This window comes from Fusarium keratoplasticum, chromosome 10 (genome assembly GCF_025433545.1).
Source record: "Fusarium keratoplasticum isolate Fu6.1 chromosome 10, whole genome shotgun sequence".
In the NCBI taxonomy this organism is placed as follows: Eukaryota; Fungi; Ascomycota; class Sordariomycetes; order Hypocreales; family Nectriaceae; genus Fusarium; species Fusarium keratoplasticum.
The window spans coordinates 9,161-991,589 of NC_070538.1; the positions used below are offsets into that span (position 1 = coordinate 9,161).

General features: G+C 50.2%; 278 protein-coding genes and 17 pseudogenes across 295 annotated transcripts, besides 17 other annotated features; 143 read left to right on the plus strand and 152 right to left on the minus strand.

The window, feature by feature from the left end:
- Positions 1–2,483: 2,483 nt before the first annotated feature.
- Positions 2,484–3,258, minus strand: NCS57_01188100 (uncharacterized protein; the record flags this gene model as incomplete). Its single annotated transcript, XM_053061577.1, has 2 exons — positions 2,484–2,796; positions 2,849–3,258. The coding sequence occupies 2 exons, from the start codon at positions 3,256–3,258 to the stop codon at positions 2,484–2,486; spliced, it is 723 nt and encodes a 240-aa protein (XP_052908105.1).
- Positions 3,259–4,273: 1,015 nt separating this feature from the next.
- On the minus strand, positions 4,274–5,266 carry NCS57_01188200 (uncharacterized protein; the record flags this gene model as incomplete). Its single annotated transcript, XM_053061578.1, has 1 exon — positions 4,274–5,266. One exon carries the CDS (start codon positions 5,264–5,266, stop codon positions 4,274–4,276), a length of 993 nt encoding a protein of 330 aa, XP_052908106.1.
- A 17,961-nt stretch (positions 5,267–23,227) lies between these two features.
- NCS57_01188300 (HET domain-containing protein) lies at positions 23,228–25,107 on the plus strand (the record flags this gene model as incomplete). Its single annotated transcript, XM_053061579.1, has 2 exons — positions 23,228–23,847; positions 23,919–25,107. The coding sequence occupies 2 exons, from the start codon at positions 23,228–23,230 to the stop codon at positions 25,105–25,107; spliced, it is 1,809 nt and encodes a 602-aa protein (XP_052908107.1).
- A 15,394-nt stretch (positions 25,108–40,501) lies between these two features.
- NCS57_01188400 (uncharacterized protein) lies at positions 40,502–41,850 on the plus strand (the record flags this gene model as incomplete). Its single annotated transcript, XM_053061580.1, has 4 exons — positions 40,502–40,769; positions 40,919–41,266; positions 41,331–41,624; positions 41,681–41,850. The coding sequence occupies 4 exons, from the start codon at positions 40,502–40,504 to the stop codon at positions 41,848–41,850; spliced, it is 1,080 nt and encodes a 359-aa protein (XP_052908108.1).
- Positions 41,851–42,142: 292 nt separating this feature from the next.
- Positions 42,143–42,874, minus strand: NCS57_01188500 (uncharacterized protein; the record flags this gene model as incomplete). Its single annotated transcript, XM_053061581.1, has 1 exon — positions 42,143–42,874. The coding sequence occupies one exon, from the start codon at positions 42,872–42,874 to the stop codon at positions 42,143–42,145; it is 732 nt and encodes a 243-aa protein (XP_052908109.1).
- A 3,777-nt stretch (positions 42,875–46,651) lies between these two features.
- On the plus strand, positions 46,652–47,809 carry NCS57_01188600 (uncharacterized protein; the record flags this gene model as incomplete). The annotated part of the gene is made up of 2 exons (XM_053061582.1): positions 46,652–47,242; positions 47,303–47,809. The coding sequence occupies 2 exons, from the start codon at positions 46,652–46,654 to the stop codon at positions 47,807–47,809; spliced, it is 1,098 nt and encodes a 365-aa protein (XP_052908110.1).
- Positions 47,810–48,494: 685 nt separating this feature from the next.
- Positions 48,495–49,065, plus strand: NCS57_01188700 (LysM domain-containing protein; the record flags this gene model as incomplete). The annotated part of the gene is made up of 3 exons (XM_053061583.1): positions 48,495–48,783; positions 48,846–48,903; positions 49,023–49,065. The coding sequence occupies 3 exons, from the start codon at positions 48,495–48,497 to the stop codon at positions 49,063–49,065; spliced, it is 390 nt and encodes a 129-aa protein (XP_052908111.1).
- A 569-nt stretch (positions 49,066–49,634) lies between these two features.
- On the minus strand, positions 49,635–50,886 carry NCS57_01188800 (NmrA domain-containing protein; the record flags this gene model as incomplete). Its single annotated transcript, XM_053061584.1, has 4 exons — positions 49,635–49,898; positions 49,978–50,304; positions 50,390–50,674; positions 50,794–50,886. 4 exons carry the CDS (start codon positions 50,884–50,886, stop codon positions 49,635–49,637), a joined length of 969 nt encoding a protein of 322 aa, XP_052908112.1.
- A 1,134-nt stretch (positions 50,887–52,020) lies between these two features.
- NCS57_01188900 (HTH CENPB-type domain-containing protein) lies at positions 52,021–54,258 on the minus strand (the record flags this gene model as incomplete). The annotated part of the gene is made up of 3 exons (XM_053061585.1): positions 52,021–53,076; positions 53,127–53,431; positions 53,481–54,258. 3 exons carry the CDS (start codon positions 54,256–54,258, stop codon positions 52,021–52,023), a joined length of 2,139 nt encoding a protein of 712 aa, XP_052908113.1.
- Positions 54,259–54,508: 250 nt separating this feature from the next.
- On the minus strand, positions 54,509–56,293 carry NCS57_01189000 (Zn(2)-C6 fungal-type domain-containing protein; the record flags this gene model as incomplete). The annotated part of the gene is made up of 3 exons (XM_053061586.1): positions 54,509–54,655; positions 54,731–56,182; positions 56,246–56,293. The coding sequence occupies 3 exons, from the start codon at positions 56,291–56,293 to the stop codon at positions 54,509–54,511; spliced, it is 1,647 nt and encodes a 548-aa protein (XP_052908114.1).
- Positions 56,294–59,724: 3,431 nt separating this feature from the next.
- Positions 59,725–62,009, minus strand: NCS57_01189100 (uncharacterized protein; the record flags this gene model as incomplete). The annotated part of the gene is made up of 4 exons (XM_053061587.1): positions 59,725–61,408; positions 61,464–61,583; positions 61,648–61,806; positions 61,891–62,009. 4 exons carry the CDS (start codon positions 62,007–62,009, stop codon positions 59,725–59,727), a joined length of 2,082 nt encoding a protein of 693 aa, XP_052908115.1.
- Positions 62,010–66,475: 4,466 nt separating this feature from the next.
- On the plus strand, positions 66,476–67,847 carry NCS57_01189200 (annotated as a pseudogene). Its single transcript has 5 exons — positions 66,476–66,762; positions 66,827–66,849; positions 66,910–67,274; positions 67,329–67,369; positions 67,424–67,847.
- Positions 66,476–67,847: a sequence feature.
- Positions 67,848–71,381: 3,534 nt separating this feature from the next.
- Positions 71,382–76,053, minus strand: NCS57_01189300 (uncharacterized protein; the record flags this gene model as incomplete). The annotated part of the gene is made up of 7 exons (XM_053061588.1): positions 71,382–74,334; positions 74,388–74,547; positions 74,645–74,873; positions 74,925–75,215; positions 75,265–75,324; positions 75,391–75,616; positions 75,698–76,053. The coding sequence occupies 7 exons, from the start codon at positions 76,051–76,053 to the stop codon at positions 71,382–71,384; spliced, it is 4,275 nt and encodes a 1,424-aa protein (XP_052908116.1).
- A 1,330-nt stretch (positions 76,054–77,383) lies between these two features.
- NCS57_01189400 (uncharacterized protein) lies at positions 77,384–78,409 on the plus strand (the record flags this gene model as incomplete). The annotated part of the gene is made up of 2 exons (XM_053061589.1): positions 77,384–77,404; positions 77,456–78,409. The coding sequence occupies exons 1-2, from the start codon at positions 77,393–77,395 to the stop codon at positions 78,407–78,409; spliced, it is 966 nt and encodes a 321-aa protein (XP_052908117.1). The 5' UTR covers positions 77,384–77,392.
- Positions 78,410–87,608: 9,199 nt separating this feature from the next.
- Positions 87,609–90,460, minus strand: NCS57_01189500 (NB-ARC domain-containing protein; the record flags this gene model as incomplete). The annotated part of the gene is made up of 2 exons (XM_053061590.1): positions 87,609–90,117; positions 90,195–90,460. The coding sequence occupies 2 exons, from the start codon at positions 90,458–90,460 to the stop codon at positions 87,609–87,611; spliced, it is 2,775 nt and encodes a 924-aa protein (XP_052908118.1).
- A 141-nt stretch (positions 90,461–90,601) lies between these two features.
- NCS57_01189600 lies at positions 90,602–91,862 on the plus strand (annotated as a pseudogene). The gene is made up of 2 exons: positions 90,602–91,706; positions 91,756–91,862.
- Positions 90,602–91,862: a sequence feature.
- Positions 91,863–92,139: 277 nt separating this feature from the next.
- On the plus strand, positions 92,140–93,216 carry NCS57_01189700 (uncharacterized protein; the record flags this gene model as incomplete). Its single annotated transcript, XM_053061591.1, has 1 exon — positions 92,140–93,216. The coding sequence occupies exon 1, from the start codon at positions 92,224–92,226 to the stop codon at positions 93,214–93,216; it is 993 nt and encodes a 330-aa protein (XP_052908119.1). The 5' UTR covers positions 92,140–92,223.
- A 66-nt stretch (positions 93,217–93,282) lies between these two features.
- On the minus strand, positions 93,283–94,719 carry NCS57_01189800 (uncharacterized protein; the record flags this gene model as incomplete). The annotated part of the gene is made up of 1 exon (XM_053061592.1): positions 93,283–94,719. One exon carries the CDS (start codon positions 94,717–94,719, stop codon positions 93,283–93,285), a length of 1,437 nt encoding a protein of 478 aa, XP_052908120.1.
- Positions 94,720–95,112: 393 nt separating this feature from the next.
- NCS57_01189900 (NB-ARC domain-containing protein) lies at positions 95,113–98,432 on the plus strand (the record flags this gene model as incomplete). The annotated part of the gene is made up of 2 exons (XM_053061593.1): positions 95,113–95,378; positions 95,441–98,432. 2 exons carry the CDS (start codon positions 95,113–95,115, stop codon positions 98,430–98,432), a joined length of 3,258 nt encoding a protein of 1,085 aa, XP_052908121.1.
- Positions 98,433–99,279: 847 nt separating this feature from the next.
- NCS57_01190000 (Calpain catalytic domain-containing protein) lies at positions 99,280–101,460 on the plus strand (the record flags this gene model as incomplete). Its single annotated transcript, XM_053061594.1, has 5 exons — positions 99,280–100,161; positions 100,215–100,546; positions 100,598–100,913; positions 100,964–101,374; positions 101,428–101,460. 5 exons carry the CDS (start codon positions 99,280–99,282, stop codon positions 101,458–101,460), a joined length of 1,974 nt encoding a protein of 657 aa, XP_052908122.1.
- A 716-nt stretch (positions 101,461–102,176) lies between these two features.
- Positions 102,177–103,355, plus strand: NCS57_01190100 (uncharacterized protein; the record flags this gene model as incomplete). Its single annotated transcript, XM_053061595.1, has 1 exon — positions 102,177–103,355. One exon carries the CDS (start codon positions 102,177–102,179, stop codon positions 103,353–103,355), a length of 1,179 nt encoding a protein of 392 aa, XP_052908123.1.
- Positions 103,356–111,041: 7,686 nt separating this feature from the next.
- NCS57_01190200 (PNPLA domain-containing protein) lies at positions 111,042–111,710 on the plus strand (the record flags this gene model as incomplete). Its single annotated transcript, XM_053061596.1, has 1 exon — positions 111,042–111,710. The coding sequence occupies one exon, from the start codon at positions 111,042–111,044 to the stop codon at positions 111,708–111,710; it is 669 nt and encodes a 222-aa protein (XP_052908124.1).
- A 9,292-nt stretch (positions 111,711–121,002) lies between these two features.
- Positions 121,003–121,522, minus strand: NCS57_01190300 (uncharacterized protein; the record flags this gene model as incomplete). Its single annotated transcript, XM_053061597.1, has 2 exons — positions 121,003–121,461; positions 121,520–121,522. The coding sequence occupies 2 exons, from the start codon at positions 121,520–121,522 to the stop codon at positions 121,003–121,005; spliced, it is 462 nt and encodes a 153-aa protein (XP_052908125.1).
- Positions 121,523–122,011: 489 nt separating this feature from the next.
- NCS57_01190400 (uncharacterized protein) lies at positions 122,012–122,957 on the plus strand (the record flags this gene model as incomplete). The annotated part of the gene is made up of 2 exons (XM_053061598.1): positions 122,012–122,888; positions 122,938–122,957. Exons 1-2 carry the CDS (start codon positions 122,237–122,239, stop codon positions 122,955–122,957), a joined length of 672 nt encoding a protein of 223 aa, XP_052908126.1. The 5' UTR covers positions 122,012–122,236.
- A 10,601-nt stretch (positions 122,958–133,558) lies between these two features.
- Positions 133,559–138,834, minus strand: NCS57_01190500 (uncharacterized protein; the record flags this gene model as incomplete). The annotated part of the gene is made up of 3 exons (XM_053061599.1): positions 133,559–133,583; positions 133,963–137,682; positions 137,729–138,834. 3 exons carry the CDS (start codon positions 138,832–138,834, stop codon positions 133,559–133,561), a joined length of 4,851 nt encoding a protein of 1,616 aa, XP_052908127.1.
- A 1,473-nt stretch (positions 138,835–140,307) lies between these two features.
- Positions 140,308–141,603, minus strand: NCS57_01190600 (uncharacterized protein; the record flags this gene model as incomplete). The annotated part of the gene is made up of 1 exon (XM_053061600.1): positions 140,308–141,603. The coding sequence occupies one exon, from the start codon at positions 141,601–141,603 to the stop codon at positions 140,308–140,310; it is 1,296 nt and encodes a 431-aa protein (XP_052908128.1).
- A 653-nt stretch (positions 141,604–142,256) lies between these two features.
- Positions 142,257–147,942, plus strand: NCS57_01190700 (uncharacterized protein; the record flags this gene model as incomplete). Its single annotated transcript, XM_053061601.1, has 6 exons — positions 142,257–142,678; positions 142,732–144,334; positions 144,382–146,118; positions 147,193–147,544; positions 147,599–147,722; positions 147,936–147,942. 6 exons carry the CDS (start codon positions 142,257–142,259, stop codon positions 147,940–147,942), a joined length of 4,245 nt encoding a protein of 1,414 aa, XP_052908129.1.
- A 3,551-nt stretch (positions 147,943–151,493) lies between these two features.
- Positions 151,494–152,665, minus strand: NCS57_01190800 (uncharacterized protein; the record flags this gene model as incomplete). The annotated part of the gene is made up of 8 exons (XM_053061602.1): positions 151,494–151,599; positions 151,654–151,817; positions 151,883–151,976; positions 152,028–152,186; positions 152,234–152,371; positions 152,421–152,424; positions 152,504–152,514; positions 152,574–152,665. 8 exons carry the CDS (start codon positions 152,663–152,665, stop codon positions 151,494–151,496), a joined length of 768 nt encoding a protein of 255 aa, XP_052908130.1.
- A 1,219-nt stretch (positions 152,666–153,884) lies between these two features.
- Positions 153,885–155,678, minus strand: NCS57_01190900 (Phosphate transporter; the record flags this gene model as incomplete). The annotated part of the gene is made up of 1 exon (XM_053061603.1): positions 153,885–155,678. The coding sequence occupies one exon, from the start codon at positions 155,676–155,678 to the stop codon at positions 153,885–153,887; it is 1,794 nt and encodes a 597-aa protein (XP_052908131.1).
- A 1,180-nt stretch (positions 155,679–156,858) lies between these two features.
- Positions 156,859–158,885, plus strand: NCS57_01191000 (uncharacterized protein; the record flags this gene model as incomplete). The annotated part of the gene is made up of 3 exons (XM_053061604.1): positions 156,859–157,841; positions 157,900–158,318; positions 158,383–158,885. 3 exons carry the CDS (start codon positions 156,859–156,861, stop codon positions 158,883–158,885), a joined length of 1,905 nt encoding a protein of 634 aa, XP_052908132.1.
- Positions 158,886–160,366: 1,481 nt separating this feature from the next.
- On the plus strand, positions 160,367–161,975 carry NCS57_01191100 (uncharacterized protein; the record flags this gene model as incomplete). The annotated part of the gene is made up of 7 exons (XM_053061605.1): positions 160,367–160,402; positions 160,450–160,695; positions 160,746–160,948; positions 161,006–161,097; positions 161,142–161,312; positions 161,362–161,519; positions 161,571–161,975. The coding sequence occupies 7 exons, from the start codon at positions 160,367–160,369 to the stop codon at positions 161,973–161,975; spliced, it is 1,311 nt and encodes a 436-aa protein (XP_052908133.1).
- A 389-nt stretch (positions 161,976–162,364) lies between these two features.
- NCS57_01191200 (ULP-PROTEASE domain-containing protein) lies at positions 162,365–164,194 on the minus strand (the record flags this gene model as incomplete). The annotated part of the gene is made up of 3 exons (XM_053061606.1): positions 162,365–162,691; positions 162,739–163,345; positions 163,395–164,194. 3 exons carry the CDS (start codon positions 164,192–164,194, stop codon positions 162,365–162,367), a joined length of 1,734 nt encoding a protein of 577 aa, XP_052908134.1.
- Positions 164,195–171,720: 7,526 nt separating this feature from the next.
- On the plus strand, positions 171,721–173,704 carry NCS57_01191300 (uncharacterized protein; the record flags this gene model as incomplete). The annotated part of the gene is made up of 4 exons (XM_053061607.1): positions 171,721–171,781; positions 171,838–172,181; positions 172,241–173,061; positions 173,110–173,704. 4 exons carry the CDS (start codon positions 171,721–171,723, stop codon positions 173,702–173,704), a joined length of 1,821 nt encoding a protein of 606 aa, XP_052908135.1.
- Positions 173,705–174,299: 595 nt separating this feature from the next.
- NCS57_01191400 (Pectinesterase domain-containing protein) lies at positions 174,300–175,578 on the minus strand (the record flags this gene model as incomplete). Its single annotated transcript, XM_053061608.1, has 2 exons — positions 174,300–174,854; positions 174,913–175,578. The coding sequence occupies 2 exons, from the start codon at positions 175,576–175,578 to the stop codon at positions 174,300–174,302; spliced, it is 1,221 nt and encodes a 406-aa protein (XP_052908136.1).
- Positions 175,579–176,336: 758 nt separating this feature from the next.
- NCS57_01191500 (Abhydrolase-3 domain-containing protein) lies at positions 176,337–177,410 on the minus strand (the record flags this gene model as incomplete). The annotated part of the gene is made up of 2 exons (XM_053061609.1): positions 176,337–177,332; positions 177,381–177,410. The coding sequence occupies 2 exons, from the start codon at positions 177,408–177,410 to the stop codon at positions 176,337–176,339; spliced, it is 1,026 nt and encodes a 341-aa protein (XP_052908137.1).
- Positions 177,411–180,426: 3,016 nt separating this feature from the next.
- Positions 180,427–181,307, minus strand: NCS57_01191600 (uncharacterized protein; the record flags this gene model as incomplete). The annotated part of the gene is made up of 3 exons (XM_053061610.1): positions 180,427–180,631; positions 180,686–181,217; positions 181,271–181,307. 3 exons carry the CDS (start codon positions 181,305–181,307, stop codon positions 180,427–180,429), a joined length of 774 nt encoding a protein of 257 aa, XP_052908138.1.
- Positions 181,308–183,558: 2,251 nt separating this feature from the next.
- On the minus strand, positions 183,559–184,669 carry NCS57_01191700 (HSCARG dehydrogenase; the record flags this gene model as incomplete). The annotated part of the gene is made up of 3 exons (XM_053061611.1): positions 183,559–183,981; positions 184,051–184,470; positions 184,529–184,669. The coding sequence occupies 3 exons, from the start codon at positions 184,667–184,669 to the stop codon at positions 183,559–183,561; spliced, it is 984 nt and encodes a 327-aa protein (XP_052908139.1).
- A 2,442-nt stretch (positions 184,670–187,111) lies between these two features.
- NCS57_01191800 (uncharacterized protein) lies at positions 187,112–188,859 on the minus strand (the record flags this gene model as incomplete). The annotated part of the gene is made up of 6 exons (XM_053061612.1): positions 187,112–187,287; positions 187,350–187,426; positions 187,477–188,093; positions 188,154–188,549; positions 188,603–188,743; positions 188,794–188,859. 6 exons carry the CDS (start codon positions 188,857–188,859, stop codon positions 187,112–187,114), a joined length of 1,473 nt encoding a protein of 490 aa, XP_052908140.1.
- A 740-nt stretch (positions 188,860–189,599) lies between these two features.
- On the minus strand, positions 189,600–190,040 carry NCS57_01191900 (uncharacterized protein; the record flags this gene model as incomplete). Its single annotated transcript, XM_053061613.1, has 1 exon — positions 189,600–190,040. One exon carries the CDS (start codon positions 190,038–190,040, stop codon positions 189,600–189,602), a length of 441 nt encoding a protein of 146 aa, XP_052908141.1.
- A 643-nt stretch (positions 190,041–190,683) lies between these two features.
- Positions 190,684–191,139, plus strand: NCS57_01192000 (uncharacterized protein; the record flags this gene model as incomplete). Its single annotated transcript, XM_053061614.1, has 1 exon — positions 190,684–191,139. The coding sequence occupies one exon, from the start codon at positions 190,684–190,686 to the stop codon at positions 191,137–191,139; it is 456 nt and encodes a 151-aa protein (XP_052908142.1).
- A 6,028-nt stretch (positions 191,140–197,167) lies between these two features.
- On the plus strand, positions 197,168–198,703 carry NCS57_01192100 (Zn(2)-C6 fungal-type domain-containing protein; the record flags this gene model as incomplete). Its single annotated transcript, XM_053061615.1, has 3 exons — positions 197,168–197,267; positions 197,323–197,810; positions 197,870–198,703. 3 exons carry the CDS (start codon positions 197,168–197,170, stop codon positions 198,701–198,703), a joined length of 1,422 nt encoding a protein of 473 aa, XP_052908143.1.
- A 50-nt stretch (positions 198,704–198,753) lies between these two features.
- Positions 198,754–200,481, minus strand: NCS57_01192200 (Amidase; the record flags this gene model as incomplete). The annotated part of the gene is made up of 3 exons (XM_053061616.1): positions 198,754–198,869; positions 198,925–199,009; positions 199,063–200,481. 3 exons carry the CDS (start codon positions 200,479–200,481, stop codon positions 198,754–198,756), a joined length of 1,620 nt encoding a protein of 539 aa, XP_052908144.1.
- Positions 200,482–202,752: 2,271 nt separating this feature from the next.
- On the plus strand, positions 202,753–204,289 carry NCS57_01192300 (uncharacterized protein; the record flags this gene model as incomplete). Its single annotated transcript, XM_053061617.1, has 2 exons — positions 202,753–203,111; positions 203,164–204,289. 2 exons carry the CDS (start codon positions 202,753–202,755, stop codon positions 204,287–204,289), a joined length of 1,485 nt encoding a protein of 494 aa, XP_052908145.1.
- An 18,461-nt stretch (positions 204,290–222,750) lies between these two features.
- Positions 222,751–224,440, minus strand: NCS57_01192400 (uncharacterized protein; the record flags this gene model as incomplete). Its single annotated transcript, XM_053061618.1, has 2 exons — positions 222,751–224,332; positions 224,382–224,440. The coding sequence occupies 2 exons, from the start codon at positions 224,438–224,440 to the stop codon at positions 222,751–222,753; spliced, it is 1,641 nt and encodes a 546-aa protein (XP_052908146.1).
- A 759-nt stretch (positions 224,441–225,199) lies between these two features.
- NCS57_01192500 (uncharacterized protein) lies at positions 225,200–226,350 on the minus strand (the record flags this gene model as incomplete). The annotated part of the gene is made up of 2 exons (XM_053061619.1): positions 225,200–225,598; positions 225,649–226,350. The coding sequence occupies 2 exons, from the start codon at positions 226,348–226,350 to the stop codon at positions 225,200–225,202; spliced, it is 1,101 nt and encodes a 366-aa protein (XP_052908147.1).
- Positions 226,351–227,264: 914 nt separating this feature from the next.
- Positions 227,265–228,953, plus strand: NCS57_01192600 (MFS domain-containing protein; the record flags this gene model as incomplete). Its single annotated transcript, XM_053061620.1, has 2 exons — positions 227,265–227,540; positions 227,586–228,953. 2 exons carry the CDS (start codon positions 227,265–227,267, stop codon positions 228,951–228,953), a joined length of 1,644 nt encoding a protein of 547 aa, XP_052908148.1.
- Positions 228,954–229,847: 894 nt separating this feature from the next.
- On the plus strand, positions 229,848–230,923 carry NCS57_01192700 (uncharacterized protein; the record flags this gene model as incomplete). Its single annotated transcript, XM_053061621.1, has 3 exons — positions 229,848–229,969; positions 230,024–230,707; positions 230,770–230,923. The coding sequence occupies 3 exons, from the start codon at positions 229,848–229,850 to the stop codon at positions 230,921–230,923; spliced, it is 960 nt and encodes a 319-aa protein (XP_052908149.1).
- Positions 230,924–232,376: 1,453 nt separating this feature from the next.
- NCS57_01192800 (NmrA domain-containing protein) lies at positions 232,377–233,629 on the minus strand (the record flags this gene model as incomplete). The annotated part of the gene is made up of 5 exons (XM_053061622.1): positions 232,377–232,448; positions 232,503–232,759; positions 232,810–232,891; positions 232,981–233,517; positions 233,582–233,629. The coding sequence occupies 5 exons, from the start codon at positions 233,627–233,629 to the stop codon at positions 232,377–232,379; spliced, it is 996 nt and encodes a 331-aa protein (XP_052908150.1).
- A 3,801-nt stretch (positions 233,630–237,430) lies between these two features.
- Positions 237,431–239,158, minus strand: NCS57_01192900 (uncharacterized protein; the record flags this gene model as incomplete). The annotated part of the gene is made up of 1 exon (XM_053061623.1): positions 237,431–239,158. The coding sequence occupies one exon, from the start codon at positions 239,156–239,158 to the stop codon at positions 237,431–237,433; it is 1,728 nt and encodes a 575-aa protein (XP_052908151.1).
- A 766-nt stretch (positions 239,159–239,924) lies between these two features.
- NCS57_01193000 (Amino-oxidase domain-containing protein) lies at positions 239,925–242,381 on the minus strand (the record flags this gene model as incomplete). The annotated part of the gene is made up of 5 exons (XM_053061624.1): positions 239,925–241,218; positions 241,268–241,342; positions 241,397–241,585; positions 241,639–241,836; positions 241,894–242,381. The coding sequence occupies 5 exons, from the start codon at positions 242,379–242,381 to the stop codon at positions 239,925–239,927; spliced, it is 2,244 nt and encodes a 747-aa protein (XP_052908152.1).
- Positions 242,382–245,168: 2,787 nt separating this feature from the next.
- Positions 245,169–247,766, plus strand: NCS57_01193100 (Alpha-L-rhamnosidase; the record flags this gene model as incomplete). The annotated part of the gene is made up of 1 exon (XM_053061625.1): positions 245,169–247,766. The coding sequence occupies one exon, from the start codon at positions 245,169–245,171 to the stop codon at positions 247,764–247,766; it is 2,598 nt and encodes an 865-aa protein (XP_052908153.1).
- A 308-nt stretch (positions 247,767–248,074) lies between these two features.
- On the minus strand, positions 248,075–249,722 carry NCS57_01193200 (MFS domain-containing protein; the record flags this gene model as incomplete). Its single annotated transcript, XM_053061626.1, has 4 exons — positions 248,075–248,659; positions 248,714–249,266; positions 249,317–249,424; positions 249,481–249,722. The coding sequence occupies 4 exons, from the start codon at positions 249,720–249,722 to the stop codon at positions 248,075–248,077; spliced, it is 1,488 nt and encodes a 495-aa protein (XP_052908154.1).
- A 576-nt stretch (positions 249,723–250,298) lies between these two features.
- On the plus strand, positions 250,299–251,070 carry NCS57_01193300 (uncharacterized protein; the record flags this gene model as incomplete). Its single annotated transcript, XM_053061627.1, has 3 exons — positions 250,299–250,349; positions 250,415–250,747; positions 250,795–251,070. 3 exons carry the CDS (start codon positions 250,299–250,301, stop codon positions 251,068–251,070), a joined length of 660 nt encoding a protein of 219 aa, XP_052908155.1.
- A 154-nt stretch (positions 251,071–251,224) lies between these two features.
- On the minus strand, positions 251,225–252,229 carry NCS57_01193400 (Amidohydro-rel domain-containing protein; the record flags this gene model as incomplete). The annotated part of the gene is made up of 2 exons (XM_053061628.1): positions 251,225–252,090; positions 252,145–252,229. 2 exons carry the CDS (start codon positions 252,227–252,229, stop codon positions 251,225–251,227), a joined length of 951 nt encoding a protein of 316 aa, XP_052908156.1.
- Positions 252,230–252,662: 433 nt separating this feature from the next.
- NCS57_01193500 (Fungal-trans domain-containing protein) lies at positions 252,663–256,584 on the plus strand (the record flags this gene model as incomplete). The annotated part of the gene is made up of 6 exons (XM_053061629.1): positions 252,663–252,749; positions 252,811–253,536; positions 254,117–254,214; positions 254,264–254,780; positions 254,834–255,423; positions 255,477–256,584. The coding sequence occupies 6 exons, from the start codon at positions 252,663–252,665 to the stop codon at positions 256,582–256,584; spliced, it is 3,126 nt and encodes a 1,041-aa protein (XP_052908157.1).
- A 224-nt stretch (positions 256,585–256,808) lies between these two features.
- On the plus strand, positions 256,809–259,290 carry NCS57_01193600 (Aconitate hydratase, mitochondrial; the record flags this gene model as incomplete). The annotated part of the gene is made up of 2 exons (XM_053061630.1): positions 256,809–256,934; positions 256,987–259,290. The coding sequence occupies 2 exons, from the start codon at positions 256,809–256,811 to the stop codon at positions 259,288–259,290; spliced, it is 2,430 nt and encodes an 809-aa protein (XP_052908158.1).
- A 481-nt stretch (positions 259,291–259,771) lies between these two features.
- Positions 259,772–263,067, minus strand: NCS57_01193700 (Magnesium-transporting ATPase, P-type 1; the record flags this gene model as incomplete). The annotated part of the gene is made up of 9 exons (XM_053061631.1): positions 259,772–260,045; positions 260,099–260,246; positions 260,300–260,417; positions 260,471–260,551; positions 260,605–261,618; positions 261,683–261,898; positions 261,967–262,088; positions 262,146–262,596; positions 262,657–263,067. The coding sequence occupies 9 exons, from the start codon at positions 263,065–263,067 to the stop codon at positions 259,772–259,774; spliced, it is 2,835 nt and encodes a 944-aa protein (XP_052908159.1).
- A 1,197-nt stretch (positions 263,068–264,264) lies between these two features.
- On the plus strand, positions 264,265–264,864 carry NCS57_01193800 (annotated as a pseudogene). The gene is made up of 3 exons: positions 264,265–264,524; positions 264,583–264,758; positions 264,815–264,864.
- Positions 264,265–264,864: a sequence feature.
- A 2,059-nt stretch (positions 264,865–266,923) lies between these two features.
- NCS57_01193900 (uncharacterized protein) lies at positions 266,924–270,328 on the minus strand (the record flags this gene model as incomplete). Its single annotated transcript, XM_053061632.1, has 3 exons — positions 266,924–267,926; positions 267,983–268,124; positions 268,885–270,328. 3 exons carry the CDS (start codon positions 270,326–270,328, stop codon positions 266,924–266,926), a joined length of 2,589 nt encoding a protein of 862 aa, XP_052908160.1.
- A 990-nt stretch (positions 270,329–271,318) lies between these two features.
- Positions 271,319–272,519, plus strand: NCS57_01194000 (TauD domain-containing protein; the record flags this gene model as incomplete). Its single annotated transcript, XM_053061633.1, has 3 exons — positions 271,319–271,535; positions 271,593–272,309; positions 272,368–272,519. The coding sequence occupies 3 exons, from the start codon at positions 271,319–271,321 to the stop codon at positions 272,517–272,519; spliced, it is 1,086 nt and encodes a 361-aa protein (XP_052908161.1).
- A 79-nt stretch (positions 272,520–272,598) lies between these two features.
- Positions 272,599–274,245, minus strand: NCS57_01194100 (Bac-rhamnosid6H domain-containing protein; the record flags this gene model as incomplete). Its single annotated transcript, XM_053061634.1, has 1 exon — positions 272,599–274,245. One exon carries the CDS (start codon positions 274,243–274,245, stop codon positions 272,599–272,601), a length of 1,647 nt encoding a protein of 548 aa, XP_052908162.1.
- A 699-nt stretch (positions 274,246–274,944) lies between these two features.
- On the plus strand, positions 274,945–276,564 carry NCS57_01194200 (MFS domain-containing protein; the record flags this gene model as incomplete). Its single annotated transcript, XM_053061635.1, has 1 exon — positions 274,945–276,564. The coding sequence occupies one exon, from the start codon at positions 274,945–274,947 to the stop codon at positions 276,562–276,564; it is 1,620 nt and encodes a 539-aa protein (XP_052908163.1).
- A 954-nt stretch (positions 276,565–277,518) lies between these two features.
- On the plus strand, positions 277,519–279,422 carry NCS57_01194300 (Zn(2)-C6 fungal-type domain-containing protein; the record flags this gene model as incomplete). The annotated part of the gene is made up of 5 exons (XM_053061636.1): positions 277,519–277,614; positions 277,683–277,783; positions 277,852–278,526; positions 278,583–279,065; positions 279,134–279,422. 5 exons carry the CDS (start codon positions 277,519–277,521, stop codon positions 279,420–279,422), a joined length of 1,644 nt encoding a protein of 547 aa, XP_052908164.1.
- Positions 279,423–280,527: 1,105 nt separating this feature from the next.
- NCS57_01194400 (MFS domain-containing protein) lies at positions 280,528–282,222 on the plus strand (the record flags this gene model as incomplete). The annotated part of the gene is made up of 3 exons (XM_053061637.1): positions 280,528–280,856; positions 280,913–281,927; positions 281,983–282,222. The coding sequence occupies 3 exons, from the start codon at positions 280,528–280,530 to the stop codon at positions 282,220–282,222; spliced, it is 1,584 nt and encodes a 527-aa protein (XP_052908165.1).
- Positions 282,223–284,150: 1,928 nt separating this feature from the next.
- Positions 284,151–285,840, minus strand: NCS57_01194500 (MFS domain-containing protein; the record flags this gene model as incomplete). The annotated part of the gene is made up of 4 exons (XM_053061638.1): positions 284,151–284,352; positions 284,425–284,622; positions 284,694–285,613; positions 285,667–285,840. 4 exons carry the CDS (start codon positions 285,838–285,840, stop codon positions 284,151–284,153), a joined length of 1,494 nt encoding a protein of 497 aa, XP_052908166.1.
- Positions 285,841–286,342: 502 nt separating this feature from the next.
- Positions 286,343–287,737, plus strand: NCS57_01194600 (AB hydrolase-1 domain-containing protein; the record flags this gene model as incomplete). Its single annotated transcript, XM_053061639.1, has 2 exons — positions 286,343–286,745; positions 286,815–287,737. The coding sequence occupies 2 exons, from the start codon at positions 286,343–286,345 to the stop codon at positions 287,735–287,737; spliced, it is 1,326 nt and encodes a 441-aa protein (XP_052908167.1).
- Positions 287,738–289,045: 1,308 nt separating this feature from the next.
- NCS57_01194700 lies at positions 289,046–290,760 on the minus strand (annotated as a pseudogene). The gene is made up of 4 exons: positions 290,374–290,760; positions 289,771–290,309; positions 289,404–289,692; positions 289,046–289,309 (listed from the first exon to the last, which is right to left on the minus strand).
- Positions 289,046–290,760: a sequence feature.
- Positions 290,761–291,654: 894 nt separating this feature from the next.
- On the minus strand, positions 291,655–294,968 carry NCS57_01194800 (uncharacterized protein; the record flags this gene model as incomplete). Its single annotated transcript, XM_053061640.1, has 7 exons — positions 291,655–292,741; positions 292,845–292,999; positions 293,077–293,127; positions 293,202–293,330; positions 293,415–294,654; positions 294,747–294,801; positions 294,899–294,968. 7 exons carry the CDS (start codon positions 294,966–294,968, stop codon positions 291,655–291,657), a joined length of 2,787 nt encoding a protein of 928 aa, XP_052908168.1.
- A 7,263-nt stretch (positions 294,969–302,231) lies between these two features.
- NCS57_01194900 (Acetyl-CoA C-acetyltransferase) lies at positions 302,232–306,962 on the plus strand (the record flags this gene model as incomplete). Its single annotated transcript, XM_053061641.1, has 8 exons — positions 302,232–302,327; positions 302,428–302,523; positions 302,599–303,447; positions 303,516–303,580; positions 304,859–305,535; positions 305,623–305,962; positions 306,019–306,195; positions 306,257–306,962. 8 exons carry the CDS (start codon positions 302,232–302,234, stop codon positions 306,960–306,962), a joined length of 3,006 nt encoding a protein of 1,001 aa, XP_052908169.1.
- A 407-nt stretch (positions 306,963–307,369) lies between these two features.
- Positions 307,370–309,849, minus strand: NCS57_01195000 (Clr5 domain-containing protein; the record flags this gene model as incomplete). Its single annotated transcript, XM_053061642.1, has 2 exons — positions 307,370–308,897; positions 308,954–309,849. 2 exons carry the CDS (start codon positions 309,847–309,849, stop codon positions 307,370–307,372), a joined length of 2,424 nt encoding a protein of 807 aa, XP_052908170.1.
- Positions 309,850–310,719: 870 nt separating this feature from the next.
- NCS57_01195100 (uncharacterized protein) lies at positions 310,720–311,892 on the plus strand (the record flags this gene model as incomplete). Its single annotated transcript, XM_053061643.1, has 2 exons — positions 310,720–310,993; positions 311,057–311,892. 2 exons carry the CDS (start codon positions 310,720–310,722, stop codon positions 311,890–311,892), a joined length of 1,110 nt encoding a protein of 369 aa, XP_052908171.1.
- Positions 311,893–312,930: 1,038 nt separating this feature from the next.
- Positions 312,931–313,560, plus strand: NCS57_01195200 (FMN-red domain-containing protein; the record flags this gene model as incomplete). The annotated part of the gene is made up of 1 exon (XM_053061644.1): positions 312,931–313,560. One exon carries the CDS (start codon positions 312,931–312,933, stop codon positions 313,558–313,560), a length of 630 nt encoding a protein of 209 aa, XP_052908172.1.
- A 121-nt stretch (positions 313,561–313,681) lies between these two features.
- NCS57_01195300 (Zn(2)-C6 fungal-type domain-containing protein) lies at positions 313,682–314,850 on the minus strand (the record flags this gene model as incomplete). Its single annotated transcript, XM_053061645.1, has 2 exons — positions 313,682–314,669; positions 314,723–314,850. 2 exons carry the CDS (start codon positions 314,848–314,850, stop codon positions 313,682–313,684), a joined length of 1,116 nt encoding a protein of 371 aa, XP_052908173.1.
- Positions 314,851–316,111: 1,261 nt separating this feature from the next.
- NCS57_01195400 (uncharacterized protein) lies at positions 316,112–316,786 on the minus strand (the record flags this gene model as incomplete). The annotated part of the gene is made up of 1 exon (XM_053061646.1): positions 316,112–316,786. One exon carries the CDS (start codon positions 316,784–316,786, stop codon positions 316,112–316,114), a length of 675 nt encoding a protein of 224 aa, XP_052908174.1.
- A 569-nt stretch (positions 316,787–317,355) lies between these two features.
- On the minus strand, positions 317,356–318,527 carry NCS57_01195500 (PKS-ER domain-containing protein; the record flags this gene model as incomplete). The annotated part of the gene is made up of 3 exons (XM_053061647.1): positions 317,356–318,072; positions 318,140–318,372; positions 318,455–318,527. The coding sequence occupies 3 exons, from the start codon at positions 318,525–318,527 to the stop codon at positions 317,356–317,358; spliced, it is 1,023 nt and encodes a 340-aa protein (XP_052908175.1).
- Positions 318,528–319,199: 672 nt separating this feature from the next.
- Positions 319,200–320,301, plus strand: NCS57_01195600 (uncharacterized protein; the record flags this gene model as incomplete). Its single annotated transcript, XM_053061648.1, has 3 exons — positions 319,200–319,581; positions 319,629–319,697; positions 319,745–320,301. The coding sequence occupies 3 exons, from the start codon at positions 319,200–319,202 to the stop codon at positions 320,299–320,301; spliced, it is 1,008 nt and encodes a 335-aa protein (XP_052908176.1).
- Positions 320,302–320,429: 128 nt separating this feature from the next.
- Positions 320,430–325,151, minus strand: NCS57_01195700 (uncharacterized protein; the record flags this gene model as incomplete). The annotated part of the gene is made up of 5 exons (XM_053061649.1): positions 320,430–320,978; positions 321,026–322,251; positions 322,296–324,084; positions 324,137–324,784; positions 324,840–325,151. The coding sequence occupies 5 exons, from the start codon at positions 325,149–325,151 to the stop codon at positions 320,430–320,432; spliced, it is 4,524 nt and encodes a 1,507-aa protein (XP_052908177.1).
- Positions 325,152–326,155: 1,004 nt separating this feature from the next.
- On the minus strand, positions 326,156–327,778 carry NCS57_01195800 (uncharacterized protein; the record flags this gene model as incomplete). The annotated part of the gene is made up of 3 exons (XM_053061650.1): positions 327,428–327,778; positions 327,119–327,358; positions 326,156–327,064 (listed from the first exon to the last, which is right to left on the minus strand). The coding sequence occupies exons 1-3, from the start codon at positions 327,770–327,772 to the stop codon at positions 326,156–326,158; spliced, it is 1,494 nt and encodes a 497-aa protein (XP_052908178.1). The 5' UTR covers positions 327,773–327,778.
- Positions 327,779–328,274: 496 nt separating this feature from the next.
- Positions 328,275–329,246, plus strand: NCS57_01195900 (TauD domain-containing protein; the record flags this gene model as incomplete). Its single annotated transcript, XM_053061651.1, has 1 exon — positions 328,275–329,246. The coding sequence occupies one exon, from the start codon at positions 328,275–328,277 to the stop codon at positions 329,244–329,246; it is 972 nt and encodes a 323-aa protein (XP_052908179.1).
- Positions 329,247–330,146: 900 nt separating this feature from the next.
- NCS57_01196000 (uncharacterized protein) lies at positions 330,147–331,638 on the plus strand (the record flags this gene model as incomplete). The annotated part of the gene is made up of 3 exons (XM_053061652.1): positions 330,147–330,328; positions 330,383–330,616; positions 330,672–331,638. 3 exons carry the CDS (start codon positions 330,147–330,149, stop codon positions 331,636–331,638), a joined length of 1,383 nt encoding a protein of 460 aa, XP_052908180.1.
- A 2,353-nt stretch (positions 331,639–333,991) lies between these two features.
- Positions 333,992–336,140, plus strand: NCS57_01196100 (annotated as a pseudogene). The gene is made up of 6 exons: positions 333,992–334,100; positions 334,243–334,526; positions 334,584–334,710; positions 334,784–335,052; positions 335,108–335,297; positions 335,353–336,140.
- Positions 333,992–336,140: a sequence feature.
- A 2,444-nt stretch (positions 336,141–338,584) lies between these two features.
- On the plus strand, positions 338,585–339,487 carry NCS57_01196200 (uncharacterized protein; the record flags this gene model as incomplete). Its single annotated transcript, XM_053061653.1, has 2 exons — positions 338,585–338,711; positions 338,769–339,487. 2 exons carry the CDS (start codon positions 338,585–338,587, stop codon positions 339,485–339,487), a joined length of 846 nt encoding a protein of 281 aa, XP_052908181.1.
- Positions 339,488–339,788: 301 nt separating this feature from the next.
- NCS57_01196300 (uncharacterized protein) lies at positions 339,789–340,436 on the minus strand (the record flags this gene model as incomplete). The annotated part of the gene is made up of 3 exons (XM_053061654.1): positions 339,789–339,921; positions 339,973–340,124; positions 340,173–340,436. 3 exons carry the CDS (start codon positions 340,434–340,436, stop codon positions 339,789–339,791), a joined length of 549 nt encoding a protein of 182 aa, XP_052908182.1.
- A 1,471-nt stretch (positions 340,437–341,907) lies between these two features.
- Positions 341,908–342,936, minus strand: NCS57_01196400 (uncharacterized protein; the record flags this gene model as incomplete). Its single annotated transcript, XM_053061655.1, has 3 exons — positions 341,908–341,954; positions 342,004–342,561; positions 342,615–342,936. 3 exons carry the CDS (start codon positions 342,934–342,936, stop codon positions 341,908–341,910), a joined length of 927 nt encoding a protein of 308 aa, XP_052908183.1.
- Positions 342,937–344,898: 1,962 nt separating this feature from the next.
- Positions 344,899–346,177, plus strand: NCS57_01196500 (Rieske domain-containing protein; the record flags this gene model as incomplete). The annotated part of the gene is made up of 2 exons (XM_053061656.1): positions 344,899–345,728; positions 345,787–346,177. Exons 1-2 carry the CDS (start codon positions 344,920–344,922, stop codon positions 346,175–346,177), a joined length of 1,200 nt encoding a protein of 399 aa, XP_052908184.1. The 5' UTR covers positions 344,899–344,919.
- A 229-nt stretch (positions 346,178–346,406) lies between these two features.
- Positions 346,407–347,564, minus strand: NCS57_01196600 (annotated as a pseudogene). Its single transcript has 4 exons — positions 347,491–347,564; positions 347,111–347,381; positions 346,944–347,052; positions 346,407–346,867 (listed from the first exon to the last, which is right to left on the minus strand).
- Positions 346,407–347,564: a sequence feature.
- Positions 347,565–348,023: 459 nt separating this feature from the next.
- On the minus strand, positions 348,024–349,264 carry NCS57_01196700 (NmrA domain-containing protein; the record flags this gene model as incomplete). The annotated part of the gene is made up of 6 exons (XM_053061657.1): positions 348,024–348,283; positions 348,335–348,626; positions 348,685–348,781; positions 348,842–349,053; positions 349,107–349,177; positions 349,231–349,264. 6 exons carry the CDS (start codon positions 349,262–349,264, stop codon positions 348,024–348,026), a joined length of 966 nt encoding a protein of 321 aa, XP_052908185.1.
- A 445-nt stretch (positions 349,265–349,709) lies between these two features.
- Positions 349,710–350,771, plus strand: NCS57_01196800 (uncharacterized protein; the record flags this gene model as incomplete). The annotated part of the gene is made up of 2 exons (XM_053061658.1): positions 349,710–349,757; positions 349,815–350,771. The coding sequence occupies 2 exons, from the start codon at positions 349,710–349,712 to the stop codon at positions 350,769–350,771; spliced, it is 1,005 nt and encodes a 334-aa protein (XP_052908186.1).
- A 950-nt stretch (positions 350,772–351,721) lies between these two features.
- NCS57_01196900 (Methyltransf-2 domain-containing protein) lies at positions 351,722–353,027 on the plus strand (the record flags this gene model as incomplete). Its single annotated transcript, XM_053061659.1, has 2 exons — positions 351,722–352,088; positions 352,138–353,027. The coding sequence occupies 2 exons, from the start codon at positions 351,722–351,724 to the stop codon at positions 353,025–353,027; spliced, it is 1,257 nt and encodes a 418-aa protein (XP_052908187.1).
- A 1,009-nt stretch (positions 353,028–354,036) lies between these two features.
- On the plus strand, positions 354,037–355,845 carry NCS57_01197000 (annotated as a pseudogene). Its single transcript has 6 exons — positions 354,037–354,216; positions 354,278–354,439; positions 354,487–354,660; positions 354,716–355,226; positions 355,275–355,391; positions 355,445–355,845.
- Positions 354,037–355,845: a sequence feature.
- Positions 355,846–356,184: 339 nt separating this feature from the next.
- Positions 356,185–357,546, minus strand: NCS57_01197100 (uncharacterized protein; the record flags this gene model as incomplete). The annotated part of the gene is made up of 4 exons (XM_053061660.1): positions 356,185–356,383; positions 356,444–356,614; positions 356,669–356,878; positions 356,939–357,546. The coding sequence occupies 4 exons, from the start codon at positions 357,544–357,546 to the stop codon at positions 356,185–356,187; spliced, it is 1,188 nt and encodes a 395-aa protein (XP_052908188.1).
- Positions 357,547–358,880: 1,334 nt separating this feature from the next.
- NCS57_01197200 (Rhamnogalacturonan endolyase) lies at positions 358,881–360,739 on the minus strand (the record flags this gene model as incomplete). The annotated part of the gene is made up of 5 exons (XM_053061661.1): positions 358,881–359,702; positions 359,765–360,042; positions 360,093–360,206; positions 360,261–360,487; positions 360,540–360,739. 5 exons carry the CDS (start codon positions 360,737–360,739, stop codon positions 358,881–358,883), a joined length of 1,641 nt encoding a protein of 546 aa, XP_052908189.1.
- Positions 360,740–361,180: 441 nt separating this feature from the next.
- On the minus strand, positions 361,181–362,556 carry NCS57_01197300 (uncharacterized protein; the record flags this gene model as incomplete). The annotated part of the gene is made up of 7 exons (XM_053061662.1): positions 361,181–361,442; positions 361,497–361,592; positions 361,648–362,006; positions 362,065–362,132; positions 362,196–362,232; positions 362,286–362,305; positions 362,352–362,556. 7 exons carry the CDS (start codon positions 362,554–362,556, stop codon positions 361,181–361,183), a joined length of 1,047 nt encoding a protein of 348 aa, XP_052908190.1.
- A 1,280-nt stretch (positions 362,557–363,836) lies between these two features.
- NCS57_01197400 (MFS domain-containing protein) lies at positions 363,837–365,608 on the minus strand (the record flags this gene model as incomplete). The annotated part of the gene is made up of 4 exons (XM_053061663.1): positions 363,837–364,722; positions 364,778–364,968; positions 365,021–365,225; positions 365,283–365,608. The coding sequence occupies 4 exons, from the start codon at positions 365,606–365,608 to the stop codon at positions 363,837–363,839; spliced, it is 1,608 nt and encodes a 535-aa protein (XP_052908191.1).
- A 1,579-nt stretch (positions 365,609–367,187) lies between these two features.
- NCS57_01197500 (EVE domain-containing protein) lies at positions 367,188–368,290 on the minus strand (the record flags this gene model as incomplete). The annotated part of the gene is made up of 4 exons (XM_053061664.1): positions 367,765–368,290; positions 367,692–367,709; positions 367,524–367,640; positions 367,188–367,474 (listed from the first exon to the last, which is right to left on the minus strand). The coding sequence occupies exons 1-4, from the start codon at positions 368,237–368,239 to the stop codon at positions 367,188–367,190; spliced, it is 897 nt and encodes a 298-aa protein (XP_052908192.1). The 5' UTR covers positions 368,240–368,290.
- Positions 368,291–368,606: 316 nt separating this feature from the next.
- NCS57_01197600 (uncharacterized protein) lies at positions 368,607–370,293 on the minus strand (the record flags this gene model as incomplete). The annotated part of the gene is made up of 2 exons (XM_053061665.1): positions 368,607–369,195; positions 369,251–370,293. The coding sequence occupies 2 exons, from the start codon at positions 370,291–370,293 to the stop codon at positions 368,607–368,609; spliced, it is 1,632 nt and encodes a 543-aa protein (XP_052908193.1).
- Positions 370,294–371,572: 1,279 nt separating this feature from the next.
- NCS57_01197700 (uncharacterized protein) lies at positions 371,573–372,725 on the plus strand (the record flags this gene model as incomplete). Its single annotated transcript, XM_053061666.1, has 2 exons — positions 371,573–372,177; positions 372,239–372,725. 2 exons carry the CDS (start codon positions 371,573–371,575, stop codon positions 372,723–372,725), a joined length of 1,092 nt encoding a protein of 363 aa, XP_052908194.1.
- Positions 372,726–377,259: 4,534 nt separating this feature from the next.
- On the plus strand, positions 377,260–378,866 carry NCS57_01197800 (annotated as a pseudogene). Its single transcript has 2 exons — positions 377,260–378,333; positions 378,384–378,866.
- Positions 377,260–378,866: a sequence feature.
- Positions 378,867–380,266: 1,400 nt separating this feature from the next.
- Positions 380,267–381,138, plus strand: NCS57_01197900 (annotated as a pseudogene). Its single transcript has 2 exons — positions 380,267–380,610; positions 380,658–381,138.
- Positions 380,267–381,138: a sequence feature.
- Positions 381,139–382,420: 1,282 nt separating this feature from the next.
- On the minus strand, positions 382,421–382,861 carry NCS57_01198000 (uncharacterized protein; the record flags this gene model as incomplete). The annotated part of the gene is made up of 1 exon (XM_053061667.1): positions 382,421–382,861. The coding sequence occupies one exon, from the start codon at positions 382,859–382,861 to the stop codon at positions 382,421–382,423; it is 441 nt and encodes a 146-aa protein (XP_052908195.1).
- Positions 382,862–383,250: 389 nt separating this feature from the next.
- Positions 383,251–386,633, plus strand: NCS57_01198100 (PNP-UDP-1 domain-containing protein; the record flags this gene model as incomplete). The annotated part of the gene is made up of 4 exons (XM_053061668.1): positions 383,251–384,121; positions 384,225–384,668; positions 384,927–386,462; positions 386,620–386,633. The coding sequence occupies 4 exons, from the start codon at positions 383,251–383,253 to the stop codon at positions 386,631–386,633; spliced, it is 2,865 nt and encodes a 954-aa protein (XP_052908196.1).
- A 284-nt stretch (positions 386,634–386,917) lies between these two features.
- NCS57_01198200 (HET domain-containing protein) lies at positions 386,918–389,322 on the minus strand (the record flags this gene model as incomplete). The annotated part of the gene is made up of 3 exons (XM_053061669.1): positions 386,918–388,710; positions 388,764–388,873; positions 388,922–389,322. The coding sequence occupies 3 exons, from the start codon at positions 389,320–389,322 to the stop codon at positions 386,918–386,920; spliced, it is 2,304 nt and encodes a 767-aa protein (XP_052908197.1).
- A 3,266-nt stretch (positions 389,323–392,588) lies between these two features.
- NCS57_01198300 (uncharacterized protein) lies at positions 392,589–393,730 on the minus strand (the record flags this gene model as incomplete). Its single annotated transcript, XM_053061670.1, has 3 exons — positions 392,589–393,078; positions 393,135–393,415; positions 393,467–393,730. The coding sequence occupies 3 exons, from the start codon at positions 393,728–393,730 to the stop codon at positions 392,589–392,591; spliced, it is 1,035 nt and encodes a 344-aa protein (XP_052908198.1).
- Positions 393,731–397,945: 4,215 nt separating this feature from the next.
- Positions 397,946–401,842, plus strand: NCS57_01198400 (uncharacterized protein; the record flags this gene model as incomplete). The annotated part of the gene is made up of 1 exon (XM_053061671.1): positions 397,946–401,842. One exon carries the CDS (start codon positions 397,946–397,948, stop codon positions 401,840–401,842), a length of 3,897 nt encoding a protein of 1,298 aa, XP_052908199.1.
- Positions 401,843–404,046: 2,204 nt separating this feature from the next.
- NCS57_01198500 (uncharacterized protein) lies at positions 404,047–405,168 on the plus strand (the record flags this gene model as incomplete). The annotated part of the gene is made up of 1 exon (XM_053061672.1): positions 404,047–405,168. The coding sequence occupies one exon, from the start codon at positions 404,047–404,049 to the stop codon at positions 405,166–405,168; it is 1,122 nt and encodes a 373-aa protein (XP_052908200.1).
- An 826-nt stretch (positions 405,169–405,994) lies between these two features.
- On the minus strand, positions 405,995–407,327 carry NCS57_01198600 (uncharacterized protein; the record flags this gene model as incomplete). The annotated part of the gene is made up of 2 exons (XM_053061673.1): positions 405,995–406,957; positions 407,010–407,327. 2 exons carry the CDS (start codon positions 407,325–407,327, stop codon positions 405,995–405,997), a joined length of 1,281 nt encoding a protein of 426 aa, XP_052908201.1.
- Positions 407,328–407,934: 607 nt separating this feature from the next.
- On the plus strand, positions 407,935–409,474 carry NCS57_01198700 (Kynureninase; the record flags this gene model as incomplete). Its single annotated transcript, XM_053061674.1, has 2 exons — positions 407,935–408,121; positions 408,171–409,474. 2 exons carry the CDS (start codon positions 407,935–407,937, stop codon positions 409,472–409,474), a joined length of 1,491 nt encoding a protein of 496 aa, XP_052908202.1.
- A 707-nt stretch (positions 409,475–410,181) lies between these two features.
- On the minus strand, positions 410,182–412,398 carry NCS57_01198800 (Zn(2)-C6 fungal-type domain-containing protein; the record flags this gene model as incomplete). Its single annotated transcript, XM_053061675.1, has 3 exons — positions 410,182–410,755; positions 410,801–412,266; positions 412,312–412,398. 3 exons carry the CDS (start codon positions 412,396–412,398, stop codon positions 410,182–410,184), a joined length of 2,127 nt encoding a protein of 708 aa, XP_052908203.1.
- Positions 412,399–413,148: 750 nt separating this feature from the next.
- NCS57_01198900 (uncharacterized protein) lies at positions 413,149–415,522 on the minus strand (the record flags this gene model as incomplete). The annotated part of the gene is made up of 4 exons (XM_053061676.1): positions 413,149–413,908; positions 413,958–414,644; positions 414,695–415,226; positions 415,279–415,522. The coding sequence occupies 4 exons, from the start codon at positions 415,520–415,522 to the stop codon at positions 413,149–413,151; spliced, it is 2,223 nt and encodes a 740-aa protein (XP_052908204.1).
- Positions 415,523–427,600: 12,078 nt separating this feature from the next.
- NCS57_01199000 (AAA-12 domain-containing protein) lies at positions 427,601–427,879 on the plus strand (the record flags this gene model as incomplete). The annotated part of the gene is made up of 2 exons (XM_053061677.1): positions 427,601–427,727; positions 427,788–427,879. 2 exons carry the CDS (start codon positions 427,601–427,603, stop codon positions 427,877–427,879), a joined length of 219 nt encoding a protein of 72 aa, XP_052908205.1.
- An 812-nt stretch (positions 427,880–428,691) lies between these two features.
- On the plus strand, positions 428,692–429,636 carry NCS57_01199100 (NmrA domain-containing protein; the record flags this gene model as incomplete). The annotated part of the gene is made up of 1 exon (XM_053061678.1): positions 428,692–429,636. One exon carries the CDS (start codon positions 428,692–428,694, stop codon positions 429,634–429,636), a length of 945 nt encoding a protein of 314 aa, XP_052908206.1.
- A 1,481-nt stretch (positions 429,637–431,117) lies between these two features.
- NCS57_01199200 (uncharacterized protein) lies at positions 431,118–433,394 on the plus strand (the record flags this gene model as incomplete). Its single annotated transcript, XM_053061679.1, has 1 exon — positions 431,118–433,394. The coding sequence occupies one exon, from the start codon at positions 431,118–431,120 to the stop codon at positions 433,392–433,394; it is 2,277 nt and encodes a 758-aa protein (XP_052908207.1).
- Positions 433,395–434,236: 842 nt separating this feature from the next.
- NCS57_01199300 (uncharacterized protein) lies at positions 434,237–438,097 on the plus strand (the record flags this gene model as incomplete). The annotated part of the gene is made up of 10 exons (XM_053061680.1): positions 434,237–435,913; positions 435,962–435,976; positions 436,037–436,171; positions 436,221–436,370; positions 436,436–436,961; positions 437,019–437,233; positions 437,282–437,617; positions 437,691–437,801; positions 437,853–437,961; positions 438,009–438,097. 10 exons carry the CDS (start codon positions 434,237–434,239, stop codon positions 438,095–438,097), a joined length of 3,363 nt encoding a protein of 1,120 aa, XP_052908208.1.
- Positions 438,098–438,311: 214 nt separating this feature from the next.
- Positions 438,312–439,838, minus strand: NCS57_01199400 (uncharacterized protein; the record flags this gene model as incomplete). Its single annotated transcript, XM_053061681.1, has 1 exon — positions 438,312–439,838. The coding sequence occupies one exon, from the start codon at positions 439,836–439,838 to the stop codon at positions 438,312–438,314; it is 1,527 nt and encodes a 508-aa protein (XP_052908209.1).
- A 469-nt stretch (positions 439,839–440,307) lies between these two features.
- On the minus strand, positions 440,308–441,640 carry NCS57_01199500 (annotated as a pseudogene). The gene is made up of 2 exons: positions 441,521–441,640; positions 440,308–441,471 (listed from the first exon to the last, which is right to left on the minus strand).
- Positions 440,308–441,640: a sequence feature.
- Positions 441,641–442,461: 821 nt separating this feature from the next.
- Positions 442,462–444,198, minus strand: NCS57_01199600 (GMC-OxRdtase-N domain-containing protein; the record flags this gene model as incomplete). The annotated part of the gene is made up of 1 exon (XM_053061682.1): positions 442,462–444,198. The coding sequence occupies one exon, from the start codon at positions 444,196–444,198 to the stop codon at positions 442,462–442,464; it is 1,737 nt and encodes a 578-aa protein (XP_052908210.1).
- A 919-nt stretch (positions 444,199–445,117) lies between these two features.
- Positions 445,118–447,110, plus strand: NCS57_01199700 (Catalase domain-containing protein; the record flags this gene model as incomplete). The annotated part of the gene is made up of 10 exons (XM_053061683.1): positions 445,118–445,145; positions 445,197–445,326; positions 445,384–445,407; positions 445,452–445,662; positions 445,711–445,803; positions 445,856–445,863; positions 445,916–446,039; positions 446,093–446,380; positions 446,438–446,522; positions 446,575–447,110. The coding sequence occupies 10 exons, from the start codon at positions 445,118–445,120 to the stop codon at positions 447,108–447,110; spliced, it is 1,527 nt and encodes a 508-aa protein (XP_052908211.1).
- An 838-nt stretch (positions 447,111–447,948) lies between these two features.
- On the minus strand, positions 447,949–449,537 carry NCS57_01199800 (annotated as a pseudogene). The gene is made up of 4 exons: positions 449,105–449,537; positions 448,765–449,051; positions 448,588–448,709; positions 447,949–448,537 (listed from the first exon to the last, which is right to left on the minus strand).
- Positions 447,949–449,537: a sequence feature.
- Positions 449,538–452,326: 2,789 nt separating this feature from the next.
- NCS57_01199900 (uncharacterized protein) lies at positions 452,327–454,177 on the minus strand (the record flags this gene model as incomplete). Its single annotated transcript, XM_053061684.1, has 3 exons — positions 452,327–452,860; positions 453,528–453,678; positions 453,933–454,177. 3 exons carry the CDS (start codon positions 454,175–454,177, stop codon positions 452,327–452,329), a joined length of 930 nt encoding a protein of 309 aa, XP_052908212.1.
- Positions 454,178–454,210: 33 nt separating this feature from the next.
- Positions 454,211–454,862, minus strand: NCS57_01200000 (uncharacterized protein; the record flags this gene model as incomplete). The annotated part of the gene is made up of 3 exons (XM_053061685.1): positions 454,211–454,258; positions 454,324–454,565; positions 454,634–454,862. The coding sequence occupies 3 exons, from the start codon at positions 454,860–454,862 to the stop codon at positions 454,211–454,213; spliced, it is 519 nt and encodes a 172-aa protein (XP_052908213.1).
- A 5,982-nt stretch (positions 454,863–460,844) lies between these two features.
- On the plus strand, positions 460,845–462,162 carry NCS57_01200100 (uncharacterized protein; the record flags this gene model as incomplete). Its single annotated transcript, XM_053061686.1, has 2 exons — positions 460,845–461,837; positions 461,887–462,162. 2 exons carry the CDS (start codon positions 460,845–460,847, stop codon positions 462,160–462,162), a joined length of 1,269 nt encoding a protein of 422 aa, XP_052908214.1.
- Positions 462,163–462,665: 503 nt separating this feature from the next.
- Positions 462,666–463,442, minus strand: NCS57_01200200 (uncharacterized protein; the record flags this gene model as incomplete). The annotated part of the gene is made up of 1 exon (XM_053061687.1): positions 462,666–463,442. One exon carries the CDS (start codon positions 463,440–463,442, stop codon positions 462,666–462,668), a length of 777 nt encoding a protein of 258 aa, XP_052908215.1.
- A 2,416-nt stretch (positions 463,443–465,858) lies between these two features.
- NCS57_01200300 (uncharacterized protein) lies at positions 465,859–466,521 on the plus strand (the record flags this gene model as incomplete). Its single annotated transcript, XM_053061688.1, has 1 exon — positions 465,859–466,521. The coding sequence occupies one exon, from the start codon at positions 465,859–465,861 to the stop codon at positions 466,519–466,521; it is 663 nt and encodes a 220-aa protein (XP_052908216.1).
- Positions 466,522–466,598: 77 nt separating this feature from the next.
- Positions 466,599–467,088, minus strand: NCS57_01200400 (annotated as a pseudogene). Its single transcript has 2 exons — positions 466,996–467,088; positions 466,599–466,946 (listed from the first exon to the last, which is right to left on the minus strand).
- Positions 466,599–467,088: a sequence feature.
- A 678-nt stretch (positions 467,089–467,766) lies between these two features.
- On the plus strand, positions 467,767–468,865 carry NCS57_01200500 (uncharacterized protein; the record flags this gene model as incomplete). The annotated part of the gene is made up of 3 exons (XM_053061689.1): positions 467,767–467,869; positions 467,916–468,194; positions 468,246–468,865. The coding sequence occupies 3 exons, from the start codon at positions 467,767–467,769 to the stop codon at positions 468,863–468,865; spliced, it is 1,002 nt and encodes a 333-aa protein (XP_052908217.1).
- Positions 468,866–470,244: 1,379 nt separating this feature from the next.
- Positions 470,245–471,310, minus strand: NCS57_01200600 (uncharacterized protein; the record flags this gene model as incomplete). Its single annotated transcript, XM_053061690.1, has 4 exons — positions 470,245–470,307; positions 470,354–470,993; positions 471,046–471,202; positions 471,262–471,310. The coding sequence occupies 4 exons, from the start codon at positions 471,308–471,310 to the stop codon at positions 470,245–470,247; spliced, it is 909 nt and encodes a 302-aa protein (XP_052908218.1).
- A 1,439-nt stretch (positions 471,311–472,749) lies between these two features.
- On the minus strand, positions 472,750–473,622 carry NCS57_01200700 (uncharacterized protein; the record flags this gene model as incomplete). Its single annotated transcript, XM_053061691.1, has 1 exon — positions 472,750–473,622. One exon carries the CDS (start codon positions 473,620–473,622, stop codon positions 472,750–472,752), a length of 873 nt encoding a protein of 290 aa, XP_052908219.1.
- Positions 473,623–474,382: 760 nt separating this feature from the next.
- NCS57_01200800 (uncharacterized protein) lies at positions 474,383–477,653 on the minus strand (the record flags this gene model as incomplete). The annotated part of the gene is made up of 4 exons (XM_053061692.1): positions 474,383–477,305; positions 477,358–477,477; positions 477,528–477,567; positions 477,617–477,653. 4 exons carry the CDS (start codon positions 477,651–477,653, stop codon positions 474,383–474,385), a joined length of 3,120 nt encoding a protein of 1,039 aa, XP_052908220.1.
- A 991-nt stretch (positions 477,654–478,644) lies between these two features.
- Positions 478,645–479,853, minus strand: NCS57_01200900 (uncharacterized protein; the record flags this gene model as incomplete). Its single annotated transcript, XM_053061693.1, has 4 exons — positions 479,667–479,853; positions 479,512–479,610; positions 479,096–479,457; positions 478,645–479,049 (listed from the first exon to the last, which is right to left on the minus strand). Exons 1-4 carry the CDS (start codon positions 479,731–479,733, stop codon positions 478,645–478,647), a joined length of 933 nt encoding a protein of 310 aa, XP_052908221.1. The 5' UTR covers positions 479,734–479,853.
- Positions 479,854–480,344: 491 nt separating this feature from the next.
- Positions 480,345–483,705, minus strand: NCS57_01201000 (Zn(2)-C6 fungal-type domain-containing protein; the record flags this gene model as incomplete). Its single annotated transcript, XM_053061694.1, has 4 exons — positions 480,345–481,045; positions 481,106–482,180; positions 482,231–482,941; positions 482,998–483,705. 4 exons carry the CDS (start codon positions 483,703–483,705, stop codon positions 480,345–480,347), a joined length of 3,195 nt encoding a protein of 1,064 aa, XP_052908222.1.
- Positions 483,706–485,397: 1,692 nt separating this feature from the next.
- NCS57_01201100 (uncharacterized protein) lies at positions 485,398–486,148 on the plus strand (the record flags this gene model as incomplete). The annotated part of the gene is made up of 3 exons (XM_053061695.1): positions 485,398–485,606; positions 485,669–485,780; positions 485,831–486,148. 3 exons carry the CDS (start codon positions 485,398–485,400, stop codon positions 486,146–486,148), a joined length of 639 nt encoding a protein of 212 aa, XP_052908223.1.
- Positions 486,149–486,332: 184 nt separating this feature from the next.
- On the minus strand, positions 486,333–487,781 carry NCS57_01201200 (Proline dehydrogenase; the record flags this gene model as incomplete). The annotated part of the gene is made up of 1 exon (XM_053061696.1): positions 486,333–487,781. The coding sequence occupies one exon, from the start codon at positions 487,779–487,781 to the stop codon at positions 486,333–486,335; it is 1,449 nt and encodes a 482-aa protein (XP_052908224.1).
- Positions 487,782–489,155: 1,374 nt separating this feature from the next.
- Positions 489,156–490,059, minus strand: NCS57_01201300 (uncharacterized protein; the record flags this gene model as incomplete). Its single annotated transcript, XM_053061697.1, has 2 exons — positions 489,156–489,379; positions 489,603–490,059. The coding sequence occupies 2 exons, from the start codon at positions 490,057–490,059 to the stop codon at positions 489,156–489,158; spliced, it is 681 nt and encodes a 226-aa protein (XP_052908225.1).
- Positions 490,060–490,932: 873 nt separating this feature from the next.
- On the plus strand, positions 490,933–493,790 carry NCS57_01201400 (uncharacterized protein; the record flags this gene model as incomplete). Its single annotated transcript, XM_053061698.1, has 3 exons — positions 490,933–490,935; positions 491,001–491,389; positions 491,909–493,790. The coding sequence occupies 3 exons, from the start codon at positions 490,933–490,935 to the stop codon at positions 493,788–493,790; spliced, it is 2,274 nt and encodes a 757-aa protein (XP_052908226.1).
- A 1,108-nt stretch (positions 493,791–494,898) lies between these two features.
- NCS57_01201500 (uncharacterized protein) lies at positions 494,899–495,483 on the plus strand (the record flags this gene model as incomplete). Its single annotated transcript, XM_053061699.1, has 2 exons — positions 494,899–495,227; positions 495,339–495,483. 2 exons carry the CDS (start codon positions 494,899–494,901, stop codon positions 495,481–495,483), a joined length of 474 nt encoding a protein of 157 aa, XP_052908227.1.
- A 2,430-nt stretch (positions 495,484–497,913) lies between these two features.
- On the plus strand, positions 497,914–503,015 carry NCS57_01201600 (annotated as a pseudogene). Its single transcript has 4 exons — positions 497,914–498,374; positions 498,440–500,063; positions 500,115–502,240; positions 502,865–503,015.
- Positions 497,914–503,015: a sequence feature.
- A 661-nt stretch (positions 503,016–503,676) lies between these two features.
- Positions 503,677–505,063, plus strand: NCS57_01201700 (uncharacterized protein; the record flags this gene model as incomplete). Its single annotated transcript, XM_053061700.1, has 5 exons — positions 503,677–503,809; positions 503,857–504,010; positions 504,059–504,202; positions 504,250–504,347; positions 504,402–505,063. 5 exons carry the CDS (start codon positions 503,677–503,679, stop codon positions 505,061–505,063), a joined length of 1,191 nt encoding a protein of 396 aa, XP_052908228.1.
- Positions 505,064–506,649: 1,586 nt separating this feature from the next.
- On the plus strand, positions 506,650–508,210 carry NCS57_01201800 (uncharacterized protein; the record flags this gene model as incomplete). Its single annotated transcript, XM_053061701.1, has 3 exons — positions 506,650–507,066; positions 507,117–507,515; positions 507,566–508,210. 3 exons carry the CDS (start codon positions 506,650–506,652, stop codon positions 508,208–508,210), a joined length of 1,461 nt encoding a protein of 486 aa, XP_052908229.1.
- A 187-nt stretch (positions 508,211–508,397) lies between these two features.
- On the minus strand, positions 508,398–510,494 carry NCS57_01201900 (Ferric oxidoreductase domain-containing protein; the record flags this gene model as incomplete). The annotated part of the gene is made up of 2 exons (XM_053061702.1): positions 508,398–509,931; positions 509,983–510,494. The coding sequence occupies 2 exons, from the start codon at positions 510,492–510,494 to the stop codon at positions 508,398–508,400; spliced, it is 2,046 nt and encodes a 681-aa protein (XP_052908230.1).
- A 1,129-nt stretch (positions 510,495–511,623) lies between these two features.
- On the plus strand, positions 511,624–512,202 carry NCS57_01202000 (uncharacterized protein; the record flags this gene model as incomplete). Its single annotated transcript, XM_053061703.1, has 1 exon — positions 511,624–512,202. One exon carries the CDS (start codon positions 511,624–511,626, stop codon positions 512,200–512,202), a length of 579 nt encoding a protein of 192 aa, XP_052908231.1.
- A 174-nt stretch (positions 512,203–512,376) lies between these two features.
- Positions 512,377–514,111, minus strand: NCS57_01202100 (uncharacterized protein; the record flags this gene model as incomplete). The annotated part of the gene is made up of 2 exons (XM_053061704.1): positions 512,377–513,572; positions 513,628–514,111. The coding sequence occupies 2 exons, from the start codon at positions 514,109–514,111 to the stop codon at positions 512,377–512,379; spliced, it is 1,680 nt and encodes a 559-aa protein (XP_052908232.1).
- Positions 514,112–514,982: 871 nt separating this feature from the next.
- Positions 514,983–516,161, plus strand: NCS57_01202200 (uncharacterized protein; the record flags this gene model as incomplete). The annotated part of the gene is made up of 2 exons (XM_053061705.1): positions 514,983–515,988; positions 516,043–516,161. The coding sequence occupies 2 exons, from the start codon at positions 514,983–514,985 to the stop codon at positions 516,159–516,161; spliced, it is 1,125 nt and encodes a 374-aa protein (XP_052908233.1).
- A 1,195-nt stretch (positions 516,162–517,356) lies between these two features.
- NCS57_01202300 (uncharacterized protein) lies at positions 517,357–518,606 on the plus strand (the record flags this gene model as incomplete). The annotated part of the gene is made up of 4 exons (XM_053061706.1): positions 517,357–517,386; positions 517,481–518,009; positions 518,063–518,218; positions 518,269–518,606. The coding sequence occupies 4 exons, from the start codon at positions 517,357–517,359 to the stop codon at positions 518,604–518,606; spliced, it is 1,053 nt and encodes a 350-aa protein (XP_052908234.1).
- Positions 518,607–519,496: 890 nt separating this feature from the next.
- Positions 519,497–520,566, plus strand: NCS57_01202400 (uncharacterized protein; the record flags this gene model as incomplete). Its single annotated transcript, XM_053061707.1, has 5 exons — positions 519,497–519,529; positions 519,593–519,802; positions 519,863–520,166; positions 520,232–520,384; positions 520,442–520,566. 5 exons carry the CDS (start codon positions 519,497–519,499, stop codon positions 520,564–520,566), a joined length of 825 nt encoding a protein of 274 aa, XP_052908235.1.
- A 78-nt stretch (positions 520,567–520,644) lies between these two features.
- NCS57_01202500 (HET domain-containing protein) lies at positions 520,645–523,329 on the minus strand (the record flags this gene model as incomplete). The annotated part of the gene is made up of 1 exon (XM_053061708.1): positions 520,645–523,329. The coding sequence occupies one exon, from the start codon at positions 523,327–523,329 to the stop codon at positions 520,645–520,647; it is 2,685 nt and encodes an 894-aa protein (XP_052908236.1).
- A 4,606-nt stretch (positions 523,330–527,935) lies between these two features.
- NCS57_01202600 (uncharacterized protein) lies at positions 527,936–528,962 on the plus strand (the record flags this gene model as incomplete). The annotated part of the gene is made up of 3 exons (XM_053061709.1): positions 527,936–528,234; positions 528,298–528,785; positions 528,838–528,962. The coding sequence occupies 3 exons, from the start codon at positions 527,936–527,938 to the stop codon at positions 528,960–528,962; spliced, it is 912 nt and encodes a 303-aa protein (XP_052908237.1).
- Positions 528,963–529,938: 976 nt separating this feature from the next.
- On the plus strand, positions 529,939–531,844 carry NCS57_01202700 (Carboxylic ester hydrolase; the record flags this gene model as incomplete). The annotated part of the gene is made up of 4 exons (XM_053061710.1): positions 529,939–530,091; positions 530,140–530,656; positions 530,701–531,455; positions 531,515–531,844. 4 exons carry the CDS (start codon positions 529,939–529,941, stop codon positions 531,842–531,844), a joined length of 1,755 nt encoding a protein of 584 aa, XP_052908238.1.
- A 233-nt stretch (positions 531,845–532,077) lies between these two features.
- On the minus strand, positions 532,078–533,573 carry NCS57_01202800 (uncharacterized protein; the record flags this gene model as incomplete). Its single annotated transcript, XM_053061711.1, has 2 exons — positions 532,078–533,289; positions 533,355–533,573. 2 exons carry the CDS (start codon positions 533,571–533,573, stop codon positions 532,078–532,080), a joined length of 1,431 nt encoding a protein of 476 aa, XP_052908239.1.
- Positions 533,574–534,767: 1,194 nt separating this feature from the next.
- NCS57_01202900 (uncharacterized protein) lies at positions 534,768–536,091 on the plus strand (the record flags this gene model as incomplete). Its single annotated transcript, XM_053061712.1, has 4 exons — positions 534,768–534,998; positions 535,059–535,635; positions 535,684–535,826; positions 535,882–536,091. 4 exons carry the CDS (start codon positions 534,768–534,770, stop codon positions 536,089–536,091), a joined length of 1,161 nt encoding a protein of 386 aa, XP_052908240.1.
- Positions 536,092–536,338: 247 nt separating this feature from the next.
- Positions 536,339–537,808, minus strand: NCS57_01203000 (uncharacterized protein; the record flags this gene model as incomplete). Its single annotated transcript, XM_053061713.1, has 1 exon — positions 536,339–537,808. One exon carries the CDS (start codon positions 537,806–537,808, stop codon positions 536,339–536,341), a length of 1,470 nt encoding a protein of 489 aa, XP_052908241.1.
- Positions 537,809–539,070: 1,262 nt separating this feature from the next.
- Positions 539,071–541,097, minus strand: NCS57_01203100 (HET domain-containing protein; the record flags this gene model as incomplete). The annotated part of the gene is made up of 4 exons (XM_053061714.1): positions 539,071–539,133; positions 539,246–540,295; positions 540,330–540,706; positions 540,764–541,097. 4 exons carry the CDS (start codon positions 541,095–541,097, stop codon positions 539,071–539,073), a joined length of 1,824 nt encoding a protein of 607 aa, XP_052908242.1.
- Positions 541,098–541,780: 683 nt separating this feature from the next.
- Positions 541,781–544,867, minus strand: NCS57_01203200 (uncharacterized protein; the record flags this gene model as incomplete). The annotated part of the gene is made up of 1 exon (XM_053061715.1): positions 541,781–544,867. One exon carries the CDS (start codon positions 544,865–544,867, stop codon positions 541,781–541,783), a length of 3,087 nt encoding a protein of 1,028 aa, XP_052908243.1.
- Positions 544,868–545,680: 813 nt separating this feature from the next.
- NCS57_01203300 (HET domain-containing protein) lies at positions 545,681–548,093 on the minus strand (the record flags this gene model as incomplete). The annotated part of the gene is made up of 3 exons (XM_053061716.1): positions 545,681–546,870; positions 546,919–547,629; positions 547,694–548,093. The coding sequence occupies 3 exons, from the start codon at positions 548,091–548,093 to the stop codon at positions 545,681–545,683; spliced, it is 2,301 nt and encodes a 766-aa protein (XP_052908244.1).
- Positions 548,094–548,443: 350 nt separating this feature from the next.
- Positions 548,444–550,701, plus strand: NCS57_01203400 (uncharacterized protein; the record flags this gene model as incomplete). Its single annotated transcript, XM_053061717.1, has 5 exons — positions 548,444–549,051; positions 549,261–549,974; positions 550,028–550,155; positions 550,313–550,354; positions 550,406–550,701. The coding sequence occupies 5 exons, from the start codon at positions 548,444–548,446 to the stop codon at positions 550,699–550,701; spliced, it is 1,788 nt and encodes a 595-aa protein (XP_052908245.1).
- A 6,327-nt stretch (positions 550,702–557,028) lies between these two features.
- NCS57_01203500 (uncharacterized protein) lies at positions 557,029–561,077 on the minus strand (the record flags this gene model as incomplete). The annotated part of the gene is made up of 3 exons (XM_053061718.1): positions 557,029–557,865; positions 557,918–560,047; positions 560,100–561,077. The coding sequence occupies 3 exons, from the start codon at positions 561,075–561,077 to the stop codon at positions 557,029–557,031; spliced, it is 3,945 nt and encodes a 1,314-aa protein (XP_052908246.1).
- A 474-nt stretch (positions 561,078–561,551) lies between these two features.
- On the plus strand, positions 561,552–563,835 carry NCS57_01203600 (Zn(2)-C6 fungal-type domain-containing protein; the record flags this gene model as incomplete). The annotated part of the gene is made up of 5 exons (XM_053061719.1): positions 561,552–561,595; positions 561,656–561,784; positions 561,842–562,523; positions 562,571–562,910; positions 562,961–563,835. The coding sequence occupies 5 exons, from the start codon at positions 561,552–561,554 to the stop codon at positions 563,833–563,835; spliced, it is 2,070 nt and encodes a 689-aa protein (XP_052908247.1).
- Positions 563,836–564,577: 742 nt separating this feature from the next.
- On the plus strand, positions 564,578–566,111 carry NCS57_01203700 (MFS domain-containing protein; the record flags this gene model as incomplete). The annotated part of the gene is made up of 2 exons (XM_053061720.1): positions 564,578–565,834; positions 565,890–566,111. The coding sequence occupies 2 exons, from the start codon at positions 564,578–564,580 to the stop codon at positions 566,109–566,111; spliced, it is 1,479 nt and encodes a 492-aa protein (XP_052908248.1).
- A 781-nt stretch (positions 566,112–566,892) lies between these two features.
- Positions 566,893–569,572, plus strand: NCS57_01203800 (RING-type domain-containing protein; the record flags this gene model as incomplete). The annotated part of the gene is made up of 4 exons (XM_053061721.1): positions 566,893–568,313; positions 568,366–568,956; positions 569,005–569,330; positions 569,385–569,572. The coding sequence occupies 4 exons, from the start codon at positions 566,893–566,895 to the stop codon at positions 569,570–569,572; spliced, it is 2,526 nt and encodes an 841-aa protein (XP_052908249.1).
- Positions 569,573–570,852: 1,280 nt separating this feature from the next.
- Positions 570,853–572,788, plus strand: NCS57_01203900 (FAD-binding PCMH-type domain-containing protein; the record flags this gene model as incomplete). Its single annotated transcript, XM_053061722.1, has 6 exons — positions 570,853–571,327; positions 571,377–571,453; positions 571,672–571,780; positions 571,832–572,136; positions 572,187–572,240; positions 572,294–572,788. The coding sequence occupies 6 exons, from the start codon at positions 570,853–570,855 to the stop codon at positions 572,786–572,788; spliced, it is 1,515 nt and encodes a 504-aa protein (XP_052908250.1).
- A 2,986-nt stretch (positions 572,789–575,774) lies between these two features.
- Positions 575,775–577,433, minus strand: NCS57_01204000 (uncharacterized protein; the record flags this gene model as incomplete). The annotated part of the gene is made up of 1 exon (XM_053061723.1): positions 575,775–577,433. The coding sequence occupies one exon, from the start codon at positions 577,431–577,433 to the stop codon at positions 575,775–575,777; it is 1,659 nt and encodes a 552-aa protein (XP_052908251.1).
- An 820-nt stretch (positions 577,434–578,253) lies between these two features.
- NCS57_01204100 (uncharacterized protein) lies at positions 578,254–582,986 on the plus strand (the record flags this gene model as incomplete). Its single annotated transcript, XM_053061724.1, has 2 exons — positions 578,254–578,378; positions 578,426–582,986. 2 exons carry the CDS (start codon positions 578,254–578,256, stop codon positions 582,984–582,986), a joined length of 4,686 nt encoding a protein of 1,561 aa, XP_052908252.1.
- Positions 582,987–585,452: 2,466 nt separating this feature from the next.
- Positions 585,453–587,113, minus strand: NCS57_01204200 (CFEM domain-containing protein; the record flags this gene model as incomplete). The annotated part of the gene is made up of 9 exons (XM_053061725.1): positions 585,453–585,754; positions 585,804–585,871; positions 585,921–586,039; positions 586,089–586,352; positions 586,404–586,471; positions 586,526–586,562; positions 586,609–586,787; positions 586,841–586,976; positions 587,033–587,113. The coding sequence occupies 9 exons, from the start codon at positions 587,111–587,113 to the stop codon at positions 585,453–585,455; spliced, it is 1,254 nt and encodes a 417-aa protein (XP_052908253.1).
- A 1,276-nt stretch (positions 587,114–588,389) lies between these two features.
- On the plus strand, positions 588,390–590,081 carry NCS57_01204300 (uncharacterized protein; the record flags this gene model as incomplete). The annotated part of the gene is made up of 2 exons (XM_053061726.1): positions 588,390–589,452; positions 589,504–590,081. The coding sequence occupies 2 exons, from the start codon at positions 588,390–588,392 to the stop codon at positions 590,079–590,081; spliced, it is 1,641 nt and encodes a 546-aa protein (XP_052908254.1).
- Positions 590,082–594,010: 3,929 nt separating this feature from the next.
- Positions 594,011–595,856, minus strand: NCS57_01204400 (TRANSKETOLASE-1 domain-containing protein; the record flags this gene model as incomplete). Its single annotated transcript, XM_053061727.1, has 4 exons — positions 594,011–594,996; positions 595,058–595,480; positions 595,545–595,654; positions 595,711–595,856. The coding sequence occupies 4 exons, from the start codon at positions 595,854–595,856 to the stop codon at positions 594,011–594,013; spliced, it is 1,665 nt and encodes a 554-aa protein (XP_052908255.1).
- Positions 595,857–596,456: 600 nt separating this feature from the next.
- Positions 596,457–597,450, minus strand: NCS57_01204500 (Fructose-bisphosphate aldolase; the record flags this gene model as incomplete). Its single annotated transcript, XM_053061728.1, has 3 exons — positions 596,457–596,848; positions 596,914–597,293; positions 597,356–597,450. 3 exons carry the CDS (start codon positions 597,448–597,450, stop codon positions 596,457–596,459), a joined length of 867 nt encoding a protein of 288 aa, XP_052908256.1.
- Positions 597,451–597,920: 470 nt separating this feature from the next.
- NCS57_01204600 (Transketolase) lies at positions 597,921–600,340 on the plus strand (the record flags this gene model as incomplete). Its single annotated transcript, XM_053061729.1, has 5 exons — positions 597,921–598,108; positions 598,167–598,276; positions 598,324–598,806; positions 598,854–599,371; positions 599,423–600,340. The coding sequence occupies 5 exons, from the start codon at positions 597,921–597,923 to the stop codon at positions 600,338–600,340; spliced, it is 2,217 nt and encodes a 738-aa protein (XP_052908257.1).
- A 336-nt stretch (positions 600,341–600,676) lies between these two features.
- NCS57_01204700 (Zn(2)-C6 fungal-type domain-containing protein) lies at positions 600,677–602,761 on the plus strand (the record flags this gene model as incomplete). Its single annotated transcript, XM_053061730.1, has 3 exons — positions 600,677–600,756; positions 600,825–602,584; positions 602,634–602,761. The coding sequence occupies 3 exons, from the start codon at positions 600,677–600,679 to the stop codon at positions 602,759–602,761; spliced, it is 1,968 nt and encodes a 655-aa protein (XP_052908258.1).
- Positions 602,762–602,960: 199 nt separating this feature from the next.
- NCS57_01204800 (uncharacterized protein) lies at positions 602,961–603,866 on the minus strand (the record flags this gene model as incomplete). Its single annotated transcript, XM_053061731.1, has 1 exon — positions 602,961–603,866. One exon carries the CDS (start codon positions 603,864–603,866, stop codon positions 602,961–602,963), a length of 906 nt encoding a protein of 301 aa, XP_052908259.1.
- A 658-nt stretch (positions 603,867–604,524) lies between these two features.
- Positions 604,525–606,146, plus strand: NCS57_01204900 (MFS domain-containing protein; the record flags this gene model as incomplete). Its single annotated transcript, XM_053061732.1, has 5 exons — positions 604,525–604,727; positions 604,779–604,864; positions 604,919–605,505; positions 605,561–605,653; positions 605,706–606,146. The coding sequence occupies 5 exons, from the start codon at positions 604,525–604,527 to the stop codon at positions 606,144–606,146; spliced, it is 1,410 nt and encodes a 469-aa protein (XP_052908260.1).
- Positions 606,147–606,941: 795 nt separating this feature from the next.
- On the plus strand, positions 606,942–609,229 carry NCS57_01205000 (uncharacterized protein; the record flags this gene model as incomplete). Its single annotated transcript, XM_053061733.1, has 5 exons — positions 606,942–607,483; positions 607,534–608,147; positions 608,194–608,368; positions 608,423–608,765; positions 608,822–609,229. Exons 1-5 carry the CDS (start codon positions 606,981–606,983, stop codon positions 609,227–609,229), a joined length of 2,043 nt encoding a protein of 680 aa, XP_052908261.1. The 5' UTR covers positions 606,942–606,980.
- An 840-nt stretch (positions 609,230–610,069) lies between these two features.
- Positions 610,070–611,068, plus strand: NCS57_01205100 (uncharacterized protein; the record flags this gene model as incomplete). Its single annotated transcript, XM_053061734.1, has 6 exons — positions 610,070–610,365; positions 610,416–610,468; positions 610,519–610,581; positions 610,631–610,702; positions 610,755–610,835; positions 610,884–611,068. 6 exons carry the CDS (start codon positions 610,070–610,072, stop codon positions 611,066–611,068), a joined length of 750 nt encoding a protein of 249 aa, XP_052908262.1.
- Positions 611,069–611,355: 287 nt separating this feature from the next.
- On the minus strand, positions 611,356–613,715 carry NCS57_01205200 (uncharacterized protein; the record flags this gene model as incomplete). Its single annotated transcript, XM_053061735.1, has 3 exons — positions 611,356–612,714; positions 612,768–612,951; positions 613,003–613,715. The coding sequence occupies 3 exons, from the start codon at positions 613,713–613,715 to the stop codon at positions 611,356–611,358; spliced, it is 2,256 nt and encodes a 751-aa protein (XP_052908263.1).
- Positions 613,716–614,968: 1,253 nt separating this feature from the next.
- Positions 614,969–618,681, minus strand: NCS57_01205300 (Cation-ATPase-N domain-containing protein; the record flags this gene model as incomplete). Its single annotated transcript, XM_053061736.1, has 10 exons — positions 614,969–615,269; positions 615,315–615,632; positions 615,683–616,263; positions 616,320–616,668; positions 616,720–617,114; positions 617,177–617,417; positions 617,473–617,743; positions 617,790–618,329; positions 618,376–618,455; positions 618,509–618,681. 10 exons carry the CDS (start codon positions 618,679–618,681, stop codon positions 614,969–614,971), a joined length of 3,249 nt encoding a protein of 1,082 aa, XP_052908264.1.
- A 1,543-nt stretch (positions 618,682–620,224) lies between these two features.
- On the minus strand, positions 620,225–622,883 carry NCS57_01205400 (uncharacterized protein; the record flags this gene model as incomplete). The annotated part of the gene is made up of 2 exons (XM_053061737.1): positions 620,225–620,548; positions 620,598–622,883. The coding sequence occupies 2 exons, from the start codon at positions 622,881–622,883 to the stop codon at positions 620,225–620,227; spliced, it is 2,610 nt and encodes an 869-aa protein (XP_052908265.1).
- Positions 622,884–624,450: 1,567 nt separating this feature from the next.
- NCS57_01205500 (uncharacterized protein) lies at positions 624,451–626,607 on the plus strand (the record flags this gene model as incomplete). The annotated part of the gene is made up of 4 exons (XM_053061738.1): positions 624,451–624,614; positions 624,667–624,695; positions 624,751–624,852; positions 624,953–626,607. The coding sequence occupies 4 exons, from the start codon at positions 624,451–624,453 to the stop codon at positions 626,605–626,607; spliced, it is 1,950 nt and encodes a 649-aa protein (XP_052908266.1).
- Positions 626,608–626,736: 129 nt separating this feature from the next.
- NCS57_01205600 (uncharacterized protein) lies at positions 626,737–627,240 on the minus strand (the record flags this gene model as incomplete). Its single annotated transcript, XM_053061739.1, has 1 exon — positions 626,737–627,240. One exon carries the CDS (start codon positions 627,238–627,240, stop codon positions 626,737–626,739), a length of 504 nt encoding a protein of 167 aa, XP_052908267.1.
- Positions 627,241–631,390: 4,150 nt separating this feature from the next.
- On the minus strand, positions 631,391–633,132 carry NCS57_01205700 (annotated as a pseudogene). The gene is made up of 2 exons: positions 632,050–633,132; positions 631,391–632,002 (listed from the first exon to the last, which is right to left on the minus strand).
- Positions 631,391–633,132: a sequence feature.
- Positions 633,133–633,948: 816 nt separating this feature from the next.
- On the plus strand, positions 633,949–634,899 carry NCS57_01205800 (uncharacterized protein; the record flags this gene model as incomplete). The annotated part of the gene is made up of 1 exon (XM_053061740.1): positions 633,949–634,899. The coding sequence occupies one exon, from the start codon at positions 633,949–633,951 to the stop codon at positions 634,897–634,899; it is 951 nt and encodes a 316-aa protein (XP_052908268.1).
- Positions 634,900–635,138: 239 nt separating this feature from the next.
- On the minus strand, positions 635,139–636,463 carry NCS57_01205900 (uncharacterized protein; the record flags this gene model as incomplete). Its single annotated transcript, XM_053061741.1, has 3 exons — positions 635,139–636,027; positions 636,079–636,307; positions 636,361–636,463. 3 exons carry the CDS (start codon positions 636,461–636,463, stop codon positions 635,139–635,141), a joined length of 1,221 nt encoding a protein of 406 aa, XP_052908269.1.
- Positions 636,464–636,947: 484 nt separating this feature from the next.
- NCS57_01206000 (Thioredoxin domain-containing protein) lies at positions 636,948–638,580 on the plus strand (the record flags this gene model as incomplete). The annotated part of the gene is made up of 2 exons (XM_053061742.1): positions 636,948–637,103; positions 637,150–638,580. The coding sequence occupies 2 exons, from the start codon at positions 636,948–636,950 to the stop codon at positions 638,578–638,580; spliced, it is 1,587 nt and encodes a 528-aa protein (XP_052908270.1).
- A 175-nt stretch (positions 638,581–638,755) lies between these two features.
- NCS57_01206100 (RNase-PH domain-containing protein) lies at positions 638,756–639,651 on the minus strand (the record flags this gene model as incomplete). Its single annotated transcript, XM_053061743.1, has 2 exons — positions 639,320–639,651; positions 638,756–639,269 (listed from the first exon to the last, which is right to left on the minus strand). The coding sequence occupies exons 1-2, from the start codon at positions 639,610–639,612 to the stop codon at positions 638,756–638,758; spliced, it is 807 nt and encodes a 268-aa protein (XP_052908271.1). The 5' UTR covers positions 639,613–639,651.
- Positions 639,652–640,115: 464 nt separating this feature from the next.
- On the plus strand, positions 640,116–641,243 carry NCS57_01206200 (PKS-ER domain-containing protein; the record flags this gene model as incomplete). Its single annotated transcript, XM_053061744.1, has 1 exon — positions 640,116–641,243. The coding sequence occupies one exon, from the start codon at positions 640,116–640,118 to the stop codon at positions 641,241–641,243; it is 1,128 nt and encodes a 375-aa protein (XP_052908272.1).
- Positions 641,244–643,619: 2,376 nt separating this feature from the next.
- NCS57_01206300 (Mitochondrial intermediate peptidase) lies at positions 643,620–645,823 on the plus strand (the record flags this gene model as incomplete). The annotated part of the gene is made up of 3 exons (XM_053061745.1): positions 643,620–644,894; positions 644,944–645,536; positions 645,586–645,823. 3 exons carry the CDS (start codon positions 643,620–643,622, stop codon positions 645,821–645,823), a joined length of 2,106 nt encoding a protein of 701 aa, XP_052908273.1.
- Positions 645,824–645,906: 83 nt separating this feature from the next.
- Positions 645,907–649,303, minus strand: NCS57_01206400 (uncharacterized protein; the record flags this gene model as incomplete). Its single annotated transcript, XM_053061746.1, has 6 exons — positions 645,907–646,922; positions 646,979–647,374; positions 647,421–648,572; positions 648,642–648,934; positions 648,982–649,202; positions 649,250–649,303. The coding sequence occupies 6 exons, from the start codon at positions 649,301–649,303 to the stop codon at positions 645,907–645,909; spliced, it is 3,132 nt and encodes a 1,043-aa protein (XP_052908274.1).
- Positions 649,304–651,270: 1,967 nt separating this feature from the next.
- On the minus strand, positions 651,271–652,965 carry NCS57_01206500 (MFS domain-containing protein; the record flags this gene model as incomplete). Its single annotated transcript, XM_053061747.1, has 5 exons — positions 651,271–651,444; positions 651,494–651,747; positions 651,814–652,503; positions 652,559–652,704; positions 652,748–652,965. The coding sequence occupies 5 exons, from the start codon at positions 652,963–652,965 to the stop codon at positions 651,271–651,273; spliced, it is 1,482 nt and encodes a 493-aa protein (XP_052908275.1).
- A 1,490-nt stretch (positions 652,966–654,455) lies between these two features.
- On the plus strand, positions 654,456–655,651 carry NCS57_01206600 (uncharacterized protein; the record flags this gene model as incomplete). Its single annotated transcript, XM_053061748.1, has 3 exons — positions 654,456–654,757; positions 654,820–655,016; positions 655,083–655,651. 3 exons carry the CDS (start codon positions 654,456–654,458, stop codon positions 655,649–655,651), a joined length of 1,068 nt encoding a protein of 355 aa, XP_052908276.1.
- Positions 655,652–657,405: 1,754 nt separating this feature from the next.
- On the plus strand, positions 657,406–659,587 carry NCS57_01206700 (Pyruvate decarboxylase; the record flags this gene model as incomplete). Its single annotated transcript, XM_053061749.1, has 9 exons — positions 657,406–657,482; positions 657,533–657,630; positions 657,681–657,755; positions 657,807–657,970; positions 658,019–658,099; positions 658,148–658,639; positions 658,695–658,734; positions 658,789–659,209; positions 659,260–659,587. 9 exons carry the CDS (start codon positions 657,406–657,408, stop codon positions 659,585–659,587), a joined length of 1,776 nt encoding a protein of 591 aa, XP_052908277.1.
- A 697-nt stretch (positions 659,588–660,284) lies between these two features.
- NCS57_01206800 (uncharacterized protein) lies at positions 660,285–661,959 on the plus strand (the record flags this gene model as incomplete). The annotated part of the gene is made up of 3 exons (XM_053061750.1): positions 660,285–660,953; positions 661,005–661,802; positions 661,855–661,959. 3 exons carry the CDS (start codon positions 660,285–660,287, stop codon positions 661,957–661,959), a joined length of 1,572 nt encoding a protein of 523 aa, XP_052908278.1.
- Positions 661,960–662,132: 173 nt separating this feature from the next.
- Positions 662,133–662,980, minus strand: NCS57_01206900 (uncharacterized protein; the record flags this gene model as incomplete). The annotated part of the gene is made up of 3 exons (XM_053061751.1): positions 662,635–662,980; positions 662,487–662,588; positions 662,133–662,434 (listed from the first exon to the last, which is right to left on the minus strand). The coding sequence occupies exons 1-3, from the start codon at positions 662,954–662,956 to the stop codon at positions 662,133–662,135; spliced, it is 726 nt and encodes a 241-aa protein (XP_052908279.1). The 5' UTR covers positions 662,957–662,980.
- A 550-nt stretch (positions 662,981–663,530) lies between these two features.
- NCS57_01207000 (uncharacterized protein) lies at positions 663,531–665,762 on the minus strand (the record flags this gene model as incomplete). The annotated part of the gene is made up of 10 exons (XM_053061752.1): positions 663,531–663,677; positions 663,726–663,864; positions 663,915–663,926; positions 663,982–664,078; positions 664,129–664,423; positions 664,513–664,903; positions 664,954–665,031; positions 665,171–665,233; positions 665,284–665,506; positions 665,561–665,762. 10 exons carry the CDS (start codon positions 665,760–665,762, stop codon positions 663,531–663,533), a joined length of 1,647 nt encoding a protein of 548 aa, XP_052908280.1.
- Positions 665,763–669,262: 3,500 nt separating this feature from the next.
- Positions 669,263–671,299, minus strand: NCS57_01207100 (uncharacterized protein; the record flags this gene model as incomplete). The annotated part of the gene is made up of 5 exons (XM_053061753.1): positions 669,263–670,452; positions 670,517–670,594; positions 670,651–670,752; positions 670,808–670,927; positions 670,984–671,299. The coding sequence occupies 5 exons, from the start codon at positions 671,297–671,299 to the stop codon at positions 669,263–669,265; spliced, it is 1,806 nt and encodes a 601-aa protein (XP_052908281.1).
- A 792-nt stretch (positions 671,300–672,091) lies between these two features.
- On the minus strand, positions 672,092–674,096 carry NCS57_01207200 (uncharacterized protein; the record flags this gene model as incomplete). Its single annotated transcript, XM_053061754.1, has 2 exons — positions 673,052–674,096; positions 672,092–673,002 (listed from the first exon to the last, which is right to left on the minus strand). Exons 1-2 carry the CDS (start codon positions 673,875–673,877, stop codon positions 672,092–672,094), a joined length of 1,737 nt encoding a protein of 578 aa, XP_052908282.1. The 5' UTR covers positions 673,878–674,096.
- Positions 674,097–678,264: 4,168 nt separating this feature from the next.
- Positions 678,265–681,869, plus strand: NCS57_01207300 (3-hydroxy-3-methylglutaryl coenzyme A reductase; the record flags this gene model as incomplete). The annotated part of the gene is made up of 2 exons (XM_053061755.1): positions 678,265–681,428; positions 681,479–681,869. The coding sequence occupies 2 exons, from the start codon at positions 678,265–678,267 to the stop codon at positions 681,867–681,869; spliced, it is 3,555 nt and encodes a 1,184-aa protein (XP_052908283.1).
- A 249-nt stretch (positions 681,870–682,118) lies between these two features.
- Positions 682,119–683,217, minus strand: NCS57_01207400 (Isochorismatase domain-containing protein; the record flags this gene model as incomplete). Its single annotated transcript, XM_053061756.1, has 2 exons — positions 682,119–682,733; positions 683,035–683,217. 2 exons carry the CDS (start codon positions 683,215–683,217, stop codon positions 682,119–682,121), a joined length of 798 nt encoding a protein of 265 aa, XP_052908284.1.
- Positions 683,218–684,499: 1,282 nt separating this feature from the next.
- Positions 684,500–686,198, plus strand: NCS57_01207500 (uncharacterized protein; the record flags this gene model as incomplete). Its single annotated transcript, XM_053061757.1, has 3 exons — positions 684,500–684,733; positions 684,786–685,170; positions 685,219–686,198. The coding sequence occupies 3 exons, from the start codon at positions 684,500–684,502 to the stop codon at positions 686,196–686,198; spliced, it is 1,599 nt and encodes a 532-aa protein (XP_052908285.1).
- Positions 686,199–686,660: 462 nt separating this feature from the next.
- NCS57_01207600 (N-acetyltransferase domain-containing protein) lies at positions 686,661–687,287 on the minus strand (the record flags this gene model as incomplete). Its single annotated transcript, XM_053061758.1, has 1 exon — positions 686,661–687,287. One exon carries the CDS (start codon positions 687,285–687,287, stop codon positions 686,661–686,663), a length of 627 nt encoding a protein of 208 aa, XP_052908286.1.
- Positions 687,288–688,390: 1,103 nt separating this feature from the next.
- Positions 688,391–690,429, minus strand: NCS57_01207700 (uncharacterized protein; the record flags this gene model as incomplete). Its single annotated transcript, XM_053061759.1, has 4 exons — positions 688,391–688,517; positions 688,627–689,487; positions 689,543–690,130; positions 690,197–690,429. 4 exons carry the CDS (start codon positions 690,427–690,429, stop codon positions 688,391–688,393), a joined length of 1,809 nt encoding a protein of 602 aa, XP_052908287.1.
- Positions 690,430–691,379: 950 nt separating this feature from the next.
- NCS57_01207800 (uncharacterized protein) lies at positions 691,380–692,578 on the minus strand (the record flags this gene model as incomplete). Its single annotated transcript, XM_053061760.1, has 3 exons — positions 691,380–691,987; positions 692,085–692,209; positions 692,418–692,578. The coding sequence occupies 3 exons, from the start codon at positions 692,576–692,578 to the stop codon at positions 691,380–691,382; spliced, it is 894 nt and encodes a 297-aa protein (XP_052908288.1).
- A 2,646-nt stretch (positions 692,579–695,224) lies between these two features.
- On the plus strand, positions 695,225–697,518 carry NCS57_01207900 (uncharacterized protein; the record flags this gene model as incomplete). The annotated part of the gene is made up of 3 exons (XM_053061761.1): positions 695,225–695,314; positions 695,387–695,650; positions 695,704–697,518. The coding sequence occupies 3 exons, from the start codon at positions 695,225–695,227 to the stop codon at positions 697,516–697,518; spliced, it is 2,169 nt and encodes a 722-aa protein (XP_052908289.1).
- Positions 697,519–698,630: 1,112 nt separating this feature from the next.
- On the minus strand, positions 698,631–700,115 carry NCS57_01208000 (uncharacterized protein; the record flags this gene model as incomplete). Its single annotated transcript, XM_053061762.1, has 1 exon — positions 698,631–700,115. The coding sequence occupies one exon, from the start codon at positions 700,113–700,115 to the stop codon at positions 698,631–698,633; it is 1,485 nt and encodes a 494-aa protein (XP_052908290.1).
- A 2,364-nt stretch (positions 700,116–702,479) lies between these two features.
- On the plus strand, positions 702,480–703,365 carry NCS57_01208100 (uncharacterized protein; the record flags this gene model as incomplete). The annotated part of the gene is made up of 2 exons (XM_053061763.1): positions 702,480–703,140; positions 703,190–703,365. The coding sequence occupies 2 exons, from the start codon at positions 702,480–702,482 to the stop codon at positions 703,363–703,365; spliced, it is 837 nt and encodes a 278-aa protein (XP_052908291.1).
- Positions 703,366–704,090: 725 nt separating this feature from the next.
- On the plus strand, positions 704,091–704,453 carry NCS57_01208200 (uncharacterized protein; the record flags this gene model as incomplete). Its single annotated transcript, XM_053061764.1, has 1 exon — positions 704,091–704,453. The coding sequence occupies exon 1, from the start codon at positions 704,166–704,168 to the stop codon at positions 704,451–704,453; it is 288 nt and encodes a 95-aa protein (XP_052908292.1). The 5' UTR covers positions 704,091–704,165.
- A 541-nt stretch (positions 704,454–704,994) lies between these two features.
- Positions 704,995–707,232, minus strand: NCS57_01208300 (uncharacterized protein; the record flags this gene model as incomplete). Its single annotated transcript, XM_053061765.1, has 7 exons — positions 704,995–705,575; positions 705,628–705,767; positions 705,833–706,036; positions 706,098–706,738; positions 706,788–706,966; positions 707,020–707,094; positions 707,154–707,232. 7 exons carry the CDS (start codon positions 707,230–707,232, stop codon positions 704,995–704,997), a joined length of 1,899 nt encoding a protein of 632 aa, XP_052908293.1.
- A 480-nt stretch (positions 707,233–707,712) lies between these two features.
- On the plus strand, positions 707,713–709,415 carry NCS57_01208400 (uncharacterized protein; the record flags this gene model as incomplete). The annotated part of the gene is made up of 2 exons (XM_053061766.1): positions 707,713–708,910; positions 708,988–709,415. 2 exons carry the CDS (start codon positions 707,713–707,715, stop codon positions 709,413–709,415), a joined length of 1,626 nt encoding a protein of 541 aa, XP_052908294.1.
- A 1,675-nt stretch (positions 709,416–711,090) lies between these two features.
- NCS57_01208500 (Fungal-trans domain-containing protein) lies at positions 711,091–712,107 on the plus strand (the record flags this gene model as incomplete). Its single annotated transcript, XM_053061767.1, has 3 exons — positions 711,091–711,587; positions 711,668–711,841; positions 711,915–712,107. The coding sequence occupies exons 1-3, from the start codon at positions 711,454–711,456 to the stop codon at positions 712,105–712,107; spliced, it is 501 nt and encodes a 166-aa protein (XP_052908295.1). The 5' UTR covers positions 711,091–711,453.
- A 765-nt stretch (positions 712,108–712,872) lies between these two features.
- On the minus strand, positions 712,873–713,244 carry NCS57_01208600 (uncharacterized protein; the record flags this gene model as incomplete). The annotated part of the gene is made up of 1 exon (XM_053061768.1): positions 712,873–713,244. Exon 1 carries the CDS (start codon positions 713,224–713,226, stop codon positions 712,873–712,875), a length of 354 nt encoding a protein of 117 aa, XP_052908296.1. The 5' UTR covers positions 713,227–713,244.
- A 979-nt stretch (positions 713,245–714,223) lies between these two features.
- On the plus strand, positions 714,224–715,252 carry NCS57_01208700 (uncharacterized protein; the record flags this gene model as incomplete). Its single annotated transcript, XM_053061769.1, has 2 exons — positions 714,224–714,663; positions 714,721–715,252. The coding sequence occupies 2 exons, from the start codon at positions 714,224–714,226 to the stop codon at positions 715,250–715,252; spliced, it is 972 nt and encodes a 323-aa protein (XP_052908297.1).
- Positions 715,253–718,596: 3,344 nt separating this feature from the next.
- NCS57_01208800 (HET-domain-containing protein) lies at positions 718,597–720,789 on the plus strand (the record flags this gene model as incomplete). Its single annotated transcript, XM_053061770.1, has 4 exons — positions 718,597–718,915; positions 719,057–719,173; positions 719,235–720,728; positions 720,776–720,789. The coding sequence occupies 4 exons, from the start codon at positions 718,597–718,599 to the stop codon at positions 720,787–720,789; spliced, it is 1,944 nt and encodes a 647-aa protein (XP_052908298.1).
- A 716-nt stretch (positions 720,790–721,505) lies between these two features.
- On the minus strand, positions 721,506–722,519 carry NCS57_01208900 (Adenine deaminase; the record flags this gene model as incomplete). The annotated part of the gene is made up of 1 exon (XM_053061771.1): positions 721,506–722,519. One exon carries the CDS (start codon positions 722,517–722,519, stop codon positions 721,506–721,508), a length of 1,014 nt encoding a protein of 337 aa, XP_052908299.1.
- A 748-nt stretch (positions 722,520–723,267) lies between these two features.
- On the minus strand, positions 723,268–730,428 carry NCS57_01209000 (uncharacterized protein; the record flags this gene model as incomplete). Its single annotated transcript, XM_053061772.1, has 6 exons — positions 723,268–725,430; positions 725,482–726,033; positions 726,088–728,242; positions 728,293–729,758; positions 729,819–730,092; positions 730,142–730,428. 6 exons carry the CDS (start codon positions 730,426–730,428, stop codon positions 723,268–723,270), a joined length of 6,897 nt encoding a protein of 2,298 aa, XP_052908300.1.
- A 599-nt stretch (positions 730,429–731,027) lies between these two features.
- Positions 731,028–732,371, plus strand: NCS57_01209100 (Methyltransf-2 domain-containing protein; the record flags this gene model as incomplete). Its single annotated transcript, XM_053061773.1, has 2 exons — positions 731,028–731,762; positions 731,817–732,371. The coding sequence occupies exons 1-2, from the start codon at positions 731,049–731,051 to the stop codon at positions 732,369–732,371; spliced, it is 1,269 nt and encodes a 422-aa protein (XP_052908301.1). The 5' UTR covers positions 731,028–731,048.
- Positions 732,372–732,746: 375 nt separating this feature from the next.
- NCS57_01209200 (FAD-binding-3 domain-containing protein) lies at positions 732,747–734,463 on the minus strand (the record flags this gene model as incomplete). Its single annotated transcript, XM_053061774.1, has 3 exons — positions 732,747–733,418; positions 733,474–733,537; positions 733,586–734,463. 3 exons carry the CDS (start codon positions 734,461–734,463, stop codon positions 732,747–732,749), a joined length of 1,614 nt encoding a protein of 537 aa, XP_052908302.1.
- Positions 734,464–734,858: 395 nt separating this feature from the next.
- On the plus strand, positions 734,859–735,944 carry NCS57_01209300 (PKS-ER domain-containing protein; the record flags this gene model as incomplete). Its single annotated transcript, XM_053061775.1, has 2 exons — positions 734,859–735,004; positions 735,053–735,944. The coding sequence occupies 2 exons, from the start codon at positions 734,859–734,861 to the stop codon at positions 735,942–735,944; spliced, it is 1,038 nt and encodes a 345-aa protein (XP_052908303.1).
- A 10,929-nt stretch (positions 735,945–746,873) lies between these two features.
- NCS57_01209400 (Zn(2)-C6 fungal-type domain-containing protein) lies at positions 746,874–749,162 on the minus strand (the record flags this gene model as incomplete). The annotated part of the gene is made up of 3 exons (XM_053061776.1): positions 746,874–747,743; positions 747,797–748,491; positions 748,544–749,162. 3 exons carry the CDS (start codon positions 749,160–749,162, stop codon positions 746,874–746,876), a joined length of 2,184 nt encoding a protein of 727 aa, XP_052908304.1.
- Positions 749,163–749,335: 173 nt separating this feature from the next.
- On the plus strand, positions 749,336–750,374 carry NCS57_01209500 (uncharacterized protein; the record flags this gene model as incomplete). The annotated part of the gene is made up of 5 exons (XM_053061777.1): positions 749,336–749,535; positions 749,586–749,662; positions 749,715–749,798; positions 749,858–749,926; positions 749,974–750,374. 5 exons carry the CDS (start codon positions 749,336–749,338, stop codon positions 750,372–750,374), a joined length of 831 nt encoding a protein of 276 aa, XP_052908305.1.
- A 647-nt stretch (positions 750,375–751,021) lies between these two features.
- Positions 751,022–752,200, minus strand: NCS57_01209600 (PKS-ER domain-containing protein; the record flags this gene model as incomplete). The annotated part of the gene is made up of 3 exons (XM_053061778.1): positions 751,022–751,957; positions 752,009–752,131; positions 752,189–752,200. 3 exons carry the CDS (start codon positions 752,198–752,200, stop codon positions 751,022–751,024), a joined length of 1,071 nt encoding a protein of 356 aa, XP_052908306.1.
- Positions 752,201–752,564: 364 nt separating this feature from the next.
- Positions 752,565–753,476, minus strand: NCS57_01209700 (uncharacterized protein; the record flags this gene model as incomplete). The annotated part of the gene is made up of 1 exon (XM_053061779.1): positions 752,565–753,476. One exon carries the CDS (start codon positions 753,474–753,476, stop codon positions 752,565–752,567), a length of 912 nt encoding a protein of 303 aa, XP_052908307.1.
- Positions 753,477–754,674: 1,198 nt separating this feature from the next.
- Positions 754,675–756,835, plus strand: NCS57_01209800 (MFS domain-containing protein; the record flags this gene model as incomplete). The annotated part of the gene is made up of 11 exons (XM_053061780.1): positions 754,675–754,789; positions 754,849–754,934; positions 754,993–755,180; positions 755,237–755,543; positions 755,614–755,736; positions 755,790–755,972; positions 756,027–756,079; positions 756,130–756,207; positions 756,261–756,482; positions 756,532–756,661; positions 756,707–756,835. 11 exons carry the CDS (start codon positions 754,675–754,677, stop codon positions 756,833–756,835), a joined length of 1,614 nt encoding a protein of 537 aa, XP_052908308.1.
- A 249-nt stretch (positions 756,836–757,084) lies between these two features.
- Positions 757,085–758,592, minus strand: NCS57_01209900 (uncharacterized protein; the record flags this gene model as incomplete). The annotated part of the gene is made up of 9 exons (XM_053061781.1): positions 757,085–757,327; positions 757,381–757,735; positions 757,791–757,847; positions 757,916–758,085; positions 758,128–758,172; positions 758,228–758,234; positions 758,301–758,354; positions 758,410–758,450; positions 758,500–758,592. 9 exons carry the CDS (start codon positions 758,590–758,592, stop codon positions 757,085–757,087), a joined length of 1,065 nt encoding a protein of 354 aa, XP_052908309.1.
- A 265-nt stretch (positions 758,593–758,857) lies between these two features.
- On the plus strand, positions 758,858–760,006 carry NCS57_01210000 (Epimerase domain-containing protein; the record flags this gene model as incomplete). The annotated part of the gene is made up of 1 exon (XM_053061782.1): positions 758,858–760,006. Exon 1 carries the CDS (start codon positions 758,876–758,878, stop codon positions 760,004–760,006), a length of 1,131 nt encoding a protein of 376 aa, XP_052908310.1. The 5' UTR covers positions 758,858–758,875.
- A 384-nt stretch (positions 760,007–760,390) lies between these two features.
- Positions 760,391–761,107, plus strand: NCS57_01210100 (PRK domain-containing protein; the record flags this gene model as incomplete). Its single annotated transcript, XM_053061783.1, has 1 exon — positions 760,391–761,107. The coding sequence occupies one exon, from the start codon at positions 760,391–760,393 to the stop codon at positions 761,105–761,107; it is 717 nt and encodes a 238-aa protein (XP_052908311.1).
- A 1,780-nt stretch (positions 761,108–762,887) lies between these two features.
- Positions 762,888–763,729, plus strand: NCS57_01210200 (uncharacterized protein; the record flags this gene model as incomplete). The annotated part of the gene is made up of 3 exons (XM_053061784.1): positions 762,888–763,356; positions 763,407–763,472; positions 763,524–763,729. 3 exons carry the CDS (start codon positions 762,888–762,890, stop codon positions 763,727–763,729), a joined length of 741 nt encoding a protein of 246 aa, XP_052908312.1.
- Positions 763,730–764,367: 638 nt separating this feature from the next.
- On the minus strand, positions 764,368–765,993 carry NCS57_01210300 (PepX-C domain-containing protein; the record flags this gene model as incomplete). Its single annotated transcript, XM_053061785.1, has 1 exon — positions 764,368–765,993. One exon carries the CDS (start codon positions 765,991–765,993, stop codon positions 764,368–764,370), a length of 1,626 nt encoding a protein of 541 aa, XP_052908313.1.
- A 570-nt stretch (positions 765,994–766,563) lies between these two features.
- NCS57_01210400 lies at positions 766,564–768,925 on the plus strand (annotated as a pseudogene). The gene is made up of 7 exons: positions 766,564–766,685; positions 766,739–767,067; positions 767,117–767,649; positions 767,703–767,976; positions 768,028–768,206; positions 768,254–768,431; positions 768,480–768,925.
- Positions 766,564–768,925: a sequence feature.
- Positions 768,926–769,097: 172 nt separating this feature from the next.
- On the minus strand, positions 769,098–770,234 carry NCS57_01210500 (uncharacterized protein; the record flags this gene model as incomplete). The annotated part of the gene is made up of 1 exon (XM_053061786.1): positions 769,098–770,234. The coding sequence occupies one exon, from the start codon at positions 770,232–770,234 to the stop codon at positions 769,098–769,100; it is 1,137 nt and encodes a 378-aa protein (XP_052908314.1).
- A 764-nt stretch (positions 770,235–770,998) lies between these two features.
- On the plus strand, positions 770,999–772,676 carry NCS57_01210600 (uncharacterized protein; the record flags this gene model as incomplete). The annotated part of the gene is made up of 3 exons (XM_053061787.1): positions 770,999–771,640; positions 771,691–771,852; positions 771,903–772,676. 3 exons carry the CDS (start codon positions 770,999–771,001, stop codon positions 772,674–772,676), a joined length of 1,578 nt encoding a protein of 525 aa, XP_052908315.1.
- Positions 772,677–773,437: 761 nt separating this feature from the next.
- On the plus strand, positions 773,438–774,559 carry NCS57_01210700 (uncharacterized protein; the record flags this gene model as incomplete). Its single annotated transcript, XM_053061788.1, has 2 exons — positions 773,438–773,841; positions 773,905–774,559. 2 exons carry the CDS (start codon positions 773,438–773,440, stop codon positions 774,557–774,559), a joined length of 1,059 nt encoding a protein of 352 aa, XP_052908316.1.
- Positions 774,560–774,960: 401 nt separating this feature from the next.
- NCS57_01210800 (uncharacterized protein) lies at positions 774,961–776,508 on the minus strand (the record flags this gene model as incomplete). Its single annotated transcript, XM_053061789.1, has 3 exons — positions 774,961–775,702; positions 775,755–776,160; positions 776,217–776,508. 3 exons carry the CDS (start codon positions 776,506–776,508, stop codon positions 774,961–774,963), a joined length of 1,440 nt encoding a protein of 479 aa, XP_052908317.1.
- Positions 776,509–777,009: 501 nt separating this feature from the next.
- Positions 777,010–778,145, plus strand: NCS57_01210900 (uncharacterized protein; the record flags this gene model as incomplete). Its single annotated transcript, XM_053061790.1, has 2 exons — positions 777,010–777,920; positions 778,025–778,145. The coding sequence occupies 2 exons, from the start codon at positions 777,010–777,012 to the stop codon at positions 778,143–778,145; spliced, it is 1,032 nt and encodes a 343-aa protein (XP_052908318.1).
- Positions 778,146–778,455: 310 nt separating this feature from the next.
- NCS57_01211000 (PKS-ER domain-containing protein) lies at positions 778,456–779,668 on the minus strand (the record flags this gene model as incomplete). The annotated part of the gene is made up of 3 exons (XM_053061791.1): positions 778,456–779,144; positions 779,206–779,423; positions 779,472–779,668. 3 exons carry the CDS (start codon positions 779,666–779,668, stop codon positions 778,456–778,458), a joined length of 1,104 nt encoding a protein of 367 aa, XP_052908319.1.
- A 524-nt stretch (positions 779,669–780,192) lies between these two features.
- Positions 780,193–780,999, minus strand: NCS57_01211100 (uncharacterized protein; the record flags this gene model as incomplete). Its single annotated transcript, XM_053061792.1, has 1 exon — positions 780,193–780,999. The coding sequence occupies one exon, from the start codon at positions 780,997–780,999 to the stop codon at positions 780,193–780,195; it is 807 nt and encodes a 268-aa protein (XP_052908320.1).
- Positions 781,000–782,147: 1,148 nt separating this feature from the next.
- Positions 782,148–783,736, plus strand: NCS57_01211200 (MFS domain-containing protein; the record flags this gene model as incomplete). The annotated part of the gene is made up of 6 exons (XM_053061793.1): positions 782,148–782,352; positions 782,411–782,517; positions 782,569–782,743; positions 782,796–782,937; positions 782,987–783,253; positions 783,307–783,736. Exons 1-6 carry the CDS (start codon positions 782,157–782,159, stop codon positions 783,734–783,736), a joined length of 1,317 nt encoding a protein of 438 aa, XP_052908321.1. The 5' UTR covers positions 782,148–782,156.
- Positions 783,737–783,909: 173 nt separating this feature from the next.
- On the minus strand, positions 783,910–785,073 carry NCS57_01211300 (Zn(2)-C6 fungal-type domain-containing protein; the record flags this gene model as incomplete). Its single annotated transcript, XM_053061794.1, has 1 exon — positions 783,910–785,073. One exon carries the CDS (start codon positions 785,071–785,073, stop codon positions 783,910–783,912), a length of 1,164 nt encoding a protein of 387 aa, XP_052908322.1.
- A 2,106-nt stretch (positions 785,074–787,179) lies between these two features.
- On the plus strand, positions 787,180–788,483 carry NCS57_01211400 (AB hydrolase-1 domain-containing protein; the record flags this gene model as incomplete). Its single annotated transcript, XM_053061795.1, has 2 exons — positions 787,180–787,503; positions 787,563–788,483. Exons 1-2 carry the CDS (start codon positions 787,237–787,239, stop codon positions 788,481–788,483), a joined length of 1,188 nt encoding a protein of 395 aa, XP_052908323.1. The 5' UTR covers positions 787,180–787,236.
- A 1,521-nt stretch (positions 788,484–790,004) lies between these two features.
- NCS57_01211500 lies at positions 790,005–792,783 on the minus strand (annotated as a pseudogene). Its single transcript has 2 exons — positions 790,966–792,783; positions 790,005–790,916 (listed from the first exon to the last, which is right to left on the minus strand).
- Positions 790,005–792,783: a sequence feature.
- Positions 792,784–793,405: 622 nt separating this feature from the next.
- Positions 793,406–794,974, plus strand: NCS57_01211600 (uncharacterized protein; the record flags this gene model as incomplete). Its single annotated transcript, XM_053061796.1, has 2 exons — positions 793,406–794,780; positions 794,832–794,974. 2 exons carry the CDS (start codon positions 793,406–793,408, stop codon positions 794,972–794,974), a joined length of 1,518 nt encoding a protein of 505 aa, XP_052908324.1.
- Positions 794,975–796,157: 1,183 nt separating this feature from the next.
- NCS57_01211700 (MFS domain-containing protein) lies at positions 796,158–797,922 on the plus strand (the record flags this gene model as incomplete). The annotated part of the gene is made up of 4 exons (XM_053061797.1): positions 796,158–796,378; positions 796,425–797,455; positions 797,505–797,757; positions 797,811–797,922. The coding sequence occupies 4 exons, from the start codon at positions 796,158–796,160 to the stop codon at positions 797,920–797,922; spliced, it is 1,617 nt and encodes a 538-aa protein (XP_052908325.1).
- A 583-nt stretch (positions 797,923–798,505) lies between these two features.
- NCS57_01211800 (uncharacterized protein) lies at positions 798,506–799,616 on the minus strand (the record flags this gene model as incomplete). The annotated part of the gene is made up of 2 exons (XM_053061798.1): positions 798,506–799,157; positions 799,216–799,616. The coding sequence occupies 2 exons, from the start codon at positions 799,614–799,616 to the stop codon at positions 798,506–798,508; spliced, it is 1,053 nt and encodes a 350-aa protein (XP_052908326.1).
- Positions 799,617–801,089: 1,473 nt separating this feature from the next.
- NCS57_01211900 (uncharacterized protein) lies at positions 801,090–802,079 on the minus strand (the record flags this gene model as incomplete). Its single annotated transcript, XM_053061799.1, has 1 exon — positions 801,090–802,079. The coding sequence occupies one exon, from the start codon at positions 802,077–802,079 to the stop codon at positions 801,090–801,092; it is 990 nt and encodes a 329-aa protein (XP_052908327.1).
- Positions 802,080–802,430: 351 nt separating this feature from the next.
- Positions 802,431–803,552, minus strand: NCS57_01212000 (Aldo-ket-red domain-containing protein; the record flags this gene model as incomplete). The annotated part of the gene is made up of 2 exons (XM_053061800.1): positions 802,431–803,098; positions 803,147–803,552. 2 exons carry the CDS (start codon positions 803,550–803,552, stop codon positions 802,431–802,433), a joined length of 1,074 nt encoding a protein of 357 aa, XP_052908328.1.
- Positions 803,553–804,367: 815 nt separating this feature from the next.
- On the plus strand, positions 804,368–804,808 carry NCS57_01212100 (Zn(2)-C6 fungal-type domain-containing protein; the record flags this gene model as incomplete). The annotated part of the gene is made up of 1 exon (XM_053061801.1): positions 804,368–804,808. The coding sequence occupies one exon, from the start codon at positions 804,368–804,370 to the stop codon at positions 804,806–804,808; it is 441 nt and encodes a 146-aa protein (XP_052908329.1).
- A 180-nt stretch (positions 804,809–804,988) lies between these two features.
- NCS57_01212200 (APH domain-containing protein) lies at positions 804,989–805,840 on the minus strand (the record flags this gene model as incomplete). The annotated part of the gene is made up of 2 exons (XM_053061802.1): positions 804,989–805,398; positions 805,498–805,840. The coding sequence occupies 2 exons, from the start codon at positions 805,838–805,840 to the stop codon at positions 804,989–804,991; spliced, it is 753 nt and encodes a 250-aa protein (XP_052908330.1).
- A 584-nt stretch (positions 805,841–806,424) lies between these two features.
- On the plus strand, positions 806,425–807,228 carry NCS57_01212300 (Flavodoxin-2 domain-containing protein; the record flags this gene model as incomplete). The annotated part of the gene is made up of 1 exon (XM_053061803.1): positions 806,425–807,228. The coding sequence occupies one exon, from the start codon at positions 806,425–806,427 to the stop codon at positions 807,226–807,228; it is 804 nt and encodes a 267-aa protein (XP_052908331.1).
- Positions 807,229–807,663: 435 nt separating this feature from the next.
- NCS57_01212400 (uncharacterized protein) lies at positions 807,664–809,359 on the plus strand (the record flags this gene model as incomplete). The annotated part of the gene is made up of 2 exons (XM_053061804.1): positions 807,664–808,942; positions 809,346–809,359. The coding sequence occupies 2 exons, from the start codon at positions 807,664–807,666 to the stop codon at positions 809,357–809,359; spliced, it is 1,293 nt and encodes a 430-aa protein (XP_052908332.1).
- Positions 809,360–810,077: 718 nt separating this feature from the next.
- On the plus strand, positions 810,078–812,799 carry NCS57_01212500 (uncharacterized protein; the record flags this gene model as incomplete). Its single annotated transcript, XM_053061805.1, has 4 exons — positions 810,078–810,530; positions 810,581–810,948; positions 811,000–811,248; positions 811,296–812,799. 4 exons carry the CDS (start codon positions 810,078–810,080, stop codon positions 812,797–812,799), a joined length of 2,574 nt encoding a protein of 857 aa, XP_052908333.1.
- A 532-nt stretch (positions 812,800–813,331) lies between these two features.
- NCS57_01212600 (Amidase domain-containing protein) lies at positions 813,332–815,281 on the minus strand (the record flags this gene model as incomplete). Its single annotated transcript, XM_053061806.1, has 4 exons — positions 813,332–814,221; positions 814,269–814,364; positions 814,417–815,019; positions 815,074–815,281. 4 exons carry the CDS (start codon positions 815,279–815,281, stop codon positions 813,332–813,334), a joined length of 1,797 nt encoding a protein of 598 aa, XP_052908334.1.
- An 885-nt stretch (positions 815,282–816,166) lies between these two features.
- Positions 816,167–817,948, plus strand: NCS57_01212700 (Amino-oxidase domain-containing protein; the record flags this gene model as incomplete). Its single annotated transcript, XM_053061807.1, has 1 exon — positions 816,167–817,948. One exon carries the CDS (start codon positions 816,167–816,169, stop codon positions 817,946–817,948), a length of 1,782 nt encoding a protein of 593 aa, XP_052908335.1.
- A 137-nt stretch (positions 817,949–818,085) lies between these two features.
- On the minus strand, positions 818,086–818,844 carry NCS57_01212800 (DLH domain-containing protein; the record flags this gene model as incomplete). The annotated part of the gene is made up of 1 exon (XM_053061808.1): positions 818,086–818,844. The coding sequence occupies one exon, from the start codon at positions 818,842–818,844 to the stop codon at positions 818,086–818,088; it is 759 nt and encodes a 252-aa protein (XP_052908336.1).
- A 1,005-nt stretch (positions 818,845–819,849) lies between these two features.
- On the minus strand, positions 819,850–820,922 carry NCS57_01212900 (uncharacterized protein; the record flags this gene model as incomplete). Its single annotated transcript, XM_053061809.1, has 3 exons — positions 819,850–820,378; positions 820,440–820,831; positions 820,908–820,922. 3 exons carry the CDS (start codon positions 820,920–820,922, stop codon positions 819,850–819,852), a joined length of 936 nt encoding a protein of 311 aa, XP_052908337.1.
- A 2,827-nt stretch (positions 820,923–823,749) lies between these two features.
- On the minus strand, positions 823,750–824,737 carry NCS57_01213000 (uncharacterized protein; the record flags this gene model as incomplete). The annotated part of the gene is made up of 2 exons (XM_053061810.1): positions 823,750–824,369; positions 824,422–824,737. The coding sequence occupies 2 exons, from the start codon at positions 824,735–824,737 to the stop codon at positions 823,750–823,752; spliced, it is 936 nt and encodes a 311-aa protein (XP_052908338.1).
- A 3,289-nt stretch (positions 824,738–828,026) lies between these two features.
- Positions 828,027–831,935, plus strand: NCS57_01213100 (uncharacterized protein; the record flags this gene model as incomplete). The annotated part of the gene is made up of 1 exon (XM_053061811.1): positions 828,027–831,935. One exon carries the CDS (start codon positions 828,027–828,029, stop codon positions 831,933–831,935), a length of 3,909 nt encoding a protein of 1,302 aa, XP_052908339.1.
- A 3,643-nt stretch (positions 831,936–835,578) lies between these two features.
- NCS57_01213200 (uncharacterized protein) lies at positions 835,579–836,373 on the plus strand (the record flags this gene model as incomplete). The annotated part of the gene is made up of 1 exon (XM_053061812.1): positions 835,579–836,373. The coding sequence occupies one exon, from the start codon at positions 835,579–835,581 to the stop codon at positions 836,371–836,373; it is 795 nt and encodes a 264-aa protein (XP_052908340.1).
- A 2,013-nt stretch (positions 836,374–838,386) lies between these two features.
- On the plus strand, positions 838,387–839,959 carry NCS57_01213300 (Zn(2)-C6 fungal-type domain-containing protein; the record flags this gene model as incomplete). Its single annotated transcript, XM_053061813.1, has 4 exons — positions 838,387–838,443; positions 838,521–838,970; positions 839,023–839,151; positions 839,207–839,959. 4 exons carry the CDS (start codon positions 838,387–838,389, stop codon positions 839,957–839,959), a joined length of 1,389 nt encoding a protein of 462 aa, XP_052908341.1.
- Positions 839,960–843,595: 3,636 nt separating this feature from the next.
- Positions 843,596–846,319, plus strand: NCS57_01213400 (Zn(2)-C6 fungal-type domain-containing protein; the record flags this gene model as incomplete). The annotated part of the gene is made up of 2 exons (XM_053061814.1): positions 843,596–845,601; positions 845,659–846,319. The coding sequence occupies 2 exons, from the start codon at positions 843,596–843,598 to the stop codon at positions 846,317–846,319; spliced, it is 2,667 nt and encodes an 888-aa protein (XP_052908342.1).
- Positions 846,320–847,554: 1,235 nt separating this feature from the next.
- NCS57_01213500 (Nudix hydrolase domain-containing protein) lies at positions 847,555–848,132 on the plus strand (the record flags this gene model as incomplete). The annotated part of the gene is made up of 3 exons (XM_053061815.1): positions 847,555–847,657; positions 847,708–847,913; positions 847,971–848,132. The coding sequence occupies 3 exons, from the start codon at positions 847,555–847,557 to the stop codon at positions 848,130–848,132; spliced, it is 471 nt and encodes a 156-aa protein (XP_052908343.1).
- A 922-nt stretch (positions 848,133–849,054) lies between these two features.
- Positions 849,055–850,791, plus strand: NCS57_01213600 (uncharacterized protein; the record flags this gene model as incomplete). The annotated part of the gene is made up of 1 exon (XM_053061816.1): positions 849,055–850,791. Exon 1 carries the CDS (start codon positions 849,157–849,159, stop codon positions 850,789–850,791), a length of 1,635 nt encoding a protein of 544 aa, XP_052908344.1. The 5' UTR covers positions 849,055–849,156.
- Positions 850,792–851,420: 629 nt separating this feature from the next.
- On the plus strand, positions 851,421–853,331 carry NCS57_01213700 (uncharacterized protein; the record flags this gene model as incomplete). Its single annotated transcript, XM_053061817.1, has 2 exons — positions 851,421–851,834; positions 851,886–853,331. 2 exons carry the CDS (start codon positions 851,421–851,423, stop codon positions 853,329–853,331), a joined length of 1,860 nt encoding a protein of 619 aa, XP_052908345.1.
- A 3,278-nt stretch (positions 853,332–856,609) lies between these two features.
- Positions 856,610–857,688, minus strand: NCS57_01213800 (annotated as a pseudogene). Its single transcript has 2 exons — positions 857,526–857,688; positions 856,610–857,472 (listed from the first exon to the last, which is right to left on the minus strand).
- Positions 856,610–857,688: a sequence feature.
- A 900-nt stretch (positions 857,689–858,588) lies between these two features.
- Positions 858,589–860,757, plus strand: NCS57_01213900 (uncharacterized protein; the record flags this gene model as incomplete). The annotated part of the gene is made up of 9 exons (XM_053061818.1): positions 858,589–858,641; positions 858,695–859,241; positions 859,289–859,333; positions 859,385–859,451; positions 859,505–859,745; positions 859,799–860,002; positions 860,056–860,290; positions 860,347–860,494; positions 860,543–860,757. 9 exons carry the CDS (start codon positions 858,589–858,591, stop codon positions 860,755–860,757), a joined length of 1,755 nt encoding a protein of 584 aa, XP_052908346.1.
- A 1,029-nt stretch (positions 860,758–861,786) lies between these two features.
- Positions 861,787–864,161, plus strand: NCS57_01214000 (Zn(2)-C6 fungal-type domain-containing protein; the record flags this gene model as incomplete). Its single annotated transcript, XM_053061819.1, has 5 exons — positions 861,787–861,872; positions 861,931–862,059; positions 862,111–862,879; positions 862,926–863,447; positions 863,499–864,161. 5 exons carry the CDS (start codon positions 861,787–861,789, stop codon positions 864,159–864,161), a joined length of 2,169 nt encoding a protein of 722 aa, XP_052908347.1.
- A 76-nt stretch (positions 864,162–864,237) lies between these two features.
- Positions 864,238–865,894, minus strand: NCS57_01214100 (uncharacterized protein; the record flags this gene model as incomplete). The annotated part of the gene is made up of 4 exons (XM_053061820.1): positions 864,238–864,380; positions 864,434–865,681; positions 865,734–865,821; positions 865,877–865,894. The coding sequence occupies 4 exons, from the start codon at positions 865,892–865,894 to the stop codon at positions 864,238–864,240; spliced, it is 1,497 nt and encodes a 498-aa protein (XP_052908348.1).
- A 603-nt stretch (positions 865,895–866,497) lies between these two features.
- On the plus strand, positions 866,498–867,658 carry NCS57_01214200 (Homoserine dehydrogenase; the record flags this gene model as incomplete). The annotated part of the gene is made up of 2 exons (XM_053061821.1): positions 866,498–866,537; positions 866,598–867,658. The coding sequence occupies 2 exons, from the start codon at positions 866,498–866,500 to the stop codon at positions 867,656–867,658; spliced, it is 1,101 nt and encodes a 366-aa protein (XP_052908349.1).
- Positions 867,659–867,953: 295 nt separating this feature from the next.
- On the minus strand, positions 867,954–869,253 carry NCS57_01214300 (uncharacterized protein; the record flags this gene model as incomplete). The annotated part of the gene is made up of 2 exons (XM_053061822.1): positions 867,954–868,988; positions 869,038–869,253. 2 exons carry the CDS (start codon positions 869,251–869,253, stop codon positions 867,954–867,956), a joined length of 1,251 nt encoding a protein of 416 aa, XP_052908350.1.
- An 812-nt stretch (positions 869,254–870,065) lies between these two features.
- NCS57_01214400 (LDB19 domain-containing protein) lies at positions 870,066–871,193 on the minus strand (the record flags this gene model as incomplete). The annotated part of the gene is made up of 1 exon (XM_053061823.1): positions 870,066–871,193. The coding sequence occupies one exon, from the start codon at positions 871,191–871,193 to the stop codon at positions 870,066–870,068; it is 1,128 nt and encodes a 375-aa protein (XP_052908351.1).
- Positions 871,194–871,817: 624 nt separating this feature from the next.
- On the minus strand, positions 871,818–873,614 carry NCS57_01214500 (uncharacterized protein; the record flags this gene model as incomplete). Its single annotated transcript, XM_053061824.1, has 5 exons — positions 871,818–871,991; positions 872,042–872,705; positions 872,756–872,867; positions 872,915–873,174; positions 873,265–873,614. 5 exons carry the CDS (start codon positions 873,612–873,614, stop codon positions 871,818–871,820), a joined length of 1,560 nt encoding a protein of 519 aa, XP_052908352.1.
- Positions 873,615–874,874: 1,260 nt separating this feature from the next.
- Positions 874,875–875,845, minus strand: NCS57_01214600 (NAD(P)-bd-dom domain-containing protein; the record flags this gene model as incomplete). Its single annotated transcript, XM_053061825.1, has 2 exons — positions 874,875–875,762; positions 875,813–875,845. 2 exons carry the CDS (start codon positions 875,843–875,845, stop codon positions 874,875–874,877), a joined length of 921 nt encoding a protein of 306 aa, XP_052908353.1.
- Positions 875,846–876,243: 398 nt separating this feature from the next.
- Positions 876,244–877,861, plus strand: NCS57_01214700 (Zn(2)-C6 fungal-type domain-containing protein; the record flags this gene model as incomplete). The annotated part of the gene is made up of 5 exons (XM_053061826.1): positions 876,244–876,353; positions 876,401–877,051; positions 877,104–877,433; positions 877,491–877,780; positions 877,827–877,861. The coding sequence occupies 5 exons, from the start codon at positions 876,244–876,246 to the stop codon at positions 877,859–877,861; spliced, it is 1,416 nt and encodes a 471-aa protein (XP_052908354.1).
- A 408-nt stretch (positions 877,862–878,269) lies between these two features.
- Positions 878,270–879,096, minus strand: NCS57_01214800 (uncharacterized protein; the record flags this gene model as incomplete). The annotated part of the gene is made up of 2 exons (XM_053061827.1): positions 878,270–879,000; positions 879,054–879,096. The coding sequence occupies 2 exons, from the start codon at positions 879,094–879,096 to the stop codon at positions 878,270–878,272; spliced, it is 774 nt and encodes a 257-aa protein (XP_052908355.1).
- Positions 879,097–882,070: 2,974 nt separating this feature from the next.
- Positions 882,071–883,842, minus strand: NCS57_01214900 (uncharacterized protein; the record flags this gene model as incomplete). Its single annotated transcript, XM_053061828.1, has 2 exons — positions 882,071–883,214; positions 883,268–883,842. 2 exons carry the CDS (start codon positions 883,840–883,842, stop codon positions 882,071–882,073), a joined length of 1,719 nt encoding a protein of 572 aa, XP_052908356.1.
- Positions 883,843–884,544: 702 nt separating this feature from the next.
- NCS57_01215000 (Zn(2)-C6 fungal-type domain-containing protein) lies at positions 884,545–887,025 on the minus strand (the record flags this gene model as incomplete). The annotated part of the gene is made up of 3 exons (XM_053061829.1): positions 884,545–884,816; positions 884,874–886,012; positions 886,073–887,025. The coding sequence occupies 3 exons, from the start codon at positions 887,023–887,025 to the stop codon at positions 884,545–884,547; spliced, it is 2,364 nt and encodes a 787-aa protein (XP_052908357.1).
- A 378-nt stretch (positions 887,026–887,403) lies between these two features.
- Positions 887,404–889,047, plus strand: NCS57_01215100 (Polysaccharide deacetylase family protein; the record flags this gene model as incomplete). Its single annotated transcript, XM_053061830.1, has 1 exon — positions 887,404–889,047. One exon carries the CDS (start codon positions 887,404–887,406, stop codon positions 889,045–889,047), a length of 1,644 nt encoding a protein of 547 aa, XP_052908358.1.
- A 381-nt stretch (positions 889,048–889,428) lies between these two features.
- On the minus strand, positions 889,429–890,331 carry NCS57_01215200 (SRP54 domain-containing protein; the record flags this gene model as incomplete). Its single annotated transcript, XM_053061831.1, has 1 exon — positions 889,429–890,331. The coding sequence occupies one exon, from the start codon at positions 890,329–890,331 to the stop codon at positions 889,429–889,431; it is 903 nt and encodes a 300-aa protein (XP_052908359.1).
- Positions 890,332–892,247: 1,916 nt separating this feature from the next.
- Positions 892,248–893,844, minus strand: NCS57_01215300 (M20-dimer domain-containing protein; the record flags this gene model as incomplete). The annotated part of the gene is made up of 4 exons (XM_053061832.1): positions 892,248–892,879; positions 892,932–893,233; positions 893,295–893,606; positions 893,654–893,844. The coding sequence occupies 4 exons, from the start codon at positions 893,842–893,844 to the stop codon at positions 892,248–892,250; spliced, it is 1,437 nt and encodes a 478-aa protein (XP_052908360.1).
- A 4,924-nt stretch (positions 893,845–898,768) lies between these two features.
- Positions 898,769–899,677, minus strand: NCS57_01215400 (uncharacterized protein; the record flags this gene model as incomplete). The annotated part of the gene is made up of 1 exon (XM_053061833.1): positions 898,769–899,677. The coding sequence occupies one exon, from the start codon at positions 899,675–899,677 to the stop codon at positions 898,769–898,771; it is 909 nt and encodes a 302-aa protein (XP_052908361.1).
- A 562-nt stretch (positions 899,678–900,239) lies between these two features.
- On the plus strand, positions 900,240–901,637 carry NCS57_01215500 (uncharacterized protein; the record flags this gene model as incomplete). The annotated part of the gene is made up of 1 exon (XM_053061834.1): positions 900,240–901,637. The coding sequence occupies one exon, from the start codon at positions 900,240–900,242 to the stop codon at positions 901,635–901,637; it is 1,398 nt and encodes a 465-aa protein (XP_052908362.1).
- A 380-nt stretch (positions 901,638–902,017) lies between these two features.
- On the minus strand, positions 902,018–903,342 carry NCS57_01215600 (uncharacterized protein; the record flags this gene model as incomplete). The annotated part of the gene is made up of 4 exons (XM_053061835.1): positions 902,018–902,407; positions 902,518–902,544; positions 902,610–902,792; positions 902,845–903,342. The coding sequence occupies 4 exons, from the start codon at positions 903,340–903,342 to the stop codon at positions 902,018–902,020; spliced, it is 1,098 nt and encodes a 365-aa protein (XP_052908363.1).
- A 1,745-nt stretch (positions 903,343–905,087) lies between these two features.
- Positions 905,088–909,944, plus strand: NCS57_01215700 (SGNH-hydro domain-containing protein; the record flags this gene model as incomplete). The annotated part of the gene is made up of 8 exons (XM_053061836.1): positions 905,088–905,263; positions 905,365–906,060; positions 906,120–906,386; positions 906,437–906,609; positions 906,660–907,109; positions 907,169–907,511; positions 907,567–907,894; positions 907,953–909,944. The coding sequence occupies 8 exons, from the start codon at positions 905,088–905,090 to the stop codon at positions 909,942–909,944; spliced, it is 4,425 nt and encodes a 1,474-aa protein (XP_052908364.1).
- A 3,719-nt stretch (positions 909,945–913,663) lies between these two features.
- On the plus strand, positions 913,664–914,707 carry NCS57_01215800 (DDE-1 domain-containing protein; the record flags this gene model as incomplete). Its single annotated transcript, XM_053061837.1, has 1 exon — positions 913,664–914,707. One exon carries the CDS (start codon positions 913,664–913,666, stop codon positions 914,705–914,707), a length of 1,044 nt encoding a protein of 347 aa, XP_052908365.1.
- Positions 914,708–916,401: 1,694 nt separating this feature from the next.
- Positions 916,402–921,140, plus strand: NCS57_01215900 (DUF3883 domain-containing protein; the record flags this gene model as incomplete). Its single annotated transcript, XM_053061838.1, has 8 exons — positions 916,402–916,535; positions 916,586–917,390; positions 917,452–918,303; positions 918,355–919,025; positions 919,082–919,720; positions 919,770–920,568; positions 920,623–920,904; positions 920,958–921,140. 8 exons carry the CDS (start codon positions 916,402–916,404, stop codon positions 921,138–921,140), a joined length of 4,365 nt encoding a protein of 1,454 aa, XP_052908366.1.
- Positions 921,141–921,695: 555 nt separating this feature from the next.
- On the plus strand, positions 921,696–922,373 carry NCS57_01216000 (uncharacterized protein; the record flags this gene model as incomplete). The annotated part of the gene is made up of 4 exons (XM_053061839.1): positions 921,696–921,813; positions 921,869–921,920; positions 921,978–922,161; positions 922,215–922,373. 4 exons carry the CDS (start codon positions 921,696–921,698, stop codon positions 922,371–922,373), a joined length of 513 nt encoding a protein of 170 aa, XP_052908367.1.
- Positions 922,374–922,964: 591 nt separating this feature from the next.
- Positions 922,965–925,245, minus strand: NCS57_01216100 (HET domain-containing protein; the record flags this gene model as incomplete). Its single annotated transcript, XM_053061840.1, has 3 exons — positions 922,965–923,769; positions 923,835–924,591; positions 924,645–925,245. 3 exons carry the CDS (start codon positions 925,243–925,245, stop codon positions 922,965–922,967), a joined length of 2,163 nt encoding a protein of 720 aa, XP_052908368.1.
- A 1,470-nt stretch (positions 925,246–926,715) lies between these two features.
- On the plus strand, positions 926,716–928,757 carry NCS57_01216200 (Amidase; the record flags this gene model as incomplete). The annotated part of the gene is made up of 4 exons (XM_053061841.1): positions 926,716–926,798; positions 926,854–926,931; positions 926,979–927,592; positions 927,640–928,757. Exons 1-4 carry the CDS (start codon positions 926,743–926,745, stop codon positions 928,755–928,757), a joined length of 1,866 nt encoding a protein of 621 aa, XP_052908369.1. The 5' UTR covers positions 926,716–926,742.
- A 202-nt stretch (positions 928,758–928,959) lies between these two features.
- NCS57_01216300 (HET domain-containing protein) lies at positions 928,960–930,426 on the minus strand (the record flags this gene model as incomplete). Its single annotated transcript, XM_053061842.1, has 1 exon — positions 928,960–930,426. The coding sequence occupies one exon, from the start codon at positions 930,424–930,426 to the stop codon at positions 928,960–928,962; it is 1,467 nt and encodes a 488-aa protein (XP_052908370.1).
- Positions 930,427–931,453: 1,027 nt separating this feature from the next.
- Positions 931,454–932,338, minus strand: NCS57_01216400 (uncharacterized protein; the record flags this gene model as incomplete). The annotated part of the gene is made up of 2 exons (XM_053061843.1): positions 931,454–931,949; positions 932,001–932,338. The coding sequence occupies 2 exons, from the start codon at positions 932,336–932,338 to the stop codon at positions 931,454–931,456; spliced, it is 834 nt and encodes a 277-aa protein (XP_052908371.1).
- Positions 932,339–934,236: 1,898 nt separating this feature from the next.
- Positions 934,237–934,997, minus strand: NCS57_01216500 (uncharacterized protein; the record flags this gene model as incomplete). Its single annotated transcript, XM_053061844.1, has 2 exons — positions 934,237–934,559; positions 934,816–934,997. Coding segments are annotated over 2 exons (183 nt in total). The 3' UTR covers positions 934,237–934,558.
- A 318-nt stretch (positions 934,998–935,315) lies between these two features.
- Positions 935,316–937,064, minus strand: NCS57_01216600 (HET domain-containing protein; the record flags this gene model as incomplete). The annotated part of the gene is made up of 1 exon (XM_053061845.1): positions 935,316–937,064. One exon carries the CDS (start codon positions 937,062–937,064, stop codon positions 935,316–935,318), a length of 1,749 nt encoding a protein of 582 aa, XP_052908373.1.
- A 1,676-nt stretch (positions 937,065–938,740) lies between these two features.
- Positions 938,741–940,579, plus strand: NCS57_01216700 (Glutathione hydrolase; the record flags this gene model as incomplete). Its single annotated transcript, XM_053061846.1, has 3 exons — positions 938,741–938,978; positions 939,028–939,202; positions 939,253–940,579. 3 exons carry the CDS (start codon positions 938,741–938,743, stop codon positions 940,577–940,579), a joined length of 1,740 nt encoding a protein of 579 aa, XP_052908374.1.
- Positions 940,580–940,768: 189 nt separating this feature from the next.
- Positions 940,769–941,467, minus strand: NCS57_01216800 (uncharacterized protein; the record flags this gene model as incomplete). Its single annotated transcript, XM_053061847.1, has 1 exon — positions 940,769–941,467. One exon carries the CDS (start codon positions 941,465–941,467, stop codon positions 940,769–940,771), a length of 699 nt encoding a protein of 232 aa, XP_052908375.1.
- A 656-nt stretch (positions 941,468–942,123) lies between these two features.
- On the minus strand, positions 942,124–944,869 carry NCS57_01216900 (NACHT domain-containing protein; the record flags this gene model as incomplete). Its single annotated transcript, XM_053061848.1, has 4 exons — positions 944,709–944,869; positions 944,354–944,653; positions 943,481–944,296; positions 942,124–943,429 (listed from the first exon to the last, which is right to left on the minus strand). Exons 1-4 carry the CDS (start codon positions 944,816–944,818, stop codon positions 942,124–942,126), a joined length of 2,532 nt encoding a protein of 843 aa, XP_052908376.1. The 5' UTR covers positions 944,819–944,869.
- Positions 944,870–948,407: 3,538 nt separating this feature from the next.
- NCS57_01217000 (uncharacterized protein) lies at positions 948,408–948,692 on the plus strand (the record flags this gene model as incomplete). The annotated part of the gene is made up of 1 exon (XM_053061849.1): positions 948,408–948,692. The coding sequence occupies one exon, from the start codon at positions 948,408–948,410 to the stop codon at positions 948,690–948,692; it is 285 nt and encodes a 94-aa protein (XP_052908377.1).
- Positions 948,693–949,075: 383 nt separating this feature from the next.
- Positions 949,076–949,788, plus strand: NCS57_01217100 (Cupin-7 domain-containing protein; the record flags this gene model as incomplete). The annotated part of the gene is made up of 2 exons (XM_053061850.1): positions 949,076–949,506; positions 949,557–949,788. The coding sequence occupies exons 1-2, from the start codon at positions 949,169–949,171 to the stop codon at positions 949,786–949,788; spliced, it is 570 nt and encodes a 189-aa protein (XP_052908378.1). The 5' UTR covers positions 949,076–949,168.
- A 453-nt stretch (positions 949,789–950,241) lies between these two features.
- On the plus strand, positions 950,242–952,062 carry NCS57_01217200 (HET domain-containing protein; the record flags this gene model as incomplete). The annotated part of the gene is made up of 1 exon (XM_053061851.1): positions 950,242–952,062. One exon carries the CDS (start codon positions 950,242–950,244, stop codon positions 952,060–952,062), a length of 1,821 nt encoding a protein of 606 aa, XP_052908379.1.
- Positions 952,063–952,167: 105 nt separating this feature from the next.
- Positions 952,168–952,665, minus strand: NCS57_01217300 (uncharacterized protein; the record flags this gene model as incomplete). Its single annotated transcript, XM_053061852.1, has 2 exons — positions 952,545–952,665; positions 952,168–952,490 (listed from the first exon to the last, which is right to left on the minus strand). The coding sequence occupies exons 1-2, from the start codon at positions 952,654–952,656 to the stop codon at positions 952,168–952,170; spliced, it is 435 nt and encodes a 144-aa protein (XP_052908380.1). The 5' UTR covers positions 952,657–952,665.
- A 3,520-nt stretch (positions 952,666–956,185) lies between these two features.
- Positions 956,186–956,964, minus strand: NCS57_01217400 (Glycoside hydrolase family 43 protein; the record flags this gene model as incomplete). The annotated part of the gene is made up of 3 exons (XM_053061853.1): positions 956,186–956,400; positions 956,445–956,638; positions 956,705–956,964. 3 exons carry the CDS (start codon positions 956,962–956,964, stop codon positions 956,186–956,188), a joined length of 669 nt encoding a protein of 222 aa, XP_052908381.1.
- A 3,773-nt stretch (positions 956,965–960,737) lies between these two features.
- On the minus strand, positions 960,738–961,680 carry NCS57_01217500 (BHLH domain-containing protein; the record flags this gene model as incomplete). The annotated part of the gene is made up of 3 exons (XM_053061854.1): positions 960,738–961,345; positions 961,407–961,437; positions 961,579–961,680. 3 exons carry the CDS (start codon positions 961,678–961,680, stop codon positions 960,738–960,740), a joined length of 741 nt encoding a protein of 246 aa, XP_052908382.1.
- Positions 961,681–982,429: the final 20,749 nt, after the last annotated feature.

Consider the following 982,429-nt stretch of genomic DNA (forward strand, 5'->3'; position numbering starts at 1 on the left):
TTGTTCCTTAATCTTGCCCGAAATTCTCTTTCTGTCTTACCTATATATTTCGTCAAACACGTCTTCACCAGGCTCTGGTAACCCATGTTAGCAGCCAATGCTTTCCTATAGTCACTCTTGAGCCCGGCCAATCGATTCACATCGTGATATTACGGGCCCTTCATTAGCTTCTGCATTAGAGAATCCTGTTTGTTCTTCGCGGGCGTTTTGTTTGCACGCGGACCGGATGTAATATAATATCTCTCCACAGGTTAATCTACCCTCTGCCCCCTTACTTAACCATGACAGCCCATCTGATCATTGTTGCTATACCACAGCATAGCGTAACCGACAAGCCTCGTGTCACCAGCCTCCCTGCTCCACCTCACTCTGCTAGTTCCTCAACCATCTATAGCCCATCATAACCTCTTGTCTTCATCTACACTCGACCTTCTCACATCATCTGCCTTTATGTGATATTGCCACCACTCATCTCCCCCGCACCCGCTGTGGCGCTACCATAATCGGAATAATACCCTTGTACTGACGCTTCCTCCTCTGACCTTCCTGAACAACCACATATGTTTGTTTTGTTGCCTCCCAACGCTCGTATATTGTGGAAATGAGGAACTTCCTCGTCATCGTCTCCTCCTGCTACACCCTCTTCTCCTCCTCCTCCCCTGCTTTATCATTAACTAGATAATATCATAAACCCTAACAAAAACTGTTTCGTCTCTAATGAACCCATTTGAACTTTATCCCCTAACCACTTCATTAACCCCTCCCTGTAAACTTCTTGATCGTCCGTATCTTGCTAATCATACTGTCGCTCCACATCCATCTTCCCCATCACCTCGTTGACATCGGTCTCATACCATGTAATTGCCGCTCCCCATACGCACCAATAACCCGGCGTACTGGCACTCCCTATCTTCTCCGCAACCTATCCGTCCCCTGATCATCGCCCACCTGCCTCCCAATGCGTGTAAATATATTGCGGTAACCCGCACCAAGAACAACCGGAAAATCCGCATCACGCCCTTCTTGAACATGCCCTGCTGCCATTTCTCCTCGCATCGTTCTTACCTATCGCCACTCGCACCTTGTACCGGGCACTCTTTCCTCGGATGAAATTGGTCGTCCTCTACCGTGCCCGTCGCCATGAACAACCCATACATCGACCGGCCATCAATGCCAACTCCTCCTCTAACATCTTGGCCTCCTCGTTTACCTGCATTGCGTCCTGTCTGGCCCCTGAACTGCTCGTATCGGCTGTTCTTGCTGTGCCCTCCTGAAACGCTCCTCAACCTCCGTCTCTTGGCACTCCTGCACCCTTTGCTTCCACCTCTACCGCCATGTCGCTTCTCTCTTTCAAAACCATAACATATCTCCTCTAATGCCAATTGGTTCTGTTGCCGCTGACACACATCACATGCCACCTCCGACTCTGGATGACAACCTGCTCGATCGTATTGGCCATCCATCACCTGGTCCAACACCACACGACGGCCACTTCCGCACTGATAAAACCGCTCAACGGCTACTTCCTTTGCTGGCCACTTGGCCTTATCTGATGCTACCGCCTTCCTTCTTCTTCTCCCTGCCTTGGTTGATGACCGTGGACCTCCTGCTTCCTCCCCCTGCTGGCATATGACGACGACGGCCTCGCTATGGCTACCGTCCCGCCCGGCCCGTCCGCTTTCCTGCACGTAATCTCGCAATCGGTTCGGCATCCCGGCGTGGACCACTAACCGCACATCTGGCACGTCGACCCCTAACCCTAACGCGTTCGTGGCCACGATTAAATGACCTTGATCGATCCACGACCTCAATCGCTGCGTCTTGCCCGCTGCTGTGTCGACCTTGGAATGAAACACGCTGCACTCCAATAATCGCCCCAATCGTTCAACCCGGTCGATGGTGTTGGCGTAAACGATGACGCGACCTTGGCTGTTTCTGTGTAACCAATCCTGCACGATCTTGACCACGCGGCTGTCTTCCGCCTCTTGGTCTGCCCCAACCTCGCCGCTACCGGTCTGACTGGTATTCTGCTGCTGCTGCTGCTGCTGCTTCTTGTGGTGATCTCTGCGCTTGGCTGATCGAACAACCACTACCCTATACCCGATATTCGGCCTCGTCGTTCGTGATCGGAATACCTTTTACACGGCTGGCTGATAACCCCACGACCTCGAAAAACCTCCCAATCTCATCTGGTGGCAACGTGGCCGTCAAAAAATACCTTTTTGGACGCCCCATTCGTTTAACACCGGCCCAACTCCATCAACTGCGGCCGGAATTGGCTGGTACTGTCCAAAATGGCGTGGCACTCATCCACAACGACACGATCCAACGCTTTCCGTGCCTGCAACCGGTTCACAAAATCGCCGAACCCTTTTGTCACTGCCGACTCGGGCGTGACGAACACGATGGGGGTGATCTGGTGCCCGCCGCGACTGTTCCAAACGTATGTCGCGATCTGGCTCTTGGCACAACGGCCGTGCAAATCATCTCGCAATGCTACCAACGGCACGATGACGATGGTTGTCCCTCCGTCGTCGCTGGAACAATACGCCGGTAACATGAACGACATGCTCTTTGCCTTCTCCCGTGCCTGCGATCTGCACAATCGGGCTCTCTCCCCGCATGATGGCCCGGATCACCGTCTCTTGCTGGCCACGGAACGCGGCGTCTGGTCCTATCATCTCCCTCAACCGGGCGGCAATGTCGACCTGCTGTAATCGCCTGAAACGCTGCAACTGGTGGTACTCCCGCTCCGTCTCGAATGGCTCCCGCTTTCGGCGTATCGCTACGGCTAAACTATCGCCCTCGCGGAACTCCAAAAAACCGATGCCACTGACGACTGACGGACCGAAACTTATCGCGCATCGTGGCCGTGCTGAATAACCCTTGCTGCAACTCTCGTGCGTATACCATGCCGGCCACGTGCGTTCCATGGCCGGCTTGTAAATCGATCGGGTTATCGTCCACACCGTCGTCGTCTTCTTCGACCCCATCTATCGTTGACTCCTTGAATGCCTTGTCCAAATATCGACGGGATATGGCGATGGCAATCTGCCGCCACGAACTAATGTTCAATATGGTGCCCAATAATCGTTTGCTGTCTCGTTGGATGATGCGGCGGACGCGGTCTGGCGTCCAATTGCGCTCCTGTACCCAACTGTCGAACCTCGCACTGGAACCGGGCTCATCGGTACCATCCTCATCACCACGATCATCGCCGCCGCCGCCAATGCCATCCTGGCTGCCCTGGCTCTCCATTTCGGCCTGTCTCCTCTCCCCTCTGCTCCGTCTCGCTGACTTCGTCCCCGTGAACCACCTCGTCTGGCCATAAATATGGGCTGCGTATGCCGGCATTTTGACGACGCCCTGTACCTGCTGCCACCACGGCAACACTCAACCACAAATACCACCAATAACTCGCCCACCTCGCGTGGCAAATATCGGTGGATGACCTTGGCCTGCCCCGTGGCCCGGAACGACTTGTGGTACGACGTGACGAAACACATCAACCCGTCGTGCGCGAATATGTTGCGTACGCCGCCGTTCATGGTGTTCTTATATCGAATGCCTAAAATCTCGGTGGATCGCGCCGGCTGGCCACCTACCATATGCATCAATAAAAACATCTTTTCCATGAACTCGTCGAATGTCTTCCCATATGACTGCACCGCTCTGGCCTGGAACGGCTTCCCGTCCTCCCTTCCGTGGTCGAACCAACTCTTACGCCGCCCTTGCGTCTTGATGATCTGTCGCGCATTCCAACTCTTGCCGGCTGCCAACCACGTGTGGTTACGGTCGTCATCCAAAAATGAATATCCCACCTTGTCTTCGCTATGGTCGTCTTCCATCGACGACCACGGGATCCGCGGCAACTGGCTGATGTCGTCCACCATCGTCAACGTCGCCAACAACTCTCGGGCTTCCCTCTTCAACGCATGCAACATCTCTGTCAACTCGCCCATGCGGAACTGCACCCGCCGGTGCTTGATGCGGTCCCCAACCCAATCGATGGTCCGCCGGCCGGCGTGTTGAACCGGATGTGCATCCCGTACGTGCGTGCTTCGTAAATCCAATCCATCGGCGTTGCCTCGGCGTGGGGGATCCTTGGGCGTGACCGTCGAACCGCTGCACTTTCCCACGCACGATGCGGAATATGCTGGTGGCCTCCTCTTCTGCCTCCTCTTCCGCCTCATCTTCCGCCTCCTTTCGGGCATGCTGCTCTTCCCACGTCTGATTTCCCTCCTGCCGCCGCCGCACCATCCACTCGTCCATCTTATCCTGCTTCAAACGCATCACCCTCGGCCTGCCTCTCCTGGTATGACTGGTACACGACCATGGCACGGGCGACCTTGATGACGGCGGAATATATGGGCGTATAATCCAACACATCCATCCAACCGCCGTCCTTTCGGATACCCATCACGGCTAAACCGCTGATGATGGCGCTGCGGTACTCCCCCGCGGTCAAACGGTGGTCCAACAACGCTATGACGACCTGCAATGTCAACCCGTCCACTCGGTCCTCGTCCAATGGCTGTGCCTCCGGATCGTTAACGTGCGCCTCGACTAAATCCGCCAAATCATCCATGAAATCGCCTTGCCGCTTGGATAACCGAAACTTGGGCCTATCTTGCATCTGGCATTTTTCTCGGCACGGTATATGTAACACACCAACTTGGTCCACACGGCCGTGTAACGCGTCCACGTATCGTCCTCGACCGGTTGTCGAACGGTCGCCGTGGCTTTTGTCCACCTCTTTTCGCTGTACCTCGAACAATGCATGGCTTCCAACGTGGGTGGGCGTGGCTATGGTGCGTGCTCGGTCCATCACTCGCACTAAGCTGTCATGGATCAACTGCAACTCATGCTCCTGCTCGCCCACTGGGTCGACCAACCGCTGCATGGCTTCCGGATCGAACCCCTGCAAATGGGTGGCCCATCCGACGTGCTCTAACCACGCGTTGGCGTCCAACTTGGAATCGGCGGCCTTGATCCGTTCTTTGTCCTCCAAATGAAACCGGCGCTCCTGCTGGTCTAATGTTTGCATTAAACGGTCTGCAACGGCTGCCTCGTCCGGGTCCTGGCTGATCGGTGCACCGAACCCGACCTCGAACCAACGGCTGCCCGGCCCATTGCTGAAAAAACGTTGACACTGGACACCGCTACGCCACGGGACCTGCTGTGTCTCCATGGCTCGCTGCTGGACACTTCCGCCCCTGCCTCGGGGATTCGTCCATCCATGGTCACTGCGGTAATGGTTCTGCATGGCTCGTTCTGAACCGACCACGTATAAACAACCCTCCTCGCCGCAACCCAATTTGTCGCTCTGTGGTGGGTGGATAAATGGGATGGGGTCGGTTGTGGGTGGCGGCGTTGGCCATGTTGCCAACTCGGCCGGGGTCTGGATGACATCTGGGTCTGACTGGATCGCTTTTTGTGATCTCGTTCCTTTCTGCTACCCGGATGGACCTGTGATATTGCTTCATGTGCTGCTCAATATGCTTACCGATGTATGCATAATGGCATGTTTTGCAGATAATTAATGGAAACTCGGGCAACTTGATAAATGGCTCCATCTCGGCCACTGCTATTCTGAACTGCGATGTGTGTTAACGGGCATCCTTGATGAGTAATATGATCTAAATCTGGCTGGAACGAATGGCTCTTTTCTCTCTTTGGATTTATATTATGCTATTATCTCTCATTGGTGGCTTACACTCACATATATCGTGCTGGCTTCGATGGTCTGACTGGCTGTGTGCTGATTGCTCTATCTGTTGTACGGGGTGGTGTGCAATGAATTGATGTTTATCTATTATGATATTTGTTGCTTTTCATTGTTTGTGGCTTGGTGCTTGAACTTGCTTCTGCGGTTGCGGGGGCGCTCCCGTTGACGTTTTTTATATATGGATTATTAATTAACCATTGCACTTCATTAGATATCTCGATGAAAAACCCTTCTATATAATAAACCTGCTTTAACTAATCTCTCTCTTGATTAACTACTGCTCTTCTTGACTTATACCTGCTCTGATACTCTCTCACCGGATGGTTGGCGGCTTTATGGCTGGACTTCTTGGCGGGTGAATGCCACGGGTTATCTTATGGCAATAATATAAATCACTTATTTAACCTGGCATTATATGACCCTTAACCTAACTGCCTTATTTCCTCATATACTCTCTTGCATGTAGTCCTTTCTACCTTGGCTATGCTGACTAATAATTCTGGGAATCTGGGTTTGATCAAAAATGGAATCTTGCTGCACTCGGGTCAATACTTGGGTTAACTTTAACCTCGCCGCAACGCCGCAATATTGGATCTCTGATGCTGATAATTGAAATGCGATATGCCCTTAACGTAATGGATTGATGCATGTACTTGAAATCCATTTTTATCTACTTTTAAAAATGTCGACCTGTTTCCGTTGGGGGCAATCGTATCAGGTCGACGATTTCACTAGCGCGGTTTTTTTTACTATGGGATTGCCATTGGAATCAGACCTGTATTCGCCATGCAGCTGGGTTAGCTGGAATATCGCTGTTGTCCTGACTGGTATAGCGCCTTGCTACCCTATAGCAGCTGCTGTAACTGCGACCTTGAAACAGCATCTGAATAGATCGAATATCTGTTGCTTTTTGGTTCTCAGAGCGCCTTGCTACCCTGCAGTGGTTGCTGGAACGCAGTTGGCCATCTGGCTCTTAGAGCACCTTGCTACCCTGTAGCCGTTGCATTGCTGCGCTCCCGATAGCTGGGATATCGCTGTTGTCCTGGCTCTAAGAGCGCCTGGCTACCCTGTAGCTGTTGCTACCCTATAGTGGTTGATGGAACGCAGTTGGCCATCTGGCTCTCAGAGCGCCTTGCTACCCTGTAGTCGTTGATGGAACGCAGTTGGCTATCTGGATCTCAGAGTACCTTGCTACCCTGTAGCCGTTGCATTGCTGCGCTCCTAATAGCTGGGATATCGCTGTTGTCTTGGCTCTAAGAGCGCCTGGCTACCCTATAGCTGTTGCTACCCTGTAGTGGTTAATGGAATGTAGTTGGCCATCTAGATCTCAGAGCACCTTGCTACCCTGTAGCCGTTGCTACCCTATAGTAGCTGCTGCGACTGCGACCTTGAAACAGCATCTAAATAGATTGAATATCTGTTGCTTTTTTTGGTTCTGAGAGCGCCTTATTACCCTGTAGCGGTTACTACCCTATAGTGGTTGCTGGAATGCAATTAGCTATCTAGCTCTAAGAGCGCCTTGCTACCCTGTAGTGGTTGCTGGAACGCAGTTGGCCATCTGGCTCTTAGAGCACCTTGCTACCCTGTAGTGGTTGCTACCCTGTAGTAGTTGATGGAACGCAGTTGGCCATCTGACTCTCAGAGCACCTTGCTACCCTGTAGCCATTGCTACCCTATAGCAGCTGCTGCAACTGCGACCTTAAAACAGCATTTAAATAGATTGAATATCTATTGCTTTTTGGCTCTTAGAGCGCCTTATTACCCTGTAGCGGTTACTACCCTATAGTGGTTGCTGGAATGCAATTAGCTATCTGGCTCTAAGAGCGCCTTGCTACCCTGTAGCTGTTACTACCCTATAGCAGCTGCTGTAACTGCGACCTTAAAATAGTATTTAAATAGATTAAATATTTATTGCTTTTTAGCTCTTAGAGCGCCTTGCTACCCTATAGCGATTGCTACCCTGTAGCGATTGCTACCCTGTAGTGATTGCTACCCTATAGTAGCTACTGTAACTGCGATCTTAAAGCAGTATTTAAATAGATTAAATATTTATTACTTTTTAATTATAAGATTACCTTGCTACCCTGTAGTAGTTGCTACCCTATAGTAGCTACTAGAACGTAGTTAGCTATCTGGCTCTTAGAGTGCGTTGCTACCCTGTAGTGGTTGCTACCCTGTAGTGGTTGCTACCCTATAGCCGTTGCATTGCTGCGCTCTTAATAGCTGGGATATTACTATTACCTTAACTCTAAGAGCGCCTTACTACTCTATAGCGATTCCTACCCTATAGTAGCTACTACTCTGCCGCAGCTGCCTACCCTGCAATAGCTGCTGCCCTGCCATAGCTGCCTACCCTGCAGTAGCTGCTGCCCTGCCGCAGCGGCATACCCTATACCAATTACACCTCTAACCTTTATCTATCACTTCCCAGAACACATACAGCAACCACAGCCGGTCTTGAAGAGCGGCCCGATAGCTCAACGGTTAAGCTTAGCAACCTTTTCCCGAGGGCCTAGGGTTCAATTCAGGCTAGAAGCAGCTTGCGCTGCTTTGCCTTAGGAAGAGTACGGTGCGCTCGCCGTTAACATATATGGGCTTCCTAAAAAAAAAAACCGCGCAGTTATCTGGGAATAGGCCTTGTGGCATTGAACCTTATAATCATAAGACAGGTTCTAATAGGTGCTAGCCGCACTAATTAGTTTTGCTATTTTATTATTATTATATTATTATTTTTAATTTAATATTTTAATTATTATTATTATTATATTATTATTTTTAATTTAATATTTTAATTAATATTATTATTATATTATTATTTTTAATTTAATATTTTAATTATTATTATTATTATAACGTACATGATAAGCATGCGACGCATCCAAGTATGCGACGCACTTTTCCCTCCTACACCTAACTTTTCAATTAATCAATTGATTTTTCCACCACTAAATATGTCAGACCTAAATACTGAGGCTAAAACCCTTCTTGCCCTTCAAGCCCTTCAAAATGACCCAAAACTAAGCGTCCGAGCGCTGCAAAAGATCTATAAGGTCTCCGAGCCAAGGCTACGTCGTCGCAGACAGGGAATCCAATCGCGATGCGATTGGATTCCAAAATCACGCCGACTATCTGATCTAGAGGAACAGATCATAATTCAGTTCATTCTCGACCTAGATTCGCGAGGATTCCCCCCCCCCGACTGCGTGCTGTTGAAGAAATGGCCAACCGACTGCTCGCCGACCGCGACGCGTCACCCGTCGGCAAGCGCTGGGCTCATAACTTCGTCAGGCGACACGAAGAGGTTAAGACGCGTTTTTTTCGTAAATACGACTACCAGAGAGCCAAATGCGAAGATCCAACCATTATTCGCGATTGGTTTGAGCTCGTGGAGAGCATAATCGCGAAATATGGTATCGACCTCGCTGATATCTACAACTTTGATGAGACTGGCTTTATGATGGGTCTAATTACAAGCGGAATGGTCGTCACAGGCACAGATAGGCGTGGAAAGCCAAAATCAGTGCAGCCTGGAAACCGGGAATGGATTACAGTGATCCAAGCGATTAATGCGGAAGGCTGGGCGATCCGCCGTTCATCATCGGTGCGGGCCAATATCACCTCGCCAACTGGTACCGAGAAAGTAACCTCCCGGGCGATTGGGCTATTGCGACGACCCAAAATGGCTGGACTAATAATGAGATCGGTCTCGAGTGGCTAAAACACTTTGACCGGTGTACAAGCAATCGATCAATTGGTTCCTATCGTCTTCTGATCCTAGATGGCCACGAAAGTCACCACTCCGTCGACTTTGAGAGATATTGCGAGGAAAATAAGATCATCACGCTTTGTATGCCACCTCATTCGTCTCATCTACTTCAGCCTCTTGATATCGGGTACTTTAACCTGCTCAAGCAGGCTTACGGTCGAGAAATAGAGCATCTGATCAGATGCTCTATAACCCACGTTTCAAAGACTGAGTTCTTTCCGGCCTTCTACGCCGCATATCAGGCCACTATGACGGAAAGAAATATCAAGGCGGCTTTTTAGAGGAGCCGGGCTTGTTCCTCTTGACCCGGAAAGTGTGGTCTCGAAGCTTGATGTGCAGCTACGGACTCCAACGCCTGCCGAGGAGGTAGCTAGCCCTTCGACCCCTTGGGCGTCAAAGACTCCAAAGACCGTCCTTGAGGCCCAATCTCAGTCTGAATACCTCGATAGACGAATCAGAAGGCATCAAAGTAGCTCCCCAGAGTCAATTTTAGGAGCTCTTAAGTCGCTTGCTAAGGGGACTAAGGCAATGATGCATGAGAATGCCTTATTGAGGTCTGAGAATAAAGACCTTCGAGAGGCAAATGAGATACTAAGCCGGCGCCGGAGGGCAAAAAAAGGACTAGACTACAGAAAAGAGGGGTAATGACAGTAGAGGAGGGAAGGCAAGCAATTGATCAGATGGATGTTAATGCGCAGGTAGTGGCGGAATCATCGAGAAGTGGTGGTCAAGGAAGGTCGGCGCGACCGGGGGTTCGGCATTGTGGTGTCTGCGGCAAGCCCGGTCATAATGCAAGGACCTGTCAGGTAGTGATTGAGACGTCTGGGGAAGAGTATAGCGAGTAGTTTTAATTGATCAATTGATTTGTTGTGTTTTTATCTTAGTTTATAGTAGTAAGGTTTAAGAAAAGTGCGTCGCATACTTAGATACGTCGCACGCTTATCATGTACGTTATTATTATTTTTTAAATATAATTATTTATAATATTATATAAGGTAATTATAAAAATTAAATACCTTATAATAAATAAAGGACTAATTTACTTTATATTTTAATACTTAATATAGCTTAAAAAGAAGCTAAGATATATTAAAATAATTAATAAATTAAGCTACCCTATAGTAAATAAAATACTTATTTTATTATCTTAATATATAATTCCTTAGAGGTATAGGGTAGCTATAATATAACGCGTTAGGCAGCTATAACCCTAGTAGGTCTAGGTAATAAGTAGTCTTATTACCCTATAGTTACTAGCTAGCTATAATATAATAAGACTAAGCTACCTTATATTATATTAGCTAATATAGCTTAAAAAGAAGCTAAGGCATATAAGAATAACTAATAGATTAAGCTACCCTATAGCTTTAAAAGCTAGCCTTTTAAGCCTTAAGGCCGTGAGTTGATTTTTTTATTTTTATATAGTAAATCTAGCCCGCAAAAAGGAAAAGTGGCCCGCGAGCCCGGTCTGGCGTGCGGCTAGCTAAAAGGTCCTCGGTGGGTATATAAGAGGGAGCCAAGGCGGCCTGAAAAGGCCCCAAGGCAGCTGGGGGGGCAATAAGGCTAAAAAAAGGCTTATAAGCAAGCTAATAGCCTAACCTATAGGTCTGAGCTACCCTATAGCTAAAGTAAAGTAAAAAAATAGCTTATAATTCACCTGGGCTATGTGACTAAACTAGCCCCACTGTACCTTATCTTATTAGATTACCTTTATGTATCCCTTATATATATGCTTGTAGGCTCTGTGCCTCGCGGCCGGGGGGATTATAGCTGTAATCGGCCCCTACGAACCTGGCTCCTCCGGGTGCACAGCTACTAGGGATGCCTAGCTATAGCTAGCTAAAGGACCTTCTTTTCTAGCTGCTAGATGGGCCTATTAACTCTATATGCTATTTATAGCTATGGGGGGGGGGCAACAGGGGAGTCACATAGCGACTGGGGCGCGCCGCAATGGTTCAAACCAGTTTCTATGCCCCTATATATAATAGATAACTTAAGGCTCAAGCTTCTATTATAGTGGGCTTAGAGGAAACTGCATTTAACTTTCAGGGGGCTATTTAGGCTACAGGGGGGCGGCTATAAGGGTAAGGGGCGGGTACTTGGGCTATAGGGGGGCTATTTGCGCTATAAGAGGCGGCTATATAGGGTAAGAGGCAGGTATTATTTTTTCTTATCCTATTTATTATAGGCTACTAAGGGAAATAACTAAGAGGGCTAAGAGGATGGGGCTATTTTATTAAGTGCAAAGGGTACTATTATTATAATACTACCTAAAATAAATACCTAGTAACTATCCTAGAGTATCTCTTTAGCTATGCTAAGGCATATTCAAGGCTTCTGCCAGCTCCTTATAGATACGGCAGATCCGGATAGCATCATAGCTAGCCCAAGAGATCCTCTCCCCTAGCCAGGACCATAAGACCCGATGGTGCTTAGGGAGCGCAGTTAGGGGGGTTAATTTCCCCCTCAAACCCAAGCTCTTTATAAAGCCGGCTAGCTAGTTGTGGCTGCTGTAATACAGCAGAGCTCAGAGGGCAGCAATAAGCCCAGGAAACTGGCAACTACCCCCCTGGATTAGCTGCCAGCCGCCATGCTGCGGGTCTTCCTCCCAGCGGCTGCAAAGCTCCTGGGGCACAAGGCAATAGGCACAGGCTCCAAAGCTTCCTAGCCTATCCCGCTGCCTTAGGTAGCGGGTTAATAGACTTAGTTAGCTCAAAGCCAAGGCGTATATCCTTGCGGCTGGAAGAAGTGGCCCGGGTGCAGCTTAATGGCAGATGGTCTCGCCCTATCTAGCCCATCAAGCTTGCAGAAAAGGCAGCCCTGAAGAAGCTGCTGAGAAAGCAGCCTCTGAAAGGTCTCAAAGTCTGCCCTTTCCCTCTCGGCCCGGGTAGCTGCTGCAGTACGCATCTGCTGTACTTGCATAGCTCTAAGCCCTAAGATCCCCTCTCTTCAGGGCTCTCTAGGGCATAGCCTTCTTCTGCGGTTAAAGGCAGGTTCTCTAGGCAAAAGTCACACTTTTCCTCCCCTGCCTCGCATACTTGCCGGCTAGCTCGGCCATCTAGAGCCCTATCTAAGGCTATCCTACGGCATTGGCTAGTAGAGAGGAATTTCTCTGCTGCCTATGCTTAGGAACCTAGAAGATTGGGCTTCTTGGGTCGAGCTTTGCAAAGGCCTGAGGGTAATAGCCTCGCTAGGAAGCCCATCTCGACCGGCACGGCGCTCTGCTGCCCATAGTCTGCAAGCCTCTTTGGCATCTCAAGGTGTATGATAACCCTGATATTAGGGATATCAATACCGAGGCCAAGAGCATTAGTTGCAACTATAACCCTGCCATTGCCATAGAGGGTCTCCCGAGACCCTTCCATCCAGGCCTGCAGGCGTTCTGCCTTGCCATCGCGAGTATCAACCTCGTTATAGTAGGCATCACACCCTAGAGCCTGGGCTAGGGCTTCGTTATAGCTATAGTCTTGCAATAGACTATAGCTTTGGCTGGGCGAGGGTATAGGGTAAGCTTGCTATCAAGCAGCTGCCTCAGGGCATTCTCAGCAGACTGCAGATAGCCCTCTTTGGGAAGCAGAGGGAAATCAACTACCCTGTAGCTGATATTAGGCCGGGTTGTGGGAGCCCGGAAGATAGTGGCATCTTTGGCCTTGGTGTAAACTAGGCCTAGGAATTCACGCTCTTCAGCTATAGGCAACGTTGCAGTTAGGTATACTATCTGCACGCCTGCAAGGCCAATAGGCCTAGCTGCCTTAGCTTAGGCCTGAACCGGGGGCTGCCTTCTAGAATCGTGTGGCACTCATCTATAACTATGCGGTCAAGGCGGGCTAGGGCTTGGAGGCCATCTAGATAGGCCTGGAACCGCTTTGTCATAGCTGACTCGGGCGTCACAAAGATAATAGAAGCCCCCCTTGGGCCCCTATCAGCCTGCCACTGAGCAGCAGGGATATCCATAGCTTGGCAGCGGTCTAGGAGGTTGCCTAGCAGCGAGACCAGCGGCACAACTACTATAGTTATGCTATCTGGGCAGCTAGCAGCCGGCAACTGAAATAGAAGGCTCTTGCCGCCGCTAGTGGGCATGATGGCTAGGATTGGATTCCTATTACTCATGATGGCCTCTAGAATCGGCTTCTGGCCTTGCCGGAAGGTGGCGTTAGAGCCGAGCAGCCTCTGCAGCTCAAGGTCAAGGTTAACCTTGCGTAGCTGCTTCCAGCGGGCTACTTGAAGCTCCTGGAAATGCTCAAGGTCAACGGCAGCTAGGCCTCTTTGAGCCCGAGGGGATAGTTGCCCTTGAGAAGCCAGGGGCAGAGGGGAAACCAAGCAAGAAGTGCCACTCTTCACTAAGAAGCCGGAAGCTTTGCCTGCGCTGATAGGTCTCAAAATGGGCTTCTGTAAGCTGCCGGCCGTAGACTAGGTTGGAAGTCATACTGCTATGGCCGGTCTGCCTATGGAGAATAGTATCTCTTTCTCCAGGGCCCTCTTCATCAGAGCTGCTTTCACTATCTCCGTGGTCGACTTCGCTATATAGCCCCTGGCTAGTAATAGCTGCATCCCGGATATAGCGGCGGCCCTAGGGCAATAGCTATATGCCGCCAGCTACTAATAGTAAGAGACTCAATGCCAGCCAACTTGCCCCAGCGCTTAAGGACCCGGCTAAGCCTAGCTGAATTCCAAGAGCCTGCTGCAAGCCCTATATGCAGCCTAGGGCTATCAGCCTGGCTACCTCTCAGGGCCACAAAGGGAGAGCTTCTAAGGCTATAGAAGCCTAGCTCGGCCTGCAGCTGCTGTAGCTGGGGGGTTATCCCCTAGGGCCTCTACCTTCTTGCCATAAGCCTCATCGCCATCTAGGCTAGAGGTCTTCCAGAGAAAGGGGGAAAAAGAGCCCTGAGAGCTAGGGTCAAAATTAGCCTGCATAGCTTCCCAGAAGGGCAAGATAAGCCAGAGATAATAGACTAAAAGGGTTCCAACCTCCTGAGGAAGGAAGCGGTGGATAACTTTGAGTCTCTCTGACCTAGAAAAGCCCTTATGAATACCAGTAACTAGCATAACTAGCCCTTGGTCTAGGAAGATATTGCGGATGCCCCCTGCGGCGGTATTGCGGTGCCGAAGGGTTAGGAGCTCATTTGACCGAGCCGGAAGACCACTGCTCAAGTGAATCAAAAAGGCTAGCAGCTCAAGCAACTTCTCAATGCTTTGGCTATAAGAAGACATAGCCCCTAGCCTCTGGGGCTATAGAAGAGCTACTAGAGCTTCCAAACCAGCGGGCCTTGAGAATAGGGTCTTCCCAGAGAAAGGAAAAAAAAGCCAGCTCTTAGTCCCTCCCCTAGCTACCTCATAGAGGCTATCTAAAAAGGAATAACCCACTGAATCATCAGTAGGGTTATCCTGGATAGAATCCCAGGGGATAGAAGGCACTAGGGCCGGCTGGCTCTCCTCCAAGGTATAGCTCTCTTGCATAAGAAGCCCCTGGAAGAGAAGAAGCCGGGCTTCATCCAAGGCAGCCTGCAGTATATGCTGCAGGCTAGGAAGGCTAAGCCGGTTGCCTCTATAGAGGATAGTCTCTCCTTCCCAGCTGATATAGCCGGGCTGGGCTGTATTGGCCTTGGCAGCTATTCCATAGCTACGCAGCCGAAGGATAAACTGCATAGGGGGTCGTATCAGCCCCAGCCGGGCTATTCAGCATACACCTAGTTACGAGCTGTTGCACAAGCTCAAAATAGCCAGGGGCTAGCTTCTCGAGCTTCTAGAAGGCTCCTTCCAAGCTCGATATGCTGCTGGATAGCCTTATCTCTTTTTCTAGCTACTTCTCGCAAGATAAGGAGCCTAGAAATAGAGACTAAGGCAGAGAGAAAAGGGGTAAAAGTCTCAAAGCTAAGCCAAGAGCCATTAGGAGATATACTAAGCACAGTAAGAAAAGAGACCATAACGCTATTAAATTCACTATCCTTAGTCTGATGATCTAGGATCGAGATAAATAGCGCCAAGGTCTTTTCCTTTGCCCCCTTATAAAGCTCTATAACCTTATAGCTAGAGAAGTTGCCTTTAGCTAAGAGCCAGGCCTCTTCTAGGTCATCTAGGTTATCAGATAGAGCCTTATAGCTAGCTAGCTGCTGCTGGCTTGCTTTGAAAGGTGGCCTCTCTGTGGGCTCTAGGTTGAGGCAGCGGAAGGTATAGACTAGAAGCTGCTTTGCCACTATGGCATAGCGGTCTTGCGTAGCTTTCTTATACCTATAGCTAAAGGGCTTCTTTGCTGGCTGCGAGGCATCTTGCCGGTTAACCTCAAAGAGAGCATTCAGAGGAATCTCATTAGAAGCTATAAGGCTTATAGCTTCTTGAATAAGCTCCTCAAAGGCCCTGCAAGAAAAAAAGCAGGCAAGCTCAGAGGTCTCTTCTAGTGACTCTTTAGTTAAGGTAAGGTTAAGAGAAAGTAGGTCTCTTAGGGAAATCCTTTCCCCACTAAAGTTAGCTAGGTGCCTTGCTGATCCTAGCCTTCGAAGCCAAGGATTAGGAGCAGTAAAGTCATTTAGCTGCTCTATAGCCCTCGGCCTCCTTGCTTCTGATAGCTAGGGCTTGGGCCTCAAAGGCAGCCTTAGCTTCTGGAAGAGAGAGCTTCAGAGCTATTGCCTTCTAGCAAGACCTCAAAGTATTCACTGCGAGGCCCTTGCTTAAAGAGTTACTGATAAGCTACGCCGGCTCGCCAATAGCTTTCAGTAGCTATAGAAGGCTGCGAGGCTATTGCCTTGGAAGGCCGGCCCCTTTTGACCTTTCTGCTGGACCTTATGAAAGACCCGTAGGTGCTCTCTAATTCGGCGTAGCTCAGAGCCAATATAGAAGCAGCTAGGCTCAAAGGTACAGCGGAAGCCCTGTTGCATAGGCTCTCAAGTTGTGAGATAGGAGGGCCTAGGGGAATAGGCTTAGGTAGCCTTGCAAGGTCTTTCTGGCCTTGAAGAAGATCAAGCTTAGCAGCCTGCTCTAGGGCGGGCTTGATCTCTTCAAGGAAAGCTGATGAGGCTGTTGGCGGAGGTGTTGTTGAATTTGGTTAAAAAGAACTGCGGTTTTACAAGTCTTGCAAATAAGAAGGGGAAAAAATAGAGATATAAGTAAAATAATCCATAATTATAAGGCTTATAGGTAATTAAGATAGAGATAGAGATAGAGATTAGAAATATATAGCTAGGAAAAAATAGAGTCTTTATAGAAGAATTAAAAGAAAGAAGGAAAATAAAGGTTAAAGCTTATTGGCTAAGAAATTGCCTTAGTTGTGGCTGGCATAGTGGTTGGTGTGGCTAGGTAGCTAGGTTGCGGCGGTGGTTGGGGATTTTTAGCGTAACGCTAGTTGCACTGACCACCCCATTAAAATTCCTCTTTTTTATCTTTAAATAATTCTAGAAAAATAAGGGGATAAGATATAAGAAAAAAGACTTAATTTCTAAAATCCTTATAGCTTAGAGTTATATATATCTCTTTCTTAGAGCCTTAGCCCTATTAGAACCCTGTTTTTTAAAAAACGTCGGCTGGTCGAGAAAAAAAACGTCGGCTGCCCCATGGTCTGCTAGCGTAAAAAAATTCCCCCATATAAAAAAAACGTCGGTAGCTCAGCCGACGTTTTTCATAGATGATAGGGCTACCTCGGCGGCTTCTATAGCCCGAGATCCCCCTAGCGGCCTAGCTAAGTCTCTTTGGAATTCCCCTAGAAGGTCTTCCTAAGGCTAATCTCTTTTCTTATTTATTTCTTATCTCTTATCTCTTATTTATCCCTTATTTCTTATTTATCTCTTATCTCTTATCTCTTATCTTTTATCTTTTATCTCTTATCTCTTATCTTTTTATCTCTTATCTCTTATTTCTCCTCTCTAGCTATATCTCTCTCTCTTAGCTATATCTCTTTCTTTTAGTTATATCTCTTTCTCTTAGTTATATCTCTTTCTCTTAGTTATATCTTCTTACTCTTATATCTCTTATATTTCCTTATCTTAGAAAAATCTCCTCTCCTTACCTTATAAGCTATATCTTTAGCTAGAGGAAACCCCCCGGGCAGATTAGCTTAGATAGTAAATACTAACCCTAACCATAACCCTAAGTCTCTCCTGTTGATCTCGCTCGGCGGCGTGCGCGGGCATGGTGATCTTTATGTCGACGGACTGACCTATTATATGTTGCAATGGCTGCTTGGTGGACTCTGCCGCTGAAATTCCTGATGATGATGAATTGATGTTGTGATGCGATATGGTATGTTGTTAAACTTTAAACCCCCTTTTACCTGCATGGGGCTTTTTATTTTTGCTTTTTATAACGTAACCTACTTTGGGCCTTAACCTATTTATTATTTATTCTCTCTCTCTTATATGACTATGTAAACCATGAATAAATGCTTGGCCTTTAATGCTTATACTCTATTATAATGATTATACCCTCCCCTTGACTATTGCGCACTCTCTCTTCCATACATAGATATCAGCTTGATCGCATTTCTCTGTCGCTTTTCTTAATATCTCACGATAAAATACCCCCCTTGAATTTCTTTCAGCTATAAATAATCTACTCCCCGCTATAATTTCACCCGGGAACTCTCTCCTCTCTTCTTACTCGCCTTAACCTCCTGATCCTCTTCCTTCTAACCTTGCCGCCACTCCCTGCCCGCCATATGACCCCTGCTATTGGGTATATTTTCCCCATATCTCATACGTTTTCCTTGGCTGACTATCTCTTCGGCTTCTATCTGCCGCCATGCCCTTGCCTATGCCTACCCTCCCTATTACCCTAGCCGCTATCTTCTATAACGGCACCCTTTCTGCCCGTTTAACCCTACACTTCGGCACCTTCCCTACCTCTATCTACCTCAACGTCGGTTTCCCTCTATTCGACTGGCCGTTAAACCCGGGTTCTTTTATAGTTTACTCGCGATTTGCTCACAAATTGCCCGGCTGCCTCTTCTGCCCCTTATTACGGCCGGGCTCTCTTCTCTCAACGGGTTATGGGACCCTGCCCTGCCGGCATGCCGGGGTTATGACCTATGGCTATTATACCACTTGATCTCATAACCCTACCTTACTCGCGTAACCCTAATAACCCTAACCCCGACTCACGCAACCCTCGCCTTATATATAACGGCCGATTTAACCTATCTGATATACCTCGACGCATGGTCCGCCTATGTGGCCTAATTACATAATACCATTCTAGCCATCGCTCCTCTCTTTTAACCACATCAAAAAAATCAATCTAAACTTCAACCCGGGCGCGACGGCGTAATACAACTTAGAATTAATTAAAACTTGCTATATAATACTACCTAAATATAATCTTTTAATATATACCTTCTCTATAAATATTACTACTTATCTTACCCAATTAATCTTACCCCTCGGTTTTCTATAAATCCTACCCCATACTTTTATAACCCACATTTCTTTTTATATGGGATTTTCTACGAACTCTACTAGAGATTGCTGCTGAATTGTTGGTAGGCACGCTAGGCTAGAAAATGCTAGCTATCTTAGCCGCAAGTGGCTAGGAGTCTTACCTACTCAAAAAGCCCTATCTTTTGCAGACTCTGAGGTCACGGAAGCCCTCCGATGCCGGCTTTTCTACCCAATCAAGCCAATTAGCCTACCCTGTAGCTCTTGCGGAGCTATAGCTGCCCTAGGCCATCAGGATACCTGCAAAGGTGCTAATAGAAGGTGGATTGCAAGGCATGACGCTATAACTAGGGCCTTTTTCAAAGCCCTAAGTAGCCAGCCTACCCTAGAGGTCGAGAAAGAGCCCTTAATCCACCCGGAAGGTAGCCTAAGGGCTGACTTCGCAGTTACCCTAGGAAATAGCCGCTATTACTATGATATTCAAATCGTAGCTATTTCAAAGGATTCTGCTAAGGAAGACCCTTATAGCACCTTAAGAGAGGCCGCAGAGGAAAAACGCAGAAAATATAGGTCTCTCGGGGCCTTTTTTCAGCCTCTCATCTTTTCCGCAGGTGGCCTTATGGACCTAGAGACCGCTAAGACCTATCAGAAGCTCCAGGACCTCATAGGCCCCTTTGCGGCTAGCCAGCTAGATTCCTCTATAAGCCTTGCCCTAATGAGGACTAGGGCAACCTCTGCGGCTTCTATAGCCCGAGATCCCCCTAGTGGCCTAGCTAGGTCTCTTTGGAATTCCCCTAGAAGGTCTTCCTAAGGCTAATCTCTTTTCTTATTTATTTCTTATCCGTTATCTCTTATTTATTCCTTATTTCTTATCTCTTATTTATCTCTTATCTTTTATCTCTTATCTATCTCTTATCTCTTATCTTTTTATCTCTTATCTCTTATCTCTCTTTTCTAGCTATATCTCTCTCTCTTAGCTATATCTCTCTCTTTTAGTTATATCTCTTCCTCTTAGTTATATCTTCTTACTCTTATATCTCTTATATTTCCTTATCTTAGAAAAATCTCCTCTCTTTACCTTATAAGCTATATCTTTAGCTAGAGGAAACCCCCCGGGCAGATTAGCTTAGATAGTAAATACTAACCCCAACCATAACCCTAACCTGCAGAAGAAAGACGCAGAAAATATAGGTCTCTCGGGGCCTTTTTTTAGCCTCTTATCTTTTCCGCAGGTGGCCTTATGGACCTAGAGACTGCTAAGACCTATTAGAAGCTCCAGGACCTTATAGGCCCCTTTGCGGCTAGCCAGCTAGATTCCTCTATAAGCCTTGCCCTTATAAGGACTAGGGCTACCTCAGCGGCTTCTATAGCCCGAGACCCCCCTAGTGGCCTAGCTAGATCTCTTTGGAATTCCCCTAGAAGGTCTTCCTAAGGCTAATCTCTTCTCTTATCTATCTCTTATTTCTTATCTCTTATTTCTTATCTCTTATCTCTTTGCCTTGTCTTATTAGCTATATCTCTCTTTCTTAATTACCTCTCTCTCTCTTAATTACCTCTCTCTTTCTTAATTATCTCTCTCTTTTTATCATCTCTCTCTTTCTTTATTATCTCTCTCTTTCTTTATTATCTCTCTCTTCCTTTATTATCTCTCTCTTTCTTTATTATATCTCTTATATCTCTTTTATACTCTTATTTTTCCTTTTTCTTATTTCTTTATACCTTAGAAAAATCTCCTCTCTTTAGTCTATAAGCTATATCTTTAGCTAGAAGAAACCCTCTGGGCAAAATAGCTTAGATAGTAAATACTAACCCCAACCATAACCCTATACTGCGGAATGCCGAGAATTAGTACTATATCGCTAATTAACCTAGACTTAGATTAGATAAGAGTTAATTATATTAAGCCTTAGGGCGCGTAGGAAAGGCAGAGACTTATATTATCTATCTTATAGGAGATTATTTAATTCTAAGTTAAAATCTTAAAGGTATCTCGTCCTACTATCATCTCGCACTATTAACTTATTATCTCCCTCTATCTCTTATTCCTCTAAATTATTATAAGCCTAGAGATAAGGAAGTAAATATCGCTACTTAGATAAAGAGTCTTAGTAATCTTAGCCTTTAGAATATTTATCTTATCCTCCTATAGGAGCTTATTATTCTTACTCGATGCTGCCACTACTTGCGCCTAGATCTAGCCGTGGCTATCTACTATCACGGGGTCCTTGCGGTTAACTCATAGCTAGAGATTTATCCGGTTAAGTAGTATATAGTAGTTATAAAAATCGCATATCTACTATAGCTCTTTCCTCTCTATCCTTATCTAAAGGATATATATCTTTAGCGCCTTAATTTAATATTAGCCTATTATTACTTTGACTTTATTATTATCCCCGTGGACTAAGTACTAGTCCTTAAAGAAAAGAAATTCTCTTTCCGGCGAGACTTAGGTATCTTTATCTAAATATATATACCTCTTTATCTTAAAAATATCCTCTCGGTCGCATAATATTAATATATAATTCTCTCTTACCTTTCGCTTTATATTACCCTTCTTAAAGATCTTATATAGCTTCTATATATATTTCTAATTTACTTATCTATTTTCTCTTAAGCTTTATTTTATCTTAAGAGCATAAAGTAGTATTCACGCTATAATAATATAATACTACTTAGCCTACTCTCTAGCTAATTCTATATTACTAATAGCCTCCCTATAAGTTAGCTAGGAGGTATAAGGTAGCTTAGCGCCTACCTCTATCCTCTATCATTTTCTAAGATAGACTATTACGCGTTATTAATATCTTATTATTATTATTAGCCGCCTAGCTATAAGGGGAAATATTTAACCTTACTAATTAATAATTAGCGGTATCTTTCTTACTTAAGCTAGGCGATAAAGGATTTATAGAAATATATAAACTAAAATATTTAAGCCGCATTAACTTAAAAGGCAAGAAGAATAATCTTTTAATCCCGGGTTTCAAAATATCTATAGCTCTAGGGGTCAGTTCTAAGAGACTATAGGTTTTTAATCTTATTATTCGCCTAAAAGAGGTAGTATAGAAAAAGCAATTACCCTTATTATATAGTATAAGGATAAAATGCCATATGCGAGCCCTTAATAACTAGGCATATTAAAGGGTTTTATTAGGTAATAGGGGAAGCTATACTAACTAACCTATGCTACTAGTAGGATAGTAATAGGATAGGCCGAAAGATAGGTCGAAGGTTATTACTAGGCCTAAGCTAGGGGAAAATCCGGGTTATTAATTTCTAATTAGGTAAAAAGGCCTATTACCTTTTCTCCTTTTTCCTTCTATATTTAACCTTTCTTAATCCTTTACCCTATCTTTACTTATCTTTCTTTTTATATTTATAGATTATTTATTATTATTATATTATCTACTATGGCTATTGCGATATAATACTAAGGATAAGGATAATAAATAATTTATAATAATAGGTCTTTTTATATTATAACCTAATATATAATTAAATAATTATAATATTTTAGATAATAATATAATAATAATATAGAAAGCCTTTAGGTCAGCATAAATATAATACTTCTTATTAAGAAAGAAGTTATATTATATAATAATAATAATAATAATAGTAAGTTAATATAGCGGTAATAATAATAATAATAAGGAGTAATAATTAAATAATTAAATTAAGTAAATTAATAAGTAAGAGGTTAAAGGGTAAGTTAGATAAAGAGGTAAGAGTTAATTTCTATCCCGATATTAAAAGGCGGTAAGGGCAAAAGCTAGAGGGTAGTAAGTAGCAGGATATAATAGAGGTTTCAAACCCGGGTTTAAAAAGCGACATAAGAGGTAGGTGGGTGGCAGGCAGGTAATTTATAGCGGGTGGGTTAGGTTAGTAGGCCAGATCAGGTAGGTAGGCTAGATGATTTTTAAACGCAGGTTACAAAACAGATCAATAGTATGGGTAACGAGTAGACCTAAATAAATCTAGGTCTAACCCGAAGGCTATTCACTTAGTTTAAGACCTACTATATATCCCACTTCAACAAGAGGCGGCGTTTACCCTCCTTGGCTCAACAGGGAGAGTGGCGCAGTAGCGTTCGATTGGGGTGGTGGCGCAGAGTCTGTGGCGATGGGGATTTGGCGCGGTCGATTGGCGCGAGGATCCAGGCGAAGTTTGGTAGCACAGGTGTTAGTGGTGCAGGAGTCTAGCACGGATCGTTTAGCGGTCCGAGTTTACGAAAGGAGGGCGCGGAAGAAATTACGACCGAGTTTACGAAAGGAGGGCGCGGAAGAAATTACGACCGAGTTTACGAAAGGAGGGCGCGGAAGAAAGAACCTTTTCGTTCCTCAAAGGCAAAGAACCTTTTCGTTCCTCAAAGGCATGGAGCTTGATCCCCTTCCCAGCGCGCAGCACGTCCGGCTTTTTCAGCTTGAGACAAGCACTTCTCATTCTACTCCCGCCATTTCTGTCCAAATCTTCACGCTAGATAAATGCCCTCCATTCGAGGCCATATCCTTCACATGGGAGGGATCAAAGGCCAATGGGAAGGATTGGGACGGGGAGGTCTTATGGAACGGCCAATCCAAGGGTATCCCGAAAAGCTTGATGCAATGTCTATTGCAACTACGAGGCGAACGTAAAGCAGATCCTCTCTACTGGGCTTTTACCATCAGTCTCGACCGGCACTTGGATAGGGATGTCTTTCGCCCAGTCGCTGATATCGCTCCTGTGTTTGCAAAGGCATCCCGGACCATTTGCTGGCTAGGAACCCCATCACCGCCGTCGCTGGGCGCATCTGCGTTCGATTTGATACCGACATTGTGCCAGGCTCGTCGGGCGGTGCTGAAGGATGTTGCATCCCCCAAGAAGATGCAGAGCTGTGGATTCGACAAGGTAGATCCAATTTCCATATTAGGAGAATACCAGCGCCTGACCAACTCTGTGCGGCCAGAAGCATGGCAGAGTATGGAGGAACTTCTTAGGATGCGCTTCTTCTCAAGGTGAGAAAGACCTCAGTACTATATCCATTTACAGGAATGCCACATGACTCTCCTAACCTTTTCTTGGCTAGGTCATGGATCCTCATGGAAATCCTCAGTGCTCAACAGCTCGTCGTACAATGTGGATCAGCGCAAGTTCCTTGGGATGACCTGTGCTTCGCTTTAGAAGCCTGCGATCTCTACAAATGCCCTTCTCCGATCAAATCGGACGGGCTGCAGATGCTCCTTGCTGCACAAGCTGCCCGACGCCTTTTGAGCATCAGACCATCCCGAGCGAGGCGGCTGGTGGGGATTTTTGCTGCGCTCGATACTCCTGGGGTGGATGCGGAAAATCCGCAAGACAAGATCCTGGGGGCCAATTCCATCGTCCGAGTGAAATCCACCCTCAGAGCAAGATATGGAGGCAGGTCGGCGGATGATGTCAGCAGTACCAATACTTTGAATGCATTCAACATAGCCTCTCAAATCCTCAACGCCATTTTGGAGAGGCCCTTTACACTTTCTCTGGCCAGAAGCGCCGACCCGGCACTCAACCCCAACTGGCCATCGTGGATACCGAACTGGGGTGTTCCTAGGCAGCGCTACTTACTCGATTCGCCGGCCGAGTGTTTCAGGGCCTCAACGGTCGAGCAGCGGAACATGCCCTTTCTTGCTGGTTCCCGACTGAGATTTGCGGGTCTCGCTGTCGGCACCGTCCGTGCAACCGCTGGCTATCTCCCCCCTCGCCGCCACTGCGACCACTACACGGCGAGCGGAGGGAATTCCATCTTCTTGGGGCAGTGGTTCGAATGGGCTGAAGAGGTCTCATCCCGTCTTCGACCTATCTTCCCCTCGCGCGATCCGGATAGAACACTACTAGAATTTGTAGAGACAATCCAAGCTAAGGGCTGCGACTGGAAGTTTGCAACTGCCATGCCGGTCGAGCATGAAAGATACCTTGCGCAGGCGCGGAAGTTCCTTGATTTTCTCGAAGATGAGGACATTGAGGAAACCTACGACATCAAGCTATTTTACGCCGCCTGCTATCCCTCTCACGACCGTACGTTTGGCATCACTTCCAACGGACGATTCTGTCTCCTTCCAAAAGGCGCCAAGGCGGGTGACGTGATATGCATACCCCACGGAAACAAGGTGCCCGTGGTGCTCCGGAATAAGGGGGATTATTACCACAATCTCGGTGAGAGCTACGTCCATGGATTGATGTATGGAGAGGCGTATGCCATAGTTGGGTTAGAAACGCAGCGTTTTGTGATCCGGTGAAGAACTCTTCACCAAGAAGCTAGCAATCTAGAAGCGCGACGGTGGTAGTCTTCGGTGCTTCTAAGGTCTTGATTTTATTCCACCGAGCAAATAAAAACCTCTTTCGATTTTAGCCCCCTTAATGATCTGGTGACGTGGAAAGTCGCCAGACTGCCCGCTGTCGAGTGGACACCGCAAGTTCATCACAGTTTTCGTTGGGGTTCAATTCGACGCTCCTTATTTAGTTTCGTAACGACGCTTCATTCGTGTACCCTGCCGCCATAATCATGCAAGCCACAAAGACAACCGTCATGAAAGCGCTACCCAGACTGATGTCCCAATCTCTCAAGCTTCGCTACGATAGTTTGTCTTATACTGCTCCTCTGTCGTTTCTGTTCCTTGACGCCGACATCTTCCTTTGTCATGTCTTGTGAATCCTCCGAAATACTAACCTTTGGCGCGATGTGAGAAGCACCCATAGGGTCCGTGAAGAAATATTCAATAAGCGCCATATGTTCTGGTACTAGCGTCTCTTGGAGCACATTGTGTGCGCTAAGCGCCACTGGGCCAACGTATATCTCAGCTTTGGGATCTGCGCCGTGCTCAAGAAGATCTTGAACACAGTGGTAGAGACCGGACTCGTTTGGCTTGGAATGAGCTGAGGATCCCCATTTCTTGTGGATATCGTTGAGGAACAATGTCCAGTTAGTTCCTCCCTTCACTGAAGCGTTAGGGTCGGTACCCTTTCGCAGCAGCAGCCGGACCATGACATGATCAGTGTCCTTCAAAGCCAGCCGCAGCAGGATTCGAACCCGTGCTGTTGCTGCCTCACAGGTCAATGAGCTACTGTTGAGCTTCTTGTCGACGTATCGGCTAAGACCAAATCTTACACAAACATGAAGAAACTGGACGTGATATTTCATCAAGTCACAGCTCTCGGCAAACCCTTCTTGAGCGAGAAGCGCATAGAGTGCGTTGCTGTATACATGCTGCCCGATCTCTTGGTCATGGCCGACAAGTGTAGCATCAAGATGGTCCAGCAGCCTCGCCAGAGAAATGACTTCACAGTCCGGGTTGTCGTTGAGGGCTCTGGCATGCAGAAACAACAAGTGAAGCAATGCAGGAACGCCGCCCGAGAGCTCAAAATATTCGCGTTCTTGCGGCACTGTCTTGATCAGAGATAGGAGAGCGCTGCAGATGCTCATATCAACGTCCAAGTTCTGCTGTGGGCTCCAGCATGACAAGAATGCCTCGGTTTCCGGGCTGACAAGGAAGTCTTTGACTGTGCGATGAAGAAAATCCACTTTCCAGCCAAAGAGTATGCTTGATGGCAGCATATCTAGGACGCCGTCCTTGGACAGGAAGTGTACTTCCAGTAGGCCCTTACAACAAGCGTTGAGCCTCTTGCGCGTCTGTTTGAGGCGCAGGTTCGTCTTCTGCAGGCTCAGAGGCCCAACATCAAGACTGAAAGCGTAATTCGGATCTTCTTGATCCATGTACCAATAGGTCATCAGGGGCAGCCGCTCTTGGGCCTTCAGCGTCGCCGTGAATATACGGGCTGATTGCGATCTGTAAAACTCGGCCACGTCTGAGAGCAGGATTTTCTCAAAATATTCATTCAGATCTCTAGGCAAGTGACGGAGCCTTTTTTGGAGGTCCACGATTCGGTCTCCGTTGGTGAGCCCTTCCTGGAACGATCGAACGACGAGGACGACCCAGAGGAAGACCCCCCGAGCTGCTTCGATGATTTCGTAAATCAGCTCGGCCCCTTGTTCGTCTTTTTCCTCGAGGTTTTGGTAGTTTTCGTCATTTTCCAGAATGTCGCAAACGTAATTGCGGATGTCGTTTTTAGTGAGTTCTTGCATGTACAGCTTTTGAGAACCGGCTTGGCCGAAGCTGTGTTCGAATTCGTTCCATGGACGGCTAGATGCGCAGATCTTAACGTTGGGCATGGACCTGAGGACGCCTATGAGTTCGATTATGTCACTTGGTTTGCCTTCGTACTCGTCTAGTCCATCGATAAAGAAGCAGAGGCGCGCATGGGAAGATGTAAGCAGATCACAGGCGTTTCGCAGGATAGCGAGCAGGCCTGGCACGCTCGTCGGCGGGCTTGGTATTTGAAAATTCTCGTCTCCATCGTCTCCAAGACGTTCATGTCTTGGCAAGTGACCGACCTCGGGGTAGATTTGTTGGATGAGCTCGGGACACTGACGTAGGATCTGGTATATCAGAGCTCTGAGCAGCCCCTGTTGTGATCTTTGCAGAGTCTTTTTCCCGGCATTCCAGAAAAAGAAGTCTGCCAGCACCAGGAGATCCTCTTGGGCCCATTCTTGTAGTTTTCCCTTAGTCTCCTTGTGAGTGCGGAGATACTTCATCAAGGTCGACTTTCCGGAGCCCGGCTTTCCTGATACCCAGTACAGATCATCCGACGAGGTGAGCCACTGAACGAAGGAAGACAGGGGCACAGTGTCATCGGCCTCGGGCGCAAATATCCAAGAAAAGGTGTTGCGGTGTGCGGATGGTATACCCTCGTACCGGTCATCTATCGCATTGAAGCGGAACCTTTCCAGTATTATCTGCTCTGCAGAGTACTGGACTCCCTTCTCGGCAACTTGGAGAAAGATGGCGGATGGCGGCAAGTAACTGGATTCGTCTTGGAGCAGCTCGTCTCTGAGGTTTTTGAAAATGGTTCTCAGCTGGTTTTTCAAGTCTTTGATATCCTTGGTCCTACCAGCCTCGAGCCGATGATTCACCGCAGCCAGCTGGTCGAGCTTTCGAGATATCTGGCGCTGTTGAGAGACCATTAGATGGCTGTTCAAGGCTTGCACAATTCTGTCAAGTCTCTTATCGAGAGCCTTGATTTCGTCCGCCTTCCATTCGCTTTTCAGAACTTGATAAAAGCTACTCAGCTTGTTGCTGCCATCCTTTAGTTTGACAGAGTCTAGGACAGAAAGCAATTGATCTGTGATTTCGATACACTGGGCACTAATTCGTGCCAGGGTTTCATCCTTATCGGACTCTTCCTTGCTGTCGGTGATGAGCTGTTGCGAACTAGTAGCTTCGGCTAAGCGCTGTAGTTCTTGAGCAATGGTTTCGAGCTCTAGGTATTCGGTCTTTAAACCCTCAGAGAACGCCTGATCGGTCGAAGAGATCAAGCGGCTCGAAACTTCAATAAATTGCAAAATGTTTCCCGTGAGGCTAACGGCGGCAAGTGCTTCCATGTTGTGATCGTGTTAAAACCTGTCAGTCGAATCTTGATCTGTCTATCACGGCGTTAGCCTGCGTGAAGCAGCTGTGTGTGCTTATCTACTTGTAATTCATGCCTTAGGCAGCAAGACCGCGCCTCGTCGCCCCGTCGCCTTATCAGCCGCACATGCAGCCCTGCTCCAATGATTGCTGCCAACATTATGACGTAATAGAGGAGTAGGGCTTTCTGGGTGGGCAAGACCCAAAACGTTTTGGGCAGTAATCGCGGACACGCTGCTCTGGGTGCGGAACCCATTTCAGCGGTCCCGGCCTCACTACCCCGGACCACAAAGAGTGGTCCACTGTGGCCCACAACGCCAAGGCCTATCAGGCTGCAACGACGGGATGGCGTGCCGCTTCTGGAACCAATGTCTCGTTAGGATGCATGTCTTGAACGGTAAGTCACCTCAGCTCGACCAAGGCAACGTCCAGTTCAACCGGCATAGTGCATGACTCTTTTGGTGTTGCTGCAGGTTTGAGGATCAGGCAGCAATGGGTTGATGCATTTCCGGCAACGTTGGCTGAGAAAACACCGCATCCTGCCGGTTTTATCCGCCTTTGCTGTTGCCGCTAGACAAGCAACTCATAGGTCTTCGTATCATATGAGGTAAGACAAGAAGCTTCGTTACAACCAACAGCTACAATACAGCAGCAAGTTTTTTACTTTGAGGCGGACTTGATAGTAAGCTCTAAGCGATCGGCACGGGGCGAGCCGGTTATCCCACCACGATTTGACCTGACAGGGTTTTGCGGGGTAAGCGACGGACTGCATGTGCCCACTGCTGCAACCTTCAGTACCACCTCAAACCAAGGCAAGATGCAAGAAGATACCACGGCCAATGATTCCAATTCGACCGCACTTGCTGCTGAGTAGGTAGATTCCCTTCTAACTGCCCCACTACGATTTCTTAGGACATAGTATACGTCTTCCTCCAAGACGATTGCGGCTTACCCCTCCCGTACCAGCCTGTGACTGGCCAAGCTGAACAACGCTTCCCCGCCCTCGGGGAACCCTACCCCACACCCGCGCGCCGATCAAGCGCAACCGAAGGTCTGATACCCACGTGTCCCGCCACAACTTGATCAGCTACCTCGTGTGCTCAAGTCCGCCCTGCTTGTAAGATTCGACCCCTGCGACGGGGCTGTTCTGGCTGCAGCCGGTCAAACAAGCCCGTCTTGAACAAGGGTTTCCATCAAAACCGAAAACGGTAATGGATCGACGCAGTTTTCATTCCACAGAGAGGAGATAATGAGATCATCCCATCAGGGTCCCTGGTCCTCCTGCTCCGCGTTAAAGCCCTGGTCTGAGAGCTTTGTAAGCTGGCTAAAGGGCACTCGAGAGATACTGCGAATATGAGAGCAATAATTCCCAAACTAATGCCATTTCTAGCTTTTTGTCTTTGGGTAGAAATGAGAGGCGTGTAGGCTAGGTTTAATTTGATTATCTTCCTGTATGCTTATCATCAGGTATTTTCTCTTCCATTTTAAAAATCGAGCCGATGAAGCGGCTTCCTATTTGCGACGACAGGGGAATCAGTACGGGGGGGGGAAGGAAGGTGGGGAAGGCGCACGTGCCAAGTATTCCTGTATTCGGGCCCTAAACCAAAGGACCCGAAAGAAGGGTACGCGGGCCAGGAAAAATGGTATTGAGTGCCATTACCAGTGGTAATTGGTACAGTAGGGCGCTTGGGTCAGCCTTCATTGTCAACTCTCGATTTTTACGTCTTTAATCGCGTGAATTTATGTGGTTGATTTATCGCGAATTTTTATCCTGCTCTTTGGCCGACGTTTGGATTTGACTGACATGACGGACGTCGCCTTAACCCTGGGATTTATGGGGCGCATATGACATGCATTGCGTCATTTGATTTGAGCGCATCCGTGCCGTAACATATCGGTAGAACATGAATCCCTAGCCTAATGGGCTCAAATTGGTCAATAGGCAACAGCTTTAGCACTGTCGCCTTCAGTCATCAAAACCTCGGTCGTACTAGGCTTTCCCCATCCATACCCCAAAAAACACGTACAACGCACCCACAGAACCAGAGCTCAGGCTTCATAAGCATGGCGTCCGAGGACTTGCGAAGCCGGCTGTGCCTATTCTGTCAATGGGTCAACCTAGAAGATATGAAAAGCTCTGACGGATACGTCCACCAACCAACCTGCGATGCCTTGCTTAGCAGTTCCGAGGTGTGCGATCTATGTCAGCTGATCGTCAACCTCGTCAGACGACACATCCACCAAGAGCGTCGAGCAACAAGTTCGATCAGAGACATAAGCGATGCAAAGGCCCTCGGTCCTGTGAGACTCTTTGCCGCAAGCCGTGAGCTTGACTTGGATGCCCATGTCTTTCAACGGCGCGAACGAAGCCCAGTCCAGGACAAGCTACTGTCGCAGAGAGTGGCTGTAACGTTAGGTAAAGATGCCCAGCCCATGTACGGACCAGCATATCCAACTTTGCTCATGTTCACCAATCCGGGTAAGGCGTCTCCTCAGCTCTACGAGATTTGTTACCTTCGCTGACGGACGACAGGCTCGTTTGCAGAGGTAATGGGCGTTGTTGGGCTCTCGGCCTCGGCGCTGGGTATTCTACATGACCCGATATGCGATCTCAACATATCGAGAATCCTTGAGTGGACCAGAAATTGCGAGCAGAGTCACGACGCGTGCAACGTGAACTCACTGGGCCCCAACATCGGCGACACGTTGGCTCCAAAGCGGCTGATAGACGTCGGCTTGCCTGGGCAGCCGTTCATTAAATTAGTGCAGACGGATGGCCGACCATTGGACTATGTTGCTCTCAGTTATTGCTGGGGAGAAAATCAGGCCGGCCGTATAACTACACGTGAGACCGTCAGCGAAATGATGCAAGGTGTTTCATTGACATTGCTGTCCCAAACCATACTGGATGCCGTCACGTTTGTGCGCAGGCTCCGACTTCGATATCTTTGGGTAGATGCGTTGTGCATTATTCAAGGCCAGGATAACACTGGTGACTGGGCGGATGAGCTGCAAAAGATGGGCCAGATATACAACAACGCGTACTTGACCATTTCCGCAACTTCAGCCAGTGCGGCTTCCGAAGGATTTCTTAATCATCGGAACCGTGGAGGGGTTCCAATCAAAACCGGCGGACATGATCCGGCAGCATCTAGAGTCGAGCTGTTAGGCACGGACATTGACAAAACTAGAAGGATGTCATTACATCTACGAGCCCGGCTCCATCAATGCAGCGTGGAACCTGATAAGCGACCGCCGTCACCGCCATGCCGGAGTGATCGGAAACTCAGAGATCCACGAGTCGAGGTCCCGAGCTTCACTTTCAGCCTTAAGGCGGCTACTGGCCCTCGGCCTCTGGGTCCCGAACCTGGGAATGTCTGTGTATTTGATGGACCAAGAGGCGACAAGTCCCAATTTTACGTACTAGGTCTCGAATGCTGTACCTTTGGGAACATCGGCCAACACAGCGGCCTGCTGCTCCGAAGGCTGGACAGGGGAGGCTCTGAGAACTTTTATGAGCGTATTGGCAGGGTGTGGTCGTCGGATCCTTTCTGGAATGCTGTTCGGAAATCTGGTTTATACTTGATTTGATGTGGGCATGGTACCTGCAAATTTCAACCCAGACCTATGGCGACTTAAGGTTTTGATCGGAGATAAAACGGGCGTTGGGGATTACAGGGAATCGACAGGGGTAGGCGACAATTGGGAATAGAAGAGTAGGGCAAGTTTCTTTCCCAATATCAAAGTAGACGTCTATTATGGTGTGGCACTTATCAATAGCGCTGGCCTAATACTTTTGAAATCGCGATACCATTTTCTCCCAAGTGACATCCCTTATGAGAACCTTTAAGTTCTTTGCGAAGAAGAATAGTAACGTCCTAGAACTGCCGGAATCCTGGCCCTTGAACTATAGCGAGGATATTAGCCCACATATCTGCCAGCGCCTCCGTGTGACGATCGTATCTTTTCCCAAGGGATAAACCGGTCGTGCTGGGGTTTATGTTGGCAGGGGGTTATTGGCGTTGTCTTGAACAAGGGGGGTAAGTCACGTCTAGTAATATGCTCAAAGGTATTGAGTATAACTAAGTTGTATTGATAGCTGAGGTAGCTAGTACATATGAAAGTGGTAATGAGTGTGTCCTATATACTACAGTGTGGCTCACGATCGTGAGTCGCGGCTCACGGTGAGTCGTGAGTCCTTTCGTGAGCCCGGGTTGGGCTCACGGTACGTACCGTGAGTCGTGGGTCCGGATTGGCTGCCTTTTGTGGAGGCATACGTGACCTGGGCGGTTGCCATAACACTCCGGTGGTAAAAAGTATACTAATTGCTTTTCCTATGTCACCGCATGCATACGTCGAGAGAGTATCTCTACTCTATGAGCGGTAAAGTTATAATAACTATAGTTATAGCTTAATAGATAGTGCTAGACGTGGGCCGTGCTATAGTATTAGTATATCGCAGGGAGGAGAATACTATCTATCTATAGCCGAAAGTCTTTATCACTAAGCTTACTATAGTTCTGCTCTTCTTAATATAGGTTAGGAATAGAAAATATATAAATATATCTTTAAACCCTATAACGCGGCTAAATATATAATAAAGAGTCTAATATATGGGCAGATAGACTTAATATTACTTTCTATTTATATTAAGATATATAACTAAGATTAATTAGAGGTAAAGATTAAACTAAAAATTAGATATAATTATCTAAGTAGGAGACTAGTAAATACCTCGCCTAGTAATAGTAAGGTTACTTAAGAAGGCTATAATATTATCTATATTAAAAGTAACCTTAGTATTATTTAAAACCCTCTTATCTTTATCTAAGTAAATATAGGATATCTCGGCTCTAAAGTTAAGACTATAAAAGGCCTATCTTCTAGATTTAGGGCTTATTTTTCTAGCTAAGTTATTTTTCTAGTATATAATAGCCTCCTTACTAAGGATATTAAGACCTAATTTAGGTATAAACTCTAGGTATATAGCGAGGCTAATCTATTTATTAGGATCTTCTATATAGTTATATTATGCCGCTATATAGTAATTATTATAACATCCTTAGAATTTTATAAGTTATTCTATTAGCTCTTATGCGAGGTACCTAATTAGATCTAGCTCGCTATTCTCTATTTATAATATGACCTCTAAGGCTATATCAAAAGTAATAGCCTAGCCTATACCTAGACTCTCGTGATTTAGGCTAGATACTATATCTATAGCCTCTATAAAAGTCTTAATATTAGCTATAATATGCTCTTCTATATCTTATAATAATTAAGGGTTAATACGGGGTAAAAACTAAGAGATATCTATCTTATCTAGTTCCAGTATATCAATAGGGTTAGCTAGGTTATAGAAGTCACTAAATATATTTACCTATCTGGCGCCTCCTCTTAGTAGTGGAAGAAGTAGCAGAAAAACTAAGCTATAAGAGTTAGTATATACCGTATCGCGTTACACGGGGGCCGCATTCTACCGTCTCGCCCGTCTCCATTCTATATCCGCCGCAGCCTTAGATTCAGATATAAAATATCTTCGAGGCCTACCACGCTTATACTATGCCACTAAGAAGGCATTAGAAGTAAGAAACTTTAACTCTTACTAATAAAATTAACAGCTCTTAAATAAGGTACTCATACTTATCTACCTCCTTGCCTTTCTTATATATATTAGCTAATTACTAACTCTAAAGTCCCTATAATCTATACCTCACTCAACCCAGGTAACTTAGTAGAATCGGGGAAACTCCTCTGCACGTCGATTAGGGACTATTTGCCTCTAGGCTCGTCTTCTGACTTGTCTTCGGGCAGTATTAGCCGCCGCCTTCTCTTCTCGACTTGCGTACTTTGCAGGCCGACCTCGTTTGAGAACGGACCGACGTCTATTTTCCGTGCGCAGCATAACGTCCACTGTGTGCTGTCCCTAGCTTCCTTCTATGCGAGTTGTTCCATTGGCTTATCGCAGCTCTTAATTTGCTATGTTGATGATGATTGATCTGCTGACTGACTGACTGAGCCTGTAACTTAACCAATTATGGGCATCGCTACTGTTGTCTCGTCGATATCACGAAGCGACGCAATGTTTATTGTGGCTGGGCAATCACTCGCCCGTGTCATTGATTCCGGCTTCTTATCTCTATTTTTAAGAAAATGTCCCATTAAATATCGATTTTGGCCTGGCTGGATAGCATCTGCAACGATAGAAAACCGGGGTTTGAGCCCTGAATAGAGCCCTCGTTGAAGCACGCTATCAGATAAGAATATCGAAAACGGAGACTCCTATTACCTCCCTCGGAAGACGAGACTTAAATTTTCGCGTCTCTTAGATGTAAAATACTAAACCAAAAAGACCTAAGGTTAGACCTATTACGGATGCGAGTGACCTATGGCTTCGACGGCAGGAGGGTTTTATAAAATAATTAAACTTAAGAAATAATACTATTGACCCTCCTTAACTAAGGCCTAATTTTAGCTAGAGTAGCTATGAAGGTAATGAATATGCTTATAAACCCCGTACCCTCTAAACGAAGTTTCTTCGCTATTAGTTTTATATATATAAAAGCTCGAAATTACCTTATGCCTATGCACGCGGATATATAGGCCTTTATTCTTATAAATAACTACGTATTAAATCGCCTTAAGGATTAGAAGTACTCCTATAAAAAGCGCTAGGCGGATCTTAAGGAGAAGGACTAGCTAGAACTTAAAGATTTATACCTTAAGTTATTTATAAATACGCAGGGTAAGAAGGTCTGGATAGATAGTGTGATAGCCTCCGCTAATAGAGATTTCGAGTGAGAGGCTATATTATAGTCGATAGGTAACTAGGACCATGAGAATACTCATAGCTAAAGCTATTGCCTAAAAAGGAAGGAAGAAATTTATATAGTATAATTTTATATATATAAGAAAGTTATACGCATGTATAACTACTAGAAATATAGTATATATATATATAGAAAATTGCATCACTATTCCCGACCGCCAGCAGGTTCTCGCCCAGCACCAGCTTTCCGGAGAAGGGTTTTCTACCGAGCGTCTGATTTCACCGTGAATGTCTATCGAGAACCACCGGCGCTTACCATCTTTGGCACGGACCAACGCGACGCGAAAACGGGCCCCGTTTCAATATGGGATGACCCCTGTGATAATTGAGAGGCATGATTGGTTCAAAACTAGGAACGGGCCCCGTTTCGGCCTTTAATTCTTGAGTGGGTTGGTTGGCACGGACGAAAATTGAATAATGCGGCGCGATTTGGGTCAACATTGGTACAGTAGATCTGCATATATATTCAAAAGTGCCATACAATGTAACCCATGAATTATTTCCCCTCTCAAAATAGAAGCGAGAGAAAAGTAGTGTATACTAACTACCGGAATTCGGATCAATCCTGGCCTTAATACAGTTGTTCTCAACCCAGCCGCCCTGTTTGTTACCCTTGGCAGAACAGTCGCAGCTGTCGATGGGAACGCGCATGTAGCGCATGCACTCATCATAGTTGGCTTCCCAGCCGCAGCCTTCATAGACCTCAAAGGAGAGTACGAAATGGTAACCCTTCGGTGGATTCTTCTTGTCCTCGCGCCTGTAATTGGACCTGATGGAGCCCTGTTCGTCGTCGTCGACGACATTGTGGCAGAAGGACTCAGCAGCAGCCTCGATGGCTCCATAGCCTGACTTCTGGCCCGAGTCATAGCAGTGCTTCTTATTTTTGGAGTGATCTGGAGTCTTGAGAGTCGGGGTAGGGCTCTCGGTGGTCGACGTCTCCTTACTCTCCTCGGTCGTGGTCGGCGTCTCCTCAGTCGTTGTAGCGACCCATGACGCACAGCTTGTTCTTTCGATGCATGCCTGCTGACCTCCTGGACCCATGGCACATTGCGTGTGTGTGTCTGTCTCGGCGCAAGACGAACCCTCAGGTGTGGAGATCGTTGGTTCCGGCAAGTCCTGAGTCAGCGTTGGCATGTCGGTCACCATGTCGGAAGATGAGGATGATTCCTCGCTAGTTGAAGTGGTGCTCTCAACAGAGGATGTTGTCGTACTACTTGGATCCCTGATGCCGAAGACCCTGTCAAGCTCTGACTGAGCATGAGCGGCTGCAGCGTCTAGAACTTCATCGCTCTCCGCGGTGTCCGGCCACTGTTCCTTGCCAAAGAGCGTTGTGCCTTCAGGAGACGAAGCCGTGCCTGTGACGGTCGCGGTCGCGCTGTGATCAACGTCTTCAACCTTGCAGCCATAGACGGTTCCGCAAGTGGATATGACATCGCTCGTCACCGTGCTGGTCGTTGTGGCATCAACAGTGACGCTATAGGAAGTGCTGGTGACGCACAGCTCGGCTGATTCAGTCTCGCACTCTGTGGGCTCTTCAGAAAACGTTGGAGTCTGTTTGGGCCCAACACTAGAGGCAATGAGTTAGCGTTCAGTCCTGGTGTAGACCAATGGCAAGTGGCTTCATACGTGTACTCTGGCCAGTGAGGGAGAGGTCCTTTTGTGTTGATCTCGATACCACCTCCAGGAGGGAGCGAGATGGACGGTGGGGGGCCCCTGTATGTTGTTAGAGATACTGCCCAATCAAGGAGACGCCAAACAAATCAAGGGGGCTCATACGGGGGATGAATGCCTGGTGGACCGATCACCTTCCACCCGAAAATCGGCCCAATGCAGATGTCGAAGAACCACAAATTGCAAGGAATCACGAAGCCATCATCCGTTGGTTTAGGCTCAGTGACTGTTGTTGTCACTGGAACGATAAAATAATCATCCGACGTAGACGTAGGGTCGCTCATCTTGGTCGAAGGAGGTTGATCGTCGTCGTCGTCGTCACCGTCACGAGTTGTGACTTCCGCGTCTTCCGTGGTGGCTTTGTCAGCGGAATCTGTTGCTTCTGTCTTCGTTTCAGTTATCGCGTCGTCCGAGCCGGTGCTAGTAATTTTGCCGGAATCAGTCTGCGAAGTGGCCGTCGTGGAAGCCGTGGTGTCCGTGGGGGTTGTGGTGTCTGTGACTCCGGATTCAGCCCCAGTCGATATGGTTGTCTCTGATCCCGTCATATCTTCGGAGGATACAGTATTGCTTTCTGTAGATCGAGATGTGGAGAGATCTTTCGTCTCGGTTTCGGCAGTCTCAGTAGCAGTAACGTCAGGCTCAGTAGTGTCGGTAGCATCGGACTCGGTAGTCTCCGTTGTAGCAGTGTCAGACTCAGTAGGCTCAGTGGTCGTAGCATCAAGCTCGGTAGTCCCAGCGGTAGTGGTCTCGGTGTCGCTTCCCGTGGACTGGGCAGTGGTTAAGTCAATGGTAGTCTCAGATCCAGTGGTTTCTGCTCCGCTGGCCTCCTGAGATGTGGCAGTACTCTCCTCAGAGGTGTCAGTAGTCCCCTCAGAGGCGGCAGTGGTCTTGGGGCTGGATGTGGTTCTGATTGCATCGGAGATACCGCTAGAGACAAACGAGTTCTCACCCGTAGTCTGGGTCTCGGTAGTCTCGGTAGCTTCACTAGCCTCGGTACCAGTAGTCTCAGGCTGGGTAGCCTCAGTTATAAAAGTCTCCTTCCCACCGGTCTGGGTCGCAGTGGTTTCCTGTGCCGGGGTCGCGGTTTCGGCGGCACCTGAGCTGTTGATCAAGGTGGAAAAGTTCTCGTCAGATGTAGCAGTTTCAGTCGGGAGTATTGTTGACACTCGGCCATCCGAGTTGGTGGTAACGATCCCGGGCAAGGTCTCTGAATCAGTTCCAACTGTAGACACTTGGCCATCCGGGCCTGTGATGACGGTTGGGCCAGTCAGGTTGCTCTCTGTCGCGGGAGGGACGATAGTGGTCACTTGCCCGTCCGACTCTGTAATCACCGTGGGGATGGCAGTGTCTGATTCGATTCCAGTCTGGGAGCCAATTGTCGTTTCCTGACCATCAGGCCCAGTAACAATGGTTGGGTCAGTCGAGTCTGGGTTGTCACTAGTTGTCGGAAGGATAGTCGAGATGTGGCCATCTGAGTCGGTAATCACAGTGGGGACAGCAGAGCTGATGTCATTCTGATCAGTAGTGGGGAACACAGTCGAGAGTTCACCATTCGATCCAGTAATGACGGAAGATGTGGCAGGGCTTGACTCAATGCTGCCGGGGGAGGAATGAGTGGATTGTTGGCCGTCTGGGCTGGTGATGACGGTAGGAAACTCTGTTTCAGTGCCACCAGGAGGAAAGATGGTTGACACTGAACCGTTCAAGTCGGTAACCGTGGTAGGGACAGGTATCTCGGTGTTCTCTGGTGGAAGGATTGTCGATTCTTGGCCATTTGGGTTGGTAATGATGGTTGGAGTGGCTGAACCAGTATCTTTGTCAGTATTACCCGAGGCAGTTGTGTCAGATAGGGCCGTGGAGTCCACGTTCTTGGTCGTTGTGTCCTTGGACGGTGGCTCGGATGATCCCCCGGCAGTGCGAGAGGTTCGATCGGAGGAGTCGCTTTCTGGGGTTGGAGGTAGGGTTCCGGTGGATCCTTTTGGTGCCTGAGAGGTAGTCTGAGAACTGGAATCCTGGTTGGTACTGTCTGGACCCAGCCCGGTTGTTTCCCCTTGGGTCTTGGAGGAATGACCAGGCCTGCATCTGGGGAAGGTCGTGGTTTCGCTGCTCAAGGGTTCACCAGGGGGCGTAGCGGAGACGGTAGGCCCATAAGTAAGAGTGCCAGATATTTCCATATCAGTAGTGGGATGCTCAGGGTCGGGCCTAACTACCGTAACGATAGTACTGGTCCAGTCAGGCCGCAGAGAAGAAGTGCGAGCGACCAGCGGAAAACACATTTCGTTGTCACCACACCCCCATCCTTCGCGACAGCAGCCCGCACCACAGCAAGCCCTACCTAAAGATAAGAGTCAGAAATATTCAAGTACAACAGGACGGATGAAAAGGCGAAATACCGGGGCCACAAAGGTGTTCAGCATGTCCACCCTTTTTTGGGCAGCAGGATTGCTCCCGCCCAATGGTGCGACATTCAGTACCGCAAAGGCAGAAGCCGGCCTGGCATTCCAGTTCAACACCGTATTCTGCTGCCAAGGCCAAGTGATTGCTGAGGAGCAACAGTACCGGGCTGAAGATGAAAGCCCTCATGATGGCAAAGGGATTGCTCTCAGCCAGGTAAGGTGTTTGATGAAGGAGTGACAATGGGGTGAAAGAGTGACAATGATGTGAAAGAAGGGATGCTCCGAATATGATATTCGAGTGTACTTGTCAAGAAGACATCTCATTGGTATATGTATGTATGATAGATTGATGGTAACTTGCCGAGAGGAAGAGGCAGCTGTCCAAGCGTGCAGAGCCATTCATCTCATCACCCTTCTGCCGATCACTCCGACCTGTCAGTCCAGGTTGAGGCCATAGCCTGGACCTGGTAATGTCGATCCTACCACTCAACACCGTACCAATACCCTCGGGCCCGTGCATGCAATTAATGTTGAAATAGGAGCTGCATATCGGCAGTTTTAACTGCAATCTCGACGGAAGGATTCTTGATCCGCCCCATTTTGCCCCACATTATCCAAAGGGCTACATGCTAGGGTTCTGGGGACGAGTTGAGGCTTTTTGCGAGCGTTGTTGGTTGGCCATTTGTGTCAGGTAAGACCCTTCATGTTGAATACGAGAATCTAGCACGGACGTAACTTAATCTGTCACTTATGCACCACGAGTGGATGCTAGCCCCTAACCTCATTTTCCCGAGCAGCTCATGTGGTGTTTGTTGGTTGTTATCGTGTTCTTTGACAATATGGCTGCATCCCATAGCAGATGCGTTCTCTAGATGGTTTGTTGGTTGCGGTTTGCTAGCCCCTGCAAAGTGAGTCATTATCTTCTTCACCTGAACTCGCAGCCCGGCAAATGCAGGAAGAAAGAATTTTATGATCAGATGATCAGACAGTGGCCCAAAAGGCCGTATCATCACCCAGTCCTATCTCTTATTGCGGTTTCACGTTGAATACCTAATTTCGTGGACTAATCAGCCAGTTGTGCTGAGCCTCGGCTCTATACCTTGGCTGTGCCAGATGGCACATCACACCTTAGCGATCTAGTTCTTTATATCATCGTCATTTGCAATGCATCCAATTTGTCTCTTTGCTCGATACCTACATTCCTTCACCTTGTTCTCCCATCTTCCCAATCATTCAGCTTCGTGTTCCGTTTCGGCTTACAGCATCCGTCAAGATGTTGCCGAAGCTCTTCTCCTCATCCCTCGGCTCGTATTTAGCGACGCTCACCGTCGTGCTGGGTTTCCTCTCGCAGATAACGCAAGCTCTGGACAGGAAAAAGGTCACCGAGGTCTTCAAAGTCAAGGAAGGCACTGAGAATGGTGGCTGTGACAACCATCTCATCGATGTGTGGTTCGACGAAGCGTTTGATCTCGCCAACCATGTGGACGAGTGTTTGAAGGCCGCTCAAAATGCTCTGGAGGAAAAAGATCTGGAACACGACAGTCTTCAATATCTAAAGACATTTTTCAACCTAAACCCGAAGGAAGAGGCCGATTTCAACAGCCATTTCGAGAAGATGAGGGGCAAGTATTTTCATAATCAATCACTCCGCATCATCCTTCTTTGAGCTGCAACTAATATTTCATGTTAGAGGACTTGGACGATGTGCTCGCAGCCTTTGTTGACGATGAGGACAATGAAGAGGACGACAAGCCACGGCTCTTTTGTGACAGCACGTTTGCTCTTGGTGAGAGCCCCGCCTCCCTTCTGACTGGTGCGATATTGACAATTCACGGTACAGAGAGGGAATGGGACGATGCAGCTCTAGAAGAAGGCACAGGCAATGAGTATCCATTGGAGCTAGTCAACGGCAGCCTTGTAGAGAAAAAAATCGAACAAGCTCAGGCAGAGTGGTACAACGACATCTTTAAAGAGAGAGAAGAGGACATAGAGAAGGAGGAAGACGAGGCAAAAAGGGAAGCACTGCCCCCCCCCTGGTGTACGTATGACCCCTTTGAAAATAACCATATGAATTCAAAAACAATTTTAACGCCCGGCCACAGACCCATTTTGGGTGGACCACTTGAAGATGTATCGCTTCGATGTGAAGGGGGACTACTGCTCTGTGCCCGACAACATGGCCGGTACTGAAGACCAACGACAGCCAACGATCGTCACTCTCTGTCCTCAGAACTTCAAGAAAGAGAAAAACAAGGTGTGGTATAAGAAACTTGACGATATCCCTGAAGTGAAAAAACAAGGACGTTCTATTGGAACTATTTCCTTACCGTCTCTCACCATTTTCCACGAAATGTTTCACGTCACCTTATTGACCAAGCACACGCCTGACACTACATGTAAGTTTCGGTTGAGCACCCAAAGTAACTTCGGAGGACTAACATTGCGTCTTTAGATAAACTCAGCCAAATCACCAGGGACAAAGCACTTAAGGGGAACACGTTTATATCGTCGGAGCAGTCGCGTAGGAATCCAGAATCCTGGACTCTCTTTGCATTGGCATGGGAGATGGGGTTAAGGAACCCTAAATTCACATTTGCCACTACAAAGGCTGTGAAAAAGTAAATTAGCTTGCCTGCTTGACAGGTGTATGCAGTATTCGGGAGAGTTTTGTTGCACGCAGTGAGAAGAGGGCAACTGTGTTAGTACAGGGTTTCGAAATGTTAGAAATATGTATCTTGTCATGTTCTTTGGCAATGTGGCTGCATCCCATCGCACATGCGTTATCCAGATAGAAATGGTCTGTCACATTATCTAGACTACTTCGCAGAGAATCCAAGCGATCAGCTACGTCATCTACCTACCTCCCTGAGCCTCTTCGTCTCCGGCCAACTTCCTCAACAACACAACACAACCACTAAGAGGCCCACCTTCTTATATACCCATTTAACTCCATCGCACGCTTAAAATCCACATGAACCGACTCCCAACCAACAGCGCCGAAGGCCTTCAAGTCCCGCTCAAACAGATCCACGCTGAGGGCATACTGGCCATCACCCGGTCTAACAGGCCTCTTCTCGGTGCGCCTGAATTCCTCCTCCAGCTCCTTACTGACCCATTTATTGCACCACACGTTTGCCAATACGTTCTCGCCATTCCAAGTCTGAAGCCCATCGATCCATCCAAAGCTTGGCCAATGCCCATGGCAGGACGTGCGTGGCCTCATCCTATGAGACAGGCTCTGCATCTTTTTCACTGCGTGCTGGGTCTCGGGAGAGATTGTAGTGGGCCAATAGACGGTCAAAATCTCGGTATTGGAGGTAAAGCCCTGGCCGAAAATCCTCTTCGTAAAGGCAATGGTCTTCGTTTCCGGCTCCATGCCATCGGCGCGTAAGTTTGTCATCAACTCCTGGTACTGAGGAGATGCCTTGAACTGGTCATAGATCTCTCGCGATTCCCAGCCAGTGACCAGGAAGCAATCTGTAGGGGACTCGGCAATGCGTCCGTAGAATGGGCAGAAGATATAGTCCTTCCAAGGCAAGAGTGGTGGAACAAAGAGTGCATCGTCAATGGGACCAGAATTCACTCGGAACTTGGTCCATACCGAGATTCCGACTTTAGCTCTGACCGCCCATTCAGGAGAGGACATGGCGATTTGGACGTGGGAATAAATTGCGGGGGTCAGAGGTAACGTAGTTAGAGATGATGAGTTCTGTGTTAGCTGTGACCCCACAGAGGGCGTTTTATAAGCATATTCCTGCCTGAGGCACCACATTTGACCTCCTTGACGGGCCGTTTCATGACAAGGATAGCCTTGGCACAACAACAAGGATCTACAGATACACAATTTAGGAAACACTTACTGGGGTCTCTGCAGTGTCGGATGGAGGAACAGCAGACTTGGGCTGAGCGCAGATATTTATTATACGGTTCTATACTTCCACCACGAGACCTATAGAAAACCTTGAAGAATGATAGAGTAACATCACATCTCGTCTGTCAATCTGAGAGTAAAAAGGAAAGAGAATGCAAAGTAACTCTGAAAAGCCACGATACAGCCTTGGGACAATTAACCACGCCCACGACCCCGACCCCATCCCCAGCCTTGTCCTCGTCCACGTCCACGCCCTCTTCCTCCATTACCACCTCGACGGTTACCTTCATCAGGAGCGGCAAGAAGCGACGCAGGCTCAAGCCCAAGTTGATTAAACGAAGACGTCAGCGCATCAACAGTGTCACTCGATCCCTCAATGGAAATAGTAAGTCGTCTTCTGACCGCGCAACAACGTCTACAAAGGCACGTTGAATGGCCTTGTTGGACGCTTCAACCTGCATATACGAGCAGTGTTCGGCGGGAGCGCAGATCTCCTTCAGGGCAAAGTTGCCACCCGGGCTCGCCTTGATGATGGTGATGTGGGTTTGGGGGATGCCCGGGTGTCGGAGGAGGCCCTGGATGCTGCCCCGGTTGTGCTGCGACGACAGGTTGTCCTAGCCGTCGGTGAAGATGATGAGCCTGGGCTTGTACTCCTCGAGCTTTGCGTTGCGGGGGGTCGTGTCGATCACCCAGAGAGCGGTCTGGACCCGCGGTTGTGCTGCCTTACATCGGATTCCGGCCTTTCTTCCAGACTGTCCCAGTTAACTTTCCAGCGCTTCAGATAGGGAAAGATAATTCGCTGGTCTTCGGCAAAGTCTCTCTGGGGGGTCTTCAGCCAAGAATTCCAGATTCATGGATAGGAGCAGAATACTCACAAGACCCTGATATAGTCCTTGTCATTCAGGGCAAGGTTGACCTTGATTATTCCGCTGATGACGCCGCCTAACGCCGCTACAGGCCCGCATATCGTTCTAGCTAGTTTTCCTTACTTCCTTACCTTTCTTTATTTTCGCAAGGTCGAGCTTTATCTTTAGGTTGATGATGGATTTAAAGTAATCCAGGAGCATACTCTTTTAATACACGTGATCGATAGATGGTCGTATATCCGTCGCCAGGTTCTTGGGAAACTGGGACTCGGGAAGGTTGCCATTGAGAGTAGGGACGCAGTTATTGTAGCTGATATTTTACTGGTAACGCCACCAACACTAAAACCGGTATATGTTTCTATGCATATCATTATGCATTCCGGAGTGATTGAGCTATCCGCGGGCCCAGTATAGGTGGTGCATGCAACAAGACAGTCTCTGGCCGTCACGTCTCCAGTGCGTATGCTCGAGGCAGTTGATGACTTGGTCTAGTCATCCTCATTCTTATCTTCATCGTCATTTTCATCCTCATCTGGCGTGTTAGGGGGCTCGGAACATCCAGGAGGGATACATAGGAACCAGAATCGAGGGAGTCCGGGGAATGAGAAGAGAACTCTAGTCAAAGGGGGGAAGTTGAATAGAACAATGCCAGAGCCACGTTCTCCGCAGCCTCTACAACCCACAAGAACTAGAACAACCGTAGGCTCAGAAGAGTCGCTCTCTATTATCGTAATCCATGTGTTAGTTATCCATTCAGGCTGGCCAGATACTATAGCGACATGGAATCCTTCAGGGGGGTTTATCATAGTTAAGGTCACACCGGACACGCTGCTTTCCGCCGTAGTTGAGGTAGCAGGACGCATCATGGCCGAACCAGTTATTGATAGGACAGTAGCTATGTTTTCTATTCCTTCAATTGAATCAGAGGTAGTAGGAGCATCTGTTGTGATGGCTCCTTCGGTGCTTAAAGGCACGCCCGAGTCTACTGAGTGATCAAAGGAAGAGAGGCCTATTTCATTTGCGAGAGTGGTATCAGAGCCAACAAGAATAGATTCAGTTGCAGTTTCATCAAGAGAGGTCGTGGATTGATCAAGCAACAATGACCCTGACTCGCGGGTGAGAGTGATGCCAGTGCCAACAGAAGTGTGTTCGGTTATAGCTCCATCAGAAAAGACCGTATCAGATGCCAGAGTCGATAGACGAGTAGGATCAATTTCGGTACAGATCTACTGCCTGGATGATACCGCTTCCGACTCTGACATCGAGCTGCCTTGGTATGTGCTGGTACCCGTTGACAAGGGCTCTGAGCTCAAGTACATGGTGTCAGTGGTCCTGGTGTTATCAGTGTCTCCACTGCGTTCAGTAGACATAGACTCAGGTTGCTCTGGCAGCTGAGAGGTTGTCGACTGCGAGTTGGAACCGCTTCCTGATGTGCTCGCTTGACTGGCTGAGAGGGTCCTCGACTGAGTTTCAGGTGAACATCCTGAGCTCGAGCCTGTAGTCACATCCGGAATGGTATGGGATGGGGTACCACTAACGGGATTGGATGTAAGGTTTTCAGACGTTGGGTCTGAGGGGCGACGAAGGCCAGATGCTGAAGTTTCTGAACCAATCTCAGATGAAGTGACAGAGCCAGGGGCCGGCTGAGTGCTGACATCTTCGGTTACATCAACTGAAGGAATTGAACTGGTGCCTGATCCGAGTTCTGAATTGCCAGACGAAGTTGGGACGGTGGAATCATCAGAGGAGCTTGGCAGACGAGTCTCGATTGTTCCTTGGCTGAGATCAGTGCCAGTTGCTGCAAGGTCCTGAGAAGAGGATGTCGAATCCACTGGCAGCGAAGAAAAGCTGGTAGATGAGCCAGTGAGATTGGATGTGGCCCCTGAACCTCCTTCGCTTGTATCCCCCGCATGTCCACCTTGTTGCATCTAGATCAGGTCATAGTAACTTACCTCTTACACGATACAACCAACACTGGATATAAGAAGACCCAGTTCCAGTAAATTGCTCCTGGGGCTGAGTTTTGTTCGCATGCAGTCGCAACGTGATATTGTCTGCTACCAACAGCAATCACCAGGCTTCTCCATAACACGAGAGAACCCACAGATTAACGGCTATGGCCGTCTTGGCAGACCAGCAGATAGAGGTACGTGCGGATATAATTGATCCACTTGTCTAGGTACATAACGTCAATGCGATGTGTCTTGTTTCAAAAAGTGAATACAAGAGAGGTAATTTCATTTTACTCTTCAGCCGTAATGCCGCCAACATCGAGAAAGGATGGACGTGTGGGGTGACAAGGATGCATCTTGACCGTTGGAAGTCATTAAAGGAGGAAGCTTTGCAGCAGTGTGACAGCCAATTAGATCCAAGGGGCGACGTAGCTGAAGATATAATCCCTGTCCAACATCATGTTTCATCGACATGACATGCATCTCTTGAGTGGATCTAACTTGAAGCCCACCACTAGTAGCAGTGCCGAGATCTCTTCGCCGGCCGCAGAGTACAGCCCTCTCCATCATGCTCGCCTCCACCCGCGAATCACCAACACATGGTTTCAGCCAACCCCGCCCAGCCTCGCCTTTCACTTTCTCCTTGCTCAGCTTCTTACGATACCGCATTCTCTATCATACCAAAAACTTCTTGCTTTGACCCCTCTTCTGACCTTGATTCGCTGCGAGCAACCATGGCGTACCACCCCGAGTATCCTATCTGCACCATCTGCGGCATCAGGCTCGAGGAGCCTCTCTGCTACCTCGAAGAGCTGGCCGAGCGCTCGCCTGGTGAACGAGATTGGAAAGACGACGTCGTTGCCCTATCTGGCCCGCATTGGTCACCAGGGGAATCGCCGTCCCTGGACCTGGCCGACGATGCAGTACATCGCTTTGATGCTGTCGCAACCTGGCATCCCTCGGTAGGGCTAGTCCTTCTCCCGGATAAGCGAAGTGTGGACACCCAGTCCCGGTACGAGCCTGACAAGCCCAATACCTTGGTACCGCCTGCCTCTATGCAGCTATTCATGGGGATACATGCTGCCTGTGAGGAAGTGGCCAACCGCGTCATGAGGACCTCATTCAATGCTCGGGTTCGTTCAATAGGACATCTCTGGATGACGCTCGAACGCCGTTGTGCTCGACCCATGGACCGTCACCCGCACATGGGCTTCCTCCCTTACTTGCCAGAATCCCAGTCAGGTCAACCACGCTCGTTTGGCACTGGGCGTTACTTTATTCCCTATTCCTGCATAATCAGATATGGAGATGAGTGGGATGGATGGGTAACTTTGAAACCCGCCCCCCCGTTCCTTGGCGTACCAGCAACTAATCGTCTTTGACAGTGGGAAGATGACCCTATCGTCATTCCTGACTTGACGATTCAGCTTCTCTCAAACCTTAAACCAGTCAGTTGGACCACCGGTCCTTTGTCGAGCAAGTTCATGCAACAGTTCAAGGGCCGTCTCATGACTCTGCCGCAGGAGCTCAAGAATCAGCTTGTGTCCCTGTTGCAGGAAAGTCCTATCTGCCTTGACTGCAACTATTTGATGCCTCAGTATCTATGGAAGCAAGCGTTCTTGCAAATCCCGTTCCTTTCGGATCTCGATACGAAATTGGTACTCGAGAAAGCCGGTTCAGAACCGTCCGAGACAGAGGAGTGGAACTGGGAAAAGATTACTCGGCAGGTTCTGAGTCCTGCACAACCCCCGTCCCCCATTTCATATGCGTCAAAGAAAGGTTATGTGTGGGACTACGACAAGGTTGGACTGCGTGTGCCCCCTGGATTTACCAATCGCCGACGAATCTGGCAGATTGTGGAGGAAATGTGGCCAAACGATGTAGGAGTGTGAAGCTGTATACTCTGAGAGGAGACAGATCGAGGGTTTCGGTAGCAAATAGAGCGAGTTGATCGAGCCAACAGCTATCTACAAAATTATCGACTTAATCATAACCCTGGATAAGAGTCTCACCATTTGTCAGGGTTCTTTCATCCTTGCCCCTGCAGTTTGCCGGCAACTCAATTTGAATGACACTTTTTTGACAGCAACCTTGAACTCCGGTACCAACTTGAATCAAAATTACTCGTATATGCATGCAACCTTGATCCACAAGGCCGTCTTTTTCAGCCCCAAAGCTACTAGATTTGAGGATGAACTGTGGATATACTACAAGGCACAAATCGGGCGTTCCAATATATGCTAAACACATGCCGCAGAATAAACAACTGACCTCAGTCGGGGCCAAGTAATATAGAGTGATACGACATAATTTACCGCCTGCATCATTAATGCGGCGCATTTTCCTCAAGGGGCGATACGACCGCGCACAGCCATGAAAGTGGGACAGTCTGGTTTCACAATCACCAACAACCAACACGTTCAAGTGAGTGTACTCTCATCAATACCATTCTTGCCTGTAAACCTATACTCCACGGAGAGCTACAAGTAAGTGTTGCACTGCTCAAGCATAGCATCAGGCCTCAATCACTTGACTTATTCCATCGCTAAAATCTCTCGAGTATTACCTTTGTTCACAATGAGGCCTCTGCGGGCATTACGACTCTCACTCGCTGGCTTGTTTCTTGCCAACACGGCCATGTCAGCCGATGACTGCCAGCCAGAAAGTTGGAAGGCTGCAGCTCTACATGCTGGCCGCATCAACTGCCGAGATGGGGTTACCACCGAGTCAAAAGTCGATTCAAATACATGTGCCCTCTTGGCCAGCAAGAACCGCCTCTCTATGAAGGCATTTTTTGACTTGAATCCTCGACTAGGAGGGGATTGCCAGTCAATCTTGCCTGATACAATGTATTGTGTGAATGGATGTGAGTTTCATTACTATTGGTATGGCGACGCTCAGCGCACCAGTACTAAGAACTCTCTCAAGTTCCGGAGCCAGTTCGCGCATACAACGGTCTGTGTGGCCCTGATAATGGAAACGCGACGTGCGTAGGCACAGACAAGCAGTGTTGCAACAAGAAAACTTGGAAGTGCGGTGATACCGTGTGCGTATAAATCCCAAAGCCGTGCTCTTACGTGATTATTATGCTGACAGGTACCAAAGTGACGACTGCACGGTGAACTGCTACGAAGGCAACTGCTACTAGAGTTTGGCCGGCGACTTTTGAGGTAGATAGTATGGCATGTAGGTGCTTCTTTGCCAGACGATGGAACCTTTGTATTTGCGCATGTTCAAGCTTGTATGTTTTAATATTACCTCTCGTATTTCCGCGCCTGGTAGGAAACACTGTGCAGATTACTTGACGAAGCATGTTTGAGGGCCTATCGAAATCAGCGGTAGTTAAGCTAAATAATTAGAGACTCGCGGCCTTTTGCTATACCGCGCTAGATCTCCTTGGCGAAGTGTCAGACAATTGGTTCCGCAGGGATCATTGGTGGCACCAGTCGATTGATGAGAATTATCTGAAGAACAAAGAAATCGAACAGACATGTGTTCGGGCACAGCTATTTAAGTCCATGTCGTTAGGATTATGCGACAGGCCAGATGTGAAACCAGATAGTTACATCCATCCGGTCACACGGATGTTATGCAACATCACGGACGAGCTTCCGGGATTAGATCAATCAGCAATACCTCAAGGGAGATATATCTGACTTCACTGTATGCTATTTGCTAAATAATACCAAGCTAGCTAAGGGAAATAGTGATGCTGAATTAAGAGTAAACAGTCTTTACTCTACCGCAGAAAGCGTCATTAACAAATTCCTCGAAAGGGGTGACTATGAGATCGGGGTAAAGCTCCTTCACATCGAGGTATCCCAGGTATCTCGCATGCTCGGGGGTATTATCCCCCCGAATTCCCAAGAGATTTTTATACTGCGCCATGCCTAGACTTAACATAACCCCCGGATCCAGATGTTGCTCAGCGATCGCTGCCTGACCATCTGTGATAGTCTTGAGCAAGTCTTCCTTAGACAGCTATAAAATCTCAATCAGTCTGTTGCTGCAAAGGAGGATTCTAGATGGTAATCGTTGGAGTGGCATGATTAACACATACATATTCCCGTGGAATAGACTCTCCGCTGACTCTTTCAAGAGTTTCCCACAATTCGTTCTGCGTATGAACCTCGCCATATCCGAAAACAGTTTTATTCAACGTCCTCGGGTCAGCAATGATTCTCGCGACATATTTTCCTATATCGCGGTTATCTATAAGCGCCCAGGGTGTATTGCCGTCACCGATGATCTTCGTAGTAGAGTATTCTGCCTTGATCCCGATCTTTCCCGAAGGCAAGGCTGGCAAGGACAGCTGATACCACCAGCCAACATCGATAGCGGTGTACGGGAGGTACAAGGTCTTAATATGGTCCAGTATGTCTTCCTTCTGAGGTTCGTAACTTGTAATTAGCCAGTGTAGACTTCTAGACAACTTCCCGGGATGGGTTGAAGGTTTCAATGCAATCTCTTACCATCTCTCTGGCCAGCATGACACCTCGGGGTGGGCAGCAGGGGCCGAAACAGCTCGGCACATAGCGACCTACACCAGCCGCATTTGCTCCTGCAATGAGAGCCATTTCTTCCCGAAGCTGTACCAATGTCATACAGGAGATGACAACGTCCATGCCGGAAAGCGCTTGGACCAAGGTGTCTGATGATGCCTCGAGCTCGACGGGCTTGATAATTACTCCACGCCCGGCAAATTCGACATACTGGCGCTTCCCTGCGGATACTGGCCGTGCTAGAGCCGTCACCTCCTTTGGAAATGTCAATAGTCCGACAACGCACGCAGAAGACAAAGAGGAAAAGACAAAAGGAAAAAAAGGAAGAAGGGGGAAGTGCCTCCTCGAACAACCGTTCAAGCATGTCAACATACAAATTTCTCAGGGTTTGCCAGTAGCGCGTTCACAATAGAGGAGCCCGTCACACCGGAAGCGCCTGCGATGGCGACTCTGATTCTAGCCGACATACCTGAATAGCTTTTTCTGGCGTTGTTTAATGAAGCCACCTGGGCAGAAGAAAAATGTAAGGATGAGCTGGAAAGTGTGCCTCGCGGGTCAATAAATATATTTGCTGGGCACTATCGGATGTGTAGTCTGCTCAACAAAGTCCAGAGATGATAAAACCGCGAGATATGAGCCGTGGGTAACCAAGGTCGGAATAATTCTAGATTACAAATCTCGGGGGTAGCTTTAACGTTATTCTCGCGGCTTTTCTGTTCGATGAAAACAGGTCAACATCGCTTCGGGTACGGAGTAACTTGTTGGACATCCCAGGCCCACCCTGACAGACGCATCCGGATGGAACCGTCGGAACAGCAGGGGTGTAGAATTTTCCTCCCAAATCCGAAGCGAATCAAGTTTATCCCTCAACGTTGATGGTGTGTTTGAAGGGGCGGCATTGTGATGTTCTGGCAGTAATAACTTTGGCAGCTGAGGTGTTGATCCACTTGACTTAAAGCTTGACTTGGCCCGATATTCGTCCAAGTGGGGATTTCCCGGAGTATTTCAGTTTCGCCGAGGAGAAACTGCCCACATTTACAATTACCCGAGGTATTGTGCGAGTAATGCATTTTTATCTGTATAGACTCTAGGGTTATCCTAAGAATTTCGACATGTTCGGATCTGGTGAATATTTTGAGGCACCGGCAAGCCGAGGGCATGTGGGCGTATTGTCTTGGAACCATGATTCCCACTCTTGCTCCACAGTTAGTGATATTGGTGCGTCATCTTATCCGACACCCGCGACTCAAGTTTTGACAGATAGTTCAGTACCCGTTGGCTCATGTGGGTCTAGCGACCCAGGCGAGCCAACCTAGCAAGCTAGGTTGGCCACAAAATTGTGAGACAGCCACAAAATTATGAGACACTGTGGGGCCCTGTTTTCCCCCTTGAAAAGCCTCCTTTTTCGGTCTCTCAGTTTTGGAAGCCGTCCAGAGTGATTTATGAAGGTGCAAAAGAGCAAGTCGAAGCTATTGGCGATGCCTGATGTGATGATATTGATGATATTGACAACAGCTATTATAGAAGCCGCCACCTAAGCCTCCAAGGCCGCCGCCTTCCTGGACGATTCCTCATATAAATTTGGCTGTGAGAGCGTCTTTTTAGCCCTCCGGGCTGGCTTCTTGTGCGGCCCTTGCTCGTGTGATGATGCCCGTGATCCTCTGTATTCCTGATATGTGGTGTTGAGGCCGTATCGGGCACGGCGTGGAGGGGGGTCCAGGTGGCAAAGACGGCAGCCGCGGCGGTGAGGGTGTAACCGGCGGCGATGAGGGCATCCGCAGTAGAGGCTCGAATAGAGGGAGTTCCTCGTCATCTTCATCTTCCTCGGCAGGAGCCGGTTCGAGCTGGAAAGTGATACTATCGTCACTTCCTGCGAGAGCGGTCCAGTCCATCGCGCTGAGGGGTTTCGGGGCAAAACTAGCGTTGTGAATAGCTTCGTGGACTTCCTGCGGCAGTTGCGTATCTATCATGAAAGGGTCAGGCTTTTGGGTAAGTATCTGATGCATAGTCGAGCGTTGTGTCTCCATAGAATAATACTCAATGTCCTTCCCTGTGTGCTCTAACCACTGAGCCCACGATGCCTTCTTCTTCACGCCGTCGACGGTGATCTCTTTCTCTTGCCGCCATTGGTCCTTGATCTTCTTCATCTCCTGGATGACGAGGCTGCGAGCGGTCCGGACCTGTGCCTTCTCCTCCTTCTGCCGGGCTTCGGCGATAACCTCCTCCTGCTGGTCTCGAATCTCCTGCAGACTAACGTTGTGACTAAAATCTCCTATCGGCTTCGCTCTCTTCCCTCTTTTCGTGGCGTTGTATCTCTTCTCAATCCGAGCCCGGCGGTCATCGACATAAGCAGTGACTGTAGATTCAAGAACCACAGCTTCCGTGACGACATTACGTATCTGACGAAGTCCGGCACGCGTGGGGGAGCTGAAGGTATCGCCGTAGCGGTCTGAGAGTCGTTTGGCGGTATCTGCGGCGGCCTGGAAGCGAGATTCCTGAGGAAGGAGGGAGGCAAAGGCCGGGTCAACAGCCTGCTTCGCCTGAAGCTGCTTCTTGGCCAGATATGCTATCGCCGGCTTAGGATTTGGTGGATAGATGCCTGACTTCTCGAAGCCTGAGATGATATTATGTGCCGTGAATCCTTCCTCGAAGACTTCCTGCTTTAACTCAGTGAGTCTATCGATATAGAAGAAGAGGTGTAACTTGCCTGAAAGCCGCGGACGAAGTCAGTGCGGGAGAAGGAGATATTGCCCTTCCGAAGCCACTTGCCGAGAAGCTTCTGGTGGGCGTTCTTCAGCGGCTGAAAGACCCCAACATCCATCGGCTGTAGTACATGCGTAGAGTGAGGAGGCAAGGGAGCTGTGATGATACAGAACTTCGCACAATACTCTCTAACGGCGAAGACTCCGTGTCCCGTGAAGCCGTCAAAGACGATGAGTCTCCAGATAGTCGTATCAGCGGCGTGAGAGATAGGGGGGAATATCATATTGAACGTGCTTTCGCACAGGATCTCTAAGGAACTCATCACACCCAAACCACTCCTCAAATGTCTGTCCCGTACGCTGTGCCTTAGCGGACTTAGCCCAGGAACACCGGTTGAAGTGTATCATCCACTCGAGAGTAATCTCGCCGTTGGAGAAGGCCGTGTCGGACTGGGCGAAGCGGATATCAGGATCGGCATCTATATACGCCCAATCTAGTGTAGGCCAAGTCTTGAAGATAAGCCACGGCGGCATCGTATCACCCGCCGCGCTGCCTGTACCGATGAGGGTACAGGTCTCCCGGTTGGAAGGGGAGAGAACCTGCTTCCTTGTCCTTCGCCTTGTCCGTACGACGAGGACTTTAACGCTTTCCCTGAGGATACCGATCCTAATACCGGCCTGGTCAGTATTCCAGCACTCAGAAGCGCTGATATTATGACTCCGGATGGTCTCAGTAAGGTTCTTGAACCACTGTTTGAGGTCATCGAGACCGCCGGCTTCCCAGGACTCACGAGACTGTTCTGCGGCTTTGAGGAATGCCTGCTCAAGCTCAGGATGATTGTCACGGAAGCGAGCATACCACATCTTGCTGACGGGATCGGCATCAGGGTTCCTGCGCTGACGGAGGGTTGTGGCGGCATCTTCTATCTCAGGCTTAGAGGCGGGAAATCCGGACCTCTCCATCCAGATGACGAAGGCCACGATAGCTTCATCTTCTTCGTCTGTGAGGACCCGCGGTCTGCCGACTTGCTGAGGCGTAAATCCGGTCTCTAGCCTCGTCACGATCCTCTGAATAGAGGCAACAGAGGATCCGGGGTGGCGTGAGCTGGCGGCACGAAGTGAGAGAGGTTGAGTCATGCCGGAGGAAGAGGTTCGGTGGAGGCCCCGGGCATGCCGGGCACGTGATGCCACGACTTCCCGGGCGGCCCTGAGATTCGCTTCACTCGGCATAATGAAGATGGACAAAAGAGAGGCAGTTTTTACCACTTATTGTCGTGAAATATGGCCAAAATAGGTGGTGATTGCATGAAAATGAGGACATCATCAAGTGCGGGTCCTGTCTCATAATTTTGTGGCTGTCTCACAATTTTGTGGCCAACCTAGCTTGCTAGGTTGGCTCGCCTGGGTCGCTAGACCCACATGAGCCAACGGGTAAAGCAGTAAAGTGTTTCTTAGCCCGTGCCAGGAGCTGGGACGGCTCATGCCTTTGCGTTACTTCAAGAAGGGTAGCACAAACGTAGCGAAGTTTTTCGGCCTGGAGAACGAACATTCGAGCCGTCAGTAAAATATGTCTTGCTTTCTGACCCTGTAGGAGACCTGGACGACCTACAAAAGGCTCTCCGTTTGCTTTAAGCGCGTCGAGAGGGACGCTTGCGATCAGGATCAGTAGCTCATGAGCGATTTCTATCTTTCTCAAGTCTATCGCTGTTTGGCCATCGTTCAGTCCAAGCACACCTAGCAGGTTGGCGGATAAGAAGCGATTCAAAATGGCCATACGCAGATAATGGTATGAGAGTGTGATGTTTGCCCTCTGGATCCAGAAAGCCCGTCTTTGGTGCTTCTCGCGCCCATTGTCTGTTTCACAAATTATCGCTGGCGACTGAAGAAACTCCGGTAGATCATCCAGAACACTCGAAAAATCCAAGTACGATTCGGTGAGACTTCTCATTTGTGTGTCATTTAGCCCCGTGTCTCCGGTGGTTCGGGAACTCGTAGCCAGGAATAGATCCAGGTCAAAGAGAACACTGAACCCAAGTCTCCACACATCGCGATGTCTTTGGAAACCTGTCATCAGGTTTTCTTCAAAATGGCCCCCATTCTCGGGCCGAACTTGGTCGAGCAGCTGAGGACAGTCATCTGGACTGAACGTAGTAGTAAGGGAGCCCGGTAGATTAAATTCCCCGAGAGCTTGTTTTCTTCCCTTAAGCACAGAGTTTGACCGATCGGCTGAGTACAGGAACCAAAATGCGTTGCGGCGCAGCTTTGCCTCGACAGGGTCTAGGCCATCATACGAGTGCTCGTCGTGGAGACGCATCTGCTGGGCTAAGCGAGTGGCCTCGTCTATGGTGTGCCACGCTAGACAAGAATTCCCCATCATTTGATAGCAGGATGCTTGGAAGATACGGATCGAAAGTGAAGCCGATGTTGGATAAGAGATGTCATATCCAGCATAGGGTTGTAGCATTGCTTGAGATGAAGCTAAAAACAAGGAACCAATGGTGTCATGTTCGGGGTACACCTCGCATGGCCTGACGTGCGCGACGACGGCGCAGAGAGACGCAGTTAAGGAGTAAGTTCGGATCGCGGCAATCATATCCGGCGTCAAGGCGGAAAGGGGCGAGAGTATCCCGTCAGTGAAAGACGGGAGATTTAGTGTTGCCTGGGAGCGAAGAGTAGATTCGCAGATAATCGGTAGTAGAGGGAAGACAAATTGCATATAGAGGTCGATGCAACGCTCGACTGACTGTTCGGGTGTGTATCCCTCCCTTGCACAGTATGAAACAAGATCTCGGTGGCAGACAGCGAGTGGGCTTGGATTGATAATGCCTCCAGGCTGTGTCTCCGGGCTGATTTCATGAATGGGAGCAGCATCACATGGAGAGTTCGAGATGCCTCGCGGCTCACGGTCGTGAGATGTGGGAAGCCTGGGTCCTCGTTCGGGCGTGACAGCTTGAATTGATCGACTCTTAGGCTTGGGACCTCGTTTCCGGCGTGACATGCAGTAGGTGCACAGGAGACCAGATAAACGACACGGGGAGCATATCGGTGAAGAACGGTCACACTACATCGCTTGAATCAACACGGGTTCTCGGCCCTGTAGCGGATGAGCTGGGGGTAGCCATACCTTAATTTTACGTTGTCTGCACGAGTCACAAGCACCCCTCGGCGTCATTTTTGCGATCGGGTTCTCGGGGGATGCGGAGGAAGACGGTTAGGGGAGGTGTAGAGGTGGATGATTGCGAAAGGGCAAAGAAATTTTACCGAGGCTTATATGGAATCTAGGTTAGCGCTCGCTTACTAATGGTAAGCTGTTACCCCGTCGTCTCAGATATTTCTCCGAGGCCTGTTAGCTAACTTTAATGGCTTAGCGTATGTATCGGCCCTTTGGTGTGGCATGCGTATTGAGAGGACACGCCAAATGCATTAAGTCTGGAAGTGATACTGTCAGATTGGACCCTGTATAACAGCTCTGAGGGTAGTCACGTGCCTTCATTGTCCGGCCAGGTGATCTCCGGCTCGTCGGATGTACTAGGCCCAATTAGGAAGGCCTCGTCACGGTCCGAAAAGGGAAAAAGGGAATCATCTCAGAAGCAAGAACAAGCAATACATACAGATTAAGGCGATCCACACGGATAGCCCTACCCAGGGGATTAGGTAAGCGAGTTACGCAACCCCTCTGTTCATCACAGAGGGGGCATCACAACCTATAACTACGTCACTGCTATAATCGCCTTGCGCACCGTAATTACCTTATTTCTCTATGAATTAAGGTCTAAATAGCTTTAAATTAAAGTTAGATCTTATTTTTAATTAAAATTAATTATGCCTCGATTTTTAGCTAAAAAAAGCACCGCTATGGCGCATACGGCATATACATATCTATCTAGGCTATCTATACTACTAATAACTTAGGCAAACCCCTCCCTAGCTAAATATAATATTAATAATACCACTACGCTTCACCATATAAATACCTCCTTAACTAAGAAATATATATATCTATTAAAAGCTAAGAAACCGCTACCTTCTAACTCTAAAGGAGGGACTCTATTAGCGCTAATTAGGCCAAAAGAATAGGCTTTAGTAACTTTTATCCGCTTAATTAAGAATAGCGCTTTTACTATATTAGAAGCCTTTATTTATAATTACGCTAATTTCCTTTAGGGATACTAATTTAATAACCCATAGCCTCTTATATTAGTATTATAGGTATAGAAGTTTAAAAAGTATTATCTAGAGCTTTAATATAAGTCCCTAAAGGTCTAAGAAATCACCTATGCCGCCGCTAAGATAGATATATAATATATTAATAATTAATTTAAGGAATTTAATACCTTAATAAGTACCCTTAGTATCTAAAAGTATAATCTTTAGAACTTTAATAAGACCCCCTTATAAATTAGGTAGGTAAATAATAGCCTAAAGCTCTTTTTTACCTAAATAAAATAAAACTTATAGATAATTATCTTTTAGCCTAGGAATAAAGAGTCTTTAATATCTATTAATACTATTAGCATAGCTAAGAGGTTAATTCCTTTGTTCCTAATACTTATAGCGAAGATATTATTAGAGGAATATATATATGCTAATATTAATAAGCGGGTTATCCTTATATTTATAGATATAGGTTATAATAACTCTTATTAAGCTATCTAATAGCTATAATACTTTAATTACTATTCCTTTACCACTAGCGAGACCTTTGCTAGATCCTCTATTAAGGAGTGGTTTAGTTACCTAATAATTATTACTAAGTCCTAATTTAACGAGGAATATATATTTAAACCTCGTTACTAAGTTAAGAAGGCACTAATCTTATACTAGCTCTTACTAATAGACTCCTTTTCCGCTTATAAGGATCTTAAATTTATCTAGTATTATAGAATATTTAATATTATCCTATATCGCCTTCTAAGTTATATAAGTCATTATATATAACCTCTTAATATTAGCGTCTATTAATACCTTAAAAATAAATAAAAATATACTCTTAGGGACTTTATAATAGCCGGCGGTATATAGATCTCTCGATTTGACTTTCTAAACTAATAGAATTATATATATATAGCCGTATTTAAGGCCTATTATATATATATTAGCTTTAAAAGGTTAAGTATCTTCCCTATTAACCTAGAAGTTATCCTAGGTCCGCTCCGCTAATATACTAAAAAGCGACTAAAGCCTTTATTCCTAATAATATTAAATAAGGATAAGGTAACCCCGAGGAGAATTAAAAAGTAACTCTCTAATCGCTTTATTTAAAGGTCTATATCCCTCCTTAATATATTAATACGAAAAGTTATCTAGAGCGCTAAAATATATATTAATCTCGCTATTATAATATAAAAGTTATAAGAGAATATTATTATATTATAGAAGAACTATATATAACTCGAGGGATACTATATATAAAGTCGATGCTAAATTAAGGGCGTTAAAGATAGTACTTTTACTATAGGAGAGTTAAAATATATAGTTAAAGTATAAGAGGAAAAAGACTAGAGATTAGAGTTAAAAAGGTTAACTTAGTAGTAAAATAATATCCTCTAGAGACTTTGTAATAATAGCCGGCCGCGCCTTTATGGTAGCGCGGCTATAAAAGCAAAGAGGGAAAAGGTAGCTATAAAAGTAGCCGTGATGGCTTTATAGGAGGCTAACCGCTAGAGAATAATATCTAAGATAGAAAAAGAAACCTTATAGAACTATAGGCGCCTTTGGATTAAAGCTAATAAGGAAAAATAGGACTTTTAGTATTAAATTTAGGGTCGGTATGTTCTTAAAGCTATTCCCGAGGCCGCCGACTATTTAGCTAACCTTAATAAGGCTATAGCCTTACGAGAGGCGGTAGCTTTGCGAGGTTAGCTAGATAATATACCTAAAGATATGCTCTTAGTATTATTAGGAGACTTAATGCTATTATTACTCGGTAATAAGGAGGAGGATTATGATGATATTAAGGTTATTATAAATATATAGATCGAAGGATTTATATAAGCCGCTTTAGCGGCCGGAAGAGGGGATTATTCGCCTGAAAATAGCGATTAGGAAGAGGATCTATTACGCCGAGAAGATTAGGGCAGATTCGGCTATGATCGCGTGCCTAATAACTACTTGGATGACGAGAGGGTCGAGGCGTGCATTATGGTGGCCGGGATGATAATTCCTATGCCGCCGTCGCGGGCCTAAGACTAGGCATTATATTCACTTATACATAACAATATAGAAATAGCCTTAAGAAGACTCAAATTGATAGAATTAATTGATTAGATTAAGTGCTATTTATTGATAGTATTTTTATTGAGATTGGACTTTAATTCGTGGAGAAATAAGGTAATTACGGTGCGCAAGGCGGTTATAGTAGTGACGTAGTTATAGGTTGTGATGCCCCCTCTGTGATGAATAGAGGGGCGGCCTATCATTAGTCAGCCCCCTGGGTACTTTGCAACAGATCCAATCTCCTCCATCACATTTACGCACCAAACAAACGAGATGCGAAAAAGTCTTCAACCTCGTCGCATATGTGAGTGGTCAGTATATCAAAGCACGGCCATTGTCCTGTTTTTCTCCTTCACGCTCTCATCTCTATCCAAATTGCAAAAACCCCTATAGCTCTGGATACACTTCCCTGGCAAGGTCCCACAGCCTCCGCCTCCTCTCAGACGACAGCGATTCCCACAGCCTATCCACCAGCCTGTTAAAAATCCACTCGCTCTCCTCCTGACTACCCACTAAAGGACTGCCAGGCCCGACCCACGACCACGTCAGCTCCATATCTGGGTCCCCATGGCTAGGACCCCGGGCCTTTCCCTTCGGCGTGGCCTTGCAGTGCATCTGTGCATTGTGTTCATCTTCGCCCATGAGTTTGAGGTACCAGGCCCATTGGTCGAAAGTGTAGTGATGCGGCTTGGATTCTTTGAGGTGGGTGGCGATGACCTTGATCTCGGAGATAAGGAGGAAGTGGAAGTCAGTGCCTGTGGGAAGCCCATTGTGATGATTGCAGCGCAATTCGGAGGTGAAAATCGATGGAGCAGTACGAGTGTGTGATCGGCGGCTGTCCTGTGAAACCCCTTGGCCGACAGCAGAGGCACTGGGGCAGCCTCTGTTGTCGTCTTGGAGAGTTGGTTCGCAGGCCTCGTTCACGGTCCCAGCTAATGGTTGATCGATGTTCTTCGAGGGTGCCGCCAACTCTGTAGATGCAGAGTCCAGGTGACCTGGGAAGGCCTTACCGAACGTAATCTTGCTGATGATATGCTTCATGTTTCCGAAAAAGCCTCCATCGTTCGGCAGGATCGTGACATTTCCAAGTAGAATAGTACCATCTCGGATGATCCTAACCACAGTATCACTAGCATGTGAGATAAGTACCGTCATCGTGGGTAATGCTAGGAGAGACCAAAAGACATAGAAAGATCTGCCTGCATTAGATATAGGGGCGAGATCACCATATCCGATAGTCGTCCAGGCCTCGAAGCAGAAGTAGAAAGCGTTAAAGTATGACCAGTTTTGATAGGGATTCTCAGCCTTCTCAAAGACAACAGCACCCACGAGCCATAGAACGAGCCATGAGAACGTAGAGATAGCCATAGCTGCCCATCTTCCGTGAGATGAGGACTTGGCCTGAATCTTGCGCATCAGAGCAAACTCGGCCTTGCGGCGCTCGAACTCGTTTGCCGGCGCTTTGTTTGATTGTGTGTGTGAGATTTCGAACTGTTGGCGGATGGGCTCGAGAACTTTATCGTCATCACTGCGTGTTATAGTCCGGATCATCTTGCGTCGCTTCCTGTCTTCCATTCGGGCTGCGACGCAGCGTCGTCCATGCTCGAGCATTAGACTCCTAACTGAGCTGATGACTAAACCAAGAGTTATAATACCAGTGAGCGCGTATGGGATCAGGAGCGCTCTTGCAAGAGTAGTATTAGGATAGTAATCACCAAAGCCAACAGTAAAGAGGGTAACGATGGTCCAATACACAGCATCCAGGTAGTTCCATTCTTCAACTTGGGAAAAGACATAGGCGCCAAGGAGGAGGTATGTAAGGAACATAATGGTCTGTAACATTAGAGTGCGTTGACTTAAGGTCAGTATAAAGTCCTTCCGGTAGCGACCAGTCAAAGCACCCCAGAAGGTAGCCGCCATGAGCGAAGCATCGACGAAATAGAGGATGGCTGCCCAAATGCCATAGTAAAATGCCTGAGACCAGACAACCTCGTTTTGAGGGAACCCAATGTCTTTGAGAGGCCGAGCGACAGCAGCGCTCAGAGACATGCGGCATAGAGCAGAGGCGTACCTGTTGACCTCATGTTAGCGACGTCCCCCGATTGTATGTTTTTCTTGTGTAGTACCATCCAATTATTGTGATGGGCTGGGCCAGGCGAAATTGGACTCGTCTTGCCATGTTGAGGAGAAGAAATATGTTGGAGATGATGCCGATAACAAGCTGGATGGCCTCGACAATCGTCAACCTATAGGAACATATATCAGGGAAGAGCCGCTTTAGGCATCGTTCAAAATCAGGACATGGCATACCACGTCGGGTCCGGGACTGGAGCGGCGTCCTGGATAGCTCCCCCGGGAACGAGATGCTGTCGCCATGGCTCAACTAGGGAACAGATACTAAACGCCGAAGCTACGGGACCTAGAGCCCCTGCGGTCATAGGGAATGCCGCTGAGAGGAACCACCAACGGCTGGAATACGAGAAAGTGCACATATCTTAGCGCTGGCGTAACGGATGAGGTATCGTCCTGGGGATGTGTGTTCTTGTGACTTACCTAGCTTCTAGTTCAGCATCTTCGTTTTGAAGCCATTTCCCACGAGAGGCATGACCGTTGGTGACCTGGGCTTCTTGATCGGTATTCCCACCTAAATCTGCATCGTTTGTGATGGGCATCTTGTCTCGTCACATTGGTGACCTCGCCGAAGCTCAAGGAGGTGAACGTCAAGTTTCTGAATCCGAAAGTTGAAGAGGAGGCGAGATGAGAGGAATAGAAGGGATAATTCAAAGTTTGAGGATGGAAGCCGTCTCCTTTCTTATGAAAGAGTCGCCTTTATGGGTATTGCTTGGAGTTGAGAAGGTTGTCGACAAGGGCGCTGGCGATGAACTTGGTACTAGATACGGACAGAGGATGACACTCTTATCTTCAGCGGAGGACAGACGCTAACGAACTTAGTCGCTTTAAGGTTTAGGTATTCTGGCCAACACCGTCCGCTAAGCTCGGCGCTCGACAGCCGGGCTTTCCGGGGCAGCACGCTGCTTCCACTGGGACTACAATACCTTGTCACTGGCTGTTTTAGATTGGACCATCGTTCCCTTGAGTTTGCTCTGCCTTCTGGGAATTTTCTCGACCGAGACCACCTGCTTGAGATTCTAGTTTAACAGCCACCCTAATCACTGCTAAATGAGAGCGCGACGCGTAAGCTTCCCAACAGTCCAGCCTAACTCGCTGCGGCCGCCATCAGATTACCCCAGGGCCCCGAGAGGTTTTCGCTGGTCGGACGATATTGTGGGCGGTCGACGACTGGGATAAGAATGAGCGTATGAGAGGATGCGGAGTTCTTAGACCATGCAAAGATAGGGAGATCGTTCTTGGCCGCCGTTAACGCAACAGGGCCGAATCTCCAAAGGCATGGTGGGTTTTACCCCTTCAAAGGAAAAGGTGAGGAGGCGTCGACCTTGCAGTCCCGGCCCTGAGCCAGACTCAATCTTGGGCGCTTGATTTCTCTTTATCTTGGGCAGCCGCGTCAACACTCTAGCTTTCCAGCTCCCACGGGGATCGCCTGACTAGAGACCCCCACAAGTAATACATGGCATCGTCTATATCCTGCAGGGAGATATAGTACTTGCCAGAATCTTGATGTTACATGTTGAGTGTCAGTTCAAGCTAAACTCTTCGAGTCCGCCCTACAATGTGAGTGAGACAAGATTGGTGATGATTCCCTCAGTGTATCGGGGTTTGTTCTTCTCCAGTTGAGGTCTAGCCGTGACTGCCGCTGCGTAAAGAACAAAGAAGTTGCTCGCGGCGATTTTCTTAGCGTTGCCCTTCATCTCGGAGGCGATAACATTAAAAAAGACGACTTGAGTCGGAGACAACACAGGTGCCATCTAAGTGCGAAGCATAAAGTTTCTACTTGGAAGACTGTGGAAGACGGTGCGACGCCAATGTCAGGCGCCAACCTTCAACAAGCCTTTGGATCACGGTGATGTTGCTCAAAGTTAAAGAACATCGCCCTCTTTACGGACTAAGCAGGAACACCAGATTATACAAAGGTATTGGCCTTCACAGTCTACTTATATCCAGGTATTCGTGGTTAAAGAAATAACAGCCTGCTGTTTCGTCTCGAGTCGAACAAATCCTTAGTATCAATCATCAACCAATTACTTGACTACTTACAACCCATTATCAAGGAGCTTTTGCTTCATCCAAGGATGGCGAGTAGTGGAATTGGGCACAAGGCCGCCTCCCTAATCCTGCGATTTCTGGAACTCGCCTGTGGTGCGATCGTACTGGGCCTTCTTGGTCGCGTTTTGCTTGCTTGAAACGGTGAGAACCTTCTGCTGCTCTCTTGTTGACAGGAACTCAATAATTTTGGGTCATGATGGAGAACGAGAAGCCACATCTGCAGTGCAGGGTGGTACGACAACTATTGGGGCTATTATTGGGGACGCTTCTGGAGGGTTGGGCCGGTGGGCAAGGTCAACATCAATGGAGCCGGATGTTCGCAGTGGCGGACTGTTATCACCTTTTCGATCATCGCCTGGGTTCTATTTATCATCAGTGGTCTTCTAGTAAGGCACCACCTCCTGTGAACTGGTGACCAGATGCTAATCAGGAAACAGGGCATACACATCTTCACCAACTACATCGAGGTCAAAGAAACAGTGAACTCGGCCAAGCAGCAGATGAGAAAATTGTCGCAGTGAGTAGAATGAAGGCCTAAAACCAACATAGCACTTGCTAAAATTTGTATCTTCTCAATGTTTAGCAGCAACTATCCTGCCAATGGCCAGAATCGGGAATCTACTGCCGCGGAGGAGGGTGTCAGCCCCACACATCCTCGGTTGGCGGTGTAATTCGACGTTTTATCAATATCCTTGTCGATAACCAGTGCCTCAAACCGTTATGTTAAGTCCAGGTTGGTCAGGTATAATGTATGTTGGCCCCTTCAGGCTTATGGTATTTGGTTCAGCATATTTTCCCTTTCAAACTTGCTCGAGCTTGACTTTAAAGAATAAAAACGCGAAGGAAAAAAAAGTTCTGAAAAGTATCAAGGGCTAGCAATTTGTTTGCAAGCTTAGAGGGTCTTGGCTTGCTCCCTAGCAGCCGTAGCAAAGCGTCGAGTTTGGAATACACGATGATATTGTCATGGAGGCTAATAGCAGTGTTATGGCACCAACCACGATCACGTATGCCTCCACCAGATAACCAACCAGCAGAACGGACTCACGGTACGGCAGGTACGTACCGTGACTGACTATTATGAGCCGTAACGAAGTTTATAAAACACGTTCATTACACTTTCTTATATAGTAGCTGCCTCAGCTATTAATACAACTTAGTTACACTCAATACCCTTAAGCACATTACTAGACGTGACTTACATTCCTATTTAAGACAATACTAGCACCACTGCCAATATAAACCCAGCATGACCGGTTTATCCCTTAGGAACTACACGATCGTTATAAAGATATTATATCCTAAAGACTTAATATTTAAAATCTAGAAAAACAAGAAATAAATACTTATATTAAAGCTATCAATATGCCTCTGAGTGAGCCTTGCTAAGGGGTATATTAAAATGGAGGGGTTACCTGATTGCACCTAACTATTCGTGAGGCACCTATTTTTTGGTGCGGCGGTATTATCAAATAATACTACCTCCCTATCGAGGCAGGTCTTTTCCGACTCATGAAAAGCTCCGAGTTTTCCGCTAGGCGTCGTCACCCATGGAGGATCGCCACGTTCTTTCCGGGCACTAGAGCCAACAGAGTTTCTTGGCCGTTTTGCCATTGTTACTGGGACTCATGTTTCGGCTGCCCCATATGGTCCGCCCCCATGACACTGACAAAAGCTTACTGGATGAATCTGGAGACCGGGGCCCCAAAGAGGCAAGGTGTCTGTTTTGAACATGTCAGGCGGCGGCCCTCGCTCGGAGCGAATCTTTCTCACCGTTTCGGGGCTTGCCTTTCATTTAGATAGGGCTAGGGAAGAGAGAGGAGCTTCCCTCCGGACCGCGTTCGGTCCGGTGACGAAATATCAAAACCAACTAAAGCCGGAAGTAGAAAAAAAAGCTAGAGAGGAGGCTAGAAAACCGTTTTTGATTTTCCATCTGGCTAGTCTGAGGCTGGCTTAGGCGGCCTAAACGACCGTTAGGCTAACTTGTGTTGGCTGGCGAGAAAACGCTCAAAGCTGACTCGCGGGGTGGGCGCCGGTGCAGCATTAGACAAGCGCGCTATTGACTCGGTGGAGTACGAGTCAGCGACCGTTGAGCTATCTACGGATCGTCGAGCTGAGCCTCTCGCAAGGTGACCTGGCAACATAGGGGAGGCGGATGAGGTGACCGATAGAGACCCGTTCGTCCGCTGTCTGTGTATATCTGCGCGATTGATGTGAACTGCCGACTTGGCGCTACTCGTCTCGAACGTTGCACCAGGAAACTCTCGAGGTATCTTGTAACAGTCCTCAGGGTTTCTGACACGATCAGAGATTCATCGCTAAGGACCAAATTTCCCAATCTGTATGATTGCGGCTCACAGGAAGCGACCGAGTCAAATGGCTCCGACAATTCGCATACACTTGGCCATCTTTATAAACCGATACCACCTCGGAACCTCGGGTTCAAGAAGATTCCAATCGCAATGCTACGTGCTCTGTCCATTCGTATTGGGGCTCCAGAGTCCCCTGACTGGGGTAGGGGTCCCGCGTCGCAGATCAGCTATCATACACCAGAATCGGCCTAGCAGCCCGCGGGGATTGAGATTTTGTATCCATTATTTTTTTCTTTTAGTCTCCATTATTGAACTTGGAAGGACCCCTAACAGGATCTATCCGCGCACAAACGTCTCAGATTGCGTGCCCCCCCTTTCCTCCCCCCTCCCTTCTCTAAAACGAGATGCTACCAAGTCCCGGTAGATCATTGCTAGATGCCGTAAGACCTAGTTTGGTCCACAAAGGGTGGATGTTGTTGGCTGGAAAGTCAAGATGAACTTCCCAAGGGCAATCAATGCACGTCTGTCAGAGTTTTATTGCTTGAAGAGGAACTGCATAATCGCACTGCGCAAGCCTACCGTGTTCCTGGGATTTTGTTTCTTTCTTACTCGCCTTTCTTTTTTTCTTTTTTGTCCCCCTCGTCAGCCGTGTGTCCCTTTTCGTCGAAACAAAGATGCCGGGCTTTTTGGTCCCGGACCACTACAAGGTGGTCGCGCCCAACCTCAATGACTTGTTGGTCGCCAGCATCATCTGGGGCTTTACGCTCGCGACGGGCATGTTCTCTGGCCACAAGGCCATCAAACAGACATATGCACAATGGAAGCGCTCAGGACGCGCCAAGCCATATGTCATCATGGTTTGGGCTGAGTGGCTTGTTTCGATCATCATTAGTGTGCTGTCGTGGTGTTTCCTGCGAGGGTTTATTGAGCCAAGGTGAGTACCGAAACCCTATTCATTCTGTCTCAATGTGAGAACTGACGATGCAAAATGTGATTAGCTTCTGGATCTACTTCACTTTCTGTAGGACCAACCCCCGCGCGGATCGAATCGATTGAAGAAAGCTAATCATAACATGGGCAGTGGCTCTCTGGGTCGTTCAGATTCAATGCATCTGCGGCATCATCATCAACCGAATATCGCTCCTCATGGTGGACCGTCGGGACGGAGCAAAGATTCGCTGGGCGACCGCCATCCTGCTCGGCATCATCAACATCAGCGTTTTTGTCATCTGGATCCCCGCGCAGCTGCAGATCTCGTCGACATGGATCAACGTTAACCACATCTACGACCGCATCGAGAAGGGCCTGTTCCTCATCATTGATGCCGCTCTGCACAGCTACTTCATGTATCTGATCCGAGTCAAGCTGATCTCCAACGGTTTGGACAAGTACAAGCCACTGCTACGCTTCAACTTTGCCATGATTGCAGTGTCGATGAGTCTCGATGTATGGCTTCAGCTCCCACGTGCGAAAAGATCAAGCTAATCTCGTGGCGTCAAGGTTATCCTCATTGGCAGCATGTCGATTGGCAATGGCTTCATGTAAGCGCCAAATCTCTCCGATTTACTGTTCCACCACTAACGGAAATGATGTAGTTATGTTCAGTTCCACCCGCTGGTCTACATGCTCAAGCTGCATATTGAGCTCAACATTTCTTCTCTCATCGTCAAGGTCGTCCGCGCGACCGGCGACAACAGCTCGTACCAGAACGACTACTACAACCAGGGCACCGAGCTGCAGTCCAAGCCCATGGGCGGCGGCACAAATGCAAATGCAGCCTCCAACAAGGGTCGATCGGGCACAAATACCGGCCAGTTGTTCTCGAGCACAAACGAAGCACGCATCGATATAGACGGAGATGGCCTGAGCAGGGCAAACACGTCCCGGGGTATCACCAAGATCATTCAGACGCAGGTGACGGTGTCGTCACGACAGCGCGAGGACGACGACGGGAGCTCGCAGTCGTCGACACGGCAGTTGAAGGGAGCCGGGAGCATGTACCGCAATCCATTCCCGTGAAACAGCCTAATACGCAATGCGAATATCGACATGCACTGTTTCCTTTCTCGCCCACGATCCTGAGTAGTCGCTGCTTTAACCTGAGCCGGTGGTGAGCTCGGGTGAGCCAACAAAGAAATGTGGGCCGGCGGTTCTGGTTTCGGCCCCCGGTAAATGGACAAAAATAGAAGAACCCCACAATAAGTAACCTCTCAGATGCTAGCTCATATACTACGTATGGCTCGCTCAACCGTTGCTTTGATGAAATTGGAGATAAACACACAGCATCTCATTATCAGTGGCCGGTATATTCCACCAGTTGAGATTATCCTAGAGTTTATGATTTCATAATAACATCCATACCATGCTAACCAAGTGAGAAACCTCTGGCACTAGACCTACATGGTTGCTCATCCAGGACGTTGAGTTGATAGATGGTAAGTCCAACGACACAGACGGACAGCTTCTCTACCACCCCAATAGAACGCAGAAGAATCAACACGGCTAACGATAGATCACTTCAATCTGCCTTGTCGGCGCCGGGACGTCACAGGGTTAGCCTGATGACAGCAACACCGAGGTAAACATACCCACATCTAGGCGCCCTTACACAGCCGAGATCAACCGGAAGGAAGGATACCGGCTCGGCCGTTCCTCAAGATGGAAGGTAGTACATAAGGGCAGTGGTCCGAGATGACCGTGGCGAGAAGGCATTGGATGGAAGTCTCCGTGGGCTAATGATGATGGCGAAATTGATGTCCCTGAGCGTGAGATGGCAGGCGCATGCTTGCGCCTCGGAAGAACGGCTAGGTGTTCTCGGATAAAAGATGAGTATATGATACTTTAATACGACCTTGATTGACAAAAATAGTATAGTGAATCCTGAGATTCAACTCGTGATATCTCCAGGGCCGCCAAAGTTAGTTTCCTTCTTGGGGTACACTTGCGCCTCAGACTGCCCATGGATGCCCTGGGATAATACCTGGATGTAAGATAAGGTATGCTGAGAAACGTCTAACTTTGTCTTCGGGTTTGTTGAGAAAGATCCGCGGAGTGGTCAGGCCCGTTGGCTATTGCTCTCGTGTCATCCTCATTCTGATGCTCTGATGCTGTGCAACGCTTCAGACGCTGCCTCACTTCCATTTACCCGCCCTCTCATCGGCCCGTCCGAAGTCTACCTCGGATTGGTCACATGTTGAGCACCAGGAGCGTTCGTCATGCGCCATTCTACTTCCTCTCGGTGCTGCCTGGCCGACTGGAGATCACGAGTCGTGGGCGAACAGCCAACAGTCACGGATACATGCTTGTCCGGTTTCTCCGAGAACTCTGCCTTGCCAATGAGAGGAATCCAATCCCTGGAGATGAACTAGATGACGCGTCAGGAGGTTCTTTTGTCTGCGCAAGTCTGTTGGTGTGACTCGGCGTTGGGTGATTGGCTTGAAGGAACGAGACGGTCATGCGTCGCTTCCTCGTGAGTAGCTCCCCATCTCGGACTCGGAGAGAGGTTGGTAGGAATAAATTGGGCTGGGATCCTGCGGGCTGTGGGATCTGTGCTATTCAACTGCAAGCATATAAGCCGGAAAATGCCACCCATCTTCCTCTTGGCCGTACTGCGACCAAACCACTCATATCTTGTCTTCCCAGGCACACGGCAACTTGAACATGACATTCGCGATTTTTGATGCAGAATCTGGGCCAATGCTTTGCTTCTCTTGCTTCTCAGGCGGTCACTGCATCGCTGTGCGACAAGAAGGCACTCCTGGCTTCTGGGAAATCCAAGCAAATGACAATTTGGATTCCCTCCGATGTCGACCCTGATATGGAAGATGAAGACGGCGATGAGGGTCGAGACTTCGACGACCCGTAATCTTGTGCAACAGTTACGTCAATCAGCATCCCAGGCCATTTAGGTAAGCCCCTGACACCGTAATTCTTTTCTCCTGTGAAGTTCCTAACAACCGATGTGTAGATATCATGGGCACCAAGCATGGCGAAACTGGGTCAGAGGCCGCCACCAGCGTGGACACTACGCCAACAGCATCCATGGCTCGGGTGGAAGACTCTCCAACTTGGCCAAACGAGTCTCAAGTGGCACAGGGCACTCGGGGTTTCCCTCCAGTGCGCACGCACCATCCACGTACCGCCAATCCTGTCGAGGTGATCCAGACGCTACTCTTGGATAGCGAAGCGTTTGTGAGCACTTCGTGCCACGACAGCATCCCTGGATCCCCTGCAACTGGAATGTCACCAGACCCGCATCAAGGGCAAGACTTCGACGACAGACTGACAGACCGGCCATTATCATCGGACCGACAGACCGACAGACCGGGCCAGTCGGTCCGTCCGGGGTGGTCTGAGCAGGCTGTTGCTTCAGTGTTGCCCTTGGCCCGTCGTGCTCTTAGGAGTAAGTGGAAGGCATGTTTACTTGACATCACGCGTCTGCACTTGCCTGAAACCATTGCCTTGCAACTTTCGTGTCGTGCTCCGTATATGCGCATTCATACCCACGATATTATGTCTTCTAGTAGGACTTCGAGCCCCGTGCCGTCTATACCGCAGTCTCTAACGTCCCATCCACCTCCAACCCCGGTTGATGACGGTCCTGAGGCCACGCCCGCCACGCCAGACGCCACGCCAGACGAGACAGATTTCCACAATGCGAATTTGATATCGACTGGGAGAACATCTGGCACTGCGGAAAATGAGCTGTGGGCGCCAAAAAGAGGCATCGTCATAGAAGGGTCGTCGACACAAAGATCAAAGAATCATGGATATATCGTCATGGCGCGAATTTAGACCACAACGGAGTACGGTACTGGCTTTGCAGACTCTACCATGAAAAGAAGAGCTATTCAGCTCTGTACGCCTCATCAGGGACATCCCACGCTGCAAGGCACCTGCTCCGTCGGCACCAAATCGCTGAATTTGGTGAGAGCGGCCCCAGCCCGAGGAATCCCTTTGCCTTGGCATCTTCGTCCGCTTCCTCTTCTTCGCGTCCTAGGCTTTCAGCTCGCCTCCCACTTCAATGAAAGGGCATGGAAAGTTCGTTTTGTGGACTGGATCATCCTCTAAGATCTCACCGACAAGCATCTAGCGAAGGACTTCGGTGGCTAATAGCAAAAGCTGGAGAGCTTGCAAGCCAGCTACTTCCAGAGCACCATACCACTGTCTGCTTGTGGATCTGCCTAGCCTTCGAAGGCCGACGGCAAATTATGTTGAATGTCGTCAAGAACGCGAAGAGCTCTGTTCATATAAGCATTGATCTATGGGCTGCTTCAAAATGCGTTTAATTACATCTGGATCGTCGGCCACTTTGGTGACATTGAAGGCGAAAAACGTGATATCCTTCTTGGACCGCCTAGTCGGTCCACACTCCGGTGAGAATACGGCATCCTATGTCAAGGAGGCGATCGATCAATATGAATTGGGCTCAAAACTTGGATACTTCATGCTTTACAACGCCGAGAGTAACGATATCTGCCTAGAGACGCTTGCTAGCTGGTTTCCAATAGACGGCAGCCGTAATATTAAATCTTATGACTGACTATGCGAGAATCAATCTGGCCCCAGGACCTTCTCTGATCCCTCTAGATCTCGCCGGTGCATCACCTCCGCCTCCTCATACTTGCCCTGTCTCTCCAATACCGACCCAAGGTTGTTGACGCTGTTGAGTGTAGATGGATGCTCTGGCCCCAGGACCTTCTCTCTTCCTTTCAGCGCTCGCTGATGCATCGCCTCCGCCTCTTCATACTTACCCTGCCTCTCCAATACCCACCCAAGGTTGTTGACGCTGTTGAGCGTAGATGGATGCTCTGGCCCTAGGACCTTCTCTCTTCCTTTCAGCGCTCGCTGATGCATCGCCTCCGCCTCTTCATACTTACCCTGCCTCTCTAATACCCACCCAAGGTTGCTGACGCTGGTGAGCGTATCTAGGTGCTCTGGCCCCAGGACCTTCTCTAATCCCTCTAGATCTCGCCGGTGCATCGCCTCCGCCTCCTCATACTTACCCTGCCTCTCCAACACCCACCCAAGGTTGCTGACGCTGGCGAGTGTATCTGGGTGCTCTGGCCCTAGGACCTTCTCTGATCCCTCTAGATCTCGCCGGTGCATCGCCTCCGCCTCCTTATACTTGCCCTGCCTCTCTAATACCGACCTAAGGTTGTTGACGCTGGTGAGCGTAGTTGGGTGCTCTGGCCCTAGGACCTTCTCATATCCTTTCAGCGCTCGCCGGTGCATCGCCTCCGCCTCCTCATACTTGCCCTGGCCCTTCAACACCAACCCAAGGTTGTTGACGCTATCGAGCGTATCTGGGTGCTCTGGCCCCAGGACCTTCTCTGATCCCTCTAGATCTCGCCGGTGCATCGCCTCCGCCTCTTCATACTTGCCCTGCCTCTCCAACACCCACCCAAGGTTGCTGACGCTAGCGAGCGTATCTGGGTGCTCTGGCCCCAGGACCTTCTCTGATCCCTCTAGATCTCGCCGGTGCATCGCCTCCGCCTCCTCATACTTGCCCTGCCTCTCCAATACCGACCCAAGGTTGCTGACGCTGGCGAGCGTATCTGGGTGCTCTGGCCCTAGGACCTTCTCTCTCGCTTTCATCGCTTGCCGTTTCATCGCTTCCGCCTCCTCATACTTGCCCTGCCTCTCCAATACCCACCCAAGGTTGCTGACGCTGGTGAGCGTAGTTGGGTGCTCTGGCCCTAGGACCTTCTCATATCCTTTCAGCGCTCGCCGGTGCATCGCCTCCGCCTCCTCATACTTGCCCTGCCTCTCCAATACCGACCCAAGGTTGTTGACGCTGTTGAGTGTAGATGGATGCTCTGGCCCCAGGACCTTCTCTCTTCCTTTTAGCGCTCGCTGATGCATCGCCTCCGCCTCTTCATACTTGCCCTGCCTCTCCAATACCGACCCAAGGTTGTTGACGCTGGTGAGCGTATATGGATGCTCTGGCCCCAGGACCTTCTTATATCCTTTCAGCGCTCGCCGGTGCATCGCCTCCGCCTCCTCATACTTGCCCTGCCTCTCCAATACCGACCCAAGGTTGCTGACGCTGGCGAGCGTATCTGAGTGCTCTGGCCCTAGGACCTTCTTATATCCTTTTAGCGCTCGCTGATGCATCGCCTCTGCCTCTTCATACTTGCCCTGGCCCTTTAATACCAACCCAAGGTTGTTGACGCTGTTGAGCGTATCTAGGTGCTCTGGCCCCAGGGCCTTCTCTCTCGCTTTCATCGCTTGCCGTTGCATCGCCTCCGCCTCCTCATACTTGCCCTGCCTCTCCAATACCGACCCAAGGTTGTTGACGCTGGTGAGCGTAGTTGGGTGCTCTGGCCCCAGGACCTTTCTTCTTGCCTCTACTGACATTCGGAAAACTTTCTCTGCAGTGTTGTACTCGCCTCTAAGGAGCAGGAACCGGCCTGCTCTGAAGGCAATCTTTGCCTGATTTAACACATCCTCCTCATCTCCTGTTACATGGCCAATAGTTTCTCTTGCGTGGGGGAAGAGTGCTTGGCAGTCTGCCCATGTCGTATAGTCTCCGCTGGGAAATGCCGCAGTTAGAACCCTTATCGACTCCTTTGTCCATTTATTTAGTTGCTTGTCCGCCTCAAGCCACTTTCTCATTGATAGCTGAACTAGACGGTGCATTTCAAACGACTGCTTTCCGATCTCTACCCGCACAAGGGAGAAGCTTTGCAACGGCGCCAGAGCATCGTCAAAGTCTAGTTGGCTGGTGCCGTTTCGCAGCAAGGATATCGGAATCCCCTGTCTATCGAACATGCTCATCAACGCAAGCAAATCTACAGCTGACTGCTCCGTCTTCTGGATCTGGGTGAACGAGATCTGCCAGGTCGCGATAACTGCATGTCGTATGCTGTTGTCTCGCCGAAGGTCTTTTAATCCCTCCTTTCCTAGGAGACGCACCTGATTTGCCTCGCTCTCCTGGAACAGCCCGAGGTAGCCCGATATAGTTGTCATGGGTGCTCTTGTCTTGATGTACGCCGCAGCGTGGGTAATTGCAAGAGGTATGCGTTCTAGAGCCTGGACAAGCGTCTTTGCATCAGCTTTACTGGACTCGCTAAATGGCACTCTAGTGTTGAGCAGCGCTAGCGCGTCCTCTTCATCCATCGGCTCCACCTGGACGATGCTACCGTGCGGCCCGACGAGATTCATTGCCGCAATTCTGTTCCTTGAGGTAATGAGGATTCTTCCATTCGATGTTTGGGCGAGGAAGCTTTCAAGCGGCCTCGTGTGGCTGAAGAAATCTTCGCCGTCGTCAGCATTGTCGAGTACCATGAGCCATCGGCCGTTTCTCTCATCGCGAAGCCAGTTATTTACAAGTTGGAGGATATCAGCCTTTGGGTCCTCGCGTCCGGGGATTTCGGCCTTGTTAGCAATGTCCCTGTAGGCTTGCTCGAATCGGGCAGCATTTGCCGCATGTACCCAAAACACCCAAGTTTGTGGTGCAGACTCCCTGACTCTGTATGCATGCTCGATAGCAATCTGGGACTTCCTGGGAGGGACATGAGCAGGGCCTCCCACTGGATGATGTGCAGTAATACTTACCCCACGCCTCCTAGACCGACAAGGGCTACCCGGGTGTGGTCGTCAGAGGCTGCTTGTTCATGCTCAAGTATCTTTGCAATGATGTCCTTTCGGCCCACGAACGCGTTATCCCTCTGGAACGGGACCATCATAGACGGCTTGGGTCTGTTTTGTGCTGGCACTAGAAGCCGGCGTTAGCTGAAATCAAGCACAATGATGATTAAATAAAGACACTCTTCCTTCGCACAGCAAAGATGAGAAGTACTTAGGCTACTTACAAAAACGAGCCGCAACCACGGTAGGAGCGTCCTGCTCAAACTGTCTAAGCTTATCCCGCGCACTGGTGTAGCCTCGATTATTCTTATTATCAAATTTTACAATCATCGAGTGATCGGAATCTAGAGGGATCTTTTCCTCCATAGAGTCCGGGAGCTCGAGAAGAGCCGAGTTGGTGTGCACCGTCGTGACGAAGTCGCCAGTCCTTCTCCAGCGTTTGCTTTCGCTGTCCTATTACCGTTAGCCATCTCCTACGGTGTTATCTATACCAGATGATCATACAAACTCAAGCTGCCTAGTCTGCCCCGTCTCGTAAAAGCTTACAATCTTCCGGTCTCGGATGAGATTCTTGAAATCAGCCAGCTGAAACGCTAGCAAGTCAGATTTTTCTCTGATCTGCTGAAGCAGCGTACTCCGCGGATGGTTGTCTTGCCCAGCCAGCATCTTCTGAATATCATCTACCACTAGCCCTTTGTGTGGAATACCAAACAGAATCATCCCGTATGTAGCCCTGTGGAGGGTTGCTATCGTTGGATGATCGTCTTCGTTTGTCTGGACCGCCTTGACGAGGCACTATGATGCTGCTTAGCCTTGTGCATATAAGCCACAGTAGACGACCTACGTGGGCAAGGATAATACCACCAAAGCTGTGCGCGATGAAGAAGAGCGGCCGTTGTCTTAGCTAGAGCGTTGTAACCATCAGCCTCATGCTCGTACTCTCGTGACAGCACGTCGTAACGGCGCTTACCTCCTCCGTGTTCCGGACCTTCTTGAGCTCCTCTATCAGCTCCCGGCCATAGTCCATAATCGTGTCGATCCCATGGCTTGACAGCTTCGAGTTGTAACCATAGATCATCGTGCGGCAGCATGGCAGGTCCTTGGACAGGAAGTCGCGCAGCCACATCCGCCCAAGGTTTCCCTTACCCCTCCATGAGCCATAAGCGTGTCCGTCGAGGCCGGTGATTGCGATTATGCTACGATGCAGTAGATTAGCATTAAGACAGCGCTCGGGGAACAGCGGGAGCAGGTTACACTATCGACGAAATGCTACGTACTCTGCGGTAACCGGCGCGTCTGACTTTGGTGTGTACAGCTGTGTGAATCCGAAAAAGTGTTGGTCAAAGCTGATGTCCACATCGTCCATCTCAACCTGCCAGTCTCCCAGCGGGTTCTCCACTAGCTCGGACAAGAAATCGGGAACTCCGCCCCGAAACTCTACTAGCGCAATCCTTTCCTGCTCATTGTTGTGGCAAGACGGCACGATAGCCGTAGTGATATTTAGCTGTGATTTTTCTTCATCCGATAGGTTGTCGCCGATGACAGTCTTCAGCGCGGTGTTCAGCTCATCGTCAGGCTGCAAGGCTGGGAGACCGGTAACGCGAAAAACGGGGCCCTTCTTCCTGGGGGACATCTTGGAGCAGGCGTTTTGTAGTCGAGCGCTGGCAGTCACAAGCTCTTGAGCGGTGGATGGATACCGAGGAGCCCGAATAAGTAGATGGTCGTTGAATTATGGAGAGAGAGATGCATAGAAAGAGGCCTTTGGTAGTCTTTGTGACATCTTTGTGACAATGCTGAGTGTGAACCCTGAGGCAGATGTGGACGATGCCTCAAATGCGGGGTATTGAGCCTCTATTTGGCATTATCCCCTCATCCTTTTGGGTGGGCTAAAACTGCAGTGCAAAAGAGTGTGGCGGGCTCAATGTGGCTGTAGTGAATGTGGCGGGCAACAGCGAAGACAGGGCTCGAAATTGGACTAGCTTCCAGTCCGTACCACTCCGTTTCACTCCGTCCTTGATTGGTTCGCTCTAGGCTCCCACTTGTCGCCAGCCACTTCTCCCTTCTCGCTTTCCACTGCAATCCTTCCTCGGCTTCCCCGATTAGGACTGGTTACTCCAGAGATTGACGTACTATGCTATGATGGTGAAAGGGCATCCTATCTTCTATGGGGGGTGCGGAGGAGCTTTCCTATCCAATTTGGGCACTCTTTACCGCGCGGACCAGTTCGGGGCCGAGCGGCCCGTCCCTTGCGCACTAATTCGAGGATGTCACAAGTGTGGTACTGGCGAGTTGATCGTCTCACACATCCCGGCTGCGTACGGGGGCGTTCAACAACCAATCGCGTCCACGACGCGGTGGGCATCACGCAGTGACCACTGCTGACCGCGAACATTGATGGGCCGGAGCATGAGCAAGCGCCTGCACGGAACAAATTCTCGTGCTCATTTCCAGTATGAGCCGTCGCATGTCTCCTAATAATAATGTAATGTCTGAAACCTATCGTTGTGAAATGCATGAAAGTGGCTCTGCCTTACAGGACCCCACGGTTTGATGATCCATGTCAGTGCTCACCAGGGCATCAGAGCTGTTCCTTGGACAGGCGAATTGGCATCCTTGCCCACGAGGCGCGCGTAAGAACGGCATGGCTACGCAGTCGACTACGGTGAGTCCTAGGTCGGGGTATGTAATCTCGGCTGCCGCTTTGACGCCCCACTAAATCAGCCTGGCAAACGCGGGTCGCGGCTCGAATGCTCCATACTCCTACAGTCGATGCGACTTGTTCTAGTTCCACACGTTCGGGTACTTCTGCGTCGGAGACGCTGAACGAGAGATACGGTGGTAGCCCAGTCGCGTCGATGCAAGCACCACGTGATTGTCCAATCGAGCCAGCGCCTAAACTGTCCACGCTCCGTTCAGCCACAAGCAAAGAAATCTCTCAAGAAGCACAAGGTCAGTTACACAATCCGTACGAAATGGACCAGGCAGTGAGTGTAGGTTGAGATGTGACAGAAAGCTACTGAATCTTATACTTCCAGACTTGCCGACTGGCACCGCCCTTCTCGAAGGAGAACTCCCTTCGATCGTCGACCCACGCAGCCCTCCCGCACAATTTCCGACAGAACGACCAGCTGTTGGATCCAAGGAAAGACACGCGTGCATACCTCAAGATCGACCTCCAAACCCCTAGGCTGAGCAAGATCCATCGACTCCTATGGCTCACTGGCATGCCACGACCTGCCCGGCCCCTCCATCGACAGAGGCTGCTCCTGCGAACCATCCACCTCACTGAGTCCACTGACGAGCATCTCGTGTGGCACGAGACATGCATCTTCATCAAACCCATCCCCGAATACCTTCTTGACTACGAGTTCTGGGACCAAGAGTTATGCGCTGACGAAGCGCTTCACAAGAGCGCCTGCGGCCTACTTCTGTCCTATGCCTGGCTAGTCTGCTATAAGAGCGACCTGCGCATCGCGGGCGAGGCGGGTCTACTACCTGTCAACATTGACTGGAACGCCTGGACTGCGTTCATGATGGATTTCACTAGCCATATCGATACATCTACGCTATGCCAAGTGGACAGTCGCTACGGCTATAGTGAGCTGCGCCTATCGCGCCTCAACACTCTCTACCGCTTCGGTGTGGCCGGTTTCTCGCTGCGGAACGTAGTGTACGGCTTCATGTCGGGCTCGACACGCTACACGACCTTCTTTGAGCGTAACTTTGGCTGGATCTTGGCCGTCTTCGTCTACATGTCCGTTGTTCTGTCGGCCATGCAGGTGGCCTTGGCCACGGAGAGATTTGGCGACGACATTCGCTTCCAGCAATTTTCATATGGAATGGCTCTGCTGTCGATGGCCTTCGTCTTGGCGGCAGTTGCCATCATGTTCCTTGTATGGTTGACGCTTTTTTGGTTCCACCTCCTGTCGACTGCTCAGTATTGCAAACGGGTGGCTGCGCAGCGACGGGCCAGGAGCCGTGCCGGATGATGTAGGATGGAGAGATCATGGCCGTAGCACTTATTCGCGAGCTGATTTGCTTCTCCTGTATGTCTTGCGCCGGGATGCAGACAGGCTGGTAACTGCCATCACTTCGTGGCGGTCAGACCGGCAAAGTTGATTGGCCCAGGTTCGCGGTGAGCACTTGCTGTTGGTTGCACCGCATGCTTCAGCCCCAATCCAGGAGACAACCCAGGCGCCTTTCCTCTCCCCGCTGCCCATTCTTGCACGCGTCGAGCAAATCCAGCGCCTGTATCTCCTTCTGTGGTCGCTTACCCTGTAGCAGCTGGTTGACCCGAAACAGGGAGCGCCAGCAACCTTCCTTCGACATCACACTTTCTTGGCATACAAGTGTTAAGAAAGTGGCCCTACCTACACTGAAATCCTTAACAAGTGCACATCAAACGCTCCAATCTGCGCTTTGCGCAGCTGCAAGCTGCGGCGATGGCTTCGTCGAGGACGATCCCGCCTGCCGCCCCGGACCCCTTCGATCTGGGGATCCACACTCCCGCCAATCTCAATCGAGGAGCCCGTGCAGCCCTCTTGCAGAACAGCCCGGCGGCCGTCAACGCCCCCGCCGGTGTTTCACCCAGACCCGGGCGAACGGCTCAGACACCGTCTTCACCACTCATCGCCGCCACCACTGCTGCAGCTACGGAAGGAGCCGCACGCGAACACACCACACCGATCTTTGAACAACGACCAGTCTCCATCATTGAATCGGCCAACGAACTCGCGCGAGAACGCGCTGAGGAACATAGCGCCAAGCTGATGGTCTTCCAGGCCTTCTGCGCCAAATTTGAAGAGGCCGCCCAGCAATTCACCACCGGTCCGCACCGACGTTTCGCACGCCAGTTCGCCGACAGCTTCCTCGACATTTGGAAACAAGGACTTTCTAGCGATGCACCTACTTCTAAGCCTACCTACAGCAGCATTGTCGCTGCCCCCTCGCCTGCTATCCGCAACCATCTAACTCACCGGCAACAACAACGCAACCAACAAACAGATCCACCACATCGCCAGGGACAACCGGCAACCACCGCCGCCCCACCCCGACAGGACCTCCGTGTCTTCATCCGTCTAGAACCCGAAGCTCCGGCCCGGGCTCAGAGTAGCTACGCGATCCGGACCCTTATTCGGGAGAAACTTGGGGCCGTTTCAGACAAAGTCCGACAAGTATTCCAAGTCAGGTCTGGATGGGCCGTCCAGACTGCCGACCCTGAGACCCGCGACTTCCTCGTGGAAAGGCAGGCCGAGTGGGCGGCTGAACTAGGGGCTACGACAGTGGAAACGAACAAGGAATGGTTTACCTATGTGGTCTCAGACTTTCCCACAAAACTGACTGACTTTCGTGGTAACGAGGTGGACAGCGACAGTATTGTCAGCGACGAGATAGAGATCCAGACCGGACTCAAGCCTATCAGTATACGCCCTGTGCGACAAGTGTTAGATAACCCCTTGACCAAGACCTTACTGGTCTCCTTCTTGAAGCCTACAAAGAGATACTGGTCTCTCTTTGGCAGCCGCGCGGCCAGACTTCTCGATAAGACTGGCCGCCTCAGACAATGTGAAACATGCTGGGGCTACCATTTCTCCCGCAGCTGCCATAGGCAGCCAGTCTGCCAACGCTGCGGTAAGACTGGACACAGCGCAGACGACTGTGCTGCACCAGAGCAGTGCATCAACTGCTTAGGCCCCCATCTAGCCAGCTCCCGAGAGTGCCCTGCTCGGCCGAAGAAAGTGCACGGCGTCTTCCGCCGGCTCACCAGAGAGCAAAGAGAACACGTCCGGGCAGTGGGCGCACAGACATACCGACAATATCACACGGAATCACGACGAGAAACTCAGCAAGACAATGCGACTACTCTACAAAGAAACGACAGCACATCATCTGAACAGCCGAGCGTTCGCTCCCCAAGCCCAGCGGCATCAGGCGCACCGTCGTGCATCATGGTAGCCACGACCCCAAAGGCCGGCTACGCAGGGGAGGAGGAGCCCGAGCAACCCAGACCAGGCTCACCAAGGAAACGGCGAATTAACGACAGGAAGCCGCTCAGGATCTTCCAGGCCAACGTCGGCAAGATTCCTCCGGCCCACGACTGCGCCCTGGCGCTGGCCGACTCTGAACGATACGACATCGTCCTTCTGCAAGAGCCATGGACGACCCATACGAACAGCCGCTCCTTAACCAAAACCCACACGGCATACGACACATTCACGCCTGTCGAGATGTGGGATAGTAACGAAACTCGACCGAGAGTCATGACATATGTCCGAAAAGACCCAAGGCTCCTGGCTGATCAGATCAGGCCCTTCCAGACTCGAGATGTTCTCTGGCTGGTGATCAACGGCATGACGATAGTCAACTTCTATCGTCAGAACGATGAGCATGACGCCCTGGAGACACTGCTGCGGTGGCCTATCCCAGGGCGCTGCCTCGTTGCTGGCGACTTCAATGCCAGACATTGCAGCTGGCAGACAGGCCCTACTACCAACCGCGGCCGGGAGATCGCGGCCTGGTCATCCGAAAACGACCTGAATTTACTCAACTCTCCGGACATTCCAACAAACCCATACGGCAATACAATTGATCTCGCCTTTACGAATATGCCACTGGTTGAGGCTACCGTCGAGGACCACCTCGCTACGAGCTCCGACCACTTCACGCTTAGCTTGACGCTGCCCGACGTCAAGCCAGCCCCGACTCAGCCGGGCAAGGTACGGGTGACAGCAGACGACGAGCTCAAACGATTCATAGAGATCGTAGAGCTCGGGGCCGCAGGAACCCCCTCGCGGATTCGACTCCGGCGGACCCTAGATGAGCTAGCCTCCACACTTGTGAATCTCCTAATGTCGGCAGCGAAGGCAGCCGGGCGGCCTTCGCGGAAGAGCACGCGTTCTGCTCCGTGGTGGACCGAGGTGTGCCGGCGCCGCCGCAGCTTTCCGTGCCATCAGAAGACTCTACCCTCGCGGCTTCGATCAGGATGTCCAGATCGCCAAGAGGGACCTCCATCGCGTGGTCCGCCGGGCTAAAAGACAGTATTGGCGAAACCTCATCGACAGTCTCTCCGACAGCAGTGCTGTTTTCAAAGCTGTCCGCTGGCTAAAATCTCCAGGGCCTTTCCAGCCCCCACCGCTACAGGTCGACGATGTCGTATACGAGTCTCAGATAGACAAGGCCAACGCACTTCGGCAAGCCACGCTGGAACGTCGGACTGCGGAAGACGACATCGCAAACCCTTGGACATCAGTCTCTCCCCCTAGGTCGATCCCATTCCCGCTGGAGATTTCGCCGGACGAGGTACAGTACGCGACTCTCCACACAGGCAATACATCCCCAGGATCAGACAATATCACGGTGGATCTCCTCAAAGCTGTATGGCACGTCATCGGGACGCACGTCTGCCGCTTATTTGAAGGATGCCTGACGACAGGCCACCACCCGAAACCGTTCAAGGAGGCGGAAGTGGTCATGATCGCTAAACCCGGACGCCGCGACCTCACGTCGCCAAGGGCCTGGCGACCCGTCTCTCTACTCTCCTGCCTCGGCAAGGGGCTGGAGCGTCTGATCGCACGCCGCCTATCGTGGGCAGCTGTCCACTACAGCGTCCTTCACCCACAGCAAGCCGGGGCTCTCCCCAAGAGGTCAGCAACAGACCTGGTGGCCGCCCTGATCCATGATATTGAAGAAGCGTTTGCACGCAAAAAGGTGGCCACCCTGGTCACAATGGACATCCAAGGTGCGTTCGACACCGTCATGCGCAACAGACTGGTCTTGCGCCTTCGTGAACAAGGCTGGCCCGACCATTTGGCTAGATGGGCCGAGTCCTTCATGAGGGATCGATCAGCCCGTGTCAGATATCAAGACACCCTTACGCCCTTCACCCCTCTTCAGTGCGGCCTTCCTCAGGGCTCACCGGCATCGCCGATCCTCTTTCTGCTCTACACCGAACCAATCTACCGACTGGGCAACCCCCAAGGCCGCTTTGGCTACGCAGATGACACGGCCATCCTATCCATAGGTGACACAGTAGACGAGAGTTCTGCCATGGCATCCAGCGCTATCACGGAGATGGTAGGCTGGGGCGCGGAAAACGGCGTGTCCTTCGACCCGAAGAAGACTGAAGTCATGCACTTCTCCCGCGGCAAACTCAGGACCACCCCGGCAGTAAGTCACGGCGACGTCGAGAAACACCCCGAGCCAGCTCTACGCTGGCTCGGCATCTGGCTCGACAGCAGGTTGTCGTTCCGGATCCATGTCGAAAAGTGGGCGGCGAAGGCACAAGCCGTCGCCTACCACCTGCGAGGACTAACCAACACAATACATGGCCCTCTCCCGAGCGCCGTGCGAAGCGCCGTCAGAGCATGCGTCGAGCCAGTGCTGCTGCATGGCTCCGAGGCGTGGTACCCGGGCAGGACTAGGCCGCGGTGGAGCCAGCCTGCCAAGGACATGCCATCAAGTAATCAGCATCTCATACAGAGAATGACGAAAGCAATGAACCAGGCCATGAGAGCCATACTTCCCGTCTGGAGGACAACACCAATCGCTGCTCTCCACCGGGAAAGCGGGATACCGCCGGTTGATCAGCTGCTCGAATCAAGGCGACTCAGATTCTCGGCGCGACTCAAGTCGCTTGATGAGGCTCACCCTCTGGCGAGACGGACGCGCCCACCCAGCCTGCCTATTCGTCATGACCTCATCAAACTAAAATATCAAGTATAGGCAGAAAACGGCTTCAAGACACGTCTTATACGCGCAGACAGACTCCTTGCACTCTGTGCGCGGCCGAAGCTCATTCAGCGTTGCTTCCATCAAGAACAGGTGGCGCCGCTGCAGACAGCGTCTAAAGAGGAGTCGGCCAACGCCTTCAACCGCTGGGTCGAGTCACTCGACTCGTTCGCCTTGGTTGTATACTCGGATGGCTCTCTGTCCTCGGAAGGGGCTGCGAGCTACGGCTTTACCATCCACCAGAATAACACCCCCATCCTCGACGGATCCGGCCGGCTTGGACCGGCCGAGGTCTTCGATGCCGAAGCGGCGGGAGCATTAGAGGGTTTAAAGGCCGCCTTGAATCTACAAGAATCATCAGCCCGAGACATATTCATCTGCCTAGATAACCTCGCTGCGGCTACATGCCTGCGGGACACACCATCAGACTCCTCCCAGGAGGTCTTCCTCGAATTCCAGGCCCTAGCAGCATCGCATGGTGCTACGAAAGTACGCTGGGTCCCAGGCCATACTAACATTCCCGGCAACGAACAAGCCGATAAACTGGCAAAAGCAGCATCCTCGCTGCCCGAGCCGAGGGCGCGCGACCCACGCTGGCCTACTTGCGAAGACTTGCGAGGCAGAGACCAAGAGAAGCGTTTGAAGCCTGGTGGCCTTCCGCCTCCCCTGAGCAGTACAAGAGATTGAATCTCAAGGCGGCAATAGCCTGCCCTCCAGAGCTGTCGCTCCCGCGCACAGTCTTACACCACTTACTCGCCGCAAGGTCCCTCCACGGGGATTTTGCTACATACCACGAGAGGTTCAACCACAGCGAAGCGCGAGTAATCTGCTCATGCAGCCGACGCAAATCACCTGACCATATCTTCTATTGTAGAAAGATACCGCCGCGGCATCGAGCGAGGCTCGCTCCCTCGCCAAACACGGCAGTGAATCTAGCATTAGGAAAAGACTTTGACAAGTTCGTCAAACTGGTCAAGATAAGCACCTTCTTTGATAAGATCTGCCCTCGCTACTAGGCGGGACCGACCTGAGACGCAGCTACGTCTACTCCCTCCTTTACTCTCTCTTCTCTTCTTTTGTTATCTCTTTCTTTTACATAGGCTCGGCCAGATAGGGAGCCGCAACTCTCTCCGTCGGGCCGCAGCCATCCTCAGCCATACCCCTCCACCATGACTATGATTGTCATGAGCTGCCCCTCGGCTACTGTTTACTAGCCGCGCCTGGATCACCCGCTGACGGGTAACAGGCTCGTTGTAATGCGCCATTTGTGTCGATGATATGCTGGATATGGGACACTGTATGGGTAGATCATAGATAGACCCCCGTAGCTCAGCACGTCCTGTGCTCCCTCAGGAGACTTCTGGGGCCTAGCGGCCCCCCGGACGAAAAATATACATACATACATACATACATACATACATACATATTTCTGTTGCTGTTTCAGGGAGTAGAGCACAGCCAGCGTCACGTGGTACGCTTTCTCCGGCCTTTGCGCCCGCTTGTTCAACCTCGTGATCTTGTTGTTGCCCCTTCTAATCCCATTTTCGATTTCTGTATCCCTTTCTTCGAACTTGGAAAAGCAAGGCTCGATATACTTGATCAGGTGGCGGTGTACATTCTGGATTGCCTCCGGAATCTCCGGAATCTCCGGAATCTTCGGAACTTCTTCCTCGATGCTGCTCTCATCGGTCTCTGACCCATAAGCACCAGGGGCGAACATATCCTTAACATCAGAGGCACTCGCATCATGAGGCTGTCTTGCTGGGGGCTTGTAGGATGTCCTGCCGCCGCTGTCAAGCAATCTCTGTGCTGCGTCAAGGACAACTGCCGGCGTATTTTAGTGCAAGTTATGGTAAGGAGTCATAGGGGCATGCTGCTTACTCTGAGTGCACTCAGTGGCCTGGGAGTCTGGGTTTCTGTCGGGGTGTACCAGAAAAACAAGTTGTCTCCGTCGATCAAACAGTTCAGAACGCGTCATCTCCCTGTCAATCTTCAAGATTTGGTAATCATCGCCGCCATTTCGTTTGAGAGCGAGAATACGCTCTACCTCTTCGCGTTGTCTTCGCTTTATAACTTCTAGCTTGTAGAGTCGCTCATCGAGCGCATACTCTACGAAAAACTCGAGAACCTTTTTGTGCTGACCAAGTTGTTCGGCCAGTGCTGCCGTTGATTTCCGTTTCCCCGCCGTCATCTGTTCGGAGACTGCAGCGCTGATTTTTTTGACCTGCTCTTCCGTGCACAGTTTCTCTCTGCAGGACAGCAGGTCTTTCTGACCAACGTTACTTAACTCATTCTCGAGCCATGATTTGACGATAGTTGGGCGGGCGGCAACAATCGCATCCTGGAGATTTCCATCTTTGATAACCTCCAAGTGGCTGCCGTAAGGCACTGCCTTGAGCTTGGTAGACCGGCCATCATTTTCGAATTCATCCTCCACAGATGGTGGTTGGTGCCTCACAACGGCAGAACTGTCGGACGCCATCGTAGGTAGAGCTAGAGAAGACATAAGTTCTGGGAGGGCAAGGTGCCTGTAACTAGTGCTTTTAAGATGAGAGGTGTACGAAGACCATTATAAAACATGACCATGATCGTCGGTTATTCAGGGTACCTACTTTCGGCACCACCTAACAGGGTATCTGATTTCAGACTCCTGATACAGCGGCACGTTTTTCGGCACCCCCCTAATTCCACTGGGCCATACATATTAGAGTGAAATGTTCAAGTATTTCGCCGTTATAGCCATTGAGGTATTCTCTGCCAAGTTCGCGTTACGAGTATTTGTTCCAGAATTATAAGTGCCCTTTCCGTATGACCCCCATTCTCCACCTTGGACATTGACTAACAAGCCCAAAGGGCTCAAAACAACATGCAGTCGGGCCGTGTTCCAACATACGCAAACGAAGCCTATACAGTAGGCGTCACGAATGCCTACAGGTTGCTCAAGGACCGATTTAACCAAATCCTCCGAAACAATGCTTCTCTTGGGAGAAGTCAGAAATCCTTGCGGAAGCGGTGCGACCAAATTTCGCAAGACAACTGTAACATTCGCTGGGAACTGCAGCGCCAACAAGAGGACTACCAGAACCTAACAAGAGACCTTAGCCAGATTGTGACTGAGAAGTCACAGATATATGCTGAACTTGAGGGTGAGAAGTTCAAAAGAGAGCTGGGTGACCTGGTCCTCAATCAATGCCACGATGAGATCAATGAGCACAAGAAAGCACTCGAGAAGGAAAAGTTGCAGAAGGAGTTAAGCGAGCTGCTTCTTGACCAGTACCGAGACGAGGTTGAAGAGCAAAAGAAAGACCTCAGCGAGAAGGAGAAACAAGCCGATGCATATCAACAATGTATCGCAACCGCTCATGGCCAGATCACGGCCCTGAGAGCTCAAGTTTTATATCTGAAACAACGGATGGCTGTCGGCGAAGAGGACATCTGTGCTCTGGCTCGCAAACTGGAGGACAGTAATGGGGAGACAACAAGACAAAGGGCTATTATTGCCAAGCTAGAGAAGGAGCGAGGCGAGGCGATGGATGGATGCCGTTATTACCATACACAGATTTCAAAGCTCAAGGCAACATACGATGAGCTAGAAGCTCGTGTGAATGCCTTGAGTATTGAGAACTCGGTCGGCGCAAGTAAAAGAAAGCATAGACGCCGTGAAAAGCAAAGGAATCGACATCGTATCTGACTAGTAGATACAGTTACAGTGGGGTGCGGGTTCAGCGTCAGTAATCTATCATTGTAATTTTGCTGACAACAGCCAAAAGTGGATCAACTGTGGCGAGTGCACAGTGCACCACTAGCCCCACCATCACCCCTGTCCTCTTCCGACAGTAACAGAATCTTAAGTGTCTTAAAATTTAGGCATCAATACATAACTTACACCCAACTTCTGGCCGCTTACCCCTCGGAACATCAGCCTTAATTATCCTTATTCCAGTGTCTAATTCTAGCCAAGTCTACATTCACCCCACGATTACGCATACACATCCTATTAACGAGCACGCGAAAATGCTGATTAGTTACTATAGCGGCTCACGCGGCGTTTACTACGGGAAATACTATATAGACACTTAGGTAGAAATAGATATTATTTAGGGCCCATACCCCCGTGGGATCTCCACTTGCGAAAGCGCCCGACCTTCCCATTCACCTTCCCATTAATAACTTCCCATACCGATCTATGCCCCGCGCTTCCCCTTCTTCCTCCGATTCGCCGGCTTGCGCGACCGCCAAAGACTGGACTGATTCTGTAAGAGATAGTAGTTTTTGTAACGCCTCCCGCGTGGAGGCAAGGTATGCCATGCTCTGCATTGTATCCGTGTGAACGGCCTCTAGTAACTGTATTCCAGCTATCTAGTCCAGGATGCTATTTACATCAAAGATGAAGAAGAAAGAAAGAAGTTCTCAAGTGCCCCTGAGCTGTGGGACAATTTCCCATCCCTGGCGCGCACGAGCTCAGTACGTCTTGCGGCTGCGCCGCAAGGATATGGGCCCTGGCCCGTGACAATCCGGATGGCTTTCTCCAAGCACATGCCGACGAAGCTCCAAGGCGGTTTGATGAAGCCGCTTAGCCTCGTCATATCGGCCCTGCGCATAGTATGTCGCCCCGAGGTCCGCCATGCTCTCGATCGTATCTGGATGCTTCTCCCCAAGCACCTCTCGTCGGAGATCCAGCACTTTGACCACGATCTCTTCAGCCTCGTCATATCGGCCCTGCTGATGGTACGTCGCCCCGAGGTCCGCCATACTCCTGATCGTATCTAGATGCTTCTCCCCAACCACCTCTCGTTGCAGTTCCAGTACTTCTTGGTAAATGTCTTCAGCTTCGTCATATCGGCCCTGTGCATGGTACGTCGTCGCGAGTTCCGTCATACTACTGATCGTATCTGGATGCTTTTCCCCAAGCACCTCTCGTAGGAGATCTAGTGCTTCGTCTATCAATCTCTCAGCCTTGTCATATCGGCCCTGCATATAGTACGTCGTCGCGAGTGACGCCATGCCTTTGATCGTATCCGGATGCTTATTTCTAAGCACCTCTCGTCGGAGAGCCAGTGCTTCATCCTTAAATCTCTCAGCCTCGTCATACCGGCCCTGCTGATGGTACGTCGTCGCGAGGCCCGCCATGCTCCTGATCGTATCTGGATGCTTCTCCCCAAGCACCTCTCGTCGGAGATCCAGCACTTTGATTGCGATCTCTTCAGCCTCGTCATACCGGCCCTGCTGATGGTACGTCGTCGCGAGGTCTGCCATGCTACTGATCGTATCTGGATGCTTCTCTCCCAGAACCTCGCGTCGAAGTTCTAGTACTTTATCCTCTAATCTCTCAGCCTCGTCATATCGGTCCTGTGCATGGTACGTCGCCCCGAGGTCCGCCATGCTCCTGATCGTATCTGGATGCTTCTCCCCAAGCACCTCTCGTCGAAGATCCAACACTTTGACCACGATCTCTTCAGCCTCATCATATTGGCCCTGCGCATGGTACGTCGCCGCGAGGCCTGCCATGCTCCTTATCGTGTCTGGATGCTTCTCCCCAAGCACTTCTCGTCGGAGAGCCAGTGCTTCATCCTTAAATCTCTTCGCCTCATCATATCGGCCCTGCCCATGGTACGTCGTTGCGAGTGACGCCATGCTGCTGATCGTATCTGGATGCTTCTCCCCAAGCACCTTCCGTCGGAGACCCCATGCCCGACTGTCTACCGGCTCCTTCTCTCTCCATCGCCCTCGCTCGTAAAGAAAGTACGATACTCTCGCAAGTAGAGTCACTGTGTCGATCTCGGTCCCACTAACCTCTGCCCACTCTGCTACTCGTATGGCATGCGTCACGTACTGCTCGCATTGCGCCCACGAAGTCGGTTCTGATGACGGAAAAAGGCCATCTACTACCTGCAGAGCTATGCCAGAATAGTATGCTTCACCGTTCTCTGGCTCGCTCGGCCCGCTCTCTGCCCGTGGCGCCTTGCCCACGGTCGTCTGCATCGGGCCTCTTACCCCCAGCCCATATCGGACAGCTTCTTGCACGAGCTTATGCATCTCATAGCTCCGCTCGCCATCTTCGCTCTGGCGTAGGCTAAGGAAAGAAAACTCCTTCCATCGCGTGACCGCCTCCAGAACCTCAAGCTCTGTAACTTGCATCGGTAGGCTCTTGTCATCAGTGTCGTACTGACCAGTGGCTGCTGCTATCAGTTCTTGCGGTATGTCTTGACTGTCCACATACGCAATCACGTGCAGTATCCGGTACGACATCTCGCTCTCCACCCGGATCCGCTCCGTCGAGATCCTCCACGTCTCAAGCACACTGTTCGACACCTCAGGCCGTCGATGTCGGTCCGCATCGCTTATCTTCAGCACTTCCCACCGCGTTTGGCCTTGCCTTAGGAGAGCCAGGTATTGCTCGGCTGTCATCGATATACGCCGCATGTATGCCCCAGCTTGCGAGATCGCTAGCGGCAGGCATTGTAGCTCTTCCAGAAGAGCATTCGCTCCTACCTCCCCCGATGCCTCCTCCGCAGTCAGCGGCTCGTCTCTGACTCTTGCCAGGAGCGTCGTCGCCTCGTCCATCGCCATAGATCGCACCTCAACACCTTGGCGCGGTCCGACAAGTGTACCGGTGATGTGCGCATCTCGACTCGTCCATAGTACCGTCCCTTGCGATGTGCAAGGGACATATTTCCGTAGGCTCTGGTTCTCCTTCGTCCCGTCTCCTTTTTCTTGTCTTACTCCAAACAACTTCAGGTCATCAGCATTATCAAAGACCATTAGCCATTTCCGCTGCGCTTCGATCCCATCGCGCACCGCATCGAGCAGATCTGGCCCATCAAGCCGCTCGTCGACCCCAAGCTTCTTCCCGATCGTCTTATAATCGGCCAAAAAAGTCGCTTCATTGTCTGCATGTACCCAGAAGACGCCGCATTCATCGTCCGCGTCGCATCGTCGATACGCATAGTCGAGCGCAATCTGCGTCTTACTTTGGTTCGTTAGCACCTTCCTTGGTACGAGAGGTGATTGAGCGACACCTCGCGATGCCGAAAGTGGAGACCTTACCCTGATCCTCCCAAGCCCCAGAGCGCGGCGCTATGGGATCCTAGCGTTGGCGGCAAAAGCTTGTCTAGCCTGTCGATGAGATCCCCGCGATGGACCAGATCCTCGTTGCGAGGATATGGAATGACGCGGACGACTTCGGCACGGGCCGGCGGGTGGGGCAGGCCGTAGTAAATATTCCCTTGAACGTTTCCCTGGTTGATGAAGTTGCGGTCGCGGAAATGGCTGTGACTGATGTCACGCTGTTCGTGTCCCGAATGCGCTGACATCATGTCAGTGATTCATTTGAGACCTGCTGAACATGAATGTAGCCCAAACTGTGGCGGTGGGAAGAAATGCCGACCCAGCCTCAGCTCCCCACGTGATAACGCAAGGCAGCAACACAAACCCCTCGACTGTGTCTGTCTCAGGCTTCGTCCCTCTCTCGCAGTACAATCACAACCCACACGATGGCTTCCCCACAACCACCTGCCGACCGCAAAAGCTTTCGAGTTGCCATAGTGTGCGCTCTGCCTCACGAGGCTGATGCCGTCACCTTGCTGTTCGATCAGTTTTGGGACGAGGAAGGTGACCCTTACGGCCGAGCAGATGGCGACACGAATACTTACATCACTGGTCGTATCGGAGACCACCACGTTGTTCTGGCTGTTCTTCCAAACATGGGCACCAACAGCGCAGCGGCTGCAACTGCCAGTTTGCGATCGAGCTATACTGGTCTAAAGCTTGCCATCCTCGTCGGCATCTGTGGTGGTGTCCCCCGCATCGCTAATTTCGATGCATTTCTGGGCGATACTGTAGTGAGTAAGACTATCATCCAATACGATTACGGCAGGCAATATCCTGGATATTTTGCTGTGAAGAACACAGTCGAAGACAGTCTTGGACGAGCCAACAAGGACATCCGAAGCCTGCTTGTAGTCTTTGAAACAGAGCTCATGAGAGAGCGGCTGCAGATCGAGGCTTCAAAACACCTGAAGCATTTGCAGGAAGCCGCTAAGAAAAAACGACGCCGAGCTAATTACCAATATCCTGGAACGAAGGAAGATAAATTGTATCCTCCGACATATACACACAGACATGGGAATGGGTGTAGCGTGTGTGCTGATGACACTGACGTCTTCTGCGAGTCACCTTCTAAAGCTTCGTGTGTCGAGGCTGGATGTGATTCCACCAGTGAGGTTGTGAGAGATCGTTCTGAGAATCTTGTCCAAGGTGGAGACTTTAGCCCAGAGATTTTTATCGGTCGAATGGGGTCCGGTAACACAGTCATGAAGAGTGGGGAGGATCGAGATCGCATCGCCGTCAAGCACGACCTCATCGCGTTTGAGATGGAAGGCGCAGGGGCGTGGGATGAAGTTCCGTGCGTCGTTGTCAAGGGCATCTGCGACTATGCAGATAGCCACAAGAACAAAGCCTGGCAAGAATTTGCCGCAGCTACTGCTGCATCTGTGGCGAAAGCCATCCTGGGACGATACGCAGTCCATGATGGAGACCGAGATTCGACCCAGACGAACGGTACAACCTGGTCTTCTTTCCATGATTTTCCAGGCTGACGTGCGGGCAGATCAACGCCATTCGAATGGACGTAGTATTGCGGGCAATTCATTCGGAGACGGCGCTTGGATCAATCAGGGTGATGTGGGAGGAAACCTAACATTTGGACCTATGTAATGGGTCTGATTCGACAGTTCCTTGAGATCCGTAGTTGATCACGCGATCAGGCCATGGGTTTCGTCGTCAGGAGCATATGCCATACCCTTAATGTGGTGATTCTACCCAAAACAGACTAAGCGTGGCTGAAGTACTGTGTGTGGCGAGTGGGGGTTTGGACCTGTCATCCTGACACCGTGGCGTCTTGGTGTCTTCGCCCAAAGAGCAGTAGCAGGTGGCCTTACATCTCAGGCTTACATACCTCAGACAAGGCAGGATCTTCTATGACCGCCCACCTCTTTGCTTTCCTCCTTGCTTTCCCTTTCTCTCGTCTCCAACGTCTAGGAACCACAACCGGCCTCATCACCTGGTACGGTATGAAATGGCCCCTCGACTCACTCCAGAAAAGAAGGATAGAATCCGCACAATGCTGCTCGAAGGGCGCTCGATAAGTGAAATCGCCAAACTAATCCCTTGCACCGAACGCACCGTTTATCGAACACGATCGGCCATACGACGATTCGGTACGGCAGCGGCTCCTCCAAACCGTGCCGGCCCCGATCCCAAAATAACCCCTCTTATGCGAGATGCACTTTGCAGAGAGCTGGTCAGAAAGCCGGAAATGCTGAGACGTGAGATGGTTGCTTTCCTCCGAAAGCGCTTCGACGTAGACGTGTCGCCCACGCGCATCACAAGAACCCTGCAGGCCTTGCAGTGGACTCGTAAGAATACACGCCGCGTGGCGAGACAGCGCAACCCGCAACTGCGCCATTACTATCATTACAGACTAAAGTTAGGCGGCTATCGATCGTATCATCTAATCTTTCTCGATGAATCTGGCTTGGATAAAAGCATCGGCGTTCGACGAAAGGGGTGGGCTCCCAAGGGCGTACCGCCCATGCAGATCGCTCGCTTTCAACGAGAGGAGAGGTACCAGGTTCTGGCTGCTTACACACAGAGGGGCATCAAGCTTTCGCGCGTCTATCGCGGATCGACGGATACTGCGACCTTTGTAGACTTTATCGAGCAGCTGCTACATCACTGTGGCAGATGGCCAGAACCGGAATCTGTGCTTGTCATGGACAACGCTAGCATTCACTGTTCAGACAAGATCAAGCAGATGTGTGACGAGGCTGGCGTGAAAGTGGAGATGACAGCACCCTACACTCCCGACATGAACCCGATTGAAGAGTACTTTGCCGAGATGAAGGCTTGTGTGAAACTACGGTGGGATGAACACATCGACCTGATCCAGAAAGACTTTGGGGCGTACGTCAAGTCGTGCGTTCAAGCTGTTGGCGAACGGCAGGCCAGCGCTGAGGGTCACTTTCGTAATGCAGGGCTCGCAGTTGAGCAACCTCCAGAGAGGCAATAGAAACTGTCTGTATTTGCAGCTAGAAAGAAACAAGTTGTAAGGCACACGAAGCATTCCATCACTCTACTACCCTAAAGCTTCTTCAACCCAACGTGGAACATCGTTGATGAACGATAGCGCAACGCCCAACTGGACTCCTTTGTCGGTGTAAAACTCGATACCGACTTTGGTATGGACATGCTTGAGATCGAGACATGCCTCCCTTGTGATTTCGTAGGCATGTTGAATGCTCTGCTGCCAACGCGGGCTGTCCACTTGATCCTGTTGCCATTCGTGGTATTTTTCCAGAGCCTTATTTCTCCGCATGGGAATTACAAGGTCAACTGGTCGATTCCGAGAGAGCAGCACCGACTCCTGCGCTTCTCCTCGCGCTTCTACATTGGGCCTAGCAAAAATATCCCCTGAATGCTGGCCGGGATATCCAGGACAGGTGACGTGGATATTGATTGGAGGCGAACTATCAGATCTCTTTCGCTTCAGTTTCCTTCGCTCCGAACTCTCCTCTTCGTGCTTATAGATCACCTGTCGAATATTCTCAGGTACGTCATCGTGTGTCCTCAGAAGATTTCCTTCCTCAGCAAAGTCAACGAGCATCCCCAGAATGCTAGTGTCAAGTTTGTAATGTTTCTTGCTCTCTGGATCACGCCAGCAATAAAATTGCGAGTTTACACATGGAACCCCTGTGCAGTGCAGAAGCTCGTATACCTCTTTCCATATTGGACGAGAGCCGGTCGTCTCTTCCTGATCGGCAAGCAGCTGGTCTCTGGCGATGAGCTGCCGGCCCGTAGCCCCACGACCGCGACTCCGTGTAGCCACGGCTGTTGGCTGGATGATCTCTTTGTAAACGAAGGAAATGTAAATCCTTAGCTTGTTACCTTCGCGGAAAAGAGGGGCCCAGCTTCTCAATTTATCTTCTACCGTCTTCCAGTCGACGATGAGGCCATTAAATCGCTTTCTCATGTTACGTTCGCTACGTTTCTCTACGCTCACAACAACGGTGGTCTCGTCGGGTTCGTATCTCGGCTCGGGGAGCTTGTCCTTCACGGTCGCCGCTAACTCGGCGCTCAGAAACTTGTCCCAGTAGGCACCGGGAGCAAGAGTAAGGTTCTCTTCTGTAATCTCGACCAGCTTGGACAGCCTGCCCTTTTTGAGTTGAAGCTTCCACTCGATATCGTAGTGAATACACGTTGGATCAAGTTCATCGTCTCGAAAGGCCGGATCCCAGTTATTTAGTTGAAGCAACGGTAGGCAGCTGTCTTGAAACGGACTCCCCCTAGCACAAGGAGTATCACAAGTCGGGAGTTGTGGGGTTCCATAGTCGAGTTCAAGCTCGTCATCAAGGTAGAGGGGGCTATCGTTGGCGTGGCGAGGATCGTGATCGGGCGTATACATGCCAGGCGAGAGGCGACGTGCAGGAGGCGAATTCGTCGCGACGGCTAGCAGTGAGAGAACGAGGAAGCAAGACGGGCCAGACGAAGGGCAATGAGGTGGTGGGCAGGCCATTGCCAACAATGGACAAAGGACAAAGGACGCGTTTCCTTCACGGCTGCCTAAATACACGTGACCATAGGCTTACTAGCAATGTGGAGTGTTTAAATCTTGGTTAAAGACAACAGCGATGCGGAATCTTGGGAAAAAAGAACAGAAGGGCAGAGGTCTTGAGCACTTTTTGTCGTTGATATGGATACAAGCTGAAGATCTATTGGGTAGGAGAGTTGCATGCGGTATCGCGCCATGGACACAGGGTAAAGAAGATCAAGGATGATGAGTTGACATCTAATCACGTGAGCGGCTGAAGTGAATAGCGTTGATCTTTCAGCTTTCTGTATGTGCAACCAAGGCTAGACCCGTCCTGAAAAGGTTCCTTTAATTGATCTTAATTGAGCCGAAATTAGGATGTCGGCGCATCCGGCACACGAACAGCGCGAGGCCAGCCATAGCCACTTCCGGGACCGCAACTTCATCAACCAGGGAAACGTTCAAGGGAATATTTACTATGGTCTCCCCCACCCACCGGCCCGCGCCGGAGTCGTCCGCGTCATCCCATATCCCCGCAACGAGGATCTAGTCCGTCGCGGGGATCTCATCGACAGACTAGACAAGCTTTTGCCGCCAACGCCGGGATCCCATAGCGCCGCGCTCTGGGGCCTAGGGGGATCAGGGTAAGTCTCCACTTTCGGAATGACGTGGTATCACGAAAGTGCTGATAGATGAATGAACTCAGTAAGACGCAGATTGCGCTCGACTATGCGTATCGACGATGCGACGCGGACGATGAATGCCCCATCTTCTGGGTGCATACAGACAACGAAGCGACTTTCACATCTGATTATAAGACGATCGGAAAGAAGCTTGGGGTCGACGAGCGGCTTGATGGGCCAGATCTGCTCGATGCGGTGCGCGATGGGATCGAAGCGCAGCGGAAATGGCTAATGGTCTTTGATAATGCTGATGACCTGAAGTTATTTGGGGTCGGTCGGCAAGAAAAAGGAGACGGGACGAAGGAGAACCAGAGCCTACGGAAATACATTCCTTGCGCGTCGCAAGGGACGGTCCTATGGACGAGCCGAGACGCACATATCGCCGGTACGCTTGTCGGACCGCGTTGTGGCATTGAGGTGCGATCTATGGCGATGGACGAGGCGACGATACTCCTGGCAAGAGTTCGAGACGAGCCGCCGATTGTGGGTGAGGTATCAGGGGGGGCAGGAGCGAACGCTCTCCTAGAAGAGCTGCAATGCCTACCGCTGGCGATCTCGCAAGCCGGGGCATACATGCGACGCATGTCGATGACGGCTGAGCAATACCTGGCTCTCCTGAGGCAAGGTCAGACTCGATGGGAAGTGCTGAAGATAAGCGACGCGGACCGACATCGACGGCCGGAGGTATCGAACAGTGTGCTTGAGACGTGGAGGATCTCGACGGAGCGGATCCGGGTGGAGAGCGAGATGTCGTACCGAATACTACACGTGATTGCGTATGTAGACAGTCAAGACATACCGCACGAACTGATGACGGCCGCTGCCAGTCGATGCACTACTTACAACATTGGCGGAGAGACGTCCACGAGATATGCGACGGAGCTTAAGGTCTTGGAAGCGGCCACGCGACTAAAAGAGTTTTCTTTTCTTAGCCTGCGTCAGACGGAGGATAGCGGGCGGAGCTACGAGATGCATAAGCTTATGCAAGAAGCTATTCGATATGGGCTGGGGGTAAGAGGCCCGATGAAGACGACCGTGGGCAAGGCGCCCGGGGTAAAGAGCGGGCTGAATAAACCGGAGAAGGGTGAAGCATATTATTCCGGGATGGCTCTGCAGGTAGTAGACGGCCTTTTTCCGCCATCGGAACCGACTTCGTGGGGGCGATGCGAGCAGTACATGACGCATGCCATACGGGTAGGAGAGTGGGCGGAGGTGAGCGGGACTGAGATTGAGACGTCGGCTTTACTTCAGAGAGTATCGCATTTTCTATATGAACGAGGACGATGGAGGGAGAAGGAGCCGGTAGACGGTCGGGCGTTGGATCTCCGACGAGATGTGCTTGGGGAGAAGCATCCTGATACGATCAGGAGCATGGCGTCACTCGCGTCGACGTACCATCAGCAGGGCCGATATGATGAGGCTGAAAAGCTAAAGGATGAAGCACTGGATCTCCGACGAGATGTGCTTGGGGAGAAGCATCCAGATACGATCAGGAGCATGGCGGAACTCGCGGCGACGTACCATGCGCAGGGTCGATATGACGAGGATGAAGAGATCTCGGTCAAAGTACTGGATCTCCGACGAGATGTGCTTAGGGAGAAGCATCCAAATACGATCGAGAGCATGGCGGAACTCGCGACGACGTACCATGCGCAGGGTCGATATGATGAGGCTGAAAAGTTGAAGGATGAAGCACTGGATCTCCGACGAGAGGTGCTTGGGGAGAAGCATCCAGATACGATCGAGAGCATGGCGTCACTCGCGTCGACGTACCATCAGCAGGGTCGATATGATGAGGCTGAAAAGCTGAAGGATGAAACACTGGATCTCCGACGAGATGTGCTTGGGGAGAAGCATCCTGATACGATTGGGAGTATGGCGGACCTCGCGGCGACGTACCATGCGCAGGGCCGATATGACGAGGATGAAGAGATCTCGGTCAAAGTACTGGATCTCCGACGAGATGTGCTTGGGGAGAAGCATCCAGATACGATCAGCAGCATGGCGTCACTCGCGTCGACGTACCATCAGCAGGGCCGATATGATGAGGCTGAAAAGCTGAAGGATGAAGCACTGGATCTCCGACGAGATGTGCTTTGGGAGAAGCATCCTGATACGATCAGGAGCATGGCGGACCTCGCGTCGACGTACCATGCGCAGGGCCGATATGACGAGGCCGAAAAGTTGAAGGATGAAGCACTAGAACTCCGACGAGATGTGCTTGGGGAGAAACATCCCGATACGATCAGCAGCATGGCGTCACTCGCGACGACGTACTATGCGCAGGGCCGGTATGACGAGGATGAAGAGATCGCGGTGAAAGTATTGGATCTCCGACGAGATGTGCTTAGGGAGAAGCATCCAGATACGATCTGGAGCATGGCGGACCTCGCGGCGACGTACCATGCGCAGGGCCGACATAACGAGGCTACAGAGATCGTGGCCAAAGTACTAGATCTCCGACGAGATGTGCTTGGGGAGAAGCATCCAGATACGATCTGGAGCATGGCGGAACTCGCGACAACGTACCATACACAGGGCCGATATGACGAGGCTGAAGGTATTTACTTTGAAGTGTTGGAACTCCGACGAGATGTGCTTGGGGAGAAACATCCCGATACGATCAGCAGCATGGCGTCACTCGCGACGACGTACTATGCGCAGGGCCGGTATGACGAGGATGAAGAGATCGCGGTGAAAGTATTGGATCTCCGACGAGATGTGCTTGGGGAGAAGCATCCAGATACGATCGACAGCATGGCGGATCTCGCGGCGACGTACCATGGGCAGGGCCGATATGATGAAGCCCTCCACCTTCATCAAACCGCCTTGGAACTTCGCCGGCATGTACTTGGAGAAAACCATCCGGATACCATGCAGAGTATGGCGTCCCTCGCCTCAACGCAGGAGGCGTTACAACAACTACCGTCTCTCGTGGAGTCAGTTCAATCTTTGGCGGTCGCGCAAGTCGGCGGATCGGGGGAAGAAGGGGAACCACGGCATAGATCGGTATAGGAGGCTATACACGGGAAGGTGAATGGGAAGGTCGGGCGCTTTCGCAAGTAGAGATCCCACAGGAGTATAGGCCCTGAATGATGTCTATTTCTACCTAAGGGTCTATACAGTATTCCCTAGAGTACACGCCGCGCGGGCCGCCCCAGTAATTAATCAGCATTTTCGCGTGCTCATTCATAGGATATGCATGCGTAATCGTTGAGTAAATGTAGAGTTTGATCAGAATCAGACGCTGGAATAAGGATAATTAAGGCTGATGTTCCAAGGAGTAAGCGGCCAGAAGTTGGGTGTAAGTTGTTGATGCCTGAATTTCAAGGCACTTAGATGCTGTTACTGTCAGAAGAGGACAGGGGTCACAGTAGGGCTGAAGGTGCACTGTGCATGCGCCACAGTCGACCCACTTTTGGCTTTTCTTAGTAAAATTGCAATGACAGATTACTGACGCTGAACCCGCACCCCACTGTATGTAGTTATTCTATGTGGGGAAGTAACACTATCTTCCAGAATAATGTTCCACTGGGAGAATACGTTTGACTTGGTAAAGCTTTAGTAAAGTTGATACAGACTCATGGGGACGAAATTGCCTGAAGCGGTGGCATGGGTGGCTGCCTGCCTCCGTCAGGATGGGGGTGCCGAAAGGAGGCCCCCTGATGATGTTTACCAGCACCCCTGTGTTTGAGAGGTGCCGAAAGCGGCCCCTGGGATGTCCGGATATACTCTACTCCGCGCATGCGCGAGAAAAAGCCAAAATTTGAGGATGACAACCGCATGAAAGTATCTAGGTTTGCATACCTCTTCAAGCCCAGAACTCTCTGGCTTCCGCTTGTCTCAAACCCCCCAAACCAAAATGAAGCACTCAAAACTACCAAGCCCCGGGATGGCAAGGGCCAATCAGCGGAGAGATAGTTCGCTCAACCCACAGGCTCGCATCGCCGACTTTTGGTCCAAAGCACACACTACGACTCCAGGGAAAATCACCTCAATTTTCCCAGTAAGCCTCTATCATGGGCTTCTAGTTGACGAAACCTGTCACCTCAAGCCCTTCGATACTGCCCCAAGCTACGAAAGAGCCGCTCAACAATGCCGCGCTCAAATCCACGCGATAGTAGAACAGTGTGAGCATGCCAACTCCAAGTTCAGCGACCCTGACTTCGACATTGAGGCCGATTTTCATTCAGGCATCAACAGCTGCCTGTTCGGCCTCGTGGAAAGTTGTGAACATAATGGCAGTAGTCGGGGCTTTAAAAAATCGGCTTTTGCAGGGTACACCCCAACGCTGGTCTCACGCAATCTCGCCAGGGCCACTGGCGATGACATATCCCTTCCAGGGTCAGTCCATCGCATCTCTTGGATTTTTGACAATCCACGCTTCACTGTTAATGGATTTTCCGGTTCAGATATCCAACAGGGGGCGAATGGCGATTGCTGGTGGCTGGCGGCACTTGGGGCCATCGCTCACCGGAATGATCTTATGGAGAAGATATGTGTAGCACGAGATGAGGAGGTTGGTGTGTACGGTTTTGTTTTCTGTAAAGATGGAGAATGGATCTCAACCGTGGTCGATGATAACCTGTATCTTGCTGAGCAGGATTTCGATGCAGGCATGTACGACGCTACGGGAGAGAAGGCCCAACTTCACAGAAGGCAGAAGCAGAATGGATCAAAGGCTCTCTTCTTTGCTAAATGCAGAGATCCAAACGAGACGTGGCTTCCATTATTAGAGAAAGCGGTAGGAGGATCGAGCGTCTTTTTTCATTTAAGCTGAGCTAATTCCTGGGCTAGTTTGCCAAAGTTCATGGTGACTACCAAGCCTTAGATGGAGGATGGGCTAGTCTGGCAATGGAAGATCTCACTGGCGGTATCACGACCATTATCGCAAGTAGCAGTATTCTCCACAAGGAACGCCTTTGGCGTGAGCTCCTCTCCTCTGGTACTCAGTCCGGAGAGTTTGTTTTTGGCTTGTCCAGTGGTGCTGGCGAGGAACACAATAATGGCCTTATATTGAGTCATGCCTACTCCATTCTAGAGGCCGTTGAAATGAAGAACGAGCACGACGGCGTGACTCATTTGATAAAAATTAGGTTCGTTCTCTCAGACCCTATGTTTGAGAGCTTGTCCGCTTACCGGTTTCCTACCCGAACTTGGCCTGGTTGACGTTCATATAGGAACCCTTGGGGCCAAAGATCTGGGGATGGCCTTGGAGAATGGCATGGTCCCTGGGCAGATGGTTCCAAAGAGTGGAATCCTTACACAATGAAGCAGCTTCGCCATGAGTTTGGTGACAATGGAACCTTCTGGATGATGTATGATGATATACTGGAAAACTTCGAGTATATCTATCGGACTCGTCTCTTCAACAGCCAGTGGAATATGGTTCAGAAATGGATGAGCGTCCAAGTGCCATGGCTACCCGGTTTTCTTAAGAAAAGATTCATTATCGAGGTCAAGGAGAAAAGTACGGTGGTGGTTACTTTGTCGCAGGTATGGTTTCTTCCCTCTGCAAGTTAGAGTAATGGCCTAACACCTCACAGCTGGACGATCGGTATTTTCACGGCTTTCAAGGGCAATATGACTTTACTCTCCACTTCCTATTAAGAGCAGTTACCTCCCAGAAAAAGCTTTGCCAAGTTTCTCCAACCAACCATGGCGACAGACGATCAGTCAGTTGCGAAATGGTGCTTGAGCCGGGGATTTATGAAGCCATTCCAAAGATTCTTGCCGAGGCGAGTGAACTTCCTTGCGTAGAGGAGATGATCAAGTTGGCCGAAGGCAAGAACCCTCAAAAGTTGCGCCAAATAGGTTTGAGATATGACCTTAGCCATGCTAAGGAGGGGATTATAAGCGAAGATAACCCCCCTGAGAAGCGCGGGAACGAAAGAGCGAGGGATTCAAAGAAAAGACGGGAGCAGCAAGAAATACAAGAAAGCGAAGTGATAAAGCAGGTAAGCTAGACTTCTTATATGAAAAAAGGCATTGCTAAAGAGGAATTAGGCAGGCAATAGCAGTTCAAGCCGCCATATACGAGTAGAACGCGTAGCTGATGGCTTTGAGCGTGACATAGTCGGCGGATCGGAAACAAACGGCGGTAAGACCGCAAGCGAAGATTCCAGTCTTGACTCTCTTCGCCGAAAGTGTCTAAGCCATCGTTGGAATCCGACTTGCGTCGTTGGTTTACGTGTTTATTCTCTTCACAAGAGCGCAGAGATTGGTATTACAGAGAGCGAGGCTGATACGAAGGTTGAGAGGTGACCTCACTTGCCATATGCCTATGACAACCTCATTGCCCCAATTTATAACGTAACAGCTTAATCTCTATTCTTTGCGTGATAAATAGCTATTTCTGCCTTTGTTCTGTCGCTTGGTCTAGGTTCATGCTCATGTACCGGAAACAAACACCCCAGGATCCAAGCTCAGTAAACAGATATTGTATCGACTCAATATCTGGCCTGTTATTGGCCCCTAGTGGCTGTCTTTCTATCCACCCTGGCCTGCCTCACATATCTGCAGCCAGCCAATGAACAGAAATTGACGTTTTGGGTCCCGTGGTTTCTACTGGATCTGTTCAGTTGATACAATGCCAAGTGTTGCTGGGGTTCGGTTTCGGCCTCCCTGGCGCCCCGTCGCCAGGCGTTCAGGTTTAGCACCCCCCTGATATCGGTCATGGCTTTATCTACAGACACTCCCGCGCGCTTAGACCCAAATCAAACCACCTCTCACTCTGTCACTGGGCCCGCCACTGCCACCATGAAGCTTATCACGTTTGGCCTTGCTGCGCTCCTCATAGCCGTGACCTCAGCTACAATCCAGCCCAGTCGTCGCGCCTCGAACCCGCCTGCTGCCCGCGTTCTCCTCGGCAGTGTAGAGCATATCTATGTCGCCGATTTCTTCCCAAGCATCAACATGTGGTTTATAACCTTAATGAAGAAGGTTCCCGGCACCCCCTCATGGATGACTTTCATGCCACCAAACAGACTCTATGCCGCTGACGCGTCCTCGACTACCCTCCGTGTTTTCGACCTGGACCTCCAAAACAATACGCTTGAGCTAAAGAGAGAGAGTCAAGCTAGTTCTGGCGTTGTGCACCTCCAGTTTAATGCCGACAAGACCCGTCTTATTGGCTCTGCCTATGGCGCCGGCACTATCGACGTCTGGGATATTGAGGGCGGCAACCTGGATCTACTAAAGACTATAAGATCTCCGGGCAAGTTAGGCCCGAATGCGGAACGTCAAAGCGCTCCTCATCCCCACCAGGCAACCTTTGATCCAACAGGCAGTTTTTTAGTTGTCAATGACCTTGGAACTGATTCGATTATTATCATTGACGGACGGGATGACAGGTATGAGATTATCGATAATATATACGCTAAACCCAGCGGCTGTGGCCCTCGCCATGGCGTCTTTTATCCTCAGGGCTCAGCCAAAGCTACTCACTATATTATTATCTGCGAACTTAGTAACCAAGTCCTTGTCTACTCGGTGACTTACGACACCGACCGTCTCTCTCTTCAACAAGTCCAGGACATCCCGGCGTTCGGTCCAAAATTCCCTCCGAAAGATGATCTTACTACAGCTTCAAGCGCTATTATCCTTTCCCCTGACAACAAGGACCTTTATATCTCAAACCGATTGACGGGAATGCGGATTGACACCGTGACACAGTTCAGGCTCTGTCAGTCGAACTGTAGCTTCCCTCAGTTAACCTACGCCCGTACAACTTCTACTGGCGGTATTGTCCCCCGAATGATAAGCTTCAGTCAGGATGGGGAATATATCTTCGCTGGAAATCAGAATGAGGGCTTTGGCCTGGTTGCCCTAAGACGGGATAAGGATGGCACCCTTCAGAACAGGAGGGTTGCTCAGATTCGTGCCTCTATTTTTGGCGAGAAAGGTTCAGGACCCCAGTTTGTTAAACAAATTGCCTGATATTATACGTATCGATGGAAGAGGCGGCAAGTTTTTAGGAGGAATGGCAGCAATATATTAGACCATATAGTTTATCTCTAAGCCATAAAACATTTATCACCACCTTATCTCTGAGTTTTCGCGCCTGTTATGCCAACCTTGGCACTGTGTATGGCAATATCGACGGTCGATCTCATCAATACTAGAGTAACTGGCATGGAGACAAGGAGCCAATCAAGACACCCAAAGGTCCCCTATACTCTTACTTATTCCGCTAGCCTTAAATATCACCCAAAAGCCTTACAATCTTTTTTCCTGTTGTAATTTCAAAGCAAAGAGTAGAGTTTTGCTTGGCAGGAGGATGATGCTATCTGATGGAGTGCTGATTGTGTTGGGAGCAGGCTTGGTTTGAGGCGGTCGTGATCTGCGTCGATTGCATCTTCATTCACCCACTGGGCTTATCTCCATATACCGGAAACAACCCCCCCCTCCCGGGCCTCAAGCTCATTAAACAACCCTTTGAGTGTTTCGGATGTCACTGGGGTTCAGTTTCGGCGCCTGGTCGCCCCATCGCCCCGCACGACAGGCGTTCAGGTTTGGCACCCCCCCTAACACCAGCCATGGATTTATCTATTGACGCTTCCAATGCGCACTTACACCAAGATCTATGTACACTCAAGACCACAGACATCTTCCTCCTTCACAATGGCCTGGGACTGGAAAATTAATGACCCATACAGTGTCAAAATGGATAAAGCGCACCATCAAACTCGCTATATCTCAGTGAAAGTCACTGATATTCGCATCACTAGAGGCGGAGTGAAGGCCATTCACATTGACGGTGAACCTCTTAGCCGTCCAGTAAGCAGCTTATTCGATATTCGCCGCGTGCACCAGAAAGCTTTGGAAACCGCTGAATCAAAGCCTCTGCTGAGCCAAGCCGAAAAGCCTTCTCGAAAGATTGGTGCGGATCGGGTAGCCAAATTTCCTCCCGGCATGGGTTTCTGCGTGCAAACACAGAAAGCATTATACATCTGGTTGATTCGAATCTAGAAATGCATCCTGCTCGGGGTTCCCACAACTAGGTATGAAGAAAGAATAACCTGCTCAGCATGATAACTACTATTCTAACGCCGCTTGCCGTGGAGCATACCTAGCGCCAGATGTTCTAAACACAACATACCTTTGGGAATGTCCTGGGTGACTTTCGAAGTAACGCTTTATCGTCAATGGGAATCCGTGGCTTGGTTGAACGATGATGTACTGGAGCGACATATGCGATGACAAGGCCTGTGAGACACTTCATCATATGTCAAGGAGAGACGGATCAGGACTGCGTCACTCTTTCCCCCAACTAGCAAATGACCCTTTCCCCAATCGTCATCCTATCATCACGACTCGCAACACGATCTTCAGGTTTTCACCCCAAGTATGTAGTACACACTCATTGCACTTTGTTGTGTAGTAGCTGTCTCACCTATCTATAAAACTTGTTTACACTCAATATCAAATCATTCGAGGAAATGCGCCTAATACTCTACCCACATAAACCCAGTACGACCGCTTTATCCTTGGGAACACCTAACTCGCCACAAGCGAGGCATTGAAGTCGACGACTCACTGTCTATGTGGAACACTTGGCTTGCCCGGACCAGAGAGTACTGTCCGTAATGGACTAGTTCTCCTCGGCAGTAAAGAGCATAAATATGTCGCTGATATCCTCGTACTCACTAGGCAACCCTCATTTGATCCAACCGGCTATTTTTTAGTTGTCAATGACCTTGGAACTGATTTGATTATTATTAATAACGGGTAGAATGACACGTATAGGATTCTCGATAATATATATGCTATGCCACTTAAAAGCCTTATAATCTTTTCTCTTGTCGTAATTCTAAGATAGGGAGTATATTTTTACTTGGCATTATGGGGATGCTATCTATGGATTGCTTATTGTGTTAGGAGTAGACTTGGTTTGGGGCGGTTATGATCTGCGTTGATTGTATCTTTATTCACCTATGCTTTTAGTCATAGTTAAGCTACCTAGGCTAGCTCACGTGTAAAGTTGACTGTAACCAGAACATAGTTAGGCAACGCAAAGTCAGCTTTCGTTTCTCTATGTCACTTGGTCGCGAGCTCAGACCTCCCATATTCATAGTCCACGCAATCTTCAAGACGCATACCACCTTGACCATCGCCTATTCGCCTTTATTAGCTTAATATCTCCTTAGATAGGGTGTTGCCTACATTTAAACCAGATGTCACCAAGTTCCTTGTGACATGTTCTTTTCGGGATGGTGAGTTTTTTAGCCCCCCCTGCGCAGCGGTCCTTCGCAAAGATTGAAAATGTGTGTGACTTCCCACTCATATTGTAAATCTTCTGGAATGGCATTTCCGGTGCCAAACCTCTTTGCTCAACCTCGAGGCAAAAGACCCTTGAAAGATGGTCAAATAGGGAAGCAGTGCTGTATGGTTCAGGAGAGCGGCATATGATCGTGGTGTTTATTAGGTCACGCACATGCTGTATATGCTCCCTTTTTTCATGCGCGCTGGTGATCAGTGCGCGATGGTTATCGTCGGCAAGAATGGCGACAACGAAAGAAAGAGAGAAGATCAAGCGAAACATGTGCATTTTGTTGAACTTGACGTGCAGACTCTCCTTGGCGGTAGTTCGATGAGGTGATGGACTAATATAGTGGGAACCTGGGCTTGAACCTGGTTGTTTCACTTCATGAGTGGGCCGTAACCAAACCCTTGCTGGTATGTTCTAAAACGGCACCCTTGAAAACAAGGATTCACTTTATGGTCCTGGGCAGATACAGAAACGTCTACCCTGGTCCGCCGCGACGTAAGCTGAGGTAGGGTGGAAGGTTAGTGGCGACCAAAAAGCGTCCCCCGGTCCCCATGTGCGGAGCCAAAATATCCACCATCCCTTTCCTCATGGCTGATTTTATTCTTCATGCCCACGTTTATCAGCGGTGCTTCAAGGAGGCGAAGACTCCAGGAAACCGGCATACGCGACCACGGCCTAGTTTATATCTAAATTTTAAGCACGCCTCGTTCTACCAACATGGATCGCCCAGCCAGCCCACGCCCTATCGACAGAGAGATAGCTAAGGCCCACGGTGAATCTGTCTCGCTGGATGCAATTCGCGACAAGCTTCAAGCCAGCAAAGTGGCAACGAATCAATCTCCCCAGGAAGTGATCGTGGAGAGAACACGGGAAGTCGGGCGTCTTCGTGCAGAAGTCGCTTATCTCCAAGAGGTTCGAAGACTTGGTGAATATCTATGTGAGGAGGTTGAATATGTCATCGATCGAATGCAGCTGGCTGTCATTGCATTTCACAAAGGCCTACAGCAAATAGAGGGGGGTGAGGTGGATTTATCAGAGTGATATGCGCGAGTATGATGAGATTGGGAACATATAATAGAACATTTTCCTATAAGAGATATTCGTGCAAATCAAATAGGAGCATAACATAATTCTTAAATATCAGTGTGACAGTCTACTATTACTTCTTGGGTTAAATGAATGCCCCATGAAGGAAAGCTTATGCTAAGATACTTTAGAGCGTCGAGCCTCTGGCCATGGACTAAAATCAAGTTCCACCAAGTCGATATCGTCTCCAAGCATGGGGCTAACAACTTTGGTGATCGTCTGAGCTGTTGAGGGATCCGTACATACTATGTGCTTTAGCCCCTGACCAAGAGTGTTGTTGATGAGAACATACATGATATTAATACGTGACCCCGTCCTTTAGACTCTCGAATCTCTGAGTGTATGAGGCTCTCTGGGTCCATCGGAAAGTAGTTTAGCGTTAGTCTTAGAAGATTCTCCCCTTTCTTCACCGACGCGCCTGCTTCAGCATCTTTCGTGAGGAAGTGTCCTCGTATAAATAGCTGAATTTCCTACTGCATTGTAAGCCTTGCTTGTAGTAACAGAAGGGGTGGGTTAGAAGTCACATAATTAATGTTCCATGATAGAATCTCGTTGATCCATTCAGTCACCCAATATCTGTATTCTTGCAAAGAGTTAGTAAGGAGCCTTCATGGCTAGGTACTGAGCCAAACCTTCTGCGTCCATTTCCCAGAATAGAACATGTCGTCGAGTTTTTGTCCGCCATTCACGATACAGACGCAGCTGTTCCTTCATATAAGGAAGCTGCCCTGCAATCCCGATGCCTGTGGCAAATAGCAAAACAGTCCCAGATTGATGTTGTAAGACTGGGCTCCCGTATGGGCCCTCTATGAAGGCTGTATAGTCTGTCATTGGGATTGCGAGACGGAGCCTGCTGGTGAAACCATTCCGAGGCTGGACGACAAACACCAGGACTTGATCTCCGCTCTCACTGAGATACTCCCAAGCGATTTGGAAAGGATGTGACTGAAATAAAGCGATCCGCGGGATGCTCAAGTACACAAATTGACCCGCTTGGTATTTGAGAGGACGGGGCATACTCACCTGAATTTCTACGCCATGTCCGATCTGTTGAATGCAAGCCGTGCTGATGGACCTGGCCGAGATATTGATAAAGAGAATTTTGAGGAACCCGATGATTTTTAAAAGGAGAAAAGCAGATATTGCTAGTATCAGGTAGATTTTGGGGGCATCGAGCATGTTTGCCGCCGTTAGGTGGAACCAAAGACTCGTTATTCCCGTTGCAGCCAAGGCGAGATGCAAGATCGACAAAAACTCATACATCCATCTCCAAAGAGCAGGTATAGAAGTCAGTGAGAGAGCCCCTACTGAACAGGCAGCCTTGAACTTTGTCAGCTTCTTGGGCGATATACTGCCGTAGAGACAAGGCGACAATGCTCACGATCAACCCAGCCTTGTCAGGGCTTAGGGCAAGGTTAACCTCGCCGTGCGTCCATGAAAGGATCGAGTGAAGGGATGCTTCAACAATGAAAACTATCCCTATACATTTATGCATAAGGAGGTAATTGTCTGGACGGATTGAAAGGATGTTTGCGATTGGATTGAAGCGCCCGCCGGCGCACAGTGGGATAAGGTTGATCAATGCTGCTCGTCCGAGCCTGCGGATGAAATCAGCGCTCCCAGAAACGCCGATAACAAGCAGGCAGATGTTGGCGTTGAGGAAGAGACCAAATAAGAAGCCAGAGTATCTCGACAGCCTCAGACTCCCGCCAAGCCACCAGGGAAGGCGAGAGAAATATATTTGTCGGAGGAAGAAACGACGTGCGAGTTTAGACACTGACTGAGCTAAGGAACGGCAGAGAGAGAGGAGAATAAAGAAAGCAACTGCGCCTCCTATACAGACTCCGTAGAGGCTAGTGGAATCCATGGTGGCAGCTGTGGGCTCAAAGACAGCGAGGGTAATAACGTGCGCCTAGCCAGGCCTTATTAAAGAAAGGCGAGGGTACGAAACCGGCCCTGGAACATGGAGAGGTAACCAAGGCTTGTTTCGTATCCCTGACGGGAAGGAATAGGGTGCCAAAACCGGACACCCCCTTGGGAGCCACATAAGAAGCCAGCTTCTCCCCGATGAGCTACAAAGTCGGTCAATGGCCAGCACAAGCAAGTGCCATCCAACGTTCATCAAAATGGAAACCAAAAGAACCCCAAATGAGGACTTGGAGGATATCTCCTTGAAGGCTGCTCAAATTCCACTCCCGGCTGAGTCGTTCTCATCCTATGACAGGATGGTCGTGGAATCTCATGAGGTGCCAACTCGTTGGAATATTCTTGCAACGGCATCCAACTGGCTCCTACTGGCCGGCTTTATCGTCTTTCCTGGAACCTTCACATCTATTAGCCGCAGCGGAGTTCTAAACCGCTATCAAGCCGGAAGGATCATACAGCGTGCTGTTCGGAATGTTCCTCTGTTATATATCGGGGGGTTTTCCTGTCTCATAGGCATCCTAGGCATTGCATGGGCTTGGTGGAACCTCAAGCATAACTGGTTCTGGCTGGTATACCGCATATTCCTGTTCGTATAACCCAGAATCTCGATATTCAGTACTGACGTGTTAGAGCCCTGGATTACTTAACTCAGTGACGGCTCTATTGGCTAGCTTCACGAATGTCTACACCGCTCAAGATGGAGATTGGTCTGTGACCGCCATAGTCACGGTTAGCATTGCTGGTTTTTGCGCTGTGTTTATGGGTTCGATGGTCCTTTTGTATCAGTTTTGGTTTTTAAGAATACTGAGACAATATTAGCTTTCTTGAATTCCAAGATATCGGAATCGCTTTTCTTGTGATGAAAGAAGTGTCTTAAGAGACCGCAACCATGATAGCAAAAGTCAAAGTTAACAATCCACGACAACATCAATACCAAGTGACTTACAGTACCATAACAGAATCAACCACCTTGTCAGGTGAGCTTTCATCTCCGGGACGACTCTCAAACGACTGCCATGGGCTGCAGCCAGGAGATAGTCGCGTTCCTCGAACGATCCGAACAGATCAAGGTGTAATATTTCTTTTGTCTTCCTGACACGACTATCTAAAGAAGCTACAAATAACCCTCTTGCATGCTTATGGAGACCGGCTCTTTAAGTAGATTGTTCTTGGCAGCGGCTTGAATCATCAACTAGCGCAACTGTTGTATTTAAATCCATATACCTCAGCTACTTAATCAACATACTCTGTCATTACTAGACGAAATACCGGTTTTGGCTGTATCGATGGAGGATTTTCATTTGATGAGCAGTCCGTCGGCAGCTCGCATGGAGCTGGTGCTGGGCCATCTGGCAGCTCCGCGACTGGTTTGTCGGTAGCAATCTCTCCCTTTGTCTCCATCGTTCTCGATTTCAGCTGATCAGGGATGTTGGCGAGGTCATCATCCGGCTGATCGCTGTGGTGCCAGTGGTGGTGATGAATGTGGATGTTGAGGCCCTCACCGCTTGCCAGGGCCCGAAGAAGATTCATCCCAGCAATGAATGTAGTGTTTATAGCACGTACTATTCGTTGCATAGGAGCCCGGTCTTGCCTTATCCGGCCTGCAGGGGGCTTCCATGGCTTATCTCTCTGGTCCTGCTGCGCCCGCAGGCATCGGCGGCAAATGGAGTGTGTGTGAGGGTACCCTTGACCCGCAGGGTACCGGCGATGAAATTCCTTGGAGCGAGGACGACGGCAATTGTCGCAAATGTGCAAGTGTCGATGACTCATTTTCATTTTTGCAACACTGAACTGCTCGACCGTTTCTCTGGACCTAAACTCTCTTTATATGGACAGTGCAGGGAACGCAATAGAGGACGGGGTGCTGATTTCGTCCCCCAAGCCTGTCACGCGGACCCGCAGGACAACGGTGTACGAAACAAGACCTCTGCTGGAGAAAAGCCTACCCCCGGCCATCACGGGAGTATTAAGGGTGGCTGTTTGGCATGCTTTACAGAAGGCTCGACTATGTCAACAAGATGAGCAACTCCTGTAGCCACTGGCTATGGGTTTCGGGCGGGGATACTCCGTCGATTATGCATTCTGGGAGGCTACAACGAGTGACTTCGGCCTTGGACCAGCAGGCTCTGTGTCCAAGCGTCAATGTCCTCATCGGTAAGCGGCAACCGGTTTTTTCAGCAAGGAAATCCAAGCGGCAACTCGATACCCTCTGTTTAGATCTGGAGCCGGGGACACCAGATCACGAGTCCTTGCTGCTCGCCAGTACAGCCCTACCCGTCTCTAGGACCAAGAAGAGATCTCGATGTTGCTCATCAATGGCAGAAACACTAATGGATGGCACAATGTCCTGCCTGGAACTAGAAACGCTTGTATGCTCCCGGTTGTTATACTTCTTTGCCGATATCTTTTGCTTCCACTCGTACGGTCTGTCGGACCTGGCCAGGATTGGGCGCTGGATCGCCACTTGGTCACTCCAGGAGCATGCGGGGTGGAAGCCCTCCCTAGTGATTGTCCTTGCAGATAAATACAGTCAAGGGCCAAATGCTGCCTCTATCGCAGAACGGCTACTTGCCACAACAGTCGAGACAATCACTTCACTACCGCTGAGCTCTTACTTCTTCGAGACCACTTTCCTTCAAATACCGGAAACGGACTCACCTAATGACTTTCGCACGCACCTGCATCGCTGCACTTCAACTGTTCGCCAACGACGTCAAGACGCAGGCCTGTGCTTTTCTGTAGAGCATTTCAATGCCCTCTTCGAAAGAGCCTTTGAGTCAGCAGCGGCCCTGACGAACCAGCCTTTCGATCCTGTTCGCTCTGCTCGCCAAGATCTTCCGGTTTCGATCGAATTGACAGATCATCTCGTCAACTACATGAATCAAATACCCTTAGCCAGGGATCTCCTCTCATTTGCGTCTCCCGTTATTGCTTCGAGTTTATTGTTGGACCATTACGTGCCTGACATGCATCGTGAGTCTCTGCTTGGACCTGCTGGAATATTGCTCTAATTGTTTTAGTGTTTAAACCTGTGGAAGTTTTCGAGCGCCTCTATCAGGGCGCCTGTACGTGCGCTTGTAAGCAGACAGTTAAGATAGATCGTGAGGATGGTTACCTGCTGCCGAGCGCTCTGGTGAATGCCATTCGTGACGAATTTATCGCATTATTTAATCGCCTCGGGAAAGGCGAAGCCGCAGTGTCGATACACTGGTCTGTCCTGGCCGCTTATTCAGACTACTGGCCCAGCATCAAGAGCAATAAAAGTTGCTTTTCTTGTTTGACACAGGCCCCACAACACAAGATGCCATGTGGGCATTGGATCTGCGAAGATTGTCTGCAAGCCTTCGGCGAACATGACGCAGCCGACCCATGGCTTTTCTCTCTTAAGCATTGCTTGTTTGATGGGAGGGTCGCCAATTTGGTAGTGAGGGTTCGCCCCCCCACAGCTGGTCACTCAATTCTTTGCATCGACGGAGGTGGTGTCCGTGGTATTATACCCCCAGCAATCTTAGCTCAGATCCAGGACCGGCTTGACCTCCCAATACCGATTCAAGAACTTTTCACACTGGCGTATGGAGTCAGTGCTGGTATGTCTCTCTTCTTGCAGCTTGCTCGATAAATTCTCTAAATCATCGGTAGGGGCGTTGATTGTTCTTGCGCTATTCATCAACGGTTGGTCGGTGGAACAGTGCACCATTGAATTTGAACAGCTCGCGAAGGTCGCCTTCAGCCCCCCTTCAATCTTGTCCCTACCTGGTTTGAGCTGGGCTCGATCGATTTTGTTGGACTCCATCTACTCCGAGCACGGCATTGAAGGGGCACTAAGAAAAGCATTTGGCGAGGGGACACTGACTGAATCCTCTCATGCCAAAACGATAGGGGCAAAAGTTGGGGTACCAGCTGCAACGATAAGACAACCCTGCCTCAGCCTCTTCACCAATTACAATGCCGTTGGGCAAGAGAGAACTGGCTACTCGGTTTTGAGGGAAGCAGAGCATGTGAAGATCTGGGAAGCGTGAGTCATCCAGATCATGAAAAAAGACTGGTGGAATAAGCGCTAATGCCTCTGGAGTGGACGAACTAGTTCAGCTGCTCCTTTGTAAGTTCTTGTACCTCGAAAATAGATCCGGGCTAACTGCTACGCTAGATATTTCCCACCTAAATACCTCCCCGGGCTTGGGACGTTTCAAGACGCTGGGACTCTAGCGAATAATCCGATAATCGTAGCACTCGCCGAGTTCGCCGCCATATATGGTGACGAAAAGCCTGACCTCGTACTTAACATAGGCACTGGCACTTTGCCGGACACGCCACTTCAGGATCAAAAGCCAAGATTCGTCAGAGACAGCTGGCCTGTTCGTCTGAAGCGCGGATATATGGCGCTTATGCAAGGGAAAAAGACCTGGAATGATGCTACAAGCATCTCTAAGAAACGAGGGGGAAAGAGTGGCCGATATAGACTTGATATCCCCCTCGCTCAACCGCCTTCCCTCGACGACACTGCATCGATGTCCATGTTGACATCCTTGGTACGCCATGATTCCGTGAGTCTTGAGGGCGTACCAGAGATTGCGCATCATCTGTTTGCAACTCTGTTCTACTTTGAGCTGGACTCCCTGCCCACACTGTCGGGATCCAGCTTTCAGATAAGTGGTCAAATCTGTTGTATCCGGAAGGGCCGGGACCGAGCATTGCCGAAAATCTTGGAACGGCTTCGGAAGGCGACTTTGTACGTCAACGGAAAGCCTACACGGTCTGTGATAGATACGGACCTTCACGGCAACATCCTCCAGACAGTCAGTCTCACAACTGGCAAATCCCTTCTCATTGAGTTGAAAGAAGAAGGTAGCAGATATGCCTTTCCGCTCAGCGGCTCCCCGTATAGTGTTTCCAGGCTTGTCTCGTGCGGGAGAGCAACGGCGGTCTTTGGGACGAGGACACACCGAAAGAGACCTCGCAGTGCAGGCTGTAGCCGGCCATCGAAGCGTAGAAAGCGGTGTTTTGCTTGCTTGTCTTAGTAGAAGATTATAGAAATTTGACAGAGAAGAGAAGCAGCTTCTATTCAAGGGTTGTTGCCTCTATGACTTGGATTCAAGCTCGCTGGTATTCTTCTTTTCTGCGTGACTGTTGATGTCTATGAAACAAAGCCGGTATCTTCCATCAGAACATCAACTAGCGGAGCTTATAACCAATGCGCCCCCCTCCTCTCTTTCTGTTTTTTTTTTTTTTTCTCTTTCTCTCTAAATAGGGCACTCCAGGTTAAGTCGCTCGAACCGCTCCCTCAAAGTGGACACGCAGTTCTTCGCTGCCTGTGCAGTGGGATAGGAATTAAGTGAGGTCTAAAATGCATGAATTAGCCGAGGCCATGAAGCTCTTGAAGCTCACTCAACCTACTGTGGCACAATCTGGGTCGCGGGAGAAAGTCAAGGTCTGTCGTTGCATCGTGGACCTCTCTTCAATGACGACAACTATATTTACGTCAAAGAGCTGTGAGTACTCTTTCATTTTATTCTTGAGAGTAGCTGTGCGCCTTTTGCGCTTGGTGACCTTCGGATGAGACATCATGAGAGAGTTCATGACAATGAAGTGGGAGCGGACAAGTTCGCTCAGGTGCTTGTTTTCATAGAGTCTTCGGAGGTGTCAAGCTCCGGAGACCTTCGCTTACTGTTGGAGACAAGGATCACGATCATCGTGAACAAGTTCACGATGAGAGTGAACGACCACAACTAGCGTCAGGCAACAGCCTGCTGTCTATGAATCGGCAGACTGAACACGGGTATAAGAGACCGACTCTCATCGCTCCTTTAGATAAGAAATCACTCGCTCCTTTAATCCTCAATCTACACTGATCTTTTGTTCGATGTCTGCATTCATGTATCGGTGCTAGGTTGACAGTTATGAGCCCGGCGCTCTGCTGACCAGCTACAATCGATATACAGCAGGCTTTTAAGTCTGTTGCGGTTGTAGTGACTCAGTGGTTAAGTCTGCTGTGCAAATTGCTATCCCTTCCTGTTCTGTTACGCGATGCCTCTCCACGCATCTTCACTTTGACAACACTACCTCATTGGACTGGGGTTGACTCAGATCAGCCCTACCTGCGGCAACGCCACGACTACGGTTGCCCTCTCTCTCGTCTCAGGCGCTCGTGCGGCCTGACCCTACTTGCCCCTTGTTGGCACAGGTGCTTCGGCAGCCTGATCTTGACCGAGGTGATCGAATGCCCTCGGCGCTCTTTGCTTGACCAAGTGTGCTCGAACGCCCTTGGCAGCTTCTTTTGTGATCGAGGTGCTTGCACGCCCTCGACGACTTCGCCGGATCGGGGTGCTCGAACGCCCTCGACGGCTTCTCTCGACCGAGGTGCTCGCACGCCCTCGGTGCTCTTCGCTTGACCAAGTGTGCTCGAACGCCCTTGGCAGCTTCGTTCCTGACCGAGGCGCTTGCACGCCCTCGACGACCTCTCGACGCAGGTACCCGCGTGTAGCCTGCCTGCCACCATGGCCGAACTTGTGAAGCCCATGCTGGCCACGTCAGCTGACTGGCGCCTGTGGATTCTTTCTGTGGAAATGGTCGCCAACAGCTACGACGTCTGGGAACTGATCAACCCAGAGACTCCTGAAGATAAACGCCCAGAACGACTTGCATCGACGCCTCGTCCAAGGCCCGAAGATACAAACTATGATGCTCTTCTGAAAGACTGGCAGATCAGCGAAAAACTCATCGACAAACAAAAGAATGCTCTCCAGAAGGTTACGACGCATTTGAAGGAGACTGTTCACGCCAACTTGTACGAATACTGGGCTCGCAAGAAGGAAGTCAAGGACCAGATCAAGGCTCTTAAGGATCACCTGGCCCCTTCAAATTCCGCCCAGAGAAAGGCCATTCGGCAACGCTGGGATGCTCACATGAACGCTATCAAGAAAACCAACCATCAGGTATGGATTGACGAATACATCAACCTCTGCGAAGACGTCAAGACATATAAGGTCACCCAGCTCACGGACGCCGAAGACCAACGCAACGACTTCTACGAAGCCATCAGACAGATCTCGCCGGAATGGGCAAATCCTTCATCAGAACGACTAGAAGACATGGATGAAGATAAGCGGCCGACTTCGAAACAGCTTGCCCAGAAGTATCTGAACTGGCTTAGAAACAACTTCCCGCAGCGCCTGACTAGTTCCAAGCAGCCTTCGGCTTCATTCCTAACCTTCCAAGGAAAAGATGAAGACGGCAGGGGCTGATCAGACTCAATCCGATTTACGGCCTCGACGAATCTATGTCTGCGACTGCAAGGCGCAAGGCAGGGATCGCTACCACTGCAAGCCCCCTGTCTCGATGCCCGAATCTGAACCCCTGCCCGACGCAAGAGGAACTACCAGATGGCATCCGGTCATCAACAGGTGATCAACCAGTTCTGGGAGAATTGCAATCCCCAGACTAAAAAGCACCATTGAGGCTGCCATCAAGAGCGAAGTGGACGAGAAAAATGCCCAGGGTCAGTCTTCCTCCAGCAATCGCAACAAGGACAAAGTCAAGGATAAGTCTACCTCGAAGAAAGCCGTTCATCACATCCAGGACGACGACAGCAGCTGTATCGGCAGCAGTGACGACGAAGGATCTTCAGCGTCGTCATACGGCATTTTCCACCAGATCCAACAAGGGTCACGTGTTGACAATAGGCTCCTGAACGAGATTATTATTGACTCTGGATCTGGGAAGCACATCACGAACAACAAGGCTCTGCTCCGGGACTTCCAATCCATTGTCGACGGGCCCACGTACTTAACTGGCGGTGGCCCCTCGAATCAAGTTGTAGGGGTATGGAAAAATGAGAGTCCATTTGAACGACGTCGACGGAAGGCCTACACGACTGAAGATTCGCAAAGTGGCCTATATCCCTGAATTCCCGACTACGGTTTTTGAGTTCCCGTAAACTGGAAAAACGAAACGTCTTCTTTTCAACAAAAACTCAGACTCTGGAGATCGAAGGCATTCATGTCCCTCTTGCCGAGATCTGCAGGCAATACGCGCTTCAGCCTGTGGAAGACTCTGCCACTTCGAACAGTGGCTCCGACTCAGAAGGCAACGCCCTATACAACGACACAACACAACCACGTCCTACGGACACAGCCACCGCTCAACTCTGGCACGAACGACTAGGGCATGCCAACGCTGAAGCCCTCAACAAAATGGTCACCGCATGCAAAGGAGGAGCTCTTAAGAGCCCTGATCAAGGCCCCCCCGAGTTGTTGAATGCGAAGCCTGCGCCACCAGCAAGGTCAGACGTCAGATTTCCCGCCGAAGCGCTGACCACCGGGCAACCAGGCCTTGGCAGCGAGTCCACATCGACTTCTTCACTCTGGACCGCGCATACAACGGCATGACCAAGGTCCTGCTATTCAAAGATGCGTTCACTAAGATGATAGTGATCAGGATCCTGCCCAGGCGCAGCGATGGATTCAAAGCCCTGGTTGAGTTCGAGCTGTACTTATGGAGACAGTACGGACTGCAGATAACGGTGATTCGGATCGACTGGGAATCTGCCCTTCGATCGAACTTGGTGAACTGGGCTGATGACCGCGGAATTCTCGTCGAACGGTCAGCAGTGAATACGCCCCAGCAGAACCCAACTTCCGAACGCGGTGGAGGTATGATATTTGATATTACGAGATCTCTGACCAACAGCAGCGGCTTCCAGTGGGACAAGTGGCCAGAGATCGTCGCAGCAGCCGTCTACCTTCACAACCTCACTCCTCGTCGCCAGATTCAGTGGAAAACACCGATTGGAACCCTGAATAGCTGGCTTACGTCAAGAGGCCTTGCCTCGATTGACGACGCGGCCACCCCTTCGGTTGCACACTTGAAGCGATACGGGTGCCGTGCCTACGCACTTACTTCGACCTACCAACGCCAGAAGGATCGCGAGTTGAAACTCGCCCCGCGAGCCCATATCGGGTTCTTGATCGGGTACGATAGCACGAATATCTTCAGAATCTGGGTGCCCTCGTTACAACGGGTTCTACGCACAAGGGACGTTACATTTGATGAATCTCGCCTGTACCGTGATGGGCAACGACCCGAGCAGGCCATGGATATTGAGACGTTCAGCCTCATGGATATTAAAATCAACGATCCAGAGGATCCCTTTCTTGTTGCAACAGACATAATCGACTCGGATACGACTCAGGCTCTGCTACAAAACACCACACAGGAGTCCCTTCCTCGGACGAACGCCGAAAAGGCGGGCTCTGCTGAAGCTGGGGGGGTGAGGACAGTTACCACTGATGCTAGCCGTGATCAGCCCAGAGAGATATCTCCAGCATCATCAGAGACACCTCTAGTATTGTCCCCAACAAGATCAGCCCTGCCGGCTACTCCGCCTGCTGGTCCGGCTACCCCAGGCAACTCTATTCTCAACGAAGACACGATTCATGTGGCCACGACCGATGAGCCACCGGAACCAGCTCCGGAACAAGCTGGTCCCTCACAACGACCTGTTCTATCTCACCAACCTACTACCGCAGCAGCTGCCCCGGAAGCACCTGCAACATCCACCCGAAGTGGACGCGTCTCACGACCCACACAAAGAAGGGTCGAGTCCGAACAACAACAACGACGACGCTCCAGGAGGCCCAAGGACACTAGTTTCGTCGTGGGAACCCTGATCAGGGCTCCAGTGCGCCCGATGCTACGCAGCGACATGCCTCAGAACCGAAGAACTGGAAAGAGGTCATGTCTCATCCGCACAAGGACCAATGGATCAAGGCTGCCTTGAGCGAAGTCACCGAACTTAAAGGCATGAAGACCTGGGAAGAGCTTTCCGAAGAAGCGATGGAACGTCTTGACGACGCTGTTAAGGTAATCGGCTTGACCTGGGCCTTCAAGTACAAAGTGGATCAGAACGGTTACGTCACGAAGTTCAAGGCTCGACTGTGTGTTCGTGGGGACCAACAGCCTCAAAACAACTTGGATACGTACGCGGCAACTCTCGCAGCCCGGACGTTCAGAGCCATCATGGCTATCACTGCCTGCTTCGACCTAGAGACCCGTCAACTGGATGCAAAGAACGCATTTCCACACGCCTGTCTCGACGAGGAAGTCTACGTGTGGGAACCACCGGGATGGCCAACCATCATGGGGATCAAGACCAACGGCAAACGAAGGAGGGCCTGGAAGCTCCTGCGTGCCCTGTATGGACTACGCCGATCACCCCTGCTATGGAATCGGAAGCTATCAAAGGCCATGAAGAAACTCGGGATGACGCAACTGCATGAAGACGCCTGTGTCTTCCTAAGTGACGGGCTATTGGTCTTCTTCTATGTCGACGACATCGTGATACTATACCGCCGGAGGGACCGCAAGAAGGCTGATGAGTTCATCGAACAGCTGAAGAAGCAGTTCAATATCCATGATCTCGGCGAACTTCGTTGGTTCCTGGGTACTCGTGTGATCCGCGATCGCAATCAACGCTTGATCTGGTTGTCCCTGGATAACTACATCACCGAAAAGATCAAGGAGTTCAGGATCGACTGCAGTGGACGTTGTGTCCGCACTCCGCTGCCCTACCCCGATAACCTACTACCATCTCCAGACGGCCACCAAGCCACTCACGACTCCATCCATCAATATCTCCAGAAGATTGGATCGATCAACTACGCCGCCTGCCAAGGCAGACCTGATGTCGCCAAGGCCGCCTCCAGACTGGCCGAGTTCAATAGCAATCCCTCGTCGCAGCATCACGAAGCTGCTCACCACTGCCTGAAGTACCTTCACGCTAATAAAGACCTTGCTATCTGCCTCGGCAACCGACCTCTAGAACGCCCTGCCCTGTACTGCGCAAGTGATGCCGCCTTTGCCGACGACAAGGTGACGCGATATAGTTCGCAGGGATACACCACTATCCTATTCGGAGGACCCATCGACTGGAAGGCGAACAAACAAACCAGCGTCGTCACATCCAGCACTGAAGCTGAGCTGGTGGCTTTGTCAGCCGCTGTCAGGAACTATATGGCAACCCTGCGTCTGATCAAGGAACTGACGTTGACCTTCGACGAGCCCACGATAACAGTGTTCTGTGACAACCAGCAGACGAAGAGGCTCCTTGAGAGTGAACGTCCACAGGCTACATCCAAGCTCCGACACGTCGATATCCACCGTCTCTGGATCCGTCAGACAGTTCAACGCAAAGAGATTGATATTCAATGGGTAGCCACAACAGACATGGTCAGCGACGGGATGACGAAGGCCCTATCTCCTCAAAAGCATGAGACATTTGTCCGGCAATTGGGGATGACTGTCCCTACTGATTAAGTTGGTTATTTCCTATCTGTATTGCTTTTGTTCCCTGCTGCCCAGGATGGATACTTGCAGCTTCTCTTTGTTATATCTAGTTATCGTTTTCTCCGTTGTTTTTCCACTACCAGAGCCGTTCAACCAGCTCTCCTGTTGTTGCTTTTACTCTTGCAATTCTATGGGCCTGACCGCCAGGCTGGAACGACTGAATACTGTTACAGTTGTCTTACAGGCAAAGCTGGAATCGTCGATGTCCAGCATTTACCTGGGGGGGTGTGTCAAGCTCCGGAGACCTTCGCTTACTGTTGGAGACAAGGATCACGATCATCGTGAACAAGTTCACGATGAGAGTGAACGACCACAACTAGCGTCAGGCAACAGCCTGCTGTCTATGAATCGGCAGACTGAACACGGGTATAAGAGACCGACTCTCATCGCTCCTTTAGATAAGAAATCACTCGCTCCTTTAATCCTCAATCTACACTGATCTTTTGTTCGATGTCTGCATTCATGTATCGGTGCTAGGTTGACAGGAGGTGCTCTGCCGGACATTATCCGAGGAGTGAGAGGAAGGGTGCCGAAAAGCGCACCTCGGACGAAAGCACATGGTACGCCTTTGGAGTCATCAAGAGCTGAGAGCTTAACCCCGAAACGTGCCGCTGTGATGTATCATTTTCTCGTATTCGGGCCTGGACGCGTCAGCAACACCAGGAATCCTTGGCCATGACGTACAGTACAGGGTGTCCTTGTACCCCATGACGACGATCGTGAAGAGTGCTCAGATCGAAGAAAGTGCTGGAAATCGATTCATGAGCTATGGAGTCACAGTTGGCCAAAAAGAAAAGAAAAGAAAACCGTTCGTACAGCACCAACATTATATGGGGAGACCAGTGACCTCTTTGACTCGCCTGAGAGTCAAGTCATTTACAAATGAACGGGCGGGAAGGCCGGAACTCTGGGTAAACTCATTCCTTGTTACGCTGCTCTACCAACATCTGCTAAACCACTTCCCTACTTAAGGTTCGCATGGGTCTCTTGCTTAACGTTTTCCTCACCAACCCGGCTACCTCCATCCGAATCATTCAGCATGTCAGAGTGTTGACTTCCCGTCGGAATCGGCCCACCAGCGCTCTCACGGCGGGTCTTAGGCCCATCCTTTCTACATCTGGCCGCCCGTAACTGCTCCTTGAGCCTCGAAACCTGCCCCAGGAGGGTAGCATTGTGTTCCGAAACCTTCCAGTACTGAACAACAACTTGCTCATACTCTTGGCGCCAGGATCCGGCGTCAAGCTGTAACTGGTTGTTCAGGTGACGCAAGTTCATATTGTCAGTGCGAGAAAGCAGCAGTTCGCCAGCAAGTCGAGTCACGAAACAAGCCTGGTGTCCTGGCTGCTGAAGTGAATGTCTCTGCTGCTGCCAGGTCGTCACCACCGAGTTCTCGGGCACGATGGGAAGCTGATTCTGGTAACTCTGTCACAAAAGTCAGATACGATTTACTTCCTTCCTTTCAGTGTCCAAGAAGCCGTACCATTGTGATTGATAGAGAAATACCCAAGAATATGGAGAAATAATTGGAGTTGAATGCTTGAGTGCGAATGACCTTCTAGCCGGAGAGTAAAGCATCGGGCCTACGTTATATGGAGGAGAGTCAGGTATCAGCAGCGCATGGGATCGTGGTGTCTGTGTTGTTTGCTGTAAGTTACTAGGGTGGCAGGAAACGGCTCAAGAAACGGTTCTGTAAGTTACCAGGGTGGCAGGAAACGGTCCTATGAACCAGGGTGGCAGGAAATGACTTCGGTTACTGTAACATGTTCGTACTGTGCAGGTCATAGCCCCTTGCAGTGCCCATGCATAGATCAATAGGAGGGCGTTCCATCTCGTTGGTCCGACCAATTAGGAGATGTCTTCACTGGCAATCACCCACTTGGTGACTTTTGATCCCGTCACGAGACAAATTCTAACACAAAGTCAGGGGTATGGGAAACAGCAACCTCAACTTCCCAAGTTACCTTGTTAGTCCTCTATCAACCCAGCCAAGGATTTGCCTGGGGACAACCAACAGAATGGAGACCAACAGAGGAACGGAAACGAAGAAAGCAGAACTTTTGTTCGTGAAAGCTTCGTAAGCCTCTTGCTCCAACGAGGGCCGCCGGGTCCCTCGGATGGTCAAAAGACTGAAGAGGCGGACTCGGACTTGGGCGATTTGCTTTCCATACCACGCCCATCCTTCGTTTTGTTGTCAATCATGGACCACAGCAACAGGGAGCCGTTTATCAATGGTTATGATACTTTCCTCTTGGATTCTTCTAGCCCCCCACTGGTCGCAGACCCTGGGCCAACCGCCGCGTCCCTCACCCCGACCGTCACGGACCCTCTTTCTGGAGGCGGTTTTGATCCTACCGGCCTTGATTGGGGCGAGTCGGATGGCATCAGAAGCCAGCAGGGTCCTGCTGAACTCCTCATGGGACAAATGGGCTCATCCCAAGCAGAGGAGATGAACCCTGGCATGAATGAGCAGGTGGGCTCTGATGTTCCAGATGCCTTTATCGCCAACAATCCCTTGCACGATTCAAGCGCGCATGGATTAGAAGGTTTGATGGGAGGGAACTACACGGTGAATTATAATGCTGGCTCTGAGTTTCGAGAGCCAGTCAGTGGAAACATCTTTGACGATGTGGGAACAGAAGCTGTCACCGATGAACCTCATCTCAACCCAAACCAACTTGAGGAGCCTTCTATTCTCACCAGAATAGTAGCTCTAGAGGCCAAGGTAGATGAGTTTCTTAATTGGAAAGCTATGCAAACTAGGAGGAGCGTTGAGTTGGCGAACATGATGGATGATATTCTAGGCTTGCTCCATGAATTTGAGGTCAAGCTGGATCTAGTTTCAGCGTCGGGTAAGTTCTCTTTCTTGCCTTACAGCAAAAATTACTTACCGCTATCTAGAGTTCCCGAGAGGAAACTGAGTCCATTTCAAAGATGGCTTCATCGCACTCCTTTAAGACCCCCCAATAGCTAGCCCAGACACTCTCTGCATTCATCTTTTGACCTTTATATGCTTCCGTCACAGCAGTAGCAGCCCGAATGAGTTTGGTGGTCTCTTTGAGGATAGCGGTTGACGCCGAAAGCCGAGCATTCTGTTCCTTGATTTCTTCTTTTAGCAATGCTATTTCAGTCATAAGACCGTTGATTGTTGCAGAGGTATTATGAAGCCTCATCCCACTCAGTGTCTGCAAGATGTCGCCCGATAGTTGTTCAAAAGTATTTGCCATGGTGTAATTTGCGGTTTCAGGGAGTGCGAGGCGGTGTTCTTATAAATTCGCCGGTCACTGGGCCTACGAACGCAGGGGTGGCCAGAACCTGCTAATGTCACTGCGTTCTAAGTAGAACAACATCATGAGACATGCATGCCGTATACATCAGCTGCAAGCCAGTGCGGGAAAGAGCTCTTGGGTATAACTTTTTCCACAACAGGGTTTTTTTTTTTTTTTCAATATCTAGGGCCCCTACCCTAAATGAAATCTGTGTCCAAGAAATATGTCTTCTCTGTCAACTCTGTCAAAGCCGGAAGGACTTTCGCTATCCCTTGAGAGTAGGTAAGAGCCGCATTGCGGTAGTAGTTCTCTCGACTTGCTAATCTCTGCAGCTCTTGCTTTAAGCCCTCTTGTCGCTCCTGTTCTACTCGGAGCTTCTCCTCTAGAGAGAGCCTAAGCGTTACCTCTGCTTCGAGTTGACTCCTGAGTAAATGCACCTCCTGAGACGCATAGTCTTTCTGGACTTGTAGTTCGTTGATACGGGAAGTAAAACTGACGGTACTCTTATTAATAGATCTCTGGTAGAGTTAGCGCGCGAATATCGCTAGCTCAAATGCCCTTACAAAGCTTTCCATTCCTAGGGGTTCAACTCGGGGTGATAGAGGCGCTTGAGTGGCCTCGAAATATTTATTGATGCCATCGCACAATTCTTTATAAACCCCGACGGACTGGTCGCTTAGGTTTTTCGCAAACAAGTACTCCTTTCCCGGGCTGACAAGCCATCGGTATGGATCATCTTGGGTGGGATGTAGTCTGACTTGGGATGGGTCAAGCGCAATGCCCAAGTTGGAGTCTGCACCTGTCAGCATTTTATAGGTAGCCACGGAGCCATGTAGTCCTTACTGATGTGATTACATAAAGCTTCACGACATTTCATCCTCCATTTCGTCCTTTCCAAGTTGCTTTGCTTTCTCGCGGTCGCCATTCTAAGAAAAGGAATCAAAGAGGACATATTTCCCCCTCTAATTTTTCAACTCTCACAACTACCCAAGTCCTGCCCGCTTTGATCACGTATTTAACTTGTGAGCAAGGTACTCTGGAGGAAGATAAAACATGCTTGGGGTTCGCTTTCCATGACCCTGGCTCCTGTTTGATCCAAGCCCAGATCCCTGTTGGTAACTCGGACCCACTGGGTGCAGAAAGACGCACCCCGAATCATGTTCCTGACACTCTCTGGACCATCCGCTCATCACCCTCGACAAACTGGACACTTTGTGGGACGGACCAGGGTGACATGTCTGCTCGCGTTCAGTCAGTCTCAAGATAAATTTAAACATACATCGCATATGAAAGCGACAGGCTACCTCAACTCGGTCGGTTCTTTCATGGAGCTGCATTTTGTGATGGCTTTTATTCCTACCTATCAAGAACGATATCCTCTCCCCTACAACGATGGCCAGAGCTCAAAGAACGAGTTTGAATTGAGATAGCTCCCAATCAGCTGCTTCTATGCTAAAAAGCCGACAAAGCATCACCGACCCCTCATCCCTCATAATCAGGGTCTAGACCATGAAACTCTATGCCCATCAAATGATACCGGTGAATAGAGGCCGAGTCTTCCGATATAACGCTGTGTCGATAAAATGCGAAAACAAACACGTCCATATCCGAATCTGGATTCAAATCGGGACTGAGAAGCACCGACTCATGCGGAAAATCTATCGGATCTTCCTCCCATACTTCAATCCTCTCATACGACGCTTTGTCCTGCGTGACTTGTATATATGGAACCCAGGTAGGATAGTTCGAAGGGTCGACCGCACCGAAAATGACCGAGAGGTAGGGATCTGTTTCCTCGGTTGACTTCTCGAAAAGGATCTCTTGGATGCAACCACAGGAAAGGTACACCAAAGAGATGCCCGAGTCCATGGTTTTGGGTAGTGTACACCACGAGCGCTTTAGCACCACCTCGCCGGTGCGATCTAACCACGGTAGCGGTGGTGGCAAGATGTACGAAAGAGACAGCTCAAAGGGTGTACCGTCTTCACGACCCCTGTCTAGGCGGAAGTCCGGATAAGACTCTATGTCCCGCGGTATTTCGAATGCGTTGCCATCTTCGTCCGTGGCAGCAAATGAATTGTTTTTCAGGGCATTCTTGTATGCCTTGGTTGCTAGAGCCACTAGCCACAGATGCCTGACCTCAGCGCGAGAGTGGGTCTTCCAGTGGGTGAGAGGGTGGCCGTAAGAATCCAAAATTTCCTCAAGGTCTTTACCGACTAAGAGTATCGTATGACCCTTTGATACCATATTTAGAATCCAATCCGCGTACTCCGGAAAATCTTTAAGGATCCAGGTATATCTCGAGTACGCGTCCGTATCCGCGTGGTAGAGAAGCCCAGTGACACCGAGGACGATTGCCGAGTCGGTTGCAGAGAGATAAGACATCAAAGTGTCGAGGATCGGAAAGTATGCGAGGCATTGAGACAACATGTCCATGATGAACAAAGATGAGGTTAACTAAAGAAGGAGAAGTGATGGATGAAGGAGATAGTGCAAGTGCTTGTAGGATATCTGGACAGAGTTCTCTCATTGCATTCGGTTCTTTATGGTAATCGTGTTGCACACGAACGGAAAGGCCCTCTTTCGGTTTTCGGCCCCCGGCTCTGACCTTAGCTCCCAGTGGGTGGCAGTTTTCGGCCCCCCCCCTTGACAGCTTCCAGGGTGGGTGCGGTTTTTGACTACCCCCCTGAAAGCACGGGTTGTGCCCCCTCCCCTTGACAGCTTCCAGGGTATGGTGCGGTTTTCACTACCCCCCCTTGCTCTTACAGCTAATAATGACCCGCTATATATTACTTTTATAATAAACAGAAATCCTCTAAGATCTATGCCTCAAAACTCTGTAGCATCACAAGCTAGATTGGATTCTTCGCTATAGGTGGGTATAATCTATCCTCAAGAGAGAAAAGTCTGACTCTAATCATTCATATCTAGTACCCAGAATATACCACAAAATTAAACCTTATGTCGCATTGACGATGTCGACTACCCCGTTGGAACAGATCAATAACTCGATCGAACTACTTCCAAGCCTAGTCACTGACTTGGACCTGCTCCCTTGCACAGATGAGCAATTACGTGAGTTGATGAAGCTTGGAAGGAAACTTGAGGGGGTTGGAGTGAGCCTCTATTCTAAGGCGGCGTCAAAACGAGCATGGGAAGCAGGCAAAGGGCTACGATTCAAAGTAGCAGAGATGACATCGAAAGTGATATCGAAGCAAAAGCCCGCTTCACCTGCAATTTTCCAGCGAAGCATTAGGAGTATTTTTGGGGGCTTCGAGGCCTTACCGCAACCTGGCAACCTTGGGCCAAGAATTCGGAAGGCCTATGAAGCTAGATGCGAACGAATCCGAAACTCGAGCCCAGATACCGTCATAACCTGGGCGCTTACATTCAGTCCAACTTCATGGCTGTCGGCAAAGATGAACAACGACATTTTTTCATCCCTACTTATGTATATTGAAGGAAGACCCTCAAAGATGTGGCCCGAAAAGGTTTATGAGCTGCTAGATGGATTGCGGCATGACGGGATACTCGCTCAAACTCCTGAGTACAGCCGGTTTGTTGAGAGTGAGTCAAGATCTGTCTGGAAGCAACTACCTAATAACTAAACTCTGTGGCAGATCTAAAGACCAACTAGCTTAGTACAGACATATTAGATTAGAAAATTTCTATTGAATTTGAACGGCAGATGTTAACTCATCAATTTACAAAGTGCCTCAATACTTTATATGATGTTGTGTTCTAGATTGTTATGGTCGATTGGCGGGAGGACTATGTGTATTCACGCTCTGTTTCGAGAATTTCTTTCAAGGAAATAACAGTTCACGATTATAGTTTTATGTAATAGAGGCAACGGGGCACACCAAGATTCCATTTCTATGCGTCGGCCGGTCTAACACCTTAACTTGACTCTTACTTGCAGTGTCAAGAATAGCGATGACCGCTGGGCCATCGCAACAACAAAGTAGAGAACGCGCACTAAACTCATAGACACCCTTACCGAGCCAAATAGGCGCGTCGGAAACCCTGAGTGAGCTGCTTCTCCACGTCAATGTCCTAAATTATAGTCATAGGGAACTTTGGGCTTTATAAAAGACTAAACTTTGTTATTATCTCATTATAAGCTGGTATTGATAGCTTTTGGGGTCTTGTAATGTCTGGAAGTCAGGAAGAAAAGAGCCCTAGTGGCTTACACCGGATGATCGCTGGCTCGTTCCAGTCTGGAGACGGAACTATTAGAAGGCAACGCAGCATGCAAGCCTCTTTCTTAAGCTCACACACGCGGAACCACTCCTCCGGGAAAGGGCTCCCGCAAGTAACCAACCACAACTGATCTTTGTTGGCAGGGGTGTTCGGCTTAGCCACTTCTCATGTGGTGTTTTGCGGCTCGGCCTAGGTCATCAGCGGGTCAGACGTTTGATTCCCGCTACCACTATAAATACGGCCGTTCCCTACTCATATGACGAAAGGCAGGACCTCATACGCTTCGCTCCAAATGCGCCAAAGCCGAGGTCTCTGCTGTTCTTTACATCACTACTCGACTCGCCCCTATGTTGTCTATTAGACTTGCCTCAGCCGACCCATCCGCATTGCCTGTCATGACTCTGACGGCTACCCAATTCAACTGCGTCATAATTATCTTTAGTTTGAGCATTTCTTCCAACTTTTTAGTTTTGATCCACCTTTGGACAGGGAACTCCTCGCCTGAGGCTTCCCATACAGCGTGGCGGAGACGGAACCCGAATACATTCCGTTTCATTGGTAGCACAGCTTGTGCTGCTACCTTTGGAGGGGAAACATTTTTCTTTGTTAAAATCATCATATCCTCACACCAGAGGTACTGGCGTCTCTTATTCCCTATGGCTAATATTGTGCTGGCAACAGCCAAGGAGGTACGTCACATATATATTCAAGACGCCCAAGGCTAAGTCCACAACAGGATTTGTTCCTAGCTGGCACTTCAGGGCCTGGTATGCCAGCCTTTTGGTTTTGGGCCATGGTGTTTGCGTGGTTCCTCCACAGCCTATGTGTGGTTATCGCCATTTTGCTTGATCTGAAATATCTGGCCCTGGGCTTCACGGCCCTTTATTGGCTTTGGAAGATACTACAGTGGTCTCTAACTATGAAAGGACTCAGGAAAGAGGAAACTAAACACAAGCTTCTCTTACACCTAGTTCTCGACCTACTAGGCTTACTTACAAGCTCTCTGTCGATCGGACTACTTGAGTTACGACTTAGTTGGATACTTGTGAGTTCTAGGATCTTTGAATAATATAGGACTGACGAAGTAGGGGCTATCACTCATTTTTGCCGCTCGAGGCTTGTTCTCTAAGGCCATTTGGCTTCTGGCCGTTAGTATAAATAAGCTGAAAAGATCAACAACTGGTTCCATATCGGAGCTCCCGCTTCGGAATGTTGACTAGGGGTTGAACATGAAAAGATTAACGGTTATCACCGTAGTCTTGACACTTCAATAAGGAATTAAGTAGTCGATAAAAGGGGGAAAAGGAAAAGAAAGACCAATGTGGGACAGTGTTGGAACTCTCCAGTAATCTCAGTTCTTTTGATGAATATTTTCCTGCTGATTTATTTAAGATCGACCATGATACGCAGTAATCAAAGTAAAATAGACAAGCCATTTCAAATCTCCCTTCCTTCCCCTTTTCCAGAACTCATGAATAGCCAGCTCTTCCAAGCTTGGCCCAGAGTCGACCAAGGTGAGCATGTCTACAGCTACGGAAGACCATCGATTCAAATGTGATAGACCAATCTTGGCCGTTGGACCTCTTTCTTTGTCCATTAGCATCATAGAAAGCCTGCAAAAAGAGTCCAGGAATAGTTTTATATTGCCTCTCGGCTGGCATTCTTCGACGTTACTGATCTTGACCTCGCCAGCGAGATTGACCAAGATGCCATCACAGGAGATTGTCTCGTGTACAAGGCCTTTTCCCATGAGGTATTCTGCCCCAGATAATACCTATTAATTAACTTAGCGAGGCAAGATTAATTCGAAGCAAGGATCTCTACCTGAAACAGTATAGAACTAAGTTGTGGCTCTGATGGATACTCCGGGGCTCGACAAAGGTGTAGCAAGGATGTTTCTATCATGTCAGAGACAAAATAATGATTTCCATCGTCTTGCGAGTAAATTTCATTGATTTCGACGATGTTTGGGTGACAAATTTGACGGATGATCTGTAGTTTTTCGTCGTTCAAGGCCGGTGCAGAACGGATCATATGGAGATTTTCGTCACCTTTGTTACTGGTCGATACAGCAAACAGACACCAATACTTCACTAAGTATCTTTTGGTATAGTGTTTCCATGGAGACCCAGCTAAAACTGGGACTAAGACCGGTGCGCGGTCGTCGGTGTTTGTTCTCTTGATTGGAATCTTCGCACGAGTACCCTGAGCTTTGTGGGTTTGATGCAGCGTTCCATTTTTTTCAGCTGGTAGAGTTCCCGGTGTCTCTCCACTGGTCGGCTGACGACTTCTAATTGGCCTTACAAACGCTGCAATGTCGTCGTCAATTAGTACAGTGTGCCGGTCCAGCTTTGACATCTTTCTCATCTGTCAATGAGTACGAAAGTTGAATAGTTTAGTGAGTCGCTCCTCGACGTGGCGAAAGCGGGGAGATATAGAACATAGTGAGTGACGTTTGTGGGAGCTAGGGTGCCGGAAACATCACTTGAATCCAAAGTTACATGTTTCGTATCCTTGCCGGCCCACACCACCAATGACCTGGGGGTTCGGTTTTCAACATGATGCACTTTTACCGTTGTTGTAGGAGGAATCAAGATTTTTCTCGTGATTGTTTATATGTATTAGTCACGGTGCTTTTGGGAGTTGTGGTCGCAGCCAATGGATATCTGAAGTCCCCCTTGAAGAGACTGTTGCATAATCTTCGTACTTCCGTAAAATCGCCAAGACCATGTTCAGCGCTCAAGCCCAAGCTGATCGCCTCGCCTCCCTCACCAATGGTGTCATCAACGATAAGAATGCGAAGTTTCAGGGAATTGTCAAAGTTCCAATTGAGGATCTCGTCTTCGCGCCTGATCTTACAGCTTGCGATCACAACGTCAACCTTGCGAAGGTCTCCCGGCTGAAGAGAATCTTCAAGACCGAAGGCTGTAACCGAAGCGATCCTTCCAACTTCATTGTAGGCAACATAAGCCAAGAGATGTTGTCAGAAGCAATGAGACTGTCAAATTTGACGTCAGAGGACCTTCGAGCTAGGGGGGAACCACGAATGCTCTATCTCCCTCGATTTCAGTACATAAAATGTGCTAAAGGTAGGAGCCGTGCTAAGGCTCTCTTAGACACACCATGCTTTGGACTTTGGTGGACGGTTGAGCTTTACATTGGTAAGAGTGTCCTGCTGCTATAACTATTTGCAAGATTTAACTTAGTCTTGAGATCTGAGCCCAAAGACATTCGACATCGTCACCGAAGACTATTTAAATGAAGGCAAACACTCACATGGGCATATATGTGAAAGAATTATTTATCATCGCTCAAAAGACCCTACGGAGGAAAAGAGATGGTGGGCAAGGCTTACGAAGAGCGCAGCAGATATCTTGAAACGGGTGCTCAAACATGACGCTTTAGCGCCTCCCCTTTTGAAACTGATGCTTAATATTCCTGGCCTGCGTGAAGGGTTTGAGATTGGTCCATGGAACAAAATCATCGGTGCCAAGTGTGACGAGGTATGTTTGCCTCTAAGATATGGAGTTATTCACTGATCATTTGTTAGGAAGTCGTTCGATACATGGAATTCACTTTCGAATCTTGGGTCAGTCTCATGGGTTCGAACGAGGCACTGAGCTATGTAGACCCTGAAGACGTAAGGGAGTTTCAACTGCGCGTTCCTGGCGTCTCACAGCTGGATTTCCATCACCTTGCTTCACTCGTCATGAACGGAGACGCGTTCAAGAGACTTACGGACGAGACAAAGAGGAAAGAGCTAATTGGCCGACTGAGACGTATGAAGTATCTTATCCCCTCAATCCACACCCTACAAAAGGATTTTAAATACCTTCGGCTTTGCACAGATACTTTGAGACGGCTCACACATGGAAAGAATAAGCTCCCTTACACGGCCCAAGTGCTAGCCTTTGACGCGTTCTCACCCAAGACGCCTATGGGTCCTGACTCTCTCTTCTTTGAAAAGATGAAGTGCCTATACCTTTTAATCATGCGAGACTTGGTTGAATTGACAGGCCAGTGGCCTCGCCTAGAAGATGGCGAAACGCCGCCTGAGAGTTGTGTTCGTCTCCCGGGAAGTTGGTATCGGTTGGCAAAAGAGGCCCATTATCTCGGGTTTCACTCAGACGAGATCGCTCGCCTAGCATCGGAAAACCCAGATGAACAAGTCGCGTTACGAGCTTTGTACGATGCCCGGCCTGCATCCACATTCGAATATAACACTTCAGAGCTGCAAGGCATGGTGAAATCTATAGTCTCAGAGTTTGGTAGGGCAAGGAGTAGAACCTCTGATGGGGTTGAGGCAGCATTCACAACGACTGGAATTGGTGAGCCGATCACTCGGCGTTGCGGCCGTCAATACTCTGGCGCATACGCAAGTGATCGATGGAGCTTTGACCTCACCAAGTTCTCGTGTCCAACACCAGAATCAATGGATATCACGTCACTCTTCGTTCGGAAATCCGTGTTTCATGCGTTCTGGGGGATCGAAGAAAACCACGATGCAAACACAACACCTGCTGAACCGGAAGATGAACCCATGCTCCCACCAGAAACTGAGTCAACACCCTCATCAGAAAACGAGTCGATGTATTCGCAAGTACCACCTACTAGCGTCGAACCTAGCGACCAGCCAATGCCAGACCGGCATAGCCCGCATCGATCGGGCCATACAGGTCGACACGGGAGAAGAATGCAGCAACTGACAACGCGTCAAAAATCGACACGACAAGCATTAACGACCAAAAGGAGGAAAACCCGCAGACCTACTCGCAAGTTCTTAGCGCGGTTGAAACCGACGATACAGCCGGCAACAGAGCAACTGGTGATACAACGACAACCATCGAATCAGCAGCAGCAATCACTTCTTCAGACAGCACCCGTACGAACTTCCATGACGCAGGAGCCGAGTGCTATTCCCACTCCCACCCTAGATATCATTCGTCCACTTGTTCAAAGCCCAGAGATGAGAGTCTTCGAGTTCATTGAAGGCGGTTTGAATGGAGGTAGCTGGAAGGAACACAGATGCCGTCGAGAATCGATCTCGGAGTTCATCCGGGACTTGAAAACCCATTTCAAGCAGGGCGTTGAGTTTTATCCCCAGCATGCGCCCCGCACGATCGCTGAACAAGAGTTGTCTCAGTATGATGCCATATGTATTGCTCCACGGAATGTCACGTTTGGAAGGCGTCATTTTCCAGCAGAAGACGACTTATGAAGAGTTCAATTATGATCCAGCGTGTCTTTTACTCCCTTGTTCTAAGAGCCCCCAGCAAGTTGTGTTTCAATCTCCGAAAATTGATACATATCATGTCCATTGACAAGAGACATTGTAATTGTGAGTTTCTTCTAGAAACTTAATGTCCAAACAGCAAGTGTAAAACTCAGCCTTGCTATTGGGCATACCCGAGCTCGGTGGGGTAGAAAAGCCCCAGACTCAGTAAATTGTGAGGATGCGGTATACAAATAGCAGTTTAACACTACAAGCCAGAGCCTTAGGCATCGACAGGGGCTTTGGGATATTTCTCTCACCTCAAAAGAGGAATGTTACCTTGATTGACTTGACAACATTGGCTGTCGTCGGATGGCCACGTCTTCAGAAAACTTCCACGGTTGTTCCAACCCGTTGCCCCTTACTCTACATCCTGCAGATGACAAGGAACTTTTCATCAAGGCGAAGGCGCTTTGCCCCGTATATGTGAAGCATGCAGGAGGTCTTCTCCCAGGTCGTGTTTTGCAGCAACGTTACGTTTACGTTCCCTTGATATTAAAGCGCAACGTAATTAGCAGATATGCTTGTAGTGGCTTAGAACTCCCTTTCCAATGAAGCGCTTGACTTCCATTTTGGTTTCCCTTGAACCCTGTCCTGGGCGATGACGGGTTTTAGAACTCCCTTGTCAAACTAAAGACACCTTTTTGAATACACACACAAGTCTATTACGCCCGGTAGGCCATGCCCAAAGGGCTCTGAAGCTAAAAAATACATACACAACTCTAGTTCTTGCCTTGATCTCGCCAAGCCCCTGTGGATCCCGTCTTGTTCTTTTGGACTAGTCATCGCTCTTCTTCTTGGTCCTCGTGAAGGTTAGTAGCAAGTCAACTTGAAGCCCAATTCCTCCAAGTGTTCAGTTTCCTATTTTCGGCGGCTGAAGCAGTGCCTGCTTTTGATTGTACGAGGGGTTTATAGTTAGTATTGGTAGACTGGCGGGTTAGTAGAACTTAGGTAGATCACCTATGATCAAGGCGACCCGTAGCGATTGCGAATCTGATTGTCGCTCGTACAGCGTTCATGTTAGGTGTCCACTTCTGTCTATCTGATATTGCTTTCCCTCCCAGAAAGAAGGAGATATTGCCGCGCTTTGTGTCCGTACATTGAAGCATCTCTTTGCGGTGTGTCGTCCAGTTCACGCAGCGGAAGAGAAAATGCTCTACCGTTTCTTTTGCCCGTCCGCACGGGCACTCATCTGTCGGCGCAGCTCGAATCTGATACAGATAACCGTTGAGCCGGGCCATTCCGGTCCTTAGCTGTGCCAGCACGCTGGCTTCCTTCCATGACAGCTGGTCATATAGTAGGCGAGTGTGTCTTCCAGGCAGGGCTGAATCAACCCTTCTGGAGTGTCTACCCACCCCTTCTGGTAGTCTTCGTTCGCTTCGGAGCTCTGCCCTTGTTTGGTTCAGAATGGTGGACATTGCTTTCACTGATGTTCGTTGTGGCGTGGCGTATGGCTCCGTTGCTTGGCGGGCTGATGTCTTGGCTATTCTCTGGACTTTGAGTCCAGCGCGCGAGGGTAACCAGACTATGTTGACCCTGTTCTTGTCTCTCTGAAGCGCCTCCATGGAGTTGTATATGTCCCGGATATGCCCTTGTCCGGATTGTTGACGGGGATTGCGTATGGCCTGCGCCGCGGATTTGTTGCTTGTCAGGATGACAACGACTCGATACCTCATCTCCGGCAGCCATTTGAGGCCGTGAGCGATAGCTGCCAGCTCAGCTGTGTAGGGGTTGTGTTCTTCCCTCGTACCCAGCGTGACTGAAAAGGTTTCGACGATTTTGCCCGCTTTTGCCATGGAGAGCGGAAGCCGGACAGTTCCTCCCATGCCGACCAGTCCGTTCCTTGCAGAACTACTGGTCGCCATTCTGACTGCCCATCGGGCCTGAGCCAAGTCCTTGACCTTGTCTTCTTCTTCCTCCCCCCTGTCGCTCAGTGTAGCTTGCATGCGTGCCTCCCAGGGTGCTAGAGTGTATGGCTGAATCACTTCCATGGTGCCCTTTGGTATTTCCTTGCAAACGTCCGCAATACGCCTGAGTGGGGAGATGAACCGCTTGAACGCCTTGATTCCCCGTGGGAGGCTACGGAGTGGGTTGGTCCGTGGCAAAGTATGTAGATCTACCCAAAGCTTGCTCGCTCTTCTCCAGAACCGTTCGTAGATGGTCGCTATGTAGGCTTCCGCTTCCGCTACTCCTGTCGCCACGCTTGTGAAGGACCCTATGATTGCTTGTGCTCCTAGTCTTTGCACTCGCTGGATGGCAGCTGCCGGTCTCGTCTTGCATGCGTGCATCCAGACGTTGGAGGCGTAGTCCACTTTGGGGGCTACCATGGCCGTGAAGAGTTGTCTCGTTGCAGAGGGAGCCAGCCCTTTGAGTCGTTTCAGCTCCATTGCCACCTCTAGGCCTTTGGTCGCTGCTCTTGCAATGTGCTGCTTGTAGTGGAGCCGCGAGTCCATGATGACCCCAAGGACCTTGACCTGTTCCTTTGGCCGAACTTCCTCACCCTTGATGGTAAACGGCTCCACGTCTACCCTGCCAGTATACCTAGTGAAATGTATAATCGCCGTCTTTTCCGCCTCAAAGGTCGCACCGCTTCGCTTCTCCCAGTCGCAAGCCTTATCGATGATTGCTTGTATCTTTGTTCGGTTGCTCTGGGCTGTCGGTCCTGACACCCACGCGGTGTAGTCGTCGACGAATGCGATGGCGCCGCCGTTCCTGTCGATTTGGGTCTGGACTAAATCCGCGTTGAAGAACAGAAATAAGATCGGCGATAGGGGTGATCCTTGCGGAAGCCCCGCCTGTGGCAGCAGCCGGCTCTCGGAGCTTTGGCCGTTGACCATAATGGTTGCGGTTCGCTCTGAGCAGAAGGCATCGACCCAGCGCAGGAGGCCTTCCGGGGTCCCTCTCGCCTTCATCCGCTGCAGCAGCCTCTCTTTGCACACGCCGTTGTACGCACCTTTCACATCGAAATTGATAAGGCTCACGACATGGCGCGAGCGCCATGCCGAGAAAATGTGTTCTTGTAGAAGTACGAGGGCTTGCTCTGCCGATCGCTGCTTCCGCGCGCCGAAGTGGTTGGTCGGAAGAAGCCCGTGAGTTTCTACAGCGTGGGAGATTCTCTCGGCGACCACCGACTCCAACACTTTACCGAGCGTGGCGAGAAGCGAGATTGGTCTCCACGCTTTCGCGATCGTGTAATCATCTTTGCCTGGTTTCTTGAGTGGGATTATCCGGGCATGCCTCCACTGGTCCGGTATCACGCCTTCCTCAAGTGATGCTTGAAAGATGGTGAGGACGTCGTGTTTTACTGACGGCCAGACCTGCTTCCAGACAATCGCTGGTAGTCCGTCTTCTCCTGGCGCCTTCCATGACTTAGTCGCGAACAGTTGTCGTTCCACCTCCTCCAAGGTGAATGTAGGCATCACTACTGGAGCTCTCTGTTGCCTCGGACCTTCGTCTTCAATGTTGTCTGGCAATGGCGGGAAGAATTTGGCTAGTAGCTCTTCGGCCTGCTCCTTGTGGTTGGTCGTTGTTGTCCCGTCTGCTTTCACTAGCTGCGGGACTTTTCCGAACGCCGTATCGTCGCCGGACTTTAGGTACTTGGCTGCCTTCCAGATGTTGTCGTTGTCCGCTAGAAACTCGTTCCAGTGAGAATTCTTCCGTTGTCGTATGGCGTCGTGATATTGCTTTGCCGCCCCCTTTACCGTACTTTCCAGGTCGGAAGTGCTCGTTCCTGCGCGTCTTGCGGTCCGGGCTCGGTTCCTCCAGTATGTGTACACATGTCGCAATTGTGTGAGATCGTCGGTCCACCACCTCTTTGCGTGTGGCGATGGCTTGGCTCTGGGTGTCAGCGCCTGGACAGCCTCCAAGACTGCCGACATCAACCTGTCTGTTTTCTGCTGCACGGTGTTTCCCGCTGGACTGCTTCCCAGTCTGTCCGTGATCCTATCATTTATCTTCTTCCAGGGCGCGTTCTTAAGCAGAAGTCTTTCTTGCTGCTTCGGCGTGGGGACCGAGACGTCGAACGCCGTGTTGATCGAGCGATGATCCGATCCATGCTCTGTGTCGTGTATCGTGCATTTGATGACGGTGTCTGCGAGCTCCTCAGAGGCCAAAATAAGGTCAATGGTTGTTTCGTAGTCTCCGCTTTGCCATGTTTTCGTGCCTCGTCGGAGGAGGCTCCTGAGCATAAAGTCGTTCATCAAATCGATGATTGGATCCGCCTCACCCTGTCTCTCCATTGATACCTCGTCTCCGCCCCATAGTTGGTCGTGGCGATTAAAGTCGCCGGCAATGACCACATCCACCGCCCTCCCTGATTCCCATCTAACGTCCGTGATGGTTTTGCGGAGGTTGATACACGTGTCTCGCAGAGCCTGGACATCTCCTCCCGGTACATAGACCGATACTGCCAGGACCAGCCGATCCGGCAGCCGTACGATCGCTGCTGTCATGTCCGGGGACTCTATCGGCACCTGCTCCGCTTCCACATCCTTGTTCACCCAAAGCATGCTCCGAATTGCCCATCTACCTTCTCTTTCAGCCGTCGGTACCATTTTGATCCATTTGTGATGCCCCATGGGGGTCGTCAAGAGCCTGCCCTGGATTCTCCGCGCTTGGGGTTCCTGGATGGCCAATACCGTTGCGTCCTCGATTTTCTTGTCGTTCATCAAACTATCGTGTACCACGCCTTGTTTCCTTACATTCAGTTGGAACAGTTGGAAAGTTCTACTCATGCTGGGATGGGTAAAGCTTCCGGCAATTTCTGCTAAACGATTCGTGGGGGCCTCCGCACGGGACGCATTTCGGGATCGTTTCCATGCATCCGCTGTGGTGATGGCCTTCTTTGGCACATCTGCCGCAAACTTGTGGTCTGTCGCACTGATAGGCTTTGTGGTCCGTGATCTGTTGGCAATTATAGCACTGTTTTGGGCGGTCCCGGCGTTCAAACGTCTTGGTGGTTCCGGATTCTCCTCCGGCAAAGATGAACCCTTCATCGATGAACCGTCTTGCTTCCGAGCGTCTTTTGAGGTAAACAACCATTGAACCGTACGCCTTGGGAGTGTCTCTTCTGCTGAGCCACGCTATCTTTGCAACCTGGGTGTCGTTCTCTTGGCTAAAGGCTTCAGCGGCCCCTGATCGGACTTCGTCCATCTCGTCTAGCACGGCGGTGCGATTGACGTTGTCCACCTTGATGGGGTAGAGATCGTCTCGCATGATACGTGCTCCTCGAGGCAGCTTCACTTCCGCTATCCGCTTCACAACTTCATGCTCGCCATCGTCCCTACAGGTGATCCTGATGCGATGCGGGTTCTTGGGGTCCTTGGTGACCGCCCGACATCGCCACGAAGGGTTGTCTAGCTCGGAGCGCACTCCACTTTCCACCATTGACCGGATCGTTCCGGCCGAGGGCCTGTCGTCCTCTCCTTCTTCTGTTCTCGATACGTCGACCGTGCAGTAAAGCACGTCCATGGGATTCGGTGAAGCGGTTGGGACCGAGATCCTGGGACTGTTGTGCTGAGGAAATGGTGTCGATCGCGTGATGTCGGCGTATGATCGTTGGGGTCCATCTGTCGCGTTCGTCGCGATGGCTTCGAGCTGCTCGCGGGCTTGCTGTAGCTCCTCGGTCATCTGCTGCTTGATCTCAACCAGCTGTCTGCCCATCTCCTGCACCGTCTCTTCCTGCCTCTTAACAATTTCCTTGAGTTCCCTGGTCATTTCCATCTGTTCCTTCAGCGCTTCCTTCAGCCATTTGGTCTCCCTACGCGACTCGCCCAGGAGGTCCAAGGCCTTCTGAAGCATTGCCCTTCCATCGTTGCTGCTGCTGCCACTGCTGCTGCTCTTTCGAACTTCTGCCGGTCGGTCGATCTGCTCTTCAGCCGGTGCCGTTCGCGTCGCGTATCGGGTGCTCTTTTTCGTTTCTTTCGCGGTGTCTTCAAGTTGTCGCGCCGTGTCTCGGACTTTGCTCGTGGGCCTCACCACGCGACTCGATCGCTTTGGCGTCGAAAAGGGGGTGTCTTGCTCCACCACGATCTCGGCCCCCACTAGATCCGCCATGACGGTGGGCTGACCAACCTCCACACACACTTTCTGGTCGAACCAACCACGGTCTTCTGGTTCCCTTTGGTGCGTTTAAAAATGCAGTGAAACTCGAGCCGCACCTCCTCTAGGTACACACACACACTGGAAACATCCGCATATCCACTTAGCAGATCTTAGCAGATACAGTGCCGACCACCTCCAGAGGCCGCCCAGCTTTCTTCGTAAAGTCTTTGAGCACGGACCTCAGCGTGGCTGGTGTGGCTTCTCGACAGTGCGTTTTGGTTGTGACAAAACTGTGGTAATCTACCCCACCTTGCCAAAGATGCTTAGTGCTGTCACGTGCCATTAAGCATAGCCGCTTACGGCCGTGGAAAACACACTGACATCTGATATCTTTATTCCCCATAACGCGTCCAGAATAAGCCCTGACTTCTGGCCTAAGACGGCTCCCCGACTCTCTGATGCTGACCATGAAAAGCTTCAAGCGATGATTCGACGTAATGAATCGACTAAACATATAGCCCAGGCCATCCCCTGCGACCCCCGAACCGTTCGAAAAGCCCGAGCGCGGTACAAGCTCTTCAGGTCGACGAAGGCGCCTCCAAACCATATCGGTCGCAAAGAGACAACAGCTCGAATGCAAGATGCCTTGCTCGAGGAACTTACAAAGAAGCCGACTATGTACCGAAGCGAGATGAGAGCGTTTCTCCGTGATCAATTCGAGGTCGAAGTATCCTTGTCCAGCATCACCCAGCTGCTGAAGTCTGCGGGGTGGACCCGGAAGGGCACCCATCGTGTCGCACAGCAGCGTAATACGGAACTACGAAACCTGTACCTTTATAAGATCTCCAAATATAAATCGTTCCAGATGATCTTCATAGACGAGTCGGGCGCCGACCGACGAACCGGCCGTCGAGATAAGGGATGGGCTCCAAGCGGAGTCACGCCCATTGAGGTTAGCAGATTCAACCGCGAGCAAAGGTATCAGATCCTTGCCGCTTATACACAGGACGGTATCGAGCTGGCGCGTGTCTATCCTGGGTCTACTGATGCCGCCATGTTCAAAGACTTCATCGAGCAGCTGCTACGCGGCTGCGGACAATGGCCACAGCCAAAGTCTGTTCTCGTCATGGATAACGCATCCTTCCATCGGTCCGAAGAGATTGAGCAGATGTGTACTAACGCTGGTGTGGAACTCGTCTACTTGCCCCCGTACTCGCCGGACTTTAACCCGATCGAGGAGTTCTTGGCAGAGCTGAAGAACTTCATCAAGAATCCCGGACCCGAACTGTCGGAGCTTTTCAAGAAGGACTTCAGGGCATTCTTGCAGGCATGCGTGGACGCTGTGGGACGACGCAAGGCAAGTGCCAGGGGCCACTTTCATCACGCCGGAGTTGCGATTGACGAATACGAAGAGCAAATGCCATGAATTGATCACTACCGAAGAAGATTGCACACGGTCTACCGTAGTACATACACTGTACTCCATCACTGCTCGTCGGCCCAAGCCTTGATGCCCTGCACCCACGATCTAGCAATGCCAGGCTTCACACCCTTGTCGACGTAGTACGCGACATCCTGGTCCTGGTATACGTGTCTTAAATCGAGACAGTCATGTTTCGTGATGCTTCCCGCCCTGCGAAAGCCATCTTTCCAGTTTTCGTCATCGACCTGGTCACAGTTCCATTCAGTGTAAATGTCTATAGATTTGTCAATTGGTGTTAGAATGACCAGATCTGTTAAGTGAAATGCAGAAGGCGAAACATGCGGAAAGCTTGACGCCGGCGGAGTGCACCCTTCTGCATTTGGCTGACCGTAGGGCGAGGGCAAGATATTCACGATCTTGATTGGGCGATCGCTCTCCAAACTGGGCGCCTTCCGTTTCTGCCTCCGTTCAGAGTCCTCCGTGTCCTTCTCATAGATCATGTCAAGGATGTAGGCTGGGACATCTCTGTGGGTTTCCAGCACGTTGCCTTCTTCGGCGTACTGCACCATCTTGGTCAAAATGTTTGTGTTTAGCACAATATGTCTTCTCTGCTCGCCGATGAAGCAGTAGCTGCCTGGACATGAGTCCTTTTTACATCGCATGAGATTGTACACGTCATTCCAGACGCGAGGCCGACCCTCTGCCTCTTGCGTCTCCAGCAGCTGATCCCGTTCAGCCAGCTGCCGGGATGTTGCGCTGCCTCGGTTACCCTGTAGCACCGTCGCGGAGCCTTGCTGGGTCTCTTCTTTACAAATGAAGGACATGTCAATCCTCAGCTTTTTACCCATCCGAAACAGATGGCCCCAATCGCTCAGTTGGCCTTCCACCAGTCGCCAATCAATGTTGAAGTCGTCGAATCGCTTCGTGAGATCCCGTTCGCTGCGGTCGGTGACGGACACAATAACGTTCGTTTCCTCTGGCAGGTAGCATTTACCTTGCGGGGTTTTCTTTCTTAAAAGCTCCTCTACCTTGGACTCGAGAGTCCTGTCCCAAAATGCGCCGGGCGCCAGGACAAGATCTCGTTCCGTATCATCTGTGAGTTTGGTGAGCCTTCCCTTACGCAGCTGCAGCTTCCACTCGATGGAATAGTGAATACAGGTAGGAGGAGACTCGTCGTAGGCGACGTCGGAATCCCAATCGGCTAACTGAAGCAGTGGCAATCCGGGTCTGGGGTAGCTACGGGACGGGGTTAGGTTAGCGGGGCTTGCAGTCGGGCTGCCAATGCTTGACAGATGAGGGGTGCTAAAGTTGAGATCATCTTGATCCCACTGTGTCAAGTCAAATAGCTGGCTATTCATGGTGGCAACTTTGAGGCATCCAGAATGCCGAGTGGTGGATGGGAACGGTGGAACGGGAATGAGATGGCAGCACTTGAGGATACGTGTCACCACGTTGTGTTTATGGGTAGCTAGAACCTTCTATGTGAATTACATGGGTGCTTGGCCTTTGAAGGGCTTGTCAAAGGAAGACTCAAAAGAAGGTTTAAAAAAAGGGCAGCCCCACCTGTCCCGCCATCGCCTTCATTGTGATGGGCGGTATCGATAAGCTATCGATAAAGGAAACACACTATTCCTTATTAGGATGATTAGCTGGCTGAATCAAGACAAGGTTCCATTGCCCACAAAGTTCTCGTCCCTGAAGTGGGTGGTCCATCTTCATTCCCACACCCGCTTTTAGTCTTGTCTGAAAACATTCAAAATCATACAGAACATTTCTCACCGTGACTCCTTCCATTTACCCCCTTTTGTATCCTTTGAATTGAGGTTTTCTGGCTTTTCATCTGACCATCATGTGACTGCTTGCTGCGGCTTCTGCAGCGCAGCCCACTGATGATGGCTTGCGTCACGTGAAGAGCGTGTGTTGGTAAGACTGAGCCTCGTCAACCCCGCACGAGGGTTAGGCCACTTTTGTCGTTAAAAGCACCTGAAAGCGACTGCGATAGCCGGACCTAATGGCGGAAGTGCTCGGCGTCGCATCCAGCGTCATCGCTGTGGTTGATTTGTCTGCCAAAGTGTTCTCCCTTTGCCTCCAGTACTTCCAAGAGGTGAAGAACGCCAAAGCCGATATCGAACGGCTTCGCAACGAAGTTGCGGACTTTAAGACCACCGCAGAGCAGGTCCGAAATCTCGTCGAAGGGCCTCGTGGACAGGAGCTGGAAGCGTCTCGACAGTTGGGCTCCGCAATCAAAGATGGCTATTCGACACTGGAAAAACTCGCGCAGGCGCTCGAACCTTCCAAGCGTCAGAAGGCGATGAGCCGCTTCGGTATACGCGCATTCAAATGGCCATTCGAAAGCAAAGATATTGAGGGAACCATACATCATCTTGCGCGCTGCAGAGATAACATTTCGTTGGCACTGAATGTTGATCAGACGTGAGTGATATGGTCTGTGAGGTGATGCGTGAGCTGATGTTAATTTAATCTAGCGCAATCATTCAGAACGTCGACCACAGGATCGCTCTCGACAGGCTGCCTATCGCAGAAGGGGCCTCGTTCGACTCCCATGCCGAAGAACACAACCGGACATGCTTGCCAAACACTCGAGTTGATCTGCTCGAAGATGTATCTCGATGGATTGCTGACCCCAACTCAAAGACAATATACTGGCTGAACGGCATGGCGGGAACTGGAAAGTCGACCATCTCACGCACTGTCGCTCGGTCTCGGTCCAAGCAAGGTGACCTCGGTGCTAGTTTCTTCTTCAAGAGAGGAGAGACTGACCGAGGGAACTTGGCCAAATTTGTGTCTACCCTGGCCCGCCAGCTGGCCTTCAATATTCCGGAGGTTGCGCCGTTCATCAAGAAAGTAACCGATTCCGATGCAGCAATCGTTGACAAGGCCGTGAGGGAGCAGTTTGAAAAGCTCGTTCGAGAACCAATGTCAAAAGCAGCGGCAACGCCATCGACCCGATCGTCGGTCGTTATTGTCGTCGATGCGTTGGACGAGTGTGAGAGTGATGTTGACATTAAGCTACTTCTTGAGCTTTTTTCCAATGCACGCTCTATGGGTCCCTTACGAGTTCGAGTGCTTGTTACCAGTCGACCCGAACTTCCCGTACGTCTTGGTTTTCGTTCTATCGACGGCACCTATCAAGACCTGGTACTACATAAGATCCCACAATCGATCATTGAGCACGACATATCTGTCTTTCTTCGCCATGAATTCGCCAAAATTCGCAAAAACTTTAATAACTTGACAGAAGAAGAGCTGAAACTGCCAATGCATTGGCCTGGGGAAACCAACCTCAGGAAGCTCACCATGGCAGCGACGCCTCTCTTTATTTTTGCCGCGACTCTCTGCCGCTTCATCAATGACTCAAGTCTTGGCAACCCTGATGAGCTTCTGCAGAGGGTACTGAATCTCACGGGTAATAGCCATGCCTCAAAGCTTGACATGACCTACTCACCAGTTCTGGAGCAACAAGTCATCAATAGGTCAGGACGTGAGAGACATGACGTCATCGAGAGCTTCCGTCTCATCGTCGGCACTATCGTCACGCTGGCTAGCCCCTTATCCATGCGCGCTCTCGCGCTACTTCTCGATATCCATATCGATAAGGTGACGACTAGGCTAAAGATGTTACATTCTGTTCTGGAGGTTCCAGGGACTCTCGACTCGCCGGTGCGACTGCTACATTTGTCATTCCGGGATTATCTCGTCAATCCAGAGAACAAAGAGACGCTCGAGTTTTGGGTGGATGAGAAACTCGTTCACCGAAACCTGGCAAAACACTGTTTGCATGTTATGCATGGCGCTTTGCGTGAGAACGTTTGCGGCCTGTCTTTCCCAGGTATGCGTCAATCTGCGGTGGACGCTCTACAACTCGAGAAATACATACCTCCACAGCTTCAGTATGCCTGTCTTTACTGGGTACATCATCAGACAAAGATTGATTTTGAGTCGAATGATAGCCACGAGATCTATGATTTCTTGACTACACACTTTCTTCATTGGCTGGAGGCGCTGAGCTTGATGGGCCGAGTTAGAGAAGGTCTCGACTCACTCAGGTCGTTAGTGGATTCGCTAGAGGTAAGTGTCGCACACCGTGAAGTCTGACCACTGCTGACTCTTATTAGAACCGAGGAGATTCAAGCCTCTCGAATTTTTTGGCTGATGCAATTCGGTTTCTCCAGGCAAATTTCTCTGTGATTAATGACGCACCGTTGCAGATATATTCTTCTGCCCTGGTTTTCGCGCCAAAGAGGAGCCTCATCAGAATGTCATTCGAGAATTCTGTTCCAGGATGGTTAACTATTAGGCCGCGAGTCAAAGAGGACTGGGATGCATGCCTGTTGACGTTGGAGGGCCATAGTGGCGAAGTCAGGTCGGTGGTGTTCTCGCACGACTCGACGATGGTGGCATCGGCCTCTTACGACAAGACGGTACGGATCTGGAACGCAAAGTTGGGGAAGTGCGAACAGGTGCTAGAGGGCCATAGCTGGCCGGTCAGCTCGGTGGTGTTCTCGCACGACTCGTCGATGGTGGCATCGGCCTCTTACGATAAGACGGTACGGATTTGGAACGCAAAGACGGGGAAGTGCGAACAGGTGCTGGAGGGCCATAGCGACTGGGTCAGGTCGGTGGTATTCTCGCCGGACTCGACGATGGTGGCATCGGCCTCTTACGATAAGACGGTACGGGTATGGAACGCAAAGACGGGGAAGTGCGATCAAGTGCTGGAGGGCCATAGCGATAATGTCAACTCGGTAGTATTCTCGCCCGACTCGACGATGGTGGCATCGGCCTCGGATGACGAGACGGTACGGATCTGGAACGCGGAGACCGGCGATTGCGAGCGAGTACTGGAGGGCCATAGTATATTGGTCAACTCGGTAGTATTTTCGCCCGACTCGACGATAGTGGCATCAGCCTCGGACGACGAGACGGTACGGGTCTGGAACGCAAAGACGGGGAACTGCGATCAAATGCTGGAGGGCCATAGCGATAATGTCAACTCAGTGGCGTTCTCGCCTGACTCGATGAAGGTGGCATCGGCCTCTTCTGACGAGACGGTACGGGTCTGGAACGCAAAGACGGGGAAGTGCGATCAAGTGCTGGAGGGCCATAGCGACTGGGTCAACTTAGTGGCGTTCTCGTCCGACTCGACGAAGGTGGCATCGGCCTCTTCTGACAAGACGGTACGGGTCTGGAACGCAAAGACGGGGAAGTGCGAACAGGTGCTGGAGGGCCATAGCTCCTGGGTCAGCTCGGTGGTATTCTCGCCGGACTCGACGATGGTGGCATCGGCCTCTTACGACAAGACGGTACGGGTCTGGAACGCAAAGACGGGGAAGTGCGATCAAGTGCTGGAGGGCCATAGTATGTTGGTCAACTCGGTAGTATTCTCGCCCGACTCGACGATGGTGGCATCGGCCTCGGATGATGAGACGGTACGGATCTGGAACGCGGAGACCGGCGATTGCGAGCGAGTACTAGAGGGCCATAGCGACAATGTCAACTCAGTGGCGTTCTCGCCCGACTCGACGAAGGTGGCATCGGGCTCTTCTGACGAGACGGTGCGGATTTGGAACACGGAGACCGGAATATGCAAGGCCGTCATTTCGCTGGACGCCTACGCACACGTTCTTTCCTTCACGCCCGACGAGCGTGGCATTGTCACAGATATTGGCGTTTTTACTTTGACTGGCGACTTAGAATCTTCCGCAGAGCCTCCCATGTCATCGCGGCCTTCGGAGGTCTCAACGCTCGGCTTGCGGGACGGGACCTGGGTGACGACGACAGGAACGGACTTGTTCTGGCTACCTACCGAATGTCGTGGTGGACAAGCAGCTGTTTCGGGAAGCACGGTTGTCGTAGGCTGTCGGTCAGGAAGAGTCGTGTTATTGGGGTTTTCTGGTACGGAAATAGCGAAAATATGATGATATTGTCAAATTACATATGACATTTAGTCGCACAGGAACTCACGCTCTCGTGCATGACGGAAACCATCGCAGTAACAGGAGCCATGTTTCACTTGACTGACGGCCTATTCCTACATGTGCTGTACTGTATAATCCTCGCGTCAGGCATTTCATAGTCAGCATCAGCGAGTCATGGAGCCATGTTGGGTCCGAAGTCGCATATTCTGGACGCGTTGTGTGGGATGGAAGATGGCGGGTGTCAATGCTTTCTACGGCCGTAAGCGGCCATGCTCAATGACAGGACCTGACTCCGACCGGAATTCGGAGGAGGTGGAGTGGATCCTCACAGTCCTGCTGTGCACGGTAGTAAGCCACATTAGCCACGACAAGGACCGTGCTCAAAGATTTTACGTAGAAAGCTGGGCGGCCTCTGGAGGTGGTCGGCACTGTATGCTTGTAGGGGCTTAGAACTCCCTTTCCAATGAAGCGCTTGACTTCCATTTTGGTTTCCCTTGAGCCCTGTCCTGGGCGGTGACGGGTTTTGGAACTCCCTTGTCAAACTAAAGACACCTTTTTGAATAGCAAGACCCACCAGTTATGTATCAACGCTTTGATGCTAGCTGACGTTCGAGAAATGTAGTCCACCTCGGGTGATGACTGTTTCCCGATATCGTGTGAGTGGATACTCGGGGGTTTATGCCCCCCTCGGGAAGTTGCGGGTATACAGGGGGTGCCGAAATCGTTCTGAATGACACATCCCTGAGGTACTTTTGTAATCTTGGGACAAACCAGGGTGCGGCTTTGGTCTTGGAAGTACTGCGCGGTCGCACAATGAGCGAAGAGCTGCTGCACTACATTAACTCGACCTAATAGCAGAAACTCAGCCGCATGGAGATTCTCTCAGCCGTTCGAGATCGCTTTGGACTGCACACTCTCTAAGGGCAACAATTTCAATCCCTTCTCTTTCTCTTCCTATCCCTAGACAAACTCCGTCGTCGTTTGTTCAAACACAGTATGACTTATCAGGGCGTTGTTAGAGTTGCAATCGACGCGCTTGTTTTCGCGCCTGACTACTCCTCCTGTAACTACAACATTAATACCGCCAAGGTTGCTCGACTCAAGCAAATTTTCGAGCTGGAGGGATGCAACCGATACGATCCCCAAAATCTTATCACCGGTAGTATCGCTCAAGATGTGTTGCAGAAGGCCTTGGTGCGTTCCCACTTGACGTCGGAGAGTCTACTGAGAGAGGGAGAGCCGCCAATACTTCACCTTCCTCCAAATACCTACGTGCGATGCGATCAAGGAAGAAGTCGTGTCAAGGCGCTTATGGAAACTGAAGGTCTCTTTCATTGGTGGACTCTCGAGCTCTTCGCAGGTGAGAGCAAAATACCTTTCCCTAGAAGAGAGGAGATTAACATCGCGCGCGAAGACACCGACCAGAAAGCTCTCAACAAGATCAGCGAGGAGTCTATGAGTGAGGGAAATTTCTCTGACGGACATATCTGCGCAGAAATTGTGCAGAATCGCTTTAAAACGACCGTGGAGAAAAAATGGTGGGCGAGACTCAGTAGAAGCAAGGCAGGTATCTTGAAAAGATTACTTGACCACAAGTCACTGGCAGCCCCCTTTTTAGAGTTGATCCACTGCATACCTGCTATGCGTGAAGACCTAATGATCGGCGTATGGCATAAGATAATGGCAGCCAGATGCGACGAGGTACCTGAAGCGCCCCGCTTGACTATGTATACTAACTGATCCATTTTCAGGAAATAAATCGATATTTCAGGTTCATCCTTGATATCTGGATTGAAATCATGGGGTCAAGATCAGCATTGCGACACGTAGATCCCGAATCCGTGAGGGAACTGCAACTACGAGCTCCGGGTGTATCACAGCGTGACATGGAGCACGTGACTCGAGTTATCACCAACAAATTGGCGTTCAAGAGCCTCACGGATATGTCAGAGAGGATGAAACTTTTGAACCGGCTAAAGAGAATTAACTCTTTGATCCCCTCGATCTATACTTTGCAGAAAGACGCTAAATATCTTCAGCCCTGCGCGGGTATGCTGAAACGGCTCATCTTGGGCCAGGAGCAGTCTTCCTGTACGGTCCAGATAATTGCACGCAGTGCTTTCCCATCAAGGAACTTTCCGGGGGCAGATGCAATGTTCCCTGAAAAATTAAAAAGGCTGTATCTCTTCATTATGCAGAATTGGGTACAGCTAACTGGTAAGAATCCTCTCCTGGAAAATAGAGAAAACAACCCTGGTGAAGGTACTCCTGACCCGAGAGCTTGGTCTCGATTGGCAATCGAAGCACAACTTCTCGGATTTAGATCTCCCGAAATCACTCGTTTAGCATCGGAAGACCCTGATCGTGAGTTGGCGCTCAAAGCACTCCTTTTAGGCCGGCCAGAATCAGAGTATGAGTACGACCAATCTGCTTTGGATGATCTCATATCTTCTGTTGTACAAGTTTTCCGAACAGCACGCAAAAGAGAACCAAAGGTCTTTGAACCACAATTCACGACCAGGGGTATTGGTGAGCCACTTTCTCACCGGTGTGGACCTCAATACTCCGAAGCCTACGAGCGAGATCGACAGTTCCTCACAATGTCTCATTTCACACTCCCGATAACGAGAGACATGGATATTACTTCACTTTTCGTTCGAAAATCCATTTTCCATGCATTTTTCAGGATTCAAGAACAAAGCGGAGCCACGTTAGATGCAATCGACTTTATTTCAGCATTTCCTGTGGCTACGAGTGGTGAAGACATTCGGATGACTCAGGAATGTGATTTACGCGAAAGCGAGGACGAAGAGATAGACCAGATATCACCACATGAGCTCTTGAGGAGACAAGACGAAGTTTTACAACAGGATATATTGAGACAATATGATAGGGATGTGGCAGCAAGCCTATGTCACGAAAGCAGGCTGATAGTGGAGATCAGCAGTGATAGTTGCGAGAGCGCAAGCGAGACTGAGGATTCGATGTTTGTCATCGAACCGATAAAAAAGAAGAGAAAGAAAGACTAGAAAACCCAATGGGTTTGTGAGGCATGACGTTGTGGATCTACAAACCAGATTTCAGCTACAATCACATAATGGGTAAAGAAAATATTAAAAAAAAAAAAAAAAAAGAAAAAAAAAGGAGACTTAGCCTGAAACTTGGAGGACTTTGATAAGGTTTATTACTTAGAAATTCATATAGAAAGGAAATTCCCCCCCAAAAAAAACCCATATTTACAAACTTATAAGAAAAAACATCCAATCAAGCATCAAATGATTAGAGTGATTGGGTCCAAGACACAAGACTTGGCACGAAGGTAAACAAGAAGGAAAACAAGACCGGTCTGTCCCTGACTAGAAGAAATAATCAGTGCAACAGCGCGTTGCACGATCATATCGGCACTCGATCACATGATTCCATGACAACCTGTATACTAACAAACTAGTGTAAGGGGTTCGTTGCAGCAGAATCAGAGAGTCGGTGCACACGGCGACCGATGTGGGTTTGGCCGATATTATAGCGATGGCAGGCTGACAGCGAGTTACCATGCCAGTAAGCTACAATGACAGCAGACTACAATACTAGCAGATTACAATGCCAGCAGGTTACAATGCCAGCAGGTTACTATGCTAGCAGGTCATTATTTCTAGAAAGTTCCAGCCAGTTACCATGCCAGCAGGTTACAATGACAGCAGACTACTATGCCAGCAGGTTACAATGCTAGCAGGTCATTATTTTTAGAATGAAATAGGTCTATCAGTTAGAAAATTATACGCGAAGGTCTTTACAGCAGAATCTGAGGGTCGGTGCACACAGCGACCGATGCGGGTTTGGCCGATATGATAGCGATGGCAGGCCGACAGGAGCAGCGGCCGATACAAATTGCAATTGGCTTAGCGGATCAACGGCCGATACGTGATGGCGTATGGGTCGGGGTCTGTAAATAGAGCGATAGGGGAAACCCGACCGATACGGACCCAGCCGACCGTACGTCCCCCCGACCTTGCGCCACCGCTGTATCGGCCGGACTCCACATCGGCTCTTTCAAGGTCGGTGCATGCAATGGCCGATGTGGAGCCCGGCCGATACAGCGGCGGCGCACGGTCGGTGCGCGTGGTGGCCCGTCTGGGCCCGTATCGGCCTATTTTCCTAGATCGCTCTATTTTCAAACTCCGACCGATATGACATCCTGTATCAGCCGCTGATACCCGCTGAGCTGACCGCCGCCCTATCGGTCGTTACTCTCACCGGCCTGCCGTCGCTAATGTATCGGCCAAACCCACATTGGTCGTCGTGTGCACCGACCATCTGATTCCGCTATAGCGAACCCTCTGTTTCAGCGGCGGCCTTGATGAAGTTGGTTGCGGCATCTCGACCTCTTAAACATCCTCGATGATGTGAACAAGAACGTTCAAGTTGTTCTGCCCTGCAGGCATCAGGCTCTCGATCTGAGAGACTTGATCCTTCGTCCGGATAACACTCGTAACAGTCCATGAGCCTTTTAGCAGCACCTGCGTCGGGATCTGGGCTACTTTTCCGTGGCCACCGAGTACAATAGCGTGTCGACCCATTTTCTAGCGAGATGGCGTGCCTAGTAAACCTTTGTTTGGGACGTTCCGTGGTAGTAAAGGGCTGTTGTCTCTGATGCGGCTAGAAGTTGGGCCAACTGAATAATTCGGACACCTAGATTTTACAAACAACAGGTCACTAGTTGTATTATTCACCTCAAGCTCCGAGTCGTAGGCAGTCAGTCATGACCAAGACCCTTTAAGGGGCCGAGACTATGTGATGATAGAGCCACCTGCCCCTCTGTACAGAAGACGAAGCAAATCAGAGTCGATCCTTTCAGAGATAAGCATCCATGTATGAGACATTAGTGATGTCAGATCAGGGCGCGTTGCCACAACTCTGTAGGACGTGTATCGCCCCGCAGACTGGAGCCTCCCATTTGTCAGCCTCTTGTGTCTCCATGACACCGGGACAATGTTAAAATCAACTTCGAGCCCATAAGAGTCTTTTTTCAACCAGAAATCCAACGGTATTCACGCCATCAACATGTCTTCGGCCATTGTCACCGGTGCCACGGGCCAGTCCATATTTCTATGCCTCAAAACAGCGACTAACGGTCCCTTCCGCAGGCATCTTGGGCCGCGAGATTGTCAAGGAGCTCTGCAGCAGATCTGAGAATGGAGCATCATCTAAGTACGCCGTGTCTCGTTCTAAGAAGTGGAGGAAGTTGGGTCAAAGTGCTGACCTCGAAAGAAAGGATTGGAAATTGACAACTTTGGTATTCTATACTGCGTATTTTACGCCTTGAGGCTATCTTCAAACAACTTTTGTAGTCGTGCACCCTCGCTATCAGCAACCTGGCCGTGGGTCCTAATGCTTCCGTAGGGGTGGTAGGGGAATGGGCTACAAACAAAGTCAGCAATCAAAATTCTTTGTTGGAGAGTGTCGGTGACTTACCCGTACTCGGGCACAAAGGTAATAAGAGCATCCTGGCTTCGCGCCTTGACGATGCGCAGCCAGAACTTCTCAAAGAATTCGCGCTCGGGCTTAAAGATAGGGTCCTCAGGCTCGGGACATTGCGAGGATTGAGTAGTTCCAATTCGGGCATGGATATGGTGGACCTGGCTAATTATTAGAACTAACCTAGTACATGCGCATTCAAACAGATTGTCCTTATTCGGGGAACTAGAAGATCTAGGATCTCCTTATCCTCCTCGCCGAGGTCAAGAAGTCGCTCACAGACCACAACCCAGTGGGAGATATCTGCTGTGATCCGGAGCCTAAAACAAGCATTAAATGGTGATCAAACGGACAGGGTAGGCGAAACGTACTCGGGTACCTTAAGCAAGATCTGCTTAGTTACATAGGGAGTAAACAGAGCTCGGTTGCGGTGTGTCTCATGGGAGACTAGGCCAGTGAGGCCAAGCTCCTGATTGATTTCCAGGGTCTTCTGGTAAAAGTAGACAGACTCATCTACAGTCCAGTAGTCGCTGGAATTGTTAGTAAACCACAGACTATATCCCGTGGGTTCGCTTACCCTCCAGACTGGGCGTTGATCTTAACGGGTCGCAGAATTTTAGCCAGCTTAAGAGTCTTACGATAGATATCGAGATGGATATCAAGAGTGAGGCCTACGGGTCGAGCACCGACATAGCCTGCCCAAGCAGTGTGCATACTTTGACTCACTAAATCACTATGGCTTCCAGTTGATCGGCGCGACTTACAGCACTATCGCTTCAAAGTCAGCATCGTCCAAGAGCTTTCGGAGAAGTCATAGGTTATCAGCATCTCAGTCAGTAATGTCGACCTCGACACCAACTAGATCACATTAGTTTTTGCAGCCCCGATAGATCTTAAGAAAAAAATAGTAGCCCTACTTCTTCAAATCCGTGAACCAGGGGATCCACTTCTCGAAGTTCTCTCCGGAGTCGATGCCCCAGATAGTTCTAAACCGCTTAATAACCACCATTTCGGCCGCTGACAACAAACACACAACGAAGAAAGCAAAATTAACTAAAGGAGAAACTAGGTTGAAGAAATCAAGTTTTAACTTCTCAAGTTAGCGTCTTTATATCTCACCTAAGCCCATAACTTGGCGATCACCCGGAGTTCCTAACCCAAACTAACCTCCAAAAGCTCAAGTGGAGTTGCTCTTCTCAAAGAGGCAACATCTCGCCACCGGGAGAAATTTCCCTTTTAGATATCTCGCGCGGGGAAGTGCCCGATCGACCCCGCCTCCGAGATGTCGCCAGGCTCCACACGAAGATGGCGGAATTGCCGAATGAACCAGAAGAGGAAATCAATGTAAAATTGTCTGGCGTGTTACTACTGTAGAGAGATTGTTTCGTCTTCACGTGATGGTTCAATTGGCTTGCTATTGGCTAGCCGTCTCATCTCATCTGATCTCCAATGTTACTGTGAAGTGCTTCTACAGCCGCAAGCCCTCGCTGTCAGCTTCCAGTCGCTCGCCGTCAAGGTGCCAACGGCGGGATGGTTGTCATTCTATCCCACATCTCCAGGTACTGTGACGGGCCATTAACTGCTTTGTGAAACATGCCAGGAACTTTTCACGCTCTCGGATCAGCCGTAAGACAGCAGCCACCAACGACAGGGTCGTATCCGCCCATCGGCTCTGTCTTGTGCCGGAAATTCTCCAAGAGCAATGCACGAGACGAGCTGTGTTGGAGATCACAAGTGTGAGGCGACCAAGTCGGTGGCAAGGTGTGGAAGAAGGAGGAACATTCTACAAGAAATCGTGCCTGTACATAAATAGTGGTTCCCCTATTTCACTTTGAGATACGAATTAAGCAATTAGCATCTTCTCATTTCAACAAGCTGAATCTTGTAAAAACAGCAGATGCATTAGGTCAAACATATTAATGGCCTAGTTTTAATCCCTAAAGCCCCAACCTCTGACCTTGCTCTCAACTAAAGGGGCTTGTCCTAGCATCACGTCAACTCTCCCACTCGCTTTGCGGCGTTTCACGGAATCATGTTTTAATATCCTCCTTGTAACTACTTGTTTGGTATTTTAGCCCGCAATCTCTTTCATGGACACTGCTAAATACAAGAATGAAAGCATCGCCAGAATCAGCAATTAGTCAAGGTCTGCTGAGTGTCTCGTTTGACGGCTCACGGCGCCATACCAAGTTGTCAATCTGGAGTGGCCTACAGAAACAGTCACTCCTTTAACCAAACTGAGGAGCGTTCAAAGCCATGACTGTAAGCAGACCAGCAATCAGACCAGCCGATGGAAGCGTCAAGATCCAACCACTAAAGATCCAGATCAGCTGGCGCCAGTTGACGGCACCCACGTCCCCATTCATAAGGGCGACCCCGACAACACCCCCCGTCAGACACTGCGTGGTCGAGACGGGAAGGCCGAGTCGCGACGCAAGCAGTACAGTGATGGCGGCGCCAAGCTCCATCGCGTAGCCTCGTGTGGGTGAAAGCTGCGTGATCTTGTTTCCCAGCGCCTTGACGATGTGATGACCCATGAACCAGAAGCCCGCGCCCAGCAAGAATCCTGCTACCACAAGGATCCAGATTGGCGTGTCAGAGTCCTCTTCCACGACGCCGGTTCGGAAGGTCTGGTAGCTGGCGACCCAGGGGCCTACGGCGTTGGCAACGTCGTTGGAGCCGTGAGCGATGGACATCATCATAGCCGAGGCAACCTGTGCGTAGGTCCACAAGTGCTCGACACGGTTGTCGTAACGTTTGGCCTTGCGGTGAACATCGGCGAGCGCCTGCGAAGCATGCGTTACGCAATCGCGTGTGACACCTTGGAGAAGGAAGTACTTGGCGAGATTACCAAGTCGTCGGGGATGGTAGATGGGCAAGTGGCGGACAGGAACAAGCCAGCGCTCCTCCGGCTCAACATGGCGCACCCGCCGGCGACGGCGCATGCCTGGGGCGTCGCCCCTCTCGAGCTCTTCAAGGCCAGTCAGGTTCTGTGCCCTGGGAGCCACGGCGGTATCGTCATTCGTGTTGTCTGCACCGTGGCCGTTGTGGGTGTCAGGAACTGCCTTCCGCTCGGCAGCGTCAGGAGGGTTGTCGTGCCCCTTCAAAGGTTTTGCAGGGTCGCCAGATGCATGTTCGTCTTGCTCATCCTTGTCATGGGCTGACTCATAGTAGTCGACAACCATGGAGTCGCCTTTGCCAGGGAAGTACAAAGGGGGGTCTTCACGCCAGAGGAGCGGCCCAAGGGGGATATGCCAAGGCCGAATGCGGACGTCATTCTTGACGACGACACGGTGGAAGTAAGGAACGAAGAAGACGTAGGCAATAAGTAGGACACCGAAAAAGACTCCAAGAATGATTCCGACCGCGGTGCCAGCCCCAAGCTCCTCAAGCGAAGGGGCGCTAGGTGCCTCGATAGTAATGAACAGCGCAAGCACGGCACCGGTGAAGGCTAGGTAGATGGGAATGGCTCGGAGCGCCTTTTCGAATGAGTTTTGGCGCTCAAGAATAAAAAACTTGAGGGTGCCGAAGAGCAGGGCAGAGAAGCCGGCCGAGATGAGGGGCGCGATGGCCCACGACGCGGCGACCTGGGAGACGCTGCCGTCGGTCCATCTCCAAGTAACCTGGGCCTGGGACCCGATTCCAGCTCCTACAAGAGCTCCGACCACGGTCTGAGTAGTAGAAACTGGGAATCCCAGCTTGGTAGCCACGAGGAGCCAAGTGGCAGAGCCGACCTCGGCGCAACCCATGACGAGCATGAGAACTGAAGGGGTGGGGACGAAATGATCCAGATCGATAATGTCATTCTTGATGGTGCCGGTCACGCGTTTTCCCAGGGCAACAGCTCCGACAAACTCGGTAATCATGCTCAGGAAGCCGACCTGGGGCATGGTAAGGCTGCGCGCGGCCACCGACGTTGCGTACGAGTTGGCAACATCGTTGGCTCCGTTACCAAAGCTGCTGCCGCAAAAGGCGATGGTGGTAATGGCAAGGATCCAGTCGTACTGCTGGAGAACGGCCATGTTGCCGCTGTTGGTGCAAAGACAAAGTTAGAGGAAGGGGGGATAACTTCTCTAGTCGAAGAAGACTACAGAGCGTATAGTTTGCCCCGGGCCCTGATGGACCAAGACATCTTTATATACGCCCATGAGCGTCACACGACGTCATCAATGGGGCTACCCATTCTCCTGATGCCGTGATATCGAAAGCCTTTCAGAGCAGCTGCGAATAAGAATAAGCTTAATTGGCTAGACAGTCTGGAGTGCAACCATGTCCGGGGACTTGGCACTGGCATCGGTCGCGAAAAAGGCAACAGATGTCGGCGAATCAGGATGTGAGATGGAGGAACGTGCTAAACATGACGATCGGTGGCATTGCTCAAGTTGCGACATGTACGGTAAGCCTGCCTTGTGATTGAGAAAGTACCGCGTTAATTTTGAGAAGTAAGAACATGTATTGAAGAAAACATTGCGTAGATGATTTTATTATATTTGAATTGATAGATGAGTAGTTCTTGCTTCTATACAAAAGAATTTTAATATAATTTAAATTAGTAAGGTTATTAGCATTTCTTACTTGTTTTAAATATCTTCACTTTACAATATTTCAAAAGCAAAGGACCTCGAAGTCTTGGTCAAGGCCACTATGTTAGAATTGGGGTATGATGCTATCATGCATTAATAGTTGAAGCCTGGCCCTTGATGGGGCAACTGAGCCAGAAGACCGAAGTCTTGGTCTTTTACAGCATTTAGTTTTAATGCCGTTATGCATTGAGAGCTATGTCTTTTTATTAAGCAGCACAAATTCCTTGTGTGATGCGAGTTCCATTGGCTACCTAGGGCTCGACCCGGCTGGCGCAGGAGCACACACAGTACACATCAGATGATAACAGGACGCTTAGTTACGCAGCGCGCCATATGAGGGTCCATTGTGTTCCACACTTTAATATCGTGGCTGATGGCCTCCTTCAGCCATCATTTAAAACGAAAAGGGGCCTCTAACCTTGGGCCAATCGTCATCCTGGTAAAAGTACCCTGCATCGCCACAACGTCAGCCAAGGCCTAGCTGAACTGTGAGGCTCACTTCAGCCGCACTTGATTTTATCTGTATTGTACGTATTAAATCAGAGCAAGAAACTTTCCATCATTTTAGTTTCATAGGTACCTAACTAAACATCGCCTCCAACCCATTTGGGCTTTCGAGATGGCTTCTGTAAACGACATACGCACCGGCTTCTGGCTCGACTACGACAAACCATGGGCCACTCGAGCACTTCTCACTGTTTCCAATACCCAGGCCAACTTTATCATCGCGGCGATATCATTCCTGCTCGCCTCCCTCGTTCTTCCAATTCTTTGGAGAACACTCGTCCTCGTTTTATACCTTATTCCATTCACCCGTCCCTCAGTTCGTACCTACGAACTGCAGCAGCGGCGGATCATCCTTCGCAATGCAAAATCCCCAGACGGAGCTCTCCTGGCTCTCGCCAAGGCGTTCTGGTCTTGGAGGAAAGGGTCTGCTAAAATATGGCGGAGAAGTCCCTTCCAGTTTCTCATGCTCCTCTCCCTTACGATAGCGAGCGTTGCTGTCATCGGCGCCTTTGGTATCTTTATCCCCTCTCAATTTGCCACCGACACGACCAACGACATAATTGTCCTGGCAAAGCGCGGCTCCTGTGGGTTTTTGAGAGTACTCAACAATGCTCCCCAGGTGGACGCGGCGGCAGCCTCGGCCTCCAGGGATCTGGACGAGACGGCTTATGCGAGAAGCTACGCCGCCCAGTTTTACGGAGGCGAGCCTGGGGTCAGCGAGATACAATCCCCATATGCCGTCCTGAGCCTACCCTTCACGGTGGATACAGCGGCGCCATGCCCGTTCAGGGAGGAAATGTGCCTGCTGGGCTCGGATGCATCAATCAGCTTTGACACGGGCCTGATTGATTCGCACAAGCATCTTGGCATCAATGCCCGGGAAGAAGACAGGATCCAATACCGTTGGAAGTCGACTTGCACTCCTTTGAGGTTGGACGGCCTCGTCAGCGTCACTGAGGAGGGCAGACGTGACGGGCTCCGTATTTGCGAGGACCAGCCTTTGGCCGACTTTTATCTTGGGCGGCAAGAGAATAATAACTATACCTTCTCCTGGATGGGTCATAATGAGGTGACTCGGATCGGATACCAAGTACAGTACGCACACGCCCCGTCCCCTCCCTTTTCTTCGCACAGCTCACACCCCTCTCTCCAGGACAACCTCGGCATACAGGGGCTTCAGCGATGCGCGAAACATTTCGTGGATCCCGATACCTCCCCTCAATCGGACCGACGCCGACGTAAGCTTAATCTTCATTGCGGGCAACCTAGTGGCCTACTCGACGGCTGTGGATGATGCGGTATTCCAAGCGAACGGATCCATCAAAGACCCAATAGGCGATCCGCCAATGTACATATCCGACTTCAACGCTCGCATCATTGCCTGCGCCGACCAGCACGAGTTCTGTAACCCCACGAACGGAGCGTGCTCCGGGCTCAACGGCTACTTGGGCAACGTTACACAGCCATTCTCGTCCAGGTCAATGACCAGGCAGCTAGCCACTGCACTGCGGATTCAACAGCAGGGCGAGGCCTATACCATGGAAAGGAGCGTGAAGCAACTTGGTAGCAACGGTAACGGAAATGATCTGGACATGTCGCCCTGATAGCTCCTTGACTGACTTGCTTTTGCATTTAGCTTTGATTGCCAACTCGATTCTCGGCAACACCTTGCTCCTCTCCCCTGGACTGCCTAACAACCAATGGCACCTTGAAACCTTGCGATGGTTTCAGACAGGCCTGGCGAAGCTACAAGCTAACACCAACCAGTTCACCAACGTATCCTTCACCGGCCGCGACTCGGCCGCGTATCAGCTAATCCCGGCAAAGAGCTTTACCAATATTTCAAGCATCGATTCCGAACTAGACGAGCTGTGCTCAGAGCAGCGGATCCGGTCCAGGGGCAGCGTCCAGAATTTTAGCGTGGTCAACCTCGCCGTCCTAGTCGCCGTGTCCTTTATAGTCTCCATTCTGGGCGAGTGGCTGATCCCGCTGGGTGCGCGCCACTTCCTCGTGGAGGGTTATGGACAGTGGGACGGTGACGGGCTATTGGCCATTTGGAAGAAGAGTGTCGATCCTCAAGGAGAAATGGCATGGGTCAAGAAGGAAGATGAGTCGTACGTAGTTAGGGAGCGCTCGTAGATGGCCTCGGAATGCCTAGAACCTTGTCTTGATTATACCTCACGATTTCCATGGGGTCATAGCATGCGATATGAATCAATGGCAACGCAGGGGATTATACAGGGCGATGTGCAGTGTCTTTACTCGAGTGCCTCGATGCCTAGACCCCATACTGTCGATGCGGCTTTTTTTTTTTTTTTTTTTTTGTTACATGTTTGTGATTGTTTTAATACTTAGATAAAGCTAGTCCTCAAAGATCATTGTTCAATGTGATCTTCTTGGGTCTTTGTTCCCCTCTATCTATTCGCTCAGTTACCCCATCCAGGACAGGGCTTCAACTATAACAAGAAACACACAATCTTTGTTCCCTCATTGCCCACGAGCGAACAAGCCTCATGATGTCGACGGTGACGACAAGTTACAACAAGCAAGGCAGTGAATACGGGCCCTATACTCATTCTCATCAAGTATAAAGTTGTAGTCAGTTACAGCAATACAGTCCCCATCATCACCCTTCACTGTATTTTCACAGCAGCACATCACGACAAACTCACAACCATCACGACACTTTACAGTCTTTCACTTTCCACTTACGCCACCAAGATGTGCCAACCTATTCCCATCACCATCACCCCTGCCTCCCCCGCCGTTTCGGCTCCCTCCACCCCCGAAAACTCGGCCCCATCTTCCCCTACCTCTACTTCCACCACCCTCGCTCTGCCCATTCACGAGATGGCTAACCCCCGATGCCAGTGCGCTTGCTCTTGCATCAACATCGTCTGAAACCGATCGTGTATATTTTGCGACTTTTGTCTCGAGCACCACGTGGCTTAAACAGACCGCAAGTTTTGAGCACTGCATGTGAGTACCTCAAGCCAGACGTGTCTTGAGCATCTGTGGAAGATGTAAAATAGATAGGTGACAAGGTTCTGTTCCACCCAGAACAAAAAAGGATCAATAGATCGATAAACTATTAAAAAACTAATTTCTCCTCATTGCGTGACTGGTTCTCCTAAAACCCACTTAAAATATCGACTCGTCACACAAAGCTTTGCCAAGCCGCCTTGACGCTCCTGCCATCGAAGCGAAAGCTGGAAACGTCGAAACGGTGGCGAGCACAGATACTGTCGCCTCTCCCGGAACTTGGACCTGATTAGCAGTACAAGTTCCCCATGGGAATGCGCCTCGTCCGCTTCCAGGTTCTTATGTGGATGGTTCTGGTTTGGTGACTCAACCTAGCGTGTCCCAACTGGCATGCGCCAAGATGCGCGAGGCTCGCATGTCTGATATCATCTCGTGCCAGAAACTGTAAACAGCCACACGAGGGCCGCGACCTTGGTGTCAGCATTCTTCAAGCCCGAGGGGTTTAAAAAGGTTGCTTGAGAACCTGCACGTGGTGGATGAGGCTTCTGTGATGCGACCGACGATAGCGACCCTCGCCTAGGACTTGAACCTCTCTGGGGGCCGGTTTGAGAGCCCAAATCATCAGATTCTCGAGGACAATGGGGTTTGGAAATCCAAGACCGGCAGCCATTCTTGTGCGTTCAACCCACAGCCTTTCTCCGACTCTCTTAACCTCCTCCAGGCTTCACAATGGACCCTCATCGTAGTCGCCACGGCCGTCATCGCCGCCCGAGTATACCTACGGCTCAAAATCCAGAACCGCCGGATGCTGAATAGCGACATCATCATGTGCACGGCGTGGGTTTTTGCCATCATAACAGCGGCATTTGGGCCCGTGTTCGCGAGGATGGGTGCCCTCGAGCCTGACGTGCATACATCCCTGCAAGGGTACAAAGGAGAATTGGATGATCTAGAGCTGGTTCTGCAGGTGAGGGCATCTTGGGAGAGGCAACGACAACCAGGGCTGACGACTTGCAGTTGTTCTTTGCCGTCAATTTCCCCTTCTACACCACCTTTTACCTATGCAAAGCCGCCCTTCTCGCCGTCTACCTGCAGGTATTTCCCGAGTTCATGGTTAAGAGAAGGATCTTTCTATGGGCCACAATTTTATTTGTCGTCATCGCCTACGTTGTCACAATCACCTTAATATTCACCATCTGTCTGCCTCTAGAAAGAAACTGGTGAGTCAGCCCTGCGTCGCGAAGCCGCTGGCTTGGTCATGTCTAATTACCGAATAGGGAGATCAGTGTACAAAAGTCATGCCCAGGGTCGTCTTATGCCATTCTCTTCCAGGTTGGCTGGGGATTGCACTTCCTGGGGGATCTTCTCGGTGAGTACTCTGCTCCTGAATTACTACGCTCTCTAACAACGCAGTTTTTATCCTGCCATGGCTGATTCTCCCTGCATTGAACGTCAAGAGGGCACTCAGGCTAGGCATTTACTTTACATTTCTCCTTGGAACCATCAACATTGCCGTGTGTCTGGTGCGGTTTATCGCGATCCAGCAAGCTGGGGAGGATTACTCTATCTCCCTCAGCACCATCGGTAGGTTCTCACAACGTAGCCCGCCCGCGCCGGTTCTAACCCTTTGCAGTCCTTTGGAGCTCCCTCGATGTCAACGTCGTTCTCGTCATCGCCTGCCTCCCTTCTCTCCGACCCTACTTTGACTCCCGGGGAAGTTCAGGGTATCTGGCCGAGAACACGCTTGCACTCCGTATCCGTACTTGCACTAATTTTTCTACAACTACCAAAGTCAGGGCCTCATTTGGCTCCTTAAGTATCTAAGAACTAACCTTGATACAGAGAAAAAGGGGACGACAGAAAATATCAAACTTTCGTTACTCTGAAAGGAATCCATCACTTGAGACTGCCCCCAGAAATAACCACAACTTGACCCATGGAGGCTGTGATGTGAGCCAAGTGGAGAAATACGGGATCGCCAATCAGACAGTAAGGCTTAGCGGTGGAAAAAAAGGGGGCGGGCCAATGATGACGCAGTTTAACCGTGGGTACCTGTCAGCAATTGAAACAGTTGTTGGCAATGCCTCGTCTCAGCCTCTCTCGATTCTGACTCTCCTTGCTTCTTCAACAAGCAATGACGCCATGCGGCCGTCTCGCGCAAACATCGGCTTCTGGCTGCTTTGGCTATGCGCCCTCGTATGGTGCTACCTGAACAGCATTGCATTCTTCTCCAAAAAGGTGTCTTAGGCCGTTGGCACCCTGCGGCTACTTCTCCCCAATATTAACACGGCAATAAGGGGCGTTGGCGGGTATGAGTAGAGGCGTCTCCCCCCAGGGCGCTCAGGAATTAACTCCCCCTCTAGGCATGGCCCGGATAGTACCAGGCCCTCCCTGTCTCGAAATACTCTCCCCGTCCGTATACGAACGGTAATATCTGCAGTAATTGTCTTTCTAGCTGTTCTGTAAGTTATCACCATGTATGTAAGGCCTTTGGGTTTTAGAGGGCCGTCCCTTCAGTTGTGGAGGAACTTCAGCGAATACCCTACCCCAAACTAATCACCCCTACCAACGAGTGATCTCAGAGATCCCGCCCTGTTCTATCTGGAAAGTAAGATATTTGATATTCTGTGAGATCTTCATCCAGTCGCTTCCTTTTCACCTCCTCTCTTCTGCCTTTTGCTCCTCACTCCTAGGTCATGCTGTTCCGCCACTATAGCCTTTCGTTTCCCTGTTGGTGCAGCAATCAGCCTTTTAGTCTTGAATCCGCATCGCAGGATTTGCATAGCCTCAGCCCTCAGCTCCCTCCCATCGTATTCAGAGATAAGAGGTCGACCCAACATCCGCGAACGGCCAAACGAGATGACGAGGGGGCCACAGCTGTATCCATCGTTTTGGCGGAGCCCACCCTGACAGCCGAGTTTCTCATAGTACTCAAACTGGGCGAACTCTCTGTCACATGCCGCCTGTTGATAATCAGTATATGCTGTTGGAAGCCGGTTTAGATACTAACCTTGACAAGAGCATTTGCCCCCGCGGATAGAGAGTCGTAGTGGAAGATGGAATTTTCCCTTTCGTTTATCTCAAGGAGGCTGAAGTGGTTCTGGTGCTGAAAGAGCGGGAAAAAGTAGACTAAGTGGTTCTCCGCCCCCCCTTCTCGCTTCCATTGTAGTATTTGCTTCACTGCTCTCTCGAGCGGGCGTGATATAGGTCCTTCCTCGCAGTGGATTGGGATAGAAAAGCCGACTCGGACGAAGGGCAATTTTTCGGATAAGTGCAAACAAGCGAGAATGGTATCGTCGTCAAGCCATTCTCTTCCACTAAGTGTTCGGAGTGAATCGACGTTGAATGCAAAGCCGCTATCTTTCACGAGAAGCATACGGCTAGGGATGCGTTCTTGGACTTGCTTGCACAAATCTTCAAGCCCGACAGCAACAACCGAAGACCATAGGCGTTTACCCACTAGGCCGTGGAAGAATCTGTCTGGGTCTGCTCTGCCAGTCGTCAACAATAGTTTGAACTGATCTTGCAACAGACCTAAAACTGCCATCTTCTTCGGTTTTTTGCGTAGCCCTTTGGCCAGTTCATTCAAGACATGGTTTTCGGACTTTGCGAGCTGCCTAGCATTGGTTAGTTGATCATCTCCCACAGTCTAAAAGGCAGCCATACCATGCGCCCTTGAAGAAAATACCAAAACCCACGGCCTTGGCCAAGAAGCCCCACTTCAACCCGCAGGCGAGACCAGTGTTCAGCTGCTTTCTGCATCTTTCTCTAACACTCTTGGGCCAGTGATCGAGGATGCTTGACAGTACTTGTCTCGAGGCGGCCGTTGGGTCAGATGCAGACCCGCTAATCAATCGTGTTTGTGATGTATACCATTGGGCAAAGGCAATGGCGGTGAGGATATGGGAAACAGTCCCCTTGGCTCTCTTGGTGTATTTTCTCAGAAGAAGACATGCCCACTGCAAGCCTTTTGTCCATTTTAGCATTTCCTCTTCCGTCTCACCCTCCTTGGTATCCAGTGTCACAAGAGCATCGAATGTTTCTTGTGCATTCTCTCCCAAACACAACTGCTGCATCTGGTCGTGGCTCTCTCTAACGAAGTCGACAATGTTTTGGTCGAGGAGCCTGAGGCAGCTCGACTTGCAATGTTGGAACTCCTGCCAGTGATTGACTGTTGTAGAAGGGATCACAGAGCCCAAACTTGCCGGAGCCACGGATCCAATGCAGAGCTTATTAGTGGGCGAGTTTGTGGGGATTCTTGCCCTAGACACACTGGCGTGTGAACTTGAGAGGGCTGGGCTCATGTCGTTGCTCACTCCATCTACAGGTTCAAACTTTGCGGTACAGAATGCGTCCGAGGCAGGTGCACTTTCTCCATCGACGTCTTTAGCACCCTGAAGAGGCGAGTGTCTAAAGTTATCGGTGAAGGTGCAGGCCTGTGCCTTGCGGCTGCTAGGAGTGGGCATTCTGAGACTTCGTGAGAAGGAGATTGAGCTCAAAGGGAAGAAAGAGAGGTAAAGACAGCGAAGAGAAAAGGAAAGAGCCAGGACCAAGTGGGAGAAGAGCACAATGTTATAGAAAACAGGCAGCAGCACCACAACCCGTGTCCAAGCGTACGAGTGGCCAGATGGAAAGACATGTTAGGTCGGCCCCTGAGTCCCCCAGCCCCTGAGTCCCCCAGCCCCTCAGACCCCCAGCTCCTCAGCCCCTCTGCCACGTCTTGTGAAGTCACCTCGTTGGTGCGAGACCATCGTCATCCTGTTGACGATGGAAGAAGCTAGAAGAGTCTAGCCGTCCAGTTTACCTTCGCTTATGCCTATGAGGCACGGGGGTAGCGGAAGAGTGTCAGAGCTGAGTGAAGATGAACAGAGAGACAGATGGTGTTGTAATCTGTTAAGCCCACAACCCCTTGGCCGAACATCACCAGAATGAGTTCCATCTCAGCCGACAGGTCTGGCTGTCAGGAGGCCTCCATGAGGAAGCGGTGCGAGGGAAAATGGTATCCGGTGATAAAGTTGACACATCAACTGCCACATGATGAGTGTAGCCGATGACTTTACCGCCCCTCGGCCGTACGGAAGAAGCGGACAGTATGAGCCCGATCGGCTTGCTTATCATTCTACCCAGTGTACAAACACTTCGAGGGTACTGGTCAAAGTCAGGGACGCTGACCAGGTGTTCTCCCGATAAGAACAGGTACTTAAGGGGCGAGCGCGCCCATCTCCCTAGGACTTCAACATTTTCCTTTCATCACTCCTACACTCAAGTCCATGCCAAGCACCTTAACAGCAAAGACCCCCCTGACCAACAGACCGCAGGTCAATCCCACAGCAATACTCAACAAACAACACCCTCAGTTACATCGAGCCCTCGGCGCCCCTTGCCTCTCCTTCAACACATTCCCACCAAGTCTTTTCAAGTTTCACCAAACATGACCTCCATTCCCCTTCCTGGCTCCCAGTCGAACTGCGCCTCCGCCATTATTGACTCTGGTCACCATTCTGCCCGCAACCATGAAGTGGGCGATATGGCTGGCCTGAATATCCCCATTGGCTTACCCAGCCTTGCAACCGGAGAGGACATCCCCGCTTCCAATGAACCAATGTCTTTCTCATTGCAGTATCTGTTGCTCGCAACCAGGCTTGCTTTCGATCAGGGTTTTCGAGTCGGCCAAGCCAGCAGCTCCCATGCAACACCACCCAACAACATCAGTACTACAGAGCAAACGACACAAACAGTTTGCGATAGCTCTCAACATTTCTTCCCCCAAACTTCAACTGCTGGACCAGGAGGCGACAGGTCGAGCAGCCAGTTAAATCCTCCTGATTATATCCTGTCTTGCATCAACGATAGCACAGATCAGATTCCGAGGCCGAGTCAACCACCAGGCTTACACTACTTGGATGGTAGCGTCGTCAGCCCCCTACTGAATGGCTTGATACAGGAATTTGAGCCTGAACTGCCATCTGGTTTGGTTCCTGTTCTCGATAGCGACGATCCGGAAGATGACGACTCTGATGAGACCCAACGTGGGCTCACAGCCTCAGACCAGGAGAGCGGCCGCGTCAGCCATTGCCCACAGGATTCAGCTCCGAAGGACGGCTTTGATCAGCTCCCAGGATCCGGTTGCGACGATAACCGAGTTATTTACGGCGAAGATGGTCGCTCCGAGCCACCACACAGAGCACAGCTATGGAATACAGGGGTATCTATCGAAGATATCGAATATATCGACCTTACCATCCCTCAAGACCATATTGGCACTGCTGATAAGATTGCCGAAGCGGACACCATTCAAGTTCAAACCACACCGCAAAGGCAGGTCGCGTTCCCTGAGGTTTCTGCATCCGGTCACAATGACGGAGCCGGGTCAGTCGATAAGCCTGGGGGCATGGGACCTCCCCCAACCCCCCCAGAACGGCAGGCGAAACGGAAGCGCGAGGACCCTTCCGAACAGAGCATCTCCTCTAAGAAGCAAAATAAGGAGCAAAAGATGGATTTCGTTGTGACACAGGTCGTCTGGATTCATGATGAAGAGAAGATAAGGTATAAACTGGACATGAACAGGGCGCAGCAGCGCTGGGTTACTGATGACCCTACTGCTCGGTCTTTGGGCCTTGCTGAACTGCATGGAGAAGTATTGATGTCTGATTATGAGAATATCCTTATTGATATAGAAATTGGGAAGTTTAGGTATGTTGTTTTATTTTGGGACATGCAGGACGAGGTCTTTTGGGGCAACGAGCCTTTTGGTGCTGGTATCTGTGGCACTGGTGCCTGTCATCGGTTTGACTTACAAACCATGTTTGACAAGATTTGCTAGGATACCTAGGATAAAACCTGAAAGTGATCTCGAGACTGTAAATATAAGTGTACAGCTTCGTATACAAACCTCACTAATCGATTCACAAAGTAAATGCTTCGCACCTACCTAGACTACCATAAATCCGGTTTACCATCCAGTGGGAACATAATCAACCTTTTAGTGAGAGCGACAGGTGTTATAAGGACCAGTAACTTCACTGGGCAATTCTCGGATCAGGTCTCAATAGGGCGGTTAGTCATTATCTCCTAGGCCCAAGGGAGGCTTCAAGAGATGTTTGCACGTATCATCTTAGCTTCATCCAGGTAGTGCGTGTCAATGAAGATATTCTTCAAATGCAATTCACTAATTCCATTGCATAAGATAGCTTCTATCCACTATGATGTCCACTTACTGCCTTCTTCTTCTCCCTCTGACTTTACTCTTCTTCTCTGGTCTATGTTTCTCGATTAAGTCAGGGCTCAACTCTTTCTCAGCAACCCACCAGTCCTCACTCTTTGGGCGTCCGTTCCAGTGCAACCGGTATTCTAGCTTGCCATTCCGGGTGCGCGTACGTAAAACCTCGACTTCGTCATCGAAGCCTTTGTAGCTCTCCTCAAATTGTCTGACAAGCTCTTCATCTAGAATGTTTTCTCGAGGCTCCCATCCATAGCTTCCGTCCAGCCACCTCAAAAAGAACAAGTCCTTGCCCCATCTTCCAAGCAAGCAATCGACCGAATAAGCTTCTTGCTGGGCGGAATCTACTTGATCGAATGCAAGTGCCTCATCGCGCCGTAGTTCCGCATTGATGGCTTTTGTGGCCCCAACTCCCGATGTTGGTGAGGATCCCGAGGAGGTGGAGGCAGTGGAACCAGAGGTAGTGTCTCGGTTGTCCGGTCGCAGTAGAGGATCAACGAGTGCCTCTACGTTATCCATTCGCGGTTCCGCCAGCTCAGTTGGCACAGTTTTAGTCATTGGATTCAGACCTTCAACTGAGGCAAGACTGGAACTTGTCGCACCACAGCCAGTACCAACCTGACAAGAGATTTTATCGAGTTGGGCAGCAAAGGCATAATCTCCTTGAGACGTGGGTTGCAGATGGTTCCCATACGAGTCAGATGGAAAACAATCAGAAGTTTCCGCCTTCGAACAGCTATCCCGGTCCAATGGGTCATCCTGTGCTTGATATGGTACAGGTCCCGGAGTCACCGACGACATATCGACCACTGGGTCCGAGGGAACATCTAAGTTCGAGTGGCGGTGCCGAGACTCGAGGGCCAGAGCTGACTTCTTCGGGGAAAACGGCACCATCTTCATTTGGATGGCCTGCGTGGCGTCCACTCGCCTCGACTTCTTCGGAGGAGTTGTGTCGTCCTGATCCTCTTTCGAGTGGGCTTTGCGCTTACCAGCTGCCATAGGCTGATGGACAACACCGTGAACGTCGCTGAGATGGTACCGGATATCTTCCTCATTCGAGAATTCAATGTGACATTTCGGGTGAGGACAAGCGAGGGCCTCTATGCGTTGACGATGGGTGAGATATGCTGAAACGCACTGAGAGATGTGGCGTTTCCAAGCGTCTTGGTCAGACCATTGGCGTATCCTTTCTTCCGCGGGGAGATCTACTCGCCCAAGGTGAACAGGGCAGTAGCCAGCACATGCGACTGCATGGCGGAAAGTGACCGGGCTGCAGCGGACAGGAATTGCCAGCTTCTCAACATGGACCTTGCAATGAGCCACCCAGGTAGCTTTGCCTTTCAGCCAGGTGCTGCATTGGAAGCAGAAGCTGGTGAAACCTGCTTCCTTGGTATGGGATTTCTCCAAGCATCGATAGATATGCCACCATCGGCTTTTTTTAGGTATCCTAGTGTGTATGTATTAGTAAACAATGGACTTGATTATCATAGCCGATAACCTTACTGTGCTAAATCATTGCGGCAAGCAGCAACAGGGCAGCGGCCTTGAATTGGGCGGAGTTCTTTTTGATAGGCCACGGAATAATCGTTGGATCGAAGGGAAACGAGATCTCGAAGGGCAGAAATCCATTCGGGACTTCGTGGCCAGGCCCTCATCTGCAAGGTGGATGCAAGACGGACGCGTTCTTCTGGAAGCATGTGACTGATACGGCTGAAATGATTGTGACGCCAATCGCTCTGCTCATAATCCTTTCGATCGGTTTCATACACGACCTTCTGGCTAGCCTGAAACTCCTTCAACTTGTTATTTTCAAGCAGTCGTCGTTCTTTGTAGGCAACTTTTCGCCGCAGCTCGAGTTCTGTTTGTGCCTTTGGTGACGTCGAAGTCTCGATCTCCAAGTTGATGTTGTTGATCTTCTTAGTCAAAGAAAGATACGTCGGGCTCTTCCGTAACTCCTCTGCTTCTTTGGCGGGGAGCGAAAATCGAAGGTCTGGATTTCTTCCTACTGATGCAGATCGGAAATCTTCAGCCAGGTCGGTCCGGAGCTCCATGCCAAGATAGCTTCCTGCGCCATCTACGGTAGAGACACTGCCGAGATACTTGTTGATAAGCACGTTGGTATTATTCTGCGATGCGAATCGTAGTATCTGGCCGAGTGAATAACCGTTATCTAGATCGACCTTAGTTACTCTAGCGGCACGCTATCGGAATGGCTTACCATTCACTTTGATGAGAGCTTCGCGACGTATGGCGTGCAATCCCAACCATGCGGTGAAGCCCGCACGATTTCCCCAGTCTGAAAATTGAGAGACCCAAGACATCGGATTCTTTCCCTTTGCTTTAGGCCCTGTCGAGGACCATTCAGGGAAGACTGGCTTTTCCTGTGCATCATCCGCCCATTCCATTATACGGAAATTGCCGTTCTTTGGTGGTCGAAGTGCTAAGATTTCTTCAACCGTGTCAAGGCCGGCAAATGCGTGAGATGAAATCACATTCGCCAGCCAATGCAACATGGGCTGCGCAAAAAGGGGCGGTGGAAGACTGTCTGGTCCCACTACCTGCTCCGCGAATGGATGCTCCGGCCTGTACAATCTTAGGGCTAGAAATAATCACTAATGTTGAGTGACGTACTGGTTTATATCTGTCGCTTTACAGATTTCTCTTGTGAACTTCAAACGGAACTCTGGGCGTCCATCTTTCCATGATAAGATACACTGCATATCCTGATATAAGTTAGAATCAACCAAACTCCACTGGTGAGCGTCTTACTTGATATCTTGCCTGGCATATCTCCTGACACCTCGCGGAGGTAAAGCAGTGAGTGTTTAGTAGGTTCGCATTGTCAACTCGGCTTCCTTCGTGAACGTAGTCGTGGAAATCGTTGGTCCAAAGGCGATTCTGCATATGAACGTAGTTCTCGATGGTGATGAAAGCCTTCTTCCTCAGACCTTTCTTTCCCTTCAGGAGACCTATGTTCTTTGCAAGCTCCCCTTCAATGTACTTGGTTTCGTCAACAAGAAAGCTTTCCACGTAGAAATCCTTAGGAGGACATACCGGAGCCATAGACAACTTAACATCAAGAGAGATATACGCATGATTTGCACGTTCCCATGCGTTGCAGAACCTTCGCATTGCACCACGAATGCTGCCCGCTGTGGGTATCTTTTGCCCGTCTTCCTGAGGGAGCCTACCCAACTTGGACCGCCCAAGGAACTCAGCAAAATGTTTCAAAGTTTGCATATCCTGTGGCGTCGACCCTGGGAACCTCCTCTCATACCTAGAGACAAATTAGCCACTCTCTAGTGATGGTAAAATACTACTTACGCTTCCCACAATATGAGCTCCCGGTTGTATCTCTCCTTGGTTCGTTCCCTCAAATTCCTTCTCACCGGATGCGGATCAAGTTGGGAACGGTCGTGCGAAAGGCCGTTCAGTATTGCCCGCTCGACCAGCTCATCAGGGTCTTGGGCCTTCCGCCCTGGTTGTCTTTTGAGAGACATTAGGTGTAGTGTATTGAAAGAGAAATAAAGAGCTCGAAAAGGATTGAGTGAGGTGCAGCGAAGGGATTCAAGCTGAGGGTTGATGTGGGAAATGACGGGCGATAGCGCCGTCTTATAGAGAACGTAAACGAATCCTAGGCAGACATTCTGGGCAGTGCAGCTATTCCACCCGCCAGATGAGACGAGACCCTCCTAGGCCCCTCCGCTTGCACCTCCAGGTCAACGATTGCGCGCTCGACTGGAGTTGGAGGGTTATGATTTCGGATACCCATGCTTGTGTGGAAGGTACTTTTGGATCTTCAGGTGGGGGCACCTGAGCCGGGGTGAGGACCGGCTGAGCTGCGCCTGAGGTGAGCCTGAGCTACCCTCCACAAAAGCGGCGACGCTTCGCGTCGATATTCTCTTTCTAAAACAGCGTGTAACGGGAAACGATAGTCTTTGTGTCGAGAACGGGAATGGCTGGACTCGGGAAATTAGACCATTAAGCAAATGCATTAGAATCGTCGTTATTATTAGAAGCGTACAAAATTCATAGACATAATTTCTCTCCAATTCTGAGACTAGGCTAGGCCAACTAGAATGCGCAATCCATGTTCGCCGACCTTCTTCGGCCACCCACTTGAACGATCTAGTCAGAAATCTGTTACGCCCACACGACGACCAGCCTGCTGGCCTGCAATGTAACCGTCACATAGTGCTGCCCCTGGCTTTACATGTGGCACCATACACAGCGAAAGACGGGCCCCGACTAAAGCAATCCAGAGCGCAGATATCAGCGCTGTTGGTTGCTGCTCCGGTGGAGTTTGTCTGTGTCATCCATGATCGCCAATAATTTCGCGAAAGTGGCTCTCCGGGGGCCGGGAGGGGGCTCCGTAATCCCCGGGTCCCACGGAGCACCACACAAGTACGAGCGTCCCAACGGGCCTCTCCGCTGGATCTAAGCCCAACTAACCAGTCGCTCCGCAGACCATCTGTAAAACACTTAGCGATGCTACCCCAAAACCCCGGCTTCTCCTTAGAGGGACCACTACTCAGCCCCTCAAAATAAGGCAAGGGTCACAGAACGAGAGCAGGACCGGAGGTCAGACCAGGAATGGATATTCGCATGAACGGGGCTTGGCGACTCAGACGACACATGCAAGGGGGGGGAGACGAGGCAGATGCATATAACTTACAAGAGCCTCTTGAGGGGGAGACAAGAAACTACCACACAACCCCCAAGGAATACTCAACTCCGAAATCCTGATTTACATAGCAGAGCCACGTATTAAGCATGGGTCTCTACACTAAGCTTGCCGAGAACCTCGACGAGGTCGACGTCATCATCGCCGGAGGTAATCCTCGTCTCTTACCCCAATTACGGTCCCTCAGGAAGCTGACCCTCCCACAGGTGGCACGGCAGCTTGCGTCGTAGCTGGTCGTCTAGCAGAGGCGGACCCCAGCCTGTCCATTCTCCTCATCGAGGGAGGTCCGGATAACAAGGGTGTTGCCAATATTGAGCACCCCGTCTTCTTCCTGGACCACCTCCTGCCCACTTCCAAGACAACCATCTTCTACAAGGGAAACAAGTCTGAGAAGCTCGCCGGACGAGAATGCATTGTTCCCTCAGGTGGTACGCTCGGCGGTGGTTCGTCCATCAACTTTATGATGTATACTCGGGCACAGCGCGAGGACTTTGATTCATGGAAGACACCCGGATGGTCAGCCGATGAGATCCTGCCTTTCCTCAAGAAGGTGCGCCATTATTTGTTCACGACCATAATGATCCTTCATACTGACACTTCCCTACCTAGCTTGAGACATATCATGGCCGAGGTGACCCCTCTGCGCATGGTTATAACGGCCCCGTCCACGTCAGTGACGGTACATTCCGCTCTACCGGTTTGGAGAGCGACTTCATCAAGGCTGCATCCCAAGTCGGTTGGCCCGAGATCCAGGACCTGCAGTCGCTAGACCACAACAACGGTTACGAGCGCTGGCTTCGCTATGTCTCTAAGGAGGGCAAGCGACAAGACACTGCCACCGTCTATGTCCAGGACAAGCTCACCGACGCCAAGTACCCCAACCTACATGTGCTGGTCGAGTCCAAGGTCGTCCGAGTGCTTCTCGATGATGACAAGCGCGCTATTGGTGTCGAGTACACACCTAACCCTGCCTTCCAGGCTGAAATTGGCCCTACTCAACATCCTAAGTTGACTGTTAAGGCCCGCAAGCTTGTCGTTGTGTCGGGTGGTGCCTGTGGTACACCACCCATACTTGAGCGATCTGGTCTTGGCGACCCTAGCATTCTTAAGAGGGCCGGTGTTCCTGTTAAGGTCGACTTGCCTGGCGTTGGCCACGAGTACCAGGATCATCAGTTGATCTTGTATCCTTACAAGACAAGTCTCCAGCCCCACGAGACAATTGACAGAGTTCTTCGACACCCCGAGAAGCGCCAGGAGCTTATCGACTCAAAGGATAAGGTCCTCGGCTGGAATTCGATTGATATCTCCTCCAAGCTCCGACCTACGGATGCTGAGGTTGCAGCTTTGGGTCCCGACTTCCAAAAAGCATGGGACAAGGATTTTAAGAACGCCCCTAACAGGCCCATTATGCTGATGGGTGTTGTTTCTTGGTAAGTTTTCTCATAGAAATCATGAAGGCAAAGCTAACCAGAGAACAGCTTCTTGGGTGACCCTTCCAGTGTGCCAGAGGAGCAGTACGTTACCGTAGGAAACTACACAGCGTACCCCTACTCCCGAGGTCACATACACATTACAGGACCGAATGTCAATGACCCCTTGGACTTTGACGTCGGCTACCTCAACGACGAGAACGACATTGACCTCAAGAAGCAGGTTTGGGCTTATAAGAAATCCCGAGAGATTATGCGCCGCACCGAGATGTACCGTGGTGAAATCGCCCCCGGCCACCCGGCCTTCCCCGAAGGCTCCCGAGCTGCGTGTGTGGACCTTAAGCAGTCGCTCTCTAACGTTAAGGACGTTGAGTATTCTGCCGAGGACGACAAAGCTATTGAGCAATGGGTGCGTGAGAACGTCGGGACTACATGGCACTCCATCGCCACCTGCCGGATGGCTCCCCGCGATGAGTTCGGCGTTGTCGATGAACGTCTGAACGTCTGGGGAACAAAGGGTCTCAAGCTTGCCGACTTGAGTATTGCCCCGGCTAACGTCGGTGCCAACACAAATAACACGGCAATTATGATTGGTGAGAAGGCGGCTGATATCATCATCAAGGATCTGGGACTTGGACAGTAGATCATTATGAGTAGCAAGCGTTGTCTACATAGCATTTGAAATTTGGAAAAGCAACAGGCTGGCTTGATGCCTTAGCGAAGTAAACATCTCTACCAAACCATGAGTTGATGTCAATAGTGTGATATCAAGCGATTCTCAATATTTTCTGGTAATTGATAATACTGGTGCCCGACTATATTAGGACAACCATCACAAAGCCAGACACAGAGAGCTCAACAAAACTAACCAGACTCATCGACGCAGCAGAATCATCATCTTCACCGCAGCCAGCACCACTGCCAGAAGACCCAGCAGACCACTCCGTCTGTGAATTCTGTCTGCTGGTAGGAGTAGTTTGAGTACCTAGCCCACGGAGCGAGAGACGTGTTCCTTGTGGCATTGCAACTAAAAAAAGGTTGTCATGTTCCTGGAATGTGTTCTTTATTATAGTTGGAGCCCGGCCCTCGATGGGTTAAGTGAGCCAGAAGATCGTCATGTTCCTGGATCTTATCGATGCTCGATGGCCTAAGGTGGTTCTCAAATGGTATTACAAATTGTAGGTGGGATTTAAGCTTAATTCTTACTCATCCTGGAACTGCCCCTAACTTCCACAGCATCACAAGCTCTTTCGATCGATCCAATGCACATTACCAAACTTGCCATCCGGAGTTTGAAAGACATCCACGGGCAAACGGTATGGGGCGACTTCGGTGTCTGTTAGCACAAGAGTAACATTACTTTCCGCCTCGGCCTTCTCGTCGTAGCCAGGGCCATAGTTCTTCCAGGTAGCCATGAAAGTATAGGTATCGACACGCGGTGTATCCTTGCTCCAGATGATGTAGCCAGCGGGATTGATACTGGTGTCAAAGTACGACTTCATAAAAATGGAACGATGTTGTGAGTTCCAAGGCCTACCGAGGGCACACTTTCCCACGACATCCTTCGCTACAGTAGAGTTTGCCGCAATGACTTGGGCGTCATTGATATAGACACCGTACTTGTTGGTGAAGGTCGTATTTGTGCCCTTCCAAGCCGTGATTCCACCACCGCAGCTGCGGAGTGAGAGCGTTGAACGGTCAATGTAGGCCGTTCCGAACCCATAGAGGAAGTCTGTTTGTCCTGCAATGACGCTGTCGTAGAAGAAGGCATTTCCAAGCTTTCCAACATAAACCTGTTTTACACATCGCATCAGTCAAATGCACTGCTCATGAGCATGAGTAAGTACTCACAGTATCTTGGTAGCTATAGAAGCCGCAAGAGTAAAAGCCGGCATTGGCTCTACTCACACCCAACGCATGTGCTGGTCCGTATGAGTAAGGAATATACTCGTTTCGAAAATCAATATTGTAAGCGCGGAAATCGGTGCATCCAAAGGGAGTGTCAACTGGAACTGGGAAGCCAGTGGGACCCGAACCAGTGAGAGTGGCATTGAGGTTAGGACCGATCGTCAAGACGCCGGTGTAGACGTTATCAGGAAACGAAACGTTGTGGTTGGCTGAGTTCCACCAAATCTGAACGTCATTCTGTGCCGTAGTGTTGACATCAATGTCCGCGTATAATTCGTGCTTCCATGGTTTATTGGACATTCCAATCAAGTGTAGAGGACCCCTTCGCGTCACATTCAGCTGCTCTGTGTAGTTACCCGGAGCAATAAGAATGTATCCAGGAGTAGTGGTGTTGCCGAATGAGTCGATAGCGTCCTGGACGGAATTGAAATGAGCTCGAGCATCATCCCTGGCAACATATAGAGTACCCGGAGGGCAGCCTTCAGTGGGACGATGCGTCTGTCTCTGACATTTCTTGTATGTGTCAACAGGGCCCTTGGAGTGGTGTGTAGCCACAGTATGGAAGAGAGCCTGTGCGACGAGCAAAGCCTTGAAGATGGGTGTCATCATGAAACGTAAATTCTGGTAAAAAGAAAGAAGAGCTCATCCTGATTTTGACATGATATGATACATGGGGGAGGTACATTCTACTCTATTTGTATCCCATGCAAGCCACTGGTAACAGTTCATGGCATACGCTTTGAACAAGGCCTGGGTAGAAAAAAGACGTAGAAAGTGGGATAATGGATCGCATGACTCCGTTAATCCACAAATCACGATTGAGGAACATAACGCCAGAAGGTTTTATCTCCTACAAGGTTCGGATATACGATGCCGAGAGGTCAAGGTTCTAGCTAAATTGGCCCGGTCTGGGTACTGTTTTTCCACCAAGGAGAATCTGTGCTTCTTATAGGTTTCGATATTTGGGGGATCGACATAGCTTAGCTCTTGGGTATTGACTAGGTTCCCCGCCATATCAAAAACTGGGGGAGATTTGTTGCAAGGTCAAGCTTAGCTAGCCTCCAGTTACGAATAATATTGTTCTTGAAAGACTTTGGGGGCCGCTCATATGGGGGCGGGATCCGGACATCCAATCAGACCCATCAGAGAATCCGGGCTCGTGACATTTGGTATACCCCTGACCCTTGTGGCCTTCCGCACGCTCCGCGAAGTGGTGTGTATCACAGTGGCCCTTTTTCCTTTTTTTCGCACTCACCGTCTGACCCGTTACACTATCAATACCCAATGAAATGTACAACCACATAACTCTCCATTCTTCTATCTCTTGACAATCCATGGATACTATAAACACCAAACCGTTCTCCGCCTCAAATCGGCCGCACGGAGGGCGTGGCCATATATGACTCTTCAACCAGCTTCTCACACAGTTCACGATCAAGATTCTTCTTTGTGAGCCAGCCAATCCCCATCAAAGTGTCGAACATGCTCTTCCGCGAAACCTTCAGCTCCCGAAACATACCATCAAATGCATGAGGAAGACCAGGGTACACTTCCAGTCTCGTCGGCACCCCGTGAGCACGCAGGGCTTTCTCATAAATGAGTCCATCGTCCCTGAGCGGGTCCTGGCCTGCAACCTGAATGTAGACGGGTGGCATTCCGGTGTGTGGATGCTCGGCTCGAAAGGGAGAGAAAGCCGGCGACGATATATCCGGATTGTACGCGTCTAGCACAAAGTCCATCGCGTCCTTGTTGATGACCATAGCGTCGGCATTCTGCTTCCTGGCGAGATAGAAGCCCTTGTACTGAATGGGTACGATCTCTTCCTCTAAGACGTAAGGAATGGACGCCCAGACCCCTGTGAGCTTGGGCATACACTTCTCTGACACCCATCGCTGTGCCGTGACCGCGGACAGGTTTCCACCAGCAGATACACCGCCAATGTAAAATCCAAGCGAGAGGTCACACCCGAGCTCTTTTGCATTGCCCTCTTGGCTCAACCATTTCATAGAGTCCCAGACATCATTGGGACCGGCAGGGAATTTGTGTTCCGGAGCAAGACGATACGAAAGATTGACGACGGTGACATCATGGAGCGACGCGATAGCCCGCGATTGGTAGCTGTGGATAAAGTTGTTTCCTAGGCAGAAGCCGCCGCCATGTATCAAGACGAACATGGCCCGAGTATCGGTCGATGACTTGCTTGGATGATGGATGCGAAGCTCGCTCAAGTATCCGTCTCGCATAGGGATCTCCGTTGTGTACTCGATCTCTGTGGATGGTGGCTTAGGAGGTGGGTTCTGCTTGAAAGCCGCTGCCATGGCAGACATCGGGGGGTTTGGGACATCGCCAGCTTGCGCAAGAAACTGGTTTAAAGTCAGTAATCGTGGGTGAGGGGTGCGTATGTCTCTTACCTCAGCAAACTCGGGACTTGAAATCATCATAATTCGTTTAGAGTATGTCCTTAAATATTCCCGACAATGTGTCCTCGAAGGTACTCACTGCGTCCTCCCAAGCTCCAAAATGGCTTCCTTTGATTCGTACCGAGACATCATGAGAGTAGAGATGAGAAAACTTTTGTTAATGGGTGACTATAGTGAACTTGACTGTGGTGGTATGAGAAAGGCGAGTATTTAGGGTATGCACAATGAGGAGAAAAGGGGGTTTTATACTTCCCTAGATTACGGCAATTGATTACAATAAGAAGCCGAAACCTAGGGAGAAGATCTGACAGAGCTCCCTCTAGCCTCGAGTCAACCTGCTAAGGATACCATCAGCCACCCGTGGACCGTACCCCGTGACATCAGGCGAGCAAACGATGCCCACTCGGAGATAGTTGCCCTAACTCCACTCGCCCCATGCGATTTCCCCATCTTCCGGCAACCAACAGGACCCCGTCTCCGATTTCCAAGGTTCAACCACCTCACACATCAGCACCTGTCAGAACGCCGACCACACATGCGAGTAGGATTCAATATCATGGATCGAGCAGGATCGGAAGATGCGGGTCCGGCACCGCAGAATGAGCGTTCGCGCGCTGATAAGAAGAGGCACACGGACCGCGTGGCACAACAACGACATCGGCAGCGACAGAGGAACTACATTGCCGAACTGGAGGCTCAGCTACTCTTATTAAAGGAGGGTAGCAGTGGCCAGATAACTCAACTCATAGAAGAGAACGCTCAACTGCGTCAGGAGGTAGGCGCCCCATTCCCAGTTGCCCTCGCATCATCCGCACTGGCAGCCACAGGACACATGAAGATCCCCTTCAGAGCGCTGCTGACCCGCCGCATCCATCCAGCTGGACCGGACCAATGCCCTTCTAGACGACCTGGCCGAGGTTCTTGGCCGAAGGAGGACCCGGGGGTCCGTTTTGGCGGGCACCAGTCCAAAGCCCCTTGTCGATTTGAGCAAACAAGTCTGTCAATCGGAGAAAGACGTGGCCACGTCGGACAATGAATGTCCAGCGGCAGACCAAGTGCTGGGATCCCGCTCTGCCCGGTCTGAGCTGCTGTTGACCTTCGCCACATCAACACGTCAATCGCCAGCAGAAGACGAAGTTATGACGGGGTCCACCGACGACCCTCAAACACAGCAACGAGCATTGGCACTCAATGTAGCCTGTGCCGCACCACCATGCCCTACCTCCCCCGTGCCGCCAGGACAGGCGGCTGCTGATACCGGCGCGCACTCTCTCCCAGAGCGCATCACTTCGCTCCCGTCGCAGCAACCTACATGTGAGGTCAACCCCCCTCCCTCCATGTTCACACTCGTGTCCGAACAGAGGCAAGCAGAGTCCCTCGATCCAGACGGGATACTTTTTGATCTTCTGGACTCGGGAGGCGGCCAGCAGTGGGCCCCTTTCTGGGACTCTCCGCCCCCGTGGGTTCTGTCACTCCAAGCTAGTATGCCCACCCACTGGAGCGCTTCGAAAGTTATCGTGCCGCCGCTGCCGTGTGATTATCATCTGCATCAGATACTTAACGCGGCGCGAGCTCATGTTTGCGACATTGGGCCACCAACTATTGCGGACTTCCTGTTGGATGATTCGCCGAATCCGCTGTCCCGCCAGCTGAAGCTATACAAGGATCCGTTGAAAAAGAAAAATAAGCCTTTCGAGTTTTTCGCGTCGTACTGGATCCTCTACCTATTCTTCCGGGTGAGTCGGCACCTCTGAGGCCAGGCGTTTCCACGCATATCTGTGAACGCCCAACGCCCCCCGCCCCCCCAATTTCTAAGGAGCAGAGACTAATCTTAAGCTTCCGTCGGCTCCTGCGGGTTAGTGGCAAGTGACTCTCGATCAGACGGCCTATGAAGAGTTACCATCATGGATGCGTCCGACAAGGTTGCAACGAGAGGTTGAGCACCTGGGCGTAATGGATCAAGTGGTGTGGTACGAGGCCTACATGCTGGTCCTTTTCATTTTTCTCACTTCTTCGGAAGACATTCCACATTTGACTGGCCACTGACGCTGGTTTCCTATGCAGGCCGGACCTTCGAGAGGAGATCATCAAATTATCATTTGTTGACCCGGACGCCGCATTTGGAGTTTTGCTCGACGTAGGCGAACACTTCGCCATCAACATGGAAAACACGCAGGACTCGCCGACATGGGGCTTTCAGCGACTGATTGGTGAACTCTCGGACTTGGCGAGGTGGAAACTAGATCCTTTGTTCTTCGGGAAATATCCGCAATGGAGGTGGACTTCGGCATGGTGATAACTCCATCTGCTTCACTGTTTTATTGGAGAGTTGTCTAACCCTAAGCTCGGGTGGTATCTGGCCTTTGAATCGCGTTGACTGTTCGTTTTCCACCGACTCTGGGTCGAGCTGTTGGTCGTGTCTTTTCGGCTCGTGATCGTTCTTAGCCTCCAATGGTTCATTGGACACTTTCAGCCCCCCATTAATACCCCGAGTGTTTCTTAACTGAGTCAGCCAGCCTTTGTCAATCAAGTCAAATTTAGGTAGTCATGCAGGGATACCCCACGCAGGCGAAGCCACAGTGGTGGAGATTGAGTCAACGCTACTGAGTCAATCATACGGAGGCGTGCCTCGGTCGTTGAGTCAGCCACGCCGAGTCAGTCTCCTTTGTGCATAGTTCATGGATAAAAGTGGGAACAATCTCGTGATCTTATTTTATACACACTCTGAGACGCAAAGTTCCATGAAGTTGGCTCTCAGGTCAGGCAAGAAAACAAAGCTTCGTCCATGAGAGCTTCACTATCTTCGCGATATTGTTCAACCTCGGAGAAGCGGCTTCTTCATTTCAAGGTACAAAACGACATGACAACAAGTTTGCGGGTTACTTTGGTTTACGTTGTAGTTACTCGATGCATAACACGGATTTGAAACCGATTTCGATCATGATGTTGTTTTCAATTTGTACCCTAGCCTCACAACTCAGTCTGTGAGCCCCAATACACTCGAGTAAACCGCAAAGTGCTTCTGACATCATTTTAGCTAGCAGATGAGGCCCCCGTCAACTGGGATGACCGTGCCTGTCAGGTAAGAAGCTTCGTCGCTGAGCAGGAACACAACCAACTTGGCAACTTCTTCAGGCTGGCCGGGCCGACCAAGCGCGCTGGCCTTGACGGGTCCCATTTCACCTGGACCGAGGCCCATTACAGTGACTGCTTTGTCTGTCATTGGCGTGATAATATACCCTCTAATAGAAGGTTAGTAACTGAACGGGTATTAAATAAGAACACGTAATACTTACGGTGCAACCGCGTTCACCCTGATATTCTTCGAGCCGAATTCCTTAGCGGTGCTTCGAGTGAGGCCACTAACGGCATGCTTGCTTGCAGTGTAAGCAGCGCCGCCAGCAAACCCGATCAGGCCCGCTGCGCTGGATGCATTGACAATGGAAGCACCTGGCTGCATATGGCCCAGCTGGGCTCGCATACAGTTCCAGACACCACGGACGTTCACATCCATGACAAAGTCATACCCTGAATCATCCTGGGCATCCAGGTTCATAGCACCCATGTTATCGTCAATGACGCCCGCGAAATTAACAGCACGGTGGAGACCGCCCAGCTTAGAAACTGTGGTTTGAATCCAAGCATCAACATCGGAGCGGACTGTGACATTGACCCGTGTGGTCAGTACAACAGCGTCGGGTCCGCCGAGTTTTCTGAGTTCCACTGCTGCGGACTCCAAAGCAGTCTCCTGTACATCAGCGAGAGAAAGTGCCGCCCCCTTGACTATGAGTATCTTCGCAATTTCGAAGCCCATCCCAGATGCAGCTCCTGCGTCTCTATCAGCAAGCCATTGATGATACGGGATGGAGTACTCCGCTTACCCGTGATGGCGATCACATTGTTCGAGAAAGATGCCATGGCGATGATGGTTGAGGCAGGAAGGCTGGGGTTGCAGTGACAGATTGAGGCCAAGATATTGTGCAGTCCTTGAGTTAAAAAATAATGATAATCTTAAAGATTGAGCAGTACTAAGTTCTCACATTATATATAGATTACATGCGGACTCTCGGGACGAGAATATGCCGCGAGTTGAGCGGACTCCCACGATAGCCGTTGACCATCCGCTTTCAGTTGTACCAGTTACTACAGCAGAAGCCTTCAAGGGGTCAAACTGACTTGAGTTGAGTCATTACTCACACGCCCGGGTGAACAGAAGCGATTCCACCCCCCACCATTTGCTTCTGTGGGGTGTGATGCACCAAAGTTAGCGGACAAGCCATGCGCCATCCTTTGTCGGACGGGGAGAAGACTTGTAAAGTCCGTGGCCATTAAGCTTGTTGGCGGGACCTTAAAACCGAAGGGATGGAGGGGCACTTATCATCTTCTGGCAGGTTAATTTACGCAAAAAACTCCAATCAGGAAAACAGCATGACAGTCACATGGAAGGTTGGTCGCTGTGCCATTTCTTCCTTCCAGGACAGCAGCTCAAGATGACAGATTTTATATCCTCACGAATGCACATTAGATTTCGAGTACTACACCAAGAGACACTTGCCTTTAGCTGAAGAGCTTTTTGAACACGTCCTGTCAGACTGGAAGGCCGTGAAATTCGGGGATGACCAGGCAGCGCCATTCCAGGTACTGGCCATGCTAGTCTTTACGAGTGCGAAGGAGCGGGAGACTTTGATGCAGAGCACCAGCGGGGCCAAACTTCTCGAAGACATCGAGAATTACTCAGACAGACCCCCAGTCATGATGAAGCAAACCGAGGCTATTCGAAAGCGAGCCTGATGGGAAAAATAGCCGGCTGGTCACGCCGGAGTAATGACAGGTGTGACTTGATGAATCCGGGACCTATCATCCTGATTTCTGGGTGGCTCAGCCACTCATCAAAGCTGATATTCCGAAACGAGAAACATGGAAGGAGAGAACCAAGATGATGATGAGACGAGAGGGCTCTGTTAGCGGACACGAACCAGGTGTAAAAAGGCAGCTTATGACGTGTTCAATGAACAGTCATTTTAGAGAAGGAGTTTAGCAAAGAATAAGGGATGAAGAGCAGCCTCCTTCCGAGCGTAGGTTGAATGAACTAACTTAGTAAACATCTTGACCATCTAAGAGGCCGATCCCGTTAAGGCTGCTCAAACTAAGCCGCCCCGAATGCATCGTAGGCCTTAGCTACTTCGTGTGGGACAAGTGAGTGCGGAAGAGTCAATCAAAGTATATATATCAAGTTTCCCACTAGTGGAGTGTGGTTGGACTTGGATTAGCCTGAAGAAGAGCCCATGGCACAAACCACCCAACCCCGCAGGAATCGAAGTCTTCAGCTAATTAAAGAGTTTCATCAACCATGGGTGTTATATGGACGGTGAGCTTTGTACCACGCCTTGTCCCACACACAAGCTCACCCTCAAGGCTTCAGGACCTGTATCCTTGGGAGGCAAAGTTCGACTTCGAGTACTACACAACGGCGCACATTGAGTTGACCCAGAAGCTCCTTGGTCCAGTGCTTATAGATTGGGAGGTGGCTAAACTTGGAGAAGAGAGCCCCACAAGTGAGGACAACCTTGTCTTTTCGTCTGAAGAGGATTGCAATGCGTCTATGAATGGGGAGATAGGGGACACACTGTTTGAGGATATTCCGAGGTATACGGACGGGTTAGGGCTAGGGTAAATGACCCTCGGGCATCGGCGACAAGGCTCTCCGCCACTAAGATCAATCAATCTCGCGTTTCGGACAAGCGAGTTTACCGAAGGCGATGCGCGTGGGTGGTGGCAAATCCGAACAACTTGAAATCATGGACCTGGAAAGAGAGATACTCCTGGTTTTGCCAACTGGGGACGTCCACATTGACGAAGCCAAGCCGCTACCCTTAGGCATTCTTCGGGCTTAGGAAGATGGCACGGATTTAACTCTGATGCCGCCCGTTCTCTACCTACCACATTTGATGCCAGGGAGTTTAAAGGTGGTATTCCTTGGTTCTCCCTCTTGCCTGACATGTCCGGATGGTACTAACATGAGTCATGAGTGTGTGTTATCAGGTTACATAGATTTATTGAAAAGTGTCATCTAGTGAGAAGTAGGGCCCAGGATTGACATCAGAGTTCATTAGCTGCCAGTCAAGTGAAGCTTTATTAGGTACTCTGATTGCAATCCAAACTTGTGGGATCACTCCAGTTTATCCCTAGCCGCGACAAGTGCCTCCTCAAAATTAACCAGCTTGCCTTCCACTCCCAACTCCTGATGGCTGATAACCCTTCCGGGGTCCAGGTTTTCCCAGTCAGTCACAGACTCGCTCCAGCGCATCTGGGCGGCCAACTCCCTGCCGTAGATTCCATAGAGAGCTTCAAAAATTTCGTCCGAGACCTCAACATAACGGGTGGGTTTCCTTGTGACCTTTTCATACACAACAGCAAGATCACTTATGGGCCTCAGGTCGGTGGTGCCCATGGCAATTCGGTCGAATGCTTTGGAACCAGCCTTGAAAAGAGCCTCAACAATGATTCCAGTGTTTGTGTCCAAGTCACCCGCGAGGGAGACCGTCGCTGAAGGCTTTGAAGGAAGAAGAAAGAGATAGGCCCCAGATTGTGGCTACCACGGAGCGCATAGTCAGCACAGCCCCCCTTTCTCCAAGATGGAACTTGATTCGGGTTGGCTCACCGGTTTGACGGGTTTAGTGAAAGGAAGGGTCCAGAGGTTCGATGTGTAGAAGCCAGCCCAGTACTCGGATGACTTGGCCCAAAGTTCAGGGGTGTTCTTTCTAATCCATTCTGCGCCCTTCTCCTTGTAGTCCGAGTGCGGCACCTTGAACTTTCCACCAGAGCTCTTGCTCGCCGGGGGCAGAGTGCTGAGCACAAGGTGTTTCAAAGTTGGAGACTTTGATGCCGCCAGAGCCAGGTTTTTGAACTGGGTCACTTCTTGCTCTCCAGCTCCATCCAAGCCATGCTCCCCAATGAATTCCCAGTACAGGGTCACAAGGAAGATGCCGACGGCGCCTTCAATGGCTCTCTCGAGACTCTTCACATTAAAGAGATCTGCAGCTATAACCTCAACACCCTGGCAGTGAGTTGAATCAGCTACCTGTGACAATGGGCAATGAAGCTGCCAGGCATGCGGGAAGAAGATGGTAAAAGCTCACCTGGGAAGCCAGTTGCTTTGACTTCTCCGAATTCACATCACGAGTGATGCCTCGGACTTTCCATTTGGGATCCTTCAGGAGCTGCCTGACGACGGAGCCGCCCTGGGCACCAGTGGCACCGAAGACCGTGATAAGAGACATATCGCAATTTCTGACCGGCTAATACTTTGATAAAAAAAACCTTTTAGTTGTAGGGTAGTGACATATAGTTTTCCGGGTCGAAGGTGGTGGGGGGTTAAATTTAACTAATGCCCCTTCTCGGCCTTCGGCCTTCTTAATTACCCCGGCGCACATGCCCGTGATGCAGCGGAAAAAGATCCCGTCTCCAGCCCACGCGTCCGTCCATGCAAGAGAACTGCCGACCAGGTTTGATTGCTAAGCTTAGAGGGTGTTGAGAGCGGGGGTTTACTCCTGGATGGTGTTCTGGTTTCTCGAAGAGGGCCTGACCACCCACTCCTTTATGCTTCGATGGTCTCTTCATGTGCGATTCCATTGCATAAGATTGCAGTGGACCTAACTACAACCTCCAGCGATGACCAATCTGTGTCTTCGAGGGCCGGAGAGCCTTGATTGCCGTGAAGGTGTCGAAATATCATATAACCCAGTTGCGCTACCCCTGAGATTACACCAACATTACCCCGAAGTTTAGTATAAAGGGTGCTCTTTAGCTCAAGGCTACCAAGTTTCAACCAAGTGATTTTGTTCCACTCATATCAAGTTGCATTTTATTTCACATCCAATTGTGTTCATATCACCTTGCCGCCATGATCTGGACATCTTGCCTTGTTCTTAGCGGGGCCTTCATATTTGCTCTCGCTCATCCGGCACATGGTCCTGGCTGCGCCACCTTGAACAACACCACTGATGAGACCTCTGGTATATCCGTACGGCTGAACGAAGCTTTTGGGACTGCCGTCCACGAGAAACGGGTACCGGGGGTTGCTGTCATCGCGCTTAACAGGGACGGCAGCGTCATCTTTCAGAATGAATGGGGCACCATTGACGTGAATGACCCGTCCTCAGCTCCCATCACGCCGTCTACGAAGATGAGCATCGCTTCCCTGACCAAGGCAGTCACTGTCGCCGCTGCCCTCCAGCTGGTCGAGCAGGGCAGACTCAGCGTCGATGACCTAGTCGAGGACTATCTCCCGGTATTTGGGGACCTCGACGTACTAGAGGGCTTCACCGACGACGAGCAACCAATCCTCCGCAACCCCAATACCAATGCAACCATCCTTCAAATCATGACCCATACATCCGGCCAGCCGCATGTTTTCATCAATTCCAAAATCCGCCAGTGGGAGGAGTGGGCTCAATATGTTCCTCAGACTCCTCCCCTGGTCCCCCTCGCTGCCGATCCAGGCACTGGTTGGTTCTACGGCTCGGGCACCATCTGGCTTGGATTGGTAGTGGAAGCTATCTCCGGTCAGCGACTAAATGATTATTTCGAAGCGCATATCTTCAAGCCCCTCGGCATCCGAGACTCTGGCCTCATTACTGCCGAGATGTATTCCCACATCCGTGCCACAAACGGCACCATTGTAACCACTCCTCCAGCTCCTCCCGGTCCGGATGCACGTCCAGATGGCGATGGATTCCTCACATCGACACTCGAGGAGTACTCGGCATTCCTCTTGACGCTCCTCAACTGGGGAACCCACCCTCAGTCAGGCGTGACGATCCTCAAGCCCTCCACAGTCAAGGATTATATCTTCACCGATCAACTACCCCGTGCCATTCCAGGCTATGGTACCTGTGATTTTGTAGCAGAGGGTGATCCCGTCGGTTACTGGAATTCGAATGAGCCATCTGCTAGTCGTAGCCTTGAGTTTCTTCCTGGCATACGTAAAGGCTGGTCATCGTCATTTCTTATGAACGTCGAGGACGTGCCGTATAGAAGGAGAGAGGGAAGCGGGACTTGGGCGGGTATTTTCAATCTGTATTACTGGATTGATCCCAAGGCAGGCAGGTTGGGTCTCATCTTTACGAATTTGCTACCTTTCCTGGACGAACAAGTGTTGGATTTGTTTGATATGCTGGAAGAGGAGGTCTATAAAGCATAGATTTGGCCAAGATGTCGATGACGCGAGCCATTGCTTTCGTATCGGTGGCAACTGGATCTTAGATTCCTGATTCTTAATGTCAATGACGCCCCCAAGAGGAGTTGTGAGGCATAATATTAAAGAATACCGTATTAACCACATAACAGCGGTAAAACACAATGCTGTGAGAGACCATAACCTTAAGATATAACCTTCTTTAGCTATATCCATAGAAACTTAGCAGTAGAAAGATAAGTCTTGCCGTATAAGATGCCACCTTTCCTTTTGATCTTTGGAGATGGAATGTTTACGAAACACGGGAAAATGAGGAGAGTAAAGACGGAGATGATTCAGCCTCGGTAGAGGATATCGCAGTGTCACGCCATTGTGTGCTCTGCAGTGACAGCGAAGAGTACGAAGACGACGGGTATGATTCAGAGTAAGATAGAGAGTGTCAGGAATACCCCTAGAGCCGGATATATTCCCCCCATTCACATCACAGTGTCATGCCAAGCTCCATCCTCACATGCTTCAGCTCTCATTAGATGTCAATTAGGCACCGTTTCCCTTGAGGAGCTAAAAGAAAATAGATTCGTGGCATCATGTCTTTGTCTGTCATGCCCTCGAGGTTCGATCGCGAGGCATGTGGGAAGGCGTGGAAGAAACGAGCAGTTGCCAGCCGAAGCTCCATTCGAGCAAGATGCATTCCTAAACAGACTATTTCAAGTCAAAATTGGACCCCCAAGTGGTATCAAGAAGGGGCATAAGATCAGGCGTACCTCGGCTACCCCCGCCAAAGGCCATGAAGGCGTGCTTCATCTCGGGCGTTGGCGTGGCCCAACGCGTTGGATCGAACCTACAAACAGTTAAGCCCAGAAATTCACTAGTATTTTTGTCATTACTTACTTTTCAGGTTCTGGGAATACAACGTGGTCTCGATGGAGGGAGTAAGCTTGGGTCGTCACTGTGACGCCTCCTGGAATTTGGAATCCAGCCAAGTCAGCCCCTGCTTGAGGGACTTCACGCGGAAGAGCCGCAGGAGCAGCCGAGTACAAGCGCAATGTCTCTTCAATGACTTGCTGCAGATAAGGAAGCGCCCTTAAATGCTCATCATGGAAGTCTTCAGGCAATCCCTGCAGCTCCTTCAAAAGTGCTTGCTTCACCTCTTTGCGTCCGCATACCGACCATAAGAGGTAGGTGAGCGTATTTGCCGTGGTATCACTTCCTGCTACAATGTAACCGAGTGCCTCAGCTCGAATCTGTTCGTCAGATAGACCTTCTTTACCAGCATCGAAGAGCTTGGTGAAGAGAGTTGACTTGGCCAAGGTAGGATCCGCGGCTAGAGATGTTCGGTAACGTTGAATCGACTGCTCGGCATACTGCCTCATCCTCTGCCCTGCCGCAGCTGCTCGTCGAAAGAGGGGCAAAGGTAGGAAAATTGACAGAGAGAAAAGGCTTGGGAACGTGGTACGAAGTCCGGTGAAGAGAGCGACCCCTTCCAGATCCAGGATATACTGGTTTTTCTGTAAAGAAATTCAATGTAATTAACATCGAGTCTTAGCTGCCCGGCTCTAAACACTCACCTTGCCTTGTTCTAGCATGCGGAAAGAATCACCAAAGCTGAGTTCGCCAATGATGTCCGTTGCCATGAAGAGCCACCACTTGAACACATCTACAGCACCACGCTTCTCTGCTTCTTCCTTCATCTTCTGTATAGTAAGACGAACTCGCCTATCGATGAGCAGTTCCAATGACTTCAATGATGCGTCGGAGAGTGGGGATGAAAGGAGTCGCCGTAAGGCCTTGTGTTGGTTGGGGTCTGTAGTGCTGAACACGTTTATGGTTGACCCTGATGTTACGTTCTGGTAGAATCGGCTCTTGGGAAAGCCGCTGCCAACTCGGTGAATGACCTTGGCCGAGGCGACTTCGGAAACATCAACTTCCTGAGGTCCAATTCGAACAATGGGGCATAGAAACACCTGTTTTTAGCTTGGGGCATCTCAATTAGCCAAATTGGGAGCATACCATATACTTGATGCAAGCCATGCACGTACTCTGTGCGCTGGCCCGTCAGCCAGAAATACTTGAGAGGCAGTTCCGTCCATCTCGAGTACCAAGGGCCCGGTATCGATGAGAGGGGATCGTGTATAACGGTGTAGAGTTTGTGAACGAGCTAATGTACTCAGAAGAGCTCTAAAGAAATCAAATTTGGCATAGACTTACTCCGATGGACAGTAGTAATGACACAAGAAGTAGGAGAGAATATTGATTGACCTGGAACAGTTCCATAATGGCGGCTATAACTCTGAAAAATGGCGGACTTGGATCACAAAAAGGATCAGAACGGTCAAGACAGCAGATAATTGTATGAACGGAAACTGGTCGTCTTCATCCTTATTTTTAAACACTTTTCAACATTTAATACCACGCAGATCCAACGAAAGAGTTCGGACATTCAAAAGCCGACCGCCGATACTTGATGGTGTATTGGATTCTATTTCACATGCTCGCAGAGAGATGTGATCGGCAAACGGGCATCGAGTGCTCCGTCAATTCATAATCGGGCCGTTCATCGATACGTCGGTATTGCGGACTTCTGAAAAAGTCCGGGTCGGCACTTGGCGGTGAGGTTAAAATAACATCCTACTACCTCCGCGGAAACTACTTCCGAAATGCGTAGGCGATGGATTGCTCGATAATGCGGCTCATCCCCAAGACTTGGTAGAAATATGTTGTGCTGCTTATCTACTCAACTTTCAATTCGATGTTTGCTTCTCTGGTAGGACCGCTCGATGTCTCCTTGCTTGCGCGAAGACTACCATCACGTACTGCGCAAGGATCTAAACCAATTACGGTTAGTATATCACTTAGCTCACCCTGGTAGCAATAGAGTGATGACAGAAGCTCACCATAACCTCTTCATTCTTAGACAGTGCCCTAGCAACGGGGCAAGTATGGCCCGATAGTCTTCGCGCAAGCAAGGAGATCTACCCCTATCAATCCAAATGGCGATCCTTCCGATGGTATGCCTACTTGAGGAGATTGTACAAAGAGTCCGTAAAACCCAGATACATGTCTTCAACTCGCTGCCTCTGCGCATTGAACGCCTCCTCGTCCTCCAAGCTGGTTTCTCCCATCCACTGAACGCTTGTTTGAGTAGGTCCCACTGCCTCAAGTTTGAGATTGCCATAGTTCACCATATCCTTTAGGTCGTCCCTGTAGACTCGAAAGCGTAGGCTATAGTTGCCGGGATCGATAGCTTCCAGGCGCTCTCGAATGATCATTCCAGGAAATTCAGAAAATGTGAGGACTCGAATAGATCCCAGCCCGTAACCTTCTAAGGCCGAGGAGGTGCAGTCTGGCATCCAAAGTGATTCGCAGCCCCAAGCTGACACGATGCCCCAAACCTGCGTGATCCCAATGTCGATGACTTTGGTGTGCTTGGCGATTTCTCTGATGGTGGGAGACATGATTGACGTGTTGAATTCGATGATGCTGTTTTGTTGATGTAAGAAGTTTCGAATGTAGGATGGGTGTGTAGTGTTTTGGCGCGGTGACTTTCAGTGAGTGTGAAGTGGTGGTGTAGTGACTTTCGGGGGGTTCTTATACATGCGAGCCGTCGCGCTCCGCGAGTTATACAGAACCCGATCGAAAACTGGATTATAAATCTGGCCAGCTCGGTATTCTTCTGGATTCCGAATTTGTAAGCTCTGCCGCTAAGCTTTGTCAAGTGACTGAAGAGGCGTTTCTGAACCTTGTTGGAAACGAGCAGAAGCTAGCCGCCTCACTATCTGCCAATCTGGCCACCCCCTGGTTTAACACTGGCTCCTCGCGCAAGCAAGAGATAGCTCAGGCAGTCAGGGTGTGGCATCACTCCCTTAAAGCTGACAAATCTAATTCCGTATCTTGTGGGTATTTCTGAAAGTCACGCAGTTCAGTTAGTTATAAAAGAGTGCTCAAGGACTCAAGCAGACCAGCTGAAACCACGCCCTCTCTCCATCTTCATCCCCTACTTGCAACTTGCACTAAATTTCCTGCCTCACCTGCGTTGTTCGGCCCTTTTTACTATCGAAAACCTCTCTTCGTTGCTCTTTCTTCGACATCACATTTACCATGGCTACATTCCTATCCGAGGCCACCCGCGACTTCGATGCCCCAATTGGGCGAGTCTGGGCCATTGTGGCAGCGTACGGATCCGAGGCACTCTGGATGCCAAACGTCGCGAAAGCAACACTTGATGGATTCGGGGTTGGTTCAACCCGTTCTCTCTACATCCAAAACGGACCAGATGGAGGGGAATCCTGGGACAATGAACCCGTTCGGGAGCTCCTTGTCGCAGCTAGCGGCGACGACCACTCCTTGCGTTGGCAGGTCTTCAATGATTACATCGGGAATAATGAGTCTTACTCTGGCGTAAGGCTGGAGTCGATCAGTGAGGAGAGGACAAGGATGACCTGGTATGGGGAGACGGACCTCCCAGATGGACCGGACAGACAGAATTTGGGGGCCTTCCTCGAGGGCATGTATCGTGGATGTATGGAAGCGATCGCTAAGAAGGTGGAGGCATAAATGAAGCCAAGGGTCGAGCTAGGAGGCAATCTCAAAGAGACAAGAACTACTTCCTGGCCCTTCCCCACGCAAACACTAGCTGTTCACTTACCTTGTGCGCCACAGAATGGGTGATGTTGCGGTCAAACAGCTGCGCAAGATCTTTGCCGCCGACCGGAAGCTTCGAAGTATCTGCCATTATTGACAAATGTACGACGGGCAAAACGAGAGAGCTTAATCATGGTAGAGAGAATGTAGCGCACATAGTACGAGCGGCTTAGCATCTCTCCCTCCGTTTACTTGGGTAAGCGCCACCTGGCTCCCCTCTGTTGACACAAAAGAGCGCGATCGTTATAACAGACTATGAATCCAGAGCTGGCTCAGGATTATCTCTGGAAGAAACCAATAATGTCCCCGGCCTCAGCACCAACTCAGCTTAGAGGAGCAGGAACTTAGTTCTAGAAACGGAAACGTATTTTGGCGTGCTTGGGCGTTGTCCTAGTTTCGAGTATATCTGGTGTCAATAATGAAATATGCCTAACGTACTTGATAAGTGAGCTATATAGACAAGTGAGCTGTACAAAAATCCCTCATCCTATATCTTCTCTATTTGATTAATTAATTCCTTACCACCTAGTATATTATAATCTAATAGAGAGGCTAAGGTCCTTCTTGCCCTTTAAGCCTATTAAAATAACCTAAAACTTAGTCTCTGACGCGCTATATTAATCTATTAAGTTAATTATAATACCCTCCGCGCCTAGTAGAATAGTATCTAAGCCCGAGCTAATATTATCCCTAAATCACGTAAGCTATTTAAACTAGAAGAAGAGATTTTTATTTACTTTATTCTTAATCTAGATTCGCGAGGATTTCCCCCCTAGCTTTATAATATAAAAGAAATAGCTAATTAATTACTTACTAACCGCGATACGCTACTAATTAGTACGTATTAGGCTTATAACTTTATTAAGCGATACCTAGACCTTAAGATATATTTCTTTTACAAATATAACTATTAGAGAGCTAAATATAAAGATCTAATTATTATCTATAATTAATTTTAGCTTATAGTAAATATAATCGCGAAGTATAATATCTAATTAAATAATATCTATAACTTTAATAAGATTAGCTTTCTTATAGGTATAATTATAAGTAGAATAATTATTATAGGTATAAAAAGGTATTTAAAGCTAAAATTAATATAGCCTAGAAACTAGAAATAGATTATAATTATTTAAGCGATTAATATAGAAGGCTAGGTAATCTAGCTATTTATTATTAATATAGGCTAATATTACCTTGCTAATTAATACTAAGAAAATAACCTCCTAGGTAATTAGGCTATTATAATAACTTAAAATAACTAGATTAATAATAAGATTAGTCTTAAGTAGCTTAAATACTTTAACTAATATATAGCTAATTAATTAATTAATTCTTATTATCTCTTAATCCTTAATAGCTATAAAAGTTATTATTTTATTAAATTTAAGAGATATTATAAAGAGAAGAAGATTATCTAGCTTTATATATTACCTTATTTATCTTATTTACTCTAGCCCTTTAATATTAGATACTTTAGTATACTAAAGTAAGCTTATAGTCGAGAAATAGAGTAATTAATTAGATACTTTATAACCTATATTTTAAAAACTAAGTTCTTTCTAGCCTTCTATATTATATATAAGGCTATTATAATAAAAAGAAATATTAAGGGGGCTTTTAAAGGAGCTAGCCTTATTCCTCTTAACCTAGAAACTATAGTCTTAAAGCTTAATATTTAGCTATAGACGCTAATACTAATTAAGGAAGTAGCTAAATTATTAACCCCTTAGGCTTTAAAGACCCTAAAGATTATACTTAAGACTTAATCTTAGTCTAAATACCTTAAAAGATAGATTAAAAGGTATTAAAGTAGCTCTCTAGAGTTAATTCTTAAAGTATTAAAGTCTCTTATAAAGAGAATAAAAGTAATTATATATAAGATAGTACTTATAAGGGCAAAGGTCTAAGACCTTTAATAAGTAAATAAGATACTAAGTTAGCGCTAGAGGGCAAAAAGGATTAGACTATAGAAAAGAGGAGTAATAATAATAAAGGAAGGAAGGTAAGTAATTAATTAGATAGATATAGATATATAGATAGTGGCCGAATTATTAAGGAGTAGTAGTCGAGGAAGGTCGGTTAGGCTAGGCATTCGGCGATATAGTATCTATAGTAAGCCCGGGCATAATATAAAGACTTATTAAGTAGTAATTAAGATATCTAGGGAAAAATATAATAAGTAGATTTAATTAATTAAATAGTTTATAGTCTTTTTATAATAATTTCTATTTAGGGGGGTAAGGAAAAGTATATAGCTTACTTATCTATATAGCTTACTTATTAAGTATATTATATATATATAATTATATTAGTATGTTAGTAAATAACAAGGGTGCACCTAGCTTAAGAATATATACTAGAAATGCAGTGTGTTCCCCTTTTGAATTAAGTAGTAATTAGAATTTCTGCCTTATATTTCCCCCTCTAGAAATATAGTATATTGCTCACAAAGCGGTAATAAAATTACAGGGCCTTATATAGGAATATAAGGGCTAGGGTTTATATAGTAATTTAAAAAATAAAAATAATTTAAAACTTCTTAAAAGTAATATTAAAAAGTAATTTAACCTTATAGCATACTAGAAGGTAAATTAAGGTAAGTTAATTAGAGATATATAGTTTTATATATAATTAAGCTATTATACTTAATATCTCTTAATATAAGAATTAATATTAAATAAGCTTTATAGATATTTTTATACTTAATCCTTTACTTTAATAAACCTTTTTAATATAATAATAAAAAAAGCTTATTTTATATCTAAAATTAATATATATAATATTAACTAAGTATACCTATTATAGTAATAAGATATAGTTTTTTATTTAATAATATAAGTATATTAATAGTATAATATAATAATATAATATAATATTTTTATACTTTATTAACCTTATTAGGGTTAAGTTTTTAAAAAGTATTATAATACCTTAAAAATATTAATATATTAAAGTTCCTAGATTTAAAAATACTTTTAAGAATTTCTAAGCTTTTATTAAACTTTTAAAAAAATAAATAAATTATTTTTAATTACCTTATACTTATTAAAAAATAAATCTTTAATAATAATAATATAAGGTATTTTATTATAGTATAAAAAAAAAAACTAAGTATTTAATAAAAAAACTTAATTATAAGATATTATATATTTAAAATAAAATATTTCTTAGCTAGTTATAATAAGAAATATTAGTATTATTTAATTTTATATTACTTAGAATAGTAATTAAAATATTATAATTAATATCTTAGTAATTATAATAATAAAAGCTTTATACCTAAAGCTAGAAATCTTAATAAGCTTAAATTAATTAGGTTTATTTATATAATTATTAATAGCTTTAATAATATACTAAAGCTAGCTCTATTTCTAATAAATAGCTTTTATCTTAATTAATTAAAGAGGTTAAAATCCCCTTTATATAATAGCTTTTGTGGTGGAATTCCTTGGGAACCACGTGACGAGAAGGGCCGAGGAATTCCCGGGGAATTCCCTATAAGAACCCTTAGATCTCTTAGGTATAATAATCATTGAATTTTGACCTTATTTTTGTTCCTTTTGGAAATCCGTGACCTATCAAGGACCCGGAATTTCTAAGAGGCGCCTTAGAGGATTAAGATTAAAAAGCCTTTATTACTTTTCCCTTACAGCTTTCCCTTTTAATATAAATATTTTAATTATAATTCTTAATTACTTAAAGAGATTAAAATCTTAAAAAATTATATTTTTATTATCCTTAGAAAAAGAGGTTTAAGTATAACGTACTTGATAAGCAAGCGCCGCAGTCATGTAAGCGCCGCACTTTTCTACCTTACACCTAACTTTTCATTTGATCAATCGATTCTCAACAACCTAATATGCCAGCTATTACTATTGAAGCTAGAACCCTTCTTGCCCTTCAGGCCCTTCAAAATAACCCAAAACTAAGCATCCGACGCGCCGCAAGCACCTATATAGTCGATGAGCGACGACTACGTCGCCGCCAGCAAGGCATCCAGTCTCGACGCGATACCATCCAGAAATCACGTCGGCTATCTGATCTAGAGGAACAGATCCTTATTCACTTTATTCTCGATCTAGATTCGCGAGGATTTCCCCCACGGCTACGTGGTGTGAAAGAAATGGCTGATCAATTGCTTGCCGACCGCGACGCGCCACCAGTTGGCACGCGTTGGGCTCATAACTTCGTGAAGCGGCACCCAGACCTTAAGACGCGTTTCTTTCGTAAATACGATTACCAGAGAGCCAAGTGCGAAGATCCAACCATTATCCGCGATTGGTTTCGGCTTGTGGCGAATACAATCGCGAAGTACGGCATCCGATCAGATGATATCTATAACTTTGATGAGACTGGCTTTCTTATGGGCATGATTGCAAGCGGAATGGTTGTCACAGGTGCAGAAAGGCGTTCAAAGCCAAAATCAGTGCAGCCTGGAAACCGGGAATGGATTACGGTCATTCAAGCGATTAATGCGGAAGGCTGGGCGATCCAGCCGTTTATCATCGGTGCGGGCCAATATCACCTCGCCAACTGGTACCGAGAAAGCAACCTCCCGGGCGATTGGGCTATTGCGACGACCCAAAATGGCTGGACCGATAATGAGACCGGTCTAGAGTGGCTAAAACACTTTAACCGATGCACAGCCAAACGATCAAATAGTCGCTATCGTCTTCTGATCCTTGATGGCCACGAAAGTCACCACTCTATCGAATTCGAGAGATATTGTGAGGAGAATAAGATCATCCGGCTTTGTATGCCACCTCATTCCTCTCATCTACTCCAGCCCCTTGACGTCGGGTGCTTTAGCGTGCTAAAAGCAAGCTTATGGTCGAGAAATAGAGCGATTGATCAGATGCTCTATAACCCACGTTTCAAAGACCGAGTTCTTTCCGGCCTTCCACGCAGCACACGAGGCCACTATGACGGAAACAAATATCAGGGGGGGGCTTTTTAAAGGAGCTGGCCTTATTCCTCTTGACCCAGAAACTGTGGTCTCAAAGCTTGATGTTCAGCTGCGGACGCCAACGCCGGTTGAGGAGGCAGCTGAACCATCGACCCCTTGGGCTTCAAAGACCCCAAAGACTGTGCTTGAGGCCCAATCTCAGTCTGAATACCTTGAAAGACGGATTAGAAGGCATCAAAGTAGCTCTCCAGAGTCAATTCTTGAAGCATTAAAGTCTCTTGCGAAGGGAACAAAGGCAGTTATGCATGAGATGGCTCTCATGAGGGCAGAGGTCCAAGACCTTCGACAGGCAAATGAGATACTAAGCCGGCGCCGGAGGGCAAAAAAGGACTAGACTGCAGAAAAGAGGAGTAATGACGGTAGAGGAAGGAAGGCAAGCAATTGATCAAATGGATATAGATGCGCAGGTGGTGGCGGAATCGTCGAGGAGTGGTGGTCAAGGAAGGTCAGCGCGACCAGGTATTCGGCGTTGTGGTGTCTGCGGTAAGCCCGGCCATAATGCAAGGACCTGTCAGGTAGTGATTGAGACGTCTGGGGAAGAGTATAGTGAGTAGTTTTAATTGATTACATGGTTTATGGTGTTTTTATCGCGATAACTATAGAGGGGGTTAAAAAAAGTGCGGCGCTTACATGACTGCGGCGCTTGCTTATCAAGTACGTTAGGCGATTTTAGTTAAATCGCCGGAGAATAATACCTAGGGGTACCGCATGGTACTGCTTAGATTGACCAAAGTTGGTGACGTTAGAAGCGGGGGTTGCAGAACGCGGGGTCATGTGCACAGAATGGCGTTGTCACCTGGATTGAGGTATGTCCTTTTTTCCGAGTCAAGGGCCCCTTTTCCTAGTCAATGGACCCCCCGTGGGAACTTCCGCTGCCACGGGGAACGCCGGACTACAGGCCCCAACAAGTATCGCACCGTCGCCCCTAAACCCCCTTCGCAGATTCCTTCTCCGCTCTGCCTGCCAGAAGGAATGCAACAATGCAAAGCGGCTTTTCAACTCGAGCATTCTACCATGTCGTCTTGCTCCCAATCCAAGGCAAGGCTCCGCACACAAACTGGGTGTCTACAATGTGAGTGAATGGCCTCTCCGCTTGCTACCCCGCCCCCTTAACTCGCCACCTTCAGGTCGTAAACGCCGTAAGAAGTGCGACGAAGTCAAGCCTCGGTGCAAGGGATGCAGTCGCAACGGCCTCCAGTGCACCTGGCCCACGGTCGTGGACCTGGTTGCTGACCGCCGTCGAGCCCCTTGGTCGTGGAAGAGTCAGCGGAGTCTCCCTGGCGGCTTCAGTGACTTGTCTTTACAACCCGCCGACCATGTCACTTTGTTCTCACATTTCGCCAACTCAATCATGCCGCGGATAGTCCGGCAGGACTGTCGCCCCGAATATTCCAATCAAGAGTATATGCTTCGGCTGGCACATGTTTCCCCTCCTTTGATGGCAGTTATAATTGCCATTGCCGCATTTGATATGAAAACGCGGCACTATGAGCGATTGGCCATGGAGAGCTACCGCTTGTCTCTGCACAATCTGCGAGTTCGGATAGGGCGTGCGCCGAACGCAGGGAATGATGATGTTTTGTTAGCGACGACCATTTTCTTGTGCGTATTTGAGGTGAGTTGACTCCATTCCTCATGTTTTATCTAGACATTGAGGAGCTGAACGTGGTCAAGAATCTCCGGCCCGATGCACAACTCAATTTGAACCTGCACGCAACAGCTACTGGTGCGCTTCTCACCCAACGAGAATCCGCCGAAATGCAAATCAGTACTCGGTCGGCCACCACGTTTGAACGGCTCTGTGCAGAATCCTTTCTCTATCATAGTTCGCTTCTGATGCTGTTCAATCCGTCTCTGGATGCGCTGTCAAACGTTGACGACACGCTGAATTGGGCTCGATACTTCTCCAACTCCCAATCCGAAGCCGGGACCTGGTCGAATAAGACGACTCATCCGGTTCTCGATGCACCATACAACTTGTTCCTTCTCATTGCTGGCGTGACTCGGCTAGCCCGTGTCTCTCGCCCCTTGAACGAAGGTGAAATTCAGACGTGGAAGCACCTCAGCTCTCAGCTACTGCAGTTCAAGCAGGTCGCAAACCAGGATGCCTATCAGCTACACCTCGAGGCCATGCATGTCATGCTGCTGAAAGTGCATCCCATGCTTCCAGAATCGGAGGTTATGGAGCAAGTATACCGTATTCTGCAACGTGGATTAGATGTCCTACATGTTCTGGATACACAGAACAATCTGCTTGGATACTTGCTCTGGCCCTTAACCGTCCTGGGTTCCATTGCAGTGGATTCCCATACCCGTCACTCACTCCAAAAGAAGATTGACGAGCTAGCCCACAGACGACACGGGCTTGTTACCCGAACACAAAACTGGCTACACTATATTTGGGACTTGCCCCAAGGTGACAGAGCCATGATGACAAGACGGGGACTACGGATTTTAGTCGAGGGCTCCGAAAGTAGTATCTCTGTTGGCGAGGAATATGTGCAGTAACAAACCTCAGCTCTATATAGAAATTACAACTTCCACTAATGCCGGCAATTTCATCTTGACAACACTCGCTCAACCACTTTGGCGTGCTTCATCAATACTTCATCCTTCAGTCGACGACCAATGAGCTGCACATGGCAAGGGGCATCTTCCACCTCCTTAGGAAGGTCTATGTGATTCGTTAGCGATTTTCAAGTCTCAACTGACAATGATGAATGTCTTACAGCTTGGAACATAAGTAACATCTCGCACAAATTTGGTATCGGCAACCTCATTGGACTGCCCGAATGGAATAACGCAGGCAGGATACTAAAATGCGCAGTCAGCATGACTTCTTCAAGGAACTAGCATGAGAGCCATACGTCGATCATATTCCCAATCACCGTATACACCGGGACGCCGAAAGTGTCGTGTGGCACAGCGCAGGTTTGGTATCCTGGGGCCAGAATCACATCTAGCTTGTTATCGACGAATAGCCTTCGCATCTGGCCTGTCATCCCAGCTCGTGCCGCGTTGAGGTCGAGAAGCCCACGCAGGGTAGGCTCAGGTTCGTTGCCGGACAAATCGTAAGTGAACCGGAGCGACGGAATAAAAGGTTCGCCGCTCTTCGAGACATGGCCCAGAACAGTCTTGTCCGGGTCGATGCGGAAGAATTTAAATGATAGATCAGCTGCATCTGTCACAGATGGGACTTTGCCAGAAAGGTCCACAATACGATGCCCCTCGGCCTTGAGCTTCTCCACTGCTTCGACTAGGACGCGCTGCATATTCGGATGGAGAGGGGCCTTGGGATCCTCGGGGAAGAGACCAATAGTAAGGATCTCGCCGGATCGAGGCGCTGGTTCGTTCCAGGCCAGGCCAAGGGCATTATCGTCCATGTCATCTGCAGGAGCATCAAACACGACCCTGAGGAGCAGCTCTGCGTCCCGGGCAGAGTGGCACAGCGGACCCGCTACCGGTGCAATGCCAGTCATGCCAGGACGGCCTGCGCTGGCCTGTTTGGCATAGGGCACGCGACCCACGCTGGGCTTGAAGCCAAATGTGCCACAGCACAAGGCAGGGATGCGGATAGAACCAGCGATATCGGTGCCGATGCCCAGGATAGATCCGCGCATGGCCACCAAGGCTCCCTCACCGCCACTACTGCCGCCGGCTGTGAGGTTGCGCCGGATGGGATTCAGAACGCGGCCGAAGACGTTGTTGTGAGAATCTGCCGTCATCATGGTTTGTGGGACGTTTGTCTTGACGTAGAGTACTGCACCCGCAGCCAGAAGAATGTCGACTAATACTGAGTTGCTGGTGACAGGTTCACGTTGGAGGAACGAGACCAACCCCAGAGAAGACGGCACTCCCTCGACGTTGAACGTCTCCTTGAGACTAATAGGCACTCCGTGTAGGGCTCCCATGGGTTTGCCATGTGTAGCCAAATGTTCGTCGAGTTCTTTGGCTCGCGCCAGGGCCATGGGGAACATGGTCTCGGTCAAGCAGTATGTGAGCTGCTGTGCAATGGCGCTGCGCTTGCAAAATGCAGCCGTCACCTCGAGGGCACTAAACTCGCCTGCAGCGAGCTTGTCACGTAGTGCTGTGGCATCGAAATCCTCGGTGATGGAAAGCTCTCGAGTCGTGAGGAGGCCGCATGTCTTGGGAATACCCAAGACCGAGAGCTCATCACGAGAGGTCTGCTGGAGCACTTCTGCCGGCAAAAGCCATTCGGCAGGAATTTTTGCCTTTGCTTCGGCTTGCTTGGCTGAGACCTTTTCTTGCCAGTTGAGAGCAGTCATGGTGACGATGGGTGGAAGAGGAGAAAATGAACTTAACGATTAATCCATGCAATTGAACACGGTTCATTTCTCATTAATATACGGAGCGACGGAGTAGTCTCTCCCCTCATCGCGGTCTGTGTAGGGGACAATTGTGCCGGCTCCGGCTTCCGAGCTGGTCCCTCGCACTTGCCCCGCGGAATTGCTAGCCAGCAATCAAAGAGATTTGCGCCGCTGAGGCGATAGATGATATGGCTTGGCTTCCTTTTCCAAAAATTCCTCGTCAGGGCGGGGCTGGTATCTGCCAGACGATTAGAGCCTGGCCTGGCCAATCATGCACTTTTGCGCCGTGATCACCATTTTTCACGAGGGGGATGCCAACATGTGAACAACATTGAAGGAGAGATATGATTCTAGAGACAGAGCGAATTATAGCAACAACGGAACAATCAACCATCACTACACTCACTAAGCAAGATATCCAGCGTGCCGTCGATGAATATATCGCCGAGCTGGATTCCTCTTTATGGGCACTGAATCAACAGGTGCCTATCATCACATTAGTCGGACTTGTTGAGAGACACATTGCTCTAACGATATCAATAGATTCACCGAAACCCAGAGCTGGCATATCAAGAACGCCATACCCACGATGCTATGTGCGAGTTCCTCGAATGCTACGGCATCCCTGTAACTCGCCCGCCAATTTCAACGCTGAATATGATGCTTTGCCAGATATCGGACGCGCATGTGACCATAATCTCATTGCCACGGCAAGTGTTGCCGGCTTCATGGCCCTTGCTTTTGTGATCCGGAAGTTCGGGCTCCCGGGTCAGACGCAGTTGTTAGGTACGCCCGCCGAGGAAGATGGTGGAGGGAAGATCGATCTGATCCGCAAGGGAGCATATGACAATGTGGACATCTCGTTGATGATGGGTGAGGTTCCTCCCTGAACCCCCCATTCCTTAAACAGAAACTCATCCAAACAGGCACCCCTTCTCAAGCGAAGAGTTTCCAGAACCCAGCGTTGTTGGCATTGCAGGTCGAGCCCCTATCTCGTGCTACGATATCGTCGCTATATATCACGGCATCAGTGCGCATGCCAGCGCTAGTCCTTGGGAAGGCATCAATGCGTTCGACGCCCTTGTAGGCGCTTATAATAACATCTCAATGCTGCGGCAGCAGCTGCGTCCTGATGGGAGAGTCCATGGAGCCATCCTCCAAGCGCCAAACATGACCAACGCCATTCCTGAAACTCCTCAGACGAAATATACCGTTCGCAGTCGCACCATCAATAGGGTCAAGGCACTGGGCGCCCGTGTAAAGAAATGCCTTGAAGCGGGTGCGCTTGCCTCTGGGTGTAAGCTGGAGATTCAGTCGTCTCAAAGCTTTGCGGATCTGGTGGTAAACAGGCCGCTCTGCGAAGGGTTCCAGGACTGTTGATCAGGGGAAATAGCTATCGGCTCTGGACGACGCGCTAATGCCTGGATCCACCGACCAGGGGAACGTCTCGCAAATGGTGCCGGCGCTTCACGCCCTCATCGGTATTCCAGTCTGCGATAGTGCCAAGAACCACACGCGGCATTTTATCACGGCTGCGGGAACCCAAGAGACACATCGGCAGACAATCGCGGCAGGCAAAGCCATGCCCATGACTGGGTGGGTGCTGGCAGACGGCAAGTTTTACCAAAACGTAAAGGATGATTTTGCCGCGTCCAAGGGAGTAGCTTCTTAGAGTTAGGACTTCGTTGCCTTAGTGTCGAATATCATCAATTCCTGCAAAAGCCGATCTTTGCCACCGCCTGAATCCGTGTCGGGAGTTCGCCCATCATCTTTCCAAACCTTGCAGATTGTCCAGGCCCCCAGGTACGTAGCCAATCATTTACATTTGCACGGTACTCCACTGCCCCTTGGGAGTGGATCTACCTCGCCATTATCTCCCGGATCTGCGGAGTACATGAGCTTGCCCAGATTGAGATATGCTCGATACCTAGGTTCATAGCTGAATCAACATGCTTAATAGTGCGGAGTAAGGCCCAGACCCACAGGTAGCCAATCATTTACATTTGCGCTGCACTGTCCCTAGGCTCTGCGAGGTACATGAGCTTCCCTAGATTGAGATATGCTCGATTGGTAGCTGAGACAAAGTGCGCAAGAGTGCCGAGTAACATAGCTAAGATACCATGGAATCAATATATAAAGCAATACCGACTCTCCCTTCATCGTTTGGATTATCAGCAACCTGCCCGATCCCTTTACACCATCACCACTTCTCACCCAATCTATTCCTCCATGGCGTCTTCCAAACCCAGCGAAACCCAGTCTCCGACCGTCGAGGCGGATCACGACACGAAAGCTGGCGTGCAGGACAATGTCGTTATTGACCTCCCATCTGAGGAAACTCGCCGGGCAAGATGGAAGACCGACTTGATGCTGCTTCCCCTGCTCGGAGTCAGCTACTTCCTGCAGTTCCTCGACAAGCAGTCTCTCAGCTATAGTTCCTTGCTGGGCATGATCCAGGACGCCAAGTTGCAGGGCTCGCAGTACTCATGGGTCGCCTCGATTTTCTACTTTGGCTATATTTTCTGGTCGTATCCGACGGCATTTCTGGCTGCGCGCCTACCCATAGGCAAATACCTTGCGGGAACCGTGTATGTATTGCTCCTCCGTTTCCGAGTTTGATTTTATCTGACATATGTACAGCATTGTCTGGGCTATCGTTCTCATGTGTCATGGTGCTTGCCATGACTTCTCCGGCCTCATGACCACCCGCTTTTTCCTCGGTGCCTTCGAAGCGGCCCTAGCGCCGGGCTTCTCCCTCGTTATGGGAATGTGGTATACCCGTCGCGAGCAACCTCTCCGCTACGGACTGTGGTTCTGTGGCGGCCCGGTGGCTACCTTGTTTGGCGGCTTGATTGCATACGCAATCGGTCATCTTGAAGGTGACTTGCCGACCTGGCGATATCTATTTATCATCCTTGGCGCCGTCACAGCCGCCTGGGGCGTTGTCATGCTAGTGCTGCTGCCAGATACTCCGTCTAGCGCAATATGGCTGTCCAGGGCACAGCGCGAGACAGCCGTATACCGGATCCAGGCCGACACTCAAGGAAGCAGCAAAGGCTCGTTCAAGACGTACCAAGCCTTGGAAGCCTTGCGGGACCCAGTGACTTGGTTATTGTGTCTCTACACCTTCTGCGTCAATATCGCCAACGGCGGCTTGACCGCGTTTGGTTCACTTGTTATCAGTGGTTTTGGATACGAGGGCCTCCAGGCATTACTTATCCAGATGCCCACGGGGGCGGCGCAGCTCGGCTTTGTCGTTGTAAGCTGTACTCTTTGCTCTTGGCTTCCCAATATCCGGACCATCATGATGATGTGTCTCACGCTAATCAGCCTTGTCGGCATGGTCCTCATGTACGCCCTCGACCAGACCAACCAGTCTGGCCGTCTAGCTGGTTTCTGTCTGAGTCTGGCGTTTTCCGCAAACATGCCGCTGGCCATGTCCCTCGTTACCAGCAACATAGCCGGCTTCACTAAACGGGCTGTGGTCAATGCTTGCGTCTTGATCATGTACAGTCTAGGGAACATCGCCGGTCCCCAGTTCTTCAGTGTCGATGAGGCTCCGAATTATCCAAAGGGCATCAAGGCCAGCCTGATCGGCTTTGCACTAGGCACTTTTTGGATATTGTGCCTCCGTATCTATCTTGTTTGGCAGAACCAGCGGCGAGACCGCAACGCGTCAGAGGAGACGGATGCAGTGCCATGTGAGGTCTTGCTGATGGATGATATGACTGACTGGGAGGTTGCTGCGTGTCGCTACGTGTTGTAAGGGGTGTTGCTATCTAGTGCGAAGGTATTATTTCCTGAGGATAATAAGTATTTATTAATACTATCAGCAAGATTTTATAACATGCTTCACCAGCAAGTGGAATAAACTAGTAAATATAATAAAATTCTTAACTTTTAATAAAGGATATTAAATAAAAATGTAATAAAGCATCTAATTAATTGAAATCAATTACTATCCCCTTGATTGTGTTAAGGCTCCTGTCAGGTCACTGCAGGGATAACTAACCAATGAATCCGCGAAGGTTGATAGGTACGTCATTTCCCACCCATGTTAGTGTTGGAGAAGCGGCATGTATGATGGTGTTACACAGGCAGCCACCTCCAGGGAAGATGCCTCACGATACTACAAGAATTGTCTGGACAGTGTTATGTCAGACAGTACGTGTATTCGGTCCATTGGTTGAATCAGTGTATTCGTGTTGTGTTCTTGTCCTCGTTGCGACGATCGTGTGTTTCCTAAGGGATAAACCGGTTGTGCTGGGTTTATGTTAGCAGAAGGGCTAGTCGCGTCGTTCTTGAACAAGGGGGGCTTGTCACGTCTGGTAATGTGCTCAAAGGTATTAAGTGTAACCACGATATATTGACAGCTAAGGTAGCTTAAGTCTATGGTCTTGCTTACCCGTATATATATTCCTGGGAGCGTAGGTTTCTAGGAGCGACGTTGCTCCCTTAAGTGTCGCTCCTCCAGGTATTGGTCGGGATGTGTGGGTCAGTTCGGTTCTGCCGGTGTTGACCGCCTTTCCTGGAGGTGCTTGGAGCGTGGGTCGTGACACTCGTTAAGTATCTGCTCCTAAAGGACCTGCTTTTAATTTTAAGATCCTTGACCCATATGTAATACCTCGCATATCTAATAATACTTATCTAGGATATAAGCTTAGTATATATATTACTAGATTTAAAAATATTAAATATTATTATATTATATTTATATCTAAAATAGCTACTATATAGAAAATTATACTAGGTTATAGTAATAACTTAAGTAATTAATATAAATATAAATATATTAAGTATATTTTATATACTAATAATTAGGTTATTAAATTAAATATAATTAGGACTAGTAATATTTCTAACTAGTATTAGTCCTAGGGTAATAGCAGTCTTGTTACGACCTCCGCGGCTACGTCACGTGGTCTCCACAAAACCCCAGGCCCCACGGACCTATCAGGTGTGGACCGACAATATGCTGGAACGACGGCGGCCCAGGACCGACGCGGTCCAGGAACGACGTCGGTCCAATTCACGATCGGTCTAATACAAAACACTTAAGTATATAGAACACACTCATTGCACTCTCCTATATACTAGCTACCTCAGCTATCAATACAACTTGGTTATACTTAATACCTTGAGCACATTACCAGACGTGACTTATACCCTTGTTTAAGATAACGCTAATAACCCTCTGCTAATATAAACCCAGTATGACCGGTTTATCCCTTGGGAAAGATACGATCGTCATAAGTCTTATATTTTTATTAATTAACCTTTTAATAGACTTATTATTTCTTAGATTTATAGAAACTATATACTATAACTATAAGAGTAATAATACTTAATATCTTAAAGATATTTTTAAATATAATTAATATTATTTCTTAATTATATAATATATATAATAAGTAAGTAAGCTAGGTAACTAAGTAAGCTAAAAATCCCTTAACCTATATTATCTCTATTTAATTAATTAATTCTTAATCGCCTAGTATATTATAGTCTAATTATAAGGCTAAAATACTTCTTGCCCTTTAGGCCTTTTAAAATAACCTAAGACTTAATATCCGGCGTGCTATAGAAATATATATTATTAATTATTATACTTTATATCGCTAGTAGATTAGTATTTAATCTTAATGCGATATCTTTAATAAATTATATTACCTATCTAATCTAGAGGAATAAATCCTTATTTATTTTATTTTTAATCTAGATTCGCGAGGATTTCCCCCCTAGCTTTATAATATAAAAGAAATAGCTAATTAATTACTTATTAACCGCGATATATTACTTATTAATATATATTAAGCTTTAAACTTTATTAAGTAATACTAAGAGCTTAAGATATATTTTTTTTAGAAGTATAATTACTAAAGAGCTAAATATAAAGATTTAATTATTATCCGCGATTAGTTTTAGCTTATAGTAAATATAATCACGAAGTATAATATCTAATTAAATAATATCTATAACTTTAATAAGATTAGCTTCCTTATAGGTATAATTATAAGTAAAATAGTTATTATAAGCTTAGAAAGGTATTTAAAGCTAAAATTAATATAGCTTAGAAACTAGAAATAAATTATAGTTATTTAAGTAATTAATATAAAAAGCTAAGTAATTTAGCTATTTATTATTAATGCGAGCTAATATTACCTCGCTAATTAGTATTAAAAAAGTAATCTCTTAGGTAATTAAATAATTATAATAACTTAAAATAGCTAAATTAATAATAAGATTAGTCTTAAGTAATTAAAATATTTTAATTAATATATAATTAATTAATTAATTAATTAGATTTTATTATTTTTTAATCCTTAATAATTATAAAAGTTATTATTTTATTAAATTTAAGAGATATTATAAAAAAAAAAGATTATTTAGCTTTATATATTACTTTATTTATTTTATTTATTTTAGCCTCTTAATATTAGGTACTTTAATATATTAAAATAAGCTTATAATTAAGAAATAAAATAATTAATTAAATACTTTATAACTTATATTTTAAAGATTAAGTTTTTTCTAGCCTTTTATATTATATATAAAGCTATTATAATAAAAAGAAATATTAAGGGGGCTTTTAAAAGAGCTAGCCTTATTTCCCTTAACCTAGAAATTATAATCTTAAAGCTTAATATATAGCTATAGACTCTAATACCTACTAAAGAGGGATCTAAGCCCTTAACCTCTTAGGTCTTAAAGACCCTAAGGATTATACTTAAGGCTAGATCTTAATTTAAATACTTTAAAAAATAAATTAGAAGGTATTAAAATAACTCCCTAGAGTTAATCCTTAAAGCCCTAAGGTCTCTTAAGAAGGGGATAAAGATAATTATATATTAGGTTACCTTATTAGCTACTAAGAATAAAGACTTTTAGGAAATAAATAAAATACTTAATTAGCGCCAGAGGGTAAAAAGAACCTAGCTATAAAAAAGAGGGGTTATAATAATAGAAAAAGAAAGGTAAGTAATTAATTAAATAGATACTAATATATAAGTAATAGCTAAATTATTAAGATATAATAATTAAGAAAGGTTAATATGACTAGGTATTTAGTATTATAGTATCTATGGCTAACCTAGCTATAATATAAGGACTTATTAGGTAATAATTAAGATATCTAGGGAAGAGTATAATAAGTAGTTTTAATTAATTAAATAATTTATAGTATTTTTATTATAATTTTTAAAAGAGAGGTTAAGAAAAGTAACTTATTTAGTTACTTAGCTTACTTACTTATTATATATATTATTTAATATTTTTATTAATATAAACTTTATATAATTAGTATATTTTTTAAAAATTATATAATTATTATATTATAATGTATATGCATAGCAAGTGTCACAGTCATGCAAGTGTCACAATTTGATTTTAGTTAAAACAAGGGTTTTTTAAAAAATTCTAGAAAATTGAAACTAAGCTTAAAAAGGCTAAAAATTAGAAGTTAGTATGATTATACAATATATTACTCACCCTAATTCTTATAGATTATTAGAAAAATTCGTATAGGGAAGTATAGAGAAAACCTATTCGCACTGTATAAATAGCTATTTCTCTATAAAGTAGATTTTTTAAAAATCTATAAAAATTATATATAGTTTATCTATAAGTTAAATAGCTGGAAACACTCTTTTTAAGTTTTTAGCTATTCTATTTAAGTTTTTATTAAAGTTAGAAAATCCTAGTTTTAGTGCACAGTCCAGCTGTGATACTTGCATGACTGTGACACTTGCTTATCATATATGTTAAAGGTATTTTTTATTATTTTTAATATTATTTTATTTTATTTTATATTTATAAAAATATAATTTTTTTTATTTTTTAATATATTAATAAAAAAACCTTTATATAACTTTTAAATTAAATAAAAACATTTATAATTACTAAATATAAAAACCTATAATATATATAATAAGTAAATAAAACAAATAAATAAAATAAAATAAAAATCTTAATTATTTTTATAATAATTATATAAAAATATTATAAATTATTTACTTAATTAAAATTACTTATTATATCTTTTCTTAATATTATAGCCTAATATACCCCGCGGCTATATAATTAAAGAAGAGACCTATTTATTATAGCCTAGATATACCTAGGGTTATATACTATATATACCTATAATAAGCGCCTAATCCATATCTAAGCTAAATTACTTATTCTTATAACTATAAGTAATTATATATTACTTATTATAAGCTTAGTAAGTAATTTAACCTCGCTTACTTAGGCCTTAATAATTAGCCTAATATATAAAATATACCTATTATACTTTTATATATATTAGCTACCTTAGCTATTAATATAACTTAGTTATACTTAAATACCTTAAGTATATTACTAGATATAATTTATATCCCCTTATTTAAGATAATACTAATAATCCCTTATTAATATAAACCTAATATAACTAATTTATCTCTTAAGAAAGATATAATTATTATATATTAATAGCTCTTATTTAATAGATTATTTATATTACCTTAAATAATATTAAATATAAATAGCTACTTAGGCTACTCCTATTAATAACTACTAATAGGTTCTACTTATTAATTACCTAGCTATACTTATTGCCCTTATCCCCGCTAACTTAGATAAGGAAATAAATAATATAGATAATATATTTTATAAGTAAGTATAATAGATAAGTAAATATAATAAAAATCCTAACCTTTTTACTAAAGATTATAAAAAAAATATTATAAACTATTTAATTAATTAAAATTACTCGCTATACTCTTCCCTAAATATCTTAATTATTACCTAATAGGTCTTTATATTATAGCTAGGCTTATTATATATACTATAGCGCTAAATACCTAGTTTAATTAACCTTCCTCGACTATTACTCCTCGATAATTTAGCTATTACCTATATATTAGTATTTATCTAATTAATTATTTATTTACTTTTTTCTATTATTATTACCCCTCTTCGCTATAGTCTAGTCTTTTTTGCCCTCTAGTGCTAGCTTAATATCTTATTTGCCTCTTAAAGATCTTTAACCTTAGTAATTAATAAGGTAACCTTATATATAATAGCCTTTATTCTTTTTATAAGGGACTATAGAGCTTTAAGGATTAACTCTAGAGAGCTACTTTAATGCCTTCTAATCTATCTTTTAAGGTATTTAGACTAAGATCTAGCCTTAAGTATAATCTTTAGGGTCCTTAAGATCTAAGGGGTTAAGGGTTTAGCCCCCTCCTTAATAGGTATTAGAGTCTATAGCTATATATTAAACTTTAAGATTATAGTTTTTAGGTTAAGAGGAATAAGGCTAGCTCCTTTAAAAGCCCCCTTAATATTTCTTTTAGTTATAATAGCCTTATATATTATATAAAAGGCTAAAAAGAATTTAGTCTTTAAAATATAGGTTATAAAGTATTTAATTAATTACTTTATTTCTTAACTATAAGCTTACTTTAGTATATTAAAATACTTAATATTAAGAGGCTAAAGTAAATAAGATAAATAAGGTAATATATAAAGCTAGATAATTTTCTTTTCCTTATAATATCTCTTAAATTTAATAAATTAATAGTTTTTATAGCTATTAAGGATTAAGAGATAATAAAAACTAATTAATTAATTAATTATATATTAATTAAAATACTTAAGTTACTTAAGACTAGTCTTATTATTAATCTAGCTATTTTAAGTTATTATAATAGCTTAATTACCTAGGAGGTTATTTTCTTAGTATTAATTAGCGAGGTAATATTAGCCTATATTAATAATAAATAATTAAATCGCCTAGCTTTCTATATTAATTACTTAAATAACTATAATCTATTCTTAGTTTCTAGGCTATATTAATTTTAGTTTTAAATACCTTTCTAAGCCTATAATAACTATTCTGCTTATAATTATACCTATAAGGAAGCTAGTCTTATTAAAGTTATAGATATTATCTAATTAGATATTATATTTCGCGATTATATTTATTATAAGCTAAAATTAATCGCGGATAATAATTAGATCTTTATACTTAGCTCTTTAATAATTATATTTCTAAAAAAAATATATCTTAAGCTCTTAGTATTACTTAATAAAGTTTAAAGCCTAATGTATGCTAATAAGTAGCGCATCGCGGTTAATAAGTAATTAATTAGCTATTTCTTTTATACTATAAAGCTAAGGGGGAAATCTTTATAAATCTAAGTTAAGAATAAAATAAATAAGGATTTATTCCTCTAGATTAGATAGCTAATATAATTTCTAGATAGTATTATATTAAGATTAAATACCTTATTATTAGCGATATAAGGTCTAATAATAGACCTTATAGATAGTAATAGCCTATTAGAGACTTAACTTTAAGTTATTTTAAATAGCTTAAAGTACTAAAAGTATTCTAGCCTTATTACTAGGGCTTAATATATTAAGTAATTATAAATTAATTAATTAAATAGAAAAGATATAAGGTGAGGGATTTTCATTATACTTGCTTATCTATTATACTTACTTATAAAATATATTAGTACTAATAATAAAGATATTAAATAACTTTAGGCTTAGATTATTACTATAAGCGCTAAGATAAATAATATATATAATTTTATTAAAAAGATAAATAAAAACTAATATATTTAAAATATAAAATACCTTAATAATATTTAAATTATTAATAATATAATAGCTATAGCTATAAATAAAAGAGATATAAGAGAAATCTTAAAGTTAAACCCCTTAGAACCTTTTAATAAAACTACCTATAAGCTACTTATATTCCTTACCTACCTAAGGGCATTTATAATATATTACCTAATATAATTTACCTTAGCTATTAGTAAAGTCTAATATACTATAGGGAGACTTAAGGGCTATATTATAATATAGTTTAAACTTATTATAAGAGAATACCTTATAATTCTAGCTAGCTAATACTTATCTTATATTTATTACTTCTACTTAGACTATAAAGCCTTTAAGGCGGTATTTTAATAAGCCTTTAGAATAATTAATAAAATAATATAAGCTAAAAAAGAAATTAAGGCACTTTAATAGATTTAATTTACCTTAAAGTATAAGACTAAGTACTTTTAATTTATCTTAAAGCTTAATTAGAATTAAGAACCCTTAATATCTCTTTTTTTTTAATAAATTTAAGAAAGAGGTATAAGCTAAACTCTATAAAAAAGAATAACTAAATAACCTTATTAATTATATTAATAAAGTAATTAAAATTAATAATTAATAATTCTCTTAGAAGAAGCTATAAAACCCTAAGTTTAATAATAAAAATAATAACCCTTACTTTAATATTAATTAAGGTAAAAAGAGGTAAAATAATACCTTATATAATATCAACCTAAGACTTATAGAGCTTAGAGTAACTTAATAAAGACCTAAAGATATTAAATATTATTATTATTATAAAAAGAGCTATAAAGCTAATAAATATAAAAAGAAATAATAAAATATTTAAAAAAGGCGCTATAAACTTTATAAATAATAAATATTCCCTAAAGGTAAGAAATAAATAAGAATTACCTAGGTAAATAATAAGTTATAAATAGCTATTTATATTACTAAGATACTTAAAATAATATAAAAAAGATATAATAAAATAAGCTTATAACTAGGGGAAGTTATTATATCTTATTAATTTATTTACTTAATAAAGAAATAAGCTAAAAGAAATTATATAATTAGTAATATTATAAGCTAATAATTTTATAAATTAGTATTACCCTTAAAAGTTAAATAATTATATCTTATAGACTTAATAGCCTAGAAGTTATTATTAAAACCCTATAAGGGGGAAAAGAAATAAAATATCTTATTATAATAATAAATTATTATAATAATTAAAAGGTTAAAATAAAGAGAAATAAAAATACTAATAAGATAAAAATAGTAACCCCTCTTAATAATAATAAAATAAATAGACTTTAAAGAAGCTATTATAAAAGGTTTTAATTATAAGAAATAGATTATAGGATATAATATAATACCCCCTTATATACTCTTTATTATATATAGAAGAGACTATTAGTAAAATAACCCCGCGTAATATAATTATAATCTATACCTATAATATTAACCTAAGGTATTATAAGAATATAATAAAATATATAAATAATAAGAAAGGAAATATTATATATTATAATATATAAACTAAATCTCTAGAAGAGATATTAGAGACCTAACTTAAACTAACTTTAAATATAATATAGTAAAATTATAGAGAGAGCTCTAGTAAACCTAAGAGGAATAATAATAAGAAAGAAAGAAGACTAATAAAAAACTATAAGAAGAGGAACCCTACCTATAGCTCTATAATAAAGATAATAACTAATATTAAAATAATAAATAAGAATAATATATCTATATAGCATAAAAATATATAGATATAATATATATATAAGAGATCTATCTCTAAGCCTATTATTAGAAATTAGCTAAGAACTTATAATATAAGGAAATATTATTTAACCCTTAAGATAATATATAGATATATCCTATATAACATACTTAATAAGTGAGCTATATAGATAAGTAAGCTATATAAAAATCCCTTATCCTATATCTTCTCTATTTAATTAATTAATTCCTTACCACCTAGTATATTATAATCTAATAGAGAGGCTAGGGTCCTTCTTACCCTTTAAGCCTATTAAAATAACCCAAAACTTAGTCTCCGACGTATTATATTAATTTATTAAGTTAATTATAATGCCCTCTACGCCTAGCAGAATAGTATCTAAGCCCGAGCTAATATTATCCCTAAATTATATAAGCTATTTAAATTAGAAGAAGAGATTCTTATTTATTTTATTCTCGATTTAGATTTACGAGGATTTCCCCCCTAGCTTCATAGTATAAAAGAAATAGCTAATTAATTACTTATTAACCGCGATGCGCTATTAGTTAGTATATATTAGGCTTATAACTTTATTAAGCGGCACTTAGACCTTAAGATATATTTCTTTTATAAATATAATTATTAGAGAGCTAAGTATAAAGATCTAATTATTATCTGTGATTAATTTTAGCTTATAGTAAATATAATTATAAAGTATAATATTTAATTAAATAATATTTATAACTTTAATAAGACTAGCTTTCTTATAGGCATAATTATAAGTAGAATAGTTATTATAGGTATAAAAAGGTATTTAAAGCTAAAATTAATATAGCTTAGAAACTAGGAATAGATTATAGTTATTTAAGTAATTAATATAAAAGGCTAGGCGATCTAGCTATTTATTATTAATATAGGCTAATATTACCTCGCTAATTAGTACTAAGAAAGTAACCTCTTAGGTAATTAAGTTATTATAATAACCTAAAATAGCTAGATTAATAATAAGATTAGTCTTAAGTAGCTTAAGTACTTTAATTAATATATAGCTAATTAATTAATTAGTTCTTATTATTTCTTAATCCTTAATAGCTATAAAAGTTATTACTTTATTAAATTCGAGAAATATTATAAAGAGAAAAAGATTATTTAGCTTTATATATTACCTTATTTATCTTATTTATTCTAGCCCCTTAATATTAGATATTTTAATATACTAAAGCGAGCTTATAATTAAGAAATAAAGCGATTAATTAAATATTCTATAACCTATATTTTAAAGACTAAGTTCTTTCTAGCCTTTTATACTATATATAAGGCTATTATAATAAAAAGAAATATTAAGGGGGCTTTTAAAGGAGCTAACTTTATTCCTCTTAACCTAGAAACTATAGTCTTAAAGCTTAATATTTAGCTATAGACGTTAATACTAGTTAAAGAAGTAGCTAAACTATTAACCCCTTAGGCTTTAAAGACCCTAAAGACTATACTTAAGGCCTAATCTTAGTCTAAATACCTTAAAAGATAGATTAGAAGGTATTAAAATAGCTCTCTAGAGTTAATTCTTAAAGTATTAAAGTCTCTTATAAAGGGAATAAAGGTAATTATATATAAGATAATACTTATAAGGGCAGAGATCTAAGACCTTTAATAGGTAAATAAGATATTAAGCCAGCGCTAGAGGGTAAAAAGAACTAAACTATAGAAAAGAGAAGTAATAATAATAAAAGAAGGAAGGTAAGTAATTAATTAGATAAATATAGATATATAGGTAATAGCTAAATTATCGAGGAGTAGTAGTTAAGGAAGGTTAATTAGGCCGGGCATTTAGCGATATAGTATTTATAGTAAGCCCGGGCATAATATAAGGACCTATTAGGTAGTAATTAAGATATCTAGGGAAGAGTATAGTAAGTAGATTTAATTAATTAAATAGTTTATAGTCTTTTTATAATAATTTCTATTTAGGGGGGTAAGGAAAAGTATATAGCTTACTTATCTATATAGCTTACTTATTAAGTATATTATAAAAAATATCTTAGTATTTTATAGATATCTTATTAATATTATTAATATAAAGAATATAAAGAAGAAAAATAAAAATAAAATTACTTTCTTATTATCTTATTAGCCTAGCTAAATAATAACTCTTATATATAATATAAAATAAAGGGATACTAAGTATTTTATTAATATAACTCTATTAGAGTAGTATATATATAATACTATAAGGATTTATATTAAGCTATCTAAAAATATAAATAAGTAATCTATAAGATTAAAGATTAATAAAAAAAGAAAAAAGCTACTAGTAGTAGTAAGATAGCTTAAGAAATAACTATAACTATAAAGTATATATAAATAGCGAGTATAAATTTAATTACCTTAGCTATACTATTAGGAAATTAAAAAACTAGGCACCCTATCTAATATAAGGCGATAGATAGATAAATATAGGAAAATATTACCCTAGAAAGCTCTTTATTCTATAAATAAAATATATAAGTGATAATACCTAGAACTAAAAATATAAATTAAGAAAAAATAATTAAATACTCTAGTAAATAATAAAGCTAAATAAAACTATTTTAACTTAATAATAATAAATAGACTTAAGTTACTATAGAGGCGTAAATAAATACCTTATTTAGTTATTAACCTAAAAAGAACCCCTTTTAATTATAATAATAGAGTTATTAATTATAAGATTAATTATAAGATTAATTACCTTAAGGTTTTTATTAAAGGAAAAAACTAAGGGATATTATTTAATATTATACCTAATAAATATTATAATCTTATACTTAGGTACCTATAGTTATAATACTATAACCTATATTTTAACTAGAGAATTAGCTAAATACTTTTTTTTAAAAATAAGGTACTCTCTATAATAAATAATAACTTAGGATATAATATAAGATCTTAAACTTTTACTAAAGATATTAAAGAAGCTAAGAAGAGGTAAATATAAGATATTTTTTTACCTAAAGAGATATAATATAAATATTATAATAGATAAAAATAATAAAACTAATAAATAATTATATATATTATAAGATAATTCTATAAACTAAAAGAAAACCTAGAATAAGTTAGGAAAATATTAAAAGAGAAATAACTTAAAAATATTTTATTATAATATTATATCTATAAAAAGCTTTTTATAAAAAAAACTTAAAATAAGTCTACTTAAATATATATATTATAACTTAGAAATTAAGTTTATTAATAAGAAATAGCCTAGCTTTAATAAACTTTATTTACTTAATAAGGTATAATTATTAATATTAAAGAAATATATTAAAGATATATTATAGAAAGGATATATTAGGGAAAATAAGTTATTTATTAAATACCTTATTATATTTATTTTAAAAAAAAATAATAAGCTTTAACTTTATATTAACTTTAAAATACTTAATATTATTATAATTAAGGATTAAATATTATTACTTCTTATTAATAAATTAAAGGATTAGCTATTTAAAATAAAGTATTTTATAGCTCTTAACCTTAAAAAAGCCTATAACCTTATCTAAATTAAGGAAAAATATAAATAAAAAACTACTTTTTATACTAAGTATAAATTATTTAAGTACCTTATTATATCTTTTAGACTTATTAATATACCTATTATATTTTAATAAATAATTAATAATATATTATAAGAATATCTAGATATATTTATTATATATTACTTAGATAATATTTTTATTTTCTCTAAAATAAAAGAAAAATATATAAAATATATCTATAAGGTATTATAAATATTATAAGATATTAAGCTATTAATAAAACCTAAGAAAAATAAATTTTATATTTTAGAAATAAAATTCCTTAGATATATTATCTCTTATAATAAAATATATATAAACCCTAAGAAGATCTTAGTAATTAAGGATTAAAAGGAATTAATAAATATTAAAGAAATATAAGCCTTTCTTAGTTTTATTAATTATTACTATAAGTTCTTTTAATAATTTAGGAAGATTATTATATTATTAATTAACCTTATAAAAAAAGATAAAATATTTATATTTAGGGATAAGGCTAGAAGAGCCTTTAATATAATTAAAGAACTTATCTTAAATAAATTAATACTTAGGATATTTAATTTATCTCAATAAATTAAACTTAAAATAAATACCTTAGACTTTATATTAAGCGCCTAGATTAAATAATAAGATAATAAAAGATTCTTATACCTTATTATATTTTATTCCTATAAGCTATATAAAGTAAAACTTAATTACCTTATCTATAATAAAGAATTCTTAGTAATAATAAATACCTTTAAGGAATTCTAATATTATCTTTTAAGAAATAAATATTAGATTAAGGTATATATAAACTATAAGAATATTACTTATTTTATGAAAACCTAAGAACTTAGTAAATAGTAATTATAATATATTAAATACCTTTTAGAATTTAATTATATTATTATCTATATTAAAGAAATAAAAAATAATAAGGTAAATACTATTAGCTAATAACCTAACCTAGATATTAAGAAAATTAAAATAAAGAACTAATTTTTATAATTTATATAAAAAAGATACCTTAAATTATAAATAATCACTTATATTAAGTAATAAATATTATTATATTATTTAATAAATTAAAAAAAAAAAATATTATTAATATTACCCTTAGTAAACTTAAGAGACTTATAGTTAAATAGGTAGACTAAGTAAGAAGCTAATAGGGGATAATTATATATTAGAAATATATCTTTATATTATAGAAATATATAAAAGAATTTATTAAATATTATTATTAGACTATAAAATATAATAAGAAACTTAATAATAGAGATTTCTAAGAAATAATATATTAATACTTTATATAAAAAGACTATATAGTAAGACTAGATAATTACCTTAACTATAAAATATATTATAATTATATATAGCTAGGAGATAAGTACTTATTAAAGCTATATAAATATAACTAAGCTATAGGGATACCTTATATTATTATAAGAAGTACTTATATTATAAAATAAAATAATCTACTCTTTAAGTAGATCTAAGAGTATAATATATAATTCTTAGATAATAAAAAAATAAATAAATAATAAGTCCTAAATAAACTATAATATAACTTAATATATAAAATATATAGCTATTAACTATATAAATACTAAGGAATTAATAAAACCTTAGAATAAGTTAAAATAATATTTATATTCTTTAAAATAAAAAAGGTTATCTTAATAATTATTAATTAATATAATCTCTATATAAAAACTAAGGCATAATACTATAAACCCTATAGAAAACTATAATTACTCTTAGTTATAGAGTAATTATAAGATTTAATTACTATAGATTTTATTATTAAATTACCCCTATTAAAAGAACTAGCTATTAGAAACTTTTATAATAATATTCTTATTATTATAAATAAACTTATAAAATTTTCTTATTTTATACCCTATAGAGAAGTAATAATTATAAAAGAATTTATATATTATTTTTATTTTTATATTACTAAGATATATAATATATTACTTAAAATTATTATAAACTAAAGATTATTATTTACTTTAAAATTCTAATAAAGCCTTATAAGATATTTAAGAATTAACTATAAATTCTTTATTATATATTATAAGGAAATAGATAAATAAACTAAATATATAAATTAAATACTAAAATAATACTTTTAATACTATATTAATTATAAATAAACTAATTAAGTTAAAAAACTATTAGCCGCCTAGCTAATATATAATATAGCTATAAATAAAAGTATAAAGATTATATTAGCTTATACTAATTTCGGATTTACCCTAGATATTTTGTTGGAGAAACAGAACACACCACACCACACAGCCAGATCTTCGCGAATTCCTTTCGTGACCTTTCAAAAGAGGGATCTCACACACTGTCTCGTGATCTCAATAACATAGAAAATAGTAAGGGCAAATGATCAATTGATAGCAATAATGATTACGCCGAGGAAGAAAGCCTGAAGCTCCCCTTTCTCGTCATGATCGATGAAGATGATGATGATGATCAGAGGCCGCGGCCTCTGACCTTTTTCTACGTACAAGAAATTGCCCAACGGCCCAAAACGGCTTAGCACTCATTTTCCCCAACTCAATATATATTAATAAATATAAGATATTATTATTAACCTAAAAGTAATCCTTATTAATAATTAATTATAAAATCTATATAAAGAAATAAAAATAAAACTTAAATTTATTAAAAATAAAATAATAAATTATATTAATTAAAAAAGAATTAAAGGATTAATCTTCTTAGAAGGAAATATAATCTATTTTATAATAAAAAATATTAAAATAAAATAATAAAATAAAAAACTTAATTATAAGTATATTAGATTATATAAAATTAAATAAAAGATTTTAAAATATAATTATAAATTAGACTTATTACCTAAGGTTAAGCTTTATTTAATCTTTTATATTATATTATTTAAATTAATATAAAATATTATCTAAATTAAAATAAATAATAAACCTAAAGCTAAAGTTAATAAATTAGAAGAATATATTATAAAAATTATCCTTAATATAAATAAAATTAATAATAAAATAATATATTTTATCAAATAAAAAAATTATTTTAACTTAGAAAATATATAAGAATTACTAGAATACCTTACTAATATATAATACCTCTTAAAGGATTTTTATTAATAATATTAAAAGGAATAATAAAATTATTAAGGAAGCCTAAATCTAAGATATTAATATAAATTATAATCTAAATATCTTTTATAAGTAAAGACTCCTATTATTCTAATTATTTAAGCTTATCTAAGGAAGCTAAGCCCTATAGGTTATCTCTATACCTCGCGATACTAGCTACTACTTATATTTCTAATATAACTCTAGCTAAGAAAGGGATTTATTTAAATCTTATTATACTTTCTATTAAGCTTTATAATAAAAAGTAAATAACTCCTTAGTAATAGCCTCTTACTTATCTAAATAATAAGCCTCCTTAATAATATAAGATACTAATATTATTAATAAAAAAAACCTAGGTAAGAAATAAGAAATTATATATAAGAGTTTAAAGAAATACCTATTATATTATAAGAATAACCTAAATATATATATAAACTATATTTCTTAAAACCTAAGATTATTTTATAAATAATACCCTATTTTAAGTAATAAGAATAAGATATTACTTTAAAACTAAATTAATTAATCCTAGAAGTAAGGATATAGTAATTTTTAATAAAAAAAGAAATATCTAATTTCTTTTTAATTATATAACCTAATATTATATTAATATTATAATAAAAGTAAAAATATAGGTTAAAGCTAATTACTTATAAAAGAATAGCTATAGTCGCGGGAAATAGCCTTAGGGATAAGACTAATAAAGAGGGGATATTATATTATAGCCTAGATATACCTAGGGTTATATACTATATATACCTATAATAAGCGCCTAATCCGCATCTAAGCTAAATTACTTACTCTTATAACTATAAGTAATTATATATTACCTACTATAAGCTTAGTAAGTAATCTAACCTTACTTATTTAGGCCTTAGCGACTAGCCTAGTATATAAAATATACCTATTATATTTTGATATATACTAGCTACCTTAGCTATTAATATAACTTAGTTATATTTAAATACCTTAAGCATATTACTAGATATAACTTATACCCCCTTATTTAAGATAATACTAATAACCCCCTACTAATATAAACCTAGCACGACTAGTTTATCCCTTAGGAAAGATATAATTATTATACTATTATACTAACTAATTACTATAGAATTAGCTTAGATTATACTAAGCTATTATAATCCCTCTATAACTCTTAATAGGCTTATAGCTAGATTATAACTAATGCTTTATAAGCTATTATAAGCTAGTTTAATTACCTTAGTATATAGAATATACTTATTATCCTTTCTTATATAGTAGCTACTATAGCTATTAATATAACTTAGTTATACTTAATACCTTAAGTATATTATTAGATATAGCTTATACCCCTTGCCTTAGAGTATACTACTTAATCCTTTGCTAATATAAACCTAGTATAACTAGTTTATCCTTTGGGAAATACCCTCTCGTTATGGGTTTAACAAGGAGTCACCCCGCTAAGCTTTGTTGTGTTTCTTTAAGTTGTATAGGGTATGGAGTGGCTTCCATGTTCACAGGTCTGGGCTTTGGGAATAGGAAAGTTAAAGTTATGTATACGTCTTAAGCGCTTGAGCTTAGTATACTCGTGTGAGAGGCAGACTTTGTTCTTTATGAATTAGTTCCTTTGTGTTTATTTACATTGTCCAGACGATGGGGTTTCACCGCGCGGTGGGGGTGGGCGTTCCCAACGGAAATAACACAGCCATGACACAACTAACGCTTATAACCAAGCTTTAATAACACAATAACTAACTATCCAGTAAGGTTTACAACCGCGAGAAATCCGCGAGAAGATAACGCCATGACAGGAGGCAACACGCTGCACATTGACAGGCGGCTCAAAAACACCCCTGGTACAATCCAACTGATGATCGGCATCACTGCTGATAAGGAGGTTCAGCAAGTCATCACTTACATCGGTAAGTAAACTTTAGCGATACACCCCTTCGAAGATCCAACTCACCATTTTTTAGCCATGACGCATTCTCCTCTCGTCCAAAAGGTCGACACTGTCCGAGCCTATTACTCCGGGCCTCGAAACGTTGTCGAAGTTGACATCGTCATCGATCTTAATGAGCGTCTACAAGTCGCCCATGACGTTGCCGAAGACCTGCAGATGAAGCTGGAGAAGCTTCCTTCTATCGAGCGTGCATTTGTGCATATCGACTACGAAACAAGCCACAAGCCCGTAAGCCGCCCTTTACATCCTCGTTGCCCTATCGAAGCTATGATGGTTTTACTAAGTCTCGCCTCTAGGGACATAAACTCAAGAAGTTACTTTAAGTGCATCCAGTACGTCAAGGATAGTCGGCATTTGGGGCCATGCTCCTCATCCTCGCAGGCGTAACCTTTGATCTAGAGCAGCCAGCTCTCCAGATCGTCACGCCATCCCTCGGAAGTCCTCGTGGTATGAAATCCACTTGTGCAGGCACTTGAAGTGCTCTCTTTTTGTGGTCTCCTCGATCCATCCCTTGTCGTTCCAGGGGTTGGCCAACCCATGTCACCAATGCATCGCTCGCGGTTGTGGCTGTCACTAAAACTATAACTCTAATTTTCGATTGTAGGGCTGATTCCCGCGTCGTTCCCGCTGTTTCCGCCTATCTTCAAACTTTCTACGCAATTCATTGACTATTTTGTGTTCTCATTGTTCATCGACATGTCGTGTCCATGGAGGATCACCCTCATCGATCAAGGCCCCAGTGCAAAGGAGAGTAGAAGCTCTTTCATCGTGAACAATCAGAAACGCGCCAAACAGAGGGAGGACTGAGAGACAATTGAGTGGTCTGAAATGAGGCTGATTACCAACGTGGTGAGAACCAACTTGGCGGGTTCCCAAGGACTGTCTTTCATGTAATTCTGATACCCCAGATCCCCCCTCAACGCGGTTTTTTGTTCGTATTACCTCTGACATCCACCTCAACGTGAATGATTATGTGCCCATGGCACCTGGAGGAGCAACTACTGGCATATGGCAGAGTGATCATAGGCCCGTTCATCGCTTGGGTCTAGTATCGTATGGGAGTTGAAGCATAAACCTGCGTCATGAAGTGTCGGTCATCCAAAAACCATGCAAGAGCAAGAAGGTTTGGCGTTGGCGAACAGTCGAAGAAGCAAAAATGTAAGTGATGCTTTTACGAACTGGCGAATTGGCAGGCAGCTTGATACAAGGGGCGTCTATATCATAACCTGCAGCTGTGAAAATGGTGACGACTTTACTGTCAAAGGTTCCAAGAATGTAGCTCTAACCAAAAAGCACTGGCTGCTCGCAGGTGCTAATAATGCCCTCATCTTTTGCCATCCAACTAGTAACAAGATACTCCCTCACATCGCTAAAATGCTTCATGCTAAACCGTTTCTCTAATGATTCGACCCTATTCAAGGCGAACTGACGTTCGATCTCATCTGTGAGTTCCTTTGCAATGATGGAGATAGGCCATAAAAGAGTATTATCATAGGGCGATACGGGTGGCAACAGACAAAGTAGCTCAACCCCCCACGACGGAAGATTCCCCATCTCCAAATCATTTTCGTCTAGCTCTCGGTGGTCATGGCCGAATGAGAACCACTGGTCTACAAGCTTTTGTCTCCGGTAGACTGAGGCTGCTATGCGGTAGAGCTCCGAGACGATGCCCTGCTCGTTCCAGGTCTCTGGTCGGGCAAAGTTTTCAAGTCGCCGGAAGTGCGGATTTAGAACAAAGGCCGGTTCTGCAACAGGGAGCCTCTCACAGAATTCGCTTCTGTCAGGCGCATCGAGCGCGAAACTTGGAAACCAATCCAACCGTCCATCCCACACTGCGATCTCTTTGTCGGTTATTGAAAGGTCGCCGGCACTTAGCCTGGCGATGATCCTGGGGAATTCAAAACGCGATCCAGGGCTACCGTGTCTAATGTAAAAGTCTGAAAGCGTCGAAGTGCGGAGCGAGGTTGACCTGACGAGATCGTTATAGAGGAACAGGCTAGAGAGAAAGGCCATGGCCTCATTCCACTGCTGCTTGGAGTTGTCGAGAGGATTTCCATTTGTAATGGCCAGAAACAGCCGATCCGGGAAGAGCCGGGCAAAGAATCGTAGATGTGCACTCACGTTTTCTTGCCGTTCTCCACTGAGCTTCTCGTAAAGAATCATAAGGACACATGTGGCGAGGAGATGCATTATATCGCCATCATCGATAGTTACTGCCCGAGATGCCACAACTTGGATGACGTCCATAGTTGAGGCTGACTGGACCTCATTCTGGACTCCGGATTTCTTCATAACCAATTCGATAAGCTCCCGACAACCACGAAGGGCCTTGTATCGGAAGAACAGCATGGGTCTTTCCATGGCGAAGCTTCCGTGCTCCCAGCTTTGAACGCAGCTGAGAGTTAGAACGGCATCCAGAACTACCCGGCTTTGCATTGAGAGAGGAAGAAAGATTCGTAAGAATGGGTTAGTAGGGCCGGCGCAGGTTGGGTATGTCCTGGAAAAGCGTTGGATGTAGTGGTTGAGAGCGTGTGACTCTGTGGGATCGAGTTCGAAGGGCCATTCTGAGATTTGGCAGAGACGTTGTAGGCCCATTTCCTGATCAGACTGGCTGGAAAATGACAGGGCTGTGACTGATTTGCGATTTGATGTAGATGGCTTGTGATCTCCTCTTTGCGAACTAGGCTGACCGGCCATAGGTTCGGGGTTATTGGTACGGTTGTGGAATTTGGATGGACCTCTCCTCTTCATCCCCGCTCTGCGAGAATCATCTTCCCAGACAAGCTTGGTCTCGGTATTGCAATCCAAGCCCAGCCGTCGGCAATTACCGCATGGGAATGTGATACTGTCGCATTTCTTTCTCCTGTGATAGATAAGCCAACATTCGCTGACACAGACCGGCGATAGCGTACCTATTCCTGCACGTCCAGCACCCTGTTCGAGACCGGCGTTGGCACTGCTTGGTTTCCATCTTTAACGGTGTCAAATGAGAGGGGCTTGAGACATAAAGGAGATGACTTTCTGCAGATTCAGAGGCTTCCTAATTGATCCCAAAGACGTGATGTGAGGGGAAAGTTGAGGTTGAGTGATGAAGCTACCAAGCCCCCTGGATTATCAGTGGAGTCATCGATTAGCGCCCCTGCTACCCCGCAAAGCCGGAAGATAAGGGAGCAGGGTACGGTGGCAAGGCATCGAAGGAGGAAATGTGACAACCTTCGGCTTGCCCGTAGGTGAGACATGACACAAGCAAGTTTTCACTGGTTAAGCCATTTATAGAACCTGAAAGACAAAGACATGTGATATCTCATCTTGAGCGCCTTTTGGGGCGATTTCTGTACCGATAGCAAGTGCTGGGTAACCGACTTGCGCAGAATCAACGGTACACCTTTTTTCTCTACAACTCCATGGGAGCATAAGGACCGCCGAGTTTCCCAGGATAGGTACTTATCACGGTCTCAGAAGTACATAGATTCAACGCAAAGGTTGCTTTTACTTCGTACAGCTTAGAGTTGACACCGAGTTCCATTGTCGACAAAGCTCTAAGTGAGGCTAGTTTAAAAATTGCAAAAACGAGCGCTCAAAGAGATGAGGAAAAAGTGAGGGTAGCAGTGATGTCCCTTTGCCAACTTTCACTCTCCATGACAAATGCAACTGTTACTAATGCTTCATGATACGTTCGTAAGCTGAATAGTTAACAAAGGAGTGTAAAAAATGCCAAGACCCTTCGGGACTACTGGAGAGGTAGCCCCATCTCCTCAGTCGTGTCCCGGATGTACTTGATCATCTCCTCGGACCACTTCTTGATCTCTTCCGGACTGACAGTCTCGACTCTGCACAAGCCAGCCTTGCCCTCAGCATCTGACTCTGCGACATTTTTTGCGTACCGTTCCTTGAGGGCATCTGCAGTGATGCGAGCCCGCTGAGCAATCACATCCAGACGATATGTCGTCCATTGGTAGTACAGCTCGGTGAGGTGAGACTTGTTCCTGACGTTCTTGTTGGTGGTGTCATCCACGAGCAGGGGGTTCTTTGGCCGGAAAGATGTGACAATGGTGACTCGTTCCGGCATGTTAGTCACAGGTGCTGCTGTATGCGTGATGTAGCGGCCCTGGAGGAGAACAGCGCAGCCCTACACACCGGTTAGTACCGCATCGTGCATGAGCAAAATGTTTCACTTACCATTTGCGGCGCCTTCACCTTGAGGGTTGTCCCGTCGCCCTTCATGAGCTCTGTCTCGCCACCAGACATGTGTCTAGCATCTGAAAGCATCACGACGCAGACCCAGGGGTGGGAGTCCTCGTGCCACTCGATGATTGGTTTTGTCTGGTCTGTGACCTCTTGTTTTTTGGGCTTGTCCTGCTCGAACTTTTTGATGGCTTCTGCGGTGGCCTCGGGGGGCTCGACTGTGGTATTTCTGACAGCGTCAAGCCCACCGGGACCAAGTTGGACGTTGGTATGGCTGATTTCGTAGTCCATAGCTGGAACGAGCTCGACGCCAGCAATGTCACTGACAATCTTCAAAACTTCGGGGGAATGCCAGAACTGATGAATGAACGGAGCATAGCGAGGAGCCATGCCGCGAAGCTGGACGGAACCGGGGCGGGTGTGGTGGAGGCAGTTGTCAAGAACATCCTTGCTGAAGAGATCTCGTCGATGCTGCAGAACAGCCTCATGGGAGAGCAACGGGAACGGCTCTGTTGTTGCAACTGGCGACAGTGCAGTAGGCTCAAGGGCAAGGTCCTTCATGGTCAAGATAGACGAAGGAGGGGAGTAGGCCAGGTGCTTGGCTGGACTGAACTGCACACCGGGGCCCTGCTTCGAGGAAGCAAACTGCTGGGCGCTCTGGGCAAGGGGAGTTTCGATAAGAGCTGAAGGAGCCATGGTGGTCGTGTCTTGGGCTGCAGAGTCAATGACTCGATAAAGGCAGGGGTACTGATACTAGAGTTGGAAGCTGGCGTTGGTGGTGAAGAGATAAGATGCTGAACAAGCCAAACTTACCTTCTTATATAGATAGCTGTTCTGGGGGACTATTTTCCCCAAAGGGGTTATTCTAGACGCGCTGTATCACTGCTCCACTTTCGTAACTCCTCGTGATGATAACGAAGGCGAGAACATAGTAACTTACACGATCACCTCTCCCCCGCAAAAGCCCATCTCTCAGCCGGTGCACCCCAGAGAATACCACCATAATGCTGGAAAGGTGAGTAGCGCTATACCGTATCCAGGGGGTTCGAGACGCGCTCGGCTTCTCGGAGTCGAGACCTTGTGGAGACGGCTAAGACCTTCCGATGACATTGAGTGCAAGATTTAGCAGTGTGCCCCCGGCGAGATGGTGCGCGCTATCGCTTCGAGGGTACGTTGCGTATCTGAAGCGCCGGCATGGCATGGCTACTTGTTGTCAAGGGGCCAAATCGAGGCACAGACTTCCCATCCCCCTAAAATGCGTTGTACAGTATACCATGGTCGTCAGTCACTTATCTGGGGGCGAGCACGCTATACCGTATCTGGGGGATTCGAAGCGCCCACCGGCCTAGCCGCTATCTTGGGCCGAGCTTTTCGGTAAGAAAAAGCGGAGCTGACTCGGAATGGAGACGACTCTCGGTTTGGCTAGGCACTCCCCGCAAACCCCAGCTTCAGCCATGATAACTTGGGGCCTTGTTGGTGTTGATAACCAGTATAGATATGAGGGCGCAAGGAGCTCTTATTTCGAACGATTCTTCCCATCAGCAACACACACAACCATCCTCATCTTCTTTCATCTCGCTTCTTTACACTACTGCCTCTGACTCGTAACTATGGAGAATTTTGACATGAACAAAGACATCAAGATTCCAGAAGTCATGTCTCCCAATGAGAGGACTTTTACCAACGAGTCACGAGCTATTGGCAAGATCGACGTCGCTGAAGATCGAGACTATCATGGCATCGACACTCGTGCTATTCCGTCCGGAGCGGACGCGGTATACGAGAGGAAAGTTGCCGTTATGAACCAGGCTCTCATCGATATGGGAATGGGATCTTTCCAATGGAAGGTCTTTGCAATGACGGGCTTTGGCTGGTTTGTGGATAATGTGAGAGTCCCTTGTCCTACCAACGCTCCTTTACTAACTGAGTAGTTCTGGATGCAAGCCATCACCATCATCAGTGCCCCAGTCCGGAACGAGTTCGCAGTCAAGAGAATCGCGTTTCTAACGGTGGCAAAATACGCCGGCCTTGTCGTCGGCTCTTCGATGTGGCCAATGACGGCTGACTTCATTGGCCGCCGTCTTGCCTTCAATATCACCCTGCTCTTGTCCTCCGTGGCCGGTCTGGTCGGCGCCGGGAGCCCCAACTTTGTCGCCATCGCCACATTTTGCGCCATCATTGGCGTCGGCACGGGAGGTAACCAGCCCGTCGATAGTGCCATCTTCCTCGAGTTCATCCCGGCCACGCATCAATACCTCCTCACCATGCAGTCTGCGTTTTGGTCCGTTGGCCAAGCTGTTGCGGCATTGATTGCGTGGCCTCTGATTGCGAACTACTCGTGCCCATCTGGTCTTCCTGCTGGAGAGTGTCGTTTCGAAGATAACCTTGGCTGGAGGTACACGTATTGGACATTCGGCGGTCTTACACTGGTCTTGTTCTTGATGCGTCTTCTCTTCCGCGTTTATGAAACACCCAAGTATCTCCTCGGTAAGGGTCTGGATCAGCAGGCTGTGGATGTCGTTCAGAAGGTTGCTGCCAGGAACAAGACCACAACATGGCTTACTATCTCGCACTTTGAAGCCATCGACGCTGAGATGAACCACCACAACAACACGACAGTCGAAGACCAGGCACCCAACGTCAACCACCGAAACATCGTCAAGCGAAACATGGAAAAGTTCAGGCCCGACAAGATTCGCTCCCTCTTCGCCAGCCCGAAAATCGCCATATCTACTTCCCTTATGCTTTTCTTGTGGTGTTCTATTGGCATGGCCTATCCTCTCTATAACTCCTTCATTCCTATCTATCTCGAGAACAAAGGCGTCAACCAAGGCAGCTCCTCCCTAGAGAAGACATACCGCAATTATGCCATCCAGGCTGTGTGCGGAATTCCAGCTTCCATCCTCGGAGGCTTCACAGTCGATCTGAAGAAGATCGGGCGCAAGGGCACAGGAACCTTTGCCTGTATCGGAACTGGTGTCTTCCTCTTCCTCTTCACCAGAGCAAATTCAGAAGCTGGTATCATTGGATTCACTTGCGCGATTGCATTCTTTCAGAATCTCGTTTATGGTCTCCTATATTCGTACACCCCTGAGCTGTTCCCTGCGCCCATCCGAGGCACGGCGAATGGACTTGTTGCTATGTTTAATCGGCTCAGTGGGCTTATGGCACCTATTATTGCTGCCTACGTGGGAATCGAGACGGACTTGCCGGTATGGATATCGGCTGCTTTGTTTGTTATTGCTGGTGTGGTCTTTCTTATCTTGCCGTTTGAGACTAGGGGAAGGGCGGCTGCTTAGGCTATACATGTAAATTTATTTTGCAGTGCCGTACTCATTCCTAGTGAGATCCTGATTCTTTGAGATGTTGTCAATAGCCCTGCCAACTTGATCCTACGCCGGTCTGGAATGTCACCCCCATCAAGGATCGTGGTAATATGCGCGGCCATATTCAATCCTCCAAAGCCAGGCATTTCAACCCTCAGTCAAACCTTGGGGGTCCTCTGGTTTAGTTATTCCATCTTGTTGCGTCTTAAGGCATTTGATGGTATGCATCTTATCTTTCAGGGAGGGGATGTTAGGTGGTTTAAGGCGTCGACGCCGTTTTCAGATGGGACGAATGCCATGATGCCTGCTTCAATAATACCAAGTTTGTATATCCTGCTAGTTCTCATCCTCTTGTGGGGACTCCATTCGAGTCTGGGCTTCGTCGGTGCCATAGTTGTTGAGTTACTGTAACCACGCAGCAAACTGGCAAAACTTGCTGGGTCTCTAGACCCTGATTATGGCATCTTAATTAGTCTTTAGACCTGTAATTCAACCCACTACGTCGAGTAAGCAGCTAGCAAGAGCCTCTGTTACGGGATAGTAAATGATAACGGTTAAAAGGAAAAGCTGGCAAGGGCGAGAGGCCTATCAAGTTCGTCTACACATAGCGGGGCCGTGTTGGAAGCCAGCCAGCCGAGTAGCAGGCAGGCAAGTCAACGCGGACAAATCTCCTAGGTCGGTTAAGCGTAATTGGCCGCAACAAGGGTCCTACTCCAGAAGTGAGTTAGCCGCCTCTTCCTCGGGGCATCTGTGTCCGAGACTCAAGATGGGTCTACTATTTCAGCAGCCGGAGCCCGCACAAGTCTTTTCAACGGTATGCCATCCTCTACGGCCTTTATCCTATCTCTTATACTACAAGCTTTCAAAATGAAGCTGTTTGGGTTACTTGCTCTTGCTGGCGTGCTGCCATGTGCTACAGCAGCACCGTCTTTCGAGCGATTAGCTCATCGAGGTTTCAACTTCAACAACATCAGAAATATTGTTACTTTGTGAGTCAACTATTGGCCAGGTTTATATCGTTTTCTTTCTCACATTTCCTTCAGCGGTGATTCATGGACGGATACTCGATTCAATATCTCAGGCATTCAGCCCTCAATCTCTAACCCTCTCGGAAATACCGGCAAGACGAGTTCTAACGGTAAAATGTGGCCTATCTACTTAACCACACAGTACAACCAATCATCGGTGTTGCTCTACAACATGGCCGTCGGTGGTGCTGTCACGGATAAGGACATCGTGACGACCGGACCGAATGACGTAGATGCTCAGGTTCATGAGAAGTTTGAGGTCTACTCCAGCCAGCAGCCCGGCTTCTTTCCACCGAAGGATACACTTTATGCCATCTTCATTGGCATCAACGACATCTACCGGACTATCAACGACGTCGACCAGGAGGAGAAGATAATTGCTATCATTGCACGCATCCGTGAACTCACCCTCGACATGTACAAGACCGGTGCTCGGCAGTTCCTTTTCATTTCCACGCCACCGCAGTCTCTATTCCCCAACAACAGGCCCAAAGATATTGTTCCGCAACTGGAGGCGGCATCTCAGAGCTGGAATAAGAAGCTTTACAAGCTCGTGAGACAGCTGGACAGCAAGCTGGCTCACAGCACCTTTTTCTTCTTTGACATCGTTCCGTTAATCACTGCCGTCACCAAAGACCCCTCCCAATTCCCCGAGACCGCCATTTACAAGAGTAACAGCTTCTGCGCTGACTACAAGTCGTAAGTCAACTATTCATCGTCCGTTTCTCGTCGTGATTTCGGACTAATGGTGTGATGTCCAGGGGTACATCTGTGCCTGAGTTCAAATCAGATGCTTGCGAATATAACGCGCTGGAGTACATGTATATCGATGGCGCTCATCCTACACAAGGATTCCACCAAATTCTGGCCAAAAAGATCTCTGAGCAGTTGGCTGCGGGAAAATCGGTCAGCTGAGCAGAGAGGTAGCTGTAACAGGAGCGCATAACATAGACTGCTATGGGTGGGCGGAGGAATTTGATTCCAGACTTCCGGACGTCGCACCATCTTTGGCCGTTTCCAATAAAACCGTTACAATTTTAGCATCAGCCGAGGTCTCTCTAATGACCACGCCCCGGACTACCCCGGAACTTAGACCAACTTCCCCCGCATGATCCTTGTTTGTCTGGGGCACAAGGAAGGCCATCGGGGTATTGAGGCCCGAACACGCCGCGACCGCTGGTCTTTCCGTCCTCCGTCGACAGGGGTACACAAATCGTTACTGCTGGCATACCCTATCGGATCTATCCTGAGAGCGACCCGTCCTTTGGTGGAACCCAGCCTGTTGCTATGCAGAATGGTGCTTATGTGACCGTAGCGCCATGAGTCAGCTTGGCTTGCCAGATACAGCCAGGAGGCTGCTTCAGCCTTGAATTCTATGATGGTGGCATTCAGACTGCTCTGATGCGGCGTGAAGGGACATCGTAGGGCAACGGCAACGACGAGTCGGCCAAAGCCTTCACGGGAGATGAAGAGGAAGATGGCTCGGAACTTTCACTCAGCACCGCCATTTTCCGAGAAAGCGACTATGTATACCGGTTCATGACGTCGGTGTTTACTGGAGTTATTATGCCCGTCTTTGACCCTACAGAGGCACTCTTGTGCCTCTTCAACTCCCGTTTACCCTTATGTTTTTATACTTGTCACCCAAATCCGGAAAATATGGAGGCGGAGACGGCTGCTAAAGTATACGGATTTGAGAGTAGGTGGGAGGACTGGAGCTCGATATTGCCCCGAACTGACATCCAGATCGCACGCATTCTTTCTGATCGTGTCAAGGTAAACGTTGCTCTGGATCTCTGGTGCGGGAGTGGTCATGACCGACGTCGGATTATGTTGCTTTGAATGCGCATTGCAGGAGCTTGGGAGGGGCTCAGAATGAATGTGCACCTATGACACCCGGCAGGTTGGGACCGGTTACCGAGCCGGGCGGATTAGAGAGTATTGGGGTTATAGCTCAACCAGAGTAAACTTAGAGCTTATCTAACCAGCGGCCTCCATCATGTCTTTTCATCTCCAACCTCGGTCGTTCATTGTTACCATCTGCCACTCGAAATTTGAGAAGCCGACCGACGGCAACACATTATCGTTTATTGAAAGAGTCTTCTGATGCTCGCAATAGAAAGACTAAAAGGAGGCCACTGTGCTAGCATTAGGTTATAATGCTATCAAGTGTTGATATTGTGTTCTCTGTTATGGTTGAAGCCCGGCCCTCGATGGGATAACTGAGCCAGAAGACCAGGATACCTCAATCTTTGATAGGAAGTGCTGCATCGCAACTAACCTCACACACTCAAGCTTAATAGCAACTGGCTCAAAGCATGATTTTGATGGTCTTGTGAGATGCACTATGAGCGTTTACCCCTCTAACTTAAAGCACTTCCGACCAATCTTCCTTCTTGATGAACTCCTCAAGAGTAGTGAATGGAACGTCCACTCCCAGCTATTTGTTTATACTGTTAGTTTGATGGCTCGCCTTGGCAACGGGGGTACTCACGTCGGCGGGGAAAATAATACTCGGGTCACCACCGTGATATCCAAAGTCTCCGATGTATTCGTACATATCGGCCAGTTCCTCTCCAACGCCTCCGGGAATCGCGTTTTCGAGAACCGCCCTGTCCAGGCGCTGGAAGCGGCATTGCACACCATGGACTTTGCCCCACAGAGCGGTGAACTCATTCCAACTCAAAAAGCCTGAAGCACCCAGAAGGTGTTTCCCGGGCTCAACCTGGGTGAGAGCCTTGACGAACAGGCCTATGGAGCCCTTTCAGCTATGTATTTTCCCAACGTGTTGAGATACTTACCAGTGTCGTGGCGCGCATCAACTTGCGCTACTGGGGCGTCAGGGTCTCCTGGGAGACTCCAGATGAATGTATTATCGGGTTGCTGCCGCCTGGTTAGTGTCCACTCGTAGCATCTCATGCCAACACCAACTACGCCTTACACGTATAACAGCGGGAGGGTGGCAGACTTACCTTGGTGGGCCTCCCCAGCGGAGAAGATTTCCAGTTTGAAAGATACAAGGCTACCTGCAAATACGATGTTTTCTTCTCCAGGGCCGGGTATGTAGCCTTCAGGTACTCGACAGCTTCCCATTTGGCATCAAAGTGAAAGTTGTGCGTATACTTTCCCTTACTCAACTTCTTGGTGGGAGAGAGCGTCGAGAGCACGAATCTGTCGATGGTCTCCAGAGTCGCAAAGACTGCGTCAACAATGTTGCGACCTTGCTGCACTTCGAGGTCGTAGGCTAGCACATTGACTGGAAGGCCAGCTTCTTGGGCTCGCTTTTGGACCTCTGGATCGCCGACGATCCCCCAGAAGTCGGTGACTCCAAATACCACAGTTGATCCTGCAAATGCGGCTTTCAGGGAGGCAGCGTCGTTCAAGTTCGCCTTGACGAGGTCAACACCCTTAGCAGCCCATTTTTGGCTCTCTGGCTTGGCCGGATCGCGTGTAACGCCACGAACGTGCCAACCTGCCTCTTGAAGGAACACATCGGCAACAGAGGCACCCTTTTGCATCAAGGTAAGCAAGACTTATCGTCACCAGTTCTGACTAGGATCTTGGCATTCTTACCTGCTTTCCGGTAATGCCGACCACCGTGATAATCTTGTTGTTCGCCATATTGAATTCGTCGAAAGAAGTCTGAAATGATTGCTACATGAAATATCAGGACAAGGAAACAACAAAAAATATATTTATGCTATTTCTATATTGTCGTATCGGACGAAGAAATCGTCTCTGTCAAGGAGCTCGGAGGAACTCGTGTCCGTCCCCGTCCCGCCTTGGCTGTAGTTCTCCTCCGCACAGGAAGATTAGTGATCCCTTCAGAGAGATTAGTGATAAGGGATAGATCAATGATATCAGGAGGCGGCCCGATTAATACGCCGGCAATGGGAAACTCGGGGCAATTGAATAAAAACTCGGTTAACAGCACGGCATTTTCGGACGAAGCACACGGAACTCTTTTTAGTGGGGTTATGTCGTGATAGTTGTGGCTGTGCTATTTTGCCAATGAGTGATGCCGAGTTGACGCTGCTGGGTCCCCTTCTACCTAGGCACTTTGCAGATTATTCGTGGATCTCAGAAGAATGCGGCCATTTCTTCACCCAGCGGCGCGTGATTAGAGCCAACTTACGTCTAAGGCGGCAAAGATCGTTCGTTGTAATGGCGGTCAAGCAGCCAGAGGACGTGTCTGGCTTCTTTGGGATCAAAGTTGAGCAAATGTGTCTCTCACCAAATCAAGGCCCTAGTGCTGAATATGAATGTCACTCTTAGCTTAAATATCACATGTGGTAAGCCACTGGCTAACCCTTCACACCTCAGTCTTGTTTACCATCCCCATTGATAACTCCATCCGTGTCATCTTCATCATTTGACCAATCCCCCTCAGCATCATCATCCTGTACCTGTTCAATCTCGGGGGAACTTTCCGGAGGTTCCCTTTCCTCGTCATTTTCTTCGGTTTCCTCAAACTCCGTCCCTTCTAGTACCCAGCTGTTGTGATGCGGGTGAAGCTCTTCCTTCTAGCGAGAGCACTTGAAACAAAAGGCGAGCTTGTTGTCGCAACTCATACACATGTGTACGATCCCACGTATGCCCTAAGGTTGATTCTAGGTCAGTATCAGTCAGGAGGGGCTCAATCGTGAAAACTCACAAAGAGACACATGTCGCAAAACGCAGTGAGACGACGCACTCCCTTCTTGGAGGCATGAAACTCTTCTTTCTCCCCCTTCTCCCTTCCATACCTGCTGGCTTTCTTCAGCAGATGTACCACCTCGTCCGTCGCCCCATGGTATCTCGCCATCTTGAGCGGTGACCACTGTTTGTCATCCCAAGTTCGCCCTCGCACCAATGGGTCCGCGCCCCTGTCAAGGAGGAGCTTTACTATGGCGTGTTGAACTTGAGCAGGTGTGCCCCATTTGTCACACGGCCGGCACGCCCACAGTAGCGGGGTCCAACCGTCCTCGTCCGGCTCGTTGATGGATGTCTTGCCTCGGGTGAGAGAGAGAACAAGTTCGACAAGGTCAGTACTTCTGCTTGCAACCGCAAAGTGCAGTGGCGTGTGGCCAAGGTTTGTCTTGGTGGCAATACCGAGGCTATCATCGTCTATGTCTGACGATCTTTAGGCTTAGTTAACCCATCGAGGGCCAGGCTCTAATTATAATAAAGAATACATTTTTAATACATTATAGCATTATAATCCCAATCCTAATATAATAGCCTTTTTTTTTTAATCTTTTATTACCTATAATTAAAGAGTTATATCTAATTATATTATTATATAAGGTTAAGCCTCTTATAGGGTATTTAACTCTATTTTAATCTCTATATAAGCAATGAGAGGGTTATCTCTTTTTATCTTCTTAATAATCTCTTAATATAATACTAAGAATAATAATTAATAAGTTATATAACCTTAACAATATTCTTATTATTATTACTAAGTATAGGAACTAGTATTTTCTCTTTTCTCCCCTCCTAGAGAGTTATAAACTCTATTATAATATAGAATTAGCCTTATTTCGCTATATTGATATACGAAAACCTCTTAATTAGTAAATTATCGAGCTAGACCTCTATATTGAATTCGCCATCCTAGGAGCCAAGGCATTTCTCGCAGCATCAAGTCGCCTAGGAGCATCACAGAACCTTCGGCAGTCTATGTCTGACACCGAGTCAAGCAACAACTGGAAGTGACCTGGCGTCCGCAAGGCTGCGAAGTGGACTGGTCGCCGCCCCCAGGCGTCCTTCCAGCCGACGTCGGCGCCCCTTTCGATGAGAAACTTCGCCGCTTCAACAGTACCATATAGGAGCGCAGCGTCTAGTGCTGAGCCATGGACTCCACCATGGGCGTTCACATCAGCGTTTGCCTCGTCGACCAAGAATCGAGCTACAGCATCCCTGCCCTCTGCAGTGCCAGTTCTAGACATGTATGCCTCTTGCAGCGCTGTGCCGTACATCCAAGGGCGGGTAAGGTTCACATCAGCCCCTTTCCGAACGAGTAGCTTGACTATACCAAGATCTCCAACAGCGGCTCCAACGTGCAGAGCGGCACCGCCTGAGCTGGCTGCCGCGTTGATGTCGACCTTCTTGTCCAAGAGAAACTCGCTTTTCACACGAGAATGGACCAAGTCCCTATTACAGATCCAGCAAAGGCCACGGAACTGTCATGGCAGACATGATCCGTCGAGTGTGTCCGATGGCCAAGCTGTATGTGTACAAACTCGAGATGCAGCCCAGCCTCAACCTGGCAACTCAAACTCGGGGGCAGGAATACATTGCTGCAGAAAGCGCTGCTCTGGTAAGTTACCCAGTCAACGTGGCTGTTCTTGGCTGACTCAGTGCACTCAAAAGGCTGTGAGGGCAGCGATAACCCAGAAAGTAGATATAATCTCCATGTCCTGGACGGTTAAGGATACCGAGGACAACCACAATGGCATCAATGGCCTGCGTGAGGCAGTCAAGGACGCTCTTAACTCAGGCATACTCCTCTTCTGTGCTGCCGCCGACACAGGCGCCGTCATCGAGGTCGAGTACCCTTGGTCTTTTGACCAGCGCCGCATCTTCCGGATCGGGGCGGCGACGGCTGATGGCCGAGTATGGGGCCCGACGGGTAGCCCGCGAGACCTGAGCTTCATCGTGCCCGGTCACAAGGTCGTGTCGCGGAACCCACACCGGGAGGGAGCGCTGCCGGATGACTTTGAGGAACGGACCGGCTCGTCTGTGGCTACGGCATTGGCAGCCGGCCTAGCAGCACTGATCCTTCACTGTGTCCGTCTCGGGGCTATCCATACGGAACGAGAGGCCCTGCGTGGAGTCCGATCGCCCACGGCGGTCAGTGATGCCGATGTCGAGAGCCTCAAGAAGTACCACAACATGCACGGTGTTCTCCGTGCCATCGGTCTTGACGAGGGTCAGCAGCGTTTTATTGAGGTGTGGCGGCGTTTCGATGGCCCGGCCCAGGAGCTCAAGTCACCCGGCATCAACTCGTCAGGCGAGGCCCTGGATGTTGTAGCCAAGTTAGCTCGAGATCTCGTTTCGGGCATTGCAGGTGGGAGTAGCTAGGCTCTCATTTAGTGGCAGATGGCATGATGAATTTCACCAACGGATACATCAAGCCTGCACTAGTGAACTTGGCAACAGGGTTCAAGCAGTAAAGACTGGGGAGGGGCATGGAAATGTCTATTATTTCTGGCGACAAGAGCTCTTTCAACCAAACTAGCAATTGAATAGTTCTAGAGGAACTAGATAAATTAGAGAAAGGCTAATCTAATGCCATAAAGGCTGTCACCCCGATTCCTCATCGATCAAGACCAGCGGTGGGGCAGTTGACATGCGGAATCCATCTTATGGCATTAGTAAACGCCGCCTTGGCTCAATTCTTCTTCCAATGACGTTAACAGAGTCCTGGAGAAACTTCCTTTATTGCTGAGGTTTTTTCGGCTTTGGTAGCCGAGTATCCCGCAAACACATGGCAAATGCGAGCATTGGGATCACAAGACACATGCCCGCAATCATCAAAAGGCGTTGGACATATCGATAGCTCTCGATGATAGCGGTTCGTTCGGGGGTTCCGACGGGATATTCAGGCACGACGTACAATGGCGCGGCATAGACTTGCTGGGCAAGTTCAAAATTCGGAGCCAGATCCCTTTGAAGTCGGTTATATAAGGTCTGTGTCCAAATGGCGCCCGAGACCGCGTTACCAAGGGCCACCCCAACATTGTTCATCGTCAGCATAATGCTAGTAATAACAGCAATATCCTCGTGCTTGGTGAGAGCTTGGGCAGCGGCCATATTGGGATAGGAGAAGAAGCCGCCAGTCAACCCCAGCAAGACTTGGCCTGTGATCACGCCTGCCTTGGCACTTGTATCAGTGCCTCCACGGTAGTGAAACAGGAGACCATATGCAATAAGCCAGAGGCTAATGCCGCCGACAATGAAGGGCTTGAGGCGTCGAACCTTTTTGATGACCAGGCCGAGGGACAGTCCTCCAACGATAGCACAGAAGCTATACACGGAGGCGATGCGGGTCGAATCCGAAATGCTGAAATTGAATCCCACGATCAAGACTGTGTATAGAAAGTCAGACTGTGTGCACCAAGAGAAGGACATGAAGATGGCGACACAAAGCGCTGCCCAGACACCCCTTTCTCGGAGGAGGTACTTGGGCATCATCGGATGGTCCGTAGTTCTTTCCCAGACAGCAAAAACAGGAATCATGAGAATGCCTAGGACCAAGGGGGTGATGATGCCGGCGGTCTGCCACTTCTTCGATTCTCCTCCTGCCAGGGTGAGGGGGATGAGAGTGAGGGACAGAGTAGCTGTAAGCAGAAAGACTCCTACGATATCGAGCTTCTGGAAGACATCCGCGAGCACCTGTAGTCTGCTGATTCCATCCGATGGCGTGTATTTTGTCTCGTGAGGAATGGCTTTCGAAGCGCGCCGTCCGACGATAGTCATGATCGTAACAAAAGGGATCAAGCAGACAGGGTATATGATGCACCACATGCCTATGCCCCATTTCCAGGTGGTTACCCCAAGCACAGCTGAAGTAACGTTGCCACTGATCCAAGTGTTGATGATATATGGCGTATTGGGAAGCAACACGAAAATGACACGGCTTCGAATCGAGGTGATATCGGCAATGATGATCTCGAGTACTAACAGCGTGCATGTGTACCCGATCTGGTACAAGAGAGCTCCGGCGGCAAAGTGTTGTACTTGCATAGCGCAGGTTTCGATAATGGTGCCAACAACATAGAACAAGGCTACGATCAGGAACAGTGGCAAGCGGCCAATCAGGTCGGATAGCTTGGCAGCCAGGGGCTGAGCTGCAGCGGCGATGACTCCACGGATGACGTTAATTGTCGAAAGCAGTGAATGCTGGGAATAGCTCGAGGTTGCGTATCCTTGGTAAGTAGAGCGGACAAGAGCGTCGAGGCCGAAGGCGAATCCGACCACGAACATGCTTGAGAACAGCATGTATCGTTCGGCAGTGGTGATCTGGGCCTTGAAGGCCTCCATGTGAACAACGCCGGGGAGCTTTTCTTCTTGTGGCTCTGAGTTCTCATTGGTTGCCATTGCGGAAACGTTGATCTTTTGGTCCGAGTCAGGGCCGACACCCTCGTCGTTTGGATTTGGGACCATGTTGAAACGCCGGATAAAGGAGAAATGAGCTACTGCCAGAGAGATGATTAGGTTTCAGAGTGCTGCGAGATTGCAGACTAAATAGTGACCACAACTAGCGAGGCTTACCATGCCGTCGCCGGTTCAGCCCTTCTCCGACGCCGGTAGTCCACGCGTCGCAGAGGAGCTTTCACGCGGACCGTTGTGAACCTTTTGCTCGGAGGCTAGTATTGGAGGAGAAATGCCGATCTTCCGGAAATCTTGGCTCGCTTTCGCTTTCGCGATTGAACGGACGAGTATACGAGAGCCGCTCAAGCCTCTTGCAACTGACCCATCTAGTGACAAGGGTGAGGCGGATGTGCCATTAAACCGACACTCCGTTCCTCCAGCTGTGACCATCAGGGTTGACACATGGGAGACTAAACTCCTTCTCTCTAGCTTTAAATCATGGCTTAACAGAATACCACTGTGTGGTGGATAACGAAGAATGGCAATCTCTAACAAATGCTTCCCTTTTCACCCCCACGCATAAACGTAATAACGTGCTCAAACTTCGGAAAGCTTAATTGATACTGTTCCGACATCGGGAGATGGGTATAGTTTAAAAGATATCTTAATAACGCATGGGTGGCACCCTAATGTCTTTACCCAGCAAATAGCATACGTAACATGGATGCCCATGTTCCCTTGATGACTAGTCACTCACTCAACCAGACGTAAAAAAATCGGACCATGTTTAAGAAGTTCCAATCTGCCAATTTATCACTCCCACTCAAGCTAACCTAACTCAGTCTGACTTTGAAGGTCCATAAAACAATTCAACGTAACTTTCAATAACGCAAAGTGCAACAAGAGCGGCAGAGTGAGTCAACTCCTTGTCTGTCTTGAGACTCTCCTTCGGGTCTTGAGTCAGTTCCTTGTCAAGGTCTACGCCAATCTGGCGATCAGGCATCTCTTCAGGCAGGGGATAGAAAGGCTTGCCCTTGGGCATGTCACCCGGCTTTGGCTTGTGTGGGTGGTCGTTGGGATCATAGGTTGAGTCCCCTTCCTTGGGCACATGGCTCAGCCAATACATGGCATCTTTATAGACCTGGCATTCAGGGTCATTCCTGCTGAGTCCTTCAAACATGACGTAAACGGCGCGAATGACACTCTCGAGGGCTCCGACAATCCAGGCATGGTGAGATGACGCTGCTTCGCCAACCATGTAGAGTTGACCAAACGCGTTTGGCTTGATGATTTCCTGCCACATGTTGGAGAACTGTCCAGGCCCAAAGTAGGCAAACGCTCCTGACATATTCTGGTCTCTGTACCAGTCATATGCGTGGTGATCCATGTACTGATCCTTGAGCTTCTGCAAAAGACCCTCATATTTGGACTTTTCTGGGGCGTGCATCAGGGCAAGATCGTGGAGCAGAACTTTGATGAGCTGTTCCTCATTTTCGGGGGTGTTGTTGGAGATCAGCGAGCCGATGCGTTGGGCATCTTGTCCCCAGGTGTATGAACACAATAGCACGGCGGGCTTGTTAGGGTCCCAATCGTTGCCCTCCAGCGATTCAATGTTGTAGGAAGGATAGACGCAGACTCGAAGAGGGAGATCGGTTCGAGCAATGCCTCCCTTCTTGATTTTGAGATCGCCTTGCTGCCACCAAGCAGTCTTGAACTTGATGGCGACCTTGCAGGAAGCGCCGTAGCCAAGAGATCGAATGGCTTGCTTTGTACCCCAAAGAAGCCCGGCATCCTTGAGGTCCATGCGCTGGAGGGCACCAAGGGTGGTGCTGTTGAACACGGCGAAGTAGTCCTTCTGTGTCTTCTTCCCCTTATTGTTGATGGCAAGTGTCATCGGGACGTAGTCCTTGGGGTTTTCTCGCTTCTCGACATTGGCATTGATGGCCTCGACCTGGCTGTTGAATTGAACCGGTTGCTTGATCTTCTCTGCCATCAGTTTGGCCACTCTCTGGGCACCTCCGTCGATGCACCACCACCACTGGACCCCTGGGGCCTTGTCTTGTGCAGGAGTTCCGAAGTCGAGTTCTTCGAGGACGCATTCGCTTAGTGCTTGATCATACCACCCAGTTCCACTAGTAGGGTCAGTGAATAGCTCTCAGTCTGCACGTTGGATGAACTTACTAGGTTGCTGTCTCCAGCCATTCAATCGTGTTGTAGTTGAACTTTCTGCCCTCTTGGTTCTCGGGGTTTTGATCGCTGGACACGCCTTAGACATATACTTGAAACAGTGGCGATGTGGAGTATACTCACGAAGCCAGATACTGCCGAGTGCTTAGGTGGTCTGCCGCCATGAGCCGCTTCCAAAGCTCCTTGGAAGCCGCTCCCTCGATAGTTCCCCCTCTGACCTCCTTCAAGGCCTCATCGAATTGCTTTTGGATATCTTTGATGAAGGGGTCGAGGGCCTTGGATACGAGCTTTGACGGGTCCTGTGCCAAGAATCTAGAAGCTAGTTAGCTGTGTACCTTGAGGTTGGGAACTCGAGTTTCACGTACTCCTCGGGGATCTTTCCACCTTCTGGGAGCCCACTGTTGATCCGGAAGGGATCTGCGGCACCCTCGCTCCAGGCATTGCCCACGTGTCGCACGTCGTTGAAGTAGGAAGGGCAAACGCCTTCTTCATCATCAAGATAGTAAGGGATGATACCACCCTTGCCCTGATGCAGCCCAATGAAGTTGAAGAGCTGAAACGTTCTACAAGGCGGTTAAAGTTAGTGAAGTGAAATTATAGAATCGTATTGAGCGTCATACCTTTTCATGATGTCATTGTTGGGGAAGCGCATCGCACCAACATCGTAATAATCGTGCGTTTTCGCCGGGTCTCCCTCGGAGAACTTGTGCGTGTAAAGACGACCACCCAGCCTTTCCTCCCCTGCAGCCTCCAGGATGTCGTAGTTGATTTTGAGCTTTCCTTTCAACTCGGGATGCTCGTTCAACCAGTCAAAGACCATGGCAGAGAAAAGTCCAGCGACGCCAGCACCAACAATGCCAATGTCGAGCTTGCCCCGCTCCTTGGGCACGAAACCGACACCTGTGACTTTGGCTGTTGCCTTCTGTAGTTCAGCAACAGATTCATTTCCGGTGATATCGATAGGGAGGTTGGAATCAAGAGCAGCAGCCTTGGTAACCTTCAAGTCATAGTTCAGTGTGAGCTTTTGAACATAGCGAGACCACATGTACTTGAATGACTTGGACTCGAGATGCTCTCCTACCACGGTGACGTCTGTGGAGGAAGCCATTGTGTAAAGCAAGAGATGAGAAGTTGTGTACACTGGCAAAAGACGATGAGAGGAGAAGTTGGAAGTACTAGATAGTTTTGTCTTGTTGTGGTTATTTCATATCAACGGCCAGGGCAAGACTATATAGTTGCCTCCTTAATCGTCGCTATCCAAGTTACCCGCAAGATAACCCCAGCGTGATGAACTAACTTGTTGACCGAAGTGAACATTCCGACAGAGAGATGTCTCGTTGAGGAGACCTGAAAGGCTTGTGATCACATACCGGTACCTTCTCAGCTGCCATGAAGCAACGCCTCATTGCCTCTTGCATCCAGATGCCGATGAACCATCTATCCATGACAGGATTGAAGGCTGGCTGGGCTGATGGGGACATGCGGTATGTGGCTGGTTTCGTGGGCTCTGGCCTCACGCTCCATGCCTAATTTATCCAAGCGTCCTGTATGCTGATTGGCGCAAGGCCTTTGATGTTATGGGCCAGAGACACTATCGAACCCTGCTAGGCTCATTCAGTCATAGACCAGACATCCATTATCTACACGGCAACGCAATCGCCAATGATACGGCCTTCAACCCCTCTCGATAAGGTACATAATGCAAAACCAATATCTTGTCCTAGTCTAACGTGAACAATGGCCATGAGGCCCAGAACGAACGCGGGGAACGGCACGTCTCAGCACATGACTGAGACATGCAGGCATCTCGATGCGTCTCTGCGGCTGAGGTTGTCTTGGCCCACAGGTAGCCAAGACAGGCCAAAAGCCACAATAAGTATCAATGGAACCATAGGAGGTATGAGAAGTTGAATGCCAGAACTAGACTACTTTTCGATACATGAAGTTGGAAAAAGACCAAGCCGCCATCCCAATACCCGGAGAGGCAAAGCCAAGTCCAACACACAACAAGTAAACATAGACAGCTGTTGATGCTATCAATGGCATGGGTTTTTCAGATAAGAATGAATGTAAAGTGCCTGACAATCTAATGGGCTTCTTTCGACTTTATGTATGTAGGGTTTGCGGTTGGACTGAGTCCATAATTCATAACATCTGCCACTCCTCTCTGTCAATTGGTATGTGTCCCCCTCGTATGCTGAACGGTGATAAAGTAAGAGAAGGAAGCGAAAGCCCTTCCAATTTGACCAAATTCAATTTTTAGCCATAGAGGTTCTATAGAATGTTTAGAACAATTTTAGTCCCATAGGCGTCGCGAGATGTGAGGTAAGTAGGAATGAGGCCCTACCCTAGATACCTAGGGACCTTCATTTGCTATCCGCGAAAAGTAAATCTACCAAATGTCAACGCAGGATATCTTAAAACACTTGATGCATAGAGCACCGAAGCCAAAATGTCTCCAAGAGTTTCCCAGACTTGGGAAGTCATATATCTCGATAGGGAAGGGCGCTCTCTCATGTTGTTGAGTGACTTCACCGACTGCAAGCGTATTTCTTGTTGTCGTTCACTCGATATTAGGGGATTGCAAGATATTTTCCCTGGAAGCTAATGTCCAGGGCTGATTAAAATGCCAATGAACATCTAGTTTCTCTTTGGGCAACCCCTAATCCCTCATCCTATGTGCAGCAGCGCCGTCTGGTGGTGGGTCTCGTTGTTTCTGCATTCTGCATCCCGGAATACTCAAGGGATATGTTGACGTCATTTGTGGCGTACATAGTTTAGCCACATTCTTACCCAGCCACAGCAACCACAAGAGGTGCAAGCGGGTACAGGTAACCTTAGAGAGAACAAGCCTCATTATGCCCACCAAAACACTTGCTTTTCAGCATGGCAACCTCTATCTGCCCAATGAGCCGAGTTCTCGTGAATTAGTAACGCACGGTAGCATGGGCTGGACAATTTTAGTTTGATGTCCCACAGACTGTCACTCTTCAACTGCCGACCTTTTTTACCGTTGGAGTACTTTTGGTTGCGCAGCGCCGATCTAACTCGCGCCATCTCCAGCCGACGCTTTCGTATGCCGCGAATTAATGTCGTCTTTGCTGTGTACCGAAAATTAAAGAGGGAACTGAGGGCTATTGTTGATACATTTCGTGGTGCCATGTTGAACATGGCTCGGTCTATCTTTGCGGAGCTACATGGGCTCTGACCAGGGCTGTTTGGTGATCACGGCAACGCAACACGGCAAATCTTGTCGCCCGATAGCCCATGTGATTTATCCAGGACCTCGAGATATCACATCCGAATTACTTTGGCATAAGACCCAAGCGAAATACGGGCTATAAATACAGCATTCATCGCCACCGGGGCACCTGCACGGGAGCCACTCTGTGTTTGACAAACAGGTTGGCAGATGATATGCTTATAGCGAGCCCCCTCGTGGGCAAAGTTTTGAGATAAAGTTAGGGTTTTTAGATAGTCCATCTCCATAGCATTCTATTCATTCGCGGATGGACTGTACCTGACCCTTCCTGTACGCTGTCTAGATGTGTCTCCGCCCCGCCTTGACATGCTTAATACGCCCCCGCAAGACGGAGCGTTTGTGAACCTGGGGTCTCCGCACTTTGCACGCGGGGTAGTGATGTAACCGTTCCCATTGATGTTGATCATTCTGGTGGAAGGTTACTTCCAGTTCAAAGACTCTCGCTGTCTCGGGCTAATGCTATGTCGAGAGAGCCCTTAACGTCACGGTGAAGTTGTGGCCGAGCAGAACGCAACCTCTGTCAATGTCCAGATGGACTACCGTATATAAATTGGGTGTTGGAGTAGTGCGAACCTGGTGTATTATCATCATCTCTTGGGTGTGACACTCACCTGCTGAGATCCGGTAGTCATCATGGCATTGGAAATATCCCGTGTCTCTTTTGAGAATCATCGTTCCGCCCTCGGCATTGCAGAGGCGCAGCCGCGTGTTTCATGGAGATTTGGAGGCGTTGCTTCTGACTGGGAGCAAAGCGCATATGACATTGAAATCAACCGCTACGGGAAGTCGGAAGTCTACAGCGCTGTCTCCGCTCAGTCTCTTTATGTGCCTTGGCCTGGCCCTCCCCTTGACGAAACCGAACCCGCTTCAGTCCGCGTCCGCGCGTATGGAAATGAAACTCCTACTCCCTGGTCTGACTGGGTTTGTGTCGAAACAGGCATCTCCAATAAGACCTGGTCTCGCGCTAAGCCCATTACCTCAACCCACGAGTATGACAAAGACAAGCCCAAAGTACCACTGTATTTTCGAAAGGATTTTGATCTCTCAGACGATCTTATCTCGGCAAGGCTTTACATCACCGCCTTGGGAATTTACGAGGCAGAGATCAACGGGGAACGCGTCGGGGATCATGTTCTCGCTCCCGGTTGGCAATCCTACCATCACCGCCATGTCTATGACACATACAATGTGACGGAGCTACTACACCCTGGTCACAATGCCATTGGCGCTCTTGTTGGCGAGGGTTGGTACGCAGGACGACTAGGATTTAATGGAGGCAAACGCAATATCTATGGCGATGTTATCGGACCTTTGGCATTGCTCAAAGTCACCTTGAAGAACGGCACCACACAATGGGTTCCAACCGACGACACTTGGAAGTCGACTACCGGGCCTCTTGTTTCGGCGGAAATATACGATGGTGAGGAGTACGACGGTCGTTTAGCCTCAGCCTTGAAAGGTTGGTCCACGGCCAGTTTTGACTCTGACGGGTGGGAAGGAACTCGAGAGCTCCCGCCTTTGAAAGGAAAACTCACCGCCCCCGATCAGCCACCAGTCCGTGTCATCCAGACCATCAAACCAAAGAGTTTCTTCAAGTCGGCCTCGGGAAAAACGCTTGTTGACTTTGGCCAAAACCTGGTCGGGCATCTGCGCGTCAACGTGACGGGCCCCAGGGATACCAACATCACGTTTCACCACGCAGAGGTGCTTGAGAACGACGAACTGGCTCTCAGACCCCTACGACAGGCTGCAGCCCGCGATGTGCTTATCCTTAGCGGCGATGGTCCGATTAAGTGGGAGCCTAAATTCACATTCCACGGTTTCCGTTACGCCCAAGTCGACGGTTGGCCCGAGGAGACACCCCTTGACGAAAACTCGATCGTCGCCGTGGTTGTTCACACGGATCTGGAAGAAACAGGCTTTTTCGAGTGTTCCAACCCCCTCTTGAATCAGTTCCATTCTAATGTCCGTTGGTCAATGAAGGGAAATTTCCTATCGATTCCAACCGACTGCCCTCAACGGGATGAACGGCTCGGATGGACGGGAGATGCCCATGCTTTTGGCCCGACTGCCAACTATCTCTTTGATACAGCGGGTTTCTGGAAGGGCTGGCACAAAGACATTTGGTCTGAAATGAAGGGAAACCGGATGACACCTCCCGTCTATGTGCCTTCCGTCCCCATCGATTTTGGAGGCTACTTACCAACCGCAATCTGGGGAGATGTGGTCGTGGGGAATCCTTGGAACACCTTCACAGCCTTCGGGGATGAGGCTTTACTGGCGGAAAACCTGCCACAGGCACAGGCGTGGATCGATGTTGGCATTCCTCGCAACCAAGACGGCCTTTGGGACCCAAAGCCGTTCCAGTTTGGAGACTGGCTGGACCCGCTGTCACCAGCAGACAATCCCGGGAATGCTACTACTCACAGTGGACTTGTGGCCGATGCGTATTTGGTCAAGATGACGGAAATCATGTCCCACATCTCCCATGCTTTGGGAAAACGGGACTTGGCCAAGAACTATACTCGTCGACATGGGTATCTCAGGGAGGCATTCGAAGCCACTTGGGTACCAAATGGTGATCTCGCGAACCGAACGCAGACTGCTTATACCTTGGCACTTGATTTCGGCCTCCTCAAAGACAAGAAAGTGCGTACCAATGCCGCCCAGTCACTCATCCGAAAGATCAAAGACAACAACTATCTCGTGGGCACTGGCTTTGCCGCCACAGCTAGGCTCGGGTTTGCACTCAAGAGTATTGACTCGATTCCCGAATTTTATCGGATGCTCCTACAGGAAAAGGTCCCTTCCTGGCTGTATCAGGTGGTTCAAGGCGGCACGACCACGTGGGAGCGATGGGATAGCCTCCTAGCCAACGGCAGTGTGAACTCAGGGACGATGACGAGCTTCAACCATTACGCGTTTGGCTCTGTTGCTGATTGGATACATCAAGTGGTGGGAGGTATTGCCCCAGCTGAGCCGGGCTACAAGAAGATTATTATCGCTCCAGTACCTGGCGGCGGTATTGATAAGGCGAAGGCCAGGCTGATTTCTCCATATGGAGAGATCGTTACGGATTGGAGGGTCAAGAATGGTCATTTTGATTTGAAGGTCATCGTTCCACCAAATACGCAGGCTGAGATAGTCCTCCCTGGCGTGGAAAAAAACTCAAGGGTTGTTGGCTCAGGGTATCACAAGTTTCGTGTTGAGAACTTCATCCTGCCGCAGTAAAACTAGCAGTGTAGCGGAAGGGCGAGATCAGGCGTGTATCTATTAGTCAGTTTCCCTGTTCTCAATGTGACCTTTTTTTTTTTCTTTTTTTTTTTTTCTTCTTCATTTTTGCAATGTTTCTCAGTAATTGACTCTTCTGCTATGTTATTGTTATTGTCATCAATGACATCTCCAAAAGACGCCATCAGCCAATTTCTGTGATATCACCACATGATGGCATGAACCCTGATAAAATAAAACACCATAACTTAGTTATAAATATACTCATATATAACTACACAGGCAATATCATCATGCTTGTTGTTGAATCATAGCGTAAACAAGTTGACGTTGTCTCCAGTCTCCTTCAGCTTCCGATTTGCCTTCTTCAGCATGGCTTTCATTACCACACAAGTCACCACAGACAGTAAGGAGAAGGCCATCATCAAGATATTGGCCTTGATATAACGCGGCCCGTCGCTCGATGGAAAGAAATAAGGACTCCAGATATTACCGAGCTGGCTCAAGAGATTGATGATGGCTGTTGCGCAAGCTCGCTTCTCAGGTGTCTGGTTAAGGGTTGAGCTCGCCCAGCTGAAGACCATTGCGTTGGAAGAAAAGCACCCGCATATGTATAGAAAGGCGGCTGTGTATCGTGCAGCGTTGTTGAGGGTCGAGACTGAGATGATGAAGCCAATGCAGGCAACAAACTGGGGCACCGCAATATGGTAGCCTCGATCCTTGCGACGATCACTAGACCAAGCTGTAGCAAAGGCCGTGATGGTAGCCACAAGGTATGGAGGAGCTGTCAACACAAGCGTCAGGGTGTTGTCGCCGAGTTTGAATCCTTTGACGATGGTAGGGAAGAAGCTGTTAAAGCCGTAGGCGCTGTGGTTAGCCGTGAGCATGATGACCTATCAAGAACCATTAGTTGTTGTAAACACAATAACGGACACACAAGAACTTACAAAGACCCAAGTTCGGATATCCTTGGCAGCCATTGCCAGGCCGCTCCAGACACTGTTATCAGCCTGGGGCAGGGACACACGATCTCTCTGGATTCGCTCAACTGCGACCTTTTGCTCGTCATCCGTGAGGAGCCATTTGACCGCCCCAGACTTTTGTCCGGGGAAATCAGGCAAAAAGACGAAAGCGATCAGAGCAGCACCAAAGCTGCCGGCGCCTTCGATAATGAAGAGCCATTGCCATCCAGCAATTCCCCTGACGCCTTCGAGGTTTGACAATACGCCAGCAGCAATGAGACCTGAGAAGGCTGTTGCCAGGAGAACACCTGAATATAGAATCGCTGTGCGGAGCGCAAGTTCCTTACGAGGATACCAGCAGCTGAGGAGATACATGGCGCCGGGGAAGAACGGGGCTTCTGCAATACCCAGGAAGAATCGTATGATGATGAGGTGCGTGTAGTTGCCGGCGCTTGCGGTAGCAGCAGAGACGATAGACCATAGGGCTGTCCAGAATGGTATATAGATCGAAGGCCGGGTACGCGTGAGGAGCATATTACTGACCTGGCGTTAGTTGAATCTTAGCAAGGTGTGTCCTGTTGAGCATACCTTGGTAGCTGCATGAGCATATAGCCGACGTTCAGAATCGATACGGCTACATTGAACTGATTCCCCTTGAGACCTAGATCTTGCTCAAAGCTGCTGAGTCTTGCCTGACTAGATAAGAGTTCAGTATTGGTAAAGAGGAGACTGTTTATCTGCAAACCACGTACGCAATGTTGTTTCGATCAAGGTAGTTGAACAGATAAAGCAGCCAGACCATAGGCACAAGAGTATAGTCTAGTTTCCTAACGAGACTCTTCTCGGCTGCGTTGTACTCCTCCTCAGTCATACCCAGTTCGTTGCTCTTTGTTTCCGTCATTATCTCCTTGTCCACGGGTGGCAAAGCATCGTCGATGTGATCCGACGAGCCATGGAGATCGTTGAGCTTGACGTCGGTCTTGGTGTTTGCCATTGCGATAATAGTAACTGAAAAGTCTGCAAAGACAGTGATGTATCAGGCTTGGATGGAGGAGACACTGTCAAGGGTGGTTGATGGCCTCAAGGAAGAAAGCGAAGGGCCTTTAATATGTTCCTGGCCGCGTTGTACGAGCGCCATCGCCCGCCCAATGTGATGAAGAGACAACTCTGTGTTCAACGCGACCAAGATCCGATGAGAAGTTGGAGGCACACCGTAGGGGCAACGGATTGTTCCGCAAGCAGAGCCCAGACAGCCAATCGGCTGGGGCGTAATTGGCGCTGGAATCTAGCCCCGGACTAGGACCCCATGGGGTCATGGGGCCAATGCGGAACGCGGGGAATGGGAGACTGGCCACAGATGCTTCGGAGCAGTCCGTAGTTGGGGAAAAGGCGGTACGGAGCTGTCCTTTGCCGTGGGAGAGACCCGAAGGGGGGAGCGAGATGTCCTCACTACCGCTCCACGAGGATCCCACGGCAAAAAGCAAGTGATAGATGCATGGCCCCTAGTTACACCTCATCGACACACCCTCTTTTGTTTGTCGCTCTATTCCACATCCTGCAGTAGCTCGCAATGCCCCCCTCCAAAGCACTCGACCTCTTGCGCAGGTTTACAACTTGCGATGTAAGCCCCTACTCCAGTGATCCCAACTGTTTGGTGTGACAGCAGGAAAGGCTTACATTTCTCAGATTGGCGATGCCTTGGTTAAATTGAAGTATCCCTATGGGGGTTTCTTGGATGGCATCCGCATCTTCTCTCCGGACTCTCAAGCTCGCATCATTGGCCCGGCTGTTACTGTGAAGATGGTTGAGTCAAGCGACGGAGCTGCCCCAGCATTGGACAAGCACTTTGTTGATCACAACGAAGACGGCGGTGTCATGTACATCCAACAGCCCAAAGACCTGCCGTCAGCTTGCTGGGGTGGATTGATGTCGACTAGAGCAAAGTTCCTAGGGGCCAATGGCGTAGTGATTGATGGCCGAATGAGAGACATCAATGAACACAAGGAGATGAAGTTTCCGGTATGTGTGCCACTTGAGATTCGTTCATGCCGACTAATTGCCTCGAGGTGTTTGCACGCGGCCATTCTATACTGGGCTCCAACACTTTCACCAGAGCCTCTCTGGTGAATGTTCCTCTCCAATTCAAAGGCAAACTCTGGGTCAACCCAGGAGATATACTTGTGGGAGATGCTGATGGTGTTGTTGTTGTGCCTCCGTCACTGGCCCAACGCGTTGCTGAGCTGTGCCAGGCGAGAGCTGAGGTAGACGAACAGATGTTTACTGAACTCAGGAAGGGGGCTGCTATGGGAGAGCTCGTCAAGACGATCCGAAAGGATAAGTGAGGAGGCATTAATTACTATGGTTTGTCTTTGTCACTACATAGTAATTCAAGCTAGATTTATAAGGCGAAGATTATCGCAAGCATGTTAGATAAGTAAACAAACACGACACAGCCATTCCCCGTAGCTATGCACCATCGCTAGTTACACACATAATCTATGAAGCAAAGATGTTTTGTGGATTCTGAACCATCAGCAAGTCCCATTCCTCATCCGACAGCCACCCCCTCAAGGTCCAAAGCCATGCCTCATCATCCACCTCCAAGAAGGGAGTCTCCTTCATAGCCTCCTCATGACTGCGCACTTTCATCCTTGGGGTATGCGGCCAGTCGCTTCCCCAGAGAACTTGGTGCTTGTTGGCATCCACAAAAGCTCGCACAAGGAACTTGAGGTCATCGTAGCGTGGGCTCAGCTCACTTACGCGGTATGGTGCACTGAGCTTGACGAACAGAAGCCCATCCCTGACTAGCCGCATGATCGCTGCAAAGCCAGGTTGCTTTGTAGGATCGTTCCGATGTTCTGGGGGAAGCATGCTGGGTGCCTTCAGAAGACCAAAATGATCCGTGATAAGCGGCCTGCCTGTTGGCCCAACTTCACTGCGAACAAATGGCTCCAATTCATCCCAGAACTCAGTTCGAATCGTTGTCATTGTCAAACTCCAATTGAGGGACAATTTCATTATCCTCTGGAGATATGCACGCAACGTTTTCTTCTGAAGCTCTACATCTTCCATGGCTCCATTTGGGTATAGATTGACACGGAGACCACGGATGCCGGCCTGTTGTAGATCTCGAATCTCATCGTCAGTGGTCTCGTCGGGTTCGATCACCCCTACGCCGGAAGTTGACTGTCTTCCCAGTTTGGTGACGAAAGCTTTCAACGAGGTACAGTCGTCACCATAAGACAGGCCATGGGCGAGGACTGAGTTTGTAATCCCTAGCCTTGCTCGGAAATTCTCGAAGGCTTTGATGGTCGCGGCCGGTGGTGTGAGGTGGCGCGTGGGACTGTAGGGAAACAGCTGGGCTGATGAAAGTTAGAGCTACTTATTCGAATGATTGACAAGGAGTTGCTACATACGCTCAAAGATGTGATGGTGAGTGTCCCATCCTCCTCTGGGAAAGAGGTCTGCGTTGTTGGTCTCGAGGAGGGCTTCTGGCGCCATTGTGTGCTGCTCGGTGTCGTCGTAACTCTGTCTTACTGGGAAGGCTTCAAAGTAAAGACCAAATTTAATCCAATTATATCCCCACAGGTTCTCTCCACTGCTGTCGTTACTCGTGGGTGAACGCGGCGCATCCCCTGAGCCCCCTCCATCCGTGGGGTGGATATGCTGGATTGTTCCGCAGACAAGGGTGCAGGCGGAGTAGCCCAGTCGCCTCCCTGCCATCGCCCCGAAAGGTTGACAAGCCGCGTTTGGACTTAGAGCGCGGAGGGGCTCCGATGGCGAATGAGAGCGGCGGGATTTTTCTTTTTTTGACTCGGGGGTTGAGTCTCGGAGCGAGACGTGTCCAGCGTCTAATTGTTATGATACAAGTAGATTGGGGGTTTACACAAGAGCAGATCCTGTCATCCCAAGAAATATTGCAGGACAAGACGATATGGCACAGAAATCGTCGAACACCCCGACTCCACTGCAGTCAATAGTAGCTGGAGCTGCTGCGGGTGGCATCGAGTCTCTCACAACAGTAAGTCTCAGTCAACCACATTCACATAGTGACGGCCTTGGCTCATAGCGGCTTCAATTAGTATCCGACCGAATACGTCAAGACAAGAAAGCAACTTTTAGGCGCATTCTCGCCATCGCCCCTTCGACTTCTCATCACGGCTGTCAGAGATCATGGCGTCGGTGTTCTGTATACTGGAGCTGGGGCTTTTTGCGTTTCCAATGCCTCGAAGTCAGGCATCAGATTCCTGACGTTTGATGCGATCCGAAACAAGCTACCTCGGGATCACAAGACAGGCAAGCCTACAAGTTCATCGAATATGCTGGCTGGGGTTGCGGCCGGAGTTGCAGAAAGCATCACCGTCGTGACTCCAGGCGAAAGCATCAAGACCAAGATTGTTGAAGACAGAGCAGGCCCTCGCACATTCAAGTCAGCTGGCGATGCCATGCGGTGGATGGCTTCCAATCAGGGTATAAGTGGTTTCTACCGCGGAGTGGTGCCGGTGACAATGAAGCAGGTGTCCAATGCCCTCGTCAGGTTTACATCTTACCACGCAATCTTTGACTTGATAGAACCTTGCTTGAAAGATGCAGGCAAAGGGAGTCTCGCGGCTTCAATAGCTGGAGCGTCAGCTGGTGTTGCCACTGTATATGCCACAATGCCCTTCGATACCATCAAGACTAAGATGCAGAGTGTCGGTACAGGTAGCGAGAAACGAGGAACTCTGCACGTCCTGACTTCCATAATTGGGGAATCCGGCATTGCAGGTTTATGGAAGGGCACGACGCCTCGGTTGGTCAGACTTAGCGTGAGTGCATTGACAGTGGCGTAACATGTCGGAAGTGAGTGCTAAGCATTATTCACTTCAGGTGTCGGGGGCAATCAGCTTCTCGATCTATCAAAGCGTGATGGATTTCATGAGAAACTCTACGGCCATTCAACCAAAGCTGGCGATTCTTTGAGCCGTTGTGGTAGATTGTAGCGTACAATTGGTGTAGTTGAGTTGCTTAGTTAAACCACTCTGGGGTTTCTAGGCTAGGTACTTGGGTACAGGGTGTTTGCGGGCGAAATAAAATCCTCGACCCCGCCGCGTCATCTTCGTTCCATTCGCAACCATGACATTTTGATCTGTCACATGAATTGGGCCAATTATCACGACAAGCAGTATCTCTTAGAAAGCCTCCCGACGGAGTAGGAACGGAAAGCGAAGCGAGTGAGGCTTACAGTACTCCTTCTTTTCGCGCTTAGGGTGCGTTTCCAGATGGCCTCCAGGACCAGCGCCCCTAAAAAGGTCCGGCTGGCCTGCCGCCGTTGTCGATCGCGACGCATCAAGGTGAAGAACGCTGCTTTAAGCGATACCGAAGGAACACGTACTGAGACCGAAACAGTGTGACGGTCAGATTCCGGCATGCACAAACTGCGCAAAGGCAGGCCAGGTATGCCTCGACGTGGATAGCCAGAACTCAAACATCGTCATCCCTCGAAAGTGAGTACCCCGCGGTTCATAAATGGATTCTCACTGATATGTCTTGAAGTTTTGTTGGGGCTGCTCGCGCAAGGATACAATGGCTCGAGAACATCATCAGAGAACGTGCACCTGATGTAGATCTGCAGTCTGGCCCTCAAATCGAGCAGGCACCAGATCTCGGTAGTCGATCAGTGGACGAGGGAGGAAACGAAGAAGGGGATACGTCGACGACACCAGCAGCTACGATTCCAAGTCCTGCCCTGCAAATCATATCACGAAAGAGATCGGCAGAGGCGTCTGAACAGCCCGATCACGATGGCTCGTTCCCTGAACGCGCTCACTCCGTCGCTGTCAACCTGGGCATGTTGTCCCTCAATTCAGACTCCCCCCAAAAGCATTACCTCGGTTCGAGCTCCGGACTTCTCTTTGCGAATCTGATAGGAGCCTCGCCATCAAGTACCGGATCCACGCCGCAGGGTATGGGTGATAACGTCAACACGGGCGACTTGGAGTGGCAAGACTCCGGAGTGAGCGCAGGTCACAACAAGGCCTACTATCAGGCTATGCATGCCTTTCTCAAAAGTGTGAGTCATTCTCGAATTGCCCTGCGGATCTCTTGGTCTAATCAAGCCGAAAGGAACTACCTACCAAGCAAGAGGCTCTGATCCTCGCTCACACATACATTCGCTGGGTTCACCCCGATTTTCCAGTCCTGGAGCCCTCATCATTGTTCAGTGCCATTGATGCCATCTACTCCTGTGTCTTTGAATCTGGACAAGTAGATGACTCAACGCACGGTTGGCCCAGCACCATGTCCTCGTTCCGCTGGAATGGACGTCTAGTAACTCCTGGAGTCCCGGAAGATCACGGTGCGACCCTACCTGTGATTGCCTTTATCATTTTCATGGTGTTCAATATTGCAGCTATTGTAAAGGTTCGGACTCGTGTCTACGAATTCCCGCCGCAGAGGTTCTATAGCGCCGCTGTGCATTTCTCCAAGGATGCCTTCTCACAGATTTCACTTCCTACGATCCAGGCTATGGTTATGCTTATCAATCATAGCATGCTGATGCCAGCAGAGATAAACCTGTGGACCCTGGTTCATCTTGCATCGGCTCACTGTGTCGAGCTTGGCATACATCGGGAGCACCACAGTGAACGGCCTGAAGACTTTGCCATGAAACAGATCAGGCGTTTCACCTTTTTTACGGTATACTCCCTCGACAGGTATGTCACTTTGTCCATGTGTTGTCCGCGTCTAACTTGTGCTGATTCATCAGGTCTATATCTTCCATCCAGGGTCGTCCTCTCGGATTCAGGGATGAAACATTTGATATTCAACTACCCGAGTCCCCACCACCGGAGGATGATGCCATGAACGGGGCTATTCCACACTCCTTTATGGCAGCTGTTACTCGATATGCATCTTACACGTACAAGCTTGACCGGATTGTCTCCGACATCAAACTGCACCTCTACCATCTACCGGGGGATTCCAGCTGGTTTCCTTGGCCGGAGAACCCAGCAGAACATCAGCAAAGGATTAGACAAACCCTCGACAGCTGGTGGCAAGAGGCTTCTCAAGACGAATTCGACTTTCCGAGCCTTGACAATCGGCAAAGGGAAGTATGGAGACTGAAGCTCAGGATAAAGTATCACACGGCAACAGTATTGCTTTTTCAGCCATCCCAGGTGGTCAGGAATCCGCCTGCACAAGCCCTCCAAACTTGCTTTGACAGTTCCTCAAGCATACTGGAAGGCTACGAGAGGTTGCATGATCTCCACAGTCTTCATCACGGATGGAGAGCAGTGCAGAGCATTTTTGCAGCCGGAGCTACGCTGATCTACTCATTCTGGACTTCGCTGGAAGTTCGCAAGAAAGCCTCTACGGATGTAATGTCCAAGAATCTTCGGACCTGTTCCAGCCTCCTTACTATCGGCGGCGAGTGGTGGCCATCCGCGAAGAGTGGCCAGCGAAGTTTTGGCTCTGTAGCCGATCTCACGATGAGAAAGTTGTATATGGACGACTCTCCATTCAAGGTCCCGCGTCTATCTCAATGCTTGACTACAGGAGGTCGCTCTGCCCGCAGGGTCGAAGAACCAGGAACAGAAGGTGAAGGCATCACAATGTTGGAGAATTCTCAAATTTTGGGTGGCATGGAACAGCTTCCACTCGGACAATCAGACGGGACCTGGCAAGGAATTTCTACCACTTCTGATGACGACCAGGGCATATGGCAGGGCATCAACATGGGAAGACCGGACTTTGTGCCAGAGATTGAAATGTTTTTGGCCGATTTTGATAGGTCAGAGTTCACATGGAGTTTCCCTCTGGACGCCAACAAGGATCTTGACCCATTCGGAACGCACCCGAATCCTGGTTTCTAAGCGTTCCGCTCTCGCGGAGTAGCCCGTGTATGGAGATGGGCGGTATGCGGACTACTCCGCGCCTCCCAAGGTGGGACGGATCCACGCTTTGAATTGCCTCGGCGGCTCGGACATTAGCAAATAGGGTACTACTACATTCTCATCATGCTAAATAAATGCCAGGGTGAGTTCTCCAGGGTCCCTCAGTTTTGGGACATCGTCATGGGTGCTAGATCCAAGCAAACATGACACTAACAACACTGCGGTCTGCCGTCACCCGAGGCTCCTTTGCCAAGAGAGAGCTCCGATGGCTTCAAATCCGTTCCCTAGCGACGCATTCGTCGCATGTTGCCATGAGTCCACTGGAACCGGTAACCTCTGGCGCATGACATAGACAGACGATACACTAACTTGTCTCTTTAGTACAACCCTCTCAATTACGGTTCACAGCTCCAATCCCTGCGGCGCGTTCGAGGCATGAACAAAAGGCCACTGACCTTGACCGAGAAGATACTCTATAGCCATCTTATACACGACCAAGATGGCTGGGCGTTTGACGAAATTGAACGAGGCAAGACGATTCTACGCCTACGACCCGATCGCGTTGCGTGCCACGATGCGACCGCAACAATGGCAATCCTACAATTCATCAGCGCCGGTCTTCCGCGAGTCCGAGTCCCGACATCCGTACACAGTGATCATCTGATCGTGGCCGAGTACGGCGCCGAACAAGATCTTGCTCGAGCCTCCAGCGATCATGGCGAAGTCTATGCGTTCCTCAGCAGTGCCGCCAAGAAGTACGGCATTGGGTACTGGAAGGCTGGTGCTGGCATCATCCACACAACAATCTTGGAGAATTATGCCATTCCTGGCGGCTTGATGATAGGCACCGATTCACATACACCAAATGCTGGCGGCATGGGCATGCTTGGAATCGGAGTCGGTGGCTCAGATGCCGTCGATGCCATGGCTGGAATGCCCTGGGAGCTGGTCTGCCCCAAGGTCGTGGGCGTGCGATTGACGGGCGAGCTCTCTGGATGGAGTTCCTCCAAAGACATCATCTGTAAGCTCGCCGGTATTCTGTCTGTTTCTGGAGGAAAGGGAAAGGTTATCGAGTTCTTTGGACCCGGCACTCAGACCTTGGGGGCCACAGCCATGGCAACTCCTTGCAACATGTCGGCCGAGGTTGGATCAACATCTTGCATCTTCCCCTACTCTGAAGCCATGGCCCGCTACCTTTCAGCAACGAAGAGAGGAGATATTGCGAAATACGCCGACACCTTCAAGCAAGTATTGCTCAATGCAGACCCCGGAAGCGAGGAGTTTTACGATGAGGTTATCGAGATCAACCTTTCAACGCTGGAACCTCATATCAACGGCCCCTTCACACCTGATCTATCACATCCCCTCTCCGAGTTCAAGAAGCACGTCGAGGAAAGTTCATGGCCTTCAAAGATCAGCTACAGTATGGTGGGGAGCTGCACGAATAGCTCATACGAGGACCTGGAAAAGGTTTACACTCTCGTGACACAGGCCAAGGAAGCGGGCATGCATCGAACCAAGACACCTTTTATGGTCAGCCCAGGTAGTGAGCAGATCCGTGCCACGGCGGAGGACAGCGGGATCCTCGGAACCCTCCGGGATGCTGGAGCTGTTGTTCTAAGCAACTCGTGTGGCCCATGCGTCGGGCAATGGGATCGAAAGGACGTCGACATTGCGGGAGCCGAGAGCAACTCGGTCATCTCGAGTTTTAACCGAAACTTTACTGGTCGTCATGATGGAAACCCAGCAACTCATTCTTTTGTCACCTCTCCTGAGATTGCCACAGCTTTTGCCTACACAGGAGACCTGACGTTCAACCCTGCTACGGATTGTGTGTCCTTCATTGACGAGTCTGGTGCCCCATCTGAGTTCCGCTTCACACCACCAGCAGCCAACGAACTTCCTCAGAATTTCTCTCCCGGAAACGACCTGTATCAAGCCCCAGTTCTGACAGACACGTCTGGATACAAGGTCGACATCGACGGGGACAGCGACAGACTACAACTTCTGACGCCTTTTCAACCGTGGCAAGATGGAAATGCACAGGATATGCAAGTCCTCATCAAAGTCGCCGGAAAATGCACGACGGATCACATATCGCCAGCAGGGCCGTGGTACAAATATCGAGGCCACCTTGAAAACATTAGCAACAATATGCTGCTTGGGGCTACCAATAGTTTTCTCGCTGATGCGTCGTCTCTCAGCATGATTGGCAAGGCCAAGAATCCAGCAAACGGCCAAATTCAACCCGTGCCCCAAGTTGCGAGGGATTTGAAGCAGGCCGGCATCAGGTGGTGCATCATTGGCGACAACAACTACGGAGAGGGCAGTTCGCGAGAACATGCCGCATTGGAGCCTCGACATCTAGGTGGTGTTGCTGTCATTGCCAAGAGCTTTGCTCGAATTCACGAGACGAATCTCAAGAAGCAGGGCATGTTTCCTTTGACATTTGCGGATACGAAAGACTACGACAGGATTTCCGAAGGTGATGTTATTAGTCTGCTGGATGTGGATGGGAGTCATCTTCAACCTGGCAAGCAGGTCACAATGGAGGTTAGAAGGAAAGATGGTACTCGATGGACTACGCAACTCAACCACTCTTATCATGCCCATCAGATAGAATGGCTAAGGGCTGGAAGTGCATTGAACTATATTAAACGGTCGACTCTTGCAGATGAGATATAGTTTGATGGAAAGGGCGGGAAGACTTTTGGCGTTAGTTGTATTAATATCTACCGATAGGCATGAGCTCAGCAGAATATCATGGAGCCTTGAACATGCGTTACCTAAAAAGTTGACTCGGGCTACGGAGGTAGGGTTTCGAGAATGTCTAATCCCTCAGCACGTCTACTATGTCAAGCGCTCAGGTACTTGGCTGTAATCGTAACGAATGAAGTTTGAACATGTTTATCTAATGACTGGATAGGAGAAAGCAAATGGTGTAACGAAAAAAGAGTAAACGAATGAACAAGCAAAAATGTGGTTTGTTGAATAACCTGAAGCTACCTGCTTGGGGGTGTTGAGACCTCGACACAAACGCGATACTCTTTTAAGACAGTCAAGAGACCCAGCAGAACAAGAAATAGACACAGTGAGCAAGGGAAATAGAAAAAAAAGCAATCCTCTGGATTTTGCCACCTCACCGTAGCGAAATCACTTCACACCTTCAAAGCCATGTACCAAAGATCCGAATGTAAAGCATCTTTACCAACTGAACCTCGATGGCGTAAGCCAGAAGCTCAGCCGCAAGGAACCCGACAAAAGACGGGGCTGGCTGTGCAAAGCTAAAGGCAGGCCGGAATGCTGGAACCCAGGGCAGGATAAAGCCGATGGTCATGATGGATGCAGTCGAGAAGACGAGGATCGGGGCAGCGCGGCTCTGGACAAATGGGATCTTTGCCGTACGGAGGAGGTGCACGATGAGAGTCTGAGTGAGGAGGCTTTCAGCCGATTGTTAGTCAAGAAGCCCCGCCAAAAAGGACTGTTTGCTTACCCCTGTAGAAACCAATGTGTCTGGAACAGCTTAACAGCTTGCTTTTCGTCGGTGGACTTGACGCCGTAGTAAAACCAGCCTAGAAGGTACGTGCAAATGTCGATGACAGAGCTGGTTGGGCCGAGAACGACGACAAATCTGAAAATGTCTAGGCGTTCATTGTCAGTTGAGATTAAATTTTTCTCAGGTAGACGGAATTACCTATGGCGTTCCATCTTCTTGGCTCTTGCAGATACTCATCATCAACCCTGTCCCAAGGAATGGCGATCTGACTAATATCGTACAGAAGATTCTGAGCGAGAAGCTGGATGCTCATCATCTGCCCCCAAGGTTAGCATCTGCGTCCCTAGTATGACATCAGGAACCACTCACCGGTGTAAAGGGTAGCCAGGCGCTCGCCGCCACGATGCTGAAGACGTTACCAAAATTGGAGGATGCGACCATCTTGGAGAGCTAATGTTAGCTTTGGGGGTAGACACAGGTTGAAATCAGAGGGAGCAGCTCACCTTGAGGTACTTGATCGTATTGCCATGTGTAATTCGCCCTAGGGTGACACTTTGGACTACAATCGAGAGCCCCTTCTCAGTCAAGATCAAATCGGCACAGTCCTTGGCCACGCCGGCTCCCGAGTCGACCGAGATGCCAACGTCGGCATCTCGAAGGGCGATGCAGTCGTTGATACCATCACCAAGCATGCCCACGCAATGACCTGCTTTCTGGAGGCTAGTCACAATCATGCTCTTCTGCTTAGGTGTCACCTTAGCAAATACAGTGCACCTCTCCACAGCAAGGTCAAACTCGTCGGACCCTTCCAGAGCCGCAAGATCAGGTCCAGTGATGGCCTCTGCATCCTCCCCTATAGCGTCTCCACGCTGGATCAGTTCGAGAGAGCTGCAAACGTTGAGAGCTACAGGTAGAGAGTCGCCTGTGAGGACCTTGACACGGACTCCCAGCCCCGTCAGTCTGGCAACAGCGTCCTTCGCGTCGTCTTTAGGTGGATCGACAAAGCTGATCATACCTTCCACAGTCATGCCTATCTCGAGTGTGCCGAGCTCAAGGTCGTCGACCAGCCGAAGCTTACCAAGATTTCTAGTCGCCACTAGAATCACCCGGTGCCCCTGTTTGTTCATGTGCGTGGCCCTCTGGCTGAATCGCCGTCGTACTTCATGATCGAGGTGTTCACTCTTCCCGTGAAATCGCATGGATGAGCACAGGGACAGAACCTCATCGAATGCACCCTTGATGATGAGGAGATTGTTCCCGGTAATGCCACGGACGATGCATCCCGATCGACGACGCTCAAAGTCAAACGGGACGGCTTGGACTTTGTCGTAATGGGCCACGGGGATCTCGCCTCCGTCCGGCAGTCGACAGTTGAGAATGGCCCTGTCCATGTTATTGCCGCTGTCTCCCTGGATTGAAGAATCCACTTTAGCAAGCTCAATGACGTCCAGGCTGTCTTCTCCCATAATGTCTGTGTACCGATGTACCGAGAGCTCGTCCCTGGTCAAAGTTCCTGTCTGTTCAACAGTCAGTGCCTGTTGCAAGATGGTGGCTGTCAAGAACAAACACCCATCTTCATACCTTGTCACTACATAGAACCGTCATAGCCCCGAGATTCTGTACGCAGTCGAGACGCTTTACAATCGCCCGTTTCTTAGACAGCTGGTGGGCGCCCCGGGCGAGATTCGCATTGACGATAGCAGGCAGCATTTCTGGGACAAGACCGACGGCGACGCTGATGCTAAAGAGTGCGGCATTCGCCCAATCGCCCGTAGTTTTGCCCGAAATGCACAAGACCTGGATAGCCTGGTCAGCGGAACTGGGTTGATTACCTCTGTATAGGTACCTGGGTAGGAGATACTTACAATAGGGACCATGACCACCATGAACCCAATGAGCATCCACGTAACATTGCGAATTCCCTTCTGGAATGAATTAGGCTGCCGCTTCTTTTCGATCTCCTTGGTCATGGTTGCTATCAGTACGTCTTTAGAAGTCAGTCAAGTCTTCCACGCGTGAATGAAACGTTGATGCTTCAACCTACCGTCGCCCGTTCGAAGCACAAGTCCTGCTCCATGACCAGACACAATGCTGGTGCCCATCAGGGCCAGATTACCAAGATCGAAAAGAGAAAACTCGTCTTTCAAGTCACTGGAACCTGTGACCTTGAGCACGGGCTCGCTTTCGCCCGTCCAGGTGGACTGGCTGATTCGCAGAAAGGACGATTCAAGGATAAGGCAGTCGGCGGGAACCACGGCACCTGGCGCAAGTATGACCACATCTCCAGGAACAAGATCACCGCCGGCGACAGTTATCTCATTTGATGAGTGCTGTTGTTTGTCGGTCGAGGTCGAGTTGCATGAGGGTCGACGGACTCTGAACTTGCTCGTGATGGATGACTGAAGTCGAAAGACTGCCATGCCGCTCTGGTATTCCTGCCAGAACCGCACGATGCACGAGATCAAGACCATGATCATGAGGACGACGAATCCTTTCTATTTCAGTGTGTTAGTCAATACTGCCAGGTAATCATCTTGTCCAGACAATGCACTCACCCAGTTTGGAGGCGGCATTGCAGCATTGATGATGGCCAGGAAAACCAGCAACATGTTAAACGGGTTTGGAATGATCGACAGAAAAAGCATGAAGCATGACGGAGGTCTTTGAGAGGATACAGCATTGCGGCCGTGGATGCGTCGCCGGACGAGCGCCTCAGTGTCCGAGATGCCATGTTCTCCAGAGGCGAGATGATCAAAGACCAACTCTACTGGCATGGAGGCGAAAACTCGGAGTGTTTCTTCTTGTGTATCGTCCTGAGCTGATTCCGGGCTTGCCTGCCAGGACTGCAATTGTGACCTGGAACGTGACCTGGCCCAGACGAGCTGGCGAAGCCAGGTAGGCCAAGTCTTGATTCTTCGGTGAATCATGGTCTCGGCGATTCGCTGTTCATGGGTTGGTCTATTCATGTTCTGCGATGTGAATATTAGTCGTCAGCTCGGACCTGTGCCTACAAGTCGCTGGATACAGACCTCTCAATAAGATCGGGTCCCGGAGTCTGGACAGTTATGGTGGCTCAAAGTCCGTCGCATAAGACCTTGCAGCTCCTTCGGCAAGGACTGCTTTCCTGAGCTTGCGTGAAGCCTCCAGATTGGCGATGGCCAGACTGACCAAGAATGAGGGATGATTGTGTGAATCGACAAGAGGGATCATTGGTTTGTTGGAGTTAGTGATTCTACACGAAAAGAAGGGGTTTTTGGGAATGCTTTATAGCAGACGTTTGATATTAGAGCGTCAGTTACTCTAACCAAGGAAAAGAGAAAATCTTTTCCATGTGCCAAGAAAGGGCTCAAGGCTATCCACCTTCCCGGCTGAGAGCGATGAGTCAAGTCGAAAGGGCCGTAGTTCCAGGGCGCCGCACCGAAGATGTGGATACTGACCGAGAAGAAAGTTCCCTGCAGCGCGAGCTAAAGTCATGGACATCAGGCAGCCGTCTAGGAAGGCTGTGCATCTGAGCCCTGGCACCCGTGACGGTCGGGCTGGAAGTCAAAGACCTGTCAAGCACATGCGCCGAGGAGAAGTTTGACTGATAGACTGAAGGTGGGCTAGGACTAACAGGTGTCTCGCAGGCACTGCCACCATCCGCGTGTCTCATTTCTCTCAAATGAAAGCCCGAATAAGGCGGTCTTTCGGCGAAGGGAGGGCCCAAGACGGATAACGGAGTGCCCTTAGGCTTTGGCATTAATTAAAAATCCCGGTCTATGTCATGAAGTTGTGTTCACTCATTGCGCGCTACGAAGCACCGCCCCCCAGCACTGCCCCCTTAACCCACCAACTCCTCGCCCGTCGCTTCAGGGGCTCCAAGGGACACTTGGGATGTGTTCATGTTAATGAAAGTGCCTCGCGAAATGCTTTGTTTAGTGATGGCACTGCAGTTTCGTTTTTTGGCCCTTCTGGATTGCTCAGTAGATGCTCTGGCTTTCCCGGTCTTCGACTCCTACTGGCGGCACTTTCACACTTCCGACTTTCTCGTTTCAATGTGTTTTTCGGCATGGCCAAGCAGCATCTAACCGGACGAGCATGAATCAGGTCCGACTGAGTTTCTGTAAGTGGGAGTAGAACACATTGTCTCGATACCCAGACAAGCAATGTTGACCCTGGTGCAGACTCCAGCGACCGTCGAGCGCCCTACCATGGACATCACAGTTCTGGATATCGGAAGCGAAGGACTCGAGACTCGCAAAGTACATTCCAACGTAATCGTTGATCTTTTGGAAGAACCTTTACCACCAGACCATCGCTGCTGCCGATGGATCAGCATCAAGCAGCCTTCTCCGGATGCCATCTCCATTCTTCGAGAGCACACCGGATTAGAGAGTCTTGGGACTTACAAAGAAGTATCCAAGACCCTATTTCGATGGGACTCGTATGTTATCGCATCCACCATTGTTTACATACTAACGAAGTTCTTGTCTTGCACTTAGAAGTAGTAACGGATACGTCGGTGTTCCTTTCCCCATGCTGCACCTCGATCCCTCTACGAATGTCCCGAACGAGCCTCGCGCTGTCTCCTCTCTACAGCGGGAGATGATACAAGAATACGTCTATGTTTTCAGCAACTCTGACAACAAAGTCGTCACCCTTTCTGGCATTGCAGATTGTGATTTAGAAGCTTCTGTCAAAGCTATGCTTAGCAGAAATTGTTCTTCCCCTCAGATGCTTCATGCTTCCTCAATGCTCAGCGCTGTCATATGCAGCGTCGTTGATAGAAGTGTGGCTATGGCAATCACTTGTTCAGAGCGGGTCAAGACCCTAGAGTGGCATGTTCTTACGCAGCCAGACGAACAACATATCCAGGACGTCTATCTTATCCTGGTGGCAATTCGCAGAGTACAAAGGTCGCTAAGAACGTCAGTACGGTTAGTTGAGGCCTTTCGTACTCAAGAATCGGTTAAGGGCACCGTGAGAGAATGTATAGGGAGGGTCGGTGTATCTCAGGGTCGTCAATCTACTATTTCCCAAGATCCATGTTTAAAGGTCACTAGTTTTCGCTGTTCTACGGCCATAAGTAGCTTGGATGCATCGATAGAAGTACTGGAGAGATGTGTTGGCATTTTGTTACGGTCAGTCTCGCTGAGGGGGCAGAGAACAAGTACTCAGACGCTTTGGATCGTGGTGTGGCTTCTACTTGTTACTGCTCTCGCAGCCACCATGCTCAAACCAATACATGTGAAATAGGGAGGAATCAGCTTGGTGTTAGTGTCGGCTTGAGAGGTCAAGTCTGAGTCTCGACTGTTGCCTCGTGTCTTGATGTCAAATACAATCAATCTCCAGAGCAAAATCCAATGGTCTTTCATCCAGTTGCAAGGTAATTCGCCAGTTCGTAAAAGCAGGGGGCTGTTTTTGAATTCGTACTAACATACGTACCGAGCTGGTCAGTAACCACTTTGTTACGGGGTGGGGCCAGCCACAAAAACGGCGGCAACTGTCGGTTAGGTTTTATGGGGATTATTGTAGGTGCCTCTGGTTAGAGAGCAAATAAAGCGGCGGCTTGATGCTTACGCCCATCACCAACTAAAATGCGACGTTCCTATTCCTACTCCCAGCGATAGCGAGCTGCTCGTGCGCGTCAAAGCCTCCAGCTTCTGTCATGCCGACTATCAAGTCTACCAAGGCGTCTATGGCATTGAGCTCCCCTTCACCGGGTCACACGAGCCAGTAGGAGTCATCGCTTCCTTGGGCCCCAATGTAAGCGGGGAGTGGGCGGTTGGAGTGCTTAACTTCCGGAATCCTTGCGGATCCTGTGCGGGTTGTCGGTGGCAACCTGACCAAGTTTGGGTCGCTTGATGCCAAGTTCTGCAGGAATAAGATCATGGGCGGCCTTGCCAGCGCCGATAGGGGCTTTGCAGAGTACATGATTGCAGTGGACTATGCTCTGGTGAGGATGCCGGGCAACTTGTCGTTTGAGCAAGCTGCACCTCTCACGTGTGCTGGTTTGAGTATCTCACCTCATCTATAATTGAGCGATACCAATTGTACGCCACGTCATGGAATGTCATAAAACAATGCAAAGTGAAACCGGGCGAGACTTTGGCTGTTGTCGGCATCGGAGGGTTGGGTGTTCTTGCAATTCAGTTCGCAAAGCCTCTTGGCTTGCGAGTCGCAGCGGTTGATGGTAGTCATGCTGGAACCGGAATTGCAGACAACGTACCAAGTCATCTTAAGCCCGATATCATCTGCAAGCTACACGACTCTGATACTATCGAGAAACTTGGCCAATTTGTAGACAGTATGGGAATCGACGCTATTATCAGCTGCACCGATAATATATCAGCAACCGATTGGGCGTTCTATCGTCTCTGGTACGGGGGTGTCGTTCTGGGACTCCAAATGATGGATTAAAATTTGATCCTTTCAACATCATATTTCGCGAGCGTATCATTCGTGGCTCGCTACACAGCAGTGTGCAAGAGGTAGAGAAGATGGTGCACGTCATGGCATAGCAGGGGATTTGCAGTAAGGTCAACAGTCCCACTGCAGCAGGGAGAGAGTATACCAGAGAGAATTGCAGCTCGCGAGTTTCAGGGGCGCGTGGTAGTGACTTTGTAGCATAGGTGCGTCATTATTATTGTCTCCAATGACCAGTCCACGAGAGACCGTCAGCCACCAAGGATATAGTCATTAATACATAACGACATCAAAGACTTTTGGCACGATGGCTTGGTTTTGTGGAAAACTGTATTTCTCTGACTAGGTTGCCTTGGTCTGCCCTTTGGGTATGCTATGAGGTAAAATTACTTGAACATTACATCAAAACCCAACACCTCAACGTAAGTCATTCTGCAACTCACCCCAACCCTTTGCCCTTGCTCTTACAATTCCCAAGTCGTCCATATTCAAGAGCCCAATCTTGTTATCAACCAAGACTCTCCACGCAATCTCTCGAACGTTTGGGGGGTCGGAAGGCGTATCCCAGTATCGGGCCAGTAGACCACGGGATTCTGCTTGTTCAATCTGCGTTGATGTCCTGTCCTTTTCCCACGCCGTCTCCCCGTGTAGTTCAGAATTATTTGCGTTTCTGAATAGGATGGCGTTTCGGAATCTGGTCGATGCCAAATATGAGTTCGAGACGTTGTATTTGTACTTGGGGGGGTCCGTCGTAAAGTCATCTTCGATAGATACTAGTTGCTCAAGCTTGGCGTCCCAGAAGATGTCTCTGTGTGTTGCATTCATGGCAAGCACAGAGCTAAAAGGTGCGTTCCCACTTGCCACAACTGTCAAAGGCCTCATGATTCTCTCTTTACCATCCCAGTAGGTCAGGTAGTCGAGATCTCTCAATGGCTGCAGTTGAGCATCTACCTCGGCAAATGTCTCTTTCCCTGAAGTCTTTAGGTCAATGACGAGGAGCAACGTCTGTTCCGGGGCGTGGTCGAAGACGCCGCGCCAAGCCCCATCAGTCAGTTGAGCATTCTGTGCTTCCAAGATGCGTTGTAGGGGTTCCAGGTACAGCGACTGAAGGGTCTTATCATCACTGAGGCTGGATTTTGAATGCCCAACGAGAAGACTAGAACCGCGCAAATGTACGTCGGCTTCAACACTGATGCATCCGGAGCCAAGTGCTTCGAAGAGAGGAATTCGGCGCTCGTAGTCATTGTGCGAGTGGACTGGCACAGGACGAGTATGACGGAGAAAGGACTGCCGGTCGGCATCCCAGATTCCTGGGCTATTGTGGCTAATGTCTTGTCCAAACCACAGGTCGTACGGATCGTTGGGTATGCGGGTCAACCCCATATCGAGGCGGTAGATGTAGACGGATTCGCCAACGAGACTTGATACCAATTGATATTAGAAATTGACAGAAGTGGATGCTCAAGACACACTTACCCAAAAACCAAGAGGCCAACAATGTATTTCATAAAATTCTTTTGAAAATGACACCGAAATGTCTTTCCCAAAGGTCGACGCTCGTGGCCGCCTTTCCGACTATTATCGACTGGGAGAATAGAATCATTGTTAGAAGACATAGCTGTTTACCTTGTTAGTTCAGCGCTTCGAGAAATAATCACTATCAAGAGTTTACACAAATAGAACTGGAGCAGTGTGTGCTTTAAGTAGCTGCCTAGCCCAGCACCAGGTTATCATGCGCAGTATTCACCATGCATGCAGATCCGCGGTGGCATTGCTAGTGATCGTACAAGCCTGCACGTTATCATTGGCTAGATTCTGTCACATTACGGCGGCTGACAGCAATGTCGTAGCGAAAAGAGCTGCGCCTCGATAGCACGTACGTTTTAGTGTGTGCAAGGCACCGATGGTCGTTGGTATAAGCCTAGAAGGAATCGCTTATATCTATTCTGCCTTGGAAGGATCCTAAAAGAGAAGATCACCTTGTTTTTGGTAACGACACGGATGATACATCCCAATCGACGACGGTTAACGTCAAACGGAGCGGCTTGGACTTCTCGACCATCAGCGCCTGTTACAAGGCATAGATGTCAACATATCCATTTTTCATATTTGTTACTATATTGAACCGTTATATCCCCGAGGCTCTGGACGCATTTGAGACGCTTGATAATTGCCCGTCTCTTGGATAGCCCGTGAGCACCCTTGGCAGCTCTGTAGAAGGTGCTTACCATAGGGGCCATAACCATTATGAACCCAATCAGTCCGTCAAGCAAATCTATTACGCAGTTCTTGTAGTCTCCTTTCAAGTACTAGCATGCTTTCTCTCTCCTTTTTGCGTGATTTTAGTTCATCTTGAACCGCTGTAATGTTCCGCAAACAGCCCTCCTTCCGACGAATCGTCTCATTCGGGAGCGTTATCGCGCTGGTTCTAATGTTGGGAACTTGCTTCGGAGGACTTTGATTGACAGATGGCTCGCCGGGTTCCAAGGTCGGACCCTGGGGCGAAGATATGTTGGCTGTTGTTGTTCCAGCAGATGAAGTTGTTAACATTCTGGCCGATGGAGTCGCCTTGATGGGGACTGCTCGTCTTTTGCTCGTAGCCGAATTCTCCGTCACTTCTGGGGCTTGGGCTGGATCGATCTGTTTTGGGGATCCTCCTGTTGGTACTCCCTCTTGCGAAGCGGTCATCGGCGCAGATGTCAACGCAGCACCGGGAGCAGGAGGTGTCGCTGTCGGCACGCTTCGTGCTCTTTGTTCTTCTCGGGGTATCTCTACATCCGGACTTCTCGCCTCTACAGACCCTGTCCCGGAGTCGCTGTTATCTGTGGGAGGGCCAACGCTGCTGTTTCCTGCAGGAGGAGGTCCATGTTTGTCCTGGATCATGACCTCGAGTTGCTTCTGCATAACCGCAACACCATTCTCAGCCGCCTGGGCACTCTTTGTCGCTGCTCGCGCTGACTCTTCAGCCGCCGCGGCACTTTTCCTGCTGGAGAGAGCCGAACTCTCGCCAGCAACAGCACTTCTCGTGCCCGCGTCGGCAGTCTTTTGTGTGGCACGCATGGTCCCTACGCCAACCCCGGCCATAATTGTGCCAAAAATCCATGTGGCTACTGTGGTTGCCGTTTCGGTAGCTGAGCTTGACGTCGTCACAACGTGGTCGGAGGTCGAAGCGACAGAGGCAGACACACCGGAAAATGAGGCTAACGCGGACTTGTCCGAGGTGATGGCGGAGGAAGTTCGGTGGTGCTGGCCTTTGAATTTATGATACCGTGTAATGTTGCGGTGCTTCGGGTTGAGCTCAGATAGAGCAGCCGTTGATACTTCGGAATACCTCTCGCCACACTCAGCTTCCATACCACTTCGCTCGATTTCCACTGCCTGCTGTCGCCTTTCATACGGATCGAACACGCTCAAGTCATCGGCTTCATCAACCATTGTCAAGCCTTGGTCTCCGGTCTTCCTAATGACCCGTTCGGAATGACTATGCGGCGATTCAGTAGCGCTGGTTCGCCCTGCATCACAATCCCGCGACGTGACGCTGGCCGGGTTCCTGTCGTTCCAGTGAAACTGTAACTCCTCTGTAGCTGTCTCCATATGCGTTCCGTTTGACACCGGGTTGAACCTAAAGTGTTGGTTATAACTTCGATTCAGATACCACTTGCCCCAGTGGTCATTCAGGCCTGGAACCCTCGGCCTTCGCCGCATCCAGCCACCGCGTACGGGTATACAGTCACTCCATCCGGGTTTACGGGCGATGGCATCAGATGCAGGGGACTCCGCCCAGATTTTGACGGGATCGACAAGAACTGAGTGAGTGGCCATACTAGCAAGTAGTAGTCGATTAGCTCAGGTCTGGCCGTGCTTGTTTTTCGTGCGAGGTTTGCAGTACGGTAATGGAGGTTTTAGCGGTGAGATGATGCAGGGAGGTAGGACACTGCGGCCTGAAAGTTGCAGCCTGATTCTCTGAACAGCCACAATCAGGCTCTGCTGGACTTCGCAGTCTCGGTTGCCTCACGTGACGAACACACTGCAATATAGGATAGGATTCCCGGCTTCAGAGAAATTACATGCTCAAGTTTATGGACCACTGGCAGAAAGAAGACATACATTGCTTCGACGTCAAGAAGGCGGCGGTTGACATCTCCTACAATGGTCTGAAATTCGCTTTTCTTGGAAATGAATTCTCTCAAACAAAGATAAAAGAACTAGATCGATCATAACATTCGCAACTACGACGATAACAGCCCAGCTTATAGGAACCTCATGAGCAATGTCAATGCCAATGGCGAAATTTATGTGCAGGTTGGGGCAGGCTGAGAATCTTTTGATAACATCAAGAGACTAGCCTTGTCATTGCTAGGCAGTTTAACCTTAGTCTAACATGGGAACGTTACCTAAACAACAAAGATTTATTCCGTGAATTGTAATATGAAAAATACCTCTGCCTAGACGAATAAATGAACAACTTGTGTCGCTCAAGTGTCCATATTAGCACGTCATTAAGATGTGGAGATCTTGGCCATGTTCGGCTAAGTCCCGATGCTAACATGACATTGCACATGCTAACATGACTCTGGCCAAGATTGATGCATGATAGGCAAATGATTGCGTCTTTCCAGCAGCTCTTCATGCGAGCGGGGTTTCAAGTATGAAGCGGGTGTTTTGCAGAATGCCGCGATTCAACTCAACCATGGTGTGATTTGGAGATTCTCGGTCCATCGGCCCCCTCGGCCTATAAAGAGACAGCCGATATCCTTCATATTGCCCTCGGGCCTGACAAGATCCTTCCAAGTCCCAGCAATTCACTCAAACATGTCGACAACTACAACCCAATCCGAGACGGTTCTGAGAACCAGGCTCGAGACGAGCCAACATCCCAAGCCGCTGTCTCTCTCTGGAGCTCTTGATCGCTTCGAGTCTGAGGAGCTGACGCCCGTAATTGGCCGTGAATATCCCAGTGTCAATCTGGTCGACGACATTCTCAATGCCTCCAACTCTGACGAGCTTGTTCGTGACCTTGCCATCACCAGTGAGTTCGACCAACTTCGTTGCATCTCATTGGGATCTTCTGACACCCAATGACTAGTTTCCCAGAGGGGTGTCGTCTTCTTCCGTGCTCAGGACAACCTGACCGATGACCTACAAAAGGTGCTGGCTCAGCGCCTTGGTGAGCTCGTCAACAAGCCAAAGGAGTCGACTCTGCACATCCACCCACTTCTCAATGGCACTGATGAGTTTGGCGTCGCCGACAACGAAATCAGCACCATCTCATCTCAGGGTTTCAAAGCCCTGGCTGTCGGCTACAAGGATCGAGATGATCGCAAGGGCGGTGCTGCTTCTTGGCACAGCGATATTCAGTTCGAGGAGTTCCCAGCTGACTACACGAGCCTACGCTTGACCCAGCTCCCGTCAACGGGTGGTGACACCCTGTGGGCGTCAGGCTACGAGATCTACGACCGCTTCAGCGACCCCTGGCAGAAGTTCTTGGAGGGCCTGACAGCGACCTTCAAGGGCGAGGGATTCATCAAGGCTGCTGATGCTCGCCCGGACAAGTTCAAGATCTACGAAGAGCCACGTGGCAACCCCGCCAACATCGGTCGTGGGCTTACGGCGGTTCATCCAGTTGTGCGAACCAACCCAGTTACTGGTTGGAAATCCATCTTCGCGATTGGCAATTTCCCTCAGCGCATCAACGAGCTGAGTGTACGCGAGAGCAAGGAGCTGCTGGAGCTTCTATACAAGAGGATCGAGGAGAACCACGACCTACAGGTCAGGTTCAAGTGGAGAAACAAGAATGACATCGGTTCGTACTCACCAGTTCTGCAATACCGAGAAAAGTCAAAGACTAATTACCTTTCAAGCAATCTGGGATAACCGCAGTGTGTTCCACAGCGCGACCAACGACTACGATACTCTGGGTGACCGTGTAGGCCACCGGGCTGTTGGAATCGGCGAGAAGCCATACTTGGACCCCCAAAGCCAGTCAAGGACAGTTGCTCTCAGCAAGAATTAGAAAGTTCTTATGGTCACTTATCGTTTCTTTGGTTCTATAGTTGAGGAAGCATATAAATACAGACAGGACATTGATCCCCCTATGATGTCCCAATGGCCCGTTTGACCATATCGCTGTCCAGCTCTCGCATCGTCATCTTTCCAGAAACCTTGCCACTAGCATCATTTAAAAGCTGGTTTCTAAGCAGAAGGGTAGGCGTGCAACTCCACGCATGACAGAAACTATTCATCCTCACATCTCCGTATGGGCTTGTCCGTGCATCTGAAGGATCATAACACTCCCAGAAGGTATCGGCACCAGCCTTGACCATGCCACCCCAGTACGATCTTATAATTTCGAGACACTTCTCATAGCAGCCTGCTGTGATGAGTGCATCGCAGACATGGTGCCAGAGGTACGGAGTCATGGGCTTGATGGCAGCGGGATGTGCCAGGGTGTTGAGCAGAGCGCTGCGAGCAGTCTCGGGCGAGAATGCTTCAGCGAGAACAAGCCAAGATGCTGATGCGTAACTGATCTGCGCTTTTGGACCTGATACCACCACGCCATCGGACAGGAAGATTTGGGCAGCCTCAGTCATCCCCTTGATCGTTTCCTGGTGCGGGAACTCAAGCTGCAAGAGCTGTGCAAGTTTGGCGACTGCCTTGAGACAGAAGAGCAGCACTCCATGAGATCCTGCGCTAGTGTCGACCTCTCTGTTCCAGTCCAGGAACTTGATATCCGAGGTGCGTTCGGGTTCGAAGATAAAAGTTTGGGGGTTGACGTGTTGCAAAGGACGTCGAAGACACCCAAGCGCTGTCGCCCACAATAGACGGCCAGTTTCTAGATCTCCAGATGCCACAACATAGTCATAAACAACGCTGCCGAACAGGGCATCGTATTCGGTAAGATAGTCGGCAGAGGCAGCCAGGGTTGGCCTCTCAAACAGACAAGCAGGCAAAGACCCATCAGTCCGCGCAACAGCCGCAAATTGCAAGATGCACCGTTTGACGAGATCAAAGTCCTTAAGAGTACTGTAGTTAGCTAGCGCTTGAAGTCGAAGATCGCCAATCCACATTCTCCGGTCCCTTCGTGGGCCATCCTCAAAGACGGACTGCATACAGTCTCTGAGAGTAAGAATGCTGACACGGTCGACATCTTGAAGAAGTTGGTCGTCAAACTCGAAAGTATCGAGTTCATGGTCTTGACTGATGGCACTAACACACTCACAGGCCACGTCAGAGATGGAGATTTTGAAGTTGGATGAGGTATCGATGACTTGGACGCGTAAGAAGCGAAAAGCGTGACGGCGTCGGATCTTGACATCATCAGGACAGACGTCGATATTGATGATCTCGTCGGGCAACCAGCCCTTGCTAAGCCATGTTTCCACTCCATCCATTGACATGGTGACATCTAAGGGAGATTCGCCAAATGTGAGACGCAGTCTGCATGGCGCGTCCATGTTGGCGCCAACGCAAGAAATTCGAAAAGACAAATAGCCGACCATGTGTATGCCAAAGTCGAGCACAAAGTCAGAGTCCCTGCCCCATGCCAATGAGGGAAGATCAGAAATGTCGTGGGTGCCGGGTTGAATCCGCAACCCAAAGTAATTGTCGTCGCATGGTGTGAAAGAAACAAAGCGTTGTGGGCGTCGAGTCCAGCGATGCAAGGTCGGGTGAAGAGAATCCGCAAGCAGCTCAAAGGGCGAGCACGCCGCAGAAGAAGCTTGAGGAATCTTTTGATGCATTGTACCAAATATGAGATATGTGTGATATGAAAGAGCAAGAGAAGACGATGGGTAGAACGCGTCGGTCTAGGTACAAAGCCCAGTTATCCTACCTCTGCTACCTGAGAAGACCACGCGACCATGACAAAGCATTGGGCCATTGCCCTCGGGGGAATATCTCCCTAGGAAATGCCAGTAGCCGCCGAGGGCCGACATTTCGATATTGATTAACCCGAGATTTGACGCATCTCACGAGTCCCGTAAACAATGAACGGGCATGATCCCCACCTCGGAAGCAAAACACGGGCATGAGGATGTCTTCTCGGAAGCAAATTCGGAGAAACCCCCCTGACGCAGAGAAAACCTGTCAAAGGCGCCAATAATATTCTAGCGCCAAGAACAACAAGCCGCCGTGTCCAAGTCACGAGGGCCTTCCCCGCATGACGAGTCAGGAGAGTTCTCTTGCTTGCCAACAATCCCCGCGGTTCAGCTGCACCCCAGGATTCCAGGAAAACAAGGTCATCGGTGGAGATGGTGCCGAGTGTTGTTCGACCGAGGGGTCGGGTGTGAGGATGGTTCGAGTATTTAGACTAAACCTTTCCTTTCTGAGAATAGCATCAGATTTTGGAGTCTCAGCTTCTCACCAAGACACCAACCTTCTACACTAGTACCAACTTCAATCCCCGACATCTTCGTCCTTCATCCTGTATATGATCGATCATGGCGAAAGCTGAGACTGAACACCACGAACCCTCCAAGGGTCGCGATGTCGAAACGGTCGAACATACCGATGGCCAGCTGCTGGGACGAGCTATCCAGCAGCAGGAACACAACCGGACATGGGGACAGAGTCTACGTAAAGATCCCTGGCTCCTGTTCTGGATTGGCGTGATGCTTTGGACCTTGATTGTGCGAGGCTTCGAGGCTGGCGCATCAGGAGACGTCCTCAGTATTCCTACCTTTAGAAAGAGATTCGGCGTTGCCATGGACGGTAGTTACTTCATTGCAACAAATTGGCAGTCGGCTATTAGCGGCGGTCCCAACGCGGCGGCCATCGCCGGCGCCTGGGGTGCCTCCTTTCTGTCCGACAGGTATGGCACCAAGCCCATCATCCTACTGGCTGCCATGATCAACCTTGCTTCGGTGGGTGTCGAGTTTGGAGCCACATCCCTTGCAATGTTCTTCGGAGGCAAGATGATGAACTTCTTAGCCATTGGTGCCCTTCTCAACCTTTGCACCGCCTACGTCGCCGAGGTTTCCCCTCTAGCTATCCGAGCCAGCGCTATCGGCTTCTGCAACCTGTCTCAGTGCATTGGGCCGTTCCTTTTAGCCATCATGTCCTACTTTACCTCCAAGTGGGACAATGACTGGGCCTGGAAATCGCTTGTGGCTGCGCAATGGGGCTTTACCGGAGTGGCCCTTGTCGGCCAGATCTTCATGCCCGAGTCGCCCGTCTATCTGGTTCGCATGGGTAAGATGGATGCCGCCCAGAAATCTCTCGAGCGTCTCTACTCGGATCCGCAAGATGCCAAGGGCCACCTACACCGCATTCAGCTCACTCTTGAAGAAGCGGAGCTGTCCAACACGGGATCATACCTCGACTGTTTCAAGGGGACAAACCTGCGTCGAACCTTGGTTGCAATCATGGTGTTTCTTTCCGAGCCCATGTCGGGCCTGGGATTTGTTGGCAGCTATGGCGCTCTGATGTACCAGTTCCTGGGCATCTCGGACAGCAAGGCCTTCGAGATGAAGATTGGGGCTCAAGTCCTCTCCATGAGCGGCGCCATGATCGCATTTCTCATGTCCGATTGGTGGGGTCGTCGACCCATGTACATAATGGGCTGTTCTTCGCTCTGTGTGCTCATGCTCTGCATGGCGATATCGGGCTCGTTTGACACGACGGCTGCCATCACGGCCTCGGTGGGATTCTACACCATGTTCAACTTCTTCTACAACGTGGGCGTTGGATCTACTGTGTACGCGCTCGCCGGCGAACTCCCCACATCTGTTCTCAGGGCCAAGACACTAGCCATCTCCATCTCGACTTCTTCGGCGTTCAACACCATGTGGTCCTTCGTGGCTCCATACCTGTTCAACTCGGATTACGCCAACCTCAAGGCCAAGATCGGGTATGTGTTTGGCGCATTCATGCTTATTTTTGCTATCCTCGCCTTTTTGTATGTTCCCGAGACGCGGAGAAGGACCTACGAGGAGCTGGATGAACTCTTCATGAAGAAAGTGCCCACGCGCCAGTTCCGTACGTACGTTACTGTGGCTGAGCAGCGAGCGGCGGAGGCGTATGCTGCTCAGGAGAAGACGATCGGCGATCAAAAAGTCTGAAGACATATGGTGCTTAAGGGGAAGAAAATTGCGCACTATTATTAATGCTTCTGCATTGAAGTAGATGAGCTTAAAAGTTGAATAGCAGTCTTGATGTTGCCCAATTGCATTGTTAATCGTGATGTGACCCTCCCAAGTATTTTGAATCCAGGCTGTTAAAGGTGGCCGTGACCGCCAGTGGCGGTGCAAATACGCAGCATAGCCACGTAGCCAGCGACCTGCCGCCGTGGTGCAAATAGAATCACGTGATAATCGCACCGCCAACGGTGCACATACAAGGGATGGGAGCTCGGAACTACCCTGTAGCTCTGAGGTTTTAAAAGACGACCATGGCTGAGTGTCAAGTAAATAAAAACTTGATTTATTCGTCTTAACTTGAATGTCAAGCGATATCGACTAATATTTTCTTTTGACAAGTGGTCTTCTTCTGCAAGAGTGGTTTTCTTCGATTTGATTTCACTCCCCCGAATTTGCTAGGTCCGCTCTCACGGTGATAGCGCCATGACCAAGAAAGACCCTTGACTCAGTAAGAAGGGCAGTGGACTACTAACCACAGTGACAACGTGACACTTCTTGATTGATTGATAAAATCTTAGTGATGATTACCCCGGACTCCCTTTTCCCTCGAGCGCTTGAAACTGCCGTCCTCACCCCCAGACTTTGGGGTTACATTTGCCATTTGCGGGGAGCCTGACCTTGCGAATCAGGCCAGGGGTCATTTAGCCTCCAAACCCATCCTGGTTAGCTCCATAAAATACTTCTCGTCTTCGGGGAATCTGCTTCCGAAACAGCACCTGTTTTCCAACGAATTCCCCGCGAGGTGACATTTTTAAAAAGCCGATCCTACCCCACTTCCCCAGAGGAAAATCCGAGCATCCCAGCTGGCTGGCACCCTTTCGGCTTGTCCATGTGTGCCATGCAGAAACGGTCCGACGGTATTGCTGATCGGCAAACATGGTCGACACTGAGCCGTCACCTTCGGAGCATGGCGCACCAAGGGCTATACGAAATCTGAAGGCATGTGACCTGTGCCGGAGCCGCAAAGTCAAGGTACTGCACAAAGGCCAAGATCATATTCTTCAAGGCGCGTGAAGTTGCTGACAGGATCATAATGCAAGTGCCGTTATGCACAAGATGACACTACCTGCCAAGGATGTAGGCTAGCAGGTACCGAGTGCACGCAAAACAAACCCAGGCGTAAAAGGGGGCCTGCTAAACGGTATGTTACCCTTAGCCACGTGCGCTGCCTGTTCTCTTGAGGCCAAGACATTGACTTGGATTCTCAAGTTCCCTGGCTCAGCGCTCCCCCAACGATACGACAGTGCCAGGTGCGCAAGCCTTTTCTAGCCCTGCCACACCCGGGTCAGCTGGCGAATCGTACCTTGATCCTCCACACCCTAATTCATCCCCGGCCGAGGAGGAACCAGACGACCAGAGTAGCCAAGCATCCCCAGACTCAAGGCCGGGCGACCCGGACTTCAAGGGGCTGTGCTCCCGTTCGCTGGTCCTAACAATTCTTACTGACTGGTCTTGCTTCGTCTATCCACTCGCTCCCCTTTTACACAGAAAGAAATTCCTGAAAAGGGTTCTCCAGCATGAAGATGAGAGGAACCCGACGTTCTGCGCCCTGGTCTTGGCCACTTGCGCCATGACTGTATCGACTCTCCGACGACGGAGCTTCTACAACTACCGGAGCGTCACCGTGGATAAATGCATCGATATCATTGAACGAGAACACATGCTGCTGCCTGTCTCTTACACTCCCGAATGGTGCCTCACGCGTTACAACATTGCCTCAGCTCTGAGCGCGCTGTATGGATTGGATGACATGCGTGTGTATCAGGCTATCAAGGACGCAATGGCCGGCGTTCAATGGCTTCTTTTTCACGAAAAGGGAACAGAATCAGTGCATGACCAGGAGTTGGTGAAGCGACTTTATTGGCTGCTTGGCATGTGGCAGCTGTAATGCTCCCCTGACGCTTGGCTTGACCTGTTGCTCGAGCACTAACATTGTTTAGGGGCACCGAAATACAAGGCCAGCCACACCTAACATTCCTTCCCGGTCCTCCGTTTACCCCAGCTTTGCAGACTATTCGTCCCCGGCCTCTAGCTGATGCAGAGTTGGGAGTACCTGACACGGAAACGAACGTATTGGCATTGTGGCCAGCGGCGCCAGCGTCATGGCTTAAAGACGATGACCAGTATATCACAGGACTCAACAGTCTTGCCGATGTTCTGATGGTCTGGGAAAGCGCCAAGGTGGACATGGCTCACAAACAACCAGAAGAGACTCTCCGAGATGGAATGGCCCGCCTCCAAGCGGTGCTTGACAATCTCGTCCCAGAACTGCGGTGGAGAGGTGGCTTGGCCAGGTTCCCGAAACCGTCTCGAGGCCACGAATCGCAAACAGTCAACATTTTGATCACATGCTTCTATATAAGATCAAACTTGCTGCAGCATCTCGGCCAAGCACCCGGCATTACCCACCAGAGCATTGTAAGGTCAGTGGAGAGTTGCGGCCCCCCAATCGACTTGATTCTCTTGACTTACCAACCAATCTCGCCTCCAGCGACGTTCTTGAAGTTCTCGATCATATGCCAGAAGATATACACGAGTACAATGGATTCACCTTGGTCAAGAAGGTTCGAGATATAGGTGCGGCATATCTGCAAGAGCTTCGAGTCACACCCGGGGGCCCTATACAGGCCGTAAACGAGTCGGAGCAATGCATTGTCAATGCCCTACTCACGAGATTGGAGAGAATGGATTTTAGACTGGACCAAGAGAATGCATGCCCTGAGGATAATGCCATCTCTCCAGCCGATCGGCCTACTGATGCAAGTATGGAGAGCGTATAATGTACCAAATCCAGCAACTCATGATACAGGAGGTGAATCATTTCCCCTCCGTATTTGATGTGAAGGTTTCAACCTCGTGCTTCTCCGCCATCTGCTAAGTGGAGAAATTCCCTCTGATTCCTCAAGAAGAAGCTCGCCACGTTTCTTCCAGTCAACCCCGTGGGGTACAGCAAATTTGACACTGGGCCTCTCCAAACTTGCGATACGACCTAAGCATCGATCAGAGCTAGATTCGTCCCCAGATACCCCGAAAAACGTGTTCGGGAAGGATCATGCCATCCACATGGTTGGAGTCGTCGGCTGGGCCCGCCTGGAGAAACTCCGAGATTTGCATCCGAGAGACGACCCATCGCCGGCGCCAGTGGCGGTGGGGGATTCGCCATGAACGGAACAGCCTCGGCCAGTGCGCTAGGGAGTGCCTTCGCCAAGGGGGTGCCGGGCGGTTAAGCCTTCCTGTTGCGTCTCATCATTCGCAATCGCCAATGACATATACTACCTAGAAGAACTGTTCCCCATTTGGAGAGTTGGCTCAATGCCGTTGAGGAGGACTGTCTAGGATCCCCAGGACGTAAACGGTGCGAGGCGAGAACTACGCCGAGCTCTAAAGGATGACGCAAGAACATAGAGCATGTAAAACACGAGATCAACCCAACTGGACAACCGTTGGTATACGCTGTGAAGCATTATCATGGTCCCAAATGTTCACATTATGCGTACCTACATGAGGTACGGGGATAGTGCTTGGAGAATAGACTTGGTGGTAGAGCATGCCACACCAAGCAAGGGTGGTATGAGTGTCGGTTACGCGGGGGACTCGTCGACTAACGTTCACTAGTGAACAATCCATGCTGCAAGGGGTCGCGAGTCAGTTGACCCGGAACCCTGGCGCCAATGCATCGAGACCGAGAGAAGGACATTTTCGGGGTATCCTAGGACGAACCGACGGCTGCTCCCCCAGTTTATCGGTCCCATGGGGAAAGTTAGCGCACATACTAATGTGGCGACGATTTTCTTTTAAATTTGGACGACGACCCTGCACATTTCACCATCATCATCCACCTCAACTCTTCAACTTTGCCTTCACACTTCATCTTCCTTGTCAATTATGAGCGAACCAAAAGCCACCGTCGTGGTCGGTGACATCGAGGATGACCACGCCCTCAAAAAGCCAGAGCACGTCGAGCATATCGGCCATGCTACTGCGGCCGAGGACCACGAGGAGGGCCCTATCAAGGCTATCCGGAACCAGCCCTGGGCCTTCCTCTGGTGTGTCTACGCCATCTACACACTCATGTTGACGAGCTTTGACAACCAGGCTGGCGGCATCGTGATCGGTATTCCCCAGTTTCGCAAGGACTTTGGAAGCGAGTTCGCAGGCGACTACGTCCTCCCCGCTCGCTGGCAGTCCGCGTATAGCGGCGGCCCTGTTGCTTCGTGAGTATCAGCCGATTCCTGCTTGAGTTGACGAATCAGTCGGCTAATTGATGCAGCGCTGTAATCGGTTCCCTCGGTGCTGGCTTGATCGCCGACAAAATCGGCCGCAAGTGGACTCTTTTCGGGTGCTACATCCTCGTCTTCGTCGCCATCACTGTCGAGACCATTAGCACCACCAACGCTGTCTTCTTCGCCGGCAAGTTCATCGCAGGCTTCCCCATTGGCGCCTTCATCACCGTATCCATGACCTACATCGGCGAGGTTTCTCCCCTGGCCCTCCGAGGAACCCTCACAGCCGCTTCCGCCATCGCCTTTACCCTCGGGCCCTTCATCGTCTCGCTCATCGCCAACGAGACAGGCAGCAGGACGACGCGCTGGGCGTACCGGGCCATCTTCGTCTCGCAGTACGGTATCAGCGGCCTCGGCTTCCTGATCCTGCCCTTCATGCCCGAGTCGCCCTGGTGGTTGGTCGACCATAACAAGATGGACAGGGCGGTCAAGTCTCTAAACCGCCTCGGCTACGATGCCGTCGACACAGAAAAGAGACTGGCTGTCATTCAGCTGACGCTCCAGGAGATCCGCAAAGAAACCGATGGGGCCAGCTACCTGGAGTGCTTCCGCAAGTCCAACTTGCGCCGCACCATCATCTCGGTCGCTCCCATGAGCATCCAGGCTCTATGCGGCGTGTTCTTTGTTGCTGCCTACGCCACCTACTATCAGCAGCTCGCTGGCTATACCGCAGATGAGAGTTTTAAGCTTGGCATCGCACAGCAGGTGCTATCAATGCTGGGCAATATCACGTCCTGGTTCCTCATCGATAGGGTTGGTCGGCGAGACCTGACAATCTGGGGACTCGTGCTCCTCACTGTCATCTTGATGGTGACGGGCGGCCTCGCTGTAGCGGCAACTCCTGGCGCCATCAAGGGAACAGTTGCCCTGCTGCTTGTCTACTGCTACTTCTACAACTGCACCATCGGAGCTACCGCGTACACCCTCCTGACAGAGATCGCGACGTCTAGACTCCGCGCCAAGACGGCATCCCTCTCCCTCGCCCTTCAGAACGGGCTCTTTGTAAGTTCATTCAGAACCCCACCCTGGCTTTTAGCTTGCTGACCAGACAATCAAGACAATGTGGGCTTTCGTTATCCCCTTCCTATTCAACCCCGACCAGGCCAACCTCGGAGCTAAGGTGTCCTTTATCTTTGGCGCCCTGGCAGTCCTATGCATTCTCTACCTCTGGTTCTACCAGCCTGAGTCTGCTGGCCGCTCTTATGAGGAGCTGGATGAGATGTTTATTAAGAAGGTGCCAGCCCGTGAATTCAAGACTTTCAAGACCGAGGCTGAGCAAAAGTCTGGCCTTGCTTGATGGGGATGGATCTATTTTGAGTTGTACAGCGTAGTTGTTGGTCGAGGGAAGCCAGGGTTGAAACTAGTAATGGTGAGGTAGGGAGAGATATGCAATAAATTAACTATCTATCGACTGGCGCACTTATCCCATCAAGGGACGGGCTTCACCTATAACAAAGAACACACCATCAACACACCATAGCATCATATCCCAATGCTAACACAGTGGCGAGAAGCCCACAGGCGAGGAGCTTCCACTTCTCCAGCCAACCGCTCCAAAGTCATGGCGTCCAAACAGCCTGCCCACCTTGCACTCTACGCTCAGAGGCTCCTGAATCTACCAAGATGTCGTTCGAGCCTGAACCCTGCCTAGTATTTGCTATAAAGATCCTCAGATAGAATTCTAGACCTCTTGTTAATGCTGCAGTCCGTGACCTCGAGGGCTGGGCAGAAGACCAAGTGCGAGAGCCATAGAATAGGTGCACTGGTGATAGTCTGAAGAATGAACTTTTACATAACCTTATACTTAACGAGGCCAAAGACGGGCAGGGGCCTACTTATGAGCAAGTACAATCTCAAATCATCAGTTATCATTTTTATCATTTTTATCATTACATTATCAACATCCAGGACTATTATTAACTCTCCTGTAAATGGGTAATTACTAATGATATGGTGTTACTAAAAGGCTAGCGAGCAAAATAATCTTGACCAGCATGAGGTTTATATAATACTCTATGCGATAGCCATTGAACAGTAACAGAGGACAGACATTCTCGGATGCACCAGGCGTCTTTGCTGAAGAAGTATTCGAGTATCTTATTGCTGCCAAGGTCATGTGTGCCCAATCTAAACGAGCGTCCTCGAGAAACATTGTTAGATACCAGTGCCAGGTTCTTACGCCCCCGAGATCTCCATCCCCTGGGCCGACATCGTAGTCACATCGTGGCGGTCACCTCCCATTTGGCCTCCACCACCCCCTCGCAAGATCTGTCATTCTCTTGCTTCTGTTGCTGTTCCTTCTTCACTCTCATGCCGTTGCCCCGGAGAGGATGCCACATGTGTGCTATCGTCTACCTCTCACTGTGGTCATGGTAGAGAAAATTGCAGAGCCCAGAATCGCCGCCATAAAGAGAATAGTGTCGATGCAGGAAGCTCAGGGATACCACGATCTTTAATTATCTGATGCAGCTTTCTAAGATCGACAGAGCGGGTAAAACTTCCTCCGTTCTCTAAAAGGTTACAACATAAGAGCTGGTTTATTTTTTCCCTTTCTGTTCCTCTCTTTCTTATACATCTCACGTCCCGGACTCGACAGTAACTCAACGCGCTCCAGAATGTCTAACATAAGCCCCAGAAGACTCGCCAGTCTCCATAGTGAAACGCTGAAATTCTTTGCTCCCCCGTAAGCCCAGAAGTTTGCGAGCTACGTATATGTTGGCTAAGTCTTCACGTCGTCCCATTCAGTCGTGTGTTTATAGCAGAAGCGTACCAACTGGGCGTCGTTATTTGCTTCTTCGTGTATAGTAAGTCGTCCTGAGCAATAGTTGCCTAGTACGATGGCTGTCTACTGCTATCACTGTCCGATCAGAAGCATTGCCACTGGACTTTATGTGCTTCAACGCACAAGATTGGCTGATCATGGTCTTTCCTAATGGAATTAGATCTACCCAGGGAGTGTGCGGTCAGATAGAACAGTGCAAAACAGCGGTCCCAAGCGAGGACTCAAGAGCAGAAGGGGGTATTTATCAACCATGCAAGTTGAGGGGTTTTCATAATTGCCTCAGTGAACACAGAGTCCCTTTTAGCTCGTTACGATCTCGTATATCAAGCACTCAATGTCCTCTGAAACAAGATACCGATAATCCAACTAGCATTGAAAGGGCCATGAAGGTACAGTGTTCACGTAGCTGCAACCTGCCGGCCAAGTCCAGTTGACCCGGCGCCTTACAACTTGTATCGGAAAGACTTGTTCTCTCTATCCGTGATATCCTCCAGGCCGTCTTGAAAATCTGGGCTTCCGTACTTCTCGTCGCGTCGCTTGTTCCGCCTCTCAAGAAAGAATCTCAAGAAGAGCGAGAGTCCGGCAAGGGTGGCAAAGAAGATGAGAATGCCGATAAAACTTTCACCGTAGCGCGGCGCGTATCGGCTGTCCTTGGTCAACGGGGCATGCCCGCCTTCAGGGAGGCAATGGATCGACGGAAGGAAAGGCATGACTTACGCATGGAAAAGCAGCGGCCCGGCGATGTTGCCGATGCAGTAACCGATCCAGATGCCAGACGCATAGAAGCCCTTCTTGGAGTACCCCATAACGTTGGAGGTGCCTAGAGAGATAGCCTGCAGCCAGCACGACGAAAAGAAGGAGACGAGATACACGCCGATGATGCGGCCTACCCGGCTCGACATCGGGAGACGCCACCTGCTCAGGTTTATCAGCCCCAGGACAGAAAGGCGAGGGAGGACGCGGAATGGAACATGGTGACAACTTACAAGAGGCAGCAGCCTAGCATTACAGGCACGGTGGCAATGCAGCAAGTATATAGTCTTCCGACGCGGGTCGAGCCAAGCCACGCGGCTGAGAGAACGCAGCCGAAAGCGAAGACGCCGAAGGGGATGTTGAGCAGGAGCGAGGTGTGTAAACTGAAGCCCATACCGGCAAAGACGATAGAGGCAAAGGTTGATAGAGTAGCGGCGCCCGTATTAGCGAGTAGCGCCATCATCGCTAGGGCCCAGAACTGATATTCACGCACGCCCTCCCATACTTGGGCGGCCTTAAACTGGCGGTTCTCAGAGCCACCATTATCCCGGCGGATTCGTTCAAGCAGTAACGCCTTATCCTCGGGGGACCAGCCCTTAGCCTCCTCTGGCGTATCTGGGAAGATCCAAATCAGGGCGATGCCCCACACGAGGGTAATAAGGCCAGCGACGAGGAACATATACTGCCAGGGGGCCAGGGGGCCAGACTCGATATGGGCGAGGCCAAAGTTAATAAGCGGGCTAATCAGTAGGCTTCCACCGCTACAGGAATACCACCAGCCGCTACGCACGCTATGCTCTTGCTTGGTATACCACAGGCCAATGACTATCATAAAGATAGGGCTCACGCCGCTTTCGACAAGGCCGAGGAAGAAGCGGTTAATGAGAATACCGGAATATGACTTACATGCAGGCGTCGTGAGGATAATAAGCGCCCATATGATAGTAAGGGACGTACAGATAGGCCGGGGCCGAAACCGCTGAGCGAGAAGGGAGCACGGGTACATGCCAACCATATGGCCAAAGTAGAAGATAAGGGTGGCCCAGGAGAAGCGTAGGCCGGTTTCAAGGTCAAGATCCCGTCGAAAGCCAAAGATAGCTGCCTGGGAGATGACGGCTTTATCATAATACTGAAGTGCATAGGTGATACAAAGCTATTTTCAAGGTCAGCGATGTACTTGGTGGGCAATATGAGGGCTAAACGTACGACGGGCATCAACTTGTAGTCTATCTTGCGGAGGATGCGCTTGTTGGTCGCCTCATCGAGGATGAGGCTGGAGGACCCAGGAACCCCAGCATCCTCGATAGCGTCAACAGAAGGCTCGCCAAGCGTGCCGACAGGCTCTTTATCAGAGCAGGTTTCAGCAGGCTTGCTCTTCATGTTGGGCAACGGGGACAGGGGTTTGTGGGAGGAAGTGGAAGAAGGGGTGGTTGATCTGCGGCAAGAAGAAATTGAGATTATCTGGTTTTGAGCCTGTTGAGGGAACAGTTTGAGACATAACCACCGACTTTTAACTGCACCACCGCCTGAATTCATGGAGTCCACCCTTGCTGACTTCTGCAACCCAGCTGGTTCAGGTTACTTGGTGGCATAGGTCCCGTCTGGAGAAGTCGCGGGGTAAGCCCTCTGAGTGGGTATAGCATAGGTACGTAAGGTACTAGACTAACTACTTAGCCCCTCCTCTGGCGCGGGGAAAGATGCAATGTGGGATTCTCCATCATTTAGCGCCCCACCCTATAGCCTTACATCCAGTACCGACCTACTACCTTTCAAAACCTCACTGACCTGGATCCCGACATTCGCCCGACTTCCATTGAGCTCCTCAGTCTCAGACACCAAGAAAGCCAGCCATCTGAGCACTCAACTGTCCCCCTCTGCAGCCATGGCCTCCGTCTTCAACATCGCACAGCACGTTATCGAGGCCTCCCACATACGCGAATATGCGCGCGCGACGTCGCACTCCCAAGACGAGAAACTCCACCTGCATGTGAAGCAGTACATCCCCAAGGACAACCTCGTCCCGAGGAAGGGAGACGTTACTATCATCGGAGCCCACGCCAACGGCTTCCCCAAGGCAACCCCCCCCCAGCAGTGTCTCTCCAGATGCCGGCCCCATAGCCTAACTCTGCAGTCACAGGAGTTGTACGAGCCTCTCTGGGAGGACCTTTACCATGATGCAAAGAGCCGTAACCTGCGCATTCGCAGCATATACATCGCGGACGCTGCCTGGCAGGGCCAGAGCGGCGTTTTGAACCATGACGCCCTCGGCAATGACCGCAAGTCTGGTCCACACGCAGCAATCCCACTGTGATACCCGCCCTCTTGTGCGCGCCATGCTGACGAGCCCCTTGCAGCCAGTTGGCTTGACCATGCCCGGGACATTCTCCATATCATCAACACCCTTCGGCCTCCGCCTCCCCTCGTGGGCATCGGTCACTCCTTCGGAGCAAGCATCCTCGCCAACGTGGCGCTCATCCACCCCCGCCTGATGACCTCCCTCGTGTTGCTCGACCCCGTCATCTCCCGCTTTACCAGCACCCCATCGTCCGCAGGCCCCGCGGCGGCAAGTCTGAACCGTCGTGACGTCTGGCCCAGCCGTGAGGAGGCCGCAAAATCTTTCGGCCAGAGTCCCTTCTACCGGACCTGGGATCCCCGTGTCCTGCAGCGGTGGATCGAGCACGGGCTGAGGAACATGTCCGGGACAAACGCTGTGACCCTGACAACAACAAAGCACCAAGAGGTCTTCACGTACGTCCGGCCTAGCTGGGACGCCTATGACGCCGAGGGCAGGGAGGTCATCCGCCCCGACCTCGCTATAGATCTTGACCCAAGTCTCAATGAGAACTGGCCTACCTATCCAGTCTACCGGCCTGAGGGACCCCGTACTCTCGCATCCCTCCCGGCCCTACGACCCAGCGTGCTTTACCTCTTTGGTGGCCGGAGTGAAATCTCTTCCGTTGAGCTAAGAGAGGAGAAGCTGGCGCTCACCGGCACCGGCGTGGGCGGCAGCGGCGGCGTCAAAGCCGGCCGTGTGTCGAGCGTCGTGAGCGAGGAGAGCGGCCATCTCGTTCCACTGGAGGCCCCGGGGCTGTGTGCCCGCGTGGCCGCTGAATGGATGGCTTCCGAACTAACCCGGTGGTTGGCAGAGGAACGTGAATATGAAGCATGGGCGCGTCGACCAGCAGCCGAGAAGACGACCATGTCGGATCAGCTCAGGCATCATGTCTCACAGATGAGAATACCAACGCAGTGGCAGCATAATAACTCAAAGATATGAACCTCCCGGTTAATAACATGCTATCATCTATCACGTCAAGGCCCCGACATCCAGAACTCGTGTGCTTTGAGAAAAGGCCAGTGACTTTAATGGCCGGTCCAACTACATCCAGTATGAATCGAAAGCTACTGATCCAGCCTGGCATCAATGCAATGGTCGGCCTGTCCTTTGATCGTGCAGAGTGAACACTTGGTACTACATACCGTCCCATCTTCACCTAGACCTGGCCCTGATCGATTCTTTCCCCCCTTTCCCGGGCTAACTACCAGCTGGCTCTCTCTGCGAGAGATTCGCCAGGATAAATAGCTCCTGGACCTCCCAATTCATCTAATTGTAAAATGGAAGGGCCCTCTTGGCTTTTACGGCCTTCATCTGACGGCCCCTCTCCTCCCTGGCTGTTTTCTCCTGCTTATCGCCCTTATTTATCTCGGTGGTATTAATATCAACTCTTAAGTCAGTGCCGGGCTCGGCCGTAGCCGTACGATAGGGAGAATAGTATGTGGAAGCCAGGGTGTGAGGGACCTTGCCTGCGCCGATTATGGACACCCTAAGGTCCTGGTGTTCGGTCATGTTCGTCTTACTATAGTTGATGAACCTCTGTCTTCCGTTCAAGCAACTGTTCATGGAGGTCAGATGTCCAAGAGATGGTGCTCAGGGAGGGGCCAGGCTTGGAAACGTCTCATTACCAGACCACTACCCTCCCACACCTGCGGCTTCGCCTGGCATTTTTGGTAGATAGGTAAACAACCATATATGGGTGATATACGGTAGAAAGCCTCTGGGGCCCGATTACCCAAAATGATTCACTGCATTGTCTTTGAGCGTCCAGACACCATCAGACATAGGACAGTAGGGTCGGGGTACGGATCTACCAGTGGTATGGATCTCGTTATTAGCTTGACTCTGGCCAACATCTCTACCGAATCCCGCGGATCTCAAGCTCACATGAGTCACCTAATGGCGTTTGCGATTTCTAATAGGTAGCACTGCTTAGAGTCCTGTGACTCGGCGCGCAGAGGGAGAATTTAGGGAACATCAAGCCAAACCCAGTCACATGGCTAAAGGACTGACAGAGCGGAGTCGTGAGGACTCCCTAACGTGTTTGTATGCAGAAAAAAGCAATATATCATGGTCTCCCCGTATGCCGCATGCCATGTGCCCTCATCTTATCGCGCCCCAGTCCACCTGGCTGGCGACTTGCTGTCAAACCCCGGTCGCCGCCGGCCGGGCCGTGGCTATCACCATAAGCGGCCCTTTCAGGTCGCTCACGCCCACGCTGATCATCTCGGGCAGCCTACCGACGAACCCTCCCCGAGCCGCTTCCTCTCGCTCTTCCGGATCAACAATCTGAAAGTCGAACTCGCGCAGCAGGGTGCTGGTAAGCTTATATATATTGGTCTGGGCCAATGTCTTGCCGAGGCACTGGCGGCCGCCTAGGCCAAAGTGCATCAAACAGCGGGCACGATCGGCCGTTGCCCGGTCCTCCCAGCGTGAGGGGTCAAATACGTTGTGTTTGTCGCCCCAGACTCGCGGGTTATGGTGGAACGCGTGGTTGCAGACCGCGACAGACATCTGGATGTTGGGGCACGCCACTCATCAGCACTCGTTGATATTATACGCTTGCGGTCTACTAAGGCCAAGCGCAGCATCTACCGCAGAGACTTACTCCTTGTTTGATGTGGCGCCCGCCCACAGACAAGCCTTGCGGCTCCATGACCCGTCGTTCTAGTGGCATAGTGAAGATGGGAGTCAGGCGAAAGTTCTCCCGGACGCAGGCGCGGAGATAGGGGAGCGAGGTCTCGACCTGCATCACCCCGTAGGCCGGCTTGCCGGCGTCTAGGGGTGGAAGTTTCTCGTCGATCTCCTGGACGCACTTCCTCAGGACGTTTGGGTTGTGCAAGAGGTTGTAAAAGAGCATCGTCGCGGTTGCGCTTGTTGTGTGCGTCCCGGCAATACTGTTCAGGATGGGTCAGGCTGGTTTCGTGGAGGACACCTACGGCCAAGCAATCAGGCAAGAACAGGACTCAACTCACATAAACCCAAAAGCCTCGGCCTCGAGGTCAATCCTGTCAATACGCTCTCCCGTGTCTGGGTGCTCCGCCAGGATCAGCCTCGTCAAAATGTCTGTCCTTTCGTTTGCTCCGCCCTCCTTCACTTGGCTGAGCCGCCGTTCCACACACTCGGAAGCAAGCTGAGCGCATTCCGCACGCCCCTTGAAAAGATCCTGTAGGCCACTGTGCGGCACTAGAGGAAGCCATTTCTTGAGCATCTGAGTCATGGACGGCCATGCACCCGTGACTGAGCCGAGGAGCGTGTGAGGGACAACGCGGGGCACCAAGGACTCGTCGTCGGACACCTGAAGGCTAAAGGACCGGCTGAATGCTAGCTCGCCGAGGATGTCGATGGTGTAGTAGTGGAGGAGCTTCTTTAGATCAAAGGCTCTCCCGTCCTTAGCGAAGCCAGAGATCTTATCGCGCAGAAGCTTTATGTTAGCATCTAGGTAGTGCTCCATCTCCTTTACACTAGAGATAGAGAAGCTATGCGACATATGGCGTCGGCGGATCGAGTGGATCTGTATCAAGGTAAGTAAATACATTGGGCATAAAAGGCAGGGGCCGTGGCGTTAGCGGACATACATCGACAGACCTCATGCCAAAGATGTTGGCCGTTTTTCCACCGAAGGCATCATAAAACTCCGTCTTAGGGAAGCGCCGCCCACCCTTCTGATATACAAGAGGAACTATCTCCTCAGCAGTAATGCTCAGCTTATCCGGCCCGTAGCGCACAAACTCGCCGTACTGGTTATGGAGCTCTGTCAGTGTGTAGGGCTGCTTCAACGAAAGATATTGCTGGACCTGCCATAGGTCCGTAATAGATGCCAGGAACGGGCCCGGATAGCCCGCAAGGGGATGAAAGAATCTTTGATACACAACATAGCCCAGGCAGGCCACACATGCTAGCCCAGCGGCAAGGCCGGCCAGCGATGAGGGGGTGTCAACCAATGCTAGTAGCAAGGAAGGCATTGCGGTGGATCACGGCGAAGAGGGAGAGCGTAAGTAGCCGTTGGCAGGAGGACCTGAATCAATAGTCAGTCGCGTCCATGTCTAGGGCTATGCCACCATATATCATAGACTGCCCGGGATCAAAACGGCCTTCCCGGAGCGTACACTTCCGTATCTGGCAAGTCGATCAAAGATCTCAAGACCCCAGGGACCTGACTTCGTGGAGCGGCATTTGACGACCCACCATGCTTTAGCCCCATGCTTTAGCCCCACGCTTTAGTCCTATCCTCCCACGCTTTAGCCCCTGTGATGGATGTGGGATGGCTGAGAAGCTTGCCGGCCTCTGAGGTCGCTCAGCAGTTGCAGCAGGCGCGTCATGTGGCAGTGTTTGTAATATACAGTACACGATTAGGCCTTGTTCCAATTATTCGCATGGCAGACTCTATTCAAGCGGAATGATGTAAAGCTATTTCCTGATGCACATGTCGAGTATCTCCCCAACCTGTGATTTCTCCGTCGTAGGCACCGCGTTTGTCTGTATCTAGACGTCTTCTACGAATCGTAATGCCCCCCCGGCAGTTAATGAAGACCTATGGACGGAGACTAAAGGAATATAGTGCTATGTACCAATGGAACTGAAACAAAAAGCTACGAAATGGAGTCCAGAGAGACAATGACAGCACAAGGGGAGATCATATACACACAGACAGCAGATCATTATTCTTCAACAGAAGGCCCCATACATAAATTAGATAGAACAACAAGGAATCTAGCGGCTATCAGCAGACCCTATCAACCAGGCATAGCCGCTAAATCAGGAGCGCCCGCAACCGAGTAGGGATTCAGGCCGAGTCAAGTCAAGGTTTCATGGCCCCATCTGACTGTAGGTAGATAGCTCCAACTGGCACGGCGCCCTCAGTTCCCGTCCGTCTGATCCTCCATGTCGAGCAGCGAGTCACTCAAGATTTTCAGGACATGAGAGAACCCTTTCGCTTTCCACTTTCCTACGTCTTCCAGCAGGCTGGCAAACTCCAGCAGGATTCTTTTGGCCGCATTATACCCGCCCTCGAGGATGACGCCCGAGAAACTGACCACACCACCAGTCCAGACAAAACGGCTGACGGCGCTTTCCTGGTTGTCGCTGACAACGGACGAAGGCGTAAACAACGGAGACGCGCCCCAGTCGCCCCCCAGTGCAGCCCAGTCTACCTCGCTAAGAAACTCGTACGGCTCGACGTCCTGGCGCGGGCCGCTAGAGTCGTCGCGGTTCGTGGGCATCATGAATACGTAGAGTCCTAGAACTAGCGCCGCTGCGAAGATGGACGCCTCCGAGTGGAGCGCGGTGCCGTCGTTGAGGCCCCGGCGGGCCATGGCCGCGAAGATACCGGCCGCATGGAGGCACGCCCGCCGCGAGTACCAGGTCTGGCTCCAGAGGGCGATGGCCTGCAAGGCTTCGTGTGCGCTGTCAGCCCCCCTTTGTCCAGCAGCAAGCTCAAACACGTCCAGGTTGGCAAAGAGGTGTAGATTTAGAAAGTGCCACATTGTGATGCAGTTGGGGTTCTTGAACCTAAGAAACCTCTCGTGTGCGATGTAGACCTCGCCCAATGTTCGTGACATTAGTCTCCCCGTCTCGTCTGATACAAAAACCCTGCAAGGCGCGTTACCGAGTGTGTGACCGCCGGCAGAGGGTGTCTTGACCATGTGACGACGCGCTTCGAGGATACGGATCCAGATGATAGAGAGCAGCCCGATAACACCCTCGGACGAGAAATTCGGCGATTCTGCAAGGCAAATCTCCAATTCATGCATACGAATCACGATATATCCACTGCCGATGCTGGCTCCACCGTCGATAAGTCGCTTCCATGCTCTGGCCGAGGAAGACTGGAACAATTCCGCGGAGCAGGGGTGCTCGAATCGCACGGTAGGATCGCGAATGAGCGGCGGCTCACAGAGCCTATGCGCCAGCCAGGCATCTATCAGCGCCAGCGAGGCAATGAGCCTAAAGTAAATTCGACGAAGTTAGCGGAGAGAAGGGGTCCTATCGTCTCGAAACATGTATGAGGTGGTGGTTGTGGCGGTGGTGATGGGGGTTGACGACGCACTGTTTGACGCTCTCCATTCGCGCCCAAGCCTTCCACAGGGTGTCGTCACTCGTAAGTCGACTCTCATGTCCGCCCCGCGGGCTTACTTGTTTTAGAAGATCGATCATACTTGGGGAAGCAGGCCGCGCGGCAAACAGGCCCGATGTTTGGGCAAGCTGAATGGATGTGTATTAGCATCGGGGCGTTTTGTGAGGCCCCTTCTCCTGGTCGTGGGAGCATTTGATAGACTTACTGAAATTGCTTGAGTGTACAACATTCGAATCAGCGACTCGTGCTGGCTGCACTATTAACTTAGACGTCAGCGTATATCTAGCAAACGAGGAATCACGGGACGTCTAGCCGGCACATGAGGCTTACACGAGGTGGGCAGATCTTCCAGGCTTTCAGGAGCACCGTCGCGGAGGTCAAGTGGGCGATGAGCTTCGCCGAGCCACCTGGGCCGAAGCATGGCGTGGCCAGGTTACCACAGCATCTCTGGGTTGCCACCTACATATGACAGACAGATCATCCAATCAGCAACCGTCTTTTCGATAACAAGAAGCATGCAGAATAGCGACAGGGCATAAATACCGGCAGGAAGTGCAGTGCGAGTGCGCGCACTTGCTTCGAGTCGAGGAGTATGAGCCCTAGAAGGCAAAACGACCAGATGACCAGGTTCGGTGCCGACTTTGCCGAGAAAGTAGGCCGATGTATACAGATGAGAAGGGACTGGGACTGGCGGAAAACAACATCGAGGCCGAGATTGAGCAGCCGCGTCCCTGGAAAGCCTGGGCAGCTGGCGCCACCCTGTGATGGGGGGAAATCCAGGGCAACCTCGCGCATCATGTCTTGACGTTTGTCCTCGTCCAGTCCCCACGTCGATTCATTCTCCCTACCGACGGACGGGGCCAGCGAGGTTTCCGCGATGGACGTGTCCGTCAAGATGTTGTCGCCCTTGTAGGCCACTACCTCAGCCCATAGCTTGGCCGCTTGGTCGTCTGCCAAGGACGAGCCGGTCTGTGGCCACAACCGCGCAACGTGAGCGAACCGCTCGGCAGGGATGCTGCTAGCACAGTCCGAGCTGGAAGTTTGCGACCTTGACGCCGTAGAGGGTAAGTAGCTGTCGATGGCAAAGTCCATATAGTCAAAGTAGTGGAGGTGATAGCTGTTGTTATTGCTGCAGTTATTGAAAAGGTCAAAGGCGCCTTCGTACAGTTGAAGGTCGGTTGAATGGGAGTAGACGGGGTCGACTAATGGCTGAGTGAGTCTAGTGGGACTGGTCAGGTCTACATCACTGGTGGATGATATCTCTCCCATCAGGAAGGAGGGATGTAAGAGTTCGTCGACGCCGCCACCACTTGAAAGCAGAACGGCCTGGTCCTGGGCTCGAAAGCCGGGGCCTTTGTCGACGTTGTGAGGTTGCGCCGCAGCCAGGTTAGGGGCGACGGAGTCTTGTCGCACCGCAGGTTCTGGAAGTGGCGGATGTTGGCGGTCATCATGGCGACGTCCATGCAAGGTTGGTTGCAGCGTCGTGTCTCGCGGTTCGTCTAGTCCTTGTGGGTGAGCGTGGAGCATCGAGGCCGTGGCCAGCGCGTCGAGGTTGGCGGCGACGGGTGCTTCCTCTACGTGCACTGGCATGGCTTCCTGCGCCGGCGGCGAGGCATCATCATCATCAGTCTCTGTACTACCTGTACTAACGGGACCTTGGCCCTGGCCAGCCTTGGGAGAGTGTTGGCTGTCCTGGGCGGCGATCGCCCTCAAGTCTGCACGGGTGCCATTCGGGAGATTGTCTGGGCCATGGAAGAACTTGGTGTGTCGGAGCAGCACATCGCTGGGCCATGGGAGTCAGCGACCGAGCGAAAACGAAGCTACCAGAGCATGACATGACCTAACATGCAGTTCTGGATTGAGAACATGACTGACCTCCGCGCGTACCGCCGTTGGCACTTGTTACACTGGTATGGCCTCTCCCCGGTGTCTATGGGTTCAATCGTCAATTGGCCAGGTTGAACAAGGCGCGGATCAGCCAGCTAGCTAAGGCCCGAGAAGGGGGGGAAGGGGGGGAGATTTCTCACGAGATCGTTCATGACGCAGGAGATGTTCCGACTTGGAGAAGGTCTTGTGGCAGTATCGGCAGTTCTTCATTCTGGAGGATAAATAGTCGTTCGTCGCATGTGGGAAAGCGACCGGACCAGGTATCGACGTGGGGCATCGATGAAGAGATGGCGGTGGAAGAAATGGGTGGAGGTGGAAGAGGACGTCTCAGGAATTGAGGAAGCAGACACCTCAGGCAAGTACATAGCCACGACGTACTGTAACTTCTTAAGCTACTTCCCTGGCCATTGACGTAAATGCCGAGGGGAATTACAGGTTAGACTGCGGGGTTAGCGAGCCAGCTGAGGCCCACGAAATCTATTTCTGAGGTCAAGGCCGGTAGCGCCGCTTAACAAGCTAACTGACTGGGGTTCCGCTTCCTCATCAACTAGCCGAACCCGTGGCAGTCGGTCAAGTCGTGGTCATCGTGGGATGGATCTGCTGTATCTGTATCGTGGTTTCGACATATCCCACGACCGGACCACACAGCTCGTCTTGCGCGCCATGTGGGCAACATCGATCCAGTTTGTGTGCCCTGGTAGGGCATTCCCGTTTGCGTCCCTGAGGGAGTGCGGATCTCGACGGCTTGCTGGACTATCGAGGACCTCAGCATGCAGCCTCCCTCGTTGCTGCCGTGTTCCATTAGGTGGATGTGTCATCAAGAAACTAGAAGCTGGGAGGCTGAGCCTGTTGAACTGATTCTCTCATTGCTGTGGGTGGGCTCAGTTTTACACAGTAACATGTCTGTTCTTATTTTTCAATGACACCTTAGTCGTGCGCAGGAGCAAAGAACACACACTGATAAGCACATCGCAACATTAAAACTCAATGCTGTAAGACACCGTGTAATATATCTATGTGAACTGCCACAGGTTCTTCTATTAAGAAAATCGGCTGCTACTTGGAAACAAAAGCCCTAGTTGACTTCTCTACCCCGTTTGACAAACGCGCTTCACAGCTTCGCCTTGCCAGTTTCGATCAGAGACCATGCGGCTGAGTCGATCTTGCTGTACTGCTCACCATTGAGCCAGTAAGTGCTATCCATTTGGTCTCTAGTCACTGCGGGATCCCATGAGAGGGATTTCAGGGCCACGCTCGACTGTTTGAATGTGGCCGTCATTTCGATACTTTGAACAACAACGTCAGGACGGTCTGCCAACACCACTAGCGCCACGGGATTTATCGGTCAGATGCCTAATACTTACATGGGGCGGAAGCGGACTAGCTTGGGCAACTGGTAAGCGGTCAATCCGCCAGACCGAAGCCGGCTGTAGAGGTGTTCGACGAACTCGGTCTCCTGTGAAGGGTCGGCCAACGTGATGGTGGCTGCCCCTGCTTGCCCGTCATACCTAAGCAAAAGCACAGCCCGCATGTCAGCATGAAGGGGGCCAAAAAAAGGAGAGGAGGGAGAAGACGAAATAAGCCCTTACCGTTCGAGATTGACGGCGTACACAGAGCAGTTCTGTACGTTCGGAAGCTGTCCTATGTGCTCGCGCACCTCGCCAGCACTGACATTCTCCCCTTTCCATCTGAATGTGTCCCCTGATCGGTCGTGGAAGCGAATCCATCCGCTTTTCTGGCGTACCAGTAAGTCTCCAGTCCGCTGGAAGAGGTCGCCCTTCTCGAATACATCAGAGATCAACTTTAGCTTAGTAGCCTCGGGGTTATTATAATATTCATTATAAAAGGCCATAGACCGCACGCGGCCAATAGCCTCGCCGGGCTCGTCTGCCGAGGCATGGACACAAAACCCCGTCGCGGGGTCCCGGTATGGCGCCTCGGTGGTAGGGTCAAACTTGACCAGAAAAATATCGTCTTCGGCATAGCGCTTTATAGGCCCGGCAAACCCAACCATTCCGGCGCCCCCCTCAGAGCGTATAGTAGTATTATCAAACTTCGCAATGCCCTCGGTAGAGCGGTAGACCTCGCGGATCTCTGGGATGCCAAAGCGGTGCGTCAACTTAAGCCAGACTTCTCGATTGAGGCCATTCCCTAGCGCCACGATACACTTATGTGCTCTATCTGCAGGAGACGGCGGGGCGCTGACGAGGTATCTACATAGCTCGCCGACATAGAGCATCCGCGTGGCTCGGCTCTCAACGAGCTGTGTAGAGAAGCGTGAGGCTGAGAACTTGCGGGCTAGGCAGAAGGTGCCTGAGACGCCGGTGACGTAGTAAAGACCGGCGAAGAGGGCGGTCGCATGGAAGAGAGGCAAGCAAGAGTAGGTGCGGAGCGGCAGATAGGTCTTCCGGTTCTTGACATCGATAGTGGTTGGTGTCGATACCAGGACGAGCAGGAAGTTCTTCACAGCGACAGCCTTTGGCTTGCCACTCGTACCAGATGTGTAGACCAGGGCGCCGACATCCTTGAGGAGACGCTTTGTCAGCAGAGGGGCCGACGCTGGCATGGGGTTGGCGAGATCTTCATATCGAACCTGGACGATTCCTACGGCGGCGCAGACCTCTGTCGTGAGCTGTAGCGGGCCAAACGAGGAGAGCGAGAGCGAGAGCGTTGGGGGAGGCTGGCTGACGCTGGCCAGGTCCGCGATAGCTGGGGCAAGGTCTGGAGTGCAGACCAATATCTTGGCATTCGCAGGGCTGCCGTCAGATCAATCAAATCAGATCAGGACCCAAATCTGATCTGAACTGATAATTTGCCCTCTATATCTGATCTGATTGATTGATTGATAGATATCTGATATATCATAGCTCACGTGAAGCTATCCCCATCCTCAGGATCCTGCCCTAGGTTCTAACTGGCCTTGTTGCTCAAGCATAGGCCCCCTAGAGTAACACGCCCTCCCCTGATCCAGTTCTTCAGTAATTGGACCGACTCAATGCTCGATCCAAGCAGGGAATGCCGCTGTGAGGTGACTGTAAGCTTCGCAAGACTGAATGCTCTCTCACAGTCAGTTGCCATGGCCGGAATAGCAAGGACGTCCAATGCAAATCTGCTTAAACGCGGGAAAGCGTTCCTATGATCAATCCACCACTGAATAGGGTCATTCACCTGCTCCGGCTCAAGCCTGTAGTATCGTTCAAGCTCACTGCCTGTTGCTGAGAGCTTAGGCTGCCGGCTTTTTACCCACTGCTCAAACCTACTTTGCTCAGGTCGGGGCGTTAACGAGGGCGTGGCGAAAATACTCTCCTCAGAGGCATCATCGTCGTTTGAGTACCAACGCTCAAAGTAGCCTTTGATGCCATCCTTTGCATCCCGAAGCCATTGTAGCTGCTCCGGGGAGGTCCAGTTAGTCTCAAGCCACCGGAGGCCAAGGTCCGGATTTAGAACAACAGAGGCCGCAAACAGAGGCGATCGCCCGAGGAGAGTGTAGTACTCGTTAAGCTTAATCCAAGCATTATTGATGCTTGCCCTAATACTTGCACGCTCTTGGCCCTCCATACTAGCAATATTGCTCATGGAACGAGCATCGCCCTGTAGGTAGTCCTCTCGAGAATGTGCAGGGAGGGCATCTTCATTAAACTGTGGGCTGGCAAGTTGATGGGCCGGAAGAGCTGTTTCGCGGCGGCGGCGTAACGGCGTGATCTCATACCCCTGAAGTCGTGATGGTAGTCGTTGCTGGCGTGAGGGTCGCTCTCGGGTTTGTCCGACTGCTGATGGTCGCGCAGATATTGATTTCACACCCGTAGCTGGTTCGGGCTCCTCTCCCTGGATCATATGTCTTACTTCCGCAGCTAGATGAGCAGTTTCATCCTCGTAGAGAACCCTCCAGTCTTCGAGATGTTCCAGAATAAACTCCATCCCTGTCATGACCTCCCAGAGCCGGCCGTGACCCCCCGCTTGTACCCCATCCCTGTGTTCTCATCGTCATATTATAGATCGGCTCCAAGATATGACTAACCTCCCTGAGGACCTTCCAGTCATCAGAGGTCAGGATGTCAGCTGTAGGAACCCTTCTTGAGGCGTCTGCTTCCAGCCCTAGCTCTTGAATGAAGCTATTGAGCTCAGACTGCTTGATCAAGGCGCGTTCGATCATCATATAGGTCGAATTCCATCTCGTAGCGTTGTTCTGTATGACTTCAAGCTCGGCCGTTGATTCTTCTGCAAGCTTGTATATGTCCGCCTCCTCCTGCTCCTTGGCATGTGCTTTGAATGCTTCGGTGCGTTGCGGAGAGGCTCGGATGAACCTGACGATATTATGAAGCTTCCCAACTGGACCCTTAGCTCGCCAGTGTTCGAGGTCTTCTTCAACCCGCTCCAGCATGCCATAAGCCTCAGATTGAAGTTCGAAAGAAGCTGCATCATCGCCATAGAGGAAAGCTTGGGCAACAAGGTTTAGAATATGCCCGAAACATCGCATCCTTCGTGCCTCCGTATCCGCTCGAGTCATCGAGGCATCGAGAGTTGTGTAGAGGCTTCGCAAGCAAACATCGTTGCTGGTCGCATTATCACAGATCGAGACCCCAAGCTTCGAATCGATCCCCCAATCACGGACGACATTCCTTATAGTGTAGGCGATATTCTCGCCGGCGTGAGACCCGATCTGCCTCCTGAAAGCCAGCAGCCGGCTTTGGTATAAGTTGCTCTGGTCAATATAGTGACCAAAGATCGAAATGAAAGCTAGTCTGTTTGGAGAGGTCCAGAGATCGAAGCTGATATGTACCTGGGTAATAGCCTTGTCGAGTTCCTCCTTGACGGCCGCTTTCTTTAAAAGAGAGTATATCCTCTAGGTCTTTCTTAGCTGCAGTTCGACCCCAGGGCACCTGGGTATAAAGATCAGGGTCTAGCTGACGGAATAGCTCTTGTAGGTAGGTACTCTCGAAGGTAGTAAAGGGGGAGATTAGAATCAACAATATAGCCAACTGAGAGCTCTCTGATCCGCGCCATCTTCGCTCGGGGAAGAATGAAGGAAGAAGGAGCTGGCCGTTTCTTGGATGCGCTTCTTTGAAGATCGAGGACCGACGAATCGTCAGATGAGCCCGGTTCGAAGGTCTCGGTGATCCTGTGAGCTCTGAAACTGTTAGTAATACCCAGAAAAAGGGAAGGACCGCCAACTTGTAAAGATGGGCTTGTGCCGAAGATGTCGACTGAGCATTGAAAAAATCGCGGTGTGCCCTTATCATCACAGAGCCGGCAACACCAGATATCCCCGCTAGATGTATTGTCTCTCCTCAATTCTGCTAGGAACCAGCCATGGTTTCCGATCCAGCTTCGCCGGCCCCTGCTCTTCCTCCTATCTAAGAGGCTTGCAATAACGAAACGTCGTTGGCCCCAAGTAATCTTGTAAAGGTCGTCAACGGAAGAATCGGTAGTCGAGGCTAAAGCCAAAGCGGCATCATACTGCTTGGCGATGCTCTTAGGCCGGGATCCGAGACGAGGAAATGCGGGTGGTGGCGATGACGACGCGCTGCCAGCAAGGCTGCCTTTTAAAGCGGTCTCGGACATTTTGGACTATGATTAGCAGAAGGTCTAGATAGCTTCAAAATTAAATAGCCAAGATAGGTTTCTGACGATCCAAGGGTGGTGTATGTTCATCTGGCTAAGGCTATACCGTGATAGAGCGAGAGTAGGAAAAAAGGGGGAACCTTCCTTCAGATTTGCCTCCGGCCAGGACCCAGGCAAGCAGGGGGTCCAGGACCAATCAGCTCGGCTGACCCCTGTAACACCGTTGCTTTTCGGAGAGAGCCTTACTCTCCGGAGTCGGAGCATATAGATGATCCGGCAGTTCTAGGGTAACCGCTCTCTGTGCAAGGGATATCAGATATATCAGATGTATAGACGCTTGTATCTGAATTGATTGATCTGATGAAATTCCATATCTGATTTGAATTGATTGATTTGATTGATATATCTGATTGTTAATCTGATCTGACGGCAGCCCTGGGCATTCGCGATGTCAAGGCAGTGCTGTAGTGTTTGTCCTGTGGTAGTTGGTTGCACACGTCAGCCACACCTAACTAACTAGTACATGCAGCCACGGGGAGTCGACCCCATGGGGAAGGGAAGTGGTGAAATGGGCGTGGGTAGGGGTAACGAGGATGTGGACTGTGGGGATGTGGACTGTGGGGATGTGGGACAGGCCATTTTAGCAAGGACCAGGGAGCGAGTCGGACACGCGTGTGGGGAAGGGAGGCATCCATGTGGAATGGATGATGACACCGCCATTCAGTAGGTATGCTAGGTGCAAGAGGATAGGTAGAAACAATTGGGAGCGATGGAAGGGATGGGAGTCTACTTACTCTGGAGCGCGGTGTTGATGAGGGCTGGGATGGCGCCGAGCTTGGATACCGCGACTAGAGACAAGACCATTTCGGGCGAGTTGGAGGTAAAGACGGCCACCACGTCTCCGCTTGAGACGCCATGATGGTGGAACACGGCGGCTAGTCTGCTGGATTCTGTCCGACTCATCACAGTCAGTCAGATTTCTAACATGCCATAGCCAACTCCAAAGTTTGTGCTGAGAACTAGCGAGGAACGCAAGACCACTCACCCAGAATTAGCTCGGCATACGTCCACCCGCGGCCCTCGAACCAGAGTGCCTCTGCCTGCGGCTCCGCCAGCTGCAGCATGTGGAAGAGGGAGGCATCATCGCCCAACGCGCGGATTCGCTCATCCATGCGCTTCCGGAACGCCTTCTCGGAGAGTAGCTGGTTGATGTCGTAGGATACGCCGTAGCGAGTGTTAGCATACAAGGCGGTAAGAAGCGTTGCCGTCGCCGCGCCAGCTGCGATTGCGGCCTTCTTGACCGGAGTCTGAAGAGGATGAGGCATTGCGTTTTCTTCAGCCTTGCGAACTGGACGGGTTGTTCACGGTGCAGTAAGTGCTTTTCTGTCCACAAGGCAAAGGAATGAGGAGGAGAAGGAAGAGGAGGAACATGATTAGAGGAGGCCTTCCTAGCTTGAGATATAGCGAAAGAGGACACTCGATACGTTTCCGCTCGGGGCCTGTCTGCTCGGCTCCGGTCAGCGTCAGGGCCAGGCGCCGGGTTCATCGCGGCTAGTACATGCGTGGGGACCACGTCTACCTAAACTTGAAGCAGTATAGCTCAGGCTCCGACAACCCGGCCGAGGTTGGTGCTCTACCGAGTGTGTGGCATATCCGCCAGCTCCCTACAGCTCAAACAAAGAGACAAGCAAGCCTCCTAATCACGCCTCGGCTGGCGGCTCGGCAAGTACAGTGAGTGCCCCTCTGGTAAACCCGCGCTGGGACTTATAAGTTATCGACGACGTACCTACAGGAGCCAATACTCGTACCGAAGGGCCTGACTGCTGCTGTTGTCAATTTGGCCCTGTCTCATCCCATCTATCATCGCCGCCACCCCCCTCACGTCGTTGCTAGGCGAATCTCCTCTTCAGCATGTCTCAGCCGTCCAAACGAATCGAGATGCTCTCGGGACAGCTCTCGAATGAGTCGCCTGTGGCCGCCCTCCTCCGTCAAACCAATAATGATGTGGTGAGCAACCCTAGTTGGCGGGCAGGCAGGCCGGCTACTTAACTGGGTCTTTGCCGGGCAATCGCGTTCCTGATTGTTTTCGCTGACGGGAAATGGTCAGGTCTTCACCCTCGCCATCCGAACAGCCTTGACCAAGTCTAGGAAAGGGTACCTCAAGGACACCCAGCTCGAAGGGTTGCTAGTGCCTCTGCTCCAGGTATGTACTCCGATACCTTACCTAGGTGCTTTCCCGGCGGCCTAGGTGGGCAGGTGCTGACACTGGCGGCCCCAGGAGGTCCTGGGCAAGTCTGGCCTCGACCCAAAACTCGTCGAAGAGATTGTGCCAGGAAACGTCCTGCATAAAGATGCTCCCTTTGTCATGCGGGCCGCAGGCATAGCCGCCGGCTTCCCGGCCACGACAGCCATGTCGACGGTTAGCCGCTGGTGTTCCTCCGGACTCCTCGCTGTAGAGGCGGTCGCACAAAAGGTCGCCTCTGGCAGCATCGATATTGGTATTGCTATCGGCGCAGAGAGCATGAGTACTAACCCTGATACCGGTCCCCCTTCCTTCCCTCCTGGCTTTATGGCCCAGCCCGTCATTAAGGACCTGACTGAACCTATGCCCTGGACCGCCGAGAATGTAGCCCGCGACTTTGGGATCACCCGGGAGCGACAAGACGAGTATGCCGCTGCGTCAGTTAACAAGGCCGAAGCCGCGCAGAAGGCCGGCTTTACTGCCGACGAAATCGTGCCCATTTTGACAGCCTGGAAAGATCCCAAGACTGGCGAACTGCACCAGGTCGTCGTAGAGAGGGACGATGGAATCCGTCTAGGAACAACCAAGGAGAGCCTTTCAAAAATCCGATCAGCATTCCCGCAGTGGCCTCCTGCTACGACCACGGGCGGCAACGCCTCGCAGATCACGGACGGGGCTGCAGCTGTGTTGGTCATGCGCAGGGAGATAGCTGAGAGACTGCGGCAGCCCATCCTTGGCAAGTACGTCCAGTCCACCGTGGTCGGCCTTGATCCTCGCATCATGGGAATCGGCCCGGCCCACGCGATCCCTAAGCTCTTGAGCAAGGTGGGGATAACCAAGGACGATGTTGATATCTTTGAAATCAACGAAGCCTTCGCATCCATGGTAAGTCAGAGAGCCGCCACAAAGGGCTATCGCAAGACTTTTATTGACCGTGGTTGAACCAACTGTAGCTGGTGTATTGCACCGACACCCTCAGTATCGACCCCAGCCGCCTCAATCCACGTGGTGGGGCCATGTGAGTTCAGACAGCCCAGCTCCCGAGAAGGTCCTTGTTTCACGAATATGTAATGCAGAGCCTTGGGTCACCCCCTTGGATGTACGGGTGCCCGCCAAATCATCACCGCCCTGTCAGAGCTTAGACGGACAAGGGGGAGGATTGCAGTAACGTCCATGTGTGTCGGGACGGTAAGTCTCCTGAACCCTTTGTGTGACAATGCTGACCAACCGTTCCAGGGAATGGGCATGGCCTGCTTGATTGTATCCGAGCAATGAGTGACAAATCGTGTATGTATGTATTGTGTTGTGTTGGCCCAACGCCACACCCCGGATTGACCCCACCTCCCCGGCTCTCAGGTTGACAGACCATGCTTAGCAGGCCTGTCAGGCAGAGTCAAGGGAGCGAAGCAGGAAAAGAGGGGAGCCGGCGAGAGGAGGAGGAGTGAAGACATCTTAGCGTAGCCACCGGCCCTATGAGATCCGTTCTCCGGGCGTAATAAATACTGACTGACTGACTGACTGGCTTCCCTCGCCTCTGCTGGGGGGCGGAGCATCCATGTGGGGTCGGATTAGGTAGTCACAGGAATAAATAAGTCCAATTACTCCGTAGTTGTTCGAGAGCTCCCAGCTTCACTTGTCTCAGGCTTACTTCGTGCTTTTCCCTCACGCCCGCTATCAGTATTACTTTTCGTCATGTCGTCTCCCATAGAAGCCCCGTCCAAACCTCCACCGCTGGTCAAGAAGCGTCGAACCCGAGCCTCCAAGGCGTGCCTGTTGTGTCACAAGCGTAAAGTCAGATGCTACATAGCCAGGGTCGGCAGCCCCTGCTCAAACTGTACTGTGGACCAAGAGACCTGTATCGTCCCAGACAGGAGCTACCAAAGGTCAAGCCTCCCCCTCTCCCTTCGACGTTGGAATGCTTACCGATCGCTACACTGTAGTAGATGGTCAGAGCCCAAGACTCCTTCGGTTCAACCCGAGGGCCAGGCTGCTTCTTCTTCGCTCAAGAAGCAGCATCGTCAACCGGTGCATTTGGGCACGGCTCGCGAGTATTCCCAGGGAACCCCCACCCCCGTTCATCTCGCTGGGAGCCCCGGGCGTCCCCTTGACGAGTCTGCCCTCCCGCTCGTAGCCGCGGGCCCGGACAATATGCCATCTTCTGACATGGATATCTCTAGACTGATGCGCAATCCGCCTTCCGAACAAGCTGAGTGCACGTCTCTCGAGCCCAGCTACGCCAAAGTCGTTCGCTTCTGCTAACCCGCATTCTGCCCACAGGTCCTGTCCCGCGTAGCAGGGGCGGGTGGGATCGCGATACCTCTCACAGTTGGCACTACCCCCGACAAGATCAACACCCGTTAGCGACGACACTGCCATTCTCGGCATATCTCTTCCTCAAGGTGTCCAACCTCCATAAGCTGCCGCCGGAGAATATCAACTTTCTGGAGCTTAAAAAGTGCCTTAGAGTTCCTTCGCGTCCCTACCTCGACGAGTTTCTACAGCAATATTTTCGTTATGTCCACCCCTTCCTCCCGCTAGTAGACGAGACAGCCTTCTGGGAAATGTATCACAACGCCGAGGTGGGCCCCCAGTTCCCGCTCATCGTGCTTCAGGCAATGCTCTTCGCCGCCTGCAGCTTTGTTTCCCCAGGCACGCTCGAGGAACTCGGATATGCCTCGGTTCGGTCCGCTCGACGCGCTTTGTACGAGCAAGCAAAGTGGCTATACACCTTCGAGACGGAGGATTCAAAGCTTAGCATTGCCCAGGCCGCGCTCCTCCTCTCATACTGGACGCCGTCGTTTGAAGAAGCTGCCGTGAGCAAACCAAACACCGCTTGGCTGCGAATCGCCATCGAGAACGCTAGGTCCATCCAAGCGCATTCGTGTGGCTCTAGACCCGCCGTGAAGATGTCTAGAAAAGCAACTGACCAGCTACCGTTAAAGAGACTATGGGGTTGCTGCATCGTTCGCGATTGTATGTCGGCAATTTCATTGCGGCGAGCTTGCCAGATCCAGATACCGGACTCGGCCTCGAACAGCCAATTTTCATTGACCTTGAAAGACTTGAGGCACGAGATCAATGGATCGAGAGTGTACGATCCTCGGACGAAAAGGCAGTTGATCACGACCTTTTTGAATTTTGCCGAGATGTGCATGTACTTGGTGGACATCTCCGTACTTCTATTTCCCTACGACGGAGGCCTACCAGGCCAGACAAAGCAACACGCACGATTCGAGAGTATTATTAGCATCCTGGCCTGCAAAATGACACTGGGACGTTGGCATAGGAACATCAAGAGAGCTGAGGACGCTCAGAGAGAGTATGACCTGGTGATAGATGGAAAGCACACCATCCACCCATCGCAGACTCTCTTCACAAACCTTCTGCATATCTACTACTTGTATGCCCGCAACCCCAATAGCGTACTCATCGCAAAGCTAATGCTCATGTTCCCAGCTCGGCAAAGATTGCGCTGGCAAATCGGCAGATGCTGATGAGCTTAGACACAGAAGCCGTTAAACCCCAAGACGTACTGGGATGTCGTCAAGAGGTGCAAGAAGCCACTACTGCTATCGGCAACTGCTTGAAGGCTCTCACAGAGCGGCAGCTAGCTCGCTTCCTACCTGTTAGCGTGTCAGTTTTATCTTCAGGCACAAACACGCCCCATGAAATAAGCTAATGCGGAGGTGCACAGAGTCCTATGCATCGCCCTTCCATACGCATTACAGACCGTTGGCTATGAAAAGCAGCATGAACAGGTTAATTCCAGTGGGCAAGTTTTCACCCACGCCATGGAGACATACGATCCTCTCTACGAGGGAGTCGAGGGCCTGACGAAGACCATCCAACTCATCATAGGAGAGAAGAGCCTTGTCGAGTTGATGGGAGCTGATCCTCAGACGATTGCCATCCCTGCTTCGGACCGAGTAGAGTCGATGGCTTTCCCCCATGCGTGCTATATGAGACTGGTCCTCACGATGGATATCAGGCTCAGTACGGGTCGTCTGCCAGAAGAGCAAGACCTCCCGAGCACACTGAGAGAGCATTTGGCTAATAACGCAGGCTGCCCTGGGACAGTCATTACCACTCCCAGTGCACTTCCGCATATGGACGGAGCCAGCGTATTTGAGGCCGACCTGGAGGCTTTTGAGGGGCCCTGCGATGTGGTGAATACAGAATTCGGACTGCAAACGGACTTGGTCCAGCTGCCTGGTGATTTGCATGCATTCGAAGGAGACATTGCCATAGATGACTTCATGGCTTTTGGCAAGGCTCTTGCTGTGGGCAAAGAGGAAGAGATGGACACGAGCCTGTGGGAATTTACAAAAACCTTCCCGGACTTAAGAGGTCAAGGATGCCCAAGTCCAGAGCAGTTTTTCTTTAACAACTTGGGAAACTAGATCAATAATCTACTCTTCTCGCCCGGCAGCGATGGGTCTTCTATCTAATTTGGGTATAGTGTTGGCGTTTGTTGTTGGCGACCCATTCATTCCAGCCCCGATGAACCAAGGCAGGCCGGTCGGGTTCGTAGACGAAGTTGTGGCATGGGGCGAGCAACTTCACACTGCTTCCACCATGTCGCTGACGCCGCATTACCTTTCCCTTGTTGCAAGATCGTCTCTGAAGGCCAGTCGCCGTGTCTCTGCGGTGCGCCTAAGTCTCAAGCGGAGCTGGACCTTGTCTTGGTTCGCATCTGCTACCTTGGATGTTACGAAAACACGCAACATGTTTCGCACTAGCCCCAGATAGCTCAACCCCAACCTTGCCATTTGCCTAGAGACCAGGTAGATAATAGACCTCCAACCATTCATCCTGTTTGGCAAAAGGGGTAAGAATCATCTATTGCTCTTCGTCTTGAATCGTTTCTTACTATTTCAAGGCGAATCTCTGTGGCTTCCTTACGATGAGATTTGGCAGCACCTTTCTGCACCTCAGGACAGAACTCTTGGGTCAAATTTCCCAAAGTGTCTAGTAGCCCTGCTTTGACAAATTTGCAATCCCATTCGTTCGCATCTAGCTTCTCAACCGTTTTCTTGAGGCGATCGATAGCTTGTTTGGCATCCTGGGGATCCGGTGGAGACTCCAGAGTAGCGCGGAACCTTTTCCGTGCCCTGCGTCCTTTCAACTTCAGCTTATGCCTAAGCTTTTTCATCTCGCCGCCACTCTTGCGTTTGTTCTCGTGGGTAATGCAGCAGAGCAAGGCAAGCATCTTGGCGGCTTCGGCCATTCCCTGGGCCTTAACGGACCATGATAACGGTGTTTCGTCGTTACCACAGGCACTCGACGTACGTTTCCAGAGACCGATAGCAAGCTCTCTGGCAAGTCCATTGTCGTGGAAGATATAGTATGCTGCGGAAGCATAGTTGCACAAAAGATTGATGGTGTAGTCATGGCTATGACCGAATTTTTTCTCAGTCTCTTTAAGACCCTTCCGGTAGGAAGACAGAAAGCTGGCCTTTTGAAGACATTTGGGGTCCCAATACCGAGCATATGACGTCCAAGATTCCAGGACTGCTGGGTGGTGGGGGCCAAGCCTGCTTGACAATGCTCGGGCGGTGCAGAGGAAGCTAATTCGCATTGTGTCCTGGAGATCACAAGGCGAGATCCCCAGCAGACATTCCACAAGAGCAGTCATCCCGACATGGTTGGTTTTACCAGAGGCAGTGGAAATGTCTTGTAGAGAGTGAATAAAGCTCTCCACATACAAGGTATCATTGTGTCTTTGCTGAAGAGAAAGGCCTTGCAGGATACGGCATATGTCCCATATTGATGACAACTGGTTTGGGCTAGAGCATCTTACGGGGTCTTGTGCCTTGTCAAAGACCTTGTCGTGAAGTAGATTGCCGATGATCACCTTCAATGTATCTGCTCGTTCGGGCCGGTTCAAAGCGACAGGTCTTTCATTCGTCGGGTTGGGAATGGTCTCGTGCTTCCGAACCAGAGTAGAAACGGCCTGGCAACGGGTCCGAAGAACCCGCCACTCCCATTCCTCGACCATCATGTTGTAATCTCCAGACTCATTTGGGTTGCTTAGGGACTCGATGTCGGCTTGAGAGTCGTAGAATCCTTTCACGAATTTGTCGATGCAGAGAAGTAGTATGGTCTGACCCTTATACAGATAAGGGGGAAGGGCGCGCGGAACTGAGCCCAAGACTCGGATCACGTACTCAGGTGGGGAAGGGTGATTTGCCATAACCTTCCTGGGCTTCTGTCGGGATTGAGAACTGCCTGGAACCTGATGACTGAGGGTTTGGGAGTCGGTTCTCGTGGCAGTTGTTTTGTTTTTGACGCAATCTGGCCAGTGTCTCTTTTTCCTGGTATTAAAGGAATATTCTCTATCGACTAAGTTAGATTGAAGGCTTTCGTAATGGTAGGGGCGTTGGAAACATACGTGGCTGTGAAATGATGAACCAACTCGAGTACCATGCTGGTTTGCGACAAGGTACACCTCTGGGTGATAAACAAGTCTCGAAAGATCGGCCGAATAGCCTCCCAGGCCTCATTGGAATATGAAGACACGCCTGGATTCTGGCGGGCAGATCTTCGCGGAATCTGTGATTCTCGAATCTGTTGAGGGTTCTGTGCAGTGCAAGCCAGACTTGGAATGTGTGGCGTGGGTTGAGGCAACAACCCTTCGAACTCGACACCATCGCTGGCCATGAAGAGAGGATAAGTGATGCCTGACGAGTGAGCTTGCACAAAATTCCGATAGTCTAAATCCGCAATACCGGACTGCTCGAGGGATTGCAGTAGCTGAGGTGATTGTTGGTTGATGGCCATCTGAGATGGCTCTTCCGACATTTGTTGAGGGAGGATCCCCGTCCATGGATTCTGGGGCATGTATTCTATCTCCATTGGTGCCGAAGGCCATTCAGGCCCAGAAGCGAAGGTCTCGTCCCCGAAGCCGGCCCAGGAGAGTGGTTCAACCTGCTGTAGCCAGTTCTGACTATCCATGGATCCACCATGGGAACCAAAAGCTGAGGGGTCGCCACTGAGAAGCATGCTCGAGAATTGAGATGGAACCGAAGGGAAATGATACTGATCGAAGGGCTCGATCGGTTGTTCAGTGAAGGTGTGGCCATTGGCAGGGAAGCTAAAGGAACCATCTGGGAGGTGTTCCCCGCCAACTTCTCCAAGGGTAGGGCAGGGATGGGATAGTTGTGATTGTGATGGTGGTATGAAGTCAAACTGTTGCAAATGAAGCGCATCCATAGGAGGCATCTCGTCGTAGGCAACCCGAGATTCATCGGAGTCAGTGGCCATGTGGAGATCGTTGGTAGACGACATCTTTGAGCGATGGAACAGAGATTCGACGAGTGCTTCTCAGTAATACAAAATGTCGCCTCTGGGTAAGAGTGGCGATCAAGGGGTGAGGGTAAAAGAAGAGAGTTCAAAGTGATCAGGCCATGATTTATCGTTCTCAGTACCCTTAAACCCCTCATGACTATGGTTGAAGGGAGTTGGCAGAGGGGATAGCACGGAGTGGCGTGTTTCGCATACGCAATAATCGGCTTTCCTTTTCCCTGCTTCTGCGGGCGAAGCAAACCTCATTATTGGGAAATATCCCACCAAAGCTGCAAGAGGAGCACAGCTGAGCATCCTTTACACCGAATATGCACCCAGGCGGGACACGATTGGCGCAGAAGACTAAACTGGCAGTGGAGCCTACGTGCTCATGGTGTTGGGCTATGGAACTTGACAGGTTAAGAGTACTAAACTGTCAGTGGGGTCGTCTCACCTTCTGCATAGGCGTCTGGCACTGTAATTCGCCGATGGACACTCCCTCTTCTTGGCACTGCAATAGTAAGCGGCCAACGAGTCAACATTCAACATCGTCAACTGGTTTGACTTGGTAGCAGATGATGTATTTGTTCTATGTATTCGGGTACTGTTAGTGACCCAAAGAGGCCTAAATTGGCCTCCAGTCCATGATAGGGAGCAGATGGCGGCGTATTATGTACATCGGTGCTATGATGGAAGATAGCTAGGTGATGGGCATCGATGTCGAGCCTCAATAACACCAGACAGCTCGAGTACAGCCTGCCAGCGATGGCATTTTTGCATAAATAGCCCCAAAAGACCCCGATGATGTTTCTCAGCACTTCTTTCTCTACAATCATCTCAACACTTTTCCTCTCTTGTATTCAACACATCGCCATGCCATCTGATTCTTCTCATGCTTTGGTCCGTCAGGGCTTTTTCGGTTGGCTTGCTCCAAGTTCTCCCAAGAAGTCCTCCTCCAATACCCCCAAGCCCCAAGTTCGCGGTCCGGCTCCAGATGACGTATTCCATGAAGAGAACAAAGCCGTCTGGAAAGAAGTCAAAGACAGAAACGGCAATGAGAGTACCCTGATCTTTGCGATAGTCAGCTCGGATCAAAAGAAGCCCATGCGTAAGCTGATGGACGAAAAGAAAAAGGGAGGAAAGCTCCGTACGTGTGCCTTTGCAGAGATGCATCTGGCTTGATCAACATGTTAACCCCAGATACTATCAGATTCCACGGTTATTGTCACCACACAGAGCCACCTCCAGGATGTGATGGACACAATTGTCGGCACACGATTCAAGACACTCTACCTCCTTGTCAGCTCAACCGTCGACTACTTGACATACAACATTGCGGGGGTTTTCAAGAGCGTCTATGTCGCTCCTTGCGGCTCAAGATCACAACATGATGCGCTATACATTGGAGGTTCCTCGACCTTTGCCGGTGTGAGGACCTATGAGTGGGATCGGCGGACTGATTCCAAGCTGCTCAAGAAGCGGATCACATACGCTGAGGGTTGTGTCATCGACATCCAGGACAACCTTGAAGACGCTAAGAGGGTGCTGAATGAGCCTATCGTACAGCCCAACATTTCGGAGGCGGAGAAGGCTGATATCAAGCGCCAATTTGATGGCTTTCGGAAGGACGTGATAGACGGGTCACGAGGTGCAGCGGTGAGTTCAGACACTGAGAGTAATTCAGCTCCTGGTGCTTATGAGACAGAGACGTGGTTTCAGAGGTGGAAAGGCCTTCTAGCAACCATCGTCGGCGCCGGTGCTGGCGCATTCAAGGTATTTGGGTCATTCTGGGTCAGTGCAGGAGGTGTGTGCATCAAGGGGCCGTTCGGCATGTCCATGGCAGCCGGCTACTTCACGGCTGCTGGCGTGGGAGGTGCTTGTGCCGCAGGAGGTGTGGTAGGACTTGCCGCTTACGGTGCTGTCTATTTTGTTCCTTGGGATAGGTTTTGGACTTCCTTGAAGAACCGTTTGTGGGAATTATGGGAGTATATCCGAGACACACTTCTTTGGATTTGGAACAAACTGAAGGGCTTGGCTGGTTTTTGAGTCTTACTCAAGGCATCTAACTGTTTCTTCCACTATTTTCTCTTTCACTCTCTGATCCATCAAAACCGGGAGGCAGACCTTCTAATTACGGATAGATTGTGAATATAGGTTGCGTTTCCCTTCCTTTCCTTTCTCTGTTATGTTCGGTTTGAGGTGGGTGCCAGAATGTCACCTCGAGGCCCACAAACACCATCTAGGCTAGATGACAAACAAGAAGATAGGTCTATAGATTGAAACTCGATTATCTTCTGACCGCCATTGGATTTAATGTGACTACTTACTCCCGGCAGGTGCTCTATTCACTGGTGGATAACCTACCCTGCGCCCTCTCGAATGATGTGAGGTCATCCTCCTTAGTTTCTTGTTGAGCGGAGCGGAGTTCGCGTGGCGGAGTTTGAGGTGGCGCGGCGGAGTTTGGTCCTTCTGAGGCATCGGGGTCAACGCCAGGGAACCCCCAGAAACCCGAGCCGCGCGTGTCGGAACGACCAAGAGATTGGGCTTACTCTTAAGCGTGGCGTCTCTTTCTAATTCTTGTGTTAGTGGTCGGCCCCAAGTGTTGAGAGATGCAGAGGTTGCAAGTTGAGGCTGGAATTAAAGGAAAATTGTAGAGGAAGAGTTGGCTAATATCAAGGTCCTACGGCCGACAAACTCTAAATTTTAGAAAAACTGCTACTTCGAATTGCGCATGAAGATTATGGGCGATTCATACGACGCCGGATAGTTGGCCCCAAACTCGCGCGCGCTTGACGAAGACGGAAGGCTGCCATTGGGTCGCAAAGCCACATGAGTCAAGGGGCTGCTCACTAGAGACCAGAGATGATGGAATGAAGCGCGCGGGTAGGTTGGGAGTGATATGAATCAATGGGTATAAAAGGTCGTCTTGGGAGTAGGTAGGTTCAGGCCACAACACTCATAACTTCTTTCCCCCCTCAACCCAGACGTTTATCAGTGTGTCCCTTGATCTTGTGTACGACCAAGACGTCATTGAAAAAGAAGAATCAACCCAGCCGACCACCAGGCATCCAACGACTATTCACAATGGCCGCTGTCAAAAAAGTCGCCCTCATTACAACCAGCACCCGAAAGCCCAGAGTTGGCCCAAAAGTAGCCAGTGTGGTCCATGAAATCATCAAGAACGACACGGATGCATCTAGCGGTGTTGAGATCACGCCGGTTGATGTCGCCGACTTCAACTTGCCCATCTACGATGAAGAGGTGATCCCCGCCATGGTTCCTGCCAAGGCATCCTTCTCCAAGCCACACACGATCGCCTGGAGTACCGAGGTGGGAAAATATGACGCCTACATCCTCGTCATTCCCGAATACAACTTTGGCATAGCCGGAGCTACCAAGAATGCCATCGACTACCTCTACAACGAGTGGATCGGCAAGCCGGCTGCGATCGTCAGTTACGGCATCCAGGGAGGAACGTTTGCGAGCGAGCAACTCAACAAAGCGTTGACGGGAATGAAGCTGCGCGTTGCGGAGACGCGACCTTCCCTAAAGTTCCACGGTGGTAACGGGCCTGATCTCTTTCTTGCTATGGGGTCGGGTGGTCTAGGCGAGGACACAAAGAAAGATATTGAAGCTGAGGCACCAATTATTCTCAAGGCGTTCCAGGAGCTGAAGGAGCTGCTCAACGCCGAGAAGACTCAGGAGTCAGCCTAATCGAGTGAGGAGCTGAATGCGAAATATGTATAAAGGGTCTGGGTTGTTGTTAGAGGATCGCGCGTCGTTGTCAGGTTAGATCAAAGGAAGAAACAGGAGCAGAATGGCAAGTTCTTTAGCACTAAATAAAGGGCAGATGTAATCCACCAAGAAAATTAGGCCAGTCACCCGTAGATACCTCCTGGCTTGTTCCAGTATTATCCTCACCCTGCGGCATCCGTGACGACTCCCTCACTGAGCCCCATGATGTTGATGGATTAAACTCCAACGATGGTGCGAGAGCAGAAGCACTACTGTGAGCCCCCAAGTCTGCCAAAGCCCAGTTTTCTAGCTCCTCAGCATTGTGCAAGACATCATGTTTTCGCATGACCCGACCAAGTGGCTCTACTAGAGTAGAGGCTTGCTGGGATTGTGCCTTTGCATCCTGCAGGATTCTCCATGCTACAGTAGCTTCCGGTGACTTGCTGATCTGTCTTGGCCCATTTGTATCTAGACAGATATCCAGCAGTAAAACAAGGAAGGCCAGAAAGATGTGATGCAGCACAATTGACATCCTCAACCGTGTAGAAGCAAAGGCATGTTCTTCCTCCTCCAGTTGCATCTCCATGCGAATGATGAGTCGTGCGGACTCAACGCAGGCTGCGCGAGACGTTGTGTATGTTGGGCCTGCTTGGCCACGAGCGAGATACGGGAGATGGACTCTGCATCTCTGGCCGTGGACGAATAAGTTTAGTATGTATCCCTGGATCGTGATTTTGCTTGCGTTTCTGTCAATGACAGATAGGCCAGGGTTGAAGCATAGGAAATCTGGAGCATCATCCCAGAAGCGAGACATGCGGGCCTCCAGTTCCTGCACAAGCTTAAAGGTAATAGTGTCTGGACTCAGGGCTGCGAACTGAGCGCTCTCAAGAGATGCGCGGAAAATTTCTGCAAAACGGATCCGCTCGAGGAAGTACGACATGCATGTCGGTTGGTCCATCGGCCTTCCAACTATCTCTTCCCCATCGATGCAGTCTTCGTCGTCGATATTCTGTGGTTTGTGTACTGCCATCTGAGATGGATGTATCGTGTAGGCACCGCCAAGGGTGCCGGAAAGCCCAGCAAGTATCCTGCCCGGTGGTTAGATACACACAAGATTCGAAGATATCCGGACATCGCCTACCAGTCAGTGCTGCATAGATACCACCAAATCCTACGTCCAACTTCCGCTTCGAGCCTTGTAAAGCCTGACCTGCTGCCTAAGACCTGCCGTGGAGAGTCGATGCAATGAAGCCCTAGCTCGCGTGCCATCGTGATTGCTCTGGAGAAGAGGGCCCTATATTTGATCGAAACTCCTTCAAGGTTGACTACTGAGTAACAGAGAATCACCAATGCCTGGGTGGACTCCAGGGATACGTGCGGACTCTGTTGAATATGATCTAGAACATCAATGCCTGCCTTCTGCCAGAGTGATGCCTGTGAACGCGCCTCGGACACACCACAGAATAGGTTCCTTGAAAGATCTTGGGCAGTCCACAAGCAGGTAGCATTTGCAAAGATGGCAAGGAGCAGTGCAATTGCGCCCATGGGAGCTGGGTTTCCCTGGTTGATCGTGTCATAGACTTGATCAACTAGACGTCTGACAGAAGGGCCGTGGATGACGTGGTGAATAAATGAAATGTCACATATGTACTTGTCGACAAGTCTCTTTGTCTCCTGGCGCTCCGGTAGCCAGATGCACCTAATGGGCTCAGGATGAACAGCGAGTGGCGGTAGTGCCTCGTTCTGGAAAACAAAAGACCATGGTCGACTGATGAGCCGAACGGGACATGTTCGCACGACGATGGGATTTGAGTGTGCGAAGTCCTTCGAGGATGAGTATTAGCGCCTGATCACGCCAAGAGATTTTGCTCGCATACTCTTGCTTTTGGGCCCATGCATAGCCGTTCCAGAAGTAGGGCATCTGATAACCAGTTTTGGACATTAGAAGGTAATTGCCGCTGCCCTAGGTCTTCGCTGGAACTGGGCTCAAAGGATGCAAGTTCTCCCTGTCTAGTTCTGGCAGCAAGCAGAGCCTCCAATGATTCCAATCGCCTTAGCAATTGGTCATTGGAAACCTGGGGCTCTGCTGGCGGTGTCCCTGGAGCTTCTCGACCCCTGGCTGGCGGTGCTTGGCATACGACTCCCCGGGCGGTGCAATTGGTGCAAGGGAATTGGCGGTTGCAACGGAGCTTGCGCTCTCTACAGAGCTGGCAAGAGATAACGCGTGTTCGACGCCGCGGATTTGACACCGAGTGGCGGGGCATGATTCCGGAAGTCGGGCGTGTGGTAGAGGGCAGAGGGATGAGAAGCCGGAGGGAGGTCACGGAGTTGAACTTGATCGGAGATTTGCCGGGGCCGGACTTAACGGACTCCGCGGAGTAGAGTGGGGCGACGGACGGTGAACCTCGGTAGCTATTGGCTCTTGCGTCTCGGCACTTTGCGGCGTCCTGGGCCTCGTATTAGTGACACCCTCACACTTGCACATCAAACGGCACGGTTACATCTAGTTATCACAGCTCCAGGATCCCCTTCACCAACTAGTGACACCTTTACCACGATCAAAACCATCCCTCAGTTGATAGTCCGGCTTCACCACCTTTCCTTGAAGAACAGTATACCGGATCAAGTTTTCGCAGTCCTCCGGGCGAATTCGTGCTAACCAGATGCACTGCGCCGCACCAAAGTCGCTCGGTCCATGTGCTCCGTTCTCGCTGTTGTCTTGAGGATGTCCCGGATGCGAGTCATGGCCCCGGCCAAAGGCATTGTGTCGGCGATAGATCATAACGTTGGCCAAGTACTTATGCCCACCCACGTGGCTGATAAAGTAGATCCTAACACCCCCAGGTCTCTCATCGTCCATGTCACGATAGAGGCCAAGAGGTCGCAAGTGGCGCTCCATTTCTTTGCGTAGCGGAGGCGCGCTCTGACCGCAACGTGCATCCCTCGACTTCTGGCTATAGAGCAATATGATTGCCTCATGCAGGCATGGTTTAGTAGTGATATCCGGGGTGGAAGGGCCGTCGTTGGGTACGATGGCGGGGAGAGTCGAGGCTGCGAGGGGAGATAAGGCTGTAGGCGTAGCTTCAATGAGGTCGATAAGCTGGCTTACATTCCTTGGGACGATGTTGTTGATCAAGATGAACCCAGGAAGAAGCAAGGCCGAGGTGGGTTTTGAGTAGTCAGGAGCACCATTAGGGGTGGGCATATTGGAAGCGGAAAGCATCAGTCTCTATCGAAATATGTGGCTCAGTAGTACTCGCCATTAAGTCAAGACTTACCCCATTTCTTGGCTCACGGGATTTACCCCCTGTCTCCTGGATCGAAATGGATCGGAACCGGTTTCAACCGGAAGTGTGGGAGTCTCAAGCTCGTTGTTGTGGTCAGCCTGGATACCCCATTTGACGCAGTTCCCCTTAAAATGCACTAAAAAGAATGCATGGAGTGAGTTATTTCAACTGGGTGTGAACATGGTGATGGCTTATGATATATCTTGAATTCTAGATCCTCTTTGGCCAATGTCAGCGCCTGTCTCATTCCTACCAATGTATCGACTTCGCTCTTTCCTGATGGCTTTCACCAAAACGTTTGCGGCATTGGGGTTGAGACTAATCTTGATTTACGAGCCTAGGTATTCTACTTAAGTAATGGAAATAGAAGTGCCGAGCGCAATATACAACATGAAAAACTTGCGACACGATTTGTAAGACTTTCCAACACTGTATAAGAAGAGAGGTGTCAGAGTAACCAGCGAATCTGAGAAAGAGATCTAAACTCTCACAGCTCTCCGATTTTAATGATCAACTTCTTTCCAAAGACCTGCTCACTCTTGAGTCTTCGAAGAGCCTCTCCCACTCCTTCCAAACCTCCCTCTACCACCTCTGTAGGATGACCCGTCAACCAGCCACTAGCCAGGCCATATGCGAAGAGTCGGCTGGCCGTGTACGCAAGACACTTCTCTTCGTTGCTGCCAGTGTGTGCGACCATGACGTTGATGTCACCGCCGTCTACATGACCTGTAAACTTGGATCCAGCTTGAACGGTAGCAACAAGCGGCTTTCTTCCGGCCGAGTCTTCCAAACCAGCCTGCAGTCCCAAGGCGCCGTCTAGGACACCCTTGTACTCGGGAGCACCGTCATGATTCGTAGCACAATCCAAACCATACCAAGCCGGACCACCACCGGCCTTGACAATAGCCGAGTGGATCTCGGCTACAAACTTGTCGTGCGGTTGCTGGTAATCAACAAGAGCATCGCCCTTCTCAGTGTCGAGAAGACTGTTGACAAAATCGCTCGAATTGCCGGCCGTTGCAATAATTGGGTGGATGTTTGCGGCTTTGACGAGCTTGATAGCGAGGGCACCTATAGCTGTTCCAGCGCCGTGGATGACGAAAGGAGTTTTCTTTATCCCGGTGGGTGACCAAGGTGCCGGTAGACGAAGGACGTGATAGAGACCATATGCTGCAACAAGACCATTCAATGGAATCGTGACAGCCTACTCGTATTTGTGAGCCATGGACACTCACAAGTTAATGGAAAAGTGAGTGTTTTCGCTGACATACCTCCTCGAATGTAACATTGTCGGGAATATGGAATGTCGTAGAAGCAGGTGTGATGGCGAACTCGGCAAAGGAGCCATGTGCTGTCCCAATCTCGTGCATACCAGCCACGCGGTCTCCGGGCTTGAACTCGGACACTCCAGCACCTACCGCCTCGATGATACCTGCAACATCATCGCCAGAGTTTACAGACTTCTGGAGAAAGATTGGGACCTTCCAATCTTTGGGGTTTGTACCTAGCATTCAGGTTAGAAGGGGTCAAGCTTAATAGTGGATAGGTGGACGTATCCGACACGGCCACTTTGATGAGAAGTTCACCGGCCTTTGGAACCGGGATTGGCACTTCTCGAATCTCGACTTGAGTATCCGGCGAAATAAAAGCTTCCTTCATTGTTGCTTTTGGTGTTCGTGAGTGGAAAGGTGTTTGGATTGTTGGGATCGAGACTGGTTGTGACTTGAAGCAGCCATACTGAGCCTTGAAATGCAGCGCTTATATATAAATCGCCAGAGTATCAGCAGAATTACAAACAATTCTAATCTCTCCGAGTTCTTTCCCATTGCGTATGAGCCGGTGGAAGGTTAGGCCGTGTCGTCGGAGCTAGGGAGAGGGAATCTTGCAGAGTAGATTTAAAATCAAGCTTACGAGCGGTCTCCGTGGACTTGTCTTTTATGATCACGGAATGATAGAATTTCTATACCATGAAATCGCATCGCCTTTGGGAGCTTGTCCGTGGAGGACCGGGTCTAGTGCCAAACAAGTCCGCGGAGTTGCGGCACAACCCCGAAGCAAGGGCTCAAAGTCCAGCCACTCCGAGCCACATAACGTTACACCAGTAGAGCGGGGTTCCATACCCTCCAGGGCTAGTTCTGCTAGATCTCCTTGCTCAGGGGAGTTAAATGCTTAGGTAAAACGGGTAGGAAGCATGACATGTGTAAGAGAGCATCCAGGCATCCGGCTTATAAATTCATGTTCCCCACAGAGCCATCATTTGGCAGTTGGAACCCAAGTGTTATTGCCACAGCTTGATAATCACCACAAGCCCATTACCTGGAGCAGATCGCCATGGGGCTCATCCAGCCATACGCCAACAATCACCACCACCCTAGTGGCCCAGGGGATGGTCGTCCAACCGCTATCCAGATTGTGGAAGACCAACAGCTCATCGGCAAATGGGCTGGTAGAGTGGCATTGGTGACTGGTTGCTCACCTGGCAGTATCGGAGCCGAAATTGCCAAAGCAATCCACGCAACAGGGGCCGACGTCTACATCACCGCGCGAGATATAACAAAAGGTCTCGTCACTGCTCAGAATATTCTTGCCGATGGGAATCCTGGAAAGGTGGAGGTTATTCAACTTGACCTGATGTCTCTGGAAAGCGTTCGGAAGGCAGCGCAGGCATTCCTGGAGAAGTCCCAATCTCTGCATCTACTGATTAATAACGCGGGTTAGTTCTATGATTCGGAGTCCATCCAGTTGCTGATTTATCCTCAGGTGTTCTTGGATGCCCTAAGCAGATAACAGGAGAAGGCGTGGATACTCATTTTGCCACCAACTACCTAGGTGAGTCCTCTAGAGAGTCTCTATCGTTCTTACTGATCTCTATACAGGCCACTTCTTGCTCTTTCAACTTCTCAAAGTATCGCTATTGGCCTCAACACGAGACTTTGAGGTGCGCGTCGTCAATGTGGCCTCGGTTGCCCACCGTCTGGGAACTTACGATCTGGACGATCTCACCTTCGAGAATCGGGCATACGAAGCTTCCACTGCCTACGCTGCCTCTAAGCTTGCCACTGTACATTTCGCCAACGAGATCGAAAGACGATACGGCGCCCAAGGCCTACACGCATTCAGCGTGGATCCAGGTATCGCAGCCACTCCATTAACGAAGGACACTCCCGAGATTGTTTCGATGATGGAGAAATACGGGGCTGGCCATCTACGAAAGTCGCCAGAGCAGGGTGCTGCTACCCCGATGTGGGCTGCGGTGGCACACGAGTTGAAGGGAAAGGGGGGCCAGTATTTGGAACATTGCGGTGAAACAGAGCTGTGCGCGGAGGGCGGCTTTCTTGCGACTGGGTATGGGGAGAATGCTTACGACCAGGCCAGAGAGCAGAAGTTGTGGATCAAAAGCTTGGGTCTTGTAGGCATGGATGAAGAGAAATAACAGTGTGTTGGGGGCGACAAGAACGTCGATAATAGTCTCAAGGTACTCCTAATGGGTTCAAGAAACCCCAACAGGCAAGACACGGCTTACTCGTAGACGTTAATTTTATACTGTAGGGGAATGCCAGGCTAGTCCATGATGACCTTTCTCAACCTCTCGCTCTCACTCGGGCCAGTGCTGTCACACATGCTGCGAAAGGTACCGTCTCTCTCCCAAAGTTCGCGCGGACTTCCGTTCTCGACCAGGACACCGTTTTCGAGAACGATAATTCTGTCGAAATCTGCAACAGTGCTGAGCCTGTGAGCGATAACAACCAGGGTCCTGTCAGTAAACCACTCGCGGATATTACGCTGGATGAGTGTGTCTGTTGCTACATCAATTGCCGAAGTAGCCTCATCGAGAACGACGATCTTGGAGTTTGCAAGCAGTGAACGTGCAATGCAGAGCAGTTGCTGCTGGCCCTGGGACAGATTTCCTCCGGATTCTGAAACGGGAGTTGATAGGTCGCGGAAGATGTTGGTGTTGTTTGATGAAGCTAGGCTTGAGTTGCTCATGTCATCGCCAGTGGTGGGCTCGATCAGCCCGACTCGAGCCAAAGACTCGTAAAGTTGGACATCCGTTAGTTGGCCAAAGGGATCCAGATTTGATCTAATGGTCCCCGAAAAAAGTACAGGATGCTTACAAGGTCAGTCAAATACCAGGAAACGAAGGGATCGGAACTTACCTGTGGGATGATTGATAGCCTTGACCTCAGGTCGCTCAATGGGATCTTGGAAATATCGACCCCATCGATACTAATACTGCCTGAACGTGCCTCTAGAAACCGGAACAAGGCCAATGTCAATGATGACTTGCCTGCTCCGGTACGACCAACGACGCCAACACGCTCATGACTGCCAATTCGCAGGGAAAGGCCCTTGAGAACGGGAGGTAGGTCTGGGGCATAAACAACCTCTAAGTCCTTCATCTCAATAGCGCCTGAGGTTGGCCATGCTGCTGCTGGCTTCTCTCCATCCTGTGGCTCCGTCTCTAGAGTCATATACTCAAGCACACGCTCCATCGAGTTCATACCCAGCTCCATATCGCCGTAGCATCGTATCGTCCAGCGGAGACTCTCGGAAAAGTCCAGGATGAAGGATAAAGCCAGTCCAGCCAAGGCTGCGTCAATCGGTTTCACGATGATAACAGTCCCCACGGCAATGCTAAAAAGCGCTGCGATCAGAGCCATACGGAAACTCATCCACCGATTGGCAAGGGCGATGTAGAAGCTCGTCATTACCCAAGCATCGAGATTCCTATGCATTTGAAGGAGATAGGTGTGAGTCCTTCGGAAGGCGCGGATTGTTGATATGCCCGCCAAGGTAGTATTGAAGAGCTCGAAAATGGGAGACTTGGCATTGCTCTCCAGGCGTTTGAGGGGCCGACTTGCGACAAGGTATTTACGACCAACGACTATGCTGAGACCGAGGAGTAGAATCGCAGGAGGGACGAGGTACGCTGATGCGAAGCAGGACGCGATGCAAATGCCAAGCAATCGAAGCAAGCTGGAGAAGAACATGCTCCAGGTCATTGTGATTCGCTCATCAATGATGTTGAAGTCGGCAGTAAATCGGTTCAAGACACGTCCGGTAGGGACAGTGTCCAGCCACATCATCGGGACACGCATGACCTTGAAGAGCATCTGCCGAAAGATGGACCTGCTTGCTCGAACGGCCAGGAAGTAGGATGAGATATATCGCAGGATACCGATGATGACGGTCCCCATAGAGATGGCAACATAGACTTTGAGATAGAAGAAAACGTCACCTTGAAGAGCAACCTGCGTGGATGGTTGTGACAAAACCTGGTGCGTCGATACAACCGCGTTGTAGATGCTCTGGCCGTGGAAGTTCCCGCTGGGAGCTTCGGCGTCAGCCTGCCCTGTCCAAATGCGCAGCCACCAAGCGCGACCTATTAAATGTTAGATGAGTTAACCAAGGCAGTTGATCACCTACCAATAACGCCCCCTTGGTAGGCAAGGTATACTCCAACGCAGGCGGCCCAGAGGAGCACGCCACCGCTACTCTTGACGTATGTCAGGTAAACACTGCCCTTGACTGTGCCCCTCTCACGAGTCTCTTCTTGCATGAATTTCTTTGGTGTGGGCGCATTCGACTCTGGATGCTGGTCATCAGCTCTGCTCATGGGCCGCACGTCCAAGTGATCCTCCGTGACCTCCCCACTGGAGGTAGACTGGCTGTGGCATGAGTGTGCAGAACAAACTGAGCCCTTTGGAGGACCAGAATAGGTCACTATGCCGTCGGAAAGCTCAACCACGAAGCTAGCTGCCGGGAGGACTAATCCCAAGTGGTGTGTGACAAGGATGCGAGTGCGCCCTTGGCAGATATCTCCCGTGAGACAGTTCTCAAAGATCCAGGCACCGACATGTGCGTCAACAGCACTGAAAATGTCTTCCATGATCAATATTTCAGCCTGTGAGTACACAGCACGTGCTAGGGCAACGCGCCATTTCTGGCCACCACTCAAGTTGACTCCATTCGCGCCCAGTTCCGTGTTATCTCCATCTGTGAGAACAGCGAGGTCTGCTTCCAGGGCACACACTTTGATGACTGTGTCATACCTAGCCTTCTCAAAAGGAAGGCCAAAAAGAATGTTGTTCCGCAAAGAGTCGTTCTCAAGCCAAGCTGTTTGGCTGACGTATGCAATCGATCCGGGGATGATCCACTTGTCAGGGTATGCGTATTGCGCCTTGGGCACACGGATTGTACCGTTGAGCAGCTCCGCCTCACCCAGTATTGCAGATAGAAGAAGAGTCTTTCCAGCGCCAACCTTTCCAGAGATAACCGAGAGGGCGCCGTTGGGGAGGGTGAAATCAAGGTCATGCATGACAAAGGTTTCATCCTCGCCTGCCATGTCCTCAATCGGCCAAGAGATAGATGCCCCTTCGAAGCTGATGGAAGAGCCGTCAGCCAGGTTGCATTGCCTCTCTGGCTCGTGCAAGTAAGCATCGATTCTCCTAAGTGAGACCAGAGAGTCGAGACCCAAAGTGAACAACTCAGGTAGTGATCCCAAGGTTGTCTCGAGAGTGTTGAAGATTCCAATGCTAACGAAAGCAACCGAGGGTAGTAGCGAGCCATGGATCAGAACGTAAGCGGAGAGTAAAGCAACAGCCAAGAGAATTGGGCTGATGACCCAGCAGGCAAAGAGCCCGCTATCCGCAAGAAAGAACTTCCACAAGGTTTTTAACTCAGTCTCTCTCAGCGCAAGAATACGTTGCTCCCACTGAGACTCCATTGCACCAAACTTGATCTGGCGCATCCCGAGAAGTACTTCGCTGATCCTGGAAAGTTTGGTATCCCGGAGCTTCATCAAGGATCTAGATTCAGCAAGGACCCTTTTCGAGAACCATGTGTTGGCGGGCAGTGTAGAAGCCCAAGCTAGGATTCCTGCGAGGAAGGGAATCCATCCCAGGAGTTTCAGAAGGAATGCGGAGAAAATGACGAGCTTGACCATTCCGGCGAGTATCAAGAAGTGGTACTGGACGAAGTAGAAGATACGTTCTGTATCAACACCCACGAGGTTCACAATGCTCTGGTGAGACTTCAGGGCGCCCGCATCTTCTGAAGATGGGCTGTCTTCTTCCTCAGAATCATGATCCTCCTGTGTGACAGACCTGATGTTCTTCCGCCGCAGTGCCTTGTCGAAGATGAGACCTGATATCTGTGTACGGACTGGCAAAGCCAGATCCGACAGAGAGAACCAATAGGCCCACCCTTCCATCCACTGTCGTGATGTGTCAGTCGTCAGGTGCTCATATCATTCTTGGTAGACTTACAGAGTCAAGAAGGTTGGATATAGACATTCCCAAAATGAGAGCCATCAGCTCCATATTGTGTGATCCTATGACCTGGTGCTCAAGAATGTTTAGAGTTCGGAGCATGAACCAAAAAGGCCCAATGCTAACAGCACATCGGACAAGAGTTACTGCCCACAGAATGGCCAGCTTCCCCTTATAGGCACCGAACAGAGACTTCATGAGCGAAGATGTCTTGTCGAGCCTGTCCCAGTCACTCTTCAGCACCTGGGACCTCATCCTCGAATCTGGCTGAGGGACATCCTCGAGGTTAATGTCGTTGTGGAGGGAAGCGTGCTGGAGAAGCGGCTGCACCCATGTCCATGTGAATCGGCTGAGTGTAGAAACAGTCCATTGGGCATCAACCTTGCGGTTATCGTAAGACACATGTGGTCTCCGGGGAAGCATGCCGCAAGAAAGGGCCAGTCCCACAGCTGCAATAGTACTTATCATCCATAACAGCGATCCCACGTTCTTGTATTGCTTGGTGTGTGTAGCCATATATGTCAGACGAGGCACAGAAGCAGCAGCAATACAGCAGGCAGATCCAGCAAGCCATGAGGCTACGCTGTGGGACTTGACTGGAGCATGATGTACTGCCAGGCAGGAAGCATGAATGACGAAAAGCCCCTATGTGATACTTGTATTAGATTCAAGAACCGTTTCGTGTTTCATGTAAGCTTACCCAAGTGGCTGTGCGTAAAGCATTCTCCAAGATCAACTCATCATCACCACTGTGAAGGGATGAGAGAACCAGGCTGGCAGCTAATGATCCTGCCCCAAACGCCGAAAAGAGTAAAATGATAGCTTTGGTGCCTTTTGTTGAAAAGTCTGCCAGAGACTTCGGCGTTGCACAACCATCGGCATCTTCATAGAAGCGGTCTTTGGGCTTGCCGCTTCGCAGTTGGCGAAACACAGATGTCAAGGCAGCAACTGTGGTAAGTGCTGCGATGGCCAAGGCCGCGCAGCTCAGTGGAACTGCGAGGTGTTGGTTCATCGTGAAAAGTCTTGTAGAAACATCAATCGGGGGCCGTGACACAAAAGTTGGGTTTGAGTGAGGCCGTGAACTTCAGTTTGAGCGGAGATCACCCCAGACACAAAACCAAAGCAAATGATGACATTAATTAAGTAGTGGGGGTCCTGGATCTACCGAATTCTCTATTCATAAGGCTCAAGGTACAAATTACCCCCTGCCAATGACGTACTGGCTCGGCATCTGAGGGAGGTAGCCTGAATGGTAAAGTGTCCGTTTGCCCCTGAGCTGAACAAGTCCCCACAATTGCTCCCTTACCAGTCCAAGGTATCCGTACCAAGCAGTAAGATTCTCCCTCCCGAGCATTGCCGTGAGTGATTTTCGGAAGTATGTGTCCGCTACATAGCTGCACCGGTATGCTGTGCTACAGTATGTGAGTGCGGCCTGTAATGTTGTCTCAGAGCTAAGAAGGGGCGAGCAAACTGACAGGTCAATCCATCGCCTCACCTGCAGGGAAACCCCAAGCTATCGAAAATACCAACTCCGAGACACGGGATGACACATGCAGCCACGTAATGGAAGTGCATATGTGGCGGGTATCCCCAACTCGCGGCATGTGCCGCCGTGATGCAAGAGCGTGGAGGTGAGAATGCATTTCAGCATGCAGTGACAGACAACCCGTCTTAACGCCAAGACACGGCCCGAACCGGAAAACCGCGGTGTGGTTCCAACTAGGCCGGTCCGTCGAGTCTAGATGGATGCTCTGAGAGGGTCAGCGCGCTAAAGAAACGCCAAGTGCATTGAGATTACAGATGCGGTTGGGTCCTCCCTTCTCCAGCCGCCTGTCTCAGGCGAGATGCGGATGGACGGCCAATCGATTGGCACCGTGGGGAAAAGCCACGGCTTGATCTTCACTGCTGTGGACATGGAAAAAGAAACGAAATTACGGCCTTTGAATGGCTGGTCAATAACTACCCTGGATCTTACCCTATGCTCCCCTGGACAAACTCTTACGGCCAGTGAGACCTCTATTCGTGTCTCAGAACTGAGCAGATCCAACTTCCCCCCGAAGAGACGGCAACGATGCGCCCGCTGCTTGCGCGCCACGTTCCAAGGCCGAGCAGCTTCCCATTGGCAACATGATAGGTGCCCACAAGAGGATACCTGACCATGCCCACTGACGCCTTCAAGGCGAGATCATACAGACGCGGCCTGATGCGGCGCTGTACGACGCAGGTAATCCCTGGCACCACCTTCGGCGATACGAGGCCTTCCAAAGCGGCCACCCACTCCTCTGCGTCAACATCATCGCCGAATACGATGCCGTCGCCTTTCCCGCTGCGGATTGGCTTCAGGATGTAATCGTGCCGCAGCTGAGGTGAGGCCCTGGACAGCTCCAGTAGATCGTGCAGCCTTCGCGACCCCGGCAGGATCGTGTCCACAACCCCACTGGCCAGGGCGTCAGCCTGGGAGGGCGTAAGCACCATGCGGGCCACCAGATGTGGAATTTCGTCCTTGACAATGCCAAGCATCCGTTTGTCATGGACCAGCAGAACAGTCCGCATGTCATTGAAGCACCGCAGACTCAGTTGGCGCCACATCTCAGGCTCAAGGGCCACCAGCTCTCGCTGATGCAGCTCCAGACCGACCTGGTGGATCTCCTCCCAGACCTCGCCTCCGTTTGTCGTAAAGGTCCATGTATTGGTAGGCGAGCCGAAGTCGCCGCGGTTCTTAGCAATGCAACAAAGGCGGTAACCACTCTTGCTCCGGGGGTCAGGAAACAATCTGAGGTCGGCAGGGGTGATGAGCCGGGGCTTGATGCTGAAGCGACGCCAGACCGCATCGATGAACATATGAATATCAATTCCATGTTCAGCTCCTTTTAGGAGATGAAGTGGATATTGCGGTTGAAAGAGGCCAAAGAGGCCATCCAGGATCTAGAAACAGTTAGGGACTGCAGGGGTCGAGACAGGGAGCTTGTTCAACATTACCATGTCTGGATTTGTGGCGCCTATGAGCCCACCTGGGCCTTCTGGCAGGGATCTGTTCAGCGCTTCTTGACCGTAAGCCTCATGCAAGAACCCATTGAATGAGAAGCGAGCGTTGATCTCAGTGATCCTGTAGTTTTCTTCTCGCTGTTCATCCTCGTCCACTAGAAAGTCGGGTCTCCAGGATCCCAGACATTCCGAGAAAGGTGCAATGTTTCCGCACGAGACTTGACCATCCACCCACTGTTACACGGTTTTAGCAATGGGTATGGGAAGGGTAGATCTGAGTGCACTGCATGGATGCAAACTCACCCTCAAAATCTCTTCTTCCTCCTTTTCTAGAGGCATCCTCTCGGGGAATCTCGCATCACGGTCGGTCCACCAGCGTTGGACAATGTCGGTGATGGCGATGGTCAGGGCCTCGTGCAGGTCCTGCATCTGCTGCTGGTGATGCTTCCCAACGAGGATTGGCCGGGGACAGCCACTCGAGTAGGATCCATTGTGCCAGAGGTTTGCGGGACACAATTTCAGCAGAGTGTCTTGGAGCTTGGCCTCCTCCAGAGCATAGGCGCTGGTTTCGACCTTGTTTTGGGTTACAGGCTCATAATCCTGAGGTTTGGGCCCGAGATGGATTTGCGTGAGCTGTTGGGTATGCATTGTGAATAGTAGTCGTTTAACTCGAATGTTTAGGCAAGCAGATTGCTGGTTCGGAGCTACGAGTAACAGCGTGACTTTGAGTAGGTATTTATGTGGGCAAGGATGGCCTAGCTGATAGCGCCCACCCACCGTAGTTCCCGAGGCTCCGGTTCAGGGGGCCCCGTAGACGACCCATGCCATGATTCCCTCTCCAAGTGCCGCTGGGGGTGGTGGGGTCAGACGGAAGCAGGGTGACACAAGATGATGTCGGCTGGGCCGTCCTGGAGTCCGAAGGGAGCGGTGTCAGTGGCTGATGGAAGTGAAGCGGCTGGCCAATGTGGAACTGGAGGTCCTTTTGAGGGTATTGAACCAGACTCAAGATGCCACGGATCTTTGGCCATTCATAATAAGGACAAGATCCCGTGAGTGTGCTAGTCTGCTGTGTTTGTCTGTTTTGACCATCGCTTCCCCTGCAATCGCTTCTCTCACACTTTGTTCCATCCGATCATCCCCTATCGCTATCATGCATCCTCTTACACGCCGTGCCTGTCATCTCTATCGCACCAATGCTTGCATATCGAGGCGCAGTATCAGGCCCAACTCTCACGCGTCATCTGGGTTCATCACACAGGGTCTTCGCTGCCATGCCACCGTAGTATCTCATACCGTGCCATCGCTTACGTTGCCCTGCCTGGAAGCTCCTCATCTGAGCCACGCTGAGAACCTCGATCATGTTGGTCGTATTTCCGAACAACTGGAGCGAAGCGGCATGCTCAAAGTCAGTTTGGGGTTCCCAGATGAAGACAGCGACTATCTCAAACGGCTGCTAGTCAGTCTTCATCGCCACCGCGGCCATCAACTCCCCATCTCTCACAGCGCCACCCGTGGCTGGTTCTGGGACGTACGCCCTAGCGAGACCAACTTCCAAGCAAAGAATCACCAAGCAAGATCGGAAACCATGAACGAATTCCCCTGGCACACAGATTGCAGCTACGAGGACCCACCCCCAAGGTTCTTCGCGCTGCAGGTCCTTCAACACGATCGATATGGAGGGGGTACTCTTTCAGTCATGAACGTCGACAAACTGAGCGAGCTTCTCTCCCCGGAGGCTCGATCAGCCCTACTGGCTCAAGAGTACCGCATCACCATCCCACCCGAGTTCATCAAGGACCCTGAGCAGAAGGACATCATCGGCAGCGTGTTTGTCACAAGTCCGAACGACCAGTCAACAATGATTCGGTTCAGAGAGGATATCCTAACGCCCTTGACAGACCGGGCGTCTCGAGCACTGGTCGAGCTCAAAGAGGCTCTGCTGAAGGAGGAGGTCCAGGCACACTCGACAGTGCATCTCAAATCTTCAGATCTACCAAAAGGATCCATTATTCTGATGGATAATCGCCGCTGGCTGCACGCACGGAATGATATCAAGGATCCAGAACGCCACCTACGTCGGGTGCGGTGGGATGCTTGTCCCTTTGAGACTGTCTCAGTTTAACAAAAATGTCCCGCTGCATCGAGAAGTGCGTTAGCTAGATGGCGAACATGTATGATTAATTCCCTCATTCTTGCATCAAATCAAGTGTCTATTTCCTGCGACAATGTCTCGGCCCATGGCTCAAGCTCCGGCACTTCGTAGTTCTCTCCAAGTTCCTCGCTAAGTAGCCGACGTGACGTGTTGTGTTGTTGAGATTGGTCTCGGTTCCAACAATTCCAGTCCTACCCTGGTCCACTTGGATGCAGATCCTTCAGCTGCCAAGCTCTGATTGACACTGCTGTCAGCTAGCAGCTGGTGTCCCCGAGCTGAGACCCCTGTCCCTGAACCAAATGTCTTTCCCACTCGATGGCTGCACCCTTGCGATGCATCTCCGGACCCTGTTTTCTCACTCGTTCAGGTCTGTGGAAACTAGTTGATCCCGTCCTGCATACCAATTCGATAGATCATGCAGGCGAGATTCGGAGCTCCGTATTTGAGGCTGGCTGAATACACTCAGATTGTCCAATTGGTTGACAGGAAGCTGTGCCGAAAACCCGCTTCCCGCTCCAGGATGAATGGATTGGGAGTATCCGAGACATCTAGGCCATTGGTTCCTATTCGTCCCATCATTTCTTAGCACCCTAGCTGCTTATTTGGCCCTACCTTTGTGTTACGTCCCTATTCGCATGGGGTAACACAGGACCCAGTCTGTTGCGCCCAAACTAGGCCAGATCGTCATTGCGAACTTGACAAGACAGACCTGAGAGCAAGGGTCTCTGGTGACACATTTCCCAAACCTTCATTATAAGGGGTTAATTTTACTAACAATTGCTGTCATCTTTATCCTCTCGCTGCAGACGAACAAGGCCCGCACACTTCATTGTACCTCAACTTTTTCTTCTCATCGTCGAATCATCCACCATGGCTCCTAGTTTGAGGTATTCTGTGGCCGATGTGCTGGCAGTTGCCAAGATTCATCCCTTCTATTCCGACGCTCAGTACCCCCCTGACGATGACACCATTCAGAAAGCAAGGGAGCAAGCTGCATTGACGTTCAGAGAAGGCGACTTGCAGGCGCAGCCTTTGCTTCGGAAGAAGGACTTGTAAGTGTATCAATGCTCCCAGAAAGCTCCAGGCGTGTATTGACACCCACCCAGGTACACTGCAATTGAAAGACTTGTCGGGGATACCAGCCCTCAGAACACGTATCGCCACAATGTTTACACCAGTACTACTGGCGGTGGAGGTGGTAGCAACTCATTGTTCTTTGCTACGGACGCCATGGAGAATCGCCGGCACCGAGCCAACTTTGGCGAGTTTCTTCGGAATACCGGTGTGATCCAACGTGGTGACTGGGTCTTGACGACTCACAATGCGGGTGATTTGTACAGGTAGAGTAACCAAGTAATATAAGACGGTTTGAACTGCACTAACAAAGCACAATAGATCCCTAGATCTCACCTTGGAGATCTTGGAGAATGCCGGAGCCACCCTCTTGGCTGCTGGTAATCGCATGCCGAGTTCCAAGGTTGTTGAGCTACTGCAAACTTACCACGCCAATGCCTTGGCCGGTGATGGAAGCCAGATTGTTCAGGTCGTTCAGTACATTTCAACCATGACCACAGGTAGAGACAAGATCAAGCTGGACAAGATCATCTACACGTCAGAGGCACTCAACTCGGTGCAGAAGGCGCACATCTATGCTGTCCTAGGACCGATAAAGATCTTCTCCTTAATCGGCAGCGCCGAGGCTGGCCCTTATGGGGCAAGCAATCCTGACTTAACGCCAACCGACCCCAGCGCAAGTTATACGGACTTCGTCATCGACACTCGGACGAACCTGTTCGAGATCCTTCCGCTCTCTCTGGATGAGAATGACCGTTTCGCTTCCCCTTTGCCCGAGGGCGAAACTGGCATCATCGCACAGACTTCTCTTGTTCGCCTCCGAAATCCCCTTGTCCGCTATGTCACCACCGATATTGGTTCACTACATCGCCTCCCAGATCAAGCGCAGGATCAAATCCCTGGGAAAGATTGGCCGTTTATGCGGATCCTTCGACTCCAAGGCCGTGACAGCCGGTTCAGCTTCACATGGGACGGCGAGTACATTGAGTTTGACAAGTTGAAGACGCTCATGTCCGGCGCTAGCTTTGGTGTCCTGCAATGGCAGGTCATCTTGGACAAGATGGAGCCCTCCAAGGAGGCATCGCTCGAGATTCGTATGCTTTGTGCTGAACGAAACGAGACACTTCTCTCTCGGCAGGAGATCATCGATCGCCTCCACGCCTTTCTTTACATTTACTCGTCAAACCAGCATCGCTTCCGAGCCACGTTTGTTGACGACCTCGATGGGTTTGAACGAAGTGAGACTGGGCGGAAAGTAATCAAATTTATTGATCGATTCACTACCTGAGTGACGTTCAAGGAAGTAAGAACTACTTGAGGCGTTGAGGTTGGTCCAGATAACCATCTGAGAGCGCTGCCTTGGTGTTTGCGAGTAAGGACCAGTGGGAGAAGCTGAGCCAGGAGAAGTCCCAATTGTAGTAATATACTTCGCACTTTACACCAGGGAGTCACACAAATGCAACGTAACAATTATGAAACTTGTGAATGTGCCTCTTTTCAAAGTCAAGAAGCCGCTAATAGCATCTCAGAAACAATTAAAGGCACTAGCTCCTCCTCTTGCCTTTAAGCCCTAATAAGGCTTTTATTATAACCCAGATCATAATAGACTACTAGTGCTAAGTAATGTATTAAATCTTATTTTTAATGCGGCGCCACTCTTAGCATCTTTACGCCAGGTGAAACTAAGTGTCTTATGCCTAGTATGAGCGGGGAGCCCCGGAACCGCCTTAGGATACGAGACCTATTCCTCTTAGCGGATGGTTGGTCACCTTCCATCGGGGCGATCAGTTCATCCGAGCCCTTTGATATTCTAACAGCTCGTCGGACTAACTACAAGCCGATATCAATTCGTCGAGTGGTGACACAGTATCACTATGCTACCATCTAGATTAGACCGGACTGATTGAGTAGAGCTAATCCAGTTCCAGGAAGGGGTAGATTGATACCCCCTGTACGTGTAGAGGGTCGCACAGGGCCAGACATGTGGGTCACTTTGAAGCGTGGGACTTTGGGACATGGTCGAGTGTGAAAGTAAGGCAGGAGAAAGCAACTATCTGTATGTGGGACGGTTCAAGTTCTCTTCTTTTGCTAAGCATCGTTATGGCCTTACAAAACGTCATAGTTGACCTTCGGATGTCTAATGAAAGGAGTTGAGTCCATCCATGTCTCGGCACATGTAACCTAATCTCCATTTGTAGCAGATATCAACGAGTACACGGGGTGCTCCACATGTTTTCGAGCCTCCCACGGCCATATATTCGACAGTTGGTCTTGCGATTTCAGTTCGAGACTGAAGCATTGCCAAACTCCTGGCCCCGAGTGAGCTGTCACCTCTGCATAAGGCCCAAATAACCCAGAAGTAATTCTGTACATTATACTATGTCTCTCCCCAGGCAGGATCATTAAGCTGAAGCAGAATGGCCTAACCCCCGGTATTGCCCTTGGCAACTGTGCTTGTTGTATGATCTTTCTGGCCCACTTGAACTATATCAAAGTTTCCCTCGAGATGTGCTAGGTGCTGCTGGGTATAGCGTCCCACATGAACCCACATACATTGCCAGTACTTCAAGTTACTTTAAGTATGTAATACTTCACAGTGAGAAGTAAGTTAGGGGGAGGTCTCTGTACGTAGCTTCTTAGTTTCCTTCGGAGGTACTATCTATCAGCGTACATTTGTGATGAGATGCCCAAAATCTCTCATTTCGCATCTTTACATTTGCCACAACCCCCTGTAGTGGCCCCAGCCGGACCCATACATAATTCACACGGGAAAATGCTGTTTTTGTGGATGTCTTTAGGCATCGAGGTACTGAATAACCTACTATGGGACACCACATCATTCTAGATGCAATTCAAGACCTATGGGTACTCCCAAAAGAACCATCTTGTGCCATGCAGAGGATATCGAAGCATCTTCTTTCATTTATTGTCCTAGGAGACTCTAAACGTAAAGAAAATCCACGGAATTTGCTAGGTCGTGCGTAACCCAACTGAGGCAGGTGACTTGAGTATCATGTAGCAGCCTTGCGAGGCGGATTCCCCGGTACTGCTTTCGGAGCGCGTACTGATGAAGACAGGCGGGCTGCAGCTATCTTACCAAGCAGACGGGTCACTTTTTAAGCTTTCGGATTAAATCCTGGAAAGGGGGCAGCGTTGCTGCGCCTGCACATGTCAACGTCATGGGCTAAGCCACCTCAGCTACAAGGAAGAGGACTTGTTTAGTCTCGCCCCTCTTACAGTTTGGTCTATCCTTGCCAAAGCAATGAACCAGACGTAGCGATGCTTCAACGACTCCAGTGATGGAAAGATAGACGGGCCGACGGTATGACGGAACTCGGGAGGGACTAGGGAGTCTCTCCTTAGCGCCGGCATTAGGGTTACAGGAGCAAGTGTACCGGGCAGAAAGGAGGTAGCGACCTGGGAGAAGATGGAAATATATATAGCCCAGACTCGCCTCGAGCGGATGGAAAGAGCTTCTTGTGGTTACAGTTCATCTTCATCTTGACCAAGCTATCTACGTATCCGGCTGCAGTACTCTTCCAAGCATGTGGCTCCTCAATATTGCTCTTTTGGTGGTGGCCGGACAAGTCCATGCTATGCCCAGAGATCAAGATGGTTATGCTAAGCATGGGCCTTCAGACTGGGATGGTATCAAAGTCAAGAACGTCACTGTTTCTGAATACGACTACATCATTGTTGGTGGAGGGGTAGCTGGAATGACTCTTGCGAACCGTTTGACTGAGACTGGGGGTAAGTCCGCCTCTCACCAGGATGCCTTTTTGACAACATCTTTGTGCCTTGTTATTAATCTGTCTTTGGGCACACAGAATACCAAGTCCTCGTTCTTGAAGCTGGAACATTGTGAGTTACAGAAAGGAATGGCTCTGAATAGTTTGGACTAACGGTGTACTCAGGGATCAGGGTGAAGCCTTCATCACGACTCCGGGCATGGCCGGTACTGGCGCAGGGACCAAGTACGATTGGAACCTGACTAGCACTCCCTCGCCCTTAACGAACGATCGAGAGATCCCTCTCCCTATCGGAAAAGGTGTCGGCGGAGGAAGTCTGATCAACCAAATGGTCTTCACAAGAGGAACAAAGGGGGACTTTGATCGCTGGGAAGAGCTAGGCAACGAGGGCGTGAATTGGGACGACATGTTCGAATACTTCAAGAGGGTGAGATCTCCTGCATCGTGACCGATATACTTTAAGGGATGACTCTGACTTCAGCAGAGTGAGACCTTCACGCCTCCAGAACTAGATCTCATTGAACATTTCAACGCTACCTGGGACTTGGATTTCCATGGTTTCGAGGGCCCTGTCCATTCTAGCTTCTCACCATTCTTCTGGCCCTCAGTCCGTGAGTTAACTTTCCAGGAGCAACCTGGGCTGTGTATATGGATTAGAAAAGGTTCTCTGACCCTTACAATCAGATAATATGGTTGAAGCCACCCGAGAACTGGGAATTCGTGTTCTCTCTGATGGCCAGGGCGGCGATGCAGCTGGCGGCTTCTTCTGTCCACACACCCAAAAGCCTGTTGACAACACCAGAAGCTCTGCTAGAGCAGCCCAGTACGATCGGGCTGTCATCAGGAATAACATGAACCTGATTCAGGGTGCCCATGCAACGAAGGTTGTCTTTGAAGGAAACAAAGCTGTGGGGGTTGAGGTAAGCTACACTCCCATGAAACGGGAACTCTTGGTTATCCACCGTCATGCTTAGGGGTTCCCAGTTTGCTACATCCGCAGATTCTCAGGCAACGTTGGTCAAGGCCCGCCAGGAAATAATCCTCTCTGCGGGAGCTTTGCACACACCGCAGATACTACAGCTTTCTGGTATTGGAGATGCCGCCACACTCTCGTCCCTCAACATTGAGACTGTTGTTGACCTTCCTGCCGTCGGTCAAAACCTCCAAGACCATCCTCTTCTTGTCACTGTTTTTGGATGTGAGGACAATATTATCTCTGTAATTTTGCAGTGCTAACCGAGTCTTCCAACCAGTGAACCTGCCCTTATCTTCCGCGAATCTCACTTCGAACGAGACATACGCCAGCGAAATGGCCGAGCTCTATAAGGCGCGACGTACCGGTCCCTTGGCCAACCCAGGCGGCGAGTTCCTTCTGTTTTTGCCAATTTTGAACTTTACAGACTTGGGGCCTCAGCTGTTGAGCCATGCTCAGGCACAGAACGTCGCCGAGCTTCTGCCTGGTGCACCTGCGGAAGTCCAAGCCGGCTACGCTAAGCAGCACAAGCTCCTTACTCAAGGTCTCGCCTCAGAAACCATGACGCCGCTCGAGGTGTTTTGGAACGATGGTGCTCTGGTACTCGGCTTGGAACATCCCTTCTCCCGTGGCTCAGTTAGCATTGTCTCCAACGATCCATTTACTCCGCCCACAATCGACGCCGCCTATCTCACTAACCCACTGGATATGGCCATTCTTGTTGAGGCTGTTAAGTTTGCCAGGATCATCATGGACACTCGAGCAATGGCCTCAGCAGGCGCTTTCGAGGTTCTCCCTGGTGCCAACATCACTTCTAACGCAGATGTTGAGTCTTTCATCAAAGAAAACCTAGCAAGCTTCGCCCACTACGGCGGAACTGCTGCTATGGCTCTCCGGGAAGTGGGAGGCGTTGTCGACTCTTCATTCCGCGTCTACGGCGTTGAGAACCTCAGGGTGATTGATGCGAGTGTCATTCCTCTCCTGCCGGCTGCCCACACCTCTAGCACAGTATATGCCTTGGCGGAAAAGGTACGTTCTCCCGAGTTTCATGCTGTGAACTTTCAATAACAGAGAATTTACAGGCTGCAGCTCTTATCTTGGGTGGTCCAAGATAACGGGTTGTTTTACTCTTCTCGCATTAGGAGAACTCGTACTTCTGTCACAAACTCAAGAATTCTGACAAGTCAAAGTCCAGGTCAGCGAGGAAAAGTCAGTAACAACTTATAACTGATAACGTATATGCATAGCAAGTGTCTCAGTCAAGCAAGTGTCTCAAAAATCTTAACCTTTTTTATAAAAATCGCAATAAAAACATAATAAACCATTTAATCAATTAAAATTACTCGCTATACTCTTCCCCAGATATCTTAATCACTACCTGACAGGTCCTTGCATTATGGCCGGGCTTACCGCAGACACCACAACGCCGAATACCCGGTCGCGCCGACCTCCCTTGACCACCACTCCGCGACGATTCGGCCACTACCTACGCATCAGCATCCATTTGATCAATTGCCTGCCTTCCTTCCTCTACTATCATAACCCCTCTCTTCTGCAGCCGTGTTCTTTTTGCCCTCCGGCGCCGACTAAGTATCTCATTTGCCTCCCGAAGGTCTTTGTTCTCAGTAGCTAGTAAGGCAACCCGATGCATAACTGCCTTTGTCCCCTTCTTAAGAGACCTCAGGGCTTCAAGGATTAACTCTAGGGAGCTACTTTGATGCCTCCTAATTCGTCTTTCTAGGTATTTAGACTGAGATTGGGCCTTAAGCATAGTCTTTGGGGTCCTTGACGCCCAAGAGGTCAATTAATTAGATGCCTCCTTAACCGGCGTTGGCGTCCGTAGCTGCATATCAAGCTTCGAGACTATACTTTCTGGGTCAAGGGGAATAAGGCCAGCTCCTTTGAAAGCCCCCCTAATATTTTTTTCCGTCATAGTAGCCTCGTGTGCTGCGTGGAAGGCCGGAAAGAACTTGGTCTTTGAAACGTGGGTAATAGAGCATCTGATCAAATGCTCTATTTCTCGACCATAAGCCTTCTTTAGCACGCTAAAGCACCCAACATCAAGGGGCTGGAGTAGATAAGACGAATGAGGTGGCATATAAAGCCAGATGATCTTCTTTTCCTCATAATATCTCTTAAAGTCAATAGACTGGTGACTTTCGTGGCCATCGAGGATTAAGAGACGATAGGAACTAATTAATCGATTGGTTGTGCACCGGTCAAAGTGCTTAAGCCACTCGAGACCGGTCTTATTATCGGTCTAGCCATTTTGAGTCGTTGTAATCGCCTAATCGCCCGGGAGGTTACTATCTTAGTACCAATTGGCGAGGTGATATTGGCCCGCACCGATGATAAATGGCTGGATCGCCTAGCCTTCCGCATTGATCGCTTGAATGACCGTAATCCATTCCTGGTTTCTAGGCTGCACTAATTTTGGCTTTGAATGCCTTTCTGAGCCCGTGACGACTATTCCGCTTGCAATCATGCCCATAAGGAAGCTAGTCTCGTCAAAGTTATAGATATCATCTGATCGGATACCGTACTTCGCGATTGTGTTCGCCACAAGCCGAAACCAATCGCGGATAATAGTTGGATCTTCGCACTTAGCTCTCTGATAGTCGTATTTCCGAAAAAAACGCGTCTTAAGCTCTAGGTATCGCCTAACGAAGTTATGAGCCCAATGCGTGCCAATTGGTGATGCGTCGCGGTCGGCAAGCAATTGATCAGCTATTTCTTTGACACCACGAAGCCGGGGGGGAAATCCTCGCGAATCTAGGTCGAGAATAAAGTGAATAAGGATCTGTTCCTCTAGATTAGATAGCCGACGTGATTTCTGGATCGTATCGCGTCGAGATTGGATGCCCTTCTGCCGGCGGCCAAGGGTCTTCCAAGAGACTGTATAGATACTAGCGGCGCGTCGAAGACTTAATCTAGGGTTATTTTGAAGGGCCTGAAGCGCAAGAAGCATTCTAGCCTCGTAATTAGTTTGTGACATGCTGGGCAGTGAGGAATCAATTGATCAAATGAAGATAATGTAGGTTGAGGGATTTTTGAGACACTTGCTTGACTAAGACACTTGCTATGCATATACGTTATACTTTTGATGAATAAAATACAGTTTCTTTTGCGAGAGGACTTATTGCTGCAAACGACGTGAGCATCGCTCGAGCCTCGAGGTTAAGGGTTAGGTCTTGGATTTAGCGATAAGACGAGGAAGTTACCCAGTACTGGGACAGGAATTTGCCAATGCGACCTCTCAATGAGTTCACTATTTCATGATTGGAGTATTTCCGTACAACGCCCAAGCGAGATCTCACGTCAGACCGTCAATCTGAGGTGCAGCTACTACCCCTGTCGATGACGCTATTGTTGACTGGTTTTCTCACACCCCTGTTCCAGAATGAAAGGATTGAGGGTAAGAAACAAAAACCGTGGCTCTTCCACTCTCGTTCATGCCTCCACTCTGTTTGTACTCGTCTTGTCATGTCCCAAAACCATCCCAACTACCAACCATGGCAACTGTTCGAGATCGCCACCCGGAACTCTTCGAGCCTATCAACTATGAGTCACCTCGGGGAAAGGTGCGAAGTGTGCCGATGCAGGTTCTTTGTCTGGGGTTCAATCGGACAGGCACCGCCAGTTAGTACAGGGTAATTCCGCTTCCTTGATCGTGTCTCTCGCTAATCTCCCTGGAAGCCATGTCGTCGGCTCTAGAGACTTTGGGGATCCCCTGTTGGCACTCGTTCCACCTACTTACCACTCACTTCGGCGACAACGAGATGTGGCAGGATGCAATCGATCGCAAATTCTTTGGCAAGGGTAAGCCTTTTGGCCGCGAGCAGTTCGACCAGTTGCTCCACTCGTTTGGGGCTGTGAGCTCAGACACACCCGCCATCGCCTTTGCCGACGATCTGATTGCTGCGTATCCCGAGGCCAAGGTTGTCCTCGTGGAGAGAGATATTGACAAGTGGTACGAAAGCTATATGCATGCCATCATTGGGAACATGTTTCATCCCTTTTCAACGCTTGTGTACCATTTAGATCGGGCTTACATCCACCCCATCGGAAAGGTTCAAAAAAGCGTGGTGGCAGGATGGGCTGGGATAAGATCTAGGCGAGATGCTGAGCTCAAGGCTCGGGACAAGTATCGTCAGCACTACGCGATGGTAAGGGAACTGACACCCCCTGAGAGACTACTTGAGTTCAACCTCGAAGACGGTTGGGATCCGTTGTGCAAGTTTTTGGGCAAGGAGGCCCCAAAAAGCAAGTTCCCCAGGCTCAATGAAAAGGGTTGGTTTGATGAAAAGTCCAGTCTGTTGTTAAGAGAAGGGCTCAGAAAGGGTTTAGTGAAGGTAGTTCCGTGGGCTATTGCAATGGCTGGTATAGTTTTAGCCTGGTTCAAATACTTTAGATAGCTAAGAGCCCTGATGGGACATTCTTCTCCCCTACTACCCTTTACATTCGGCATGTGCTGTTAAGGACGTGTTCTTGCATATGACTTTCAAGTCTAAGCATGCCGAATAAGGTAAGAAGGCAATCACAGGATTCATAATATTGATAATATAGAAGGCGAAGGGCTATATACACGATTCCAACTCCTCTTTGACAGTAAAGGCAGACATGACACCACACATTTCTAAAAGGGTGTCCCAAAAAATAGTCCCAGTGTCTCAAAATATTTCAATCCCAAATCCATGGAGTAGACTGGAGCTTGATCTAGTCATCGGTGGGTGCACTGAGCTGGATGGCGATGTTGCCGTTGCCGAATGAGTAGTCCGCACCGTTGACTGTTTGGTCAGCCCTGGTGCACTTGTCCATAATCTTGCCCGCAGCCCGTGCCATGTTCTGGCTAAACACGGTGTCAGTGAAATTCTGAGTGATCTGTCATGGTGTTACTTACCAAGTGTCCGAGGTAGGGTAGCGTCCACCTGGAACGACAGCGGTGATCTGAGCACCCCCAATTTTGCACATGATGGTGACGGCGCTGTTGGCCTTACAGGCCTTGTCGCCATAGCTAGCAAGCTGGTTGATACAAGCAACAGCATCAGGAACCTTGGTGTGTTAGGAAGCCCACTAGGCAATAGGTCTATCGAAACGTACATATGCAGATTTCTCGGCCACGTCATCACCGCGGCAGGAAGCATCACGAATGTCAAGAGATCTCTTAGATTCAGCGGCCTTGGATGCCTTGACAGCATCCTCAGGAGAGAGGTGATCGCCGTTGGGGTCGGCAATGATGCCCTCTACCCAGTTCTCCCAGGAAAAGGCTTGGGCTCCATTGTCGTTGCTGGCGGGGGCGGGCATTGCCATGACCACAGAGGAAGAGGCCAGGACGGCGACGGTGGAAAGAGACAGGCGAACCATTTTGATGATGTGCAAGCGAGTTTAGAAGGTAGTTGGGCTTGTGTTGGTGATGAGTGGTGTTCAAGTGCTGAGGAAATGGATGTTGTGATGATGTGGAATAGGAAGTACATGACGAGCAGTCGGCCTCTTGTTTAAATATCTGAAGACCAAAACATTAATTTGTGAAACTCCGTGATCTCTCTGTTGGCTTGTAGCCTCAAAATAGATGGTAGCCCCAGTCGATCCACGCTGTAGGCTGTTTTGCAGGGCCTTTGATCCTAACTGAAGGGCAAGCACCGCCCGGGGTCACAGGCACTGCCTTCAATCACGGCTAAACGGCCTAGAACTATCGCAGAGATGTCCCCAAAAGGGCTAAGTCGATTGAGGCTCTGTCATAGTTGCTGCTATTTCATGGGAGTGGGTTGAGAAGAGTGAATGAATCACCGTGAATGAAATATGGGGTCTCGGTATGTGGGATGAATGAAGGATTGTCCAAGAGCTATACCCATGTTTGAATGCATACACGTGTTGCTGCTCATATGAAACAAATCCTTCGGGACATCGGCTCCAGCTTCACCGCGCAGTGGTAGTCGAATAAATCCGCCCGACCTCACGGCGTCGCGATATGCTTCTTCTCAATCGGTATACATGTTAACACAAGTTTCCACAGTTCTACTTACAACCTCTATCCTTCAATTCCTTTCCTTTATCGATTTCGAAATGCCAAGTCAACTTAGACAGCAAAAACAGAAATTGAAGGCCAAAACCATGCAATAGATTCTGGGTGCAGAGCACAGCCATGAACCAACGTCATGAGCCCTGGAACTCTCGGGCTGCTTGCCTGTTTCGTAAAGTCGGCTCACTATGGACCAACACAGCATGGCAAGTTCCGACACATCCACCCCTGCGGCCTGTTACCCAGTGTTAAGCTCGCGAGTGGAGTCTATTCGGGCACAATACAACAGGCACAGAACAAAGGGCCAATCAATTATTCTTGAGGCACCATCGTCTGGCCTACAGCCACGTCTTAACACCGACCCAGGGCTGCGTCAGCCGTTGGCAGGTTGATGCCGAACCGTGGACAAACACAGCCCTCGATTAAATGGGGCTACGAAGGATTCCAAACGGAAGTATAATGTTTTCACGAGAGTTGATATACCTATTTATAGGCCCTTGTATAAAAGCGAACTGCATCCTTGTCAACACCAATAGTCCGATACATCCGGAACAGCCGGTCCCGACTGTCGGCTCAACTCTGATGCAAACTCCGGCGTGTCCCCTAGCCTGCTTGCCCCAGCACGTTACTAAGATCCAGCAATTTCTCCATCCGACAGCCATGCCTGCTTTGCTCCAGGCCGAACAAAGGCTATCGATTAATATCCCGGACTAGATGGCTGAAAGGTTTCAAAGTGACAGATACCGGACATGTCATCCATTCAAAACGCTACAGCCACTGTACAATAAATCAAGTGGGAATGGCATATAGAGTGAATTAATTCAATACCTCCCCTTTCGACTTCGCGACCTGTTCATCGAAATCTAAGCCATGTTAGCCAGGGGCCATGAACGTATGGAGATCATCACTCACAAGGTTGAAACGCGAGCCAACCCTTCTCGGGACCACCCACCTGACTGACGGTGTAGTCGGCCTCATCTTCATCAATAAACACTTTCTTATACCCCGCAGCAGACGCAGCGTCTGCCAAAAGCTGGGCTTGGCATGTCTTGTCGAGACTGATGAACCAGAATGCGGCTTCATCAACTGTCTGGCCGACAGTCAAGAGGCCGTGGTTCATGAGAATTGCCGCCTTGGCTTGTCCAAGGGCCTGTGCAATACGCTTGCCCTCTTCATCGTCGTCGACGACGCCCTTGAACTGGGTGTAGACAACGTGGCTCTTGTGGAAGCGTAGAGCGTCTTGAGTAATCATGTCCAATTCACGCCCAAAGGCCGCAAATGCTTTGCCAGCTACGCTGTGGGCATGGCAAGCCGCATTGACCTCTGGTCTCGCCTTGTGAATGGCGGAGTGAATGGTGAAAGCTGCGAGGTTGACAGGCTCATCTCCTTCGACAATGTTGCCGTCTTCATCGACCAGGATGAGATCCGAGGCCTTCATGAGAGAGAAATGTCTGACAAGGGGGTTGAGCCCTTTTGCATGATCCATTAGTCCATTGCCTTGTTTCGCAGGGGGGCACACTTACAGAAGTGGTCTGTCAAGATAGGGTCTCGAACAGAGATATGACCTGCAACGCCTTCATCAAATCCCCGGTCTGCGAAAGCGCGGCACGCAGCAGCAAGATGCTGCTTGCGGTACAGTCTCTCATCCTCCAGCTTGTCAAATTTAGGCGGAGTCCTCATCTTCAACTTTCTGCCATCTTTGGTCTTGCCTTGGACTTGAAGTTGTGGTGGGTTCACCTTCTTTTCCACGCCATTAACAAGGACTTTGGTCGTCTGGGCAGCACCAGCTGTAGACAAGACGGCTTCTGGCTGTGCAGCAATTGTCTCAGTCGCGGAAGGGGCCATGGTTCAAAAATGAAGTAATGATGGGTATTCTGTAGTTGATGTTCAGTTGTGTCCAGATCTAGCTTGGTAATTCCAGTTGGTCTGGGTCTAGTTGATTCAATGACACCGTCGAGCTCATATACTTTTCAATCATGGTCCAAAGCCGCGAGAGCTCCGTAAATCCGTTACTGAACCCGATATAGACTGGTCACACTCAGATCAATTGCTCCAAAGACGTCAGAATGAGGGGATGCCCCGCTCAATAATGAGGAAGGCGGCGCAGCTTATCCGATGGAAAAGGCTGCCAGAATGCGGAAATACCGGATTCTCGGGTCTATCACCACAACTTGAATGGCAACAACTGTCTATTCGGCTATCGCCAACCCATGAGCTTCTTTTCTGACATCAATGGCTTAGTGATGACTAGAGCGACTTGTTTAACGTCTAAGCATTTCACTACCAGACGGTGTCATGGCTTGCGAGTCTAAACACACACACGCCATCTGTGCATTCATGCCCAAACATCTTTAGAAAAAGCAGTGCTTAAGGGCAAAATGCAGGGGTATGAGTATTACATCTAGAGTCTCTAAGGCTACTCGAAGAGATGCACGGTTGGGCCTACTCTTAGAGAATGGTTTCTGTCTCGATATCCTCTGCATAGGCTCACAGCAAGAATTGACATCTACGGATCTTCCAGCCACCTTATTGGTTGGCACCGGGGCTGAAGCGCCCAGCCTGTCGCTTTGTTGCATCTGCTGAGCATACCACAGTCAGTGGGCGGGCCAATAGCTGGATTCTAAATGCTCTCCGCGTTCATAGTAATCTTGATCCAAGGAAGTCGGGGCCTGCACAAGCCTGCCTCCGCATGTCTCTTCCCGCATCATGCCAGAGTTTGTGTGTACTGGGAGATGTCGAGTAGTGATTCTGTTCTGAGGACAGACTGGAAGACTGGAGTCATACTCTAGGGTCGTTGAGAGACAGACTTGAGGGTGCGTCAGGCTATATAGCAACAAGTGTGGATACGACTGGGGTTCTCGTTCATGCATAGTAGCTCACATTACATACTTCTCTGACATTAGTGGTGTCGAATCGCAAAGGATTTGAAACAACAACTATCCTTCGCGCTATTCTTCTCGCGCCAATGTGTGATGCGGCTCGGGTGCCGGCGCCCCTGATAACAGATCTGCCGATGCCTTGGAGTGAGTCAAGCCTCTAGCCTCTTCTTGGCAAATGGAGCCCAGTGACCAGCCTCTGTGCCGCTATAAGCATGCTGGGGGTACAAAAGGCTATGCCTATCGATTGGCCCTTCAGGGTGTAGACAGGCCCGGTATCATCTCATTAGAGGCATTGCCGAGGATGCGGGCTTGGATGATGGGAAACTCCCAGGTCCGTCAACGGAGGCCCTCTCGGCCGGTCCGGTCCAGTGCCACTTCCACGTGTATCCTGTTGCCGGGGTCCGCATCTAATCGCGGCATTGGGCATCATGTGCCATGCTTCTAGCCTCCAAGATACGACCAAAACGGCGATCGGACAAAGGACTCCGATATCGACGCGGGGTTGAATGCGGAGGTGAAGACGCAGTCTAGAACAATACAGGAAAGTCAACGACAGATAATGCCGGTGGCTTCTGGCAGCTGATCCGGGGTTACAGCGCCGATTCACGGCCGGTACAAGATAGGCATTGGCTTGTTCTATCTTGAGATGCAACATCAACGGGGTTGAACGGGACGCAACCGACGTGGGCTTGATCCACTCGCCTAAGCGTCCAATCCGAGCCTTGCGATTTGGTGCGAACCCGTCTCGCCGCCGGTCACCTGACCGGTCCGGCAGCATCTTCACCGATGATAAGCCCCTCTAGCTCTCGGTGGCGTATCTTGGGTTGGGTCATGATGGGTATCAGCCAGATAGAGGCATGTAGCATTAAATATCCCATCCCGCACTGCAAAAAATGATTCCTATTCACGATAATCATCTTCATCAAAGCGAGTTTATTTACTAGTCAAGATGTTGAGTTTTGGCTCTGCTTTTCTCTTCGTCCTTGCTGCCATCGTGGTAGTGGCAGCTCGGCGTATCTTCTCCAAGCCTCAAGTAGCCCACAGTCACCCCCCTCCACAGCTCAGCAGCACCAAAATAAGCTCACAGCCCCTTCCTGCAACATGGTACGGGTCCGAAAAGATTCACGAGCTGGAAAGAAGAGCCATCTTCTCCAAGAAGTGGATCCTACTCACTCACAAAATTCGACTTCCTGAGAGTGGCGCCTACATCCGCTATGAGGAGGCTGGCTTCAACTTCTTCCTTATCCGAAACAACGAGGGTATGGTCAGAGGTTTCCACAACATTTGCAGGCACCGAGCCTTCCCTGTCGTCACCAAGGACAATGGAACAGCCAGTATCTTGTCTTGCAAGTATCACGGATGGTCATATGGCTTCAACGGTCAACTGGCAAAGGCTCCTGAGTATCAGAACCTGAAGGGCTTCGATAAGAAGAAGAACGGGCTGTTCCCTCTTCATGTTCATGTCGACGAGAGAGGCTTTGTCTGGGTCAACATGGATGCCAAGCTGAAGCCGGAAGTTTCCTGGGCCTCTGACTTTTCTGGCGTTGACCGCCTCGCCCGACATGAGTCTTTCAACCTCGACGACTACAAGTTTGATCATACTTCTCAAGAAGATATCGATTACAACTGGAAGACTTTGGCCGATAAGTACAGCTCCAACAGCAAGATCGAACAGCTTTTCACTACGGGCGAAGAGTCGGAAAAGAGCTCCAGGATGATCAGCGACTTTTACTTCCCTAACGCTGCCATGACATTCTCGTAAGTTCCTAAGACCTGCATCATCTATATTATTGATCAAATAACTAACACAAACCAGGCCTCACTTCTTCATCATGATGCGATGCAACCCTACTGGACCTGCCCGTTCTTCCGTGGAGTACGAAGTCTTCAGGCACCAGGACGCCAGCGATGAGGACTTCAACCAGGTCCACGACATCATCAAGCGTGCTTCTGAGGAGAACAAGTCGCTCCCCAACCCTTCTGAGAAGAACTTCAACACGGGCATCCTGGTCAACGAGGCTCCTCTGTATTTCCAGAGCCAGGTCCGCCAACTCCTGGAACACCACAGTGGCCTTGAGGAGGTGGCAAAGAAGGAGATCCGACCGGCTCAGCAGATTCTCGACCAGACCTCTGAGCAAGATGAGAGCCTTTTCTCCTCTTGTTCAGGCTTGTCTTGTGGCAAGCTTGCCAAGGAGTTGGCATGGTGAGAAGTCGTTCAAACTGGTGGTGTCGAAGATAGCTTGAGTGAAAGGCATGCAAGGGTTCGAAACGGATATGAATAAATGTCAAGGATAGGAGATTGGTGCATATGTAGAGCTAGGTGGCTTTACACGGGCGTTTGGAAAGTTGTAATAATTGGTCTTATCCATTAAAGACGCTCTACTCGGCGCTGACTACGTTCCCATTCTCCTTCTCGCCTCTTCGTGAAACCTAGTCTCACTTTCGCTTGAAACGCGAAACAAAACCCCCAAAGCGCTCCTTCACCTCTTTATAGCTGCTTTTCTCCTTCCCCTCCTCCTCTTTCTCTTCTCCATCTAGCTGCAGCGACCTGCTTTGCTCCTGTTCTGCCTCTTCCCTCTGCTTCTTGTGCTTCTTCAACTCCGCCTCTGGCTCCAGCTGGGTTGTGTTCTCGTTCATGACCTGCTGCGCGAACAAGACTGTACCCTGGCCACCCGTGGCATCCTCTCCCTCTTGAACTTGAACGTCACCATGTTCAAAAAGGTCCTTCACCTTGCCAGACCCAAATAGTCTCTCATAGACAGCCAAGGTAGTGCCGAATTCTTTGGCCACACCGACCTTAATGGCGTCCAGCAGCTGCAGTGCATAGGTTTGGCAATTGTTGGTGATGAGATTATAAGCCGGCTGTCTCTCTCGAATGCTTTGAATGACGGATTCGCCTGAGCCACGTTAGACAAGTATTCTAAAAAGAACTTCTGCCGAGGAGTAGATAGTCATAGAGGATATGCAACTCACCAGCCCGTCGGGTTGCGTCATCGTTGAACCGCGTCTCGCCAACTTTGAAGGTGTGCCACTCTTCCCGGTTGATCTTCTCATTCGTGTAAATGACATCAAAGTTTTCGTCCTGTGCACGATAATCCAGTCAACGAAAGAAGTCGTCGTTATGCAACAGAGGAGCTCACCATCCACAATTGGTGAGCAAAGTCACCAACGAGTACGGCCCAGTGCTGCGTAGGATCCGGATACTTGTTGATCTTCTCGGTAATCATCTTACCCAACCCAGTGTCCTCTGCGAACCATTTTCCGGCAATGCCGCCCACAGGATGCCAGCCAACTTCGACTGCGCGAAGAGGCCCGTTCATCACAGGGTCCGTCACAGGGACGACATTGGGCTGATGACCGAGACCCGCTGCATGCTTGAGGGCCAATTCTCCCTTGTCGAGGTTCTTCTTGCTACATGAAACAGATTAATCCAACATGACCTATAAGGCAATCGTTGGGAGAGGTGTGGGTAGCACCCGAACGGAAGGATGACCGAAGCAAAGAAAAAAATGGCGCATACAGGAACTCTGCCACCTTGTCCCTCTTCCTCTCCTTCTCCTTCTCTTCGTCCGACATGACACCTAACAAGACGAGAACTGCTTCGAGATGAGTGACGAGCCGCCCTCGAGGGGGATATCAACAACTTGAGAGAAACTAGAGGGTCAGGTCTCGGGCTCTCGAGCCGCACACCAAGTCAGCAATTCTGAGGGGGCTGAGCACATTCACGTGAGACACTGCGTTAGCAATTTCACGGCTAAGACGGCGTATCGCTGAGTGACGTCAGCCAATCACAACGCGTTTTTCGGCGTGACAGCTGAATCACGAAATTGGCAATATCCTGCGATGGGGAACACTCTTGGCTCTTGGCGATAGTCCTCTTGCAAAAGTACAAATTTATTGAGTCAGAGCACAGGTTGCAATAATAAAGGAACATAGCTAAAAGAGGGTTGGTCCTGATTCACCTACTACGCTATAAATGATGAATAATGCTTCCAAAGCTCTTATCCTTCAACCCTTTCCACCAAGGAATAGCATTCCCATAAACTCAAGTTCCTAATGTCCCTTCCAGACTTCCTTCAGCAGCTCCTCAACCCCAGTGAACTTGTAGTCCGGGAAAATCTTGTTCCACTCATCCGACACAGTCCAAACTCCTCGAGTCATGGCGATGAGAACTCCAATAATGGCCATCTTGGAGAATGCCTCTACTTGGTCTTTGGGGATAGAAGGCAAGTCGATGCGAGGGTAATTATCGGTCTTGAGCTCTCCAGCCGCCAAATCCTCCATCTTGAGCCACTCAATCGTGAAAGGCTCGCCTAAAAATGGAATTAGCGCCCTTCTTGACGGTCGAGCTATGAAGGACCTACCTCGGATCTTTTCGCCGATTTTCAGGAGCTCCCCGATGGTGATTTTATCGCCCTGGATACCTCCAATGACGGGCCATTCCCCTTCATAATCGACAGCGCGTGCGACCACATGGGCAATGTCTCCAACGCTTGTATAGGTCATTTCATCGTTCAGAGAGCCCTCAACAACAATTGCGCGTTTCTTTTCCAAGTCAATGTTGAGCGGGAGCGTGGTGATATACTTGGACGCCTTGAAAGGGTGGCAAAGATAATCCATAAAGGAGCCTACTTGGAACCGACTATACTGGAGAACCTTTTGCCTAGTTAGTGCCATTGCCTTTCAGACTATAGAATAACTCGCGGTGACCTACCTTCTTATCCTTGTTCAGATTCTCCAAGTACTGACTGACTTCAACCTTGCCAGTATACCAAGGCATTGCATCAAGGGAAGACGACAGCTTAACGCCACTAATTATCGGTCAGAACTTTAAAAACTTGTCTTCTTCGAAACTTGATCTCTCTACTCACGTTGACCATTCGGATGGTGCGAAGCGTGTAACCCCAGCCTCAACCGATGCATCAATCAGATTCTTTTGAGCCTGATTTTCTGGGTCAAGGTGAGCTGCGATGAAGGATAGTACTGTGTGAATGCCCTTGAGAAGCTGAACCAATTCCGCTTTGTCTTGGTAGTTCGCCTGAACCCAGCGAACGCCGGCCCGAGGTGGGAATTGCGAAGGGTCCTGTATCGCTATCAGCCTTTTTTGCAAAACACTTTGGGGGTGAAGATAATGACCTTTCGAACCAGGGCAGTTATTTCATGTTTTCCCGTTGCGACAAGTTTGTCAAGAACTTCACTAGCCAGCTCTAGATGCCTCGGTTAGCAAAGGAGGGTAGGAAAATGGTTGGTGTGGACCAACCACTCGAGCCTCCTGCAATAGCAATCTTGACCATTGTGTCGGTTGTTTAAATACTTGGGGAACAGATAAGGTGTTGGATGAGTGGATGGTGTAAGTGGTTGTGTTGCTGCTCTAGAGAAGCTGGATCCTATCTACTTATAGTAACGCAGTCTCCCTTACAAATGAATCACGACTATGAGGCGAACAATGCGGCTCAATTCTTTCAGCTATACGGAGTAACTACATCACCTAATTCACGTAACTATGCACCCCGGCATTGGCCGCTGTCAGAGCCGCATGGGTCATGATGCCGGGCTGAGCGGCGTAACCATGCTAGCCCGGTTACGTGATCGGGCAAATCTTGACCGACCCAGCAGCCCTCTCGGGTCAATCTAGAGTCTGACAAATCCACCAACGTGAACTCTCACATAACATTACCTAACATCACACTCCGATCAAGACACACGGCATAATTTCAACGACTTGCATTTTCGACGAATATGGCACCTGCGCGCATCGATATTGCAAGTGCTGAAGACGAGCTGAGTGTAAGCATGCGTCCAAGTAGGCGTTCCACAGCGAGACCACCACTAACAAGACTCCAGCGTAGACGAGAGAGAGGCCGTCGTTCACAGGCTGCCTTTCGCAAACGCCAAGCTCACGCCGCTCAAACTTTGTCAGATCAGAATCGTCGTCTCATAGAGGGAGTTCAGAAAGCTGTTGATGCAGTGCACGGCGATGAGCGAAAAGAAATTCTCGACGCCATCGCCAACTTGGCCAATATTGCTGGCCTCGAAACCAAAGACAGCCCGTTGCAAGACACAGTGCCACTTTCGGGAGAGGAGGATATCACAGTCGATGTCTTGAGTGGTAATTTCACTCACAACGCCAAGAGTTCAACTGGTACTTTCACGCAAGTCTCCAACCCGACACCACAACGTCTTGATTGCGGCATATGGCTCGACCCAATGCATTACAGACGCGTCTCACTCCCACCGCAAGATATCATACCCTACCTAGGGCCCGGTTCAAAGACCTTTGCTGGCCTGCTCTTTTGGTCTGTAATGGACCACAGTCTGAACGGTTGCAAGCATCCACATGCAGAAGCCTCCACGGTTATCAAGACCGGGCTGGGCCATTCGACAGCAACCCAGGACGTCAAGATGTCTTTTATCAGACGCATGGTTGAGGCAAGATTGGAGTTCAAGAAAACTGGTTCCATTAGCGCAGAGCATGCCTCTGCGGCAGAAAACGACCTAGGCATGGTCTTGCGTAACCTTGTTGAAACCGATTATCGGGCCAGGGGGAAGGACCCCGACCTGTGGCTATCCTGTGTCGCCATCGAACAGCGCGTGAGGAGTATTGCTGGTAACAGTGCATTTCTTGTTCTTGAGAAGGCAGCGCGAGACGAGGGCGAGAGCGACTTGCGAGAGGCACTGAGCCGGGTAAAATGCAGGCTGTCCGACACAGGGGTTTGCTTTGGGGATGGGCCTCGTTGGAATGTCGATGTGGTTGATGGTTTGTTCCTCGATCCTATTCTTCAGGCGATGGGGAAGATTTAATGGTGTAGAAGCCCAACGACGAAAATTTGACTTTACTCCATCGTTGAAGAAACATGAAGCTCAAGTGGGAGGATAGAATTGTTCCCCCGTGCTGGGTGATGTGTGTTTGCCGAGCGAAGCGACACTGCCACCCGCTTTTGTAAAGACATCATGTAATACCTCGTTTTATTACTATATGGCCCAGTCATTTTGCTTGCTATATATGCATTAACCTTATGACTCATTTCTGCCATGGCCTGACTTATTACTCTTCAAAATTTCTAGAAAGCCAAAGCGTTTCGCTGATCGCCCAGCAATCCTTGACAAAGGGTCGAGTGCCATGTGTCTGTTACTGGATGGGGCGATTCTGTCTTCAGGGGCCCTGGCTCAGCAATATGGAGCGGGGAACGGGAAGCATCTTGAGCCAAAATGATGCCGAAAGCTGAAAATGGTTACCAAGAGCGCGGGAAAGAGATGCAATGGGACACAAGCGCGGGGGCTATGCCTGATAATCTGGGGGGGTTCAAGATGACAGGTTTTCCCCATGTGAAGATGTCTTAAGGCCTCCAAAGACTCCACGAGCTGACACGAATCTGCAGTGACACTGCCTCCTGAGGCGGGGATGCGACGCTGACAGGCTGGCGCGTCGGGCCATTAGCCCCTATAAAATCATCGCGTTTCCCTCTTGAGCGACCGAGGATAAATGAGTGCCCCAACCAGATCTAAGCATAGTGTCTCGGTGACAGGGTTGTCTCACCCGCGGGAGCGCCCTGTACAAGGGTTTTGGGGAGCACAGACTGGGTCACGAGGCCACCGTCAGGCACTGACTGTCGCAGTATCGAATGACAGGGGGTGAATCTGATGATGGTTGCTGCCACATGTTGGGATATAATAAGCCGAGGCCCTCCCCAACCAAATTCTCAACAGCTGATTCTTTTGCAAATCTCTATCGAGTATCAACAATAGAGAAGATGTATAATCAACCTTGCGTCAAGTTCTCCTACCTGTCCTGCCCTTTGCTGCCTTGCTTGGCACAGGACCCTCCACAAAAGGCAACCCAAAACAAACTGATTGACACCCTCGAGAGTCTCGATGCAGGCTCATTTGCTAACGAGGCGGAGCGGGTTCGTACCATGGAGGCCCTCTCCCTGGCCTTGAGTAGGGTTCAGAAGCCATGGGACACTGTCTGGCAGCACAACTGGGTGAACCCGGCCACCAACGCCTGCGTCAAGACCTTGATCGATGCTGGAGTGTTCAAACAGTGGATCAGATCTGGAGGATCCGAAAAGACATCCAGGGAGCTAGCCAAGCTCACAGGAACCGATGAAGTTCTCATCAGTAAGTCGCAACTTTCTCTTTTCACAGAGCAATATTAATCGAGTGATAGGACGCATGATGAGACAGATCGCAGGCCAAAATTTGATCACCGAGACTGCTGAGGACACTTATAAGCCAACATCGTGGGTTTACTCTATCGCAGCTGATGAGGCACTGTCAAACACCTATGGAGCGCTCTATGACTTTGTGAACGGTCCCATGTTTAGAAGTCTGCCATCCTATCTCAAAGAGACAGGGTACAAGAACCCAACAGATCCAAAGAAGTGCAACTGGCAGTTCATGAACAAGTCCGATGCCACTCTATTCGAGTCTCTCGGTTCTAATGCTGTCGCTGCCAAAGAGTTCAACGATGCCATGCAAAGCCATTCCAAGTACAACATGACTCCCTGGCCTGAAGTCTACCCAACTCGAACTCTCGTCGAAGGCTCCAAACCGGATCGTCCTCTAGTGGTTGATGTTGGCGGTAGCAAAGGCCATGACTTAGCAAAGTTCCACAAGCGTCATCCTGGCATCCCAAAGGCAAGCCTAGTCTTGCAAGACTTGCCTGATATTCTCAAGGAGTTGACCATCCCCGAAACAATCACGCCACAGCCTCACGATTTCTTTACGCCTCAACCCGTCAAAGGAGCTCGAGCTTACTTCCTACACAATGTCCTGCATGATTGGGAAGATCCACAGGCTCTCAAGATCCTGAAAAACCTCGCCGCCGCAATGGAGAAGGGCTATTCCAAACTCCTTATACATGAGAGTTTGATCAGCAGAGTCAAGCCCTCCCCTCGTGTGACCACTTCAGATATTACCGTGATGGCCTGCCTAGGGTCCAAGGAGAGAACTGAGATTGAATGGAGGCGTTTGGTGGAGAGGGCTGGACTACGTGTGGTGAAGATTTGGAGACAACCACATTCGGTGGAAAGCATCATTGAGACGGAATTGGTTTGAGTTCATGGGTTGGCATACCCATTTGGTGTTAGTTTGGTCAGAGTGTATCATTGCATTACGTTAAAGGGTCCCATAATCAAGTTGAGAGGTTCTTGTTCAGGAAAAACTATCGGTTCGAGCATTCGGAGTGACAGCAGCAGCCGTTTCTATATCATGAGAGCAGGAGTATCCAACTATACCAAGACTTCACAATAGGCGGGCAGACCGAATTAAAATGCGTAGGGACGGGAGAGTAGGGCTATCTCCATTTCCAAGCCAATGACAATACTAAACCAAATAACATAGTGGGAGTCCAGGAACGATGTCAATCAAGGCGAGCCCGTAAACCTACTAGAGGTACACCCAGATGGGGGCCGGCCGATGTTGCCAACCAACCTTCCGGTTTCCCCCAGCCTTGTTTACCCCATCATGCAACTGAAAGCTAATACATATTGTTCGGGTCATCGAAAGAAAAATGGATAGTTAGGATACAAGGGAGAGTTGCCCTGTCACAGTATCCCGTGTCGATCCCAGATAAGTGCCCAAGGGCCGCTCTGCCGACTTGTCCCGAATGTGCAAAGCTATGATACGACACAGAGAGTCCTGCTTGTCTTGGAGCTGAGTTATGTTGTTTGGCTTCGTGTCATGGCTAAGGCAGTGAAGATGCATGTGTGACGCCACTTGCCAGTTGTCCGTCACACAAACCCTCACTTGGCAACCTACATATGCAGGCCAAGGCCATCCCGTCTCACCGAGAGCATCTTCTCATCGGGCTTGACTACACAAGCAGGCTAGCTATGTCTCAACTTGGTGACGTCTAACCAATCACGCCAATCCAGCATCCCACCATCGTGGCCTCTGTGAGGAGGGGTTACAACTCCACACCCTAACACTCTCGAATGCAGGCTGAATAATCCTTGGCCAGTTCCGATGGACATCAAGGGTATTTATCAAATTGTCTACTACGGATGTTCTTGTACTTCTTATTAACGCTCTTTAAGTGGATGTTTTAACCCTAACCGCGGTCCAGCTTCAACGCCTCTTGGAGGCGAAGGCGCTCACCAGCGTCGACGTTGTGAAGCTATACTTGGCCCAGATCTCAAGGCACAACCATGCGGGCCTTCACCTGAATGCCATGAATTTTGTCGCTGAGAGCGATTCGCTTCTAGCCCGCGCCCACGAGCTCGACCATGAACGCAGTCAAGGAAAAGTTAGGAGTCCTTTTCACGGCATCCCCATAATTCTCAAGGTCGGTTCGGTCATTGTGGTAGCCCTCAGTCATTAATCATCGACAGGACCTTTGCAACACGGTCGACTTACCAACAACATGTGGATCATACGCTTTCAAGCAAGGCAGGCCCAAGAAGGACGCCAATCTTATCAACACACTCAAGGAAGCCGGATTGATCATTCTAGCCAAGGCGAACCTCAGCGTGAGTCCAAGTGTCCAGACGAACTATAACGTGCTAATTGAGCGTAGGAACTGGGAAATGCCAAAGGATCGGGTCTCATGGCCGGGTGGTCTGCTGTCGGGGGTCAGGTTCGTTCGCAACAGGCCACTTTGAATGCTTGCTCTGCTGATCAATACCACCAGACACAATCGCCCTATATCGAGGGGGGCGTCGCCGAGAACGCAACATGGTTCACCAACACTGTCAGATCTCCCAATCTAACTTCTTCTTTTACATCTATTACTGACACCTGGCTAGGGCCCCGCAGGCTCCTCATCGGGCAGCGCTGTTTCTGTTGCTGCAGGCTTTGCCCCAGTGTCCCTCGGCACTGAGCTCGACGGCTCCATCATGATGCCATCCGCCAGAGCCGGTGTATACGCTGTCAAGCTCACCCCTGAGAATGTCGACAATGACGGATTCCAGCCTGGAGCGCCTGACTGGGATAGTCAAGGTCCATATGCCAAAACGGTGACAGATATCGCCACACTCTCGGCCATCCTGCAGCTCCACCACCCAGGCTACTATCAACCATTGACTACGTCCTGGACCGGACTCAAGGTAGGCTTCGTCGATCCTTCGTTGTGGCGGAGCTATCCCACGGCCATCGAGCCTGTAGAAGGCTTCTTTAATCAGACCGACAATGCCCTGTTCGCTGCCCAAGCAAAGATCGAGGAGTCAGGCGCCAAGGTGGCTCGATCGGTGCCAGTTGCGTCATGGGAGGATATCACCGGCGCCATGCCCGACTTTTCGCAGATGGAGGAATTATTTCGTATGTCGATTGGCCTATCCGATGCATATTCTTGCTAATATCCACTAGCCTTTCAAATGAAGCGGCGATTCCCCAAGTTCCTGCAGTTGTTTGAAGGAGTCCCTCAGACCCTTGAAGAGCTCATCAAGTTCAACGAAGATCATGCCGACCTGGAGTTTACTGAACGTTAGTGACAAACATTATCCTATGCATGCCATCAGACTGATGTGAATTTCTAGGGGACAACAACCAAAAGGGGCTAGAAGCCGGACGGGATACCACCATCACGGAGGAACAGTACGACCGCAACTTCAAGGCTCTACGTGGAGCCGCATCCCATTCGCTACTCAGCTTGATGAAAGAGTACGACGTCGATGTGCTCCTGGGACCGTGTGACTCGCGGTTTGCCAGTGTGGGCGCTGCGGCCGGGTTTCCGGTTGGCAACCTCCCGCTCGGCTTTGCCGACTTCAATGGACGTCCCTTTTCGTTACATGCTATTGCACCAGCTGATGAAGAGGCCAAGATCTTTCAGGTAATGTCGGCTTGGGAGGCGTCATTTCCGGATAATGTCCGCCCACCTCCCTTGCTGGTTGATGATACCTTTCCTGTGCAGCAGATTGTGATGGAGGATGTCAATTAGATAGAAGATGATTCAATCCTTTGATCCATCTGAGCAAATATGAAGGCCACCAGTCCAGATGCTCGTTTGGGCCATCACATCTTGAATAACAATTCGCCTGAGAATCGGCTTAATGTTTGTTGAAAATACTTGTAGAAATTTAATATGTACATCAGAAGATGAAGCTCCAACTAGATTTTTCGCCTCATATGCATGCATGCCGCTATCAAAAAGGTACGCCGTTATGCCCATGCAATTTCAAGTACATCATCAGGTCCCCTCTATTTTTCAGGGAAGCCGTAATTAGGTTTCAATATGCCAATTACTCTCTCCAAGCTCTCATGATTGGTAGACAGTCGCTTAGTTCAAGACGAGACCAGCAATCAAGGCAATAGCGCCAGCATAGCCAAATGACAAGGTGCTAGCAGCATTGGTCGATTGGGCGGCACCAGTCTCGGTTGTTGTCGAGCTGGATTCGGTGGTGGTGGAGGTTTCGCTGGGAGACACACCCTTGGCTGAGCTGCTGGGCTCTCCCGAAGACTGGATGACCTGATCAAGCCTGAAATTTGTCAGTATGCTAAGCCGAAGCGAGGAATATGGGCGGCATGGAACAACTTACATGTGGATCAGGCCGTTGTTAGTGAGCACGTTGGCCTTGATAACCTTGGCGTTGTTGAAGTAGATGTCATCGCCCTTAATGAAGACACGGACGGTAGTCTTGTTGAGAGTTCCGATAACCATTCCGTCGGTGAGATAATCGGTGTAAGTGACCTGGTCCAGGGTGTGGGCGCTGTGCAGAGAGTGTCAGCAGTGCTCGGGGCAGAGAATTAAGCTGGCAACCTACAGGAGCGCTCCTGTGAGCTCCTCCTTGGACAGCTCGCCGGCGTCCTCAAAGGCCTTGGTCGAAGGCGCAAGGCAAGTGACGTTCTTAGAGTGGTCAAGCGCAGGCCAAAGTCCGGTGGCGTTCAAAGCCTTGTCCAAACCTTCGAGCCTGTTGTCCTTGACTGTGACCGTGCGGACGGTGACGGAGCAGGGCCTGGGAGGGAGAAGAACGCTAAGGTCAATTGTGTCAGAGAATGCTCCAATGTCTCAGTTCAGATTGACTCAAGCTTACCTGTTGACAACCTGAAAGGTGTTGGCATCCTTGGGTCCCCATTTGCCATCAATAGTAGTCATCGTGACATCCTGGGCCAGACCGGATCGCAGGTTCACCTCATCTCCCTTGATCTGCTGTCGCTTCTCCTTCTTGCCGCTCTGATCAACCTTCGAAGCAAACACGACCTGACCAGTAGCCTGCTTTCCGAAATCTTGAACGAGGTCCGGTCCAGCAGTTCGGTTGTTGAACTCTTCGCTCTGGAGCAGAGTAGGGACAGTCTTTCCCTTGGGGTCGTCGAAATCCGAAGACTGGAGCGACGCGGCCATGATGTGGTAGGAGAAAAATACTTGGATGTCATCCTCGTCGAGCGCAGTCACGTCTGTGACTCCAGCATTCTTCAGGTATTTCTCGATAGCATCGTTGGTGGGGACAAGGACCGTGATGTCGGTAGACTTTTCGGAGAAGCTCTTGGTGAGTCCCTGGGGAGCAGCGACGATCAGGGAACGGAAGAGGGAGAGAGTAGGGTAGTCGGAGATGGCGTCGGACAGCTCTTCGGGGAGGGATTGAGCGCCCACCAGCGAAAGGAGGGCGAAGCTGGCGGCGGCTTGACACAGTGAGGAACGCATTATGGTGGAGATGTTCTTAGTGGTTGCGACAAAGACAAACAAGCAAGACGACAGCTCTCCAACTTGGGCAGCCCAATCTTTTATGGCGACAGGGAGGTCAAGATCACGGAAGCAACCGGCAACAGATTAAACTTGGCGCAGGCCCAGGCTCAAATAGTTGACAGCCTGCTTCTGCCGGGCAAATAAGCGGCTCAACCAGACAGCCACAATTGAGGCTACAGGCGTAATAATTACAGCAGTTGCAGGGCCAAGGTGCAGGTAGGAGCACAACCCCAGCCTCAACGGTCAGCACAGTGTCCCATCTGGTAGATCAGGTGGCGTCGAGCTGAAAATGAGCTGACAGGGATGGAGCCAGTAAGCGGCGACCTTTTTGCACATGAGCCCCTGTAAGAGGCACCTAAATTCTCACCCGCGTGCGCCAAATGTAGTGGCAGCGTGCTACTGGGAGTCTAGAAGATGGGGCGCAGCAGGGCTGAGCAAGGAAGAGACGAAAATGTGACTCTGGGGGAAATCTTTGTCTTACTTGCGGCGGGCGGCCGACCCCAGCCTGATGTCTTGATGCAGGAATGGGACTTTGAGGAGATCGTTTTGGATGAGGCATTGAAGGAGGATGGTATTCAAAAGCAATAGCAAACGCCTTGACGCCTTTTGGGGCAGAAAGCAATGGCTTGGGTGGAAATTGGAGACGCCTCAAATGAAGCCAGCTCTTTGCCCAAAGCGGAAAGTGTTGAAGTTAGCCCAAAGTCACTTCAGCGCTATGGCAATGCGAATTCTCCTTGCAAGTGCCGATTAGCCAAATCTTCGTCTTTCAATGGAGCGCCTCATTTGTTCAAAGCGTCTTCGAGGCAAGATCCGAGCGCTTTACTTTTGTTTTGGCTGATCGACGCAAAGCTGTAGGGTAGCTTCACTTGAGGATCTCGATGGGTCACCACCACACTGACGGGTCCATTGAGGGAGCTAATTTCCAATGCATTTACAGGGGACCGGGTGCGACGTTAGAGGCGGGTAGCTAATGATTCAGGGCGCTAGCTTTGAATCGCTGTTGCATTTGGCTTTAATGTTTCATGCAGGGTCTCTACTCTGATGATCCTGATGGAACAATCTCCCAAGCTGATTCCACACCATCTGAGTGTGCTTTCCATGTTGTCGATTAAAAGGTCTCAAGCCCTCTTGAAGACTCTATTTTCTCTCCATCTTACAAGATCAAAATCGGCATTTCACGGCCAGTGGTTCACGCGTAAACAGGTCTGACATGCTAATGATAGCGCTCATCTACTTGTCCCATTCGCGTCTAGGCTCTCTATTTATAGTTCGGATCCCATCACTTCCAGCGTCTAAGCCAACATGTCAATACTGTCAAAGCTGACACCTCCACTAAGATACTTCGTGCCAGAGCTTCCGGTCACGATGCTGATGGTCATGATCTGCCACTCACTCGTGCTCTGCTTGAAGGCGCTCTTCGGAACCGTGAACTCAAGCTTGACATTGTTTCCACGGTAGGTGCCGGTAGTCAAGCTTCGCGTGCTGGCTTGGTTGGTTGCTCCGGGTGTGCGTGCTGACCAGTCGTTGACCTTGATGGTAGGTCGTCCGTTGATGTAAGCCTGGGTGATGCCAAGACGGATCGTGTGATCCTTTCCGAGCTGTGCCTGGTTCAGGCGGAAGTAGACGAGGTGGTTGTTGTTGATGTCCTGCCACATATATCCGGGGAAGCCATTCGCCTTGCTGGTTCCAACAATAAAGTTGCCGGCATCCCAGTTGGCCAGTCGCTTGTCAGACGGGTGCATATACGTAGGCTTCATCATCTTGTCCTCAAAGTTCAGGAAACCTCGGGGTGTGCCGTCCCATTCTCCAATGCGCCAGATGGCGTTGTCGTCGGCGGGATCGGTGGCCTTGACAGTGTTGACGGCTGTGCCAGCGCCCTTGTTGATGGTGACTGTTCCGGTATAGACCTCCAGCTCCTCCTTGTACACAGTCATGGTGTAGGTACCGGGGATGATCTTCTTGATTGACCATGCGCCCTTTCCAGCTGAAGCCACTCCCCAGTACTGGGCCTGGGCGTTGGACAGGCCGACGGTGTAAGTGTAGCCGTCCTTCATGTTGGAGATTCCGACACCCGAAGCATAGCCACGGTCACCCCACTTAGTCCATCCATCCAACTGGTAAGAAGAATCAGTAAAGTCGCCGAGGCTGTCAGGTGTGCAAGACGGGAAGAACTTACTCCGAGGCCATCAATCCAGGTCCAGTCTGCGTTACGAGCAAACAGGTTGGAGTTGGGGGCGCCTCCATCAGTGAAAGTCAAGACACTAGGGCCCTGAAGACCGAATCTCATGGGATCCGTGCTGCCCATGTTGTAGTAGTAAATGTCATACAGATCCTCGCCGGTTGCATCGGCTCGGGTAAGAAGAGATCGGAAAAAGGGGCCACCGGAAGCCTTTTCGTGGTTGGAACGGATCATGTACAGACCAACCTTGCCGTTTGACTTGCCCACGTAGTCATCTGGTTTTAAGCTCAGCCTCAGTGCTAGTTGATCGCCCTGGCTCACTTACAGTCCATGGTGCGTCCATAGGTATTTCCCTGGTAGTGCTTGCTCTTGGTGATGCCGTTGCTGTTGATGCTGACATCGGAGGCCTCGATGTATGAGCTTCCAGGATCATAGTAGTCTAACTGCATCAGTATTTCCAATCCGGCATGTGAAATACTCATTCAAGACGTACCGGCGTCGGTCGAGGCATGGCTGAAAATGCCAGGCTTGATGCGCACAATGTACCGCATGGCCGAAATACTGGTATCAGCCTTGTTGGTGAACAGGTAGACATTGTTGTTCTTGTATCGCACCACAATGTAATGCTTAAGAGTTCCGTGCTGGACCGAGACCTTGATGACATTGCTGCCGACAGAAGCGATAGAGACGGTGCTGGCTCCAAGACCAGATTCGACATGGCTGATGAATTTGTTAGTATCGCAATCAATTTCATACCGAGTTTCTCGCTTACGTATTCTTGCCGCCCCAACCGTTAAACTCCTGGCCCTTGTACTTGAGCGAGTTGATGTCACCGTTGGACTTGCTGACGCTGATGACAAGGTCAGCCCCTGAGTCAATCACGTAGTTGCCATTTTGATCTTTCCAACCCCAGGCTGCAGCGACAGCCACGGGCCAGAGCAATACGGCAAAAAGAGTAGTCAGAAGCAACATGTTTCAGACTGAGCGATGTGCTGTGAGGCTCTCCCAAGCTCTCAATAACACCCAGTGGCTCTTATATAACTTTCAGCACAGGCCCAGGTCGCTACATAGCCTCCCTAATCGACTCATCACATGAACTTTATATCGTCAGGCCAAGCCCGCTTCACCGGCCGTCGCGGAACGCTCTTGTCCAGTTATGGCAGCTTAGCCCGGTCTATCCGTTATTGAGCACTGACTTGCACCGTTTTTCAGGGTTCACAGGGGCATTAAAGCCGAGGTGGGTTTGTTGAAGCCGGTGCTATACCGATTCCTCAATGGCGGAATATTAAAAGCGGGTTTACGGACTGGGACCGTTAACAGGGGTCGACGGAAGGACGACGGAGCTTTAATCAAAGGATAGGACTTGGCCAAACGTAAAGATAAGATAAACCCCTTTATTTCAAAATTCCATGGCTATGTCGGAATTATGGCATCTCTCAGAACACATACAGATTCAGTCCTACTACTGGACGCTTTCCTCGCTTCGACCAAGACACCCTTATTCTCAGGCTGTTCGTTGTTGGCTCCCTCTTCCATGTTGATAGTAGCCAATCGTCTCTCGGATCCACTACTATCGTGTTTCGTTGCAGCCCATGAGTGCGGGAAGTATCGATTGATCAGGGGCTTTGCATAGGGCATGCAGGCGCATATAATTCCTGACCAGGTTTCAATGACGCTGTATCCTGATTAGAACTCGCTGAGCAGTTGGTTGAGATTCCATATACCGTACCTCCATTTCAAGCTGTTCCCCCCTCGATAAGTTACGTCCAGGTTGTCATCTAGTTGTATGGTTGATACCAAGCGGAAGATGCTCACAAAGAAGACACTGCAATCCAAATTAGTTACGACTCATAGATAGGTACCTCATAGGTGATCCTCACAAGCCTCCTGCCATCAGCACGACAGCAATCCCAATCTTGCGGCTCAAAGGGACCTTCATGGGGCGAAGGAGCCAGAACGGGAGAAGAAGAATGACACCATCGGTTGCAGTGTTAACAGCTGCACTGACAATCTGAATGATGATTGTCTGTTGGCAGGCAGGTTGCCTAGGCGCCGTGCATTTGAGAATGGCTGATCCCACAATGTTCACGATAGCGTTGGCCACGACGATGAACAGGACCGCATATGAACACATCTTAAAATAGATGTCGACGGTGAAGCGCAGATAAAACGTCAAGACCGAAGCCTTGATGAAGACTGTTGCAATGTTGTAGACCGGCAGGCCACCCCATTTTGTGCTCTGTAGTCCCCGGAAAGCATGAGCTATCAGGTAGTTCCAAGTCGATGCAGCAACTCACCTTGAGGAGTATTTCCAAGGACTTTGGATCGATATTCCAGATGTGATCCCCAGAGCCAAGGCGAGCATCTAGACGTGACAGACTCTGGTCAGCTCTTGACCACTAACATGGACGGGTGCTTGGCAACGTACTCAAGGCGGAGTCTACTGAAAACAATACGGCAAAGATCTGTTCAGGAATGTTAATTAAATTCGGTAGAAACACATCAGATACTGTTATACCGTGGCGAGAATAATGAGAGCTGCAGGCTGTCAGCAATAGGACCATGATGGATGATGCTCACTCACTGTCGTCGACATGCCACTTATGAACGACCCTCTTGCTCGTCCAAAGGCGCAAGATGACAATTGGTATACAGAATATGGGCATCAGAACCGAAGTCCAAAAAAGCTCTTTGCTCGGACCTTCTGTGTGAGAAAACAACCCCCCGGAGCTCGCAGGATGAGGTATGGGTAGGGGGAGGCCCGACCCTTGGTGACCGTCTGGATCCATGACACGTGGGCCCGTTCCTCACTTCAGGAACAGGATTAGTTCCAAATTCTGGAGGACTCAAGGGAAATGCAGTAAACCCTCATGGTGGGCGATATTGCAGGTTGTTAGCTTGGGCACGTCACAGCAGCCAAAAGAAAGAACGCGGGAGAGGAAATGCCGTCCGGGAGGGTCGGTATTAAGAGAACAATAGGGCTGAGATGCGCAGGACGAAAACATGGGGGACTGGAACATATGCAATACGAAACGCAAACAGCCAAGAGCCTGGTTGCCGTGCCTGTTCTCCGTTAGACTCATAACAAGGTTCGACAGCATCACCAAGCACCGGAAGGGTTGAGACGGCCACAAAGCCAGATGGTGACGCTATTGGAGCCACAACTGCCGGCCGGCCAACGGGACTGACGAAAAACACGGACGGGAATGTCGTGGCGTCGTCTAGTCCCAGGGGCTGCGACCCTAGTCCGATCTGATCGACATTGTGCGGGCGCTGGGGTGTTACCCCCGAGATGACGGGCAAAGCCACGATGGAGATGAGATGGAGATTTCTGGGGAGGCCGAGGTAATAGGGCTGGTGGATTGTATCCAGCATCTGCATTTCGCATGTTCGTTGTGAGATAGACCCAAGATGTTGGGACCTACAAGGAATGCGTTAGGTATCAAGGATCGACACGGAACGGTTAGGCACATGCCGGGAAACAAGGGATCAAATGCGATTTGCAGGTCACATTTCGGTTTTGACTCGCGTCAGGTCTGTTCTCTGATCGAGGCACCTGGGTTGACACACAGTCCCTAGTCGTGGCGCCAATGGCAGGTGTCCCGAGCTCTCTCTAACAACAGGCTGGGAGAGTTGATCGAGGAACGGTGTTGCCCAATTATCTCGATCGATTTAGGAGTTGTCAAGGTACCAGGGAAGCTGCCGTAGGCGCGTAAGAATGAGCTAAGCGGAGGTTGCCTTGAGGATAATACCGCCAATTAGGAGATGAGGAGCAGGAGGATGCTACTCAGTGGCCGAACTCTAGAATGGTGTTCCTGGCTTTTTTCATAACGGCGTTGAACGGCAAGCCTTGCCGTGATTCTCTCAAGCCTGGATGCCAGTTCGCCTTACAGGGCAGTTGCCCACAACACGCGACACACGTAGAATACAGGCGACACATGGAAATATGCACGGGATGTTGTGGCCGGTGAATAAGTATTATTGGTGGTTTCTGTAAAACTATCATACCATGGGCCTTTCACCCGTCATAGGCCCCGAGGCGCTTCCGCTTCAAAACATAATCCATCCTCTACATCTGTTCCTTGTCCAGTCCCTGAGCAGCAGCCTCGTTCTGGATCTCAGCCTCGGTCTTGTACGACTTGAACTGCCTCGCGGGGATACCCTTGGCAAACATCTCATCAAGCTCCTGGTATGATCGTCCAGCGGTCTCGGGCTGGTAGTACCAGAGATAGGCGAGCGAGAACAGGCAAAGACCGCCAAAGATGAAAGCAACCTTGGCGCCGAGGTTTCCCTGGTCGGGGTTGAACATGAAGGGGATAACAAACTGCCACATGACGTTGATGCAGTTTTGCACGGCGTAACCAATGGCGATAGTCTTGACGCGAAGACGGGAGGTGGAAACTTCGCAGAGCAGGGAGAAGGCTGTCGATCCGATCGAAACGTTGTACCACCAGCTGTAGATGAGAATAAAGGCAACCGTTCCAGTAATGGCAGGCTGAGAGCTACCCAGGCCGAGACCACCAGTGATGAGGAGGAAGATGGTAAGAATCACCAAACCCCAAAAGGTGAGAGCACGTCGGCCGACCTTGTCAACCATGGCAGCGGCCATGAGGTTGCCGACGATGGAAAGCACGGGCTGAGCAATCTGAATCTGGTAGCTCTTCGTAGTCGAGTAACCCGCAAGCTGGAGATAGTAGGTGAAGTATCCAGCCACAAACGCGATACCGGAGAAGGCCTGGATGCACAGGGGCATGATGCTGATGATGGTGCGGCGCAGGTTTGACTTTCGCAGGCATTCCATGTAGGTGACGCCCTCGGTTTCCTTTCTTACCTGTTCGAGTGTGAGCTCAATGAGAGCGATCTTCTTGTGACCGGCTTCGCCGTCGTGGCCAAGCTTGCGAAGACTTCGAATAGCGCGATCCCGCTTTCCCTTGGAGATGAGCCACCATGGCGACCTAGAAGTAAGTTTGTTAAACGGCTCAACGGTTTTTTATCGGCTTATGAACTTACTCAGGCATGAAAGGGAGGAGAAGAGTGGCAACACCAGCGAAACCAAACTGGCAGCAGAACACAGTTCGGTAAGCCCAGCGTGTCTCGACGTCTCCAGTGTAGTTGATGACGATAAAGGCGACCAGAGGGCCAATACCATAGGCCACACCAACACAGCAAGTAAAGACACCACGAAGAGCCAGGGGGGTGATCTGTGGAGTGTCAGACAGATTATCCAACCAAAATTATCCAGAATCGTCCTACCTCTCCGATATAGCTGATCATGGTGGTGGCAACAGCACCAATCATGAAACCATTAATCAGCTTTCCGATGAAGAAAACCAGGTTCGTTGTAGCGATAAACTCGACAGTAACGGCGATGAACGAGATGACGAGAGCACCGGCGAGGACGTTCTTTCGACCGACCCAGTCTGCGAGTTCGGCCGAGATGAGCGAAGAGATGACGGCCCTGGGAAAAAAGTGTTAGTGACAGAATAGACAACTCAAGAGGCTAGAAAATACATACGTAGCAACTGGAGCACCGCTGAAGGCAGACTGCCACTCAGCCGGGATCACATAGTCATCGCCAAACTTGAAGCCAAAGTCCTTGCGGAATTGAGGGATACCGATGACACTGCCAGCGGCCTGCAGATCGAAACTGACAAGGATAATGCACCAACAGGCGTAGATGCACCAGGCCGAAGCCCAAGGGTACTTGACAAAGGAATTCCAGATGCCAGTTTCGTGATCCTCCTGGTCAGCAAGATGGCCGAGCTGCGCGTCCTGAGCAGCTTCAACCTGCTGGGCTTCGATCTTCTCCTCGCCGAGAGACTTGTCTCTGGTATCCGCCATGATGGCAAGTAATTGTCAAGATCTTGCGAGTAAGAATTGATCGACAAGAGTGGGTAATGATCTGGGGAATAGAAAAGAATACGAAAAAACGAGGTGGAAACTCGAGTTATTATAGCAACTTTTCCTCCCACCCCCGGGGGGGCGAATGACTCGTATCTTGACTCGGTAGCCAATGCCCCCAAATGCTCCCGACTATTGACATCTGGGGACCCCAGATTCCGCCCTTTGATCGTCGTGTGACGTCCCTTCAAACGGAAAAAGTCTGGGAAATTAAGAATAACCCATGTCCTTGGGTGCTTGCGATTGCCTATTCCAGACCCGCTGAGTTCTTAGCATCACCAACATCCAAGATGCGGAGTCGTTTGCGGGGTCTCGCCTAACCGAATAGTAAAGCGGGCCGACTAGGCTCGGTGAAGTTGCGAATTGGAGGTAAGAAGCCAAGTTCTGGATCACCTTCTCCAAGAAAAGAGTCAAATAAGTGAGCCGAGCTGACTCTTGGCTCAAACCCTTGGCCATCAAGCGATACACACACACGCACACACACGCACACACACAACTCCAGGCCGTTGATAAGCCAAAACGGGAAAACAGTGCCTAATGTTGCCCGTGCCCAGCCAACGCCCAGTAACAGGGCCATGATGACAGAACATTTCCAACACGACGCTAGCCCAAGACGGGTCAAGAGGAGGCGGTAACGGGTCCAAGGTTCGGCATGTGCCATGAGCAAATCGGGGTGGGGAACGGTTCGCCTAAGGAACAACCGTTTGCGGCGTAGAATCTGTGATACGCGGTGTAGGGTATCAGATGAGCCCAGGGGAGTGGTTCACGGCGGAGACGGTCAATCACTTTCACGGTTGATGGAATGTCTGGCTGGACATGATAGCAAAAGAACAAGTCTGAACTCTGCTAATCTGTCATTTTTATTCATGTTTTTCCTATGTAGTGGTCCCACTATTAACTACTGATTAGCATCACGCATCGCGTCTCTGTTATGTTGCTCTGGGTTGGCACTCGGGTCCAGATTTAGAGCCCAACTTCGGGGTACGTCGGCAAGGGCAAAGCACAGCAAAATATGGGGACCACAAGTATCTGGGGGCGGAGAAGTAAGCATCTTGTTTTTATTCCGGGGAATCAATCAAGAGCTGAACCCATCTCCATGGTCGTTGCGGCGCATCTCCTCAGCTCACGGAGCCGCCAAGCACTCGTGGCAATCCCGCACCTTATCCAAGACGGGAATGGGCTCAAACTCTCCAAGGGAGGTGTCGTCCCAAACAGGCAAGACGAAGCACTGCTCATCGCATGGAACTAGCTTCGGCTAGGGAGAGAAAAATTGTTCACAGCATCAGACATTCAAGTTGGAGACCCCTAGCCGGAAACGAGGCATCACGTTGGAAGATGATGTTAGCGATGCCTGACATCCTTTCTTCCTTTGCCGAACTTTGTCGGCAATGCGGCAAGTCTGAATCGTATGCCATTACGAGTGCTTCTAGTCTTCTATAGAGATTAAGGTGGGCAGTGACGACTACAACAACCAGCTAGCAAAGTAACAAGTGTGATAAACTCCAACCCATCTATGCCCCTATTTAGGCCCCTGATGTTCTAGCCCAGCCTCAGATGCCTTCTTGTCGGCAAGTTCGCAGAGCGTGTTCCACTCATCAGCACTGACCTTGGTCACGCTGAGTCTCGACTGCTTGATGAGTTGCATCGCCTCCAGAGGCCCACCAGGTTTTCCAAGCTCGCGAAGCTCCTTGAGATGAATCGGAACGGCAAACTTCTTTCGGAACTCGACATGCACGAGATCCCAGATGGGCTTCTCCTTGGTCGACTTGGGATCGTAGTAAGGCGCGCCTGGTTGCCGTGCGGATTCTAAGACGGAGGGTTAGGAGGTCCATGGGAAACGTGCTGGACTGCTTACTGTCTTCAGAAAACTCCTTGACAATCTCCATGGTGCCCATGATGCCGGGCTCTTTGCAGTTGCTTGCATAGAAAAAGGCTAGATCACCAACGTTCATGTTTCTCATGTTGTTGCGAGCTATGGAGGGTCAGTACTGTTGGGCCAGAAGTTGCCGTGGTCTAGACAAACCTGCGTAGTTTCTGATGCCTGTAATCATGTAAGCCACCGTGACATTCTTTGAAGATAAAAACTGAAGACCTACCATCCCATCCTTCAGGCTCATCCTTGTCTCGAAGGTCGTCTATGGAGAACTTTACGTCGATGCCATTCACGATGCGTGTCTCTGGCTCAGCTTTCAGGAGCCAGTACCACTGGCCGTCATGTCTGGGAGCTTCAGGATTGATCGCTGGGATCGAGTCCACATCAGAGTCCTCAGACGCGGCACGAGCACTGTTCTGAGCCTCATTCTTAGGTGCATCTTCTTCTTGAGACTTCTTCTTCGGCTTTGGAGCATCAACCTTGGTTGTCGTTCGACTCTTGGGGGCTGCCTTGGGCTTCTTGGGTTGCTTCTTCTCCTCTACTTTGACTGTTGTCTTCTTGGGGGGAGTTGGTTCCTCACGGGCTGGCTCGTCGGGTGGCTGGCGGCCTTTTGATGCCGCCTGACGAAGAGATCGTCTTTTTGGCACGGCTTCGTCATCGGCGCCAGAGCTAGGCGCACTTCTCTTTCGAGGCGGCATCTTATTCGTGGGTTGCTGGTTGAGGGATAGAGTTGACAGCTCCCAAACCTTGATGGTACGCGACGTGAGGCGACGCGTCTGTGGCTGAGTAGCAATTTCAGCCACACATCAACAGCCACACCCCAGGACTCGATCAGAAGGACTCGATCAGGCAGTGACTGAACTGTCAAACACACAAGATAGTGAATGATTCCATAGTATTGAATTTCTAACTCAGAAAATCTGGGCGAGATACTCAACAAAAGCCTGAAAGTGGGTGGCTAGCCCGTAGTGACGTGCGACAAATCTGGGATTCTGCTCAATAACAAACATCCGCCCATATCCATCATTCCAAATCCATTGGTATCATACTCCTGTTCCTTTTAATTCAAATCCAATTTCCGTCAGTCTGGGTATCCTTGATCAAGATGGACCACAGAAACTCGATCACGCCCCGCAGCTCGTTGAGCTGTCCACCCTCAAGCAGGAGGAAGACCTGGTGGTTGTGGATCATCTCGGGGGTATACAAAGATGCGACCCGTTCGCTCTTCTCAATATCAAGCTCCTCTTTAAAATTGTCCAGGTGACCGTTGATATCGTGGAGAACGTCTGGATCCAGTTCCAGGAACTGTGTGTATGAGATGAGTCCCTGGGGAGTCGATCTCGTATCTGACTCGATCCATTCTGAGCCATGGTTTGTGAGAATTGTGGTGATGGCCTCGGAAAGATCTACCAGTGACCGCGTGACTGTAGGGTCAATGATGCCTGGTGTTGGGTGTGAATGGCAGAGTTGGGAGAGAAACACGACAATCATCTGGATGTGGTCCTTCAAGTCGTACAGAGCTCGGCGGATGCGACAAACAGCAGGATGGGGCGGTTGTCGTCGAGACGATCTGGGTGACTGAGGCGGCTGAAGTTCCTTGTCGGTTTCCTTGAGCGGGAAATTCATCCATTTAGTACGGAATTCGTCAAAGTCACTATTCATCCATTAACATTACTATATCGCCTCCAGTAGCAAGGATGAAGACTCACACTTTGAAAATCGGCAAGAAGTCTGCAAGTGTGTTTTGCATGTCCTCTAATTTCTCTAGACAAGAAGCCAGCGCCATGTTGGCGCTGAGAGGGATGTCCTTCGCCTCTAAGGGGGTTGGGAGGATGCCGTCTGTCGAGTCTGTCGACTCTTCTGTGGGCTTGGGCTTGAGGTGCTGCATTTCGCCTTGAGCACGGAGGAGCTCATCTCTGAGGTTGGAAATCCAGTCCCAGACACTTGCGCTGAGAGGCATCTCGTCGGCGTCGACGTTGGAGCCTTGGGCGACCCAGTGCTTGGCATAAGCACCTAGCATGGTCTCTAGATCCTTCGCCTGTGTCAAGATGCCCTTGCATGTGGATTGTAGGAGCGATAGAGTTGAAACTCGAGTGCCTGCAAGTTCGCGCGCAAGCTTTGCGACATCGTCGAGCGACGTTATCGCTGTGCAACAAGATTTGTGGCAGTCGATGGGGTTTGCAGAGAAGGTGTCGTCATCCAGGGACGTCTCTTCAATTGAAGCCGACGCTTTGGCTTCGGTAGCTTCATTGTGGGGTGTCGGCGATCGTTCTGGTGACTGGCGCGGGCTCTCAGGAGTGGGTTTCTCGACAGCTAGCTCGACTTGGGGCGTATAAGACCCTGGGGAATGATGCGCTTGCGGGGGGAGGAGAGGAGATGTTGGTCGTGAGTGGTGGTACAGGTCATGGTCATCATCATCCGGAAGCGACAAGACGGAGGCAGCGCTCTCGACCTCCAGCCAATCGTCGGCGATGGAGTCTCGACGCTTCTCGGCCATGGCGACGATGATGCGATAGAGAAAACGACGGCGAAAGCGATGCGATGCGATGCGATGGCTTGGAGAAGGATCAAAAAGAGGAGAAGTCGAGAGTTTGTATGTAGCCTGCTCCAGGCAGACGTCGCGGCCTCGATTTAACGATTGGGCGCCTGCATGCGACGACAGGACACGCGTAGCCCCCAAAACGCTTAGGTCAGCGCCTGCGTCGCCTGTGAATGGATATGGCCCAAAAAGCGCCATCTTACGTCGAGGCATTCGCAAGCTTTCTCACCTGCAGCTGCCACCTCATTTTCAGCCTTGAACAGGGCATATTTTGCGCTTAAGCGAGGATATGTTTTTGTAGGGCTGGGTGGAAGGTTTTTTTGTGGGGAGTTGAAAATGAAGCCATCGCCAGTTGGACTGGTAGCGTCAATTGCCAGTGCAGGTGGGAATGCGTGTTAGAGACCAAAGGTGCCCATCCTGGCATTGGATATGGATCCCTGTAATCGCATTGTCGCCGTCTTTCGCGCATTTGTACCTGCGCATAATTTTGTTCATCCGCAGTCAGGGCATTGATCTAGAGCTATCACCAAGAGATGCAGGAACAACATCTTGGTACCGAGTCACAAAGTAGCTTTCTATGAAGGTAAAGGAGTAAGTACATGAGGAATCGTTGGGGCAAATTACGCCAAGATGCGTGCACGACTCACCTAAAGTTTAGAACAGCTCACGGGTAGCCGTAGAGGATAATAGATGTCAAACGGTTAAACACGGTCAAGTTTGATGGAGCAATGCAGGTTGAAACCGAACAAAGAGCCAAGACAGCTATTTCATCTCGCCGAAGATCCTAATAAGAGCTGGACATGCATTAATGTTTATCCCTTAATCATGGCCTCCCAGGATGAGACAAGGGTGCATACGAGCTACGTCGTAGTGCTCAAACTGACGACAAACAAGAAGAAAAATAAAGTTTTTCTAATACGGGTCGTGCTTTTCCTTCAAATGACCCCATTCGCTACGCCGTACCACTCACGTACTATGTCGTTTAATCTTGATTGGACCATGGCTGACTGGTTGTCTCGTAAGATGAATGGGCGCACAGTCTCCCATCCCGCGCCGACGCCGACCCTGATGATTAATATCGTCGCGCGCGGTTATGACAAGGCCCAGCATAAACACTCAACTTCTCACACCACATCACCCAATCACCACCCTCAGATCTCCCCAAGAATGGGGCTGATCTCGTGGTTATATCCGCTTCCTTGCCGTCTTGGCTGATCTTGGGGCTGAGACAGGCCTCGGCAGTTCGGAATTATCTCTGCATAGTAGGCGAGATAATGAGCCTCGATGACGGAAGTCAGGTGGCTTGGTAAGAAGCCATTTGTCAATTGGAGACGTGGCGGTGGGGCTGGTGTTCCTGTTCCTGCTTGAGGCCATGCTACCTTGTGGATAAGCTTGTCTTGAGATGAACTATATATCATGTAGGCCGCATCTCCTTCTCATCCCTCTACTCATCTCATCACCAAGACACAGCTTCGCATTCACATCCACAACAATGCTTCGCCAGTTCCTCCCCCTTGCCTTCCTGGCTTCTCAAGCTGTGGCCTACGACCAGGTCCTCGGCTTCAAGGCTGCTCCCGAGTATGAGACTCGCAGCCTGGACGAGATCTATAAGGCCGCCCTTAAGGAGGGTGACACCGTCACCCTCTGGCATGGAGGTGATGAGAAGAACCAGCAAGATGGCTTGAAGGCGGCATTCGAGAAGCGATTCCCCGGCATCACTCTCAATGTCACCGTCGACCTGTCCAAGTACCACGACGGCTTCCTCGACCAGCAGCTCGCCGCCGGCAAGGATGCCGTCTACGTCGACAGCGTTATCCTCCAAACCCTCCACGACTACCCTCGCTGGGCTCAAGAGGGTGCGCTCCTCAACTACGCCCCCGTCGGCTTTGAGGAGATTGAGCACTCCTTCAAGGACGACACCGCCGCCTGGTACGGTGTCTACGTCTTCTTCTGGTCGGGCGCCTGGAACACCAAGAAGCTTCCCGGCATCAAGTCCCCCGTCGAGTTCGAGGACTGGCTGCGACCCGAGTTCAAGGAGAAGCTGGTGTTGACCTACCCCAACGACGATGACGCTGTCCTGTGGGCCTTCTATATCATGTAAGCTCTACCAAATCTGATGACACAATGACGCAAGGTACTAACACGGTGTTTTCCGTAGAATGCAACAGTATGGCGTTTCTTGGTTTGATCGCCTGCTCGCACAGAAGCCTCGCTGGGTCCGCGGAACTCAGACGCCCTCGACTCTCATCAGCGACGACAACAGCACCTCTGCCGCCTACTTTGGTGCTTCCGGCAGCTTCCAGAACGCCGACCCCATCTCTTTCTCTGTGCCTACCAAGGGCAAGTACGTCTCCTGGCCTCAGACCGCTGCCATTCTCAAGGATGCGCCCCATCCCGAGGGAGCTAAGCTGCTGCACAACTTCATCCTGAGCCCCGAGTATCAGCAGAACTCTGGTCTGTGGTCTGTCCGTCACGATATTCCTGCCCCCGAGGGATTCCCCAGCCTCTGGAACGAAACTGCTACCAACCCTGCCGAGTTTGCCCGCTTCATGGCCGACCGCGGTCTGGTCGAGAGACTTCGCTTCTTCTTCGAGAGCCGCATTGGAAGCGCTCAGGGTGACAGCCCTCTTGAGGATGACATTTAAGCGGCAGTAAGCTGTGGTATGAGTTGTCAGAGTTGAGCAGTCAGCTTTGGCAACTCGGTGGGAAGTGGATGTAGAAAAATAGTTAGGTCTTGTACATGTATAAAACCCATAGAATAAAAAATTTGACCTCAAGCTCCTTTTGCGGAGATTGCCTTGTGCATGTCCTCCATTTTCACCTTCTTGTTGGTGACTTATTAGAACTCATTCAACTCAAACAGTTTGTGGCATCTTAAAACATTGGGGCATAAATATGAATGGGCTATTTACGACGCGCCAGGACTCAAGAGGACTGACCTCTGCCTTTATGAAGAAAAAAAAAACCCCTACTCAGTTAATAGCATATTTGCGCAAAGCGAACCCATCTGGCTGACCTCCTAGCTCCATCTGATTTTCTAGAAGCAATTTGAGAAACCACCCATCCATCACATCATTGGCAAACGCCTCTCCAAGAATGGTGTAGCTCTCTTTTGGATCATGTTGGACTTTCCGAAACACAAGCGGCACTTTGGATCCGGCTACAACGACAATAATGTCTCCATTCTGTGTATTCTCGGGGACCAATGCCATTGTTCCACGATCAGTAACTGCAGGCCGTCTCTTATATGACCACATCAACACAGCGGACATAACTATACCGTTATGCCGCTGTCTTTGTCTGATGTCATCTCCCAATACCGAGGCTGTGGAATGGCTTGGGCCGAACTCATGGCTCTGTGTCTCGGTCTGTTCCACCTGCCGTATGTAATCATGGAACCACCTGCCAACGTTGTCGGTTGCTAGGCAGCCTTCTCCGTTCAGCCCAGCCGTCATGGTTTTCCAGAAGAAATCCCCAAGATGCTGGTCAGGCGGCCCAGCTTTGCGACTCGAACTGCCCATACCATGGTGGTCACACAGCCACCGTTTGTAGTGAAGCAAAGTTGAGCCAAGGTTTCTCGGTGCTCCTGGGTGAATAGGAGAGGAGGGGAGAGGTGCAACCTCTTTGACAACGTCAACAGTAACCCCCGAAAGAATAAGTGTGTCATCTTCAACTCTGGGAGAACCGACAATCGATTCCTTGACCAGAAGCCCGGCCTTGAATGGCAGGCGGTCCACGTATCGAATGAATGGAACGTCGTTGTAGATTCTGGTCCAATCTGGCACCCATGACGGCAATCCTCCAAGCTCATCACTGAATTCTGGCCCATTCCTTGTTGTGCACGAGAGGATATTCAAGCTGCCTCGAGCAATGTACCATCTGGCGAGACTTTTGAAAACCTCATGTGGACTCAGGTGATAATTAGGACCGAAATCATCGGTATCTCGATCGAGGTTGTAGTCATCTGCGAGAGCGAGAACGGCAAAGATCTTGTCTCGAATATCCGAGCATTCTCCAGAGCTTGTGGCTAATAGAACAGATAATAAAGGCCGCTGATGTCTAGCCGCTGATGATTGTATAGACCGTCGTGTGCTCTCTATCTCGAGAACTGCCTTCACGCTTGTCTGGGCTGTTGCTGAAAAGTCTCTCTGGGATGACCCCGAGCGATGAACTCTATGGATTAGCGAAGCGAAGCTGTCCCAGGAAATGCGGCTATCGCCAGCCATAAGAGTGAAGTGCTTTGCCAGCGCAACTTCTTGGAGAACCCATAAGCGCCTGAACCATGGTCTTTCTAGAAGCTCACCCAGGGAGCCCAAATCCGCGGGGGTGGGAAAGTCTTTGTGATCCGCAATGGTGAAGTCGAAACCAATAGTGTTCCAATTTGCGCCTTGACGAAATGTGTCCCATTTGGATGGGATGAAAGATTCAAAAACTGTTGTGGAATGCAAATCCGCTTTCCCTAGCCAGACGAGAACTTCTCGGGCTTTTTCATATATAGTTCTCATGTTTCGAACCTGGTGTCCGCGCTCGTCGAAGTCATCCTGGTTGATGCATAATGCATCAACCCAAATAATCCTGTCGAAACGGGCATGACGTAGATGGATTAGAGCCTGATGAAGATTCGATCCTATCCCGATCATCTGGTCATTGCATCGGACTTGTTTGACCTTGACGGGATCGCCCCAAGCGTAGGAAAGTGCCAGGTAGGATACTCTGTCGGAATGCTTGCAGATACATAGCTTGCAACTCAGTTCGTCGTTCCTAGTGCCCGGCTCGAGCACCAAGACTCGGAATTCTCCATCTTCAAGTTGAGAATACGCCGGCGCAGAGAAACTAGACTCCTTGAGCGCCTTCGCCTGGTCATGTTCCTCTCGGATAGAGTGACGCATGCCCCCGTCCCCATTGAGTGCGTCAGCGATAAAAAGCCAAAGCAACACCGGATTTAGAGCAACTTCGCATGCAAAAATAAACATGGCAAAGATTTCTTCCCAGGTCCACGGAGGAGGCGAAGAAGCGGTCTGTAAAGATTGACGAGACAAGCAAGAAGGTTTCTGGGGAAATCCTAGACATGAGCACTTGAGTAATCTGAAATTAAACCCTGAAGGGCAGTACATACTAAGACGGGTATACTTTAGGTTAGGAAGACGTCGAGAAGTCATGGAGAAGGATGCCATCCTGCCGTGACGCGAGCCCCCCCAGACGGTACTCCGCATTTGAGGGGCTCTTAGTTTGATGAGTTGTCGAGGCAGCATGGGTGCAGTCTTCCACATGTCAAAGCCAAAAGAAGAAAAGGAAATGCTGAGAAAATGCGAAAAGGGGGAGAGTAAATTGCAGTTCGAGGAACACATACCGCTGAGCGATTGCCTCAAGGTTTGTGGCTGTACGAATAACGAAGATATCAGATCAGAGTAGTGGCTGTGCATCAACAGCACATCTTGCATGTAGTCAAGGCTTGAAAGGGCTTATTCAATTGGTTCAATCGAACACTGCCCCTCGCGGACCTCGCCAGCCATAAGGATCAACGTAATCTACCCAGCCGGTTGAGGCGTTGCTCGCAGTAGAGGTTTGAAAGAGTCTATAGGGTTAGTCCTGTTCAACACGGCTTCAATTAGACCGATTTTACTGCAATAATTTTGAACATAGTGCAGATCGTTAGCAAGGGCTTGACATGAGAGAGCGCCTATTATTGATTAGTCCATGCTATCGTTACGGGACCGACAGCAATCAGCAGAGCATGTCCCATCTCGAAGCCACATCCGTATAAGCTTAAGACGCAGCCCCGCCTCGACCGGCAGCCCAGACTCCAAGACGAGAATTCATCCCTGGACATGGGGTAGCTTGGGTCCTCGGTAATTTATAGATGGCTTTTTCCGTCTCTGACCCAGTTTCCGGTCTCCCACGGCTACTAGTGACGCTGGCGCCGAGAGCTTCAAGAAGCGCCGAAATATGCACGACATACTCGATTGGACCTAACGAGGACTGCCGTCAAGGTTGGCGGCAGTTGGACAATCCAGCCCGGAAACTCTAGCCCTATTTTTATAAGAGTAGCCACAAGTCCGGGGAAATAACCTAAGCTATCATACTGATATTAGAACCTATCAGAACCCCCAAGGACTACTCATTCTGCCCAAATAGGCAAGCTTTTGGCGAGGACAGTCAAGTAGCAGCTCCCGATACGCGTAAGGGGGATTCCTTGCTCTTATATGCACGGAAGCTCTGAAATGTAACAACAAAAACTGGGAGCTGGCCCACCTGAGTAATGCAACGTCGTCTCCAGGCGGACTCTCAGGGTCTATATCCCCTCGGCTAAGTATCCGAGGGTGTCACGCGTCGACCCCAGCATCTAACGATAATCTCTCTTGAAGATATATAATCGAACGTTTGTTTCTCCGCTTGGACTGGTCTGGAATCCGCGCATTCCACGGGGATTACTTGTTATCGCCGGCGGTCTACGACATCAAGGTTCGGTTGCATCACAGACTGTCAGAATCTAATCTGTTTCAAGTTCTGTTGAGGAAACTGGGGTTCCTAGCGATCCCCATATCCTCTCCAATCATTACCTCACCGCTTGGACTTGAGGGGTTTCGAAAAGCTACTGCCTAATCGTAGCGAGTCAGTTGATGTTCTCCAACAGGAAATCTGGCCCGCCTGGGCCCGGCAATTGGAGAGTATTCGGGCCTGTTCTGCGTGCCCCAGGGTCGCACGGACTCTATCACTTTGCGGAGTCTCCGCATCGTCTCCAACAGAGCACCTGTCTCATTTGGAGAGGATCTTCGGCCTCCTCCACTGCGGAGGTTACCATCTGGTGCCGCTCCCAGCCATTTGCCGTCGAGTGACGTTTGAATTTTTCACAAAGGTTGCTTCGGCAGAATTATCGGCTCTTCTAGACCAATGATTGTGGCCTCATGAAGACTAGAGTGGCGGCTAACATCCCCATTCTCCACGTTTTGGGGCAGTTTTTGGGGCGGCTCAACGTCTGCTTGGTGATGTAACCATGGGGGACGGGCCTTGATTTTTGCCCCGTCGCGTCGGCTTCGGAAAAGGGTTCAGGATAAATGAGTCGCGTTTCCTGGCAGCGGATATCATGTATTAAACCAGCTCTCCGGCCATCAGCGTGCCTGCGATTTGCTTGTGCGGCATGTTTGAATAGCCCGACACCGACGACACTTTACAATTCAGCATCAATCCATTACAAGCTACAGAGTCACGATGCCCGACACGTCGAAGCCCCACAACGAGCATGTGGACGGCAAGTCCAGCCTCGAGTCCAACGCCGAGGAGGCGATTCCGACTGGCGCCCTCGCGATGGATTCGATCCACAGACAGCAGGTTGAGAAGAAGTTGAAGCGGAAGCTGGATGCGAGATGCAGTCTTTTCGTTCTGATTTATATCATGAACTACCTGGACCGCAACAACATCGCGGCGGCACGACTCAAGGGTCTCCAGGATGACTTGAAGCTCGACGACACACAATACGCAACATGCCTGAGCATTCTTTATGTTGGATACATTCTCATGCAGGTTCCTTCCAACATGTTCATCAATCGCATTAGCCGGCCGTCGCTGTACATCTCATGTGCCATGCTTCTCTGGGGTCTCGTCTCGACCCTCTCCGGAGTCGTCCACAACTTTACCGGCATGGTTCTCATTCGATTCTTCCTCGGATTTGTTGAGGCTGCGTTCCTTCCCGGTGCTCTTCTGATCCTTTCTAAGTGGTACACGCGTCGGGAGCTGACTACACGCAACGCCATCCTGTTCTGTGGTAACCTCATCTCCAACGCCTTCTCGGCCCTAATCGGAGCTGGCGTCTTGTCCAACATGCAAGGAGTGTTGGGTCACGCAGCTTGGCGTTGGCTCTTCTGGATTGAAGGAGCTATCACGATGGCTGTCGCCCTCTCTGCAGCTATTATTCTCCCCGATCTTCCCCACAACTCTCGAGGCTTCACCGAGGAGGAGCGACAGGTTGCACAGCTCCGCATGATTGAGGACGTTGGAGAAGCCGATACCGATTCTTCTGAAGAGGGTATCTTTTATGGTTTCAACTTGGCTATCAAGGATGTCAAGATCTACATCATGATGCTCACCTTTACGGCATATGTCGTCGGTCTCTCTTTCAACGCCTTCTTCCCCACCCTGACAGGAACTCTTGGTTTCGAATACGTCCCTACGTTGCTCATGAGCTCTCCTCCTTGGGTCTTCTCTTGCATTGTTTCTTTGATCAATGCCTGGCATTCTGACAGGACGGAGGAAAAGGTTGGTACCGCAACAACCCTGTCGTGTAAACAAGCTAACAACTCGACTAGTTCTGGCACATCGTGGGACCTATTTGCGTCGGCATTGTGGGTTTCGTTATCAGCATGTCCACCCTCAACGTGGCTGCTCGTTACGTAGCGCTTTTCCTGCAAGCCAGCTCATACGCCGGCTTCATCGTCTTTTATTCGTGGATCAGTTCCTCATTCCCCCGACCTCCAGCCAAGCGAGCCGTGGCCATCGCCATGATCAACGCCTTCAGTCAGCTGGGCAACGTGGCTGGCTCGTATGTGTGGGATCTTCCCGAGAACGGCTTCCGCAAGAGCTACGGCATTGTTCTGTCCATGTTTGGCGTCACCATTGTCGGCTGCTGGATCTTCCGCATGATCTTGGTTGACTTGAACAAGAAGCTCGATGCTGGCGAGTCAGCTTGGGAGACGAGGCGCGATGTGGCTGCACAGACGGCTGCTGTGGAGGTTATGGACAACCCGGACGAGGCTCTGCGCATGAAGAGGGATTTCCGATACTTGATCTAAGAGGGAACAGGCTGCCTATACAATGGCGACGAAAGAATAACTGCAGTTGGCCCAAGGTGCTTATTTGTTCATTAGCCTTGGTTTCAATGCAACATGAGTCTCACCAACACCGCATCTCTCACACCCTTTCGCGACGTCAAGATAGGGTTCTGTCACTTGACTAAGGTTACGAGAATCTTACTATACCCTGTACTTTAAAATGACAAAGAAATAGTTGAGAAATGACTAAAACTAGGACTCAAAGTTATCCAATGCTACTAAACCTTGGGTTGGGTGAGAAGTTGATGATCTAATCTGGATGTTGGTAGAGTCGCGATGCAATCGATAAGGCCTTGTACAAACACAAACAGCAGTGATGGGCGCGTCCAAACGCGAAAACGCGCCTTGCCGGACCGACATGGATTTATCATGCACCGATAAGCATTACTCACAGCTTAGCACGGCGCGAACAAAGCATATCTCGACAATTAGCGGCCGCCCATGCACAGCATCTGAGGGCGTCAGCATTCGTTTGTCCCCCTCACCTCATGTTGACACGTCGACTTGAGCTAAGCCAGACGGGTCACCTTTCCGGATTAACCCAACCAACGGGCGGGCGGTGAACCCGGCGGTTTTGCGGGGGCTCTCTGAGCAAGGATACGGGGCAAGGCGAGAGGATGACGCTGGATTTATCCAACAAGGTGGGGTTACGGCGGGCGGTGAAAATGGCAGTTTTGGATGGGAAGAATGAGTGATAAACAGTGAATTTGCATGGGAAGGGAAGTGTGTGTGTGTGACGGGACGGGGACAGAAAAGCCGCAACCGAGCGTGTGTAAGAATCCGATGCAACTCTCCCCGCCCTCGGCAGTCTTGTGTGTTCATTGAGTGCCAATTGGGGCAAGAGAAGAGCCTGACAAAGCAGGCAAACAGTTCTTCTACCCCCCTGTCGTTCGGTGTGAGCCGACATGGGTTCATGCGTTCCACCCGGCGTCGTCGGCAACTGCACGACGCCTCTTGTATCATGCTGCTTGCGCGGTACAGGAGGAGGGGGCTTGCAGGATGCGTCTTTACCATGCGTATCCCTGAAAACGTCGAGCCTTTTCGCGGAAACAGAGGAATTCTCCATCCGGCGTGGGTCGCTTCCATCGGCCGCTCGCAGAACTGTTCAATCAATGGCTGGCTTGGCATGGATATTGGTTGGATGGGTTATCAGCCATGTCATTGCTATTGGGTCTTGGGTGTCATGACATCACTGGACCCGGTGTTTGGGGTGGTTGCTTGCTTGCTTGCTTGTTTGCCCTCAGGCTCAAACGGCCCGCGCCAGGGAATACAAATAGTCTTTTTGCTCCTGGCGATCGATTCCTCTGTTCTTTTCCCCTCCATTCTACCCCTCCGTCGATCTCACATTCTTCTCGAAAGCCAATTCACTTCCAACACCCGTCACAATGGTCCAGCAAATCCCCCAAGCCTCCCGTCTCACTGACCTCTTTAGCCTCAAGGGCAAGGTCGTCGTCGTCACTGGCGCGTCCGGACCCCGCGGCATGGGCATTGAGGCTGCCCGCGGCTGCGCTGAGATGGGCGCCGACGTCGCCATCACCTATTCCTCCCGCAAGGAGGGCGCCGAGAAGAACGTCCAGGAGCTCGTCTCTGACTACGGCGTCAAGGCTCAGGCCTACCACCTCAACACCACAAACTATGACGACGTCGAGAAGTTTGTGAACCAGGTTGTTGCCGACTTTGGCAAGATTGACGCCTTTATCGCCAAGTGAGTTCATTTTCCACCTGTCTCTCCTCCATCGCTAACAATTACAGCGCCGGTGCTACCGCCGACGCCGGTGTCATTGACAGCTCCGCCGCCGACTGGGACCACGTTATCCAGGTCGACCTCAACGGCACCGCCTACTGCGCCAAGGCCGTCGGCGCCCGCTTCAGGGAGCAGGGCCACGGCTCCTTTGTCATCACTGCCTCCATGTCTGGCCACATCGCCAACTTCCCCCAGGAGCAGACGTCGTACAACGTGGCCAAGGCTGGCTGCATCCACATGGCCAAGTCCCTCGCCAACGAGTGGCGCGACTTTGCCCGTGTCAACAGCATCTCTCCCGGCTACATCGACACTGGCCTGTCCGACTTTATCGACGCGAAGACGCAGGAGCTGTGGAGGAGCATGATCCCCATGGGTCGCAACGGAGACGCCAAGGAGCTCAAGGGCGCTTACGTCTACCTCGTCAGCGACGCCAGCACTTATACTACTGGCGCTGATATCGTCATTGACGGAGGATACACCTGCCGGTAAATGTGTTTTGGTTCAAAAAGGTGTCGGTACCCAAGTTTGGCGCATTTGATTACAGGCCCGGCGCAAGTCTATAGCAGATTTTAATGACATGAACCTTGATGATTCTACTCAATGCGTGTATTTCGCTGTGTGACGTGAACTTCGGGTTAACGTGGACCGAGCATTTCAACCTCGGGCCGAAGCACCGTTGATATCATGCGATCCTATTATTTTACGATCGCAATATGCCCATGATGACATGATCGTCTTGCCAATTGAGCTCGGGAGAAAACATGGCTAAATACGAATAATATTCAGTTCTCGGTTTTCAAGAATCGAATGTTGAACTTGCAGATGGGTAACCTGGTCGTATCCTTGAAAGAGCAATCATCCGTGGAAGCGAAAGAAATCAATACGACGTCATGCATGCGTCCTACGCTGATAGGTGCGCATCTTAACCCACTACGCGGCCGAATAGATTGAAATGGAGAATACAAGGCTTCAATGGTGTCTTAGATACTGGGCATTTTGGCTTCTTACGTTCCGTATACGAGATATCAAGGCTAAGTCCTATTCTTCGCTTGAGAACAAGCATTGTGCAACTAGAATAAAACAAACAATATAAAGATATTCAAGGTACCGGCTCTTTTAATCCACAGGTATAGTTTTATCAAATGCCCGTCTTGTCCGCCATAGTTCAGGCGGGGAAGTTGGGTACGTCTATTTGCTCTACTCCTTCTTATAATCATCCATCACTTGAAGGCACTCTTTCAACGCAGTTGTAACACAGATTTCAATCCTCCTCAAGAGTAGAGGTGTTAGGGTCATGCTGTTGCTCACTTCCATCCTCACTAGTGTCGGCAGCCGGTTCATGAGGAGGTTTTGATAATAGGCGGGTTGGGCAGCTCGTAATCTAGAACAAGGTAAGTATGAGTTGGCTCTCAACATTTGGGGTTGAAAATTAGGTAGAGATTGCGTACAAGGACTTGGAATTACTTGGGCGTCTGGAAAGATAATTTTGTATATCGCATTCCATTTCTCTTCATTATCCAAAGAACTTTGATACATCTTTCGACTTTTCAGTTGCTTCTCTTGTTGGACGTCAATCTTGTTCGAAACTGGTTTCTTCTCACACGGGTTATCCGCCCGTTGATGGTTGTATAATGCAGTCTCGGTCGCAAACTCATCGTAACATCTATGGCATTGAAACCCTGAATACATGTGCCTCCTGAGGATATGTTCCCTGGAAGAAATGGATTATCAGTACCTTTGATGCTATGCTTGTCAACTTTATCGCTGAGACTTACTTGACTCGGTGAGCGCTTGTCCATCCGCCGCCTGCGCATGTTCGGGATTCTTTGAACTCTCGCGGATAGCGTTTGTAGAAGGGACAGGCAAACTTTTTGGCATCTGGCTCTTCCTTTCGCGCCCGCTTCCGAGCCTTGGATTCATCACCATCCTGATCAAAGCCGTCGAAATCGCTCCATTTGATTTCGACTATCTTCTTCCGTTTGTTTCCTGCTCTCGGCGGATGCGATACGCCGCTGGCGATGCTGCCATAGGAAGATGCTACAGAGGGCGGTCGGGAACCGGGAGAGGCTGGTTGGAAACCGTCCCAGGGGCCGACTGGTTCGAGAGGTTCGAGGGGTCCGAGGAGATCGAGGGAATCGAGAGGGTCGGGGAAGCCGCTGAGTTCCAATTCCTGTGCCCACTCTCGTAGTTTTGGACCGCCATCAGGATTCATTAGTCCTGGTACTTCTTCAGCAAATCCTGTGTCTAGGAATTGGTGTCTTTGATCCTCCAAGACTCGGTGTCGAATGTAAAAATCCGTGAGGAACGAAAGCGGGGTTCATGCCCAAGGTAAACCGCTGGGCTACCTGCATGAGGCTGAATCTCAAGCTGACGAAAGCCTCGCAGGCTGCCTTGGCCAAAACACTCTTTTTCACCAAGTCTCTCAACCGAGAGGCCTCTAACTCAGCATTCGGCTTGTGATGGGAGTTCAGTTCCTTATATCTCTCTGGCCGAACATCGCTGAGTGAACGCCAACCAGCTGATTAATCGCTTGCAGCCAGGCTTCTTTCGCCCATCACTTCTTGCCTCTGCAGCCTCAACCCCCCATGCGGTCGGATCGACATGGCCAAAACACCTAAACTCGAGGACTACACCATTATAATTTTCTCTCCACTGGTAATTGAGCAGAAGGCGGCATGTCTTATGCTAGATGAGGTTCACGATGGAATCCCAGAACGTTCCGCCGGTCAGACGGTGCTCTACACCCTTGGTAAAATCGCCTCACACAATGTGGCTATCGCTGGATATCCTGCTGGCGAAGTTGGGATAGGGGTTTCGGGAAGCATGGTCTCAGAAGCCTTGAGGGATTTTCCCAATCTCGAAGCAGGGATCCTGGTCGGCATCGCAGCAGGCATCCCGTCCCCAAACCGAGACATTCGTCTCGGAGATGTTGCAGTTGCCGTTCCCAATAGGGACAACCCAGGGGTTATTGGCTATGACCTTGTCAAGGTTGAAGAAGACGGGATTCGACTCAAACAGTGGCAAAACTCGACGCATCCCATTTTGCGGTCTGCCATCGCCAGTATCCAAGTCCATGAAAGTCGTCCTGAGTTCAGCTTCACACGCCACTTGGATGTCTTGTGGAGAGCAGCAGATTTCAAGAGACCGGGTCCTGCTCTACCTAGCAGCGAGTCCTTGACTTCAAATGCGCGCGATGGGCCAATTGCACACTACGGCACCATCCTCTCTGGGAATGGGGTGATTAAATCCAAGAAAAAGAGAGACGAGTTAAGGGATAAATATGCCGGAATTGCTATTGAGATGGAGGCGGCTGGAATGACAACGAGGCTGCCAGTGGCTGTGGTTCGAGGCATCAGTGATTTCGCCGACTCCGATAAGGACGATGACTGGCACCTTTACGCTGCTGTAACTGCGGCAGCATACGCAAAAGAAATGTTGATCAGGCTTGGCCCAAGGAAGGGGACTGGATCCGGTACGTGAAGGTTCGCATAGGTACAAGTTGTTGGATGTGCCGGCAGCACCATACCTAGGAACCCGACTTGCCCACGCATGAATAAGCTAATGAAATGGTGCAGTGTCGCAGTCTCTCATCTCTTCAGACATCGATACCGGCTTGAGGCTCTCCCTACCCGAGAAATGCTCATTCGTGGGCCGAGAGGCTGAGCTCTCAAAGTTGGAAGAATGGGTCGGTTTCTGCCCGAAGAAGACGCCACAAAGGTCCATAGTTACGCTCTGGGGCTTTGCTGGCGTTGGAAAGTCACAGCTGGTGTCCGAATTTGTGAAACGGCAGCGGGAGAAGTATCCGGACTATGACATTTTCTGGATCGCGGGGGCGACTAAAGAGGCCTTTGAACAGAGTATCCTCAGTGTTCTGAAGCTGGCCAACAACCCGGAGGCCACAATTTCGGAGGGCGGTGAGAGCTATGACGAACGCCGTTCCATGCTCATAAACTCGTTCTTCACAGAGCTGAAAAACACGATCCGTGCTCGGTGGCTCCTTGTCATCGACGGGATACCCGGTGATCCATCCCTGCAACAGCATATTCGGAGCTATCTGGGTGGATTGCCTTGGGGGTCCATTATTCTCACCACACGAAGCACAGAGGTGGCGAGCTGGTACCATGGAAGTATAGAACTCAGAGGGCTGCGCGAGGTAGATGCAGTCAATCTTCTTGACCGGGAGATTGACGAAAGGTTTAAAGCAGGGGGGAATGGTAGGAGCTACTTCTCCCTTCAACTGGTTCAGCTTATAGTAGAAGGACTGACAAAGCACTTAGATGTACTTGAGATCGCAAGGATGTTGAACTACCATCCTCTCTCGCTGCGGCTTGCAACGTCTGTTATATCTTCCTATCATCTCAGCGTGAGACAATACGTCGAGAAGTGGAGAACACGGCAACTTTATGATGAGTATCCTGCCAACATGGCACTTTTACGGTCCTTTGAACTTAGCTTTGAGGAGCTTGAGAAGACCAACCCGGTGGCAGCAAAACTCCTCATGTTGTTTGGATATCTCGATCACAGGGACTTGTGGGCCGATCTCTGCTTTAACGCCACTGATGACGACCTTCCAGCGTGGCTCCGTGAAATAGGATCCTCTAAGTGCTTTCATGGTTGTTACGCTAGCATGCGTAACTTGTCCTTTGTTGAAGCTAAGCTACATGGGAGGAAGCAAGACCAAGCTTACGAAATCCATCCTGCAATCCACGAATTTGCGAGGGGGAAGGCAAAAGAGAACGGGGAGGAATATGTGAAAACTGCCATATCCTTGGTCGCTGCCAAAGTTCCACGATCTACGGACAAGGACTTTCTAGAGATCGTGCAACGATTGGAGCCTCACGCCGACCAATGCAAGATCCACATGGAGCAAGGCAGGGCCGGATCCAGCTTGGACTTAATGGAACTTGATCGATTTGGGAACCTCTTTCGCCATCTCGGACGCTACGATGAAGCGTCTCGGCTCTATTGGAGTATTCTGAATGTTCTCAACAGGGAGGGTGAGCCTGATGAATTCACCCTTGAAATGATGGCCGGGATCGAAAACAATCTTGGCTTGATCCATCATGCTCGGCGACAGTACGACCTCGCCCTTCGAGCTTATGAACAGTCGTATCTAAGGCGCCTGCAAATTGTGCCCAACGATGATGATTCCCTCATGACGACCCGGTACAACAAAGGGCGAGCTTTTCTGATGCTCGGGAGGTTGAATGAGGCACTACAGACCCTGCTCAAGGCCGCCGCACACTTTTCTCAACTAATCCCCCCAGATGCTTTGCACGACCATGGCCTTGGGAGCGGCAATGGAGCAATGGCACAAATATACTTTCGAATCTTGAATGATGTCGGCGAGATATACCTTCGGAAAAACGATGTGGAGCAGGCAGAGCAAAACTTCAGAATGGCATTCGACGGGCACAAGAAGTATTTGCACGAGATGCATCCTACAACTTTTGCAGTCCGGTTGAACATTGGAAGAGTTTATGTCGAGTGGTCCCGATTTGCAACCGCAAACAAGATATTCGAGTACATCATCGCGACATATACAGAGTGGTGGGGAAGGCGGCATTCAGAGACGATGCGAGCACTTACTGAGCTAGCTGAGTCGCATATGCGGCACGCTGAGCAGAAGCGTCTGATGGGCGACGGGGGAGACTGGGAGTTGACCATAGCAGCAGACCTTTGGGCCGAAATACTGAGCTTTCATCACGAGGTTTCTGAGCTAAATTCGGATGCTGCAAGTTTTGCGAGGTCGAAGTTGCAGCAGGTGCAGTTGCTCCGCTCTGTCACCCCTGAGGATCCATATAGCATGTATTGTTCGTAGGGAGCTCAAGACCCTGAATCAAAGCGAGGCGTCCTTCATATAAAGTATTTTCAGTTTTAGATCTTACCATGAGATATTCACAAGCTTTCAAGTCGACTATATGTGTATAGAGTTGCCCCTCGAATGGTTCGATGCTGACTCCAGAACAGGTGATGGAGTTTAGATGGTTAGTTAATATGCGACAGGATGCAGCTGTAAAATCAAAGGAATTCCTAACGTAGTCATGTGGGCACAGGTGTTTAGAAGTAGCTGAGTAGTCAAGGAATATGTATGTAAAAAGTGCGTGTGTCGTTCAGGTCTTACCAAGGCAAGCTGACTCCCTACCTAGTTTCTGCTCATGTTCAGCCATGTGCCCCCCTTGTCCAACGATCAATTTCTGAGCATCTTCTGTTGTTAGCTAAGTGCCCGTCTCCCCTCGCCCCGAGTTGGAAGACAAAATGTTGACTTCTAGATTAGGCAAACCTCTTCTTCCTGTCCATCCATAGAAAAGGGAATCCGAGGTACTCCTAGTCCATCCACGATATCCGAAAACACAAAGACCCCGATGCGTTCCCACGAGTCCTGACCACTTACACTCTTCCCTGCTGGGACCACGACCAACCCTGCACACTGCCAAGAAGTATTCGTCTCGTCTCCAGACGGAGAATAGGTGTCGTATCGATGATCTATCTTGTCTTTCAGAACCCATGCTTCAAACGCCGTCAGAATCATGCACGCCCCGTTGGGGACTACAGAGCCAGGCACCAGGGAGACGTCATCATGGACGTATTTCATGGCATTCTTGGGCTCGAGATACTTGTTACCGCCCAGTGCATATTTTCCGTGAGGGAGGAGTCGAAGAACTGGCCCATCCCATGCCAGAGTGCTCGGTATCTTTCTTGTCTTGAGTGTTATGCTCATATTCTCCAGGTCGTGGAGCAGAGCCTCGGGGTTGGAGACAAGCTTGGGATGATGGAATGAGGTGACCTGGGCCTTGTAGATGGTATGAAATGAACGGTTGTATATCTCGGTGCGGATACGGAAGTCGACCGTGTCGCTATTCGTAGACGCCGATTGCAGACGTGGAGGGACTGAAAACCATGACCAAGACGGGGCGTGCTTTCTCATCTCATTTCTTCTAGTGTAAAAATCCCCCAGAGGAGACGGAGGATGAAACACCCATAGAAGATCAAGCTCAGCAAATTCTTTCCAGGTGCCCGCCAAGTACGTAAACTTGGTTTGTGACTGAACAGCCTTGACGACTCCCGCAAAGGCAATAACGCGATCCTTCTCAAAAGTCAGGTTTGCCAGCCGGTACTCTTCGACCAAGAGGCTCCACTGCCCCTTGAAGCTTTCGTCGTGCTCTCGGCCTTGCGAGCTGCCCTGTATACCGGCAAACACAGAGTGGAATCGACTTTTAGAGCGAGGAGAGTCCATCAGACGACCCGAGAACTCATCCTCGAGCCCTTCGCAGCACTCCCATAGCAGCCTATCCTGCCCGTAGTAGATATTTCGAGAGCAGAGTAGACGCTCTTGGAACACCCAAGCCCTGCTGAGCAGAGGCCAGATCTGCTTGTAGGTGGTGGGAGACCAGAACTTGTTGACGAAACCTGGAGCACTCTGGACGACCAGAGGAGTCGAGTTTGAAGAGCTGCTGTTGCTTCCTGATTTCAGGTGTTTCATGGGTAGTTCACATGGAACTATTATCCTGGGGTCTCGAAGATGTTGCTGGCTTGGGTTGTCAGATGGCGGATACACATATGAGATATTAAGAGAAGTTCGACCATATACGGCAGCCATCTTCAAAGCCTCTTTCTTCCAATCTTCGTCCGAGTCTTGTATGATGCAGAGTGAGTCAATCCAGATATATCGAAAGTCGAGAGCTTTGGCAATCCGGATCGCCTCGAGATATTTCGTCGGCAACAGAGACGAAGGGATATTAGACTCAAACTCGCGAAGCCGAGACTTGGTTAGCTGAAGGCATGCGTTAGGGTCAGGACCCCACATATGGCTCAGCGTCGTGTATTGCAGTTGAGGCAGACTCTCAACGTTGCATTCTAGCTTGATCTTGTCTCCTTGGAGGTCCAAAAGACGGGATGGTAACTGGCTGCCTTGCGTGACCATGTTGGGATACGCGGTGCACTTGGGGTGGTTCTCTGAGCATTCCAGATACCACAACTCGATCTGGGCCAATTTCATGTCATTTTTGGAGGATATAGGCTCGTTTCCGTGCCGAAAAGTTGCCGAGTTTAATCGTCGATCTGGACTTAGGTTAGCAACCCCAGACTTTCCACTCTTCAAGAAGCTCACTCACTCGAAGATGGATAGATGTACAGTTCATACATCTTATTATCAATATCAGAAGAACTATTCTTGCTAGCATAGACCTTGGATATTGTCAAGACAACAACTCCAAGTTCCGTTCTATAACTTGTCAGTCATCCCGGACTCAAGCAGAGGGCAAACACGTACATGAAAGGTGGGACCAGATCGCTCCACCACTTCTGAAGACCCGAGGTCTGATACTCCAGAGTGTACTCCATTTCAAAGTCCCTAGCTTCCAGACACACAGTGATGTCTGGTTCTTTGACTATTCCTTTGTCTGGGTCGAAGCAGCGGTGACCCCCAGCGTGAGTCCATAGCAAAGCACAGAGATGGCAGCTGCCAAGATACCCCGATTTCAGATCCTTCACTGAGCATAGCTTGAACGTCTCTTTTGTATGGAGCCTTAGCTGCTCCCCATGGGATAAGTGCCGCAAAAGGGTCGACTCTTCTTGCAGCCTTGAGCAAGCGGTGCAGAGCTGGTGAAGAGTGATCACCGTGTCTTCGGAGACATTTTTTTCGTAGACGGGGCTCCATTTGACTGAAGCCATATCTTAGACTAGAGATCCGATTGCTGAAGCTTCACACGCAGGATTCGTTGATGAGTTGATGAGAAGATATGTCGGTGACATTTCGAGCGGGGTCTGCACAGCCTCGTTCTTGATGGGGATTGCATCAGTGGCGTCCTCAGCCCTAGAGACAAGGATCTAACTAGAGCCGTTAAATTGTATGCTGTCTGGGCAAGAAAGCATCAAAGGTGTATAATTATTAGCACCGAGAACTCGCAAGGATAACTAGGCGAAACCTCTATGCGGTTCTCTGGCCCCCCTAAACTACCCCCCTACAGCATCCTTTAAAAATGGAAATAGGTTCTGGTGCATAGATTTTGTCTCCGAGTTAAGTTACACCTTTTTTGATAGTACCACTGTCCTATGTCAGAACATAATTACTCAAGGGGCTTTAGTAGAGGACTATCTCATCCCGCGGCTGCATTTGAGCACCCAGGTCCTCCCAGCCGCTCCAGTATGGATCCAGATGAATATTCCCACTGGTAATGCACGCAAGCGCAGATAATTCTAACACGTACTCCATCTCGGCAAACCCTTTCAAACGATGTCTTGTATCCCCCGTTTCCAGAATGAGAGGCTTGGAGACACCTGCAACGAGAGTGACTAAATCTGTGACTTGGACGTTTGCTGGACCGTTGCCGATTCCCAGAATGCCGGGCTGGGTCAAAAACAAGGTTCTTCCTCTTGCTAGGTCGTTGCACATATCGATGTGAAATTCAAAACATGCAGGATGTGACTTCAGATACGAAAAAGCCGACGTGGAAGCATCAGGCATGATACTTGTACGACGCATCATCTGGCCCCATTCTTTGAGTCTCTGTTTGTCTTTTCGGCCGAGTTTGTTTCTCTCCCAGTGTAAAAGGGCGTGATGACGGCCAGCAGTGGCTGTGGGTGTCCATTCGCGATAACGTAGCATCAGGTCGTGAATCACCGAGATGTTGTGCAGATGCGACTGTTCGTCCGAGGCATAGTCCGCGATGCTAGTTTCGTAAAACTTGCCACAGCTCCAGGAGACGCAGCAGACACGCACACCTCGGACGATCAGCTCCTTGTTATTTATCAAAGACCATTGGCTCGGCGTCCGGAAGAAGACTCCTTTAAATTCCCCTTGAAAAGCCAACGCCTTAGGGTTTAGCCAACTTTTTTCAGGATCAATAGCCAAGTTTGGCATCCAGGATGGCAGTGTTGACATTGTTGGTGAGTCGCAGAACAGAAGAAGGTTCAGGGATCCTGACCAGTCCAACAGCCGAACGAACAGTTCCCGGTAGATTTGGTAAATATCCTTGCCGTAATCAGGATCATCTAGCTGTATTCCGATTTTACCCAAGACTGCTCGCAGGCCAAAGGACTTGTCCTTGGGGTTAGTGGCCTTCCGTGTGGCGATCTCATAGATTATGGCGTCGCGGGCGTCGGTGAGTGTGGTGTTGAAAAGTATGCGGTTCGCTCGATCAACCGGCGGTCCACCTTTGTCGGAAACCAATCGTCTTATGAAGAAGAAGAAGTAAAACAATATGAAAAGCCCTAGGATAGGGGCGAAAGCGATCGCCAAGCATAATGCGAGATTGAGGACAAATTCCACTATCCATACCTCGGATTTGAGAGGTTCTGAGGCATTCCACTCTCCTCTCGAAAACAAGAAGCTGAAGAAGATCGTCCATAGAACCAAGCAGGCAGTCACAAGCTTGATAACTCTGTAAGCCCACATTGTACCTTGAATGAAGCGTTCATAATCCCATAGATAGGTCTGAAAAGGGAGCTGCTGGTTTCCAGTACTGGCACCAAGTGCACAACAATCCCGGACGTACGCCCACAATTGAACGATGTTGCACCAGCGATGCTCGATTAGTGAGGGAGTATACTCAGGCACCACTGCAAGAAACGTAATACCGTGGATAAAGGAGCGCCAGGGAAGAGTTTTTGTGCCGCAACAGAGAAGAGGTTGAGGACTAAGAAGAATCTCCTGGAATGTCCAGATACGGCTTGCCCACGTTCTGGAACAGATGTTTTGAAGATCTGTTGGGTTGCAGAACAAGTGACTAGGCAAGCAGGGAAATATCAACTCAATGCCTAGAGATGATTAAAATAAGCGGTGTACAGCCAAATGACATGTGTAAAGTGGACAAGTATCAAGGCCAGGGAAAGGACAGTAAGCACCTACAATATTTCCAGAGGGGGGATCGAAGACTTTTTATCTGGTGGGTGAATACATTCCACCCTTGCTTTAAAATGAGCAAGGTGCTTCGGGGTATTTTGTATTGGTTCTCGCCCACTTCAACGAGCGCCTCCTGACATCCTGCCTTGTTCAAATATTCCATCGCAGCGTCCGACTCGGGGCTCCCTTCGCCAAGCCAGACAAAGACTTGCCGCGCTAAGGAGTAAATGTCCGCCATCAATTGAAGCTGACTCTCCTTCTCCTTCAAGTCCTGCTGATCGATGCATATTGAATCAACCCAGATGATCATAGTGTCGCGTGAGCCATCAGACACGCTTGAATCATTCGAGTAGTAGCCATTCCGGAGATGCCACAATGCCGACCAACAATTCGTGCCCACAGCAATTGTATTTCCGTTGCATCGTATCGTTTTCGTGAGTGAGGGGGAGACTCCCCACACGTAGGAAAGGGCGGTGAAGCTTGCATCTTGCGCGATGTCGAGAGTCTCGATGCTGCAAATAATTTCTTGATCGCTAGGCTCCTCTGGCTTGGCAATCTTGAGAACGCGTATGAACTTGGAGCCTGGTGTACAAGGCAAAGGCGGGAGCCAATCTCTTGGAGTATCGGTCTTTTGCATTATGAGCCAACGCTCATTAGATCCGAGTTATTGAACGAAGTTCAGAGAGCGTGATACAACAGAAGAGCCCAATACTTTATTCAACCTTTATCCCCCTTTTTTTCATCCGTTTCAAGACTGCACATCTGCCTGGCGAGGCTTTCCGGAATGCACACCCAATAGAGCGGAATAGGGGCTTGCAGATGGCTATGACGCGAGGATGGCCCAAGCTTTATGACTCGGCTACTTTGGTATAGGTGTTTTTACACTTTCTCATTACTTGTAGGGTTATGGTTTTTTTCATAGCCTGCCGTTGGTTGACAACCTTGGTAAGGAAATCAGGGCTTCGGCATGCCCGGTCAACCTAGTAAGGCTGTGCCACAGGCTTACAGCCCTGATTGATGGTCTCCTTGAAGACGTGACCAGGATGTAGAAAAGTAGCTAAAGAAATAACGACAAGACAAAGTAAAAGTCTGAAGTTTACAATACGAAGAAAATAAGAACCGGCGAGAGAATGGACCAAGTTCGAGGAACCACCGCCGAAGCATTACTTCCCTTGTCTTCAGCCTCACTAGAACTTTCCGTTGCTTGCGCGCCTGTACCTGTTGGCGTCGTGTTTTCGCTGACAACCGTCGTGCTTGCGCTGGCCACCGTCGTGTGTACCCCAGCCGCTGTGATAGTATGCGCCGTCGAATTCATGGTCCACGTAAACGTCGCGCCGCTAATGGGGCTCGTGATGGTGCCAGGAAGGTTTGTCATTGTCGTGTGTGTTCCGTTCTTGGGGAACTCTCCAGGCTGGTAGAACTTGGCATCCTTGTTGCCGGGAAGTGTATAGTTGTACTCTGTGTGGCAAGTGGTGTTGTCGAATTTGCACTTGGGCCACTTCTCCCAAGCATCGCCCAGCAAGGAGTTGAGGAAGGCGTCGACACCGAGATAGTTTGGGTCCATTCCTGGGCAGATGTTCCAGTAGCTAGTCATAGGTATTGATTAGCATAAAGCAGTGCGAGACATAGGGAGATGACTTACGCAGACAGCGCTGCGCTCCAACTACAACAGACACAAGCCGGGGGGACCTTGGCCTTTAATTCAGCCCGAGGCAATCCTTCCCACTCATCTGATGCCCCTCCTTCACAATCATTCTGCTCCTCCAACACCTTGCCGACAGTTTCGACAACTTTTGCCTTGTTGCATGAGCAAGCATTGGGCGCATCAACCGGGGCAGGGTAGAAGGGAAACCCCTCCTCTGGGCCGTCGTCGCAGGTCTTGATGACCTGTTCAACCGTTTTCTGGTACTCGCAGCTATATACCTGTTTCTCTTAGTGTCCATGTTCATCCGCTTCATGTTGACAGAGACTTACCTGGTCCCAGCAATGCGTCAGAGCGCAATCCATTTGGCTGATGCTGCTCGCACACAAGCAGGTCGACTCGAGGCATCCATATTCTGAATCCTCGCACCCTGTATTGATGCACTGTTGTTGTTCCTCATTCACCTTTTCAACACATTTCTTCATGCCAGACGGATCCACGCAGCGAGCTGGGTCGAGATGGCTGTATGTGGCTGCCAGTGCTGGAGTGGCCACCAGAAGGCTGGTCAAGAAATGAGCGACCAGTTTGTGACGCATCGCAACGAATGAATGACTGCAAATGGAGGGTCTGGTGCTGAATCAATACCAATAGTGGGTGTTGAGGCCGTTATATGCCCCGAAGGATCGAGACAATTAGGCCTTGAAACTTGACATGATCCCCTGAATTTGCAAGTGAAATAACCCATTTCAGTCATTGGCCGAAATACATAACGAAGGCCAACAGAGCAACGCGCAGACCAAGCTCGCCCCATTTTGCTCTATGGTTGAAACAAGCCTTGGACCAACAGACTCGGCCATCTCCAGTTACAGCGGGTGCCCCGGATTAATGATAATTCCAACCAATGGAACGTGGACAAAGGTGAAGACAATTTAAGCTTGGTGTCAAATATTGAGCAATGGAAATATCTCAGACAATTGGCATCAGACAAGTGGAATTGAGACGCCACCAAATGGTCATGGTGCCGCTCTAATCTCAGCCACCCGCGGATCTCGGAGACAAGTCAGAAGGGGCTTGAGTCAAACGCCGTTTCCCGCGATTGACCAGGCGCTTATCTCTTTGCTTGCGCGCGAAGGCTCCCACAGAGGGCTGTCTCCACTGCTAAATCACTAACTAAGCCGGCAGCCAACTCAGTGCGATTATGCTAAGACCTTATCACATTTCAGATATTAAAATGAATTTCAGAATTGTCAATACAGGCTGGTCTATCATTTTGTGCGCAAGTGCTTCCTTCTTGTAAACTCGTCAAATCTATGAATCTTGCCATCATGCATAGCGAGGCTTTCGCCGTTACGTTTTGATGGTCAATCCGTGTTTATGAGCTGCTATAAAGCCTCGAATTGAGATCTCGGCCAGTTTCATCCTAAATTTCCACATGCATTATGTCATCAGTGGAATGCATGGCATCAATCATTCCATGTTCTGACAGGTATGCAGTTTCAAAGAAGGTTCGTCAAGATCGTTGGTTGTGCATCCCAAGAAGGATCGCTGGCTACAACTTGTATTAAAGTTTGACCACAACGGTTTCGGCAAACCTTGTACTATGTTCTCTCTATCATGTTTACATGGTTTTCCTATCCGGTCTCTGTATTCGCCTTTCTGGTTGCCCGGGTAGAGCCAGACCTGATGAGATTATTGGCTGACAAGTCCTCATCCGGGAGTTTGTAAAGCAACACTAGAAGTGTGCAATCCTCCTTATTGGATCTATCTAATGTCTTTGGGCAGATCTCAATTTATTTTTTCTTTGTTCCTTTTCTTCACATCTTGTGTGCAGCCTTTTGGAGAGGAGAACCGTATGGTTACACAACCAACCTGATGGAAGCAACTCTCCTTGCATTTTTTGTTTGAGACAAGCCACATGAGACAGCATCGGCACTTGGACAAACAAAGGCCGCATAATGTTTCATTCACGACATGAAACCGCATATTAACACTCTCAATATACCCTCCACAAATTCCCTATATCAAAATGAACGTCGTTTGTTTCGTTCCATCAACGATCGTCCCTAGGGTAGGTGACGACGCCTCTGCGGGGAACACACCGAGGTTTCGTCATTGGGCTCTAACCCTGACAGGGGAGCCCCGACACGCGGCGTGGGGTCAGGGAGCCCACATTGATCGATGGGATTCTACGTGGTAGGGAAAATGGGTCGGTCGGGCAACGCTGTGCCGGGACATTTTACGATGGTGGCTGGATCTGGGATGCTTGTTGTACATACAGATACGGGGTTACGCCCAACCACCAAGGTGCAGACTGTGCTGTGCTGTTGGGTGCACGGAAGAATCCATTCAGCCTCCTCTCTTATGTGCATTGCTGGAAATAGACGGGTTCGGAAGAGGGGAAGGCATCTACGCATTTCAATGGAGAATCACGGTCCGGTTGCGATCCTATCACGTCTTCTTACTTGCAGTGTTTACTTGAAAATTCATCTCGACGGCTTCTCTCCATGCAGTCAACAAAAGTCACGCCATGGTCAGCAAAGGCAGCAGGTCCATCAGGCTACGATAAGTGTGCATGAAGTCTCCTCGATCGCTTCAAGCCGTGGGGAAATGCAAATGCGTGGTCGGACAAACAAAATCTCGATGGATTTCGCCCCTGCCCCCCTCCTCCTCAATTCCGCCCTCGGAGCACCGCAACCGTACTAAGGCATTGTTCCATCATCGGGGGGTTCCTTTGTTGGCCGGGAGCAGGTTGAAGCTGCAGGAGAAGGACTTTTCTCGTATTCTGTACCAAAATAGTTGGAGTTTACTGGGGCACACCCACAAGGTGATGCTGACGTCAAGAGGAGGAGAGGAGAAGAGTTGAAGGGCATTGGGAGGACTTGAATAATTCGGTATTGAATTGGCAGAGTCTCGATATTTACTATATACCATTATTTTAAACTTGTTTACAAACAAAATGGCATGATGAATCTCGTGAGTATTTACCGGGAAACGAAAGACTCGAGATCTTGCCATCCACGGATGGGGTTTCTAAGAATAGCGGGCAACACACGATCGGAGCTGCAGCCTATCGGGCGCACCGACCGACTCCTTACCTGCATGCGAATTTTTGACGATGGATGGATGCCAAGTTTCTGTACCGTCTGGTCTGGCCGTATTTCCGGCTGGATGTGAGCTGGCGGCATGATACGATTTGAGGCAGACTTTCTTACGACTGGCGGAAATGCCGTGGCCTCGACTGAAGCTGTACGGCTCGTCTATATTTCTGCTTTAGAGTTTTACGTCGTGCGAGTATGTGCCCGTGCAAAATGCAGGGCAAAAAGTCTTGTCCTGTTGCTTGCACCACCATGAGCAGGGGCATGACATCGAGAAAAGAGACACTGTCGGCCGGCCAATGCGTTTGTTGTGCAGTGCGAGGCGAGACGATGCACCTGCCGATCAGTTCATGTTACGTTGTACCATTCACGCAGGAACCAGAGCTGAATGCAGGAACTCGTCTTGTTCATCTCAGAATGTGTCTCTCCAAGTCCAAGTCGGGGCGTCAAGTCGACAAGAGATGACCCAAAAGGTCAACATGAAACAAGTCATGCTTAGCGACGTTCATCTCTTTCAGCTCAACCTGCACAGAGAAACACAACCAGAAACGAAGCGCTCGTAAAGATAGACGCGTTGATTCGTTGAATGCCTCAGAGTGGATATCCCTCCTTGTCAAGGATCATGTCGCAACCGACGGGATACGACGCCGACAAGAGGCTCAGGATGCACAACACTGAGTGAATTGCCGCCTGCTTACCTATCCAGGTGTTAAAATAAAACCGGGCAAGCCAGGCGTCTCGCCCTGCAAGATTCAGCTGGACCAGCCATTTTTACCCGCAGACACGGCGCTTGGACTGGGGGGAGGGGACGATCCCTCGGCCGACAGTTGTGCGAGATTTTGGCAGAGAGTGGGGAGACGAGGGCAAAGAAAAGCGACCCATGAGAAGGTAAAAAACCTCGTGTATGTAAGGCAAAAAAAGACACCAGCCAAGCAAGCCAGTGTACGTGGTTGTCCCCGGCCCACAGCAGAGGCCCCATGGACAGCGAGCGCGTCTGTCCAGCCAACTCCAGGGGAACCGGCAGGGGTTCCCTGACCAATCATGGCGGAAACTGATCTGATCGCAGATCAGAGATGCCCATATTTAGCGGCCGAGTCAGATCATTTCACGCCGGCTGATAGGCCCAACACGAGCGGCTGCAGACCCCGACCCCCTGTTCATGGGCTTTTTTAGAAACATTTTTAGAACATCCAAGAAACCGTTGCATGCTCCCGCAGCCTATCAAACGCCCAGGACAAGGATGCGCGCGCTTGTCTCCCAGAAAGAGGCTCCGGGGCATGCTGTCTTTCCCGCCTCATCCGTAACGTGCCTGTCTCTAGCTTTTTGGGCCTCGCAACATGGCCGGCCCATTTGTCGCGCGTTGGGATACCGCTTTGGCAGGTCTCAAGTCCCACCGTAAACTGCACCTCGTCCAACCGTTCCTATTCCTGTCGCCCAGCATGACATCACGCCGAGCCGGGGTCATGATGGAGACGCCCGTATTGTATCCCAACGACACTGGCTGGGCCGAGCTGTCACCAAACGGACCTATACGAGCGACGCAGAGAAACAAACAACATCTGAGGGTCCTGCCCAAGTCACCTGTCTGCTATAAGAGAGCTCCTCCGTTTCCCTCCAAACCGGATCTTGTCTCTCCAACCGACTTTCGTTCAAACAAAGCCGCACTCGTTTCACCTTTACATTCGCTACAAACCAACTTCAGCTTCGCCCTACAACATGCAGGGCTTCCTTCTGCTCGGCGCCGCAGCCATTGGCCTGGCCAATGCTGCCGCCGTCGAATTCCCCAAGAGGAACTACGACAACGTTCCCGGCAACCCATACAACAACATCCCCCAGGGCTACACCACCTCGACCGTCTACACCACCGAGGTTCACACTATTACCTCTTGCGCTCCTGAGGTTCCTGATTGCCCTGGAACCCCCCACGTGACCACTAAGACTATTGCTGTCTCGACTACCATCTGCCCCATCACCGAGGTCGAGACTCCTCCTGGTTCCGTCTCCGAGGCTTCTACCCCATACGTTCCTCCTCAGCCTACCTCATCGTCTATCCCGTATGGTCCTCCTCCCGTGGAAACCAAGCCCACCACCTCTTCGGCTCCTCCTGCTGAGACCCAGCCGAGTTCTTCGGTCCCTCCTGTAGAGTCCGAGTCTTCTTCTCTTCCTCCTGTGGACACAACTCACTACGGCCCTCCTCCTTCCGAGACTCAGCCTACTTCTTCTGCTCCCGAGACTGTCCCCAGCAAGGAGACTACTCCTTATGCTCCCCCTCCCGCTGGATCTACTGAGGTTTCTAGCTCGGTTCCCTCTGTTGAGACTGAGTCCACTTCGGTTCCTCCCGTTGAGACTAAGCCTACAACCACTGGCAAGCAGAGCACAACTCCCTATGCTCCTCCTCCTGCTGGATCTACTGAGGTTTCCAGCTCTATCCCCTCTGTCGAGACCGAGTCTACTTCAGTTCCTCCTGTCGAGACCAAGCCCACCACCACTGGCAAGCAGAGCACCCACTATGGACCTCCTCCTTCTGAGACCCTGCCTGCTACTTCTGAGGGTACCACTGAGTTGACCACTTCCACTCCCAAGCCCCAGACCACTGGCTGGACTACCTCAACTGTCTACACCACCGAGGTTCACACCGTCACCTCGTGCGCTCCTGAGGTTCCTGACTGCCCCGGAACTCCCCACGTGACCACCAAGACCATTGCTGTCTCGACGACTATCTGCCCCGTCACTGAGACTCAGCCTGTTCCTACCGGCAAGGGCTCGACCGACTACCCTCCTCCCCCTGTGAAGACCACCACCAAGCCTGGCGTCTCTACTGAGGAGATCCCCAGCTCGTCTGAGGAGGTTCCTAGCTCTTCCGAGGGTGTTCCCACCACTTCTGAGGGTGTCCCTACCACCACTGGAAAGTACCCTCCTCCCCCCAAGTCGTCGACCAAGCCCGGTGTCTCTACTGAGGAGGTTCCCACCACTTCTGAGGAAGTTCCCACTTCGTCCGAGGGCGTTCCTACTACCTCTGGCAAGTACCCCCCTCCTCCCAAGTCTTCCACCAAGCCTGGTCACTCCACCGAGGAGGTTCCTACTTCCTCTGAAGAGGTTCCCACTTCCTCCGAGGCTGTTCCCACCACCTCTGGCAAGTATCCTCCTCCTCCCAAGTCGTCGACTAAGCCCGGTCACTCTACTGAGGAGGTTCCCACTTCTTCTGAAGAGGTCCCCAGCTCGTCTGAGGAGGTCCCCTCTACCACCGGCAAGACTTCGTCCACTGGCAAGTATCCTCCTCCTCCCAAGACCACTGGCTGGACCACTTCCACTGTCTACACCACCAACGTGTACACTGTGACTTCGTGCCCACCTGAGGTTCCTGACTGCCCCAACACTCCTCACGTCACGACTGAGACTATCGCTGTTTCCACCACTGTCTGCCCCGTGACCTCTGAGTCTGTCACCGAGACCACTGGCATTGAGACTGTCCCCACCACTACTGGCACTGAGGTTGTTCCCACCACCACTGACACCGAGATCGTCCCCACCACCACTGACACCGAGATCGTCCCCACCACCAAGGCAACCACCAAGGTCACCACTGAGGTCACGACCAAGGGACACTCGACCACTGAGTGGACTACCTCGACTGTCTACACCACCAACGTGTACACTATCACTTCTTGCCCTCCTGAGGTTCCTGACTGCCCTGGCACTCCCCATGTCACAACCGAGACTATCGCCGTGTCCACCACTGTCTGCCCTGTGACTTCGACCACCGAGGTGCCTCCTCACTCTACCAAGACGGTTCCTACCAAGCAGGGTACCACCGAGTCTGTTCCCACTACTCTCATCACCTCGACTCCCGGTGTTCCTACTACGCCTGTTCCCACTGGCCACAACGACACCACGGCTTATCCTCCTCCCGTGCCCAGCTCGTCCAAGGGAACTACTGAGGTCCCTCCTCCCAAGCCCACGACCAAGACTGGCACTACTGAGGTTCCTCCCAAGCCTTCGACCACTGAGTGGACTACCTCGACCGTGTACACGACCACTGTCAAGACCATCACCTACTGTGGACCCGACGTTCCTTACTGCTCTCAGCCTCCTCACATCACCACTGAGACCATCGCCATTTCCACCACTGTCTGCCCTGTGACTTCGACCGAAGAGGTGCCTCCTCCCAAGTCTACCAAGCCAACTGTCCACACCGAGGTGCCTCCTCCTAAGACCACCGGTACTACTGAGGTTCCCCCTCCCAAGGGCACCACCGAGGTCCCTCCCCCCAAGCCAGTTACCACTACCGGCTGGTCCACCTCTACCGTGTACACGACCACTGTCAAGACCATCACCTACTGTGGACCTGATGTCCCTTATTGCTCTCAGCCTCCTCACATCACCACTGAGACCATCGCTGTTTCCACCACTGTCTGCCCCGTCACTTCGACTTACGTCCCTCCTAAGCCTACTGGACACACCGAGGTCACTCCTCCCAAGCCTACCGGCCACACTGAAGTTACTCCCCCCAAGCCCACTGCCCCTGTCAGTGTCGAGACCACCACTCACTTGACCACCTCGACTGTGTACACCACCAAGGTCCGAACCGTCACCTGGTGCGGCCCTGAGGTCCCTGACTGTCCCAACACTCCTCACGTCACGACCGAGACCATCGCTCTCTCGACCACCATCTGCCCCGTGACTATCACCCGCGAGGTTACTCCTCCTCCTTACCAGACCACCAAGGTTGTTGTTCCTCCCCAGCCTCACACCACCAAGGTCGTCTACCCTCCCAACCCTCCTCTGCCTGGCAACTACACCCAGACTCTGTACACTACTAAGCACTACACCATCACCAAGTGCCCTCCTGAGGTTCCTAACTGCCCCATCGGCTCGGTCACCACCACTGTCTATGCCACTGCTACCACCTGCATCCAGAGCTGGCGACCCACCACCAAGGTCACTCAGCCCACCACTGTCATTCCTCCTCCCCACGGCGGCAACCTGACCTCGACTCTGTACACTACCAAGCACTACACCATCAGCAAGTGCCACTCTGAGGCTCAGGACTGCACTGTTGGCAAGACCACCACTATCGTTTACGCTACCGGCACCACCAAGATCCAGCCTTCGGTTGAGACTCACTACACTGTCCCTGTCCCTGAGACTGAGACTGTGGTTCCCACCAAGCCTGTTGAGACTAAGCCTGTTGAGACTAAGCCTGTCGAGACTGAGACTGCGATCCCTACCAAGCCCGTCGAGACCAAGCCCGTTGAGACTGAGACCGAGGTTCCCACCAAGCCTGTGGAAACCAAGCCTGTCGAGACCCAGCCTGGTGTTTCCTACTCTGCTCCCCAGCCCGTCGAGACTCAGCCCACCTACGAGCAGCCTTCCTCCCCGGCCCAGCCCGAGGAGTCTCAGCCTGTGAAGCCCGCCGAGTCCCAGCCCGCTCAGACCTACTCCACCCCCGACCAGCCCGAGGGCTCCTACCCTGCTCCTCTCGCCGCCACCACCGAAGAATCCGATGACGGTGTCGAGGAGAAGACAGTCCCCGCCACCGGTGCCGCTGGCCGCCTGATGGGCAACGTCGAGGTTGTCCTGGCCGCCGCCGGAGTTGTCGCCCTTCTCCTTTAAAAAATGTCCTTTGCATATTGCTCGCTAGAGCTATGACGATTACGACTCTCTCATCATCACATATTGTCTATTCACGGAAATGATTCATCACAAGAGTACATGACGACGGTTTCCCAATTTTCTTTAGATTTATAGTCTATTTCCTTTCCTTCATGTCCAGCCTTGATTTCTAAAAGATTGTGTCAAATTATCCTGCCGAGTATCTAGATTAGATTAAATAGCTCTCCTTCATTAATGTCATGCACTTTACGGCATCTCTTCTTGTTGCATTGCACTGTGACTTGTCTCGATTGGCATCAACACTCTCTCATCTCTTGGACACTCCAAAGCTTTGAGCACTTCAGAGCTTGTCTTCGGCTTCACATAGTGCTACCCGACATGTCCATACTCTCTACCGAAGATGAAGCTATTCCCAGAATCCTCGTGTGTCCAGTTCATCCTCAGAACCAATCAATTAGCTCACCCATGACCAGCGTCGAACCAAGCCTGTGATTTGTGAATGCCCTCAAGTGGGGGCTTCAGCTGCACGCCCCCACTTCATCGTCTGTCTTAAGCCGCCACCATCGAACTATTGACGCCACCATGATCCATTGACAGGTGTGCGTCTACTATTCCAACCTGTCAGTATAGCGCGGTCGTTGAGGCCGGTTAGTGGCATTGGTGTGCGGCCTGGTGTTGGAATCTGTCAAAACCTTCGAGAACGTACTACCGCATTATCTCTTCGTCCAACCCGAGGCATTGACAAGCGGCCCGAGATCCGATCGGAGCTAGATACCGAAAAGGGGACAGGGTTGAAGCACAACCGAAATTACACGATGCAAGGAGGTTGGCGCTTCTAAGCCCAAGCGAGGTCCACGAACAAGATCCACGCTGGGCATTGGCTTCGCACTTCGACGCTTGCAAACTCTACAGTTTTCCTCCACGTGTTAATTGGCATTTTAAAGTTAATCGGACTGTAGCTTCAATCTATCGCCTATTAGCTGTCGATCGCCAATGGCGATTTTCGCTAACTGCGACCCTTCAATGCTTCGAAAACACTGTGTTTCGATGTCGTTTGTTCCATTGAAAGAAACAGGGTAGCTCTCAAGTTTCTCCTTCATCCCTTTTCTGACCTACCGGCATTACGGGCTAACTCGGAATCGCTTGAACCATGCCAATTGAGATCTCCCCTTTCCCCCGCGCAGCCCCTTGAAAGGAACAACCCTTGCGTCCTCGCCGCCCCCTGGCGCCTCACCTAATGCAAGGTACCAGTGTCGGGATGCTTCCGTCTTTTGCGACCTTGGTCGCTTTGCGGCGGCCAAGGTCAATGCCAAGTGCTTATTGATGGATAAGCAGTTGAATGACGTGATAAATACCCAATGAACATTTGTAGAAGAGGCGCTTCCAAGTGTTTTGCCAATGCGGCATCTACAGACTCTGTAAGGGACAAATGCCTTCCTCCTATGGCTTCACTCGACACCTGCAAGCCCTTGCTTTGTAGGTTGAAGCTGACAAGGTATGCTGCGTTGACTGTACTTCGAGAACCAACCGGATGGTCATCCAGGGTCCGTCCCATCACAGGTCACTAAATACAAGCTTAAACAAAGAAAGAAGCAAACAAGTTTTTCCATCCCCTAACCCCATTATAGTTACTCCCTTGGCGGCACGTCAACGGGTCCCGGGCTTGCAAAAGACAAGATGGGATTCGAGCAAAAATCTTTTGACAGTGCATCCCTTGTTTCCGCCGCCCGTACCTGAAACTCGGCTAGCTTATCCAAGCTGGTGGCGGACTCAATCTGTTCAATCTTCCAATTGCCGCGCGCTTGGAGTTGCGTTGAGGCTTGATACCCCTGCCGTCTTGGCCCGGCGCTGTCGCCCAAAAGAGTCTCCGTCTCCACGGAGATGAGACGAAACGTGAATTCCACCACTCTGAATTTAGTTTCTCCCTGGCAGACGAAACATGTCCAACTTCTCCGTTTTCTGCAACTTCAGAGGCAAAAAACATGTTTCTCAATGGTATATAAAGAGGTCGTTATGGCCGAGTAGAGTGTTGTGCTCTTCAGCTCTGTCTTTGCATCCCAAGTCTCATACATTCTTTTTTTCTTTCCATCATTCTTCCATTCTTTTCTTCACTGTGTGAAGCTGGTTTATTCCTCTCCCTAACTACAACAACTTTTTAACCAATTACAATCACTTTCTCACTCTTTCCAACCAAAACCATCACCATGTCTTTCAAGTCCGCTGCTGCTCTTGTTGGCGCTTTCGCCGCCACCGCCCTCGCCCACGGCACTGTCACTGGTATCAAGGTTGACGGCACCTACCACGGTGGTTACAAGCTTGACTACTACTACGCCAAGCAGAACGGTGGCAATGTTCCCGAGATTGCTGCCTGGTCTGCTGAGAACCTTGACAACGGCTTTGTCGCCCCCGATGCCTATGGCACCGTCGACATCAACTGCCACAAGAACAGCGCCCCCGGTGCTACCTCCGTCTCCGTCAAGGCCGGTGGCGAAGTCAGCTTCGAGTGGTCAGCCTGGCCAGAGTCTCATTTCGGTCCTGTCTTCACATACGTCGCCAAGTGCGCTGGTGAATGCTCTGCCGCTGACCCTGCTACTCTGAAGTGGGTCAAGATCGATGAGGGCGGTATCGACATCGCTGCCCAGAAGTGGGCTGCCACCGACCTCATCGAGAACAACAACACCTGGGTGACCAAGGTCCCTACCACCCTCGCCTCTGGCAACTACGTCTTCCGTCACGAGATCATTGCCATGCACGGTGCCGGCGAGACCAACGGTGCCCAGAACTACCCCCAGTGCTTCAACATTGAGATCACCGGTGGCGGCTCTGACAACCCCGAGGGTGTCCTGGGTACTGAGCTGTACTCTGCCACTGACGCTGGCATCAAGTTCAACCCCTATGGCGAGATCAAGAGCTACGAGATCCCCGGCCCCGCTCTGTACGGTTCCGGCTCTGGTTCCGGCTCTGGTTCCGGCAGCCCTACCAACGCTGCTCCCGCCATCCCTGCCAACACCACTGTCGCCTCCCCCGTTGTCCCCGCTCCCGAGACCCCTATCTCTGCTCCTACCAGCCTCGTCACCTCCGTCGTCGTCCCCGCTGAGCCCACTGCCACCTCCGTCCAGGGCAACGCCGCTAGCTCGGCTGCCCCTGAGGCTCCTGTCGCTACTCAGCCCGCCTCTGAGCCCGCTGAGCCCTCCGAGCCTACTGAGCCTTCCACTGGCAGCGGCTCTGAGCTCCCCGAGACCTTCACCCTCGACACCTTCATTGACTGGCTCCGCGCCAACGCTGGCTCCAAGAAGGCCCGCCGTCACGCTCGTGCTTTCTTCTAAGCTGCAGCTTTTGAAAGATTTTGAAGCCAGGTCGTCACTTTGACTTCCCGGCTAGGAGGATTTGTGGAAGTGAAATGTAAATTACAATTCAGAGACTTTCTGTACATAATTCAGAGCCCAATATATTACTCGCATAGCTTTGTCTATGCTGTACATCATCATCTTTTGTTCCTGGATTGTCTGAGCCAACGTGAAACTATATACCTGAGTCACCAAGATGTTCTCTGAAGTTGTCTAAGTCGTGAAAATCGTGTCGCCGAAGTTCTGTGAGCGTACTATCCACCTAAGAAGCTCTGTCTCAGGTCCAAGAGATTCAGTGCTAGGTCCTAAGAGAGCACAACTGTGTTTTTTTGGTGTGGTTGCTGATGACTTCTTTTTGGAGATGTCATTGATGAAAAGAGCAATACGAAAACTTGGATGTCATTACCCAACTTCATAGTTGCATTGGCACAATAAAGTCATAGCCATTGACAAGCATTATCCTAAAACACGCCTAATATTACACTGTATCTTCACCCTTTTGTGACTGGTCTCGTCTAAACGGTCAACAGAATTGAAACTACAAACCGCCAAAAATACCCCGATAGCCTACTAGATGGTGAGCACCTAGTCAAGCAAAACTGGGTTACTTAGGTATTAAAGCCAGATACTCATTTCCAAGCCGATACAGAATAGGCAACTCAGATGATAACGTTGCAGACGAAATGCTTGTTGAAATTCTCTAATTAATGAAAAGCCACAGGGCTACGCTTATCCGCTCAAGGTATCTTCTCTATCCAAGTTCATATCCAAGACGTTGAGTCTCGGCTCGCAAAAAATCCAATATCTATTGCTTTTCCAAGTTTCCTGCAACCATGGTCTCATCTCTAGACTGCTTCAAGAATGGCACCAGCTTGGTACCACCAGTTCCCGTCAACTCCTCCCCAGCCTTTCTCGACGAAGAGCTGGCGAGGTTCTGAGGCCCTTCCTTGCTGCCTTGTCGAGAGGGAAGGATGATGTATCTTGTGACGATCTGGATGTGCTTGTTCCGGAACTTGCTCAGGGCATCGGTGGCGGATGTGAATGCTTCCTGGAGGCGATGCTGTCCCTCTGTCGTAGGAGGTAGGAGGGCCAGCTCTCGGATGCTTCCCATGCGGGCAATGTGTGTGAGGAAACGGCGGTGAGGACCGGGCATGTACTCCTTGACAATATCGTGGTAGCTCTTCTCGCCCTTCACCTCCGTATTGTTGCCGCTCGTAATATGCTCAACTCCAAGCACAATGTCGAAGAATTGGATGAGAGAGCTCTGTCCGTTGCTTCCACCTCGCAAGTGTCTCCACTCGCCCTTGCCGTCACCCTCATCGTAGAAGACACCTCTTGGTAGACCGGCAGATTCCATGTTCTTGCTTCCAGCCAAGAAAGGTCGGATCTTGTAGTAGAACGTCATTGGGTCGCACTTTTCGTACATCCTCTCGAGAAGCACACCAACGCCATCAATGCATTCCTTAAGTTCTTGGAGGGCAGAGACAATGACATCGTAGTCTCTTGTCTTGACAGCCTCGAGGGCCTCCATCATGCGGGGGATGATGCCTCCAGCCCTGGCCTCCATCGCCACGCTAATGAGCAGGAACCATGATTCAGACTCGGTTCCGGTAAATGTATGAAGGGTGTCGAGTTTGCTGAGGTCGGAAAAGTCATTGCCTGAGCAGGAAAAGTTCCAGAGGTTGGCGGCGGCGTATGTGAGAACAGGGGGGAGTTCGAGATGCTTCGACACTTCGAGGAAGGGGACTGTGATTTGAGGTGGTAGGACCTAGGAATGGTTAGTACATTACAGTTAAGAATAAGATACATTTTTGGTTTACCTGTGCGGGCTTCTCGCCGCCCCAGACGTACGCATGTGTCAAGAAAGCCATGATAGAATATGCTCTCCGCCACTCTGCTTCTGACCGGAGTCGGTCTGTGGAGAGGACGGGGAGTTGATCAACTGCTCTTCTAATGCCATTTTCGACCAGAGCTGGAAGGTGCTGGATGATGAGCTCCCAAGGCTCATAGTAGGAATCGGGCAGTTGCCTCAGAGGGCTATGCTCTGGGAGAAAAGCATTACTGGACACGGCGAACTCCTTCAACTCGGCCGTAGGCTTGATCCGAGGGATCTGGTGTGGTACTGCATGAGGCGACATGGTAAAGTTGGTGTGGTACAGAGGCGATGTCGTGTAAACTGTGATGCCAGAGCAAGTCGAAAGCGGGAAGTGGCGTCTTGGCTTTGTTGTGCTTGCAAGTGATGGTGTTGAAGGACAATTGATCAGATAAAGCGTCGACATCAGGTCTAAAATAGAGTTAATTGTTCCCATGGGGGCATTGTTTCCGTCTCCGTGTGATCCGCCTTGTTCTCGAACTTTGCCCTGTTTTCACATCCGCCCCGTTCCTCCATCCGCCTTGCTTGCACATCCGTTGCCCGGTTCTCGTAAGAAAATGGATCCGCATCTTCCGTTCCGGCATCATGCGGGCGATTGAGAATGACATCCATTGACCAATCAGTTACTGCAGTTTGCTCAAAATGGACATGATGACGTCCACTTTACGGGGCACGGAAGACGGAACTTCGGATGTGGGTCTTCCGCACATCCGCCCGGGCATCTTTGTAGATACCGGAAGTGACCGAGATGGGGCTCGACGGAACATAAAGTGATTTCGCAATCCCATGCTCCAAGGCCAGTCGTACGATTCCATCATCAGCCATCTCAAATCATTCTCACTACCCTTACCTACTACCACACTCAATTCACAATGGAGTTGTCAGGATTCGTCGATCGCCTACGGAGCGGAGCCTCCCCCAAGTTCCCGCAAGATGCCAATTCGTTAGAGTTTGCCCGTCATCTCGACTCTCAGGACAAGCTAAGCCATCTTCGGGATGAGTTTGTCATCCCCACAAAGAGATCTCTCAAGAAGAAGGCCTTGGATGGATCGATTCCTTGTAAGTAGCTGTGCCGAGTCAAGTCTTGAGACTAGCTGACCCAATCTAGCCCATGGTGCCTCTTCCAATGGCACTAACGGTACCAACGGTCACAGCAATGGCCACAATGGATCAAAGGACGACTCTGAGCAGTGCCTCTACTTTGTTGGCAACTCCCTTGGTGCTCAACCCAAGGCTGTCCGAGAGTATCTCAACGCTCAGCTGGAGACATGGGCATCCATCGGTGTCAACGGCCACTTTAGCGCAATGGGCAACTCCCCCTTGACGCCTTGGCAAGACATGGCTGAGGACTGCGCCATCAAGTCTGCCGATATTGTCGGAGCTTCTCCCAGTGAGATTGTCATCATGAACACCTTGACAGCCAACCTGCACTTTTTGATGGCCAGCTTCTACAAGCCCAATGAGAAGCGCCACAAGATAATTCTCGAGTGGAAGCCTTTCCCAAGTGACCACTACGCTATTGAGAGTCAGGTTGTCTGGCATGGACTGGACCCTGAGAAGAGCATGGTCAAGATCCACCCCAACGATGACTTTATCATCACAACGGATTTGATCCTGGCTACTATTGACGAGCACGCCGAGGAGACTGCTCTGCTTCTTCTTCCTGGTATTCAATACTACTCTGGCCAACTTTTCGACATCCCCCGAATCACCGCCTACGCCCAAGAAAGGGGAATCGTCGTGGGCTGGGACCTGGCCCACGCCGCCGGAAACGTCGAGCTTAAGCTGCACGACTGGAACGTTGACTTTGCCTGCTGGTGCACATACAAGTACATCAACGCCGGCCCTGGTTCCATCGCCGGAGCCTACGTCCACGAGAAGCACGGCAAGGTCGAGTTCAAGGACGACTCTGGCAAGCCCACGTATCGACCCCGTCTCATGGGCTGGTATGGTGGAGACAAGAGCGTCCGATTCAACATGGACAACAAGTTTGTGCCCACTGTCGGTGCAGGAGGATACCAGCTTTCCAACCCTTCCGCTATTGATCTGGCCAGCTTGTCTGGCGCCCTCTCCGTCTTCAACAAGACAAAGATGCATGATATTCGATCAAAGGCTCTCGTCCTGACTGCCTACGCCGAGCATCTGCTCGACCAGATCATCTCCGAGTCATCCGACGAGACACCCCTCTTCCGCATCATCACGCCCCGTGATCCCGCACAAAGGGGAACCCAACTGAGCGTTCTTCTCAGGGAAGGTCTGATGGAGAGAGTGAGCGAGGCTCTGGAGGAGAACGGAGTCATCTGCGATAAGCGAAAGCCCGATGTCATCAGAGTTGCTCCTGTGCCTCTATACACGAGGTTTGAGGATGTGTGGAAGTTTATGCAGGTGCTGAGGGGGGCACTGAGCCAATGATTTCATACGATACCAAAAACTGTAGTGTTAAAATAATGAGCAAGCAGTAATGATTCACTTGAGATTATTAGAGAGCCATGAACCAAGATGAACTATAACTCCAGGCCTAGCCCTACTGTGCAAGTAAACCCGTTACATAGTTTCCGCTAGAGATACTCATTTTCGGGATATTTAGTGCCCTTGCCTATTCAAACCACGTAGCAAACCGTGTGTAGCTTCACCCGGAGTTGGCAATAGACCAGACCGAGAAAAGGATCTGTCTTGTCTGACAGTTGGGACCGTTCTGAGTTTCCCACACCAACTTCTCCGTATTCCGCTCGTGCTCCCCTCTCCGCTCTTGCTCGTCAAATGTGAGTTGTACCTCTGGAATTAGCCCTCAGACATCCAACTCCTGAAGTCATAAATCTGACAGTTCACACCATCGGCATATCGCATATCATCGCCTTACGCTTCGGTTATCCATGGACAACCACAAATCCTATTGACCAATAATGGCAAACCCAACATGCCAATCTCCTTGTCATCATGCATCTTCGGATAGAGAAAAAAGACCGCATTTTCGGTGGTTGGTATCAACAGCTTGTGGGGACCCCTTCTCCGAACTTCCGCTTATCGGTCCGCACTTCGGAAGACAGAATACGGATCCGAAGGACAACAAGATTCGTCATCTCACAGGCATGCAAGTCTATTGCCGTTATCTATCACAATCAAAGATGATGCGTCAGATCTATGCCACCCCCCGCGTCCAGCAAAGCAAACAGGTTCAGTGCCGAACCGGAATCTCCTTCCATGCCCGTCGGCCCGCCCCAGTAACTCGGATCAGGGGTTTGTAGCATGGACTCGCTTATGCCTAGGAAAGCCGAATCGAGATCCCCAAATGGCGGTGATCCGACGCCTTGTAGTCCATTATGCTGCAGGAATGACCGGTCCAGGGAGTCCCGTGGCCGGCTGTTGGATGCCGGACTGGCCACCGGATGACTCGGGTCTCTGGTGACAGCCGGGGAGGTGGAATCTGTCCCGGCTTCGGATGGGATCAGTCCAAAGAGTTGGCTTGAGTTCTCGGTTCGTCGTTGGTGCTCTGCTAGTTCTCGCTTTTCGAGGTACTCGAGGGCTGCAGTGAGAAGTGACTGCGCGATAAGGGAGTACTGTCTTGCGTGTGTATCATGTTTTGAGCAGTGATCCAAAGCGTGGATGGACATGCGCGTGTACTTTTCTAGTATCCGGCCAAAGCCGCCCAGAAGGCCTATCCCGAGAACAAGTGAGCTGGCAAACAGCCATGATCTGGGAAGAGTCAGAAGTAGTTCTCTCACAATCTAAGGTACTCACACTAGAACAGGTACATGTCCAACGAGAATTCCTCGCTGGATCAAGTCCAATATCGGATCCACCATGAGACTCGCTGCATCAATGCAAGCATCTGCCAGTTTCGACTTGCCAGATGTCAAGGCAGACCGACCATTTGATGACACCGCCGTATCAGACAACCGTCGGCAAAGCTCATACATGAGAAATGGTCGAGATACAAGCATGACGGCGTAATAATATGTCGACAAGACCTGACATGCACCGCTGGCTTGGGCTCTGTCCTGGGCTTCAGGATTTGCGATGATATCTTTCAGTTGCTTCAGCCACCGAGACGACCAATCTCGCAGCTGGAGTGATATTCCTTCGGTAAGTTGTAGAGATATCTTCCGCCTGGAGTAGATTTCTGTTACTACTCCCTCGAGAACGAGAAATATCTGAACAGACGCGTTAAGGAGATCCGGGGCTTCGTTTGCGCCTTCGTTTGGATTTTGATAGGGCACGGTACAATCAACATCTGAGGTTGCAGGCGGCCGTCCCATCGAGGTGCTCAAGAAGAGATCCACGACTCGTAAACTCTTCCAAAGACGATCTCGTTGCCTGTGAATATCAGGCCCAAATCGTGCATTGACTTCGGTTCTGTGAATCCCAACTGAGTAGGCTGCTCGTACTGCGATGCCGAAGAACAGGAAAGCTCCGTTGATCTGACACGAACAGAGCATGTACAACGTAATAAGGGTGAAGATCTGGATGCTGGTCACACTGAGATTGCCACTCAGATTTGCGTATGCCTTGTCACGGGCGTACTCAAAGTAGTCCTGTGCGAGCTCTTCGTTGTCCATCTGTCTTCCAATGGCCAGCACTAGAAGATTTACAACTGTAGTCGCATCGTCAGGTTTTTGGTCGAGATTCGCCCACAGCATGAGGTCCTCTACTAATCGACGATTGTCAAACAGATCCACGAGCCCCGTGGCAACAGACAAATATGTCGACACTGCCGAGGGTATATCATCGGGATTGATGCTCGGAAGGCGGTTATCGCCAGGTACTCGGCGAGACTGATGTGCAGGCGCGTTCTCGAGCACAGAGTAACGGCTTGTCTGAGGAGCAAAGGCATTCTGGCCAACTCTGGTGGTGACAAGCTGTCGGACAGACTGAAAAAAGGAGAGAGGGGCACAGTCTCCCACAAAGATGAGTTTTCCTTGGGCATCGCAAACTAGTCGCGCTTCTCTCGGCACTTCAGTCTCGTCCTCAGCGTCCATCCCTTGGGGTTGTGCCGATACCGGCCTCGTGAGCTCTGCATCTGCCGGTGTTGATGGAGTGGTATTCCTTGTAGAATGAGCACGGGCATCTCTCTCAGAGGCTGGAGGAGATGTCAGGGATGCCAATGATTGGCCATTGCGACGTCGTCGCTGAGGCGAGTAGTGACAGGTATGAGGCCTCTGCCGCCGAGAACAGTAACCGCAGGGCAATTTGCCATCGCATTTAACCTTACCAGTCAGTACATTACAGGCACCAGTGAGTGTACAACTTACTTTTCTTGCCTTGCAGCCATCGCAGGCATTGGCGATGCGGCTGCGGATGTACCGCCCTGGCTCTTGTTCCGCAGCATCGACGTCCATGCTTTTATGAGAGAGGGCGGATGTTTCGGTGAGAATTTCCTTGTGCCACGAAACGCGGAAGCACTGTGGGCCGAGCTCGGTAGTTGAGTCTCGGCCGACGGAAAGGAGCGGATGTGGGAAATTGTTAGTGCAATGCCGAGCCGGCTTAAGAGTGGCGGGTTAACCTAGAGTGATTGATAGTGAGGAATGAGAAATGCTTGTTCATGCGATTGTTGACTTGCTGAGAGTGTCAATTAGCATTAATTAATAGACACGTTGCACATGAGACACCCAGTTCTTCAATCCTGGGTCTCCTGCAGCCACATGCAGGAGAGGGAGGTCACCCGACACTTCATCCGACAAGTGAGAGACGCCCACCCCCAAAACCAATAACCATTCATAACGAACTTAAGCTTGTTTTAGACACCCATTCTTAAATTAACATCATTTTTATTACATAGTGAGGTGTTACGGCTACTGGACAATTTATTGTTGGATGGTATAGACACTACGTCCTCTCTTGTGGGCGACTAGTAAAGAACATACCTTCAGTAGCAATCACATCATGAGAAGCCAATGCCATAAAGATTGCGTTACTTCGATATCGGGAACTTTCAATTATTGTGTGTTTACTGTCACTAATGGCTTCTTCTGGAGATGTCACTGAGTTCACGAAACACGATGCATCGTTAAATGGCCGTTAATCATTCATCAACAACTACACAACTAATCAACAGCTCCACCCCGTCGTCCTCAAATATTACAACCTCATTACCATGTACCACCGGGAAGGGCAATCTCAGATCCCTTGAAAGTACCGCTGACCTTTCCAAGTTCCAGAGCAGCATTGACGACACCACCAAGACCCTCTCCAGCAATCAGACCAGCAGCGACAGCAAAGGCGTACATCTCAAAGTTGTTGCGGAACCACTTGCGCCACCACCAGGCAGTGATGGAACCAAACATGACGGCGTTGGCGTAGCCACTGTCGGGGCCCAGGACCCAGGCGACACCGACCGACATCCAGTTGGGGAGCCAGTTGCGGTACTTCTCACGGGGGCCGACAAGGTAGAAGTGCTTGAGGACAGCCTGGAGAGCACAGACGACACCCATGACGATGGCGAAGATGGCCGAAGATCGAGGGATGGGGATCTTGGGCATGGTCACAGCCACGGCGACAGCCTCCCAAGCGCTGACGGAGGGAGCAGCAAAGGGGCAGACATCGGCGGGATCATCGCTAGGCTTGAAGACGCAAGGGTATGCCGACATGAAGAGGACAAAGATTCCGGGGGCGAGGAAGACGGAGACAAAGGTGCCCATAGCCTGAGCGTAGAACTGCAGCTTGGGAGGAGTCTTGAGCAGGAAACCAACACGGAAATCGCTGACTAGCGAGTTGGCAACATCGGCGGTTCCAGAGGCAATGTTACCAGCGACCAGGTTGATTCTCTGGGCAGCCTTGATCTCGTAGTGGCCCTTGGTGATGCCACCGTACACAAGCTGCGAAGCCTTGGCCGAGGCAGTGAGAGGGGCGCTGACACAGTGTTAGAAAGAAGCTCTCATGACGTTCAAGGGAAACTTACACATCAGTGACGGCACCGCCATAGATGGACATGAAGGCAAAGAGCAGACCCAGAATACAAGCCAGGATAGCCAGACCAGCGTTCATGTGGAACTGCAGCTCAGCAACGATGCAGGCAACAACAACAAAGACGAGGGCTCCGACGACCCAGACCCAGCTAGGAACCTGTTGCTCAGGAAGAGCAAAGTCCTCAACGAGTCCACTGCCCTCATCGGCCTTGCGAGCCTGCTTCTCCAAAAAGGCAACGTTCTTTCCGCGAGCCTGCAGCTTGTTGTTGATGGAGCGAGCAGACTCGCGCATAGCAAACTTGATTCCGTCCCAGACGACCTTGGCGTGGAGGAAGAACTCGACCAGGCTGTAAACCATGAGGACCATGACACCGGGCCACAGAAGCCAGTATCGAGGAGAGGGAACGTAGCCAGGCTGGTCAACGCCAGTCATGACGCTGAATCGGGTCAAGCCTTCCCACTTGCCCTCGCCAACCATGACACCGATGCACTCTCCGTAGTGGACCAGGAGGGGGCCGATGAGGGCCCAAGCGACAACAGTACCTCCAAACCAAGAGAGGGCGGCGTTGAGGCCAACCAGGATACCAGAGCCGAAGAAAGCAGGGGTCAACTGGACGTACCAGCCCCAGCTCTCAATGGCCAGGAGTCCAGGCACAGAGTAGCCTCCCCAGACGTAGAACCTATTGTGGGTTAGTAACTAGAAGCAAGTTGAGGTTCTGTCAGAACTTACCAAGTAAAGATGTGCCAGTTGTGCAGGATGCCATCGGCATACTGGCCAACAACAATAATGATAATGGCAAGGAGAAAGGCGTAGCCCAAAGCCTTGACCTTCTTCATAGCATCAACAGCACCAGAGCCCACAGCGTGCATGGAACGGATGGTCATGGCCGTAGCAGTCGGAGTAGGGAAGACCAGGTTAAGCTCCCGAGCGACATTGATGATGAAGAACCTTCGAAGAGGGACAGCAGCGAAGAGACCGAAGAGGGCGCAGACAAAGGTGATGGTGAGGATGCGGCCAAAGTCCTTCTTGGGATCATCCGACAGGAGGTCGAGGCGATACATAGCAGGCAGACCGGCAACAAAGACACCGGACATGCCACCGGCTCCAGTGGCAGCGGCCTGGATGATGGAGTTCTCCTGAGGGCCAAATTTGCCGCCGAGAAAGGGGACGTTGGGCAAGGACTTGGTCAACATCAGGATGAAGCCATAACCAAAGATAGCTCCGAACATAGTGGCTGGAAAGGTAAATCCTGTCTTCAAACCTGTAGGAGTTGTTTTAGTGAAGTTCTGAACAATTTGGAGGTGGTTGCATACCCAGGTAGACGTTGGAGGCGTTGACAAGCGATCCGAGGACGATACCAACCACCATGGCACGAACCGTCAGCGGATTAGCCTCGGGCTCAATTCCCTTGGGCATAGGAAAACTAGTGAAAAGATCTGTAATCCTGTCATCCTCGCCATCAGTGTCAGACTTGAGGTCGACATCCGAGTGCGGGAACTTTTCGTTGTAGGCCGGCTGGACAACAACGTCCTCTGGGTTGGTGGTTTCGACGGCCATGATGAATAATCAAGCCTCAGCAAGGTATCTACCGGATGCTTGAGAGACTAATTAGACGCCTGTGGAATCTGAGTTTCGAAAAAGCTGGGGATCAGTTTGCTATTTATCTCCTCTGGCAAGTCATGGTTTCACCGTTGCACCGCAGTTTAAACCCACATGCCCATGAATACATGTAGGTCAAGGGTCACACGCAAATCACCAACAGTATTGGGACCTTTTGCAATCCGTCCTACAAGAGGAAGGCTCTCGGCGACCCGGCACGATGGAACGGCTACAGGATACGCGCTTCGAGGTGCACGCACTCGCCACAGGGAACGGAGATGGCACCTCGAAGGACTAGATCGGCGGACCTTATCTGTCGGTAATTGGCGAATCAGACGGGCCGGCGTCTAAACAGCTTCCTGAACGGGCCATCGTCGTCGGCTCCGAACTTTTGTTGCGCCTCGAGAAAATCTGTGTGGGTCCAAGATATCGCTCCACCCCCAGACGGGTGGCACCGAGGAGACGGGCGAGGGTCAAGGAAAGAGGAATGACCGGCGTTGGGATTATCACCAGCCTTGTCGCCGGAGGGTTACTTTGCATAGATATGGACATAAGGGTGTTTCCAAGTTTGCCGCAGACACAAGAGAGTGTGTGTTGCGGCGACGATAATCATCTAGACTTCCCGCCGTCGCCGCACTATCCTGGTTAGTGGCCTCGCTGAAACGGTGATGATCGCAGCGGACATAGAACGCTGCTCGGCGGCACTGAGCATTTGATTGCATCTTGCATTCCGATATCGCGTCAGAGCAAAAGACAACGGGCTCGCTCCCAATATGTCCACCTCCGCGATCCAAAACACTGCTAATCAGACCACTCAGCACTGGGGAACCTATGGATGTCGGCCGTCGGGGAACCTTTGTTGCGCTTGGCGACCCCCTGCGACCCCAGCGCGGAACGGATATGGAACCTTTGTCGGCGCGGTGCGGTGCGGTGCGGTGCGGTACGGGTTGTTGGTCGCACGCAGCGCACAGCTCTCTCGCTACGCTACGCTACGCTACAGCTTTCTGGCTAGTTGAAATAAGGGACCTTTTGAACCCCCTCCCTCCCCATACTGCAGTCGCCGCTCCAACCAACCCCTTTGGCAATTGTCCTTTTGCAACAAAGACAAATCCGGAAGTTGTGTTGAGAAGTGCGGAAATAAGGTGCTGACAGATAACAGGGATTCGGACCACTTAATCTGCTGCGTATCATGGTCCCCGAGCGTCACGTGTGCAAGAATCTTGACTCCATTCTTGACCTATCTTTTGTAGTAACGGCAGCTTATCTGGTACGTTGGGGTCTTTTGATGTTGCATTAAATCCACTTCCTTCAAGCTTGGCCTCGTGAGCTGTCGCATTGCATACCCCTGATGGATATGCCTGCCAGAGCTAGGTCTTGGCGCTCCAGGCTCCCTATCCTTGTCGACTGCGCCGTTCTCTGAATTCAAAAGGGCCAGGTCGGCCGCTGCTGCACCACCCAAAACCTTCCATTTCAAATATCGTCGCGCGTTTTAGCCTTTTGAGTTTGGATAGCTCAAAGTACCCCAGTTTGAGGCTCATTGCGTGGGACGACGGCAGATGGAAAATCCTCCATCCCAAGTTAGCTTAGACTCTACCTGAAATAAACAATTTCAAACCCCGAGGTCGCCAAAGATGATTCGACATGGTCGTCTTTGGCACAATTACCTCATTCGTGGACAAACATTCATGCCATCTCATCAGCTTCGTTTGCATCGAAGCTTTTGAGTCACGTGCCAGTTCATTGCAGCGCGTGCGTCGCTCCATTCGAGAACAGCCACATCTTCACTCACTTTTCAGCCTCATTTAGGTCAACATCATCATCACCCACTGAATGTTTGAGGCGCTCCCAAAATGGATTCCCAGCCTGACTGCAGATGACTTCTCGCCTACAAAAGAACCAGCACCAGCGGGCGCGCGCGCAAGGATACGTTATCACGACGGGCGGTGGCAGCATCGGGATCATTCTCGGCACGAAATCCCACGCCGATAAGACACGAACGACCCTCTCGATTTCCACCCAGCACTCGATGACCGACGATTTCCAGTCAGATGGATGGACAATAAGCGGACGCGCCAAGACACGAACAGATCCTTCGAAGCCACGACATTGAGGGAACCGATCAAAGCAAGCGAGACCGAACAAAGTACCCAGGCCCAGATACCTGATAGTCCCGAGACCGTTTTGTAGCCGCCCGATTGGCTCCCCGAAGATTGTCCGCGTTTCCACGTACGGATGCGATATCGAGGTCGCCACCAGCGATTGTCTGTTCCAACAGAGCGTCACTCACACGACAAAGAGTTTGTTCGCCCATGGGAGAGATATCGCAAAGATCGCCCCTCATCTTTTGACCGATTGTTTTGTTTGGTGGAATTGTTCTCAAGAAGCTGGCCTGAGGCTGCGGCTCAGTCCAGAACGAACGGGGGCCAACCACCGAGTCAGATCCATGCCCGTATTGTCTTGTTCGCAACCCGATAAGCCGAGCTGACAAAACATTGTCAAGCTCATTGCCACTGCACTCTTTTCAATCACGTCTGATTGCGGCAAACTCGATCTGCAAGGGCGATGCTCGATTCAGAAGATTCGCTTTCAAAATGGCGGTACGATGTCCAAGGATAGTCGAACGTATGGAACTCGACGCCCCGACGAAGTGAACCAAACGACTCCTTTAAGAACGACACAACCTCCCTGATGACAAGATTCTTTCAGCACTGGTTGGATTCACCAGCATTCATGCCTGGCCACCGAGCCGGGCCGCTCAAACACGCGGCGCACCCGGATGAGGTGACAATGCGAATGAAATTTACTTCAAAACGGAGTAGTAAACTTTGCCGCGGAAACATCATTCGGTACGGGAAACTGACGGTGAAGGGCAACCTCACGCCGCCCAACACTTAAAGAACAAGAGACCGAAACTTCTCGACCAAGACAGACTCGACTGAAACCCTGCGCCGATAGCACACCAAGCTGGTTGAGGGCTCCCCTTCACACTTCTCTCGTTCACGGCCCCGACGTTGTGAACTCTGTGACTCTTTCAAAAGAAGTCATCAGCCACAATAGCAAAGAATACAGTTACGACTCCGACATGCGAGGATGACCCCAGGCCTATTAAAGAACGCGAATTATAGACTATAATAATAAAGGCTCCCTAGCTGCTGGAATTGGGGTTGTGAGAACTGTGGCGTGAACGAGTTTAGGCGCGGAGGGAGAGGCGACGCGCGCTCGTCAATTTCGTCGATTCCGGATCCTCTTGGGGACCTTGACCCAAACAGTGAGCTGTATGGATCTCACATCGGTGACAGGTCTGGTCGTAATTTCTTGCCCGCTTGGAGCTACAATTTGCTGGTCATGGACGAACCCCAGAGGACAAAGGATCTTTTTATACTGTCAAATGGTGCAGTGCATTTGGAAAACGCCCTACCATTCTTATTGGCCCACCACCTTGACAAATCCTACGCCGCTTGGGAGTCCTATTGACACGCAACCACCCTGACATTATCACGGCAAGTCTCGCATACCCTAGGCAGGGCCACACGATGGGGGCTGGACTCAACAAGCTGAATGCCACGTCACACTGATGACACTGACGGCACGGTCCCAACTTCAAAAGCCGATACGTGTTGCTTATGACAAAAGCCAAAGAAAAAGAAAAAAAAAAGGATATTTATCCTGAGGCATGAAGGCTGAGGTGGTCACGTGTCACCGTCACTACTATCAGCGATGCCGCTAAGCATTCAATCCGCCTATGCTGAGGTTGACCGGTAAAAAATAGGCAATGGTGTCTGCTGGGCTTTTCGCTCCCCGTTTCACACAGCTTTTGATTGCCATGTTGCCAGACGTCACTTTTTAGGCTGATCCTGGGATGAGCTATAGGGTAGACTGTGCCGAGACCCGAACACATCCGGTTTTCCAAACAAGATTCCTCACCTTGCCAGACATATTAGATCATTTTGCTGATTATGGCATGACTTGCGACAATCTAAAACTAGGAGGATCGGTACAGGCAACTATCTTCGACCGGTTGGCAGGGTTCCAAGGCTGGGGGCCTCTCACGTTTAGGTATTATTGTGCACTTCTATCACGTAGGATCCTGCTCAAGCACAGAGTGACGTTCAATACCAGAAGGAGCTTTTAGTGGTTTGAGTTTCTGCCGCCTGGAGGCCATATGACGAAGCTATGACACATTGAGAGACGGAGGATGGATAACTACTGACTGCAAGTTCGGGGTCTGAATACTCATACGAGCCATCTCCCACGAGGGCTTTTATTCCATAGCGATGCGCATGCGATAGAAGCCTAATACCTAGAAAATTCCCCGGGGGACCCTTTTAAATCTACCTTCCTCACATTCCCCGATGTCAGACTGCCCCTCTCGGTCACTGCCGTGCCTCGTATTTCCACGTCGAGGGTCATTTATTACATCTGGGTACGAGTCAATAGGAATCCCGCGGTGTTGGAACACCGTTCTAGATAAATTGATCGCCCCGTTTTGTGTCGGATGAGCTTCGTTCATATTCCCACGATAGAGTGATTTCAGACTCCGGATCAAAGGCCGCAGCGTCGCCATGCACACCGCTGTGAGGCCGAGGCCATTCTCGACGGTGCTCCAGATGGCGATGTCGGTGAACTCATAGAGGAAATCTTCGGCGTCTGTGAGTTGCCAGACGTAGACCATACGTACGATAGTCGCACAACAGGCACTTATCCAGTAGTCAGTGTCGACAGCACCGCAAGGACTAGTTGGATAAAAGGAGGTGAAAGTGAGAAGATGAAGGCTTACTCACATCGATCCTAAGGCTAGGATACCCGCCACCAGCAGCTTATCCCGTATCTTAAGTGTCAGCTTCCACACAACATAAATAGGCAAGAGACCAAGCATCCAGTCCGCCCATGCGTTAATGGCAGAACCGACGTATGCTGTGTTGGATATAAATGGCTTCGGCAAGCAGTGTCCTCTTCCAGAGGCCACAAGACGAGTCCAGTAGTAGTTCGGCGGAGAACATTGGAAGACAACAATAGAAAGGTAAAAGATGTTAAAAACGAGGATTACACCAAGGACAGTCCATATCAGCATCTTCTGCCACCGATCCGATATGATACGGAGCAGGAAGATGCCGGCTGTATATTTGACAAACACTGAGGTGATGACGTAGAAGAATTCGCCGAACCACCTGCACTGTACGATATTGCTAGTTAAAAAGACTGAGCGGTTGGAGAGGATGATTGCTTTGACTTGCCTTGAGGATCTTGGGCACGTACTGCTTTTGGACAGCATTTAGGCGACGCCCAGCGCCGAAATTGATGGCCTGGAGAGCGAAGCCACAAAATATAATGAAGAATATCTTCACCCAAGTTAGAGCAGGAACGGGATACGGAGTTCAAAAGATGGTTTCACCAGCGTCCCAACTGCAAGATAATCATCCAAGTTAAAGGACCTGAGCATGGCGACTCGAACATAGGCCCTCAGCCCGACACACACAATGCTAGTAGCCAGGAAAAGGGCGATGACACCCTCGAGTTGGGGACCACGGTTATCGACCATGGCTAAAGGGCCGACTTCTTAAAAATTTGGACAATTTGGTGGAAGTCAAAGATGGAACGAAAAGTAGTTATTCGCTTGAAGTTGGGAGTATAGAAGGGCAGATAGAAATAGCAGCTATAATTCGAAAACAAGCTCCGGGGTTAGAGACTGAAGACCCAAGATAGATTAAATATGGAGGCTGGCGTCAATTTATCCGTAATGCCTCAGACAGCCGATTGGAGAACTTGACAACGACTCTTCGAGACGCCCTCACATCCACACTATTTCAGAACGCTCGTCTGCATGATCCATCCAACTCGGGGCAAACTTCCAAGCTGGGTAAGTGTCAGGGAATTATCTTGCACATTACATATTGGATGAAATATTATTTGACAGTGCCCCTAGCCAGCCTTCTTGCGAAGGTTAGTTCAGGAGAGGGGAAAACCGCCATGAGGCAGCCACAACATGACCCATCAAAGAGTAAGCCAGGGTTGACCTGTCTCAACCCTGTTTGGCGCTATCGCACGCAGCAGCTTTGACTCTGCCGGAAAAGCCATGCTAAACTACTAGCCCGGAGGAGTCTTGGGTAGCATTAAGCCGAGCCGGTATCATTAGGTCATACTTTCTTTCGTTCAGCCGCTAGGAATGCCGTAGCAATGGGGTTTCAAAATCCAGTCCCCGTGGGGAGAACAAACACACGAACCACCACCAACGTTAGCCCGCTCAGCTGTGCAGCCTTCACACCATATCCCGGTCACCTTTTGTCGGGCCCTGCGCGTTAGCCGGTTCAAACAGGCACTAGTTCGTTCTCCCCCGCATCGCCTTTTAAGGCGAGCGACATCTTGCCGAGGCTTCTTCTAGATACCGATGCGGCCATTCTCCTTGGCATGGCACACACGCCCCTGGCCCAGAAGTCATCGTCCCTAGAACTTGGCCATTATGGCCGCCCCATGTCACATTTTCAACACACCACGATCGTAGCATGCCCAATGAGTACGCATCAGCATGACTACTTACGGCTGGTCGCTTTAGCACAGATAAGCCGCTAGCAATGCACGGGGGAGGATATAGCGGGGAGCCGGACCCTAAGGTGCTAGTCCAGACCACTCCTTCTGGAAGCAGCCATTAGAAAATGTCCTCATCTCTTCATACAGTCAGACAAAAACGACGTCTCTCGGGTTCTGGACACCGAGCCCAAGTCTGTACCAGTCTCGGATTGAACCTCCCCTGACCTACCCTACCACGTGGCGCATCAATTGTCTCGCCTTTCGCCCTGCATTTAAGGCCGACCGTTTACTCGGGCGCTCTACCCGTGCCCACTCATGATCGACAGTCAGGGATTGCCGTTATCCGGGGAAAGGCCAGTGTGATATCTGGCACGCAATCACAAGGACAAGGGGCGGCGAAGCATGGAACTGGTTCCAGGTCTTCATTTCGCTCGATGATCAAGACTTTTCCTTGCGGGCGCCGGCAAAGTCCGTTAGCAATCTATCGCATAATGCGACATCAACAACCGACTATTTCCAAGAAACCACATCGCTACTCCATCGGCTTGGTGTCGACCCCAGACAGTGAAGTACGGCTATTCCTGTCATAAACATACTTACTGCCAGGACGACATGAAACCAAAGAACGTCGTGGGCCCTTGAGACTGCATGATGGCTGATAATGTCGACTTGGTGCCAGTCATCGGCCTACAGACCGCCGGTCTTTCATTTGAGATAAGCGATCAATTGGCAGTAGAAGTCGCGTCTATGCAGCTAGACCGTCAATAGATCTCAAGAAGGAAAATAGATTCATGCTTCATCTTCCTCACGTAAATATTAAAACCCCCCTTCATCTCCTTTGTCACGACGTTCAGGGCAGTCCACAATCAACACAGCATAAGGCTCTTTCGGCCTCGGTCTGTGTAACTGTTCTTGACTCTCATTATCGGACTGCTGGCGACCTCCCCTAGATATCCGTTTCCCTCGTAGAAAGTCAGCGCACACAGTAGCTTGAATTCCAAGATGTCTTGGTAGGCCTGGTTCCAGGTGTTGCGAGTCCTGGGAGAATTCAGACAGTACGTAGACGTTCTGATCGCTTTGCCCGGCATTTTCGACCCTGCTAGGAACCTGATTTAATGGTCCAGTTGCGCCGTACACACCTCGGTTGGTCGAGTTCCCACGAGAGGCAAGAGAGGTAAGGCCTAGCTTCCACCTTAACATCTTGGCTAATGGTCGCAGTGTCGCTAGACTCCCTGCAATGATGGCCAAACCCATCTCTACTGTGGACCAGATCGCAATGTCAAAGGTAGCCCCTGGGGAAGCTGTGAGTTGACTACGCCATTGATGGAAAAACGTACGTGCTTACACAGGAAATCCGGATCTCTAAAACGCATGAGGTACCCAAAACGAACAAGGAGGGCGGAGCTTGCACTGAGTGACTGCCGTTAGAAAACTCAGGTAGAGAACTAAGACTTGTAGACGTACACGCAGCCCATCGTAATGAGGGCGATGAGAGCGAGCTTTGTGCGCTTGTTGAGCTTGAGGTTCCAGATAAGGAACCCAGGAAGAAGGGCGAAAGTGAAGTCTGTGAGAACGCTGAAAGCGCTGTATAGATATGCTAGCGCAATGATAACGTCGACCTTGATGCAAGTTCCGGGCTGATCTTTGTCCCAAAAGAAAGATATCGGTTTACACTGAAAGAGTGAAACAAAAAAGAAGACGATTCCTGCCAGCACTGATAGTAGCGAGGCACAGTAAATCACCCACGACTGGATCCTTCTGGCGGTAAGTCGGAGGAGAAACCAAGCAATGGAGAGCTTGGAGCTGATCATGGTGAGGCTGTAAAAGAGGTAGCAGAACCACCAGTACTGTCGCAGGTGAGTTTTCTGTTCACTTTGCACAAGGAGAAGGCAACTATTGAGGGTGCACCCACCATCATTGCTTTTTTAATATCGGCATCTTTCAAGTTTGCCATATGTTGCCCCGTTCCGTAATAGACGCCCGAGTTCGATGTGCAGCAGTAGATGCCAAAAAAGGCCTTTTTTGTCCGGTTAGCATAGGATCGTCTGATGTTCATGGCTGATGCATACAGTTGCCAATACCATAAGCCAGTCATCCAGTCCAAACGCCTTGATGATTGCGGCACGCGTATAACAACGAAGCAGCATTGTGAGCAGAACCGCGATGCCGGAAAAGGTGTTCAGTCCAAAGAGCTCATGGCCGCGGGTCTCTCGACTTTCGGCGTCCATGTTTGCAAGTTTGCTGAACGTCGACAAGTACAGCTGATAGGTGCCGGTATACACGTTGGAGCCTCGAGACGAGGAACATCAACATTTAATCAGAGAAGCTGCTATCACTAACAACTCACTAGCCTGCGCCAAGGTGGTGTGGGTTACACCACGCTTTGGTGTGCGGAGTATGCCGAGGTTGGCGATGCTGGCCACAACTGAGCCGCCAACCGTTACAAATTCCCACACTTTGTGGCGTTTCCTAGTTCTGAATTGGTAGGTAACAGAAGATGATCAGCAGAACACCGGCCCCGCTTCGGCCGAGTTTCGAGTTAGGGGGGTTCGGGTCCATCCCCCTGATTTTTATCGATCGTGATTGAATACGTCGCTGGAGTCTAGAGTCCCTCGGGGCTAGTTTTCCATGGGGCTCTTGTCTGCCGATAGGCATCTCTCGATTTTTTAATCATGGAGAGACCAAAGTCGGCCCCTTGATATTGTCACGCGTTGAGCTGCGAGGGTGCTGCTTCATATGAGTCGTTTCTGACAACATATCCGGAGGGTAGCATTGTGAGATGTAACGCTTTGCACAGACCCCCAGGCCGCCGGAAAAGTGTGCCCCAAATGAATGTGGCTCGATGGATATGGCCAATGGTTTCTCTTTCTTAATGTAATCGGCAGGGCACGGAAGGTGTCACAGTTGAACAATTGAGATCAGCTCAAGGCTGAGGAGGTGGCTGATACTAAACCTCAACGCCCTTGCCTAGCTAGGAAGGGAATCCGAGACTATGAGCATTGGACACACATTCACCCTTGGATGCACGGATGTCCGTACCTAACCGTTGCATCCCAAAGGTCCACACAAAGGGTGATCAACAGGACAGCTAGAAAAAGGGGTAGACTCCACCGAAGCTCTTCCAGCTCCAAGTTTGCAAAACCACAACCCCTATTCCAACAAATTGGGTGTGCTTAACGTGTATTGGTTATGTGATTGAGCACATTTGGAGGCGTTTCAGTGTGGTGGGTGAGCTGAGAGAGAGGGGACTGTCCAGACTACCACACACCACTGATAGAGGTTGCGTGATTGCCCCCAGCTGAACATTGAGGCCGAAGCAGCCATTAAATAAGTTTTAGAGGGACTGAATCAAAGTTGACGTCAAGCTCAGGGCGACTCCTCTTGGATTGACTTTACTTCTGGGGCGTCTCAGACGCTGTATAATTCATCCTCCCTCCCATTTTCTCTACTATTTCTCGGCCTTACTCTTAGAGTCTCACTTGTAGATAGAGCGGTATCGTGAATTAACTTATGTGATTGTAGTCTTCTATCTCAGCATCATATAGGGAGTGTCAGAGTTGCACGTTTCGATCCTCCGCTATGTCCCACAGACTATGGGAAGTGACAGAACACAATTGAAACCCCAAATTTCTCCGCATTGGATATCAAGTAGAGGCCCCATTCCTTGGTCACCCAAGCTGATTGTGAAACTGGAACGAGATCAGCCGACTCCTGCATCAACATCGTTCCTCAGGTAGCACTTCTCAGTATCCCTGCTTTCTCCACATCCATTCTGCAACAAGATATCACTGGTGTTCAGCTTGAACACAGCCCGACCGAGCGTACTGGATTGTAGTTCCTTGTGAACTTGGTGGTCCCTCCAAAAGAAGTCATGAGCCACAATGGCGAAGAAGTTTGAACACAGTTATTGACAGACATACGCATCAAAACTCCGTTGAGAAACACTACAACTCAACATCTTGAAAAGTATCAAATATTGATAAGGTTTCCCGGAAGCGAAGCATACCTAGGTTCGATGAGTTGAGCCGAGGGAGGACTTCGTCCGGAAGTACCTAAATTCCATCGGTATCATCAAGCGGTCATCGGCTGGGCAGTTATGCCGGAATATCCAAATCCCGCCACATCTGAAGGAAGAGCCTTGCTCGTATGGGACTCGATGGTTTTGCCATTGCTAGTATGTCGACTTCTCCGTTTGGAACTCGCTTGATTTCCTCAGAGATCAGGTCCAGTCGCCCCTAGAGAAAGTTGATGAGCTTTTGCTTCGGGGTGTATGATAACACGTGAGAAAGGAGGAGTCCAGCCTGGTGTATATGCTTTCTGAGGTAGTGATACCTAGTGTCATGGCAGTGAGTTGCATGTAGTGGGACACTGGTTGGTCGTCAAGGAGGGCATCCTTATCATTAGGAAGATAGGGTTAGTCTAGGAGGAGTTATCTAGTTACTTTTATCAGGGTATCCTAAGTCTTAGACTGCTATAATAAAAGCTCTTAACAGTTAATAGCATCTTCTCATCTAATCTCATCCTCTCTGGTGCGTGTGCATCGGATCCTCAGCTCATACTGCTACAAGACCATGATGGTGTCCCTCCCAGCTTTCGGAGATGATGCCAGTCGGTCAGGGTTTCAAACGGACTTGATGAAGCCCTGTGTTCAGATTCTTTGTCGAACGTAAAAGGAACAGGGTCAGGACTGAAGTGTTCGCGTTGAACGAACAAATGAACATTTCGACACACTCCGTGCTCCTAAGCTGATACCGCGCGCTTATAGTACTACGGGGAGCACGATGTGGCTTATTAAATACGATTGAGCTCCGGGTCTCTCAACTTGACTTCAGTAGCAGCTCTATTCAAAGCAGGAAACGAGTTGTGTTTTAGCGTGCTCGAGCTTCGTCAGTGTTCGTCGTTATTGTATTGTTTTTGTTCGTGGCCGTCCGTTTGCACTGCTATTAATGACGCAGTCGAAATCCGGTTTTACGTACTAAAAAAAAATTATGTCGCGTCTGTGCGACCTCTGTTCTTCTCAACTTTACTTCCTATGTCCTCTTTTTCTTCTTCCGCCGCAACACCACCTCATCACGACGGAGGCAGCCACCGCACCACCGCACTACCGCACCACCGTAGTAACCTCAAAGGTCATCAACCTTCTTCCTGTCGCTTTATTAGCTTCGAATCTCGTATTGGGAGTTTTTTCAACCTCATTTGGAAGGACGGCGGCTGCTTCTACCCATCTTCATCCACTGCGAGAACTCGTATTGCCACATCGACCCCATTACAAAGTCCAAGAGTAACAGGGATCAAGTCATTGTCGCGCTGGAATTCATTTTGGATTTCGGCTCGAGCACTGCTGGCAGAGTGCACCCTTCCCAGATTGCCATTATCACGCCGTATACAGCCAACGTGGATGTGATCAAGAGTGTCCAAAGAGGTCCCAAGTACGCTGCTATCGCTTCAATGAAGCCCGCCAAGACTATCTACCCCTTTCAGGGTCAAGAGAGCGAAATCGTCGTAGCCATCATGGCTACAACGAAGCAAGCCGGTCCCGGTATGATGACCGATGAACATCACCTCAACGTAATGCTCAGCCGCCACAGAAGCGGCTTGATCATTGTTGGGGACATTCACGTTACCGGAATGCTTGATGGTGAGAGAAACAAAGGTAGGCGGCATGACCACGTCAGTCGGGACAAGTTTAAAGTCATAGGAGCCAACGGGGAGGTCTCGTGGGTGAATGCCACCGTTCTCCGCAGTGCACAACAAGCTCTATGGGAGAGTAACCGGGTTATCACGGTATGAGCTGAGAAGACTGATGAGTAGATAGTTAGCCGTGTGGGCTCAAGTTCATGGTCATCCTGTAACCTTCTCCACGCTCTGGTTTATCAGATAGTTGCCAATCGCATATGTTAATAGCTCTCGTACCAGCTAAGTGGCATGTTCTTTATATATTACACGCCGTTTGCTGCTATTGGATGTTTGTGTGCTTGAAACGAAAGTCAAAAAATAACTGATAACCCAAAGTTGATCGTATCGATGACCTCTCTAAGAAAGGTCTTCGAGCACAATATCAAAGAACACAATAATTAGCATACCCACGGCAGCATTAAAACCACATTTATCAAGCCAGCTTAAACGCCAGAACATTAAAAAGGCTTAGGCAACTCCTCTTAATTAGCGTCAAGGAGTATGTCTAAAACAGAGTAAAATGCGTAAAGTATTGCCATAATGAAGGTAATACTTTAGAGATTATTTATTTCTTCTCATTGCATTTTATGAACCATTCTTAGGGGAGGCTTGGCTGACATGTTCACACTGTCTCGTTCCCCCCTGACCCAGGTGCGTAACTTCGCTGACGTAGTAGGTGCGGGTGGCGGACTTGGAGTATGCGGACTTGGAGCGGGCTTGCGGACTTTCTCGCTCTCTCGAATGATCGCATAGGCAAGTATTTTTGTAATCTACAAACGTTTAACGTTACCCACGGGTTTTTCTCGTTTCAGCGGCTGGCTATAAAAAGGGGTCGTGCTGCACATGGACATCGAGTACACCACCAACAACCGCTTGCATCACCCACCCAACACTGTCTACTCTTTACTCCCATCAACTCTGCAGACATGTCTCCCACAATCCTCATCGCTGGTGCCACAGGCAACACTGGCCGAAACACTACCGAAACCCTGTCACGATTTATCGATTCCAAGAGCTTTCTCTCTGGCTACAAGATCCTCGCCCTCACCCGTTCCGCCAACGGAGATGCAGCCAAGCAGTTGTCCAAGCTGCCAAACGTCGAGGTCGTGGAGATGGCCTGGACAGAGGTAACAGCCGATTGGCTTCGCAAAAACAATGTCGTCAGGGCATTTATAGCATCACACGTGCTGCCAACCCAGTTTTCCGAAGAGTCAACATTCCATGTTGCCGCTCTCAAAGCAGGCGTCAAGTATGTCGTTCGCATCTCGACCACGGCTGCAAACGTGCGCCCTGACAGTCTGGCGTACTACTCACGAACACACTGGGCGATCGAAAGCTTGCTGGCCTCGCCAGAGTTTAGTGCTATGCAGTGGACTTCGCTGCAGCCCAATGCCTTCACTCCGCTCTTCCTCAACACTGGGGTGCAGTTCGTCAAAGATTTCCGAGAGACCGGAAAGCAGGGTATTCTGAGGCTAATGTCAAACGAGGATGCGCCTGTCGCTCCTATTGATGCTAACGAGGTCGGGGCTATCGCCGCTCACTTGTTGGCCGAGGAGGATCCAAGCCGACACAACAAGGCAAAGTACGTCTTGAACGGACCAGAGGACATCACCGGCAAGCAGGTTGTCGAATTGGTTGAACAAGCCATTGGCACCAAGGTCGAAAACGTTGTTTATAAGGATACGTCTTTTATTGATCACATGGTTATGGCGGCACCTTCAGAATTTCAGTCTATTATGAAGTCGATTGTGCACTCTTTGGATGCGAGCTGGGAAGGAAAGTGTTCGACCTCGACGACGAGCAAGGAGATGCTGGAGTTGGATCTACTGAAGCTCACGCCTGCTGAGGCGTTCAAGGCTTTCATCCAGTAGGGAAGATGACGTCTTTCGAGCCTATAAACTCAAACCTACCTCAAGGCAGATAGAAATGAAAGGCCCCGGTGCGAAGATAGCTTAAACTCTGGATATATAGAAATCAGGGTTCTTAAGGTCACCAAGGATCACCATTCCCACTCCTTCTACCATGGGTGCCTATAATCCATTCCTAGATATCAGTACTAGATTTTGGCTTCAGCTGAGCTTATTAAATACCAATCGGGCTCTAGTGTCACGTGCCTATTCACGGTCATGAATGGCGCAGCCTGATTCTAGAACAGCCTCATTCCCCTCTTCACTCACTTTTCAGCCTCAATTTCTGACCAGGAATCTTCCTTGAATGTCTGGAGCGTCCTCAAGATGGCGGATCCGGGTCCACCTACGGGATTATTCCCCATCTACGAGCCCAATAACCAAGAACCAGCAGTTGAGTGAGCGACTGAGTGACTGCGCAAGGGCACTGGACGACTACGCTGACAGATGTGCCTGCAGTATTGTCATCATCCATGGCTTGAAAGGTCATGCGTACAAGACATGGACTTCTCCTCTTATGCCCGACGCAGTGGCAGATTTACCCACTGATCTGCAGCCAGATGGAGATATGATCGCGTCAAGGCGACAACAGGTTCTTCGCAGTGTCACAAGCTTGATGAAACGGGCCTCAGGAAAACGAGGGCTGAGAAACGCCTCCAAGCCTAAGACACCAGTTCCAACGCTTTTCTGGCCTCGCGATTTGCTACCCGAAGACTGTCCGAATGCCCGCATCCTCACTTACGGATACGACACCAAGATCACCAAGTATACGTCTGGGTCAACGAACAAAAACAGTGTCTTTTCGCACAGCAAGGACTTCTTATTCGCGCTCGGGAGAAGCCATACCAAAGATCGCCCTCTAATCTTTTTAGCACATAGCCTTGGCGGAATTGTTGTCAAAGAGGTGACTGGAGACTACCTAAGCCAAGATGAGGAATGAGGACTAACTATTGAGTGAGATGCTGGCATTGTCTTCGACCTCCCACCCTGATGAACTCAGCAATATAGTCAAGTCTACTGCCGCCGTCATATTCCTAGGCACACCTCACCGCGGCAGCCCGGATCTATCCGCGCTTGGCGCCTGGGCTAAATCCGTTCTTAGTGGTTTGCGCTTTCAAACGAACTCGGCAATCCTTGATACTCTCGGCCTTAAGACGACAGATCTCGAACGCTCGCAGGAAGCATTCTCGGGGCTTTGGTTCAAACACGGCTTTCAAGTCAAGACATTCCAAGAAGGATACCCTATGACCAAAATCAATCTTGGTGTATTAGGAAACAAGGTTGTGCCAGACACATCCTCGTTGATAGGGGACCAGCGAGAACATGCCGAGACACTCCAGGCCAACCATATGGAGATGTGCAGATATTCTGGACGGGAAGACCCAAACTTTGTCAAGGTCGTGGGAGAGCTGAGATCGGTATATCTTGCAATTTCGACCAGCACAATGGTCAGCACGACTCATGATCACCGTACTGGCCAGCCTGTTGCGGCTAACTCGAGCATGTTTAATGCGACTGGCGGTCAAGAGTTGACTGCTCAGCAAGCCGCTTGTCTCAAATCTATCCAGTTCCCCCACATGCATCGCCCTCGCCAGCTCATTGAGGATCCTGCACCTCAAACAGGACACTGGCTAATCAAAAACGAGACGTACTCCCACTGGCTCTTCGACCGCGATCTCAAAGAACGACCCTGTATCCTCTGGCTCAAGGGGAAACCGGGAGCCGGAAAGTCGACATTGATGAAGCAGGCTTTTCGTCATGCCAAGTCGTCCCTCAACGGTTCTGAATATTGTGTTGCCGGCGCCTTCGTCAGCGCAAAGGGCGAGCCACTGGAGCATTCCTCGATCGGCATCTTTCGGTCCCTTCTACACCAAATCTTACCACACTATCCGGCTCAACTTCAAGAAGCGGTACAGACTTGGATGGAGCTGAACGAGGGGGCCAGGATGTCGAGGCACGCAGAGGTGATATGGAGGGAACCAGTGCTCAAGAGCCTACTCAACTCGACCATTGGTCATGCAGCAGGGAAAAAGACAATTTTTTTTATCGACGGCCTCGACGAACTTGGATCTTCTGCTTCGAGATCCCACGCGGAATTCTGGGGGCAGTTATCCAGCGGCGATAACAATGGCCGTGTGCGAGTGTGTCTGTCTAGTCGACACTACCCGCAAACATCCCTTTGCTCGGCCTCGGAGCTGATTGCCGAAGATCTCAACAAAGGAGACATTTCAACATATGTCAATCAAAGATTGAGTGCCAGAATTTCAAGGTCAGAATCACATTGGGAGCCTAAACTGCGAAACAAGATGATAGACAACGCCCGCGGCATCTTTCTCTGGGTGACCCTGACTATGGACAGCCTTCTTGCCAAATACGACCAAGGCAACAGCCTTGAGCTTTTGCTCCGACACATCGATTCAATGCCCTGGGAACTAGAGCACTTGTTCACAATGATGGTGGCGTCCGTTAGTCCAGAGTCGCGGACAGTCGCTCTAAGGGTATTTCAGTGGGCTCTCATGTCAACAGCACCTTTGAGGCTTCATCAATGGCACCATGTGCTCGCATTTATAAAAGAGCCTGTTCCAGAGTCTCTGAAGGAGTGGCGCGGGTCTGTGAACTACACCGAGAGCGACAATCAGCTTGAGAGGGAGATCAAAGCCCTCTCAGGAGGCTTGCTAGAAGTGAGTGCTTCACGATCAGAGGAGGTACCATTAGAGGACGAAGGAAATCTATCGATTCGCGCTGGAGCGGGATCACTTGACTTAGAGCAGGGAGAGACTCGTATTGTGCAAGTCATTCATCAATCAGTGAGGGAATTCTTCCTCGAAGGTGGTGGATTCCGCTTGCTGGACGCTTCAGCTGCGCGCAACCCGGTTGGCAGCTGCCACGTCACAATAGCGATTACATGCTTTAACTACATCAGTATCTCGGAGTTGGATAAGCTGATTGATGCGAGGAGGACCTATCGGAAACAGGAATCCATCTTCTTATCCGAGCAGGAGCCATCAGAGACTGGTCCAGCACAGAATGTTGACAGCGAAAATGAGTCTTCTCTCGCCCCCGAGAGGAATCCGGCACAGGACACGACAAACGGTCGGGTGAAAACATTTTCTGAGCACTTGAGCATGATTCCAACGGCTGAAACTCACACAATAGTTGCCAGCTGGATAGCAGCGGGAAACATACCAACGAACCCAGCAACCGAAGCTGCTCCCTCGATCCAATACGCAAACTCTCTCCTTTCCCCAGCATATGTCTCCCGCCAGCTTGAAGACTGGCCTTCTTTGTTATTTTATGTTCTTTCAAGTCTCGCAACGCATCTCAAGGCCGCAAAGACAGTGGATGAGGATTCGCCCACACTCTTCGAATGTCTCGACGACACAGAGCTCTGGGACCGTTTCGTGCTGCTGAAAGAAGACATTCCCCGGAGCACCACGTTCTCTGAGTTCATGAATCCCCGCCGAGACCTCAGTGGCCTCCTAAGAGCTCTCGAGGCACGTTCTCTCCGATTCGCGATTCGGCGTCGACGCGCGGATCCCCGCTCAGTCTTAAGAGCTCTCGAGGCACGTTCTCCCCCCCTATTCCCGATTCGGCGCCGACGCGCGAGCCCCCGCGCGAGACCTGCCCCATCGTCCCCGATGCACAAGAAAAGATCACCGTCGCCAGTCTCGGTGGGAAGAGCGAGCAGTGTTGCAAGTTTCGCGTCTGCAAGTAGCTATTGAGACAATGGTATTTCTGTAATTGGGTTTTGGGCTTTGATGCCGGCATGTGCCACTGACTGTGTTCCTCGGTACTGTGGCCTATCTCTTCTTTTGAAGCCATCGCCAAGTTCACAACCATAATCACAGCTTGAGACGCTTGCATCTCGGGCTTGGACATCTTTTGATGCCAACATAGAGATCACTCTGCCTCACTTGGGGGTGCACCACCACGCGAAAGAAGATTGGGGTTGCTTGGATAGATGTGCAAGGATGATCTCGTGGTGTTGCGTCTCAAGGCAACCGTGAGCGAATCTGGACAAATCAGAAAGATGTACTGTCACCCCTACAGGCAACCATAAGCACTGGACGAGACGATGACATGCCGCCGAGGCTGCGTAACCTGTCCTTGGCCGAGGTTTCTCTCTAGCCGACTGAGCTGCTTGCAACTAGGTAACAAGACCTAGGCACGGTAGGTTTGTGGTATCAACCAAGGAAGGGCGTTTGGCTTCAGTAAATATGATCCAAAGGGACCAAGTCTGCGAGCCTGGTTGCGAAATCCGCAGGCTAAGCGCCGAGGCGTCTAATGCTACCCACCGTTGGGCTTACCATACACACTCCAAAAAGTACAGTAGGATTCAGCTGAAAGCCACCCTGGGTGAGAAACATGAGGTCCTGGTTGCCATAGTTGCAGCTGATTGGTGCATTCAAGGGCAGAGCCAACAAGGGCATGCCAGCCGCGATGTGACTCGTCAGCAGCCTGGTCAACAAGATTATAAGGATCCTCCCCCGGACCTGTGTCCTCGAGTTCTTTTCTCTATACGAAAAATCGCCTCCAAAGTGTCGACGAAGTGCGAATACGGGCCATGGGTTTGCTTTCGCCTCTATTGACGGGCTCTCGCGCACTGTCTTTCCTGAACGAAGAGCCCCCGATCTCAGACAGCCAAGACCCAGCCCCGTCAAAGCTCAAGGTAAAACTCCGCTCGTGGATGTGGCTGGCAGCCACTCAGTGTCAAGATGGCGCGATCCAGAGCATCCTCCAACGTCTCGACGACACTTCTGAAGAGCCTGCTCCGGTAATACTTGAGAGAGAGGTGGTGCCAGCTACAGGGAAGACCTTCTCGGATGATCCTGAGGCAGGCCCCAAGTCTAATCGCCTGGTGGATCTTGAAAAGGAGATTGAGGCGACCCTAGGACCGGAGGGAGAAGGCATGGACGACGATATCGAGGTCTTGCGGAAAGCGGCATCAAATACGTATCGAAACTTGTCTCCCCAAGAGAGGGTTGGACCTTTGTCAGATGTTGAAGGTCGATGCTCCATCTTGTTCATCGCCATTTGCCGAGGGCACGACAACGATGCAGAGTATCTCCTCAGGAACCACAAGATCGACCTCACATTTCAATCCTCCAAAAACAAACGAACAGCACTCTTCCAGGCGGTGGCTCAGAAGAAAGCCAACCTCGTATCGCGGATCCTCCAACATCCCTTCATGGCGCCCTCGCATTACATCAACCTTGGAGACTCGAAGATGTTCACAGTGTTGCATCAAATTTCGGGGATGGCGAGTGAGCCTGTTGAAGACGGCGTTATGCTAAGAATTCTTGATGCGATACTTCAGTACGGACCGAATGTCGACGCTCTGAATGACAGTCTGCAGACACCGCTGCATCAGCTGATTGTGCAAGACATTGGCAAAGAGTCAAAGCGCTGCCTAGAACGACTTCTCGACGCAGATGCCGAGTTCAATACCCAAGATAACGACGGTACGCTCATAATACCTTATTACGTCGTTGAACCACTTCTAACGAATACAGGAAACTCTCCGTTACATGACGCATGCAGGAAGCGGAATCACACAGTCATCCAGATGCTCCTTGAGCGAGGAGCAGAGCTGGACTGCCTCAATGACAACGAAGAGACACCTCGAGAGCTGTTCAAGCGAGGCGGCCTGAACGAAGAGGACAAAAAGTTCTTTGCCGAGAACCTTTCGTTTCTTCAAAAGGCACCCTTGAGACGCAAGACTGCTGGGAATGTGCCTCAGAAGCCAGCCGAATACTCTGAAGATATCAGGAGGATCTGCGACAACTTTCCCGTCTATTTCAGATACCAATGGGCGGGGCTCAAGCCGAAGCCTGATGGAAGCACCTCGATGTCTTGGACTCCCACCGGGATCAAGGTGTCTCACGTTTTATATCGCAAGAAGAGTGATAGTAAGCGATTGGAAGATGATTCTGCTCAAGAGGAGTCAGAAAGAGAGAGCACCCACGACGGATCTTCTATCGAGGAGTCAGCCGATGGAGGCACATCCTTTCTCGCGGACTGCGAGGCTAATTTCGCATCAGAGGTCTGGGGGCGGTTGGTGAAGGAAGATGCGGATATCAGCATTGAGAAGACACCGGAGTCCCCACGAGACGACAGTCAGCGAGAAAGGGGACTGGAGGGCAGGAGGGAGGAGAGCATACGGGTTGAACTAACAGAGGATCAGTTCAAGAAGAATGTCAGGGACAGTTCTTGGAGATGGATCAACTTCAACTCAAACAACGTAAGTTTGCCTGAACTTGGAGAATAGCACAGCACTAACATGGAGTAGATGACTTGGATCAAGGTAGACTCACCCAAATCATATGATCCTCCTATCCTTATGATGCTGATTGACTTATGCTAGGACTTTCTCATCACTAATATCAGGACCTCTGATGGTTCTGAGGTTGATGCTCAGGCGTGGCAGTTTTTTGAAAGCAACATCAGAGTTCGAGAGACTAACGACCTCTGTTCTCGAGTCAGAAAGCCACATGCGCGGGTAAGAGAGACAATGTTCAGTCCCGTAGCTTTGCTTACCTGTTGTACAGGTCGCCGAGAAGCCAAGTCCGAAAGTGAATCGGCCTGCAGGGGATGAAAAGACGCCAGCAAAGTCGGAGAAGACTACCAAACCATCACTTGGACCTGAAAAGAGGATATCGTGGGCAAATGCAGAATGCTTCATCAAGCCGAGTAGCATGGTATCACTGGTGGCAAGCCACACCCTCTGCCTGACAATCAATGAGAATTGCTAATCTGTTTACAGATACCATTTCTGGATATCGAGACCCTTCACGACCCAGAAACAGAAACAGACAAAGGCGAGATCCTCCGCAAAAGATATGAACAACTCGAGAGGACATACTCCCCCTTCACTGGAATGCTTGGAGCACAACGACCCCAGACACTGGACCAGACAGCCAACCACGTTGAGCAAAGAGACAACACGCTGCGTACCAAAGATCAGCAAGTCGTATACCGATGGCTGAAAGACCGCATCGACAAGACGAATCAGAAGTCTCGAAAGGAAGTCCAAGTGGAAGAGATACCTAAATGGGCTTTTATCAAGTGGTTGTGGTCTCGGATGCAAAGAAAGGGAAAGACGAAAGTCCGCACGACCCTGGAAAAGGCAAAGAAGCCGGCAACCCTGCCATTCCTGCCAGCTGACAATGGACATGTCGAGAGGCGCAACAAGAGAAGGGCAAACAAAGACAAGGCTAAGAAGATCCAGCAGGATCTCTCTCTGAGCTGGTTGATGGTTCGTCAGCTCTGGCTTTGGAAGTTGGATGACAGTAAGTTCTTGCCATCACGTTCCTTTTCAGTCTCTCGACGCTCATACTGGCAAACAGACACAATCATTACTGCGATACCAGCCCGCAAGAATGAGACAATGGCGGATGATCTGTTCGAGACGATTCGCCAAGGCAACTTGGATACTCTTCGAACGCCAAGCGACCTAATCAAGCGTATTGTCTTCGAGGCAGTGACGCTCGTCAATGAGTTCAAGTGGGCTGGACTTGGCGAGCATGTTCTCGACATCTTCGAGGGCCAAATCGGCTATGAGGTACTATCCTTGCCACCACTAACACCGCTCTGCTGACTTGGGCTACAGACAGACGAGGAGGCCAAGTTCTTCAAGAACTTTACAACAAGCGACTGGAGTCCCAGCGAAGTAAACACCATCATCCGACAAGCTGCCGACTCCACTTGGCGAGTCAAGGACATCCGAGATGAGCTTCGTCTCCTTCGCCAACTCTTTGAGACGCAGCTCAAAGTGGTCAAGGATGTCGCAGAGATTCTCTGGCCGTCCAGACTCCCAGGGCAGCCAACTCTTACGAAAGACACACGAAAGGTCTTGAGGGAGAGCTTTGTGCATGACACTGGTCTTGAGACGTTGATCCAGAGGACGCAGCGGATGGACAGGGATGCATCTACGACGCTTGAAGGAGTAAGTTGTGTTGTCTCGCACTGACTTGCAAGACTTGACATCCTGTTATCTGGTTGATACTAACCTTTTCCAGCTGAGTAACATCATCCAGGCGATGCAAGCCCAAGCATCCCTCAAAGAAGCCGAGGCTGCACGATTCATGAACTTTATCATCCTTCCATTCACCATCGTCACAGTCATCTTTGTAAGTTCAGAGCCCTTGAAACACTATTGATCGACGGGTCTAACAGTCCAGACTCCCCTCTCGTTCTTGACCAGCCTTTTTGCTATCAACACAAGCGGGTTCCCACACAACGAGGAGGGAGAGTTAAGATTAACTTCTGGATGGCTAAGCTGGAGAATGGGTAAGTATTCTTCATGTTTAGTGCATTATCTACTAACATTCGTCTAGTTGTCGGTGAGATTAGCACACTTATTCCACTGGGCTTGCTAGTATTGGTAATCTACTACCACCAGACAGAGAAGAAGAAGTCCAAGTAACAGACTACTGATGTACACTACGGCGTAATTTGGAGTAATGGAAGGCCTTCATCAATCTTATCTCGCTTCGGGGGTACGCTACTTGTTATTGACACAGTAATAAACACTTGCTTCAACGCGATCTGCAAAGCATCCATTCCTCATCAGCTACCACTCCCACAATCTTGAACGAGGGACAGTAAGGAAAATCACGCTAATGATTCAATCCATCTTCCTAAGCAACATCGATACTCAAGCCCCAGTACACCACCTCCTTACAACGGTCTAAATACTGCTGTACCTCATCCGCCGTATGCCACGCATCATTATACGCAGCACTCAAACACAATTCCCCACGAGAAGTGCCCAGGAACAGTCCCAGTCCGTTTCCAAGCTCCTCACCAGTCACCCAAGGGTCTTGGGTGCTGAAAGCCCCTGTCTCTGGAGCAACGATGGCATCGGTGCGGCCCATGCTTGAGATGGACACGGACGGATGAGCATTGGGAGGAGGCACAGGGAGAGGCCGAGGAGAAGGAGGAAGGGTTGGCGTGCCCAGAGTCCATAAGGTGGGCGTGAGGATGTAGTGCTCTTTGTCCTCCTTAACGGTGTGGTAAAAATCTTTCATGTTCTCCAGAACAGACAGGAATTCCTCCTGGCGCTGCTTGGGGTCGATCTTGGTGCCAGCGGCCGGCAAGTCCATATCAACGATGAGACTCTGACCCGAGACCGAGTGATAGACGGATGCCGAGTGAAGAGTAGTGTTGTACGGCTCAGTACATTTGTCTCGCTCATTGCGCAGAATGTAGTTGATGTACCGGACACGCTTCGTCTCCGAAGGAGGCTCCTGGACGTCTCGCATGACCATGGCAGCAGCGGCATGGAACACATGTGTCGGAGTAGCTCCAACAGCCTTGCAAGCTGTGATAAGACGCTTCGTCTCCTCTTGGGAGAGAGTGAGAGCAAGGCGCTGATGACGACCAGGCAGCAGAGGACCACTGTTGAACGGAAGAGCGAGATGTTCAACGCCTGGATCAGAGGCAACAGCTGCCTTTTGGGCGGTGATTTCTTCAATCCTCTTCTTCTGGGCCTCGTTCAGTTCAGAGGGAACCTGGGCAGCCAGTCGATACGAAGGACTGAGATTTGCGCTCTCAGAGCCATCAAAGACAGGAATCTCGAAAGAGTCGCCCTTCTCATAAGCCTCGGCAGCGCGAGTGATAAAGTTGTTGAGCATCATCAGCGTTCCGATTCCATCAATAATGTCGTGAGGTGAGCGAAAGACTAGATCGCGTCGAACAGTGGAAGTCCCGTCAGCAGGAAGATCAAGGACAAACATGGTTGGGACCTTGGGAGCGGGAGGATCGGAGTTGGCCCACTCGTTGCCAGTTTGACCAGTCGAGATGTGTACAAGAGTCTTTTCAAGCCAAGCATCCTTATCCACTTCATCTTCAAACTGACGGTAGGTCTTTGTCCATTCGCCTGTTTTGACATTCTCGGTGACCTTGGCAGCAAGGGCGGGATGAGCATATCTCAGAGCAAGCCAAGCCTTTCTCAAGGCCTTGTCGACAGCACCCTCGGCCTGCTCTTGGGAAGTACCCTCGGGAATCTTGATAGAGAGGGAAACATGTCCGGTCATGCCAAAGAACATGCGGCCACTGGCTTCGTAGAGAACCACCATAGTGGCGTAGAACTTCTCTATCTCATCGATGGAGCGACTCCACACTCCAGGACTGACCTGACGCCAAGCGAGGTTTGTAGATGCCATATTTGGAACAAAGACAATGTCGTTTCTTTCAGAAAAGATAGAAATGAGGAGAAAAGGACAAAAAGGACTCAAGTGCGGTCTGTCGACAATATAAGAGAATCATCTGGTGTACCCGAGGCATCAACGGTTGGACCAGAGATCCGATATTCCCCCGCCCGTCGGATCGTCGGTCCGCGACTCCGGTTCGTCAGTGAATGGACTCACTATTTCCTGAATAGGAAATAATAGTGTAGGCTGTGTCATGGATTCTCAAAGAGGAATTAAGCAGTGGGTGCCAAGTAATGGGGTCATGGGGGTCAAGGAAGTTGACTTGAGGGTACAATTGTGGGCGAGTATATATTTAGCCGGTGACGGCCTCCAAGAGCCAGGACTGACCTTGTCTGGCATGCGTCTCCAGTCTTATTAACCTTCATATTGATACAGGCTCATCTTGAAATAACAAGCCGTACAGGTAAAGAAAAGTCCAAGCTCATACTATTCCAGGAATCCCCATTGCGTCCAGAGGCGCCTCCTTTCCCTTCAAAACGATGCTCGCCGGCCAACTCACAAGGTCTTCCCACTCAGAACCTCGAACCTTTTCTATAATAGCTTCCATCAATGGCTGTGCCCAGCCCTCGAAGAACCAATATCTAGACTCTCCCCAAGACAATATCGTGTCGTAATACGCTAGAGTCACTAGAGCCAACGGGTGTCCTGAGCCCGCCAACTCGAGAAAGTCACGCGAGACCATCATGGGCCACATGAACTGGACACGCATCTCTGGTGGACACGATACGGTTGGGCGATTAATTGTATCTTCTAGGCATTCGGCAAAAGACTGAAGGGTCGTGATCAAAATGAGTTTCGCCTTCGGGTCCAGAGCGTCCGACTCTGCCCGGACCTTGAGCTCGGGTACACGGGTCAAGAGCCCCTGGAACAGTTCGGTCGGCGGCTGAGGACAAATACACCTGCTGAAAAAGTCCTTTAGCGGCCCATTGAGGATACTTTTTCCTTCTGAGGACATCAGGAGAGCGCTGATGCCGTTGACAAGTGAAAACATCTCAACCAGCGCTTGAATCGGCATCAAGCAGCCATGTGCTTGATAGTCCTCGCAACTAGGAAAAGCGGCAAATTTGTTGATAACGATGAATATCGCGGCGGCGTATAGTGCATGGCAGTTTGCCGACGTTATGGGCCCCGACAGGACTTCTCTGATGCCCCTAACAGCCAGGTCATGGTGCTTGGAGGCCAGCAGAACATACGACTGCCTTTTTTCAGGATGAAGATAAGCCAGGTGATAGGCTGAGAGTGATAAAATCTCTCGCAGAAAGTATGGATGAGAGAGAGCCTCGCGAGGCATGTCGTGCAGAAACGTTGACACGACTTGGTCTGAGAAGCACAGCGTTTTATACGTGACGGTTGAGTAATGAAACATGAGCTCAACGTTGGCAACCCAGCAATCTGCGTCTTCTCGAGGACTTTCAAACAAAGACCCAGAGAGCAAGGAAGAAAAGTTGAAGCCAGAAGAGCCATTATTGGGTGGATGGAGAGATCGGTCAGGTATGTGAATACCTTCATGCTCGCCATCGGGAGATGCAAGGCTACATGGGACCTTGTGTCTCACGCAGGCCGAGCATGGAACTTCCTCGTCGCACTATAGCCAGTCAGACGATTCTCTAAACCGGCCTTGCAGGGCAACTGACCTTGACCCGTCTCTTCTTGCATCTCGTGCAGCCATTTCGGGATTTCTTGTATCCCGCACGAGTGGATCTGGCTTGTTGCATATTGGCGCCGACAAATCGAGACTCAAGAAAGAATGATTCAACTGGCACGAAAAGCGTGAATGTGGTGACAGTAGAGCTCGGTCTCGTACCGAACCTCGTTTTAAAGGGAGACAATCAGCTTATCAAGGTCCAGGCGTTGATGAACCCGAGCAACGCGAACGCGAACGCGAGCTGGAGGTCTCAGCAACCAATCATCACCCAAGGTCCCCTGTCTCAATCCGGGGCTTCCGGACGCCAAGGATCATTAGCGTCAGATCCTACCGTTCCTGGTGTTGATCTCTCAAAGCTGCGTTGAAAACTGAGAAACCGATGGCTGCATAGCATGAGGGTTGGCCAGTATTAGCATGTGTGAAACCATTAGTTAACCCCTAAATTCCCGTAGATATCCCAAGACAGGGATAGTCCAGGAAAAACCGATGAGTTGGGGGGAAAACGTGTTAAGTCATCTTAGGTATAGGGTAGGCTACACTAAAAAGAGCCAGAAGCTGGTGAGAGCTCCACCTTCATCATCTTCGTCGCGGTATTAAGAGGAAGCCAGGGCGTTTAGAGCTATTTTCCCGAGATGATCTCCATTAGTATTAAGTATGTTTTTTTTGCCATTGTTATTTTCTTGTTTTGGGATTCGCAGAGAGTGCTCAAAAATGGCGGCACAAAACCAGGAAGACCAAGGCCGCGTTCTTCTGTCGGTCTGCAGGTGTGCTAGAGTTCTTACACGCAAACACACCGGAAGGTCTCAACGGCGGATTTCTCGATTCTGTTGAGTTGGACTTGAGAACTCCAATATATTTTAATTATAGATATTTCTGCTATGGAAGCTTACTGAGCTGATCCCAGGAGCACAATACGTTCATAGGTGAAACCTAGTACAGATCCTTGTGCTCTGCCTTGATCAGGTCCGCACCCTTTTCACCTACCATGTACACCGAGTTCTGAATTCGGCAATCCGGAATAACAGGCATGACAGACGCGTCAATAACACGAAGCTTTGAGATGCCATGCACCTTAAGCTTCGGGTCCACGACGCCCTGATCAATGTTCTTGGAGAGACGCGCAGTTCCGCAAGGATGGAAGGCAGTCTGGCAACGGTCCAGGACAGCACGGTGCATCTCCTCGTCGTTGTCAAGAGGCATCTCCCAAGGGTACTCGGCCAAAACGATGTCCTTGAAACCTTTGCCCTTTGTCAAAACATCGTAGCTGAACCGGATACCCTCCCTCATGCCAATGATGTCGAGGTCGTCGGCGAAGAAGTTGAGGTTGATGTTGGGTTGAACGAGGGGATCAGCAGAGTTAAGCGTCACCTCGCCGGGGTCCGAGACTGGACGGACGAGATCGACGACGACGCTCAGATAGCAGCCACTCTTGGGGGTTGGGTAGTGCCACTGAAAGGCGCTGCCGAACATGGCGACAAAGTCGAGCTCAAAATGGGGCTGGCCTTCGGGGCAGAAGGGGTCCTTTCCGCCGTTGTTGGCTTTGCGCTCCCTGTATTGCGCATCCTTCTCGAGATAGCTGTCGATTCTGGGGAAGCCCACCATCTCGAGAAGACCCGATCCCATGGGTCCGGCGTGGCCTTTGCTGAAGGCGGACAAGGCGCCGTCATGCTTGGGTCCCGCGCGAAGCAGGTGGTCGTCCATACCATAGCCATCCTTGACCTTGAGCACGAAAGGAACGCCGGGGTGGTCAAGCAAGTTCTGACCGACGTGTCGAGAATCGACGAGTGTGGTGATTCCATGCTTGGAAAGCTCATTCTTGGGACCGATGCCGCTGAGCATAAGAAGCTTGGGGCTCTCAAAGACACCCTGGGAGAGGATGACTTCGCGGGTGGCGTAGAAGCTCAGCTCGGCACCAGACGAGTCAATGACAGTGACGCCCTTGCACTCGCGACTCGCTTGGTCAATGATGAGCTTCTTGGAGTGGACCTCGGGGAGGATAGTAATATTGGGCTTGTTCTTGACGAACAAGAAACTTCCAGAGCGCTGACCCTTATAAATAGTGTCCACGCAGTGAGTGAGGCCAATCATCTCACCATCGTAGATGTTCTCAGTCAAAGTACCACCACGGTCCTTCCAGGCCTCAGTGAGGAGCTCACGGAAGGGCTGGAGATCGTCCAGAAGCTCCGCATGAGAGATGGGAAGGGGTCCGCCCTTGCCAAGCTTCTGGAGATCCTTGGAATAGAGGCCAAGATCATCGTGGTAGGTGGCACTCTTGCGAAGATATGGAACGAGAGGATCCCAAGTCCATTCCTTGCCGCCGTACTCCTCCCACCGGTCAAAGGTGGGTTTACAACCAGGAACCCAGGTGAAGTAGTTCAGAGATGAACTTCCACCAAGAGCCTTGCCGCGAGTATTGGGCTTCTCGATACGCTCATAGTCGTCGCGTTTGACCATGGTAGTCTTGTAAGCCCAGTCGTGCTTGCTACCACGAAGACCCATGGCAGCTGAGGGCGTAGTGATTTCGTGGACATCTTGCGGGTTACCGATGCCGGCTTCGACGACGAGGATGCTCACGTTGGGGTTCTCGGCAAGGCGGCCGGCGACGACATTGCCGGCTGTGCCGCCTCCAACGACGACAAAGTCAAAGTGAGAGCCGTTCTTGACCATGATTAATGATGAATGTTTGAGAGTTGTTTGTGCTGTATTGGTTGATCTGATAATGGAAGGTCAGTTGAGGTGAGGTCCTCTGCCCGTCTTTTATCTTGCTTCTCGAGCTCTCAAGCTCTCGACATCTCAACCCCTCACTTCACATACCTATCTCAGCTACTACATCAGCATGAAATCAACCCTCCACGTAACTGCCGTTGCAAAGAATGCGGGGTGGATAGCTTCGAGAAGAGCAATTGGGTAGATAGTCCTTCCCAAACCAGTGGTCCATGTTTACATTCTCCAACCATCTTGAAGCTCGCTTACATGTGCGGTAGTAATTTGTGTTCAGCTCAACGTAGAGTTTCATCATGATGCCGTCTCAGCTCCTCAATTGATGCATAGTCTGAACTCAAGCCAAGTTTCTGCTTGTTTGTTATCTCGGCATCGGTAAGACGTATGGCCCGTAGCGGGGAGCCGGATAACCGCCCCCGCCTTTGACGGGCTGTTTATCCACAATCCGGCGATGCCGAATGGGGGCCCGTCTTTTGATTGGCATTCATCGGCCTTCGACCTGCCGACACCCGAGCTTGGCTCCTTTGGGTAGTACTACACCACGAATTAACATCCTGGTAGGAGAGACATGATCGTCTTTGCCCTCATGCCGTCTTCCCGCCCTTGCTGCCAGCACATCAGCAACGTCTTGCCTGATATGCCGCCATTCCGTGTTGATTGGAAGCATCAGTTACGTCACTTCTACCATTTCCGGCAGATGACAACTGTTGTAGGCACTTCCAGGGAATGAATCAGATGGAGGTGATTAGTTATAAAGATGATGGCAGCTGTCATGTTAAGAAGCTCCATTCCAAGCTCCAGCTTTAGCTTGAATTCAACCCCCCTTTCCAATCTCCACCAAAAGCTACCTTGAACGTTGACCAACATGGCCCCAGTCTACACCCTGGCCGAAGGTAAGCCCCCGAGTCTCAGGGCTGTAAGAAAAGCAACTCAGCGTTCTGCAGGGTGCCCCCAGCCTAGCAACGCAACCAGTGTCCAGTTGCGGAATGGCTCCGGCGGAGGGCTCGTCCTGCTTCAGGACACACAGCTGCTCGAGACCTTGGCACATTTTGCTCGCGAGCGAATTCCTGAACGGTAGGCATATCGACAAATATGATCTACCATTCTATCTCTAACTAACTCTCTATCTAGTGTTGTTCACGCGAAAGCAGCAGGGTATGCCCCTTATACTCTCTCGAAGATCCTTCTGACAAAATCAGCGCATACGGCGAACTCGAAGTTACAGATGACTGCTCCGACCTTACCTCGGCCAACTTCCTCAGCGCCATCGGCAAGAAGACCAAGTGTCTTCTTCGCATCTCGACTGTCGGGCCTGAGCGAGGATCCGCTGATACAGTTCGCGATGTGCACGGTTGGGCGATGAAGCTCTACACCGACGATGGCAATCTTGATTTTGTATTCAACAACACGGTACGCGATCCTTTCCACAAAAAGAAGATTCGGAGTTGACGTAGAAAGCCCGTCTTTTTCATCAGGGATCCTGTCAAGTTTCCGTCTCTGAACCGGTCTCACAAGCGACATCCCAAGACCAATATGCCGGATGCTGATATGGTATGCCCTGATTTGACCCAGTGACTCTCGCTCGATACTGACATGGCATTAGTTCTGGGAGTATGCTAGGGTGATGTATCCCGAAAAATAGGCACAGCTGACATTCTACTAGTTTCCACGTCGGCAATCCTGAAGGCATCCACGAGCTCATGCATCTGTTTAGCGACCGCGGCACTCCAGCTTCCCTCCGTACTATGAATGCCTACAGCGGCCACACTTACAAGTTGACCAAGGATGTCCGTCTCCCTAATCTGTCTCTTCCATACTCACCTAACGCGTGTTGCTCCAGGATGGTTCTTTCAGCTACATCAAGATGCACATCAAGAGCCAGCTTGGCGTCAAGAACCTCGATCGAAAGACCGCTACGAAAATCGCGGGTGAAAACCCCGACCATCTCGTACACGACCTCTTCGAAGCGATCGAGAAGAAAGAATATCCGAAATGGGACGTGTTTGTGCAAGTCATGAGTCCTGAGCAGGCCGAGAACTACAAGTGGAACATCTTCGATATGACCAAGGTCTGGCCACACGGGGACTTTCCTCTTCGCAAGATTGCACAGTTGACCTTGAACGAAAACGTGAGTCTCGAAGCCGGTTGGGTTTATCAATGATGCTGACTTTTCGAATTTGGATAGCCGCGCAACTACTTTACCGATATTGAGCAAGCTGCCTTCTCGCCTTCGACCATGGTTCCAGGATGGGCGCCATCTGCTGACCCAGGTAAGTAATACAGCAGCAGTTAGTAGTTGGAATACACGCTGACACGATCCAGTGCTGCAAGCCCGCATGTTCTCGTACCCCGACGCCGCCCGTTATCGACTCGGAACAAACTACCAAATGCTCCCAACCAACGCTGCAAAGTCTCCAGTGTACTGCCCATTCCAGCGAGACGGCTTCATGAATTTTGGAACCAACTACGGCGACGACCCGAACTACATCGGTTCCATGCTCAAGCCCACCACATTCAGGACGACAGCCGCTGGAGGGACGATTTCGCCCACCTTTACCAACCACGAGAAATGGGTTGGAGAGGTCTCCAACTTCACCACCACAGTCGGGCCTGAAGACTTTGAGCAGGCAACTGGGCTCTGGAAAGTTCTGGGGAGGGATAAGGGGCATCAGGAGAGATTCATTGACAATGTTGCCGACAACATCGCAAACGTCAAGAATGACAAGCTGCGGAGCATGGCTTATGGCAAGTCGAGGCCACACGGGCTAATCATTGTATTCTCGCTAATTGATTTTACCTGCAGATCTCTTTTCACGGGTCGACTCGGATCTGGGTGCACGCATCCGCGAGGCAGTTGAGCTCATCAGATCCAGAGCTTAGCTCCGTATCGATGCGGTCCATTCATAGACGCGATGAAGAATGCAAAAGAATCAAATGGTGAAGGCTTTCATGATTCAGAGATGGGATACGGAGTAGGCGGTTGCGGATATCGAGATGCAAGACAGCCTTGAAGGGAGTCGATATTCTACAACACAAGGTTCAGACAGGGGTTATTGTGCCAAAGCATTTCACGCAGACACTTTTAATCTTGAGTTGTGAGAATTCAGTCGTACTCTCACAGTCTTGTTCTTGCCAATGACTTCTCCAAAACACTGGGTTCAATATTAAAAGACAATAGCAGTGACTGTCAAGAGTCAGTCAAGAATCCCAAGAGGCTGTGGCACACCGTCGGCCCGACTCACTCTGTTTTCTCTGTGATGCTATTGGCTGTGTAGTCCTTCCACAAGAGGGCATAGTCAAGCCATCATCGTCACTCTGATTGTGGGCGCAGAACCCCTCTCGCCAATCAGGTATCAACGGCGACACTTGGGGTGGGGCCAAGGGTGAGACTAAGAAATGAGGCAACGCATCTACGAGTTGTGACAAGGTGATGAGGCCAGCTGAACTCGACGCCTGGATACGCATCCCCGTCACCGCTTTATCTTGGCTTGTCCCAAAAGTCAACTCACAATGAAACCCAAGCCATCGAAGCACCTCGCGTGGCAGCTAATGCAGATTGGTGTGTCCAACTTTGTATCATTGAGGGGGTATTTGTGATAGTAATGAATCTGGCGTCCACTCCTCATTAAATGCATCAAATCCGTTGCTCTCAGTGCGACAAAGAATGTTCAACAGGCATCTCTCAACTCCATACCGCACACCACCAGTCATGGAAGCCATTACCCCCGTCATGTTCCGGATGTACTCCATGTTGAGCCCCGTTCTTGCACTCGCGTCAAAAGTAGAGAACAGGGCCGTGTAGAGATTGTTGATAGACCCTTGCCACTGGGGTCTTGATGAGTCGAGGAACATGTTCAAGTACGAGACCAACTGAGTGTCGTAGGATCTGTGACCAGACAGGTCTGTAGCATGACTGAAGTTAGAGGTCGACTGTTGCAGCAGGATGCAAATGAAGAACAGGCACGCCAGCCTCGTAAACTCGGGCTTGGTGCAGGCATCCTGTCGCACCGAGCCGGCTTCGTTTTGTTTCAGGTGCAACTTTAGCAGACCCAGTGCCTCCTTGATGGCGGGGAACAGGCTTGCCCCGTGAGCGTAAATATCTGGCGAATTAACTCTAAAGGTTCCTACATCCTGGACAAATGACAGCAGCCATAAGCAACGGATGCGGTGAAGATTGACCGTGTCGCCCAGGATGGGATGCAAGTGGGCGTCCAGATGTTGGCTGGAGAGCTCCTCGATCTGATTGGAGCAGTCAAACCACGACGGCTTGGACATGAGCGAGACCCTTACAAGTGTCAGTTATTATGAGAAACGAGGATTGAATGGTGCTGTTACAAGAATGTCGTGAGCCCGAGCCGCCAGTTGCTCTGAAGTGCTTCTATCCCACCACGAGCTTTGATCAAGTTTGAGAGGCCATTATAGTGTACATGCCATTCAGCTTCGGTTCCCCAATATCTCTGTCAAAGAATATATCAGTATTCAAGTGGGAAGCATTCCTCATTCCTGTCGTACCTCATAAGTCAGCAGGCGCAAGACGGCGGCCAGGACATCATCGCTGAGAGCACGCTCCGGATCATCCATCCAAACCTGTACAATCCGCACCGCTTCAGCCTTGAACTTCAGCGCTTCCTTTGATTGGCGGAGACCCTGCATTCGAGCTAGATGGGCAGCTGAGTGGGCCATGATGGCATTGAAAGATGCCGCGTTGGACAGGTCAAGCGGACACCAGACATCGCGCATCGGATTGAAGGCCTGGCTGTGCACGTCGTCAAACATCATGGTCGCATACGTGCTCAACCCTATAGATTGTATCAGATTAGACCCAAGAACGGCGCTGTTTCACATCGCTCACAGTGATGGAGAAGCCTGTGATGCTGGCTTGTGAGCTCCACTGGAAACTGATCAAAGGGATCCAGTCGAGCCGATCCTAGCGCGAGATTCATCCCAGACATTGCTTGGCCAGGCACTCCGTTCATCATTGAGTCCATGTCATTCCCAAACATGATAGGATCAAACATCCCTCCACCGGCTAAAACCGTGCTATCCGGGTTTGTGTCGGTCGTCTCGGTCGAGGGCTGCGAGTCGGTCGCCTCACTCGTTGAAGGGGTTGGAAGCAATACATGTTGTGGTCGGTTTTCTCGTTGCCTCTTGACGAGATCTTTCTTGTGTCTTCGCTGCCTCCAATGCTCCCGCATGGCATGGCTTCGGGCGCCATGCTGATGAGGCGTCACGAAGGCGTATTCTTTCGGCGGAGGGCTGGGCTTCTGGGTGTTTGGCGGTGTCATTGCCCTAAAAGGCCGCGTGGGCTGTGAAGTGAAAATGAATGAGGACTCTTAAACGGCGGGCGACAGTGTTAATATAGGCTTGTTAAAGAGAAGTATGGAGGGTGGCTGTCTTATCTTATGTAATTAAGGGAAAGCTTAAAGTTCGGGGCGCAGAGTCAGGGACCTACCTACACTAATGAGGATGCGGGGCTAGCCGTTTTTTGTGATAAAGGAAAAGCCCTAAGCTAGCTCTTAACGTTATAGAACGAAAAAAAATACGACAAGGGGAGCTTCATTGTGGTGGCAAAAGACTTCAACACGCAATCCGCGTGCTCTACGATGTCAACGCAGCGTTAAGCTACAAACATTAGTGCCGTCATATTGAACTTGTCGTGAGGATGCGCTCGAGTAAAGTCCCCAGCTTTTCGTACAGTGTAGGAGGCATGTCATGTTCCTGGAAATGAAGTCCCCAGGCTGGCTTGCGCGAAACAGGAATACGTCGCCTTACAGCAGGCGGACCGTCCAAGTTCAGCTCATTGCGCATGCCGGTAGTTCAAGCTCATCTAGATCGGGCCATCTACCGTTGGGAACTCTTGAATGGCGGGCCAGGTTGGCACGTGCGACAGTCACCAAAGTGTGGCGGCCTGGGCATGACTGAGCTGCGAGAAGCTGAGCCTGTTGGCCATTGATGCCGCCCCTTCGAAACCACCATGCCGGTTCTTGTCGATGCTTCAAAGCAGAAATATTGCTTTGAAGTTTGATGGAATAGTAGACAATGGTATTTGAGCCCACAGTGTCCCCAGCCTTGCCACAGAACTGCAGTACACTCAAGTTGTAATCATGCGAGCCTCAAAAACATCCCCTCCAATATCTTCCACTGGGGCGGGTGGCCCTGTCGGCTTCCAAGGATGTTGTCAGCCAGTCGGGGTTTTGCGGGGAGCGTCTCCTCGATGTGTTCCCACTTTGGGAGGGTCGCGAAGGGGCCAGAATCGGGGGTGGGACGTTTTCGTCCTTCATCCCCGTTCCCTGCATACTTCTCCGTGTAGCTTGGAGACGCCATCGAGACGCCATCGACCGAGCCTGATTCTCCGAACATTGGAAGACTTCTGACATTGTGGCAGAGGCCAGGTCGGGATTGAAGGCAGGAACCGTTGAGGCAGGGGCAGTAACTGTGGCAGCAGAGGTAAGGAGAGTCGAGCCAGTGACAGGCGCCTGGCTAGCGGGAGGGGGCGTTTACCACAAGAGGGTTGTTGTTGTTGTCTTCAATGACGAGTCCGCGAGAGACGGTCAGCCATAACAGCAAAAGATACAGCTATAATACATGACGGCACCAAAACCCAATACCGTATCACAAGAGGGTTATCGGGGGTCCCGGACCCTTCGTTGTGGCCTTGTGAGGGCATCTCAGCAAGCTGAGAGGGATCAAGTTCAGTCTGAAGCCGAATGGTGGCCACCTCAATACGCAGCAGCATCACCTCAGCAGGAGAGCGGACAGTGAGTGGTTGTTGGAGCTACTGAAGTAGCCCTAGGACATGCTCTTCGATCTCGCCAACATCCCTGTTGTCTCTCAGGTTGGTGGCAGCAGCCTGGAGGATGATAAGATCCATGACCTTGACCTCTCCGTCTGAAGGTGGGGTAGGGGCCGCCAACATGGGCGTCGGAGATCGGTAGTTGTCGTAATCCATGCGGTGGGGGTTCTCACCAGGAGGACACGTAGGTTGATGAAAATGAAGATACTTACCAATATCCTGCTCTAAGGGTGATACTAAAAATACGACAAAAGATCTAAAGTTTTATTATATACTTTGAGAGTATTACATCTTTTTATGATTACTATTTTATAATTTTTGCGCTAGAAACGTCTCTTCCTGACGCCCTACTGCTGGATGATGGGGGGTTCTCTAATGGGCCAAATTTACCGCCGAGAAAGGGGACATTGGGCAAAGACTTGGTCACTACAAGAATGAAGGTATGACTCCGCTAAGGCACTCTCCGTCAATCAAACCAGTAGCAGTAGTACAATTGCGTATCTCAAAATAGCAGAACTAGGTAGGTAGGAAGTTATGACAAAGGGACTACTATAACCATAACCTTCATGGTGACTCCTAACACCAGGCGAACCAGATTTCTTTTGTCTATAAATCCAATCATTGTCTCCATCTTTTACTCGTCCTTTTTTTCCAACGCGCCGTCTCTCGCGGAGCACGGAAACACGCGGAGATCGTATAAGCCGAGGACCAATGCCCCCCTCGCTTATCCCGGCAGCAAACCATTGAGAGAGCGGCAGAGCTCATTGCTTTCCGCGCCACAGACCACCCCCTCGCATCTCATATCACTAACCATGACGCGCGACTCGCACACGCCTTACAAGACTTTGACGCGTCGCCCGCATCCCCTCTCTACCCATACCCGGTAGAGTGGACAGACAACATTCCATCCATCCACAATAGCCATCTCTAGGTGGGCCATCAAGGCCCATAAACCTGCAATATGTATGGGCTTCACAGGTCGGACATCCCAGTCCGGCGCAATCCTCCCAGGTATGAAAGAGATCAATGCCCTTTCTTATACTCTCCTTCGAGCCCCTCAATAAACGACTCAAGTCCAGCCCATCCGCCCTCTCAAAATGTCACAAAGATCAAGCCCCATCGTCATGCCTTGCTCAAAGCCCTTCACGCTCGTCCCACTCTGGAAGCTTCCAGACGGTACCCAAATCCCATTTGCCGGACCTAACTCTCAAGAATGGCAATATCCCCTATCATGAAGAGCAAAACTAGCCCGTTCTGCTATAGTTCAAGGAAGGGCTTCAGCTATGCAAGGGCTCTGCCAGCCAAATCATGCGCCTTTGCATCGCGCTCGGCCTCGGCTGCAGGTGTGAGACCCGGGGCCGTGCGAGTGACCTTGACCACATGTCCAGCCATGAGTCGACGAAAGGTCTGGTCGATACGCATGTAGAGATCTTCACCCACGGCTGCAGCCGCTTCTCTGGGTTGGCTGTCTCCTGTCCACCACTTCTCGTCGGATTGTGGATCAGCATCAACTCCAATCAGGCAGCACATAAACTGGGCTACCCACTTGGTGACTCTGGGCTCCACGAGAAGGACCTCAGTATCGTCAGAAGCGGCTCGCGCGGGTTCCGCCAATGTTTCCCAGTCGCCTTCGCAATTGTCCTTGGCATTATTCAACTCCTCCAGAATACCAAGAGCGTCCAGTGGACCAGCGGCAGCAGCGGCCATGGCCTCCAGTCCTTCCAAGGCCCTTCCCCAAGCTACGTGACATAGCTTGGGCTTTTGCATAAGGCGAGCGATGATGCCTTGCACCACAAGGTCGGGCACGACAGGATCCTATATGGCAATGAGCCGGTTTGCTGGATTACTTAATGCGCGCGTGAGGATGTTGGGAATGGCGCTTGGGGGTATGAGATGGGCTTCGTTCTCCAACGGCATGCCTTCATAATAGCAAGACCCATCATCACCAACGTACAGTTCAGCTTTGTCCCAGACGCAAATATACACCAGTCATTCTCTCCGGCGCCGTATCTTCTGGACCCAGGTCTCCAGCTTGTCTGGGAAAACAAAATGCTGTAAAGGGAGCGTGAGCTCGAGATCTAAACGCAAGGCCCAAGGTCTCAGGGACAAAGAGTCTGTGTCAAGACCAGGGACGCACTCAAATGTCCAGATGGTCCCAGAAAAAAAGTCTGGACCAAACTACGATGTGGCATTTGGCCCAGGGACATACTGGAGTCCACCAAGCGCTTAAGCTTCATCCCCACAGAGCACTTGCGTTTCATCCATTATGGAATGAATTGGGTTGAAGCTCAGCTTGGCAATGGTGGTTGGGAGAGCTATGATACGCTTGTTGGCTGAGTGGCGATACAAGGATGGAAGGCCAACAGCCGCGATGCTCGGTATGCCGACATGGGCGTTCTGTGTAGGCGACAGCGGCGCACCCAGTGACACCATCGGGGTGGACCATTAATGTCCTTTTCATCATGAATGGGAAATAGTCTACCCGGAACGTAGCTGGCGGCTCGGGAAGAAGTGTTGTGGGCTTCAGAACCAGGGCCCGGATGTCGGATTCGTTCTCAGCTCCAAGATCTGAGAGGTGCATCTGGTGGATAAGTCTGAGGGGATGAATGTATGAGAGGCATTTCACCTCGTTCCTGTTCACTAACCATGTTTTGTAGGATAAGAGCGAAACAAAAAACATTCATGGGAACATTTCAAAGAGCAGACATAAGAACGGTGTATGCTTGGACGATGTGTCACTGTTGGGCTTCTGGTGTTGAAAAGAGTCTTATCTAAAGAATTAAAAATTATGTAATAAGTATTATCTTAATACAAGCCTTAAATACATACTAAAAGAGGATAATCCTTAGACCATGTTTTTTTTTTCAGTACCTGGTATTGATCATACAATCTCTTGGCCAGAACGTGTGTAAACGTCATATTTGAGTCTTCCTCCGAATCGGGGATCATGGTGCCCTTAGGCAGAGGCGAGAAGACATCGTCTTGGTCTTCCTGAGAGTCTGGGATTACGGTACCCCTATCTAGAGGGAGCCTGGGAGCGACATCTTCGGAAGTCGTGGGCTCCCACTCCATCTCTACCTCCGGCGAGGAAGGGGCCTGCGAGCCAGGGGGCGGCGAAAAGGTGGTGACCATTGTAGGTCGAAGATCGCGACGCGGGGGGGGGCTTCAGGGGGGAGACGAGCGGCCTCTCGGGGCCATCTTGCGGTCCCAATCCTACATCGAATATGTTAGTATCATGCGGATAACAAATGAATATGTCATGAATTGATGAGACATACAAGATGCGCTCGATTGCTGTAGTGCTTCCTCGCGGCAACCTTGTCGGTGTGGCTCCAGATGCCGCCACACTTCATCCCAGGGACGAGACAGTTTTGGTCCCCCTTCAACTCCGAAAAGAGGATGCTCCAATTCAGTTCCGAGTTGCGGCGGAGATGGGACACAACGGTACCCAAGTTCTCCTCCCTAGCGAACTCACAGAGGAGCTCCAGCCTGTCCTCGGCATCGTTCTCGTTGGCGGAGACTGAACGCAAGTCAGTCTGCGGTACTCGATACGTCTCAGGACTTCTGGAGTCCTACCGGGCGGCTCACGGCGAAGCGAAAAAGGCCCAGAAGGCACTCCGACAAGGGATTGATTCACGATCGGCAAGGGAGGAGGAGTCGCGGGAGAAGGAGCCGGGGGAGAGGGCGGCGATGAATAGGGCGGCGGCGGTGGTGGAGTGGGTGGTGGAGAGGGCGGCTTGGGAGGTTGAGGGCATTCCCAATCCGAAAACGGAAAGGGGACCGCGGCACTGGTGGTATCGATGAAGGTTTGCGACATTGTATATCAAATTGGGAGGGTGCCGCCAAATGATTCAATGTCCTGATAAGATGAGGGATGAAGGAGAAGATGCATTCGTGAAGACATTTTGCGTCGACGAAAATCTCACGTGATGGGTAGGCACCTGGTTCGGGAAGGAGCGACCGCCCTTACTCAGCCCCAACACCACCTGGCAGCAGCCATGGATTCTTCTTTAGATTAGGTAATCAACCCATACTTTTCGGGGCCCCATAGGGACACGCCTAGGCGCGCCTCCACTCGCGAACGCGTAGGCGTGCAGATTATGTCAGCCCTCAATTTGGCTTAAACCCCGCACAGCTGTAATTCCGAGTTCTGAGGTAGTTCTTAAAATCCTATAAACTCTACTACTACTACTGAGTACTAAAATCCTATGATCCCGAACGGTGAGGAATAGTTGATTATCTACCTGAATAAATAGCCTGCTGGGCCTCGCCATCTGCCGCTGCCGCCTCCCAAATATCACACATACCTCTTCTACTAGAAAAAAGGCATGCGTTCCATCTCCGTGGCTACCTGAGCCTCGACCCGGTCATCTTCTGCTTTGCTCCAATCTAGGTAGGCCATCATCTCCTCTTTAGTCCAATCTCTAGAGCCAGTTGGCGTATCGCAGCGCTTGCCCATCTGCTTCCAATCGAGACACCACTGATAGCTTGATTTGTCATACCGCAGAGGTAGACCTAGCGCCCTCCGATATTGCTGGTTGGTTTTTAATACTGCCACGAGGCTGCGCCTTGTACCAGGCATCTCGAGCAGCAACATATCTCTGATAGATAGCCCGCGGGTCATCATACCTAGGTGCCGGCACCATCCTTGCCTGAGCCGACGGTGCTGATGATGATGCTGCCGGCACTGTACTGTCTGTGTCGTCGATACTAACAACAATGCAGCTAGCACTATCCCTGATTGGCCTTGCCTGCCCTGATGACCCTGAAGACATTGGTCTTAGAGCTTCCCCTGCCTGCAAAGATGGTGCTGATGAAGATGTCGTCGGCACTGGTCGTACCTGCCCTGATAATGCCGACGGCAACGCCGCTGGCATTGCCCCTACCTGCGCCGACGATGCTGACGACTGCAAAAGTTCCTCGTATCGCTGAGGGCATGCCTTTGAAGTCATTCTATGACCTACTTGGTGGCATCTGCTGCATTTGGGTTGTGCCTTTGGCCGTACTGTTGCCTGAACTGCCTCGAATGCACTTGGCTCTCTCTGGGTGCTTGATTGCGGTCTACCAGTAGTCGAACCGGCGGCTATTCGATCAGGTCGATGCCGAGGCTCTAGTAGTAACTGATGAACACCATGGCGATTGAGGTGCCAATGCGTGTGAAAATGCTCTAGGCGAAGGGCTTGACCTTGTTCTTGTAGAGCCTTGAGAGTATGGGCGCAAGGGAGGCCGTGAGATCGAGAGAATGCGCCGGTGCAACTAGGCAGGTTTTCTTTCAAGAGCAGCTTCCGCTGTTCTTCAACTTTGCGTAAAGCTTCGTGAGATACCCAGCCACGTATGGCACTATATAGTGATCCAGAGAGCTCAATTGGTATTCTCATTTGCTGTCTCGCTTGGTTGGATCGCAGTTCGGCTAATTGATTAAGAAGCGCATGCTTCATAGCCCTCCAAGCCTCGAAGAGATCCAGCGTAGATTTCTTGAGGTGGCTCTTAAGGAGCCCATGGATACCCTCAACCCGCGAGGTAACTACATTACCAAAATGAGGGTGCTGATCAACCCAAGCCTTCACCAGCTTTTCCTTGTATGGATCGAGCCAATTGGCCTTGATATAGCCAACCTCTTCAATGTATTGCGGTAGGTAGCGCCTTTCAAGCTCTTGTACGCGCTGATCAAAGGCCTCTTCGTCTGGTGACTTCATAATTGAGTGCCAGTGGTTGAAAAACTCACTCCAATCGCTCAGACCCTGCTGATAGGCCTCCGATCCTTGTTGGTGGCGCACGAATGTCGGCTGGCAATAGCGGAGGACTGCCTTGTTCGCGTGCCATAGGCATAGCAGCGAGATTGAAGATGGAAAGCAGATCTCTGCGGCGTTCATACAAGCCTTATCGCGGTCTGTTAAGATAACAGATGGAAACCTTGTATTGCAGAGTTCATACAGGGACCTGAGCCGGTCCAAGGCCCATAGGTAGTCCTGCTCAGTCTCGCCACTAAGGAATGCAAAGGCGATGCAGAAGGATCGCTGGCAGGCATCAACGCCAATCATATCAAGGAGTGGCATCCCATATTTGTTCGTCTTGTATGTGCAGTCCAGGAAAAGTAGGTCTGGATAAGCCTGGAGGTATGCCAATGACTCTGGATGGGCGAATAACACTGCCGTGATTCGGTCATCTGAATCAAGCTGCATCCGGTTCCAGAACCCTTCCTTATCCAGCTGGTTAGCAAAGGCGTGTATAGTGCTCTGTCCCTCACACAGCTCTCGTTTGCTATCTGCGATACGATTATAGATATCTTGCTGGGTTGCAATGGTGTTCGAGTTCTGACGGATATAAGTCCTGATATCCTTTGGCGCTACCCCGGCATTCGTAAGGCGGCTGACTGTTGACTTGTCCGCATCAGAGAGCTGCCGATGGACTGGATGAGCCGATTTGTGCCAGCTTGGCTCGTGGTTGTGTAAGGAAAATCGGCTGTCTGGACGATGCCTTAAAGACCAGGTCGCCTTATCCAGGGATTCCTTCGCAATGATTGAGAACCGACAATTGGTTCCTCGTGTAGTAGTCTTGCGCTGGCGATCTTTTGAGGCGCTAGGTGGACGACACCACCGATCACATGCGTATGTAACAATCTGCCTTCCACTAGTTGATCGCGAAGACCTCCCAGTTATGAATGCGTATCCTCTGGGTGCTGCCCATTCGTTGATAGCTGCGAGTAGAGCCTCTCGTGAATCGTATGTACCCTCCGGCGGGAGCACATCATCAGGAAATGTTGCTTGGGCCATAGCGGAAGCCCGCTCCTGGAGACTGTAGTTGTGTTCAGCAGTGGCAGCAACAGACGGAGCCCCTGAAACTGCGACTGTGGGGTTTAAGCCAAATTGAGGGCTGACATAATCTGCACGCCTACGCGTTCGCGAGTGGAGGCGCGCCTAGGCGTGTCCCTATGGGGCCCCATACTTTTCTTCGGTGACTTTGAGTGATAGCCGATGTCTGGCAGTGAGAGGATTTTGCGTCGAATGGCCGAGAATCGAGCAACCCTTCTTCAGAGAACCGGCATCTCCTTTCAGATAGGCCGAGTTTCGGGAACAGCTTCAGATTTCAAGTTTCTGGCGTACCATTAGTGTCTAATCCAACTTCAAACCAGCTGAAAGGCGACACCTTGCTCACGAATGACAGAGCAAGAGCCAGGGTCCTGGTTTAGGATGCAGTTGGTCGCCGTCATCGTCACCAAGAGTAGACGGACAGGCACAACTGCCCGCCTAACCTCCTCCGTGCTTGGATAGCTCCCAGCTGGCATCAGCTCTCTCGAGGCAGGCTACCCTCGGGCATAAACTTTCATCTTATTTATCACAATCCTCAGCTCTGCACAGTGAGTGACGGTGAGCTGGGGGATAATGTACGCCGGCGTGGGTGGCGGGATAAAAGGGAGTGTCGGTGCGGGGGTAGCTTCTCGGGGATGGAAAAGTCCTTTTGGAGTCACAGGCTGAGCTTGTATCAGTTCCCATGGGCACGGTGCCTTTTTCAACCGCCTCAGCTATCTTATTGTTCATCCCCTCCCAGGAGAGCAAGCCGGTCTCGGGTGAAAAGTCGAGACATACTTGAGGAGTGCGGCACGAGTGAAGACATGAATGAGACGCTAGAACGGCAGAAATCCTTCGATATCACTTATCATAGAAGTATGCAAGTATAGATATAAAATATACTAATAAAATATAAAACTTTAGACCATGTTGTCATTTACTGGTCGGCAAACTAAAGAAGACTTCTGACACTTTAGCTGGTATTAAGCCTCACAAAGTGTGAGGCCCTTTGCAACTCAAATATCTCACTTGGTGCTCTCTTTGAAGCCTAATTCAGGTAAAGAGTTCTTATTGACTAATGATTGCGAGAAATATGGGTTAGTCACTCAGCAAGTATGTCTTCTCGCTTGCTGGATCAGTCAACGTTCAAGGCCCGTCTCGGCGTGGCTGCACAGCCCGTATGACCTGTCTCGGGAGTTCTGAAAGAACCATGAATACGTCTACGAACATATTGTTCATTATTAACCTTCGTAACACTCCATGCCTGGCTCATCGCACATGTGACCATCGAGCCATTAGTATCGACTCTAACGAGGGAATCCGGTACATCGAGGGACATACAATCACATGCATCTCGTTTTCTAGTCAGTAGTGACTCCAAACTGGGTTCTAAGATAGGAACAAACCTTTCTGGTATAGAGTTGGGGTTAAGTTTCCGGAACCTTAATGGGCCGAGCTGGACCAATACTAACCCCATTTCGCCAAATGGCCGAGGATAGGGTTTTGCGAGTGCATTATCACATATGCGAATGGCCAATAGATTCCCTTGAACTCTATCTAATAGAGGTTTGTCTAGTGATGTGTCTTTGGGATTGCTTGAATAGTTATGGTGCAGGAAAGTTACTCCAGCTCGTATAGGAAGAAGAGCAACATATGGCAAAAAGAAATCTCCTTCACGAGATCTTATCTTCCCTTTGGAGTACTTCTACTTAGGTAATCTACAATGAAATACTTTGGGCTATTACTCGAAGACCAAATCTGGCGACGAGGGGACTGCCATGCTGCATACATGTGACATTGCAGTAACACTAGCTAACCTTCTATGGATAGGGTTAAGGTCTTGCCCCGTCTTCGGCTGATAGCACTCGAGTACAAAGCAAATGTCTCGGCCTATGACTAGTTTGACGCAGTGGAGTACACTACGCCGATCATCCCCTAGGAAGCTACACAATGAAGCTTGAATCAACCGTTACTTGGATAAGTACCAGGCTAGTCCAGAGGGCTTGAGTCTAAACACGCAAGCATCATGCCATTCTCATCACAACAAGAAAACCGAGATCCACCGACCCGAGTCTGATTCCGTAGTGACTGGTTGGAAGTGAAACCAAGACGAGGTCTAGTGCAGAAACATGGCGATATTCTCAAGGAAAGTGAAACATGGCCTTTCACGACCGCAGATCTGAAAGCAGAGAGCTCAGTTTGGGAATGAGATTGCTCAGCTCATCTGTCGGTAGTGACGTTGAGGCTGCTGTGCGTGCCTTGAAGCGGCCTTTTATTGGAGCCCGCTTGGGCTTCTTGGGTGTATCTTGCAGCACATGTCTGCAGCTCGGACGAGACACCGAGCTCCCGTGAGACATTATAGGTTCGTTCCGCAAAGGGGGTTGCTTGGTAACCTTGATGAGCATGCTTCATATGGGGTATCAGTAATTGCTTTACGACATGGCGAATATCAATCGTGCTCGAGGAAATTCATGTTCACCGTGGATGCAGATACCCCGTTGCTATGAGCTTGTTGGATGTATGTAGACAAAGCTCAGAGCTGGATCCGAGAGTCACCGCCTCCATCCTGTACCTGAATAAATCCGGAAGGTCCATCTCTCGGCATTCCCTCTTTGTCGTCCTGCTTTCAATCTTCATCGCACAGCATATGTTGACACAAATATCAACAGTCAAGCGGGGTCGTGAGACACAAACGCGGGGTTGTAAGACACGGATAGCTCGCTGATCAACAGCTCGGCGGCGCAGCATTCTTTACAGAGCTTTTTGATTAGCTAGCTCTGAGACACTGGCAAGCCGATGAACCGAAATGAGAAAACACGCCCGTCGGGAGGAACCTAGTGCCCGTGGATAGCTCCCAGCTATCTACACCCCTTTTTCGGACCATATGAGATGTATCTCTTGACTATATAAACCTCGGGAACTTCCAGTCTTTCAATTTCCTCAAACCACTCGGATCACCTTTCATCATCACTTCTCCTTCATCCATCATCCTGACCCCTTGAACTTTCACCATGTCTGGCCTTCCCACCGCCCCCGATACCGAGATCGGCTTTCAGCCGCCTCCCTCTTTCGCTTCCCCCATCGGGCGCGTCGGAAAGGGATTCCTTCCCCCCGTGGTTCCCGTCCCCGGGGAGATTCCCATCCACTTCAACCCCGTCATCGTTCTCCTCATGGGCTACCTCGAGAAGGCCGAGCCCGGAGCCCTAGATGAGGCCGTGTCTGTTGCCTATGAGCAGATCCCCGAGTTCATGGACAAGTTGAAGATTCATGATGCTCGATCCTTTCTCATCTTTGCCAACGATCTGCTCAAGTGGACTCCCACTGAGAACTTTGAGGGCAAGGATATCTACAACATCCTGTGCATGTTCTACTTTGTCATGGATCAGCCTCCGATGAAGGGCCTCCAGACTGAGATCAACCCTAATGAGGTTGGCCAGCCGCTCACTTGGCTGTCATCTTGGATCGTCGTCTACGCTCAGCTCATTGGTCTCTTCATGGATACACCAGCATCCATCACACCCGAGTCACTCCAGACCTTCAAGGACTCACCCAAGTACGACTACAAGGAGGCTCTTGTTCCTCCTGGTGGCTTCCGAACTTTCAACGAGTTCTTCTACCGGAGGCTAAAGCCTGGCTCTCGACCTATTGCCGACCAAAACAACGACAAGGTCATCGTCTACCCGGCTGACTGTACCTACGACAACTCGGTGCCAAACCAGAGCATTGTCAACATTCAGTCCGATGGCCTCATCTACATCAAGAACCTGCCCTGGACCATCAGCTCGCTGCTGCAGGGCAGCAAGTATGCAGAGAGCTTCCACGGCGGTGTCTGGATGCATGCCTTCTTGAACACTTTCAACTACCACCGACAGCACGCACCTGTATCTGGAAAGGTTCTTGAGGTCAAGAACATCCAAGGTGCTTGCTACCTCGAGGTCAACTCCAAGTGTGAGCCGATCCGTGTCATGTGCGGACCGGATGCTCCGGATACCCCTGGCTACCAAGTGAGTCCATCAAAATATAGTCCGAGTTTAACAAGCTAACATAGTCCAGTTCCTCCAAACACGAGGCCTCTGTGTGATTGACAACCCTATCCTCGGCAAGGTTGCTGTCCTGCCCATCGGAATGGCTCAGGTCTCTTCAGTCAAAATGACTGTCAAGGAAGGTGACAAGCTGCAGAAGGGTGATGAGATCTCTTACTTTGCCTTTGGAGGAAGTGATATCATCTGCGTCTTCCAGCCTCAGGCTCGTCTGTCACCCGAAGACTTTGTTCCGTCGACTGGCAACACGTACTCCAAGATGGGTACTGTCCTGGCTCGGGCTCCTTGAGGGTGTCTAGAGCATTCTTTTATTACATTAAAATGAAAATTGGATGGCCACTAGTGTGTTTGGGAGTGAAAAGATTAGTTTTGGAATTATAACTGCGTTGAAAACAGTCCCAAGATACTAGTGTTGTTCTGTGATTGGTGATCAACAGCATAGTGATCTAATTCTCGGCTATGATTGAGTTGCAATTTTCGAATTTGTGCTTCGAATCAGGAGCCTGACTTACTTCAAATGAGTAGACATGGGGCATGTGCATCATCGGCCTCATGGCTCTGTGATGAAACCGAATTGACTCGAAAAGCCACAACAAATTCACAATAATACTGAGAATGAATAGGTGAACGAATGCAAGCAAGAGTAGGCACCAAGCCTTCAGATATTTTTAGAGGCTTCGCTACTCTAGTAGCTCGTTATATACAAGATCATGGCTCATAGACACGTTCTATACTCAAACACCCAAAGTATCGACAAGAAAGAAATCATTTTGACCCGCCAGGAATCCCACTCTAGTAAACCTTGGTGATGGGGGTCTTGACATAGGGCTTCAGGCTGGTCTTGCCGTTCAGCTCCTCGTAGACAGCCTGCACGAAAGCCTGGGCGACGGCCTTGGCAGCGGCAGGGCTAGTATGGGTGTGGTCCTTGGGGAAGAAGGCGTTGACGGCGTCCTTGCCCAGCTTCTGGTACATGTTGGTGACGGCCTGGAAGTGGTCGACGTAGGTGACGCTCGACGAGGCCAGGGCCTTGGTGGCGGTCTGCTGGTAGCCCACGAAGCGAGGGGCCGCAGAGTTGAAGGTGCCAGTCTCCCACTGGTTGTTGGGGGTCTGGGAGCTGAGGATGACGGTGGCACCCTTGGCGGTCATGAGCTTGGCAGCCTGGCTGACGTAGAAGACAAAGGTGTAGACAGTCTCGCCGGTGACGTCCGAGATGCAAGTCTCCTTGCCGGCTCCGGGGCAGTCAGAGCGCTTGTTGTCGTTCTTCTCAGGAGAACCACCATCGTTGTGGCCGAACTCGATGACAACAATGTCTCCAGACTTGACGAGGTTGGCAACCTCCTGGAAGCGGCCCTCGTTCCAGTAAGAGCGGGCAGATCGGCCACCGATAGCCTTGTTGACAACAGGGGCAGTCAGGTATCGGCCAATGTAGTTGCCCCAGCCATCTGTAGATCCATCGTTGGCGCCGTTCTTGGCCATGGTGCTGTCACCACAGAAATAGACAGTTGGCTCAGCGGCAGCGCGGATGGCACCAAGGGCCAAGGCCGTGAGAGTGGAAATAGTAAACTTCATTTTGACAAGATGCAGATTATCCAGGGACAGAGCAGAATCGACGAGTGTGAGCTGAAACTGACCTTGAGGGAATTTCCCTGGTCGTATATATAACAAACCAAACAGTCTCTATATCGAAATAGCTATGGCCAAAACTCAATAAACATGCGGTCAATGGCGCGTTTACGAAACAAGACAGTGGCATGTCTGGCTCCGTTTCTACTAAATCGGGACTTTCACCCGTAAATGCCAAGGCCCCTATGAAACGTGGGTTGATATTTCCCGCCAGTCAGGGGTTGACGCCTGGACGATCCCGGCAGCCTGACCCTGTCGGAATGAAACTCGACCCGGGCGGACAAACAAAACGATTGATGGAAATCTGCAAGAGTCCCGCTGTTACTTTGGGGAAAGGACCTTGTTCCTGAAACTCTGACTTCGGGGCTGTCGGCTTTGTCCGTCAACTTCTCCTGCCATGGGTTCAATGGTGCGCTTAGTAAAAACGCTAAAAGTTTAAAATGCCGACTTGGCAGGTGACCAACTATAAAGTCGGACTTGGGGATTGCGCATTTCCTAGGTAGTTTGCGTGCGTGGGATGGTCTCGGGACTCTTGCCAACTCGGGCACTGGGTTCACCTAGTATGAAGCTAAGTCGTCCTTGATCATGAATGTTGAGTAAAAGACGGTGAATTGAACGGATCTGCGCATGGAAATATTCCGTGGGGAAAGGTATTGCCTGAGGGACCTGATTCCTTTCGGCCGGACGTGCGGGGACAGTGTGCCCTCTAAGAGAGGCCTCTTGCTTGACTAGAAACTACATGATTCTCGCCTTTTGAAAGGAACACAATTGGATAGATGACCTATAACTATGTGTGCGTCAGAAACATGTGTCGATGGTGTTGATGTGGCGACACGTACTATCGAATAGCCAGCAGTACTAGCAGTAGTATCTCTATTTCATTCTTTTCTTATTTGTCTCCGTCGGGTACGATATAAAACAACACACTAATAAACACGTCCTTCTTCTTTTTCAATGGCGTCTTAGTCGTACACAAGATCAAAGAACACACTTATAAACACAGGACAGCATCAAACCCCAAAGGTGTAAAACACCGTGGTCTCTATTTCATAAGGCACGTTAAGACGAGTAGTTTCTTTTAATACTGAAAGCAAATAAATATTATACTTAGCATGTAGTAAGCTAGTCCTCACTAGATTTGTCCACTCGAGAAGCCCAGGCATTGCCGCGGAGCACTGAGTTAGATTCTATCTCCCTCCATGCCAAGGACCTCATATGATGTTTTTCGGTATTGGGTTTCAATGCCGGCATGTATCAAGAACTGCGTTCTTTGTTACTGTGGCTGGGCGCTTCTTTTGGAAGCGCCACCCTAGCGCACTCATTCAGTCATTCTGCTCGCTGACATAAGGCATAAACTCAAATTCACCTCGTCTTTTACACGCCCTGAACTTTCTTCTCTTTCCCTTAACTCCCAATATCAACTGTTTAATTAACTCAAGACCCAGGACTTTGTGCCTTGCTTACTTTTACAATGGTAAACCGCGGAAAGCCATCACTTGGCTGTTTTACCTGCAAAGACAGTCGAGTAAAGGTATGCAGTCATCCCCCTTTCTGTCTGCCGAGTACCCCTACTAGATATTAACTCTGCATTACGAGTGCGATCTTCAAAAACCCTCCTGTAAACGATGCCTGCGCCTAACCGGGCGCTGTCCAGGTTATCCCTCCTCCTGGGAACTGGTGCACCGTCAGCAGAATACCCTCGCTGCGCAACAGGTCCAGGCCAGAGTCGACAAGCAGAGAAGGAGGCGCGATTACGGCGACCTCAACGAGGTGTCTCCTCCCCAGCCACCAATTGGAAGCCCCGTCACATTGTGCTGCGTGTTCAAGCTCTACGATGACTACTTCCTGAACTCGGGCATAGGCATCTTTGAAGCCCTGCCGATTCTCGGCTCGGGGAAACACGCCCCCTGTTTCTCTCATGCGCTCAACGCCGCGGCTCTAGCCAGCGGGGCAGGGCTGCTGCATCAGTCGGGTGTCCTGGTCCGGGCGAGGCAGGCTTACGGAGACGCCATCGCGATGTTGAGGCGGTCAATGCAGGACTTGGCGGTAGGTGGTTATGATTCTATTCTGGCGTCCCTCTTTGTGCTCGGTTTCTTTGAGGTTTGTGTTCCTGAGGTTATTTTTGTTATCTCTGCTAATTGTGTTGCAAGGTCTTGGTTCAGCAATTGCCTCGTGCAGAAGTACAGGGCACTGGTGTAGAATGCCACCCCCATGCCAAAGGAGCGCTTGCGATGCTTCGGTCCAGGGTGCAGCGAGGACTAGATACGCAGTTGGACCAGAATCTCTTTATATTCTGCCGCCATGTACAAGTATGTCACCTCCCTTATCTACACTTCCTGCAGCTGACGCCCCCGTCTCGATCATGGACATCTTCTCAAAAAAGGCTGACCCTGCGTCACTAAAAACTGAATTCGAGGACCCATGGATAGCCTGGCCGAGATTCTGCCCCGTTGACTCAATTGTTCAAACGTCAGTCGATCTGCTGGCCGAAGTCGAGAGCACAATGGGAGTGAATCACTCCAAAACGCACATCATCAATGTGGCCGACCAAGTTCGGCGCGTCTTGGGAAGTCTTGATCTTGTGGTTTCCCAAGTATCGCCGGCCACTAGCCGGCATTCTAGCCCTCCTACGTACTTCAACGGACTTTTGAGAAACCGGTCTGCTACCTCGGCAGCTATCGCCAAGAGCCTCTACCTTACTGTGCGGTTACACCTCGTCGACGCGCTTCTACGATCTTTCGATGCCCAAGTTCACGTCGCGGAAGCCGACGATGATCTCCCGTCCCCGATTCCCGAGTGGTTAGTCATCGAGCAGGAAGCTGGACTACGCACACTCTGGGAGGAGGTCACGGCTGCGCTGGCACCTGGTGGACAAGCCCCCGGGGCAAAGGAGAATGCACCTGGGGCTGCCTCCCGCATGTTCTGCCTGTCATGGCCTATGGCGGCTATATCACAATCGACCATGACCAGTGAACAGTGGAAACGTAGAGTGTGGGAACTGATTGAAAAGGACAGTGGGCAATAGGGCTCAGTTCATTTGAGAACCAAAAATGAGGGATAATGCGAACGAAACCTCTAGTTAATCCATTCCCAGTTCCACGGCTACACGAGGTCGACCTTCTGCTGAGCACCCTCCATCGGCTGAACCCACTCAATCCTCCTCCTGGTAAAGATCTCAGCAACAGGCGCCCTAGCATTGACGCGCTCGTCTTCGTTGTCGATAGTGCCGGCCTTTAGATAGACCATGCCTTGCGTAGCAGGCCCGTCTCTCCAGAGGGTGGTGCCGCAGTTGCCGCAGAAGTGGCTAGTGACGGCGTTGCCGGCATTCGAGGCGTTAGTGTACGTCTTGGGAGTTCCGTCCACGACGGTGAGATGCTGCGAGGGGAGGACCCAGTTAAAGCTGCAGAGGGAGCCGGAGATGCGTCGGCAGTCGAGACAATGACAGAGGGCCTGAAGGTGTTAGTCGAACTTGCAATGCAGGTTGGAGCAGGAAACGCACTTGGGCAATGGGATCACCAGAGATGGTGTATTTGATCTCGCCGCAAAGACAGCTGCCGCTCATGATGATAGATGGGGCTTGTAGATGAAGGAGCTAGGGAGTAAGACAGAGAAGAAGGCAGAAGAATATAGGATGAATAGAGGATGAGATGATTGTAGTATTGGATGGCAGTCAAGTAGGTAAAGGGCGGCTTTATAGAGCAAGAACCTCCGCTCTCAGACAATGCCTGAGGAGCCACTTACACGAAGCCATATCCATCTAAACCCATATCCATCTAAACCATTTCGAGATAGCCATGCGATGCTGGAATATAATTGGTCGCTCTGTTCCATTCGGCCTTCTTGTTACTCCGCCGCTAAACAAATCTCGACCTGACCGCCTACTCCGAAGTACCAGATCACGGCCCGGCATAACGAGAGAGCATTGAAACGTGCGGAATGACATTGGACCTTTCGGGTTCGGAAATTAGCCGCCTCCGAATGATGGCAGCCGGCCGGCTGGATCAACCAGACTGAGGGTTGATTGAGCTCCGGAATCAGCCACGATAAACACAACTAAACCATTTTGGTGCATGTTTGCGATATAGTTTGGGACGAACCTAGCTCTGGAAGGTCCCTGCCATTTCAAAATACCATTAGTTGTGCTAGGAGAAAAGGTCGAAGCGGTGCATAAGAAGGCCGTGGCAAGTCTTCGTCTTACTGGCCATCATCAGAGTTCTCTATCCTCTTCTGTTTTTTGCAGTCGAATTTGTTCATCAGGCCATTCCCAATCATGCCCTCTCTATCCTCCATCCAGCAGCCCAACTCCCAAGTTGCCAACACCCAAGTTGCCAACACCCAAGTTGCCAACAAGACTCGAATTGTTGCCGTGATGAGTACGTTAACTCGCAATCTCGGAAGAAAAGGCTAATACAATATCAGTGGGAGGCACGGGTGGCATCGGAGCCGCGACATGCCGCGAGTTGGTCACCAGTTTCAAGGAACCGAAACTCTACATCGTCGGCCGGAACGAGTCAGCGGCATCTCACCTTACACAGGAACTTGGAGCAATCAACTCCTCGGCCGAGGTTCACTTTATACAGAGCGATCTCTCTTTGATACGGAACGTGGATGACCTTTGTCGCTCGGTGGCTCAAAAGGAGACCGCGATCGATCTCCTTTTCTTGACCGCGGGTATCTTGAATCCCAAAGGCCGCAACGGTACGTCATCTCGACAGTTATGCGAGCCTTGGCAACTGAAAAAATGTCTAGATACGGAAGAAGGCCTAGATAAAATGTACAGCCTCATGTACTTTTCTCGTATCCGAGCAGTCGCCAACCTCCTCCCCCTTCTCAAAAACGCCGCCGCCAACGGCCGCCCATCCCGCGTCATCTCAGTCCTCGGGGCAGGGAATGAAGGCAACATTTTCAAAGACGACCTCCCCATGAGAGACAACTACAGCCTGAAAGCCTGCTCCCGACAGGCGATAGCCATGCACACGCTGTCCCTCGAGTATCTCGCCCGCGGGAACCCCGATGTTTCGTTCTTGCACGTCTACCCTGGCCCTGTCCGGGGGACCAATATTATGGAAGGGTTTGGGCAACCTTTGAAGGGCGTCATTGGGGTTCTGATGCTGCTGGCTGCGCCGTTTAACATGTCTGTGCGGGAGTGTGCAGCGAGACAGCTGTTCTTGATTACCACTGAGGCTTTCAAGGCAAAGGGGGATCGATCCGGATCGACTTTAGCGGTGTTTAGAGTTGGTGCTGATAGTGAGATTCTTCCTGAGAGTCCGCTTGTGGCTGGGTATCTTAAAGATGGGATGATGGAACGGGTGTGGGCGTTTACGGAGAGCACGTTTATGAGTGTCCTAGGCAGAGGCAAGGAATCTTAAACTGGTGACATTCAGGGCAGGATCTACAGAATCTCAACCAACGATACTCCGCCAGAGAGATCTCTTGTTTTGCTAGAAACTACATGATTTTTGCCCTTTGAATGGAACACGATTGCGTATACAGCTTCTATAGGTATATCAGAAACACACGCCGATGTTGTTAATGTGGCGACTCTTCCTCTCGAATAGCTAGTCACGACAGCAACAGTAGTTTTACTTGATAGTTTCTTTCAAGACTCGGAGTGTAAGATTACTCTAGCTATTATCTCTCTCACATAGAGAGCCAGTCCTCGCTATATTTCATTTGCTGGGGAGTCCAGACATTGCCACAGAGCATTGTTGTGACTGTGAAACAAGTGATGTTTCTAAAAGAAGCCATCAGCCATAATAAAAAAGACATAGTTATTGACACATGCCGGCATTAAACCCCGATGCCTAAAATCAACAGAGCATTGGGTCGGGGTTGTGCCTCACTCTATGCTGAGGACCTCTCTGGTCTGGCTTTGGGGAACGGGAACTGCTGAGAGAGGTCGGAAGGAATCTTTGCTCCCTGCCTTCTCAACGACATCAGCCTCATTGGGATGTCAAGTTACTACAGGCGTGCGGGCTATCTCCATATGATTTCGGTGCTCGACCCAGTAACAAACCTTGCTCTCATATCATACTATGCTGGCCAGCTATACGCCCCAACCATCCCATATCCCGGGTTCTGCAATCCAAATACCAGCATCATCGCCTCATCCGATCGAGGTCGGTGTCTCGCTTGCCGAAGCCCTTCAATCCCCTATATTCGATCCGGCACCCTACAATCTTTCCTTGCGCAGCATCGCAGAGAGAAACCGGATGAGACTCAACTTGGTCCGAACCTTGGGTACACAGGGGTGTTGAGGGGAGAACGGTACGCCTGATATGGAAGTGTTAAAATATCCTCCCCTAAGTATATTGATGAAGGTATAATAATGAGTATGAAAGAATAGATAAAAGAAGATCTAAAATACCCCAATATATGGGCATATTTTATATATATAATTACCTAACATCTAGGATGAGTTACTCTTTTGCCGTCCTCGTGTATTGTTTAGTTATGCTTGACCCGCGTGAACTCCCGCAATCATCTGAAGCCGGCTTGCACGGCATGTCCGTAGTAGCTAAGGAGCCCGATGAGTCGGATATCGTTGAGGAGGCAGAGACTCTAGGATACGGGATTCTTAGGGCGTATAAATACCCAGCCAAAAGCGATCTGTGATGCTGACACTAAATCACTCACTCTGCAGAGGTTGGCAGCGTGATATCTTCTACGCTGAGGTACTCTTTGAATTCTGAGTCTTAATAGCTAAGCTACAGCAGGCTTTCAATCAACACGTCCATCCTGATTCTCCCTACAAGATCTCAACCAGCGGACCAGTCCGGTCAATGTTGACGCCGAATCGACTAGGTGTGGTCTACCTTCACGTTAGCAGCAGTCTCGAATAACCTTGAAGCACTCACCTGGATGTAGAACACGCCATCCTCCAGAACGTACTCATTATACGTCTCCTCCGTCTTATCCACGACACGAAATGCAATTGTGCTCTTCTCCACAGCCTCGAGGAACCCCTCCCTCAAGACATCATTGGTCCCAAAGCCGTCTCCATTCATCCTCGACACAAGGGCCCCAAAGTACCACCTGATCTGATCACCAGTGCCGTACCGCCAGTTCTCAACCGCATCCTCAGCAGAGTTCATCTTGTCGAAGACGGCCTCCCAGTTGGGATCAAAAGCAACCTCCTTCTGGAGCATGGCATTGAGCTCTTCTTGCTTCTCCTTGATGCGCTCCTGGTACTTGAGAGCCTGCATACGCACACGGTAACTCATCGGGCCAGGGTCCGAAGGCGCGGCATCGAGTGCGTCCTTCACGAAGTCAGTCATGAGGGCATTGTCAATATTGACTCCGAGCTTTTCGGGATGAAAGATCATGACCAGCTCGCCATCCGGTGACACTTCACAGCTACAGTAGTCGGTCTTGCCGTTAGCATCCGCGGCCATGGTCAGCACGTGAGCGGTGCAGATCTTGTTGAGTTCATCCTTGTGAGCTTCCCCAAGGTTGTTTACGAAAGTTCGAAAGTTTGACACGGCGGATTTGACATAACTGGCAAGGGTCAGCGTCGGGTTTGTGTTGGGTGTTGATTTCGGCCGCCTACTCCCTCATGAGCTCGCCAGTGTATCTCTTGGCCCAGCTATCCTCCTCCGCATACGGCCAGATCTTGTGAGGATCGATGTCAATAGTCCATGGCTCTCCAAGGATCTCCGAGATTTCCGCCTCATACTCGGGCTTCTTGGGATCCCACTTTTCTCGGACTGGCAAGTAGTAATTTGTGAGCACAACCCTGGTGTTTGTGAAGAATTATTAAACTTACTGTCACCGCGAACATAGAGGGGGAGCTTCTCGGCGGGCGGAAGAGACATGGTTGCGAATTCTGGTGTGATGGCTTCGTGTATGTTGTTCAGGGCTGATCTGTGTATCCAAATCACAAGTAGACCTGGGACGTCGAGGTCTTTTATTGGCACTTCAACATCTCTCAATAAGTCTGCCAAGGTAACCATCTCAAACCCCAGTTACAACTAACGCAGTGAGCTAGTTTGCCTCAAGGCTGGGCTCAGCTTTACCCACCACATCTCACTCCACAACCCCATCTCAAGATCACTCCTTGGCAATGTTCGACACCAATTATAACCGCCTCGGGTTCCCACAAAGGTGGAAACTCGCAAATAAAGTAGAATCAATCCCCAGTCGTCAACCTTGTTGCCCACGTTGACCGGGCGTAGGCACTCCTGCATCAAAAAGCAAGTCCGATACCCGAATGGATCATGTCGATCGGGGGGGTACAGCTATCCCCATTGTCCTCTCATTTAAGCTTAGAAACGCCACTTACATGAGCTGGAGTGTTAGCTGCTTGGCATCATCAGGGCGGCTACACTTGGCTGTCCAATTCCGTGACGGAATACATGCCGGTGGAGTTGAGGCCTCGCTAAAAATACGTAAAACGTGCTTCGATCAGGAGATCTGACTTGTCCAGTCTCTTGATCGTGTGAATCGCCCGCAAGAAAGCCTCGCTCAACGCCTAATCTCGCAACCAACAAACCGCTCAACGCCAAGATCTCCATCTAGCGGCTCTGGGGATGACCGACATCCGAGCCTGGTCAGCCGTCAAGCCAAGGCATGCAGTGCTCTACCAAGAGATCCACTGCTAATTGACTTGAGCTGACCGTGATGGACGAGGAAAGAACCCTGCGTTGAGGATGGCATCCCCACCGTCTGCTCCCGCAGATAGAGAGGCCTCGATCTGCAGTTTCTCACTGATGTGTCATTGAAAGGTTGTGGTATTCTCCTTGATATTCAACTTTCAGTCTATGTCCTCATCGAAACGGTCCGAGTCCGTGAATTGGACCCCTGAGTACCTATGTAGTGAGATGTATACCCAGACATATGCCACAGTGGCATCTTGATCATCAACACCCATCAGTCGCACAGGCAAATACCTACATGTGCCACAAGGGTGCCACTTAGAACACACGAGTTTCACGGGCATATTTACAATCCTCCCGCTTCTAGTTTCCGGAGTGCCACCACCGCGTACCTGAAAGAGAACACCACATTTAGTGTCACCAGCACGTCAACGGCACTTATTTTTTATACCTCAGACAATGATACCTCATACGACAAATACGATACGCTTTACAAGAGGCAAGTCAAGTCATTTCTCAAGCTTCGCCTTCAATATCAGGCAGACATGCGAGTTACATCTCAAGTCCAAGATAGTTCATTCAGCATCAGCAGGTTACCAGGTTCTAACAGAATGAGCGCTCGTCTACAAACCAGATCATTATCAAACAATATCCCCATCTCACTCATCATGGCCAGTACTGACAATCAAGCTCTTCCACTCATCCAACAACCCAACAGTAGCCTCACACTTCCCCCTAATAAAAGCCTCGCAATCCTTGCCCAACACAATCCTAACCGGAACCTCCCTCCCATCCCTCCTCGTAAGCACATCAACAATAACTTGACACCCCTTCCTCACATCTCCCTCCTGTTCGTTATCCGTCTTGTTCAGAACCCTCCTGGTCTGACCCGTGGGCGTGTTCTCATCGTCGTAGGCGGCGATGCGCTGCTTCGTCGTGACTTTTACACCTGGGTTGAGAAAGCTGGTGCGGAAGTATCCAGGTTCGACGACTGTGGCGACGATCTTGAACGGAGCGAGTTCCTCTCTGAGTGACTCTGCGAGGGAGCTCACACACGACTTTGTCATGGCGTAGACACTGTAGCTCGGCCCTCCGTTCCAACTACCCAGACTTCCAAACGTGACAACAGTACCCCTTGTATCATTCTCTCCGATATCCTGGGCCCTCATACCAGGCAAAAACGCCTTGACAGTATTAAAAGTCCCAAAAACATTGGTATTGAAACTGTCATACACCTCCTCAGGCGACGACTCCTCAACCGAGCCCTCAAGAATGAACCCAGCAGCATTGATGAGATAATCGACTCTCCCATGTTTAGCAAAGACATCCTTTGCGACAGCTTCAATGTCACTCAGAGGTGAGGTGACATCGAAAGAAAGAGTGTGCGCACCCGCATCGGCGAGATCCTGGATGCGTGAGGCGTTGCGGGCTGTGGCGACGACGGTGTGGCCGAGTTTGAGTGCGATGAGGGCGATCTCACGGCCGAAGCCAGATGAGGCGGCGGTGATGAACCAAACAGGAGTAGGAGCCATTGTAGAGATTAGAAGGAAGGCGTTTGTGAGTGAGTAAGTTGGAGTGAAGGTGGTGAGCCTTTGAATGGCTTCATGGGCGTCTTTATAGAGCTTCAACGGCTCAATTGACACGAGTAGCTGAACATGTTGAATTATCTCCGACAAAGGTCCATTCCGCACCTTCTACGGGCATCTGCTATATCTCCGACTGGTTAAAATGCCCATTCCATTTCCCTTTCGTGCGACGAGAGGAAGCCATGCAGGTTGCTGACAGGGTTGTAAGGCCTATCGCCGACTGGTTAGACTGCCCACTCGGTCGTGCAGGTGGCTTACAGGGTTGTGAGGCTTATCGCCGAAACGTGATCATCGGCCCAGGCTGTGTGGTGATGATGTCGGCGATAACCACCACCAGATGCACCGTGGACCATCGAAACCAGTGAAAAGATGCTAGAAAGATGGGCAATTAAAGGACATAATCTCGTAAACTCCGGCTTGCAAGTCCCTCTCCGATCCCAATTCTGGTGGACCACCACGCCAATGCACAACACAGCAAGACCACAAGTAAACAAGGTATCGAGCATTGCATTGCTGGGATAAATTCATACACTAAAACTATCATTCTACACGCATCAACCAAGCCAAGCCAAGCCAAGCCGAAGCCCCCCAAACGCCGTAGCCGAAACTCCGGGCTCAAAAAGCACATCATTCATCCAAGGCCATCACGGCAATTTGATACAGGCCAGGCCAGTCAGTTCCACTTCAACACTCTAATCGTTTCTCCTCATCGCCAGACCATGTTAGGTTGGCTCTGCTGTCGACGCACACCCGCGCCTCCAGGTCCGACTCCGACACCAATAGTGATCCGACGGGGCGGTCCGCCAGCCATGCCGCCCTGAGGGCTTCCTCCAGTGTGTTCTGTTCGAGCACCACCGTTCATGTTCATTCGTCTGGCCTGACCTGGTGTCAAGGCCTTGTCCAGCTTCAAGTCTGTGGGGGAACAGACCATGGGCGGGCTTCTTCTCCGCTCGGCACTACCTCTGCGGAGTCGAGAGATGCCGTTGGCGCTGCTGGCGAGGGCCGCAGGCAGACTAGGCCTGGGTCCAGGTCGGTCGCTGCCTAGTGATCCCACTGACGATACTCTCCTGGCGTTGGATGCAGCTGTGCCTGTCATCATGCTCGCCCTACGAGCCTTTTCCTTCATGGCAGAGTGCAGAGCGTTACGGAGCTTTCGAGCATCAATAGTGGTCGTCGTCTCCGAGTCCGACCCAGACCCTGGAGGGTTGTTCTCATCGCTGATGGTCGGCAAGAGTCGCGTGGGGCGTGGGATGCCCAGTCCAGATGGCGATGGCGAAAAGTTGCCAGTCTTAGTGACATCTAGTGATCGCAAGGGGGGTGTTCGCTGGGTCTCGGGGGAGCCTGATGACAAGTTCAAGCTCATGGATGGAGCTTTCGGGATAGGGGATCCATCAGGACGAAGGGAGTGCCTAGCACCCTTCGACAAGAATCCAGCCTGGAACCTGCTGGGCTTGGCAGCTCCCAAACTGCTGACCTCGGGGACCTCGAGACTGGGGCTCGATTCCTCGTTGGCAGGCTGTAGCGATTCTTCTTCTTCAAGGTAAGCTGGGACTGCAGGTGCAACGATGGCCTTCTCAGGAGAAGGCTGCGCTGGAGACGAGTCGCTGAACTTCTGGGGTGTCTTCTCAAAGTCGGCCAGAGTGCCAGCCTCTGACTCGTCGTCTCGCCATCGCACTCCTCCCTTCTTGTTCTTCTTCACCGGGGTAAAGCTGACGCCCTTCTTGGAGGCTCCCAACACCCTACGTCGTCGAGGGGATGCCTTCATTGGGCTGGTAGGAGCAGCCTCAGTCGGGGCGGCCATGAAGACCGGGGGCGCAATGGGCTTGACGTGGAGAGAGGGTGTCTTCTTTCGCTTAGGTGTGCCGCGGCGAGTAGGTGGGAAAATGTCCACCACAGGCATGGAGCCGTCAGGCTTGACCACCTGGCCAGCAGCGGTGTAGCCAGTTTGGAGGAGACGGTTGATGATCTCCTTGGCATGTGCCACGGCCGACTCCTCGTCCATGCCCATGGTGTCAGAAAGAGAGGCGAGGATCTCGAACTGAGCAGTGAGGAGCATCTGAACCATGGCTGCATCACCAGCCCTGTCCTGCTCCAGAACCTCGTGGTAGGCTTCGCGGTTAAAGTTGGCCTTGAGGAGCTCAGCTTCACGGGTGAGGCTGTTAATCTCTCCCATGTCGGCGCCGTCAGTGCTCTGAAGCTGCTTCAAGCTGTGCGATAGAGCCGTGTCGATGGCCCGCTCCCAGCTTGACTTTTCCAATTTCTGATGAATGTGGTGACGGCTGTTCTCCAACTCGACGAGAATACCTGTCGCCGTCTTTCGAATGGCCACCAGGTTTTGGGGCATCGAATCCTCATCGCCTCGCTGATCGCAGACGTTGTCAAACGCCGCGATCCATCCAGAAAGCATGCCGATACGACGTTCAAAGCTCTTCAACTTCTTCATGTTGCTGATGCGCTCCTGACGATCAGTAGCAGAGTTGTCGTAGGCCGCCCGCAGTCTCTGAATACCCTCCCGAGCCGTCGAATCCCGCTTCTCGCACTGCTTGCGGAACTTGGCAAAGAAGATCTTTTCCGCATCCTTTTGCTGTGCCTTGAGCTCGTTGATGAGAGCCATCTGCTCGTCGATCTTGACCAAAAAGTCCTTGACGTGTCTGTTGACGTTGAAGACATTGCGGGTAACCTTGGTCTGAATGTTCTTGGCTCGGTTTGCGTATCGCAGCGTGTTCTGGGTCTCGTCGAAATGCGCACTCGATGGCGACACGCACACAATCATGACGGTCTTGCAGTTACCGCCGAGGGAGAACTTGAGAAGTCGAGTAAGCTTGCTGTTTCGGTAAGGAACGTGAGCCTTTTGTCGACGGTCGCAGAGAGCGTTGATGCAGCTTCCAAGCGCAAGAAGAGACTTGTTGATGTTGGCGCCTTCGGTGAGACGCTCGCCGCGATTCTTGGTAACGGAGGCTCGCTCGGAACCAGCAAGATCGATGATGCTCAGTGTAGCCATGGTGTGAGGCTCGCTGACATCGGCGTTTCGATCCTTCTGAGCGATGTTGATCTGGAGGACGGCGTGGGATCGGGAAGATGTGGCGTTGGCCTCGGTAGGCGACACAGTTCGGTACTCGTTTCCTTGGACAATTATGTCCATGACTTCTTGGACATCCTTGGGGTGGTGGCTAGTAAGTCCAGAGACCGTCACCGCCTGATTGCTGTCTTCTCTGAGCATCAGACCGCCCTTGGGACCACCACCTGGGACCAGCAAGTCACGAATAGTCTCGTTGTAGATCTCCAGGTAGCTAAGACTCAGCTCTGTGGTCTTGTCCTGGCTCCGCTCCTCAATCTTCTCGAACAGTTCTTGCATGGTCATGAAGATGATGCCGGGTTGTTGGGCGGTGCCGGTAATGGTGTGCGTCTTACCACAGCCGGTGGCGCCGTATGCGAAGACAGTCGCATTGTAGCCGTCGAGCACACTGTCGAGCAGGCTTCTAGTGGTTCCTTCGTAAACCTCGGACTGGGTCGTCGTGTCGTCAAAGACGCGGTCAAAGGCAAACACTTGGTCCTTGACCTTCTTGGAGCTGGGGAGGACGGATCGGGAGAACTTTTGGATGGGGTTATGCTCGGGAGGATCAAACACTCTGTGTCATGTCAGCGCTTGCGAGAGGAGAGAGGTCAAGGTCGCGCGCGTACAAGCAGCGGTCGTCGACGACCTTGATGACGTTTCGAATGCCACGCTGGTGCAGCTTCGGTGCGGGGACACCGGCGAGAGAACCATCGCCCAGAAAGACTGTTCCGTCATCGTTCTTTTGCCTGCAAAGAGTCAGCGATCGGTGCCCAACACATGGGAACATACTCCATACACTTGCGCAGCTTCGCGAATAGTGAAGGGCCGAACTCGAACTAAGACATGTCAGCAGCAGCTTCAACACCCCGAAAGCAAGCAACCTACCGGCAACAGTGATTGACGACTGCCCCGTATTGGCCATGATCTCGTTCCTCTGGCCAATTGTGTCGTGTAGATAGCTCCCCTTCCTTCGAGCACTCGTTCACGGATCGAAGAAACGGGAGGAGTTGTCGTTGTTCAAAGTAAACAAAAGCTCAACGGCAAAAAATACAAGGCTCGCGTATGCCCGTATTTCCGACCATGAGAAAAAAAAAAAGAAGAAAATGATCGAAACGGACAAAGATGAATTGAGTCCTACCTGTCTGGCTGTTTGTTAGCGTGTTGAAGTGGGAAAGGAAGGCCTTCTTCAATTTGGGAACTGCACCGAGCACGGGCGCCAGGTGACGTTTAGTTTGTTTTTGCATCCTTTGGGCGTGGTTGCTGTGGGAACGCTTAGCGTGGTGTGGCCCTCAGGGGTGTGCCAGGGGATCCCTGTGCGAGCTCTGAGTGGGTGTGTTGGTCAAGATCAAGGTTCGAGAATACCCTAGAGATGAATACTTGAGTGAGAATGTGAAGGCATATCTTGAAGATGGACTTTAACTTGCTGATTTGCAAGATGTTATCAATTTTCTCAGGACTTCAGGCCTTTCTTGCTTCTCGAGAGTCCTTTAATTGACGAAATACCCACGTCTGGTGTTTGCCAACTTGGCCACTCAAGAGGCCATCACAACAACTTGTGGAACAACAAACATTGATCGTCGCTGAAACAGACCGCTGTTCATAACACAACATCCTTGGACTAGTACCGGAGATGAGAAGGAACACATAATCGCTCTCCATTAGTTAGACCCTAGCATGATGATGACAGCTCCTTTATGCTATGTCTACCTGTGAGTGAATGCTTCACATCGGGTCGTCGGCACAAGATTCAAGTTCACAGAGGCATGCGCAAATCAGGCACCATCACATTAACCGTATAGTTTACAACCCAGGACGCCAACCATGCATATAAGCCTAGAAACCATAACAACCCCTTACAGAATATTCCACGCCCGTGCCATTCTCCACGAAGCTCACCACGGGAGACGGGTGCCCTAGGCCCCAACCTCTGGTGTGAACCGATACCGTGGTAGAGCAGCCATCCTCTCTTCGGGGCTGACCTCGGCATCGTCGTAAAACATCCTTCCCTTCTTGTCCTTGTCCTTCTTCTTCTTGTCACTCTCCTCTCCCTCACCCTTCTGCGGGGGCTTAATACCCGCCTCGGCCATGCGGATCAGCTGGTCAATGTCATCACCAGCAGCGGGAGCTGGACCGTTCCATGCGCCACCCTGCGTCGGTCGCTGAGGAAGACCAGGAGGAGCGGGAAGGTTGCCTGATGATGGCCTCGCGGGTAGCGAGTTGGGCGAGTAGCCGTAGGGCTGCGCAGCACCAGGTGCTGCTTGTGCAGGATACCCTGGTTGCTCGTAAGGTGCTTGTGATGTTTGATAAGGGGGAGCATTCTACACATGTTAGCATACGCTGTACAGAACAGGCCGAGAAACTCACAAAGGTAGCCTGGTTCTCAGTCGCCGTCGCCGCCGCATCCACACCTCCATTAGCAGTAATATCCTTCTTCCTCGCGCGAAACTCCTCCAGCCGCTTCTTGAGCTCGCTTGCCGATTCAACCTTGAGCTTCTTTCTGGGGTTGTTCATCGCCTGGCCAGGAAGAGGATTTCCGGTCGCAATCTGCCTATCTTTTTGCGCCTGCTGGAAGTTCTGGAGGATGCGGTTGCGGTGCTGGTCGAGGATGTCCTGGGGGATACCCTCCATGCCAAAGATCTCGACCTCGAGGCCCTGTCGGTTCGGCAGCGCGTTTTCGACCTGCGAGAGGTTCTCCTTGTGCACCTGGTTCATGTGCACGGAAAGACCTGTGGTGGCGAGTTGTCAGCGCGTTGTCTTCACTCTGATGCTAGAAAACTGACCTCCCGCAGTGTTAAGTCGACGACCACAGCGGTCGCATTTGAAATGCTTGGCCTTTTGATGAGAAATGAGAAGCTTCAAATCTTCAAAATCACGCTCGCCTGCAATCACATGGTTAGTATCCAGCCATCGAGAATGCCAGGCGCAAGGTTCGTACAGTAGTAGCACCACGGCCGATTGAGGAGCTCCTCGATGTCGGGGTGGCCGCGCTTCTTCTTGCCCATCTTTTCGATCGTCGCAGCGAGTTCGCACAGATAATACAAGGGTGCGCGCAATGCAATTCGAGTGCGCAAGAGCGTGCGCCTTACTAGAGTCGATTCGCAGTGTCGTAGGCGTGGAACTGGCTGAAGTGAACGAACGCGACAAGAAAGAAGTGGGTAGCTAGCCCGGTAAATGGTCGGCTGAATAAGCTCTTGCTGAGCCACAGAGGCGGTGCATGTCAACCACCACAACCAGCATCACGACGCGTACTTGACAGTCAAGGCTTGAACGTTGATTGCAACTTGTGAATTAAATTTGTACGTCTATAAGTGATATTTACCGTTAAGTTCGTGATGCACCGCCGCCCATAGTTGACTCCATATCATCTCCCATGACCCCCCATTACCCATCCGTTCCCACCCATCCTGGTCACCCTCATTAGACATCTTGGTATTTTCCCTACCAGCGAGTATCGCGCCTGAATGAAACCATACATGACGTGAACCGTACATGCCATGGCGCCTCTTCCCATTGAATTGAATGCCTCGGGTGGCACCAGCCAAAACGCCCCAGTCCATGCTCCAGAGGGTACAAACCAGTTAACAACGCCGTATCCCATTAGATGTCATCAAAATCAAGACCCATTTGACGCCACATGGTCAAACAACATCAACGGCCATTGGCCCTGTTGAATGCTGGTCATATCGTTCGTTGAGGGCCCGGCTGTGACGCCTGGGACGCCCGCGCCCGAAGTGGCATCACGCGTGGCGCCTCCGAGCGTCAAGAGTGCCGACGCACTATACCGATCCTGATTATCGGCAATGGCGGTAGTCCAGTCGTGCCAAGTGTTTCCGCGGCCCTGCCATAGCATGTCGGCCGTGGGTTGAGACGCCACTTGCTGTGTCGACTGCGTAGTGAAGGCAAGGAGTGGATTCGCCTGTGAGGCAGATGCCGGGATTGCTGTTGCTGCTACTGCTGCGGCTGCTGCCTGAGCACTGGTGCTGTAGAACATGGCCTCGGTCTCATAAGCCGATGGTGCCATTGTGCTTTGCGTGTGCTCGTTGTAAGCCAAGGCGGGATATGGCGTCTGCCCGTTGAGGCCTGCGTCTGGAAAGTAGCCCTTCGATGACGGCACCTCTTGGCTTCCTCCGCTTGTAGGCGCGGATTGAACTTGAGGAGCAGTGTAAGCCGAGGCCTGAGCAGGCTCTTGCTTGATCTCGGGCGTCACAGCTGGCTGACTCTCCTTGTTCTCCTTGTTGCGCATGTCATGCTCGATCCAAGCAATGGTGCGATCAATGATGTTTCTAATCTCAGCACTGAGGCTAGGTCCCGAGCCTGGGCGCATGTTAGGGCTGACTGATGAAAAAAATGTGAACGTGAATATGTGGAACTTACCGAGCAAGGAGCCAACCTCATCGAGAATGCCGACCCAACCGTTCATCTCCTCCCGCAAAGTGGCAATGGCCTCTGGAGTCGTCTCAAAGCGCCTCTCCCACACGGCCACGAGAAGCATGAAGACTCCAGCCGTGTACATGGACGTCTGGTACCATGTTGTGTCGAGACACTTGTGCTTCTGAATCTCGAGTTGACAGTGAAGCATTCTCCTCGAGACATCCTCGCAGATGGCCATGTTCTCAGCCATCATCTTCTTGTCGGCAGTCATAGCCACCGAAGGATGACGGAGACAGAGACGGAACTCGAGCGCCCACGTCTTGCAGTAAAGAGCAGGCATGCGAGTCATCTCAGTCTGTTCAGAATGGTCGAGCTTAAGAGAAGTAGGCAGCTCATCTTCCCAGTTCTTGATCTGGGTTTCCAGTGCATTGACCACACTGACATAATTTTGCGGATCCCTCTTGACACTGTAGATGTTGGAGTACATCTCCAGGTAGATGGGGATGATTTTGAAACTGACAATGCCTGGCCAGTATCCGCAGGGGATGGAGCGGGATGTGTCGACGCCTTCATCCGACAAAAGCTCATCAGCGATGGGTTCGGGGAAGCCGACGTCGAATTCCTCAACCGTAATGGGCATCGGCCTTCCACGACGCCCGGCAACAGCGATGTAGACAGTCATAATGACCCAGAATGCTCTCTTACGCAGTTCGTGCTGAAGATTCGTAGGCTCGCCAGGCTTCCTCGATTCTCGATGGAGGTTCATCTCAAGGGCGCGTTGCAGAGCCAGATTGGCAATGATTGAGACACAACCAGGTTTGGGGAAAGCCCTGGTATGCACCGCAATCATGGCCATGGCCTGGACCGAAGCCAAGTCGCGGGAACATGTCAGCTCAAAGAACTTGCTAAGAGCAAAATGATAATGTTTGTTGGATGACTCGTTCAGTCGAGTGCACTGATCAGCCTGCTGCCAGTTTCGAGTGCCGTAATGAAAGTAGATCATGGCAAACACCATGTGAACAATAACGGATTCGGCCACAGTTGGCTTGAAATTAGGTTCGTCGTACATGCGCGTCAACTGTCGACCGTTAGCAGAAACAACAGCGAAGCATTGGCAGATTGGCTTACCAGTTGCATAAAGGAAGGCTTGTGAAGGATAGGGAGGAACGCGGACAGAGTGAGGAAGTACCAATCTGCATAAGTAAAGGCATCGCTGCGTGAAGGCATTTCGACATGCTGAGGAGGGTTGACGTTCATGATGGACTGCAGAAGGGCTTGAGGAGACTTGTTGTACAACGGCGCAGAGACAGCTGCATCAGCTGGAGGCTCGTCCATGTCTGCGGCCTTGAACGAAGCGAGATCGACTGTCATGCCAAGGATGGATAATCGAGTTCCCTTGATGGAGCTCAGAGGAGCGCTATCACCTCCAACTCCGAGATGACTCTCTTGAGGCCGTGACTCCAAGAGACTTCGAGGGAAGCTGGGCGTGAACTTTGGCTTGGCCAAGTTGTTCTTGACCCATGCGCTTCCAACTTGCGACCATGTGTCGCCCGTATTTGGATCAGGAACCGGATTGCCCATGTCGTCAAAGGACACACCGGAAGGGTACTGCGCGTAGGGGGCCCATTGCCAGGGCTTGACCTCGACGCCATTGTCGCCTAGCAGCTTCTCGAGGTTGCGGATATGTGCCAACATGTCGCTCTTTTCCCTCTCCAACTCTTGCAGATATCCTCTGCGCTCGGTGCGCCCTGTGACGCGGTCTGTGACATAACACTCGAGGTTCTGGTTGGTGCAATGGGAACATCCCTCTGGAAGAGCATCGCATCGGATCTTGCGAACCTGTAAAGAGCGCGGTTAGTATCTCGCCGAAGGAAGCCACCCTGGCCATGACGTACCTTGCACCGGTCGCAAGCCTGTCCCGTACGCGTATACGACTGCAATCGGTTCTTGACAACGCTGGAGAAGTCGTCAGGGCCGCGCTCCAGCCTCGGCAGCTTCGCCTTGCCTGGAGCCTGGACGGGGCCGTCATCTTCGCCGTTGCTGGCGGGTCGCTTCGGAGGTCGTCCGGGCATCTTGGGTTTGGAGCGCGGGGAGATCCCCCTGGAGGAAGATGGTGAAGTTGTCGCTGACGAGGCAGCAGAGGATGAAGCGCTCTTTGCGGACGCAGACGCGGCTGTAGCCTTGGCTTTGGCCTCGGAAGTGTAGATCGCGGCGGGCTGGCGCGGGCGCCGCCCAGTGGCTTTCGGTCGAGTCGCAGGCGCCTTTACAGCGAAGGCCGGGGGATTGAAGTCGAAGATGCGAGGATCGGGAGCCCAGGCGAGGGCAGAGCAGGACTGCGCGTCGAATGGCCAGTTGAGAGATCCTGGCTGCGACGGCAACGATAGCGACGAGAAGTTGGTGATGGGAGAACTGAGGCTGCGCTGGGCGACGACATCCATCATCGACACCCAGAACGGGCTGGACTGGTAGTCGAGGGACCTGGAGCTGGTGCCGGCGCTGCTGCTAATGGTCGCGCCGCTAGAGGCCCCTACTAAGGCTGCTACTGGGTCTTGCACTGCCGGCACTGTACAGGGGACGGGCCCAGCGGGGAATGCGCTATGCATTAGCGGGCTTGGGCGCTGCAGTTCCGGGGTGCTGGTGGAGGCGCAGGGTGGCCTCGACGAACCCCCGGTCGCGGGTTGGGTGAGTGGCGATGAAGGGAGCCGACGGATGCTTGTGATCGAGACAAGGCAGCCGAGTCTGGACTCAAGCCGTGGCTGTGTTTCTTTGCGTGTTTGAAACAGCTGAAAACTATGACTGGTCTGAGATGATCTGACAGGAGCTGGCGGCAGTAAGGCGGTCTTCTAGATGTCTTGTCTTGAAGCCAATGTGCCTCTTGGTTCTGACAACTGAAGTCTGTTCAGGTATAGGTTGATATACGCATCCGTAAAACACGGCGACGGAGTTGGCGATCAACAGATTCATCACTCGACGGCTCTCTTTTGCACAGGAGAGGCCGCAATTCGCTTGGAAGAAGCAGTCAGAGCATGTCTCCCCAACAATGGAAGATGTCTTAACCGGCGAGATATTATGCAAGGAGCAACGGAGATGCTTTCTAGAAGCAGAACGGTATCGCACGGCATGCCTCGACATGTACCAGCAGAGTCTCTGGTCCGAGCAGTTGTCAAAGCCCGGACGCCTCGCCGCCTCAGCTGGCGCCCTGTCTGGGCGTTGCAAGGGGCATTGGACCGCTTACTGTAGAAGGTCTAGGGTTTCCACAGGCAAGCCACATCCAGAGAACGGGAAAGTAAAGGAATCATGATTCTGTGGCTGGAATCGAGACGAGACCGGAGATTCCGTAAACTTGGACGCTCTCGGATGAGGTGCTTGATGACGAGGTATGGAGCTGGATCAACGGAAGAATCAACGGGCAGTCCTCAACCGCAATAACGAAGGTGAGGAAACCTGCTTCAACCTTCCATGCAAGGCAGGTCTCTCAACCCCTCGTCTGCGACCTACCTTACCAAAGTATGATCCATGCCCCATGTCATGCTGCATTGGAGCCAGCCAGCCCTACCGACTGCGCGGTGCCCTGCCTCTGCTTCTCTTTGGTCGCCTCGTCTCGTGCCTTGCTGAACGTCGGGCTTATTGTCCCGCTCCCGCTACAGCATCTGTCAACCTTGTATCCGTAGACCAGACCTCCAGCTGTCTGTCCTGTAGTAAGCCCGTGTGGCGCCGGCCTAGGGTCGGCGATTATGGGAGGCAAACGATATTAGCGGAAGTCTGCTGGTCGAGATGGTGGTGAGACGGAGGATGGCACACAGCAAGGCCGCATATCTCGGCTCTGTGTATAACGGAGTGACGTAAAACTGTAAAGTCAAAGAAGGGGATAATTGAGAGTCCTCTCTGCTCATCTGGGACGGAACGAGGGAGAGCCGAGATTTGTGACGTGGTTGAGAGATTTGAGCCTCCATTTGAGTGTGTTAGTGCTCAGTCAAAGAGACAGCAGAACTTGAGATGCCGTCCATGTTAGTGGGACAGTATGTATACAGTGCGAAACATGTGACGGTCTAGACTGTACGTCACCCCGCCGCACCGTCCATCTCGAACCTTACCCCTCCACACCAAAAGATCGAGCCTTTGAACTTCGCGCGGCAGCTTTGCGACGAGATAACGAGACGGACGATTAGACGACTACGACGACGACGACGACGACATCCCGCGCTATTCCATATCGAGGCTACAGCAAGGCCAGCCGAACTTTTGTTGCGCGCTCCGCGGATCATCCAAACTTCTCTTCAGCCTCCCTTCCCACCATGTCTCTCGAAACCGTGACTGTCGAGCATCTGCCAGCCTCGCACAAGGTCCATGTTGCCCTATTCCGTGACGTACGGAACGCGGCCTTTTTGCACCAGCAGCTCCTCGGTCGGAATCCGGACTTTGAGTACGCCTTTATCGATGCCTCCGTGGTGAGTTCCGGTCCCATCACATCAGTCACCAGCGCTCGTGCCAAGTCCAAGTCGGGGTACGCGACTTTGACGTCTGGAGCCTGTCGCTGATGCCAGATCCTCAACAGGTCATTTCTAGGCTTCAATTATTATCCGCCGTCTTCAAGGCTACGTCGGCGGCCGTGAATGGTGCCCTGAGGACCCCCAACGTTCACTCCGAGATTGTCTCCTCAATGAGCTCTTCCAATAACGTACTATAACCTCTGTCGACAAATTTGCCCGAGACTGATCCGGAATTCAGATTGCCGATGCGTACCGCCGGTATGGCATCTCCCCTTCAACCAAGGATCTCATTGTGGTCAAGGTCACCTTTCCAGCGGACAATGGCGCCGAGCTCCTGACCCATGACCAGGTCTGGGAGCATCTCAAGGCCAATGTTGAGGGAGAAGCATCACCCGTTACAGACGAGCAGATCGCTACTACCAGTGACGTAGCCAAAGTGCGCAAGTACTACAAGCTGAATGGCTTGAAGTGGCTCGATGAGATCAAGGACGACAATGTTAGGCAGAGGGAGATGGAGTCACTCGTCATCAGTGCAATGGCTCTACGTGGAGTCTGAATACGATATTCAACCTGTCACAAAGCATTGTCGCCAAGGAGTAAAACGTAAGTCATATCTTCATCTATGCTTTGTCTATCTCAAGCATCGAGATCCTAAGCGCCCCGGACTCCTGATCGCTACCCATGATGCAAAAAAAGAACAACCATGATATCAAATTCTTTTCTTTTCCCTTTTCCCTTTCTTACGCCAAGCCGACGGCGCTCTTGCATCGTCGGACCAACTCGGACCACAGGGCATCCCGGCTGCCCTTGGTACGCTGGACGGCGTCCTTGTTCTCGTGTGCTCGTCGGAGGAGATACTTCATGCACTCGCCAGTAGTTCCCCAGACGAGGTACTTGTAAGCGGGCAGGACCTTGGTCTTATCCGCCTGGCCGGCCTCGACCAGCTCGCAGCTGACCTCATCGGCCATACCCTGGAGCTGGGCAAAAGCAATGTCCGACTTGGCGCGGCCAGCGTCGCAGATGGCACGGCTTCGGCGAACAGACTCGGCGTTGTGCGACGCAATGACGAGGCTGGTGGCGGGGTACTCACCCTCACCCTTGACATCAGCATTCCACTGACGGGTGAGGACACTGGCGGCGAGAGAGTCGTAGCAGGCATCGGTCTCCTCCTTCGTGTCGTGGAAGAGCTCACGGGGGTCCGAGTTCAGGTAGGCGCCGCGGACAAGCTTGACACCGAGGGCAAAGTTCTCGACCTGGGCGAGGGCGAGGTGTCGGGATAGGACCTCGGGGCAGTTCTTCTTGTAAGCCTGGTACGTGCCAAAGATGACAGCCTCACCAAGACCCTTGTTGTACTTGCGGGTGAACTCGAGAGTCCAGTCATCGATGCCGTCCTGGAGCATGTCCTGTTCGGCGTCAAAGAGGAGGCGGACACCTCGCTCCTGGGCAAGCTGGCAGATGGAGTCGATGGACTTGTACAGGGCGGGGCTGGGAGGAAGGCGATCCTTGAGCTGATACAGGGCGATGCTGCCGGCGCCAGTGAACTTGAGAGCGACAAAGTCACCGGGCTCAGCCATTCGGACCGTCTCGAGAGTACCCTGGGCCCAAGGCACGATCTCGTTTCGAATGCATTCCTCCGTCTCCATGGCGCCGTTCTTGAGGGCACCAGCCTGGTCCTCGGTAAGGACGACCTCACGGGCATAGTTGAGAATCACACCAGTGAAGCCAATGTTCTTGAGTCCAGCAATGGTGGCCTTAATCTCTGCGGGGTTCTCGCCGGCGCAGAACTGGGCATAAAAGGTCTTCTTGAGGAAGTATCGGAGGACGGGGTTCGTGTCCGAGTTGAGGATGGAGTTTGTGGTGTTGGCCAGGACGTTCATGATGCGCAGCGAGGGAGGCAGAAGAAGAGGCGACGACGAAACGACCATGGTAGCCAGAGATCGCACGATCATGCTCAAGGGCAGGACGGAGAGGGGCGCACGACCGGTACCGACGGGAGGAGGGATAGGGTCGGGGATGGGGTGCTCGGCGAGGGTGGAGGTGCGTCGCTCAGAGGAGTGGATGTGACGACGGGTGGCCACATTGGCCTTTGTGATGGTTGTGATGGCGATGCATGGTCGGATGGTAGCGGTGCTAGAGGATGCCGCCCAGCGCAGGGGCTGGCACGTCCCTCGCCGAAGGGCCAAGCTCATTATATCTTCTGGTGTTGTTGAAGGGAAGTTGGAGAGGTTGCTAGGTGGTGGGGGGATGGATCGGTTTGGAGGGATCCAAGAGAGGGCGAAGCTGACGGTGAATTGGTGTTTGTTTACGAGTGACGGTGCGTTGGAGGTGGCAGCAGATATAAGTTTGGACTGCAGATGGGTTGATAAGGCGACTCTCCTCGAGAGAGATAACAGAGCGTCAATGGGAGATAAGTTTATTTTTACCTTTGAACCAAAGTTTCTGACCCAGTAGTGTGAGGGACAATGAACGGGTGGCAGACCTTAAGTACTTGTATCCATGAGCCGTACCTGAGCGGCGTGCGCAACGACGGAGGTGGCGCTATCTCCAGCCATGGTATGGATATCTCTAGTCATTGTCCCAGTCGCCAGTCCCATTCCAGGCATTTCCCAGCTTGCTGTCTCGACTAAGAGAAATCATTAGTCTAGCCCCTGCTTCTCCGCAAACGCCGAACCGGGCCGTGTGCAATGGGCAAGGACAGGGCCGAGAGAGGTTACCGGGACGGGTGAGGGTGAATGACCAACCAAACCGACGATGCCCTCAAGCAACGGAGCTTATCAGCCATCACGTGGCGAGGCGACGCCATGCAAAACATGGTAAAGACCGTAAAGAGGGTCAAGGTGTAAAGGCCGAATCTAGCCGTGCGTGGGGGGAGTCGAGTCTAAGAGAGATGAATGCTGATTGGGCGGGAAGCGCCGGGACAATGTGAATGCGAAGACGCCTTCAAACTGGGGGATATCATGGGGACGCACGAGACGTGATGAGGCGCCGATGCCGCAACAGGCCGATACAGTTGTCGAGTCAATTGGTGATGATGATGATCTCGGGTACAACACATGAGTAACACAACACATCTTGTGGAGAAGCTGGGATTGGCATTCACATTTGTCTCTAGGAATTCCTAACCCAGAAGGGATCGTATAGTACATGTTCTGCTCTACGCAGACAGAAACACACAGACATCGTGATATCAATGTCTTAGCCATCGTGGGCCTCCAAGTGGTGATGGTGGAGAGGGGCTCTCGGCCGGCAGATAAGGCTTGATGCAACGCAACGCCTTGTGCCGAGATGATGGCGGCTCTGCTTCTCTGGCCTGGACCGGGCTAGTCGGAGAAGCTGTTGATGGAACCAGCCAATTCTGCAAAGCTTTGCTCGTCATGCCTCCTCCTCATTGACATGGCTCCACAAAGACCGAGCAAAGCCGCTCGCCGTCGGCCACGGGAGAGGCGCCCACACCAAACAAGAGGCCACGCCGGGCTCCACCCCGGCAATAGCTGGGTCCTTGTCCTTCGCCTCTGCTTCCCCCAGTCTTCCTTCGTCCCCTCCAAAAGTCCGGGCCGCCGGGCTCACGATGCTGGTTGGTCGTCCTCGTGATCGCTGTGGGACTGACTAGAACGTCCACCACCACGGCGCCGCAGGAACTCGACGTATCCGATCGGTCTCCCTCGGGCTAAGCCGACGAGGTCCTGGATGCCACCGTAGACGAGTCCAAACATGAGCCCGTACCTGGCGGTCCGGGCGGCCGTTGTGAATGACAAGCGATCTAGACGCGAGAGGCCGAACATCGGCGCTTGTTAGCTAAAAACTGGTTCCACCACCTTTGTCCACGTCGCAATATCTACCCGTCGCTTTCCATGCTCCACGGGGGGCGCAAGAGGCCTGCAGAGCTCGTGCCCCCATACACAGATTCCCCATATGGGGTTCCTGTGAATAAGGCGAAATCCCGTTCGTCCACATTGCAAAAGTTCGGGAAGGAAAAAAAAGACAAGGGCATCAAGGGATTGACCACTTACGCCAGAGAGAAAACGCGCCAGCCACGGTCAGGGTGGCTATCGTGGTGGAAAACATGTCGCTCGCCCCGCGATATCGATCAACCGTGCTCTCGAGGGACAGGGCCATCATGCTCCAGAGGCCCGTCTTGAGACCCATGCGGAAGCCCTCGCGTATGCCGCCCTGCATGGCGTGGTAATTCTTGCTCTTGTGGTAGAAATACCACCCGGTCGTCGTGTCTGGCATCTTGTGGGCGTGCTCGGCCCGGAACCGCAGCTGCGCCATCTGCCCACCCTGCGTGGCCCCCAGGGAGAAGCCGACGAGGGCTGACGATATCGTTCCCAGCATCAGCCGCGTCGGCGTCGGCACGGAGAGGCGAGGGAAGGCATCCTGGGGGAAGGCTGACGGAGGTTCAAGATCAGATGGCAATGCTGCGGTAGAGGGAGCCCAGCCGGGCCGAGGAGACGCTGGAGTAGCCATAACAGGGTGTATCCGGGTTTGAGGGTCGATCTCTGTCTCTGTCTCGCCCAGTCTCGAGGCCGAGCTTGTTGCGAGGCTCGGTGTTTGAGGCTGCTGATTTTCGGGTGGGCCTCTTGACTCTCTTTCAAGTCACGCGGGAAGAGGATGCGTGTGGCCGGAGTTGGCGATTCCGGCGGTATTTTCGCTAGGGACCCAGTAATGGCACACGAGGGGCTAAGGTTTGTAATAAATGCTGGTCGAGCTGGGAAGCCCCCATGTCGTTCTTCTCGTCGAGATGCAGAGTCGACGTTGCTCCAGCTCCATCGGATGGGAAGAGGCTCTTTTTGACAGTGTGTATAACGGGAGGCACGGTATTTTGCACGGTCTGGCTCTTGGCTGCAGGCGGTTCATGCTCAGGACGTTGCAATCACAAGTCGAAGGGGTCAATTGCTTTGAGCTGGACAGCTATTATTGGATTGCTTTCTTCCATTTAACTTCTTCCAATACTTCCCTATGCACCCCCACCCCAAGCTCACCTCTCAACTAGAGCTGTCCTTGCAAGTGTCGCCATCAGTTGTCATGCTTTGCTGTCAAAGACCCTGGACGAGATGACGTAGCAAAGGCATGTGCTCTCCAGCAATTGACACACAATCAATTACTCTTCACCCTTTAAAGATCCAGGATTACGATATACAATCATGATCCTTGTTGAGGCTCTGTTGTCACTATGCATCAGGCAGCACCACAACCATTGAAAGGACCCTCATTCTACGCGTAGGCACGTGACCTCGCGCAAACAGTTCGCGACAAAGATGCCCCTCACCAGAACCAAGACGAAGCGGCGGCATCCTCCAGACCGACGTTACCAGCTTTCCTCATTCGCAGATCGACAAGATGGTGAGAATTCCTCGCCCATACGATACTTCTGTCGATCTATTCCGACCAAAGCTAACCCGTTACAGGAGCATGAGGAGATCGGTGACGCCCACATCTCGGTGCGCTTCAAGCACGGCATCCATACCATCTACCTCTTTGTCGACTCCCTCGAGCCCTTCTCCAACGTTACCACTCAGCTCCTCGATGTTCTGACCGAGCGATACCCCAACGGACTGACCACGTCAATCGCGCCCCCGAAGACTACCTCCGCCACTGACGGGACAATACTCGCCTATGGCGCGCTCAAGAATGCCAACGACCCCACTGCGGGATGGAAGAAGCTCAAGATCGGGAACGGGGACACACCGACCAAGTTAGGGTTGAAGAACAATAGTCTGATCGCCTTTGCGGTGGTGGATGACGAAGACGAGGACCCCGTGTTTGAAGTCGAGTGGCCTAGAGAGGATGAGGAGCTGTATGAGCAGCAGTGAAACCGCTGAGCATAGGGACAAGTCATCACCACCCACTTGCCGAAACAATGGACCCCTCGGGATCGGGTTACGTTTGCGCCTCAAATCCATCGGTGATCCCACGTTCCGACCATCGAGATTGTCCCGGCAAGCGATGAGGGAGCACAGTAGCTTCTCGGAGCGGCCATGATTGAGGGCAAAGATAGAGCCCCTCAACCAGAGGAACACCCCTCATGACTAGGATTCAACTACGATCTCGAGTCATTTGCATCACAAGTTGGCGCATAGAGTCGCAAAAAGGTCGGCTAGAGTATCTAGAGTACTTCAGCGTCGCAATTAACACGCGGCGGTGTCGCATTCCAAAGACCAAACAAAGACCATTCCCATCTCCTCCAATCATCTGATCTTGGCATGAGTCGACCGACAAATAAAGGGCCTCCCCGTACTCCTTAGTCGTGCGCAAAAAAGGGGTTCTGGTCTGGACCATCTCGAGGTGGGACGTCGTCTGACTAAGCCCAAAATAGTTTCACGTGTCGCCCGCCAGAACCCTTCCACGCCTGCTATTCTTGGCAGCACCTTGAAGACCACTTCTCTCCTTTCTTGTTCTCTTCGTGTCTTTGCGCCGTCGCATTCAACGCCTCGTTGCCTCTGAAAACCTTTTCAACGTGGCTCTCGTATGACGTTGGCTACATGATTGTCGTGGCTTACCTCCGCCATGGCCTGCGCCTTGTGGTGCCGCTGGCGGTAGCAATCACCGTCTACCTGTATCTTTTCCCAGTCATCCAGGGATGCGCATTTCCTGTCGAGTCGAGAGACAGTCAGGAGGCGTTTGAGTTGACAAAGAAGTTTCACTGGCCTTCGAAACCTAGTTCTGACGACCGTGCGAAACTCGCCCCTTTCCGACTGCTTGCGCTGGGCGATCCTCAACTCGAGGGCGACACTTCGATCATCACAAATTACCTGGGCACATTTCCTCACCTCAAGCAAATCTACAAGCATGTGACCTTTCAGACCAAGCACTGGTGCTTCCGAGAACGAGTTCGAAAGACGTTGCACGATACGGTCGATTTTTACATGGAGGATATCCCCTACTTTCTCGAGTCGATGCGCAAGCGGTTCGATCTATGGGGCAACGATTTTTACCTGGCGCACATCTACCGTCAGGTCAACTGGTGGTCCAATCCTACGCACGTGAGTGTGCTGGGTGATCTCGTTGGAAGTCAATGGATCGACGATGTCGAGTTTGAGAAGCGAGGTCGACGGTTCTGGAACCGAACATTCCGTGGCACTGAAAGGGTGCCTGACGATATCGCGCGTTACCCGAGCACCGATTACACCCTGTCAGGGCTTTTGGATGGCAGCGAGGGAGAAAAGGTGTGGGCGAAGCGGATATTGAACGTGGCAGGGAACCATGACATTGGATACGCGGGAGACTTGACCGAGGAACGACTGGAGCGCTTCGAACGAGTTTTTGGAAAGGCAAACTACGAACTTCGTTTCGAGCTTCCCATTATGGACCCCGAGAAGAGGGCTACCATGTACCATGGAACCGATAACCCCAACTCGGACCGCATCCCGCCCGAGCTTCGCATCATTGTGGTCAACGACATGAACTTGGACACTCCAGCCAAGTCGGCTCCCCTGCAGGATGCTACCTATGCATTCATCAACGACGTCATTGGAACCGCAAACTCTGTCAGCTACAAGGGACACTTTACCCTTATCCTCACACATATTCCCCTCTACAAGCCGGCGGGTATCTGCGTGGACTCTCCTTTCTTCTCCTTCCACACCGCAGCAGAAGGTGGAGGTCTCAAGGAGCAGAACCAGCTCAGCGCGGATGCCAGCAAAGGATTCCTCGAGGGAATGTGGGGAATGAGTGGAAAGGAGAATGCTGCTGGCGGCGGATATGGTCGTGCGGGCTTGATGCTTAACGGTCATGACCACGCTGGCTGCGACACGTACCACTTCATCAACCAGACCAATGGCACTGATGCATCAGAACGACAGTGGCAGACGGTCCGGTGGGAAGAGGCCCAGGAACAAAAGATACCCGGCACCCAGGGCATCCCTGGACGACGTGAGATCACGGTGAGGAGCATGATGGGAGACTTTGGAGGCAATGCCGGCCTCCTGAGCCTCTGGTTCGACCAGGACACCTGGGAGTGGAAGTTCGAGTACGCCACGTGCCCCCTGGGCACCCAGCACTTCTGGTGGTTCGTCCACATCGTGGACGCCATTGTACTATTATGGATCGGGTTGTACGGAGTCCTTTCGGCGTTGGAAGCGTGGGGAGTCGACGTAGACGGTCGGTTCTACAGCGGCCTGGCTCGAGTCAAGGCGTGGGTGTTGCGGAGACTACCAGGTGGTCGTGGATCTAAAGGCACGACAGTAAAAGCGGCATAGGTTTGGATATGGATAGAGTATATACCCTAATTCCTTGCTTAATATGACGCAAGCGTTCTTGTTTCAACGGTTCTGCCTCACGTTGTACTCTTATGGCACAGCTTCCCGTCACCAGTCGCTTGGGACTGAGACATATGTGTCGTCTCAAACTTCAAGTCCAATCGCAATCTTGGCCCTCTTTGAGAGATGTGTTGCGCCTTAGCCGGGTCAACTGACGCTGGATAGACTGACTGGTCATTGACGCGAGGTCTGTTTCTGGTGACGGGCAATGGTCGTTGTTCATTGCTTGTTTCGACGACAACGGTGTTGTACGACAGGATCTGGGACGCGCGGTGATGTTGTACAACTCGATGGTCGTTCAGACCTTGCATGGGAGTCGTGTTGGCGAGTGGCGTATTCAAGACTGAGGCTCAAGGGTGACAAGGGCGCATTCGACACTGACGCTTGAGAGGCTCATGTCAGATGATGCAGGCACGGCTTCCATTTGGGAAGGTTCTGCTCCTGTCAAGCACGTCACTGTCGCTGTCGTTTGCTCTTCTTATCATAGCCTTGTCCATATCTCATCTCGGGTCTCGTAATGCCCTCGAACTGCCTTCGATGTGCTGGGCGTCGTCTGGCTGTGCAACCTACTCGCCACGATCCTTGCTCTCTGGTCCGCTCCGAGCGACTGTTTGTCTCTATTACTCTGAAGAGTATCGCTTGATCGTAGATGAGTTGGCATAATGAAGCCATTCACGTGCCCTTGGACGTTCACATCTCGGCGAGATGTGACACCTCCTATCGTTGCCTAGCAACCACAGAGTGCTTCCTTATCCGGCAACCACAAACATATCCCGTGGAAGTCTGTTTGCTACGACAGTTATTCACTGTCACTGCGAGATTGTGTGAGTGAAGAGCTGTCGCGGGAAAGAAACCGACCGGATGAGACGGTTTGTGTGAGAGCAACTGACCAGGAATGGCAACTACATAAACCCAGAGCCGGACGACTGGATATCCAGTCACTGCGCAGAGGCATCGGACTCGACTGTGCTTTGACAGGAACAGCTACTTTGAGCGATCCAGCGGCAAAGACGGTCTTTACCTTTCACTCCAGCAGACTTCTACGACCATGTATTGTCTCCGCCACCTTGCAACACTTTTCCTTTTTACGGCTCTATCGCAAGCCGCTCCTCAGAATGACGACAAAAAGCTTCAACAAAGAGAGCCTGGAGATATCCCAAAGATGCCCAGAGGTTTTGGCGAAGATGTGGTGACACATCCGGCCGTCTTGGTGACGACGACGACCAACTACAAGACCATGCCCGCGGGCACTTACACGGAGACGATATCCGAAGGCGCGATTAGAGTGATTGTCGTTGTCGATGCTACTACAACAAGCAAGGCAGAATGTCCGGCAGAGTGTGATTGCTCTAGGATAAAGGACAAGGAGAGCGACGAGTAGGTGTTGAACTCTCATATCATGCATGCATGGCCTCGATGTCTCCCCCGCAATTGATACAGCCTGCAACACCAGAATAAGTGGAGAGAATATTTAGCTGACATTATCAGGTACTTTCAATGCATCACAAACCCCAACTGCCGCCCATGCAGAGAACCCGGGCTCACGTCGACATCCTCATCGCCCAGTCCCACGCCTACATGTCCCAGCTACTGCGACTGCTCCAAGATCAAGGACAAAGAGAGCGACGAGTAAGTCACTATCATTTAGCGACGATTCACAGAGGGCTCACAAATGCAGGTACTTTCAGTGTATCACCAACCCAAACTGTCGTGCATGTAGGGTCGGAGGTCCACCAAATGTCATGTAGGCACAAGAGATACGGGCAAGATTGAGACTTGTAGTTTTAAAAGATGAATTGACGTTCTTGCTGGTTTGAATTCATGGTATTTGCACAGGCTGATTCGCTACCCGATGAATGAAGATTTCCTGGTCCTTGGAATGAACCGATATCCCGTCCCGTTTGACTCAAAGAAATATCCGCGTTGCGCGCTGAAAATGGAAGCAAGGTAAGATGCTTGCGGGGGTTTCGGATCAATTAACAACAGCAGTCGAAGCACTCGAGACAGCATTCACACGTCTCTCCGCAGAGCCAACAGCAGCACAGGGTGGCGATGCTAGACGATATCAGTATTAGAAGACATGATATAGAAGAGGATATCTTACCAGCCGTATAGACAGCCGTGGCTCTTCTCCTCTTGCTGAGGGGGCGGGGCCTGCTGGTATTGCATCTGGTGTTTTGTTAGTGACCGGTCAGAAGGATCACATCACTCTGGCCGACGTACGGGCTGCGGGGGCGGGTAGCCCTGTCCAGGAGGAGGATAGCCCTGAGGCGGGGGATAGTAGCTAGTAAAAAAACGTCAGTAGCTGTATTTTATCTAGTGCCATATTGAGGCTATTCACCCTTGGTTCGGGTCGTATGGAGCAGACATGGTGAAACGGTCAACAGATGCGATGTTTTTTCAGGATCAGAGAGGGGGATACCGAGCAAAGAGGGCTAGATATACTCTCCCATGCTGCTGCTTGTCTCGGCGTGACTTGGGTCAACGTACAGCGTGACAAACAAGGGGGTCTTCTGATGACCTGTACCCGTATCTTGGCTGTTGACCTTGGCGCAATCAACGACGACCCAGCAGGAGCGCCGACTTAACCGTGGCTTGGCATTGTTACACGTGAAGGGTATTATTTACGCGGGAGACGCTGTGGAAAGTGGCTGACGGGAATTAATCAACGGGCGTATCCCTCCCAGCCTCAGTCGAACGGGGCTTGTAAGGGACCTCTGGCAGGCCCGAGATCTCAGATCGGTTAATACGGCACCGCCAGTGTTATTGTTTACGGCCTCGCGAATAACAAGTGCCAAGAGCCGCCCTCTGTAATTACGGGCTCCAGCTTTTTTACGCTCGGCTGTGAAAGTCTTGGGAACCCCACCTGAAATGGGGAGGGTGCCCCTGGACGAGCGGCATGATTCGATGAGGACAAGTCTCGGCAGTGGACTGGTGATTGCGCGTCAGGATGGCTGAGTAACTTTGATACTGCATCAAGGGTCTCTGTTGCTTGGCGGTGCTCGGCCTCTCCAGATTGTGAGCAGCGGCAGGGTCCTTGGCAGAAGGGGCATTTGAGTTTGAATCCTCCCTTCGGGATCCAACGTCGGGCCTGCCGGGAGGTTAAAAACCCGCTTTTTGGAACAGGAAGCTCCGTCTTGGGAGTTTTCTTGGCGTGTTTATTTAACTTGGGCCCAATCGATAAGAAAGGGTAAACAGACGTGGTTGCATGGGAGGATATGCAGTCAGGATTACTGCGTGAGACGCTAACTCAGAGAACAGCACATAAGCAATGCCCCTTGCCATGGGAAAAAGTGTTCGTTCCTGAGAAGCACATGGTTCTCTCATGACGTCTTGAACCGTGCATCTTGGCTCTCGGATGGCGGTTCCGTCGTGGCATGGATGTTGCCGAGCGGGTTTGCTGATGCCCAGTTCAGCCCATTCGCGGCGCCATACAAACGATGCCTTTCACATCCAACCACATATATAAATGAGTTCCCTCTGCTAATGGTTGGCAGCCAGATACTCAAGTTGGTTAGATATTGGCTCAACATTTTGCAGTAATATCTGAAGGGAGTCAAGTCCCCAGGCCATCGACGCGGATCTCAATCTCCATGCTGCCACCATCAAACAAGAGAGATTATCATCGTCAAGCCACCCAGGGAGAGTAGATGGGCATATGGCACACCTATTTATCTCTTTTGAGATGTTGCCAGGACTATTCTTAGTAACTCTTTTATAGGATATCTCTTTTTTAGTTGAAGTTAGTTACTAAAAAGGACAGAGAAATCCAGACTTGAGACTAAAGATAAAATATGGGTTTCCTATTACACCTATTATTGATAAATTCTTATAGAATCATTATTTTATTCTACAAAAATAACAAGTAGAGAAAACACCTCTGATCTCAAGTAATGTTGTTCCAAAGGTAGCTTCTTCGGTTCTGATGCTGAAACGTACCCTAGAACGCTGTTGGTTGTTGGCCAGACCAGGCTGCATGATCCCGACAGTGTGTTTTTCAACCTCCCTCAGGCAAAACCCCTCAGTTCCCCTCCTCCATCCTAATTCTTGAGCCTGTACAGGCATTCAACCCGTCGCCATGGAGGGCCTGGGCGTGGCCGCAAACGTCATCGCTGTGATCGACCTCACCGCGAAAGCCACTTCAGCGTGCGCCGCGTACCTCAAAGCCGTCAAGAATGCCAAGACCGACATCGAGCGCCTGCAGAGCGAGCTCAGAAACCTCGATGTCATCCTCCACGGCGCAGCGAGGCTTGTGAAAGGCCACGATGGTAGCAAGCTTCAGACGATGGGACAACTGAAAGGAGCACTTTCTGATGCTTCATCTCAGCTACAGCAGCTGATCGTCAAGCTGGAGGATAAACAGGGAAAGACTCGCAAGGCTATGAGCCACTTTGGATTTCGCGCCTTGAAGTGGCCATTTGAAAGCGCTGAAGTCGCCAGCATCATCCAGGACATGGAAAGGAATCGGAATAACATCTCGGCGGCCTTGGTCATTGATAACACGGCTCTTCAATTTGAGACTCAGTATGTGTACCGCGCTCTTCCTCCACGAATCACAGCTATTCACTTGATACTTACACAGACATCAGCTCCACCGTACAAGAAATCAGCTCCAATGTCCAACGCATCAACCGCACTCTTGACATGTCCAAGATTCCTGTGGCAAAAGGCGCGGCTTTTGACTCTCACACGAACGAACACGATCCAAAGTGCCTCCCCAATACACGAGTTGAGCTTCGACAAACCATCACAGCATGGGCAGAGGACACTCACAGTGACACCATATTCTGGCTCAACGGCATGGCGGGGACAGGCAAGTCCACCATCTCACGAACCATTGCCCACTCGTTTGCCCAGAAAAAGATGCTTGGTGCGAGCTTCTTCTTCAAGAGAGGTGAACGAGATCGAGGTAGTGCGTCTCGTCTGTTCACAACCATTGCCGCTCAGCTCATCAATCGACTGCCCGAGATTGGACCGTTGGTTATCAAGGCGATTGAGGATGAGCCGGATCTCCCAAACAAGTTTATTCAAGAGCAGTTTGAAAAGCTCATATTGAACCCGCTTCATGGGGTGTCTGCCTCGGGGGTTCTCGTCCTTGTCATCGACGCGCTCGACGAATGTGACCGGGTTGCTGATGTCCGGCTCATCGTCAACATCTTGGCACGCCTCAAGTCTCTCAACAGGATCAAATTGAAAGCTTTTGTGACAAGTCGGCCCGAGCTACCGATTCGTCTTGGCTTCAACAATATCCAGGGCGAGTACAAAGATCTTGTCCTCCACGAGATACCCAAGCCAGTCATAGAGCACGATATTTCCGAGTTCCTTCATCACCAACTTGAGCAAGCCAGACTCGAGTATAATTCTCAATCGGATCCGGACGACCAACTCAGCCCCGACTGGCCGGGTACACAGACGACGGATGCACTCATCCAAATGGCCGTTCCGCTCTTCATTTTCGCCGCCACCATGTGTCGGTTCATTCAAGACCCGTTGTACGATCCTGTGACCCAACTCGAAAAGGTTCTTAAATACAAATCTTCAGCTCAGGATTCCGAGATGGCAAAGCTGGACACAACGTATCGTCCAACTCTTGACCAACTGCTTGTGGATCGGACCGGACGAGCGAGAGAAAGGGTCTTGAAAGACTTTAGGGACGTGGTGGGCACCATAGTTCTGTTACAGGAGCCTCTCTCCATCTCGACACTCTCTTGTCTTGCTGACATCCCCGAGCGTGTCATTAGTGGCATTCTCAGACCCCTACATTCCGTTCTCAGCGTCCCAATTTCCCCCCAGGAACCAATCAGAATGCTGCACTTGTCTTTCCACGACTTTCTCGTCGACAAGGAGATGCATGAGGCTGACCCCTTTTGGGTTGACGATCAAGAAACGCACGAGAGGATCGTAACTAGATGCCTAGATCTGTTGCGCTCCGGTAAGCACCTGAAGCAGGATATTTGTGACTTGGGCTTGCCAGGGACCCGGCGTGAAGATATTGAACAACGAGAAGTAAACTTGAAGCTTCCAGGTGAGGTTCGGTATGCATGCCTTTACTGGACTCATCATTTGGAAGCAAGCGGTTTAGAGATCGACGACTCCCATCCAGTCTTTAGTTTCCTGAAAGACTTCTTCTTGTTCTGGCTCGAGGCACTGGCCATTCTGGGAGAGGTACACACCTGCAGCGCTATGATTGCTTCTATACAGTCTCTCGTCGATGTAGGTCATTTCTATTTCTTGGACTTTCAAATGCTGACATGAATCGCCCAGCCAAAGCATGGATCAGGACTATCCAGCTTCCTACGAGATGTAACCCGGTTTGTCACCAGGTTAGACGCCATCATCAACGAGTACCCGCTCCAGATATACGCTTCGGGTATTGTATTCGCACCGGAAGAGAGCATTGTTAAAACAGCTTTTCGGAATTACATACCCAAGTGGATAACACAGCTCCCTCAAACTCCACAGAACTGGGATGCGAGCCTGCGTGTAATTGAAACCTCGTTGGACTCTGAGAGCGCGATATGCTTCTTACCAGACAGTAGAAGCCTCCAGACATTTTCTAGAGATGGAGTTGTTCAAGTTTGGGATACCATGACGGGGAAACAGATTGACAGCATCGAAGCCGATGGCGAGCAGCAGATGCGATTCTCCCTGGATGGAGAATGCTCGCTCTCGACAAACGAAGGCAACTCTATCGTGTTTTGGGGCTCATTGACAGGGGGCTCACAGCATCGATCTGAGCAGCGCATACTGGACATCGCCTTATCCCCAGATGGAAAGGTAGCCGCATGCACTTTACTGGACGGTAGGGTGCTTGTACTTGACCGCCCAGAGGGTCAAGTGCGACAGAGATTCTATGGGCAGGATGGGGGCTGGATGCGGCAAACAGAGACTGCCCTGTCTCGGGACAGACTTGCTATCGCTGGGAACATGAAGATGCAGCTATGGGACCTCAACTCTGAAGGAGAACCCTTGGACTTCCAAGTCGACCCTTCTATCTCGGGTGTCTGCTTCTCCCCAGATGGTAGACTTATTGCCTATGCCCACGGGAGCCGGGCTGCAGTGCACGATGCCAGGACTGGCAAGTTGCTTCAAATACTTGGACCCTGCACTGCGAATATCTTGGTGATCGCGTTTGCACCGGATGGTCGACGTCTTGCATCAGCTTCGAGCAGGAGGATACGTCTCTGGCACCTCGCCACGGGCAAAGAGGTACACCGGTTCGAGCACCCCGGCAGAATTGTCGAAAACATGGCCTTCTCCCCCGATAGTGGTTTACTCGCGGTCTCTTCAGCAGTGGACGGCATGATCCAGATTTGGCACCTGACGGCCCAACATGACGCGGATGGCTTCAAAGAGCATGATGGCGGCCCTATTACGCAACTTGCGCTCTCGCGGGACAGAGAGCAAGCCGTTTCCCTCTTGGAGGACAACAGTGTTCAAATATGGGATATCGACACTGCACGGAGCACCAAGACCATTGCATATCCTGTGCATGACGGAATCATCATTAACAAAGAAGAAAAGTCCGCTGTACACCCAGCGAGTGATGTTGTTATCCAAGCGTCATTCTCCCAGACGCAACAGAACCTTGTATGGGCGGTTTCTCGTATGGGTATTACCTCCATGTCGGGGGAGAAATCCTCCACCGACCACCTCTACAACAAAGAAGACGGGCTTGCGTACAAGGCGGTATTCTCTCCTGACGGCAACATGGTTGCCTTGTCGTACCCGGACAAAATTAGGATTTGGGACCTTTTGGCAAGGAAAACGCGGCACACGCTCACGACCAAGAAAACGAATAGAGACGCTTTTGGCTTCTCGCCAGATAGCAAGGTGCTTGTATCCATGATAGCAAACGAAGACGTCATCATCTGGGATTTGACATCTGGGCGCATCAAGCAGTCGCTAAGCGTCAGACATGACGGCCAGGAACATCGTCCAGTTGTTGCACTCTCGCTTCACCACTCCACCCTGGCTCTGGCATGGCTGTCAGGGGCGGAGTTTTGGGATATAAACACTGGAGCTTGTCTGAGCACCATCCGCTTCGATGGCTTGCTTTTCTGCATTTCTTTCGACACTACTGGGACTCGTCTTGTCACGGAGCGAGGAGACATCAAACTGCCGCCACTTCACTGCGGTAATTCCGACCAAGAGGTGCCTCTTTTAGGCTTTGAGGGATATGGATTGACTGAAGACTTTGCATGGCTTACGTGGAAGTCGAGGCTCCTTATATGGCTGCCACCCAGCTATCGACCCCCTTATCGTAGGGAGAGTGTAGCATTCTTCATCGGCTCAACCGTCATTCTTGAAACCGTGTCAGGATCTATATCTATTCTCAAGTTTGCTGAGACACTGCCATGGGAAACTCAAGATCCGCAGAGCCCTTCAGGGTAGTTCACATAGAGCCTACGGAGATAAGAAGTCGACGCTCAACCCTGTGCCAATATTGATTTCATGTGCAGTTCGTGGCGCAACACTAGTGTTTTGGAGGCTAACCTTGCAGAGCAAGCTTGTACGTAATAAGGCCGGGGCTCCGTCCCGGCTAGTCGGGCGCCTCACGAGAATGGGAATAAAAGGGGAATGTCGATGGAAGCCGAAACGGTCGCCGAGCTGACAGCCAAGAAGTCTATTCAGGCTTGGTCTCAGGGGGTTTGTCGGTAGATGTTGGTGGCTATATCTGGACGTATTGTTGACATGTCAGCCTCGATTCAGGGGAAAGTGTATTTATTGCTTCTTGACATGATTCAGCCGTCTTTGGAGATTAACAGGGCGTTGATGCCGAACGGCAGCTGCACTCAGAACGGAACGTGGCGGTCGCGAGATGGAACAACAGAATGTCTCCGTGAGTCCGTGGGTCGTGGCCATGTCGGCGAAGGCGTTAGCTTCGGAGTCAGGGCCATATTGATCCAAGAAGGACAAGCATAGCGTCGAGACGGAAAAACCGCGTCATGTCAGGCGATCTAAACGATAGTCGTTGGAACCAGGCCATCAACTCTGCAACGTGTATCCGCCAGCTTCACGATCTTCCTCAGAGTGACCGACTTTTTCGCAGCCGAACCCACGCCCTATGGAGTTTCCAACCTCGTCGGCTGGGTCCGTGGCGCTCTGGGGCTGGCTGACGACAGTCTGGACTACCGGGAGCCTGCTGCATTTAAGCATGTCTAAAAACGAATAGTTAGGCACTATATGGACCCGGGGATAAACGAAACGTTAGAACCAACAGCCTTTTCTAAAAAAATTAGAGCCAACAGCTCGGTTCGACCAATATGCGAAAAGCCCACAGCCTGATCAGAGGCCCACAACCTGGCCCGACCCAATATGCAAAAAGCCAGCAATATGGGTCTGACCAATACATGATCCAACAGCCTGGTTTTCCGGCTCGTCGGCCACCGCGTGGATGTCTTGGCAGGGTCGAGAACACCATCTTTTCGCAACTGCCGTTGCGCCTCGGCGTGAGGAGAGACTGGAGAGGCAGAGAGCTATTGACAATAGTGTGTTTATGCAGTGTGAGCTGTGGACGGCAGCCAACAGACATCACGAGAGTCGAGTCTTGGCAGTCATCTTTCTCCGGGGAAACATGGCGAGGACAGGAGCAATAGAGGGAGTTGAGGGGTAACTATCGAATATTCGGGCTTCACGGTCGGCCGCCATGTTGAGAGGGGAGGCAAAAGGAGGTGAGAGGGAAAAGGAGCACGAAGAGGTCAATTTTTGATTATAAAAGGAGGGCATTCCGACAAACAGAGACAGAAATCAGCACACACAGTCACCTCTTCACAATCATCTCTTCTGCCTCTTCCTCTCCTGCTTGCCTGTCCGATCATTCAAAATGAAGTTCCAGACTCTGGTTGTGCTCTTCGCGACTGCCGCCTCGGCCGTCTCGCCTCCTGTGTGTGGTGAGCGACCTGCGGCGTGCGATTCCATGTCCAAGCAGGACAAGAACGCGTGCAAGAAGAAGATTGGTACGTCTTGAAGCATCTCAGTCTTTGACTCTGCTGACAACGTCTAGCTGCCATGGATCTCCAGAAGGAGATGTGCCTGGCTCCTGCTCGCACCGTCACTCGCACCGAGTTTGTCTACCCTACCAACACGGTGACCAAGACTCTGGATCCTATCCCCGTCACTGAGAAGGCCACCAAGACCATCACCAAGAAGGGCCCGGCGTGAGTATTTGCCTCATATCCTTGATCGTGCCCATCTGACTTTGGTAGCATCACTCCCCCCACCATCACTCTCACCAACACCGACACCGAGATTGTCCACGAGACCGTCACGGATACCTCCACTGAGACGGACTACTTCACTGAGACCAAGACTGAGACGTCTACTCAGACTGATACCAAGACCGAGACCAAGTAAGACGAGCAGAGCAAGCTGTTGAGCACCTGGCTAATCATCACAGGACCGAGTCCAAGACGGAGACTGTTGACTTTGTCGCCCCTACTTGCGCTCCTACCATCAAGCGAGCTCGCCGCGAGGAGGCTCTCCCCACTGACTGCAGTAAGTCTACCCTTGAACACTCACCTGCATCCAAACATACTGACTCTTCTCTAGGCTGCCTCTTGACCGTCACCAGCGGCCGTGCCCCTGATGCCACCTCCACCGCCACCGTCACCAAGCGTGCCACCACCGTCACTGTCTACGAGATCAACTCGATTACCGCCACCGTGACCCGCACCGTCACCGAGACCAAGTTCACCAACAGCAAGACCGTCCAGGCTCCTGAGACCACCATCACCGAGACCAAGACCGAGACTCAGACTGACCACGTTCCCACCACCGTCCACACCCCCGTCACCCAGACCAACACTGAGACCAAGACTGAGACCGAGACGGCCACCAAGACCGAGACCCAGACCAACATCGCCACCCAGACTGCCCCCGCCTGCGTCAACCCCACCGCCTGGATCCAGCCCGGCAGCAGCATCAAGATCCCCAGCGGCATCTCCCTCAAGAAGGACACCCTCAACAAGAACCTGTTCGAGGCCGCTGACAAGTTCCTGAAGAGGTGCTGCGAGAAGTGCTTCTCCGACAACAACTGCGACTTCTTCAAGGTCAACTTCGGCGGCCTCACCTGTGACCTCTACTACACCAAGAACAAGGTCGGCAACTGCCTCCCTGCTCAGTGCCCTCTCGGCTTCCCCACCTTGACCCTCGGCAACAAGGACACCAGCACCTACTACCGTGGTCCTTGCTTCAAGTCTACTCCCAAGTAAGTGATGGGAGAGGTGTGAACAGATGAGCGTGGCAGAGCTTCAAGTCGACCGAAGCTTCAAGGACTTTTACGCGCTCATTTGGATTTGAGATGACTTTTGACTTTGGTTGACTACTTGGTGTTTTCTATGTATTTGATTAGTAGTAGTATCAATCATTTCTCACTGTGATGGTTGGTCTTGGCTCTGGCGAGACTTGCCATCACGCTTTTTGCACAATTCTAGGCGCTTGCAAACGTGTGACACGAAGAAGGTTCTCTTGTTAAGACATTCCGCGATTACCGCGCTTCTCCAGATTTCTCCCGATCGGTGTTCCATGCTTCAAGGACCCGCTGGGCTTCAGGGAGCCTTTTTGACCAAGTGTTCATCCAGTGGCATGTTCTTTGCAGTAATCGCCGAGGCTAAATAGTTTCGCTGGCTACTTATGCCTGACCCAGTGTTTGCGTGCATTTGCATACATACCATCATCTCCCCTTGGAGAGGAGAGGTAACAGCTTGCAAGCAACGTCAAGGTTAAGCTTTTAGCTTTCTATCGCTGCCGCCATAGAAATACTTCTATTAATAACCCGTGTTCTGGTGTTTTACGCTATCGGGTTTAATGTCCAGATGGCGCCCCGAGCGAGTATTGTGTCTCAGAGGTACTGAGGTACTTTTTCATCCTGCAAGAAAGCAGGCAAAGGGTACCCCCTACTCCGTACAGATACTCGCTGCCCCCTCGCGCCAAGGCGCCCTAATGAGATCTGGCCCGCTGTTAGTGGTGGGATAGTTTGCCAACCCATGGGCGAACACAAGCGAAGTGCTTGATCTCGGTAGTTGTGGTGAGCAGTGAGATTGATAGGATACGAAAATTAGCTAATGTTTCTCAGAATGAATACTCTCTGTAGGTATTTTCCCTCGCCTCAGGAGAAGAGGGAGCGTGGTTGTTAGAAATGATGCATTGGAACGCCTCAAGCCACTTCAATAGCACTTTAGATTAAAGGGGTTAGCAAGTTGGCTGGGCAAGATGTAGGGCGGCTGACACGCTTCAAGGAAGCAAAAGCAAAATCATTGGCCGTCGGATGAGGGGAAAAAACCTCGTCCTCATCATCCTTCTTTTCTCTCAGCTCAAGAGCAAACATCATGAATCCAATTGAGCAATTGAACGAGGCTCTGGCTCGGTTCAATCGATTGCCGGGCTCCGAGGAAGTGAACGACCTGGACACCTTCTGTGTCTCTTACAGATGCTGACTGTGTCGCTTCCTCATACGCCTGGGCGAGACCGTAGTTGCGGGCGAGTAAGCATGAAATCAGAAGGGTGGACAGAGCTGACAGTTGGGAAATTAGATGTGGGTGACTGTGAACTCACATCGAGCTTCAATTTTACGCGCAAGGCACATTTCGAGAGTAACCGAATCCTTCGAGGCTGTCACCTCACGTGCTCACATCAAGAAGAGAAGGAGTTGCCCGGTTATCACGTTGAGTGCCTTAGATACGCGCCGCCGCTCACTAGGGAGGGTCTCCGTGCTACCAAGTACACCTATGAGCCTACCACATTAGAGGACCCAAGGCGCGCCTTAAGGATCTGAAATGTGGCGGCTAGGAGGTTGTAGATGGAGTGCCCAATTCTACCCGCCGAAGTGTGTCTTCCCATCACTGAGGAGCTTGTCAGAGAATGTGCCGTAACTGCCATTCATGAGCTTTTGCAGGGTCGTAGCCCGCAAGCACTGGATTCAGAGTTGAATCTTTCACTGGGTGTGTGGGCTCGTTACATCTCTGTTGACGGAATTCGCTATGTCGAGTCTCTTTCCAACACGGGGAACTCTCAGAGCGTCCTGCTTCTTGGCGCTGAGAAGACATCAGCTCCCGAGCTCCTCTATGTCTTGGAAGATCACTTGGGTATCAGACAAGTGGTATTTGCCAGCTACGAGCACGCGATCAAAGTATCAGCTCTCCTCTGCAAACCAAAGACAGATGCCTGGTGGCGGACCATCCCCATCACCGGCAAGAAGCTCATTATCAAGTCTGATGTAAGTTGTTTGATTAACTGCACCCCTCAATGCTCATTATTTCCCAATAGGGCATCAAATTACGATCCGTTGCCTCAAAGTCAACCCGCAACTCTCCAGACTCGACAACTGTTGCGTGGCCTACGCCCATGGCCCCGTTCCAAGAGCCCATGTTTACGATTTGGGCCAAGATTCTGATCAACAAGCCGATCATGGACATGTCTCGTACCCACCTCCGGACGGTGTCGTTGGATTTTAACGACCAGGCTGTAACCGGATACTCGATCTGCTGGATAGGCGGCGTTGTGGGCATCTACGCACATTACGGGATGGAGAAGTCCACCGTCTACGATATCTTTAATCAGTGCCACGAAAACCCCACCTGGATATATATGCCAGTTAGTCCTAGCGAGCGTATCACCGGGATCTGGACCAGGAGCGGGGACAACTCGTATGATGCCGGAATCATGGTAAGAACAGTCCGTTCTCTCCCCATGATGACATTCTGACACTCGCCAAGTTCCAGATAAATCAGGAAAGACTGGTCGTGGTCGGACTTTGCGAAGATTTCCATGGTGAGCGTCTTGATGAAGCCAAGCATTGGGGAGAGCTGGCCAGCGTGAGTGAAAAACGCTTTCGGGTACACTACCAACTCTCGTACCGTGGAGTTGAAAAGCTCGTCGCCAAACCCCTGAGTGGCCTTGAGAAATCCTTCTCTGGGAGGATCATGCCGCCCTGTCCCTCCCTGGAGTACGTTCCCTACACGCTCTGCCATTACTCGGCCGTGAGCCTAGAAAACGTGGTGGAAATCATCCCCTGCAGGAGGGAGGATAGGCCGTTCGCCACCCCCTACTGGGCCATTACATGCGTTCTCTTGTGCTACGCGAATGGCAACCGAGCCTGCGCGGGTGAGTTTCGGGCGGACTGCGCGGGCGAAAGCATGCGGGTTGACAACACGTCGATGCTGCTGCTTGGCTTTTACCAGGAAAAGAATGAAAAGGCCGGGCGATGGCCGGCAGCTATCGAATCTGAGCCTAAGGATGATGACGGATTTCTTGCCTGGAAATCCCTCCGCTGCGAAGGCAAGCTTCAATGGTGGCTTGACGAACTGGGTCGCTGTCAGATATTCCATCGCAAAGGGGCAGGCCAGTTATCACGGGTATAGATGGGAGATGGAACTGTCTTGAGATAGGCTCGTCATGGCTTGCTAAATGATTTCACGAGTGTTGTCGTGTGGTACGGCCGGGATATAGAAGGGCGGAGAGAAGTATTCAACCCGCCAAGGTTCATAGACGCTTGTCAGTTAGGTCCCTGGCATTATTCAAGGGCTAAATCACCTAGTAAACCTGGTTCTACCAAGAATACGCATCCACCTCGAGCTCATAAACAACCTGGCCCTTCTTTGCCGCTGTAGTAACTGCAGCTCTCACGTCATCACAGAGTCCTCCTGGTCCACAAGCCACGACGCCTACTCTACTCCATCCAGCAGCTTCTTCTTCAGCCAAGATCTGGGAAATGTCAAGTCTCTCTCCCACCCTCACGTCTTTCTCTGCAATCTCACTCAAGACTCCATCTACCGCCTCGACCAGACAAGAAGCCGTCTCCTTGACGCTCCAGCAGAGTTTGATGTCGCGGTGGCGGGTTATCCAAGGGAGGAGACTGGTAATGCCGATACCTCCTCCAATGAGCAGCACGCGGTCACAGCGTAGGACTTCCTTGGTGGGAGTGTTGGGATACGGTCCGTCGAGAAGAGTGAGTAGGTTATCATGTGCCTTGAGATATTTGGTCATTCCTGTCGACTTCTTGATCAGGAGCGTTAGGCCAGCCGTCGAGTGAACGACCTTGGCAGCACAGGCTCGTTGTTTTGACCCGTTCTTCTCAGCGTCGACGTGATCGAGCGGAGCCACATGACCGTCTTGTTCCGAGTTGACACCACTGCCTGAATGTGAGAGCAGGGCAGTTGGCACCGCAGAGAAAGGGTGGTTCTCCCAAGGACGCAAGGGGTTCAGCGTCGGAAAATAGGCATACACATGGTTACCAGGCTCAGAAGCCCAGCGAATTCCAGGGACGTCAACGCGGATGTAGTCATTTCCAAGGTCAGTAACCTTGGAACGGCGTAGACCGGTCTTCAAGATGCGTCCCACTCGCACGAGGCGATCGAAGAACCACACGCCGCAAGCAATTTCCAACCAGACCTCATATCCCCAAATAAGGCCAATCCAGTACTTGATGTGGTACCAACATCCAACAATTACAAATACTGCAAGAAGGATGTGGGAGATGAGAAAAGCTTCGTAGGCGAAACGACGGACGTAAAGGCCGCTCGCAAACACCATTATCATGGTTGCCACAGTTGCCACTGCACCCCAGATCCAGTACTCCTTTTTTGCTTCGGCGGGATAGTACAGAGGTAGTGCGAGAAGAGTATGGAGGAGGGCTTGAAGGGCAAACATGCGGGCTACCCAGCGGTGCAGTAACATGTAGGTTGAGTGAGACCAGTTAGTCGTCCAGAGCAAAAAGTTGTTTCTGGATGAGAAGAGAATCAGGAGAGGAAGCAGGACGAATGCAAACACTCCTGTGCGGTAAAAGATGTAGGCGGTAATCTCCTTGGCCCGCGTGGCATACCAAGCATGGGGTTGTTGGGTCTTGTAATTGACTGCCGTCAGGATGAGGTTGAGGATGAAAAAGACCAGCACGTAAAGGCCTTGACCCATGGTGGGAGCATTGCCGAGGAGGTAAGGAAGCGGGCGGACATGGTATGTCCCTACAATAGTCTGGTAGACAAAGTATGGCTTCACCTTGTCGAGAAGACCAGACATGTAGGGAATGTAGCCAAGCCAAGTGAGGGCCATGGGAATGCCAAATCCAGCGACCAGGATAGTGATGCTGCACGAACAAGTTAGCAATGAAGAGTCTAATAGCTGTCCACAAACGTACCCAAAGCCTGCTTCCACAAGATTCTCACGATAGACTGCGGTGAGGGCATTATACTGAGCTAGGTAGACAGAGGGGTCAACGATGGAGGTTGTGTTGAGATACTCGTCAGTTGGTGTGAGTTGCTGCGTCAGCGACTTGGTAATTTTCTGCAGAGAAGTCGAATAGCTCCATTTGGGAGCAACAACGGGACTCTCTGTAGATTCCTTCTCCCAAAAACCCTCAATCTTGGAGACGGTGACGTGATACTCGGCGCACTCTGCCTTGATGCACCAAGCAAGGGTGGTGAGCCAAGGTATGTCACCAGCCCTGCACTCTGGCGAAGTCATGCCCGAACCATGGCTCATTCCGCTTGGCATATCACCGTGACTGGAGCACTCGAGCATCAAGCCGCTCAGCGACCGTAGACAGGCGTACGCACAGGGTGGCTCGTATGGGTAAATGCCATAGCCGACCAACCCACCGCCGCCAAGAACAGGCCGGGCCAACAGCCATGCAAGAGCAAGACGCTTCATGCTAGCGGATGGAGAGTGAGACAAAGAGACCCCTGTATTGCACGCGAGTGGAGTTTCAGGGGGATAAACGACTTGCAGGAGTAAAAATTGAGAGACCACAGACCAAGACGAGGCAGCGTAGACGCAGCATGTTTATAAAGAGCGAAAAATGGGTTCTTTTCGATGCTACAGAGCCTTCGATAAGGAGAAATATCAACAACGCGATTGGCTACCGGAATCTCGGCTCGACGATGGAACGATTCCAAAGAGTCAATATGAGCAAGTTTCCCCACGCGCGTTTAAAGCGCCACAGAAAAACTGGCGACAGCCTCGGCCTATCAGGCAACTTATAAGACAAGACGTTGCGTCCTTGGGGAGCATTAGAGGGAGTAGCTTTGGAGTCTGGACCGTAGACTGCAGCTCAGCCGATGTGTCGGTAAGAGGTGGTGGATCTTGTGAGTTGGTTCGCAGCATCAGCAACGATCGACGTTGTTATCTTGAGCCGCTAATACTGCAAGATCCCGGACTCTTTTGTGAGGTTATTTGGGAAGATTGCATGGGAACTGGAAATCTTGAATAGGATATGCAGCAAGGGTGTCTCTTAGCGTGACTCTGCCCTGTGCCTTGTCCTGGAGATGCATCTACAGGGAGTACAGCTGCTTGAGTGAACTCAATCTGTAGATCAGCTGCAAGTGAATAAGTCAGAGGTGATAAGATGGACACTTTTGAAAGCACCCCATCCGGGCCACAGGCTACTTAGCTCCAGACCCAACTTGGCATCAAATTCTAGACTGCCATCACCACCCTGCGATCAAACAGTCTCGACCTGATCCAAAGCCCCTCCCCGTAATACCTATCAAAGCCAGACATCCAAGCAAGCCCCTTGACCACTAAACAACCGCCAAGACTTTTACGTATCGCTATCCTCAAACCGCGCGGACCCTTTCCGCAGCCCAAGACATGTAGTCAAAGCCACAACTGCCTGAAGCGAATCGTTTTGCAATGCGAGCAACTTTGAGCATGTTACCAGGCATATCATGAGATGCAGTTAAAAAGAGCTGTTGGGAATATGTTGTCATGCTAACAACTCATCACACCATCTCTATTCTCGTCTCACTCACTGTGTTTACTCACTCAAGTCACTATCACCATGAAGTACACGGCCGCTCTCTTTGCCCTCCCTCTGGCATCTGCCTTTGGACTCTCACCTCGTCACGAAGGCCATGATCACGACAGCAGCAGCGAGCATAGCAATGACACCAGCGGAACTGGCCATGACCACTCCATGGCCCACGGGCAGTTCAACTTTACCCCCTCCGGTATTCCCTGGCCTACCTGCGCCCGAACCTGCTGCAACGCCAACTTCCAGTATTTCCCCAAGCCTGTGAACCACCCTCTCTGCGTTAGCCAGGCATTCTACGACAACGTCACAACCTGTGTGGCGACCAACTGCACAGAGTACGAGCAGGGCGCGTACGCTGTCGTTGCAGAGATTGAGTGTCCTCAGGCGGAAGACTACGAGGTCGACATTGACAAGGATGTCGTCGTTTCGGCTCTGAAGAAGGAGGGAGGAAACCCGCAGTCTTGCAGTGGCGTCAATAACGAGACGATTGAGTGCCAGAACGAAACTACTGAAGGTCGGGGGGCTTTGGCATATGGACAGGGCGATTTGTTGATCCCTACCTTTACGGTTGCTGGCCTGGCTATTTTGCTGAGCCTTGGTCTCTAGTCACGAAGCACGGAGGAAGCAAAACTAGGCTCTCAGTAAGGTGCCATAATCTGGAGTACTGCTGAATGTGCAAGGAATGGCTATGTTGGGAAGGCTTGACATATTGCAGCATAGCGGAGGTAGTCTCTGGCGACAAACAAAAGTAGATAGTATTATAACATTCTCAACATCATTTCATTGGCCTTCAGGGCCAGACTCAAAGATTCCATCACGCTTCAACGACATGTACAGCCATGTCATGTCGGGAATGGCGCCTGGCTCGTTGTACGAATATTGACGATGGAGGCTGTTGGAATAGTCTTGGTGACCAACAGTCGCATCACCTCCCTTGCCGTTAGTATGGATATACGAAATGGAGCAGAACCTAGGCTCATGCTCCATAAAGGTGACTCTGTAGTGGTCGGGTTCATCGTTGGCCGTGTTGGAGTCAGGATGGACTTTGAAATCGAAAATGGCGAGGCGAGCCGGCCCTTCCCCTAAAACCCGGTACGTGATGCCTTGTCCTGAACCTGGGATGATCGAGTTTCGGGTCCAGTAGATGGCGATGGACTTGTCTGCTAGATAGTCGCTGGGAAGCTCGCCGTGGTTTGTGGCGCCTGATCCGTCGCCTAGTGATATAACGCCGTTTACACTGATGTATATGACATTATTGGAAGCCGAGTACATGGTGACAGGGAATGGCAAGGTGATCTCTTTAAAGTCTTCTCGATGAGCGTTGAGAAAGTCATCATCACTGAAAATCGGGGTTGGTTCCTCTTCATATGATTGGGTGGTAAAGTCTGCGACGGGGAATGACGTCGTCGGGACCAAAGGCCAGTCAGTGGGCTCTGTCGGCGTTGTATCTGTCATTGGCAGCGTCTTTGTCGATGAAGACGGATCTGTAGGTGTAGATGTATCTTGGAAAGAGTTTGTAGAGATTGACGGGGGCTCAGGGATCGAAAGTTCTGTGGTTGCAGATTTTGTTGCAGAAACTGACTCAACGGGCGATACATCAATGGAGGAATATTCAGCGAGTGTGGAGGTTCTCAAAGGAGTATTTGTGAAAGATGAATCATCTCCGGAACTCGTTGCGGTCTTTTCTTCTGTGGATATCTCTGTAGAAGAGGAATACATAGGCGATGGTGTCTGAGAAACTGCAGGCCAAGTATCCTCGAGGACTGACGTTGAGTCTGACGATGTAGGTAATCTCTCGGTCGACGCCAGGTAATCCTGGGTTACCAATGTAGGAATATTCGAAGCATCTATTGACCCTGCATTACCTGTTGAAACCAAGGGGCCAGATGTCTCGACACCGCTGCTTAATCTGGTACCAGCCTTGGTAGAACCGGGAGGAACTCGGTCATCAATCTCCCCGTTCAGACATTGCTCGACTATGAAAGATGCTCATTAGCCACAGATGACGATGTTATGAATCTCGCAACGTACCACTGTAGATGATGAGCGAGACTGGCGCACAGTCTGCTGGCTCTCTTGAGAAGGTGATGTACACCTCTCCAGTGGTGGAATCTTGGCAAAAGCCCGCCTGACCATTCGGCAAAGAAGGATTAACGAATTGGAGGAGACCTTGAGCATTCTGGAAGGTGGTCGTTATGGAGCCATCTGGTGGAGTTCCCTGGCCACTGAATGACTTGTAGGCTTCGCCGCTGTAGTAGATGGGCAGACCGTTGTCGAAAAGCTGTCCCGAGACCAGGCTAAAGGCGGAGGCATCGGTGCAGGTGTTGGGGTTTACAGCGTTCTCGCCGCCTACAAAGCCACCGCGGGCTCTCTTTGATAGGTCTCGCTTTGAAGAGCCCGTGGAGGGAGTGATGGCAAAAATGAGGTTACCGTTGGCTGCGTCTGGGCCACTCGCAGCGGTGGAAGACAGGCTGTAGGTTCCCAAGTCTGATGGAAGCAAGGTATTCGTGCCCATAGATGGTGGGGGAGACAGGGAAGAATCTCTTGAATTTGGACCTTGCTGTCCTTGGGTAGATGAAGCTCCTGCCCAAGGATTTCCAGAGGAAGAGGGGATAAGTGATGTTTCGACCAAGGCCGGACCAGCTGTGTTGGTTGAAACGGGGGCCAGGTATGTTGACAGGTACGTAATGCACCAAGACACAGTAGTAGATTCGCCACCTTTCACAATGTCAGCAGCACTGATGATGTGAAAGATGCCCCCTAGCACCGCGGTGATAGAGGATGGCCTCATAGCGCCGTGTTGATTGATCGTAGATAATGAGGAAACAAATGAATACTAGCGCAAGTTATCGGGAACATTCTAGACGAGCCAACGCGGTACATTTGTAAAACCACTTGCTCAACCACTGCGACATGTTGTCTCTGCAGGGAGAAGCCAGTCATGCAGGGAGACTAGTCATCTCGGCAACGGTCTCAAGAAATGCTCAGCAGCGTTGCCTCAACGCCCTGGAACGAAAACGTATTTCCGAAATGAGACAATCTAGGCAGCATGAGTTTCAGCTGGCGCCCAGACGACCAAGCCCGGGGGACTGTCCGGAACGAAGAGGCTTTCCCAGACGAGCTTCAGCCCTATCGTCCGAGACAATTTTAATCAGACGTGGTTCGGTCGTCCAACGTGCGGCTGAGAAACATTGATTGTCAGCTAGCCACTCGGGAAGGGCAGAGGGCTTGGAATCTGTGGAATAGTTGGGGAGGCATCCCTTGAAAGCCACCTTGACCCCTGACATGGTGGCGACATGCCGGCATTTTTCAACTTTTATATCATCTGCGCTAGAGCACGTTTGTTAAATCCTCAAGATTTTCTCCAGTCCCTCCTTTGAATGATCATGCGTCTTGAGTCTGCTAGCCTGGCAGGTCTCCTGGCCGTCGCCAAGGCGCAATCGATCACTATTGATGGCGTCCTCTTCGCCTACCAAACGGCTACCATCACGGAGTGCTTTCCCATGGGCGGTAGTGGCCTTGACCCAACGCGTGGCCTCAGCATCGGCGGCAATGCACCCATAATTCACAGACCAGCAGTCACAGGCCAACCCATCATTGTCGAGGTTGACGCGCCAAGGTGTAACTCGTGCGGCTGTGACGCCTGTGCTCACACTGAGGTGTACACCTTCACGTGCGATGCTTTCTGCGATACTGGTCTCTGCAAACAGGCTTACGTTGTTACCGAGACGTATAGCGGCATGACAGCAAAGCCTACCTTGGCGCCGACCGATCTCCCCTTTGGCTTCACCTGCGACGTCCAGACTTGCACTACGTGTGGCCCTGAGCCGATTACTGCGACCATCACGTACCCTCTGACCGAGCGACTCTATATCAACAAGATGCCAGCTCCGACGGGCGTGCCTGGGGCGAAGAAGCCAGCTGCTTATTCTCCCCCCCAAGCGGGTGCCTTTGGGTTTCACTATGAGTCCGACTATGCATCTGGCGCAGACTCAACCGGTGTCGGCTCCTACTCTGGGTCCGACTCTGGTGGTTCCAGCCCCGATGCAGACTCGGACTCCAATGCCAACCCCAACGGTGGATACTCCGACTCTGGTTCCAACGCTGATTCTCACTCTCAACCAGAGTCTGGCCCTGGTTCTGGCTCTAGCCCCAGTTCCAACGACAACTCTCACTATGGCTCCAACTCTGACGCCTACCCCAATGCCAACTCGGACTCCGGTTACAAGGCTGGGTCTAACTCACACTCTGGGCCAGGATCTGGCTCTGATGCTGGATCACAACCCGGATCTCAACCTGGGTGGCAACCTGGACCAGGCGTTGGAAGCAATGCAAAGTCCAACACCAAGCAGAACACGGGTTCTGATTCTGCCTCTAACTACTCACCCGAACGTATGTGCCCTCTTAAACTCATTCTGACATGCAACAGTGCTAACTCAAGCAAAGTACCTCCTTCCGACGATCGACCCGTCTACGTCAGCTCGGCCAGCAAGTCAATAGTGATACTCACCCTGGGCTTCACTAGTTTAGTTTCCTTTACTTTCCTAGCTCTTATCTCGTTGTAATACACTCATTATTCTCTTTGTACTATCACTGGAGCCAATGTGTATACCTAATACACTCTGGTCGAGATTAACGTTGGGCTGTGGTCTAACGTCCGAATTCAGGCTGTGCAGAGACCTTGTGACTGCCGGTTTTGAATGGAGCAGTAAAAGCATTGTGGAATGAGCCATTGATGTGATGGGCCACGCCATGCTTAAAGAGAAAGGATGATATTGATCCAGAGAAGCTATGTTAAGATCTCGAACGTTTCGCTGTTTCTAGCGTTTGGTTCACGATGATATCAATCTTGTGTTAAAACCGTCTTCTTTGTTCTTGTGCCTGACTTTGCTTTTGTGGTTAGCTGCCCAGAAGAAACAAAAATGGCATGATACTGAATGTCCCTGCATTATGCGGCCCTGCAGCCACAGAGTCTTATCTACCACCACGTCCATGATGCGGCCAACTCGGACCGCCCACGCGTGTCTCATTGAGGACCTTTGTCGTGTCAACATGGATTAGCTTTTGCCGGAGCACTCTGATTAGCTCGTATATTCCCTGTTGAGAACCAACCAGTGCTACGCTGAATTCTCCGGTGTGTAAGTCGACAGCGAGCGTAAACAATTCCCCGTGCTGTGCCGTAACAAGGGGTCGAAAAAAAAAAACTTCTCAAAAAAGAAAAAAACGGACATGAGAGATACTGCGGAAATTTGCTCCTTTCCCATCCTCCCCAATGAGATGATCCGGCTCTCCCGGATTCCCTCGACTGGTTTCAACTCGTTTCGCGATCCCTGCTTTACTGCTCACTCTGGTGGGAGCGTGAACTTTTGACTGCATTAAAGCCTCATTGCCAGTCACTGACGGAAATCTAGCCGATTCTGCCGTCGCCAAGGCGATTGGCGGCATCTGGAAATAATCCATTACCAGATCTGAGCATTGTTGCCCCTGATGCTAGCAGCTTTTCTCTGTCTCTCTGTTGGTCAACCGTGGTATTCTTTGCATCTCAACTGGATTAGTCTACTAACCCATTTGTGACAATGCATGCTTTCATCCTCCAAGGCATAATCTGAGATTGACACACCACGTACGGTTTATATTCGGGCCGTTGCATTAATGTCTCGACATTTAATCGATACTGACCCCGTCGTCGTTGGACGTCAATTATGTCCAAGATCGAGCTTTATCATTCTTGAGTAAAGAACCTCGGCGTACAATTTCGCCATGCCAGGCGTCGCCAAAGAAGCCGTAGTGGTAAGCCCAACTACCCATTTCTAACTCTGGATTGTGATCAGCATACGCCTTGCTTAGATCATGACTCACTTGCTAACTACGACCAATCTCGCAGCCCATAGAGGCCATGCTCTTCAGCGTGTCGTCAGTTCTCGTCCTGGCCCGTTTATTTCTTCGTACCATCCGTCAAAAGCAGAACCTCACCATCAGCGATTGGCTTCTCGTCGCTTCTTTACTCGATGCCGCCGCCCTCTTTGGGACCGACACGGCCTCATACAACCTGGGGGGGATGGACGAATATGACCCCAACAAGCCGGAGCGGAGCACCGAGGACCAGATCACGCTGATGAAGGTCTCGTTCGCGGGCAACTACTTTTACGACACAGGCATCTACTTTCCGAAACTGGCCTTGCTGGCTCTATACTTCAAACTCATCCCGCAGACCATGCCAGTCTTGCGCAAGGTTCTCTACGGCGTGACGGCTTTGACGGGAGCTTTCATGGTGACTACTTGCTTCTTGGATACTTTTTGGTGCGGCTCCAAGGTGTCATTGAATTGGGAGATTGACAGCAGCTGCACAACGTTTGACTCCAAGGCGGTTTTCCGTATTGATTGGGGACTGAATTTCGTGTCTGATGTGTTGGGTGCGTTTGCATTTAATGGCTACTCAAACCTCTAGCTGACAAGATGATGATAGTGTTTGCCCTTCCTTTCCCTCTTCTCTTCGGTCTCCAGGTCAGCAAACGTTACATGGCTGGCTTGATTGCCATCTTCGCATCAGGGCTCATCACGGTCGGAGCAAGCATAGCCCGGTTTGCAACCGTCGATACTATTCACGCTTGGACCAATGTTTGTAAGTCGTCGTCCTCAATACCTGTCATCGGATTAACCAACACGAAACAGACGTGTTATCCATGACTGAGATGACGGCTGCCATTGTCGTGGTTTCTCTGCCCGCTCTCAAGTCTCTTCTCCACGGGCTTGGGCTACGCTCTTCGAAACAAGGGACCACACACACGGGGTCAGGCTACAACAAGCATTCGACGACAGTAACTGCATCAAGCCACTTTAACAAGTTGTCGAGCGGACGTGACAACGGGGAACTCTATGCCGCTACCGCGCGAGTGGCGGCGGCCCCTGAAGAAGACTCTGGCAGTGAGGTGGAGCTGACCAACCTCCGAGGTATCTACAAGTCGGCTCGCATAAGCGTGACTTATGAGCGGCGCAGCGACGTTGGCTGACAAGGGACGGGGCGGAACGGGAGGGGGAACATGTCGGGGATTTATTGTTGTTGGCGTGTGTGGATGCGCATTGAAACATGGGAACGACCCAACAACTCGTCTAAAAGGGGACTATTATTAAGAAAGAGAAAAGGGAAGCGTAAGAATATGAGCTAGACTTTGTATCATATATAACCAGACATGTATAGAGATTTCATCATCTTTCCGGTAGACGGAAATCCACCTCGATGAGCACTACTGTGCAAATGTCGAGTTTTCATTCCCTAAAGCCTCTGCAGCAAGGAGAACCGCAATCTTGTCAAAAGCAAGATCAGCGGGGGTCCCTTATTGGTGCATTAACACATCACTGCTTCCCTGCTTCACAAAATGCAAATGTCAAGACTTGCAGTGTCTCATCTTCCTCTGTCACCAAGGTCGCATTCGTTGGTGCTGGGGTTACGGTCGGGTTGCCATTATCTACGGAGATTCTCCCGCGGAACCGACCAATGATTCAGTCTCTTTCTGTCATTCTGGGTGGGTTCAAGGGAGGCAATACCACCTCAACCGTAGGCCCCCATGTCCGGTATGTCTCCGGGTTTCCCTTCAGTTAAATCCGCGATGCAATGACTTGGTAGAGAGGTGTTGGTTGTTGGTTGTTCGTCCCGCTTACGCCGTACACATGCAGCGGATAAAACCCATCCTTCCACCAGAGCCAGGGAGGAACCTGGATGTTGCAGATAATTTCTTTTCTGCTTAGCCGATGTTATTTTCGCCGAACGAACCCAGCGCTGTCGTAGTATCTAAACTAAAGCAAGCCTGCGACCCTGCACCAAAGTGGTCGTCGCTCTTCACTCTCTTTCACCATCGCCCACTTCCTCATCATCTAATTGAGAAGACAGCGGCCATTCACCATGGCATTTTTCATCGATGGTAAAGACTGCATGGTAAGTAAAATCTTGTTGGTTTTAGTCAGGCTTCACGGTCCATATACTCACAAGGCTATCTAGATCTCTGAATGGATCTTGTTGGCTGTCTCGTATGTCTTTGTCGGCTTGCGTATTTACGCCCGCCTCTTCCGCCAGCGAGAAAGACTATCATGGTCCGAAATCCTTCTCATTATTTCCGCACTCAACGCCCTCGCGCTCATCATCTGTGATACTTTGACTTTCCAACTTGGCGTCATGGATAGCTGGGAGCCGTCTGTCACGCTGTCCAAGGTAACATTACCTAGCAAGCAAACAGACTACGTTTGGATATGGCTCACACGATACCTCTAGATCTCCTTTGCTTCCAACTACTTCTACGATGTTGGTATGGGCTTCCCTAAGATGAGCATGCTGGCTTTCTACTGGGCTTACTTCCAACCCTCCACTGGCATAAGCTCTGTCATGCGCAAGTCGCTATACGGAATCACTGCCTTTGTCTGCCTGTCATACATGGCCATCCTTTGGGACGACACTTTCTTCTGCGGCAAGGACGTTTCTGTTCAGTGGTCTCAGGAGGATGGAGCCTGCAGTGTCTTCTATGCACCTGAGCCATTCATTCTCAATTTCACTCTGAACCTGGCCTGCTACATTGCCGGTAAGTTACAACGCCTCTCTCACTCCCCAGCAAATCTTATCATGCATCGACTAACGCGTCTTTAGTCTACGCTCTTCCTCTTATCTTGTTGATCCAAGGTGTCATCAAGCCCTCAACTGGTGTCACGGTCACCTTTGTCTTCGGTACCCTAACTATCTGTACCACTATTGTTCGATTCGTGACTCTTAAGGTCGGTACCGGACAGGAGAATCTTGTTTGTAAGTCATAACTACTCTTTCATGACGATATGTGATTATCTAATGACTACTTTGCAGACCCTCTCAGTATGCTTGAGATGGCACTAGCTAATATTGTTGTATCTCTGCCTGGCTTGAAGCCGCTTGTAAACCGCTCTTCTAAGTATGAGGCTACCAGTGTGGTGATAGAGACCAAGAATTAGGGAAAGTGTAAAAATGATGGAGTCTACGTGTTAGCAAGTACTAAATCTCGCTTGTTATTAGAGTAAATAGAGCTTACGTTAGACCAAGCGTATGTCTTCCACATCGGTGCGACTGTATCCATACTCCCAGTCGTACCACTCTGTATAGTAGTCGTAGCCCTCTCCGTACATTATGCCGTGTACATATGCCTCGCCCACGACCCGATACTTGCAACCCTCCACGTGGTGCAGAATAAAAGGCACCCTTGCCCCCATCAGGATCCATACTTCATCCTTGCTACTGGCATCTTGTCCAAGAGATTTGGGGCCCAGTCCGAATAACCCCGATTCTGTCATGAACAGATTCCGCCCCTCGGTAGCACTGCGCATGTTTTTCTCAAAGTTGCGAAGTTTCCTCCTCTCCAGGGGTGTGAGTCGTTGCATTGAGGGTCTCTTGTATCTTCCGCGAAGAGGGTCTTTGTCTCCTTGGGCCTCGTCCACTTGAGCGTGGAAGCACTCGCGAATATGTGTTGCGGTGGGGAGGAACTCTCGCTGGGATAGGGGACCATCGTCATCTTCTTCCTCATGCTCAGCTGGCTGTTTAAATTCTCGTTCAATTTTTCCTGTTAGATCTTCCAGGACCTTTTCAAGATCGGGAATCTCCAGTTCGTCGGGTAGTTGTTTTCCGTCATACATGGCCGACCAGAGAGCCAGGCGAGTGCAAAACGATTTCTCGATGAGTATCCGTGTCCACTGATCTTGCTCAAGCTTAACCCATTCTACGAGCAGATCGCGGGCCTCGAGGATGTCCGTCAAGATCCAGTTGCTGAAACCTATCCCGAGGTTGTCTCTTGACTCTAGACTACCATAGTCTTCTTCCATCTCCGTCAGATTGTCAATGACAAGCGTACGCCACAGAGCTTCTACCCGGGTTACTGCTCGCGACGGGCGTATATGAAGGTCACCGTTCATGAACCACGCCCTTGGTTTGATAGGGTAACGTGGTGGGCCACGAAGTGCCAGCCGTAAAGCCTGGATGACGGCGTCGTCGCCTAGTTGTGTTGACACCGCGACTTGGTCCACTTTGATGGCCTTGATGGCGAGAGTGTCATTAGGGTTGAAACGGAAACCAAAATCTTCGATATCTATTTCCGAACTTGTCCCGGCACAGAAGCGGTCATCATGTCCACCCTGGTCGAATGGGATCCGGCCCAGCCTGGCACTAAAGTCGGGCACCCAGCTGGGAAGGCCTTGTATCCTGGTGTCTGACGAGTCTTGCAGGTGGGATAGAACAGCGAGTATAGATCCCATGCGCTTGTTGATCATGGCCCTGGCTGCCTGGATAAAGACGTCTCGTACCTCGGCAGAGTAGTTTGGTACCAATCCAAGGTCATCCTCGGCAAGGTTCAGAAAGGCAAAGATCTTGTCTCGTGGGTCGGTGGCCTCAAGATCGCGGAAGTGAGAGAGAACAGACAGCAAGTGTAATGGTCGACGTTCGAATCTGAATCCATATACCTTTAACTCGTCGATATACTCGCGTATAACATCGTGATCAGCGAGGTTGATGGTCTCAGGGAGCTCAACGTGCCACCGATTGCTCATTGATGACTGATGACTCTGCTCTTCGCCATCTCGTAGATAAACCATGGGCATGCCCGCGTTGCAGAGCCCAAGGCGTGCACGGGTACGGTGACACCCCAGGATGAATGATAATGCGTCGCGTGGATTGACTTGTAGCTCCTTCATTGCGTTCGGTGATTGGGACGAGAACGAAACCAGCTTCTCCCAATGCTGAGTCTGATCAGACGTGGCTCGATCGGTGAGAAAGTTACGGCCAAGCTGGCACAACTCATAGTCAAGTCCAGTTTCCTCAAGGAATGCAATGACTGCCAACACAAAACTCATGTCAAAAACTGTTGGGCCGCATATCATGCGTATGTTGCGCGCAAAAACCACCTCTTGAGCGACCCAAGCCCTGCGGAACCACAATCGCTGGAAGAGGGCGAAAAGGGCAAACCAGTCCATCACAGTCATTCCCGGAACTGAAGAGAGCGTGACCTCTTCCTGCTCGGGATAGGACGAGTCTCGTGCACGGGAGCGGGTCGCGTCGAAATCTAGAATTGTACCCATCGCCAACAACGCCCGGTGTGAAAGCCGGTCGAGTTTGCCTACCCAGGCATACACCGAGCGCGCTGTTCTGTATAGCTGGCCCATGAGCTTGACTTGGGAGGCGCGTTCTGCCAAGTCGGCTTGGTTGATACAAAGGGCATCCGCCCAGACAGGAGGCCACTTCTTGTCAGAATCCTGGTCGTTGTCGCCGCCTGAAGCTTCATCAAGTTGTTTTCGAAGGTTCAACAGCGCTTCAAAACAAAGGAACAGGTTCTCCTCGATGGGGACCCGACTCCCACCAATTTCGACCTCTCTCGACGAGCGATTCTTCCAACGCAACTCCTCACGTGGGATGTAGTTGTATTTGGCGTAGAAATCAAGTTTTGCCCTATCGACCAGGCATATCGACTCGCCATTTGGTCCCATTGGAGAAGTGAAGTAGCTAAAAGGTAGCTGGTCTGCATGTTCTTTCAGTGTAAGGCCGGTTATATCTGGCATCGGGTCCTCATGAATCGTGATGGGATCGCCCCAAGTGTATGAGATGGCGGCAAACTCGAGATCCTCGTCGTTCAGATCAACCACGCTCATGGAGCATCGAATTACATCGTCTCGGGATTCGATGATATCCAAGAGTCTAATGGACGTCGGTGTGGGAAGGATATGGGAGTCGTACATCTTTAACGGTCTTACAGTCTACGTTGACGGTTTGGGGCGTATATTGAATAGACAATTGTGGTTAACATTGTACAGTAGAAGCGCGGGGGTGCTACCGTTATTTCTAAGGCTTAAAAGAAGTGATTTGGGGCACGCAAAGACAGTCAAGAGTAGGCTGCCCTGCTGCATAGCCGCTGGTGGCGCTTCTCATGAAACGCTGCCAAGACTCGAAACGCCTCGCCAACGCCGAGTTTGATTGACGGCGTTTGAATGATTGGTTGAATAAGTCCGGGGTTTTCAGCTTCTTCACTCTAATCTGTATTTGCCAGGGTGTCGACTACTCTGTATCTTGAGTGTGGATGCTAAAATGCCTCACTACACTTCAACCCATGCTTCATTCCGTCTCACGGCTTTTCGGAAGCCTATGCCCAGAGTATCAAGTATTACCTGGACCTGAATTGTATCAACCCTCAGCTGTGCGTGGTTTCCCCCCTGGTTAGACCGGATTTGTACTGCATCCAAAGTGAGCTTGCGACGAGGAGGACGGGGCCCTATCTGGTAATTTGTGATCTGTCAGGTAAAATAGGGCAAGTCAGATCGACTGCGCCGAGAATATAACGTATTACGATCGTATCAACCCTCATAACTCGTACTGCCACTCAAGGGCTTGCCTTGCCAAGGGGACGGAGAAGCCAGCCACAACAACAAGGAATATGCTTGTTACACAACATCAATACAGAGCCTCATCGTTGTGCATACTTGACTAATACTGTCTCAAAGCGCAGTCTCCTGGTTGGTTCCAGCACAGCCCCTTTCTGTAAGGGGTGCTGATTGTTGCTATAAGAGCGCCATCTTCCTCGTAGGAAAACAAAGCTCTTTCGACCCTTCTTCGTGCACTTCTATCAGGAGATTATGAAACAGCACCCCATCACACACAACCCCCCGCCACTCCAAAGCCAACACTCTTCAAGCACGACACGACCCAGTGTCTATTCTCATCTCAGCGCCCTAATTGGATCGTCTGATCTGATTATTTGCATCTTTTACCTTGCCTTTACGTTATGCCAGCACCTAGAAATTTTAGGAACTATCTCTTCGACAATCAGGACCCTCAAAAACAGCCCATCCGCCGCCAACCAGATCCTCGCCCACCAGATCCGAAGTGGATCGACATAGAGCTCATTCACACCTGGATTAGAGAGTGCGATGCCAAGCATAAAGATCACTGCCAAAGATCACGCCTGCCTAGTAAATCTCATCAAGGCCTACCCCGCTGGCTGATAAATTCCAGGACAAAACGCCTGGTGCCCTTCGACCCAGCCTGCCGATATGTCGCTCTCAGCTATGTCTGGGGAACAACGGACCGCCATGATCCCCAGCTTTTATTGGACAATCTACTTGCCTTTCAGGAAGTTGGCTCTCTTGAGGCCATGTGGGAACAGCTTCCCCGAACAATTCGGCATTCAATTGACTTTGTGAGACGAATCGGGGAAGAATATCTATGGGTCGATCGCCTCTGCATCGTCCAGGATGATGATGCGTCAAAGCAGGAGCAGATTCGCCACATGGCCTTCATCTACGGCAGCGCGTATTTTACGCTGGTAGCTGCGGCTGCTTACCGTGCCGCAGAAGGGTTGAGAGGAATTAAAGACGTCACGCCACCAATGGTTAGCGACCGCTGGTCAGCTGAAGGTCACTATGGTCTCGTTGCGGGCTCAGCGTGGAACTGCCGAGGCTGGACGCTGCAAGAACTCGTGTTTTCACAACGATCACTCTTTTTCCATGACAACGAGATTACTTGGGAGTGCCATTGTGCAGTGTGGCATGAACGCACGCCCCTGGAAGACTTGAGCATGAAAAACTGCCTCGGGACATACGCGCCAGATACTCGCGGTTTCCACTACTCCCCTTGGCCGAATTTGGAGGAGTTCTATCAATTGGCGGCCAGCTATAGTCGGAGACAACTAACTTTCCCAACGGATATCCTGCCAGCTTTCACCGGTATCACGACGGCCTTGACTCGTTCATTCCCTGGCGGCTTCCTATTTGGCCTCCCTGAAGTTGCGTTTGATGTTGCTCTCTTATGGAGAACAACAGGTGGAGCATCTTTCTGTCACCAGGTGGGCGCGGGACCTGTGCCTAGCTGGTCATGGATGTCTTGCCTTTACCTGGAGACATCGGCGGATTTGTCACCGTGGGCAAGCGCCTTCTCGTACTTGGATAGATCCGATTTACACGAGGATCGCCATCAAAGATACGGTTCCGCTTCTTGGACTCGGAAATCTCCTCCTGAAGGTCTTTTGGATGGCCTAGTAACCAAATCATTCTGTACCTGGTATGCCAAGGAGACTACAGGAAACAGGCGCATTTCGAATGACCTGGATGGGTTCAAAGGCTGCAGCCTTGACCCCGCGCTTGAGCTCCCTCCAGGCTGGCAAAAGGACGGGAATCTCTTCCATCATCCGTGCGACCCAGAACGGAGATTCAACTACCCGATTCCTCTTGTGATCGATGGAGAGGAGGGAGGGCTGATGAAAGAAACTCCATTTTTCATAACGTGTAAGACGGAGCGAGCGTGGTTTTTGAACATTCCTGTGTCATATGGGCTGGCCGTTGACAAGCTTGAAAGAGAAGGCATCATCAATCTCTACGACAGCAAAGAAACGTGGGTTGGGTGTCTCCATGTTCATACTCGAACTGTGCTGTGGCGGCTTCTGTGCAAAAGGGAAAAGTGCGAGTTGGCAGCGATATCTACAGGATCTATGGATTCGACTGCTGGTGGGTGGACTCGCCTTGATGAATATCAGGAGTTGAAGAATCAGAATAGGGAATCGTTCGAGTTCTACAATGTCTTGTTTGTTGAATGGAAGGATGGTGTTGCTCGCCGGCAGGGCATTGGCCGTGTTGACAAGTCAGCTTGGGAACTGCAATCTCGGGAGGAGCTTGAGTTGGTGTTGGGATGAAGCATGCACAAAAGCTACAGATATATTTTTTTGAAATGCTAGTCCGCGTCGTCAGTTCGATTTAACTCACCAGATTCCTCGGCGGTCGGAGAAGAGCGAAGGCAGAGGGTGGAGAAGGAAGCACGATATGGTTGGATTCCATCGTCGATCAGTAAGGGCCACCATGCGTCAAGAGAAGTACATGTAAACATGCTGCTGCCAATGACGCGGTCAGCGATGGAGGAAAATTAAGAAGATACTTTGTATTTAGCAGATTAGAGGCTGTGGCGAAAGGTAGCCCACTAATAGGGGGCAGAAGAAGTGATCGTGATTGGCCAGATTCAGTCCCCGAATTTGGCACTCACAAGGTTCCGGGTAGGCTGCAAAGACGGACTCGGCAGCCTGGCAGGTTCAGATGTTATTTCAAGTTCGGCATTTTGGATTCGTTTGATTTAAAATAAGATTTTGGCGCATTTGATTAATTTATTTGGCAGTTTATTTGATTGTATTAGACCCGTGGGCAACGCTGGTCATGGCCTGGCTCACGACCCACCACCAGTAATAGCCTATGTGGATGTTATCCGAGTTACTTGCTTGACCGTCACTTGAAAGATGAGTTGGCAATAGAACATAGAATAAGTCACAAAGAATATTTATCCAATATAACCAAACCCCGGGTACACCGCGAGGCTTCAAAGTCTTAACCTGTTGCATCGCCTTCCCCTCACTGAGGGTTGCCGGCTGGTGAAAGATTCACGTGCGAAGAACAGCATAAAAGAATAGTGAAACTAGCTGTCATCTTGTTCTTGTCCGACTTGCGATGGAGGAAAATCGAGAGTATCGAGGAAACTGAGTCTTCGCAGTGCTGCCCTAAGGACCTGCCAAGTGTGACATTCCCAAATTCTCACAGGCCTTTGTTTCCGTGTAAAGACGAGTGTATTGGATATGGTGTGTCTCGCTCACCAGGGACACAAGAGTGTCGAGGGCTAACTCAATAGTCAAGTCATAGAAGCACAGCGGAGGAGCACTAGGCACCGATCCGCAATGAGCTCAAGTGAAACATACGAGTGCCATCTCACATAGTTGTATAGTGATTAAAAACCGGGAGAAATCAAGGATGGCTTGAACTTGGCAAGTTATGGAAGAGCAAGGGACATCCATGGTTACTGGGTTGGGATGCATTTCATCGTTCCATGTTGTCTGCGCCCCAGATTATCCCACAAATAGCGGCAACTATACGAAACAGAATCCTCTAATGAAAAGATATTCCTTTCGCAATACTACCGCGTCACATTGCTTAGACTGGAAGATCATATCGTATTACCCTTCATTCAGGAAGGTGGTTATCCTTGTCGTTGGTATAATTGGCGCGTTTATTTCTATGCTTATTCCTAGAATAGCTTTCGGACGTATATGGTCCGGGGAAGACCATTTAGACTTTTGCTTCGTATTTGGTACCACTGTGATTGGTGCGATTTGTCTTTCTTTTCTTTGCTTCCCACCATTAGGATTAATAAGTATCCTTCCAGAAGTCAAGTATGATACTCGAAGCTCCTACGTGCTCGGACGACATGGACTGATATAAAAACTAGTGTCCTGCATCAACAATAACTGTTTGCCTATACCCAACGGCCTACAAAGTCGAATCATCTTACATCACTTTTTATCTCGCTACTCAGGTCCCGATGCGTTTGACAGCCTCTTTCTCGGCCATTCTGGCCTTGGCGCTAACCGTCAATGGCCTTGACTTGTCCGAAAGCCAAGATAGTGACTCTTCTGTCTGGCCAGCTCAAGAGGCTCGCTCTCACGAGACTCGCGACAATCAGGTTTGGAATCGACCCGAGAAGCGTCAATCCGGTTGGAATCCGCCATCAAACTTGGTGACGCCGCTGAAACAAGTCTGGGATCATTGCAAGGCCACATATTCTAATGGTCTCTTTGGATTCCGCAACTACGGCTGGGATCAGATAAGAGCCACTTCGGGGTATGCATCATCTCCCTCCGTCGTGCATTGTCGGTATATGGGAGCGGCTAACCAATATATAAGATCTATCAACGTTTGCGTCCGATGGGAGTCCAACACACCGGTCACCGAAGCCCAGCGCAAGCAGATCGCTACTGTTTACAACCAGCAGTATCAGAAATGGTTCCAGTGGGTGTATGGATTTGACGGATTTCCGTATTCCAACATCAAGGTCAACGTTGTGGGTTGGGCTGTTCGCGACCGATCTTTGCTCCAGGGATCAACATCGGGTATTGATGTCTACACTGACAGAGATGGCGAGGGTGCTCCGCAATGCGCTCCGGCTTGTGGACGCTTTTTCCACCAGAACGGGGACTACAGCCAGTGCCCTGGAGGTGCTTCTCGTCACTATGATCAGTCTTTGTGGCTCACTGATGGCTTTGGCGGTGGTGCTGGCGGTGATTGGGGCCAGAGGATGGGTCGAGAGTATTTCATGAACAGCATCGGCCTCTCAGACATCCAGATCCTACTTCACGAGATGGGCCATACCTTTGGCTTAGATGATTTCTACGGTTTGTCTCTGATATCAAATTTCACGAACTGAATTGCTGACTTTGATCCTAGACTGGACTCCCTCTGGTGTTAGTAACTTTATCATGCTGGCTGGTAGCTCTGGCAAAATTACTGATTTTGACGGCTGGATGCTGCGTAACTGGTGGTACGAGTTGAAGAGAAACCGTGGGTGGTGAGCGGAACAACTCAGTTAAGTTTATCCTTCATCGGTCATGTTGCTTTTTGGTATGGAATGGGTAATATGTATGCGTTGATCCATGAATTGCGCCAGTTATGCGGCATTTGATTCTTGTTTATACATTATTTTAGATAGACTTGCCAGTCTCTACCTCGCAAAAAGAGCAGTGTGCGGCCGGGGAACCGAACTATGTGGAGTTGACTTATATCACTCCAGATGTCTAAAAAATATATTTTGTGTTGAGTTTAAATGAGTTAAAGTGCCGTCGCTCCAATGGAGGGTTCTTACATGTCCAGTGCATGTCTTCGGTCACTCGGCATCGCAATGCTCACTTCGTTGCGAACATTGAGTTTGAAATTTCTATGTCTAGGTTTTTGGGTCATACGGCATTGGGTCTTAATGCCGTCAACCCTGCTATAGCATAGGCTGTCTCTTTCACAGAAATCTATACATCCGTGTTCGGGAATCAAAAGGTTGCCATCCTCTAAAATGGGGTCTCCCCACGAATCTCTCCACGACAGGGGCTGGCGCTTCGCATTTCCCTTTCCTCCATTTAGAGGGGGCATGATCGACCAAACGGGCCTTTACCCCAGTTTCAACATGGTCGGCAGTTGACGTCGGATTCGAATTTTACGTAGTAAGTCGAAAAGGCCCGATTTGTGGGGTTGTTAGTCGCGGGGAATGCACCCTTTGCGGAGATCAACAACGGTTCTGAGGTCATGGGATCGGTTAAACCATGGGGCCCCAAACCACTTCGCCGATGAGAACAACCCATATTGTAACGAATGATTGCGGGACCTCGGATGGTTAATATCACCGAGCGGGATGATAGAGCCGATGGAGGAGGAGGCATGGCCCGATATATAAATCTAGTTAGTAGTCGTACTGTCGTCCAGGTTCCGGGATGCAGCCACGGGACTGATCAGACACTGTTTTCTACTTTTACTTCCTCTCATGTGAGCTACGGTCTCAATATGATTCCTTTGGTTCTCTTTGGACTTTTCGGGCAAGCAATCTCCTTGCCCGCGAGACTTTCACCGACCGTCTCAGTCAAGAACGGCACCTACGCTGGTGTTTATAGTCCGCAGTATGACCAAGATTTCTTCCTTGGCATGCCCTATGCTCAGGTTAGATATTGTCTTTAACACTCGGTCACCATGCTGACTTCTTCTTAGCCGCCCGAGAGATTCACGTTGGCTAAAGAACTGGACACGGCGTGGAATGGAACTAACCAAGCTGTCGAGTACCCGTCCCACTGCTTTGGCTATGGCTCCGATCAGATCGGATACGCCCAGTCCGAGGACTGCCTCTATCTGAATGTCGTGCGACCTGCTGGCATAAAAGATACCTCCAACCTCCCTGTTGCCGTCTGGATCCACGGAGGAGGTTTGTTCATGGGCGGCTCTGCTGACCGGAGGTACAATCTGTCATTTATCGTGGAGCGCAGCGTCGAGATGAAGACTCCCGTCATCGGCGTAAGCATCAACTATCGCCTTTCTGCTCTCGGCTTCCCTTGCGGTAAGGAGGCCTTGGACGAGGGGATTACCAACCTTGGGTTCCGAGACCAACGTCTCGCCCTGCGGTGGGTTAATGAAAACATTGGAGCTTTTGGTGGCTCTCCCGACAAGGTTACAATTTTTGGTGAAAGCTCGGGCGCTGAGAGTGTCTCTGCTCAGGTCTTTGCATATAATGGTGAGTAAGATGTTTATTGAATAAGCCATTTCTAACAGAAATAGGACGCGGGGATGGTCTGTTCCGAGGTGCCATCGCTCAGTCTGGTTTCGGCGGCGCCATCGGCAGATTCCCAGGGGGCTTCAATGCGACCGCCGACATGCAGGGTGTATATGATGCTCTGGTCGGTAACGTCACTTCGTGTGCGGACTTGGTTGGGAAGCCAGAGTCTCTAGAGTGCCTACGAAAAGTACCCTTCGAAGAGATCAACCATGCGTTGAACGTGAGCAGTGTTGGACCATGGCCTCCAGTGCTGGACCATGACTTCATTGCCGACTATCCGGCAAATCAGGTCGCCAATGGAGATTTCCCCAAGATCCCGATACTTGTTGGTGCCAACTCAGATGAAGGATCCGCCTTTGGTTCGGGCAAGGGACCCAACGGTGGCGGAGTCAACACAGACGATGAGATGCGGGATGCAATCGAAAGCATAACCCCTGCTGACGCAGAAGTCCACTCTGGTAAGTCTGTTGATGAGTTGGTTGATGAACTCATGGCCCTCTACCCCAACGATCAGCGAGTGGGCATCCCGTCTCTAGAGACCTGGCCCCATGTCATTGAGCCGGGGGACACCTTTGCGCAACAACTTGGAGCCCAGTATCGACGAACGGGCGCTCTGTTCGGCGACTTCTCCATGCAGTATCAGAGACGTCGTGCCAACAAGGCCTGGGCAAAACACGGCCTTCCGAGCTACACATATCGCTTCAACGTCACCGTAAATGGTTTGCCACCGTTCACTGGCGCAACACACTTCCAAGAGGTAAGCTATCGACCACAATAGTATCATCCCTGTGCATGAGCTGACAGCTGACCGGTTAGGTTGCCTTTGTTTTCAACAACATCAACGGAGACGGATACAGCACGAACCCATTTGGTGGGAACGGGACATACCCGGAAAAGGCCAAGGCGCTGGCCAAGGCGATGTCCTCTTCGTGGATCAGTTTCTTTGCCAACCTCGATCCCAACGGAAGCCATGACTTGGGTCTTCCAGATGGCCAAGACTGGCCAGTTTACTCTACTTCATCGGATGTTCCTGATGGGGACGGTATTGTCTTTGATGTAAATAGAAACCATATTGAAGTCGATGATTGGAGAGCAGGAGGAATGGACTGGATGAACGAACATGGTTTGACGGTCTTTGGGAATTAAGAGACGGAAGGCATTGAATCTGCTCAGATAAAATAAAGCACCAATAAGACTGGGATGCTCCCCTCCCTCCTTCTGTGACCCTGGATAGTAAGCGCTCAATCCAGACGGCACTGCCATCCCTATCACAATGACAATTTTGGTTGGTGAATTTCAAGGGTATCCTCATTATTGCCGCGATAAATAAAGTAAAAAGACAATGCGCAACCCAGGCTGAACTACTGTCCGTGTCCTCTTCAAGCATCCAGTGCTGCCAGCTCCTGCTCGACCTTGTCCCACAAGCCTTGTACCCGATATCCGCAGAGCCAAGTGTTCTCATGTGAGTCTTTTCCAACAACAATGAAGCCTTCAGGGAACTGGAAAGGAACTTGACAATGAGCGATGTACGACGCGTATAGCGGCTCGTCCCTGGGCGTGACCGCCGCCGCCGAGAAGTCGGCTCCGTAAAGATCAGCCTTGGTCCAGTTGGAATATGAGATCTGGTATGTATTTCCAGTTCCGAAAAAGACCGGCAGAGGAGCAATCGAGTCTCGTACCAAGGCTTGGTATGCTTCGACTTGGGCGCGGGTGCCCTGCTCATTGAGCGCTGTGCGCATCTGCGACGCGATGCTGCTAACTGGCTCCCGTTTAAAGTTCATTGCTGGGAGTAGCAGGTTGGTAAAGCCAAAGCAGTTGGAGACATATGGGTTGCCTGGAGGTAGAAGGTCCTTCTCGAGGGCCTTGCGCAGCGACATGGCAAGTTGTACGGTGACAGGACGGTCAGAGTCTGGAGGGAGATGGGACAGGGCGATGCGCGTCCACCAGGCGACGAGGACATCATTGTCTGTGAGGAAGGGGTTTTGAACGCCAGCAGCAGAGAGCTCTTCGAGGGCAGTAGTGCGAAGTTTGTCAAGGTACGCGCCAGGGATACAGACCATTCGGCACTCCTTCTTACCGAACGCCAAGCTGTATCCATTCTTGAAGGCATATGTGAGTAGAGAACCAGTGTTCATGCGCTGGTCAGCCAACTTGTGAGCTTCCTTGGGATGCTTTCCCAGCTCCTCGAGAGGGTCAGTATCGAAGCCCTGCTGGGCGGGGACTTCTTTTCCCTGCATCGTGAGGACCCAACCTCCCACCAATGCCTTCATGCCCAGGGCATCGCAGGCAATGTGTAACCAGTGCAGCGTGACAAGAGTGGCATCCTTGAGGGAGACGACGTGCAATCCGAGTATGGGCCGGTCAGAGTAGAGGTAATCGTCGATCGAAGTTGGACAGCCCGGCCCGCAGGCGAGATCGATACACTCATCGGGATCACCGACCACAGCGGGACGCGAAGATGGCTTGGGGAGGCGGCAAGCGAGAGGGTGATCGGCCTTTGTCACCCCACTGTAGTCAACCCTGGTGAAGCCGACGGCAGGACGTTGCGAGGTGAACTCCTCAGGAACATGATACTCGAGACCACCTTGGTCCTACATGTAGCAACGTTAGGTCCAGGGCACATTGAACGAGAAGAAAAGGCAACAGCGTCACTCACGTTCTTCCTCAACCTTCCTCCCAGCTTCCGCCAAGTGTCCTGAGAGACCAGGGCCTCAAGACTACTACGGAGCATCTCTGGATCAAGAACATCATCAAACACCTTGAGATTGTACAATGCGATTCTCCGATAGAGGGGGCTGTCGTCCCAGAAGTGCAGCGGGATAACTTTGTCAGTCGGTACGCGGGCCGGAGCCGCGGGGCCCTTGAAGAACGACATTTGGGACTCTTGAGACGGCAGATGGAGAGCAAAAAGCACATGCAGAGGAGAGAAATGAGTGAAAGCAGACCTGGGAACGGGACTGGTAATGTAACAAAAACACGCCTCGCAGCATCAGCTATACGATAGCGTCCGTCTAACAGCCGTCCCCTAGACGAGTCCATTACCCCTTTTAGAAGCCGAAGGAGAATGCGTAAAAGAACTAATGAAACCCCGGTTCTTTAACACGGTTACAATGCCCTTGCCCCGGTGCTGAACCCAGTTTCTGCGTTGCCGTGAAAATGGGTCGAAGATAAAGGGCCCATACAAGGCGTGGGTGCAACGCTAGACGGACAGGAAGCTCGGCTGTTGGTCGTCGGTTTCAAGTTTTGCGCCGGACCGCGTGCTTTGGATAGATAATATCGTGAGAGAGTCATGAAGTGCTGTTTCAGTGAGGGATATTGTCTGAGTATGGTGGTTGTGGAGATGAGGCAAGTCGATATATCCCACACGATCTCACCACCACTCAAGCATCATCTACCGTTCTCCAAGAAACTCATGAAAGAAACAACAAAAGAAAAAAGTCCGGGTAATTTCCAACCTGAAGAAGTAAAAAAGAACCCTGCCTGACTCAGGCGAGCAACAGTTTGTTCGCCTAACCACCCAACATCAAGCCCCCCTGGACCCTGCACGCCGCGCCGTCCCTGACGCTATCTAGGACCCGGGTGATCCTTCAGCCCAAAGACGCTCCAACTAGACGACCCCGCGGGTTTCTAGCGCCTCCTTGGAATACAACCCTACCAGGTTTGCGGGACCGGAAAGTCACCCCTAGGGCTGCCGGTAGCCCAGGTCGAGATGGTTCGATTTAAACCACCAAAGGCGCGAGTGCGAGGCCGCGCTATCCCCTGCTCATTCCCCCTGGCCCGTATACCCATATTCCATTCTTGGTAACTAAAGAAGCCAAGACTAGACATGCTCTGCAGCTCTTTTCGTCAAGGGTTCTAGTGTAACGGGGTTCTAATCAAGTGGGCGAAACGGTCGCGTAATGCGAAAAAAAATGGTTCTCGCGAGGGATTGCCTTTGATATACAGATATGGCCTGGTGCCCCAGTTTCCGCTCCCTCGGAGACGCCCTCTTTTTCGTTTCCCTCTGCTTGCTTGGCCTTGTTCGTTGGTTCATCATTTTGCTTGTTGGTTCTCCCAGGCATATGTAGGCATGGTGCAGGTGCAGTCCACGGCCAACCTCACGGGGGAGGAGATCTCAGACATCGCCTACGCCCAGTCTTCCATCCCTTCGTCGGGCCTGGGGCTAGCGACCGAGGTGCTGATTTACATCTTCACCGTCGTGTGCGCTGTCGTTATCGCGCTGCGGGTGTACGTCAAGACATGGAGTTCTGAGGCATCTCAGGGGTGGAGGGTCAATGACTACCTCGCCGTGATTGGGTTTGTGAGCCTTCCATTTCCGTGTGTCGTTGATCGAGCCATGCTAATCATCACTTCTGTGTAGCTCCCCTTCATCCCCGCAAGCGTGCTGGGCGCGCTCGCTGTCCACTATGGCATCGGATCGACGGACGCGTATCTCAACAAATTTGAGATGAGAGAGTTTCTCGAGGTCCGAGGGATGGAGTATCTAATTCTTTACGAGCTCACCTACTACGCCTCGTCGTCGCTTACCAAGTTCGCCATCGCCGTCACGATCCTACACATCTGCGTCGAGAAGAGATACGTCTACATCATGTATGGTCTCATGGGCGTCATGATCGCCACTAATGGCATCTGCTTGATATGGCTGTTCGTCAATTGCGTTCCGTTTGCGACGTACTGGAATCCGAAGCTGGGCCATTGCAAGTCGGAGGACGGCTTCATGAATCTCAGCTATATCGGAACTGCTGTTCAGGTGGCTTCAGATTGGACATGCGCTATCACGCCCTTCTTCATCGTGTACTCTCTACAGATGCCGAAGCGAGTCAAGATATCCGTCGTCGCTATCCTTGGTCTTGGTGTTGTCGCCAGTGTCGCCGCTCTGATGCGTATCGTCAGTTACAAGTATATCGACGTCAGGGTGTATCCAAAGGATCACTTTCGTGAGTACCTGGTTTCCTCTGTTCTTATCACAAGCTAACCAGTGCCAGTCTCCCAAGGTCGACTACTTTTCTGGTCCCTTCTTGAGTCTGCTTTTGCCATCATCGCATGTTCACTACCGTCACTCAAACTCTTTGGCGGATGCATAGCCCGATCTATGAACCGCTCGACAAACAACGTATCAGGAGGAGCTGTAAGGTCCCCCAACATCATTCAACTCGAAATTTCATTGCTAACCTCAACTACAGAGACCACCATACCGCCACGAGACGCCCCTTCATTCACTCACGCCAAAAGGTCAGACTCGCACAACAGTCTCGGGAAAAGGAAATTGGGATCGATTACATGATGACGACTCGAGTGGTCGACATATCATTCAAGAAACGACAATCCACGTCGATTCACGGAGCACCGCATCGACGCCCAACTATCATAGGAGCGAGAGCAGCGTTGTTTAGCGGTAGAGTGAAGGATAGTGGATGACATAGATTACGAATAGAATACCCTATAGACATGCGAACGGTGCTCGCTTCAGCGTTCTATCCTCCTTCGTCCTGTGCCCGTGGATGTCAACCAATGACTGGTGTAGAAAAGAAGGTATATGCCAAATTAATATTACTATATACTCTTACACATGTACAAAAGAGCTTGAATGCCTGAAGAGGCCCTCATCAATCCCCCACAGACAAGCGATCACCATGAGACCTAGTTATCGGTAACAATGCAAGTCTCATCACAGACGAAGCAGTCCAGGTTAGACCACTCCATCATATCAGCCTCATCGCCACCACTCTCCCACTCAATGTCGCTAACAGTGTTGACGCTAGCAATGGCGCATCGCTCATCAGTGTAGCCAAAGACCTTGCAGCCCTCGGTCTGCTGGCAGATGGTCGCGCAGCGCTCGGCGTATCCCTGCCAGGGGTATCTGGAGAGATCCAGCAGCTCAAATGCGGTGGAGGGGGCGTTGCCTTGGACAGCGCAGAAGGTGTCTTCGACCTCGAGCTTGGCCTCGCAGAAGACTGGGCCGTCGTCCCAGGTCGAGGGAAGGCAGCCGTCGGTGGCAGTGGCGGCAGAGGTGCTGGCGGTGGTTGTCTGATCTTCCTCTTCAGCAGCTGAGGTAGTTTCGGTAGCAGGGGTGGTGGTGGTTGATTCCTCCTCTTCCTCGGCTGCAGAGGTGGTCTCGCTGGCAGCGGAAGTGACGGTAGTGGACTCGGTCTCCGCAGTGCTAGTCTCGGCTGCAGAAGTCTCCTCAACAGTGGTGGTTTCATCAGCAGCAGAGGTCTCAGCAGCACTGGAGGTCTCGGCGACGGTGGTAGTCTCGAAACCAGAAGAGGTCTCCTCGGCAGTGGTGGTTTCCCCGGCTGAAGTCTCAGTGACAGTAGTAGCGTCGGTAGCCTCAGTAGTAGACTCCTCAGTCTGAGCGTCGGTCTCAGAAGCCGTCTCGATAGCAGTCTCGCTGGCAGTAACAGAGCCAGTCGCGGCATCAGTCTGCTGAGCACCACCATCACCAAAGTCAAGGACGTAGTCATCAATAGTCTCTGGAGTAACAGCATCGGAAACAAAGATGGAGTCAACAAGGATGGTGGCATCGTCACCTTCGCAGGTCATGGTGATATCAATGGGCGAAGTCTCAGAAGGGGATGTAATCTGCTCAAGCACCTTGATCCATCCAGCCTCGCTGGCATCGACCTCCGCAGAATAGAACGGAGATCCCCCGAGGGTGGCCGACAGCAGACACCCCGCGTTCCCAGGATGCGAGGTGATACGGTAGAAGAACTGGATCGTGTATAGACCGTTCTTGTCCAAGTTGGAAAGATCCTGAGAGATGCTGACAGACGGCCCGAGGGATCTCTTACGCCTGGGGTTTCCGTTGGCAGCCAGAGAAGCGCAGTTGGTCTCCTTGCTACCGCCGCCGGTGTATCCCTGGCCGGTGACGCCCTGGCCGCTGCCCTCAATGCGGAAGTTGGGGATGTCGGAGGGATCATTGGGGTTGAGCTCGTTGCAACCACCGTTGGCGACCAAGTTCCTGACAACCTTGTTGCCTCCAGAGCTTCCAGTCTCGGAGGAAGAGGGCGCAGCACTGGTGGTGGTACCAGAAGGCCGGCAGTTGGCAGCCGCGGCGAGCTCAAGGGAGCCTGAGAGGGCGAGGGCGCCCAAAGCGAAGAAAGAACGCATGGTGGTAAAGAAAGTGGGACGAATAAAACGAAAGTATCACCGAGTTGGACGGTTGGGAAATCAAACAAGAGAGCTCCCAAGAGGGAGCGGAGTGTTTCCCACATTATATGCTGTCTGGCCCCTTTCCCCAACATGCCAAGACAGTCACGAGCTACCGGATCAAATTGAAGAGTTGGTGAGCCTGAGCTGAAAATAAGATGTGGCCTTGGAAATAGTAATCAATAGTTCAGGAGGCGCCGGTTGGCCGTCTCAACCGACATGTTCAGCTAGTGCAGTCTCACATGCCGCAAGGGCATGATGCAACCGAGGACTTGGAGCCGACATATTTTACATATTTCTTCTTTTGCCTTGATTTGTTTCGTTTCATCGTATCGCTGAGAAAAACGCAAGGAAAGTTGCAATCGCCAAGGGGCCTGTTCATGTGTCGACAAATTCAGTCGAATCACAAACAGTATTAAGCTTGATTAAGAAACAAGGCCGGGCCTCGATCGGTTGCTTTGGCCATGTGTTTGATGACGCCAAGAATAAAGTGTGGAGTTTATTGATTGAGGCGGCTGGCTTTATTGTTCCAGACTTTGGCGCTTGAGCTGAGATGGATAGCGCACAACTTCCAGCCAGTAATAGACTCTGTGTGCCTGAAAATGGGACCTGCCAAGGATCCTTTGTTGGCGTCTCTTCATTTGAATCAAGGATCTACCGGATGTCGGCTACGAAACGACGGAGCAGGATTGCTTAAATTCCCGAGAGGCTGCACAGGAAGCCAGTCTGGTTCCCGGATGTGCCGAGCCTTATGAAAGACAGAAGCAAATCTCCCTCCGGCAAGACAGAGAGAGAGCATCCTGCGGCTTGAGAATAACCATCAAGATGGAATTTCGGCTTGCAGGCTTTTCCTAATTGCCGGGTCCTTAGTCTTCCCGAAACGCTGGGTAGGTAAGATCTTGTAACTGTTGAGTACTCGACCAAGACAGACTCGTCATTGAAGATAATAACAATTTTTCAAGACACGGTAATGTTAAAGACTAAGAGATACCTCGTGTAGACACCACGTCAATATGCCGTATATGCTGCTCAACAGCAAGATTCAGAGCTAGCTTCCTGAATACCGTCTCGAAGCCATATCATGTCAACTTCGGCCACTTTCTTACTTCCCCAATGCTGCCTAAAATGCAGAATGCGCTAAACTATTGTCACTGTCTGCAACAGTTCAGTGTCTCGCCGCAGTCTCAGCGTGCTGCCTGCTTGAGAATTTCCATCAACTTTCTCTACATGCAGCCCGAAAAGCTCAACTCCCCTCTCGCCTTCAACGGCGGGCGCATAAAGGTAGCCTATACGTTCGTAAGTATCACCAGCACCAGTCCCTCCGTCAGTTTCGCTTTTCCTCCGTAGCACCATCCCTTCTGCGCTGCTCCAGGATCCGCCCGGCATTCCTTCTACTACAAGCATAGTCGGCATGATCCACAGTTGTTGGTCTTCGAGTTCATCTTTGAGTTCTGCGTCAAGAACAAATGTGCCCTCTCCGCCCTCGGTGACCTTGCCATCTATCTCAAATTTCAACTGGTCTTCTTGTTGCGATATGACCTTGAAAGAATAGAGTCTTGCTTTCACCGTCATTCGTCCGCCTTGAACTTGGGCCATCTCATCATTCCCGAGTGGCACGACACTTGCGTCTACCACTTCGACCAAGTACTCCTCCAAGAGGAGAGTACGAAGCATCGCCGGAATTCGAGCAGTGAAATAGATGGGCCCATCAATTGACGCCCACGACCACGATGGTGCACGGTAATCCGGTCGAGCCCTTGCTTCCTTCTCCTGGCGATCATCTCGACTCCAGCAAAGAAGCCTCGCAAACGGTGACCACCATATACCAGCGAGATAACGATCTTTAAACTTCTGTTGGAACAGCTTGGCTACTCCAGAGAGGGCAACTAGCTTGTCCTCGCCAAAGGTAAGCTTGGTCTGGGAATATTGGGTAACAAGACGCTCCCATACTGCAACTGGTTCCTGCGATGTAGTGTTGACCGGCACCTGGCGCCATTTTGAAATTGGTGGAATCTCCATGCAAGCCTTCCGATCCAATGCATCCAGGTCAGTGCCGAATCTAAGGGCTTCGCCTGTTGCAAAACGAACACCCTGGGGCCAGGCTTCGTTTGCAAATAGTTCTGAGCATCTCCAATACACCTGCCTCTTGCCGAATTGCAAGATCCGAGGCGCCAACAGTCGTTCTTGGAAAACCCAACCGCGCTGTGTGAGAGGGGCGGATTCAAAGTCGTCTTGTAGAGCTGACTCATCCCAGAGAAGATAGTTTGTCTCGGACTGGTCGTCCCATTTTGATCCGATAATGGCTGATTCAATCGAGGATAAGTCTCGTGGAGGGAAGAGTCCATCTTCGGGACCATTAGAGTGACCCGCCACTATGTTGATGATAGCGAAGCCATAAACATGCCGCATAGTGGGCGCCTCTCTGATCCAGTCTTCTCGAGAGTCTTGCTGAATGCATAGAGTCTATCCACATATAACGGACGCCTAACTGCTGTGCAATGAAGACGGCATCTTGGAAGGTGGCCGGGAGCTCGTGGATCGGTATGCCCGCTGTTAAGGCGCTCATGGTCTCTGAGTTGAGCTGTAGAAACGGAGATGAACCCCAGCGATGGCTGAGGGTGAGGTATTCCCCAGAGATGGAGTTGGAGTCGGTCAATACTAGCCGACAACCCTTACTTCCCAGTAGCCCAATGTCGAGAAGCCGGGTTGGAAGTTGGAATTCTTCAATATCCTTGCCGCGTTGTGCACACTTTTGATGGCGGCCAAGGCAAGTTTCAAGCCATTTCTGCATGAGTTGAACAGTGGCATCGGATTCAAAGCCGGAGCTTTTTGGCTGACATAGATGCTGAAGTTCAGCATCTACCATGGTAATGTGTGAGAGTAAGTCCTGTAAGGGGAAAAGAAGTGTCTTCTCACCTGAACTAAGTGAAAGTAGACCGAAATCTAGAGCGTCATTTTCCACTTCACCATCAATTTCCCAAGTCAGGAGAAATGTAACGTGGCCGGGGTGACCAAAGTCATAGAGAAGATAACCAGAGTTAAACGAGCCCAAGGTTTCTAATCCGGCGGATTTCGACGCCACACGTCGAGCAAGCCCGGTACAAACAACACATCCGGTATTGATCCCACTCTGGAGCTGTTCAGGCGATTTCAGGTGCTTGACTACTGCCAGGGCTCCACCAGCGCGAGATTGCTCGCGTTTAGGGCCCTTGAAAATCGTGTTGCAGATATCGCAGAGAAGATTCGACATTTTAGTGCCGCTAGCTGAAGAAGGGCGGTGGGCCAATATCGGAAAACCAAGATCGAACAGATCGATGCCAAATGCGGGATCTATAGTCACAGCGTGGGCCCGAGGTCGAACAGTCGAGCGAAGGTGTTTCTTCTGCAGACACGATGGTGGGCAAAATTCGCAGATTACGACACGTGATAGACCACGTGTCCCAAATAGACGTCACTACATGCATAAGACACAAGACTTGCATAGAGAGTTGCAGTGGAGAACGGAGAAAACAGTGAGCCCCGATAAGATCCCTTACACACAATGTCCCGCTTCTCAAGTGGTTTATACCCCATTTCCATGGATCTATTCGCCGCGCCAATTTCAAGCTTCAGGATTTCGTCCCTCTCCTTCGGGCAGTCTTTGACCCTCAACTGCGAGTCTCCCCGTGGCTAGGCTCTGACATGATTCCCATTCGCAATCGCCTTGACCCCAGCCCCTGCTTTGACCGTCTTGAAGGACTGCACGCATGTCGGCTTTTGGCAGAGAACAATGAGTTCCAGGAATGTGCCCCACGCGCCGCTCATCTTGCCCGTCTTGACGACGTAGATCGTATGTAGAGTGTCCATGATTTTCACTATAGCAGCGTAAAATCATGTTGCTTCACTCGAGTTTCACTCTGGGCGTCCCATTACCACTAAAATGGCGATTGAAACTCAGACGAGATGTGCTTGAACATCTTTCAAGAGAATCTCGTTTATCTTGGCCGTGCTCGATCCAGCCAACACGCACTGGCACACCTTGACGGCGCGGAGCAGGGCAACAAGTATGTACAGCTGCTCGGCCTCGTTGAGCTCCTCGTCAGTGAGGAAGTCCATGACATTATCGGCCAGGCCCTGGATGTCCTGGTGGCCGCCTTCCTTGGCCGAGAGGTCGATGTTCATGAAGTCAATCTCGAACTCGGCCTGGAGGAGTTGCACAAGCGCCGGCGCTCCGTTCAGCAGGTCCCTGGGCCCGCGCGAGATCATGTCAGTCCGACCGACGTAGGAGAGCCAGGCGTCGATGCGCATCAGCTCGATATTCTGCTCCTCGCAGTATAGTTCCTGGTCGTGAAGGCAGCTAGACACCTGCCAGTCGTACGAATAGAGCAGCTCGAGCGCTGGGATGGTACACTGGAAGGCCGGGACGTGCACGCCTTTGTAGGCACCGTGCGCGATGACCCCGCCGCGGGCATTGCTTGCGTAGGCCGGATACGATGTGCGGCCGCGAGAGATCCAACCCTGGGTCTGGTAGTAGAAGAGGCTTGGATCGCAGTAGATTAAGCTGGTCTTCTCTTCCAGAAACCCCAGTAACGCCTCCAAGATAACTGTGATAGCACCGACCAGTGACGTCTGCAGGGGCGCGACAGACGCCCATGGCGTGGCCCAGAATCCCTGGTAGATGTCCACCTGGCAGAACCAATACATGTCCATTCGATCGAGGGAAACAACGTTTCCTCGTGATTTGTTCCGTTTGTCTCGCTCGAGCTCCCTCTCCTCTCTTCTCTGTTGGCGTTCCGCCTCTCTTGCAAAAGCCATCTGCTCTTCTGTCATTGACACTGGCCTTGAAGGCCCTGAGTCCGACCCGTCCTGCGGGTACGTTAGCAAGAGTCGGGGCTTGCCATCATCCGTTTTTGACCCTTCAACAACGGTTTTGTCCCTCTGGATCTTGCGGCTGCGCTCGTTCCGTGCTTTTTGTCGCATCTTGGCAGCAAGACCTCGGTCATGCGTCTCGGGGTCCGGTGATCTTCCAGTACGAGAGGCCCCTTCTCCTTCGCCACTATCTGGTGCGTCTTCTACCGTGGCCTGTCTCTGCGGTTGGCGTTTCCTTGTCCCCTGGCTAACTGAGCCTCGGGGATTTCCTGCCGGCAATTCCTCCCAATGCGACGTCTGTGTCAATAGAAGAGGAGTCACTGGCCTTCCAAAAGTGGCCAGCGAGCCTCCTCCACCAGCTTGAGGCTCGGATGACCTGGATTCGCTAGCCTCTAAAGAGGCTCCCCATGAATCATTTTGAACTTGTTCCGTTTTGGTCGCTTCCATTGGAAACTCTGATGCATCAGTCTGTGGTTCACCTTGAAATGTGGACATCGGAGCCGGCGCAGGTTGAGTATCATCACCTTGTCTTGATGCTTTGGCCCCCTCTTGCGTCGCGTCGTTGGCCTGGCCAGGGCAGACTTCGGGTACATGCTCAGGCGTTTCACCCACCATGAGATATACCTCGTTGGACTTAGGAGGTTCTTTGGTCGCTGATTTCTGGCCCGAGTGTTGCTCCCGAACCGCCCCTGCGGACGTCGTAGCTTGCCCCCCAGACAAGGCCGGGTCAATGGTCGGCTCAGGTGGAGTTGATGGCGTGACGTGGACTTCCTCATCTTCCCCAGTTCCGCTCTGGACGTTCACCACTGGAGCCTTTTCTTTGCCTCTAAGCTCTTTCACAACCCCCAATCGGGAAGGCGAATCTGGCTGAGTGATGGTCCAAGGGCCGTCCTGGGGCCGGTGGGTAACAGATATGGTGGCTCGAGTCTGAGGAATCAAGAGTGTGCTATGTGGTTCTGGTGTATTTGGTTTTTCCTTGGGCTTTTGTTTTTCCATCCGCATTCTAGTCCAAGGTGGCCCGCGAGTAGGCCTATGCTTCTTCTTCTCATCGACCGGGACGATCCCACCCTGGTGGAACTCTCCTTTGCGTGTGTTGACTTCGGGAGGGTGGTTGGCCTCTTGATAACTAGACCATCGATCGTCTAGGCGTCTGGTAGTACGTCTCTTCACCGAGTTGAAGAACGTCCCAGCAACGGTGCAGACGTCCCATGTCCGCGCCAGCCATCTTGGTTCAACGATTCCTCTGCCATCGGCGCTTCCAGGTGCTAGAGGGCGAGGTATGACTGAGGCAAAGGCTCTAGGGGTGAAATGAAGTATCGGCCCGAGAATGGCATGGTTGGAGCTGGTGATAGAGCCGACGGCGCCCTGCATCGAGATGGACTTTTCCATGAACGAACAGCTCGTGATTTTCATGCCCGCCGTCAACCCCATTACGGCAACATCCCTCATGGAAACTTGCATCGGTGCCGTTACCAGATCTGACGGGCATCGGTCGGCATCATAAGTGACCGAGTGGTATCGCACTGAAGCTCCACATGACCCGTTGATGGCTTTGCAGAAGGACACCCAAGATGCCTCACCCACAGATCCGTCGACACAATGAATGGCTCGTCGTTCCTTTTTCGGGAACGGCATCCTTAATCGGATTTTGCTGAACCAACAGCTCAGCCAGATGCCCACGGAAAGCCAACCAGTACGAAAGCGCTGAAAACGAGTCGATTGGCCCCAAAATCCACTGTCGATGTTCGCTGCATTGACTTCCCACTCCCTGGTACGTCGACTGAGGATGGTCGTACCGTCGACTGAGGAGCCCGAGAGGGTTGAGGTGCTCGATGATAAGTTGTCGGCCACAGGAACTAGATCGAGATCAGGAAGATACTCCTGCCCGATGGCATAAGACTTGATATGTGGGCTCTGATTAGGCCACAGGTTGGCCTGGAGACTAATTTGAGGGATAGAATACACCACGCGGAAGCGAAACTGGGAGAGTTGCCAGATGCGGCGGCCCTGGCCAGGGAGCGGGCCAAACACAACACTGTCGCAGAGGCGGATGAGCTGGCCAGTGATTAAGTACTGTTGCAATGCTTGGGCTACAGCGACTAGGAGCGCGAACAATGCGAAAACCAGGGCCACTACGGCCGAGATCGCGCTTGCGTCCCATTTATCAGCCATAACGGCGGCAAGAGACGAGAGAACTAGATGGGATTCCTGTTCGCGCTCCCTGCGGTAAAATTCAGACTCGACGGGACGAGCCGAGAAGGGTTGCCAAAAACAAGGGTTCCTTGCAGAGTAGGTATATTCGATGAAATGGCAAAGCAGGTGACGAACACAGAACCCTTGCCGAATTTGACAGGAAGAAGAGGTCGACGTTTAAGAAGCGGAAGGTTGCCAATTGGAATCTCTAGGGCCCAACAGTAGTAGGTTGGTCTAGCTACCTTATTTGTGCACATCAGATGATGACATTTGTGGTTATTGCGGCTGTTAAAGAAATAGAGGTAGCCTAATCCGGGGTGGCTTAAGATAACTTTACGAAAGGTGTAAAAACAAAAGGCCGAGACCCCAAAAAATAGTACACGTGAACGCGCCATCAGCTTCCTTTGGGCTGCGCCTTTAGGCAGCCTTCTAAGCCTCTTTGGTGACTGTGGTCATGGTACTGTCAGGTTGACAACTTGACGTTATCTAACATCTCTACACAAGCGAGCTGGCGAGGATATGTCATTGAAGGGCCCCTTACTGGCTATCATCTCTGAGTGGCGGCCACACCATGGCCTTTCGTTAGACCTGACTCCGTGATAAGATATCAAGGGCATGCAAGTCTACAAAAAAGGATAAAGACCTCCTTAGTTCGTTTAGGTAGTTATGCGTTAGGCAGATGACTGTCACATGTTGTCGTAGCCAGGTGTGTTAGATTTACGCAAGACCACGAATAAATCACAATGTCCCACCATCCTCTGCGATGATTTGATCCGTAACTTCATGATTCATCTAGACGAGCTTAAACCGAGTCTTTCCACCCTTTACAAACTCCTTCATAAGATCCGTGTCAAAGATACTCCCGACCCCAATCCTCTGATACACATTCTCTCCAAGCTCCCTCAGAAACAAAACATCATAAACTTTACCCCTATACCGGCCACGAAATAGGGGCGCCTGGACCTCGAATTTGCTCAGTCTGCTAGATCTCACGTTGTGGCGCGTGGTAACATGACACGCAATCACCTCGTCGCTGAAGATGTCCACACAATCCACTCCGCCGTAATGTTGTGGTTCGTCCAGTGACGCCCAGCCAGCCACATCGTCTGGGCGGGCCTTCGAGTGGACGGCGTAGTAAACCTCGTCAAACCGTGCGCTTTTGAGCTTCCCCTTAATGATGTTTTGAGGCTCACGAGTCATCTCACCTGTCATTTCCCGGGCTCTCCAAGTCTCAAACAGCTGCTCGACTCTCATCTCTCTGATATTCTGCGGGCTCTCCTCTGCACCTTTGACAAGTACCTTGACAAGCCTCCCGTTCAGATGGAGTGCCCTGTTTTTCAGAGCCTTTGGATCACCAGGCGCGTGGACTGGTACTTGTATAATCTGGAGCGCCTTCTCTGTCCCCCGGTGGCGATTGAACCACACCACAGGACTGCAGAGAGACAGCCACGACCACGAGGGGGCGCCGCAAGTGCAAGCAGCTGCCTGAGGCGCTCGGGATCTCCAGAGCAGGCCATGATGCAGATCCTCTCTCCAGAGACCAAACGCATATGTCGAGACAGGAGGGACATACTCCTTACCCCTCCGAGCCATTGATCGGGCAATCAACCTTTCCTGCCTCTTACGTTGCCAGGAAGCCTTGACAACCTTTTCATACTCACCAGCGACACCAGAGATGGCCACGAGATGATCTTTGCTGGGAAACGTGAGGTCTGTACTCGAGTATCCAGCAACGATGGTGTACCACCGATTATAGGGTGATGTCTTCCGCCCTTCTAGGTCGACCTTCAAGGTACGGTTGAGGGCCATGCCAAACCTGCCGATACTAAAGTTTGCGTCTGGCAGGCTTCGGGAATTCATGGTAGATCCGGGCAGTAGTTGGTTGCTAGGGATGGTTTTGGGTGTGGAGGAGGCGCATTCTGCAAATGTTTCCGAGTCGGTGAAGTATACGATTCGGCGGGAGAGCATGTGTTCTTGGAAAACTAAACTTGTTAGTGCGGTAAAGTCCTAGTTTACAGAAAGAAACTCACCCCAACCCCGGGACATCAAGTTGCTTTGATCCACATCGCGAGAGAACAGTCTCTCGGCCTTCAGAGGTCGCCGATACGCGTACATGTTACCTACACGCTTACCGCCTTCAAAGAATGGAAGCTGGACAATCGACTCGAAACCCGGTCTCTTCATCTCCAAGAAACCATGGCCTTCTGCTCCACTGATGGCACAGATTGTAAAGAGCGAGTGCTGATAATAATCTCCCATCCTTGTTGCCTCTTCTGTCCAGTCTTGACCGTTATCTCCACTCTGGACGATACAAAGGCTGTCGATCCAGATGTATGGGATTTCGAGGCCCCGAGCAACTGATATGGCATCTTGGAAAGTCGGAGTAAGCATATCCACGCCCACCTCGCTTAGACGGTCGCCGAGGTTTGAGACTGTGGTGTTGCATGCTGCCGTGTTGTCGTGCCACCTGTGGCTCAGTGTGATGTACTTTCCCTTCTTACCGCCGGTGTTCTCAAGACAGACATGGTTCTCTGTCACCTTGACACACCGCGTTGGAAGAGGTGACTCCGAGGGCTTTGGGCGTGCGTCTCCCGACGTCAACTTGGCGCATGCTGTGTGTGCCCGACCACCGTTCATGCATTGATCCAGCCATTGGCTTAGCATCTCGTAAAACTCCGGGGTGTCTCTGTCGGTGCCTAGATATCTCCCTCCTAGCATTCCACTCTGAAATGCCCGGCTCTCTGGACAAGATGACAGCGTCAGCTCAAATTGTCAGACTGCCAGGAAAGGCTGGCAAAGACTCACCATCGTCTGCCGCAAGACATATCTCGTAATTGGTAAACTCCTCCGTGATCAAAACATTCATATGATCCATAGTCGAACTCGCAAACTTGTCATTGGCCAGAACCACATGAACCGTATTGAGCTGAGGCTTATCCTTGTCGGCGCCAGTCCCTCTAACATGCAGTCGAAGCCATCGGCATGTGTCGGGCAAGGCTTTCTTGGCCGGCGTAATATGTTCATATTCCTGTCTGCGGAAACCCCTTTTCATGCTGGATGCCATCTCCCATAGCAGGGTGCAGAATCGACATCCTTCGAGGCTTTGCTGTTCTAGGTCGGCAAGACTGCGTGTCCAGGGCAGCACGCTGTCTGCCATGTTGAACTGGCAGATATCGAGCTCTGCGCATGTTGTACAAAGGGTCATTGTGGTGGAAACTGGTGGCTAGGTGATGGAGGTTGAATGAGGTGAGGAGTTGAGAATTGATTGACAGCAACTTTCCTCGATTCATCACGCTGTCGCGTGAGAGAATAAATGTTACAGAGCAAGACAACAATAAGCGCTTGCTACCCCCCGTCATCTTACTTCCCCAGCCAAGATCCAATCATGCCAGCAGTGGCGTTGATCCTACCTACAAGAAATCCTTGGCATGCGTCGCAGATCGCTCAGCCTGGTTTGAAGTCCAGGCTCATCTCTCGCATTCTTTCTTCCCCCCAAAGAGGCCACCAGGTAGTCTCTTGCATCTCTTGATCAACATCCTCTACGGCATTGCGACCATGGCACACTTCGACAGATGGTTCTTCGGGCCGCCCCCCTTCTGGAGGCGCATTTTCCAGTCTCCATACCAGAAATGGCATGTCGGATCATTTGCCTGGCACAGTCTTTGTTGTATCCCCATCATCGCGCTCAACGTCCTCGCTAGGGAGATCAGACCAGGGCTTGAGCTGCGTCTGACTTCGATCTTGCTGTCTGTGGCCTTTGCTTTTGTCACCCTTCTCTGCGGAACATGGTCTGGGACTATGCTTCCTCAGCAGGGGATTTTACTGATGCACGCCGTATTGGCCATGATTAGCGCTATCCCTGCCGTCATCTTGTTTGCTTCGCTCTTCAAGGAGGGCGATGCTCATCATTGGAAACTTACCTGGTGGTACTTTGCTATTGTCATCATGCCGGTTCCTCTGAGTTGCCTGGCAACACTTGTCACATCGGTCTACCTGATGATCGAAGATGGCCAAGTTGTCAAGACTTTAGCCCAGACAACGAACAGTGATGAGAATCTGCGCAATGAGCCACAGAGTAGCATGGAATCCCTCCACTATGAAGTTCTTCTCGGCGATTCAGGCGTCGATACTGAAGCCGCTATCAGCGACGGGCCAATTGGAAGGTTATACCTGAAACAGATACGCCGCGAAATCCCCGATAAAGCCATAAGCAACACCACCTTCCATCAAAGTGGAGGAAGTTGGCCTCCACCATATCCATGGGGCAAACGCACCAGCTGGCGGCGGGATGAAGAGCAGCCTTTACAATGCACAATACTGGAGACGGTGGAAGATACTTTACACATGTCTCTGATACTAAACCTATCTGGAGAGACCCACGATTCCGCACTGGATGGACCAAGTTTGTCGACAAAGGAACAGGGAGGACATACTATGTCGATCACAACAACCGATACACTACCTGGCTCAAACCAGCTCCTCCTTATCTCAAAGGATTTGACGATGACATCTTTAGAGAATGGGAAAAGATCTGGATCCGGCGAGCCAACCGCTTCTTCTTTGTCAACCACCGAACAGGAGAGACAACATGGAAAGACCCACAACGCAAGAAGCAACCAAAGGTGGAGTTTGTCGATCAGTCAAGGGACTTGCCTCCCGGATGGGAAAAGTACTCCTCTCATGGCAAAGATTACTATGTCTGTCACAACACCCAAACCTGGACAGTGTTCGATCCACGCGATTCCCTGCCACCTCTCGAGTCTAGATGGCTACAGGAGTTGCATCACAGCTGCCACAACCACGGGGGCACGACGATCTGCTTCTTCGATATACAAACCGGCGAGTACACTTGTACAGACCCAAGGAGGTCCGAGAAGCCACCAGAAGCAGGCGAATCCCCGAGATCAACCGGATCGGGATCAAACAGCGCAGAGAGCATATACAATGACATAGGCTTCAAGCAGCGTTACTTGGCTGCAAGATATACTCGCCTGTATGCCCTCTTGTCAGCAATATTTATGTTTGCCCAGGGTGGAATTGCGATCACTCTGGCACTGCGGCTGCGTCTCAATACAGGTGTTGACTGGTAAGTGAAGACATAGACAAGGCTCCATGCTGCAAAATTGACAATGTTACTAGGATAATATTCGTCCCTTGGATGCCTGTGCTCACCGGCATCGTCGACCTGGGCGTAACACTCACTTGCCTCTTCTTCTTCTTTGGCTTTGGTCCTCCAACAGTGGATGCCATGACCAACCACCTGAGCTGTTTAGCCTGGATAGCAAGCTCAGCCGCTATGGCTTATCCAGTTGCTGTAGAAGTCGTACTGATGAAGAACCTTGGCCCGAAGGACATGACGCAGGATGAGGCGGATGATTATCTGAGAGTAACTCAACAGTTGATCATGTGGCTGCTGCTGGTTAGCTGTTTATCGACGTCGACGACGGGTCTTTGGATATGGCACGGGTATGCTTTTGGTAGATACCGGAGATAGCAATATTGCACTGATGATGACAGAGTCCATTGTCAACCCACCCCTTGACTTTACTCGCCAACACACCCAAGAGATATTGAAAGCCTCGCCGATCGACTATGTCGCAACCGCAGTCGTCAAGGGCTCTCTGTTCAGCAACGATGATTCGGAGCGTCTTGTTTCTGGCGCCGATACCCAATTCTTTGTTGACCACGGGGAACCTAATGCTGCGCTGAACACTGCCCTGAGTCAACGTCGTTGGCCACTCGGACATCTGCCTGAGGGTCACGAATACCTCCTCGTTTTCCTAGCCAAGACGACGCAAAATTTTCCTCAATAGCCAGTAATAAGTTGCGAGAATGGCTGTTGTTGCCATCCATATCAAAGCGACATGTATGTATGTATGTATGTATATTTTTCGTCCGGGGGGCCGCTAGGCCCCAGAAGTCTCCTGAGGGAGCACAGGACGTGCTGAGCTACGGGGGTCTATCTATGATCTACCCATACAGTGTCCCATATCCAGCATATCATCGACACAAATGGCGCATTACAACGAGCCTGTTACCCGTCAGCGGGTGATCCAGGCGCGGCTAGTAAACAGTAGCCGAGGGGCAGCTCATGACAATCATAGTCATGGTGGAGGGGTATGGCTGAGGATGGCTGCGGCCCGACGGAGAGAGTTGCGGCTCCCTATCTGGCCGAGCCTATGTAAAAGAAAGAGATAACAAAAGAAGAGAAGAGAGAGTAAAGGAGGGAGCAGACGTAGCTGCGTCTCAGGTCGGTCCCGCCTAGTAGCGAGGGCAGATCCTGTCAAAGAAGGTGCTTATCTTGACCAGTTTGACGAACTTGTCAAAGTCTTTTCCTAATGCTAGATTCACTGCCGTGTTTGGCGAGGGAGCGAGCCTCGCTCGATGCCGCGGCGGTATCTTTCTACAATAGAAGATATGGACAGGTGATTTGCGTCGGCTGCATGAGCAGACTACTCGCGCTTCGCTGTGGTTGAACCTCTCGTGGTATGTAGCAAAATCCCCGTGGAGGGACCTTGCGGCGAGTAAGTGGTGTAAGACTGTGCGCGGGAGCGACAGCTCTGGAGGGCAGGCTATTGCCGCCTTGAGATTCAATCTCTTGTACTGCTCAGGGGAGGCGGAAGGCCACCAGGCTTCAAACGCTTCTCTTGGTCTCTGCCTCGCAAGTCTTCGCAAGTAGGCCAGCGTGGGTCGCGCGCCCTCGGGCTCGGGCAGCGAGGATGCTGCTTTTGCCAGTTTATCGGCTTGTTCGTTGCCGGGAATGTTAGTATGGCCTGGGACCCAGCGTACTTTCGTAGCACCATGCGATGCTGCTAGGGCCTGGAATTCGAGGAAGACCTCCTGGGAGGAGTCTGATGGTGTGTCCCGCAGGCATGTAGCCGCAGCGAGGTTATCTAGGCAGATGAATATGTCTCGGGCTGATGATTCTTGTAGATTCAAGGCGGCCTTTAAACCCTCTAATGCTCCCGCCGCTTCGGCATCGAAGACCTCGGCCGGTCCAAGCCGGCCGGATCCGTCGAGGATGGGGGGTGTTATTCTGGTGGATGGTAAAGCCGTAGCTCGCAGCCCCTTCCGAGGACAGAGAGCCATCCGAGTATACAACCAAGGCGAACGAGTCGAGTGACTCGACCCAGCGGTTGAAGGCGTTGGCCGACTCCTCTTTAGACGCTGTCTGCAGCGGCGCCACCTGTTCTTGATGGAAGCAACGCTGAATGAGCTTCGGCCGCGCACAGAGTGCAAGGAGTCTGTCTGCGCGTATAAGACGTGTCTTGAAGCCGTTTTCTGCCTGTACTTGATATTTTAGTTTGATGAGGTCATGACGAATAGGCAGGCTGGGTGGGCGCGTCCGTCTCGCCAGAGGGTGAGCCTCATCAAGCGACTTGAGTCGCGCCGAGAATCTGAGTCGCCTTGATTCGAGCAGCTGATCAACCGGCGGTATCCCGCTTTCCCGGTGGAGAGCAGCGATTGGTGTTGTCCTCCAGACGGGAAGTATGGCTCTCATGGCCTGGTTCATTGCTTTCGTCATTCTCTGTATGAGATGCTGATTACTTGATGGCATGTCCTTGGCAGGCTGGCTCCACCGCGGCCTAGTCCTGCCCGGGTACCACGCCTCGGAGCCATGCAGCAGCACTGGCTCGACGCATGCTCTGACGGCGCTTCGCACGGCGCTCGGGAGAGGGCCATGTATTGTGTTGGTTAGTCCTCGCAGGTGGTAGGCGACGGCTTGTGCCTTCGCCGCCCACTTTTCGACATGGATCCGGAACGACAACCTGCTGTCGAGCCAGATGCCGAGCCAGCGTAGAGCTGGCTCGGGGTGTTTCTCGACGTCGCCGTGACTTACTGCCGGGGTGGTCCTGAGTTTGCCGCGGGAGAAGTGCATGACTTCAGTCTTCTTCGGGTCGAAGGACACGCCGTTTTTCCGCGCCCCAGCCTACCATCTCCGTGATAGCGCTGGATGCCATGGCAGAACTCTCGTCTACTGTGTCACCTATGGATAGGATGGCCGTGTCATCTGCGTAGCCAAAGCGGCCTTGGGGGGTTGCCCAGTCGGTAGATTGGTTCGGTGTAGAGCAGAAAGAGGATCGGCGATGCCGGTGAGCCCTGAGGAAGGCCGCACTGAAGAGGGGGTGAAGGGCGTAAGGGGTGTCTTAATATCTGACACGGGCTGATCGATCCCTCATGAAGGACTCGGCCCATCTAGCCAAATGGTCGGGCCAGCCTTGTTCACGAAGGCGCAAGACCAGTCTGTTGCGCATGACGGTGTCGAACGCACCTTGGATGTCCATTGTGACCAGGGTGGCCACCTTTTTGCGTGCAAACGCTTCTTCAATATCATGGATCAGGGCGGCCACCAGGTCTGTTGCTGACCTCTTGGGGAGAGCCCCGGCTTGCTGTGGGTGAAGGACGCTGTAGTGGACAGCTGCCCACGATAGGCGGCGTGCGATCAGACGCTCCAGCCCCTTGCCGAGGCAGGAGAGTAGAGAGACGGGTCGCCAGGCCCTTGGCGACGTGAGGTCGCGGCGTCCGGGTTTAGCGATCATGACCACTTCCGCCTCCTTGAACGGTTTCGGGTGGTGGCCTGTCGTCAGGCATCCTTCAAATAAGCGGCAGACGTGCGTCCCGATGACGTGCCATACAGCTTTGAGGAGATCCACCGTGATATTGTCTGATCCTGGGGATGTATTGCCTGTGTGGAGAGTCGCGTACTGTACCTCGTCCGGCGAAATCTCCAGCGGGAATGGGATCGACCTAGGGGGAGAGACTGATGTCCAAGGGTTTGCGATGTCGTCTTCCGCAGTCCGACGTTCCAGCGTGGCTTGCCGAAGTGCGTTGGCCTTGTCTATCTGAGACTCGTATACGACATCGTCGACCTGTAGCGGTGGGGGCTGGAAAGGCCCTGGAGATTTTAGCCAGCGGACAGCTTTGAAAACAGCACTGCTGTCGGAGAGACTGTCGATGAGGTTTCGCCAATACTGTCTTTTAGCCCGGCGGACCACGCGATGGAGGTCCCTCTTGGCGATCTGGACATCCTGATCGAAGCCGCGAGGGTAGAGTCTTCTGATGGCACGGAAAGCTGCGGCGGCGCCGGCACACTCCTCGGTCCACCACGGAGCAGAACGCGTGCTCTTCCGCGAAGGCCGCCCGGCTGCCTTCGCTGCCGACATTAGGAGATTCACAAGTGTGGAGGCTAGCTCATCTAGGTCCGCCGGAGTCGAATCCGCGAGGGGGATTCCTGCGGCCCCGAGCTCTACGATCTCTATGAATCGTTTGAGCTCGTCGTCTGCTGTCACCCGTACCTTGCCCGGCTGAGTCGGGGCTGGCTTGACGTCGGGCAGCGTCAAGCTAAGCGTGAAGTGGTCGGAGCTCGTAGCGAGGTGGTCCTCGACGGTAGCCTCAACCAGTGGCATATTCGTAAAGGCGAGATCAATTGTATTGCCGTATGGGTTTGTTGGAATGTCCGGAGAGTTGAGTAAATTCAGGTCGTTTTCGGATGACCAGGCCGCGATCTCCCGGCCGCGGTTGGTAGTAGGGCCTGTCTGCCAGCTGCAATGTCTGGCATTGAAGTCGCCAGCAACGAGGCAGCGCCCTGGGATAGGCCACCGCAGCAGTGTCTCCAGGGCGTCATGCTCATCGTTCTGACGATAGAAGTTGACTATCGTCATGCCGTTGATCACCAGCCAGAGAACATCTCGAGTCTGGAAGGGCCTGATCTGATCAGCCAGGAGCCTTGGGTCTTTTTCGGACATATGTCATGACTCTCGGTCGAGTTTCGTTACTATCCCACATCTCGACAGGCGTGAATGTGTCGTATGCCGTGTGGGTTTTGGTTAAGGAGCGGCTGTTCGTATGGGTCGTCCATGGCTCTTGCAGAAGGACGATGTCGTATCGTTCAGAGTCGGCCAGCGCCAGGGCGCAGTCGTGGGCCGGAGGAATCTTGCCGACGTTGGCCTGGAAGATCCTGAGCGGCTTCCTGTCGTTCTTTCGAGTCCGTGAGTACTTATTCCTGGTCATGAGTGCGGGTGATGAGTACAATTCGCCGTTTCCTTGGTGAGCCTGGTCTGGGTTGCTCGGGCTCCTCCTCCCCTGCGTAGCCGGCCTTTGGGGTCGTGGCTACCATGATGCACGACGGTGCGCCTGATGCCGCTGGGCTTGGGGAGCGAACGCTCGGCTGTTCAGATGATGTGCTGTCGTTTCTTTGTAGAGTAGTCGCATTGTCTTGCTGAGTTTCTCGTCGTGATTCCGTGTGATATTGTCGGTATGTCTGTGCGCCCACTGCCCGGACGTGTTCTCTTTGCTCTCTGGTGAGCCGGCGGAAGACGCCGTGCACTTTCTTCGGCCGAGCAGGGCACTCTCGGGAGCTGGCTAGATGGGGGCCTAAGCAGTTGATGCACTGCTCTGGTGCAGCACAGTCGTCTGCGCTGTGTCCAGTCTTACCGCAGCGTTGGCAGACTGGCTGCCTATGGCAGCTGCGGGAGAAATGGTAGCCCCAGCATGTTTCACATTGTCTGAGGCGGCCAGTCTTATCGAGAAGTCTGGCCGCGCGGCTGCCAAAGAGAGACCAGTATCTCTTTGTAGGCTTCAAGAAGGAGACCAGTAAGGTCTTGGTCAAGGGGTTATCTAACACTTGTCGCACAGGGCGTATACTGATAGGCTTGAGTCCGGTCTGGATCTCTATCTCGTCGCTGACAATACTGTCGCTGTCCACCTCGTTACCACGAAAGTCAGTCAGTTTTGTGGGAAAGTCTGAGACCACATAGGTAAACCATTCCTTGTTCGTTTCCACTGTCGTAGCCCCTAGTTCAGCCGCCCACTCGGCCTGCCTTTCCACGAGGAAGTCGCGGGTCTCAGGGTCGGCAGTCTGGACGGCCCATCCAGACCTGACTTGGAATACTTGTCGGACTTTGTCTGAAACGGCCCCAAGTTTCTCCCGAATAAGGGTCCGGATCGCGTAGCTACTCTGAGCCCGGGCCGGAGCTTCGGGTTCTAGACGGATGAAGACACGGAGGTCCTGTCGGGGTGGGGCGGCGGTGGTTGCCGGTTGTCCCTGGCGATGTGGTGGATCTGTTTGTTGGTTGCGTTGTTGTTGCCGGTGAGTTAGATGGTTGCGGATAGCAGGCGAGGGGGGGCAGCGACAATGCTGCTGTAGGTAGGCTTAGAAGTAGGTGCATCGCTAGAAAGTCCTTGTTTCCAAATGTCGAGGAAGCTGTCGGCGAACTGGCGTGCGAAACGTCGGTGCGGACCGGTGGTGAATTGCTGGGCGGCCTCTTCAAATTTGGCGCAGAAGGCCTGGAAGACCATCAGCTTGGCGCTATGTTCCTCAGCGCGTTCTCGCGCGAGTTCGTTGGCCGATTCAATGATGGAGACTGGTCGTTGTTCAAAGATCGGTGTGGTGTGTTCGCGTGCGGCTCCTTCCGTAGCTGCAGCAGTGGTGGCGGCGATGAGTGGTGAAGACGGTGTCTGAGCCGTTCGCCCGGGTCTGGGTGAAACACCGGCGGGGGCGTTGACGGCCGCCGGGCTGTTCTGCAAGAGGGCTGCACGGGCTCCTCGATTGAGATTGGCGGGAGTGTGGATCCCCAGATCGAAGGGGTCCGGGGCGGCAGGCGGGATCGTCCTCGACGAAGCCATCGCCGCAGCTTGCAGCTGCGCAAAGCGCAGATTGGAGCGTTTGATGTGCACTTGTTAAGGATTTCAGTGTAGGTAGGGCCACTTTCTTAACACTTGTATGCCAAGAAAGTGTGATGTCGAAGGAAGGTTGTATTCGTCAAAGCGACATTACGCGTTCCTCGCAACAGTTTAGGGTAGGGGCGTCTTAATGCTTTAGGACACTCCTCTAAGAGCATAAACTTTTTATGACAGGTTGAGTAAATTATACATAAAGCTTATGCTCTAATAGATTACTAGTCTATAAGTACTAGTTATGACTTGCATAACTCTGGTCTAAGTCTTTATGAGCCATACATAAGGGCGAATCAATGCGATTACACTCATTTCATGCCAGCAGCTTTGTGGTCAACTCTCCCACTTTTCACAAGTCCCACGCGGTGCAAGAACAAAGTAGTCATGGGCTCTTTTCCAGAGATTTCAGGGGCAATTGATTTAACTGTTTTTAATTCCATGCAAAAGGGCAATTTAATTAATAACTAATTTCCAGTGGCAATGCTATGTCTCACTCCCAAAGATCCATTCGTCAATAATGACCTCGCGTCTCGCTCCTTGATCTCAAAACCAGTACCCAACGATTGAGGTGCCTTGACCCCATTCTTTGACGGCACAGGGCCGAAACCACCTCCTCCAGGGGTCATGATAATGACGCGATCCCCAACCCCGAAATGCGACGTCTTTCGCGGTCCGAGCGACACCTGCCTCGTCGCACCAGTAACGGGATCTTTGCGGACCCAAATGTTCTGACCTCGCTGGCCATTCTCTCCGCCCTCAAGCCCGTATGGTGCGGTGACTCTTCGGTCTGTGAGAACGGAAACCTGGAGGGGCATACGGAACTCCATCTCCCGAATGCATCCATCGCCACCACGCCATTGACCATCACCACCACTTCCTTTACGGATCGAGAACTCGTGAAGAATCACGGGATATCGCTTCTCTAAAATCTCTGGATCTGTGATGCGTGTGTTCGTCATATGTGTGTGAACAGCACTGGCACCATGCCAGCCCTGACCAGCTCCAGCACCACCACAGATGGTCTCGTAGTAGCCGAAGCCCTTGGTGACCTCCCCGGTGACGGGGTCGGTGCCGCCGCAGCCGAAGCTGAGGTTGTTCATGGTGCCTTGGGAGGCGGCTGCGGCGTTGAAGGCGCGGAGGACAAGATCGGCCACCTTCTGAGATGTCTCTGTGGTGCAGCCGACAGTACCGGCAGTTGGCGAGGGAGACAGAATGGTATTTTCGGGGCAGACAACCTTGATCGGCTTGAGACAGCCTTGGTTGAGAGGGATATCCGTAGAGATCATGGATCGGAGGCAGTACTGATGGGAAGGTTAGCGACCAGCAACGCAGAAAGATGAAAGCGGAACTTACCATGATGACAGAGTATGAGCAAGTTGGGGGAGCATTGAGGTTACCAGAGTGCTCGGGGCCTGTACCAGTGAAGTCGAAAACAGCCTCACCAGTGTCCTTGTCGATGGTAACCTTGAGCTTGAACGGAATACCGTCATCGTTGTACTCGGTCGCCTCAAGAACACCACCCTCATGCTTGACGGCAAACTGCTTAAGCAGATCACGGACCGACTGAGCAGCATTGTCCTGGATGGCATGCATGTAAAGCTGCACAACGGGCCAAGTAAACTCCTTGATCAGAGCCCGAATCAGCTCGATACCCTTTTGGTTGGAAGCAACAGCCGCCTTGAGATCGGCAATGTTTTCGTTCAGAGTACGTGTTCCACTGCAGCCGGGATAGGAAGCAGGCTCATCGTACAGACGCTTGATGAGACCGGCCTCGTCAAACACGCCCTGGTCAATCATCTTGAACGACTCGATGGCAGCGCCCTCCTGCCACAGTTCTGTCGAGTTTGGTGGCATAGAGCCGGGAACAATACCGCCGATATCAGCATGGTGACCACGGTTGGCGACAAAAAAGATGATCTCCTTAGGGTTCTCCTCATCATCAAAGACGGGAGTGATGGTAGTGATATCCGGCAGATGTGTACCGCCAGCTGTGGGATGGTTGCTGATGATGACATCACCTGGCTTCAGCTCACCGGCCTTGTATCGCTGTGCTTGGTAGGCAATGGCCGTGCTCATGGATCCAAGATGACTGGGAACGTGAGGAGCATTGGCAACGAGGCCTCCGTCCGCGGAGAAGATGGCACAGGAGTAATCCAGTCGTTCCTTGATATTGACCGAAATGGAAGTCTTTTCCATCGTGTGTCCCATTTGCTCCGCGACCGTCATGAAACGGTGGCCAAACACACTGAGCTGTACAGGGTCGACAGTCTGAGTGGTGACGCTTTGCTGCTCAGCCTTGTCGACCTCGAGGACAACGTGTTCAGGAAGGACAACAGCCTTGCTCAGGTGATCGACAACGATGGTCTGTGTCTTATCGATGATCATAGCAGGACCAGTGATATGAACTCCGGGGCTGATCGACTTGAGCTCATAAACACTTGTTTGAGTCCAGCCATGCTTCTCGAAGAAGATCTTCCGTGAAAAGATGGGTGTGGGCACAGGAGTCAAGCCATCAGAGTTGTACTTCTTAAGCTCTGCGAATGGGCTCGAAATGTTGAGCACACGAGATTTGCCCACACTTCGAACACGAACATCATCGATCAAGATGTCTCGGGACTGGGAGAAGCCAAACTCTTGCGTATGTCTCGCAGTGAAGGCGTCGCCGGCATCTTCCACACGGGAGGAAACGGGGATCATGAGAGATGTATCGCTTCCCTTGTATCTCATGTTGAGGAAGTATTCGTGCTCGGTAGACTTGGCGTCAAACCCTTGGGACTCCAAGCCCTTGGCTCCCTGAGAGGAAAGTGACTCAAGTCTGGCCTTGACCTCGGGCACAACCTCCTCAGAGAAGGTGATGGCTGCAGGCTCTTGGTTCTCGACCACGACATCAGCCAGAGCCATTCCGTACGCTGACAAGATACTTGAGTAGCAAGGAATGATGGCTCGCTTGATGCCAAGATCACGGGCGATAAAGACGGCGTGTTGTCCACCAGCACCGCCAAAGCAACCAAGGTTGTGGCTGGCCGCTCCATAGCCGCGGCCTTCACTAAGGGTTCGGATAGGTCGAGTCATGGTGGCATTCGCAATGGCGAGGAAGCCAAGAGCCAGGGTCTCTGGAGTGAAGGGCTCACCACCATCCTTCTCACGGTTGACAATGTCTGTGAGAGCGGCAAACTTGGACTTGACAATGTCGAGATCCAGTCTTCGGGGGAAGAAGTCGGGAATGATTCGGCCGAGGAGAAAGTTGGCGTCTGTCACGGTCAAGGGACCCCCTCTTCCGTAGCACGCAGGTCCTGGGTTGGCACCAGCACTGCTGGGGCCAACCTTGAGGAGACCGTTCTCCCAAGCCAGGATAGAACCGCCACCCGCAGCAACAGTGTTGATGTCGAGTTGGGGAGTTTGGATCGTGACTTCGGCAATGGTGCTCTCGAAGATGTGCTCGAGGGCGCCAGAGTATCGAGCAACATCTGTGCTTGTACCGCCCTAAAGAAGTAGTTAGAACGAAGAACAGCTGTAAACTGAGGGCTTCACGTACCATATCAAAGCCTAGCACCGGCGTGCCATCGGCGTCATCGTAGCATGTCCTCGATAGACCGACAACGCCTCCAGCAGGACCACTCAGGACGCCCCTCAGACCAGTAAACTTGGACCAACTCGTCAGGCCACCATCAGACTGGCAGATGAGAAGCTTATTCGCACTCTCATCCTCCAGCTGGCCCTTGAAGTTCTTGCGGAAGCCATCAAGATAGGCCATAGTCATAGGTGTAAGATAGGCGTCGGCAACGGCAGACTGACTTCGAGGCACATACTTGGCCATAGACTGCAGAACAGAAGAAGCAGAGACCTTGAAGCCCATCTCTTCTGCCAGGTTCTTGACCTGGAGTTCGTGTTCTGGGTAGGTATAAGAGTGCATGAGACCGATGGCAACGTTCTTGAAACCTTGGGCCTTGAGCTTCTCAAGATCGGCCCGCACAGCGGCGAGATCTGGCTTCTTCATGATCCTCACCACTTCTCCGGTCTGGCCCATGACAAGGGCTGGGTCTGACGCAACATCGATTGGAGCAGTTTCCGGTGCTTCGCTGGCACCCTCAATCGTTACACGCTCATCAATTTCGACCACTGTCTCGTAGAGTTGCTCTAATCTCCGGACAGCAAGGTCGAATAGGTCTGGTCTGGTCTGGTTGCCAATAAGAAGGATATCTCGGAAGCCCTTTGTTGCGAGGAAAGCGACTCTGTCTCCCTTTCGTTCCAAGAGAGCATTTGTGGCGACTGTTGTTCCCATGCGAATGGACTCGATGGGCTCGAGATCTAATAGAGATCCCTTGGGAATGGACTTCTCCAAGGCAATCTCGAGGATTTGTCTGATGCATTCTGTCGGAGCGTCGTCGTACTCATCTGGGCATACTGAGAGGATCTTGAAGACGATGTGTTCGCTTCGCCCAGGAACCTCTGCCCAGGCATCTGTAAAGGTGCCACCGCGGTCGATGGCGATGCGAATGCCTTGAGTTGCCATTGTGAAGTAGTTGTGAAGGAGTCGTGGAGGAGGAAGGGTAGGAGGTGTTCAAGGCGGGAGAGGATGATTAGGATGGAGAAGAAGTTGTAGAATTATCTGGATCCTGACCGCCTCCATGGTGTATTATATCAACCCTCGGGGCAATGATGAAGCTTCAATGTTGTGGGGGAATCTCCGTGATGCAATCCTCGGCTTCGTCTCCCGCAAACGGCATTGGTCGGTTCGAGGCTTAGTAATCGGCAAACTTGAAAATACCGATCGTCCCACTCGGTAACGTGACACTTGCCGACGTCTCCACCTCCGTCCTCGGCTCTCTAGGCTCACCAACCGGCAACTCGACTTGAAGCCAGGCCGATTACCCCGGAGTCAAGACATCCATCGGACCCGCACTCCGGAAGACCGAGTCTGTTCCAATAACTTGTGGGTTGACCAGGCATACGAAGGGAATCCACCCAGCTCGTCTCGCATTCCAGGATGAGCGTTCAGACCACCAGACGACCCAGAAGACTACTGGCAGCGTGAGCACCTCGCCTACATGCACGTTACGTACAAGATATTCTAACTGAGAATAACTGCAGCTGCCATAGATGTCACGTTCAAAAGATCAAATGCTCAGGGACCCAGCCGTGTCAGTCGTGCGTGAGTACCGGCAGGGTTAACGAGTGCCAATTCCCTGCCAGGGAACGAAAGATCACCATCTCTGAAAGGTGTGTCCTCTAACAAGGCCCTGGACCCCATGTACTCATCTGAATACCCTCCTGTAGCTACCTGAAGAAGCTCGAGGCAGACAGCAAACGATTACGTGCAGTTACTCAGAACCCAACACCAGAGAGCGAGCAGAGCTTCAACACCCCCTTCGACGATAACGAGACTGAGGACGAACCCCCATCACTGTCAAAAGAGGAGAGCAATCTTTTCAACCCCCTATTCGATCGTCAACCAGAGAAGCCCGTTCATGAGCGTTCATCAGAGCCAGGCTTCATCGGAGAAGCATCATGTGCCGCCTTTAGTAACCGACTCATGTCGTGCCTTGACGACACCTACACACCGTCCACAGCCGGCCTCTCCAACTACTATCGTCTGAATACACATGGTCGAATGCCTCCAGAAGAAGGCCCCGAGTTCCCTGAGCGGATGCACGTCAAGCTCCTCTTGAACGTTGCGCGGCGATTCATTGGCAATTACCATCCTCTCTTCCTGGAAGTCACGTTCATGCGAGAGATTGATGCTGTCTATCGACGAGAGTTGATGCCATCAACACTATGGCTATGCAAGTTCTACGCTCTGATGGCTCTGGGGGAGATCTACACACATAGAAGAGGTGTCGGTGACAACAACAGAGTGCCCGGCACAGACTATTATGTGCGGGCAGTGAACTTGCTCCAAGAGAACCAAGACGCCTATGAGGAACCCTCTCTGATGCAGGTCGAGGTTCTGACGTTATTGGTAAAGGGAAGGGTCCGATTAGTGTTACCCTGCTAACATTCAACCAGGCATGGGCGTCTAATATTCTCGGTCGAATCAGAACTGCATACTGTTATAGTGGCATCGCTATGAGGCTTGCTCAGAGCCTAGGCATGCACCGGTCCGCTTCAAGACATACAACTCTGACACCAGTTGAACGAGAAAGCCGCCGGCGGACGTGGTGGGTGCTGTACTTCTTTGACCGATTTTCGGCCTCGAAGCTTGGTCAACCCATCACGGTCAGAGACGAGGATATTGATGTCGAGATGCCGAGTATGGACGGTCTGACAAGAGAAGAGATGGCAGAATTTTTGGACCCTCAGAACCTGATTATCAACATCAAGCTCGCCCGAATTATCGGAAACATCTGTGAGTCATCAGATCCTACTTCTTGACTCATTCTGACTTTGCTCATCCAGTGACACACATCTACGGCATACCTAAAGCTACGAACGGGCTCTATATCCATCAAGTGCACGGCATTCTCAAGCAACTTCGAGCATGGAATGACGAACTGCCACCTGAAATGCGAATCAAAGAACGAGGCACACCTCGGCCTGTTGCAAGTCTTCACCTCGCCTACAACCAATGCATCATCCAAACAACTCGTCCCGTGCTCCTACACCTCTTCAAGATGCAGTTCCAGTTGGGCTCCAAGGTGCGAGAGGATGTGCCGCCACGTCAAAGCGTGTCGTCCATCACCTTAGCTTTAGCAGAGAGCTGTGTAAATGCGGCCCAAGCATCAAGCCGTATCGTTGAGGGTCTGTTCCTTGATGGTTCGATGGCGACTTTTGGATATTGGGATGCACATCATATCTTTTCAGCGGCCATGATTCTGATCATGTCGGCCGTTATGAAGCCAACGGCTGTCAACTCGGATCATCTCGAGACCCTGTTGAGCGTGCTTCGGTCGCTAAAGACTGATGGAAATATCCCTGCCGTCGATTTCTGCGAGAGGTTATCACAGATTCAGGCGGGAGTCTCGAACTTGAGAGCCACTGGTCGATTAGACCCCGTCTGCATCGACAAGCCTCCACTTGCTGGTCAAGTGGGTGCAACGCCAGATGCTACGTTGGATGCAGGACATCCCTTTCAAGCGACCATGAACATGCCGAGCGCGGGAGGAGACTTGGGTATCATTAACTATGCTAATGTCGACGTTCTCGGCAATCCTCTCCTTGGTAGTTTTCTAGACGGGAACCAGGTACAGTGGTTGGATGCTCTGTTCTCAGAGAATGGCACTTGGAAAGAGTTTGCCTCTGAGATTGAGGAGCAGTTCCAGTTCGGAGCATAAAGAGGGCTTTCGGGTTAAATGACGATGATACAGTGATTACAATGATTGACAAGCGAATGAAGCAATGCTCCTTGATCGGCCGGCTATAAACCAGTTACGGAATACCTGCTACAAATAGATTAGTCGATAACGTAACAGGATTATCGGTCGGCAAGTTCAAAGTTGCCACGGGTATACTCGCTTGTAGATATCGCCTATCTAAACAATGGGAACCAGAACAAGGGTCCGAGATAGGTCAAGGCAGAAAATCATAAGTTTGTTATCGGGAGTTGTTATGAGATATATCCGTATCTACCGGGGTCTGTTTAAATGACTCGCGTGAAACCCAACACCTGACCCGTTTATCCTCGTTTCGAGAAGGATTCGACGCAATCTTAACTCGGGCGGAGAAAACCTTGCGACACACCAGCCAGTGACGTCAAAGCCTTGCCTCGACAAAGATCGGCAAGACACAAAATACCGGTTGCGACTGATTCATGTCACCGGCAAACCCCTCACGGACCGGACCCTCTCCACCCCGACAAGGCAGGTCGTCGAGAACTACGGGAGACCATCCCGGTCTTATCCTAGTCTCCATCCATGAACAATCTGGTGATATCTCCAGGCGAAGATTCCCCTCACTATCTTTTAAGATCCGGGGTATTGTGGAGTAACGAGGCCCATAAATGGTCCATGACCCGACTCTCTGTTTGACATTTCTCTCCCTCTGCTCCATCACCTTTCTTCTTCATCTTCTGCAATCATGGCTTCAAAGATCGATGCAGCACTTTCCGACACGCTTCCTGACAAGGAAATCGAGGAGCAACGCACTGCTCAAGATGACATCTACATTGACCCAGCAGCCGAAAAGGCTCTCCTCCGCAAACTCGACAGATGGATTGTTCCTCCCGTTATGCTCCTCTACCTTCTCAGTTTCTTAGATCGCGTCAACATTGGTAACGCTCGACTCTACGGCATGGAAGAAGACCTCGGTCTCACCGGCGACCAGTACCAGATCGCAGTTTCGGTGCTATTCGTCACGTACATTCTGTCAGAGCTGCCTTCCAACTTGGTCATTAAAAAATTCACTCCGTCGCGCTGGATCGCGTTCATTACGACTGCTTGGGGAATTGTCGCAACTTTGACGGGCATCGTGCAGGACTACAAGAGCCTGGTGGCCTGTCGCGTGATCCTCGGTGCCCTCGAAGGTGGTCTATTCCCGGGTCTGACCATTTACCTCACAATGTTCTACACAAAGCGCGAGTACGCCCTCCGAATCGGATACCTCTTCGTGTCAGCTGCCATTGCCGGTTCCATGGGTGGACTCCTCGCTTATGGCATCGGCCACATGGATGGCGTTGCTGGGCTACGCGGTTGGCGATGGATCATCATCCTTGAAGGCATTCCCACTGTAATCCTGGGCATCTCAATCTGGTTCTGGTTGGCCGACACGCCTGATTCAGCTCACTACCTGACCATCAACGAACGCGAGCTCATCGATCTGCGCATGCGACAACAGATCGGACACACCAAGTCGTCGGACCAGATGCACAAGGAGGATGTGTACGCAGGCCTCAAGGACTGGAAGATCTGGCTGTTCTGCATTGGACAGTTTGGCGGAGATGTCATTCTCTACGGCTACTCGACTTTCCTGCCTACTATCATCCGAGGTTTTGGTGATTGGAGCATTGCGCAGGTCCAGGCTCTTACGATCCCTTGTTATGCACTGGGTGCTATCAGCTACATCGTTGTGGCCTGGTTGTCTGACCGCAGTCAACGCCGTGCAGTCTTTACTGTGATTTTTGGCCTTGTTTGCACGACTGGTTATGCTATTCTGGTTAGCACTGCTCCTGGAGGCGTCAAGTATTTTGGTTGCTTCCTCGCGGCCATGGGCTTGTACGTGGTCGTTGGACTTCCCCTTGCTTGGCTTCCCAGCAACAACCCTCGATATGGAAAGCGTACGGTCGCAACTGGCCTACAGCTGACTATTGGAAACTCTGCCGGTATCCCAGCCCCATTTGTAAGTTTTTCTCCGCTCTAGTGAATTTGAGGAGCGTTGTCTAACATTGTTGCAGTTGTACAAAACCCATGAAGGCCCTCGTTTCGTCAAGGGACACGCAGTCTCCATGGCCTTGATTGCCATGTCTTCGGTCATCTATCTATCATTCTGGGCCTTTTTCCGCCACCAGAACAAGCGAAAGATGGCTGGTAAGGAGGATCACAGGATCCAGGGTCTGACTGAGGAGGAGGCCGAGGAGTTGGGAGAGCACAACCCCCGGTTCCACTACACATACTAAGTCAAAGGACTAGAAGATGTATGAGTTTAATTCGTATATACTGCTTTTGAATATGCAGAAGAGTTGGATAATGGTTAAATTACTTTCGTAAATCGCAGTGGCGGAGTCAATCGATAGGTCTACCGTCTACCACCATTACTGAACAACCTGAAATGTATTGCCAGACATGGCACGGCCGCTTTGAAACAAAAATTCAATGAGAAGCAGATATGTATAAGCCTCTGTCCTGTAACTCTTCCATCGTTACTTCGCCTTTCACATTTTACTTGTCTCGTCCCACAACTGTGACAGCTACCAAATGCGCCTTGTCCCCCAAGCATTCAGCTGGTGGTGGCGTTCACGCCAAGGCAAAAACAGCCATCCGAATGCCTGATAACCCCCTGTCTACGTGTATGTGCCTCGCGCCATCGAAAACACCAGCCCCAATAGGCAATCCGGAACATCCACCACTTGAAACAGGGTCTAGATCATGTCGGCTGGCGAACTATGTACCCCAGGCAGAAAGGCGGATTGAGACTTGGCAGTCGGTGACAGGCCACATGAACCACTAGCCTCTATCCGATGACATGATGCGGCCATATGGACGTATGACACCGGCCAGTAAATCCAGTTCTTTCAGAGCCTTATGCAGCCACAGCTGAACTTGGTCGGCCTTGGATGCGGTCGCCTTGCCGCTGTGGAAAAATGAAACTGCGCGTCTCAGCCTGATTCTCCTTCTCAAGTGCAAAAATATGACAGGCTACCCCTCCCAGTTTCTTTTTTGTTCTTCAGCAGTTCAATCATGTCTACCAAGTTGAGACGGAGCTTCTCCGAGGTCTTTCGGGGCAAAAAGGCCTCGAGGTCATCCATCAACCTCGCCCCGGTCCCCGAGTTTCCCGAGATCGACCATCACGAGCCTCATCGTGTCTCGAATACCTTTGAAGATGTCGCATCCTTTGCCCCGTCGATCCATGAAGAGGCTCAGTTCGAGACTCATCTCCAAGATGCTGTCGTCGAGTCTCTTCGTGATCGGATCAAGACTCTCGACCAGGAACGAAACCAACAGGTTGCCAGGGCAGGGCGTCTAGAGCATCAACTTCTGGCGAAGAATCAAGATCTTCAGGACATGCGACAACTTCTCGACCGAGACAGAGGAAGATGTCGACAACTGAATGACAAGGTTGCTCGCTTGACGCAAGAGCAGGGACGGTTGCAACACCAACATGCACAACAACTACAAGAAAAGGAAGGTCTCCTGGCTGAGGAGAAGTCGCTGATAAAGGATTACGCCGAGCAGTTGAAGGAGTATCAAGTGTCTTACATCAGAATGTCCGAAGCCCAAGGTCAACTCCAAGAGAGAGTCGACGAACTCGAAGCTGAGAACCGCGCCCTACTACAACCCACCGACGATGCCCCCGCCACGATACAGCAAGAAAAGATCATGCTCACGAAAAAGGTCAGGGCTCTGGAGACTGAGCTGGCACACGAGAAAGCAGAGTGCGACGAGGGAAGAAGGGCACTTTTTGAAATGCATCAACGAAAGAGTGCAGTTGATGCTGAGAACAGGGGCATGGCTGAGAAGTTGGCTATGCAGGTTCAAGAGATGGAGGATATCAAGGCTGTGCTTGATCAGCAAATGGCTGAAGTTGAGCAGGAGCGGCAGAGGCATGAGTCCCAGATGGAAGAAGCCGCTCGAGTTCCTTGGAGTAGCCCGACGCCTCGGATGATCCTGGTCAACAACATGTTTTCCCAAGGCTTCCAGAACGCGGCAGCTCCCGGAAATGCACCGAACGCAGCCCCATTCTTGCAGTCATGTTCGCTGGCCATGCTGACCAACAACCTTCTCGACATCAAGCTCGACACCCAACAAGCTCGCCGTCTAGCCGAAAACATTTCCACCGCAGATCTCAAGATTCTTCCCTGTGACTTGTGTCAACTGCCCAAGTTTGCAAACAAGTCTAACAACCCGCGAGTCCGTGTGAACGAATTTGCGAGCGCATCGCAGCCGACTGCTTGCTGCTCCAAGTTCATCTGCACCGAGTGTTACTTGAACTCTATCACGGAGTCCCTTACTAACGATTGGTGGGGTAACTTGGGGAGAGGAGGTTGGCTGACTTGCCCGGCGCCAAACTGCGATCATGGACTGCGTCTTACTCACCGAGGAGCCCTTGCGAACCTATTGCGGCAGCTAGGTGACAAGGACTCTGATAACAAGATGGCCATGTAAGCATCTCTCGATGAAGATTAGTGTGTGTTTTTCGCTAACTTCTGACAGGTACGATCGTATTCTCATCTTCCGAGCGGCCCTCGCCAAGTTGAATCCCCAACCAAGCGACGAAGCCCTAAAGATTGCAGCTAGAATGCACAGCCAACTCGCCGTAGTAGGTCGAATGTACTCACTATTCGACCCAGTCTTCAACAACACCGAGCCTGATGAAGCTGGCCGTATTCCTCCTTTCAATCCTGGAAACATCAAGATGATCCGCGTCGATCACGAAGGAGGCAGCATCCTAGTGCCACTGTTTATCCGGTTCATCCGACGACAACGAACACCAAAGGAATGTGCAGTCTGCACCGATGAATTCTTCGACGTCGACTTTGCTTCCGTGGAAGAGTGGCTAGATCTATGCGCCGGCTTCCACGGCGAGTGGATGTGGAAGATTCTCTTGTTCCCAGTGAAGCTTAGGATAGGGTGTAATCATGAGATCGACTTTTGCACCGGATGTCTGGAACAGCATCTCAAGACGCAGCTTGAGCAGTATGGACGGAGCAGATGCGATCAACTTGCTTGTCCGTCTGACGGCTGTGGTCGACGGCTTGACTACGATGAAGTTCGACTATATGCAGAACCGGAAACCTTTGAGCTGTAAGTCATCTCTTAATTCGCTCAGACAAGCTACTCACGATATTTTAGGTACGACCGCTACCTTCACCTCAACGCAATAAGCAAACTCGAAAACTTCCGATGGTGTCTTCGCCAGGGATGTCCCAACGGTCAGCTCTACGACGACGGTGATGAGACGGATCCTCATATTCACTGCCAAGAGTGTGCTTTTGAAATGTGCTACAAGCACATGATTCCTTGGCACGAAGGTCTCAGCTGTGAGGAGTTTGAGAGTGCAAGAGATCACGGCGATCCACAGTACCAGCAGACGCAAGACTGGATTGCAAACAACACAAAACCGTGTCCAAACTGTAACCAGAACATTCAAAAGGGCGAGGCCTGTTTCCACATGACGTGTACGTTTACAAAGTCCTCTTCAGATCAAAGTAAAAGCTAATGACGCCTCATAGGTTCCAACTGTCACCATGAGTTCTGCTGGATCTGCCTGGCAGACTGGGCCCAGATCACGCCCCGTCCGGGAGAACACAATCCGGAGGCGCATGGCCAGGGCTGCATCTTTCGCACCAATGGATTAACGCCAAGTCAACTTTTTGGGAGAACGGTGGAGGAAGCGTTGGCGCCCCGACGAAGACGATGAGCAGCCGAGCAAAATAGTCGGTGAAGATTAGAGAAAAACGCGGGTGTTTCTTTAACTAAACAAGAATGGATATGAACCAGATGTGGCAGCGTAAATCGATAGAATGATCCTTTACAGCCAGTAGTAAATAGTATCTAAGCTGTCTTTTCATGCAGCGAGCGTCTAGGAGTTGTGGTCATTCACCAATACGCCTGGGTCGGCTCTTCCAGCGATGAGATCGCATACCCTATAGCTCCATAGAGAAAACAGGGTTCCTTCACGGGCGTCGCGAACACGAGTTCCAAAGCATAGACACTACACCACACACGTTGGTCGACCATTCATGTCTCAGTTGAGGCTCTAAGCGAGAGAACATGTCGGGATTTCTCTTCCAAGAAGACCCCGAACCCAGCGGCTGAAAGGGAATGAGCAAATTATGATCGCCAGGTATTGCATCCTACCCTGTCGCTTAACGTTGCAATGCCACGCCGGCTGATTTGACACCCGGTCACGCGATCGACAAAAACCATGGCGATTCCAGATATCCGGGAGAGATCACCGTGTTTCGTGAAACAAACGACACGGCAGGAAGATAAGGAACTATTCTTTGTCTCAAACATTTCCTATAAAAAGCAGAAGGCATGAACTTGTCTATTTCATAAACTCTAGAAGAAGCAAAAGGATTGTCAAAGCGGTGGAGCTAAATCCGCTGAGTGGGCCACGTTTTGACCTCGGGTAAGCCACTTTGACGTGAGAGAATATTCCAGCCGGCTTCAACGGAATCAATAACTGGCCAGTTCTTTCTTTTTTATGTCAGCCTCTTCTCGCTTAAGAGGGACACGAGTCAGGGTGGAAACTTTAATACAAATGTGGTCGTGAGATCACTAACTGCCGTGAAACGATAGACTCGCTCATCTTAGCGTACCCACCGGCAGAGACTGAGCGCCTCCAAATCTAATTAGAGCTCAGGGGGTGGACAATGCTAGATGATTACAGAGAGGATCTGTGCAGGTACTTTGAGTATGCAGTAGAGTACCCCTTAGACCAGGTACCGTGTAGGGCTCAGCTCTGAGCCGCAAGTCTCCCCTTAGCAAACGCGGCATTCAGTCAAAGTGATAGAACACGTCCCGCGTGAAACCCTTGTAATCTGTGGGCATAACATGACAACGCGGATATACATGATCCGACAGATCCTTTGCATAAGCCGACGTCGCGCTGTTAAATATGGCCTGAAGGCGTTTATTCCTCCACGGTACTGCTCTCTGATGCCTCGGTGAGCTCCACGCAACAACTCCATCAAAATGTTGTTCCACCAGCTGTCAGTTCTCTCGCTGCTTTCAGCGGTGGCTTGGGCGGCTCCAAGCACCACCCCCACTGAGGACGCTTGTGAGGAAATATCCAAGGCCCTGCCAAAGCGCGTCTTCTTCCCTATCAGCATCAACTACAACTCCCAACAATCCGACTACTGGTCCACCCTCCTCCGTGGCATCAAGTCTGCCTGCGTTGTCGTCCCACAGTCGGCCGAGCACGTCTCTACAGCCGTCAAGATCCTGAACAAGTACCCCGACGTCAAGTTTGCTGTCAAGAGTGGTGGACACGATCCCAATGCTGGGCATGCGACGGTCAGCAATGGAGTGCTCATTTCTCTTGCGGAACTTAAGGGAGCGACGTATGATAGGGACAATGGTGTCGCGTACGTGAAGCCGGGCGGAGAATGGAACGACGTTATCTCTGAGCTCAACAAAGAGGGTGTCGCCGTTGTTGGCGGTCGCCTAGGTAAGTCGGAAATTATCTTCGGGATGACATGTGTATTGACCAAATTCAGGTGTCGTTGGAGTTGGCGGTCTCCTTCTTCAGGGAGGCATTTCCTTCCTGAGCTCTCAGTATGGTCTCGCTGCCGATGTAAGTCGATGTTGCCCTTAGAAACTGGAGACGTGGCATCTTTCACTCCAAAGCTCATCTTTCTATCCTTGAATTTCTATGGCGGCAGCCATGAAAGCTTAATACGATGAGCTTACGGTGTTTGGGCTTTGATACCGTCATATATCTGTCTTGGTCATTGTGGCTGATGGAGACATAAATCGACAACGCCTTTGGCATAGTGCTAACATCCGTTCAAGAATATCGTTGGCTGGGAAGTCGTCACCGCAAATGGCACCATCGTCCACGTCGATGCTGCTAAACAGCCCGAGCTTGCTGTTGCCATGCGAGGCAGCGGTAGCCAGTTTGGTTGGTTCCTCCCTATGATCTATCAATAAACACATAACTAACAAGCTGCAGGTGTCGTCACGCAATTCACCATCAAGGCTTATCCCGTCAACGAAGTCTGGGGCGGTATCCGCATCTACGACGAGTCCAAGTCGGACGAGATCTTCGAGGCTCTGCACGAGTTCACGCCTTACAACAACCTGGACAACAAGGCTGCCATTATTGTTAGCAACCTGTACACTCTTGGTGCTGCGAGGTCTTTCTTTGTCTTTTACTTCTACCATGGCCAGAAGCCCCCGACTACCGGGCCGTTTGCCAAGTTATTGAAGATCAAGAGCTTGGTTTCCACGACCAAGACACAGCCTTATCCCAAGCTGGTGAGTTACCCGCAAGACTGGCAAGGCGCATTTAACTAACATGATATTAGCTCAAAGCCAACGGATTTGGAGTTTCCCTCCTGAACTCGAGACAATCATTCAGAGTATGTCACCTCACCTCGCTGCGACTGGGCCCCATCTGACATGACATGTATAGACAATCACAATTCCCTATGTCGCCTCCCATCCCGGCATCTACGCCGAAATCTCAGACAAGATGAAGTCCATCTCCAAGAAGTACTTCACCAACCCCCTCAACCTAGCCTCTCAATGCTCCGTCGACTTCCAACCCCTCACATCCATCATCGGAAAGCATTCCGAGCAACGAGGCGGCAACGCCATGGGCCTCACAAAGAACGACCCCGACCGCATCATCCTTGAGCTACAATGCAGCTGGACTGACAAGGCCCAGGATGACATTGTGCCCCAGTTCACTCGGGATTTGACGGATTGGATCGAGACGAGGATACCAGAGTGGCTTGAATCTGACGGGCAATCTGCGGATCAGTATCTTCCCCTCTTTATGAATGATGCTATGGCGGATCAAAATGTCACAGGGAGCTACAAGGACTATGTCAAGCTCAAGGCTCTTCAGCTCAAGGCGGATCCTGAGGGTGTTCTGAGGACGAGGGTTGGTGGATTTAAGTACTAAATTCTTTCCATGTGTTATAATAGTAGGATCTTTGCCTCGTACTGATGGACAGAGGAAGGCTTAGGTCTGCTGGCTCGAGCAATGGCTGCAGACTTTTTAATGATACTAGGAAAGTTGACGAACAAACTGAGCATATAAAATCTATTTTCGTTTCTGGAGTTGAGTTCCTGCTGGTCTAAGCTGAGCTACCGACTTGCCACCGAACGAGAGTTAAAGCCTTGATTGAATCTCTGGGGGGTTTGAACGCATGATCAGGGTCTGGATGCTAATTAAACAATCTTAACTATCTGCCTTTCACAATCAAGGAAGGTAAAATAAATTGGATCACTTTTCCTTAACCCTGGCTGATCGCACCTCGCTAGTCCTACGCGCGTCATCTCTTTACCCTGACCGCAGGGCTTGACGACAAGCGCGCTGAGTATATGGTATGTTGTCGATAATGGAACAAGATAAATGACCGCCATCTCTTCAGTCTCATATGCCCAGTCAGGGAACCAGTCCAGCCAAAAGGCTTCCAGGTCTATACAATCAGCGTAGAGTTCCCCAGCTTTGAGTCTTACAGGAAGTAAAACAGCATCCAGTGTAATAAACCCGTCCTTGACTTGACCCGTCAGCGAAGGGCCCGCTGGAGTGCACTTGGCTTCAAGAACTAGCGCGTGCTCCTTCCAAGGGTATCTGTACGCTGGTTCAAGTAGCTCTGAGTGGTATTTTATAGGCCCATCGATCGAGGCCCATGACCAACTCGGCGCCCGCCATCTCGCTTGATGCGGTTCCTTTGTTTTTGGAGAGACCACAGTCCAACACATGTCAAACAACAAGGTCTCTTTCCACAGTCCCGCCAAGTAGCCCTCTTGACTTTTAAACATCATTGCTTGCGCCAATCCAGATAGAGCCGGTAGCTTGTCATCGGGACATGTTAGTTGCAATGGCGAGTATTGCTTGACAACCTGACGCCATAGTCTACCAACACATACGATGTCGCGCTGGTTATGGATATTGATCTCCGCGTTCTCTTTCGGCCCCTTCCTTTCTCCTCCACACTCGCATCTGCGCTTTGTGACGCAATCCCACATTATCTCCTGTCGGCCAAAGTAGATTACCCTGGGCGCCAACAACCGCTCCTGAAAAGTCCATGCCCTTGTGAGTATAGGGAAGTCGGTCGACCTTTCTTGGTCCGCCATAAACGGAAAATGGGACACCTTGCGCATCATGACGGGTCCAATGGCAACGCCGGGTGGCGTGGTGAAACAGCCGTTGTTGGCTGAGGCTGCCCAAGCTGCAGCTATAGTTACGCAGGAGTTGCGGTAAATGCCGGCCATATTCCCGCACTCGCGCTTCCAGTCTTCGTGATCGTCCTCATTCTGGATGATGCAGAGGGCGTCAATCCACAGATATCGCACTTTCAGTCCCCGGGCGAACTCGACTGCATCCTGAAACGTTTGCGGGAGGTTCTTGAGTTCGATTCCCCTTTCCAGGTGTTTTCTAAAGTTTTCCCGTGTCGTCACCGTAAACTTGGACTTTCCCCAGCAGTAGCTGAGGCACGCATATCGGCCTGTCCTACCCCTTGGTTCCCACAGTGATACCCTGCTAGATGCATCTAGACCCAAATCTAGAACTCGGGTGGGTAGGACTGAATCGTCTGGTGATTCACATGACGGGTGATTGTTGATACAGTCGTCTAACCATCGGCGAACAAGACGCACACAGGCAGAAGACCCTGTCGACTCTGCTGATAGCAGCGGGCCTTGAAGACTCCACGGATTCGGGATACCTATGGGGCCCAATGTCATAAGCGTCTACCTAAGTTACAACGGGAGTAAATATCACTCACCTTCAACTGCGGACAGCATTGCGGTAGTGTTGGGAGGGAAAATATGCTGGACGCTCAAGAAAACTCCGGTTTCTATGGGGCGCCATATAACTCGTAGAAACCCCTCACTGCGTAACTCGACGTTTTTCAGGTGGTGGTAGGTCTGTATCATAATCTGACACCCCTGGCACCGTTCCATACAACTCTTTAGTTTTACCAAGCAGCAATCACCCTTGCTCGGCTTGTAACTATGGTGAATTAGGAATTTCAGTGCTGGGCTTGACCACTTCCAATCCGAACAGGTCCTAGTGAGCGAATGTCCAACCATGTCGGAAACAGGCACGGATAACGAGTTCAGAGGGGCCGAGGTAGTTAGTTCCCCGGTGTCGTCTCCGGTGATCTCGTTTAGACCAGCCTTGTTGGAAGCCATCCTCGGAGGCGATACCTCTGGAGAAGTTGCCGTGACTGGAACGTAGAAATATTTAGAGTGAAAAGTTAAAAATTACACGAAATTAAAGTCAGGAGAAACTAGAGGGTCGATTGTGTAACAGTTTGGCTCGTGTCAGGAATTGATATCACCCTTGAAGGTGCGATAGGATGTAGTCGTGATGCTTGCGTCGCGTAGCCGACAACAGAGTTGGGGTTTGACGCTAAATAGGTCTTTGGAAATAAATATAAAGAATTTGAGTTACCATTACAAACAAAATTTGGAATTGGACCTGTGGCCATGTAGGAAAAAGCCTCGGAGGGTTTTTCTGCCCAACTGTGTGCCCAAGGCTCTGCATTGCGGCAGTGCTGGCGAATGATGTGCGCAAACTCGTATTGATGGTGCGGGTGAACTACGTGTCAGTTTGGAGGAGAAACACATGGTGGGCAACAGAATGCCTGGAGGCTGCCTTGAGGCTTGCCAGGTTTATCCGCGCCTTCGCAATTTCATTGGAGCCAAGCACCGAACTGACTGCAAGGCAGAGCGATGTTCGGCTCCTGGAAAACCCGTCTCTTGTCACAAGCATCTGTTTCCGTATAGGTTCCATGAACACTCCGATTCTTTCAAAAGTAGCGCGATCAGAATCCTTTGTGTAATTACTCCAAACCAGGCTCCCTAAGAAATGCGAGTTCATATCTAAAGTAGGTCGGATGGGCTATTCTGAAGCCCATCTTGATCAACCAAGCCGCTCAACGTGAGACTGTGTTATCCTCACTCCGTAGTCTCCAAACAAGACGCATGGCCTTCAGATACTCCCCCCGATCTCTAGCTAGCCCCCACTGCGCAGGGTATTTGTACCGATTCGCCGACAATGCAACGAGAACCCTACCGTAAAGCATCGAGTTAACTAACCCGCGGAAGCCACCGGCGCTCATCAACTCGGCCGCCGCATCCTCAAGGGGACCCCTGGGCTGTATGAGTCTCAGCTCTATTGTTTCAGCTTGCCCTTGGCTCATGGCTGTGATTTCCTTGCTTGGACCCAAACCGACTTCATCCAGGCTGATGTCAGGCCCACACCGTTCCTTGACGATGGTTTCAATCAGGTTGACAAAGTCCTCCTCGTTCTTAACCTCCCAGTCATCATCGTCATGATGACCCTGGCAATCGATACCATACTTGCAAAGCGCCATGTTACCATGTGGGGAAGGTCGGTGAAAGGCAAGAAACGCCCGGAGAGCAAAATTCCAAACGAAAAAGGTTGATTCCGGACAAGTTAACTTGTCTCTGTCGGTCGCTATCGGTTCCAGACACCTTTCGCAAGGCCGTTCATTCTCCGGAAAGGGGGCGTACGCCTTGGCAATATCAAAGTACCGGAGGTAAGGATGCCTTTTCGGAAGCTCGAGATGGTTGATAATATTCCGCCGTATCTCTGGGGGCATGTTGACCTTAACGAGGGCCTTGTGCACCAGAGCATATTCCGCCTCGGTCAAGCACGGCTCCGTCGTTTTTCGCGTGTCCAGGACAAACCGACGCGAACGATCGAGAAACTCGATATACTCGTGAAAAAAGCATAGTCTGAAACTAGCTGGGCGGAGGTGGTCGGACACTGTGGAATAGTAGCGGAACCGTTGTCGGATCGGGCCATCGGAGCCGATCTGTTTCCAGAAACATTCCCCAGGCTTCACCTGGTCATTGTCTGGGACCGAGTACCTCGCACGTTCTGCGGCGTCACCTGGGAGACTCCCTATGAACGGCTTCCAATCTTCAAGATCTCCTTCTCGCTCGTTTGCTGACATTGCCCATATGAACCGGCGTCCCTCGATTCCGTTCATGGCAGCCAGTTCCTCCGGTGAGAGCGCTTGTGCAAGCTTTCGTAAGCGACTCGCTCCGTCTTGGAGATCATCCTCAGGCTGTAGTGTATATTGTGTAAAGACCCAGTCGAATCTTTCGCTCTCGCCACTCGTGGTCCAGATATAGCGCAGAGATGCAAGTAAGGTGTCGTCAATCGCCCTGCACAGTCGAAACACTGGCCGTCCCTCTATTGCAGATCCGATTTTGGAGAATTTCAGGTCTAAAGCCCGTTGATTCAAGAGCCCGCTGGATAAGTACAGGACGACGCGCGCAGAGAGGAAATGCCCCGAAGGAAGTTGAGAGAGGGCGCTAATGGGCGCGAGAAAGGACCTCCAAACGGGGAGGATGTCTGGATTTCGTACGTCGGGATGGCGAATCTGCTTGCTTAGCATGGCGATAGAGTCGTAGATTTTCAAGAGAAGCGCCTTGATCTTCGCATAGACTTCATCTTGTCGCTTGATATTTATTCGAAGTTCAATCGCTAGTTGGTTTATTTCGCATACCAAGTTTGTATTTTGGATGGCTAGATCCTCAAGGAAGGCTTTAAAGTCTGCCATTCTTGTCAGGGCACGTATAGCGGCATTAAGCGAGGCTTGGTATACAAAAGAAGTTCGATGTTTGATGAGTTGCAAAAGGACCAACAGTTGAGTCGGGTCACTCAGCTCCAGACAGATGTGGTGGATCATCTTTTGCCCGGAGGCAAGGGCCAGCATTCCCCCAGTGCTATGGTGGCACGGGTGGCTTGGCTTGAGCGGACTTGGATTGGGGACGGTGTGTCCCAGGTGAAATGTCGCCAATGTTGAAGACGCACGATTCAGGCCGAGATCAATGATGCTACGATAATTAATTACTGAGGATTGCCGATAGGAATTAACCGTGAACTAGAAATTAACACACCGCTGGTGCCATGCATTCACCAGGCATGACTGTAATGTGTGAGGCATCAAGACACCACCATTTAACAAACACTGCCACCGGATCAGAATCATCACAGACGGGATTTCTGTCGCCATAAACCCCGATAGCCGACGAACCAAACAACCTGAGGGTTCAACGTCAATTAGGTCGGACCGGACCCCGAAATTCCGGCCATTGAGGCTTAGAGGCAGGGATCACCACCTCCACCAACCACTCCTGCAAGCCCACACTCCGGGAACGGAATCCCGTTCGAGCCGGTAACCACCAAGTTGACGACGACTCGATGCAAAACATAATCAATCAGCCTTGTACCTCCAGTTTTAGACAATTAAACGCGCGTCTTTAACGTCAGTCATTTAAGCTTATTATTCGAATCCATCTCTATAAGAACGTCGGACCATGATGTGTCGATGAGGTGACCATCAACAACTTGAACCATCTTCATCCCCTATTTCTACGATGGGACTCTTTTGGCAACAACTTTGCACCTTGACGGTCAAGGACTTACGGATTATTCTGTTTCGGAAATGGATATGGACTCCTCTTCGCGCTTTTGTGTTACCACTGCTCTTTGTCGTCTTCCTGCAAGTCTCCCTCACAGTTGGAAGAAAGGCAATGCTAACTTGACCAGATGCTACACAAAGAACCTGTTCTTTCCTCCGTCGACGTACGGAATCGGACCACCTCTTGCTATTCGAACGCTTCCTCAGGCTATCAGTGCCGTAACCGGACACCGAGACCGCATCGTCTTTGTCAACAACGGCTTCACAGGAGGCGATATCGACAATGTCATTTCCAAAGTCACCGAGCCCCTTCACGATTCGAACATCAACATCAAGATTGCCAAGAGTGAGAGAGATATCCGGGTTCTCTGTAGTACTTCTGGTCAGGGCTCTTCACCTTGCGTAGCTGCAGTAGCCTTCCATTCTTCGCCTTTTGAAGGAGAATGGGGCGTTTGGAACTACACCCTCCAGACTGACGGTTCTCTCGGCGGCTCTGGCATCAACATCGACAAGTTGGACAATGATGCTCAAGTCTACAGTCTCCCGTTACAACACGCTATCGATTTTGCTATTGGCAGCATCAACTCGACCGTTTCCAAAGACGTTCTTTCCACCAAAGTCCTCGAATATCCCTTCACGAGCAGATCGAACAAGGAGCAGAAAACATTCATTGTTGAACAATACATGAAAAACATCATCTCGATTCTGGCAGTTCTCTTTTACCTCGCCTTGATCGGTGTCCTCTACCAACTCGCTGGCGTCATGGCCACTGAGCGGGAGCTAGGACTGGCGCAACTTATCGATACCATGATGCCCAACGAAGCAACATGGCAGCCCCAGGCGGTTCGTCTCTTGGCTCATTACCTTGCCTTCGTCATTCTTTACGGCCCGGGCTGGATTGCCATGGGTGCTGTCATGGGCGGGATGGCGTTCAAAAAGACCACGATTGTCATTCCCATTCTTTCCATGATTCTCTGTGGACTTTCTTTGACTGGGTTTACAATGTTTATCGGAAGCTTCTTTCGAAAGGCACAACTGAGCGGAATCACCTCGGTCCTCATCGGTCTTGTCTTTGCCATCCTAGCTCAAGTCTCTGGCAACCCTCAGACTTGGCTCGTCGTTATTCTATCTCTTCTTTTCCCTCCGATGAACTTCGTCTATCTAATCGTTCTCATGGCCCGATGGGAAAGACACGGCAAGGGCGCAAGCTTCGTCGGTTCAGCTCCAGACTCCAAGTCTACCAACCCGGTCATTATCTTCTGGCTGTTTTGCATTCTCCACGCCATCTTCTACCCTCTGCTCGGTGTTTTTGTTGAGAGAGCACTATTTGGAGCAACTTCAACCAATCGCAAAATTGGTCCCCCCAACTCTCCAGTAGCGGTACGACTTGACAAGTTTAAAAAGACCTACCAGCCACGACTCATGCAACGAATCCTATCAGGCTTTACAAAGAAGCCGCTGAACTCCGTGCACGCTGTTCGGGGCCTTGACCTTGAGGCCTTTAGAGGAGAGATCATGGTTCTCCTCGGTGCCAACGGAAGCGGCAAATCAACGACTCTGGACGCCATTGCTGGGATACATTCTGCTTCCGATGGAGAGATATCACTGAGCTACGAGATGAGTGGCGGCAAGCTTGGGTACTGTCCCCAGAAGAATGTCCTCTGGGATGAACTCACGGTGGAAGAGCACATCCACATCTTTGACGGAATCAAGAACACCAGGGGCCACTCTTCAGCAACCCAAATCAAGAGGCTGATTGAAGGATGCGACCTGTCCAAGAAAAAGTCGACATGCGCCAAGGCTCTTTCAGGCGGTCAAAAACGCAAGCTGCAGCTGGCGCTGATGTTGGTTGGCGACTCTACAGTCTGTTGCGTCGATGAGGTTTCTTCCGGTGTCGATCCTCTCTCTCGAAGAAAGCTCTGGGATATTCTACTTGCTCAACGTGGCCGACGGACGATTCTTCTTACCACTCACTTCCTCGATGAAGCAGACTTGTTGGCTGATCGACTTGCAATCCTCTCTCATGGTTCACTCAAGGCCAGTGGTACTTCAGTCGAGTTGAAGCAAACTTTGGGCTTGGGATATCGCATTCACGTCTACCATCCACCTGGGTCGGCCGAACATCAGGTTTATGGCGACGAACTTCATACAAAGCAGGATGAAGAGACGGTTTATCTGTCTGGGAGTTCTGAAAACACTTGTCGTCTCTTGCGGAGACTAGAGGCAGACGGTGTGACAGAGTATCAAGTGGATGGCCCAACGCTCGAAGATGTCTTTCTGAAGATTGCCGACGAGGACTCTCCAAAGCCGGCTCGAAAATCCCGGAGAAGCGACCGTCATGAGCGAGACATCTCTGGTGACTCGTCTACCTCCCTAGTACGGTCATCACGCAACAAGGGGCCCTCGATCCAGGACCTCCTGACCGGAAAGCGAACGATTGTCTTGACACAGACCAAGGTGCTATTCTCCAAGAGATTCGCCATCTTCCGTAGGAACCCGATGCCATACCTGGTAGCCATTGCCATACCCATCATTGCTGCAGGTTGTGCTTCAATCTTTATCGGCGGACTCCCTGCAACAAGTTGCGACCCCAGCATCGCATCCCTCAAGTCAAGTCCAGACTCGACATCCCCGCAATCCTATCGAATCGTGGCCGGTCCGGAAGACCGACTCTCAGAAGCCGCCATGGACACAATAAGAAAGAGCCCTGAAGGGTCTATCACCCTCGTCGACACTCTTCATCAGTTTCACCAGGAGGTCCAGAAACAATACGCCAACCTCACACCGGGAGGTTTCTTCCTGGGAGATGAACCGACTTTTGCCTGGCGTGCAGATGGACCTCTGGTATTTGGACACACAGTTCAGAACTTGATCGATATCGAACTCCTCAACGTCAGCATCTCGAGCAACTACAAGGTTCTCGCGGTTCCATATTCTGGGAGCATTGGAGACTTGTTCATCTTTTCAACCATCTTTGCTCTAGCCATGGCCGTATACCCGGCGTTTCTTGGATTGTATCCAACTTTTGAAAGGCTTCGGGGTATTAGAGCGATGCACTACAACAATGGAGTACATGCGCTGTCTCTATGGCTGGCATATCTTGCCTTTGACTTTTTGGTGCCGTTGCTGGTCAGCACAGTCGCGACAATTATCTTTGCAGCCATATCAAGAGTGTGGTACCATCTCGAGTATCTCTTCACGATTCTACTTCTCTACGGAATCACTTCGACACTCTTCTCTTATGTCTTATCGTTGAGAGCCAAGTCTCAGCTGGCCGTTTTCGCCATTTCAGCAGGAGTCCAAGTGCTACTCTACCTGATCTTTTTCATCGCCAACACCACAACTTTCACGTTTCAGGATCCGGCAGACCAAACCTCCATTCTGAACATCATCTTCTATGTCATGGGTGCTGTGTCGCCCGTAGCCAGCTTGGGTCGCTCGATTTACTTGTCCATCAACTTGTGGGGGATTTCTTGTCAGGGAAGAGACTTTGCGTCTTACCCTGGGGCCATCGACGTGTATGGAGGACCCATACTCTACCTTATCATCCAATCCCTTGTACTCTTAGGCGTTCTGCTCTGGAACGACTTGGGCTTCAATTTCCGCTTCCAACGACCCAAGTCAAAGCCCAACAACGGAGATGGCGACCCTATTGAGCTCGAATTGGGATCACGCCGCAACGGAACCTCGACAATCAAGGGTAACTGTCTAGAGGTCATGGGCCTACAGAAGAAGTTCAAGCGTGAATTCGCTGTCCAAGATGTCAGTTTCGGAGTTCCCAAAGGCGGGTGTTTCGCTCTTCTCGGCCCGAACGGAGCAGGCAAGACGACCTGCCTCTCCATGATCCAAGGTGATCTTCCGCCTAGTAACCGCGATGCCGAAATCTCAGTCGATGGTATTTCAATGATCAGACACCGTGCTCAAGCCAGGTCTAAGATGGGAGTTTGTCCACAGATTGATCCACTGGACACCATGACGGTTGGTGAACACTTGCGTTTCTACGCTGAGATTCGCGGAATCAGCAACCCGAATCACAACATTGACATTATTCTTGATGGTCTTGGCATTCGTCAGTACGTTGACAGAAAGGCAACCAAGCTTTCAGGTGGCAACAAGAGAAAACTAGCTCTTGGCATCGCACTGATGGGCAACCCGACTGTGTTGCTGCTTGACGAGCCCTCGTCCGGAATGGATGCCCTGAGTAAACGCTTGATGTGGCGAACCCTAGCCTCCGTGATACCAGGTCGAGCTCTTGTGCTAACAACCCATTCGATGGAAGAAGCCAATGCCCTTGCGAGCCGAGCTGGAATCCTCGCTGGCAGGATGCTCGCCCAGGGCACTACAAAGGAGCTGAAGATGAGATACGGCGACGGTTACTCAGTGCACCTGGCTCATCGCGACGCACCAAACACCAGCCAGGTCGACATGGATAATATCTGGGATTGGGTTCATACCCAGTTCCGCAACTTGAAGAGCATCGATACGGACTCTATGCATCACGGCCAGATGAAGTTTGAGATTTCCCTTGGTCGGGATGACAGCAGCCTGTCGCTAGCGGATGTATTGGAGAGGATTGAGATGGCCGAGAGCAGACTAGGGATCGAGTATTACAGTGTTAGTAGGGCTACTCTTGATCAAGTCTTCTTTGGGGTTTTGGAGGAGAACCATTGTGACGAGGACAATCATTAAGGAGGGTATGAAAAGGAACACACCTACTGTCGTTACGAAATCCATTCACTGAAAGGGACGAGGAAGCTGGAGCCTAGAAATACAAACCTTGTGGTAGATAAGTATCACTACTACACCACACAGTATGAGCCGAATCAGGCTCCCACTCCAGACATGTCAAACAGGAAGGATGGGGAGATAACGGTGCTTATTGGACCAAGCCGAGGGCTCCATGCAGTCATCCTTGCTTTTCATGTATATCGGAACTGACAGGACCTTTTGCATCACGGTGGTGATTGCCTCTTATGACACCAAATGTAACGATGATGTAGTATGTAGATGGCTTTAGAGGGAAAAACTCCCATCTTTTCGTGACATTGAGCGCCCGATATAGAACGAGCAGATGCATTCTAGCGAGGAAGAACCCTTGAACTTAAGTCTGTACGCAATTTCTTAGTCAAACTAGAAGTGAACATTCTCACAACAATAGAGCCAGACAAACAAAACGAGGCTGCGCACTCACACCAATGCAACCGTCGCATCATCACAACACCTCCACGCCGCTTACAGAAATACTACCAATCAAAGATATCATCGCGCATCCTTCTCGCCCGGCATGACAGCTTCTCTCTACTCATTGGCCCATAGCGACATGCCAGTTCAGTCAATACCGGCTCCAGTTGCCTTTACACCCTCAACCAGGCTGCGATGGCATGTATATATCCCGCGTCATTTCCCTCATCCATCTGCCTTCGTCCCCGCTCTCTTTTCTTTGCGCAAATTTCCTACAAGGCGTATAAGTCTACCCCATCCAAGCTACTCGCTGTGTCTACATCACACTACCAGAAATACACAATGCCACAGGTAAGCTTAACCGACAGTCAACATGCATAGCTTGGCTCTAACTAATCGGTTTGCAAAATAGCCAGTCCCCTGCACAGCCTGTATTGGCAGGGGCAGTATTCTGCAAGAATGCTCACCGTGTTCTGGAACAGGCAAGGTCCGCGATTATCTTGGCCGCGTCACTCGTTGTACTCAGTGCAACGGTCAGGGAGAATCTTACGTCATCTGCTGGAAATGCCATGGCCATGGGCAAATCACTTGTCGTTGATGAACTCTTTTAGAAGAGTGAACAAGTCCATAATGTCAGGAAACCTGGAGTAGCTGGTGAAGTGGGATATCTTGATGTTATTAGGGGAAGAGAACCTGAAACGCTTGCCTAAATATGCGGACATGCTGTTTATTATGTGCCTTCCAGTTGCATTGTGTAATCGTAGTGAGGTCCTCAAGGACTTTCCATTGAAGAAGGCCTATAGAAGAGCGTCGATGCAACCGTGGGAGGAGACAGCAGGCTGTAGGATTGTCCGCAGTCACGTTACCCGCGAATGTCTGTACGTAATACAGGTTGTGTTTTTATATCCTCCTTTAGTGATATTTGCCTGAAACTGATAAACAGAGTAATTCAAGCGTTCGGATATCACTTCTACATACCTTGGAAATCACTGCGTCGCCCTGATACTCGGTCACGCCTCAGTTGTGCTAGACTTTTGGTGATATCAACCTGGGCGGACTGTATTCCCTGAAAGACATGACTAAGCGGTATTGAGGCTTATAACATGAAATACATACTGTGAACTAGAAAGAATCGAGAATGGCGAAGTGGTGAGAGCTGAGGGTTACGAGCTTCGTAGCCAGTGTTCCAGGCTGCTCCTCACAAGGGCGCAATTCCTCCCCGTGGCCAACTCAAGTTGAGACTGCACGACCTAGGATGAAAAGATACAATATCTTTAGTACATGGCGCACTATTGTCCTGCGCGTAAGTTATTATTGCCGACGTTTTTGTCTTGCCTTCCAGCTCACATAACGCTCTTGGCTCATTCAGCGCATTAACAAGGATTCTCTTGGCGGCATTGAGCTCAGCCCCAATGTTGCATCCACTTGCCCCAGTCCCGTAAGCTTTGGGCATCGTGAAGCTGTCAAGTCTGGTCAGCGTAGGATCGCTTAATTCAAGTCTTGTTGCAGCCTGACCTGAGCGACGATCATGATCTTCGCTTGTCCGGGGATGACGAGACGCGAACGGTACCTTTGATGGCTCCTGCGGCAAGGGTCAATGAACCCACTGATCGTAGATTGACTTTCGGTTGAGTCCTTATGGAGCTATATTGCATGTTCTCTTTAATTTGCGCTTTAACCCGCAACCCTTTACGATGTCATGATGTATGTTCAATGTTTTAATAACCGCCAATTTCCGAATATATTCCGAACAAGGGGGTGTGCCTGATACTGTCCGGGGGCCCTCGTTCAAGGATGCCAATCCATCGTCGCAACCAGCTCGAACAGTGTGCAACCAGGTTTACAACATAGCCACGGCATCCAGCAGGGATCACGAATATTCCAACAATCCCTTTTCTCAATTTTGTGTGTTCTAGGAAAATATCGTGAGATCAACTATAACCATGGATGTTCTATACCCAAGTTCCAACACTCCTACCACCTATGGTACCGGTCTGGCTTGTTCTCCTCCACATCCATCAACTCAACCACATCGGAATCGTCCGAACGTGGCATGTATGAGACTGACTGTGTCACGCTCTTCTGAATTCCATTGCTCGGGAATGGCGACTTGGAGCCGCCAATGCTTTTCGATCGGTACTCGAGGGAGCGGTTGGTGCTGCCAAACAGACTTGGGTAGGCTCGGCGGAGGAATGCCAGTAGGGCAGGCATGCAGCAGCAGATGATGGAGACGTTGCATTCGATGACACTGTATGTTGCGACCATGACGTTGTTGTCTGTAAATATTAGCTATGAATCGGACCTTTTAATGTTGAGTTGACTTACATGTTGGGTTTGAGGTCGCAGAGTAGGTGACGAGACCAGAGAAGCGGATGATGCTGACGACGGTGATACTATCGGACATTAGTTGCGGCATTGGCATCATTGGAGTGAATGACTTACATGATACCGACACTAAACATGAGAATAAGATAGATCTTCTTTTTCCTTCCCAGCTGCAGCTTCAAAAGCTGTGGAATGGGCAGCGCAATGATCCACAGGTCTGTGACGATGTTGATGGCCTACTCGAGTCAATACCAATCGCACAGTGATGTTGTGACAGATACTTACCGAGTGCGCCCACCAAAAGGCATTGTTATCGTAGCACACCCCCTCCTTGGTTCCCTTCCAGTTCGTCCAGGCAGCCTCCACAGGAACACAGGCCAGGATGGCAGCAATGGTCGTCGACAACATAAAAAGAGCGCAGTGTGCTATCGTGGCCCAGCATACCATCTGAAAGACTTTGTTGGGGAAGACTCGGATGAAGATGGAGATGATGGCGATCTTGGTGAGGCAGATGGCTGGGATGTATGAGACCTGCGTGACCCAGGTGTACTGAAGGCTTATCAGAGACATGCTGGCTCAGACTTTGCGGGTGGTTGTTACCTTGACGACGTTCGTGATTTGATGTTCGGTCAACGTCCAAATATCCTTTCCGAAGCCGTTGGCCTTCACTGTTAATTGTCAGTACAGTGACATCGGGTATTAAGACGGGATTAGAAACGTACTGTAGAACTCGAAGACGTCCATAGGTATGGAAGAGACCTGCAACAGTCAGTACGCTGAGTAGACAACCACAATGCTCTCTCACCATCGCACAAACGGCACAGATATCCGCCCATCGAAACTCCTTATGATACAGACACTCAAACACGCGCAGCGCAATGAATGCCAAAGCCAGAGACCCAGATACAGCAGTCGCAACTGGTGCAACAAGAGTCCTGTCGCGTACCGGCTCCCCGCAGAGTGTTGCTGTTCCGTTCCTTGCAGCTGAGCATCGACGTTAGAATCCGCATGTACGCAAAGGAGAGTGTTCGACGCACCGAGGGCTTCTACCACGGTGCAGCTAGTGAGTGTGCAGGCTCCGACGTTCTCGTTGAGGACTGTGTCAGCGCAGATACAGTCGGAATCGGACGGTTCGCATTTCGAGTCCTTGAGGAATTTGACTAGACAATCGCTCTGAGAAGCTTTAGCTTGCTGAGGTTATCGTGTGGGGTCCGCCTTGGTCAACTTACCGCACACTTTGGCATCTCCTGCGCCTGTACAAGTGTAGCCAGGCCCGCCACGGTCAACACCGTCCATAATGTGAACCTCATGGTCTCCTGTTGTTGATACTCAAAAGATTGTCAAGTATGCAGCACAACAGGCAACAGCAAGAAACACTCGGAACCGGCTCCGCTGATATTTCAACCCAAGAAGCCGTTACTGGCGCGTTGCATTTCCCCACATGAGAAAAGAGAAAACTCCTCTGGTGCGTATCACTTCTTGAGACGCGGCATCCCAGTCCAGCACGAGGCATAACTCTGCATTGCCTCCACTGATCGCTCTACCGGGGGTCACTTAAGAGGCTTGGTATTAGGAGATCACACACTGCATTCAGTCACTATTCTGCGCTCTTTGCTCCCGATAAGAGTCTTTACGTAACTCGAGCGTCACGAAGGAAGCCAAAAGCAAAGATGCATAGTCTCTTCCCATGTAGGTTGCCTCTTCTTTGAGGTTGAGATCTACATGTTCGGCTAACGGCCTTTGTTTCAGGGGCACACAGATTCCCGCCACCGGGCTGTTGGGACCTTGTCGCGGGAGGCACCCCCGCGAACCGCTCCCTCTTGGCGGCCGTTTGTCCCGGCGGGTATCCAACGGCCCGGGGGGTAGTAAATCGCTAATTTAGCGCTTATATCGGGCACATAAGGTGAGAGGAGAAAAGTTCATGACTGGAGAGTGTCATTGCAGCCGCCCTGTGGGGGCAGGTCGGGGGACTCCCCAGAAGATCCCTCCCTGTATACCCTGTTAAACTGACATGTCAGTATCACCTCCAGTCCTCCTGAAAATCCCTCCGCAAGTTGGGTTGACGATAAGACTCTACAACCCAGCTAAAGCTCGCTGGAGAAGTTAGCCCTCGAGTAGTCGAAACGAAAAAAGCAAGCAATTTACAATCACCAACAACAATGGAGCCCAAGACAGGGAATTGATCCTCCTAAGCCAGTTGGTTCACTCAAGGTTTACTCAATCAAGAATAGCACTCGACTCCAAATCCTCAACGGAGCAGAGATGGCTTGTTTAGCTCGAGTCTTGCTTGGAATCCGTTATCCCGCAACCGAGTAACTCCACCTTCATACATGAAAACGATGGAACGTCAACGGCCGCGAGATACGCCACTTGGAGAAAAGAGATTGAAGATCCCATGCATAATTCGCTCTCTGCGCGTATCAAACTCGCATCTCGCGATTGGCCAATTTCCAGGACCGTTATCCAGGGTGGGAGGGAGATGTGCTCAGGTAGAAGAGGAGGACACCCCCAAGACATTTCCCACGTGGAAGCGTGTCTCAGGGTGTTTGCTTTTGCTCTTGTGTCTCATTCGTGTTTTTGTTTGCCATGTTGTTGCAAGATCAGCGCTCTCTGAGCATCGCCCTCGTCGGGGCCGTCGTTGCATGGCTTCTAAAACGTTATCTCAGTGGGCGAGGAAAGGGTCCTCTTCCACCAGGACCCAAGCCAGCACCTGTGATTGGCAACATTCATCAGCTTCCGAAGAGTCTTCAGTGGCTTCACTTGTACCACTGGAGCAAGGAGTATGGCCCAATCATGCACCTCAGCATGGGCGGACAGCCGCTGATTATCCTGTCCACGCATCAGGCTGCCCATGATCTTCTCAACAGACGGAGTGGGCAGTACTCGCACCGGCCACGCATGGTCATGGCTGGTGAGCTCGTCACCAAGAACATGCACATGCTTCTTCGTCCCTACGATGAGAGGTACAAGCTACATCAGCGCATGGAGGCTCCTCTCCTTACTTTGCGCTCTGCAAGCACCTACCGTCCTCTTCAGGACATTGAGTCGAGGCAGCTGCTGTTTGACGTTCTAGGCGAGTCAAATCAGGCCGGCGACAAGGGTGTCGACTTCCACCATCATCACGAGCGCGCGATGGCTAGTTTCATCTACTGTATGAACTACGGCTACCGTCTCAAGACCGGCTACGAGCAAGAACTCATGGACGGAAAGAAGGTGCAAGCCGAGTTTGCCAGAACCGGTCAAGTTGGCGCGTACATTGTCGACTCATTCCCCTCCCTCAACTATCTCCCCAAGTTCCTCGCACCCTGGAAGAAGGAAGCCGAGGAACTCTACGAGCTAGAGCGACAGCTCCACGTCGGAAACCTCAAGAAGGGCTTGGACAACCGTGGATGGAACTTTAGCAAGTATATGGAGGCTTCTCCCGAGGCCACCGACATGCCTACCGAGGAGCTTGCCTTTGATCTAGGAATTCTAGCTGATGCTGGTTTGGACACTTCGACTGTGGCTTTGGACTGGTTTATTGTCGCTTGGATTACTTGTGGTGAACGATGGGTTGGCAAGGCGCAGAAGCTTCTTGATGAGGTTGTTGGCCGAGACCGCATGCCCACGTTTGAGGATCGCCCGAAGCTGGCCTACATTGATGCCATCGGTAAGCAAGCATTTATCTCATGAAAAAAGTCAACTTCTAACACCTCAATAGCAAGTGAAACCCTGCGATGGCGTCCCGTCGTGGTTGGCGGCGTCCCTCACTTCACCAAGAAAGAAGACACCTACATGGGCTACTACATCCCCGCCAACTCGATCGTACTCGGCAATGCCTACGCCATCACCCGCGACGAATCCGTCTTTGGAGACAATGTCGACGCCTTCCTGCCCGAGCGATGGCTCGCCGACGACGCCGACACAAAAGAACCCAACATCGATGCCTGCGGCTTCAACACAACCGCCCTTAAGGACCTCCCCCATACAGGTTTCGGCTTCGGTCGGAGAGTATGCACCGGTAGAATCATTGCGCGCAATCAGCTGTTTATCCAGATGGCACGCATGCTTTGGGCATTCAACGTCGAAGCGGGTATCAACGAGGCGACTGGCGAGAAGCACAAGGTGGATGATATGGATTGCACCGAAGGTTTCGTGACACTTCCTAAACCCTTCAAGGCTGTGTACCATCCTCGAGGCCAGTGGGTGCGAGATGCGATTGCAGAGTCGGGTACTACTCATGATTTGGATCACGCTGCGATTCTCGATGCAGCAAAGAAGGAACGAGCCAAGGCTTAGGGGACTGGATAGAGAAACGCTAGTTAATAATATGTCGATCAGTTTATTACATAGCGTCTCGTACATATTGCGAAATAGGAACATGCAAGAATGGATTTGAGCGAGGACTTGGTGGACATAGCCAAATTGACAATTTAATGAAAACCAGTGTAAAAATAATTGAAGCTGGCCCCTTATTAGAGAACAAGCTTACTCAGCCAAAACCGCGTCGCGTGTTTGGGGGCTAAACCGGGACAATGATCTGACACAACCTATTCACTCATCCTAATGCTCGTACAAGCACAAAGGAGTTCATGGAAGATGGACGCTGACGCTTCAAGGTCGAAGGGCCTCAAGGCATGCTCAACATGCGCTACCGCAAAAGTTCGATGCGAAACAATAGCGGGCCAAAGGAGATGCAAGAGGTACCATCAACGCCGCGCGTCAAGCTTCATGATGCTAACCTAGACTTAACAAGATGCGATCGGCTAGACAAAGAGTGTAGTATCCAACCACGCGGAAGCCATAGTCGAAAGAATGGGGCCCGAGGATATGGAAGAGAGTGAGTACCTCGGACTTATCTCAGAGCATGGAGTAACCATGGCCAGGGACCTTTTGAGACTCGAGTCCAAATTCGACTCTGTTGCCCAGCTCTTATCCAACTCCGCGGCTGCCACAGGGAACTCACCAGGAGCAGCTCCAGCCTCAATCTCAACATCTGGTTGTCCGATCACCGCCATCTTCACACAGCCATTGACACCCGCAGCGCAGTCGCTAGCTTACAAGATGTTTGAGCTCTACTACCGGCAGATGATGCCCTTGTTCCCCTTTGTCTGGATATCTTTGGATGAGTCGCCCGAGAAACTTTTCAGAGAGAGGCCCATGCTATATATGGCCGTCATGGTGGTAGCATGCCAGCAAGACGTGAACGCTCAGCAACAGCTTGCTCAAAGTTGGCGAGAGGAACTTGGCCGTAGGATATGGGCACAAGGAGAGAAGAACCTCCATCTCCTCCAGGGAGTTTTGGTATACCTGGCTTGGTATGGCCTCATCTTCAAAGCATTAAATTCCAACTGACATCATGGTAGGCACCATGTTCATCTACAGCTCGGTTCCCAACTCAACAACCTCATGCACACGGCCATGTCATTGGCTGAAGAGCTTGGAATCAGCAGGGAGAAATCCTTGAATACCAAGACCTCTCCAGGAGGGTTGAATGATTATTTCACCACCAATCAAGGAACTCGGGAAAAGACTAACGAAGAACGACGATGCTATCTTGGCTTGTTTTGGATAAACTCGGTGTTAGTGAAATGCAATCATCATCGGAACCAGGCACTAATATTAACCCTAGGTTGAGGATTTGCGTACAGGACACTTGTGCTATGCCAGGAGGCCAGTCTATCGAAGATGCCCTCTTAGCGCTGCAGCAAGCGGCAGAGCTCCCTTGCGACGAATATCTCGTCCAGCTTGTCCGAGTACAACAAGTTGCCAATACTATCGATAAAATGCTTTATCAAGATCTGAGTGCAACAGAAGCCGTCCTTCCTAGAGCTGTACTTATGGCTGTTTCACATCTTGAAAAGGAAGTAGAGGCAGTTCAGACCTCCCTCCCGCAAGGACTTTCTCAACAAGGTAAGGACAGCCATGCTTTCTCAGGGCAATTCTGACTCACTAGGGACAGAGTTGTTGTTCATGTCTTGCCATGTGTTACAAATCTTCCTGTACAAAGTGGGCATGGATGACCGTCTACTGCAGAGCCTAGACACAGCGGGTTCTTCCGCTTATTCTCTACGGATCTCTCACCTCCTCGCTTCTTGCTTGAACGCAGTAAAAGCCGAAACGTCATCCGTTCTGTCCTTGGCAAACCCGGTCATTCTATCAATGCCATACCCATACTGGATCCAATTAGGCCATGCTATCTTGATATTTTCACGCCTATTGGTCACACATCACAACTTCTGGGATCTAGGACTTCTCACCAGCACCCAAGATTTCGCAGATACTCTCGAGGCGTTATCGCAAAAAATTGAAGCAGCCATGAACGAAGGCATCAATTCCTCCCCGCCTCGGTTCCTACCAACTGTGTTCACCAAACTGCGCGAAAGATTTATGAATATTTGCAAAAGGGTCGAAGAAAACTCAAGAGCAAACACACAAAACAATCTTGGCAGTACAGAAACATCAGCCTCTAACATATTTGAGCCCGGAAACATGGTCATAGATGAGCAGACGGAGGCTTTGCTGTTTAGCTTTTTCACAGATGGGCTCATGTAGACACTGCTTTAAAGATGCTTTTGTGTTAAACATTACTAATAAAGCCAGTAATGAAACTTTGAAGAATAAAACCAGAATATTAACTCTCGTCAAGCCCTCAATCTCACGATTAATACGCGCAAAGAATCAAGGCATAAGCCACTGATGGCCCTCTATTTAATAAATCCCACAAGGCCGTCCTAAAACCAAAGTAGACTTCGCCCATTCATCCAACGCCTAACCACTGGTCTCCCTCCTCAGTTCGTCCTGCTTAAGGGGCGACGCTGGGCCTCGTCAAAGTGAACTTTTCTTTGCGGCCATGTTCTATGGGGGCCACAAGTCACTGCCCAGACAGAATCGGCGCTGCGCATGGGGACTGGAATACCCGGAGGAGACACCAAGATATGGCTGCTCTCGGGGGGACTTCTCCAAGACTTGCCGCATTTGCCGCGCAGGTAGTACTGCGCCTGGAATGCCGCCTCCTCGTCGTGGTAGGGGCATTGGCTGTTGTAGTCGTCCGGGCGTGTCCAGTGCTTGGTGGGCCGTGAGGCACCTTGTTCTATAAATATTGGCACAATTGCTGCGCGAGGTGTCTGCTGCTGCGGCTGTGGTTGGGTGGCTGGGATCCTCGTTGGTCTCGGTTGACTGGATGGATTGACATTTGGCTGGGTCCATGTCTTTTGCTTCTTACTGCCGAAGAGCGCAGAGAAAAGGCCACACATTTTGATTGTTGTGAAGTGTGAAGCCGTACAAAACGGTGGTTGGTGGTTCGTCGGTAGACAATTAAGCGGTGGATGAATTCAAGAGGAGAAGTAAGACCGTGTTGGACCGAGTCAAAGAGCAGAGTAGAAAGAATGGGTAAAGTTTGCTGTGAGATCGTGTCTGAGTAAGAGATCAAGTAGTGATGTGGGCTGACTGAAGTTGTGATGAAGAAGAAGATGGAAATGGGAAACCAGGCAAGTCAACAGAGCCAGCAGAGGTTTTGATTATATAACTGAGTCTCACAAGGTTCACACCTCAACGTGATTGTTGGCAAACAAATCGTCGATGAAAGTCAGAAGACGTCTGCAGCTAGAAATTAACTTTCGGGGGTCAACAACGTCTTGCGTACATGCGCTGACTTTGAAGCACAACCTCACAATACTCAAAGTTAAAGATGCGAGGTCTAACCTACTTCTGCCGAAACTTTTAGAGTAACCTTGAAGATGAGCGCAGACAATGTTTAAGTCAAGTGTGTACAAACCGTTTACGTCGCGGTTATGACGTTAACTCCTGTGGAGGTTGTGACGTTCTGTCTCTTATTAATACCATGTATCAAACAAAGACTCAATGACCCGGGAGCAACTTTGAGTGGCTCGGGCACCCTTTCATAGTCGGCCACTCACATTCTTAAACTTTCAAGTCCGTATTCGGATGAGTAGTGATTTCTTACCGGCATACATGTGTTTTCGTGAGCAACAAATGCCCATCTCGGCCCACATTCAACCTCTAGCCCCCCGTCCACTTTGCTCAGCACAAGCCGTGCCAATACTCCGCGTCTCTACAACCAACTGTTAATAATTGTTCTCTCAAGTAGTAAGAGAGGTATCTGAGTTAAGCGCCTAGGCTTTTTAAACCTTTTCTGCCGGACGGGATGTCTGGATAACCGCCCTTGATTCTATATCTCAACTATCCATGTTCCTTCTCAAGCGATTTCATTTCGCCCTTCTCTCCTTAAACTCTTTAACGAAATCTCTAACCCTCGGTCCAATCCTATCAGGTTGGTTATCCCCCATTTCTTCATCATTGCCTTCCTCCAACGAGACCAGCGCGTCCGCGTATGGCTCCCACCCTTGACTGTTCCCAAAGTCAATCGCCACTGCTGGTCTCCCACTCTGAGGCTGAAGGACAGATCTCTTGTACTCCTCTGTCTGCAGCTGAAAGAGTTTGAGGCAGGGACATGACACTATCCTAGTTTTCAGACAGTAGTTCCTTAGGAGAAAATCACGGGTGCCCATGGCGTAGTGGATTCCAACACCCGCGGTTATAAGGGTCAAATCAAAGTACCCATCGTGATAGTTAGAGAATACATAACCTCCGTGGGTCACGCCTAGACGAGACGAGTGGCCAGAAAAGCTTGTGGCACCGTTCTTCGGTAGGGAAATCGTTGTCGGTAACTCGGTCGATCTGATGGACACGAGAAAGGCGCCTGCAACCTCTTCGGCGTCACAGGGGCGGATGTGTAAGGCTTCGTATGTTGCTCCGCCTGGCGCGGAGCGCTTGCTTGGTCGTTGTGACGGCCTTCCTCTTCTGAGCGGGCTCTGTCTTGTTCTCCGAGAACGGAGTTCAGCGGACCAAGGCGATAGTGGTGGAGTTAAAGGGCCCGCAGTGGCATTGGGATAATGTTGGTGTCCGGTTGGCTTAACAAGATTCTTGCCGGCAACGTTATCCCAAAATTCCTTAGCAAGCGCTGGGTACAGCTCTCGATATGCTCCGACTTTTGCCAGCCAATCAGCCTCATAGACTTCGCTCCTCTTACAGACATCTTGGAAAAAGTCGTACTGTTCGAGAAGGAGGTGAAATGGAGTGCTGTCGTTGGGAGGGAAGGGCAGCTTGTGTGACGTCGAGCCATCTGGAGGTTGGATACTGACAACGGTTGGCACATCGCTTCTTCTTGAGGTTCCAAGAGCCATGCAAAGGGCTGTCTTTGGGAGTTAGAAAGTGATTTGGATCAATGCGGGAGAGCCAATGCTTGAACTCACCAAGGATAGTGAGGTTGTTGTCATTCACCACTTCAATTACGTTCCAGCCGTGCTTCTTGAACTTGGAAAGGTCAAGATTAGGGCTCATAGCGCCACCGATGCCATCGTGGATAACGCAGAGGTTCTTTAGCTTCCAGCAGCCAGCGAGGGCGACTTTCTCAAGAACACTGCCTTGCTGAAACTTGGCATCGTCAATGACACACCAGATCATGTTATCTAAGAGATTCAAGCCCGGCTTGTTATAGAGCATTGCCAAGTTTTTCATTGCAATTGCGAGGCCAATGGCATTCGAGATTGACGGGCCTGAATGGCAGGTAGGATTTGGTGTTCGGGAAAGGATGTTGGAAAATCTGATCGGGTCAACGGCGACACCCTTTGCTGCAATTAGATGCACGAATATATCTTGCCATTTGCTGGTATAACCTATTGACAAACGGGAGAGTTAGTAAATATTGGCCAAGTGGGTGGTACCAAGAACGAGACGTACGCCCTGATGTGACTAAACGATCACGGTTGAAGTAACGACCGTCGCCCTGTCCATATCTCATCACGTACTTGAAGAGGGCAATTCCGATAGAGGCCTTGAGCCTGGCAGATCTACATGGGTGTTTAGATAAATGATATGTAGTCAACTACTTCCTGGTGTGACTTACTCATAGTCTTCTTCGTCTGACTTGGAGATATGACTCGTAAGCAGCTTCGAGACTCTGTCGAGCATCCAAGGGTCATGAGAGCAGTTTCCACTGGTCCGGGAGATGTCTGAGGCTCCGGTGGCATCATGATGCATCAAAAAGTTCATGGTGGGCGAGCAAGTGGACTGGGTAGGCAGTGGTGAAGAGTGGACTGATCAATGCTGTGGGTCTGTTGCTTCATCTATCTATTAATTGTACACTCTATTGTGTCTCCTGTTCATTAAATTGGTTGTGTTTACCGCCTTACCAGGTCCATCACTTGTCACTTTTGAGTTTCAAGTCAATGATTCCTTCCATTGTACTCTGACCTTTGTTGATTCTAAGGACATACCTACCGAGAATCAGGGGGTGGGCCTCGCTTCGAGGTAGGCTCGCAACGAGGTCGGGGGGTAGCTCCGCTCGGATGAGTGTTGATGACCGATGCCGAGGGCTGTGAGAAAGGTATCCTTCGGAGGCCAAATCTAGCTCGTTCGTTACAGTAGACAAAGGGAATTGGCAGTAATGTATCTCACCTGTTCAGACGGCTCGCTTAATGCATATTCAACCAAGTGCCAGTTCTCACTCCAAAAATGCCTCGTCAATGGCTTTCTTTGGCGGGAAAATGGCAGAGGTTTGGCTGGGAGCCAAGAGACATTGACTTTGTGGATGAATATCCCATACTGACGCGCATGCCGAGTGATAATATTGTTATAATCTATGCCTCTATTCTACGCCTTCCCACTACTTCCGCAGATATCCATCCATCGCTCAACCTCGGCCTGAAGCGCGTCCATACCACCATCCATAAGCTGCATCAGTGGATCCTGAGCATGTTCTCTGACATAGACATTCCAACTATCCAGAATGAGCTTATTGATGTTCAGCTTGACCGCCCCGTGCTGAATACAGCGCTGCATAATCTCGGGCGCAAAGTCGTTTGTGCCGTGGAGCGCCATCACCACTCTGCCATTTATCTGACTGTTGACCCTGGACAGTCGGTCAAAGTCGAGTTGGGGCCCAGCTGGACCATAGTCGCCGTGGATGTTTCCTATGCTCGGTGCAAGAAGGTCAATCTCAGCAGCGAGAAAGTCCTCGACCTCCTCCGGCGTAGTAAAGAGTGCTGGCACCAAATTAGTCATCAGTTTCAAGCTTCTTCCTTCAATTGTAACCTCGATATCGCCTTACCTTCTAGAGATCCCGTGTCTGCAATGCCCTCTTCTCCTCCATTAATGCGCCCGCTCTCAGCCTCGACGGCAATGCCACGGTCATGACAAACCCTCGTCAAGACTTTTGTCTTTTCCAAGTTCTCATGATGATCATAATGACTCATGTCCACCATAATAGAGTCAAATGACAAGGCTGCAGCAATCGCTCGGATTTGAGCTTCATCTTGTGCATGGTCCAGATGCAACGAAAGCGGAACACTTGCTGACTTGACCGCTGCCGCTGCTGCCCATGCTAGAGTCGGCAACTGGCTGACGGTTGAGGGGAAGAGTTGAAGGATGAGAGGTGACCTCTTGGCCTCGGCAGCGCGGACAAGCGCTGTCAGGTGCTCGATATTGTAACTATACAAGACACATTTTGAGTGAGAACATTGCATACCCAAGTTCAATAGAGCAGTACCCACCAAATTATGGCCAAGACTCCATACTTGCCTTCAGTCGCTGAGCGGAGGATTTGCAGGGTACGGTTCTGCTTCTGAATATCCAGCCAGGATTCCATTTTGCGGTCAGATTTTCCTTAATCACGGATGAATGGAAGAGAGATTGACTCTCCAGTTACTCTCTGATATAATACTGACAAGGATCAAACATCTATGGCTTCCATACTTCTCGACCTCGCTTAGTGGTAAGTCGAGGTGGGGCTGTCCTCGAGACGAAGCCATCGTGGCCTCGAAGCGAGGGCGACCGAAGCGAAGTACACAACCTCTCACACCAATTAAGCCATTTGGTCTACTCAGACATGCTACGCGGCAATTATTCCCACTAGAATCGAGCCCAGGCTCGTCTCGAAATTGGGAAGTCCCAGTCATCAACAGATTGAACGACTACAACTCGTCTTGGACAAACAATGAATGTGATGCAATGTCCCAGTATATCTAAGGGCAGACAACTCACGATTAATTCCCAGCTTTCACTTCACAAGCATATCTCAATTACCAACAACTAGGACTATACACTCATCGCTGCATCATGGCTCCTACACTGGAACTTTACGAGAGGGCTGCTGTTGACAAGATCCCCACCAAGTCACTCCCCACCAAAGGCGCCAGTATTGTTGGCCTTAAGCTCGAGAGTCCAGAAAAACATGACAGAGTGTTGAAGGTGTTCAGAGCATTCATCGCAGACCTCTGCCAGCAGTTCAATGGTGGACACCCTGGGTAAGAGAGCTTTCTAGTATCACTCTGTTCACAACACTGACTTGCTTGGCTTCTTCAGGTCCGCCATGGGCATGGCAGCGATTGGCATCGCCCTCTACAAGTACGTCATGAGGTACTCCCCCAACAACTGCGGGTACTTTAACCGTGACCGCTTCGTCCTATCTAACGGTATGTTATCTCGCCAACCTCATCAGGAGACGCGCTGACCAATCAAGGACATGCCTGTCTGTGGCAATATCTATTCATGCACCTTGTCGGTGTCAAGAGCATGACACTCGAGCAGCTCAAATCATATCACTCAACAAAGACTGATTCGCTCTGCCCCGGTCATCCCGAAATCGAGAATGAAGGTGTGGAAGTCACCACTGGTCCCCTCGGACAAGGAGTCGCCAACGCCGTCGGCCTCGCTATGGCTACCAAGAACCTGGCTGCCACATACAACAAGCCAGGATACGAGCTGGTGAATAACATGACGTGGTGTATGATTGGAGACGCCTGCCTTCAGGAGGGTGTTGGTCTCGAAGCAGTCTCTCTCGCCGGTCATTGGAGGCTCAATAACCTCTGTATTATTTACGACAACAACTCTATCACTTGTGATGGCACGGCGGACGTTGCCAATACTGAAGATATAAATGCCAAGATGAGGGCTACTGGGTGGAATGTGCTGGATGTGCTTGGCGGAGACTGGGATGTTGCTGGTACGTTCCAAACCGACCTTGACGAATGACCTCTAACCCATAATTAGCCATCGTCAACTCCCTCGTCGCGGCTAGGTCAAGCGATAAGCCCACCTTTATCAACATTCGCACAACTATCGGCTTCGGGTCTTCCAAGGCCGGCAACGCAAAGACACACGGAGCCGCTCTCGGGGTTGACGACGTGGCCAGCATCAAGAAGTCATTCGGCCTCGATCCAAAAGAGCATTTCCACATCCCGCAAGACGTCTACGACTTTTTCGCAGATGTTTGTACCCGTGGCGAAGCCTACGAGGCCGAGTGGCAGGAGACCCTGCAGAGGTACAAGAAAGAGGATCCTGTGTTGGGGACAGAGTTCGGTCTCCGTGTCGCCGGAAAGATGCCCGACGACTGGACAAAGTGCATCCCGGAAAAGTTGGAGCTTCCTACGGAGCCCACGGCATCGCGAAAGTCTGCGGGCATTGTGACCAATATCCTTGGCGAGAGGATCAAGTCCTTCTTGGTTGGCACCGCGGATCTTACCCCTTCGTGCAATGTGGCCTTTAACAACAAGGTCGACTTCCAATCTGTGAGTTCAGGAGAACTATAATACTGGTAGCAACTACTAACGCATGAGCAGCCTGATCTCAGAACCGCTTGCGGATTGAACGGAAACTATAGTGGCCGCTACATCCACTACGGCATCCGCGAGCACGCCATGTGTGGCATCTCCAACGGCCTCGCCGCGTTCAACAAGGGCACCTTCATCCCTATGACGAGCTCTTTCTTCATGTTCTATCTCTACGCCGCCCCGGCTGTCCGAATGGCAGCCCTCCAGGGACTCCAGCAGATCCACATCGCCACCCATGACAGTATCGGCACCGGCGAGGATGGACCAACGCATCAGCCGATAGCCCTTCCAGCTCTCTACCGAGCCATGCCGAACACTCTGTACATCCGCCCATGTGATTCGGAGGAGGTGGCGGGTGCTTTTGTGGCCGCTATCCAGGCCACTGAAACACCAACCATCATCTCTCTGTCTCGGCAGAACCTGACACAGTTCCCACAGCACTCATCACGTGAGGGTGTGAGCCTGGGCGCATACGTCTTTGTTGAGGCCGACGGAGATGACTTCGACGTGACCCTAATCGGAGTTGGTTCCGAGATGGGCCTGACGATGCAAGCCAAGGATGTGCTTCTCAACGAGCACGGCATCAAGTCAAGAGTAGTCTCATTCCCCTGTCCCAGACTCTTTGAGCAGCAATCCCGACAGTACAAGCAATCGGTCCTGAAGCCTCGCTCCGGAAAGCCGACCGTCGTCATCGAAGCATATGCTGCGAACGGATGGGAGCGGTATGCCGATGCGTCGATATCTATGAGGCGATTCGGAAAGAGTCTTCCATCAAAGGCGGCATACGAATATTTCGGATTCAAGCCTTATAATGTTGCGACAAAGATCAAGGATCTGGTGGAGGAGGTCAAGAGAGATGGTATCGAGATACTAAGGGGCGATTTCAGGGATCTCAATGGAAGCTTGGGCGTTGGTTTTGAGCATTAGGAAAGCTGGTCCATATTGTTTGTTATTGTATTTCAATATTCCAAATGTGTCACTCAACTCGATGCAAAATTCTCAATGTGCATCAAATCATTCATTTTGACTCTTGCAATAGTAGAACTCGGACTGGTCACTTGCTGATATTCCCAACTTGAGAGACGCCTCGGATATCGACTTCCTTTCGTGGATCATCTCCACGGGGAACAAGCAGCTAAACTGATCTTAGTTCGGTGGAGAAATGCGGGGTAATTCAACATTGGACGGCTCGTTTAACCTCATGTCAATAAATGGAGCTGGTGCCCTCGAGACGAGACCCAGACCGTTTGCCATCCGTCATCAATGGACGCCCACAATACCCCCAGACGATCTCGCCGAAACAGACCGTCTCGAGCTCGTGGCTTGAGGACTTCGACAGGCTGGTAGGTACTCGCACATTTAGCCTCGGCTGGTTGACGTCGGCGTTGTTCCTACTGACGCCGTCCTATAGTCTCACTTGCAGAAAGAGACGCGTCAAGTGTGATGAAGGCAAGCCCAGATGTGTCCAGTGCTCCAAATCAGATCGGGATTGTCGCTATGCCCAGCCGAGCGACTCAGGCCAAGCGGACCAGGATGTCTCCGAGGCAGCCGGGTTGCGCGACGATATAGTACATGAAGCATCTTGCAGCGGGAACAGTCCGAGCGCCACTCAAGGTACAGAAGATGCTGAGAATCGGCCCAGTATCGAGAAAGGCTACCAGGATACCTTCGCCGGGGTTCCCACTGAGGCCTCCGTGACATTCCGGCTCCATAACTCCATCGACATACCCCAAGATAATCATCCAGAGACGAGTAGTGGTGATGGAGATCTACCAAACATAGACTTTGCGTTTGCTGCCTCTCCATTAGCCAGGAGCCAGGTCTCACTGCTCAACATCTCGCCGTTTGAATGGTACGATCTACTAGCGCAGGATGCCATCTCCCAGATTCAGCGATGGAACGATACCTCAAATGGTGAACCACGATGGAACTTTGACGAGCGCACGTTATCTCGCCGGCAGTCACCAGCCCCAATATCTACGGACGCCGACTCTCATGCCCATCATCGTCACGATGATATTCTCGGGGCTTCTTTGGTCGATCATGGCCTGGCGGACAAACCATGGAATACGGCCACGAGCATAGAGCTATCGTCAGAAGACCTCGGTTTCTTTCGCTATTACACTGAGATCGTTGGGCCGATCCTCGATCTATTTGACCAAGGGCGTCACTTCACTAATATAGTGCCTCATCTCGCGCTGCGCAATTCGGGACTGTTGAAGGCCATACTTGCGGTTGCGGCCAAGCACATGTCTCTTGGCCTCAAAACCAGGCATCCGCATAATGATGGCGGAAACTCGGGCGAGGACAGCTCTTCATCACCAGAAGCAATAAACGGTGGCCAATCACAGGATCGCGGCCAGACTCCAGCGCATATGGCCACCCAATACTACTACGAGACCCTCCAGTATCTCTCACAGACCCTACTCTATCCCTCTTATGCCAAATCTCATGAGATCTTAGCCACAGCTATCATGATTAGCACGTACGAGATGTTTGACGCTGACGGAACCTCAACAAGCGGCAACTGGGAACGCCACTTGCGAGGCGCATTCTGGATACAGCGCTCCCAGGATAACGACGGCGAGTCCATTGACGGATTGAGACGGGCCGTGTGGTGGGCGTGGCTTAGGCAAGACATATGGGCCGCATTCCGGGCAGGGAGGCCAACTCTCACGATATGGAGACCCTGGAAGAGACTCGAGGATCTTGATTCTGATGAGCTCGCCACGAGAATGGTCTACATCTGTGCCAAGTGCGTCGAGTTTGCTGCTCTGGACAAGACTGCGCCTGACCAAGATATACGACAAAGGATTGAACATGGCAACAGACTTCTTCAAGCGCTAGAAGACTGGCATCGTGTCCTTCCTAGCTCATACAAACCAGTCACAGTCGCAACAAAACCCAATCAAACATCCTCAACACCCAAATCTCAGACAAAGTTCCAGCCTATATGGTTTCATCCGCCCAACCACGCCGGCGCGATGCAAATGTACCATTTTGCCAAAGCTGTTGTTCTGCTGAACCAGCCCACGACTGGCGGCCTCAACGCATACCGTCAGCGTCAGAAGTGTCTCAACGAAAGCCTTCACATGGTCTGCGGCATTGCCAACGCTTGTCGAGAGGGGGAACCTGCTATGGCGTTTGTCAATGTCCAGGCCATATTTGCTGGTAAGCGACGACTCCTCTTGATGAATAGTTCCTGTACTAACAGGCCAAGTCGGTCAGTGCGTCCAGATGCCAGAGAAGCAGGCCGAACTACTCGATACGTTGGACAGAATGTTGGAGATTAGCAAGTTTCCCGCTTCAGGGCTTGTGGAGGAGCTAAAGAGCGTTTGGCAGGAATAAAATTCTACGCTACGATTGGTAATAAGTTAATATGAAACTTTGCTTATCCAGTCTGGTATCATGACGTGAGTGCATTCGATGATTTATAGAATGCTGCTCAATCAAGTCCTTCGAGTTCAGGGACAAACAATGAGTGATTCTTCTCGATTAACTCGCAATTTCCTTCTATCTTATACTTCTATTGCCTGTTTCTAACCCTTCACCAAGCCCCTACAATGCCGGCAACAGGGATATCAATACCGGTTGTATAAGAAGCCCCATCAGAGAGCAAGTAGACATACGCACCCCCCAGTTCCTTCGGATCAGCCAATCTAGGCATGCCGCCATAGTACTGCATCTTGAGGCCCCAATCCGGCGTCTGGTCCACGAAGTATGTCATGGCAGTCTTGACGAAGCCAGGCGAGATCGAGTTGACGCGGATCCCGTGCTTGGCCCACTCCATGGCTAGTGTGTGCGTCATGTTTCGCACGGCACCCTTGGTAGCTCCGTAGGGGGCTGAGGGTGCTGCGCGGTTTGGGCGGTACGAGGTCATCGACGCCGTGAAGACGATTGAACCCTTGATTCCGAGCTCGATAAACCGCCGTGCGACAGTTGTAGCGCAAAAGTAGGCTCCGAACACATTGAGGTTGAACAGCTTGTCTAGCTGGGCGCGATCAAAGTCGAGCGCTGGCTGATGCTTTGTCATTCCGGCGTTGGCGACAAGGCCGTGGATGGCACCTCGCTTGGATATGATGGCATCAATAGCCGAGGTGATGCTCTCTTCGGAGGTGACATCGCAGTTGATATAGCTAAGGCGCTTCGGGTTGGCGGTCTGCACAGCGAGGAACTCGTCGCCGGGCTCGAAAAGGTCGAGGCTGAAGACGGCGGCGGCTTCGTTCGCTAGACAGACCTCTGCGATGCCCAGGCCGATGCCCCTGTTGGCGCCTGTGATGGCAATGACCTTGTCCTTCAGTGTGATTCTCCAGTCATGGTCAGGGCCTGGCTGGGTATTGAGAAACGTCGAAGAGGTCTCGGTGGCGGCGTCTGGTGTTGGTGCTGCTGCTGCTGAGGGGGCGTTACCGTTGGTAGGGACGGCAGTGGGGGTATCGAGTGCGCTGGGAGACATTGTAGACTTTGTTTGTGTGTGATTTGTCCTGGAGTGCTTGACTTGAACCTGGGGTCTTGTGTGTCACCAGTTGTAGGATGGTGTTTAATGATTGAGGGAACAAGACTGGATGCCCCCCGTCTCATTCTTATGCCCAGAATAGAATAGCACCTTTGCCACAAAAACAATAAATCGATCGATCATCTCGGTGGAGAGAGTATTATTCGCTCAGCTCATATCCAAGGTCATCGAAGCGAGGTCGAGTCATCGAGACGAGACAGCGTTACATGGTCTTGGCGTGTATGCCCCTCGTAACGAGACCATCATGCTCGTTTCGAGGTCACCCTCGCTTTGGCGCCACCCTCGCATCCACGGCGGGCGTCCCCGATTGTACCAGCTTTACCGTTAGTTCATGTCAACGTTAGACTACCCCATACCCCATGGGGAATTAGTTACCCGTCCCCGCATTGTTGTTGATTCTACTCAACTGCAACGTCCGTCGCTCCGGTCAGAAAAAACTTGGTTCTGCGTGCGTGGGATGATCTATAAGTCTGTCAGATGCCACGACGACTCTCATCGCGTTCCAATGAGATCAAATACATGCTTGATACTCACAATATCGACAACCATTTGATTGCGCCGTCTCAATTCTCACAACTCTTTCAACCCTTCACGTATCATGGCGGCCGATAGAACCAGCACCGAGGCCGTCGACCAGAAGGACTATCTCGAAAGTCCCGGTCAAGTCGCTGAACATGTCGAAGTCACTCAAGACATTAGCTGGACTGCGGAGGAGGAGAAGAAGCTCGTCCGCAAGATCGACCTGTTTCTCTTGCCCAATATTTGGCTCATGTACCTGCTGTCTTATATGGATCGAACCAAGTGAGTTTCCCAGAGGTTTAAGTAAAGCAAAGTGCTCTAACCTTGTGGCAGCATCGGAAACGCAAAGATCGCTGGCATGGCTGATGACCTGGAACTCACCTCGTCTCAGTATAGCATCATTCTGGTTGTCTTCTTCGGTAAGTTCCTCGCGTATTGATCACACGACCAATTAGCTAACACGGCACATACAGTTGGCTATGTTGTCTTCGAACCGCCGTCCAACATGATCCTGGTCCGAACCCGCCCTTCGCTATACCTCCCCGCCATCATGGTTGTCTGGGGCGTCCTGACATGCATCATGTCTGTCGTTCAGAGCTATCGTCATCTGATAATTCTCCGAGTCTTTGTCGGTGTCATGGAATCAGGCTTCGCCCCCGGTATCCTCCTCATCTTCTCATCTTGGTACAAGCGAGGTGAACAGTCAAAGCGATTCGCCGTCTTCATGTCCGCCGCTATTCTATCTGGTGCTTTCGGCGGTCTCCTCGCAGGTGCCATCACCGGTGGTCTTGAGGGTGCTCATGGAATTCGAGGATGGCGCTGGCTTTTCATCGTCGAGGGCGTTGCCACTATTGGTTGGGCCATTGTTGCCGCGTTTCTGCTTCTTGACTTTCCAGCCAACACCAAGCACCTGACGGACCGTGAGAGAGCCATCGCCATTGCAAGACTGCAGGAGGATAGCGTTACTGTGAGGGGCGAGGGCGAGAAAGTTGGCAAGATGCAATCGTTTATGCTCGCTCTGCGAGACTGGAGGACTTGGGGTTTCATCTTTGGCTACATGGTACGTCCCTGCAGTAAGGACGTCTTTGCTATTGGCACCTACTAACTCTACTTAGGTCATTGTTGGTTCCTCGACTTTGTCCTACTTCTACCCGACTCTAGTTCACGGCCTTGGCTACACCAGCACTGTTCAAGCACAGTACATGACGGTAAGACGACATTCATGGTCTGGGTTGCAGATAACTAATCAGCTTGAACTAGGTTCCCATTTACGCCGTAGCATTCGTCTGCACCGCCGTGAGCGGCTACTTTGCCGACAAGATCTCAAACTACCGAGGTCTCGTCATCGCTGGCTGGCTTAGCTTCTCAATGATAGCATCCATCGCAGTCTGTGTTGTCTACGACTTCACCGCCCGGTATGCTCTATTGGTTCTCATGGCTGCAGGCCTCTGGGCGTCCAATGCCATCTCCCTAAGCTTCGCGTCCTCGACATTCGGTTCAATGGACGCCGAGGTTCGAGCTGTTGCCCTGGCGCTCATGAACGCTCTGGGAAATCTCGCGCAGATTTACGGCGCGTACCTGTTTCCCTCTGACGATGCACCCAAGTATCTCATGGGCTTTGGAGTTATTTCTGGCATGTTGGGGTTTGGTGTTTGCGTCTACATTGTCATGCATGTTCTTGTCCGACGGTGGAAGCCATAGGCATGAAGTTCTGTCCAACCTGATTTAAACGAAGCTGGTGTTTGGGTTGTTATTCCTGTTGGGCGATTGAAGCAGTTAGTTCGGCCAAGTTTTCGTGGAAAGACGAGAATAGACTCATCTATGAACCGAGATTGAGGCAGTGAGGGCAGGGGCGAGCATGGCAAGAGCGTGATCTGCTTAACTGGGCTTTATACGGTCTGGAGAAATACCAACCATGGCATAGGGTAAGAGGTCGTGATTCGTCTGTGCTTGGACTTGTCAGGGTCGTCATCCGAATTAGGAACTAGCCAAATCAAGGGGATCTAGGCTGCCACTTGCAGGGTTATGAGACAAGGGGTGGTCTCAGCCCTGATCCTTCTCCCTTGGCAGTTCGCTCACATCAGAAACTTGACAACTGGACCATTGGTTGAACTGCTGTTTGGCAGGAACGATTCATTAAGTCGTTTATATCCAAATGCGAAGAGTTGCTAATTACAGACAGCTTTTGTGCCTGGTTCAGGCTTGATGTGAACATTCGGCAAAGCTGTTCCCTGCGTTGGTGAGTTGGCAGAGTATCATTGCAACCCCTAATCCTTGCAGGCGCCAGCCCCTTGTATAAAAAGAATCTCCACTCGTCATTACTAAGGTATTTTAACGTCATATCCCACGGATCATCTCCACGGAAGCCTGTTTGCGTGGTGTTCGAAGATCACCGCCCTCCAGCCAAGGCACACAAACGCAGATCATTCGCAGTCAGACTCGTTAAGGACACAACACGCCACATCGCGGCTACTAGCTACCACTAAATGACCCCCAGCGCCTTCAACTACGGGTCTTGTCGTCCCTTCACGCACAATGGGAGAGTATGAGCTGGCCTCTTTGGACTCGGAGCCTCTTTATCGTCCGCCCAGCATCGCGTCCAAGGCGAGCAGCCAGAAACCACTGACAGCCACGCCCGAGAAGAAGCGGTATTTCGGCGGATGGAGGACCGGCCTGGCCATCTCTACTTCAGCAGCAGCCTTTGTCACGCTCGCCAACATCATCTTCCTAGGCGTCGTCGGAGCGAGGGTTAACGCCAATGGTGGAGCCCTATGGACGGGGGACTGCAAGACTGCGAAAGAGTATTCCCTGTGGCTTCACCTTGCCATCAACGCGTTGGCTACCGTATTACTTGGCGCCGGCAATTATACGCAGCAGGTCTTGACCGGGCCGACGAGGCAGGAAATCGACCAGGCTCATGATAAGAGGCAGTGGCTGGACATTGGCGTCTCGTCAATTCATAACCTGACTAAAATTTCTATCAAAAGAGTGGCCGCTTGGACAGTCCTGGCTTTGAGCTCTCTACCTATTCACCTATTGTACGCCACAGTCAGCCACAAGAGTGTATGGGTTGCTAACAAATTGGTAGATACAACTCGGTGGTCTCTTTCGAAACCAGCGCCAACTACTTCTCGGTCTATACTGCCACACCCAATGACCTCAAGGAGCAAACTCTCAGCAACGTAACCAAAACCTACAAGAACCTCAAAAGTTCTCTCAGCGATTTCGACAAACTTCCAGTTGACGAATGTCTATCCACCTACCGTCGAAATCTCCTCTCAACCAGAGGCGATGTGATCCTGGTTCTTGACACAGATATCCCATACATCTGGAACAACAATTCCCTCCCAGTCGAGATCAATCCATTGCAACTCCAACCCCCATCCAAAAATTGGATATGTAACTTGGACAGTGTCTCTGGCCATGCCGTCTCTCTTCAAGCTTGGGACTGGGAATGCGACACGGCGGCTATCAAATCGGAGAACTGGACGATCGAATTCGATATTCAGTTGGATTCTGGTCTCAAGCCTCGCCAAGCAGTACGGGTTGATCACTGCTACAGCAAATCCACACATGAACACTGCAAGGTGGTTGTGAACCTTCCCCTGCTTGGCGGTGTTATAGCGTGCAACTTTGTCAAGCTTGTTGGGTTGGCCTTGACGTGGTTGTATCTGGAGAAACGCCCTCTTCTAACCCTCGGAGGTATGTTTCTCTCGATCAAAGCTAGACTTTGCTAACAGCTTGCTAGATGCCGTGGATTCATTTCTCACCAATCCGGACCCAGCCACCGACAAGCGTCACCTCATGTCCAAGGTTTCTGGCAAAAAGCTGTCTTGGGAACCTGGGCCTCGCGCTTGGCTTCCCCAGAAGCGCCGCTGGGCCACGGCAGTTTCATGGAGAAGATACGGAGTAACAGTTTTTCTGTACTGTTCCAATTCTTACCCAATTGTATTCTTGCATAACTAATATGTATCCAGGTGTATTGTAACAATCATAGCGGCCGCAATCCTCCTCAGCATGGGCCTCAACACACTAGGACATCCAAGCATGACCGCTCTCTGGAACAGAGGCTTCGGCCAAGTCAATGTCGACGCTCTCATCGACTTTTCCGTGTACAACATCAACGGGGCCACGAGAATGGTGGTGATATCCAACTTGCCCCAGTTGATCTTGTCCCTTCTATACACGGCGATAAACGGCATGTGGACGACCATGCTTGTTGGAGCTGAGTGGAATAGTTACGGAATGAAACACAAGGGCCTCCGTACGACGTATCCGGTGGGGAAGCAACGCAAGACATACTGGCTGTCTCTTCCTTTGGTGAGTAGAACCATTCTTGGTTATACAAGCACATTGCTGATATTGGTGATTGTTAGCGATACGGAGTCCCCTTAATCCTCGGATCCGCTACCCTCCACTGGCTAATCTCGCAATCCATCTTCTTCGTCAAGGTCGTACTTTGGAGAAACGACAAGCTGCTAGTGGACAGATACCCGGATGAAACAACTACATGCGGCTACTCTCCCATCGCCATCATCTTTTCCATCATTCTAGGAAGCCTGATCCTATTAGCCACTGTCGGGGGGAGTATGAGAACGATGACACCAGTGATTCCTTCGGGAGCCACGTGCTCAGCTGTCATCAGCTCTGCTTGCCACGCACCCGAGGATGATGAGGATGCTGCTTCGGAATATGTTAGGTGGGGAGTTTTGCCTGGGACAGATCATTGCTCGATGACCAGCTTCGCAGCAGAAGATCCGGTAAGCGGGAAGTGGTATCAGTAGTGCAATAGACTTAATACGACCTTTTGGAATTCCATCCATTTGGGGCTTTTCACAGTATGGAAAGGCCTCGTATAGCCCGGTCGGTGATATTTCGTGTCGACCATCCAACTCTTCATTGCAGAAGCAATCCGTCGAGGCCGAGGCGTCATTTAAAACTAAACTACCTATCCTATCTACCTTATATAAGCGGAAGCTTACATCAACTATAACTGCGCTTACCTTATTATTAAATGAAAGTGGCTATCCTTTGCCGGGTTCTTCAAACACTCCTTTCTGGAGTCCCTGCTAGACATGCCGACAGATCCGGTCCCTGCTGCCACGTTTAGGATCTTTGTGGCGATGGGATCCGATGATTTTCGTATACAACCCAGCAATTAGGCGAATTATTTCCGTAGGTACGCGGCATACGCCTCGATGCCGCGGAAAGGACTGGCCAGGAAGAATGGCATCGATTACCGAGAGCCTCAAACATGGGTTAGTCTTGGAACTATTGCCAAGACCCGTTTTGGAATGTTCGTTTCGTCGACCCATTGAAATCCAACCTCAGCGTGGATCAATTCGCTATTCGTGGGCTTATTCACTGAACAATGTTTCATGACCAAAACCCCATGTCCGCCTCTACCCCTTCTAATTAAGTCGGTCTTTTGGATACGATGTGGGTCATTTTGAATACAAACATGTTCATCTACCGATCACGGCAGCTGAATCGGCGTGTGACAGCTGATATAAGGCTCTACAATGCCCGTGTCTTGGCTTTTCTTGGTACACCTCAAGACAGTTGACCTGTTTGTCATTTTCATAGCTACATTCGCTCGTTCATTTCTATTCAAAACCGCCAACATGCGATCTGTATCTTCCCTTGCCGCCATCGTTGCCGCCCTCGCTGTGCGAGGTGTCGCTGGTCAGTATGACGACTGGAAATTTGGCAACTTGTTCATCGCCGGTCCTGCCAAGAGCGCCATCAAGAAGGCGACTTACACCTTATCTCCTCCTCCCATCCCTTGCGGAACTCAAGTCAAGGACCCTTCGCACCAGCCCTGGATGTCTATCTGGGTCGGTATCTCGGATTCCGTCAGTGACCAATCCTCGGATCTGTATCAGCCTCTTCTGAACTGGGCTCCTAACAACGAGCAAGAGTAAGTTTTGCTATACGAAGGGAGCGAAATGTCACTAACTAGCTTTGTAGGGGTTGCCCTGCTCCTAACGATGCGTGGTGCGTTGCTGCCAGTACCTTTGACTGTATGACGAGTCGAATCCCGCGACAGAGAGCATATCTGACAATGTTTTAGCTGGAACCCAGGTTGCCCAACCCTACGTGGCCATTCCCAAGGGCGCCTCTGTTGGTTTTGAGAGTGAGTGCACCCGTCGAAGCTCTTAGATGAAAGACCTAACAAGACCCAGTCACCTACAATGGAAAGGCCGTGACTCAGGTCGTTTCGATCAATGGCAAAGTTGTCTCTAAGCAGACTGACCGTGAGTTCAGGTCCCCAGTCGCCTACTCTAATCTCCTTCTAACCTCGTCAAGGCACCGGCTCTCAAGTCCCTACCTACATCTACTCGAGCAACGAGTGCTACCTGGGAGCTTGTGGCACCCTCCAGGAGTACAGTGAGTCCACTTTCTCTTCAGACTTGACAACTAACTGACACATATTAGGCTGGGACGACTTCACCGTCGAACTCACATCGGCCGACCCCAACTTTGGCAAGACCCTCACCGTCAACGGCGGCGACTCGACCGGTCTCAAGACTTCCGACGGCGGCAAGACCTGGCACGCCGACTCCATCGTCATTGAAAAGGATTACTTCTACACTGACGGCTCCAAGAAGGAGTGCTCTTAGAGGTGGAGAGGATAGACTCATTGTATTCTGTTCGTAGACATATTATTTGACTTGGCGATGTCGAGTGTTACAAAAATGACATTGCTGTAACTTTGTAGATAGATAATTACAATCTTGATTGGGTTGGAATCTTTTCTCAAATGTGAGGTGAACCCTAGCTTGAGTCGAGCCTTTCAAAGGATCAGATACATGTTATCTCATGATTCTTGCTATTGATCTAAACGACGTGGCCAAAGATATGCCGGTCCGCTCATCAGACTCAGGATCAAATTCAGAGGAGTTTTAGTTCACTTCTCAATCCCCCAAACAAAGCCAATAGCATCAATGCACCCATCATAGTACCCATACACTCCGCGCAGAGCCCAAGTGCCATCAAGCGCCGGCGCAAGCGACGTCCTGGCAACGGCCGTGGTCCAGCGGTCGTGCGCATGTGGCGCGATGTACTCGTCTACCTGCTGGTACCCGTTGGTCTTGTCGAAACTAAAGAAGGTCATGTTGGCGAGCGTCTGGTAGGGGAGGCGAGGCTGGAAGTTATCGGTGACCACGTTGACGGCCACGATGGGCCGGTCGGGCGATTGGGAGACCGCATGCACGGGTGACCCGTGGAGAACGCCGTAGCTCTTGCTGCTGCCGTCGGTCCAGTCCACGGTGAAGCCGCTGACCCAGTTGCCATCGCTGTGGATGTGGAGGGTCTTGAGCTTGGCGCTCTCCGGCGCGTCGTCGAGCGTGTTGAAGAAGTAGCCGCGGTTGGCCATGGTGCCGATCCATGGCGACAGCCTCGCCCAGGTGGACTTGCTCTCGTGCGTGGCGATACTCTGCTTCAGCGGGGTAGGGGTAGCCTGTTTGAAGGGGAAGATAGAGTCGTTTGGTGGCTGCCAGCCGCTGCCGCCCGTTGACGATGCCAGCTTGGCTTCAAGATCCTGAACCTTGGCCTCGAGATCCTGGATAGTGGCGTCGGTCTTCTTCTTCAGCTCCTCGACTGCCTTCTTCTTGGCATCACGATCCTTCTTGATGGCCACCAAACCAGCTTCCAGGCCCTCGATGATCTTGTCCTTGTCATCGCTCTCAGCCCTAGCCTGCTCGAGATCCTCCTGGGTGCGAGCAAGCTGCTTCTGAGTCGAGGCCAGGCCGGACTCCAACTTGGCGACCTTTTGGTTGAGTTCCTTGTTGCTCTTGTCAAGCTCCTTGTTGTGCTCACGCTCCACGTCCAGTTGTCCGCAGAGGTGGCTGACCTCGGAGTTCAGCTCCGAGATCTGGGCTGACAACTGCTGGACGCGGGCCTGGGCTGCTGCCAGGGCAATCTCTGTCTCATCCAGGCGCTTCTGGAGCTTAGCTTTGGCTGCCTGCTCCTCGACGATCATCCTGTGAGCGTCGTCAAGGGCCTTGTGGTCGGCTGCGTCGTGATCACGATCACTCGAGATGGTCTTTTGCAGGTCTTGGATCTGCTTGGTGAGCTCTGCTTCCTTCTTGGCATATTCATCACGCGCGTCGGATAGTTTCTTCTCCAGGTCGGCGCTCTTGCTCTTCTCGAGCTTGTTCTCGTTGCTGAGCTCACTGATCTTGCCGTTAAGGTCACGGATCTGCTTGTTGCACTTGTCCACCTGTTCCCTGAGCTCGTGGAATGACTTGTCAAGGACGTTGAATCGCTGTGCATGGTCAGCGCGGTGCTCCTGGCAACATGTCTTAGACGAGTACATACCTCGGTCGCATATTTGGCGAGGTAGCCGGCCTGGTCGACGAAAGAGGCCGTGTGCGTCAGGGTGTCAACAAGATTGCGAGGGAACGGCATCTGAGTCTGGATGCGAGGAAGGGCAGCCTCGGTCTGAGGGTAGCAAACGCTCAGCTCAGACTTCTCCCTGGGTGGTTCTGGAGGAGTCATCTCACTGAGGAGACAATGTTAGCAGCGTCGAAGAAGTCAGGGGCGTCTAGCTTACTGAGAGTGAGACTGCTTGCTTACTGCTTGCGTAAGATCTCCAAGTTCCTTATCACCTTCTGGCCCCTTCATATGAACTGCAAGCTTCGCAGTCCCCTCATCTCGGATGCAGTAGAGGCTGTAAGGGGGGCCGTCGAAATCGAATTTGAGAGGCTCGCCTGGTCCATTCTCCGCCCTCTGAACGGTTTTGATTGAGAATGGAACCTTAGACTTCTTTTCCGCGTCCTCGGTCCACTGCCAGAAAGCCAGAACGGGCTTTCCAGCTCCGACGCCCTCTGGGACAAGGACCAGGATCGGCTCGTTGCTGGCATACTTGGGCCAGTCCAGCTTCCCAGTCCAGATTCGGAAGGAATCGATCGCTGTCGCCTCTCCCTGGGACTGGTAGACGCGATCAAGAGTCATGTAGCTCTTGTTGTTGGTCGGGTTTGACATGGTGATGTCGAGCTTCCCGTACGCTTGCTTGGTGGTGATGACATAAGTGTAGAAGTTGTGTGTCATTTCGATCATGTCCTCACCATCCTCCGTCTTGGACACGTTTGTGACGACCTTGGTGTCGAACCAGTTGGGCTTCCTGTTGCCGGCGGCATCCTTGGTCCACTGGGAGAAGAGGTAGACGCTATCGCCGCGACGGGCCGTGCCGTCGGGGAGGATGACAATGAAGAGCTCGTCTGTGGCAGAGGTGCCCCAGTTTAGCTTTCCAGAGTAAACAAACATATTGATGGCGGAAGGAGGTGAAGGCTGGGAGGTATGAGTTGAAGAAGGTTGGATTGTTGAGGAGATGCTAAGAGAGATGTTTCAAGTATCACATTATCAGGCGTCAGCGAGTCCTTTATAGTTGCGCAACTCTTCTCTTCTCTATTGTCTGCCTCTTCTCTGGAAGCTCAGACTCTGTCATACAATCCACAACTTCATCGTCAGCTGCCACCAGAACACGCATTAGCATTTTTCAATACTCTTCTGCATATTCTGGCTAGCAACGAGCTGAGAGACCCCTGTGGCTACCTGATGGCTAGATAGGGAAGGGAGAGGCAATCCCGCAGGTAACGTGGCTACCAATGAACCTCTGTACTCCTATGAAGGCCATCTATTGTTGACCCTTGTACCTTGCCATGATGATCCATACGGGCGGCTCTCTTCCAGCTGAGCAGTATCCCTACCACCTGCACCGCATATTGGCCTTTCCTGAGACCCTCGGCCCCCCGCTTTTATGCAGAAGGGCCTCATTCGTGCCCCGAGCGTTCCGGGACAGTCATTGTTAATTCTGTTTTCAGTCGCTGCTTACTTGCATTCTGTCACCGACCTGAGTGGCCTCGGGCTCTTGCGGAGAAATCATCCAGGCTCACAATTGGCCCACAGCTTAGATAGTGCAGGGGCCCAATGCGCCTTGGCGCATCTCGAAGCGGGAAGATGCCGGGTCAGGTGGAGAGCTGAAGATGCTGTAAGCAAGAGGATGGATAGCCGTCAGCACTTGTTCAGTGAGTTGAGGAATATTGGATAGGAAACACCGTTGATGGTGCATTAAGGCCTTGGCTGTGGACGAGTAAGCAGCTGCTCCGCATGCGGAGAGTTGCGGGAGTCGTACGCCTAACGTTGTGATCGTCCTGGCTAACTATGCCTTGGGGCCAAAGTGTGCAGACTCTGGCCCAGCGTTGGCAAGGCTTACGTCCGAGGTGGCTGGGCGAAGTAGAAGGGGATTATCTTCGCAAGGCACTGTCAAACACGTTCCAGAGGAGGATTCTTCCTAGCATAAGTCTAGCCCGTAGGTTTTTTCTAGTATTAGAAAATAGAAATAAGAGTGCTTCCTTTCTTAGAGGCCTATGTTACGTCTCGATCGGACGTAAGATCAAAGACCACTATCCTCCAGTACATAACATATGTTGTCGGTGCAAGCTACAAATGCCCTTCGTGTATGGACAGCGCGGCCCTAATGGCCAATTCTGAAAACTACTAGTCCGTTGCCCTAGCCCTTACCAAGCCATCCGGGCCAGCACCGAGTTTGGCCAGCGACGAATACATGCCTTCCTACCCTCATCCAAACAGAAAAGACCGAATCCAAGAGCCGCGGGATAGAAATAGTGCTCAACGGGAACGCCAGCGGTACTCAAAACGTCTTGAAGACTTGGGATATACAGCCAGATGACAGCAACTCCCAGTGTAAATAGGATTGCAGGAAAGAGAAGCAAATTCTGCGTGCGCTTGTTGAACACAGGGGGGTGCTGAAAGATGGATAGGTGCCTATTGCGAACCGCCATGAGGTTGAACCATTGCCTACAAGGATCAGTTCGGTTCAAACATAAATAGGCAGAGACTGACATGACGACAAGATTCATAAAGTAAATCGAACTAGCCTCGTTAAGCCGGGCATAGTAGTAGTCTGGGTCAAGATGCTTAGGAACCTCACCAAACTTGAACCACAGGTCCGAGAAAGGGATGCCTTTTCGTTCTAGGTACCAGTACGCCATGGCGAAAGAGCAGACACTCTCAATCACGCCAACAAAGGCATACGCATGGAATATGAGCTGCCAGTTGACGAGGTGTGTCTTGCTAGGGTCGCGTGGAGGTCGGAACAGGACGTCTGCTTCGGGCTTTTCGTAGGCTAAAACGATGGCGCCGGCGCAATCGGTGAAGCAACTATGTATTGTCAGCCTTCAAGTCAAAGTATTGCCGCACGTAGCACATACCATATGATTATCATGAGGAAAGAGGATAAAATCTGCGGAAGTCCAAACACCACGTTGGTGAAGACTGGCCAGAACTCGGAGAATGAGCCTGCTGGGAGCAGGTAGGCAATGACCTTCTTGAGGTTATCAAAGACAACTCGCCCAAATCTTACAGCCTCAACAATGGCGGAGAACGATTCTAGCAGTACCATATCGGCCGCCTCGATGGCGATGTCGGAACCACTAGTGAGACTTATCCCGACATCTGCAGCCTTGAGAGCCGGTGCATCATTGACTCCGTCACCGGTCATGCCGACGATCTGCTTCCTGGCCTGGAACTCGCGGACGATGCGTAGCTTCTGGTCAGGTGTTGTGCGGGAAAAGACAATCTCGTTATACTTGCAGAGCTGTTCCCACTGGTGTTCGTTGAGACTCATCAAGTCTGAGCCAGAGAGGAGGAGCGCAGCATCTCGTGGTTGCTTCGAGTGGTCTTCTTCTGTTGGGAATCTCACAAGGGAGGATGCGTCGTGGACGACTTGAGCAGTAACCATGCCGCACTGGCGAGCGATAGCCAAGGCTGTAAGTCCAAAGTCACCCGTAACCTGTGTGTGTCAGCATCAGACGACCTATTTCACCACTTTCAGGTATGTAAACAAACCATAAAGGCACGAATTCCAGCTCCACGCAGCGTGGCAATAACCTCAGGCATCTCAGAACGGGGCGGGTCGATCATCGCCAGGAGGGAAACCAGGGTAAGCTCAGATTGAAGTTCGTGCATCATCTGAGTCTCAAATTCAGGCGACGATGTATCCGGGAGGATTCTATCGGCACCGAGTATCTTTCGAGCGAGTAGAATCACGCGTTTGCCGTTAGAGGACCACTGATCTTTGAGTTGCTTCACCGCTATAGCTTTGTCCTCAGTCAAGGCCGCCACAGAGCCATCTGGTTGAACCATGCTGGTGCATCGTCCGAGTAGAATGTCCGGGGCACCCTTGACCGTCAGCAGCCTAACGCTGTCAGTACAGAGAAAAAGGACCGTTTTTCAAGGTACAACCTACACGCTGCCAGCCGTGAACTCCTTAGCCCCTGACACTCCAAGACAAATATCAACATCCTGGCTCTTGGAAGCAGTAAAGGCCTTTGCCATGAACTTATTCTTGCTGTTGAAAGACAGCTCAAAAACACTTGTCCACTCCTTGCGTAGCCCTGAGACGGGACCAAACCCTTCCGAGAGCCTCATGGCTGCCTGATCGGTGGCATCTCCAAAGATGTGCCGGTCCGCCAGAGCCTCTTTCTCAGACTCGGGGTCGAATTCAGCAGAGTTGCAGAGTCCCGCCACTGCTCGAATTTGATGGATGCCTGAGCTTCCTTGTTTGAGACGGATGTCGTCCATGGCTGATTCAGGGGTGAAAGCAGTGGTGTATAGAGAGCAGTCAGTAGCAAACATCTTGTTCTGTATGCCTGTTAGCGATCAACTGTCCACAGCATCACTTCATTCTAGCTCAATATGCATACCTTGGTCAAGGTTCCAGTCTTGTCAGAGCAGATGACAGAGACTGAACCTAGAGTCTCGACTGTTTTAAGTGACTTGCACAGAATCTTGTTCTTCTTCATTAGATTCGCCGTGATAGTCAGGCTAGAAGTAACGGCGATTGGAAGACCCTCGGGGATATACGCAATGGCCACGCTCACACAGCTTACGATGAGAGCAGATACGTTGATCCAGTCAGGGTGAGACTTGCGGAGCCATCCAGCCCTAAGGTAGAGTTAGCAAATGTTCAAGTTCAAGCAGGATTTTGACGATTTCATACCAGACGGCCACTAGAATAATGATCCACGACACCATGATGAGAACGATGAGCGAGACAAAGCGAAAGATGTCCTTTTCCATCGTTGTCAAACCCGCTTTGGGTTCGCCAGTCAGTTTTGCAATTTGGCCAAAGACGGTTGCATCACCAGTGGAAACGACAACACCGAGCGCACTACCGGAAACACAATGCGTGCCTTGCAGGCCAATGCAGTGGGTTTCGAGGTAGTTGTCATCAGTTGAGTCGACAGTAGCCTTGATAGGCTTTGATTCACCTGGTCAAGTCAGACATGCATCCCCCGACAAAGGTCGGATACTCACCAGTCAGAACGGCACGGTCAACCGACGTATCATGCGAGACCTGGAGGTAGCGAACATCGGCGGGGATCCTGTTCCCAGCCTTGATGAAGATGACATCGCCAGCAACAACGTCGGTAGCGCTGACTTCAACCCTGGCACCATCGCGAAGAAGAACGCACGACTCGGGAAGCATCTCGGTGATAGACTGCATAACACGAGAGGAGGACCAATCTTGCCATCCATTGAAGGCCGCCTGAATGACAAAGACAGCCACGAGGACTATACCCAAGGCGAGGTTCGCGATAGCTGGAGGATCTCCCAGGGGCTTCCACGAGATGAAGACGAGGATGCCTCCGACGCAGAGGATAGACCCGAAGCCTTTGAAGAAGTATCCGAATATCTTCCAAAACAAGGGGTTTGGGAGAGGAGAGATCTTGTTTTTTCCTTGCTTTCGCAACCGATAGTCAGCTTCTTTGGCCGACAGGCCATGGGCCATGTCGACTTGGAGGCGTTTCTGAATTTCTTCGATTCGCAGCTTGTGCCATTCGATGGTTTCAAATTCTGCAAGTGTCAGTGATGATATCGATTCATCGGTTGCCCTACATACTCAAGACGACTGCATCCTTGGCCTTGGACTTGGATTGCGCGTGATGATGGTTTCTCTCAGCATCGTCAATCTCGAACGAGCTGGGCTCACTTGGTCAGATATCAACTCATTGCAGAAACGGTGCTGGACTCACATGCTGCGATACTGGATCGGCAGGGTCGCGTTCCCTCGGCGGCTCTGACTCGACGAGCGCTTCTGAGGCCTCGGTTCGCCATCCGCTCCAGAACCAGCCTGCGCTCTACCGCTAACCCTGGTGCCGTCCTCTTCGTCGCCAGTCTTCCAGCGAAGGGATTCTAACACGGCCATGTTGTATTTTCTAGAGTATCGAGATCAGATGCAAAAGAGATGATGTTGGAATGTGGTCAAACTCAACATCATCAAACGAGGGTCTTATATGGACAAGATGCAATACGACACCAAGGGAGCCATCCGAGCGCATCTTTCCAGGTGCAAAAGCCACACCGGAAGCACAGATTCGGTATGCCTTTGACCATCAGCCGAATATGACCTCGTCTCCAACAAAGACCAGCTCCCTCACACCCTCCAAGAGACAATCCATAACGTTAAATTTACCTAATTGTTTTCCCAGTCTATTGCCTCTTCTTAAATGCCTCACAAAGAGCCATCTCGCGACACGAGGAGGCCTCCTGATCCTGAAATGTAGTGACTGACTCCGTCCAAGGCGATGTGCGGTACATCATGTACGGCATGCATTCCCCGCACGTCGGCTCCTGAGGTAGAGATACTTACAGAGTACTTGTGACCGCTAGCGGCTCTTTTGGCCTGTCATTTGTGACTGAACCCCTGGATGGCGGTGACAGATGGACACCCGCCTCCACGCCGAGCAAAAGGGCGAATATGTTCTGACAACCTCAAATCCCTCAACGCAGGAAATAATTACATATGACATTGAGTCAAATATGACTCTGACGAGCTAAAAACTGGTTGGTTTCCCTCTCATCCCACGTTCACTCTTCCACACAGCATGACCCCCGCGCCTCGCTTCTTCTAGCGGTTCCCATGGCGGGATCCCAAGAGAACCCTGAAAGCCATGGCATGGACTCTAGCACATTTTATGGGCTTCTTTTAGTTGCTCTCATCATAGCCATCTTTGTCATCATCTACATCGCCCACCGTGCCTTGCACACTCGGCCAGTCCCCGATGTCATCAGCCACCAACTCCTCCGGTTCAGAACAACAGCGGGCTTGGGGAGAGACGCGGTAGAGAACATTCCGACCGTCGAGTTTCATGCGCGGCCAGCCGCAAGCAAATCCTCTATCCACATTTTTCGAAATCCTCCAGTTCACGCAAAACCACCTACGCCAAAACGCTCGATAATCCAAGTGTTCCAGCACCATCCGGGCTTCTCCCCTCGCTCTCTCGAGTCTGGGACAGCCAGGACACAAGAGGTGTCTTCTCTGTGCTCCATTTGCACAGAAGACTTCACTGAGGGAGCGAGGTTAAGAAAACTGCCCTGTGGGCACGTTTTCCACCCACAGTGTATAGATCCGTGGCTGATAAATCGCGCCCGTACTTGTCCTCTATGGTCGGTAAGCCCAGGCCAGAAATGAGCAGACAACTAGCTAACATGAGTCATCTTCAATGTCAAGTCGAGTCGATTTGGCTTTTTTATCTGGCATTGCTATTCCCAGAGTGCCGCCTGCGGTCCGTGTGGCTCCCACCCATAGCAACAGGGCTGCTGGTCGGAGTTAGCATGCTCTGAAAGGGCTGTCAAAGAGATTTACCTTGTATCAAGTAGTGTGCTAGACTCACGTCAGTTTGGAAGAGATGGTGCTGATTAGTTACCTCTTGAAGTCATAGAATCTCGCCCCTATTTGCTTGCTCTCATCATACCCCTGAAAAGTAGAACCCCGCGACGACAACCACATATGCAAGCAAAAGAATGCTCCCCTTGAAGTAATTGCTCTTCCCTTCGCCATACAGATACCCCAAAAGGAACACACAAATGACAACAAGCACCATATCCCACTGTGGGAAAACAAGGGGAAACACATAGTTCCTCAAATCCTCGTGAGGGCCAGGTTGTGAGTGGAACACTGCAGAAAAGAACACAAGGGCCGGGATCTGGAGGAGGCAGACCTGAAGTACGTAGGCAGAGCCAATCTCCATCGACAGGGCAATATTGCCGTTTATTGCAAATAGAATGGCATTCTTCGGGTTGCGTTAGTGACGGCATCTTATGGAGGGCAAAGAAACGTACCCAGATTTCTGTCGTGTTTGGCACGAGGGCGAAAATGGTCAGTCCGACAAACTTTTCATCTACAGGGACTTCTTTGAGAACAGAATCAACCATCTCAATGATGATATTGGCAAGAATGCCGTAGAGAATCGTTGCTCCAAGTAGTATCAGCAGGCTTTTTGTTCTGCTCCAGTTGGGCACAGAATGCCAGTCATTCTCTTTTGATGCTCTCGTCCTGGCAACTTGAGCGTCTGTGGATGAGATGGATGTTCTGTTTGTGCCATCCTGAGCGCCGTCCTCCTCAGGCAATTCAGGCAGAATATCGCAGTCTCTTCGTGCCAGATTCCTAGGTGGAACCTCTGGCTCGACCCCTTGCAATGGGGATGACAGAGGAGATAGTTCTCCGCGCGGAGATCCCACCGTGGTGGTCGACCTAATGCTTGCGCGATAGCTGCTGAAGGAGTGTCTCCGAGACTCAAAGGGTGCACCAATGGGGAGTTCTGGCCTTCCCTGGGTCGAAGGTGTAGTCACTGGCTGTTGTCTACGTGCGAGGTGCTTCTTATCCTCTGCATCGCTGGTCCAGATGACGGTGGCGTGAGTGCGAAGAGTGAACAGCAGCCCAATCACATATGCCAACAGGAGAAGAGCGGCACAGAAGTAGCTGAATGGTCGAAGAACATGGACGTAAAGATGCCCATCAAGATCAAGCTCCTGGGAGATGGAACAGGTTTGGCAATTTGCAACAGTCCGCTGAGAGTTGACCGTCAAGGTCTGAGTGGGTTTGTAGGAGCAGCCCCGGCATCTCACAACATGAGTACCATAGACTGCATAAAACAGCGTAGGGCTAAAGACCCCAATGATGGCGAAAAGCAGCATGGTTGAGGTGACACCAGCTGATTTGGAGTTGAACCGCTGCGTCTTGCGCTTGAGGGCGCCAAAGCACATGGATAATCCTGGGAGGAATAGAACTCCAGCAAAGATGCTTCCAATGATGCACCCTTCGACGAGGCGGCTCTTTCCCTGCTTGAAGGCCACGCAGTAGAAAAGGACCTCGAATATTGTGGAGAAGAATGCATTCACCACGGCACTCACGCCCATAGATGATTGAGCAGAGATTGAAGCGACAGCCTGGCCTATAAAATAAGCTAGGGGTATGATGCCAAGAAGGCTGGCCGGGAAGAGTAGGCCGGGCGGGATAGTGAAGATGTGGATATGCAAGAGCTTCTGAAGAATAAGCCAGTTGAAGATTATGATCAAGGCGATGCCCATGAGGTCGATGAGAAAGATGCTGTTCCCGCCTATCGAGTAGCGCCAGTATCGAAAGCCGACGGCAGAGTAAGTGCAGAGCAAAACTTTGGAATCTTGCCCCTCATCTGATCGCACCGATTGTGCATCTGAATCGAAAGAAAGGGCGAGAGGACAATGTCGAAGATGACGGAGCAAATGCATGCAGGTCTTGGCCATGGGAATGGTAAACACGAGGGCCCAGCAGGTCAACGAGACCAGGAACAACGGCGGAATAATAAAAATGTATAGGACAGAAAAGAAGACGACCCTTCCACTCTTGCACTGGCCTCGACTGAACATGGTAGTCTGTCCCGTGGGCTGCCCTTGTCTGGGACCGAAGAAAAGATGGCCATGATTCAGGCTGCCATTCTGCCATTGCTCATACTCATGCATGCTGCGTCCCTGGTTGAGGCGGTCGTTTGGCTCAAGTCGCACAAGCTTTCCAAACGGATAGAATATGTATGCGGCCAAGCTACACAAGACTCGGCCATATTCTCTCGAACTGGATGTTGAAGAGGCTATACAGACAAGACCGCCGACGGCAGCGAGGATAGCCAGCCACCAACCGAACAAGATAGTCCAGAGGATGTTGAACAGCAACGACCACAAATTGGCGTTCTGACCTGGTATGGAGTTGGTTCTATTGCTCTCATCGTCGTCGGGTGGTTTGCCTTGCTGGTAAAGGGCGGGTTTCCATAGCCTGATTCCAAAGGGATGTGTCTCGTTGATGGCCTGCTGGCGGAGTTTGAGAGTGAAGCTCCCAGCGTCTGAGTCGACCTCCGCATCATCTTGCACAGGTGGCTCGTCCGGGGCTTCTGTCAACTCCAACCTAGGTATTCTGGAAGGAGCAGGAGGGCCAACGTGATGCTCTGAAGGAACAAAGCCAGGCGGAGCTGATTTCCTGCGGCCTACGAGGCGGCGTCTGAATGCATCAGCCTCGACTTCGGCGGTATCGTCGTCTGCGGAAAAGAGATTGTCTCGACGGGGCACTCGTAGGGTTGTCGACAGTCGACGAGGCATTGCGGCGTGAGATGTGTCAAATCAGGGCTATTTCGTTGGCCAGCGCACTGCAATAGGTTTCTGAAACAAAGAGACAAGCATCAGAATGCAAAGCCATGCTCTCACCTTCTTGTCACAGCATTGAAAGGGCATTTAGAATCCCCCATTGTCCCGCAAACTACGTACCACACTGCCACCGTCAACAGCCCGCCTTGATCAGATGCGCTCCACAGGACGGAGCCTAGAACATGTTTTACCTGCTCACCGACCACCGTGGAGGCGTTATGCTTGATGATGCTGCCGCCTAGGTAAATGCCTCTCACTACCACGCTGTACATTGACTCAACACACACACATCTGCCTCCAACCGAGATGGAGACCGGGAGGCCGCCAGCCGTAAAGCATACGAATAGAGTATCCCGACATGTACGCTTGCCTTGTTATGATCGCCGTGACCGGGGCCGGGAATAGCATCTCCACTCGAGCTAATATGCCGTGTATCAGGTAGTCGACAACCATACAAAACACCAAGATTTCTACCTATCTCTACAATACAAAAGGGCATTGCCATGCCCAATCCAGCATCGCCGCAGCGCCCTTCCAAAAATCCCTCATCCACCGCCACTGCGGATTCGACAGACGCTCTGTGCATGTCGTCGTCATGGTCATTTCTCATGTCGCACAACCAACGCGAGCATCGTCCGGGGATGCCAAGCTTTTGGCCCCTGTCCGTCTTTGTGCACAGGCCAAGGAATCGAGGTTCAAAATGCGCTTAATTGAGGTACTCGTGAGGTAACAGATTAATTCCAGGAGCGACTATACTCACTCACCCGAATATTCTGTCCGGGCTCAAGGTAATTCCTAGAATCAATTAGTCTGACCTTTTCTGCCGCCCCATCCCACGTACAAGCTGGGAATCCCAGGTTGGATTTATCCCTCATATCGTACCTCTTTCACCTGTTCATCTCCGGTGGGTGGATCATCGTCTGCACCACGTTGCCAAGCTCCCTCTGGCCGGCGCTAAAAAGCTTACTTGGACCCTTGTCATGTCAACAGAAAGCTTGACATGTGCCATGACGCAGTTCGTTTCTCTTTCCCTCTGTCCAACGAGGCGCAGCTCGGCTCCATGTGCTCCCTCGACACAGCCCCCGTCCCCTCTCGAGTCATTTCAGACAAGTGCCCCGTGCAGGTTGTCAGGTATGTCGATCGTGGGTATGATTGGGTCACCATCCGATAAGGTATTTCGTTTGTGCCGTAGGAGCCACCTTTGAACAAGACAGGTCGTGTGTGGTCGTACTTGTGCCTGATACTCTCAGCGTCATCGGTAGAGAACAAGTCTCGCGGGGTATTTCCCGTAGTGTGCTCCAATTCGCGCTTGATGCTATGGCAAATTTCTCCACACATCTAGAGGCAAAGGTCACAGCCTCACGATCCGCTGATCCCGTCAGTTCACGAGAGGAGAAGGTCAAGCGATCTCAACGATGAAAAATCCCTCTGGACCTCCTGTAGCTATTACGGTTTCTGCCCGTATTTGCAGAGGCCGGCCTTGTACTCAAGCGATACATCCGTATTCCCTCTAATCCGTGCAATGGACGACAGCATAGACGATGCCGGCCCAGGCCCTGGTAGCCACATCGACCAAGATGACAATGACATGCTCTTCTTTGAAGCGGATGAAAGCGTCGAGACCGATCCATGGTTTGACCTGGAACAAGACCGCCGTACACCTCCGGTCTTCATAACCATCCATCGGTAAGCTTTAATGGGGATAGACATTCTCTCGGAACTGTGCTGACCTGTCAAGCATAAGAAAGTTTATTCTCGCAAGCCTTGGTATGCTGCCCGGCGCAAATGAATCTCACCTTGACAGATACTAACTGTCAAACAGACGATCCATATTCCCTGGACCATATGACTAGCCCAAGATTCAACAATCTCGTTATTCGCCCTTTGCTCGACAGATTATACGATGAATATGACTACTCAATAGGTTTGCATCCCTCCTTGCCGTATCCGTCTACTCAGCATTTCTTCACTTGGCAATGATGCATGACCTCTAAATCTCATAACCACTGACTTGCTGTGAATAGTATATTGCCTCTTGGCAAACCGTGTTCAGTTCCTCCGCGAACAGTCCAGCGTTGTCCATCAAAGCACCAGCATCGCCAGAGCCAACCTGTGCGAGCTACTAGCCATACGCATCATACGCAACTTTCAAGAAGACAACCCTGGTCAGGGTGGCTTGCTCACACTCTCCAAAATCCTCGTCGAAGGCTTTGACCCCTTCTCGGGTGCTCCAGAGGATATCCAAACTTCCGGCCGCTACCCTCAATGGCCAATCCAAAACCGCGGTGGACACGAAAGGAAGATCACGGCCCTCGAGTTGGCCATCATCTCTGAGAGCAAGGACTTTATCAGCTCACCGGGTTGCCAGCGAGTCATTGAGGCAGTGTACCAGGGATGGATTGTGTATACGCCACTGTCCTTTGTTGACCTTTTACCAAACCACTTTGAGTATCAGCCTGTCTCCCTCTACGATCCCCAGAAGGCGCCTTTGCTGAATCACCGTCGGCTTATCGTACCACGTTCTCGATATGCCATCGAGTTTATGCAATACATTGTCCTGGTTGCGTTCTACATGTTGACAATGATGCACCGAGGTACCAACGCTCTATGGATGTACGAGACGCTCTTTGTACTCTACTCGGCTGGTTGGGTCCTACATGAGTTTGCCGCCATCATCGAACATGGGTGGACCATTCACTCCCAGAAGCTGTGGTCATTTCTGGATCTCACCTTCACGCTCATCTTCACCATATACGTTATAATCCGGGGTTGCGAAGTCACCATTGCGTCCATGGAAAGAGGCATGGCGCTCAACTTCTTATGCCTAGCAGCACCTGTGCTGCTCACCCGACTGGCTTTCAACATTCTTCCGGATCACATCGTCTTCATATCACTCCACGCAATGATGAAGGAATTTCTCATCTTGACTTTTCTCGCAACCTGGTGCTTCACTGGTTTCTTATTGGCACTGCAGTGGTTGGCAACAGGAGACGAGTCGACCACTATTCCTGGGGACTTCACCATCATCAAGTGGCTTCTATGGATCTGGTTTGGTCTGGATGGAACTGGCATAGAGGCATCTGTTCAGTTCCACGCGATTCTCGGACCAGGTCTCACAATCGCTTTTGCGTTTCTCGGCAACACTCTATTCCTCACTATTCTTGTCTCACTTCTCACGAATCGGTTCTCCAAGATTGTTACGTCGGAAACGGTCGAGATACAGTTCAGACGTGCAGTTTTGACATTCGAAGGTGTCAAGAGCGATGCTATTTTTGCTTATCCGCCGCCCTTCAACCTATTCGCCCTTACCATTCTTCTTCCCCTGAGGTTCATTCTTTCACCGCGAACCTTTCACCTCACGCACGTAACACTTGTCAGAATAGCCAACGCCCCGCTGTTACTTGTCATTGGCCTCTACGAGAGGCATCGGCAATGGGCCACAGTATCAGGAAGGAAGTCATCTAGAACGTGGCAGTTCACAGGTTTCTCGCCTCATGGTGATATACAGGCTGTTTTCGAGGTTGAGCCGCCGTTGTATGTCCAAGAGGAGGCTGACGAGCTAGATGGCTTGAGTGAGATGGGATTCTCGGACAACGACGCGGTTTCCAGGTTGTCGAGGGAGATGAGGCCACCAGTTGTGTTCTCGCTAAGCAACGCGAAAGTAGGGAGCCCGAGGTAAACGATAGCAGGTACCTAATATAGACACGGCCGGCTGTGCACGTATGGGTCGCCGTAATAAAAGTCCTCCAGACTGAATGACATTCGTGATTCTATTTCGAATACCCTAACGAGCTAGACGATAGCGCACTTATTCAAGCTTGTGGTCTGATTCTATGAAGACGGGACGGTCCTCGTAAATGCCATCTTTCAGGTCCTGACGTATCTTGTCAAACTTCTCCTTATGCTTTTCCATGATTTCCCGCTCCTCTTTCCGCCCCTCTTCTGACAATGGCGGAGGAAGTATACCAGCAGGTGGATTATACCACTGTTCTTTCGGTACTCTAGTTCCGTCGACTCCACGGTAGCGTTTCTCTGCATCCTCATCGTATGGTAGACGGTCGAGAAGAGCCTTGATCAAGGTAGGCCTCAAAGGGGTAGCGTAATGAATGTTGCGATCGGCGTCGAGAAAGCGAAATACTCCGTCATCGCCGAGGTGTGCAATACCCATCAAGTCAGGGTCCCGATCCATGTGACGCAAGATGTCGCTCATTTCTTTTTGTTCCGGTGGAAGAGCTTCGTATGCAATGCCATCTTCAGTGCTGCATTGTGGTGTTTCTGTGGTCTCTTGAGCCTTTGGGCTGGGTTGAGACATGATTTATAGGGATTTTGTGTGAGAGAGAAAAGCTGGGAGGAGTTGGGTTGGACTCAACAAATTGGAGCCAGGTAAATCTAGACTGATAGTGCAGATGGAGTTGGTCATATCAATCCTGGGTGACCATGCATTCCACTTCGTGGTGACATGTGACACCAGGATTTTCTGATCCCTGTTGTTGGTTGAACCAACAATATAACACTCGCAAAATATCGTATGATTTTATAACGTAATATTTATTGCTTTCTCAAAAGTTCGTTTGTATTCAGCATCCTGATTCGATCCATGACTACCTAAGCGAACAGTACAACAGTTTCTCCTTCTGCACCACATGAGTTTACTCTCTCCCCAAGTATCAACCAAATCGGGTACCAAGTTCAAATGCACCTGCCTCGCTTAAAAACCCCTCCGGTGAGCCCAGTACAGACATGGCAATGGGAGTAGGTAGTACAAATTCCTGGACCAAAGCAAGGAGGGTGAGAACATTTGTTTTTTAGTCCACGAATCTCCGTGTCCCGCCTGTTTGGAGTTTGTGGCTCGCTTTCAGGTTCCGCGTCATTCTTCTCCAGCCCAGTGAGTAGATCGTGAATCTCTTTGGTCATCTTCTCATCTGTAGCCAGAACAATCTTGTCATCCACTTCAACGACGAAGCCTCCGTACTTATAAAGTACCGTCTTGCCAAACTGGGGGGCTTCAGCATGATATTGCTCCCAGGTGGTGACCCAGATAGCATCATCTGGAATCTTAACCGTGTATTTGGCGTTCACGAGGTTGCCAGCGAACAAGGCCGCGAGGAGGGAAGAACCTATTACTCCTCCGTTAGACCTTGACAAGAATTCTGCATCAAGAGAACGTTGAAACCGTACCGAACTTCATATTTACAAGAACGTTTAGAATGATTTATGATCTGCTGAAGGCAATGACCCAAAGGCAGTCAACGAACTGTGCCAGTGCATTGAGAATCAACGGAACTGGCTTTGCTTATTAGTGTTTCTATACCTAGAGAAGAGATTATCACATGGGATTTCCCAATGCTGTTCATATCTCCACAAGCATGATTAACCCCGGTTATGATGCTGGCTGGAAATACAACTTTCCTGATACAGTTAATAGTTTGAGAGTTGCCGCAGGTCAATGTGCCCTCTCCAGGTTCGTTACCGGGAGAGAGATCATGGATGAACGACTTGGCGTGCCGAGTGCCGAATTTGCGCAGCGTCTTCTCCAGAACTGTGAGGGTTCGGGACCAACAAAAGGCGCATATAAATATACATTAACCATTTGCCATCTCAACACGGCATGACCCACAATGAACCTTTGTTGGTAGTCAAATCCAGACTCACCGTTTCCATTGGTCACAGACCCTTGGTACGAGGTACAAGAGCTGCATTGGTCGGTCGATATTCAGCGTCAAATAGGTAACTCAATGTCCTTTTGTCACCTGTTGGTTGAGAAGGAACAAGATCTATACGCTTGCGTGCGACTGGGCACTCAAGCCGGTATGTTTCCATTACCCTCAGCTCCTTGTCTTAATTTAGACCTTATCAGATCAAAGTATCGGATCAAGCAAGGTCTAGCTAACATGCACTTGATTACGGCGATATAGATAATGAAATTTCTCAAGTAGTCTTATTCGGGCTGCATCTTGCAAAATTTGTAAATTGATTGGTTCCCTGATGATCCCGCTCAGTGTTCGTCTTGGTGATATTGGCGCCGTCCGAGAGTCAAGAGGAGTCACCTCTGTTCAAGCATTGCTAACACATGGGCATACCAGCATCTCTCACTTGATGATCTTTCTTCTCTAATCCTCTTACTCCCCTACACCGGGCCCGTTATGACCCGTCTTTGCGTGGTCCCCCATCAACCTACCACAAGACAACGTGGCCGAGTGGTTAAGGCGATGCCCTGCTATCTTTGATCGTATAGGCATTGTGTTCGCACGCGTAGGTTCGAATCCTGCCGTTGTCGCTTTGTTTTTTGCTGTTCTTGCCAACATGATCATGGTGATGAAATGGTTGGTGTTGAGGTTGAGATGGTGACGGTGGTGAGTCCATCTCATCGACAAATAATGGGACCTGGCTGTGAGGAACCTGCCTCTTAGTGTTTCCTAGTACTCGTTATGATTATCTAAAGTTTTCTAGAATCCTAGATGCTTGCCGGCAGCTCCAAGTTCAAGAGCAGCTTCGCGCCGATCAGACAGGACACAGTCGAATCTTAGTAAAAACAATTCGCCGATGTTTTTATCCGGCCATTTTCAGTCCAGCTATGGTCTTATTAGTTCTTTATTCTGCCGCAAGTTGCGTGCTGCAAAGAAACAAGCCAGTTGTGAGGTAAGTATATTATGCAGAGTGGTTGACAAATACTAGCACTCCGATATAATTAGTTTCCTTCATATGAACAACACCTTGATCACGCAGAAAGGGCAAAGCAAATAAAATGCTTGATTCCCCATTTTGCAGAAGTTATAAATTGATTGGCTCCCTAGTGGTCCAACCAAGTGTCCGTCTTGGTTACTTAGGAGACTGTCTAACAGTCAAGAGGAGCCACTATCTGCTAAGGCAACATTGAAATTGTATGGCACAAGTGTCTACACGATTCTTCGTCTCTTCTAAGAAGTCTTCTCCTCTTCTCCTGCACCCAGACCCATGATCAGCCGTCTTTGCGCGGTCCCGCATCAACCCACCACAAGACAACGTGGCCGAGTGGTTAAGGCGATGCCCTGCTATCCTGCATATCTAGGCATTGTGTTCGCACGCGTAGGTTCGAATCCTGCCGTTGTCGCTGTTCTTTTTGTCTTTTTGAATAATTCTCATGCTATTCTTAAGTGCTGATGCCATTGTTGCTGTCTTGTGGTGTCGTTCGTTGACTTTTGCTGTGTTTCGCCGATTTGCCTGTTTGGGCAAATCCCTATCTATACTCGTATCATAAGACTCATCATAAAATGTGTAACATAGTATTTTTTGCTCTTTTTACCTCTTGATATTATCACTTTCTGCTCCCGGTGTGGTTGTTGTGATCTCTCTTTATCCTCACATCACGGGTCTTTTTGCGGGTGTTGCTGTCTTTTTCCCGCTCTAAACTCATCATGTGGGGTCTTGAGCAAAATACCCCGTCATTCTTTTGGCCTGTCACTCATAAATGCCTCAATTGTATCGCTTGGCTTCATTTTGGCTTCCACTTCCTGGTCTCCGCGCCCAAAGTTCCCAAAACGCCATCTTCCGGCCGAAGTGTGGGGCCGTGTGGGTCTCTACGGCGCGGATCATCGGGCCTCGGTGGGACGGGCTCCGGTCGGCTTCGAGAGGGCTTTTACGGAAATGTTCCTTACAAGCTGGCCGAAAAGTCCATGAGCTCCTTTTAAAGCCATGCGTCCAAATGGCTTGCATGCCGAGTCACTTCCACACATAAATACCTGAAGATCAATGACGGACGCTGTTCCTGCTATGAGCGTAATAAAACAGACAGCCCGGGACCCCGATCGCGGTGAAGTCAAGTTAGAAAGAGGTCAGACACCTTTCCAACGTCATATCCATTTAAAGGATTGAGATAAGCTAGTAGCGTCCTCTATGCCCTGCGTTTCTCCAGCCGACTCATCCCAACTCCTTGGTCCGGGGTAGCCTTATTGTACAGGGCAAGATCTGCTCGATGTTGGTGACACTTGAGCATGGAATATCAGATCAGTGTTAGATCTCTGTTCTCATTATAAAAAAGGGCAGGGACAGTCGTAGGCTCGGAGCAGTTTTGCGGGTGCAAGCAACCCAACAGTAACGAGGCAGTGAGAATGAGGTCCAAATTCCGGTATCCCACCAGATAAATGCATGACGACATCGCAACTCAAAGCTCACATCGCCAGACGAAGGCCAGTTCGAAGCAAGACACTGGTTCATTTTGTTTGTTATACAACATCTCGGTACACGTAATATACACATCATCTCTCAACCATCTTTTACAAGTCAAGACTCCCATCCCTGACCGAATGTCCCGTAATGCCTTCCCGTCCCAAAATGCTGTTTTTCTATAAGGCGACTTCTCTCTCCCTTCTCAGTCTGAAGATGACGTGACTAGCAGACTTCATCCCCTCCGTAAATTCGCCGTAACACAAAAAGATTACAAGACATTAATTAGTGGAGATGTGCTGGCACCTCTTTGGGGCTTCTTAGGCCTTCTTCTCGGGGGGTTGGTTGTTGCCAAAGATGCCAGAGAAGGAGCCCATCATGCTGTTCATGGCCTCCTTCTGGGCCTTCTCCATCATCTCGGCCTCCTCCTTGAGCCACTTCTCACCATTCTCCCGGATCTGCTTCTCGAGCTCCTCATAGTTCCTCTGGCCACGCTCACGGGCAATGTCCTGCAACATCTTGCCCTGGGCGAAAGCCTCGGTGGGGTTTGGCTCGCCCTCGGGGTTCACCATCATGCTCATGTTGCTGGGGTTCAAGCCGAGCAAACTTCCCAGGGCGCCAACACCAGAGCTGTGCTTGTGCTTGGCAGCGAGCTGCTTGGCGTTGAACTCCTTACGGGCGATGGCCTCACGACGGGCAAACTCAGTAGGGATGTGCTTGCCCTCAAAGGACTTGATGACCTTGCGGACATCCGAGTACTGCATGGTGTGGATGTATTCGAGGAAGGGAATCAGACCAACGAGCTCCTTGTCACCGGGCTCACCCTTCCAGGGCTGTAGGACAATGGCGTTTTCGGGCTGGTTGCGGACGTGCTTGGCGTTGGTGTCGATAATGATGACCTTGGAGAGGTCACGGTTAAGGTAGGACAGGTCCTGAAAAGTCAGCATAAGTGCAAGCTATTTGAAGAGGTTAAACATACCTTGACAACCTCGCCATCCTCAAACTTGGTGGCCTCCCTGTACAGAGGCCAAAGAATGAAGCGGAAGGGATCCAGTTTCCTGAGAAGAGGCTCACCAGTGGCGAAGGGAACAGTAGTGAAGAGAACCAGCTCGTAGTACTGGCTGAGGTATCGGATGAAATAGTCCATGCCAGGTCGCTTGGCGATTCTCCAGCCGTGCTCGCGAGTCCACTCGCTGTGCACAAGGAGGTTATCCAAGCTCAGACACAGGGTGTAGGGGCGCTCAAAGGAAGGATCAGGGTCGGGGAGCAGCTTCTCGAATGAGGGTTCCTGGTAGTAGGTGACAGACTCGGTCATTCGGGCCTTGGCACGCTTCCACCAGAGACCGAGACCAGGACCATTGGGAATATCGGAATGACGATCAGCCTCGATAGTGTCCTCCCAGTTGCGGCCCATGTATAGCACGGCAAGGGTACCACCAGCGGCAGTCGCAACGAGCATGAATCTTGTCCACCACTTGCGGTTGCGATCCGAGGTTGAGACATATTCCGCTCGCTCACGTCCACCACGGCCACCCGAGCTTTCTTCCTCAAGTTCCTGCAGAGCCTGCGATGGCTTCTTCTTGTCGCCCTCCATCTCATACTCCAACGTCGAAGGGATACCCTGGGTCAAGTCGGGGAGCTTGTGGAAGGGTATTTGCTCGCCCTCCTTCGGGGCCTCGGGCGACTGCTCTCCGGCCTTGTCGACGTTCTGCTCGGAAGACTTGGCGGCATTCTCGTTCGCTGCGGCATCGGCGTCGTTTTGGGGTTGTGCGGGCTTCTTGTTTGTCTCATTGGGAGGCGATTGGCTTGAAGGGCCCTTGTCCTTGGAGTAGGCTCGAAGCCACGGCGACACAAGGACGGGAGCTGCTGCGGGACGGACTCGGAGAGCAGGCGATGCGGCGGGCCTCGACAGACGAGCTGCGGTCAAGCCCAAGCGCGAAGCCTGGGCCACTCTGGACAGCATGACGAAGATTGAAGAGGGAGTCCCGGATAATACCACAAGAATTGGGGTGGCTGCTGGCGCGGGAGTCGATGGCGAAGCGGACTCGACTTCAATGGCGTAGCTTGACGAAGTTGGTCTGATTGCTCCGCCGTCGCACGCACCGCGCCCGTCGGCTGTGGAAAAAAAATCGGACGGCGGGCGTGGAGTGGGGCTTTGGCCTTGGAGAGAGCCGCCGTGGATTAGCCGAGGTCACGGACTTTTAGATTGACCGATGGCGTCATGCCTTGATTGGTGAGACCTTCACGTGAGGCCCTGGTCACGCCCCCATCATGAAGCAGATTCCGATTCCCCGCTGTCCCCTCCATGATGCTCATGTCATCCAGTGAAGGCCCCTGCTCACCTCCCCAGGTTCATGGCGCTCATCTTCCGACGTTGAAGGCGACATCGAACGGCGGCATGGCCTTTCCAATTTGCAACCCGAACCCTCATCTCCTTCCCCTCACTGTGCCTCACGATCCGTCCATGTTCTGAGTGGACGACAACAATAGTCGACATAATTGACTTTGCTGGTCTTGACCAATTTTCTCTCTAATTCGCCACGACCCCAATTCCCGCTGATTATCCCGACTACCCGAGAGACAAGACACCATGGTGGCCGTGGCCGCGTCCGCTGCCTTCTAGAGGGTGGTCTCCTTGTCGTCGAATGCTACTACGCCATGGCACCACCCTCTATGATAAGCCTCGTTCCTCGAGACCGACCGCAACGACCCTGGCGACCTGCTGAGACCATATCATCTTAATTTGCGACCGTTGTCATTGCGCAAGGATTTGATACAAGCCTCTTCACCCTTTTTATAGACCGAATTCTCCTCGCCACCTCGCCTCGCCTACCAGACTCTGCAGTTGAACCGCGTCACGACTCTACCACCTCACAACATGGCTCGACGAACGAGCAAGAGTTCTGTTTCTCGCCCGGTGGGCACGTTGCGCATTGTTATGCCTTCGTCTTCCAGCCGGGCGCAAACCGCATCCGCGAACCCGACATCTACTAAGCCTGTCACCGAAGATGACGTGAACAAGCTCTCCATCGCCGACCTCACCCTCGATACTCCTCTCATCCCCCTAAGGCCGAAGCGTCGCGTTCCTCGTACACCATTCCACTTCCTATCATTACCCGCCGAAGTCCGCATCCAGATATACACCTACTTCTTCAATGACGTCGACACAGTCCTCGACCTCGGACCGCACAACTACAAGCAAGTGCACAAGAAACTTGGTCTCATGAGAGTATGCAGACAGGTCCATGATGAGGCAACCTTTGCCTTTTACAGCACACGTACCTTTCGCCTATTCCCTACCTTTCCCGGCCGCTACTTCAAGAGCAAGAAACCTCTCCTAGCAAGGCTGAAGCCGCAACAGCGTCAGTGCATCACATCTCTCGAATTGCGCCTCGGCCCTGGGTGGAATGCGCCGCCCAAGGGGTGGGTCGTCAACCCGGCGCTCGGGCTCTCAGATTGCGTCGACGTGCAGCGGCTCAAGGTGTTTGTCGAGATCGACCCGAGCGACAGCGCAATTAGGGGATTCCGCCGCTCGGATGGATTCTACGAGGGGTTCAGTGTGAACCTCCTGACTGATGTCTTGGAGGAGCTGCCCTCTGTTGATACAGTTGAATTCGATGGCTGGACCAGCGTTAAGCAGTCTGGTGCCATGATGCAAGGCCTCATGGAGGCTGTTACACAGTTTGGCTGTGCCATTGAATGGGGTCCTGAGAGAGGATGGACCGACAAGATGGAGGACGACCAAGATATCCCGGCCACAGCAGTAGTGTACCCGGAAGGCCTTCCACATCCCGGCTACGAGTCACACGGGTTGATGGCTCTGGCCTAACTTTTACCGAGTGTTTGCATTCGTTCCAATGATTTCACGATAGTAACGAGTACAAGGGGTCTTTTGATATTGGGTTTATGCAATCAGATAGCACTTGGATTCGTCCACCTCTGTTCTACAATGTTCGACTCTGAAACTTCCTATGCATGGCCTGTCCCATCCCAACGTGTGGTATCGTCCGCCTCGTTCTAGATGCAAGTCTCATCATAACCAATACTAACCTCACTACGTCAAACTACTTATTGCGCTCCAAGCAGAGCAAGCGCATTTCGCAGCTCCTTTACCGCCGTTGGAACATCCTCAAAGTTCAAGGCTGATATCGCCCACTTGGCATGCTTCTGCGCCTGGTTGATATCCCTATGATCCGCCGTAAAGCCGCCCATGCTTTGCGCCGGCGCAGGGGCAGGCACCGGCGCGGGAACAGGAGCCGGAGCCGGCACGTACGCCTGAGGAGCGGGCGCCTGAGGGATCGCTGGCGGAGGGTTCGAAACGGCCGGATGGGGCACGCTCGGGGTCGTGGACCAGGAGGGAGGTGCAGACGAGCCAGACGAAGGCTGTGGAGGAGGGGGCGCGAACTGGGAGGGAAGCTTGGTGGGAATCTGAGGCGATGGCTGGGGAGGGATCTGCGTCGCTGGGTGAGGTGGAGGAATCTCAGGCACGGGGGAGATGGCCGCTGGCGCCGCCGGAGGTGGTGGCGGGGGAACCTCCGTGAGGCCGGGCGTCGGACTCTGGCTCAATGGAGAGGGAACGAAGGGCTCCGGCGCCCTCGCATCAGGGTGCGGCTGAGGAGGGAAGTATCCCGGGTCAGGAATCTCTGGTGGCGCATCCGTGAAGGTGGGAACGCTGGGCGGCTCCCCCGCGTCCGGCGCGTCCTCCACCGACGCCGGATGCGGTCCCGTGAGCTGCTGCACATCAGGGTCGGACGGGTCCAGCGCCGGCGCCTCCTCAGGCTCGGGGGCCTTCGGGTTCGACTCGTTCGGATCCTTGCCCTCACGGACGGCCTTGAAGATGCGCGCGGCGTTCCATTTGGCGAACTTTATCTTTTGCAGGACCTCGGGATCGGGCTCGCCCCACTCGCGAGTGAGATCGAAGAAGGTGGCGGCGGCGTCGAATGTATCAGCAGTCTGTCTGTGGCGGGTCAGAGGCGATGAGGGTCAAGAGGTATGATGATGCGCTTACCTCGTTACTTTGTTGGCTCGAAGGGTTCGATCGGCGCGGTCAAATGTCTCGTTGGCAAACTGCTCGACGTATGCCTGGCCTGCGACATTGTCGACAATGGCATCGTCGTCGGCGCGTTCTGTTTTTGTTGACTCTAGACGTTCGATGAGGGTCTTTGTGAACTCAAAGGTCTCGTCGTCTGTATTGTGTAGCCCCTTTCCCACGATCTGATTGACGGCATGGTATTCACCTGGAATCTCATGTTAGCCATCTCTTAACTTCATCCGTTACAGTGGTGCCTACACCAGTATGAGATGGCGGGCTTGTGGTTCCTCAGCTGATTTGCGCGGTTGATAAAGCGACTGACCTCGGGGATCTTCAGCGCGGCCGGAAGAGGTTGCGCCATGATGTCGATATCGATCCCCTAGACGTTCGAAACAGTATAGAATGAAGTAGACAAGTAGTAAATACCCTCGTCCTGGGAGATTTCACCGTAAGAATCGCGATGGCGCAAGCAAAGCAATGTCAAGTCCAACTTCACCCCACCACCTCCTCCTCTCTTGGCTGCCTGCCTAACTTGACGTAACGGTGGCTGGTGCTGCGCCACATACTTCCCCAGGTTTGGCAGCTCACGCCACAGGTGGCTCGAGCTATCATTCAACCAATCAGAGACCTACATACCCCCAGCTTCACATTGCACTGTGGCACCAGGTGGCTTTTTCTTTCTTTGGACATTCCGAAGATGCCACTTTGCATTCGGCGACAAACAACAGATGCTGACCTGGCCTCGGCCTTGACCTTAGAGCACAAAGAGATTCTTCTCCTCTATTTGACCTTTTGATCCAAGTTTCTCCCTTTATTGCATCTCGTCGCCTGATTCAACATTCGTCATGCATAACCCCACCTCTTCTCTGCTGGTGACGTTGACGGCAGCGCTGGCGGCTCTGCCCGCGGCTGACGCTGCCATCTACACCAAGAACTCGCCCGTTTTGCAGTTGAACGCGAAGACTTATGATAAGCTCATTGCAAAGTCCAACTACACTTCAGTATGTTTCTATTCACAAATGCTCATACTTGTCGCTGACAAATCAGATCGTCGAGTTCTACGCCCCTTGGTGCGGCCACTGTCAGAACCTCAAGCCCGCCTACGAAAAGGCCGCCAAGAACCTTGAGGGTCTCGCCAAGGTCGCGGCTATTGACTGCGATGATGACGCCAACAAGCCTTTCTGCGGCTCCATGGGCGTCCAGGGTTTCCCTACCCTCAAGATTGTCCGTCCTGGTAAGAAGTACGGCAAGCCTGTTGTTGAGGACTACCAGGGTCAGCGAACTGCTGGCGCCATCAGTGAGGCTGTCTCGAGCAAGATCAACAACCATGTCGCCCGAGTGAGCGACAAGGATCTGGACTCTTTCCTGGGTGGTGATAAGCCCAAGGCTATCCTGTTCACCAAGAAGGGAACCACCAGTGCTCTCATCCGAAGTATCGCCATTGACTTCCTCGATGTCATTTCTGTGGCCCAGATCCGTGATAAGGAGAAGGCTGCGGTCAAGAAGTTTGGCATTAAGGATTTCCCGACTCTTGTCCTCATCCCAGGTGAGGGCAAAGAGCCTGTCCTCTACGACGGGGAGCTCGTCAAGAAGGACATGGTCAAGTTCCTCTCCCAGGCTGCTCAGCCTAACCCTGACCCTGCTCCTGACAATGGCAAGGCTCCCAGGGCCAAGAGCAACGGAGCCAAGAGCAAGAAGAGCAAGTCAACCGAGACTGTCAAGGAAGAGCCTACCGCTGAGCCCGAGTCTGCTTCTGATGCCGCCGAGTCTGCCATCCCCTCCATCGTTCCCATCGATACCATCACTTCGCTTGAGAAGCTCACCAAGGAGTGCCTCGCACCCAAGTCCCACACCTGCATCCTTGTCTTTACTCCCGGCGAGGCTGGTGAGAAGGCTGTCGACTCCCTGTCTCACCTCAACACCAAGTATGTCCACGGCGGACGACACACTTTTCCCTTCATCTCGATTCCCAGCGATAGCGAGGCTGCTTCAACTCTGCCCAAGGCTCTTGGCCTTAGCGACGAGGTCAACCTGATCGCCATCAACACACGCCGCAACTGGTGGCGTCAGTACCAGGGCGACTTTAGCCTCCACAGTGTCGAGAACTGGGTTGATGCCATTCGCATGGGCGAGGGCGCCAAGAAGAAGCTCCCCGAGGACTTCAACGCCGAGCCCAAGGCCGAAGGCGCCCAGGAGGAGGCCACCCAGGCTACCGACCCTGAGCCCGAAGTTGAGACCGAGGCCCCTGAGGAGGCTCAGACTGTCAAGGAGGCCGAGGTCGAAACTGAGGAGGAGACCAAGGCTGAGGCCGAGAAGGAAGCCGAAACTGAGGCTAAGCCCGAGGCCGAGCCTGAGGTTGAAGCTGAGACTGAGCCAGAGACCAAGAAGCCTGAGGCTGAGGCTGAACCCGAAGCTTCTCCTGAAGTCAAGACTGAGGCAGAGCCCAAGGAGCAAAAGATTGTGCACGAGGAGCTGTAAAGGGGTCGGGTATCTTGAGAATGTAGGCATTAGCTTTGTGACACTATGATTTTTTACTGAAAGGCGGAGACAAACCTGTACCATACCTATCAAAACAACACAAAAACTCCGATATATCCATGGATATTTGCCTGAACCAAATAAAAACCTTCGTATGCCACCCAGGTATCAAAATCTATTCATCCAACATGACGTCCATGGCGTCGCTCCTCTCGGCTGCTCCCTCCCTGACCATCTCGGCGCCCTTGTCCTTCACCACCTGATCCAGGAACTGCTTCACTTGTTTGCATCCGTCCACGCCTACTACCAACATTCCCTCTAGGCGACTGACCTGCACGCGACTCTCGCAGACGAGCGCAGCCACGCGGTCACTCCCTCCCAATGTCGCGACAGTAAGGAACGGCAGTTCCTGCTCCTCTTGATTGTTAAGGTCCAGCAGAGGATCCGCCGAGTCGTCGCCCGCGGCGTATGTAGAGGTTGAGCCAGCTGTGCAGGCGGCGATGTAGTCCGTCATGGGGATACCGGCGTCGATGAGGGCGAGGGTCGTCGCGTTGAGGAGGGCGGCGAGGAGAGAGCCGTCTTGGGAGAGGACGTGGAGGGAGATTGTGATTGAAGAGTGAGGGAACAGATGCGTGTGCAGATTCGAGGCGAATGCATTCGCAATTGTGACTTCAATCTCTTGAGTGCGCCTACAATGAGTTAGCACATCCACCTTTAAAACATCACATCTCTAACTCACTTGTCGTTGCGCCCCCTCTTCTTGCGATCCACGCTCGAAAACCCAGCAATAACCACATTCACATTAATAGCCGCGACATCCCTCTGCGCCGTCTGCACACGTCGCTGCTGCTGCCCCTGCTCCGACGGACCTGTCACGACGCACATGACTTTTGTGTGGCCCATCTCGAGGTATGATGATCCATCTGCGGCATCCTGGGTGCGGATCTGGGCATTGAGACGGCGGAGCTCGTTCCAGCGGCGGCCGTCTACGCGCAGGAGGGCTAATGAATATGTTGACGTGTCGAGAGGCATTGTTTTTCGTTGTCTGCGCAAAAGGAGCTTTTGAGTGATCGCCAAACGAAAGGCTGAAGTTTATGGTGGGGGAAATTTCTTTGGAAGATGCCCGTGTGGCTGATACTGTGGCTAGTGCTGTGGCATTAGTGGCTGGCCGTGGCTTGTGATCTTACATCTCGGATAAACCACCGGATCAACTCTACGGCTTTGGAACATCTCCCCCTCGACAAATCCGATGCCTCCTCCCGGCCCTTGGCACCCAAGCTCTGATCTCCGAACGCGAAAAAACGCTAGCGGGAGCAGCCGACCGATCGGACTTATCGACATTGTGATGTCACTTTTCAGCCGCTCGTCGGTGACGATTAGAAGGCCATAATTCCGCATCTGGGGGAGTGAGGGGCACGGAGTTTGCGGTGATTGAACCCGAAAGTTTCAGACAGCTTGATTGTTATTCTGTGTCTGGTTGGTGGGGATGGTATGTTGTGATATGATTCTGGTTGCGTCTGGTTGATATAAAAGATATGGGTTGTCCCCGATGGAAAGGTTGTCTATCATTCACTATTGACATCAAGCTTCCTCCATCAATTGAACAAACAAGTTTCAACCCAATTGATCAAATCTTCATCATGTCTTCCCTCCCCAAGACCTACAAGGCCTGTATCCTCGAAAAGGCAAACTCCCCATTCACCCTCCGCGACGTCCCTCTCAAGCAACCTTCCCGTGGTGAGATCCTCGTCAAGGTCCTCGCCTGCGGCGTCTGCTTCTCCGATGTAGGCGTCGCAACCGGCCACATGGGCGATGTCTTCCCCCGAGTCCCCGGCCACGAGATTGTTGGCAATGTCGTCCAGATCGGCGAGGGCGTGACGGGTTTCCAGGATGGAGATCGTGTTGGTGGTCCTTGGCACGGTGGACATGATCAGACCTGTCGGCAGTGCCAGAAGGCTCAGTTCCAGATGTGCAACAACAAGGCTGTCAACGGTGTAAGCCGCGACGGAGGCTTCGCCGAGTACGTTCTTCTCCGCGCCGAAGCCGTCGTGCGCGTCCCCAAGGAGATTGATCCCGCCGATGCAGCTCCCCTACTGTGCGCCGGCGTGACCGTCTTCAACGGAATACGCAAGCTCCACGTTGAGCAGGGCGCCCTGGTTGCTGTGCAGGGTCTCGGAGGTCTCGGCCATCTCGCAGTTCAGTACGCCAACAAGATGGGCTACGAAGTCGCCGTGCTCTCCTCGGGCGACGACAAGGCGCAATTTGCAAAGGAGCTCGGAGCCAGCCATTATATCAACACAAAGAAGTCGGATGTGGCAGCTGAATTGAACAAGCTCGGTGGAGCCTCCATCATTGTCCAGACGGCACCCAACCCCAAGGCCATCACTCCTCTTGTCGCAGCTCTCGCGCCCGAGGGAAAGCTACTGAGCCTTGCACCTGTTGGACCTGTCGAGATTGACAGCGCAGCTCTTGTCACCAAGGGAGCGAGTGTGACTGGCTGGCCGAGCGGTCACGCCATCGACAGCGAGCAGGCTATCCGGTTCGCCATGATACACGGTGTCAAGTGCATGATTGAGAGGTATCCGTTTGAGAAGGTGCAAGACGCGGTTGATAGTCTGATTGCTGGAAAGCCTCGATTCAGGAACGTGCTGGTTATGGAGTAGATGGTTGTAAAGTGGTTTGGGTGTGACTGGAGTTGGGTGAAGTAATTGTAGTTGTGTTGAGGGGCGTTGTGTAGATACCAGGTCGAAGAGAAGTAGCATGAACAAGACATCGCTCATTTCACGCAAGCTGTTTTCTGAAGGCCCTTCCAAGAGACGAAATGCCAATTATCCAATGGCCGATGAGGATCTTCAAGCGAAACCTTGATGCCATCACTTTAAAGAGATTGCAACTGGAACTGTGTCTCGGTAACTTCACATGGTCATAATCTACCTACGGACCTTGCAGCTTCGTCCGAGAAGCTGAAGGTATCGTGACTACCAATATCTCGCATTGATATTTAAAAGGAGATTTTTATTAACAAAAGCTTTCTCTCTATAGTTCTGTTCATTCCCCATGTTCATCAACCTGATCATTCTTCACCTCGTGAACGCCTCACCTCCTACCCTACACACGTACGAGATCTCAAAGTTTGTTCAACATTTCAACATATAACGCCGAAAGCTAATATAGAACCGTTGATAAAGATCAAAAGGACACAACAACAAGAGGGGAAAACAACAATCTAACATGATCACACACAATCCCCACGATGCGTCTCCCCCTGTTGGCGACCCTGTTCGTCGCCGTCGCCCACGCCCGCAGGATACCACAACGCATGCTACCAGATTACAACAAAGATGTCTGCGGTTCCATCAAAAACACCACGACGATAGAAATCGCCTTGCCTATGGACAAGGAATACCAAGAGGAACGCTTGAGCTACCATTCGACCGCCGCCAGGTCAAGGACGCCCTCTTGTGTCCTGTACCCTTATAACCCCGATCAGGTCCGCGGTATCATGACGATCCTGAGTCAGAGCGATCAAAATTTCGCCATAAAAGCAGGAGGATCTAACCAAAACGACCTTTTCTCAAGCGTAGATAACGGGCCGCTTATTTCGCTGCGAAAGATGAACCATGTCATCCTCGACACCGAGAGTGGACAGATTGATCTTGGACCCGGAGCGATATGGAACGACGTCATCCCTAGACTCGAAGGAACAGGATGGATGTTGCCTACACCGAGGTTTGGACAAATCGGCGTTGGGGGGTACCTCACAGGTGGCGGCCTCTCTTTTTACACGCAACAATACGGCTGGGGAGCCTCGTCAATCCTCGAGATGCAAGTCGTTCTCGCCAACGGATCCATGGCTATTGCCAACCATGTCAACCACGCAGACCTCTACCGTGCCATACGCGGCGGTGGAAACAGATACGGCATTGTTACTTCGTTCCACATGCAGGGCTTCAAGCAGGGGATAGTCTGGGGCGGCGTTATGCTATTCCACAGAGACGAGTACGTCGACCGACGTATTCTAACGGCGGTACGCGAGTTTACCCAGTATAACAGCGATCCAAAGGCATCCATCATGCTCAAGGCGAGGCGGATATACGAGGACAAGTTGGATATTTGGGTGCTACATGCGTTCTACGATGGGAGGCAGATGGACTGGACGATCAAGGCGGCGACACTATTTCAAGCCTTCCTATTCCTCGACCCGTACAGAAACACCTGCAGAGACCGAAGCTACTCGGATCTCATCAAAGAAAACGACAGGTTCGTAACAAAAGACCGCATCACCGTCATCGGAACAGAGACGATCCCCAACCCACCGAACGCATACCGTGATGAGCTCCTCGTGGGCATCTACAACCACTGGCGCCGCGTCGTCGACATGGTCCAAATCCTCCCCGGCATGATCTCCGAAATCAGCTACACGCCCTTGACACACCAAGCCGCGAGGGCAGCGCACGATAGAGGTCACGACATGCTCGACATGGAGACCAAGCACCACGACCGCATAATAATAGAAGCGAGCTTCAGCTTCTTCGGACACAAGGTCGAGGACCTGAAGCCCATAGCGCGATATGACGAGATGCAGAAGCGGATAAACGACCTAATCAAGAATGTTACGGACGCGACGTGGGATATCACGCAGGACATGGTCTCGGACGGTGACATCAAGGGCATGTACGTGCCGCTGCTCATGAACAGCGCGGGGACTTATCAGGACTTTTACGAGAGGTTGAGGTTGCCGGGGCAGCAGTTTGCGAGGGACATGGTTGCTGACTATGATCCGAATCAGGTGTTTAGGAGGACGGGAGGGTTTGAAGTTCCAAAGGTGTAGTTATTGGTGTACCGAGTATGAATAAAGTGATTGCATTGTTGGAATAATTGTTTGCTCTTCAAAGTGGCTGAAACACCAAGACCCACTGCCTTTCTCCGCTTTTACCCTGACATCATCAGCCTCACCTGCCTCAACATTTTCATCTCATCTCATGCTTCGCTCACTTCCCCGTCTCCAACACGTGATCCCCCGCATCCTATCACCCACAATGAAACCGCCTCAGTCACCACCCTCCTTCACGACGACACCCTCCGCTCTCCTCGCCGAGACATCCATCAACATCTCTTCCACAACCGCCCTCGAAGACAGCCTCGTCTCGACTCTCACACCCTCTACTGCCACCTTTTCTAACCTCCTCCTCCCCATCTTGCATCATGACCACCATGTCTCCAAGTCCGGCCTCATCGCCCGTCTCTTCAGCTCCGTCTCCGAGGACAAAGACCTCCGCGACGCGTCCCGCAAGGTCGAAGAGATGACCCTCAAAGCCAACGCCGAAGGCCTCATGCGCAGAGACGTCGCATCCCTCGTAAAAGCCGTATACGAGAAACATCAACGTGGTGAAGAAGCGTTAGACGATGAGTCGGCGTACATGCTCTTCAAGACACACCGTGCGTATCAAAACACAGGCGCAGGCATCCAGGATGAAGCCCTCCGGGAAAAGTACATGGCCGCTGTCGAAGAACGTAACCAAGTCCTCGTAGCAGCACGGAAAACCATCAGCGAATCCGATGAGGGCATCTACTTCACACGTGATGAACTCGCCGGTGTCCCTTCCAACATCCTGGATGCCATGGCCCTTAGTGAGGACGGCACAAAGCTCAAAGTCACATTCAAAAAGGGCCATCTCATCTCGGTCATGAAGCATGCTATTAGCCCTCGTACGCGCAAGGCTCTCCTCATGGCAAAGGAGCAGCGCTTCCCCGAGAACGTGGCGCGACTCGAGAGAGCTGTAGAGCTACGCAACAGCACCGCGAGAATGCTGGGCTTCAAGACACACGCCGCTCTTAAAATGGAAGATAAAATGGCCAAGAGTGTCGAAAGCGTCATCGCAAGACTCGAAAGACTAAGAACCGAGCTCAAACCACTAGCCGAAGAAGAAATGAAGACACTCTACAAGATTAAAAAGACGTACATCAATGACCACGGAACCGACGAAGACCCCGAAGATGCTTCAAGACTCAACGCATGGGACTGGGCCTTTTACGCGCGAATCCTCGAAAAGGAGCGATACTCTGTCGACTCGCTGCTCATCTCCGAGTACTTCGAGGTCAACCACAGTCTCAAGGGCATGCTCGGCATCTTTGAGGAGTTGTTTGGCATGGTCTTTATCCCAACTGATGCGCCGACGTGGCAGAAGGATGTCACCGTTTATGAAGCGTGGGACTCGGAGGATCAGGGTGGAGGGTTCTTGGGATATCTATATCTTGACCTCTTTGCTCGAGAGGGTAAATACTCTGGCGCCCACAGCTCCCTCATCCAACCAGTAAGTATACCCATCTCACACATTAAATACACCGTACTAACATCTCCAGGGCTTCACAACCCCCGAAAACACGCGCCACTACCCTTCCTCCTCCCTCGTAACATCCCTCATCCACACCCCCTCCCGTCCAACGCTCCTCATGCACTCGGAGCTCAAGACAATGTTCCACGAGCTTGGCCACGCCATCCACAAGCTCGTGACGCGGACGGTGCACCAGCACGGCTGCGCCCGTGACTTTGTCGAGATCCCCAGTATTCTCCTCGAGAGCTGGATTTGGGTTCCGTCCGTCCTGCGTCGCCTGGGCCGTCATTATAGCTACCTAGACGACGAGGGGCTGGCATTCTGGGAGGGTCAGAAAGGTGAACGGGAGCGGCCGAGTGAGACGCTCCCGGAAAAGTTGGCGCTAGATCTCGCGAGGACCAAGCATGTCAATGGCGCACATGCGATGCTACACCAAGTCTTTCTTGCGCTGTTTGATCTTACCATTCACAACGCCGAGGAGGGCCGTCCAGTGGACACCACCGAGCTCTGGAACAAGAGCAAGTCGGAAATCATGGGTCTATGGAGAGAAGACAGCATCGGCCAGGCTTCATTTGCCCACCCATTCAGAGGATACGATGCCGCATACTTTACCTATGCCCTGTAAGCTCCCACATCCCCAGACATTCACCTCATGTACTCACAGTCGCAGGTCCAAAGTCTACGCCACAGATCTCTGGGTCAGCGCATTCAAAACAAACCCCATGGACAAGGCTGCCGGTCTCAAGTACCGCCAGCTCGTCCTGCAACCTGGAGGCAGCCAACCAGAGCTCAAGAGTCTCACCAACTTTCTAGGACGTGAACCCAACGACGAGGCCTACTACTCCGAGATCTCTAGTTCACCAGACACACAAGGCCTCAACACAACGCACCCATTGGCGCTTCTGTAATTATACAACTAAACAACGCTTATATGCCAAAGAGGGTATCGTGACAAGCTCCATCATAAATTACATCATGTACGATCGATTGATTAGTGCAGCAGCCTCAGCCTCGGGAACGGTGCTGCCTCAACATCCACCACAACCAGTCCCCTCTCATTCAGACCCACGCCCACGTCCGTGATGGGCGTAATCTTTCTCGTGTGTGCCACCTCTTGTCGACTAACACGGGCGTCATCTCGTGGGATCCACAGGACAGGCTTGGGCCTCCAGAGCTCAGGTGGCCAATAGTTGGACAGCTTTTCGTCCACCTCGTAGTCAAACTCGGGCTGATCCTCAACGTGAATCAGCTTCCGCAGGGCGATAAAGTCTTCGTAAATCTCGGGGTGAAAGAACCGCTTCACAAACGTCGGGGGCTGATCGGACTCGGACGACTCATTCCTACGAACGAGAATCCACTTGTTCAGAAACTTCATGACGGGTCCCTGTTCCGCCTCTTTCGCCTCCGTCTTTAGCTTCTCCTTTGTCATCGACTTGATCCATTCGGTCGTCAGCAACTTGAGGCCACCTGCTCCTTCGACTGCTCTTGAGCTTTGGGGTCCCTCGTGTGTATGGTCGTCCTCGTCCTCGCTCGGGGCGTCTTCCATTTCTTCTTCGCCAAAATTCTGCTCCGTATCGAAATAACTGGCAGCAGTGCCTGTGCCGGCCTGGCCTGATTCGGCAGCCTCCTGCAGCCTTGCCTCTGCCGCCGCCTTCTCTTCCTGCTGCAGCTCCTCCTCCAACGACAGCGTCTGCGGGAGATTCGTGAGTAGCGGCGAGATCGAATCGCGGAGGGATAGGTGAACAAGGCCGGTGATGATGAGGAAGATGAGCATCATGACCATAGGCGGGAACGCAAACTTGAGGGCAAAGAGTCCAATCATGCAGATCTCGGCCAAGTACAACCCGACGATGAGATGGATCAGGGCGTTTGGATAAAACAAGCCCAGGCTGTCCATCTCTGAGTCGAAGACGTAGAGAATGTTGTATCGATAAATGATGCGCACAAACGTCATTCCGGCACAGGCAAAGATGAGGATTAGAGGAGCAATGCATGTGTAAGAAAGGGCTGCCATAGAGTCAGTTACGTCCCTTTTGTGAGATAATTCTGTAGCCAATTCTTACCGATGACGGCCATGTTGGTGTAAATAGGGTATACACCACCCCATTTAGGAGGCTGCAGTTTATACCAAACATTGAAACGAGTCCTCGGAATCTGCGTGACCCTTGCAAAGCCATAATGTCGAATTAGTTCAAAGATATGTAGCAGACCAGTTGCGCCGATGGCCAGGCACTGGACGAGAATATACGAAAGGTAAAAGTTGGAGGCTTTGGGGAGATTCTCGGCGAGAAGGTCAGGTGTCTTCAACGGCTCCTTGATGATGGTCATGACAGTTGCTGAGGCCGCTGAGGTAAGAGTCGTGATCAAAAAGACCTGCACGATCTGGAATGCGAAGTAGACCTCTTGTGTGAACAATTCGACCAACACCATGGACGGAATGCCAGCCCTGATACCGCAGACTGCAAAAGTTAGAAGGGGGATTATCACGGGGGACATGAAACATACATCTAAGCATCGCAGGGACCAGCGACATCCAAAACGACAGCGCAATGGCGGGCAGGAAACCCTGTAGAAAGCCAGTCACAGCACCGGGCAGCAGCTTGATCCAGGTGAGGAAGGGGATACTGCTGAGGAACTTGATGTTCGAGATGATGCCGATAAAAGCGGACGGAATCGACCAGAAAATGATGGCGACTGTGACCAAACCCATAATGAGAAAGCGGCGAATGATTCGTTCCCACCAACGCATCCTCAGCGAGCTCCAGACAACCTCATCGGGACGGACACCTAAAATACGCGGTGCAAGCTGCAGAGGTCGATGGTGAGCAACTACTTGATGGGCAGCCTGAGCGCTCTCCTGGGTATCGAACTCGATAAAGGCGGCGGGTAGAGTCTGGCCATCTCCTCGACGAACCTGACGGCGTAGCTTAAAGATCTCGAGGTTGAGTTCCTTGAGTCGCTTTCGGCACCACCGAATGGTATCGACACGTCGGAAAAAGTTGTGAAGGGGTCGGTGATGGGGCCGGACTGTGACTGGAATCCACTGAGCAGCCACGGATCCACGGACATCGGGGAGGTCTGGGTTGAGTCCGTATGGGTGGACATACTCGGGATCTTCAGCCGCCTTTTCGAGCAAGTCGTGTGTGTCGGTCTGAGACACTTGTGTCAGGTTAGATTTGAAACCTTGGTCTTGGCCATTCTCGTTCTGGGCGTTGTCATTTTCGGTAATCTCGACACGGGGTCCACTAGATCGAGGCTGCTCGCTGTCGGTTTCTGTCCTGATGGAGGAGTTGGAGGGTGCAGCGCATGGTTCGGCAGAAGAAGAGGTGGTCGGCGGTTGGATCTTCATCTGCTTCTTGCGGGCCATGTTGGCCTTTTTGATGAGGGTGATCTCGGCCTTTTCCAGTCGTAGTGCCGTCTGCTCTCTCTCTTCCACGAGCTTGATGAGGGCCTTGGCTGTTCGGGGGATCCATACACGCTTGACCGAGTCGCCGTAGAGCTTCCGGATTCGAGCTTCGTCGAGATAGCGTTCGGGTATGGAGGTGACTAGGAGGGTTCTGGATGATAGACGCTTGGCATAGTGAGGTGAAGAGAGAAATGCCTGGCGGATGCCGACGTAGTAGATACACTCTCGGCTGATTGTGAAGAGGACAAAGCCTGCATTGGTTAGACTCGGTATTCTCGTGACTGGACTGTTTGGTCGAGTAAGCATCGTCTATCACTTACCAAAGAATAGCCACGCAACGACGACGTGTGCCCACATGCGCCTGGGATCCTTGATGTTGCCAATGGTCAAAAGATCAAGCTGCTTGACGTCGTTGTGGCCGGTGATGTGGACGGCAAAAAGGATAGGCCATGTAATGCAGATGCCGACGAGGAAGATGTTGCGCAAGACCCTGAGGTAGCGCAGAAAGAAGAAGCCATCAAGGGAGCTATGGTTAAGGATGAAGGTATCTGGGATCTTGAAGAAGGGTACGACCCAATTGAACCAACCATTGGGGAGGATTGGAGTTGCCGGGCTATCGACAGTTAGTAGGCCATATAAAACAATTCCGGGGTTTCGTACTGTGGTGATCTCAGACTGGGCATTGTCCGAGGAGCATAGACTCGACCGCATTTCCGGCGAAAGCAGCAGAAGAAGAGCAAGCAACAGGTGGAATAGATGACAACAGGAATAAAGGTAGCACCAAGGGATTGCAGAGAGGATGACTTCTCGTTGCTGTTGGCGCTGAGGGTGCCTCCGCTGCCACCATCTCTGGTAGAGCCGACACGGGAATCATCGCCTTCCTGGGAGGAGTTAGACACTACGATAACGAAGCAGTGATGAGACGCACAACACCGAACTGAAAGTCCGTCCTGGGAAAGAGGGAGGCCCAGCTGGAGGTCATGATGATACTGTCGGACCGGCGAGAGCAGGATCCGACTGTCTAGAAATGAGGATGGAGCGATTGGTGATGATAGCTCGCAGCGACAGTCGACGATTGCGGCACGGCATTGTCAGGGCGCGAGAAGAATGGCGAGAGAGTCAAGCATAGCTTGAATGCCTACGAGAGGCAGTAATAGCTTTGCTCGTGTGTAGTTGGAGGTGACGTCGCGATGAATGTCAAGTCAATGTCCGAGTGGGATGGATGTTTCTGAGAGATGGAGCCTTCCAGTGTTGGTTCGTCGGCTGACAGCAGGAGCGGGCGGCGGACTTCTCGACACCTCAGGACCCGACACGTTTAGCGCGATTGCCAAGGGGAGTTTGAAGTCGGGCAGAGGCACAGGTACGGGTACAGGTGTGTGTGGGCAGGTAAGCCGTTAAAACCAGGGGCTCGCGGGGCATTAAATTAGTTGGGCCGGGACTGCGCTGCAGGTGAGCTCGATCCGATCCATGGAGAAATGTCTCGGAATCCCCTCGTCCGTTGACCAGGTCCAGGGCAGGCCTCCCGCTGTGATTGGGAGGGTGGCCCGTTGAGCAATGTCTTGGCGGTGCGGAAAGCGGGAGAAAGTCAAAAAGATGGGGAAACCACACGTACCCGATCTTGGGTAAAGGGAACGAAAAAAAGAAAAAGGGTGTGATGGATGTGATGGAGAAGGTGGGAAATTGGGCGAGAGGAGGCGTTGAGCGTTGTTGAAATGTGATTCGCGATGATCAAAATCAGCTAAAAAATCAACCCGGATGAAAAAACAGGGGTCTACGCTGCCCGGTAAGCCATTCGTGTCCCCTGCAAAGACGCCAATCATCATCTTTGCCCTTCCTGCAGCTGCAGCCTTGGATAACGAAAAAACCAGGGTCCAATCCAATCCAAATCGCCATGGAGACGGTCAAGGGTTTGAGGGGGTGACAATTGCGCAAACAGGTCCCCGAGTCCTCAGTGGTCTAGACCTCTGGGATAGGCACAAAACGACGCCATTTTCCCGCGGATCAGAATCTCACACAGACTGTCCTCGTCGACGATCCCGCGCTACGAATTGCTTTTGTGGCTCCTTGATGATCTGATGTCGCATGTGGCGAGTCAAGGCGAGAGAGACACGGCAAGATAATGGGGGAAAGCCAAGAACACACATTTCATCATCTGTCCATAATTCGCAAAAAGACGTCACGTCACAGAGCCTGACTGCTGCTGCTGCTGCTGCGCCTCAAACGGCGTTGCCGCAAGCATCACCAAATGCAGCAAGCTGAAGCCCGCCCTCGGACATGTTCGAGAGCTGAAGCCCAGGATTCACGGTCGGGATTCTCCTTTGGGAAGCCTTATCCTTATCTTACAGGGGGTAAGGGTCATCATCACATCAATCTCGGCGTGGATGGTCTGGGCATGAGGCGTCTGTGCCTCCGGGCGAAACAACTTTAACCTCCCTGTCGGGTCCATCCATCGAAAAGCGATATTATCGTGGCTGTCTCTGGATGCGACAGCAACGGTGCTGCCCAGGGAGGATCCTCCTCCCGTCATCTCGCGCTGGAATGGATAGATCGCCATCGCAAAAGGTAGATTTACCCCTGTTCAGCCCATCGCGAGTGGCTGTGCAGTCGTGGCTGGAAAGGCCTCCCACGTTAGGCTCGTAACGATTACCGTTTTAGCGATGGCCCCTATATAGCGATGACATCATGAGCTAAACCTCGGTATTCGGAATGTCAAGAGACGGCTGGTGTTGAGTCAAGATGATTCTCAAGTTGCATTTTTCACAATGGCGTTGATTCAGGGGAACTCATAGAACTGCACTTAATTCTAACCGAGCTGTACCATCCTCCAAAAGGCTAGGGAGGGACCCCATGTTGAGAATGTCACTCCTCCTCTACTAGACGCGCGTCTGGGACAACAGCTGAAAGTGGCTGTCAACTAGACAAGGACACGCTTCGTGGCTATTCACGCTGCTAATAAGGGTACAGGTTGGGGCGGCTGTCGCCAGATTGTTGGAGGAGCTTCTTGTTTGCCCTGACAAGCATCCATCGTAGCAACCATGCCAGAAAAACAGCGCCGATGGAAAAGGCTGCACTCGCAAGCATAGGAATGGTATACCGCGGCGCATTCGACTTTGGCCACAGATACTGGAGAGGTCAGTCTATGTGGAATTTAGACGGGAGAGAGACGACCTACTGGGCCGTAGATGGCAGAGATGGACGCAACAGTATTGACGATAGCGAGAGAGATTGCTTTCTTCTCCCTGGTCTGACCGCAAGTTGTCGATACCCAGCCCAAGATGATGCTATTCGCGGAGTAAACTCCTGTCGCGAATGTACACATGGCAAAGTACCGGGCCCCAATGTTTAGAGTTGTGCAAGCAAGCACGAATCCAAGTACTGCGACACACTTTGAAGCCGTGATGTGCCAGACTCTTTCATTAAAGTGTCCTAACATGGTTAGCTTGTTTCAAAAGCTGGTCGGGTGGCAAATATGCTGTGTTGCTGTCAACTTACCGGAGCTCGCTGCCCACGCGATGGAGATGACGCCTGACACAAGGTAAGGGGGGCACGTCAGTGCGAGCGTGACGTTCCGAGAGAACCCCAGAGTTTCGACAATAGTCGGAAAAAAGTTCTTGAAATTGCTGGCGGCCAAGTGTAGATGTTGGACGAAGATCAGAACCCAAAGGTTTGGGTCACGCAGCGCCTCGACGAGACCGGCCCAAGTGCTGGTGTTGGCCTTGAGACGGACGGTATCCTCAGCAATGCGAGAAGCTGCGAGGTTGCGTTCCTCTTGGGATAACCAGCGAGTGTTTTGGGGCTCGTCCGGTAGGATGAATATAGAAACAATAGACACGATAAAGGTGATGATCCCTTGGAGGATGAATAACCACCTCCATCCTGCGAGGCCGGCGATACCGCTCATCTTAAAAACGCCAATGGCAATGAGGCCAGCGAACGCGGTGCCACAAATATTCGCAGTAAAGAGGATAGAAATCCTCGTCGCGATTTCGTTCCTATTGTAGAACATGGACAGCATATAAAGCGCGCCGGGATAGAAAGGAGCTTCGACAACGCCGAGGAAGAAGCGGGTGAGAAGCAGCCCTTTAAAATCCTTGGCTATGGCCGTGAGGGTACTGACAACGGCCCAAAGCGCCATGAAGGATGCCATGAATATGGACGGCCGGAGTCGAGTGATGAGCATGTCTATGAGTGTTGGTCCACACTGGTCTCTGGCGTGGAGTTGAGCTCGAGTACTTACTGCTGGGTACCTGACCAAGGATGTATCCGACAAAGAGGATGGCCACCGAGGTTTGATACTGAGTCGATGTCAAGTTCAGCTCCTCTTCAAGGCCGTCGAGGCGGGCAACAGTGATTGCGTTTCGATCTAGATAGTTGAACCAGTACCTTATGCCGTTAGTTTTGCTTCCCTGTAGCTCTGCAGACGTACATGATCCAAAGAGTGGGCAAGATGATCCAGTCAAGCTTTCGCACAAGCTTGATCTCAGCCGTAGACGTCTTGGGAGCCGTAGTAGCATAGCTTCTAGTGTCTCCCTCGAGGTCGCCGTCGTCGTGCTTGAGTTCTTCATGGACGCACTGCGACTTCTCACCATCGTGAGAGACATTCTGGGCCAAGTCACGGGCGTTATCCTGGGCTTGGTGCGCCATGGTTTGGGTTGGAATAAATAAATGATAAAGTAGATTGGGAAGAGAGAGCTGAGTGAGCTGGATCTTGATTCTGAGCTGTCTTCCTTGATTCTCAAACCTTCTTATACTTATGAGAGCCCCCAGTAGCCACGTACCCCTCACCCCGGATTACCCCGGATTGTGAGAATCCTAGGCTCTGAAGAACCCCCTAGTCCATCTTAGATTGTCCCGCTTCCTACCCAACTCGTCCAAGCCAGTATCACCCACTATCCTGAACTGCCCTCGGATATCATCTTGCGTATGCCCCGGGATGCTGGGCTCAATATTCGGCCAGAGAAGTCTCGGGCGTATTCAAGATCAGTGATTGAAGTTCATCCGGAAGGAATCATCAGACAATGTCCCACGGCCAGGACTGCTCGGGTGTGGCTCCAAGTGAGCTTCATACACAGCCCCGAGTGGTTTGCAGCCAAGACTCGCCCTTGGATTAGTACATGGGCTGTCTGCCAAGTCGCCAAGCTCACAAGTTCAAGATCTCGATCCAATCAACTCTCGACCGTCACCATCCGTCACTTTCCATCAGCACATGTCGACTGAAAGTTAGATGAACTTGCTGTTGTCTCCGAAGGCCGTTGCGTGACCAGATGTGTTAGCATGACCATCGCGGGATGTAGCCAAGGAAAGACGACTGTGGATGCGGTTTTATCTAGCTTGCGTAACCAACTGGTCAACCTCTACGTGTACAAGACTATATTACGCTTACTCTGGTGTTCGAACCAGATAGATACTGGTGATGGTCTTTGCTATAGCGGTGGCTGTCCTCTGTACTGACGGAAAAGCCCAAGATCGGGTACTATTGTGAGAAAACTTATGCAAGATACATGAATACATATCCCAATAAAGCGGGAATTTAGCTTGAGGAGATAATAAATTCATGTCTTCGTCCCTTGACCAGTGTCCACTCCCACAACTTCTGACTTGGCCCCTGACCTCACGAATCCAACAAAGTAGCCCTATTATAGGATACGACTCATGCACCCCATTCATGCACCCCGCTGGCGTCGTCATGGTGGGATCGTGAAGCGCCTGTGCAAAATAAGCTTAAAAGCTGCCGAATCGAATCAGCGTGTGGGGGACCGGATGCGATCCGGACTCCAGAGATTCACGGCTAACAGTGTCGGAACGGGCTCGGAATTACATCTATCTACCAAGATCATGGCCACTGGGCTCGGCAATCACTGTGACTTGACATGCCGGCCCCTCTTGCCAGGGGGCAGGATTGCGGGGAAGTCGGCACTCCTATCTCCTGAACTATCCGGGGCTGGCCGGTTTTGCCTCCTGAGCGTCGGATATACTCAACCTGCTCCGGAGATGAAGTCATTGCAGACACAAGGAGTCAAAGGAATTCGCACATATATAAGGAGCTTATGACGTTCATGATGTTAGTGTCTTGGCCAAACACCATCATCTAAAGACCAGCCTAAAGAATCAAAACAAGTTTACACATTACAATTATGACTTCCAGCATCGTCAACACTCACGAGTACCCCTTCCACTTTGACAACCCCATCAGAACGGAGCAGAATGGGAAGCCTGGGGAGCTGAGGGGCGTCACTCTTCATCTACCCAACGTCCGTGGCAAGATTCCGTCCATCCAGGCATCTCGCATGAGGACCATGATCCTAGAGTCTTATCGTGATCCGGCAAAGATCGCTGCTCATGTGTGTACTTATGATGGTCTGACTTCGCGTCTTGCTGAAGAGGCTGGGTTCCCTTTCGTGTTCCTTGCTGGATATGCTGTTGCAAGTTCGTATGGGTATGTTCCCCCTTATCTTAGTTCAGTCCAGTGACCAGGGACTAACGAGACTTTTGTGGCAGCCTTCCGGACACCGGGTATATCGCCCTGCAGGAAGTCTGCGACAAAATCCAAGAGGCCGTCCGCCAAGTCTCAGTTCCTGTCATGGCAGACGGCGATACCGGATACGGCTCGCCCATGAACGTCAAGAGGACTGTGGAATCTTTTGCCCGTGCTGGAGCTGCCGGCATCATGATTGAGGACCAGACCTGGCCAAAGCGTAAGTCCACCTCAGCTTCTTACCTTTATCACAAATCTCTGTTCGGCTAACAACCTCTTTCTGCAGGATGCGGTCACACAAAGGGTAAGTCTGTCGTTTCCAGAGGCGAGGCTTTTGCTCGCATGAAGGCTGCCGTCGACGCCCGAGATGAAGGACTGGACATTGTCATCCAAGCGCGTACAGACTCTTACAACACCCATGGCTGGGAGGAAGCCATCTACCGCGCGAACAAGTTTCTCGAAATCGGCGTAGACCTTGTTTTTATAGAGGCGCTTCCCGATAGGGACACAATGATCCGCGCCGTTAAGGAGGTCAAGGGTCCCCTCTGCGCCAACATCATCGAGGGTGGCCTCACCGAGAACATGTCAGCCAAGGATCTTGCTGCCATCGGCATGGTCACTGTAGCCTACCCCTGGACGCTCGTGGCTTCACATTTGAGGAGCACGAGGGAGGCTCTTGAGTCACTGAAGAAGAGCTTCTCTATCGGGAAGCCCGAGCAGATTTTAAGCTACGAAGAGGTCTGCTATGGAGTCGGGTTCAACAAGTATTGGGCATTGGAGGAGAGGTATAAGTATGATGCTGATGGTCTGGTGAATGGAGGAGAAAAGTCAGGTCCGAATGGCGCGAGTGCGTAGACAGATGGTTGATGCTGGGGAGTGGCCATTTCTAAGATTAGGTTGATAGAAAGACGAATACCAAGTTAAGCTGTTAAATACTTTTTAGAAAGACGATCTAGTCATATCTAGCAAGCTAAAGTAAGCCTTCTGGATATAGGTAGTTTATCTTATTTTTCTTTATAGCATCATACTATGCTTCATAAACACTGTCTAATTAGGAGGCTGGTTGAATAAGACCTAAATGCTAACTACCTAAGTTAATATATATAGTTGTATAGTCGTATTTGAGTAATAGAAAGTTGCTTCAGGGCGTCCGAGATGGCTTCACATCTATTAGCACGCAAGGCCTACCGAGGAATTCGAGGTGGGTTAACTCTTTGTACCACGACTCTAACCGGGGATTTAACTGTTCAAACAGTGTCAGATATCGTCCGCTCCCGATGATCTGTCTGGCCATGTGTTTGCTGGGGAAGAAGGTATACGTAGCAGTCCTGAGTAACTTGATTTTGCCGATGTACTACGGAAGAATCACCTCTCGGTCATAACGAAAGCGCCTTTCAAGTGTGGGCGCGATTGGGGGTAAATATGTGGTCATCTGAATGGCCTGACAAAAAAAGTACTTGTGGAGCTCAGTAGAAGTGGCTGTTGCTGAAAATAAAGGAGGAGAGATTTCCGCCAGGTTCCCTTGCTTGCAGGTCGACATAGGTAGTTGCCACTTGAGCAGTAACCTAGCCCTGAATGTCAAATCTCTGACGACTCTATAGCTTAGCACCTTTATTCATGAGGTTCTAGATAACCACCACATGGGGCCTGATTCGAGACCTTGGTGCTGTTAAAAGCCAAACCAAGATCGCCTAAGCCGTTGGCGCAAGCAAGCTGGTCGTCCGAGTCGCAGGGGTCATATTCATTTGCAAATCTGAACAGAAAGTCTCTGGCATCATTAGAAGACAACCCAACAGTTCTTACAACTTCCTCGTCCATACTCATCTGGTGAAGATGAGTTGAGCTCCCCAAGTCTAGGTATCACCCGGTACACTCACTGTGCTCCCTCATGTACTTGACGCACACTCGAAGATTGAAACTGGGCTCGCGCTTGGCCTTGGAATTGCGCCTCGTAGGCCCGCTTCCGGGCGTCGCGTTTGCTGACAATTGATCAATGTTGGTAGAGTGGGATGCCCGGTTTGTGGGGGATGTGCCGGGAAGCGACGGGCTGAGTTCGAGTCGTGGGGGGCGGAATATTTCCGGGGTGGCCGGCGTCAACCAAGGTGTCGATAGCCATCATTCGCCTAGCTAGGCTACCTAGGTAGGTAGGCATGAGTTTGGAATGTCTTCCATGGGCAGGTTGACAGTTATGTTTGCTTCACCGTGGATGCTGTGAGCTCTTAGGAAGAGAAACAGGCAGGCTGCAATTATACACCCCCCATACTCCGCATGATAGGCATGCATTTACAGAGCGTCATTTGTTATAAAAGCATGCATCCAAGGCTAAACAGCGCCACCATTTCGCCCAGTGCAGCCTGCCAGCTTCATATCCGTGGCTTTCCGGGTGGCACTCGGCATATTGGCCAACTCCTCACTCCTTGGCGGACCTCAAATACAAAGTGTTTGTCTTGGTAGCTATTATATAAGACCAATCCCCTTCACCGTGGTGTGGGTAAACTGCATCACTCTGTGACAACAGCGGCATCGCGCATCTCATCTCACCCTGATTTCCCTCAACTCACCTTTGACTGCCGGCTTCCATCCCGTTCGCTGTCATCCCACCACCTATCATGGGCTCACTCACCGCTGAGGTATCATCCGATGCCACGACCCCTACTATCCCTCTTGGGCTGTACCTCTGGACTCGGTGAGCTCAGGTTCCTATCAAACAGGCGCCTCTTGCTGACCGCTGCTTAGAATTCGCCAGCAGGGTACAGAAAGCATCATGGGCGTTCCTGGTGACATGAACCTAGAACTGCTCGACTACATCAAGCAAGTTCCGGGCCTAAGATGGGGTGAGTTGGCCTTTACAGCTTTGTTCTTCAACTGCTTACATGTCTGATAGTTGGCAACACAAACGAGCTCAACGCAGCATACGCCGCAGATGGTTACGCTCGTGTCAAAGATTGCCCAGGCGCAAGTAAGCTTTGTTCATCCTGACAACTATATACAATACTTACAGAGGGTTTAGTCACCACCACTATGGGTGTGGGAGAGATGAGCGCCTTGAATGGTGTCGCAGGCGCCTATACCGAACAAGTCAAGGTAATCCACGTGGTGGGAACGACTCCGACTGAAGCGCAAAAGAACCGTGTCATGATCCATCATTGTCTAGGCTCAAATCCTGACCACAGAGTAAGTTTGCTTCATGTCTTAAAGATGGAAAGCCTGACGCAGTTACAGGTGTTTGACAAGATCTCCAGCCATGTCAGATGTGCGCACGCATGGATCGACGATGCAGATACTGCGACGGCTGAAATCGACGTAGGCGAATTCTCATCTGGTTGACGATATCTAACTAATGCCTTTTAGCGGGTCATCCGGGAATGCTGGATCAAGTCTCTGCCTGTGTACATCTTTGTGCCAATGGATTTTGTGCACATCCCCGTGTCTGCTCGCCGTCTGGAGCAACCAATCGACCTGACGTATTCCATCAACATCGAAAACGAAGCTATTGCTATTCAACAGATCGTCAACGCCGTCTGTCAAGCAAAAAACCCTCTTCTTCTCGTTGACGGTTTGGTATCTCGACACGGCGCGGTTGAGGAAGCGAGACAGTTGGCAAACCTCCTCAACCTCCCCGTCTTTACAGCCCCGATGGGCAAGGGTATTATTGACGAGACCTTGCCGATCTGGAGGGGTATTTACGCTGGGGATGTATCTACACCTGGCCTGAAGCAATACGTCGAGGAGAGCGACTGCATCATCAACCTCGGTCCTTTCCTGTCGGATAGCAATACTGGAGGCCACAGCAGACAGATAGGTCTTCAACAAGCTCTCATGCTTGAACCAGACAGCTGTACGGTTCGTGTACCCGATTGCAACACAGCCTGTTTCCTTGTTACTGACTAGCCTCCAGATATTCGGCCAGAAGTTCGAACAAGTCTTTCTGCGGCCTTGTAAGTCGGGTATTCTGAGTATCCGGACCATGTTACTGACGACCATCTGAAAAGTGTTGAAGAAACTCCTGTCTGCATTCAAGGGCGCAGGGATTTCCCCCGTTCCTCTACCAACCTTTCTCGAGGAGAACGCAAACGATGTCGATGGCAGCGAGATCAAGCAGTCCTGGATCTGGAAACGGATTGGCCAATTCTCCAGACCAGGCGACGTCGTAGTTGTTGAGTCAGGCACAGCACAATTCGGGTTTCCCGATGCCGTTCTACCCAACGACATCAAATATATCACACAAGTGTACTTTGGCTCCATAGGGTACTCAGTCGGCTCGTGCTTAGGCGCTGCACTGGCGCAGTCCGAGATCCAGGCTCGGGATGGCATGCCTGGCGGACGGACTATTCTGGTAGTTGGCGATGGGAGTTTGCAGCTGACTGTCCAAGAGATAGCGACTATGATCCGGCACGGATTGGCGCCTCTATTGTAAGTACTTCCCAACAAGATTTACCACAATCTAGCTAAGACAGCTGCAGACTCGTCATCAACAACAACGGCTTCACTATCGAAAGAGCCATCCACGGACCCGAAGAAGAGTACAACGACATCTCGCAGTGGCGTCATCAGCAACTCCTCGAAACATTTGGCTCCCGCAACGGCCGAGCCAACAGCTGCGAGGTCAAGACAAGGAAGGAGTTGGAGCTAGTGCTCAACTCAGCGAGCTATCTTGAGCCAAAGGAGATTCAACTGCTTGAGATTTTCATGGGGACGTATGACTACCCGTGGCGTTTGGAGAAGCAGATAGCTTTGATAAATGCGAGAAACGCAGCCAAGAAGCAGGCTTTGGTGAATGGCTCTTCTTAGAAGGCACATGGGTGCGGATCGAGTTTAGAATTAGAAGCAGATAATTCACAGCCATCTTTCCAGGCAAACACCTCATATTTTACATCCGCCCTCGTGAATATTCACTTGTTTAAAGAGGAGAAAAGTACTGATTCCGCTTCAACGTGTTAGACTTTGATGCTATTACTGAGCTTGGACATGTTTCTTTAATACTCCTAAGAAGAGAAGCATCGCCATCGACAACGACAAAGAATACTACATAGTTTGCGTTGGACTGGAGAAATCACATTCAAGAACAAATTACTAAGCTGTTGGTTGGCTTCCTCAAGGCCACAGAAAGAGTGTTTGGCGAAGCAACAAAGAAGACTGGCTTTGTTCCACCAAATTGTTGGTCGTACAAAGTGCCCAGATTGCTCACCCCATGTTTGATAGTCTGGGTACAAACTGATGAGTGTCCAAGAACGCTAGCTACTGTCTAGTCCTCGGTTCGACCTAGGGTGCATTCCCATACCCCGCGTTTGTCGAGGCTATTCGATGTCGGAATGACGTCCGAGTTCCGACGGATAGTAGCCGATGCAACGAATATCCGTAAGAACTCGGCATTTCTTTCCCCAGACCAAGCCTATTAAGGCAGAAATAGAGTTTCAGTGTGTCTACAAGTACAGCTATTATATCCAGGAGGTTTCCGCCCTGAAAAGAAAGCCTCCATTGCTGCAAGATGTTTATCCTCAGCTTTATTTCAAACCATTTGGATCTTCTCGCGGGACTTCTCGTCCTGTCTCTCCTGGCCAAGTTGGTCTACAACAGATACGGCCATGGCATCTCCCACGTCCCTGGTCCTTTCTTGGCCTCTCTCAGCGACTTGTGGAGATTGTATGTTGTATGGGGCCGGCGGCCAGACATAGACCACGTCAAGCTACACGAGCGATATGGCAAACTCGTGAGACTCGGACCCAACGTGATATCCATCTCCGATCCCAGCGCCATCCGTCAGATCTACGGCCTAGCAGCCGGCTTCAAAAAGTCCGACTTTTACACCGTCCAGCAGACACTCGCCAAGGGACGGCCTTTGTTCACACTCTTCACATCAACCGACACGAGATTCCACGCCAAGCTTAGGAGATCTGTTAGCAGTGCTTATGCCATGAGCACGCTGGTGCAGTTCGAACCATACGTGGACTCGACGACGGTAGAGCTTATTCGACAGATTGACGAGAGGTTTAAAGACAAGCAGGAGCCTTGCGATTTTGGCAAGTGGTTGCAGTTTTATGCGTTTGACGTCATTGGTGAACTCACATATTCAAAGAGGTTGGGGTTTGTTGACCGTGGTGTTGATGTTGATGGAATCATATCTAGCATCGAGTGGATGCTTGATTACGCCAGTATTGTGAGCTCTACCATGCTCTTCCGGGTGTCTACCGACTGATCGAGAGAACAGGTTGGCCAGATGCCCATCATCGACAGCTTCCTGCTCAAAAACCCAATTCGGCTGTTCCTATCCCGGCTGGGACTGATCGGTTCGACAACCCCCATGGTGACATTCGCCCGCCAGAGATTCTCTGAACGAGTCGATCTCGCAACAGGTCAAGAAAAGCCATCTTCAAGAATGGACGCCTCGTCGGCCAGACGCGACTTTCTTTCTCGGTTTCTCGAGGCACACAAGAAGGATCCCGACTTTGTCACGAGTGAACGCGTCCTCGCACTGACTGTTGCCAATATCTTTGCCGGCTCCGACACAACAGCAATCTCTTTGCGGTCGGTGTTTTACTTCCTTTTGAAGAATCCAGACGAACTAGAAAGGCTCATGGCAGAGTTGGATGAGCAAAAGAGGACTGGACAGTTCAAACGGACAGATGGGCTAGTCGACTGGGAAGAAGCTCGGGATCTGCCTGTCCTCGGTGCCGTGATAAAAGAAGCATTGCGAATCCACCCGGCGGCCGGCCTAACCCTCGAAAGAATCACACCTGCACAAGGAGTCAAGATCTCGGACAAGTTCATCCCCGGAGGCACCATCATTGGCTGCAACGCATGGACGATCCATCGCGACGCCTCGATATTCGGATCAGACCCCGACAGTTTCCGACCTCTCCGATGGCTCGAGGCGTCCTCGGATCAGCGCCGTCTGATGGATAATTGCCTCTTTAGCTTTGGGGCGGGATCGAGGACTTGTATCGGCAAGAACATTAGTTTGTTGGAGATGTACAAGTTGATACCTGCTCTGCTGATGCGGTATGAGGCAAGTAAAAGGAAGGTCTCGTCTTTTAACCAGCGGACTAACATTAAGACAGTTGGAGTTTCCAAGCGCAGACTCAGACTGGAAGCTACATAATGCGTGGTTTGTTAAGCAGAGCAACTTTTACGTCAAGTTTAAGAGTCGAGGCTATAGTGTTTAGTATCAAGACGAGTGGGGTCTATGAATAATTCTACTACTTCTACTTGTTCCGTTTCCTCAGATGCAGTTTCTAGATCATCGCCAGTCTCTATCTATTGTTACACAGTCTACCAGAAGAAAATGCCCCGGCTTTGCCAATTTCTAAGCGCCAGCAGACCGTTGTCTAAGTCAGCATCACCGCAAACAATTCCCGGCACCCGACTCAACAAGCAAACTCGAATACTGCCTATGCAAGAACCCAGCAACTCCGCCAAACGGATCGGGATCCTCCTTGGCCCCCTCGGTCCCGTCAAATGTGAGGCATCTCAACTTGAGCTTGACGACTTTTCGCTGCTCATCCAGCTCGGCCCGCAGCTCAAACAGATTGTCGACGTTCTGTGGCACTATAGGGTCTTGGCGAGGGCCGAAGCAGCCGCGCATTGTGAGGCATGTTGGGGTCTTTTCGAGAACGACAAAATGGTTTGTGAAGACTGTGCCTGCATGGTGTAAGTAAGTAATTTCTTGTGTTACGTTGATAGGGTGTTGTACCAGGCTCGTATTTGCACTTGAAGAGTTCTTCTCGAGACCACACATCGTGTTTGCACGTCTCATCCTTGAAAGATTCCAGGATTCTCCGTTGAATCGCATATGCTAGAGCTCATTAACAAACATTCATCTGATTGCCATATTTACTCACCATAACCTCCCCACATTCCCTCGGAAAACCTCTCAATCAGCTTGGTCCCACCCTGTCTCGCATCCTCCAACAAGCCATCATCCAGGCTGCCAAACGAAACCTCTCGCACGCAGGAATCAAACGAAAGCGGTTTGTTCCATGGATTAAGCTGCTTCAGCATGGGATGTCTGAATAAGGGTTCGTTTAATTCCGGTCCGAATGGCTCAAAATAGCAGTTCCGCGTCCAGAGATAAAAGCCAGTCGCGCCAGTGGCAGAGAGACCCACAGCGGTTTTGGCGACTTGGCCGAGACGACGGCGAGAGATGAAGGAGAAGCGAGACATGGTAATGAAAGCGATAATTGCACGCAAGAATTACAATCAAGAAATGAATGAAAACCGAATAAATCCAAGTGGAAAGGGGGAAGGGGGAACTTGTTCTCCTTTTAAACATTAGACGCTGATCAGCCAAGCCCACCAAAAGTGTCCAGTTTTGTCTCCACGGCGCCCTTGGCTGCGGACTTTCTCGGCAAGCCGAGCTGCGAAAATACGCATTTGGAAGAGAAAGGACGCCACTTGTCAGCCCAAGAGGCTCGAGCGTCGAGACAAGTCCTCAGATTAAGCCTCTTTTTCGTTTGCAACGTCTTTTTTGACGTGTGGGTGGGCGGGAATGGTGGTTCAGCTGAATACGAAGGAGGCTTGATGCCAAGAGCTGGGTGCTGATGGGCTGAAGTTCACCGAATCAGTGGACGTTGAGTGCACCAAGAATAGAATTCCTGCTATGGCTTCAAATTTGACAGACTGTCAGCATCCATTTCAATAATCGAATAAGCGATGCGGCTCATCGACTGTACCACTAACCCTCGCTACCCGCAAGGGAAATACTTTGTCAACGCCCTCATACCAGACCTTGCCCAAACTAAACAGAGGTCCTCGGCTTCTCATCACCCAGCTGATCTACCCCGCCATCCTGGCTCAGGATATGAGCAAGGCCAATCTCACGGTTAATCTCGTCCATACGCTCAGCATCGGCCTGGGCTGTGCCCTCGGAGCCAAAGATGAGATCCTGTAGTGTGTTAGCATGTGTCTAGCCAACAGGTTTTGTTGTGCAAACCATTTCCTCTAGAGACAGGCGCTTCGTCTCTGGAACGACGAAGTAAATAAATACGGCGCCGAGATAGGTCAGTAGACCAAAGAGGATGTAGGTGCCGTAGGTGATGCCGTCAAGCATGTCTGGTGTGACTTGACCGACACTGTGAAGCTTGTGTTAGATGAGTTAAAGTATCTCTTGAATTTGACTTACATAAAGTTGTTCCTGTTCATCGATGTTAGATACTTAATAGTGTATGAGGCATAGGAAGGAAACTTACATCCAGTTGCTCGAGGCACCAAGTGATGTGCCATAAGGGCGAGTGCTGAGAGGCCAAATCTCGGCAATGATGATCCAAGCACAAGGACCCCAGGAGTCTATATCTGGTTAGAAAGACTTCTAAGCAAGACTGATAAGTAACACTTACAGCCAAAGTGCACGACAAAGAGCCAGACCATGCAGATGGCAGCCCATCCCGCCGCTTGATGATTGTGAAAGTTGTCAATGTTTTTGGCCAGGATAACAGCAATGATGATATGGCAAGTAGCCATTCCAATGGCGCCGACGATGAGAACGGGCTTACGGCCCAGGCGATCGATCCACAAAACTGCCGGCACAGTTGCAATGAACATGGCAATACCCACAACACCTGTTGCAAGGAGGCTTGTGGTGTTCTCGCTCAGCCCCAGCTGACCGAAGATCTGGGGGGCATAGTAGAGGACCTAAATAGTGTTAGTTATAGTCTTAAAGAGCTATTTTAAAGGCAACTTTCGGCGTTAATTCCAGTCCACTGTTGGAAGAACATCGTAACGGTTGCGACAATAACACGCTTGAACATGGCACGCGACTGGAAGAGAGCCCTTATAGACACGAACTGGAGTTTGAAGATGTTTGACGCTGTCAGGGCTTGTAGATGAGGAAACCGCTCCGCAAGGCTTCGTTTTTCGAACAGGGATTGAGCTTTGATCTCGAGGAACTCGAGTTCAATGAGTTCGTGGTCAGTGGGAAGACCGCGGAGGTCGGCGAGGATCTCTCGGGCCTCGGTCTCTCTGTCGTGATGGATCAGCCAACGAGGGGAGAAGGGCATCCAGATCATCCCAATGAAGAGGATAAGAGCGGGAGCAAGCTGGAGGCAGATCGGTACCAGCCAAGCAGCATCGGACTGGGTGTCGACGTGAGTGCCACCGATATAGTTGCAGCCACTACTCTCGTTAGTCTTGGCCTCGGGATACCACAGGAGAAGAGGACGAACTAGTCAATCCAGAAACTGATCATAATGCCAAAGGTGATGGCTAGTTGCTGTAGAGCTACAAGGGCACCTCGTACTTCACTGTTGAGCAAAGAGTTAGCCAACATAGTTCTTTGAGCAAGGATGGCTTCTTTTGGAGACATCACTGAGAACCCACAAAACCTCTTTGAGTAACGCAGCGATTATAGGCGAGGAGGCGAAATCGGGGGCTCGGACTTACGGAGGAGCACATTCAGAGTTGTAAAGAGGGACGATGGTCGACAGACTACCAACTCCCATACCACTGGACAGTCTGTTAGCAGTGGAACCAAGCTCACTTCGAGGGCTTCATACGTGATAAAACGGCCTGCGAGGATAGAGTCATGGCCAGCTTCAACTGCCGTAGCTTGGATGATAACACCCAGCATAAAGACAGTTGTGGCAATCAGAATACCGTACTTTCGGGAGCACAGCTCAGCAATGGCTCCAGAAAGAACAGCACCAAGCCAAGCACCAAGCTCAAGAATGGCCGTGAGCCAGCCTTTCTTGGTCGTGTTCTCAACGTAGTCGCCCATATCTGCAGCAGGTCAGGGGTTGTGGTTCGCCGAGAATCGGGGTGAGAGACACGTACGCCTTCCAAACGACGCCATGGTCAGGATACCCGAAAACATTCCCTGGTTGTAGCCGTAAAGAATACCGCCAATGCACGCAAAGGCTGCAATTCGAAAGACTTTGAAGTTCTTGATGAGAGCTCGGGCACCGCTGGCGCCCATGAGGGCCTGACGTCGCTGGAGGGCCACATCGTAGGCGGTCGTAGCCTTGGCTGCGCCCATCTTGGATGCTTGAAGTGATGGCTGAGGTTGCTCGTCAATTGATGTAAGGGAAGCTTGACAAATTCAGGCAGAGTCCCAGATAAAGAGTCCCCGGACGTCATGCATTATATGCACGAAGCATCATGACCGGGATGTACACGCGGCACCGTTTAAACGGCAGTTAACAAGGCTTCCCTACGACCGCATGTAGGATCCGGTTGCATCCAACTCTCAATTCAGGCTCAATACAAATGCCAACGTCCGCTCCAATCAAGCTTTGTGAAAGAGTAGCATCAGACGGTTCGGCACCGAGCGTCGACCGCCGATCTCAGGCGGAGACGAACAACCTCCATGGGGCCCCCGCACAGGGAGACGTCGATCAGCTCAGGTCAGCATAGCCGGATCCCCAGGTGATCAGGGTGTATTTATCCGCTGTTGGATGGTTACTGGGGTGTCTTTTCCGTGGATGTAACCGAACCCATGCTCTGACGTTACATTGGGGTCGAAGCTTCGGGGAAACGCAAGTATGCATCCTCTGGACAAGTCAAAATGCTGAGAATGCAGATGCCTAAATGCTTGATCCTTGGGGAAATCGAACTGCAAGTTGACTGGTAAAGTCAGCAGTCATGTAGGCTTACCTTTGGGTCTGGGCTTGGCAGGTGAGGAGTTTGAGATTGCAGGTAAACTCTGAGATGTTGACAAACCATGGGATATCTGAAGATTTTCTCCCATATCATGTTACTCTTGAATCAAGGAATTTCTATTAGAACTCTATCGCCAGCACTTGGGTGAATGTCAACATCAAGTTGGGCGATGGTGTCTATCCTGACTAGTGAGATAGTCTAGGAGGCAGGTACTCCTTGAGCTTTTCAATCCCCGGTACGACAGGCCCTTGGGAAGATTCTAGTCCTGCGATCGCATGTCCATATCCAAACTCAAGGAGTTGATCTGTTGTGTTGCTTAGCCTTTGATTGTAGACCATATCGCGGTCCCTGTTGGGCTCGTGCTAGCCGTGCCTTCAAGCCAAGGCTCTCAGTGTTTCTTTCTCTCGGTAGCTTCCCATTCGTTCGTTTCCTTGTTTAATGGTCGGAGCAGCTTTCGGTCGCCTTTGGTACCGCTGGCCTTCGTTTGGGCCCTTATCGTTAGTCCACGATGGACACGGGAGGATGAGTTTCGGTGACGGAGGAGCGTTCGGAGACTTGAAAAGGCGCCCTAATCAACAGCAGCATGATAAATAGAATATCAACCTCTGTTTCGGCCGGTCGGGGATTGTTCGGGGTCGTAACGCAGCATCTCGGTTCTCGTGTCGATGTCGGCCGAGAGATGGCCCGAAACCAACAGTCGGTTGCGACTTTGCAGGGACAAGCCCCGAATCGGCCCTATTTCCCCAGCCTGGGTGCCATGTCTGTCACGGGATGAATCTGCTGATTCTGGGCGTTTATAAACCGGGATGAAGTATGGAGTAGCTAAAGCCAAAGCTGAGCCTGGTTAATATTGGGGAGAAGAGGAGTTTAAACAACGTACATCAAAGAAGGGGTAATCCCTTTGCTTGGTTGACCGAGGCAAGAATATCAAATTCGGGGAAGCTCGAGCCGATGTCACTTATCTTCGAGTCAGTAATACTCTGCGATGCTTGAAGCCAGATCAACACACCTATCACTCCCCGATATCACTCCCCGAGGGCTCGTAAGCGGTTGTCCCGCCTAAGATTCACTCTCTTTTGGTTTGTACGTTGGAAGGAGACCCGCTGGCGGGTGGAGGTATCTTTCGTGGACTGGCGACTCGCGTGTGATTAGTGTCAAGGCTAGCCACCAGACATCGCGTACACAGATGCTGTTCTCTCTTTTTACGAACGTGGAATCTCGGGTATGTTCGACTTTGTCGTTCCGAACTGTTGCGCTGTCAGCAATCGACTCCTGGCTGGTTTATCATGCTGCACCTAAAGACCACATTGAGCAAGGCCTCCATGAATCTTTGGGAATGTCTTTCACATAGGAGATAGGGAGCAAAGTGTGACCAGTCGTATCAAGGCAAGATTGAAAAGAAGGAACGGTAAGGGGGGAAGATCAGCCGCTGTCGTGATACCGAGATTTGGGGCGACATTTCGAGACCTGTGTTGTTTACAGGAGCAAACAAGAGATCAAAGAAAATTTCCATTTGAGAAACGAGAGCCGCAAACGTACCCACCATTCCCCGAATCGAACCGCATGACGGAAAGTGCATACCTCACCCCTGACTGTCGAAAAACTCGAATATCTGTTTGTGGGAGAATCCTGAACTTCGGCATCTCGACCTTCACCTGCCCAAAGATGCAGACCTCATCCCGCGGCCGTGACTTGGAGGCCTCAAAATCGTGAATGACGATGTACAGAACTCGAATGTTCGAAAAGCGAAGGTGTCGGCTCTGGAAAGCAGAGTCGCCAGTCTTGGGCCAAGGAGAGCCGCCCTTTTCTTTGCCGTTTCAACCACCTGTTTCTTCATCCGGTCGTAGCGAGGAGATGACATAGCCGTCGGTCATGAGTGTCATTCTCGGAATACGGATGGTTCTGGCTGGTTCAGTGGGAATCTCGGCTTGCTAGGATTCGGGGCTAGAGGGTCTGCCTACCTAAGGAAGTGAGCTCGATGGTCAAGTTTGGCGCCAATGAATACCCCTTGGTGACCACGCTGGGGATCACGAGAAGATGAATCAAACCAAACATGTGTTGGTCATCCAAAAAGTCAAGCAAGAATGCAAGTATCATCCATGTCCCATCTCGAGGAGGCTCACCGCCGGCAGTGCTCCATCACCTACACACCACTTCACAACAGACGAAAATAAGCCAAGGTTTTGTCTAGACCACTTGAGCTATTAACTTTCAAATAATCAAAAAGAAATATGGCTAGACACTGGGACACTAAATACTTAGCAATATAAGAAAAGATAACCAAAAGAACAAAGACTTCATAGTGGTTGATCCTAAGTTAGAAAAATCAGTCATTATGAACATAGACGTTGCAAGGTATTATTTAACTTGCTTCGTCTTGGCACATTGACATCAAGTAGCATCACGTAAAATCAAGTATCCCTCAAAACATCACTTTATTATCTGGTCTTGTCCCTACTTAACCACCAAAGCCAACCACCCCCTCTCGTCCATCCTAACCACGCATGAAGTTGCGGCAGTCCATGCACACACTGAGGCCGCAGCCTCGGCACACCATCTGGAAACGCCCCAAGTAGACGCCGCACCTGTTACAGGAGCCTGCCCCCTTTCGAGTATCCCACTCGAAATGGGGGCAGCCCGAACCGCTGAGAGCGGGACGGGGGCCGGGGCGGCTGGGTCGCCAGGGGGCAGCGCTGCTGGTGGTGGTGGTGCCACAAGGGCACACGGCTAAGACAAATGTTAGCTTCAGAGTACAAGAGAGATTAGACATGGAAACAACTTACCCTCGTGCTGGCCAAGGAAACGTCTGCAGCGCTGGCACTGCTTCCGCCCTTCCCGGCGACCGTCCCTCACCGTCTGCTGCTTCGGCCGGTCTTCCTATGGACCGACCTTAGCAGCAGGCGGCAAGGTCCGAGCCGCGCGGTTTGCCCTCTCCGACAACGGCAAGCCAAGCTTCTTCTCCATGAACGCCTTGAGGACGTCCTTGTCGAACATGGTCGAGTTGACGTCGACCGGCACTGGCTTGCCGCAGCAGAGAGGCGGGAAGGGGGACGAGTCTCCGCCAACAGAAGACTCGACGATCCGGCCAAGACACTGGGGGCAGTAGTAGTGGCCGCACGGGCTAAGAACGACAGACTCTTGGCAGTCGTTTCCGCAGGAGTGGCAGTAGACGTTCTCCTTGTCAGGATCAGTCTCTGCGCTGGCGCCACGGGGTCGGGCATTGTCTTCAGGTCGAGGGTTGGCGGATGACTCAAAGCGAGAAGACGAAGGCTGAGGGCGAAAGAGAGTGGTCTCAGGGCTGGGGGAAGTAGAAGGCTGAGAACGAAGAAGTTGAGAAGAAGAGGTCTTAGGTCGAAGAACAGTGCCGCTAGAACGAACAGAGGTCTCGGTACAAGAAGATTCCGGACGAGAAGGCTGAGAATAGGTAGAAGACGTCTCGGAATGAATAGAAAAGGTCTCAGGTCGACGAAGAGAGCTGTCAGGGCAAAAAGACTGAGTGTGGCGAGAAAATGTTCCCGGTCGAAGAAAACCAGAAGGCCGAGAATGAAGAGAAGCGGTCTCGGGGCGAGAAGTCTGGGAAGGAATAGAAGACGATCCAGAGTTAAGAAGGCCAGAGGAGACAGAACGAAGAGAGTTGACAGGAAGAGAAGGCTGAGGACGAACAGGGCGAGTCCGCTGAGCTTGAAGGGAAGAAGTTTCGGAGAGGCGAGAATCAGAAGCCATGGGACGAAGAGAAGAATCCTCAGGCTGAGTTCCAGGACGGAAGGTGACTGTGTTCTCAAACGAAATCAGATCTTCCTCGTCGTTGTCTTCATGGATAACAACAGGCTGAGAGCGTCGAGCAGAAGCACCAACGACTTGAGTAAGGCCACAGACAGTACGGCGGCGGTCGTTAGCTTCCACGGGGAGGTTGGAGAGGGGATCACGACGGCGAGCTTCGGCCGCGATGCGATGGGCTTCTCCTAGGTTGAGGATCCTGGAGGGTTTCTTGTCGCGAGGGAGGTTCTTGGTAGTTCTCTGCAGATAGGAGATGAATTTCTCGTCACGGGAGAGATTATTGTAGATGTCTTTGTGAAACAGGGTTAGCTGGTGCTTCTCTTGGGGTCTTGAGGGTTTGGGACTAGTGTTTACCTGAGAGGCGAGCAAGAGAAGGCTTGGGCTTCCGGTCAAAGGCCTTTCCATCATCATGATAGAGATCACCTTCGTCCTCTTTGTCAAACAGAGTTAGCCAGTACTTCTTTGAACGGGTACGAGGTGGTGCTTACCTGTCAAGGGCGCAGGAACGGGAGCAACAGCAGGGGCAGGACAAGCCTTGGGCTGGCGGTTGATGGTCACCTCGTCGTTACGACAGAGATCGCCACCGTCGGCTATGTGAAACAGAGTTAGCTGGTGTTTGTCTTGAGGGTTGGGGGTGGTGTTTACCTCTCACGGGCGCAGGAGCAGCAGTGGCGACAGGGGCAGGAGAAGCCTTGGGCCGCCGGTGGATGGTGACGCCGTCATCCCGGTAGAGATCATCGTCATCTTCTTCGTGGTCATCGTCTCCTTTGTGTGACAAGGTTAGCTGGGGTGTCTCTCGTGGATTTAGAGGTGTTGTTTACCTGTGACGGGCGCAGGAGAAGGCTTGGCAGCATTGCCAGCAGCGTCAACAACGAGCCCTTTCTCGCCGGCAGTCTCTTGAGAAGGTTGACCGACGACAGAAGGACCGAGAGTATCCTGATAGAGATCACGAAGGCGATCTGTGTGAGTAGAAGTGTCCGAGGGCAAAGCGGTGCTCTCCTCAGGAGCAGCCCGATCAGCAAGCACCTCGGCAGAAGCACGCTGACGCCTCTTCTCCTTCAAAGCATCATCCACTTCAAGCTCCTCGATCAGCAGCTTGATTGCCAGCTGGTGAGACAAACTCTCCTCGTCATCCATGGTTGCTGTTGTGTTGTGCTTAGTCGTACCGTGAATGCGCGAGGAAGAAAGGCGTGGGAGGGGGGGAAGGAAAAGGTGTGGGTGCAGGAGAATGAAAAACAAAATGGATGGGAGGGGGTGTGTGTGAATCACTGGGCTTGCTGCAGTTGACTTGGGAGGGGAATTTGCCAGTTGACTTGGCAGTGTTTGCAAGTGTCAAACGAGGGTGAGGCATTGTAGTCATTATGTCTAGACGAAAGGAATTAATGGTCAGCATCTAACTTTGAAACTGAATTTTTTTCATCGCAACTTGAAATGATAGAGAAAAAGAAATAGAGATTAAAATATTAGATGTTTGAATTTTTCTATTATTCTAGCTATTGAGCCTGTTGCAGCTTGTTTGAATGCTACGGTTGCGTCGACAGCAACCAAGTCGATCTGCAGCCCCCCGTATCGATGCCTATCCGCGGTTAGATACAGTAGCACAGAGCCCATTTACAGCACAAGCAGACTTGTAGAATCATCGAGAATCCAATCACAGAGAATTCGACTAAGTAAAAGCCCGATGCATTTGCATTCTTGGTCATCTAGTAATACAGAACAAAAAACGACAAAATACCTCCCCGAACCCAACCCCCCAAACCAACCGTCCTGAAAGACATTTTCTCGTTAAAAAGACATACCCAAAGGTAGATTCGATGCACAGAGGCAGAGTGGAAAGGTTTGTTATCCCTCAAGTCCTGGTCTGTTGCGTTGCTTTTCCTTCCCTTGCGCCGTTATCCTCCCATCCACGAGCTGACCTCTTTGCGTGTGCTAGGTCATCATCGTCTTCAAGGCCATTCCGAGCGTCACCACCGAGTGGTCTTCTCCCTGTACCCCCGGGGGCTTCTTGTCGACGCCCATGAGCCCGTACACTGCGATCTGCGCCGACCGGACCGAGTACTCCATCGTAAACGTCACCTCGCGGTCGATCTCGACGAACTGGCCCATCAGACCCAGGTTCTGGCTTCCCTTGGGGATCACGTCTGGTCTGTCTCCCTTCTTGCGCGTCAGGAAGGGACTACCGATGAGCGGCATGAGGCAGGGGATAGTGATGGATCGCTCGAGAGTTGGGTGTAGAGGGAACGCCATTAGGTGAAGCAGCTCTGTCAGGATCTCGGCACCCGTACATTCGAGCATGGGCTTCTTTACATGTCGGCCTGCTTGGTCGGGGAAGAGGCCGTACCCCCAGAACACAAAGACGTCATCGGGTTGGTCCTTGATGTGCGGCTGTTGGGGGATCGTGAGCGACAGCATCCACGGACAGTCTCGGAAGGTGATCAGAGGCACAGCACCGGTGAGAGTCCCCGTCCAGGAGCGGAGGTGCTCGAAGAAGGCCGGATCGCGGAGGGTGACGGTGAAGGAGAGCCAGGTTGACTTGGACGGTCGGTCGAAGAAGGCCTCGGGGTTGCCAAATGTCTCCGGGCGATCCATCGCCAGCCTGTCCCAGAAGGTCCACGAGGGATCTAGCTCGTGAGGAGCAGAGTCGCGAAGTTCCATTGTTGGGGGAGGCTTGCTATTTGAGCCGTAGCCCATACCCGAGGTGAGTGAGCCCAGCGTCATGAGGACGAGATCCGAAGGACCCAGGGCGAGATCGACGTGCTTATTGTCTTGGTAAGTCTTGAGCCCAGTCACTCTGAACTCGGGACCGATGTCCTCAATGTCCAGTCCGCTGACCTGAATGCCTGACGATGTTAGTCCCTCCTACCACTCGAACCGAGATCCCGAACTCACCATGACGAAACTCGACGTCCATCGCCTTGAGATACTGCGTCAATGGCTTAATAATAGCCTCAAAGTCCTCCTCCGGAGCCTGCTCTACCCCCGACAACGTCCCCATGTTAGGAAACTCGTGCAAGAAGCGATGCAGACACCTCCTGAACTCGACGGCGCTGCACCAAGGATGAAACCGATTGAGCGACGACCACAGATCCCAGAAGTTAGTCTCAAAGAAGTCGGGCTCGAATAGGGCCTGGATCTCGAGCCCCTCGAGCTCCTTCTCCGTCTCGAGCACTACCCTCATCAGGTCGCACTGGTTCTTGACACTCAGACCCATGGTGCTCACGTCGACAGCCTCCGGCTTCTCGACGCCGTACTTGTCCATCACCTGCCTCACCAATCTCGTACCCGATGCGCCCAACTTTCTCCTCGCTTGATTGAACCGGTTCAGCTTGTCGGCAAGCGTTTCGCCCTCAGTGTCGGAGGGAACCTTCTCCAGCATGCCGTACAGACAGCGATACGTGAGACTCATCTTCCTGATGGCCGACACACGATACCCAGTCTCCCATGACGGCTTGGAAAAAGTAGCCATCGATCCTCCCGCCTTGGATGACGCCTCGAGAATGTGAATATGATCTCCTGGGACGTGAGCATCGTCAATCAGAAAGACGGCGGCAGCCAGCGACGCTATCCCGCCGCCGACAAGCCACACATGAGGGCTGGGTCCATTGATGATCTCGGGGCTGCTGCCGAGACTGGCGACATTGTTCCCGTTGCTGTTGTCCATGTCACCTGGTGTCGCCGAGCCAGGTGTACCCGTTGTCACCGCAGGATCCTCCATCTTCTCCCCGTGGTTCGTTTCGTGCCCAGGCTCTCGGTCTAACCGAGAAGGATGCTGATCGTCAGCTTTGCGACCCTTGGCGAGTTGGTGAATATGCACGTATTTGAGCCTCTCTCCCCTCTTGAACAATTCGTCGATATCGTGAAAAGATGCCCAGTCGCAAAAGAGAAGAAAAATATCACGAGAGATGGGAAAATTTATGACTGGCCGGTTCGTCTCCCCTCACCCAAAAAGACCACACAGAGCACAAACCTCCCCCCATCAGAGCTTGTCCCCGGTCGAATTTCAAGGGGAGAAACAAGCGGGCGACCAATGGGGACGCCTGTCATCACACGCATGTCTCCCCAAGCGTTGTTCCAACACCCCAGCCTCGGCGAGACCGGTTCAGAGTCTGGCGTCATTTCCGCCCACCTAACTCGTTTGTCTCAATTTTGACTTTCTCTGGCTATTCCTTATCTCTACTAAACTCGACTGTGGCCTTTGAACCGACAGAAAAATTGCAAAGACCCAGAGGGGAGCAATCGTACGATGTTGGACAGCAGACAGCTTGGCGTGGCACCGGGTGGACCGCCCGTCCATCGGAAGCGGGCCGCTGCGTAGGTTGCGGAGGGCCGAGGCATGAAGCTCCGGAGCTGTTTGATCGGTGTTGTGCATTGCTTCTTGATCGTACAGACGAGGACTCGCAGTGAGAGAGACAAACTGCAGAGACGCATCTCGTAGACGTACAGATAGCCGTCTTGCTTGCCTCCCTTTGCTACCAATCTCTACGCCTCGTCACGAAATCTCTTCACTTGCCAACGCAATGGGCCAATGCGCATAGGCCTCGACCTGGCCTGCGGTGTGCCGCCGAGTTAGCGGGGCCCTCAATGGAAGGCCTCTCTTATCAAGGTAGAAAGATTGGGCAAAGGACAAGCTGCATCCATCCACAAATGCACTCATCAGGCTGCTCTTTCATCTGAGACCAGACCCTTTGCTAACCGCCCAATATCAACAGTTGTAATGCTCCATCGAGGACAACTCGAGAGTCTAGAATGATATGATGCCCCGTCACACCGGTCCTCAGGGTCCTTGACGGCCCCGCAAAGTGCTATCCGGAGGGTGGACCTCCAACGGCTGGGTCAGGGTTCCTCGAAGGAGCAGAGCGTGAGATGGGGATTTCTTGCATCATGACAGCATGGGAAAGTTGAACCTCTCAAATCAGCATCATGGAAGAGGAAAAAAGCACGGTCGTCAACCTTTTTTCCCTAGATCCGGGTGGTTTGCCGGTCACTTGTCTCAATGTCATATCATCACCCGAGCCGTGGATTGCCGGCATACGGAACGGATGGATGCGCTGCTTGTTTCAAGAAGCCGCATTGTGCTCGCCTATTACTGCTGCTGCATGTTTGCGATACCACCTCGCGGGTATTGTTTCATATTCCACCTGCGGGAATCACGCATGCTCCAGAGGGCATTCAAAACGTGGCCGCCAGGGTCTTACGGAGGCAGCCGGATTCCGAGCGGTTTTGCTGACGGGAATAAAGTCTATGATGGAGACTCGCCAAGAGAGGTCACCGTGAGAGCTTCACCGAGGAGGGTCTTGGGGCGGTCAATTGTTTACACGAAGAAACACCTAGCAGGCTTAGGCGAGCTCCATGTCAGATCTTGGTCATTGGAGATTTACCAGGTCGAGCGAGATGACCTGAATTTGCCCTACCGGGCTTGGCCAAATTGCCTTGACGAGGACCCTGTTGAGATCCTCGCCTACGGTGCAAAACCTGTTCCCTTCCCCAGCAATAGCCAGTCGCTTGCTGCCGATGAGCCTTGTCTTGGGGTTTCGAGACGCAGTTGAGGTTGATCGTTGTAGATCCTTGGCTGAGCTCTGACGAAGAAAAATTTACACAGAGCTGCAGATTACGCAGTCCAAGAGAATGACCCCAAAATGTCTCGGCCACTGCCAGCAGCCGCAACCCGCAAGACCCGGAGTGCGTGCGGCTCGGCATCATCAGCCAAGGATCCAGCTCCTTTTTTTTCCTTCAATCCCACTTTGAACAAACCCTCATCCGTACAGCCGTTCATCAGCAAAGCTCCGGTTCTTTACTCTTCTGAGACGCAGCCGCAGCCCCAAATGCCGAAGTCGCAGGTCCTCCCACGCTCTTAACCCCCACCGAGGTGGTCTAGCGCTGGACGAACTTGGACTTTGAAGCCGTGCTGATGCCCGTCCGTGATGGCGGCAGTCCAGTGACTGATTGATAAGGAGTGGGCCGCGGGCGACGGCGTCCGGGACGGTCTGAAACGGTTACGTACAGAATGTAGCGAGACCCATCGCGGACAGAGCCGGCGACGATTCCCGGAGGATGGGGGTGATGAGGTTTGAGCAGTGTCCCTTATGATGAATTGCGTATCCAATGTTGTTGCAACAGGTAGACAGGGTATGCCTCTGTGAACCAACAAGGCATTGTCTGTACCTACGTATCCGTATAGGCAAGCAGGCGCTTAACAGTCTTGATATCAGAAACCAGATGGGGATCGGCATCAAGAGGGCATTTCGGCTTTGGTGTGGATGATCTGGGATACCCCTGGCTTGGCTTCACACTGGACCCCCAGCTTCGCATTGGGTCCTTGACTTTTTTTTTACCCTCACGGGCCCGCCACCCTCAAGACGTGTCCCATCGACCTTGGAAGCTTTGCCGGCGGCTGCGTCTCAGGTAATCATCAAAAGAGGGCAAAAACCTGGTCGAGCTGGGCATTACGCGTGCACAATGTCAGAAACGGGTTCACGACTGCGGCCCGCGAGGACGTGTTGATGCAGTTATCCATATGTAATCACCTCGAGGCGTATTCGGGTTTTTCGCGTTGACGATTACGAGAACGTGTTTGGAGGGGGTCCACGGATAGATCAGTTAGCCTATTGCCGATGAAACGGAACAATTCTAGGGGACAATCGCAAGCCCTCGCCTCGGGCAGGCTAATGACAGCAAGGCAAACGCTTTGACGACATTTGGATCTATCAAAGGTGTTGTCCACGTGCAGGGCATGTCATCGAGTAGGTAGGCTGCCACAAAGGAAGACGTCTCATGACGGGCATACCCGTGATGCAAGGGCTCACAGTGTTGCAGCGGCAGAGGCTCTTTCTGGCCCGTGCAAAAGAACAATATCATCAAGAACATCAGCAGAGCAAAACCACAGATATATACATTCCTCCCAACCCTCGAGACATCACTCGAAGCTCTGATGAATCTCAACTTCTTGCATTTGGCCCCACCCCATTGAGAAGATCCCCCCCGGTAATAACCCACGCGGTCGGTGCGCCACACCAACCTTGGAACCGACATCAAAGGGCGCTAAAAATGCCGCCTGCCAGCGGCGGTCTTTCAACGGGGGGGGAGCGTCACAGCGTGGCATCCACCATCCATTCTCCATCAGGCACACAAAAGAGAGAGAGGGAGCTGGGGGAGAGAGATGAGACAGGGTCAGAAAAAGACTGGGGGTGCTTGCATCGGCAATTGGCCAAGGAAAGACGAGAAAAAAATGAGAAAAAAAAAATTCAAGCTCGTGCTTTGCAGTCAACAAAGATATTTTTTCCAAGATTTTTCTTGTATTTATTTACTTTTTTTCCTTGTATCTTTATCCGTCCTCTACGTGCACCTAATTTCAACAAAAAGGCGCCGCCTGTCAACGGACCATAACGCCCCAATTGCTCCTTCCTCTAGCCAATTTCTTTTTTTTTTTCCCTCTCTCGGCCCCCCGCTCAACCTCCGACCCGGCTTCCTCCTCCATCCTCCACCATCTTGGGCCGCTTCCGCTCCCTCCCCTCCACTTGTTCCGGTCTGGTTCGGGTCCCCAATTATTTTCTGTGAGCTTAGCTTCCCGCTGTTCACATTCTCTCTTATCCCTCCACACCCTCCCACCCCCTTTTACCGCCTTCTTTCCCTCCCCAACCCTCCTACGATCCTCATCCTCCTTCACCTCCATCTTGGTCTCGCTCTCTCTCTGTGCGTAGGCTACGGACCAGCAATTGGCTTTGTTTGTCCCTTTTATCGCCCGCTTTCTGTGGCCCAGGCCTCAACGCCTTGCCCCTCCTGCGCGTTTAGTCGCCCAGAAAACGTTGAAGCGTTGTGTGCTGCCTCCGCCTCGGTGAACTTTTCGTCCGCCTCAGGACTTCACCCACCCTAGCAACGTAAGTATCCCCCTCAGCCTCCTCTCCCGTCGTCATCTGTTGCCTCGGTTCAATCATGTGCCCTCCTGGCCGCCCTCAATGGCTCCGTCAAATATCTAGCCGTGCCCCAGACCGTCCATCTTGACCCCGGACTTACACCTGCGCTTAGACCAACCAGCTCAAAACGCACGAGACATTCAATGTGGTAGACGACATCACCGAGCCACCTCTCATCACTCCGAAACCATCATGGCTTCCTTCCTCCCGCGTCGCTTTCGCGGCGAGACTCAGGTCACCGAAAAGACGACGCCGTCCTGGGCCTCCAAGCGCCTCACTCCTATCGCCCAGTACCTCGCTCGACGCGCCTGTTCCCACCCCATCCATACCGTCGTCCTTGTCGCCGTTCTTGCGAGCACCTCATACGTCGGCTTTCTTCAAGAAAACTTCTTCAACGTCGATGTTGACACCACCGCTGTGGGCAAGGCCGATTGGTCTTCTCTAGTCGAGGGTAGCCGCGTCCTGCGCGCTGGCCCAGAGACTGCCTGGAAGTGGAAGGGCGTTGAGCAAGATGTTGACGTTGCTGGTGCCGATGCCGACCACCTCGCTCTCCTGACCCTCGTGTTCCCCGACACTCTGTCTACCGACTCGCCTAGCACTGCGCCTCGATCTCACCACGTTCCTGTTCCTCAGAACCTGTCCATCACGCAACTCCCGTCTACCGAGAACCCCTTTACCACCTACTCCCAGGACAGCATCCTCGCCTACTCTCTCCCCTACGCCGAGGGCCCTGAGTTCCTTGCTGCCACCCAGGAGATTCCCAATGAGGATTCGGAGGAGACCGAGACGGAACATGGCCGCGAGAAGAAGACCTGGATCATGAAGGCTGCCAAGGTCAACACCCGTAACAGCATTGTTCAGTGGGCCAGCAACACCTGGACCGAGTTCCTCGATCTTCTCAAGAACGCCGAGACCCTCGACATTGTTATTATGCTCCTGGGCTACATTGCCATGCACCTGACTTTTGTCTCACTCTTCCTCTCGATGCGTCGCATGGGTTCCAAGTTCTGGCTCGGTGTATGCACCATCTTCTCCTCGGTCTTTGCTTTCCTCTTCGGTCTGGCTGTTACCACCAAGCTGGGTGTCCCCATCAGCGTTATTCTGCTGTCTGAGGGTCTTCCCTTCCTGGTTGTCACTATTGGCTTCGAGAAGAACATTGTCCTGACCCGCGCCGTCATGTCTCATGCCATTGAGCACCGACGCACGCAGGCCAAGAGCTCCAAGTCTAGCAAGCGATCCCCCGAGCGCTCTATGCAAAACGTCATCCAGTACGCTGTCCAGGCAGCCATCAAGGACAAGGGTTTCGAGATTATGCTCGACTACGCCATCGAGATTGTCATTCTCGTCCTCGGTGCTGCCTCTGGCGTGCAGGGTGGTCTCCAGCACTTCTGCTTCCTTGCTGCCTGGATCTTGTTCTTTGATTGCATCCTGCTCTTCACCTTCTACACTGCCATTCTCAGCATTAAGCTCGAGATCAACCGTATCAAGCGCCACGTCGACATGCGCATGGCTCTCGAGGACGATGGCGTCAGCCGTCGTGTTGCCGAGAACGTTGCCAAGAGCGAGGACTGGCCCCGTGTCAACGGCAACGCCAAGGACACTTCCCTCTTTGGTCGTGAGAGCAGCAGCATTCCCAAGTTCAAGGTCCTCATGGTCCTCGGCTTCCTCCTCGTCAACGCCGTCAACCTCGGCTCGATTCCCTTCCGCAACCCCAGCTCCCTGTCCAACATCCGTACCTGGGCTAGCAGCTTTGGCGGAGTGGCTTCGCCCATGTCCGTTGACCCCTTCAAGGTTGCCTCCAACGGCCTGGACGCCATCCTGGCTGATGCCAAGGCCAACAACCGACCCACCCTCGTCACTGTCCTCACCCCCATCAAGTACGAGCTCGAGTATCCTTCCATCCACTACGCCCTGGCGTCTTCTCTCAACGGAAGCGGCCCTGAGGTTGAGGAGGGATTCCACCCCTTCCAGCGATATGGTCTCGGCGGTCGCATGGTCGGCGGTCTGCTCAAGAGTCTGGAGGATCCAGTTCTCTCCAAGTGGATTGTCGTCGCCCTCGCTCTCAGTGTCGCTCTGAACGGCTACCTCTTCAACGTCGCTCGATGGGGCATCAAGGACCCCAATGACCCCGAACACCACATTGACCGAAACGAGCTCGCGCGTGCCCAGCAGTTCAACGACACCAGCTCGACCACCCTCCCTCTGGGCGAATACGTTCCTCCCACTCCCCAGCGCACCGAGCCCAGCACCCCCGCCGTTACCGACGATGAGGCCGACGGACTGCACATGACCAAGGCTCGACCCGCCAACCTGCCCAAGCGAAGCAACGAGGAGCTCGAGAAGCTGTTGGCCGAGAAGCGAGTGCGCGAGATGAACGACGAAGAGGTTGTTTCTCTGTCGATGCGCGGCAAGATCCCTGGTTATGCTCTGGAAAAGACTCTGGGCGACTTTACCCGTGCTGTCAAGATTCGACGTACCATCATCTCCCGAACCAAGGCCACGACCGACCTGACTCACACCCTCGAGCGATCCAAGCTGCCTTACGAGAACTACAACTGGGAGCGCGTGTTTGGTGCTTGCTGCGAGAACGTCATTGGATACATGCCCCTTCCTGTCGGTGTTGCTGGACCTCTTGTAATTGATGGCCAGAGCTACTTTATCCCCATGGCTACCACTGAAGGTGTCTTGGTTGCCAGTGCCAGTCGAGGTTGCAAGGCCATCAACTCCGGTGGCGGCGCCATCACTGTTCTCACCGCCGACGGTATGACTCGTGGACCCTGTGTTGCTTTTGAGACTCTCGAGCGTGCTGGTGCCGCCAAGCTTTGGCTCGACTCTGAGGCCGGCCAGACCACGATGAAGAAGGCTTTCAACTCTACCAGCCGATTCGCCCGTCTCCAGTCGATGAAGACTGCGCTTGCTGGTACCAACCTGTTTATCCGATTCAAGACGACTACCGGTGACGCCATGGGTATGAACATGATTTCCAAGGGTGTTGAGCATGCTCTCAGTGTCATGTCTACGGATGGAGGCTTCGACGATATGCAGATTATCTCCGTGTCAGGCAACTACTGCACGGACAAGAAGCCCGCTGCTCTGAACTGGATTGACGGCCGAGGCAAGGGAGTTGTTGCTGAGGCCATTATCCCTGGTGAAGTTGTCCGCAGTGTTCTCAAGAGTGATGTCGACTCTCTGGTTGAGCTTAACGTGACCAAGAACTTGGTCGGTTCGGCCATGGCTGGTTCCGTCGGTGGATTCAACGCTCACGCTGCCAACATGGTGGCTGCCATCTTCCTTGCCACTGGTCAGGACCCTGCTCAGGTTGTTGAGAGTGCCAACTGTATCACCATCATGAAGAAGTAAGTCTCATAGTCTCATATTATTAGATCCATGCTAACCAACTGTAAAGCCTGAACGGAGCCCTCCAGATTTCCGTGTCGATGCCCTCGCTTGAGGTCGGAACCCTGGGTGGTGGTACCATTCTTGAGCCTCAGGGCTCCATGCTCGACATCCTCGGTGTCAGGGGATCTCACCCCACAAACCCTGGAGACAACGCCCGACGCCTGGCCCGCATCATTGCCGCGGCTGTGCTCGCTGGTGAACTGTCTCTTTGCAGTGCCCTCGCCGCTGGTCACCTGGTGCGAGCGCACATGCAGCACAACCGAAGTGCGGCTCCCTCTCGCAGCACAACTCCGGCTCCTCCCATGACGCCGATTTCCCTGGCCATGACCAACGCCCAGGAGCGTTCTGCCTCAACGACATCGATGAGCGCAGCCGCCATTCAGCGATCAAAGAGGTAAAGATGATGAAGTGTTTGGAGCATTTGGTGGGTTGGTGTCAAAATTCATAGATGTTGCTTGTAGGGCACATCGTCTGGTTGGTGAAGGTCACAGCATGGAGTTTTCGCATTATGGGACATTCTGGAAAGGTCACGCAAAGCGTACATATACATACACTACACGTAAAAGATACAACAACAACAACAGCTGGATTAAGTTCCGCTTTACAAATGCATTTTTAATCCTTTTTTGTACTTGTCGATCTGGTGTTTAAGTGAATGTCTTTACTCTAGCAACAGCCTCGCCGTCCATGGATGTGAACTTGATGCCCTTCTTCTCCATCTCCCTCTTGGACTCTTCCCACGTGTCCTGCATGACAGGCCTTGTACCCTCTTCCACGATCCAAGTCCTATATCCCTCGTCAACAGCATGCTCCGCTGTAGCCTTGACGCAATAATCACCCGCCAGACCAACAACGTAAACATCAGTAACCTCCTGCTCGTTAAGCATGCCCGCCAACCCACTATCACTCAGCCGAAACGGATCATAAAAAGCACTATACATCTCTACCCTCTCATCCTGTCCCTTCTCAATAACAGCATGCACCCTTGAGACATCCAGCTCAGGGACCAGCTCCGCGCCCTCGGTACCCTGGACGCAGTGCGTCGGCCAGAGTGTCGTCTCGTACGTGCGCGAGGGATCGTGGGGGTGGATGATGACGGTGGAGGATGTGTAGGGTTCCGCGGAGGGGTGGTTGGATGCGAAGGAGACGTGTGTTGGCGGGTGGAAGTCTTTTGTTGCGAGGATGAGGGGGAAGGGGAGGGAGGTTAGGGTGTTGATTGGGGTGGCGATGGAGCGGCCTTCTGGGACTGGGAGGGAGCCGTTCTGAAAGAGTCAGCTGTTTGAACATGAGGGTATTTTGAGACATGTAAGAAGCTCAATTGAGAGCTGAGAGTGATGTCATGGGGGTTCTTAGTAAAGGAATGGGATATGGACAGAGGTGCGCCCGTCATTGTCGACAGGCTTGCGTAAGAAGCGCAATTGTGTCAAGGCATCTCCTCGGTGAGAAAATGAGAAATCACGGCTCGTGTAGTTGCAATTCTTAATGACCGAGAAGCCTCCTTGGCTGACTTCAACCTCCATCTCACCCGGGTAGCATGTGACAAAGACAAAGAGACAGACTCACTGGTGGGCAAAAGTCCTCTTGAAAGTCCACGATAATGAGGGCGGGCTTGAATTGTTTCGCGTCCGTCATTCTGAAGTTCTGTAGTGATGTTCTATAGGTGGGTTGGCTGCAGGTGATGATGGAGGGGCTGTTGCAGAGTTCAAGTTGAGGGTCTCGGGATAAGCCGATAAGCGACCCCGCCATGAGGCATCACGGGACAAGAGTAACACAGCGAGTCAAGCACAATTCTACGCTTTGTACTCCATACAAAGGAAGCAGGCGAGAGTCGAGAAAGACTCGGCCAAACAAAAAGCAAAAGTAGACACAAACGGCAAAAAAGATGAGTTATGTTATAGGAAAAGCCCGATGCGGGGGTCGAACCCGCAACCTTGAGATCGCGTACTCATCACCTGGTTTCAAGAGGGACACTCTTTATTTTACCAAGGTAATCTAAGAGTCTCACGCTCTACCGATTGAGCTAACCGGGCTCAATCTGTGTTTGACAATTTGCCTCAAATTGAAGTACATATTGGGCTGAATGGCAAGAATCTGCAAGTCAAAGTTTTTCTTCATGTGTGGGGCTGGGGCGTTGAGGTTTGGCTTGGTGGGTTTGGTGGGTTTTTCGCGGCGTGGCAGGGATACCCTTGTGTTTTTGGGCGTGATTATGTAATGGCAGGTGTCAGTTGAGCTACCCTGGACAAACATGTTGACTTTGGAGGTCATTTAATTGAGGAGGAAACATGCAACAATTGGCTTTTTAAGAATTATAGGTCGGGTAGTAGATCTCTTTATTTAGTCCCATCACGCGCTCGCATAAGCAAGTCACCAGATTGGTGCCTGCTTTTGCTTGTGAGCTTTGTCGTGCCCAGTCCTGCTCTGCTCATCTTTACCGGAAGAAGCGGAATGGCAACAGCTTGATTGATCCCAGCCAAGATATCGAAATGATATGACCTTACAAATTAATGGAGCTCGCTAAGCCCTTTACTATCTCTCTCGTTGGTCTAGAAGCTCAGGCAATCTACTCTAAGCGTGGGATGTGAAGGACACGAGTTCCATCTATCATGAATCGCTCAAAGGCTTCGTTTAAAAGAGCAACACGGACCATACGGCGAAAGAGGGCAAGCATCTCACTGAAATATAACACAAGTGCCCCCTTGTATCGTCCTCCCTTGCAACTATCCTATCCCTCCGCCGCGTGAATGCCCAGTCCCTATCCACCCACTTCACATCACCTAACCGGGTACCCTACCCTGCCAGATCAATTCGAAATCTTACCCCAAGCAGAAAGACGCACCATGATTTGTCTGCCCGGACTTCGTCAGAATCCGACCCGGTAAGCGCTAGTCTTAGCGAAGCGAGAGACCATGGCCCGATAAGCGCTTAACTATCCCAAGACCCTGGGTCAACCGCGGCCTCTTGTATCTACCGCTCGTTTAAATACAGGGTGTCGTCTCTCCCGCGGGTCTGTGGTTTCGTCATCTTTGTTATGGCGCCTTTACTGCTGGATCGGCTGCCTAGCTTGACGAGCCCTCTGGGCATCGTCTTGGTGGTTTTGGTGACCGTTTTCGTGCTCTACTCTGTCGAGAATCTCATCCATGTACCGTACCCTCCGGGGATTCCGCTAATTCGTGAACCTGAGGGTACTCGTCGGTTTAGTCTGCGGACGAGGTATGCCTACCTCACGGATTGTCAGGCGCTCTTCCGCGAGGCATATCACGACGTTTGTTCAATTCTTGCCCAGACACACGAACTCGACTAAGTGTTTCTCGCAGTACATTAAAAAGGGAAAACCTGTTGTCATTCCAGGCTTCGGTTTCCGAAAAGAAGTCATCCTCCCCCAAAGCTCCATGAAATGGGTCCTCTCCCAACCCGACGAAGTCCTCAACGTCACCAAAGCCTTTGCAGAGGTAAACCAGGTCAGATGGAGTCTCGGGCACGAAAAGATCGCCGTCGATGCGTGGCAGGGCATGCTCGTCAAGAGCGATTTGAACCGCGTGCTGGAGAATATTGTCAACGCCATGAACAATGAGCTCAAGACTGTGTTTGATGAGCAGTTTGGGAAGGATACTGAGAATTGGAGGGAGATTGATCTTAGGTCGACGATTCAGATTATTGTTGCGCAGGCTGCTAGCCGGTTTACTGTTGGACTGCCGTTGTGTAAGTTTTCTGCTTTGTTGATGTGGTGAGTTTGCTGACAGGATAAAGGCCGCAACAAAGATTACCTCAAGACATCTCTCAAGATTAACGACCTTCTTATTTTAAATGCTGGTCTCACTGGAGGCTTGCCTCTTGTCTTGCAGCCCATCGTCGGCACCCTTCTCAGCATCCCAACAGGCATACAATTCCGCAAACTTAAGAAGTGGTTCGTTCCTCTCTGGAAGGGACGCATGGAAGCCGACCCAAGTGTTCCCGAGCCCCAGGATCATCTACAGATGATGCTTCGATATGGCCAGCGCGAACGCCCAGATGAGATCAACGACATGGATGTTATGACCGGGCGTCTGATTGCTCATAACTTTGGTTCAATGCATCAGACACAGATCCAAGTCACCAACCTGATTCTCAACGTGCTTGGTTCTGACGCCGAGTTCAACACCATCGCCGTCTTGCGCGATGAGATCGACCGTATCCTCGGTCCTGATGAGGACGCTCAATGGACGAAGGCTCTTGTTAACCAGATGACCCGTGCCGATAGTCTTTGCCGTGAGACTCTCCGCCTGGGTGCTTTCGGAGGAAGAGCCAACTTTCGCAAGGTCATGACGTCTGATTTCACGACCGAAGATGGCATCCCACTTCCCAAGGGTCTTATGATTTCGTTCCTCGGTCAGCCAGCCCAGACGGACGAGGAAACCATGGAAGACCCCCTCAAGTTCGACCCTTTCCGCTTCTCCCGCATGCGCGAACTTGCTGTCAGCCGTGATGAAAAGGTGCCTCTTGTGAGCATGGTGTCAACGTCGCCCGAGTTTCTCCCCTTCGGACATGGAAAACACGCTTGCCCTGGTCGGTTCTTGATTGATTTCGAGCTCAAGATGATTCTTGCGTATATGTTAAGGAATTATGATATTGCGTTCCCGAAAGAGTATGAGGGCAAGAGGCCGCCGAATGTCTGGATGGCTGAGGCCGTGTTACCGCCAGAGGGCGTTAGGATCAGGATCAGAAGAAGGACGAGGCAGCCTAGTAATTAGAAATATAGACTATGCTAGAGAGATATATGAATGGCCTGGCTAGTTAATCGACTTCATCCTATTATCTAGCCTTCATATGTGGTATAATTAATTTTACCATTTTTCTTCTGAGTCTTGCAAGATCTAACCTCTGCCGAAGTAGATAGGTTGAAGCAGGCTGTATTTTATGCACGTATCTTTGAGCTCGGGGTCGTCTAACCCTGGCAGAGTAGAAACACGTAGATGAGATGGGATGTCTTCCAAGGTGATTAAACACGCACATAGCATTATTATCAAACTTTCATAATATTTTTAAAAATACTTATTAGTCACAATAAAAAAACTCAGTCATTGACGCCTGCCAACATTAAACCCAATGCTGTAAAATACCGTACCCGCATAGCATTATCCCCGTCATTATCATCCTCTCCCAACCGAGATGGTGACATGCTGTCTGAACAGCTTTAGTCCGTATTAGGTTCCTCAAATCAACTTGACAAATGCCATCCTTGGGACTGTTTCTATTTCTCGGCATCTCGGCTCTGCATGTTGTTTCGTCAACCTTCTGCCGTTTCCCGTTGCAAACTTGGTGTACGTCAAGGTATCCATGACCCTACCCAACTTCTCGACCGCCGCTCTCTGTCTCGATTCAAACTGAAAGCCGGATTTGATAAGTACGTGACCGCTTGCCGGATTCCCCTCAAAGACTACGGCTTCCAGCCGCAGCAAGTGCTTAAAGTTTCCAAAGGCCCAGTTGGAGAAGGCAGTGACAACTTCTGTTGCGATGCCTTGATGCCAATAGTCTTCACATAACCAGTAGCCAATCTCCATGGTACGGTAGTGGATGTCGTCTCGCGGTTTGAGGCCGATGCCGCCGATGACGGCTAAGCCGTCCAGCCGGCAGATCGCAAAGTCGCGAATAGGGGATGGGACATTGGCGATGGAGATCCATTTCTTGGCATCTTCGACAGTGTATGGCTGCGGGAATGCGTTGGTCATCCATCGCGCTACTCGTGGGTTGTTTGCCGTTTTGGCGAGAGACTCAACGTCTCCTTCATTGTAAGCTCGCACCAGGCAGCTGTTGAGCTGAAGAATGGGTTTTGAGGACATTTTGGACGTTGTAATTGCAGATATCCGCGTTGGCAGAGATGAGAGGTGCCGTGCCAGTTGCATGTACTTGTCTCGGGGCTTTATACCGAATACGCGACCGGCTGACTCACGTTTGAGCTCCGATTGCTGCTCCGGTGGCGGTGGGCGTATGACAGGAAATCAGTGGAACACACCTATTACTGACCAAGCAGATGGCGCGGGGGACGAATTGTGGTGTGACAAAAGCAGTCATTGCTTCCGATGACAGTTTTAGGCAGATTAAAGAGAGAAACAATGATACCTTGAAGGGAGGCTATCTCAATGACTGCCAGTCGCGTCATGTGGTCACAACGTTGGGAGCATATCGATCATTTAACCGCACTGTGGTCAAGCCGCCTTAATGAGTGAGCGCCAATGCCCTTCTGACTAAGGGTGTTTGCATTAGATAGCGTAGTGTCATGGAGGACCGGTATGAGCGAGCGAGATCTTGCCATCCCCTTAAGTGGAGGGCTGCAGAGTTCTTCAAGGACGTAAAGGTGAAGATGCAGCGCCTAACTAACACTTTGAGGCAATATGTCCATATGTCTAGCCGAGTATGAAGGAAGAGAGGAAAGTTTAGGTCTTGCCAGGGGAGGGAGACCTGGTTGAATGCCTAGGCTGCCTACTATAGGGGTAAGCCTTGAGAGACTTGTGCCTGACCGCTGGCACCCCAAAGGGGCGACAGACCAATACTGAGATTTGCATGACATAATGAAGAATGTGGTTATCAACATATGAGAGCGGTAAAACCCAATACCTTAAAACGCCAGTAGGTAAACACCAAGGTGGCTCTGGAGACGTCGTTGAAGCAAAGCAACCTCAAAGCAGGTATTACAACTTTCTCCTGGGACCATTGTTAACCCAGTGGAAATAGAAATAATAATTGAAGCTGACACTATAAGTGGTTTACGTTTAGAACGGTTTACTTGAGGTCAATTCATTCTTCCTGGTAATCTGCCTCATATCTATCGGTTGATATTTGGGACCCGCAACACCGATAACTCTCAACTCAAGCGCTCAAAATAGTGCATGTCATGCTGTTTAACTCTGTTGACTTTATCTTACCAAGTACCCTATCTGAATGACTATTGAGGAACTCTCTGCTCGACTACAGAAGGGCCTGTAGCCTTTACGCTTGGCAACGCAGGCTCAACAGTCTCAACAGGGGCCGCCAATGTTGCACGAGCAGATAGTCTCTTCTTTCTCAAAAAGCTAACAAGTAGAGCAATTGTTAGCCAGTGATCAATACAAGATATCAAGAATGATTGGTGTGACTTCATGGTTGTCGGTCGGGAAATAAGACGAAATTCAGTTCACTTACAAAACGGTAGCAAAACCTCCCAACAGAAGAGGCACTCCAAGCCCCACACTCACGCCTATAATGACGCTATTGGATACTCCGCCAGTATTTTGGTTCGAGATGCCAACGTCGTCATCGGGTGCGCCAGTTTCAGTCGAAGATGGGACGAAAGACTTTGGAGCACCTGAGGTTGCGGCCAACTTGTTCGCACCATCTCCGAATGGGATCACGCTTGCGACAGTATTACGAACCGAGTCGGGAAACTTGGCTTCGCTGTCGGTCGGAATAACTGTAACATGGGTTCGGGTAGTCGTGTACTTGGACGTTTTCTGAAGCGACACCGGGCAATTGGTTAGGTCTTCTAGACACGCGACAACGACAAAGGTCTCCTTGGTAGAAATCGTTGTCGTCTCCATGCTAGATTGATCTTCGTCTTCATCTCTAGCTTCAAGTGCGGCGGATGTTATGATAGCTTCAGCGGCCGAAGGTGTGCTGCGACTTCGTTGGATTGCACAAACCTCTGCCAACGTGGTGTAGAAGATGGGAGTCTCAGTTTCGAGCACTGGCCCCCAAGTGGCGTTCTGAATGGCAACCGAAGCTCCTCCTGCAAGCCCAACAGCTAGCTGATATCCTTCCTCAACATGAAGGCGGCAGTCGTCGTCTTCGTCCATGGAAAGGGTGACATTAGTGATGAACTCGGCGATATTGGCATATAGACCCATTTCAACGCCCGCACCAACCTTTGCCACGCCCTTTCCAAGAATAGTCAAGTCGTTTGATCCTACCTCAAAGCCTACCTGTACCCCTACACATAGGATAGCCTTGAACACGACACCGGCGCTCTCGACCGTGACTGGTAGAAACTCGAACTCGCCACCATTGCTGTTGAGTGCTCTGTCAGCTCAGGCTACTGCATGCTCGCAGAGTCCAGACTTACTGGGCTATACTCGCAATCTCCTCAGAGAAGATGCCGAGCTCAAACACAACGCCATCATCCAGCCTGAGATGGAACCCACTGCTGATATTGATCTCCCCTTCCACGGACAGGATGAGGTCAATGGTGAAGATGACACCCACTTCCAGGTTGTCGCTAACCGCAAAGCCCACAGGTGTAGTGGAGGTGTACAGATTGAGGGTATAGGTGGCCCCGGCCGAAAGAACCGTGTCGATCAGCATGTACATTTCCAAACCATCAAACTGGAACTGGAGCCGGAACTCTGGGATTTCCGGAAGGTCAATGTTGAAGTTGACATCCATTGGTGGTAGATCGAAATCGTCCAAGTCCACTCCATCATCCAGCTTCGTTACCACCCCGTCAACATATTCCTCCACGTAATCGGTTACTTGGGTCGCCAGGCTACGGACTTCGCTCTCGACCTGGTTAGTGAAATTTTCGAATGCGTTGCTAATATTGAAGTCGCCGTCATAAATGAACTTTGTTGTGGCAGTTCCTTTGGTGTAGCATGTCGCACAAGTAATTTCGATGCCTGCTGAAACTGAAGAATTTGAGCCCACATTTTGCTCGCTATATGAATAGTATCGTGGTTAAAGTCTGATGCATGAGAGAGAAATGGGGGAACTATGGGCGCACATTGTAAAGGCAAGGAGTGTAGCATCTTCCCAACTTTTATCCAAGGATATGCTCTTCTCCGTAGTGTCTCTTTGGTGCAAACCAGAGCCGGCAAAGGCTCTTCGCATGGCTTTCCATGTGTCGTATCCGGAAGACCCGGGCAGGCTGCGGGTACGAAGGAACGCGGAGCGTCCTGAGACGAGAAGAGTTTGAGTCGACCAAACAAGAGCAAGAAATAGAATGTTGGGCAACATTGTGTCGGGAATCTGGTGAGGGCTATTCAGAAAATGAGGAAGCAAGACAAGAAGAGGGGAGAGGGGATCTGGCAGGATTTATGCCATTTCAGCAGCCGATTGACCCTCATTCGCAATTCTGCATTTTTGTTCTAGGATATATGCATGTTGGTTCCATGTTCTGCATGTTGGCTCCAAGCTTGAGGGGCAGGCAGGGGTGCGACAGGGGATTTGTGCCTCAGAGCCTGGGGCTGAAGGCTTTTCTTTTACCATTTGGGGTAAAGCTGGGATGTTAATATTGCAGTAATGTCACATCGGCACAAGATGCCATGTCTGTCTCAGAAAAGACCGTGTCTCATTAAAGGAATGGGTCGTCAAGGGTGAAAACGCCGGGGCAATGCCTCTCGGTGGGAGGAGTAGTTGAATCCGCGATAACGCCCTGATCAGGGTCAAGCAGTAGCGCGGAGAGTATACAATGATATAGGCTTTAAGCAGCGTTACTTGGCTGCAAGGTATACGCGCTTGCATGCCCCCTTATCCGCAATACTTCTATTTACCCAGTGTGGAATTGGATTTCTCTGGCATAGCGACTCCGTCTCAACACGGGCGTTATGGTATAGAGCGCCTATGGTTACCTTGAAGCATAAAAAACGGTAGTTAAAGGAGCCTACCGCGGCCTTAACCTAGGCCTTCTTAGCCTAAGCTTAGCACTAACTTAGCTTAGAGCAGTAAGATCTTAGCTCTAAAAATAGAAATAGATTTTAATGCGCTTAAGTTTTATCTCTAAGTATCTTAGTATTATCAGGAGAGTGCCTTTTATAATTTACCTTTTAAATTATTAACTGCATCCTTTAACTATAGCCTATCCTTTATAAAGCGGGTATGGTATCTATCTGCCGTGGCCATCGCCCTTCTGCCTTTCTAGCTGGCACATCAGGGATTTTCAAGCTGCGAAGAAAATCCTTGGCACCTTAAACAGACCGCGCTGTCATCAGAGGCCGTTTCTTCCGAGCACTGTTCCTCTTCTCTGGCCAGACGACCTTGGACTCGTCATCCTGACTCCACCAACCAGATCCTCCTTGCTTCCAGATCTCGCTTCGGCGTGTTCTCAACGCCTGTAGTTGATTATTTTCCAGCTCTCGATAAGCCTCCAGCGGATCCGTAGGTGCCGTCAACTTGGCTAGGCCGTCTTGTGTCAACGCACCCAGCTTCTCCAGTCTCGCCTCATCCCAGAACACGTACCCCCACCGCTGATAGCTTTGAAACTCTAAGGTGCTTATCTCTTGTGCCTTTTTGTCTGGTGACAGTTTTGATATGGGCAAATTGGTGATCAGAGTAGCCCCAGTCCACTCTAGCTGCTCGTAGAGAAAGCCTGACGCGCCGACGGGCTCATCTTCGCGGTTGTCGCCGCGATGAAGGATGCGATGACGCTCGCAATATGTTTCAGTCTGGGCAAGGGCATGAAGCGTCTCCAAGCCCCGGCTGAGAACACGCTGGGCTAGCAGGGAGCTCTCGTCGGTGATGAGGTTCACTCCGAAGTAACCCCAAGAGGCGTCGTGCTGTACGAGGTCGTTGAATGCTGCAAGAGATTTTAGCACTTCTGCCGGACGCGCGGGCCTCTGATGATAGAGCTAACGATAGAGCGAAGATGTGAGGATTGTGGATGCTAAGCTTACCAGGTGCAACCGAGTGTGTGAAGAGATGATTGAGGCAACTGAGCTGCTCAAGCTCAAACTTGGGGAGTTTAGAGAACCACGAATCCCAAAACCTGTCGTCGTCCAACGAGGAGAGTCTGTAGAGGCTGCAGCATATCTCAAATTGGTACAAAGAGCGATCGAAATGATGCAACTCGGCAGTTGATGGTGTTGGCAGCGACCTTTCGGTGTTTTATCGGCAACACCAACGTCGTGCTTGCTATCAGGCATCCGGAAGGGAGGGCGGCTGAGGAGCTGACGGGATAACTTCCGAGAAAAGTAGCCGAGAGGCAACTAGTGCAACGATGGCCTCACGCTGGACTTGGGGGGTGGATGTGGCGTGACAGCACGGCTGTGGCGGTGGTGGCTTTCTCAGCGACGGTGAAGGCCTTCAAAAAGGCGGAGAACGACAATGCCAGTGATCGGAGAGAAGGAGAGTCGGGGCTCAGAAAGAGAATGTGTTGGTGAATCTCCATAGGAAGACTCGATTTCGGCCATAATGCAAGCCGTGCTCTGGGCGTATCCGAATTAGTACCTGGAAGTAGGACGGAGATGAACACGAGCAAGCGGGTCGGCCGACATGTTGAGGCCAGGCGAGATAATAGGAAATGGTCCTAGAGGGAGGATCTATTCAGTTGTCGTGGTGGGTTGACGTGACCATCTTCCTCCTTTGGGAGTTTTGAATGGCGTGAGACGGGCTGACTAACGTATAGAGTATTATTACCCCGCTTCATAGCTGAACGACGCCAAGGTAGCCTGCTTCGAGGGACAACCTGGGGGGTTGAAAGGTGGTTGGTGGTTGGCCTGGAATGGAATATCAAACACGACAATCCCATGTGCATCAATGCCCGAGGCTGACTTTGTAGCGCGATAGGTATGCATATGCGTAAGCACCCTCTTGAAGGATGGGTCTTAAACGGAAACAACATCCCAGTAACTGGCAGGGTTTGTGCTGCATGCCTTAAACGACAACTCGTCAATAAACTTGCGTCCGAGGCCAACCAGAGCGAGGGAGTATGCTTGGAAAGACGCAGACCTATGACGGTACCCTCATGTCCCCGGGCAATATTGAGCCTTTCCGGTTTGATTTTATCTTCCTCTTCCACCCATCAGTACTTGAATTGACTTGACTTGATAGTCGGGGGGAAGAGAGTGTACGGTGGACATCTTGTCAGTGCATTGAGCGTTGGTGAAGAGGGTGAAGCGATGAGCCAAAGTTTGGAGCGGGCAAGGATTTTACATATGCAAAGTCGAGCAGATCAAGTTGCCCGGTGAGTTGTCTGTCTCGTCAAGATGGATATATGAAAGAGGTAGTTACTATGTTGCGACACGTAATCATATCATGTCATTGGTCTGTAAGAAAAATCTACAGTCGTTGCGTTTCGTGAGCCCGGCGATCATCAGTCTTGGACTAGATGATTTCGAGATACTACACGCAATGATCCGCAGTGACGATCTACCTCCTCTAGCGTGGGGACAAGACATCGTAAAGACCTTCGATCCTAAACAATCTTAAACGACGGCCTCCCTAGCTAAAAGAAACGCAGATGCGCGCATATTCAGAGACCAAACTGTTTCAGATCCACCGTTGGGTGTCTCTTCTTGCAATGCCGCCTAAAATTGTCCTTCCTGAAAACTGGTTTATCATATTTCCTACAACCCTTCACCGTACAAACCCAGTAGGTCCGACCATATTCATGTGTGGTTTCGACGTGACGTTTCAGGCCGTTGTTGCTAGCGAAGCTCGTGTTGCAAATATCACAACGGTGGCGAGAAGTGCTGTCATGCTGAGACCCTCGTGTTGTTTCGACGGAGGTCGGGCCTAAGGGCTGCTGCTGAATCTCATCCCAAGGGTGGGCAGAATCAGGTACAGGGGAGTGAGGAAGGTTATGAAGATCAAAGCGGCCGTAGCCTGAGGAATCGTCTTGTTGGGCATGAGACGAGACTCCTAGTCCTGAATGGACGCCGTCGGCACTCTCATTTGCTGACAAAAACGAGGAACTATTGGGGGGTGGGACACTTTCGTATGCGCTACAAGTCTCACATGCGTCGCCTCCCACACAACCACTGAAGTAGGAATACTCGAAGTGCTCTGATGAGGGTGCTGAAAGATCGTAGCCGTCCGAATGGTAAAAGGAGGCGTGTTGTCTGAATGCTTCACACGGCTCGTCGCCTGACAAGGGTCCGGCGGGGCAGGCCTCCTGCTAAACGCGCGGGAGACCCGACTTTTATGGTTTGGTTTGGAAAAAAGAAGTTGGAAACTGTTCAGTCCTGGGCCACTTCAAAAGAAGCTTTGCCCAGGACTGTTTATGGAAGATGAAGTGTATGAGGACGGGGCGAAGGAGGTCGGGTTGCTAGGAGCTTGAAAACCTTCGTGCTAGTGAGACATCCACCGGCTTTAAATCTACCTTTATCTTCACAACTCCTTCGCCCGGTTGATCAAGCGCCAGATTGTGTAGGGGCCAATTGCCCGCTTCCTGCACGTTCGATGAGGCTGTGCCCAACGTGGTTGTCCAATGACTATGGTGATGCTGTAGTGTGGGGATTCGTAGCAAAAGCAGCCTCAAAACTGACCAATAAGGGAAGATGAAATGCCTAATGCAAGCCTCACCGAGCTGACCGCAGAACAAGAGCATTTTCCTCGCAGCCCGTGAATGATCTCGTGCGGAGCTTGATGCGTACGCAGCCTCAAAACTGGCCAATTGGAAGGGAACTACACATGCGCGCCTCACGACGAACCAATCGCAGATAGTATCATAGCATCGCAAACGCGCTCGGTTTCTTTCAATCCGACCAATTTGTATTGGCCATTTTACTCGTGACCGAGACTCTCGCACAATCATGCATATGACAGGCTGGCAATAACTTTCTGGGTGTTGAGGGCCTCAAAAAGAGCCAACCGCAAGCCAAGCCACGTATCAGTACGGACATATCACCACCGGCCAAATGCGGGTTCTTTGTTTCTTGGAGTAACATGTAGCATAGCATCGCGAGTGACTCCTTCACTTATAAAAGGGATGGACGGACTCGGAATTTTGGACTTCAGACTTTCTACAATCATCTTCTATTTTCACACTGATTTCTCGACCAAGATCACATCACTCTGCCCACAACTTCTAAACATGAACGTCGGCCGCGACACCAGCATCTTGTCGGACCCGGCATTGCTTGAAAAGGTCGATAAGCTCCGCGACTTGAACATTGGTCAACATGTGCCTCTCCCCTAGGTAAGAATAGAAGACCGATATCTTACATGATTCAGCATGAGCTCACACATAATATAGCTTGTTGTAGTCGGAGATCAAAGCTCTGGCAAATCCTCCGTACTGGAAAGCCTCACCGGAATTCCGTTTCCCAAGAACCAAAACCTTTGCACCCGCCACGCAACACAGATCACATCTCGGCGCGATAGGCAGGATCGTGTCATCATACGCATCATTCCTGGGCCAAACGCATCAGACGAGCATAGGAAGCATGTGGGGGCATTTCAGGTGTCGGGGCTTTCAGGTTTGGAGTTCCGGCAACAATTCGCGGACATTCTGCAGAGGGTTTGTGAGCATTGAATATCGTTGATCAACTCCAATGGCTCACCAAAGACTAGGCGAATGAAAAAATGGGTCTGCGAGCCGATGTCTCAGTCGGGAATGGCTCTGTGTTCAGCGAAGACGTCCTCAAGATTGAGGTATATGGGCCTCACGAGGACTATCTCACCATCATTGATGTTCCGGGAATCTTCCGCACCACTACCCAAGGAACCACTAAAGACGACATGATCATGGTGAAGGACCTCGTCACGAAGTATATCAAAGACGAACGAACCATCATCTTGGCGGTGTTGCCGAGTAATGTCGACATTGCCACGCAAGAGATCTTGGAGATTGCCGAAGATTACGACAAGAATGGTGAGCGTACTCTCGGGGTGCTCACTAAGCCCGACCTAGTACTTGAATCTAGTGCACAGGCTGCCGTCTGTGACCTTGTTCAAGGCCAGAAACGCCCGCTCACTCTTGGCTACTTTCTTGTCCGCAACCGTGGATCGGATGGCCCCTCAAAGGAGCAGTCAGAGCTTGATCAGATTTTCCGAAACCAGCCATGGGCTGGCCTTCCACGGGATCGAGTAGGCATCCCAGCCCTCAAAGAGCAGCTTGCTTCGCTCTTGATCGACATTACTCGACGAGAGTATCCTAAGCTGCTCCAAGATGTCGGCAGTCAGATTAAAGAGTGCAAGAGGGAACTGGACAGCCTTGGGCCTCCCCGCCAGGATGAGCGCGAGCAACGCAGTTTTCTCTGCAACATTGCTGGAACTTTTCAGAGTCGTGCCAGGGCAGCGTTGGCGGCCGATTATAACGCAGATCCTGTTTTCGATCAAGACGCTCTTCGTCTAATCACGCAAGTGGTTAACATCACTGATGTTTTCAGCGCCGATTTTCAACAGGGTGCCCATTCACGACACTTCCAGAGTCTTGAGCTGCTCCCACAATCTGGTGAAGATGGGATGTCTGACGATGACGATTGTGATGGGACTTCAGTCGAGCTGATGATAGATAACTTGCGAGAGCTACTTCATCATGCAAAACTGGACGATGTTGCACCAGCAGAGCTTGCCGAACTCGGCGACGTCATTGAACTTTCGCGGGAAACACCAATGCCACATGACGATGTCACTTCATGGATCAGTAACATCTACTTGCAGTATAGGGGGCTTGATCTTGGCACCTTCAACGCAAACTTGGTTGCTACGGCTTTTGCAGAGCAGTCGCGCAAGTGGGCCGAAATGACCAAGACCTATATGAGCAGAGTAATCCTCACCGTCCACCGCTTTATCGCCGCCGCAATTCGTTCCGTCTGTCAGGAAGAGCAAGCCCGTTCCCAGTTGTGGTCCGCAATCCTTGACAGCCTAGTCGAACGCTACAGGATGGCAATGGACCAAGCGAAGCTACTGGTCGAAGTCGAACAACATAAGCAACCTTACACCCTCAACCGACAGTTCGCCGAAGCTCTGTCGAAGGCTCGGGGCCACCGAATCACTGAGTTGCTGCGTCCTAAGGCAAGAAAAGATACCAAGCAGTGGGGAGCGCTCCAGTATATGGCCAATCTGGACGACATTGCAAAAGCTGCTGAAGGCAAGAGCAATATGGAGCAATTGCAGGAAGAGATCCATGACATTCTTCGCGCCTACTACAGACTGGCGCTTGACCGGTTCATCGACAATGTCTTTCAACTCGCTGTTGACTACTCCCTGTTGCATGGCCCTTCCAGCCCTCTGAAAGTGTTCACTCAAGAGTGGGTGATCAGTCTGGAGCCCGATCGGCTGGAACGGATCGCTGGCGAGACCAAATCTGCCAGGAAGCGTCGCTTGAGACTTGCGAAGAAGATCGATGATTTGTCTAGCGCTTTGAGGATCCTCAAAAGCTAGCTGTCTGTCCGTTTTTTTTTTCGTGTGTGGTATCAAGTCTCGCAGGTGTGGTGGCAAGGGTCACGAATTTGTCAAGGGCAAGGATTACAACCATCGTGAATAGCTTCACGGTCAGCGTAGACGCTACACTATAGGTAGCACCCGGCAACAGCTTGCGGCCTTTAAGGCCGGCAGACTGAATATAGGTATAGGAAACTCACTCTCGTCGCTCCATTAGATAGAAAATTAAGCGCTCATTTAATCTTCATGGCCCATCAGGACCTGCGGCAGACTTGAGGGGATACTATTTGGGCCCTGTCCGTTTGGGTGATTGAACTTCCGGATAAGGATCAGCTGCAGGGTGAAGGCTACCATCTTCTGTAACGTATCCTCTTCCTGGCATGGATACCAGACAGAAGCGCACTCTTCAGTTCAACCTCGCATCAGCTTGCTCATCGATGTGAAAATCATCTCTATGATCAGTAACGCTGCAAAGCATGATATCCTGAGGAAGGAAGGAAGCTCAGCTAGGAGCAAGGCGGTTAGCAAGGGTTACTCCCTATCATACACCGATTTGATGAGTAGCCGTTACGGTAAGCCGGAAACGCCGATGCTCTAGACATATTAGGCTGGCCGCTCATGGTAATAGGAAGCTCTCTGAAGGTCGCGTGGTGTGATATGCAACCTAGTCATCCAATTACGCATAAAGCGTGGTTCACGACGCCATTGCAATCTAGGCAGCCACACACGAGGTCCAGTTCGAGCGCGATGAAAGAGTGCAGGGGAAAAAGAGCGGTGTAAATAACTTTGCTGCTTCTAGCTTCTTATGGAAGTAGCTCGGCAGAATGGTCTATGCTAACCTTTGCCCAGGCTCACTCTGTTGAGTTCTTCCAGTGCGCCATATAGCCACACGGAAATGGGTGTGCGAGACGGTATATCATGCTCAGGCGGCCCAAACGAAGCCCTCCGTAGATGAATCGTGTGTGGTCTTCAGTAGTCAACATTCCCTTCTTCCCATCGTCGTCAACTTCGTAACCATAATTATAAACTCAGGTACTGCATTGCCTCTTGAAGATGAGGTTCAGCGTATCGGGGGGGCACACCATCGCGAAAACCGTTACAGGTAACCACCATCATATACTCGTGTCCATCTCGTCCGCCTCGTCCGTCCCAACCCACGACATGGAACTTCGACAGTCGCGGTACAAGTGCGCCGGCACAGGGGAGACATTTGACGTCCCCGGATTCGCGTACTCCCTCTCCTCGCCGTGGTAACTACCCACAATGGGGAGATTGCCACGGTGCTTGACAAGCCGGTCAACCAGGTGTTCACTGATCTGGTTGCCGATGGAGTTCTTGTTGCGACACACAAAGATCAAAAAGTCGAGCGCACCACGACCGATTGCGGCTCGTTCGTTGGCGCGAGAGATGTCTTCGGCCCTCGCGAGACGCTGTTCAACTTCCTCATCTTGCCGGACAAAGGCTATAGATGGGGGCTGCTCGGTGCTGGCAGCCTCATTGTCCTTGTGGGCCAACATCTTGTGGTACTTGTTCTCGATCATTTGCCTGGCCTTGTACCGTTCCGCCCGCGAATCATTCTCGGGCGTCCTGGGAGTCGGGGGCATGCTCTGACCTGTCCGGAGGCAGTGTGCCTTGCCAAAGTGGACAGACTTGATCTTCTTCTCCTTGGCAAACCTTGGCATCCTCCCAGTTCTGGAGGAATTGTCCCCGTCAAACGAGTGACAAATGCTGTCAGTGTCACTGTCGTCATCAGACGACGAGCAATCACTGTCGCTCTCTCCAGAATCCAGGTCGTCACAGAAGTTGATGGGAGCAACCTTCTTGAGACACGACTTGACGGGTATCCTTGTCCGATGCTTGGGCTTTCGAGAGGGAAGCACCGGACGGTCAAAGTCGTAGGCCTTGTCGGACGGGGACTTGAGATCTCCCCACGAATTTATATTTAGGAGAATACCCTCTAGACGAAAGACCTCACGATTCTTCTTGATGACAGACCTAGGAGAACACCCGCAAGCGCTGTGATGATGCGCAGTAGGCTTTGCGGGGGGAGGTTTGGGGATCTCCTCCTCTCTGACCAATCGTCGAAGTGCCTTCTTCTTCTCGTGGTCCACAACAAAACTACAATTCGCTCTGCGGCCTCGGCCCACACCAAGGACCTCATGAGGACGCGAGGTGTGCCTGGAGTTTCGCTGGGACGTCGGGCGGACTGATCCCACCACCGAAAGAGAAGAGAACATGTCGGAGTCGGATTCTGGGGTGGTCATGGGAAAATTGACCTGCACCCCCGACGAGAAAAAGCTGAAGGTGTGAGAGTCGACCATGGGTACGTCGACGGAAGTGTTGTAGGAGATGGCGAGTTGAGCATGTCCGAAGACGGCGGAGTGTTGGCTAAAAGCCGAGTTGCAGCCCTCTGAGTTCATCTTCTTGACTTGACTGCCGAAAGGTGGTGCAGCGGTATCGGGAAGGGTAGGAGTGTCGCCGAGCTTGTTGAGCCAAGCTGTGATATGGTTTGGCTGAGGAGTAACTCGATCTTGTTCTTTCTGAATGTATTTTGTGACCCAAGAGCAGCCACAAAAGGGGGAGTGAATATGAGCCATAAAAGGTAGAGTGCCCAAAAAGATCAAAAAAGGTTGAGAAGGAATCAAAAAGGTTAAAAAAAAAAAGATCAAGAAAGTGTTAAAAAGTATAAGGTGGTGATCGGGAGAAGTTGAGGACTCGAGATGATCGGAGTCCAGGGTTGCAATGCGTGTGAGTGCCTGCTAAACGGAAGAAGCTGTTGTCAATTTTCGTGAATCTGTCAGAATGATGATCAGAGTGGAAAGAGTGGGTGATTGATCAAGGAGAAGAATCAGGCATGGAGCTGGGTGGTTTAAGTAGATGTCGACAAGGGGCTGGAAAGTTTATCGTGTCGCAGGCTTCCGTGAAGATATATCAAGAATTCGGCCGAGAGAGAGAAATTCGGATGCGATTGAACAAACGGACAGAGAGGGAAGGAAGCTGGTGTTATGTACATCGTGAAGGAAGCTCTCGTGCTGCAGCTAGGTGGCTGAAGCTAATCTTTCAACGTAGTCACCGAGACGATGAGTTTTGTTAAGCAGAGTCATGCGATCATAGACTTGGCAGAAGTTTCAAGCTCCAAAGATTTATCGACTCTTGGATTTGGATGCTAGGAATAGATATGGGGTCTTAGACCTAGGTGATATTGGATGAGAACCAAGTAGGTCGTACATCAAATGAAGAGGCAGTACACATAGCCGACATGAACGTTTCAGACACGTGCTTACAGGGCTGAGCAGACATTGCCATAAAGTAATATCGAAGGCAGGAGTAACCCCCCTCGGGTCCAGGAAGGATGGGTTTACTGCAGACCCAGGTCATTGCATGTGGGCATAGATAAAACGTGGATCGGCGTAGAACCTCTGGAGAAAATCAACTTTGCTTCTACACACACACCTCCCTCCCTGTTGGATCCGTATTCTTAATATTGGTCACATCTGGACAGTTACATGAGGTTCTCTGAATTCTTGACCCTCTGGATCTCCCTTTTGGGATACTCGTTATCTAGGTGGCATGCAGCAGTAGGAAGCAAATAAACTTTGTTTGTGACTCAATCAAAGATACTTACGTCATGCATTTGTTTGTGAGGCAACGTGTGTTCTTGTGGTTGGTGGCTGGAGAGGAGGCTTCTTGGGAGGAGATGAGGATCGGGGCCAGAGAGCGGATGGTTGTTCGGGAGCGAAGCAACGGTAGATTGAGTTGAAAGTCAATCGTCCACTAAAATAATGCAAATGATTTTCGGAACTGGCTTGAGGGTAGCTGCCAATGTGACTGTCTTGCTGTCTCTGAGTTGGAGTTGACCATGGGCCTAGTGGCCAGGACGACAAAACTGAAGGCACCAGAGCTTTTCATCCGGATACAAACGATGATTACCTCTTCAGCCAGGTACTGTGAGGGTAACTCCTCAGTTGCATTGACTTTGGCGTTGTTAGAGTTCTGCCCTGCAGGGGGGCATGGGCTATGATGTGTGATTTCGAGTCCTGGCTTCCATCCAATGACATTGGTGAGATGGCCGAGTTGGTTATGGCGTCAGGTTAAGGTCACCTTAACAACCTAAGATTCCTGATGGAGCAATCCTCCTGGGTTCGAGTCCCAGTCTCATCAAATTCTTCTTTTTGACTTTTTGCTGTTTACGTCTTTTACTGACCCTTTGCGTCAGTGACATTTTGCCGTTTGAACATTCGAAAACGCTTCATTAGATGTCTTCGCTGAATGGAATTAGCTTTTATTTGGTACTCGAATTGTACTCGCTGTTAGCTCCCATCCGTTCTTCAGGATAGCAACATCTACTCGTATAGCTCAAGCCTGGACAAAGTAGCTACATGTCTATCCATTAAAATATTATCCATCAACCTAAGAACTAGAATCCACCCATCTAGTGATGTGTTTGTTGTACGTTTGATCTTGGGGCATCAACCTGGCGAAGATCTGAGGCCATCTTGCATCGGAAGCCTATCTTCCACAGCGCCTGTGACTCGTCAATGTATGCCCCAGCGCTGACAAATGCATCTAGATAGCGGCAACGATCTTAGAGATATGGGTCGATTTGTTTCAGGCTGGACTCGCTAGACGGATATCGGCGATTGATCATGAGGAGGCTCAACTTGCCGTTGTTTTGGTGCTACACTCAGCTGGATGACTGGAAGTTTATGAGTCCCCTTAATGACTAAATTGCCAATCTTAAAGAAGCAACAAACTTCGTCCGACTTTTTGAGTCACAGCAAGATGAGTTGGCGATATGGTATCTGGTCTGACTCTTGTTTGTGCGGGGTTGAGCACATTCTTCGGTTCTCGGCAGAGGAGCTATAAAACCCAATACGAGCCAACAGATGCCGATTTCGCACTTCATCCCTTCAAAAACAACTTTTCAACAGAGCCCATAAACGGATTGATTCACTGACAAGATGATTGGCTCGATATTGAGGCCGTGGGGCATCATGTCCATCTCGACATTCTACCTCTTCGCCACCGTCGCCAAGCTCGCTTTCTCTGGTGATTTACGCACCTTGTTCTCTTGGGAGGCCTTTCATGATGCATGGTTTGGCAACTTTTGGGTGTACATGGGTCCCAAGTCCAAGGCCGGGGCTGAGGGTTGGGTCGTCCCTTTGCTCGAGGGCCGTGTCAAGGATGGCAAGATTCACGAGAATGCTCAAGGTCCACCGATTGATGGTGTCATCTTGGAGATTGGAGCTGGCAGTGGAATGTGGACGCAGGTTCTGGCTGATGTCATTAAGAAGACCAAGCCAACTTCCGAGAAGCCCTCGAGCAAGATCTATGGCGTCGAGCCGAACCCCATCTCTGCTGCGGCTCTGAAGCGACGGGTCGATGAGACAGGACTCGTCGGTACATACGAAGTCCTACCTTTTGGCATCCAAGACTTGAAAGATGAGACTTCCATCGGCCCAGGAAGTGTCGACTGCATCATCACGGTTCAATGTCTCTGCAGCATCCCGGAGCCAGAGAAGAACATCCGCCTTCTGTACGACTACCTCAAGCCAGGTGGCCGGTGGTATGTCTACGAACATGTCAAGTCAGAACAAGGCACCGTAATTCCATTGATTCAGAGTGAGTGACCTTAAAATTACGATGTCGAACACGGACTAACTTGTGACAGGGCTCACCAACATCCCTTGGGAGTACCTCGTCGGGTCCTGCAAGCTGTGTCGGCCAACTCTCAGGTCAATCCTCAAAGTTGGTGATTGGGATAGATTCAATGTGGCTCCTCTCTCGGGTGAGAGTTGGCTCGAAGTGATTCCTCACATTGCTGGGACCTTGACTAAGGCGTCGTAGATGTTCAACGGAGGCCAAGACATCATGCACGGAAGCAGTCCAGAGTCGTTGCTTGCCAGACATATTAGATGATGCCGGTGTCACTAGCTCGCCAAGAGTGGCTGCTGAGATACCTTTTTATAGTATCTATTCTCAGTTGTAAGAATGACAGTCCATCCCCGCAGTGCCATTAGACCGTTTCACAAAACGCCCGACTTATTCGTGGCTGCAGCGGGAAATTACTGCTCGGCAGTTGTCAACAATGCATTCGTTTTCATTCGACATTGGACCAGCCTCAATCTGGTCGTAGCCCTGTAAGACGGACTAATAGCTCCCGAAGCTCAACACGACCCTTGTGAATAGAGACCAAAACAACTCCAATAGAAACAGAAAACCTCTGCGGGGTGTCAATCACCGACGGTCCGTGACCCCGTAGATCATCGCAGTCCCTCAGCTTTCATCAAACTGTGGAGTCGATCTCAATGCTCCGAGTCAGCCTTGTGCCCCTTTTGCTAGAGGTCGATGCCTTGCACCTTGCTCTTCTCGGATTGGGGTTTGATGGTGCGACCAGACGGGGCAGGGATCAACGCGGACAACTCAGCTGGCGGTCTAATTTGGACAAGGCCGTGAGAAGCTTGTACAAGTCATCTGCAACGTCAACGGCACAATATTGCCCCGTCAATTAGAAGGGTTGTGGTATAAAGACCTTCATTGACACTACCTATCTGATATTGCGTGATCAAGAGAGACTATCAAGCCGACAACTATTCAACTCCCTATTCAACTCTATCTTAACAGCTCTACCTTTTCAAGATTTCAACATGAAGTTCACCGCCGCTCTCCTCTTCCTCATCCCCCTCGCCGCTGCCGGCCCCGCTAAGCAGTCCGCTGAGGTCCTCCCTGAGCTGTCTTCTGCCTCTGCCGGCGAAGACCGTTATGATCTTGGTGGCCATGGCGATGCTATGCAGCTCGCCGCTGTTACCTGCCCTGCCAAATACCCCCGATACTGCCCCATCGGTGGATTCTGCTGCCGTACCAAGAAGTGCTGCAAGTACGAGTGTTGCAAGAACACCGCGAGATACTGCAGCGCTGGGCGATGCTATCTCTAAGCGAATGCACGGTGAGTGAAGGAAAGATATCTTTGTGTGAGGATATTACTGATAGTTTTGGTGACAGTCGAGACTGAATCGCTCTGAAGCATCGCAAACTCAGCCATGAAGCTTCGTTCATGAGACTGGGAGAACGACGTCCTCGTCGCCGGCACTTTTCTGGATCTTTTCGTTATTAAATCTACAACATGCATTTTGGATTCAAGTAGAGAAATTTCAATGTATATAATTACAGAGATAAATTTTCTTTCTTATCACTCATCTTGCTGTCGGTACTCGAGGGGATAACTGAGCCAGAAGACCAGCATTCCCAATGGCGCTGACGGGATGCCCAGGGCATTTTCCCCTGCTAATTAGGAGTTCTGTATCGTAAAGCCAATGCAAAATCAGGAAATGAGACAGCAGCCATGATTGAAGAAGATAAAATGGAGAAGGACATGGCCGTGATAACTCCTGGTCCCTAAAGGGCAGCCTCCTGGGCAAACGCATAAAGCTCTTTTTTTTATTAAAAAAGAAAAGAAAATATAATATCACATTAAACTCATAGCCTCTCTTCAATAGTCGCACTATCTATAATAGATGCCGGTGCCTGGACGACCTTGTCCCGGAAATAGTCAATAAAGCCCTTTCCAAAACCATCCAAACGTTTGGAACTGCTAACGCCACGACCAAGGATCCCATACACGACAAAGTGTACAGCGAAAATCTTTGGAAACTCTACACGCTCGATGGAGTAGCCAGCCTTCCAGTCAGCACCCAGAAGCTCCTGGACCTTGGCTCGCGATAGATATGATCGCAACCATTCCCACTGGGCCGGGGTGCGGACAAACAGGCCAAAGTTGAGATTTGCGCCCTTGTCACCGGAGCGACCAAGTGCAATGTCACCAAGACGCACATGACGGAGCTCGGGATCAGTTTGGATATATGGCTCTGCGTCATATGATTGACGCTGGCCCAGATCCTCAAACGCTGGCGGCTGGCAAGTCGCAAACGACTCAATTTCTCCCTCGGAGTCAACGAACTTAACACATTCGTTAATGTCAGACTGATGCCATAGGGCAGGATAGAATGCGAGATAGGGACGAGGAATCGCTGTTCGCATATCGAGAGAGCTATGAAACCCTAGGACTCGGATTAGTCAAGGCAGGTCTACTCCCAGCAACCGGGCACTAACCTGAGAAATGTTTCAGTGAGATGTTCCGTACAGCAACACTGATGGCATTGAGAAGAGACACTTCAGGGGCTTGTGCAAAAATGCGGAAGTAGACGGTACTGCTGTTTTGACCAGCTGGGTCGGGAGCAGGAACTCCAATTCTTCAACCTCAGTCAGTCAGTAGGTAAAATCAGAAAGAAGGTGGGATCAGGATAGATGAACGTACTGCTGGAACTCAAGGACGTCAAATCGCTGCAACGCTTCTTTTCCAAGGAAGAAACGAATCTGCTTCTGAAAAAGCTCCAACTTCTTAGCCGTACCGTAACCTGAAGCATTGAATAGCGCCTGCATTTCGTAACCGCCCTTGTAGAAAACGGCAAGCTTTGTCGTGCTTGGAGGCGGAGCTCCACGAACTCCAGAAACACGGACCCTAGCACGAGGTTAACATTTCTTCGTCATAGACTGCCAGTTTCCATCATGTAAAGGCTCACCTATCTAACCCAACTTGTTCCATAGAGACATCATCCAGGTATGCCTTGACATCGCTGTTGAGATAAACGTTGCCTTGCAACTCGTAAAGAAGCTGGCAACTGCAGGTATCAATAGTGACCATGCCTCCCGTCCCTGGATGCTTGGTAATCACGCATGTTCCATCCTGGTCTATCTCAGCAATTGGAAAGCCAGGGTCGACGAAGCGTTCAATGTCAAAGGCATCAAAGCCGGCAAAGTTGCCGCCTGTGACGTAGGCCGAACATTCGATCAAGTGGCCGGCGATCAAAGCGCCAGCTAGCTCGTTGTAGCTCGTGTTCTTCCATGACCACCAGTACCATGCGCAGGCTATCACCGGGCTTGCATCTGAGGCTCGGCCGCAAATGACGACATCTGCCCCTTTCTGTAGAGCCTCGTAGATGGAATGCGCGCCGAGGTAGGCATTGGCCGAAACAATTTCACGGGGCTCTTGGCCCTCTCGTGTAAAGAGATATGACTCTGGAGAAACGGTAACATGTTGGTTCCCAGAGTCAAAATGTGGCAGAGCTTGTTCCGTCTGCTGAGGCATGTGATTGCCGAGCTCAGGCAATATGTTGTCGCCAGAGATGTATGCGACCTTTAGGTCGTAGCCTCTGTCTTTGACCTAAGATCCTCTTAGTCAAGTATTTCAAGATCCAGTGCAAACCATTTACCAGTTTGGCCACTCTCGTGGCTAGGCCGCCGGGATTCAGGGCGCCTCCATTGATGACAACCTTGATGCGTTTCTGCGAAATCACATCGATTGTCTGTTGTATCCCATCCCAAGCGGTTTCTTCGTAGCCGGGGTGCCGGCCCTGTCTAAATGCTTCGGCATTATTTGCCATGTTGACCTCTTTGTACGATTAGCCAATCTCAAGCTTGAATGTAGGATACTAAGGGACATACCGGCCAGATAATCGCCAGTAATGAAATCGATGTCGCCCAGGGTAGCCTGCTTGTACATTTCTTGAGCCGGATCACCTACAAAGTTCATGATTAGTTTCATCCATGTGTGCTCCCGCCCTCTCAGTCGAGCCTACCGTGATAGCCAGAGCAGTTCGCTATACGTACTGGCCTGACACCAAATGCCCCGGCTCGCCAGTTGCTTGTGACGCTCATGATGGAAGAAGACGGTACACGATTAGAAAAGGGGTGGCACCTTGAATGAAGGAGATTTTAGGGATCATGCTGCGTTATCGAGGCACACCTGTCTCCCTTTATCTGCGTCATGAACTGAGCAGATACCTTCTTTCCGATGCGAGGAGTATTCTGATCAGACTCTCAACCAGGTGGCCAAGGTCAAAACTCCGAGGACAAGACCCACAAGGACCATGAACTCCGGGCGGGGGACCCGGACCGCTCGGCCCGTTGGTCTATCGGAGTTCTGAAACTCCGACTCTCTACCCGAATGACACTGAATCGCCCAAGGCCGAATAATGGAGTTTTCAGGCTCAAGGCAAAAACATAGGCAAATGGAATTATTCTCTTCTTTCTTAAATGGCTTTCTTCTTTCCTTCACTCCGTCTCTGAAGGCCACATTATCCACCATAAACCATTGTTTTTTTTTTTTACATATTCTGAGGCTCTCTTTGCTCAGCAATGTCGCGTTACTCAATCTTTTCAGAATCGGCTAGGATTCTAAACGAAGTCCTCCTCTCTGATCCTAAACTCGACCTTCCTACCTCCTTCGCCGAAGCAGCCAAAAAAGTCGAGTTCGTCGGAGGTGATGACCAGCCTTTCGTCCTGACCCCTCTCAAAATCACGGAGTCATGCGCTTCGCTCACTGCTCTCGTGGCCACTGCTGCGAATGTCGTGGCCGCCGAGAGATATGGGATTCCGTATCAAGGCGTTCAAGTCAACACTGATGTGGCCACTCTATTCCTAGAGTCAGTTTTGCTACCGACCATCGGTGGCAAGCCATTTACGCAACATCCACAAATGATCAAGGAGCTCGCTAAAATGGACATTCATCAAAATATGAAGCCCATCAAATTCTACGCTACCAACATCTATCGGACCAAAGATGGTCGATGGTACCACCTCCATGGTTCCATGAACGCAGGCCCAACTATGAATATGCTTGGTGTGGACGATGCCGACGTTACGCCACGAGAGGCAATCGAAATTTATGCCAAAAAGGTCGCCAATTGGGAATCCGAAGATCTCGAGGAGACAGCCAACAACAAATTCGATCAAGCGGGCGTTGTCTGCCGGACACCTGAAGAATTCTTTTCCAGCGAGCACGGGAACATCATGGCTCAAGAACCGCTGTGGAACAAGACACCCATATCAGCGCCAATGAAACCTTGGCCTCAGCCGAAAAGTCGCGATGGATATAAACCTCTAGCTGGTATCCGGGTCATCGACTTCTCTCGCGTCATTGCAGCCCCAGCCGTGTCCAAGCTTTTGGCTGCTCTTGGTGCCGACGTTCTTCGCGTGTCGTGCGATAAACTGCCAGAGTATCCAGCGACCATGCCAGATCTTCAAACTGGCAAGAGAGACACAAATCTTGACTTGAAGACAGAGGCGGGAAAGAAAGCCTTTTCTGAGCTTGTGACAGGCGCCGATGTCCTCATCGATGGATATCGCCCTGGGGCCCTACAGCGACTCGGGTTTGACTCGGGCTCGTTACGAAGATTGAATCCCAGTTTGATATACTTGCGGGAAAACTGCTATGGTTTCAAGGGTCCGCTGGCTGGTCGATCCGGCTGGCAACAGATCAGTGATTGCTTAGTTGGTTTGTCTTGGTTACAAGGCGAGTTTCTTGGGCTGGATGAGCCTGTCGTACCACTTCTACGTAAGTTGACCATCATTATGCCTCTCTTTTCTCTTCCTCAATTTCCCCAGCACTTTCAGACTGACCCAATAATCCAGCCAATTCGGACTACCAGACGGGCTTAGTCGGCGCTGTGGCAGTTATCGACGCTCTACTGGCTCGCGCAAAAGATAACGTGACGTTTGATCTTGAAATCAGCTTGACTCAATACAACATCTGGTATTACCGATTGGGCACATATAGCGAAGACCAGCAGCAGCAACTCAGAATCCGAGACACCCAATTTAGCCCACGCCATTACGACGAGATGAGCACCCTTGTCGGCAAGACGCACAAGTCTTTGGAGAAGGTTCGTCCGGATCTCTTTACCCACCCAGAGTTTTTTTGGACCATGTCAGGCAAGGAATATGGCATCGACGAAGACCTCAAGATCCTAGCGCCTGCCTTCACATTTGAGTCTTCAGAGATGGCATGGGAGATTCCCACGGGGCGTCGGGGCAGGTCTAAGCCTGAATGGTTGGACTAGTAGATCGAGAGGACATCGGAGTTGTCACCAGGGGCTTGGCGGGTGGAAGAACCATCGAAGTTCCAGACGGGGAGGTCCTCAGGCTTTCTCTTGATGTCATCACCTAAAATGATATTTTTCACTGCTTCCATTGCGCTTCCCAACTACTTAGTGTGAATATAGGCTGCAGCTGGTAAACACTCCTAAGGTATTCCTTCGAAGGTCGTAGCCTGACTCATGAAGCGTACTCTTGAGGCCGGAGTTTCGGCAAATGAATTGTGGGTCCACCAAGCGGAATTGACCCCGGCAGAGGTGAACCAAATGAACCAAGTTTGTTCATGACACTTTCATCATCGATTTCTTAGGACACAGACTTCATTACTTTGAGATAACGCCTAATCGAGATCTACCGACATCTGCACATCAGTAAACTCTACTCGGAAGGACCGTTTCTTGATTTCAATGGCTGGCGTGCGTGTGGATCGTCGGCGCCGCTTTGCTAAGGTACGTCATGCTGGGAACCATCTGAAACTCCGAACATTACTGAAATGCGTCCACTCCAGGCTTGTGATGCTTGTCGGCGTAAGAAACTCCGATGTGATGGTCAACGCCCAATTTGTACTCGCTGTCAGCACCTCGGCAACTCATGTCGCTATGCCGATGTGGCCAAACCCAATAGGGGCTCTGTTCAGCGCTCCCTGGCTGTGTCACGAGAGGCACGCGCCGAGGAAGCCGGACCGAGCAATGCTTGTATGACGGATGTGCAGAGACCCCCTATCGGCGTAGCGGAGCAAGTCATAGTCGAACATGACAATGGTCCCCGCTCTCGAGAGTCTTCTCAGAACCCTGCCAGCCAAAGTCCGCGTGCAGCGAGCACCCATGGTTCGCCATCGGGCACTTCTACGGGCATCGTCGTGGGTGATAGCAAGGATATGCGTTTCTTTGGTAAGTATGAATCATGCATCTTGAAAATATGCACCCAAAAAATTCTTTAACGTGTGTTCTTCTCATTCTAGGACCATCTGCCTGGGTGCCGCCCGGATTCTCGGATCTCACACACGGCCAATCTACTCCTCAGCACGCACCAAAACAAGCCTTTCCTTCTAAAGAATCTTGGTCCAGGTGGACACACCCGTCAGTTCGTACCACTTTAGAGAGACGTACGAAACAACCCTTGCCTCCTTGGTCAAAAGCCTTCACTCTAGTGAGCGAGTTCTTTGAACACGACCACAAAGCTATGCCGTGCCTGCATCCACCTACCTTTATGACTCTTCTTGGACAGCAATATTGCGATACTTCGGAAGAAAGTCCTGCTTGGTGGGTTGCTCTCAATGCGGTGCTGGCAATCGCTCAACGTCGCCGGGTTGAAACCGGCCGCAGCCCGCTGGCAGAGGAGGATCTGGCTTGGGGCTATGCAGCTAACGCATTGGGATCTACCTTGGACGTTCTTATGCGAAGCTCATGTCTCTTATCAGTTCAAGCGCTTTTGACAATTGGTTGGTTCTTTATCGGCACGCCTAATCCGCAACCTGCTTTTATGTTGGTAGGGAGTGCCGTGCGCTTGGCTCACACCATTGGGCTTCACAGAAATGACTACAACCATAACCTCAGCTCCGTAGAAAAGGAAATGAGGAATCGAGTTTTCTGGGTCGCTGTGACCCTTGATAGTCAGCTCTGTCTTCAAACGGGGAGACCCCCAGCACACGACTTGCACGATTTTCATCCCAGGCTACCAAGCGATGCTCTGGAAGATGATTCCGGGATTCTACAGGCTACTGACGGCTCCAAGATCAACACTCTTAGAGTTCAAGCCCAATTTGCACTTATTCAGGCTAGTATTTCTCGGGAATTGTCTTCGGTCACCGGTAACTCGACTTTGAGCCGAGATCGCGCAGCAGAGCTCAATGGGCAGCTAGACGAATGGTCTTCCAGCTTGCCTCTACTCTTCCAGCCAGGTGCACAATTTGGCAACCGGAATAACTGCTTATTAAAGCGGTTACACGCTTCCTATCACCATTCAGTGATAGCGGTCAATCGTTCTCAGAGTCCCGAATATTGGATGGCTCTAGATCGGCCAACAACCTCAGAGTTGACTGCCAGTGTCATGGCATCAGTTCAACGTTGTCTAGCTGCGGCTAGGGCTATTGCTGCGATCGGTGGTACAATACCGTACACCCGGAAAGAACTTCCTTGGTATGTCTGTCTCAAAGGAGGCCTCAAAGTTACCTCAAGTTTTTTTCTTCTCTCTTTCTTCGTTACTAACCTCATTTTAGGAGTTTACTTCCTTCCATCCTGACAGCTGTTATTGTTCTCTCCTTCAATCTATTACGAACCCCTGGAGCGGATAGTGCAGACGAGGACCTAGAAGCTATCCTCTGTCTTCTTAAGCTATTCGATGCTATGGATGAAGCAGATAAAATGACGTATCTTGCATATCTCCAGATGAGGTGCCGGAAACTGTTTCAAATGGTTCAAGAAGCCTCGGCACTATATAGAACGAGAAATGCCCTTTGTGCACAGCAACGTGTGGACACAGGCCAGAATCACAAGGAACAGGGTCAAGACCAGGAAATATCGGAAGAAAGACAGCCCACTCACGGTTGTCGCAATACTGCGCCGCCACGGAATGATCCTGGCTCAATGCATTCTCAAATTGATTGGAGCGGCCCTCTCGAGGCGTTTAATACCCAACAGGGTGGCACAGAATGGATAAATGGCTCGGCGGGAGTGGAGAGAGAAATTCCATACCCTATGTTATGGGGGTGGAACTTGGATATGTTATTTGAGGGAAGTATATCTTTATAAAGTAAGTGCTGGTATTATAAATAGCACACAGCCTAGTCTACTCTATCCCTATGTTGTATCCTATTCCCACCTTATCTCTCTCGAAATACACCTTGACATTCCCACTTGTCAGTGATGTAGTAGGACTCATTGGCGCGGCAGAAAACAGAGGAAATTCGGTTTACTGAACCATGTAGCAAGTTCACTGATTTTGTGTTTTTTTTATATAGCCGAAGCCCGGCCCTTGATGGGATAACTGAACCAATAGATAGTGTCAAGGCTTTTTGTGCAAGTATAAATATCACTAAGTGCACTTCAAAATTAGACCATAGTAGAAATTGCTTCAATCATCACCGTTATCCATCGTTATCATAATGAAGTTCGGTTCCGTTAGCCTCCTAGGCCTGTTGGCCCTGGACCCTGTTCTGGCTACCACTCCGGTCGACTCTTACAAACTCCAGGCCCGTAATGAGTACGGTGTAAGTGAATTCAAGAGTTGCACATTTTTCCGAATGAACAGAAACTCCTGACCTAACCTAACCAGTTCCGCTTGCTCAGCAAGCGTTGTTGTATCAACGGACTTCTCCAAACTGCCCCTGGATAGTTCCTCTTCAAGCTGATGTCGCCGTGTGCTTTTTTAAAGGACACCGTTGTCCAACTCCCCATCTTCCAACCGTAATTCGATAGTTCAACGTTAAATAAAGCCCACAAATGCTGCAGCCGTAGCCCAGATGGATTGAAAGATGTCCCCTCGACAAGGTAAGCCATTGATTGCTCGCTGGGCCGCGAACCCGCTAATTGTGGCTGCAACAAAGCAGGTTGCAATCTTGCGCGAGATGCCGGGCGCCACGATGGCTGTCGCGAGGATAAAGTCGAAGACAGGAATAAGACGGGCCTCAGTCGATCCGTCATCAGCCCTGCGCTCATTCTGAAACTGATAGAAGCTGGTTGTAGAGGTTGCACCATGTGTGAACCGCGAGGCACTGCCGTAGTAGAGGAGCAGGGCGAGGGAGATGGGTAGATATTGTTTGAGCAGTGGCAGAGACATTTTGGCGGGGAAAGGTACTTGAGTACTTTCGGTCCGAGTTGCGATAATAAGGGTTAGAATCCCAGGGAAAGATGCTGGTCCCGAGATGATGATGAGGAGAACCTCTTATAGGACGTTGAGTTGAGCCCTTGAACCTTCGCTTACTAGGGCTTAGTCAGACTCGAAGCGATTCGAAGGACGGCAAAGGCGGCAGTGTCAAAGTCTGTTATCTACCTATTCGTTGAGTTTGACTATAATAAAGCAAAATTCTTGAAAGATAGTTTAAAAAATGGATAGACAGGCGAGAAACTTGAGCCTTATCTGACGACAAACGACATTTGAACAACAGCGCCTTCTGTCCCTCTACGAAGGAAAGTCTGCAACCTTGTTCAGACTCTTTGGGAATGTAGTTGTCTTGACTCTTCGAATGGACGGCTGTGTTTGTCTGCCTTGATAAGGTCCGATATTCACAACAAAATTCGGCCTTTCGGCCAACCTCTAGATACTTTCTCTTTCCATAGCCTAGTCAATATCTTTCACGCATAGATTGAATCCACAAGGAATAGTATTAAGGGCAGATCTCGTGTTAGCCTCAACAAGATCCTTTCTCTTGCATTCTAAACCTGGTTTATTTTGGTGACATGGCGAACCGCGCCGACCCTAGCCGGGGGCTTGAAAATCAGGCTCGGGGATTGTAGACCTGGGGGTATGCCTTACCACGCAGCAGGCGCTTCGACCTGCAGAAGCTGAACATCCGTGACGAAAAAGGATTGGCTGGCTGTCAGCCTCTGCTTGATGATGAAAAGAGAAAAAGTGAGGGAAGGGAGATGGATTTGGAGAGGAGAAACGGCAAATGCTAACCTCCTCCCGCTAAATTTGTTATTCCGAAATGGCAATGCATAAGGCCCTTCCGTGTTACAGCCAAGATGTCATTAGGTCACCGTTGGGGACCCTCGCCCCCTATCAAACCCCAGCCATCGTTTGTCCTCCGGCGGCAGCCCCGGTTGCCCGACCCAAAATGTCAGACCCGTTGTCCGTCGCGGGTACTGCCGTGGGAATCACATCCCTGGGAATCCAAGTGTGCCAAGGGCTTGTTTGGTACCTTCGTTCTGTCCAGGGAAAACGAGCTGAAATCGCCCAGGATCTGGGCGAGATCCAGACCTTGATATCCATTTTTTACGCGCTCAACGACATCCTCCCCAAGATTAATCAAACCCGATGCACCGAAGCGACGACGATTAGACGATGCCTCGAGGATAGTGAAGAAAAGCTGCTGGAGCTGCAGCAATTACTGGTCAAGCTAAGGGGGCCCTACGAGTCCACCGCCAACCGCGACAAGATGAGAGAGGCGGGTCGAACGCTCGTCTACCCATTCCGAGCCGATACGTTGAAATCGCTTCGCCAGTCGTTGCGGGAGCTCCTGAACAACTTGAATTTGGCTATCGACATCACGTCACTGTAAGTTCATTTTGATGTCCCTGCCAATTGTCCATACCTATCTGACGATCCCTCTAGGACGTCCCAAGTCACCAATCGTGACAAAATCGATAACATCAGCCTCTCGATACAGAACTTGGACGTTCAGTCGAGAGACTCAAATGCCAGCATCCAAGATCTAAATACCAAGATGCAACAAAACCTGAGCCAGCTCCGATCACTAGAATCCACCATCGCCGAGTCCCTCACTGAGTTCAACCAACGGATCTCACAGGCAGAGTGGGCTATCCAGGATCTCAGTAATGACATCTCTGGAAAGCTCACCATCACGGAAACCGAAGTAGTTTCGACTCGCCATGCCATGGCGGAAATGTGGACAGACATGGCGGGGAAACTGGACTCACATTCGGCAGAGATCGCACAGCTGGTAAGGCGGTCTGGCGAGTGTGCATCCCTGAGAGTTTTCCGACTAACAATCCTACGTCAAGGGGATAAAACTATCCTGTATCCAGGACCAAGGCACCTTGTTGCTGAACGGTCCTCCAGAACAGGTCACTCGCTATGCGCCAATTACTCGCTCCTCAAGTCGTTTCTCCCCACCTATCTGTAATTGCAGACGGAACAGCCACCCATCTGGGTTCTCCTTTGCATTTTGGAACTTGAAGTTCGAATTCCAGCAACAAGTTCCAGGAAAACACCGTCGGTCTTGCAAGTTCTTTGGAATTGACGGACAGACGCAAAGGCGCGTCAATGTCCAGTTCCCGCTGAGACTCGCACTTATGTCTGCCCGAATGACCCTGGCCTGCATGGAGTATACAGTCGGTACTAGCAGTCCAGGCTTTTCAGTACGCTGGAAAAATATTGTGCCTGGACAATATAGCCCAGTCGTTCGAGTGCTGATTGAAACGGCAGGAAGCATCGAAGCTTCGCGATCTACTAACGAGACTATACAATTGCTCGAAGGCGCTGAAAGGGAAATCCTATCTCTATATAGGGATAGAAAGGCTTCGCCAGATGACCGGGATGAGGATGGCCGTTGTCACTTCAGCGTTAGTTACAGAAAATACGTTCATATGTCGGCCACCTGACCCTCGATAGATGTTTATCGACGCATTGGCGAGCCCTGATCCGGCGTACTACTCGGTGCATGGATTTTGGGCCAATTCAGCTTACCCTCATGAAATACGGGAAATAATCTGGCGTGATAACTCAGTTCTGGCCACGGTGCTGAGAATCTTGCAGGTACTGGGCGAGATTGTGAAAACAGATGATATCGACGTGTAAGTTACGCTCTCTTCTGGTGGCCGCTAGGATACAAAAGTACCATCAGCTGATACTTAGTCAAACTCGCCGGTCAGTAATTTGGGAGCCTTGCAATTCTTCTGGTTCAGTGAGGATGAAATGGGGGATGCCCGCCTGACTAGGCGCCGGGGCGTGGAGTTGGTATCATACTTGGCAACAACGCAACATTTCGACCAGAAGTGGCTTATTGCGAAATGCCTTGCAGCCAAAAGTATTTACGCATTGATTTCAGTACCCGGTCTTATGGATGGTGGGTGCTAGCCTCACAGGGGCGGTATGATTTAAGTTTGTCACTGAATGAGTCTCTAGTGATGGAACTCCCTCCGATGACGAGGGCCATTGTTTCGAAATCTGTCATGCAACTAGAACAGTGTATCTTGTCCAACAAAACAGACGTCAACAAGAGAGTGTGGGGATACAGTACTCTCCAATTCAGCGCGGCGTGGCCCGAGGGACTAGGAATGTTACTCACGACCGAGGCTCGAAATCTTGTCCATGATGACACTGGAAATTCTGATTACTGGCCCACCACCTTGGTACTGGATTACAAATGTGAAGAGTCCTTAGACATGCTTATGAAGGCAGGTTTCCGGCTTCAACTTGATTATTGGTGGGCAGATACGTCACCGGGATGCGCCATGGTTGCTGCTCGCCGGCTCTTTGAGAGAAGGGCAAAGCTGTTTGAGCTCGCACAAAATCAACTCCAAGATTTCGAAGGCGAGTACACTTGCAATACTTCCGAAGAAGAAGCAGAGTATCTTTATTACAGGCTTGTCGCTGCAGGAATTCAGGTCGATCCGGGTCTAGAAGTACAACATGGCTGGACAACAGTATTTCATTGTTCTAAGCTGCCACTTGATTACTTCCTGATATTCTTTGAAAACGGGTTTCGGAATCACTCTGCCCATGACGAACTTGGGTTTACCGCCGCCATGGTCTACCGTCGCTACCTTTTCTCTGAAGACATGTATAAAAAAGTCAACATTGAGAGCTACCTGAGCACCTTGCAATGGCTGCAAGAAAAAGAATTTCTCGACCACTCGCCCGAGGATCCATGCAATCTGGGTCTCAACACCAACTCCACTGGCTGGCACTATCTTGCTGCATACGCTTACTTTGAGGGATGGGAAAAGATCATGAACATACCTTTGCGCGAAATTTCTCGATCGTCAGCTAGGGATTCCTGCGTTTGCTGGTGTATCCCTGAAGGAGAGGGCTGCTCCCCGCTGGGGTGTACCCTGAAAGCCCACGCTGGTTCTTTTTGGCCTCTTGCAATACTTGCTTGGCGGGGAAATCTCGCAGAACTCTTTGGAGTTTCGGGATGTGTCGACATGACATCAACTATAATGACTCAATTTGTGCGGTTCCTTACATTCGAAGCTCTTGAGATGACACACACGTGTTGCTATTTTCAACTTTTGGACCGGGGCACCTTGGAATTCGCCACTCTCGATGAGCGCCATCCGGGCCACAAGCAGCTAGTAATTCTTGATCATGACGCAAAGGTGATCCAAGAGACTAGAGCTGACAGAGTCGAACAAAAGAATGCAGCTCTCCTGGATTCCTTGATGGAGGAATTCAGTGTCCAGCTGAATGTGGCCGAGCCAACGGTGGAAAATTTTGTCATCTTTCTCAAAGGTGACTGGAGATCACGGATTGAACGACTGTTCACGGTTGATGAAGACATCGTCAATGGCATGAGGGAGTGTCTAAGCGATGTCAAGACGCGTAAGTGCTCAAAAAAGCGCGAATATGATGGTTTCTAATCTGGGGCGCAGACGTGTGGCCTGAAAGGGTCCAGCGCTTTGTTCATTTTGGTGACTCGGAGTCAGAGGACTCTTGCTCACGTGCCGAGTCAATGTGTGATACTGAATACGATTCGGGCGACGAAATGCCTCGAATGAGAGCATAGTGGAAGTGAGCAGGAATCTGAAGATGGCCAGGAGCAGTAACGCGGACAGCGCCCTGAGCCCAACATTGCAACTCTCCTATTCTCTTTTTCGTTTGTAGTTGATGAATTACGCACAAGCTCACCCTGACATCCACTCGATATCGACTTGTGTGTCCTAGCCTCTGAGTGCCAGATAACAGCTTTAGAGACAGTTTGGTGAAAACGACGAACACTCCCGTTGAGCTTGCGTATTTGGCGAGCCCCCGGTTGCGCCGTTGGGTTAATGACTGGTATCAGTGCTTGAAAGAAGTTCATTTTCACTCGAAAATGTTTGGGGTTTCTGTTCCTTTGTGACGAGTGACTGCCCCTGTCGAGGGTGTCATTGTGCTTGAAACACTAGACTTCGAGCATTTTGTCAGCCCAGATCGTCGACGCTGGCTCCAAACTACGTTGTGGGCAGTTGCCTTGTAAAAGGTTTGCTTTTCACGGTGCTACCGAATGCCAAGACCATCATTTGTGGCTTGTCTGTGTCTTGCTGGCTGCCTCCAACACGTGAGTTGATGGCGAGTGGCAGTGCATAAAGCAGGCTCGCCTGAATCGTCACGTAAAACCCCTCAATGCTCTCCATTCACCCAACAAACACGAATCCCAGAAACACTGAGCACAATCTGGAAATAGCAAGATCTATCCCCAAGCCAAATACTTTCTGAGAACATCACAGGCTCCTTGTTGAACAGCCTCTCATTCACTCACAGTTCAAGATGGGTGACAGCCAGAACTCTCGCGCCAACGACTCTGTTCGCAAGCTTCAAGACGCCTTTGGTATGCAGATAAAGGATATCCCGAAGCTGACCAGCCGGCCTCAAAATCCGGATGCCGTTAAGAAGGCCCAATTATCTATGCAGGCATCCCTCCTCGGTAAAACTCCTGTCTGGAGCTTCAAAGGGCCAACCGGCCTTTCCTCCACTTTCCAGAATCCGAACCAAGACATATCCGGGTTCAGTCCGCTGCAAGCTTGCTCTGAATGCGCCAAGCTTCTATCATTTCGCGAGTCCCATGCCTTGAGACAAGGGTACAGCTGTACGCGATACCTGTCGCTGCTGCATAAATCTGCTCGAGATGGATGTCCACTCTGCCGCTGCATTTTACAGGACTTCAGGCCGTCGGTGGCTGGGAAACTGGACAGCCCGATTTTCATGAAAACCCATCCTTACGAGACAGATGTCCCGATGCGCGTGGCTGTCCAGGGCTACAAGAAAGCTTCCCTTATGTTGAGGGATATCGAGAACCCTGAGGGGAAACCACTCTCCTTCACCATTGCCAGACTCTCCCAGTCAGGTAAGAACCAGTAGCCATGCCTACCTATATCAAGCATTTCCGCTAAGCCGTTGGAATTAAGACCATGATCCGGCAAAGTCTCTTACTCAGGTCTGCGTGTCGGAAAAGGAGGTAGCAACGGATCGCACTTTTGGACTCGTCAAGGGCTGGATCCAAGATTGCGATACAACTCATCAGCACTGTCATAGGTCTCCTGGGCCTCTTCCCACACGAGTTATTCAGCTCCAGAAAGGCGCCCCTCCAAGGCTTTATGTCTCACAACGAGAACCCTTGCCTTATATATGCTTGAGTTATTGCTGGGGCGCGAAGCAGCCAGTTGTCACAACCACCGCCACGCTCGGCTCTCACCTCCAGGAATTGCCAGTCGACCAACTCCCCACAACTATCAAAGACGCCTTGCATGTCACCGAGAGACTTGGATTTGAGTATTTGTGGATCGACGCCCTCTGCATCGTGCAGGACTCTGACGATGACAAGGCCGTCGAGGTCAGCAAGATGCATGAGGTCTATCAGAACTCCTCCCTTACTATTTGTGCCGCAAGAGCAGAAACCTGTCTCGAGGGATTTCTTGGCCCCCGGGAGATGGCGTCTGTAGATTTCACGATACCCTTTCGACTCGACTACAAAGCGACGATTCAAGCATTGAACGCTACGGTCCTTCTTGTCGAACAAAATCGAACATTCAAGGGGAAACCCATGGAACCTCTTCACCACCGTGCCTGGACTATGCAAGAAACCATTCTTTCACCGAGAATTCTGCTATTCTCCAAGTACCAGCTTTTCTTTGTGTGTCAGGAACAGGCTCAGCAGGATGGAGGTATCGATGACTGGAACGCGTATGCAGAGGCCTCAAGTTTTCACCGGTTATGGGGTCCACGCGACAGCTCAACAAACCCTACGAAGCGGGCGATAAGTGACTTTGAGCTTTATTTTAGGCCCTTGGCTTCCCAAGACACGACAAGCTTGGAAGAACCCTCGCTGCAGACAACCTGGGAGCGCATCATGCAGGACTATTCGCGACGAAGCATCTCTGTGCCATCTGACAAGCTTCCCGCACTTTCTAGTCTAGCGACCATCTTTTCACAGAGAACCAACCTCGACTATATCGCCGGCATGTGGAAGCAGTGGCTTCCTGGCGCCCTCCTCTGGCGATTGTATAAAACCGCCTCCATCTCCAGACCTAAAGAGTGGAGAGCGCCGACCTGGTCATGGCTCTCTGTTGAGGGGCAGGTGAAGAACTATGAGAATCTGTCTCAGTTATCCTCTTCTGCTGGTAACATTGCAGAGATTGTGGAGTGTTACACAATCCCAAAAACGCCCTCCGCTCCTTTCGGAGAGATATCGAGTGCTCAATTAACCATCAGCGCCTTCAAGCCTAAGAGTTTTGAGGTGGATGATTGGGGCGTAGGAGAACAGAATCTGTACAAGAAGAACGATTCTGACTACCCACTCAAGATTGGCACCGCATATCTTGACCTTCCTATGGAAGATTCTCCGTCCGATAGACCCTCCAGACAAGTCATTATGGTTGGTCGGTTGCTTCGCTTCACCGAATGTATGTGCATCCCTCTACGGATGTGTGTTATCTCTAAGTCAGTTCAGGGGCTGATAATTGAATCTGTGGGAGATGGTGCATTTCGGCGTGTCGGGATGTTTGAGTCAGGTCATTCTCAAGGTGGTGTCTTTCTAGAGGGACCGAAGGTAATATCCAAGTTGATTTGAGGATGTCTTGCAAGGGAGATGGAAGAGATACATTAGGATGTAGATTCCGTCTATTTGTGAGCTCGGTGGCGCTTCCAAAAGAAGCCATCAGCCATGAGAACAAGAAGACGGTTATTGGCACGTATAGGGGTTAACACAATGCCGAAAAACACCGCAGAGCGGCAGACAAAACAAGGTTCTCAAGCTCTCTGGGGCCAACGTGTAGTCTCACCTTGTACCCCCTGCAAAAGCTGTCATGACGCCAACTGTTGATTATCCTGCTGCTCTTCTACGATACAGAAAACAGGAAATGATGTTACATCACCTCGCCCGCTACATGTACACTATTTCTGACCCAGGAAGTGCCAATGCAAAGTGGGCCCGAAGAAGTAGTTAAAGAACGAGTTTGAGATTGATCTTGGGTCCTCTGCTTCCCAACATACGAGCCGGGAAGAGTCCTCGCCGCAAACAGCCTTCGAACGGATTATGCAGGATTATTCTCGACGAACCATACCTGTACCATCTGACAGGCTCTCTGAACTTTGTACTCTAGCGACTATTGTGTTCTTTGCTATAGCCAAAGTCCGGCTCTTGATGGATAACGAAGCGAATGGATAGATAGCTCTTATATTTAAAGTCCTGATACGAATGAATCTAACTTTAAAATCAGAACGTTTATCTCCTCTTCTGATAGAAATGAGCTGGAAATACTATTGCGAGCGAGAATAATAATGTCGTGAATGGAAAGACCGAGCGCGGCTTGGCTCTGTATGAAGTTGTCATTTATATAAGCGCCAAAGTATGGCGGATCGTCAGAGTTGATCGACACCTTGACTCCCGCGTCGAGCAGCTTTCGCAATGGATGGCTAGCAAGCGACGATACCACGTTGAGTTTCAGATTCGACACGGGGCAAACCGTCAGTGGGATCTGTTTTTCAACAAGTTCCGCGACCAGGGCTGGATTCGAAAGACAAGCAATTCCATGGTCGATCCGGTCGACCTGTAGCTGCTCGATAGCTTGACGTACATAGTCGGAGGGACCTTCTTCTCCAGCATGGATACAGGTTCGGAATCCACGTTCACGGCACGTCTTGAAGTAGGTAGCAAATTTTGAGGGTGGGTTTGGCATCTCGGGCCCGCCCATGCCGATGCCAATAATGAGTTCTTTCCACGGCATGATCGAGTCGAGTAATTCAAGCGCTTCCTCTTCCGTTCGATGTCGGTGGGTGCTTATGATGAGCCCTGCGCTGATGCCCAATGTCTGCTCGGCTCCGTGAATTGCACCGAGGACGCCCTCCATGAGTTCGGATAGAGGAGTGCCACTTTCAGTAAAAGTTTGGGGGCCAATAAAGAGCTCGGCCCGGACGACGTTCTCGGCGTGTGCTCTCTCAAGGTATGCAAAAGTCACATCGTAGAAGTCCTGCTTTTTGACCAGTACCTTGCATCCCTCAAAGTATAAGGCGAGGAATGACTGAAGATCATTGAACTCGTAGGCATCCCGCAATGCCTCAGGGGATTTCCATCGAAGAGGGATTCCATTCCGCTCAGCCAGGGCAAACATCATGCCCGGCTCAATACAGCCTTCGATGTGCATGTGAAGCTCTGCTTTCGGGATGCCCCTAATAAAATCCTGGATGTTCTCCATCCTCGTCTGATTGGTTTGGGATGTTTGGCGTCACTGTATGATTGAATGTCGGCTGCTCCTTTAGCTGATGCTTAATACAGATTTGGAGGAAGACACGTACGTATGAGAAGTCTTGCGAGACTGAACTAACAAATCCTGTCGCTAATGGAGAAGATGGTTGTTCTTGAACCAGGATCGGGGTGGCTTGTGGAAAAGCCGAGTGAAGACAGGCAAAAGAAAACAAGGAATGGAAAAAGCGTCTGTCCCAATCACCTCATAAATAACAATTTGTCGAAATTCGGGGTCCTGCTGACAAACCACATAGCTTTGGGACTTCGAGACTCACGGCGGTATGCAAGCTCAACTCCGACAAGTAGGCCCTTCAACTCCGAGATTAGGGTAGGCATCTCAACTCCAACACCTTGCAAGTAATGACACTTGATCAATGTCACTCCATGCACAGAAATCAGGGCAAGGGAATCAGAGAGGCGCTCATAATTCGCGAACAGAGGGCGATGTCAGCGCTGAGAACTCTTTAGAGCCTGCTGACGGAGACTCTTATAGAGATTAGACATGTGGAGCATAGGCAAGTTTAGATCTATTCTTTATGCAGTCTAGGAGAATAGAGAAAGGTAGAGAGATACTGATAATGAGGCAGCGACAAAGGAAATGATCTTTACGAATCCAACCAAAACAAAAAGCAAATGTATCAAAACGCCGTGACCCATGCTTAACTTCTCCCAACTAGTTCCCTTGACTCCTCCTCTACTTATACCCTGGGGCCCCAAAGTCGAAGCCTCTCAGCCTCAAAGCCAGCCTTGTCCTCCGCCGTGGACTTCAAGAATCCAATCTCCTTCCAAATGTGAATGTACTTCCGAGTGACGACTTCTGGGACAGGCCCAACGGCCCTGAGAGACTTGGAATGCTCAAGAGTGTTCTTGACATCCAGGACGAGTCCTCCGCAGGCCATCCGGAGGTAAGTACTCTCTAGGAAGTCGACCAAGAGGGCAGCGGGGTTATCTTGCTGAGGCGCCTTTCGGACAAGTTGGAGCCAGTCCTTGAAAGGGACGAGGTTGGGGATTCGGAGGGCGTCTGAGAGGATGGCATTGACATCGCGCCACTGCTGACCAACCGGGTTGTCGATGTGATAGAAGGGGTGGGGAGTGCTGTCAGACAGAACAAGGTCGGACAGTGTATCAGCGATGTCGTTGACTGGCGTCCAGTTAAGAGCACCATCGACATCAGGCAGGGCATTCAGAGTCTGAGACGACTTGATGAGGAATCCGAAATGCTCCATTGGGTTCCAGTAACCGCTTGTCTTGGAACCAGCAATCTGACCAAGGCGGACAACCATGGCGCGGAAGCGGTTAGGATACTGGTGCAGAGTCTCATCAAGCATTCTCTCACACCCCCACTTCGCCTCTGCGTAGCCATTAGAGAGCAGAGAATCGACGGTCGCACTCTTCTCAGGGACGACAATCTTTCCAGTTTGGCCAGCAGCCAGACCGTATTGTCCGACGACACCGATTGAAGAAACCATCTGGAAGCTGAACTTAAAGCTCTCAGGGCGACGAGAGGCGGCCTCATTGCCAAAGTCGACGAGGTTGCGGAAGACCTGGAACTGCGACTCGAAGCCCGACAGGGGACGCTTGGCGCTCATGGGCCAGGCGTTATGGATCAAGTGAGTGACTGAACCCACAAGGCCATTGTAGTCACTCCTTTCAAGTCCGAGATGAGGCTTGGAGGTATCGGTCTGGAAAATTCGGAGCTTGTGCTTCAGGTCCTCGGGGAAGCGGATACCCTTCTCTCTCATGGCCTTGTACTGCCGCGTCTCAGGCTCTTCCCTGTTGTCACGATTGAGACAGATGACGGTCTTGACGTCTTCGAGCTGGGCGATGGAGTAGACAAGATGGCTGCCAAGGCCTCCGGTGGCACCGGTGATAAGGACGACCTTTTCGTTGTCGGCGGGGAGAGTGGCTGAAGGGTCTGAGGATGGGGCAGAGAAGCCGGCGGTGTACTTCTGGACAAGCTCGTCGACGGCTTTCTGGCGGGCATCGAGGTTGGAAGTACCGCTGTGGGAATTGTCGACTGCGATTGTCTTGCTGGGAGGAGCTTGAACAACCTCAGGTACTGGGAGAGCGACTGCCTTGTTGATGGGAACAGACGGGACCGGGGGTGTTCCTCCCATCTCCCTCATCAGCATCTCCTTCAGGTCGCCGACAGTCTGGCAATCAAGGAAGAGAGTCTCATGCCCAACATCAAGTCCAAAAGCATCCTGGAAACGACTGGTGATGACAAGAGACAGTAGAGAGTCAACGCCACAGTCAGCAAAGTTGGTGTCGTCGTCAAGCTCCTCTCGAGCAACTCCACTCTCTTCCGAGATGATGTCAAGCGCGCGGAGGAAGTCGACCTCGAAAGGGTTGGCAAAGTCCTCGTGCACATCAGGTGTGACGGCTCCAGTGATGAGGCCGCTGGGTGGCGACTCCAAGCCAGAGTCACTGGCGTTGGAGGAGGAGGTCGCGCTTCCATCGTCGCCGGGTCCCATAAGGAACATCTTGAGATCCTTAACTGTGGGATGGTCGAAGAAGAGGGCGTTGAAGTCAAGATCGACATCGAGCTCTTCTCTGAAGCGGGCGGAGATGGTCAATCCCAGAAGCGAATCGATGCCCACGTCAGAAAAGTTGGTGCCATCGGTAAGATCGGCAACGTCGATGCCACTTTCTTCAGCAATGATCAAGAGAGCGGTGGAGATTCTGGATGGCTGGACCTTCTCAAGTGGTAGCGCAAGCTTCTGGGCAGCCGATGGCCCATTCACAGGAGCAGAGATGGAGATGCTAGGTGCCTTGTTCTGAGCCGGACGCTGGGGCTGAGTCTTCTTGCCGCTCTCAAGCGAGAGAATGACCTTGAGAACTCTGCGAGGTACACCTTGAATCTGGTCAAAAGTTAGTTAGCTCTACTTGATGATGCAACTGGATGTACATACCGCAATCTGTCCGAAAAAGGCGACGACCCGGTCACCATCAAAGATGACCACATCACCATGCCAGAGTTTATCCTCACCAGGACGCATCTGAGTGTAAGTGGTATAAGTCTTGTCAAACTGAAGAGGCTCAAACATCTGCAGAGACCCCCAACCATGGTTCATAAAGACCTCAACATCCAAGTCGGTGTCATCGTTGCAGTTCATGGCGAATCCACAGCCCTGGGTCAGAGAGTCAATGATGGCGGGATGAGTGTGGAAGTTGCCGTCGCGCTTGACACTGCCAAAGCTGAGACGACTCGAAGCCTCGTATGTTGGGCTGTTCAGGATGATCTCGTCAATCGCGCGGTAGTCGTCGTGGAAGCGGGCCAAGGGACGGATGGCTCGGAAGACCATGGCACGGTTGTATCGTGCCGTCTCACCGGTCGCGATGCCATTGCGGAGGGCCTGCATCTTCTGCTTGACACTGGCTGCCTTGTCTTGCAGAGTCTTCTGGAGACTGTGGTCTCTGAAGCGGACGACACACTCCGAGTGCTTCTGCAGGTTACCCTTGTTCTGGATCTTGTTAGCTTACTGGCAAGTGAGAAAGATAAGATTGAGGTATCTTACATCAAAGGTCATGAACTTGATGGTTGCAGACTGAGAAGCCCAGTCGGCGTCAAGGTGGGCCTGAAGAGGCTGCTTGCTTCCATCTCCTCGCAGGATCAGAGCCTTGGAGATGGTCATGTCCGACACATCGATCAAGTTCTCCTTCTGCTGGGGCTGGTAGCGCTCCAGAAGGTATCTTCCAAGAGTCAAGGCCATGTCTGCGTAGACCGACGGGGTGCAGAGAGGGATTCCGTCGACCTCATGACCCTGCACCAGTGGACTCATGTCCTTGCGTGAGATGTCTGCTTCGACGATCATGTGTGTCTTCTTGGAGTCGCCACTTTCCTCAACCACAGAGTGGATCGTGGTGCTCTCGAGTCTGGGGGCGTTGTTGATCACAATTGGAGCATCTCCCTTGCGCAGAGACCAATCGTTGACATACTGGATCCAGTAGTCCTTGAGGTCCCAGTTGTAAGCAGGAAGAGCGACGACAGAGTGAGAGCCCTCAAAGTCGCTCTGGTACTCTGCCCAGCTGATGTTGGCTCCAGCATCATACAGACCCTTCAGCGCAGCGCAAAGCACGTCCCAGGGCTGTCTGGCGCGCTGAAGGGAGGCGATGCATGTCACTTGCTGGCCAAGGACAGCTTTGACCATGCCCGTGATGGCGGGGTGGGGGCCAAGTTCGAGGATCATGGATCGATCGGTGATGACATGGCCACGGTAGGCAGTTGAGAGTGCAGCCAGCATGTTGACAGGCTGGCGAGAGTGGTTCGCCAGGTACTCGGGACCAAAAGATTCGCAGTGGTCGACGACGGTACCGTCAAGAGGGCGCAGGACTGGGACACTGGGCTTGGAGAAGGTGACTCCAGCGGCAACCTCTTGGAACTCGGACAGAACCGGGTCAAGCTGTGAAGAGTGGAAAGCGTACGGGACCTTGAGAAGGGTGGACTTCATGCCGGCGGCTGTAAGAAGTTCCTTGAGATCGGCGACTTGCTCGTTGGTTCCAGCGAGAACAGTCTCGATCGGAGAGTTGATGCAGGCAGTCTCATACTCGTTGCCCTTGAGAATATCGGCAATCTCGTCCTCGGATCCCTTCACAACAAGCATGGAGTGAGTGCTTCGAGTGCACTTCTGCTCAAGCAGCTGCGCCCTCTTGCCAACGAGGAACAGAGTATCGGTGTCGGACAGGACTCCCGCGACGTTGAGAGCGGCGTACTCGCCAAGACTGTGGCCGACAACAGCAACAGGGTAAATACCCCACGAGGCCCAGAGCTTGCTGAGAGTGATTTGGAGACAGACACTGGCCAGCTGCACAGCAGTAGGAGCAAAGATTCCAATGTCTTGCTCCTCAGACTGAATAACAGGCAGCATGGAGGGGAAACCCAGACTCTGAGCAATCTGGTCAAGCTGAATAAGCTCGGAGCGGACGAAAGAGGACTCCTCGAAGAGCTGCTTGCCCATTCCGGGATACTGAGCGCCCTGGCCCGTAAAAGTGAAGACAACGCTAGGAGAGCTCTTGGGTCTGTTGACGCCAGTGTTGTTTTGCAGAGCTGCCTCAATCTTCTTGCAGATGTCCTCGGTGGTGGGGCCATTGACAAGAACTCGGTGCTGGTGGTGGATGCGACGAGCTGTGGTGGTGTATGACAGCTCGCCAAGAGACACTTCTGGGTTCTCCTTCAAGAATTTGAGCATCGATCTCAGGTTTCCCTGCAGAGCAGAGCCACTCTTGGCCGTGACAGCAATGGGGAACTGGACCCGAGAGTCAACAGTGGCGGGTCGCTCAACCTTGGGCGGCGCGTCCTCCAGCAACAGGGCCGAGTTTCCACCCGCAGCGCTGAAGTTGTTCACAAAAACACGTCGAGGACCGTTGTTTCGATCCCAAGCAGTGGGTTTCAGTGCAATGTGGACGTTGCGCTGGAGGAGGTCGGTGGGGAACTTGTGGTTGATCTTGGTCTTGATGCCGCAGTGAGGAACGATCATGTTCTTCTGCATCATGTTGAGAACCTTGATCACACTGGATGCACCAGAAGCAGCTTCACCGTGTCCGATATTTGCTTTCGCTGAGCCTAGAAAGAGTGCCTGATCATCGGAACGAGCCTTTTTGCCGTTGACAAGAGGTGGTGCGAAGGTGTCGAGGACGCTGGCCATTTCTGTGGCATCACCAGCTTGGGTACCTCTGTGACCATGTCAGTATCCAGACTTCAAAAGAATAGTGGGGCAACTTACGTTCCGTGCATCTCAACATAGCTGACAGTGTAAGGATCAACAGCCGCTTCACTCAGAATCTTGCTGAAGATGGCTCGCTGAGCTCCGACGTGAGGTCGAGTGATGGACTCCGACTCAGCCGAGTGGTTGGTATAAGCACCAAGAATAACACCCAGAATAGGGTCATTCTCAGCGAGAGCATCATCAAGACGCTTAATGATCAAGGTAGCAACACCCTCACCACGGCAGTATCCATCAGCACCATCATCAAAGGTCTTGCAGTTGCCAGTTCGCGACAGGAAGTGGCCCCTATCAAGACCCGACGTGAAGTCGGGGTTGGTCAAGACATTGGTACCGCCTGCAATGGCAGTGTCAATGTCGCCGCGCCAGAGAGAGTTGCAAGCGAGATGGATGCCAGCAAGACTGGAGGAGCAAGCCGTGTCAACTGCGTAGCTGGGGCCGCTGAACTTGAAGAAGTAGTTGATGCGACCAGGGATAAAAGCACGGTTTCCGCCAGGGATGAAGTATGTGTCAATTCCCTGAGCGCTGTTGGTCTCCATCCAGTCATTGCTGGTTACGCCGTAAAAGACACCCACACGGTCAGGGCGGGTAGAAGGAGTGGCATCGGGAACAATACCAGCCTGCTCAATGGCTTCGTAAGCGGTCATTAGAGCAAGTCGCTGAGCAGGGTCGATCTGAGGGGCCTCTCGTGGCGAGATGTTGAAGAAGCGAGCGTCAAACTCGGCGGGATCATCAAGCCAGCAGCCAAAGGGAGTGGCACTGGTGTTCTTGCTCTTTCCAGTGGGATCAACATGAGTCTGAGCATCCCATCGAAGACTGGGTACGGGCTTGTGGACGTCGAGACCCTTGAAGAGAAGATCCCAGTAGGCCTCATTGTCCTTGGCACCTGGGAATCGGCCTGACATGGCGACGATGGCGAGCTTCGGCTTCTTGGAAGTCGACTCGGGGCCCACATCAGGAACAGACTGGCGGCTCTGGTTGTGGGTGGCGGGAACCAGAGAACGCAGCGGTGTCTGCTTGAGGGCTGTATAGATGAGATGATCGGCAGTTGATCCGATGGGAACAACACTGAGCTGGCCCGGGTTCACATCCTGAAGACAGGCCTGGATGTCTCCGAGGATAGAACTCCAGTGGAGAGGATGCACCAGAGCCTGAGCAACGGCATCCTCCAAGAGTGTCGCAAAGCTTCGCTCCTCAAGTTTGACGCCAGTGCTTGAAAGGAGAGGAATCTGCTCAGAGAGAGCCGTGGCAGCGTTATATGACAAGCTTGATACGATCTTCTTGGCGTCGATATGCGAGTACAAATGCGGAGCATGGTAGGCACCAAAGATTGGAATGCTCTTGGATGTGAGGCCCTTGAAGCTGGGAGAGCTGATCAGTTGAGCGAGGGTCTTGGGAGGGCCGCTGACGGTGATGCCGTTGGGAGCGTAGGCGCTGATGTAGGGTCGGCTGGTCAAAGGCAGATTCTGGAAGCGAAACGATTAGATACCGCACATTGGTGTGTGATGACAAATGAGAACACTTACGCTCTCTTCGCAAAACTTCTCAACAGCCGCAGCAGACTTGGATCCAGGAACGAGAAGTGCCCAGCTCTGATCAAGGTCTTGTGACTGATCAACCCTCTTAGCAACATCAGTCACCAGCATGCCTGTCCTGAAGGCAGCGATGACCGAGTAGACAGCCATGGGGATCAGGTCAGCTGTGAAACTACTACAGCTGATAGCGGCGGCAGCGAATGCTCCTGTGCAGAGACCAACGACTCTCGAGCTCTGGGCGTCGTAGGAAGAGATCCCAGCTTGGCTTCAGAAGATGTCAGTCGTCAGGCTATGTCTAATCAGCAGATACTTACTTGATGAAAGTGCCAAGGTGGTAAAGAGTAGTCATCGCCATATCCAAAGCAATGCACCTCTTCCCACTCTCATCCCACCGCAGCAGATCCTCTTGGCAGGTGAACCGCGGAAGATCATTCCTGACCTTGGACGGCAACCTGTACATCTCGACGCGGATGGCATTGTAAGCTTTTGTTAGGAAATCTTGGAGAAAGAGGTGGTCTCGCTGCTGGAAGAGCTTCTGAAGATGGGGCTTAATGTCAAAGGTTTGGTCTCCGAAGAGGTAGAGCTTGAGGTTGTCGGTCATGACGAAGGTGTTGAATCTTGGTGGGTTGGGAAAAGAGTGGTTGAAAGATTGGATTGTTTGATGTCTTGTCTCAGATTCAGATTCACCGCTGAAGAAGCTCGTATTTATCCATGGTCAACATCAAGGTGCCTCTTGATCCGTCCATATCCTGCAGCCTTCCAAGTGCCATCGTCTCCTCAACAATCCCGGCCGTTATCTTGCCGCACATGCCATCGCCGTCAGCAATGCCTCACTCGGATCCCGGAGCCTTGCTTCAAACAGTATCATCTTCACGGTGATTATCAAGCTGTCCCCGGTCCCTGACAAAGCAGGCATTCTCCGGCCTCAGCCTCCCACCGTCGTCGCATGTGGGATACCTGAAAAGATTGAGGCTGAAGTTGATTTCACAATCTCTCGGGCTTGCACCGAGCTGCAAGGCGCAGCCGCATGGAGCACGGCGTCCGAAACTACGGGGTTCCTCCGGGAACATGGTCGGTGATTCTTGCACAGTCTGAGGTCAGCAACCCCCGGCTTTCACCGGCAACACCAACAAGTCCCGTAAGACTGCCGGACGCCTGTAAGACTCGTAAGGGGAATCGGCAATAGTCTTTCCTATTCTAAAAAGCTGTTGGTTGCATGGAATGCTTCTCCCTCATAAGCAACAGTCCTTGGCCCTCACTGATACGGTAATTTCGACCACACTGCATCTACTACCCACTATTTCCACACACACCAAAATGCACAAGACAGAGAGAGACGCCATCATTGAGCACGCAGCTCAAATCAAGCACCTTGTTCATGATCCCAACAGCTTCCTCACAGAGTTGGTCGTACAACAGCAGCAATATCACTGCATCGGCTGGCTCTGTCACTTCGATGTACTCTCTCACATTCCACTCCCTCCGGCTTCACTTTCATATGCCGATGTTTCAGCCAAGGCCGGTGTGCCAATCTCTACGCTTCGGTCCGTAGCCCGCATGGCCATGACTGCCGGCCTGCTCTGCGAGGACAGGGATGGCAGGCTTTCGCACAATGTACTCTCCGCCTCGTTTGTTGAGAATCCTCACATGCGGGTTCAGCTTCTGCACATGTTCAACCAGACTGTCCCAATTATGGAGAAATTGGCACAGGCAACCGAGAAATGGGGAAGCACGACGGCCAAGAACGAGACTGCGTATAATCTCGTGCATGAGACCGATTTGACGTTTTTCGAACATCTCAAGTCTCGGCCCGATCTCAACGAGGGATTCGATGCCTTTATGAAGAGTCGAGCGGTTTCTCATACTGGCTCGAATGTGGAGCATCTGCTGGAGGCTTTTGACTGGAAGTCTCTGGGAGAGGCCAAGGTCGTCGATGTAAGTCCAAACTTGCTTCACAATCTCATACTAGGATATACTAACAATTTCCAGGTTGGTGGTAGCAGCGGTTCTACCGCCACCATGCTTGCCACGACATATCCAGAACTCAAGCTGGTGGTTGAAGATCTTCCTGGCCCAGTCAAGAATGCCAGAGCTCGCATTCCTGAGCTTCCGGAAGACGTGAGAAGTCGTATCGAGATTCTCGATTACGACTTCTTTACTCCCCAACCAGTCAAGGGAGCAGATGTTTACCTTCTGCGAACCATCATCCACGACTGGCCGGATGCCGACGCGGTCAAGATTCTGCGAGGTATCGTAGAAGCGATGGGGCCGTCCAGTCGACTTCTCATCATGGACATGGTCCTTCCAAAACCAGGCTCTGGCTCAAGGACATTTGAAGCAGCCTTACGACAGAAGGATCTCACCATGATCCAGGCATTCAACGCCAAGGAGCGGGAGACTGAAGAGTGGACGGCTCTTTTGGCCAAGGCGGGGCTGACCATCCGGGTCATTGAGAGGCCGGCAGGAAGTGAGCTCTCGGTCATTGAGGCAACCTTGAGCAGTGTCAACGGAGAGGTGGCGAATGGGGTGAATGGGCATGCTTAGATGATTAGTATTATGAGATACGTAGTGGATTATGAACTTACGTCGTTACTCTTACCAAGCTTTCCTCCCTGGATCATGAATAATATGATCAAGTTGTTGTTTGCCAAATGTAGGTAGGTTCCACGACTGCTTGGTGCTACCTATCATTCAACCGATCAATTGAGAAATCGAAGCCTTCCAACACCAACACCAGCCGCTTGTGTCACCAAACACACGCGCCAGGATCTCAGGAACAAACAACGAACAAATATAAAAAATATTGGAGGATAGTACAGGAACAATCTCGTAGAAAATGAAAAGAACAATTTCGACAACTAATTGCTATAAAAGAGATGAGTTCCCAATACCTAATCAGTCTGCTATCACGCCAACTATCTAAGCCCAATCTCCATCCTGAAGCTCCTCTAGACTCTGTCCAGCCTGAATCTGTTCCTGCACCTCCTGCATAGTCCACTTCCTAAACTTGTGACCCTTGGGATAGTTCGTGTTGTTCAGCGGCACCTCACCGTCGCTCAGAACGTGGTGCAGTGCCTCAGCAAACTTTTCGTACGCGTACGCCTCCGGGTCGTGCGACCACACCCACTTGGGGTACCGCGAGCGAACGAGGGCAGGGTTCTTGGCGATAGCGTCCCAGTCTGTGTGTTGCTTGAGTTGTTGGTTGACGAAGCCCATCTTTTGGCCGCAGGAGACTCTCTGGTAGCGAAGCTTGTTGTAGGCCTTGGTTGCGTTGGCTGCTTGAGCCTTACCGGCAAGTTGGAGGCAGGTAGCCAGTGTGACACCGTCTTCGATGGCTTGGGTTGCGCCGTTTCCAGATGTTGGGAGGAAAGCGTGGGCTGCATCTCCGAGCTGGACAACACGACCACCAGGGGAAGTCCACTGCTCATGGGGATCTCTGAACTTGAGCTGCCAGTTGACAACGGACCCCTTAGGTGCTGTCCTGATGAAGGCTGCGATGGCTGGATGGACAGCGGCGTTCTTCTCCATAACTTCGATAACCTCAGTTGGGTCAATGTCTGGGACCCAGGACTCGGTAGCAGACTCGGCGTGCTGAACAACACTATTAGATATTGAAGATGTTGGTAGAGGAAGGAAATAGACTAACCGAGTGGATGAAGCTCCAGAAAGCAAGATCGTGGGTGAGAGCAATCATGGCATGAGCACCGTTGCTGTCATCAGTTAGCCACTGCTCTGTCTGTTGGGCACAAGAAACTCACCCAAGCCAAAACTGCCAGATGGGCTGGCTGTTGGGATCGAAGTTCCACATCTCCCTCACAGTCGGGTCCTTCAACGCGTGCTCGACAGGGTAGCCAGCCCTGTAGATGGCCTTTCCACTCGTCTTCAGCTCCTTGGGCATGCCTGGGACAATAGTGTTGGACTTTGTTCGTAGGCCATCGGCCGCGACAACAATATCGGCAGTTCGCTTCTCACCATTCTCCAAGACGACTCCTCCAGCACCTTGCTCAAGGTCCTCCCAGTACTCGACAACCTTGCAGCCCCATTCAATCTTCAATCCGATACGCTCAGCTTGTCGCAGGAACGCACGGTAAAGCTTGATTCGGCTGTGGGCATTGACCGAAGGAAATCCTCTTCGGCCAGCAAGATGCTCGGGGTCGTTGAACATGGGTGGTGCAGGGCCCCAGATGCGCTCGCCAGTCTGCTTGTAGTAAGACATGGCAACGTCGTACTGGTTATCTTCAATCTCATAGCCCATGTCAGGCCAATGGCGGAGAAGGAGGATTGCCGAGGGCTGGATCTGAACGTTGTCGCCTGTCCAGACAGGACCGGGGCTTCTGTCAATGACTCGGACATTGTGACCCTTGCGCCAGCACTCAAGGGCGCAAGTGATGCCACCAAGGCCAGCACCAGCGATGAGGACATTGATTCCGGTCTCGGGGTAGCGCATGACCTTGACGTCGATGCCTCTTTTGATGGAATCTTCGACACGCTCTTTAGGGATTGGGTTTGTGCCGTTCTGATGTGTGCCGTTGGATGTGCCGTTTGGCTTCACTCCATTTGAGTGAGTTCCATTGGTAGGAATTCCATTGGTGTGAGTGCCGTTTGGCTGTGTAGTGGTTTGGTCGTTGATTTGCATTGTGAATGAATGATGTTCAGTGTCTAGCTGAAACGGTAGAATGGCTTGTGATGAAGAGCTATCTTGTCTTTCTGGTGGCATTATGAGCCTCACTTATTTCAACACATTTTCATCCGGCCATCAAGCGCTACAATCTCACGTCGGAATAACCGGAGGTTTCATGTCTTCGCTGCGCCGAAATATGTCACCGAGATCCCCGAGGAGATTCCCGGTAATCCCCAGTCGCCTTCGGGCTTACGTGCTCAGCCTCGTCGCGGCTTCGGGTGTAAGCGCCAGTCGCGAACTTTCCAATCGTTCGATTTTTATCAGGAAAGAGTAAATATAGTTCTATAGGTAAGGAAGGCTACGTGTTACACGTAGTATGATTTGTTCTGGTTCAGCCCTGCCAAGACAACATGGCAACACATACCGCAGCTTGGATCAAGCACAAGCACGCTCCTTTGGAGATTGGCCCTATTGAAACTCCGACTCCGGGGCCTGGGGAGATTCTTGTCAAAGTCCGATTTATTGCTTTCAGTCCAATTGAATCCAAGCAACAGAAGTAAGAATGCTCCCGTGAAGAGTAACACCCGCTGACAAACTACTCCAGGATTGAAGTTCATCCTTTGACCTACCCCAATATCCTCGGTCTCTCATTCTCTGGCGTTGTTGAGAGCGTCGGCCCTAGTGTTGAGAAATTCTCCAAGGGCGACAACGTAGCTGTTGCTCGCCCCCACGGCAAAGCGAATGATCCAAGATTTGGGTCTTTCCAGCAATATGCGCTTGCATGTGCCGAGAATACGTCCAAGCTGCCATCCAGCGAGTTCTTAGAGTCGGGAGCCAAGGTTGTTCTCAATCTCGCTACCGTCACAGCAGCATGCTCTCACTTTCTTGGCCTAGAACGACCTGGTCTTGATAAATCCAAGTCTCAGAGGGGTGAAAGAATCCTTGTATATGGAGGTTCAAGCTCTTGTGGTGGCCTTGCCATACGATATGCGGCAGCTGCTGGTTATGAAGTTGTCACCACTTCTTCACCTAAAAACCGTGAATATGTCACTTCCTTGGGTCCGGTTGCGGTGATCGATCACACCAGCCCTCCCGGCAAGATCATCCAGGACCTGCAAAGTCACGGCCCCTATCATCGCATTTTGGACACCATCGGTATTCCGCCAGTTACCAACATTATTACCAAGTATCTCAGCAGCGCCGGCGGAGGATCTTACAACACTCTTATTCCCGTTTTCCCAGGCACAAACCCAATCCCAGAGAATGTGGAACGCAGATTCGAGTCATACGGATGGATCTTCAATAACCCAGAGCATGAAGAGTTCAGGAAGTGGTACTATGAAACGTTAGTACCCCAGGGACTTGAGTCTGGAGTCATTGTGTCCACTCCGTCGCAACGGGTCGATGGAGGGCTTGCCAACACTCAACATGCACTGGATATCATGGACCGAGGGGAAGTGAGCGGGCATAAGCTTGTCCTGAACCCATGGGACTAGGACTTGATGTACATTAACTGTCCTTTTGTTCATAATTAGCTTGCTTCAACGATACAATCTGTATTTGGTTTGGTATTACGCCCCTTTTTCCTACCGTAGCTCAAACCATTGAGACTGCGTACCGTTTGCCTCAATAAAGCTCTGGGGGTCTAGATCTACCATAAACACGGTTCCTCTAAACTGATAATTACCGTCCGCAGTCTTCCTCACTATAGCAGGAGCACCGCAGCCCTGAAAGACACAGAGGCAATCCCCTTCGGCCACGTCCACGGTTCCTATCCCGATGTACCCACTGCTTGTTTCGGAATAGGTCAATTCCCGAGCATCGTCCAGCGTTGAAAACCAATGATGATAGTCCACAGCGAACTCTATGCTATCCGGATTCTTAGCAAACACATTGTGGCGAAGCCCCAGCTGCCCCAAGATTGTGTCGGGGAAGGAAGCCTTGAAAATGTCGGGTGCCCAGTTTTGGAATGGGGGTATGGGATCCGCGGTGGACAGTGTAGGACCTGTTGAGCTTTGAAGACTGCGCTTAACGTAGTGTGAGGCCATAGATCGTGAGAGCTGACACAGACAGACCATCGCCTCTTTTGTAATATCTGAGCCATGTGCTCGTGCTAGCAAGCGAGTGGCGGCCTGAAAGGAGTGAGTGCCTGAGACATACTGCGGATGTCGTGAAATAAAGCTGGAGGCAAACGACCCAAACTTCAAAATGCCCTTGTAACGGCCCGCATTGTCGAACCTCGCCTCACTCATACCTGACGTGAAGGCAGAGATGAGCTCAAGTTGGAAACCCCAAACATGAAAACTTTGTGTACCCGGAGCGATGTATGGGTTATTCTTCCCATCTCTTCGGAATCTCGGACCATAGTCTTTATAATGCCTGCCAAAAACATGACGGCTGTGGTTTCTCTTTACTGTGAAGTTGGGGACCCAACTGGGGATATCGAGAGAGGGGATAACGTGATGAGCCCCAGCAAACGCCAAGAAAGCAAGAGGGGAATATATCTGTTCCTGTTCGGGCTCAGTCAATGACATGTCTCCCAAAAAGGAGTGCGCTTTCATCCAACGAGCGGTATAGTCCATGTAAACATCCGAAACTGTCTTGGTATAGTCTGGCACGATTGGGAGACGGGTGATAGCGAGGCTGCCGTAAATCTAATCTCGAGGATCCGTCGCAGTGAAGTCAGCACTGAAAAGAGAGAGCTACCATTGTATCTACTCCATTCGGTGCTTTAAATCTTCAGCGGCTTCATTATAGGCCTCTTTGGTCAACTTTGGGGATTTGGATAGTCGAGGGAGTGCCTTGACTATGTCGTCAGAGGTCTTCGTCAACCTCATTCCGGCTATCATGTGCAGAACATTGGACCAGTTGGGAAACATTTTTAGAAACAGCCAGGCCCAGCTGGACGTGAAAAATGGTATTTTTTCTTGGCTTTCCTTGAGTCTTCCTGACAGGCCTTGAAGACCTGCGGCCGCAACCCGGAGGTCATGCCAGCTCAATGTGCTATCGCCAGAGCTCATGAGATGCATCTGCCGGGAGAGAACGACCTCTTGGAATATCCAAACGCGGCTCCAGTACCGATCAAAGAAAAGGTCGTCAATGGCATTCCAAGCTTTGCTGCGGAATCGGACTTCGTCCGACCTGTCGGTCTCGCGCCAAAGACTGGGATACCACCACAAAGATCTAGTTTGCAGCTCGCAGTCTCTGTCGGGGTCCCGTGGCCGGCAAAGGCGAGCAAGTCGTTTGATGGATTCAAAGGCCAGTGAGTGATCCCTCGGGCCAACCCAAGAGTAGACAGTCTCTGCGGAACCGAAAATCTGACCCATCAGTTGCACCTGCTGGGTACGCTACTTGATGTCTTGTTGGTTGATGCAAATCGCATCTGCCCAAAAGTAGTTGACTCCCTCATGGAATTCCTCTACCTGGGGCTCGGAATGACTTTTTGACGAAACAGGAAGCGAATAACGGCCACGACTAACCACTGGGCCAGCTGGTAGTAAAGACGCAGTCGATTGTGCAATAGGAGACCCAGGCGGTTTGTCCAAGCGCAGGTGCTATAGCGTTGGAGGACAATAGTGAGAATTAACGAATTGGCTAGCTGATAAAGGCGATGGAGCGAATTGCACAAGCGGTGATCCTGGTCTGGCTGGCCACGCCGAATCTGGGCGAGGAATGAGGCAAGGTTCGCCCCAACCTGGACGTTGCGGCCTTGAAGAACGATCATTTCTTGGTTATGAGGGTCACCCCAAACGTATGAAAGTGCTGCATATTTCGGTGCGGTGCGTTGTCAAGAGGGACAGTGATCAAGCTGAATCCTTCCGGAAGAATCCCAATGAGCCTGATCTCGGCGTTCGTAGTGTGGAGGGGTTGATAGAGAGGGGTCGACATGCTTGAACCCAGCTACGCCAGTGCGAATGTCTTGAAGCCAAAGACAGTGCTCAAACGACACGAAAATAATGGAATAAGTTCAGTCCGACAGGCAGATAAATCCAAGATGCCGACATTATCGCGGGCACGTGTGAGGCTGATCTAGCGACATGAATTGTCAAAGCACATTGGTGGAGTGTGCCGGACTACGCCTCGTCTTAGCCAGCTGCAGCCTGACACGAGATGTCGGTCAACAGTGGGAGTCAAACTCCTACTGTGACGATCGTATCTTTCCCAAGGGATAAACCGGTCGTGCTGGGTTTATATTGGCAGAGGGTTATTGGCGTTGTCTTGAACTAAGGGGTGTAAGTCACGTCTGGTAATGTGCTTAAGGTATTAAGTGTAACCAAGTTATATTGATAGCTGAGGTAGCTAGTATATATGAAAGTGTAATGAGTGTGTTTTATATACTTGGCTAGTCGCTGAGGCCTAAGTGAGCGAGGTTAGACCGCTTACTGAGCTTATGGTGAGTAGTATATGATCGCTTATGGTCGTAATAGTGAGCGGCTTATTATATACGCGGATTAGGTGCCTATTATGGGTATGTATGGTATGTGACCCTAGGTATATCTAGGCTATGATATAATGTCCCTTCTCTATTGGTCTTGTCCCTAAGGCCATTTCTTGCGACTATAGCTATTCCTTCGTGAGTGATTAACTTCGACTTATATTTTTATTTTCTTTGTGATATTAATGCGATATTAGGCCGTGTGATTAAAAAGAAATCTGATATTTTTTCTTTTATTAAAAATCGCTATATTCTTACTTTAAGAATTAATTAGTTTAGTTTTAAAGTGATGCCTTATTCTTATTATTTAAAATAGGGTATTATCTATAAGATAATCTCGGGTTCTAAGAAGTATAGTTTATATATATACTTAGGTCATCCTTATAATATAATAGGTATCTCTCTAAACTCTTATGCGTGATTTCTTATCTTTTGCCTAGGTCTTTTATTAATATTATTAGTATCTTATATTATTAAGGAGGCTTATCATTTAGATAAGCGGGAGGCTATTATTAAAGAGCTACTTACTTCTTATTATGAGGCTTTATAGAAAGCATAATAAGACTTAGATAAGTCTCTTTCCTAGCTAGAGTTATATTAGAAATATAAGTAGTAGCTAGTATCGCGTGGTATAGAGATAACCCATAAAGGCCTAGCTTTCTTAGATAAATTAGAATAGTTAGAGTAGCGGGAGTCTTTACTTATAGAGGATATCTAGACTATGGTTTATATTAATATCTTAGATTTAGGCTTTCTTAATAATTTTATTATTTCTTCTAATATTATTAATAAAAGTCCCTTAAAAGGTATTATATATTAGTAAGGTGCTTTAGTGGTTCTTATATATTTTCTAAGTCTAGGTAGTTTTTTTATTTAATAAAATATATTATTTTACTATTAATTTTATCTATATCGAGGATAGCTTTTATAATATATTCCTCTAGTCTATTAACTTTAGGCTTTAGTTTATTACTAATTTTAACTTAGATAGTATTTTATACCGACTTAAGTAATAAGATATAAAAGATTAGATAAAGCTTAACCTTAGGTAATAAGTCTAATTTATAGTTATATTTTAAAATTTTTTATTTAATTTTATATAGTCTAATATATTTATAATTAAGTTTTTTATTTTATTATTTTATTTTAATATTTTTTATTATAAGGTAAATTATATCTCTCTCTAAGAAGGTTAGTCTTTTAATCCTTTTCTTATTAATATAGTTTAATATTTTATTTCTAATAAACTTAAGTTCTATTTATATTTCTTTATATAGGTTTTTTAGTTAATTATTAGTAAAAATAGCTTTAGGGTTAATAATAATATCTCGTATTTATTAATATATATCTAGTATAAATCTAAAGTTAATATAGGCTAATATAATCTTTATGCTTTTATTTATAGCTATATTATAGGCTAGCTATGCGGCTAGTAGCTTTTTAACCTAGTTAGTTTATTTATAGTTAATATAATATTAGAGATATTATTTTAGTATTTAATTTATATATTTAGTCTATCTATCTATCTCTTTATAATATATAATAGAGAGTTTATAGTTAATTCCTAAATATCCTATAAGGCTTTACTAGAATTTTAAAGTAAATAATAGTCCTTAGTCTATAATAATTTTAAGTAATATATTATATATTTTAGCGATATAAAAATAAAAGAGGTATATAAATTCTTTTATAGTTATTAATTCTCTATAGGGTATAAAATAGGAGAATTTTATAAGCCTATTTATAATAATAAGAATATTATTATAAAAGTTTTTAATAGCTAATTCTTCTAATAGGGGTAGTTTTATAATAAAATTTATAATAATTAAGTCTTATAGTTATTTTATAACTAGAAGTAATTATAGTTTTCTATAGGGTTTATAGTATTATGCCTTGGTTTTTATATAGAGGTCATATTAATTAATAATTATTAAGATAATTTTCTTTATCTTAGGGAATATAAAGGTTATCTTAACTTATTCTAAGGTTTTATTAATCCCTTAGTATCTATATAGTTAGTAGCTATATATTTCGCATATTAGGTTATATTATAGTTTATTTAGGATTTATTATTTAGTTATTTTTTTATTATCTAGGAGTTATATATTATATTCCTAGATCTATTTAAGGAGTAGGTTATATTATTCTATAGTATAGGTATTTCTTATAGTAATATAGGGTATCCCTATAATTAGGTTATATTTATATAGCTTTAGTAGGTATTTATCTCCTAGCTATATATAGTTATAATATATCCTATAGTCGAGGTAGCTATTTAGTCTTACCGTGAGGTCTTCTTATATAAAGTATTAATATATTATTTCTTAGAAATCTCTATCGCTAAGTTTCTTATTATATTTTATAGTCTAGTAATAGTATTTAATAAAGTCTTCTATATATTTCCGTAGTATAAAGATATATTTCTAATATATAATTATCCCTTATTAGCTTCCTACTTAGTTTATTTATTTAATTATAAGTTTCTTAAGTTTATTAATAGTAATATTAGCGATAATTTTATTTTTTTATTTATTTATTAGATAATATAATAATATTTATTACTTAATTTAAGTAATTATTTATTATTTAAGGTATCTTTCTTATATAAATTATAAGAGTTACTGTTTTACTTTAATCTTTCTAATATCTAGGTTAGGTCGTCGGCTAATAGTATCTGCCTTACTATTCTCTATTTCTTTAATATAAATAATAATATAATTAAATTCTAAAAGATATTTAGCGTATTATAGTTATTATCTATTAAGTTCTTAGGTTTTTATAAAGTAGGTAATATTCTTATAGTCTATATATACCTTAATTTAGTATTTACTTCTTAGAAGATAATATTAGAATTCCTTAAAGGTATTAATTATTATAAGGAATTCTTTATTATAAATAAGGTAATTAAGTTTTATTCTATATAGCTTATAGGAGTAAAATGCGATGGGGTATAAGAGTCTTTTATTATCTCGTTATTTAATTTAGGCGCTTAGTATAAAGTCTAAGGCATTTATTTTAAGTTTAATCTATCGAGATAGATTAAATATCTTAAGGATTAGCTCGCTTAGGATAAGTTCTTTAATTATATTAAAAGCTCTTTTAGCCTTATCCCTAAATATAAATATTTTATCTTTTTTTATAAGGTTAATTAATAATATAATAATCTTCTTAAATTATTAAAAGAACTTATAGTAGTAATTAATAAAACTAAGGAAGGCTTATACTTCCTTAATATTTATTAGTTTCTTTTAATCCCTAATTACTAAGATCTTCTTAGGGTCTATATATATCTTATTATGCGAGATAATATATCTAAGGAATTCTACTTCCGAGGTATAAAATTTACTTTTCTTAGGTTTTATTAATAACTTAGCGTCTTATAGTATTTATAATACCTTATAGATATATTTTATATATTTTTTTTTTATTTTAAAGAAAATAAAAATATTATTTAGGTAATATATAATAAATATATCTAGATATTCTTATAGTATATTATTAATTATTTATTAAAATATAGCGGGTATATTAGTAAGTCTAAAGGGTATAATAAGGTACTTAAATAGTTTATATTTAGTATAAAAAGTAGTTTTTTATTTATATCTTCTTTTAATTTAGATAAGATTATAGGCTCCTTTGAGGTTAAGTGCGGTAAAGTATTTTATTTTAAAAAGTTAATCCTTTAATTTATTAATAAGGGGTAATAGTATTTAATCTTTAATTATAATAATATTAAGTATTCTAAAGTCGATATAGAGTTAAAGCTTATTATTCTTTTTTAGAATAAATATAATAAGGTATCTAATAAATAACTTACTTTTCCTAATATATCTTTTCTATAATATATCTTTAATATATTCCTTTAATATAGGTAATTATATTTTATTAAGTAGGTAAAGTTTACTAAAGCTAGGCTACTTCTTATTAATAAACTTAATTTCTAGGTCATAGTATATATATTTAGGTAGGCCTATTTTAAGTTCTTCCGCAAAGAATTACTTATAGATATAATATTATAATAGAATATTCTTAAGTTATTCCCTCTTTAGGGTCTATTTAACTTACTTAAGGTTTTTTTTTAATTTATAGAATTACTTTATAATATATATAATTATTTATTATATTTGTTATTTTTATTTATTATAGTATTTATATTATATTCCTTTAGGTAGAGAGGTATCTTATATTTACTTTTTTTTAACTTCTCTAGTATCTCTAGTAGAAGTTTAAGATCTTATATTATATCCTAAGTTATTATTTATTATAAGGGGTACCTTATTATTAAAAGAGAGTACTTAGCTAGTCCTCTAGTTAAAATATAGGTTATAGCATTATAATTATAGGTACCTAAGCATAAGATTATAGTACTTATTAGGTATAATATTAAATAATATCTCTTAGTTCTTTCTTTTAATAAAAACCTTAAGGTAATTAATCTTATAGTTAATAACTCTATTATTATAATTAAAAGGGGTTCCCTCTAGGTTAATAACTAAATAAGGTATTTATTTATACCTCTATAATAGCTTAAATCTATTTATTATTATTAGGTTAAAGTAGTTTTATTTAGCTCTATTATCTACTAAAGTATTTAATTATTCTCCCTTAATTTATATTTTTAATTCTAGGTATTATTACCTATATACTTTATTTATAAAGTAGAGGGCCTTTTAGGGTAATATTTTCCTATATTTATCTATCTATTACCCTATGCTAAATAGGGTATCTAGTTTTTTAACTTCTCAATAGCATAGCTAAGATAATTAAACTTATACTCGCTATTTATATATACCTTATAGTTATAGTTATTCCTTAAGCTATCTTACTATTACTAATAGCTTTCTTTTGTCTCTTAATCTTTTTTATACCGGGTATTACTTAGCTCTCTTAGTTCTTCCTAGCTAACCTTCTTTTACTAGTCTTTAACCCTATAGATTACTTATTTTTATTTCTAGATAGCTTAATATAGGTCTTCGTAGTATTATATATATATTACTCCGATAGAGTTATACTAATAGAATACTTAGTATCCTTTCGTCTTATATTATATATAGGGGTTATTATTTAGCTAGGCTAATAGGGCAATAGGGAAGTAATCTTATTTTTACTTCTCTTCCCTATATTCCTCGCACTAATAGTATTAATAAGATATCTATAAAATACTAGGATATTTTTTATATATAAGGTATATTTATATATTATCTCAGGGGTTAAATAGTATTTCTTTATATTATGGGTTTTTAGCTAATTCCTAGTAATAGGCTTAGAGATAGATTTCTTATATATATATTATATCTATATATTCCTATACTATATAGATATATTATTCTTATTTATTATTCTAGTAATAGTTATTATCTTTATTATAGAGTTATAGGTAGGGTTCTTTTTTTTATAATTCTTTATTAATTTTCCTTTTTTCTTATTATTATTCCTTTTAGGTCTATTAGAGTTCCTTTTATAACTTTGCTATATTATATTTAAAATTAATTTAAGCTAGGTCTCTAGTATCCCTTCTAGAGATTTAGTTTATACGCCGTGGTATATAGTATTCCCTTTTTTATTATTTGTATATTTTATTATATTCCCGTGATGCTTTAAGTTAGTATTATAGGCATAGATTGCGGTTATATTACGCGAGGTTATTTTATTAATAGTCCCTTTTATATATAATAGAGGGTATATAGGGGGGTATTATATTATATCCTATAATCTATTTCTTATAATTAAACCCTTCTATAGTAGCTTCTTTAAAGTCTATTTATTCCGCTAGTATTAGGGGGGGTTATTATTTCTATTCTGCTAGCGCTCCTATTTCCTTCTATTTAAGCCTTCTAGTTATCGCGATAGTGACTATTTATTAGTTTATATTACTTAGCTTAGTTCTTTCCTATATTATTAGCTTAGGGAGTAATTACTACTATGCGGGTTAGTTTTCTTCCCGTGCCTTTATTTTTTATCCTACCTAGCTATAGATTTTCTTATTATTAGGTTTAGGTTTATAGGGATCCTTCTTATCTATTATGATATTATATCCGCTTCGTAATATCCTGAGTATCTAGGTAGTGCGGATAGCTATTTATAGCCTATGGTCCTAGTTAGTAGTATTTAGTTATTTCTTACCTTCGGGGAGTAATTATTATTCCCGGGGTTTATAGTATCCTTCCTAGATATTGTATTATTTCTTTTTGTACTTATTTGCCTTATAACCTTTCTTATAGTAGTAATAATATTTAATATCCTTAGGCCCTCGTTAGGTTACTCTAAGCTCTATAGGTCTTAGGTTAGTGCTATATAAGGTGTTATTTTATCTCTTTTTGCCTTAGTTAGCGTCGAAACGGGGGCTATTAGCCTTACTGCCGAACTTAGGGTTTTATAGTTTTTTCTAAGAGAATTATTAGTCGTTAATTTTAATTGCCTAGCTAATATAGTCGATAAGGTTATCTAGTTGATCTTTCTTATAGAGCTTGGCTTATATTTCTTTCTTAAGTCTATTAAAGAAGAAGGATATTAATAGCTATTAGTCTTAGTTAAGTTTTAAGGTAAATTAGAGGTACTTTATTTTATATTCCGAAGTAAATTAAGTTTATCAGAGTACTTTAATTTCTCTTTTAGCTTATGCCTTTTTATTAATAATTCCGAAGGCCTATCGGAGTATTACTTTAAAGGCTTTATAGTCTAAGTATAGGTTACTAGTTTATGGCGAGAGTTTGGCGAATAGGGTAATAAGGTATTCCCTTATAACTAGTTTAAATTATATAGTAGCATAGTTCTTAAGTCTTCCCGCGGCGTATTAGACCCTATTAGAGGCTAGGGTGAACTAGGTTAGGTAATAGGTTATAAAGGCCCGTAGCTATATAAGGAAAGTTAGTAATTTATACGCGGTTCTATTAAATATCTCTAGTAGGTTTAGCTTTAGGACTTCTCTTATATCTTTTCCCCTTATAATAATAATAGCTATATTATTAATATCTTAGATACTATTTAGGTATTATATATTCTAAGCGCGCTAGGATTCGCCTATCTTTTTGATAAGTTCGCGGAGTCTATCTATCTTAGTGCTTATAGCGGTGATCTAGGCATAGAGCTACTTAATTTCCTCGTCGTTAGAATTATCCGCGTCGTCTATTTCCTTATCTAGGTTAGCGGGAATAGGTGCAATAAATATAGGTAGATAGTTAGTAGGTAGAACCTATTAGTAGTTATTAGTAGGAGTAGCCTAGGTAGTTATTATATTTGATATTATTTAAGGTAATGCGAGTAATCTACTAAATAAGAGCTATTAATATATAATAATTATATCTTTCCTAAGGGATAAATTAGTCATACTGGGTTTATATTAGTAGAGGGTTATTAGTATTATCTTAAACTAAGGGGTATAAGTTATATCTAGTAATATACTTAAGGTATTAAGTATAACTAAGTTATATTAATAGCTAAGGTAGCTAGTATATATAAAAGTGTAATAAGTATATTTTATATACTTAGCTAGTCGCTGAGGCCTAAGTGAGCGAGGTTAGACCGCTTACTAAGCTTATAGTGAGTAGTATATAATCGCTCACGGTCGTAATAGTAAGCGGCTCACTGTATACGCGGATTAGGTGCCTATTGTGGGTACGTGTGGCATGTGACCCTGGGCATGTCTAGGCTGTGACACCTACGACCAAGTAAGAACTCACCTATTTCGTTAGAATAATATTTCTGGGAATATAGGTAAAGAGATACAACTTGAAAGTAGAGCGGGTTAGATACTTAAGTTACTTATATCTACTTACCCTGTACCCTTAGACCGAAAGTATGTATATATAGTATTTTGTTTGTATTAATAATAGGCCCTTGAATAGCCTTAGGATTATTTTCTTATCAATAGTATAACCATGATCTAGCCGCCGCCTGAAGAAAATTCGTTGAGGAGGAGTTATATCATAAGGGGGAGGTGGCGCTCGGGTTTCCACGAACACGTCCTGAGCGCCGCGGAGACGTGGCTGAGTCAAGCAGACAAGTCGAGGTCACAAGCCACAGTTGGTACAGCCTCAAAGTCCAAAAAGGCCTCGCCGATGAGCTCCCGTAAAACTGGGTCAGTGGCGATGTTGTCCATTTCCGACGTCCAAGCTGTCGGATCAAAAAGATAGTCATAGGTGAGGACTCCATCCGTGGCTTGCTGCACAGAGTCCATCTGGGTACCAGGCATTTCTCCAGCCGTCGATCCGGCTGAACGATGAATTCTCTCAATGAACTCGAGGCAGAGGGCGGCGGAGCTATTCCTTCGGGCAAGCGACTCAAGACATTGGGTGGCAGCGGATATTGAGGCCTCCCAGCCCCCGGAATCGTACGGGAAATCTTGGTCAGGTTGGCCATCTCGGCCAAGACAGCTGGCTTCGAGTACCAGCATTGCCTGGAAGATGAAGTAGGTTCCATACCAAACGATTCCAGGGTGCAGGCCACTTTCATAGGAGGCAACAAAGGAGGAGATGGACTGTATAGTCTCCATCGCGGCGTCAAGGCAGCGACTCCTGGCATCCATGCGACTTGGCAAATATGGGTGAACCTTCTTGGTTCCCCTCCATAGCAGAATGCGCAAGTTTTGCTCTTTCCACAAAACGATTGACCGTGGGCCCAGAAACCAGGCCGGGACATCTGGGCTAGTAAAGTATGTCGGGAGGTTGTCTCTCCACACGTCCAGCTTCTGGGCCATGATCTCAGCCAGCTGGTATGCCATCTTTTGGTTGGCCGTCTTTGCGGAGAGGAACTCGTGGTGAATCCCGTTTGCAATCCTGACTAGCTGAGCTTGAGCAATGAGGGCGGAGTAAGTGGTAGGGTAGTTGACAGGAGCCGGCACAACGGATGAATTATCACAGTCCTAGGCCAGCCGTGTTAGTATTCTAGGAACATATTCGCAAGATGGTGACTCACTTGGTCGTCAATGTTCCGGGGTAAAGCTTGATCTATAAAGCCCTCAAGAACTGCCATCGGGCGACCAGTGGTGATGCTGAAACCACTATCAAAACAGTAGACGACCCAGAACAGCTGTCGATGCCGCTCGAACACGACCTTGTCCTCGGCCGACGGCCTTTCCCGATGCAAACCAATCCCGAATGCGATCCTTTGGGCAAGACCGATGAGACTGTATCCAGTATTCGGCCTGTCTCGCTTCTGCAGATAGTTGCCCATCAGAAGCAAACCTTGAACAGTTCTGATAGTACCGGCCTCAAATACCTGCATCGAGATACGTGATCTAGCAGCAGAGTAAAACGGGCATTGTTCGGGAGTTGTGTTATTGTCCAGCAGCCAGCTCCCAATGGCCAGAGCCATGTAATATATTATACGCCAGGTCGGGTTGGCACACACCCTGTCTCGATTGGCGACTTCGCTTCGGAATGTTGGCTCGTGGAGAATTGGGTAAGAGGTGTTGAACAGGCGAAAATACCCATCAATCAACGTGTTGATGACAGCCAAAGATGCAAGCTGTGGAGGGTCTGGGCCAACGCCTCTCGCAGCAGGCTGGGCGGGAAGCGGGTGGGATTCATCACTGCCACTGGGTGATAGAATCGTGGATGGCGGGAGTAAGGCCGTAACCTCTTGAAGGATCTCGGACCCTGAGCTTCGGCCTTGATGCAAACAGGATCAGCTCAAGTCAGATGCGCGACGGAAGGAGCTTACCGAGGTATCCAGCATTGAGGCTCGGTAGAATTGCCATGCCATCCTTATGCATAGCTGAGGAGCCAGGCGAGACGTGTGATGAGGCCTCATTCCACTCATAATCTTCTCGAGCGGCGCCATCTTCAACGCCATCGGGCGAATCTTGTACAACATCAGAACTACTACCGAATGCTGCGAGCTCGGCGTCAATATCCAAGCCAGGGTTGAACTTCTCTAGAAGCGACCTCAACTGCATGCAACGCGTCTCAGCGTCATCAAGGTTTTTGCGAGTGAGCGGGGTTCGATCCGGGCGCTGGTCAAAACTACACGTTTTCCCAGTGCTCAAGCAGTAACTGCAAGCTCTTTGGCCATTGTTGCTCCCCGCACACCGTGTTTTGCGCCTTTGGCAGTGGACACAGGCTCGGCTGACTTGGAGCCGTGGCCCATCCCTCCCCGTGGGACGACTCATGTCCGATCGGCTCGGGGGTTGAGCACCGAGTGGGGCGTTGCGGAGGTGCTGGTATTGGGCCGGGGCCGTTGTTTGCTGATGCAAGGACGAGGTAACGGCGGGCGGCTGACTGTCGCCCGATGGACTAGGTTGCCTCTTCAGATGTCGATGGAAGCGGAGGGAGAGAAACATTGGAGCTCTGTGGTTGGATCGACAGAGGTGTCGGAGCAGAGAGCTCCGACGTGGGTCAGATGACACGAAGTCGCCCAACATATAACCAGAGAATTCATCAACTCTCTCCTTCTTAATTGAAATCATCTAGCGAAACCAGGAAATTCTTCACCAAATTGACTTTAACCGCCACCATGTCCATGACATTCGAGGATTGCGCCAAGGTCCGGGAGGGATTCCCCAAGCCCTTCCCAGACACCCCGTCCAACGTTGTTGAGCAACTCCGCCTCAACGGCAAGGTTGTCGTTATCACGGGTGCTGCTGACGGAATTGGTCTGGCTGTGGCTACAGCCATGGCTGAAGCTGGCGGAAATGTTGCCCTGTGGTATAACTCGTATGAACCCGCTGGGCCTCGTTGCGACCCATCAACTCTAACATCTGCAGAAATACCGCCGCCGTCGACAGGGCCCAGGACTTGGTAAATCAGAATGGAGTTAAAGCAGCTGCTTACAAGGTCGACGGTAAGCACCATGAGCTGCTGATAACCCAGGTCAATCCTAACAACACTGTTAGTTTCGGATGTGAGCCAAGTTCAGGAGACTCTCCAAACTGTGCTGAAGGACTTTGGAAAGATTGATGTTTTCGTCGCCAACGCGGGTGAGTACCCATGACAGGTTATTCGTGGCGCCATGAGGCTAATGGTGAATACCACACAGGAATGGCAATCTCGAAGCCGATTCTAGAGCAGACGATCGACGAATACAAGAAGCAGCTATCTGTGAATAGTAAGCGAGTCTCTGCCAGGTCTTGAGCTCAACTAACTCGCGTCTAGTGGACGGCGTCGTATTCACAGCCAAGTACGCCGGCGAGATATTTAAGCGTCAAGGTTTTGGCAACTTCATCATCACCTCTAGCATGAGCGCTCACATCGTAAACGTCCCCACGGATCAACCGGTTTACAATGCCACCAAGGCTTTCATTACGCACTTTGGCAAGTCACTCGCTCGAGAGTGGCGGGAGTTTGCGCGTGTTAATATTGTTTCCCCTGGGTTCTTTGATACGAAGATGGGTGCGAGCCCTCTGGCGATCAATGAGGCTTATCGCATGTCGGCATTTGGGAGACAGGGGCACGTTAAGGAGATTAAGGGTCTCTATTTGTATCTCGCTAGTGATGCATCTACCTACATGACGGGGAGCGATATCCTGATCGATGGCGGATATGTCTTGCCTTAGAGTACCTATCTCAAACTACAAAGAAATCATGATGCCTAAAAAGTCCGATCGCAGGGAAGACGTGACCACGGGCGCGCGCGCCAGGCACAAATTATGATTCTGTAACCTGAGTTGCGAGGAGAATATTCTAGAATTATTCTTGTATAGAGATAGGCTTGAGTTCGAGCTTCCTACTTGAGGTTCTTCATCGCACTCCTTTAAAGCCCCAGGGCAGGAATTGTTTTTGCCCAAGTTCGACGATTGAGGGTCAGGTTTATTCTTCTTTTTCGATGACATCTTGGTCGCAGACAAGAGCAAACACACTAATTAACACATAGCAGCATTAAAACCCAATGCTGTAAAACACTGTAACTACCCAAGATAAAATTAAGCTTCTGCAGCCGTAGGAACTCAATAGTGGAAAGTTGAGTCTCGCAGTGCAAAGGGTCGGGTTTATATGGACAACATCGCCGCACCACTAGACGTCTAGCGTCTGTTGGGAAAGGATTGAATTTAACAGGGCATTATTTCGTTCTTTGTTGTAGTAGAAGCCTGGTCCTTGATGGGATAACTGAGCCGATAGACAGATAGTAACAGGGCATATGGCTGGTTTAAGTTTGGCAGCAGGAGATAATAAGACTATGAAGTGCTGATATTATGCCATGGACTCAATCCTGTACCCCCCGGATCAAGTTCTTAATCCCCTCACCCTTTCTGGTCTTCTCCCAGGCTTCGGTAGCCTTTTCAAACGGCATAATACTGCTGATCAAAGGCCCCACAGAGACTTTACCAGACTCAAGCAGCTCGAGTGCGATTTCATAGTCACCAGGCCCATAACGGAATGACGTCTTGAGAACGATTTCCTTCTCAGACATGGCGTGAATAGGAATTGCTTGCACTGGCTTCCCTATCCCGACCTGAACAAGAACACCACCGGCGGAGAGGGCAAGAAGCCCAGTCTGAGTCGATGCTTCAACGCCAGTGCATTCTAGGACTGCTTCAACGCCATCGCCGAGTCCCGTCTCAGTCTTGAACCTGGATGCGTTTTCCTCTGGCGTCGACCCGAGATCTGGGACAAACGCAGAGCATTCCAGATATTTCTTTGCGAATGTGATCTTGTCCAGGTTAACATCCGTGATGTAGACCTGCCTCGCGCCATACGCCTTTGCGACCGCAGCAGTGAGGAGACCAATGGTCCCAGAGCCTTGTACCAGGACACGCTGCCCAACCCCAAGGCCTGCAAGGCGAATACCATGGACGGCAACTGCCAGAGGTTCAACGAGAACGGCTTCTTCAAGACTGAGAGAATCGGGAATTTTGTATGCGAAGTCCTCGGGGATGCTGAAAAAGCGAGACAGTGTACCCTGCGTAAGGGGAGGATCTGCGGCGAACTTCATCTTGGGACAGAGGTTATATCTTCCATCTTTGCATTGCTTGCATCTTCTGCAGGAGAACCCAGGCTCGATAGCTACGCGGTCACCGGGTTTGAGAAGCGTAACATCAGGCCCAACCGAGTGAACAATGCCGGATGCTTCGTGGCCCATGACGAGAGGTTGGTCCTCGGAAACCTTTCTCGCAAAGCCGCCATCCGTCCAAAAGTGAACCTGAAGAGGTGAGAATCTAAACGGTGTCATTTTCTTTTAGATGCAACTCACATCACTGCCACAGACGCCGACGTAGGAAATGCGAATGATGACATCGTGGGGATCTTTGAGGGATGGGACCGGTCGATCCTCAAAACGGACTTTGCCGGGACCATAGAGGACACAAGAGAGATTCTGACAGGACATGAGACTCAGAAATTTCAATGGCGGTTGAGCTCATAGTTTACTCACTGTTTGGCTCATCTTGATTCGAAAGTCAAGATGGTAGTAAAGGCTAGCGAGTCTGGAGCTGATGGACTACGCATTGACAGCCCTTGAAATAGCGAGATCCTCAACTAAGAAGTCGGATCTGGCAGGTACTTGGTGGGGACCCAACCCCGCATCGGAGCACTGTCGCCCGAACGAGGATCGAAGCCCTTCTTCCCCTCACCTGACGGGGTAACGACACCATATTCTGGGTTCTGGACAATTCTTATGCGAAAGGCCGATCTAGGATAATATATCCGAGGTTGGTCAAGTTCTCTACAAGCATGGCAGATGCAAAATGTATGATTTGTTTGAGCAGCCAAGGTTTTGGCATTGTGTTTCACGTAGTTACTCGCTCTAATTACAGAACAATTCCACCTCCATCAACAACAATGTCAGCACCATTGATGTAGCTTCCTGCCGAGCTGGCAAGAAGCACGACAGTTCCCGTCAACTCAGAAGGAGCGCCCATTCTCCCGCTAGGGTTATGCTCAGCCCAGATCTTACGGTGCTCCGCGATCCCATCTCCCTCATTCAAGATAGTGTCCATGTATCCCGGGCTAATGCTATTCGTCCGAATCCCATACCGAGCCCACTCGGCAGCGAGACAACTCTTGAGCATGAGAAGAGCCGATTTGCTCACGTTGTATGCTGCCTGGGGCTGAGGATAGTTGACACGATGGGCAGAGATGGACGCCACAAACACAATGGACCCTCCTCTGCCTCGCTTCACCATCTGTCGAGCCGCGGCCTGGGCGCAGATGAAAGAGCCGGTGGTGTTGATATCAAGGATTTTTCGCCACTGAGGAACTGGCATCTCTAATGTCTCGACGCACCCTACAACACCAACGAAGCAGATCAAAGTGTCGACGGATCCTAGAACCCGGGCCGTTTCTTCCATGGCCGCGTTGACAGCATTCTCATCCGTGACATCGACTTTGAGCGCCATGATCTTGGCTCTGGGAAACTTGTTCTGCAAGTTGGCGATTTGCTCCTGCGAATGGGCAGGGTTGACGTCCAAGATCATGAGACCCTCTAGGCCATGCTCTAGGAGGGCGTCACAGGCATGGAGACCGAGGACGCCGGCGCCCCCAGTAACAACGGCGTTTCCGGTGACGGAGAACCTCTTCTGTGCACCGACGGCGGGATCGGAGTCGAGTGCCGACTTTGGTGGCGGAGTCATGGAGGAAGCACTGCCGTCGCTGAAAATCATCATCGGGACGCTGCGAAGGGTGAGGGCCTCGCGAGCATCCAGTTCTGCGCTTGGAGACATCCTGGGTGTGATCGGGATGGAACGAAGACAATGCCGACTATGATTGAAAGGGAGAGGGGAAAGTCGCATGTAGATGACAGCAACACCTTAGGTCTGAATGAGGTACGCTTTATGGCATGTCGTCAAGACTGGATCTTCCAGTGACGCTATTCTCTTTCCTCTCTTGTTCCGGCTCGGAGCACAGCCGGCCGGGGCAGCATGGGGCTCAATTCGGAGCCCCACCGACCGAGTTCGCAAGTTCCGGTCCGGGTTGCATGTCAAGAGACGACAGGATAACATGACATCCGTCACGGCACGGCACATCCATTTTCAGAGGCGCCAGTCATCATAGCAGATCATCCAACAGTTCCTTTGAGATGATCGCTTGGAACAATATCAACATCGGATGTAGAGCATGACCAAGAGTGAGTGTCCGTACGGCTGTCGGGAGAACTGGTTCGTCTTTGGATCTCAGGCGAATATGTTTCGACTCATAGGCGACTGTCAGCCCGTCTACTTGATCAAGATTATCGGATAGGCTGAGCATGACTACACCGGCAGCATTTCCGTGGTTAGCCTCAACACGTCACGCCATGAGACAAGCCCAGCTCGTCGGTACTCCAGATCGAAAGACACAAGGAGGCAACGCCATGGTGGCAAAGGTAATGAAGCCGCTATTGGCTTCTGGGTGAGGGGAACTAGTTGCAGGTGCGGTCTGCCCGCCGACTACACAACACCAAACCCAACGATTCGGATTGAAGGTCGGATAACTGTCGCCCGAGGCCTGTGGCCCTTGCGTAAAGCAGGGGTTCCCTCGAGTCACGAGTCAGCATGGAGAGTATTATGGAGTGAAACTCTAAGTTAGTACGGAGCTCAAGCTAGAAAGCCCTCGGAAATGAGTTGGACACTGGCCTAGTGTTCGGAGTACAGTGCTCCGATGGCTGTCTCCTTGGTCTACCCCCGGAGCTCACCAGCTTCCGGTCTAACGGTAAACGGGAGGGTCTATCCCCCATTCAGGGAGAAAAGTTCCTCTTCCCCAGACCCATGGGGTCAAATCCGGGGCAACTTCAACTCGGTGGCGCTACTCACCATGTGGCTTTCTACAGTATAAGTAGACGTTTGAACGTTTGTGATTCTAACCGCTCCATTTGGATCAACCTTCCAACTTATCCATCCCTTATCACGATTCTCAGTTCACACATCTATCCAAATCGCCAACATGGGTCCCAAGGATTCTGACCAGCCTGCCGTCAAGCCTTCTGAAGATAGCAGTCACGTTGAACATGTGGTGGGAAATGTAGAAGGGGGCGAGGTCCTGGAGACCAAGTATGCTTGTGAGTTGAACTGACACATCCGGGCCATCTACGGGTCGCGAGTCTAACATGCCTCTCAGCTCTCGGGAAATGGGAGGTGGCCAAAGTCTTCTGGAGGACTACCATCTTCTGCTTGATCCTGAATTGGGCAGCCCTCAACGATGGGGTAAGTACACTTCAGTTCAGACGAGGAAGGCCAGAGAGCTGATGTACGTGTTCTGCAGTTCCAGCAGCAGGTTCCCGGCAACGTCATTCCCATGCAGGCTTTCATCAACCAGATGGCCGACACGACCCTCGACGGCGAACCGGCTATTAGCGCCAAAGTCATATCGTATTGGCAGGGCTTTGCGGAAATGTCCAAGACTCTGGGCATGTTTACAGCGGGCTACTTCGCTGACCGCTTCGGCCGAAAGTAATATTGTCCACTTCAAAACGTAATCCGCTCTTTCCACTAACCGGCATTTCCAGGCCAGCCATGATGGGTGCTATCGTGATTCTGCTCGGTGGCTCGGTTGCCCAGATCACAGCATTCGACTGGAAGAGCTGGCTCGGAGCTGCCGTGCTCGTCCGTTTGGGCGTTGGTCTGGCTCAGTCCATCCTCGTCACTTACGTCTCTGAGCTATCGCCGTTCCAGATTCGAGGCTTGATGATTGGTGCCTACCAGCTCTTCATCGCCTTGGGTCAGCTCATTAGTGCCGTCGCTACTCAGCTCGTTGATGTTTACCAGCCAACCAAGTGGAGGCCTTTGATCGCTACCGAGTTCATCTTCACAGGAGTATGCTCTATCTGAGATTGACACCCCCTAGTTCTCTCCCTCCGGCTAACCTATTCTCCCCTTATGACAGGTCCTCGTCATTCTGATCTTTTTTGTCCCCGAATCCCACCTCTACCACGCTCGAAAGGGCGACCATGAGAAAGCAAAGAGCTGTATGATCAAGCTGTATGGGACTGCGCCCGGCTATAATGTGGTATGTGTTCGAAAGAAGAGAGTTGCGGAAGCTTGCTGACGACGTTCGTTCAGGACCACGAGTATCGTGTTATCCAGCATGGTCTCGAGGCAGAAAAGCGGTTCAACGAGACAGTCAAGGAGTCGTCCTTCTTGGAAATCTTCCAGCGTGCTCACTGGCGCAGGACATTCGCAGGCTGCTTGGGTATTTGCAGTCAGTGGGCTGCGGGTGCCCCGATCGTATTCGGGTATTCGACAGTGAGTATTTACTCCGCTGGTGACTGGCGCTGCGGAGGCTGACCCAGTTCACAGTATTTCTTCAAAGTTGCGGGCCTTAAAGACCCGTTTGTTGTTACCATTATTACGTGAGTACGGGCTCAACACCTACCCGAACAGTCCCGCTAAATCTTGCTAGTTTTGTTCTCCTCATCGTCACTATTTCCTTGTCACTGATTGCATGCGAGTATATCGGACGTAGGCCCCTTCTTATTGGGTAACTGTTATCTGTGCCTACTTTTGTTTCCAAGTGCTAATGTCTGCACTCAGTGGATGCTTCTTCATGATGGTCTTCAATGTCGGACTTGGAACGACCGGCTTCTTCAAATCAGACGCATCAGATAAGGCTGCTCTTGCCTTCTTGTTGCTTTGGGTAATCTGCTACGGCTGCTCAGCTGGACCCATTGGCTTCGTCGCAGCCGGGGAAACCTCGACTCCTCGTCTCCGAGCTCAGACAACGTCCTTCAATCTGGGCTGTTATGGCATCGGCTTGTGGGTTGCCCTTACATCGACGCTCCCGTTCAAGCTAACGAAGTACCAGTGTTGCCTTTCAGTGGTCCGTTTCGTACATGATTAGCCCTGATGCAGGAAATATGGGCATCAAGGCCGTCTATGTATGGGCTGGCATGTTGGTTCCTACAACGATCCTGTTGTGGTTCTTCTATCCTGAGGTACGTCACGTAGATGCAAATCAGGCTTTGGCTAACAAATTTTAGACTTATGGCCGAACCTACTGGGAGCTCGACGAGCTTTACGAGCGAAAGATCCCCGCCTGGAGGTTTAAGAACACTAAGACTCTCATCGAGGAGAACGGCCACAAGGATAAAGCGGTCATGTCTGGCTAGGCTAGGGAGAATATGTACCTCATGAGCTCCGGTGGTAGCACGATAAGCTGGGATGATCTTTATCCTGCCAATGTGTTCTTTATTATAGTTGAAGCCCGGCCCTCGATGGGTTAACTGAGCCAGAAGATCGATCTTCATGCTGCAGTTTATTCCTTGAGTTGTATTGAGCCTCCCGGCCGTACCAAGCATATAACAGAGTAGATAACGTAAACTCCAGGTGAGTATGTCGCTCAAATAATGCTTATTAGCCTAGCCCTGCAGTCTAGGTTTTCTTCCCCAAAGAAAGTGAACAGGAAGATACAAATGGATGCTAGGATCTTTGATCTCGTTTTTGACCTTTGCCATAAAGACCTGTATCTCCTCCTGACTCCACCCAAGAACGCTGGAAAATATCTGAGGTGTATACGACTCGATTGCCTGGTCCTCCTGGATAGCCTGAAACTTGCCAATCTCCTTCAGCTTTGGATCTTTCGGCCACGCGCCGAGGGGCATCTGATATATCAGTTTAGTATTGTGCCTGAAGCGTGTGGCTTGGAATCACGTACCTTGCGTATTTCCTCTTGCACGCCTTCAAACCCTGCTGCTATCATTTTGTCCTTCCACATGGGGGCACAATCAATCGGTTTTCCAAACTTGGCAGATCCTTCACAAAGAGTCTTTAGCCACAGCTGCGCGTTGACAGCCTTTTCCGCTGTTCCGTCATCAGATAAGAAAGGAGCAGCGACAGCTTGCATCTCGAAGTAACCACCAGGGACCAAGTGACGCAGTGCCTGTTGGAAAAATCGGTCGTCATCGCTGATGCATCCCTCCAGTTCCCGTGTGTGGATAAAGTCAAAGGGAGTATGGTATAGCCATTCAGCTTCAAAATCATCCACCTCGAAAGCGCAGTTGGGTGGTGTCCTGCAATGAGTTCATAGTTGGCATCTCTTCGCACCAAGGGGATGGGTCTTTGTACCACTCGGGTTGAATAGGACTCAGGTCAGTGCCAAGAACTTCGGCCGATGGAAAATCGCTAAAGAATATCATCACGTCAGAGCCGGTACTATCGGCAAGACTGTGTAGGTCTGAGCATAAACTCACTCGGCAAAGTCTATCGCCCAGATACCAGTGCCAGTTCCTAAATCCAAGACACGTTGAGGGTTATCGCCGATGGGTGCCAGGTAAAGACTGCCATCGAGAATGAGGGAGTAGATGTGATGAACCAAGTCCATCCGCGTTTGCTCTTCTTCGTCATTAGGCTTGGGACAGTTCTAGTCAGTATCGGGCAATCAAGTGGTGTATAGGCCACATACAACAAAGTACGCACCCTCGCGGAATGCGTGGTACCGCCGCCCGTTCTTAGCAGTTTGTCAGTCAGTGAAATGAATAGTTGATGCGTCGAGGAGATATTACCTTGTATCTGATGGAGAAAACCGTGTCAGATGTTCATTGAGCTAGAAACTGTGATGATACTCTGAGTACTCACCTGTAGTCCAGAATGCTCGAATGGATCGAAGAGGTTTCGCTGATAGAACCTTCTCTTCATCAAGGATGGTGGTTAGTTTAAGGAGAGGGCTGGTCTAGGAATAACTCACGAGGGATTGTAAGTGGAGTCACGATCAAGGGCATCATCATCCTGTAAAATCATTAGAGAGAAAGGAAATAAAGCTTATTACAAGACCCACGTCAACTTCCAGGGGACCTTCTGCTGGCAAAGGCTGAGCTGGAGCCGTCGGCTCCGGGCTTGAGCCCGGGTCTGGGCTGGTATTATTGGCCATGCTAAAAAGACGCAATATAAAAAGAGTTCGAGTTTGTGGGGCGTCGGGATCCCCTCAGTACTTATCTTCCGCTGTGCATCACGTGTTATCCCTTTACCAGACAAGGCCTGTCAAGGCTGTCCAATCGCTAAAAGAGGCGACGATACGTGGTCCAATGAACGAGTGGTGAACGTATGATAGCGACCTCGGTTGATATTCATCCCTGTACACTTTACCCCTCCAGTTTCCCAAATTCGCTCAGTCGTTTCAATCACATCTTGTTTCTGCATTCATCACGGCAGTCATGTCCACTCAGGCCATTCTTCTCATAGGTGCAACCGGCTATGTCGGCGGCACTGTTCTCGATCATTTCATCAAAGCCCAGGATGAGGTTCTGAAACACCTCACTTTTGACCTGCTGGTCCGAAGCGAAGACGCTGCTAATAAGCTTCGCTCAGCTTATGGTGATCGCGTCAATCCTATTCAGTGGGCAGGTCTTCACGATGTCGAGTTCATCAGTGACATTGCTTCCAACTATGATATTATCATCAGCACAGGCTCAGGGTTCATCACCGATGGAGCTGAAGCTTTCGTCAAAGGCCTCGCTCGTCGGGTCAAACCAGGTGCTTCACCGCCTTGGATGCTGCATATATCTGGCTGTAGCAATCTGTCTGATCGACCTCTCACTCAGCAAGCGTATCCGGATAGGGAATGGGATGACACGGACGGCAACGCAGTCTATGAATTCTTGAAGGCTGAAGACGCACGCGAGCCATATCCTCAAAGAACCACCGAGGTCCGTGTGCTGTCAACAGCCCAAGAGACTGGCGTCCAAGCAGTCAGTTTGAACACACCAATCATTTTTGGAACTGGAACGGGACTATTCAATCAACAAGGCATTATCATTCCAATCATAATGCGCTACGTCATCCAGCACGGGCACGGCTTCAAACTCAATGAGACCTCAGTCTGGGACTGGGTTCATGTTGAGGATCTTGCCGATGTCTTTGTTCTCTTGACTCGCACTATTCTGGAAAGGGAGGACCGCGCTGTTGGTTATATTCCTAGCGGAAAGAACGGAATCATCTTTCCGGCTACCGGACGAGCTTTACAGTTGGAGATCATGCAGAACTGCTTGGATGTGGCATTCGCCGAGGGAATATTGCCTCGTGAAGGCACGCCGTCTTCAAAGGAGATTCGACAGGTGACACTGCAGGAACTAGCTGACGAGATTACTGCTGGACTTACCGACATGGCTGAGCGAGGCTGGGCAGGCACCAAGTTGATGAAAGGAACAGAAGCAAAGAGGCTGTTAGGCTGGAATCCGACCAGGTTGGAAGAGGCTTGGAAGCAAGACTTTAAGGATGAGCTTGAGGCGTTGAAGAATGGGCAAAGACCGTGGACATTGGAGAGCTGCATTGGCCAGAAGAAATAAGCTCATCAAGTTATGCGTAATATGAAGACTATCCTAAAAGGCAAAGTCGACGCTCGCTGTCACTGTTGGAGTTGAATAACGAGTAGAATTGGATTGTGATTCTAAAGATTGTTACCTTGCGGACTAGTCGAAGCTCTCGGATCGATCCAATCTATTGCCCGACTCAATCGGAGCACAGTGCTCCGAGTTTAGATTCTCCGGCTGTGGTGAGACTTGCCCGTATGGGGATATAATTCCCATTAGTACCCTCTACCCCCTCTCAATAGAAATCCCTTGGGACCAAGAGTAGTAACCTGGAAGAGGCTTCGGTTAGAGAAAATCCCCCCATTATTCTCTCCGGAGCTGACATTACTCCAACCAAGATCCGGCCAAGCCATCCTTACAATGGAGTCAACCTACCACTCGTTGGCAAACCACGTTCAGCAAATCTGGGAAGAGAAACGCGCAAAAGGTCACAGGCGTGTCATCATTGCCGTTGCAGGCCCTCCGGGATCTGGAAAGTCAACCATTACGCAGGAAGTTGCCCGTACCGTGGCGGGGCTACCTCAAGGCCCTTTGATCGCATCGATTTCCGCCGATGGGTTCCATCTTTCCCTCGACACTCTTCGCATGTTGCCAAACAGCAAAGAACTTACCGCGCGGAGAGGGGCCCCTTGGACATTCGATGGTGATGCAGTCGTGGAGCTCATACGGAGGCTTCAAAATTCACCTGACCAAATCATCACAGCACCAACTTTCGACCATGCGAAAAAAGATCCTGTCCCAGATGGCGTGAAGATAGGACCTGAGATCCAGGTCTGTCTCGTAGAAGGGAATTACCTTCTTAGCAAGGAAGCACCATGGGATGCCATTGCTGGACTTGTCGACGAGAGATGGCTGGTCACGGTAGACCGAGACGTCGCCATCAGAAGAATCGCCAATCGCCATTTAAAAGCAGGGATTGAGAGTACGATGGAGAAGGCACTTGAGCGAACGCTCAACAACGATATGCCAAATAGCGACTTTGTGATGCGCACCAGCCAGGGAAGATTTGATGTAGAAGTGGAAAGCGTAGAGGTCGGGTCTTGTATCGGTGCACCTTCACCATCATGTGGCTCTTGATCGGGAAAATCCAAGTTGAAAGAAGTACTTGATAGGACTAAAGTTGAACATATTTCACCTCGTCTATGCATTAGTCTATGCACTCATCTGCGCACTCGTCTATGCAAATCTAATGCCGATAATGTCAACTCTCCATCTAGCATAATGATAAAAGACCTATACGCTATTCATGAAACCCTGTGCAAATCTTGAGCAGCCTTTCGTTGTTCCGGTCTCACTTCCGGTCCACAGTGGTCTCCATGACCCAATCCTCACATCTCTCCTCCCGTCACTCAAAAAAGCTTCCCTTACCCCGCGTCCACGGATCTTGAATTCCAAGATCTGCCAAGAGACAGTCACGCCCTTGGGGATTCCGCATTCTTGTAGTTCTAAGGTATCCGATCTGAGCACATGCCGCCACGACAAACTCCAGACACTCAATCAAAAGGTGGTATTGTGGCTTTCCCCGCAAAGTCCTCCCTAGGACTCTTTCTTGGCGATGGAATGACCCGGATGTCGCTAAGACTTGTTCTCCCTTGTGTTTGGGACTTGGATTCCCAGCCCGTAGAGACATTGCGGGCAAGACAAGCCATGCACGCCCCGACGTACCGAGTGGCCTATGAAGGATCTTCTCTCGTAAGTACTGGAATGTTGCGGGCTTTTTTCATCTACCCGCGGAACGGCTCGCTGCGTCTCCCAGTGCCAACATGAGGGGACCAGAGCCGTCCCAAGACATTGTCTCTAAACCCTTCGGCACGACGATGTGGCGTTATGATAGCTCTTTTTCAGGTGGATATCACCAATTGGATGGCTGTTTACAAGATACAATGGCTGGAAGAGGCGCAACTGAAGAGATACAGTTTCACCTAGAACAAGCCCTCGGGGAAGCTACCATGCAGATCAACAGAGGGATCCCCCGAGACAACTCCACAGATGCCATGGCATCCATTGGACAATCAGCGAATAACACCTCAATAGTAGTCCTTTCTAGGTATAAGGCCATGGGCGATCGTAAACAGACACACGGGTCATGCAGGCTAGAGTTCAGACATGGCGCATAATGCTGTTCCCGTTTGTGATAGCATAGTTTTCTTGGCTCAACCGTATCCAGTGATAGAACCCTGCCACTTTTTGATCTACCTACTTGATTTCATGGCAATCTGAGTTCCCATGTCTCAAGCCTTCAATACCATATGCCACTCAAGAACTGTGGAAATCTCTGGAGGCCAGAGTGTGCTTTATCCATACCCACAATCCTCAAGTTTAATGAGATGAGGCTGATCCATCTCCAAGCCCTAGTATGTATCATAGCGTACTTTGAGGGTATTCCAACGGATGGCAACATACACCACAAACCTGACAACAACGAGGATCGGTACTGGGAGATACGTCGCACTTAAGGAATGCAAACGTCAATTGACTGATCAGCGTCCAGGATATCCCTGAAATGACTTGGATACTGATCCAAAAGTAAAGCATGAAAGCGGAGTAACTTTTGGCGACCCGTATGAGCAGATTCACAAGCTGCAGGATGAACCAAAACAGACACTACGGGCGTTCACGGCATTGCCAGTCATAGCCAGAACGCAGATGAAGCGGTGAACAATACTTTCAATCTCAAGACAGGAAGGAGATGCAAGACATGTGATATCATCGACAAGACTTGGAAGAAATAACGACACAGACTGACAAAAATGGGTATATAAATCCCCAGAGGTCCCTTCTCAACCAGGATTTCTCATCATCACAACACACTCTTCTCTACAAACACATAAACACTTTACATCGCACTCTGCTCACCATGAAGGCTTCGGCGGCTTATCTTCTCACCTTTGCCCTGGGCGCTGTTCAGGCCCAGGCCTCCGTCCAGTGTGTCGACGGCCATCGTGAGATGATAGGCCCCGACTACATGGTCGAGTACAAGTGCGATATCGTCCGCCAGGGAGATGTCCACAACAACATCGCCACCCAGCAGCAGTGCGCCGAGCTCTGCAAGAACGCTGGCCGCTCTGTCTGCACCTACCACCCTCCCACCCGACGATGCGTCGTTGGTCAGGAAGGTGGCAGGGATATCCCTCGCCCTGGCGCCATCTACATGCAAAAGGTTGAGGAGGATGTCTACGATCCTTTCACCGACTCTTCGGACCCCTTTGGTTCGGCCTGCGAGGACGAGAAGGCTGCTTGCCTTCTCCGCGAGAGCAACCTCCAGGCTGAGCTAGCCAAGACTCGGACCGAATCTGAGGACTCCAAGGACCTCTTTGCTTCCAGCTGTGAGTCATTCAGATGATACTTACGAGCCCCTGCACTGACCACTTCCCAGGCCCCGTCCAGCACACCAAGTACACTACCGTCAGTGGAAGGGACTACCGCATCTGGTGCGCCCGCTGTAAGTAATACCTCGCCAGATCACCGCAGCTTCCAGACTAACCAGAAGCAGACCACGACACTTCTTCCCCCAAGGAGATCTACAACAACGTCGATACCATGGCTGCTTGCATCAAGCTCTGCAGCTCCAAGAGCTGGTGCACCTACGCCCTCCACGGCATCTATCTTACCAACTGCCAGCTCTATGAGCGCAAGGTTTCCCACACTACTACTCCCGGTCTTGAAGGCCACATCTGGAACTGTGCCGTAAAGAAGTAAGCGACTTCTTGGAGCCTACAAAGGATTGTTGAGCGCGCGATCCCCGATGGCTTGAAAAGTCCCTCAGCGGGTTTCTACAACCCAACTCTCATCTTTCTGTTCTCCGTACTGAACTGCCGATCTCTACCAACAATGACCAGAGCACTCAAGTAACGGTAGTCTTGTCTAGCTAGACCAATATATCTCCTGGTTAATCCCGACTCGCTGTCACCTTAAAAGAGCCGTGAAACGCTACAACTTGTCTGAGGCGAATCCACAGAGGCACGTAATTATCACGGCTTGAAATTAATGTGAATTAATCCTGCTCTGCTATAACTTGGGGTTTTGATATTCTTATGGTTGTCATTCAGTTTGATTGACGTTCTGGGCGTACTAACTTTTCACCGCATTTTTAACCCACGCCGAGAACCCACCCGGTATTCATAAGACTCAGGCACACTAAGAATTAATTGAACAAGTAGTAGGAAAGCTAGCATACATGGCCATATAATAAAATGTTGAGCTCGCAGAGTTGGGTTATCCCGCCAAGTGTTTACCTATACGTGCCATGCACCGGAATCGTCATCACTCTTCACCATCCGTAACCGAAAGCCCAACTTTGCCCGTCGTTGCTACTGCGTCTTTTCATTCAAAGGCACTCAGCCAACTGGAAGAACAATAGATGAGATCCCTTGAGTGCCATGATAGACCGTGTGCTTCACAGGAATCAAGGTTGTCCCTGTAGCGAGTGGCTCTCCTGATCCATAGTTACGAGCAAACTGGGGATGAGACCCTCCCGCAATAAGAAGACGAATCATCGAGCCTATGGGGAAATTGTGAGCAATATGCCGCATTGGAATAGTCACTGAACGACTGTCCCTCTCCACTGGAAGCCGTGTGAATGCTTCCGTCACGTTATGGCTCTTGCCTTTTGCGTTTACTTCGCTAAGACGAACAAACAAGTCGGCGTAGGGTCGATCCGTGGAATGCTCCAGCTTGACAACTGGTTGACCCAGGAGTAGCACTTCCCTCTTCAATGCTTTCGTCGTGAACACGAGGGTGTCGTCTCGGGCCGCTAGTGCTGTGTCGTCGGTGCTTCCGCCACCAGTCAGGAGAGGTCCTCCAACAGTGGGTGTAGGATCTTCGGGGTTGAAAGTGAAGGAGGAATATGCTTCCTCCGAAGGTGCAGAACGTCCGAGAACCCCATCAAGGTGCAAGTAAAACTCTGAAGGTGTAGTTTGTGGAGGCCAGCTCGGGAGCGCTAACCACCCCTGACCAGGACTTCCAAGACAAACTCTAACCGGTGACTTCCTTTCGACACCCTCCTTGCCTGCAAGATATTTCTCGAGCCAGTCCAAGGTGTCACGATTGCTGTCGCCGTTTTGGACATCCATGTGAGCTCCAGGGCCGATGCTGAGCGCAACGTTGCACCCTCGCCCGTGCAAGCGTTGATACTGATGCATGGTCTGATCTAGGAAGACGTCGTGCCAACCTGAGATGAGCAAGATTGGGATATCCGCCCTTTCAAGGGCCTCAGCATGTCTTTGTGATGCCCAGCTTGGATCCGTAATGTCCGGGTGCGTGAGCGAGTGAGTGAGCCATGGAGCTTTGTCGCCAAAATAGGCATCCACATGTTCCTGCAACGGCGTTGCGTTCATCATTGGAGCGATCCTGGTATTTCCCATCATCTTTAACCGATCACTCATAGTGGCCGTTTCCTGATGCACGATAAGATCAGCCCAGGAGAGGCGCTGCTGCAGTCTGAGTGCCCCGGTTCCCCAGTTGCTTTCAGCGAAATCGTGTGGACCGATGGTGATAATGGCAGCGACCATGTCTTTCGGAGGATCACGGAGAAGCGCCCATTGCGCGTAGCCCATGAACGAGGCACCAATAGTAGCGAAAGTCCCTGTATACCACGGCTGCTCACGCATCCACGAGACAACTTCTTGTCCATCTTCAAGCTGCGAGAAGCCTCCGTTGAAGTCCCCAGTCGATCCGAAGGTTCCGCGACAGCTGACAAGAAGAATCTGATATCCCCGCGGTGCAAATATGCGAGCGTTTCCAGCGGCCATGAAAATACCTCGACCGTACGGACACTGGGCGAGAATAGTTCCGAGGGGTTCCATGCCGGCAGGCTTATACAGGTCGGCTGCTAGGATGACGCCATCCTTCAGTGGGATCGAAACAGTCTCGGTGGTGTAGCCGCATCGTTCCGAAGGTAGCCCAAAGAGCCACCCAATAGAGCGATCCAGCACTGTGTTGATGATGCCGCGGCTTTGAGCCATGATTGTTTGATAATGGGATAATGTACGTGGAGAGAGAGGCTGACGTGTAAAGATCAGAGAATTAGGCTGCCATAAATCGAGCCAAGCCGCTAAGGTTGACAGATGCTACCTTGAGTCACCTGACTCTTTCACCTCATTGAGGTTTGCATTACTTTGTAATTAGATAATAATACTATGAGCTGAGGAAATTATTATTACTTTTGCTTTGTCTGACGAATGGGTAGAGGTAGTTAAGCATCAAGATCAGAGGTGTGAATGTCGAGTTACCCTATTCTCGCCTAAATCTTAGCCAGTGGCGGATCGATAAGAGATTAACTTTTGATAAGCTTAGCTTGCAAGGATTGAGATAAGCATTTATTCCCCTGCAAAACACGATACGCGGCTCGCTGTATAAAACCCCACGGCCCCGTTCTCCAAGCCATCGGCCCGAACTTCCAAACCGCACTGCAACTGATAGGCACCATGTCGCCCGTGCAGGAGAATACCACCCGTAGGAATCAAAGATGTCAAAAAGCGTGAGCCATTGATACCCTATATATGAGAGAAAACTCAATTAAATGACATTTTAGATGTTCCCGATGTCGGGACATGAAGGTTCGCTGCTCCGGCACGTTCCCGTGCGCCCGGTGTCAACGGAAGCGCAAGACATGCGATTTTCAGTCTAGCGAAAGTCGTGTTTCCATTTCCCGGAGGTAGATTATTCGATTGTGCATATGGCGATGGAATCACTAACCCCAGTATTCAGTTATTTACGGTCACTGGAGAGCAGAGCACGAGACGACCAATCCCCCAGACCTCGGGCCGACGCCGAGCTCGCCTCACGCGATCAGGGAGCAACACCGGATGAATCAAATCCGGGGCAAGAGGAAGACTGCAGCAGTCAGACAGGGCTACCAACGTATGGCTCCACTAGTGCACGAGCTGCCATCTTGCCATCAGCGACATTGCCGTCGCTGCAGCCCGAGAGAAGTGGGATTCCCACTCCCGCCACCGACTCATCCAATGCAGAGTTTAACACGAACCCTCTCATTGGTGGCGATGAAACGTTTGCAGTTGGATCAGACGGAAAGTTTTGTAAGTCTTCCTGGCTATCTTGTTCTTGTCGCGGGTTCTCATTGATCAGGGTTCTTGGGACCAACTTCGTCTTGGTCATTCTGTCGACGCGTCCTTTCCCTAATCGCCAGTCGTCTCCCCGAACATCATGTACCCCCAGATCCCTGGACGCTCGCGCAGTTTGATCTCAATTGGACTCCTCTCGGCGCGGACGAGTCGCCCGCCATCAACGACCTACCAGCACAAGACTACGCGACCTTCCTAGCTCACACAGTCAAGTACCACTTGGGCACTCTATCGCCTATCCTCGACGACGGAGTCTTCTTTGCGCGGATAAATGACCTTTACAGCGATCCGGCTGCAGAGGTCCAGCGCTCAAGGCTTTGGTACGCGCAGTTTCTGCTCGTTTTGGCCTTTGGGGAAGCTATTGCGAACTCGAAAGGAGCTTCAGCTACACCAGGAACGCAGTATGCATCGCGGGCCATGTCCTTGATTCCCAACTTCTTCCGTGTCAACAAAAACTCGATACTAGCAGTCGAGACGTTATGTCTAGCAGCGCTTTATCTCCAATCATTGGATCTGAGGCTAGAGGCATTTCAGACAGTAGGTTGATCCTTCGTATCTTGATCTCCTTACTGACCACAATCATTACAAAGATTGGCCAGGCTCTTCGTATATGTACTTCAGAAGGCTTTCACAGACACGCGTCTCCAGCTGAAGTTGGAGCAACTCACTCCAGGCGCTGCAACACCATGTTCTGGGCCACCTACATCCTCGATCGGCACTTTTCGACGCTGGTAGGAGCACCGAGCTCCATACGTGATGAGGATATCACTGCAAAACTTCCATCGGAGACTGTGGACTCTTCCTGGGCTCTTGCAATGACACTCAACATTCGCCTTTCACGCCTGACAGCTGAGATTCTAGCGGGTGAGTTTGCCCCATGTTCGAGAAGATGGCGGATTAACGAGGATAAATCAGGCGTATATGGGACAGATACACAAGTCAGCGATACTCTAGTGAAAAAAACTCAGTCAATGTTGCACAACACTGCAAACTTGTCGAGCGAACTCAACCGATACCTGCAGACAAACGTCCACGGCACCACTATCAAGTCGTCATCAAGAATTGCGACGCGTCTGCTTCTGTCTTATCACCACGTGCGTCTTGACAATCGCTCGCGGATGAAGGTCGCTGACGCAACTAGTGTATCGTGCTGGCAACGCGTCCTCTCGTCATGTGCGTCTTGCAGAAACATCTCGCCCAGGGCGTTTCAGACGAGTCCATACCCGAGGGCCCAGTCACTTCTCTGCTGCAAACATGTGTGGACTCTGCATCAACCATTCTCGCCACACTCAAGAACTTGAGTGATGCGGATCAGCTTGGTGGGTCATCTTCCATTAGAAGCAAGCCATGCATATTAACAATGTCAGATTGCTTCATCCCTTTTCAACTAGAGGAGGCTTTCTCTTCTGCTTTCATTCTCCACGTCATCGCTTCAGTCGTCCCTGCCTGGCTACAAGATCGGCCCAGTCTACCCGTTGCCTACCTGATACTTAACAAGATGATAGCAGGGGGCAGTCACGGGGCTCGAATCCGCAAGATGGAGCTGCAGCGACTAGAGAGGATATTCTTCTCGTATCTACAGGTCAAGGCTGGCGAGGCAAACAACCAAGCGTCACAATCTGAAGAGGCGTCGAGACTCTTTGATATGCCGAGAGTAATGCATCAGGATGATGACTCGGTTATGATGCAGGACTATTCCCCTGCTGCCGATATGGAGGCATGGAACTTGCTCGACCTGCAGGACTCCTTTACAGTGTCGCCTTCTGGGTTATTGACCCTGGCTGAGGGACTGGACTTGCAGAATTTTGTCTAAATCAGAGTCAGCTATTCTTACTCCTTATGAAACAACACGAAGCTTTAATAGCGAACTTGATGAGTGGAGCCATCTCATTATGATTTCCATATTGTGGCTCCTTGAACAGAAGAACTTTAACTTTTCACGCTCAGTTTACAATAAAAGTCAGCTACGAAACCTCGGCATCGCTTCAGTTGGATATCTGTCCGTATGTGAACCCTCCACTGCCCAGCGGATCCTCATCTTCGACCACAAAGGTGTGAAAACCGATATAATACGCAGAGCCCTGTACTGCCACTACCACCGGCCCCGCAGCATACCCTCCCTCCTCAATCTCTCTTCTCCCCTCCCCGTGTATCACCGTAGCAGTGAATCCCTCCTTCCTCTTGAGAGTGTTGGACAAGAGGCTGTGATAAGTCCACGACTGTCCAGGACCAAGTTCACCCTTGGCAAATGCAACGGCGTTTCTTGCGGCGGAGACACTCCCGGTTGGGGATCGGTCGAGGACTCCATCGCCAAAGATATAGAGTCCCGTCTCTACGCCTTCGGATCCCTTGCTGCGTTGACCCAATCCTTTATCTGCAATCAGGACACCGAAACAGGACCCAGATTCACCAGTTGAAGGGTTCTCAAAGTACTTTTGATACCTTGGCTCTCCCAAAGCCTTTTTAAGCTGTGACACGGCGTATTTCAGGTCTTGAAATGGAATAGGCCCGCCTTGGAATGTCTGTGGTGGAAAGCCTAGTTCGTGCAATTGAGTCTGGCAGCTAAAGGCGCTGCAATATGCAAGAGACACGTTGACGCTGGCTCGGCTGCCAAGCTCCGGCCACCGATACTCTGGAGGGACGGCCACGTTGAGGTCCGTCGCGATGGCGAAAGATGGGACTGCGACAAAGGTGACGGGACGCGATGGGTCTGACCGTTGGCCGTCGGCAGTAGTAGGGACAGTTGCCTTGACAAGGCCGCCAAGTGTGTGGAGAATGATTGTAGAAGTTTGTGTGACTGGATCGTTCTTGACAAGGTGTCTCTGGGGGAATATCTCAGGGTCATGTATGTCGATGAGGGCCCTGCTAACAGCGAGCGTGGCATGGCCACACATCTTGCTGTAACCCGCCCTGTGAATATAGAACACACCCATATGAGCCTCCCCAGACACTGTAGACTCAGTGTGTGGTCTCAAAACAGCACCAAACATGTCTGCATGTCCTCGGGGTTCAAGGAGAAGTCGCTTTCGGATATGGTCGTAACTGGCTTCCGCCTCGCATCTTTGCTCTAGCAGGGTTCCTGTTTGGCGTGGGAAGCCCCTGGTGACGATTCGACAGGGCATCCCGACTGTGTGAGTCTCTATGCAGGAGATGGCGCCATGGGAGTGGCATTCAATACTAGTGTCCACCGTCATGTTGGAGTCTCGGGGTAGTGGAAATGTCGTAGGAGTGATGGTCTATGTGCCAGACCTAGATGATTGCGGTTTAGGGAAGCCAAGCATACAGGCCAAGCACGCAATTGTAGATAAAAAGGCGAGATTTATGGACTCAGGTTTGAGGGGATGGCATCCGACCCATTACGGACCGATGTTCGCCCCTGGTTTATGATACGGCCCGACGCTCAACATGGCGATCATTCCATCAGGACAGGCCAAGGTGTCGGATCAGACGACGATGAGAAGCCTATCACAGTATTTACGCTCTATCCCACCAAAGATGCAATCTATCAAGCCAGGTCATTAGAAATCACACCTCGGTTTGACGCCTTATCAGGTACATGACAAGTGCACCACGCTTATCACGTTGGAAAGATTGCGTGCCGATGATACAGATCCGATTCTCAAGACCTGGGTCGACCGAAGTCGGCTCATTATCCAATCATATCGCTGTGTCGGGCCGCCCTTCGCCACCTTGTTAGTTCTTAGCTCCATGTCGGCCCGGTCTTTGCTGGGGTCTTCCCCAGACGCTATCAACCACATCGTTAATCCTGATCTTTCGAAATGGCATTATTTTCGGGGCTCATGGGGTTATAAGGCGGTCTACCCCACGGTCCATGGTCTAGGCATCTCTCTACACCAATCCCTCAAGACGAACCACTTGCATCAACATGGACGCCGAACTGCAGAAGAACCTTGACATGGCTGTCAGCTCAGACACGGCCGAAGGTCAGGTCGATGTCCCAAGCCCTGCCAAATGCAGACAAGTTCGGATCAAGACAGACTTGGTCGTCATGCCTTTGATAACCATATCCATGACACTGGCATTCCTTGACAAGGTGAGCACCAGTCGGTCTCCTGAGAACCCCCAAGCTCACAAATTCGGCCAGAATGCGTTGGCCTATGCGGCCATCTACGGTCTCAAAGAGGACACAAACCTAAATAAGCAAGACTACAGCTGGCTTGGCAGCATCTTCTACTTTGGTTACCTCTTTATGGAATTCCCCAACCTTTGGATCATCTATAGGTTCCCAGCGGGCAAGTATATGGGGGCCTGCCTCATGGCGTGGGGAATCAGCCTTGGTCTGATGTCCGTCTGTCATAATTTTGCTGGACTGGCAGTGATCCGATTTCTTCTTGGAGCCTTCGAGGCTAGCATCCTTCCGTGTCTCATTTTGGTCAATTCGACTTGGTACCGTCGTGAAGAGCAGCCGCTACGAACTGCGTTCTGGGCCAACACTTTTGCGGGTGTTTTTGGAGGCATCCTGAGCTATGCCATTGGCCGGATCAACGGAAGCCTGTCAACTTGGAAGGTATGTGTCCTTTCTCACTATGTGTCCGATTCGAAGGCTGATGATGGTAGTACATCTTCATCATCTACGGAGCATTCACTCTGGTTGTGGGAATCGCGGTGTTCTTCCTACTTCCCAACTCGCCGGCTCAGGCTTGGTTCCTCAACGACGAGCTCAAGTCTGTAGCTGTGCTTCGACTCGCCTCGAACCAAACTGCAACAGAAGCGAGTACCGTAAGTCAACACTACTCAGTCTAGGTTCCCCTCACTAACCCAGTGCCAAGAAACTCCGATGGGGCCAAATCGGTGAAGCACTCAAAGACACCAAGTACTGGTGCCTGGCCATCTTCTTCATCGCCCAGTCCATCACCAACGCCGGAATCACAAACTTCAACCCTCTCATCATTTCTGGTTACGGTTTTTCGCAAGCCAAGACTGTCCTGATGGCAACACCCCAGGCTGCTGTTGCCATGGTTGCCCAAGCGTCGATGACTGCCGTTACACTCTTTGTACCCAATATGCGTTGCATTTTCTGGGTCATCTCTAGTGGTATCGCCATGGCTGGAGCTATTATGGTCAAGACATTGGATCCGGTGGCCAACAGAGACGCTTCTCTTGCTGGAGTCTACTTGATGGGTTTCTACAACGTCTCGTGGGTCATGGCTCTCAGTCTTCAGTCTTCAAATGTTACGGGCATGACAAAGAAGAGTTTTGTCTCGATTTCAGCAGCTTGCTTTTACGGTATGTGTATCATCTTCCGTTTCCAAGAACTCATCGCTGACGATGGCCAAGCCATTGGTAACATTGTCGGACCTCAATTCTTCCTCGAGAGCCAGCGCCCTCACTACAGCCTCGGTATCGGTGCAATGCTGTGCGGTTTTGCAGTCATGATGGGCACCGGTACTCTGTACTTCATCATTTGTGCTATTGAAAACAAGCGACGCGACCGAAAGAGCGGCGCCGTAGACTCTGAAGGCACCCGAATCACGGCTGGTCTTGACGCCATTCGTGATGACCTCACTGATAAGGAGAACAAGAACTTTCGATATACTTATTAAGCAAGACAGTACATTTGGTCTGAAGGGGGAATTTGTAGTTACCACTAAGACAGGAGCCAGAAAGAAAGCAATTTCGATACCTCAATCACCCCGGCCCTTTCCCACGAACTGCCTCATCTCTTCTGCAAGCGTCATGACTCCTGAAACCATACAATGTGACAGGTCAGGAAGCCCACGTAATATCTATGCCCAAGCCTAGTCTTGAGGGAGGAAGACCACTCTAGAATCCCATATGAACTGGGCGTGTGGCTTAATCCACGTGAACCAAAATGAGGAGATTCTGTACGGGAAAATCCGTCGCAGGCTCGAAAGTAATGGAAAATCGCCCTGTAAACAGCCCAAAGCCCCTTCGGTAGTCTCAGTCTGGTATGGAGGCTTCACTGGCTGGCGCATTCGGCTTCACTTCAAGGGCCAAGGAGAGGGATGGCCACGAGTTCAGCCAATAGCCACCGCAGGACCGCAACCACAAACAAAGCTTAATCCAGGCTTTTGACTCAAATCAGACACAGCCGACCTCCGCGTAATTTAGGGCTGCCAAAATGCACCAGACCACGATAACGGTGGCTAAAGCATCTGTCTTGCTAATAGATAGAGGGCGAAGGCCTTCCTTCAGCTCCTGCAAGCCACTTCATGAAGGGACGAGCACCCAAACACGTAAATTCCGGTCCATGGGATTACTTAGGGGCCAATGCCCGCCATTCTCCCAGCTGGTTACTGTCAGCAGCTTTACATGCCCCCACCGACCCCCATCGACCTACGCAATGTTGCTACACAGATTCGCAAAGACAATCGCCATAGTGGACATTTTGGCTGCAAAAGTGAATTCCCTTGCCCCCCAGACACTCACATCATTCAACAATCTCGAGTATGCGCGACTTCGCTCTGAAGAGCCAGAGCGGGGGCTTCGTCGGCGGCAGTATGACGATAACCTGACCACGGGAACTATCACTGTCACCGTGGCTCCTGATGAGACCTGCGGTTTTGATGCTTGGTCGGGCAAGTTTTTTTGCCCATCTTCAACCGCTTGCTCATGGGAATTGGATTCGATCGCTGATGTGTTTTGCGACTTGGAGGAAATCCAAATCACCTGCCTCGACCGCGTAGATGCAACTGACACAGACATATGCGACGATGATTGTCTCTCAGACGATTACACCTTAAAATGGTAAGTCATCTCAACTCCGCAATACCTTTCTCAAGGCAGTAACTAAAACCCCTTGTCGTGTAGCACCGAGTCCAGTTCCCCCTACTGTGCAGAATGGCACTTTGAGGGCATTACCGCCTGGGACTGTAGTCACTCGCGAGGCACGGACACGATGTACAGCACCTACGATGAGGAACCTCGAGAGTTCACGACCATTGTTTTCGTTGACGGAACGCCGAGCATGACATGGGTTAACCCCGTGTTCACACCAATCACCGATAGCACAGCAACCGACCCGAGTGAGACGTTCGAAACGATAGAGGAGCCTAGTGAGACAAAAACAGCTCCGCCTCCACCCCCACCCCCCGGACTCAACGTTGGCGCGGTTGTGGGAGGTGTTGTGGGAGGTTTGGCCGTCATCAGCCTGACAATCCTGGGAATCCTATACATCTTGCGTCGCAATCGCAGACGAGATCAGTCGCATGGCTCTTTGCCTGAGTCCACCGCTCATTCAAGGTTCCCCGATCCGAAAGTCGTGGGCTCTCCAACCATCACTCAACCATATTCCCCCCGCACAATGTCGCCTATTCAACCCCAGAACGATGCAACGCTTCCTCAGACAGCCTACTTTAATCACGATGCTTTTGAAGCAGCCACTAGCGACCATCTGAGTGCGAGCACCCACGAGCATGGAGGATTGGCCGGAGATCGCCAATATGCGTCCACGCCGGGGACATAGTAAGTCCTCAGTATATGACAGTACATGGTTACACTACTATGGCTCCAGGAATACATGGGAGCTCGGCTATTGACTTTTACGGGGGCGGAAACGGGCTCTGGGCCGTCACGATGAGAAACAAGGCTGTCCACAAACGGCCAAGCAGTTGAATCCTGTCTGGGAAATTTCAGGCAGACAATTTTGCATTTATGCAGCCACGTGGCTTAATTTACGTAAATTCCATGCCCAAAGGGATAGCCGACGTGTCCATTCTCAAATATCCAAGTCCAGCCATGGCATAACCAGCCAACATTTGCAGCCATCTGTTCTGAGGCGCCGCCAAGCTTAAATTAACCTCGTCCCGAATGGCATGTGAATTTCTCAACTGCCGAGTCTAGACTCCCGTTACCCGGTGTCCTGACTCAAGGATCACAGCCATGTGATAGAGCCTCAGCTGCCAGCTCAGACACCATTTGACTCCCATTTTCCGCTGCACTTAGCATTTCCTCCACAAAGTCCCTCGCTATAGCGTCATGTATCTTATTCACCCAGAGAACAGATTTCAACCAGGCTCTTACCTCATCCCATGATCTCAATCCTTGGGTCTGGAGAAGCTCAGTCAGGCCAGGCCGGAGCCTGCTGTGGCTAGGCTCCTTAGCGTCCAAAGCCACACAGAAGACGTAGAGCCACAGCATCATCTGAGGAGGAAAATCATGTTTTCTTTCTTTGGCTCTGATAAAGCTCTTCCTCGAACATCGATAGAGATGCTCATGACGGACCCAGACGCCACCTCCTTGGAGGAACACAGAGCTGGCAAAAGCCAGTAGGGCTAGGCGTATTGTCTCGTTTATGCTACCCAGCTCAAATATGAGACGGGTAAGACGATAGTGGATAGACACCATGGCCTCTTGATAAAGCACAGTGTCCATTTCAAGGCCGCAACGTGCTGCCATATTAGCTGCTTGTGAATACGCCTTTAGGTCGTCCCAAACCAGGTGTATCCGTGCATCTAAACCTCCAAGGAAATTTAAAAGACTTGAAGATCCTTCCTCTATTGTCTGTGCCTTCTTTCGTGCTTGGGGAGGAAGATAGGGGCTCCATGAGAGTCCCTCTGAGAAGAAAAGAGCCTCGCATCCTGTGCTGAGAGCCACGCCAAGATCAACACTACTTGTCGTTAGAAGAAACTCTCTAGACTTAAGTGAGCTTTTTGACTTACCGGCACAGTTTTGCTTGTAGTCGTCTATCGTGTGAAAAGGCCGAGATGCCCCCTCTCAAAGTGACCATCCTGTGCAGGCCTACCATATGTTTTTGGGCGATGTCAGCATCACCAAATGCCAACGCCGCTGTAGTGAGGCCGACAACAGTTAACACAGTTGAGTCAGAAGTCGAAATGTCCATGTTTCCTGCCAAAAGGCGCCTCTGGAGTACATTCAAAGCCTTGGTGTGGTGAGCTAGAGCATCCCAGGTGTTATCGGCGTGACCCTTGAGGTAATCGAGATACATTTTCGATATGAACATGGTAAAGTGGAAACAAGCGATGTCGGTTAGAACAGGTTCAAGCCAAAGGGCCTCCTCTTGGCTAGATGCCGGGCCAAACTCCAAGGAAGGTGTTACGTTCCTGACTATCCAAGATGTTAGCCCGGGACATCCATCACACTCAAACTCGGAACCTTCTTACGTTTCCAGATTATTTCCAGCAATTCCGGCCCAAGATCTTCAGGAACAGCCGTAAATGAGAATTCACCACCAACCTTGGGCATGATAGGGAAAGCTTGGCCCAAGTTCGGATTACCAGAGGTCTCTACTTTCCCTCCATTGATCCAAGATGAGGGTCTCATCGGACGCTTCTTTCGGTTCCTTCCACGCATCGCATAACTTCGTATAGTCTTGCGGTTTGCTTCCACGGATGGCATACTTGGTGTGGTGACGATGAAGGGGAGCTCATCGCCGGTGGACGGGAATGTCGGCATCGTCGCAACAAAACGGGGTAACTACCGGGGTCAAAACAGGGAACAAGCGTAGGAACGCAGCAGCATAAGATTGGCCAAGTATGAATAGGGCTGTCTAAAGAAGAGCGATGCCTTGAATGGGACAAGAGAGTGTAGACTCGCGTGTCAGGAGAGAAGCGGAAGCATGGGGAGTGAGAGATAATATGGGGCCTGATGCGCAAGACGCTCGAGCCAGGATGCCAAGACCAGAGTGAAGTCCGATCTTGGTTTAGCGGATGTCGAACAATCTCGAGCGTTGCCGAATTAGGAATATTCGCAGACCTGTGATGCTGGGATGAAGACCCGAAGAGAGTTGAGAAGTGTCAGGGAGAAGTATATAGAGTTACCAGTTTCCCTCAGTAATTCTTATGGTCCTCTATCCCTATATTTTCTTCGATACTCAGACTCCTGACCCTTTTCTTTCCTAACCCATCTTCCAACTACCTCCTTCCTCCTTGGTCATATACACCCACGACAGCCCTCATGTCCGCGTCTCTAGACCTCGGCCCTCCAAAGGAGAGCTCTGGCTCTCTTTTTCTCAAGTCCCAATTCCGTAGCCCGGTCCAATGGCCTCCCAAAGATACCAACCTCAAAGGCAAGGTTGCCATCGTGACGGGCTCCACCAGCGGTCTCGGGCTTGAAGCATCTCGTCAACTTCTATCCTACGGTCTATCGAGCCTCATCTTGGCCGTGCGGTCCAAAGAAAGAGGCGAAAGGGTTGCAGCCATCTTCAAGGCCGAGTTTCCGGATGCTAATATCCGGGTCTGGTCTCTTGAGATGGAGTCGTATGACTCTATCCAGGCATTTGCTCGCCGCGCCGAAGCCGAACTTGTTCGCCTGGATATCGCCATCTTGAATGCAGGAGTGCAGGGAGCCGACTTTGTTACGGTACCTAGCACTGGCCATGAGAAGTTGATCCAGGTCAACTATCTCTCCACTGCTTTCCTCGCCATTCTGCTCTTACCCATCCTCAAATCCAAGTCTCCGGTGGGCGAACCAGGTCGTTTAACCATTGTCAGCTCTGGCACAGCTCGAGGAGCCACTCTCTCAGAACCAAAAGGCGGTCCAATTCTGGCTGCCCTTGATGACAAGACTAGGCCATGGAAGCCTGTTGAGCGATATGCCGTGAGCAAGCTCTTGGGTCACCTGTTTATCATCAACTTGGCCAACTACGTCAACTGTGAAGATGTCGTCGTCAATCTTGCTGACCCTGGACTTGTCAAGGATACGGCCTTGCAGAACTTTGCACCGTGGATTGTTGTGGTCTTCTTTTACATCTTCAAATCAATTTTCGGGCGGTCACTGCCTGTTGGTGCGTCGACATATGTCGATGCGGTTGCCGTGAAGGGCAAAGAGTCCCATGGATGTTTTGTGTCAAACTGGAAGATTGCGCCGTAAGTATCCCTCATTTATCATTCCACTTTACATTCACTTCTATATGTCCGTTTCTACATACCCAGATTTCAGTACATAGCTGAGAGACTAACACGTTGGCTAGTTTTGCCGCGTTTGTCTACACACCCGAGGGGGAGGCAGCGCACGAGACGTTGTGGCAAGAAACGATGGCAGAGTTCGAGTTTGCTGGCGCGCAAAAAATCCTAAACGACCTCAAGAAGTGAAGTTGTATCCAAGATAGCTTCGTTTATGCAAAAGCATAGCACAGGACTACCTTGTATAGTCGGGCAGACCAGAGCTCTCAGCGATGCAATGGTCATGGAATTCTCACTTCTTATTAAATTCCCCATCATGTATTGAACCGCTTTAAACTGCTGGATCATAAATAATCACGTATTTTACTGCTATTGTTGCATATTGCATATGGTTTCATTCACGCGATCGCGCCCAGCATCAATTGCACGTTCACCCCGAGTCCCCGACCAACGTGCGTGTATCCCATGGCCATCATGACGCAAAGACTCAAGAAAAAGATCACGACTGTACACCTGGAGTGTCAGCGATCCTGAAAATATACTTGACCGCACTCGCAGTGCCATTCTTGAGGTTTGTGAGGCCCTTCTCAACGCCCTCCAGTCCACCTGGGACAATCTCCTGCGGCTGCGCCTTCAGCCAGCCCTCCTCCAAACCCTTGCTAAAATACCGCGTATAAACATAACCAAAATCCTTCAGATCCTCGTGAATGCTAGCGACCGTCGTGACTGATTTTTGAATCGTCTTGGGAATATCCGAGTACGACTGCGCAGGCACAATATTGGTGATCTTTCCTGTATGGTGGTCGAGAACCTCGCAAATGGTCTGGTACGAACCATCCTCGGAAATAGCGTCGAATGCGTACTCGAGCTTGGCCCCGTTCAAACTGGCCTTCATCTCCTCAGCCACGGCTTCGTGGCCTTTACGGTAGTCAATGACCGTGTCGCCCTTGCTTCTGTCAATCAGCTTCTCCACATGCTCCTGGGCGCGACCGGCGACGCAAATGAGGGGGTGAATGTTGGAACGTTTGGCGAGCTGAACGGCGTATGACCCAACGGCTGATGAGGCGCCCCAAATGACCAGTGGGATCTTCTGAGAATCAGACGCAGGAAGCCATGGCTCGGGGAGTCCGAGACGCGCATAGAGACCGCACGCAGCGGTCAAGGCAGTCAGAGGCAGTGCAGCGCCCTCTAAATCGCCCTGTCAGCTTGTGATGAATGTCACGATGATTCACATGCGCCCAAAACTCACCCTCAAAAGATGTCTTGTCGGGCAGACGAAATGTCGTGTACGCCCAGCTGACACCATACTCGGCATAACTCCCTCCCGGCTGCTTCATCTCATGCATGGCTGCGACGCGGTCGCCGGGCCTGAATTCGGAGACGCCCTCACCAACTTCGTGGACAATGCCTGAAATGTCATCGCCCTGGTTGCCAGTGCCTCTGGCGCCCCAATATTCTGGTCGCTTCCTATAGATATTCAGTATTTTGCGTTAATGCAACCAAAAAGTCTCTTACCAGTCTTTAGGATTGCTGCCCGAGAAGACGATTTTTGTCACAACCTGTCCAGGCCCAGCTTTGGGAATGGGGCTGTCGATAATCTCAACCTTGGGTCCTCTCGACACGATTGCTTCCTTCATGGTGCTCGCTGCTCTTACTTGGCCCGATAAAGCTGAAAGCCGCCTCGACGCCGACATGGGGAAACGAGACAACATTTTGACATGAACAGCGCTTCAGCGTGAAAGTAAGCAAAGGCTGTGCAGCAATGATCTCCATGTTCCATCGGGGGTTGGAATGCGTCACATCTCATGCACGGAGCTTAACGATTCGGGTGGCTAAAATCCGAGAAGCGAAAAAAGGCGAAGTGCCGAGTAAAGGGTCCATGTATGTCGGGGAATATCTCGGGCATTGAGTGATGATGCCGAGACGCGAGATGCGTGAACCAACAGCATTCTCATGAAACTGTTTACAGGTGGTGAGCATGGGTGGCTGCTTACGCGCAGAGACCCGCTGTGAGAGGATTACGCAGATCTGGTGGGTGTTATCACAGCTTCACGAGGGTGAGAATAATAACAATTGATCTTATCAAATATATCATTTGATCTGATTGCCCATTGCTAATGCTTCATCACAAATTTACGAGATCATATCACTAGAAGGGAAAGTAACTTGCGCCAAAACTGGTGTATTGCTCAAAACGCCGTGATTATCTATCTACCCTGTATCACCACCCTCAAATCTAAGACATCGACATCAGAGTACCACCAGTAGTCTCAACTATGCTACCAGAAGCATTCTTGTCCTTCATCAGGTACACATACGCCTCAGCCACGTCCTCAACGGCGCCGATGGCACCAGTAGTCATCCTGGCCTTCATCTTGCCCGTCACGTGGTCCCAGTATCCCATCTCCTTGACCTTGCCCCAGATCTCGGTGTCAGTGGGACCCATGGCCACGGCGTTGACGCGGATGGGCGCCAGATCGACCGCCAAGCCTCGGGTCATGCCGCGGATGCCGCCAAGGTACGACTGCATCACCGTCCAGTCCTTGCCGACGTGCTCCTGAGCGCCGCCTGTAGCAATGGTGTATGAGGATGTGGTGCTCTCGTTGAGGTTCTTGCGGAGCTGCTGGGCGATCACCAGGGGCGCAAAGAAGCGCACGGCTCCAGCCTGCTTGAGAGCGTCGAGAGTAAAGTCCTCAAGCTTGCCAACAGCAATCTGGTCACCAGCTGTGAAGACAACATGGTCGAGCTTGCCAGTCTTGGAAACCTCAGAAAAGAGCTTCTCAACCTCGGAGTTGAGGGTGTCAAAAGAAGCCAGGTTGCAGGGGAAGCCCTGGACCTCAGTCTTGGTGGATGTGTTGTTGCTCTTGAGGCGCTCAATGGCGCTGCTGATCTTGGATTGAGAGGACGAGGAGATGAAGACGGAAGAGGCGCCGTTCTGGAGGGCAGCCTCCGCGACGCCGAAGCCGACGCCTGAGGAGCCGCCAATGACAAGGACGCGCTTGCCGGCGAGCTTGGAGACGTATTTGCCAACTGCAGCAGCCATTTTGTGATTTTTGTGGTGGTTTTGGGGGTGGGGAATGGAGGGGTGATTGAGTGATGAGTTGTTGATGCTGAATTGAGAGACGCACTTTCAGCTGGGCGCCGCTCAACTTAAGTAGGTATTCGAGATGCAATCATCGACAACAGGGATCAACATTCCAATACTGCAAGTGTTGGTTACAGCAACATATCTGCTACCTTGTGTATCAATTCCGACCTCTTGATTACGGTGTGCGACGCAGACTCCCCAACTCCTCAGCCTACATCTCACTAACTCAGCCCATTTACAGTGGGGGCCACGCCTCTGACCGCCCGCTGCAAGGGGCTCCAGGGTTTCATTTTCGGCTCGACGGTTCGCTGCTGCAACACCCGACGATGCCCGGCTGATTCCCCGCATGAGTGCCCGCCACGCAGGCCAATCGCGATAATCTGGCTCAAAGCCGAGGCCGAATTCTGGGTTCGGCTCTTTCGCCTCTGTCTTGAGACGCGAGTTTCAGAGCCTGAATAGGGCGTTTGCGTATGTTGGTTGTCTCTTTGAGGCAGGAGAGAGGTTGAACGTGGCATATTACCCGCAGGTTTTTGGTTCTAGACTTGGGGATTGGATCCTTTGTAGGGCCCTTTGCAGCGACGCACTTTGCTGCAATTCGTATTGTCGCTAATGAGGAAATATCATATCTTACTGCAGCGATAAGACGTTTCACAATTACCAATCACATGTCGCTATGCAGATGTCCACTGCGAAGATGATGTCCAGACAGTTTTACAAACATATGCGGTAGTCAATGATCAACCATGTCTTGGCAAGCTTGGCGATCTAAAATTTCCGAGCCTACCTATGCATAGTACACCTGACCAAGATAGTAGATCTGTAACCGCATCATGCATAGTAACACATTTTTACGACTCACCGTCGCCCTCACTTCTGGGTCCCGGGTAGTCAGCTGTGTGAGATTAAGAAAAGGATCTTCGCTCGGCCTCGCTCATAAGACTTAAAGGGCGAGGCAGAGCAGTTTCTGTATCCCCGAGAGGTCACCGAAACAATATGAGTGTCCGAGGATAAGCATATCCATCACCTAGGGAGCTTGGCATCATATTTTGTCTCTTTCAAAGAAGCGAGAAGCTCCTTGTTCAAAAATTTACAACTTTCTTTACAAAAAAATCATGCAGCCTACACAGATTTCAGTGAACAACCTATCAGGGTCATCAAACGATACCCTCCCGTCCATCGAGTCTCAGAAAACTGAGGATCAACGCCGCGGAGCCTCTCTGAACGATTTTCCAGATGGCGGCTTGCGAGCATGGTTAGTCGTGTTCGGGGCTTGGGCTGCCAATATTTGCAGTTTTGGATGGATCAACTGTTAGTGCACTTCGACTAAATGAGGACTTTTAAGAGCTGACGTTTTATACACGACCAGGCATCGGGGTTTTCCAGGCTTACTACCAGGAGAAATATCTGAAAGGCTATTCTCCTAGCGCAATCTCATGGATTGCCTCTTTGGAATTGTCGATTCTCTTTGGTGGCGTGAGTTGCGCATATCAAGATCATCGAGCACTAGCTAACCCGAGATTACAGGGCTTTGTTGTCGGCCGAATCTATGACAAGTATGGCCCACGGTGGCTAATGGCCTTTGGCACCTTCATGCATGTCTTTGGACTGATGATGGCTTCGCTCTCCACCAAGTACTATCAAATCATTCTATCACAGGGCATATGCAGTCCCATTGGAATATGCTGCCTCTTTACACCAGGTACCTATTCTTTGACCATCATACTCATAGCACTTTCGCTAACTAGTGATAGCTGTTGCATGCGTGAGCACCTGGTTTCAAAAGCGAAGAGGTCTTGCAATGGGCCTCGTCAGCGGTGGCTCTAGTCTCGGTGGCGTCTTCCTGCCCATCATGTTTAACCGCTTGATCAAGCAGATTGGTTTTCCATGGGCCATGTAAATAACGCATACAGGCTATTAGAAAGAGCTGAGCTGACTTGCACAGGCGAGCTTGTGCGTTTCTGATCTTGGGCTTGCTCATCATCGCCAACCTGACCATCATTTCACGCCTGCCACCATCGCCTGCTCCTCTACCTCTCAAAGGCTTCTTCAAGCCCTTTACGGAGCGTGCGTATCTCTTCACGGTGGCATCTGCATTCATCTACTTTCTTGGTCTTTTCGTGCCCATCAACTACATTGCGGCGCAGGCAGCACAACTCGGCATGTCCGAGAACCTGGCGCAGTACCTCATTCCAATTCTGAACGCAGCGAGGTAAGATCTGCACGATAGTATGCAGACAGTAAGACAATGCTGACAATCACAAGCCTTTTCGGGCGAATTCTGCCCGGAATTGCTGCTGACAAGTTTGGCGCATACAACACCCAGACAATCATGGCATTTTTCTCTGCCATTTTGGTTCTGGCATTGTGGCTCCCTGCATCAAGCAACGCCGCCATCATCGTTTTCGCCGCCCTCTACGGTTTTGGCTCCGGAGCATTTGTCACTCTCTGTCCAACGCTCATGGCGCAAATCTCACCCATTCGTGAGATCGGGCTGAGAAATGGCATGCAGTTTGGAGTTCTCGCCATTCCGGCGCTTGTCAGCAACCCCATTGGTGGCGCTTTTATCGCTAGCGATAATGGAGGGTATACTAACATCAAGATTTGGACGGGAGTTATTTTGATGGCTGGTGCATGTATGTATGCCGTTACGAGGATGTCGATTGGTGGTGTGAGGTTGGCGAAGAAGATATAGGAACAGAATGTAGAAATTGACATTAATTGAGGGTGTTAGGACATCTACGGCTCAAGTGCCGAATCTTTATCTGATAGATATGAATGAATTTATCTATATGCCGCCCTGACCGAAATGCTTCAAATAATGCCATTCTAAGTCGCTATCCAACGGTTTAAGAGGCTATAACCACATTACGCCCATTCTCCTTGACCCTTCTTGATCTTCTGAATAATCGCCTGAAGCTCCTCCTTCATGTTCTGAATCGCCGTAGTATGCCACTCTGGCACCTCATCCCCACTCGCAGAACACTCGTCAAACGTCTCCATGACTTTCTCCGCCTTGCGCAGCTCTCTAAGAAGAACAGCTCGCTGCAGCGTGGCCTGATCATCATCATCAAGATCCAGCATCCCCAGCTGTATCTTCATCGGCCGCAATTCCGCTCCCTCGGCATGATACCGCGCAGTAACGGCAACGCGGTACCAAAAGATGGTTTTGGAAAGAATGGTGCTGTGCAAAAGAGCAATATGCGGGTTTCTCGCACAGGGGCACTTGAGCAGGGGGATCAGATTGGTCAGGGCAGCCTTGTTGGCGAACAGGACCGTGTCGATGCTTGGCATCGGCTTGGCGAGGTTCATGCCGTTGGCTGCAGGTCCCTTGCAGATGCCATCTGCGTTGTGGTGATGCAGTGAGCGGAGAACGCCAAGAGCTAGAGCCTCGCAGTCGTGTGCTTGTTTGGGATCGTGGGGCTCGATCGGCGGCGTTGAGGTAGCATTGGTTGGTTGCTCTGCAGGTGTTGTCTCTTGCTCGGGAGGGGTGATTGTTTCGCTGAGGGTTTGTTGGCTCGTGAGGGATCCGGGTGTTGTTTTCCATGGCTCGTTCAGGGATATATAGGACGTGTCGTCAAAGTCGAACATCATGTCAATGTCGTGGAATGCCCAGTTGTCGAGTTTTCCGATACCATTGCCTAGAGTGGATGCTTGGTAACTCGACAACTGCGGGCTAGTTTCCCTCTCTTCCCAGGAGAACTCAGAGCCGTAAGACATGCCTTTGATCCCGTTTGGCACTGGAATAGCCCCAGGCGTCGGCACCTCGCTCGAAGAAGAACGTTGAGCATCAGACTCGGCCTTTCTATGTCGAGACCTCTTACCATGTCGTCGAGAAGCGCTGTAAAAGCACTCCTGCCCATTGTCTATGCACCGCTCACACGGGTGAGTCTTGCTACACCTAACCTTGGCCGCGGTGCAGGCATCACAAGCGAGTCTCAACCGGACAGGTTTCTGTGGGCGTGGTACAGGTGGTGTGATGGTGGACGCATGGTCGTCGATAACTCGGAACGGATCAGATAGCATGGTCATGGTGTGGGTAGTTTCGATGGTTCTCTGACCCAACAAAGGCTAGGGAACCCGATAGTTTAGTATACGCCGGAGTAATCCGCAAGTTTAACGGCCAAGCACCCGGGGGCAAGGCCTCGGGACTGCAAATCATCCGCAAATAAAGAACCGCCTGCAAACCTCGAACCCCCAAGCCTCGTTCTCCTCCCACTGCAGAGGACCGGTAAGCCGGAGGCTGACGTCTACAGCTCCATGTAGCAACGGCTCGCCTAACGATGCAAGTACCCCCCGGCCCCGTTGCAGACCGAAAGAGGAACATGGGCTTATGCCCTCAACCATTCCTGGAATGAGCCACAGTGGAGAGACCGTTTCGTAGCTCCACGGAGGCCATCTGCTTACAGCTGTCTCAGGCTTACTGATTGATTCTTCAGCCTCGAATCTGCCTAGGGGGGGTATATGCAAGGGATGTTATTCACGCTAGACATCCTCCTGGTTTGAGTTTTGGTCCAGGGCTGAGTACAGCAGAAAAGCTTGTTTACCTGGCGCCGAGACACCTTACCTGGATTAGAAGCTGGATCTCCGGCAAAGATCGAGAAAACCGGCTTGGCAAGCAGGGAATTCGGCTATTCACCCGCAGGTATCCTTGACATGGGTTGACATGGGGAGATGTCGAAAGTCCATAGGGCTACGACGGACCTCGGCATCTAGGGGATCTGTCAACCCCTGCGAGAGGCGAATCGGATGCGATGGCGGGGAGATTGGCGCTTACATATCTCCGTCCGCGTCTGATACGGATAAACCCGCATGCATGCAGGCTGCAAATGGAAGGTATTGAAAGAACTTTGTCGTATATCATATCTGCTGCTGTTCGGGATGAGTGAGCGTGGGGTTAATTGGGGTCTCTTGTCGCCATTGCAGAAGCGACAGATACGAGTGACCCATTAAGGCAAGTCTGGGGAGGTTGATAGTGGCAACGTTGACTCCCGCGGGCTGACGCCTTGGCCCGCGTCATCCCGTCGGTGCCGGCACTTGAAGCGCTAGCGGCAGGGTTGAGCCTTGCTGCAAGACATCCTCTAGGAAGAGATACACGTGTAATCACCATTCCTTCTACTAGTTTTATCCCTTAATACGTTAGAAACCCCTTCCTTTTAGCACCCCCCCTGGTATAAACGCACTACCCAGCGTAGCATCCGGCGACAAGGAAAGACTAGATGCCCCGCCAAGGATTGCGCCGCTGCGCCTTGGCGATAGATGAGGCTCCAGCAAGCGTCAGCACGGCGGCCGAGCCATCGCGGAGCTGTGGATGCTGACTCGTGAGTAAGCACTGAGCGAGCACTCCAGGTGGATACGGGGCGAGCAATATATGTAACTCCTCCCCGTTCCCATCGTACAGAAGGCCAATCCAGTGCCAAGACGCAGTCACATTCTGTCTGCATGATTACGGCCCCGGTGTCAGGGTGACATGTCGTCGTGCGGCGTTGTTGGGGAGTGTTACTTCGGTGACAAAAGCGCCACGTAGTTGATATGAGGGATCGACAACATAGGGCGAATCCTAGGGGTCCGTCCTGTAGATCTACTCCGTGTATGTCTTGGTCTTGCTTCTTTTTTTACTCGGGCGTCTCAACGCCACGGGTTATCTGGCCTAGTATTTGAAGTAATCTCTTGCGCCTCAGAGAAACAGAAGTTAGTCGACGCTAAGATTAACGCCTGAAGATGTAATTTCTTGGTGGCTTAACGGCGAAGCCATGTAACTATTCCAACGTCGTTCGAGTCAAGGAGATTGTCCAGGGTCTCGACCACCGTACTGTAGTGCAAAAGTTAATGTTGACATCAGCGGCACCCAAGTTCCTCGGGGAATTGCTTCTTTTGGAAGAATTCTCATCTCATAGCCCACGATATCGCACAAACTCTTGTGTTTCCTGCCGAAAGAAGAAGCTCAATTGTTCATGTAAGAAGTCAGTTTAAAAATCAGCTGCATCGCACAGCGGAAGGCGATTGTACGGCAGCCAAGGTGAGACAAACGCCTCAACAACTCGGGGGCCGAAACTTCAATGTCATGTGATATCCTGTGATCGGCATCGTAACCCCTCTTGACTTCATTCCATCCACGTGAAAGGTCATCCTTCCACCCTCACGCTACGAAAAACCGCGTATCCGGATAAAGACTATCAAATCAAGTCGTCCCTGATGCATTTCGTTACTGCGGCGGCCGCGGCTGTGGCTGCCTTAACCATCAGCTCGTCTCTAGTGGCAGCCTCTTCGCAACATGTCAGATCCGAAGCCGAGGTCCCTTCCATTCGTTCCTATTTTTATGTCGGAGGCGAATATGTTGATGATGGAAATGGGGGTCACATCTTTCGCGATCAGATGTACGTTGAGAAACTGTTGCCAGTTAGTGGTGCAACCCAAGACACACCAATTGTCCTCATTCATGGTCAAGCTCAGACAGGCAGTGTGAGTATAATTAGATTACAGCCTCCTTGAAAATGTCATGGTGCTAACGTTCATCCGAGAATTTCTTGAACAAGCCAGACGGCGGCCGCGGCTGGGCTTCTCAGTTCATCAGCCAAGGCTATGAAGTATACATCGTTGACCAAACCTTCCGCGGTCGTTCGGCGTGGATGCCTTCATACGGGGCTAAGCAACCTTTAACCCTCCCAGCTGAGACGATCGAAAAGGCATTCACCGCCACGCACAAGTTCAATATTTGGCCCCAGGCTGTGAACCACACTCAATGGCCCGGCACAGGTCTCCGAGGAGATCCTATCTTTGATGCCTTTTATAGTGCAAACGTACAATTTATCGGCAACACTACGTATCAGCAGGCTGCTGTTCAGGCGGCCGGGGCGGCTCTGTTGGACAAGATCGGCCGGCCTGTCATCCTCTTAGGTCATAGTCAAGGCAGTTTCATGCCTATTCTCATTGCCGACGCCCGACCTGCGCTAGCCAAAGCCCTTATCCTGCTTGAAGCAGGTGGACCGCCATTCATTGACGAAATCTTTGTCTTCGGCGGCGAGAATCCCCGCCAATGGGGTTTGACGGATATTCCTCTCACTTATCAGCCTACAGTCACTGATCCCTCCGTCGATATCGTCAAGACACGTGTTGCTTCGAAGGGAGAAGGCTATAGCGACTGTACGCTGCAAGCTGCGGACCCCCAGCCCCGTCAGTTAGTAAATCTTCTGGACAAGCCCATTCTTATGGTCACGGGAGAAGCTTCATATCACATGCCTTACGACTACTGTACGGCCAACTACCTGAAGCAAGCTGGTTGCTCTAAAACTGAGCATGTAGAGCTCGGAGATGTTGGAATTCATGGAAACGGACACATGATGTTCATGGAGAAGAACAGTGATGAGATCCAGGCTTTCATTGAACGCTGGATTCAGTCGAGACTTAGCCTATACACCATGGACCTTCCAAAGACGAGTTAGCAATCCCATGAGCTAGCAGAAACGGGGGCTCAAGTTAATCACGTCTGGTATTTACGTATATTAGAGATGCGTTAGCCTACACCTTAGCCCTGCTTAGAGAACAAAATACTCAAAGTATCAAGTGATAATAAACGTGCTCATACTAACAGCATAATCAAACCCTCTTCTTCTTATCATCAAATGTTATTACTGGCTCTGATTTCTGCTAGTCATGGGTATTCATTGTTTTCGTCCCCGTTATTATTATTATCAATGACGCCTGCAAGGAGGTAATTATCCGCAATAAGAAATAATAAGGGTATGACAAATATCGGCACATAGACCTGATGCCGAAAAATGCTGTATGATTTGAACCTTGTCTCGATATTTCCCCGTGAGGCAAAGGGCCACCTGCAAAGATGCATAAACTTAAGCTGCTCAACAGTTTTTACGTCGTCATGGTATGGCTCCGTCCTCTTCAGCCAAATCAGTTCAGGTCAGTTTCTCTAGACAATATCACCAACATGTCCCTTTTCAAGAAGCTACCAGCCGAGCTTATGGTTCAGCTTCTTCGGACGCTAGAATCCCCTTTTGATCTCCGATCATTCCTCACAGCCTGCCCAGGGGCCTTTCAGTACTTCGACTTTCACCACCGTCATATACTCCAACCATACCTGGACTTGGTGCTAGAGGGGGTTGAACATGAATTTTCGATTCTCATAGCACCCCGAATTACTCGGCTTCGATCCATTCGGCATCTTCTTCTCTCCCTGGAGCCTGCTGAGGCTAAGGCCAAGGTTAAGCAAATCGATAACCTTCCAGAGCTAAAGCCAGAAGAGTGGCAGGGGAATCTCCATATCCTTTGTGACCTCTTCTGCTTAGTATCAGAGGCCAATGATTATATCGAACATTTTATATTGGAGATAGGTCTAACCCCTTCGAGGCTCCTAGAAGAGGTTAAGTCTGATCTCAGGGCGACTTTCATGGAGTTTGAACACTGTCGTCATGCTCTATTCTACGATCGGTCGTTTTTATCAACAATCATATGTTTTGAAGGAGTTCTCTGGGACCCTATCCACTCGAAATCAATATTCAGCTTTGTGTCTGCCAAGTACCATCGGCTTGTCCAACGAGTTGATTGGCACTTGCGAGCTGTAACCGTATGCAATGGCGAGTCCCCTGACGGCAAGGCTACGATGCCAAACTCAGAGATCAACTCTAACCGTGTTTGGCAATTCCGCCAAAGGATCATTCACGAAGAATTAAGATATGTGGCATATCTTTGTTTCCAGGGATACGGACTGCTAATACTCCTGGAAAAGCTTGATATCAAGCAGCTAAGGCATTATATTCTCACCACGTTTCTATGGGCATGTCTACATGGAGCTCGTGATGAGTCGCTAGGGTTGTCTCTTGAGAGACTCTATTTCCGGGCGCGAAAAGTGTCGAGTATCGCGGTCCAATTGAACTGGTCGAGAGCTTCACGTAGGTAGGTAATGAGGAGTGACGGTCTTGATTCTTGCCTTACTCTGCCTGTGATCACTAAGACTTTGGTGGCAAGGCCAAGACTGGCCATGAGCCGTCTCTTTCAAAAACAGATTCAAAATCCCACTCGCCGGACCCTACAATTTCCGTTCTCTCTCCATCCTTCCCAGGAATAACCACTTCAGCAGTAGTATTGGTGGGCACTGTGACCCGAAGCCTGATGTTCTCGCTCTGAGGCGACTCCTTAACTGGTGATGTTTCCCACGAACAGGATATCTTGCCGTGAGGAGTAATGTGAGAAGCCGAGGCACTTGTAAACTCTGCCCCAATCATGGGGGCAATCCGGCATCGCTTCCACCCTGGCTCGAGCCTCTGTAGTCCAGCAAGTCTCTCGTATAGAAACTTCGCGATGGCACCGAACGCATAGTGATTAAACGATGTCATCTCGCCCGGGTTGATGGAGCCATCTGGCAGCATGCTATCCCACCTCTCCCACATGGTAGTTGCACCCATGGTAACGGGGTAAAGCCATGAGGGGCAGCCTTTCTCAAGTAACGTGGCATAAGCAACTTGGAAATGCCCTGTGGAAGCGAGAGCCTCGCACAGATACGGCGTTCCGGCAAAGCCCGTTCCGATCCTGAAGTTATTCTTTCGCACCAGCCACGCAAGCCTATCCGCCGCGTGTTTCTTTTGTGCAGGAGACAAGATATTGAGACAAATTGCCAAAGCGTATGCTGCCTGAGAGTCGGAGACTAGACGGCCGTTGCGTGTGACGTATTCATCTTGGAATGCGCTCCGAGCAGCTTCAGAGTCAGCTTGGAACTTGACACCAACGTCCTTGTGTCCGAGGATAGCGGATATCTTGACCATCAGGTCTAAACTTTGGATGAGAAACATGTTGGCCACCATTTTGGCGTCTGTCGCTCCCTTCCACGGAGCATCTGGAGGTGCTGCTGGGTCAAGCCAGTCCTTGAACAGGTCAGTAACCAATGTCGAATAAATCAAGGACTGTACTCACTCCCAGTTGAAACGGCTTCGGATCCCACAAGTGGTCTTTTCGTGGAAGAACCTTCATCCAAGTCATCATGCTATTGTACTGCTGCGCAAGAATACTCTCATCCCCCGTCTCTTGATAAAGAGCCCAAGGCGCAAGAATCGTGACATCATGCCAAATAGCACAAGGCACTCTCCTACACCAAATAGGATCTGGGATTGTAGAGTTGGGGCTGACCATGGGTGGCACTCCTCCGAGCACGTTTTGATCGTGTTCCAGGTCAATGAGCCAATTCCTCAACATGCCGAAGCAGTCGTAGATAAGAGTCGCAGTCGGCGCAAAGAGGGCTAGGTCTCCAGACCAACCGAGTCTTTCATCACGTTGAGGGCAATCAGTGGGAACAGAGAGAAAGTTTCCACGCATTCCCCAGACAACGTTCTTGTAAAGTTGATTGAGCAAGGGCTCCGAACACTCAAACCCTCCAACGGGCTTCATATCAGTATGGCAGACGACAGCCTCGACTGATTCCAAGTCCAGATCACCAACCCATCCATCAACCTCGGCGTATCGGAAACCATGGAATGTGAATCGAGGTTCGTAACTTTCGCCTTTTTCGTCGCCTTTTAGAGTGTACTCGTCAGTTGCCTTGCAAATGCGGAGCGGGCGCGTGCCAAGTTCTCCGTTCTCTAGGACTTCGGCATGGCGGAGCGTGATCTTGTGTCCCCGAGGACCTTTGATGTTTCGAAGGTGAAGATATCCGACCAGGTTTTGGCCAAAGTCGAAGATGGTCTTTCCAGATGGTGTAATGATCTTCTCCAGGGGTTTGATCACTTCAACCCGACGAACGGGCTCTCCGTAGCCAGCTGTGAGCTCGATCTCCGGAGGCAGGGTCTCCATAACCAGAACAGGTTCCCACTTGGAGGCTGCCTTGTCCATTGCGGGAGTTGACCACGATGCGATCTCATCTCGTGCATCGTACTTTTCGCCGTCGTAAATCTCAGCAAGCTTGATAGGGCCCTTAGTCACAGTCCAAGAACCATCAGAAACGATAGTCTCAGAATGACCGTTGGCGTAAAGCACCTCAAGCTGTGCCAGAAGAGCAGTGTGCGGGCCCCAGATATTTCGATGACCTCCCTCAAAGCCGATCCGACCAGAAAACCAACCCTCAGCAAGACGAACCCCGATACAGTTGGCGCCCTCAGCGAGTGAAGCTGTGAGATCGTATGTCTGGTATTGTAGTCTGTTGTCGTAGGCAGTCCATCCGGGAGCGAGGAAGTAGTCGCCGATGCGTTGCCCGTTGACCTCGGCTTCGTAAACGCCCTGAGACGTGATGTAGAGCCTGGCCCGCTCAATTTCGCCCGAAAGCTGGAATTCCTTTCGGTATAGCTGTTCCGGGTCTGGTTCAGAAGTTCCGGGACCCCAAGGAGCAGCAATACGCTGGCATAGCCACTCGCTGCGCTCGAGGAGGCCAGTTTCGAGAAGTGCAGGTTCGCTCCAAGGAGTAGCGTTATCCTTGCCATCATAGAGCCTTACTCGGATGGATATCTTCTGCCGCGAGCGGAGAGTGTGATCGAATGGCCATGGAACGAGGCTTGAGCGACTTGACGCTCGTTTCGCAGTCAAGGCAAGATGTTGCTGTTTATTGGCATTGCCGTCGCTGACCTCGATCTCATAGCTAGCTTGTTTAAATGAGCCTGCTGGGTCTTTGATCTTCCACGAGATCCTAGGCGTAGGGTGCTGGACGCCCAGCGTGTTTGGGGCGTGGTAGTGCTCAAACTGAACGTCAATGACGGAAGCCATCTTATGCTGCGAGGTAGGAAACGAGATAACAGCGTCGAGGCCCTGACTGTCGAGTCGTTTCAAGCACCCTTGATCACACCTACACATTTAACCCCTCACAGGTGCTCTCCGCCGAATCCGTCATATGACTAGATTCGGGAGCAATTAACGCGAGCTGAGTCTTTAGTAGGCTGATGTTGGGTTGGTAATTCCGTGGGAAAGATAACCCCTCATGCACACACGCATGGATTCTGACTCGGGCACGGAGAAATACCGAATCAACAATGCAAATTAGCCAATATTAGTGGTCAGCCATCGTTCGAGTAGCTGATTAATCGGAACGAGTGCCCTATTGGAGTAATTGCCTGCGTGGAAACAAGTCTTGGACACGCTAAATACTCCGGAGGTCTTTTCCAGGCGATCCTCCAGACTCCGCATGACAGGGGAGGTTGGCGATGTGCATTAGCGGCGGAAAACCTGTCGGGAAACCTGTCGGGAAACTCGACCAGGGGCGTTAACCCTATGGAGAAGCCATGACAGCCTTAGCATGGTGTGAGACAGGCAAGACAGGCTGTTTGGGTGTAAAGATCCTTGAAGGTATGTTCTTGAGCTCTATAAAAGATGTAGTAGCTTTTGTACCAGCCGTTGGTAGGTCAACTCACACCACGTTATTCCTCTCTGCACCATGGCCAACGAGGCGTCCATGTTCCTGGCTGGCGATGTCGTCACATCGTACAGCAAGTCAACCGGCCACGACCTGCCCGTCCAGGATCTTCCCCTCCCTCCAGACTTCAAATGGGGCACCGCTACGGCCGCATACCAGGTTGAGGGAGCGGTCACGCAGGATGGCAAGGGTCCCTCCATCTGGGATACGTACACCCATCTCACCCCGTCGCGGACAAACAACCAGAATGGCGATGTAGCGTGCGATCATTATAATCGCGTCCAGGAGGATGTCGATTTGATGAAGTCATTTGACGTCGACGTGTATCGCTTCTCCATCTCTTGGTCCCGCTTGATTCCTCTCGGTGGTCGCGACGATCCCATCAATGAAAAAGGAATTGCCTTTTACAACGACCTCATTGATAGGCTCATTGCAAAAGGCATTGAGCCGGTTGCAACTTTGTATCACTGGGATACTCCTCAGGGCATCTACGATCGATACGGCGCCTTTTTGAACACTGAAGAGTTCAAGGCTGATTACATCCGTTACGCGAGACTCTGCTTCTCGCGATTTGGCGACAGAGTGAAGAAATGGGTCACCTTCAATGAACCTTACATCACATCCATCTTTGCTCATCACAATGGTGTACTCGCGCCAGGGCGTTGTGCTGCTGCTGGGAACGACACCAAGACGGAGCCATGGCGCGTGGGGCACACTCTCATCCTGTCCCACGCTGAAGTCGTCCAGATTTACAGCAAGGAGTTTACATCCCAGAAGGGTGACATCTCTATTGTCCTGAACGGACACTTCTACGAGCCCTACTCGGATAAGAAAGCAGACATTCACGCTGCGCAAAGACGGCTGGAGTTCTATATCGGCTGGTTCGGTGATCCTATCTTCCTCGGCCAAGACTATCCCCCATCCATGAGAGAATATCTCGGCTCAAGACTACCGGAGTTCACACCCGAGGAGCGCCAACTACTGCGAGACACGAGTCGTATCAACGCATTCTATGGCATGAACCACTACTCAACAAAGTATGCCCGCGCCCTCCCAGATCCTCCAGCTGACGACGACTGGACGGGCAACATCGAGGAAGGCTCCGTCAACCACGCAGGTGTTGAGATTGGTCCTGTTTCAGGCACAAAATGGCTTCGCGTTGCACCAGAAGGATTCCGCAAACTGCTGAACTGGGTGTGGAACCGGTACCGTCTCCCCGTCATCGTCACCGAGAATGGCTGCCCTTGCCCCGGCGAAGATGATGTTAATATAGCTGTGGACGACAAGTTCCGGACAAGATACTTTGGTTTGTATCTCGATGCTATCTCTCGAGCTATCTACGAGGATGGTGTGCCTGTGCAAGGGTACTACGTCTGGACTTTGATGGACAACTTTGGTGCGTTTCCCTCCTCTATTCTCAAATACCGCCAATGCTAACATTTTGAAGAATGGTCAGCTGGCTTTGGGCCACGATTCGGAATAACCCACGTTGACTTCTCGACCTTGAAGCGCACGCCCAAAGACTCGTCACGCTACCTCCGTGAAACGTTCCGCAAACGTCGATCTCAGAAGACCAACGGAAAGATTTGAAGCTGGTGGCCGGGAATTTTTGGGATTCGTTTAGTGTTTGCACATAGAAACAAGCCAAAACTCGGTGATTTGGCTTCTGTGGAATTATTCCGGCCTGGTAGAAGAACCCTTGATATTAGCAATAAGGAGGACACAAGATGTTGGTTTCCAGTGATATTCTAGTCATATGCCCGATTCCTGCCGTAATAGACCTTGGTTAAGCCACCAGGCTCCTGAACTCGCCAATTTTTGGGGGGCAGCAACCATGACACGCACTGAACGCCAAGTCTCGCGATCAGTACGAGTACGCGGATTCAGCTGGAGCTTACCAGGTCGCTCCTGGACAAGCACAATGCACGTATCTTGACTTGGAACATCTCGTAAAAGTGCCTATTACCATTGACAGGGCTCCTCGCTTTCGGGTTTCTCTCCGCTCCTTAACCCCAGATCTACCCAGACTGGTTAACTGCTGGGGTCACGTTGCGGCCATATCCTAACCGAGGCTATCCACATGGAGGGTGGAGATGAAGTTTGAAGGAGTACGATAGGTAGTTGGAGAAACATTCAATCCATTATCTTCACTTCTTTCAGTACACTTCCAACGTTGGTATTTACGGTTCCCAAAAACTCACTATTCTGTGACAATACTTCGTGATAGTATTCCGTACTTTTCTTCCGTGATGGCGATCCCGCTGTTAACTCCCGGACCAACGACTGAACCACAACCTTGTCTCCATTGCACCAGACATTTCAAACCTCGGGGCAAACAGCAGCGAAGCTACTCATCTTCATCCAATCAGTTCATGATAATAGACGAGTTGCTCTCTCCTGGTACCCTGCAGAGCTTGCCCCACGTCGTCCAGCTAACCCCCCCCTGGTTCTCCGCCTTTTCCCGCAAGCCAGTTGATGCGGGGAATGGGTTAACCTGGGGATAGTCTCTCCGGGGTCAGGACGTTCGGTTGGGCCGGAGTGACTCGACTTCCGACCGGATCACCACCTCATTCGATGGCCACCCCGGAACCAAGGTGATCCTCCACTTTGCGCTTAGCAGATATACCCAAGTCACCTCCGCATTCAGCTAGCTACCTCGTTCTTCGCTTTATTGTTGCCCGAGTTATTGACTATTAAAACCACGGAGGAATCATTCCTTTCTCCAAATCCCCCAGATTCTGCATGAACCTTCCCCGCATTCGCATCCTTCACCATGGCACCCCCCAAGGAGACAGAGAACGTGGAGCACGCAGAGGCTCCGATCGAGATGGGCCTCAAGGAGTCTGAAGCCGCCGTAGATGCTGCCAGCAAGGGTCAGGCAGCATCTGGTTATGAACACCTGACGCCATGGCAAACTGTCAAGACGTTCAAGGTTGCCACAATTGTGTGCTTCCTTGCGGCTTTCAGTGCTGCAACTGATGGCTTCCAAGTCGGGTAGGACATCACTCACCTCTAACATACAATAGCTGACAGTGTCTAGCATGAACGCCAGCATTGTCGCCAACAAGGGCTTCGTCCACGAGTTTGCCACCAAGCACGACGCTGAAGGAAACCCCTTCCTCGAATCTCCCATCCTCAGCGCCTGGAGCTCCATCATGTCCGTCGGTCAAGTCATCGGAATGACGTCCCTCGCCTTCGTCTCCAGTCGATTTGGTAGGAAGGTTGCCATGTACACGTACTGGTTCATCTTGGCTATGAGCGTAATGACTGAATCCCTCGCACGAACTTGGCCGGTCTGGCTGGTTGGCAAGCTGCTCGCCGGCATCGGTGTCGGTTGCCTTCAGTCGACTTTGCCCATCTATATCTCCGAAGTTGCACCAGTGCGAATTCGTGGTGGTCTTCTCATGTGCTATAGCTTCTGGTGGACTGTCGGCACCTTCTTTGCCCATGTGGCACTCAACGTTCTCAACACAACACATGAGATGGACTGGCTGGTCCCGATTTATACTCAATGGGCTCAGATTGGACTCATGCTTCTCATCTATGTCTTCCTACCCGAGTCACCAGCCTGGTGTGTCGGGAGGAAGAACTACGAGCGAGCCCGCAAGGCGATGCAACAACTCCACGGCAGAGTGCCCGATTACAACATCGATCAGCAACTCCAGGTCCTGATTCTCGCCGCGGAACACGAAGAAGCTGTCGCAGCTGAGCAGAAACGCCAGAGTTGGGTGTCCATCTTCCGAGGCACCGACGGCAGACGCACCGTGACAGCTCTCTGGGCCAACCTCTCCCAGCAGTTCCTCGGTCTTACCCTCTTCTCTAGCTTTGGCACTTACTTTTTCCAGCAGGCAGGTGTTGCCAAGCCATTCACAGTCAAGTGTATCACCTCTGGCATCAACATCGCCACCATCATCATTATTATTCTCGTTGCTGATCGAGTTGGCCGAAGATGGATCGCTTGCACATCTACCACAGTGGAAATGCTCGCTTGCGCAGTCATCGGAGTCCTTGGTCTCATTAAGAAGACAAAGGCAATGGACTACATCTTCGTACTCTTTGCCTGCTTCTGGAGTGAGTGTGCTCCATCCCTCAGTCTCTTCATAGCTAACTCCAGTCACAGACATTGGTATGACCGCCAACGGAGCGGCAGGTTGGGGCTACATCGGCGAAATCTCCTCCCAGCGACTTCGACCTTATACCGCTGGCTTTGGTGCTGCCATCACCTGTGTAGTCGGAATTGTCATGAACGTCCTTGTTCCATGCATGGTTAATGAGCACGAGTGGAACTGGGGTTTCAAGACGGGTTGGTTTTACGCCGGCGTCGGTCTTCCTTTCGTGATCGGAATGTGGCTTCTGATTCCCGAGACCAAAGGGTGAGTGAACCTGCAATTACAAAAATAACCGATACTAACAATTCACTCTCTAGTCGTTCTGCTGCCGAGCTGGATGAGCTCTTTGAGAGGAAGATCAAGGCTTGGAGGTTCCACAAGACCGAGACAGCCACCCAGCGCCTTGTGGAGGTGCAGAACAAGTATTGAGGACCCGTTAGACGCTTTCTTTGCGCCCAAATGAAGTAAAATCGTCGGTGCCCATGAATTATTCAGTAGATATACAGCGATTAGTCTGTACGAACCATGCACTCCCTTCCACAGGTTAGGTATTGCAGTGTTGACAGTTGAGGCTCTGTCACATGGCTGTGGACTTGAGTCAGGTTACCTGGAGGAGGGAGTCTGGACTCGGCTATTGGAGAGAATTCACATGTAATTCGGGATGAGGTTGAAATAAGTTTGGCATACTTCTCCCACTGGTGACTACAATGCTGGGTGGTGTTGCCATGGCTGAACCTAGACTTCCCATTGTGGACGCAGTGGGTTTCTCTTCGGGTAAGGCCTCTACGTAAAAGCAAGCCAGTGGCTGTATAACCATAAAAATTGGCTGGCTGAAAACACCTAATTGGGAATACTCTGTCTTGCAGTTTATCCGCAGCCTCGTTTCTCTTCATCATTGCCCAGGGCCTGTCTTTCCCTCGTCCCTCCGTCATCGCCAGCCCCCGATACATCGGATGCGTAGAGTACACTCGTGAACTTTTAGACATGTGTAAGTGTTGCTCATATTGGGCGCTCATTTCGCTCCTGGAGAAGGCCCAGATTGGTGATCTCCCACCAACCCCGAAAGCTCGTGGGCTTCCATGCTCCGGTGGCCTGCGCTAGCTGTCCCATACGGTTCTGGATGTTGATAGGAAGCCGGAGGGGGTATCCCCTCTTTCTGGGGTTCGATCGACGAGATCAAAGTGGGGGAGTATGGCTGGGTTGTAGTTGGAGAGACTGCCATGGCTTTCGCATCTGGCATGTTCGACTGGATGGCGTAGTCAGGGAGAGAGTCATTTGGATCAGCTTTCTCGCGTTTTCGTCGCAAGAATAACGTGACTCCAATGACCACCAGACTGACGAAGGCCACACCTCCGATTACACCCCCAACGACTGCACCGACGTTGACCCCAGGGGGCGGAGGTTTTGTCTGAGTTGTCCCGTTGGATTCCTTCGTAACTGTGACCGTTCGTCTCGTTGTCGATGTAGTTGGTGGGTCCATAGTCACGGCATTCGTCCACGACGTGACAGGGTTGCCATCAACCAGGACAACGGTAGTGAAGTCTCGAGGTTGCATATCGAGCGTGCTAAAAAGAACCAGGAAACTTGAAGTTGAGTGGCAAATCCACTGGCTGATGCTGCCGCTGAACTCAACCGGGAGGCAGTAGGGGAGGCTGGACTCGATGCTGTAGATCGAAATGTTAGCCGCTGTCTCGAAAAATTACCAGCCAAGGTTCAGCTCACCAAAGCAACGTATTTGCATCCTCAATGCAATCCAAGTCGCATAGATCCGGGTCTAACGCATCGGTGCGGTCGAGGCAGGTGGTTCGGATGTATCTCAAGTCGCAAAAGACATTATCGATCCGACCGGATTCCCAAGAACAACGCTTTGAGCTGGGGCACGTTACGACATCCTCGTTTGCGTCGAAGCCGCAGGTCGGATCGGGGGCTACAGTAATGGTGAGGGTGCCCGCGGTCAGGCGGCTATTCTCTCGCCGATGAAGTCCATGGTCAAGCCTCAGATATCCAGAGTCGGAACCCCCAACACTGTCGGGAAAGGTACGTGTACGAGGGGCGATGGAAATAGCTTTTCCAATGAGCCCTTCCCATACGGCCATCACCTTTGCAAATCTTGATAAGAGCATCGCGTTGAGATGGCCGACGGTGGGTCTGAAGGTATGCAAAAGCGCTGCAGACAGGAGTGACCGGTGCAAAACAAGTCCGGCGTTGCTTTGGCTAAATAAATCCATGTATCAGCTCTTCAGTTTTTGCATTCTGCGACCGGCCATGAGGAGGCTTGCATGAGCTGAAAGATGGCCTTCGTCCTCTGTCTATTAGCGAGACAGATGCTTTCAGCCACCGCTGACATGTTATGGTGCACATCGGCGACTCAAGGCCATGTGGATGCCGTCTGATCGTCTCTTTTGGTGAACATCGTTCAACAAGCTTTGCTTGTTGGTTATGGAGCAGATGTGGCTAGCGGTTCAACTCTTGGCAGTCCTGTTCGTTGGTCCTTCAAGGTTAGCCAAAAACGCCAACTGGCGAAGCCTCGATTCCAGACTCAGCCTGAATGGCCTAAAGACTTTTAAATGATCAGATGACATCGCTAAAGTGCGCCCGAATCCCTAGCTGTACCGACCGTACAAGACTTCCCTATCTTGGCTGGGTCTGACGAAGGCACGCGTCTGGTTATCGAGAGATCTCCCAGTAAAGTCTAACCTATCCAATACCATACTCAAGGAAAATATGATGATGGTTTTCGGATGGAATACAATGGATGGACGGTATTTCACGGTAGAGGCATGTCAAATGGCATATCATGGCTCAGGACACTATCTTTATACCAACTACAAAACGCCCAGAATGGACGCTTTAGCTCTCTCTTTGGGTATGGCCTTTACGTAAAAACAGCCCAGTGGCTGCGTAACTACAAACTGGCTGGCTGAAAAGTCCTCAAGGGACGCCCAACTGTCTTCCCACTGGGCGCAGCCTGTTTTCTACTGAGGACACTCCGGGTCTCCGTTAGTTCTTGTGCACTTGTGGCCGTTGGCTTAACTCTTGGCCATTCCACTCGATGGCTGTCTCAGGACGCCATCGCCAAATACGACAACGGCCCAAGACTCAATATCAGGCTGAGGATGCTAAAGAGGCTTTGGGTTAACCTCAGGGAGGTGTCTCTTTGCGCCCAAGTAGCCAATCGACTCGTCTAGCCGGCATGGGCGGCGTGTGTCTTGTGAAGTTTTCCGTCTTGGTTAAAACTAGAGAAAGCCACACGCCCGGCTACTATGGTATTTGCAGTAACGTATGCTTAAAGCCTGTGTATAAAGAAAAACGGTATGCTCGTTTTATGACCCGCTCAACTACATGCTGTCAGATTGTGCATCGTGGTTACTCTAGCGGACCGAATTCATTTATTTATTGAACTGCTACCTGTCGGTTTAATATGTGGCACAAGACTGAAGCACCAACGTAGCGATCCAAGATCCAATGATTAGTTCATACGGACCCTGCGCAGCCTGGATGACGTATTGGCCATTCCTCCGAGACAACTCGGCAATACAGGACTCTCTATCCCTCGGAGATAGTATTTTTTGGATTAACATGATACAAAAGTGGCATTAAACTTCCAGAAACTCAAATATCTTCCTAACTTCTTCTTCGTCCCTTTCAACGGTCCTCTTCACCCAGTCATCCATCCATCCACCATCAAAGTCAATGACCCACGCATCATCAGTATCATTATGGATCAAGACATTAGAAGGTCCCCCATCTCCCCATGCGACTCCGATTTCATGCAACCTTTGGACCGTTTCTTGGACTTGTCTCGCCCACTTGTTCCTCCTGTTCGCGGAAAACGAGGAAGCCCTGACATCTCCGAGACTGACAAGTGAGAGAACATCCGGGGGCGGAATGTACTGACTTAAGAAGCCGATTATCTTTTCATGGACTGGACTCTTGACCAAACCGAGAATCTTTGGTGCCCGGATAGTGTCGGCATATTGGGAGGCCCGAATCTTCAAAAGAGTGTGCAGCTCCTTTTGGATAGACTCGGCCGGCAGATAAATCCCGACTTTGGCGCACATTTCTTCATTTTCCACGAGAACACGAGAGACACGTCCGTCGCTGATGATTTCATCCACCACAAATATGTCTTTGGTCGAGACTGTGGGCAGATCCGCACCCTGGATAAGCTCAAGATTGAGTGGCAGTGCTCCCCTCAAAGAGACGTCGGGGCTCTGGGCGCTGGTGTCGAGGATCCACTCTCCATCTTTGTGTTGTGTGTAGAAGAGAAAGGTAAATTCTTCTGGGAAAAGGAGAGAATGCAGGGACGGCGGGGGAGCAGGCTTGTCCTTCGGTGGGACAGTCTGGTCAAAAGTTGACCTCCCAACTTCAACGACGGTGTCCAAGATCTTGTCCATCATAGCTTCTTCCTCTTTCTGGCTATTACAAACAGCGTCTTCGTACTCCTTGATGAGAGAATCCTGCATGAAGTCCCCAGCTGGGGATGGATCAATGTGCACAATCATTCGTGCCTTGTTCCAGCGAATCCACATAGACAGGCCATCTCGGTTGCCAAACTGAATACGTTCAAGATAATAGATGCTCATGGTGTAAAAATAAGAAAATAAGAGAAGTTGACAAAGAAAAGAGATTGAAGAAGTTGCGCCGTGAGGGAAAAATAAAAGGGAGGGTCATTGCAGGCAGCAACAGGACTGGCAGCCAATAGAGACGTAAGAATGTCTTGCAACCATGGCTACGGGGTTTTCTTGGCCAGTCTCTCTGCCCAGACGTAACAAGTCGCGGTGGAGCCAATCCGATCCTCACATCTCACGTCAGACTGAGCAGGATACTTTGATGTGTGGCCCGAAGCGTTAAGCTAGGAACGGTTGTGATTGGTATCGCACAAATGCAAGCGATTGCCCGGGGTAGTAGCTAACTACCTAGTGAGATGAAAAAATCTAAAAGTGTCCTGCAATGGGCTTGGGAATGTACAGCTCCTCTAGATATTCCACTTCCTCCGCACTCAGCTCCTTGCCGCGCAGCTCCACAGCCTCCTCAACTTTGGAGATGGAGTTCAGGCCGACAACTGGAATCGCATCTTTGCTCCTCAGCCAAAGCAGAGCCACTTGGGCCATCCTCCAGCCTTTCTTACCGGCTACCTCTTCCACCCTCTTAACAATTTCTTCATCGGCTGAAGTGACTGCCGAGCCAAATGGAGACGGAATCTTGGAGCGCTCCGTGTCCTGGACACCGAACGGACGAGCCAGCAAACCGCCAAATAGAGGCGACCACGGGATAATTCCCACACCAGTTTCCTTGCAGAACCGGTTCATTTCTCGCTCTTCCTCGCGGTAGCACAGGTTATAGTAGTTTTGCATTGACACGAATTTGGTCCAATCGTTGCGCTCTGCTACATGCTGCAGGCCCGCAAACTGCGTAGCCCACATCGAGCTTGCGCCAAGGTAGCGGACCTTGCCACTCTGTACAAGGTCGTGGAGGGCCTTCATTGTCTCTTCAGGCCGCGTGGATTGATCGTAGCGGTGAATCTGAAGGACATCGATATAGGTAGTTCCCAAGCGAGCGAGCGATGCTTCGACGGCGTTGAAAATGGCCGCGCGAGAGAGACCTGATATGTCAGTACAGAGATCCAAGTGCAAGGGAAAAGCCTACTCACCTCCCTGATTGACATAGTCTTTGCTCTGGGCCATGCACTGTCCATGAGAGGGACCCACGACCTCCTGATCCTCGCCGACAAAGACGGAGCACTTTGTCATGAGGACAAGCTTATGGCGGGGGAGGTTGAACTTCTTGATTGCTTTCCCGAGAATCTTCTCAGAGATGCCGTTGGAATACATGTTGGCCGTGTCCCAGGTGTTGATACCTCGGTCATAGGCAGCCTTGAGGATCTCGAGAGCTTCCTCCTCTTCGATCAACCAGGGATGCCACTTCTTGGAACCAAAGGACATGCATCCGAGAATCGGAACTGAGACGCGTAGTCCAGACGCTCCCAGTTGGGCGTAGTCCACCTTGGTAGCATCCAAGCTGTTCTTGAGGGAGATTGGGAGATTCTGGGATGCCATAGTGTTTGAAAGGGGAATAGACTTAGGTAAAGGTTAGAGTTGAGCCTTCTAAGTAATTGCTTGAGGATGTGATAGTGATGAGTTACAATTTGATCATGAGCATTTAACCTCTTTATAATCCCACTTCACCAGGCAGTTCATTGAGCTTCATCCACTAAGCACGATACATTTGTAAGCTCAAAACGGCTTTAGGAGAATTGAATAGTAAAATCCGGGCTCTCATCTACAGAATCATCGTTGCAGATACCTCTCATGCCTTGGATACAATCACGACGAACAGCTTAGGAGCGCCCTAGCCAATCAACGTTGACTCTGCACACATTTTATGCACCCCCGGTTGACGCTAGTTGTTAGTTACCGAGCAGGCCAATCAGAGTTGGCTTGTGGGCGCCCAACCTCGACCACATTATCTCCGAGTCGAGGACCCGGCTATAATGAATCTCAGACCGCTGACGTGAAAAACTCCAGCCGACTTTCCCTTGACAAGCAGCCGATGATATGGCTTCAACTGGTAAAGAATGCAGCGGGCCGATGAGGCACAGGCGGAGTAACGGCGGGTGCATCACCTGTAGGTGAGGGGCCAGTCAACAGACACACGCCAGGTTAACTCCGGAGCATCTAACCCTCCCAGGACCCGACGTGTCAAGTGCGACGAGAAGAAGCCATCATGCAAGCGTTGCATCTCCACTGGTCGGAAATGTGACGGCTATCCCGTACCAAAGCCCAGGCTGGAGGCAGTCTCGGTAGTTGTCATGGGCTCAGGGTCCTGCTCAACCCCTGGTGCATGTCCCGCCAGGTCGAGGCAGTCGTTCCAGATGTTCAGCGAGCTGTATGCTCCGATGCTTTCCGGCTACGGCACAGAGGGCTTCTGGGGCATGGTTGTGCTGCAGGCCAGTCATGTCGATGAAAGCATCAAGCACCTGGTCATTGCAGCATCAAACTTGAGCTCGAGCAACAACGTCCCGTTCCTTGCCCACTACAGCAGGGCACTGCAGATTCTGAGTCGCTCTCAGAACGTCGACGTCATCATCATACTCATTGCCTGTGTCTTGCTCACCGTTTGCGACGAGCTTCAGAACCGCGGCGACAGTGCACAGCGCCACATCTTGGCAGGCGAGAGAATCTTGGCAGAACAAGATGGGTTATCTTTGGGTCCTTGGAGAGACAGCTTTGTCTTGAAAGAAATCATGTCGACCTTTTCCCGTCTTTGCTCCCCAAGGCCTATGATATCTCGGGTTGCCTATCCGTCAACTTGATCCTCAGCTGGCTTGAACGTTTGGAGGAAAAGCGGGTATAGCTAAAGAGTAGAACCAAATAGCTATCCGAGGAAATAGAACAGCATCGGCACGCCGAGAGTATTGCCATAACAGCGAGAGCATAGCTAATTAACAATTCTGGTACCTGCCCGCAGGCCTATGCTTACTTGAGCAACAGTCTCAGATGTTGGACAACATGAAATACAGCCACGGGTGGTAAAAGCTCTCATCATCCACCGTATCAATGATCTCAGGCAGATAAGCGGTATGCCATTCCTCTTGAAGGGCAGAAGTGAATTCCTCATCCACGACACCTACTCGTCGTGCCTTGCAATACTCCCAATATGAAGGATACCGTCCTGATTGGCCCCAATCAAGAATGCCCACGACCCTTGGGTTGGGGCCACGCGATAATAATATATTGGGGGGACAAAGGCCGTTATGGGTAAGAACAATCGGAATATTGTCGTCAATGTCGATTCCACATGTTTCATGCAACTTTTGCACAGCATTTGCCCCTAGGAAGGGTCCTACGTGCTCTGGCTTGCCAGTGACGAAAATGTCGTTTAGCGGGCGCTTTCCAATGCTCCCTGTTTGTATTAGAATAAATGAGAAGTAAGAAGGCAATTGTATGACAACATACCAACATATCTGTCTCGTTCCTGGGTTAAAACCCTCCAAGCATTTACCATAGATCTTAGCTCCTTGCAGACGCCGCTCGCTTTCATTCATGGTGCCGAATCTTGCTTGTAGAGTTTCACCCTCGACCAGAGACATATAAATGAACCTTTGGCCGCCATCTTCAGCCCAGCCGAAGACCTCAGGAATCGGGACACGACCTTTTAGTTTTTCACGCATCGACACCTGGGTCTCAACCTCAGCGATAATCACGTCGGCTCCATACTTGATCTCTGTCGGCGAGGGTAGCGCGGGCGCTCTGCGCTCTTGGAAGAAACTGTACTGGGGGAAGACCTTGGCGGTTGGTGACGGTGTGCAGCACGCGGTAAGCTCTGGGGTATTGTTTGTCGCCATCGAAGCTGAAGAGGCGCTAGATTTGATGCTAAGTTGAGATTTCTTGACAAAATATGACGGCGGTAAGCAGAACAGTCCCGGTTGGCTGGGTCGGTTGAATCGTTGAGCCGATCTATCATGTGGACTAAACCCCCCTGTCGACGCGTACACTATTAGGAAATAACCTTGCGAGCAAAACGTCTGCCTGTTTCTTCAATGCAAGCCAGGCCCATCCTTTTTCCCTAAGCGAGCTTATCTTGTGATGTCAAACGCAATAGGCTCTGATCAGATCACGCCATCCTTGCGCGGTTTCCGTCATGATCTGATGATTTATAAGAATTTGCTCAAACGTTGTGCTAGATCCTTTTGTCAGCTGGGTACTGTTCCAGTCTTGGTATGCCTCCAAGAGAGCTGATAGGTTCGTTCGGATAAGTCAGTGATAGGCTAATCGAGGGTTTTCAAATCGCCCGGAGACCACGCGCTTTGCCGTCACGTCATGACAACTAATGAATATAAAAGGGTGGGCTTGGTAGGCTCGGTTACTGCCTTTTGTTTCCAATCGCCAACCTTGTTGTTATACAGACCCAGCCGCCAGAACTGCCAAAATGAAGGTCTTCATCGTCTTTGCTCACCCTGAGCCACAATCCCTTACCAGCTCCCTCCTCAAAGTCGCAGTTGAAGAACTGGAGGCCCAAGGCCATGAAGTCAAAGTCTCCGATCTATACGCCATGAAATGGAAGTCCCAGGTTGACCGCGAGGACTTTCCCCAACATCCCGCCGATGAACGCCTCAGGGTAACAAAGGCATCAGCCGTTGCAACCTACTCAGGCACACTCACCGACGACGTGAAGCAAGAGCAAGAGAAGTTAAAGTGGGCTGACTTTGTCATTCTCCAATATCCTTTGTGGTGGTACAGCATGCCTGCCATCCTGAAAGGTTGGATAGACAGGGTCTTTTCCCTGGGATTCGCCTATGGTGTCGGGGAGCACAGCGACGCGCACTGGGGCGATCGATACGGAGAAGGAATCCTCCTTGGGAAACGCGGCATGGTAGTCGTGACAATCGGAGGCTGGAAAGAACACTACTCTGCCCGAGGAATCGGCGGACCGCTTGAGCACGTTCTATACCCCGTAACTCATGGGGCCCTCTACTACACCGGCATCGAGGTTCTGCCCTCGTTTGCCATGTATCAATCGGATCGAGCAGGCGATGAAAAGTTCAAAGAGGCGGCTGACGAGCTTCGTCAGAGGATGCAAACCTTGTTCACCGCAAAGCCTATTGCTTATCGGCGACAGAATGGTGGAGACTACGAGATACCGACTTTGACGTTGAAGCCAGGCCTTGAGGACCCTAATACCTCAGGTTTCTCGTTACATAGCCACAGCGTCGAGGACGCAACGGGACTATGAAATGTCCCAGCAAACTAGTGTTAGGTCGAATTACTTTCATGCTAGGCGACATGAATTGGGGTTAACCATAGTAACTTGACTATAGATAGAGCTGTATAATAGCTTCATTATGTATAAAACTATATTACTCTAACTAGATTACCTTAATCTACCTTTAGGGATGCTATGAGGTTAACTTACTATTTCATAAGTGAACCGATATTTAATCCCGCAAGCCCCCACGCCATCCATATCAGCGGGTTGCATTAGTTTAGCTAGGCGGGGCCCGCCATAAGCTTTGGTAGAGGCATGGCCATGGAGTACTTAATCAGAATGAGCCAACACCTCAACAACTTAAATAGATTCCCAAGTCTTCACAAAGTCAATCCACCGAATAAAGAATCTTTCGCTCTTTCCAACCAGCTACCTTGGTCTTTTTCACTCTGGATTCATGCCATGGCCCAACCTCCGCACTCCTTTGACTGGGTGGAGTACACTCCTGGCAGATGGCAGCGGGACATTGACGAGGTGGAAATGTTCTGGGCCAAGGCGGCCAAGGTCTTCGACACCCAAGGGCGAAGGCCCTTTGCAATCACAGGCCATGTGTCGCTCAAAATCGATACTACCGCTGCAGCTTCACGGCCAGACGTCAACGGAGCACTAAGAAAAGCCTGGTGCCGCACTCGGCAGGACCACCCATCGATCGCATCTCAAGTCGAATATGACTTCGACACTGAACGATTCACGCGAACCTACAGCATGATTCAGAGCGAAGTTGAGAGGGAAGGTTGGCTAGAAGCCACATTCCTGGAGATCTCAAACGGCCAACTGGGTGTCGAATTTGCCAACTCGGATCCTGCTGCCCCCGACTTGCCCACCATCTTCGTCATCACACTACCTTCTGATGATAAGGACTTTGAGTATCGTGATATCATCTTTCGAGCTCCACACGAAACCATTGACGGTATTGGAACGTTGTTACTCTTGAGCAACATTGTGAAGCATGCATCTGATGCGCTCGAGCAAGGAAATAGTTTCACCCTCGCCGGGCTCGGCGGCACCGAGGTGCATAATCTCAGCCCACCTTACCGTGCTGCCGCAGCAGTTCCTCAGGACCTCAATTCTGTTCAAAAAGCAAGGGTTGACAAAATGTTCTCCGAGCATGTCTTCTTTTCCCAGCCGCACGAACCTAAGCAGTACCTCTCGCTGCCCTTCAGGAAAGGAGCCCAGGTTCCAGGCCGGCACCAGCGAACGGAAATTACTCTTGACCAGGCCAAAACCGCCAAAATACTAGCAGCATGCAAAGCCATTGGCGCAACCGTCACACACGCCTTCAATGCAGCCATCCCCATTGTCTTGCACGGCTTGGTGAACGAAAACGCACACCAGCAGCCACTTCACTACCGCTGCGATCTTTTGCGGAACCTACGGCCATTCTGCGCCGAACCATTCAGCACTTCCAAGCACCCTGTTACAGCATATCATGCAGGCTCGAGTTTTGGTTTTGAGATAGAGATGCCGGTGGGGACAGACGGACAACCGTTAAAGAAAGAGTTCCAACGTGTTCTCCAAGAGGTGCGCGCTTTCTATCGTCGCGTAGCGGATGATGATGAGCATTCGTACCTCGCACCTCACATTTGGGCCGGCTGGCTGCAGACACTTCCGCGGCTCATCAAGAACCCTGCTCCTGGACCACCTCCGTCTCCGAATCCGAGTGTATCCCTATCGAGCCTCGGTCGGTTGGATGACATACTGCCGTCAACGATGGGGTGTTTCAGCATCAGCAAGCCTTGGATAACCGGGGAGGAGATGGGGAATGGATATGGGATTTTCCTTGCATCGCATCGGGGCGAGTTGAGTCTAGCAGCGGCTTATAACGATGCGTGGCAGGCTGAAGGGGATGCTCAGAAGTTTTTACAAGCCTGTATACAGGTGCTGTGTGAGTCCTTAGATATAGACATATAGCTGTGGCTCTACCGGAAAAACGTACGTGATCAATCCACTGGCTACATGTTTATTACCCTTGCTCAGACGCCGATGCTACTGGTAATGAACGAACTTCCAGGTGTCTGGCATGCGTGCTATTGGAGATTGGCCGATGGAAGACTGTCAGAAATTGCATTGCTAACATCGACCAGATGGCGCCAGCTGATGCAGCCCAAAAATTGAGAGAACCAGCTGCAGCACAGTCTCTAGATTGTTATGATAATCACAATAGCCCTGTTTTGGAATTAACCCGTTGTTTATGTAGCTTTGTTGGGCAGATATATGGAAACTTTGTCAAGCAGTGCCTTGACATGTCCGCTGACGACTTTTCGCTCAAACTGGGGAGGGAACTAGTTGAGAAGTTTCGAAGTTGCAACGTGTAAGGCTAGGAAGACAGACATTCGTTTCTGGTTTCTCTTGCCATGTTTTTAGATTGTCACTATTTCCCTTGCAAAGGCTTTCATCATCCAGTTAGCTCCTGTAGCTCACACACAAGTTTCATTTCTATTGCCAGAGTTCTGGGCGTTTTAGGCCGAGCCATCACCGAGTAGGTCGAGAAGTTTTTGGAACTAAATTAATCATGTATAGTTGGGCCCGGTTAGATATTGTGTCATTGAAATTCAGTATGGCGGCCGGATCTTGCCTGAATCTTGTCTTCAGCCAACTATATTTCTCTCTTCTCGGCGTGAGTCAGGCCGAACAATATGAACTCTAATTTTCAAGTGTGCAGTTAATCTATTCGCATATGATGACTCTGTCGGGGTCACAAGGCCAATTGTTTACAGACATAAAAGGGCAAGGATCCCAAGGCAAAAAACTCCATCCTCCACTATCAACTTGCCAGCCACTCTCACGCCTCACAAGATCCCAGCTCAGTATCTGCCATGGCGTCAAAGAAAGATCAACTCTGTCAGCGATGCTCAGACATTGACCTCAACAAGGTCTTTTCAGGCGGATACGAAACGCCTCATCTGGTCATCGAGCTTGGCGATGTTCCCCAGGAGCAGCGCAAGTCATTGTGCGGCCTCTGCCGGTTGATCGCCGAAGCTATCTACAGACCTTTCTGTAACGAGGATCTTGCCTCGTATCACGACAGATGCGATCTTTGTGAGCAGGTGGGCCCTGAGCAAGACGACGAACCCCAGCCATACCTCCTCGTCGCCGTTGAGATCCCTCTCGAGAAGAACAGGGACTCCATTGGTCATTCAGAGTCGTCCGAATACATGGACACAACGGATATGTTCAAGGTCAACCCCTCGCGCTCCAAATCCCAGTCAAAGGTCTCTGCTGCATTCCCAGCTGGGAAACTCGAGAAGGGGTCTTTCATCGCCCTCAAGGTTGCACGAAAGAAAACCCCAGACGCACAAGTGCTCTCATACTTTGGCAGCATCTACCCGGCTTTTTCAACCTCAAATATCCCATCACCGGCCCGTCTAGTGCCCAGCCGACTCCCGGACTACAGTCTAATACGCCTTTTCCTGAAAGAGTGCAAGAAGAACCATTCATCATGCAATTTGAATGTCGACCGAGTCCCGATCAAAACCTTCGCTTTATTGACTGCAAGACGAGAAGACTCAGGAAGGCTACTCCTAAAGATTCCTTTGTCGCACTGAGCTATGTCTGGGGAGAGCGGGATGAAGAGCTCTTTGATGACAGTCAGCTTAAAAAGGGGAAACTTCCACACACCCCCTGGGTCGTCGAGGATGCCATGGGAGTGGTGACCCTGATGGGATATCGGTACTTATGGGTAGACAAGTATGCATTTCCCAATCGACAATCCATTGTCTTGGCTAACATTTAAAACAGATATTGCATCCCACAAGGTGACGAGAAAGTCCTCCATGAGCATCTTTGTCAGATGCACCTCATCTATCAGAAGGCATTATTCACCATCGTAGCGGCAGCCGGCACACACGCGTGGCATGGCTTGCCTGGTGTCTGGATGAGAGATCGACGAGAGCAGACGCATGCGGAGATCAAAGGCCGTCTCCTCGTCTCCGCAGTTGAGCCGTTCCTACCTACATCGCAGTGTAAGTGGAACACTCGCGGATGGACGTAAGTGAATCACTCTGACAACGAGAATAAATGCTGACTACTCACAGGTACCAAGAGGGACTGTTCTCACCACGCCAGCTCATCTTTACTCCTCATCAAGTGCTGTTCCACTGCACCGAAGGTCAGCAATCCGAGATATTCACCGAGCCAATCTCGTGGCAGGTCGATAAACCATTGTGCGTCCGCGACTTGTCCGTCTGGAACCACATTGAAGCCTTCTCAAAGCGTGACTTGGCTTACGACCGTGACGTCCTCGACGCCATCAAGGCCACAATGAGCACATACACCAGCGGTTCAGGCGGGCAGGCAGCATTCTTGTGGGGAGTTCCATTTGCAGAATCACCGCGTCCCCTGGACAGCTCAGAAGTTCGTACCCACGCATCCAGGCTCAACGAGGTCCCTATTGAGTCTGCTTCTCAAGTCTTTTGTTACGGACTAGCTTGGAAGGCATCCAGACGTAATCCCGAAGCCATAGCCAAGGCATCACAGCGACGTACATACTTCCCAACATGGTCGTGGGCCAGTGCAGATGGCTCAGTTGAGTTTCTGCCTACGAAATGGCCAAGCAAGACCGAAAATGGATGGATCAGCTCAGAACTCGCCGTCTCTATCGAAGATGTAGACGGACGAGTTGCACCCATCTCTCAGTATCTCAGAAAGGGTTATCCCTCTGAGTCCTCGCGGTACCTGCATGTGGACGGTTGGTCTCTCCGAGACGCGATGATTATCGACCCAACACGTGGAGAGGCATTGGTCGAGCTCGGCGAAGAAAAGTACAGGCTCAAAGGCCGGTTCGCGCTCGACCCCCTTTCGGGAGAACACCACAAAGAGGTTTGCGCAATACTATCTGAGACGCAAAACATCAAGCGGCGCTGGGAAGCTCTCATAGTTTACATACCGAAAAGCTTCTACAAAACACCCTTTGTAGTCATCTTGGTCAAGGTGGACGATCCAGAGCGTTCCAACAGCGATGTATACGAGAGAGTTGGATACGTCCACGATCTATACGTGGAAAGGATCCCGAGAGTAGACAGAGAGGCGACTCGCCGGGTACAGGCCATTCCGAAGCCTTCGATGAAGTGGGCGATTGAAGAAGTCAGGCAACTTGAGCTGGAGGGGGTTGAAGATCCTCTTGATGAGAAAGAGGAGTCCCTTGGTGAGGGTAATGAAGAGGCCCTCGACGAGAATGAAGACATCTTTGATGAAGACGAAGATTTCCTTGATCTCCTTAGGAAGGCAAACGTAGCTATTCTTGGTGCGACCAAGCAGGCGACGCTTGATAAACAAGAAGCACTTGGCGAAGGGAAGTACAAGAATTCTGAGCGGCTTGACGAGAGCACTTTCGAGGTCATCTCCAAGGCCGACGCAAATTCGCCCGAAAGGAGCTCCCTCGGTATTGACTTTGACGGTGGAGACTCCGACTGCGACTTGGCCTCGACAGACTCGTACGACATGGGTGATGATTTCATCACTTGCGAGGCCACATGTGGTAGAGACCAGCGGTTTTTTAGATGTCTGCCTCTGGTTAGACGGAATCTTATAATAAGATAGGCAAAAATGGTCGCTCTTTTGGCATCAAGCAGATTGATACCTGCAAAGTTAAGAAGAGACTGTTCAAGTACATGAAGATGATAGCAGGTGCGCTGGGTGAAATATCTCAAATGTGAGGCAAAAAGGACATCCAGGTCTTCCCGAATCTGTCCACACTGCTCTTATCAACACTCGCCGAGATGATACCAGTGTCGGCCTGCAGAGCATCTACGGACACCGTGAACTCCGTCAGTGAAAGTTATTTCCAGTTTCAGCGGAGGTTTGCTCCTTTCTGTCAATGGGGATGTCAATATAGCAGAATTAAAGATCCGTAATAAGCCGAGTGGCGGAGTAAACCGGAAATACAAGAGTAACCAACCCAGAAAATCACCAAGAGATTGTTCCAATGATCAGCAATGGGGCCTGTGTTTGATTCAGCATCCTATCTTCCCAAGCCAAGATTTGAGTCTACGTAGCCCGTCAAAGGTAAATGCCCAAGGGGGATAAGAACATTAAAGCTCCATAGACCGCTCCGGTGACAGAACTACAGCGCCTAGACTAAAGCCTCCTCGCCAGTAACATGACTTCTCCCCGTTTGACTAATCCCCAAGATCCTCGCCTCGTACAAGTCTTGAATTAACGAGAACAACATGCCGTCGCACCCTTTAGCAGCCATCAGGTCAACGCTAACAGGCAAGTATTCCGTGTGAGAAGTAACCGAAGAACGATAAGCCACCTGTCCAATCGGCACAACCATGTCAGGCGTCTCGCTCATGACCGATATTCGACTCGTCGAGAAGGCCTTTGGGACTTGTGGGCCTGACCGATACGTGTCTCTGTAAACTGGCTCTGGCGTTCTCGGAACATATACGAGCAGGTTGTCAGAACAAGACTCGGTGTCATGGGATAATACCCTGGTGTTGAACCATTCCATGAACTGAGTCTTGTTTGCGATGCCCTGCTCAACAGTCGACGTCGAGTTGTCACCAAACGCCCAACGGTTCAGGGGCGCAGGGTTGACGTGAGGCCGTCTTCCATCATGAGCAGCTCCATAGTCTCTAAAGAAGGGGTCTCGCACAAGTCGTGCCTGCTCCTTGGCTGATACAATCTCATATGTGTTGTTAAGCAAGGCCGACACAGAAGGGGCGTCAGGGTTCGTGCTATTCCAGTGATCGTCAAGGTCAAAGGGGGTGGCATTTGCCAAGAGAAAGTTGGTTAGGTTCGCCAGAAATCGGGTGAGGGTAATATCTAGCTCAGATTCGGCCTGTGTCGGAAAGCCAATCGTCAGGATATTTGAAGGATATGAATCACTGAAGCTGATTTTTGTGCGATACAGTGCCTGGGCCGCGGTTTTCCATAGAGTCGGGTCACGCGCAAACAAGCCGGCCGTGTCAAACTGAGGTGACAGGGGCATCGCATTATCCAGAGAAACCAGTCCGTGACCTGATTAAGTTAGCCGTATCATCCATGAAGACAAGAATAAAACGTACTTGGTCTATTCCCGTAGATCCCCTGAACTTGACTCGGTGACCGTATGCTGCCTCCAGTATCAGAACCAAGAGCAATGTCCAGCCATGGATACGCAGCTGTGTCATCCGTCAGCATCGCTTATCAAGACCGTTATGCCGCGTATCTTGCCTTCACCAGCAGCCGGACCAGCGGAAGAGGATGATGGATCTTGATACCCGTCTCCTCGAGGGTTGAACGGTGCGTGATAATCCACCCAATCAGCAGTAGCCGATTCTCCATTCGCGAACTGACTCGTCTTCATCTTTCCCACAATGACAGCACCGGCATCCAGCAAGTTTTGGACAGCAGGTGCTGTTCGGTTAGCTGCAGGATAAAGATGATACCAAGCCCTGTTTCCATTTGAGGTTTTGAGCCCCTGGATATCGAAAATGTCTTTAACCCCGAGTCTAACACCAGCCAGTGGCTTTTTGGTAGTTCTTGTAAAGTAGAGTCTTGAAGGAACGGCAACTGCAAGAGATTGACCAGGTAGGTTGGCTGGAAGAACGGAGTACGAGCCATCTTGATTCTGGATTGAGGATTCACTGAATGCGCCTTGAACATCGGTGTACAGCCTATAGGCTTGGTAGATACGCCCAGTAGTAGAGACGAAGTATGGGCCATCAGGGAGAGGATTGCTATTTTGAGCTTTGGAAACCCAAAAAGCGGTAGAGTTACCCAGCACCGTAACATCAGCTCTCTCATTGTTAGCACTCCTTCCCTGCACGAAGAAGCCTGCATAGAATTAGCATTTTTCCGAAATACAATATCTCAAGTAAGGAGACTCACCTTGGGAGAAACCAAGTTGATAAACATCATCCGTCTTGGAAAACGTTGCCGTGATGTTATTGACATCATCAAGACTCAATGACTGTTCGTGCGTGTTGAGAACAGTAATTGGAAGCAGCCCAATGCTTTCATTAACCTCAAACACGTCCCTCGGGACTTTTCCGACTGCATGAGGCGGTACGTAGTAAGAGATGCCATTGAGCTGCATGGTCGTTCCGGTGGTTAAAAACGAATATGCAGAGACCACAAAAGGCCTCAAGAGGGCCGCCGCCACCATATAACGCCAGTAATTCATTGGCTGCAGCTCTGAAATAGCATCAACAGTTCGTGTAATGATACTTAAAGTGCTCATCAAGAATAGGGGCAGAAGGAGAGTGTCCAAAGAAAACAAGGAGCCAGGTCACTAACTCGCAATGGGTGCTTGAGTGAGAAAATATCCCAAGTTGTCTTTTTTATGCCATTTTTCAGGCTATTTCAACATCCACTTCACCATACCACTACATCGATGGGAAATGCCGATATCGTCTTGTAAGAACCCTGATGGAATGCCCCATAATCACACAGGACAACAGGGATCCTAGAGAACGAGAGTATGCAGATCTTTGAAGTGCAGGAACCGAAATCATTTCTCTTATTCGACGATCCAAAAAACCGAGGAAATCGACAGGAGGATATGAATAATCCCTGAACGGAACGCCCCGCGGAGGCTGAATTAGCGGCTTCGATGCCAAGCCATCCGGGTTACCGGCATCATATACAGTTACATTTAACCATATTCAAGTTTCTTTACGTTTGACTAAAACGGCCGGCGGCATGGTTTCAACGCTGATCTTCATGGGTTATGAATATCCCTCATGGAAGAACGGGAAGCGCCAAGCCATCAAGGTCGAGTTGAGGCTCCGCAAGAGTAACCACCACTTCCATGACTGAGACAGCGTGGGATGTCGTAACATTGACTCGGATCGAACTTCAGATAGAGATATGTATATATAGGCCGCTGTATTCTCTCTAGGGCGCTGCTCTCCAGCTCACAGGCACAGCTCAGCATTTCCAGCCCCCTTTCTTCAACCCTTTACTGCCTCACTCCCAAATCATGGTCGGGCTATCAAACCGTTTGTGGGAGACTTCCTTGATCCTCCTAGCAACACTGTCCTTCCCTGAGTGTGGCCAAGCGGTGCCGCACGCGACCCAACATGGAACCGAAACATGTTCAAGGAAGCCACTGATGGAGGATTTTGACTCCATCGGGGCTTGGTTTGATGGCGTCGCAGCAGTCAACTGCACTTCAGTCACCAGAAACTCCAACGTTTCTATCGCCATTGTGGGCGGGGGTATCTCTGGTCTTACCACAGCCTTGATGCTCGATAGCATCGGCTTCCACAACTGGGAGATCATCGAGGCAAGTGAGAGAATCGGCGGACGGTTCAGGACCAAGTTTGTCGGTGGGACCCAAGAGTTCGCCGAGATGGGGCCTATGAGACTTCCGCATACTGTCACGTACAAAAGCGACAACTCGACAGAAGTTTACACTGAGCACGGTTTAACCTACCAACTGGCCAACACCCTCAACGAAATGAACAAGAACGATTCAAAATGGAAGGTTGACTTCATTCCATGGATTCAGCATCATCCCAATGAGCTCATCGCTTGGGGAACTGGGAGACATCCAGACGGCAGTGTCCCAACTCGAGCAGACATCCTCGCCAATCCTTGTCTTGGAAGGCCTCCAGCGTTGACCTCTGCGGAGTACAACGAGACCAAAGCCCGCATGAACAAGATACTCAAAAACGAAACCATGCTGAGGGAGATTCAGCGAGATGTCTGGCGCTCGCACAAACGTGTCATGGACATGGGTCTCGATGACTGGAGTCAACAGTGCATGATGAGGGAAGCCTTTCACGCAACTGAGAATGTCACCGATGCCATCTGGACTGCTTCCGACTATGATGTCTTTTGGGATGAAATGGTCCACAATTCTAATCTTGGACTGGACGGCACCAGAGACTCGTTGGGGGAGACCGAGTGGAAGTGCGTCGATGGTGGCTTCAACAGACTATCAGATGCTTTTCTACCTCATGTTTCTGACAGACTGGTCATAAACCGAAAAATCAGAAAACTCGAGACCGTGCAGAACAAGGACGGTCACACTCGCACTCGACTATCGTGGTACCCCAGTGTCAGCAACCGGACATTTGAGTCCAAAGAGTACGACTACACCATCATGGCCGTTCCTTTCACCATGACGCGATTCATGGAGCTGCCAACCTTTTCCTCGGTTCTCGGCCGTGCCATCAGTGAAGCAGGCCTCAGGTTCAAGTCTGCCTGCAAGGTTTCCCTGCTCTTCTCCGAACGCTTCTGGGAAAAGGGCGAGAGGCCGATATTTGGTGGCTACTCGATGCCAACCAGTAGGCCAATCGGGGCTCTCTACTACCCCGTCTATGGACTGAACGAGTCGCGACCGGGTCTTATCACGCACTATCGCGGAGGCGACTGGAGTGATCGCTATGTCAGCTTTTCCGATGAAGAGCATGCGCAGCTGGTGTTGGATTCCATCGTGAGCTTGCACGGAGAACAGGCGGGAGAGCTCTACACAGGAGACTACGAGCGTCTCTGCTGGCTACAGGATGAGCACACCGCTACATCTTGGTGTAGACCAGACGTCGAACAGCACAAGCTCTACATCCCAGCTTATCATCGCACCGAGCACAATACCATCTTCATTGGCGAACACACCGCGCCGACGCAGGCCTGGATCAGCTCGGCCATTCACTCGTCGGCTAGAGGAACTATCCAGCTTCTTCTTGAGCTTGGCATGATTGATGAGGCAAAGAAGGTGAACGAGGAATGGATGGGGAGGTGGATCGAGCATCAGTAAATCGACGATGTTGATAGGTAGTCTAACGCACCTCGAACATAACTCTTGTCTCTTCTCCAGATACAGGCAACTTCCTGAGTGACGAAACGTTAAGCTAGAGGAGAAAGTGAAAGGTACCTTGTAGATCGACAGCATCATCACTCATCATGTAAGAACAGTCTCATCCACGCAACGGCAGCATTCTTCCCTCTTTCCATAGCTCTTTCCATAGCCGCTCTCTCACCCTTTCTCTCCTTATCTCCTCTCACCAAACAGCCATGGGCATGACCGGGAAAATGCTGATAGTCAAATGGTAGCCCAGCAGCCTGCAGCCTCTGAAACGTGTGCAGCTTCAGTTCCGCCGTGTACACGGGGTCAAACTCGGGGGCAAGCATCTGCACCGGGACGCCGACCGCATCAATATCTTCCGCCTTCAGCAAAGAAGGGTGCGCAGACGTGACACAGTCCACAAGCGGCGGGACATGCTCCCTAGCCCCGAGTCGAAACACAGCCCAGCCGCCATAACAAAAGCCAATTGCGCCCACCTTGTCGTACTTCTCGCGAAGAGCCCTGGCAAAGGCGACAATCTGTGGCTCACGGATTTCGCGGGAGTTTCGTCTCAGAAACCCCGGCATATCCATCTCACTCCATTTCTCTGCCGTGAGAAGGTCAAGAGGAAGAGAATCGCCCTGAAAAAAGTCGGGGACATATGCTGTCACGTCAGCTTCTTTGGCGTAGTGGTCGGCTAAGAGACGAATATTCGGTAACGTCCAACCAAAAAGATCGTGAACGATGAGGACCGCGGCCTTGGTGTTTTCGCCCGTCACATAACAATCCAGATCCGTGAGACGTCCAGTTCGGCCAGTGGGTTCTCCATCACATCTGAAACCTTTGGTGCAACAGGAGCCGATTGACATGTTGGAGTGATGGCGAAGACGGTGAATTAGTGCCAAGTTCGAGGCGAGCTTAACAGCTATGTACTATCGACGTCCCAGGGTACCTGAAGGGTAGTGACAGATGCATGAGTCACGTCGGATAATGGCTCGATAATTAAACGACCCAGTCAGACACGATGTTCGATCTTGGATACCGATCCTTCGGGGAACCATGTCACTTGCTCGGGACCGACGCTTTCGTTGCCTGGCTACTTACCAAAAACGGAGGGTTTCAATTCACGTACCCGAGGGAACACCTGAATTGCTGACAAGGTTCTAGGCGAAATTGTCTTGGCGAGACTTTGAACGGACGCCGCATGCTCCCCAGAGCGCGTATTGCTTCTCTCTGAGTGGTGTGAATGTCTTCATCTCCGTTGGTACAGATCGACCTACCCTACGGCTAAAGGCATTTTCTTTCCGCTCAGGCAATGACCGAAAAGCTAGGACCAAGCTACTACAAAAATGGTAGAGCTTTCTTATTGTCGCGAGCCTTAGAAAGAAGGTTACTTCCCGTCGACGACTCTGAATCATAAACTTTGCATCACGATAAAAACTGATTTCGTCGTGCGCTGCAAATTGGGGGCCAACGGAGCTAGCCTTAATGCCGGCCTCCATATCCGATCCTTGTTCAAGCTGGTGGCCGCCAAATGTGAAGCCCGCCAAGGAACCCTTGCATTGTGACAGCTGGGCTAACAAGAGTCATTTCACCATCATGTTATACGTACGGTATTGTTTGCTTCTTTGCACGAGAGGATTCGTTGTTGTCCGCGCGTTCCTGAATCCAAGCCGCTGTACCTGCGCTAAGCGTCCAGTCCTGGGGTGGGAGACGCCGGGCACCACTGCAATCCTCACTCACCAATTCCAATGGCAAAGAAAACAGTCCGAGGTATTGTCAGGAAGAAAATATTTAATAAATAATAAGTATGAGGTATCAAAAGTATCGTTTTGCCAAATCAGCGCTGTCGTGTAATCCTGCCATCCACCTCTTTATTCCACCCTCTCTGCGTACGCATACCAGTCGTCCTTGAATCCCCATTCGCTTCCCTTCGTCTTGGTGCCATTCTTGAGCCAGCAGTTGACACCCCAGTGACCCAGCTCCTCCGACATCCTCTTGCCAAAGACCACACTCCTGCACTTGACTCCAGATCCCTCGTTCTCGTCCTTGTCGATCATGGCGCTGCAGGCGTTTAGGCAGTCCTGGAGAGTGTACGCGATGAGCGGCGAGACGTCGGAGATGACACCGCCCTCCTCTGCCTCTGCGCCCGCGGGTGCGTTCACGCCGCACCACCACTTAAAGTCGTATCCCTTGCTTGACTTGAATGACGTTGCTTCGCTCTTGTCCTTGGGACAGTCCAATTCGAGAAGTTGGACCTCGTCGGCTGGTCTGGGAACGTAGGGGGCGGTATCATTATCGGCGGAAGTCGTGGTTGTTTCGGGGGCTGCTGTGCATTCTGTTGGTGTACTTGTCTCCACCGGGGCAGCAGAGGCAGCGGTAGCAGCAGGGCAATTGTCGTCGCTGAGGTCAATGTTAGTAAAAACACATTTAATAAATATTGGAATGAAGAAAGAATACTCACGATTTAGCATTAGCCAGAGCTGCACCAAGTCCACCTCCTACACCAGCCCCCACGACGATGGCGGTAAGGAGGGCGACGAGAGCAGCAAAAGTCCACACGCCGAGACCAAAAGGAATATGTTGAGTCTTTTGGCCTGAAGGCGGTTGATATCCAGGAGGGAGATAGTAGGGATTGCCATTTTGATCATATGCGACCTCCGGGGCCTTGGCCGCCTGTTGGGAGTGTGTGTCGACCTGGAGGCCTTCGCTGTCTTGAGGCTGATGCATCTTTGTCTCGTCTGGTCCCGTACAGTGGAGGATCAACAACAGGACGAAAGAAATCTCAAGACGCCCACCGCCGAGCCATAGGGCGACTTTTGAGAAAACAGGGAAGTGGGCGAGCACAAGGTCGGACTGTGCTTGGGGGCGAAGCCATCGTAGCTTTCGAATCCACAAACAAGGCTAGTATTGCCCTGTCCTTGTTTCATACAGGCGTTAAGGTCATTGATCGGTAAGCTGACTGCGTATTTCCGCAAATCATGGACCAGTTGAACCCGCGTGGTTGTAGCCGATGTGAACCCCCTGCTGGGTAGAGGGCGGCTCGTCGCGCTTGTGGTTGGCGATGGTTGGCCAGCCTTAACAGGCGTTGGGGAACCACGGCTTGGGTACAGTATCCACTAGCTCAAGTCAGGGAGCCACTACGCGCCCTCGGTGAGATTGCCCGAAACAGTCGGCTACGAAGGGGCTGCCAATTTGCCCCGTCTGCTCTGGCAGTACATTTAAGGTCTTCATTCTCCATTCAAACGATAAATTTGGAATCGGCAAGCTACCAGTCTTGTTGGAAGCCTATTCAAGGGAAAGATGAGGAACAGAACGCCAGTCATGGAGCCAATAAGAATGAGACATTTGAGGCATCGCGTGTGAGTCTCATACACAGACAATTTCCGCTTCCTCAAAGGTTTGAGATGGAAGGGAAGCTAACCCACTTCGGTCCTCGCGTAGGAACCGTGCTGCCAAAGGCGTTACGTTGCGACGTGGGTTAGACCAGCCGTTGCAAGCAGCACGAACTCAAAGTTTAATTACACAGCGGGTGCCCAATCGCCATTCCAAGCTCAATCTTTAGTCTCGTCCACAAGCATTTAAGCCACAGTGGCTTGGGGTTTCTAACTAACTTAGGTTATTGGACGTTCCGACAGCGGCATCCGCGTGCCGTCGAGGACCTGGAGTCCCTAGAGATCTGCGCCAAATTCTTGACATCCACGATAGAAGATATACGGTCGTGGCTTGGCAAATTTCCTTCAGAGATAAATACGAAACGAAGGGCCTGGTGCATTGCCCGACCAGTATGGAAATCGTCCTGCATAGACGAGGGAAGGCTTGAAGAGAGGGCCGACGGTGCACATATAACTTGCCCCGTGCAGTTGGCCGCTCATATATGCCAGCCTGTGAAGAACAACGCCCCGAAGGCCTCCACCTATCCCCCGAACGTCTCTGACGACATGTTGGATGGTGCTCTTTCAAGCAGCAGGACGAAAGCAGCTAACCTTATCACAGCGTTCGGCGTCAGTGACTAGAACGAGCCGCTATCATTGAACGCCTTAGACGATCACGGGTATCTGTCTTGTGATCCCATGCTCACATTTGCGATGTGTTTGCGGGACACTGGCCTTTAAGCAAGCCTATCACAGGGTCAAGCGAGGCGAGACCTACCTATCAGCGGATGAGGAAGAATTTAGAGCTAGCTGCTTGGAGGCGTGAACGATACATTGAGAACTGTAAATAGTCTAGCGCGCCTGGCCCCGAACTTCGGTGAAGGGATTCCTATAGTGATTCACTCGGCTTTTCGTCGTCGTCATCATCTACATCCTTGACCTTCCCAAGAACATTACCGTCGCTCGCTAACTCACTCAGCATTCTGGGGCGGGAAGGTCGATGATGAAGTACAGGATTGGCTGATCTCATGGCTATCCTCTCGGGGTCTAGCCGCTCAACACCATACGATTGTGAACGATATGTCTTGGGTGTGGGATGAAGCGGAATTGCAAAAGGGATCTGGGGGTTGGGCCCGGTATCTCGTTGCGCCGGAGAGGTCTGGATGTCCGAGGTAAAGACGGAGTGGCTTGTGGCGCCTGGGGGTATAGTTGAGGTGGGAAATGGCGGAATCCCACTGAACTTCGTCGGGGGGGGTTGGCGATGGTCGCCATCGTCATCTTCGGAGCCCGTTTCAAAGTGGGCGCCACCCTCATGAATCTTGCGATGTGGCCGGAGGTTGGAGATCACAGAGAAGCGTCGGCCACATCCTTCGACCTCACAGGCAAAGGCTGAATTTGTATGTTAGCAGCAGCCATCGAATGCTAGGACGCCGTTGTTCAAGATAGAGTAACGTACGCTTCTCCCCGGTGTGGCTGTACATGTGGGTCTGAAGAGTGCTGGGTCGTGTGAATCGTTTATTGCAAACCTTGCACTGGTGCTTTTTCTGGGTGCTGGGAGAGACCTTGGAGCTGGCTTGGGCCATTGTCAATTCGGTGGCTGAGAGAACTTGGGGTACAACCAAACCCTGGGGCAGAGCGCGCGAGTTGACGGATTCGATGTCTGGGCCATCCGAGTCCGAATCGCCATCGTGCATTGTCTCAAGGCCCGACAGCCCAGCGGCTTCCTCGAGTTCATTTTCAACATCTTTCGGTTCACCTGTAGGCGGTCCGTCAGTCCCGGGCTCTTGAAGCTGACTCGGATAAGGTTGCTCACGGTGCAGCGAATATTGTCTGTGTTCATCATCAGTATAGCTGCACATCGATTCCGGGCCCGAGTTCGAGTTCATGACGATTTCTTTGTGAAGAGCTTCTTCTTCTTCAATTGCCCTAGGCAGTGCAAAAATGGCCAACTGCTCTTGGTGTGTGGCGACGTGTCTCTTGAACCTGACATTGCTGACGACAACACCCTGATCGTCCCGAGTTGAAGTGACGCTCCTGGATCCGAGCTTGTCTGCCCATTCGTCACAAAAGGGGCAGTCGCGTGCTCGCAAGCGGATCCCAGTGTCTCGTGCTGCATCTTCAAGGATATGCAACTGCTGGTCGGTGAAGGTGCCATGTGTGGCGAAGTGAGATCGAATATTCGTTTTTGATACCCTTCGGACACTCTCGCATAACGAGCAACTGTACGTTGCCCTGTGGTTCTTTATTTCGTGGTCAAACCAGGAGTCACGATCTCCAAACAGCAGGTCGTCGCATTTTCCGCTGCCCAATGTGCAGACGTACGCTTTTAGGTCACGGAACGCATGTTTTCTAATAGGCCATTAACAAGCTAGGGCGGTAGATAGGAGACCACCTCTGTACTTACTTCCAAGCTTTGTCTCGTTGGAATGCTTGTAATGTGAAACATATAGGGCATTCGAACGGATTTCCATCCGGTGACAGATCTGCCAGCGACGGTAATCGAAGAAATGAGGCAGGGTCTGTCATGGTGGATGCAGATGTAAAGGAAACGGCATCATCCTCCTCCACTTCGAGGTCCCTCGCGTCAGTTTTGGGAACAAATGTCGTCGCTTTACTTGAAGTCTTCTCCATGCGTGATGTTGTATCGTCGTTTATCATCTCTTCAGCACCGAGCCGAGACCTGTGGTCTCGACAGTAACTGATTAACTGCCTTCGTTTGGCGATGGCACCACCGAGGCGAGCAGAAATTGAGCTTTTCTGAATTTTTGGGTGTTTTTCTCTGACATAATCGACATCGAATTCTGGAGAAAAAGCCAGGTCTGAGGCCTGGAGTGCTCGTTCGAATCGATCGCGGGTTGTTGCCCGGCGTACGAGGATAGCAATCCGGAAGAGGGAGCCCACTGAGTCTGATATTACCTCGAGAATCATGTGGGCTTCATCTCTGTCCGTCGGCTCTTCTTCAGACACCGGGCTTGAAGCCAGTTCCCGGTTCTCTCGATTGCCGAGTATGATGTCCAGCACTAGCAGGGAACAGTCAGCTGGCGGCAGAGCCCAAGTCCACCCGATACTTACGGTCATCAGTAGCCTCGCAAATGTCTTCAAGCTGTGTAATAATCTCATCTCGAACCTCCGGGTTTTCTGAGAGTCTGTAATCCAACGATAACCTGGTTGTTGGTCCCTGCAACGCTCCCAAGTTTCCCGCCCACAGGACAAACTTTTCCAAGATGTCCGTGATGGCTAGGGGTGACAGTCCATAAGCACAACTACCACCTATTTGATCGGACTTTTTCAAATGATTGATTAGATCCTGTAGCTTTTGTCTTGCCTGCCGAGTCTTTTGCTCGATGCTTTCTCTCGATTGTGATTGTAGCTGCTGCAGCTCCCACATTGCTATTGAGTGTCGAGATTGAGGATAGAGTATGAGTTTGACGATGGGTGAGAGATATTCTACATCCAAATAATCTCAAGGACGATCGGGCTGGGGGACTTTCACTTCAAACCCCGCATCTGCCACGTGTCGTCGGGGTGACTGGCTGAGCCTGCATATCAGGCTGAGGCTCTTGGGCTTTTATCGACGACGACTCCCCGCAGCTTCAGCTGGACAACTCTTCTAGCTCAATTCTCAAAACACATACCTCCCTTGGCTAGACTGACATTAGCCACACATTAGCTTCTACCATGTCTGGCTTTGAAGTTGCTGGAGTTGTTCTCGGCGCGTTCCCGATCGCCCTCGCAGCTCTGGATAAGTACCGCGAGGGTGCAAAGCGAGTGAACTTGTTCTACGCCATCAGGCGTGAGCACAAGAAGTGCCGTGATGATCTGGTTTTCAACAACTTGCTCTTCAAAAGCAACTTGCGGCGACTCTTACTCCCTCTCGTGGTGGATGATGATAAGATCGAAGAACTTCTTGCCGCGCCGGGTGGGCCTGGCTGGAGGGAAAAAGAACTCGATGACCTTCTCCAGAAGCGCATGAAGGACGGATACACATTATACCTTGATTACATGGCCGAAATGAAACGCATCATGGACGAGTTGAACCGAGTGCTAGCCCTTGATTCCGAAGCAGTCCAGAGAAATTTGAACGTTGCGGTGAGGATGTTCAACCTCCGGGGCTGAAGCCTGAAAGGCAACTGACCAACGGAATATAGGAGAACTTGACTGGCAAAGAACGAATCTGGGCAGCGATCAGCAAAGAGGGCCGAGCTTTCCAGCTGTACAAGATCAAGTTCAGCAATGGGGAATCAGTACGCAGGGCCCTCTTATCCGACTTCAAAAATTACAATGACAGGCTAGAGAAGCTGTTGGCTTTCAACGACGAAGACACCCGCCTAGTTCAACAGAGGGACATGCTGGCACCGAAAACCCCAATCGACCTTGCGATTTGCAACTTCTGGAAGCAGGCTATCAAGTTGTTCAGAGCTTTGACCTCGGCGTGGAACTGCCACTGCCACACCACACACGGCGCAGAGTTGATGCTGCAGCATCGAATGACCAAAGACACAAAGTTTCATATCACCTTCACTAAGTTTGACTCTGATTCATCTGAGTGGAATATTTGCAGCACAAGAATCTCGGAAAGTGACGACACGGTTGCGGCGCAATTGCATAAAACCGTCCAAATACTGGAGACAGCATCCTTCCGAGCGCCCGATCATAGGAAACTCAGGCCGGGGAGATCAGCCATGAAGTCATCGATGGCATCGACCTGTGTCCAGGTAGTCCAGTGAGCTCCACTAAAGGAACCGCATCAGAAGACTTGGATTAACGGACCGTAGGAAACCACCATCGATTACCCTAACGTGTGCTCCTCCAAGTGCCCGATTCGGTATTACAAAGGAAATATCATTCCTATGTACTGCTCTTGACAAGACTGAAGGATCTTGTTGTGGGTTTCTTAGCGAAGAAGACTCCAGGTTCTACGTGTATAAAGTATCCAGCCACATCACCACTTCACCTCCATCATTCGCAACGTTGGAACAAATCCTGCGCGGGGATGCTTTCCCGCAGCCTACACGGAGGCAGCGATTCGATCTCGCGCTCATTCTGGCATCATCCTTTCTTCAGTTTCTACACTCTTCATGGCTACCTATCCCGTTCGGCAAAGCAGATGTGTTCTTCAAAAGTGACCCCAATCACTCGGCTCTGTTCAAGCTCGATCAACCACACATACGTCAACAATTTGACGGATGCGGAAAGGCAAGGCTCTCTACTACAGACATGGCAGCCGCCAGTGTTTCCGACTCTCTGGACCAGCTTGGCATCATCCTTCTAGAGCTTTGCTTCGGCAGGCTGTTGGAGGACCAGTCTTATAGAAAGGGTTGGCCTAAGGGCAGAAACGCGAAAGAGGCAGCTGGTTATGACGTCATGGCGGCGCGGGATTGGCAGTGTCAGATTCGTGACGAGGCCGGGTTTGACTACGCAGAAGCTGTTGGATGGTGCCTAGGTGGTAATCGAAGTACGCCACGGGATAGATGGAGGGAGGAGATGTTTCTGAGGGTGATACAGGGGCTGCAGAGATCCCGGGATTACTTAACAGTTGCCGTAGTTCCATAAGATTAAGGCGTGTCGAAGGTAGTTAGTCTCCATCCATAGTATTAGGTAGTCTATCACATCATAAAGGGGCAGTATAAACTAAAGGTCACCAGCCACCAACGACTATCACAAAACTGTCTCTTGCCGGCGCTTAGTAATGTGAGGCGCGATGGATTCGAGCACCGGTAGGAGCTGCGATCATCTCGGACCTCTCGATACCACTGGACGAGCTGTGCCGCTTGTTTGCAGATGCCAACGGGCATCTACAGATCTTGAGAGGCTGAAGGATCTAAGCCTCGTCCAAAAATGGACAAGAGCCGCCTCGCCAATAGATTGGGCCGTCGTCAAAGTGAAGCCTTACCAAGTCTCTCGCTCAAGGCCGAAATTAAGGGACTTGCCAAGGCGGGTAGACCCACACGCCACAAGAGGACTCCCAACGGTCGAGTCCAACACTGAGTCCGAGAATGCCGTAAGCTTGTGTAAGCAGGATGAAAGAATTCACGTCAGATCAAGGAACACAGCTTGATGACTGGCTGAAGACGATCGCGATCACCTGTCTTCATGATTGCGGAGGGTTATCTCAGCCTGGATTGGACCGTTAAGGAAGGTCACTTGTGGAGGACAACGCAGCTGCCTGGGGTTGATGTATTGACGTGATCTTTGTATAAATTGGACCTCTCTCCGAGTATTACATGCCGATAGATATTGGCGAGGTTTAACTGCCTAAAAATCTAGCGCCATGAACCCTCGTGGTGTAGGGAAGCCAATATGCCTCGGTCATGAGGGCGCATGTCTGCCGCCAGGGCAGATTCGTCTAGGCTGAGCATCAGTGATCAAGACAAATTACTGACTTGGCTATATCTGATAAACAGATAGCCTCTTGGTCATCTGTCAACAGTATTGAGGCCGCCAGAATCGGAGGAGTGAACCAGTGTCAAGAGTCCGGGGCATCACGTGAGTGCGCACTAACAATTTCCCCTCTGCCTTAGAGCCCCACAGAAGCTCCCGCGGCCTCTCCATGCCGCACACCTCAACCACCACTCGACAGTATCGCGATACCCACCCCGCGACGCCTCGAACATGCCGAAGCTGGCCCATTGAACTGACTCCAATGGCGTCGCAAGCGGCTCGACGATACCGCAACCATGTATAACCGCGAGTCGAAGATTATGCGCAAGCTGCTCGGCAAAGCCGCTCCCGAGACTCCAGCCGGCGACCCGAGCAACCTCTCCATCACCAGCGCGCCCGCGTCCACCATCGGGGCAGCGTTCCGCCCATCCAAGTCGCAAGATGCCGAGTATAAAGCAGGCGTGCCGATTCTGAGCTTCGATGTATCCCCCGACCGACGAGCAGCCGTCCTCGCTGGCGCGCACATTCTCAAGACGGTGGTACTGGACGATCCTCACAACTTCAACTTCAACTTTCGCGAGGGCGTGGATCTGAGGGCTGTTATAACTGCACAACCTACTACTTCAAAGGGTAGTCAGGTGGCAGATCAGCTCAGTATACGGGATGTGAAATGGCACGGCGGGTCGACCATCTTCACGGCATGCGCCAACGGCAAGATCTTTGCATACGATGTCGCAAGAGTAGGATCTGGCGCGGCTGAGCCCTTGGAATATATACAGATGCAGGAAGATTCTCGACAAGTTACCACTCTCGATGTCAACCCACACCTCAAGAGCTGGCTTCTATCAGGTAGCCAGGACGGAATAGCGCGCGTTTTCGACACATCGACTGCCGTCCCAGGCCGCTCGGGCGGTGTCACTTTTCGCCAGCGCTTTGCGCCTCTAAAGTGTATCGATCCGGTCCGACAAGTTAAATGGTCGCCCAAGGTTGGACATGAGATGGCGTGTTGTACGGAAGGCGGAGTGGTTTTGAAGTGGGATGTGCGACAACCAGGGAGGCCGCTGCTGAGGATTAATGCCCACGAAAAGGCATGCGCCTCTATTGCGTGGCATCCTGACGGAAATCATCTCGTCAGCGGAGGCGCAGACACGAAACTTCATGCGTGGGATCTGGGGAATACGGCCGACAAGCGGCAGAAGCCAAAGTGGTCGGTTACAACACCTGCACCCATCTTCTCGATTGCCTGGCGGCCTGGCCTATGGTCAGCCACAGCTCAGAGCAAGCGTGTTGCACAAGTCGCAGTTTCCTATGATGACACTAGTTCTCGACGCTATGGAACATCGGCAGTGCACATCTGGGATCTAGCTCGGCCAACGATGCCATACAAAGAGATTGAGAGGTTTGATACCTCCCCGGCGGCCTTGCTCTGGCAAGACCAAGACATGTTATGGACCGTGGGCTCGGATGGACTCTTTACCCAATGCGATGTCGCCTTTGCTCCCAAGGTGATCGACCGACAGTCAACGTCCTCCATGGCATTCTCACCTAGAGGCGACGTAATGATGTTTCTCGATGAGCGACCACATTCGCAACGACCGCGACCTCCTGTCACGCATCATGCCGAAATCGTACCTCGAGGGACTTACGGCTCCAGCCCCAACGCCCCCATGTTGAGCATCAGCAGAAGCGATTCAGAGGAGGATGTCGTCGGCAGCTTTCTCGGCCCTCGACGAAGGTTGAGTCGAAAGAGAACGGCGGGGAGATCTGCTCCTATGAGCACAACTCCGCCGTCTGGTCCGAGCCTTGGTGACGAGAACAAACCCCTGGGACTGGATCAGGCGATCAAGGTGACGGGTATCTTCAAGACCCAACAAACGATGGCCTTTGGGCGTCTACCTGCCTCACGAACGGCACAGATATATCAGCATCTCTCGGGGATTTATCTCGAAACGCTCCAGCGTGAGCTTCCATACGTTAAGGACGGCAAACCGCTCATCAAACGGGTGGCGTCCATTCTTGAACAGTACGCGAGGGCAGCAGAACACGTCTCACTCTTCAGACTCGCCCAGACATGGCGGATTCTGTCGTATGCAGTCGACCTGCTCCTTGCACGACGTGCTCAATACCATCTCGACATACGTCTCGGTCGGTTCCAGAAGGTGAAGATAGAAGACAGGAAAGGAAGTGGAAGACTGAGACCCGTTGACTATACTGCCAGTCGAAGCTACGGCGATGAAACACCTAGGCGTCCTCCTGGACAGAACAGCCTCGGCGGCCGCTCCTTAAGCACCCGATCTCTTCTGGCCCTCGGATTTGAGAGCACCTCGAACGTCCCAACGCCGGTTGCACGACCGGCAGACGGAGCAGACAGTCAAAACGGGAACTCGCAGCAGGCTGGCAAGAGATTGGCGTCAGTCGCGTCCGATGGTTTCACGCTGGGGCCCGGTATAAACGACAGGTTCGAAGATACCCCCCGGCAGCGCCTCGACTCGGTCCCCGTGTCGGATATGAGCCATGAAATTGAACGCTCACAAATATCTAGCACCGAGGGTTATGACTTTTATGATACGGAATCGTTGGCCAAAGCAGTAGATGTCCCTGCTCCCAAGAAGAAGGAGCCCTTGTCCTTGGGTTATGCTGGTCCTGTGAGCCCCAACATTCGGAGAGTGACGAGACACGACTCGGACGAGAGCTTTGCTCAGATGTTTTCCACGTCTGATGCGACGAAAGAGCGACCGACATCGACCTCGAGTGCTAGCGGCCCATGGCGATCCAGCCTCGCAAGGCACGCTTCCGACATGGACAAGGAGGGCCAAGAGTATCCTAGCCGGATACGCGGCGAGGAGGTTGATGCCTCGACTGAGACCCCCAACGACTCGCCCAAGCCACGCAGCAAGAAGGCCGTAATTGACTCTCCAGAAGAAGTGTTTATGATTTCACAGACAACAATGGGAACAGACGATACCATTCCCTCTCAGACCTCTGAGTTGGAGCTCGACATTCCAGCGCCGAAATCTGCTGAGCAGTCCCCGCCGACCGCTGAACAAGCTCCAGTGCCGGAACAGCCCCAACAACACGTTATTCTGGCTCCGGCTAGCCACCCTAGCAGATCGCCGAGTCCCCTCAAGGGACCGTTTCCTGCCCAGCAAGATGTTCGACCGCACGTCATCGAGACGGACTACCTCCCATGGGACGATGATCCGCCTTACCCTCACCCGACCGCTGCCTCTGGGACAGATGCCGTCATCTCACCCTTGGATCCTTACTCTCTTATAACCAAGGCCCTAGACTACGAATCGCGGACCTCTGCTTTGAACGCCTCGGCCATTATTCTTCTCCTCAAGCCGCTGGTGCCGGAGTTTGTCATCGATCACTACCAAGCCAGCGCGATTCTCCAGCAGCATCATTCACGCCTCATGCGAATGAGTCTCTTCATTGAGGCATCCCTTCTACGCAACCTCTGCATCCAAGGATGGCCAGAGGGCTTGCCTGAATGGGGCGAGAACTACACGGCCATCTTTAGCCCAGCCCAGCAGGGAGGAAAAGTCAGCTTCTTTTGCTCCTCGTGCCGCAAGCCCAGAGAGCGCGACCCCAAGCATGGGCCCGATGCCATCTGGACATGCGAGCGTTGTCGCACAGCCATGGCACCCTGTGCCGTGTGTCATCATCGGGATCCCGAACAGTCAAACTATATCCCCGCTGAAATCGTCGCCGCCATGGATTCTCCTGCTTCCTGGCTGTCTGAGTGGTGGTACTGCCCCGGGTGCGCGCACGGTGGGCATGCCTCCTGTCTTCAAGCCTGGCACGCCCCCACGGAGTCGTTTGAGCCGAGCAGCGGCCCATCTACATACAGCGATGGATGCTGTCCCTTGGACGGCTGCGGACATGCCTGCCTCCCTGGCAAGTACCGGAACGAGACCACAACGGCCCGAGCTGATGAACTCGGGCGGGCTGCTGTGGAGAAGACACGGGTCCGGGACGAGCGGGGCACTAGCAGTAGCCGACGATCTAGCCCGCGGCCAGGGATGGACCGGGCAGTCAAGAGCGACGGGAACGACATCCCGCAGAGCCGAGCTGTGGGCATGGCACGGGAGGCCCTGAACAAGGGAACAGGCGGGATCCTTAGCTCTAGTCCGGGGAGGGTGGTGGCTACCGGGGAGAGGGAGAGGAGGAAGAGCGTCAAGTTTGCAGGAACGGACCGTTAGAATTGGCTGCGATGCATCATGAGTGGGCTCGTTGGGTGGTGTGCTCTTTACAGCATGGCGTACGGAAGACAAGGGATGGTGATGGATCTGATGATGGGACCGTTGATGGATGATGGATCTTTGGTGACGGCGGATTATTACGAGGGGGGAATACTAACTTACTACTACTAATACTATTTGATACCCAAGTACCACCACGTGTAATGCAACCCTGGGCTGCGCTGCGGGTTGATCCTTGCCTGAGGCTTGTGCTTCTCTGGAGTGAGATCCCTGGATGAGAGGCTTGCTCTGCCAAGCTTCGTCTACATGACCCCGGCAAACCCGCCTCCGCCTCACCAGATCCGACCCACTGACAGGTAATGGGCTAGTTGATGTTTTCTGGGCTAATCTGAACGTCATTTTTTCAGGCTGGATCTTTTTATTCCTTGGTCTTTGGTGTTGTGCATGTGACTAACCATGATGGATTATGACGACCATCTCAGGAGAGATTTCTGCCTGCCGAGTGTGTTACACACGATCTCTTACCCACCGCGGGTATCATTCATCTGTCAAGTTAACGTTGCATACGGGGTGAGATTATCAAGGGTGTTAGCTTCAAGATATATCCGTAAGTGCGCAGGATATACCGAATGCGGAAGTAGGCGTCTATGTCCAAGCAATCCCATAATCTATCAGTATCAAACGCAGCAAAGTCCCCTTCGGCACTTGTGAGAACTTCCAAGATTGGTCAAGTTGTTCATATCATCTCAGGACTTTCGTGTCTTCTAAAATTAGGAAACGAATAAAGACGCTATTTGGCACGTCCATGTTTCTTCTTGAGAGATGTTTGTTTTCTCAATGATGAAAGTGAGGCTGTTTGCGCTCGCCGAGAGTTGATCATTCTATTTTCAAAGGACTTTTGCATCATGTCTTGACTGCCTTGTTGTGGTAGAGGAGGTACTGATCATCATGTTTGGTTGTCTCTTGGAAGATGATAGATTGGGGCTACTTAGGCAGACAGCAGCATCTGAGTCATGGGCATCGGTTTCAAGTCCTAGCTGAACAAAACACGATGTCTTGTGGAAAGTTTGTGTGGCAAATTGTCGGCCCAGGCAGCATCCGGCTTGATACCGGGTGGCCTTGTTTTGCCTGCCTTGTTTCTTTCAACCTCGATTAGTTTCCAATCATTATGATTCATGATGAGCTTCATTTCAACCTCAGTATAGGCTCCTACGACCTACGGTAGTGTCGAAAGAGGACCCAATGCTCTAGAGCCTGTAGTAGTGGATGATGTCCTTGACACCCCCCACGATGTAGCCACGCTACCATGGTTATCCGCAGGCACATTCCTGGAGAGACATTCCTAGGGGGGCCGTGTGCTTCCGCAGGGCTTCCAAGGATAAGGCCACTTCAGCTGACCAACTTGATCCACTGAAGTTGAGAGACATGAGGCTAGAAATCGGCACCGATGTACGCTTTTGGACATGAGACGTAGTGTCGATCCGAGAAGGCGCCTCAGCTGAAGGCATGGACAGTACTTCTGATCTACGACAACCTCAGGGACCATGGATCCAGATCCCAGGAGAACATCAGGGCAGTACTTCGGCCGGGTAGACAGCCCCGTCTGAGATTTCGCATACACGAAGGAGCAGAGCTTGGACGGTATGCGCATTGTGCAAATGCCGCACTTGAGTACCGACCAAAGGTCCTTGGCGATCTTCCTACAAGCGCACATTGATTATCTCGTACAGGTTCCTTCTTGGGACGAAATGACGTTGTAAATTGGCACTTTGGTTCGAGTCGGGTTGGTTCTGTTCGGAAGATCCTCGTGAGATCTAGATGGTTCGACCATTGGTAACCCCTGATGACCTGAGAGCCATCAAGACAGAACAGAGGATCATGCAACGTACCGACGATCGAATCCTGCAATGTCAAATGTTCCTCCTGTAACCCTAGATCCGTTGTTGGTTGTGCCAGAAGGAGTCACATGGTCCAGCTTACTGGGGTGGGAAGCCGTTGGACAAACTCTATACCTGGTCGAAGCCCGCTTGGGCTGAAGAGGTTGTGTCTGTCTAAGAGGTCTCATTGGCAGCCCTGATTCTGGGATCATCTGCGGGCTTGGGGCCTTTCCGTGGGATGGGTACACACGATCGGGACCCGGATCAAGACATGTGTCATGTGGTGAGTCAAAACAGGGGCTTCCAACAAAGACACTGATTCTGCCTTGTCTGCGACAACAAATGAAGCTAAACTCGCATGAAAGGCGAGGATGAGTAGAGGGTTTTGAGCGGCAACATGGTACGAAAGAGGAAGGGGTGTGTTTGTTTGGACTCTGATACCAAAGTTCGATGCAGAAACAACGAAACACGGATTCTTCTAAGCACTTTATACACGAACCCAAAGACCATTCCTCACTAAGGGTAGCCAACCAAGTCACGTCAAGCCACGTCAAGCCACGCACCTATGGAGAAGAAGGAGCAGACTGCATCTGAGCCTCTCCCAAAAGGACTGCGCCCTGGACTTCGGAATGGCGCAAGATGCATATGGGTGCTATACCGGGGCCTTGGGAGGTGCGTGTGACGACCCGCCGCCATCAATCTGGGCTCCACCATTTGGGCTGAAAAGTGTGCACAGCCTGTTTTCCCGCCTGTCAATCGATGAGGCGTTTGGGATCTGGGGTGGTGGCTTTCCAAGTATAGGAGATGGGATTGTGTGTTGTGGTTGGTTCACGGTGGGCATCTTTGTAGGCTTCTGCAGGGGAAAACGACGGATGTAGTGTGGAGGGGCGTGGATACGGACGAGTGTGTGGCAGGTGAGTGGACTGTGTGAGGCGTGTAAGGAGATTATGTGTATATGAGTGTGTAGAGCAACGCCGTTGGATAGCATCACCAAACGCCAAGACCCAATATTGCAAGGGACCGCGAAATTCAACTCGATTGGTAACCACCCCTGGACGCCATGTGGTGCCAGCTACATGCCTCCCCCCTCCAATGGCTCTCCCACAGAGGTTAATCATGACGTGTTGCTGCATGCACCGGACCCATGCCAGCGCAAGATGGACCCGATTAGGGAAGGTCCACCAGTTGAAGCTGTAAACCACACGACAAGGATAAACCAGAGCGGGAAAACTGTGGCTTTTTAGTTACCAACGATGATGGATCTTCGGTAGAGCCAATCACTGCCGATGTGCTCGATGGTGTCGGTAGATGCTCCATCTTAGGGCTGAGAGGAAGAATCGCCTGGTGTGTTTTACAGACGCGAAATGGGCCCGGTCCTTCGGTTGTCTTCTTCCCAGGGTGTGTCGTCACCTAGTCCCCTTGTACTGACTGGAGCCAACCAACCCGTTCAACGGCCAGCGCCCGCTAGTTTGTTGGGTAACTCGCGCCGCTAGCTACCTAGAATCTGGGCAAATTAGGTCATACCAAACGTCCATGGCCAGGTACCTGAAAACGCCTGCCAGTGCCAGATCTAGGTCGAGTCTTTGTTTCTTCAAGATGGACGATTCTTTTGTATATAACACGGCCGCCAGTATCTCGTTGTTCGAGGATATTCAGCAGCAATCAGACAAAGTCTCAAGACAAAGCTTCAAAGAGCAAAGCAGCAAACACTCGATACAGAAAAAGCAACAGCAAACTACACCAGGTTTCCCTTCAACACGACCAAGATGCTCTTCCCACTGTTTGTGCCAACTCTTCAGGACCCCTACTCCCTTGGAGAGGGATCTTGGAGACCGGATAGTCCTATAGAGATTCCTCACGAGGTGGCTCTCATGGGTCTCCCTCAGAACATACAATTCACCTGGATGAACTCTTCCTCCAGGATGGTTCTACATATCGCCGCCCCCGGATCATCAGCTTTATATTCTGCCGACATGCCCCAGGGTTGGAACGGCCCAACGATCCTCTACGCTGGTTCAAGAGTCCAGGGCAGTCCGATGCTCTACGTCGAGAGATCAGACCGTGAATCAACCTTTCACTTGCCCGGTGTCCCGAGTTGCGGTATCATGCCTTGCCAGATCGTTCTGCAGTGCGAGTACGCCGACCCTGTTACCTGGTTCAGGTTCACCATGGTTGTCGGTGATGGCACCAACAACCACTTTGAAACTTTCGAGTGGCGCCGCTCTTCAAAGTCTGCTGGAAAGTGGAAGCTCACCCGTCTCGGCCCCGGTGGAGAAGAAGACATGTCGCAACAGTGGTATCCCTCTCCATACGGTCAAGAATACTATGGTTCCCCTGCAGCAACAGAGAGCGGTTCAAGCAGCAGAAAAGAAACGGTGGCGATTCTCTCCGAGGAAAAACCATCGTCACGATCAAATCACAGGTCTAAAGTCGGAGGCTTCCAGTTCAAGGGTTCAGGCGCAACGTCTGAGCTTGGCTACCACTGGGCCCTGATGGCCGCCATGAGCGGCATCGTGATACTCCAGCTAATTGGTGCTGGGGAAAGCAGGGCGAGTGGATGAAACAGGCGCTTGGGAACCAACTAGTGTGTGTGTGGCGCACGCAGGGTCGAGTGGAAAGTTTGGGAGGGATATAGGGGGGGTTCATGCAAGGAGTGCCTAGTAATTGGGAGGTGGCGTGGAGAGACATTGGGGGCCGCGAGGTAGGTGACTATGATTGTATGGTTTTAATGATTAGCTACATTCCTTTATGATTCTGTAGATAGTTGCTTGAGGCTACTCAAGAAGTTAGATTTCATTTTATCAATTCATTACCATAACTAGCATACGAAGCACCTGAAACATCGTGTTTTGTGAATCACTGGCTGTTCGTGCCTGGAGCCTGGAGCTGGAGCCTTGGTGTCGAGGCCTCCCTGAGTTTAGAGCCCAGATGAATCACGACATGCAGATCCGAAAATGTGCCATTGTCCAATAAGATAAGATTATCGACCCTGCAAGTATTAGCAGTTCTTTCAAGTTCCCACACGAGCTCTCGTGCATATACGTTGCGTCACGTTGACTATGCGTCATTCACAGCATCTTGCAACTACGCAATCTGTTTGGTTGTTTGGTCTACCAAAACGTTCTAGTCAATTCTTTTGCGAGGTACAGAAAATATGTACGATTCGTGCATTCCTAGGCTACGGTGTTGCTGCCTCCCAAGCCGCGCGATGGATGCAAAAATCCCCGGCATGGCATCGGGCATACCGGTGGCTGATTACTGTGGCTGGGCACTCACGATAGGGGTCAGATATGAGGCCTCGCACGCGCTTGTGGGCTTAAAACGTTGAAAAAAGGGGCCGAATATGGGGAAGCGGACGTGTTCTGCCTCCTCGGCCGAATGATTGTGCAATGGATGACTGTGCAGTTGTGGTGAAGAGGCCCTTTGTCTTGTCAAGGTGAGGCCTCTGATTAGGTAGTGGGTGTTGGCCTGTGGTCTCTGATAGGGTTCGTTGCCTTAGCAGGTGACGCATGCAGATCATTCAGTTGACGCACTAAATAGTCTCCAATAGTCGAGAAGACACTAGAAGACTCGAAAGTCTTGGAACGAATCTTGTGTTGGACACGGAGAGTATATACATCCTCCTCATGGATGTTACCCTAGAGGTGCGCGCCACACATGACCGACAATGACTCCCTCGCTGTGGCTGACTTCCTCCCACATGCCGACATGTCAACCCGAAGGAAGACCTTTGGTGCACCCTCTTCCCGTGCAACACAGCACCACCATCCACGTCTCGTCCGACGCACGGTTCCACTGAAACGCAACTCACTAGCATCCCCTGTCCGGCCCCGTCCGGCGATATCCAATTAGCGCAGATACCAAGTGGGGAAACCTCCAGCCGCAACGGGCTATCAATCGTCGCTTGGCGACGAGATTGGTCCGTAGCCGCAGTTAAGGGTCTGACCACCTTGTCACCTCGACAGTTGGCGCTGGGCAAATTGGCTGGCTGTTCCCTCTGGAGCCATGCTCGTCTGCAAATTGATCTGCCGTCGTGGGTAAATTACCGCTGTAGACTCCAGGGATTGCGTGACTTTTTCTCGTATCTATCCTCTCTTGCCCCTCTTACTCAGCTCAGAGATCCTTTTCCCCATGTCTAATTGGCCATCTCCAGCGGAAGGGTTACCGTCCGGAGAGTTTGTCTCTCCGCGGATGCCGCATCTTGACCCCAACCCTTCTCACACGATAAACGCGCCCTTGTCCTGTCATTTCCAGGTTCCTTTTTTTAGGCGTCGGCTATAAGGCTGAGACCCCTGGGCCACACACGCACACAGCCCCAGGGCGGAGTTGGTTTAATTCAACCTCAGCCCGCATGCTCGCTACGGCCGAAACCCATGTGCTGCAACTCTGCAGCGACAGATCACGTCACGTGCTGTGGAACCTTTGTTGGCATTGCTGATGCTGATGCGCGCGTTATATACCGACCGTTGTCACCTCTCCAAATTCTGTAATCAGGTCAGCACATGTCATCACGACCATCGCGTGTCTTTCCTTCGTTCCAATACCCCAAACACCACCACCCGAGCCCCTAAAACATGCCCGGAACTCCCTCTAGCACGGGCTGCGAGGCCTGTAGGAGGCAGAAGAAACGGGTAAGCCCAGCCACCCGCGGGAGGATGCGCGCCTAACGTGGCGACCCGTCCCACGCTAACCATGGAGTGGTGGGTAGTGCGACAAAGTCCAACCAAAGTGCGGCCGATGCAAACGACTATCCATCAATTGTGTTGGGAATGGCGTCAAGCGATGGAAGTTTCAGTCTTTTGGAGTTGAGGATCAACGCCTGACTCCAACACCGAGACGGAGTCCCAGCAATGGCAAGACGAGAGTCGCATCGTCGCTCGTTCACATCCTCGGCATCGAAGACATTCGATACGATCTCCGCGCCTTTGGAGGCAAGCTCATCCCCGATCTTCCTCAACAACTGGGCTCCAGTCCAGCCCTCGATGCCTGCGTATCCGCCATGGTCGCACTATACAGATCTCGTCAATACCAACAATCCAAGGTGGATGCTCTGTCCAAGTACGGCGAAGCTCTGGCCGCGACTCGAAAGTCAATACAAGACCCTTCAGAACCTGTCGTCACAAAGATGCGCACAGTTTCTGTCATGTACATTTGCCATGTGAGTACCTGCAAGCCACAATATGCACCCATCCATCCACTAACGCCCTCAGTCTTGGCTGGACCGCAAACACGCTGAGCAGCATCGCGAAATGATATCACATCTATTCCGTGAAGCTGTTGAAGCTGGAAAAGCAGAGGATATTGAGCCAGAATACTTCCAGGGACTGACTCAATTAGCAGTAAGTGTTCTTGGTGTATGTATTCTTGCACCGCATACTAACATCAAATCTCTAGGTTCTAGCAAACATTCTCAATCCAAGGTTCGAGTTGGGCCCATGGTTTTGGAATGCCTGTAAAAACACTGGCACTCCTCGTCCTGTCCGGTACCACCAAGGTGCATTTTTGAGTCTGGAGCCCACAACTATGGCAGAAGCGGCAATCTACATTCGCTCGCCGAGGCGTTACCAGTATCAGCTTCGGTGCATGTACAATCTTGTACAGTCCGAAAAGGCAAGAATCCGCCAGCTCGTCACATTTGCAACAATGGCCACCATGATGCCTAAAGCACCACCCATGGCTATGAGAGTCCTGTCCTCATACCGATTTGCGTGGGGGTTGCTCTTGGGTCTGGGATCCATTCTGAACCATGTTCTACGGATATTCGACCACGATCTAGATCTTCTTACCGAATCACATCAATATGTCGACGAGGCCATAGTGTTGACAGAGCAGACTGCTCCCAGCCGGCCCAACGGCGCTGCATTTACACCAGACTACCTCAAGATGGTCTGGGCGTCCATCACAGACTCTTACCGATCTGCCGAGATAGAGGCGATTCTACTCGACTATGAAAATGACGTAGAGGGCGCTGAGTATCTAGAAGAGGCTCTCGCCATGAAGAGGAGGCTCTACCGGATGGCAAGACGCGAGACACAATTTCAGGTGCAAACACCACCGGAAGTACCGATGATGGGATGCATGCAGGATCCATTGGATGATATGCGGGTGCATGATATTGGAGCGCCGAGCGAGTGTGTGATACTTTAGCGAGAGCTTACGTGAGAGAGAGTGCAGCGTGGTGGTTGTTCAGCTCGACAGGGGGCATCAGGAAAGAACGCTAAAAGAAACAAAGGACCCTGAATGACAAGTTTGTCATTATCCAACACAAACATTGTCCACACATAATCTAAATGGATATGGACTTATGAGACTATGAATCAGGTAGACAGAAAAAAACTCAAAGATAGGTACTTTATGAGTTGGCCCAAGTTGGGAGATGTTGGTCAGCCCACATAGAATATTACAGCGGTCAGCCAGCCACATCCCGTACTTGAAATGATAAAGCTTACCGTCCATTCCCATGCGGCTGACTTAAGGTTACTTGTCTGATTTACCCAAAGTAACGTTACCAGAGCTTACTTGCAACCCATTTGGGCCTCAGATGCCTTCTCAAGATAGGCATTTTCGAGTTCTCAAGTTGAGCCGCTTTTAGCTCTTCAAGTTTCAAGTTTTACCTTGGAGTCTTCATGGAAAATAAGTCTCTTCTAATTACAGGCTTTTGGATTTACCTTGAGTTGCCTACTCTTCAATTTGAAATCGCTTAGAGATTGGACGCTCGTTGCTTCGGTGATATGATATTCTGTGCCTGTAGCTAGGGCTTCTATATGAATTACGATTTTATCCTTCTGTAACTCTATAGAAGAACGACTGTGAAGATTTTGGCACCGGGACTTGAAGGCCCAGGCAACCAGTTATGATTGTCTGATCGCGGGAGCCACAGCTCAAAGGAAGTTGCGGACAAACCTGTAAACCCAAAGAAGCATCGTTTATCCCGCAAAAGCCAGGAAACTTGCTAGTTCTTCATCAGAGGCTTGTTTCATGCTGAGGTTCCAGAGATAGAAGTGCGAAATGAAAACAGTGATTGAAGCAAGATCGACATCAATCCCAATGCAGCAACACACTGCGACGCCGCAAACCGCCGTAGATAACGCATGGCCACCGTGCCCCATTGCGCCACAAATGAAGGCACCCCTTGCAAATGGATCTTCGGTTCCATGCTTGAAGCGGAGTTTTTCTGGCCAGAAATGCGTGGTCAAGCTGTAGGTAGGATGACAGAGTCTGCGAAGCTTTCGGATGTTGGGCTTCCGGCTTGGAGATGCTTCGGCACTTCCTGAACCCGACGCAAGCCAAGCCTTCCTATAGCCAATTACAGGAGTTATGTTGTGAATATGAGTTGTCAAGTTCTATTTTGAGGGCGTAATCGCACTGGTTTCGATGGGCAGCTTCTTGAGGATGATCTGCACTATGGTATGGGACAGACAAGGGATCGAATCGTGATAAGGGGGTGCGGCAGATGGTACTTGGATACCTCATGTATGAAGCCACAAGCTAATAAAACTTGCGAGACTGAATTCATTGCCCAAAAGCCGGGTCACTGCTTGGTCTTCCAACCATGGGATGATGCCCTGATGCTCAAGAAGCAAACAATGCATTTATTGAGAGAACGGCAATTGATACCAATTGGCCGAACAAAGGAGCCTTGCCTTGAACATATCGTTGCAGTAATCGGCCATCGTCACGGGCCAGTTCCCCTTCACTTTTACAAGAAGCCTTGCACTGTCCGATGCCGGCTCAAGTTGTAGGTTAGACTTTTCGCTAGATAGGATAAGACTTGCTTCTCGTCTGGGGAGTAAGTAGTGGCACTAGAAATTTGCCCGGCACCTGGGTAAAAAATACCCTAGCCATGGCTCAGCTTGATGTACTTGCCTAACACCGTTGTGGCTAAAGACGGACACTAGTCGAACAACGTTCCCGTCTTTCGGCAATTGTCCAAAGTGTCATTTGACAGCTACATAGCCGACTTCAGCGGACTCTTCGTCATCGCGCTTCCACTGTTTGGGTGAATTTGTGGCGCAAGCAAGAATCTTGTTGGTAGGTTACAGTGTCCGTCCAGTTCAAGCACCATGCCCAGCCACCCAGGCGTTCATTCTACCGAGGGAGCAACACAGAAACAGAACAAGATTGGCTTCTTGCCTAGAGAAAATAAGATATTTTATACAAATAGCTTAACAAGACAATGAAATAATAATACTTTTGTTATATAATCTCGTGTCTCATTTTCAGTATTATTAGTTTAAGTTTGTTCTTGTTATCATCCTTACCACTCAAGTGTAGGTGTCTGATGAATTACAACGGTACTTGCTACCAGCCAGCTATCATGGCTCATCCGTCAGGTTGACCATAGTATCGATTCGGATATGAACCACTATACTAAGTCTCTTTAACAACAATGAGACATTGACCCATTTCCCATCTTTATCGAGATATCTAAGCTCTGAGTCTTTTTTGGAATCTTAGGGACCTCCTTGAACAACCCCTCCTGCCCTATCTGCACACGGACTACGCTGGATGGGGCATCGAGAGTCGGCTGGGAAGAATCGGAAGACACAGCCATACTTACCTGAATGGATCATTGATCCCGAGATGTTTCCAGCTTGTTAACTCGATGCCGCCTTCATGTGAAAGAGGGGTAACCAGGGCGACAGTGCCAGGACGGATCATCGGATCCTGATAGAGTCTATTCATGTGACAACAACATGAAAATTCGATGGCCTGGGCGTAAGCTAGCTGGAGCACCCACAACGCATAGATTTGGAACCGAATCCTTTCTCGACGCTCGCCAACCCTCATCCACGTATCTCCGGTTCTTCGCATTCCTTCTTGGTTTTGGCTCACTTGCCTGACGCCTCCTAGGCCCTGGCAAGGTTTGATCAAACTTTGGATTCGTCAGCTGCTCGGGAGAAAGGAAGGCGGAAGAGAGGAGGGTTGTAAGATGATGGTATTCGTGAAAGAGGATTGAAGCCACCACTTTTGGTAGCATGGCTGATGACAGTTTACGTGGTTACATGAGTATGACCTCCTTCTAATATCGCCTTTCGGGATCTGCAAAGCTCATGGTCACGACCAATAGTAGTGCTGAGTTGACGAATTCACACTCTTGGAGTCAAAGAGCCAGATCTTAGGACATATCTCGGGCTTGTTGATGCGGGGGACGGGAAGTTATGATGTGCAATATGTAGTAGGTTCCTGACTAGAGAAGTTCCATTCACCCGAACGCGAGTTGACCACAGCATATGTGACGAATTTCTTGACTCGTTTCATATGACGGCTCAGGCTGCATCGTTCATATGCCTAACCTGTTCCAAATTAGACGAATGCGGGGTATCAACATGCCGAACTGCATGTTGTGCATCATTGTTGAGAGGGTTGTCGAGGTATTGGATGCCACAATATCCAGCTTGGGCACCGAGGATGCCGAGCTATGCCCGCACGTGCTGGGTGTGACAACTCTGGAAATCATAGCCTAATTGAACGATAGCTTCTTCTTCAATCGTCTCGTCTGGCCGGTGAGGTGAGCATCAGTCTTTTTCGTCAACCACTCACCGTCGCCTTGATGACCCTGCCTTTGCGGAGGAAATCGGGTGGATCCGGGCTGGACCCCGATTTGACCGGGGAAGCGCCCCTCTAGCGGACTCAGAGGCCGAATTCTAGTGGCTCGGGGTTCGAGTCCGCTACTGTTCAGTGGGCCGTTCACCTAGAAATATGGCCCGATGCTCCCCGCAGGAATGGCAAGACACCCGACCTGACGGCAGGAGAGACGCTCACCGAAATAACCGGCGACCGATGCCGCTCACCTGCCATCCACATCCGATTCGATCCATGCCCCAAGCCCAGACCCAGGGCTTGACTAACATTTCGCTCAAGTCAACGCCTCAACACCACGAGATTCCTTCCAGCCTCATCACCATCACCACCGTCGTCGCCCGCCGTGCTGACCTCTCCCCGCCCCCGACGAAGCCCGCGCCTGCGGCACACAAGAGGCGATCGCAAATGACGGGCCCAAACAAGATTGTGAAACGCACCGGACGAGACTCCAGGGGAGTTTCGCGCCCTTCGTCCGGTGGCGCTCTCTGCAAGACTTGCACGCCATGTCGCCAGAAGAAGGTTCGATGCGACGGCGCGCGACCCCAGTGCATCGAGTGCAGCACAAATAACCTTGCCTGCGTGTACCCTCACGATGCCCGACGTGAGCCCCGTCCCTCTCGTGCCCGTGTGCAGAGTCTGGAGGCGACCATCGCAACCATGCTCGACCACATGAAGGCTGCCGGAATCCTCACCCCCGAGATGCAGGCTGCGTGGACTGCCGAACTCATGGATGCCGATCATCCTTCCCGCGCATCTCAGGACTACACCACACATGGCCTGAGCCGTCTGGCTTCGACCGCCGCCATCGCGAGCCCTCTTCCGACCCCTACGGCCTCGACAGCGGCGCAAGAAATGGGCGCCAGTTTCCTCTCCTCGCCGCCCCGAAGCAGCGTTGGTCCGACCGACGGTGAGACCAAGCCGCGACTCGACAGCTTCAACACTATCCTCTCGCGAACAAATGCACCCGTCGACTCGACTGAACTTGCTCCTGCAAAGTTGGTACCTCGCCCCATCAGCAACGACGGCAACGGCGATGGCACCGGCTTGTCGCCCAGTGAAGCCCGAGTCGCCGGTGTCTTCCACGAGAACGGTTACGTTTCTGCAGTCCACGGTCTCGCCAGTATCATGAACCCCACGTCCCGCGCCCAGCACCGAGAAAACATCAATACCATGACCCGCAAGGGCGACGATGCCATATCCGCCTCGAAAGCCCGCCTCATTAGCAATGCCGCGCTTCAACGACAACGAGAGGCGCGCATGTTCCGTAACCCACGAGACTTGATGGACCTGGACGGCGTGGATCCTGAGCTGGCAAAGCATCTTCTCGACCTGCACTTCAACCGACAGCACTACGCCTACCTTATCTCCTACCGACCTGCCATTATGGACAGTCTCGCCAGCGGCGGTGGACCTTTCGCAAATAAACTCCTCCTCAATGCCATCTTCTACTCGACCTCTCTCTACAGCGATCGCCTATGTCTTCGCGCAGACCGTGATGACCCCCAAACCGTCGGCAGACGCTTCTACGATCGATTCCGCGAACTCCTTGTTGACGAGCTGGACAAACCAAGCATCCCTTCCGCCCTCGCTCTGCTCTTGACCAGTGTGTCGCTCGTGTCGCAGGGTAGACCGAGCGCCGGCTGGAGTTTGTCAGGAACTGCGCATCGCATGATTATCGACCTGGGTTGCCACCTGATGCTGGGTCCTGACTATGAGAGCACGGGCGGTGTCACCACTGAGCGAGTACTACGACGGGACCTGGAGCAGGAGATGCGCAAGCGTCTATACTGGGCCGCCTTCACCACCGATGCTACCCAGGCCCTGTACCTCGGACGCCCCTGCATGTTCGCCTCGGCGCAGGCCAGGGTGCCGCTCCAGCTGCTCGACACCTTTGAGGAGCTCGAGGAGTGGGAGCCCTACGTCGATCCCAAGTCTCCGGCTTCGGCTCCACCTCCGTATGGACGTCAACCTGCCCACGCCGTGTCAACGTTTAGCAGTCTCGTCCGTATACTGCAGATCTCTACAAGGATCAATGACTTGTACGGCATCCAGTGTGTCAAGTACACGACCGAGTACCTCCTCAACAAGAAGGAATCGATCGAGAGGGAGTTTGAGAAGTGGCAGAACAGCTTACCCAGCCACCTGCGATTCGACCCCGATGATACTACCACCATCACGCCTCCACCGCATCAAATCACCCCACAGTGAGCTTACCCCAGTGCCCCCACGTAGGGGTCCCTATTTGCTAACAGTCGGTACAGTACCACGTTCCATGCGCTCACCATCCTGCTACACCGCGCGTTCCTTGAGGAGGGTCACCTTAGGAGGCACACCGACGAGAGCTCCAAGCGACGCGGTGAGGAGGCATGCATCCAGAGTGCTCTGATGATCCAGAAGCTGGTCCGGCGATATCGGGAGTCGTTTACTCTCCGCCGCGCGCCATTCCTGCTGTCGTATGCTGTCTACTCGGCTGTCATTGTCATCCTTCGCCAAGAGCGTCACGAGAGAGGCCAATTCACCGAGCCCATCTCCTTCTTCTGGACATGCCTCAGCGAGCTGCAGCTTGGATGCAACTTTGGCCTCAAGAAGCCGCTCAGCGTCCTCCAAGATATGGTCCGTGAGTTCCAGACCACTCTGAAGGAGAGCAGTTCCGCAGGCCCGGAGCAGGGACCCCAGCCGGCAGGCCTTGACGAGAGCTTCTTCTTCCCTCTGGCCATGACCCCTTCGGCTCCTGGTCTCGCGCCGACCACGACAGCATCGACGGGTACGTATGTTCCATCTGATTACATCCCTCATATGGACCATTTCGATCCCGCTTTTGGCACCTCGCCAGGACTGCTCGACTTTTTGAACGACCAAGAAAAGGACATTTCCCAGGACGCGCTGTATGGACTGTTTGCGCCCTCGCAGCCGTTCCCGTGACTGGCGGGCGAGCCTGGCGAAACCTTTGGTGCAGGACCAGCCCCAGCGGCCTGACATTGCTGTCTGGCCTAACGTTAACCCTCTGAGACTATCCTCCCCCGTCAGACATCGGCACGTGTCGATGCCTCGGTTCGCCGGCTTGCTGAGACAGGTTCGGTGCAAGAATCCGAACGTTTGAAAAACTATATTCGCAGGCCTCGTGCAGCCGAGGCATAACACAGCCTTGTAGCGGGTTGTCGCCCGTGATGTCGAGGAATAGATAGCTGCCCTTTCAAAGGTTGGTTGACGAGGAGCCGTCATTGCGAGGCTCTGTCGACTGTTCTCTGAAAGTGTTTCAAGTCGGGTTGTTGCTGTGAGACAGCGAGGCTCGACTAGCCACCCTCTTCCCTATGAACCTCCATTGTCGTGGCTGTGGGGATGGACGCCCCATCACAGGCAGAGCGCCAAGGCACATGGAGTATCTCGGAGGCTTCACATTTAGATGCTGTGAAGCTTCTTGTTTGACGGAGTATTTACGACTTGATGAGAGCCGTTTTTTGTTGGCAAGGCCTTTTTTCTTGTTTCTTTTGCGCATAGACCATCAGAGTTGTTAGAGCGTTATTTGGCCATGTTCAATATTAGATGTGTTTACGAGTAAATGACGAAAAGCTGCTAGAGTGTTGTGAAGACTGGTGATGTTTAACAACCGCACATCAGAGTTGTTGGGCTATGGCAGTGATACTCCTCACAGTACAGGAAAATCTCATTTATGAGGCCTCACCCAGTAATTGAAACTGTAATTAACGATCATAAGTACTAAATAGAGGCTGTGATGGGCGTTGCTAGTTGCTACACATGATTCGAATTGTGACGTCCCAGCACACCCTCAATTACCCTGAACCACCACACAGGAAAATCTCAACAAATATCAACCTTGTCGCCTCAGAAGACGCCAATATGTGTAGAATCTGTACAAGGCATATCGGCAGTTCCATCCACGCCCACTAATCTTCTAGTTCAGTCAGTCCTATTGCTCCACGGTCGCCGTACAACAAATGGAGGCCGCAGAAGGCAGATTTTCGGCGATGACTCAGCGCGCTGCGCCGCCTTGGGTACCTTCACAAAAGATCGATAAAGGTGGTTCTCATCAGCTCGTAGTCTGCCGCAATTCACATTGAAGTCATTACATTCACCTCATTTTGAACAAGCCCATTCATTGGTTTAACAATTTCGCTCAAGCATTGATCCAAGTCGCAATGTCCTCAGCTATACCAATCCCCCGCGTTGGCGTGTCGGCCATCATTTATGGGCCTGACAGCAAGATGATTACAGGGAAGCGCAAGGGAAGCCATGGGGCGGGTGAGTCACGTTGATACTATGCAAATACACACAAACTAATAGGGACATAGGCACCTGGCAACTCCCTGGCGGCCATCTCGACTATGGTGAGAGCATCCTCGTGTGCGCTGAGCGCGAAACCCTCGAGGAGACAGGCCTCAAGGTCAAAGGCGTCAAGGTCGTCGCTGTGACAAACGACGTATTCGAAAAGGAGGAAAAGCACTACATCACCCTTTTCGTCCTCTGCGAGATGGAGGACAAGACGGCACAACCCCAGGTACGTTCAATATGAGCTACTCCTCCCGCGCGCTCACCTGACTAACCCACAACGCAGGTACTAGAGCCACAGAAGTGCGACGGATGGTACTGGAAGACATGGGACGACCTGAAGCAGCTTCTACCAGCCGTGTCGCAGGGAGAGCAGGGAGAGAGCCTGTTCCTGCCGCTGGTGAACCTGCTTGAGCAGACGGACAACTTGGATACCCTAAGACCATAAGTTGGAGGGGGCCAAGGGCCTGGTCGACGGGATAGAACGAGAGGGGGATACTAAGCTGAAGCGATTCACACAAAGCAAAGCAAACAAGGGCGCCACTAGATTTTCCGTGACGCCGAGATGAACAATAGACTTGTTTCTGTCTCAGCTGCAGGGGGGACCCGTCACAATGGGGTTCGCCCCTCTGTATTGTCTTGGAGCTAGTATCGTGCCGTCTCGCTATTTTTGACCTGTCAGGAACCCTTTCGGTAGGGTTCGGTTGAATCAATGCGTTTTTTTGGTGTTTCGCATTGTCGATCATCGGTTCGGGGGGCTGGCAAACTTTGCTTTTGCGGGTAAGGGCGATTTTCAGGGACGGGGAAACTCCTTGCGTGAGATACGTCATGAGGGAGCTGTGGAGGGGAAGAGGTGAGTGGGATTGAGCGTGATTGAAGTTGATGAGAGGGATTGAAGTGATGGCATTGAGGCTATCGTGGGCTTGCGATTGTCTATGCAATTGAGCAATGCCTCCATCGACACTGACCACACTCTGAAGCAGCGAGATCCGCTGCGGCCCAGCGCCAATGAGACACTCATTGTCGGCTGGAGTTGTTGTCTCGGAGGCACAGCTAGGCCGACCTCCTGGATATCCATCCCGCAGACTTCGCTTCTCTACGATCGGCGGGATTGTTTCTTTTCCTCGAGGAGGCTTTGGTGAAGGATCAATCTCTTGGTTAGTTGTGACCCGAGATTGACTAGGGAGTCTATGATCAATCGACCGAGATTAGCTTCGGACGCGGAATAGAGAGGTCTCAGAATGGAGGGTCTTGCTGCCAGGATCGGATTCTTGTGAGAGCTTCGAGGGGCTTTGGGTTGCGAGATCCGGGGTATATAATGGGATGGTAGTTCCTCCCAAACTCAAATCTCATCATCACCATCACTCACAATCATCTCATCTCATCTACTCTACTCTCCTCTTCATTCACTCTTTAATACACACTTCAGTCACTCCTTCGACTACAAACCAACTACAACTTTTAATCTCAAGATGCCTTCCAACATCATTTCCCAGCTCGAGGTCATCAGCCGTGAGACCGGTTGCCTCCTCGACGTCTCTACCCTCATCGACCTGAGCATCTGCCCTACCCTCGACATCATCACCAAGAAGCCCAACAAGGTCGAGGCCAAGGACAAGTACATCACTGTCACCCCCACCACTCCTCAGAAGTCGGTCCACTACCGCCGAGGATGCAGCACCGACAACTGCTACCAGGTTCCTGAGAAGGTGTGCAAGAAGAACACTGTCATCCACGACATCCAGATGCTTGTTCTCCTCGGCCTTCTCAGCAAGGAGGATCTTGAGAAGTACCTCCACATCACTGGTGAGCTCCCTGAGAGCGAGCACATCGACGAGGACAAGGATGGCATGACCGTCGACCCTCTCCTTGGTCTCGACGTCGGCGAGGATGGCTCCCTGGCTGATCTCAAGGTCGGCGGCAAGGATGGCCTCGTGAACCTCAACCTTGGCAAGAACAAGGATGGCAAGCCTCCTCTGGCCAACCTCAACCTCCTCGGCCCCGATGGTCTTCTCCGCCTTGACCTCAACGGCAAGCCTCTCATCGATCTCAAGCGCCGATCCGACCGCCTCGTCGATGTCGATGTCGGTGGCAAGAAGGATGCCGATCAGGCTACTATCGACGTCGATGTTCTTACCCACGCCCGACGCAGCGACCGCCTTCTTGACGTCGACGTCGGCGGCAAGAAGGATACCGACCAGGCCACCATCGATGTCGATGTCGCGACCCACAAGCGCCGTGGTCTCCTGGATGGCCTTCTGGGCAAGGATGGCGTTGTGCCTGGCCTTTTGGACGGTCTCCTGGGTGAGGATGGCCTGGACCTTGAAGATCTCCTGGACCTCGACGTTGGTGGCGAGGCCGATGAGGATGAGGCAGCCATCGATCTCGATATCCTGACCACTCCCAAGGACAAGGATGGTGAGAACGGCAATGGCAACGGCGGCAACAACGGCGGAAACGGCAATGGTTCTAACAACGGAGGCAACGGCAATGGCTCGAACAACGGCGGTAACGGCAACGGATCTGGCAATGGAAGCGGTAACGGCTCCAACAACGGAGGCAACGACAACGGCAGCGGCAACGGATCTGGTAACGGATCGGGCAACGGATCTAACAACGGTGGCAATGGAAACGGGTCCGGAAACGGCAACGGATCCGGCAACGGAAGTGGTAACGGCTCTGGTAACGGATCTGGCAATGGAAGCGGCAATGGCTCTGGATCTGGCAACGGTTCTGGCAGCAACAACGGCCATGGAACTCCTAGCTACGGCCCCGGATCTCAGTACAGCAAGAAGGACCTCAGCAGCCACTACCAGCCCATCTGCAACAAGGGCTTCAAGAAGGAGTACATTACCCGCACCAAGCAGGAGCACGCCAACGACGTCAACCACTGCCTCGCCATCTGCCAGGCTCAGGGCGCTCTCCAGACCATCCACTCCGGCACCAAGCGCGGTGACATCGCCCACATCCTCGTCTGCGCTGCCATCCAGTTCGACCAGACTGCCGAGAGCGGCAACTGCCACTACATGGTCGCCCCCGAGACTGAGCCCTGCGAGGAGGAGTACCTCGAGGAGAAGAAGGACTGTTACTCCTTCATCCGCAACTAACCGGTGCAAGATTGCAAAAACATGGTGACGACTGACGGCTTTACTGGCTGGGATATGAAAGGTGTACAGGCAATTGGGAGGTACAAACACCGCATTTGGACAAACATCCAGCCGGATGATATTTCATTTCTTTCACAAACTTTAGGCATTTACAGTTTAGACTTAATACATGTTTCCTTTTGTCGATGATAATTAAGTTCCCACTTTGATGTGAGATGTGACATGGCATTCATTGTGCGGTGACTGTAGGGGATCCAGTGTAGTGGGTTGATGTTTCTTGGCTCCATTTGACCAACAATAGTGATAATTATAAATTGGAATAATCCATAGACATCAAATTCTACTTCATCTATGACAATTAAACCTGTTTGTGTTGTTTCGCAAGACAATCATTACCCTCGTGTCGCAATCGCTATAGCCGAGTTGCAACTATCGCGGCTCGTGACCTCGAGTTTAAGCTCCGAGCTTCCCATACCTCCATGACGCCTCCTCTCCTGGACCACCACGTCAACAACCAAGATATAGCCCCCGTTTCTCGCCTTCACCCTCGATCCGTATTCTTTACTCGTCCAATGTCATAGTCAGCTACACTTATCAGCTGCGCGCACTCGCAGCATGCTATCGTCACCATGTCTTCTCTCGCTGAACCCCGTCGCCCCCGTCTCCTCGCCCGCAATCGCAAGCTCCGCCACTTGCGCGGAGTCTGGCTGCGCAACCTGTCTTTTGCGCCGACGAATCTCAGGACTGCCGACGATGCCGATCTGAATACGAGTCCCAAGAAGCTGCCCGTAGTGAGAGAGACCAGCCAATTGCATCCGTCGCGATCGTCGGAGAGCTTGAGGAAGGATGGTACGCGGCCTGATGCTTTGCGACCCCAGCAGAAGAGGAGAACAAGCTTGAGCCTGGCGCATGCGAACCCCGTCGCGAGGCAGAAGAAGCTTGAGACGTTGATTGAGGAGTCGGTTGGGGATGTCTTTTACTCGCTGCACGTCGAAGGGGAGACTGATCCCGTCTACATAAGCGAAGTGCGCGAGAAGGCGGCGGTAAGATGCGTAGACACCCCCAAGCTGAGCAGACATCTGACTACGCAGTAGAACTTTAACTTTAGGTTCTTCAGCCTCGAGAACAGCGATTCGACCATCTCGAGAAGTTGCGCCTTGACTGTCCGCGTATGGGTGCGCCGACCGAAACACACGTCGTGGATCTTCCTGCTCGAGGAATCGATAGACCTTCGTCGACTCAACTTTATAGGCACGCTCCTAGACCGAAACTTTCCCCCGAACGCTCTCGTATTCCACCTTGAAGATGGCGTTTACTCACTCGATTTCCCGAATAAGATCTCGGAACCCAAACAAGCTCCGCCAATGGCCACGTCGTCATATAGTACACTTATGAAGCTGGCCAACCTAGAAAGCTCGATCGAGGACGCGATAGAGACTCAACAACGACTCATGGAGGAGATAAATCAGATATTAGCTTCGAGGCCAAAGGACAGATCGGGGACAGCGCGCGAGTCGGCTTCGCTGGTGGAAAAGTACGTCGCTGTGCAACGGCGCGCAAATCAACAAGCGCAAAAGAGACGGGATGAACTACAAGAGTCGCTCCAAAGTCGGAGAGAGGCCATCGCCAGGGGAAGAGAGCTTCAAGCCAAGGCCGAGGAGGATATTGCCAACAACAAGGAGCAGTTGGAAGCTTCCAAACAGCTTCTCGAAACGACACAGCAACAGATCCGTGGTCAACGAAGACGCATATGCTCCGACCTCGCCGATATATTCCCCATAACTCCCATACCGAACTCGCCAGCGCTTTCTTTCAAGATCTGCAATCTTCCTCTCCCAAACTCGACGTACGATGCTGCTACGGCGAAGCAGATCCCTGAGGATGTCTTGTCCGCTGGACTTGGGTATGCAACAATGCTTACCCATCATTTGCAGTTTTACCTATCCCACCCGCTGCCCTACCCTCTCGACTGGTTCGGCTCTCGCTCATACGCCCGCGACCACATTTCTCAGCTGTCAGACAAGCAGGTCTCGCGGAGAGAGTTTCCTCTGTATCTACCACGGGGTGGTTCTACGGCAGGCCAGTGGCGTTTTGAGTATGGTTGGTTCCTCCTCAACAAAGACATCGAGGCTCTCTGTGCATCCCAAGGTCTCCGGGTTGTTGATATCCGCCATTCGCTCCCCAATCTAGAGTACCTGCTCTATGTGTGCAGCGCTGGCACTGACCAAGTCCCCGAGCGCAAAAAAGGTGGTGTTCGTGGCCTGTGGGCTGGTAGACTGAAGGGACGGATGTCGACCATGTCAGGCCAGATGGATGGCGATGGAGGCAGTATAACAGAGAGCCGAAGAGGAAGCGTTGACAGCGAGATGATGAATCAGCACAGCGACGCCTTGAGGACAGCCCTGCTGAAGACGAACGGACACACTAGGGATAATTCCATCATTGACAGCCCAGACGACAACCTCTCGTTGCCATTTGGGGAGGGCGATGCCAAGTTTACGCTCAGGACCAAGGGCTTGAGAGAGAATGTGTCCCGTTGAGCGAGGGGGTGTGCTTCAATTATATTTTAGAGTTGGACATGGCAACATGACGTCTCCACGATCAACGATGAGTTTCAAGAGTGTAAGTAGGTAGTGATAGGCTGTAGGCCGTAACCTCAACAGCGCAATAATTATCAAGGTTTACTACCACAGAGGAGAAGGGGTTTTAATTCCTAGTATCTGCCACCAGCCTGAGGTTGGCGTGTGAATGCATACCTGTCTGTTGGCCATCAATAGGGTCATGTTAGAAGTCAACCCTGTACACATCAATCATTTCTCTAGTATTGTCATTTCAGAGCCAACTAGCCAGTGGAAGGTAGCAAACGTGGCCTTGATTGGATCACATTCAATCTATTCGTGTGGCAGTACGGGTCAAGTCTTGCCGACTTTTGTACCAAGTGCCGGCTGTGTTGAGCATCCAAGTAGTTTAACCTCATTACACACCTAAAGGTCAGATCGAGGCAACCCAGCAAGAGAAATATAGTTGTTAACACAATCAAGCTATCATGCTCAATACCTTAGTTTGGTAAATGTATTTGTGCTCAACAGTTAACACTTTGCCTCGAGTCCTTGATGAACATTCTTTCATCACTCGTGATGAAAGCAACCTGCTCTCCATTCTGATATCAGCAATAACAATATCAACTCAATGCACCTACGCACATACACACACAGCTTTATTCGGGATAAAACACACTTTCTAATAGAAACATCGCAAAACTCGCCATGACCCAAACATGTCCTCTACACAAGGGGCTCTTTGCCCTCATACAGAATTTCGGTACACGAGACCTGAGCCTTTTCCACCATGGAATTTATTTCATATTGCTCGCCGTCATTGTTACCGCACTTGTAAAGACCCGGAAGGATGATAATGTCGACAGCTTTGAAACGGTGGTTCTGTCTAGGCTCATCTTCATCCTCTTCAAGACTATCCACGTCTGTCATCTGGTCTGGTTGGAAGGGATAAGCCTGGATGTATTCGTCCCCAAGGGGGACAGTGGTCGCTTCAATGTGCGGAAAGCGTGAATACCAGTCCGCTCGTTGACGGCGCAGGACTTGAGACAGCTCAACGGCGGGCACGAAGACGTTCTCACAGAGGATGTGCTCTAGCTCGGACAAGTCAGCGGCCGGGAAGGCCATAGGCATTATCACTTCCAATGTCTTTCGCACAGCGTCATCCAATGTCTCGGTACTGTCTTGTGCCCAGGGGCGCGAGTGGAAAGTCTTGTCGAGGAGAGCAAACGTGAGGGCCCTCCACTGGTGATAAGAGGATTGACTGATTTCTTTACCTGCGGCTCTTAGATGACTGTAATTCTGTAATCCAAAGAACGACGGAAGCTCACCAGAAGAAATGAACGTGGCTTCTAGGCTTCTGATAGCGTCCCTCTCCACCTTGGGCAACCACAGGTCGGTCTCAAACTCCTCTTGGTTGAAATCTTGTAGGACTCGAACCGACACGTTTAAGGCGACCCAGCCCCTGATGAACATTCTGCGGCGTTTCTTGTCACCGACCGGCAGGAAATCTGGTAACTCGTCGAGACTGCGTATGCCGGGAAGAACTCTTTGGATCAGCGGTGTCACAGCGGGAGAGATGCAGCTCACGTTGACAGGCCGTGAGGCATCCCTGCAGAACTTGGCCGACCAGTTCTTGATAGGTTGAAAGACATTATTGAATTGTTGACGGATGGAGTCATCTTGCTCCTGACGACTGAGGTGGCTCTCCTGGGCGTCTTGTGCCGACTGCATCGTTTCGACGCGATTCTTGAGTCGACTGCACTCGCTCTTAAGGTTCTGTACATGATCCTCGAGTATTTTATTGCCCTTTTGGAGGGACTCGATTTCGCAATTCAGCTGTTGCCGAGATGGTGGCTTCTGTGGTGCATCATCACGACGGTCATTGGTATTTGGCGAGAAATAACCACGCACCTGCTGGTTTTAGTCTCTGTTAATGTGAAGTTTTTCTTCCTGTCTTACGCTTTGGGGAATAGGTATCCAAGGTGCTGCCTTGTGTGAGCCGCGAAATCCGTCATCGTATCTGGGATCACGGCCACCTCCAGCGGAGACACCGGAATACCCGGATGACTCGCCGCTCCGCCCTGAGGGAGGCGGTGGATTTGAAGGACGCCCGGAATGATGCTTCCGGCTGCTCGAACTGGAGACGTGGGCCTTGGGCTGGCCACGGTTGTTGGCTTGGTGATAGGATTCCTCATCGTCAATCTCATACTCGTAGCCTTGTCTCTCCGGACCTCGCTGAGAATAGCGGGATTGTTCCTGACGGGGAGGTGTGTCTCTTCCAAGCATGGTGAATATTTATGGAATGATATAATGATACGAGAGGATGCTTATGCCGAGGTTCAAGACTAGACACATTGGAAGGTGAGTTTTAGCTGGAAGCATCTGGAGCCCTTGCGAGACTTTTGAGTTCCTTATTCTCCCTGAGCCTCTTCTTCTGCTCTGTAATCTGCCCCGATCACCAGGTTCTAGGATGTCTGTAAGTCTGCCTTGTTACGTGGCGATCCTTGCACGAAGAGTACTTGACAGGTACCGCCAAGACCAGGGAACACGCAAACGTGGCGACCATAGAGAGACAGCATATTCAGCCCTGCGGAGCTGACAGTGAAGCCAATGGCGTTGGGTGCGGCTGAGGTCAGGTGAGGGAAGTATTGGATTCAATACGCCCCGTTGGAACAGGCTGTAATGCTCATCGCCAGTTCTATTACGTGTGACAGCTGATGTCTCGGACTCAACAACTGTCCCGTTACCTTGAGATTCTGCCTCGAGTGATTGCCGTATGATTCTGATTTAGCTCGGGGTTGTTGTCGAATCCAATTTGGAGCTCGTGATTCTACCTTGTTGGATGTGCAACTCAGGCTGAGTGTATTCCAATGAAGACATCCCATTTTTTCCACGTTTGAGTTCGTGGTTCCGGTTACACTTTGTTTCATAGTTGTAGAAAGTACTTGACAGAAGAGGACGAGATGCAAAACAAAATGACGGCATTGAACTCAATGTCGTAATCACCGTTACCGAGATATTGTGCTGTTAATTTCTGCGCTCTAAATGTAGACAGCTCTGCAGAAAGCAACTACTAGTAGGTGCTTGCATGTAAAAATACTCTCCGTAACCATCAGATTATCTAGGTATCTACTGACAAACTGCACGAACACTAAAACCAGCCTCGATTTCGAGCCTTCCATGAATACCCCCAATCATCGTAGGCATTACCTCTCACCTCCCCGCCCTCAGACCAAAAAAGGCGGTCCAGGACAAATCACGTTCAGAAAGATCGACGAGAGCTGCTCGACCGAGCCCGGGGGGAGGCCCACAAACATGCCTAGCAGACCCAGAGACGCCGGAATGAGCGGTATAAGCCGACTAAGGCCACTGGACTCGGTCTCAGTCTCGTCCTGTATCTTGCTCTGGACCTCTTGGTAGACGTCCCGCCGGAGACTGACCTGCTGCTCCTCCGTCTCGCGGAGGCGGGCCCGCTCTCGCTCCCAGTCGGCCTGCATCTGGCGCTTCATTGCGCGATCAGACTCTTTTAGCTCCCTCTTGAGATTCTCTAGAGCTTCAATCTCTCTGAGGTGTTCTTCACGGAGCTTTTCCAGGCCGTCGTCGACAAAAGAGCCCGCGCTTGTCTCGTTGAGGTCTTTTCCCTCATCGATCATCTCATGCTGGAGACGCAGCACCACCGGGTCCTTGATAAGGAGCTGGCTTGCGAGCCCGACGGCGGATGGGTGGTCGCCGTGGAAGCGGCTCATGCAGGAACCTCGTCCGAGCATGTACGCCCAGAACGTCTCTCTGAGCTGGCGCTCGCGAGAAGCCCCTGTCGCTTCATCAATCTTGTTCCACCGGCTGGTAACGAGAAGTACGTTCTTGAGCGCTTCCTCGCCGCAGATTCTCTTGAAGATCTCGAAAGTCTTGACGCTGGAACCTGAATAGCGGATGTCTGTGATTCTGTGGACGTAGATGATGCCCCTGAGCTCGAACCCGAGAGAATACTGAGCGGCCAGTACGCGGGCAATATCGTTCAATATCGCCGCGTCGGGTCTATCAGGATCATCGAATCCAGGGGTGTCAATCAACAGCACCTTAGAATTGCCAATGGTGACTGGAACCATCTGGCAGTCCTGAGTGCCTGGGAGTACTTGGTCAGACTGCGCTAATTGGGAGCTCAGGAGAGTTACTTACATGAGTATATGTCCTCTCCTTCAGCAACAACCTCTTTTCCAGCAAGACGGTTGATCAAGTAACTCTTGCCAGAACCAGTGACGCCCATGACAACAATCATGCTCATGCCATCTGCTTTGACCGAGCAATCATTGTTGAAGGCTGCTTCTTGGCGAGAGCGCATGGTAAGACGAAGCAGAGTTGGTACCGTTTTTGACAATTGATGTTTAGACAATCGAGAGATGCGATTGATGTGCGACATGTGGCCGAAACAATGCCACTGTCCCTGGCGATTTATGTTGCACCATACCAACCGCAGGTTCAGCCTTAGGGAATCTAGGACCACTAGGGGGCAATGCAGGGCAGGGAGGACACCAGCATTGACATGTGAGTACCGGTAGAACTCTCATGTTCAAGGCAGATCAAGTTAGGCGAGAATGCCTTGCCTGACTGCTGGTACATGACATATACCTCGTACATTGAGTGAAACTCTTGACAATTTGAAGCATGCTCAAGATGGCGTTCAGGTATCGCGTGTTTTCAAGCCAAGACCACCCCACGCGAGCCACCTCTTCATACGAGAGTGAATCAATAGTCTGTGGTGACAACCTCGGTTAATGGACCAACCACGCCAGGTGTAGGCAGCAGACGAGGCTCTGCAGCGATGACGAATACAGCATTACCCCAAATACCTGGGAAAATGCCTGATTCCCTGTGTCTTGGCGACTTTCAGCCCGGGGGCAGCTGAAGCGTGTGTCTCGTGTTGTCAGCTCTTGCTCTATGCCCTCATGCCAGACGCATGATGTCAGGACTTTTAGGTGTACAGCCTCAGTCGGCAGACTGGAAGGCTTTTAGCACAAGGCTCAGTGGTACAGACATGTTTGTAGCCCACGGCCGTGCGGGAAGCCTGCTTTAAATTGCAGAAGGGAGCTTAATACTGGGTCGTTTGGTAAATCATACCCAAAACTCTTGGTAACTCTTGGTACAAACCCACAAGGGACCAGTCCCTTACCATTCTCTACTCTTAGTGGCTTCAGTTGCCTTTCAAGCACAACCTGGTACTCCAACATACCCACTCACCAAGATGCCCTCGTCTTTGAGCTCCGAGATTATCGTCGGGATCGACTTTGGGACGACGCAAGTCCTCCCGTTCAACTTGAGTTACCCAGGACTAACAAGGATCTCATTAGATACTCCGGTGTGTCTTGGGCCATCAACGAAGGTCACAAGAAGATTAGACTCATCACCGACTGGCCTAATCCGTCGGCTACTAATGCCAACGCCGACAAAGTCCCATCAATGATATCCTACAAGAATGGCCGCGTCGTGAACTGGGGCTATGAGGTTGGTCTCAAAGAAGAGGCCTTTCGCTGGATCAAGATCCTCCTAGAGCCAAACTCCAAGTACTCGAACAAGACGCAGCAGGTCCAGAATAGCAGCAACCTTTTGGGTAAGGTCGACAAGACAGTAGAAGAGGTCGTCAGCGACTACCTTGAGCAGATCTGGAAGTACACCAAGGAGGATATCCGCAAGCGCGTGGGCGATAATGACTGGGAAAGGAACTTTGACCTTCACGTGGTGCTGACGGTGCCGGCCATGTGGTCCCATGTCGCCAAGGACAAGACGCTCAAAGCGGCCAAGAAGGCCGGTCTTCCCCAGGATATCCAGTTGGTGACTGAGCCTGAAGCTGCCGCCCTGGCAACGTTACATGACAAGGCCGAGGAAGAGTCACTAAAGGTATGCCCTTATTCTTGCACCACATCTCGTCAAACTGATTTGCATAGAAAGGAGACGTGTTCGTTGTCTGCGATGCTGGTGGTGGTACTGTAGTACGTCGAAATATCTCGTACTCGGTTTAGATGGGAAGCTAAACGCGATAGGACCTCATTAGTTACAAGATCAACAGCATCTCCCCCCTCGAGATCGAAGAGTGCGCCATTGGGGACGGTACGTGGATCTTTTACTGCTTCTACTGTCATATGCAACCTAACAGTTCCTAGGTGGTCTCTGCGGCTCAACGTACATGGACGAGTGTTTTGAGAAATGCGTCAAGACACTGGTGGGCGAAGTTCAGTACAGTGGCATCAGGGAGATCGACAAGAAAAAGATGCTGCGGGTGTTTGAGTATGGCGTCAAGCGATGTTTTACCCTCGAGTCGACCAAGGAGTACTCAGTGGACCTACGAGGAGTTGAGGACAATGAAAATGAGGGGATTCTTGACGAGACAATCGGCTTGAAACAGTGAGATGAGATCAACACTGAGAGGGGCTTCTTAGCTAACAGTCATGCTATAGCTCCATGCTGCGGACTGTATTTGATCACGTCTGCGGTCAAATCGACACTCTGGTTCAAAACCAGATTGACGAGGTGGCTTCCAATGGCCTCGGGGTCAAAGCCATCCTTCTTGTCGGTGGCTTCGGTTCAAGCAAGTATCTCCACCATCGACTCGAGCAGTCATACTCATCACAAGACATCTCCATTCTCCAAGTCGATGGAGCGTAAGCAGAGCCCTCAGATTTCCCCCATGCTCAATACTGACCTATGCTGGTAGATGGAGTGCAATCTGTAGAGGTGCTTGCCGTTGGGGCCTTGAACATGCGAATGTGAAGCCTGGTGCTTCGTCGGCCCAAGCACCTACTGTCACGGGGAGGATCTCAAAGTACAGCTATGGAGTACCTGTCTCTGTTCCTTTTGACCCCTCCCGGCATCTCTGGGCCGATCGGTTTCTCGATCCGTCGACCAACAAGTATTACGCAGGTAACCAGATGCAATGGCTACTACGACGAGTAAGCGTTCTTCCCCTCAACTTCTAATCACATAGCTTCTAACGTCAGGTGTTTAGGGCGAGAAAGTTGACGAAGGATCAATATTGAGTGTCAATGTTCTTGTCAGCGTACACGGCGTTGGCTGGACTTCTTCTGGCAAGCGTGAGTTTGAGCAATCACTCTACTCCTGCCAAGATAATGACCCCCCGTCTCGTATGAACGACAGTGAGTATCCTAACACTAATGTGAGCACGACTAATCTCGCATATGCAGACGTGAAGCAGCTCTGCACTGTCAACTTCTCGGTCGACGAGTCCAAGATCTGGCTTGAGAGGAGCTACAGAAGCGAGGCCGTACCGGGAAAGTGGCGAGACATGACACTGGAGCTGATGGTGCTTCTGGGGAATGCGACGCTTGATTATGTGGTGAAGTACAGGGACGAGTTTGTTGGTGCTGTGGAGGCAAATTACGTGGAGCAATTGTCTTGATCGTGTTCCTTTGGGTAGATGGAGGGTAAGAGGGAGGGCAATATCTTGGATTTTATCACTGGTTGCTCCGGGTAGGATGCGTCAGGAGTTGCGAGTTGCAAAGGAAGCGGGTTTCGGAATATCATGCCACACCCTCAACAGTGTCGGTGTTTGCTAGGCGTACTCAAGACACTATATCTGTGTGAGAAAGGGAGTGAATAACTGGGTAATCCCTTCATATCACTGATTCTATTGCATAGTTCCTATCTTTTTGAAGCTACACAAAAATGGTGGCCAGCTGCAAGGTGCTAGAACGGTCCAACGTTCAGGGATCAACACCACTAAGAATAGCCTCGGAGAGCCCGCTCGACTCCGATTGAAACTCCTCTTCCTGGGACTCATATTAGAGAGCTGATAAGAATAAGTCTATCTGTCCTTGCCTGAGCCCAACATGCCAAGGGTACTGCCGATCGTCGGCAATGTTGTTATTAGCTATGCTACGATATAGGGTCTCATAATTGGTTCTCCTTGCATCCAATAAGGTTGGTGAGATGGCCGAGTTGGTTATGGCGTCAGGTTAAGGTCACCTTAACAACCTAAGATTCCTGATGGAGCAATCCTCCTGGGTTCGAGTCCCAGTCTCATCATTTCTTTTTGCATTTTGCGCTGAAATCTCATGTTCCAGTAACGGCCGTGATCAAGTCATCACAACAGTGCCTTTTTGTTGCCAGAGATGCCGGTTTTCCACTGTTACCTCTTTGCTCTTTGACTCACTTTGACCAATCAAAGGTTCCTCACAAAAAGACATTCCCGCTCTAACCAGACTCGGTTGTCCTACCTCGCTGCTGGCTTGCGGCTCGGTGGTGTCATATTGGAGCCGAATTTTCTGCCTTAGTCATCATCACACTTCGGTCTTCCGTTCGTCCTTGCCGAGTACGGCTTAGAACCTCATCACGTCTTCAAACTTGATCCATCATCTCAGCTCTCGGATCCTTCTGGTCATATCCGATCAACCAACCCTTATTGCGATCCATCACTGTTGTAATACTCATGTCTGAAACACCAGAGCCTGAGGGCCAGCGACTTCGGCGTTCTATCGGAGCCTCAAGGGCAACGCCGAAGAACGCACGCATTGCGTATGTCTGCGACGAGTTACTACTTACCAATGGGGCGGATCTTTACTAACGTTTTCAGTTGCCGAAAATGTCATGCTCGCAAAGTGAAATGCTCAGGCGGCACCCCTTGTGCCAACTGTCTACAGGCCAATATCGGCGCTGAATGCTCCTATCCAAGGCGCATCAGGCGAGTGAAGGTCGATCAGAGGTATGGAAGCAAGTCAACAGTCCCTTGAGATAACTACTAATAATGGGCTAGCTATATCGATGAACTACTGGAAGAGATTCATACTCTTAGAAAAGCGGTTCATACCCCTGAAGTTGCCAACTCAACACCGCCTCGGCGTCACGAGACCAGAGCTCAGTCTTTCGTCTCAGATGGCGATGCTGTCAACCAGGAATCGCCTGCCGCCTCTGTCGTAAACGTCGACACGGGTGCATTACCAGCCAATCCTGAAGCGACTGTTGTTGTTGACCAGACAAGACCTGCCCCAGAGACCGACGACTCTATTCGGAACCCGATTCTCGAGGACCGTCCCTGGTTCTTCTCGTTGACTCCCGAGATGCCTATGCTTATTGAAGAAGCTGCAGATGCCCCCTTCGCCACTAGATTCCGTCAAGAGCTCTCCGGAAAATCGCAACGACATATTCCACGCACCGAAAATGTGACCGACGAAGCATTGACATCGTCATGGAACACCCCTTGCCCCTGGCCGCCTGCATCAAGAGCCCGCTTCTTGCTCAAGGTGGCACTGAACACAGTATGCAAGCGCTACTATCTCGTTCGAAGGAGCGCTACACAACGCTTACTGGAGCAAGCTATTCACAACCCTGACATGTGTGATCTTGTATCTGAGTGCAAGCTCTTTGTCCTGTTTGCCTTGGGTGAGGTCTACTCAACGAGAACATCGCCTACCAAGGACAAGAACCAACTTCCTGGTATTGCTTACTATGTACGCGCCAGTCGGTTCCTGCGGGTCCTTACCGAACAACCTCGCATTGACTGTGTTGAGGTCATCTTGATGCTGGTAAGGATTTCACCCTTCCTAGAGGTGCAATGCTAATATCAGACAGTCGTTATACACTCTGGCTATGAATCGGCGATATAACGCATACTGCATGATTGGATCTGCTGTCAAATTCAGCACCATGATTGGCCTTCACCAAAATGTGCCCCTGTCTCTGATGCCGGACCGCGAGAAGCAAGAGCACCGGAAGAGAATATGGTGGTCGGTGTATACTCTTGACCGCTTCTGGGGAGCTCAGATCGGCCAGCCGGTTTCTATAAGAGACGAGGACATCGACGTTGATCCGCCTTCTATTGAGGGATTATCTGCTGAAAGTGCGGCTGAAGACTTTGCAGACGCCGAGTATCTGACGGCTAACCACCGGTTGACCAATCTCGCCGCTCAGATTGCGTCGTTGATCTACAGCCGGAAGAATCAGCGCACCTCCTTCTCTAGTAGGGTTCAGCAAGCGCTGAGAGATCTGACAAGCTGGCTTCAAGGCCTACCAGACTCTTTGCGGGCTGCCATGGAGGAACTTCCCCCTAACGCGACAGCACCCATCACCGCTTTGCATCTCTTTTTTAACCAGGTCAGTTGAGTTACATATATCCATTGTTAAACACTCCCCTAACCCATGCAGTGTCTAATCCGGGCCGCGAGACCAATTGTGCTGTATGTCTTTCGTATGCGTCGAGAGGCTCGCAAGTCTATCGAGGAAGACCGCCCTCTCATCGGCGAGGTTGCTCTGACTCTATCAGATGCCTGCATCCAATGTGCTCGACGGTCTTGCCGACTTCTGGTAGAGTCATGGATTAACGGATCCTTTCCCACCTTCGATGTTTCCTACGTTCACCACCTCTTCTCATCATCCATCGTCCTCGCCATAGCTAGTCTATCTCATACAAACGAGTCTCAAAGCGATAGTGATGACTTTGATGCTGCGATGCAAATACTCAAGCAGCTCGACGAGAGCGGCAATTTCATCGCGAGAGAGTTCTTGAAAAGCATGGAAGCCACCAGAGCCGCCCTTGACAGCATCGCTGCAGAAAGAAATCAAGCAGGCCAGGATAACCGAGAGCCTGATTCAATGGCCATGCGTGGGGGGCCATTCTCTTTCCACGACCCGAGAATATTCGATGCACCCACGGACACGGCTAGGATGGCCCTGACGGAGCCTTCGTTCCAAGACTTGCTGTCCCAGTCTGATTTGGATCTTCAGTTCCTTGAGTCATCCAATAATGATCAGGACTTTCCGGGATTTTTCTGGCCTAATGAGGGATTTCAAGGATGGATGAACGGCTGATATAATACCTGGGTACACGACTTGAAAGTGATTGAATTCTACTCTTTTATCGACCCCCACGCTTCCTCATGCTTGGTCAAGGTGTGGGAGCACCATCGACTGTGAGCGTCCCCGTCTTGGAGATGAGATACTCTTCAATGGCAACATCCTTCCCGGCCTCCTTGCCATAGCCCGAAGACTTGATACCGCCGAAAGGAGACTCGGCGCATGATGCATTTCCTTGAAATCTGTCAGTCCTAATATCTCTTTCAGTCGCATGACGAGATGCTTACCGGTATTCATTCCAATCATACCAGCCTCAAGGCTCTCGAGAAGCCTCCATGTACGACTGACATCCTTGGTGTAAAAGTACGAAGCTAGGCCCATAGATGTGTTGTTGGCCAACTCCACAGCTTCCTCCTCCGTCTCGAACTTGTAGATACCCAGTAGAGGACCAAATATCTCCTCTTGCGTAGTCAACATGTCAGGCGTCATCCCCGAGATGATGGTGGGCTCAAAGAAGTAGCCATTCTTTAACCCAGACGGTCTCTTTCCGCCACATAGGATCTTGCCTCCCTTGCTAACGGCATCGGATACATGCTTCTCGACCTTTTCAACTTGTCGGCCTGTTGTCAGGGGACCCATGGTCGTCCCTGTCTCGGCGCCATGGCCCACTTTGAGCTTTTTCGTGGCCTCCAACATCTTTTGGGTAAACTTGTCGTACACGCCGCTTTGCACGTAAACTCGGTTGGCGTGCGTGCAAGCCTGGCCAGCTGTGCGCCACTTGAGGATCATAAGTGCGGCAACAGCTTGGTCTAGGTCACCGTCGTCAAAGATGAGGAACGGACAGTTGCCACCAAGTTCCATGGTGACCTTCTTCAGGCCCTCGGCGCAATGCTTGGCGACAATGCTTCCAACGTTGGTGCTTCCTGTGAAGGTGACCTTTCGGACCAAGGGGTGCTTGCAGAGTCTCTCGCTGACTGATGGTGTGTTGGTGTTGTCGGTCGAGATGACGTTAAGCACACCGGCGGGCAGTCCAGCTCGGAGGGCCAGATCGGCGAGGGCCATAACGCTGAAGGGACTCTCGGGAGAAGGCTTGACAACCATAGTGCAACCGGCAGCTAGAGCCGCGGCAACCTTGCGGATAATCATAGCAACAGGAAAGTTCCAAGGCACAAGAGCGACGCTCACACCAATGGGTTGCTTAATAACAAAGGTTCGACGGTTAGAAACAGACGGCAGCGCAATTGTACCGCGGACACGCTCAGCTTCGCCTGCAAACCACCAAGCGAAACCAAGTGCGTAATCGACTTCACCTACAGCCTCGGCCATGGGCTTTCCCGTCTCGTAGACGACTATCTTGGCAATGTCCTCGCGGGCGTTGGTGATGAGCTCGTGCCACTTGAGGAGGATCTTGGCTCGTTCGCGAGGGTTGGTGTAGCGGAAGCTCTTGAAGGCGGTCTGAGAGGACTCGATGTATTGGTCGACGTCTTCGACTTGGTTGGTAGGCGAGGTGGCCCAGATCTTGCCAGAGCCGGGATCTACACATATTAGAAGATGTCAATATGTCAAGTTAAATGTCAGGGAACTCACCCTCGACATTAAAGCGCTTGCCGGCCTGGGCTTGCACCCATTTGCCCTTGAGCAGCGAAGCCTCATGGAGGAGTGAGGGGTCATTTAACTTGGACCAAGTTAGTGAGGGGTATACCCCATGAATGAGGAGGGGGGTAAAGTACCGTGAAGGGGAGAGACATTGTGCCTTGTTGTGTGGGTGAGTTTGCTGAAGAGTCTGTGATTCTTGTCCGTCAACCGTCATGATGAGGGTAAGAAGCAGAGACTTATATGCCACTTGTTCCGGCTCGACCATGTTGATGTTTACCGACCTCCAAACGTCCAATACTGAGCTTGGTGTTAAATCTCGAAATTTGACAAATCTTTCCGCGGAGGTTTGGCCCGTTGAGCGCAACGTAATTGTTGTTGCCGCGGATAGTGTCTCGTCAGCATCTGATTATGTCAACGAACTCGTGAACCGTTTCAGCATCCACTCCGTCCGTAGCCGGAGAGCTTACGAAGGGAAACTCTGGTAAGACGATCTTTACTATCGTCTTTTAAATGAAAAGCTTCAATTTAATCATGATCTGGTTACGTTACGCTGCTCACGAGGACGGCGCGTCGCACTGACAAGCCGAATCCGTTCCGAGACCGTTGGCACCCGATTCGAGATCCGGAGATTCCAAGAAGATGGAATTCTTTGCTTAAGAGATAAAGGACGTCCTGTCATTCTGGATCTGTAGCTGAGTTCGAGACTCACGGCCTATCACAAGGAGACTTCAGTCATCCCCCCTCAGCCTCCCAACATGATAGCGTCCACCCCAGAGGTTTCCATTGCTGTGATCGGTGAGTAGATGCCGTTAAGGGCTACTATTTCCTAGAGTCAGACACCAACACTTGAAATAGGCGCTGGCGGCGTTGGATCCGTCTTCCTCCAGCAACTCGCCTGGGTGGCCAAGAACAAGACCTCGCACAGTCTGAGACTCGTCTACGTCGCCATCATCGACAAGGCCCTCTACCACGCCGATTATGCATCTATCGACATTGACTCTGCTGTTCCGACGCTCGAAGAAAAGGGTGGACCACTACCTACAATCCCCCAAACCATCGAGTATCTGACTGGTGCACCTGGAAAGGTCATTGTCGTCGACAACACCAGCAGCCAGGCAGTCGCCGAGGCGTATCCTTCGTTCCTTACCAAGGGTTTCAGTGTCGTTACTCCCAACAAGAAGGCTTTCTCTGGAAGCTGGAAGTTGTGGCAAGACATCTTTACTGCTGAGGGCACTGTTGGTTCCATGGTGTACCACGAGTGCTCGGTTGGCGCTGCTTTGCCAATAATCTCGACATTGAAGGAACTTATCGCGACTGGTGACGAGATTACTCGCATCGAAGGCGTGTTTAGCGGCACAATGTCATACCTGTTCAACAACTTTGCCCCTATTCAGGGAACTGGTGGGAAGTGGTCAGATGAGGTCAAAAAGGCGAAGCAGTTGGGGTATACCGAGCCTGATCCTCGTGATGACCTTAATGGCCTCGATGTCGCCCGCAAGATCACCATCCTCGCCCGGTTAGCTGGTCTTCCCATTGAGTCCGCAACAGCTTTCCCTGTCCAGAGCCTCATCCCCAAGGAGCTAGAGAGTGCAAAGAGCGGCGAAGAATTTCTTCAAAGACTCCCCGACTTTGACTCACAGATGAACCAGCATAAGGAAGCTGCTGAGAAGTCCGGCAAGGTGGTGCGGTTCATCGGTTCCATCGACGTCGCGACAAAGCAGCTGAGGGTTGGCCTCGAGGCATTTGACAAGTCGCACCCCATTGCTTCACTCAAGGGAAGTGACAATATCATCAGCTTCTATACTAAGCGATACGGCGAACTGCCCTTGATTGTTCAGGGTGCTGGCGCAGGTGGTCCTGTTACGGCTATGGGCGTGTTGGGTGATCTTCTCAAGGTGCTTGCAAGGATAGCATAGAGTAAAAGACGAATAGAATAAGCAGTTTGATCTTTGAGTTTGGACGTCCCGGTTCGATATTGAGACAACAGATGGCTGCGTTTTATTGCCCAGCATAGAGATGACCGTCGACTGTGTTTGGCATCCTTTTGCTTCAACGACTGTGGATGATCAAGTATTTAGGCCGTCGTGAACCTCCCTGTTTAGCAGGACTTTAGACGAGGACATCTTGGTAACTCACAGCATCAGCAGAGGCAATTAACTAGGGGAACGGTATCTTGAGTCTCAAAGCACGGATACAATACTCATGGTCTATCTATGAGTCCTCCTTCAGAAGCGCCTCAAACGCTTGTGTAAAGTCCGCCTTCATATCCTCAAGGTCCTCAACACCGATACTAACACGAATGACAAGGGGATCCTCACCCTTGTCGCTCATGGAACGCCACTCGACCAAGCTCTCAACTCCTCCCAAGCTTGCGGCGTGCTGGAAGATGTATAGCTTGCTGGCCAACCTCTTAGCATACTCTCTCTTCTTGAGCCACATGCTGAACACGGGTCCGTAGCCTCCAGGCATCTGCTTCTGCAGCCAGCCCTCCTCCAGGGCGTCCTTTTGGATCGAGGCATGTGAAACCTTCAGAACTGCTCTTCCAATGACCGAAGTTGGATCCTGGATACCATTATGTAGCCATGCGACGAGGGCTTCGGTCGTCTTTGCCTGCCGCGTCACACGTAGATGGAGGGTACGTAGGGATCGGATACCCAACCATCCCTCAAAGCTGCCCATGACACTTCCCAAGACCAGGCGCTCCTCACGTAATTTCTCCTCCCATCCATTCTTGACACGATCGGGGTGGACGATAACGATGCCGCAGAGCATATCTGAGTGACCCCCGATATACTTGGTTCCGCTGTGCATCACCATGTCTGCACCAAATTGGAGGGGATCCTGCAGAGGAGGTGGACCAAAAGTCGAGTCAACGGTAAGAATAGCTCCCACTGCACGAGCTCTCTCCTTATAATAAGCAAGGTTGCGAGCCTCGCCGGTCGGGTTAAGCGGTGTCTCGACGTGGAGCATGTCACCCGGGCCCATCTGATCAATATCATCGAGGGTCAACTTCTTCAAGCCGTTGAGCTTAGATATAACGTCGATTACTCCGTGAACACCGTGATATCCCTCTGTGAGAAAGACTTTTTTCGGGTTCACCAAGACTAGCATGGCGTGGAAGGCTGAAAGGCCAGAAGAGTATGAGACAACGCTGGTGCCGAAAAGTGTCTTGAGGACGATTTCGAAACGGCTGGAGTTGGGCGCCGTGTAACGGGAGTAGACGTGCGAGTCAAACGGAGCATTAGGCTATCGACGGTCAGCATGGTTAACGGGTGGTGATGGCTGGGGTACAGACATCGTCATTCTCCATCTCAACCAAGTCATCCGGATCTCGGGCGTATCGGTAGTTCACGGCTGGGTGCATCGCCGGAGCGATGGCCCGATGGGAACTAACGAAATCATCGGCATGAACAGCCTGAGTGCTGAAGTGAAACTTGGGTAGGGCCTCGTTCAAGGCCTCTGCCGTCAGCACAAAGTTGCCGGACTTTTTGGGATCTTCGTTGGACGCCATTTTTCTCGGTGAATGGTTGGTAAAGCAGTTAGGGCTGGAGATTGCCGGGATAATGGACCAAATCCGTTCTATATAAGCCCCTCACCGATTTGTACGCGATTCAGACATTATCATGATGCGGGGAATCATTGGTGAGGGGCACATGTTGAGAGTTGGAGTAGTCCCCATTGGAAGCGCCCTATGTCGAGCAGGGCACATTTTAGTCGACAGGTGTCAAGAGAAGGGCGTTGTTCGTTATGTAATGAGAAGATTTGGTGTACGAGGGCTTATCGTGCGGTGACGGAGTAGATGGATGTATGTAACAGACATATTATTTAATTAATGGTTACCTTCTCATCAGTTGTGCGAAAGTCGCGTGAGACAAAGGTTGGATACAACGTTTATCACAGCTGTGACCAACTTCCTCATTTGGACACTGAATTCCCACCCATCACTCAAGAATCGATTACGTCTTTCAACAAGCAAAAGAGTATTTCTACATAAGCATCGGTCCACCTATGATCCAACTTTCATCGTTACGTGGGGGTTGTCACGACACATTTGGAGCAATGCAGTCAGTGCCGTCGTTATCCGTCTCCATGTCCACAACGAAGACACTCAAGTAAGTAGCGAAACAACTCGAAAGTGGAATTAAAGTCAAATTAAGTAGTAGTCCGGGTAAGTATTGCGGCTTGGCCGCCAGGCTGTGGCTGCGCGCATGCTGATTGTTATTACGACTAAAAAGCTTCGCACATCGAAAATCCTCGCTCCAAATTCTTTTCCCCCTTCTCTTTTAATCCCACCACAACTCTGTCGGCAGGGAAGCTTGTTTCTCAATAGCTTACATCGGCATACTCGGGTGGACTATCGGCCGAGTTACCGTAAGCTGGCGGGACACTCGGCTCAACCAGCTCCGTCAAAACAACAGGTCGTGTCATGCGCAGAGTAGTTTCAGCCCTCGGGGGCGACGTCATCCAGGGGGACTCTGGTAGCACAAAGTGCTTTTCCAGATGAAGCTCGACGAGAAGAGCGTGTGTCACCTGTGGACCGGCGCTCTCCTCACATGCATAGATAGTCTCGGGGCCAGCTCGGTTGAGACTGTAGTCGAAGCTGAAGGTAATGTGGGGTTGGGATTCGTTTGTGTGTTCTTCCCACCCATGGCGAAGACTCCTTTTTCCAAGAAGTCGGGTCTCTGACTGTTGGGTTGGGTCGTTACTGGTTCCCTGACTAGTCGCTGGGGTTGTTGGATGACGAGGGCAGTTGGGGAGGGCGACGGAAACAGACTCTTCAAGTTTCCAAGTAACCTTGTGAAGTTTCCACACCTCAAGTCCGATGGCTAGACTTGAGGTGATGTTATCGATTCGAATTGAGACCGAATTGGTTCCAGCAGGACGAATGACGCTGTTGAGGCATAATGTGGCTATGATGTTGGTGGAGTTGAAGTTGTAGGTATGAAATTGTTTGTTAGATTCGGCTTCAAGTATCCGCTCAACCTTGAAGATCTTTTTTGTGATGATGGGTTCTTGTTCCGTAAAAAGAGCCTTGGCGTATACTTCGTATTCTACTGTCGAAAGGGGCGTATCCATGGAGATGGGAAGGTGGCTTGGGATAATAAAGGACATGCTGAAGTCATGTTGCCCTTTAGGTAGTGGTGTCAAGGTGGATATAATACTCTGTTGGGATATTTGGATCAAGTCCTGGGTGCAGTTGGCACAATTCTTTTTCCAAGGACGTTTGTACCGCACATGAAGTTGTAGTGTAACATCGAGGCTTTCAACTTGTATGGTTTCTTCCGCGTTGAATAACAGTCGCCCCGAGACGTAGGCGTCGCTGGTACTGTTGAAATATCCGTGGAGAATAGCCGTAGGAGTTTCGAGTTCGATCTTCAAATTGGTTCGCCGACTCGGGGTTTGGTTCGGCTGCCGTGTTGAGAGCAGCCGCCGAGGGCTCCAGGGAGACATTGTGATGAGGGCAGGGCTGAGGATCTGTGATTGATGCCGAGACATCCGAATTGAGCCAAGAGCTCATTTTTAACATGAAGCTAATGAGTCTTCACTAAAATGATTTATAATGTATGAACGCCGATGTTGAAGATGCGTTCCCCGTACCTGAGTCACGTTGACTCGGCGTCGGTGACAGTCGCCGAAGGCCGCAGCAACCTATTGACCAGCTTACCGCATTCAAATCCACTGCATCTGTCAAAGGGCGCGTTTCATCTTAAATGGGTATAGCATCAATCCCGTGGGATGCGTATTGCCCGTATAGCAATTTGCGGCCTCAGGTGACTCACCTCGGACCGGGCTTGGCAGCGGTGACAAGGGTGAGTAATGAGGGCTTTAATGAGAGATTTCGGGTGAATGGACTCAATTTTCAGCCTTTTTACGGCGTCTTCGGTATGCTTCAAACATGACACTATTAATGGTCGAGTCAAAGTAGGTAGTAGGTATGCAGGCTTGCGTATATCTATCGCCTTGGACGTATGTGGTAAAGACAGTTTAACCCATATTGAATCAACAAAACAGAATTCACCAATCCTCCCACAGCCCAGATCTGGGTTGACAGTCCTTTTCTACACAGCCGTATCTCTATTCTTTGGGGCCCATGCCAAGCTTCTTGATCATCTCAGGCCAGCCTGAGTCGGTCGAAAAAGGCTCAACCTCGGACTTGCAGACCGTGTTATTCTTGGGAAGCTTGCCCTCGCTCCAGTAAGCTGCGGTAGCCTTGATAACACACTCAGAGCTTCGGCGGAGAATTGAATGCTGCCGAAATTGTTAGATTTTCACCCACGGGCGGTCAAGGGGTCACTTACGCCGGGGATGTCAAACTCGAGAAGCACGCTGCCCTCAAGGGCCCCGGTGAGGTTGCGCGCTGACGCCAGGGGAGTAATGGGGTCAGCAGTCTGTCCGATAACGAGCACCGGGTTCTTCGTCTTGGCCTTGAAGTCGCCCTCGTATCGTTCCTTGGCTGGGAGTTTCCACCTCGAGCATCGCATGACGGCGTCTTCAAGAGTGTCGGCGGCGAATCTGCTTGTATCCCACCGTTTGTTCAGTATAGGGATGATGTCGTGAATATCATCAGTCTGCCCGGTCATATCGCTGCAGCGAATACCCCAAAGAGACTCCTTGGTAATGCCGCTACCGCCACCGCCGCGCCCTTCCGACATTGCAGTTAGCGCCGCCTCAAGCAGCTCCGGGTCTCGCTTCATCATGGCATCAAGAAGCCTCGACATTATCTGCCATGTCTCGGGCATTTTGAGGTTAGCATACAGCAACGCCTTGATCCACCTATAGTCGATTATTGTGCCCTGGAACACGATGGGCTCGAGCCGAAGATCGTCAAAGAACTTGTATAGCTTCTTCTCGAGGTCTTGGGCGTTGAGTTTGCCGGCGAGAGGGCAGATGTCCCGTGCTTCGACACATTCTTGACAGAATCTGCTAAAGGTCGCATCTGTATCTACAAGAGACTCAAAGTCACTGCGTCACATAGTCAGTCAAAGTTCTTGTGTGGTAGAAAATGTTCTTACTGGTTGATGCGCCAGTCAAAGGGATTGACAACAGCGTCAAGCATCATCTTATCAATCTTGTCAGGAAACATGTTGGCTGCCACGGCGCCAAGATAGGTGCCATAAGACATTCCTATAGGCATTTAGCACACTGTCAAGAGTTTGAAGCTGAGCACATACCCCAGTAGCGCAGCATGCCGTCCTCGTCCAAAGCATCAACGATCTGCATCATATCCCGAGCGACGAAAGATGTACCGAGGAATTGACCAGTCTTGTTCTGTTTGAGGGCGCATGTCTCGGCAAAGATCTCACTCGAGGCCCAGTTTTGGCCTCTTGCGAGAGGAAACGCGCCAGCGACGGGTTTGGACGGGCCATTTCCGAACTGTATCCTCTCCAAGTCTGTGGCAAAGCATGAGAAGGTGAGCGTATCTCCAGTTCCACTTTATGTCGATTTTCAGTCAGTCGCCGTAGTTTTCCATATCTCAGCATCTAATCTTACCGCGGATCAAAGCCGATGAGGTCGTATTCACCTCCCGTCAAGGCCCAGCAATATCAAGGCCGCCGAGTTCGACGTGAGACTGGCACGTGCAGGTTCTCCAGGACCTCCAAAGTTGATGAGGATGGAGCCTTTCGAAGGTTTCTTGAGCGCCTCGATCTTTGTGAGGTCGAGGGCGACTCCCTTCTTGTTATCTGGGTCGGTGTAGTCGAGGGGTACCTTGAGCTTGGCACATTGTCTGGGAAGAGTCTGGTTCTTTCTGAGGACACAATTCTTCCATTTGATCGTGTCTGCTCGGGTGTTGAGACGGCTGTCAACGGGCTTTGCCTGGGATAGCCCGAGGAGGCAGATGGATGCAAGAAGCCAGTGGGAGAGGCGTGTCATGGTGCTTGTAGGTCGTCTCGATGAGATTAAAAAGATTGAAGCTCAAATATTGGGCGGTACTGGTGCGAGTTATATACATAAATTCGGGTGTTGTTTATTCTCCTATGGGGCGCAGTAGTCATGTCTCTCGAATGCCCATGACCTGGATCCGCATCTGCTCAGCCTACAAGTCTTGGCATCTGACAGAGCTCTCATACGAAAATTGACGCTTTCCTTGGAAGGAATCTGCGATCCCTGTCATAGGGCTGATGTTTGTGGAGGATTGACTCGCATTGGCCCCTCGACGTCCCCATTCAGCTGACGGTAGGTGGTTCTTGTTTCAACATGATGTTATTTGCGCCTCTCAAAATCACCTCACCTCGCCGTACGCCAAGTGCTTTTGGTACTGCTGGGTGACCCGCATGAAGAATTCTGTTGGCTAAGATCAGTCTGTCTAGTTTATTGTGATGTTGCGGTTGACCAACTTCACGGCCTGACCAACATTGCCTTTGAGATCCACTCTATTAGGCAATCTACAACTCGAGACGTTCTCAAGTCTGATCTTGGGCATGCATCCAAGGCAGTACATGCCATTGGGTGCTGTGACAAAACTGCCACCCCAGTCATGAACAACCTAACACTGATGAAGCTGAATTGTAACCTGTCGATCTCAGCTCTGTAACCTCGAATCATCAAATTCGCTGTTGGCAGGATGACGTGTGGGTTTCCTCGGCGTCAGCCGAGATCCTTGTACCTGGCATTCTCCAGACATTGTGGAGTAGAGATGTCTCAGCAAATCGACACGCTTCGAGCACACAGCGGGTCGATCGACAAGGAACAAGGATCGCGCAGTTTGTCCAAAAGGGGAAAGGCCTTCGTTATCAGCCAAGATGTCAAACCTCTCTACCAGATCGAACTTATCCGTAAACATTGGTCTCTACCCGAAAGTTCCCTTGAATTAGAAGGAGGCCATGTCCACAGATGCAGCTATCCTTGGACTACTTGGCTGCCAATTCCCTATTTCTGGCACAGCCAGTGCCCCGAACTTGCGATTCGTCGGCTAATATCACCAATATTCACACATCCTCGTTCATCAACAAATCGGCGGTTCCGAATCAAAACCATTCTCCGAGGCCATGTTATCTCGGGATTTAGCTTACGTTGGATTCCCAAACAAGACGTAAATGACATTGAGGGTCTGCACGGGTAAACTCAGTAGGTATCAACATCTCACCACCCGATTTCACCCATCTAGAATATCCACAATCCTAGAGGCCAACCCTATGTAAGCAACCTCTTGAGTGACTCCTTCAAAGCATCTTCGCCCTCATCCCAACCAGGCTCAACCTTGTCACTAAAGTTGGACCCGTAGCGGTTGTTTTCATCCAGAACCGCCACAGTCGAAAGCATCGGATATGCCCTGGAGCCGAGCCTATTCTCAACCCCGTTCGCCGTGTCCTCCTCCCAGAGCTTGAGCGCCTCTTGGTAGAGTCCCCCAATCGGTAAATCTGTGACCGACCACCCTTCAAGATCCAAGACCTTGATGATATTGATGAGTTCGTTGGTTGAGACAGTGTGGCTTGCAAAGTACGCAGGTCGGTTCTGGTACTTGTCCGGGTTTTGCAAGATTGCAACCAGAGCCTCGCCATTCAGTGCCCGTCTGCTCATACTGCACTTTTGATCGCCAGACCCATAGCGGAAAATCTTCTTCTGCTCCTTGTTGATCCAAAAGATGCCAGTTTCAATAGTCCAGTCAAACCATGGCCCGACAATAATAGACGTCCAAGATAGTCGACCCTCAGACTCAGCAATGATCTTTTCAAACTCGCGCTTGGCACGCAGCTTGGGTTCAAAGATGAGGAGCTCTCCAATATGAGGGTGGAAAGTGTCACCACTAAAGTCAGGAGTGATGATGTGTTTGATGCCGGCTTTTAGAGCTGAGCGGACAATCAGCTCCTGATGAATGGCGGCTGCAGGATTGAAGGCCTCAACGAGAACATCCTGGTTTTTGAGAGCATCGGTAAGAGCCTCGCTGTCAGCGTAGTCGGCTATCTTTTTGGTAATACTGGCTGGGAGAACAGCTGAGCTGCCAGGACGGGTAATGCAGGTGACGTTGAAGTCAGCGTTGAGCAGGGCGGGGATAAGAACCTCTCCCAGAGATCCAGTTCCCTGATTTTCGTGTCAACAAAAGATCTTGTATATCAGGTCAGAAGGCTTACACCAAGGATAGCGACGTTCTTGAGGGGTGACATGACAACGCTGGTTGATGTGTTTAAGTCTATAGGGTAGGTTGGTAATTGATTCTCAGATGATGGTGAAATTGAACTCGTTTTGAGACTTGATATATGGGGTATGAGAGCTCGTATTTATACGCCAGAGGCTAACATACTTTGACATGTTGCACCGACTCCCCCTCTTGTCGTCGAGATAGGTTTCCTTGTTGGTGGATCATGATAATGGTCAAATCGGCGCTATTCATGCATCGGCCGCTCCCCTGTCTTGTTAGGCATTCATGTCATTGGCTACAGGATGAACCCAGACGCCACGAGTTTGTCAGCATCAACTCCATGCACCCTACTTCATCAACGTATGCTCCCATCTGCATCGGCCGATGCATGAAACATGCTCTTTCAATATCCGAAATTCCGCAATGACGGCTCCTGTTCAACTCGTCGAGAAAGCATCCCGTACTTGCACCCGATGTCGCGTCCGCAAACAGCGGTGCGACCGGTTGTTACCAGGATGCTCTCGATGTACCCTGTAAGCTCTACCATCTCTATGTACTTCGCTTGTTGACAAAGAGATAGGAAGCTGGTACGATGTGACTACTCCGCGACTCCAAACGGTCATTCCTGCGTGGAGTTAATGGGATCCCTTGTTGAGTTTGGGACTTGTGGCTGGGACTTGACACTTTTGGGGCAGAGCGAACTCATGAAGCTCGCCATGAACGATCCTGTTGATCGACACTGGAGCATTGGAAACAAGCCTCTTGAAAAGTTGAGCAATATCCTCTCTAAAGTCAATCTCACGCTTCCTAGTCTTGTCGAAGACTACACACGTTCAATTCATAACTGGTTCCCTATCGTCAACCTTGATCAATTACGACTCCATATCAACAACCCATCGACGCCTAGCACAGAGACATCAACGACCTTGCTATCTCTAGCTATGTTACTCGTCATCACTACTCCGTGCGGTCATATCGAGCACTTGAGTCAGAAAAGATTGTACATGACTCTTCAGTGTCTTTGCGCGGCCTTGCAATCCCGAAACGACATCGGAGTTCCTCTTGTTGAAGCAAAATCTCTCATGACACTCTACGAGTGCGGTCATGGGATGATAAGACAAGCATATTTGACTCTGAGCTCGACAGTGGCCATGACAAGTCTGCTTGATGCTGATGCAGAGGACTCGGAGGGACAAATACACTTGGAAGTGTGTTTGATGATACTTGATCGGTAGGCGAATTGCACCCTTAAATGCGATTCAGGTACTTCGTTAACCAAGTAGATTAATCGTTCTTTCAACTATCCACGACACCTTGCCCCCACTTTGCCCGGCATCCAGCACCTTGAGTACTCGAGCCCGTGCGTATCTCAACTCTCCCATCATGGAGTCTTTGCCACTTGACCCAATCTCCCAGAGAGTCCGCTCAATGGGACAGGTGGTGTTGCTCGCTGGACGAGCCATAGAGTATCTACAAGGCTCTAAGTTGGGAATCGGGACCAAAGACGACTATGATTCAATTGACAGTGACCTTGAAAGCATGCTGGATTATCTGCTCTCCCACAATGACAGTTACTCTGGATCATACTGCGACCCTACGACTATGGCACTCTGGTAAGATGCACTGATCTCAATTTAGATATAAGCCTATTAACACTGATCCTTATGTAGCTGCCTTTTCATCATCCGCCGAGAGCGCGTGAGAGAACTAAAGACTCAACCTGGTTCCAAAGCGGACCTAGCTCTGCAGGCCTGCCGTCGCATGCTCTGGGACACATGCAGAGAATCCCTTGAAAGTAACAAGGGCGCTGATGTGAATCGACTGTCCTTGGTTAGTATTTTTTGCGTGTTTCACTGTGTATCCGCACTAGTAAACGATACGGGAAGCGCCCCTGCCTCCGACGAGATTGCTCAGCTTGCCCCAACACTACGCATGTTTGCACAGAGATGGACGGTAGGATGTATGTCAGTCCATTAATATGAAGGAAATCAAGCTAAATGTGGCAGACAAGTACTTGGGGAAGTTTGCCGTTGGGATCTAGTTTCATAATGCGCAGGCTCGCGCTGAACTCAGGCTGCGTACTTCAAAGAAAGACGAGAGATCATCTGTGATGCTACTGCGTTGCAAGAATAAAAGATATCTGCATCTAGCTTCCTGGCTGTATTTCAAGAATAGTAAGGAATTAATCAGTTGGAGAATGGCAGTAAATGTCCACCAAATTCGTGTAACTACTGAGTCCTGGCACCATACTAAAAAACAAGGCGCACTTTCAGCTTATCGCCCCCTACAATGTCGTCTTTCCTCTCTAGTAGCTCTGGCAGATCCCAAGTCACGTTGATATATCGCCCATTGAGCCAGGGGCGCCTCTCAGATGTCAGAAAGACAACCGAGTCAGCACTCAGTTGAGGGGTCTCGACGAAAACTAACACAGCGTTCTCCACGTCAACGCTCATGTCTGGGTAGAACCGCAATGCATACTCAACTCACCATGTTCTATTTTGGGATCAACTCCTTCTGGTCCTCCAACCATGTCGGTCGGGACGTTGCCGGGGTGGATCGAGTAGGCTACGAGTCCGTCATCGCCATGCTCGGCCGCGAGGAACTCTGTGAGGCGGAGGACGCCCAACTTGGACATCTCGTACCCGCTAAAGCCGGGTAGCACTATGTGGGCTCCAACACTGCTGACAGTTACAATAGTCTTCTCGCCCCCCGCGAGCATCAGTGACAAGAAGGCCCTCGCCAGCAGGTAGGGCCCCATGACATTGACGGTCCAGTTCCTCGCCCAATCTTCAGGGCTACTGTCAATTATCCTACCCTTGGTCAACACCCCAGCGTTGATGATCATGATATCCAGATGGCCAAACTCAGCCCGCACCACATCGACGGCGCTGGCGATGCTCGCTTGGTCAGTCACCTCCATTTGAATAGGCAGGATGGAGGGCTTAGCAATCGGAAGATCAGCAGTGGCAGCCAACATCTCTCGACATGTTTCGGAGGGCATCGACCTTGCTGCTATGGCAATCTTTCTTGCACCTGACTTGGCAAAGGACACGCTCATGGCCCGTCCTATGCCCCTGGATGCCCCTACAACCAAGACGGCCCTCCCGCCAAGATTAAATTGCACTGGATCGATGGCTCGATAGGTATCGTTATGGACGGTTGGAGTAACGTCGTAGTCACCTGTATTTGGATTAGTGGTGTATTCCTGAACTCTGAGAATTTGGTGGGCGCACCTGGCCCCTCGAGAGGATTCCAATTTCCTCGGGGAGGGGGCATCTTGTGGTACGTGCCTAAGATGTTCCTATTAGGGAAATGTGCAGGGAGGTGCAGTTCAGAGTGATAAAGATGATGGAGGCCTATTCATCGCAGCCGGTCTTCTCAAGGTGCCCGTCGGCCGATATGCAAAGTGTTTTGCGAATAAAGATGCGGTGCTCTCCATACCCGAAAACGCAGCCTCCCAGCCGGCCAACTAGCTGACTGCCGCATACGCTCTTTACTTCGGCCGTCAGGCCTGCCGGCCATCATCGGCCTGCAACCCGAGAGCGGCGAGAGGGAAACGGAAATGGATAAAGAGAATAGATTCGATAAGAGCCCAGCCTGTCTCCCCATACTAAGCAAGAGACAAAGCTTCCGAGGACCGCACACCCCACGATACAAACGCAGCAACGATGACGGTTACTCACATCGTATCATTCCAATTCAAACAAGGCACCAAGCCGGACTCGGTCGCTGTATGCTTCCCGGATCTCTAGGCCTACCTTCTACTCAAATTTTGGCTTATCGTTCATTTCCACAGGAACTCATCTCCAGAATGTTAGCGCTCAAAGAAACGTGCCTCCATCCCTCCACGGGGAAGCCATATTTGACAACTTGTGCTGGAGGCCGGGACAATTCGGTCCAGGGACTACAAGTAAGCCAAGCCCCAAAACTAATTACGTCCTGCCAGTAGCCGGCACTGACGGGTTAGAACGGGCTTACCCATGTCTTTGTTGTCACGTTTGATACCGTTGAGGAGCGGGACTACTACGCGCTGGAGGATCCTGTACACTTGGAATTTGTTAACTGGAGCGACACTGTAGTGCAGCAGGTTCAAGCTGTCGACTTTGTGGATGGAGAGTTTGGTAGCCATGGAATTTAGAAGCAATACACGATGTGATTCAAAAATTTTAGCGTGTTTCATTCCATGATTCTTATTATTAAAAAGGTTTGAGGCGTGATGGCATATGATAGCCTCTGTTCAAGTTGTAAGTGAAGCACTGGGCTGGGCACAACGAGTGTTGGTGGAAAGGGTGATAAGGGCAATTCACCCTCAAACAGATCGACGAAGATAAAAAAATAAAAAATGAGAAGTAATAGCGGGACCACTGCCTTGCTACCGAGAGTTGTAAGCAGTCTGAGCCAAAGTCAACCATGACACCCACCCCTTGGTGGCCGCCGAGTCGGCCAAGATCGGCCATCTAGGGGAGTTGGCCGAAACCGCCGAAACCTCCCCTAGTATCCATTTTTGCTGTGTGGACAGAGCAATTCCCGATAACCGCCGATCGCTCTGAGGGATTCCAAGGGCATAATTAAACAGGTTCGGGGGCAGTCCAATGGTAATCATGTTCCTCTGTATCACGAGAGGAGACGAGTCATACACCCTCCGCACCAAAGCAACCAGTACCTAGACAATGCCTGAATACAACTCGACGCCGGAGCTCTTTGCCAACCTTAAGGATAAGGTAGTTGTGCTTACTGGTATGGCACCCCTGGCACATATCTGACCTGGGCTAACTATCTTGTGTAGGCGGTGCGCATGGTGTTGGAGAATCAATTGTCAAAACCCTGTACTCGGTCGGAGCCCATGTTGTATTTGGCGACATTGACGAACCGTCCTGCCGTCAGCTGGTCGAGCATCTCGCAAAGGAGAAGCCCACGAGCACAGGATCGCTGCGTTTTAGACGTGTTGACGTGCGAGACTACGGCGACAACCTCGCTCTGTTTCAGGATGCCTTGGCCACCCACGGTCGCGTAGATCATGCGCTTTCCATCGCCGGCGTGACTGAGGGCCAGAACTGGTTTGCCCCCGAACTCGACCTAGAGTCCGTCGCCCAGCCCCCATCCACCGCTGTGGTAGACATCAACTTGCTCGGCGCTCTCTACTTTGCCCGCATCGCCGCCGTGTATCTCCGTCAGGGTCAAGATGGGGGCGACAAGTCGCTGCTGCTCACCGGGTCGCTGGCCGCGTTCAAAGAGCAGGCCGGCCTATTCGTGTACCAGCCAAGCAAACATGGTGTCATGGGCCTCTTTAGGTCGACACGCAAGAACCTATACTCGCTGCACGGTATCCGCGTCAATATCCTCTGTCCATCCCTTATTAGCACCGGCATGTCCTCGAGGATCCAGCATGTCTGGGAGGGGAAGGGCCTACCAATCAATACAGCCGACGAGGTGAGTGACTATGCCGTCACTCTCACAGCCTCGAGGAGCCAGGCAGACGGGAGCGACCAAACCGGCCTTGCCGTCTACGTTGAGGGTGGTAAGGGGTGGGAGTTTGAGTCTGAGCTTGAGAGGTTGGATAAGCAGTGGATGGGGGCTGAGATGGCGCAAAACTGCGAGGCTATCAACGAGGCGCTGGGAGTGGGTGCTGGGTGGACAACCGATAAGCCCAAGATCTAAGGGCTGATAGTCATCATAGTCTTCTTGAATCCATGGAGATAGCATTTAGCAATTGTTGACGGACGAACCTGTGTAGTTTGTCTCGTCCCCCATGACGAAGAGCTATCCTGCGTGTCAGTGTAGTCACTATGGCGGCTGCTGTTAAGGGATAATATCTAGGCTATGATTCTTAATGGTATTGAGATTTAATGCTGCCATATATTCATAACTGCGTCCCTAGCTACTGTGCCTGATGACCTCATTTGGTAACATCATTAAGGATGAGAATAAGAGGAATCTGTAGGTCGCATGCTCCCCTAGATGGTGGCTTGTTTGCTTTCAATATGCAGGATACGATTATAACGCGAACTGGTGACTATGAGGGAAGTGTGAATCGGTAGGTACAATGAAACTATGATCTGTCGTATTTTATAACTCTGCTAGGTACTTTACTTTGAAGCGTTAATGAGAAGTAAGACGAAGCTCCCCTTCGACCACTGCCTTTTCTACAGTGACACACATCAGAGTAGAGATAAATCGAACCCACGTCAATGAATGGGGAAAACAATGTTGCCCAGCGTCCAAGTAGGTTAAGTAGCATGTCATCATCCATCTATGGCTGCCTAGATAGGATCTCGGTCGTGGGAACCGGCGGAACGTCAAACTCATCCACATAATAGCCCAAGTCCCCACGTCTCACGTCCTCTTGGGTCCAGCCATTACCGATCCAGTCCAGCTTCCCGATCCTTTCATCTGTCTCGTAGCTATAGTCCTCCCAACGTGGGTGCGCAAGAGTCTCCATGGCGTGCAGAGAACTCCCGGGCCACAGCCCGATGACCTGATCATTGTACTTGTACCAGCTCGTGCAGCTGTCAAGGTGAACCGTCTTCGGAAAGTATTTGTCGATGTGTGTCGTCCACGCACCAAGCGCCTCTTCCTTAACCTCCATGGACCTTAGGTGCTCTCGGCTTATCTTCTGAACCGCCTTTACTATATACCCCATCACCGACTCGAGGATGAGCAGGAGGGAGCCTCCGCCTGTGGCAGAGTTGGGTCCTCCAACGACAAAGTAGTTGGGGAAGCCCGGGACCGAGTGGGACAGGTATGCTCCGGCCCGGGTTTCCCATCTAGAGGCGAGATCATGGCCCCCTCTGCCAATGATGGGAAACCTAGGCCTGTGGCTGCAGTCGAAGCCAGTCGCGCAGGCTATGGCGTCGACGGGATATTGCCGGCCGTCTTCCGTCTCCACGCCGAACTTTGTGACTCGCGTGATGGGCGACTTGACGAGCTCCACGTTGTCCTTGATGAGCGCCTCCAGGTACCCGGGCCCCGGTGTGAGCCTGCGGCAGCCCGGTGTGAAGCGCGGCTCCAGGGCCTCGTAGAGCCCGGGCTTGGAGAGCAGCTTCTGCTTCATATTCTCCTTGATCTTCTGAGTGGAGACGCGCTCCTCGGCGGAGCCGGGAAACAGGCTGGGAAAATCCTTGTTGATAAAGCTCTCCATCTCCTTGCGGAATCGATTGTAGTACTCGGGATCCTGCTCGAAGCGGGTGATCTCCTCGTCAGTGTACGAGTAGTTGCCCGGGTCGGTGCTGTTGGCGAGAATCTTCTCGGTAAAGGTAGACCCGAACGGCTGGCTAATCCAGGTGCCTCCACGGACAAAGTTGTACACCTTGGGGCAGTTCCTCTGGAAGTGAGGTAGAATCTGGATTGCTGATGAACCGCAGCCTAGAAGCGCTACCGTCTTGCCCTGGAAGTCCCTGGGCGCTGCCGTCAGTTTCTAGTATGATACGCTGCTTGAAGATGCTCTTACCATGAGCTGTCCCAGTTGGCTGAGTGGAGAAGCTTGCCTTCAAAGTCGTGGAGGCCCTTTATCTCAGGCCACTTCCAGTTGTTGAGGATGCCTACAGCGCTGATGACAACCTCAGACTGGCTCGCCTCAATACGCGGAGCCTGGCCAGGGGCCGTAACTTCGGTCCTGACAGTCCAAAGACCCTCATCCTCGACCCACTGCAACCCGATAACCCTGGTGTTGAAGTTGATCTTGGCGTCCACACCATACTTTTTCGCCACGCCCTTGACATACTCATGAATCTCGGCCCCGGGGGCAAAGAGCTTTGACCAGCGAGTGTTAGGGGAAAACGAGTACTGGTACACGTGGCTGGGGATGTCGCAGGCCACGCCCGGGTATCGGTTCTCATACCATGTGCCGCCTAGCTCGGGGTTCTTATCCACTATGGTGATCTTTGCGTTAGGTACGTGCTGCAAGATCCTGATGTAGAGGGCGATTCCAGAGACGCCGGCGCCGATGATGAAGACGCGGATCGGCTTTGCATCGTCGACGGCCTGGCCATCTAGCTGAAAGGGAGGTTCTGTGTGACCATTCATGATGTCGTTGGACCGCGTAGTCGAATAATTTGGAATATCAATGAATGAATGTCTCGTCTTGAGCTTGCTACTGCCCTCGGGCCCGTATATTTGTGCTTTTACCGAAACTGTAATGACTCGGCCAGCTCCTATCTCATAAATCCCGCCTTCATCTTGGCTTCCCCCTATCTCCATCTACTCAACCATGGTGGCGCATTTGTCGGCCAACCTCGGCCAACCTCGGCCACTTCCCCTCCCCATACGAATCAGTTGTATCATCTTCGTCTATTGAGCGTTCACATTTCGGTGACGAGCAAGTGCCACCCACTTTGACGGCCATGTGCAGTCCACACGGTCGAAAGATTGCAACGCCGCTCAGCCTATAGAAAATGTATGTGGGACTTCCCTGGATTTTTGACCCGTGTGAGGTCATGGATGTTGCTCTTTGCCCCCCTGGCTGACTTACTCAACTTGGAGGACAGCATCGGCCGTGTCGGGAGAGTTTCTCTAAACTTGGCCTCTGCAGGTTAAATAACATTTCTGCGTCAAGCCTTTCCTGTTCTTATTTTGCCCTGCTTACCTTAGATGTCTCAAGTCATTCTCATCAAATACAACTTATTCTCAGGCCAAACAAGGGTCCCCGCTTCTTCCGGCAGGTCATAATTAACACGGGAAAAGCATGATGTATAAAGTTTGCGTCGGATTGGCTAGGCAAGATTACTTCTACTTCTGATAACTTGGAGCCGGCAGTTGATGCTGTATACTCTCTCTGACGTGGGCCGGAAGGCTGAATGCCTTCTCCAGCCCCAGCCGGAAAACGGCATCCAGGCGTAGCAGCCCAAGGTGCATATTGTGGAACATGACACTCTGCTCTCTCATGATGATAACCCACCGCGCAAGAACCGCCAGTACCTCCTTTGCTGAGACGGCCGTTGGTGCTACGACAAGTAGGAGAAGGATGAGATTCGATATCGTTGCGAAACAGCCCCGAGACCCTTGTCTAGTCAGCATGCGACATCGAGATGGAAGTGGGATTGATGGTTTGAACTGACAAGAGCGGGAAAAACTATTGATGTCGTAAGAGTTGAGCCGCTGCGCAAATTGGGATGCCAATTTGGCAAAGCCGAGGGCGCTCTGCAACACGTCCTCGTTAGTAGAAGCACTTCCATGCGAATCCGGAGCATCCTCGTTGGACTGGCTCGCATTGGGTCGGCCGGAAAACATGGTGCTCTGGGTAACTTGGCCTGTCAGTGGCCGCACCATGGCTCTGTAGATCAGCGCCTTCAACGTCAAGAAGGAGAGTTTCAGCTGAGCTGATGAGCCTGAGTGAAAATAGTCCCGCCTCTCCAAATCGACGCTTGTGCCCAGGCGCATCTCCGGGGGAAGCTGGGCATGCCAGTCGTCCAGCCGTTGTAGGAAGTGCTGGCCGGCGCTGAATGAAGCGTCGGCATCCCTAGACAGAAGCCTCGTGGCAGTTAAGGTATAGAAGCTACTCTGGATATCCGACCCGATGGTAGCCAGGTCAGCCAGAAACCGGAAGTCATGGCCAGCGTGACAGAATTCGCAGGGCTTCTGCAAAATCGGTGCCTGACCTGCCGTGTCTTCAGTGGGACACTGTAGATGTTCTATGATAAAGTCATCCGAACTGAGAGGCCCAACGTCCCATTGATCTTTCTGAATGGACTGAGGAAGTCCAAGCACCAGGCTACGCCACGTCGACTCTCCATAAATCACCCACCACAGCCGACGCCTCAGTCGCTTCTCCCAGTCGGGAATTGGCCACGAGGAGCATTCAAGATGAAGCCCCTGTTGATTGGCAAGGTGGATCGTGGATCCCAGCAAAGGCCAGTGTCCAGGGCTGTCGGCTGAAGCTGTTGTCGCCTCCTCAAGCGGTCTCTGCAAGTATATCAACAGGGTCTGGACGGTGGCCAGCTGCGGCACATGGACGAAACGGACGAGGCTCTGGTAGGCCATTTTCCAAAGAGCATCTTTGGGGAACTCCCTGTCAGTCTGGGAGACGTTCAAAGCAGGGTCATACCGGCGAAACTGATCGGCTGCGGCGTAGATGGCCGCGAGAAGATACGGGGGTAAACACTCAAGTTGCTTAGACTTTGGCACCAAAGTCTTAGTGCGGACTTTGAGCTGGCTTCGCGAGAGAACGGGGAGGTTTGGGAAGATGTATCGCAAGAAGCTGACATCTAATATCAGTAATGCTGGACAGCTAGTGGCTGCTACAGTGACTTGTACTCACAGGCCGACGAGCCGAGCCCCCAGTTCCGGGTCAACTAGCCTGTTGAGCTCGCTACGCAACTCTCCCAGCTCATCCTTTCTCCCTGTATCAATTTCGCAGTGGGCAAGCCGCCGAGGAGCGTTGATGATGAAGTGGATGGGCGTTCGCGCGGTGGAAGCGTCGGAATCCGTGCTCATGGTACCGGGGTCAACGCAACGATACTGAAACTGGCCAAAGTTGCAGCTCCCCTCTTCAGAGAAACGCATGTGGCGGAGGAGAAAGGGGTCAGTCTCGCCAGAGAGCCCAAAGTACTGCGCAGTCCAGGAGCCATCCTGTGAGTCCAGAGCTTGCGTCGATTGATAGTGGACAGGCTGGCTGGCAGCTTCGCCGGGTTGCGGGGCGTTTGCAGCCTGGGAAGCAGGCTCGTTAGGAATTTCGGGTATGGGCAATTGGTTAAAGACTGGGAACAGGCCATCTTGGGCAATGTTAATGTCATCGAAGCCCTCGGAAAAAGCCAGCGACAGAGCCCCGAGCTCAGGGTCTAGCATGACTGATGACCAGATGTCATGCCGAGACGGCTGCAGCATGCCAGCATCGAGCGAGCTGTCCGGAGCGTCGTAGTGATCTTGGATTCCAGGCTCCTCATCATGGCAGATGGGGGCCGCGGTAACGGCTGGGGAAGGGGATGGCCAATTCTGGTTACTGACGGCGGCTGTTTCGAGATCGGCGCCATCTGCCAACCCCTCGCCTGTCAGCTCGGGAATCGGCTCGGGAGAAACAGAAGGCGGCAAACGCGTCTGCCTCCTGCGCTTGGTCGGGGGCTCGTTGAAGGTGCACTCGGTCCCGAGTTCCTGGCAGACGGTGCAGGGAGGCTGGTCCTGGAAGTGACAGGCGTGCTTTCGGCGTCGGCAGACGTCGCATGGCCGATGACGCTTGGATCGATAAGGCCGGGGTTGCGGTCTTCGGCCGTTCATCTTGTGCGTGGGTGAGCGGGAAGATGGAGGTTAGGATAGGACAGCATGGAGCATGAGCATGAGCATGAGCATGTAGGCGGCATCCTCGGGCGGGGGACTTTGGCCGACGATGGGAGGTGTATCATGTATCGGCCGGCGATAAGGACCCCGCAAGATAAGCCACCACCTAACGTTAGTCGATGTAATGGTGCTAGGCGCTTGACTTTGTTATGGCCGATCGGCCGATGGATAGATGGATAGATGGCCGGCACCGGCCCAGATGGATACATTGTGCCGGCCAATTTATATCAAGTAGAAAGTTGACAGATCCTGTATAATTGACCTTGTTGAACCCAAATAAGCTTGATTCATACCCCAGACCAAACATCCCTGCCCGTCATGGTCCTCCTCCCTGCTCGCAACGCCACGGCCGTCTCGATCGAAAAAGGCCAGTACCTTAAAATCATCAACACCCACGGCAAGCAGGTAGTTGATTTCTGGGCCTTCAACCCCCAGGATAGCCATGATTATCTCTCCACGGTCCACACTAGAACCGTGCTCCTCAGCATTGCTCTCCGCGAGGGAGACGCCCTCTACAGCACTCGACGCAAGCCCATCTTGACGCTCGCCCGAGACACGACGCGCGGCGTGCACGACTTGATCTGGTCAGCCTGCGATGAGGAGCGCTATCGCATGCTAGGTGCCGTCGGCTACCATGACAACTGCGCCGACAATATGCACAAGGCGCTAAAGGCCTTTCCCGATGTCAAGATCGCCGACGACTGGATCCCCGATCCTCTGAACCTGTTTATGAACGTTGCCGTCGATCATCACGGCGGGCTTGACGTCCGGCCCCCGACCAGCGAGAAGGGACAGTATGTTGTGCTGAGAGCCGAGACAGACCTTGTCATCGTCATGACCTCATGCCCCCAGGACATGGCACCCGTCAACGATGGGGAGCCGGCCGACTGCGAGTTCGCCATCTTCCAGGACCAAGATTGTACAGAGGAAACAACTGCCACCACCGCGGGGGCCATCGAGCGCCCGCTGAGCACTCATCGCCCCAAGCGCGTCAAGGTTGCTCTCTCATTCGATTTTGACGCCGTGTCCCACTGGCTCGGAACCGGCTGCCACCCGGACAACAACATGGCCGACTACTCTTCTGGAATCTTTGCTGGCCAGGTCGGCGTTGTGCGGCTGCTCAACATGCTCAAGCGGACCAGCATCGCCGACAAGGTCACATGGTTTGTCCCCGGCCATACAATCGAGACGTTCCCCGCGTCTGTCCAGAAGGTTGTAGAGTCTGGCGCTGAGATTGGCCTTCACGGCTACTCCCACGAGGGCATCTACCAGATGACGCCGGCCCAGGAGCGAGACGTCCTTCTCAAGTGCATCAAGGTTGCGACAAAGCTCTGCGGTAAGAGACCTCGGGGCTATCGTGCTCCCATGTACACTATTAGAGAGACCACGGTCGAGCTTCTCCGCGAGCAAGGGTTCCTTTACAACTCGTCCCTCAGCCATCACGACTCACAACCATACTGGACCCCGGCAGACCCGCCAATCGAAAAGATTGACTTTTCCAAGGACGCCTCTTCCTGGCTCAAGCCCACCCCGATTACAGATCCTGGGCAGTTGGACCCCCTCTCCACCAACCAGCATCCCTTGGTCGAGATTCCGTGCGGCTGGTACAACGAGGACATGATGCCTCTGCAGTATCTCCCCCACCTCCCAAACAGCATGGGATACGTATCCACCCGGGTCGTGGAGCAGATGTGGAAGGACAAATTTCTCTGGCTATGGGAGAATGCCTCGCGTAACCACCAAGGAGTAGAGGAAGACAGCGAGAGGGTCAACGAGTCGCTCGACTTTGTCTTTCCTATTCTAATGCATCCCGACACCAGTGGCATGTCCCACATCATTGGCATGGCTGAGAGGATGATCAACTGGCTGAAGGGCTGGGGCGACGAGGTACAGTTCTGCAAGCACGAGGATATTGCCACGGCTTGGCTGGATGCCAAAAGGCAGGCCGCCAACAAGTCCTGATCTGCCTGGCTGTTTTTGGCTTGATGTTGATTTCATACGGGGGATGCTCAAGTAGAATGGACCGTCTAGTACAATGATAAAATGATGAAATGACATGAACTGAGCCCCATGTAAATTCTGGAGATACCCGCTTGCCTTTCTATGCATGGAAAAGAGGGTGCACTACCAGCCAGCGGTTGATTACCTATCTTGGTAAGGAAAATCACGCACTGTCAATGAGGGAGAATATTTTTGTGTTGCAAATGTGTACATTATAGGGGGCCACGACAAGTAACCATCGCCGAACTAATCTCTCAAACCAAAAACTTGCGAAAGGAGAAGCTCAAGAATGTCGTATTGACATTTTCTTATATCTAGTTAAAAGTACAACAGCAATATTCTTTAAAGAAACTCAACACGTACCGGTCTACGGTCTCTCCCAACGACAACCCTCATCTGACGCCCACGTTCCTTTAGCACCCCTTGCCGAAGAGGATCTATATAGAGTTCGTACGCAGGATAGTACGCATCAATGAAGACCTTGACCTGCTCGTCCGACATGGCTGATCCCGCACGTTGCCGTAGTTCAATCTCCTGTTCAAGCCTCCAGTCGTAAACCCACTCAGTACGCTCGGCGTCGAGGTGAACAAGGGCGTCAAACAGCTCCGTGATTGCGCTATAGTGTTTGAGCTGGGCGTTGATGAATGAAACGTGCTCCAGCCTGTGATGTTTCAATGCTCGGCTCGGCTGGAGATACCTCTCGTAGAGTGCCGACTCGGATAAGGGCTCAAAGCCCACGCACCATCCCTCCAAGATGACGATCTGTAGCCTTGGCTGTTCGGGCCCGTTGACTGACCCCCACGTCGACTCTGGCTCACGGTCTCCTGCTCCCCCATGAGCGGCCTTGTTGTACCGCGGCACCTTCGTTGGGAGATTCTGGCAAATACTTTGAAAGAAGCTGCGCATGAGAGGAATGTCGTGAGTTCCTAAGCGGCCCTCAATATCAGTCAAGAGAGCTTGCTTGATTATGCCGTTGTTCATACCTGGCTGCCCTCGAACTTGAAGCAGCATGTTGCCGGGATTTTCTTTCATGAGTTCGAGCTGGCCATGGCGCGTCAAATAGAAATCATCCACACTGACGGCCAAGGTTTCCAACCCATGCTCCTCGGCTAGAGCCGTGGCGAGACGGGTTACGAGGGTTGTCTTGCCAGCTCCCTGAACTCCATTAAGGCCCAGTATAAAGGGTCTATCAACACAGCGCGTCTTGTGCTTTTTGAACTGGTCAAGGACAAACGGGAGGCACATTGTGCTTGAAAGGGTAAACGACTTGGCAATCTCGGTACCATGGAATTCTCCCGACACGAGAATTCCTGAGCCTGGCGATATCTTATAAGCTCTCATCTACGCGAGTGACTTGACTCGGCAGCACTGCGGAAGGCCATACTAACTAACCCTCTTAGAGCCGTTACCACCGCTAACTTTACCCTTTTTCTCTACAGTTAGGCCGTTTTCTTTGGCCGCTCATCCTCGGCCGCCGTCGGCCAACGTACCCACCACTCACTCCCCGCCAGTAGCGTTCAAGCTCACTACTGCAGCTGATCATGCCGAGCGAACAGTTTGGTCTTGGACTGATAAAGTGCCTCGCATGTTGCATAGTTACAGAGCTTGTTATCAAAATAACGAACAGTAACCTCTAACACTACGGAGTAGTAGTTATCAAGACAGCCTTCATCGTTCGCAATGGACAATTACGAAGCTTTGGTCGAAAAGGCAATCAGAGACAAAGTTATTCCCGGGGCTGTATTTGCTGCCCGAGATGACAAAGGTTAGTTTACCTTGACCTAGGTACTTCAAGAGATGTTTGCTCACACTCTCTGGCTCAGGAAAGCTCGTTTACTGCAAGGCCATATCCGGGAAAGACTCGACATACACTCAAGATACAGTCCTTGAAGTCGCATCCTTGACAAAGCTCGTGACTACCATAGCTGCCCTACAGCTCGTGGAACGTGGCCTCATCTCTCTACATGAAGACGTTACTCAATACATCCCCGCGTTTGCAAACCAGCCTGTCTTAGACGGCGAGGTGGACGAGAATGGTGGCTTCGCCTCGCGCCAGCGACGCAACCGGATCACCCTACACCGTCTCCTCACCCACTCCGCTGGCGCAGCCTACACCTTTACAGACCGGCGGATTGCCAAGTATGTTGCGGTGAGCTCACAGTACAAGGCGGACGGAACCATCAACAGTACCTTTGACTTCCCTCTCTCATACGAGCCGGGGGAGGGTTGGTTATACAGCAATGCCATTGACCGTGTCGGCCAGATCGTTGAGAGTGTCTCGGGCTGTTCTCTGGAAGATTACTTCAAAATCAACATTTTCCAGCCCCTGGGGTTCTCCAAAGCTTCATTCAACAACGAGCTACCCCGTCCACCAATGGCTGTCCGAATCCATCCGAACAGCCCTGCAATCCCGGATCCCAGCGTGCCGACCTTCACCACTGGTCTCAAGGATTGTTTTGGGGGCCAGGGGCTTTTTGTGAGTCTTCAAGACTACACCAAGATTCTACACTCGCTACTCGTGGACGATGAGACCCTCCTAAAGAGGGAGACCACCGCCGTCATGTTCAAGCCTCAACTATCACCCCCAGCCAAGACAGCTCTACTGAGAGAACTCGAGTCTGCAAGCTGGACGGTAGGAGACATACCCCCGACGGGCGAGTACGACTGGGGCTATGGCGGGCTGCTCATCGACGGTGAAAGTCATCCCCATCGCCGCCGAAACACACTCCTCTGGAGCGGTGCGCCAAGTTTATTCTGGGTGAGCAAATCAGCACCCGATATCCTCCAGAAACTAACAGAGGGTTCTCAGTTCATTGACCGTGAAGCTGGTGTTTGTGGGGTATTTGGGACACAGGTCCTTCCACCCTCAGATCCTGTTGTCTGTCCGATTATCAAGGCTTTCGAGGAAGCGGTTTACAGCCAACTGGAATTAATTAGCAAGGAGTCAATGTAAATACAGCCGGAACGTCAGTAGACTGAGCACATGTTATAATAGCCACTGCAGTAAATAGATTCTTGCAACTACAGGGATCCCGGTGCAACCCCTCGAGCTTATGCCATAATTCTCTCGGACTTGTCCATGAATTCTCATTTCACTATTCACAGCCATCGCATTGAGGTTAATGACATTGAAGATTCTGAAACTCTAATGCTCTTGCCTATCATACACTTTCGCCTCCTCTCCTTGCTCGCAGCCGATCATACCTGAGCACACTCTGCAACAGCACCTCGGCGCCGATGGCACAATCTTCCGGGCTGGTGTACTCGATGGGGTTGTGGCTGATGCCACCCTTGGAGGATACGAAGACCATGCCTGCCGGACATCTCAAGTTGGCATGCGCGGCATCATGCCCAGCTCCGCTGGTCATGTCTCTAAACAGGCCATGGCTCGATGTCACCGATGCTGCAGAAGCTCTGACAATGTCGACGCAGTCAGGGTGGAAGGTTACGGCTGGCGACGTCGTGTCCTTTGTTATGCACACAGTCATGGACTTGCCTGGAGTGCCTGCATCCATCAGGCCGCCAATATCTGTTCCCAAGGCTAGCATGTGCGCATCATGCATAAGTTCCTTCTCAAACAACTCTAGAGTGTCTTCATCCGGGGCACGCATGTCTATGGTGAACTTAACGTGCCCAGGGATGGTATTCACACTCCCTGGGGACACCTCAATGATGCCAGTCGTAGCTACGGCGTCATGCTTGGTTGCGAGACGGTGGCAATGCAGAATGAGCCGTGACGCGAGGAGTGAAGCGTCCGCGCGCTCCGAGAGGGGAGTTGTGCCTGAATGGGCTCCTATCAAAAAGTCAACCTCTCGTCGATTAAGATGACCTTCTCAGTTCCTCACCTTGCCCAGTGACCTGGACCGTAAACCACCTGTAGGCTTGAACACCTGTCACGACACCCACTTTTTGGTTGTTGGCTTCCAGTATCGGACCTTGGTCAATGTGCAACTCAAAGTAGGCAGCCATCGGCATATCCTGGAAGCTGCAACGTGTTGCGCCGAGGTAGCCGGTGCGCTCCAGTTCAGACCTCATGGTACAAGATCCAGAGCCCACCTCTTTGAGATCGTGAGCTTCCTGTAAAGGGATTTTACCGGCCCAGACACCAGATGCCACCATAATGATGGGGAACCGGGCGCCCTCCTCGCTGCCAGATGTAGTCAGTCGACGCAAGGCTTCTGGGTAGACAAAAGGGGGTGAGCTCCTACTTGGTCCAGTTCACAACGCCTACTGGAAATTCAGTCTCTATTCCGTGATCTTTTAGCACGTTGAGAATCTCCACACCGGCTAAAACACCCAAGATGCCGTCGTAGCGTCCCCCTCGCGGCTGGGTGTCAAGATGCGAGCCGACAAACGTGGCAGGTCCTTGACGGCGACCCGGGCGGATAGCAAAGATGTTTCCCATTTCGTCCACAGTAGTTGAGCAGCCCAACGCCTCGGTGGTAGATACAAACCAGTCGCGGGCCTGCTTGTCTGAATCACTCAAGGCGAGTCGGGCCATACCCGTCTCCGTAGCCGCGCTGTTTCTGGTGAGCCAAGAGGTATCACAACACCAACGCTAGAAAACACTTGCCTGCCCCATCTCTCTCCTGTGCCAAAGCGGCACGTGTCGTGGAGGAGGGAGTTTAGGCGCTCCGAGTCAACCTTGACTGTGCCAATGTCATAATCCAGCATGTTGAGAGTCCGAAGACGCGAGAAATGACGACGCCGTCGAATTTGGTTGTTTACACCGGAAATGATTCTCCACGCGATACGCATGCTAAAACCGAGGCAAAACGTGGCAGTGAAACTGATATCTAGCACCCCTAGAGAAAAAGTCTTGTCACTTAAATGATAGTTACCGACATTAATGGCCGATCGGAGACATAAGCATGGGCCAGACTGATATAGTGATTGGGACTTTCATCATTTATCTCGGAGATCGTCGCGTTGGCCGACGGCCATCCAACAACCGCCGTCGCCTAGGCTCCATTCTTACGCACCATTTGAATGAGATCCCCTGGTAATGCTCAATCGTATGACCAGCGGCTAAGTCATCTTGATAATAGGTATGGAAAGGACCTGAGCTAACGATGGTTGAGCTCATCTTTCGTCTGCTTTCACTTTCAAATTAAAGATTCAAGCAAAACAAGATAAGATAACACGTAAACTACAAAGTACTGATGATAGGGTTGATGATATTCGTGGCCACAAGCATCCATGACTCGACACCTCACAGAGCTTATCAGTCGGGACCCATGGCCCTAGAGCCTCCGTCATCCGTTATCCAAGATTACCACGCCAGCGAAGCAAAAACGAGGCGGCCATCTTCGGCCATCTTCGGCCATCTGCTCAAACAACCTTCATGGTGGAGCACGTGAGATAGGCCATGCCTGGAACGGTGGCTAACTTTGCGATAGGGAAACGATTACCCCGTGGGGAACGTGCGCTAGTTGACTTGGATGTTCCATTCTTCAGCAAAGAGGGTGTAACCATCGCCGTCGCGTGATGAGACTGATGAATGGTTTGCTACTATAAAGTCTGCCCCAGCCGCTGGCCATCTATTCTGTAGTATCAACCTCTACCACCATTTCCAATTCCTCTTCGTCTTTCCAACATTGCCACCATGTCCGCCCCTATGTCAATGTCCGTCGAAGGCTCAGAGAAAGCCAAACATCCCGATCAACAAACCATGGACCACAAGTCCGGGGAAGAGTACAGCAGCGAGTCGCAGGCCCCTGGGGCCGACTCGGCCCCGGGTGAGGTCATCAACTACTCGAACACCATGACTCGGGTCCGTCGCTGGATCAAGGCTATTGGCGCCGAGGAGTCTGGCATCGAGCGCATCCCCGAGGGTTCCCGGACAAATCAGAGGCCCTGGACCTTGTTCGTCATCTTCTTCAGCGCAAATTGCACCACGGCGACACTCGCCCTTGGGTACTTGGGCCCAGCTGTTTTTAATCTGGGCTGGTGGGACTCGTTCCTCTGTATCCTCTTCTTCAACCTCCTGGGCGCCGTACCGCCGGCTCTATTTGTGCAATTCGGTCACAGGATGGGCCTCCGGACTATGACGGTCCCTCGGTACTCTTTCGGCTGGTGGCCTGCTAAAGCCATTGGCATCATCAATGTCATCACGCAGATTGGATGGGCCATCGTCAATGACCTCTCCGGCGCCGACATTCTCTACGACGTGGGCGGAGGAGACTTGCCCTCTGCTGTGTGCGTCATCCTTATCGGCGTTGTAGCCATAATCATCGCCTTGTTCGGGTACAACTACATCCACGCCTTTGAGCGATACTCGTGGATGGCCGTCGTGGTGTGTCTCACCATCCTCGCCGGGTTCGGGGCGCCGCACTTTGTCAATGTACCCATGGGAAGAGGATCGCTCGAGATTGCCTCGGTTCTCTCATTCGGCACAGTCATCATGGGCTACGAGCTTGCATGGGTCCTCATCGCAGCCGACTACAGTGTCTATATGAAGGAGACGACCAACAACACGTCCGTCGTCGGCTGTGCTTATGGCGGCTTCTTCATTAGCCAGTTCCTCATCGAGATTCTCGGTGCAGCCTTCGGCACACTCATCATGAGCAGTGACGAGCGCTTCGGGCGCGCGTACGAGGCAGCTGGCATGGGTGGCTTGATCGGTGAGACCTTTGCCGGTCATGGTGCCGGTGTTCGAGGGCTGGGGAAGTTTGTCGAGGCTGTGCTGGCCTTCTCTACCGCTGCCGTCTTGGTCGTGGGCATGTACTCCATCGGTCTCAGCGTGCAGGTGGTCTCTAAAAAGGCCCTACTGATTCCCCGTTTCCTCTACACTCTGATCGGCGGTGCCGTCTTTCTGGTGTGTTCTGTTGCTGGCCGAGACCACCTTGAGGCTGTCATGACCAATTTCCTCAATATCTGTGCCTACTACGTTACACCCTTCACGACAATCGTCCTCGCCGACTGCTACATCTGGAGGCGTGGCTTCAAGTATGACCTGGAGGCTTGGAATGATGGGCCCCGGCTCCCCCTGGGTGTCGCTGCCTCGGTGAGCTTTGTTTTAGGCACCTTAGTAGCACTCCTGTGTATGAGCCAGGCGTGGTGGGTTGGTCCTATTGCGGCTGCTATTGGGGGATCCCCAACCGGCACGGACATCAGTTGGATCCTCGCCGCTGTTGTTTCCATTGTGGTTTACGTTCCTGTGAGGTATTTTGAGTTTTACAGATCGGGTCGTTAATTTCCTGGCATGGCTTAATTTCTTTGCTTCTTTTTGTCATTCTATTACATGATTTTATCAACCATTATCATATTCTTCCTGGCGAATGAAACATCGTGATAATTTTGCGCTGTGTGAAAGTTATCCGATAAATCCAGGTGCCGGTAACAGGCTATGTTCAGATGTTAACCTTGTTGAGAAATTCATAGTTCTCCAACTTGTACTAAGCAGAAATTTACAACGCTATTCATTTTCTCTTTTTGCATCCTTAAGGCCCTGATCAGGGTCAGCAATCTGGGAGATCCCTGTCATCAGGTTTTCGGTGTAAATGAATGAGGGGACGCGCTTTGCTCAATTTGGCACCAATTCTAGCGGGGGATATAAGAATTGACTGTCTCAATTGCATAGCTGCACATAAACACCGCCACCTTCATGTACCAAGCTAGCCGGGAGCTTCGGGTTGCCCGTGACGGCAACGGGGATGTAGATCATACCGATTTTCGTGACTCAAATTGATACACTCGTGAGGGGGTGAAACGAGGCGATTCACAACTCCTGATAACTGTCAATAATGTCGGTTGAAGACGAGGAAAATAAGGAAATTACGAACCTAATCGATGGCGACGGCCTCCTCGAGAATGAGGACCTTCTGCGCTACTTCATAGAAGAAGATGAAGTCATCGCCAACCGCCACAGGGTTCTCATCCTGTTACGCTTCTTTGGAGTCATTGGAGAAGAGAGACCGAGCTGGCGAGGCCGCCGACGCCGCCGCCCCCGTACTAATCGTCATCTTGCAAGAGACTATGCCTCGTGGCTGCTCGAGGGGGGGATGATGATATGTTCAAGCACCTATTCCGTATGCCACAAGCCCTATTTCGAGACCTCTGCCGGTGGTTGAGGATTAATACTTCTGCTCGTGATAGTAGGCAGATATCCCTCGAGCAGAAGTTGATGATCCTGCTATGGATCTTCGCGTATGGGGGAGCCGCAGAGGAATACTGCTTTTCGCTTCTGTGTCAGCCAAGGAACCGTCTCGAATATCTTCCATGAACTCCTCGAACCTCTTCGCCGACTGCATATACGCTTTGTTATGCAGCCAACAAGTCATCTTCTTGATCTATCGGCTTTCGTGGAGTTATCCCCGAAAATGACTGCGTTCAACGGCGCCGTTGGAGCTATAGATGGTTGTCATATACCTGCCTATGTGCCCCGGAAGCATCAGAAGAGATATTGGTCCAGGAAAAAACAACATATCACAGAATATCCTCACAGCAGTTAACTTCGAGGGATTCTTCGTATATGTGCTTGTGGGCGCCGAGGGTTCTATCAACGACTCCTCACTGATCCGGATTGCAAAGACTATTGACCTGCGAATCCCCTCAGCACGCTTCTTCATAGCTGATGCCGGGTTTGGCTCTAGTCGAGGCATCCTAATTCCCTTCCCGGGGACTAGATACCATCTCAAAGACTGGGAAGCTGCTGATCGACGGCCACAGAATAAAAAGGAGATATATAACCTTCGTCACGCCCAGCTTCGAGTCATCGTGGAGCAGATCTTTGGTCGAGTGAAAAGGAAGTTCAAGATCGTGAGGCACAGCGCCGCAGAATATGATATTCGGGATCAACAGCGTATTATCCTTGCGGTCACCGGTCTGTGGAATTTCATCTTAGGAGACGGCCTCGAGCCTAATGAGCGTGATCTTGATCTGCAGACATACCTGAATAACTTCCCTCACGCTCGGGCAGCGATGGAGGCAGCCAAGAGGCGCGCGGATGACTTCGTGCCGACTCAGACATCCCGTGGATTACGTACGGCGATCGCGAGAGCGACTTGGCAGAGATATAATGAAGTATTGGGAATAAGAAGAGAAGAAGGAGAACAGGAAGCCAGAAATCATCGTCGGCACAGAGGCAATAGAGGCGAGGAAGCTGTTGAGATACGCGGCAGCGGCGAGAGCGAGGAAAGTGAAGGAGGTGAGGAAAGTGAATAGAGAGAGGGGCCGCAGCGAGGCTGAAGGCGGTGAGGGGTAATTTGAAGCTGCAAAATCAGGTCTGTGATAGCTCTATTGAAGTCAGTAATAAGGCACCTGAATTAAGGTCAATTTATATAGGAAAAGCCCCCTTAGCAGGTATAACACTACATAGCTTCATCTTTAAATCACAGTAACCATATAGCCTTATTCATAGCCTTATTCTGCCGGGCCAATTTGGCTCTCAACCCAGGCCTTCTTCACCTCCACTGAACCAAGCGCATTCCATATCACCGCATTCCTCACTTCTTTAAACATCGCGATCGCCCTCACGGCATAAGGTATACCGTATGCTTCTCCAATAACCTCCAAGCAGTTGCTGACAGCCCTCTCTAGATCCTCTGACCCGGCTGCCCGTAATGTGACGGAAAGGCGCCTCGCAGAATCCTCATGAAGAAGCTCCTTTAACTCCTCCGCTGTGATCGTGCCCTGGCCCTTCGACTTCTTCCTTGACGATGATGAAGTCTGTGTGTGATACTCAGAGATAGCGGTACGTTGCCGCTCTCGCAGGCGTGTGGAAGAAGGAGTTAACCTTATTGCCGGCGTATGAGACGTGCGAGGCGACGCAGGAATCGGTTGTGAATCCCCCCCCTTCGAGCAGAGAGTCGGGAAGTTGCAAGGAATTAGGAAGTTGACTCTGTGGCTGACTCTGCGGCAGACTATTCAGTCTATTCCCTGCCTCCTCTTCAATATCGACTTCAATTTCGTCCTCCTCCTCTTCTTCTTCTTCTTCATCGTCGTCGGCCATCAGGGCATCCGAATCTTGAGCTTCTGCCGCACTTCCTGCGTGCCCTCCCCATGCCCGCTCGTCTGTCGCTGCGGTGATAAGACGACCTGCCGGCGGGTCATCTGAGAAGATCTCCCCCCATGAATCAAAGGAGATATAAGGACCGATAAGAAGTCCGTCGCTAATGACTTTATTCCCATGATGAGGATTCCTATCCCTGACCTTCTTGGCGTTAGATCGACTCATATAAAGCCGCCCAGTATCTTCGTCATACTCCGTGCCCGAGAGGTCAGCAGCATCACGAAAAACACGCCAGAATCCCTTTAGATTCCTCAGCTTATTCTTCAACGTCTCATATCCCCACATATCAGACCCCCATCTCTCTTGGAAGCCGGGAATAAAGCTCTCCAATACACGTCGGTATGGCATGACTTTATTCACATTCAATTCGCCGTCTCGACGAGCCTCCAGGAGCTTCTGAAGGAAGTATAACGTCTGCTCGTCAGTCCAATGCCAGCCCCGACTATTATGAAGCTGTGACTCGGCCGGCTGCGTGCTTGGATCGCGAGGGTAGGTGGGCGGCATCTCTGATTCCTCTTGTGTAGCCGGCAGCGATTGAGGACCTCGTCGGGACTGCCGACGGGCTCGTGAGAGCGGCATCTCTTCGATTTAGGTATATTTTCTATGGGAATCGCAGGAACAATACTCTTCTTCTCGAAAATTGCGTCTCAAAGCGTTGAAATTGAGCTTCAAATGCGATGTGTTTACCTCCTCAAGATCACAGCCGTGATGACTTCACTATGACCCTCTGGCACGTGGGGCAGGGCGGTCAGAGCCATCGCCGGTTGAGGAATAGCTATGAACATGACGGGGTTTTGGGTACAAGACGGTGGCTGCGCTAATTTTATGCGATAGGATGTCTTTCCTGATAACCGGGATCAGTCAGAACCCAGTCCCTGATCTGGGCCTAATCGTCCTGAGCAATTTCGAGCGTTACTCCTCGCTCTAGGGTATCTGCCAACGGTTGATATGTCGATCTTGGGCCTTTGATTGGCCAATATTGAAGAGAGCTTATGTCATTCAGGTATCACGTGGAAACAGCCCAGAGCCAACAGACAGCCCGACGACGTCGCATCACATCTTCAGCACATGAAATCGCTCAACTCCTCAATCCTCCCATAAACAACGCCTTTGAATACGGTCGGGCTTATATGTGCAAATAATGAGTCAACCAGCCACGCCTGGGCCTGGTTGGCCTAACGAACCGGCCTCACTCGAGCGACTGCCACCTGAGCTTCTCCTCCCCATCGTCACCAGTCTACCTGGCCTCGACACACTATGGAACTTAATGAGGGCATCACCAAACACGCTCCGCCTTTTCAACTGCCATGCTATCGCCGTCACTGAAGGAATACTTTCCGGCCCGAATTCTATACTGCCACCAAAAGTCCAAGAACTCGTTCGCGGAGTTATTCTTTCGCGATCCAAAGCCCTTCCTTTCAAGAATCTGTACGAGTTTCGAGTCCGCTTCATGTGTGGGCTCTTTGATCTTTTCGTAGCGAGGGATATAGAGCTCATACCTCTCGGACCTGGAACTCTGTCAGTCTCAAACCTACCGGTAGCCGTGGTTCGGTCTGTTATCGCGACAGCATACCAAGTCTCTGCTCTCTCGCAAGCATGTTTGGCATCATGTTTGGAACGGTCCAGAGCTCTCAGGGTTTTGCATCCTGTCGATCCCAAGATTTGCTACACAGATGATTATGATCGTCCGGACGAGATGATTCGAGCCTTTGATCGTAAATATCCCGGTGCACCCGCCAAGATAGCGGATGCAGGGCAGCCAACCTGGGTGGAAGAGATGCGGGTCGTTCGCGCTATTTGGATCATCCAGATGGTGGGCGAAATGCGGCACCTCTCTGCAAACAAGGCAAACATGATCTGGCCGGATGAAGATATCGACAGCTTTAACAAAATGGATCTGATAGATCTCTTTCGTGTTTACCGCACAAACTATCAAGGAGAAGAGATCAGGTCAGCCATGGAATATCTGACGACACTTGAGGAGGTGACAAACGATGTATACTACCGTTTGCCCCGGCCGCCTCCAGCCTCGCCTGTTACGAGATGGACAACGGCCTTGCCAATTCCGGAGGACACTACCTGGGTTGTGCGTGGCTATGTCAAGGACAGGGAGTTCCATCGTTTGCGTCCGGGATCTCCTGTGCCAGCGGGTGCCAGACCAATAAAAGCTCCAAAGTACAGCGAAGACCATAGTTGGGGCAAGACCGAAACCGCTTTGAAGTACGACTCCTTTGGCGTCGACTTTTTCAGAGACCTTACAAGTAACGGAGTTGGTCCTAGAGAGTCCCCAATTACTGGTGTCAGGTTTGACTCTTTTCGTCCGCTCGGCTTTGCCTTTTGGGATCGGTGGAGAATGCACCTCTTGGGTCTGGCACCTCCTATTCACATCCGCAACGACTACTTTTACTATTTTGCGTGGGAAAGTGTCTTGCCACCGGAAGAAGTTGAGAGCATCAAGAATGGGCTTCGAGAGGAGTGGTGGAAATCAATGGCTATCTATAACGCCAGGCTTGCCGCGTCGCGTGCCCGGGAGAGGTAGACCTGTTATACTGGTGCCAGTGACGGCTGGACCTGTTTGGACGAGGCGAGTTTCTCGATATTTTGACGCCTTGTTCGAATTTCAAGTGCACATTAATTCACAGTGTCTTCTGGCGTCGGGTGTTTGTTTGGGCGGAGTGTTCTCTGCCTGCACAAGAAGAAAGATCGGATCGTCTATAATGCATCTTTTTGCTTGGGGTGTAACGGAAGGGTAAATTTAAACGTACTTGAGCTCTTGGGACGGCGTGTATTATTTTATCCGGATGATTACTTGCATGCAGAACGGTTTGTCACTATCTACACAATCTTAGAACTATACTCATCCCTCCAAACCGCTGTTTCATGACAACTGACACTGAATGTTGCCACTAGCCAGCCAATTCAGCCCACAGAAGAAACAGTAAACAACAACATAATCTTGGCATTCTTGGCAATGTCGTCAACGTTGGTCCCAACGACTGGGTAGCCAATGTTGGGGACGAATATATCAACCTTGTTGATGGTCTTGATCCCTAGGGCCTCCTTGTGAGTTAGCAGTAAAAACGCCGCTCCTGCTCCGTTGGGGCTGCCGAGAACAGCATGAAACTCATCCGGGCTCTCTTCCACATCAAGAGTAAGGCGCTGGCCCCATCTGCCGATTGTCGGGAATCCGCCAAATTTGCTGATCAGGGCCTCAAAGATGAGGGATAGAGTCCTCGCGTTGGTTATACGAGAGCGAACAATGTACTTGACATTCTCTGATTTGCCGCCGTTTTGCCTGCAGGCTTTGTACTATGAGTTTGTAAATAGGGAGGTTAGCGGGTTGATAAAAAGGAGTGTTGAGGGTGATGCCCGGAGGCAGATTTCATCAATGAGCAAAGAGCAGAAAATCCTCAACTCACCCATTGAATCCATGCCGCGTCGCTCCACTAAGACCAAGAGTTAGCTGTCGAAGGAAATGGAATAACCTGAAGAGACTGGGGGCATGACTTACACGGCGAAGGTGGGTGACTGTTAGCATGCTATTTGTCTCCCAACCCGGCATGTACGCGTCCATAGCCGGTTTGACTGCAAAGTTGTTGTCCGCAATAATAACGCCCGATTTCAAAAGGTACGAGTTGGTGAAGAAGGCTCCGGAGGGCTGGGGGCGGCGTCGCCGAAAGTCAGCAGTGCTCATCTGTGTTGCCGTGGCTGGCCCATCAATCAGTCGGAACGCTTCAGCAACTTACAAAGCCTGGCTTTGATGGCCCGTCCCAGTCCAAAGGATCGTCATGTATTTCAGCTGCCTCATTGTTCACCCAATGGAAATGATGGGTATCATCCGTGGAGATGTCAAGACTGCTAAACATTGCGTCCAAATAGTTTCGATAGTATGGAGCATTTGAGTCTGTTCCCTCTGTCCAGCCCTCATTCTCTTGCACCCCGTCGGATTCGAAGTATTCTGCAGCCTGTGCGCCATCGGGGACTTCCGCAGCGTCCTCTATAGACATGGCCATCAAACAATGCAGCCTGGCTCCCTTTTCACGAGCTTTCTCATAGTTATCGCTTGCCCGCTTGGTGAGATTTGTGACTGCATCGTCATGGAGGTCTCTCTCTGTGAATGGGACGGAAAGGTCCAGACCAGAGTTTCGAGACGGGCCAACATAGAGAAGTACAAGAAGGGAAAAGAGGGCAACGGAAAAGAAGGAGAGGAGTGACCTCCACGAGGACTGAGGCTCTGTACCCATCCTGTCTCAAGATGGATATCCAAGGTCTTGTTTGTGTAGGATGAAAGGGAAAGTCAGCAGAGCGGCTGGTATACCTTTTGACGTGGGTAAAACCCCCAAGTTTTCCGATATTAATGGGTAAAGCATGTGAGCAGCCGAGTTGCAGTGCTGTTTCTCAACCCCATTGCTGGGGTCGAGCCCCCCAGTGAAAAAAAGAGGGCCTAGACAACCATGATGTGATGACCGGGGGCCCTGACCACGCGCTATGCATGTTGCCCCGATTGGCCATAGGCTAGACTAGAGAAAAAGTCCCCTGAACAGCCCGCCTCGTGGGATCACAGAAGACGGATGTTGCCGGCCGTTGGATGTCATCTGAGCGCATGCTACTACGTAGTATGCTTAATGGATGGGACTAGCAGGGTGGTATCATCCTTCAGAATGTTAGAACCAACAACACCCTTCAACGAACCAACCAACGCCAAGCGCAGGACATATAAGACTAGGGATCTAAGTCCGGACGAGCCGAGTGATCCTATCGCATGACCTGTTCTCGAGGCTGATTTAGCCCATTGGATCCTTTCGGGGCCGAAAGTTCATCGGGCATCATGTTGGGGGCAAGATATGGAGTTTCGGCAGTTTTCGAATTCCGCTCTTCTCACAATTCCGATCTGCAGTGCGGCATTTTCCCCGCCCTTGCCTAAGCGCGTGCGTCTATGAAAGAAAGATCTGACAGTGATGCCGCGGCTATGAATACTTATTTCTTACCTCTTGAGAACATCTACCTTGGTGGAACTACTGGCCTTGATGCCTGGTGTTTTGGTAAAGCTTAGCTATACAGAACGATCATAAATGCTTCATACGCGACTCCCAAATATGTCAAGATAAAAGTTCTCGGCTCAACCGGAGTTCTCCATCTGGAATGTCCTGGATGCAACCCTGTCGCCCCCAATTGCTATCTGTCAAGGGTATCGGAGATAGACCTTTTGGTTACCAGGGCTAGTGGGCTAGACTATTCCAAGCACTCTACCGCGGTTATTATTTAACGCTGCAAGGTACTAAAGACGCTTTTCCGGTCACGGAATGCTAACCTGGCCGGACAAAGGTGCAGGTACTGGCGATCATGGGTCGGCCGCAAGGGCAGTGCAGAACTCTTGATTGGATAGGCAGACAACATATTCCCTCATTCCTACCTGTTGTTGGTCGCTCAGACGTTGGTAAACGCAGACTCATCCAACCCTTAAACCTTCTTAGTGCCATCACTTCGCAGGGGAGCATTTTCGCACAGGTATCCTCTTTCAGCTGCCGCCGAACCCCCCTGTTAGCTTCAATCACACACTGGAGACAGGAGGGGAAATGGCAGCGGGAATGGGCCCCCGAAGGTCATCGGACCGGTGCTAATCGGCGTTTAGACAAACCAGAACTAGCGACCTGCCAGCACAGCCGAGCTAATATGCACATGTCGGTTGATTTAGACGCCCGAGAATCTGCAGCCGCCCCCTGCCGCTCTAGGCGCGGCTTTGCTTTCCGCTCTAGCGTTTAATTAGGCTTGGTGCGTGATAACCTTGCCAGTGCCAAGAGTCCATGGTCCCACGCTGGCCGGGCCGTGAGGGCGGGACCATGCTGGGTATGTCACTCGTGTTCCTGGAGCAGTGTGGCAGGGGTTGGTAAGAAGGATATCTTCTCATGGCATCCGGTTGTGTATAATGGCGTAAGAAATTGACCTGGCTTCCAAGACAAAGTCAGATTGCAGAGTACAGACAGTCAACATGGTGCCGAGTGCGCTGACCACCGGGTGGTGGGATGTCTGGACCACTTTGACGGCAATTGTACTTGTGTCTAGTTTTTGGGCACCACTTGCAAATGCTGCTACCCCGACTACGAATCTGAAGTCTCGGGCTCCTATTGCTGATGGCATTGATCTGAGAGTTCTTCCCATAGGAGAGTATGTCTTGTATTTTATCCACTACCTACGCAGCAGGTGTCACACTTACACCTTTGTCACCCATCCTTTGAATCTTTGTACGCGTTTCTGACATCTTCCAGTTCCATCACATGGGGTGCTCAGAGTTCAGACGAGAATGGCTACCGCAAGAAGCTCTTTGACAAGCTCGCTGCACGAGGCAACAATGTGGACTTTGTCGGTGGCATGAGCACAGGCACAATGGCTGACAAGAACCACGAGGGCCACCGAGGCTACGTGATCGACGAGATCCGCGAAGTCAGCGGTGTCGGCATCCACGCAGGCGCCAACATCGTCCTACTCCATGCCGGAACCAACGACATGAAGAATGACATCAATCCCGCTGGTGCACCGGAACGTCTCAAGAAGCTGATTGATGAGATTTACGAGTTCTCTCCTGATACGGTCATTTTGTTGTGCAACCTCATCCCGGCAGGTCCTGATAGGTATCCTGCCACAGTCCCACGCATTGACAAGTTCAACGAAGCCATCCCCGTCATAGCAACTGAGTACGTCACTGTACGCAAAAAGAAGATGCTCGTGGTTGGAATGAACCATGGGGTTACTCTCAACGACTTGGCTGATAGTCTTCACCCCAACGACGTTGGCTATGGGAAAATGGCTGAGCTGTTCTATTCTGCCATTGAATCCGTGGATGAGAGAGGCTGGATCTCCAAGCCGGGCAAGAAGACGCCAGTTCCGGATTCAACTAGCCCTGAGAACTGCAAGTCGACGCCATCTTGGTACAACGTGGGTATGATCGCCACTGGCGCAAAGGTGTATGTTATCCCAATCCTTCCCAGCATGATACTCAGGAGAATGCTAAGATATTTCTTAGGGCTGATTCTGATGGCCCTTTCGTGCCCGCTTGGAATAAGCGAGGCGTTGTTGCTGAGGGTAATTGCCCTCGCGCTCGACTTCACTTCATGGACCTCGACGGCGATGGTCTGAAGGATTATGCTTGCGTTGATCCCAAGACAGGAGCGGTCAAGGTGAACATCAACATTCCAGACGCAGATGGCAAAACATCTGGAAACTGGAAGGTACCTAGAACTGTCGTTAACCCAACAGAGCCTCGAGATGGATGGGGTGTTATGTTTGCTGAGTGAGTAATTCTCTTGTCTATCTTTCCTTTCTCTTGGCTAACCTGCCTAGTCTGAATGGCGATGGTCGAGACGATTACATATGGGTTGACCCTGACACGGGAGACGTTCACGGCTGGATCAACCGTCTTGAGAAGGATGGCGTATGGCAGTGGCAGAGTCTTGGCCGTATTGCTGGGGGTGTTGGCGCAACTAACGAGACCCTGCAGATGGTCGACATTGACGGTAAGTAACCCGTTGTTTCCACGGGACGACCTGTACTAATGATGCGATAGGTGATGGAAGAGATGATTTCCTCATCGTCAGCAAGAAGACCGGAGAAGTTACGGCCTGGCTAAACACTGGTGGTGAGGCCATGCCTGACTACCATAAGATCGGCATCATTGCTACCGGAGCCTCACAGTCAGACGGAGACACCGTCATCCTCGGAGACTTGACAGGTGAAGGAAGAGCTGACTATATGATGGTTGGCGTCGGTGGTAAGGTCAACGGTCTTATAAACCGAAGACAGGAAACGAGCATGGTGCCCCGGTGGTCGCAGATGTTTAATGTTGCTGCGGGACCAGATGGTGCAAAGTCAAATCAAGTACGTTTGGTTGACATGACTGGTGACGGTAAGGTTGATTACTTGCTTGTCGATGAGAAGACTGGTGAAGTTACGCTGTGGGAGAACCTTGGAACTGGTGGAAAGTGGCAGCCAGGTGATGGTGTGTTTCTCTGCGATTGTAAGTGGCCCTGGTCTTTCCAATCTCCTCTCAAAGCCCATGCTAACTCTGAGTGCCAGTGGACGGCGATGGTACCAGCGATTACTTCTGGATTGACCACACGGGCAAGGGCTATGGCTACCTCAACGTAGGGAAAGGCGAGAACAAATGGAATGATCTGGGTATGATCGCCAAGGGAGATCATCCCAGAGAGCAGATCCACATGGCTGTTCTAACTACGAGCGGTCGAGCCGACTATATCGTTGTTGACCCAGAGATCGGAAGATCTGATTGGTTTGAGAACCTTGGGCCTGATGGAGGCTGGGGTTGGAAAGCTCGTGGCGAGTTTGCTGCGGGACCCAAGAACACCGTCGAGACCAAGTTCGGGTTCAACTTTAAGGCGAAGAACGTTCGTTTTGCAGAGTAAGTCTTGGCCCCTTCCTTTTCATATCAGATCGACTAACAGAAGTGAAAAAAGCCTGGATGGTGATGGTCTTGATGATTACCTCTACATCAGCGACACGGGAGCTGTCATTATGTGGAGGCATCTGGGCACTAATCCTCCATCCTGGGGCATCCCACGCTTAGTAGCCGATGGGCCAGTTGGTGTCAGCGCGCAAAATGTTCAGTTTGCCGACACCAATGGCGACGGCAAACTTGACTATGTCGTCGTTGGTACTACGACAGGCATGACGAGAACGTGGCATCACCTTGGATTCCGAGACGACGGATCTATTCGCTGGAATACACCTCTCAGTTTCGCTGACGGTGTTGGGTCTATTGGATCTGCCATCAGAATCACAGAGGCAAGTCACTCTTCCCGTACTAATGTGATTCCCTCTAAACTAACTTACTGTTATTCAGATGACTGGTGACAAGCGTGCTGATTATGTCTCCATCAACCCTGACAACGGTCGACTCAATCTCTGGCACAACCGCTGCTGGCCCAACGGCTCAGGCGGCGGCGGAGACGACGGTGGTTCCGGAGGTGGTGATGACGGCAATGGAGGCGGCAGCGGAGATGGTGACGGCGTTGTCTACATTGACCCAACCATCTGGAAATCCAGCGAGCCGACCGCGAGTTGCCGTCCTCCTTGCACCCTTGTTCTTCCACCTTGGCCGCTCTCTTCCAAGACCACCATCAGCTTCCCAGTCATTACCGAAACTATCAAGGAAACCTGGCCTGAAACTACCGACGGTGTCACTACATATCGCACAACCACGATCACCGTCCGGATCACACTGCCGCCAATCACCACTACTCAGATCGAGGTGTCCAACATCATTGTGAGCAAGTCTACCACAACAATTGTGCCTGTACGGACCAGCATCATTCCGCCCCCAGTCACTTTAACAGAGCTCACCCACGGCATCACTTACACATACAGTCCGGGCCCTTATCCGACCACCACCGAAGTTGGACCTCCGCCTGGTGATAATCCAGGCGACATTCACGTCATTGGTGGCGGTAGTGGCCCTGGACCTGTATGCAAGTCTGGCTGCGGTCATATTTGCCTCATTGGCTGTGGCTCAAGTGGAGGCGGAGGTGGAGGCGGTGGTGGTGGATGTATCGGCCTGGGATGTCCTCCCGGATCCAAGAACTGCGTCGGTGCTGGATGTGGTGGAGGAGGTGGTGGTGACGATGGCAACGATGACGACGACGATGATGATGACGATGATGACTGTGCCACCGAGACCAACACCGAGTGTCATCAAGTTTGCACGACAAGTCCCTGCAAGACTGTTTGCAACACCTATATCGGCTGTGACTGCACAACCTCCAAGGTCACGGACTATTGGGTGTCTTGCAAGTCCCAATCATGCACTACCACCTCTACCGAGGTCATCACTGGTTGCTTCCTTACTGCAACTGCTACAACCACCGGCTCATACTGCCCCTTGGCCACCGTCGATGCAGAGAGAGATGAGAATGGCGATGACAGCGGCAGCAGGATAGGCACTGCCTACAAGACCACTTTCTCTCCTACTGCCATTATCAAGTCAACTCAGTACCGTGTCAAGAGTGGATACGTGACGGTTGACAAGACCGCCTATCCGGTTCCATCTGCCACGTCAGTTATCAAGACCAAGATTGACGGCACATCGGCTACCATTATCCCTTCCTTTGTTGGAACCACCATCTCGATCACGGTTTCAAACATCAAGCTTTCCACCTCGGATGAGCCCAAGGCCACAACAACGATAGAACCTTCCAAGACATCAACTGATGCAGCATACCCGACACACACGACCTTTACAGGTGATGGCTACTGCTACTCGGGGAAGTCTGGCTTCCTCAAGTTCACACAGAGTCAAGCTCAGCAAGTGATTGGGTCCTTCTGCTCCTCCAGCTACGTCCTCGAACCTGGCAACACTGTCGGTCAAGCCGATGCCCTCGAAGCGGACGGCTACAACGTTGTGGTCTCGGCGAAGTGGGCAACTGATCAGACGGGATGCGGAACAAAGGAGGCTTTCCACTTTGCCGATGACCAATCAAACTTTGAGTCCTGCCTCAGGGCCTGGAACATCCCCTTCTTCTGCACAGATCCAGATGCAACGTCTAGCTTTGGTGGAGCGTATGTCTTTGATCCTCCAATAACCGGAGGCTGTCTTCTCTTGCGGTTGTATGCGTATAGCACGTCTTCTCTCAAGGCCAGGGAAAGCCTCAAGCTAGACAGCGGGCCTGTGGCGCCGGCTGCGATGAACATTACGCATATGGGAGATGTTAAACACCGTGTGAACAAGGCAAATGCTCGTCTGGTATGGCCAACGTCCAAGAGTGAGGACGGGCATCCCAGCTTGTTTAGTCCAGAGGAGGTTAAGAAGCTTGCGAGGGACACGACAAAGGAAACATGATTTCAAGGCGGCAGAGGATTAGAGATTTAATTAGCAGTCAATGTTTCTTACATATTCATCTGAAGTAAGTTCCTCGAACTGACATGGCCCGCTGAGGTTCATGGCGACTCATATCAGGTTACGGTGTCATACAATATTGGGTTTTAATACCGTCATACATTAATGAATGTGTTTCTTGCTGTTGTGGCTGATGGCTTCTTGTCACCATAGGAGACAATGATGGTAATGGCGACTCATGTTGCCGAGTTTGTTAATCCCCCACTCTGTACAAGCAAACCACCACGGGACTCTCTAACAGAGCAACTGCAGCATAAGTGCCCAAACACCCTACTGACTTCCTCCTTGGATGAATTCAACCTTACCCACGGATCTCAACCTAGATAGACCTGCCACAGCCCACACTGCCTCCAATAATCTGTTGCTTAATGGGACGAGGAGTTATCCGCACCATGGACCTACTGACAAATTTAATTAGTTTTGGCTGGAGTATAAAGTTGGGTTTTAGTGCGCTCAAAGTAAATGTGCTCGCCGTCGTGCCTCCTGTTAAAAATTGCATGCTCAACATTACGGAAATGCGCTGAATGTCCAACTCAGCACATGCAGTCTCGATGAGAACAATGCACGTACCGCCTTTGTTACCAAAGCCAACCCATAACCCAGAGTTTCTAGGGAAATAAGTGTTACAAGGGCAAAGATGTCCTTTAGTCGCGTTCTCTGGATGGGTAATTGCGGTGAATCACACACAACCATAGCCGGACGGTTTCTCGGCGATCCTCTTATAATGTCGGTGGAGATATCTATTAGATTAGGCCTTATATAACTAATAGCTCCAAGGGTGAATATATGCCTACAATTACCGGCCAGAAGAACCCTAGCTCGTGAGGAAAGCTTTAAAGACATTTGTGAAATAAGGCCATGTACACAGGATTACCGAGGTATTTCAAGGAGGGAGAAGAATAGAGATAACACAATTGGCTATTATATATTACGTCCCAGTTGTAATTTAAAAGAACATAATTCAACCTAGAAAGACGCACGCTAAACCCTAATAAGGAAAATACCATAGCCTGACGTACAGTAGGTATGCAGCCCATCCAGATCAGCCCGTTTCCCCGCAGCCCAGGCAAACAGGGCTTTCAGCGAGGCAGGCGCTGCCACGTCGTTGACAATTCAGAATGCCTTGTGAAGAGGAGATCTCCGCAATAACAGTGATGCTTAAGAACCCTTCCTACTTACCTCCCTTCAGCATCCACACAAAGGCGACACAACATCCTCGTCCGACGTATACCAACCCGACAGCACCAGCACAATTACACTCTTCTACAGTTCACGGCAGTATGAAGTATAGCAGTCTCTGCTCAACCTGCCAACGGATGCTGCAACCAGACTGGGAGGAAGAGAGGCGCAACAGCCCGATGTGGCCTTTTCGGCCGCACCACAGATGTTCAAAATCATTCTTTCAAGCAGTATCACAAAACTGTTTTATTTGCTCAAAGATACATAAAGCGATCTTGAATGGCCATGTTATCCATGATGGCGACCACTTTCCCTCTTGGATCGACGGCTCGGAAGAAGGCTGGGAGACGATGCATTTTTTGGCCCAGCACGACCACGATACGCCCGCCATCTTGATTGTCATCAACTGTGCCGATTCCAGACAGCGCTCCTATTGGATAAACTTCTACCTTATGCCGAGAAATGGTTGGTCGTATCTTGATATTGATGCAATCAACGGCAGGTCTAACTTAGAATCCCAGAGAATTGCTGGGTGAGATACGCAGCTCAACCCCGATTGCAGACGCATACCTCGTCTCCTTCTACACTTGGTTTGATTTCAAAGTGGATAGAATCGTGCCAAAGATCTCACAAGGCCTGCCAGTGGAGGAAGGATGTTGCGCCTTGGCAGCCTACACGACTGTTGGATATCGGGCGAGTGAAGGATGATATGTTGAAGCTTGTCTTGCTGTCTCGGCAACCTGACAAGGCTGCTCGCACTTATATCACCTTGAGCTACAGATGGGGCTCCAAAGATCAACCCCGACTTCTGTCTTCAAACATCAACACCCTGTGTCAAGGCTCCCTGATAAAAGACTTGCCAAAAACCTTCCGCGACACCATAGTGGTTGCACGTACACTGGGTGTAAGATATCTCTGGATCGACGCCCTATGCATTATTCAAGACTCACAAGAGGACTGGGAACGCGAGTCCGCATCAATGGGCTCCGTTTACGCCAATGCTTTATGCAATATTGCCGCCTCCGCATCTGACGGACCAGAAGGCGGGCTCTTCCGTCAACGAGACGCTGGCAGTATACGCCTTGGATGTGTTCTGGCAGCTCCTCTGCCAGATACTCGCCTCCAGACCTATCACCTAATCGACAGCGTCTACTCTCAGCGACAACTGCGCTGTGCTCCTCTGTTCAGACGGGGATGGATCTTTCAAGAGCGAATGCTCGCGCCAAGGATTGTCTACTTTGCCGAAGAACAGATATTTTGGGAATGTTGCGTTGAGCATAAATGTGAGGCATTTCCAACCGGCATCCCATTCAACACGATATCAAAGGATCGACTCCCCCAGCTGCTGACAACGGACAAACACTTTGAGTGTCATTCATGTGCCATTGTCAGAGAGTGGAACCTTCTCGTCCAGCGTTATTCGGAATGCCAGCTCACGCGAGCCAGTGACAAACTGTCCGCCATTGCGGGCGTTTCCTGGTACTTCGGACTTTTGCTTCGCGATAGCCCCATTTTTGGAATGTGGAAGTGTCGAATTATCGATCAGTTGGGCTATGTGGTTGAGAAACCAGCCATGACCCAAACTCTCGTGCATCGAGCACCGTCCTGGTCTTGGGCGTCTCTTGACGGCCCCATCATGTCGCCCAGCCTCCACGAAGATCCATTTACGCACATCTCGGTAGAAGGCGATGATCTCCATCGCGGTCAGCTACGTCTACGAGGCGTTTTGACGCGTGCCACCTATTCCCACCCAACGCCGCCAAGGAGATCGGATCTTATTTTGGAGAGTGGCAAGGTTATCAACATTATCATTCTAAGGGACCACTTGGGCATCGAACTAAAGCGAGGCAAAAGTATCATGTTGTTGGCGTTTCAGTCAGGGCTCAAAACGGGTCCATATTTGGGCTGTTTTGTCCTGGAACCTGTTCTCTGCGCGCTTCCTGCGATGACGTACCGAAGAATTGGCTTCGCCCATGTCTTTCAGCGAGAAGAGCTTAACCCAACTGTACTTGAGCCTGATAAGTATGATGCACTTGGGGTCGTCTTCGAAGATGGCTTAGCTAGTGTGAAAAGCTCACGGCTTTCAGATGTAGTAATTATCTAAATTTGGTTTGTTAGATAACGTACATGATAAGCATATGCACCAAACAAGTATGTGCACCAAAAATCCCTCAATCATCACCAATGCCATTTGATCAATTAATTATCAACCAAAAATCATGCCTCAACTCTATTCTGAACGTCAAGTCCTTCTTGCGCTTCAAGCTCTCCAAAATAACCCAAATTTAAGTCTCCGAGGCGCTGCTAGGCTATACCAAGTTAACTATTGGGCCTTACGTCGCCGGCACAATGGCATTCAATCTCGACGCGATTGGATTCCTAAATCACGCAAACTATCTAATCTAGAGGAACAGATCATTATTCAGTTCATTCTCGACCTGGATTCGCGAGGATTTCCCCCGCGACTGCGTAGTGTTGAAGAAATGGCCAATCGATTGCTCGCCGACCGCGACGCGCTACCCGTCGGCAAGCGCTGGGCTTCCAACTTCGTTAAGCGACACCTAGACCTCAAGACGCGTTTTTTTCGGAAGTACGACTACCAGAGAGCTAAGTGCGAAGATCCAGCTATTATTCGTAACTGGTTTACGGTTGTGGCGAACGCAATCGCGAAGTACGGCATCCGATTAGAAGATATCTATAACTTTGATGAGACTGGCTTTATGATGGGTATAATTCAAAGCGGAATGGTCGTCACAGGCACAGATAGGCGTGGAAAGCCAAAATCAGTGCAGCCTGGAAACCGGGAATGGATTACAGTCATTCAAGCGATCAATGCGGAAGGCTGGGCGATCCCGCCGTTCATCATCGGCGCGGGCCAATATCACCTCGCCAACTGGTACCGAGAAAGCAACCTCCCGGGCGATTGGGCTATTGCGACGACCCAAAATGGCTGGACCGATAACGAGACTGGTCTAGAGTGGCTAAAGCACTTTGACCGGTGTACAACCAATCGATCAATTGGTTCCTATCGTCTCTTGATCCTCGATGGCCATGAAAGTCATCATTCTATCGATTTTGAGAGGTTTTGCCAGGATAACAACATTATCACGCTCTGTATGCCACCTCATTCATCTCATCTGCTTCAGCCCCTTGACGTCGGGTGCTTCAGCGTGCTCAAGAACGCTTACGGTCGAGAAATTGAGCATCTGATCAGATGCTCTATAACCCACGTTTCGAAGACCGAGTTCTTTCCGGCCTTCCACGCCGCATTTCAGGCCACCATGACACAAAGAAATATCAGATCAGCCTTCAGAGGAGCCGGGCTTGTTCCTCTTGACGCGGAAAGTGTGGTCTCGAAGCTTGATGTGCAGCTACGGACTCCAACGCCGCCTGAGGAAGTGGCTGAACCCTTGACCCCTTGGGTCTCAAAGACCCCAAAGACCGTGCTTGAGGCTCAATCTCAGTCAGATTACCTCGAGAGACGAGTTATAACGCACAAAAAAGTAGCTCCCCAGAGTCAATTCTAGAAGCTATACGGTCTTCTTCTAAGGGAACAAAGATAGTTATGCATAAGGTTGCCTTACTCGAGGCTCGGGTCAAAGACCTTGAACAGGCGAATGAGATACTAAGCCGGCGCCGGAGGGCAAAAAAGGACCCGACTACAGAAAAGAGGGGTAATGACGGTAGAGGAAGGACGGCAAGCAATTGATCAAATGGATGTTGATGCGCAGGTAGTGGCGGAATCGTCGAGAAGTGGTGGTCAAGGAAGGTCGGCGCGACCGGGTGTTCGGCGTTGTGGTGTCTGCGGCAAGCCCGGCCATAATGCAAGGACCTGTCAGGTAGTAATTGAGACGTCTGGGGAAGAGTATAGTGAGTAGTTTTAATTGATCAAATGGTTTGTGATGTTTTTATTGCGGCTTCTATCTTATGGGTACAGGAAAAGTGGTGCACATACTTGTTTGGTGCACATGCTTATCATGTACGTTATAGTACATCTCTAGTATTAAGACGGACGTTTTCGTATGACACCCCCTCTTATGCGATTTTCTATAATATACTATAATATTCTCTTTATTAATATACTATTATAATATTACTAGTGCTTTTTTAATTTACTTAAATGTTTTTAAAATATAGCTATTAAAAACTAAGTATGAAGCTAGAATTATTAAAATTCTTAATTAAGGTTAAAATACTATAAATTTAACTTTTTATAAATTAAAATAATATTTCTAAAGAGATTGGGACTATTTATTCTAACCACCAAGGTAAAGCCATACCTGGCAAGATGAAGTATTCCATCGGGGTAAGCCTCGGGGGAGCTTTGGCACCGGCCGTAATGAACATCACGCATATGGGAGATGTGAAACACCGCGTGAATAAGCCGAATGCTCCTCTTGTGTGGCCTACATCCAAGAGCGAGGATGGGCCCAGTTTATTCAGTCCAGAGGAGGTCAAGAAACTTGTAAAGGACACGCCAAAGGAAACATAATTCAAAGGAGACAGAGGCCGAAGATTCAACTACTATTCAATACCTGCTTGATGGAGAATGTGGGCCACGTGAATTGTAGTGATTGTCTCGATACTGAGGCTGATTGCGTGGAGACTTTTTTTCTTATTTTTCTTATTTTTTATTTTTTTTAAAAAAAAAAAATAAAAATAAAAAAGCACGTCGAGACTTGAATCCTTGTTTTTACAGTTTTCCTTCGATACGCCCGGCGTTGAGCCAGCCACAAGCGGAGAAATCTTGAGGTGGAATGATGAAGAGATGATCAAGAAAGATGCAATCGAAAAGTGTTGTTGGTTGAAGATGTTTCAAGAAGTATTACTAGGAGGCTTAGCATATAACTAAATTTAACATTTTTCCATTTTATGGTCCAATTAACTCATATCATAGCAGAATGGAGGGTCGCGTAGAGCCAACTCGGCCTGGTTAATGGGCCTGAATCATGCGGCCATGCCAAGGCCTACCGACTTCAGAAACATGTCATTGATCTTGGGCCTCTTGAGCGGTCTCCCGAAGAATGCCTCGCCAAAAATAGCATCTTTCTAGGAAGTTATCATCTTTCGGTCTTCTGGCTCAGTTATCCCATCAAGGGCCAGGCTTGTTATCATCTTTCAAACAGTCAATCAAGCACCGTTGTGTTACATCTGCCCCCTCCAGGCCTTGTCTATCACTTCCTCATACTATTAGTATTTTCTCTGAATCACCGCATTTCTGATGAGCAACAAGGCGATATCCAAATTAGCCGCTGACGCTCAGATTGAGCACGTCCGGAGACAGTACGGTGCCGGACGACGGCGGGATGCACAGCCAAGCCGGATAGAATTAAGCCTCATTGCGGCTCTTGACGTGTACGAGTTCCTCTCAGGAGCCAAAATCCAAGTATTAACACAAGAGTTAGTGTCTCGGATCAGCTCTACCAGAACCCTTCACACTTCCTTCTCGAACTCATTCAAAATGCCGACGATACTACTTTTTCGCCCGGGGTGACACCAAGCCTCAGTCTGACGTTGTTCTCGGAATCTGATATCGGATATCTGCGAACGGATTGCAACGAAGCTGGCTTCACATTTGCAGACATCGACGCTATAACCCAAGTTGGGCAGAGCACCAAGAAGGGCGCAACGAACGGACAGAGGGGATACATAGGTGAGAAGGGAATCGGCTTCAAGTCGGTCTTCAAGGCCGCCGACATTGTCCATGTTGCTAGCGGTCACTACGAGTTCAAGTTCGACCGGAATGAACATCTCGGTATGATTCTCCCCATTCGCTCTGCCTTTCCGAGCACACAGCGACTTGTGGATCATACCCAGTTCCTTCTCCAGCTGAGAGATAAGGAAGACTGCGCCAAGATCGAGGCTGACCTGCACAATATTGAGCCTCAGCTTCTCATTTTTCTCAAAAACCTCCGTGGGTTAAATATTCAGATTGGCGACACCAGAAACTCCTATCACCTTGAAGGTGATACTTCTGCCGCGCTGGGAGAGATTGTTACTATTCATTCCAACCAGGAAGGTGAAGTCACACCTGGCAAGATGGAGTATTCCATCGCACGATACAGGACCAGCGAAATACCTAAGGATGTCCGGAGAGAGGGAATCACGACGTCCGAGGTTGTTCTGGCCTTTCCTATTGAACACTCAAAGCCCAAGATCAGCCCGCAAAAAGCATTTGCTTTTCTCCCGATCGATGACTTTGGCTTCAAGGTACGTAGCAGTGGTCGAGACGGAAAGCTAGAGCGCGGGTTGCTGACTTTATTGATCGTAGTTCCTTATCCATGCCGATTTTCTCCTTGTCGCAAGTCGGGAAGGCCTCGATTATGGTCGCAAGTGGAACACAGCTCTGTGGGATGCCGTTCGAAAAGCCTTCTTGAAGGCTGTGAAACGGTTTGCCGCCGTTCCAGCGAGCTACTCAGAAGGGGGACTGCGATATTCGTGGCCCAAGTATATCAAACATCATCGACACGCGCATCCCTTCTGGAACGAGCTACACGAAGCTATTCTGCGCGACCTTAAAGGGGAGAAAATTCTCGAATCACGAGACCCTGTCGCTGGTCCCTACAACCCCCCAGAGCTCAAGTTCATGCCCCGCAAGTTCAGGTTTGAAGGGGAGGCCCTCTTTGACTCCCCTTCTCTAGGCAAGAAGCATCTATCATTCAACTACGATGGTGTTTTTGAGGAGCTTGGCCTTCTTGGGGTCCAAAGAATTGGTACATTCGAGTTGTGCGAAGAGTTCTCAACGTGGGTTGCAGAGGTCGGCTCTGCCGGACTTGACGCCAAACCTGCAGGGTGGCATCAGCACGTTGCCCGTCTCTTCTGTGACAAGACAGAGCTGAGAGACCATCTGATGAGCCTTCCAATTATCCCTCTTCGAGATGGTTCATGGGTCAGCGCCAAGACTGAACACCTGTACGTGGCCTCCGAGACTGAGGACGAATATGTTCCTAGTGGTATCAGCATATCGATCATCGACCAGACCGCGTGTCAGGACTCGGTGAGAAGAAGCTTCTTCCAGTTCTTGGGCATCCTAGCCTACACTCCGTCGCAGGTCTATAATCTCATCATGGAACTCCATGCCGGCAATGGTTCCGACCTGTCAGATCGCCAACCGGAGGACCTGGTAAGTGACGCTGGTTACCTGTTTAAACATCGGCATCTACGCCCAGGACAGGGTGCTCCCGAGATATTCTTCTACGCCCGTAACTATGAGGCTTCCACCCGTCGCAAGCATCAGCTCTACATTGACGACCGCGCGGCTAAGCCCCGTCTCGTCAACAAGTACAAACACACGCCAAGGCATCCATTTTACATCCTGGATGAACGATACGTGAGCACAATCTGCGGTGAGAATAGTGCCGTCAAGGAGGAGTTCAAGAGCTGGCTCTTGAGATCTGAAAACATCTCGGCAATCCCAGTCCTCATCAGCAACAACTATCCGAGCCCTGAATGGGTGTTTCTCAGAGATACGAATGTGACAGATCTGCTGCTAGTCATTGAACAACTCTGGAAAAGCAATTCCATCAATACTCGACTATTCCCAGTCGTCCCAGAACTCCAGGTAGACTGTCGTGATGGTACTCGTCGACGACTTGGCGAGTTAGCCATACCGACTCCAGATCTTCTACGGGCGTGTCCACATCTTCCCTTCGCTGCCCTACCGACCCCCGAGCGGTGGGCATTTCTCGATCAGTTTGGGATCCTCACGGCACCCAACACCACTGCCAGGTTAAAGGAGCTTCAGGCACTCGCCCGTCTCCCTATCGAATCGGTTGACAGGGACCTCGTCCATGAAACCTACCACGGGCTCTCTTTAAGCATAGATGGAGAAGCTGCAGAGATTTTGTAAGACTTTCGTCCATCCCCTGTATTTTCGTATAGACAATAACATTTATCCCCAGAGAAGTATTCAACTCGAAACCTCTAGTGTTTGTGGCCAGACCTCATCCAGAATGGGTCACACACGCTTCTTGTGTGTGGAGTGCACCTTCATCCCTCAAACAGGTAACCAAGCTCTCGAACCGCTACGGTGACTGTAGGAAGTTATTCTGCAACATCCTTGGTGTTGGACCTGCCAGCATCGAAAATGTGGCAGATGAGCTCTGTCTATTGCAGGAGGAAACCTCAGACGGCATGGTCGAACGCTGCGAGGAACTGTTGACGATGCTGAGCGAACGTCTGACAGCAGGATCTGAATTGCCAGTTACACATTACTTGCGCATCCTGCATGCCAAAGTCTTTCCCGTTGTGCGAACCCAGCATCCTGATACAAAGTCCGAGATGCTCCTGAGATCCCTACACGATGCGGATTGGTATATCCCTGACAGGTTGACATTGGAGGCAGCCTTCCGAGGCAAGATCAACATCCTCAACTTTCCCGTTAGAGTGGTAAACCTTCTTGACTCCTTCTTCTCAAGGATGAACTCCCGGAACAAGTACCTTTCATCTGCCATCGAAGAGACCGTTGAGCCACGAGGGACGTCAATCCACGACATGTCAACCGAACGAGACCTCAAGATTCGGGTGCAATACTTTTCTCTGTGAGAAACTCTCATTCTCAGTCCATGCCCACTCGGCTAACATATACAGTCTCAATCCACCACCCGATCCCGGTTCGAGTCAGGACACCAGGCCCCTGCGAGTATGGTCTGTACCATCTGTCGTCATCACCAGAAGTCTCGGTTCCATCACAGTCGAAGAAGACAACGAGTTCGTCACAATTCAAGAAACGACTAATTACACAGAAATCTACCTTCGTGCCGTCACTCCTCCATCCAAACAGGCTGAGGTCAACTACAAACTTGCCGAGTTCTTTTCCAAACAGCACGATGTCAAGCCCCAAGACATCAATCTCTTCAACTTGTTGTTAACTGCTCCACTTGACGAGTTAAACACCATCATGGCTAAACACAATCGTTATCCGCCTGACGCGAGAAGCACCAACAGCCTGAGCCTCTCCACTGGAACAGACCCCGACATAATGGTTCTAGATGAACCCAGTGGACAGTTCATCGCCCTCGGCCAGCCGGCTCAAGTTTCTGAACAGAATCTTTCGACCTTTTCGGAACAGATTCAGGCCCAATACTCCTTGCGCCAGTTGATCCCTTCGTTCCAGTCACGGTCTCAGAGCGTCGCCAGAAGCGCAAGGAACTATCGGATATCGAAACGTCCCATAACACGAGGCTTTATTGAAGCGCGGAGCAGAAACGAAAGGCCTGAACAATCCTCACGAGGCTTTCAGGCTCAGGGAAGCATCCCTACAACGGAAGGCTTACCAGGCTCCTCGCGGGAGGCTGGTGAAAATCATGATTCTGTTCCTGAATTGACCTCCACGTCGTCTGCCTATCAAGTCAGAACGAGGGAGGTCGGTTTTCTCGGGGAGGCCTTCGTAAGCCGACTTTACCTTGTGTCCTTCCCACATCAACGCTAATCTTTGGGCCAGATTTATGCGCTATTTGAACGCAATGTCAGTGATTGGTCCTTTGAAAACTGGACCAGCAGACTACGAGTCGAGAATGGACATCCGCCTTTCACAGAACGCGAGAGAGATTTTACTGACTTTACGTACCTCGATACCCACGGCCACATGAAAGAGTTCCTCTTACGAGCCGGCCTGGATCTAAACCCAGCTTATGCCAGCAACACCACGTATCACCTGGAGGTCAAGACCACGACTGGCGGCGTTGGGGAAATATTCTATGTTAGCCAGAATCAAGTCAACATGGTACGGTTTCTACGAAAAGTTCCTTGCTGGGTAACTACTAACGATTTTTATAGATGCAGAGGTTTGACGAGGACCCCAACAACGCATACATTGTTTTGCGAGTGTACGACATCGAGGGCGAGTACCCGGATCTCAAGGCTTACCCACGTCCATGGAGCCTTTATCTCAATGGCTTTCTCACGTTTACCTCCCCTCATGGATACCAGGTTTGCGAAGGAAGTCGAGATTCTAGATAAACTTGAAGGGGGGTTGGTAGCCAAGCTAGTACAGTATTGTAAATATAGGGTATAATTGAATAAGTAGCCAGGCTAGCTTGACGTATTTTGCCTCTACTAGTGCCTTTCTGGTTCAAGATTAACTCCCAGATCGACGCTAAAGATGGCCGCGGATCTTGAACTCAGTCCCCCACCCCCATCGTATCCTCGACTCTGTTTTCTTGTCAGATCTACTTGGAGGGACCTTGGACGAAAAGCCGCTGATGATGAGGGGGAAGCTCCAATGCAGGATGGCCATTTGGGCGCATGTTCCCATATCGCAATTGGAGGCTTTTGATCCTGATCAGCGAAGCCACCTGGCCCAAACAACACAAGCACGAGCTTGGTGATGATGTCAATGTCTCAGACCTCGACATATTTATTCCTTCCTTCCTCCCCGCAAGAATCTGGCCTTTTATCTTCCCTCTCCATTCACCAACATCTCACCGCCTCAATCGAACCACGTTAGTTTGGTGAGACCCTGATTCTATTCCAGATAATGCTAACATCTGTTTCCTTACAGCCGAACCACTCACCATGTCGGAACCACTTAGCAAGACTGACGAAGATCTCCTGGCTATGACTTCCGAAAGTCAAGGCCATCGCCACGCTGCTCGATCTTCTTATCCTGGGGTTTACGACATTAATGACTTGGGTAAGACCTCCGATCAAATTGACCTGAAGATCTGACTGGTAATGCTCGTGGGTAGAAATTGAGGGTACCGAGCTTGATGTCGCTGTCGAGACCCAAGCAACAGGATGGTGTGTCACACACTTTGTAATATCATCCATCTATATTTGATTCTCACATCCTGCCAGGAAAATCAACAAGTCTTCGGCGACAGTCGAGGATCCGGCCATTCTTAAGCTTCATCTGACCAAACCCCCAGTCAAAAGGGTCGACTTGCATTTCCCCCTGGGCGAGGAGGTTACGGCCAGAAACTTGAAGGGAGTGACTATCAAGGACGCACTCGACGCTATTCACAAGGCCTACAAGAAAAGGGTATAATACTCTTTCCACCAAAATATTCGCCGGGTTACTGACACACGGAGTAGTCAGATGATGAGCTCGACAAGCCTTACTTGGCTGGCTTCGAGTGGGATAAGGAGGAATCCTGGACGCGGTTGGTTGTTCATCTACAAGCCCAACCCGCCACTCATGTATTTGGAGGCGGGAAGAAGAAGAAGCGGAGAGACGACGAGGACGATTATTGAAGAAGGATGCATGAGTCGTATTGTTGACGACAATCATTCTGTCAAAACGGTCGACACTGCACTTTTTGCATGTAGGCTTATCACTGCTATCCATTTTGTTTGAAACAGCATCTTAACTGTCAAGTCTGTTGTTCCGTGATATTTGACCATCTGCTATGGATAAAGGGAAAGAGACGATTTCCTACCTCTAGAATCCAACAGGTTGAAGGCTCTCACCAGTAGACTCAATCTTCTCTTGGGGTTGATAGGAGAACGCGCTATCTGGGGTCTACCGGAAGGCAGTTTCCACCATGACCTTGCATAATTGATGCCGAACGCAAATTGAGCCTGTGCGAGAAAGACCAGAGGCTGGATGTAAGTGGCACCTGCAGTCGACGGTAGAGGCAGAAGTGATTGTGATTGGGAGCTGTTTTTTGGGGTATAGAAATGAACAAAGTCAATAGATGCTGCATATTGTTATTATAGAGTGGAATGAGGATGTTTTGTATGGTACAGGGATTAAGACTATCGCCGAATGTGTTCATGCTCAATCGGATAATCGCATTTGAAAGCCAATGATCCTGAGATGAGGTTGATGACGTGTGTGCAGAATCATGCCACCCAAACCAGTCCTTGCTCATCGCGCACTAAAGATTCTTCTCTAATGATGCCCACCCCGAGCCTTTGATATGTCTTGTAAACGTGCCTCCCGTCTCTATATGTAGGCGTGATAAGCATAATCGTAGTAAAGCTTCTCTGAGCTAGCTCGCCACTCCTCAGATCACGTTCCTTTTCAGTGTCGATCCGACCAACACGGATACAGAGCAAGTCGATGCCAGCCTTCTTGTATTCACCATCGTATCTGAGCCACCCAAGGAAGTTGTCCCCAGCTATTATCTTGCAGTTAGAGTTGCCGTCAGGCTCGATGATGCAGCTGCCAGAAACTTGGTACAGTGGAGCGATAAGCAAGAAGCCTGCCTCTCTAATGGGGGCGAGTTGTCCGGCATTGGTAAGTTTGATGTCCTCATCTTCCTTTTCAGCGCAGTCGAATTGGATTGAACCTGAAAAGGAACCTGGCAAGAAACCATAGTTTACGGCTCCTTCGTAAGCCATCCAAGACCACGACGGCACATTTTCCTCTGGAAAGTCAACCGCCTTCATTTTCTTGTCACTCGAGCGATGCCAGAAGAGGCTGTTGTAGAACGACGAGATGAGAATCCCGTACAAACTTGCCGTCTCGTATGACTCTGCCAATCTAGACTCAAGACCAAGAATGCCCGCAGGGCGATCCCTGCAGTCTGTGATATCCAGGGTCGAGTATTGGGAAAAGCAGTTCTCGAATAAAGAGTCCTCCTTTTGATAAGATTCCCCAGTTTCAAACAATTGCAACTGAAGTTTTTGTAGCGGATTCTCTGACCTGTTATACGCTAGTTTAGTATTTTGTCACGACTCAGCAGCCCGAACTTGGCCGGGAGTACTTACCAATGCTCGGGGCCCATGGCTTCACACCAGACATTGGAGCCACACTCAAGATATGTCTGTTCTGTCGTAAAATGAATAGTTCGACGTGATAGAACTCTTTCCTGAAACACCCATGCCCGTTTATTCAACGGGCCTTGAGCTACGTCCTTGTCGAAATCATTTTCCGATTCCTTGATGTAAACAGACAGTGCAGAGTTTGAATCAGGATCCGTGAGTTTGACAGAGCTTCCGGTTGACCTATCAAGGAAGCCCTGGTTGCAGTTCTTCGCTGAAGTGGCAGCAAGCGTACAGTGAGCGTACGCAAAGACGTTCTCCATCCTTGCCGACTCATGGCGCCAGTCGCCCGCATTGCGCTGGATGATACAGAGCGAGTCTATCCAAAGGTACTTGACTCCAAGATTCCAAGTAGTAATGACAGCGTGCTGAAAGGTTTTCGGCAACTCAGAGTATGGAATGTCGTTGAGCCGCTCGTGGAAGTTATCTGCGGTTGTACAGAACGTATCGATACCGCCCCAGCGATGAGACAAGGCGATGTATCGCGGCGAGCTGAACTGGAACTCTTCCGTCTTAATGAGTCGCAATTTGAAATGATCTTCGGAATGAGTGATGTGAATCAACCGAGATGGCAAATAATATGGACGGAGCTCGCGGCCGCTGGCGCTTGATTCATCCAGCCATTTTTGGAGCAGGCGAAAATACTCTTTACTTCCCGTCAGATGGAGGATGGCGAAGGGCGCTTGCTCGCTCTGCTGCGAGCCTGCACTATCGTATTAGTTTCCATAGCGCTCGAAGGGGAGTTATTCGGTGTACCTGTTCGAACAACCAGTCTTGGTGACAAGATGCCATCCGCTGGTTTCACAGACAGACAGATTTTGTTGTCTTGGGAGGGGGTACTTTTCTTAATATGTCGAAATATCATGCGGCAGAGGCGGCACGAGTTGACATCCAAATGCGAGGCCTTGTCGCATAGCTTGTAGCTTTGCCCTGACAGGAACAGCTTTCCAACAGGAATATTGGCACACTGTTCACACAATGCCTCCTTCACGGATTCCTCGTGTTCAGCCACGACAATCGACGCATCAGGAAGCTTGCGGGGGTAGGAGTATTCCTGAGTCGAGCAAGGTGGCAGACTTTGCCAAATTCCGTCTGGTTTTATCGGCAGAATACCACTGGTACCAATGTCGTCTGGTTCGTCTTGGTAGTATAGCTCGCTTCTAGGACCCCAGAATTCGGCGTCTGGGCGTGCTTTCTTCCTTTCTGCAACTCTCCACGCTCCCAGCCGGTGTCGGTACTCGATGGATTTCCTTGTAGGCTCCCATACATAGACCTCGAGGTCCGAGAGCCTCCTGTCGCGCAGGATGGCATCAAGATCACTTGGATCTTGAATGTCGAGAGGGGCAATGTGGCCCATTTTTAAGCCGGACGTTGAGAAATCGCCTGCAACAGATGAATGACACGAAGAAGAGTTGGATGTCAGAAACTACGAAAAATCAAGGAATAAGACCATTCAACAGATGTTATTACAAGTAAGACTCAGCCTAACCTTGAGGCTGTTGCTACACAACGACGATCTACTCCATGGTGATATCTTGGTGGGCCAACGATGCAGTTACACGTGTACTGCACTAGGAAACTGGATAATCTGAGGGGCAGTGCAGTGAGACGATCACACCTCGCTTACGGCTGCATCATTTAGCAATTCAGCCGCTTTTAGGGTCCTCCAGGGCGAGGCATTTTCGCATTACATAGGCCTGATTATAATACTATCAAGCAAAGGGGAGCGAGACCTTCGCCTTTGCCTAGGGAGAAGGCGCAGCAAGCACCTTAGATCTGACGTACACGCAACTCTATCCTGTCACTACTAATACCACTCGACAAAACGTACGCTTCTTTGCTCCGACCTGCTAATTTTGCCAGCACCTCTACCTCCTTGCCCTTCATACCCTCGCCACCCGCTACTCGGATGATGTCCTACGTCTCCGGAAAGACCATTTACGAGACGGCTTACCAAGCATCGCCCAAGAGGGAAGATTCGGTGCGATGCGCAAAGAGCACCATGGTGAGAGCAGCCACTACAAAGTGCGCTGCTATGATGGCCATGACCACGGCAAAACCCGTTCACTCTTGAGGGATGAGGACTTCTTGGGTGTTCATAGTTGTGATCTGGTGAGTGGGGTCGAAGATGGGAAGCCAGTCGTAGTACAATACCTGGTTTTCTATGTCTGATATGAGTTAGGTGATACCCTATACCGTTCTGTTGTCTCATTTATTTCTTGACCGGGGTGCTGGTTGAGATGACTTGGAGTTTCGGGTAAACAGTAAAAGTCCGATTTAGCACGGCTTCTAAGTCAGATAGAGGGCTCATGCATGCTGGTAGCTCCAGAAATCGAAAAAAGGAAGTCGGAGCTCGAAAGGATCCTGTTAATTTTAGCTCTCCCCACTACGAACAGACAACTGGTGATAATATCGTGAGGCTGGATGGGGAGACCTTGAAGGACATTTAAGCAGGGTCATATGAATCAGATAGTAAGCGAGCGGCCACCAGCTTTCGACAGATGCCTCGATAAACATGCCAATGAGCCTAATACGAGAGGTCAGTACAGTTTAAGTGAAAAATGTCTAGTACAAATTTAGATAGGAGCTTTCTGCATCATTACATCACGGCCAGGTATCAAGATGCGACGTCGCATAACGTTCGTCTTTGTAAGACAAATGACTGCATATTTTTGTCACTTTTCCAACGGCCGAGGCTCAATTGATCCATGCACATGCAGATCACGCGTTTAAGACGTCAATCGGCATCCGCGGCTGCCGTATTCTCCGTCTCCGAGAATAAAACCAACACACTCACCACTCGACAATTTGACACGTAACTGACTACTTCAACACCAGGTATTGTATCGCCATCATGAGCAAAGAGCCAGAGGAGAGGAGGTTTTTCAACTATCCCGAGCCAAAGAAAGGGTACAGTGCACGCTGTCCCCCGCCATCGTGGTCTTGCAGCTGACGTTGCTGCTAGGCCAAATGTTCAATATGCCGTCGAAAGGAGGCCCAATCCCGTCCTCACCGGGCCGTTTCTTGTTGTCGCTGCCTTCTTGTGAGTCTTCTGACCTAGCTCCATCAACATTGACTCATATTTCCAAGGATGGAATGGATCCGGTTCATCCGTGAGATGGCTTGGCACAATGCTGGCTTTTCCGATCTCCGCAAGATCTTACCCGACCTCATGAATATTGAGCCACGTTATGATCCTACCATTGTTCCGCTGCCTATTTCACAGTCGGAAGTTGAGGCTGGCGGTGAAAGGGTTCCCCTATCAGCCACCGAAGGCCTCTCGCAGTCGCAGAAGTCTCTCAAGCTGTACTCGGTGGCCGATTATCGTGCCAAGTACCTCACTGGAGAGCTGACCCCTACCGATGTGGTCAGAGCCATCCTACCTCTTATCCGTCGCGATGGCGGCCAACCGGGCAAGCACTCCATCGCTTGGAGGGAAATACAGGTGGAGAGAATTCTCAAGGCAGCCGAAGAGTCCACTCAGCGGTATAAGAATAAGCAGCCTATTGGTCCCCTGGACGGCATTCCATCAAGTATTAAGGATGACTACGACTATGACGGATATGCGACGAGTCTTGGATCCATCAATGATTATTCTGAAGAGGCTGCCGACGGGGCATCATCGACAAGCTGGGCTGTCCGTAAACTGGAGGAATCGGGTGCCATTATCATTGGTAAACTACATATGCATGAGTATGGTCTGGGTAAGTCGAACCGTTCTCTACTTTATAACTATCATTGACGAGAACAGACACCACCGGAAATAACCCACACCATGGCACGCCTCCTAACCCATTTAACCCCGGCTATTACACTGGTGGGAGCTCCTCTGGCCCAGCCTATGCTGTTAGCAGCGGAATCATCCCTCTTGCTCTTGGAAGCGATGGTGGCGGCAGCATCCGTATTCCAGCGTCGTTCTGCTCAGTATTTGGACTCAAGCCAACCCACAACCGTATTACATGCTGGCCTGGTCCGAACCACTCTCCAACTTGTGCAGTACAGGGTCCTCTCGCCATCGATATGGAATCTCTAGTGGCTGCCTACGAGACGATTGCAGAGCCGCACTCGTCAACTCAATATCCTCCTTTAAACCTTCAGCCATCACCACCTGTGACAAAGGTCCTCGGTATTTATGAAGCATGGTTCTCCCGCGCAAAACCCAGCGTACAGAAATTGGTCCGTGGCCTTGTCGACTCGCTAGTTGCTCAGTATGGCTACACTGTTATTCCTATCGAGATCCCTTTTGCCGCCGAAGGCCAGATGGCTCACGCTCTCACTGTTCTAACTGACGCCTCGACGTTACTTGTTGATACTGGGACCATTACTCCTGCTAACAAGATTCTCCTGTCCCTGGGTCGCACCACTCCGTCTACAGACTATCTTTTGGCGCAGAAGCTGCGAAACCTTATCATGGAGCACCTTGCGTACCTCTGGAAGCAATACCCCGGAATGATGATTATCACACCAACAACATCTTGCGCAGGCTGGCCTGTCAAGTCTGGTCAATCAGAGTTATCGTACGGCCTCAACGACGGAAGCCGCACCCTGGAAAGCATGGAATACGTCTGGTTGGCCAATTTCTGTGGTCTTCCTGCATTGAACGTGCCTGCGGGCTACGTAGTTCCAGATGGCAGCAAGGGGGCTGGAGAAATCGCTACCAAGGATACTGAAGGAATGGTGCCCGTCGGGCTCATGGCAACGGGCGAGTGGTGCAGCGAAGATGCTTTACTGCGGTTCGGCTTTGATGCTGAAGCTGCGGGCCAGGATCGACGGTGCAAGCCTCCCATCTGGGAGGACATTATCTCGAGAGCTCAGACGGAGGCTAAGACCAATGAGGCTGTTGGGAATGGCGTCAATGGAGATTTATGAGGACAATGATAGTCAAGAAATTGTAGAGACAGTACTAAACTAGCTACAGCAAGAGGAATGAAAGAGAGAAACAGCCCTTGGCCTCCTGTCAATTCCCAGCTATTCTTGGCCAATTATTCGGCCTCTTGTAACCGATGTTTCGCTGCAGAAAAGTAAATCAGTGACTTCATCTGAAAATGCATCTTCCTTTGCCATTGAACACTTAAACAATCACCAACCTCTCTCGCTGGATTGAATCAAGCCACGTGCAAGTGATATCAAGGTTTGGTAGAGAGCCAATCCTCTCATACTCCTCAGACACTGGACGCCTCTGCACCAAAATACCCCTTACCATCGCCTCTTCTTGAGGTTCTTGGGGATCAATGTCCGCAATAGAGATGATCACAGCCTTGTAGTCCTCCTCGCGAAATGATGCCTCATCAATCTCCAGCTCGCCACCCTTGCGGAGGTTGGATCGGCCGAATGCTCTAGAATTCTCAACGAAGGTCAAGAGAAGTCTTTGTTTGCCATTCTTAATTGGGAATATGCGTGATGCAGAAAGATACGGGTTTTCCCCATCCAGGCACTCGTCGTATTTGCACCGCCCTATGGATCTGAACCCAAAACCATCCGTCTGAACCACTTGTCGGCTGCGTATCAGCGGTATCATGCGGCCCTCCACCACAAGTCGACCGCTCTTGACCTCTCCGAAAGGGTAGCCAGGGCTTAAAGGACATACCTCGCAGCTCACAACTCTTAGGTCCGTACGCCATATCCTGTCCCCACCTGATTCATATATCCCGGCAAAGGTGATGGGGCTGTCTGTAGTTGCCCATGACCATGAGGGCGCCCGGTAAATATGCACGTGTGGTACGTATGATGATGACACGGATTTCCACATTAAGCCCCGGGGAAGGTCCATCTCCCACAGTCCTGCGAGATACGTGGGCGATGCGTTTTCTTGGGCAAGCTTGTGGCTCAAAGCTTTTGCTATCGCTGACATGGCGGGTAGTTTGTCCGAGGAGAACGTCAAAGCTCGTCGAGAGTAAGTAGAAACAAGCTCATAATATTCGTCCATTACTTTGAATAAATCCATGGAGATCCTAGGGTCGTAAGGAGGAGTAGGAGAGTGTAGGATTGGGTCTATCGTCTTGGTCGTCCTAAACAGCACATCGTGGACATGAACATGAGACAATTTAGACGCGCGAATGTTTTGAGGGCATTTCCAGTATATCCCTTTCTCTCCGTAAATCAGGCACCTCGGTGCCAGAGCCTGCTCTTGAAACGTCCAGCCACGAGTGGCCAGGGGACTCTGCGACCACATCTGTTTGAATGACTCCCGTGGGAAAAAGCATCTCACAGATGCTATGATGGTGGTATAATCCTCAGGGTCAGAAAAGACTTTAAGCTGAGCATCTTTTGGGTGTGAAATAGAAGGCTCTTTGTTGAGGATTCCTTCGTTGCTGTTCTTGGACGCTGCAGCGAAGAGGCCCAGGGTGGAGTCGCGAAATACGGGCCCCATGTTGCTCGACTCTTGCTCCCAATCGTCCCGAGAGTCTTGAATAATACATAACGAGTCAATCCATAGATACTGGATGCCCAGGTTTCGTGTGATGGTGATGGCGTCTCGAAAGGTGGCTGGCAGTGACGAGTAGGAAATTGAGTTCTGGAACCTATTCAAGTTGCCCATTTCCAGCACTGGTTCGATTTTGCCCCCCCAACAATGACTCAATGCAACGTACTTGGCCCTTGTTCCTTGAGAGCAAAAGATGCGCACTTCGTCATTCTGGGCATCCGCTGGCAGGGTTCCAACGTCGATAACTCGGGTAGGGAGCACTGGAGTTTCGTTTGGCCAGCAACCTGGATGGGTCTTCTCACAACGACGAAGCCACTGATTGACTGTGGCAAAATTGGATGCTGAGTCGAGGACTTGATTCTCTACAGTATAGTCGACCGAAAACGGACTTAGCTGAGGAATGCAATCTAGATCGTGATTCCTTGTTAGCCTGGAGGCATAGTTGATGGTTATGGACAGCACTGATACCTTCTTTGGATATTAATCTAACTCTCACTTCCGCGAAGCCATCTGGGTCCTTGACGCCTGTCTCCCCTACCCTGAAGATGATGGCTTGAAGCACTTCGGGCGGTCCAGGGAATTCGGCATTCCCATGTTGCATCTCTATCCATACCTTCACATCTGACCGTTTAAGATTTCTGGCTTTCTCGTAGAGAGTCCGCCGCCGAAAGTCTCCAAGAGCCAGCCGGCACAGATCGCAACCGGCAATCGCCGCAGCTTCGAGGTCGCTGAAGGAATTGTGATGCTTGTAATACGCCAGCCCTCGTTTGGCTCTTTGACGTGCGAGTGCAACAAGCAACTCGATGGTCAACTTGGAGCAATAAACACATGGATTTGACATGGTGAAAAGAGTGATTGAAAGTGCTCATTTGGTTGAAAATGGCAAAATTCTCAGCGTCTGGTCAAAATCCCCGCCATCTGTCATCCGCAGCAGGCAGCCACACGCCGTGGCTTGGGATATCATGTTCCTATTGGCCTCCAAGCCTATGAGTTGGCACTCAGCCTCGAACCGCCACTTCTCAGAAGAGAGACATGTGAGTACTGTTTGAATGTGTTTCGTCCAAGGCATCCATTCCCATAGCCATCGCTCCGATTCAAGCGCGAGCTCTTTTAGATTCTATCAATATCTACACTTGAATGCTTACATCCGGTTGTTAATCTCTTCAAACACCCGAGCGGCATCCGCAAATCCCTTCTCCTTGGCCAAGTCAAGGGGAGATTTACCACCCTCGTTCTTCACGTTGGGATCCGCTCCCCTACCAACCAAAAACTCAACCTTGTCCATGTTTCCAGTCTCAACTGCGCAGTGAAGTGCCGTGCCGCAACAGCAACCAACCCACGTACATGAAAATTCCCACTGGTATGGGAACGTGAGCTTGTTGATGGGAACACCAATCTCGTCGAGGAGATAGGTCATGGTGTCGATTTGAAGATCCCCTTCCCTGTGAGTAGCCTCATGAAGCGCATTTGTCTCCTTAAAGTCGACTCCGTATTCTCGAAGCAGTCGCATGACAGCAGGTGAAGCCGCTTTTCCTGCCAAGTGTGGGATGTCATAGCTATCATCGACATACGTGGCTTTGGGATTGGCACCAAGTTCTAGTAGCCCACGAACGCATTCTTTCTTATGTATGAGTCGCCTGTATATCACTGTTAGCACAATGATAGGCCTGTTATCCGAGGAAGCGTACCCCAAGAGAGGAGGTTCAGAATCACTGCTGAGGTAGCCGTCAATCCACCATCCGCAGTCCATATGAACCTTGATAACCCCCCAATGACAGCGGCGAGCAGCTCTCACGAGGACGTCGGTTTGGAACATCATGCCCATGTTGAGCAGGTATCCAATTACCTCAGAGTTGCCTTCGTTGGCCATCTCTCTAGCCACAGAGACGAACTCGCGGTGAATAATTTTCGGCCATCGAAGGACTATCCTTCCAGGTGGTCTCAGCTCCTCATCCTTCAACATGTGCCATCGCTCAAGCTCCTGCCGCAGGCGTGGCATGTCTCTGTCTCTTGCGGCGTCGAGCATTTTGGCATGAATCTCTTTCTCCCTGACAGTGGGCGCTGGGTCAAGTGGTACATGAAACATGTTGCTGCAGTGCGGATTTCGACTGGATGTGTGCTCGGGGGTTGCAGGCATGCTAGTGCATGCCGTATTTCAACAATGAGACTGCTTTTCGGTTGAGCCAAATTGTGCGAAGTGCTGACGGGAAAAGAAATATTGCTTGCTGCTGACTTGGAGAAATTCGCCAGTGGCTATATGTCACGTGCTGTCATGGTCTCTCAATCTGGTGATGTGTTGAAAAGCCCATGGCTTTTCTTCAAGTAATGCATCCGTGAAAACACCCAACTTGGTATTGAATAGTTAGCTATTACTTTAGTATCGGGAAGGATTTGTCGACGCAGTGAGGGCCGTGAGTGTTTGGTGTAGGGATTGCCTGCTGATTTATTCCGTACATAGTTAGGTCAGAACTGAATCTCAGCCTGATCCTGAAAACCGCAACACCTTGCTCTTGACATCATCCACTGCAGCGGCCGCCGAACCCCCCTATGCGTCCCCTGTATTTACGCTGATACGTAGTGCATATCCATTCACTCCCCGCTCCGATCACATTCATAGCAGCCAAGTTCATAATAGGTTCCAGCAGTTATGCCTGGCGTGGGTGGAAGGAAGAACCCGCTGTCATCCATTTTCTGACCAAAGAGGAAGCAGATCGGGTAGGGGGGGCTCTCGCGGGGATCATAGAGCTCCACGTAAAGTGACACGCAGCCTTGTGTCTCTGCGCACAACTCAACGCAAGTCTCCAGGCTTGCCGGACGAGTCAGGAGGACGAGGTTTAGTAGGTGTCCTGAGCGCTGGACAACCTTCTCACAGACTGTGCCGTCCGGAGCCGTAGCAGCGGGCGTGTAGGCTGGGCATGGGAGGGTTGAAGTAGGTTCCGGAGACGACGACGTGCTTGATGGTTTGCAGGCGCTGGCATTGGCCAGTGAAAAAGCCAATGCTAGGAGAGGAACGGCGAGAAGTTTGAGCGAAGGCATTCTTGAAAAAAAAGGCTTCAAGGTTGGGTAGAAAAGTAATGCGGTAATTATTGGTGCCGGTGCAAACTGTCGCGACGCGTTGGCACGACGCAAGATGGAGTTCTTATAGTTGATAGATACCCCTGCGTAGATACCGAAATGAGAATTGTGGTTTATTACGGGTTAGTCGAGCTGGGTCTTTATTAAAGACTATTTGCTTGGCGCCGTGCTGACCCAACTCGAAAAGGCAAGGCGAAGAAGAGCTATTGACGCCACGCCTGACGCTTCCAATAATTCACATCCAAATTGCCTGAGTCCCCACCACTCAGCACCTGTCAACCTGGCCTGGGTGAGCTATTCTTGTCTTTTTTTCTTCGGCTCCGGCCACGCTGGCCTGGGACCGCTGTCAGGGGTTGGAGGCTCAGATTTAGATGCTCGGCTGTGTGAGCCGTGTTTCTATTCCTTGCCTGGATCGCACGGAGGAATCTTTGGTCTCGTTGTGAGTTGATACATTATCTCTTGAGGAATGAAGACGGCTAGGGCGGTTTTCAATGTGCCTTTATATAGCATTAACGGCCAAGAGTCCACTATGGAGATTTTCACAAGTGCTATTCCCAAGGTTGCATGGGTCGTCTTATATTTCCCGTCCGGAATTGTCTTTGGTCGCTTACATGTGTCCAGGGTATCCTGGTGTCGCACGGCACGCTATGCAAATGTCTAATGGCAGTCTGAAAGTGTGAGAAAATGGGGGGGGGTCGTGAGACGAGCATGATGAAACTTTAAAGGGATTTTATTATAGAATAGCTAGGAATTGTCCGAGGCCCTCCTTCAACAGAAGACGCATTGTGTTCTCAGAATCCTTATTTTTATTGCACTATGGCCAGCTGCTCAATTCTACTACGACGAGACTCAAGAGCTCAAATACCCCCACGATCTTCCCATCCCAAACATCTCCCTGACACCCTCGCCCTTCAAGCTAGAACACTCGATATACTTGTCGGCACTATTCATCCGCTTCATTTGCTCGCCTATATCCGGAGTCACAAATTCGACTCTCCCATCTTCATATCCCCTGTCGTGCCAGTCCTTTCTTATTTTAACCAGGATGATGGGGACAAGTGGGTGGAAGTGGTCGATCTCTGGCAACCACTACACACAAAGTGATCAGTATCTAGTCGGGCGAGATTGATCGGATTTGAAGACTCACAGCCAAACTTACCCTCTCTTGAATTCTGTCGAGTGAATCCATTGAGTCGATCCCAAAACAGACGACAAATACGTCTAGTTTCGCTCATTTTAGTGGCTCTAGGTGGCTATATTCAGAGACTCCGGTCGTTTACTACAACTCCAGCTGCACCGTCGTACTTAGACCATTCTTGCCGGCTACATAACACCCGTAGGTCCCGGGCACTTGTTCGAAGGGTACGGTCTCGAAGTTTCAGTCAGCCATCAATCTTATGAGGCTTTGCGGCCCCGGCCAGCACATACCAGTTGGGGAAAGCTCCCAGACAAAGCCGCGCGGAGGAGTGAAGTCTTTCCGCAGCAATCCTGTATTTCCTCGTCGGGCCACTGATGGGTGTTCCGTTCACCGCCTTTTTGAGGTTGGTAATGGCGTTGAAATGGCCGAGGTATTGGACATGCTTTCTCACGGTATCATTCTCGGTAGGCATGATTCACTGAACGATGCATATTTCGCCGTCCAGGGTTGGGCTTAAATAATGAAAGGAAGCCTGGGCGGCGATTGAAAGTAGTAAAGAGATCAGCTCATGGAGGGGAACCAGAACCATAAGCCGGACCTTAATTCGCCCGTCAAGAAAAAAAAAAAACTCGCGAGAATCAGTATAATCTCTCGCTTCTTAAACTAGCCACATGTATCGAAACTTCTTCAACCGACTCTTACATAAATGTGAGACCAAGGTTAGACCCTCCTACTTATAACGGTCAAGCGATGTTCTGTTGCTACTTGTTAACGTAGACCAAAGTTCGCCTTAGATGAGTACAAAGCTCTCGGGCGAGTCGACATCGCAGCCACTTCCACGGCGAGGAAAAGCATATGTGAACATATCCCTGTCCTTTAGTTTCCTCACCACTCCCATCGCGATGATAGCTGGACCTAGAAAGCTGAAGCGTCCTGCTTCTGTATCCGGCCGCAAGATGAAAGGCATTTCGGCACCAGACGCATGAATCATGATATCTCCCTCTCGCACCAGATGCGACACAAATACTAGGCAGCGATGTTGAGATACATTGTACTCTTCGATGACATTGCTGTTCCTGGGTTCCAAGGCTGCCCAATTGTACGAGCAGCGCTTCTCAAGAATCTTGTATACCTCTTCGATGCCTTTGTTGCCCTGGTTATCGGGCATCCACCAGTCATGGCTCGAATAGCAGCTCTCCAGTCCTACCCCTGAAGAGTAAGATCCCAAAATCTCGGACTTGAACTCCCGGTGCATTCCGCCTTTCCATGGACTCTCTGTTGAGGTGATAACTCCAATCCGTGCTCCCTCGAGACGCAAAAGCCCATCTTCGTCATATGCCTGCACTGGAGGCGCTGTATAGGGCATGTCAAAGTGGAATACGCCGAATCGAAGCATCAAGCGGGTAACGTTTTGGCGCAGATCGATAGCCCAGGATGGCAAGTCCTGTTCGATGGCGTCTCTGTCGTAGAAGATCTGGAGACTGGCAAGAGTCTGGCTGATGTTGATTGTGTGCTTCTGGAAGCTTTCGAACACTGCCGAAACCGATTTTGAGTAATCAATCTCCGGGAACCCTTCTGTAACGTCGTAGGCCTCCTTGGTCATCTCTGCAATGATTCCGAGGACAGCAAAGACCTTGTCCTGTGGTAAAGTCGCTTCATATAGACTGCTTCGCATAATCATCCTGAACCAGGCTTGATGAAATCCGCCGTCCTCAGTGTACATGTCGCTCTCGCAATGCTGTTTGAAGAAGACGTATGCTCTCCTCGCGCTCAAGGCTCGTTCTCGAGGGTCGCGATGGGGTCTGAACGTATCCCGAATCTCATCCATGTCTGGAAGCAGGTGATCCATGACAAACTGAAAGTCTTCGAAAGAACATTCCTGGCTTCCACAGGCCACGTGGACTTTGTGAGCCGCATGTATCTCTTGTCGGGTCCAAGTCCGCTGGAACCATGGCTTGGTCTCGATGAGCTCGGTCGCTGCTCTGCGTGCTCTTGGGTCCTCGACCCCTCCACGAATGCCACCCATACCCTCCCTGCCGTAGGTCTTGATCAGACTGAAGAGATATTCGTCATCATTAGTCGCTTGACCCAGCCAGACAACGACCCTGTACGCCTTGAGATAGATGCTGAACATCATCCCCACCTGGCCTGCTTTCTCAACTAGGTCGTTTTGATTGATGCAGATAGCATCTGTCCACAACACTCGAGGTCGTTCCGGGAGCCGAAGCTGTCTCAACGCCGCGAAGAGATTTGCAGAGATCCAGAATGGTAGCCCATTTACCAAGATTCTCTTGGTTGGCTCGGGATCCCCCCAAGTGTACGACAATGCCTCGTACCCAGCCTTCTTGGAGCTTCCTGCAACTGTTGCGCCTGATTTCTTCTTGAGTTCCACTGTGAACAAGTCGCATTCGATCTCGACATTGGAGTCGGTCGCAGAATGAACTCGAAGCGCTCTTGTCTGTTGAGGGCCCAGTGGTTGATATACCTGGCGCTGTGCCTCAATCTCGCCTTGACGCTGGGCTGGATCCATGTTGGGCATTGTCATATCGGAAGGGGATTTTAGCTCACCCCAGGCTTGCGGTCAAACTTGAGCGTCTGGGAACGATGTTAAGGGGAGAAGAGAGGAGGTTATGAGCTTTCAGATCACCTCTGGTTCGACTTTGGCTGTCAGCCCCCACTGGAATCGGCACAATAGAACACCGAGCCCTAGAAGTTAGATACTAACAGTGTGGCTAACAGACAGACCATCAGACTAGTAGCCAGGCTAGTGCAGGGGAAAAAGTGGCGCAGGGATCGTGGTGAAGCGGTTGTGGTGCGCGTGCAAGCCGGGCTGTCTCACAACTAAGGTCCTTTCTATGAGGATGATTCCATGGCACATAGATTACTCGAAATGGGACAATATAGATACGGATTCCGAGCCAGAGATGTTATCTCAGCAGGCGCTTGCGCCTAAAGCAACCCCGCTACGGTGCTACCTACTCCAGCCTCCTCACACTCGTCTGCACCCACTTCGACGGCGACGTACACTATTCAGGCCCCATCCAAGCCGTGGTTGTCTGGTGCGAGGCCGAGAAAATCAAATCTCCGCCTTGGTCCACCACTGCAATCACAGCAAATCATGCTGTTTTCTCGCAGGCCGTTCCTCCCATCTCAGGGCCTCATTGAGCTACCGCTGGTCCTCTACCGCGACTCCGTGTTGGAATGAGGATAGAAATAAGGCAAATCACCATGTTCGTGAACGACCACAACTAGCATCAGGCCGCAGGCTGCTGCCTATGATATTGGAAGACTGAACATAGGTATAAGAGGCTGACCTTCGTCGCTCCCTTAGATAGAATTAAGCAGCGCAATGAAATCTCTTCTGATCACACCCTCCGTGGCACAGCTCGTCTTTTGACACTCCGACTCCGGCTTCGCCCCAAGAACAGCTTGGCCGCCTCGGCCATCTTCCTGGCCAACTCTTCGGCTTCCTCTGCCGCCAGTTTGGCCAGGGCTTCCATCTTTGTTGACATGTGGAAGACCTGGATCTGTCGGTAGAGCTCACTGCCGATACCCATGGTCTGAGCACTAGGAATCATTCGTTCCTAATAGTCAATGAGGGATTATTCTATCCGACTATCCAAACCTAGATCTCGCCCTGGTTGGGCGCAATTGACAAATCAGTTATGACCTTCTTCTTTGGGAAGCTTGGTGGAGAAGCCATGGCTACCCTGAAAACTTGAGGGGGCATGTAGACCAGCCAAGTGAGTCCCGTCTTTGGTGTCCCAAGGTTTGCTATACTCAAAGAGTCCTTGCAACTTTGCTGTGCTCAGAACAGTCATTAAACTTTCCCGAGCATCAGAAAGTCGAGAAGACCGACAATGGAATTCGCCATGCCTTTCTATTGGCCAGCCGACAAGACTCGGTGAGGTGCCAGGTGAGGTGATATCGGCTCACCCTAACACGCTGATCCCTCCTCAAAGAGCTCAAGGCCCGAGATTTCATTACAATATGGCCATATGACAAAGGCCCGTCCGTATCTTTGACCCCTTGCTCGCGTGCGTAATTGCCCACCCCCGCATTTCCCCTCTGCCAGGATCAACGCCCTGTTATCAAGAGTCTCCAATTTTGGTGTCACGTTGCGCAGTATTAATACAAGCCTGATTTCTCCCTCTTCTTTCTGCCTCATCATCAGTCTACAGTTCTTCCCGGCAGATCCAGAGGACAGTCTGAACGATGAAGTCCCAAGTCCTCGGTGCTCTCTTGAGCTTGGCACAGAGTGTCCATGCTCACCCCTACCCGAATTACTATCCACCTGCTACGTCACCATCGCACTCAAATCGCTACACCAACAAGCTTGGCGGTGTTGCTTGTGAAAATGAGATTTGCAGCACGATCGGTGTCGACATTCTGCGTGCTGGTGGTAATGCAGCCGATGCTATGGTAGCATCGGTTCTCTGTGTCGGGACAACCAGTAAGTGACTAATATCCAGCTACGCTGGCAAGTAACCAACTCTCGGCAGGCATGTATCACTCTGGAATTGGTGGAGGCGGCTTTATGCTCATTCACAAGCCCACTCGTAAGCAGGATGCATCGCCATACGAGTTCGTCGACTTTCGTGAGACGGCGCCGGCTGCGGCCACCGAAGACATGTTCAAGGACAATGTCAACGCCAGCATCTACGGGGGCCAGGCAAGGTACAGCATCTTCAAAATTCGCTTACCGAATATTTACTGATTTGGTGCAGCGGCGTCCCTGGAGAGCTAAGAGGCCTTGAGCACCTTCACAAGAAGTACGGCCGCTTGCCTTGGGCAAAGCTGGTACAGCCCTCCATCAACGTGGCTCGCTACGGCTTTCCCGTTCATGACGACCTCGTCAAGTTCATGAAAACTACCTACACAAAGTTCGAGAACGAGAGTTTCCTGGTCACAGACCCGGCCTGGTCAGTTGACTTTGCCCCCTCAGGCAGCCTGCTCAAACTCGGCGAGAAGATCACTCGCAAGAGGTATGCTGATTTCCTTGAAGCCATTGCTGTCAAAGGCGCGGATGTTTTCCACGAGGGTGCTTTTGCGGATGCCATGGTTCGGGCACTTAAGCAAAAGGGCGGCATCATGACAACAGAGGACGTCAAGAACTACTCTGTCGTCATCCGAGAACCCTCTCAGATCAACTACCGAGGCGGTAAGATCACCAGTGGCTCCGCTCCTTCCAGCGGTGCAGTTGCTGCGACAATCATGAATATCCTCAGCGGCTATGACTTCATCGGCGACCCAACCCGAGTAAATGAGAGCACTCACCTGATTGACGAGGCCATGAAGTTCGGCTATGGCATGCGCAGCAATCTGGGTGACCCAAGCTTCGTCAAGGGCTTGTCCCAGTACCAGGCCGAGATGCTCTCAAACGCCACAGCGGAGGAGGTCCGAGCCAAAATCACGGGCAAGCCTTTGGGGCTTGAGGCATACGATCCTCAGGGCTTGGAGTCTCTGGATACACCTGGAACTTCACACCTGGTCGCCATGGACAAGTCTGGTCTCGCCATCTCTCTCACTACTACCGTCAACCTCATCTTTGGCTCCCAGGTCATGGTCCCAGAGACGGGCATGGTCATGAACAACGAGATGAACGACTTCAGTATCCCTGGAGAGTCCAACGCGTTCGGATATATCCCAAGTGAGGCCAACTTTATCCGACCTGGCAAGCGTCCTCTTTCCAGCATCAGCACCTCCATTGTTGAACGTCCCGATGGTACTGTATCCCTCGTCACTGGTTCAGCTGGTGGCAGCCGCATCATAACGGCGACTCTCCAAGTCATGTTGAATGTTCTGGAGAAGAACATGACAGCGCATGAGGCATTGGCCGCCCCACGAATGCATGACCAGCTTGTGCCACAACAAGTCAGATTCGAGTATGCATTTGACAACTCTACAGTAGCATACATGAAAGAGATAGGATGCAATATCACATGGGTGGCGCCAGGACAAAGCACAGCTCAGGCTTTGAGGCGATTACCGGATGGATCGTTTGACGCAGCTGGAGAGCCCCGGCAGCCAAACTCTGGCGGATATTCCACATAAACGAACAATGGTTTTTATGTAGTGACCACTTAGAGGCTGATATATACCATTTCGCACTATGGACCTGAGACCATTCAGAATACCAAGTCTGTAGCCGAAAGAATGGGCAATCCTGCTTCCCACCTCTAAGCTAGATACATGCGTCTCGTAGTATGCATCCCAGTTTCGGACACAGATACAGCCTTGCCCTCACAGCTTCCACACTTCCAGGTTGCGATACCGCCCAACAAGCGGGTTCATCTGGCGGAACCCAATACGCCCATCCCGAACAACAGGACCCGTAGAACGATCAACATCCTCCCACTCAAACAACAGCAAGCCATTGACCGAAAATCGAACATCCCGCTTGTCCTTGATGACTTCGACCTTGTAATAGGCTCCCTGAGTATCCTCCACAGAAGGGATAGGGTCAGCGCCCTGGGAGACGAGGTGGAAACCGGGCGACTTTCGGAGATTGGCGAGGTGGAAGGCCCGCTCTTCAGGCCATCGCCGACGGAAATATGAGGCGTGCAGAGTTCGAATATCGCCAGAGTGGTACTGAGGATAGGAACCGTTGCGAGGAGCCAAGTTCTTGTCAAAGATGCTGCCACCTGCTACAGAGGCAGCACCAAAGAAGAACATGGCCAGACCAGGCTCATTGATGGGGGTGAACTCCCAGGTGATGCGAATGCGGTCAGGGAAGACTTCGGGAGCCCAAAAGACAAAGTGGTCATCAATACCGCCGGCGCCGCTCAATTCCAGAGTGTGGTTGTTGATGGTGGCATTGACAGGACCTTCTGCGACCCAATCTGCGACAGCATCGCTGCTGTCAAAGGTATTTCGGTAGAGAAGCTTCTCTGCCATAGCTGAGGAAGCCAGCATGAGGGGATAAAGAAGGAGAGATCGCATCTTGTCCGGGTGAAAAGAGAGAGCGCAGATGAGCCTTTCCAAGAGAATAATTCGCCATGTTGTCGAATTATATAGACAGCAAGAGAGCTTGTCTCGTCATTTATTAGACTCTCGCCTGCTACTTCCGGGCCAATGGCCGAGATTATTACCATGACGACCTGCGGCTGTGATTCGCGGATATTCTACTGAATACAGAATAGCCCCAAGACCCTGCCATGTTACCATCCACGAAGAAAAGATGCCATCAAGCGTTACGGCGACGATCGTTTCTTCAAGTGCCATAATTGGTCCGACTAATGGAGTTCTTCAATCAAATCCCACCAATCACATTTTCTACGCATGTTGCGAAATCAAGGCCGTCCTTTCACTCATTAATCCACTCAACCCGCCTTCCTAACACTCTCGAAACCATTGTCTTGTTGATGATAATGGCAGGATACCTCTCACCTCTCGCTCAGCGAGTAGCAGCCATTTTAGCTACGGTCACAAGGAACACAGTTCTCTATGGGATAACGTTCAGCTTCACAGAGCTCGTCCTCGACAGGGCGGTTTAAACAAGTCACTATTGCTCGGCTTGATATGTGATGAGAAGACGAGTGGGTTCTCTATAAAGCCTGACTGATGTAACATACAAGACAGGAAAATGTTGAATCACATTACTTCTCCGACTCAGCGTTAGACTTGATTTTCTCGAGCAGCAGCTTAGCGATAGCTTCATGTCCACTCTTGGTGGCCCGGGCCAGTGGTGTTTCGGTGTTTCCGCTGATTTCCGAATAGCTATACTTGTAGACAGGATCCGCTCCTTTAGCAAGCAATAACTTGACAACACCAACGTGGCCATTTTCCACAGCCGCGCACAAAGGCGTCAATCCGTCACCAGGCCACGTGAACAAGTCGAAAGACCCTATCTCATCTACAGCGTCGATGTCGACTTTACCTGTGTTGATGAGTAGCTCAACAATCGACTCATGTCCATTCTCGGCAGCATACGACAGCGGAGTTCTGCCCCAATTTCGGTGGGCAGCATTCTTGGAGTCGGGGTCGACGTTGTCCTTCTCGAGAAGCAGCTTGACGATGGCTTCGTGGCCCATTTGGGCGGCGTACGACAACGGCGTCATGTCTCCATGCCACTTGAAGCTAGCCGCCGAGTTTGGGTCTATACTACCTGATTCAAGCAGCGACTTCATGATGGTGTCAAGGTCAAAGTACGCTGCCAGGTGTAATCCTGTCACGCCATCTGGGTCCGTGCCGCCGCCGGTAGACGAGCCTGGTTGATAGCGAGTCGAGCACAGTAGCGCTTGGCCAGCGGCCTCGACTTTCGGGCCGCTTTCGAGAAACCCTATGATTTCCTCGGCCAGAGTGGGAGCCCTGCGAGCATGGTGGCCCCAGTGCTGCGTGGCGTAGTCATAGAGTGGGTTTGAACGCAGGCGTTCGATGAGCTCCTTGTCCCGATAGAGAACCCCAGCCTCAAAAAAGTCGAATGAAAGGTATGTGAGGCAAGTTGTTGTAATCTCTGCATCAGCGTCTGGGAACCACTTTCCCTGTCTCCGTTCAAAGTATTCCTGTGTGGTGTAGTGGACCAGCCGGATGATGCTGCTCTCGTTTTCGATCGTCACCAATCCACAGCAGGCAGAAACCATTCCTTGAATGTCTGGGAGATTCTCTTGATCAAATTGCATGGTGCCGGGCTCCACTGCGAGCGCGTGCTGGAGCTCTAGTTGGGTAAGTGGTCGTTTCGCGCAGGTAATCCATGCCAGAACCTGGAGTGCAATATCCCTCAAGCCTGGCTTTTGACTATTGATTCTTTCCATGGCCTGATCGTATGCATAGTCCAGCGCTTGGGCTTGACCAAATTCCCCTGGTCCTTGGATTTGCTTGCAGAGGTCCCTCAGGCCATTTCTGATGCCCTTGGGTGTCAGCTTGTCATCAAGCGAGTCAAGAAAGATCTGCGCCAGAAGAAACCTAGACCGATGGTTAGCCAAATGTCGACACCGAGATTCATTCTACGCATACATTCCATCCACTGCTGCTGATATTCCAACCTTGATCTCCTCTTGTAACTGCTTGTTCCGGCGGACAAAGGGTTGGAGATGCTCCATGCGCCCTTTCACGTATCTCTCGACGTCTTCACTGCTTGCTCGTATCTCCAGTGTTGTGCCATTTTCGAAAGTGTCAACAATATCGGGTATAAATCTTGACGTCGCAAAGATATTCACGCCGTACCTGACCTGGAGTTTGAACAGCTCTGAGAGAAGATTGGCTCGGCAGCCATCCGAGGCTTGACATTCGTCAAGTGCGTCGATGATGATGAAGACATGTGAGCGGGCAGCAGCTACAGACTGGAGTGTTCCAGAAAGCTCGTCAAGTGATGGCCGCTTGCTGCTTCCGCACTGCTTCTCGAGAGCGCTCACACTATCCGGTAGTTGGGCCAAGTGTTGAATACACTGCTTCAAGATGGATGCCAGCAAGTTAGTAAGCTTTTGATCATCCTGCCTTCGAAAATTAAAGTAGATGTACGCAATGGCAGTGTTCTTATCGCCACGATATCTCGTTGTAAGATCTTCGACCACGGTCGAGGTAAGGATGGTCTTTCCAGCTCCTGGCATACCCGGACAGAACAAGGTATGGCCCACAGTCGTCAGCCAGCTTTGGTACTCTTTAGATTCCAAGAGCCACTTTCCAGTGCCCGGTTGTCGTCGACTAATGAAGTCTTGTTGTTGAGCGTCATAGTCAAGCGGCGTTAGCCAATCGAGTGTCCTGAGACGCTGTTCGTTGTCTTGCTGAAGATTTAACCGATCTACGCCGTGTTTGATAGCGTAAATTGTTTGACTGCCCGCTTTAGCATTCACCGAGTGGTTACCCCAGAAGGGACAAGGCGTTCGTTACCAGGAAATCCCGCCAAGAAATGTATTGAGTAGCGTCGTGTTCAACGTGATCCGCTCTCGCAGCTCCCGAATATCGTCTGGTTCCCAGTTGATTCGCTTCCAAACCCTCTTTGCCCGGCTTCTCAACTTTCCATTACCTGAACTCAAGTCCCTGTACTTGTCCAGCGTCTCTTCCAGGGTCTCAAGCACATCTCGACAGCTACTAACAAGATGCTGTAGGTCTGACCGCTGGTATGCATCGAGTTCGGTCTCGGAAACGGTGACGTCGACATCGGACAGCACAATCGAGAGACTTCTAACCCTGTTCCAACAAGTCAATAGGCGTTTTAGGGACCGAACGCAACCAAGCAACCAACTCATTGGAGATGTCCTCAAACTGGCTCGGGGCACTCTGAAAATCTTTGCGGACCTTGTTCACGAGCTCAAGGACCGCAATGAAGTCGCCAACACCGAAGCCGAAGCTCATCTTGTTATATTCACCTTGGAACGTTTGAAAACTCGGGTCATAGGAGGTAGCTGTATTGAGTTTGCAAACTGGGCACTCATCAGGCTCTTGAGAGATTTAGGATTCATAAGGTGCGGGGTTTATGCAGGAAAGATCATCAGCTGAAAGATGACCAGCTGAAATCTGATCAGTCGGCTATGGAAACTGCATAACCAACCAGAAGCCAGATAATCCTCTTGTCTGAGCTTGGCACAAGAAGACAAGTTTCCTCCTGCCACTGGGGCGCAAGAAGGAGTATGAATGCGTGGCGGTGCAGAGTGAGATCCCCAGCTGGGGCCTGACCAACAGCGCGGGTATTGCACCATCGTCTACTCTTCGAAAAGAGCTGTATACTTCTCATTCTAGTTGACGGTCGCGGAGTGGAAGGAGTTGGAGTATCAGGTTAGATCTATCATAGTCAGGGCCTATTCTAGCCTCCAGGAGAACCGGGCCCGCATAGCAACTTGATGTGGCTGTGTATATGTCGATCTTACCATTGATCTCCACCAGCAGTTAACAGCAGTAATAACAACGGTTAAGAAGCCGATTTCGTCCGAAGTTGGTCAAAAAAGCTCCATGAGGCTGGGCGGCAGGGACTTCAGAGCGACTCAACAGAAATAACACAGCCGAGGCACAACTCGACGATACGCCCAAGCTTTAATGACAGACTGACAGTTTTCGACTAAATAGCCTTATGTCGTCCTCCTCAAGTCTCCGCCATTGATGCACATCTTGGCGCGAATAAGCCATGCTATATCCTTTTGGGCACGTAGCCGACGTGGGTGCAGGTGGACCATAGGGTTTGGCAAGCGTGTCCTTCGTCATCACCATATCAAGACATGAGCGGTGTGTGCCCTTGTCAGAGCTTGCAAACTCTATATTTGACCAAGTCGCCAAGCTGTCAGTCAGCCGCAGCCTAGAGAAAGTATATTTATATTTAACGCAAGATGGCAAATGATAACGGATTTCGCAATTTCTATGTAATGGCATGCGGCAGCAGCGTGGTGATTAGGACACCTCCATGGCCGTCCAAGCTACGGCATCAGCCGGTGGGCGGTTTAAAGCACGGTTGCTGAAGATCTTCCCTGCACTGGCCTCCCTCAACACCCAAAAGGGCAGTTCGGCCGAGATGCAACCCTCCCAGCATAACGCCTCTTGTCCGCAAGGAGTTTAAGGGTTGAAGGTTGCATGCTGTTAGCACAGAAGTTCCCAGTGCCCGTACTTGAGGGGGCCTATAGTCCGGCCTATTCCCGTGACTCGGTCTTCCGCAACTCCGTTGTGCTCGGAAGACCAAGCACGGGGGGGCGCTTGATTAAGGAAAAGGGCGGTTGATTAGGGCAATAAGAATGATACTTCTAATTACGTGTGCATTACACACAAAGAGAAGTCACTCGGTTATTGCGATTGTCCCGTATTCTGCACCGATGATGCTCCTAATATGTCATTACCCCACCCGTCGTGAGGGCATCACGACAAACCTCTTCTAACCACCTCAACTTCTCTCAACCACAACAATTGCAATTCTTCATCAATCCGAGATATGAATATATCATTGGAAAGCCACGATTCTGGAGATTCTATTCATCAAAGGTGGATTAACCCGGAGACCGGCTTGCCACACTTCCATCGCTTTAACTCCGAGAACCTCGAAGAACGTACCGTCGCCGCGGCGGCTCTCGTCAAGTCAAGGTTTTTCCCCTCTGTCGCGGCTGCTGCCCGGGCCTTTAAAGTCTCATACAAGAGACTTCTTTCGAGGGTAAAAGGAGCGAATCCACGCAGCCAAAATGGCGGGAACAACACTCTTTTCTCACCAGAAGAGGAACAGTCGATAATTATGTGGTGTTGGCGGCGTGTCACGCAGGGACATCACATACAATATCGTACTCTTCGTCAACATGCCAATGCGATCCTTAGGGCCACCGGCAGGAAGGTTACGGCCTCGCGCTTCTGGGCTCGCCGCTTCATGAGACGTCATCGTCAGATCTTTCATAGAAGAAAGGCGACGACGAGAGATGCACAGCGTAAAGCGATGGAGGATCGTGCCTCTATTCAGAAGTGGTTTCTGGAGTGGTATTATTTCTCCCGCGGCGGCGTAAAAACCGAGAACATCTGGAACATCGATGAGACAGGGTTCCAGATCGGATACTTAAAAAATAGTATCTTCGTGTGGACTTTCAGCGAAATAAACCAGCCAGTCCTAACTAACGCTCACGAGACTATCTCCATCACGATTATTAAAGCCATATCGGCAGCTAGGGCGGTGATACCGCCGTTTATAATCATGCCCGGTGTCCAAATCCCGTCTAAGTGGGTTAACAACGATCTTAACGGCGAGGCTATCATCACGATATCTCCAAAGGGATATATTAATAATATTATCGCTTTGGAATAGTTTAAACACTTCGTCAGACATACAAAGCCGGCTCGAGAGTGGCAGAAAAGGATTATCCTATTGGATGGTTATGAATCTCACTTTACGAAGGATCTTTTCGCACATTGCGAGTCTCATAATATCACTCTTTTCCCCTTTCCTCCGCATCTCACACATATCCTTCAACCTCTTGATGTTAATATATTTAGCTGCTATAAACACTGGCATCAGGAGGTCCTAACGAGAGAGATTGCGGACGGTGCAACTAACTTTAATAAAGCGGACTTTCTATTCCATCTTTAGGAGATACGAAGGCGCACGACAAAGAAGTCGACGATCCTCTCTTCATAGCAGAAGTGCGGTCTTTTTCCTTATAATCCAGCTGTTGTCTTAGACCGCATAGTGAATCCATTATCGTCCCTGACTGCGGAAGTGGCTGAGACTCAACTTCCGGGTTACACCTCCTTTGGGTCTTCCTCTAACGACGACTCTGACTCTCATGACGAAAATGAGGAGGAAGACGACGACGATGCCTTCCAAAATATATATCCGGATGAAGCTCATGACAAGGAGATTATAATGATGCCCTCTACGCCTCCGACGGTCAACTAGGGCGCCCTAGAGACCCCCCCCTTCCGCATACATAGGATTTAACAATACGAGCGTTATATGAAGCTTCGAATCGATGCGTCAATCATATCCGGGGTTGCGCTAACACCATCCGTAGCGCACGTCAATAAAAAGGTAAGGAAAGCCTCCATAACACTGGCGATCAATGGCATCACGGCGACTCAGGAGATGCGCCGTCTTAAGGAGAAGAATCTTAGTCGCCGGGCTCGTGACCAGGGGACGTCAATCGTGGCTAATTACGGGCCAATTCGCATAAGCGATGCCAGACTGCGCGTCGCCAAAGACGATTATAATCGATAGTCATAATAGGAAGAAGAGGAACGGCGGGTTAGGAAGAAAGCCGTGAAGGATGAGATGATATATATACGGAGGTAGGTTATGAGGGTGCGAGGAGTCGTCCGTGAGAGTATCCAGAAGCTGAAGGTTGAGAATATCTATCTGGCTTCCTCTTAGACTACTTGGAAAGGACTTAAAGGCCGGCCACGGAGAGAGTGGTGGACTAAGACTGATAGACGTCTCTATCTCTCGTCCGCGAAGTGGATGAGCAAGAGATATGCGCTGCATCGCGAGATGAGGGAAGACCAGGGACTTCTTCCTCACTGGAAACCTCCTATCACGATGCCCCTCGACTATGACGGCGAGGTTGTGCAAGAAGCAGTGGATTTGCTTGCCGACGAGGAGCAGATACGGCACGAGGGAAAGAAGGTTCTGTCTCTTGAGTCTGACGGGTTGGAAATCGTCAATGACGAAGAAGAGATAAGCGCAGACGACGACGACGACGACGTGCTTATTGGAGACGTTATTGAAGTCTGTCAGACGCCTTTTTGGGTGCCTAAAGAGGAGGAAAGCTCATAGGGGCTGTCTAATGGTTTGTCGATTTTCATCGCATATGTGAATAGCTTCATTTTTGACTTGTAGTAATGTGTGCTTTTGAACATAATGAAATGACTTCTATTCCCACTGTAATTAGCTGTGAAGATAAGTACCTTTTTTCCCCAATCAAGAGCCCTTTTCCTTAATCAAGCGCCCCCCCGTGCTTGGTCTTCCGAGCACAACGGAGTTGCGGAAGACCGAGTCACGGGAATAGGCCGGACTATAGGCCCCCTCAAGTATGGCGATCGCGTTTCAGTCCTCGGAGAATAGCCAATCACCATAAGATGAATAGTCATCTACTCTCCATACCATTTTCCCCAGAATCTTTGGTCTATAAAAACCCCATCCACCAGGGACGGCCCGTGGTTCGCCTTCCTTCCTTAGCATCTATACACCTTAAAACTAACAGTGCTCCTTGCTATCACTCCTGTGTATACCTCCCTGGCCCAACGCAGACTATGGCTCCCTCAAAGAGTGACGACACTCCTGAGGTATCCCAAAAGAGTGCCGATGCTCCTCAACCTCCCAAAAACGAATCAGTCTTGACGGAGAAGGATCATGCTGAGATTGCCTTCACGGACAAATACAGCTCACCCGACGTCTACATCAACGGCGAAACTGATACCTTGTGGTTTCCATGGGTAGGTCCAATCGAGTTGAAGCCACTACGCATGGAAACCAGGACTGGAACCTTCGTGGTTGTCCTGCGATCCCCCGTCGATGCTTGGTTAGGCAAGCACCGACACCGCGGAAGTGTAACTGCAGTCACCGTCTCGGGAAGTTGGAGATATAAAGAGTATGTAACATCCGCCTTAATTTACTATTTGAGTATGCTAAGATGCCTAGGTATGATTGGGTTGCCAGTCCAGGAGACTACGTGGTCGAAAATCCCGGCACGATCCACACACTCTTCATCAGCGGTGGTACTGAGATTGTGTTTACGATTACTGGCAGCCTCGAATTCTTCAACGACGATGACAGTCTGAAAGATACGATGGATATTTTTACCTTTTCAAAGATGTACTATGACCACTGCAAGGAGAAGGGATTGAAGCCGAACGATGGCTTGTGGTATTAAGCACACCATCGTGAAAGGGATTCGGGGATTAAATTCACGCAACGCAAGGAATGCAAGGCATACACAGGCGATTCATTATTGGGTTACTCGGAGGTATTCTTGAGTTGAGACGAGCAGATTGAATTCGTACTCTTGTTGTTTGTGGGTGTTTTCTCCATGAGACTTTCTTGCTATCAACTCCACGCCCTGGGCCTCCGGCTCATTGATACACTAAAGCCAATTTTATCGCCGCCTGGGACCGCTCCGATGATAGCAGAGGACTCATCTCTGAAGTAAAAGTAGAATGCGTCAGGCTTGACCTCAAAAGCTGACCAATCCGGAAATGCTCAACTTTATGCCTCAGGCAGCACTCACCTACACGTTGCAACTGCAACGCTATGGTCAGCGAAAAGGCCTCTGGAGATGGCACCATTTTCTCCCAGAACAAGAAGCCGCAATAATTCATCCGACGCCATGTGGCTAATTTATACTGCAACTCTATCACTTCGACTATTCGCTCGTTCTGAGGGCGTCGAATATGCCATTCTCTCTCACACCTGGGGAGGAGACGACGAGGAAGTCACCTTCCAAGACATGGCAGATATCGCTCACCGCGAGACAAAAGCCGGCTGGGCAAAGATAAAAAAGACGTGCCAACTCGCAAAGAACATGGGCTTGGATTACGCTTGGGTCGACACGTGCTGTATCGATAAAACCAGCAGCGCCGAGTTGAGTGAGGCCATAAACTCCATGTTTTCATGGTATCGGGATTCCAAGATATGTTTCGTCTACTTGTGTACTCGAATACATGAGCCGCAATTACATTCCAGTGGCAACCTCTTGGACGACGAGTTGGCCAGCTACAGGTGGTTTCAGAGAGGTTGGACACTCCAGGAGTTGATTGCACCAGCCCATATGAGTTTTTTTAACGAGGACTGGGAGATCCTAGGAACCAAAGAATCACTTAGGGACCACCTGGCAAGGATCACTGGTATCGATACAGTGGTTCTCAAGAGTGTGGAAACGCTGCAGAATATCAATATTGGCAAGAGATTCTCATGGGCAGCCAAGCGGGAGACCAAGAGAGTCGAGGATATTGCCTACTGTCTCTTGGGTATCTTTGGCATTAACATGCCCCTTCTTTACGGGGAAGGTTCCAGAGCTTTCATCAGGCTACAGGAGGAGATAGCTCGCTCAACAAACGACCTCACCTTGTTTGCCTGGCAGCAATCCAGGAAGTCAGCCGGATCCAACTGGCAGCTCAGTGGCATCTTTGCTACCTCGCCCAACGAGTTTCGTCATTGCGACAAACTACTTGTTCCTCGGGGAAAGCTCGAGGCAGAAACCGAATTCACCCTGACAAACAGAGGGCTACGGTTCGATAGAACCTTCGACGTGAGCTATCCAGGATTCGATTCCAATGAAAATCATCTACCAGAGGGTGATTTATTCATGAGGCTAGACTGTCTCGAGAGGAGCGAACGCACCCGTCATGAGGCGAGATGGGTCGGCATTGCACTGCGCAGGATTGGAACAACCTACCTGAGGTTGTTCCCTGACGTTCTTCAATACTGCTCTTCCATGGTTACAAACAAAGTCTCTCAAGTCAAGCGAGTCGTCTATATTGCAGCATCCCTATCCGATTCAGACGCCGAAATAATCACCAAGAATATCATGGTCGGCATATACTACAACAGCATTCCAAGATCTCCTATCATGAATACTGGGTACATGTCGGACCCTTCATTCAGAGATGAACCGCTAGGCGTGGATGGCTTTGGATCTGGTGGTCTGCGCAGCTGTATGCATCTACGTTTCTTCGCTTTCAATGTGGGGAGGCCGCCCAAGGTCTTTCGCATGGCCCTAGTCTGTGGATTGCAAGTTCATACAAGGGGTGAGGGGGTTCAGGACAGCCCTTGGGCTCTGTTGTGCTCGGAGAAACAGTTGCTCGAATCTGTCCCTCGAGCGGCTTCCTACAAGGATCTCTTTGCTCCAGAACCAACGGACGGAGGGGTCAGTGCTCAAGAGAGGACGGAATTCTTTCGGGATTATGTCTTTGAGAGGTACCTGGACGACTCTGGGCATATCAGCCAGACGACGATGCCCGATTTGGTTGTCGTCGAAGACCCAAGTACGTCCTACGTGAAACATGAGGTTTCCGTCTCGGTCAATCCCCCTTCGGAGGCTCGGTTTCCGATGTCTTCCCGGTACGATTACGTGATTTTTCTGTCTTATCGAAAGGTCTATAAAAGCTCTGTGACCGATTCGCTACGTATAGGAGGGCGGGTAGGATAATAAAGACTAGTTCCTATGAATCACTTTGCAATCATGTTCTTGAGTATGTTTGTATTCTTGATTTGAGGGTTATAAAACTCATCAAAGATTCAAAATCTTTCGCATCTAAGCTTTGGCAGCCTTTGCACCCTCTGGATCATGTGCCACCACTTCAATCTCCACCCTCATATCATCTTCACCAAGTCTCGTAACCCCCACGCAGGTCCAGATCGGCTGATGATCCGGCATCCACTTCTTGAAGTTCCTAGTCATGGCAGCGAGGGCTTCGTTGTTGAGCGGAACATGATACGAGTTGACTCGAAACACCTGGCTCCATCCCTTCCCGCCGGCGTGCTTGAGGTTGTGGTCGACAGTCTTAAAGGCTTGGTCGATTTGCTGATTGATTTCAGTGGGGATCTCGGCCACCTTGCCCTCAGGGCGCCATCCGCCTGGTCCAGGTCAGCTTCAGTCAATACTAGAGGCCGATGCCACTTTGAACTCACCTTGTCCAGAACAGTGGATGCTATCTCCAACTCTGACAGCTTGGCTATACGAGAACTGTTCTCTATTGCTGGTGCCAACACCGGGATAGCTGTAATATTGGAGGTCCGACATCTTGCAGAGCTACAAAAGTTGAATGAGGAAGGGTCGTTAGAATCCTGCTTGACGGTTTATTAAGCTTCTTATACATGACGTGATAAGCTGTGCGGAATCTATATTCCGTGACCCCGCAGCGTTGGTTGTATTACTCATGACGCATCATACATGGATCTTGAACTCTATCTACCGGTGACAAGTTCATCGAGTTATAATGGAACCACTGCGTTTTCTATTGCACGGCCGTGAGGACCCCTTTTCTCTCCAAGGATTCGCCGATCTCCACTTCAGCTGTCTATATTATCACCCATGATGATGAAAAGGCCAACAATTGAATCCTGGCCATAAGCCAGTTGCCGGGGGATAGGCAGCTGTGTCTGCTTAGCAACCAAAGCAGCCATGGCCGCCTCGTGAACAGTCTTATTAGCTGGAAACTAAACAAGGCTTGGGCAAGGCAGTCAGACCATAACATCTAAAGAGGTTCCTTCCAGGCGTACCCTATAGAGGATATTGAAGCCACCGAAGATCAAGGGTGATATCAAGGTTGCCGGCTGTCCGGCTTTTTCTTAGGCAAGTTTCTCTACTTTGCGACAAGTGGCTTTCAGCCGCATCCGTTTCTGCGCTTAATCCGAGTCCTCATCGTTTTTATCCTAGACGAGGTTGTCGAGCTCTTAGCCATCGTACATTATCACGCGGCGTCTTATATAAAAGTGAAAAAGTATATAGAAATACAAGAGAAAAAGTATCGATTTGAGAGTGGAAGCTGGACTAGAGATGTTCAAATGAAGATGCTTGATGTGCAGGACACGACTCCCTTACCTGGCGCGCCTGGCTACTGATTCAGTGCGTACCCGACGTCACATCTGATTAGGGCCTGTCGCGCTGTGGGGCAAGCATCTACAGTGGGTCTTAAAAAGTAACAACACATTCCGGGTTTCCCCGCTATATTAATACTACCACTAAATAAGGCCTTATTTTTACTCGCTTATTACGCTGCGAAAAAAAAGTTAATTATATATATTATATATTAATCTATAAGTTATGTCTTTTAATATATTAAATACTTTATATACTAGCTATATATATTAATTATAGCCTTTATCTTATACTTTATTAAGTAAACTAAGTTATAAATAGTATTATATTTAATTTTATCTCGTAGCTTAATTATAGTTATAATAAGGGCCTACTTTAATACCTTAGTCTTAAGTATATATATAAGCTCTAGATATTACTTATAAATTCTAGATTATTAGAAGCTACTTAAAATAATTAAAAATACTAAAGAATATTTATATATATTATATTAATTATATATAAGTCTAAATATTCTATTTAACAAGTCTCTTATATTAAAAGTAATTAAAAAAATTATATTTATAATATAATAGTATACTAGTTTATAAAAGACCTATATACGCTACTAGACCTCTCCTTAAGCTATAATTATTAGAAAGTTAAGTTAAGCTAGAAATTATATATATTCTTCTCTACCCCTTTTCCTAATTACCTTAAGGGCTACCTATAAAGGTAGCTTAAGGTCTAGGGCTTCGCCGAGGTTTTAATAACCTTTTACTAATTCTAACGAATCCTATATATATAGCCTTATCTAATAATAATAACTTTATTAAAGAAAGTTTAATACTCTTAAAAGTCCTTAGCTATATATACTACTAGGTAAAGTATAAATACTTTTTAATATAATACTTATTAAGAAAAGGTTAAAGAAAGAAATAGTAATGTATAATACCTTTTATTCTAAATATATAAAATTAATATTACCCTATAGTAACTTAATCTAGCTTTTTTTAATAATTTTATATATTTAAAAATAAAAATTATAGATAATAACTCTTAAAATATGCCTCTTTTCCTAGTCTCTAATAGTCCATAGCACAGCAGTTTAAAAAGCAACGACGTCACCAGGGGTCATGCCATCTTTCGTGATCCATCCCCTTTCACTAGAACCGTAGCCTTTGTAGAAAACCGCGTCTCAAGTTTGTTGTGTTTGCGAAGAATGGGTGAAGGTAGTTGAGTCGATGCGTCTTGCCCTTCCGGATTTAACGCCGGCTCGGTGCGACGATGGCTTGTCAAAAGAACGGCCTGTCACCCACACACGATAAGAAACCTACCACCCTTCACTAACGATACGGACCGCCGCTCGCATTTTGACAATTTCTTCCTCATTGATCATTATCGAAGACCTTCTTTTAATGCCAAGTAGCATCTGATTCTATCACGATGCTGCCGATCCAACTCCTGGACATCTACAGGCAGTACAAGCAGGATACTGACTCGGTCACTTCATGGCTCGCTTCAACTGCCAAGGCCTGCGGCTACCCGGCTGATCTACTCATGAACAAATTAGGAGAGACATAGGCACCAAAAAGCGGACGATTGAAGGGCAAGCAGAGAAGCAAGGCTCGCAGTAGCGGCAGGGCAAAGCCGAAGCCATAGCCGGCGGAGAAGACAGCCAAGCACGTCATTGCCATCAAAGACTTCCTACCACTAGTAAAATTCAGCCAGATCCCAAGTCCGAATAAAAGGATGGATCTTTTGTTGGCGTTCTCGAGGCGGTCAGAGACGCGTTGCGACCTGGAATGACCTCTACGACAGTAACTGTGGCGGTAGGTGTAGCCATAGATACCATCAGCGATGCCTCTGGAGATTCGACCAAGGATGTCAGCAGCAGGTTCGCTGCTTTTTCTGTCGACGAGCCGTCTCAGGCTTTCCTCGACATATTCCGCAACGCACCCCATGAGAGACCGAAACCAGGCAACGAGGACTACGTCTCTTACGAAGTAGAGCCCTAGACTTCTCTTGGAGGATGTCTTGTTTGACTTTATAGCTCTGGTCAACGATCTAAATAGGATCAGGTCTCGCATCGAGTGGATCTGGTCCAATCATCGTGACGGCATGTTCGACCTTGCTGCTGCTGCTGTTGCTACTAATACGGCCTTATTTCCTTTGCTCGCGGCTTGATCGAAGAGGTGGCTCCTCTTTTGGACAAGTAAGACGGAGGCGCTTGGGGCGTTCATTTCTGCATTTCCGGTCAACGTTCCTGCAAATCAACTCCTTCTCATTGTCCTTTATTCGGCAACACAGCCATAGGCTCTTCAGCGGGAATATCATCTAGAGAACAGCCATAGCCATCATAGAAAGGCAATTGGGTATTATGTGTGGCTCACCTACCACGCTAGATTTTTACGGGCAAGACCGTTATGGTATCTTAATTCGGGATGCTATGGATTCATGAAAATTGCGAGTCAGGTCATTGATCTGTTTGGGGTCTCGGATTGCTAGCCATGAGTTCGTAAGACGTGTAGGTGGCTCTCTATGATTTATTGATTAATGTTGGCGTAATTAAGAACGACATTACGTGTAAAACTTGAAGATTGAGAAACTATGTTAAATTACGGCACTTGCATAATTATATAACAAGAGATATATTCGCCAACTCCGTTATGTCACTCATCTCTTGTATTCTCTACACTCTCGGTAGTTATTTCGGTCTTACTAAAGCCCCCCCCCCCCCCCCCCTCCCCCATCAGACCTCGTAACGGTCGTACTTGTATTGAACTGGCTCATAGGTGTAATAGTCATAGATCGCTGACAACTGATCTCCGGTCAGGTCGGAACAAGCTAGACCGACAAAGGCCCCTGTGAAGCTACTAGGTCCACCGCACTCGTCCGAGATAACCGAGGCGTCTAGCACCAGGCCAAAGTTCTTCAGCTCTTTCTCGCCATCCAGGGCATAAAAAACTGCAGCTGATCTAAGCGAACTGTCAACGCCGGACGAATCTTACCCTCATTGGACACCTGCACTGGCTCGGCTGGCGCGGGGTAGTCGAGATCGCCATTAGGGTGAGAGCGCTGGGTACTCATAAGAAGCAGTTCTCGCTGTCCATCTGAATCCGCCGTAACCGTCAGGTAGAAAAAGTTGGAGCACGAGTAGAACGTAGTCAGGCCGGCATACTGACGCTCGTCGGTTGGGCTGAAGCTGAGAACCGTCTCAGCGTTGTAGGAGAAGTGCGTCTATCTGCGGGCAACAAGGGCCTGCTCGTACCACGATCCGATCCACTCACGGCCTATCAGAGTGAGACCGCCATTACCAGAACTAATCAAGAAGATGCGGTCTGGTTCGGGTGTCCGAAGCCACTGAAAGTCTAAATGAGGCTCACTAGTTACTTTGAAGTCGTAGTGTTTGGTGGTCCAGTTTGTTGCCTCATCCCTAGCTGCGGGTAGGTCCTCGTAAAGCGATGACACAGGGCCCCTCTTCACATACAGCCAATCATCCCCACCCCGGTATACCTCCTGGATTGCCATCTCACGGCCGAGAACGCAGCGGCGGAGTTGAGTGATAGGACGGCTCGTGAGATGAACGATATACGTCTCTCCGGTTGGGGTCTCAACGTTGTCACCATGGCCTGCTCGCTGGAGAGCGGCAAGGGGAGCATCTTTGGAGGTAGTGATGTGCTTATCTGGGTGGACTTCGTATGGTCCGCAATATCCCGTGAACGTGCGGGTGTGCAGGTATGGTTATAGCCAGGACCTCCTTCGGCGGTCAAGAGATAGTACCATCCGTTGCGTTTATATAATGGGGCCCTTCCGTATACTTCATTTCTATTCCTTGGAATATGTTCTTCCTTGGGCCGATTAGTTTACCAGCCTTTAGATCCCATTCCTGCAAGACAACTCCAGCGAAATAGTGTGGCAGCGCCGATGATTCCAGAGCATATTGACCACCCAATTGCGGCCATCATCGTCATGGAATAGCGAGGGATCAAACCTAGAAGAGTTGACATATATAGGATCAGACTACGGACTAGTGATGTCCGAGGCCGTAGTAATGGAGTTGGTTGTATCCTTAAAAGAGCCCTCCTTTCATGGGACATCAGTATACACTAGCAAAAAGCGCTCTCCGTCATGGGAGAGGCAGGGAGCCCACACTCCAGCACCTTCGGAGTGACCTCACATATCAAGTAGGCTCTTCCGGTCAAGGGGATGGGCGACTAGCTCCCAGCTGGCCAGGTCCTTAGAGTGGTAGATTTGGACACCAGAAAACCACTGAAAGGTAGAGATAGCGATGTAGAATGAATCTCCCACTCTGACAATGGAGGCGTCAGGGAGAAATCCCGGCAGGATTGGATTGCGCACTGACGGCATTTTCTTCTGAGATCTGAAGAGCGAGCGGAGAAGCGGAGAAGCAGAGAACAGTGTGATCTGTGTCGCAGTTCCGCGCGAATGAATGCGGTTAACCCTCGCAATTGCGATTCGGATCAATGAGATAGGGGGTAGTAATCCCGTGTGGCGCCGTAGGCCGATGGGTAAGGAAATAAATGATGGTGCCACGGTGTTGTATGAGTTGGATGGAGAGAGATGAGTCTTATCGGATAACGGCTGGTAGATCATGCAGCAGCAGTCTGTAGGGAAGGTACGTTTGACGCCTCTCCGAGACCCGTTCACTCGGATGCAATTGTTACAACCTTTGAATGACCCAAGAAGAGCTTCTAATGCTGGTTTGATGTTGTTCCGGCGTTGGGCACTTGTGTGGAGCTCTTTTTCTTTCAGGTGATGTATGGGTGCAGTAGTTCAGATTTAGCCTAATACGTAGGCAGTAGTAGTGCAGGCCGATCATTCTGACCCCAGCATTCAGCCCTTTGACTCTGAAGAGCCCTGCCAAGGTTTCCGCGGAAGCACTTCGCGCTTGTACCCTGCCTTGTCCGCGGAGTAGTTGGCGCACCATGTGCCCGGATGATCCGTGGTTGAAAGGGCAGAGAATCCGATATCGAGAGTATTCGCAGAAGGAACAGACGGAAGGCATGGAGGGTTTGCGGGCTCCTTTGATAGCCATTATGGATGGATCTACGTGACCGTGACCAACCTGGATCGACACCGCGGCATCTCTGCATACACATTAATGCGGGGGCACATGGATCTTTTTTTCTTTATTTTTTTTTCTTTTTTTTAGATAAGATTATGTTACCTCCTCAATCGCCGGACAACTCTTTTACCACTGTTATCTCTAATGCGCGCTTTCAGTCCTCCACCCTTGGGACCCTCACACTTCTCAGTGATTTTCCATGTTTTCCCATCAAGAGCCTTGCCCACTCCAAAGTTATATTGGGCATGCTAAATCTTCGATGGAAGGTCATCGTGAGTGATGCTGTCAGGACAGTGAGGAAGACACTCAGGGAGATACCTAGCTAGAAGTCTGAGGGTTGAGGTATAAACGAGCACTGGTGAATAGGAGAATGGAAGCGAATAGACATGATAACTGCAAGAACGATGTTCAAGATCTCCAAGAAGAGATATGACAAGTGCAAGGAATACATGACTCCCACGCCATGCACGCGACCGAACACAGGCAGGGGAGCCGTCGGCCTTGCTGAGCACCGGTCGGTGCGGGTTAAAAGTACAGTAAAGCAAGATGTAGTGCCAGGCAGTATGGGTATTCGGTCCATCAATCTCAAATCAGTTTATTCGTGTTGTGCTGTTCTTTTTCTCCTTTTTTTTTTTCGTGTGTTTGTGTGTGTGTCTGCCCCTAGCGTTGAAAGGCCGGTTGCTGGCTGCCGTTAATCGAGATGTACAAGGATATAATGAAGCTAGTTAAATGCCTGACATTAACGAGAGCGTTTACAAACGAGTTTGTATGATGTCATCTAGCTCAGCCCTCGACTTCAACATTTACGAGTGTTGGCTGCTCAAGAACACATGGGGGATCCGGGTTTGGCTCGCTGAATCCCAGCCACTCGACAAGACCTAGGTTTCTTTACGCGACAAGCCCAGAAGAATCTCCCGGGGAAGTCTGACTCGGCCCACGTCGAGACGATCCCAGACGAGATGGACATAGCCCCGGCCAAGGACCACCACCCCGAGGACATCTACAAGTCCAAGTTTGACGACATGTCTGTTGCCCGCACCGCGTGGGTCTTCCGGTGCGTCATTCTCGTGGCACTCGCGGTCTATACCGGCTACGTTTGCGAGGGTTTCGAGGTGATTAAAGCGAACCTGGTGGTGTTGGTGGACGAGGCTCAACATCGTGGGGATGCAGCTCAAAGTCGGAAACAACAACATCGTCGCGAACAAGGTGTTATCAAACAATTCGGTCGCAAGGGTGTCGAGGGTGTTCAAGCACTTAACCCTACCTGGGGCAAGTTATCTGAACTCACTAGACACCAAATCTAGATCTGATGCTGACAATACTCACCGTCGGTGAGATCATTACGTTCCTCTACATTCACTGGTAAGCTATGCTATGTTTATTGCACATTACAGGCTTGTAGCCGCATTCGTCTACAACTTCTGAGCCGCGTAGGTATTCCGACAAGTTTGGTCGCAAGGCATGCCTCTACCTGGCCTGGCTCTGGTTTTATTTTTCCCTTGGTGATTGTTCCCTCGTGCGTTGTCTTTCGTTACCCTCAGGATTCTTGGACAGGTTACCATGGCCTTCAGCCCTGCGTTCTTTGATATTATTGTGGCCGGGAGGCGTCTTTGGAAGTATTGGTGTATCGTACCATCAACATTTTCGAAGCCTCATCTTCACCATCATCAAGACAAACTGACCCTGGCCTCATCAGGTGGTCCCGGAATTTCAGACGCTGATAACTGGTCATTCAAAGAAATATAAATTCCAGAATTTGTGGGTTTAAACGCCGTTGTTATGTTGACATATGTGCTTTTTGATCTTGTGACCGATGCACCCTTTAACCGGCAACGGTAGCAGAGCCGCAACAAGATGAGATTACAGAGTCCCTTTCGCCAAGCGGCGAGACCCATTGAACTGATCGGGGCCCTACCTAAACAGCCCCATGCTCTCCCGACCCCAGATCGTCTCAAGGAACGTGGCACTTAATCACTAGTAGCTGCCGTGGTCGCCCTGACTGATCAAAGGCCGTAATAATACAATACATGAATATTTTTGACGATGGCGGCTCTTCTATGAAGAGGAGGATTATATACGAGATCAAACAACACATATCTAACAGAATCCAGATGGTTGCCGTCTTCTGGGCCACCGAGAAAAAAATCTGTAATATTCCCACCCCTGACAATCAACCCTGGTATCATGAAAATTAGTCATTCAACAGCCCATCTCTTCAACAGCTCAGCCCTCGCTCTGGCGCAAAGCACGCCAAGTCTCGCAGCAATCTGTCCCTCTCCGACGCCACCCGCTCCAGCTCCTTCTCTAACCTCAAGATGCGTTTCTTCGCCGCGTCTAGAACCTGGCCCCTGCTGAGATACTGTCCCAGGCCCGCCCCACTGGCGCCGCCGTCGTGGTGGCCGAGCGGCTGTGCAGCCAGCAGCACGGCGAGCAGGGCCTCGAATTGAGCCTTTAGTCGGGTGCGATACTGCTTCTCCACGAGGTTGTGGCATTCTCGGTCGCGCACTTCTTTTTTGGGGCCGGGCGGCGCGCGGCGAGAAGGCTTCTTGGGCTTGCTCGATGCGGACCGAAGCTTGATGTCAGGACGAACAGTGTGCTTTTTTCCCGCCGCGTCGCGATCTGCGGGGAAGGCCGTAGCGGCGTTTGAAGAAGCCTGGCTGGAGCCGGTAGCATGGGTGACGCTGCTGGGGTTGCCAAGCTGATGCACGAGAGGGGCGCCCTCCCGCAACGAGTCGGATAGCCCAGCCCCGAGAATGACATCTTCAGTGAAGAATTCGGACATTGCTGAGTTATCCGTGTCCCAATCAGTCAAGCATAGAGCAGCTATTCGGAGGGCTCGGGTTAGCAGTTGGCGGGTAATTTGACGGGAGGGGTATGGATGTACCTTGCTCGCACGGTGATATGTCAAGTGGCAGCTGAAAGATATTGGTAAGTTCCTTGTTGACTGAGAAAGGGCAGCAGGGCCGAAGAAAAAAAGATGAGGATTATCGCCGAGCTAATCTCTAGTGGCAGGACGCAAAGGCAGTGGAGTCTTCGTCTCCAGCGGGGTGACTGACTTGAAGCTGGTCTTGTTCCCAGCAGAGTACCCCCAGGTCGCTCTGGCTTTCGGGAGGAATAATGTCGGATCCCAAGGGGATTGGCATATATGGAGAGTCCATGTTGGAGGAGGTTGATACAAGATGTGGCGGGTCATGAAGAAACGTGGGCATACTAGGACGCTTCCGAGTTTGACCTTGATCGGCGTTCTGGACAAGGCGCCCTTAAATGCTGTGCAGGGGACCCAGATGCGGCCGGCCAGCGGCGATCCGGATATCCCAGTTCGGCCGAAAAGGGGAGGATGAGGCTGATTCTAGACCTCTTGGCTTTTGCTGTCGGGTCCGGCACATGCATACTGTACATGGGTATCCGATCGATCATGTCATTTGCTGATGAGGCGTCCTCACATCTGGGGTTTACGGAGAAATTCTGTATGAATTCCTAGCCGGCAGTGGCACCCTGGAAAAAAGCAAACTGCAGGAATGGAGGAGTATCAAGCTTTGTTCGTGTGATGTTCACTAATGCAGTAAGATCGGCCCCTCACGCCACGGTTCATGTGTGTTTACGTTGCTTGCTACTGTGAACCAGATACCAAGGGAAAACACAACGAGCCAAGGCGAACGCCGCTGTCCGTCGTCGACCCGGGCGAGCATGAGTTTGTCCATGTAGCCTACTGTCTTGTCGGGGGACCCCTACTCAGGGTTTACCTCTTGTCCAATCATATCGAGGGTCTCTGACTTCCCCCAGGTTCAACCCCCTCCCGAACAAGATGCTCACCTTTGGGCTCGTGCGCGGCCATTCTCATATCTTGCCGAGACGACCCGCCACTTGTGCTGCTGTTTTTTTTATCCAGGTGCACAGATCAGACACGGCGTATGCAAAAAGCATCCAAGTGTATATAGCGAACCAATCCCCCCGGTGAAAGGCCCTCTGACAAGATCAGACGTACACAAGGAAAAATCGCCAGTGTACAGTGTGACTATTCTCGAACGCTGAGCAACAGGGACCAAGACTTGGTGTGAGAAAAATTGTCTTACTTCTCCTCTCCTTTTCTCTTCGCGTCGCTTCTCTCGAGTCTCGACTATCCTCGCTGCTTCTCCCAGAGGGTCCAAATGCAACACGCCAACCTCACGGTGGGCAGCAACTCGGAGAGGTGTGTGAATCACCTCATACGACCAGCATTGGATGGCGAGGGGTCGGTTACAATAGTGTCTCGAGCACAACAAGATTGAGATGGGCTCCACTGCATCCCGCATCGGACGCCACCAAGCATGCATGTGGTTCGATTCATGAACCCAAGTATGTAGGGTAGGGTCGGCTTGGCTGTGTGAATTAGGTACTGTCCAGCTTTACGCACTGTTGTTGCCGTTGAGGACGATAACACTGCATCGGGCCGTCGGCTACAGCATCGAACATGGCATATCTCTACACAACAACAACATTGAACCAAATGCCGTGCTGTGAAACACTACAACCTAGATGTTATCAGCCTTTTGCGACTGCAGCTCCCTCCCAGCCACTTGAGCCTGTCTTCGATGTGATGGAGCTGCAGCCAATCGGTGGGATGGAGTGAAGGCATCCCTTCGTCCACGTTGGGTGGATGGTGGCCACTACCGGCAAATCACATCCTCCCAACCCCCATGATCCAGGCCAAGGGAGGGGGTTTCGTGTCATGAGCTGTGAGGAATTCATGAAGCTTGCGAGCGTGACAATGACAAATCTAAACTCGTGATTGGGGCAAGCGAGCGGAGACTCCCGCCGACCACCTCTCACAATCACATCCCTCCATCCCCATGAACGACCCCGGGGGGACCATGATCCTGCACGCACTCTCATGATAAGCGAACGGCACTTGTACCGGCCTCTAGGACCTGGATCTCGCACTAGGTAGACTTGTGTCTCGGACTGGAGCATGTACAAGGTTCCGGCAGTAGCCCAAAAATCGTCGGAACGACCTCCCGCCCGTCCGCCCGCCAGCCCGCGAGAACGAGTGTGAATGAGGGTAGTGTAAGATATGAGAATGAGAGTCTCAGCAGCCAGGTCTTGTGTCAGGTAAAAGCATCGGTTCCTGAGATGTGTCGGGTAGATTTGACCCTCTCATCTTTGCTTTCATAGAAAGCTCCATCGTTTTTGATGTCTTCCTACCCTTCACAGCGCCGCAATCACACCAGGGTTAATGTAGCATGATGGCCGTTTCCTGCCACAGGCTTTCTCTGTGGTCAGATCATTCATGACAGATGTCGGACTTCGGTCCCGTTTCGCTTCACACATCACCTGAGGGAAAAGGGTGACGACGAATTTAACGGGGTAACGGTTGAAACGTCATGGCTTCACGAGCCCAGGCTGAGGTTTTGATGGAAATGCCTGGAGCATTGGGTGATAGCGATGTGACCCTATATGCTAATCTGGAAGTCAATTGCGACACCAACACTGTCGAGGTGTGACGGCTAAAGCAGCCCTGTGATGGTACCCCCCCGGAGGACGCCAACCGCCAGCTCTCCTCAGACTGCAATCTCCTAAAGGAGGAGGTCCACCACATCAAGGAGTAGCTCCTGCGGCACACGAGCTGCAACTGTACCCTGATACAAGAGTACATTGCGAACGAGACGAAAAAGTCGGTTTGGAAGCTGTCCACGTCAAGCTTGTGCTGCCTAACTGGCTCCATGAGCATTGGCGCGGCGAGCCCGGGTGGCACGGACAGCCTGGCGGACGCGGAAGGCTCGGAGCAGGTGGACGCGCTGGGGCTTCAAGTGTTGTGCTCTTCTTCCTCATATGCCTGTCGTGGCGAGACGGTTGTGATGCCAAGAGACCAAGCCTTTGACGATGTGACTCTTGGAGGCTGGGAGGCATCACCAACTGCAGATACGACGAGTCAGATTCAGCTTGGAAATGCGGCACCGCGGGTTAATGTCAACCCCGGGCCTCATGGGATGAGTGAAATGTACGTATGGTAATGAAGGACCATTGGACAGAAAGCATGTATTAGACTCGAGTAGATGCTCGCGCATGACGTAATAATATTCCGATGTTGTATACCACTACAAGGTCCCGGTGCGGGTTGTGTCGTGGTGTGGCTTATTTCCGGTGCCATGTAAAATGCCATTTCCATCGGATCTTGGTACGGCATTGGGATTTAACACTGTTATTGGGTTGGATCTTGTGTCCTTTGTTATTGTGGCTGGGAGGCGTAAGCGTCATCCTTCATCATCAGCAACAATGTCATTGTCGTACCCCACAATGCCAATGTTGTGCTGAACCGAGGCTGCCGTGTTTTACGGCATTGGGTTTTAATGCTGTTGTTGTGTTGGCTTATGTGTTTTGGGATATTGCGGCTGAGTTGTGTCTTTGGAAGTGTTGTCATTGCGAACTTCGGGAGACATCATCATCATTATCACTAAGAATAATGTTATTTTGAAAATAAAACTACTGCTTCTATGTCTGGATCTAAATGATAGAAAGGTAAATGCGATAAATATGATGATACTCCGGCCTTGTTTTGTAAGAAAGAAACAGAAGATGAGCTGGTCGAGGATCAAAGTGAATAGAGGCTTCGGGCAACTATGAACCAGTGTGAGCCTGTACCTCCTCCGGTGACTCGAGCTGCTTGGACTGTGATATTTGCAACTGTGTTAAGTGTCGCATATTATCAAGCTCCGGAGACCTTCGCTTATGTCAAGGGGAAGGATCACAACCATCGTGAGTAGCTTCACGGTCATCGTGAACGCTACATGTCACACAACTAGCCTGCCCCACTACTGCAATACTTTCATTTATGTGTAAAAGAGCTGGGCAGCCTCGGTGCATCCTCTCGAGAAGTTCTTGTCCTTTAGGCCCAGATCAGGGACTAGGTTCTAACTAATCCCGGGTATTAGGAAAGATATCCTATTATATAAAATTAATATAGCTACTATCTTATACTTAAAACCCTATTATATTTATAGCTATTCCTTAACTAGTAATAGCTCTAATTGCCCTACCTTATATACTAAAAGGTAATAATAAAGTTATTATAACTATAATCTTAAAAAAGTAAATATATTATATTTAAAGCTTAATATTAATATTATAAAATATAATTAATTTTAAAAAAATATTATTTTTATAAGCTTATTAATAATCTTAATAAGTTTTTTAATTATTATTAATTATATAAAATAAATTAAAAATTAAAAAGTAATTTAATATTATAATAATATATATAATAAATAAGTATTATAATTATATAAATATTATAAAAATTCTAATCTTAGAAATAAAAATTAAAATAAAAATATTATGAATTATTAAATTAATTAAAATTAATTATTATATTTTTCCTTAAATATCTTAATTATTACTTAATATATCCTTATATTACTATTAAGTTTATTATAAATATACTAATATTAAACCCTTAGTTATCTTAATTTCTCTTAATTATTATTTCTTAATAATTTAATTATTATTTATATATTACTATTTATTTAATTAATTACTTTTTTTTTTATTATTACCTCTTTTTTACTCTTTAATATTAATTAAATATCTTATTTATTTCTTAAAAGTCTTTACTTTTAATAATTAATAATATAACCTAATATATAATTATTTTTTTTAAAAAAAAAACTTAGAGCTTTAAAAGTTAATTCTAAGAAGCTATTTTAATATTTTTTAATTTATTTTTTAAAGTATTTAAACTAAGATCTAGCCTTAAGTATAATTCTTAGGGTCCTTAAGACCTAAGAAATTAAGGGCTTAGTTCTTTCCTCTATAAATATTAAAGTTTATAACTATATATTAAGCTTTAAGAATATAATTTTTAGGTTTTATTATTAAAATTATTATTAAAATTACTATTATTATTACGGTTGCACTGTCTTAGGGCGCGGCCCCTTAGAGGTGCAGGGTAGCCGTAATATGCCGCGTTAGGCAGTTATGACCTCGATAGATCGAGGTCATAGGTGACCTTTTAGTCAAGTGGCCAATTAGCCTTGCTACCCTGCAGCCACTGCCTAAGCTGCCGCGTAATAATTATTTATATATTTATATAAGCTAAGATATATATATTATATATTTAACTAGATAGATTTAATTAATTAAACCTATAGACCTCTATCTACCTCTAAGTCTAGTACTAAGCCTTAGCGCTAATTCTTTTTAAGTTTATAAAACTCTAATACTAATTCTAGGAATTAATCCCTCTAAAACTTATAATATTAATAACTCTTATTTCTTAATAAAATTATGCCTATAGCTATATAGCTAGATCTTAGCTAGATAATAAGACTTATTTAATTCTTTTATTTAATATAATAAAAAGTTATTATATTTATTATAAGTATTATATTTTATAATTATATTTACTATAAGTATAAATTAATTTTAAATAATAATTAAGTTTTTATATTTAGCCTTTTAATAATTATATATATAAAAAAATAAACCTTAAGATCTAAATATTAGTTAATAAAATTAATAACTTATTATTTATTAATAAGTAATATATTATAATTAATAAATAATATACTTAATAAGTAAGCTAGTTATATAAGTAAGCTATATAAAAATCCCTTAACTTATATCTTTCTTATTTAATTAATTAAGTTTTAATAACTTAATATATTATAATTTAATAAAAAGACTAAAATCCTTTTAGCTCTTTATACTTATTAAAATAACTTAAAACTTAATCTCTAATATATTATATTTATTTATTAAGTTAAGTATGATATTCTTTATACTTAATATAATAATATTTAAGCCTAAGCTAATATAATCCTTAAATTATATAAGCTATTTAATTAAAAAAAAAAATTTTATTTATTTTATTTTTAATTTAGATTTATAAAGATATTTCTCTTAGCTTTATAATATTAAAAATATAATTAATTTATTACTTATTAATTATAATATATTATTAATTAATATATATTAAGCTTTAAATTTTATTAAGTAATACTTAGAGCTTAAGATATATTTTTTTAAAAATATAATTATTAAAGAGCTAAATATAAAGACTTAATAATTATTTTAAATTAATTTTAATTTATAAAAATATAATATATATAATAAATAAGTATTATAATTATATAAGTATTATAAAAATCCTAACCTTTAAGTTAGAGATTATAATAAAAATATTATAAATTATTTAATTAATTAAAATTACTTATTATATTTTTCCCTAGATATCTTAATTATTACTTAATAAGCCCTTATATTATAGCTAAGCTAATTATAAATATTATAATATTAAACCCTTAGTTATATTAACCTTCTTTAATTATTATATCTTAATAATTTAGCTATTATTTATATATTAATATTTATTTAATTAATTACTTACCTTCTTATCTTTATTATTATAATCTCTCTTTTTTATAATTAGGTTTTTTTTATCTTTTAGTATTAATTAAGTATCTTATTTACCTCTTAAAAGTTTTTATTTTTAATATTTAATAAGGTAACTTAATTTATAATTATTTTTATCTCTTTCTTAAGAGACTTTAGGGCTTTAAGGATTAACTCTAAGGAGCTATTTTAATACCTTTTAATTTATCTTTTAAGGTATTTAAATTAAGATCTAGCCTTAAGTATAATCCTTAGGGTCCTTAAGACCTAAGAGGTTAAGGGCTTAGATCCCTTCTTAGTAGGTATTAAAATCTATAATTATATATTAAGCTTTAAGATTATAATTTCTAAATTAAAGAAAATAAAACTAGCTTTTTTAAAAGCCCTCTTAATATTTCTTTTTATTATAATAGCCTTATATATAATATAAAAAGCTAAAAAAAACTTAGTTTTTAAAATATAAGTTATAAAATATTTAATTAATTATTTTATTTCTTAATTATAAGCTTATTTTAATATATTAAAATATTTAATATTAAGAGGCTAAAATAAATAAAATAATATATAAAGCTAAATAATTTTTTTTTATAATTTTTTTTAAATTTAATAAAATAATAATTTTTATAATTATTAAAAATAAAAGAAATAATAGAAATTAATTAATTAATTAATTATATATTAATTAAAATACTTAAGTTATTTAAGATTAATCTTATTATTAATTTAATTATTTTAAATTATTATAATTACTTAATTACCTAAGAGGTTATTATCTTAGTATTAATTAATAAGATAATATTAGCTTATATTAATAATAAATAATTAAATTACTTAGCTTTTTATATTAATTACTTAAATAACTATAATCTATTCTTAGTTTTTAAGCTAAATTAATTTTAGCTTTAAATACTTTTCTAAGCTTATAATAACTATTTTATTTATAATTATATTTATAAGAAAGCTAGTCTTATTAAAGTTATAAATATTATTTAATTAAATATTATATTTTATAATTATATTTATTATAAGCTAAAACTAATTATAAATAATAATTAAATTTTTATATTTAGCTCTTTAGTAATTATATTTCTAAAAAAAATATATCTTAAGGTCTAGGTATTACTTAATAAAGTTTAAAGCCTAATATATATTAATAAATAATATATTATAATTAATAAGTAATTAATTAGTTATTTCTTTTATATTATAAAGCTAAGGGAGAAATCCTTATAAGTCTAAGTTAAGAATAAAATAAATAAGGATTTATTTCTTTAAATTAAATAGCTAATATAATTTCTAAATAATATTATATTAAGATTAAATACTATATTATTAATAATATAAGGTATAATAATAAACCTTATAGATAATTATAACTTATTAAATACTTAACTTAGGGTTATTTTATATAGCTTAAAGAGTAAGAAATATTCTAAACTTAATAAAAGCTTATAATATACTAAGTAATTAAGAAATAATTAATTAAATAAAGAAAATATAAGTTAAGGGATTTTTATAATATTTATATAATTATAATACTTACTTATTATATATATTAATTATAAAATATAATATTTAATTAAATAATTTATATAATTTTAATAAAATTAGCTTTCTTATAGGTATAATTATAAATAAAATAATTATTATAAGTTTAAAAAGATATTTAAAGCTAAAATTAATATAACTTAGAAATTAAAAATATATTATAATTATCTAAATAATTAATATAAAAAGCTAAGTAATTTAATTATTTAGTATTAAAATAAATTAATATTACCTTGTTAATTAATATTAATATAATAACCTCTTAGGTAATTAAGCTATTATAATAATTTAAAATTATTAAATTAATAATAAAATTAATCTTAAGTAATTTAAATACTTAAATTAATATATAATTAAGTAATTAAATAATTATTATTACTTTTTAATTTTTAATAATTATAAAAGTTATTAATTTATTAAATTTAAGAGATATTATAAAAAAAAATTATTTAGCTTTATATATTACCTTAATTTTTTTATTTGTTTTAATTTCTTAATATTAAGTATTTTAATATATTAAAATAAGCTTATAATTAAAAAATATAATATTTAATTAAATCTTTTATAATTTATATTTTAAAAACTAAGTTTTTTTTAGCTTTTTATATTATATATAAAATTACTATAATAAGAAGAAATATTAAGAGGGTTTTTAAAAAAAACTAGCTTTATTCCCTTTAACCTAGAAGCTATAATTTTAAAGCTTAATATATAGCTATAAACTCTAATACCTATTAAGGAAGGGATTAAACCCTTTACCTCTTAGGCCTTAAGGACCCTAAGTATTATACTTAAGGCTAGATCTTAGTTTAAATATTTTAAAAAATAAATTAAAAAGTATTATAATAGCTCCTTAGAGTTAATTATAAAGGCTATTAAGTCTCTTATAAAGATAATAAAAAGAAATATATATAAGATTATATTATTAAGAGCTAAGATTAAAGACTTTTAAGAAGTAAATAAAATATTAAGCTAATATTAAAAAATAAAAAAAATTAAATTATAAAAAAGAAAAATAATAATAATAATAAAAAAAAATAAGTAATTAATTAAATAAATATTAATATATAAATAATAGCTAAATTATTATAATATAATAATTAAAAAAAGCTAATATAATTAGAGATTTAATATTATAATATTTATAATTAGCTTAGCTATAATATAAGAATTTATTAAATAATAATTAAGATATCTAGGGAAAAATATAATAAATAATTTTAATTAATTAAATAATTTATAATATTTTTATAATAATTTTAATCTTATAGGTTAAGAAAAATATATAGCTTATTTATTTATATAGCTTATTTATTAAGTATATTAGCTAATTTATTATTTTCTTAATATTATATAATTATAAGGAAAACCCTTATAAATTTAATTTAAAAATAAATTAAATAATAATTTATTTCTTTAGATTAAATAATTTATATAATTTAGGAATAATATTATATTAAGATTATATATTTTTTTATTAACCTAGGATATTATAATATATATTATAAATCCTTATAGCTTTTTAAATACTTAATTTTAAATTACTTTAAAGAGCTTAAAAAATAAAAAAAATATTTATTTTTTAATTTAATTAATATATCTTAGGTAATTAAGAATTAATTAATTAATTAAGAAAAAAAAATAAGGAATTTTTAGCTTACTTACTTATTATATATATTATATCTAGTAATATACTAAAAGGTATTAAATATAATTAAGTTATATTAATAGTAAAGGTAATTATTATATAAGAAAATATAATAATTATATCTTATATACTTAGGTTTTTTAAAATAAAGCTAATTATAAGTAATTATAATATTATTTTAAGATTATATTAATTTAAGAATATTATTAGTCCTTAAAATTATTAGCCTTATAATAATTAGTAATTAAGAACTTAAGATTTATAAAAAATATATAATATAATTATAAGGGTTATAATAGGTATATTTTATAATAGATAATTATAATATTATTTAATAAGTATAAATAATATATAAAAAGCTTTTATAAGCTCTTAAGAAATATAATTATAATTTAAAATTTATATTTAAGTTATATTATTATTTTATATTAATATCTTCTTAACCTAAGATTAAGTACCTTAAAAAAATACCTTAAAAGTTATAATTAAAAGAGGGTAGGGGAGGGGGAGCTTAAGAAGGTAATAAATTATAAACTTATTAGTATAAGTTATTACTAGTAAATAAACCTAGTAGCATAATCTATATTACATATAATATATGCCTAGGACTATAAGTATTATAAATATTAAGATATTATCTTAAGTATTAAGTATTATACTAAACGTGCTAAAAAGATTAAGAGTTAAGTAAATAATAATAAGCAGTAGTAATATATCTATTAATTATTATCTAGAGTTATCTCTAATAAGGGGTATTTTATCCCGCAGAGCTATTTATAGCCTACGGCTAGGTTACTAACGTAGTTATTTCATGAGACCGTGAAGATCATGCCTACCCTTCGACATATTGCATCCCCTCCTCTCATTCTTAATATTCCTTCCCTTTCAGCTTAGAGAACTCCGCCTTACTCGACCCCCTTCAGTTTCATAATTTCACCTGCGGTGTGCCGACACTCCGACCTGAAAACATATCGGTCAACTGCGCTCAGATTTTATCCCACGGCGGGCTAGATTTCCTAATCGCGCATAGCAGCTTTGAGTTCATGGGTCACAAGTTTCTATGCTACCAAGAAGCCGTCAGCATTTTCAAAAAACCATGGGTCAATTTAAATCCTCATCATGACCGGGCCACACAATCTCGCGTTTATATACAGCTCTTACACAGCGGAATGAGATAAAAGTCCAAGAGAGGAAAAGGGAGAGTGTCATCACCCTGGCCATCCGTAAAATACCGTCGCTGGCAACCGCATGCCCTATCCGAATAGAAGTAATTATAAAGCCGACATTGGGAAAGACAAAACTCCACCAGCTGGGTGGCATCGTCGATCAGTCATACTCGTGAGGACAGCAGCCATGGCCAAGGTAAAGAACCAAAAGCTCAATCCCCATAAGAATATTAATACATTAAATGCGGTAATGCAGACACTAGCAGCTAACATTATCGGATCGCCAAGGCTACTAAGATTAACACCTCATGGCTGGACAAATAGGTAAGGATTCGCAGGGTATCCGACGCCATAGCTCTCAATACAGCGCACGTAAAGCTTGGCGGGCCTACGGCGATGAACATACCGGGCCGCTGGATCGGAAGTCTAAGAGCCATAAATCGAGATAAGTACGTCGAGTACATAAAGACTGATATCAGCAGCCCCAAACCTTGGGCGGTTAGGCCCGCGTAAAGCATCGAAACGGCTTGATGCACCGGCTGGGTCTTGGAAAAGACACTAGCAAGGGTTCTAGTGGGCATAATGGAAAATATGGGAAGGATCCAGGACAGCGTCATGGAATTGATGGTGAGGCGGCGCTCCTCCCTGACAGTAAATAGGAGATGATACTGGAGGGCGGAGATAACGAACGTGACGGTCAGGTCGGCCCAGAATGCCCCTCCTAGAAATCTGGCTAGGCCACCTTTGGCCGATTCGGCCAGGAAAAGCTCTCCGTATAACTGGATATTCGAAAGAATGGCTGCAATGGAGAGGGAAAATGTGGTGATGAAAAGCGCCTCTCGTGTATGAGTGAATGCCTTCCCAAAGGTGTGCTGGTGCAACATGAAGCGCGAGAGAATTGCGATAGTGATGAATAAGAAGAAAAAGAGATCCAGCACAAAAATAATGATGCCAATGATATCTAAACCGGTGAACCGATGGGGCGACAAAGCCAAGACGAGGGCAATGCCGCTTGTGGACATACCACATGGCAGTTTAGCTGAGCCGAGGCGGATCAACGTCCCGCATTTCGCTCTCGTGAACTAACGTTGCGGCGTACCAGGCGAAGGTGAAATGATGAAGCCGTTCCTGGAGACGCATGCTGGGTTACAGGTTGGTGGGGGTCCTCTCTAGGGGTCGTAGACCAACATTTGCCTCCGGATCAGATGTGACGTGGTTCTGCGCTCCCATCTTGGTATAAAGTTGACGCCCCTTTAACAGATATCACGGTGCTTGTGGGGACCTCATAAATTTCCCTTGCTTTCTCTTAGTAGCGGCCTTCCTAAGGCCCCTTTCGAACTTGCTGACGAATGCGTTTCGCTGCTTATCCATGAAAATTGACACTGGGAGTACCTTCCTCGCTGACTGAAGCCTTTCCCGACTCGACGAGCTTATTATATAACCATCCATCTCGAGTGCGGGAGCGAGTGAGTATTCTGTTTGTTGGAATTGTGTTTCTTCGGGTAAAATGTTAGCATAAGTGTAACGTAAGGGTATTTCCCAAGGGATAAACCGGTCGTGCTGGGTTGATGTTGGCAGAGGATCAGGTAGCGTACTCTGAGGTAGAGGGTGTAAGTCACGTCTGGTGATGTGCTCAAGGTATTGAGTATAACCAAGTTGTATTGATAGCTGAGGTAGCTGGTACATAAGAAAGTGCTAATAAGTGAGTTCTATATACTTGGAGGTGCTTGCCGGGACCGATCGTGAGCTGGGACCGACGTCGTTCCTGGATGGCGTCGGTCCTCCTCCTGATAGGTTCGTGCATCCTTTGAAATGTGGAGACCACGTGACGTAACCGCGAGGGTCGTAACAATAAGCAGGTTTCTGCTGTCTTCCGGGGTTTAAGCTGTTTTCACAGGATATACCATACGGCCGGCTCATGAGTGATGGGGTAGATACCACTCCCTTCAAAGTCCCCCATAATATGAGCAGCCGAGAAACCTTCAAGATAGACATATTTAAAAGCCACTGCAAATATCCTTCTTATAAATGCCAAGTCACCCTCCCTTATCGACTGACGAGATGCTTTTTGGTGGGCGTTCTCGAGGAGCTGTAGGATATGCGTGGAACGCGGCGGTAAGGTGCAAAATGCGACATCAAACATGATACAGTAGTTGACGATGTTAATGGCCTTATGGCCCGTGGAGTTGTCGATTATAAGAAGTCGAGAAACCTTCTCATTGCCCGGGCGTGGCACGGGGGCCCCCTGTATATGTTACATCGTCGTCCTGGCTCTCGAAGCTACTCATCACATCTAAACCACTCTTCGAGAGATGCTCCTGACAGTTACGCTTTAGCCGAAGACCTTACAAGCCTCCGCATTGAAGTGGTGGAGCCAGTCAAGGTGATATCCCTATTGCTGAAGCCGGTCTCTGCCTTGGCAAGGTCGACTTCTGACGACGACTCTGTCGGGAACGTTTTGAAAACTAGCCGCGCCGGTATGGTATCTCCTACGGCGTATGTGCGGCCAGGAAATGAAGTCTTTTCGCGGTTGTTAAGGTCAGAAACCTCAGGACGTTGCGAGCGGATTGTTCGAGCGATCAGAATCCAGGTTCCATAGGGTAGCCGATATGGGATACTGTATTCGTCCTTATTCTAAATATCTGAGTGGCCAATGTTAAGCTTATTGCAGTTGGACTTGAGATTCGAGAACGCCTTGGTGTTCTCAGCATCGTTATTCTTGAATGACTTGCGTGCCTTATCCACAGCCTTAATATACCTACTGTTCAGGTTGACCAAAGTGGGTGATAGAAGCGAGGGTTGCAGAACGCGGGGTCATGTGCGCAGAATGCGGGATTATTCATGAAAGAGAGGTACATTTCAATTGGTGGCGTTGTCACCTGTATTGAGGTATCTCCTTTTTTTCCCGAGTCAAGGGCCCCTTTTCCGAGTCGATGAAACCCCCATAGGAGATTCCGCTCTCATGGGGAACGCCGGACTAGAGGCCCCCACAAGATAAACCATTAGCTGCCCTTTTCTTTGCCTCCAAATCAATTTACGCTCCTGAGAGGTCTGCACAACCTCTCACCAAAGCTGAATGCGCTTTCACCTCCAGGCTTTCTTACCAATCATTCCGGAGTGCGATGGAATCACCAATATCGGAGGGCTCTTCCTATGATGTTTATATGGCATTCGCAACTCCTCTTCTGCCACCAAATGACTTCTCCGACTTCTCGTATACGGCAGAAATTCTCTATCCAGGAAGTTGGCAATGGGGAATGATCAGCTACTGAAGGATATGGCAGCGCTGCGGCAGACCTTCTGCACGGCCGGAACAATAGACTTGCTATGGAACTTACTGGGTGCGAGGACATAATTCACCTACATGTTTGGGGGCGTTCAAGCCTATCTTAATAGAGCGGTCGCTGAACGCACCTTCGGTAATGCGTCAAGTTTCCACGTTATGACGCAGCGCATGTTATCTTACCCCCCTACTTTATGGATTTACCAGCACCCCGTTGCGCCGTAAGATCGTTAAATCCCCCACTGGATGTTACCGAGGCCGCACTCAGAGATAGCCACTGACCCTTCATAGCTCTACAGTATACATATGTCATCTAATCCTGTTCTACACTCATAGAGGGATTAACAGTTATTTAATGTTATGGGATTAATAGCTCGAAAACCTTTACGGAAAATAGAAAAAATTCTAAGAGATCATGGTTTTCTTTTGATCGTAGTCCAACGTATTGCAAGAATCAAGTCTTACATCTTACTCAGAGAGGTCAAAGTACTACAGTCACATGCCACACAAATTTCACACCGTCTCGCCGAAAGAAGGCGCATGCAGAGGACACTAACGTCACGCCACAAACATCTAAGAACCCAGGTATTCATAGTGACATAGAGGTGGCATCATGGTTACCTATCTGGGTGCCACGATAACTCGGGCTTAGCTATGGAATTATTCGGGTCATTCACGGCTAGTAAGCCGCACAGTAAAAAGTCAATGAGGCGACCAATTTATCATATCGAAACCAAATTCAAGTCAGATCACTTTGCACTTCAAATTTGTTCGAGCAGTGAACATATAAAATCAGTAAGCAGCGACTGGTGGCTATCCATAATCCAGCGCCAAATCATGACGATAATGAACGTGAACAATACCTATGCTGAAGGTCAAACTCCAGTGCAACTTGTCACCGAATGGCCCGCCATAATTACGATAGCAGTGGTGATGGTCATTGTAGCTATCATACTTTCGGCAGAGAAGTACGTTGTTTCTTGATCTAGTAAACTATATGTAATATTTCATGGGCTAACAAATTCAAAGGTTGTATCGTCTTGTCAGAGGTTATTACTTCCCGGGGTTGGATGATGCCGAGAGCACCGAATCATCTAATAGCATAGTTTCCACACCTAGCGCCTTAGAGCAGCTGGATTCGATAGCTCCCCCTAGAACATTGAAGCAGGCAATCACGGAGGTGGAAGCTGGGAATCCAGGAGGCCATTCTATATGGATGGATTCGCTTAATACCTGGTAAGCTCATTTACTTTCGGACAAGCGACGTTTGACCCTTCAACTAACTATTGCTTTTACTGGATGAAGCACTATTTGTTTAGAAAAGATGGAAATCAGTGATATCGTCCGCAGTTTATCGTGTGGACATGGATTTCATTCGGGCTGCATTGCTTCATGGTATCTCAGGCACCATTACACCTGTCCCTTATGTTTATCATGTTTTATGCCGTCGGAAGCCAGGGACAATAGATTTGAACAATCATAGCCCGTTCATTCTACCGAACTACTAAAGTTTGCTGAGGGCCAAGTGCACCTGTACCTTGGCCTCTATATATCTTAGGTGATCGTGTCTTAGCAGATCACACAAGCTCATTGGTTTAGCAGCTGTTGAAGCCTCAAAAGCCTTCTGTACAGTGATAATTTAAAAGCAGCATTTGTTAGAAGTTTGTTTTTAAACATTCATGACGTTCTTTTGAATATTTTAACATAGTCACCTAGATTCAAGCAATCCAGCCGCGAAAAAAAAACGGGTCTTGACATAAGCAATAACTATATCTTGCTTCAGGTATTTTAAATCCGCCCCATACCACTCAACACAATTTACCTTACTATAGAGCTCTAGTTGCATCGCCAGAGAGTCCATCTTCCATCAATTTTATCCAGGATGACACCTTGTTCTTTGAATTAGAGAAAGAAGGTCTTCTACCTCCTTATTGGCTACCCAACACATACAAACCAACCTTCGTCAAGATAGTCCTTATTATAGTTGCATTCTCCTGATAGTTTTCATCCAGGCACAAGCAAATGATCTGGTACTCGATTTCGGAGGTCAATGCCACTCTTTCCCTAGCACACATCTTTACATGGTCCGGATCTGTGAATCGATTCGAGCCTCATTATGCTTCGACCGAAGGATGCACCCTAGTTCTGTGGCTCTAATTGGTGGTTTCAACAGTAATGTCAGCAATTGTCCTATGAATGCCTCGTGGACAGCTGAGAATGCCCTTGCGGCGATCATGTTTGCCATCATTGACAACAGGGTTTCTTTGAATGCAGGATATGACAAGGGGCTTAGAGATCTAGGATACTTGCACAGATTGTCACAGATGCGGAAATGGCCCCTTTCCGGCGTTACAGTTATCTTTACCTATGTAATATTTGCGCTTTACCTTCGGTTATCATAATCATTTGAATATGCTAGTTATAGACTTGGAGGTGAGATCCCAGAGTCAATGCAAGGGCTTATTAAATCCAAGCTAACGTAGGATGTTGGACGAGGGGATATCAACTTATCCACGTACTTCTTTGCCTCATTCGCAATGTACTCCTTAATCAAAATACAGTTGCAGTCTGTATGTTTGAAAAGCTGTGCCTTCATAAACTCGATCTCCGTTTTCAAGTGACCTATGTAAGAGGCAAGGTTGTGGTTGCGGTCTTCCAAGGCTTGTTCCCGAGCGGCCAACGCTGATGCTAGTTCGAGTTTGCGACGCCGGCACTTAGACGCCGCAATTCTGCTCCGTTCCATGGCGCGAAGTTCTTGAGGGGTTTGAGATTGTTTTCGATCCTTTCGTATAGCCTGCCGTCGACCTTTTTTCCCAGCTTCGAGCTCAGTCTTAGTTTCTCGTTTTGTTTTCTTTTGCTTAGGGGCATCCCCCGTTTTTTTCTTGATGGGCCTTGTGGTACTTGTTTGTGGCCGTTCTGGGTTTCCGAACTGCCCGACAGGCCGTTGGCTCGTGTTGACAACTGGCAGTGTTGCGGGAAGGTAGGCGAGGTTATCAAAAATTCCTGAGATCGCCGAATGATCGAGATCAAAGCCTACGTCTGTTGGCAGCGGAAAATCGCCAGTTGCTTCTGTCGAGAGCTCGGCGTCGACATCTTGATTTGGGCGTAATGGATCACTCGGGGAGCACCAAGTGCTGGGCGAAGTTATTATTGGGGGCCAGGGGGAAGGGAAGATCAGCTCGTTTGGAGATAGACTTGCGGAAGTCGTTTTGGGTAGGGCGTTAACTGGTAAGTGCTGACTCATATTCGAATATGGATAGAAATAGTAATCCATGGATGACTCTGTTCGCGAGTGGTCGAGTGAGAAGGTGGGATCCAATTGACAGGAACTGATATTGTATTACCAGTGCCCCATAATAATGCCGTATAAAATTGCGGCTTCTGCCGAAAGTAATGGCCATGAATTAACCGAAGAGTGATTGTTACGAGACCAGGTTGCTTTAGGTCCGTTGGAGTGGTTAAACCAAATACGAGAGTAATCAAGGCAATGTGAGGGGCATGATGCGAAGTACGTAGGCGAGGTGGGATAGGGAAGCGTGAGTTTGTAGCTAGTTATTTTATAGAGTTCTAACACGGGGATCACACAACCTGGAATAAGCCTCAATCAGCCCATTCCTGGGACTTTGGGGTTGCATCAGCCTTCGCAAGATTAAATCAGATCGTCGACCTGGACCAAAATGCAGCACCTACCACGTGACTAAGAGCTGTGTTAAACGAGGTCGAGGCCATAGGGCCATGGCAATCTGACACTGGTAGTTCAAATGTGTTGTTAAATGCCACTCAAAGCTGTCCTCTTACAACAATGCCTTTCCCTACAAGCTACAATGGCTCCTTTAGCCTGGGGCTTCAGAATACCGCTGACATGGGTTACGTAGGGTGACTGTGTCTTCCCCACTTTGGTCGTACGATTGACACTTTGCATGATGGATTCCTTGCGAGCAAGGCGCCAATGAGGTGAAATTTTAGCCCTGTTGGGGAAGGGGCAATAAGATTCGCGGTGTTCATCGCAAGCCTGCTCATTGGATCAGCAAGTCTAAGTTTGTGCCACCTACATGGGCGCAACATTCAAGCTTTGAGCCTTCTTGCCAGGCTTACATAGGTTCAGAGAATCGAGCTAGCGCCATGATCTTCAAAAGTTCCGGTTGCTCCGTTATCCGCAACGGACTGGGCCCTGATCGCCCCACAAGCTTGTACTGTGTTTATCATAAGGGCACGAGGTCGGTCTTGGGGAAACCAATTTCGTATGATCATGATCTGACAGAACGGGGGATCCCGGGCTTGTGACTGTTCTAGACCTTCACTTAAGACATGAGATAAGCTTCCACAGACATCGCATGTGCCGGGTTGCAGTATTGGCCATCAAAGAGATATCCTTTAGTTATCAAATGGCACACACCCTCCTACAAAGCCAATTGGGTTCTTGTCCCCTACCTCAGCTGGACAGTCGGGGTTTTTGCTAGTCCCGTTTGCCTAAGGTACACAAATTGTATCCATAACGTGATAGTAGTCACGCCAGCGCAAAATGCATGATATCTCTCTCTCTCTCTTTTTTTTTTTTTTTGGGGGGGGGGTTGGGGGCGAGCATCACAACTCTATCGAGGCATAGTGCATGTAGGCATACCGGAGTCGAAGCACGGGCGCAGATCAGATTAGATACAGTGAGATTTCCAGACTTTTTTTTTCCCTCTCGTCGGGGCACCCATTGACTATCTGAACAAAAGCCGGCCATAATCGCCCTTCATTACCCTAGCAAAGGTGTCTCTTTCTAAAGTCAACTTGAAAGTTGGTGCAGGAATTATTATCCCAGTACTCCTGCCCGTTAGTAACATAGCGAATACAAAAGAATAAAGGCTGTGCCTCGAGGTCAACAGTATCAACCAGCGGTATCGAGAATACAAATCGATCATATCCGGGCATCTCATCGAGATCAGCCCCATCACAGTACGGAGCTGTGGTCTCCGAAATAGTCTTCCAGAAATCCAATGTAAAACGGCAGATGACTGACTTTTCGAAAGCCAAGTTGGCCACGATAACGGAACCCAATATGGCTGTTTGGTCATCAGAAAGATATACCCTCTCAAGCCTGACGGGCATGGCTTTACGAGCAGTAGTATGGCGAGGGAAGTTGGGCGTGAGTAGCTCCCATTCATAAGACAGTGCTCCCATTTTTAGGCACTCATTATATGGAGGTGGGAATATATCGGTTTCATCGCAGCCAGCGACAGGTGATGTATCTTCACTCACGGCGAAGGGACGGTCAGCTTGATAAAAATAGCGAACATGTTCCAAGTCTGAGTCGAACTGAACAGATTTGGAAAGTGTAGGCGCGCTTGACGACCGACAATGACTGAGCGGACGCAGAATTGGTCGAATCCGTTCGTTCGACTTTCTGCGGACGCTGGGGACGTCAAGCCCAATCCTCTTGCCTTCAGTGTATTTCCTTAGCTCTCTCGGAGAATTGGTGTCATGCTTGAAGACGGCGCCATAGGGTTCGGTTGCAGATCTAAGGTGGGGCAGCTCTATCTTGCTTTCGGCCACCCTGACTCTGTTGCTCAAGACGCCTGTGTTGAAGTTGGAACGGATAGTTTGGCAACCGTCTTCCTGCTTCCTCTTATTGTAACTGGGGCTTGATGGTGGCGTTCTATGTCGCAAGATGCAACTGGCGATTTCAATAATGTCTTGTAGGGGCTTTGGTTGCTCCTCGCGGATTTCAGTAATGTGTTCTTTATTGCCGCCAGGAAAAGCCAAATCGGGACGAGAGATAGTCGAAGTCCCGACCACGGTCCAATCCCGAAATGGAGTTGGGGATCGGAGCGGCGGGATCGACGAGATAGCGGCCGCCATGGCTGGGTATGGTTGACGGCTAGGGGGTTATCGCGTGGAAGATTGTACCCGTGCCCGTGGGGCCGAGTGTATGTGCAGGTCGAGACGTTCAGGGACCGAGGAAGCTGGGGGTCGATGGGACAACGAGATGTAAAAATTCCCGTAATAACGTGTCAGATATTAGACTTTGATAAATGACTAATATCCCGCGAGTGAGATCGTCGTTAATGGCGCAAATGGAGAGTATAGACTACAATGATTCGACGCCGTATCTGCACGGGACGAGAGGGAAAAGGACCGATTGTATGAGACTCAATAGGCGGATATGGGGCCCAAGGTTGGTATAGGAGAGGGTCTCGCAGCGGGAGCATTGTCATTTATGGCCGGGATAAAAGAGATTGATAGAGTTTAGCCAGACCTATAGCTCTCGCAAAGGAGGCGAATCTAGGGCTTAACGGGTACCAGAATCGCAATGCAGAAAGCGACTTAAAGGGTCGCTAAATTAGCTTTTGTAGCCGTAAAATTTTGGCAGTGGATGGCTACTTCCAAGTGTAACAGCCTTGCCAAGGGGTGTAGAAAGGGAGGGTCACCATCAAACACAGAATCATGTTGAGGTTCCCTCCATGTCAGATCATCGAAGCCGCACCGAGTTGGAAACCGCATTCATTGATCTCGATCCATCGTACACCTCCAAAGAGCCAGGAAATTCGAAAGTTTCTGAATGATTTGTTTCGTCCGTTGATGTCTTGCCACCCCAAGCCGATCGATCACACAGGAAGCTGCTAAAGAATACCTTGGCAATTGGCGAAAAGATGTCCCACCAGCATGATCTGATGGCCAGATGGATGGATGGTTGGTCATGTTATTGGCGGGTGCGCACTAAATAGTGATATCACACCATGGTGGTTTCGCGGGTCATTCATTAGCCACTACGCTGCCATTTACCTCGAACTGTAAGGCCTAAATTCCCATCTGATGTAACATGTTGTGGGAAGCAATGTTTGATCGCTAACAGATCATCGACTTATTTTATGTCAGACAGCCTGCATGGGCACTGGAATAAACAGCACCTC